The 1,153,433-nt window shown below is 36.8% G+C and overlaps 1 protein-coding gene across 1 annotated transcript; it reads left to right on the top strand.

Moving 5' to 3' along the window:
- The first annotated feature begins 454,204 nt into the window (after window positions 1-454,204).
- PTPRD (protein tyrosine phosphatase receptor type D) lies at window positions 454,205-1,022,944 on the top strand. Its single transcript, XM_069001512.1, has 33 exons — window positions 454,205-454,220; window positions 565,427-565,470; window positions 735,137-735,304; window positions 794,441-794,586; window positions 798,659-798,800; window positions 878,333-878,521; window positions 882,250-882,360; window positions 885,796-886,065; window positions 886,791-887,372; window positions 894,968-895,101; window positions 896,374-896,518; window positions 899,864-900,169; window positions 901,180-901,373; window positions 909,652-909,769; window positions 914,664-915,251; window positions 915,680-915,780; window positions 916,689-916,942; window positions 921,477-921,567; window positions 927,508-927,717; window positions 931,005-931,165; window positions 938,694-938,806; window positions 948,898-948,995; window positions 960,743-960,866; window positions 972,120-972,295; window positions 986,883-987,002; window positions 987,556-987,710; window positions 1,003,885-1,004,170; window positions 1,004,566-1,004,744; window positions 1,005,985-1,006,111; window positions 1,007,091-1,007,216; window positions 1,011,258-1,011,412; window positions 1,015,436-1,015,571; window positions 1,017,888-1,022,944. Exons 3-33 carry the CDS (start codon window positions 735,220-735,222, stop codon window positions 1,017,954-1,017,956), a joined length of 5,691 nt encoding a protein of 1,896 aa, XP_068857613.1. The 5' UTR covers window positions 454,205-454,220; window positions 565,427-565,470; window positions 735,137-735,219; the 3' UTR covers window positions 1,017,957-1,022,944.
- Window positions 1,022,945-1,153,433: the final 130,489 nt, after the last annotated feature.

Here is a 1,153,433-nt window from a genome sequence, read left to right as displayed (position 1 = left end):
TTGTAAACCTAATTAGTTAAGATCAAAGATTTTTCTTTTCATTTATTCACACTGATTGTAATTTTAATTTTCCATAACCATAATATTTTTATTAAAGACCTAGAATAATACAAAAATACTATCTTCAATATGTTGTTTTCTTTTCTTAGAACTTTAATGAATTTTATATTTTCTCAAGGAGCTTTCTTACAGAAAGCCTGACAGTAACCACTCTGTCAAAGTATTTACATATGCACATATTATTAGAGAAAAACCTTTTGCTTTCAGAGATCAGTTACATGAGGGAACGTTTTATAGATTAAGTAATAAAGTTTTAGGATTTTTAGATTTAAATAATAAATATTGCTAGGGGACTGGCTGTTCCTAATTAACCATTCCTTTTTTTCAACAATGATTTTGAGGACCAAGATAAAAACTTTATTTTTTTAATTTTATTTTTTTACACACTGATGAAAAAGGATTAAAACTTCTAGCATGTTTGCATCCAAAACATATTTACCTTTACTCCTATTAATGTAAATTAACTGTATGTATTTTGGATAGTATTTTGATACATTTTTTGTACATATATTGAGTAACACTTTAAAAAAATTTGGTCTTGTTCACTTACAGACAAATACAATCTGTTAAAAACAACAGTTTTTTTGACAGTAATTCTGGAAAAATGGGGGAGGGCAGCCAAGTAAAACAGAAGGAGAGAGAGCAATGTACTTCACTATATAGCTCTATTATTCCATTTATTTTAGATTTTACTGGAACAACACAACTGCAATTCACTACATTTTGCCTTTTTAAGGTATTCATGACCAAAGATTTTTAGTCATATACCAATGATCCTTTCCAGTGTAAATCGAAAAATAGTCTTCTCCATACAGTAGTAATATGTTTACAGTCTCTTCTGGTGGGAAAAATAAGTTAACCTATTTTAAACCACAGAGATAAAGATCTGGACCTGTGATGGCAACATTCTTTTAAAAAAACATCAACCAGTATATGAATTTCCCAGTATTTTAACAGCTGAATTATATGAGACACTGAGTCTCTTAATTTGTTCTCTGTTCCTAAGAAAGTTTTTTCTTGCTTGGATCTTTTTTGAAAAAAAAAAAAAAAAGTCTCAGGGAATCTTATATATTTAAAACAGGTAAACTAAACTGTAAGTGTATAAAGTGTATATTCAATATATATCCCAACTATGTATTGTCAGTATTTTCAGCTAGTATTAAGGTTTTATTCTTTGAGTCATTATCAGATTTTTAGTTTTTTGTACTTCAGATTAGTTTGAATTCAACAAAAAAGTAAATGTTATGTATTTCATGGCAATTTTATCTTCCCTGTCGCATATTACGTTATATCTGTACATAAAGAATATAGAAATTTTTCTTTACTAAAATATTTTATTTCTAGTTCATTTGTACTCAATATTTATGTAGTATTTCCCTTTCTTGTTACATATCATGCTCAGGAACTGTGCGGCAATTTTATATAAGTATACTTTTAGTTTCTAGATGCTTCCATCTAGGGGGCGAAGACTGACATGAGGCTCTCCAGAGTACACTCTTTCACCTTTCTAGTGAAATATTCAGTAATATAGACTATCTCAAGTGATCCTTTCATCACTCTGGAAGTCTACAGATACAACATTTAATATGAATTTTTAATTAGCTTTTTGGCTGGGCTGATAGAACGGTAGATTAGAATTTACATTTAGCAGTGTGTACTACAAATACAGAAGTGATTCTATGCTTACTCATCAAGTTATGATTCAATAAACAGGGGAAAAAAAAGTACTAAATTCTTGGGAAATTTTCCTTTCTTCTTGTGTGCCATACAGATAAAGAGAGGAATAGCGTATCTGCCCTATATGCAGAGGTACAATTAAGCTTTCTCATACAAGTTTATGGTCTCTGTCTTCTTACAGTTGAAAATTATTTGTTAGCTTTATAGCACATAAAGTTGAAAAGAACAGAAAGGAAGAAAAAGCAACCCAAAAAAGTTAAAAAAAAAAACCAAACAACATTTTATTATATTTATGTAAATCCTACACTTGATTTGCACCTTAAGAGCTGCACAGAATTCTGGTTTCCAAGAAGATAGAATATAACAGAAGGAGGTTCAGATTCAAAAAGCCAGAGAAAGATGCTTCAATTCATGGAAAAACCTCTGTATGTTGTTTTGGAGAGGAGTTAATTTACTAAAGATGTGATAGAACTTGGAAAAATTATTATTGACGCTGGAAGTGTAGACAGTGATTATGCATAAAACTCACAAGTAGGTCACTTTTAAAACTACATCTAGCTCCTTCACACTATAGGGAGGTCAAGTGTAGAACTCCATATCACAGACTGTAGTGGATACAGAACATTTACATGGTGTAAACGGCATGTTAAAATGGGACAGACTGGTTATTTTAAAAAGTAAGAGGATATAAGAATTGTTAACATTTAGATACAAGTAACTAATACTAATTAAAGAACCCAATGTTATGTGTAATTTTACAGACAAGATAATATTTCCAGAAAATAATTACAAAGTAACAGAGTTTTTGAGGAATGATTACTCTCTGACTCTTGAGAGTTACCTGGAATAACAAGTCCATTGACATCAACATTTTCACAAGAATAAAAAAGTGAACTCCATGCACTTTCTGCACATTGCATTAGCATATTCCTACACACATGGTGGCAAATCGGTTTGCTTATTCTTTGATGTAGGAGCCATAATTATCTCAGAGTTAGTCTAGAGGAATAATGTCTCTCCTAGATGTTGGCCTCTATCATATCTATCTGGAAAATGAAGGAATTTATGTGCCAAATGTAGTAATTCATTTAAACCCATCTTTAACATTTCATCATAAACATTTCATTTAAACTCATCTTTATTTGCAAAGACAGGTTGCTGCCATGTAGAAAGACGTGTGAATACTTACACAGTAATTCTATTTTATCCCCAGACTTTACCAAAGGATCTGAGCTCTGCAATACTAGCCCTTGATATACGGTCCATGAATATAGCACAGGCATTAGCAGATGGGGGTGAGCTCAAGACATTTTGGACTACCTGTCATAGATGCTTGGTGGTTTGTAAGTGTGTACAAAGCATTGATTCTCCTTTCCTCTGATGATGTTCGTGGGGAGATATTGGATCGGGGTAGAAGAAAGTTGAAATTATAATTTCAGAAACAAGGCACATGTCTAGAGAGCATTACAATGTTACTTCTCCTCTGTTTTTGATACAAAGCCTCCATTTCATTAAAAATATGTACAGTAATACACTCTGATTCTTGGAAGAGACAAAATGTTTATATAGTTTCTGCCAGTGCAAAGCAATTTGCATTGTTCTGTATCTTTACGCTCAGTCCAAGCCTGTTTGTTTTTGGGTTTGTTGTCAACCCTTTTGCAGATTTTTGGTTTGGAAAGAAACACTTATGAAAGATTGATTCTCAGAGTACTCATGGAATGAGAGAAAAGTGAATACTTTCTTCTCAAGAAGATAAAAAGGGAATGTTTACTAAATCAAAAGGATCATCCTTACTATATACCCCACTCTCTGTTGTTGCTAGGAAAACAGAGAGGAAGTTAATTCAGTTTCCTCATTGGCATATGTGTCTGTGTTTGGTAAGGAAAGAGGGAAAAAATAAAAGAGGTTATAAGAAATTAGAAGATTTTGGCTGAACTTCTGACACTGAAGCATATGACATAGCGGACGGGAAAGGCATAGCTATGCAGAAACAAAATAGAAAAGCTAAGCAACCAACACTTAAGAGAGCTTTTTCATATCCCATTCTCTTCTGCATTAGAGAAGGGAAGGTGGAGGAAAGTGTTTTAAAAACCACTCTGCTCTCTCACCACAAGAAACCCTAGAGGAATTATCTGGAATAAAGGGGCCTATCTAAATATTGGAGGTTGTATTCTTCTTCTGAAAGGGCATTCTGACCATTGCTTGAAAAATTAGTGATAATTTTTATAATCTGCATCCTTGCTACTGTGAATGTGCTGCTGTTCTGAGTTTACGCCCAGTGTGAAAAAATAGATTAAAAACATCTGGTCTGTAATTTCCAATTTGTAATGAGTAGCTCCTAATGTTATTATAAGGAATTTCCTTCTCCTCCCCTTTGTGCATGAACATTTTATTACCTGTGGTATGGGGTCTCTCCTTACTCCAATCTGTACATACAGTTACAATTAATGTTGATAGTGATTCCCAGGGTAGTGCAGAAGAAAATACACTACACAAATTTAACTTCTGTTACTTCAGATCCATTTATTGAGGTGATAGAGTCTAGTCATTTCCATGATGTTTCAGACTTACAGATTACAAATGCTGCAATGTGTTGACATCTTTGTATTGAGGGCTATTTTATTAGTGTAGATGTTACTGGTTTCACTGCCTTAGCAATTCCAAGCAACCCTATTTTTTTTTTCCTCAAAATTTTCTGGCAATCTATACAAACATACATTCTCACTGTTACCTATCCTTTATTGGCTAGGAAGCCTAAACCCAGCCTAGGAGGCAGTGGGTAGTAAATTATTAAGGTGTGACAGCTTAATGCCTGACTTGAAATTTTCTCTGCTTGTGACTTTGTATAGGAGGAAATAAGAGACAAAAAAAAATATTTTTTAAACAATAAACAGATAAGCATTTCATAGGAAAAAATTTTGACTAAAACCCAGTGAATTGCTTCATTACTAAGTAATTTAGAAATTACATCTTTGAAAAGGTGGAAATTTAAACATTCTTAAATTTATATCTCCTTAAGTTCCATCATTTTCCCTGAGGGAATAAAAATTCAGTAAACTTTATACTCATTATTATTTTTTTCTTATCTTCAAACAGAAGCAGGGAACAGTGCTGAGTAAAGAGATAGCAAAATTTGTTGTGGATCCACAGGTTGCTCTACTAAAGTAAGGATGTCAAAACAGTGAAGAAAAGAGAGAGGATTAATCACTGGGAATTGTTTGTCCAGTTCCTGTACTGCTAATCCTGTCATCCTTTCTTTAAAGTGGATTATCTGTATAAAGTATCATTACAGTACTGACGTACTACATTGTCTAAACATGTAAATAAGAGAGAATTTTATAATAAAATCACTTGTGTCAGTTTGTGCTCCTGCATCAACAGTAGGCCGCAGGAATAAGAAAATTGAACCCATTTGCTAAAACCTTGAATAAAGCAGAAAATTACTTGCTCCCTCTTACATTCCTTTAGACCTTGACTATCTAGGTTCTGGTTTTGTTTAAAGAAAAAAAAATTCAATTGGAAATATTAATGAGCAATAAAAATAAAGAAAGCCTGCTCAGGAGAGTTAGAGGCACTTAATTGTTCTGCAGATTTCCATTCCCGTAGGTTTGTTTACTTTTTTTTCCTCCCTAGAGAGGTAAGCTCTGTATATTTACCTATAATATACAATATTCCTATTTTTATTTACTGAATTAGACAAATAGCAATTATTGCAGATTTCGTAGTTCTACTGAGGTAGGAAGTTACCCATTATTAAAACCTTTGGATCTCTCATCTAATATTGCCAATAGGTGTATGACCAGTGCCACCTTAAGTATCTGAGCTTCCACACTATTTTGTTGTTTAGAAGTACCAATTAGCAAGCTCAGTTAACAGAATGAGCTAAACAGCAATGATTTTGGATAAAATAGTGCAGTGCACAATGTTCTGCTGTTTTTTTCACAAAAGACTAGTGTATTTACTACCTTTACTTTTAAGATCTATCTTTCTGAGGTACGTCAAGATTTGGAGTTGAAAGAGGTTATTAAAAAACCAAAGTATATTAGTTCCAGTGTTTAGCTTTAGCAGGGAAAAATATTTAGCTCTTAATCTTACTCCAAACACTGAAAGTTTAAATAATAATCCATTTTTAAGCTCATTTTATTTCATTACTCTGTTTATAGGCTTTTCCATGTTATTAGTTTTGGAGAATATCATCAAATGAACTTCTGAGTGAAAGACTATATTTGGACTGTTGCTACAGTTCTCACCATATCCTCCACTGAAGTATAAATTCTTAATTTATTTCCCTTTTCTATCAATGGATAATTCTGTTTTTTTTTGGGGGGGGGGGGGGGGGGGGTTGTCTTCTCTTGAAAATATACATGTCCAGACAAACACGAGCCACAATTTCACTAGGGATTCTTTTTACTGCGGTTTTGCGTTTGGTTTTGGTTTGGTTTTGTGGGGTTTTGTTTGTTTGTTTGTTTGTTTAGGTTTTTTCTTTGGTTGGTTGATTTTGGGCGAGTGTTTTGTGCTGTTGAGGTTTTTTTTGTATTGTTGGTTTATTGATTTTTTTTGCTTATTATTTTCTAGATTATAACATGGGAGACATCAGTGAAATGATCCAGGACAACTTCCTTAGCATTCTTAAATTGCTAAAGATGTTCTGGTATTTTGTGTGCTGTATTAGTAATTTCCTGAAGAAATAGTACGGTTTCTGAAATTCATCTGAAGGCTTTTCTTCCAGACTCTCCATGAATGATTTTTCTATAATGCATGTACTTTTCTACATATTTATGAGAACATAAGAACACCATCCTGGAAATATACCTCTATGTGAACCTATATGGATCTGATGTAATCCATTGTCTGTTGAAGTTAATGAGAACACAGTCCATAAATAACACTTGTGAAAGGCACCAATGTCTACCTTTAGTAGGTAACATAAGATTAATTTGTTTGTAATATAGTCGGAATTACAGCATAGTAAGTTTACTTGAGTTTCTGTGGTGGAAGAGCAGGACTTTTATTATTAGAATGCATGACCATTGCATTCCATACATGGGTATCTTCTTTGTAACTGTCTGAGTTGTCACTCTTTCCTAAATACAAGGTGTGTAATAGGTAATAATTATATCTGTTATTAAATCCAAGTAAAAATATGTGATTATTATTCTATAGCAACCAATATCTCCACATCTGTTTTTTTGGGGTATAGTTATGCAGTTCTGATCTTTATTTCTAAATAACCCTATATTATCCATATGGAAAAGACCTGAATTGATTAAAATAAACAAATCTTTTAAGATAGTTTGTTACATACAGTGCACTTTTTGTTGAAGAGATTAATTTACCCCCATTTCTTCAAAGTGATGTGCTTATCAGTGGTCAGTACAGGGCTAACATGTCTGTGAGGCTTGTGAAGTACGTGGTAAGTATACATGGTGATGAATATATAACATAATGAATGATTTTTAATGATCTCAAAAGAAACAGTATAAGACTGATTTTTTTTTAAATTTGAAAAAGGCATTGGGGCCTTTGTATAATATGACTTTCAAATTGTTCATGGAAATTGCTTGATCATGCACACTATGTTAAGAAATCTGCTAGGGCTCTTAAAATGTAGCTGCTTTTTACAGTTGTAATTGCTGGGATATAAAAAATTAGTATTCTCTTCACTCTTCACTAGACCTAATCTTGATCCAAAAAGTAAATTGAAAGTAAGTTGATCTACTGTTTGCCCAAACAGTAGTTAAACAAATTTTAGAAAATTTATAGTCCTGTATAAAACAGTTGTGCAGAAGTGTTCTAGAGGTTGCATAAGAATTGAGATGAATTCAATGTTAAAGCTGTTAATGCTCTATTAGTAGTAGACTTCCACTGTTCTTTTGTACAGTGTACAAGTGATTCAGTATAAATACTGGATAGAATTCAGAAAGAAAATGCTTTTTAAGAAGTGGTGACTGAATGTTTCTCCTTCAAAATATATTATCACCTACAGAGCCTGGGAGACATTGAATTTGTCCCCTACCTGACAAAAATCTTTATTTTATGCATCAAAGTACTGCTCAAAGAAGTGATAAAATCTTTTGTATTGTTAACATTTTGAAAAAAAATCTTTTATTGCATATTGTGCTTTGCTTGTTATTTGAAGAATTTGTGGGCCAGATAAATATGTTTCACACAAAGAGTCTTTTTCAAAGGATTGTCAAAATAGCAAAGAGTCTAGTAAAAAGGTTAAAGTTTTGATGCTTGTGGTAGGGGAGGTTTGTATTGGTTTGGATTTTTCCCTTTTTTTTTAATGTCTGGTTGATATTTGAAGTATGTCAGCCAACTCATTCCCAAGTATGAAAGAGTTTCCATAAATACTAAATGTCTAATTTACTTTTCTCCCTGTCTCTGAGTTAAGTGACGTTATGAGATACTGGACCTTGCATAATACTGGCAAAATCAATTAATATTTCTTATTACTGCTGTAAGGGTGTAAAGTATGTTAGGAGCCACAGCTCCTTCCTGAAAACTATGCACAAAGATCCAGTTCCATAATATTTTTGAGAGTCTGCAGTAGTGCACTACTCTGGTATCAGGATGTTCTTCCATAGTTGCATGTTTCTATAAAGATAATTTCTGTATCCCTCCCTCTTTTTGACTTACTTAATCTAAGCATTTATCATGGGAAACTCCAAATAAGCCAAGAAGGAAAACCAGATTTTTGCAAAATTCAAATATATAAAGATGACTTTCAGTACAAAGCTGTGTGCATTAACACTTTATAAAAAGCTATATTAATTTTGAATACATGGAAGGTTTTGCTGATTTTGTCATCTATTAAAAAAATTATGTTTTTTCGGGCTGAAACAAAAAGAGCCCATCTGGTCTTACACTGAACAAGAGAAACACTACAGAGAAAGTGAGAGTACAAAAACAATCTAAAATATCCTTAACTAATTTTTCCAAAGCATAGTGCTTAATTTCCTTTTTTTTTTTCTTTATAATATCTGTCAGAATTTCAAAACTTTTGTCCTTTTAGAAAAGTAAAATTATGACATGCCATTTTAAATATGACTAGATGTTTTTAGAATCTCTCTATACATTTTTGTGATTTTGACCTAAAAAATTGATTACGAGTTTATTTATTAAAATCTGCTTTAGTTAGTTGAAATTTTAGTTCCTCCTAAGTTTAACTCCTTCCACTTCCATCATGGATGTCTGACATCCTCTGCAAACCTAGACCTGCTCTGTGCATTTATCTAATTAGCACACATTGCCTCTATCACAAGAGCTGAAAACAGTTAATTTTCTTTCTTTCTCTTTCTCTTTTTTTTTTTTTTTTTTTTTTAAATCTTGAGGACTGAATTCTGGAAGATAATTCCTACTTTGAAATTGACTTCTTTTTTTTCAAATAATTTAAACTGAACATGTATGTTTGTTGGTCAGCATGGTGAAACTTAAATGAGGTGGGTTTTTTTTTAACCTACTCTGATAGTAGGTAACTTATTGTGTTAAAGCAGGGGGTTTTTTAAGTTGAAAGCTGGTGTAAACTATTTCATACACTTTTATAACAATTTCTGTATCCATACATTGAAATACAGTAAAAACATTAACACTAGGTATACAAAATGAATACATTTTTTCTTACTCTGTATCCTTTCCTGCTCTTATTTATACTTATTCGTGTTTTCAGCAAGAAAGTATGTTCTTATTTTATATGTTTCAACTATGTTTTGTCCAGAAACAGTAGTCCCTTGTTTCAAGAACTGCCAATTGACTTCACACTGAAGGAGTGTTTTACTCTATTTATGCTATCAAATTTCTTGTTTCTTCATGTAACTAGAAATATATAGAAATAAGATTATTTGAAGATTCATACGGAGTCAGTGTATGGAAAGCAGATTTAAAAGGTGGCAACAAAAGGATTTTGAAGTTGATAGGTGTTAAAGACTTATTTTTTGGAAATTGCTGTTTCTTTCCCTGATTCTGATCTTATTCACTGGCCTATTTCTTATTTTATCATTGAACTAACCTTCTTCTCTCCCTCCCTATATTAAAAAGGCCCATTTTGCTGAAAAAAATTACAATCTCTTCTATTTGAAGCTTACTTCCCTCATTCTCAGGGAGCTATCTTTAGATACCTCTTGCTTGTCAGTCACCATTAATGACTTATGTTTTCCATAGTCAGCACTGAAACATGCACAAATATTTTAAAGTAAAAAAAAGCTGTCTTAGAAAATTACACACTACTAAGTACACTGTATTAGTTACTAATATTGGATAGAAGTAACAAATACCTGGTATCTCTTCCAAACTGCAACCTCATGTACAGCTTTATTAACTTTTACCTATTCTCTGTCCCTAAATGGCAATTGCCAGAAGCTAAAATTGTACTGCCAGAAGGTAAAATAGTATGTCAGGGAGAAATAACCCTCCATAAACTCATTTCTTTCATACAGCCCTTTAGCAGAAGTGAAATGCTGTGGATCTGACCTAGCTTATGCCTTATTATGCATAAACTAGGTTCTACATTCACAGTGACTGGGAGAACTAGTGTATATTTTGATACTGAAACGTGTTATTTACATCCCTCGTATTACTCATTTATCAATATACTGAGCTTCAGTGTGGGAGGATCAGTCAAGGTTCACGTCAGATAATAAAAATGTTGACGACCAATTTATTGTAACTATTAAAATCATAGTGTTTCACAGGATCTCTAAGTAAAAAAATCACAGAAATGGATGGTTGAAGGTTGGGAGGGACCCTTGTACAACCTCCCTCCTAAAGCAGGGTCACCTGCAGAAAGTTGAGCATGACCATGTCCAAATAGCTTCTGAGTATCTCCAAGAAGAGCTCACAACCCTTCTGAGCAACCTGTGCAAGAGCTTAGTCACTTCTACAGAGAAAAAGTGCCTCCTGGTGTTCAGGTGGAAGTAACTGTGTTTCAGTTTGTGCCCATTGTCTCTTGTCGGGTCCCTGGAGTTAGGAACCAGTTTAAACCCAAAAGAGCAAACAAAATTAAGTGTCTGTGTATAAAATGGAAAGAACTTTGAAGGTTCAAAATATTCCCAAAAGAATGTGATTAAAATCAAATAAGATTAGATATTGATGGCAAAAAATTGATATATTTTTATTTAATAGTAAGAGAGGCAAAGCGAAAGAAAAAGTAGAGAAAAGTTAGAAAAAGCTAAGATTACTTTAAAAAGCACAGGATAGGTCACCACCACACTGTGCTACCTTTGCTGCTACTGAGACAGTGTGGGGGGAGTGAAGCAGTTTTTGCCTTTTTTTTCCTGCTGTTTGAAGTGTCTTATCTGCCTTCTCCAATCTCTGCAGCAGTTTGGCTGGAATGCGGCAGCCTGTCCTCCGAGATGCAGGCACAGTGCCCGATCCCCCTGATTTCGGTCCAGGGCTGAAGGATCGGGGTGTTCTCCCTCAGGCAAGCAGCATCAGCTCCCGGAGGCCTCAGGCTGTCTCTCGGCAGGCAGTGGTGGTGGGGGAGGGAAAGGCAAAGGTCAAGGATTCTGCCCTTCACTTTCCCTTCCACATTTTGCACCATATTCGGCTTCCTTTTTATGGGCCTCAAGGCGGGCTACTCACAGTCCATCCTGCATGTAGTTTTCAGGTGTTCAAGAGTGATTATGATTATCAGACATAATGATGAAGCACTTTTTGAAGCCTTTCTCTTACTGTCAGGCTCTTACAACTGGGTGCCACTGAAAACAGCCTGACTAATTCCTTTACACTGCCACCCTATATATTTGCACAAATTAAAGACATCATCCTAAAGCTTCTCAACTCCTGGCTGAGCATTCCCAGTTCTCTCAGCCCTCCTGCACAGGAGAGTTTCTTAAGCCCCTAAGTCATCTTTGTGGCCCTTTGTTGGACGTACTCCAGTAGCTACATGCCTCTCTTGTACTGGGAGACCAAAAATTGACAGAGTACTCTAGGTGTGAGTGTACTGAGTGTACTAGTGCTGAGTAGAGTGGAGGGATCACCTTCCCTGACCTGTAGGCAGTGTCCCACCTAATCCACTCTAGGAAGGTTCTTAGTGCTGTAGATATATTGCTGTTTCCATGTGCAAATTTGATCCCCTATAGCCTTCCCTGTAAAGTAGTTTAGAAGAAGAATAATGCCCATCATAGATCCTGTATGCCTGACAATATTTCTCCTAAGGTCCAGAACTCTGCGCTGCTTTCTGTTGAGCTGTATGAGGTTGCTATCAGATCATTTCTTCAACCCTACAAGGTCTAGATGGCTGCACAGCTCTCTGGCATGTTAGCCACTCCTCCCATCCCCGTATCATAATCAAACATCTTAAGGCTACACTTTGCCTTATCATCCAGACAACTAATAAAGATATTGAACATGACTGGACCCAGTATTTACGCCTGGGGTATGCTGCTCATCACTGCCCTATATTTTGTTGGTGTTTAGGCCTTTTAACTCAGCTAGCTGTCAGCCCATCTCACTCTTTGCTCATCCAGCCTGTTCTACTTCCTCTCAACTATGAGGAAGTTATGGGAGAAGGTGTCAGAAGACTTACTGAATTCAAGATAGACAATATCTACTCCTCTTCCCTGGTCTAGAAACTTGTCATTTGATTGTAAAACGTTATCAGACATGCCAAGCATGACTTCCCATTGGTGAATCCAGGTTTACTACTCCTGATCACCTATAGATAACTCCTGTGTCTGGCAAGAGTTCCCAGGATTAGCTGCTGTATAATCTTCCCAGGTATGGACATAAGGCCAAATGCGCCTGTAGTTCCCTCAAGCCTCCTTCCTGCCCCTGTTGAAGGTAGGGAGATCTGTCCTTCAGTTCTCAAGCACCTCTTCCAATTTCTATGTTTGTTCAAAAATTAGTGGCCCTGCATTGCTGGCCACTAGCTGGTGGGTGCATTTCTTAGGACACATAGATTTATTTATGTCTGGTTTGCTTGAGTGTTCAGTAAGCTGACTCTTTATCAGTGAGTATATGTCAGCCTCACTCCAGGCTTTTCACCTGTTCTCCAGGGTCTGGTAAAGACTGGTGTTTAGTATCTCAGACTTTTTTTAATGCAGTGTTTTGTTCAGATTATTTTATTTCTTTATCAGTAACAATAAAATGAACTGGGGTTTCTCATCTATGATGAGTATAATCTGTTGAAATTCAAAATGTGAATAAATTTAATTTAAAATGTTTTTGGACTAGCATATTTTTTAAAGAATAAACAAGTGTGAAGAACACATTTTTATTCCTTTTTACTGGTTTTTTTTCTATTTTTTTAATAGAGTGAAAGATGTTCTCTGCTACCCCTTGTTGCCAGTTTCAAAGGATTTTATTGAAATAAGTCTTACTAAAATTAAACCCCTTATTTTCTGTTTCACGTACTGCTAGGGTAAGCAATTTGCACCTTTATTGCCTGAAAGTCATGAGACATTTCTCACAGTTTCAATCTCAGCTGTAAATAACAGTTCTATGTTTGTGAATAACAATTTAAATTGATGAGCTCTGTAATTTGGTAGTCTTCCATTCCAGGCTAAATAATGTCCAGTTAAGGCAAAAAGCACTTTGTGTTTTAAAATAGCATGAAATCTTTAATATTTCATAGTCTTTAAAATTTAAGTTTATTAGCATGTAAAATAAAAGTCCACAAAAGTGGTATGAAAATAACATAGTAGATGTGCTATAAAACGTTAGTTGAGCAGTCCACCATGCTATGTCAAGCTTCATTGAAATTTTTCAACTTTACTGAATTTTTCAATGACTTAAACTAAAGTAAAAACTACTATTAATTCACAGTTTTTGTTAATCAGAGCAAAATTAAATTAGATAAGGAAATTGATAGAATTAGCTCAATAGCAGACTATAAAAATGCTCAAAGAATAAATATACTAGATCCCATTATGCCAATTTTTTATCATATTGGGTCAAAGCTATGCTATCCTAGTCAAAGGGGGAAAAATGGACATTAGGATAAACATTGTTGTTATACATAAAATCCTTATAATTTTTTCAGTTAGACTGTGTTAGTTAAATACTGCGCTGCATGTTAATGTGTTTATACAGTGCTATTTCAATGGCAGTATTTTGTCTTCCAAAATAAAAAATTGCAGCTGGCGCTTTTCTTTTCCTCTTTCTAACTATGTAGTAATGATTCAAAAGAGCTCCTTGGGTTTTTCCTCAATTATCTGTAAAATACAGTGTTTTCATACCATCTCTCTTTCTTTTTTTTCCATCCCACATAATATATCTTTGAGGTAAAATTTCCTAAAATAATTGAGTTACAAGAATAAGAAATAAGCAGTACAATATATTTTGAAACATAAATGCATGTCTAGAGATATCTGAAAATGTACCTTTTTGTTTTTACACACTGTATTGAAAAATGTCTGAAGTTCCTTAAGCACTTAAGACTTTGAAAAATCAATTCATTTTCTCATTCATAATTTATTAATTGAAGCTATTGGGTCCTGTCTTCTGAGAATCTCAAGACTAGTGTTCCAGGTATGCAGGATTTCTTTAAGCACTTGTGCCTGAATGCAAGTAGAGCTGTGCTAAAGTTAAAACTCTAGTTACAGAATTCTTAACCATTCTTCATCTCAAAATAACTGCCTATCTGAGATGGAATATAAGAGAAATAAAATATTTTATGTTTAAATAATTTATATATTCTTTAATGTATATAATGTATATACAGCATTTTCTGATTTGGATTCTATTTCCTTTTTTTTTTTTTTTTAATTTTTGTAATTGGCAAGCAATTGATAAATTCAACTGCAGAAAGTAAAAATGAAGGATAAGTAGATTAGGTCATATTAAGTCCAGTTCTTATCATGAAGCATAAAGCTATGTTATCCTATTCTGAGGGGAAAAAATGGACATCAATTCAAAACTTGGTGGGTTTAATTAAAAACTTATCAGTTATCGAAGGTAGCATATTAGTTATAACAAAAGCTAAATATGTTTTAGAAATAGTCACAATTTGAGGCTTGTCGTTGTTTTAAGAACCTAAAGAATGCCAAAGGCCCATGTGAACTGTATGAAAAATCATTGTTTAACAAAATGATATCTTTTGTGTCCTTCTCCACAGGAAACGTAGAATCATAGAATAGTTTAGGCTGGAAGAAAGCAGAAAGATGATCTACTTCTTCTTCTAAAGATGATCTACTTCTAGTTCCAGATGCCCTGCCATGGATAGGGACAACTTCCACTAGACCAAACTGCTTAAAGTCCCATCTAACCTTGTCTTGAACACTTCTAGGGATGAAGCATCCATAGTTCCTCTAGGCAACCTGTTCCAGTGCCTCACCACCCTCAAAGTAAGGAATTTCTTTCTAGCATCTAATACAAACCTATTCTCTTTCAGTTTGAAGCCATTCCCTCCTGACCTATCACTGCAGGCTCTTGTGAAAAGTCCCTCTTCAGCCTTCTTGTAGGCGCCCTTTGGATACTGGAAGGCCACAATAAGATCTCCACAAAAACTTCCTTCTCGAGGCTGAACAATCTCATCTCTTTCAGTCTGTCTTCAAAGGAGAGGCACTTCAGCCCTTTCAACACCTATATGGCCCTTCTGTGGACTGACTCCAAGAGATCCACATCTTTCTTGTCTCGGGTGCTCCACACCTGGATGCAGCACTCCAGAGTGGAGCAGAGGGGCAGAATCCCCTTCCTCACCCAGCTGGCAGCGCTGCTTTGGGTGCAGCCCAGGATATGGTTGCCTTTCTGAGCTGTGAGTGCACATTGCCAGCTCATGTTTGAGCTTGTGGTCAACCAACACCCCCAAGTCCTCCTCCTCAGGATGGCTTTCAATCCATTCTTAGATGAGCCTATCTTTTAGTTGGGATTTCCACCATTCAAGAGCAGCACCTTTCACTTGGCTGTATTGCAGTTCATGAGGTTTGCATGGGCCCACCTCTCAAGCAAATCAAGGTCCCTCTGGATGACATCCCTGCCCTCCACTGTGTCCACTGCACCACAAGACTTGGTGCTGTCAACAGACTTGCTGAGGGTTTACTCAATTCCACTGTCTATGTCACCAAAGATGTTAAAAAGTACTGGGTCTAATACCAGTTGCTGAGGATTGCCACCCATCACTGTTCTCCACTTGGACATTGAGTCATTGACCACAAATCTTTGAGTGCAGTGATTCAGCCAGTTCCTTATCCACCAAGTGGTCTATTGATCAAATGCATGCTTCTTCCCTTTAGAGACAATGATGTCATATGGGACAGGGCCAAATGCTTTGCACAAGTCCAGTTAGATGATATTAGTTGTTTTTCTCTTATCCACCATCACTCTAACCTCATCACAGAAAGCCACCAGATTTTTGATGCATTGTTTACACTTAGTGAAGCCTTGTTGGCTGTCATCAATCACTTCTTTGCTTTCCGTGTGCTTTAGCACAATTTCTAGGATGATCTGGTCCATGATCTTGCCAGGGACAGCAGTGAGACTGACTGGCCTGTAGTTCCCTGGGTCTTCATATTTCCCTTTTTGAAAAGGGGGGTTATTTTTCTCCTTTTCCAGTCAGTGGGACCTTCATCAGACTGCCACAACTTGTCAAACATGATGGATAGTGGCTTAGCCACTGCATATACCAGTTCCCTCAAGGGCCCATGAATGCACGTCATCAGTTTCCATCAACTTGTGTGCCCTCAGGTTCTTTAGGGGTCCTCAAACCCAGTCCTCTACAGCAGACCACTCTTCATTGTCCCAGGCCCTGCCTTTGCCTTTGGCAACTTTGTCAATGTGGCTACTGCACTTAGCAGTGAAGAGAAAAAGTCATTGAGTACCTCAGCCTTCTCCATGTACTGCATAACCAGCACTTCTTTCCTTTTTTTTCCAGAGACGGCCCACAATTTCTCTAGTCTTCCTTTTATCACCTATAGAAGCTTTTCTTGTTGCCCTTCACATCCCTGGCCAGATTTAATTCTGTCAGTGCTTTAGTTTTCCTAGACTGATCCCTGGCAGCTTGGACAATCTTTCTGTATTTCTGCCAGGCTGCATGTCCTTGCTCCCACTGTCTGTAGGCTTCCTTTTTCTGTTTGAGTTTGTCCAGGAACTTGTTCGTCCATGCAGGTTTCTTGGAATTTTTGCCTGACTTCCTTTTTGTTTGGATGCATCACTCCTGAGTCTGAAAGAGGGGATCTTTTAATATTAACTAGCTTTCCTGGGTCACTCTTCCCTCCAGATAAAACCCATGGATGGATAAAACCCATCCACTCTAGCAAGCACATCCCTGAAGACTCTGTTTAAGTCTAGAGTAACAAGCTTGCTGTGTGCCCTGCTTGCTGCACCATCCATATTAGCTATTGAAGCATTTGTTTTTCACACTGAAATAACCACATCAAAATATGTGATTGTGTAAAACCTGTGCTAAATATTTCATTATTTGTTTTACTTTACTACTTGCTTATGTTTTAAATTTTATTATTTTTCTCTTCATTGCCAGTTCAGCCATCCTTTCCAGTATCACGTCCTTGGATGGAACATATATTTTCTTCTGTGCTTGTCCCAGAAACGTGACAGGCCAAATTAGCATGCTTTGATTCCTGAAAACCATGCAAATCACCTCCTGATGGTCATCTTTTATTTGTACTGCTCATGACAAAACTACCTGGTTCCTGATACAGTAGCTGAAGTTCTTGGAGGTCTGAGAACTTTGTTACTGCACTGGGTACAAAGATGTCTGAGAAGTTCAAGGACCAAGGAGAATAGCTTAATCTCTCAGTCATTTTTTTATTTTTGAGTCAATTTATGTACAGTAAGGCAAAATCATAAACATGTTGATGTGGTAAGCAAGCTGTAGTGCAAATTGATATAAGGTTTGAGTGTATGCAGCTGAAGTGAATCCATTTTGTTACTCTTAAGCTAATTAGAAAATTAAATATGAGAACCTACAGTATGATGGAACATTTTCTTCAAAATTCTAAAGAATTGTGGTCCTATTTCTTTTTAGTTTAAATCAGTTTCAACAAAACTAACTAACATTTTTAAACATCTTTTCTTCTAGAAAAAGGCTCTTTTTCCCCAGGTTATATTATAGTCATGGTGTAAGTCTGTAATAGCAAAGATATTTTACCAAGCTTATCTGTGTATCAGCTAGCCAAAAGTGCCAGAGGCTTGCCAGAACAGTAGTATTGGATCAAGACAAATGAATAAGAGTCTAGGATCTGCAAATGACTTCTGCATTGAAATACTTTGTATTTGGATCTTTTTTTTGTTTTGGTTGGTTGGTTGCGGTTTTTTTACGCTTTAAACATCCACATATAAGAACTACTGCTTTTATTTCTTCCAGTTTGACCTACAGTAATAGCTTTCTTAAGCACATAGAGCAGGGCTACTACATAGAATGAATGCTAATGTCCATTGTAAAGCAAATTCAAAGAATAATTAACCTCCCTGAGACACCTTCTATCTTCATGCTTCTTTGGGTATGGAATTCCTGGATACATCCCTAGGAATTATGCACACTGCATACAATTAATAAATATTTTTTTTCTGACTTTTTCTAAGACTTTATACTTATCTTTGCTTAATTCTATATTTCTGCCCTGTGCTTTCCAGAGTAGATGCTGTCAAACCCTTTCCAGGAGAGAGAGGAATAGTAACATGTAGTTTAACTAGTGAATGAGCTGAGATGCCCACAGCTGAAAAAGTAATTATTCTTAACTTATTGTACAAACCTTCTCAAGAGCAACACTGAGTGCAAGAATAATTCTGATTTGTGTATTTGACCAGATAATATTAAAGCATTTGCTTAAAATATAGAAGTTAAAGGCATTAAAAATTAAGGATTTGAAATGCTGTTCTGAGTTTATACCAAAGTGTCTGAGATAATGTTTTCTATCCAGGAAGTCTGTATAAGCAGAGATGTGGTGTGAGTTAAAACAAGCATGATGGCATCATGATAATCTCTTTGTTTTGTTTAATATTATATGATATATATTTATTTTCTTGTGTCTTTGGGAATTCTTCAACAATGAGTATTAAGGTTAGCCAGTGCTTAGAGCTAAAAAGAGCAAAGGACAGGGTGAATACTTGAAAGAGTGTGTTAGAGCACGTGGATCACATCCTTTCAAGAATGGCACTTAGCCAAGGTATTTCAATACTTCAGATATAATTACTTGTTATTAGGTGTAAAACTGGCCTGGAGATAGGTGCTGTATGTGTAAAGAGAGTTCTGTGTAGTTAGAAAGAATATTTTGTAAAGTACTTTTAAAAAACAGCTTTTAAATATGTAATTACTGAAATTACAGCTCAGCTGTTTTGGTTTGGGGGTTTTTGTTGTTCTTTAATTTAAAAAAACCTATTAGATAAACCATAGCATAACTGCTTGCTTGTTCCACACATTTTCTGAAATAAGTCTCATTGTTTATGCTGAAATGAGTACAAACAAGCATACGGAAACAACAGACCTCAGACACTAAGTTATTACCTTATCTACCTTCAAGGGTTAAAGATCATGTCCTATTTTCTGTTGCTATATAAAATAATAGTTTATAAAGAAAATATTTTTTATTACAAGAAATGCAGTAATGCATTTGGTTGTCCTTAGCAAACAAGGTCGCTACATGCAACAGGTAATGACTTACATTTATGCACATAGCAGCACTCTTCCAGATTCCTGGAGATCATCTTATTTAAATGGAATTGTGATGTATGACTGAGTATATAAAAAAATATATACTTCAGGGAGAAGTCACAGAGACCAATTTTAGGGACTAGTGACAGAGACCAGTACCTGGGGACACAAAGCTCTGCTGCAAGGCAGCTCAAAGCACTCAGTTGGGGTTCCTCCTCTGGTAATAACATCCAAAAAAGCCTGTCTCTCTCCCAGAATTAGCAGAGATAAACCTTACAGATGTGTTATCCTTACTCTTGGATAACCTTTCTGAATACTGTTGGAGAGAGCACAAAGTGAGATGTGCACTCCTTGCATCAGGGTCTTGCATTAAGTCCCTGCCCAGCTCAGTAGAAATCAGAATGGCAAAAAGCTATGCTTTGATTGAGCTAATGGATTGGAAGAGAAATCACTCTTCTAAATACCATCCTTTCCTAAGGTAAAACACACACTGCTGATGCAAAAAAAAAAATAAACAAAACCAAAAAACCCCCAAGCAAAAAAAACCAACCCAACCCCCCGCCCAAAAAAAACCCCAAAAACTAAACAAAAAAAAAACCAAAAAACAAAACCCACAAAACTAAACAAAAAAAACCCTGAAACTGCAGTTTTCACAGTTTTGTGTAGATTTAGGCTACTTCCATTTGGAGTAAGCAATGCTATCCTCTCATGGTGTGTGTAGTGTGTATGTGTAACTGCCAGTGGAAGCCAATCTTCAGAAACTGCCAGGTTTACCAAATATGCAGGGGCAATCCTAAATTATTTTGCCCTCTCTTTCTTTACTTTTCCTTTTTACTTTTATTTGTGGCAAAATAATATTGGCATCTTATTTAATTTCTTTTTTAAATTCTGAAATAAAGTATTTCAAATAAAAGAAAAACATTTTAAGATGTTTAGTTAACCAGGCAATACTTTATCAGTGCCATCTAGTGTATGCAACCACAAACCAAAGAATATTTTCTACTAAATTCACACAGTGCTACAAGTGAAGTTCTAAATGCCTGTCTTTGATATCAATGTCTCTTCAGCAAATATTTCCTAGCTAAACATTTTATCAAGGGGTTTCAAAATAGTTTTCTGAAGACTAGTTATTAGAAAAGGGCTTGTAAGGCTTATGTTTCATTTGAAATTTCAGTAATAACTTTATTGTGCTCCTGAAAGAGCAGTGCAGATAAATAGCTTTGTTATTCACCTTTGACAGTATACCTTAATAATCTGAGTCATCCAATCATTCACACTATACCAGTAGGATAAAGGAGGATACCAAAAATGTAAGATTGGCAATCTAATGGATAAAACTTCATTAAAATGTCTGTTTAAAAAAGTAGACAGGAAAATATAGTTCCTGTCATAATAGTAGAAATGTGGGATACTTAACCTTAAGTAGAGTATCAGTCCTTTTTCACATGTGAGTGACCTTACTTTTAAGTTTTTACCCACTCATAGCAATTAAAGCTACTCTTTTCCCTCTTTGGAGAAACATGGTATATTTCTTTTTGATTACTGATCTTCTCAACATGAAAAAAAAAAGTAATTCAACTTGTTTATTGGGATCAGAAGGCACAAAGAATAATTAATTTCATAACTCTTTTGCTCAACGTTATTAGGTTGGCCACTGACATTATGGTTCCTGAAGGAGCTATGCTTTCAAATTACTCAAACCATTGCTCTTGTTTCAGTCTTCCTCTGAGATGAAAAAGCATGGAAGAGAAGATTGAGGCTACCATTGTGTTTTTGTTGTAATATTAACGCTGAGTTCTTAAATTGTCAATTTTTCTATGAAAAGAACAAAACTTATGTTGGATAAAGGTAGAATAGAAAGGAAAAAGTGCACAATGCGATGTCGAAATCCCTGTGCTCTGTGTTATGCAGAAATTTCTGTATGTGTGAAGACATGGACACAATATTACATATTTTTTGTTGCTAACCCAGGTCCATATATTTAAAAGTCCCAACAGAACTAGGAACTATTTGAACTATGTATGAGCTAGAAACAATGTATTGATTTATTTTATCTCTTTTGGAATTGAATATACACAAATATGCACAGTTACTTATATTGCATTTAATATATGTGTATATATGTCTACATGTAAATGTGTATGTATATACCTATATATAGATATGTAAATGCATGTGTGTGTCTCGGACTGAGAAGTTGCTGTTAGTGGTGTGGTCAAGACTGATCAATATCAGGCCAGTATCAATCCTGATCACTACATATATAAAATGGTAATCTCCTAAGAATTTTCTACTGAATTAACTGCATATCTAGTGCCACAGATCCAGTGAGAGACATCTCAGAGGCCAGGCTATGGTCCCTGAAGTTTCATAGCCATGGAGATCACAGTGATGAGGTCTGAGTGCTCTTCAATAAGAGGAGAATTTTTCAATGTTTTTCCTGTCTCTGTGGATGTTTTATTCTCTTCTACCTCCTTCCTAAAGAAAACAATGTTGTCTTCCTCTTCTTCAGGTATTTTAAACCTACAACTAAGAATAACATCTTACTGGATAGTCTGATATTCTTATGGCTCGATGTTCTTCTAGTTCATCTAAATAATTATTTTATTCAAAATGAAGCTAATTTAGCTGAAAAAAGTAGAAATACTCCATCATAAAATATGTAACAGCTCTTTGACAAGGAGGTGGGAAAACTGAATTTTGTCACTTCAGTGTGACATCAACCTGGGCATTTTGAACACAGTCTCACTCCATACAGAATGATTGCACTGAGTATTTATTTTCTTTAATGCTTTTTTATAGTTCAGTACCTAGATTGATTCATAGCAGTGAACCTCAAAGATATGTGGAGGGTAAATGTTTCCGTAGAAAGTGGACATTGTCAGTGTGGTTACAATAGTGAAGGAAGATTACCGAATCTAAGTCTACCACAAACAAAATCTGTATGATACCAGGAAGCAAGCTGAAAACAGAACTGTCCCTAGACTACGCCTTACCAAACCTACTGTTATTAAACTTGTTTGGCCCAATTGATCTGAATTTGCAAATACTGTTTAAGAGGAGCTGAAAATGTGTATTTGGAGGTGTGTTAATTGTCCATTTACTGAGAAAGAAAATGTTAGCTTTTTCCCTAAATATACAGCATCCTTATAAAAAAAACTATAAACAAAACTGCTTACCAAAAACCTGTGTACATTTAGGAGTCTCTACTAATCAAAATGATCACTTTATTGGAATTTTTATTTTCCTTAGAGAGTGGCAGTTAAAGCAAATTCCATTGTGCATGTAAAATGGAATTCAAGCTCATTTGGTTAAATGTCCAAACCCAATAAAATTACACAAAACTAGCTTAACGAGCCTTTTAAAGTTTCTGAAAAAAGCCCAAACAGCTAGGCCACTGAACTAAGTAGTAAATGAGGTAATATCAGAAAACATTTTCTGATCTTATTTATATACTTCGATTAAAAGTTTTTTTACTAGGGTATTTTGTGGTGCTATTGATCGCAGAAGGAATTTTTAGAAGTAATTCAATCTAGTTTTTCTTGGCTATGCAGCCTTAATTTTGCTTGCAGCTAATGGAAAAGTTTATATAGAGCCAGCTTCCTGAGGAAGAACATTTGATTCTGAAAGGTTCTGGAAGGAAAAGTGTCAATGGGTCCTATGCCACATACTGTCATCACAAAAACAATCAGACGGTAGCAGGGGTAGTCTTTAAAATATATTCTGTAAGTACCTGAATCTGATGATATCTTTTCCTCTATTTTTCAGGTATTGTCTTACCAGTTTTGATTTCTTTAAGTATTATAGTGAATAGAATTATGAGATTAGACTTGCCAAAAAGTTTTGGATGTGCTTCAAAATTTTGAAGTGAAACTGTGACAAAAACTGCTTGTTTTACAGTTACTATTTTTCTACTTCCTTTTTTAGGGGGAATTAGCTTTGGTTTTTTTCTTGTCTCTCCTTAATGACTACATCTGAGTTATGTGCCCATCTTACTACCTTCACTCTTTCCAAAAATGGTAACATATTTGGCCGAAGAATACATTCACTTCATAATGGAGGAGAAAGGAAAACAAAACCCCCTCAAGCTAATGGAAATATTTTGATTTGGTTTTGGGTTTAGTTTTATTGTGCTATTTTAATATTTAATATTATCTTACCTAAATTTTAAAATGCTTATTTCCAGTATGGCTGTTTTATAAAGAGTACTTGTATCCTTCAAACTTAAAACAGTGCATTCTATCATGGTGGCATACTATTTGTGATGCAATTTCATAAATATCTTAAAAGTAATTCATTGTCTCCAAAAGGAGGACTGACAAAAGATAACTGGAATAGCTATAAAACCTCCTAAATTTCTATCTTTTTCTTTCACCTGGAAGCATGATTAAAATGCAAACCAGGTAAAAGTTTTTGAAGATTCAGCAATGATGAATTCTTACTTCTCACTATTATTATCTTTTGACACCTTTTCTGACACTTGGAGTGCTATTTTGATAATACGAAAATGGACTGATGGGGGGGAAAGAAAAGCTGTGTGCAGACTTCACAGCTGGTGCAATGTACCATTGTGCCTTGTTGTCATCTGCCCACACTTAATTAATAAGCATCTGGCTCATTCTTGTTTTCACACAAGACACAAAATAAAATGCATACGTTTGATTTTTTTGATCTGTGACAAGATGCTTCCTCTCTCACTTCAAAAATTATTACTGTGAATATTATAAAAACCCACATTTAATTATAGAGGTCTGTTCAAAAAATACATGGTTTTATGGTATAAATATGCAAACAGATCAGCTGTGTTAAGAGAAAGTTCTACTGTTTTGGAAGGTATTCCATTATATTCTAGCAGATCAAAAAATAAAAACATATGCATATAATCTGAACAACTGTTTTAAGGTGATTTGTGAGATTTTACAAGTAAATTTATTTCTCTTCAGAAGCACAGAAGATGAGTGCATATTTTGATTTCTGGTCAGTGAGGAGTGTAAAATCTGACACAATGGATTTATATTTAAGCTAATGGCTAGTAACTTGCTCTATTTGTGCATTTATCTTCTCAGTAGGTGGGTGGATGCAAGCAAAGAGTATTAAGGATATAACAGTTATCTAGGAAAATTTTAAGTTACCACTACTTCACCCTGGTGGTGACACAGATACATTTGATAGCCTCTATTTCTTATCGTTTTGTTAAAGTTTTATTGCAAGAATGTCTGTTCCATATTGTACAGCTTTCATGCACATATATACAGCACCTTCCAGCGCAAGTTCAGTCTTGATAGCTCTGTGTCATTAATTTAAATTTGTAACTGTTGCAAGAATCATAGTGCTCAGTAACAAAAGTATTTTACTGTGTTTTTATGGTTTCCCCCCAAAAGAAATTATAGAATTTTTCATATAAAGAATTCTCTAGTGACTGAGTTGTTTATCATCCCAGCATTAATCCATACTTAATTAATTAAAGCTGGAAGTATAACATATTAACACTTACTAAACTATTTTTAATATTGTTAAAAGATTGACCTTTAGAAATATGGGTGGTGGTTTTTGATGTGGTTTTTTGCTGTTGTTGGGCTTTTTGTTTGGTTGGTTTTGAATAATAATAACCTGACAAGATTCCATGCTTTTTTTCTGAGGTTTATAAAATCAGTTTGAAGTGGCATTTGTTTCAAAATGCCTCAGAACTCATGTATTTCCTGATCTTTCCTACATCATAAAGGAATTAGCAGAACCTTTTTTCTACTATAGCAGGAGCATAGTTCTTCATTCTGGTGTCATTGCTAGGAATTTATCATTAATTCACTAGTTATCAAAAACAATCCTTATATGATCCCATTTTGTTAGGGAAATGAGAATAATTATTTTCATAATGTGCATAACAAGATAAGTAGTTGGGGAACAGTGAGTTCAAACATAAATATCTCTGTCTTTCCTAGATTTAAAAGTAATTGAAGTTTGCATCTGCTTCTTAAGTTTGGATACTGTGAAATTAGGGATGAAAAGAGGAGAAAATAAAATGTTTGTTTTTTCCTTCAGTAAAATGTTGTGTCTGTGTCTAAAAAAGTTTGCCACCTCTGCAAGGGCCGCCTATTGCCCTGCTCATTCCATGACAGCAAGGACAAAATCATTCAGTGGTACTGTTTTTTCTTGCTATGTGATAAGGAAACATTTTTAAAACATTTGCTTATGCGCAAACAGGCTTTTTGTTCTGACTCAGATGAGAAGACAATAAAAAGGGGTATGGCTGCTAGCAATTCCCTAAAGTTCACAACTGAAAGAGAGAAAGGAACTGAAGCATTTTATTTGCAACCCTTCTGATACCTGAGCATGTTTTACAAAATACCCACCAAACATCAATATGCATGCTAAGCTTCCAAGAAGTAACACTCTATCTTGCTATCTACATGCCCATAGGAAACAAAGCCAAAATTGCATGGAGAATTCAAAATTATCTACAGTGGGACAAATGTTAAGTGCCAAATTGTATAATACTATGTTGTGCCAAAAGCATACAGACTGATAGTACCAGGGTGCTAACCATGCATAATCAAAATGGACATACAAGTACTAAGCAAAAATGTCAGGGGGAACATAAAGGACACTTCCTTTTTTTTTAATTGTATTTTCATGGTCTGCCATTGAGGTAAAATGTATTTGCTGCTAAGGAAGGCAAGGAGAGTGTGCATTATGAAACAGGTAAGAGGCTACAAAATCAAAGAATCGCAAATCAAAGAGCTGCCAAATAGCAAGCAGCTTCCCCTGAGAGCAAGAATTACAATCGAGTTCAGTTTGTGTAATCTGTGGTATAGAAAGCTGTTGTGCTTGGGAAAAAGGTGAATATTTCTCTAACAGATTTTTTTTTTCAGAAATGGTGGGAATTAGTTTTATTTTTATGCTGATTTCTTTAGATGTGAAGGGAATAAAACTGACAGGACTTTTTGCCCTCCTTAAGGTTTTTGAACAAGTATGAACCACTTCATAGCAAGCTGAATACATATAAAACAGAAAAATCTTGAAGTGTCTGAGTGTACTACCCGTGAAATTAATACTTTGCTGTGTAAAAATTTCCAGTTGCAGACATCTATTTTTTAAAATTAAAAAGGTTTCCATGTCTTAATAAATAACCCAGATACAAAACTAACTCATCCACGTGTTATGTTCACAAAGCTACATGAGCATACTATTTTTAATGCCATGGATTTGATTTTTTATTTGGAAGCTAAGATGGTGTGTTAAGAAAGCTATCCATATCACGGATTTGAAATTATATTTATTCAATGTTTTAGTATTTTTCTTTGGTATTACTATATAATAGTAGCTTGTGGTATACAAAATTATGGCCAGAGTGTAGCTTTTAATGATTGGAAACCAGACTGTTACTGAGATTTGAGAAATATTGAAGTCCATAAAGATATCCAAAAACCTACTGGTCAAGATTACACTCTCAGCTAAGATAAAAAAAGGCTCTAGCGTGAGTGTTCTGTCAGTTCCTCTGGACGACATTACCTGGAATTTTTATGTAATCCTGTAGCAGTCTTATGTATTGAATTGTCTTAAGTCAATCAATTTCATCCATCCAACACGAGTTCAAGTCCCTCAGGATTTGCTGGCTTCTTTTTTCAATCTCCTGCCTTTGTATTCCAGTTACACTTCATTTGTCTGTCTTAGATAAGACAATTATATTACACGTTACGTTGCATTCTGCTACCAGTTTGTCACCCTTGTTACATCTGTATATCCCAACTCTCAGAATTCTTCACCATTTCTTTTTCCAAATTAAAATATTTCCCTGAAGTTATGAAAATCGCCCACTAACAAGTATAACCAGCTTTATTCTCTATTTCGTTGCTCTCCTAGCATGAACAAGAAAAGTACTCCAAAAGTGCTGGACTTTGGCCCTTCTTAAACATTTTTCATGTCCATTTCTTCCATAGTGTTTCTGGAGAAATTGGGTTTTGGTAAGAAGTATGTAATAAGTGCATGTGTATCACCTTGTTATGACGTTTTGGCAAGGTATTAGAGTAACACTGGTTCTGGTTTAAATTGAGAAAGTAAAGAGTCAGTCTGATAAAGACCGTTTGATGATTTAATGAAAGAAAAAAATCTGAAATTTACCAGCTTTAATACATAAGAATCCTAGTGTTTTCTTGAAATTTGAATATTATATTCTGTGCTAGAATGCATAGAAACATGTGGAATCAGTTTTTGATTTTGCAGGAGTGAAATTCAATAATACTAATTTATTTGAAAAATAATGCATAGTCTTCTCTCATTTCTTTGTGTCCATATTACACTCCAAAAGACCATTTTTTCCAGAAGATTTTGAAAAGTATTTAAATTAAAAGTAAATTTCATTTAATCTTCACCTTTCTTAAGGTCACGTTTCAGATGTGACTTTAAAATGATAATTTACATTATAAATTGACATGTTCACAAGTAACTTTTTCAGTAATTGACTGGTGTTAATTTTGTGCCTTTAAGTAAGCTGATAAATAAGATATTTTTACACTAAAAAATCCTGTCCAGCTGCAAAGCTGGATTTGACAGATTTACTGAGATACTAGATTTGTCTCTTGATAACAAGTATTGATCTCTCAGCTTTCCAGTCATACTATTTTTTAAAATTATCTTCATTTAACACCTGACTATTGATAAGTTCTGTGACAGGTGTGGGTAAAGAATAGCGGAGGACCAAAGTATGAGTGTGACTTGATAGGAATGTTACACATACATGAATAAAGGTGTATATGATTATATGATTAGATGTATAATATATGTAACATTTGTACATTATATAGTATGGTCGATATAAGTACATATCAAATCATAGAAATTATGTGTATACATACAGATACACAAAATATATAAATAACTAATATAAAATTGATTTGGCTTCTTTTATTATCATTGGAACGTAGTTTAACATTATTCATCTCAGTATTAGCATAGTCTAGCTCACAGTCTCAGAAATTCTGTAGTTTCACAAGCCCAGCCCTTCTTTCTTCACAAATCATAGAAATTATGTGTATACATACAGATACACAAAATATATAAATAACTAATATAAAATTGATTTGGCTTCTTTTATTATCATTGGAACGTAGTTTAACATTATTCATCTCAGTATTAGCATAGTCTAGCTCACAGTCTCAGAAATTCTGTAGTTTCACAAGCCCAGCCCTTCTTTCTTCACAAATCAACTCAATAGTTCAATCTGCGAAATGTATTCCTTTTGTTCAGTACAGAAATATATACAATTAGTTTTGTGGTTTGTTCCACCATGAAGAATCTTGGTGGTCCTTATGTGACTTGCTGGGTCTTTCATATTTCAGAGAAACCCATATGAAATGTTGCTGCTAAAGCTTTGAAAACTTAATGCAATGTCATCAGCAACTGACTCAGCAACATTTTTGAGGAAAAAATGCCTCTTGAGCTATTAGAATGATGTTATTCTTACGAAAACAGTTGTTGGTTTCTCTTTTGTTCTAAAGTTATCACTAAAGAGTCCTAGAAGCTTATTTTGAATCAATTTACATCTGAGTAAGTCAGTATGCACTGGTAGAATGAAAGATCATCAGTGGAGAATGTGTAAATATGTAAATACAGTCATATGTGTAGCCCCCTGGGCTCACCTGGGACACACAGGACAAAGTCTGCTCTGACTCTGGGTGTACGCTTGGGGATCCTGTGTTGTGTACTGCCCTCAGCTCTGCTGCCAATATTGCTTGCCCACTTCTTTGTGTCTGTAGAAATTACCCTTTAATCAGACAGCTTGACAATAATGATGGTGTCACTTTGGAGAGGAGTTGTTGTATTATTAAAACCAACCAACCAAAAACTCAACCAAACAAAAAGTAAACAAAAAAACCCCAAAAACCAATTTATCTAAATCTGTTTTTTTGTTCTGTAGCCTTTATGTCTTGAATTTTCCCTGTGTCCCATTTCTTATACCTCTATCTCACCAATGGCATTCTGGCACTCAGCTCACCACAGTGCTTGTAATGCTAATCCTTCAGGAATCAGTTGCTCTCTGAATTCCTTCCAACCCATGTCCTCAAGCAGTCATTGTTCCTTTCATCCTCTATTACCTTAACTCCCTCTTGAACTCCTCACTCTTTTCAATCTGCTGCTGTATTGTAGTTGCAACTCTCTCTCTCTCATGTACCATCAGTCTGAAATATGTACTAAATATCTTTTTAAACCATTCTCTGTAGTCTTGTTGATTCTCACAGGTAAATCTCCTTATCTTCCTAGGAAAAAAAATGCCTTTCCTTAGCTTCTGCAGAATTGTGACTCCTATGAAGGTTTTACTTGTTTGGTGGATTCCCTCACTCTCCCCCCCACCCTGTTCACCCCCCTCACTTTTTATAATTGATACTTTTACAGCTTCCATGTCTTCAATTTCAATTTAATTGAAATAATGTGTGATTAAAATGTTAGATCAGATTATGCCATCCAGTTTAATCAATGATGAATTTAAAATCCAATTAAAATATCAGTTTAAAATGTATTTTGTTTGAATGCCAGCTACCAAAACAAGAGTTGTAACTAATGAGATATGCTGATTAGATAATATTTTGACTATCAAAACGTTCCCAAGTTTTGTATTCAACTAAAGACCATCTGTGAACCTATACCAATTACAACAGAATCTAGTGATAGAAGTTGAGTCCAAGAAGTTTATAGTCCTAAATAAAATCATGATTAAAGAAGTTGCACTTTTTCATCCTTTTCAGAAGTAAAATGTTGAATAAACACTGACAGGTTAACACTTCAGCTATGCATAACCTGTTTCTTTTTTTGTAAAACAATCAAAAATCCTTCTTGTCAAAATAATTTACTAATGTGAGCATTTCTATCGACTTCAGTACAAATGCCTGCAAGACTACCAACCTGAAAGACTTTTAATTATTAAAGGCAAGTAAAAGGAAGAAGGGAAAATGACACCACAACACTTGCTTTTTCTTTTGGCAGAATTCGCTCCTGGTAGTTTTTTGTTTACCTGGGGAAAAACCTCAGTCTCTGAAAATGATTGGAGATAAACTAAATTATTATTGCATTAACAAGTATATACAAAACTAGAAGAGGTGTGAACATAAAATAAATTCTGGTTTATTCTGACTATGTGCTAGTAATAGTAAAATGTCTTTCACTGCCTCCTTCTAATTTTGCTAAGTAATTCAACTCCATCCATACAAGCTGGGATGCTGATTTTAGCCAGCATTAATACAAAATAAAACACAACAACCAAAATAACAAAACAATTATTCACTACCAGCTAAATTTACCTTTAAGTTTATGTTGATTTTTGAAAATTACAAATGAAAATAATTAATTATGAATCACTTCGTAGTCTGATTCAAGTCAGATTTCATTTGATGCCTGTACTTTGGAAGATGAGTTTCACATTAGGCAGAAATATTTGCCTTTTTTAGTCATGAAGCAAAGTTCTAGCAACACTAGAACAAGAGAAACTAAAGTAGAATTACCCTCCTCTGTGTTTTCCAGTGCACATCGCAGACTAGAAATCCGGTATGGGTTAAACTCAATCCATTATTTTCCTCTTTTGTAAAATAAGAAAGCTGACCTCATTTGTCTTACTGAAAATGAAATTCCTTCTGAACAAAAATTCCTAGCCTTCTAACTACTTTTAAACTGGACTCTTTGGGTTTAAAATCAATAGACCAGAAAATAAAACAAAACTCTTAAGTCTGTCCTATGAAGAGGCATTGGTGGACCCAAATGATGCATAGGGGAAGCATACTATATCACAATAACTGCAGAATCTATATTCTGCAGGAAAATTTTTTCATTTTTCCACATTTCATGGAAATCTGGTTCTGACCTTATACCTGCTCTGTCCATTGTATAACATGCACTTGCCACCTTTTTAGGAAATAAATCATTATAGGATATTTTAAGTAGTTTGTGGAAAACACAGTTTATATAGAATATCTTTACATATGTTTGAAATGCAGATTAAAAAAGATGCATAGAAGAAGGAAATTGTTTACGGTCTGTTCTGAATGTTTGTTTAAATTTCTTCAGCAGTATGGAAGATGGATGATATATCTTATATTCCATCTTATATAGATTTTATATTCCGTCTTATCTCAGAACAGCCAGTTGCCTTCTACTATAAGGGACCTGAGCATTTCAGTCTTGTGTCCAGTTCTCTGAAGTGTGGACTTTTAAATGTACCACTGTTCTAGAATTTAAGTTATTAAGAAGTTATTATAAGTTATTCTAAAAAATACATTTACCTATACTGTAAGAAAACCTGGCATACCTACCCACTGCTATGCCAAGGAATAAGATATTTTCTGTTCTACAAGGGAACAACAATACTTCTAAAAATACTTTATAATGAGTAACATATATCACAATGAGTATTCCAACTCTGAGAGATACCTGAACTGCAAAGTTTCTTGCTCATAATCAAAATGCCACTAACTTCAAGGGAGACCCTGTAGTATTACAGTTTTGACCTATGAACTAGTAAGCTAAAGAGGAATAATTTATACTAGGCAATAGTAACCATTTTTTCCAACAGATATATATTGCAGTTATTGAGTAGAAGGTCATGGAAGTGCTCTAGTGTTCTTTTCTAAAGGAGAAAAATCCTCACATTCTTTCAACAAAATCCATATTAAATGTATTGAAAATAAAGCTTGATAAATTATTTGTAAAATTAATCAAATAGTCATAAAAAAGGAAATGCCAGTTCAAGTGAGAAACCATATGTTGTCTCAGCTGGGACTGGGGTATGTTTATGGTACAGCACATAAAATAGGTTAGGGTTCATGACAAATTTGGCCTACCACATGCACTGGAGAGTCTTTCCCAGTGGAATGATTTTATGTGTGACTAGTACTTAATACACATCTGGTTTAATCCTTATGAAATATTATCTTTATTCTTTTTCTTTAATAACTCAGAAATCAGAGCACATTACCTTGTCAGCAAATAAGTGTTCTAAATGATATTATAATTCAACTATTTTCTGGCTGGGAAATCCTAGACAAATATATTATTAAATCTCTGTGTTCTATTTTCTCAATAGAATGGACTTTTATTTCACCCTTTTTTTTTCTTTTTTAATTATTTGTAAAGCATTGCAAAAATAATCCTATGACTCTTGATTATCTGTAGCATATGTGTCTTGTCTGTGGTCTGGAAGTTCATGGCAATTCTTTTAGCTGGGATTAGGCATAAGTTTTCATGTCCCTACAGATGTATGTACTTGTCTGGTAAAAGTGATTTCTTTGCATTTCAGAGATGGTCAGAAGAAATGTTACTGTAGTATACATGGTTTTTCATTGTCTGACATTGATAAACTCAGTATTTATTCAAACTCCTTGCTGCTGATTTCACTACAGAGAATGCAGCTTATTAACCTCTCTGACTTAGATACATGAGAACCTGACATTTTGTACTGGATACACAGAGCTTCTGTCCCTCTTAGCATGACAGAAGCCCAAATCTTCACAACTACTACTGCAAAGGAGACTTGCATATTTTAAAAGGACACAGCACTAGAGCTTTGCTAATGGTCTTAATTAATTTCCAAAATGCTTCATGTTAAACATGTGCACAAAGTGTTTCTGCACGACCTTGCATCTGCTTCTACACAGAGCATGTGAACATGCACTTTGTACCCAAAATCACATCAAAACTGTCGATGTACATATTTTCTCACCTGTTCCTAGACCTTAATCTGCCATCTGCATTCCAGCAACATCATCTGGGCCAAGACCCTCTGAGAATTCATTTGAAAGTAGTGTTTATAGAACACCTCTGCCTGATAGTTTTATAGTTCTTGTAATGACTTGGGAGAAATAACATTCAGGCTGTGATATGCATATTTTTTGTGCCTCAGGAAACCAGCACTTCCTACCCACATTTTATCCAAACTGGACCTAATCGCAGTAGTGTTGATCAGTTTTCATGGATATACACAAAACTACCCATGGTATCTTGTTGCTGCTGTTGAAACAATTCCTTCACTGCTATTTAAAGTTCATATAGCGACTTATCAGGAAGAAAATTGGGAGGTAGCCTAGAAAAGTCTTCAGAATATGTGTCATCATTGCAAGAGCTGTCCAGCACTTCTGGGAACAAGTTGCATGAGAGAGAAAATCACAGCACACCTTTTGAGCATGTATACTGTGGAGCAGGTAGATAAACTTGATAAGGTTACCTTGTAGGAAATTGTATTAGCATTTCTTATTTCCCTTGTACTGTCTTGTTTTCTTCCTTTATGAGGGAAGACAATATGAGTTTTAGTTTACATGGCTGATAGTAATTATTTAATTACATTAATTAGAGTCTTCTTAAAATCTCATCCCTTATTAAACCTGTCACCTTCCTCAGAAAACAAATTTTCTTCATAAATCAATTCTGCATACCTTGTGGCAATGCTTATTGTCTGAAAGACAGATGACTTATAGTTAAGGGATTCACATATTTGTAGAATAATTAATGATACAGCAGTTCAGTAGTTCCTCTTAGTGTTTTCATGGTGCTTGGTGATTTTGAGCTAAGAGGTTATTTTTAAACTGAAAATCTGTTTTTCTGGAGAAACAATATTAAAAAAGAATAAAGAAATCTGGCGTATGTTAGCATTAACCTGGTTTACCAGCAAAAGCTGTTAGATGATAAATGTTCTGTGTAAGAATGACCTTGATTTTCATCTATCACACAGTTTACTTCCTCTTAAACCAAATTACAAGTGTTATAGTAATGTGATCAGATATTTTCTGTGTTTCCTTAGATATTCTTTAGATGTTTTGTTAAAACTTTATGAAGAACCAACACAGAATAAAGTGGTTGGAACTTAGGAAGAATCTTAAATATGTGCTGCTTTCTTGCTTATTACACCATATTCTATAAGAATAACAATTGGTCACTGTTAGACTTCGAGTAGAAATTTCAAAATCCAGTTTTTATATGTAAATTAAAATAGAGAAGCATAATAATGAAATTTCAATGGTTTTGTCTTAAACTAGCTGTCTTCAATCTCCTCAGTTGTCTACAGGTTCAGATTTTCCCACTGCAGTGTTTTTAAGACTTATGACAATGTATAAAGACACATTACCTCACCAAACACTTCCAAAGCTTTGAAACCATGAAGCTTTCAATCACTTTCAGCTTTTGGTTTTGTGATGGAATTTCATATCAGTCTTTTTTCTTTAGATCTGTTCATCATGAAGTTTTGATTTTTAATTTAAAAGATTGCACAAATGGACCATATTTGAGATAAATTTTGGTAGATGCTGAGGAAGCTGAACAGGCATACTTCTACAAATACATGTGTGTAACCATCTGGATAAAAAAATACATATATGTATATTTAAATGTATATAAAAATATGTATATAAATAAATTTTAATTTCATTCAAATTCACACGTTTCAGTTTTATCTGTTCTATCACTGGAATCAGTCACAACGAACAGTTCAATCTACTATGTATTTCCAGTTACCCTCTACATTCTAACTATGTCCCTCCTGTTGGCAATAGCAACAACAAGAAAAAGAATGCTTCAGTAAGATAAGATTACTGCACAGAAACTAAGGCAGAAATAGGAACAAATAACTAGGGCAGAAGGCAACATAGACCAAGACCTTTTTTTCAGCAGCAACCTACTCCTAGGGGGGATATAAACAAACTCTGGAACTACAGTCCCTGGGAAGAGAACAGTAGCAACTATTACTTACTAGAAGATATATCATTAAAAGAATATTACTGTTTCTTATTTTCTTCAAAGAAAATCTTTGCTGAATGTTATATTCCACCAGTATGGGAAAATATCCAGTATAAATGCAGTTAGCAAAAAGTTTAATCCACAAAATAGTTGAAAAAATAACAAGCAGTTTGTAATTTATTTTCATGGGTACTTTGAACAGATTTTGCAGTCAGCATAAAAAGGCATTATAGAATTATATTAAAAAGGATGTGCTTTTTATAGTTTACATTACTGTGCAGAAGACATTTTCTTTCTTTTTCCTTTGTACATTTATTTCCATTTCGCTTCTAAATGAAGATGTTTGCAGTGACTTAATTGGCTATGGTTCCTAAAGTCTTCTAGGCTTCACTGTCTTCTGCTATTCCAGGAATCAGCAGGAGTTTTATTCAGCTGTCCTCAACTGAAAACAGAAAATGTCCATTATATTACCACTGGGCAGGTTAATTGATTTAGGCAGATTAGGAATTTCTTTCAGCAGCAGCATCAGATTAAGCAGCTCATCCTTTTCTCCCTTTTTTTTTGGTTCACTGCACAGCCCAACAAAGAACATATCCAAAAGATTATTACTGTATCAAGGAAGCTGCCAACAGTCAAAGAGAAGTAGGAAGGCCTGCTGCTGGGACTGATAGTAGTAATCATAGCACAAAAAGACAATCAATACATTAATTTGTTGTTAAATATATGGTAAATAATAAACCTATGTTAAGTATTGTTAGCCTTTTAGACCTAAAGTGTCATATTATGCTTTATTTTGATATGCACTTTATTTTTAAAAAGTCATAGTCAAGTATTTGATGAAAAATATGCCATAAATATGCTTTTTCTACTAACATGTATGCATAGTTGTGAGATCTAAGTATAGTTTAGAACAGTCAGTGAAAGAAGAAAGAATGTTGTAGCATAGGCTTCAAGGTTTTCAGAAAGATATCTGTTGGGGAGAAAAAGAATGAGGTCCTTTATTTTCATGAACTATCTCTACATGCGAGAATACATTGTGCTTAACAGAGAAGCATCCTGTGAGGCAGAAGTAAACAAACATTACAATCTTAAAGTATATCAAGGCAGAAGCTGTGCTGAATAATAAATAAATCAATCTTCCTGTGTGAGCAGTGTTATGAAATATCCCAGTCATTTCATTAAGTGTATGCTTTGATTGCGTAATGAACATCAGATCTGCTGTATGGGTGTGTTCTGTTGAATGTATTATGGATGCAAATTGATGAAACTTAGGGGAGTCTACACTTTGAAGTTCTAAGTTGAAACATGCCTACTTTATTGAAAGTAGATATTTTTATTTTTAGTATAAAAGTATTCATTGAACTGATATTCAGTTGTAATTTTTATTATTCTTCAGCTCCTGCTTTTCCAGCATGAAGGTTTTACATTCTGCTCTTTATAATTACACAAAACACAAAATTCAGACAAAACTCATGTTTTCATCTACAAAAAATGCTAAAAGGAATCTTAGTAATCAAATGCACTGCAGGTGAAAAGCAAATACAGTTGCGTATGAGTAGGCCAAAATAGAGCTGTACTGCCAAGACAACAGGAAGTAAATGGAAAAACATGTCACAGTACCAATAACAGACTCTGTGATTTCTGTAGAATACACCACTCTGCCATCTTTGCAAAGATCTACACTAAAACTGACAGTAGGTAGCAAGATAAAACTTTCTGTCACTAATACATTCCCTGAAATAAAAACCTATTTTGATTTGATAGGGTTTGGAACCAGCAAATGATACCATATATTCCCTGGGTGTGGGGTAGAAGGAATTTTCTTCAAGTATAATAACAAACCCAAGAACATTTTCTTTAATAATGCACTGATTTGTAGAACTCTTTTTGTCCTTTTTTTTTTCCTCTATCACAATGTGTAGAGAAAGCATATAGTGTACATTACATGCATGTAAATGGATTAAGAAATCCACCTGCTTAAAAATATGTATTTCTTTAAAGGTTATTCTTGGAAGTTTTCTTAAATGGCAGTCTTGGCTGTCCAGGGTTCACTTGATTCTCTCCAAATTTTTTTCTTTTCATGTACACAAGAGGGACTGAATCCTCTTGACTCTCTCACAGGTATAAATCAGAGACAGAGGTTTTGGAGAAAGGATGGTATCTGGGGATCAAAAGCATCCATTCCTTTACCCACCTCCTGAACAGGAAAGTATTTTCCTTGAATAATAGAAGAGGTAATAGAAGTAGAAACATTATTTTTTTTCACAAGAATATTCTCATGAATTTCTATTATGTACATAAACAGGAACATTAATATGGTTTGGTGGGTTAAACAAATAAACTTTTGCTTAAAACATTAACTTGATTTTACAAAGATCAATACATAATTCTATTGTCATTGGAGAGAAAAATAATATGATTGTACTTGGTGTTCTTTATTAATACTCATCCACAGAAGTAGCAAACACAGAGACAAATAATTAAAAAATTGGAACAAGAACAATTTATTAATGCATTTGTTTTTAATGTAATGTATCTAGACTAAAATAGCTGATCTCCACATTTCTATTTCATGCTCTTTCTGCTTTATGACGTCTTATTTTGGGAACATGATGTAATGCAATTTGAAGTATCAAGTTTTGACATAATTCATACATGTATTGTCAGAATGATGGGTTTAGAAAAAAACATATCCTCTCACCTACTGAAGTAGGCTGTATTTATAAAACCCAAAAACATAAACATGATGACTTTTTGGCATATACTTTGAAGCTGAAAAGAGGATGGAGCTTGTTCTTAGGCTGGATATTTGCTGTGCAGGCCAATGGTTCACTCAAGTCACCTATAAATAGGTGTGTTTAAAGAAAAACTAAATCAGACATTTACTCAAATTCAAGATGGCTGTATATTTGCACAAAATATTAAAGAATACGGCAAAAGCAGGAGCCATTAAGAAATTCTTTGAATTAGTGCTTAGTGCATGTGGGCCAATTCTTAAACAATTTCTAATACGTATAACAAACATAGCCAGAAGATAACTCAGTATTTTCATTCATTAACTATTACTAGAACACTAATTTGTTGCTAATCAAAACAGATGTACTGAGGAAACGCAACTGAAGATAACTCTTATAAGGATATTGCTTACCAAATTCAGAATACCTTTTACCATTTAACCAAAGCAAAAGCATTTTCAAGATCAAGCCACAGTAACATGTGTGTAGCCATTTGATCAAATAGATTGAATGCCACTGGCAGTCTGTTAACATTATCCTTCAAAAGTCATTGCAGTGAAGCTGCCACAGCTCCTTTCTAATAGGAAAAAATCTAACAGAAAACAAATCATAACTTCCAGTGAATTACCTGACCTCTCTGTAAGTGTTCCTGTATTTGTTACCTCTTTGTTATTTGTTTTTTGTTCTTAATAGAAGAGGAGAACAAGAAATAGGTGATCTTCAGTTTGGTCTTCTCTGGGAAGAAGGTTGATTTTGATAGATAGTGTGCTGTCTAGTAAAATCATATTTGATTTTTAAATTCATATATGATCATAATTTCAGTAATTCAGGAAAAAGCTAGGATATATTTTCTGTTGACTCAACTGGCATTATTGTCAGCTCTAGAAGTAAGCAGGTTTAATGTCAAAATTATGTAAAACTCTGCTGAATAGCCACACAGGTGCTAGCTGTTCTTGCAGTTAGCTGCAAAAAAAATAGTTGTTCTTCAGCTGAAAAAAACTTTTCCTAATTGTTTTTTACTAATTTCTGGGCTTAGGAGAGTTAAATGTCATAAAGAATTGGCTTCTTTTAAGATCATCAGCAAGACAACTTACAGACCTTACTAAATATTTATGATTCCATATAAATTTGTCATAAAAACACTCAAGTAAATAAGCAGAATAAATGATGTAGCATAGATGCTAAAAATTAGATGCTAAAAATTCTTCCATGTTCAGTCATTAAAATGACACTGATACAGCTATATATATGTATATGCATAGGCAGACACGATTAATGCCATGCATGGCTTTCTTACTTGGTTTTGATAAACTGCTATTTGATTCCATTCAAAACCCCTGCTATTTACTCCACTTGAAAAACTTATTACCAACTTGAATAAGTGTTACCATGTCATTTGGCATTACATTTTTAGTTAGCAAAATCTATCTATCTATATAAAAGTCTACTATTTCCCCATGTAGTTTTGGATAAATATTATCTGTGAGATTTCAGAAAATCTATGCTTGAATAGTGTTTGTGATCTAGGAAATCAAAATTCAGGTTACTCCCACCTGGAGCAAATGCAAAAACCCACCTTAGAAGTGACCGGGGCATTAATGACTAGACTGTCTCATGTCCACAATGGGTAGTTGGCTTTGACTACAATAATACTGCGAAACTGTGAAAGAATCTTTTCAGTTTACTAACTTCAAAAGTCCTTCCTCTGATAAAGATTTCATTGACACTGATCATTTCTGGGTGAAAGAAAATAATTTATCTAAATTCTTGACCAACCAACTTAGTATCACATGAATTCTGATCCTGTCTCTGCCATTTATCTGATAGGTAACTGACGCATTGCTGCAATTTTCTCTTCTCTTCTCTTTCCCTTCCTTGTGTTTTATTTTTTCCAGTATAAGAGTCAGTGTCCCTTAGGATTTAGTTAGTGATTATTGATTTGCAATCTTCACTAGAATCCTTAAGAGATGCGGTATTGTGAACTACATCAGAAATACAGCTTTACGTCTCTAGCATAGCAGATGTCATCTTTGTTAAAAGAATTTTCAAGCAGGAAGATTTTATAAAAGGTGAAAAAATAAAAGGAGGCTTCTTCATTTCATACTATCTTTCATATAATCTGCTTAGTGGTACATCACATTCCTTTCTTGAGTCCTCACCCTGTTTGAGACAGAGGCTACAGCTGCTGCAGCTGTTGGCTCACCTTTTGCTCTACAAAGCAAAGTACTGTGTATTCTGTTAAAAGAGTATGACTACACAGCAAAGAAAATTTCTGACTAACTCTGAGGCAGACACAGCCTCCCAGATGAAAACAAAGCATAAAATATTACATCTTGGTCAGGTATGAAGGAGTGTGGTCACATAGGAGAGTCTTCTGCAATTCATGTTCAGCAGCTATTCATATGCTAGCAGCTTAGGTGTGGATATTGTTATAAATGTATATATGTATATATATAGATATATACACACTTGTACTTGCTGTTCTTTATGAATACTCATCCACAGAAGTAGCAAACACAGAGATAAATAATTATTATCTGTACCAAAACATACAAAACTAATTATTTACAACAGGTAAGATGGAATGACTCTCATCAGATGTGTACTCCGTGCAAGAACACAATCTCATAATCACGATACTTCACCTAAAACCACGTTAACAATCTACAATATGTGAGCAGCAAGAACAGTGAAGGTAAGAAGTGAAGGTGAGACAGGAGCAAGTAGTGACAGAGGACAATGCCTGTAAGGTCGAGGGCATCCAAATGGAGAGCAAAGCTGGACTAGTGACAATCTGGTGCCAATCAGTTCTGTAAAGACAGAGTAGAGCCAGTGTCAAGCCTCAAAGTAGTTTAGCTGTCTGTGTCCGTTCAGATTGACAGAGCACATGATCAGGCACACCTTCAATATAGCTCAGGCAAGGACCAAAAATAATCGTCTGCGTTTGAGAGCAGCTCCTGCAGTGAGAGAGCACCTCCTGCCTCTTTCATACATAACAATTTCTTAGCAGCAGGATTCCAGTATAGAGTGTGGCACTGTGTCAGAGGTGTCTTGATGAATAAGCAATTTAACTTCCTAAAATGGTCCTGACAATTGGCTTTCCCAATCCCAGGGTCCTTTAGCTGGGGTTTTAAACAGCACTGTCTTGTCAGAATTAAACAGAACTCAGGCAAAATATTATTTAATTAGACAGGTAGCTAGCTAAAAATTATTTTAAATTGTGTATTTTATAGCCAAGGCCTCACATCTCACACCTGCCTTTTCCAATAACCTCAGTAATCTTGTTTTTCCACTTAAAGCTTTGTACATGGTCTGTAAATGAAAGGAAGGTAGAAGAGAGAGAGGATGATGAAGATACTGAAAGATAGTCAAGCAAATGTGACAGCATAATCTAAAATTTGTGTGCAATGTCTATTTAGTTAATACTGACTTTAGTGAAAAGCAAACCCATTTTATAATCTCCAAATAGGATTCTACATCTATTTTTTCTTTCCGTTCTCTTTAATCATGGATCAAAATATTTAATCTAAAATGCACCCAGGGTGCTTCTTTCTAATCGTTAAATCATTTCAGTAAAATCTGTTGGTAGAAACAGAGGTTTAGAATCTTGAACTCCTTGGAAATATGCTTGTTATTTTTATCCATAGCTGACATGATAGGGAAGAAGAGCAATTTTGTTTACTCCCAGGTGGTTTAAATTTGATTTGAACTCATAGTTGAGTTTAAGCTGATGAACAGCTTTTTATTGAACATGAATAAATTGAGAAATTCAGATTAGTCAGCCACATTTTGTCATAATTTAAATTCCAGAGAAGATGCATTTAGCAAAAATAGAGCAGAAAGGTGTGTGCAATTGATGAATTGTACCTGATGACTAGCTGACTTAATAAAATCCTTAATGAATTTACTGCTTTTCTAGGTCTTTTCAGTATTGGTGTTCTTACGAAAAAGAATTTGTACAAAACAAAGTGAGCGTAACTGACATCAAGGATAAAACCAAATGTATGTACAAACACATATGCAGATCAATATAAAGAGGTACATTTGTGTATGTAAACATACACAGCAGCTTTTCCTCACAGAGTATCTGTCATAATCCAGTTTTAAGGTTCTTAGAAATGCTTCTGCCCGAATTAAGGTGCAAACGAGACCATATGCCAGTGACAATAGTAAGTGTTTTATTTGATGGTAAGTATGAGAGAGAGAGAGAGAGAGAGAAAGGAAGAAAGAAGTAGAAGATAGGTGGGGGGGACAGACAGAGTGACAGGGACAGAATAAGGAAAATATCACCACTCCGTGGATCCCAACAATGTCCCATTGAGCCTCTCCAGCTGGTTCTCTTGGTGGTGAAGGTCCCCCAGAAAGGCACAGAGTCCTATGGGTGTACATGCTCAGGCTAGGTAAGAATGTCCGGCCATGTCCCCCTGGGGTGGGGGTCAGTCTCTCACAGCAGACTCTGGGTCTGTTGCACCACGTGCAGCCCTGTGGGGCCGAGCCTCTCAGGTGAGTAAAGTCCCGTGGATGTGCCCTGTGGGGTTGGGAGTTCCACAGCCAGGCCGGTTTGTGTAATGGAGGATGGGTGTTTAGTGCCTCTCACCAGAGGCTGCACCATGCACCCAAAACCTCCTCCTTCCCCCTCGGCTGGGGGGAGTCTGTGTAAACCTGGCTTCTGTGAGCTGTGCTCTCCCCCACCCCAAACTCACCTGGGGATAGTTGCAGCTGGTGGCTTTGGCCTTTTGTGGATGCACACCTTTCCCTCAGCCTGAGATGATTGAACAATGGGTTGCCCTTTATCTAATCAGCAGTTTGACTTTCAGTTCAAAGTCTCACTCTTCAGGGAAGCTTCTTTGGCTGTAGCTTCTTTATAATGAGCAAAACTTTTATCAGTGTTTGAGGCATGAACTATTTTCAGTCTCCGACAGTATCTTATAACAAATGTTTTCTTCATATGTAAAAGAAAAATCTCAACTGACTAATATGGTCTTTTGATAACTAATACTGTCTTTTGAGCACCTTGTCAGCATTCAGTTCAACTTCTAAGTCTGAAAACCTTTCTTGGAAAAAGAAGGTAACCCGAGCAATCTCTTTGGGAATCAAGTAGAATTACCTAAGCATAAAAACTCAGAAGATGACTTTCTGTTGACTAGTTTCATTTGTGTCTTTTTTTTCCTGATAAAATGCTGAGTGTTATTCTATTTCTGAAGAAAAGCTTTTGTGTAGATTTTCTTATATATGTATGTAGATATGAACTCGCATACATATGAATATGTACTTATGTTTATGCTTGTTTGGAAATGCTTTGAGACCAAAAGATAAAAATGGCTACATATTATTTTTTTAATCTGCTCAGGCACCTACGTAACAGTGACATTTCCTTCTCATAAGAATGACAAATTGTGTGATTCTGCTGCTTAGACAAAGAAGAAGTCTAAAGAAGTGTCACGGTTTAAAACCTGGCAAGTAGCTAAACACCACACAGTTGCTCATCCACTACCCCTGGCTCCCAGCAGGATGGGAAACATCATGGCTAAAAAAAAAAAAAAAAAAAATATGGTCTGAGATTAAGACAATTTAATAACACAGAAAAGGAATAATAATAATAATAAAAATAATAATAATAGCAATAATAGGAACAGTAATAATAATAATAACAAGAACAGTAACAGTAATAATCAAAACAAAGGATTCATACTTCAGTTGCTCACTACCCACGCTGATGGATACCCAGCCAGCTCCTCAGCAGCCACCCACCAGGTTTTCCCATAGTTTATATGCTGAGCATGACACTATATACTGTGGAATATCCCTGTGGTCTGTTAGAGTCATTTGTCCTGGTCATGTCTCCTCCCAGCTTTTTGTGTTCTCCCAGTCTTTTTAGTGGAAGGCTGGTATGAGTAGCTGGAAAGTCCTCGTCTTATGGTAAGCACTACTTATTATCAGCTCAAACATCAGTGTGTTATCAACATTATTCTCATCCTAAATCCAAAATGCAGCACTATACCAGCTACTAGAAAGAAAGCTGACTCTATCCAGCCAAATACAGGACACCAAGAGAGGAAGTATTGGAAAGACTCCCCTTATATTTAGTGGAAAGCAGTTAAGATGCCAATAAAACTACCAGTTTGGCTTTTGGAGAATTGATGGTGGGCCATTGCAGTGAGTCCTGTAAAAACGGATTAAGCTGATACTATATTGGTTCATTAAAGGATGCAGAGCTGGGGAAGTTTTGTGTGTGTGTGTATGTGTGCGCGCGTGTGTGTCTGTTCAGTATATAAAAAAATCTTCTGTACTGAAAAGAAATTGGATCTTGAAAAAAAAATTAGCTTAATTATCTCCAAATTTCAGAAAACAGCATCTTAGCAGTTGAGGCTGTTTTCTTATGTAGATTTCTCGAAGTAATTTTTTGTATTAAATTCTTATAAACATTAAGTACCTTGGTAATTGATAATTGCCTATTTTTAGGTGTGGTTGATTGTTGATATGCTATATGTTTTTATAATGTCTTTATGTTGTACATGGAAATATTTCCCAGCAGTGTGACAAATAAGATGAAAAAAGTCTGCAAAACATTCACAGAAGTTTTGTAAACCCAAGAGATAACTATTAGATTAGCCCTCTAATAAAAAATAGCATCTGTTTTCTATTTAGTTAATGTATTTATAAATTCTACTGGTTTCTTATTATTTGGTAGTTTGTAATAAATTATTAAAACATTTAATTGAAAAAAAACCTTGGGTTTATGCATTCATTTAGTCTAATCTTTTAACATCTGATTGCACAGCTAGTCAGTGTGATAGGCAAATTTTCATTTTCAAGGACTACATGCAAATCGATTTATTTACATCTGTAGTCCACTAATCTGTTTATAAAGTTAATCATGCACCATAATAAAGTGATAAATTAATACCTTTAAGATGGTTCTAAAGTGAAAGATGTGTCACTTAGCTCTAAGTACACTTGCTTCTTGTACTTCTAAGTACGCTTTGTTCTCTTATAAACAAACACTATTTGGAAGATAGTGGTCCCTAAATGGACAGAATGTATGTGGGGCATTATTTGCTGGTGATATGATAATGTGCTCTTGAAAAGACTCTTGCCAATGAAAATAAAAAATTGAAAAGAGGTAGAAGTAATCTAGAGGGTTGCACAGCTATTTTGAAGCAAGTTTGGATTAGTTTAGTGTTATCAACAAATGTAAGCAAGTTGGTGCAGTGACACTCTTTGCAAGCTGTCTGACTAAAGATTCAGTTGAGAAAAGTGTGGTTGGAATTCAAATAATAACCAAACACTTCTTCATATTTGTGTTTTATGCTCCTAGACACAGGAAAAACTGACATTTACCCATGGAAAATTTTGAATAGTATTCAATTGGAAAAAGAATCGTAATTACATATGAGGGATATTTTGCATTGAGAAATACAATAAAGTAGTATTTGAATTTCTGCCTCTTTCCTAGCATAGATAAATTTTGTGCAAAATCCACTGGACACCTGCATATGCATGTAATACTGAAAATAGTTGAAACAGAAAACTACAAATGCAGAGAGCATGTATTTATGCCCCATGCATTGTAATAAGATACTAGCCATGAAGTCGAAGACATCTAAAAATGACCATGAGATTACCCTCCTGTATAAATAAGGCATAATTATTTCTGCAGTAAACTCACAACAAGATCAAACAAGTACAAATCTAATGTCCTAGTGACAAAAAGCAGAAAAGGGTGTTGCAGTATTTGGAAGGTGATTTATATGAACTGGTACTTCTGAAACATTTTGTTACGTTCACATATTTCTTATGTTTGTATTGGTAGGCTAAGTGAGATCACTAAGTGTGATATAATTAACTACAGGTACACATATGATTGATACACAAAATTTTTTAAAAATGGTTAATTAAATGTATTAATTATATTGTGCAGTATGATATATTAAATAGTTCAGTTCCACCTATGCTTTAAAATTTTCTTACTCTTGGACTATGAAAGAAAGGTTTTTCTTTACTGATCTATTTTTCTTTATTGTTCAGCACATGGCAGTATCCTCAAGCTCAATTAACAGTATTTCTGCTTTTCTGCTGTTAGAGATTTTCCTCTTCAGTTTGTGAATATGAACCTTATTAATGGATTGTTACAGCTTAAGATAACATTTCAATATGTTCAAATGACATAAATGGAAAGAGAATTATAATTCAGAAATAAAAAAGAATAATTTTCTGGTCACACTCCTTAAAAATATGCTTGTTAAGGTGAGTGCTTTGTGATTCTGGAGCTTAGAAGAACACAGTACTTCCATAGACTCCATATAATTGGAGAATAAAAAAGACACTTGATAACCAGACATAATTGTCAAGAAATTATTTTTAATGTGATAACTAAACATTATATGAAAGGTAGCAACACATCCACAATGTAGTATGTTCTGCTTACACAGAAGAGTTGGTGTGACAGAAGTGTATTAGTCCACTTTATTAATTCACAGATCCAGTTCTCTTTGTTATGTTTCTATAAGCCTTGTATTTTGAAGATATTTATTTGGAGCAGTTATTTTTCACTGTTGGGTAAGCTGATGGTGATACAGTTGGATCTTTAGTATTACTGTTGCTAATAGGCACACTTGTAAAAGGTGTGCTCAGAACGGATCCGCTTGTAGTGGATTGGCCTTGGCTAAATGCCATATGTCCACCAAGCTGCTCTAACATTCCACTCCTCAACTGGACAAGGGAAAAAATACAATCAAGGGCTCAAGATAAGACCTGGCAGAGATCACTCAACAATTACTATCACATGTAAAATAAACTCTGCTTTGGGGAATTGATTTAATTAGTTGAAAATCAGAGTAGCATAATGAGAAATTAATCCAAATCTTGAAAACACCTTTCCAGGCTTAACTCAGCTCCCAGTTTCTCTCCCTCTGTCCCCTGAGTAACAAAGTAGGATGGGCAATGGAAAATAGCATCAGTTCATCACACGTTGTTTCTGTTGCTCATTCCTCATCAGTGGGAGGATTCCTCACACTGTTCTTCTTCTCCAGTGTGGTGTACCTCCCACAGGAGACCCTCCTCCATGATCTTTCTCAGTGTGGGTGTTCCCCACAGACTGTAGTTTTTCACTAACTGCTCCACCCTGAGTCCCTAGCACAGGAGACAGTCCACCAGGAACAGGCTGCTCCAGTGTGGGTCCCCTATAGTGTTATCACAAGTCCTGCCAGCAAACCTGCTCCAGTGTGAATTCCCCTCTCTATGGGGTCACAGATCTTGCCAAGAGCCTGCTCCAGCATGGTCTTCCCATGGGGTAACATCCATCTTCCACCTGCTTGAACCTGGTGTTCTCCAAGAGCAGCAGGTGGATTTCTGCTTCACTTTGGACCTCCACAGGTGACTCTGAGGCAGCCTGTCTCACCATGGTCTTCATCCTAGGCTGTAGGGGAATCTCTGGTCTGGTTCTTGGAGCACCACCTCCCCGTCCTTCTTCACTGACCTTGGTTCTGCAGGACTGTTTCTTGCACATATTCTCACTCTTTACTTAAAACAGCTGTTGTTCAGCAGGTTTTCCCCATCTCAAATCTGTTATCCCAGAGGCATTAGCCACCACTGCTGGTGGCTCAGCCTTGATCAGCAGTGGCACCATCTGGCATTGGTTCTTTCAGATGTGAAGGATGCTTCCAGCAGCTTCTCACAGAAGCCACCCCGTAGCTTCACTGCTACCAAAACCCTGCCACTCAAACCCAAGACACACACTTTAAATACTTCTTAATATAAATAATTTATGTTATTCTAGACTTAGCAATTATTTCTGAAAATCTTGGAAGGATCATTGTCAAAGTAGCTCACCTGAACAACGCATTTAAGGATTTTAATATTTCCTTGACTAAAGTAAACAGTATTTTTTCTCTTTTTTTGCTGCTTGTGCTCAAGGCAAAATTTCATTAGCTCATCAGAAATTTGCAGTCAATAGCTGATGTCACCAATGACAAAAGAATCTCCTTCTCTGTCTCTCTTTAGATCTAGCTATCTAAGGCTTTATCTAATAGCTTTAACAAATTCTTCATCAGCACTGTAATCTGCAAAGCATTCTGCAAGACACTCAGGTAGTTGGGAAAATTTGAGTGTTAAAATAATGAGGCTCATACAGGAGTAAGGAAAAATTATAGTTTATACAGCATTTCAAAAAACAATTGGTTTTTGACAGAACCGAATGATGGTTGTAATGTCAGTTTTCTCAGGAAAATTAAGATACTTTAGGTTTATTCACAGTCTTCCAAGAATTCTGGGATAGTTCCTTTAAAATGGTAGAAGCCCAACTCTTTCTCTATGCTTACAGTCTTTCTTACATACCTCAATCCAGATCTAAGAAGATCATTTACTGAAACAACATGGCTTATGCCCGGTGCTCTCTTCCAGGCACACAACTTTTCCTTGAGAATTTAGAATTTTTTTTCCTTTTTTCTCCAGGTCTTTTTGGAAGGAGATATTCTTCCATGTTTCCGAAGGGATCCAAATATGCCATGTTGATTGCCAGGTTAAACTGATAATTATATAAGATGTAGTTAGATAGGATCAAATTAGTTACTTGATTTGCATGTAATGAGTGAGAATAGAGCTGATAAAAATGGCTTTGTTCTTTGACATAGACCACAAACAATCTTAAGACTGACTTGACTGATATTAATAAAGGAGATGGCAAATGTGATAAAGACAAAGATTGTTTGATGTATTGGGATCTAAGTTCCTGGCCTTGTTCAGTTCACATAACTGCTGTCCAAAGCTATCCTTTCACTGAAATGTATTCTGTAGTAAATTTCTATACCTTCTTTTATGCTTCATCTATTATATTTCAAAACAATGCATCACTTGAAAACACTTCCACAGCACACAGTAAATAGACGTGCTTTTATTTGTAATGTGATAAAATTAGCAGTAGCATAAAGCATTTTTTCCTATAGAAGAAGTGTATCATCACATTTTACATTTTTTCTTTACACTGGATATATTCTATCTCATAAAGCAGACATCAACAGTCTCCCTCCCCTGCTGCAGTTAACTCCATGGGAGTTAACACATTTGTACACGAAAGCTACCTTATCTCAAAGTACAAAACACAGTAAGATAGTTGCTATTTCTCCTTCCTTAAAAAAAAAAAATCCAGGAAACACAAAGAGCAGAATTTTCAAAGCTGCCTATGAAGGTTGGATACCTAGCTCCCTCTAAAGTCTCACAGACAACTTTGAAAAATTCAGGCTGCATGTATTTTTTTTTTTCATCTTACAGATGGTTTTATTTATTTATACAAGGCCTGTCAGATTATTCATTCCTTAATGATCTCTTTTTAGCATTTCACTAAAAATCAGCTTTTCAGTTTTGTTGGTGTTACTTTGTCATGTGCCAAAATTATTGCACAGCAATTTCTTAGTGATGTGAGCATCCCCTTTTTCCCGCTATGTTTCAGGAAAATCAGTGGGTGACTGATGTCCTATATCATGAAAAGAATTATTCTCAAACGTGACAATCTCTTTTTCAAATGAAATGTGTTGGTTTTCACAGTAGTGCATAGAACAGTGCTATTGCTAAAAAAGAGACAATAGAGGATCTTCAGCAGAGGCAGCGGATGAAGCATTTTTATTCAAAACCTTTCTTGCTTTTTCTTTTAATCTGCCGACTGCCCCTTAGGCCAATATGCAGTTTAGCCAGCAAACTGCATTGATAGCATGGATTAAGATGAATCTAAGAAACAAAATAATAGACAAGTATGGTTCCTTCCTCTTTGTTATTTCATTCTTTAGTTAGATTTCTATGTGAGTCATTCTTTACCTAAAGAGGCTTTTAATATGACTGTTTTTACTTTGTGATGTTCCAGGATCACTGAAAACTGTTAATGTGACTACCAGTGTATCTAAGTTTGTTTGATTTATATTTTTGTACCATTTATGGGTTTTGAAACAAGAAATGTATTTTTTTTTTGCTGAAAAAAATATATACATCTGAATAAAGCGTGTCATGAATTCATTTTTTTGTGTGAACACCAGTGTAGAAATACAGTGAAATATTTTCATTTGAAACAAAACTGAATGATTTTTGTATTTAAGTATAAACTTACTTTCCATTCTAAGATTACATTTTTTTTTCCCTTTAGTAGTGAAAAATCTCTTTATTAGTGTAACCACTCTCTTGTGGTTACTGAAAAGCTTTACTGAGCTGAAATAATACCCTTTATTTCATGGACAAAGCTAAAATAAACCAAAAAAATCTTATCTTTCGGAAATGCTACTATGAATCTTTAACTAGGAATTTGATGCTTTAATTTATTTTTCTATTCATTTTAGGCATTCAATTTTTAGTTATTTGAAAAATACGTATGTTACATCATTTTAAAATCAAATATATTCAGATGGTGTGTCCAAAAAGTTATTCAGTCTTCACATGATTAAGAGCAATAGTACTTAACTAGTAGTAACTGTAGTATTTTTTTTGTTTCAGTGAATACAGGTGATCAGCTCTATTAAAGATGAAAGGAATAAGGAAGATGTATGCATACCTGATATAAGGTCTGCTTTCCAAAGCAAATCTCCTGATCAGTTTAGGTCGCTTTGAATTAGGGTGCACTAGAAAGCACAAAATAGATTCCTTCCATATGATAACAAAGCTGGAAGTCAGGTGCCAGAACTGTACTTAATCCAAAGTGAAAATGGACATAAAAAAAAAAAGTCTGAAATGCATATACTGTGAGTTCCAGACATGCAGCACCAAGTGTTTCTCCCTACAGATCAGAGCTGTTTGACCTAGTTGGTAGTGTAGATGGGCCTTCAGTGGTCCAATGTTAGCATTTAATGTAGGCAGTTAAACACTGCTAGTCTGCCAGTAGACAGAAAGCTAAGGAGATGGTGTCACTGAAGGCCAAAAAAAAAAGAACAGCAAATCCTTATTTTCCTTGATGGAATGGTTCCCTGTGTGAATTTGTACCACTGTTGTACAAACAGGTGTACATTAAATGAAGAGAGCAAAGGTTACTGCTTCTCTTGCTAGTAATCCAGGCAGCCAGTTTATGAATCCAGGTCTCTTACATAGTCAATGGAGAGAGTCTGGAAATTAAAGTGCTTTCAGTCACCCTCCAAAGTATCCACTGAGGATAAAAAGAGCTCATATTTTACTCTACATATAGACAGAATTTTTCATGTATCTGTACAAATAACTAATCCCAGCAAGGTCAGTGGTGTAGAAGCCTTTCAAAGGAGAATAATGCCTTTGCATACTCAATTTTAGATATCTGACAGGGCCCATAGTATGGTGGTTTGTTTTTTTTCTTTTTGATGCAGTAGTTAAAACTTCGTTGCATTATTTCAAAAAGTAGGAGGGAATAGAAAATCTTAAGAATCTTTTTCCTGTAATTAATTGCAGTACAGGTAGTGATTTATTATTTTTCTTTGCAGATTTCTCAGTGTGAAAAGAATTAAAACTAGTAGGAAAGAAAAATTAGAAAGAAGAGAAAGAGGTTATCTTGGACTACTTGAAAGGAGAAAGTATAAAGACAGGAAATAGGCTTTATTTTCTAACAATAAATATGGATGTTTATTTTCTATTTAATTTTTTTGCAAAGTAGCATATTTAACATAAAACATTCTATTTGGGTTTTCCTGATTTTATTTTTTAAATATTGTATGAAACATGCCATATTTATAACATGATGATAGTTCCAACATGAAGTAAAATATGAATTGCAAGAATTATCCAAAATAAGTTCAGAATATGGTTTTCTTATACTGCTTCATTTAGATATTGATGGGGAAAGACCACTGGATGCATAAGTCTCACTAACAAATTTGGTAACGGTGTTTCTATTCCTGCTTATTCTCTGTCTGCTTGACAACTCATGCATGTTTAACATACACAAGAATGCTGGACATCTGTCTAAAGAAAATCCCATTGTGAGCCCCTACAAAAAATAAGTGTAAAAGTGGCATCTATTTCCCTGTGCTATCATATGTTTCTAATACACATTAATATTTATGATGCTAAGATTCCATCTCTGAGGCCATATATTTGGTATTACACTTTGAAACAGAAAGGATTTTTTCAGACTTCTTTTTATACCATAGATGTCTGTATTTATGCTTAGTTCTTTGACAAAGCTTCTCCCCGATTTGTTGCTTTTTAAATTACATAAGGAAAGAGGGATAAAGATAGGTACTACTAGATTCCTTACTCATACCTAATGTATAATGTAAATCAAACATATAATTACTATGTAAAGTTCTCAGTGTATCTCAGAATATTACCTCATCATTCGGGAAGTCCATTATACGTAGGCAAAAGCCTCTGGAATATCCTACACTTTTTAACCCCTTGCTTTCCTCTATCTTAGGAAATTGATCTCTATAGATCAAATGCTAAGTTTCTAGAGTTGATGTCATAAATTACTGTAAACTTCAATGGGCTCAGAATTTTCATTTTTATTTTGTGTTGTGTTGTGTATGTGTTCATATGAATATGAATCGATTGAAGGATAATGAGCACTGCCAAGTAACTACAGCTTTGAAGTGATATTCTTGTTTTACCTGCAGGGCAGGTGCAACATGATCCAAATCAGACAGTGCTTCCTGACATAGGTACAAAACTATGTAATAAACTAGGACCCATCCATGTACTGTGAACTTAGCTGATTTTTGTTAGCTCTTCAACTAAGAACAGAAGGTTCATCAGATAGGGAGTTCTGTTTTAGATTTTAAATTTTAGACCATGAAATGCAGTCCTGGAGAATTTTGTTGTCAATGCTTTTGCTGCTATTTTCAGCAAAGAATTGTAGAATAAAAGTCTGCTGTAAGGTCCTGTTTGCCCATAGATCATTCCTAATGGCTGAAATGAATTCCTCAACTCATGCAGAATAAATGCTGATTCATTGCAAAGAAAAATAAGGCAGTGTAGTCTTGTTTATTATATGTTTATAATAAATCAGGCTTTAAGCTTGCAATCATGTTAATGCAATTTAATAGCGTATAATAGTCTATGAATAAAACTAGTGACATTATGGGACTGTGACAATTAGTTTGCACATCAAGAGAAGTCTTTATATATTAGGAGTTTTACTTATGAAAAAACGCCCTCTGTACTTCATCAAGCATACTTGTGCTCCACCTGTTCACCTTGATTCAGATTTTTATCCTTTCCTACAGTAGCTAACAAATAAGCAAACAAGAGCACAGGTGTCCAAACTTTAAAAACAAGAGAATTGCAGTGACCTTCTTCCTTCCCTGCTAAGCACTGTGCAAAGAATGCATATCAGCATCTTCATGGCCACAGTGATGTTAATCTAGTTCGAGAATGTAAGAATGTAAAATTTGCATTGCAGATATAACAATGCAATTTTGTAATACTGAATAAAAAGTTGGTAACACTTTGCAAAAAGTGGTTAATCATTTCTTCTTTGATACCTATTAATATAATATTATTTCAGATCACATCATTTGGCATAACTATGCAAAATATAGAACGGCTTAAGAGTCATGGTTTTTTATATTATATTCCTTATTGGACATTTTTGAAAAATTGAGGGGAAGCCATCTGCTGACTTGAAGGGAGACATTGTTCATAAAAATTGTGTACCATATTATTATTTTTAAATAAAATAAATAATTTGTGTTATGACTTGAATAATCAGTGATAAAATCAGTAGGAAGGAAATTACGAAGACAGTATTTGCAAACAGCAAGATTTCATGTACAGTAAACTGACTGAATCATAATGGTAGGACATAGAACCAATGTGTTTAAGAGTAAAAGTGTGTTATCCTAAAAAGTAATACAATATATATAGTTTTTCTAGATTAATAACTCTACAGTTTTGGTATTCACACATGCATTATTTGGGTTATGGCTATCATTCTATCAGAGATTATTAACATATCTTAGGGAAAAAGAAACAGCTATCCTTAAGATAGAGAATACCTACATTGAGATAACAGTAAAAAGAAATAATTGTAGACAAATTTTTAAGAGGTCCAGAAATTATTACAAGATTCAAGAAGAATGATATATGAATACTCAGTAAGAGCAAAATTATAATTGGCCTACTCATGCAAATAGCTCTACTGAAATCACTAGGATTATTCATGTAAACCAGACCAATTACCCTTGTCCGTATCAGATCAACATTGGACTACGGAACTGTTGTAATGGTTCCCAGAACAGTTAAATCCTCTTGTACAATAATTTGAGCTTACTTTTTCTGGCATGCAGTAAAATAATTCTTTGTTTCTGATTTAAAAACAAAACAGATGTGTATGTTTTCATTGTCCTCCTCTTTTACTTCCCAGTATAATTTCAGTACAGATTACCCTGTGAATAGTACTGACTGTAGGAAAGTTGCCTAACGGATGTTACAGACCTGATTTTAGTTGACTGTTTCTTATGGTTATTTCAAGATCAACCTGTTCTATCTGCTGTGAAGGTGTTCAGAGCCATGCCTCTTGGGGTATGTTTAACAGATCTTCTGTCGCTACAGGTTCAGATAGATTTGATTTACTTTGCCAGCCTGCCTCCCAGTTAGTGACAGCCTTTTTCTTCCGTTGTTCTTGCAGCCAGGTATGGAAGATCTAACTGTGACATGCACTTTCACATGGAACTCCTCACTGAAAATGCAGCTCCTTGCAGGTTTTTTGCTGCCAAATTATTGCCTCTCTTCTCTAAATATATGTTTTTCTGTAATAATTGTGCTTACAATGTGCAGTAGGGAAAACACATGCAGAATGCTAAAAAGTGTAGTTTTTAAAACAGGTTGATTTCTGCATTATTACCTTTTAATTAAAAAGAAAAAAGAAAAAAAAAAAAAAAAAAAAAAAAAAAAGGAGATACATAGTTTCCCAGCATTACCTCTGGTATGAAAAACGTTTTCCAGCACACCAGAATACCAACCTGACAGAGTTTCCTTTTTAATTTTTACAAAAGTAGGATGTTATTGCATTCCCAGCTGCAACTGGCAGGATATTAGATGTTCCTAAAACCATAAATTATGACTAATAGGAGTAATACCAGAGAAAAATGAAGATTGAGACGTGCAACCGGCATGACCAAAAAAAAAAGAATACAAAAGGGAATGGTTCTAAATAGAAAGACAAATTAAAAAAAAAAATCTAAATAAGACCTATTTCTATTAAGAAAATTTAAAAACTAGGAATTAAAAAAAGAACCCAAACCTTAAAATTCTGAGTGAGCAGGAGGTCTTACGAATAAAGTATTTTTCTAGAGCAATTTTGAACTTCATTATAGTATGAGGATAAACTGCTGATTATATTTCTCTGCTTTTTAGGCTAAAACTGGAATTCAATCCCTTTTATTTCTTTTTCACTTCTCAATGAACAGTCTGTCCTCTTTTTAATAATCTTTCATCCTAATTTTTTTATTTAATTGTTAACATATTCCATAATCTCTTTTTGCACCTCCTTATTTCCTACATTTTCAGACTAGGTCAAGTGTTTTGAAATACTTATCTTTTCTTTTTATTTTTGAGCTGTTTGTGTCTTCCTGAATTCTCTTTCATCTTTGGAAAATCTACAGATTCTTCCTCTCCTTTTTAAGGGAGATAAAGGGTTTACAGCTTTTGTATCAGAATTGCATCATCTATATGAATATTGCATTTTAACTACTTCTTCTCAGATATTCAGACCACTTCATTTCACATTATTCACTGATTTAGATCAACTTCATCCATTGCTTGTAAAGAGAAATAGAATTATTTTGTCTGATTTGTTGTCTTGCAATTGTTTAGTGCCCAAAGGAAGAAGAAAGGACAGCAATAGCAATAGCTGCTGATCCACTACAGCTTTATTGAGGTTTAATTTATATTACCACCTTCTAAAGATTTAATTTCTTCTGAAATTTTATTTTATTTCCCTTATCTTTTATAATAGTATCCAAATTGTGTATAATAAGCTGACTATATATAAACATTTCCTTTTTCCTACACCTAATAGTTCTTTCAAGGAGTCCCTCATTTGTTGTATGTCTTTGAGATATTAGAAGATTTTACCTGGAAAAATGGTTGTTCAAGCATCCATTTACTCAGATTTTATGTCATCACCCATACAAAGTACTGGCTACACAAAAACATATTAAGACTGCATTGGATGAACATTTTGTCTAGTCTTTGTGAATACAGCTTGAGAGTCAGAGGTAAATAGGGATAGGACATGCTTATGTATAGGTCTTAATAAGAGTCTGAACATCACACCTGTCTCCGAAAATAAGCAAGTAAGAACGATGCTAAAATTAATATTTTTGTTTAAATTATTTTCTGGCTCCTCAAGGTTACAGGATAATCTTAAACATTTGTGCAGATATAAATAATACAAAAAAGTGAGTTCATCTTGCAGTGACCATAATACAGGATTCATTTCTTGTTCACCATCCTAATCTGACTTTAAAGCAGTTCAGAAGTCTAGTCTTACTCATACTAATACCTGTACTAAAATTTCATGCTTACCTTTAAGTTTAGACATATTTTTCATATTTATCCATAATGTTATATCCGCTTCTGTCTTATTTTTACTTAGCATGCCATAATAATTCTAATTCTTCATTTTGATATCTCTTTCTAAGTTATTTACCAGCATTTTGTTTACATTATATATCTTGTGGGGAAATTGATACTATATTTCTTACCTGGTTTTAGTCTTTCAATGACACTCTTAATTAGTTTCGTTATAATATTTAGCTAAGCTCCATAGTGTATTTTTCTATCTTTAAGTCACAAAGTGGTAGCACTGCTAAAAGTATGATCATCAAGTGAAGGACAGTTTGTACTTTTCTTAATTGTCTAAGTTTCTTGTTCTGTAATTTTAGCTTTCTTTTTCTTTTTGTGCACTATGAGCTACACTTAAATAGAGTAGAATTTTTATGTCCGTGGGTTCTCATCTACCAGATAAGCCATTTTTGTATCATGCCTTCATACACTTAATTAATTATTTGATTTATTGAATTTATGCTGTTAGTTTGCTTTTGGTTTATGTGCTTTTAAAAATCATATTCAGAATTTCAAACTGGTTAACTTCTAGGGTTATTCTTTGTATTACGCTATTTACATGTAGGCTTTGTGTTAGTTGATGAGAAATTCCTCAACTTGAATTGAAAGTAATCACCTGCTGCTGTGATACTTCTGTAGCCTCTTCTATTCCTCCACAGTGTCTGTGCTATTTTTGACCTCAGTTGACCTTCTATGATTACAATGATTATCTGATTCGATTTTAGTCCAGTTACATTGCCTGAAAGGCTTCATTTACTTGGTCAAATAACTTGAGCTTGCAGGTTAACAGTGTAAAGGCATAATATAAAAACAGACCATAACAATGTTAAGATTACTTAAAAGTTTGTGCAAAAAAACCCCAAAAGATTAGCATACTTGATAAAGATACAATCTTCAGAACAGTATTTTTTTTCATAAGAAATATATTGAAGGAATGTAAACCTTCATAAGAAGGTTACCTGGTGAAACATCACCTTGTTTATTCTGCTTAGTTGGATTTGCACATAACCAGTACATATGTTTTTGTAAGGCCTGTGTGAGGACTTCTGAGTTTTACAAGAGAGTGAACTGCTTCCAACCTTGTTTTTCAAAATTATACTGCTTTACTAATAAGCTCCCCCAAACAAGCAGTTTGACCTAAGCCATGTCCTTGCCACAAGCCAAAAGACAAGTGTGAATGATTAGACTTTGAAATTATACTCAGTGAAGCATGCTTCTAGACAGACAGAAACCAAAGTCAGCCCCTATTTTTCATAAAGCAATGTAGAGAAATGTTCCTTTCCTGCTTATAAAATGTAAACATGCAAAAGTGCTGAAAACAGCTTGAGAAAAGTGCAGATAGTAGGTCAGTACTGTTTCTTTGAATATATATATATTTCCATCATAATAGTGCATCTTAAACCGGTTCTAGCTCTTAAAAATAAATGCTCAGCATTTATATACAGAAACCGCAGTCCTATCTATTTTATTTCTGTAGGTGATGTCATTAAATCAATGGTGGAAGTCACACGAAGTAAGCAACTATGGCTTTTTGTGTGTCTTTTTAAAGAGATGCACATTTATCTGAGAGATTCATTATTAAAAAGTGATGGTGGAGAGATAAATCAGTGTTGGTTTTAAAGGTTAGATCAGTTATATGGGTCTTCAAAGCATGTGCTGTTTTTATCATAATTAAGAGCTCTTCTTAACAAGATCATCTTTTTTTCTGCTTTAAATGCATATTTTAATGTTGGGTCTGACTTTATGGCTCCTGTAGCCTAAAAAAGAGCTCTCTGGAGGATGAGTTTCTTCCATCATAGAAACTTTGGAGTTTTCAGGAGTTTTGCTGCATAAACAAAACTCATTAATATTTCTGGGAGACCAAAATGTATAGAGTTTGAGTTAATTCTTGTACTGATTGACTGCTCAACAGAACAGTAAATAATCATATTGACATAAGAGTATTTTGGCACCTTATAAAATAAATAAAGTAAAATAATTAGTAAAATGCTTCATACTGGCAGTACTGCTGAAGTACTGAGTAACCCTAGGAATCCCTAGTATCCATTCCTACGATAACACAATCTGTGAGAAAAACTTCTAGGAGAATTAAGTGAACATGAATTCAAAGAAATCAAAATAGAATGGATACAGAGAAAAGTTTTAGTTCTTCTCATTTAAAAAAAAATCTACATAGTTAAAACCATAAGACAAAACCTGAAAGTAATTAGGACATAATTTCTTTCTAGGTATGAGGTAGAGAGAGTGGAGTACTAGAGAGGAAAGGTGAATACTAAATGAGAAAAAAGTCAGTATGATTTTTGTAACAAGACACTGTTACTGTAGGAAGAAAAATATTGTCCATGAATGGATTTTGCATAGAATAAAAAGAATCACATTGTTGTTACATTTGGAAGGGACTTCCAGTGATATCTAGTGTAACTCTGCTGCAAAACAGGATAAGCTAAAGTGGGTTACACAGGAACATACCCAGGTGGGTTTTGAATGTCTCCAGAGGGGAGGAGTCTGTGACCTCCCTGGACAGCTTGTTCCAGTGCTCTACCACTCTCCATGTAAAGAAATTCTTCCTCATTTGACGTGGAACTTGTATTTTAATTTATGACCACTGCTACTTGTTCTGTTGCTGGGCAGCACTGAAAAGAGTCCGGCACCACCCCCTTGTCACCTGCCTTTGAGATATTTATAAGCATTAATGAGATCTCCTCTCAGTTTTCTCCAGACTATACAGGCCCAGCTCCCACGGTCTCTCCTCATAAGAGAGATGCTCCAGACCCCTGATCATCCTTGTGGCCCTCCACTCGACCCTCTCCAGTAACTCCTTGTCTCTTTTGTGCTGAGGAGCCCAGAACTGCACACAGAACTCCAGGTGTGGCCTCACTAGGGCCGAGTAGAGGGGAAGGATCACCTCCCTCGACCTGCTGGCCACACTCTTCCCCATGCAGCCCAGGATGACATTGGCCCTCCTGGCCACAGGGGCACTGCCAGCTCATGGACAGCTTGTGATCCACCAAGAGTCCCAGGTCCTTCTCCACAGGGCTGCTCTGTAGGAGGTCAGCCCCAGCCTGTGCTGGCACTTGGGGCTGCTCCTCCCCAGGTGCAGGACCTGACACTTGCCCTTGTTGAGCCTCATCAGGTTTCTCTCTGCCCAACCCTCCAGCTGATCCAGGTCCCACAGAATGGCAGCAGAGCCTTCAGGTGGGTCAGCCACTCCCCCCAGTTTAGTGTCACCCGCAAACTTGCTGAGGGTGCATTTGATCCCTTCCTCCAGGTCATTTGATAAAAGTGATAAATGTTTGATATAGGAAATTTGGAAAAATTCTGAAATGGTATTCTAATGAAATGTAGTGCAATCCAAACCCCAGCTAGTGGTTAAGATGATAAAAGTTTTCTGAATTTTTCTATTTTTTGGTTGCTTTTGATTCTAGGAGACTGACTTTTTGAACCAAAGATCACTGGCAGTCTAACTTGTTTTAATTCACATTTTTTCTCCTAATTTATTTCCCCATTTGGATTTGATATTGTCCCATGATGTCCAATTAATTTTTCCTTTTGAAATCACAGTCATTAAGACATATTTCTGAGTACATACATATTCCAATTCAACCAGGTTTTCAGCAAGATGTAGCAGAATTTTGACTCATCCTGCTTTTTTTCAACTTTAATACTGGGTATAATAAAACTAATATAATTACTTATTATTAAATTCTTCCAATTTTAAAACATTGACCCCTTCTTCACCTATAAATAACAATGCTTCCTTGAATTTTATTTTTGTAAACAATTTGGTTTTATTTTCTCTTACAAAGAAAATCTCATCAACTGTAACCTCAGCCTGCAGCGTATATTGACAGATTGTAATCAGTTTTCAGAATATGTGAATGGTACTTTTCCTAGAGCAAACTAGTCATATATATTTGGAAGATAACACAGGTTTTTAATCCTCTGGAAATATTCTCACAAACAGTAGTTATGAGGTATGCAAGGACTTCAAGTGGTTGTATCTAAAAATGGATTATTGCTCTAAAGCATTGTATTTTTTTCTATGAAGGTGTTATTTAGACATACTCATAATTTGTCATAAATGACCGAAAAAGGTGCCAATAAGTATTTCAGATAAATTATTCTCACAGTTTTCACTTTTGTATGTAAGTCCTTACTCTAGGCATCTATTAGGGGTGAAATATGATCTCATACTAGCTAGAGCCTATTGATTCTTTTTCCATTACTGTAAACATCTAGAACTAAATCATAATTGCTATGTTGTGTTCACCATTGCATATGTCATCAATAAACTAATGTATACTCTGTTTAAAAATGAAATTTTAGTTCAAATACACTTCTTGGTAGTCAAGTTGCATACATCCAGGGCCCAATAATCCAAAACCACTCTGATCTGGGTCTGAGGTAGGCTTCGATTTCAGTATGAAAGTAAGAATGAGAAACCTCCAAGTTTATCAAATTGAAAACAAAAAAAAAAAAATTGGGGATGATTGTTGGCAACTAATTTTTTTCTATTCTCACTCAGCTTGAAGGAAAGAGGCATTGATTTAAGACATCAGCACATTTCTGTAGGATTTTAATAAAACATGTTTCCTGTTTGAAGACATACTATTTTTTTTGACATTAAGAAGTGTGAGGTGAATTAATACTTTAGACCTCATGCTGCAGAATCATAACAGAATATAATTCTTCTCCATATTACAGAAATTGTAATAGAAGGTCCAAGGCTTACAAATACAGAAGATCTCGCTTGACATATTCTAGTGGCATACATATTTATGAATGCAGGCAACTGCTAAACAAAACCCTCAAAATCATTGATTCCTGAGCCAACATAAAACAGGGTTAATATTAGATGTTACTAAACAGAACTGAATGTCTCATTTAAGGAATTTCCTTCAGCAGTTACCAAGGAGGGCGAAAAATGCAACAAATGGGTTGAAAGTTGGGAAATCGGAAATGAGAACCAATTTTCCATCAGTAAGCATTTATATGCATTGGGGAGTTCCATATATGTGCAGGTAAGGTCATCACAGGAAGAGGTACTGCAGGTATGCAATTGACTTAGTGAGAGATTAGATCTTAGGTACAGATTAAGTGCCTGAAATGTGGCCTAACTGCTCAAGGCATTATTGAGCTGCATTGTTACAAGGAGTGAGGCTGCAGAACTTAATTGCAGGGATAATCAGGAAGTCTGAGCTTTAGTAGAACTTTAAGATTGGCCTTTGCTTTTTGGTGAAGACCTTGAAATCAATCAGACTATTTGATGAAAATTACAGTATCTTGGCTTGTATATAGTATGTGGATGCCTGCAATCACACCAAATAAAGTATGTACCTATTTGCCCAGAAATTTTACTAGTCCTTCCCTATTTAGTATGTGACTATTTGAATATAAACTCATTACTGTTTTACAATGAACTGAGGTAGAGCTGAAGCATAGTATTTTAGAAACCTGACAGTACTTTGCAATAAATCAGATTGCTCATTCATTTTCATGTGAAGAAGTCACAGAATCATAGAATGTCAAGAGTTGGAAGGGACTAATCACCCAATCCCAATCCTGCTGTCATGGGCAGGGACACCTTCCAGTAGGCCAGATTGCTAAAGGCCTTGCCCAACCTGGCTTTGAACACTGCCAGGACTGGGGCGTCCACAACTTCCTTAGGCAACACACTTTAGTATCACACCACCCTCACAGTAAAAAATTTCTTCTAATAGCCAACCTAAACATCCATGATAATGAATGCATAATAACAAATTGTGACATTTTTTATGGAAGTGTAATTGGCTTGAAAGCTTTCACTACTAGTTGTCAAAATATTTTCTAAATTCTCAACCATTGAAAATTAGCTAACTGTCATTAGAGAAGTCTGCTGCAGTAAGACCCATTATTTTAATTTCTTACTGAAGTTCTGTTGAGAAATCAGCTATGTAAACTCTTGTTTTATGTAAACGAAACATGGTTATAGGTGTCTCCTGTAATATGACAATGACAAATATCAGAAATTTTAAATTAGATTCATGTATCTTTTTATCTTGAGATATTCAACCTATTATAGAAGTCAAAATCCAGGTTTTCCATGAATGGATTTATTTGTTTCTAATATAGTATGAAATAGTATAAGCTCTCTTGACTGAAGTCAAGCAGGATCTAATGCTCTGAATAATGAAAAAAAAACCCAAAAAACAGGGGAGACAGGAATCCTAAATAATGTGTGGCATGTGATACAAGTGTCAGCTCAGGAATTATCAGCTCAGTTCACTGACATGTCTGTCATATTCTTATAGAGTCACAGATTGATTAAGGTTGGAAAAGACCTCTAAGATCCAACCAGTCTGAAGTTTCTGATCCATTTGTCATCCTTCTGTCTGCAGGTTTCTGACTCGATATATGTAGTCTGCATGTTTGCTTAACTACACCTAACTACTAAGCTGTAGATGAACCAGTAAGTTTTATCAGACCAAGTTTTATCAGACTCAGCTGTGCGCTGAGTGAGCCGCACAGCACAATAGGTTTGCAACATATATAACTTTGCTGCAGGGAACTAAGCAGTCACGGTTTATTTTACTTTCTGCTTATGCTGGAGTATACCATGTGTTACATAGAAAACGGATTTGCAGATGGTAACTTACACTTGAGAATAAATATACACTTTTTTGTTGTTGTTGTTCCCTAACAAGTAATACTTACCATCATCAATTTGTAAAAAATTCTGATTTTTTTTGTAGCCACACTTTAAGTACTGGAATACTATGATCAGTTTCCCTGAGTTTTCTCTTCCCCAGGCACCAGAGGCCTAACTTTCCTCAAAGGGCAGATTCTCCAGCCATTTGATCATATTTGTGGTCTTCCTTTGGAGCTTCTCCAGTCTATCTGCACCTTTCTTGAACTGTGGAGTTGAGAACTGAATACAATATACTCCAGCCATGGTCTGACAAGCATTGAGTGAGATGATCATGTCTCTATCTCTGCTAGTAATGCCCCTTGTGATGAAGTACAGGATCCAACTTGCATTTGTTGACTCCTGTTCATCTTGTTGTCCACCAAGAACCCTAGCACTCTTTAAGCAAGGCTTCTCCCCAGCCACATGCTTTCTAGTCTGGACTGGATTCTCCAGTAATGTCATTCCAGGACTTTGCATTTGGCTTTGTTAAAATATAAATTTGAACTTTGCACAGATCTTGATAGCACTCTCTTCCAACCCGTCCAGGCTTGCTTTCAAGATGGCTCTCCCTTCTGATAAGCTCATGTGACCACGCAGTTCATTGTTGTCAGCTCTCGAGTCTTAATCATTCTGCTACTCGCTTGGTAAAGTGTCTGAACTATTTAGTCTAACACAATAACAGGAAAATAAATAACCAGATATAGGAGAGGCTTCTATCTGTTTGAGTACTTTTTGCTAAGCATAAAAATTCGTTCAAAATAATGTTGCCCCAATGTGTTTCCTTGTGAAACTGACTTGTACAGAACCCTGACTTCTCATTTATTGTTTCATGGGAATATTTACATTTGATAAAAATTGATTAAAGTTAATTTCTCTCTCCCTTCCAATTCAGTATTCAAAATACGAGACAGGAGCATCTCATTGCTTCCAGTGCATGCTCACAGCTTACTTTGCAAAAATTCCAAGAAATGTTGACAATGTTGTTATGACTTCCAAGGTCCAAGCAGAGAGAAATTTTTCCTTCTGCTGCTCATAAGGCTTTGACCTTTACTCTGTAAGCTAACTCTTCTGGCCAAAGTGGACATTTTCCTCAAGCAGCTTGTATCTAGAGTTTAGTCAAAAGTGTTCCTGTATAATGAGTAACTAGTGTATGTTTTACTTGTAAAGTTTTCACTAGACAAAATTAATTAGGAATGTAATCTCTGTTATACAAATAAAATTGCTGTGTGAATCATGGGAATCAAAGAGGAAAGTCGGAAGAAATGTTTATTAAAAAATTGTAACAAACTACTCTGTAAATTGGTCTCACTACGAATATGTTGACTTAGGTCAGTAAATATTTGAAATCTTCTGGTACAATGTAGTTCTTTTCTGTTCACAGAACTTCTGCTCTTTCCAAAACTGAAGTATGAATAGAGTAAAAAATTGTGAAGTGATTTGGAAATAATGATTGTCAGTTCTAATGCTATATGTCTATTCAATTAAAACTCTGTTTATTTCCAAAAAATTTTGGGAAATTTTTCCTAAACTTATTGTTTATGTCATGACTCACTTTTAAAACACTGTATGAAATACCACAACATATTTTTCCTCTCCCTAAGCACTTTCTGGGAAACCAGCAGGGGTGCCTGTCTAAAGTGCCTGTATACCGATGGGTGTAGCATGAGGAAGAAACATGGTGAATTAGCGATCTGTGTTGAGTTGCAGAACTTTGATCTAGTTGGAATCAGGTTCATGCAGTGGAACAGCTTACATGATTGGAGTACTTCAGCTGCGTTATTAGGGTTATTTTTTAGGAAGGACAGAGCAGGAAGCTGAGGAGGTGGAGCTGCCCTGTATTTAAGAGAGCAGCTGAAATGCATGGAGCTTTTCCTGGGGATGGATGATGAACAGAGAGCTTTTGGGAAATAGTGTAATAGTGGGTGTCCAAGAAGACTTGACCAAGAAGAAGAAGGTGAGACCTTCTACAGAGAGCTGGAAGGAGCCTCACATTTACAGGTCCTGGTCCTCATGGTAGACTAATCACACCAGTATTTTCTGGAACAGGGACAGCACAGCATGGCATAAACCATACAGGACATTCCTGAAGTGACAACTTCCCGACTCAGGTGAGAAAGGAATCAGAGTGTAGAGGTGCTTTGCTGGACTTCATACTCACGCACAAGGAAGGATGTTAGGAATGTGAAAGTTAATGGCAGCCTTGATTACTATTCCTGTGAGATGGTGGAGTTCAGGACCCTGACAGGAAGATGCAGAGCAAAAAGAAAGTTACAACCCTGACTTCAAGAGAGCAGAAATTGGCTTGGGCTTCAAGACTCATCTGGAAATAATCCCATTACATAAAGCCTTGGTTGGAAGAAAGCCCCAAGAGAAATGGTTGATGTTCAGGACTCACATCCTGCAAGCTCAGAGCACTCTATCCCAACAAGCAGAAAGACAGGCAAAATACCTGTGGGCCTGCATATGGGAACAAGTTGTTCCTGCAAAACTCAGACATAAAAAGGGAATACATGAAGGGTGGAAACGCAGACAGGTAACCTGGTAGGAGTAGAAAGACACTGTTTAAGCATGGAGACATGCAGGTAGGAAAATCAAAGCCCAGAAAGAGAGTCTGATGAAACAGAGTCTGGTGTCAAAGGTGAAAAAAAGGGTATCTATAAATATATCAACAGGTAAAGGAAAACTAGGAAAAATATGGTCCCACTGCTGAATGCAATGGGAACCTTGCTGTAAAAGGACATGGAACAGGCTGAGGGTACTGAAAACCTCTTTTTGCTGCCATTTTTACTAGAAAAGTTGGTTTTTAAAAATCCCAGATATCTAAAACTGGGGACAACACCTGAAGTAGCAAAGTCATATAATTGGTGAAAGAGAATCATGCTAAGGAAAACTTAAACAGCACGTACACACCTAAGTCCATGGACCTTGATGAGTTGTGCCCATGAGTCAGGCCTGATATCATTGCAAATCCTCTCTTGATTATCTTCTAAAGGTCATGGTGACTATGAGAGGTGTCTGAGGACATCAGGAAGTAAGTCACTTCTATCTTCAAGAAAGACAAGAAGGACCCAGAGAACTACTGGCCTCACCTTCATCCGTGGAAAGGCGATGGATCAGCTAATCCAGAAAAAACATTTCCAGGCAATTGACCAAGAAGAAAACTACCAGGAGCAGTCAGTATGAATTTACCAAGAGGGAGTTATGCTTGATCAACCTGATAACCTATGAATGTTGAAAGGATAGGTTTGGTAGATGAGGAGAGAACAGTGAATACTGTCTACATAGATTTCACTATGTCTTTTGACACAGTCTATTTCACCTGATATTAAAGAGACAGTTTCTTTTAGGAATTCTTTACAGAACAATGGTGACATTATTACCAGGGGTCAGAGGCAGGAGGTACCAGTCACATCCTCCCATGGCATCTGCACAAACAAGTTGTTGATAAGTTTTGGAGATGGACAGTGAGATCATCTGAAAACCAGCTGAAGAGATAAAACCAAAGCTTGGTGGTGAGAGGAACAAAATCTGCTTGGAAATTGGTAACTAGTGATATACACTAGGAGCCAATCCTGTCTGACCCTGTTCAGTATTCTTTTTAATTATGTGGAGAATGGGGGAGAGGGTAGCCTCAGCAGTTTTGCAGATGCCACAGAACTGGCAAGGGTAACTGGTGTGACAGAGGTTTGTGCTGTCATGAAGAGAGACCTCAGCCTGGGAGAAATAGGCTTACACCAACCTAACGAAGTTAAGAAAGTGCTGAAACTGGCACCTGGAAAGGAATAGGGTCAGAGTGGGCTCATCTATCTGGGAAATGGGTTTGAAAAGAAGATTACAGAGGCATCTAAGTTGAACATGAGCTACCACTGTGCACTTGCAACCAAGATGACCAACAGCTTCTTAGGATGGGAGAATGACTGTCAGCAGATAAAGACATGATCTTCCTTTTTATTCAGCACTGGTGGGGCCACATGACTATTGTGTACCAGAACATTGTATTCACTTCGGGGTTCCTCAGTATCAGAGAGAGATGGACATATTAGAGAGAGTTCAAAAAAGGCAGCAAAGATGATTTATGGGCTGGAGAAACTCTCGTAGTAGGAAAGACTTAGAAAAACAGGACCGTTCAGCTTGGGTGATTTCTTCAATGTGGGCAAATATCGGAAGGGAGGGTGTAAGGAAATGAAACCAGGATCTTCTTGATGAATGACAATGACAGAGAAAGAGGCAATGGGCTTAGACTGAAACATGGGACTGTCCACATAAGCAAAGCTTTCTTTTAATTTGGGCTGACTGAGCACCTGAATAGGTTGCTCAGGGAGGTTGTGGAGTCTCCATCCTTGAAACTATACAAGACCCCAGATGTTCAGTGTCCGGTGGTGCCCAGTGGTGCCAGTGATGGGACATGAAGTAATGTACATGAACTGAAACACAGGAGCTTCCATCTGAAGATCAGGAAACACTTTCTCAGTGTGAGAGTGACAGAACTGGCACAGGGTGCACAGGGTGGTTGTGGACTCTCCATCCTTTGAGGTATCCAAAAGCTGCCTGAACAAGGTCCTTGGCACCTTTCTTCATCTTGTTTGAGGAGGCAGGCTGGACAAGATAATCCTTCCAAACTTAACTGTTCTGTGATTCTGTGCTCTACAACACTAGTATTGAAAGACACTAACTGCAGCTGGCAGCTGAAAAACTTGAATTAAGAAGATACTCATCCAGTACTTGGATACCAGATGAATATGAAGTTATACGGGTAACTTGGAAAACATCTTCATTTATGGGACAAGGGGTTAAGATCTCAGTAGAGGTTTTAGGTAATTTTTTATGGAAGATAAATGAATAAATTTAGATCTTACTTGCTAAACAGTAAAATAGTATTTGACTTCTTTCTTCAAAGAAATCCATTTTTATGTCCAAAAAGAATGCCTACCTGCCAGCTTAAAATGTTTCTTAAATAATAATTATTTGTAAGTATTTTTGTGTTTTAATGATTAAAAATCATCTATTTTTTAACAGCAGCAGTTTACATATAAGTCATTAACTCCTTACTAAACTAGGACATTTTTCTCTTCAAATCCACACAGCTCTAGAAAATATCAGTTTCAAAATAAATCAAAAAGATCCATTGAAGATCTTTAAAAATTAAACTTATTTTGATACAGGGAACAGAACTCTAGTTATAACCTAGAAAGCTGTATCTAATGCTAATTTCATTTTAACTAATGTTAAAAATACAGTGCTGGACCAAAAATTACGGTGCACAATTTCAGTTATATCAATGCTAGCTACAACATTTTGCAAATTGGTCTAAAGATCAGACATAGCTTTTTCTGATTTAGCTGCTCATTATCAATATTACTACTACATTACCAATAACATTCAATACTATATGCAAATTCAAAAAGCAGAATGTATTATTATATTAAGAAAAAATAAACTCAAAAAGTTGGAGGACTTTTTGCCTGCCTTTTTCTCGTTATACAGATGTTTTATGTATCAACTCAATTACAGAATTTAACATGCCATAAACTACTAAAGATAACACATTTTTAGATTTTATGCTTCATTCCTATTCAGTCAAGTTAGTACTTCAATATGAGGTCCTATGTTGCATCTTTTTTTATTATGAATTGGATTATGAGGTCTTCACTGTAGAGAAATCTTTGATTATCCAGATCATATTTAAATATTAACTCAGATGAAAGAGCCCCACACTAGCTGTATCTATTAAGCCCCTTCTTGTGTTCACATTAAAATTGTGAACCAATAATCAGCTTGTTGAGAAGATGTTAGATTGGATCATGATATTCCTAGTATTTGGTTTTCATACTGTTAGGCCAATAGTTTTCATAAAATGAGATACTTTTCCCTGAAACTACTTGGCTTCATTATTATATCGAACTAAGTTTGTTAGTGTTTAGAAAACATATCTACACTCTAGATTTTAGTGAGAAATGTATGAGTAGATTCCAGGCAGCCTAATCCAACATCTCGTTACCTTATCTATAATTACACAATTCTGTGAATTGCTCTCCTTTTGTTTCGTTTTTGTTTTCAAATTTTAGTATTGTATAAGAAGTAAAGTTCCCGCCATTCAAGAAACTAATTTTGTAAGTGTATGAAAGTAATAGCATTTTAATATGTGATTTTATACTCAGCAAAACATTCATCAATATATGATATTTATTCTTATAAATACCTTGCTCACTGGAAATCCTTTTAAGTTCAGCTAGTCACTCTGCATAAATTAAAAGGTATAGAATTGGTCTCTAAATACCCGTGCGGTAAACATAGAAGTACCCCACTGCTCCTGTTGACATTGAACAATTTTGTTGAATTCTTTGTACATGTTCATGGAGACAGCAGGATAGATTCTTCTCTTAAATGATATCTAAACATCTAAAAAAATTTGATTATTTTATAACTGTAATAGAAATAGGATTTTTTTTTTTTTTTCAGAATTTGATCGAGGGAGATTTTTAGCGACTTTTCAATGTAGTCAGAATTTCAAATTAGAACAAAACTGTATGTAAGCCTGGATAACATAATGCACACCATGATGTTATTTCTACTTCTGAATTCAGACTACTGGAATTTTGGGAGATTTTGCTTTTCCTTCCCTCCTGCCGCCTACAAAGGATTTTATTGTTAAATGTCAATTTCTACCTTTCCGTTCATGTCGCAGTGATCGCTGCTGACCACAGCCCAGGCTAGCTCCAGCGGTGTGCAGCAGGAGTGGGGAGCAGCCAGAAGCATGAAGCTTTAAAGCTGCTCCTCTGAAACCTCTGCTCTACCCTGGGGAGCAAAGGCTCCAGGCACTGTAGCAATCAGCAGCCTTTCAACAAAGGGAAAAATAAGAAGTAGCAGGGAGGCTTGCCACTGGATATAACCCAAATTCTATTGAAAGGGATCCGCGGTGAACAAGCCACAACTTCAGGGTTACCACAACTTATAAAGGGGGGGGCTGAACAGGGGGAGTAGCCCGACTAGGGACCAATAGGAGGATTAGGAAGGAGGGGCGCTGGAGGGGAGGACATACACCTGGTCCAATGGTCTTGGTGGGTGGAGGGAAGAGGGGACACATGCCCCAGTGGGGCGTCCAGGTTTAGGGGATTTCCAAAAGGGGAGGTATCTGAGGGGGCAGGGTCTCGGGGGATTGACGGGGACCATATAAGGGTAATTAGGGAGGGCTTGGGTGATGGGCATAGAACAATCCAGAACTCCAGTAGGGGTTTGGGCAAATGGCAGGGAAGGTGCCAGAATAAAGGGAAGGGATAACCATATTGGGAGCACCCAGGGAGCAGCTTGAATCTGGGGCAATCCAACTGGGAGTGGAAATGGGGGAGGTAGGGATGAACCATTGGAGTACAAAGAGCATATAAAAATACAATAAAACATTGCACCATCACAAGTTCATACTTTGTTATAAGTAGAATTCAAGCGACTAATCTTTTATACATATGAAGCTGATTCAAACCCTATTAATTGATAGGAGTCATATCAGATTTTACAGTTAACATTGTACCTGATTTCCTATATTATCTCATTTTTATATAGCTTCTTCTGATTTAATGGAAACAAAACTCTGAAACCTCAACAGAATTGTAAATAGGTTAATTTTTGACTAATTGTTTGTACAGCTGGAAGTAATCTTTCAGAGTTTTGCTAGATTTTAAACCTATTCAGCGCTCTTTAGATGCTTAGCATGCAGACAAGAAAAGACATAGATTCTAATTTGTGCATCAAAGTTCCCTGAGAATGCATGCTACGTCAGGAAGTTGTATAGATACAAAGCAAGACAAGAAAGCATATAAGCTTTTCCAGCCATAACTCTAATTCTTAGTACTGTCTTTCCTGGATTTATTTGGGCGAAGTCCAGTAGCAGGCATAAAAACTATTTTTAACTCCCTTCCCTACCTCCTCCCTCATTCTTTCCAAACTGGATACTCATTATCAACTCTCTTCACTTTCTGTGGTTGTCTTTTGTGATCTTGCAAAGCACGGATGTAAGGAGATTAGTTCTTGATGAACAAGGAAGAAGGGAGGAGGTTCTGCTGTGAAATAGGTTTGTTAATGTCAAGGTTTTATTGAGGTACTCTCATAAGGGAGAATACAATTTAATTAAGAATATATAAAAGTCTTCCACCCAAGGGATTAGGAATATTTTGTGTTGTATGTATTAACACAATTCTAAATCAACTAAAGGTACAGGAGGCATGGCCACAAAAAATTACCACATTGTGGTAAAAATTACCAAGCTGTTTTTTTGACATCCTAATTGCCTGATGTGCAGTAAGGATAGTGGGGGCTAAGACTTACAGGGCTACTTTAAGTGTAAACCTGCTGAAGATGTGCATCTTCACAAAGTATTAAATGACTATTGGGTGAATATAAATAGAAAGCATATCTGTGTCTGTTTCTGTGGGAGCAGTAGGAATGCTGAGTGCTGGGATTTGTTAATCACAGCACTCAGAGCTGTGATTTGTTAAGACATGTTACCGGTACTATTGTGTCTGCAGAATGGACTGTAAATGTAGCAGAAGAAGATTCTCTTTTCTGAGTAACTGCAAAGCATTTTGGGAGAAAAAAAGAACCCTAAACCCCAAACACCAAGGAAATATGTCTACATATTTTGAAAATTCTGTTGGACTTTTTGGGCATTGTATTGAACAATAGGCGCTCTTTTTTCTTGAGGTACAAAAGAGACATAAAGGGAATCTTTCAATATGTACAGCTTTGAATCTTTTCAGTGACTTTCTAGGGAGAATGAGCAGCTTGGGTTGTCTTGACTTCAGGAAACATTTGATGTTCAGGTAAGAGAAAAAAGAAAACAAACAGTGATGATTTCTTCAGAAAAAATAATTTTCCATTGATGCCCTGAAACAGTAGTTAGCTCTTCTGGAAATTCTTCTATGGGAGTATCCAACCAATGATACATGGTGTTTTTACTGAAAGTTTCTCACCTAAGTGTTCCCAGTTCAACTATGAAAATATCAGTGGGTTATAAACAAAGTAGATGCTATTCATACCTACTTGTGTGAGTACAACCATGAAAAATTTGTCAGGTAAAATGCACGGAGTCATGCTGAGAGGAAACAGAGTCTTATTTACCATATAAAAATCAAAATATCCAGATCTTTGAAATAAATACATTTATTTTATTCCAAAACTGATCTGTCAAGTGATCAGTAAAAACTGATTAAGGTGTTTGAAACTATGTATCTTTTTAAAATAAACTTTCTAGTAAAAGTACTATTTCTCCATGAACTTTAGAAACTAAATAGTATCAGTTTGACGTTATCTATGTTTTAGTAGGAATTATTGGGAAAAATACAGAATATAAAGATAGATAGATTTTAGCAAGAGATGTTTGGTTTTAGATTATTAGGATACTTCACAAAAGCAGGTATATGAGTATAAATTTGGGCATTTGATCTGCTGTTAGGTAAATATTAAAAAAAAAAAAAAATACTGGTAAAATTAACTGGGGGTTTTGTTGTGGGATTTTTTTCTTATAAAAGCTATCCCAAAAGGTATGTATCTAAAACATGTGGATAGTAATGAAATGCTTAGGTGGTTCAAGAGACGAGAAGACATTTCACTTTGTGAAAACATTTTACAAGTTGAGAAATTAGCAGCTAGTTCTGCCCGTAAAACTGTCTCCACTATTGCAAGAAAATGTCATTTGTCATTAATAGTTTCCGTTATTTGTTTACAGCTGTAACTGTTGATGGTGAAATACGCTTTTTTTTGCTTTGCCAATACTCATAAATTGATGAAGAAAGAACTTTTCCCTATTTCCTCTGAACTTCACAATATTTTGCAGTATCATATGTTTTAAGCACTTTTCCTTAAAGTGACTGTACCATTAGCAAATATTTAATAATCTAAATTGTCTTTTTAGAAAAATCTTGGGCTAAATAAGAATAATAGTAAAACCACTGAATTCTGAGATCCACATCCTCAAGCCAGTTTCAGTGGTTTTTTTGACAAATGAAGACTTAAATAAAGTGTAAGTGAATGATTAAATGAAGCTCCTCAAGAATTTTTTTAGGACTCCTGAAATTTAATCTGCATGGACAGATCCTCATGCCCACATAGCAGTGTACTGGATCAAGGAGATTCTTAAAAAACTAACAACAAAATAACTAACCTTTTCTTCAATGACTTTTTGATGAAATCACATTTTTCTCCTTGTTGTATTATCTCAAGACTTAGTGCACTTGTAGCTTTAGAACAGCTAGAAAAATTTCTGAAAACAGCCCTTCCCCACAGAATTTTCTATGTACTCTGAGTCCATAAGCCTTAGAAAAATAGAGACTATTTTCACACAAAGGCTCAGAGTAGCTTTATGTCAGATACAGATAATTTGAAGTATAAATGAAAATATTATGGATGATAAAAGTACTTAGGAGAAACAGAACCACGTAATAAAACAATAATGCTTCTTCATCTTCAGTGCTGATGTCTTGTCTACTCACACTTGAAATAGTTTCACACCATCAGTATTCAGTCTAATGTTTGTACTTAATCCTTGTACTTAATAAAGTCACGAGTATCCTCTGGTAGTACTGAAGTGCATGGAGAATCTGTCCAATATTTAATGATCATACTTTCTTTCACATACATCACCATTTCAGGCTGTTTGTGACACAAGCTTGCTTACATTGCACTGTCAGTTTCAACAGAATCCATAGAGGGAGTTTCTTTGAGATACAGAATTATGTTCTACAATGATGAATTTATACACATCTTAAGGTAATTTTTTTCTTTTTTAAGGTAATTACTTGCTTTTTTGAGTAAAGAAAATAAAAGGGAAAGAAAAATACAACTGATGCAAATTTTCTTTATAAAGATCCTGTAATAGTTTTAAAGATTATATGTTAATTTAAAACAACAGTATCAGACTCTGTAAATGACAGTTAAAGAGAAGACTGCATTCCACATGATATAAATTTATGCTTTCCTGTCTTTCTTCAAAAGAAAAGAAAAAATCTTTGGAACTTATGATGTGGTGAAACAATTTGCTCTGAAGTGATTGTTCAAAGTATTCTTGGGAAACATCACCTTTCAGTTAACAGAATCAAGGATGATATACTATTAGTGCTATCTCTGCGATGTAGCTTGGATACTGTGCTCATAATTAGGAAATGGCTCTAAAATTCCTAAGATATTAGAGCCTTCGCTGGAATAAGTGCTAGATATCAGATGCAGGACTTAAGTCTGTCTGCCAACAACAATAAAATGGAAGCAGTGGTCAACTCCCTCAAGGTCAGGGAGGCCCTGCAGAGAGACCTTGACAAATTAGAGAGATGGTGAATCACCAACCAGCAGATGCTGGATTCTACACCTGGGATGGGCAACCCTGGCTGTGTGGATAGACTGGAGAATGAGGGGCTGAAGAGCATCACTGAGGAAATGTCGTGGGGGTCTTGATTGACAGAAAGTGGAATATGAGTCAACAGTGCCCTGGCAGTCAGAAGGGCCAACCATGTCCTGAGGGGGCATCAGGCACAGCATCACCAGCTGGGCAAGGGAGAGCATTGTCCTACTCTGCTCTGCACTGGGGCGGCCTCACCTCGAGTGCTGGGGGCAGTTTTGGGTGCCACAATATAAAAAAGACATTAAGCTATTAGAGATGTTCCAGAAGAGGGGCATGAAGATGGTGAAGAGTCTGGAGGGGAACCCCTATGAGCCGCAGCTGAGGTCACTTGGTTTATTCAACCTGGAGACGATGATACTGAGGGAAGACCTCACTGAAGTGTTCAACATCCTCATGAGGGGAAGTGGATGGATAGACACTGATCTCTTCACTCTTGTAACCAATGACAGGTTCTGAGGGGATGGCTGAGTTGGGAGGTTTAGGTTAAATATTAGAAAAAGGTTCCTCACACAGAGGGTGTTTGGACACTGGAACAGAGATGTAGTCACAGCACCAGCCTGACAGAGTTCAAGAAGCATCTGGACAGTGCTCTCAGACACGTGGTGTGGTTCTTGGCGTGAACTGTGTAGAGCCAAGAGTTGGGCTCAATGATCCTGATGGGCCCCTTCCAACTCAGTATATTACATGATTCTGTGATTCTAAATAATCAGCTCTTGGGTTCAATTTCTATGTGATCCTCTTTTTAATATAAAATAATATCTAATTTCTGTGAGAAGTAGGCATTGGCTATATTCTTCTGTCTGTAGACAGACATAAGGTACATGTTAGTTCTGGTCTGGAATTTATTTCAATTTTCCTTATATTCTTTGCATCTCAAACACAAATTAGTAGCCTTACATTGTTATAGTGAACATACAAATTTATACATCTATGTTTTCTCTCTCCCTTTTTTTTTTTTTGTTTGTTTATTTTAGTTTGCGTGCTCATTTTTCATAGAGCGGCAAAGGACTATAACATGACAAGATTGTTATTGTTTTGGGGTTTTTTATACAGATAATCACCACTGACATTAAAAATAACAACAGAAGTGAAGTAGTTATGGCATAACTTTGCAAGCTGTAGATAATTGGAAAATTGTTCAGTGTATCTATAATGTAATTAGAAGAGAGTTCAGGGTACCTGTAAAGTTCCTATATGGGAAAAAGGAATGATTTTGTAACAGTGAAGTAGATAGAAGTTGAAATAGTACAACTGATACAGAGAAGTGAAGATCACAATTAGAACATTTAGGGAAGGATTATGAAGTTTGGGATGTATAAGCAGTATGGTGTCCCTTGAAAAAGGTAAAGAAAACTGTTTCACTGGCAGTGCAGGAAGTGATTAAAATTGCTCAGTGTAACATAAGGATTGAATTACTTGTTCTCAAGAAAAACAAGAATGCCATAGAAAAGATGGATTAAGGCACCCATATTTTGAAACTATGGCTGTAGTACAATAGTGTGAAATCAGCAGTGCACCCCAGCAGCAAAGTACAAAAATATATGGGGCTTTATGAATAGGGGCATCAAGGGAAAGGATTATATTCTTCTATGTCACATTCATTAGACCATATCTGGATATTTCATTCAGTTTTGATCCCTAAAATATATGAAGAGTGGAGTGGGTTCAGGGGATGCAACTAGGATCATGAGGCCGGGAGCCCTTTCCATGTGAAAAGAGGCTATGGGACCAGGGCTGGTTCAGCTGGGAGAAAGGATGGCTTCAGGGATACTCAACAGTATTGCCAGCTGAAAGTGAAGTGGAAGAAGAGATGCAGTTGGACTTTTCACAGTGGTGTGTGGCAGGAAGTTGAAAGGCAGTGAAACATTAGCTTTAACATGAGAGGCTCAGGCTCAAAAGAGAAGCCTTTTCTCCAGGAGGACCGGGCAGCAATGAAACAAGTTGTCCAGAGTCATTACACCATTTCCATTCTTGAAGGTTTTCAAGACTCAGCTGGACAAAAGCCTGAACAAATTTGTCTGAATTCAGGGTCAGCCCTGCTATGAACAGGAGGCTGGGCTGCAGACCTACCAAAGTCTCTTCCAACTGAACTTATTTCACCATTCTGAGACTGTTAACTGAGAAAAGAAGTGATCATGTGTTGAAAATAAATGATCTATTTGTGTTCTTCCATTATTTCCTTCCCAAAGCAAACAATTTTATATTAAGCATTCTTTTTCTGGGTTTTGTGTGCTAGATATTCTCTATATTGACAAAGTAATCTTTGTAGATTTGTTAAAAAAACTTGTGTATTCTAGGCACATCACACATATTAGTAAGAAAAGGCAAGCATTTTTCACTTCATCCTGATGAAAAGAAGGAAAGCAGTTAAAAGAATAACTTAAGAAGCTGGAACAAATGCATAAAAAGAATAAAGCAGGGGAAAAGGAATTAGTATTGCAGGAGACAGGATTTGTTAACCACCCGACTCCAATTCTGTTAATGTTACCAACCCTTCAGCATTTAATGCTGTATCAGTTTTGCACTGCAGACTCAGCTCTAACAGAAAAGAACAGGAATGATAAAGGAAGAATTTAATTTTAATCTGCCCTGTAACGACCAAATCCACACCAGAGTTTCTATGCCACAAGTGCAAGGTTGCCTTCTGTCTGGTGAGGATCTTTCTTAGCCCAGGTTTTATTTAAACTGTCCAGAGAAGTGGGAGCATTTTTCCCCTGACAAAAAAAAAAAAAAAAAAAAAAAAAAAAAAAAAAAAAAAAAAAAAAAAAAAAAAAAAAAAAAAAAGGCATAGAACATTGTAACATTGACATAATTTATTATGCTGCATAGAGCTGAAATAACAAAAAAAGTTGTTTGCATTATATTACTGCCAGCTATGCAACTGTTGTTTTGCACCTGTTCTGGGCATTGGACAGGGAGCTGTTTCCACAGTTGGAAAGATGAATTTTTCTGATCTATCCATGCTGAACTATTTTTTTTTTTTTTTTAAAGACATACTGGACCATTGCCAAAGATATGTAAATCTGTTTGTGGCTCTAGGACTTCAATTCTAAAATTGAGTATGCCCATTCTAACTCCTGACATCATTACTCCAGTTCTCCTATATCTCAGTCCTTTGGGGAACCTTCGTAACAGCAGTTTCCAGAAGGCAAAATTTAGAATCTTGGTCTCAGCAAAACATACAGTGGTTTTGCTCTTTGAGATAGAGATCACTGCTTTATCTCCATTTCTGCCTTTCACCAGTTTGATTTTTGACATCAATTTCCTGCTCCTGTGGTTCTCCATGTAGCTTTTGTGTTTTGGATTCTATTGTGATTCCTATTTAAAATAAAAAGTACACTTATGGTTTATAATGATTATTTAAGTAACCTTGTAATATCTGTTATTTTACAGAAACAGATTTAATACCTCTCTCTCACATCTAAGTAGTAACTAAAAATCAACTTCTTCATTTTTATTCGTGTATCAAAACAAGGAAAAAAACCACAAGCTGATGGAGTGGGAGGTTTAGAGGAGATGGAGGATTTCTTTTCACTAATGAGGCTTGAGGACAGAGTACAATAATAGACTACCCATGTTCATTCTTGTGGCCAGAAATGTGTTCTTTCTTTTTTTTTTTCCTTATGTTCCCTGCTCTGGAAGCATTGTGAAAGGCATACAACTCATTTTGACTATATTAAAAAAAAACTTTCCTAAACATTACCATTTAGCCATCAAGAGCTGGAAACTAGCAGCAGAATACAAAGGTGTGCATATGTGCATATAATATGATGGATTACACATTAAAAAAAGCAGTTGGTAATGGCAAAATGTCATACCTAGAGAAATAAGCAGGTTAGTGTTGGAATAAGGAAACTGAAAAAAGCTATGCACAAAGGCAGCAGCTAATACGGCACGGTACCTGAGGATAGAAAAATCCAGATAGTTTCAGGCCACCTTATTGTGCCATTGCATTATGTATTTCATTACTTCTCATTGCTGGTCATAAGCCTTGAAAATCAATAGTCACTGTAAAAGATAAATAAATAATAGAATAACGCGTTAATTTCTTGAAACCCTGCTTCTGTCACTGCAGTTGGGTAGAAGCCTTGGAGAAGTAGAGAAATTACTTGAGCCAGCCAGAGAAATTCCACTGAGGCAAGAATGCTTATTGGCCCTCTAAATATATTCTTTGTTTCCTAAACAGTTTGATGGCTAAGAAATGCAATTGAAATGTAACACGGCTAATCTTCATTAAAGGAATATTAGAAAGTTCCTGTCAGTCTCACCTTTACAAATACTGAACATGAAAACTGATTTGTTACATTGGTGCAAAAAATTAATGAAAGTTAATGCAGTATTTATTTATTCATATTCCCTCTACATTATAATTCATATAATTACTAGCATTGACAATGGTCAGAGCTGTCTGTATGAATTTTTATGGTCTTTACAGACATTTATCTTAAAAAGAAGACTATTTGCTTAAACAGATGAATTTTGCTACCTCAAATACCTGATACGTGTGTAACTGTCACGACTGAAAGTGTGACCAGCATATAGCAAACCTATAACTTAGTAAAATCTGCTTGGGGAATCTGCCTGGATTTTTGACATATTTAGCATGTAATACTTTATTATCATGGAGTAGACTACTTAGAAGCATGCCTCTAATTTAATTTCATTTAGGATTACACAGATTGCCAAAGCAAACACAATTGTTTGCAAAAACCAGTTCTTACTTTGCTTCTCTGTAACATTGTAGGTCCTGACCTCATACAGAGGTTTACTTCAGAGGAAACCTCAGTGTGCTGCGTCCTTATAAATCCACTAACTTTACACCTGTAGAGTTTCCCATGAAATTACAGACATTAAAGCTCTAGCATTGAAACCCTTCAAAAAGTGTGTGAAACAAACATCTGAGCCCTTTCAAAAGGGTAGTGGTATATATTGTGTGTTGACCCTGGATGGATGACAGGTGCTCACTAAAGCTGCTCTGTCCCTTCTCAGTTGTACATGGGAGAGAAAACACAGCAAAATGCTTATGGACTGAGACAAGGACAGAGAGAGATCACTCACTGATAATCATCCCAGTCAAAACAGAGTTGACCTTGGGGAAATTAATTTAGTTTACTTTCAATCAAATCAGAATACAGTAATGACAAATAACTCCAAATCTTCCCTCTCTTCTTCCTGGCTCCAACTAAATTTCTAACTTCTCTACCTCCTCCTCCTAAGTGGTACAGACGGACGGGAAGTGGATATTGTGGCCAGTTTATCACACCTTGTTTCTGCCACTCCTTCCTCGTCACACTCTTACCTACACCAGTATGGGGTCCCTCCCACAGGAGACAGTCCTTCATGAACTTTCTGAATATCACTTCTGCAGTTCTTCATGAGCTGCTCCAGCATGGGTCCCTTCCCTTCTGGGAAGTCCTTCAGGAGCAGGCTGCACCAGTGTGGGTCTCCCATGGGGTAACATGTCCTGCCAGCAAAATCGCTCCAGTGTGGGCTCCTCTCTCCATGTGGTTACAGGTCCTGCCAAGAGCCTGCTCCAGTACGGGCTTCCTATGGGGTGCCTTTGGACACATCCACCTGCTCCAGCATGGGATCCTCCAGGGGTCCTGGGTGCGTATGTGCTTCCATAATCTCAGAGTACATATTTGTATAAAGCAGTGAACACATGCACTTGAAAGTGAAGGCAAAAAATACTCTCCCTGAGATTAAACTCACTAATGTAAAGTTTCATTTTTAAATTAAGCAAGTCAGAATGCTTGAACCAAGACATCAACATTTTTTAGCTTTTAAAAAATACAGTATGCAGACCTGCTGTTCTTCCTACATAACCCAAAACTTTTCCTTTTACCCTTTTGTTTCACTTCAGGTCCACTCCAGTGGTGGACTTGGCTTTTCTCATAGCGAGCTACAATAGTATGCTTAGGTCCCATCACACTTGCAAATAAGCCTTGAAAAAATTAGCAAACTAGATTAATTAGAACAAGTAGCTTTCTAATCGCTGCAATATATAATTTTAACTATTGAATTATGAAAATATGTTTTTTAAAATATCCATTATAAAATAATGAAATATACTCGAAATTTGTAATAACACACTTGTGATCAGATCAGTATGCCAGATTATGGTTCAGAAAATCAATTTATTTCTGTAGAATTTTTAGGCTGGAAGGAGTGTCAATCCTGCTTTGCAAACCTGGGAGTATAGTCTTCCACAAGGGGGTGACTAGAGCGTATATGTATGAATTCAAAGTAGATAGAGAATATTTCCAGCATGAAACATTTAAGGTTAATGACACTTGTGTAGTTAAAGTTCCCCATGGACTGACATTTATCCTTGATGTCTGGAGCTGGATTATATACAGACTGTGAGAATTCCTGCCATAAAGTTGAATCAGGGAAAGAGACAGATTGGGATTTGTGCTTTTGACTGTTCCATTAGAGTCTCTGAATAAATCAAAACTTTAAAGCCTTTAATTCTTTCTTTTTTCCTTTTAATAATAAGTATGTTTTAAATGTAGTCCAGCGAGTGGTAACTATAATGATCATGTAGAAATAAGGACATAGAAAAATTCATGCATTTTTTAATTTCAGATTTTTTGGAATGGAAATATACTTCCTATATGTGTAGTATTTGAATAAGGCTGCTAAATAACTGATGGTATTCAAATTATATGCAAGTTACGTTTGCACTGACATTCAAAATTAGATTTCTGCTGTAAAATCTTTAAACACTTCTCATGTGACATTCAGCAATGTACAGTAAAACAACCATGTAAACAAACTGTCCATGGATATTTAAAACTGAATTACCCACTTTCATGAATATTTGATCTGCTTACTACCTGCAAATTATTTAGATTTCTTGCCTATAATTTGAGCTTATTATACTTCTGAAGGTAAGGATCTGTGTGACAGGAATGGCGGTAGTTCTGAAAGAGAAAGAGAGAATTGCACAATATATAAACTTTAACTGGATAGACAGTCCAGAATTGTAAACTTATGGTGATATTTTCTTTTTATAAGGAATCAAAATGATGATGTGACAAAAAAGTTTAATTGTCCTTCTAAATTTACAAGCATCTGATGAGCACACATATTTTCCAGGATTACTATCTTAAAAGTTATAAAATACCTCATTTATACTCTTAGAATTTTTCACAGAGGTAATTTACAGGGGAATTGGAAATAGAGTATAGATATTGTAGACAAGAAAGGATTATCTTTATAAGATGATAAAGATATCATCTGCAGAGATAATAAAAGAAAATACTGAATGCCATGCTTTCTGTGAAGTTGCTTATAGGTGTCATCAGCAAAGAATTTACTTTATGGTAGAATGCAAAATTCATGGTTTAATCAGAAAGAAGGATATTTATTTCACATTTATACTTCTTTTTTATGGTGCCTTATTTTATAATACAGTTAATATAAGTTCATATGGATGAAAGGAAACACTAAAGCCAAAAGTCACATTAATAAAAATATTCTATATTCTCCATTACAAATCTGTTGCTAAAATGTAGCAAGAATCAGTTTGCAGTTTGTGAAAAGATACAAAATATAAGGAAAAAAAGCTCTTGCTCGTATGTTAGTACTATGAGGCTATCGATAATATTTTTACCTTTGGGATGAGTTTATTTTCCTCTAGCCCTTAAAACATCAGTGTAATAATGGAGGACAATTTCCATAGCATTAACACCCTTTTGAAGCTTTAGCTTAATCATTAAGCAGTCTTCCTACTGCATATTTGAATTGTTGGAGTCCCTAGCTTGAAGATCTGCCCATTAGTCTAGTATATATATTTTTTTTTGCTTCTAAAAAAATATCAAAATGGAAATAAAAAAAATTGGATGCTTTGAATACGATATAGTTTCTAATTCAGTACTGTCATGATATAGCAGATACAGGACAATAAAAGCTCAAACATATCCAACCTGTTTAGTAAATATTATTTAACAGTACAAAACATGCTTATAATAATTATTACAATTGTATTGGTAAGGAATTGACTTAATACTGATTTCTTATACAACAGCACAGACTAGTGGCTTTTAGCAAGGCAGCAAGTTTACCTTTTCTCTTAAGTAGTATTAAATTAAATGGCTAAGATCAGAGGGTATAGAAAATCTGAGTATTTCTGATTTTCTAATCCATGCATTGCTTTGGATAGGACTGGGTACTTTCAAAATAGATCGAGGAGAGAAATACAAAGTTCTTTTGTGATGTGTCAAGTTTTTTATGCTGTAACAGATCGAACCTGTCTTGCACGGTTTTTACATTTATTTACAAAGAACAACTATGTCGAGACTGAGTAGTTTCTCAATTTCTTGCAAGTGTGTCACAGATTCACTGCATTGTTACATAAAATTACAGAAAGATGTTTTTCAAAAGCTTTTGATCTTTTTGGCATTTCTAGATAAAATGTTTGCATAACATTTGTCTATTCATACCTTGAAACTGAGTGTACCTCTGACATTTAATCTTTTTGTAAGTCTTCTAGGCTTCAGAAAATATAGTTACAATTAAGGTTAGTAACTTAACCTGAATGTAAGAATTTTAATCATAATGATTACACAGAGGTCTCCTTTAAGCATCTTCCTATGTCTGCTTTTCATGTCTTTCTCTCTAGTTAGCCCAAGTACAGTATCACACTGACACCAGTGTAGTTGCTTCAGGTAGTGGTGTACCCCTGATCAGTATTGTCCTACATTTCCCATTAAGATGCACCCCACTTCTTGAGAAATGCTTTTCTTTGCAATTATCCTAGAATAACTCCTAGAAAAACCTAGGGTGGCCCTCTAGAGACATGAGAATATGGTGTGAATACAATAAGTACATGGGAAGGTGCCAACCACAGAAGTATATCTGCAAATTTTATACTTTCCAAAACCTAGCTCATGCAGATGGAAAACATACTGCTCTTGCTCATCCGAATAAATTGACAAAATGAGTGGAGGTGTGTCTCTGTGAGTGCATTTAAAAAGTGATCTTCCAGAACATTTCATCTGTTGATCGCTCTAAAGCTGTCAGTATCAAGGTAATGAACACTGGACCTAAAGAAAAGTTAAGGGTAGAGCACCATAAATAATCCTTAGGCTGAAATTCCAGTGGGCTGAATTTAACAGCTGGTATTTGTAACTTAGTAACAGTGATGAGGTGTAAAAGATATGGAATGCAAACCCCCAGACTGGGAGAAAATAAGTGATTCACCATGCAGTTTAAATTACACTATAATTTGGTGTAAGTTTTCTTGGGACAGCAAATACTTCAGGCATGGTAGCCTGATATCAACCTATCATTGGACTATGTAATCATAGTTCCTCTTACCATACTCCTCCGCTGTGTATTTATATTATTCTAAGTGGTTCAGCTGGCTTGATTTCCTTATCCTAGCTAGTCTCATTTCTACTCCATCCTACCATGCAATTTCTTCCCAGCTGCATTATTTCTAAGCAAATGAAAAATAGGCTAATTAAATTACAATACCAATAGAATTCTAGAAGTCTCAAGACATCAAAAGGAGACTAACCAGAAAACCTTCTCTTTTCTTTCTTTTTTTTTTTGGAATATGCATGCCTATAAGTGTTCTGGCTAAAATGGGCAAACCTGTGAGGCTGTGTACTCATGTCCAAATTACAGTTCCATCTCAATCATTCAACATCTAACTTGGCTCTCTTGAAATCCTCATCAGAAAGATATAAAATTAACATTCACAGGCATTTATCTGGGAAGTAATACCAAGTGCTGTCTGAATTTGGGACTATACATAGGTGAAACAGGACTGAGAATGAACACTAGGATTCAGATATAGCTGAGTATAATTAAATTATTGTTATATATAAGAAGCATGATCAAAAGCTCTTCAAAAATGTCCAGTGCCCTGTAAGGTACATGGTACTGCTTATTCTAACATTCAGCATCAAAATGTCTTTGCAGTGTGTTTTGTGACCCGTATAGCAGCCTCCTGGCAGGTGGACAATACTAGTGTGTTCTGGTTTTGTTTTTATTTGTTTGCATATTTTTTCTTTTTCTGAAGATGCCAACTCTTAGAGAAATCTGGTAGTACTCATTGTGAGGTTCCTCCTCTCTATCCATAGCATTCGGATTTTAATTTTGTTTTCTTAGACTAATATTTTTACATATTATAATGAATAATACTGTAGCACTGAGATTTATAGTATAAAAAGAAAAAAATGGTTATCAGCAAAGGCCTCTTTATCTTTAATCTCCTTCTCCTTTTGCATCTTCTATTCTCCTCATTTTGGAAGGATTTATGCCCTCCAGTTTATGAATATGGCTTAATTATATAGTCCTCCTTTCAGACATTGAATTGCAAGGAGATTTAGGCCCACACTTTTATAATTTTACACTCCTGATGCCATTAGAATAAGGATCAGTTAGATGTCTACACAGGTGTTAAGCACCTAAATAACATCAATGGTAAAAGTTTTAATCTTTCATTACTTTACTCATAAATAATAAAACTTTACTTCACTTTTATTTATTTTTGTCAGGGAAGGAATCTTTCCAGCAGATGGCAGCAACTCTCCACCTACCCCAATTCTGACTGAAAACGTAATCATCCTAAGTAGAAATTTTGTTAAGAAATATTTTTTTTTCCATCTGATGGCTGAATTGGTTACACAGAGTATTCTTTTCCAGTTTTATTTTTCAAGATGACCAAGCACAACCAGTATCACTAAGTTGTCTGAAACCAGCCAAGCCAAGAGGCATCTGTTACATCACAATTAGTTTACCATATTGACAATTCAGATAAAGGAAGGTGGACCAAAGCTGTAGTAAAAATTTGCACTTAGGTGACAGGGTGCACTGCTTAAACTAAACTTGAACTAAACTTGCTTAAACAGCTGCAAGAATCTGTAAACAGTAAAAGCTATTCTGGCTTTTACTGAGCATCTGTAAGGATTTCCTTGCACTGGACTTTTCATTCATAGTCATTCTTCTTGCTTGGCACATTTGTAGTGTAAGTGGTATTGGACAGAATATACACAGATTCCCTGAAGAAGAGTCTTGCTTAGGCATTCTTCTCTATTCACAGTAGATCACAAGGTCTTTCTGTTCAAGGGATACTGACAAATAGGATATTTAAAAATAATCCAATTAACTCAAGTTAAGTGTATGCTGCAGCTTCCTATAAATAATTAACTGATTTTATTTTAAATCTGTCTTTAAAAAAGAGTGGTACAATGACTTTTTTTTCTGCTGAAAAAAGCCCTGTCAACTACTGAGACAGCAACTGCCTGTGGCACTACCCTACAGTTTATTCAGCTATGCATAGACTTGACTTGATCATGCAAATAATCCCTCTTCTGTGGAGCTTCTTGTTTAACTATACCTTAATACATGAATAAGCCACTCTAGGATTCAGATGTAGCTGAGTATAATTAAATTATTGTTATATATAAGAAGCATGATCAAAAATACATATATAATCAAAGGATTATATATATAATTCTTCCACTGCCATCAACTTCCTTGTTATTTGACATTTAAAGGACTTGTAAGCTAAAGCTGGCTAATTGTGCAGAAGTGTAAAAGAGTCCAAACATATTCTGAGTTTTTTGACAAATATGAGAGAGAAAAAATATTTTGATTGCTTTAAAACCATGCAACTGTAATCCATATTTCAACGTGGCAGTCAATACAACAAAGCATTTTATTTGCTGCAGAGTTTTTGGTTTTGTTTAGTCTAAAAAAGGATGTTGCATTTTTTAACCAAAATCTATGAAATTACTTAGGTTAGAAAACATGAATTTGTATAGAAGTACTAATAAAGAGCTTTCAATTACCGGCTGCCAATTTCTTGGCTATATATATACACCAGGGGAAGTCTTACACTAGTAACCATTGAATAAGCTTTTGTGACTTCGTAGCCTTTTCCTTTTAACCTCCATTTTCTATCATTTGTGGTCCAAGATCACCTGTATTGAAATGGGTTATATTTAAAAAGGGTTAGAGAGATAGGGTACAGTTGTGACATGATGTGAGAAGAGAGGAATAGGTAAAATAACACTTTGGCTTTTATTTGTAAACCTGTCTTGGGAACTTTGGCTTCACTCAGACAGTAGTGGACCACATGATCACTTATAGGACTTAAAGAAGAGTTCTCAATTTTCAACACTTAGCAAGAATTTTTACGGTGGGGAATTCTATTAATGCATTTAGATTTTTGAAAAATGCACTGTATAACAGTAGTACCTTTAATAGATATATGAATTTTTTTCCTACAAAACATAACTTTCTGATATATACTTATCTGACATTTTCCATAGTATGTCAGATGTTTTATTTAGACAATAGAAAAAGACAGAAGAAAAACCCGCAAAAAACAGAATTAAAAACAACAACAGTAAAGGTAGAATCATTGCACAAAAGGGAAAAATTTACTGCAGTCCTGTTCCAGGATATCTTTTATAAATTATTCTTGGTGTATGACCAGAAGAAATAACGACAAAATTTCCACGGGGTTTTTTTTTGTGTGGTTTCTCTCCACCCGCCATTAATTTCTATCTTTTTGTGAATGTATTTTACCTCCCTCGGGGCAGCAGGGAGGTGGAGAGACATGGGTCAGCCCAGAGACTCCCAGTGACAGGGACCAGGAGGAAAGTTGAGCCTGATGACAACTCAGCTGCAGCTGTGGGCACAGCTCCAGGCCCTCAGCTAGGCCCCACTGCAGCTGGCTGTAGGTGAATCACAGCAGAAGACACTGCCGCATCCATGGGGCAAGGCCTCATTGTGTCTGACTGTGGCTTTGGCACTGCTGTGAGTCCTGAACCCTTTGGCTCCCAGCTGGGTGGGGTATAGGGAAGCCTTTGGCACAGCTGTGGAGCCTTCACCATGGCTTGGCCTTAGGACCCAGCCTCCACACACACCTAGGGGCTTAGGAACTTGGGGACACCCCAGGTGGACAATCTGGGGGCTGCAGATACACCAGTCTGGACAGTGTGCCTCTGGAGTGCATTCCCCTAGCAGGGGAAAGAGCTGCAGAGGTGGTGGGGAAGCCAGACTGTTCAGTGATAGGAATGGGCATGGCAGGTGTGGGCACTCAGAGGTGGGGAGGGCCCTGGTTGGACACCAGAGGAACTGGACAGAGGCAGGGGCCTGCAACCAGCCAGGCCTTAAGGGCTGCCCAAGCCCTTGACATCCTTGGTTGGCCATGGCAGCTGCTTTCATCTCAGCCCATGATAAGTCTGACAGGAACTTCTGACTAATGAAGAGCAAATGCCAGTATTTATTTTATATTATTATTACTGGCACTTACTTTCTTAGAGGAGATCTGCCCTAGTAATTCTTTTATATGATTAGGAGCCCTTTTTATGGCTTGGGTTTGCTGCAGCACTGGAGCAGAAATTGTCAAACTTTGTGACATGCAAGGTAAAACAACACTGATGCTATTCTAATAGGTAAAAAATGGTTAAACACATTTTCCCTTTATCTCTCTGCAGGGTCCTGTTTACTAGAGCTTAAATCTCTTCCAAATAGCAGCCTGAAACCCCTCTTTTTTGCTTCCTACTACATTCCCACTGGGGCAATGCCATGTTTCTTGATATTATTCTTCATCGTGCTACCTCTTAATAGCAATACTACTGAGAATGACTTTACAGTAGGAGAAACACTGATTTACTTGGCTGTAAAATTGTTCCTGGAAGACTGCCTGCTTGTGCCGTACCGTTAAGAGGGTGACTGTGTTTCAGTCTGTTTGTGAAAATGAGATTAGGCAAGTGAGAGGTCTTAATAGGCCTCTCCTAGCTTCATCATCTGCTATTGTCTTTCTGGACTAAATACACAGGTGACATTGAATGGCCAGGATAAATCATGAATGAGGGATCAGGAGAATATTCAGAAAATATTTAAAGGCAAAGTATCTTTTATTCTTATAAAACACATCAGATACAAAATCTTTAATCAACTTATTTCATTATCCTTCATGTGCATTATCCTTCACCACTACGTCTAGAAGTGGGAAATACTCTGGCTGTTTTAAACCAAAATTAATTTTTCCTGGTTTATCTAGTCTTTTTGCAAGGTTTTGTAGTTTTGTTCTCTAAGGAAACTAATTGAACAATATTAGGTATCAGATTTTCTGAATATTGAAAATCCTGATTTTGATATCATTGTTCACACTTTCATGCTTTAATTTGAGGGGTGTATATTTTCCTTCTCTTTCACATTGCTACTTAGAGCCAAAGACATGTCTCTTGATGTTGTTGAATAAAAACAAATGGTTAGATAAGGAATATTTTACTCTAAACTTTATTTGAGAAATACATATTTGTCACACTTCATATTTCTAAGGATGACAGTAAACAGGGTGTACTCACACATCCTGGGAAGGACTATCAGATGTTGTTGATGGCAGTTATTGTATCAGCAATGAAAATATTGCTCTTAATAAGAAAAAAAATTTTCACAGTATATCTCTTTGTCAAAAAAAAATTCTAAATAAAAATCACCTTCAATTCTCTGAGGGAAAATTAATCACTATGAAGGGAGAATTCAAGGTATATACCAAAAATTTTATGCATCTTACATCCTTTTAAACATTTTTAGTAAAATGATAGAAGCACGGAGTCTACTCTGATACTAATTCTAAATCAGACTAAGTACCTCTAGCCTGTAGAACATTCAACTGCTATCTCCCCTATCCTGCTTACAATATTTTTCAGTGCTTCCATCTCTAAAGGTTTTCTACACACTTTTTATAATCTAGATCTGAAGTTATCTAATGTTACACACAGTGTTGGTGCAAGTTTCCAGCATCTAAATGATGTTACTCAGGACTAGGCTATCCCAGCATGAGTTGTTGGCATTGAGTTAATTATAAGTCAGTTACTTAATTCCTTCTCTTCTCTCCACTTTTTCATTTGGGTGTAGGTGTTTCTTTCCTTTCTAGAGCACAGGAATGACTTCATGAGTCCATATAGGACCTTATTTTCTATTCTGTGCTGTATCCATGTATAAAACCTCACTGTTTCCCTTAAAAAAAAAATGGGCTTGACTACAACATCATTTGTCCTGACAAGCTTTTCAGTTGTTAAAGAGCTTTTCTGTGCCTGGGTGTGACCTTCAAATATCTGAGAGAGGTTTTTCTTTTGAAAAAGACAAGCTACAATCTAGTTATCATAAAAAGAAAAGTACAAAATCATACGCTTCTGCCCCTTTCCCTGTGCAGGTATAGCATCTATAAGACTGCCATCAAAAAGGTAAACTTGCAGAAAATGCAAGTTATATTTTTTTCCTAAGTATCAGTGCTGAACTCTTTAGACTCATGGACTCTGTCAGGGAAATAACAGTGGACAGGGCAGAAAAGCATGACAGGAGGACATTCCATCTGTTCCATGCTAGCTGTTAGCTTTGCCTACCTAAGCCATGGAATACAGTGGATGTCTATTTTCATCATTTCAATACAAGAGTCATTATGAAGAAGACTAAAGGACAACCATAAGAGAATTAGCCTTAATGAGGTCAGATTGAAATTAGTTACCTTCATGCCCATAGATTCACATGCTTTCACAGTATTCTTCAACGAAATTATTTACATAGCATGTCAGTGACATAGCAGAAGACTGTCAACTCCATTTACCAGTGACAAACCTGAGAGAGGCCTGGCTATGGTCATACAGAGTCTAACAGCAACCTCTGTCTCCAAAGTCCACTGGCAGCCACTCAGCACAGACCATGTATTTTCTCTTCAGAACTTTTAGCATTGTGTGACGCAGGCTTAGAAACAAGGTTTGTGAACGTGACATCTGCTTTCTTATGTTTTATATTTAAAGACAGGGAATAAAGGTTCTGGAGACAAAAGAGATTTGTTTGGGAAAGGAGGGTTTGTGTAAAAAATTTAACAGTCATTTTATAATTTTTTTTTTTTTTATTTTGAATCAGGGACAAGCCTATTTATTCTGTGGGGCTGTACAGCAATATTATTCCCTTGATATTTTTATCAACGTAACCCATTATCCTCTTCTCTTCTTTTTTTCTCTTTTAAATAAACAGTAGCCAGTGATAGAGATTTTTCTGTTTCTGCAAGTTTAGGAAACAAAATCGATGAGTTTCCAGAACTAACCTATGATATTCAGATATGCTGTTGATTTTTTTAAAAAACTTTTAAGGTTTTAGCATCTATGATTTAAGCTCAAAGCTATGCTGATATACTGATATCCTCAATACTGAGAGGAAAACTGAATGAAGCCTAACTTTGAAACTATTAAATTGAGTAAGAATAGAAAAGAGCCATGGAATGGTATGTAGAAAAAAACTGCAGGGGAAGAGGGAGATGAAAAGCATTCATGTCCCCAAATATAGGAAGAAGTTAGTCTTACTAAACTGCTTTCCCATTACTAACACCCTGCAATAGTTCTTCCTCCTTCTTTTAAATGTACACAGAATATGTTTATTACTCTTCAAGTAAATGACCATAAATTATATAAACTCATCTTAACAAATTAGAATATTAAGAATATGTTTTGGGCAATATTTTTATTTATTGTGGTTGGAATTGCTGCTTTCTTTAAGGAAAAGTTGAATAAAAATAGTACTATTAACAGAAACGGAAAGTACCAAATGTGAAAACAGTCTTTCAGTGAACTGGATATGTTCATAGTATTCAAGTGATGAAAGTCCATGTAATTGGACCAAGCAAATTCAATACAGGCAGCTAAAACACATACCATAGAGTAACAAAGGGAACTGATAAAAGAATGGAAGAATCTTATATTTGCATATGTGATTATAAAAAAAGAACAATGCATAGTGCACCAGTTTTCAGGACATATTTTATGAGTTCATATTGCTTAATCAGCATTCCTATGATGTAATGATTAATTAAGCAAGTTAAGTTAAAAAAAAAATTATGCTTTTATAGACATCAAGGAAATGCTATCCAGTGTATAGTGTCAGCCTAAGAAATCTCTGCCATAAAGACAGCAATGTTGAAATGTAACAAAATATGTATTCAACGTAGTAATTTGAACCACGTCATTAAGCCTTCAGCACTGACAGCGTTATTATTTGTGTACTTCTTTTCACTCTGCTTCCAGTCTGACTGTGAAAAATAAAGCAGATACTGAAATGCTTCTGACATAAAAATGATTGACTCAGTCCATTGTCATATACAACCATGTTTCCCCCCATTTGAAGGCCCTGCAAGATCATATTAAATAAATGCTACAAACCTATGTCTCCCTTGTATTTTATGCTACTTAACATTTGCTTATAACAAAATTTCTTTACCTGCCTATTTTCAACTATTTTCTTCATGTTGCATATGCAGTGCATTAAAAAAAAAAAACAAAAGCACTGAAGCTGTTACTGTATTATGACAAAAATAGAATCGTTACAGGGAATAGAGTTTTTAGAGTGAAACATTCTTATCTGTGTTGATCATTTATTGCTATTTACTTTTATTCTTTCCTAAAGAATTTAGGAGTATTGTGATTTCTGAATGTCATGATTGAGATATATAAAAAGGTGGAAGGTGGTTGTCAATCCCAGACTGCCTAGGTGTGTGCATAAAACACAAACTCATGGGTGCTGTGAATAAAATATCACAGTATCACAGACTGGTCGAGGTTGGATCTGGACCAGCATCCCTGCTCGAGCTTCTCAAAGCAGGTTGCCCAAGACCATGTCCAGATGGCTTTTCAGTATTTCCAAGATAAATATTCCACAGTCATTTCTGGGCAAATTGCTTCAGTATTCAGTTACAGTAAAAAAGCTGTTTTCTGATATTCTTATAGATCTTTCTGTGTTTCCTTTTTCCCATTGCTTTTTGTCCTGTCATTAGACAACAAAGAAAAGAGCCTGACTCCATCTTGGCATCTTCCCTTCAGTTGTTTATATGTATTGATGAGTTTTCTCTTGAGCCTTCTTCTCTCCAGACTGAACAGTTATACCTCTCCCAGCCCTACCCCAAAGGAAAGATCACAAATCACAGACTGATAGAATGGTTAGGGTTGGAAGAGACATTAAAGATCTTCTAGATTGAATCCCCTTGCCCAAGGTTCCTTCCATTAGACCAGTTGTACAGAGCCCCATCCAGCCTGGCCTTGCACTCTTTCACAGGTGTGGGGTCCACAACCTCTTTGGACAATATATTCCTTCTTAGGAATCTAACCTAAATGTACACTCCTTCAACTTAGGCCATTCCCCCTCGGCCTATTACTACATGCCCTTATCAAAAGTCCATCTCCAGCCCTCTTGAAAGCCTCCTTCAGATACTGGAAGGTGCTACAAATTCTCCCCAAAGCCTTTTTTTCTCTGGACTGAGCAGCTCTAACTCTCTCAGCCCATCTTCATAGGAGAGATGCTCCAGCCCTGTGATCAACTCAGTTTCTCTCTCCAGGACTTGTTTCAACAGGTCCACATCTTTCTTTTGCTGGGGGACCCAGATTGTTGGTCCCTGGACTGGGATGCAGCAGTCCAGGTGGGGTCTCACAAGAGCAGAGTAGAGGGGGACAATTGCCTCCCCTGACCTACTGTCCACATCACTTTTGATGGTGCCCAGGCTGAACTTGGCTTTTTGAGCTGCGAGTGCACATTATTGGGTTGTGTTTTTCTTCTCATCAACCAGTGCCCCTAAATCTTTCTCGCAATCCATTTTCCACCCAGCCTGTACTTATGCTTGGATTTCCCCAGCCCAGGTGCAGGACCTTGCATCTGGCCTTGTTGAACATCATGAGGTTTCCACAGGTTCGCCTCTTAAGCTTGACTGCTAGTGAGAAAGATGTGTGGCTAAATGTATGGCTTGAATGGATATCCATATGGTAGAGGTAGACACAGGTTTGTGGTATGTGAAGAGATAACTTTATTATTGACAAAGCTACAGTTCTGTTTTCATACACCTAAGGTAATTTACCAAATGACATACTGTCAGTGCAAGTACTGCAGGTTTTGGTGATACATCTGGTATATTTAAAGAGCTATTAGCATAAGTTCAGTTATGAAACAGTATTTTTGGACTAAAAATAGTACATGGAAAAAGGGTTGGTCTAGTGCAGTGACAAAGCAAGAAAGTGTTTATGACTAAGATGTGTTTGGAACACAACTGTTTTATTAGCACTTCATCAAGTACAGATAATTTCAATACAAATAATTGTGTATTACTATGATTTATATTCTTTCACATCAGAGTTACTCTAGAAATTCCACTTTGTTTTGCTGCTTTTCAATGATTACTGTTTGCAGAAGTTATTTATCATCAGTGTATTAACTTTTTTATTTCTTGAACCCTTCAGAATTTATTGGTTTTGCTGTAGAAAAGCAAATAAAACATGTTTGATTTTCTGTTTCAGGGAAATCTTGAAGAGTCTTACACTTTTAATCCTCCAGTCGTTAGCTGTGCTATGAGGACATTCTGGTGAGGCGGTAAGTTGGTGTAGATCTATTACTTTGATCAGCTGAATTGTCATTTCAGATTTAACTTCTATAACAATATCCTTCAGTACCTATCTCACAAACTTGTCTTCCAGGCTCCCTTGGCAAATTTCCAAAACTGTAAATCTGTGATTGATTTCATATGTAGGAAGTCTGAATCACAGAGGCATGAGATTTGTTCTGTATTTACAGATCAACTTTATATCATATGAACAGAGTAGTTGATGCCTACATGCTCAATTCCTATTCTCCAGAAATCCTAGGTTCCTACTCATCTGAAAATCTGGGTGATTATTGTAATTAATTTAGTAGACCATGAGTCACTCAGGAACGTTAGATATTGTCAGCTTTCCAAATTTCAGTAATCTCTCTGTCAACTACTTGTCAGTCTTCTTCCAGAATATTCCGTCCCCACACTCATATGAGTATGACAAAACTCTAAATGCTTTTCTTTTTCTGACTGCAAAGAAGGCTTATAGATTTAAGAGGTCACTGTGACCTGTCAATGTTCCCTGGATGAGCAACTTTTATGAGGCTCTAATAAATTACATCGTAACTTCAGTTGATCTTAGCAAGACTCAAGTAACTCCTATATAATACTCTCTAACCAGGAATTTTCATCTGAAATAGGATTATTTTTAATTTTTACATTTAACTACTGAGTGGAGACAACAGAAATGACAGTTACTTATTCTTAGCTGTTAAAAAAGTTCTGAATAATGAAGGGCCCAATGACTGAGTCATGTTTCAGGCAATTGTGGCTCATGTCTCCCAGTCTTAATGTATCACACTTGTTCTTTCTTTTTTTCTTCCTTCATTATAAATTCAAAGTTTGTGCTACTGTTGGAGCTTGAGTGCTGGAAAATACAAATCTTCATCTTTCAATGAAACACCACGTGGATTTTGCTAAGCTAGATACCATGTGCAAGAATAGTTTTACAACTCCAGTTATATATAATTATTATATTAAAAGATTCATGTTCCAGAATATAATGAGTGCAAGCAAACCTTCCAAAACTCTAGATCCTAAGAAGAATAAAGTTGTATGCTATTTCATATTCTACGAATACGGCCCTATGGTCATTATGTTTTGTACATCAGTTGCAGAGTTAGGATCACCAATGTAGCATAGATTCTTAATTCTCTGCTCCCTTGTTGTTGATATATGGAAAATTTACAAAGTAAACAATAAAAATTATTTCTGATTTAAATATACAAATTCACCCAGCCCATAGCCCGTTACTTTTTAAACCAGGCAGATATTTTTTCTGGTCAGTCTTCTGAGTGACCTTTTCTTTGTGATATCATTGAAGTATAGTGTCATTAACTACATTTTCATCTAAATGAAGTGGTAAGTCACATAAGAAGGATATATTTATTGGAGTGAATACCAATAACAAATTTCCATTTTAATACAAACTTTCCTTTTCAAGGATTTTTTTTCCTTGCCTTTGAAACTGCAACAAATTAAAGTGTGATCTAAATCATGTCATCCTCTTATCTCATTTTCTTAGCTGAAATATGAATTACTTTTAATGGAAGTAATAAAATTATCCCTTTCTGCTGGTGTTTCCCATTGTGAAAATACAAGTAGTTTAGATGCAACATATTTTACCCAAATTAATAAACACATTCTCAGAACAAATTTACATTCTTAAAGTAAAATCTAATAAATGGAAATCTAATTTATTTCTTCAGTCTCTTGCAGCAGTATGTTGTTTTTTTTTTTAAATAAATGTGAACTATTTATTAATATTTATATTTCACAGTTAAAGAATTATTGATTGTCTGTGGCTAGATTCCCACTTCTTCAAGATTGCAAATCTGGAATAAATGTAATTTCCTAGGCTGAAATCCTGTCATTTTGTCAAATGTAAGAAATTTCCTCGAATGAATTAATAGCAATGGATAAACAATGGGAAATAAAAAATGGAAAAGAAAAAAGGCGCCAAATTTATAGCTAAGTTTCAGTGGTTTAATATTTGTGTTAGTTTAAGAATTCTGTACTTGTGGCATATATATACAATGCTATACATTTTTTTAACTTCCATTTTAACTTTTCATTTCAGATGCTATGGAAAAAAATAAATCCAAATTGTGAAAATTTTAACTATTACAGAAAGTAACTTGGCAAATCATAATAATAGAAAAGCCTTCTGAAAATTGAATAGAGGCTGCTTCTTTTATATATTGATTTCTTTTAAACAGAAATTCAGTGCTTTGTTTTCCTCCTCTGGGTGAGCACAGTTTCAGCCCTGAAAATGTCAACATAAAATCCTCCTTAAGGGTGAAATTTTGATAGTGCAGAAATACAAAGCATTTCCCTCAGAATTCATTGTGTCTCAGATTCCATACTTAAAGTGGGATGAACAGAGATATGTCTGCTGCACTTTCATGATAATTAAGATACATGCAAGAGGACACAATACGTCTTCATTACTTAGAACCAATTTCTTGTGATTGATGAAAAAGATGAACAATCTAGATACAGGCATATAGGATGCAGTGTATTACTTTTTTTGATCATAGAGTTAGAGGAGGGAATTATTTATTAAGATTTTACCATGAAATTCATATTATTAATAAGAATACATGAGTATTAAAATTCTTAACACTATCAGTTCAATGGCTTGGCACGCTAGAATAAGAATATTCAAACTTTAACCTCTAGGCTATATTATTGAAGCCTGTTTAGACTGGTTCAATTTGAACATTCTTTTAGTTTGACAGTTATTTCGCTAGCTGAAATGTGATAATGGAATGAGTACAAATGATGAGAATAAAGAACCACATTACAAAAATATTGCATGTTATGACAATAGTTCACATCTTACAATCACAACAGAAAGGTCAAAGATCAGACATCTATGCAGAGTCAACTGCATCTTAAGTAAATAAGCAGTTTTGAGTCTTATGGCTCAAGACTGATGAGGAGCCCTGGGAAAAAAATGAACATTCCCGTACCCAGGCAATACTGTAGCTGTGGTTAAAAAATTCTGGTTCATTTAGCTACTTACCATCACCACAAAATTCACTTAACCAAGCTTAAAATTATGAAAAAATAACCTTTTTTTGGATAAAAAAATCTATATTTTTTGTTGCAGTTTTGGAGACAGACAAGCGACAAGGCTCACTGGGTTCATGCACAACAGCCCACTTTAACTGAGTCGTCTTCCCCTTATATAGAGGTCCGAAGGTCCGCATGTTCGATCCCTATGGGCTGAACCAGTTGCCACCCAGACAACCAGCCAATAGCTGTTGCGCCCGCAGCGGCCTGGGCCTGCTCTCCAACCATCCACACTGGTCGGATTACAGAACCTACTGGTCAGGGTACTTAGGTACTTTCAGTTAAGTCTTCATTACTTCAGTTATAAAAGAGGGAGTTATAAAATGGGATTAATTATTATTGTGAGGCCTTCGGGCCTGCTGCTGAACACCACAATTGTTCATAAAAATATTCTTACTGGAACTAAGAATAAGATAAGTCAAGCAGTCATTTCTAGTAAAGGAATAGTGATTTAAAAAGTAACCTAATGGAATTGCAAAAAATCTCAGTACAGAAACATTACCAATGAAAATATTTCCATCTACAAAATTATACGTGCTTCAAGTAATTTAGTTCTTCTGGAGTTCTTTCATAGAATAGAAACTGAAATAAACAAAATCTTCATGGACTAGTCAGGCATCTATTGATGGCATTGGATTTTTTGCTTCATACCATTCCATTACAGATGAATTTCAGTAAAATGAAAGGGAAAACATTTTTAATCTGGATTTTTCTTTCCAAATAAATATTGATATCACTCTGAAATATGCAACACATAGCAAATAGTAGTGCAAGGAAATATATAATACAGGTCAGTATTTCTCAGTAGCTGTGTGCTAACAATAGTAGATGAGTCACAAAAGGCAATCTGAAGTTACAAAACAGAGGCTATAATAATATAATCTGAATAAAAAGAAAAATGTTGCTTCTTTACAACTATAATTTTACTTTCCATGACCAGGTAATTCTGCACTCATGCAGCACAGGATCTGTGCCTAATTTCAGCATGTTAGTAGTATTTGCTCTTTTATTATAAGCCAGTTTATTGAGAGACAGATCTTTTTAAAGAACATTTTTAGTGCAACCTGTTATACATATATATCAATCTTCTCTTATAAGTATCATATGTATATTATATAATCATGAGTTCAAAAATTAGTGAATATATTCACCAGTTTTCCTAGATGTTAGGATTACTTAAAGAAAAAGTATTGATTGTCCCACAAAGGCCATTTTAAGATCCTGTACAGTTTTGAGAGACTTTATTGCCTGGTGTACCGGTTTGGCCAAATTTAGAAATATATCCTCTGAGAGAAGGCACAACCACCCCTCCCCCACCAGGTTCGGGAAAAAAATAAATTTTCCTCGAAGGAAAGTGAAGGAGATAAAACTATTTATTTAACAAACACACGGGAAAGGAAAATGAGGTTAAATGGTAAAATCTTTTGCTGTGGAGGAAAAACCTGGGAAAGCGTTAGAGTCCTCCCTTTGGTCTCCTCGGAGCTGGGGCTTGGCCCAGGGCCAGGCCCTCTGTGCCCGACGAAAAGTCCTCCCGATGTGCTCTGAGGTTGAAAAGCAGTCCAGTAGCAAAGGGAGAAAAATCCGGAATTCTAGAGAAGGAAAAAGCAAAGTCCGACTCTCAGTCTCTCTCCGGAGAACCAGAAACTGAAACAACTGGTCAAAAGCTGACTGGAACACAGCAAGCCGGGTGCTTCCTCGCTCCCCTGCCGCAGCTGGGAAGGGAAAAAAAAACCTCCTATCTTTATGTGACCTTGAACAAGCTGCAAACTGCTTTGAGAAAGTTTTGCTCAGTTTTTTCTTCTCCCTCTCAGGCTCAGTTTAGAGGCATAGAAAGGCACAAAAATTAATTTCTGGGCATAGGCAGCGATATGGGATACATATCATAACATCACCCCAAGACACCTGGTTAGGGTTCTGTATGCCTAAATATTAATTCATTATTCACAGAGAACACCTTTTTGTCTGAAATGTTTTGTGTGGAAGTGGCGAAAACTTTGTAGCAAAAGAGCTTATTTTCCCTCTGTGTATTTTTGGCAGAGAAAAGTATAGTTTAGAAACACAAAAAAAAATCTCATTAAAATCCTTTTGCTTAGTAAATTTGAATGCTTTTGTTGTTCTTGTTGATGTTCAGGTTTTAATTTTCAAATTTATATGATATCAGAATTCTTACTTGAAAAAATTGATTTTGTTGTCTGAAAGTAGCAGTGATTACATGCAACTAGGTGTAAAATCAGCCTCTTTCTCAATCAAGTTGATTTTTATGCATTTTTTGTATTTAATTGATAATTGCAGAATCACAGAATGGGTTGAAAGCACTACAGTGGGTCATCTGATCCAACCTCTCTGCTCAAGCAGGATCATCCTAGAGCACCTTGCACAGGATTGCATCCAGACAGTTCTTGAATATCCCCAGTGAGGGAGTCTCCACAGCATCTCTGGGAAATCTCTTTCAGTGCATGGTCACCTGCACAGTAAAGAAGTTCTTCCTCGTATTCAGGTGGAACTTTCTGTACATCAGTTTCTGCCCCTTGCCTATTGTCCTATTGCTTTGCACTACTGAGCAGAGCCTGGCTCCATCCTCTTATCACTCTCCCTTCAGATACTCACAGACATTGATGAGGTCCCCTCTCATCTGTCTCTTTGAGACTGAACAGGCCCCACTCTCTAAGTCTTTCCTCATAAGAGAGATGCTCCAGTCCCTTAATAATTTTTTTATCCCTTCACTGGAGCCAGTCCAGGAGCTCCATGTCTCCCCTGCACTGAGGAGGCCAGAACTGGACACAGCACTCCAGGTGAGGCTCCACCAGGGCTGAGTAAAGGGGTGGGATCACCTCCTGTCCATTGCCATCTGCTGGCAATGCTCTTCCTAATTAACCTCCTGGGCAACCCTTAGTTGGGGTTAGGGATAATTTCACATGCATCCATTCCATGAATGTCATGTTACCTCAAATAGTTTTTCTTTAGAAGTAACGTATAAAATTTCCTTTACTTCTATGGCAGGAAATTAGGCAAAACACCATTAAAAAAAGAACTATGAAAAGGTTTGTCAGATAGGGTGAAAGAAATAGTGCATTTGAATGAAACTGCTGTTTTAGTCTCCAAAAATTCTTTATTTCAGGCTAGAAGACAGTGAAACATTTCATGATTCCTCTCTTTGCAGTATGATTTAATGACAAAGAGATACTTTAGAAACAAGCAACCAAACAAAACCCAAGAATTCCATACTCAAAAATCAACGTCAAATTATTTTTTAAATATTAAGAGATGAGAACTGGGTTATCTGGAAATGAATTTCATTTTTTGATATAGTTGTTTTTTGTGTAAGTTCAGATGTCTGATTGCTTTGTCCTCTTTTTATTAGAGATTTTCAGAATATCCCTTTTGAAAAAAACAGATACAGATATTACTCTTATAATTCATTGTACAAAGAAGAGGTTGGTATTTCATAGAATCATAGAATGGTTTGGGTTGGAGGGCACGCTAAAGGCCCTCTTGTTCCAGCCCTGTGCCACGGGCAGGGACACATTTCACTATACCAGGTTCCTCAGAGTTCCATTCAACCTGGCTGCGAACACTTCCAGAAATGGGCATCCACAGCTTCTCTGGGGTCCCTGTTCAAGTGCCTTACCAGCCTCATAGTAAAGAATTTTTCCCTAATATCTGATCTAAACCTACACTCTTGAAGTTTGAAGCCATTCCCTTTTGTCCTGTCACTACATGTTGTGGTAAATAGTTTCTCTCCCTCTTTCTTGTAGGTCCCCTTCAGGTACTGGAAGGCTTCAATTAAGTCACCCCAAAGCCTTGTCTTTTCCAGGCTGAATTCCAGTTCTCTCAGCCTTTTCTTGTAGAAGTGCTCCATTCCTCTAATCATCTTGGTGTCCTTTTCTGGATCCACTCCAACAGGCCTATATTCTTCCTATGCTGGGGACACAGAGCTGGATGCAGCACTGCAGGTGTAGTCTCACAAGGCAGAGTACAGAGACAGAATCAAATGACCTCCCTTAACCTTCTGGCCACACCACTTTTGATACAGACCAGAAATGGGCTGCAAGGTCATTTCTCATCCAACAGAGCCTCCATCATCAGGGCTGCCCTCAATCTGTTCACCACCCAGGCCTGTGTTGGTACTAGAGGTTGCTCAGACCCATATGCAACATCTTGCAAGAAACATTTTTGAACTGGTAAGCAGAAGCCAAGATTTGCAGAATTTGAGACTGAACTTTTAAGTATTTTTTCTAACTATAGTATGAAGCTCTGGCTAAGGAAATAACACACATATAGTAATTTTTTACCCACATCATTTCACATATAGCTTGTGATTTCTTTTTTTCACTAAATGACGAATATTTTTTGCAACTTTTTCTAAAGCAGAAATGTATTTCTAAAGAAGCAATGAGTATTAAAACTTTTTCATTGAGACATTCACTCTGTGCCACTGTAGGTGACTTTGTTCTACTCCCCTTCTTTTTTTGCCTGCTTAAATTTTTAACTAAGGTAATAACAATAATTATAAAATTTAAGTTAGCAGCTGTTAGCACACATATTTTTGTTGCTGACAAATTCAATTAAAGACACTGCTAGCTAAACCAATCAAGTAACAGGTAGCTCAGAAAAGGTCAACTCTAAATTATTGTTTCCCATAATAATTTCCCAAACCATTAAGTTTGTAAAATTAATTTGAAACTGAAGCTCATAAAAGTAAATTATGGAGAATGCCTTGCTAGTTTGTGGGTATTCTAGAGCATAAAGCTGTATGTCTCCCATGCATAATGCACCTCCTAACATTGTCCAGGTTGCAGCACAAGTACAGACAGGTTTTAGCAGTATTTGCTTTAAAAAAGCCTATTTCCAGGAATGCTAACTCTCATCAGAAAGCTTTTTTCCCCTTCCCCATAATTACAAACCAAATGTTTTTCTTTTGTTTAAATGTTTTGGGAAATTTAAGAAAGACAAGAGAGAAGGTTTGATACACAGTAACAAGCAAAGTTATTAAAACAACTACAGTATCTTTAGAACTTCAATAATTCAACAGGGAGTTATATTTCCAAAATTCTAGCATGAGTTTGAACTTCACCATGAAGTAAAATGCAAATGATAATTTAAAAAACCAACCCAAAAAGAACTTAAGACTAAGATAAAAGGAATCAGTTATTTATACAGCTGCATTAAGCTTTTAGTTACTGTAAAATCAAGGCCCATTAAAAGTAATATTAACCAATATTTCTACAAAACTGAGGTTTTCATGGTCCCTGATTTGTTTCTTCTAACAATTGCAACAGTTTGTGGAAGTTAAAAAGACCTTGAAAATCTACAGAGGTAGGGAATTCAACATGATCACAGTTGTTTTTAAACACAGTATTTTATCAGCGAATGCTAGTTAAAGAGAGAATAAGGCTTTTCATGAGAACAGCAACTAATAAAACAATAAAAGTCAGTAAAAACTAGTAAAAAAGATGGATAAAACCAATACCCATATAGGGTTTATAAAGGTAATGACTAGTAAGCACCAGAGGTTAGTCTCATTGGCACTATAATGGTTTCAATGATCATTCTTCTGGAATTAAAATGGCTGTCTTTCTTTCTTTACTTCACAGTATTGCATATGGAAAAATTAAATATGTGTCTGCTGAAGTATCTCATGGATAATTTGTGTGCACTTGATCTAAACCCCAAAACAAACAAAAATCCAAACAAAAAAAAACAACCACAAACCCCCCCAAAATCATCAGGGTTATTTAGCCCATGAGTATCTCTTAGAAAGAAAAGAGAAAATGAATCAACAGCTGCTGCCAAAACAACTTTACATCCCCTGCTTCTACAAAAATGTGGAAACAGTTGATTTATAATTACTCCAGAACAGTAGTTTAGCTCATGTTAGCCAAAACAGCTTCATAGTTCACTGCAGATGCTTATTGACGTGAAGAAGTGTAAATCTATGGCCTTCTTCAAAGAAGGCAGGCATTCATATTGTTTTAATAGACTTAGATGATGCTTATGGTTTTGCTTACCCCTGTCTGTGGCTTCCTTTATAAAACTTTTGTTCTAGTAGAAGAAAATGCTTATTCAGGTTTTCTTTTATATATGACAACATTTTTTTGATTAATTGCTATCTCAAAGGGAATAAAAGGTACTGGCACATTAAAGCCACCATATACTTATATGGTACCACACTGAAAGATTACAGGACTTGAATTTGAATATATATTTTATTCTAGTATATAACTGGAATTTTATTTTTCATTTTTATCCTTGATAGTTGTGATTTATCTCCTTTTTAGAATAGAAATTATGTCTTTGACAAATTGCAGCAATGTCAGATTCTTAAATGCAAAAGTTCAGATTGTTTTTTTCTATTCTGTAGGCATTATTTTTTCTCAAATTATAGCTGCACATTGGGTTTACTTAGAAAAGTGATTGCTTGCAGTCTTTTTCTTATAGGAAACTAGAAACGATTTGATTTGAGATGAAAAAATGAATATTTTTCCTTCTTGTCAGTCTTTACTAGTGGATAGATGTTCAAGGCTTCATAGGAAATGTAAATGCCCAGCTGTCTGTTTCTAACTTTAATTAATTTTGGTGAGAGACCACAATTCACATGTAATGCTGTATGAAGTCCAGAACCTGCACGCTCATATTCAAAATATGTCACTGCCTCAGTCACACGCATTGTTTTTGTCTGTTATTATATAAGCGAAAAGAAGCTTGTGTTTTGAATAAGACTCAATACTCAACGTTTAAGTAAACTGTGGAAAGGGATAAAATGTTTGAATTTATTTGATATATACAAATTAGCCAATGGAAATATATCTTTTTGAAGAGTGCTTCTAGTTAGACCAGTGAAAGCTGTATAAAATAGATAAGCAACTTACTTTTCTCAAACTGATTCCATACAAACTGATAGAAAACCTTTCGATTTCAGTGGGAGTGGATGGTGACACCTGCCAATAATGTTTTGAGGAGTTATTTCATCCAGTTCTCAATGTGAAAAATATTTGACTTATGCTTTACTACAAGGATTATAAGAAATAAAATATTTATGATATATTTTGACTTTTCTCAGTATGAGAAGCTTAAAAACATTAATTTACAAGTGAAATTAACTAAAGTTATATGTCATGCATTATTCATGTACATGTCATGTATTATTCTTTTATGTGTTGGTGTTCATCAGTTTTAAATAAAAGCATAAATAACTTGAAAGCAAGAAAACAAATGCTCAGTTACCAATCTTTGTACTTCGCATCCTTATACTGGCCAGCATAATAGAACCTTCCATTTACTTTAGGTTAACAGCTACAGAAAATATAGAAAATTAGAATGGTCGTGATTACAGCTGTTGCTCTGCTGGGTTCCTTGGCCTAAAAGATATTCTGGTGTGAGATTTGAGCATTTGGCCAATTTGTACATGATCTCCCAACATCCAGTAGAAGATCAGAAGCCTAGCCGGAACTACAGCTATTAGTTCCAGCTAATCTGCATATATTGGGAAAAAGTGAGCAAAGACCAGCTGTGTATTTGTGGCTCAATCATCAGCTTCAAAGGAAATACAGTTAGCAGGGAAATGAAAAGGGCATCAAAACAGTGCCTTCAGTTATGTAAAATTGAAACAGCTAGTTTAATTGTTTCATGTGATAAGTTCAAGCAGATGTTGTACCTGATAAATGGACCTGAGTGTTTAAAAATTCTAAAATAACATAGAGACTTCATTGGTAGGATTATCTGAGCCCCAAATACTCATTACAAAAAGGATTACTACTGAAGTCCTTTCTACTACAAACCATGGAATATAAAGAAAGGGGAAATGCTTCTTAGGATAGCTTTTAGATCATTTTTGCTAATGATCCTGTTCATTACAAGAATCCTTCATCTGCTTTGGAAACCGAAAAAAAGTCTCAACAGAATTGTGATGTCTTAGAGTTAGTTCAAACAGGAATAATTATATTAGTTATATTCCTATGAGAAAATTCATAGACACAATGGGGACATAAATCTATGTAGCTGAACCAAGACTGTAAGGATAGGAATAAACTGAGTGTTTCAAAATCAGTGATTTATTTTTCTGGCCACAATAACACTGAAAGGTTAAACCAATTTCATTAATTATATACCTTCCTTTTAAGTATCTATCCAATTTGGGTGATAAGGGTTATCATCTATTTTGCTTGATTTCTTTATTCTGGACATTTCTATGGATATAGCTAGATATATTTTCTACCTACTGGGAAAACACTTTGATACTTCTTTGAAAGTTCTTAGTTCTGTTGAAGAGTTTCATGCAGAAGCTAGTGAAATCAATTGTCTTCACTACTCAGACTTGGCACATTTGTACTGGTAGTGTAATATTTCAATAGGGAAAAAACTAAAGGAGAATACTCCCCTCCTCCTCCTCCCCTTCGCCATGATAGTTTGTTGTTTGTGAAAGAATACAATGTTCACCATAATCTTGCCACTTTGTGGGCTTTTTGTCCTTAACTTCTCTACTATCTGCAGTATCAGAACTTCATCTTTTCAATCATCTTCAATGTCTGAGTGACTTCCTCAATAGTCATCAAGGACCTGCAGTGATTTATTGGTATTTGTAATTTGCCTGCTTAATTTAATACTGTTAAATAACACAAAATGTCAGAAAAAAAACCCTACTGAATGGCTATCCCTTGACACTACTTTGCAAGTATAAAATAGGATGCTGTTTAGGTCTTTTTTTACTAATTTTTAGAGATTTTTTTACAATGTTGAAACCTCTCTCTTTTCTGTTGCTTCTTGAGGCACATTTTACCAGCTCCACCATGGTGATACAGATCTGTCAGTCTCTGCCAGTACCAGGTTCATGCCCCAGTCCACTCAACAGTCTGTCTGTAGAAAAATAATATGAAATTATATGCAGCTGTAGGGAAAAGACTATTTTTTTGCAGATAATCCCACCATCACTCAACACAAATCCTCATCCAATACTGTAGTTCTAGATCATTTATAAGGGAAGTAAATGATCTCTGGGGAAAAAAAGGCTGCATTGTATCCAGCCTATTTACTAGATTTAATATGCTTATTCCTGAGAAGGGGAAAAAAATCGTATTAATTAGTCAATTTTCATAAAATGTAGGAATTCTGAGTTATAATAAAGTTATGTAAAGAAAATTACATAATTGAGCCCATTTTGGATGTATTGTTCATACTTCAATTTTCTACTTAATGCAGACTACAATAATTGTTATCATAAGCATCTTTGTGTGTTGTAAGATAAACCTCCTATTTCATGTAAAGTAATTCTAGATTGGGAAACTGAAAAAAGCTTGTTCACAGCAATTTTAACAAATTAAATAGGTGACAAATAATATTTCTTTTACTCCAAATAACAAGGAAATTGGAAACAAGTTAAAATTAATCCACTCAAACAAGTTTTTTTTTGCAATTATAGGTCTCTTAATGAAGTTAACTTCTTGTCTTTAGGATGTAAAACCAAAGCCAACAGCTTGAAATACCTACATTGAACAGTTTGTCTTCTTTCAAAACAAAACCATATAAAATAAAACCTAGTATATATTGGTTTTCCTCTGTAGGTTTTTACTGGTGGTTTTATCTAATGTTTTTAATGGACTGTTTTTCAAGGAATGTATCTTTCAATTTTTTTACTACTTTTTTCATGAGAATCCACATTAACCATAGAAAAACTACTGCTCTTCATCAGAACATCTTCTTCTTTTATTTATTTGTGGTCACCTATGAGTATTACATAAAAAATAAAATGTTCTGAACTTTCATATATCTTTTGAACTAGAGATTTTTGAACTGGAAATGCATTTATCATGTTTCTTACTGTGTACCTTCCTTTAGCACATTTTTCTGTTACTTGTAGGATTCAGGATAACCTGGGTCCCAGTGTCCTGGTTATTTCTTCCATTCTATTTCTTCTGTAGTCACATTTGTTATGTTCCAGGTTGCCTCTTTTAGTAGAAGTAGTTTGAACAAGAAAGAACAGCAAGGGTTAACAGTCACAGGGACAGGCAAGCTTTGACTATCTCTTCACCACATCCTGCCTGTGAGCCCCCATGAAGTAAGTAACTTCTCTAGACAAAAAACTAAGTCAGCTCTTGAGTGTCTCCACCCCCACAGCAACAAGTGACCTGCTGTTGTCATTTGCTTTTCCTTTTAATGCTCCTGCATGAGATGAGTCAAGGTCACTTGTCCTGGATGATTTGTTTCAAGGCAAAATTTTATGGATGTATAAAAAGTGATCTGTTTTGAGAATCAAAAAGGATCAAAAATAAATTTGGAAATATTTGAGGTGTTTACCATTTCCTCATATCATATGAAAAATAGTATATGAAATCAAATTAAAAAGGGTAAGTTTAAAAAGATATCACTAAGTTAAGCTAGCTGCCTATCCATGGTTCTTTGCTTTGTAAGTGCACAACATAAAAGACAATCATACTGTTTATGGAAGTCATCAATCTACTTCCATCCTGGTGCTAGAGCACATATCCTTCTGAAGACTGGAGTGAAAAATTAACTTTTTTTTTGGGGGGGGGGGATTATCTGAGGTGAAAAATAATGAGAAATACGTACAAAGTTACCATGTGAACTACCATGAGAAGATTTTTATATCTTTCATACTAGGTATCAGATAATATTTAGTGAAAGGTGAATCAAGAGAAAAACATATTTTCCTTATGAGTTTAGGAAAAGAGATTGAATCAACTTAAAAGTTAATGGGGAAGAAAATCTCTTTAACAGGAAGATCTTGCATCGTAAAATGTCATGAAGAAGAGGTACCAAGATATAGGGGAAGTGGAAGACAAAAACAGACAGTATTGTAACATTAGTGCTAAAATAAAGTGGAATTATATTTCTTGAGTTTTTCATATATTTAAAGTGCCGATGACCTTCCTAGTATCCTTTTTCCTTTTGCTACTTATTCAGAGAAATAAAAAAAGTATAATATAGTCTTATAATTTAACATAAATGAGAAATGTCATATTTACAGGACATTTCTACCAACATCCCCATACATAAATTCGATAGGTAACAGACAGGCACAGAAAAAAAAAAACCCTAAACACAGTGCAACATACTGTATTGCAAGATCGGGATCAAATGAAAATTATCTAGAACAGCACCTATTTTCAACCCAGTTAACAGTTTCTGCTTCAGGACAAGAAGCTCTTGGCCCTGAAATTGATTGCAGTAGTTCATAGAATCATAGGATGGATTGGAAGGCACTTTAAAAATCATCTAGTTACAACCCAGCCTTGACCGAGGCATGGATGCCACCCACTAGATTAAGTTGCCCAAGGCCCGATCCAACCTGGCTGAACAGTTCCAGGGATGGGTTGGGTAATCTTGACTTGTCCAGAGATAGGGTCTACGAGTTATCTAGGTTTGATTGTCATATTTTCCCACAGGTTTGGCAGCTGTCACAAAATTATATTTGGCTAAACTCCCAGACATCAAAATATGGGGTGGTCCAAAGAGATTGAAATCCCTCCATAAGTCAGCATGAGTTTTGTCACTTTTAATATAGCACATTTCAGATCTGTCCTGCATAAAAGCAAGCAACTAATTTTACTGAAATCAATCCAGTTAAGCATTCTCCTAGTATTAGTAAGGTCTTTTATTGACAGCTTCTGGGCTGTGTGGAGTATTTCGCTCTAAGAAACTGTTTCACAGACACTGCTTTTTGCTTGCGTTTTCTCATTGATAATTATGTCTTTGGAGTTTTCTGAGAACTTATCGCAAGTGTGTCCTGAGAAGAACAGAGACTGATTATTTTAGAGGATTCTTCTCTTTAGTGCTACAGTTGTAATTTGCAACTTCTCCTAAAGAGAAACACACAATCTTTTGAGACTTTGTGTGCTCTTAAAATTTTCTTTAGGCAAACAAATATCTCAGTCAATATGCAGATTAGAATAGTGTTTCCAATAGGAACATGACAATATGAAAAGATATCTGAAGTAATTGTATATACCCTTCTTTCTTTTAGTGATAATATTATCCCTTTTTGGAGATATCATCAAGAAAGCTGAAAATTTGTAAAGATTACGTGCTGGGAGAGCCCCAGTTTGTACCTTGAGAAAAACAGTTTATCCTATTAGAACTCTTTATCAAGGGTCCCCTTGACTAACACAGCCTATATCTTTTGCCTAAGAACTATGCCCCTGTTGTGACTTGAACGGTGTCGGAAATAAGCACAGTTATAATCAAAGTTACATTTGTTCTTTTCTTAACACTGTTGTTTTTGTGTGAGTTTGTGTGAACAGGCTGCCTTTTTCAGCTCTTACAGGTAGTTACAGGGTATGTAAAATACATGTATTGTAACAGAATGACCAGTGCTCTTTATAAATGATTTGCTTTCATAATTTCTTACAGACCTTGTATTTTCACTTGATGGAATCAGGTTCAGACTAATAAAATGACCAATTGTAAAACTTAGCTGATTATTTTATATCTTTTGAAATTTCTCTCTGATCTTTTCTCTCTCTCTAAAAGTTATAAATACCCACTATGGTAGACTTGGTTTTGATTGTCCATCTTTATGGGTATGTCCATTCTGTATAAACCCATTGATATGAACAAGTTTACTGTGATGTAAAACTGAAAAATTAGGATGGAGAATGAGAGTATGAGTTTCTATTATCTATAAGCGCTATTAAGAAAAAGTAGCCTATTTTTCACTAGCAGGGTGGTGGCTTTGCTTTTTGTGGGCCTTACCTGACGTATAAAATGAATTTAAGAATATATTGTTTTTTTGAAATTCACAGTTCCCATAAGAAAATTATATAATTTTGTTTGATAAAAAAAAAATATAGTGCAAATGCCACAAAATAATTCTGAGAAGAGGTATCTGGCCCTGCTTAGTTTTATTTATATATATATATATATATATATATATATATATATATACATATAAAATACATATATATATGTGTTCTCTGCAGGGAAGACATGCAAATAAAATCTAAATATGTTTAACTCAGGAAAAAAGTACAGGTATACATATATTTTTATTTCATAGAAATGTAACTATATTTTATAGCTATATTATAATTGGAGATCCCTCTTTTTATTAGAAACCCAAATTCAAATCGTTGTTTTGCTCAATTGGTTTAATCCTTTGAGTTTTCAGGTATTAGATGAGAACATGCATACTATACAGGAAAATGTACACTATTGTCCTGAATGATCCCCATCATTCACCAAGTGTGAATTGGCTCTGGCAGTAGGGGATGTTAGAGCCAATTGTTTATAGAGAATTAAAAGTGACAGCAGGAGGATAGCTGGTGTCAGTAAGTCAACTCTGCCAAGTCAGTTTTCCTCAGTGTACTATGAAATTATCCAGTTCCTTTGAGTTACACATTGATGCAGTGTCTTTGACTATCATAAATGAGCAGAAGGCATTTATTAAATTTCTGTCAGCTAATCTGCATTTTCAAAAGTGGATTATAATGCTATTATATGTGTAAATACCATCCTACTTCTTTGCCATATCTTCTTTTTGCACATCTCTCCAACATTTGCTATAATTTCTGCATATATGAAAGAAAACATGTAATGATACATTTCCTTTAGCACGTGATCAGGACAGAGGGTGTGGGATGGAAAGCAAACATTATCAAAGCAGTAGGGTAAGCAGTGATGGTTCTGCAGTCCTATGAATCCAGGAATTTTCACCTCAAAATGAGTACTGATACCCATATACAGCTGAAGTACAGAGATGCAGTTTCTTCGTATTAATGTTCAGAGCTTTTGATTGGCTAAATTCAATTGAAGTAATGAAGTTTGTTAGTTCTCAAGCTGAAATACCAGCAGGCTTCTGTTGATCCCATAAGAGAATATAGGAGACCATTTTTTCACTTCTGTAAATCCCTGGATCTTGATGCTGTGGACCTTGATGCTGTATACCAGATAAATCTCTTAAGATCTAGTGGCAAAACCATCTGCAGTATTTATTTTTATTTATGTATACAAGCAATTGGTTTCAATATAACCTTTGATAAAAATGCTTCTCAAACCAATACCTGCCTGAAATTCCAAAGCTAGGGGTTTTCACAGTCCTCCCCTTCCAGGGAATATAGATTCAAAAGTCTGGTGTTCCTAATACTGATACAATTATTAATACGAGTATATTTTCCTTCTGATCTAATGTTTTAGATTATAAAGTAGAGTAGCATAAATAATACCTAACTGATTATTTTGTGAGGTTTCTTTTCCTGATCAGTCTGCAGTTAGGTCAAAAGCTAGGCATACTCTATGTAAGTAAAAGGTCATCAGTGACCTATGTCACTATTCCAACAGCTGGGCAAGTTGTTCTTGCATAGGGTGGTACTTCCCTAAGACTGCACTTTTTATTTGCATCTGTAGGGGTGTCTCGGTTTGAGACAAATTAGTAGGAAACATCTTGAGACGAACATGTCCTCTAATGGAAGGCAGGTTTTGGCAGCCCCTCCCCCACAGGTTCGAAAGGAATTTCTTGGAGGAAAGTGAAAAAAAGCTGTCTTTTTAACAACCAGGGTGCACGCAGGCACAAGGGGGAAAAAAAAAAAAAAAGACTAATGCTAGATAATAAACCTTCTCATTGTGGAGAAAGATGGTGGATTTTTTGAGAGTCCTGCTCAGCTTCTCCTGAGGTCCTCCAGAGCCAGGTTGCAGTGCCCCAGGGCCTCTCTTCTGGACCACAGCTTGGAGCTCCTGGCAATGTTCTGGTGTTTCAGACCAGAGCAAAGCTGAACAGTTCCAGAAAAAGACGAAGAAGAAATTCCGAATTATTTCAGCATGCCGGTATGGGAAAATTTCTTGTCTCAGCTATCAGGCTTAGAAGGTGCAGGAAGATGCTCCCTCCCTCTGCAGCAGTGAGAACATACAGGGGAGTGTGTATGAGTCCTTGAATACAAACTGTGCTGAAGAATTTGCCTGGCTTCTCTCCCCCCTCTCCTGGACCCAGCTTAAAGCTGCAGGACCCATTACTGGGCAGTAAGCAGATGATAGGGGAATACAGTATTATCATAAAATCAACCCAAGACACGGGAGTTTATGGCTCTCTCTATATATATACATTTCTTCCTTGTGCGTGAACAAAATTTCTTATCTCTTTTTTTGTTTCTTGTATTTTTATATGCAAAAAGACTTTTACCTCAAGAAATAGAACACCTGCTTCCTAGCAGTTGTTAAAAGGTATTTTCATACTATACATCAGTAATTGTGAATAAGTAGTATAAATCAATTCTTGTCCTAGAGAATGTGCTATTCAATGGTAAGATGAAACATTTTGAAGTCTTTCATCGACCATTTTGATGATACAATTCTTTAGAATACTGATATAAAACCCATGATGCCAGGTGCTTGAATTCTGCATAACGTGCATGAAGCGTAATGTTCACTAGGTTCAAGAAACCATTATGTTAATATAATCAGAAACAGAGAGGGGAAAGAGAATATTTCAATGTCCACTTACAGTGTTAAAGTAGTATACAGTTAGGTGCTGTCTCTATACAATGCAGTGCACCACAGATTCTTGGTCAAGTTTAGATCTAGCTCTGTGTCAATGAACTTTGTTGTCGGGTTTTTTTTTTTACTTATCTCAACAGAAATTATTGGTTTTGGTGCCCAGATATACAGATGTTTAGAAAATGGTGGGTGTTATTAGCCCAGTGATCTCCCCACTGTGTTGCAAAGCTTCAAAAATAAGGTACATGCTGTTTGTACAAGCAAGTAGCCATATTAAAAAAGCAAAATTAATAATAATAATAAAGCAACCAAAAAAGAAACAACCCAAAATACCTTATTTGTAACATTTAATTCTTTTTAGTTTCATGCAGAAAAGCAAGATAGCTGAACCTGAATATACTTAGGTTCCATTTTGTGCAAGTTAAAAACTAGTTGCTCCTCTGCTAACTGATATTCATATAAAGATTACTCTAGGCTCTCACACCATTTATGTTAGTAAGATTACTACCATGCCAGATTTCAAAACAATATATCACTGTGAACCATGTAGAACCATTGTGTAGTTTTAAAAAACAGCACTGTGTCAGTGACATATAATCAAAGTTGTGTTCAGCAATGAAACTATATTCTTTAGTCCATACAATATAATGAATTTTAAAAAGAAATCAGTTGAATAAATTTTGTAACAAAGTACACAATACAAGATTACCATTTCCTTTTTTTACACTTATAACTACAGTAAGAATAGCAAAGCTTTCAGTAGTGTCTGAAAATCATCCTTTCTGAAAAGTATTCTCCCAGATCTAATGAATCCGTGATTGGTGAACTTTGTATGAATTCTACCATCACAAGTAAAATGTATTTACTATTATCTTATTTTCTGTAACCATTAATGGGGGCCTAAATGACTGCTTATAACAAGGAAAAAAAACCAAAAATAAAACTGCCAATACCCTTCTCCAATCAACGAAACTGCAAAAATAGATACTTTAAGCTGTTTAAAGCTGGCCTGAAATTTAGTGTTTACCACTTTCTACGATTCCAATTAGAGCCCAAAAAACTCATATAAAAAGTCCTCTCAAAGCACCATGAAGAAATCTAGAGCCTGTTATGTGCTTGTAAATTTGCTTGCCAGAAAATGTGTTTTATAGAAGTCTAGTAGGGGACAAACCACTGTTAACTGAAGTTTTGGGTTCAGAGATAAACTGATTGTGTAGAACAGTTCCTTTTTGAGGGAGATTTTTACCCTGGAGAACAGTGGCGTTTAGACAAATTAATCACTAGTGCAGATGAAACCTGATCTTGCAGTGGATTGACCTTATCTGGATGCCAGATGCCCACCAACGCTGCTCTATCATTCCCCTCCTCTGATGGACTGGGGAAGAGAAAATAAAATTAAAGGCTCATGGGTCAAGATAAGGACAGGGAGAGATGACACACACCAACAACTATAATGGTAAAAACAAAATCAACTTAGTTTACTTTACTGCAAATCAAATCAGAGTAGGACAATGAGAAATAAATCAAAAACCTAAAAATGTCTTACCCCCCACCTTCCCAGGCTTAACTTTGGTCTCGACCTCCTCCCCTCTCCAGTGGCACAGGGGGATGGGAATGGATATTGAGGTTAGTTGATCACACATATCTGCTGCTACTTCCTCCTCACACTCTTCCTGTGCTCTAATGTGGTATCCCACCCAAAGGCTGCAGTTCTTCAAGAACGGCGGAAGGATGGACCCCCCATGGGGTCACAAGTCCTGCCAGAAAACCTGTCCCAGTGTCGGTTTCTTTCTGCATGTGACACGAGGTCCTTCCAGGAGCCTGCTCCAGTACGGGCTTCACACACGGTCACAGGCTCCACATGTGGTCACAGCCTTCTCTCAGACACACCCATCTCCTACCCCGAGGACCTTCACTGGCTGCAGAGACAGCCTGACTCACCATGATCTTCACCAGGGGCTTCAGGGGAATCTGCTCCCGCACCTGTAGCACCTCCTCCCCCTCCTTCTGACACCCACCACCAGTCTTGGTGTCTGAAGAGTTGTTTCTCTTTCATGACCTCATGCACCTCTACCTTGGCCACAATTTCTTCCGCACAATAACTTTTTCCCCCTTAAATATGTTATCCCAGGGATATTACCAACATTGTTGATGGGGTATGTCTTGATCAGTAGTGGCTCCGCTGAGTGGCACTTGCTTTATTGGACCATGGGGGAAGATTCTAGAAGCTACTCATGGAAGCCATCCCTGTAGCTTCCTTCCCATACTCCCCAAAATCTTGCCATGCAAACCCAATAATAAAAGGTGTAATCATGAAAACAATTGTAAAATGTATTTTTGAAAATTATTTTCATAAATAACTTCTGCTAATATCACCAAATTCTGGTAAAAGCCTTATAATCATTGTCTAAACAGCAGAGTTGTAAATTGTTTGTGTGGTAAATGTCAGGGAATATATTTAGGTTCCATCAATGTGATATAATTGTGTATGAGGGAATGTATCTCACCAAAAATTGCTCAGTTATTTTGGTCCACTATATAACATGAATGAGAATATGTAAATTACAGCCTTGAATTTCATTAAGTGACTACCAAACAGATACCTGTTTTGTTTTGGCAGCACTGAAAGACAGGAGAGGTAAAAAGAGAGGTTGGGGGGAAACCCCAAACCATACAGTCCTGCTTACACTTTTCAAGTGTAAAGTAAATTCCTTTAAATCATCATCATCTGCAGTTAATGAAGGACATTTGGCGCCCTAAGTTTAGATCTGAACTCCATTAATTGCAAAAGGTTAGGTCTGAAATCTACCCTTAATAAAGTCATGCCTTTAAAAATCTGTGTGGTCATATGTAAGTGCTCATTATAAATGTGTTTTGACCTTTATTTTAAAACTTCTATATTTTTCTAATTATAATACTAACTGTTATTTATTTTTTCCTTTGTGTTAGAAAACCTTTTATGGAATTCAATTTTTAGATTCAAATCTGTTTTTTATCACTGGTCCTTCTGAAAAGAGAAGCCTTCGAAAACCAAACAACCAGAAAACACAATGTCAAAATATCATGATAGTCTCTTCCCACTAGTTTTCTAGTCTTGATTTTTCTGACATGGGAATTTAGGTGTATAACTAAATGTTGTATTTCTTATTTGCTATTGAAATTGACTTTATGAATCTTTAAAGGTTTTACCATCATTAATGTCTTCAAAGCTTTCAGAAGTTGCATTATAATAAACATGGTTAATGATCCTTATTGTAAACAGCTGTCTTCTTAGGTATGAACATATTTTTCATAAAGACTAAGATCTGAAGGAATGTTTTTGAAAAATGGGTAGAAACTCACTTTTCTCCCTATGCCCCTTGCCAAATCTGGTATTTTCCCTCATAAAAATGTATAAATATTATGCAATAAAATAATATATAAGGTTGCTCAGTTTGGTTATTTTTAAATGTCTGATTTCATAAAAATTAAATTACTTTGGAAAATACCATGGTCTAAGAAAACATCTGTAAATGTTGAGATCACACTGGAGTGAATGAACTCATCTAAGATGTGGTGTCAATTTATGAACAAATAATTTAAATTATAAAGATAAGATTTAAAAAATAACATATAACTAAACACTTCCATGTAATTGCTGGAACGCAATCTTAGGGGAATATTTGAACAGAAATGTGACTTATTTTTCAACAAGATCTAAACTTTAACTTGACAAGAGCAACTCCTGAATACCCGACAATTATAGAAATGACAGTGCTACAGTATCTTTCCTATCGTCTTCATTGACATGCAATTATTTTGCACTTAAGTCTCATAAATTTTTTTTTCATGACAGGTAGAGGCAAAGATTCACCAAAATTGCTATTCTTTTCCTATCTTTTCTAACCTGTCAGTCACTTTGTTTTTCTATCTTATATGTACATATGTTTTTCTTGGTTTCCTATGTAGCCAGAGCAAATCACAAATTATTTTTTAGACAAAAAGCTGACAGGTAAAAAAAAAATTCCCTATTCATTGGATATGCTAAGCAGAAAGAATTAAAATATCATTGTGGACTGCTAAAAGGAGAAATCAGATAAAATCTTCAAGTACAGAGCAACACATTTCTGCAATTACTTTTCTGTAAGAGTAGGAAAATTTCTCTTTCAAAAAGAAGTTAATTTGTACATTACACAGTTGTTCATGTACCTTTTGAGAGTTAAAAATAGTGGTTTTTGTCAGGTTGGGGAGGTCATTCTGGGTTTATGAGGAATTGGTGAGGAACAGAACCCTTCCTTTTAGTCAACAATCAGTGTCAAGACATTCATTAGTGCAGAAACAAGAAAGATGCCTAATATTCTGATACCAGCTGCCTGTGTTTTCACATTTTGAAGTCATTTGGGAAATCAACATATCTTTTTATTGATTTTGGTGCATAAAAAATTATTGTATGACTTAATGGGTGCAGTAGTTTCCCTATAGAACCCCAGATTAATATTTATATATTTTCTGCAAAGCAAAACAATTCATTCACATCCAAGAAGTTAACCACTTCAATAGGAGAATATTCTTTAGAAATATTTCATACAAAATTGAATCTTATGAGTCAAAAATCAGAAAAAAAACCCATGGTAAACACCCTTTCCCCTGAAAATCTGAGGGTTTTTTTCATGCTTTCCCTAGGTGTAGACAGTGTACTTACACAATAGACCTCTCTCAAAATTATTAGTACTAAAATTACTAGATTTCACATCCTTTACTATTTTTACAAGGTAGTTTTCATTTAAAAAAATTAAAGAATCATTAATCTTGTCTATGATTTCCTTTATAATATATATCTACAATTTAAGATTTTTAAATTTCTTAGATTCTATTAAGATACTTCTTAGTTAACTTGCAAGAACACTTTTCAAGGCTTTGGGTATAGCTACTTACAAAATAATATATATTTTGGGAGGTTTTGTTCAGATTTTTGTTTCAGCATTTTTAAAATGCCTAATAAAAATGAGTTCATTTTATTACTGCAGTGTTATTTACATTTGAGAAACAGATTAGTGCAGATGTTTGAATTGCTATAGAATAAAAATAGTTATTCAGGTGAATAATAATTTGTCAATGTCATTCAATTTTATTGACATAGAAAATGCGTTACATAAGAAGAAATGTGTTTGACATAACTTTAAAGAAGGTTTACAGAATCTTCAGGCTATCTTATTCTATCACTATTGTTCATATACCGTGAATTCACTGTTCTATGTAGATAGCATGCTAAGTCCAAGGACAGTATCTGTAAACTACATAGTGGTCTTTGGAATGTTCAGGTATTTAAGCATATGTGGTATACTCAAGTTTGTTCAGAAAACCTTTAAAAACACTATTGAACCAGCATCAGCATCTTCCCAGAAAATGTGTCACTCAGTCTTCCATAACTATGGGCACAATCCTATGATACTATAACAGTTAAAATTTGCAGCTGAAAATTTATTTTTTAAAGATCAGGATACCTTTAGGAGTCTTTACGAAGAGTATGTATGCTAGAGATGATCTACACTTCACGTTATTCCCTTCTATTAATACCAGTAGTAAGATCCACATACAACCCTACCCCAAAAGTCCTGTATATTTCTTTCTATCTAATTTTCTTTTCCTGTTCTTTTAGTTAAGAAACACATAATATAAGCCTACAATACTGAAGCCAGCTTGCCAAAAAGTCACATGCTGGAATGTAGACAGATGAATTCCAACAGCATAGTGGCTCGGCTTGATGAATGAGGAATGTATCTCCTCTGATTTCTGTCTTAATATTTCTGTCATGCTTTGGGGATATAAGTTAATATTTTGAGTTCTTAACTACTTTGTAGAAGTGACCCACTGTAAAACTTATCTATAAGATTAGTAGATATTTTTAGAGAAATATATTTTAAAGCTAGCATTGAAGTTATTGGCATGCAAAAATTTTTTGTGAGAACAGAGAATGTGGTTCTAAGTTCCACGTGACAACATTATGACCTGAGTATCAAATACAGTTCAAAATCTTCAGTAGAAAATGAATGGAAAACAATTAATAGATCAAAATTTTCACATCTATCAGTGCATGTCACCCATCTCATTGCTTGCTGAGTGCAACATGTGAAAGTTTGAAAACTGGTGTGATGTTTTTTTTTGGGGGGGTGTTTGCTTTTGGTAAATGTCTGCAGGCTATCTCCTCTGTTTTTAACTTAAATGTTCTCAACACCAAATGCTGCTTTCTCATAAGTTCCATGGATATTTTACAATATCTCTGTTTGTGGTTTCTTCTGATAGTATTTGTGGATTGAAATTTGAGAAAGAAAAAGGGCCTGGAAATTTGTCACTGACTTTTTCTAGGGGTATGGAAAATAAGTATCCTGATACTCCTGGAAACTCTCATACTAGCAATTAAAAACTACATTTAAAAAATACTAAAGAGAAGTACTAAAAGCATCAAACTCTCATTTTGAATGCAAAATTTTTATGCAAAATTTTTTTATATTGTTTAAAGGGAGGAGGATGTTATCTAATTAAAAACTCTGCTGTAGTGTTCTGCCCAAGTATCATCAGTATAGCAGTATTTACATCCAACAGTAAGAAAACATTCTCTATGGATCTCAAACATCTATTCCTATCTCTTGTGAAAGGAAGATTGCTTTCTTTTGTAAACTACAAATGGCAAAAAAGTACTGCAGTTTATTTAAAACACATATTTTCGTAACAATAAATTAAGTCTAAAAAAACCCAAAACATTTTATGTATTTGCATCAAAACAATACCAGCAGTATTCTTCTTACAGCCATGAAATCCATCTGTTTTAAATTCTCATTCCTAAAAATGTTTTTTCACGTTTTTTCTTCATCTTGTTTTTACATTTAGGAGGCAATATATTTTCTCATTACTTAATATAAAGAAAAGAAAAAGACTTGATATAAAGAAAATCACATGGGAGTTTTCTGAAAAGTTGGTTGGAACAGACATAGCGCAGAGCAAAGTATCACAGAATCACAGAATCAATTAGGTGGAAGAAGACCTCTGAGATGATTTAGTCTAACCTATGACCCAATATCATCTTGCTGGCTAGACAATGGCACTGAGTGACACATCCAGTCTTAAACACCTCCTGGCACAGTGATTCCACCACCTTCCTGGGCAGCCCACTTCAAGATATAATCACCCTGTTTGTGAAGAATTTTTTTCCTAGTGTTTTTCCCTGGCATAACTTTAAGACTATGTCCCCTTGTGCTATTGCTGGTTTCCTGTGAGAAGAGGCTGACCCTCACCTGGCTACAACCTCCTTTCAGGCAGTTGTAGAGAGTGATAAAGTGTTCCCTGAGCCTCCTTTTCTCCAGGCTAGTCACCTAACAGGACTTGCTCTCCAGGCCCCTTACCAACCCTTTTGCCCTTATCTCCAGCACCTCGATGTCATTCCTGAATTGAAGGGCCCAGAAATGGACACAGTACTTGAGATGCAGCCTCACCAGTGCCGGTTACAGGGTGACAATCCCTCCTCTGGTCCTGCTGGCCACACTGTTGCTGGTACAGGCCAGGATGCCACTGGCCTTCTTGGCCATCTGAGCACATGCTGGATCATGTTCAGCTGCTGTCAATCAGCATCACCAGGCCCCTTTTCCTATGGATAGCTTTCCAGCCACTCTGCCCCCAGACTGTAGAGCTGACTGGGGTTGTTGTGTCCAAAATATAGGACTCAGCACTAGGTCTCATTGAACCTCATCCCACTGATCTTAGCCCAATTCTCTAGCCTTTCCAGGTCCCACGGCAAAAACCTTCCTATCCTGCAGCAGATTGACACTCCAACCCAACCTAGTGTTGTCTACAAATTTGCTGATGGTATCCCCTCAATATAAATCATCTATAAGATATTAAACAGAACTGGGCCCAACACAGATCCCTGCGGGACACGACTAGTGATCAGCCATCAACTGGATGCAGCACCATTCACCACTCTCTGGGCCTGGCCATCCAGACAGTTCTTTACCCAGGGAAGGGCACACCTGTCCAAGCTGTGGGCTGCCAGTTTTTCCAGGAGAGTGCTGTGGGAAATTGTGTCAGAAGCTTTGTTGAAGTGTTACAGTGTGGATACTGTAACACGATGTATCAAACAAGGGGGCCCGTGGAAAAGAAATATATATGGACCGATTCTTGCTAGATGTTTCAGAGATGTTTATTTCTCCAGCCGCATGGCCGGGGCTCTGCCGAGGAACTCTCACAGTCACGGACCCGAGCTGCTTTGCCCGCGCAGGGGAACACAAACCAACCCATGGGGAACGAGGCTGAGCAGGGGCAGGGAAACCCCGTGCCTCCCCTCAGGGCCCCTCTCCCAGGGCTACATGGCGGGGAGGAAGGGACCCCGACATTTTTGAAGTCCTGGTAGACAACATCCACAGCCTTCCCTGCATCATCTGGTCATAAAAGGAGATTAAGTTGTTCAGGCAGGACTGGCGTGTACTAAACCCCTGGCTGGGTCTGACCGCTTGGTTTTACTGTGAGTGCCACGTGATTACGCTGAAGAAATCCCAGTCAGGCCAACAGGCCTGCAGTCCCTGGATTCTCTTCCCAGCCCCTCTTGTGGATGGGCATCACATTGGCAATCCCTTGTCATCTGGGACCTCTCTAGTTAGCCAGGATGATAAATGAAGGAGGGCAGCTTAGCAAAGTCTTCTACTAGCTCCATCACTGTAGGATAGATCCCATTCAGTCCCATAGACTTGTGAGCACGTAAGTGGCTCAGCAGGTCACTAATGTCTTTCTCCTGGGTTACAGGAGGTCTATTCTGCTCCCTGTCCCTGCCGACTGGCTCAGGAGGTCAGTTGTCCTGAGGGTAACTAGTTTTACTATTGAAGACTGAGGTAAAGAATTGTAAAGTACCTCCGCTTTTTCCTCTGCTGACTACATTCCTCTTCATGTCCAATAAAGCATGGAGGTTTACCTTGCCCCTCCTTTTGCTATTAACCATTTATAGCATTTTGCTATTGACCATTTATAGCTATTTATAAAAACACTTTTTACTATCCTTTATAGAAGTGGCCAGATTAAGTTCTAATTGAACTTTTCGCCTCTCTAATTTTTTTTCTGCATGACCAAATGACATTCTTAAACACTTCCTGAGTTGTCTGCCTCTTTTTCCAAAAGTGATGGAATTACCTGAGCTCCTACAAAAGCTCTGGTTTCAGGCAGGCTTGTCTTTTTACCTGCCAGCTCATCTTTCAGCACATAGGGATGACCTGTTACTGCTTCAAGATTTCTTAAAATATGTCCAGCCTTCCTGGGCCTCTGTTTTTAAGGGCTGCTTCTCAAGGAAATTTCTGACCAGTATCCTGAATGGGGAAAAGTCTGCCTTCTGGAAGTTCAGGGGTTTTTTTGATGCCCCACCTTATTTCACTGAGTATTGAAAACTTCACAATGTCACGGTTGCTGCACGCAGGGTAACCTCCTACCACCACATCCCCCACCAGCCTTTCTCTGTTTATAAACTGCAGGTCTAGCAGGGCCTCACTCCTGATAGGCTCTTACCAGCTGTGTCAGGAAGTTATTTTCCACACATTCCAGGAACTTCCTAGACTGCCTCCTCTCTGCTGTGTTGAGTTTCCAGCAGATGTCAATCAGGGTAAAGTCGCCCACAAGAACAAGGGCTGATGGTGATGAAGCACCAGCCAGTTGTGTACAGAATAGTCCATCCAGCTCTTCACCATCGTTGGGTGGTCTATAACAGACTGCCACCAGGATAACTGCCTTGTTAGCCTTCCCCCTGTCTCTTACCCATAGTCTCTCAACCTTATCATCACTAGCCTTGAGCTCTATACAGTCAGAACCCTCTCTAATGTACAGAGCCACCCCACCTCTTTTTCTTCCCCTGTCACTTCTGAAGATTTAGCCATCTACTGCGGCACCGCAGTCATGAGAGTCATCCCACCACATTTCCATGATGGTGACTACATCATGGCTTTCCTGCAGTACAGTGGCCTCTAGCTCCTCCTATTCATTACCCATACTCCATGCATCAGAGTAGATGCTTTTCAGCTGGGCTATCAATTTTGCCCCTAACTCTGGCTTGACATCCACAGGTTCATCTGTAACAAGCCTCATCTCATTCCCTTCCCCTTTCAAGTTTAATTTAAAGCCCACTCAATCAGCCCTGCCAATTCATAGGCTAGGATCCTCATGCACTTTCTAGACAGATGAAACCCATCTGTCTCCAGCAGAACCTGGTGCTATATAAACTGCTCCATAACCAAAAAACTTTCTTTAAGCCACTTAGTGATCATATGGGTTTTTCTGTTCCTTTCAGCATTTATCCCTGCTATTAAGGAATCAAGGAGAATATAATTTGTGGTCCTCTCCCTTGAACCAGGCAATTAAGAGCCTTGAAGCCTTTTTTGATTACCTGGTACTCCCCTTATCAACCTTTTCGCTACCAACCTGAACAACCAGCAGTGGGTGGTAATCTGTAACCATTGAACTCAGTAGTTATGAGTAACACTGAAATCAATGCAAAATGATGCAATGTGTTCTTCTTTGTGTTAAATCACTGGGGAAAGAGCAAAATTTAGAGACAAACCAGAATCAAATAAGACAAATATCTAAATAATGTGATAGCAGCTTTATTTCACTGAAACACAAAATCCTGGACTGTAAAGACAAGACTGATTTAGGCAAGTGAAATATGCAATTTCTGTCTTCTCACTGTTTGTGAGTATAATACAATTTATTGCAAATATATCCTCCTGTGCTGACTGCCTTCTCCAGGCTGGGTATGTTAAAATCTGGATCTTCAATAGAGAGTCCCATCATTAAAACTGTAACAGTTAATTTTTATCTGGTAAGAGCAATTAATCAAATCCCTGATCCTTTTTTTTTCCCCTGGGAATCAAGAAAAAAATTAGGGTTTAGTTTAAATCTCAAAAAAACATTCACATTTTTTTCTTCTGTGAATTTGCAAAGTATTTTCAATTAAATTGATATTTTAAAAAAATTATCTCCTCTCCTTAATACTATGTAGTGTTACTTCCTAGTGGCAAAGGAATTTCTATCCTTCACCTTAGAGTTTGCTGCATTTCTTTCCCAGATGAAGTACTAAAAGTTATTATTTGTAAAACAATTGCAGATAATAAGTTCTGTAGAAACATAAGATCTTCTCATGAAGTTAATCTGTGTGTCTGCCCTTAGAGGATTTTTTGTTTTGCCTGCTTGAGTGGCCAGGGAACACATATGTGCATTTACTAATAACTGTAAGTGTTCTCTTACAGAAAAAGAATATAAGCACCAAGGTATGATGAGGCAATTTTGAAAAAGCAAATAACTGCTTTTGAAAATTGTTTTCCCACTGAGGTTTTTTCTATATTCTAATTGCTTATTGTTCAAATGAAGTTCAATATTCCTAGAAAACTGGTAAAACTTTTTAGGGTATGTGTACAAATAGTTCTATATTTCTGACTGGTAGAATCAGAAATCATATTTATTAACTCTTGGAATTATGTTCTTTGTGGCCCTATTAATGTGGTATGAAAAATGTAGGCTCTTATCTCTAACATAATTGAATTTCTTTTATCAACTGCTCTCAGAAAAGCAGGTTGACCTGCATCTTTGCAGGGTCAGTGGTTTTTGAACTTAGTGATTCAACAAAGATTATAGAGCAGGAATATGTAATAGCGGTGTTCACCTAAGATTTACTCTCTGACATCGTCAGTTGGAAAAAAAATAGATTAAACATATTTGCATTAATAAGATTTTGGAGGTAGGTCAATGTCAAATAACTTCAAAATCTGTCCCCACTTCTATTATTCATTCTTCAGTCTGTATTTTTGTACTGTTTTAAGCACATAAATTGAAATTCCATCATTTGTTCTCCATAGAGCAAGCTATATAAATTGTCTGTAGCTACCAAAATAACCAGTCAGGCCTTATTTGTAAAATTATGGCTAATGTTATTAAGTAGAGCAGATATGTTATAAGCAGAGAGAGTTCCAAAATTCCAAGAATGGCTGGTAAAAGCAGGTGACAGTTGTTAGTCAGCTGTTGATTTCTCTTGTAAGAAGTAAAATGTTGACATTTCTATAATGAAAATGCTATTAGTGCATATCTGTCAGTTAATGTTACTCCTGAGCTGCATTGTTGGATTTCATTATGTATTACAGTAAATAACATTTACTGTGAAAAAGTGTAAAATTAATATCAGTGGAGCAATTTTCTTCTACTTAGAAATCAGTGTATTATAAAAAGATTCTACAGGGAAGATAAAATGTATTGCATGTACTGGTATACAACTAAATAATCTGTACATGAAGATGGAAATGGAATCAAAACGTAGAGATTTACTAAATTGTTTATAGCAGTGGTATGATTAAAGAAATGTAGTGCTTGATAGGGGAAGTTAGATCTGTTTAGATTAAAATGTCAGGACTAGTTTAAGACAGCAAACTAAAAATCTTACTTTTTTTTCCCTGCATATTCTGAATTTATTTGAACTTGGAAGGTCCACATCACCTGCTTTTTTCCATGAAAACTTTGGCCATAATTGGTATTTTATACTTTAAAATACATTACATATGGATCCTTTTCATACAGATCATCCACAAAAGTCATAATTATAACACACACGTAAATTAACACTTTAATTAAGAAGGGAAGGGGAAGGGGAAGGGGAAGGGGAAGGGGAAGGGGAAGGGGAAGGGGAAGGGGAAGGGGAAGGGAATTCCAATGACAGTACTTATACTACCTTTTTGATGCTAATAGGATGATCTTCATAGTACAGTATATTATGGGGGAAAATAAAAGAATACCAAAAAAGTTGAAACCAGATAGGCCTATTTATGCTAACACATAGCTTTCTTCCTTTTACCTTTTTCAAATCAATTCCAAGAGTCGGTAGGTCTTAACAGTAGTATTTAAGTAAAGTATAGAAATTATGTTGTACAGAAAGTAAAAGTTTTTTAGACAATAGTGCCCTTGTGATTTTAAAAAGGAAATTTTGCTTACATTCATTTTACTGCAATAACTATAATTTTTTTTTTCTGAAAAAGAAGGCATTATCAAAAATCCTCAACAGGAAGACATCCTCACTCAGTATATTACATTCAAAACAGCAATGAGAGATTAGTCTGCATTTTCCATTAGATAAAACTTTCATAAAAATTCATGGCAGTTGCACCAAGACAAGGGCTGCTGAATTTACCCATCCTTACCATATCTCAAGAGTACAGTAAGAGTATTATTTAGAACACATTCAGTAGATTTTTTTTTTTTGATGAGTCCTATAAAGATTTCCCTGGCTTAGTTCCCCAAAAACCTAACAATGTATCCCATGCCAAGAATTTGCTGGCCCTGCTCCCAGTTATCAGTTTCAAACATTTGGATAACCTCCCTGACAAACATGAAGCTTAGACATTGTGCTTTCCCACATGTTCTCATCTGGAATGCAGCCCACACAGATGATGGCAGACTGAGCAACCAAGCATGTTTGTAGGAAACCCTGAAATGTAGCAGAGCGGGTTAGGGTATATATAATATCCAGGGATTCTCTGACAGGGAAGCATGCATAGAAGTATTTTTTGCTTTGTTTAATACATACTCTGCCTCATCCTTGCTTATTTATTTTTTTCAGCATGGTACCAAGTGCTTCCATTGAATTTTTTTTAACAGACTTTTCCTTGAAAATTTCAGATTTTGATCTTCCATCTTGTCCAAGGAATTTTCCAATCCCAGCCTACTTAAGTAATGTGGTTTATTTAAGCAACTATCTAATTATCAAGAAGGATTACTTAAAGTTATTCTACATCAGGCATTTTTGCTACATGGAAAGAGGGTTGTAGACTCCAGGACAGGAAACGATCATGCTGAAGAGTCAGGTCCTTTCACCAGAAAAGATGGCTTTGACATTACTATAGACCTTTAATCTGCATTATAATATGTCCTATTACCAATGCTGATAGGATAGATGCATTCCAAGTATGTTTATCTCAGCATTTAAGGAAAAAAAAGGAATATCAAGCTACTTCATTTCATTTTTTTAATAAATAGAAGTTTTGTTCTAACTTTCTGGCCTCTAAGGACTATATCTTAAGGTATTTTTGCACCATTTTCAAAATTATGAAATTGTTTAAATGTAAATTTTTAAAGAGCTTAATTTGAAAGCTCTCATTTAAGCCTTACCCCCTATCTGATTTTGGGTTTGCAAAACATTATTCAGAATTCAGTTTCTCATCACAGTCAGAGAAAAAGTGTTTTGCTTGGGCATCATTCAGGGTAGTGAAATGACACTGAATACCATCATACACAGCTCTTCTTAATGAGAAGGTACAGTGAGTTTTTAGTTTCTAAATGAGTGCTTCCTGTTTGTTATTTCAACTAAATCTCCTTCACCCACAACATAACTGCAGTATTCTCCAGTTTATTCAAGACTAATTTGGGAGTTTAGGCACATACTAATTTTCATAATCTCTTCCAAGAATGAACAAAGTTAGGCTAACAGCCTTCCAGGAATTATGTCCAAAGTCTCCACTTCATTGGCTGCTGGACCTTATTTTCTGTCCCCCATTTTTTTTCTCAGTGAAAGGACCTTGTATGGCAGCCAGGATCACTTAAACTGTAATTTCTTGTTGAAATAGATTCTAATTTTTTTATTTACTATACTTTCTTGTTAGGCACTCCTACATTCATGCCCCTGTCCATTCTGAGGCCTTCACCTACAATGTTACTGGTACACAGGTATTACAGTTGAAAGCTCTGTACTTTGTAAACACTCCTTTGTATCCAAGATTTTTTAATTTCAAAATGTTTTGGTTAATGAAAATGTTTAAGTTTTGCTGCAATGTTCTGTTGCACTTTTCTGTATCCTTTAGAAAGGTAGTTTAGTGTTTTCCCAACTTAAGAAAATGAGAAAAAATACCTCTATATTTTTTTAGTTGAAATCCTAATGAACTAAGAGTTTTCTTGACTATTTAGTTCACTTGCAGACTTCAGAAGGGAAACAATAGGTTAAAAACATATTTCCATATGAAACTGATTAATTTTTAACTCAGCCAAAACTGATTTGAATCAGTAAAGTACATAATAATTCTAACCAAGAAAATGCTTTTAATATAAATAGCAATAAGTATCCATGGATTACCATAGCTCTCAATGAAGATGAGATATTCCAATACAAGTAATAAATAACCATGGTCTCAGTAGATAGGAATTTTCTTTAATTTTTTATCCATGTTCTATGCTGACACCTAATTCATTCCAACAAAAAGGCAAAACTAGTGGGCTCTGTACTTTTGTTTGCTGCAGAATATGATGAGTATGCCTGAGAAGAACAAAATGAATTATCAGAAAACTCTATAAACGCAGGGAAATTCCACACTACTTTCTTAGTTTAATATAATGAGCCCCCAAACAAACAACAAGTGCAATTTGGATCAAAATTTGTCCTTTACAGATCAAGAGAGCCACAGAGCTAAGGCTATTTGTCATGACAGTGCTTTCTGGGAAAGCTCAACAGAATTCCTGAGATTAAAAAAAAAGGCTGTGGAAAATACAGGTGATATATGAGTATCCTAAACTGGTCTATGATTGCATGACTGGGTGGGATAAAGCTCCTCTGCCTGAAGTGAAATTTTTCAGTAAGATACCTTTAATTCATAGTAATGTAAATTAGTGGCAAAGATAAATTATTTCCCTACAGAGACTGACTGGCATACTATGCTATAGTTACTAAATATAATGCTAGTTCTCTGCATTTTCTCATCTCCTTCTTTTGACCCTTCTAGCTTATTTTAGTTGCCTACTTGGGTGAAAAATATCCTTTTATTAACTAAGAAGGTTATTTGCTTTTCCCAGCATTAAGTTTTTGTTATAGACCACAAGCATATGGAATGGTAGCACTTCCAAAATGTCTAGGAAAAATTTTTGGCTGTTCCTCCTAAGAGAGACATCAGTCTTGAGGCTGAAAGGTTCAAAATCAGTTTGTGCTTCCAGTGTTTAACTTATTTTGGCCCTATTGATTGCATTGTTTGGAGAATGTGTTATATTGACAACCCTTAATACTGAATTTCCTGTTCATGCATCAGCTTTGTGTATCACCAGCAGAGATAAATTCTTCTTGCAGTGTTATCTATGTGTCAGCCACTTCAGACTCTTCAGACATTTTATCTTTGACTGCCCTTTAATAATTTAGCTAAAAATGTTGCTGGTGGAAAAATGCTAATCACATAATAAGTGTGATTCTGTACTTGGACCCTGCAGTCATTTATGGTTTTCTAGATTTTTGACAAAATAATTACTCAGCTACTAACTTCTTTCTAGTCTATTGTAGCCTTATATCTGTCTGTGCTCAGTCTTTTCCACCCTGTAACCTATAGCAACACTGGATGATCTTTGAATTCTCTTTCTTTACATCATGATACTGTTCCACAGAGCACTGCAATAGCCGTACCCTAGAGCACATAAACTATTTTCTATAATGGCGTAGTGGGGCCACAGATGTCACCTCTTTTTTTTTTCTTTTTTAGTTCAGATTTAGAAAAAGCATGAAATTTTTTTTAAAGTATATTCAAATAAGTTTTGTGACAAAAATATCATGAGATGCTAAGTAATGACTTCATGGATTTTAAGACATCCTGCCTCATATCATAGGAGCACCTAATACAGACCTCTATATAGAATCTCAGTATGAAATACAACATAAGCAGCAGAGTAAAAATGAAACCTACTGTTCAAAGTTACCCCCAAGTTATTATTTTGAAGACTTCACCAAGAATCTTAAAATAAACTTAAACTAATATTTTTAAATTCTATCTCAATTTTTACTTTTGGCATAAAAATTTTCAAATAAGAAAGTAAAAGTGAAAAAAGAGAAAAATATTCCTGAAATCATTAGTTAAGATAATAGTTGTTACAAGAGATAGATTTCAAATACATGAAAAATAATAAAAAAACCCTAAATGCAGATTTCAAATATGCTTTTCCAATAAACATATATATCTAGTTGTGTGTAGTTCTATTTAGATTTGTAACTTAAATTAACTGCTGTAGATGAAAACCATGGACATCACTTTCTGCACTGGGAAATTGAACATGTCAATGAGTTTTTGCAGAATTAGGATATGGCTGAATGAATAAACATGGAAAAACTTTGCAGTATTTTTCAAGATGACAGAAGGAGTTATTGTTTTAAAATATCAGGAATAAGTATTAATAATCCAATGGCACAAATTGCATTCCTTAGTTTTTGTACATACTCTTCAAGCTCAATAGTCACAATTCCATAAATAAACTCACACTTTAAATCTAGAAATGTAGCTAGCTGAAATAACATTCAGTTGAAATTTTCCTAAGCAGAGTGAAATCAAAAAAGATTTACTGGAAATGATTGACAGATTAAATTTTTTCTTGACCTTTCTGTAAGGATCCTGACTACAGCCCCCTTCCTAAAACTTCACTGGGCTGAGTTAGGGTGTTCAGTGGAATCAGTTAAGGTGCTAAGTGGAATGAATTAGGGAGTTTAGTCAAAGCTTGCCTCCATCACTTATAAGCCAGAAGTTTCAGATGCCCTTCTTCTCTGGGGAAGTCTTTTCCAGCAAAGTCTGTTTCTGCTACCCTTTTCTGAGCTGTGTAGCAGATCAATACTGTGCCTGTGCCCAGGGTCATATCGCCTCAATCATGACCCAACATGAATCCTTGGACATCAGTTTAAATCCTGTTCTCAGCCCTACCTTACCCCAGTAGACTATTTCTGTGTCTGATCTTGACTCTGATTTACTGCATCTGTGCTCTGGATCAACGCCATAGGATGGCATTACCCTACATACTTGCATTCACCCTTTGCTCCTGGCTTCCTCCCCATGGGGAGCAACCAGAACCCTTCCTGACATTGTTTTTCAAATCTAGGCTAAATATTCACCAAATTATACAAAAGACACAATGAATTTGTTTTCATACCAGGAATTTAATAGTTCTATTAGCAAGGTGGTGCAATTGCAATTTCTTTGAACTTGCAAGAACCCCTTCATTGATTTCTCCAAGCTGGTGAAAATAGGAATAATTTCCAATCATTCTTGGCCTAATTTGAACAGACAATAGTAGCTTTTAACATCAAATGATTGAAGTTCAGTAGCTCTTTTGTTAGAAGTAGTAGTGGGGAAAAAAACAGCTAACATATTTTGTCTGTGTGTGATAGCATTATGTCCCAAATATTGACTAATTATCTTCATTTTTTTCATTCTGTTGTTGAATTACTTCTTAAATATGAGCTACTGTTGCTGTGTATTTTGCTGTATGTTACTGTATTTTTTTTTTTTGGAAACTGCTATAATGTTACTACCTAAGGTTCTATAATTAGGTTCTGGTTTGTCTCCAATTTTTATCACACTTTAATTTTTTTTCTTTTTAGAAGGGAGTGTCTATCAAGAGGTGTTTGCTTTTTTTAGTGACTTGTTTTTGTGATAGTTTTAGAATGCAGTCCCAAATAAGTCTCAATAAAGAATCTCTCATTAAATGGAACTTAATCATATCAACCAAAAATAATGAATTGCATTGTAAAAGACCCCTTCTCTCATCTTTTTTAGATGCAAGTATTCTGGAACAAAGTAGGCATAGGCATGTGACTGAGACAGTAATATATTTGAGATGGAGATAACTTGAGACTGAAAAGAAGTAAATCAGCTGTAAATGAGCATCATGTTAGCAAACCTGGTCAAAGAACAACTAAGACAAATTTAAGCATGTGAGACACCTGAAGTAGTTTTCTCATATGCTTGTGAGTGCTTCTTAGTGATACTAGAATACACACAGGACTGCACGCTGCTTGGACCAACCAGTTACTGCTGAAAACTTGATCCGTTCTTGATCAGAAATACAGTTTTTTGACAATGGTCACTTGGGCATCAGACACTTGTTAACGCAAATTAAAACAAGTGCAGGTTTGGGCAGGTACATCAAAGTCCTGAGACTCTGCACTGCAAGATCAGTACAGAGCCTGTGGCCTTACACCAAACCTGGTAGAAATCATGTACACTGAACTACAGTTTCAACTTTAAACTAGGTGTCATTATGAAATCTCAAGGGAAAAAAAAGTTTATTGCACATGTACTTGCAAATGTTTTTTCTTAAAAAACTGTGTATTGAAAATAATATTAGTAGTATTAGTGATAATAATAGCAACAAGAACAATAATAAGGTGCTAAAGGATATTGATTATGTTCTTTGCACTATTTTCTTCTGGCAACTGAAATAAAGGGGCTCTTGAGTGTTTTCCCATATGACCTGGCTGATTTATGCAGACATTTTCTTACCTTATGAACAAATAAAATATTAAATTTGACAGAAATCAAAAATACATTTATTTTATCAAGTCAGAAATGCAAAAGTAAAACCATTGTTAGGTGGCAGATGATTAAGGGCTAAAAGTATATGTGTATAGATAGCCTCATTACTGAGGTGAATGAAGTTGAAATAACAGATAAAAGTACAGAGGAATCTGTTGGTTGAAGACTGGTAGTTTAGGTTTGTCTTGTCTTGCTCTGGTTTGATTTAGTTTTTTTCCCTCCCAGGCTCATTTCCCTCTTTTAGATTAACTATTTTGGATGCCAGGATTCTGAAAGATGTGAGAGAGGTTCTGAAAATGTAATTAATATGATTATGTTTAAAAAGGCCTGGCTGGCTCTCCTTTCATTTCAGTGGTACAACTAACTAACTATGAAGGCATATTTTAGGATCTGATAACAGTTTTATAGGAGCGAGAAGAAGGAAACTGCATGGGAATCTGATTTATGATGAAAATTTGAGCAAATCCTATATTTGTTAAGTATACAGTCCTTTGAGACTAAGACCCTGAGGAATATTTATTTTTTAGTTTTATGTAGTGAAGCAGATTTGAGTTGTACTTAAACAGAATTGCATTTGAATTGCTTTGGGAAAAAAAAATAGGTTTGATCTCTTTATTACTTGTAATTTAATGTGTTCAGAAGTGAAACAGTTCAAGAAGATAATGTTCAACACAGAAGGCTGTATTTTGCATTGTGTAAGACCTAGAATTTATAGATTGTGGAAAAGCCTAGGGCAAATGTGCTTTTCAAGATCTGATATGGTACAACATAGTCCCAGCTTCTTTGTTGAGTATCTGAATTTAGTCATAACACTGTGCTTACTCTTTGGGTTTTGATTGTGTAAGAAGAAGGAATATGCAATATGTAAGGTTGATCTTCAAGTATATTAAAAATTAATACTAAGATTTGCACCGATGTTATATATTAAGTAAAAAGATTTCATTATCTGCTACCTAGATTACTAAGAATATATTATGATAGGTGAGAAATGACTGAATTCATTAATCAAAATTCAGCTTTTTTATTAATTAAAGTTCCACTGGCAAAATAAGGGATGAGAAATATTGCACCTCTTTAAACTGTTTCAGTTTTAGTTTCTCCACTTAGTGGAGATATTTGACTTCCCACATTATTTTTTCTGTATGTTCAAATGCAAATATGTCTAATAGCATAGTCATGATAACATTGATAATTAGATTTTGCATTTAAAATACTGCTAAAGAATTACATTAGATACAAAACTAGATTCAGTACAGAATCTTAAGAGCTGAGTGCCTGCAAGCATATAAAATCTAATACTATATTATCTGTTGACTAAATTTTATTATGTCTGACAAGGGGTTTTATCTCCTTTTTGTTCCCTCATCCATTACTAAAAAAAATAAAATAAAATTAAAATATTTCATTTGGGGTTTTTTTCAGTTAATTTCTTGGCTTAGTAAACCTATGTTAAGAATGTCAGTCTCACACTAACCACAAACCAGATTATCTGGACTCTATATCTTGCAATAATCTCCCATCTTCTAAATCAAACCAGTTAAAATATCTCAAGACTTTTTGCTGTATGTTCCGAAACAAGGAACAGTAGGATCTGGTGTTTGTGGCTATTCATCTAAGTCTACTGACTATTCAATCTACATCACAGCAAGTTCTTCCCTTGCTATATAAATGGCTTCAATTACTTTTGATCAGTTTATTACCAACTGAAGCCATAAAGAAGCTTTTGAAAACCAAGAAGATTTTGAAAACAGTTTATTACACCTACCATATTAGGAGAACCATAAGACTGAGAACTAGCTCTTCCTTTAGGATTGAAGGAAGCAAGGTAATGAATGGAAGTTATGCCATCAAAAGCTATTCCTGCATAGAGAGGATTCAGCCAGCAGGCATAAGGAAAAGTTGAAATTGGAATGAACCTCTGGATTACACCTAGTCCACAACCCCTGTTCTTGCAGGGTCACCTAGACCAGGTTTCCAAGGCACATGTCCAGAATGGCTTTTGAATACTTCCAAGGACAGAGATCCAACAATCTTTCTGTGCTACCTTTTTCAGTGGTTAGGTACTCCCAACAAGGAAATAGGGGTTTTTTGTGTTCAGAAAGACCCTTCTATGTTGCACCTTTGAAAAGAGCCTGATTCCATCATCTTTGCACTCTCCCTTCAGATTTGTATATACTTTGATGGGATCTGCATTGAGAATTTTCTCTATCATCCAGATGATTAATAGAAGTGTTAAATGTGTTAAATGTGATCTGGCTTGTGTCCCTATGACTTAGCTTTCCACTACATATTTCAGGGTGTTATTTGGCATAGGGAATCTCTTGAGGCCAGGGGTGGTGGGGATTCCATCGGGTAGCACCAGAGCAAGACATCACCCAGCTCTGTGGGGGTAAGGGCAGGCTGAGTTCAGGCTGTCATATCAGACTGCAGGTGGGTGTCAGGATTGGGCCTGGTGAGTGTAGCCAGGGTCTCAAACACATACCCATGATGATGGGATGACTAAAAAAACTTCATCAATATTTTGTCACTGACAAGGAAAAAAGTGTCACTAAAATAAATCTGCTCTTCATGTAATACTGTGAGAGAACTTTTTTGGTTTAGGGGGAAATTATCTTTTCTAGTCCTTTCCAGCATAACTTTCATCCTCAAGGTAAAGTATAAAGGTCTGCATAGAAAGCAAGTCTAGTTGTCAGTTCCCTGATGATAAACATAAAATGTATTTGAACAGATATTACTCCAGATCACAGTTTCAATGTAGCTTCTGCATTGGTCACACATTCATTGTTCCTTAGTTCTTGGAAACAGAGAGCAGCTCTTCTGATTACTGATATAAACTACTGTAGCTTTTGGCAGTCTTTGTACGTGTTTCCAACAGCCAATTTAGATTCCCAGATTCATTCACAAAAACAGAGAAAGTAGGATATCTAATATAAAAGAATGCTAGAAATAAGCTAGAGACCCTTATGCCTAAGGTTATTGAATAAATTAGACTCTTTGTAATCATAACTTTTGTTAAAGTAGATTAGTTTCGGAAGGAAGGGTAAGAAAGATGGTCTTACATTTATAAATTGCAGATCTTTTATTTGGATTTCTGTATCTTTTTCTGGAGCTGTGAAAAAAATAATCAGTGATGTGGGAAGCTTAAAAATGAGATCCATCTATGTGATTTTTGAAAATGGATTTATGCCACTCTTTAAAATTGTTTTAATAGCATAACCATTCTTTATCCAGGGACTACAAATGCATAGTGAAGGATTTCTGAAATCAAATCAGAACATATCAGTAATCATAGCCGTTCTTGATAATGTCTTTCTTTTCTACTGAACAATCCTTTATCAAGCAAAAGGGAAGTTAGAGCACACCTGATACATTTGGCTTGATTGTACTAGTACATTTCAGACACATACTTTATAAATTAAAGACAATGGTAAGCAGATTGTATTGAATTGGTTTGGATGAATAGTGAGTGGATGACGAATATATTCAGGAGAACAGGAAAGTTCTTATTGATTTTATCCTTGCACAATGAACTTGGGCTCTTTCCCTGACATTCACTAAGGGTGCTTGTTAGGATCACCTTGGCCTATATTTTCAGAAGCACAGGAGTTGAACTTCACATGAAACTTTAAGCACAATCCATAGGAAATCCCAGAAAACCCAAACGCATTATTTTTTTGAAGCCAAATAAACCAAAATGAATAAATTAAGTTTAGGCCTTCTAAAGCCTAAAACATTTTTTCTTCAAATCCCAAAACTTAGTAAGTATCATTTTTGCCAGTGTTGATTAATAGAAAGTCTTAGATCAATCCAACAATGCAGAGTTTTAGGATCTACTGGATTTGCCTTGACCCAGGCTGATTTTATCTTGCTTTAACAAATGTCTAGAGGCCATGAAATTATTCCCAAATGTTTTGGAGCTGCAGCTCTGTGAGTTTCATCAGGTCAAGGTCTGATGCTTTATATGATCATCATTATCACTTGAATTTCTGAAAACTTGACAGTTTGATCAGCTATATCTTCATTTAGATCATAAAATATAAGAAAAAGTTGTGTATCTGAAGCATCTATCTTAAACTTATGCAACCAAATTTGAGATAACATCATCTGTTAGAACATTTGAATATGTGCATCAGCTGACTTCTTAGGACTAAACAGAAACACTGTTAAGTAAAAACGATGTCACAAGGAGTCATCAGTGATATTTACTGAGATGAACTTTTTAGTCATCTTACTTGCCTTACAATTATTATATTGTTCTCCATCAATGTCTGGCAGTCTTCTTAAAAAACTTTTAATTAATAGTGTTGCTATAGTAATATATATCATTTTATATACCTGCATATATGTTATTATTCCTTACTTTAAATTCCTTCCTGCTTGGATTTTACATATGCCTCAAAAGAACTACATATTCATATACCACATACTACATATATCCTTTGCTTCTCACACACGAAAACATAGAAGAAAAAAAGTCTGTTGTATTTGGTAGCAGAAAAAAATAGAAAACATGATTCTCTTTAGAACAAGCAGCATTGCATAGGAAATTTCAAGAGGCAATGCATCATTCAATTTTTAAATCAAAGACATAACTTTTATCTTTTTTACCTTTAAAAAAGAAAAAAATCAGCTTTAAAAATTTAATTGCAATTTGAAGTTTAGTAGTATCTTTCTCTCACTCATTAAGCTGTGTTTGGTAGGGTTTACAGGGTAACAGTTTCTACTAAGATCTAGGAAACCCTACTAAATACATTACTTTTCTGGTAATCAGACTCTGTGAACTGGATTCCCTGGAGTTCCTTGTTTTTATCATCTCCATTCCAAACTTGACAACATGCAATCCAATCATGGTTGTCTCTGCTTTAAGTGGAGGACTGGACTAGAAAAATCACTCCCATGTTCCCTTCCTGCCTAAATTATTCATGATTCTATGGCTTTGTGATAGAAAAAAACATTTGCAGTAAGTTTTGTCTGAGAATTCATCTCCAGCCATCCTTGCCTCACATCATGATACTACATACTAGCACATCAGAAGACAATTCGTTCAACCAGTTCTTCCAAGTGCACTGATGTATCTTCTTATTTACCTCTGGAAGTAACTTACATGTTGTGGTGGTTTTTGTTGGTGGTGTTTTTTTGCTTATTTGTTTGTTTCTAAATTCAACATGATCTTAAAAATCACATTAGCAAACAAGTGTCATCTTAGTAGGGCGTTGGCAGTATGCTGAAACTGTACGTAAAGTTATATTTCTCTTTTTTTTTTTCTTTCCTTTTCCCTCTCATTTGGAAGTATTTGTGGTCTCTGCAGCTATCTTATCTATTGTATCTTTCACAGACTTCATTGCTTATAAACTCCGAATCTGGCTCTAGGGTTACGGTTTAAGATTGGTAGAGAAATTTCTGGATTCACTCCTTCTTACTCGGTGAAGTAATTATAACAGTTTGGCCACCATTATGGTTGTAAAAATAAGGGTCTGTAGTATCAAAATGAAGTAATATTGTATTTTATTTTAATAGCTAGCAGTTTCCAGTATTTTTTGTCATTTTCCTGCCATGTGCATTAATTTCTACATGTCTCCGTATTAAAAAATAGGACAATTTATTTAAGAAATACCCAACTACCGCATACATGAGTGATGATTATTCACTCAGCCATGAATTTTAAGGATAGATCTCTTTTCCAGGAATGGAAGACAGAGCTTTCATTCTGAAAATAGAATCAAGCGATCCTTAAAATTCAAGACCTCTAAAGATTAAGTTGTCTAGCTTAATCAGAGAGACAACTGAGGGATGAATTCTACATGAATATATATGTATATGCACACTACTGTAATTGAAAGGAGAGGGCAGCTGTTTAGCTTTGAAGAAAAAATGATGACATAAAACCAGTTATTGAGACCCAACTTTTAGACATGTATAGTGTTAGAATTAGAAATAAATATTCTAGTTGAGATATTTAAATTTTGTCAGAGTAATGCAACTTTCAATCCTTTGATAACACAACTATTTCAAAGGTATACTTCACTCCAGAAAATTTTATCACCTCTGTGCATTTTTTTAATGAATATAGGACTGCTTTGGTTCATTTGGACTGTGATATACTTAAATCTCTGAGTTCCTATTTTCCTCTTCCACCTCCTCCTCCTCCTCCTGCTCATCATCATCATCATCTTTCAAGACTACTGGGGAAAACAAAATTTAATGCATTGACATTTTAATGTTCTTTGTACTTGCTCTATACATTAAACCAGTAACAAAATCAAATTTCATGCTTCAGAGCTTTAGCCAGTCATCAGCAAAGTGAGGGAGTACATTGTCTTGCTGAGTAATTGGTTAGATATATTTTTTCGGTTCTTCCTCTGAAGAATCAGAGGCTATAGCTGCAACTATAGACTGGAAGAAAGACAGATAAAAAGACACTTACAAAATATTTCTTTCTGCTGACATAATCAAGGTCATGCTCATCACAAGATTTTTATTCAAGTAGAAAATTTTCCCAGATCAGTCTGATGGGGAGTTTCGAAGATCTTTACCAACTTTTAAATTTTCTTTACAGCAAAATGGGTAGATGGAGGTCTTGAAGTGGCATAATGTGAAAATTATTTTTCAGCTTCTAAATTTTATGGTCACAATAAATCACTTCTTGACAAGAAGTGACAAAACTTAGCTCAGTTTTGTTTGAATTATCTGGGTATATTTCAGATAATAAAATCCTTTCAATATTTAAAACCTGGAGCAGAAGAACACATATGGCCTCCCTTGATGTCGTGACCTGTTCAGGGAGAAATGAATACAAGCATTACCCCTATGTACTCTCAGAAAGGGAAGTTACTCTTGCAGCACTCACATCAAAAGTTTGACAGTTGTGGTGGTTGACCTTGGGTTGTTGCCACATCCCTACCCAGCCACTCACTCTCTTCCTGTCCTTATCAGAACAGGAAGAGAATATAAGATTGAAAATTCTTGTCATCTGTTAATGTCTCTACACTCTTCTTGGGAACAGAACTATACCACACTAGAAAACTACCTGGTTAAAATTAGATAAAGATAACAAACCAGCAACGTCCAGATTAATGATTATGCATTTAAGATAAAAATAAACAATCAGTACCTTTTTAGCAAACACTATAACTGTGAAGTTGAATAAAATAATTACTTTATAGTTCTAGTTAAATAAGAACATGATGAACCTCAAGGAAATCTAAGTAGTTCACTTTACCTAACATCCTTCATTTATAACATGCTCCAGCATGGGTCATTTCCATGGCGTACAGTCCTTCAGGAACAGACTGCTCCAGTTCTTATAATTCCAGAATGGTTTTGAAGATGCCTTTGCTTTTATGTTTTCATAGGAAAGCCATTACTTCTCTGGCATAAATCAGAATGTGAGAATCTCAGTCACTGTAAGTTCTGAAGTCAGGATCAATGTATTTATTAACACTTTGCAGTCTGTGAAGATACGTTAGAGATTTGCTGTCTCTGGATTTGCCCTGTATTTTTGTGAAGTTTCTTTTTATCTTAAGCATGTCATCCCGTGTAGTATGAGGAATTGCAGTCTTACCTAATAGCTACTGCAGTTGATAAAAATATTTTTGTTAGATCAAGAAAGCTTGGAAAAAAAATTTTTGAGAGGTCAGTAAAATAGGTAGTATGATGCAGAACTTAACACCTTTGGGGGCAGCAGGAGTCAAATAAACTCATTCTCTCTTGAAGGCATGATAGGGTAAAACAGGTTCCTTATTATTCTTTCCACAAGGAGAATAGAGGTATATGGGTATACAAATTTTTGCTGATAAATATAGTTTTATAAAGATACAGGGATTAATAATATAAAGAGGAAATACAAAATTCTGTCATGGATTGCAGTGTTCTGTAATGCAAGTATCATAAACTGATTCTATGAATAAAAGTTCTGAAATGCATGACATGTGACATGTAAAGATAATAAGCTTATGTTTCTATTCTTTTTTGTGTGTGTGTTAGTTTTGTCAGTTAGAAGTTATGTTGTACACTTAGAAATAAAACCACGGTGCTAAAGTACTGAGAGAAATGAAGTGTATTTTAACATTGTTATAACTTTACTTATTCTGTGCCATGTTTTTAGTGTAGTTACATTATTGATAAAAACTTGTAAATTTAATCTACACAAACCTTGAAGAACTAAAAAGGTTTCAAGGACATGCTTTTATTTTTGTTCTCTCTTTTTTTGCTTGTTTTAGTTTGTTTCTAAATTGTATGATTATATCTGCATGAAATTATTCAATGAAAAATGTTTTGACATCTTTAACTAAAGAGAGAAATTAAGCTCTCAAATGCATAAATTTTCCATCACTGGGAAAGCAAAAATTACTTTTAAAGGGTATCACTCTCAGGGATGGAAATTTTTTGTAAGATATGTGTTCACAAGTTTGCTTCATTAATTTGATGTTATTTGTTCTATTAATTTGATAATATTTCCATATGTATAATAAAAGATAATAGAAACATGAACTGTCTCCATATAAACATATCTGCAAATCCCAAATGCAAGTAAAAGATGTGGAATAAATGAAATTTCAGAGTTAGAAAGGTTTATGTAACTGTAAATGTGGATGAGTTGTTAAAATGGACAGACTGTATATTGTAGGGTCATATCCCATATGTGTGAATGAAGGGACATAGAAAAAGGATTTAATTTTTTAAGGGGAAATTATCAACACCTCATGTAGCCACCCTTTTAGTCCAAAGAAATAAGCAAAGGCTTACTGAACTCTGTGTTATTTATAGAAGCTAAAAAAATATCATGTCATTTTTATGAATAATTTGCCTTTCAATCTAACTTACACTACTAAGGATAACTTATGTACCATTTTCCCTTTTTCAGAAATCATGAGTATCACATAAACATTGGGAATGTTCACTGCTGTGTTTTTTCTGTGATGTCTGAGGCAGGACTTCATACTATGTCTTGACTTTAAAAAAGAATTTTTAAACAAGTTATATCAACATCCCATGTGGCATCTAGCATACCTGAAATCTTCTATGCTATATTCTTTGGAACAAGGGGTTTGTGCCAGAATCTTGTCATTTTTTCCTATCAACTGATCTAATAAGAGATATTACTTCTCCTCATAAGCTTTCCTTTAATGTCTAGCTTGTGTCTTTGTGGAGCAGTGTCATAGGTCTGAATTGAACACATTGGAATTAATTGTGGCCAAAGCATATATGTAAATGCCAATGCCAAAGCTTAACCTTTTTCTAACACTGTCAACTATATATGGGCATCTGGCTTTCTCAGTCCATTTTCTGAGAAATGTAAATGTTTTAGGCCTGCTAGCAGGGAATTTAAGCATACATAATAGAAGAGAGAGACAATAATGCACAGTGCTCCGTTAGTGGCTAACAGAAGCAGCAGACAGCCCAAAGCGCCACACTTATCTTTTGCTTTCATTCAGGAGCCAAAGTGATGTTTCCTTCTGTTCCCAACTGATAACAAGTGCAAAATACAGGCAAAAATAACTTTGCACCAACTGCATCCCTATTAGAAAAGAGAAAAACCAACTGCTGGGCTGATTGGCAAGAAGATGTTGAAAATGCTTGTAGGTTTGCTGAAACTGAAATGTGTACATTTGGAGCTAAGGGAAGGGGAAACTGAGTTCTGGGAAAGAAAAGGAGAAGAGAAGCCAAGAAAAGACATAGGAAAAGATGAAGTACATTGAAAGAAATCAATTTTAATTTAAAATGTAACAAGGAAAAGATATTCTGAGAGAAGTGGCATTTGCTTCACTGTAATTGAAAATGTGTACCCAGTTTGATTACCTACAGCAGCTCCAGTGTGGGAGAAAAATCTCATGATGCTGCTGCACTCGTTTGTCCAATTTCAAGTTAGGAGTAACAAGAGAGAAGAGATTTTTACCTCTTAGTCTCAGCTGATGATTCAGTGATTAGTTAATTAACATAGGTCTCCAGTGCTTCTCTGCCTTGGAGGATTCTAGACTAGGGCTGTTTGGAAATTCACCATTAGAATAATTTCTGTTAAGAAATTATTAATTAGTTGCAGGATGCAACTTGTGATGACATATACCACAAAGAGGATTTATTGTTAAAGCTCTTTGGAGAGATTTAATTCTCCTTTTCACATTCCACTTATCTATCCTTGCAGTCTAAAAGTATCAAGAAGACATAGTTATAGTTGCCTGTACTTTTCTTTTGGAAAGATTGTTGGGTTTCTGACAAAATCTTCAAATATGTCTGGAATTCTGCCTGTGAATAAATGTTTCAAAATTCAAAAATATTACAAGAGTTTGAAAAAAAAGCTCTAGTTCAGTCCTGTACTAGACAGTTGTTTTAAATTAAATTTATCTGAACAGAGGACTTACCTATAAACAACTTCCACTAAAGCTTGTACTGGAGGAACAACTACAAAAGGGCATCTGAGAGAATGAGTTTACTAATTGTGTAATCCTGCAGTTGCTGAGTGTTTCTGGAATAATGTAGGCTTTTTATTTTTTGGAATTATATATGTATGTCTAAGATTAGGAATTTGTTTCTTTATATTAGAATTAGAGCATAGTAAAAGGAGATTTCAGCTGTTAGGAGATCGCATATTAATTTTGTACGATCATTTCAATTGTTTTGAACTAATGAATTATTTGAACTATTAGAGGAAAGGAAAAGTGTTACTGAAGTTTTTAAAGTTTAGAACATAGTTATTTTTCTGAAAAAATAAAGACATGCAATTTTCCTTCAATAAGTAACATTAATTCATAAAATAATGTCAGCATGTGACATAGTCTAGTTCTCCTAGCTGTTTACACTGTAAATGAAAGGCCATAAATTTTTCAGGTGAGCAATGCCTCTCCAACCAATATTTATACACACTTTGAATAACCAACTATATACTATTAATCCATCTTCTTGCAGGGTGTTTTTATAACCTATCATTTCTTCACAAGGTGTATATCCTGTACAGCAAGGAATATTGATGGATAAAGATCTGAAATTTTATAAGCCACTTGTGATTTTCTAAACATTGTTGTTCTGTCCATATTGCTACCACTGCAGGCAAACTCACTATTAAGTTGTTTTAAGTCAGTGAGTTTCTGAAAAATTATGCCTGCTGTAGAAACCCATTCACTGGGTTGTAACACAGCTGAGACCTGTAATATGTTTGATTTTCTTTTGGTTGGAAGGACAGATATATCATATGGTCACAAGACATAACAAAATTACTGAATATTTACATGTTCTAGATGACAGTTTTTCCCACTGTGTTTTTCCACATATCTTCATGCATATCTCTGCCCCTTCAGATATCTGCCCTTTGCCATGCTACCACTGCTTGTCCTTCTTCTGCCTGCAAATAGCTTTCATGAAGACTGATACTACAATTTTTTTCCCAGGAACTTAAGTTAGACTGATTGGGCTAGGATTTTTAGAACCTTCTTTTTCCCATTCTTGTAGATTAATTTATATTATATTATATTATATTATATTATATTATATTATATTATATTATATTATATTATATTATATTAGTTTCTCTTTACCTTCATTTCCTTTCAAAGGTGAACAGTGCAATTTAAAATTGAGAGACTTTTTCATTAATCTTTTGCTTTATAAATAATTTTATCATAAATTTGAAGACTATGGTCCCTAATAAGGTGAAAAAAATTGGAAAAAAAAATAAATGGTACTTCAAAACCAAAATAAAAATGAAATTTTGGTATTTAGATACCTACGTTAAATTACTTTGCTCTGAAACACTTCTATTTGCTACTGCTAGGTTTTCTAATTTTCAATTCTTCAGCATCAACATTTAGAAATGCAGACGTTATGTGAATAAACACATATATGAATAAATATACACTAAATAAATTATTATTTAGAGTATTTATTTATACATATATTGTATCACGCAAGGAGAAACTCAAAGAGAGAAACATTTTTTGCTTTCACCCTTTGTGTAAGTGCTTTGATGACCCCTTAATGTGACAGGCTAAGATAATGTAATAAATGTCTTATTGCACTTGGAAGACAGGGAAGAAAAATAGTAATTGACACAGTATTTCATTCCAGGTGGGAGTAAAAAGCAACTGGTTTCCTCACCCTTTACAACCCAGTTAAGAATCTGACTGACAGAATGTTGGCACCAGCTGTGGCAGAACTGATCAGCCTCAACTCCAAGTAAGTGATGTCTTACACATTTGGAGATTAATTTCAGATCAAATTTACAAAGCCTGCTGATTTCTAGTGACAAACACAAATTGAAAATACACTTTCTATGACACTGTAGAGCACTTTGATTTCCCTTGTTGTAGAATTCTTAAACACAACTTTAGATCAGTATGTAACTTCATCTGTTCATAATGTTATTTTGCAAATTTGATGCCATCTCATTCTGATTCCTCTTCCTTTCTAGACAATCAAAAGCACTATCTGAAAGTAATGAAAAATAAAACATAAATATAAACATGAACATGGTGAAAATATTCAAAGATAAGAAAATGCAGATAAATAGTAATCTGTTTATGTAGAACACAAACTGGTGAAAAAACCCCTAAGTGATAATATTTGGGTGCTAAATAAATTAACCTTACTTCCTACTGCATGTTTCATGGGAGACAACTGTGGGTGAAAGACAAAGTTAGAAGCTTTGGTTGTCCAAAAATTATCTCTGAGGGAGGCGCGCATGTTACATTTCACATGGTAAGAGCTAAGCTGACAGCAGTGCTACAGTCACACATACAGGAATTATGCACACACATTAAAGTACACCTGTCGTCCTTCTAGTCCTATATTTTTAATATTCATGGACACCAGTATCTCAGTTCTACTTGGAATTTTATTTTTCCTTGGTTTTCTTTCTTGATAGATATTGAGAAATTCCACTTTTCTATAGCTAGTAGGAGATTGTGGAGAAGATAAAGGCAGGATGGTTTTCAGTTTGTAGGATCTGCCTTTTACTCACAATATAATTTCTCAGTGAAAATCTATTTTCCTTTTTGAACAACTGCTAAGAAACCTGGATGATACTAGCCTGGGAAAAGAAGAAAAGTCTGAAAAAGAAAAAGGGAAGAAGAAAGAAAGGGGTGGTGAGGGCAGAGTATCAATAAAAGATGTTCATTTATCAGAGGGAAAGAAAAGACATGCTACTGAAAAATTGTTGAATGTCTGAAAATATGGTGGTGTCACTGCAAAACAATTATCTCACACTGTTAAAATACTTGAAAGTTTGAAAATTGCTCAAAATCTATACATTTAGAGATATTTGTATATACATAGTTTAACAGAGAAGCTAAATTCTTTTCAGTGGCTGTGTTTGTCTTGGATCATCAATTAGAAATACTGAAAAATTTGAATGGATGTTTGTCTCCTTGGTCCAGTGCTAGCCAAACCAAGCTAGGTTACTGCTCATATACAGTATTTGCTACATTGAATAAAAGAAATAGGACTCTTTGCAGGTTCAAATTCATTTATTCAAATGTCTTGAATAAAGTGTCTTAGTATTTGTTAGTAACTACTGAAAAAGATGAATCCTAGAAAGATCTTACCCTAAAAAAGATCTGAGTTCTTTATCATTATCTAATTAATGACAAGATGAAGCAACTAAAAAGCAAGAGCCCATAAAATTTAGACATATTTTTTACCAAAAGCCACTCTTGAATAGGATGCATACTTAGAGAGGGGAAAGATCTCAAGTTAGAATATAATTATCTTGTGACCATTGCCTAGGTACCCTGGAGACTGGTAGACATACATATATGTATATGAAATATACATAACTTTTCTAGTTTCCAACTTATTCATTTCTGTTAATATTTTTCAGTTGCTTGTGAATGGAGCAGGTTGGGGTTTTTTTTAATATGTTAAAAGTGAAATCTTAGAAACAAATATTTTCTTCTGTTTTCTGCCACAAATCAGTCATTATTGGTATAAAGAGTAAGACTATTTTTTAAAGTTGTTTATGCAATATTTCAATATTATGAGGTCAGACAAAAAATCAAAAGTTTATCCAGTTCTCAAGCAGCAAAAAATTTTTACTTCTTAGATACATACATGATAAGCAGAAGCAATGTGGAGATATGTTACCTATTTCTTCAATCACATGCAAGGTGAAATTAGCACCAGTACTTTGGCAACATACACTAAGTTTTATTGAATATTTCATCCATTCTATTTACTACATTATGCTAAAATTCTGTGTTTCACAAACTCAAAATATTTCTCAAGGGTAAAAAGAAATTATGGAATTATTGGAACTAATAAACATAATAATGAATAAAAGCAAACCTCAACACTGATGGGAAATTTGAATGGTATACACATCCCTTTAAGGTCATAGTTATTTACAGCAGCTTTATTTTACTTATTTCTGATTTTAAACTGAAATTATTAATTTAGAAGTATCACAATAATCATACATAGCAGATAAGTAGCATCTTATATTTTAACATCTGTTACGTGAACTGTAGAACAGAGGTGGCTCTAGGTCATAGACTCATTATTTAACAAACTTGGGAAAATCCAGGTCTGTGAAAATCATACCTATCCAATGTGATAGCCTTGATGAGAAACTGCAGACAGGCAAAGATGCCTGTACTTGATTACCATGACTTTAGGAAGTCCTCTGATGCAGCTTTCATAGTACCTTTGTTACCTGGTTGGTGATAAGCAACCTACAGATAAGCAACCTACAGTGTGAAAATGGCCTGGACTGCTGTTCTTACTATTGTGATCTATAGCCCAGCTAGAGACCAGAAAGCTATGCTGTCTGTCTAGGAGAAATACCAAGACTAATAATGTTTAATGTTCTTCATTAATAGCCTGAATAATGGTGCAGATTTCACTCTCATCATGCTTGTAGAAGATCCAAAATGTTCATGAAGTGATCAGTATAGTAGAAGTTAGGGCTTTTGCAGAGACAAATTATCTGACAGGAGCCCCGTGAAAATGGATGTGAAGTGCTGCATCTGGGAAGCAAGAGCAAAGGCTGATGCTGACCAGCTGGAGAGCTGCTCTTCAGTAATGGCTCTGGGAGCTTTGGGGCCACTAGGCTGTCCCCAAGGCATCAGTAGACCCAGGTAAAGCAGTTTCATACCCTGGACTGCATTAGCAAGGGTGCAGCCAGAAGATATGTGAAAGCAATTTTGCATTGCTATTCATGCTGTAAGATCACATCTGTCAGGCTTTGGGTGCCACAGTATGAGACAGGTGTCGATGTAATGAAGTTAGATCTGACCACTGTGGTCTGGGGGTGCAAGAAAGCCTGTGAGATGTTGAGATAGCTCTCTACTGTAACATATGGACCCCTTTTTATTTTGGATGTCAAGATAAGCTTCTTGAGGAAAAGTATGAAAAGTGAAATTATCAGAAATTTGGGCTTGAATAGGGACATAATGCATATTGTAGCAGACTGCAGCCAAGTGCAACCCAGATTCATTTTACATTGGTATATATTCAGTATGTACCATTCAAATCGTTCCCAAGTATTAACTGGCATGTGGTGAAAAAAAGTCAGAATTAAGAGAGTGCAATGACTAAATTGTTTAAGACTTTTATGTCTTTTGGAACACAAAAAAAGTCAGATGAACAATGAGTGTGTTAAGTTACGTATTTCACAAGTATTTCCAGTGAGCAAAGTACAAAAGCTAAAGCAAAAGATGTTTTGATTAAAAATAAAATCTGTGTATGTTAATCAATTTGGCTTAACACTTACAATATGAGTGACAAAAAAATAAAACCTAGGAAAATGAAGGATATAGATCTTAAGATTATTGCTGTTCATGTTGCAGCAATTTAAAATACCCCAATACCGAAACACTTTTGTCTCGGTCTCTTTCTATGCCATCTTTGTCCAGTGATAGAATAAAAGGCAAGGGAAAGAAACACTGTTATACTCATTCTACATTTGGGAACAAGGTCACAGCAAAGTGAGCATTTGACATTAGGAGTATGCTATTAGGCCAGAAATGGAACCTGTTTATCTTGACCCTTGTTCCAGGGTTCCAGACCTCATCTCTAAGAAAGGTTAACACTTTGCATCTGTTAACCTGGATAACATCAGGATTAGATTTTCACAAGCTTTTAGTACCCTCACTGGACGAGGTCTTCTATTCTTTCCACAGAGAGCACTTATCTGATTATCAACTGATAGTCCCTGATTTTAATACATGCTGAAGGTCAAGGTTAACATTTTAGCAGCTTTCCTGAAGTTCTGTGTAATGACAAAATTTGACGAGGTCTAATTGGTTATGATTTCTCTCTTAATCTTGTAATCTCTCATAATTGTTCCATTTATATGTGTAAAGATAACAGAATTTAGAGACATACTGAGCTGACAATTCCCTTAGACACAGGAAAAGAGAAACTATGCATGTACTGATGACATTTCTCTGAATTGATTCAAGTTATAAATAAAGGAAAGAAAAAAGCTTAACTTCTGTCTCCCTATTTTTTAGTGCTTTGAATAGGCAGGTAATGAGTATGGGCAACAGTTCTTGTTACCAGTTTTGGAGTTGTTTACATGGTATCATCTCCAGTGTAAGAAGTTCTGTTAACTGTTTGTTCATCCATAACGAGTTTAAAAGTTATATATAGATAAAAGAGGAAACTGATTCCCTTTTAAGCATGTTGAAAATTCTGTCTGCAGTTCTTAAACTAAGGCCTGTTAATGTATTGAAATTAAGTCTTGACAGCATTTTACATAAGTTTAAAAGATCTTCTAAATAGTAGAGTGCTTATATAAGTAACACATTCTTAAAAGTCTTTGAAACCAAAAAATTTACAAAGATAGAATTTTAAGCACTTCTGCATATTTATAAGTGCAGAATTTGCTGATGGTTATTGTACTCTATGTGCAACACATATACAAACTACTCAATAAAGGAAGCAATCCAAGAGCTGACCAAACAAAGATGGCATGTGAATATAATGAGTATCAATGCATGTAGAATCCTGGCATCTTCTATTTTGATAATTCCTGTCGAGTGAAACTACTCTTCTTTTTATGCAAATGTGAAATTCAGGTGAGGAAAAAGCAATAAACTTCTCCTTAATTTCTCCTTTTCTTAAATATATGGAAGGCCAGGGAACTACTTTTCCAGATCCTATGTAAGGGTCTTGAAAATGAAGCTGTCCTTTGTGCAGGGCTGTCAGTAATACAGAAAACAAGTGGTCCATTTTCACTTTCATACACAAATATTTGTATTTAAAAAGGGCAAAAATTTTTGGAAACAATTTATAGAAATGGGAATACCGGTGTTTTTCTGTCATATTGTACAAACTGGTTATCATGAGAAAGCTGCCATACATCTGTATTACATACATCTTATCATATGAATTTTTTACATGTATTTTAAGTCAGGTAATATACCTGACTGAGTTCTGGGATGGGGTGTGCATGTGTATGTGTGATATGAATTTGGGCAGATACTATTTGTTCATGCTAACTTGATCTCAGAAGAGCTTTGTGCAGACATTCAAGCTGACAGTTTTCATGCAAAGTTATTTACCTTCAGTTGAACATTAAAGTTGCAGCTAAAAGTGTTCAGTCATATCCTAGGTGAAGCTTGAATAAAATATCTTGTTATGTCCATTATTTTTTTAAAAGTATACAGCTTTTACTTAAGATAAACTATTGTTTCTGTCACTAGAACGCAGAACGATGATTGACAAGGCTGTAGTTTGCTGTTGCTTCAATTTCTAGCAAAGATTGCCACATTTTGCAAGGTGATTAGCCTCTGGAAATATCTGTGTACACATTCTATATAAAAACTCCTTAGAAGTTTTTATCTTTATGGAGGATACCCCAATATCACATGGCTCCCACATGTGACTATGTAGTCTTTTTGCCTGTATGCTAAGGTGACAAAATCTTATTAAGATTGAAAAGGTAGAATTTTTTATATGTAAAAAAAAATTTATTGTTAGTATAATTGTAATATTGAATGTCTAAATAAAATACTATTGCTGGTCCAGGCCTTATTATGACGCAGAAGGAAAGTAAGTTTGTTGCTGACACCAAACTGAGAGGTACTGTGGCCTCTTGAGCAACAAGATCCCTTGCAGAGGGATCTGAATAGGTTGGAGCAGTTCTGGGTCCTACAATTTAAAAGGATTTAAAAATCTTTGAATATATTCAGAGGAGATGAACAAAGCTCATTAAAAAGCTGAAAAACATGTCCTGTAATGAATGGATAAGGACTTCAGGCTTGTCCAGTTTGGAGGAAAAGAGGCTGAGAGGTGACCTCACTGCTCTCTGCAGATTCCTGAGGAGAAGTGGAGATGGAGGTGCTGACTCTTCTCTGGGATCCAGTGATAAGACAAGTGGGGATGGTTCAAAACTGTGCCAGTGGAATTTCAGACTGGACATTAGGAAGCAAGTTTTTACCTTGAGGGTGGTCAAAGCCTGATCTGTTTTCCTAGAGTGGGGGTTGGTGTTCCAAGCCTGTCAGTGTTTAAGAGGCATTTGGACAATGCCTTTAGTAACATGCTTCAGCTTTGGATCAATCTTGAAGTGGCTGAGAAGCTGGAGTAGATATTTGTAGATCCCTTCCAAATGAAGTATTCTATTCTGTTCTAGTCTGTTCTAAAGAACAAAAAAAAGATATATTATTCGAGGATATGTCTCCATAATCATCATAGAATTATAGAACACCAGATTAGAAGGGTACCTCAAAGATCATCTGGTCCAAACTTTCTTGTCAAAAGCATGGTCTAGACAAGATTGAATAGCATCCTGTCCATCTGAATTTTAAGTGTCCAACATTGTGGAATCTATCATTTCCCTGGAGAGATTATTCAGAAGTCTGATTGTTGTGAAAAAACTTTCCTCTTGCATATAAATCAGATTATCCCCTGAAGAAACTTTTACCCATTATTCCACATCTTTTCCATATGACTCCTTCTAAAAAGGGAATCTCCAACTTCTTTGTAGTCACTTTTTAAAGTTTCCTGGGTGGATGTTCTCAGGGCCCATCAATTTCAAGGGACCTGCTCAAGAGATCCAGTTCCTGGGAGTGAAATGGCAAGATGGACAGCATCAGATTCCCACCGAGGTCGTCAACAAGATCACAGCAATGTCTCCACCAACCAACAAGAAGGAAACACAAGCTTTCCTAGGTGCCATAGGCTTTTGGAGGATGCATATTCCTGAGTACAGCCAGACTGTGAGCCCTCTCTATCCGGTTACCCACAAAAAGAACAATGTCCGTTGGGGCCCTGAACAGCAACAAGCCTTTGCCCAGATCAAGCAGGAGATCACTCATGCAGTAGCCCTTGGCCCAGTCAGGACAGGACCAGAAGTGAAGAATGTGCTCTACTCTGCAGCTGGGAACAAGGGTCGGTCCTGGAACCTTTGGCAGAAGGTGGCTGGTGAGACTTGGGGTTGGCCACTGGGATCCTGCAGTCGAAGCTACAGAGGGTCTGAAGCCAACTACACTCCAACAGAGAAGGAAATCTTGGCAGCCTATGAAGGAATCCAAGCCGCCTCAGAGGTAATCGGCACTGAAGCACAACTCCTCCTGGCACCCCAACTACTGGTGCTGGGGTGGATGTTCAAAGCAAAGGTTCCCTCTACCCACCATGCCACCGATGCCACATGGAGCAAATGGGTTGTTCTCATCACACAGCGCGCCTGTATCAGAAAACTGAATCACCCTGGGATTTTGGAAATAATCACAAATTGGCCTGAAAGTGAAAACTTTGGTCTCAGTGATGACGAAGAACAAGAGCAAGAGACATGCGCTGAAGAAGCTCCACCATACAACCAACTGCCATCAGAAGACACACGCTACGCTCTTTTCACTGACGGGTCTTGTCGCATTGTAGGGATGAACCAGAAGTGGAAAGCAGCCGTATGGAGTCCCCCATGACAGGTTGCAAGAGCTACTGAAGGAGAAGGTGGATTGAGCCAACTTGCCAAACTTAAAGCCGTTCAGCTGGCACTGGACATTGCTGAAAGAGAGAAGTGGCCAAAGCTCTACCTCTACACTGATTCATGGATGATAACCAATGCTCTGTGGGAATAGATGGAAAAGTGGGAAAAGGCTAATTGGCAGCATAGGGGAAAACCAATCTGGGCTGCTGAAGAGTGGAAAGACATCGCTGCCTGAGTAAGAAAGATAGTTGTGAAAGTCCTCCATGTAGATGCTCACGTCCCCAAGAGCATGGCTAATGAGGAACACCGAAACAATGCACAGGTAGATCAGGCTGCAAAGATAGAAGTGTCACAGACAGACTTCTATTGGAAACATAACGGAGAGTTTTTCCTAGCTCGATGGGCCCATGATGCCTCAGGTCATCAAGGCAGAGATGCCACCTATAAGTGGGCACGAGATCAAGGGGTGGATCTAACCATGGACAGTATCTCCCAGGTGATCCATGATTGTGAGACAAGCGCTGTGATCAAGCAGGCCAAGCAGGTGAAGCCCCTGTGGTATGGTGGGCGGTGGTCCAAATACAAGTATGGGGAGGCCTGGCAGATCGATTACATCACACTGCCTCAAACCCGCCAAGGCAAGCGCTATGTGCTCACAATGGTAGGAGCCACCACAGGATGGCTGCAGACCTACCCTGTGCCTCATGCTACAGCCCATAAAACCATCTTCGGTCTGGAAAAGCAAGTCCTCTGGAGGCATGGTACCCCTGAGAGAACCGAATCTGACAATGGGACTAATTTCCAGAATAGCCTTGTCAACACCTGGGCTAGGGAACATGGCATTGAGTGGGTGTACCACATCTTACCATGCACCAGCTGCAGGCAAAGTGGAACAGTGCAATGGATTGTTGAAAACCACCTTGAAGGCACTGGGTGGGGGAACTTTTAAAAATTGGGAGCAGCGTCTAGCAAAGGCCACCTGGTTAGTTAACACCTGAGGTTCCACCAATAGAGCTAGTCCGGCTCAGTCTGAATCCCTGCATAGAGTGGATGGAGATAAAGTCCCAGTAGTGCATGTCAAAGGTCCATTAGGAAACACTAATTGGGTTAATTCTGCCTTGAGTACAGACAAACCCATCTGTGGGGTTGTTTTTGCTCAGGGACCTGGTTGCACATGGTGGGTAATGCAGAAAGATGGAACAACACGTTGTGTACTGCAGGGAGATCTGATTGTTGGGTGGAAACCACCTGTAATTGAAATGCCTGTATACCACTGCTTGCTGAGTGTCACTGTCACTGTTTGTACATAGCTGTATATATATATATATGTATTAATGTGTGTGTGTGTAGAGTTAGAATATATTAGTTTGAGCATTAATATGGATAAGGGGTGGAATATCTTGGGGTGACTTTGTGATGTGTATCCCATATCGCTGCCCTATGCCCAGGAATTAACTTTGTGCCTTTCTGTGCCTTTAAACTGAGCCTGGGAGGGGGGAGAGGGAAAAAACTGAGCAAACTTTTCAAAGCAGTTGTTCAAGGACACAGATACAAACTCCTCTGCTGCTGCGGTAGCAAGAGCAGAGGAAGCACCCTGCTTGCTTTTCAGCCAGCTTTCGGCTCCTTTTCTCTGGAGGGAGACGGAGAGTTGAACTTTGTTTTCCTGGAATTTCGGTTTTTCCTTTCTTCTCTTCTGGACTGTTTCAACATCAGAATAGATCGGGGGAATTTTTCCACCAAAGCCCTGGAGGTGGGCCCATGATCCAGCTCCAAGGAGGAGGAGAGAGATTACACCTATGGAAGGACTCTGAAATTTCCCCAGGTTTCTCTCCACAGCAAGAGGTTTTATTATTTAGGATTATTATCCTTTTCTTGTGTGTTTGTTAAATAAAAAGGTTTTATCACTTTCACTTTCCTCTGAGGAAAATTTCTTTTTTTCTTGAACCTGGTGGGGGAGAGATGGTTGTAACCTGCTTTCTATCAGAGGATATATTTCCTCCAAATTTGTCCAAAGCGGCACAAGGGGTGAAGTTGATGTAAAATTTACTCACCAACTCTTCCTTCAGTTGTGGGAACCTAGAATGCAGAGAATATTTCTCTGCCTGTTTTGAAAGGTTTTACGTCCCTGGACAGTACTGGTTTTGGCCTTTGTCCATGGGAAAATTTGCCTAGCCTCTGGGAAGAATTTGAATCTACAATGGTGTGAATTAGGTGATAGAATACTATGTGAGATTATCAGAGGGTGAAAAATTTAGAGGTTTTAGGTCTATTTGCATAGTAAATAGATAGAAGTAGAAAACCTCAAAATGGAGGATAAATTGTAATTAAAAGCTTGTTTCTCCTTCTTCACTAATCCCATATTTTGCAGCAATAGTGGTTTAGGATGATTGGATACAGAATTCCGCAGTTACTGTCTACATGATTTAGGAACTTGTTGGACATTGGTAAAAAAGTGAAAATATCTTGTGTTTAAAGTTTTCATTGGGTAATTTACCTTTAAAAAGGCTGTGAAATCTTGATAAGTTGTCTTCTTGCTGCATTCTCTGCTCTGTGCTGTGTCTAGGCCATGCCAGTGGCTTGTACTCCTTAAGAATTAATAAACACCTATCTGGAGACTGAGAAGCATGAAGTCCCATTCACCTCCTTTTTTCTCCTGGCAAAAATCTGAATGTCTCCCCCATCAGGGAAGACAACAATTACTGATGTGGACAGTGTTATTCAGTGACAGTGGGTTTGTGTTTATTTCAACCTGGACTTTTGCTCCCAGGGTCTAGCAGTAGCTGGTGCAGACAGAGGTGAATGAAGCGTTGAGAACTGCTGCCTTTTCAGCATTTTTGGCGGCTGATTTACCTCTCCTGTTTAACATGAGGCCAATATTTCCCTTTTGTTTCTGCTTGTCATTGAACACTTTATTGTAGTTTTTGACATATCTGGTCAATGCCAGTTTGAGCTGAGCTTTAGCTTTTGTAATGGCATCTCTGCACACCCTGGAAATGCTCTGGTGTTTCTCAATGGGTCTTCATCTGTTCTGAAATTTTTGGTATGCTTCTCTTTTGGTTCTGATCAGACCAAAAAGCTTGTAGTTAAGCCAAAGGGGATCTCTTGCTCTGCCTACTTCCCTTACCTTTAAAGGGGATTAACTGGTTTTTGCTTCCAGGAGTGCATTCTTGAAAAACTTTCAGCACTCAACAGCTCCTTTTTCCTCCAGGGAAGCTTCCACAGAATACCCCAACTGTGTTCTGGGCATGCTGAAGTTTGCTCTTCTAAAATCTTTGTCTTAGTACCAAACTTATGTGCTCCACTCGATCCCAAGCTCCACAATATTGTGATCACTGCAGCTAAGATTTTGACTAACCAAGATAATTGCATAGCAGGTTTTCTTGGTTTGTGAGTAAGAAGTCCAGCTGGGCCCCATTCCTGGTTGACACATCTAACATTTGTATGAGGAAGCAGTCCTCTACACATTCCTGGAACTTGCTGGATTTCATATGAGCTTCTGTATTCTTCTTCCCACAAATGTCTGGGTTCTTAAAGTGCCCCATAAGAATCGAGTTCTGTTGACCCAAAGCTTGATAAGTTCTTCATAACTGTAGAGTCTCCAGTACCATCTGAACCACTTTTCTTATTTACTCCCTTTGCTTCTCTACACTCCATTATGCACCCTATTTCCAAAGCCTCTGTTTTCATGCCAGGAAGCCCTCTTGACCAAATCATTATGAAAACCCCACAGATGTTACATACAGACTTTACATAGATGTTATTAAACTGTATTTAAAATTATGGTTATATACTTTAAAAAAAAGCACCAAACAAAAAAAACACCTCCCACATACACATACAAATAGAAAAAAATGCCAAAGCAAGGAAACAACCAAAAACCATCAAAAAACCTCAACAAACCAAAACCTCTGACTAAAATAAATCAGAGATAGGAAAGTCAGGAGAAAAGATTATATCTGAACAAGTTTAAGCACAACTTCAGGCAGCTCAAGGCTGTTTCAGAGAAAAAGCAAGACTGATGAACTTAATTTATGAAAGTTTGCAAAATGAGCATAATACCAGTGGTCTGCTACTGGCAGTACTGAAGTTTTCATTTACTACAGTGAGTACTGTTCAGTCTGTAAGTACTTGTCCTAGTACTAAAGACTGATACATCATTATTATGAGAAAGAAATTTTCTTCTCTATGCTGCCAGTGTTTCTATCTGATTTGTGGATAATGCAGAACAAGACTTAGTAAAAAATTCTATCATAAAATGTTGGCTATTCATTAAATAAGCATTACCTCTGACATTAATTGCTTACATGTGAGACTTAAAAATGTCCGAACTGATACAAATAGCAAAATTCATTCATTTAAAGTATTTTTTAAAGTTTTACTTTGCCAACATGTCTACATCTACTGTGAAAGGCAGTGACTCCTTCCCTTATCTCTGAAGATCTCTGTTTTTCATTAGGTTTTATATTTTGCATATTCTCCTCTGTAACTTTTCTGTAATGTGCTTTACTCAAATTCAGAAGTAAATGTTTAACCATAAAGATTTGCTAATTTATTTCCTCTGAATGTAGGAAAAGTCACAAAAATGGTGTTGTTTTCACTTAAATATGTTGGAATAAAATACATACCACTTGTAGCAAAATGGTTTGTGTTTTATGGAACAGAAAACAAGAGGAAACATTCTTGACTCTATATCTCATCTTTCTACATCTCCTTTTGACTCAAACCCTAAAATAAAAAGGTAACAAAATCTAAAATTGACATCCTCTTAAAGCTATTAAGTTTCTTATTTCTTTCCTTTCTGGTATTGATTTTTATTTTCATGTATGGATGAATATATTATCCATAGTAGTATAGCTGCTGACTGAATTATTTCTAAAGAAAAGTTTTGTTCCTTCACTCAGGAATATTTGCAGTAACTCACAGGAAAGAACTTATGAGTTAATTGTCTACATTGCAAATCAAACAAGCAAGCAGATATTTTACAAAAACAACCCCTCCAAAGATTTTATCTGTAGTCAGTAAAAATCTCACAAACCATTGTAGTTTGATGCTGTGTGTCCTTTTTTAAAAAGCAGTTTAAATCTGACTTACTGTTCTTTGTGAATCATTAGCATTCAAATAGTGTCAGTCAGATTGGCAAGCAGCCTACATGCACACAAACACATCACTGCTTACTACAGCAAAAATCATGTTTAAACCTTTACAGCTTCAAAGCATATTAGCAGTAAATATAACACCTGATCCCTCCACCTCAACACATTTACTGAGGTTGTGGAAAGCTCAGCAATGTTCCAAGAGGGCAGCTCATGCACTTGGGTTTTTTTCATTTGTCTTTGGAGGTCCCTTCTGAAATCTGTGTGAAACTTGTTCCAGACCTGGTGGGTTTCAGGTTTACCCATGAAACTCAGTCCTTGTAGGATAAATCACTTCTGTGCTGACCTATTGTATCATCACTGAAAGATCTCATGCAAACTGAACTTTTAGTTTGCAGTGGATCACAGTACAGTTCTTAGACAGATATACAGGTATTAACTTAAAATGTGAATTGTGGGTGCTCACATTCAGCAAAGAGAAGACTGAAGAGTGGTGATTACATACTAGATTCATAGATTACATCTCCATTCACACATTTTTGCTTCACTGTTCCAACCACCTCTTCAGACTGAAATTACAGTTTTTTTCTCTCTTCACTCCAGGTATTCTCCTCTGCTCCTCAGGCCTGTGAAGGACACATGGCCTGAAACCACCATGCATGTGAATTCAGCTTAGATTCTATATGCTTTTACAACTGTAAAAAAGTACAGGTAGTCTATGTCTGTCTCCTGTCTGATGAGAAAGGCTGTACACTGTTAGCTGGAAAGAGCAGCTACTCACACAAAATAATTGATAAAATAATTAAAAAGATTTTCTGATTTCATGTAATTGTTACTTCAAATGTAATTTCCTTTTCCAGTAGGGAACATCTGGAAAAAATTATGCACCCATTAAATATGGCTGAACGTAGAAGAGATGCTGTCTCAGCTAGAGGCAACTAATGTGCAGGAAATTCTTCAGTTTATTTGTATTTTCTTTGAAGTGTTTAAGGTAGTCCTTCTGGAGGGTAGGAGAATCAGTGGGGACAGAACACTGGCCATTCTTCCCATGCTAATGGACAGCTGGATCATGATGGACAGATTTCCTGCAGTAGTATGACAGTTCTGGAGGATATGTGTATGACAGACGGGATACCACCAGCTGACAATTGAAGGGGCTATATTAACATTATTGAAAATAGGAAACTCTAAAACATGAGGTGATTAACAGTGTCACAGCTTTTGTCCCTAATATGTCAGGAAATACAAAGATTTAGAAAAAGGTGAAAAACAGAGGACAACTGACTCATTTAAAACTTATTCCAAAGTTTTGAATATGTAGAATGTAAAGGATATTGGATGTATGTATAGATTATTATATTGGACAAAGGTTTTTCAGGACAGATTGACTATAGCTGTCACTATTAAATCAAATATGGATATACCTGGCTGTGCTACCTTCATGGAAAAGTAGGTTCCTTGCTGCTCTTGCAGTATGTAACTATATTAGTATCTTTTTCATCTGTCATGCAGGAGAATTTCTGTGACTTTCAGTTTCAGTTGTCATGTGAATGGATCCAGTGTAGAGTTACATTAACCAAAAAATGAAACTAACCAAATTTTAGCCATTTGATTTCTGAATGTCTGTAGAGGAATTAAGTGCACTTTGAATGTAACTTTTTTGTAGTATTTTTAATTATTTTTAAGTGTGTTTATACAGAAAGGCTCTATCAGAAGAATTGTAGAAGGCCAGCATATATGTATTACTTTGATTGCATAAAGCACAGTTCTAAGTAATAAGACTTTCTACCTTTTATGTATGATTATTGTTTTGTTTAAATAAAGGTAAGAAAAAACCCCAAACATTCTTCTAAATGAGTAAAAAAAATAGGTGAGGCACTAGCAGCAGCAGGTAATCCCTAAAACTGAAGACAGGATAAATTTGAGCCCACATGAAAGAAAACAGAAAAATGAAAAAAATTGCCATGTAAAAGTAATGAGGAAGACTGGCAAATAGGAAGATAGACCTTTTAGCAAAGAGATAGACAGTTTACAATTTAAATTTTCAGTTTTCTAGAAAATAAGTGTTCTAAAATAATTCTAAGCTCCTAGAACTACATGGCAAACTACCTTTTATTCTTCTTCTTCATAGGCAAAATTTGCTTACTACTGAGTAGTGCTGTGCCACATTTTGCCCACATTACTCATAGTGAATGCATCCCTCCTGTGAGAGAGTTTTCACTGAAGACTATGTGACTTGTTGCAGAATAAAGAACTTGTCAGGTCAGAAAGGATGTGCAAAGTATTTTCATTAATATTTGGAAGAGTATTATAATTCTTTAAGGCTCCCTGCCCATGGAAGATGGGGCAAGTAGCTGACTCATTAAACAGCAAAAAGGGGCAATTTGTTTTAAGAACTAAGTCCTGCCCGTTGCAGGGTTTTAAGGGCTTTAACTGTAAACAGTCTCTTGTTTCACATTACACAAAGTAGTGGTAATGAAAAAACCTTCCCTTTTATTTGCTGTATCCTTTTACTCCTGGTAAATTTGTGCTAAAAATAGAAATCTGTTTCAGAAGACATTGAAGTTAATCCTAGTAGAATCACTTGTAGTGCAAAGATTGTAAGAGCTCTGTTTCATTTTATATTATTTACTTATTTTTCTGTTGCTCTAAATAATTAAGATGTGTGAAAATTATAGTCACATAAGCAATAGTTCACAAACTACTGGATAATTCATTGATTACTGCTGCTTTGAAATATGACTACAATTTCTGCTGACACGTACAAGTAAGACGATTTACGGACAACACTTTCCCAATTAACATTATAATGTATAACTTTATTTAAAAATCATATTACTATGTAAAACATATTAAATAGGCAATAGAATTCCTATCGCTAAAGCCCAGATATTTATGTTATAGAAATTCACAGTTATTTAAATATTTATAAAATGAGAGTTGAGAGAAGCATTTTGAAAAGCAGTTAATAATGAACAGACATCAAGGGAGCCATCATTATAACAGCAAAATGCAGTGCAATTCCAATAACTTCCCTGGTGCAGAAGCAGGCCATCAAATTTAATTAAAAGCAGTCAAAAATAAACTGAAAAATTGAACTGCAAAAGCCTATCCTTTGCCAGCAGCTGAAGGCAAAGAGAAAGAGAAGGGAGAACCTTGAAAGTAGTAATGAATTGATAAGCCTTTCTGCCTGCAACTTGTAATTTGTTCTGTCAGATTTTAGTATCAGTTAAACTAGATTAATAGAACAACCACTGACTCTCTATCTTAAATCTTATGCCCAGTCCTTTTCTTATGGTTTTGATGGTAAATGAAAGTCTGAGAGGGTCAAAATTTAAATTAACTTCCTTGTTTGCTGATTTCTTTCAAATAATTCTGTCATGTACATTAGTTGGGCACAGGCAAAATCAAAACAATTTAGAGAGAAAAATAAACATTTCTATTGAATGGGTTTTCTGGTTCTTCCAGAGAGGTTTCAGATCTTTTTATCCAACAAAGACAGATATCACCTGGAAAGTTCATCTGCCACTAGAGGTTCCCATAGTGAAATGAAAGATAAGGAGAATAATTTGTAATGTAATAGGGCTAGCAAATTTATTGCTGCTTTATATGCTCAGATTAATGTGGATATATGCAAACTGTACCACAAGGACAGAACCAATTTACTTTAGCTCATTTTATTTTTTATAATAATAATGTTTTAATGAAGCTAAATCTTCCCTGCTGTGACCTTATTATGTTTTTCAACATCAGTGGGAAATAGATTATGTTGAATTGTAACAGAGCTCATGAAACAGCAGGAATTTGGAAGCAGAAGATCAGTTATATTTTAGTGGTCAATACAGAGTCAGGAGAGGCAAAAGCCAAGTAGATTCTGGGAAATAAACCAGTTTAAAAAAAAATTAAGTGATTTTCATGCCAATCAACAATACACACTACAATTTTTATAGTGGTTATTAAAGACACAGTAGTTTCCTAAGATGGAAATTTCCACTCTGCTAGATATTTTAGGAGGATTGACATTACCTTATAAAACAAAGTGAAGTAAATAGGAAGTTTGATGTTGAAAGACTGCATAAAATTGATATCAATATGACTGATTATTAATTCACTGTTTGAGAATAAATTAACTCTTGTGAAATTAAAATAATTGGCCTAAGAAATGCAAAATTTATTGCATGCCATTCAATCTTCATCCATTATCAGAATCTGAAAGGTAAATAATAATTCATTTGAAATAGGAATTAACTTTTCCCTCATTCTAATTTCTCTCTTTCATCAACAGTCGAAACTTATGCTCTTGAGTTCAGGAGTAAGCAAACTTTCAAGAAAGATTTGCTCATATCTGCTAGATATTGAAAAAAGATGCTCTTAAGATCATTCACACTTGCTGAAATTCCTAGTTATTTTTGATGATGTTATATTCAATTTTAGATAATCTTTACACTAAAATACTGTTTAAAAAACTCTCTAGAAGACATGAAAAGACAGTCCACTACCTTCACTTATAGAAGTTAAAAAAGAGTTATTTTATGCATTGGGTAGGGAGATTTTCTTGGATGTCATGCAAAGCAATAAGATTAATATTCATGTACAAGACTTCCTTGTACCTCTGGTATGCAGAAGGCCTGCATATTGTTAATGCGTATTAATTAATATTCTTTAAACTTATTCTGCATGATTCACAGTCAGTTAGAAAATACACACAGACACATGGTAGAATCTAAACAAGTGAGTAGAAAAAATGACTTGATTTTCAAACCTTGAAGGGATTCTTTGCAATGAGGCTAGGGTACCCCAGTACACTGTCAGACAGATATGGACACATTTGTGATTGCTCTGGTGCAGTCAGATGATAAAATAGTCAAAAGTCTTGGAAATAAATACAGAAAACATGGTAACTTAGTCAGACTCAATAGCATTTATCAGCTGAGATACCCAGCATGATATTAGAACTGAATCTGAAGCGAATATACTCCAAGGTTGGTCTGTATTATTTGCTTTCCCTCTAGCTCCACCTGGAAAACAAGTCACAGAGGATATGAATATCCCCATAGGTCAGCCACCTAAATCAGGAACCTTGAATTCTAAAGAAAGAAGTAAAACAGGTCCAATATGTCAGTCATCAGTGTTTTCACATTTATCCTTAAAGAGGAGGTCATCTTGACTTGCACTTATGGGGATAGGTGGAGAAATTCTCTTATGACTCAGTGAAGCAGCTGCAACCGTGTCTGTTCTATTTCTAGAAGGTTCTCAAGAATTGGTTTGAGGGAAGTGACTGGTGTATACATTTTTCAGATGGCTGTGAGGTCCCTGTTCCTATCACAAGTCATTTATTTCCACAAACATAGAGCCAGGCTGTCACACTGAGATGTAGTCACATTCAACCTGGAAAACACAAGAGAGACACTCAAAATCCCTCACATCTTTACAGAGTGGAATCTTATATATAAACTTGGTATCCTTTGGCCTAGAGTGATCATGCAAATGCCTTTTCACCTGGTTCAAGATAAGATATTACAGGATAAAAAGGCATTACATATACCATTTTGCTGCTAACCAAAACTTTTTTTCCCAAAGTGTGTTGCCAGTTCTAAAAAAAAAGTTTAATCTCACAGAAATCTTAAAACACTTTTGAAATGAAATCTGCATAAAACAGAAGAATACAGAGCTTACATTTAAACAAAAATTGAGTATGGAAAATATTAATAGTCAATGCTTAAGCAAAAATTTTACTTGTTGAATGATTTTCAGTCTTGTGTACATACCTTGGGTTTTTTTCTTAAAATAAAATGGTTGACAATTATACTTTGGGAATTAAGTTAACAGTAGGGGAAATCAGGATAAAGATAGTGGGGTTCTGCTTCTGTATAACACACGTTTGCTCATACCTTGGAAGCCTTTTGGTTTTTATTTCTTTTTCCTCTTCCTTCTTCTTTTTATTTTTTAATGAGAGCTTTTTTTTAAGCATAAATTTAAAATCAAGATTAGCTTTATCCACAAGTCTCTGTAGTGCAAATCTGTGTCCAGAACTGCATAAAATCAATCCAACGTAAAAACAACTTATAGAGGACATGCTAACTATATAACCCAGGTTTATTATCAGTGGGGTGCTGACTCTAATGCAATTAAATTGATTATTAGCTACTATTCTTTAATCAAAACAGTGTTTAAGTAATTTACCAGCCAGTGCAATTTCATTCTTTCTTTGATCTTCTGCATGATCAAGGGAACTTCATCAGTTGTACCTCATAGTTAACTAAGTTCAGATCAGCTTTTTCAATGTGATTTAATTAAAAGATATGACCATGTCTAAAATTTATCGCATTAATGAGATTTTTTTTAATAATTTTCCAACTGAAATATTATTTTTACCACAATATACTGAAGTGTCACAAAAAAATGTACTCTAATATTTCCAAAAAAAATTTAATGGTCCAGGGAAGATAGAGTCCTTTTAAAAACTTACATGGACACTTTAAAGCCTAGCTCAGTAATGTAGCAATAAAAATGCAAACTGATAGAAATTTTTCCCCTATTATATCAAAATACTAAAAATATCCATAACCTAGGAAGAAAAAACTGAATATAAACAAATTAACTAGGATAGTGGTACCTGACACTTTTGAATGATGAGGGAATTGATTCTAAGCAGTTTTGACTTTACAAACACTAGCTAATCCTTGCCTCTCCCTTGATAAGAAATGCTTGACACATCAATTAACATATAAATAAAAAATCATGTTGAGGATTTTTCCTTTCATGTTACTATTTCTTTCTGTAAATGTTGAGCTATTACCATGCTTTATATACTGTTAAACTGCCATATTTTCAACTGAAAAATTTTTCCATTTATACTGAGTTAGTGCTAAAAGCTGTCATTCAATCTGCACGTTTGAATTCCAGTTTGAAGCCTACATATATTATGATTTGCATTAGCATATGGTTTTATTACCTTTGTCCACCATATTGGATATACATTGCTGAAGCCTCAGGTTTTTATGTGGTCATTTGTCTTGTCCCTCTCTTTACACATATTATTACTAAAATTCTTAGAAAGCATCAAATGATTTACTTTCTTGTGTTGAAATAATCTGTGTGTGATAATTCAATAAACAGGACTTGGTGCATGACCAAAAAAAAATGTACAGATGCACAGAACAGGATGCATTCTAACATCTACCTAGGATATTTAAAGAATTTGATTTGCAGTTGTATTATGGTAGGATGTTAATATCCTAGGAAATATGAAATACATATTTTGAAATATATTTTTAAAAGGACTAAATGGGGGGAAAGTCACTTTTTCTGTATAATAATGGTAGAATAATAAATTGCTATAGTTTTTAACACATTTCTGTTTAACTGAAACCTGATTGCCTCATTTTCTATATAGTCAGTAAATATAGAACAGCAGTCCCAGAAAAGACAAGAAAGAAATACTTGTTTGGATGTTTGCTTGTGGGTTTATTTTAAATCACAGCTAATTAATAAAACCATTAATGTGAGTGCATACTTTTCTCATTTTCCATTCAGGATAGAAATAAACAAGTTTCTAATTTACATTATTTATTAAAATACATAAATATTGAGAAAAAGAAGATTCACAAATATTATTCAAATTAACTTCCATTATGATTTTAGGTTGTATTTTTGCAGGGAAAAAAAAAGAAAAGAAGAAGTTTATTTGTTTTTATTATTGTAATAAAGTGTATAGCTGGCAGGAAATTTCCGCTACTACTGCTCTTCCAGGAAAATCAATGCTTTGTCAATTTATGTGTGTTTTGCTGTATTGGCTAATATTTTCAGATTGTGAATTTTCTCCATTTATGGAAGAGTATCAAACATTATTTGTTATGCTAACAAATTATCTGTGGTCTCAGAGTAAATATTAATACTGTATATTATATATGCAAGCTAGCTATTCTGTGTTCCCAAAAACTTTGTTCCTAGTTCAAAATAGCAAAAGGTACTGAGGTGTTCCCAGTAATAAGGTGATTCCCAGTTTAGGAACAGTGGGCAAGAAGAAATTATTGTCTATCTGTGAACAGTAGGTTCTTGAAAGTACTTGTTTCCAAGTTCTTTCAGTTTCGCTCTGCTGTGGTTCCTCACCGGGCTTATTTGAAGTGCCTGTAGCACAGAGAGATCATTAAAATTGAGGAAAACCCCTTAACCTCCTATTTTCTCCTCAGTCTTGAAATATTCTCTTGATACACAGTGATTTCTTATCAAAATGGTTTAAATATTTGATGTTGTTAGAGTTACTTAAAGTTTTCAGGCTCTTCATTTGTACGATTTTGTAAATCAATACTAGGTATCAGATTAACAGAGTATAAAAACATGATAATAATTTAAGAGTAATTAAACTGTACATGCATTGGTAGAAGGAGAAAAACTGAGTAGAATATTAATTCTCGAATGAATCAAAATGCTGTTAACAAATAATGGTAAGAGAGCACAATCATCCACTATCTTTGTCCTTCTAAAAGTCCACTGTGGGGATTGCTGTATAAGTATGAATAAAAATTCAGGATACAGTGAGTAGGGAACAGCTAGAGACTACTTGAAAAAAATATGCTTTTCAAATATACTTATATGCATACTTATGCATTCATTAAGACTTATCTTTGAGAACATGCAGAGAAGAAACCAGGTTCCAGAAGACTGAAAAATGTTGAATATATTTTCAGGCTTTCAGAAGGAGTTGAAGAATTATAGACATGCAACAATAACTACAGTTTTCAGAAAACACTGGGACAGATAATAAAATAAATTGTATTTGCTCATATGAAGGTAAAAGTAGAAGAGAAATGTCCAACTTGAATTTATTCTAGGCGTATCATATCAAAACAATTTCATTTACTTCTAAGAGCAGGCTAACAAAACTTACAGAGAAAGAAAATGTACGTTAGTATCATTACCCAACTAAGATTTTTGTCATTGTCTTGTATGATGTTTCCACAAGTAAAGTTGGTAAGCATGGAGGTCTAAGTGAAATTTCGTAAGAAAGATGAAAATCTATTCAAGGGACCTCACTAAAAGAATAGCTATTATCAGCTTACTGCAATAAGAGATATAAAGTAGCATTCCCTGTGAAGTTGCCATAGATCAAAAAATCTTACACAATTAGCTAAAAATTAAAAAGATGTTCTTACACGTTCTACATGCTTATGAATACAGTATCAAATATTGAATTTAGCATATATATATTTAAAAAATTAACAGTTCTAGAAATACACAGTAAGGAGTAACAGTCTTCATAGATTAAGTCCTGGCATAAGCTCTGGACTGGAAGGTCTGGAAACTGACCTTTATGAAAAAAGTGAGATCTGTGCAAAGCCTAGAGAAACACATGAAGAAGACCAGAACTCCAGAAAACTCTGGAAAACTTCATTAACAAGAACAGATTGAAACACATGGCGATATGTTACCTACAAGAAGGGCTGGTTAGGAACTGGTAACACTCTCCAAAACCAGGCAGCCTGCTTCAAAAAGAATAATCTGATTTTTTTTGTGTCCATGGTGGCTAAAAGATGTAAGAAGATTACATGTGAGATTTCTATTGGACCATAAATATAGCTTCAATAATGAGTATATACTAGGCAGGTTGTAGAATCTTCATAATTTAAGACCTGTAGGAAAAAAAAAAAAAAGTATGGAATACATCATTATTACTGTCCTAGGGCAAGGAACATCTTAAAGACTCACATCCAGATTTTTTTTTCTGGTTTTGTGTCGTGGGTTCGGTTTGTAACCAGGCAGAAACACCAATTTAGTGTAGTGGTTTGGCCAAAAATACTCATTACTGTTTACCTCTGTGAGATAAGAATTAGGAGAAATGCAAAGCAGGCACCAAACTTGAAAGAATATAAAAAAGTTTATTAACAGATCTAAAAGAGGAAAAAAAAAATTATACCATACCCTCAGAATTCTCCTCCTCCCCCCACCTTCCTCCCTTCTCCCACTGACAATGTAAAAAGACAATCCTTGAGATGTTCAGTCTGTTTACCACTTCCATAATAACCTTGTTCAGTCCATTTAGAAAGAGAAGTCTCTTCTTGCTCGTGCTATGAAAATAGTATCAGAATGAGACAGCCGCCCACTTCCAAATATTGTTCAGTCCATTTAGGAAGAGATCTCTCTGCTCGCATGCGAGTCCCTTCCCCCAGCTTGCAGCTTTTCCCACAACTGCTTTTGAGGGTCCACTCTTGAACTTTTTGGGGTACAATTTTAAGGTTGAGCCCTTCAGAAACAAAAGTTCTCTTCACCCATCTCTGGGAGCATTTCATCTCTAAGAACAGAGGCCCTTCTCCTTCCCTGGGAGTAAAGGGTCCTCCTCATCTTCATCTCTAGGACTATCTCTGGGAGCATCTCTAGGAACTGAGGTTTATCCTTTCCCATTTGGAGCCAAAGTCCTCATCGCTTCCATCTCTCCCTGTCCAAACTTCTCATGAAATTACAGCTGCATCAGCATCTGCCTATCTCAGCGCAGGTGCTTTTGCTTACAAGTTGAACACTCCACCCCCCATACCATCATGAAATTACAATGGGATACTCTGATACATCATAGCTTCACAACAGAGTTTCAGCTTTAAGCATCTCCTCTTTCTCTTCCCTCAGGTTTTCAGCTCTTCACAGCAATAACAGGGTTAATCTCACCTTGGCCTTGCAGCTGCGCCTTATCGCTGTTGGTCACCTGACCTGTGCCGGACAGAGGTGCCATGAGGTGCCACGTTGATTTGCCGCTCTGGCTGCCCACAGCCCTGCTGGGGGGGTCATCCTGGAGCCATGGCCTGGCCCGGCCTGGCCCGAGCAGGGCCTGGGCCAGGCCCACAGTGCCCTGCTCGGGCCCCGCAGCCACCTGTCCCAGCACCGGAAATGAGAGAGAGCTTGGGGGGAGTTTGTCTATTCTTAAGTGTGGATCACAGAGGTGGTCACAACTTTAAGTGGCTTAAAGAATTGTCCATATTCAAACTGGCCATCTGATAGGTTCTGTCAGGTCCCAGAGGAAGCTGTAAGCACCCCTTAGCAAGGACATCACCTCGGGGACTGTGCTTGCTAACCTATGACATTTTGCTCCTGTAACTTGCACTAAACTGTCCTGATAAACTATGCTGATAATTTTGGATGGATAGTCTAGCAGGCTTTGTTCTTATTTTTTTAAGAATTTTAGCTGATAAACAATTACATAATACTATAATGTTATCAAACAGTAAATTTTTGTAAATAATTCAAGGTTATTTTAACTCATCAGACAAATAGGCTTTTGGTTTTGCATGGGACTTTAAGATTGTCATTTATGTGCCATTATATTTACATGCATAATATATAAACGATAATACATTTTGAGTGAGTGGGTCATGAAATGTATTTAATTTAATGGCAGAATACCTTCTGTAACAGTTGTCATTTATTAATATATTAATATACCAACTCTAAATGAATGTGCATATATTTGTAGGATGAAAAAATCTTTACAATTTTTTGATTGCTAAATTGGAAAGAGTACTTATCCTTCAAAACTGCAAACTCGTTCTTAAAATCCATTAATCAGCATGTTATTCATCCAAAGCAGAATTTTATGAAAAACACCATGCTAACCACACATTTGACAGACATGCTTCTTCAGGTAGAACTCTGCCTCCCTTTTTTAATTTATAATGAGCAAAGTGCATGCATCACCAATCAAAGACTGCTAAAGTCTGTAGAAGAAGCTGAACTTTGCATTTTGGTCTGCTGTTCATGCCTGAAAGATAGCTAAAGAGGAAAAATTATTGGTTCCAGGATGTTTGTTATAAAAAATGCTGTCAGAACAGTCCTTTCTTCTTTGATAGTGCAGCATTGTGTTGACGGTGTAATTTACAGGACAGAAACTTACCTGAGATGTTTCTTGATTCCTGTTATGAAGAATCAACTGCCAGTTGATATAGGGAAGTTATTTTCAATCTCTTTGGCAGTTTCTCTGTTCCTTAAAATAATTGGATAAAATAGATAAAATAATTTTGTACTGTGTTTCTTTAGCATTACAAATCATCTGTGCTTTATTTTGACATTTGCCAGTCTAGAAGTAAATGCAATACTCACCACTGGGTTAATATCTTGTTAATGGCCACCAGTTAGGCAATGTATACAGTATCTTCTGAAATTTTTTGTTGCTTATAAGGTGATGTATCTTGACAACAAGTTTGCAATAATTTCTAGGTTAATTTTATTTGCTATTAGTGCTCTCTCTTATAATATGGTTTGTATTAACACCAATTCTATATTTCTAGTTTTATCCATCTCAAAACTCTTTCTAAAACAGATCCTAGTGTCTGAATTGGAAGGTAGCTGGATTTTGAAAACTGACTTATATGTGAATCTTGTGTCAGCAATCTGGTACCTAGATCATTTGGAAAATAATTTGAATTAGAGCATTCCCCTTTTTTTAAAAAAAAATATATAAAGTAGATAATACAGTCAAAAGTGTCAGTATAAGTACAGAGGTGGGGGGAAACGGTAAAGTATTTGGCATGTTTTGAAGTACCTCACAGCGCTTGCACTGATGTGAAAACCTCATATGATTTGTACATACTGTAAGAGAGATATATAGGAATCAGTTCTAGGAAAAATAGTCTTGAGATATTCAGGGGAAAAAAAATCAAGGACAATATGCTTTAAAGGTAGTTACTTTTGAAAGCATTTAATGCTTTAAACTGTAACTTTACACTCTTAAAATGTACCTTCAAGAACACAAGAAATAAATTTCAACTGAATCACTTTCAATGGGAGAAAAATCGTACAGAAATCCAGAATATTGATTTTAACCTGGCACAGTTTCATATGCATAGTTTTCATATGCACAGTTTTCAGTTTTAATTTCATTGTTTTAGCTTGAGGAAGAATATTCTTTAATGAATATCTGCGAAACAGGTTCTATTTTTGACAAATCTGTCCTGTCCAGCCCTTCCTGAAATAATAATTGAAAAAAGGTTGATATATTGAATACAAGATACGCAATTTCAGTTTTATTGATTCTGTAATCTAGTTTGGATGTTTACAATCAAACACTTCACTGAATCTGTGCCTAGCTAAATAATATGGCTTGAGTTTTTGAAGTTCAGAACACTGAATGTCTTAAAATGAAGACAATGTAACTGTCTTTGATGGCTGGGGAAGAGCAAAGTTAAAAGTAAGTCACATGTCTAGAGGCCAAAGCAATGGTACATTGCCGTTTCCCTCTGCCACTTCTTCCTCCTTTTTCCATTCCATAGCATGGGAAACAGCCAAATTTCTTATTTTATGATGTGGGGGAATCAAACAAAGTATTCGTTTCTGAAAGCAAGCACACACAAAAATTAAACATACTTTAGTGATGTTTTTTTCTAATTAATTTGGGAACTACATCTTCAAAGTTTCAACGTGTTTTGAAGAAAGACAAAAAAATTTAAGATATTAAACAACACTTGTTGTGGTGTGTTTAATATTGAATTATAATTCAGTTGGATAAAGACAGAATGCGTCTGCACGATACAGGCTGAGTTAATCTTTCCCCACACTACAGGGAGATGTCACTGTTAAGAGTGAAATCTTTGTCCTTCATCATTCATGCATTTCAGACCACATTGTTGACTTAGTATTTCTTTTCTACTTATTTTACAACAGTTAGATCTCTTAATATAGAAGCAAATATATTAAGTTGACAGAAAGATTTTGCTTAATACTGCTTAGGGAAAATCAAAAAGGAAAAGCTGAACTGGGCTGAAACACAGTTACTAAATGCTATAGATTGAATATACAGAATAAACTGATTTAGATATTTATATATACAAATTATACATGCTCATTTTTGTAAAGGAAGCTCAGAAAGTTTTTTTGTAAAAATTATGTGCAGTATGCAGACCATTGGAAAATATTTGAAAATTGCTATTCATACAGAAATAATTTTGAGAACCACGCTTGCAGTTATGATTCTTCCTGTAAGTCAGTTAATGGATACTTTAACTGACTCCATTGATTTATGTTCAGATTTCTTTTTAGTTTTAAAATTATATTAATTTAATGTCCAAATTCATGAGCAATTTTGCTTCACCGTAGCTGTGTTCTTTCAGTTAGATTCTGCTTCTGGAATCTCTACTGTAATTTTGCACCCTTTCCTTGCATTGGATTGTGCTAATCAGATGTGTTTAGCTGTGTTAAATGACATACTCTATTACCTACATTAGAAAATGAAATTTAAAAAAATAATTTAGAGGGAACATAATTGAAAGAGAAAAGGAAGCCGTAATTCTGAAATTTATTTCTATTTACTCACATGTGTGCATTTTTCATTTTTCTACATTTAAGACTTCTTCCAGAACATCATGGCACAGAAGTTATGACAATGATTTATTAGTCTCTATCACTGTATGAAATCAATCGTACATAGGTATCAAGATATTTTTAAAGTCTTTATAAAAATGTTAGGCACCCACACACTTTTTAAAGTATCAGTCCATTGTTTAATTCCCGTTTTTAAAAAGGAAATTGTCGATTGCATATACTTGCTGAATTTTTGTTTATGCATACATTAGACTGTAGTTAATAATATGCCTGAAACCCATCCTTAATGGCTTGAATGTTCTGTATGAAAAAATAAAATCAAAACTGCTTAGTTTTTGTCATAGCATGTTTCTGCTTGTATTTTATTATCACAAACATATACCCCTGATTTGTTTCTGTGCTTGTTTTTTTAAATTCTCTATAAAAATGTGAAATCATACATTTTTCTATTTTACTTGTAATAGTTTTTTAATTTTTTTTTCTATATAGCAATCTAGTATGACTGACTATAATTAAAGAATTTTAAAGAATTATGAGTTAGCTTTGCATATGATAGTATGATTTAGCATATTATTACATATATCTTACAATGCTACCGATTTTTGCAGCACTGGAAAACACAACAAAAAGAATTTTTTTTTTTTTTTTTGTGTAGAATATTCCTGTCATCTTGAAAAAAGTTCAGCAGCCATCTCCGATAACATATGGATATATATGGATATGACCAAGATCACTCTTCATATAAAGGGCTGCAGGGCCCAACTTTAGTTGTATGAAAAATGGATTTGTGGACTCTCATGATCCAATTATTAAAGTTATTAGAAATGCCTCTGCCCAAATTAAGGTGCAAATGAGACCATATGCCAAAGTTAATAGTATGGGTTTCATTTGATAGTAAATATGAGAGAGAGAGAAAGAAATAGAAAATGGGGGGACACAGAGGGATGACAGAAAAAGTGACAGAGACAGAATAAAGAAAATATCACCTTCTGATCCCAGTGATGCTCGTTGATCCTCTCCAGCTAGTCAACTTGGTGGTAAGGGTCCCTGCAAAAAGCCTTGAATTTGGTGGGTTAATATATGCTCAGGCCAGGTAGGAAAACCTAGGCACCTCCCTTGGTGTAGACAGATTTTGCCATTGTCTCTTACAACAGACTCCGTGTTTGTTGTACCACATGCAGTCCTGTGGTGCAAGGCCTCAGGAATGACTGTGGGGGTCACTTTGTGGGGCCTTTGATGGATTATGACACCCCCTCAGCCACCTCTCACGTGAATGTCCGTGGATGTGGCCTTCCCAGGGTTGGAGGTTCCATAGCCAGTGTGTGTAACAGAGGATCAGTTCACTGCCCCTGAGAAGAGGTTACGACACACTGAAACTTCCCCCCCCCCATCTTGGTTGAGGGGGAAATCTGTGCAAACCTTCTCCCAGAAGAATGGGTCTGTGGGCTACAGTCTCCCCCATACCAGAATCAGAGAAGATTCTTAGCACAGCTGCTGGGTTTGGCTCGCATTCTTTACTTTTTTACTTCTCCCTGGGCCCGAGATGATTGAAGAATGGATCTCCCTTTATCTAATCTCAGCAGTCTGACTTTCAGCCTAAAGTTCCAGTCAGGCATTCTTTAGGGAGGGGTGGGCTTTGACAGCTCCTTTATACAGTTTTGCTATAATGAGCAAAACTTTTTATCAATGTTTGAGGCATGAACTCTTTCAGTCTCTGACATGGACTCAAACAAAAATGTCTGCTTATAACCATAATGATAGCTGGTCTAGATTTATGTGATTTCCGAATGATAATTTGCAGAACCATGTGATGAAGTATATTTATCATGTAACCTTGCCCTAAAATAAAATTTAGGAATTATATCAACTTTTCAAATTTCAGAATAGCTTCAAGTAATCACTATTCCTCTGTGTTTTTAGAAAGCAAAATTGTGGTAAATTAAGCTGAGGACAGGTTTTCTCCCATAGTCTTTGAGGGAGAAGCTGAATGTTCAAAGTCTTACAAACTTTCAAAATCTTTAAATCTTAAAAATCTTAGTGAAGACATTTCAGCGTACTGCATGAGTAATCAAACAGTTAGAAATAAAAAGATTGCAGAGAGATAATAATTTTGAATTTTAAAATTATAGAATAGATAAGCAAAATTTATCTTATTTTAAAAACTTGATAGCTGTCTTAAAAGCAGAATTTTATTATACTTTCAAATGTAAAAAAGCCATATGAAAGCAAAATACTAGCAACTTTACATATTTTTTTAACCATTATTCTATTAAACAGGTAGGAAAACACATTATTATTTTTATTACTCACTTGTGTTATGATGGCAATGGGAGGTCCCAAGTGTAAGATCAGAGCCACATTTTCTTAAGTGCAGAATTAAAACATAATAATAAGCAGACCGTACCAGACCGTACTGAAAGAATATGAACTTAAAACGAACACTGCAGGTAAAATGTAGGACAAAATATTTAGTACTGGGGATGTGAACCCAATGAAGACTACCTTAAAAAGATAAGTTTAGTAAATGAACTGGTAAATAAATAAATTAATCCATATGTTCATATTATAGCTTCCAGAGCATTACACACTGAAATGTTATAATTGTAAGATTTTAAAAATCTGTTTAATAATGACCTAACTCAACTCTGGCTTCAGATCTTTTTTTCTCTCATTATTCAGTGTCTTGAAATAGCCAAGAGTATCAAGGATCCTACAGAAATATGTTTGGAATAACCCTCCCTTACCGATTTCTTAGCAGATATCCTAATATGTGATGATATAGGTGGATCACTGTGCATAGGTGCAACTACAATACGACATCCTATGAGTAAAGGAGATCTGGAAATAGAAGCAAAATTTCAAACTCCTAAGACATTAAGCTTGGCAAACATATTTAGGTAGAGCATTCTCTTTTATAGACCACACATCTCTTTTATCTAAGTTGGTGGGGGGAGATAACATAGATTTAAAGAGATATTGGAACAGAAGTTTGATTATGGATGGGAAGGTTGTGTAGAACTCAATACTTTGATCATAGCACCTGAAAGTTTGGTACAGAATACTCAAAATACAATGCCTTCTTTTTCTAGGTTAAAATGGAAACATTGGAAACATTGTTTTATATCTGTTTCGGGTTTTTACCAACATTTTATTATAATGCTTGGCCTATGTGTTTAGTTTTCCTTCACTGAGATGAACTGCAAAGTGATTTGACAATATACAAAATTACTTTTTTTCTGAATGTATAGCAGTCATAGAAAAGGCACTAGATACATACAACAATAAAGAAAAAACTTTTGTCCCTTTACCCTTTAGAGAACCAAAGGGAAACCTGGCTCAGATTAATACTAGCTCCTAATTTTTATAATTGTTCCAAGTGAACATAGTTTCAATAAAAAGTAAATTATGAGTTAGTGTTATTCTGTTTAAATCACATGAATCTTTAACTGCATGTTTCTCTCCTAGTTTCTTTTTTTGGTTTTGTTTTTTTTTTTTTTTAAGATGCATTTACTGCTAGTTGATGAAGAGCTTCAGCCTTTTAGATGATAAACATTAATAGATTTCAAGTGCATGTGGAAGCATTTTAAGTGAAATCATTGGATTCCATCATACTGCCAAACTTCTGAAAATACCCTGTTGTATTTTAAACCAGTATTTTCACATAGAATATTTTCTCTCAGAAAACGAAAATAAAGAGTATCTCAGAACAGAATACATTTGGGAAGTTTGGCAGGTAAGTAGGTTTCCTGTTAGATACACAGCCACCTGAACCTGACAGATGCTAAATAAAGGGTATGCAGTACCTCACAGAATCAAAGCTCCTCAAAGAGCATATTTTGTCAGTGTTAGCTGTTAGATATGAAGCAGAAGACTGGTATGAATGACCAATTTAGTCTCTAATGGAGCTCTTAGTAGGCTTTTGCAAAGATACTGGGAAAAATAAGAACATTATCAACACAAAACATAGAGAATGTTGAGGTTATTTATAGTCTGGTAATTTCTGCATAAATAAAAAGAGTCTATAATTAATGCAGTGTCTGTTCAATTCTGCTAGAAACTGACTTTAATCCAATTAAATACTCAAATTTATTTTAGAATTTGCAGTTAGTTTGCCAGATCAGACCACAGCTTAGCACCTAGTTAAATGATCCATTAAGTTTATGATTACTAGAAAAACAAGTAGCTATAGTAAAACACAGGACAGCACTTGGAATAAGCTTTGTTGGTTCCTGTGGCTCCAGTCACAGATAAATAAGCAAAGGCAAATCAAACATTGTCCTTTACTTCAAAGTAAATATAGTCAGAATGAAAATACAGTTTTGCAATTTAAATACCTGATGGTATATCTGATCATTATCATATTCCATGTGATTCTGTTCCTTCCCTGTCCTTTGTATAAAAACAGAAAGAAGATGATCAAAGTCATTGCTTTAGAAATTAATGAGAGAATAAATACATTACACAATTCAAGGTAAAAATATAACTGAAGAAATTATGATAGAAATCTTCATAAATGCGTGGAACACGGAAAAGGTGAATAAAGTACTATTAATCTTTACTGGTATTCATTTTTTTTTTTTTAAGGAAGGCTTTTTAAAATAAAATGTGATTAAATTGGGAACTCATTGCACATGATGTTATGGAAGTGGAAATTGTAAATGCATCCAAGGAGCTTTAGGCAGTACAAATAAAAAGGGACTGAAGTTAATCTTACAATTTTTAATACACGATAGTAGGAAAAGGAAAATTAACACTTAAAAGTGCCAGACAAGGTTCAGAATTCAGTACAATCAAAAGTGTCACTCTCAGTAGAGACATGGGATATGTCCATCATTTTCTGGAAAGCAAGAAATTAAAAATTATTAAAAGCTTTTATATGACAGTAGTGTTAGAGCCACTTCTTGTTCCTGAATAAGTTTTCTCTACAGTTATATAGCAAATAGGTATTGTTTATATACTGTTAATATAACAAATTATGCAAATTAGACACCTTTCAGAAGGAGTCAAACAACCCAGAAATAGGGGGAGGACAAGCCAAACTGATTAGGGGCAGTCTTGCTTCAAAAATTTTCTGTGAAACAGAGTCTGGATTGAGATTCCAAGATCTTGTTGAAGGCTCATGTGGAAATCAAACCAGAAGGTTCTCAGAGAAAGGGTCCAGTTAGGCAAAAATGAAGTGACTTTTATAATACAGAGATATAAGAGGCTATAGGACATCCTACTTAAAGCAATCCATAGATAATGTTAATGTCTATTTTTTCACCTGATAGCATTAACAGATTATGGTGTTTTCTGATTTTTCAGAGCAATTTTGTTTTTCCAGAGAGTTTTCTCAGACATCAAGTTGCCATTACAATCCCTTCATTTTATACTTAGAGATGTGTCTTGGTTTGAAAGACGGGTGTCTGCTAAGGAAGGCAGAAGCCTCCCTTGGAATGGCAGATGTAACCCCTTTCCCTCCAAGTTATTATAATTTTGAAATCAAGGGCTTTTATGCAAAGATGTGGGAAAATAGGAATAACAGTTCTTTACTATTATATATATAACCAGTCAAACAAACAACAGTAACTCTGGCAGTAACAGCGAACAATCACAAAGCCAGTCCCAGCCTTCTCGGCTGTCGGGCCCTTTCCCCTCGGGTGCAGTTCCGCTCGCAGCCGGCAGGGGCGCTGGCGGCTCCCGGTGAGCAGGGCAGGTGCGATGGTTCCCCCGCGGCTGCAGGGGGCGCTCCGGAGCGAGCTCGGGGAGCACGCGGCACTGGTGGCCTGGGGTCCCGGGGAAGGATGGAACAAAGGCTTCACAAACCCCAGACGGCTGGCCCCGGTGTCTGGCTGGAGCTTCGGGAACAGCAGGCTGGAGTGGCAGGCTGAAGCAGCTGGGCAAGCACGGCTACAGCATAGTGATCAAAGCAGCAGCGGGGCAGGGTGGCCACAGCCCAGCCTCCAGCAGGGCAGGGAAAACAGCTTTGGGATCCCGGCGTTGTTTCCAGCAGAAAGAAAAACGGCCGAAGAAAAAAAGAACCAGCAACTCCTTTCTCTGCAGCTTCTCTCTCCGAACGCCTAGAGCCAACTCACCCCACACCCAGGTGAAACAAAGGAGTAGCCAGGCCCACCCCACCCCCAATGGGCAGCTCTTTTTGTCTTTCTTAAGTATGGTCATTTGTCCCCTACCAACATGAATACGGGAAAAAATTCCTTTAACAGGAAAAAAACTAGGACTAAACTAAAACCTCAACAAGATAGTATCTCAGGATGTTTCTGGTTTCTATGTACCCTGGATGAAGTTCAAAGAGGACCATTACAATTTTCAATTTCTGGTACATAGTCCTCAAGCTTTCTAGTTCAAGCTGACAAGCCCTAAGGCAAGCGGGGGCTTGTAACCACAAGCCCCGGCGTGCCCTCGGGCAGAGGAGATGCAGTGTTAGCCTCCACAACGTCCTCGCTGGACGGCTCAGTGGAACCGGCGTGGGATGGGTGCGTGCGCTGGCTCCTCCTCAGAGGAAGCACGTCGGGCGGCCGATGGATTAGGCTCGCGTTAGCCCGGAGGCAAAGAAGGTGGGAGGGGCCAACACGTTTATTTGCAGGAGGGTCCAGGGACCAGAAAAGGCCCCAAGAAGCATTGGGCACACCCTTTTATGGGGGGGTGGAACAAGGCGGGGAAAGAGAAAACAACCAATGGGTACAAGCAGAGGGGAGGATACACTTTTTCAGAACAAATGGGGAAAACAGGGAGGCGAGAGTCACAACAGGGAACCAATTAATAACTAAGAAAGGGAGAACTTTCTGGAACAAGGGGAGGTAACTTAAGTTTGGGAGCCACCCAGGGGGGGTAACCTAGACCTCAGTGATCTCGTCTGGTCCGCCTTCCGATCCACTGTCCTGGGTGAGGAAATCCACCCAGTGGATAGCCCTAGTTTGACTGACATTTGATGGTTTCAGCGCAAGAGCAGGCTGAGCCACCCCAACAAAGCCCCTCTATGTTAGTCTTTTTCATCAGGCAATTTTTTCTGTTCAGTAATTTTTCCCTTTCTAATCAGGCCAGCTTTATAGTTGCTCATATCAACGCATGAAGATGATTTCCTCTTAATGTTTGGGTTACACAAACACTTGGAAGAGACTCACAAGGGTCATTGAGTCCAGCTCCTAAGTCAATATCCCACACAGGGATTTAACCTGCAGCTTTGGTGGAATTCACACGGAGATCAGCTGTATTATGTTCAGCCTTCCCTGGAAGTTACTCTAATGTTGGAGGTTAGGATTTTTTTCCCTTTTTTCCCTTTCTCTCAGGGAATTTTCTCCCATTTGTTGCATGAGAGATGGTAACAACGATACTTGGGAGACAAAGGATGTGGCTAGGAAGAGGGGGAAGGGTGCCATTTGCTGCCATCTCTTGGCTGAAGGGCTTTGCCTTGGGAAGTGCAGAGATACCGTGAGATTCTGGCTGGGGGCTGAGGGGCTGGGCTCATCCCTCTCTCTCTCTCTCTCTCTCCTGGGATCGGAGTGGGACAGGTGCGGTTTTTGGGCTGGACTGTTGCTGCCCAGAGGATTTGCTGCCACTGTGGAGTTTTTGTCCTGCACTGCTTTCTCCTTACTGTGGGTGAGCATTTGCTCATAAGAGCAGCTGTTGAACTGGGACCTTTCCAACACCCAGCCTCACTGGGAGGGGACCTGACCCCTGCTCCCTTCCCGGAGGGAGCGTCTCCTGGCTGCTTGCAGCAGCTTCCTGTGGCAGCCCGCCTTGCTGCTGTCCAGCCCCACTGTTTCATGCCGCTGCTTCAGTTTTATTTAACCTGACACCCCATGCCCGCCTGGACACCCCGCGGCTCCTGGCACAGCTCCAGAGTCTTTGCTACAGTTTGTTGGCCACCCGGAGTGTGCTCGCCTCTGCTGTGCCAGCCTCCGAGGTTCCTGCTGCTGCTCATTTCGCCATCCGCAGGGGCACCGGCACCAGCTGCCGCTGTGGGTTTCTAAAGGAAGCGCCGTCTCCATCTCTCCTGCCGGCCCCCCGCCATTACTCACCTGAGGGACAGGGCCGCGCTCGCGCCACAGCGCCCCCTGCCGGCAGGGGGCAATCACCGCCCCTGCCCTGGCCGGCCCGGAGCCACCGGCGCCCCTGCCGGCCGCGACCGGCACTGCACCGGCGGGAAAAGGGCCCGCGGCCGAGAGGGCGCGACCGGGCTCCGGCTCTGCTTGCTGTCGCTGCGGCGCGAGCGCGGCCCTGTCCCTCACGTGGGTAATGGCGGGGGGCCGGCAGGAGAGATGGAGAAGGTGCTTCCTTTAGAAACCTTGTTTGTTGTCACTGCCATTGTTGTTTGTTGTTTGCCTTGTTATCCATATACATACTAGTAGAGAATTGTTGTTCCTTTTCCCATATCTTTGCCTGAAAATCCCATAATTTCAAAGTTATAATAATTTGGAGGGAAGGGGGTCACATTCTCCATTCCAAGGGAGGTTCCCGCCTTCCTTGGCAGACACCTGTCTTTCAAACCAAAACAACTCAGGGGATTCAGATAGTTTAGTCACAAAAGGAGGTCAGAAAAGATCTTCCATCCAATCCTAATCAAGAGAAGAGGTATTCTTGGTGATCAGATAGACTTTGCTGTCTTGGACAGGGTAGTGAGTGACCCAATAGTATAAGAAAGTGATATAGGCTTTAGTTAAAGGATAGTCAACCAAAGCGAAGATATTACCAGTCTTCTTCCTGTTTGGCAACCAGAAATAAAGTTATTAAGGAAATGATGGGTATGTCAGGATAACTGGAGGAACATATCTGAGAGGGGGTAAAAATGATAATATGGAAACCCAGAGCTATAATTATAGGGTAGTGTGGAGTCTATTTCAACAACTCGCAGTAGCTCACATCAAGTAGCCCAGTACCAATCTTCACAACCTGTCTGAATTTGCAGCTGATGTCTCTCTTTCCCTCTTTCTTTCCTTAGTCACCTGCCACGTCCAGTTATACACATTTAGCAGTAGAGAGGAGCAGCTCATCTGGCCAAATGGGAATTGGGATTGTGCATCAGGTGTTCCCATTTAATTGCCTGTACGATCTCCAGAAAGAAATAACACTTCTCAGAAAATTCCATCAGTCGCTTCCATGACGTCTCATGGTCCCTGCACTTATACCCTTTTGAAGAGCCCTTGGCATTGTCTCATATTCTGCATGTTCTGTGCCGCAGGGTCCCCTATCCAGCCTTTGAGTGGAAAGTTTTCTAACATTTGGAGAAAAGGAAGTTAGATAATATTTTGTGAGATATCGAGAATACATTCTGGAGTTGTTTTGGCTAAGCTAGATTCATACTAATCTAATGTTCTATTGCTAACTTTAGAAAGAGAAAGAATAGTAGTAATGCAAATAAATAAAGTTTTACTTAAAAACAAATTCATCAGATTTTTTAAAAATATTTTCACACAGATTATCTATTCTTCTATGATCAAAAAAAATTGAATGTTGAAATCATGGTACAGGAAGCCAGATTAAGTTGCAGAGAAGTTAACTGACATACCTTTCTTAGCTCTTAGCATGAATATGACATTGTGTTCCTGTAACAGATGTAATGAGCTACAGTAAGAAACACCAACCTCCAAAATAAAACCAAACTCTGTGGACTACTTTTTACCTTAGAATTTGCTGCATTTTGGCTGGCCACCAGTGTATGTGGACTGTTGAGAAAATTTTCCATCTTGTGGCCTTTAAGAAAATGCTGTTAGTCTCCAAACTGGGCAGCCACTGGTGCTGAACGGGCCTCTGAAAGTTTTCTTGTGCTATATGCAGAGAGAAAAACTGAACATCTGAACTGAACCTTATGTAAGGTTTCCCTCTAATGAAAACTATCTTCTAGAATGGGAAAGTAGAAACATTTTTGTAATGTAAAAGAATAAGAGGTGGTTTGTTTCCTTGCAACTAAGTTATGTATTAGGAAACTGCATTTCCAGTGCATTTATTCTGTCCAGGTAGAACAACCTGTTAAAACTCTTCAATGGCAAAAAACCAGGAAAAAGTTGGATTTTCATCACCTTGAAGTCCTGAACTAGTGGCTTTTGAATATCTTAATAATGGCTGATATAAAAATAATGGAAAACTTCATGAAGAATTTGTGATTTTCAGTTTTTCTTTTATCACAGGTTGTACCACTGGAATTAATTAACTGTTTTATCTCCAAATGCCTAAATACTTTTTCTGTAACGTACAATATTAAAAAATATTGTTTTTCTCTTACCAAAATTTAATTTTTTTCTTTGTTCTACTGCACCTCTATCACTATATCTTCTTGATGAATATTCATATGTGCTAGTAGCTAATAATATTTCACATTATTTAATTCCAAAAAAGCAACCAAAATCTTTATGCTCACAGTTGTTAATATAACTCATTTTATTACAATTTGAAAATATAGGGAATATCAGTGTACCATGCAGCTTCATGAGTGCAGAATATCTGTTACTCTCTGTAACCACATGCAGAGGAAGAAACATGGCTAAATAACACTGTAGGTTTTGGAAAATATTTTTCTTCACTGATAAAATAAACCATCATAAGACATCATGAAGTCTGAAACACATCATTGGGGTATGCATTTTATTTTTGTCTCATCAAAAATCAAGGAGTAACACTTTGTTTTTAACCACCCATAGCTGTGACTGCTTTTGCACACAGCCTCACCATTAAGCTTTGAAGATGAAATACCAGCTAGGTTAAGAATAAATGGTTGCAGACATTGAATCTAGTTACTAGAAACAAATTACGTCATGAAAGCTATTATAATATTTAGTAAGGACATTTTCATCTAATGACTGATCCTGCCTCTTTTAAGATGCTCTTTAATTTTACTAACCAATCTTGTTGCAGAAGATTCAGAACTTTATTTTTTAAACAAGAAAATATTTTTATTTTTTATTGTTTTACTAATGAATGTTTCAAGAAATCAGCATTCTGGAAGTGAATATGTATTGTTTAAAATTTTTCATTGTGAATTCAAGAGTTTCTGTTACAATTTTAGGTGCAGAAATACTTGAAAAGGTCAGTAGGAGAAAGAGACAAGATGTGTTTGTGTTTACTGTTGAGGCACTTAGGTTGGTTTTCTCCCTTGAAAACACTAACTGTGCTTGTATCACAATTGTACAAGTATTAATTGCATGTGTGTCACATGAACGTGATATCATTGTTAGAACTTAACCTGTTGACCCATTGAGTGGAGTTGAGTGAAGACATCCACCCCAGAAGAAGGATACCAAAAATATAATACAAGCTAGATATATAGTCTGTGCTTTTTCCAAACCAATCTATTCCTACATATGTATGGATGAAATGGTCTTTTTCTTTCTTCTCATAGACTGCCTACAGACTTTTCTCCTCCTATATCCTGCTGTGTGCAGACCACTATCATTAGTCAAGGAGAAAGAAGAAAAGAAGTAGCCTGTTTTAGGATCCCCTCACAAAGCAGGATTACATGTACAAGTGTGTATGTACAAGTAATGAAACCAAAGAAATTTCTCTTGCTCCCTGACAGGTGAAGAGGAGGAAGTAAAATAAAGCATAAAAGTGTAAGCTGTTATTGAGCCCTTTGTGCCACGGAGGACACTGCTTTGAGCAAGCTCTGTGCCAGATGTCATTGTGATAAATTAAACACATAGTGTGGACACTCTTGTGATGACATTTTAAGGTCATGAGAGAGCTATGGAAAGGGCAAAAGTTCATCTTAAAATGAAAGAAGGTTGTTTCTTGTGATATGATGGTAAAAATGCATGCTTCTCTAAGCAGAATTATTATACAGTTACTTGTCATAATGTTTGCCCTGACTGTAAAGTCATTGGGGGTTTACACCCACTGAACACTGATTCAGCTGAAGTGATAATGTAAAGTGATTGGCAAAAAAGACGTGAGCTGATCACTATTCACAAACAATTTTTTTGCAAATATGTATGTTAAAAACACCCCTGAATCTAAACAAAAATATGAAGATAACCTGGACATGCTATTTATTGATCAAATCTCTGAAACAAATAATTACATTATTGTAAATATTCTGAAAATTTTCCCAAAATATTAAGCTTTTAATTTTCTCATTAAAAGAAGCATATGAATGTCTTATGTTTTCCTTAAAAAAATTATTCTGGAACTTCAAAACTTTCCTTCAGTGCATAATTTTTGGAGGGTCTGAGTGTTGTCTTGCTATTAATTGAAATTCTTTCACATCCTTGTTCTTAGGATTTCTACACATTGGATATTTTGAAGCAGAAATGCGGAAAGCAGAAAATGTATAGCCTTGCCTTTATCCACAGCAGAAATTCAGAGGTAGTGAAATACCCACAAGTGGTGAGATGTCAGTTTTGATTCTATATCTATGTACAGAAAACCCCAGTTATAGGGAGTTAATTTGATTCATTATCTGAATTATTAAAACATACAATTTTTTTGTCTCTTGGAAGACACTGAAATAATATGAAAAATAAAAATACTTCTGTTTAGATTGTAGGCACACACATCTTGGTAATATTTAACTGAATTTAATCTCTTTTATTAAGCAAATAGAAAATTCAACAAATAGTGATCTACGAGGGATAAAATTGTCAGTTTTGTTTTCCTCTGTAAGCAGAAAAGTAAAGACATGAGTAGTATTCACAGAATAGGATCTCACCATTTGTTTCCAGTAAAACTTAAGAGCTGCTGAACTTCAGTACAGCCCCTTGATTTAAAAAGAAAAAAAAAATCTAAGCTTTAAATTTAATTTTTTTAAAACAGAAAATTGAAGATACATATATATCTTTCCTATGCTTAGTGACTTCAAATCTTATATGCAGTTTGAAAATTCTATAACATGCAGAAAAGAATGACCAGTTTCTCTGGTCTTGAAGACAGTGAAGTTAAAAATAATGTTCAAGACAGTTATCATGCATTTATGTTGGTTTTTTTTTTTTTAATCTATATTATAGTAGAGTATTTTCTTGGGTTTTTTTGTTTGTTAGGATTTTTTAATCTTATTTCTTCCATAATTAAGCAGATGACATTTATATTTCATGTTCAGCACAATGTGACAAACTTTGTCTCTGCAACTGTCATGTTAACAAAAACCACCACCCCCCTTCGCAAAGGCACATTAAAATGACAATTTAAAATTTTTGAAGTTTTAAGTTACCTTAATTGCAGGATTTATCAGCTGTAGAATAATTCAATTTTAATAATTTAATTGTAAGACATAATCTGATATAGCATGCACTTATTCTGTTTCAGTCTTTCTTTTTGCTCTCAAAACAAAAAAAAAGGTGGAAAATAAAGTAGTTCATATTTTTGCCAATAGCATAATCTAGCTCCTTTTATGTGATTCTTCCATGTTCTTTAAAAATGAGAACTAACAGCTGTAAATTCTTTTTTTTGTTGTTTGTTTTTGTTTCAAAGTACACATATTCAATGAAAACATGAATCTCTCTTTGTATGCAAAAGACTGAGCCAGAAGCCCCATATCTATCTCGTTTGTAGCAGACAGCCTGTGACAAAAATACTTTTTAGCTTCCTATCAATCATTTTAGAAGAAAGGTACTACTTATATTCACTTCCCACATAGCCATATGACAAATAGGCATTCCATTACAGAGAAAACTACTACATCCATCAGCTGGTTTGCAGTACTATAGCATTTCTTTTATTTTTTTTCCCATATTGGTGAAAAAAGCAATAATGTAAAATCCACCCTTATTTAAGGGTGTGAAAGGGAGTGGAATCCTGAAAACAATGAAAGCTGAAATAGTGCCACTTAGTTTTTATTTACTAAAGCTAAGAAGCCTCTGAGGAATTCAGTAAAAACCATGCAAAATACATAAAATATTCTAGACTTATGAGTGGGAAACTTCAATTCTTTCCACTCCTGCCCATCCCCTACCCCAACCCCCAACCCATGAACCACTTGGGTTCTTGGTTCTTAAAGTCTCACATAGACGCAGTACATAAATCTTACCAAAATACAGTGTAAGATAGTCTGAAGTTCTTCGGTCTCCAATAAGACCGCATTTCAGGGACAGAGCCATACAGTAAAAAATTTATTATCATTGAAATCCATTTAATACTATTTATTTGCTCCTGTGCTGATCATGTACTTATGTAAAATTGCATCTTCCTGTGTCATAACAGTATTATGAAGTACTTGCTGGTTTTAGTTGTGTCATCTTAGGAAACTTGCTGTGTTTCAAGGCAAACTAATTTCTTCTATTCTGATTATTACATCTGTCCTTCATGGATGGCATAGGTCTCTGCAATTGCTACTGCATGAAGCTGCTCGATAGCACTGGGAGAAAAAAATAGAGTAAGTTTTTACCTATTTAGAATTTTCTTCTTTTGCCATTTAAAAAACTCAAGAAGATTTCCACAGCAATGGCAGTGAAATGATACCACAACAGACTGGTCCAACTGAAGGATTAAAAATACGGCCAGTCTGTAAAAAGTTGAACCAAAAGAATGTGTGGATCCTTAGTTGATTAAGAGATTTTTTGCAGATGTTTATGCTACTGGAGTGTTTTAAAAGACAGATGCTAGTGTTCAAAGGAGTAAAACTTGGTAAAGCCAGATACGGTTTTTTCTTGCTAGATATCATGTTTCAACCCCAGCCAGCCGTTGAGCTCCATATAGCTGTTCACTCTCTCTCCCAGCAGCAGGATCAGGGAGAGAACCAGAAGGATAAAAGATATAAAACCCATGGGTTGAGATAAAGACAGTTTAATAGGGAAAGCAAAAGCCATGCAGACAAGCAAACCAAAACAAGGAATTAATTCACTGCTTCCCATGGGCAGGCAGGTGTTCAGCTGTCTCCAGGAGACCAGGGCCCCATCACAAGTAACAGTGACTTGGAAAGACAAATGCCAACACTCCAAATGTCCCCTCCTCCTCCTCCTTCTCCTCATTTTATATACTGAGCATGATGCCACATGGTCTGGAATATCCCTTTGGTCAGTTGGGGTCACCTGTTCTGGCTTTGTCTCCTTCCAACCTCCCAAACACCCCCAACTTCCTCACCAGCATGGGAGTCCAAGAAGCAGAAAAGGCCTTGGCTCTGTGCAAGCCCTGTTCAGCAATAACAAAAACATCTCTTTGTTATCAACTCTGTGTTCAGCCCAAATCCAAAATGCAGCCCCATACCACGCACTGTGAAGAGAATCAGCCCTACTCCAGCCAAAACCAGCAGACTAGATTAAGTGATAATTCTTTCAATGGACATTCTAAATGTAGTATCAAAAAAATAAGCTGCATTACTTGTAATAGCATCAAAATAAACCTGTCACAAAGGCAAATGCAGAGTTAAATCTTAGCAAGTATAATTAAATTTTATCACAAAATGAAGGACAGAGGTCCCAAGCCAAGTGATACTATGATATGTGATAGCATACATTTAATACTTTGTTTTACACAGACTCACTGACAGGACTAATTAATAATTAACAAATATTAATAGAAGATTAAATATCTTGGAAGATGAAAAAAGTGTAAATACATATTTAGGGTGGGGTTTTTTTAATTCTTGTTTAGCTTTTCATCTATTTTATAAACTTTGTTAATTTTATTTTCTTTTAAAAGCAAGATAATATTCCCATTATAAATATTGTTTCACCAAAAAAAGAATATCAAAGAATGATAAAGATCTCATGTATCTTCCCCATTACTACCTGAATTATTCTATTGAATTTTATCTGACGTATCTTCTGCAAGATTCTCTTTAATTAAAGAAAACTTTATTCCCTTTCTATCCAGACAGAGTTTTGTACTGCAAGAAGTAAAGTATTTTAACATAAGCCTTTTTATTTTGCTCCTTTATACATTGTTTTCTTGTGTTCATTAAAAACTGATTCAGCAGTCACCTAGGAAAACAATTCCAGTGTCTTGTAACTAAGAGTGAGAAAATAATAGGACCTTCTTGTTCTGTATTTTTTACATATCATCTCTGTTTTTGATGGGAATTTTGTGTATTCAATGGAAAAGGCCTTCTTTAATGAGGCTGGTGAAGAGTCTGGAGTACAAGTCCTGTGAGAAGCAGCTGAGGGAATTAGGATTGTTTAATATGGAGAAAAGTAGGCTAAGGGAAGATCCTATTGCTCTCTTCAAATACCTGACAAGAGATTGTAGTGAGGTGGGCCTTGGCTCTTCTCCCAGGTAACAAGCAGTAGCATGAATAAAAATGACTACAAATTGCATCACTGGAGGTTTAGATTGAATACTAGTAAAATCTTTTTCATGAAAAGTGTTGTCAAGTTTTGAAACAGGCTGCCCCAGGAAGTAGCTGAGTTTCCATCCCTAGAGATATTTCAAAGATGCACAGATGTGGTGATGAGGGGCATGGTTTAGTGGTGAGCTTGGCAGTGCTGGGTTAATTGGTGGATTCCATGATCTTAAAGGTCTGTTCTAAAGTAAGCGATTCTGTGGGTCTGTATGTGTTCTGGGACCTTTAAATAATTTTATCATTTTCTTTTTTGTATTCTCTCCCTTTACATATAAAAAGCTCCCGCTATAATATTGTTCTGCTACTGTTGCAGCTCTGTTCTGAAGTTAAATAACTTTGAATAAAATGCTGTTAGATAGTATGGGTACATTTTGAAACCCTCTAAGATATGAGATGTGATAATTAGTGACTTTATAACCTATTCAGCCAACGACGTTTTTGTACAGAGGATTTATAATTTATTTTCATATATTCATATCAGTAGAATGAGAAGAAAATACAGTCCCTGGTTTTGTTATTTGCTCTGCTTTGTTGTTGTTTTGTAGTTGTTGTTGTTTTGTAGTTGTTTTGTTTTGTTCCTGGTAGCACTAGAATGTGTAGGCACCAGTGAAACACTAGCAGTAAAAGTGAGGTACCAGATATCCATGTTCAGCCAATTGGTGAATTCTAGGATTTTGCAGCATAGTCAAGAAAGTAGCCCAAACACTAGCTAGAGAAGCAAAAGAGAAAAAAGTTCACAGTAAAGGTCATTGAGTCATCAGTAGACTGACCAGTTTTTTTCTAATCGATCCACAGAAACACTTACATGCATGGCTGCCTTTAATAGCTGCTTCAGCACTAAATAGCATCTGCTTAAAATGATACCCAAACACAAAAATGGACTGCAGTAATAACCATTGTTCTTATGTGTATGAAAGAATGTCTGTCACAGGAATGGACCCAGAAAAATCATGTAAATAATTTTCTATAGATTTGACACAGTCAGACACATACAAACATTTGGTAATCTTAGTTTTATGATTACAGTATTTTATAACATATCCAGGAAGCTCTGCAGTCCCAAAGAGAAGAGGCTAGCACAGTCTATAGCCCTGATCTCTCCAATCTTTACTTTTTTTCTTGTATGATTTCAACATCTTGAGCATGTGTAAAGACAGAAGGACACTAGAATGTGAAGTCTACAATGAATGGAAAGCTTAGTATATTTATGCAATAACATGCTTTTTACATATTGGTGACCCCCAGTAAGTTTGACACTAGAATTTTCAGTCATCTTTTCATTTGGAGAAGACTGAAGAGAGGAAAGTTCTGTGAAGTTTATTTGAATCTTTGTAGTCTAACTTATTACTGTGAGAAATAGATAACATGTTTATAAATATGTATGAAAATTCATTAATTTTTATATGGTTTCCATAGTCAAAAAAGCATTGAAGAAAATCACTGATACTCAGAGCTTGTAGGTACTTGCCATATGTTAGTGGTTGATCAGACATTTTGCACAACTTCAGGAACCATATGAGTTTTACATGCCGCAAATAGCATCATCCACTTGCCTGGCTTTACATTGCTTGACTGCTTCTCTATGGAGAAGTTTGTCCCTGTGAGATGGCACACCCTGTTCTGATGGGCACATTTTTGATATTATCAGATAACATAAATTTCTGTCTTAAAGTCAGTTATGACAAAGCAATGTGTTGTACCTACTAATACTTATCTTCAGACAGAAGTAAATTCTGAATATCGATTATTTTTATATTTGCTTATTTTATGCATTAGAGAGAGTTTTTCACATTTTAAAGCAAGTATTATGCATTTAAAACAAAAATTCAACTGAGCAACAACAACAACAACAACAACAAACCAGCAACAACAACAAACCAAGCAAAACATTATTAAATATCATCAGCCTCCACCTTCTTTATTGATCTGTTTCATTCCTGGAATCATGAAATATAACCTGCAATTAGCTGACTATTGTAAAATGCTTCCATTATTCGTTGTGCCTGAAGTTATTTGCTGTTTGTCAAGGTGAATAGGCTTTGCACTGTCTTCACAATTGTCTTGCACAATGCTAAGGGTTACACTACACAAAGAGAAGAAAACTCTTCTTTCAGCAAACTAGTAAATCCATGCTTGAAGTTTCAATTTATTTCCTATTTAACACAATATAATGCTATTTTCTTTAGTTAGTTAGTTAATTATTTCTCGTACTTACCTTATCAGCAACTATTCCTGAAAACAACTAACTTCACCCTTGTTTCTCTGCGAAGATTTTTTAGAAATCTGTAAACAATAATGCATGAGAATCTTGTATTGGATTAATTTCTCCAGCTTTTTTATATTTCAAATCTTACTTTCATGTTACATTTATATTTGTAAATACATAACACTTAAGTAAGCAATATTAGGCATTACTGTGAAAATTAGATCTCTAAAGAGATATATGGAAATTGTTGGGTTTTTTTAAACTAATATCTCTGCTTAGAAGATGCAATATCCACTGCAAAGACTTATAGGACATGCAGTGATCTCATATTTATCCCACTGCTGAAGAATGTGGGTGCCTTAACAAATATAATCGCATCAGAACTGCTTTATTTTATGATCTTTTATACTTAAATAATTTTTGAATGCTTAAAATAAAATAGTAGGGTCCTGTAAAAGCAGAGACTGAAGGGAGACCTTATTTTTTTCTGAGGGTTGGACTCTACATCCAAATTTCAAGGGATAGTATGGAAGAAAATGGCCTCAAAATACACCAGGGAAGGTTTAGATTGTATATTAGGAAACAATCCTTCACTGAAAGGGTTATCAAACATTGGAATAGTCTGCCCAGGGAAGTCATTGAGTACTCATCCCTGCAATTATTTAAAAGACCCATGGGTGTATCAGTTCGGGACACGGTTTAGTGGTGGGCTTGGTGGTATCAGGTTATAGTTGAGCTCAATGACCTTATGGGTCTTTGCCAGCCTAAATGACTCTATGATTCTAAGTTCACTAGTCAAATGGAAGCTAACTCTTATAAGAATAATTTGTAGTTTCCAGGATTGATTATGGTTTTGAAGTTTTGAGAACAGGACTTCTGTACCTTCCGAAAAATACTGGTTTGATTTATTTGAAATTATTAGAAATTATTACCTTTGATCAACTTTTATGAAAACAGATATTTCAATAAACACTTTTAAAGGTCTAGCATTCATAGCAAAATACCTGCACTTTTTTAAAAAGGGATTCATGCTCATTTTAGCTTGAAAATTAAGAAGCAAGGCAATAGAAGAAAATTCAGCAATATTTGCTATCAGTGACAAAAACTGGTTATACTTTTAGCAAACCTCATTAATTTTCTCGATCACAAATATTGAAGATAACATTTCTACCGCTCATCTAAACTATGTGAGAAAGTAAGAGTCACAGGAAAAGAGGAATAAGAAAGCACTGATGGAATACATACATGACGTTCTTCTATTCTAATTCTATTACAATATATTTTTTCTGTATCCTATTTCATACAATGTTTTTTTTTAACTAAGCAATTGGTGTCCAAGTCAACAGTAGTAATGATTTCTCTGGGGGCCTAGATCTCCTGTTAATAGAAAAATTATCTGGGGACCTTACTCAGAACTGTTTATCTCTATCTTTGTGTCCATCTGACTACATATCAGAAAACAGCTAAATGTTTTAGGATAATAATATGTAATGTGTATGAGAACAGTCTAAATTTCTCCTTACTTTTTTCTTCAGAAGGTAGAAGATCATCACTGTCTAAGTCTTGTACTTCCTTGTGGGTTCTTAATGAAACTTGCTTTTGTAGTCCATTTGCTGGAAACTGTATCATAAGCAACACAGACATTAAGTTGAAATCATATTCACTGCCAGGTAGTCTCTGTATCCTTATTTAGTATCTGTAGTGGAACTTCTTGACATACTTCCACAAAGGGGAGCAAATTTCATTTACTCAGATACCATGAAAGGATAACATTAAGAAAAGACATCCAGTTGCAGAAGCAAACCTTTGATTCCATCAGGCACACAGAGATAGAGAAAAAAACTAAGTGATGCATCCAGAAATAGTGTATAGGGGAGAAAGTAATGCTGGTCACGAGCCCTTCCCACTGACAAATCAAGTTGGTGACTTTTACCCTTCGTCTCCAGCCATCCTTCTTCTGACTTGATTCCATTGCCCTGTGACCGGTGAAATGTACACAAGACAAAGACTTCAGCTTCTGCAGATATTAGGCTCTAACACAGCTCAAAATTCAGAACTTGTATCTCTGCCTCTTTGGCTCTGGCCCCCACTGGTGTGCCCACACAAATGGACTCTGCACACTTGTTCTGGAGTTGGTCTTTTTTTGTCTGACATCCTAAAACTTGTCTGCAGTAAGACTACATGTGGCTCTAGATAAAAATTTTGTTCAGAGAGTTCGACCCTAAGAGGATATTTTACCAATGCTGGTCAATACCCCTCAGTCCATATCTATCTTTTCAGATGAGAACATCTAGTATTAACTAACATCACTGATTGCTGTAGCTAATTACAGCTTACAAGTTCATGGATTATGGTATTCATGTGCTCTTACCTTGCAAAATAAATGTCACAGAAAAACACCGATAATTTTTAAAAATTAAGACTTTTTTAAGAAAAATTTGATATGCAAAAGATAGCTTTTCTATGCAAAAAATACCTCCTTACTTTTAGAATAAATGTATAATATGGCCTTTTCAAGGTTTTTTTCTTCATCTTCTTTTTTCAAGTGTTCTTGATTATTTGGGGATTTTTTCTTAACATGACATTGAGTTCTCTCAGAAGTTGCCAGCTGTTTATGTGTAATTTCAGCAAGAAATATTAATTTCTTATGATAACTCACTCCTTATGAGTTCCTCTATTTCTCAGTAGTTGCAGTGACTGTTGACACAGATAATAGTGACGTGAAAAAACATCACGTAGTTGCTTGTGTAATTCACATCACAAAGTACTTTGAAAAGTGTTTTGTCTCAAATGTAGTAAGAGTTTTTTTGAAGAACTGGATTAATTCATGAAATGTGATAATATGGGATTTGGCACTATGTTGGGTGCAGCATTGATTGAGGGATGATGAATATGCATTTCTTATTGAATTAGTTTGCCTGAAGATATATTCTTCAGCCTGAGATTTTATGTAATTTTTTTTCCATTCACCTTTTCATAATTCAGTCTGCTACCCCACTCCCATCAACTTGGCTGATGTGTCAGGAAATTTAATTTATACCTTTGAGAATTCTCTGCAACCTGTATGATGAGGAGAATGATTTTAAGTGTTTACTAAACTCTGTACAGTTTATTTTGTAATTCAAGCACTTAATGCTGTATTTGCTCCTATTTCTCATCCAATGCAAAGCTTATGGAATTTTCTGGAGATAGAATACTTACAATAGAAAATATAGTAATGCTTAATAAGTGTAGAAATACTTATATCAAGTCATCTGCTTTCAGTTAGGATCAGGGCTGCCATGGTTATTTTCCTACAAGTGTAACACCATGTTGAACAACAGTTCACTGTTTTGGTGAAAAAACCAAATTCCAAGCACTTTCAAGGTTAAGGCTAAAGTGTCACAGGATGGAAAGCATCTCAGATACCCTGATTAAGCCAACAAAAAAGTTTAAGGGTATGTCTTTCTCCCCAGATTAAAATACAAATCCATGGTCCTGCAACTAACTCATGAGGTCATATACACACTGGTCTTGTGATGAGCAATTTTGTCCTTTATACATCTGGTCAGCCAGTACAGTTAATACAGTCACTTTAAAATTGGTCTTGAATTCTTCTAACCAGAGTGTTGATACAGCAAAGAGATTGTGTTTGGCTCTCTAACGAATATTTTGTCAGTTTCAAAGGTTTTGAAGCCCATGACAAGTTCTGTGGTGCCACAGATGTATTACTGGCCTTTTTATTGTCCTTGATGTCCTTGATTTATTCAGATAGTAAATGTCAGAGTTAATGAATGTAAAATGATGTTGATGTTTCTAAAATAGAAGCCGCAGTAATGGGCAATAGTGTAAAAAATGAGTAAAAGGTAAACTAATTACAGAAATTCAGTTTAATAAAAGTTCAATAGCTGCTAGAAATAATTACACCATTTCTTACTCCAAGAGTGCATAAGTTGGCTTAGCTACTTAATTCCTTATAAACCTATTGTCACAGACAGGCCTGAATGGAAACTTGAATTTCATGTTCAGCTCTCCAATTCAGGCCTCCTCCCATACAATTCAAGATTCCTCAGAAATATCAAAAATTTTCAATATGTGGTACACATTCATTTTAAGAAACGGAGGTGAAACATGCAAAGTGGAAAAGTTGCACTGGTAATTTTCTCTATTGAAATAATTTTTCAATTTTTGTGTTTCTGTTACAAATAATATTCTATCACATTTCATTGAATATGTGTAATTTTGGCCTGAATTAAATACATGGAATATTTAAAAAATCATTAATGGAAAAAAAAATTAGAGAGAAATTTTATGCCCACAAAAGAAAATAATCATTCATTAAATAAGGTGGAAAGGAATACATGCCATTAACTCTAGTATTAGACTCAAGATCAAAATAATTTAAAGCAGAGCCTCTGAAGGAAAAAAAAAAACAAACCAAACCAAAACAAAACAACAACAAACAAACAAACAAACAAACAAACAAAAACAAACAACCCCCCCCCCCAAAAAAAACAAAGCCAAAACAAACAACCGAAAACAAAAACAAGAAAAAAGAAAAAAAAAACAGCTATAACAGTAGAGAAGTTCTACTCAGATGGAAAGGAATAAGAATTGAGAAGACATACCTCTTATACTTTTCTTGAAAGTGGTCATTAGGGGTCATGATAAGAATGCTTTTGATCAAGTAGCACAGATTAGTACATAACCGGGCTCCTGAGTGTATTATTCTGTGTCTTTTAATTTTTTCAGTTACAATCTTTTAAAACCTTTGTCTATATTTTTTAATTTAAAATTTTATAATTGGAACACATTTCTTTTTCTTTTCTCTCCCTCTTGGACAAGAGCTCATTTTTCTTGACTGATGTAACAGCCTGTGCTATGAATTCCAGCAAAGCAGATACAGTTTTGTTTTAACTGCAACACATTGTCACTGAAGCACTCTTCGTGCCTTTGAAGAACAGGTTTAATAGAAACAAAGTAAAAAATATTGTATCATTTAACTTGTAATTGGAAACACAGGTGACATCAATGAAAACTTGTCCTCTATTACTCAGATCAGATTAAAGATTAAAGACAGAACCCAGAACTATGTGGCTAGTGTTTTTGTGTAAGAAATACATTTTCCAAAAGAATCCACTCTGGGTAATATCAGATGGGGAATTGTGCATCTCCTGTTTTTGTCTTAGAACTTCAAACTTTATTGATTTTTGCTGCTCAAAGGTAAAAAACAAACAAACAAAACCCAACCCAGAACAAAAAAATTAATGTTATTTATGGATTTAAAAATGTATATGGGGTTTGTTTTTCAATGTGGTTGATACTAAATGTGTAAATTTTATTAATATTTTCAGTTTAACTGTTACAAAATACAGAGTAAGTAAGGTAGTATTTATTTAGAACAGAATGCTAGAACATTTTTGTTATCTCTCAGCATTTTGTTCTGTGCTCAAAATGACTTGTATCTCCCTACAAGTCCTTCTTCAATCTCCTTTAAAGGCTGTGATCCCTTACTTACAGCAAATCAATTATTTCAGTTTAAAGTTAATTTAAAATTTATACATTGTTAGATCAATTAATATAATCTTTGGGATAGATTTCAGTCATAAATTCTTGTTTTAAGTTAAAATTGGATTATTGATTTATAAAAAATTTCCATGTATTTAAATGTGTAAGTTGCACTCCACAGCATGAATATAATTGCATTACATTCAACAACTGTATTCTTTGACAACTGTATTTTATGGTAGCAGAAACATTTGCCTTGAAACAACTATTTTTAGGAAATTTTGATTTTAAGTGAAAATAAAAGCCAAAAAAATCATTGAATACTGCCCTACTGAATTTTCAGACAAACTTGGTATAACATATGCAGAAAGAATTTTTCAGGTTTTTTTTAAATTTAGTTCATAATCTGTCTCTAATTTTTTTTTTTTTTTATCAGAACATTCTCATCCTGTGAGATAGCAGTTTTGAAATCCTCTGTGCATTCACAGCTGCAGGGTGCAATTATAGCTACAGGCAGAGGAACAAAGCCATCTGAGATAAATTGGAAAGCATTATTCCCTTACTTTCAAAAAGAATATGCAAGCTGATTTGGTGAATTCTTAGCTTATGTGGAATTTTATAACTAGAACTTTCAGATGTATACTGTGTATTACTGTATTGTATATGTCAGCTATAAATATTATTATCTAGATTATATATTATAATCTATCTATTATTTAGATAGATTGCAGAGTGAATTTGTGAATCATGAAATCTGAAACCTTCTGTGGGAGCATATGATTTTTAAGAGTACATGCTGGGAAAGAGCTGTCCAGAACAGTTTATCTGATGGAGAAATAGGGACATTAACATGTAACTCAATATAGAGTGTTTTCTAAGCTGAAGAATGTGAGACTAAAAGCTCCTACTTGTCTTGAAACTGAAGAAGCCATGCTCAAGAGCCAGACCTAAGTGTTTAAAAACAGTTGTTCTCTCTCTTACTCATTTTTAATGAATTTACACTAAAACTCCAAAGAGTATCTCTTTTAATCAAAATGAATATAATTCTAGGTCATCAGCAAAAGTATTTGTGTCCCAGCTTGCTGATATATCACTTAATTATTTACTGCTAAAGTCTATAATAAGGAAGTCAGATGGTAGGATTTAGATACACAGTCATGCCATTTTCATGATGCAATTCTAAAACTATATTGTATAGCGAACATACAGGACCTGGGGACTTTGTGTTAACTAGGGAATCAGAGTTATTGTTAGTTAGTCTTTAGATGGCTTACCAAATTCCTTGAGCTTCATGAAAGAAAATTCTTAGTATCTTCTGTGTGTTGGAAAACACCTAATACACTAGAAAACACCTAAAACATCTAATGCATATAATCAAAAAATACAGATGAAAACAGCAGCTTAAATTACCTCTCAGTGAAAAACTTAGTATTAAGATTTGGGTTAAGAAAATTCTGTTCTTGAAAGTACAGGGTAGTACCATGTTAAGTCAAGAGAATGGTTTTAATTTTTCTTAGGTTCAGCTGAAGGATGAGCTTCAACAAAACCCCCCAAAAAAGCAAGGAAATAATAAATATGAAGTTTTCACACGGTATTAAATATTGAATTAGAACATATTGTGGGCTCTGTTATAGACATTTTTCAATACCAAAAACATGAGAAACTCTTGCCAGCTGACCATAATCCTCATAAGCATGATGTAGAACTTTAACATATCCATTAAATAACATAACCTTTAAAAGGACTTTTTAGGTAGAAGATGACCTTTTGCTTGCCTTTGAGAAATGCACCATGCTAATTACTCAGTTTTGCCACTGGAGACTTTTTGTAATTAATTGTTATCCCTGTTCTCTATTTAACCCAGCAGAGTTTAATTTCTTCCATTTCTAGATTACATACATTTATCTGTAGTTCCAATTATGATACAGAACACTGACTGTTTAGGAGGAAACATCATGGCCTGCTATTGATAGTACAAAGGTGTTGCTGGAATATGTCAGGTTATCTTGCTTAAATAGATAAAAATATTTTCTTCAGAGCTGGTGTCTCTCAAGAGATAAGAACAAATTAATGCAACATAATGTCTTTCGCAGATGAAAAAATCCCTAGTAGCACATACAACATCAGCTTCTGTCAGCTAATTCCCAGGAATACTCCCAATGATTTTGAGTGTCTTTTAAAAACTGCAAGATAATTCACAAAAGCTTGTTGTAAAAGAGAGGTAAGCATGTTGATTGCAGAGATGGGTGATTCTAACAGTCTGATTAGCAGCTGTAAGGACACTTCTGCATGAGAATTTAGTACTGAGAAATTTATATCCAATAAATTCATATTCTAGCTTATTGTGTAGTAGCTACCACAGGCAGACAAGCTCTAAGTGTGGACGGATTTACTTGGTATTCAGGTTTTTCTGTAGATATATTAGCCCAAAAGTGGGGTTATTTTGCCTATGGCTTTTGTTGGGGTTTTTTTGGTGGGGAACAGTATATTTTGGGCTTTTTGCTGTGTTGGGGTTTTTTTGTTTGTTTTTTTTTTGTTTGTTTTTGTTGTTGTTGTTGTGTGTTAGTTGTTGTTTGTGGGTTTTTTGTTGTTGTTGATTTCCTTTTTTTGGGAGGGAGTTCTTTTTGGTTGGTTGGTTTGGTTTGGTTTTTTACATTAGGGGTCTTTTAATTCAATTTCATTGAAATTATAACAAGACTAGAAATTTTTTACTGTGTTTGATGTTAGTCTTATGAGATAGTAGGAGTTGATCAAATGTGTCATAACAAACCATTTGTACTACTCTCAGGGAAACTTGACACAAATTATATAAGTCTCCCTGTGGCACTAAACAGCATTTTACATGGTTGAAATACTGCAGATGGTGCTCAAGAAGGAGGGAAAAAAAGCCTAAATAAACTGTATAATATTACAAACGAAGAAAAATGCACATTGATGGTATTTCTTCTCTTATTTTTGTCTGTTTAGAACAACATCAACAAAGCCATACTAACTGACCATTTTACGTATAATCTTTTAAAAATTGATTTATAAAGTCATTATGCAAAAAGAAAATAAGATTATGCATCAATTTGACAGAAAAAAGAAATTGAAAGAAAACTGTAGAATATATTAAAATATATGTTTCAGATGTAATTAAGGGCTCTTTGTTATCAATATAAAGAAGCAAAAAGGACCTTGGAGTACAGAGATTGCAAAGAGAAAAGTGTCAAGTATTTGAAAAGCTAAGTCTTAAAGAATGAAATTTGAAGACTGGATGATGTAATTATTGGTGGTTTATGTTCTCTCTGAATTCCATCATGGATTTTACTAAATATATTTTAGTTTTGTTACTTTTACTGTGTTATAGTCTTGCTATTTTCACACATCACAGCACTGTCTTGCCATATATTTTCCCCCTGACTATACCTGCAGAATTCCCCCTTTCCCTTAGCAGGAAAATGTACCATCAACTCCAATGGCGCAGATAATGCTACTCCTGTTAATCAACTACTCGGGAACTCTTATGGGAATGTGTTCCACATCCAGACAAAAAACTCTAATTAAAAGTCCCCTCCAGGACACCTGACCACCCTTGAGCTGATTGTTACAGTATGTTAAGCTCCTGCATCTCCTCTCCTATCAGGCTGAGCCTTACTTATGTTTAGTGGCTTCTTTAACTAAAGATATATAATTTGCTGTGATTGGTATGACTTGAGTTGTCCCCTGACTGTCCTACTTATGATTATTTTCCTAGATATATGCTTACTGTTGTATAAGTATGCTATTTTATTGTCTCAGTTTCTCTACAGATTAAGTAGTAAAAGTGCCCTTCACATTCTGCTTATTGGATTATTAATAGGGAAAGGACAAAAATGTTTTCACTACATGTATCTCATATATAGAGGTGTCAAAAATAAGGTCTTTTGTTTATGAATTCTCATATCCTAACTTAATCCTGCAGTTTTATTCTTCTGAGTTTGTTGATGCTTAAGAAAGTTTTTTTGCAATTTAAAGTTAAGTTTTCTGATATTTCTTGGCAACAGCTGACTGAGCTGCTCAGGATAGTATAAAACTGATAACCATTGTCTCCAATTGTATGCAATTGTAGTTTAAATCTAATGATAGTGCCTAGGCAATTACTATCTATCTGGTTGGATCTTTCAGGCCTTTTTTCCTAGTTTTCCGTTTCAACTGAATTCTGTTCTCTCTTGTGGTGAACATTAATCTTACTCAGCACTGTCCTATCTCTACTATGTCTGCCCTGAATACCTGCTGTATCTATGTTTTACTGTGCTATAACATAGCTGTTTAGAGTTCTTTCTGCAAAACTTCATTGACATAATATAATTAGCATAATATAGTATAGCATCTTATGGGTTACAGTAGGGTAGGCTGGTGTGTCATGGTGCAGTATGGCATAGCCTGATATAATATAATGTCACATTGCAGATTGAAATGTCTGAGTTTTTTAAGCACTGTCTGAAAGTTACAGAATTTTGTTTATCTTATTTGTGTACTATGTTGCCTTCTCTCTAAAGGACAAAAATATTCTTCAAACAGAAATTATTATTCTGTTTCTTAGATATGCAATAAAATGATTATATCAGCATTACAAAGCTTCACCCAATAATGATTACCCAAGGAAGAAAAAAAAATATCCTAATATATTATAAAAACAGTTATTGTTATGTTACACTGTGAATTTTCTGAAGCAATGCAATTGCTGTAGCAGTGAAACGCGTGGAATGATCTGGTACTTATCCACAGAAACTTGGAAATTAGCAAAAGCAACATATAAATCTACAGCTAAGAGATGTCTTTCATGTTGCCTTTGATGTTGTTTGTTTTTTGCTGTTGTTACCACCAGAAATTAGGGTCAGAGAGCTGGTCTAGTGAGATCCTCATCCCTAAGTCAGGGTGCTTTCACTGATTCAGGCTTCATTGAAAGGCGGATTTCTTAGGTGGATAATGCTGGGTTTATTTCAGTGTCACATTAAACAGTACTCTGTTCTAATGAACAGTCACCAATATTTCTCTTCAAAATCCTCTTCCCCGTGTTTTAGTTCTGCATGACATCACTCTCCAAAGTAACCCTCTTGCATATTCTTACTGGCCCCATCTGGCCAATGCTTGTAAATCATTACTAAATCATGTTGATAACAATCCAGCTCCATAAATGCCCACAATGAGTCTCCACAAGACACTAAATAAATCTTCAAACATAAACGCAGGCTTTGTGAGAGGTTTATGAATTGTTCTTCAAAAGATCTGTTTCCTTTTGTGTATTAGAAATTATCTCTTTCTCATACAACAAAAAATTGCTGCTTTTTCCACTTCTTATATTAGCTTTGCTTTGCTGATAGGAAATAGAATATTCAAAGACTTTTGCATGAGGAAGAGAAGCATTGTATAATTTCTCCCTGAAGACATATTTCTGGATAATTTGTGAAGAAGTCTCCTGCTTTTCTGTCTTTCCTTTGCATTTAAAGATCCGTTTTAGAATGTGGCAAATAAATTTAAAATAAAATAAAAGAATGTACTGTCTAAACTGTAATCCTAGATATCTGTGAGAATACTTACTCACAATCTTTATTTCTTCTTTTTTTTCCCCAATGTACCTAACTTTCCAAAGAATAAGTAAACTTTTTAAAAGCCTGTGATTGGCTGGACTCTATGTGTGTCAATTCATGTATATGATCTGTTTCTGTTATTGTCCTTTAAGCAATTATTTATGTCAATGTAGTGAAATTTTAAAGACACGCATTTTAATCCAATTCTATGACTGAAATTCTTTAAAAAAAAAAAAAAATTATAAAATTTAAAACTTGTTTAATGTATGTATTCTTAAGTGAGATAGCAAAACAGTGCATGTTATAAAATAATTTAAAGGCGTAATGCTTGAGGATTCATCCAAATACAGGAAATAAATTCAGAGATCTATTTTCCAAGTAACTATACAGTAATTGCTTTAACCCTTATATTTCATATAAATAATGGAGCAAAAGGTAAATAATTTTGTGTAATTTCATAGAGTATTAACTGTGAAACACAGTTACAGCTAATGTGAAGCACAATTCCATGTTCTTTCTCCCAAAAATGTAAAACTACGTGTTTTTAGATATGGTTGACAAACAAGCTTTGAGTTTGCCCTTTGAGAATATCACGATTCTGCATTAAACCTAGTAGAGAGAGCTGTGTTTCACAGCAGTCCCAGATAAGCCTGTAGCTTCGTAAATCGTTCACATGGTGTATTATAAATGCTTAATAGCCTCTGGAAAAACCCTGACTTAAGTTATTTGGCTGCATGTTTTTGTTTACCACATTTTTATGTGCACAAATCAGTAAGCTTTATTATTTTGTACTGTAAATAAACATTATAATCAGGTATAATCACCAGAAGCAAAATGTTACTAATGTTTGTTTTATTGAGAGATATATTGTAGAAATTATTTTGTCTAAAACTCCTTTTTATAATGCCATTTTAGTTTCTCTTTGGTCATTTACCTCAGTAAAAAATATGAAATATGCTTTTTTTTCTTTTAAATAAGCTTCAGGAATTTATTTATTTTTACAAAACTCTCTAGAGAGATAGAATATTTTCAAATATTCTTCAAAGAAAAACAAGTGTGAAAATCTAGTATGTCTTAAAAATGACAGATAAACACTGTTGACTGCATTCTGTTGCATTTAATAATGAAATAAATATTATACTTCTCAAAACATGAATCTGTACTACAAACATTCTGTAGCAGAGGAACAAAAATTTCTCTTTCATGCACTAATCTTCATGTAGACTGCAAATTTGTTTAGGAGATGTCATAATTACAGTGCTTCATGAACCACTGCAAACTATTTATTTTCTGAGAGCATCCTTCACAGAAAAATTAGTGTATAAATTCATTGTACAAATCAGCATTTGGTCCTTTGCACTACTATTTCTCCAAAAATATAAGAGTCTACAGTGCAGGCCCAGAGACCAATGTCAGCATATCCTCCCAGAAAATACAATTCTAGTGAAGTTGTGATTTGTGCAGTTGACTGAAGTGTGAAAGTGGAAACTGCTTCAAACTTTGTCAAATGTCTGTCTTTCTGCACTCCTTCCAACTTGCTTTCCACTAAAGCTTTGATTTTTCAATTATTTGCTCACTCACAGAACTATAATTTTGGGTTATCTGCATCTCAGAAAAATGCCATTCCCACAATTATAAATAGTTAGCCTTTGGTAAGAAGTGTTTTATTGTGTAAAACACCTGGAAGCTGAGCAATGGCTACGGAAACTGGAGATGTCTAGTAAGTCCTGGATGAGTTTGCAGTGTTGAGGCATTATGAGCACCTCATTAGCACAATAATTACATTTCTAACACCTTAGCCAGTACTAGAGTATTAGTGTTGGTACAAGGAACTAAAAAGGATAAATTACACTTTTTCTTTTTTTCTCCCCTGAAAAATGACAATATCCACTGTCACGCAAATCAGGAATATAAAGCCTGTCGTTTCTAAAAACCCACACATTATGTTTGTAAAGTTAAAGAACTGATGTGGAACTTAAGGAAACGTGTCTTTTGGACTACTTTAACTGTTTCTTATCTGTATTCTGCAGTTATTTTTTAAAATATGGCAGTTCGTTAAAATTAAAGCTCATGATGCTGATAAGCTCATGGCATTTATTCATACAAATTTTTATTTTGATATATATTTTTTATATTCTTTGATATACTTTTTCTCTGATTTTTATTTTTCCCAAAGAGATCATGGAATGATACAAATAAACTACATGTGAATCATGTACACTTTACATTTATGTATAAAGCTCTATTTTTATAAGTTTATACCTTATGAAAATACAGGGTTATTTTTTCTCCAGACAGGTATCTGAATTGTAGACAAAATATGACATCATAGTGGTAATTAATAGTGAAAAAGCTCCTTCTTTTTTTTACCTGCCTTAGGTCTATGTGAGTGCAGCATTTCCCTTCGTGGACTTAGAAGCTTAATAGGTGTTAACACCAGTGTCTTCTCTCTGCTCTTGTTTGGACTCTGTGGACACCCTCAAAAGGGCATAATGTAAATAGGTGCATTTACATGGTGTTCCTTTTCTGGGCAGTAAAACACATCTAGCAGAACCTCTTATGACTTACAGAGGACAAACTGTGGTTTCAGTCACTAAGGTCATCTCTCAGACAGATTTTTTTGAGAAACTGACCAAGGTTACTTCTCAGAGTTGACATCTTGTACAGTATACAAACATAAATCACAGAGTAGCTTTTATCTGCCTCATATTCATGATAAAAGCTTTACAGTTTGACCTTCACAAGACACATATGTTCTAACAAAATTCCATAATATAAAAGTCACCTTTAAAGAAAGAAAGGGGACAAACAGAAAAATAAGAATTTGCTTAATCATGCATCCTAAAGGGAGGCCACTCATCATGTTGTTTATTCTTATAAACACAGTGCTTTGGTAATAAAAGTTTATCTTCATATTAGTAAAAACATGGAAAATGAACTTTGAAATTAATTAACTGTTTATTTATGCATTTTTCTATTGTAGAATTAGCCTGCAGGCTAACAAAATGTTAGCTTGCCTAAAGGATGTTCATTTAAATTAATAGTGAAATTTTTCTGACAGCTGGTAATTTGCTTATTTACAGCTTCCATATCAAATCTTCAAATATAGTAGATAGAAATTAATAACCTTCAGCTGAAGGGCCCTTGATCCCTTTTGGTTATTCCAGTTGCAGAGAGATGAAACTTCCTTTTCCTTTTTCTGTTTCCAGTACTCGTCTTGTGACACCCCATCCTATTTTCTTCCTTTCACATAACGTTCAGATATGTTGCTAAAAAGAGGAAACAATTGTTTAGAGACCAATTGTATACATAATTCTGAATTACTTACATATGGTATACACTGGATGCCTTAATTTTCTTCCCAAGAGTGATTGTTGTCATGCAACTTTCTTTTCATACTACCAGCATAAAGCAAAAGTAGGTGATTGAATTATTGCAAACACCTAAAAGCACACACAAACATGAAAAGGGTTCAGAGGTCCTGTTACTAAGAAAGCAGTAATTTTTGGATGTCATTTAGGCTTTCAATTTTTAATGTAATCTTTTTTATGTTATCCATGTTTTTATAATTTTTTAAATTAAATTACTGCATCTCTCATACCTGGGATATTTGTTCAAGAATTTGCCCACATATCAGCTTTTCTCAAGTGAAACATGAAATCAGTGCCTTGCAGTCTTCACAATCCCCTGGTCATTCTGAAATGCAACTGCTCAGTTAAAACCCTACTCCTTAATAAATTAAAATTCTCACAAACAGCTGAAATCATCCCATTGGCTACACATGGTCAGGCGAAACAAAAGATAGGAAATGCACCATAAGCCAAGTAACAGACGTAGCAGTAGTAACAGTGACATGGTGACAGGATGTGCCAGAATCCTGAGGATTCAAGGAAATGATTGCTACATTTAGTGACATTGCCTTTTCAGTACTATTTATACTTTTACTGCTGGAAGTTGCAGAAACTACATTCATCCATGCAAATATCATGATGTCTTCCAAAAATGCAGAGGTATTTTTAATGAAGTATTCTTAAATTTAACCCATCCACTGAATGCTGTTGAACTTATTGACCATATTTGTATATAGGACAATTCATTGGTTTGTCTAGAAAGTAATTTTGAAAAAATAAAACCACCAAATTTTTTTTCTAGGGCAACAGGAGCACTCTATTCCAAACCCATTAAAACTGATACAGGATGAAGTAATTAATTTTGTTGTGGTTTTTTATTAATGTGGTACATATTACTAGAGAAAATGTTAAATAATTTTTTAAATTTAGTAAAATAAAAGAAATCCATAAATGGAGAACTAGATGGTCTGGGGAAGCCAGAGGAGTTAGTGACACTTGCAACACAGGAGAATACTGTGTGGTCAGCAAAGATATTTGGTATTTATTTTTGTACAAAATAGCTTTTTTTTTTTTTGAGGATATGCTGAGTTTGAGAGTTTAGCTATTGAGTTTAGTTCTGTGAAAATTGGCAGTATAAGCATGAAATAATTTGACAATATTTTTCCAGGTTATTTCTTAGAATAGAATTCTACCTTGAAAGTATACATTTTCTTGGTCATAAAAAATGGATTATCATAGAATGATAGAATAGGTTGGTTGGAAAGGACCTGAAAGATCATCCAATTCCTGCCTGTAGCAGGGATTTTTCCACTAGACCAACTTACCCAGAGCCCCATCCAGTCTGGCCTTGAACAACTCCATGAACAGGGAGCTCACAACCTCTCTGGGAAACCTGTTCCAGTGTCTCACCATCCTCACAGTAAAGAATTTCTTTCTAGTATCAAATCTGAACTTCATCTTGAGGCCAATCCCCCTTGTCCTATCACTATAAGAGAAAAATCCCTTTTATGTGTCTTCCATAATATAACACTGAAGTGTTAAGGAACACTTCAGTGGGAAGCAAAATTTTTCTCATGTGTTCCAATCTGCTATAGGGAAAAAATCCAAAATCTTCTTGGGTTCTGCCCACATCAACTGCATGCAAGAGTACCTACTTCAGTCTTGATATAAATTTTCTTATTATTAGTCACACATTTTTACATGCTCCTTTACTCCTAAAATCTACATTTGTAAGGGAAAAGTTGACTATATTATTTATAAAAAAAACTGTGTATAGTGGAATGATACTGTGTTTTTCTGTGTTTGTGGGAATGTAGTACATTTCATTTGTGTTTTGGGTACCTGACCTGAAACTCCTGGTATGTGATTTTAAGAACTTTGGATCTTCACATGTGTACTAGTTTGAAAGCAAACCAATGGGAGATCCCAAGTCAGAATTACAGTTTAATAGGAAAATTAAGATAAAGGCAATAATACAGAAAGACTGGCCTAAACTGACAGAGTCAGGATACGACCTGCCACCCTGTTAGTCAGGGTGGCAGTAGCAGTACGATTAAATGGTGGCTGCAGTCCTCCTGAAGTGATGGATGTGGTTCTGTCGAAGCGGTGATTCTGTAGAAGGGTCTGCTCTTCCTCTGAAGGTCCAGTGGTGGTTATGTAGCTCCTGTCCTCTGGGACTCCAGTAGGTAAGGGCTGGATGTGGTGTTCCAAACCTCAGACTATGTCCAGGTAGGAATGCTTGGTTCCTCCCCCCCGGGCAGAGCATCTCACAATGGGATGATGTAATTCTGTGAGTCATGCAATGAGACTTGATGGCCCATTAACAGAAGATCTACCTGGGAGGGAGTTATCAGGGATGAGTCATGGAAGAGAGATAAAGAACACTGCTCTTCCTGATTTTAAAAGCTTACATAGATGGTGATAGAATACATACCTTTTGGTTACATTTCACATTGTAACCTAAGACAACATGGCAAATAGAAAAGTCCATCCCCTTTTAATTTTTAATTTTGACTTAACACCTCTATTGATTACACTAAAGACCTAGAGCTGCTTTACAGCAATAGAAATTATATATGCATTTCTACACGCACTTAAAAAAAAAAAACCCAGTCTCCATCTTTTAAGTTAGATTTCCCAAATTATTAAATATTTTCACACTGAAATCCCTGTGCACGTGTTCTCCGTTTGCAAAGTTTGAAAGGCAGTAGTAGGTACCTGATTTTCAGTGTGAGGAATGTAAATTAATTTTTGGTGAGAACATGATATATAATCTCATAATATGATATGAGATACTAAGAGTAAATTAATGAGATAATCTGGTGAAAAATAATTTTCAGCTTACTCCAAAAACTGAATGGGGCATGCACAAGATTGCAGTCTGCATAATAAACAATAAGTCCAAAAGAAATAGTTAATACATTTCTGCTCAAAGAACACAGTAGTCTGGGCTTTTGAAATATGCTGGGTCTATGCAAAATAGCAAACTATGTTATATACACACAGCAAGATACATTTTGGGTCTTGGAGAACAATTACACATAGAAATTATAGTGTTTGGAGGTAAATTTGTATAGTTCATCAAAAAGGAGCTGAGTTTGCTTGGAGCAAAAATGTTCTGTTTTTTCATGGAATGTTTTCGACCAATTCTTTTTTAGAGATTTATTTCATTAATTGAGTTTTCTTCCAGTTATAAAAATGTAATCTGGTGTCTCGCAAATATGTGAAGATCAAAATAAATACTCAAATTATCACTTCAATGAAAGCACAAAAAGAAACAGTTTAACTAATTTCATTCCTTTTCTGTAGGTTTAAATACTTGTGCTACAGATTTTTTCCAACATTATACGCAAAAAGTAATAATGGTCCTTATGTTCAGAATATAAGAACAAAAGATTATTCAGTGCTACTAAGGGATTATGCTTTATGCACAGTTCACACAATTTTGTGGTAGGACTCCCCAGGGAAAAAAAAGAAATCTATTTCAGCATTCCAGACCTAATTCATGTGCATGAATTTTCTAGGTCTATACAACCAATTTAAAGTAGGTCTTCTCTGCTGGGCACCATCTATTGTATCAATCAGGTTGAAGGGGCATAAAACTCATGGATTTGCTTGCAGGAAGTTTTCTCTTCTTTTTTTGTTCTCCTTGTTTTTCTCTCTAGTTCTTTAAAGTATTTGTTCAAAAATTACTTTTCTCCTTAAAAATTCTGCCTTTTATTTTCATATTATATTCAGGTACTGGTTTGGGTTGGATTTTTGTAGAGTTTTTGGGGAATTTTTTTCTTTGGTTTTTTGGTTTGGTTGTTTGGTTGGGTTTTTTTCTATGTGTTGCATGGTTTGGTTTGATTTGGGTTTTTTTTAATTACTACAAGGCAAAAAGATTGGTTTTGCTGCTGGCATTTTTTTGCATGCTCATACACTTCTGACTACATCTGAATCAATACCAAAAGAAAACGGTAAAAAAAAACCAAACAAAATCCAAAACCAAACTAAAACCAAACCACAAATTATTTCTGTTAAAAATTCCTTTTGGATTTTCTTCCACATTATTTCAGCAAATGCACTTGGTGGCACAGATGCTTCCAAGGGAATACAAGTTAAGCAAATGTTGGAGAATATTGACTAACAGTGAATTCCAGATGAGAAATTGTGAAAAATCACATATGACGCCTGATACAAAGTTTTTCAGTCACATAAGCAGTAAGATAAAGTCATTCAGTTCAGTTGTAGTGATTTAATGATCAAGTATACATTGATACTCACTGCATATAAGGATACTCCTTTTTTAAAAAATATATTTGTATTACTGAAGTAAATCGAAGCCACTTATGTGTTCTGAGATTCTATTTTTATAGGCCCTTAAGAAAAAAGGTTTTACATAATAATAATATCAATTACAAAATAAGTTAAGTAAATAGATATATATATAGATAACAGGTGCTTTTTCATCAAACATTGTATTTGCTGCAAAATATTTACTTAAACTCACGTTCAGTATCTTCATTGTCAAAAACTTATTTGAAAGAATTTTATTTGGAAAGTTAAAGAACAAAAAGTTTGGATAATTAGTGTGAGTTTATTATTATTTTACTTAGGGATGATCTGTTATAGTTCTTAATGCTTTTGATAAAGGTAAATTGCTTACTTTCAGTTTTGAATTTGCCAGGCAGTGTGGGTTTAAATTGTTTAAATGACAGAGTGTTGCAGAATTTTACTTTTAGACATTTTTTTGAATGCTGTTGGAATCACACATTCTATCACAGAGTACAATGGATTACATTTGTCTTTTCATCTAACTTAATCAAAAGACTTCTCTGGCTTGCACATACTGTTGCCAATTGCATGCCACAATTCCATTTCTCTCTGCTGATAGATGCACTGGGGAAAAAAAAAAAAAAGCATATGGATTTAGGTTCCATTTAGTTATTTGTTTTTTTTTTCTTCATTCACAAGTCATGTATAGTATACAGTGTATAGTGTACAGACTTGAAGCGCATAAGGAAAGCAGATGTTGATCAAAGATTCCATACAGTTTCACGCATATGTGAACATAAGATTTGATGTTGCCCACCCAGTGTTAAACCTTATGGGTACACTGCCTTGTACTCTGTCCCTACAACTTGAGAGAAATAAACAGTGAGGTAATGATGGTGCAGTTTAAACTTAAGGTTAATTTTCTTTATGGAGTGGGTTAAAGTTTAATTCTTTACTAACACAGTGGAAACCACATAAAATGCCAAAATGTCAGAACACAAGCTGAGTGGGAATGTTTTTACTTTTAAAATCCATATTAGCCATAAGGTGGCAGTGTGGCAACTATTTTTAACTGAAGTGGGAAAAAAGAGAACAGAAACTCTTAAATTTCCAAGGTGTAAAAAAAGTAACACAGCGACAGTTTTCGTGTTTGGAAGATTTATTTTATTTTATTTATTTATTTATTTATTTATTTTTATTTAAATATGTATACCTGAAATGACTTAGGTGGCTGAAAGACAGAAATTCCTAGGAGTGAAATCTCATTTGCTAATACCTGACTTCAAGCAAAGAAGGATTCTGGCAAGCTATAGTGGAAATATGTAAAAATATGTTAAATACATAGTATACAAAATATTAATCAGACGCAGGATGAGACATTTAGTTATGAATATGTTACATGGTTTTATACACATTCCTTAAAAGGAAGTTCATTCTTTTCTCAGAGAAATAGCAGTTCGTTAAAATATTAGGAGAGCAGTTGTGTCCATATCCATATAGTCACATAGATACACTCACACATGAAAACAATTCCAAAAATAAAACACATTCAAGCAAACTGAACTTGTAAATTCACAAACACCATCCCTCTGCTGTCTTTCTCCTATATCCCCTAAGCATCTTTCCTAGGTAAATACTAAAGATTAGACAAAAGAGAAGTGGGAATTTTTAGTGGATTCTTCAGTGGTTTGAAGTATGTATCATCCCAGAAGCTTTTAAAACAAAAAAAAATCTGTAAAAATATTAAATGTGTCACCAAAGTACATATGGAGGAAAACTCAATCCCTGTTTTTCTCAGATATTTTCAGTAGGTTTGATCTGATTTCTGCAGTAGAAGCACATATATACAAAGCTTCTGGCCATTCCCACTTAATTCTGAACATGCAGATGGATAATGAAATATCTGGATCAATACCAAATGTTCAATTTAGATACAGACCATTTAGTCATATGAAGTCTTTTCCTTCTAAAAAATATTTTCTATAAAGGCATGCCTTACAAAGCTCATAGAATTTCAACACAGAAAAATATCTTAATTCAAAGTTAAATTCAAATATATTAATTGAAAATAAATTAAGAGAAAGAAAAAAGAGAATAATTTAATGTTCAGAATTAAGTGCATTTTTTTTCATTCTCTAAAAGACATTAGTGATAATCACTGATTTAATATTTTAAGTGAAATTGTCATGCTTAAAACCAAGTTCCAGTCCTACATTTGCAGTGAATTTTTCCTTCTTATCCTTTGGATTAGCAGTTTTCTTGTACAACAGATCTATACAAATCAGACAGTTAAAAAAAGCAAACAAAACCACACATTTGACTGTATTCAAACACTTTACAAAAAGTTTACAAAGGCCAACAGAATAGATTTTTTTTTTTTTTAATTCCACAAGGCTGCTAACACTTAATGACTTCTTCAGAATTTCTTGTCAGCTATGAAATTTATCTCTGGTAATATAAAACTCTATTTGCAAACATATGAACTTTGCAGTTTTCTTAAAAAACCCAAAAACCAACAAAACAAGCAAACAAGAAAAAGAAACAAAAAACCCATGTATTACCAGAGGAAAAATTACGGAAAGTATATCTTCCCAAGGATGCATTAATGCTGTCTTAAACTCTTAGATAAATTTTTATCTGACAAGTATTAGATGAAAGACATTAGATGTTTCACCTATAGAATACTGGTATGGTTTTAGTAAATAAATACTTGTTTCAACCACTAAGTAGTAAGCAAAAGACTTTTGAAAGTACATAGGTATGAGTAAAAAAGCTCACTGGGAAAATAAAGTGAGATAAAAATGAGATTAAGAAACACCAGCCACCTATTCCACCTTTCAACCCCACCAAAATTCCCCCAAACTCAAAACCAACCAACCAACCAACCAGCTGCCTTTTTGCACATGTAGCTTTAGAACAGATGAGAAATAAATTAAATCAAAAAAAGAAGAATATAATTCACCAGTAATGCAGTGAGCATAAGATACTTATGCAAATATCTTATGCAGTTGCATAAGATACTCAGTGGTTCAGTTGTCTGAATTAACTGTTGAAAAATAAGACCATGTTACTCTTAGGTTTGCACCAGGGTTTTTTCACTGGAGGACTTCTCTTTTGGGCCCTGCAAATTACAGGTGGAGGCAGGTGGCAGACTGCCTGGGTAGTCAGGTCTCCAGACCAAAAATGTCCTACAGCGCTGAACTGTGTCACCCCACCACAGGAATGGATCTGCCTCCTGCAGCCCTTAAGCTGCTCCTCTTGCTGCAAGGCTGCTTGCATCTGCACATCTCTCAGTAATGAGCAGCTGTTCACCCCATGCAGGTGCCCAGGCACTGGCAGAGAGTGCTGCAGGGGTGGCCTCTGTGGAAAGACGCTGCGGGGCTGCCCTGTGCTGGACACAGCTGGTTACAGTCACCTCCAATGGACCCCCCAAATGACACAGCTGAGACCCTCTGAAAAGATGGTGGTACCCGGGCAAATGAGTTCATGGCGAAAATGCTTTCCAAAAAGGACAAAGATGCTGTATAGTCAGAGGCGGAAAAAGTAGTGGGAAACGTGAGGTTGAGTATTAAGGACAGAGAGGGAAAGGGAGGAGCTACTCCAGGTGCCACCATAGATATTTCTCTGTAGCCAGTGGAGAGATGCACAGAGTGGAGCAGGGAAAAAGAGGAAGATGCACCAGAGACAAACCACTCTGTCCTAACCACACCTACTCTGCCCAAACATATCCTTCCAATTCATTGCCTGGGGAACCTAGAGGAATCAGGAGTGAAAATGGAAGTTTAGCATGAGAGAAGGGTGATGAAAGGTGCTGTTTTAGTATTTGTATTTGTTTCTCACTACTTAAAACTGTTTTATTGGGCAATAAATTAAACTTGTTCTCCCCCAAACCAAGCCTCTTTTGTCAATAAGAGTAATTGGTGAGTGATCTTCCTGCCTTTTCCTTGACTCATGAGCTTATTTCATCTTATTCCCTTCTCCTATCCTGCAGAGGAGGGACGGTAAATGAGCAGCTGGGTGGACCTTGACTATTTGCCAAGGCTTAACATCGCAGCAGGCTTCTCAAATAAAGCCTAAACCTATCACTACTACTGGTCCATTTGCTTTCACAATTTTTCATCAGTTCAATCCTGTCATTTGCCTCTCTTTCGTCATTAGAGGTAGAGGCATGAGTCCCAGGTACTTGTGAAATTTGACCTATTTAAGCAGCACTGTGTTGTCCTCTAGGTCTATATAGGACCATAATATTTCTCAATCATTTTTTGCTTCAAGTTGGTACACATTTTTCTTCTACCATCCACATCTCTCGCTATCTTCTATATTCCTTATACCACGTCAGATCTTTCCTCATTTATCTTCTGTTTGTTTTGTAACACCTTATTTAGAAGGTCACTTTTCCCACCGACAAACTACACTACCTCTACAAAAAAAGAAAGAATGAGAAAATTATCATTATGTAAAAGAAAGTTAGGGGGGAGGGAAGGTATGGAGGGGAGGAAGAAGAAAACTGAATTTTCTTGCAGGAGTTCACAAGAGAATTGAACTGCAGTGAACAATGCTGCTTTCTTTGGCCTAGTTTTGGGGATCTTTTGTGCTTAATCTCTTAGAATTTCATCTTTGAAAGTTCTGTTCTCACTCTGCAGATTCCTAGACACTCTGTTGACATTCCTCTTTCCAAGTCAGCCAAAGCTAAAAGAAAACACTGTTTGCAAGAGTAGTTTTTTCTTTCTCATATCACAAAAAACATATGAGCCAAAAGCACAAGACTTTTTTATAGCACGATGTGTTTTGGGGATAGGTGTATCTCAGAACATAGGGATGATAATATGTGAAAAGTGGGTCATGACAAAAGGAATAGAACAGAAAATTTTCCAGGATATGATCTTTCACTTTTTCCCCTTTTGTCTGTTCAACACATTAGTAATGAAATAAATCTGTTCCCTCAGGTATTGTCACCTAGACAAACAGAATTCTGATGTGGGAAGCCTCTCCTGCCTTTCCAGTCTGGATTTCATGCCACTGATTGTGTTCAAATGGTATAAGAAATTACTAAAGCAGAGAACCATAAGCTCTACCCCATCTGTTCTTGATTCTACACTGTCTTACAAACAAGAGCATAAGAAAACAAGCAAAAAATCTTAATCTCAATGTGGTGAAGAAAGGAATAAGAGTAAGAAAATACATGAGTTTGAATAAAGATCTCAGACTACTTGTATTCTTTTCAGAAAAGGTATACTTCCCTTCAGACCCCTTGTTGGCCTTTTCTTCTTGTCTTCACAGTTAAGAAGAAAGAAACAAACTCTTACTGAATAATTTAGCAATCTGTTTGAAAAGCTATTCTGTGTTCATCTACCAAAATACAGAATGGAGAGAACTAGCCTTGTGCAAGTCCAGTTAGCTTCTTGCTTTTTACAAGTTGTTCAGCCCTGAGTACCCTATGTGCCAGCCACAAATAAGACTGTTTAAATGTTTGGGGTTTTATTGTATTTATAGTACGGCAGAGTTAAAATATTCCTAGGCTATTTAGTGATCAGTTGTTAATTTACTCTATATTCTTTACCTCTTCCCTTTGCTCCTAAGTCTTTGTTTCTGGAAAACATATATTTTTAAGAAACCTTGGCTATAGCTGACTTTCAAATATATGAGAAGGAATTGACAACCATTTCCAACTCATTCTTCATGACACTACCAGTCATGAAAAAAATTTGAAACATCTGCTAGGGAGGCCTCCACATTCCCAAGAATTATTATGCCATTTCCAGTATAGGAACAGTGTCTGTTACTGTTTTTTGCAGGAAAGCTCTTCTACTACATTTTCAATCCCAGGGCTGATTCAAGAAAAAATCTAACCACACACCCATTTTTGTCTAGGTCAATCTTTAAGGAGCTTTCTAAGCTACCCATTAGTAACTAGTATTTGCCAGGCCCTAGTTTCACTGCTGCAAGATGGGGCGCACAAATGTACCTCTCCCCTGAGGGAGGTATTTATTTAGTCAGTATTTCTGTGGAGTAACTATGAGTTCTTTATTAGTGTTTCAGAGAGCGAAATACAAAGATCAAGAGTGGCACAAATTTCTCCTAGGAATGTCAATAGGAGAAAAACCTTACTCTAACTGCATGGAAAGAGGAAAGAGAGATGCCTTAGAATAATTAATAGCAGATCTGAAGTCTGTTATGCAGTAAAAAATCCATAGTGAGTCTGAACCATGCTAGTCCAAAATATATGAACTGCCTCTTACTGTCCAAAATGTGAAGCTGCTTTGAATGTTTACAAGCAAAGCACTCATCTAGTTCTGTAAACTACTAATGTATCAAAGTGAGATCTCTTAGCCTCAATAAATGAATTGCAAGAATTGCTTCAAAAGTTTACAAGATTTCAATTATTTTAGTATTTTTACATATTCTTTTTTATGTGTTGAAAGGATTTATAATGTAAAAAAAACTAGTGAAAACCATCTTATCTTGACAAGTAGTTTATTTTTATGATCAGGACATCATATTATGCTTGAGTGGACTACGTGCTGTGAGCATGTTGTCATCATCTGAGGTAATCACACTGAATTTTAATTTTGTTGTGGGATGTTAATTTGGAATTTTATGGGCACCAAGCACATGTTTTGCCTGAGAAGACTTAATCAGATGATACTATTATTTAGCATATTATTTCCCATGGGCAAATTAAGCTTAAGTGTTTATCTCTGTGGATCCTTGAGAATCTAATAAACTACGCTGGGATAAGATAGAAGATAACAGTAATATACAGCAAATCACATTTTAGTTTCTTCAAACAAATAAATAAAATCTGATATTTGAAGAAAAAATCATTAGATGGACTTTCAAGTTTGACACCGAACCAGTTAAATGTTTATGTAAGTATGCTTATACAGGGCTTAGCACTACCTTAATTTCAACTAAAAAGGAAGAAAAATCTCCTTTTGATATGCAACAATGGTATTTGTGCAGCCTTTAGCTGTATTCCTCTACTAATTCAATGAAATCTGGGATTTAGCTGATGCTATATTTAAAAAAAAAATTAAATGTTATCTTTGCTATTTCATCCAAATTTAGTTGTTTCAAGCAAGTTGATGAAAGGTATACTTTTGTGAATTTGTGAAAATCTTAACTGTCAAAGGAAGAAAACTTTCTTCTGAAGCCATTAGCTATAAGATGTGTATGAAGACAGGAAAATTTTGTGAAAAACTTAAAAATCCCAAGAAAATAATTTGCCCAATGTAATTTTTACATGTTAGTGGGTGGCTTCTGCATTTAAGCTCACCTACCAAAGAAAGAAGCTTTTCCAAGGCTAATTCCTAATGAGAGGAATTACCAAAACAGTCTCTTACTGTGATGAACACACTGATCACCCACCATCTCTCATTAGTCTTTTGTTGTCAAGGACAAAGTCATTCTCTGCAATTTATTTAATTTTCCTCCTAAGACATAAGTAAGTAAGTAAGGAGAAAATGCAGCTGTAGGAACCAAATCACCAAGAACTAACAGTGTAAAATAACATGTTTAAAAAAAAAAAAAAAAAAGAATTTGGAAGAAATCAGGTTCTTTGCAATTACAGATTTATTATTTTTAAATGTTCTATGCTCCTTCCTTTAAATAATTACTTGTATCTTAAATTTCAAAGAATTTTTCTAACAGTCTGAAATTAATTTTAGTAATATAGCTTAAGAGCCATTATCTTATTTACCATAAGTTTTAAAAGATGTCCTGTCTTACTTCCCAAATATTAAAACAATCAAAAATACATTTTTTAAAAATGGTATATGGTGTTGATTTCTTGTCTAGGTATCTTTCAGCAAAAAGATTTTCAGGTTCCAAACTGGCAAGGCTATTCTTGCTTGATCCATTTTTTTGTTTTATTCTACTCTTACAGTGATTAAAAATAATTTTTTAACCTTCCTCACTAGGAGGTTAAAATCCACCCAAGTGGATTAACCACACAATGGTTCACTCCCTCCCGTCTTGGTTAGGGAGGAGAGTCACAGCTCTATCACACACCTCTTCAGTTGGACAGTGGAGAGAAAATATAATGAAAGAAGAGCTCATGGTTCAAGATAAAGGCAGGGAGAACACACAGCAATTACCAACATGGGAAAAACAGACTCAGCTCAAGGAAGTTAATTTATTACCAATCAAAAGCAAAGAATAGCAAAGTAGGATAATAAATAAAACTAAATCTTAAAAATACCTTCCACCCACCATTTTCTTCTTCCCAGACTCAACTGTACTCCCATACACTCTACCTGCTCCTTGCTAGTGGTGCAAGAAGGGGGAGTCGCAGTCAATTCATCATATATTGTCTCTGACACTCTTCCTTTGTCACACTCTTCCCGTGGTCCAGTGTGGGATTTCTGTCATGGGATACAATCTTCCCCAATTTTCTCCAATGTGAGTCCTTCCCACAGGCTGCATTTCTTCGTTAACTGCTCCAGCATGGGTCCTTTCCATGAGGTCACAAGTTGTTCCAACAAACCTATTCCAGCAAAAGCTACTATCTCCATGAGGCCGTAGGTCCCACCAGGAGCCTGTTCTGGCATGAATTTCCCACTCTTTGGGCATTCCCCTGCTCCAGCATGAGTTCCTCGAGGCGCAGCAGGTGAACCTGTGCTCTGTGGACCTCTATGGGCTGTTGGGGCACATGTCTCACCAAGGTATTCACCAGAGGCTGCAGAGGGATCTCTACTCCAGTGGCTTCACTTCTCCTCTTCTCAAATCTGTTTTCCCAGCAGCACTACTGCTGTCCTCTGTGGGCTTGGCCCTGACCAGCTGCAAGTCCATCTTGGAGCTAGGTGGCACTGGCTCCATCAGACACTGGAGAAGCTTCTTGTAGCTTCTCAGAGAAACCACTTCTGTAGCCCCATGCTTCCAAAACCTTGTCATGCAAACCCAATGATGATAATAACAATAATAATAATTATCAGTATTATTATGAAAAGTAGGGAGAGAAGAATAAAACCTAAGAGAAACAAGCAATGCACACTGCAGTTTATAACTTCTGTGCAATCCCCAGTCTATCCTCAAGCAATGATCAGCTTTTCCTGGTAAACTCCTCCCTGTTTATATGCTATACATGGTCTGTGGCACGGAACAGCCCTTTGGCCTGTATGGATCACCTGTCCTGTCCATGGTTCATCCCAGATTCCTGTAGAGTTCCTCAGCTGCAGAAAATGAGACACAAAAAGTCCTTGACTTAGGATAAACACAACTTAGCAAGAACCAAAATATCAGCATGTTATCAACATTCTCCTAAATTCAGCTAAATCCAAAACACAACACTGTACCAGCTATGAGGAAAAAAATTAACTCCATCCCAGCCTATAATATATAGCCTCTTAAAAGTAGATTTAGCACCAGTGCTAACATGAGAATTGCTTGATAAAAATTAAGTTAAAATAAATAAAACTCATACTGGTTTTGAGGATTATATGGCAATTCTGTAAATTCCATAACTGATCGTTTTTTGTACATTTTTGTGTATCATTTAACAGAAAACCTAAATTGTGGAATAAATCCTTTTTCTTTTTTTACAACTCAAAACTATTAAAAATATGCCCCCAAAACAGTGATATTTTCTTAATATCCAGCATTTCTGTGAGCAGTATTGTACTTGTGTATCTCTGAAGTGAACTTTGGCGGGAAGGAGAAAAAGAATTTCCTAATGGTTAAGAATGCTTTAATGTATCAGAAGCCCTACTTTGTATAATTTGCTAACCGTAAGACAACTGTAATGAAGAGAAAATGTACCAGTGTAATAACTTGACAGCCACATTTATCTATGAAGAGGGTTGTTTCATATTAGATCCCACCTTCAGCTCTGTGAAAATGTACTATGATGGAAAGAATTCAAACACAAGGAGTGAAATCTCCAGAACACTATTTCTTTTTTTAGATATCCACCTAGCAGTGTTCTGTATCATTTTGCAGTTGCATAGTCACAAATCTTATGAAGTAGCAGGATGACTGGAACACTTTATTTCTTCACTTTTAATAAACATGTAGTCAGGCCCAAGAAGAGTGGTGTAACCTTTAAATCACCAGTCCAAAGTCATATGTAAATGAACACATATCTGAGTAAAGATAGTGTTTATAATATAATCATGCTGACCCAAATCAAATAATCTGTTCCTTCCTGGTTATTTTGTCTTTGGTAAATGCTAAATGCAAGATATTGAGAAAAGTACTCAAAAAAATCCTGCCCAAATTTGAGGCTTCCATGCCAACTGTCTTTCATGTCTGCATACAGAATAGTTCCTTCTTAGCTGAAGGTTGCTTCTGTCCACCATTGAAGGATTCTCAGAGGGTTTTTTTTTTAAATTTGCCATGATCTAAGTTGCCTTGGGGTTTACCAGGATCCAGTTACAGCAAGGACATCTCTGGGTGTTTCCATTCACTTTCTCCCTGATGAAGTTTTCTAGTGCTTCCATTGATTTGTGAAAGGCATGGTAATTCTTTTCTGTTTGTAAAAATCTGCCTACATGGAGTATGTAGCCATATTAATCTACCATGAGACTTCAGCCCTTGATCTACATGCCTTGATGGGTTTGAAAATACTACCTTATAACCAGGGAAAAGAAAGAACCAGTAACTAGACAGAACAATTTTCTTAACACCTTTATATTTGTATTCTTCTGGTATTCCTGAAAATTCCTTTTTTTTTTTTGTGTAGCCTTTTAAATCCAGATAAGAAAAGAAATAAAATAATCTAAAAAAAAAATAAAAACAAACAAACAAAACCCAAAACAAACAGAACTTCAGGGCCTTTTTCTCTCTCTCCCTTTTTTTTTTTTTTAATTTCCAAAGGAGCATTTCTGTTTTCCTTCTCACTGCACATTCAGAATATATAACTATGCATCAGGAGCTGATGATGAGACTTTTTCACTTTCTGACAGAAAAGAAGAAAATTAGAAAGAGATTGTGAAAATGTTGGGGGATGACCCAAAAATAAGCAGAATCTGAGATTTTTTTTTATATATCAGAACATATCCACTATCTATGGTCATTTGTCAGAGAGCAGCAGTTCTGGTTTTCCAGGAAAAGAGGTGAATATGCAGATATGAATGAGTTAATTTTAAACCCTTCCTCAGTTATGTAAATGCACAAAATGTAGTGCCACTTTCTATTCTTATTACAATCGTGAGACTGTCACTATAATTGATTAATTTTGTGCCATTCTTTCCCAGTGATCTCTTTGTCACAAGAATGAGCTATCACAGAATTTTAATGCTGATTACATTTTAGTTTTCATAATGTATTCTCATTTTCATTCTAGTGACAAAGGTTGGCACAAAATCAGACCATATTCATAACAAAGACTGCAAAAATAAAGCAGGAAACTGTATAGAATCCATCTTCATGACAATCTCAGAACAATGAGAACAGAAATATCACAAAACAAAACTCTTTGTTCTTGTGGCAGTCTTGGTATTGTAATATCACAATACTCTAAAATGCATTTCTGAACCTTTTGGATTGGATATATTAAACTCATTGCACTGTAGATATCCTTCACAGTATTTTAAAAGGAAAGAGTGGGAAAAAAAAAAAACAACTTGTATCAAAATGTGATTTGTTAGAAGTAGTTATGGATAATGGAAAATACCTCTTAGCTGTTTGTTAATTCCTAGCTGCTAATTCCTCAGTTAATTCCACTGAGTTACTGGCAGGATGGAGTGGGAACAAACAGGGAGGAAGAAAAAACAATGGTTGTTTTCCACAGAAGCTTTACATCACAAACTAGCTGTTTCTTCCTGGACTCAGTGTTACTGCAATTATTTGATAGACTACTAATATGTGGCAAAACTGTGAGTATCAAGAAGAACATTCAGTGAGTTAGAAATAATGGCCATTTATTGAAGTTATGTGTTATGAGGTTATGAATTATGCATATTATCCAGGTTCTCTTATTTCTTTTTTCTGTGTATATTATCCCAGTTTCTTGATGGTCTCCTTTTAAACTGACCTTTGCCATGATACTTCTTCCTAGTCCTACACCTTGACTGCCTTGACTGTATTGTCAATGGGATTTACTGTTTTTAATACGATTGTGAACTTGTGGACTTTGCTTTCAAAGTGAAGGGAGTATGTACAAGGAGAGCACGTCGTGTCCCTTCCTAAAAAGAGGCTCCTAATAAAGTCCTGTGGAGATAGATCCTTTACATCTGTTCTTATCTTTCTTCTTGACTGTAGGGAATGAGAACTTTCACACCTACCTACATTCCCTGAATATATGAGAGAGTATGGCAAATGACTTCTTTGTTGACTGCAGCCTCAGCTGTGAAGCTGACTTGGCTACTGTGTCTTCATATCTTCTCCTCCCTGGCTGACTTCTCAGCATCCAAAGACAGCTCAAACAGCTCTGGTGTCCTGTCAGCTGGTGGCTTAATACCCCTGACAATAACACAATTGCCCTAAAAACACTCACTGCCATTTAAGTCAGCATTAGCCTGTGAACTGTGAACTGAGTTCACTTGTTCACAGCAAAATCCTCACCAGAACTTTTGGAAACTTCTAGAGTAGAATTTACTGTTACATGAACCTATCTCTTCTGAAATGGAAGATGATTGATCAATACCATCCACAGATGAAAAGTGATTTAGTTGTTGAAAATCACCCTCATATGGAGGGGTTATAATAGTTGATGAGTCTCAACATCTCTCTTCATTATACAATAGAGTTGGAGAGTCATATCTGTCATGCTGATCATATGCTTCTCAGTTAAAAGGAAATAGTTCAAGACTGAAAAATTCAACTAAAGTATGGAGTTTCCATGTTAGAGTGTTTTGTTAAGAAAATTTACAGCTGTCAAGGATTGCAAAAGAGCCTTTTCCTGAAGGCCTGAGTATCTACTCCTTAAAGTCATCTGCACTACAAATTCTGTGGAAAAGAGACTAGAAATACTGCTTGCGGAGTGGGCATCCTGCTTTGGTTTTTGACCATTCCTGGACAAAACAGAAACAGAACCTGTGGAGTCAGTGATCTAGATAGCCAACATTATCAAATCTGTATAAGCAGATAGAGCTTCAGAAACCAGAGACACCTGTAAAAGAGATATCAGGTGTACTGGCTTTGCCTGGAATAGAGGTAAATTTCTTCATACTATCTTGTATGTTTTTGATTTGTGGTGAAAACAGTGTTAATAACCACTGGAATGCTGTAGTTATTGCTGAGCAGCATTTACACAGTCTCAAGGCACTTTCTGCTTCTCACACTATACCATCAGTGAGGAGGCCGGGGATTCACAAATTAGTTGGAAGTGATACAGCTGAGACAACTGACCCTGACTACAACGATATTCCACACCATATCACATCACACTTAGCAATAAAAGCAGCAGCAGCAGGAGAAGGAGAAGGAGAAGGAGAAGGAGAAGGAGAAAGAGAAGAAGAAGAAGAAGAAGAAGAAGAAGAAGAAGAAGAAGAAGAAGAAGAAGAAGAAGAAGAAGAAGAAGAAGAAGAAGGAGGAGGAGGAGGAGGAAGTGGGGAACATTCTGAGTTATGATACTCTCAAGTAAATGTTGTTCATGATTTAAGCCTGGTGATCGGAAGTAGGGAATGAATTCCTTGTTTTGCTTTGCTTGCAGGTGTACCTTTGCTTTATTTATTAAGCTGTGTTCATCTCAACTCATGAATTTTCCCACTTTCACCCTTTCAACTCATTCTTCCTCTATGGTGGGTAAGAACAACTCTTAGTTGCCAGCCAGGGTTAAGCCACAACAATCAGAGAATCATAGAATCTTAAGATCATAGTCATCTTTGGTTTGGATTTGAAGCTTTATTCAAGATCATCTACTTCCCAGTCCCACTGCCATGGGCAGAAAAACCTTACACTTGACCAGGTTGCTCAAAGCTGGCATCCAATCTGGCCTTGAACACTTCAGGGATGAGACAATCACAACTTCTCTTGGCAAACTGTTTCATTGTCCCTCTACTGTCACGGTAATGAATTACTTCTCAATATCTATCCAAATTTCTCCTCTTCCAGCTGCCATTACCCCTTATCCTGTCACTACACTCCCTAAATAAAAGGCTCCTAAATCCATGCTTCTAGAAGGTCTACCCGGAGCCTTCTTTTAAGCGGTCTGAACAGCCCCAACTCTCTCAGCCTGTCATTATTGGGAGGTGTTTCAGCCTCATCCTAACAACACTCCTCTCAGAAGTCTATCTGTTTGCATCTGGTCCAAATTGTATTAGCTTAGGGCAAAACGTTGTTGTTCATTGAGAACTTTTAGCTGCTGTGAAGTCATCTATGAAGATGAGACAGAAAGATTATTCTTCCAGAAGGAAAATAAATTTAGGGTACAGACAAGTAAATGACAATTGTTTCAAGGTTTAAAAAGCAAATAGTAGCCAGCACTGAGAGAAGATCAAAAAACAACACTAACTACTTTTCTTGGACCCTAGGAAAAACACCTTACAAGTGTAGGTGTCATGAGTAAATTTCATCCCAAAACAAAAAAGGAAAGACTGAAAAATATCCATGCTTTGGAATTATGTTTCTAGAAAACCTGCTCTACCCAACGAAGTAATCATCTGCCTTCTCTAACAAGAGCAAGACTGTCTTTTCTTCATTTTTAAGTAGAGGTTCTAATTTGCAGCACCACCTCTTTCTGGGGAATACAGTAGACTGCAGGATCATATATTCACAGAAGTCTTAAACCAGATGTTGTCTTACGAATGCAGGCATGGCAGAAATAGCAACAGATACCTCTTACCCCCCAAAACACTGGCATTCTTTCCATTCTTAGAAAGCCAGCCTTGAACCTGGTGTTTGTTCTTTCTGAGTTCCAAAGAGTATATTCTTTTCTTTTTAGTTCTACTTTGATCTTGTCCTACTGATCCTATTTCTCCACCGTACTCTTTTCGTTATGCAAGGTTCAGCAGCTGTTTCGTCTCTGCAGACTCTCTGAAAACCTCCTCATGGTTTAGGCACATCAGCAACTAGTTGGAAGTGGGTCTTCTGGGCAGTTCTCCTGGCAGTCAGAATTCTGTAGCTTCTGTATTGCTTGAACAAAATCACAGAATAAGAATGCATTTCCACAGAAAAAGATGTATTGAAAATGAAGAAGAAAAGAAACAAATGGACATAGCAAGGCTTATGGTCAGACTAGATACAAATTGCAGTTTTAGGTGGAACTTGAATTATACTGGCATATGTGAAGACTAGAGGTAGGCCTGGCTCTGTCTTCACCATTTTTAAATGAGTGAAATGGTTCTGTAAGATTCTGATTAACATGTGATAAATATTTTCAGAAGAAAACAATGTTTACACATTAAAAATACTAGAGTTAACTTCATCCCAATAAAAAACAAAACAAAACAAAACAAACCCACAAAACAAACAAGCAAACACAAAAAAAAAAAACAAACGCAATCAAACCAAACAAAAAGACCCAAAACCAACAAACAAACAAACAAAAATAGACCACACCTAAAAACCAAACCAATCAAATATTTAATGTAAAGTACCAGTTTTAATGTTCTTCTGGCCCTGTACTGTTCATATACCACCTTGCTCTGCTTTATTGGGCCAACCACATTAGCTACTACTGGTGGACCACACATAGCGATTGTTAGCCTAGGTGACCTCCAGAGATTCTTTCCATCCTAAATTGGTCAATGGCATTATAACTATAGCAGAAACACCCAGATGTCATTCCTACACTCATCCTCAGTTATATAGTCAGACCATCAGTTGTACTCTAGCTATGAATCTATTTTAATCTTAATTTAGGTATCCATGTTAAGCTCAAGAGTTACGAGTTAGTGGAAACGAGTGACCAAGTCACTTATACAAAAGTCATCAAGCCATCTTTTGCAGCAAGTAAAGAATCAGGTTGCAGCTATGTGCGTAAAGCTGGGAAAAAATGTGCCATACAGACATATAGAAAATGCACACGGACACAGACAGACAAAAGCTGCGGGTTTGTGCTCAGCAGTGAGTCCATCTAAAATGGTGTATTCTGTTCTGTGTGCAATCTCTCCTAAATGGTCCTTCATGCCAACATCACTGGAATGTCAAAACATTGGAAAAACTTAACATGAGAAGCAGTTATATCACAAAGAGTGAAGCTGGTCCAGATAATCAGTGTTTGGGGTTGCATTTTTCACATTTAAAGCAGCCAAGAATAAATTACACACAAGCAGCACATTTCATTAAAAAAAGGTACAGCAAACCCTACCTAAGTATTAATATATATATTTGGAAATGTGTGGGAGAGGTAAAGACATTTTCACAATTAGAAAAAAACCTTAATAGCAAAGCTAGTATCTAAATTGAAATTGTCCACATCAAGATATTGACATCCAAATACTTATATTCATGATATTTTTAAAGCAGTCATAGGATCCAAATTCTCTCACCCATTCAGGCAAAAACAAGATGCTATAGAAACATATGACTTTTTCTAATGTCTATTCTGTTTAAAAATCTTTAACTTTCTTCTGGTAGTAACAGTTACTGTTACTGAACCCTATAATTTTTCTGTTTCTGTAATTAAATTTAAGAAGAGATTGAATACCTCCCTTTTATGATACCAATGGTGGATTTTTAGTTCTATTTATAAAACTTTATCATTCTGTAGTTTGGATAGATAGGTTTTAGGTAACATATTTCATGTGACTAATAAATAATGCAATTAATTACAAGAATATGTTGTGCATTGAACCTCAAATTTACTGTATTTCCTAGTAAGCAGTTTAAATTGTGAGCATGGATAGGTGCAGGAACAAAATTATTTTGTGAAATCTTGCTTTTACCTAGGTTACATTTATGTAAAAAAGAGTTTTTCATCTTGCAGGAATATAAAGAATACCTGATCCTTCTGTGAAGTCAGGAAAATACCCAACATGTGATCCTCAGTTATACCCATCATATTAACCCTTGGATACAATAATTGAAGGTTATTTTTCTGATAAAATGAAAACTTGATAAAAGATACAGACCACAAACATGATTTAATTTTAATTAATAAATAATGGATAATATAAACACCGTCTGGCTGTCTGGAAACATGATTGCTAGGTAAAGGAATATTTTTATTTTCAATAATAGCTGCATATAGAATGATACCTCTTCATTCTGCAACTTTCTTTTGACCAGAAAAAGAGGTTTTTCATATTTATAATGATTTTTTTTAATGTGTAATATATAAAAAATTTTTGCAGTGGTTGTAGATGTAGTTCTTCTATGAAATTTCATGAAACTTTGAAGAGATTATAGAGTACTGATAACTAATGCAAAAAAAAAAACCTTTTATCATATGGAGATATCTGTGAAAGATACGAAATTGAAGTGACAATTGCTAAAATCTAATTTGCATGACTTGAAATTAAAACAGAGTTAATAAAACTAAAATAAATCCAAAAACAATTTTTTTTTTTTAAATGAATGTGTCATCTTCAATAATCTCAAATATTAGTCTCTCCTTAGTCAAAGGTCATTATGTTTAAGATCGTAAGGGTCTTTTAATTATTGTATTATTTTTATAATCTTCTGGTATTTACAATCTTTTTGTGCAGAAAAAACAAGTCCTGCTAGTTAAATTTATTTTTTCTAGACCGAGTGCAAATAACTACATGACTGAAGGATTTATGACTTTATTATCAATATTCTTTTAAGAAGTTTGTTTTCAGTCCCCTTTTGGATAATTTTTTCACCTCTGTTGCTTGGTCTTTTAACAGCCTTTTTGATCCAATACTAATGCAAATTACATTGTCATGTTTTGTGACTTTTCTGCACTTATCACTCAGCTATAGCCTAGATTCACAGATATTTATTTTTATTTTATTTTTTTCTTTTTAATTACTAATGGATTTGCAGCTAACCTATGGCTTCAGCCATGGAAAGTTGCCTTCAGTATCATTGATGTATGCATTGTGCTGATAAGTACCGTGGTTCATTTTCCTCTTGGGTAAGCACAGTTAAAAAAAAAGGCAGGGGGGGAGAGAAAGAGAGAAACTCTCAGATTAATAATTACCTTATCCTGAGACAAGGATGGCAAAACACGCTAGATTACTTTCTAACATGCAGTTATGTGTAATGAAATATGGCTGCTTCAGGACAAAAAATATGTGATAGCTTCTGTCATTTTAGTGTTATTTCACTGAATTCCTCAAAACTGATTTTCATTCAGCATGATCAGTGTGATAATGTTTTAATTAAAGGGCAAATCTTGGCCTAATGATGAATTCTTTCCTGACATCAAAAGGACTGTCACTTGTATTCTCAGGGTCATCATTTTATATTAAATTTTAATTTGTTAGTTCATCAGTGTGAACTGAGTGTCCTAATATGTAAAGAATCATTTGTCATGATTCAGTGATCTAACAAGACTTGTTGAAAGGTGAACTGATTAGTAAAAATAAAGAAGATATCAACCTTATGGAACATATTATGAAACAAATTTTATATGCAAGAGTACTTGCATCACATAGGACAGGAACTACTGTTCCTCCAGATATATATTTTGCTGTATCACATAAGATTTTATCTGTTTCATGACCCGAAAAGGAAAAAAAATATACACAACTATTTAATTCCTTGCTAGAGAGACTTTAATTTAGCTACAGTGGTTGGTGCTGTACAGCATATAAATATTTTCTGATTTTATTATAAATGGATTACTAAGATCTAAGGTAGACCTGGCCAGATAAGTGATTAAACTCAGAAATTGCGTATACCTCAAACTTCTCCAAGAAATATCTGGTTGCATGTCTACAAGTTTATAATAGTTTAAATAGTTTTTGTCTTTAGCATCCTATAATTCCTTTAGAGCTAAAAAGTAAAAAAGAGAAATGAATCCACCAAACTGGAGAAACATACTGATAGGTGGCTGACTAAAACCAAGAGATTTTAATGTATTTACTTTTCTTTTAACATAATCTAGTTTTAAGAAAAATGATAGCTAATATCTTATTATCTTGCCAAAAAAATCATGTGTCTTTCTAAGAATCCACCTGTTGTTGAGGGTTTGCTGTATTAAACATTTGATATATCACATCATCTGTTGACATCACAAACATGTCACAGATAGTTTACAGCTTGCTTCATATGCAGATTTTAAAAGTGCATACAACAGAGCATTTCAGAAATAGTAGCACTCTAGACATATTATTTGCTCAAGCAACTAGATCTTGAAATCAATGTCCTCTATTGTCTTTCATTTTTATTTGCATCATCCACAAATGTAAAGTTGTCTTTGTTTGCTTTAAGATTTACAATTAAAGTAGGTTACAGTAAAACTCTGTTTTAGAAACACCATGTTCACATTGGTATCAGAATTTGGACCAGGCTTTTGTAGTGAAACTTCTTTTTCCACTGACCAGGCTTCAGTTCACTTTGTGCCCTAGGACTACAAAAAAAGATGCCTTCTGGATGAAACTGAAGTGATAGATCTGCTTCAGAAGTGCACACAATATAATACAATTGTTAGTGAGCATTAAATACTGAGTTACAGATGGGAGCTAATTTCAGTTAAAAGCCTTGAACCATGTAAAATTTGGATGCTGGGTCCTAGCACAGACTGGGGACTACCTCAGTGTTTTATCACATGGCTCTTAATATGCTTGTGTTGCACCAGTTTTCAGCAAGTGAATTTGAATTTTGAATGTCGAAATCTAACTCTAGAATATAGGAATACTTCTTTTAGGTGCTCTGTACATTTGGGTGGAGAGCTAAGCAGTGAAATTCACAAACACCACACTAAGAAACTGCCTATAACTGGACTATAAGTAATGATAAGAAAAAATGTATTTTTACACTGGATTTTCTCTAATGTTTTGATGTTATTCTTTGATTCTTTGCTTTGACCTTTCTCCCAAAAATTCCTGAGACATTTCTTCAAGTAATTGTTTTTTATACTAATAGCTAGCAATGCTGATTGCACTTCCATCCCACTCCAGCTATATCTAGGTAGAGAATATTCATTCCTGATACAATAAAACTGTCCTAATTCTCTACATCGTCTGGCAAAACTTGTAAGCACATCTGGTTAGTTTTCAGTGGGAGAGAAAAAGAAGATGTTGACTATTGTGGACTGAGGTTCTGCTCATTCTTTCCTATGCAAACTGTTCTATTTTGCACAGAATTTAACGACAACAAGAAAACAACAACAAAAGGCACTGCCATCCTTTTGGGTCTTGTAAAGAGAGTTCTTGATCCAAGACCTCAAGTTCTTGACTTGAGTTCTTGAGAACTTTGAGTTCATAAGTCATGAATTCAAAGTCAGTGTGCTGGCTCAGAAACATACCTCTTAAAAAGTAGTTTTACAAAATGATATAGCATGAAAAGCAAGCATTGGACAGAAGGTTATCCTCTCCTTGCAACAAGAGGCTACTATGCTGTGTGTGGCATATTTTGAAAGCCTTTTTGTCCCTTTGTCATTTACTCGTATTACCACTTACATGTTTGCTTAAGCAAGCTTTTTAGTCAGCTCTTTACTGTATATTCCTTCAAGTAAAAATTTTCTTAACAGATTTTTTTAAATCCCTTATAATAAAGAATTAACTTTGTTTCATCTTCTTTAAGGAGTTCCTCTCTTTCTTTTGTATATACTGTGTCAAACAAAACCAACTTCCTATCCCACTGATATTAGCAATGTCTCAAGATTCAGGTTGAGAAAAAGAATCCCTGGAAAATTATCATGCTTCAATCTATAATTCTGCAGGAAGGAAAGCATTTGCAGCCAAGATATGGTGAAGAAAATTCCATTTCCTTTAGAGGACTGAGTCTGTGGCTTCTGAGATACTTCCTCAGAAGGAAATAATGCTAAAACTAGAAATAGTAAAGATAACTGTGCAGCAGGAAAAGCTTTTTAATGTTCTGTACATTGCCAGGAGAGTTAGAGTCCAAGCTACCTGATGAAATAATCCTTGTCAAGTTACTCAGGGAAACCAGTAAATGTACATAAATCAGAAAAAATGCAATTATAAAAAGGGGCCATGCTTTTGGTGATGAAGATATTGCATAGTTACATAGCTGTTTTACTAAATTTGAGAGACTGGAGAAAGACATAACATTTAACTGGTTTTGACTGGAAAGAAGGGGCAGAGGAGACAAGGATGAAAGTGAGGCTGTCAGTGATGGGGATTTTTTTTGACAGAACAAAGTCATGCCTACAAGGACATGCCTTGTATGTTTGATTTAGATGAAGTATCTCTATTTGTGCATGGCATATCATCTACATATACAGAAAATGGTAAAACTGAAAGGAAAATGGGAGTGTTTACACATTCCTTTTCTTGGTTGGTTGGTTGGTTGGTTTGGTTTGGTTTGCTTGGCTTGGTTTGGATTTTTTTGTAATTTTATGTTGCTTAACAGGAGAGCGGAAGGGGGACAACCCAGTGTGCCACGACCTTCCTAGAAAGAGTGTCCTGCAAGGAGCCACTCTTCCAGGAGCGGTGGCAGGCTTCCCTGGGCAACAAGTGATTTCAGCAAGTGTAGCGATTTCTCAGCTACAAGTGATTCCAGCTCTTGTGATTCATCTCTTTGTGAAATCACCCAAGGTGAACTCGGGGATAGAGAGACAGGACCCTCGTATAGCAGTTCCACAGAGGTGGCTTTTATTGTCCAGCAACCTCTGTGAAGGGAAGGCCAGGGACAAAAGCTTTCTACCAAGGGGCAGAAACAGGGGGCTTTTATGGGAAAGGCAGGGGGTGGGGTAGGAACCAACTAGCCAACTGGGTACTGGGTGTTACTATACAGAAACAAGGCATGCTGGGGGTGGTTCACTTTCTCGACATGACCCAGAGGAAGATTGCTTATCTCTGGGGAAGGTTGTCTTGCCCTCAGGCCTCTCCTCCAAGGGAGTGCAGAGGGCTCCCACACCAAGAGCTCCCAGCCCTCCACAATTTTAGCACTAATTAGCAGCCTTCCTTAGGTAGGATTAACTATTTATTTGGGACAGCTTTCAGAAAAATCTAAAACTGATATAGACAAGCTGATAATGATTGCTGCTAGTCCTATGCTAGAAGTTAGTAGTGAAGCTCTTGGAGATGTTATGATCTGAGATCCAGACTTAAAAATAGAGGTGTTTAAAAGCTCTGAAGTGATGAGTGATGCTGGGAAAGTGGCTGAGTTACTGTAGCAGAAGTTAGAAATGAGTTTACCATGGTGAAAGTCAGAGGACAAATCACATACTGCAGATATGTTTTCGAGACTACACAGAAGGTTTACATAAGGAAAAGCATAAAATAAGTGTAATAGAGAAAAAATTATAAAGCAGATGCATAAATATTGGTAAGATATCTGTAGAGATATTCCTCCTATATTATTCTATGTTACATGTCTTGCACAGAAAACATATTCTCTGGTAAAAATTAAGCAGAAATCAAAGACTAATATTATCTTTCCATCCATGTAATAATATAGTGATGTGATATGTTGATGTCAAGGTTGTAGTCTGATAATATGGTACAATTGCAGCTACAATTGGGCTGGTTTTGAACTGTGATGAACACAGGGTTGATAACATAAAGATGTTTTTGTTGTTTGCTGAGCAGGACTTGCACAGAGCCAAGATATTTTCTGCTTCTTGTACTGCCACACTGGTGAGGAGACCGGGGGTACTTGACAGGTTGGGAGGAGACACAGCTGGGACAGGTGACCCCCACTGACCAAAGGGATATTCCAGACCATGTGGCATCATGTCACTATATAAAGTGCAGGGAAGAAGGAGGGAGAGTGGGACATTTGGAATGACACTATTTGTCTTTCCAAGTAACCACTACACGATGGACCCTGTTCCCCTGGAGATGACTGAACACCTGCCTGCCCATGGGTAGCAGTACATTAATTCCTGGTTTTGATTTGCTTGTGTGCACAGCATTTCCTTTCCCTGCTTAACTACCTTTTACACTTCTGATCCTCTCCATGATCCCATTGGTGGGGGAATGAGCAAGTGGCTGTGTGGGGCTTAGCAGTTGATTAGGGTTAAACCATGACAGTTCTTTTTTGGCACCCAAAGTGAGGGTCAAAGGGTTTGAGATAGTGATGGATCTGATTGGAATGTACTAGATTGAATTGATATCTGTTAGTGCTATTTAGCTAATTAAGACATTATCTAATTAAGACATTATTATAACTACTATTTTCAGCAGTAACAGAGTCCTGCCGTGATTTTAAAAGAATGATGTTAAGATGCATTTTTACAAAGTGTGATGTGATGTGATATGTAAACAGTGAAGAGATATTGCTTTTATTAGGTCATTATCAGTACAATGATTAAGACTAATTCTGTATCACATGTATAAGAGCAGAATGGGAGTAATGTATAGCATGAGCATGCAGATTCACTATTGCTTAAATTTCCTGCTTCCTTATGGTTAAAGAACTCTTCACAAACTTAAAGAAAAGTACATATCCTCAGTCATTTGGGCCCAAACTCTATGCTCCAAGGGACTTACTCACCTCTGTTCTATCACATTGGAGGAACACATGTCCAAACTTATGCCGAAAAAACAAAACATGACTAAATTACTAGAAATTTCTACAAGTGAAGCTGTTGAATAAAAATATTTATAACTGTCTATGGGCCTGAAAACAATGTAAAAATTTTTGTCTTGCTGAGGTAGAAGCCAAGGAATTAAAGGACTCCTTGGAGTTAAGACTCTTAGACAACAAAGATACTGAATGCAATTTATGTTGCTTGTTTATTTTATACTAACAGTCATACAAATCTTGTATAAATGGAGTTCATGGATATGTTTTTGTGCGTATACACTTAAGCCAGCGTATTCCTGAAACTTCCCATCAGTTTCATCTTTTAGAACAGGTAGCATTTTATCCAGATTTCTTATTCTGTTATTTTGATTGAATGTTAAATATTTGTGTTATATAATAGGTTAGTTGAGCAGGAAGAGAGAGAGTGTGCTGCTTCTGTGCTTGCAAAGATTAATATTTTAAAATTATCATTTAGGTAGCAGTAACACATGAAGAGGATTTTGAAGATTAATATGCTGTGACTGTTAGTGATTCATTTCAGTCCTAATTCTATATACAGCTAGCCAATATTCAGGAACTAAAATTCTGTTCTTCTTTGTCCTAAGTTATAAAGGAAAGTCACTTACACAGATCTGAAATTAGCTGTGATACAATAAAAATATCTGGATGCTATCCCAAGACTGCATTTTGAATTTATTTTCCTCTTTTTTTATCTCTGTTGTGAATTACTAATGTGTTTATGGGCCCATGTCTTGGAGAATGCTTTTCTATTTATTTCCACTATGTAGGTGTTTATAAGCTGTACATTTTATATGTTGATACCACTTCTTCCCTTATAGCAGGACCTTATTACAAAATAACTCTACAGTTTACTTTCCCCATTCTGAACCCTCTTGCTTTTCCAATGTGTCTATTTACCTATAATTGACAAGCTGTTGCAAGCAATTAGGTATTCCCTCGTTAGCTGGCCTTTGCAGAGAAGATTCTTGACGGAAATCAACAAAATTAACTACCACATATTTCTTAGCTTGAAATTCCCAATAAACCAATATAAAGTAAATATTCATACATTAAAGATTAAATACTTCAAGACTTTTGACAGTAATTGAGTGTGTTTTCAAGAGAGGTTTAATTTTGATAGTTTTTTTTTCTTTCCGTTTTATGTCTGTCTCAAATAGTAATATACTACTGAGTAACACTTTAGAGTTGGCACAACAGTCAGAGCCAGATTAAAGGCCTCTAGCTGAAACTTTAATAAAAAATACCATTCCATAAATAAAGTTAATTTTTACACAGTGGTTTTATATCCATAGAAGTAATATTCACACATACATCATCATACTTGCAATAACAGATACCCTAAGTCTCCCATCAGTCCTGGTCCCAAAACAATCAGATGCTATTGATCAAGATGCCTCCATAATAATCTCAGAATAGCTGTTGATGTCATTAGCATCTGTCTAGGCATTCCATCACCTGTTTAATTTTGAACTCTGAGATAAGACTTGCAGACTGAATTTTTGAAGGCATGAGCATTGGAAAAACACCTGAACAGCTATCCTACAGGTCCTTCTAGTAAATGCATTGATGAGATTTAGATGACTAAGTGTTTTGGCAAATCTACACCTATCTTTAACATACTGAAATGCCTTTCACAAGTCTTAAGGCTTAGGCATCTTTAGTAACACAATCAAGAAAATACATAAAACAAATCTAGCAATAATTTCTCAAGTGTGGCAAAATACTGTCCACAAGAGGTTTTTTTTTTCCTTTTCAATATGAAATACATCATGGACATACAGTGAGAAAGCAGCGAGCCTTGGAATTCAGAGGACAACAAATGTGCTATTCAGTGAAAATATTTTTCTTACCTAAAACACTGATCAACCAAAATACTGACAGTTCTTTAAAGAACAAAACTACTCTGCCCTTCTGGGTTTTTTTTGTTTTAGACAACATGAAAAGAGAAGGAGAATGAAGTAGCTCATTTACAGTCTAATGCTTTATTAGGTGAAGTCAGTAGTAAAATTCTCTTCTGTTGAGGTGTTAAGAAGGTGGAAACCCCAACATAGTCTTCATTCAGAGTTTATCATTGTAACATATAAACTTCAGTGGTCTTGTTTTTGACTGATACTAATGTAAATAAGGTAAGAAGGAATTAATTCACAGTGGCCAAATATCACTGTCCGAGAAACCTATTTGTGCTCTTAACTAATGAATAGAAGCTCGAAACACATCTTTGATGTCTCTTTAGATTCAGTGCATAGCTTTTTTTTTTTCCCAGTTCCTGTCAGTCTTAACTCTAACTCTTTATTTTTTGTGTTTTTGTGAGCATTAGTCCTTCAAGTAAAACATAAATCATCTTCAGTTCTAGGGAAACTGACACTTGTGGGATAGAAGGTTGAACTCTTACCAGAAGTCAATGACTAAGTTATCTGTTGCCCAGAACCACTGATTTTAAGTGATAAAGGAACACACGAGAAAAATTGGTGTTTTGAGGAGTGAATTAAGAAGGGTGGCAGAAGGGAGTACCTATTTCACAAGGAAAATATTACTTAGCAGCAAAACAGACTTCACCTTGGTGATGTGCCATCACAGGATGTGACTGGTTTGACTCTATTAAGAATAAGTATTTGGTTGCATATTTATTAGCCTGAGAAAGACATCCTGGAGTTATGAATTTGCCATGTGAAGGAAACTCTTGCTGGTTACATAAGTGTGGGTTTTTAAAGATGTTATGAATTGCACACTTTCAAACAGACCTCCTTTTTCACTGATGTTTAACTTAAAAGAAACGGATTTCTGAATCTAAAGAATTCAGTAACCTTTCCTTTCACTTCAAAGATATGTCTCCCTCTAAAGAAAATTAAAGAATTCTTCCAGAATATGATGCACTCCTTCTCATGTCCTCCATAAAGATATTTATCACTAAACCCTGCTTAAAACATTTCAGCAAATCTAATGAGTGATGAGATCAGTCACTGCTCTTAAAGGTGAGCTGTGGAAGGCATTTACAGTGGTTAGGTTATTCCATTAGTTTCAAAAGGAGTAAATTAATAATTTACATTAAGGTCACTGCTAATTACATTAACCTTGCAAAGTTTAAAAGTCTGAATAATGCACCAGGGTGTAATTCACCTTCTGAAACAAGCAAATTCAAAGCCTAACTAAAGTGAACAGAAGCTAAAATAATTTTGTGCACTCAGATGCTTAGATCTGGTCTTTTTTTTTTTTTTTTGGCTTGTTTGCTTTCTTGCATGCTTTTGTTGTTTTGTTTGGGCTTTTTTTTTGGCAGGGGAACTACACGTATAGAGCAGTAATATGCTGTATAGTCAGTCACGTAAGGAACTCACTATATGCCATTTCTAATATAAATCCTGTAATTTTTATGTTTATCTGATTTCTGCTCAGGTATCCATATAACCAAAATTATATTTTAAAAGTTTTGATCCCAGATCAGTTTCAAGTATTCTTTATTTATAGTCAAGTTGCTTAAGAATAGTTTCTTCCTCTGTCTCCATGAACTGGTATGTTCTTCCTGGAAGCGCTCAATCTCCTCCTGTTTGGACAGTTAAGATTCATCATTTCTAATTATTGCAGGGCTAAAACCAGGATATGGTAAATTTCAGCCTCCTAATTATATCTGTTGTTATTCTTAAACCTTACAGCCCTTCACGCTTGTAACCACCATAAGTTTTTCTGAACAGGAGTGTTTTGAATACTTACGTGGAACATTGCCTATATACTTTTAATACTAGGGGTGCATATACTAGGGGTGCATACTGACAGAAAAATATGTGGGAAAAATTGAGGAATAGGGCTTTTGAACATTTCCCTCTAATATCTTAAGATATGCACATTAGAAATGTTAGTATAGGTATTACATGTAGTCAAATCCCTTGTGAACAAAATGTCAATTCTCAAATCAATCTGATTAAGCTTTCATCCCTTGTTATGAATATTTCAAAATTATGCAATGGCATATCAAAATTCTACAGATTAATATTTTGTTGCAACAATATCAAGGACTCAGATGGAGGAACACTAAAGTTCATAACCTACCCAGATTATTATTATCTAATTACTCTTCCCTGAGTCCCACTTTACCAAAGACAGATAATAAAAAAACCCCAAACCCTTAAACAATTTATAATATTTAGTAGAATGTTTTATGCAGGCTTGAAAACAGTGAATTTAAGTGTTTTGCATTTTTGAGTTTTTACTTGAGCTAATCTTTAAATGTCATTAAAATCTGCAAACTGATTCAAGCCTGAAAATATGTTTCAAGAACTACAAAGGTATATATTTGGACATGGTTAATCATAGTACAAATATTGAATTCTGCATAATTTTAGATTTCACTTATGAGATAATTTAAACATTCAATTATGAAAATTGCAATTAAAAATGCACTCTGATATGATCTAAAATGAAATTCTTTACAGCAAGAGTGGTGAGGCACAGGAACAGTTTGCCGAAAGGAGTTGTGGCTGCCCCATCCCTCAAAGAGTCCAAGGCCAAGTTGGTTGGGACTCTAGGAAACCTGGTCGGGTAGAAGGTGTCCCTGCCCATTGTGTGGGAGTTGGAGCTAGAAGATGTTTAAGTTGACTTCCAACCCAAACCAATCTATGACTCTATGGTAATGAGACCTGAAGGAAAATTCAGAAACATATTTAATAGGAGGAAAAATAGCACTGCGGGAGTTCTACTTTTTCATAGGAGTTCTGTATTTTCATTTGATAATTGTTCCTTTAAGGTGTGTATGAGGTGTTGCAAAATCATGATTCTTTCTGACCATTCCTATCACCAAACAAAAATATGTGTATTAAGAAAACCATGGTATTTGACAATGACTGTTACCACCAGTAATATCAAATGCTTCTTAATCTTTTTTAGATCTCTATCCTGAGACAAAACAACAGGATGTGCCTTGGAGAAGAGTAAGTGAAAAAATTCTTTATCCTTGGTATATTTTCATTATAACAACTGGTTACTGCATATTGAGTTTCAGTGAAATAAATCTGTCATACATTATTTTTTAAAATACTAAGCCACTCCCACTGCACTGTTTATGCAGATTTAAGTAAGTAACTTTTTCAGGAGCTTTTTTTCAGGGGTAACTTTTTATTGAGTACATTGAACTTAAGCATTAAGACTTAGTAAATTACTATCAAATATTTAAGCAGCAACAGAGAACTCTCCCAGATTATTTTGTTCCTTCAGATAACTTACCTCTAGAGAAGGCAACTGAAAGAAGATGAGTTATTCTTAAGAAAAAAATTGTATGTGTTTAGCTACCTATTAATCACTGAGTTGCTCCTTTATCTATGCCTGAAATAGCTGTCTTCTTTGTAGTGCTTGGAAAAAGCACTTGTGAAAAAAAATTACATAGGCTTAATATACAACTTGCATGTCTCTCTCTTGCGTAGCACTTAGTGAGCTTTAGAATGGAAGCATTTTTCCTGTCCAATTTTTGTATTGTTTTGTTTTGTATCGTTTTGCTTTATCCCAATAACAACAGGTGCAAATGCCAGAGACACAATGGCATAGCTTGAGCAGAAATGAGCTGTATCGGTTAAATGCTTGATACTGAGGGAATGACTAATAGCAAAGTCTTTTTTAAGTCAAGAACTCATCATGCTGTTATTCAACAGCAAAATTAGTGCAATGTAAGTAATATGGATTACCAAGGGGTATGATGCCACATTAAAATGCTGGCTGCTAATCCTTATTTCTATATGTTAAAGATACCATAAAGTCCGTTTGGAAAAAGTAAAGTTACTATAATCCTGCAGTTATAAAAGAGAAGATAAGCACACCTGGGATTTTGCCTTTGTTTTGGTGAGTTTAGGACTTGGATTTTAGAACAAAGACTAATACCATTCCCTAAAGAAACAGAAGTTCTCTAGACAGGAAAATGAGTCTTGTTTGACTGCACACACAAAAAAAGATGCAAGGGGGCAATGGTATGAGCAATACTGAGAAAAGATCATCTGTGCTGGCTCCTGGGAGAATGTTTCATTTTTCCTTTCCCCAAATTTAAAAGCAATCTCCAAAAGCCACTGAAATCACTTGAGGTATATCTTCAATTCATTTCAATTGTCACAGTTCCATTCCATTCGGCACAGTGGTATTAATTTTCATCACCTCACTGCTTGAACATAAATCTTTATTACCTCAATTAATGAGTTTCATTTTTTCATTCCTTTGGTTTGTTTTGTGAGAATACTCTGTACTTTCAGTCACTTTTTCAGGCCACTATAAGAGACATTTGGCGTGAACCCCTCAATATTGTAGCTATGTGGCTTTAAGGCCTACTGAGATATTGGTATCTGACTCAATGAGTAAATGTCTTTTTGTTCTGGAACTGTTCTTTAATATTCAGTGTTGTATCCTGACAATACACCAAGATCACTAGATGGTCAGAAATAATGGTTTTAATGGGAGGAAGCAAGGTAAGAAGGGAAAATGGCGTTTTTTTACCTTACAGTTATTATGTTGCAAAAATGAAAACATTCATAAGCAAAGTCTGAACAACACATTTAGAGGTCAAATGGAGAAGTGATATTTTCCTAAATTAAGATATTTTCAGACAGAAGACTCTGAATGCAGTTTACTTCATATGGTTGCAAGCAACACTAGCAATATACTCCTAGCAAACTAGGAGGAAAAAGGGATATTGAACAGGAAGATGTGAGTGTCATGTCCTAAAATCTATATTTTTGATTCAAAATGCAGTAAAATATTTTGTCCATTCCAAATACAAACTGCAGCTGTGTTCACAGAATCATAGAATAGAATCATACAAACATTTATGTTGGAAAAGTCTCTTAAGATCATCAAGCCCATTAACCTAACAGTGCCAAGTCCACCACTAAACCATTTCCCTAAGCATCATGTTTACTGATATTACCAGATGAAAATAGATTCACTAACTTGCAGATTACTACTTCATGCCAGCAGAGGTGTCACTAGAATAAACGTGTTCAGGCAAAATTGAGATTACAGAATTAAAGTAACATTATGTTAACAGGAGTTGCGTGATAATTTTTTCACAGTTGTAGCTCACCAGGTTAGTCCTGGACTGTATTTAAATTCAAAGCACACTAAAAAACTAAAAAATGTTTTTAATTAATTATGTAGAAATTCTTAAATATTTTTGAGGATAATTATAAAAAAACAGCTTTAGAATATCAGAAAACAGGATGGTTAACTTTCTTTTAAAAACCAAGCCACATATTTTTCTGGAGAAATAAAAATGAGGGAGCTGAAATTTATTTTTCAACTGATTCTTTTCTGTCCTGTCAAATGTCAAATGTTTAGCATTAGACTTTGAATATTTCTTAACCAGTCAGACTAATATGAAAGTCCCTTAAAAATTGACTAACAGATAATGTATATCTTTGAAAAATGTCTAAATTATAGTGTCTGGAAACATGACTATTTTCATTTATAAAATTATTTTGTTTATTGTTTAAAATAAATTTTTCATAAATTTGTAGACACTGAAAAAATTATAATTGGTGGTCTGCTCTAATCTTACCCCTTTATTATACTGATCAAATGTCTTTCTTATGATAAAATCAATCTAGATCTCTAAAAATATTAGTACTAAGAGATTCCTAGAAATTTAATTTGTGCACATAGACAGAAAATTCTCCCTCTCAACATTATTATTCTTTTGATAGAATTAAATCATTGTCCAGAGTCAATTAAATATTTTTAAAAACTTGGATTAAGAAATCTCTTCACCTGTTTCTTTTCTTCTGAATTGCCAGCAGAAGTGTTCAGCTGCAAGAGAGAATAATTACATTCTCTATTTGCAAGCAAAGGTCAAAGCTCTTAATGCAATTATTATTATGCAGTAATGTAGCTAAGAAAAAATAAATTTAAACAAATATATATATTATCATTTGTAATGTATGTAATCATTTGAAGATTACTGGTTTTATTCATGTCTTTATGACACACTGCCTGTTCCAAAGAAACATAATAAAAATAATGTTATGCAGGTGACTTTCAGATTGATACTTTTGAAATGTCTTGTATTATAAAGAAAACTTAAAATAAAGGAGCTACCCTCAGACAGTTTCTGTGTCATGTCTGGGAGAGGGATGTGGCAGCATTGTCTGGTTCTTAAGGCCAGCAGTCAAGTGCAAGTCTTGTCTACAGTACAGCTACTGTACTCCCAACACCTTTCTTTTTTTAATGTTCAGAACGTTTTTAATGAAATGTTTTCTGACAGTCCTAATTTTAGTTAGGGCAAAACTCCAATGCTGTAAATTTTACACTGATGGAAATGTCTCTCTAAAGCTTGGATATGAGGAGGTCCGATGAAGAATTTAAATGCTTTTATCTGGGTAAAAATCTTTCCCTCAGGTATTTGAAGGTCTGCACCTGAGTATCCATGTTCAAAGCAAAGTAAGAGGGAAATAATTAGTAATGTATTATGAAGAAAAGTAAGAAAATATAGTTTTTTGTCCAAACAATAGTGTATCAAATTTGTAGTATGGTAACAACAGCAAGAAGGGAAAATGAGCTAAGTGTAGAAGTTCTATCTTAATGATGCTTGCATAAGTGCCAGAGCATATATTTTAGTAGATCTCACAGAGTTAGCTATGATTATTTTAAGGTCTGTGCTGTTTTGCAGATTTTTATTAGATTTTTTTCTTATTATGGTATTCTTTTAAAAAATAAGAAAACATTAGGAACAAAATACTTGAAATAATCATCAATTAAAATTAATTTTATACAGTTATCAGTAGGTAATTGTAGACACACAAAATGTGGTACTTTGCCTCTGCCAAAGAGACAAACATTTTGCACTATGCAATATAAATGGTATTATTTTCCTGTAGTGCAGAATCTTTCCTTCTCATTCTGTTACTGTGAATCAGACAGACAATTTTTTTTTCTTTTCCAGCAACAGTGTTTCTATGTGTTTACTCATGAATGACTTATAAATGGATTGTTCTGCCAGTCTTGTATTACTAAGGAAGACTGTTTTCAAATACTCTACTCTGTGTGTGATTTGAAACTTGATCCTAAGTAAAAAGAGAGAGGCCACTAATCAAATATTTAAAAAAAAAAAAATCTGAAATAATCTTCTCTATTTTATAATCATAATGGCAGGAAGCTCAATATTTCTGCTCAAACAAAAAGGCTGGTATACATATTTACCAAAGGCCTTACGATGTTTGCAGTCGACTTTGCAGAAGATAACATTTATAAAACCTTTACAGTGTCTGGCAGGTGCCATGGATTCTCCTGGGGATTAGTTTTATTCAGATATTGTCTTTCATTTGAACTTCAAATATTTTTCTATTTTTTTTTTAGACAGATTTTTAATAGGTTTTGGAAATTAAAACCTTTTTTATTTGTGTCACTGTAATACCTACTTTGAATTTACTTATGGGAGATAAATGACAGTAAAGCTAAAGAGTATTGCAATTTTTAAGAGGGGAAAAAAAGACGAAGAGGTGTAAATGTAGTTTAAATCACTGAAAGAACTAAAAGCATGAGCTGTGCCATGTTTTTTTTTCTTTTTCTTTTTTCTTTTTTTTTCCCCCTGAATAAATAAAAGGCAGGCGTTTTCCAGTATTTCTATTTTTTGATATCTAGTCCCACAGAGACCATATTATGCCACAAACACACAAAATATTTTGTTTAGTAAGACCTGATCTTACCAAGAAAAATCAGTTAAGGATTTCATTTTGAAAGTGAAAATTAAAATATGAAGAAGAGACACTTAACTGATATTGTTTCTTTTTGAAGCCCCACACGTAGGTGAAAAATTTATACCTTTGCTTTGTAGATTCTAGATTTTGGAAAAACATTGGGAATTCAGGAACTAAATCGAAATGGTGTTCAGAAAGAGGGTCATTAGACAGTTACGTATAAATTGTTGTTCTTTAGATGTTGTTTGTATTTAAAGAATGATTTAAATTCAATAGTACACCTTAACATAAGGATAATGCAAAATTAAAATGGAAAAAAAAATCTTTAAAGTGTCAATACCAGAATTCAGGCTCTCAGAAGATATCTAGTATTTTGAGAACCAGCATTATATGTTATTTATTTTTGAACTGATAGGCACTCTTTTCTCTTAGTTTCTGAATGGGAAAATTTACAAGGATCTTCCTTTCACCCTCTCTGGTTTACCACAGGTCTCTTGGGGACTAAATGGAAAGGGTGTCAGCAGAGAGTTCCACTTTTATTTTCCTGGAGTAGATAAGAATCTCCTCAGAACTTGTCCCCTCTGACAGCTGAATAGAAGTGTGTCCACCTTTTGCTTATTTGTCATTCACTCTAGGAATCTTTGGTAAATGAAACTCGTGTCCTTTAGCAAGGCTTTTATCTGTTATCTGCTGAACCATAGACCTGCAGCTCAGTCCCACAAATTTCCACACTGCTAAAGTTTTGTGTTAAATTCTTCTCAACAAGAAACCCACTATGATGCTGTGCCTGGTGGATTCCTCTATGCAAGTCCAGCTTCCAACTGTTCCTCCTTAGGGGCCTAAGAACACTTTTTTCATTGATTATAAGCATGGTTGGCAAAGAAATTCTGTGGTACGCTTACAAGAGTTATTTTTACAATTATTTCATCTGCAAGTGAAGACATCAACAGAAGAGCTATCCTCTCAGGGAGTTGTGCTTTGAGAGGAATGAGGGGAAAGTGAAAATGCCAAACTGAAAACCAAAAACTTTCATTTTGATTTACAGGTAGAAACTGATTTTATTTTTTAAAAATAGTGAATTATTAATATAAATGCATTTTTTGCCTCTCAGGAAATACTTTGTTTTTTGTTTTAAATTTCTATTCAACTTGTATGAAGCGGGGTTTATATTCTAACTACACAAGCAGAATCATGCATCATGACTTCCCTGGATTTTAAAGGGTTATGCTAATACCCACCTTACCCAAAAGAACTTGAAATATTGTTAAAATATTAGATTTTTTACCATTATAAAGGACAAGGTGGAGATCTTAAAATGTAAAAAGCAGAGAAATACTGAACTATGGCCAAAAGTAAGGTAACTATTTCAAGATGTTCTCTGTCATAAACAATAGCATCTGTATTTAAGGAATAAACTGCTAGTGTTCTAGATCCTATACAAATCTGGAAAACTGGTAACTCCTAATTTAGATTTCTCATTATATGAAACAGAATTTTAAGGACTAGTTTAAGTCAGCAGTCTAGAGCTGCTGAAAAACAAATTTGGTGCAGGTAGCTTTGTTTGCAAACTGCTGAATGAGCTGCAGGTTTGGCCCTATGGGCTGGGAGCCCCAGGCAAGAGGATGTGAACTGCTGACCCTTTGCACAAAAAGGTGTGATGGGAATTCTGGCACCAACCAGGTGACTGGACACTCAGAGACATGGCAGGGGCTGAAGTGACTGGACACTCAGATGGAAGAGCAACAATTTCACTGCACAGACTGAGGGTATAAAAGTCCAGGGTTTTATTTTCTTGGAGTGCCTCCCAGGAGGCAGCCAGCTCAAACTGCTATTTTATTATTGCACCATAATGAAATTATTTTAAGGATCTGGACATCTGAGACTCTGCTATGGGAAACCTGGGTTTGAGTTTATGCAGAAACCTGGTCTGACTGTGCGAGGTGTGGGGTGTAGCTGTGAAGGGGCATCATCCCAGCTCAGGGAAGTTTCCTTAACATGGCAACACCTCATCTGCCTTTCCCTCTCTCTTGGGGTGACTTTATGATGTTGTATCCCATATCGCTGTTCTAGGCCCAGAAATTAATTTTTTGCCTTTTCTGTGCCTTTAAACTGAGCCTGAGAGGGGAGGAGAGGAAAAAACCCCAGAGAACTTTCAAAGCAGTGTTTCAAGGACACACAGATATACACACAGACTCCTCTTGCTTCTAACAGCAGCAGCGGGAGCGGGAGGAAGCATCTGGCTTATTTTTTTTTCCAGCCAGCTTTCGGCCAGTTTTTCAGCTCCTTTTCCTCCAGAGAGTTGTTTTCCTGGGATTTCGATTTTTCCCTTCTTCTCTGCTGGACAGTTTCAACATCAGAATATATCAGGAGGAATTTCCACCGAGGCCTTGGCCCTGGAGGTGGGCCCACCACCCCGTCCCAGCTCCAAGGAGGGGGAGAGAGAGACTACTGAAGGACTCTGAAATTTTCCCAGGTTTCTCCAGCAGAGTGAGAGGCTTTATTATTATTTAACATTATTATCCTTTTCCTGTGTGTTTGTTAAATAAATAGTTTTTATTTCTTTCACTTTCCTTCGAGGAAAACTTTTTTTTTTCCTGAACCTGGTGGGGGAGGGCTGGTTGTAACCTGCCTTCTCTCAGAGGATGTATTTCCAAATTTGTCCAAACCAGCACACCCGCCATAGTACAAAAGCACACATGAAATGGAGGTTATTACCATGTTGGTTTAGTCCTTTTATAGTCTACAGAAACATAGCAGATTTTGAAGAAAAAAATACAGAAGAAAGTTTTTGTGCTTAGGAGCTCACTACAAAATACAGAAATGAGAGACAATATAGTGGAATGTGAACATTCATACCTTACTTGAAGAAATAGCTAATGAAATTGAAGATTCTGTGGGGTTTTTTTGTTTTTTTTAACTCAAAGAGAGCGTTCTCCCATTTCTGGCACCAATTTGAAATGGAAGTTCCTCCTAGAATATTATCTTCTCCTTTGAGCTATTCAACAATGGACAGTAGTGACTGAGTAGAAGAGAATCTACAGTTTATTTTCTATGTTATATAATGTTACATTGCTAAGGAAATTCAAAGAGAATGGTTGTATGTAACGTACAGTAGAATATGTACTCTTTCTGTTCATTTTCCTAAATGCAGTAATATTTGTGTTAACTGCTCATTTTGTGCATGAAACTTTTTCAGATGCATTTCAAGAGTAACTTTACAGAATCTGGAGGATTTCTCTTATCCATAATACCAGAAATATTTTCAAAGCATGTTGTGTAATTAAGCATGGTCTACCCTGCCTGTGTAGAAATCCTAAATCAAACCATGTTTTTCCAGGTGTTTCTCCAAGCCTTTTAGAATATTTCCAAGCCTTCCTTACAACTAATTGTTCACCAATTGGTCTGGAGTTTCCTGGTTTTTATCTTATTCCCTTTTTGTCCCTTGTTAATAATAGCTCTGTTCTAGAAAATCTCCTCCTTTTCTGATGTTTCTGCTAAAAGTAATGGTGGAATTCAGGTGTAGGAACTTGATATAAAGCAAAATTCAGAGACCAAAAAAAAATATTTAGCAAGATATTTTGTCTGCTTAATTCAGTCTGTAAATTAGGGGAGGTTTTGCAGTATTGTCTGCAGATTTATCTAGAGTTACAGCAACCTTTTTAACAGGACTTCTGATCTAGCACTTTGTGTTTGTGTGAAGGATTGTGCATGAAATTTAAATTTAAAAAAATAGTTCTAGACGTCTAAGTGAACATGAAAAGAATGAAAGTGGGAAATGGACTTGGTTGATTATATTATTCACTTAATTAATAGTTGCATTAATTTCTGAACCACAATATTTTTCTTTTCTTTAAATTGGATCTATTTCAAAGTAAAATTTAAAGAAATATAAAGTAGAGAAATTTCTTTAATAAGTGGACAAAAGGAAAGTACACCTTCTAAGTTTTCTTTACAGCCACATGCAGTCAGATATGGAAAAGGCTTGCAAAATGACACTCTTCAGCATTATTCAATGCATACTAGTCCCTGCATTACCATGAGTAATAGCATTACTAAGCAGTAAAAGATTTAATGGATTTCTTTAAAATAACTTTACTTCTAAACAATCTCTGACTTGCTACTGACTTTTTTTGAAAACTGTTCATAGTTCAGCTAATCTATACTTCATGTTGTACCTTTTATCACTGTATTTTAATTTCCTGTTTTGATCAGACTTCAAGATGTCTCATATCCTTCTGGTTTGGATGTCCTTTTTGAAAAACTTTACTATAGTAAGAGACGGCTAAAGTTTTCATTTCAACTCTTCCAATAAATCCTAACACGAAGTTATTCAGAAATTTTTTCACTCTGTATAATGAAAGACAAAATCTACATCCTATGATTCAGGCCTGCCAAACTGATTGCGATGGGACTTCAATTGGTGTAAGAGGTTTTCCCACTTGAATTTTTGTGGAGAATAAAGGTGTTACATGGAAATCAGTTATTAGCAGAACACTGGGAGATAAATTTAAATTTTAGTACTTTACAGTTTTTAAAAATGTGTCATTGTTTTTTGATAATCAGTTGATGCCACTTTAACTTTTTGCCATTAACTGAGGAAAGAGAATTAAAACAGGGTTTAAAAATCTTCTCTGAGGAAAGGGAAAGGACAGATAAGAAAAGTAAACATTCCTGCATGGACCATTTACTATAAGTGGTGAAGTTGTTTTGAATTATGGAAGGCTGAATCTGTTGCAGGGTACTGAACATGAAAATTCCCTTAATGACTCAAATGCCCAAGAGCTACAACATTAGATGTCTCAGAGCAGTGAAGGAAATCTTGTGGTTGATGTAATATGATGTATTTCTTCAAACAGCCGCAATATAAAGAATTTTCAGAGGAGAATAATTAACAAAATATGTGAATTCCTGGGAAAAAATGAAAAGTGTTAGATGTAACATTATACTACAGTGGGACTTTGCCCTCATTAGATAATAATCTAGTGATAAAATACAGAAAAATGAAATGTCAGGGACAATATAACACACTGGGAACATTTGACAAAAAAAGCATGATCATTGCATTAAATGTAGAGTACTAGGAATAGGTATTAATATATTAATTTTTCATTGTTGCTTATGCCAGTGGAAAGCACCATATTTATCTAAGCCTATGCAGCTAGGGGGAAAAAGGCAAATTCAACTAAATATTATTTGAGAAATAATGCACAGCTTTTGTATTTTCACAGTATGGCATTTTGCTTTATGAATTTGTTTCCCAGGAAATAAATTACAGATTTTATGTTTTTATGTTTGCACCATTTATACCACAAATTTTAAGGTTTGAAAAAGCCCTTTTCTTTTATTGAAATAAACAATTAATCATTTTTTGTGCTTGCACAAGACTGTGAGAAGTTATTAAAGCCTTTGTTTTACATAAAAGATAGAATCATGAGCAGAGGAGTCAATTTTTTTTTTGATTACCTAGAATGGAAAGTATGCTCTGGATGCAAATATTACCTTAACAGGTACATATATAACATGCTGATACAAAATATTCTCTCTAACATTATTTTAAGATTTCTGATATGTCAGTTTCATCATATGTACAGTTTTGTCACTATGTTGCTGTACCACTTTGTCTTCTTTCTTAAATTATACATAGTGAAGGCCTTAAAAATCAGAATCAGTTGTTGTCCCAGGAAATACGTAGTACATTAAAAGTGTAGGGATTTCAAAAAATTGTCAGAAGTTTGGATGCCACCCCATACTAAATGCTTTTTAAACTTCATTTCTCTTAGGTTGAATAGTTTCTAAATATTTTGTTTTCTGTGAGGTGAATTATTTTACTTTCTTTCACCTTAGATTTTTATGTTGGGTTTGAAAGCAGAAATCAAACCTCTTTAGACGGTCTTTAAGATCCCTTCCAGTACAAACCAGTCTATGATTCTATGGTTCTCTGGCATTTGTTACTGGTTTACACTGATACAGGTCAAGCTATTGTAGTTCAGAGGTATCCAGTCTAAGTCTAAATGCCTTGTTTAGGGTAACAGAAAAAGATGGAAATTGAGGGAGGCATGAATTTCCTATGGACTTCTTTTCCAAACATATTTTCAAGGTTCATCTTGATCTAGATAATTTCATTGTTTTTCATTGATTTCTTTGATATGAGCAAAGCTTTGCTGTTCCACTTAAAAGAAATAATAATAATAAAAAAGTCTCTTGTAATTGCTTTTCAGTTGCATTATGAGTCATAATATTTTTTAGTGATCATAAATTATTGGGCCAGCTTGAGTACATTCATCTTTTTGGTCAGGTTATTTAGTTTTGAAGATGTAAATCCTAGTTTTTTTCTAGAATGGCTACTTAAAATGAATAGATAGATAATTCAGTCCCTAAGAAATAGTATTGCTGACAAAGAAGCAGACAGGAGCCCTGTTTCTGCATCAGTCAAAGTTTGAAGATCTACTTCAAAGGCACTGTAATACCAGAGCACTTTGTGTCAATAAATGGATGTAGCCACTCACAAGGTCAGAGTGAACATAACTGATCAACTTTGTCATTGTCCTGTAGAGTGTTCCACAATTTTACAACACGCCTGGAAGAAAGCCGTAGATGGTCAATTGCCCGTTTTCATATCAAAGCAATAGCTTACTTCCTGCTTGATGTTGTTCAAGAGCAATAAACTCCAAAGATCTGTTCTACTCAGATTATTTTCTATCATTTTTGCATGTAAATATTTGCGCTGGCGTGAAGGCAATCCTTCAGAGTAAAAGGTACAAACTCATTTACCAAAGGAAGAAGGAAGAAGTTTTCACTGAATAAATAAATTGTTAGCTAAGAGATTAAGATTAGATTTCAAAAGGTCAGATGAAATGTTTTTACAGTTTATGCAGGCTGGAAGAGTTACTAGGATTATCTCTTGCATGAGATAAAATTTAATACTTCTTGAGAACTCGCTAAAAACAGCTCCACAGCAATGCCTTCAGACTCATCTAAGTGTAAAAGGGTGCACAGGAACATCAGAATCATATCTACTAGTTTGGGACAAATATTTTGGGAGAGAAAAAGTGATTATCACCTTTTTTCACTAGTGTTAGCCTGAAGACTATACTCACACTCTTCAAAATAATGAAGAGGCCATTTTTGGAAGCTGAAGACTCTCAGAATTATTTTGGTCTTGGCCACACTGGTCTACTTTTATTGTCCTCATGTTTATTTCTGCTTTTTTATATAACTCTTAACGCTATTGACAGGGCAGTCATTATTGGTTCTGGTTAGTCTTTAGGTATCTTGTTTGTTCTTACATGTTAAGTATGGGTGATGGAAAAACAATATGCACAATCTCAGAAATACTTACATTAATCACTGCTATTGACGTGTTGTGCTGTGCAGCATGTAAATAGTTTTGACATGTCTTTAGTTACTATCACAAGGGACTGATACATCCTTTATTTATCCCCCAGTCCAGCTGATATTATCACATAAATTTGCCCTTGCCAATGGAGGCATTACTGCAGTTAGCTGTGGGGCAAAAACATGACAAAATCCTGATTATTCTAATTGTTTGTCATGCATTAAAACACTTATTTCCTACAGAGAGATTGACCAGCTGGTGATGCTGTGACTGATCCACCCTGGGATATCGTTGGTCCTCGTGGCTGCCAGGGCACAATTCACCACTTGTTAGGCTTTTCAGCATACTCTTCCCTCTTGGATTAGGATGTTACATGGTGATATTCTGTATTAGGAATGATAAGGAAAAAATGGGACTATATTAATAATAAAAAATATATTCTATACTATGTTCCATTTTCATCTCACCAGCAGCTCCTGTGATCCAGCTTTGAAGACTGAGTTATTTATCAGTCTCTAATGAGATGTCATTACAACAGGAGCAACCCCCTTTTTTCCATTTATTTGCTTTAAATGTATATTTTATTCTATTAAATTAAATTTTTTAAAAAATGGAAGCAATTTTTTGAAATGTTAAAAAACAAAAACTTAAAATCAACTTTAAACCAAGCCCACAAAAACCCCCAAAACTACAACATAGTTGAGTTGACGCAACTGAGGTGATCATAATCACCTGGAATGGACAGTAGTTGAAAAAAAAGTTGCTAAAAATAAAAATGAGTCATTGCGGCCTTGGATTGGATCTACTTCCAGTTAGAGGTTACCAGTTGAACAGGTATGGTCTTACACTACTTTGTTTACAGACACTCTTACAGAAGGTATCTAAGAAAGCTGTTTCAAGAAAACAAAACAAAGAACAAGAAAATCCAAAAGAAAATAATATATTTAAAATAATTGTCCATATTCTTGCTTAAAGAGATGGTGGTCCTCTTAACTGTGTTGTTAACTTCCTATAACCCAACAAATACTTCAGCAACTGAAAGCTAACTCTCCTGGAACTCTTATCACAAAAAAAAAAAAAAAAAAAAAAAAAAAAAAAAAATTTACCTTTGTATGTATGTGACTCTAAGTAAGCACTAATCACAGAAGCAAGGAGTAGAACTTTAAAAGTCAATACCAAAATTCGATGTAAAAATTCTGAAGATTATCAGCTTCAGCTTTACGATTTCTCCTCCACTATAGCCCATCTTATCCAGAAATATAAGCCCCATTTTATACACACCACATACTCATAGAAGTTTCTGCTTCTAGCTAGCTGGAGCCTCAAAAAATTCAACACTGACAGACTTGGGGACTTTGAGATTTTGTTTGGATTAAGGAATTTTTTTAGTCAGAAAATCATTAAGAAAAGTACTAGAAATGGAACATTGAAATAAACTGAGATAAAGAAGAAAAAAAAGGACACAGAAAACAAAAAAAGGCCAAAACAACCAAGACAATCTTCAAGAAACAACAAGAGTTGTTTGGATTTTTTAATTTCCATCTCTCTGATCTCTGTTTATAATGGATGATTCGGGAATGAACATCAGAGCTTATAATATCAGTCAATATTGCATATGGTCCTCTTTGGGTTTATCCCCATTTTTGAGCTGATATAAGCAGTCCTAAGAATTGAAAGTTCCAATGCTGTTGTGTTCCTGAAAAGTGGCTTAACTGCTGGGCCTCTGGTGCAGACTTTACTTCATTATGCCTGTAAGATTCCTGAATGGGAAACTGTAGTTAACCTTTTACACATCCTGCACAGTCTACGCAAAATTGTCAAGACCCATGAAGGCCTCAGCTGTAACGTGATTTGCACAGCACTCCAGCAGGTCTGGATCAGCGCGTGAGTATTTGCAAATGGTGAACAGCTCTACAGCAAGATACCTGTTGTTCACAATTCCAGATATATTTCAGGTGTAATACCAGTATCTATTTCGGGTCACAGGATAGAGACCAAGAAGTCAACAATTCTGCAGTGAAGGAAACTGCGAACTTTCAGCATGGACCTTCACCTTTACCATGTGCTCTTTCTGTCACTTAACTCTGCCTTTTTTTTTAACTCCTGTATCATCTCCTCACTTCTTTCCTGAAGAAGCCATTCAGCTAAGAATCTCAAAACAGTTGTTATTCAAATCTTAGGAAGTCTTCTGGTTCTGCCAAGAGTGTGTAGAGAATAACTGTTCTGGTTAGTGGAAGCCCTGACAGCAGGAATGTCCCATTCCTTCTGAGTAGGATCATTGCTCTGAACCTGTTCTCCCAATGGTTCAACAATATTTTTGTCAACACAGAAGATAGGGGACATTAATCATGTCATGGATGCAGGAATAATTATCTTGGGTAGACATGAAAAGAAATTTCTTGAATCAGTTTTGCTACCAGAGGAAGTGCTGGGGTAACTACACCCTGACATATCTTATATAGGACATGTCTTAGTGCAGTCTATTACTATCAGTCATAATTAATACAGACACCAAATGCCTAACTCTGTTCAAGCTAATGACTGAAGATAGTATGATTTTTTGGAGCTAGTGAAAATGTCAAGCATATATAAATTAAATGCAGGTGAAACATATCACTGTACTTGGGGTCATTCAAAGGTTATACTAATTTTATTGTTTCATCATTCTCAAGATCTTAATCAGAGCCAACAGAAGCTTGTGGCTTCACATACTCCCTCTCTTTAGAACTTCAGTGTCTACCACCTGCTGATTTTGTGCTTCAAAACTTTCTGAAATTTCACATCACAGAAATGTGGAATATTCTTCCTTTGTTCTATTTTTAAAAGAAATGTAGATCTATAATCCACTACTTAATTACATACTGAGTACCTCAGTCCTACTGTTTGAATAAAAAATGTTTTTAGATCTTCAGTAAAAGGAAATAGAATTTATGTTGTATTTTGACCTCCATTTCACACATCCATATTTGCAGATATAGCATGAGAGAGGATTTGAGACTTAGCTCTTCTGTCACAACAGGATTACAGTGATGTTGCTGTACTGCCAATTCTTGACTCCTGGTGCTTAAAGTTCAGAAAAGCAGCTCTCAAATTTGTGCTGTGATGAAAGAGTCAATGTTTATTTCTGATTTTGTGCATTGGTGGGCTCTAAGCTGACAAACAGAGATAAAGATTCTGAAGTCCAGAACTGCCAGGATACAAAAGTTAGCTTCATCAAATATGAATATAACACTCCAAGGGACACCTTCACATAGCATAAGGCAGCTTAAGGACCTGAAGCATTGCCTAGTTGTGGCATTTCTATGTGTTACCATGTAAAATTTCACTAGATGCACAACATACCTAAATGGAAGGGTAACATTTCTGATATTTTACCCAGCTTGAATTTATTTTTTGTAGTCATATATGGTACTATAAAGTTTTCTATGTCTCTTCTGTATGCACTGTATTTTCTAGGTTAAATATAGCAAAATTCCATTGATTACAGCAAGTAGGAAATTACCACATATGAGGTTTGGGATTTTTAATAGGTTTCACTGAATTTGCCTTATGTGGAATTTGGATTATAGCGTCTGTTTCTAGTACAGTGAAGCTGTCCTTTTGTCTCAGAATATATTTTCAAATTCCAGTTAATTAATTTTCATAGCTTTCTGTTCCTTATCACTATCTAACTTTTACACAAGGCTTAAAATTAATATGTTTGTGGAAGATATTAATTTCATAGAAGTGCACAGACTGAAAGGAGTACTGAAATTCAGAATGAATGAGATTTTTTTCTTTATAAAGCTGTGGTTTGTGAAGCTTTCCATGACAACTGAGTATTCATCTACAGGAACAACTCAAATCCAGACCAAACAAACCCAAACCTTTTACTCTTCAGCAAATGGGTGCTCTTGTCATTGGGGTTTTTTTAGGTTTTTGTGTCCTGCAATATGCATTCTCTTCTCTGGGAGTGTTATAGATGACAATATCAAGCAGTTGATGTGTTGTCATCTCTTTCTTATAAATGGAACATCTGGTAATCCAAAAGAAAAGGTTCATCATCGTAACAGTAATTGTTTCCATCCACTGCAAGGCACAGTCTTGTTCTCCTAATCACCTACTAGATTTTCAGTTGCTTGGAAAGCAAAAAGATTTTTGAATAATTGTATCTACATTCTATCCAAGTAAAGGGAAACTTTCCTGCTATACTTAATTATCTGTCAAGAACTGTACAATCCTGTAGTGTTCCCCATTCCTCCTTCAACTAACAACATTGGTCAATATATACATGTATATGCAAGCTATTTGTATTTTTTATGTAAGTAAGTATATATACATGTAGAAGTCTAAATATTGTGTTATACACACATAATGCACATAATCAGCAAACTACCAATATATTTATATGTAACAATCATATGTATAGGCATAATCATACATCTGGATACATATAAAATGAGCAAAATAACAATGAATTTAGTCATGCCAAATACAGATTTTACTGCATCCTAAATGCTATTATGCTCTGTATAAATCCTATAAATAAGATATTTGAAAATTTTTTTTTTTTAATCTTGTATATGATATAGTGTTAGAACAGAATATCCACATCAAGCCTTACCCGTGAAAGTGGAGTGCAGCCTTCGAAAAATAAAATCTTGGAAATTTTTTTAGACTTGCATTTTAAGACTTACCTCCCATATAATACGAATCTCTGACTGATTGACTTATAGATCTAACTCTTTGTGTGTAAATTATGCTTGGAGGTTCTTTCTTTCTTTACTAGAGGTGCTGGCTGCACTTCTGCCTTTTTAAAATGCTGCAAAGTATCAAATTGCTTTTTACTAAGCCCATAAATTTTCTGTAGTTAAGTGATATATTTTTTCTTTTTTTACTTGCATAGAAGCAACTAGAAACAGATTGAAGAAAAGGATACTGAAATCTCAAGTCATCAGAAATTCCTGTGTAAAGAAGACCTTACATAGTAAAAAAAATTCTTAACAGACCAATGCATTTCCTTCTGGAACAATTCAATATAGATGGCATGATGGGATCATGGGTATTGTCTGCTGGTACCTTAGAGTTTCAGAGACCAGAGTTTAACCTGTTTAGGATACTGCTGACAGAAGCCTTTGGGATGCAGTCATGAGTCCAGGAAGGCTGGAAATTTTTCAATAAACAATTCCTGAAGATGGAGGAGAAGGCCAGCCCCATGTGCCAAAAGATGAGTTAGCTGGGAGGAAGACCAGCCTGGCTCTAACAGAGAGCTTTGCCTGGAACTCAGGGGAAAAAAGGAGAGTGTATGACCTTTGGAAGAAGCGGCAGGTAGCTCAGGTGGACTACAGGAATGTCATGAGATTATGCAAGGAACAAATTAGAAGTCCTGAAGCCCAAGCAGAACTTTGTGTAGCTACTGTAGTGAAAGATAATAAAACCTGTTTCTATAAATATATTAGCAAAATATTGAGGGCCTCGGAGATTCTCCATTATTTGATGTGGGGGGAAACATATTTACAAAGGATGTGGAAGAGACTGAGGTACTGAGGTACTTAATGCCTTTTTTGCCCCAGTCTTTAATAGTCAGGCAAGTTGTGCTGGGGGTACCTGGCACCCTGAGCTGCAAGACAGGGATAATTGGCAGGATGAAGCCCCAATAATCCTTGATGAAATGGTCAGCAGCCTGCTACACCACACAGACACACACAAGTCAATGTGTCTGGGTGGGACTCACCTAAGTATATTGAAAGAGCTGACAGAAGTGTTCATCGAGCAATTTTCAGTAATTTATTTTCTATACAAGCAGACTGATGCTACTATAACATTAGGATTTAGGATTAGTTTCCAATATTTTAGGCATCTGTATCAATAGGTTTTCCTCTACAATGTACTTGTTAGGAATTAGGAAGCTCAGGAGCAGTCCATTTCTACGTGTCACACATCAACTCTTGAGTAGAAGTGAATGTCATTGTAAAATTTTCATGTTGGTGCATGGTGACTAGAGATCTTATTTGTCTCCAAGTAAAAAATTTCTGAAGCCAATTTGCTGACCAGGCCAGCTTCCAGTATTGTTATAATTAAAAAGCTAGCAAGGGAAGAGTGTTGATTCACTTCCTTAAATACTAATTCAAGTTATTTCTGTTCAGGGAAAATATTGAGTATTCTGATATTGTAAGGAGTGGCAACAAGAATAAAAACAATGCCATCAGCAACAGCAATAAAAGAGCTATATCTCTAAATTATTGCTGCAAATCCAAACCAACAATCTTTTTGTGAATTTTGGTTGTAGTTTACAGGGAAAAAAAGTAACAAACAAACAAACAAACAAAAAACCCAAACCAAACAAACAAACAAACAAAACCAAACAAACAAAAAACCCACCACCACAACAAAAATACTGTCTCACTTATCCAAAAGAGAAACATAGCCATGGATTCGTTCCTCTATAGTTATTTTGGGTATTTCATTCTTAGCTCCCATTTTTTTGATAGCTGCTGAAAAGCCATGTATTGATTCCTTTCATTCTTATAATATTTGGTCAGATTGCTTCTTCTAGTCTATTAAAATATCCTCTCCAGATGCTTTAGATGCTTTAGAGACAATGCAACTACTGTTTAAAGTAAGGACAAACAGTTGACATGATACATAGCTCTTTTTAGCTATGTTTTTGTACAGTAATTCATTTTAAGGAATTTAATGACCATGTTATTTTGGTTTATGCTGGTGATATTTGTTTAGTGTGTACATGAAACTGAAGTATTTGACTTCTTGTGATGATAGGTACCTAGACTAAAAGAATTCCATAATTTGGGCTTCTGAATGTTGGCAATACTTTGAGTTCTGAGACTGTTAGCAACAGACACTGCCCTCACACCTTCTGATGAAATGTCTTGAAAACCATTTCATTCTATATACAGTGCTACTGAACATAGAACTGGACTTCAGGATAAGAAAATACTTATAAAATACATATAAAAATACAGATTCTGAAATCTGCTTTAATATGAGAAACTGACCATTTTATGTCCCCAGTGGAACATTATCCTAATAATCACTTGTTAGGACTTTTTCCAGTCTCTGAAATAGTCACACTGAAATGACAACGTTTGCTCTACTGATATTTGCTCTATTAGCCAAAATTTCACCCACCATTTTTATTGCTAGGATAAAGCTTCTCTGGGGTATCTCTAATTGTTGTCACAAGTGAAATTTACTGTATTTGTTTTTCCAATCTAGAAATAACAATAGTCTCATGAAATCATGCTATTTCCGGTTATGAATTTGGTTTCCCTGGTAAATGGAAAAAAAGTGTAAAATATTATGAAGTTATTGTCATAGGTTAGCAAGCATAGTCCCCGAGGTGATGTCCTTGCTAAGGGGTGCTTACAGCTTCCTCTGGGACCTGACAGAACCTATCAGTGGCCAGTTTGAATATGGACAATTCTTTAAGCCACTTAAAGTTGTGACCAACTCTGTGATCCACACTTAAGAATAGACAAACACGCCCCCAAGCTCTCTCTCGTTTCTGGTGCTGGGACAGGTGACTGCGGGGAGCCCGGCCCATCCCTGCTCGGGCTGGGCCAGGCCAGGCCGGGCCACAGCCATCCTGGAGCCATGGGCCCTGTTCCACCTGCAGAACCCCCCCACAGCCCTGCTATGGGCAGCCGGAGCGGCCCGGCTCCTGCTCTCCAGTGCGGCCAAGATTCAACTGAAGCTGCACCACTGTCCAGCAAAGATCATGTGACCAACAGTGATAAGCGAAATTCCAGCTGCAAGGCCTAGGTGAGATTAACCCTTTTAGTGCTGTGAAGAGCTGAAGACCTGAGGGAGAAGAAAGAGGAGATGCTTAAAGCTGAAATTCTGTTGTAAAGCTATGATATATCAGAGTACCTGTTGTAATTTCATGGAGATATGGGGGGTGGAGCGTTCAACTTGTACTTGAGAGCAGAAGCATCTGTGCTGAGATAGGCAGATGCTAAAACAGCTGTAATTTCATGAGAAGTTTGAACAGGGAGAGATGGAAGCGATGAGGACTTTGGCTCCAAATGGGAAAGGAGAAAACTTCAGTTCCTTGAGATGCTCCCAGAGATGAAGATGAGGAGGACTTTTGCTCCCAGGGAAGGAGGAGGGCCTCTGTTCTTAGAGATGAAATGCTCCCAGAGATGGGTGAAGAGAACTTTTGTTTCTGAACAGCTCAACCTTAAAATTTTACCCCAGTAATTTCAAGAGTGGACCCTGGAAAGCAGTTGTGGGAAAAGCTGCAAGTCATGGGAGGGGACTCACAAGTGAGCACAGAACCAACCTCGTTGTGATAATGCTTTCATAGCATGGACAAGAGAGACTCCTCTTTCTAAATGGATGGAACAAGGTTATTCTGGAAGCGATAAACAGACTGAACATCTCAAGGGTTGTCTTTTTACATTGTCAGTGGGAGAAGGGAGAAGGGAGAAGGGTGGGGGGGAGGAGAATAGTTCTGAATGTGTGGTATGATTTATTTTCTCCTTTTAGGTCTGTTAATAAACTTCTTTATATTCTTTCAAGTTTGGTGCCTGCTTTGCATTTCTCCTAATTCTTATCTCACAGAAGGTAAACAGTAATGAGTATTTTGGACCAAACCACTACAGTTATTTTACTCAAACTTATAGTTTGTCTATGCAGTGGCCTGTTAAACATCAAGTATTGGGTTCTGTATTACTCAGTGGAGCTGTTCAGCTATGAACTTTCACAAATATTAGTACAAATTACCTTGCAGACAGAAACGGGTACCAGAGTCTCTCATTTGGGGATTATACACATCCCCAAAGTTTAACAGTTTTTACATAACTTGTGGTTATACAGGGTTTGTCACAAATAACATTTTAGGTTCAGGTGCTGATTATATTTTATAGGGGTAAGTAGTGATGAGATTAGTGGCCTACATGGTTCCTGACTAAGTTTCTTTCTCCTTTTATATAGCTTTTGTTTATTCTATTTTTCCTTAGCGACTGAATTGTGCTACCTTGGCATTCTTGTGTGCTGGTTTGTGAGAGAGCATTTTGGTCCTTCTCTTATCTTCTCAGGGTTAGCCAGCATCTCTTATGTTTAGGGCCAGAAGCTTTCTGTGCCTAGCTCTCTTCAGTGTGTAGGCATTACAGCGTGCTTAATTGAACCTGATCCTAAAAGTATTCAGCCAATTGCCTCACTGATAGATCAGTGCACTCTGGAAGAAAAGTGGCTTATTATACCACAGTGAACAAATAATCTTCAGCCATTCTTTCTAACAGGAAAGAATATTTTATGCATGTGGCATATTCTTTACACAATCAAACAAAGTTGAACTCTCGAAGTAAAAATTGAACTGTTCTGTACATTTGGCACAAAGCCCTTAGTCAATGCAAAGTCACATTCATTTATTCTGATAGAATCTATTTGAAATTATCACTTTGCCCATCTAAAGGTTAGTAAGTAACAGCTGTATTATGTCATATTTATAATACTACCAGTTATATGTCTCTGCTAGAATTTTCAAAATCAAAACCCTCAAGCCAAGGCCAAGTAGGGAAGAGAAGCAATAGTCTATATCTCCCCCTTTGAAAGTCATTTAAATTTCCCCTTGTGCTAGCCTTAAGTAAACGATCTGCTACATTAACCAAATATTGTTACTTTTTTCCATTTATAAAGGCATGAAATGTGACAAGTACTACTTAATAAAGCAGAGGCAAAGCTTTGTGTTTGTATTAATATAGATTACTTTAGTGAAATGAAAATAGAGATCATGAATCAAAATAACTCGTGATAAGTTTCTTGGTTTACAGTAATTTTTAAGTTTTATTTTTATTTTTTGTTGATATGTATCTAGGTTATATCACTTATCCTTTTACACTTGACTTCAAAATTTTTGGTACGTGTTGCTTAAATTCTGTACAAATTAAAGCAGTACTTGTAAATGTGTTTCCTTCTCTTCTTCTGCAGGCTTAAACAAGCAAATGCATTCATTAGGACCACTGGTGAGAATGTTGTCTCCAGAAAATGGTTTAAATGGCCACCTAATTTTCAGTTTATTTTTTAATAAGAAAAATAATACAAGAAACAAATAATTCAACAATAAGACTTCTAAAATCTCTTTGGAAAAAATAGGTGGAGAAAACTTGAAAATTTCCAAGAAAACATTGATTTTGGTACTTGGTGCAGGTCAAAATTTTGCATTATAAGAGGTACCATAATTCAAAGGGAAAACCAGAATACAAAAATTTTTTCTGGTTTTTTGGAGGCATTACTTTTTGTCACTGTTGTTGTTGTTGTAACTGTGGGTTTTTTGCTTTGGTTTGCTTTAGTTTTTTAATATATATATGTCTTCAGACATATATATGTATGCATTTATAGGCAGCAATATTTTATGTGTTTTAATTCCTATTTGCTCTTTTATTGATTTTAATAACTTATTTAATATACAATTGGTATTGTGTCAGATTTCCATACGGGAGTGAGCTTCATTCATATATTAACAAATTATGTATGCCAATATATGTTATTTTTTGAGAAAAAACTAATTTCTCTGTCAAAGACTTTCAATACAGTTTCACTGTGGTTTAGACAGCTAGTCAGGCTTGATATCCATGCTACTGTGTGGTTAATTTATGCTGGTTCCCATATTTCTGTCTGTGAAGACAAGGTGCAAAAGTCATAAAACGCTTGTTATAATTTAAATTACAAGTACACTCCAATTCCAAATTTGTTTTCTAATCCTATCCTATTAACATTAGCAATGTCTATTAACAAAAAAAAAAAAAAATTAATCCATGTTTCCTCACATTATATCATCTAGTCAGGCAAAGGGGATTAAACATTGAAACACAAAGGGCTAGCTCCTAACTAACATAAGCCAACTGTGAGAGAAGCTAAGGACTTCTAAATACTATGATATTTTGTACAATTATTTCTGATGCAAAAAAAAATGGTTGGAAGGTGAATTTTGCATGACAATCCTAACAATAATTAATTTAGAAATAAATTATCTATGTTTAGATTGTCTGTATCTTTGGATTGTCTGTATTTTTGAAGAGAAAGTGATTGTCCATAGAGTGTGGTATAGACAGAGATTAATGGTACTCCTATTTTTATAGTAGTACTCTGCAACTTGATTTATTTTTTTAATACATCACTGTGATTTTTAAATAAATCAGAGAGCTAAGTCTGAAAATATTTCCAGATTTCTTTGCTGAGGTATGTGCCATAGTTCCAGATTTAATTTTTTTCCATTTCTACAGAATTTTTGGATTTTTTTTTTTTTAAAGTGAAATTCAAATTAACATTGTATATTATTGAAAGGTCAATTTAAAAATTAGTACCAGTTCACCACCGGGAGTAAAAGATATTGACCAAATTCTTTTATTATGAAATTTCTTTGGAAATTTTCCTCAAGGTCATCTTTTTTGCATAATTTTAGCCATCCTTACAAGCTGGTAGATGTGTATTTTATTCTAGAAAGTATGAAAAATAATCCCTACATGGAAACTACAATCTAGTATTAGTCAGATCCATTAATAAGGTGGTTAAAATTAATCTAGATTTTCCTGCTGTATTGGGTATCTGAATGTGCTCGTGTGGTGGTTCCAAATTTCAGATCAAGGAAAAGACAAAAATGGTCAAACAATAGAACCTCCATTTTAAATTTTATCGAACTGTAAAATTTTAAGCTCCCAATGAAAGTAGATGGGGGGAAAGTCTCTTGTCAAGAACTTCTGTCTTCTTTAAAGATCTCTTCTCATTTAGTGTTCCTTTCCCTTCACTTTTTTCCTTTGTGCATGTGTCCTCAACTTGAAAATTTCAGATCAGAGTATAAGAAATCATTTGACTGAAACTTTATCTATATTCCATTATTAGATCATATAGTAAAACAGGGCTGTTAACTGCGTTCATTTTTAATCATGGATTCTTTCCTCTGTATCTTATGTTCCTAGCCCAGAGTCATTGGAAACCTGTAAGAAAATACTATGGGTTTTTTTGAGGCATATTAGAAAAGCAATAGTATTTATAAACATAAGAAATCAAAGGTTTTCCACTAGTTACCTTATTTGTAAGTGTTATGCAATGATGTCCCTGATTTTTCATGGTGAGAATTATGGACAATTACTATTTTAATTCGGGATATCTATCTGCTTTATTGCCCAAAATTATTATATTAGACACATAATACTTTACACCATCTTTTTTCTCAGGCAAGTGTCTTAAAATGCTAAAAGGATTCTGCTAGGAAAAATATGAGATCCTAATTCACAGGGATACTTACCTGTTTTTCTGCTGACCCTGATGAGTTCATGTCAATGATTTTGGAGATGAGCAGAGAATAAATCTTTTTCAGTATAAACATTTCTCCTTCTCCTACTTCTTCTGCTTATCAGTTTCAGTTTCCACACGTATTTGCTACTTCCTACATTGTTCCATCAGAGATTTACATGAGACTGTGATGTATACCAGGCAGCTGAAATGATTGGAGTAAAAACCAGTAATGCCATTCCTTTTTCTAACCCTTCCCACATTTATGTATTGATGCTACCAATGAAGTCTTGCCCTGAAAACAATAGTTTTGGTTCAGTTCAGAAGGCTGCCTCCATTTCAGAGGAGCAATAAAGAATTTTTTAAACTGCTTTCTCTCTGACTGAAATTTATGCTGAAACTACACCCTGAGTAACTGTTCACTTCCAACAATGAAGTCCTGCAAAGAAAAGTAATAATGAACTTGATTATCCAAAATTGCACATGATGTAGAAATTTTTCTTACACATTAGTTGTAAAAAGCTACACTTATGGTCTGGCAGCATTTGATACCTCTGTTATCTCAGCGGTTAATGGTGGTACAACGTGTAGCTGTAATAGAGAATCAAGTGTATTGTGTTACTTCATGCTATGCAAGCCACTATACTTGGGTTGTATTGTGTTCTCTTCTCCTGAGAAGGAAAGCATAATTTGAGATTTACTGTACCAAATTATATCACTTTGAGCCTCTGATTGCTACATATAGAGAGCTATTATTTGTATGGCAAAACAAGCAATCGACTACTGAACAGCCTCATGTGTACTGATGACACTACTACCACAGAAGCCTTGAATTCTAGTACTGGGGGAAATATAGCAGGCCTACACTGCTTTTTCTGCAATAATCTCTAATTATACTTTTTTCTTCAATTTAAAGCATGAACTTCCAAACCTTGCCTCATCTACAGAGTTCCTTCCATAATTAAATTAATTTTGATACAAAAGAGTTAATGATACATTTCAAATTTCCACTGAATATTAATTCAGTTATGATAGTTCAGCATTAAGGACTGGGTATCTTAGGAGTGAAGAAACCATTATGAAATATTACCTGTCATATACAGTTCTGTGGATGTTTACTGAGCAGTACTTGACCTAAGATACAGCTGAGTACGTAAGATGAATTTCCAGCTTTTTACAAGGTCTCCCTGTATCATGAAAAATAAATGTTCAGGCTCATTCCCAGGAGAAAAAAAGAAAAAAAAAAAGCAGTAGAATACCATTATTTAGAATTCTCTCTTTTTATTGTCTTTCTGTATTCACAGGTTCCATTTTGTTACTGTGATTTCAAAGTGTGTTCTTTGAAAAGCTTTTGCTTTTGAGTAACATATTTGTAAAGTATGTAACATGACATGATATTCTTGTAAATAATAGATTAATAAAGAAAACCCGAAAAATGCAGATGTTGGCACAATTTTAGTTTGACTGTATTGACTGTACTTATATTTGTGTTTTCCAGCTAAAGTATAGTTCAGTATTTTTGATCTTCTGATAGATGACTTTCAGGTTCTGTTCATTTAGGGTCAGAAACTAATCTTATTACTAGCAATGATTTGGCATTCCACAGTGTTTGAACAGAAGTAACTGAAAGAAACAGTTGGTCTCATAACAATAAAAAAGAGGATTATTTCAATTGTAATTCTACAGTTGAAGACTGGAATATGATTATAGAAGGGGGCATTTTTAGCTGCAATTGTGTTCCATCTTATAGGGAGGGCAAAGAAAATAAAGGTCATCAAATCACAGCTTTTATCAATTATTTTCTTACTGTTTATTTCCAAACCATACTGAATTTTTCACATGTTTACACCTTTTTTGAGCTTAAATAATTTAGGTAACCTACAGTTGATAATTTCACCTTTTAGAATTTTTTAAATATCTTTTACTCCTTTCAGGAACAGTTTCTAGTAACCCTGACTAATAATCTCTTAGCAGAGTGTTAACCAGTGGCTATTCTGTAGTATTGTTGCCATGGAGTCTTGCTGAGAGGAAAAAAATACCCACTTAGTGATATGGTTTTGGTTTTTGTTTCAGAGCACTTCTAATGAATAGTGATTGTAGTATACTTCTGGTTTCTTAAACGTAACAGAAGTTTTTCTTCAATCATTCTTACTTTGCTAAGGATGAGAGGGAAGAGAAAGCATTAATGGGAGTGAGCTATAACAGCAATAGTCTGTGGGCTGGCATATCATCTCTCTATTTCTCTGAACTGTGTGAAACCCACACATATTATTGAGACCAGAGAAAGAAAATTAGTCTTGGTATTAGTTAGAAAGACAGTTACCCAAATAAGTGTGTGTTGTCTTTCATCTGGAAATAATAAATATATACCCCAAAGGCCTCCATGATGTAGTATTTTTTCTTTTTTTTTTTGTGAGAAATTCCTGATTGTCCCTGCTAATTTTTTTGTTTGTTTTATTCCTGGGAAGTGGAGAGATTTTTAGATATTCCTTGAAGATTTGTATTATTTATGAGACCTGAAAAAAATTAATTACTCTGAAATAGAGCTGAAATTATATTTAATAAAATTTATGGACTAATAGAATACACACACCACTAATTGTCCTTCCATAATAGGCAGAGCACTTAGGGTGAAGAGATAAATGATATATGTCACTTTGCCACTTTAGTTTTGTCCTTACCTGTTTATGTTTCTCTCCATGTCACTGCAGGAGTCTTGAGGGTCTATGTAAAGTGTATTTTTCTTTTTTTCTTTCTCTTTTGCATTAATATGGCAGGATTTGTAGCTTTCACTTGATTCTTTCTAATGATTATAATATATTTCTTCACAGCATTTAATACTGGTATCTATTGAAATGATTTTGGGAAGTGGACTGTATCAATTTATTTCACTCAAACCTACAAAGACCTACCTAATTTAATTCATATTTCTTCCTAATTTTATTCATGCCTTTTTGAAACTACTGGCAGTTTTCAAGATGATTAAATGCAAAAAATCTTAGCTGCAAAGAGTTTCTTTCAAAGAATAACCTTGAGGGATGCATAGCTGTAAAATTTCACATCATCCCATACAGATTTGTCTCCTCATAACAGAAAAAAAATAGTGCAACCTAAGATTAAATGAGCAGGTGGTAGAGAGTTTCTGATTTGATCATGTTGCTTTTTTAGACAGACTAATTGTTCTGATTTATGGTTATCACCTGTATTTCATGGGTGCTTGCTTCCAACTCTAATTAATGGATAATTTTTAATTGCTGCAACTCTAATCTTTCCTTGGATTTCAAAGAGTAGAGGAAACATGGTTGTTAGCAAATAGAGGCCTTGGTTCTATGACCTTTTCTTTGGTGTTGGGCTTGGCTTTTTGGTTTGGTTTTTCTTTTTTTCCTGTTCGTTGGCTTTTGGTTGGGGTTTTTTTCTAAGATATACGATTTCATAGGATCTCTGAAATAAGAATATTAGGCTGTGTAATGATCATGATTGAAATTCCACAGAATTTATCTTTACTGTAAGAAGATATAATTTTAAAACTTTCTCATATAAGATTATTTGACATTATTTAGGGCATAATAGATTTTCTTAGGTAATTTGACTATTTATACCTTGTCACTATACAATACAAAAATACAGTTCTATAAATTCCTTGGTAATGTTTTTTGACTAATGAATTCCTTTCAAAGATACATAAAATCTTGGTCTGAAAATTTAAAAACATGGAGAATCCATCACTTCCCTTTGCTGTGTCAGTTCAGTGAACACTGGATACAGTTACACTTTTTTTTATAGAAGCTCTTCAAGTTATGCTATGAATATCGAAGAAAGATTACAATAGAACATGGATTTATAAAAGTCAGTACTGTTACAAGAGTAATGGCAGTGCAAACACAAATATGAAGTAAGATTTTTTTAAAAATACTAAATTACAATAGTACTTTATAGTACATTAAATATAATGCATAAAGTAGAAGAGGTCAGAGATCATTCAGAGGTGATAGAAAAAAGAAGTGGATGAAAATTGAAGTTTTTTTTTAATAAAGTCATACAAATTTCATATATAGTTACAAGAAAAAACAGAAAATAGATTTCAATTAAAATAGCATCCTTATAGATGAGGTTTACTTGAAACTGTTGCTAGAAATACAACTAGAAAAGTTGGTAAGACTTCATGGTTTGTTTTAAATTATTCAAGCATCACATTGGTGAACAACTTGCAAAAAAATAAAAACAAACATAACAGTGCAGTTCGCCCCAAAAATGTAAATTTCTGTAACATCTTATATTTGACCATTCATAAGTCATTCTTATTACAAACACTCCCACTTATGAGTAAATTTTTACAGTCTATATTACTAGGACATTTTCTGTATCTCTTAGTGTAAATGTTTTCAGGTTAATTCCTCAAGTTTTCTTTCTGATTTGCTGGTTACGTAGCACATATCAATCTTAGGAGAATGAAAACACATACACAAAGAGATACACACACATAAAATTAAAGAAATTTGAGAGGGGAAAATTGTACTGAGACTGTTCAGGTAATGTGTACTTGATCATGTAGCATTTAAGCTTCCTCTTTAATAGTTTCCAACAATATGTAAAAAAAAAAAACCTGCTTAGTAAAATTTATTGAATAGTTTAAAACAGTCCAGGTAGACTCTGTGGAGGAAACTAGGATGCCCTTAAAATATTTAAGATTATCACGGTATCATATAATCATAGAATGATTTTTTCCATTCAGTGCTTGAAGAGACCTTAAATATCACCTAGTTCTAATCTAGTGAAAGGACACCTTTCACTAGACCAGATTGCTCAGAGTTCCTTCTAACGTGGCCTTGAAAATTTACAGGAATGAGGCATCCACAGCTTCTCTGGTCAATCCATTCCAGTAGCTCACCACATTCACAAAAAAGAATGTTTCCTTATATCTAATCTAAACCCACTCTCTTTCAGTTTAAAACCATTTCCCCTTGTCCTGTCACTGCACATCCTTGTAAAAAGTCTCTCTCCATCTTTCTTGTTGTCTCATTTCAGGTACTGGAAGGCTGCAGTTAGATCAAAGCCTCTTTCCCAGGCTGAACAATCCCCATCCTCATAGCCTTTACTTGTAGGAGAGGTGTTCAATTCCTCTAAACATCTTGGTGGCAGAGCTGGATGCAGCACTGCAGGTGGGGTCTCACCACAGCAGAGCAGAGCAGAGGGGCAGAATCCCCTCCCTGGCCCTGCTGCCCACACTGCTTTGGATGCAGCCCAGGACACGTTTGGCTCTCTGGGCTGTGAGTGCCCATGGCTGGGTCATGTCCAGCCTCTCACCCACCAGCACCCCCAAGTCCTTCTGGGCAGGGCTGCTCTGATCTGTTCATCCCCAGCTTGTATCAATACCAGAGGTTGCCCTGGCTCAGGCGCAGCACCAGCACTTCATCACTAAACCTCACGAAACTCCCATGGGCCAGCTTCTCAGCCTTGTTTAGGTTGCCCTGGATGGCATCCCATCCTCAGGTGTGTCAATTGAACCACTCAGCTTGGTGTCATCTGTAAACTTGTTGAGAGTGTACTTGGTCCATCTGTGTAGTCATTAATGAAGGCACTGAAAAACACTGGTCCCAATATGGACACCTGGAGGACACCTCTTGTCACTGATGTCCATCAGGAACATGAAGAAGATTTTACATGATTTATACATACGAGTGTATGCCTATACATAGGCATCGTTTTCATTAAGAAAACTCAACCAACCAACAAAATATAACCTTAATATTTTTCTTCTGAAACAAAATGTTTTCTGAAAAACTTGCAGACTTAACACCATATTCATGGAAGTCTTCCATTCTTTTTGCACTAACTTGTTTAAGACCGGAAACTATCTCCAAATTCCTGTACTATGATAAGATGTAAAAACCCTAGTTTTAAGACTTTCCTCTGCTTAGTTTCTGTATATCACAATTTTATTGCAATTTAAAAAAATTTGATTTATCTTTCACTAAAATGTCAAAACATATTATAGCCATGACTTCTCCTTTAGACAGAATATTTGATCCAATACCAAAATAATCATTTGTTTTTCAAAGGACAGAGCAAATAAAGAGATTAAGAGATGTGGCTAACACATACAAGTATGCAAGTATAAAGTCAAAGTTAATATTAGTGTAAGTAGAGGATTAACTGTTTTTGGTAGCCAACCATGTTTTCTCAATTTTATTTGTGAACTGTTTAATATGATAGACGATTTAAATGTTTCTCTATTATAATAAATGTGTAAACACTGAATTCGAGGGCTCATTAATATTATTTTAAAATATACTTTTTTTTCTTCCAAGTCAAAACAAAACTGAAATTTTAAAGCTCTCCGTAATGAAATGGAATCTCTTTTCCCTTCCCCATTACCTTCCTCTTCCCTTTTCCCATCCAGAAAACCAAGTATACATTCTCAGGGAAGGATATTCTTAACTCTGGTAAAACTAATTCACCTACCAGTTAAAATCATCATCTAGTTTTTAGATTATGTCCTCAACTTTAACCAGACATTTATTTTTCCTGATAGGCAAATGAAGCACAACAAATGATTCTCAACCACTCTTCCATGGCTGTGTTCTCAGTTGGAAGAAGGATAATTCAAGAAGGTTGGGATACTAAAAACCAGCTATTTTTCTGAAAGAATTAGTTTTAAGCTTTCACAACCACAGGCTTCCCTCTGTTTCTATAGGTAGACAGGCTTACTGCTTTAACTGACAGGCAGTTTTTAGCACTTTACATTGACACTAAATCCCAACATGCATATTTTGTGCTCAGGTCTTCAGTCAGACAGCTGTGGCCTGGGTGTGAGCCTTCAATGAAAAACAGAGATGTTATTGCAACATGCTTATTGCATTCCCCTGGAAAGCATAATATCAGCAGGAATATTGCAGTGACAAAATCATTGCTACATTCCAACCTTCACAAGGAAAAACTCTCCAGCTGGTGAAAAGGACGTGGTTCTACATCATGCTAGAGCTCACCTTATCACACAGTTATCTGCCTTGATTGAATAGATGAAACTTGTATAAGAATTTCATCAGCAGGCTGCAATTACACTTTACTATTGTTAAGGAGATTTATTCTATGGACTAGGGCTATAAAGCTGCAATTAAAATGTATTTATTCATTTTGAAGTATTATTTTGTGAAATACAGTTAAATAGAGTATATTTTAGAGCTACCAAAATAGATCATATTTAAACAATTTAGTTACCCGTAGCATTGCCTACAGAACAAGTTTAGCATTTCAGGAAAAAAACCTTCAATCTTTAAACATTTAAAAATCATAAATATTCTAGCTTTTCATTGGCACAACAGAGAGAACTTTATCCTGTCGCACTTTGGTTAAGCCAAGCCCCTGCTAACTTGATTCATATGCTGCATTAGTGAGCTTGGCCTTTGCTGATGGGGAAGAGAGGAAAACAGGTTTATTGAGGTCTATTATGCTCCCATTAACCTACAAAGCAGAGACACTTTCTGTCATTTTAAGTGTTTATATATTGGATTCGTCAACATTGAAGTTGACCACCTCTGCCCTTACTAACATATGTCATTATAACCAAAGGAAATGACTAAAGAGCTGGGGTATTCCATCTGTAACTTGCAGATCAGGCTTGGCTTGTATTCATGGGCAGTGTGTCCTTATGGATATGAATATTAATATTAATGTTTTAAAATAGTAATCTTTGTGAATAGTTGCTGTACCCTTTTATCCCCTTGTTTCCTTTTTAAACTTTAACATTTGTTTGATATTTCCTAATTATATCCTTTCTGTCACAAAACAGACATGAACATGGCCCTCTGGTCAAGGCTACATTCAGGTTCTGCAACCTACAACTATGGCAAGAAAAAGACATTCTGGCCTCAAATTAATTAGAGTGTGCCTTATAAAAACAAATCAAAATGATGCATAAAGTCACTATAAAAAATCTTAGGGGTCCTGAAAGTTATTTTAATTTATCTGCATCTGTTTGGTCGCAACAGTTATTTCTATTACATTTCAACCTCTGTGTTCCAAGCACATATGTGAATGTATAGAATTGGTTAGCAAATGGAGCAAACAGGGTTTTTGTTTGTGAATAAATCTATGTCTGAAAATTGGATGTAGGAAATTACTTTGACTTTATTTTTTTTCCCCAATTGTGCTGCTTTTTCATGCCTGGGGTTTTTTTGTATTATCTAGTGGATAAGTTCCAGAGACAACACCTGCATATCAATCACAGGCAATTTGCAATTTCCTTAGGCTGTTGGTTACTTTCCTTTTTTGTGGAAAAGATGCAATTATATGCCAAATTATACTGATCATGTCAACATATTAATACTGTACCTCAAGTTTACCTATTATTTCCTTTTTGGAAATCAATAACCCTAGAATCATCATGATATTAAAAGGTATACTGTGAAGTATTTAAATTCTATATTAGAGAAATTAGCACAAGAAAAACCAGTATGGTTTGTTTTCCATCTGAATTATGGAGTGTTCTGTCCCTCAAATTCTGAACCTTCACAGCACTGCCGTAGAAGAGAGGACCATCTTTGAAAAACTTCACAATGTGGATTTTGTGGAGTTACTAAAATTGTGGTGGTTTTAGCACAGAACGCATTTTGTTCTGCCTGCAACCTATATAAAATTTTAACAAGAACACTGAAAAAGGGATTAGATTGAATGATGTATGAATTTAAATTTAAACTCTTAATTATAACCTTGTAAGTATAGCATTAACTACAGGGCTCATACAGATGAGGAGGCCAGGGCCCAGCCTTCATGATAAAAGTGGAAAAAAAGCTGTATGAGCCAGCAGTGTACTCTTGTGACCATAAAGGTACTCTTTATATGATGCATTAGGAAGAGCATTCTCAATATTCCCAGCATTCCTGATGGTATTCTGGGGTGCATCAGGAAAAGCATTGCCAGCAGGTAGAGGGAGGTGATCCTGTCCCTCTACTCAGCCCTGATGAGGCCACATCCAGAGTGCTGTGTCCAGTTCTGGGCTCCTCAGGACAAAAGAGACACCAAACTCCTGGAGCAGGTCTACAGAGGGGGAACAAAGGTGATTTAGGGACTGGAGCATCTCTCTTGTGCGGAAAGTCTGAGAGACCTGGGCCTGTTCAGCCTTGAAAAGAGACCACAGAGAGAAGACCTCATCAAGATCTGTAAATATCTTAAGGGAGGGTATCAAAAGGATGGCTTTTCTCCTTGGTGTCAAGCAATAGGACAAGAGGCAATGGGCAGACACTGATGCACAGAAAGTTCCACCTGAACATGAGGAAGAACTTCTTTACTGTGTGGGTAACTGTGCACTGGAACAGATTACTCTCAGAGATGCTGTGGCATCTCCCTCACTGGAGATAATCAAGAACTGTCTGGACACATTCTTATGCAGTGTGTTGTAGGGTGACACTACTTGGCAGGAAGGTTGGACCACATGAGCGTCTCTGATCCCTTCCAAACTTTCTCATTCTGTGTTTCCATAACTGTGTTTAGGCTGAAGGTTTTATTTTAATCTTTTCTTAATTAACAGAATTTAAAAACAAACCTATTAGCTAAATGGAGCTAAAAGTTTTAAAAGGCATGGGAATCACAGTGCAAGAATTCCTTGTGTCTTGTTACATTATTTTTATTCTGTAACTGGTGAAAAAAACTCAGTTGCTGTGCCAGCAGTTGGCTTAAGATAAGATTTGTATTAAAATGCATGCTAGGTTCACATTATGGCACTTCTGTGCTGTTACCCAGGTGCTATTGAGGAAGGTTCTCTACAAATTACAAATTCAGCAGTTTAATGAGTCTGTCAAGCTTGTCAATTGTCAAGGAGAGAAAATGGATAATCATCGGGAAGAAAGTTCAAGGTGATGTCTTCGCTAAGGTGTAGAATGCTAATATCAAATAAGTGTGAATATGAACAACCTCTGTGTGAAAATTATAAATCTTTTTTTCAGTATCTCTGTGTCTTTTAGTATAGCTAACAGTCCCCATTGTCTTCCCTCTGCTGGCTATTGTGTGCCAATTATTTCAGCATTGAAGCCCATACAGCTGGAAAAAACCAACCCTCTTGTGAATACCTTTATAATTAACTGTTATATTAACTGATAGACTTGACATGTATCTTCCTGTTATTAAGGTTACTTTCTTTCACCCAAGGATAACACAGAAATTATTAGTTTCCTTAAAGATGCTAAAGACATCAAAGGAGGGAAAAGCAAACACTCACTACCTTGTAAAGCAATCTCCTCTTATATAGAGGGATTAAAAAACCTACAAAAAGTGTCCTTCTTTCCTGGGTAGCCTGTGTTACTGGATACGTGATAGCCCACATTCTTTCTTCTGGAGTTGCAATTTCTAGAAGTAGGCATTTTTAAGTTTATTGGTTTTTTGTTTGCAATCTAGAGACTTAAATGTTCAAACATTGTGAAATAAAGCCAACAGAGAGAAGAAAAACAAAATTCCTGTTTAAGTTTATCCATCATGAGATGAATAATTTGATCTTCTGAGTTGTTTAACTCTTTTACTCTGTAGCTATGAAAAAATATTATTTTATCAGCTATACCACATGAAAGCTTGTCTACTCAACATGGAAACATTGTTGAGCAGATTATCACTGACTTTACAAAAAAAAAAAAGCCAAAATTCAGCTGATCAACTTTATTCTTTTTTTCCACCTGAATTTTGATATAAGACTGATTTTTAACACTTTTGCCAGATTATTGTAGATTTGATAATTACTAATTGTTTTTACTGATAAATTTTAAAAGTTTTACTTTCTTCCCATGAACATGAGTCCCTTTTTTGTTTGGATTCTGCCTTCTCTCTGAATAAAACTTCAGAATCAAATAAGGTATTCTTAAAATGATAATGTTGGTGAGGTTAAGTAACTTGGGAGGAGTTCTACCTGTTAATTTGTTCTTTGTTTGTATAGTGCTAGGGAAATTTTGACTGATATTGTGAGAGCCTTGAGCACAAGTACATGCAGGGAAGGGGAACACTGTCTGTTAAAATTAACACCTACATCTGTGTATTTTATTAGTTGCATGAGAGTGAATATAATGACAATTTAGATTGACTTGCTTATGCATTTTACACATTTTCCTCATGTATGAAATGTGTTAGACCACTTAATCAACTTTTACTGACCTTTGCATAGTTATGCCATAGTTTTCTATGAAAAGAGGCTTCTTTATTTTTCAAGCATTCTACTTATCATCAGTTCAAAATCAAAATCTTAACATTCCTCTATATTTTACTGCAAAAGAGAATGCAAGTACCATTCCGAAATTTGCAAAGCACTGGGTAGCCTGTGAAATCAAAGGCAATATAAAACAGTAAAATGATCAGAACTGATTCTCTTTTGGTACAAGGTGACATGCTTCCTTCCCTTAAAGTCAAATGATGTCTCACACTTTTTAAATACTTATTCCCCTCTTTATTCCCTTCAGTCAGTGTGGCAGTTAAGCAGGAGCTTTCAACTGTTTCTTCCCTGTCTCATCATTTCCACTGCATAGGCTGTTAGGAAAAACAGTGTAAAAAAAGAAAATGATGAAAATAAATTAAAAAATCAAGCCTTCTGATGTATCAATTACAACATAAAAGTTATCAATATTGTTACAACTCTACAGGAAACAGTGGTAATCTTTCTGACATTTCAGGTATTGGTTTCATATGGTATGATGAAGTTAACTTTCAGTGTCATAGCTATCTCCTTTTCTGTCTTGGCAAAAGTAGGCATAGTAATGTAAATTATTATGGTTTTAGTTTATTTTGCTTAATCATGCTAACTTATATTAGTCATCATTTTTTGTATACCTTCTGTGAAACAGCACAATTCCAATACAAGTCAACAGATTTTGCAGTAGTACAGAAGTAACAGTGATTTTGTCTTGGAGGTTTATGTACACACGGATGCATAACACTTCCATATATATATATTTATATTTCTAAGTATGCATCTATGTTTATATGTACACATACATTTGGTCAGTACGCACAATGCAAATTCATCTCATGAATGACTAAAAGCCAAGTTCAGATTTCTTGTTTTGAAATTACAAGAAATTTTTGACCAAGGCTAGAAAAGGCAGTTGGACTCTGAAGCTTTCCAAATGTACAAACGAGAATTTATAGATGCAGGTATCACCTACTTACTCATGGTCAGGCCACACCATCATTTTTTTTTTATTATTATAATTATTCATGAATTACATAAGGTTAGAATTTGTGACTACCATAGCAACGAATACATTTTACTTACAGACTATGATTTCTTGAGTAATGTATAAATCTCTTTCAGCTAAGATAAAGAGGTCTGGTTCTTGATCATAATGATAGGACTCTTGGTCTTGCTTTGCTGATAAAAACAAATATTTCTGATTTGTAGATATCCTCATCTAAGGATATGTTCTTTCAACTTGAAGATTCCTGGATTTATTATAACTTAATTCAAGTAAGCTCTTAGTAACTAAATAGTCATGGCAGTACTAGACCTTCTGAATGTAAAAAATAAATCTCAAACAGCTGTTAGAAACATGGACTAAAATTGTCTTGATGAAATCTGACTCATTTCCAAACTAAAATTTGCAAATGCTATCGAAGAAGTTATTAAAATCATGGAGTGGAAGTAGATTGCGATGTTTCAATTCTGTACAAAAAGGCATACTGAGAGAAGCTCCCATTTGTAATACAGCACAGATTAACACAAAGCAACATTTTAATTGTCTTTTCCAGTACACTGCCCCATTAAAATAAGTTGTGTTGCTATGACCAAGAGCTAATTTCCAAGCAAAACAAGAAAAGCTTAAAAGTTTTTAAAGTGTTACTCTTTAAGTCACATTTCCCACAAGAAACAAAAAGTCTTTTAAATTTTGAAATACACTGCACTGTATACTTGCAATTATAGCTCCAAGACTTCCAGTAAAATACCTAGAGTGAAAGTGTAGATTCATCAGAATCATTCACTTTAAGAGGTTGATGTTATAAGTAATAAAGACCTCTATGAAATGAAGAATAACTATCATGGTGGTCTACAGCTTCTAAATATTGCTTAATATTGTATCATCCTTGAAAAGATAAGACACTAAAAAGAGTGTACAAGTACAAATCTAGCTTGTCAGACTTTATGGTATTAAGTTCTTAAATTTAATATCATTTTATTACTCAGAATTATTTTATATTAAGGAGTTTAAAACAGTTTACTAATTCATGTTATTTATTCCACACAAACACATTAAGATTAACATATTGCTTTTATTTCTAGGGATTTGTTAAAATTATGTAAAAATTTCTTACTGACCCTGAATTTGTTATTATGACCTTGCACTTAAGGGATTTTGAATGATAATGAATAAAATGACACATCTGAGCTTTTTAAGGTCCATAGCTTTTATCACGTAACACCATTAAAAACACTGGAACACAAGAAAGTGATGCTTGTGAAAGGAAAGAAGAGATTAAAAAAAAAAATCTCGGTGTAGAATATGTTATAGTTTGATCTATTTAATTTTGTTTGTCATTGAATGCATCTTTCCAAAATTTAACTAGAAAAGTAGTTGTGATAAAAGATTAACCAATTGCTTATAGTACAAAAAAGAATCCCTGCCTTTAAATGAGACAAGAATCTGCTGTTTCCCAATATTTTACTAGATTTTCCATGGTTTAACTCTTTCCAAAGACTGAGTAGTTTTGGAACTGTTTGTATTAAAAAGGAAATGTGTTTTCTTTCGCAAAAAATTTAACCCCAGTTCAAGGGCTAATTTTGTAGTTAACGTATTTCAGAAAAGACCTTGCGACTTTTTGATTCTGTGCATTACATTACAGAAAAGTCAACATCTACATTAGTCATCTCATCTCTTTTGTTTTATTGACTGCTTAAGTGACTATTCCTTTCCGCTGTAGTAGATTTTATGTTGGGAGAACATCAGTTTGTAAAGGAATTAGTATTTTTTAGTACTTCTGAACCATGATAAGTATATTAATTGGAAATTACTTCCTTACGTTTTCAGGAAAAGTGATAGAATGCACATTACTCAATGAGTTCTGTGGCATGGAATTGTTGTAATTTTCATTAATGAAATAACAGTGATACTTATAGGTGGCAGAACAATATTCACAATGTGTCTTTTGCAGCATTGAAGAGACAGTGGAAAAGGGAGAGGAAGAAATTGGGTTTTCTTATCAAAGCAATTTCTTGAAGCACAGGCCATGGCCTGTCAGGGTTTAGGAATGGTATTCTTCAATTTAGTATGCCCTCTAAAAAAATCACACACATACTACTCCCCCTCCCCATTCTCCAATAGGAGGAACAAATGGTTAAGATCACAGGTTAATATAAGAACAATTTACTGGAAACAATGAGTTAAGAAAATGAACAGTAAAAACAACAACATTAATAGCAAAAGGTTTAACAGAGAGACTGATCCACATGCAAAAATGCTCACCATGGAACCTACAACAATAAACAATTCTGGATGGCTTCCCCCATCACATTTTCTGGACCAGAAGGAACCCCTTCTTCCCAGAAGAGAGTCCTTTTCCCCCAAATTGTGTGCAGTCTTAGCCACCCCAATGTAAGACATTAAGCTATTAGGGAGCACCCAAAGGGGTGAAGGGACTTGAGGGAAAGCCTCATGAGGAGCATCCAAGGTCACTTGGTCTGTTCAGCCTGGAGAAGGGAGACCCCACTGCAGTTACAACTTCCTCATGAGGGGAAGGGGAGGGGGCCATACACCAATCTCTTCTTTGTGGTGACCAGTGACAGGGCACAAGGGAATGGCCTGAAGCTGTGTAAGGGGAGGTTTAGGTTGGATATTAGAAAAAGGTTCTTACCCCAGAGAATGGCTGGGCCCTGGAACAGCTCCCCAGGGAAATGGTCACATCACCAGCCCTGAGTGACTTTGAAAAGCGTTTGGACAATGCTCTCAGGCACATGGTGTGACTCTTGGGAATTGTCCTGTGCAGGGCCAGGAGTGGAACTAGATAATCCTTGTAGATCTCTTCCAGTTCAGCATGTTCTGTGATTCTATGAACACACATATATAAAATCTCTATTAAAGAATAAACTGTCAGTAATAATTTATATTATTTTCCAAGTGTTGCACATTACATAGATTCTCCCTGGTGCCCAAGCAATTAGATGAAGGAGGAAGAGGGAAAATTTATTTCTTCTTTTAAGGTCCTGCTTGGAAATTGCCAGGAAAGTAGTAGTATTTGATAAAATTATGAAAATAGCTTAACTTATTTTAGCAAAAGAACCTATATTGCTGACTAGCTATATAAAAGAATTCTTAGAAAAAGACCAGGAAGGTAGAAGAATTCAGAAAACCTAATTTATCAATGAAATATAATTTTAAACCAGTTCTATCAGTAATAAACATAAATAATTGCATTAATTAGTATACTGACAAAGTTTTACAATTATTTCTTTTCTTATTTTTAATCAGTTTATGACATGTACTGCAAGGCTTTTTGAGAAGGAGATTCTGTTTTACCAATAACAGCTCATGAGTAATTCAGTGACATGATTGTGATTTTTGAATAAAGTTTTGTATTTTACTCTTTAGTTGTTTCCTCAGTAAAATAATATGCCTAAAGTTTCGTTGAAGTGTTCAGTGAAGTTGTTTACTGAACTGGCATAGATTATAGTTTAGGTGCATGTTGCAAATTTTTTTTTTTAAAAATATAAAAGGCATCCTCCAACAGCTGGTAATTTTCTCCCAAAATGTACACTGAGTTCATTGCAGCATGTTGTATGTATAACTCCTTTATTGTTAAGACCTAGTACAGCTTCACTGATAAATGACAAGTATCCTCAAGGAAAGTCCATTCTGATTTTTCTTTTAAGTCTGAAAATATGCACTGAATTCCAGTTTAGTGCAAATGGTATCATGACTGATTGACAATCATTTAGAGACAGTTGTCCAGTGATAAACTATGAAACATGAAATTATAACTTTGCCACTAAGCCTTAGGTTTAAATTAAATCAGGACCAAGACAAAAATAAGTACCAGATTTTGTAGTACAGACAAAACTGTGTAAATCTCCTTAAAAATTTTAAATGTGAAGCTTGGAATCTTTCAGTCAGAGACTTCTGCCGGCTAACATGGATCACTCAGTTCTATACTCCTATGAAGTAAAATTTCTGTTTCTCCCAAAAGGTAGGCAATTTTCTGGTGCAGCTGGCAGGAGATGTTGACAGTAAAGGCAGCAATAAATTCAAGGAGATAGTGAAAGGAGTACAGTTCTCACTGTGACTTATCACCATGAGTAAGACACCCTGACTGTTCATGCTGGCCAGTTTTCTATTTTGGATAAGACAGAGAGACAGGAAAAAAAAAGAGATGAACTCAGAATTTGGTGAGATATACTTGTCCTGTTTATTTAGATTAATTCGGATGCAAAATTTATATTTTTTGAGTAATTCCCTTGCTTTGCTGTAACATATTAAATATTTACCTACACGTACCTATACTCAAATATGCCCTCTACTCCAGAAGCTGGAGAATAGGAAGTCTATATAATGTATATATAGTTATAACTGAGAAAGATATGCAAAAAGAAAAATAAATTACTGCCTTCAAAATTTACGTTTTGAAGAAAAGATTGCTACATTTGAACAGCAAAATGTAATTCTAAATAATAATTCTGAAAATATCATTCATCCTTAGAAGTAGCAACTCCAACCCTAATATTGGGAAATATTATAAAGATAAAAATGTAAAAATATTTTCTTCTGAACAAAAGACCACCAGAACACATCCACACACAAAGATGAAAAATTTCAAAATCAATATATGAATTTTTTATGAATTAATAATTAACCAAGATAGTTTTGGACATCAACCTCTGTTGATTTACATGATGACCCTTAAACAGTATATTCTATGATTTTTCTTACAATACTTAACTGAGACGATGCAGACTATAACACAAAACTAAAAAACTTCTTTTAAATAAGTAGATGTTGCAGTTCAAACCCTTTGGTCTGTGAAACAGTACATAGCAAAGCATCTCTTTTCCCATTCGCTGTTCACTTCTGTATGTTGTTAGCATTATTATTATAAAATCTATGAACATTCTGATCACTGGTCCACTGAATAGCACATCTTTCTCTATATCTTTAATAAGGAATACTTCAGAGGGGCTGGGTTGCTGTGCTCACTAGACTAAAATTCTTCCAGAAATAAAAAAAAAGACTTTTTTTACCTTTCATATTTGTTAAGATTATAAACAGTGAAAGAAATCTAAAATAAACTATTTAATAACATTAAAGATCAAGAATATTTTGCCAATATGTGAAATATCATTTGGCCAGCACCTTTAAGCTAAGTCAAATCTGGTCAGAAGAGGGAGTTAAAGATTTTGTCCATTTTGGTCCTTCAGATCTACTGAAAGTAGTTAATTGGTGAGCTTCATTACAAAGTGATGAATCCAAGGTAAGACAACCTATGACTACTAAAAGTCTTTGAAAATATTTTTTATAGATTGGCAACTGAAATACTAATATTTAAAAACCAATATACAGAATATAAACTGAATAAGAAGGAAAAAAAAATATTTCTAACTTCACTGCATCAAGTTTCTGTCTGAAAATAGTGAGACATCTCTTAGGAGAAAGAGTAACTTCTAGACTTGTGTTTCTGTTAAGTTACTACTTTAAAAAAGTCACTTGATGGACAGAAGAAGGTTTTATACTAGAATTGCCATTATATTTTCCCATGAAATTATAACACTGAGATAGTGGTAGATCTGGTGGTTGATTACCTTTGGATTAAATGCTAACTATGGAATGAAAGGCAAGGACAATATCTTTTCTATACATAATTTATCTCTCCCTGAAATGAGACTTACATGTTACACAAAATACAGGGATTTTAAGGGAAAAATTTATTTTGCTTTTTATATTAATCTTGCATGCATTTTTTTAAATTATTCTGGCTATTAAAAAAATATTTCTTGGAACATTTTTAATGTAGAGTGGCACTAAAGTAACTCTTGATGTTTGGCTTTGAAGTCTGCAAGACAGTGGTAATTTCACGCATGTTTCTTAGTTAAAGCATAGTGCTAATATCTGTGTGGAGCTCTGTGTTGATTTACATACACATTTCTGCATAAGCTTGTGAACTGCAGATATTTGTAAAGAAAAAATATGGAATAACTTGCCATGCTTTGACAGAAGATAAAATAGGGGAGTTTTATTTCTTTAAAATAGACCAACTTTACACGAGAAAAAATGGAAGCACTTTAAAATCCTTGTTTTTAAAATACAGAATTAGAAAGCAGGATAGAAAAGCATAATAATTTCATGAGAAATGTGTTTGTAAAATCAGACTATAAATGGGTGCCCTCTGCATGGTCAAGGGTGAGTCAAAACAAAGTGGAATCTGAGCAAGATATCCAGTGGAAATACAACATCCTCAGAGTGAATTGTACAGCTGCTATGGGAGCAAGTAGTTTCCCTTTGATGAAAGCTTGAATATAAGAAGGAGAATATGGTGAAAAATATCATATTCTAGGATCAAGCATAAAGATTCCCTATCTGCACCACGTACACTACATAAAATTTGGTTTAGGTTTCATTACATCTAACGGCCGATTCTTCTATTGTCGTGTGTTTAAAGCCATATACATGCATCAGAGTAAATTAATGCCTTAATTTCAAATTCTACAAGTGAACATTATTGCAAGTGGCACAAGTCATTCTGCTCATTATGAAAATCTACATTTTTTAATTACAATACATTGGTATTTAGAGAAGAAAAGATTTTTTGTGTATTTTCTTTCTTGCATATTAAATTACATGACAGAACCCTGCACTGACTTCCAGCAGTATCTAAGGATGTGCTGGGAAAGTAAGTATAGATAAACTGAATTAATAGCTCCATTTAAAATAAATGGCTTTTTAGTTTTTAAATTTCACAGAACATGAGAACTTTCCACTATACTTCTTTTTTTTGGTAGGAATGGGGCTTCTTAAATGTTTAAATTAATAGGGTTTTTTTGTTAATTTTCTATGTTTCTTGTTCCTGCTCAGTGAATGCTTACCAAATATTTATTAATCATCATAAAGCAAGCACTGTCTCAAAATCCCACGACAGTAGAACTTGTGCAAGCACAGAACCAGAAGGTGGAAAATGCATTTTAGAGCATTTGCTGTAACAAAAAGGACAACATATGGGTAAAGATATGCTGGAAAACTCAGGGAAGCAATAAGGCAATAGTGGTCACCATGACAGATGGTAGTAGAAGCCTTCAAGAGCATAAGCATTTCTATGAGTAGTTTTAGTCTACTTTTCTAATTTTTAGTTAGAAAAGTAGAGTTTTAATGATGAATTTAAAAGAAGACAAAGGAATAGCTTTGAAGATATTTACAAAGAATTCCCTCCTGTGAATGACTACATGTCAAAGTTTATTTGAAAATTTAATAAGGTGATGATGGGAACTAATATCATGAGCTAGTGAGAGACGTAAAAAAATCTTTTGATACTACACAGAGATAATAAAAATTTAGGAATTTTGAAAATGAAGGCAAGCAGTTACTTCTTGATATAATAAAAACAAGAAGGAAACATTGGAAACATTCAAGATAAAGGGCAGTACAGAACATGAGATTATGAGAACCTGGATCAAAATGCTTGTGTATAAATGGAAAGGAGAACTTACATGCTAAAACCTAGACAGGATATGAGTATGTAAAGCAAGAAAGGATCGATAGGCATAATATTGGTATTCACAATGCCTGAGTGAATGAGGCAACTGCAGGGCTCAAATACAGCAAGAAGTCAAGATATGTCTGCTAACCATATGTTACATGGTTGAACATTACATTCTGTTAACATGGTGTGACAATTATTTTCTATGGACTAGAGGATTTCATTTGGGCCTGATTAGAGTGGCCTGAAATATAGAAATAAAGTAATGCTTTTTGCCTAAAACAGTACTAATTTTTTCTGAAGAATTGCATTTTCTTTAATCAAGACTTCCTAAAAGAAATGGTTTGTGCTGCTCTTTTCCCCTCTTTAGATAATTTACACCATTAGCTAATGCAATAAGGAAAACATAAATAGCATCTTTTACAGGGGTGCTCAACCATTACTGCTCTCTGATTATATGTTTTTATTCTTCATAAATTTATGAGCAGCATAACATCTAGGTGCAGATATCAATCTTTCAGTCAGATACAAAACAGTTTCAAATATAATTTTGATCATAACCTGTGTTATCCTTTTGTAATTTTACATGGGAGAAAATGAATAACCATTAGCAATAAGCATCCTACTTCACTGTAAGCTTGGAAATGCATATTCTATGGCAATATGAAATCTCAACTGTGATTATAAAATGTAACAAAGATAGATGTGCAGGATTAGTTCCTCATAAAATTTAGTTGATTATAGTTGAGAAAGTAATTTAATAAGTCTTCTGATTTTATGATTTTCTTTTGCATGAAGAAAATAAAGACTTACATACAATTTGCTATATATTTTTGATAAAAGTAAGTAGTTTTCAAATCTGACCTCAATATTGATAGTGTAAGACCAAGAGTAGTGACATGATTTTGTTTGGGTTTTGACAGTGCTGTCACATGAATCATGAGGAAATACAGAATTATCTAGCTGATAACAAACAAGTTGTTTAGAAAGGTTTTTAGCACCAGGGGACAGATCAGAATAAATAACCCACATTGTTAGTTTCAGTGTTCAGAAACCTTCCCAAACCCAGAATTTGGAGGTGAGTTACCAAACTTTCTTTCCTGCATGAAATATGAGGAAAGGTCACCATCTCACACAAGCAGTTGCCATTGAATATGTTATCAGGAAGATCGTGATTTTCATTATTTTAATCAGAAGATTTCTAGAGTAGAAAAAAAAGAATATCACAGAATCACAGAATGAACTAGGATGGAAAAGACCTTTAAGATCATCTAGTCCAACCTATGACCTAACATCTCCTCCTCAACTAAACCATGTCACCGAGTGCCATGTCCAATCTTTTTTTAAACACATCCAGGGATGGTTACTCCACCACCTCCCTGGACATGATTCCAGCGCACAATCACCCTGTCAGTGAAGAACTTTTTGTAACATCTAACCTAAATATACAGGTATCAGTCCTGTAATCATAAAGTAAATCCTAAATAGATCCATTCAAACACTGAATTCCAGGTTGTAGGAAGGCACTTTTGTCCAGATATTTACTACACTTTTTCAGGTTAGGTAATCTTTCCAAAAAGCCTCTGATTATCACCTTATCTGACCAGCCATGTGCTTAATCAGGCAATGACTATACATGTACTTTTTCCTTTGTACATTAAAAGAGAGCTTTGGGTCTTACGTTGATCAAGCTTTTCTTGTTGCATAAAAATAGTATTCAAAGTTCCCAAACACATAACTCCAAGGCTTGAAATGAAAACAGAAAATTATATTTTAAAACATGACCTTTCAATAGCAAGAGACCTGCAGTTTGTTTTCTCATCTCATATTCTTAAAGTCCACTAACAGAACAGTTTGCATTGGCACCCCAGGGAGGCATAATGCTACAGAAACCTACAAAGTTGCTCCTATGAACTTTCAAAAGTCGTTATTGTCCATATCTCTCTAGATCTCACTTAGAGTTACACTTGCATCATAAACTAATTATAATATGGGATAGATTTGAATTCATTTGCTCAATCATAAATATTTAGTGCAACTTTGGACATCTTGGGATATCTAAGATACCTTCATGGACCTGGAAGATGTGACATAAGAAGCAAAGTGACATGTGGAGGTGAGATAGCTGTCCATGTGTAGAAATTTGAAGAGGACGTTCAAAGGCAAATTGAAGAGAAATGTCTTGAATTTCTTATCTAAATCCTGCATATTCAAACACAGCATGGTCCTCTAAAGACCATTGGAAAAAATAAAGAAGTTAGAACAAACATCTGTATTATGAATTTCTTTGTTTCCTTCAGTAATACGCATAAGAAAAATAATCCAATGTACATTTATCTAATTCATTGTGTCTTCACGGGGCTTTTCTAGAGATACTGTAAGGTAAAGTCCCTCCTTTACTTTAGATACATCAGGATTAAAAAACCTTCAATCTTTCACTGTCACTCATATAGTCTAAAGAAAGGTATCTGGGAGCTAAATGGTCGTTTTACAAAATAGCTGGAAAGATTCAAGCCTATCCTGTCACTTAGGCAACTAATTACACCATTATATACAGCAATTACAATTAAAGATTTTCAGGTGATGAAAAGAGTATTCACTGCATCCCTGTTACATCATATTTCCTTGCCAACACTCCAGAGTGTCATGAATTTGATAGAAACAACTCAAGAAGCTATATTTTTCTCAGTAATATCAACAGCTTGGAGACGACACTGCAACTCCTTTTCTCCTTTATTTATTAACTATGTTATCTGAAGGAGAAGTATCCATCCTTTTTGAAAGTAAAAAGTGTTTAAATTTGTCTTTGCAAAAATGTTTTGTCAGTCATTAAAACCAACACTACATTTATTGTTCAGGTCAGCAACTTTCAGTACTCAGAATAAGATGCTTGGCAATTGGCTTCTCTCAAATTAAATAATGGCACAAATAAATTGACAACATCCCTCTTGTAGTGAAAGCTACATCACGTAAAAAATGGGGCAGTAGTTTCATATGTAAAAAAATTACAATTATTTTCTATAATAATAAAGAACAAAAAATCAATTCCAGTTTAGGAGGTAGGAAAGAGCATTACATTCCTCCCATGTGTGTATCCATGAATTTGATAAGTACTGTGGATGAATATTTGGAGTCCTAGAAAAAGTAAAATTACAACAGTCAAAATAAGGAAATAACTGTTTAACACCATTAGAAGTTGGTCCTGTTTCTCTATCAATATTTCATAAATTGTGCATTTTCAAAAAGGTCTGTGTAAATAATATACTAGTTTACACGTTTTTTAAAAATGCCTGATCTTTCCTTATTATTCATTAAATTTCACAGAGGAAAAATAATGTATTACTTTGTAGGGTATGACAGTATTAGTTATAAAATTAGAAATTGTTTCATAAGAGAGAAACTGTAAACTTATCCGAATTTAAGTATCAAGCCGGATGCTTAACTTTGTCTTTTTTATTGTTAGAAAAAGAATTCATCCTTAAGAGACATTAATTCTTCTAATATTCCCGCCAATGTAAATAAGAAATATGTATGTGCAGAAGATCTTTCTCTGACATTATCATTCTTAAGTTCTAGTTTCACAATGGTTTCAATAGAAACAGAGTGATGTTTTTATAAACACTACATCATTGCTTCTGCTATGAGTAGAAGCAGCAGAGATGTGAATCCATACCTGTTTTTCAAAGAAAAATAGCATAAAGAGAAAGATGATATAAACCCTCAATATTCAAATTAAGTTACTTTATCTAGCTTGCTATTGTCCCAATGTCAAAAACTTTTAAACTGATAATTAAAAGATTATAGCTCAGTGAAGGAAATTTTTTGTTGAGCTGATAGCAGGAGAAATAACTCTCTTTTACATCATTTCAATATGGATATGAAACCAAGCTTCAGTTGTTAAAAAATATGTAAAACTACAATGTCAGATGTATCACTGAGACTAAATAACACATTTGTCACTCAAGAGGGTGAAAGTACAGCTGTTGCAGAAATATAAATCAGAATATATTTCTGGAGAGAAACCTTCATTAATTTTTTTTTTTTAATTTAACAAGGACTACTTTCTTTGGTTACATTACACGTTTTATCTTTGATTATGTCTGAACAACTCTGACATGGGTTATTTTTTTTATTACCTTTAGTTCCACTCAAGCTGGTGAAGGAGTTATGCCACCTCCTCATTACCCCTGTGTTACACATAGACTCTGTGTTAACAATTTTACAGTCTTAAATTGCTTCTCCTGGGAACATGTTTACTAGAAGATAAAGAACTTTGTATGCTACACACTCTGATAGTAGTCATAAAAAAGTCTTTTGAAATTTGAGTCTTTTGATCTTAATATTTTATGTTTCAAATTTAGGATAATTAATTTATTTCTTCAGTTAGGACTGCCTTATATGCAAACTGATGAATGTAACTAGTGTGCAGCCAAGACAGTACTTAAGTCTTATTAAGTTTAAAACTTAGTCCATATTCTGTAGGATAAGGTTTTCAATATATTTTATAGCCTGCCTTTTTTTCTCAAGTTTTACAATTTGGTGAGCATAGACCATTATGAAATTTTATTACTTAGCAAGAAGACATCACTTACAATATATGACAATAGAACAACAGGATTGTTTAAACAGTCATCAAGTGCAATAATAATAATAATAGTAATAATAATAATAACAATTTTTATATTCTTTTCAGTTAGAGAATAATTATTGTCCCTTTTAAGCAACAGCCCAATTATTAGATCATTTGCCAGTGACGTAAGAGCCTTTTTTTCAAATCAATGTTAAAAGAGAAGCTCCAGGTTCCAAATACAGCTGTAATTTCAAGTGGAAGCATTCTTTAGTGGAAACAATACTTCTGCAAAAAAGGACTCTCAAGCAAACAAGCACATAAAAATGATTCAAAATCCCTGGGGTTCAGAACAAAATAAATAGAGAGCCATCATGTTGCATTATCTGCTTAAGTCAGAGTCTCAGTTTCTTCTCTAAATATCTTTCATAGATCTCATCTAGTGACTTGCTGTAAAGACGGAAGAAATCCTTGAACTCACATATTGTCCTCAAAAGTTTTAACTACTGCAATATGATGAAGTGTGACCCATGCTTATTTCCCAAGCAAATTTTCAAACCACTTGAACTGCAGTATAATGATACTAATTGATCAGAAAGATGTGTTAGAAATGTATACTCATAGGAGCAAGTACCGGATGAGATTTCCTCTGAAACTACAAATATTGTGCTAAATGAAAAAGGCTCTTTTACTACCCATGTTTTTATTATTTCCTTATGCCTGTAACGAACTCATGCAACTTGATTCTCAGCATATTTTTGGTTCCCTATGTTGTTTTTTTACATTTGTTCTGCTCTTTGAGACAGGGTAAAGTCACAAAGAAGAGAGATGAAGAGGCCCCTTGTATTTGGAAGGCAGGAGTATATTTAGATGTCTGGGAAACCAAAGAAAAGGAGGGAGAAAATTATTTGGAAACAAATCAGAAGATAAATGGTTACCCAGAATTTTGTAGAAATTACAAGAGGAAAGTAAGGCTGGGAAAAGGACAGGTCATGCAGATCACATTCACACCAGATTGCTACTTTTGTTTTGTTAAGTTTGTCATTCTATGCAAGACTGTAATTTCTTCAGTATTAGTATGTGACCTGTGCAAACCCAAGTGTGATATGAAACAAATGGCAGAACCGCATTTTTATGGAATCAGTTGATAGGAGTGTTCAGAACAAAGAATGTAGAGTTTACACTATCTGTAGAACATGATATTCTACAAAAAGTTAAAGTATAACATTTGAGTGCAAGTGTTACAGTTGATTCTTTTCATAGAACATCTGAACTGGCTGAGCAAGTTTTCACCAAAACTTAATTGTGGGCCAGATGGCAATTTTGCAATTTTTCTAGGAGACTTAAAATCAGATAGACTGTTGCTGAACTAATTCCTTAATAAGAACCCTGAAAACAAAGAAATTTTTACAAGAAGTATTATTTAGTTCATTTATTTCCTGAAATGCTAATATTCAATATAGTATCTGCACTCATGGATTACAAACAAAATAATTTTTTATGCCAGATACACAGTGAGACTCCAAAGATCAGCAAGATGTTCATAAAACCAAGAATTTGTTGGGTTTGTTTTCTGAAGAAAAAGACTGCTTCCATTTGATTGAAATTTTTTCATATACTGCTATTCTTTCATGAATGCAGCTACCCACAGAAGAAAAGTATATTAAAGTACTTAAGGTGCTTCACACTGCAAAATTAGCCACAGTCTGCCAATTTCTGTTAAGTGCCTCTGCAGCACCTGTTGTTCTTGAAATTAGCAACAGCTAAATTGACCCAAGTTTATGTGCAGGGTGTGGCAGAGAGTGTCATATTTCATGTAGTCTGAGAAGAAAGGTGTGGAAAATCAACATATTTTTTATGTGTAAGGTAATTATTCTATGAAAGGAAATAAAATTGCATGCCATTTAGCTAGGCAAGAAATAAAAATAAGTTGTTGCAATGATTTTGTGGTATGAAAAAGAAAATTTAAGTATGTCTGCTATTAAATAAAGTGAATGCATGAGTAACTTATGCAGCAAATATTTTTCAGATGTTCCTACAGAACATTTGAATTGAATTGTAAAGGGTACCTTTGCATGTGGAATTTGCTATAATATTTTCATGATTTAGGAACGGTATTCTCCAATTTAGAAGTCCCACTCAAACCACACTGCTGCTCAAGCCCTTCTCTCTTTCCAACTGGAAGAACAAAAGGCAAAGATCACAGGTTAAGATAACAATTTAGCAATGAGATAAGGAAACAAACAATAACAGCAACAATATTACTAATTAGAAGAATAAGACAAAAAAACAGTTGACACAGAAAGGCCATAATGATAAAAAAACACTGGTTGTCTCTCTCCTACCACATTTTTTCAACCCAAAAGAACCCCTTCTCCTCAGAAAAGTGAGTCCCTTTTCACCACTCCTTTCAATGAGGTAGTATTAAATAACATGAGATATCTGGCCACAGCTCTTCCCTGGGCTACTGGAAAAAATTAGCCCTGTACTGGCCAGAACCAGAACATTATTCATCCCTTATTCTAAACAATCGACCTTATACTCAGACCCTACACCTTCCAACTATATACATATAGACTGATAGATATAAATACGGATATAGATAGATTAGATATACATATACACAACCACAGATATCATTTCCATAGTCAGTGTGATGCCCTCTAGAGGTCTGTTGAAATCATTTAGACCATGACTGGGTTCTATCCATCCTAGATGTCTTCCTAGGGCAGGTGGACTGGTTTGCTGTCAAGTGGTTGAGAGCTGCATCAGGCACTCATGACTGGTGTACCTGGAGCAGTCCATCCTCTTTGTCTGCAGTAGTTATGGCATGCAGTGGCAGCGTCATTCAGCAACCAGTATTACATGCACATTCAACACTACAGATTGTTCTCACCCATAAAATCAAATCCCCTTGAGGTACGTGTTGTGTTTCCCCATCCCTCTGCATTATCCACCAAGTGCATCCAGGTCCTTGAGCAAAAACAATCCCACAGGTGGGTTTTGACTTTGCTTGAGGCAGGACTAATCCAAACGGTCTTCCCTAAAACATTACTCATATGCACCGTGGGGACTTTATTCCCTTCTACAGTACATGGAAGTTTCAATTGGGCAGGGCCAGCTTGACTGGTAGAGCCTGTAGCGTTAACTAACCAGGTGGCCTTAGCTAAATTAAATCCCAGTGTTTGAAGGTCTCACTGCCCATTACTTTCAGTGTGGTCGAACCATCTACTGATACTGAGAGAGCATCCCTTTTCATTTTCTATTAGTTGATTATATGGTGGGGCTTCCGCAAGATGTGCCTTCAACCTTCTCCTCCTCCTCCTCTGATGATATTCTGAAATTTTCACCTTTGGGCCAGATCATGATGAATTCCAAGATCTTGGGTAATTGGGGTTTGCTATTCGAGCTCCCTGTATTACCAGCATGATCCATTAACTCCACATAGCATCAGTGGTGTGATACGTGCAAGGGACTTTCCCTTTGAACACATCCAGCCCAGCACTGGCAGTCGGGGTGTCAGAAGAAGCTGTGTGTCAGTGCCAATCACTTCTTAAACAGCTCCAACCCCTTCATCAGCTGCCAGTATCTCTTTTTCAGCTGGGGTCTAGCAGGCCAGAGATTGTTTGTATTCCCCACTTCAGAACTTCAGGGGCCATTCTCAAATCTTCCCAGGTACATTTTCCCAAGAAACTCCTGAGACTCCAGAAAACTCCAAAGACTCTCCCTGGCTGCTGTGTAGAGAACATTTTTCACATTTTGTCCTCTCCTGACTGGCCCATGTGTTACTGCATGGGCAATCTCCTATTTAATTTGTTCAAAAGCTTCTTGTTTTTCAGGACGCCACATGAAACCATTCTTCTACCGTGATAGAGAGGTCTTATAGTCTGACTGTAATCTGGAACATGCATCCTCCAAAAAACCCACAATGCTTAGGAAAGCCTGAGTTTCCTTCTTGATGGTTGGTGGGGACATAGCTGCTGTTTTGTTGACGACATCCATTGGAGTTGGACAATATTCATCCTGTCATTTTACTCTTAAAACCTGACTTTTCCAGGCAGGTCCCTTGACCTTACTTTGGTTTATGGCAAAACTTCTTCCCTTTCTCAAAACCTTCCTCTGCTGTGTTCCCCCATACAATGATGTCATCAATGTACTGCATGTGTTCTGGAGCTGCAGTGCAGTCCGGATCAGTCATGGCAAATAAGGGTGCTGTATCTCCACTGAACGGCTTTTCAGTTTAATTTTAATATGGCAAAATCAAGCTACCATGATGTCATTACTTATATCCAGGGGAGCTGTCTGAGTTAATTTAGTTTAAAAATATGTAATATAAATAGCTGAAGTGCAACAGTCTTCTAGAAGTGAAACCTGTTTAATGAAGCACTAATGAAAGAGAAATACTGACATTCTGTGAGATACAAATCCAGAGCTTTAATTCTTGTGTAGTCATAGTGCCACATGTTCTGTCCCTCTATTATTATTTGATGGGGGGTGGGGCAGACATATGGAGAGAGAATAAGAAGATGAAGAGACCATGAGACTGTTGTTGCTAATGAGGTGTGAATGATATCAAGCTGTTACCACACATTTTGCCAGGAAAGAGTCCTCAAGGGACAGGAAAAGTGAATAAATTTTGAAATTTCCTTTAAGCAGATCTGTGTTGCCATGAAGTCAGAATTTCTCCAAAAGTAAAAAGTCAGCCTGAAGTCTGACCCCTTGCACTCCTCTGTAATTAAATGACTGCTGTCCTTCCTGAAAATGCTCTTTTTTTTTTGTGCCTGCTTCAGCCCCTCCTTTCTTCTTTTCAGTCTCTTACCTTTCACAGACTGAACACTGTCCTACTATTAGACCGTAGCGTGAGCAAAAACAGATAATAAGGTTCAAGATAATACCCAAGTCTAGTAAAATTAAAAGAAAAGGGTGTTTCAAAATTTGCTTCAAAATTTCTTTCAAAATTGGCACTCGTGTGTGGGTCTGTGGGCTTTTGAACTCATGAGCATAACAACTAAAAAGTTTGTGGGGAAGTCTCTCAAATAATGTCTTGGCTGCACAGTCACCACAGTGGCTGAGTTTGAGTGGTGGGTATTGCCTCCGTCACGCTTTTCCACCACTCCTTCTCTTTGCCTTTGCTGTGATATTACTCCTGAATTTGCTTGGTGAGAAAAGAGAAAATAGGGTAGCTAAGAGAGGCATGTCACAGAGGGAGTGTGGAAAGCAAAGCCCTCAGGGAGACCTGAGCACAGCCAGAGGCTGGAGATGAGTGCATGGGGGGCGTCTACGTGTGTCTGTCTGCTTCTAATGGGTCTCTGCAACCGTGGGTGTTCAGTAACTATGCAGAACCAAGGAGATGGCTGGCCTCCTGAAAAAATATGGATGGCATAAATATAAAATTTTTATGAGTTGCTTTTGGAGGACATGTAAACAGAAAATGTTTGGGAAAGTATAAATGGGGAAAGTATTGTAGTAAAAAATTACTTTATCATCATCGGGTTTTTTTAATCATTTGTGGATATAGCATAGAATATTAAGCACACTGACACAAGTCTCCAACCACTGTGGCTGAATCAAAATTGCATGACTGTAGCCTTCTGAATGCATCTAATTCCTTGTGAAGTCTAGTTGTGGATTCCAGGGTGTAATTCCAGTATAGGCTTAAACCCCTGCTGGTTTCATCCAGTCCTTGTGCTGAAAGCCATGTAATTTACTGACATGTAAAATACTTACAAGTAGTGACTATTCTAAACAGTTTTTTGGTTTTGTTTGTTTTTTTGTTTTATTTTGGTTTTTGTTTCGTTTGAGGTTGTTGTTGTTTTTTGGTTTTCAATTTTTGTTTGCTTTCATTGGTTGGTTGGTTGGTTGGTTGGTTGGTTTGAGAGGTTTTTTGCTAATGGGGGAAAGTAAAATATTGTAAAAGTTTATTAAATTAATGAAAGAAAGAATTAATTCAGAAACTAAGTCCACCAAAGTTTTTCAGTAGAATTTTCATCATAATGCTTGAAATCTCCTTTATCAGCCTTCAAGAAGTGACTTCTAAAAAATGTTCCATGTACGTAGGAGCCCTCTGACTCCTAGGGACATCCTGTTGCTTAAATAGCCCTATATGGAGCCTGATTTAAATCAACTAAAATACATAACCACCTTTTTCCTCTTAGATGTCTGCCCTTTCCAAAGGGCAACCATCTGCCCTTAGACCTGAACAAAATAAATGTGGCTGTTGAGAACTCAATCTACAGTTTGGACCCTGACACAGAAACTACCAAAGTTACTGATAATGAAGCAAAAGAAAGAAGCTGGAGACCTCTGCTTTAAGGCAGTGTCTGCAAAAGAGAAAAGGGAGATAGAATATCCAGGGAAGGAACAAAGGTACATCTGGAAAGAGAAAGACCTCAGTTTAGAATAAAAAAGGAGAGGTTGTGTCTGAAAGAAATAAAACAATTTTTGTATCAAAAATAAAAGCAAACTTTTTCCCATTAAATATTAAAATTTAAAATATTATATTAAATTCACAATTATAAGTTTGATGTGTTTCTTTAACCACTTGCCCCAACTCTTCATTCTTTTCAGTTGATAAAGGGATCTGGTAGCTGTCCACCTGGAACAAGTTCTGTATCTACACCATCAAAACTGAACCCTCATTCAGTCTGAAATACAGTTAGATTCAGAATTATGTGACCTAGACTTTTTTTTTCAGGACCAGAGGCAAAAAAAATCTTTCAGCTTTGTGGCAGTGGATATAACACCTTAAAGCACTTAGCTTCAAAAATGTTATTTTAGAGACAGCTAACATGGTAGTGACTTTTCTTGAATTTTTTGAGCATCTTGAGGTAAATCAAGTGTTTTATGGTTGTAACTTTCTTCAAGGGTTACCACCTGAATGTGTGGACATTCAGGACTTTTAATAGTGTGCTTCAGAAAACACTGTCAGTTTTGCACAGATATTTTGCAGGGTAACCTGTGGTATATCATCAGTTCATCACCACAGAAGACCATGGATTTCAGAAAAAAAAAAAAGATATTAAAAAAAATATTGGATAAAATCATACACAAAAGACCTGTGAGTGGCTATTGGAAACAGAAATGTACACATTCTACTCATTTTCTATAAATTTCCTCTAGCCTAGATTCTTGTTTTTTTCATCACATTTTCTCTTTTGGGAGTTAGAGTAAATATAAAAAAGGATGAGACACTGTAACTATCCTTGCACTGGTAATTTTTCATTACTTTTCTATAGGACCATAGGATGGTTGAGGTTGAAAGGGACTTCAGATGGTTATCTTGTACAATCACCCTGCTCAGGCAGGATCAACCAGGGCAAATGATTTTTGAGTATATCCAAGGATGGAGATTTCATAACCACAATATTATTAACAATAATTATTATTATTGGGTTTTATTCCCCTGGAGTATTCTGTTAATATTTACTGCTGGTACTCAGAAAAGACGATGGAATTGACAACTGTCTGAGGAATATGGCATTTTCAGGAGAAACAGAGACTATACCATAAAAAAATAGAGTTTAAGTCATTCTACCTCAAAGTCATCAAAACCTGAAAAGCAGTTCTATTAACACTTCTAATATTCTGTCTGCTAAAATAGGTATGTGTACATCGTATTGATCACAGTCAGACAGAATGATAATATTTAATCTGACTGCATATTACAATTGCAGATGTGATGATTGAAACACAGAGAACAATTTTTTGAATCTTTTAGATCATGTAGTAGAGTATAAAAAGAAAAAAAAAACCTCTCCAGTTTTCTTTCAAAGATCCACCAGACAGCACACCCTTGTCACACTATGCTCTCTAGTGGGACTTTATAAATGGTATTTTATTCATAACAAAGAATGTGCAAACAAAAAATTAAAACTATTAGAATTTTTATATTTTAACTTGATTCTAACATATTTATTTCCTCATAAGTAAATTAAGTTTGCTCAACAAAAGAAAACAGTGGTGTGGGTAAGATCTTTATACTTCTATAGTATTTCTAAAAACTGATCCAGATGAGAGTTGTAGAGATATATGCAGATTGTAATATTTTGTCTCCAGAGACATGCTTTTAAAAATACTACTTCATTTTGTGGTATATATATCTTCTTGTGACAAAATATAAAGAACAGAAAACGAGCTTATTTGTCTTGTCAGAAAGTAGCTCTGAATGATGGATTTAATGAGAACTAAACAGGTGAAATTAAACTTGATGCAGCAGACCTAACAGTAATAATTCAGAGATTTCAAGCTCTGCCCCAGCACCCACTCTCTCTTCCCTGTGGAGAGTCATACTCTATTTTGCTTATAGCGTTGCTTCATGCGAGTAAGATCATGGGTTTGAGACACTCATCTAAAACGCTTTTGAAACCTCATTTTAACGATGCCCTCAAGAGAAACATAGTGTTTTTTAAAAACATTACTATCCAGAAAACTCTAGGCTATACACACAGCATTTCCATCATGTCATGACAGGCCACCCTGAGCTGTCAATAGTGTCTGGTATATAAAAAATTGCAACACTTCTAAGACACACTTCACTTTACACTTAAATTCTATTAAAAATATGGTGTATCATGCACTTTACTCTTGCCTGTCTATTTTTTATAAGAGTCTTGCTACAGAATTCTGTATGCTTCACATTTCTAGTGACCAGTGATGAGAGTTAGCTGAACTGTAGGTAATCTTCAATTTCCATACATATCTCTATCAACTTCAATATTACTCAAAATGAATTTTTAAACATAAGCAGGAGAACGACCAAAATTCTTGTCTGGACAACATACGCGTATTTTGCTGCTGGGGTGTCCATTTATCTGCTAATCCAGCTCACTGACAAGTGAAAGCAGGTGAAAACTTTACTCATCCCCTAAATATCTGTAATAATTTTTTATTCTCTTGGGGATTGTACAAGAATATAGAATTCCATAGTTTTATAAAACCACAGCATTTTATATTTCTAAATGAAAAAAAATATATATTTCTATTACTGTTGAAGTTACTAAAGAGTGTTTGTGCTCTTGTCACCAAAAAAAGAGAAAATAAACTCTCCAACCCACTTACTAGGTTGGAATGCTGATATTACTTTATTAGCAGCACTGGATCAATGGGGATTTCTCCTCAAACCATGTCCAGTAAATCTTTTCTCCTTGAGAGCATTTCAAATATGTGGTCACGTTGTCATTTACTTCTCTTATTTTTCTTTACTGTGACACACAATCCTGTTTTCAAAACTAAGATATCTACTAACACATATTAATAACTGATATAAATAAACAAGGAAGGATTACCTGGCACAAGACTTATTAGTCGCAAATCTAGGGATCTGTGACTACGTTAATCTCTGGCATTTGTACTAAGCATGGTATGGTACAAAACTAAGCAATAGCTGAATATAGGAATCATACACTACTGTAGTAAAGCTGAAAAAAATTTCAAACATTCCTTTCAAACATTCCTCCCACTTCCTCTTAAAGAAATATAACTTATTTGGTAACACTCTCACAGCTCCTGGGATCTAGCTATGAACTATGAATTCTTTTCATTCAGTGATGCATATTAAAAATATGTATCTCTCCCTCAGAATGTTTAAAACTTGTATTGGTTAAAAGACTTTCAAATATCTGAAAATGAGCCTGTTATGTCTTAGATATAAAAGGATAAGTTCATAATATTCAAGCAAACTGTCATACCAGTAATCTGTCAGCTGTCTTCAGTGAGATGATCTGTGGAAGTCAGGCTAGTGAAACTAACAGTACTCTAGATTGCCAAGTGGTTGCAATTTTACAAACTTTTTTCTTAATTTTGAAACCTTCTTATTGACTGACAATTAATACATTTCACAACCTCTCAGTGACTGCCATCAGCTGTTAATTTTCAGTTATGTTTGGCCTAGATCAGATTTGAACCCAAGACCCATTAATAAAGGTGCCCGCATTTCATTCTGCTCTCCAGTCTTCTGACACTACTTATCCCTTTAAGGCAAAGAAAAAGTTACTGAGATGTATCCAGTGTCACACACACACCATCCCTCATAGTCTTTCTGAAACGTTTATCTGCAGAACTAATTACACACCTGCTATTAAACATTGTGTAAGAACTAATTCTTCATATGAATAAAGGTGGGTAATACCGTGCTTATTTATATCTGAATTTTAACAGGAAGAACATTTACTTTTTTCAGTTTATAGAACATCAGCCCTACATATTTGAAGGGTACACAGCAAAAAATTTCTAATCTGCCCAACTATTGCTGCCAGTAACTGATTCAAATAGTTGTTACATTTAATTCTATATCTTCTTACTTCTAGTGCTTCCATAGAGGTTAGGATTTCAGTTTCTGCCCTGAAATTGAATTCTGTCAGCAAATTGAAAGAGACTGGGCTAGGGAAGGAATTATACTGTTTGGTATACCTGCAGGGGGCCTAGTGCAGCAACAGGCTACAAGCGGCCTGTACCCGAAACATTTAGGGTAAGCTCAAAGACAATGAATATTGGGGTTACCCAAGGAAGGAGATATCCATCCTTCTTTTTCTTCTTCAGAAATTGTTCTAAAATTTCCAGATTACATATCTTTTCAAATCTGTTCCTATGTGATGTCAGCTTTTCTAACTCCAAATGAAACTGTTAATCTAGTCTCTCTTTCAAAGTCATACCATCTTACTCTATCAATTCCTTTTGTATAGTGCTGTCACTAATCTGCTAGTTATGCTGCTGCTTTCATAGAGCCAAAAATAAAGTGCAAATAAATGAAGAATAAAGAACAGCCACAAACTTAAGTAGGGAAACAAAGATTTTTTTTCTTCTAGTAAGCTAAAGTAACAATTTATTTTAACCCAACAATCAAGAACAGATTTTCTTTATATATATATATATATTTACATATAAAAATATATTTATAAATATATAAATTTACGTATTTACTTATTATAAATTTATATTCTTATTTATATTGATTTATGTGAATATCTATTATATATGAACATATATATTCATATGTATATGAATATATAACTATGTATATATAAATACAAATATAAATATATTTATGAAATTTCCCGCAATTAAAAATTAAGGAGCTCCTGCTTTAGTGTTCTTTTACAGACTGTAAGTGATTGTTTCCTGATATTATGCAAGTGTCTTGCCTGGCTCAACTAGTGAAAAAACATGGTTAGGTCCCTTGTTCCACTCTATATAGAGAGAGAGGAAAGCAGCTCTGTGGAGAAGGACCTGGGGGTCCTGGTGGACAAGCTGTGCATGAGCCAGCAGAGTGCCCTGGTGGCCAAGAAGCCCAAGGGTGTCCTGGGGTGCATCAGGAAGAGTGTGACCTGCAGGTCAAGGAAGGTAATCCTGCCTCTCTGGTCAGCCCTGCTGAGGCCACATCTGGAGTGCTGTGTCAAATTCTGAGCTCCTCAGGACAAGAAAGGCAAGTAACTACTGAAGCAGGTCCAGTGGAGGTCTACAAAGCTGGTTATGGGACTGGAACATCTCTCTTATGAGGAAAGGCTGAGGGAGCTCAGCCTCTTCAGCCTCAAAAAGAGGTGTGTGAGAGGGGACCTCATCCATGCATAAAAAATCCTAAGGTCAGGTGTCAAGAGGATGGGACCAGACTGTCTTCAGTGGTGGCCAGTGACAGGACAACAGGCAATTGGCACAAACTGACACACAGAAAATTCCACCTGAATATCAAGAAAACTTATTTACTGTATGGGTGACAGAGCACTGGAACAGACTGCCCAGAGAGTTCATGGATTCTCCCTTTCCCTTTCTGGAGATATTCAAAGCCGTGATGATTTCCAGCGGTGTCTTCCAAACCCCGACATTCTGTGTTTCTGTGAGATAGATATAAAGATACATCTATATAGACATATAGATATATAGACATATCTGTGTGTCTGTGTGAGTCTGTGTGTCTGTTTGTACAAAACAAGCTAGTTAGGAATATATGACAACAGAAGCATTCCAAAGAGAGTGCTTCAGTGTTTCATCCTATTTATAGGTCAGGTACAGTAGTGTAGCACATCATGCTCTATTAAGAAACTAAAATCTCTGTTTCTCACAATGGGTTACTTTCTTTCTCTCTTTGTTTATTAAAGAAAAACACTCTATCTTGAAAGTTACAGAAGGTAATTGAAAATATGAAGTACACTTCTGTGTTACAAAAAACAGGACATTCAAGTGCAGTTTTGGTTACTATCACTGCAGGTAAAATGCAATACTGTAATTATATTAATGATGACTGTCAATACAGAAATTCAAGGTATACCAGATAATACTTGTTAAACCTTAGAATGTGTTTGGTATGTAATATTTTAGTCATTCCAAAGGACTAGTTTTATAGTTTACCTTTTCCCCACAACAGGTTAATTTTACTTGTTTAAAGTATTTGTGGTTTGGTTTATTTGTTTTAATTATTTGTAATTTCACACAATTACACAAAGCATTTCATAAATCAATACTATAAAAGTAAAAAAGTACCATGACTCTTTCAAGGGACAGTAGACATTATTTCCTTTTCAAAATATTTGCCATCCACTTTAAGATAGTAATTTACTGTAAACAGTTCTTTCCTACAACTTTTTCCTCCAGGGAAAGCAATTTTGAAGGAAAAAGAAGTTTCTGTCTCCAATAAAAAAGAGAAAATGTAAATGTAAGGTTATTATTTCTTCGTGGAATGTTTCAACTTCTGATATTTTGAACACTTTATATTGTATGCAGAAGAGATTACACAAATTTTTGGTCATTCTTCAGACTATCTGAAAATTTACTAGTAAGAGCTAGTGCACAGTCTGTTCTGTGAGTCACTTTCATTACATCTGAACTTTACAGGATTTTTAGCAATAATCAAAAATAATTCCTGCCTAAGAAGCATCCAGACTTCAGAGCTGGCTAGACTTCATTGTGGAGGTGTTTTATGTAGACAGCAGTGACTCTGTACTACATACATCATGATTTCATTGCATGTAGAGACAAGAAGTTGTTTCCACCAGACAGTTCCTGCTGTGTGGCTCCCATGTGCATCTAGTCAAGCAACTGTTTGTGCAGCAGTCTCCCAGCTCTGCTTCTGGGAAGGACCTTTTTGGTGGTGTCAGGGACGTCCTGCACATCAGCAAGACCTGATGCTGCAAGCAGAACCAGATTTATGCTACAGGATATAAGAGGGGATATTGTCCCCACTGTTCTGCAAATGAGGGGGAAAGGGTTTGGGGACCAGTCCATGCATCTTGTCGGTCAGTGGTTGCTTTCATGGCAGGTGCTGATGACAGGGATGCAGGTTTCACAATAAGGGGACCCATTCTGAGAACCAAGGACTGAAAAGGGAAGATGAGGTACACCTGAAAAAATGTATTAAGAGCACAGTTGTTCAAGGGACTGGCTGAATTGATGAAAAGTACTTCATACTACTGAGACCAGGGAGGAAGACTGTGATCCACAGTCCAGGGGGGAAATCCAGATGGGTTACGTGGAGAAGAGTGCAGGATGACAGGAACAAGAGAGTGAGGAAACAGGACAAAGAGACACTTGTCTCAAATGCATGCACACAAATGCCTGGAGGCAAACAGGACGGACTAGAGCTCCACTTGCAGCTGCAACACTGTATCAATATTGCAGTATGCGAAGAAGCAACTTGGGTGTGTAAAGCTCATCTATGGGATTTACAAAAAACAGGATTAGAGACTGTGTTTCAGGGACAGAGAATAAACCACTAAGCATGATATTGTGGCAGGAGTGCACTCCAGACCATTCGTCAGGGCAGCAAAGCAGACAACACCTTCTTCAAATAACTACATCAGAAGTGCTTCCCAAGCCAGAGACTAGGGGAAATCTTCAACCACTAAAGGAAAGAAAATGCTTCATGAGTCTATGAATTTCTAAAGGAATAATTGCAGAAATTACAGATATAAACTGGCTTCACTTTGGTGCCAAGAAGAATCATAGGGTGAGTCCTATTGGATCACCTCTCAGGACTCAGGAAGGAAGTAATTGGAAGCAGTCAAAATGGATTTTTTACCTGGCTGCCCCTGCTGGTAAAATTACAGGATCTGTGGACACAGATGGCATTTACCTTGAACATAGCAAGGTTTATGACACTGTCTCCTGAAATGCTTCTGTATCCACATTAGGAGATCAGAGGTGGGATGTGAAAAATACTAGCAAATGACCGGTTGGATAGTAGGGCTCACAGGACCGGGTTTAACTGGGCTGTAGTCTACCTGGAAACCGGTAGCCAGTGCTGTAGTACAGGGTCTATTCTGGGACTTCCCCTACAGAACATCTCTCTCAGTAACCTGAAGGAAAGAACAGTGAACACTCTTCTTGAGTTTGCTGATGACAAGAAGGGGAAAACTCGAAGGCCAGGCTGCCTTCTGCAGACCTGGGTAGAAGAAGTAAGACTGAAATCTGTGGATTTCAGCCAAGACACAGGCCAGACCCTAAAACCAGCACTTGCTATGTCACATCTAGATGTGGTGTCCAGTTCTGGGCCTAGGTGCACCAGAATTAAATTAGCAGAAACCACCAAGAAGGGCCTTGGACCACCTCCCTGTGAGGAAAGGTTGCAGTGCTGGCATGTGTTCTGCTGAGAGAAGGGAAGGCTTTGGTAACACCCAGCAGCATCTCCAGGACCAAAAGGAGGAATGGAGGAAACAAAGGTGAGCTCTTCACAGCGGTGCATAGTGGGAGGGCAAGAGGCCATGGTACAAGCTGAAACATGAGACAATTAGACTGGAGGGAGATAAGCAGAAGTCTTTTTCCTATATGGAGAGCCCAGCCACGGAGTCAAGGCCTAGGGAGTTTGGGCCATCTCTTGCTTATGGGGTTTCCTGCCAAAGCAGGAAAAAAGGTGAAGCCTTTAAAAATCTTATCTGACTTCACATCTGAGCCTACTCTGCACAGGGCCACAGGGCTGGAAACATCTCCAGGTACCGATCAGCCTGAATTACCCTATGAGCATCTGAGAATGAACATAATGGTAATATATGAAAACTGCAGTTTATTTGAAGTATTGGGAACATTTCACAAAATTGAAAATTAACCTGCCGGGAAACTTTTTAGAGTAGAAACTTTAGCAGAGCATGAGAAACATACAGAAGTTTCCAAATGTGAAAAGGTAGACTGTGAGAGAAAAATTATAGTTCAGAATTTAAAAAGTCTATAACTCAAGTGAAATTTAATTTTTGGTCTAAATAAAAGAAAAATCGAAACAGCTTTCAAGATTTTAAAGAATCTTTAATTTCTTAAAATGACATAGATCTTAAAAGCGCATTGTTGGTCATAGAATCATCAAGCATTCATATGCTGCTGCAGATTAAGGACAGTTGGGAGCTAAGCCCCACACAGCTACTCACTCCCTCATCCACAGTGGGATAGAGAAGGCAATTCAAAGGGTAGAAGAGAGAAAGCATGTGGATTGAGGACAGTTTAATAGGTAAAGCAAAAACTGCATGCACAAGCAAAGCAATCCAATCATTCCCAACCAACAGGGAGGTACGCTTCCTTTGTGAGGCCTGAGCTAAAAACACCACCAGGAAACTTACTACCCTGGTGTGGCCCTCAGACTACTTCCACGTACAGGGCAATGAAGTGGCCACTCATAATCTGAGGATGATCAAAGAGGATATCAGGGCCTTGGAATGGCTGTAAGGGAACTTTGGTCACATGTTATATTGTCTTTTTTACTTCCAATTGAAGACAGCAACACTGGAAGGAACAGACACTCTGAGCTCTACTACAGGTCTTTGTCCATCCTAGGGTCCAGATTTTGTGTTCAGTTTTGATAAGAGTCATGAAGCTCCTCTCTCCTTGCTTCTCTAGCCTTTCCTCTGCTTCTGATTAGCATGAATATGTCCACCACGCATTGGCTACTCACTGCCCTCTGCCACCTTAAACTTGCTGAAAGTGCACTATGATTCGTGTAACTGATGAAGACATTAAGTAGTATTCGCTTTTAGAATCAAACCTTCAGATACAACAGTACTAATTGGTCTGCAGTTGGGTCCATCGCAATGATTTTGGCCTGTTAATATTCCAACCATCGTTATTTCCCCTTCTAATCCATATTTCTCCAGTGTAGCTATAAGGCTATTATGGGAGATCATGACAAACATTTTGAAAAATGAAAGCATAAAATATTCAATGATCTGCCCTTATCCACAGAATAACAGGCAGACTGGCATGCTGTTCCGTAATTTAAACTTAATGAAACACGAAGGTAGAGACATGTAATTTATATCTCTGTCTTAACTGATCAGTGAAATTGAATGACGAAAATCCTTCATTTTTATTAATTATGTCAATGAAGCTTATCTATCATATTTCCAAATTTTCTCATGTTTCTCCTACTAGGAGGATCCCTTTAGTTTAATTTGATGAGAAAAGATAGGAAGCCATGACAATGGCAGAAATATTAGAAAAAGCTCTAAGGAAGAAGTCAAACTTCCAGGACAGCTGATAGTACTTCCTAGTAAAGCAAAACATGTTATGTTGTTTCTGGCTTTTTCCCTACCCACCATTGCCTGATTTCATATTACTGGTGCAAATACATATTGTTATTCAGTCTTTTTGCCTTGACAGTAGTCAAAATGAGATAATCTCAAATATCGGTACCTTAAGTAATTTTGTTTCCTATTATCAGATACCAAATTTACTTCCAAAAATATGGCCTGTGTCCTTTATTTTTTCCCCTTCAGCTTCCTTGTGCAATTCAAAGATGCTATTTTAATGTCCAAAGGTGTCCATCAGTTTACAGCAATCTTTAAAAAGATAATTTCACTATTTTCAACCTCATACAAAAGCCATTAGCTTCAGGGGTGTGAAAACTATCAGTCTCTGGGATGATCTATGCAAGAATTAATAGCAAAATTTTCTTTTTTTTTTTTTTTCCTGAATTTTGTTAAATCCATGAGAAAGAGGGGACACACTAGTCTAACCATCTGCATTGTGTTTCTTGAGCAGAAACAGGAATGGAATAAGAAGTGAAAATAATGAAACTGAAAATAGGGATAAAAAACGTTGCATCTCTAAACATAAGAAATCATAAAATATAAAAAAATCTCCTTCATCTTTTTAGCTGAAAAATATTATTTCTTCATATCAAATTAGCCCTTTTTGTTTTTGAGATAGAAAGTGAGATGTGTATAGAGCGAATCATCAGCATATCTGTGATTTAACTGTTGACAGTAGCTATTTAATAACCACTAGATGAATTATGAGGTCAGAGTGTTTACAAGGCACCAAAAAAATCTTGAATTAAACTGTGTAACATAAAGACAAGGAGAAAATGTTCCCGTTTTTTTCAGGGAATTTCTACCTCATGGACCAACTGGCCAACAGTTTAGATATTGCCATACTCTGAACTTTCTTATTTGTAGGCTGTGAGCTGCTGCTGACAGACCTCCAGGCCAAGGACTAAGGGAGGCTGCCTCTCACTGCTGGAAAGGATAAAAAAGAATTATGGGGACATTTGAGTTGTACCAGTTTGCTGTTTTGCAGCATGAGGAAGGCTATTATAGCAGAGATTACTTTTGCATTTTCAATGTACCACAAAAAAATGAATGTGATTAAAATATTATCGTTGTTTTCCTTAAAAAATAATTTCCAACTTTCCTCAAGTTCCCTTGCTAACAGATTTAAGTTCAAACACAAAGGCTGGTAGCTCAAATCCCAAAATACTTACTCCTTTCCCCTGTTTACAGTCATTTTGGAACAGCATAATCGCATCTAGAGCTCAGAGGAAGGGTTGTGAAATGACAGAGAAGTTATCAGACTACTGAGGAGTGAAGTAGTTCTTATTTTTAATGAGATGTCATTTTCTCAAAGCCTAGTATGCCTCCTCAAATCAAAATAAGAATACAAGTGCACTCCAACACATGTATGCAGGAAAATGAGGGAGACCTGGTGATCCAAAAAAACCCTAAACCTGATGTTCCTGGAGTTACTAATTTCCATTGAAATTATTGAGAGGGAATTTCACATAGGAGTTACATATTAAAGATTAATATTGGGCTAGATTTGTTTCAGCATCACTGCCAAGCTGATGGTGGGAGAGCTTTTCTCTCCTAAAAGTATTGTGATTCATCATTCAGGATGACAGCTTCCAAATCTTTTTCTAAGAGATGCTGTTTTCGTTCCCCTTTCTTTCAGATCATGTATATAAAAGATGGTTTCCATAGGCTCTGCCACATTCCCAGGAGCCTAGATTCAGGTTCTGACAGTGCCATTGTGGAGAAAATAGTTTTAATTTCCCTATTAGAAGACTGCCCTTGCACATTAAGGGTACATGTACTTCATATGTTGGTGTTACGATGATTAAAGGTAAATTAAAGATAAATTAAAGATAGAGAGTGTGATCATATTGCTTCCCTATTACAATAATAGAGCAGAAACAAGTCTTCTTTTATTTTTGGTAGGATAAAAAGCCTGCCATAGTTAATCATATTTACTGTTAATATAGCAATATAAATAAATTGAGTAAGTAAGTCAATACTCACAACAGAGAAAACTCAGCCCATAAAACAAAGATGTTGTATGATTTTGGGTGGTGGGTAAAACTTCGCTTAATTTTCTTTGTCTAATGAGAAAACTTTTAGCTGGCAAAATAGCAAAGGCAAGTTCAAATGAAAAACCAAAATAATCCACTTGAAAGATTTACAGTACTTCTGCTGTCATCTTGCTTGGAAATACTACCAGAACAAGCATTCGTGCTTTTGGAAAATTCTGGTCTTTTTTTACCCCAGAAATACAGAGAGAGGGAAAATAATGGAGAGAGAGGGAAATATGGAGAGAGGGAAAAAAAAAAAAAATGTTTGTGCATTTAACACCTAGGACAAATTTTTATAAATTTAATGGTTTTCACCTTAGTGAGGAGAACAAAGTTACCTACCAGTTTTCACATTTGTCAGTATTTCTTGGTTTATTCTATGTTTAGCTTACCAAAATGTTCTTGCTTCTTCAATATGATAATAATTTCTACAAACTTAAAAGACGATATTACTGAGATACAATTGCTTAATCTATTTGTTTCCTGTTTGAGTCAAAAAATACTGTATTTATCATCCTAACTCTAGTTTTTAATATTTTTCCATGAGGCTACATGTTTTGGGAAAAAATCTATTTTTATTTGAGTGTCTCTTTCAGGAGTATACTCATTCATACTAGATAACAAATATAATTATTAATCTATTAGCTATCAGAACAGAACAGTACTGTTTGAGGTGTGATAGAATTTTTGCATGCACACCATCAGATAATCAACCAGCCTCAATTGACACTAAAGTTATTATTCTAGGTGTGCAGTCTAACATCTAAATCAAGTAAAATACCGAATAAACACATTAATCTTAAAATGCTCTGCTCAAACAGAATCCCCACCCCTTTTGTTTTGAGATAATCCCTCCATTTACCAAATAGAGGGATGTGTAACATCTTCATTAATGACTTGTCCTATGGGACAGAGTGTACTTTCATCAAGTTTGCAGAAAATAGCAAAATGGGAGGAGTGGCTGATAAACCAGATGGGTGTGTCATGAAGAGGCACCTGGACAGACTGGAGAAATAGCCCCTGAGTAACCTTTAGAGCTCAGCTAAAGAGTAAATGCCAAACCCTGGCCCTGGCCAACAATAACTCCAGGCACCAGTTTAGGTCAAGGGCTGATGAGCTGGTAAGCAGCTTTGTGGAGAAGGTCATGAGGGCTCAGGTGAATACTAAGTTGAACACAAGCCAGAAACATGCTTCTGGGGCAAACTACACCCCTTTGTGCTGCATTAGAAAGAGCATTGCCTACAGCTCAAGGGAGATGATTCTTCCTGTTCTCTCAGCCCTGGAAAGACACATCTCAGTGTTCTGTCCAGTGCTGGGCTCCCAGGACATACTGGAAGAAGTCCATTGAAGGGGAAAAAAAGATAATTAAGATTCTGGAGTACATGATGTATGAAGAGAGGCTGAGAAAGATTGGAAAGTTTAGCCTAGTGAAGCCAAGACTCAGACAAATCTCATCACTCATCAATGAGGGGTTGAAAAAACAATAGTGAAACAAACTCTGCTCAGTGGTGCCTAGTGACAGGTCAAGAGGCAGTGATCAAAACTAAAAAGACATTGAAATTTCATCTGAAAACAAGAAAGTACTTTTTCACATTGTAGACAATGATAGTGTTAATGACTTAGGTAATTAAATATTTAAATTAAAATGAGAGAATAATAAACACATGAAGCTGAATTGCCCTATTCAAACAGACTTACACTCTCTGTTTTGAAGTTTTCAATAAATTTTCCCAAAAATTATGAATGTGAGCACAGTGAACAAATATTAGTAATTTTGTGCACAAGACAATAAACAATTGATAGTTGAATCAGGAGACAACATACAAGAGAAACGCAGGTGAGGTGATAAAAAATCTCAAAAGCAAAATCTTTGAAGAACTCTGGAAACCAATTGTAGAATGGGTTAAGTACTATGAGACCAAACGTACAACAGTGATGACTGAGTGGCAACCTAATGTCTGCATCATAGCAAAAGATGAAAAACATAAACTAGAATATTCCAGCTATAGTGTCAAGAAGCATGAAATATTTTCTGAAAATGGCTAGCAAACAAGAAACAAGAAGGTCAGCTTCTCTCTAAGAATAGAATAGAATAGAATAGAATAGAATAGAATAGAATAGAATAGAATACAAAATTTCAGTTTAGGAAGGGATCTATGATTATCATCGCATCCAAATACTTGACCAGTTCAGGGCTGACTAGAAGTTAAAGCACATTACTAAGGGCATTGTCCAAAAACCTCTTGAATATTGACCTGCTCAGGGCATTGGCCACCACTCTCAGAAGCACGTTCCAGTGTTTGATTGCCCTCTTGGTGAAGAAGTGCTTCATATTGTTCCATCTAAACCACCTCTGGGACAACCATTGGCCTTGGCCAATTGATCCAGCTTGTCCAGATCCCTCTACAGAGCCTTCCTACCCTCCAGCAGACCATCAGTTCCACCCATTTTGGTGTCATCTGCAAACTGACAGAAGTGAAACTTGATGTCCTCATCCAAGTCATTGGTAAAGTTATTAAACATGGCTAACGCTAGTACTGAGCCCTGGGAACATCTGACTGACCACCAAATGGATGTAACTTCATTAACCACCACTCCTTGGGCTTGCCCACTAACCAGTTTTTTGCCCAGTAAAACATTTTGCCCATCCAAGCCATGAGCACTCTGTTTCTCCAGGAGAATGCTGTGGGAAATGCTGTCAAAGATGCACTTAAGTCTAGGGAAAAAAAATGCTCTGCACTGATGCAACCTCACCTTGAGTATTGTGTGCAGTTTTGGTCACCACAATATAAGAAAGATATTAAAAAGATTAAAAGATATTATATTAGATTAAAGATAAAAGATAAAGATAAAAGATATTATATTAGAGAGCCTCCAAAGGAGGGCAACAAAGACGGTGAAGAGCCTTGAGAAGAAGTGTGAGGAGTGGCTCAGGTCGCTTGGTCTGTTCAGCCTGGAGAAGAGATCTTGCATATATTTTACTGAGCAAAAAACTGTTACTTATAAACAGTGAAGTACTTATTAATTGAAATGCTGTTATTTACAGTGTCTTAAGAAATGAGAAGACATTAGAAAACTTGAAAACAATGAATAATTCTTTTATTGTACCACAATCTTCCCAGTAAGGTCTACTTGAAAATTTCAACCAAGTTCTGCTTTATCAAAAGTCAAGAATATAGTGCATGAATAATAATGAAAATTCCAACACAATATTGCTTTGTTGTGATACTAAAAATGCAAAAATTTATTAAATGCTAATGCACATTTATGTCATGTTGTTTGCTATTCATGCAAACACTGTGTGAAGATAAGTTTAGGTATTAGAGTGGGAATGGGCTGATTCTCTAACAAGTTAGATCTTGTGATATTTAACAGACACCTCAGACTAAACTGCCCTGGCTTCTTATTTGTCACTGTATCATCTGAAAGAATTGGAAATCAATCATACACCATGAGTTTTTCCATTTCAAGAAAAATGTGCCAAAAGTAACTAGTGATATATGGAATGACTGTGATGGGGTGAGAAGAGCAAACACTCCCATGTATTAACGATAACCTTTGACTCCCTTCCAAAAAAAACAAGAACACTTTTTTGTATTGTACCTCTTATATAAATGCAGTGTATAGAAGAAGCTTGAAGAAATGTGAGGAACTCCTAAAATAATGCATTAAAAATGAGTACTATTTTTATAAAATACTAGATAGTATTTTATACTGCCTACTAGAAGTAGGCAGAATAATTATTTACTATAATTGTAAAGTTTAGTGGCAAAATAGTATTCTAATTAAAATATCTTTCACTACTGAAAACAGTCTAGTGCCACACCCATGGCTTTCAGTTCCACTAGTTTTTCATTATCATGCTTGCTGTTTATATTTTTCATATGATACAAACACTGAATCCCATGGAACAATGAGAACAGCTGGTGAACTCCAAGAAAAATTCTTTCACATTGTGAAAGAGATCACAGTAAACAGGTACATGAGGAAAACATGGAAATATCACCTCTCAGTGTCTCCTTCCTAAACCAGATTAAGGACACAGGAGAGGGAGAGAATGTGATATTTTTTTAGGTGAACTCCTAACAACATGTAGTTTTGACTTGAAAAGCATAATCTAATTCCTAGTCATAGTTTTGTATTCATAAAGTACCTACCAATTTGTACTTGACATCGTCTTCAGGAGTCATGCTACTTCTCTGGGCCTGAGTAAGGAATTGTGAAACTGGAGAGTATCATTAGAAACAATGGTGTGAGACAGCAGGAAGCAGAATGAATGTAGTAGGTTGACCATGGCTGGATGCAGGCACTCACCAAATCTTCTCTATCACTTCCTTTGCAACTGGACAGGGAGAGAAAATACAATGACAGGCTCATGCATTGAGATAAGGACAGGGAAAGGTCACAGACCAGTTACTTTCACAGGCAAGTCACTCACCTTGGGATATTGATTGAATTTAATAAATTAAATTTAACAAAATTAGAGTAGGAGAGTGACAAGTAAAACAAATCTTAAGAACACCTTCGCCCCACTCCTTACACCTTCCCAAGCTCTTCTTCCTTTCCCTCCTCCAGCTCAGGGAGACAGGGAATGGGGGATACAGACAGTTCATCACACATTGTTTCTGATGCTGCTCAGGGAGAGGAGTCCTTCCCCTGCTCCAATGTGGTGTCCTTTCCATGCAAGACAGTTTTGCACGAACTTCTTCCATGTGAGTCTATCCCAGAAGGAACAGTTCTCCACAAACAGCTCCAATGTGTGTCACTTTTCCTTGGCCTGTACTTCTTCAGGCACAGCCTGCTCCAGTGTGAGTTCCCCACAAGGTCACAATTCCTACCAGGACACCTACTCTAGCATGGGCTCATCTCTCCATAAGTCTGCAGGTCCCTGCCAGGAGCCTGCTCCAGTGCAGGCTTCCCACAGGCTCACAGCTCTTTTTTGGGTATCCACCTGTTCCGGCATGGGTCTCCTCCTCAGATTGCAGAGGCAATTGCTCTGATCCACCATGATCTACACCACAGGCTGCAGGGGAATCTCAGCTCCAGCACCTGGAGCACCTCCTCCCCCTCTTTCTCCACTAACCTTGGTGTCTGCAGCGTTGTTCTCACTCCACTCTTCCCCACTTTTGATGCTGCTCAGGATATGACTGGCTTTCTAGGCTCCAAGAGTGTGTTGCTGGGTCATGTTTAGCTTCTCATCAACCAGTACCCCTAAGTCCTTGATCTATTTCTCCCCCCAGCCTGTATTGATACTGGGGATTGCCCTGACCCAGATGCAGCACCTTGCACTTGCTCTTGTTAAACCTCATGTTCAAAAGGAGATTACAAAAATCTTTGAGAGTTAGTTTATTTTTTAATGTTGTGTTAATATTTCTAATACTGTTCTGCATATGAAATACACACTCAAAAAGGGAGTGCTTTGTTCTGCATTCTGAAGATACATTGAAAGTATCATATCTCCATGTATCTAGTGCCTAAAATAAATTAAAATAAGGCACAGGACATATATACGTAGCACCATGAAGCAGGTAATTCTTCATGTTCCTAACAGAAGTGCTTTGATACCATGATTTTTATGTCTGATACTATTTCTACATATACCTACAGTTTTAACAGCTGAATTATAATTGCTGGCCTATACTTCTGTGAATGTGATATCAGATGGGTTTAAATTCACTCACAGTAATATCCTTGGAAATATATTTAGCTTTTCTGGGGTTCACTTCACAGCTGTTAGGTCTTAACACTAAACTCAAGCAGTTTTTTTCCAAAACTTAAAAATATTGATGCACAATATATGAATGGGACAGGAAATGAAGTCTGGGCTGGGACATCATTAAGAAGGGGAATAGAAAAGGCCTGAGAAAGAGTAAGATGTTGTATTACAGCTTCTCTTTTAGGCACTATGCATTTTAGCATATATAAATTTTTGGAATTACTTCAGAAATGAAGGTTTTAAAAAAGAGTAGTGTTTTTAAATACAAACAACTTACTCTGGAAACTTGAAAAGTGGCAGAGATGCAGCTAGGTGGCACAAGCTCAAATGAGGTGTCACTACAGCAGCTCCACACTAAGCAGAAGGAAAAAAGCATAACAAAAAAGAAGCATACAAAAACCAGGTGAAAGATCATGTAAAAATCTAAACATATGATACACAAACTATGTATTTAAATTATTTTACCCAAAAATTACGTCATCAAAACCCCCTCACTTAATGAAAGCCTTCAACCAAACTCATATTTGCCAAATTGGTTATTTTAAGATTTTGAGAAAGGATCAGCTGAAATCTTCCATGGTAAGAGAGTCTTTGATAGAGTGTTTAAAATGAGGTGACTATCTATAACCTTCCACATTGTGGCAATTCCTGATGAAATTGTCATGGAACTAATAAATCAGAACAGCTTCGTGAAATGCCTGTCAGTGGTGGAATTGTTGTGTCTGAAGATCAGATTTACTCATTTGACATTTAAAATCAACATAAGCAAGCCTACAAGTATGTAACTAAATTGTCCAAAACCAGGTTGCATGAAGGAATCACTGAACAGTGAATTCAGGAGGAATACCTCACTATTGTAAAAATAAGGAAAGTTATGATCAAAAAAAACCCAAAAATGTAGTTGGTTTTGAAACTCAGATGACTTTAATTTTCACTTGCATAACTACCATTTGTGTGAAATCAGATGTGTATATTTGCAGAACATGTTGACCTGCATGATGGTATAAAATTAATGTTTGCATGTTCTACATACTCTATTTTCTTCTTTTTTTTTTTTTGTGCTTGATTAAGATCTTAAGAATTTTTCTAAATGTTTGTCTCTTGAGATGATGACTCATCCACTTGCAATATTCTACATGTTATTCAGTCATTTTACTTTATCTTTACTGTCTTATCTCTCAATTAAGAAGACATAAACTGTCCTAAATTTGTGGGATTGCGTTTGTTTGTAACACAAAATTGCTACAGTAGATTAATAAAGAGCTGCACAGAAAAAAAAAATAGGCACCCTCTATAACCTCTTCTTATGGTTACCTCTAAGAAGGTTACCTCTTCTTTCTTAGGGTTGTGTTACTTTTCATCTCAAATTTGTAATCTGTGTCAGACTGTATGGTCTCCTTACACCATCTGAAAATGATATGGGTAGACAGATACACAAGTCATGGCCTGTTTATTAAATGCTTCCTCTACAATTCCCAGAGCAACAGAAATATTTAAAAGTATTCTTTAAACTGTCTTTGGTTTTTTAGATTTTTCTGCTAATGAAGAGAACTTGGAAGGAAAAATGTATCTCTGCTTTAATAAAATATAATTGTAATTCTTGTAATGCTTATAAACAGAAAGCATTTCACAACTTTTCATCTTTGAAGTGACAGAACCCGCATAAATCCTGGTTTAACAATGAGGAGACTGAAAGACAAAAATATGGTTTGAATGATTTAAATATACAACTGTCCTGTTCTGTAATAACAGGACCATATTCCTTCTCTTACCAGAATATCACATAGGAAATGAATTTAAGGTCTTCAGCAAAGAAATAAAAGTATTTTTGTAATTAAAACCAAATATGTTCATTTCAAAATAGAACATGCTGCTAACTTCAGACATGGTCAGATTCCAGCATCATTATCCCCCAGAGATATTTAAGTATTTTACTTCATTGATGAAAAAACTCACACCTTTTTTTGTTTTCCCAGTGAAAGTAAATCCCTCAGGAGCTTGGTGTAGGATACAGAAATTTTAAGTAATAATATCAGATAACACAATGCATCAGAATCAGTAGAATCAGATTTAGAGCACTGTTTTTCACTTTTAGAAGCTTTCTTTCTTCACTGTAATCTCTACAGTAAATAGTCCCAAAGTTGGCACAGAATGTGTATAAGAGGGGTGCAAGTTAAGCATCATGAGCCATCTTTCCAAGCATTTTTCTTAAATGCATTTCAAGAGAGTTAGAAGATTGCTGGGGTTCTGATGGAAAATTTGCTGTCTCAGCCTCCAGTGAATGGTTGTTATACTGTGGTTTAATGCCTCTCTCTCCCTTTCTCTTTCTTGTCACCACCCACCCTCACTCACACAAAAATAAAAGGTTTCTTATCCTCTAGTTCCCTGACAGGTACACAATAGAACTTGTGGATTCATAGTGGGAAATACTTTTCAAATATTTGTTGTTAGTTTCTAGTTCAGATCAAATAAATTGTGTAAGTGAAGTGTAGATATATTTATTCCACTGATTTCTATGTGTGTTTTGACATAAAAGATGAGAGCACAGCATCTGCCACTTGTTCTGACAATTGTTCTCTGTATGAATATATATCAAAAATGTACATATATAATACTTTTTTTGGTAAATCTATTTTCCATTATTTGATAATTTATACTTATGGTATAGTGCTGTAGAATGCATTCTGAGATAACTATTTGCTTTAGGATTCACATTCTCTTGGAATGTATTATCTAGGAAAAAGCTTGCATCTAAATTTCAAATTTTAAAGTCAAGGCTGGTAAAATTTCTAGAGATATTAAAATCAGAATGCCTACTCTCATGAGCCACAGAAAAGCTGAAGACATGCATTATCATTTTATGTAGAATGAGAATAATTTTTTCTTTACCTCTTGACAAAACTTTAATGCTTCTAAGTCTAAAAACAATAAAAGAAGATATTCAAGGTTTTAATCAAGGTTTGGTAAAGTGGAAAGTTAGTAAATTATGTGAATGACATAAAACAAAGGAGCATCAATTATTGTTGGATAGTTGGTAAATTTTAATGAAATGTAATAATTTGTAAAGTACGGTTATGTGGTGTAATGAATGTTATTTAAATGATAAGGTGATCAAATACAAGTGGCACACAGAATCATGGCCAGTCCTGTTTAATGTCTTTATTGGTGATCCCAGCTTGTCTCAGCATCACTGTGGCCAGCATGACCAGAACAGTGATCTTCCCCTGGTACTTGACACCGGGGGGAGGCTCCACCTCAAATCCTGTGTTCAGTTTTGGGCCCCTCACTGCAGGAAAGACATTGAGGTGAAGGAGTGTGTCCAGAGGACAATGAAACTGGAGAAGGCTCTGGAGCACAAGTCCTATGAGTAGGGGCTGAGGGAGCTGGGATTGTTTGGCCTGCAGAAAAGGAGATTGAGGGGAGACCTTATTGCCCTGTAACTACCTGAAAGGAGGCTGTAGCAACATGGAGCATGGTCTTTTCTCCCAAGTAATGAGTGATAAGAGAATATGAAATAGCCTCAAGTTGCATCAAGGACAGTTAACTTGATATTGGGGAAACAAGTTTTCATGGAAAGGCTTGTCAAACATTGAAAATGGCTTTCCAGGGAAGTGATGGAATCACCATCTCTGAAGATGTCTAAGATATGTAGATGTAGTGCTTAGGGAGCTGGTTTAATTGAGGACTTGGCAGTGTTGGGTTAACAGTTGGACTCAATGAACTTAGGGGTCTTTTCCAAACTACACTGCTTTATGATGGTTTATGGGAGTGTCCTATGTAAAGTAAGCACTAATTTATTAATTTCCTAAAGTGTTAATGGAAGTATTCAACAAAAGCAAATGTGCAATGGATAAAGCATAGAAGCAGAACAGGTCAGGGGCAACTGCTTTTGAGCAGCAGAAAATACCCCAGAGATGGCAGGATGGCCCTCAGGGAGCAGGACACCAAGGCAGCAATGAAGCCACAACCACATCACAGGCTGGACTACCAAATTCCCAGACAGCAGATCTGGGGGAAAATCCTGCTCTGCTATCTGAGTACTGTACCCAACCTAAGGCTCCACTGCACAAGACACTGACCTACTGTAGAGACTTCCAAGGAGTCCACCAAAGTGATATGAGGACCCAAGCTCTTGAGTCATAAGAGGGTGCAGAACTGGGTCTGCTCATTCTGGGAAGGAATAACATTGTGGAGGGCCGTTATTGGTATGTAGAGATACCTGGCAGAAGGAAACAGTGAAGACAGAGCTGAGCCCTGCCCAATATTGCTTAATGGTAGTATTTTTAAAAAAATGTATAGCACAAGCAATGATGGCTAGATATTACAAAAAGCTTTTAATTTAAGTGTGATTTATCTCTAGTATAAATAGCTTCGAGAAGCTGTGGCATTTTCTTCCTTGGAGATGTTAGAAACCTACTGAGCATATTTGAGGAGCAGACTGCTCTAATACTTTCTTGGTGGTTCAGTGTTGGTCATACAGCTGTGGGAACAGAACAGCACTGCTTGCTCAGAGACATGATCAAATGTTAATTTTCTGAGAAGGATACTTACATCTGGTGAACGGTGGTTTCTTTTCTAACATTTCTGTTCCACAGCCAGTTCACACACTTCACATTCACATGAGCTAAGGCCCAAACACAGCACCAGAGTCCCAGGAGCAGGACACTCAGGCTAATCACTAGTGTATTGCATCTGCTTGGGTTGCAAACATCTGTGCTCTGTTGGCTCTACCTCAACAGAGCATTGGACGCCTGTGGATGTGTGTTGCTAGAGAACTACTGCTTTTGCTATCTATCACATTGTATCTTAGGCAGCAGGCATACACTGATAATGTGGCTCTAGGCCAGTCTCTGTGATTCTCTCCCTGTCTAATGCCAGGTAGCTGCTGTCACCAAAGTTTCTGTCACCTGCTAGTCTCCTGCCTCACATGTTTTAAAGAAGAGCAAAGTTCACACTGGTTAAGTTTGTCTAGTGCATCTTTTCTTTCCAAATCAAAGATCATTTGTCCAACCAGATAGTGCCACTTAGTCAATCTTTCCTTCACCTCAACAGTGTTTTCAAGAAGGCTTGATAACATAAGGACAAAAGCCTAGATCTTTGACTCTAATAAAAGGACAAAAGTTTTCCTTGACATAATCTACCTGAAATATATACAGTAGATGCAAAAAGTGATGAGTTTAATTTTCCACCATGAAAAATAATGAATCATAAATGTAAGAGATATCAAAAAGAATGGAATTCTGCTGCACAATAATTTGTTCAATTCAGAGAAAGATCTATTTGCTCATCAAAAGGCGTCAGGACAGGTCTGGGATGAGGAAAATCCAGATTTCAGTAATTACCAGGGGGATTTATAGGTACATGTCATAGTAACTGTGAACTGAATACAACACAGGTATGAACTGTTCTGTTCACTGTTCTGTTCACTCTGTGCCTGTTTGATAAAAAAAATACAAAAAATCCACACTTCTCCATTAACTACAATAATGCCATGAACATTTTCTTGTATGCTTTTCCCACAAACAAGCCACCCTATTTCCAACATTCCCAAATGAAAAAGACTTTTAGGTATATTGCAAATTGGACAATACGGTCACTTTTTAAGCTATAAACTGCAAATCATTTGCTCTCACACACAGCAATCTCCAAGTGCCTGTTGATAGCAACTCCATAAAAACCAATTTTTAGTTTCTAGCTGTCTTAATGAAAATTTGATAAAAGTTTCAGTCTTCTAGACTGTTTTCTGCTCATTATAAATGAACAAAGTGATATGTTACATGTTCCATCAAATACGGTGGTGTTCAACATATAATTATTATTTATTCACAGATAAAGAACATATACCCATTTTATGGTACAGTCCACCATTATATATCTTCCTCCAACAATTGAGACAATAGAATGCTAAGAAGATGTCCTAATGTCATAACTATTCTTGTAGAACAGCTCCTGCACTCTCATTAATGTTTGAGGTCACAATGGAAGAGTAGAGAGAAAAGTACATATTATTAAAAATGCTTTTACTTTAGGAGTGCATTTTTTTTCTTTGAGTGTGATTTGCCAAGTGCAGCATTTTACAGTTATTCAAACATTGTAGCTGATCTCTAAGAGAAATACATAAAAAAAAATCAGGTATACAGCTAAAATGTTTTTACAGAATATTTGCATTTTTTCCAATATTTGTAATTCTTCATCAAAAATTATAATCTGAGACATATTTATAACTAATTTTTACTTGACATTTTTCTCTGTTAATTGCAAAAAAGCAAGGTGTGACATGAGAACAGACCAGCCTGCTTATTAACTTTGAGTTCTTCAAAATGGTTTTCTCACATATTTACATACTTTTAATGAATCTTAGCCTTCGACATTCACACTCTGCATAGTAAACTTTCAGAAGACAAATCATTAACCCCTTTGTATTAGAAGCACATTTTTGCTTTCAAGTAGTATCTCTGAAGCATTGGTTTAACTGGAAGGTGCATCAAGAAAAAAATCAAGTTGGCAGTTGTGAAGAATGGGTAACAGTTACCATTATATTCCTTGACTCTGAACCCTTCTACTTTTCCCTTTAACTGTCATATTTCATTCATCTAAATCATTTATCTACAGATCTACTACTTTTATGATGTGATGCAATAAATTTTCTCATTTATTAAAATATAAAAACAAAAAACATTTTAGCTAAATAAAGATGATATCTGTCCAGCCACCACTAGTGGTTGGTGTTTTCAATAGTTGCTTTAGGAGTATTGCATGTCACCTGTCAATATTATTAATCTAGGTATGCTGATTTTTAGCAATTCTAGTTTATAGGAAAAATTAAAATTGTGTTGACTCTAAAATAATTCTCAGCTGTTAAAATTCTCTTTCCAGACTTCAAAGTAAAAAGATTTTTACAAAAAATATGTTTTCATACTCAATAGCCCACCTCCATGAATGGAAACAACAAGAAAAACATTTCTTGATACAACCTAGGCCACAATACAAGGGATCATAAAATAAATGCATCTGGTCTATTCTGCAGTCTCAAGAGAGACTGTTTGTGGTGTGCACATCTGCAATTGGTTCTGATTTTTCTCATGTCCTTAGAATTTCTATTATGTTATTACTATTTTTGCCTCTTATCCTAAATGATAACAATATATAGGACAGCTACAGAGTCCTTTGAAAGGTTTTGTATTGTGTAAGAGGACATCAATTGTTTCAGTTTAGCATAAATCATAGCTTTACAAGGTTAGATTTCAGTGACATTAATTTAAATTCTTTAAAAAGAATAGTGTTTCTCACAATGTGATTTTTCTTTTTTTGGTGACACTTTCTCTCTCTCTCTCTCTCTCCTTCTTTCTCTTTCTTCTTATGAAGAATAAGTTTTCACTGAAAGCAACTAAAAGAAGTAATTGCACTGTTACATACTGGACTACCCAGAATTATAGTGCTGTACTGCACTAGGCCATGGGGGAATTGATGGAGATTCCTAACTATTCTGTTCTAATGTGGCTGAATGGCAGAGCTCTGAGGGTTGTGACCATTGGTGTAGAATCCATTTGCAGCCTGGTGTAGTTGCTGGTGCTCCCCAGGGAACAACACTGGATCCAGCCACATTCAACTTGTTTCTCGACAACATGGATGAAGGGATGAATTGCACCCTCAGCAAGTTTGCTGATGGCATGAAACTGGGGAAAGTGGCTGATCCACCTGAAGGCTGTGCTGCCATTCAGAGGGACCTTGATTGGCAAGTTTCATGGAGAAGAACCGTATGAGGTTCAACAAGGGCAAGTGTAGGGTCCTGCACCTGGGGAGGAATAACCTCAAGTACCAGTATAGGTTCAGAGCTGACCTACTAGAGAACAGTTCTACAGCGAAGCACCTGGGACTCCTGCTGGGTCAGAAGTTGATGGTAAGTTGGCAGTGCCATTGTGGCCAGAATGGCCAGTGGATAAATGATTGTGGACAGTAGGTTGAAGGAGGTCATCCTGCCCTTCTAGTTCACAGAAACCCAGAAACCAGAATCACAGAATTAGTGACAATCACAGGTTGGAAGGGACTGCAGTCATCTGACACTGCTCAAGCAGAATCATCTCAGAGCACATTGAACAGGATTATGTCCAGATGGTTCTTGAATATCTCCACTGAGACTTCACAACCTTTCTGGGCAATCTGTTCCAGTGCTCGGTCACCTGCACAGTAAAGCATGTTCAGGTGGAACTTCCTGTGCATTAAGTTTCTGCCCATTGCCTCTTGTCCTATTGATTGGCACCACCAAGAAGAGCCTGGTCCATCCTTTTGACACCTACCTTTTAGATATTTATACATATTGATGAAGTCTCTCAGTCATCTCTTCTCAAGGCTGAACAGGCCTCACCATGAGACAAGGTCAGCTGGTTTGAGCATGATGCTAATAATGCCAAGGTCATCCCTGTATGGGCCACTCACTGAAGAGTTGGACTCAATGATCCTTGTGGGTTAAGGTTGTCCAGGGAGGTTTGGAATCTCACTCTCTGCAGACATTCAAAACCCACCTGGGTACGTTCCTGTGTGACTCTGCCTTGGCAGGGGGTTGAATGATTTCCGGAGGTCCTTTCCAGCTAAATATTCTAAATATTCTGTGGTTCTGTGAAACACCAAAACTGGGTTGTTAATATAAACAATACTAATATAACTACATTTATAAGTAGACATTATGTAGGGAACTATTACATTTAAAAGGCTAGGCATCTTACCCCTCATTCATCTCATGAGTCATGACTTCCTCCTCCTGTGAAACTGTAAATAACATGTTTTCCTAAAAAGCTGTAGGTTGCAGAATTTTTTTTGCTTGCAGATTTAATGAACTTTTTACTTGTTTGCTTATTTGTTTGCTAGTTTCTAGAAGAATGAAGTCAATTTTCTGTTATTATGAAATAGCATTATAATGTTTTATTGGATGCTATAAATTGTGAAATCAGTTAGGTTTTATACCCATTTTTTACAAGTTCCACCACTAATTTTATACTATTAATTCAGCATGGTTTTCTGTCTTGGGTCAAGTGAGACTTATTCTTTTGTTGATTTTCCCAAGTTTTTGTGGTGTGTCTTCTGATAGTGATGTAATTTTTTTTTTTTTAATGGTTAAGATTTGCAGAGGATGCTTGGAAGGTGATGTTCATCTCAGATTTGATATTTTGCAATTCTAATACTCGATATTCCATAAGTTAACTGAATAAGCCAAGACCTTTTAAATTCTTTACAGACATTGACTTTATAGTTTTTGTAACTACTTGGGAAACAGATTAACCATGAATGGAAATCTATGTGATAAGACTGTACTCATAAGAATAGTCCAAGACTTGAAGAGACAAGGATGTGGAAGTGACCTTTTTATATGGTCAGTTAAAAGATTGACTAGCTTATGCTGATGTTACTTTCTTTTTCTGCTTTGTGTGCAAATTGATTCAACAGAAAAAAAAAAAAAAAGAACTTCAAAAACATCAGATGAAAAATGCAATTAAAATATTAAATAAAAACAGTCCAAAGGCAATGAAGTTTTAAATTTGCTTAAAAAATATTAATAAATTTGAGTTCTGATGACTGTCATTTTTATATAATGGAAGACTACCATTTTTACATAATGGAATTCCATCACGGGGTTAACTCTAAAAATTTATTGTAATTGGGTGGTAGAATCTCTGAAGAACAGCTTCAAGAACTGAATAGCATGTAAATCGAAGGCTTAGAAAAAATGTTTCAATTGCATATTTTTATTTTCAAAAATCTAATTAGTTTTATTACTTAGTGCATAGAGAGATCCTGATTCATAAATAACTCATGTTACATGACTTACTGTTGCTAATACCACTTGAGTCCTTTATCTGAAAAGTTGTTTCCAGAGCTGCCTTTTCTCTAATAAGTGTTAGATGATAGTATGATAGCAACCTCTAACAACTGTCCATGCTAGTGTGTATCATGTACCTCTTAGTAGCAAGAGTTAGCTCCCTTCCAGTTCACAATATAGTTGTATTCAGTTTTTCCGTAAAGGAGGTGTCAGCAGTTCTTCCTCACCTACAGGCTTTAAATTTCTGAGTAGTTTCTTAACAAATAAAATTGTATCCAAAACTTTTTAAACTGAAAAAAACACCTCCCTTTAGTAGTTTCACTTAATATGTCTATCAATAAGTATAACGTAACTTCTGTTCTGTTCCTGTAAAGGTCATTAGCATGTTACACATATGTTAAGAAACTAATAATCTCAATTTTAACTTCGTGTTACAAAGATGGTAACGTAAGTGGATATCCAGCACTTCTTGTGAACACCTGCAAGTTTGAAGACCCATACATCAACACGAGAAAAATACAAAACAGCTTTTTATCTAAGGCCTGTTGGAATCCAGCTCTTTCATGTGAGAATATGTTTGACTTCTCTGATTTCAAATTGTTATTCAGAACCGAGTCAAACATGAAAGATGTTAGACTAAATTGATATAAACCATTCTTACTTTGAAAATGACACAGAATCTCTCCAGAAGTGCTTACATTTGCCCTCTATTTAAAAGTGATCGCATGGTCATAGGCATATAAACTTTCATTATTAAAGAGTGCATATTTACAGTAATAATGTTTACAGATACCTGCATATAAATTCTTAACCCATGGTACAGATTTTGTAGATAACCATTTATGCACGAGTGTGTAACTAAAGTGACAAGCCACCTGCAACTTTACTTTAAAATTACCAATATGGTGCTGAAAGCAAATGTCAATGTCAGTGCAGCTTGAGAAAGATTCATACTGTTTATAAATGGTACTAATTATGAGAAAATTACTTTTTCTGAAATGTTTTTTATGGTTTTGACTCTGTAAGGCCAATTTATTTATAAACTGCTAAAACATGATCTTTTTCATGTTGAGAAAAAAGGGAAATATTATATAATTACCTTTTCATTAAAAGGGATGTAGGGTGTGTGTGCTGTTACATTCTTTTAAGCAGACCAGCAAAATGTGAATCAGATGTAGCCACCAACTGTTTGAAAAAATTACTTTCAGTTAACAAGGAATCATTATTAATCATTTCAGCTGGGGAGTTCCACAGGGGACTGTTTTGGCCATGTTGTTTTTCAGTGTCTAAAATAAAAGAGATTTGAATGACAGAAGAAACCATAAGCTTTAAAAATCTGTGGCTGATGGATAGCTGGGCAGGATTGTAAACACTCTAGAGGATAGGTTTAGAATTTACAAAAGTCCTGGCAAATTAGACAATTTATACAAAACAACAGTATGCAAGAAAAATGCAAGGATGTCACAACAAAATGTGCAGAAATTAAACAAAAAGAGCTGGGTAGAGTGAAGAACCACAAAATTGTAACACAGCCTAATACTACAAGTTTGTTACAACATAGACAAAGTCTTTAATAAATCCCATACTACTACTTATAAAACCATCAAAATTTCAGGACCTATTTAATCATACCATAGGTCCTTTCCTGCTCACTTGATACACCTGATACTACTTTTAAAGGCAAGTAGTTAAGGGGAAAGTGAGGTTTCACACTGGTAAATAATAACATACTGCAAGCTGTGTATCTGAGCATCGTGAAAACTGGAATTAAAGAGCATCTGCCTTGAAGTTCAGATGTAACCATTCCAGCATATAAATAAAAGGAAGCAACAAAGTAATACAGCAAGAAAAAATTAGTCGTTAACAGAAAACTTTTGATAGTATTGTCATGTAAGTATGGGTTCTATGCTCTGTTAGGGAATCCCAAAACGCAATGTTTTGGCAACAAAGCTGGCCGGGTTTTCAATTAAGGTTAGTACTGAGAAGAAAGAGAGAGGTATTTTATGCAAGTAGAGATTATCTGCCAGGAAATGTATGTAGGTTGTTATTAATATAATCTCTATAAAATAAGTGAATTATATATGTTTTTGAGGTTTTAGGCTTTGATATATGAATACTCGTATTTTGTTATAAACCAGAATATTCCTTCAGGAGTTTAAGAGATTATATAATTTAATATAACTTTCTGATTTCTTCATCATGTGTTTCTTTGTGTCTTTTGAAGATATGTTATGAGCTTGACAAATGTTTTGATTCAGCAAGAATAGAAAAGGGTTGTGAAATACCTATTGTTGGAATTTTGCAAAAATTAAAGCACATGGATCAAACATAAATTTGGGAATAATAGTACCTGGCATTTTTTTAAGTGAAGGGGACACAGATATCAGGAAAATTACATAGAGGTCCTAAATAGAATACATTCCTACTTCTCTTTTACTAAGCTTTACTTGAATCTGTTTCCAGTTATGAAAGACCTAGAAAACACAATAATCCATGTCACTATTATCAATCTCTTTTACATTATGTTGTTTTTCTAAAAATCTAAGAAATTAAAAGGATCTTGTATTTATAGAAAAATAGAATTGTTAAGACTGGAAAAGACCTCAAAGCTAATCAGTCCAACTTTCCACCAAGTACTGCTGTGTTCACCACTAAACCGTTTGCCCAAGTACCAAAAACCTCTAAATGTTTTTGAACACTTCCAGGGATGGTGATTCCACCATTTCCCTGAGCAACCTCTTCCAGTGCCTAACCACCCTTCCAGTGAAGAAATTTTTCTTAATCTACAGTCAACCCTGATGCAATTTGGAGCCATTTCTTCTTGTCCTGTCTCTTGTTTCCTGGGATAAAAGGCTGATCCCCCACCTCACTACAACACCCTGTAAGGCTTTAGTAGAGATCAGTAAGATCCCCCTTGAGCCTCCCCTTCTCCATGAAAAAAACTTCAGAATACTTCCGACGCACAAAAAATAGCTAGATATTGCTGTAAAAAACTAATTTACACTTAAATGAAATGTTAACAATTTCTCTTTCATAGCCTGTTTGGAACACCCTTAACTTCTGATTTTATCCTCCTTTTGTAATGGGTATCTCAAGATGCTACCATTGGGAGTGAAATAAGATTTTGGACAATGTTTTTCCTGGGACTGAATTTAACTTTTTAAGTCTGTTGATACTTGGTAAAACCTTTGCAAATAAATTAGAATTAATGGAAGATGGTAATACACACTGTTGGAATTCTGTGTGGAATTTGTCTTGGTAATCATCATCATAAAAGCAGTGGAAATTGTTTTCTATGCTGAATTATAAATAGTATTTTAAATTAAAATTGCAAAAAGACCATTGAAAACAACATTTTATTCTCTTTATTTTTTTCCTGACCCGTTGAAAGAGAGACACAGTACCATTGTCCAGTACTGAGTGATAGTTACTGCTGGGTAGTTCACATGGTGCCTTTAAATAAGGAGGGTTATAAAAGGAGATTGGAAATGCAATAGTCTACTTAGTTAATGATCACTATCAGTGGCTTTTACTGAAGTGATAATCTCAATAGAATAAAGCATTTTCATATTATAATAACCTCTTTCTTGTTTTCTAAAATTGTGATGGTTGCAGGTCTTGGGAAATTTAAATAAATTTGTGAAAATAAGCCTTAAAAACTTGACAATTGTTGAAGAAACATCCTGCAACAGTGGAAACTCGCTAAGCATTTAAATGTTGCTGAATAATGTCCTTAAGTTGTGTGTGTGTTTGCAAACTTAGAGAATAAATCACTTTTTGCATTAAATAAAACCAAATTACTTCTAGGAGGTAGAGTTCCTGTTCTCTTCAAAGTACAATTAATTTCTGGCAATACAATACAATGAACTATCTTGTCGATATTTTTGGTTTATATACATAGAAATAATGTATAAAAATAGCATTTTCATCTAAACCTGAGAGCATTTAACTAAAACTCCCAAGATGACTTTACGGAGCAGGAAAGTTTGTGGACAGAAAGACTTTGCACTTTTATTGAGCAATATTTTAGTTCATAGCAGAACTAAAATTATGCTTAAGGATTATTAACATATAATTTCCTGATTTTAAGAACATGAAGGCTTTCTATGTAAGGATCAGAGTGCTGTCACAATCATCTAATGTTGTAGGGAAGGTAGTAATGCATAGGCTTTTGCAACCAGTTTCAATTCTATGTAACTTTTTTCCCAGTTGGTTAAAACTGGAGCAAAATAGTCTAGCGTAATTATCCCCACAGAGATTCAAAGTAATAAAATAGAAAAAAGGTGCAGTGAGCCTCAGGTTAATTTAGATTCTTAAAACCCTCTGCTTGCAAAGTATATTTAGCTTAAGAGACACATTTTCACTTGTGATGTGATTCTGCTATTAGACGTCCTATACTGCTGATATCCTAAGACAAGGAAGAGGAAGAGAATTACAAAACACAAAAAAAAAGTCGTGAGAAAATTTGATTGTAGAGATAAAAGTAAGTAAAACTCTTAAAATAGGAATTTTGTTGGGTTGGTTTGGGGATTTTTCCTTGTTGATTCCCCCCTAGCAAAATAGTAACAATATTGAATAATGACTTCTGCAGAGACAGAAAAGACTGTTCAGCAGGTCTGTTCAGAGACCTAAGACTAAATGTGTTTTAATGGTGGAAATTCTGAGGTCTTTAACTTGGAAACATTGACAAGGTTATGCAGGACCCATTTGATTTTCACTGTTAAATGTTCAACTCAAACCCTAGTTAGAAACTTTAAAAATAAAAATAACCTGGCTATTTTAATATAAAGAAAGGGTGTATATATATATTTTTATCCTCGGGCTCTTTTTTTAAACATGTGGAAAATACTTTGGGAAAAAAACCTGCCAGTCCTTGAGCCATGAAAAAAACCCCAAAGCAACAAACAAACCCAAAACCATCAATGTTCCCTGAAAAACAAACACACAAGATACAACCAATGAAAAAAAACTAAACCAACAACCAAACAAAAAAACCCAAACCAAAAAACTAATTTATCTAATGGAAACACCATGGAAAAAATTGTAGAACTTGGCAACACTGCAAGCATTGAATGGATAATCTGTTAATAGGATGTCTTGAATAATCTTAAAATTACAGATGCATACATGCTTCCTCCAAAGCATTACCATTATAGCATCTAATATTCTCCTTTTATATGTTAATTACTATTAGCATAAGACTAACATAAATTTTATATTATGTTTTTGCATAATTTTTCTATGCATCCCTCTTTTCTATTATTCAAAGAGACACATTTTTACTTTCTGTATTTTCTAATATTTATTTACCAGATTTTAAATTTTGAGCATTAATCTTCATTAATGTTGCACTGGAAAGAGAAAAATGCCTGTAGACAAAAAGTCGGAAAGTAATTTGCTGCAGGAAAATCAATTTTAGACTGTTTTTATTAAGCTAATGTGTAACCTCAAACCTTATTAATGGAATAACCATGGTTATAGTATTGATAAATTTAACAAATTTTAGAAATTATACAGAAATGCATCCAGGTCCATGAAATGAATGTTAATTCAATGACGAATCTTTTGTATTTGATGATCATAAAGGAGATTTGCTGCACTAATTTTTTTTCTTCCTCTGCTTTTATAGAAAGCATCCCTTTTTTGCATTGCCATATTTACAAACATCCATGTCCAGTCAGACTCTCTATTGCTTTTACTCTGATGCACTTTCATCAGTCATCACAAAGCATTCTGATCCCTTTAAAACATGAAAATATATCCTTTATTATTATTTTAATTATTTTGATTTCCCCCTCCTAGAACTGAAATCATAGAATATGGTCTTGGGTTTTTTTATTACCTTCTGAGCTTTAGAGTAATTTGTTTTCCAAAGCAGCTTCTTACGTTCAAATAAACTTCTCAAGTCAAAGTTTAAAATGCTCTGGTGTGCAGTCTGAACTCTTCTACCCAGATATCCCTGGAGTTTATTGGTCTGCACAGAAATTCACAAATTCTAATTTCCAGAAGAGAGCTTAAAATTGATTTTTCTTCAAAACACTGTTGGGATGTAGGGAGAGGAAGATTGAACACACTTGAAAGCTTAGACTTTCACTGGGCTGCTTTTCTGGCATGAAATGTGCTTCTTTCAAAGCATATTACTTGAGGTTTAAGTCAACTGATATTCTTATGAGGTATATGTATGTCAATTATTTGTGGTTTTTATAAGTATTGAACAAGCATTTATTTGTTATATATCTAATGTATGACTATTTATTGTTAGTGGTTATAGAAAGCTCTTTTTTTGTGTTTTTCAGATCTCAGGATAGAGTATTTTTTATTGTGTTCCAAACCTGCAAGCTCAGGGTGAGTAATAATTTTTATTATTTCTTTAGCCTGAATTGGGATGGTTCTGTGAATAACTGTTTCCTAGCCTATGACCATATTTCCTGGAACATGAAAAAACCCCAAAGAAGTCCCACCTAGTCTGTGATAATGTCAACCAGTAATACGAGTGATTAATTAATCTCTATTAGTTTCAAGATATTGTGAGGAAGAAGGGTTTTTTTTGTTTCCATTTACCATGTAACAGTAAAATGAACTTGTTCATGTTTTGTTTGTTGTGTTTTAACATAGTTTGACTGACATAATGACATAACTGTACTTCAATGTTATATATGTAATTTGAATGTGTTGCATTTTGAGACTAATGTTAACATAGTCATCAAACACAGAAGCTGATGTAATTTCAGTGTGAGAGATTACATGAACAAAAGAGGCAACAATCTGAAAAAATGACAGAGGTTCTCCAGATGTAAACTGCATTTCTGTACATTAAATAATTGATTAGAAACCATGTTTTAGGAGTGAATAAGGGCTAAGCAGCAGAAAACAGTAATGTTATCACATTTCAGGTTTTATCAAAATTATTTCTTACTGTCAGGATTTTTATGTTACAATACAGGAGAGTGAGAGATAAGACACATAGCTATTATAATGAGAACAAAAGTTACTGGAAACCCGTGGTTGCCGTAAATCAATTTTTATTTATTCCATATAATAAGTTTTTTGAGAAAAATTATGTTTAACATGAAGTCATTTGAACAAAATACAATGATATTTAGCATCTTCCTGAGATAATTTAATAAGTAATGTAATAAAGCTATTGAGTCAAACAAGCTTAAACAGGTTACTTAGAAAGTATTCTCCTGTGTTTTAAGCTTGTTTCATAGTATTAAACATAACAAAGTAAAGTGCTTGTTCATAACCAGGGACAATATGATTAGCATGCAATTGGGATCAAACTCATGAGTAAACCTCATTTGTATAACACAAATAGCTGTCATACTGTGCATACAGGGGCAGCAAACAACACTTCTAGACAGTGGAAACCTAAGCCCAGGAGAACAGATCTGTCAGCTTTGTTTTGTGTTTCTACTCACTGCGTGAAGGTAGTAGTTCAATTTTGCTGTGTTGCTTCTTTTGTACAGAGTTACAAATTTTGAGCTTTAAAGCATATTTCTGTTTCAAAGGCTTCTTGTGAAAGTCTAACATTTAAAATTTTGTATTACCAATTAAAAAAAAAAGCACATAAATATTTTTTCTTAATATTGGGCAGGTCTGGTGGATGTTTTCATCTTGTTTCTGCTGTTTTTCCCTTAGATTATTTCTTGTTCTTTTGCTCAGTCCTTGAGAAAGAAATTGATTATTGCTATCCCACATCTTGCACAGCACAGTTGTAGACTCTCTCTTGCAGCAGGCAATTTAGAGATGTCTACAGTAGATTTAGAGGTATCTATTATAAGTCTATAAAATGCTTTTAAATTCAAAATCTTTCAAATCTCATTTTTTTTCCCAGATATGAAAATGTGTGCAGGGACACAGAGTTTATCCATATTTCTGTAAAGCTTCGTCACTCATAGAAATTCTTTATCAGTATGCCAATCTCCTATCATCAAAACTGTTAATTGTATAGATATCTGCCTTGTGAAGTTTCTTAATTTCTGGTGGTTGAGGAAACCCTGGAAGTGTTTAATAACAATGCGCTGAAGTGACTGTTAGAGAAGTCTCACTATAATACCGGTATATTAATTAATATATGATTCCTGGTAACATTTTCCCCTTATGTTTCATAGCATCAACAACTGATGCTATATAAAATACACACAAGCATATATGTATAATAAAGTTTGACTTTCAGAGAAAGAAATATGCAAAGACAATGGTACCCCATGGTTTGAGGAACTGTTTATTCAACAGTATGATAAAGGACTTGCATGGGTATGAATATCGGAGGCAGCTGAGCTAACTGCATTAAATAATTGATAAATATAATGAAATTATGGTAAAATAAGGTGGAGGAGGATATGATGTAAACAAAAATACAAATAACCCCCCCAAATGAGACACAACAGAAATCATTAACCTTTGTGGGAAAATCCAGGAAAAAAGCCCCAAAACCTTCAGAAACCAAACAAAAAAACCCCTTTGCCACTTTATAAAATTGGATCACTTAAGTTTATCATAGTTGGAGCAGTTAAAAAAATGAAACCCGTAGGGATTTAATATGTAAGAGGACTCTTTTCCAATATTGCCATCTTTCCAATATACTTAAAGTAGAAAGATAAATAGTCTAATTAATTTCTTGCATGATTTAATAAAGTTAATAAAGATAATTTAATAAAGTTTTAATAAAGATGTCTATAAGACATGGGATTCTCCCCAGTGTTGTTTGCAAACTGTATGTGTAGCAGACTTGTCAAAGAACATTTTTATATTGTTGTATTGGACTGAAATTTTTATACATAAAAGTGATGCAGATGACTGAAGTAGACCTTAGAATGACACAGACAGCTACCAAGTATTCAAGAAACCTTGCAAATCAAAACCATGTTTTGTTGAGTTAAACATTTAAAGAAAGGCTTGTTATATGCCTGATTTGATCATTTCTTATAAAAACTCTAAAAACAAGACACAGGCAAATCTAAGTAATATAGACACAGTTAAAATACTAGTACTGATTTTCTGATTCTATGTTGTTTCAGGTTTTTTAACAATTACATTAAATATACTTTAAAAACATTACTTAATAAATTAATTAATTCAATTTCTTCTTCACTTTAGAATTGCATGATCATTCTTATAGAGGTTTAAAAAAAAAAAAAAAAGGAAATTAAGTTATACAAACCAATGGATAAAAGTACCTCACTGGAAAAGGAATACCAGAAACTTACTGGACCTTGTGTCAAGGTCACATCCATGCTAACCTCTAAGTGCATTTATATTTTTATACAAAATAAAAAATTACTATTAAAAATAATGAAATAAATCTTATTAAATGAAAGTACCCACAAAAATGAAAACACAAACTCAAAAAACACTTCTTCTCTGACCTGCTTCTTTTTACCATTTTTTCTAGTTCTCTCCTAGTTCAGTCCTTAATTTTTTTTAATTCCTTTCATATACTTTATCTGTTGCCTCATGTGATTAAAGAAGGAATATAAAATTAAGGACTTTAGCCAATTTTCTCAAAAAACCCACTTCAATCTGCAATATATTTTTTTAGAGAAAAATATTAATTTTTAAAAAGTATACAGTGGAAGAAAACAAAAGCATCTGTTTCCTGACATCTTGTGGATGATCTGAGTCTGTAAGGGGCAGTATGCAACTCCAAAAATTGTGATGGCTGTGTCTCTCCCCTTAGGATATCAAGCAGTTGAATCAATTCTGTTAACCTTGCGTTGTTGTCTTGTTCACCCTTTTGGTAGTTTAATATCAGCAAAAGCAGTGGCAGGAAGGAAGTAGATATGGAGAATGAGCGGGAGTTTTATTGTATGTTCAGCTTGTGATGTCTATTTCTACAAGCTGACACTTCTGAAAATAATTTCTATCAATCTGTGTCTGTGACATAGCATTTAATCATCCCAGAAATATCATAATTTTTTATTTTTAGAATTTCTTATATTTTTATATTATCTGCAAAATCAATAAAACAACAAACATCTATTTTTCCATTTTAAAATTATTCTTTTTGAAGACAGGCTTTGCAAACACAATCTCAAAATGCCATTTAACCTGAATTCCTCCGAGTGCTGTATCACAAATTATCAGATATATTTCTATAGGTATGCTTGCAAGTTAACTGGAAACACCTTGATGCTAGTTACCACGTTTAACATCGTATTTGGAAAATTTACTTCTTATTTACATATGAATGGATGGAAATAAATAGAAACAAATATGGACATATGTATTTGAAAGCATATTAGTCTTCCTGAATGCGTTCAGATTTGGTCCTGTACAGTCTCTGAGCATTTGTGCTTTATAGATAGTCATGTATGCATGCATACATAGAAATGTGTATTTATACATTTCTAATGTATAAAGTAGTATTTTCCAAAAAAGCACTGTAAAAGAGCTTAACCACTTGTTCTTTTAATGTGAATTTTAAGCATAAGTGTAATAAAACATGGAAAAGTAGTGCAGCAAATTTATCTTTTAATACTTTTCAGATTGGGTTCACTAGTATGTGAAAAGTTACGGATAGAAATTTCACATGCCATGCCATTGTAAGAGTAAAAGGTTGTATGTAAATTGTGAGTAAGTTCTGGGGTTCTTTTACTGTTCTTTTTTGGTTTTTTTGAAGTCACAAAAAATAACTCCTGCTGGAAAAAATTCTACCTTTCTGAAAGATTAAAATGTACCAGCTAAAAAAAAATATTTCTTTTATTTGAAACACAAAATACTCACCAAATTAATTTTTTATGAAGGAATAGAACCAATGAAAGTCAACCAACTTGCATAAAATGTGAAATGGAAAAAAAAATAGCTCTTATACTGAAGACACTTTCCTTTTTTAATAAGCATACCTTGGAAATATTGATTAAGAAGTCCTACCATGGCCACAGCCTAGGGCAAATTATCATTAGAATGATGATATGTAATCTTGATGATATTCTCTTTTGTACCTCTGAGAATGTCATTGCATCTCTTGGGAGTATTATTATTTCTGAAATTAAAATCAGCTTTAAAAGAAAAGGTAGCTTGAATCTCATTTTCAGATTGATGGAACTAAACCTACAAAAAGAGTAAATCTCTTCTAATGTAAACCAGAGACCCACATTAAAATCCTCAGGGTTTTGCAATGGTGATTATATCCCATTATTTATAAAGAACTTTGCTAGTTTTCAGCTAGTAATTATTGTACCTTGAAACTTGCTTAAGAGACAGGGTTTGTGGACAAGAGACAGGGCTTATCATATGGACCTGCAAAAAATACAAATTTATTTGAAACTAAAGGAAGCTGAACTGGTGTTATAGAGCTAAATGGAATCATTTTCTCTAGTTACATTATTTAAATTATTTGATGGCTGGCAGATAAGCCTTTTCTGACATACCACCTTACAATCCTTTGTAATGGACATAGTAGTTGATACAATTGTCAATGGATTATTAGAAGTGTTCTTAGAGTGATTTCCTAAAATATCTTTGAACTTCTTTATCAATTCACAACCATCCCACCAAACACAATTTTTCTTGTTTGATGTCAGGATATGGGAAACAGGAAACAATATTTTGAATCTATTACCTTGTACTTAAAAGCCATGTCAATATCTGCTTATGTAAGTGTAGAGTTACTCCCTTTTTACAAAGGATGTAGAATAAGAATGTAAATTGTAAGTTAAAGGTAAAATTGCCTTCTTCATCTAGCCCCTAGCATTATTACAGAACATATGAAACAGAGAGAACTTAAAATGTAACATAGCAAGATGTTTTCCATTTACATTACTACATTACATCTGCTAACCCTCCAAAGGAAAATATTTCTCCCCAAGACTGAAAGGTACTGTACTACCTTTTTGTAATGCTGCAAGAGACAGGCCAACCTCAGGAAACTGGCCTCCTGAGCTGGTAGACAGGGATAGGGAGCAGAATACTCCCCTGTAATCCAGGAGGACACAATTAGTGTCTGCTCAGTCACTTAGATGCTCTTATGTCTATGGGACCAGTTGGGATCCATCCTAGCATCATGAGCAAACTGGCAGAGGAGCTCACCAAGCCACTCTCCATCACTTATCATCATTCCTGGCTCATGGGGGAGGTCCCAGATGACTGGAAGCTGGCCAATATTACCCATCCATAAGAAAGGCGCGAAAGAGACTGCAGGAAACTACAGGCATGTCAGCCTCACTTGGGGTGGCAAAGTTATGGAACAGGTCTTGGCTGTCTACATGACAGCCAAGCGCTCAGACCCAGGCAACATGGATTTAGGAGGGCCAGGTCCTGCCTGGCCAACCTGATCTCCTTTTATGACCAGATGGCCCATCTGGAGGTAGTCCTATGGTCCTCTGAAGAGGGATCTGTACCACTGAATAGATGGGCTATATCCAATGATAAGTTTAATAAGTCCAAGTGACAGGTCCTGCACTTTGGCCACAACAATCCCCTGCAGCACCACAGGCTGGGGGCAGAGTGTCTTGACAGTGGCCAGGCAGAAAGGGATGTGGGGGTAGTGACTGACAGCAGCTGAACATGAGCCAGGGTGTGCCCAGGTGACCAAGAAGGCCAATGGCATCCTGGCCTATACCAGCAGCAGTGTGGCCAGCAGGACCAGGGCAGGGATTGTCCCCCTGAACTTGGCACAGGTTAGGTCACACCTTGAGTGCTGTGTCCAGTTCTTGGCCCCACAAATTAGGAAGGATGTTGAGCTGCTGGACCATGTCCAGAAAATGGCAAGAAGGCTGGTGAAGGGCCTGGAGAGCAGCTCCTGTGAGGAGTGGTTGATGGAGCTGGGGTTGTTTAGCCTGGAGAAAAGAAGGTTCAGGGGACAACTCATCACTCTCTACAACTCCCAGAAAGGAGGGTATAGCCGGGTGGGGGTCGACCTCTTCTCCCAGACATCCAGGGACAGGATAAGAGGACACAGTTTTAAGCTGCACCAGGAGAGGTTTAGGTTGGACATTAGGGAGAAGTTCTTCACAGAAAGAGTGACTGGGTATTGGAATGGACTGCCCAGGGAAGGGATGGAGTCAATGACCCAGGAGGTGTTTAAGAAAAGGCTGGCTGTGCTGTGGTCTAGTTGATTCTGTGATTAGAAAATTAGTAACACACACTATATCCCTGAAGTAATTGAAAAAATTACATTAGGGGTAAATCTGAAACCTTTTTTTGTTAATTAAGGGGAACTATTTCTTTTCCTTTATAAAAAAAAAAGACAGGGAAAAAAGGAAAAAAAAAAAAAAGGAAAAGTAATGATGCTTGAACAGTTTTTGGGTTTTTATAAAACTGAGAAATATTATTCTGGAGTTTTTCCCAAAACCTAGTAAGAAGACTACTATTAATGTTAGTGGCCTGCAATTGAAGTCCTTTTTCATGCACTCCTAATGAGCTTGATCTTCTACATCCTTGTCGGTCAGGTCAACATACTACACTTTCTTAGGTATGCAGGCATTTATGTCTTTCATATGTATTATTTTCACTGGGCTTGTAAAGAACATAGAACAAACGAGTCACTAGTTTATGCCACTACTTTGTACAAATGGAGAGGAAGATGGAATTTGCCCAATAAGTTTCTAAAGAACTCTATAAATGCCATATGCAGTATCCAATTTTTTGCTTTATGTTTTACATTGGGAACTAGAATTGAATGCACTCTTTGTTGTGTCTTTTATTTTCTCCATATTTTATATTTGTCATGAAAGCAGACAAATGGTTAGTTTACTCATTGCAGTACTGAAAATGCTGTTAAAGCACAAGTTTATCAGAGATCTGATAATTTAAAATTCACATTGAAAATAGAGAATTAAAAATAGATAGAATATTTAGATGGTTGCTAGGCTATTGGCCACATGATTCAAATGATAATGTCCTGCCTTTTCATCTTCATCCAGCTTCTGCTCATGAATGAAACAAATTTTCCCAGAGAATAATCTTGTTGAAAAGTATCACGTATTGTCAACATTTGTGGATCTGTAAAGAGCTGAGCTGAAATCTGATCAATATTTGTTTGATGAAATTGCAAAATAAGTAAACTTTTTTTCTATTTCATATACGGTTATGGTTGGTGTCCAGAAGTCAAATTAGAAGCTGTCATATGAAAATACATGTCTTACATGGCATTTTCTCAATACTTCTTATCTCTGGACAAATATTAGGACAAAACCCCCATCATCTTTCAGGGAAATGTTGTATTATTTTGAGTATGTTCATGTACATGTTGTGTTGAAGAGTTTTCCTAAATCTTTATGCTCAGTAAGATATTGTATAGAAATAAAACCTGAAAAATTGTGTAATGAAAATAATCCCTTATTTTATAGTTTACTTGGTATGATGGGTCCCACAAATGCATGATTTCCTGCATAGACAGAGGAAAAAATACTTAGCCCAATAGATCCACCTACATTCACTTGGGCATTGAGTACAGTAAAATCTGAACTCAACTGAGTATTTCAGAATTTTTAGGAGAAAATCACTTATGTATCATGGAAACAAATACACAACTAACTGTAGTCTTGGTCCTAAGCAAAAGGTTGTTCAATTATTTTAATTCATAGCTCAATCAAAAATAGTGTTTTGAATAAATTCATCAAAGAACACAACACAAAATCTTGGACTCTAAGTCAGGCCAGAGATTCATCTGTCTCAGCACGATTTTTCTAGTGGTGCTTGGCTGTAAAGTTTTAAGTGATTTTTCTTCTGAACTAGCTTCCAGCTTCTGTCAGTCAGATTATCTTTTTCACTCAGCTCATTATATTACACTGAAATGCAAAAGTGGGAAAGGATAATGAAGAAATCTGAAAACACTTGAAATTTTTGTAGTTTTAGATTTCATTACTGGATATGTTGAATAAAGTTTCTCACATATTATGCAGCAAACTCAACCAACCTTTTAGATAAATATTTTTTTTAAGTTGCATTTCAGAATGCAATTCCTCACAAATTTTAATCTAATTTAAAAATTAAAGTGACTAGAGAGGAGAAAAATAAAATACATGTCATGTGGCAGAACACATATTTCTGTGTACTCCTAGCAGTTCCTTCAAGAACAATCTCTTCCTTCCATGTCCTCCTAGTTTACTGGCATTTCTGTGTTGATAAATTGCTTGCAGTGCATCCGAATGTACAATTTGAATAGGTGTATGCAGCTTCTATGATACTATTTCCTTTTTTGTTTTTTCCCCCATGACATATCAAAAGTAAGGAATTTATGTACTATGATTTGTCCTTTTGACCACTGATAATCCTATCAGTGTTTCTCAAAGTTTGTATCTGAACTGAAACTTGGTATATATTTGGACTGTGTGTATACTTAAAGACCAAGATTAGCCTTATGATGGATCTTATCAATAATGAGGAATTAGGAGAAGAAAATAGAAGTAACCTGCATTCAGAAAACAACTTTGAAGCATATTTATATCTGCAAAAGTATTTCAACAGAAAGTAGGTAATTCTAGAGGTAATAACAGAGGAGATTTCATTGTGTAACTGGGCAGAATTCAGCACCCCATTTGTCAGCTTTACATGACAGATTATTAATAAACTGCCACTCTCATCAGCAGATACCAATTGACAGGGACTGTCCTTTCTGAATTTGAATTTCTAGAATTTTATTCTTAAGTATGCTTGCTCTCTAATATGCTTTCTTTCAGTGAAAGCCGTTTTCCTCTTTATGCAGAAAATATACATAGTTCTTGTACCATATAGATAATAAAACATAAATATAGCAGAACAGTAGCATACAAATCAACTGTACACACTTTACAGTGCAGAAAATGAGGACTGGAGAAGATAGGGCTATTTTCGTACCTGGATATATGGAAAAGGTTATGGGAAATATTCCAGTGGCTAGCAGAAATCAGACTTCTCTAAGCAGAAAGACACAAGTACATTTTCAGTAAACTATGGGTTTTTTCATACTTCAGGTTTTGCCAGATGCATGTCTTCTCTCTTCAAATTCCAAAATATTTAGGGTGAAATAGTACGATGAACATGCAGCGGCTAAACGTTCAAAAGAAACTTTTGTGAGGGACTGTGTCTTGGAAGAAAGCTAGCAAAAGCTTCCTCCCAAAATGAAACTCAGACGACAAATACTCATTATTAATTAATTCATCTTAAGCGAACCAAAAGCATAGGTGCAAATGAACATATCTTTTGTTTTCTTTTTCCTTTTCTTTTTCCTTTTCCTTTTCCTTTTCCTTTTCCTTTTCTTTTTCCTTTTCCTTTTCTTTTCCTTTTCCTTTCCTTTTCTTTTCCTTTTCTTCTTCTTTTTCTTCTTCTTTTTCTTCTTCTTTTTCTTCTTCTTTTTCTTCTTCTTCTTCTTCTTCTTCTTCTTCTTCTTCTTCTTTTCTTCTTTCTTCTTTCATCTTCTTTTTTTCTTCTTTCTTCTTTCTTCTTCTTTCTTCTTCTTTTCTTCTTTCTTTTTTCTTCTTTCTTCTTCTTCTTCTTCTTCTTTTCTTCTTTTTTTTCTTTCTTCTTCTTCTTTCTTCTTCTTCTTTCTTCTTTTTTCTTCTCCTTTCTTCTTTTTCTTCATGACTTCTACATGAAAAATAAATTTCTCTTGATTTTTAATGCATCAGCTCATATCAACTCTGCTGCCCATAAGGAGATACTGAAGTAATTTTCTTCCATCTATACCTCTTGTTAAATGTATGAAGATCTAGGACAAAAGTAATCTGGGAATGTTTGTTGAAGTTAGTATAGGTAGGAGTTGAGTGGAGGTATATACTCCTTAGAGAGGTTCTTTGATTTTTGTGCTACTATCTTTTAAAAGAAATTCTAAAGAGAGAGAGAATAGGAGGAGCTCCAAGACAATGCAAGGGTCCCACGTCCCTGAGTATCTCATAGCTTTTGCTATGCAGAAGTTACTTCTGGGATGCAGTGTTTCCATCTGATACCTTGGCTTTATCTGTCTGCTGTCACTATCTGTCACTGTTGACCCATAACTGACCTAGAGTAATTGGAAGAGCAGTTAAGTTTCCAACACTCAATAGTTTCTCCACTGCTTTCCTGGCCAAAACATGTGCCAGTAATTTTGGATTGAAAATGTTGTTAGCTACAGTGATGTGCACTATTCACAGTAATATGTAGGGAATACCTACAGAATCTGATCTCTGAGGCAAAAAGATTTTGTACTGAGGTACAATTATTTGCCAACATCCGCCTGAATATTTAAATGGTTTTGAGGAATGATTTGGGTTGAAAAGGACCTTTAAAGACCACCAAGTTGAAATACCCTGCTATGGACAGGGACATCTTTTACCAGAACAGACTGCTCAAAGCTGCTGACCTTCAAATAGTTTTAGGGTTGCCCACAACTTGGGGCAACCCATCCAGTATCTCACCACCCTCATCAGAAAAAATTCTTGCTGATATCCATTTAATCTTCTCAGTTATTTAGAAAAAAATTAAGCTAATCTTTCTGATTTCTACCATGTTTCTTTTTTGTCATTCTTGTAAATTACATTTTTGCATAGTCTTCCACAGATGTCGATCTTGACTTTATACTCTTCTTCCCCATATATCTGAAAGCAAGCCTAGTTTCTGGAGAAAAGCTGACTGAAAAACATGAAACATTCTGCTTTTCTTTTTTAATTCTTTCTTTTTGGCTGCCACTCTGCAGCCTCCTTTATACTTATCCATTTCTAGATATATTAAACATGGAATCTACCTTAAATATCTGAAAGAGCTATGTCTACCATTACTGTATTTTTTTTTTGTAATTTTTTTCCTCTAGTTGTTTTAATATGGTAAAAAAATGCTTCAATCCTGAGAAATTTTCACCCTTTAGAATAAAAAAACTCCTTCTTTAGAGAGCGTTTGACACAGGTTTTTATCTGCAGTTTCAAAGAACAATCATAATTGTATTCATCCAGTTTAATTAAATTTTCTGTTAAATTTCAGAAACCATGGGAGGGAAGTTACTGCTGTTTTAAATAAATTCTTCTTTTTTCTTCATTTGATTTGCCAATCTCAGAAGAGGACAATATTTCTGTTTCTGTGGAATTACCTTAAAGCTTTCAGTGTGGGCAGGGAAATAATGGGGTAAGAGTGTCCAAATACCACTACATGCAGAATATATTTTTAAGCAATTCTTAACGTGCATACGAGACCCTAAATTGCCCATGCAAAACATCTAAGGCAAGATCTTGGCTAGCCTCAGTGGCTCATGTCATCTGGGAAGGACAAGTATCCTGAGAAAAAATAACAAAATCAAAAACCAACCAACTGAAAGAAAATTGGGACAAGGTAGTAAAATAGTGCAACAGTTTCAATTTTTTTCTGCTGCCTGAACACAAGAGGGTTTAAAGGAAATATACGCTGGCAGGACATGCTCCCAGACAAGCTGTTTCTGAAAGGATATTACAGCTTTCAGCCTGAATCATCCCCATCCACCAAAACCATGAACGTTGATTCTTTACAGTAGGGTAGAGATGACATAAAGACTTCTTCCTAATGAGTTCCTTCACATCCAGAAGGATGTCTAGCAGTCCAGGTTTGCCTCTTTTTATTAGTTTTAATTACCCATAAGGTTTATATTCGTAGGTATTTCTGAAGCAATTAGGAAAAAAAGAATGTAAATAGAGGTTGTGAAAAAGGTAGTAGATGGTACTTCTCCTGAACAGCTGTCCACCCCATCATAAGAAAGAAGACCACTTTCCTCGAGATTCTAACCTTGAGCGAATGCTTTTCCCAGTGTTACCACAACTTTTTTCTTTCTCTCCTTCTTTGAGCTAGTATTCCATTTGCTAACCTTTTAGAACAAAAGCAAAGGCAAAGAAATGCTCTGTGTAAAAATTCTGTATGTTATGTCATGCCATCTCTATGTTCCTATCCAGCCAAAGCAATATACTCATTCAGAGTGAAAAAAAGACACTGATAATTAGTAGCTTTGAATTCTGTTCTTGGTCCATTGCTCGGCCTGTTCTGACTGATTATTATTGCTCTCCGGCAGCTCTTTTTCCTTATGAAAGGAAAGGTGCTGTGGTGATGGGCCTCAAGAAATATCTTGGTAGCTGGAGGAGTCTCATTTTGTTTCAGCCAAGCAAGGCAATCTGAAAATAAATGTCCAAAATACAATATATGGACATGAGTGACACTTCAACTATATAAGTCAATATAAATTGCTGCATTAAGTGTGGATTTGGAAGGCAATTCACTGTTAAGGCAACACAGTAATCTAAATCTTTTTAAGTACAGACCTTCAGCATCAGTATCTGATTCTGTCATAACCACACTGCCACAAGGCTGCAATTATTGAACAGGAAAGAATGATAGCAGGAGACTTGGCATGGTGACTTGTGCATACATCGTGTTGGGTGTCAGGCACAGGGTGAAAGATGAATAAACAACCCCTTCATCTCAGTAACAGCTGGTGCATGGCATTCTCCATGTGACAGACCACGAGGACTCTGCTGAGATGTGTGATCTATCACAGAATATTTGTCACGTCTACATCAAAATGTACATACTTCTTAGTTAAGACACGTGGTCATTTTTACTACCCTTACCTTTTTACCGTTCTTTAAGCATATACAGCAGAACTATGGTAAATGCAGCAGTATGTTTCTTTTACTTTCTCCTGCTTACAGGTATAAAATGTCTCTAATTATGGCATCATTGACATGAAAAACTAGAAAGGAATGTTGTTGGGGGTATTAGCTGAAGAGGAACAAGTATTTCAAGTACATGAGTGCCCTGCTGAATCATGGTGGTAGATATGTACTACAATCACAGAATAATTTGAATTGGAAAGGACTTTAAAGATCATCTAGTTCCAACCCCATTGCCAAATATAGGGACACCTTCACTAGGCCAGGTTGCTCAAAGCCTTATCCAACCTAGCCTTAAACACTTCCAGGGATGGCACATCCACAACTTTTCTGAGCAACCTGTTAGCAGTATCTCGTCACCCTTTGTAAAGCCCTGGTCTTTCCTGGATGAGTTTATTTTGGAAGGTCTTAAGGTACTACTTTTCCCTGAGGTGGCACAAAGAAACACTTGACAAAAGTTCCCGGGAGATGAAAAAACAAACTTTACTGGCAAATCTTAGAAGATCAGGAATTCGGCAACATTTAAAACAAATGTTCAATCAAAAGAAAGGATTTCATAAAACATTGACTCCAACCAAAAAAGTTTTAAGTTACCCAGATTTCAGGAAGAGGAAATTAGGAGTAGAATTGGAGAGAAAGAAAGGGCAAGAGAGAGAAAAGAAAGATATAGCTACTGTCTTGGATCTAGCAGGGTCTCAGCTGCTGTAAAATGCAAGGACAATAGGAACATGACCATAGTCTTTGTGCAATGGCTTCTATTGCTCTGGCTTCCTGTGGCCACCCCCTCCCCTAGGTGGGGCTTCCAGTCATCTGGCCACTCTGGGGCTAGATTGGGCCACCACGGTGGGGTGTAGGGCGTTGCTTCCAGTGTTCCAGGTGTGCCAGTGACTGACAGCTGGACTAAAACCCCCAGGCAGGTGGAGTGTGGAGCAGTGCACTGTCACTCTTTCCTCAGATCTTGTCCTGTTCCCTGCATGCAAACAGACTTCAGTTGTTTTCAGCCAGTAATCATCTTCACCATTCTCCCACACCCTCACAGTAAAGAATTTCATTTAAATCTAGTATCTCATTTCATCTAAGTATCTCCTCTGTAAGTTTAAAACTATTTCCACCTGTTCTAACACTATCTGCCTGTGTATATAGTCACTCTCCCTCTCTTTTATAAGCCCTCTTCAAGCACTGAAAGACTGAAATGAGGTGTCCCCATAGCCTTCCCATCTCCAGGCCTAAAGTCTCCACCTCTGTCAGCCTCTCTTTACAGGAGAGGTGTTACAGCCCTTTCGTCCCCCAGGACCATTTTTGTGACCCTTGTCTCTCTGACAGGTCCATATCTTCCTCATGTTGGGGTCCCAATCCTGGATCACCATGGTCTCAAGGGGGCAGAGTAGAAGCAGGAGAATCACTTCCCTTGTCTTGCTGACCATTCTTTTTGATGTAGCCCAGGATGCTCTTGGCTTTCTGGACTGCAAGCACACACTGCCAGCTGATGTCCAGCTTCCATTCACCAGAACTCTTCTTCACCTGGATGCTCTCAATGAGCTCTTCACCCAGGCTTACCCATATCTGTGAGTTCCCTGACCCTGATGTAAAACCTTGCACTTGTACTTGTTGAACTTCATGAGGTTTTTGTGGCAATACTGCTCAAGTTTGTCCAGGTCTCCTTGGCTGGCATCCATCACCTGTTGTGTCAACAGCAGCACTCAGTTAGGTGTCATCTGCAAACTTGCTGAAGGTGCACTTGATCCCACTGTCTATGTCATTGATAAAGATAGTAAAGAGCATTGCTCCTGAGACAGAGCCCTGAGAGGCATCACAAGTCACCAGCCTTAACACAGACATTAACCAAAACTCCCTGGTTCCACTCATCTAGCCATTTTCTTACTCACTGAATAGCTCACGCTTCAAATCCACGTCTCTCCAATATGGAGACAAGGATGTCATGTACAACTGTATTTAAGAATTTACAAAAGCTTAGGTAGATGACATCGGTCAGTCTTCCTCTATTAACTGTTGTAGTCATTCCATCATAGAAGGCAACAAGATTGGCCAGGTATAATTTGCCATTGGTGAAATGCCTGACTGTCTCAGGTCGTCTCTTTGTTTTGCATGTGCTTTAGAATTCCTTCCATGAAGAAGGAATCATCTATTCCATCATCTTCCCAGACACAGAGGTAAGGCTCACTGGTCTGTAATTCCCCATCTTCCTTTCTCCCATTTTTAGAAAGAGGTGTTTTATTTCTCCCATTGCTGGGGACTTTGCCTGATCACCATGAGTTTCCATATTTCATGGAGAGTGCCTTGGCAATTACATCAACCATCAATCCTTCAGGATCCTGGGCTCCATGTCATGAGGCCCCATAAACTTGTGCTTATTCAGTTTCATCAAGTGGTTAAACCTGCTTTTTGCTTACAATGAGAGGGATTTCACTCCTGTAAACCCCACCTAAAGCTGTTGAATGTCAGGTGTATTTTCTATAGAGAGCTTTTTAGAAGCCTTTTTGAGATTGTCTATTTTCTCACAGATGGTACCTTGCAGATGTATAATGTTGATAATTCTTAAGGAAAAGTCTGGTTATACTCAGATTTTTAACCCTTTAAACAGTGTCTTTGACCTCTAATCAAAATGCAGTTTTTCTCCAAAGAAGACTGTGCTTGTAGAATCTTTACAGAACAACCTTGAAAAGGGTGGTACTGGGAATAATGACTTCAAAGCATGATTTCATAGAATAAATGACTAGTCAGGAAGTTGTCACTCACTCTTAATTAAATTTCTTCATTTAGAGAATTTCCAGTTCTAGTCAAAGTTGCTAGGAATCCAATGCAGTTTATCTCAAGTTTGGTAACATGTGCCAGCATCTCACCATATTTTCTTAAATATAAAGTAAAACTCCTTGATATTTTAATTATTATTCAATAAACTAGGAAGCAGAGATCTTAAAAGAAAGATATAACAAATATTTAGGGAAAAATTTAGTTTGAACTTCAAGGCTTTAAAATGTCACCGATACCTCAAGGTTACAGCATCCTAGTCCTTTGCACTGACATTAAAATATTCAGTTATATAGCATACGTGAATTATTTACTTGCAGTTTGATCACATTCATCTGCTCTTGCTTATGATTTTACTGCTCCTCTGTTCACACATGACCTAGTTTTCCTTGCACTTACACCTCCTACAAGCATTTATAACAAAATAGGTTGAACACAAAACAGATTAAATATTTAAAGACATTCCTCATGGTACTCTTCTGCCCTATTTCACTAGTAAAAATGACCAGAGAATACTTTAAGCAGTCGGTGAACCTATTTTATTTGATGAGATATATGTGCAGCGTTTGCAGATTTAATAGTTTTCATATAAATGACTTTAAAAGCACATCTTCATAAATAGAGATTAAGTAGAAATTATCTATACAACTGCAACTCTTGTAAAGAAAACTGTATTGTTTTGTTTTTCTAGTTACTCATATTCTTGCAGTAGTTTGCCTGAGGCTACAGGTTCATTTCATGTCTTTTCCTAATTTTTATTCTCCTCTATTAGGTGACTGCTAATCTACTTTCAAGATTGGTCTGATTTTTCAACTGCAAAAGAGCAGATAAGCTAGTGCCCTAAAGTCCAGAATGCTGTTATGGCTGTAGAAGAGTGCCAAAACTGACTGGAATGTGAAACTAACTCCCTTAGGTAGATGAAAGCCCCACCACTGAACTTGGTTTGCAGAGTTAGAGCAAGGGTAAAGATGAGAGGTGCACAAGGAACACAAATGTGCTAAAACCCTGGCAACTGCTGCTGCTATGGAGGGTGGGTGCCATTGTAACTCCACAGCAGTAGAGTGAACAGGACTGAACAAGAGATGGCAGCAGCTCGAAAGAGATTGTGCCTGCAGGGGAAGGGAGGGGAAGGCAACTACACTGTGGTACTCAGAAACTCTTGCTGTGATTTAAACTCTAACAGGAGTTGTGTGTAGGAGGGTTGGTGCCATTTGGTTGATTTGTGATATACAAATAAACAAAGTGGAAACTTCTGTGAACTTCTAACTTGAAGCAAGAAAACTCTCTCGAAAGCTTACCAGTAGACTGGATGGATACTCCAGGGCCTGTTCATGTAGACAGATAAAGATTTCATGCTTTCCCAAGTGCTGACTGTTGTAACCCTGAAATATAACCAATTACATTCTAATTCATCTTGCAAAAGCTACTCATATGCGGACAATAGTTTTGCACCTGAGAAAGCCTGAACTTATCAGGAAAAGGATGGTGAAATATCATGTGACAAACATTACCATTTGGTTATGCTTTTGATGTTTATTTCTTTCAGTGTAATCTGGTATTTAATTTTCTAAAACAACAGATGCCTCAAGGAATTCAAATCCTCTCATTTCAGTGGCTGTTTTAATGAGACACTTCAACCTTCTTAAAATATGATGTTCAGAAAACTATCTACTATATGAGATATATTCTATATTGACAATATCAACGTACTATTTGAATTTTTTTTATTGTCTTGCATTTTTTAATGTCAGTCTTGCAAAGTACTTCTGAGAATTACATAAGTGTAAATAAATATCTTAATCCAGTGGTATTTCATTAAATAGTTGTTGCTTTATTTTTCTTAGAAAAAAATATTTTTCAGATAATAATTTAGTGATTTTTTCTTCTGCTAATATGAACACTGCATCATAATACTATTTTTCCTTTATTTTGTAAAATGATAAAAGACAGCCAATTTGAATTAGATCTTGAAATCTGATCAAGTGTTCCAGATGTTCTAGCACGAACATTACAGTTTCTCTGTGATCCATGTCAGAAATGCAGCTGTCAACAGCAAAGCACACCTGCCACCAGTTTGCTGTCAGCAAATTATTTATCAGTTTTATTAGGAAGAGCAGTAAATTGCCAGAACAAAGCTTTGGTCTTATACTGAACCTTACAACATATTCCAGATTCATAATCCATAAATCAACACATTTAAGAAAGTTTATGTGGAAATAACCTTGAGTCTGTGAAGTCACATACTAAAAAAGTTTTACTTCAAAATAGTCTTGAGGATATCAAATGTTGTTTAGTTGAAGAAATGAAGCTGCTAAGATTCCCACAGATCACCCATGGGCTGTTGAGAGTATACATGGAGAGTGGCTGAGAAAGGAGTCAGGTTTCAGGCAAAAAGTTTTTGTCTTTACCTCAAGAAGTACTAGAAGCAAGAGAAATCCATGGGTCATTATCATTCAAATTAGAATGAGTATGCAATTGGTCATCAGACCAGCATTCTGAAGAGAGATATATTTATGTATGTCAAAAAGCATTCAATAACTTAAGTTCTGGATATTCTTTCACTCTCTGTCTTATGTGAAATATGGCTTCTAATCTGATGCCCTCTAAAGAGAATAGGCCTCTAAACCATATAACTTTTTTTTAAGATTCTGTGAAGGAGCTGAAAGATCACACATTTTATACGGGATCACAATTTTTAAGACTTGAACAGTATTATCCCAAATGAAAGATTAGATCTTTATCTGCTGTACCACCTTGTTGGAGGCTTTATGGTTTAAAACAAACTGCATTTGTCAGTTATGTAAGAGTGTACAATCAACAAGACCTTGATGCTTTTATCTCCTAAAATAAAGAACATTTTGCAAGGTGGTTTCTACTCCCCACCCCCAATCCTTTAAAGAACTGTTGTTATTTGTTTATTTAGGTGGTTTTTGCTTTTCAATTTTAATACATAGCTTTTAAAAGCATGCAATAAATGTACATTTGAGATCTTATTTCTAAAACACCATTTATTTGACTGTTGTCTTGAGAGATCATTAGGCTTTTAGTCATTTCTAGTCCTCTTCTGTTTCTAGGCTTATAATTTCACTCATCATGTTTCCCCATTCACACTTTCTTCTGATTTACTACAGAGATTTTGAATTACGTGAAATTGCCTGCGCTTGTATGTGCAGAGAACTGTACACTGAAAAAGGTCATAACTCTTGATGAAATATCTGAGCACCTGATTTCCAGAGTGTTTACTGACTTCTCCCTTGACACAACCCCTCCATGCTTTACATATTTGTGAATATCTGCAGCTCATTCTTTAGAAATGGTGTTAATAGTTGTAATGCAAAGAGTAGATTACTGTGGATGAAGACAATTTCCCTTTGCTCGCTTATAACATGTTATGGAAAACTCAGTTACTATCTGAGACTTGTGTTTCACTAAGCAGACTTGTATCTTACTAAATATAGAAAAGATTCAGTTTTACATCATCTGGCAAATTGTCATTTAACACTGAACAATCAAAAGCAAAAACTAGACACCCTTTTAGGAAGCCAATCCTCCAGCTGGTTATTAGAAATTTTCACAGAAATTCACTCCTCCTGGACTATAGAAACAATAATGGATGATGAAACACAGACAGCTTCTGAAATACAATTCACATACTGGGCCTTTTATGGCTAAGACCAAGTGAGAGCACCCTCTGTCTAAAAACAGATTTACATCACATTCAGATTAACACCACATAGGAAAAACAAAATATTATGTAGAGTTAAGACCTCCATCAGCATGGTTTATTCTTTCTACATTTTAGTGAGAGTGACCTCATCCCGTTGGCAATTTGACTGGCTCATGGGAAAGCAACTTAGGGACAGTTGCTAGCACAGAGCAGTTATGGATACTTTTAAAGCAGTGTTGCCCTCATCACTATGCAACATAGACTTTAAAAAGTGTTGTGGACAGGACATATTGGTAAGGCCACTGATTAATTAATCTTCTGCTGCTCTACCAGCGCTGTATACACCGGGGTAAAATAATTCTGTGTCAGAATACTTAAGGACTTTTCTTATATATTGCAAAGAGTTTCCTCTTCCGAGAACACACAGGATCTGGTGAACCTGTTTAAATTTCAAGCGTGATTTGTACAGCCTCTCCTTTGCCCAACATATTGTGCAGTTTAGGATATTTCTTTCCCTTGTCATCCCCTATGAAATTATCACATAGACATGACTGTCATATGTAAAATTAATGCAAAAGATTTAAAATAAATTCCCTTAATTTATTCTGTTATGCATGCATACATATATGTTCTTACACGAAAAGATAATATTTATAGTTAATAAATAGTAAATAGCCACTTCAAAACATTGCTAAAAACACTTGTAATAATTTTCTAAGAAAATAGAGGAATGTTCAAAAACAGCGTGGGAGGAAAGGAAGGAGAAACATTTCACAGAATCCAGGGACAAGAACTGTATCTAATAGTGTCTATGAAGGTCCATGTGGACATATGACCACAGTTTCCTTGCTGACATAATCCTAAGCAAAAAACACTGTATTATGTCTGGTGGACAGGACAAGAGCTAAGATAAATTTCCTTCCAGAGAACAGATTAAAACTGATGTAACAAATTTGGAACATCTTACTGTGCTGAGCACAGATTTTACACTTGCCTGACAAAACTTTTCTCAAGAACAAAGATACACAATGAAAATAGTACTCAAGGAGCGGCAGTCTCTACTCAATTCTGCGCTAATTCTATCCGAAAAGTTGGGGCAAAGTAACTCATTAATGAAATTTTATTGTATCTTGTCGCGAAGAATGATGAATTTACATATTCAAACAGAATTTTAAGGAAAGGATAGTATTTGGATTAGCATAGAATATTAGAAAGATAGTTCTAAATAATTAATGAAATACTAACTGCATAAATTTTACTTCTGTATTTTAAAATTCGACGTAACTAAAAATGTTTTCAGAGGAAAAAATGTACAGTATGCTGCACATGCCATTATAGCTACTTAGCCGTTTTAAGAGCTTGATATTTTTTGTATTAGGCTAGCTATTAAACACAAATATACATCTTTGATTAGTCTCTTTTTATCTCTCTTTAGTCTGTAAAACTTGTAGTCATTATTGTGTTCATTAGAAATAAATGCAACATAATGATGCATAACTATGAATTTCAAAATATTTACATTTTTATGTACATTTCAATCACCTGAATCTAAAAATAAAAAAGATAAACAGGAAAAAAAAAAAGAAAGGAAAGAAACAAAACTTCTAGTCCTAGCTGCCAATAATTTTAATTTTATATTTATCCACATAGTTTTTTTGGGATATAGGCCATATGTTTTATTTTCCATAGGCCAAAGACTTGATCAATCAAGTAATGGCAGGCTGCCTCATGCAATTACATAGAAGACAGTATTTTGGTATGTAGCCAAACTGAAACAACTTTCCATGTTGATGGGAACCAAGAGAAGTAAAACTATTTTGAAAAAGAAAAGAAAAAAATAATCACTCTTTGTTATTCAAGAGACAAATTGCCAACAAACTTGCTGTCTGTTCAAAGGAAAATGTTAATTCAGAAATTTCTCACAGATTCATGTAGATATTGCTTTAAATGTTCTCTAAAACTCTGTCGTGATTTAACCTCAATTGGAAATTAAGCACTATGCAGCTACCCTGTCAGTCCCACTACCAGAATCACCCATGGGGAGGAGGAGAATCAGAAAGAAAAGGTAAACCTTCTGGTCTGGGAAAAGAATAAATTAACAATTGAAACAAAATAAAATAATAACAGTAAATAGTAATTCAAATAAAAATATGCAGCTAAACACTAAATATTATTATAATAACAATAGTAATAATAATAACACTAGCAGGAATGATAAGGAGAGGAAGAGAGAGTAAGAAAATACAAGAGAAACAAGTGATGCACAATGCAACTGATGCCCATCCCATCCGCAGGCAGCGATCGTTCCCTCCCAGCCAACTTTCCCCCTTTAATTGCTGAGCTTGATGTTCCAGGGTTTGGAATATCCCTTTGATTAGTTCCAGTCTCCTGTCCCAGTCATGCTCCCTCTCAACGTTTTGTGCAGTTCCTCATTCACAGAACATGAAACCCTAAAAAAGGCTTTTTCCCCCTTTTCTTAGGGTAAGGACTACATAGCAATAATTATCAACATTATTCTCCTCCAAGCAATACCCGCTTTTTATCCTTTGAAGTACGATCTCCTTTTGCAAATAGCCTAAAAACTAATGCGTAGGTTAGTTTGTTGAGACAGCAATGAATGCCAAAGAAAACACTTATGAACAGAGACTGAATACTTGCCATGATAGCCTTAAAAATCTACTGAAATTGTTGCTTTTGTTGCTCAAAGCACCAAATGCACTATGATTTGTACTAAACCTTTTCCATTCTATTGTTAATAATTCTAGACAAAAGCTTTAAATTAACACCGAGTAATGGATTTTTTGCCAATATATGTTAATCATTCTGTATCTTATTTCAGAGAAAAATTCTCATTTTGACAACAAACTTTCCATGAGTTTCATACAAAACAGTTTCCAGAAAGTGTATTCTGTGCAATTTCCATCTGAAAAACAAATGTCTGACAGCAGTGTGAAAAATACTCCCCTCTGTTTCCTAGCTTTTCAGCTGCTTTCTGACTTGACTGCAACCCAAAACTGCAAAGACATAGACCAAACTTTTTTTCCTAGTTACAAGAAAGTTTTAATTGAAAACAAGTGTGCTAGGTTTGAACACAGCTTCAGCAGATTAGCAGTTAAATTAGAAGGGGCTTTTCGCTTAACTTCCAGTGTTGATATGTCACTGTGCCCTGTCACTCTGAAAAGCGATAGGGCTTTGTTATCAGTGCTGAGCACAGCCAGCCTCCCGATGTAGAAGCAGAATAAAATAGGCTGCCAAGGTGATGAAGGCACCATGCACATGTTGCATCCTCCTGTGAAGGGAGATGTGGAAGGGCTCTGTGGACACAATGCTCTGCTCAGACTGATCACCTCCCAGGGCCTGGTTTCCTGATAAGTAACAAAAAAATAAAGAAAAAAATGAACTGACGAAATGTTCATCTCAGTTCAGTTCAAGGAGCATAAAGGAATTCAGAGACTACAGTAGCATTTCTCACTGATAAATGATTCCTTGTATATTTGCTTATCATCTCTTTTCACAGGAAAATCTTTGTGGGATTAGTCACTGTTAAGAGTTCTGTGTGGGTAGAAGTTACAAGATTTAAGGGATGTTCATGTCTTATACTGAAGTTTCAGATTAAATAAGGGTTATGTGAATGTTATTTTCAGCTATTTCAGAATTAGTATAATTAATATGGAAGACACACATTATATAGTTCCAGCCTGTACTGCTCTGATAGAAAATTTATTTGGTTACTGTTTTCTTTTCGTTGTCCCTTACCACAAGTACCTCTACTTGGGCCTGCCATGGCAATCTACATACCAACCATGCCTAATCTTTTCAGAAACTTATCTTCATTTTTGCAACAAAATTTTCATGTCTTCTCCTCCTGGCATTATATAATGAAGAATCTTGATATCTCATTTTTTACCTTCCTTTGCAACCAAAACTGAGGAATACCAGAAACAAGTATTTTATGTCTGAACAGCAATATTATGGATCTCCCTTCCTGGACATATGATTAGCTGTGCCTTTTTTTGCAACATAAATTTACATTCTATTCTCATGTGCTTCAAATTTCTGCATATTTGGAACATAGGATTCAGAGGGGATCTGATTTTTTTTTTTTAATTTCTCTCCTTTGCATTTAAAGACATTTTCAAAATGAAGCAAACCAAAATTCAAAACTAGGTTTAAGTGATCAAAATTTTTACTTTAAGCTATTCCGTTTGTCTCATAAGCTTTCCTGCTGCACCAAAATATTAATTGAGAAGCCACATAATCCAGTAATAGATGTGGAATATGAATAAGTTTATTCTAGACAGGAGACATAAAATTATTAGTAACTTGTAATATGCGTGTTACTTCCCATGGCATTATATAGTTCCAGTCTGATGAATTCTTTGCTATTGGATAGTTTACCAGGCAAAAATAGCAGTAAATGTGAATTATATCCTGGTACAGTCTTTCTTTCAAGAAGAAAGTGATCCATAAAATGCCCTGGCACTGAAAGATTTTCCCTTGAAGTTTACATCAGAGTGAACTGAGTCATAAAATTAAAGAATATAGTGTGTTGGAGTAACCCACAAGGATCATTATGTCCAACTCCTGGCACTGCACAGGATTCCAAAGAATCTCAGCATGTGCCTGAGAGCATTGTCTGAACGCCTCTTGAATTCTGTCAGGCTATGGTGCTATGATCACCTCCCTAGGGGTCCTGTTCCAGTGCCCAAACACCTTCTGAGTGAAAAATTTAGATCTCCACCAGCTCAGCTGTTGGATAGAGTTTACGTTAATAAAGTCACAGGCTTGGAGTGTTCTATACTCCATATGTTTTTTTTATGTGTGAAGCTAAAACACATAAATTTGAATATGTTATTCATTTTGCCAGGTCTTTGTGTTTTTCCTGTTACTTTGAAGATGTTATGTTATCGAAAAGAACAGTCTCTTACAAAATTTTGGTGTTCTGCCTAAAGAGTAAATAGTGCTACGTGGTGATCTGTTTACCCTCCCCTTTTCTGATCCCATATTGTTCCCTCCACTGTCCCCTGCCCCTAGCCCTGACCACTCCCTCGGGCTCTCCCTATTGGTTCCTGTACCCCAATTCCACCCGTGTACCGCCCCTGCGATCTGACAAAACCTCCCTGCTCCTGGATCACGAGGTCTCTCTGCCTCTGGGGGTCGCCGGGACAAGATGTAACCATTAAAAGTCCTCTGAAGCCCTCATGGAGGGACCCTTCTCACCTCCTTTGCCGTCACTGTGTTGTAGAGCTGAGAGCTACCGGAGCAAGAGTGTGGAGCCGTCCGAAATGGGCTGCGGGAGAGCTGCAATGGTCACACTGCCCTAAGCAGCCCCGCTGAGCTCTCAGGGAAAGCTGCAGCTTGCTAAACTAGACTTAACATTACAACAGTACTATTGTTCTTTACAGATATGTGCTTTGCTTTTTACTTACTGAATGGCTGTGGGTTTTTATTTCTTGTAAAGTCTTAGAAAAATATCAAAATCAAGTAGCTCTGCTTAATTTCTAAAAAAAAATTACGAGATTTCCTTATAGTTCTTATATTTATTTGCAAATCCTTAAATTACACTGATGGTAGATATAAATATATAACTTTTAACAATTGTTTCTTCAAGATTAAGCATTTGAAATTTAAACTTATAATTACAGTTAGTTTCATACATAAAGAAAGTTTCTAGTTCTGTTATTAGCTCTGGCTAGAAAAGTAGTTCAGGAAAACAGCATCACAACTGGAATGGCTCTTTTTCAAAATTTTTTGGATTTTTTTAAGAGCCTAACCTAGAAAAAAACTGAGTGATAGAAGGTGGTTAAGTGTCATTTTATTGGTATGATTTCATTTAGTCTTCACTAAATCAACTGATTCCAGCATTTTTTACAGAGATGGAAAATCTAGAAGATAAACACACACATTTTCTTTCTCTTTTTCTCCCTTTCTGCTAAATGTATTTCACCATTCCACCTGGATTCCCTGCAAGTAGATCGACAAAGCTTACAACAGTTCTTATTGTCAATGAATACACTAAGACAGATAATGTCATTAGTACAGCAAAGGATTTGCAAGTATATATGAACTAAATGAGATTGAGTTGGGCATGACAAATTGCATTGAATAAATTCTTGTTTTAAAAAAGTGGGTTTTTCTATCTGAAGGTCATTGCATGCACTGCCAGTCAATCAGAACACACAAAGGAGCTATTAGATCAAAGGGGAGGATGTACAATACTGCAATTCTACAATTCACTGAGAAACAGAATTGAGCACTGTGGGAAGAGCAGAAGGAAATATACATTTGCAGTGGAACAGAAGCAATTTGAATCTTTGTTTGTTTGCATTCTTACTAATTGAAAAGCAGACTATAAAAGAACCCAGAAGCTATAATTGAAAAGCATTTGATAGCTTGAAGCTGGTGGAAGATGAAATACACAAATAAGAACGATAGCTTGTTTTTATTCATAGTAGAGGATTTTTTTTCTCCATTTCCTTTAAATTCTAAATGCTTTTTCTCAATGTTCAACATTTTTACACAATGAATTTTGCAACATTTTGAAAGTGGAATTACAGTTGCAGTACTTCCCAGCTTTGACTTGAAGAATATTTAAAATAGTAGATGTCTGTCTTGGAAAATTTCTGAGCTATTCATCTACTTCTATTTAATACAGGCCATAATTCAGGGTATATTTATTTATTTATTTTTCTGGAGTTTTATAGGCATACATGGTAATTTTACACTCTAATAAAAGGAATTCAGTGAGTGTCAAAGACTGTAGATTTGTCTTGTTCTGGTTATTTTTCTAGAATGTATGGAGATGCATAGAAGATTAACCGTAGAGTGTCTGAGGCTGGTTGGCACTTCTGGATATCATCTACTGCAACTCCCTGCCCAGAACAGGGATAGTTAAAACAAGTTGCTCAGGATATATTCTGGACAGATTTGAATACCTCTAAGAATGGAGGCTACACACCCTCTCTGGACAACCTCTGCCAGTTGTTGACCATGTTCACAAGAAAAATACCTTTCTTATGTTCAGATAGAACTTCAAAATTTTCAGGTTTTGCCTGTTGCCTCAGCCACTCTGCAGTTCTGGAAAGTGCTTAATAAAGCATCATTATCACATGCCTTAATATGATGTCTCTACTCCTGTGATGCTATTCAGGACACAGTTTCCCATCGTATCAGCAGGAGTGCACTGTGGATTCAGGTTCAGCTTACTATCCACCAGGACACCTAGGATTTTTATCATTAGATGATAAAAGTCTTTAATAGTACATGTAATGTGAATATTTACATTCTTGCCAGAAGAGGAAGACTCCAGGATTAAACTGCAGGTATCAGGACTACAACTGAAAAAACACACTTCTGAGGGCGTGACTGAGATACTGTCAATAAGATTCATTTGAATTTGCATTGTCCCTACTTACACTTTCTCCTTCTCTCACATGGAATCTGGTATTTTACTCTTGTACCTCATCCATTTGACTTCTTTATTTTTCTGGCGCTGAAAGATGTACAAAGAAAAAAGGTGTACCTAGGAATACATTTCCAGGATTTTACATTCCCCATAGTGCTAATAAGAGTTGAAGTGGCAATGAATAACAGTGTCAGACCAATTTTCCTAGTGACTTAATGTGAGTGACCTACCCCAGTGACTTTAACCTTCTGGAAATCCAAAGGTCTATTTCGAAATCCAAAGGCACATTTAAAAACAATAATCAGTTATATCTACAGAAAAATTAAAAAATAATGGATAGATATATTTCATTAAAAATTTTTGGGGGTCAGCAGTTGCTTACATGATCATATGCAAGTGAATATAATTGTAGATGTTTGGAATGTATTGAAAGTTTGACTATTTCTCTCAGGATATATCTCTGTTTAAGAAAGTATTCATAAATAGATCATAAAATACGATTCATATTTTCTGAACATATATGCAATATTATTTGCACAGCGTTTACAATTTATATTATCAGGGACCAAACAAGCAACTGAATAAAGTCTATCATGCTAGAATGTTGTATTTAGTACGAAGGCACATCCAACCCTCCCTGCAAGAAATGATTTGTAATTTCATGTTGTAAGGTTTCACAATCCAGAGGACTGATAATTCAGATTTCCATTTTTAAAAGAGAAAACTAGAATACAATCAGATCTATAATAATTTCTCATTTCATATGACAAAGCCTATGTCAACAACTTTAAAAAACACATTTTAAGGGCAATATAGAATTTCTACAAAGTATTTAGTAAACTTACTATAAAAAATATAATACTGTTAAAGTGGTAATTGTAGTCAAACATTTGTACATGACTATATTGTCCTATGTGTTTTTCAAAATTCCAGTTTTGGTTTAAAATTCACTATGCTATGGGACAAATTACCCTTAGAATAATTTGAATTATTTTGCAAGTAGACCTAAAATTTCCATTTGATTTTTTTCAAAAACATGTAATACAGTTAAAATAGTGCCTTGAACAATCAAAATCCTGAGTAATACTATTATGCATTGATCCCTTCTTATACTTAAAAAAGTAATTTTATAGAGGATTAATTGTAGATGCTTTTCTTTTACTGTGAGTTGATGGGGATATAATCTGAGTATAAGAAAGACACTGACTTTTTATGCCTTATTCATTTTTACTTTTATGTTAGTGTGACTGGACATTTTTTCTTATTTACGCCAATTAATTCACACTAGAAAGCAGGTATTGCAGTAAGTTTTACTTCAACTTTCCCATTAAAAGTCCTCTATACTTCTACAGCACCAATGTAACTAGGAATTCTATTTTGAGTTAATGACTGGGGAAGAAAAAAACCAGTAAACCCTGTATTTTTTATTCTAAAAACACAGCATAAGATTATCTTGGCTTTAGTCACAAACCAGTTCTGATTACCTAAAAGCAAGAAACTGTATCTAGTACAGTAAACCTGTAATACTCCTTCTGCATGTAAGCAGCTTTGTTAAAGGATTAAAGCACTTCTGACATTAAAAAAGCCTTTAATATTGCTGCTAACATGTTACTAAAAATAAAGCACAATTAAAGGATGATTCATTGTAGTTTTTCTCTTGGTTTTCATTTTTTATGCTTTTATTTTGAAGTGTAGATTTCATTAGTAAAAGAATTAGTTGGTCTACAGAATTAGGTTTCGTGTGTGTTTGGGGTTTTTTGGTTTTGTTGTTATTTTCGTAAATACTTCTTATTCCCTAAGAAGAAAGCCCATAAACAGTTAATAGTAAAGTAATTGTCTAGAGTAAAAATAAAATACTAATTGGTTTTGAATTTAAAAAAACAATGTAAAAACACATTGTATGTCTATTGCATTCGTGATTGCTCTGCAGGCTTTCCGCAAGCTTTCCAACAAAAGTAAAAAGAAAGTTGTATTCTTTACACAAGACCCCAATGTACCTTAAGTTTTGGAAGTCCTCTATCAGTAACACTTTTAAAAGTGCCTACAGCAAATGAAGTACCAAAACTATTCCAAGTGTCTCTCTGGTTAATAAAGTTAGATTTGGTGTGCAGCTGACACTTAAAAACTATCCCAGTTCTGAGATATGTTGTTTCTTACAGAGGATTTATTGATGAGAACCATACAGTGTGCTAGACCAACACCCAGCCACTCTCATTTCCTCCTCTCAGCAGGGTAAGGGGAAAAAACTAAGGTGGAAAAACTCATGGGCTGGAACAAGGACAGGGAGGCCACTTACCAATTACCTTCAAGGGCAGCATAGACTAAAAATTTTGGGAAAATTAATGTAATCTATAGTCAATTAAAAAAGAACAGCAAAAGTAAAAACATCTCTTTCCCCCACACTCCTTTCTTGTTCCCAGGCTCAGCTTAATTTCTGACTCCTCTACCAAATGTCCCCTGAGTGAGGGATGGGAAATGGATGTTGCAGTTAGTTCATAACAGTTCCTTCTGTGCGGCTCCTTCCTCCTCACTCTTTTTCCCTTCTCCAGGTTTGGTCCCTCACACACCAGAATACCTGCTCCTGTGTGGACTCTTCTACTCTTCCCTGTAACCCCTTGCTCCCAGCACCTGGGCACCTGTACATGTACTAAGGTTTTGCGTTTACTGACATACAGGGTGGGAAAATGGATGCAACAACTTGATTCCTCTGACTCTTCCTTACTAGGGAACATCAGCAGCAGGATAGTTACAACACTACTGCAGTGCCAAGCCAGAAACGCATACACTGTGAACAGCCCCTGGTAAGGGCTGACCCACTTGTCTGTAGAGACTCCTCTTCACGTGCTAATAATGGCTTATATATATTCTAAGAGGTACTATTTAGGGCATATATATGTCACAAAATAATACTAGCATAAAGAGATTATGTAGTGCTCATAAAGAGAGTTCCCTTTGTAGGCCAGATTTTACTCATTGAAGAGAAGAGGTGTGTCATGTATCATATTTATGTCGTAAATATTTATTACCTCATGACAAGTCGTAAGTATTTATAACCTCATGGTTACCTATTATTTATTTTTCTCCCATACTGCCTTAATGTGTAATCTCTTAGTTCCACACAGCAAAATCTCTCTCCTGACACTGCTGATGGAACATGCTTTGGGGCATGTGGAGAAATCTCTTTCCTTTTACATGATTCTTACTTAGTAAATGACTGGAATTGCAAACAATTTCTTTAACAGTTCATTTGTGGGCTGGTTCTTGACAGAGGTTGGAATCAAAATTCTGACAGTGAGAAAAAGTTGTGAATTACTATAATTTATTGTCATTTCCCACTCATTAACTAAGATAAAACCTAAAAGAGAGCTAAAACTCCCCATGAGGTTCTGTTATATATTTTGGCATATTATGTAGGTATAATATGTGTGTATATGTATGTGTGTGTGTGTGTATACATATACAACATATTTTTGTTCCTTACATTCATGCATATCACCTTGTATCACTATTTAAAAATAACTAAACAATTTCAAATAAAAATATTAGAGGCTTCCCAGCAAAGTCTGAACACAGAATTTGATGAAAATATTTAATTTGACCAACAGAAAAAAGAGTTTAGCAGTACATATCTTGCCTTTTAGTTTAATAGAAAATTTCTAGGAAGTCACATCTACTTCCATGAAGTATACTGAGTAGGGGTTTATATTTGTCTGAGATGATGTAATGATGAAAATAACTGTGGTAGTCACATTGTACATGTTGTTCCATTTCTCTACCTTACTCTCTGTATTCTTGTTCTTTCCGACAGTAAGGTAAACTGTAGGTTTCTTTATATATACGTAGTCGTAATGAGTCAGAACAGAATAGGAGCTTTGGGATACCTTGTTCCTCAGTGGACTGAGAATGCCTCTCATTACACTTTGTGTTTTTTTTCTATTGTTTGCAGAGAGGGGTGGATTAGGCAGGAGGTTTTTTTGGTTTTTTGGTGTTTTTTTTTGTTTGGTTGGTTTTTTTGTTTTTTAATTAGGAACTGTACAGTGTGTTTCAGTTTTGTTAATACGAAATATTTTAGCTGGCATAGAATCCATATATATCTGTTAAATGTGTGTAGTAGGTCTTCATTTATGCATATGCTTTGGGATGTTCTATAACTGTAATTTAAAAATAGTTTTACACTGACAGAAATCAGCGAGGGTATTTACTAAATAAATTTTTACTGATTTCCAATACAAAATTTTCCCATCAGGAAAAATAATATCAAAACATCTTCATAATTTTTATGTCCCTGATGTCATATAGTGAAAGTTGTTAGTTTGCATTAAGTGATATTTAGGGGCCGACCATACCCCAATATCAAGACTGTGGTAATGTATTCATTCTGCTAAAAATATTTCCTTCTCTTTATTACCTCTGTCTCACACTTCTTGACTCAATGTCACAGCTTGTCTCAAGCTGCTGGGAGCCTTAAGTTTCCAGCAGATGCCGTTGGTGATGATAGCATATGGATTGGTTCTAGCATACATGCCACAGATTTTACACTGTTGAACCATGTATGTATATATTTACATTAGCTTAAGCTCTTTATTTGCATATGCATGCAATTCTTTTCTTATTTATTCTTTATCCATCAACATCTTTTTCAGACACAATTGGTTTCTCTGCTTCACACACAGTATCTTCCCTAGAGTAATCTTCAATCTCAGTAAGCACAAAAACAGTAGGAAGCAAATTGTACCCTAGGATGTTCAACCATCTTTTCTACTGAAGTCATTAGCATCCCTGAGTGATAAGTCATCAAGGGAAGAATTTCACCCCAATTGTTTATGTCACAAGTCACTATCTTTGCAAGCAAAAATCATTAGAGGAACCTCTCCTGATTTCTCTTGGAATCAGAATTCCCTGACCTTCTTTAAAAATATAGGGTGCATATAGAACATAACATTGACATTTGAGGGAACTTCTGGAGAGCAAAATTATTTTGTTGAAATAAAGGTTTACTATTTCTGTGAATCTTATAATTTTAGGAAAATACTCAACTGGGTAAAGAAGTATATATAATTGCATTAGTATTGAAATATATGCAATTCTGACAAGCTATATACTTAAAACAGTCTTCCTGTTTTGCAGTTACATAAGAACAGAAAACTGAGGAGATCTGAATTTGGGTGGGGTGGCAAGAAAGAAGGTTCACTTTTCCTGTTGTTAATAAAGGATGACTACAGGCAAAGGTTCATTTTCATCATTGCTTTTCCTCTGTTACCCTCAACTACTGTCCCAATGAAGGACAGAATAGAGAAGAAATTAAAGAAAAGCCAAACATGACCATTAGGGAAAAAAGGTGAATTAAATAGCATCAGTAAAATCTGAGACGAAGAAAATTAAAGATGTGGATTATAATTTGGTGGAACAGAAAAATATGAGGGCTAGAATAGAGTAAGCAAGGCACTAGCTAATAGAGGAAGAAGATAGAAGGTCAAAGAGAGAAGAAAATCAGCATTAATATAGGAGACTGATAGGAGCAAAAGAAAAGTGGTAATTGATTTACTCACCTAAGATGAAATCTGGTTAGAGAACAAGAGAAAGGCAGGGAAAAACTAGCAATCAGTTAGGACTAGTATTGCATCTCCTGAAATCTGAGGATGTTTCTTTTTTTCACATATATGGCTTTCTCCTCAGAGTACCTTTTATGAATAGCACAAGTCCACATTCTATCACAGAAGTGAAGTAAATACCAGAGGAAAATAGGAAGGGAAAAGTGACTTTGGGGAAGGATAGGAGCATATATTAGCCATTCCAGCTAATGGCAATTAGGGTAAATCTGAGAGGTGATAGAAAAAGAGTATCCAAACCTAAAGGGAGTTGATGCTGTGGAGTTTTGGTGTAAAAAAGACCATAAAGCCAAGAAACAAGGGTATTCTTAATAGAGTGCAGAGAGCTCTTTCATAAGCAATTTTAGAGCAAAAGAGTGAATAGGGAAGTTGTGTGCAAGAAAAGATCATCTGAAAAGTTGGAAGACACATAGTATAGGACAGAACGACAAGGTAGTGTGGAATAAAAAAACAATGATAAGTCTTTAGAGATGGCTTTCTCTTTCAGATAATCTGAAACTGATGGTAGCTTTAGGTCTATATTTGTTCCAAGCAATAAACAAAATCAGCAAGGGAAAAGGAATTGAGTTTCACACATTAGAAGAGAAGTGATGAGGGACAAGGAAAGGAAGATGTAGTTTGGTCTCATATTCTGGGGCTTTTCATATGCTGCAGTAAACTTCCTCTGAACATTTCTTTAACGCTGTTTAAAATTCACTGTAATTTATTTCCACTCAGCATGTTTTCTGATTGCAATTATCTCTTTATTCTTATCTTTCACTACAAATCTTAATGGCAGTTGTGATTAGGAGTCTGCTGCTTATTGATTACGTTGATATGTGCATAGCAAGTTATTTATGTACTTAATTTAAATTAATTTTATTTGCAGGGTTGAAACAGATGTTGTGCAGTTGTGATTTCCCACTGACTGTTCAATGAAGTGTCACTTACATGAAGCTTTTTCTTTCCAGAAGCTTTCATTTAGTTTGCCTTTATGTTTCTGATCAGGACTGCATGAGAAAATTACTTTCATAACTAACACAAGTAGACATTATGAGATTTATGGTTCATTCTCTCCCTATTGGATATGTACTGTACTTTGTTACTAAGCTCATTGAAAATCTTTCTGGCTCAGTTTATGCATACTTTTTACATGAATTCAGATACTGACTGAGCAATAAATCACAGTAGCCTTGGATGCCCCATATGTGAGTGCATGTGTACATGTGAAAATAATGTGTTTCAGCCAATAATTTATAGGACTGAAGTATGTATGAGTATCCTTTAAATCAGGCTACCGGGTGACCCTAAAGACTGACATTCTCCATGTAGACCTCTAAAGGTCATCTATATTCATATATAGATATTAAGCTTTGCCTTTGTTATTATACAGTCAGGACTTGATGTACTGCTTTCTAAAGGAGAGTAAAATAATTCTGTAAATGAGAATAAAAACAACACAATCCATGGCAAAGGGCTTGTAAGGACTTTGCAATTGTTTGTGTCTGTATAGCTGGTACTCTTTTGACCTGCCTCATGCCAAATGTCTTTTTATTGCTTTTGTGAAGAATAAGAGATCAAAATATCACTATGGACATAGTCTATGTGAAAATTATAATTAAATCTGCAAGCCCTGTTTTCATCTAGAATCCTGGCACTGTGACACCATTAATGCCCTTACATTCTCTCTTTGCTCTTTGGTTTTCTATTTTAAAACTGATAAATCTGGTAAAGATGCTATCCGCACTCTTCAAATTTCCTGGTAATGAATGGCACAATGGATAGATTTTTTGATCCCCAATATAAAATTCTGTGTTATTAAACACTATGGAATTACTGCTGTCTATTTTGCAATGAAGGTTTTAGAGAATAGTTAACTTTTCCATGATGGGTGGTATCTGTGGTGTATTTTGCAAACAACAAGGTGCATTAGAACATGTTTCCCTTGGTCTTGCTCAGGGAGGTTCTTTTATTGGCAGGTGGTTTGCTGAAGCTGTGTCCCCCCCCAGCTGCCCCCACCCTTGGCTGAGACAGTGGCAGTTGTGGCAGAGGGGCCACAGTGATGGCCAGAATTGTGGCTGGGGCCGCAGCCAGAGGTGGAGGGGTTGGGACCACAGCTGGAACCACAGCCAGAGCCACGGCCAGATGGGGAGAGGCCAGAGCAGTGGGTGGCCCAGGCCTCAGAGCAGTGGCCACTAGGTCCACCTCCACCTCTTCCGTGCCTCCCCACAATGGATCTCTCTTCCCATGCTTTTTCCCTTTTTTCTTTAAAAGTAGTTTATGTTCTTTACATCCCTGTAGCTGTTTATTTTGTGATATAACCATAAAAAGCCTCGCATAATCAACTTCTAAGAAACAGTGGTCTTTACGAAAGCGAGATATCAAATCCAATATTAATTCTTCATGTAGGATACCAAACTCAGGCCACCTCTGATTGTTGTCTAATTTATAAATTGGCCAGATTAGTCTAGACAGCCTAATCAATTCCGGTTTTGTACAGAATTGATGTTTGCCATTCAATTTTTGCCAGTTTTCTAATACTAAGCTCCATGGCAAATTTTTGGCTGAGTCTCTGTATGAGAAAAATTACCGCCCATTGTTTATGCTTATAAACAGGAAAGATTACAGAAACAAAGCAAAGCAATCTGACTACAGACTAATAAGCTAAGAGAGAGACAGAGAACAAGGAGAAAGGCTCAAACCCATGAGCTTGGACTTACCAAACAGCAGCCTAAACCACTACACCACCACTGGCTCTGGACTGCAATAGTGTCACTGCAGTACTAAGTTCTCACGAGCTAACAGCAAATGAAGGGGGAATCAACAAACTAGAACCCCCTTGGACCATATGAGTCCCTAGACACACCAAACGAAACTATAAGAGATCTCTTAACACCCAACCCAGGTGCTAATAACAAAATACCACCCTTATTCACTTACTAACGTGCCTCTGTGCTGAATCTGGAGAATTTTTGGGCTCTTGGGCTCTGACACCTTGCGGACTGTGGCAACACTTCCCCCCAAAATGCTGGAAGCAGTGGGGGAGCTGAGCTGGATCTTTTTCAGTCCAGAAGATTTCCAGAAGCCTCCTTGTCCCATCTGGAGTGCCTAAATTGATGCCTTGAAGTAGCTACCTGAAAACAGAGGCTAGACAAGATACAGAGAATAAAAGTCGGTATTTATTTGAAGGGCCTTTAAAGGTACACACTGGGAGAGTAAAGCCTATGAGGGAGTCTACCCAAGATGGATGCTGGGTCACGGGTTCTTTACGCTTTTATAAGTTTGGGTCATTTGCGTATCAGGGTTAATTCTCCAATTATAACTTTAGTGAATAATGTAATTACCCCAAGTTTGCCCCTCCTCTTCAAAGGCTTTTAGTTTACACATTTTGGAGCCTGGGACAATTGAGGTGTTCTTGATGAGCAAACCTAGAGAAGCTTTTTTATGTCTAACCACCATGAGAGAACAGATGCTAATAGGCCAAACAAAACGTCAGTGTTACACATTAAGCAGTACAGGATTTGAAAAATATAAAAGTTAAAGCCTAAGGCATCAGAAATACAAATCTTGGATCATATGTGTTGAATTTCCTGTAGTAAGACAGTCCCTAGCCCTTATAATTTTTTTTTTTTGGTAGATTTCACATACTCTGTTTTAGAGCAGTTTTAGTTCCTTGTTGAATCTTAAATGTCACTTTATATCTTTAAAGTCTTGCCATTTTCTGTATTGCTGCATAATGAAAAATAAATCAGGGACTGAGGTTCTTGTTGTTTTAAGTGATGATACTCAGTCTCCCATGTAAGGAAATATGTGATCACTAGTTTGACACTTTATTCCTGCTGCTACTATTTTCATAAAAGTAATTTTTATTGGGATTTTGTTCGGTTTTGGTTTTGGATTTTTTTTTAAATAAAATCTATCATTCCTAAAACAAGAAAATGGAAATTAAATACCATAGACCTCTTCAAAGGGACTGATGGGAATACATAGTTACAAATGTTATGTTTAGAATTTGTATGATCATATTTGCTTGAAATTTGGAAAGTTTGGTTTCTTTAACATAGATTGATTTCACATAGTTTGACTTGAAAAATAATAATAATTAGGAATCATAAAAATGAGCCTACTTTATGAAAGATGCAAGTAGAGCATAAGCCCTTTGCAACAGGAGAAATAGTCTTTCTTTCTCTTTTAAGATCATCACCTTTTGTCCTTCTCTACTACCTGAGCATGCTGTGTAGAGTAGTTTTCATCTGTGATTAGGATTTTCCTAGGCCAGAAAAAAACTATAGGCTTCCTAGGCATGATGCTTTGTTTGTATCCTTGTTGGAGATAGTGAAATCTTTTTTCCATGTAAGATAGGGGCAACTCAAGACATTTGCATTAGACAATAATATTTTCAAACATAGTACAAAATGAATATCAAAGCACTTTGACTGCTAAAACATTCAGTAGCTCCTGGAATAGGAAGCCATTCACTATCAGCCTAAAAACGGTAATTATCTGAAACTAACAGTTTATGTTTAATGTCAACATGTTACCTGTTATGCTTTCTGAATCATTTTCAGTACCTACCTCTAGAAGGAAATATTTGACTGCTCAGTTGCTTTTGTACCTATCATTGCACTATCAGATAGCACATTCACTACCTGTAAAAATAGTCAGTTTGTCTACCTGTGTGTGTACATATATGCAATCATTAACTAATTGTGCAGACTTTTTTTCTTACTTTGCAGGTTCTGTTGGTCTGCAATTAGACTGGGAAATACAAGGTATTTTTTTTTTTTTTTTTTACAATATAAATGTTAAATGAACTAGTCCTTTAAAGGGGGGCAAGGGGGATGGGCTTTGGGGGCTGAGCAGAGAGATGTTTGTTTTATGTGCAGTGTAACATTTAAGATTCTGGAAAAGTTTATGGCACTAATAGGCTTGATTGTGACAGGTCATATTAAAATTTTTAGGCTAATCTACATAAAAGGAAAGTTACTAGTATTTTAATTGAATCACATGTATTCTGGATAGTCTGTGATTTAAACTTATTCATCGAAATAAGTTCCTCATTCTTTGGAACCTAAATTCCAAATTTAAGGAGACAGGAATGTGTGTCTCTAGGGTTTTTCATGACCCATCATAAATTGCACTGAACTGATAGGTCCTTCAAAAAGAGCAATACTGGGGTTGAGAAAGAAAAAACAATCAGGGTTTTGAAATTTAAAAACAAATGTTAAGATAGCAAGAGTAGCTTTGAATTTCATCAACTGGAATTCTTTTTTTCAAGTACTGAAGAGAGAAATTTTTTGTGTATTTTGTTCTATTTCCTTACCTCTGTCCATTATTCAAAAATACTGGCAAACACAAATAACTCCCGTCAGCCACAGAATGCGCAGCTATTGTGGTGGGAATTAAAAATAGGAGTCTGAAAGCTGATCTTTTGCTACTTAAATAGAGGAATCTTGGAGATTGCCTTAAAAGGCTTAGACAAAGCTGTGCACAGCAATTGTACTTATCTTTGTACTGCCAGAGGATTCTTAGGTGATGTGCTGCCATGTTCCCACTTATTCTAATACTGTAATTACTGTAGAATTTGGATCAACTGTAGTAATTATGTGTGTGTAAAGCATCCTTTAGCAGCTTTGACAATGGGATTCACTACAGAGAGTCTAACCTTAACAGCTGACAGAAACTATACCATACCATAGAAGTTCTAATACTACTATCACTATAATTACCTTGCTAAAACAGGCAAATAGTTTTGTGAAAGTAATGAATGTGAAGGAAAAGGCAGAGTTTCTCAGTGTGGGTGTAAAACCAATTTTAAATTTATAGCTCAATAAGGTTTGAAATTTTAACAACAATATATTTAATTTTAACTCTTAGTCTTCTGTGTCAAGCAAGGTGGTTTATCATGACAAAGTGTAAATGTTTCAAACTCGAAATATAGCAGAAAAGTGAGTTGCTGACAGTGATTTGTTTCAACCTGTTGAAGAAATATTTTCCCACTAGTTTCTAGCCAAGAGCTATGCAAATATAAATTGATATTCAAATAAACAGCATAAAAATTGTTATTAATGTACAGTGCCCTCCTAGATATTTATTGCTGCAGTACAACTTCTGATTTGTATGAATCAGGTTTCATTGTAGTTTATTAGCAATCAACGATGATTATTTGGCTCTAGTGTTTGTAAACTATAATTCATCATCCTCCTATCTTTTATTTATGAGACAATGTCAAATGAAAGAAGCAAATTATATATTGTCATTGTTAGGAAGTGCTCTACACTCTACAGCATGTTAACTTTGCCATGAACCGTCAGTGTTCAATGTTCTGCTCTGACTACCATGTACATCCAATCTGCCTTCATCTCACACAGTGGAGAAAGTTGACTTTTCAGTGGAGTCTCACATTCTGGCAACTGTGAGTCCAGAAAGTTCTAAAAAACCCTGACCCATTAAGGTCAATGGGAGAAATGCCATTTATATCAGGGAAGCCAAGATTTAATCCCTTCTGTTCTCTGTGTTGATACTTTGGTTGACACCTGTGCTAAGCAAATAGGAAGCAGAAGAGAATAGATTCCTTCTGTTCATCCTTCTCTCATGGGGAATAATCTTCAGCACAAAGAAAATATTTGAATGTTCTGAAATTGAACTGTTTAAATGCTACTTAGACCATTTTTGCAACAGTCATCCTAAAGTAAAATATTTTAAGAAAGGGAAAATGACAGTAACATTGTCTCTAATGTCATTGCATCTGTTACTGAGGAACAGTTATAACTACTAGGGAAGTTGGGCATTTTCCTTCTAGGTTTGTTAAATTCCTATAATGACAGTTACATTTAATTATCAGATTCATACTAATTTAGTATGAAAATGACACAACAAAAAGCAGTTGCAAAGCAAATGAAAAAAAACAAATGGAATTAAGGAAAGCAGAGGTGAGCATATATTTTATAAATAACATGTAAAAGCACTTTGTACCATGAGAAGTTATATTTTCATTCATGGTTATTAGTGGCTCCAGTATGGCATTACTGTGTAATAGTCTAATTGCCACTCTCATAGAAGACCCCCATTTCCTATTAAAAATTGCTTTAAAGCAATTCTCTGCCATCCTTAGTGTAAAAAAAAAGTACTCATATTAATGCAAACAATATCTTATATATGAATATTGTCATATTATTATTAATCATAATATTAGTATGTGGAGTTCTGATTAAGTTAGTTGTAATGGTCAACAATTTTATACAGGAAATACACCTTAAAATTATAAATTTAACACTATATGATGTTTTAATTTTAATACATATGTTATGGTGAAATAGCTTGTTTGATAGACCTTATCATTGGACTCAGACAAAATTTGTGTTTTAACTTTGCCCATACAGTTTCTTTTCAAAAACATCTAATGTATCTTAATAGTAGCATGATTTCAGGGACAAAAAACATGAAATGAGACAACTATAAACCTTCTTTATACTAATAGTGTTTTGTAGAATTCATTCTAAAAGTCATCTGAAGTATGCAGGGCAAAGGAAGGAGATATGAATTTTCTGATGAAAAGCACTATGCAGGAATATGTAAGATTCGTTATTATAAACGAATGTTAAACTAAGAATGCATTGGGTTTGCAATTTCACTGTCTTTTGTTTGTGTTCCCACAATACAGTATTTATTTGCAATCATGAATGCTGCTTCCTGATTCATATGTTCTTGGCACCAACTAGACCTCAGACACAGCAGTATTATTAGAGCTAAAGTGGGGCATGCAATACAGGAAACTTAGTTAAGATTTTCTGAAATTTAAAGCACGAAGAGTCTGTGAGCCAGAAAGCCTTATGGATTAAGATTATCCTGCTTTTCAGTTGAATGATACATCCCTAAATGATCTTAGGTTTTTGATCATATATATATCTCTCTCATGGTACTTCTGAATCCTGTCCTGCCTCTTTTCCATCTTCACCCAGAAGGCACTGTTTCTTTTGAAGAGCACTGTCAAAGCTTTTAGTTACATTGATTGCATCAGCCACACTTTGCATAAAACACAAATGCCACAGTGCATCATGGAGAGGCTGAGAGACCTCTGGTGTACTAAATAAAAAGGGTTTCTAGAGTTTTGCCCTGGCAGTAGAGACAGTGGCTTGCCAGTCAGCAGGCATGGTAAGTAACTCCAGGTTGCATTTGTAAAGTCACAAGAGCATTGTGCTTGTCATGTGAAATTATTAGTGACAGTTGATGAGAAACCTGAAGTGGTGAAATGATTGTAAGCACACCTGTGATCATATTATCAATATAAATTAGAATTGCCCATCTCAACTGACTTTTTCTGCTGTCATGTACTGTGCACCATTTCCATGGTAATGAAACATTTATGCCGCTTATGCTAGCTTTAGATAATGTATTCCTCTCAGGTGTACGTTTTTTATCGTCATCCATTTTACTGTATGAATGCTGATGTTATAGGTGATTACAGATGTGCCATAATCCTCATTTTCCACAAATAGTCTCTCCCTTCTCACTCTTGGTACTCAGGTATTTATAGCTCTGTCACAAAGCCATTGATTGAATAGTGTAGATGTCAGTATATTCAGTTTCTTTGGAAAGACTTAGATTAATTGATACAGACAAAATAATATGAAAGGTGTATCTAATACAGAACATGCATTCCTAGACTTCAATTCTTTATAACTAATGTATTTTTAATGGACCACGCAATTTAAATGCACTCTTTCAGAATGTTTATTTAGAAGTTAGTAGGAAGAGTAAATATTTAAAATAGCCAATATTTTATGATACATACCTTTTCATTTTTAAAAATATGTTGATTAAATTCACCATGGATGACACTGCCTGGCTGTCCTGAATCACCTCCCTGTCCTCTGTATGCCTTTGTACATCTTCTATGAGGATCTGTTCCATGATCTTCCCAGAGAGAGGGGTGAGGATGACAGGTTAGTAGTTCCCAGGGTGCTGCTTTCTACCTTTTTAAAAGATGGATACAGTATTTCCCCTTCTGCCGTCAGCGAGGACTACACCTGACTGTCATGCTTTTAAAATATCATGGAGCCTATCTTGTCAACTACATGAGCCAATTCCCTCAGGACTCCGGGATGGATTTCATCTCGTCCCATAGACTGACATACTTTCAGGTTCCTCAGGTAGTCATGAACCTGATCTTTACTTACAATGGGAGGACCTTAGTTCCCCCAGTCCTTGTCTTGTGGTCAACCCACTTGAGAGGTGTGGGAAGTAACATTAGCTTCTGGAGGTTGCCACCGAAGACTGAGGCAAAATAGTTTTTTATTACCTCAGCTTTCTCATCCAGTTTTACTCACTGGGTAGCCTTTTTTGACCTTTTTCTGGCTGACATACCTGTAGAAATCTTTCTTGTTATTCCTTGGGTCCCTTGCCAATTTCAGCTCCAGATTTGCCTTGGCCTTCTTAATCCCACAACGAGGGAGTCCCTGTACACAACGAGGCTGAGTCCCTGTACTCTTCCCAGGATGCCTGTTCATGATTCCACTGCCTGTGCATTTGCTTCTTGCCTGCTAGTTTGACCAGAAATTCCTTACTCACAGCCATGTTGGTCTCCTTCCTTTCTTGCCCAATTTTTTGTTCCTGTGCATAGCTAATTCTTTCATTCCAGCTGCTTCTTTGTCAGTGAGGGTAGTTTTCCAGGGTGGTTCTATTGACTAAGTCCTTGGAGAGCTGGAATTTTGCTTTCCTGAAGTTCAGGACATTTATTTTACTCTTCACCTGACACATATCCCTCAGGATGGCAAACTCCACTAATGCATGATCACTGCAGTCCAGGCTGCCTCCAATCTTGACATCCCTGATTAACTCACACACTGGTGACCACTAGATCCAGTATTGTGTCCCCTCTGGTTGGTATGTTTATTATCTGGCTTAAGAATTTATCCTCCATGCATTCCAGGGGTCTTCTAGATTGCCTGCTTCTGCCATGCTACTTTCCCGGCAGATGTCAGGGTGGTTGAAATCCCCTCACAGGATGACAGCCTGTGAGCTGGAGCAAAAGGGCTTTGTCAGTAGGCTCTTGGTGTAGAGGGCACCTCCTCCACCCATCCTTTCATCCCTGTCCCTTCTGAATGCCTGTAGCCTTTGACCGCCACACTGCAGGCATGAGATTTGTCCCACAAAGATTCAGTAATATCACCAAGGTCATCATTTTCCGGTGGCTCCAAGCTCCTCCTGTTTCTTGTCTGTGCTGCGTTTATTGGTGTAAAGGCATCTCAGCTGGGCTGAGAGACATGTTATCTTCTTAAAGGAACATGCCTTAATTCCTTTGAGATATTTCCCTGATATTTCCCTCTTGGTTTCTCTTACCTCAGGACCCCTTCCTCATCTTCATAAGACTTGAAGCGTGGTCCAGTGTGACTAGCACAACTCAGAGTCACCAACAAGGTGCCCTCACAAGTACTCTGTCCCTCTAATCTTGGTCTGTCATTTCACAACTTGCCAAGAGCTATATTATCTCCTCCCCCACATGGCTTTAAAGCCTCAGTTGAGCCAGACCACGGTTCCACCACTCTATCTCATCTTTAGAGTCCATGATACTTCTTAACCTTTCTACCTACTCTCTCAGCTTTGTCACCAGGCAGACCAGATTAACCACCTGGTCACACAGCTGTTATCTCTACTACTGCTCCATTCCAGCACCAGGCTCTGGCACTCCCTGTAGCCTGTAACCTGGACAATTGCATGTCTCCATCGGCACTTCATTTGTGTCACCACATCTTTTCTGGTGAGTGCTGAGGACATGGTTGGCCATCAAGTGGAAAACATTGCTATGTTTCTTCCAAGGGCATGGTGACCACCAGCTGAGATTACCTCTAATGCTGGTGGGTGAGTGCTCCCTCGCTGTGCAAACTGACACATGAACTGCCACACCACACACTGTTTGACTGCTGTTCTCACTGTGGTCCTGTTCACTCACACTCACCAGAGGCTGCTTTTGAATCACTACAGGGTGTCTGCTCTTGCTCCTCTGCTGGCTTGTGCAGAAGAGTCAGAACTGCCTCTCCTTAGGCCTTCAGTGCTTTCCGGTCATGGGTCTTGAGTCCCTCTCTCATCACTAATTTCCAGGTCCTGCTTCTTTCTCCCTGCAGTGTGGTCTTTGGCTCCAGACCATGTCTGATGGAGAAATTTGCCTCAGAGTCTTCACTGAAATGTGTTTAATACTGCAAACTAATAAAAGAAAAAAATTCTTGATACATGCAAACACACATAGTCTTGCAGTAAAAAGGAATGAGACATATTTCACGGTGTCCTATGTAAAAGATTCATATTACTTTCAGGACAGCTGTAGCTGTGCTATAAGTTTTGAGAAAGACAGAGAAATTCACATATGTGAATTTTTACTGTTCACTTTTTGGATATTGAGCATGTCTTCTTAACTTGCAAAACTCTTTCAACTAGAGGGAATTTACCTCTTACAAGACAAAGTTATTAGTTACTCTCATGTTTTCCTTGGTGATTTTTTTCTTCAGTAATGTTTAAGCTGTAAAAATGATAATTTGTAATAAAGATTGCTGGCCAAAATATGTTTCACAATCATTAAGCTTCCCTCTAATTTTTTTTCCATCAACATTTCTTCCGTTTTTCACAAATGTCAAGTAGTTCTATAAGAGAATTTTATAGCCTCCAAATATCACATTTTTATAAGATTGTAAACTCCATCTTACTGTAAAAGAAATTTATTTAATGAGTAACTTTTGTCTGAGTCAAAAGTAATTTATTTTATATTAGTATTTAATACCTAATACTGTAAGGCATAACAGGGGGAAATTAACAGGACATTAGCTTCCAAAACTTGAAGTCAAAGAATTACTGAACAAAAGAAAACCAAAGAAAACACACCATTGATGACCAATCCTTTGTCCTCTGCATTTATAAAATCATGGAAAATAAATAATATTTTATTAAACTCACACATTTCAGTTACTAATACTACAATTTTCAAAATAAATTATGATAGCTCAACGGAATTCTAACTTTTAATGGGACTGTTTAAGATAATGTTGAACTTCCTGTTTTATGAGAATGTATGCAACACTCTTTACCATGAACATAGTGTTAAAACTCTTAAATGCCAAAGCTCAGTTCTGTTTGAGCGTGTTTGAGAAATTCATCAAAAGGAAAAAGGTAAAATCTAATAAGATCATAAGGAAGAACCCAAATCTGTTAAGGAAAAGGGAAAAGATAAAATAGGATGATGCATAAAGGCTGTAAAATAAATCAGGACTAACTCAACAGAAAACAAGCTTCCACTAAGTATTTTCTAGTCATGGGACAAAGAGGAGGGAGGTTGTGATAGCAAGTTTCTATTATTCTTAATACGAATAGATGAAAATGCATTTCTTTTAGAATTTAGGCATTATATGAGAGAAAAAAATTTGCATCATTCAAATTTTTACTATTTCCCTAATTTTTGAATCGTGCTTCTTTGAAATCAAATACCAGCTACTGCATGTTTTTCATTTTTATTTGTCCTTAACTTTAATTCACAGTGTAACAAACTGATACTAGAGAAGCTAAGTCTTTTGTTAAAAGAGACTTATTTTACATTTCCTATGAAGTACAAATAGATAAAAATGGAAATTACTCTCTACTGGTCTCATTTCAAGCTTTCCCAATCAAACTTTTCATTTTGTTCAGTTAGTAAACTACTAATTAAGTCACATGCACAAACATTTAAGTCAGCAGGTTAGATTTCTAGTGTTCTTTTACTTGAAGACAGAAATGTAAGGGGCGTCCAAAAGGATACTGGAGCTACACTGCTGAATATCTCTGGAGTTGTCTCACTTTTGACCCATCTCAATGATTCTCTGATTCAGTCTTCAGTTTCTGACTAATCTTACCACTTCTTTTCTTCTTCTCCACCCTTCTACTAGGCCCTAAAATGTTACCAATTTGTACATATACTTACTACAGCAGTGAATATTCAGTGAGATGCTGATGCTGATTCCCATCTCACCCAGTTTCAGTTTAACAATGCAGGGTCTCTCCTTTTTGTTCAGGTTTTCTCTCTCATGTGTCTCTTCCTTGAATATTGGGTAATAATTTCTGTGCTTACCACTTTCAACTCCTGCTTTTCCTTCTATTACAGAGGCCCTTTGCAGTCTCTCCAGAACATCCCAACTTTTATCTTTGGGGAATGTGCAAGATCTCCATTATGACGAGATATTTTGCCTTTTTCTCACTTAAATTAATATTTTCTTTTTTTTCCTCAAAATCCTGGTACTTGTATTAGCTGTTTCTTCTCTTCAATACTAAAGAGAGACATCTGCATTCTGTACAAAAGTACACTAGTCTTTTCTCCCTCACTACTACACACAGTCCCTCTCTGGGTCTTGTTCTCTAAGGAATGACACTACAAAAGTCATCAAAATACAGTCCCATGGCCCAGTCATGGTAAAAAAATTAAGTGCATTTTTGGATTTGTATCATTAGCTGTTGGGCACAAATTTTCTTCTGTCTCCATAATGTTTACCATCTTTTCTCATGCTTATGGTACCCTTCTAATTAACAACAGCAATAACATCAAGACTGCCCTGTATTCTTAGAAGAATCTTCTGACTTCTTTGAAGCATTGTAGTTAAAGAATCTGTGTTCTCTTCTGCACTGCACCCATCTTCCTTAGTATGCAGCTGACATCTTCTCTGGGTCATAAGTTTCAGGAGCTGCAGCTTAGTGTTTTGGCTCATACTTAGGGTTCATTATATGACACTAGATTAAATATAACAATGTTTTTAAACATTTTCCAGGCTACAGAGACATAAGTTACAAATAACATCCATGGATAATGAGGCAGACCTGTTGATAATTTAGAAAAGGGAATAGAAAATTTTCTCTTGAAGGAGAGAAAATGTTTAACAATTGCATTTCCTATTCTCATTTGCTGTTCTGCTCACCATTGTTGCTGCAACAATGTTCTTGAAATTGAATTTTCTGTCTGTGTTATTAAGTGTTCCTGTCCAGTAGCTGTGAGATATATCTGCAGCTGGATCAAACAAAATTGTGAAGCGTTATGCCACAGTGACCATCTACCTCAGTTTTGTCTGAAGTAGACAAGGATATACAAAAAGTTTAAATGCAGAAATCTGTTATGTAATCCATTATGTAGTCCTTTACTTTTATCCTTAAATGCAGAAAAGCTTCTAGACTTAATACCGAAAGAATATGTTCTTACTTCATTAACAGTATCAAAATGCATTTTGTGGTTGATTCTCCTAATAATACTTTGCACAATGGTTTCAATCTACAGCAATGTATACATTTTGATTTCCTAAAATTCAGCCAAAGAAGCAGCAAAATAACTTGTAAATTTATCAATTCAGTAAAAATAACAGATCAAGTATGTTATTTGGTCACTCTACAACATATCATATAGCAAACTTAACTTATTGAATTTTCCAAGCTGATGAGCTGTAATTAATTATTATTTTATAAAATAATCATAATTTCCTCTACTGAAGACACAAACCTGATATAATAGATTACACATTATCACTAGTTAAGACACATGTAAATACTCATTTCTGTTTTAGAAAGCCAGAACATTCACTCTGAAGTCAAACTTGGTAAAGAAAAACATCCACAGTGCATTAGAAAAAAGTTTATTTCCTTCACTGTTTTTCTATTAAGAACTGTATGGGATTTATCTTTCCTTATAACTGGTTCAAGGTAGAGCCTTGTTTTTTGTGGCCTGACAGGTTTTGTGGGTAGTTGTTCAGTCATTTCATGTGATGTAGAATTTATTTGATAAGTAAATTTCACATTGTTTTTCTTTTGTTGGACAAATTTTTTCTTCAACGTGCAAACATTATTGTGAGACAGTTCTTAATAAGAATTTTTAGTTCTCATCCCATAATTATTCTTTCTGTGTTTTCAAAATAGGATTAATCAAAAAGATGTTTTATGTCTAAACATTAAAGTTCATGTAACATATAAATGAGCAATTGTGACATCTAGTATATCAAAATTTTTTTTTCAGTTTATTAATGTGCATATATTTAATTTCTGAAAACTCTTTGTCATTAGTTATTCTATATGGGTTGAAATGTGTCATACTAAAAAAAGTGTTAAATATATTTTAATACACCAGATTTTCTATTACTTTTTTATAGGAAGTAAACAGTATCATTTTTTTCTGCTATCATGGGTTGTGTATAAGAAAAATGATAAATCAGGGAACATGAAGTCACTAAGAGGAAAGAAAACTATTTCCAGGAAACTTCGGGTGTTTTTAATCAAATGGGTTACAGGATGATATCTTGTGGACATATATGTAATTTTTCGGTGGCAATGATTTTAATGAAAATAAAATGGGGTGGGAAAATGGTATATAGAATTGGAAAGACAAAACAATAAAAAATTTTTAAGCAATGCAAAACAGATTAAGCACCGAAAAAGTGAAATCACTGATGTAAGCTTATTCTACAACCTGCAAAAGGCACACCCACTGAAGATACAGGGAGACAATATGTATAGCCCTATTCCCTGGTTTATCTCCTCTCTCTTTCACTACATAATGACATATTCAGAGTCCACAAATTAGGTCTTTCTCTTAAATCAGGTGGACAGTTCATAAATATATAAATAAATGATATAACATTTGTCTTCCTTTTTTTGTCTTACATTAGGAAATGCTTGTTTACCCAAATAAAGAATTCTTGGGAATGTCTAAGGTTTTTTAAGTACCTAGAAAATTCATAGAGGTATTATGAAGTTCCAAAGGTGCTAATATAGCAATCAGCCACTGTTCCCGAATATTATTCAGCAAACTAAATACATACATTGACCCAAATTTGTGGAACTTAAATTGTCCTACTTAAAAGACATGACATGTGATAAAATCCATTCTCCCCCTACACAAAGTATTTGTTTAATCTATTGAATGCAATAATCCTATATAGTTTCCATACAAAATTTTAAAAATCTTACCCTCCTGAAGAATTCAAGGATGGTACTATTATTGCTGCTAGCATTTGGAACTACTATCATTTGGCAAAGACAGTAATATTGTCGATCCAATGACACAGGAATTTGACTACAACATGATCTAAAATGGTTCTATATGAATTAAAATATATATAAATGTGATTTTTGAAGACACAGTATGACCTAAGGGTCTTACTGGGACTTTGGGGGGGAAAGTTCAATTTCTAGATTTCCTAGAGCAAAACAAAAGCATCTGTACCTACTAAAAGGCAACACTGAGTCTTGACCTTAACTGAGAGCAAATCTGAAGAAAATTACTTCTGTATTGAAAGAAGAGGAGATAATTGTTTGTTGGGTTTTTTTATCACTAGATTGAATTTAAGCATGTAACCCCTGTCTAAAACTCCTGAAAGTGTTTGAGGGTTAGAAAGTCCTGGAAGGAAAATGTCCATGATTGAAAGGCATACGAGGAAAATGTTTTGTCATAGGTTTATATATGTTTAGCACATTTTAAAATGTATTACTTATATCATTCACGGAAAATCAAGCCACATAACCTGAAAAATGTCAGTTAAGCTTTCCTGTAAAACCCAAATTTGAACTGGTTCAGCGTGTGTAAATGCATATGAAATGGATAGCACTTGGTTACACACTGACATCTTTTAATCACACTTTCCACAAAGGATGATTAATTTTTTATTTCTTATCTTTTTAGCTAACAAAACACTTACAGTGTAAATTGCAGAAATGTAAGCCATCTGTCTGACAAATGTGTTTAGTGACAGCTCTGCTCTGAACCTATACAGAGCTATAAAGCTCTATGATGAAAAAATAAACCCGTGGGCATCAAAAATCAATCACTCAAAATTAGCTGATTCCTTATAATTTTGCCTATAAGCTCTTTGCCTCAGTTTCCCTTGTGAAAAATGACATTTATATTGCCTCATCTCATTAGATTATTCTGAACAGCTGCTAATTAATATTAGTAAAGATCTAGGATCTTACAAAGAAAACCTCAGAAAATTCCATAGGATAGTTAATTATTCTGCCTGCCAAGAAAATTTGAATAATTTTCAGTAACAAAGGGCAGTGAATAATATACTGGAAAATACTGAATAATTGCTCAACAGATAACAGCTGGATATAATTAATTGCAAGCCTTTTCATCACTGAATATACTTTTAGAAAAATAAACAAGCTTCTGAATATCTGGGTAAAAGGTATATTTTTTTCCCTTGCAATTATAGAGCTGGTTTAAAAAGGATACTCTGTCTCATGCAAAGCTTACTTTAAAATAAATACATAATGGCATTCTTAAATTTGCTTCCCTGACTTTGCAACTCTCTTGTTTCATGAAGTAAATTTTTGCATGCAATATTTAAATGAAATGTTCATAAAAAAAAGAGTAGTGTGTTATACAAGACATGTCCACCTCACTATTGACTAATGATGTACCCAAATTTCTCTTCCACCTTTCTAAGAATTAATGTACCTGCCACTGTGAAAAATTTGGCATTTTTAGAAAAGCAGCATGGACTAGTAATTTTTTAATTATCTCTCTTTTTTTTTTATGTCTTTGCATGAATTCCATTCTCCACTAATGTATGCTTCAAACACACATGAATACTAGGACTGAAAAAAAAATCTTTGGTATTTTGTTTTTAAACAAAAGTGAGGGCGTAGTTATCAACATCAGGAGTGTTTCTGTTCATCAGTGAAATAAAAAACAACTCCTTCTTGCTGTTTTTGTCATTAATAATGATTCAGGCTTCCATGAGACTCCTCATGCTTTATAAGGAATAGTATTATATAACACGATAAGAAAGCAAGATTTCTAAAACAGTGTTATCTGAAATTATGTAACAGTACCAAATTCTTTTATTTTTATGTATTATGAAAAATGTATTATAAACTAACAAAATGCAAACAAAAATTTATGTAAGTGGGTTTTTAGCATTGCCTTTAGTAAAGAAAGTTTATATCTGCAGTGTTCAGGAAAAAGTCCTATAATTTTTGATTTAGAGAAACAGTCTGACAGAGAAAGACTTAGATGAAAACAATTAACTTATCAGCAGACCCTCTTGGGAAATTCTGTCATGGAAGAGTTTACTAAGGAGTGGGGCACACTGTACCAGAAACAAGCCTTTCGACCAAGACCAGGGGAGTTTATAAAATAAATTTCTGTGCCTTAATTGGAAGACAATAGCTTGATACAGGAAGTAATGAATCAAATTCTTTGGGGGTATGTAGAAGTTCAGACAAGATGATTAGAAAGGTTCCCTAGGGCTGAGAAGTTTTTGAACCATTCCTCAAAGCACAGAGCTTTAACTTCAGTGTGTGTTTCAGAAAAATATTTTCTAATAAGTTGTAGAGTAGATTTTGCAAGAGTGCTTAAGTATACTTTGACACTGCTCCCATGGAGGCATCCTGATGCTCAGTGAAGCAGCATTAAGTTCGTACTGAGTGCTCCTGAGAGTTCTACCTAAGGAGAATAATGAACATTTGAATAGTTAATTTGAGAATTTAATTGTCATTTTTATTCTGCTTATAAACTTACAGCTATGCTGATTTTGAGGATTTCAATTGTATGTGCAGCATGGTAGTATTATAAAAAATAACGAAATATTTCCATATTGGAGAAAACTTCCCTTGTAATAATATCTTACTGATCTAATATGATCATGAGAGACTGATGATTAATAGAAGAATAAACTGGAATGGGAAGAAATTAGTCATCATGTAAGTTTACCAATGTTTAGTTATGTTTTTTCTTTCTAATCAAATTAACTTAGTCTTTTGAAAAAGCAGTGCCCTCAGAATCATCAGAATGAGAAATAAAACACCTACCAAATTTTTTTGAGAAGATGAATGTGTTACACTTCCTTCTAGGATAAACATTCAAAAGAAGATGAAAGAATATATTTACGAAATATTGTTATAAATTAAAACAATTTGGATTTTCTTCTGATCCAGTATCAGGCTTTGTTGCATGCCTCCTTCTATCAACAATATCTTGTTTTTACCAATCCTAAGATTTTTTTGGTAAAGTGTTGGTTTCAACACAATTCTAAAAGAAAAGTAAAATATAAAATTGCATATAAAGGCCATAATTATGCTTGCTTACATTTTCCATTGATGCATCTTTCATATTTCTCTAAATAATAAGAAGTTGTGAAATACTGGTTGCATGGTGTAGCATGTAGTGTTTTCTGTATTTTTGGGATTCTTGGGTTCTGTTGCTTGTGATTTTGGGTTTTTTTCTTTCTTTTTTTGCATTGTTTTGCTCTCCTTTTAAATTCACTGTAAATTCCTATACTTAATTCACTATACCTAGAAGTTTAAAAATTCTTCTGATAAGTTAGAAGCCTCAGCTCTATGCATTAACCTCTTATATATTAACATGACTACATGGCTGGTCTATACACAATAGAATGGTTAATCTTCTCTGGAACTGTTCTTGTTAGAGTTTGAATTAAATATTTATATATTTATTTATAATTATGTTATTAATATTCATTTATTTTATTATGTTATCTAGTCTTTGAACAACCTGTTTAAGTTCATCGGGGTTTTAGCAGCATTCAGAATATATACTCATGAAAGATTATTAAAATTTAGCTGAAAATATCTTGAGTTTTTCCTCACATTTATTGCAAGGTTAAATCACAAGTTTCAAGAGAGTGTGTGACAGGAAAAACTTACACAGCAACTAACAGATCCTTATCTATCTTTCCTTTATTAGATTAGTCTGCATTCAAGATTGTTTCTAATGCTATCTAAATCAGATTGCCAAATTTATGGGAGGCCTAAGAAAAGACTGTGGAAACAATTCTAATAATACAACTCTCAATAAACAGTTCACATTGGACTTCAGAGTGTTTTGTCCCAAAAAAAAAGTATCACTTTTGGCAGAATTGGTGTCTTTTATCTTATTTTTCTGTGAGAATGAACCTCTGAGTGTCAGAGGTCACTAAAAATCACAAGATTTTGGCATCTATAAATATTTTTCTTTGAGGCTACCAAAGGGCTTAACCCAACTTCCTAAAAATGAGTTGGTTATTAAAATGTTGCAAAGTTACTTAGAAACCAGAAAATAGAAAATAAAAAAAGAAAAAAAAAGACTTTTAAATAGAAAATAAAAGACCTTATGCATGTTCATCCCTAACTAAACCCTGAATTTTTCAGAGAGCTTTTCAAGTAGTATACATCTTATTACTTGCTTTGGGAGAGGCAGGCAGTTTCCATCTCCCAGTTTCCTTTATTTGACTGAGTTCCAGAAAGCAGCAACAACACACGTGGCTCTGCAAAGCAGGGTAAACCAATTGCTACAGGATGATATGGGCCAGGCAGGGCAGATGCCAATAGATATGGCCAACTCCAGCTGAGCTGGTCCATAATGGTGACCAGGATCACTGGAAGCATCATAATCCTAGGGCACATTCACAGTGACAAGGCAGGTCAAGCCCTTGGATCAGCATCAGATTCTGAATGAGCAGTGACAAGGCCAGGAACTGAAACAGATGAACAGAGGACCCTCCCTCTAGGTGGGACCAAGTACAGGAGCCACCCCTTGAAAGCAGTTCCCAGTCAAAGGACTAGAGGAGCAAGGGATCAGCCCAGCTTCTTACCAGAGATTTTTTTCAAAGAGCTCTTTTCAAGGCTAAACACCTGCATTATTATTTAATCTGGCCCTAAGCCCAGGCATACAAATCCCTGGAGTAAAAAGAAATGCACTCAGGGACCTGATACTGAGTTTACTGTTTATCAGCACCTTTCTATGATACAGTTGACAGTGCTTTCCAGTTCCATCTGCTTCTTATACCTACATCTAGTTACATTTAAAATCTTGTCATTTGCAAAATATGAGACAAGAAAAACAAGTGAGTTGAGCTAACACTTGCTGACAAAAAATTTTAACAATATAGTTATGAGAGTCCAGAGAAGGACAATGAAGCTGGTGAAGGGGCTGGAGCAGAATTCTTATGAGTAATGGCTGAGGGATCCTGGAGAAAAGGAGGCTGATATTATTGATCTCTACAACTATTTCAAACAAGATTGCAGTAAGGTAGGGGTCAGTCTCTTTCCCCAGGTGAAAAGTGACAGAACAAGAAAAAATGGCCTCAAATTGTGCCAGGGAATTTTAGATTAGATATCAGGAAAAAAATCTTCCCAGAAAAGGTGGAAAAGCACTGGAACAGGCTGCCCAGGGAAGTTGTAGAGTCACCATCTCTGGATGTGTTGAAAAATCATGGAGATATGGCACTTGAGGACATGACTTTGTGGTGAATATGCTGGTGAAGCTAAGCTGATGGTTGGCCTTGATGATCTTAAAGGACTTTCCAACCTGAATGATTCTATGGTTCCATGGTTCTATGATTCTGTTAATTAAAACTCAATTATTGATCTGATTATGAAACACTAACATAATTTTCTTAGTAATGTGCTGTTCAAATTTTGTTGCTCAATTTTTGTTGTTTAAATTCACATAGAAATGTCTCATTAATAATATAATTTAAATTGCTAAATCAGCAGCCTTTCTAGTTTATTTCCACTGATCTTCAGGACTTGTCTAGCCACTGCACATACAGAGCTGGATTTCCAACCCATTCAACAACAGTCATTTGGCCCCTGCATCCTTGCTAAATCAGTACAAAGAAAGCTGAGCCACAGCAAGCTCAACCACATCCTGTGACTCTTCATTATTAAGACACGTACAGGACTATCATGTCTTCATATTTTGTCTTTTATGTTGCATTGTGGTGCAAGAAAAATAAGACCCATCAACTTAATTTAAATTAACATGAAAACTTTCTCCTATTTAAAGCTCCCAACAATGCTTCCTTGAAGAGCTGCTTAGTTTTTACTTAGAATCATAGTGTGGTTCAAGTTGGAAGGGACCCTTAAGGACCATTTAGTCCAGGCACCCTGCCACAGTCAGGGACATCTTCCATTAGACCAGGTTGCTCAAAATGTCACCCAACCTGGCTTTTAACTCTTCCAGGGGTTGAGGGTCCACAGCTTCTCTGGGGCACTTGTTCCAGGACTTCACAATTCTCATAGTGAAGAATTCTTTCCTTATTGCTAATCTAGATCTAACCTCTTCCAGTTTAAAGTCATTCTTCCTTGTCCTATAAGTACATGCTCTTGTAAAATGTCCTTCTCCATCTTACCTGTAGGCCCCTTTAAGTACTAGAAGGCTCTAGTAAGGTCTTCCCAGAACCTTCTGTTCTCCAGACTGTTCCAGCCCTTTGATATCTTTGTGGCCCACTTCTAGATCTTCTACAGCATGTGCATGTTCTTGTGTTGGGAGCTCTAGAGTTGGAGACAGTACTGCTGGAGGGGGTCTCACAAGGGCAGAGTAGAAGGAAAGAAACACCTCCGTGACCAGCTGGCCACACTCCTTTTGATGAAGCCCAGGATTTTTTGTGTTTCTGGGCTACAAACACATATTGCTGGATCATGTTGAGCTTCCCATCAACCAATAGTCCTGAGTCCTTCTCTTTAGGGCTGCTCTCAATCTATTCCATGACTAGCCTGTATTTGTGTCTAGGATTGCCCAGACTCAGGTGCAGGACCTTCCACTTAGCCTTTTTGAGATTCCTGAGGTTCCCATGGGCCATTCTCAAGCCTCTCAATCCCTCTGAATGGCATCCCTTCCCTTCAGTGTGTCTGAAGGTATGCTCAATACCACTGCCCATGTTGCCAATAAAAATGTTAAACGGCAGCATCCCGATGCTAGCACCTGAGGAACACCACTGGTGTCCATTTGGACATCAAGCAGTTGAGCACAAGTCTTTGGGTGCAACCATTCAACCAGTTCCTTGTTCACTGAGTGATACATCTGTCAAACCCATGACTCTCCAATTTAGAGACTAAGAGGTTGTATGGGACAGTGTCATACACTCTAAACAAGTACCAGTAGACTATGTCAGTTGCTTTTCCCAGATTTTTAGAGCATGATTTGCCCTTAGTGAAGCCTGGCTGGCTGTCACCAATCACCTCCTTATTTTCCATCTACCTTAGAATAATTTCCAGAAGGATCTGTTCCATGATCTTGCCAAGCACAGAAGTGAGAATGACCAGCCTGTATTTCCTCAGGTCTTCCCTTCTTATCTTTTTAAAAATGGATGTGATCTTTCTCCTTTTTCAGTCCTTGGACACTTGATCTGACTATCACAACTTCTCAAATATGGCTGACAGTGGCATAGCAACGTAAACTGTCAGTTTCCCCAAGACTTACAGTTGCATCTAATCAGGTCCAATGGACTTGTGCACCTTCAGGTTTCCTAGATGGTCTCGAACCTGATCTTATCCTACAACAGGCTGCTCTGCATTCTTCAGTCCCTGCCTGTGCCTCTTGGACACTTACCTGGAGCACTTGACAGTGAAGACCAAGGCAAATATGTAAGTAGGTACCTCAGCCTTCTCCACCTTGAGGGTAACCAGATCTCTCAGTTTCTTCCAGACAAAGCCCACATTTTCCCTAGTCTTACTTTTATCACTAATGTATCTACTAGAATCTTTTCTTGTTGCCATCACTGGCCAGATAAAATTCTATCAGGATTTTAGCTTTCCTAAACTGATCCCTGACAGCTTGGACAGTTTCTTTGTACTCCTCCCAGAGTATGTGTCCTTGTTTCCACCCCCTGCAGGTTTCAGGTCTGTGTCTGAGTTTGTCCAGAATCTCCTTGTTTATTCATGCAGGCTTGCTGGTATTTTTGCCTGATTCCCGTTTTGCTTGGAAACATCATTCCTGAGCTTGTAGAGGTAATTCTTGAATATTTACCATCCTTCTTGATCCTTCCTCCTTCCAAGGCTATATGCCACAGTATGCTACCAAGAAGACCCCTGAAAAGTCTTCTCTCCTGAGGTCCAAGGTAGTGACCTTTCTATGCACCTTCCTTGCAGTCCCAAGAGTCTTGACTCCTGGCTTATTGGGATACTTTGCTGGATAAAGACCTACAAATGGCTTTTTTGCATTTTCTATTATTACTTGCTTGCCAATATAGTTAATTTTTCTTTTGAAAACTGGTTACAGGAATACAATGCAACATATTTTGCTAGTTTCTTTTTGGTTTTTTAGTCAAATACTTATTCCTACATAACTTAGGTTTGCTCAAAATTTTCATTACATACGGAATTTCTCCTCTGTGCTTTTTTTTCTCCAAAATACCATGTTTATAGTGTAAGTTTTTTACATATCAGAAGACTTTAGCTCAAAACTATACTTTTATTAAAAACATAATCTAAAAGGTGTGCAAAATAGGTGATAAAGTTTTTTGGTCACTTACTCAACACCCGCATGTCGGTATTATCAAATGTGACCACGTTCATCAGCCCAAAGTGTTTGATAAAATTTGAACTGGTCAAACAAGAATTTTTATACAGATAACCGTTAGAGAGTTCATTTAAAAAAAAAAAAAAGTTATTATCAACTACACGCATTTGTTTGTAGCTCTCTACTTTTAAATACATACATACACAAAAATAAACAGCTCGTTCTAAGCACCAGATTCACAGCTCAGGTTCTGAGGTAAGATTCATTTTAGCCAAGCCAATCTTCAAATTTATAAGAAAGAGTTGCAGATATTAAATTACCTCTTTAACTAAATTTGTCTGCAATGTAGTGTAGTCTTGACACAGACTTTTGGGAGGTGTAACAGTTACTCAACAAAAGCAAGTACTTGGTGGAGATTAGTTCTTGATTTTCTTCCTGTGACTCATGAGAAACTCCAGATACTTTTGCCCCATGTCAATGATCCCTCCAAAAAAAAACAAAAAAGTGAATTCTGACTACTATCCAAGTGGAAGTAGAAGAAGTGTGAGCCAGTGGAGAAAGAGATTCTTCAGTTTTCAGGCCACACTATCTTCCCTTGCTCACCTCCTTATAAGTGACAGAAGATGACAATGGCCTATCTGTTTGCCACCAAAAATCTACATGGTTCAACTAGACTCCCCTCATGTGGGATATAATGATTATTTTTTTTCTCCTCAGTTAATCTCTTTGCTCTCTTTCATACAACAGTGTCACAGTATTTCCCTAAAGGTAAAATTGTTGTTTTATTCCTTTGTTCATAGCCACAGAGCTCTCAAAAAGACAAACTTCCCCTAGTCCTCTTGCATCATTGAAAGAGCTGCAGTTGGAGGTTTAACTTTCTGTCTGATATAGCAGTAATTAACCTAGTCCCCTCTGGCATCTAATCAGATCACCACAGTTTACACTGAGTGATGGTTGGCTTGTCTTTTTTCGGCTTAGTTTAGCTAAGATAGATGAGGAGAGCTTGCCATTGTATTTCAACTATAGTCCACTTTTTTTTCCCCCTGATTACTGTATATATAAACACAGTGAAAACTCTAATTTGTGAACTGCAAACTTAGAACTTTTATTTCTACTTCACTGGAAAATGTGGTCCATGCTCCTCTTGAAATGGTGCTCCATGACTGTGCTTGTACTTACATCTTTCATATATGCCAAAGAACTTTATTAATGGAAATACTAAGTTTTTCAGGAAAATTCTCTTTTTATTAATAGCTTTTTTTTGTGATCCTATTTGCAACCATTGATTATATGTGTATTGTAAGGATATCTTCTCTTTTTATTTTAAGACACATTTATATACTTTCTTTTTTACAGTAATAATAATGGTCAGTGAGCAAAGCTGTATTTATAATAGCTAGCAAATATTCCCTTTTCACAAAAAATCTATATTTTTAAAATCATCTGGTTCTTTGACTCATAAAAAGGGAAAAAATCAAGCAGCCAAATTAAAGAGTTTAAAAGATGGACATTTCTGAAGTTTCTAGTTATCCATTTTTTCCATTAACAATGCCACATTCTGTTATTGCAGGGCTTGATTCACAGCCCCAAATAGGCTTTGAAAAATATAATGGAACATCTTTAATTAAATCCCCAAAACTCACATTCAGGGATAAATAATAATCCATCAGCTATTTCATTCTCTAACAGGACCCAGGAGAACTTGACAGTCTTAATCACTTCAGCCATTTATACCTTCATTTTCAGCATTGTTTCAGTTGAGCCATTTAGAGGGGTTTATCTAAATTGCAGTATCTTTTTTTTAATCACACTTCATAGCTGTAACACAGAAAGTAATTTCAGGTGCAAAACAGAATATCTCTGAAGCACAGACATCCGTGGCGTAAGCACGTTAGAATGAAAAGTTACCTGTCACTGAGTGATATTTGTCTCTGTAATGAGCTGAAGCACGGAGGAACTGTGCCTGTAGTAAAATTAGGAACCATCAGCAGCAGCAGCAGCAGCACAACGGAATTCTAACCTGTTAGAGAACATTCATTTTCCTTATTGCACAGGACAGCTGTGGATGACAGAAATTGTTTCATTAATGTAAACAAAGGTTGAACTACATCCGAGCATTGCTACAGGTGTGTGGAAAGTCAAAGTAAATACTCATACAGTTACTAAACACTCATATCAATGCTTTTCTAGGGGTTTTACCTATCTTGAGCACAAAATAACGTTTATATGTGTTTTTAGATTTTAATTTTGGTAATGTATCTTGTTCTTTTAAAATATTTTCTGTATATGTAGGGATATGACTTTACATTGTCAAATTCACATCTTAAATATCAATATGACTGCCCTAAATTAAAACGAACATTAGAAAGGAGGCAAAATTACCTGGTTTTCATTATTATTTTACAATGATAATTTTTTTCAAAGTAGTAACCCTCTTTTTTTCTTTTAATTAATTTTATCTATTGGTTTTATAACCAAATATTTCCATAACTTGTTAATGCCAAACATGTACAATGATGACTTCAGTAGTGGCATTTATATATTTAAACTCCTACTAATATTACCATTAATTATTAATATTAATTATTAAACCCCCAATAATATTAATGTTAATATTAATATATTTTTTTCACTTGTAACTATTTCCCCAGTATATTTTTTTTGTATTCCAAGGCTGCCAAATAAACTTTTCTGAGTATCAGTTTACATCTGCGAGAGCATGAGAATATAAAAGCATGATTTTTTTCAGAACGAACAGCTCACAAACAGATTCTCATGGGCAAATTAGATAATCAGAGAATAGTTAAACTGGATGTTAATTTCTTTGGGTTAGAATTTCACCTTCAGTAAGCAGCTCCAAGAAGTATCTCCCCAAACAACTGTGCCCTTGCCCGCTTTACATCATACTTGTACACAGTGAAAGTGACTGCAAGGCAGAAGTAGAAACCTACAGAAGTTCTATCAAGAGTTCATGGTAGAAATGCATCCCTTTCCAAAACACATCCATGCACCATGAAATTAATGGAAAATGAGGGAGTTAAACTAGCAGGAAATCCCATCTGTGTAACAGCAAAGAAACTAGTAAGACCTAAGTTTCATACTACTAATGCCTAGGACTACCCTCCTTTAAACTTTCTATCTCTCCTTACAAAACAAGAATGAATGAGTTGACTCTGTTAGTCTCCAAAGGTGATATTGTTTTCCTAGAGTCTTTTCTAATGTTCTTTGTGATTATTTCTACTCATTAAAACTATATAAACAATATATTGATTTCGCAAAATACTTAAATGTGAAGGTTGAAAAATTAATTTCTCTCTTTGAGAGCTTATAGGCTAAGAGTGTCACTGTGTCAAGTAAATTTCCTTTTTATCAAGTTTTAAATTATTATAATTCTCTCAACCTTGAATGAAATCTCACTAGAATAAATGTAAATTTCATATCAATTCACATAATTTTCTCATATATCCTATATGGCAGCTTCTAAAAGGATAAGGATGATATCATTCCAGCTACTCAAGGAGTTAGCCAATAGGACCTCTGGGAAACTGCCCTCAGTAACAAGGGAGCAGAACTGAGCTATAACACAGCATGCAGGAATTCTCAATTGTCAAGTGTAAGAAGACAGTAAAGGAGACTGGCAGTCTGAGCAAAGACCTTCTGGTCAAACTAAATGACAAAAAAGAAAATGCACAGGCATTTCAGAGTGGAAGCAGAGGTTTATAGGTATCTTGGGAAGAGTATAGGGAGAATTTTCCTGTTCTGTAAGGATGGGGTCAGGAAGGCCAAAGTGTTGCTGAAGCTAAATTTGGCAAGGGGCACTAACAATAAGTAGGAGGTCTACAGGCATGTCATTCAGAAAAGTTTAAAGAGCACAATCCGCTTGATGAGCAAAACTGGCAAACTGGTAACGAAAGAGGAGGAGAAGGCAGAAGGTCATGCCAGCACTTGACAACATTTTGCCTCAGTCTTCACTGTCAGCCTCTCTTCTCACATCTCTCAGGTGTATGGATCACAAATTGGGGACTGGAGGAGCAAAGTCCCTCCCACTATAAGATCAAATTCATAACCACGTGAGCAATCTGAATGTACATAACTCTATGGGACCCAATGAGAGGCATCCCAGACTCCTGAGGGAACTGGCTGATGTAGCTGCCAACCCACTCTCCATGATATTTTAAAAGCCATGGCATCCAGGTGAACTTTGCAATAACTGGAAAAAGGGCAACATTACATCTGTATTTAAAAAGTGAAAAAATCAGGACCCTGGGAACTACAGGCCTGTCAGTGCCTCAGAAGAGCATGGAACAGATCCTACCTGGAGCTATATAAAGGTGCATAGAGGACAGGGAGGTGATTTCAGACAATCAGCCCAACTTCACTAAGGGCAATACCTGTCTGACCAAACTTGTGACCTTCTATGATGGAGTGGTTACACCAGTGAACAAAGACCTATGGATATCATCAAACTAAACTTCTGTGAGGCTTTGGCACAGTCCTGACAACACCCTTCTCTCTGGATTGGAAAGATATGGATTCGATGAATAGACTGTTCAGTGGATGAGGAATTGGGTGGATGGCTGCATTCAGAGAGTAGTGGTCAATGCTCATTGTCCAGATGGACATCAGTGATAAGTGATGATCATCAGGGGTCTGCACTGCGGCCAATACAGTTTAATGTCTTCATTAATGACCTAGACAGGAGGATTGAGTGCACACTCAAACCCACCAAGTTGAGCGATGTGGTTGACACTGCTGAGGGTTTAAAAACCCTCTAGAGTGACCTGGATAATGGTCCCTCAGGGTCTGGGCCCATGTGAACTTCATGAAATTCAGTAAGACAAAGCATGAGAGGATTGAGAGCAGCCCTGTAGAGAAGAATTCAGGTACTGGTCAATGAAAAGCTGGACACGACCCAGGAATGTGTGCTCGCAGTCCAGAGAGCCAAACATATCCTGGCCTCCAGCAAAAGGAATGTGGCCAGCAGATCAAGAGATATGATCCTACTCCTCTGCTCTGCTTTGGTGAGACCTCCCAAGTGAAGTACTGTTTCCAGCTGGGGAGTCTTCAGTACAGGAAAGACATCAACCTGTTGGAGTGCATCACATATACAATCATAGGGATAGAGCAACTTTCCTATGAGGAAAGAATTGGAGAATTGTAGTTGTTCATACTGGAGGAGAGAAGGCTCCATGAAGACTTAATTGCAATCTTTCAGTACTTAAAGGGGGCTTTTTAGAAAGGTTAGCACAGCTTTTTAGTAGAGTCTGTAGATATGGGACAAGAGGTTAACAGTTTTAAACTAAAAGAGGGTAGATTGAGATAAGATATAAAGAAGGAATTTTGACAGTGAGGGTGGTGAAACACTGGAAAAGGTTGCCTAGGGAAGTTGTGGATGACCCCATTCCTGGAAACATTCAAGGTCAGATTGGACGGGGCTCTTAACAACTGGGTCTAGTTGAAGATGTACCTGTACATTGCAGGGGAGATTGGACTAGAAGATCTTAAAGTATTCTTCCCACCCAAACGATTCTATAATTCTTTAATTCCATAGTCATAGATAGTCCTAGGCAATCATTTGCTAAATGTTTTTCAAGATAAATTAATGTTGCAAGAGATGCAATATATATTATAAAAAATATTTTTCACACTAGTTGATAAGACTGGCAAACACTATATTTTAATTGAGCTGCCTTAAAAGGACTTGCCTTTCTCAATAACTGATTGCAATTAGCACCCATATGTTAATACAGACATTTAGTAATTATTTTTTGAATTGTTCTGTACAGTTATATATATTTCATCTAATATAAAGCAAGTTACTTTATTCTAAGGCCCTTATAGCTCTGAAAAGAAAAGATAAAACCATGAAAGAGAATTGGTCTGCTACTACTGTCACATTAGAGTAAACCAGGAATGGTTATATAAATTCAATGGCAGCAAAACAGGGCCAGCTACTTCAAATGCTCAAGTGATTATTGCTCAGTTTTACTTTGTGATTAAAAACTACTTATAAATATGCTTTAGGAAACACAAGAATTGCAATATATAAGCCATCAAGTACTATATGGAAGGAGGCAGGTGTTGCTGCATTTTGCTAACACTTAAATATTTAGCATGATCATTAAATTTTATATTGCACATATGCATACATTTCCAGTCAAGTGAATGCATGCAATAGAAATTTCAGCACTTGTCCCACATATTCAGTTCAGGAGAATCTGCCCCTTGTTGGTAGTGAATGAACAAATGAATGAGCAAAAAGCTGCATAAGTATGGATGGTGCATCTAAATCAAGTGAGCTTTGGTAAAGAATAAACAAATAGAGATGCAAGTGTTGCTGTTCCCTGATGGCTTTTTATATCATCACCTCCCTTCTTGGAAAATGCTTTGAATCTTTCATTTATGCGTTTTCAGATGGTTTCTCTTTTCATAAGACATTCCTTCAAATTTCAGAATTATTAAAAAAATGGAAGATTAATGCAAATTTATGTATAAGACAGATCAGCAGATCATCCCTAAGTTGTCAGTGTATTCATGTTTGATTCAGCAACAAATGATTTAAAGCCATGGTAATTAAAAGCATATCTTTTATGAATGTAATTTAGTATCAAATTCCACTCAGGAAGTTCACAGACTGAGAATCTTTAGTTTCACAGCTCTCACAAATACTGCAGGTTCAGTCAGATTAACATGGCTCCAAAAACATGTTAAATTTGTCCATCCTGCTTGATCCCTTGAGTAGCTGATTCCCTCAGTGGCTGCCAGAAATAAGACAAGCATGTTTTCTTCCCATCAGAAAATGAACACCATTTTTTTTTACTCCAGTCCACAAGACACACACTGAGGCTGCATCCATGCATAGTCCGGAAAGTTTCCTAGAACCCTGAAGCTGAGGTGGGTACTGTAAAAGCTAGTTGAATCTGCTGCTCCAGAGAGGTAGCAACTGGGTAAATAGGAAACACGTTTTTATACAAAGAAAAATCCTCTCCCAGTGAGTAGAAGAAAGTAGAAAATATTCAGGCACACAGAGAGTGTAGCTGACAAAGTCTAGAAAATGGGTTTTACCTTTTTCATGTTCCTTCTAGCGCTGAAATCTGAGAAGAATCTTAAAAACAACATTCTTGTGCCAAGGGTAGAGCGAGTGTCAAGGTACTTGGCTGATCTTGACCCAACACAGGCATTTTTTTATGTTCGTACATCATATTGATCTAAGTATCACTCTAGGAAGTTACTTAACATTTAAGTATTATCAGTAATAAATTGGATTTAATGATCTCTTTCTTACATGATTTTTTCATTTGATTTAATTTTTTTTTTATAAACAAATCTGCCATTAGTAGTCCACTTAATTGTGAAATGCACTAAATGAAATAGAATTCAGATGAGGATCCTTGGAGAAAGTCAGTTGCTTTGAAATCCTTGGAGAAAGGCAGCTGCTTGATGACAATCTTCCTACTCCTCTAGGTTGGTTCAGTGGCATTCAGAATCATCCACAGCTGCTCTAGCTCCAGCTGAAGCTTTATTTTAGATCTATGATTTATGCTAAGATTTATGTCTTAATTAAGATTTAGGATTTATGACTTAATCCCACTTTATCTGCCATACTCTTCCCTCGGCAAAAAAAGGCAATGAGTGAAAACATTTACATGGTCTGGTTAGGCATTATTTTCACTATAAATCACAGTCCAGTTTTTGCCTTGACTTACATCGGTAACTACCCACCACACAGACTTTTTGATCTTTACTTTTTATAATAAAATAAAGTATTATTTTATAACATTTCAGATTTCCAACCAATATATGATCTTAAGATCAATTATTAAAATTCCACTTGCACCCATCAAAACAAGAAACTCTTATTTTTCAATAAGACCTGAAATATCAAAAAATTCATGCTAGATTAATCAGGAAAAAAATTCATTACCACAGAGTGACACAGCACAATGGCAACACTCAAAAGTAATTCTGTTAGAGGTTCGTCCAGACAGTGTTATGGTTTGATGTCACCCTTTTGATATCAACACAGACATGCATTTTTTAAATGAATGATGTTACTGGCCTGTACCCATTGTCATCATTCTAAAACTCATGCTACAATAAAACTCTGGCCCCTGATATAAAGAAAGTTTGCTTTCAACTGTAGAACATCCTCCTGTATTCTTTCAAGCTCCTTCTAACACTTTCACTCAAAGGGAAATTTTTGCTAATATTCTCCTAGGTGAACTGGTGGTCTGCACTTCCACACCTGCATAATCCTATAAAAGAGTTTGAGAAAAAAGGAAATAAACAATGCAGGATCCAGGTATTTCTCAATAATGTACACACTTGATACTTCTGCTCCTTTAACATAATAAACATCAGTCTTTAGAGAAAACAAATAAAGTATGAAGTGTAATTGTACTTAACCAAATACACTGGTTCTAGCTGCTCAACTAGAGTTTTCCAGGAATATTATATCTTTCCTTCAAAAACTGACTTTTGTTTTTGGTTTTTTTTACTATAGGAAACTAGAATGTGAATGTGATTAAAACCCAGAGAAAGACATCTTTTTATAAATTTAACTTGCTTGTACTACGCTTTCTCTAAAATTGAGATTTTGTTGATGGCTTCAAGGCTTGAAATCTACAGTTGCTTAGCTCTTTATTTCTTCCCCTGCCTCTCATAGGAATTTGTTTAAATGAATAAAATGAAGTTTTGATCTCTATAAAAAACTCTCTAGCTTTTATACAAATTTGTCGTTGTCATGGAAAATTGGGATTGATTTTTACGTAATGGAAAATTATGGATTCATTCAGTAAACATCAATACCAATTTGAGTTCATCAAGTTAGACTTCAGGATTAAACCCAGTGATTTTGCTGAGCCATTAACAATCTGCTTATATGTCCCATCAAGACTTCATAAAGAGAGGAATATATGTTGTCAGACCTATTAGATGAAGAAATTAGTAGAAAGCTGTAGCCATTCTGAAAATTTCAACATTTCAATTTCATCCCCATTCAAAAAATTCAAAAGAAAATCTTTTATTAGAACTGGAATCAATATTTATTTCCTTTGTTGTTCTTGTATCACACCAAACCATCAAAATTGATCAATATTTTTTTTAAGAAAATAATTTATGGATATGAGAAGTGTAGTGGTTCACTGCAGTCCACAGTAGTCAAACATCAATGTTGCTAAAACTGGAATATCTTTAGTTTTTCATATTCTAGATGAAATTAGGATTGTACAGGAAAATAAGATATTCACAGTCATAAGCACTTACAAAAAGCCACATCTGGAGTCCTGTGTTTAGTTCTGATCCCCTTGGTACAAGAGACATAAGCAGCTACTGGAGAGGGTCCAGCAGAGAAGACTGAGAGGGGATCTCATCCATGCATATAAATATCTCAAAGGCAGGTGTTAGGAGGATGGTGCCAAACTCTTTTCAGTGGTGCCGAGTGACAGAAAGAGGAGAAAAAGCCATAAATAAAATACAATTTCCACCTTAACACAAGGAATAACTTCTTTATATTAATGGTGGGAGAGCACTGAGACAAGCTGCCCAGGAAGGTGTGGAGTCTCCCTCCTTCTCTGGAGAAATTCAAAACCCACCTGAATGCATTCCTGTGTCACTTGTTCTGGGTGACGCTGCCGTATAAGGGGCACTTGTACTGGAGGCCTGTTCCAACTCTAAGAATTCTGGGCTTCTGTGCAATTAGGTTTCTCATGTTCCCATTGTTACTTGCACCACTGTCTGTTTTCACTATCTTTTCTAAATTATCAGTAAGTATTTTCAAGAGTCTTTTCTGTATTTTGCTTCTAATTGGTCAATGATGGAGCTAGTAGACATGGTCCAGCTTTCGTGAAAGCTGATTTACATGTACGATATGCCAATCCAGACAAGTGTATTTCTTCCTATTAAGTAACTAGCCACTTTTGAAGGGACACAATCTTTAATCAATGTTCTACCTTCATGTATAGCTGTTTTCTAAGACGTAGGCTCTTATGCAGTAATTTTCCATCTTGTACAGTTTCCGTCAGCAAGATTACTTCTTATGTCTTTGGAATTACTTATGGTGAATTGATGGAAGTGACTCCCAAAATACCAAAACCTTGATACCTGCATCCAATACCGACTGGTTCAGTCAAAGCATATTTAGTTCCACTTTTTTTTGAGAATGATAAAGTGTTTTTAAGAAATAATTGTATCCTTTTTCTTTATTATTTTTTCTTTTTTGGGCTCTTTTTATTATTTGTCTTTTTCCTGCTGCATATGTAGAGATTTATCTTTGAGAGTTTAGTTCTTGCATTTTATGTAAGCTGGTTTTTAATTCTAACACCTTTGTTTAAGTAGAGTCTAGTTTAGCTTTTGCATCAAATCAGACTCTAAAGAACAGATACAGCTGGTCTTTCTAGAGTTTTTTGGGGCACAGTGTAACACTAAAGGTGAGAAAAGAACAATTCAAATTTAAAGATAAACAACCAAGCACATAATAGAGTGGGCAGACTTAATAAGAAGAAATAATGGAGGATCTCCTAAGACCAAAATACTAGAAATTTCCAAAAGAAAACAAAAGTAGCTTAAAATTAATATTAGAAAAGCTGATGGGAGAGAAAAGATAACGTAGCTGTCTGCCAAACTAAGGAGTGTTACCTTTAAAACATAAATGTGGATTATATGTCTTCTTTTGTTGTTCAGATACATATTTAATCTTTTCTTCTTAATCTTTGGAAACACTTTGTTTCACAAATATGGCTGGTTTTGTGACTGTTATTTTTATTACTACTTAAAAATACTTGATCTTTTCTAACATCTTTTTGACAATATGAGTCTGCAGTTCAGTGGAGCTGTACTATCGCTAGTGCACCACAACCAAATTCAGAAATTCCCAAAGTGTACATGACAGAGGAAGCAGTCTGTTGACTAATACACTGATGACATTTATAAAACTTGACTAATAATCCTTTCTATCTAATATAATTTTTTTATCATTTGCAAAGTAGTTTTGATTTCAAGTAAAATAAGTCCATGTTCTGCTTGTTTGATCACTGGGTCACTAAGGTACATACAGTGTGGATGCATTCTAACCATGTGTATGTTCATTCTTTATTTGTTCATAGACTCAGCTGTATCCATATTGACTACTGCCACTGCATCTAAAAGAGGTTTTCTGGTCATTAGTGCAAATTCAAATCTCAGTTGCACTCAGACTTCTTTTTTTCATAGTTTTTCCATTTCACCTTCAGAAATTTAAAATCTGAAGGAAAGTATTAAGATGGTAAAAAGGATTTATATTGTGATAATCTGAAAAAGTAATTGTCAGTTAAACCTTAGGTCACTACATAAATACCCGAAAAAATGGCACAATTTTCTTCAAAATTATTGGATCCACAGCATGTCTCAAGATAACTATGTAGTAGTCTGACTTTTCCTCTTCTGAAAACCTGGTATTTAACACTCTTATATGCTAAACTTATTCTGCAGCTTTATTTTGGTTTTAAAATCCGTAAGGTAAATACTCCCTGAATTATGAATATTGTAGTGCTGACAGAGAAACAGAAGGCATATTTCAATTTATTGATTTGTGCTACTAACCTTTGAGAGAATTCTTCCGTTATCTGAGCAGCAGACTGGTGCTTCAATACACCTAATATTTGTCGAATTTGAGTGAAAAAATGCACCATTTTTTTTTTTTCCAATGTGTCACTTAATCTCATTAAGTTTATTTGACAGCAACCCATTAAAATATAGTACAGGTATAAAGGCAGGGTGAGTGAGAATATTGTAAAGAAGGGAAAAACATAAATATTAGTAGTTTAACAGGAGCCTTGTTTTTATTTTGATGGGACTCTAGGTGTTGTGAATTTCTCCTCATCCCTAATAGCACTGTTGCTGAAAGAATTGTACATGAAATTTATTCTCAATGAGTATCCTCACAGGCAATTGCTCTTAGTGAAGTGAGGCCTTTTGAAGACATTGTTTTCAAAATCTGACGAGCCTTACAGTGATAGGACATCAGTAATTTTGCGGTCCCTTTCCTGCCCGGAGTGGACAGTGTTCAAGTATGTAGAATAGGTGTACATAACATGCTACTTTACTATTTATTACTGAAGAGAAAGTACTCTGCAATGCTGGTCATGAAAATCTCAATTCTTTCATGCATTCACCACATTAAATCTTTCTTACATACTATAACATTTATCTACACAGATGAACTAGAACTTTATATTTCGGTTGAAATTTAGAAGCCATGGGCTTCTCAACAGGTATTTTTTTTTTTTTTTTTTAATTAAAGAGAAACTACCATACATAAAATGGACCATGTTGTTTGGTGCACCAGTTCAGATACTCTAAAACTCTGAGAATCGAATATTAAAATTTGGCTATACGATCTTTTTTTCCTTACATTACTTTACTGATTGCAGAAGTACTGCTGAAAGCAGTTCTTAATATACTTCTTATCTCTTGGATAAGTCAGCTTCACAACTTCTTTATATTATGATGCTTTTATGTTTAGGTTGGTTGAATTACTTTATGTTTTCATAATTTTTTAGAATTTTTGAAGAGCGATAACAAGAACTACTGCAGAAGCACTGAAATGTATTTCTTGGGACAGCATAGAATGTAAACATTATACTTTTAATTTAAAAACTATAAAAATTAAGTTGTATGTATTAGTAAAATATATTATTAGAAAGGTTATATTTTATATACAGGTTTTTATGAAATTATTAAATTATATCATATTTCTGTATTATGTAGTACACATGAAGGGCTGTGTTTATGACTATTCTTTAAAAAAAAAAGCAGCTGTCATATGTTCTGAAACTTGAGTTCCCAGTCCTGAAAGTTATTGTTTCTCTCTATCAAGTTGGAAAACAGTTATAATTCTTATATTTTATCAGAAATTACTGATTTGGCTAGACCAAGTGTCTGCTATCTGACATATAGACAGCTCTCTGGGCTTTTTCCTTACTGTATTAATTTGAACAAGTCTTAAAAAAACCTGTCAGCACCAACACAGCAAAGAACAAAAAAACCAAGGGAATAGAAAATCTGACAATGTTCCCATAGCATTGACAAATTATAAGAGATACTCCTTAACCTTTGTCCTTAAGAAGTCACTATCTTTCCTCTTTCTAGAAGACAAAATATAATCTCATAGTATTACTACTTTTTTCTTAAAGGATCTGAAGTGTTGCTAATACCATACCAATGTATGAGCTAACAACTTTTGTAAAGTATGGATATCACTATACTACTACTGCTTATTCATTGTAAGGAAAAAGTAGTGTTTGATGCAGAGAAATAATGATCACCAATTGTAAAAACTGGAGGCAGATTGTTCGAAGAAAAACTTCTTTGACCTTAACACCTAAGACCATATAAACCAATCTGTTTCCAAAGCCTGAAATCTCAAAGTAATGACATTCAGTCTTTCTGTATTAGTCTTAATCTCTGTAAATTGCCTATAAAATTGTAGCATCTTTATGTGTAACACAATTTAGTTTTACCTAAATGAGCAACCACTACTACTTCTTGATTCAGTTGCAGGAAGTGTGTGTGACTAGACAGGAGAGTTCTTCTTGACTTGATAATTCACTCTTCAATAGCTTCAATCTCTTCACCTTCAGGTCATACTGTTCACCAATCCATAAACTCATACACTTTAAAAGAGAGGCTATGTCAGCTCTTTGAGAAAATCATTTATATCTTCCCATATAATGGCTGATCTGAGTTTGTTGTTCTGTAGCTGTACAGCAGACTTATAAAAAGGAATGTGAATGAATGATAGTGCTCTTGAGTGTTTGTTGTAATTATCATTACCCATAGAGAGCGAAATAGGTTAAACAACCCACACACCTTGCAGAAATCTTCCTCATCAGGGGTTCAGGAAACCTGTTTGACATCTTTTAAATCTAGCGGTTGACCAGTCACCAGATTTGTTTTCACCTGTGTTCCCACCCCATCTGTTGCACTCTGTGGGTCTTTACATTGCCTGTAAATGGTCTTGCCTCTTTTCAGTTCTGTCCTGGAGAAATAGAAGTGGCAACTACCACAACACAATATTCAGTGCATCAGTCCCTTTATATTTTATTTCAGATCCTAAGATGAAATTTGTCCGCCTTATGATTGATCAGCAAGCAAGGGGGCAGTGAAACCAAGAAACAATTTTTTTTTGTTTTAGAATATGTGACATTCTTTTTCAAGGCCAATGCTAAGTGAAGAAACATTCTTAAATACCCATCTCCTGATGCTCTAGGCTGGAACACAGTAAAATAGCATTAAGCAGGAAATAAAGTCACAATTATTTTATCATGTCATTTCCATCTGAGGATCAGGCTTTACTTTTTTGTAGAGGTAATGTATGTAATGTTTTTTTGGACTTAAAATCTGAAACCACCACACATGTACTTTTCATAAGACAGGACAAAGTTTATTTGTTTCATTTTACTTAAATGACTTCCACAAGAGATTTGCTTAGGAAAGGCTTAAACAAGGCTTTCCAGTGCATGTTAATGATCTCATACTTATTTCTAAACCATCAATTGTTAGGTTTAGATTTTATTAAGTATTTTGTTACCATGACTACTAGCTTAAAATTCATGTGTTCATTGATGACACAGAAATTCTATGTTAAACAGAGTCCCCCTGTATAGGCTTAAATAGTCATCTCTCTTTCATCACCTTATTTAATCATAATCATAGAATGTTAAGGGTTTGGAAGGGATCTAGTCCCAGCCTCCCCTTTATGGGCAGGGATACCTCACACTAATCCAGGTTGCTCAAGGCCTTATCAAGACTGGCTTGGAACGCTGCCAGGGTTGGATCAATTATTGATAGGTATTACATTCCACAGAGTGGCATCTCAAGTAGCTTACAATATCTCTTGCTAAATACAAAGAAAACGTCTTCCCGGGAACCCCTTGCACAACACAGAAGTATCTTTGCAGGGTCAAGTGTATGAGGAGGGGAGAACAGCAACAGTTTCTGGTCCAAGCCTTGAAATCCAAACCTTGACCTCCAGCTTAAGAAGTCATTGGTCAAAGTGGTGAGACAGCTTGTTCAACCACCATGACAGCTAAAATGACCTTGAAGTCAAAAATCACTTTCTAAAGTCATCTAACTCTCTTGTGAATTGATTGCTAGTCGAGCTACTGTCAGAAATGCTGTCATCGTTCTTGTCCTCTAAGTAGATGAAACTTTCCACAACTCTGTCATTAATTTATGCATACACTCTGGTTCTTTTCAATAAAAATGGTAATCTTCATGAGGCAGTTTGAGAGAAAAGGAACAAAATTCTGAACTGTGACTGTGTGCATCAGGAATACATTTATCTGAGATGGCAATGTGCAAATGAGTAGAAACATGTCTTCATCTGTAAATACACAGGGATACTCATGCTCTAGCAAGTTTAAGAAAATTTTATTCTGTTTTCAAAAATCTTACAGATATGCTTTTTATATTATTTTAAATTATTATTTTTCTGGATTTGGGGGCAATTAGAATTAGAGAGTTATTGTTTTATGTACTATGGCATAAACTTTGATGAAATGTTTATCAAGCATTAAACAATAAATGTATTCTTTTTCATGCATAGATACTATTTTTTTCACTGACTTTTCATCTGACTAATGATCACATAGGCTGAAGTAAAAATACAGATGAAGTATTTTCTAGGAAAATTGTCTGTTAAAATGGAAGAGAGGACACTCAAAAATTAAGTTATATCAAAGGAATGGTATGTTTCACTGAGAAAAATATTGTGAAAACTTATTTAATAGTTCTATGTGATTTTCATTTACTATAAAATATATATTACATTGTTTTTTAATATTCATATCTTTCTAATTGAGATATTCTTCATCACTACAATAGCAGTAAATTTAAAAAAATACACTTCTTTTTTATAAGCAATCAGTTTTTCATTTTTTGTTGGTTATTGTTATGCATTGTAGCTCGCTGAATTTGTAGAAAAAAATTTGAACAATATCAAGTCACCACACCTAAGGTTCTTCTGAAAACACTAATAAATATTTTTTTGTCAGTTAAACAAAAATCAACAAGCATCTGTTAAGTATCAGAAATAGTTCTGCAAGTACAGAATATTCTCAGAACAGTTTCTCTTCATAAATGTTATTTTAAAATGTAATGGTAATTTCCTGTAGTTGATATGCAGACAGTCTTGAATATTTTCAGGATTGTATAGTTATTATGCATTCTCCTTTTACAGATAGTTCTAGCTTAATTTTCAGAGTCAGCAGTAAAATGTGTGTACATGTAAATATGCAGACAGTAACTTTGTCCTCAGGGAGAACAAAGCATATACCCACAAATGTTTGTGATAATTCTGTCAGAAAAGAGCAGTCCCACAACACCTTTAAAACTGTTTTTATTTGGCTATGTTCCCATCCTACTTTTTTTTTTTTTTTTAACTGTTACACTCGATTATAGTACCTTCTGTAAAAACTGTTAGGATTATCTTTTTCTGTTCTTCTCTTTTAGGATTATCTTTTTCTGTTCTTCTCTTTTTTTCTTAGTGCAGGACAAAATTACTTCATATTAGTACAATTCTTGTTCTAGAAATATGATACAACTATAATAAAACAAAGATAGACAGAAACACAATGGTTTCCCTAATCTAATTAACTCAGTCCTCATTTTACCCCTATAGTTAATAGATATATATGAAGACATACACATACATACCTTCAGAGCACCATTTATATAGGGGTTTTGTGGGGTTTTGGGCCTTTGCTTTTGTTCTTCTAATTTTTTGTTTCTCTTTTTAAACATATGGCTACAGCATTTTAAGGTTATACATTTAAAGAAATTTGAGATACATTTCCCACATGAAGGGAATTAAATCGTTTAGTGAAAGAGGAAGAAAAAACAGACAAGAAATTTGTTTTGAGGAAGGAACTTAACACTGGTTGAATGTTTCATAAAATACTTATTGCAATATCCATTCACTGCTTAATACTTTGATAATCAAGTATTGTTAATCTTTAATGGGAGCCCTGAAACAGGAAATTTTTTCTCTTATGCTTACACATATGTTCTTACCCGTTCACACACATCTGGATGTGGACGCCTGAAAATAAGCAATCGAATTTTACACAGCGTGAATGTAGATGACAGGTCTCTGTAAATAAAAATAGACAGCCAATATAGACTCATCTGCACATTTAGCTACATTTGAAAGAAGATAATATTAAGTTTCTTTACAATCAGTTCTACAACAATTTTTTATCATAGGTTGAAACAGAGTTTCAACTGCCAGTTAAATATTAGAGATTTAAGAAATGTTTCTGTCTCTCAGTATCCTTTAGTAAATCACATTTTTTCCAGTTCATATTGCCTTTGGGTTATGACAGTGTTCTTGGCAACAAAATGACCTACATGACAAGGCACATCGCATGTCTGTGAACATATGGTCTAACATCTTGTACTTCTTTAAGAACACCATTGTGGTTTTCTCGCATTAGCTGTGTTATCTGTTACAAATGCCACACAGTTGGCTAGGAAAAGGTTCAGCGCACTTAAAGATTTCTCCATTGCAATGACATTATTTTTAGTACTGTCCTGATTAATGGAGAGCATCTTTTAGAACAAAACAAAATACAAAAATGCTGATGTAATTACTTTGGAATATAAGACTAGATAAGAAATTACCATGTGGAAGTTTTTATTGGTATGATTGCTAGCATCTGCCATCAGAGAAAACCACATTTCAGTTTTGTGTGCCTACCCCTTGAAGCAGGAAAAAATATGCAAAGCTAGGACAACTCTCTGTTTTCATAGTAGACAAATAAAGGTTCTGCCCCATTTGGAATTTTCAGTCAAGACAAACACTTTTAAAATCTGTTTTCACAGATGTTGTGCTATTGCAAAGTAAAGGGTGATTCAAATTAATATTTCTTCTCTCACTAAAAATGTACAACAGCTGCATTTTTCAGAAGGGTTGCTTGGATCTACTCCTGATTCTTTATAATAGTCTATGTATTTCTCCACACTGTAACCACTGCCTTAATTAAAAATATTTGTTCTTTATTAGTCCATATATGATTAGATTATATATCACTCACTAATATATTGCAATGCTCTCTGTTGCAAAGGGTTGTCTCCCCTTGCAAAGGAGATGATGATAATAAGCCCTACAACTAGCTTGCCTCATGTTCTTTTATAAAAACAATAAAACAACATCTGTTTTTTAGAAGAGTCACAACATTTGCCTAAATGATAACTGAAACCAACATTAGCAGCAGAATTCTACTATTAAACTAAAGAATTCTTTTCGTTTACTTGATGGAGCAGTATCCATAGATGATGCTACAGCAGCTGAGGACTTCAGTTTTCTGGCTGGTGTAAGCGTTCTAATTCAACATAACTTTCATGTTGTTTAAATGATTAGTCAAATTCTCAAGATTTTTCATACTGCTCTCTTTATTTTCTTTCTGTCTCATTAGCCCTTGTGCCTATGTGTTGGAAAACAGCCAAATTGGTAATTTTTTGAGGAAGTACCAATAAACAATATATTTAGAATGCAGTAACTTTCAAAGTCTTCTCTAACGCAGAGTACAAAATAACTTTCTTTAACAATGTATTTTTCTCTTTCTGAAACACTTTTAAAGAAGTATGGAATAAAAATCATAAATATCTCAAAGATTGCTGAGTAGTTAAGGAACTGTTTACTAGTGGTAGAAAGCAATGTAAGAACCAGAATTTTTAATTATATTTTTGTTAAGGGCCAACATTAACTAAAAAGCAAAAGAAACTAATCAGTGACTACATCTTTCATGCCATAATGCTTTTGTGTTTGTTTTTTTTTTTCCTAAGTGTAGTCTCAAGTATCTCTTCTCGGGCTATACTGAAATACTGTGCTTTACTTAATAATGGGTAGGTAATTTCTTTTATAAATAATTGAAACAGAAACTTAGGCAACAAGTAAACTATTTAATTGACAGGCAACAATAAAATAGTGCTCTGTAACAATTCAAAAATTTCATTTCTGTTAGTAATTTTCTTTATGCTTTCCTGTTTGCTCCTCCATGCCAATTGTGTCTAGCTTTTCTGGTAACAAAAGAGAAAGTTCCAAAGAACTGGAAATAAACATGAACATATGCACATATTAAAAAATCCACTCAACTAAACTTTAAAGCAAAGCATAGATAACATCACTTTTTATTAGTAGTAAATATATTAATTAAGTAGTTCACAGTTGAGTACATAGCATTGGAGATAGACACGTCTGTGGGGTTTACTACCCGTGCTACACACATGCTTTATGATACTTCAGATTTCCATCTTATGGTCTCTCATGTCTTTATTTTTAATGGAAATTTAGTAACAATTTCTTAGGCAGTGTAAGTACATGAAATAGTTATCACAAGTAAATGTTGTTCCCAAAAGGAACTCTGTCACTGAGCAGAATTAAACAAAAAAAAAGTGGATTTGTGTTGGCTCTTGCAGAATTTTCATTGGCTATATTACACACATTCTCAAAGGATGTGGTACTGTTTATTTCCACAGCTACAGTATCTTTTTTTTTTTTTTTCTTGAGTTGTAAAATAATGCACTGATTAGAGCTGTATCCATTTATTCAGTTGAACAATACTCCTTCCTTAGATACATGGCGACTGCTAAGAAATATAGTAGAGAATAGAAATCAGAGGAGTAGTATCAGTAAAATGTCAGATTTTCCTGTGCAAAAAATCCCCTCCCCTCCAATGTTTTTGCTGGAATTCAGTTAGACAGAATGACGACTACTTAGAAGCTGTTTACAGGGAAATCTCTGGGCACTGTTTCCAGTTGCAGTGCTGCTTATTATTTTATTTTCTTTTTTTTTTTTTTATTTTATTTTCACTAATAAGTATCTGACATTCCAAATTTCTTTCACACAGAGATTTTTATTGAGTTTTTTTATGGAGTTTATTGAGTTTTTATTGAGGGAACCCAGGTGTATATTCAGATTACTAACTCAGATAGCACAAAATCCTACTTTCTCCTAAGATTAGTTTAAACTGAAGTTTTTATTTAACTGAATCATTTTTGACAGCTACATTGGAATAGATTGATGTTAATCCAAGAATGATAAGGCAATTGAGGAACTTCTGAGGAAAAATGACAGGAAATTGTTTTAAAATTCAAAATTACTAAACTGCCTAGGAGATTATGACTCTCAAAATAATCAGAGTAACAGACACAGAACGAAATTTCATTATTCAAAGGGCAAGATCATGCATTTTATTACTAGTAACAACAACCTGTTGTTTTCTGTTCAGGTTTGTAAGCCTAGATATAACAGAAAGGAAAAAAAGAAAAGGTACTTAAAAGGATTAATCAAACATGGAGCTAATTTGACGGGGAGAAATACCAATGGCATGTTCAAAACACTAAGAATTCACCTAATCTCATATGAAAGTTCAATTTCTTGTAAGAAATATGAAGCAAATTTGGAAAACATTTGAATCATCCTATATTAGAGAACACACCTTAAGCAAAAGGATCTGAAAAAATTTATTCTTACAAACCAAAGTCAGTTGAAATTGAAATTACTGTTGTCTAGAAATAGAGCTGTGAAAGAAGTAGAGCACAAGGAGTGAAATGGCATCAACTGCCTAAGTTCCAATGTGTGTGCACTGGCCATGAACACTTCCATCTAGAAAATAAGTTTATGGCCACCAAAAAAAACCATCATCCGAGAGAGTAAGTAACAAATTGGAGAACTGTTGAGAAAAGAGTTGCACAACTGTTGCAGCTGTGGAAAGTGATTAAACTTTCCCAGGAATTTCTCTGCCATTTCTAGATTCCTGTTTTAAATTTATGCAAAGGAAACATTGGAGTTCTTTGCTCAATGTTAGTTCAAGTAACGAAGCAAAAGTCTGGAATTGCAATAATGCACTTTTTACTATGCCGTAAGCCACCTCACCTTCCCTTGTTCCATGCTGAAGTGGGACACTATGACTACACTGAAGCAGGCAGTCTCATATGGGATAATTCAGGTGATTTTGGTAGATAGATTTCTCTGTATTTTGGAAGGCTTATAATTATTTTAATTTAGATTTTATCATTTAAAAAAAAACTATTTTAAAAATTTTAATCAAATATTTGTATAAAATATAAATTAAGAATAATTTTTTCACACAATTGCTTTCTTTCAGGCATTATTCATATTGTTAGATGGGGGAATGAAGTGATAGGTTAAAGCACGAGAGCCTGCTGCAGCTCTAGGTCTAGACTGACCTCCAGGAAGGTATTAAAAACCTCTTTGAAAGAAATCAACTATTGAACAAACTGGTTCCTGAAGACTTAAAGGCATAATACACATGATGTTACTCTATTTTTTTTCTTTCCTAATTTAGAAGTTTCCAATTATTGCCGAGTCATTAAATGGCAGTTTGTATCTATTGTGAGGAGAAACTGGGCAAAAGTAAACGATTTCTTTTTTGTGCTTCCCTAATTTGTTATGAATAATGAAGCAATACAATATCTAGGAACTTATGAGGCTGGCAAAATTTTAAGGTAGTAAAAGGAAGAGCAAATATTCTAAGTCTTCCATAACCAGAACTAGTCATGCAAGTAGAGGACAAAATATATTTTGAAATTTAGTGTGTTAAATCTATATTAATGAAATAATGTCCACTGGAAGACCATTGGACTTTCATTCTCTCTTAATAAAACAATAGTGCTTTTTCAGTTGTCTTCATATATCTGATAACCTTCAGTTCCACTCTAGTACTTAAAATCCAAATTAGACCATTCGATTCTCTTTTACAGTATTTCTTCAAACATATTCCCCAGATTATTCTTCCATGATGTGTTGGTGGATAATTATTCTCATTAGTAGAAAAGAGCATGCAAGCTGCTCCCTGATTTTTTAAAAAACCTAATCACCTGTAATATTTTGTAATTATAGCCTTCTTCTCTAGAAATCTTTAAATCACAAATCCACAGTCGTGTAAGTAATGCAGAAAAAGTATGTTTAAAAGTATACTTTCCCTTGAGATTATTTTGTTATGACTCTTTCATTTTCAGCAGATAACAGAGATAGAAGTGACTGCCTGGTATATAACAATGTCAAATTCCATTAATGTAATGATTAATTACTCTACCAAAAATATAATGAACTCAACCAGTTCATATTTTTACCCACCTGTCAAGAAAAGCTTTTAACTCTGCATCAAAGTGCACATTAATTTGTGCAAGTGCACACAAAGAATAGATGAGTTTATTATATCATAACTATAATAAAATAAAGAGTATTCTATAAATAGGAAACAATTGTTAGCTCTTAACAGACTAATCAAAATAAAGCAGGTATTTATTAGTCCATTTACAGCAATGCTCACACTTTGCAGTACATAATAATACAGTGAAGCCTCATAAATAGTGCAATGAAGCTTCTTGCTCAAGAAAACACACTTGTACCTGTACAAGTACCTGTAACCTTTTCTCCACTATAGTTACTCTTTTGACTTCATCCCAGGTCCTAAGTTTGAGACTTCAGACTCCTTGAAAGCAGAGAGGTGGTGTATAGTTTTGGATAGCTGTTAAGTCTTAAAGTCTTCACTGCTGAAGCTGACAGGGCAGACCTTGTTTTATACATGCCAATGTCCCAATGTGTTTTGCTTTTGTGGTTTCCCAGCTAAAGCCTTGAAGGTATATGATCACCTTTCCTTACCTATAAGTGTCCACTGTTGTCACACTGGGAGCTTCTAAGAGCATCTGCCTTTGTTCATATTCAGCACTGAGGGCGCTACAACTCCAACATGTTCAGTGATGGTTACTTGGCTGCTAGACACTTGTTAAGGAAAGCTAAAAGAAGACAGGGGCCCATGCTAGCCCACAGAGGTCCTGAGCCCTGCACAGAAGCCATCACAGAGCAAAAACTGTAATTTTAGGGGTACACTATACTTCTTATCCTCTTTGAGAAGAAATTATGTTTACTGTGATACCTTTCTGTCCATTCATTTTAAATACTTTCTTTTTTCCAGAGTATGCAATAATTATATCTACTAGTCATCTTTAGCTCATGGAAAACCACTCCACGGGTTTGGAGTGGTTATCAAAGTTAATGAGTGATGATCCCTTCAGAGTTCTTGAAGAAAAAATAGGGGAGTGAGAACCTAAAAGTTCACTGTTGGTAGCCAGGGGAGCCAGTCTTTATGCAGTTAATTGAAATATCTCATAATTTGTATTGCTGTCAAGAATAATTCTTTAATAACATACATCTCCCTCGGCCACTGGTAAACTTTTTTTTTGCACCTTATTCATTCTTCTGAAGAAACATATGAATCTAATACAGGTGTTTCTGCTCATATTTTTTCTCGGGTTTTTTTTTTTAGTTTTACCCTATAAATGTGTCATAAAAAAATTTTGGGGTACCTTACTCCCACAGTTTTAGCTAATAACTTTTCCCTGCTGACTCTCAAATCCATAGTGTTTTCTCATAGCTGATCCAGTACTATATCGAGGTCTTCCTTTCCAGAATTTTTTCAAAAATTTTTAGTGATAGGTTCAACACACCACACCCTGAATAGCCAACCTTGCTTTTAAAACTGTCTCCTTTTTCACTACCATCAATTGTGACAGTAAATATATATTTGTGTTAAGGTCTCCTACTCCTCAATTTCACAAAAGGGTTTTGCGAACTCCTTCTGCTTTGCATTTCACATTGCTTCTAAAACATCTCCACTAGTACAAGACATTGTGCTATTTATGCCTTCTGTTGATATAATACTCTGCTATCCAACTTTCCCCTTCCCTTCCCTTCCCTTCCCTTCCCTTCCCTTCCCTTCCCTTCCCTTCCCTTCCCTTCCCTTCCCTTCCCTTCCCTTCCCTTCCCTTCCCTTCCCTTCCCTTCCCTTCCCTTCCCTTCCCTTCCCTTCCCTTCCCTTCCCTTCCCTTCCCTTCCCTTCCCTTCCCTTCCCTTCCCTTCCCTTCCCTTCCCTCTTAGACACCAAAATCAGTTAGTCAGATTTGAGGTTTCTTCAGAAAGTCAGAATGCATATAGGCATTTTCCAGCTGTCAAATTTTGAATCTTACCCTTCCATGAGAAGTTTGAGATTCTAATAATCACCAGGCCCTGGCTGCTGGTTCTGTGTGATGTAGGAGGGTTATAATTCTCCAAAGCCACAGCAGGTGCCTTATCTTTGTGCTTGACTGACTTCCTGCCTTGCTTGTCTCCTGCTTCTTTCTTAGAGCAAAAGTAGTCTTTGCACAGCTTTCAAGTTTTTTATTTTTCCCTAGCAAATATGAAAAATCAAAAAAACTGTATATAGTTCTTCCTGTTTTCAAACTTAGTTTATCCTTCCCCACACACAAATATGAAAAATACAGCAAAAGACATAGGGTACTAAAACTGGTTCATGCCACAGTTGCCTGAACTTGTTTTTCGTTTTATGTAGCAACTGATGTAAATCTGCAAGGTGAGAGGTAAGTAAGTGGTCTGCCATACCTCTAATAATTCTGAGTGAACTAATAATGTATTCAAATCCCATAAAAGTATCTTGTTTTCATGTATTTGTTTCATACTTCATATGTAGTGTGTCAAATATTCTCAGGGGAAAAAAAAACAATAAATAATTTTTTTTTCTTTACTGCAAATCTGCTCTGCTGAATTGTGGATAACTTCATGTAACAGTGCTAGACCACATTCTTGTTTAAACCTTTTTTAGTTTCAGAACAGGAATCAAATTCATAATCTTCTTAATTTTTAAGGGAGTATTTTCAACTTGGGCTGTTGCTAGGGCAGCTGCAGCAGGTGATTTCTGAACATTCTGAGAATTTGAAGTATCCACATATCGTAAACATGGAGATAGATGCAAGACTGCAGAAACATCAAAAAAAAAGGTGCTTAGAGCTCTCTTTGTCATGCTTGAGAATAACATTAAAGGGAACCACGCACATATGGACCTAATGGTGGGCAGCATTCTTTGAATTATTCCACTGAAGCTGCAGTCCACATGCTGCTGCATCCAGATGTTTTCTGTTCAATATAGGGAGATTATCAACGGTCCCATTGTCACCCTGTACCACGACCCTTGCACAATGTCCACCATAATACTTGGAATACATCAAATACATCAAATAGAAATGCTAAGGGGAAGAGCCTTTATCTGAGATTTGTTGTATGCTTTCAGTTCCTCTTCGCTGTAACAAACCTTGAGGCAGTTGGCAGGTGGTATCAGACAGAACAGATCTCCAGCCGCTTCATCTTTCACTTGACAAATAGACCATTTCACATCAATCTTGTGGTTCAGTACATTTAGAAAGTTTACAGCGTCTTTCTGTCCTGAAATCTCTTGATCTACTGTTACTACCTGTCCCTATATATAAATGACTATATTGAAGATAGATTTCCTCCTATTTCCTCCGATTTCTAAGTTACAAAATAATGAAAACTTTCTGTTTGATTCATCTATATAAAGCATGATTATTTCTGTTGAAGTACAAGGCGGTGTCCTACTAAAAGATGAAACCAAATGTTTCAGAGGCAATTCATTATGCTGTGATGAAATAAAATTCTAGATATTCTGCTGTTACATCACACTAGGAGTTATTTCAGTATATTACAGGGTCTTTTTCAGTATCACCAAGAACCATGAGCACTGGGGAAATGAGTTCTGAAAATACATATATTATATGAGACAATGTTATTTCAATTAATATTGTGCCATGTTAGTACACTCAATACTGGCATACTTGTTTTAAATCAGAGTAAATATGAAATTTTCTGATTACATAATCTAAGTGGCAAGTACTGAAATCATGTTGCCTGCACAGTAACAAGAATCTAAACTTTATAGGCTTTTATGAGTGTTATGATGAGTGACACAAAAATTAATGTATATTTGGTTGCAGTTACTCATTTAATAATGTCTAATATTCTATCAGTTCAAACTAAATTAGTCTATGAAACAGTAAAGAAACCAATGGCCTTAACTTACAATTTTGGACATTAAAAACATTCAAACAATTAATTTACTGAAAAGTGTGACTTTTTTTTTGTTAAATAGAAATTTCTGGAAAAAAATTTTCAGGATTTATATACATATGAAAATTTGACTTGCAACTAGCATTAAATCTTTAGCTGATAGAATTTTGTGTCTAACAGATCTGTTCTTTTTTCATAGCACTTCAGTGTATAGTTATCAGACTGAAAAATTTGAGATCATAATATTAGGTTGTACATACATTTTGCTTATTTTTAAATTAATTTAACCTTAATATTCAAAATATTACAAAAGACAAGAAAATACTGATTTACAAAAAAAGATAAATCGGTGATTTTAAAATTAAAACAGATAAAATCTCCCTAAAGTAATGAAGGTAAACAAAGATGTGCATTGGTTTCCAGTTTTATTCATAAAAATTCATAGCATTACCTTGAATTCATAAATTGTGAGTTCTTTCTAGATGAGAAATGGCCTTCAAAACACCCTCAGTTGTATATTTATTATTCTGAGAGACAGTCTGATCTTTGTAAGAAGGGCAGAGAATCATAATACACCATAATGTTGAATGGTATTTTTAAGGCCATCACAGGAGCCATCTGTCTCCCCATTTGTTTAAGCCGTGGTGAGGTACTGACCTCTGAAGGTGTACTAGCCTCTTCCAAAGTTAGTACCAACCTTATTCTGACTCCAGAAAAGGAATGCAAATTACTATACAGTAGCTTTTTATGTTGGAGCGATGTGCTGATGTTACCCAAGTGATTGTGCACACAGCAGTAATCTAAACTGGATCTGCAGTCAAAGACATCTGGCATTTCATCTTCATTGTGAAATTCATTAGGTGCCAACCAGTACTTTCAGACTTGCTTCTATTTGAAAATTACCTTATTGACAAAAAAAAGGGATGTCTGATGAATTCCATGATTGGGAGGATACATTACTATGCATCAAACTGAGATTGTCACCTTCAAATAAGTAGTTGAATTTCAGTACTTTTCTAAAGCTTAGAAGGTCATATTTCTTATGGAAAATTACTATCTAGAGCACTAATAAGAATTCAGAACCCATGAATCATAATGCAAGGTGAGGGGTTTTGATTTGTATTTGTTTTGGCTTCTTTTTAAACTTATCTTCTTCTGCCTTTATTACATGGTTGGTTTGGCTTTTACTGTTCATTTATCTGGGTAATACAGGAAAAGCTCTGAATTTGGCCTTTCATTGTTATATAAAATGGTCTATAGAGATGAATATTTGTGAGAGGTTGAAAATGCCCAAAAGACAAAAATAGTACCATCTTATGTTCTTTTAAATTTAGCAATTAACAGAACAAGCATCTGAAGCCCCAAGTTACAACAAGCACAGAAACTTGTAAACGTCACTAAGAACACTGGTAATCTTTTGTCAAACGTTCTGAAAGGTGTGTCTAGAGTAACCTCCCAAGAGCCTTTGTGTGAAATGTGTTCTGAGAATTATCGATATTAATTTCAAAATATGATAGATTTGTCAGATGATTATTTATTGCCATGTTAAACTGACAGTAGCAAGCCATGTCATGCTTCCAAAATGAAAGCTGAAAAGAGTAAGATCAGGAGAGGATTTTATTAGGGCTTTTTCAATTTCCCTGGGAAAAAAATACCAGTTTATGCAGCATCATTTAACAGCATAAGATGCAGGTCAGAAATAATTATATGTGGCAAGAAAAATGAAAAATTTTGAAGTGACAGTTGCACTGGACTTACTATTTGTTTTGAAACATTGTGTCCGTCAGTTATGTGCTCTTCAAAGCCAGAAAGTTTTTTTGGTTTTGCAAACCCATAGGCCATTCTCTTTCATATTTACACTATTGATATTATTAACAGGAAAATCTGAAAAAAAAGCTTCACAAGAAATTACATGTTTAAGAGATGAATTTTGACTTTAAGACAAAGTTCTCACCTTGCTCTGTCTACCTGCATGTTACATGGAACTGGAGGCTTAGAATCTGATAGAAGGATCCTGCTGGTTTCTGAATATTAGCATTCTTTGGTGGAGTCTCTCAGAAGCATTTTAAAAATTCTGAAAAATAAATTTGTACATGCTCAGCAATTATTTGTAGAGTGTGACAGCTAAATTGTTGGGGTTTTTTCCCTGCCTCACATGAACATTTGTTCTTTCTTTAATAGTTCCAGTGTAATAATTGAGACACAGGTAATTTATTCTTAGATGACCAAATACAGTTACCTTGGGATACATCAGGCTGTAAGTCTTTTTCTCCTCAAAAGTGTTGGAAGCCAAATACAGTCTTGTCTCTGTGGAGACAAGATTTTATTCACTTGGCACAGTCAGTTGGAATTTTCTGCTCATTTAAGGACATTTGATGCCTTATTACAACTCACTAAGTGTTTTATTCATAGAATCATAGAATCATAGAATCAAAGAATCACAGAATCATAGAATAGGTTTTACTCCTAGAATCATAAATTGGTTTGGGTTGGAAGAGACGCTTAAAGGTCATCTAGTCCACCATCTAGTCACCATAGGCAGGACATCTTCACCTAGAGGAAATTGCTCAAACTACCATCCAATCTGACCTTCAAGGTTTCCAGAGATGGGACATTCACCACCTTTCCACTGGGCAATCTGTTTGGGTGTTTTAGCACCACCATTGTAAGAATCTTCTTTCTTATATCTAATCTAAATTGAAGCTCTATTATTTTAAATACAAGTGCCCTTATGATATCGCAACAGGCCCTCAGTGAATGCAATTTGTTCTTCAAGTACTTAACATCATTCAGATTGGAAATAATGGGAAATGATCCCATATTTTCCCACTACTGTGGAACAGTGAAAATATAAAATTTCTTATTACTGCAGCTCTGTGCTTTTATATTGCTTTGGTAATTATTTAGCTAGCACTACTGGTAATGATCTCTCATTTTCAGTCCATGTACCTGAGGCACTATAGCAACTCTTTCTAAGCTCTTGGCTGGCTTGGTGGCAGTGCTGCAATCTATTAAGTTGTTTATGGAGCCGACATTAAATTGTCCAGATTTTCATAGTAATCAAGTTTGTGTTGAAAGGGACTTTACAAGACCATCTAGTTCCAACCCCCTGCCATGAGCAGGGACACCTCTCACTAAACCAGGTTGCTCAGGGCCCCATCCAACCTGGCTTTGAACACTTTCAGGGATGGGACATTCACAATCCTACTGGGTAACCTGCTCTATTACCCCATCACCCTCATAGCGAAGAGTTTCTTCCTAATATCTACTATAAACCTAGTCACTTCCAGTATAAAGCAATTTCCCCTTGTGCAGTCACTACATGCTCTTGTAAATAGTCTCCATCTTTCTTGTAGGCTCAGGTACTGGAAGTCATTTGTTTCATTCTACCTGTTTTTCAACATTGTGGTCTCTTTCTTTTCAGAGTTACTTTGTTTTTACTAGGGCTGGTAATGTTGGGTATAATTGTTAATGTTTACTGTGAATAGAAATACTGATATATTTTACATTTTCAGCTGGAGCTATGTTATCAAGGACAGTCTTCATTTTTGAGCTAAACCCTTTTTTCATGCTATTTTGACATGAGAAATTGCCTAGAATATTTACACTTGTGAAAGATACTTTATAATTCTGAAATATTTTAAAATAAATATTATTATATAAAATTTATTATTCTTTCATAAAACATGTAAAATGTCTCCATCATCAGGAAATTTGTCTCATATATTTGTCTCATATATTCTATTTGCATTTTTCTCCAGTATATGATACCCTATAATTTAGAAAACATCTATCCCTACCAGATAGATTCTAAATTCACACACGCATAATGTTAACCAGATAATCAGTGAGATACCTCACTGGTCAAATTAATGTATTGTTGATAAATGTTCCTTTGTATAGTCTTTTTTTGCTTTACACATTTCTTGGTCAATCTTCTAGTAAGTAAATCTAGTTAGCTGAAAGAGGGGAGATCAGTATTAGGATCATCCTCTACTGATGGTCCATGCTGGCAATGTAGAGCTTTTTGATGCCTCATCCACCCTAATTCTGGTGAAGATCTATTAATACAGTAGCATAAAAGTTAAGTAACCCATGGCAAAACTTAAGTCTTTTCTGGAGAAATTTATCTAGAACATTCCAGTAAATATTCTATATGCTGCAATTTCTAGAAATCCTTGAGTCAAAAATTCAGAACGAATTAATAAAATTAAAGCAATTTAAACCTAATGAGTGGAAAGGACTGATTTTCTTTGTCCTAACACTGTATTATCATACTGTTAAGAAAGTAGCACTAATTTGTACATTTATTAATTTACTTTCTAAAATTCTGAAATCATACAAATAATAAATTTCTGGTTTTGATCTCATATTCGTGGCCTTGATTTTACTTAATTTCTGAAAAATTTTGAAATTAAAGTTATTCAAAATCTGAAGAAGGAATTTCTTTGGGAGGCATGGGGGACTATTTTGCTTTGATTTTGCCGTAATTACCAAATAAGTGACAGAAAGTAATTGTGTCAGTAACTACTTTTCTTATCCTAGAAGGCTCGTGAAACTTTCCGAAAGTTTCTTTTTGTTCCAGTATTTTGATATGTTAGGTGAAGCCACAAGATTCCTCTTGGACAAAGTAGTTTCAAGGATGACAAATCTTAGACTAACCTTATCAGAGATAAATACATCCATTAAATAGGAAGTTCAGCAAATATTAGTTGACGGTTTTTGACAATTCTGACTCAGGATGGTCTTGTAGGATTCATTGTCTTCTGTGTAAAAATGCCATGATTGAATCTTGGAAAATACCTGTATATTTAGAAGTTTACAGCACATTCTTCTTCATGATTGTATCAGATCTATATGCAGATAGCATCTTCCTTCTCTAAAAGATAAATAAATTGAATTAATAAAGGGTTTTTCCTTCTAAATTCAGTTCTGCATGTTCCCTAAAATGACATGTCTTCATCAGTCATATTTGGCTGTTTGCTACCAGTACTAATACTTGGACTTTTTCCGGAGTTTGGGGTTTCTTCAATGCTTCTCACCACTGTAGAACCTGTACCTCTTCTGCAGGTTTCTATACCCAAAAAAAGATACTGTACTAGATAATTTACATACCTGATTCTATTTTCATTTACATTTGTTCAACTCAAGTGCATGCAATGAACATATAATTTTGAGGGTGAATTCTATCTGCAGAGTTGGGATAGTGGTAATTAAAAATTTAGGGCTGCTTTTCAGAGTAAACTTGACCTAGAATGTTGTCAGTAAAACGTGCCTGGAACATTGCAATGTCAATTTTAGGCAATCATTTATCAAACTATTTTATAAACACAGTGTGATTAATGTACAAACATTAAGTAGATATGCATACACACAGCTGACTTATTAAGTTACCTGAAATATCCTGCACAGCAGTACATTATACCACACAGGCCTATTTATTCATCTCACAAGTCTTGAGCTTAATAATAAGTGACGGAAGTTCCATTTCCTTTCATACAATGAGACATAAAAGCCTCCAGATATTTATAAACTACCTTTTGAAAATTGTTCTCAGAGAAGTAAATATAATATATGTAGATGAAAGAATCACAGTACTAATTTAAAATGACATGCCAGTTTCAAACCAAACCAGGCCATGTTTCTTATTCATAAATGTCACTCTTCTATAAAGATATTACACTTTTGACATGGAGCAAATTCTAGCTACTTCCCAGGAGCCTTCTTGTCTCAGAGCTCCCAAGCAAACAAGAATAATGTCACAAATTGTGCAAAGAGGCTTGTATGAGTCTGGTTCAGACATATATTCATCTCAGTTAAGATGACCTACTATTCTTCTCAAACATAACCTAAAGTTCAGTGTTAAACTGATCATAATTGCTTAAAGACTTCAAAATAGAGTTTGCTATGAATTTATGAGGAAAGTAGTCATATTGTTTTAGTCATAGTAATAACTCAAGTCCTTGAGACACAACCCATTTGTAAAAAGATTGAATCATTGTCCTGACATTCAAGAAACATATGTTGTGATAACAGCTAAACTGAAGGAAACATCTTACATAAAGAAGCAAAAATTATGCAGAAGAACCTTACAAAACCATGAAAAAAAAAAAAATCCCAACCTTGTCTTTTGTTCTCTGCAGTTATTTTCAAGTGGGAGAAGTTAACCTTAGTTTCTGCATTGCATTACCTTTTAACTGGTATTATAAATCTCAAAATACCTTCATGCTGTTGAATAAAATCAATGAAAGCATTGAAGGCATCCTTTGATTTTTTCTCTTCTTGATGCTTTCTCTTCTTTTTGTTTCCCCACAATACTATGATTCTACCACAACTTATCCAGCTGCAATGAGACAAAAGGAATTTATGGGTAGAATTTTAAAGAAGAATTTATAGGTAGAAAATATTGTTTGATTTTTTCTACAGTTTTCTGAGTACTTCATGTAGAAAATTGATCATTAAAAGCAGTAGAGGAAGACTGTAGACGTCTCTTTTTTTTTACATTTTTATAATGAACTCTTAACATAGAATTTCTTCTACTAATGGAAACAGTTTACCTATTCTTATTTTTTTTCAATGTGCTGTCGTTCTTCTTATTATAAGGAATTTTTAATTACGATATTTGACTAATATTAGAATCTGTGAAGTGGCTTCACTAAACCTTAAATCCTTTTGCCAATAAAGGAAATAAAATTTTGGCTATGATTTTAAAATTAAGAGGTGGGTTTTATATGAAATCCTGTTTCCACCTCCATCTACTCGCTGCAAGCAAGTGGCCAAACATCTCATTCTTCCACTCTATAAAATGCACATATATCTTTCCATGTAATCGCAGTGACTGTTTAGTATCTTGTCCTCAATTTTCTAATTCAAGTGATAGGTTTAAAATATGTTCTACTTTTTTCTTCACATCATGGTGATTTTGGAGTTAATCATAGATGAGTTCTGGCTCGTTGTGGATAGGATTTCCAGTCTTTCCTTGCAGCAGTACTCTTCCTCAAAGAAAGTACAAATAAACAAAAATATACCTGGTAGCTGTAAAAATATCTGGGACTTCTTTTGAGAAACGGTGAGTCCAGTAGCAGGGAGTACCAGTGGAAGGCTTGCTGCCACAAAGATGCCAGGAAATACTAAAGTGGAGTATTGAGTGTTAGTTAGAGCAAAAATACAAACATACCAGACCTCGAGTCTCTTTCTCCTGTCAATATCAAGCCTGAAATCCATGGGGCTTTTATGAGTGTTTGTATCTCAAAACTAACACTATTCATACAGTAGTTCTGTGAAGCTGAATACAGGTATTCAAAGGGAGATATATTCTGAACCTTCAATTCATCATGGGCCACTCCTACAAAAATTGAATATGAATTCATGCATTGAATCAATTTCTTTTTAGTTTTAGGAGTGTCCTTTCCATATCTTTTTAAGAGAATTCATAAAAAGCCTAGCTACTGGGAATAGCCCAAAGGCATATTTCAGCTAATGCATCCTAAATGAAATCTTAACCTTCAACCTTCATTTTCTAAAAGCATATTTTCTAATTAGATAGTGCTCTTTTCATGCAAGTGAAAGGTGTAATGCTGATTAGGTTTATAACGCAGAGGGAAATTTTGCCACTGCAAGGTCAACATCTGTTGACTTAAAAACTAGAAGGCATAATTCAGTATTAGAAATCATAGCTGCTTCTAGTAGGGATAATTAAACAATAACTCATCATTTCCTGAAAACTCATAACAAATGCAAGGTAACCAAAGCTGAAAATTTTATCTTTTCCCATTCTGATATGCATCTCATAAATTAAGCTCACATGACATACAGGTTAACAGAGGTACAACCGTGAACCTCAACACAGACAGGTTTGATCACATTTTTTTCTGGTTTGATTCAGTTTTTTGCCTGTACTAGAACACAATTAAGGAAAAAAAAGCATAATGACATTAATGATAGGTACTCCAACCTCAAAACATGCTGGTTTAATCAGGAACTCTGAATGTGACTTCATGCACAAGCCCTTGTCAATATGTTCTTATTTTTCCCACTTCACAGACTGAGAAAAAACTCCTTAGCGGAATACAGATGAGATACAGACAGAAAAATTACACACACTTTTTTTTTCCCAGAAAATAACTAGTTCTTTTGTGACTATCAGTGTAATAATATATGCATTTCCACTTAGAAGGTCACGTACTATGATGGGTTTTTAAAAAAAAATTTGCTTTAGAACTTGTAAACACAAGTTTCACATACCAGCTTATAGAGATACAAATACAAAAGAGGTTTCCTAACAGGGAAGTCACATTCCCTACTTAATGTAATATTAAAATGTACAGATTTTGATAATTAATCATAATAAGGTACCAAAAGCATAGATGTAAAAACCAAGCATATGAATTAGTATTTATTAACAATATTATAAGATGAATGTAAAATTATTAGTCTAGAAAGCCAGAAAGTTACAACAAAGAAAAGATGTCCAACTCATTTATAATAATATATACTCCACTGTTTCTTTAGTACAAACATAAAAGCTATTTGCATTTAGTCTTAGACTTAGTTTCCTCATTGGGAAAAATATATGTTTTCTCTCGTCACCTTACAGAATCACAGAATCATTTAGATTGGAAAAGTCCCTTAATATGCTCAAGTCCAACCATTAACCCAGAACTGCCAGTTCCACCACTAGACCATGTTCCTAAGTGCAACATTTACATGTCTTTAAAATAACTCCAGGGACGGTGACTAAACCACCTCCCTAGGCAGCCTACTCCAAAGTCAGCCAAGCTTCATATTGAAGCAATTTCCCATAATACAAAGCCTATTATTCTACAGCCTACAGAAACTGAAGAACACTTTGAAATTAACCAATATTTCAGAATATATTCTGACTTTTAGATTATATAAAAGAGCTATTTTTCCATTAGTTGAAAATATTTAACTACTATGCATAATATTTCACATTTCATATCCCGGTAGGAGTAAAATTCTAAGTTGTTTACAACAGAGACATCAGGTTGGTTCAAATAATTTAACAATTTTCAATGTGTTTTCCTAGTTAAGACAGGAAGACATTAATGCCGTCCACAGTGATTTGTGGTAAAATCACTGCAGTGATTCTCAACCAGTGAATCAATTTTCACAGAGGACTTGTAAGAGGCTGTAGGGTGGCATGCATGATACTGAAAAAAGGAGTGATGCTGTAAGATTGAAACCATGCTTTAAGAGAATGAACAAAGTCAGCAGCAGCTTGCTCTCCTTGTAAGGGTAAGTTGGTTCTACTCTATCCCCAGAAAGTTTATTAAAGCATGGGAAATTTCTCTAACACCCACAAATGCAAAGTTCAGTTGTAGGAAAAGCAAATTCTGAAGAAATTCTCTCTGCAGAGGTTTTCCTTGTATGCACTTTCTTGATACTCAACTCAAAAATGCCTTCTCGATAAAGGCAATCTCTAGCAGCTTTGTATATTTTTATATACAACTTTCTTACTCTGTTTGAACCTTTTGCTACAGCATGAAGTAAGACTTTTTGCTACAGCATAACACGAGATAAAGACTTGAGAAGCATAAAGACCAAATGACCAAGATTTTCATGAGACAATTTAAAATCCTTCGTTGGCTATAAACTACAGAATACCTGATGTCAAGTCAACAAATGTTAGCAAAAGAACAATGGTACAAGACTTTATATTTATTTAATATATCAGACAGACAGCCTGTCCAAAAATATAAAATCTTAAAGTAATTGAGGTAGGCAGCTGGAATACTAGGAATTACTTAAGCAAATCAGGTCACTTGAAGAAAATTAGCATAATGCCACTAAAAAGTCCTTTAATAAAGGACTTCCTTATAATTCGAAAATCATTTAATTAAAATTCACAAGACTTAATAGTAGGTCAGCTACAGAAAAAAAACTATGTCATTAAATTGTTTATTTTCTTTTTATTCATGTCAAGATGTTTTATCTTCCCCCAGCAAGCTCTTTACAAGATTTATCTTATTTTTGATCTTCTATTTGTTTTTTCCTAATTTTTTGTGTAATATTTCTTTCAACAAACCACAACAATTGATTCCAGCTCATGTATTTGTTTGTTCATATAGTACAGGAGAGGATTCTTACAATCTGCTACTCGTTTCGTTCGAGTCATTATTTCACTTATGAGATAATGTCAAAAGGAGATGAATATTGTCACTGGGTAATGTCCTCCCACTGAAAGATGAATGTCAAGACATTTATGAAAAATAAAGGATCACATGAAACAGAGATATCTATTTCAGAGCAGGAAAGCATTTTCCAGTCAAAATATTCAGTGCTGGTCACAAGATGTCTGTTCACTTGGATTGTTTTAAAAAGATGAAACAGATGGCAGTTGCAAGTATATTAGCCCCTTTCCTGTTCGACATTCAACATACAAGTTTCATTTCATAGTATTTTAATAATATGATTTAAAAAATATTTTTTCCAGATATGAGCAAAAATGTAAAACAAGTATTGTAATATTTTCTTTAAATATTTTCCAGTTTATTAGTTGCACAGAAATGTATCATTTCACAGGTACAAAAAACACAAAAATTACTAGCTACAAAATATGAGTGTTATTTTATCAGCTAGATAGATAGACAGATAGTTAAAGTATTGTGTAGTTTAGCTGTGCCCATACCTAACAAGGAGCCACTGATGAAACTGAAATAAATACACATCATTGTCACTGGGTCTAGATTTGCAGATACCTTAACCAAGCAGAAAAAGTTACTAAGTAGCTGGTAATGCAAGCATTTCTGAAATATTACTGGGCAAATATAGATACCCTGTATGCATTTGATCTTGGATTTACACTATAAAAACGTTTCCCAGAACTATGGATACAGACTTCTACTTTGTTGCAGCAAATGTTAAATTTAATCTAATTCTCAGAGTTGCCCTAAATGACAAATAAAGCGCAGATGAAAACAGAAACTAACTAGACATAGTTACAGCTGCCTTCCTGGTTTACACTTGCAGTGCTTAACAAATAAGTTTCCTTTCTGTATCTTAACAAATAAGTTTCCTTTCTGTATCTTTCACTTTGTTGTTTTGGCACCAGCAGTAATGAGATATATGGTATGTATGTATGGTGCCATGAGGGCATAGTCAACAGAAAGGCTCCCTGGACAAACAGCTTCAGCAACACAGCCTTAGGAAGCCACATAAAATTGTATAAAGTGTTTACTATTCAGTATAAACAAAAAATATACATTCTTATAAATTAAAAATATTCAAGTGCATGCAATTAAGAGGATAACTTTGCAGATACTAATGAAAGTTGATTTCTTACTCTTTTAAGAAAATTCTTCTATCAAAGCCACTGAAAATATAATAATATACATGACTTTTCTGTTGCATTGGTTATAATTAGTAGTTTCATATGAGGTTTCCTCTACAGCATGAGAAGCAGACATCACTAATTCATGTGAGCTGATAATCATGTTACAGGTTGGTTTAATGAGATTAGTGGTTTTTTGTAATTATTATGGTAATACACTGTGTGTGACTCATACAATTCTCTTCTATTAATTAGTCTGTGATTGCTTTGGTATAATTCATTTCTTCTGAAGTCCCAAGTTTATTATACTAAGTTATATAGTTATTGACTTTATTATGTAGTTTACTTCATTATGGATTTGGGGTTTTTTTGATTGAAATTTCATCTTCCTCTGAGCCCACAAATCTCACTTTATATTCTTGGGATTCGTCTCGCTGAAAGAATTACAGAAAGTATAGAAACTAAGTCAATACTTGTGCTCAAATCCTGAGAATCACCATAATTTTTAAAGCTCAACTTGAGCTATGGTGGAAACACTGAGGAGCCACCATGCCATATCAACTGCACTTAGCCTTATTCTCAATTTCCCAGGAACATGCTGACAGGTTTTGCAGCTGGGAGCTGGCAGAAGGGGTTTTACCCCTTGCGTGCCGACACAAAGAATCCCGGAGGTCAACACTGAAACCCCACTGGAAGGCGGCACTCAGTGCCCAACACACAAAGAAAACAGGTAGAGCTCCTCACCCAAAAGGGGCTGGATCTTTCTGTCGCTGTTAAGCAGGCACAGAGGCGAATGCAAAGAAGAAAGAGAGGGGACTCTCCATACCTGTTCCACTAAAAAGACAGGGATGAAGAGCCAAATGTGTAGAAGGGTCCAGGGATCTTATACTGGGCACAAGATAGGCGGGGGGAGGGATCTCAGCCAATGGGATAGGGGCAAGTAGGTGGGGTTGACAGGAAGAGAACCAATGGGAACGACACATAGGAGGGACTTGGGGAAGGATCTAGAACTGATACATATTAAAGAGGAAATGAATATACATAATGTCATACATAAAGAAAACATGCAAACAACAGAACAAAGGAATTATGGGTTCTCACTGTGACTGCAAAGTTATAAACTAAGCTTGGGTTGCTGACCACCACAGCTGGTTGTCTGAGTTCTGCTCAGAAGACAGAGTGAGTGGAGTCACTTGCACCATTGCAACGTGCCTTGTATTAAGGAAAATGAAGAAGGTATAATGATTTCTGAGGTTTATTATTTTACATAGATGTGGAAAATTGTGTAGAAAATGCCAGGGTTAGAACCTTGTGAAGCAACAGAGATTTAGAGCAACACAAATGCATTGCCATTTTCTTCCACTCAGCAAGTGACGTAATGCACTGCAAATACTCAGGAAAGCTGCCCAAAGTTGTCTGTGTGAAGCCCTGAATTCTAAGGATGAGTCTGTGTCAAGACAGTTCTGAAAAAACAGTGCAGGAAAGCTTGCAGTCAACACTGGAGCCCTTAGACTAATAGCCTGAATGTAATTCCCATGAATTTGTATTTTACAGTAGATTTGCTTTCTATAATGTTCTTATGTTTCTTTCTGTCCCTCACACAATGCTGAGGAAAGTAAGAGATATTCTATTAAAATCCCTATCGGTCAGGAAATTTCCTTTGAAAAAGAACAAATGTGGTAATTCCAGAACCAACTAGAAAGGGAAATTCATGCCCAAATCCTGAACGAGTTCAGTGATTTTTAGATAACATAAAAACTGTAGAAAAAGTATGCTATTACTCCAGATCACTGTAAGGACATTATATGTGTTTCTCACAGAAATTCAAAATTAATTACACTTTTTCTATATAAATGTGAAAAAATAGTGACCATACATGGTGAGGTACACCAGCCTATTACTGGTAATAGATAGATGCCTTTCCAACCCATGTACGGTAAAGATTGACATCTTCTTATGAACTAAAATTTTCTAACACATTATAAAGCCAGACTCAAGCTTAATCTTATAATTTGTTTTGAGAGAAAGCTTATACTTCATCAGTATGACTGGTGAATGACTAAATAATTATAGCATTTTTTGTTAATTTTGTATGAAACCACTTGTAATACTCTCTTAGAGAGGAAAAAAGGAAAACAATAAAATTCCTGCTAGTTTATAATTCTATAACAAATATGTAAGGGCGTTTTTCTATACAGTTGTTAAATAGATCACCTTTTTCTTATGTTGAATACGTTAATTATAAAAGCTGTTACCTCAAATTAAGTACTGTTCTCTTCAAATGCAGTGTACTTTATTTTTTCACACAGCAAACTTCATATGGGCAAATTAACATTCCTCATAACTATTTTAAAAAGTGCAAGTGTGCTATAATGGTTATTTCTTTGCAGTGCACAGTGTCAGTGTGTACATAGGCTTTTATGACTATGCTAATATTATTGTTCTAAATAAACCTTTTTTTTCAGATTAAAAAAAAAAATATGATAATAATTTAAATCCTGGAGACTCTTAAGGATAAAAAAATACAGCATTTGTCTGATTACTTATTACGCAGTTTGTCAATCTTTCCACTTAGGAAATAAGTTTTGTTCTATAACAATAATGTATGCATCACAAAATTATCATCAAGTCCAGAATTTGTCATGTTGTTGCCTAGCTGCATCAGTGGAGTTTCTCAGAATCTTAGTGATGACAGAAAAACCTAATTAATTGTTTATAACCTGCATATTCCTATATCTTTCCAGTTATTTGCCACACATTACAGAGTGCACATCAGTGCTAGTTTCAGAATTCTGAACTTGCCTCTTATTTGTGGTCCATATTTGCCTTGTGTAACTTAAGTCTACAAACTAAAGCATCTGAAGTTAGATGGGATGAATCTGGGCCTGTTACATAGGAACTGTTTAAGCATTTCCTCCTTTTCTCCAACTCTCTGGTAATTTCTTTTTGCCACTTTTTTTCTCCTGATTACACCACTCTCCTAATAACCTCCCCTGACATTATCAATGCACAGTTTTGCTTTCAGCAGTTTCATAGTTTCTCAAAACATGGAAGATGCCTAACAGATAAGAAAAGTACAATTTTCCTTATGCAAAAATTTCTTGTTACTTCATAAGTAAAATTGAAACAGTCATATAATCTTAGATGAGTTATTTTAGTCAAAATCCAAGAAGGTTAAAAGGACTGCAGCTTCAACATTGAAGAATTTGAAAGGTTTATTTCAGAGTTATGCCCCAATGCCCCACTAATTTAAGTGAGTTTGCACCCTGGTTTTGGCTCTTTCAAACCACAGTGGCCCTAGTCTCCAGCATTCCTGGCAAGTATTTCACACACTACACTATTCTGCTATGCCTTGTTCTGCTTCTTATACCAGACTTACCCTAAAGAGCAATTAAGCATTTATTAGGGTTGAAAGTTTTATTTTTAGTTTCTATGTGGCAATCATCATGACAAACAAGAAAGTCTCACTTTCCTGTATTTCACTTAGGAGAGAAAATGTAAATGATGCATCATATTAAAATACCACAACTATGGGTAGTTCTGTTTTAATGTCAGGCTTGATATCCTTCCTAGCATACATTGTGTCAGTAGAGTTATGGTTTATATAAATACTTTCTATATTATTCTTAATCTTTGGATGTCAATATTCCAGTACTATTTGTTACTCCTCAAAAACAAGATTGTTTAGTCACTGAATTTTGCACAACCAACTATCCTAATATTCAGCTTGCTCTTAATTCCATCCCATGAATCATATTATTTAACTTTCTATTTCTCCATTTTGTTGATGAAAAAGAAATCAGCTAGTATTTGTTATTCAATATATTTATCTGTTTATTATATATTCAACAAAAAGTACAGTGAGGTTGTAGACTAGACAATATTAATTCCTTTTAAATTGAAAGCCTAAAAGAATTTAAATAATATTTATTTTTTAAATGTAAATTCTCAAGGGAAAAATCCTTACTAAACATAAGTCAAGCTTTGTATTCTTCTGGGTTTGCTTAAAAACCTTGACTTCATCTGGCTTTGCTATTTATATCATAACCATAACTTCTCTTTAAGAAGAAATACTGGCAAGCAGAACCAAATATTGCTGCATAAAAGATAATGAAAGCCTTACATGAAAGCATTCTACCAGCAGAGAGTTAAAAAGTCCCTCATAATGTGAAAGGTTTCTGGAGTCTATTGGATAACTGACATAAGTGCAACAACTAAATGTGAAATATTCTGTAAGAATATTTCTGGTTTTAATAGTATCCGAAGACCATCAGCATAACCCTCACTTATCTAAGACTAGCGGCTGTCTATGGACCTTACATATTAATAGTTCATTTCAGAAGCAGTGCTCAAACATGCTTCTTTGCCATGCTCAGGGTTTTGAAGTTGTTTGCAGTTCCCTTTGACCAGCTTATTGTTGATAATGAAGCAGAATTTCTAAAATGCTCTGGAACTATCTTTAGATATTCCATTAAAAATAAGATCCTGTTCCTGAATTTATTAATCCCTACTTAATCTACTACCTCTTACCTGATTAAAATTTTTTGAAAAGATATTAAAATATGGAGCTAAGGAGTTTTGATTTATAGCTTTTTACAGGAACTTAAATACATTTTTTTAATGTACATGCCACTGTTGTCAGTCTGATTTTTTTCCTGAATATGAAATTCACAAGATTTGAGCACACCTGACTCCTGATAAATGTGAAGACCACTAACAAGGGAAAATAATCTCCATCAATGTCCTTAAAATTCATGCCAGCTTATGTGTGTGAAACTTTATTTTAACAATTTTAGTAGAGAATGTGTTTAAAGGAAAACTGAAAGTAGAATTTTCTTCTAAACAATGCAAATCAACAGGTTTACAATGTTATCTGTACTGATACAGGACTATATCTGTGTATCAATAAATTAAAAGATATATTTATCCCAAATATCTAAAAGAAGACCCGAAGTTACCTGATGACTGACTTTTGCATCAGAGTGGATATTATGACAAATAATTATAACGGAGTGATCACAGAATGACTGATGACTATCTGCTTTTGAGTTCAAGGGTAATGCACATGCAGGAGGTGAAATATACAACTAACAAAAGGCTTTAGGGGATAATCTCATAGTTACCAAAGAGCCTCTTCTACACTAAGCCATAGACTTATACAGTATACAGAAACTAACATGCATTTTGTATGTGTTTTTATGTATTTTAATAGGTGACTTCAAGAATGTCCATTGCTGGAGCATTTCTCTGTCAGGACATTGGAGTCACTGTACTATTGAAAAAACAAAAAAAATCCCACTGACCAGAAACTTGCTAAATCAGTGGATTGATTCAACACATTCAATACTACTATCTACAAAAACAAAGCATGCAAGATCTGGGTCAGTGAGTCATCATGTTAAGTCCACCACATGGTCACGCCTGATACTGGGCCATCTGCCTGGCAATAATCATTTGTTCCAAATTAAATATAATGAGGACATGATCAGATAATATGAAAAGAGGCATGTTTCCTCTTCTGCTTTTAAATTATAAATTTCTGTCCCATCAGTTTTCATTATATATTCCTTAATTTTTCATACATCTTTCTCTTCTAATATCAACTTCTAATTATCAGGCTTGCTATTCTGAAATCTTTCTGATGTTATTTTAGTAGTTTTCTCAATTTCTCATTAATAACTTCCTTAAAATTAGGTTTGTTTCTTGTAATCTTTTACAAGAGTCTTCATCATTTAATCCTCTTCTTCCTTTCCTCTGTTGATTTTACCCTTTCTCCAATCTACACCTTTAGGACATTTGACTTCTACCTCCTTCAAATTCCTTGCAATATGCAAGCAAGAAAATTTTGCTATGTTTTTTTTCTTGCCTCAGTTTTAAAGGTCTTCATCTTATTTTATTTTACTCCTTATTTTTCAATATCTCATCTGCTTTCATAGTTCTGTGTGAAGTCCTATTTGACCAGTCTAGCTTAGTCATTACTTCATTAATTTCCTGCATGAACACATGTGAATTCAACCTCCTACCTTTTTTTACTAAAGTATTGTAGAAAACAAAGGTTTAGATATAACTGAGGCATACAGATATACTAAATCAATTCTTTTCTTCTATTCCAAGCTTTAACCTGATTTTCAGCTTCTCTTTTCTCTGTGTTTGGAAACCAAGGACTTTGCAGAGATTATTACTTCTGTCAGCATTTTGAGTGGCTAAAAAACTTTTTGCAGCCCTTTAGCCTTTGCTATTATAATAATACGTTGTATTTTTAAGAAGCTTGATACATAATAGAAAACGTGTATCAGTGAAACAGAAGATATAATCCTACATATCTGGATGAAATAATTTTGAACTTCTATGAAGAATGAAATTTTCCAGAGCTTAGGGAAGAGTAATTTTTTTACAAAATTGACAAAGAAAATATAACACCATACAGTCCTTCAAATACCAGAAAGGACCATTCTGCTTGTTAACTCTTCAGAATTAATTTGAATTCAAATAATTTTATACAAGTACAAGCAACTTCAAGTTTATTAATAACTAACTAATGTATGCATAACTGCATTGAAAGTTTTAAAGATAAATGAAATCAAATAATGTTTCCTGTTTGTAAGTTCAGTCCATTGTTCATTTCATATTTTATCAGCTGTCCACACCTTTTTTTAAATGTGGCTAAATGAACTATTAAGTATGAAAAAAAAAAAAACCTTTTAGAATGCATACCTTTTTCAAGTAAAATACAGATAATGTCAACGTATTTTTGTTTTCTGTGTGAAATTAGTATCTGGAAAATGCATCAATACCTGGTAATGTATGCAAGCCTACTATTCTTACTAGTTCATTCTTCTTCTCTGTTGCACAGTTAAGTGGCATTGTACAGTGATGCATATGGACCTCTAAACCAAAGTAGTTCCACAGTGGAAGTAATTTTTTTCTCATCCTGCCTTTGTTTAGACTAAGCCAAAATATTTCAGGAAACATGAAAAGGTCTTTTGCATTTTACTCTCACATTCAGAGGCTTTAGAATGGTATGTTCTGATACAAAATTTCCCAAATTTTGATCTGTGGTATTAAATTTCTAATGTGAGCTCATCTTTACTTTCTCTATCCAGTATATACTGCTGGTTGAAGTGGTATCTTACCCTCCAAAATGGAAAATGGGAATTTTTTTAGCCCAAAACATATAAAATGTCTAGTTTCAAGTAAACCCTCAGGAGCACAGACATAATATCAAGACGACCTCTAATTTTTGCTATTGGAATGCATTTTTTATGGAAATTTTTTGTCAGGTTTCAAAATTATAGTCCTAGACAAAGCATGAGAATTTGTTGAACTCCTTTCCAAGGCCCAATTCAAGAGAAAGTTATTTTATCTTTATGTGATAGGACTTACCAGTGAAGTAGCTGAACATAACATCTATTGCCACACCTGACATCATAGTTTCCTAACTCCAGCATTGGATTCTGGAGAACCAAACATACTCTCACTACTGATTATTACATTACATGCCTTTTTGAAGAGAAGCTATGTAATGACCACCTAATCCTGCATCTCACAATTCATTTCTCCTCACTGTCTCTTCATCAACCTTATATTTTATCAGTCTGTGCTTTATTCAGAGGAAAACCCTGATACAAAGCTAGCCCTGTTCAGTTAAACAAGTTTTCCGCCACATAAATTAAGAGAAATAATGATGTATACTGAGAATGAAAGAAGAATCTGAGCAGACAGAACTAGACACAACTTTCAATGACCTGAAAAACTCCTGCTATAAAGGGAAAACATAAGTGAATTGCATGCTGGCCACAGGGGACACAGGAATATTAAAGAAAAAAAGATATTAAAAACAATTTTACAGAAAATAAATTTTTTTTGTGTGTTTGAGTGCCGTAGATACACAGACTTTCCTACCTCATCTTTTCCTGTTTGTTATGTTTTTTCAGGGTTGGGGTTTTTTTTCTTTTCTTTCTAGTAATATTTTTTGGGGGGGGAAGGGGGGCATAATCTTTTTGGTCTGTATCAACTTTTTTTAATGTGATACCTTCATAATCTGAATACATTAATTCATCATTGCAATCATCTTGAAAAGCTATTATCTTGAAAATAAATTGTTACATGAATAACAAAAAGTCTTAGGAAGTACTTAGTATTAATCTTCTCTGAAAGCATTGTGATAGCTATTTTTTTAACCTGGAAAATTAATGTAAATCTCAATCCAGGAAACAAGATTACCAAATTTTAATACAGAGTCAGTCAGGTTATACTGACCCAGCTGACAATAGCAAAAGAGAAAGTTGAAGAGCTGGGATTACAAAATCCTGTCCCCAAGTCCTATAGTGAGTTCATGAAGTATTGTCAACTCTTCTTTTTCTCATATTTGGCAATTTTTCCTAAAAGTAGAATTCCCAGCAGAAGTTTCTCACTTCAAAAATTTCCTTTAAAAGCTAACTTTGTCTTGTACATGTGTTCCAATTATGAAGAAAGAATGAATAAACCCTTCACATCTCAGGGTCTATATGACATTATTTCTCAGCAAAATTTTCTGTATGTGATTATGTACTGATTTGATAAAATGGTCATTGTATTTCAGCATCATATTTCTTACCCAGCTTGTCTCTATTAAACAGGCAATACTACAATGGTTTCCTTATCTTTTAGCAGCCAGGGGGTAAGAACAGCTGGATGATTCATTCAGTATCCATTAACACTATCTGAAAAGAAGAGCTACCAATTTCACATTCCTTGTGACCAGATTTGTATTATTATGTCTTCTCTGAGTATTTTTGAACAGGTAATCCAAAATAAATTATTTTCTTAAATAATTAATTGTGTGAGTATCAAAACTATTACTTCTAGGAAAAAAAAACCACATAACTTTTTTAATCACAAAAAAAATTAATAACTACACCCTGGTATAAACTTGTATGTCAGTTATATAGCAGGATGCTCTCTAGAACAAATAAAAATGTTTGTATTCCTGGTCACGACATCATTCTATACTAGAATAATTCAAAGGACACTGAAGTCAACTAATGCTTACGTGTCCATGGACTTAGTAAGGTTTAACCTCAATCCTGATCCATCTTAAACTCATCTGTAATCTGTTTCATAAGGTATTGAAAATTTCTTTTCTCTCCTGTGTTGGTTTGGTCTCTTTCTCCCTTTACAGAAGTTTAATTTCTTCTCTGTGTTACTTCATTCTCATTGTAATACTTAACTGCCTTATTTTGAATCTTTTTTTAAACTGGGCTGACAGTTTTTAGTTTTGCCTGGTTTTCTTCTCCCAACAGTATAGCAGACCTTTTCAATTTCCATTTAATTGTTGGATTCTAGCTCTTTATCTGTATTTCCTGTGGCAAAAATGCTCCTTAACAACCTTTCCAGGCTTAGATAGGATGTATTTCTCAGTCCTGCAGTACAATTTATCTGCTTACATACTGAGACTTTGAATTGCTAAGGACTTAGAGCAGTTACCCCCTTGTGGAAACCAATTTACACACAGAGTCAAATCAATTTAAACATATTTCTTTCAAAATGATGTAGAGCTTCCAATATTATCAGTAATATTTCCTTCTTCATTTTTCAATTAGCACAAATATTTTGTCCAGAATCAGTATTTATATTTCTCCAGAATTTAAAATATATTAAAACTCATATTTTGTATGAGATAGAATATTTTCATTAATAAAAACAATAATTAATATTGCTTGAGTAGCTACCTGCTACTCAAAGAGAGGTTTTTTACACTTACCTACTTTTGTGTGTGTATTAAATTTGTTTGCCTTTTTTTCTTAGCTTTGCACAGTTGAGATCCCGTAATATGTATGTTTTATAATAATAATACATCTTCAGAATTATATCTAGGGAAGTTAAACCATCTGTGTTAATACCCTTTGTGAGTGTTCAGCTGAGAGTTTTTAATAGATGGAGCATGAAGTCTGAGAACCTGATTCTCACTGGCTGTATAACACAACCCTCCTGGCGCCTTATACACAGTGTGTGTAACCTCATTCTTAAATGCAAAACAACTTGTGGAAGGCTAATGGCACACATATTCTAGAGGTGGTTCACAATGCAAAATATTAAATTTCAGATGATTTAGAGTTTCTGTGTCTTTATGAGCATTTAATGTTCTCCTGTAGACACAGTAAGAATAGTTATTAATGTCAATTTTAAAAAAATTTATCTTTCTATTCTGCTATAGTCTTAATCCATAGGTCTTGTGTCAGACTTTAATTTGCTCATTTCTTTGTAATCAATATCCAAATTTTCAACATCTGAGACTTTAGAAAACAATTGTTCCTTCTTCATTCTTTCAAAGGAAAATTAATTAATTGTATGAATTTCCATCCTTGAGGATTTTTTCAACCTTTGTTTTAAACTGCATCCAAACTAACAAGACAATGTAAGGAAGAAAACCTAGCAAATTGGCAACTGGAGTAAACCTAGATTTAAATAAAATTAATGTTTTTCTACATTGTTGAATTGAATAAATATTTCTATGTAATACTCTGAAACTGCTTCATAACTAAGCAAAATTTAGAGGCCAAGTTAAGGTCTCCCCTGAAAAGAGAACTTCAGAGCAATGATATTGTACCATTCACTATACTGAGAAATCAGTAACTCATCTCCTGCTGAGATGTCTGTAATAACAACTAGAAGGTCGCTGCAGAGTGTGGTCAGGCAGTATCCAGATGTACACCCACTTAAGGAAGGTAAACCAAGGGGCTATCTGTAGGTGACCCACCTAACAAAGAATCTCGGCCTGGGAGCTTAGTACTGTTTGTATGTCTGTATTTCCTTTGAACTCAGACATTTCAGAGGCTCATCTACCAATGCTCTCCTTAATAAGCTGATCAAAAAGCTGATTTACAAGTTATGCCATAGGATACTTTGTCATATGTTCATCAGTAGAATTTAAGGATATCCTTTCGGTGACAACAAATCTTTCTCCGGAAAAACAGAGTCCTTAAAGGTAAGTATCTTCTTAGCACCAGCAGAACAAGGTCATTATTGGAGAATGGAATACTGAATATTGAAATATATTTTCATAACTTCCTTGTACTTAAGAAACGACCTCTGTCTGAGAGATATGCAATGGTCATTCCTGGGAGATAAAGGGTCCTGATGTAAGCCCATGCCTCCAAAGCTATGGTTCTTCGAGTGGCTCATGTTGCAATTTAAAATGGGAAGTAGGTTAGATTTTTTGGTTTTGTGAACTAGGACTTTAGTACTCATGAGGGAAGATCAGATAAATTCTCAAACTTTTCTGTATGCCCAAGCTAAGGAATGTGAACAATTATCCTGTTCATTATGTACTGTGTTTATATTTAATTTGGTTTAACTATTTGAATATCTAGAAACATCAGTTTGTGAAAATCCAAGTTGTAACATGCTGTATAAATCTTACTTTAATGCACACCAATCTCTATGTCTTAGGCTAAATTATGTGGGGTTTTCCTTGAATCATTGTGTTCACAATTTTTCACTTTTAACATGAAAGTACATTAGGTTTATATTTCTCAATGAGTTGGATTTAGAAAAGCAATTTCATTGATCTAAATTAGATGTGTATAATCTTGAAGTTACCCAACATCCTCTCTTGCCCAGAAAGGTGTTTTACGCTCTTTGTCAAAAGAGGCTAAATGTCTGTCCTATCAAAACTCCTTCAGTGCGTAACATTTCTTCTTATTGGTGTTGTTCATGTAAGGCATGTAAATTCCGTTAACTCCAAAGTGGGGGAACTGTGCTGAAAACTTCAAGATCCCATGCTGAAAAATATGTAATTCATATACCATAAGCTTGGTTTAAGATATATATTTAGTGGACAGCCTAAATAGAACTACTCTTACTACAACACAAAGAGATTAGACAAAGAGATTAGACTTGAAAATATATGAACCTTGAATCTTGACACCTTGAATCTTGAATCTTTACAATGGGGCAATATACACTCCCAATGTTAGCTACTCACATATGCAGCTCTTAGGCCAAGAAAACCCATGTGGAAACAAATGCAAAGTTAGAAAGTTAGAAAAGAAAAATTCATGCAATCTTTTACAGCATGATCAATTTTGAAGACTTTCTTTTCCCTTCATAAAAATAAGAGTAGCATTTGTAATAGGTTTTACATTATTACCATCACACATTCTAAGGCCATTGCCTGATGTACACTAGAACCATTCATGGACACTAAATAAATATTAAGTACTTCTCTTGAATGCATCTTCTTCTATTCTAATAGCAGTATAATCCTACTATGTAATATAAATGCTTCAACTTCATTGAACACTGCTTATCTTGATACTGGTGGCTTTCAATGTGTGAAAAGTGACATTGAGAGTAAAAGTATTTAGACTAAACTGTACAGTTCCTAGTGAAAAGTCTCAAATGATAAGGCAGCACTAAACTTTAGAAAGGTTTATTTGATTAAATTTTGATAGCAAATAATTTTCTGACATACTGTCATTCAGAAATTGCTGCTTACTTCCAAAGTGTGCTATCAGAGTATCATAGAATGTTGTATTTTTGGAAAAGACCTCTGGAGATCATTTTATCAGCTCCCTGCTCAGAGCCAGACTGGGTATACCGGGCCGTGTCAGGCTCAGTTCCGATGGTAGAGTATCTCCAAGAATCTCCATTCTCTTTGCGCAACTCGACAACCTCCCGGTACAACTTTTTCTAGTATTCAAATATTCTGATGGTAAATTTTTTTCCCTAATGTCTTCCCCAAACATCCTGTGTTGCAACTTCTGCTCACTAGTTCTTTCTATGTGCTGGAGAAGAGATTGATTCCATGCTCTACACCTTCTCAACAGGTACTTGTGGATAGCAACAAGATCTCTCCCTAAAATCTTCTCTTATCTGGGCTGCACAAACCCTGCCTTCCCAGCCTCTTCTTGTATGCATGTTAACTACTTTATCTAGCTTAGTATATTAAAAGTATATTGACAGTCTCAGTCAAGGGATTAACCAGGTCAAGGACAACTCTGAGACTGCAGGAAAAAACAAGAGAAAGAGACAGGGCTGGAAACACTTCTGAAGCATAGGTCCATGGCCCAGGAGACAAAGATGGGGAAGGCAGTGGTATACCTACAACATTAGCTTAGGAAGGAACTGAAGGAGCTTGTGGACAAGTGGGATAATAGACAACAGGTACAAGAAATTTGACTTGTCCAGTCAGCTCAGAACCATCCGTATTACTTGCTCCTACCCCATTGCCCTTCTCACAGTTGTTAAGGTAGCTAAAGTCTCCTATGATACAAAGGCATATGCTTTTGCACAGCTTCCTTCAGATGTCTGAAGTGGTTCTTCTCTTACTGGTTTGGTGTCCTGTAGCAGACACCAATTAAAATCTCTGTTGTGGTCATCTGTCCTCTGATTTTCCTGGTAAGTATTCAATCACTACCTGTTCTCAGCATTAATTCTCTCCCTGTGCTAGGTTCCTCCTTCCTCTTCACTTTTTCTCCCTGTCCCCAGTAGAAAGCCCTCTTCCATTCATCACCGCACTCTAGCCATATATGAATTACCTTTACCACATTTCTTTATTCGGAGGGAAACTGTAGTAGTGCACAGGTGTGCACAGATTTCTAATCCCTCTTGTCTCCCAATTCATATATATTTGCGTATGTGCACTTGAGGTATCTCCTCTTCACTGAAAAAATTATGACATCATCTGTGCCTGTGTGTACTGTGCCTTTAAGAGACCCTCAGAGCTCTCCAGCATCTTACCATGAGAAAAGTAACCCAAGAGTATTGCTGGTGTCCATAGAGATGATCAGAAAGGGCTAACCCCACAAGGGTTTGCTGGTCACCAACATTTTCTCCACACCATCTCAGATATAAGCCTCAAAAGACAAAAAACCTCCCGAGACAACAATGCGGTGCCCACACTCCACAGAGATGTAGTGTCCCCTGTACTTCCACACTGCTGTTGATGCTTCCATTTCTCAGCATGCTTTGATCACTAGTCCCTGACAAACCAATGTGAAGTCCTTCTCATTGGTTTAGCAGGCATGAAGTCCTCCAGTATAAAGTCATGCGCTTGTTTGTTCACTTTTAAATTGTCAGCAACAAATACTAAAAACACTGTAAAAAGTGCATTCTGTCTTACTAAGTAAAACAAAAGCATAAGACTTGGAATTATCTTCTTTGCAGCTTGAATATAACTTAATTAAGGGAACTTTAGATGAAGATTGAGGCCATATGTGAGTGAATACTTCTGTGTAATACTAAAATAACTTGATGCCTCTTGTTATGTTTGCATTACTGTACTGTGCTTCTAATAAATTGTTTTCCAGAACTTCACCTTGGGATAGATTTTTGGTTTTCCCATTATGTGTCTCCGCCTCAGGCTGTATATGTGTGCCTGTGTTTTGTGGAATTTTTTTTCTGGTAGCTGGACATTGAGACAGCAGAGAGGCGCAGATATGTTAACACTGAGGCTTTAGCAAAACATGTTGCTTTTTTTTTATAAGAAAATAATAATAACATAAATACTTTCTTGACAAGCCCCTGCTAGAGTTTACTCTGACAAGAGAGTTCATTATGTCATGGTTAAACACTTAAATTTATATGGATAGCACAAAATCCTTGATTGATATCTTCTGGTGTTCTAGATCATGTACAGTGTAGATTCATGGTCTCATTCAAAAAAAAAGGCAGCCTAACAATAATTTGATGTACAAACTATGAGGAAGAAATGTACAGGAAAAATTCATCCTCATCTTATTAGATAAACAACACAACATGGTTGTTGCAGGTAAAGAACACACTAATAGAAATTTTACTGGAAGGATTAGGGGAGCAATTATGTTCGTACTGATAAGAAATTCAGCTGGAAGTCTGGACAGAGCTGTAGTCTTGGATAAAGAGCTCTTGAAAGGTTAATTTAAAAGATGCAACAAAACTGTTTAGGAACAGACAGAGACAAAAAACATATTAGCTTTGAGGGATTCTATAGAAACATTGGGTTTAGTGGAAATCTAGAAGTTGCTAGTGTACAAGTACATAGAATGAGTCTTCCACAGAAAATGTAGAATCTGGAAAATGTGGTGGTTTCTTATCATCAAAGGTTTCAGAACAGCATTCTCTAGAAATAGTAATCTAATGGATTGTAAAACAGCGTGCTTTTTTTATGAGAGGTTGTATATAACTCAGCTTACTGTGATAACAGTAACCTGAGATGTCCCTTACAATGATGTACAGTACATGTATGGAATAGGAAAATAGAAGCTTTATTCAGGTAGAAAACAAGGAGAGAATATCAGGCTCTGAAGAAAAGCTGAAAACTGAGAATATATCTGTTTTCTCTTTAGAAATACAAGGGATAGAAGAACATAAAACCAAGAGAAGCAAAAAAAAGAGAGCGGCCTGGTCAGATTGAAAATCTAAGAATATTCTGAATTATACATTTATATTTTCAGTCTTTCAGTTAAAGGTGCATATGTTTCCATTGTGTTCATTAGTTATTGAGAACACAAATCAATCTCAGTTTAATAATTACTTTTATGTATGTGCACTGTAATAAGTTTTCTGATCAACAGTCTTTCTTTCTTTTCTCACTTCTTTCCTGACTCCCTCAGACTACCTTCATTTCTTCCTCTTCTTCTCTTTCTCTTCTTTTCAGAATGTGATCAAATAGGTTCTGCACTTCTGCAACATAAAATAGCACAGGGCTGAGATCCTTTATGAGTGAAATTTTCTACCGTTTCTGTAACAAGTAAATTAGTTCACATGAATTGGTCAGCTATGGCCACACTGTTTTTCCTAATGTTTAGTTTTCTTGCAAAGAGAAATATATATTTAATCAATAATCTCCAAAACCAAGATGCATTATTGTCCAAAATAATACAGCATAGTGATTACATACATTAGTAAGTCTGCTACATGGAGATACTCATATCCAATCTGTACAAAAATTGTCCTTAAATTTTTTGTTGCTGAGATATTTTCTTTAATTAGAAGGTGTCAGAGAGAGGTTCTCTATTGTCCCAAAGGCATACTTCAGAGAGCCAGGCAGTCTTTTCCTATGATAAGTTGTAGATGTAGCATTTGCTATTCATCGGTGTAACATTTGCTATTCAGCAAAGAATTGTTTGGCATTATCAGATTTCTGGTATTCCCTTGCCCACGGCTTTTTGGTGTTTAAAAAAACCCTCCATATCTGTAAAAAAGAGGTAGTGATAGTTGCAGTACTAAAGTAGAAGTCTAATACGTGTATCAAAATTTCTACAGGCAGTTTCTAATAATTTTACATGTTTTTATTACTTTTCAAACTAAATCAAAATTCTTATCTTTAGTTCTTTACAATCCATTAATTGTTAAAATACTGAAGAACCCACAAATCATTTGGTTGGCTAAGAATTCCCATTTTCAGAGCAACAGAAATAGGCATTCTGCTTTCTATATGTCTTTCATTAATCTAGACCTGAATAAACACTAGATTATAATATTATCAATTGCCTTTGAACAGTAATCCTAGGTCATCTTTAGTGTCTTGTCTTTTCAACAAGAAAAAAATCCTGGATTTTAATTTCTGATTTGTGAAAACTGAGTCATAACTAGCTGCATAGTTATCACAGTTATTCAGTTCTAAAAAAACCCCTAAGAAACAGTGATCATTTCACAAATATATACGAATTTCCTATCTGAAATACTACTCTTCAGTCTTAGCAGAGATGACTGAAATAAAGTTGTTGTTTTGGGGGTTTTTTTGTTAACATAGTCAGGACTCTAGATTTACAGAATGAAGCATTGGATCCAAACCAAAAATTATTACAATTTCAGAATTTAAGGGAAATGTTTTTAAATAGATATTAAAATTGGCCCAATTACATTATCTAAAGTAATAACTTGACATTCAAAATTTTTGAGGCCTACTGACATTAATAGCTAAAAGTAAACCCTTTTGTTTTATTTGCTCTAGAGTACTATTTCAAAAAATGATTTGAAGAAAGTTTTATTATTCTCAGAAGTATCTGTCTTTTGTACTCTTAAAAATTAAATGTTGCCTCAGATCTTATCAGTGTTGGTGTAGGAAGTAACTAACTTTTTTTCTATATACCTGTTAGTTTGACTCCAATTATTTGGTTGTTTGGGGGTTTTGTTTAATTTTATATGGATTAAGAAAAAGATATTCAACATTGTTCCATTTTCTAGAATCGTCTGTCTGCATGATATTCCTTCAAAGCACTACTGAGATAACGAGCCTGAAGACTTTGTTAGTAAAAGGATGTTAAGCAGTCTAAAAAACTATGGTACTTCTTATCGTAGCTCCTCCCTTTGCAGTCAATGAGTGAATCATGACAAATTATAGAAACAATTCTACTCTGTGGAAAACTTTCTTTAAATGATGATTTGCTCATTATTTCATCTTTATTTTTATGTGTGTTCTATATTTAATGTACAGGAAGGTGTGTCAAAGGAATAACAGTCACTTTACTGATGTGTATATAATTGGGAACCATCTGCTCTGATTGATAACAATAAATCATTAACCAAACTTTCACACATTTGTTTCCTGTTAGGCTACAGCATTAACCTTAATTTTCATCTGGTATTTGTTTATCTGCTTGATGCAGCACTTTGCCTGCATTTGTTGCTTTGGTGTTTGCTCAGAGTCTTCAGGGGGTGAGAAGGGATTTTGCATTTCAGAGGAGCTTAACCTTGATATATTTTACACCATTATTAAAGCCAGGTGGCCTACACAGAGGTCAACAACTTCTCAAAGGGAACATGATACCTAGTATTTTGCTTTGCCAGATCAGAGTTAAGAACATTGCTTTCTCAGAAGGGGCTCAGTAGGAGCCAGGAAAGGATTTTGTTTCTTTGCAAAACTGGAGTGTTTTTCTTCATTGAACCAGTTTGTTTAGCCATGTCTTTCCTCTGTGTAAGGTTCAATCCCTCTGACTCCAATCTTTAATTTAAACAGTGGTACTTCGCTATAGATGAGATATATTTTTAAAGTTTATTTCTCATAGAATAAAAGTTTCAATATTATAGAGGCAAATGTTTCTAATAATACGGTTTGTGATCAGCTGTGATTCCCAATGAATTTGAAAAAATATTCACAGAAAATGTCGTGCATATAAATGCGTTATTTCTTGTAGTATGTTTATTGTACACACAGCACAAAATTTTACTTCATTGATATGCTAGGGAGACATTCAGTGAAAACACAGCTCTTATCTTTGAGTTCCATAGGAAGGGCTGGTTACATTGCATTTTCTGACCAGCTGTACTGAAGAGTAATATCTTCATTTGGGGGTGGATGAAGTAATTAAGTAATCAGTTCAAAAGTGCTGTTTTCTAGATTTGAAAAAGAAGATATTTTCCCTGAATGTTAATGTGGTTTACAGGCTCTGGGCTAGACTATAAACTCTGTTTTTCAGTTGCAAATCTCAAACAAAAAGCAAAACAAAATGCAGAATCTGAAAATGCAATAGAATATTTCCAAGATAGTGTCTTCACATTTTATCTCAGTTGCTGCAACCGTTTCTCAATAGGGAGGCCTTAACAAGGGTTTTTAATGCTGAGATCAGACAAAACAAGTCCCAGATATCCTAAGCAATAAACATGTCAATAAAGCTTTAATGAAAACAAGTATAAGCACTCAGCATCACACAGAACTAGCTTAAATGCTAGCTTAAAAGAGTGTTATTTGTCAGTAATAATACAATTCTAGTAGGAGTCTTTCTGAAAACTTTCAGTTTGTTTCTACTTAATATGGAGCAAACCTAACATAAATTAAGATAAACAATATATAGCAAAACCTTCAGAATGTCTATATTTTGGTAATATTTTAGGATTTAATCAAAATTCATTGTATTGGTATCAGATGTATTCTATGTCACCTTTACTCATTTCTTTACCAGAAGACTTAAGGCCTTGTAGGCTGGAGGATTAATATCTCTAAACTGGCAATACCACGGTGCTCAAAGCATAGAAGTTACATACCCATAACTGAAATTTTAAAACAATTGAAAGACTGAATAATTTCCAAATTAAGACCAGGATATTAAGGGTTATCTTGTGTCACATTGCATGGGATTATTAATGTCAGACTCTCTTACCTCATCTCAATGCTTAGGTTTAAATAGCTCCAGATGAACTTTGGGCAAAACAGATGAATGCTTGAATCTGACTAAATAACTCATCTATACTCATGATTTAGGGTACTAAATCTAAGAGCCCAGAAATTAAAAGCCAGTTACATCATCTGTTCTTCTAACACAATCTGGTCACATTTTTGATTTACAGCTAATTGTTCTGCGCAGTTGTGGGGTTTTTGTTCACAGCACTTTTCATAAAAACAGCTCTGGAAGAACTGTCTTTTTTACCCTTCAGTATACTCCATTCTATGTAGAATGCAAGTTTCATTCTGTCTTTTAAAATGGAAATGCAAATCACAAAAGTGTCAAATTGCTTCTGATAAACGTGGCTCTACCTCTGGAAGCTTCTGGGTTTTGAGGTTTTAAATATAGAAAGAATATGAACTATATTCCAAAGAAATATAAGCATAAAGTAAGGCTGCTATAGGCAGATTTAACATGAATTCTTATTAGTTGCATGTTGAGTTGTTTGCCTCTATGCTTCTTCACTGCAAGTGAGTATTTCCTAAAGGCTGAGTAATATCCCAAGTATTTGACAAACTCTGTGTTTTGTCTTCTGAAGCTGTATAGGCACAATATTGCCAGCCAAATTGTGAAAATTTCTTGACTCACTCTGGATTCATATAAGTTTTCTTTTTTTTTTTAATCTGTGACTGAATTTCTTCAACATGATGATAGATTTTTATAGTAAAACAAGATTTGTAGACAACAGCGAGAGTGTGTTGATGGTAGCTGGTTACTATAAGGCACAGGGGATCACAGAGCAGCTGTTGATGAATGTCCCTGACAGTATATACATAACTGTCTGGAATCAGTTTTTGTTACAAACACATTTACATTAATTCATAATGAGTATTTCAGCTTCTTTCTTCAAAAGTAATTTACCATTTGAATGTTTTCCCCTTTACAGTTATATAGCTTTTTCAGCATTTAATTCAACTCCTATTTTTGTACATTTACCTTCTGAAAATCCAATGGATCCTTTAACTGACTAAAATTTCATTATAGCAACAAAACCTTCTGGGAGCAAACTGACTATATTCATTGTAAGATTTTTTTTGTCTTGACTGCGTGAATCATTGCAGTGACTAAGAGTTCATTTCTGTCCTCTGACTTTCCTCAAACTACATTTGCTAGGCAGTCTTTGTTTCTGTCTTCTTCTATTACAGGTCTGAAGATTCAAAGAAACTCTTTATTAATACCTTCAATGCCTATGTTGTTCTAGAATTGAAGCATATTCAGTTGCATTAATTTATCAATAATTTAGTTTCTGTTTTCTATTACTATGTACTTTCAAAGTTGCAGAAGGCCAAATAAAGTGCATTTTCTAACACAGCAGTGGAATGCAGAGATTAATATAATACTATGTAAGAGTGTCCTTCCATGAATCAAGGAAAAATTAAAGACCTGTAATTTCTAGAACCAATTATTTGTCCCTGAAACCAAGTACCTTTCTAATCACGTCAGAATTTTGTAAAATTCTCTTTTGAAAGCTTTGAAAAGACAGCATCATGTAGCTTCAGAGCAGTGAATTTTACTGTAACTTACACTGTTTAATGCTTCAGCTAACAGCCCTCAAAGGAAGCATTTTGTGCAGAAGTGGAGGCAGTCAGTCTTCTGAGGACAAAGTTGGTTTCGGTAATGGTGGGTACACTGTGGGGTCCCCAGCAGTGTTCACAGGCAGTTCAGAGGCCTATGCCCACCATGAGCTCCCATGGGAGGGTGTAGTTCTGCGGGTCAGGGGCTGCAGTGGCCTCTGGGACCTCTCTCTGGGGCCACAAGCACCAGTCTTCCCTTGAAGGAAGCAAGTACTGGTAGGGGGGTTTGCAACAGGAATCATGAAGCTGGGGGAGGAGGTCAGCAGACCACATGTCTTTCAAGGCACTGCAGTACAAGAGCTGAAACTGCTTTTCCAAGCTGCACTGAGGAAGCAGAGACAGCACCTATGCTTGTTAGGCTGGGAAATAGACACAACCAGGCTGGTAAAGACTGTGATCTTGTGAACTCTGGCACCAGGATCATTGTTCCTTTTCCACGTGCATCTATGACCTTCAGAGCAGTTTTGGGGACCCAGCAGGGGCAAGGGCAGGGACTTCTTCCCATCAAAGACTTTGGCCTGCCTGTGCCTGACACCTGTGGCAGCACTGGCAGGATAAGGCAAAGAATGGTGATGCAAGACTCCCTACTGTGGGAATGCAGGCTGCTAAGCTGACTCCGCCTGTTAGAAGGGGACATTTGCTGCTTGCTGAGGGGTTTGGTCAGGAACATCATGGAGGGGCTGACAAAGTTTGTTCAGCTTGACAGTTGGTCAGACTATTATTCCACATTTCTTCTCCATAAGGGCACTAGCAATATGTCTGGGAGGTTAGAACTTCATAAGTAGTGATGAAACATCTTCAGGGAATGAGGAGAAGGACTTGGTGCCTGGTGACTTCTGCCTGGTCTTGCTGGTGAATGGGAAAGGCTTGCAGAAAAATGAATGAATCTTGGAAGTCAAAAGCTGGTTGCACATTTGGTATTGGCAATACAGTTTTAATTTTTATGACCGTGTGACCTTTGTGAGGATTGCTTGGAAAAGAAGGGATCCATCTGACCAAATCAGGAAAAGTGTGTTTGTTACCCAGCAGGGCGACCTCAACAGAATTAATCACTTAACAAGAAGGAAGGGAAAGATTTGTCAAGAATCAATTCAAGAAGCAACACACCAAGCTGGCAGACAAAATAAGAGGGATCATATAAGCACTAAGGACTTCAACAGCTGGACTACTGCCATGGACAGAGGCAGATTCTTCATGAAGGACAGACTGGGAAAGTAAAAATGGAGGGGTGCCTTTCATGTAGGACAGCAGGATTTATGGCATTCTTTGTCTGGGTGATGGGCCAACCAAATTAGTGTGCAGACCAAAAGTGGGAAATACTGTGATAGGTGTCTGCTGCATGCTGTATTAATAAAGAGGAAGCAAGTTATGCCCTGTTCTGACAACTTCACATTCATAGGCCCTTGTCTTCTTGGGAGAATTGACTCATGTATGTTGGAGGGACAACACAATAGGGCACAAGTAATTCAGGAGGTTTCTGAAGTGCACTTCCAACAGCTTCTTGACACAGGCAATCAGAGAACCAAGAACAGGAGATAAACTACTGGACCTAGCACAGAACTGGAAGAAAGCAAATTCGTCCTGTCTCAACGACAGCAATCAGAGTTATTTGGGTAACCACAGGCCAATCAGCCTCCCTCTGGTCCATGAGAGTTCATCTTGTTCACGCAGACAGTTGCTTACTTCTCCTCAGTTTAATTTGGTTTTGGTTTTGTTTTGTAAAAAAGACAAAGGTTTTGTTTAATCTGCATGGTTTAACCTGTAACATCTTTAAATCATGTTCCATGGTTCAAATGGTTCAATGAGTTTAACATCTTGCCAAAACCTAAAAAATTTCATCTTGATAGCAGTTAAGAAATGGTGGAATGATGTTAAGATATTAGTTGCTCTTTGGGTTATTTTTAATGTAGTATTTCAAGTTTAAGTTTTCTTAACTAGTAATTTTACTAAATATCAAACAACAGAAGATTTTAACAACTCTCTCAGGAAATCAGGAAAAAACAGAGCACCTTTATTAGCCCACTGTGTTCACATAATTGGATCACTTGCCCTCTGCCACCACTGAGTGAAACATTTGTATTGACTCACAGGTCAAGTATCCATTAAAATAGTGATAAATCAATCACCATCCTTGCCCCCATGCACAGAAGTACAGGAGCTCTGAAGTAATGACTGCTGTTCAATGACAGCTTAGTGGGCTTTTCTGTCTCACATAATGAGACAGAAATCTTGGGTAGTTAATTAAGGCACTGTGTATTTGAACACCTTCATAAAAAGTCAGTGAATCAGTTGACACAAATCAAGGCGTGAATCCAAGAAACTGCAGGTGGGATGAAGTGCACAGAGCCTATCAAAGCTCATCACATTTGAAAGTCAAAGATGTGAGTTCCTCAGTTGGAAAATTCAAAATTATGTATGCTTCTCTTTTTCTTGGTCTTTAGTGCTTTTTTCTGTACAACGTATAAGAGCTATGTGTACTGACTGCAATTTATACACTGAAGTGCAACCATGTTTTTATGTTTAGTTTACATAAACAGTTATTAACAGTATCCCAAAACCTTCCTATTGAAATAATTCTCTGTAATTATTTTCTTTACATTTTCTTTGAGCGATAGTAGTTATCTGAATTGGCAGATTTTGCCAGCCTGTTTGCATTTCTCTAATAAATGCAAAATGAAAATAATCTTGCAAGGTGGCAGGGTGTTTGGTGATGTCAGTGTAATTATTGCAAAGGAAAGGAAGCATCCTCATAAGATGACCAGTCTATTTAGTGAAGAAAAATTCCCTGATGAGTTTTTTTCCTTTATGTTTTCAGAGTGTAGCTTTTACCTATCTATAGTGTGGTCATTTCTAATAGAAAATTCAGTGGGAATAATATTTTATCTCTGGTGGGTGTCTCATTCTCACTTTAAAAAAGCTATCCTAGCCATTTAAGACTACCCCTTAAGGAAAGTCTTTTCATGTCTCGGGATAATAATAGACTTCTCTAGAAGCGGTATTAGGATTTGGGACTCTATTAAATCATAGAGAACTCTCACTCACTGAATCCTGCATTAGACTTTGCTGTAAAAATACATGAAGTACTGAAGAAAGTGCAGGCAGTTTCTCTTTTGAAAACAACTCCTGAGATGTACAGCAATCTCTTTTCTGTCTCATACACCATGAAAGTGAACTCCATCCTCTGCTCATGATGGACTGTTACAGAGGCAGTCCAGAACAAACACTGTCACAATAGCGCTTCCAAATGAATATTCACTGGGGAAATGAAGTTCCCCCTGGCATAAGGAGATTCAGTCCTCTGACTGTTGTTCTATAATGAACCTAAGATTAGGAAACTGCAGACAAGCAATAGTATAATTTAATTCCTTTGGATCAGATGTTTCTCCCCAAACAAGAGAGAATTTTCTAAGTAGGAATTAAATACTCAGATATTTTGATTTGTCATTATATTCATTCAGTAAAAATAATGTAGTCCATTCATCTATGGCACTCATTAGACATTAACACATTCAGTACCTCTGTTCTTCTTCAGTCATTGTTCCAACCACTGCAATCATGGGCTACTTACCCTCTAAGAGAACATTCAGTAGTATTCAGAATTATCTTTATCTCATTCCCACATAGATTATAAGAGTTTTCATGTCTTCAGTTAGTGTTTGTTTTTCCTGATTGTTAAATGGAAGCTTGATATCTGATTTTTTTCCCCTTTTAAAACATTCAGTAACGGGTTTTTGTATCCAATTGCTTTCTTGACTTTTTTACTGTTGAGACTTCAACACATTATTTTGTATAATGTGCAACACTTACATGTTTTGGCAACTGGTGCTTTTTTTGGAAAAACATAATTGCAAACATAAGCATAATTTATCTGACAGTAATTAGGACAGAATAAAGAAAATCCATAGATCTGATCTCCAAGTGAGGGAAAAAAAAATCTAAAACTAAACCATAATGGCTCTCCCTACCGCTCTCCCACACATGCATCTTGAGTGTATTAGTTGAGAAGCTGGAAAATTCATTATGCATACATATAATGGAGACAATAATCACGTCACACTTTTTATAGTACAATGACTTTTCTTCACATTGGCATGAGGTCATTGCAAGATGGCTAAAATAAAATGAAATTAAAACAGTCTTTCATTAGTTGCTGATTCTCAGGCTGCTTGTTTTCACTTCATTTCCTTTAGATTTACCTTTTGATCTGTTTTCTATCCTTATTTGTAGACAGGCAGAAACACTAGCCAAAAAAAAGGAAAAAAATTGAGAGGTGATTATTCAACAATCCTGCTGAAGATTCATCTGTGCCACACAACTGTTCCTGCAGAAAAAAAATCAGAAACAGCAAAATGATGAATAACAATGAGAGGAACCTAAATAAATGTCTGTGTGGTTTTTGACTAAGTGCTAAATTCTGACATTGTTTTGCTCTACTCACTTCTGCATTATCAATATGTGCCTAAGCATTGTAAATCCCATTTCAAAACAACAAAATTAGGGCATGTAGACATTCTTAAATGACACTCTCAAGCTTGGAAGATAATCTTTCTCCATCTGAGATATTTAAGTGAATCATTCATTTTAACAAATTCGTGTGTCACTGAAAACTCATGTAAAATTACAGTCCCCTTTTTAAACCAGGGCTGTAGGAATTGAATAGCAGTCCAAGAGTCAAAAAACCTCCCTTTCTCTGTACTTTCCAAATATTTTGCAAAATGTTACACATATGTTTTATATACTAATTTTCATATAAAGGGCCAATAAAAGATTAGTCAGGATAGAAATTCCTTTGTGTGCAAATAAAACATGTGGGTCTATGGTTTGATATGAAATTTTAGATGCTTCATGATAAAGTGTATGTTCAAAATATGCAATATGCATTGCTTAAAAAGGAGGAAAGATACACATGGAGATTTGTCATATTGTGCTTATTATTTATCTACTAATTAAATTGAGTAGTTCTGCAATTGGATTCACATTCTATGCACATTGTTTATTATGTCTTTACTTAAATAATAGCATTACATTCACTTTACTTTTTAATCTATGGTCATATAATTAAGCAACTATACAATGTTCATAAAACCTGGTAGTGCATGAATTCTATGAGAAACTGTTTATAAAAAAGTATATTACGTTAATATATTAAACAGAATGAAATTACTCTTTTGCTCCCTAGTTAACCCTAATTACTACACTCATAAACTATATAACTTTTGAGTCCAAGAAAAATTAAATTGATAATTAATTCAATTTCTTTTACACCATATATTATATTTAAATTAAAATTATTTCTAGTCAATTATAAATATAATATTACTTCTTATTAAGTCATTATTTTCCTCACTTTCAGGTAAATAGAAGTTCATATTACTCAGAATGTATTAGAATTCACATATTTAAGGAAAGAGGCAAAATAGCAATGACAGGGATGTTTCTTTGTCTATGAACAACTTAAGGCTATCTTTTAGTATCTTGACTTAGAAAGTTAATGCAATTGGCCTTCTATTCTAAAGGGCAACTGAGAAGTCTCATGTCCATATATGGTCAATTATTTTACTTATTTTTAAAATTATAAATTGCTTACTTTAATGTTTAAAATAAAATTCGTATTTCAGTGAGACTTCTAGGTATTCTTACCAAGCATCAAAGGGCCAGGTTGTTCTCTTGAAGGTAATGAAACTTGGCTGGTCTAGAAGCTCTTTTCTTTCCAAAGAAAGCAGCTTTGTCTGCCATTCCTCTGGACAGACTGTAGAAATCCTGCTGTTCTTATGAGACTTGTGCCATAAGAAGTCATCAATTTCTCACATCCAGAAAAGAATGCAGCTCTGAGTTGTTAATATGCTATACAGTCACTCATATAAATTGTGCTTCTTAATTCTAAGGTAGCTCAAAGAACTTTCCAGGTGAGCCTTTTGATATTTCTTAAAGATAATATGAACAAAACTCATGGAAGATGGGGAATAATAACGATTTTTCAGCAAAATTTTCCCTCAGAATTTCAGCTGTGAGCAGCATCCATCTATAATGCAATCCAGAATTCATGCCTAACAAACATTATATGCAAAAGTATATGTAGACAAGGACAGATGAAAGAGAATATGCTCATTTTATTTTATCTATTTCAGTTTTATTATGAGGAATACATATTTCAAGCTGTCTTTAGTATTCACTAATTGAAATTTTTTTTTTTTTTTGCTTTCATATCCAAGAGCCAGTCCCACAGTCCATGTAACTAAAAAATAGTATCTGATCTTTTGTTATTTTCTGGTTAATATATGTGTTAGTATCTGGGCAAGGTACAAATGGATGCTTGATACAGGTCTCAAAACTTACCAAAATGCATAAGGGAGATGACAAGTTTTTTAGGTACTAGATTTCCATCTTTCTGTGGAATATGCTGACTTTTCTAAAATATTATTTCACCCTCTTTAAGCAAGATCACTGTTTAATCAACACCTTTGTAGTAACCTTTTCTCTCCATCATGAACACAAAATAGGTGATAATTACTTTCAAAAGCCACAGAAAATTTTTCTTAGTTACAGATTTATTAAATATACTGAGCCTTATGACTCACATTAAGGGATACCAACAATATTGTACTCTTTAAAAAGTGAGGAAAATTAGGATAAACTAAGTATGCTTTATTTCTTCAATGATACATATTTCAGGTGTCTTTTCAGATGTGCAAACATGTTCAAATTACTGTCACAATTTGACAGCAAGGCCATTTTTCACTTTTTGATATTTTCCTTTCCCATTCTTTGAGATATTCCAGTGCATCAGCTGTTGTTTCAGCTGTGTCCAGTACCTGGCCATATGTGCACTATATGTTTGTTTTGTGAGAAATAAAACATCATAGAAGGTAAGTTCAGCTTAGTATTTCAAAGCCTTATACAACCAAAGTCTGAAATTATAATAACACACTGCATTGCTGAACATAGGAAGAGCGAAGAGGAAATTTTTAATAAGAGGGGCAATAAATTGCAGCAACAACCAGTTCAGGCTAGTTCGACCATCAGCTATTTATTCAAATTCTAGGTAAATGTAAATAGAACATAAAATGGAAGTCTGATCATTAGAATTCTAACTGCTGATAAGCAGGAATTTTTTTTGAGGGAGAGAGTCTAGAGAGTCTTAAATCATATAATATATTATCAAACTCTATGTTTTTCCTTCCTTGTCTCCAATTTATTTTCTTATTGCAAGCTTTTTAAAGGCCCTTCTTCACAAATCTGTGTTGGCCTGATTTTGGATCACTGTTTATTATAAATGTAACTGACAACCTCATTTTTTCTTTACGGCAGTAGGTGGAACTCAATTATAATTCTGTGTTATATATGTGTGTGTATATATAGCTATCTATATATATGTATATGCATATATGTGTGTATATATATATGTGTGTGTATATATATAGGTGTGTATATATATATATATATTTAAAATTGCTAATGCCTCTGGAGTGGTTTTGATTAAAACAAAAATAACTTTCTTACAATAAAAGGGTTTTTACTAGTTTTGGAAAGATTTGATGCATACACCCTCCAAGTCTTTGGAAAGGTTTCTGTTTTCTAAAAATAACTTCATATATCATCTCTCAGTCCTTTATTAGGGATGCTGAAAATAGTGAAGAGCATAAGCAGTAGAAGTCTTCTAAAGCTTGTTTTACTTAATCACTTAAATTGTATGAACTTTCATTTAGATGCAGTGTATAGTTAGCTATTTACATGTTTGGGCAGGGAAACAAATGAGCAATTTAACTCTATGATAAAATGCAATTTTAGAACAGCCTATAGTTATTGTTTTGTCCCACCTTAATACCAAACACCTGTTCTGGCTCTTCTAGGTATTCCATTCTCAGCAGGTTGCAATTTCCAGAAGACATTAATTACTGACTAGTTTATATCCATGCTTTCATATAAAGGCCATGACACTAAATGTTTCATCTGTGTCTCCCTGATGTTTACCATCCTGAAGTATCTGCTTGGAGCTGTGGTATTTTCCACAGCTATCCTTTGTAGAGAGGTAAAGATATGAATTTTAAAACAACATGGTGAATGAATATTTATCATCATGTTTTTCTTTTTCTAATCTCTTCTACTTTGCCATAGCATGAACAAAGTGGAAGTTCTCTGTTAGAGTTTTATAGTTGAATATAGCTATATATAGCTGTGAATTTTGGTACAAACACTAGGAACTAGTCTAAGGTCTTCTTAGAACACTGGCTCTTTTCATGAGAAAACTGAGCACCTTCCTGATTCCATATTTAGTCTTGGCATTTCAATTCCTGACAGCTTCTTGCTCTTTTTCAGTAACTGAACTTAATGAATTTTTATTCCCAAATATTTTTTCTCTTGCAAGTTTGTCTTGATGTGTAAAATAGTGTTTTTAGAAACACAACCTGTTAAATTATCATACTATCTTCAGCACAAAAAAAAAATGCAACTATGTAACTAGACTGCATATAAAATCAATACTTTTACTAAATTTGGTAAAGAGAGATAAATATTTGGGAAAAAATCAAGTTTTAATGATTTACAAATAGATAAAAATTTTACTTTTTTACCAAAAGTATTTCTTTATTTCTTTTTCCTTGTATGATTTTCTGCAGCCAAAATATATGTACATATGGTATTCCAAAAACGCCTCAGCACAGCTTCTTTAGTAGCTAAAAGGTCTGTTTAAGGTTTTACTCCAGTTAGAAGATAAGTCTTTTAAACAGGCAGTGACCTAGATATTATAATTCATATTCTGGCAGTTCTCCAAATGTTGAAGTTATTTATGTCTGATATTTTAAATATTAAACCAGCAGATTGATACTATCAAAACCACTGGGATCCTACGTCATTTTTTGCAGTCATCATTTATAACAGTACTCCTTACTATGAAGAGTGCAGATCACACATTAAACCTTTTTTTAGCCAAATGTTACCTAGATTGAACTTTTCCAGTATTTCTTACAGTTCAATATAAAACACACACACAAAATCAAAAAAACAACCCACCAAACGAACAAAATCCACAAGGATTCATTTAAAATTAATTAATCATAAGGAATTGTTTGTTCCTTATATTAAAATAATCAGCAATATTGCCTTATTTTCGATCTTACTTATCTATGATAATAGTATTTCCATTCACATTTGTAAGCAGGTTATAAAAATTAAATAGAAAATGTAAAGCAAGTTTTGTTTTTTCAGGGTGAAGCTCTTTCAAAACACAAACCAATTATTTTATTCTAAACAAGCATCATGTTTTTCAGAATCCTAATAACAAGAAATATTATTGTACACTTTGATGCAATGGATAGCCACCCAAATTCAGAAAATATCCATGTTGTTCCCATGAAGTCAGTAAGACTAGACAAGACAACTGGTATTGTTACCAAGAATAGTGTTTTCTGTAGACAATACTAGATTTTTAAGTGATAGGCTGAATCAGGAGTGACTATTCACCACTTGAGTGAAGTAAGACGGTTAAGATGGCAAATAACCAGAAGTATGAAGCTGAAATTAATTTAATATCTTCTGTGTTTTATTTTTTGAAAGGGCCTGTTGGAAGAAAGACCAACTAAAAACATACAACATAGAGCACGTAACATTTTTCCATCACTGTGTTCTAAAATCTCCCTTGTGTATTCCATGTCTTGTGTTTGATTACCTCTTGAATGACTCCCATCTGGGGAAAGAAAAAATGAACCACAATAAAAAACTTGAGGTACACTCATAGCATTAGATTTTCATGTTGACTTGTCTTCATGGATGAAGAGGGTGAGTAATACAAGAGTACCTTGATTGTTGAATTTGTCAAAAAATCAGAATAAATTTTAAAATCTAAAATCCAGTCTGTCCCAAACTCACTGAATTGTATTTCTCAATAAATATGAAAAAGGCAGTAAAATAATTTAAAAATATATTTAGGAATAGTAAGTATCAATTGAGAAGAAATTGGAACTAAAGGTACCTGCAATTACTTGTAGAACCTAATTGTCATTACATGAAGAGAAATAAAGATCAAGTAATTCCCCCAGGGAGTTTAATTCTTGTGTAGAATGAATATGGCTAAAGACATCCCCTTCTTGAAGTTTCACTGGAATTGTTGTAATTAAGAGTCAGATGTATATAAAATATATATACTATGTTTCATATATAAAGAATATATATACTATGAAGTCAAGAAAGCAAACTGACAGTACAGACCCTGAGTCAAATACAAGATGAGAGTGCTGAAAAAGTAGCCCAAAGGTTTTTATAGCTCCTCAGTTAATCACAGGATTTACATTGTTTCATAGCTCCAAACTCCATTAGCCAGGGCAGATTGCTAGTTTTGTGATCCAAGTATTGAACTGAAGGCAGGCAGCATGCAAGATGAGATCATCCAAGGCCTCATTATCTAAAAAACTTAAAGCCCCATATAATTTCAACCCTTAAAAAAAAATTATTTCCAGGATCTTAATCCAATCTCATTGGCAGTGAAGCTGTGATAGTCAATATTCCAATGACAAAGAAAGTGCAGTATCAAACTTGTGCGTGGAAAGGCTTGGAAAGGCAAAATTTCTTTTGAAGTTATTTCATTAACTTAATGATCCACAGCAAAAGTTCTGTGAATAGCTGGAATGGCAAAACACTGGAGAAGAGATAGCCACTTATGTGTGAGAAAAACTCAAAGAAATAAGTATTCACTTGGAATTAAACCTTGAGTGTTTTCTCTTTCTGGTTTTCTGACTGATCAGAATAAGCAAATAATACAGTTCTATGCAGAGAAAAAAGGAATGATGCTGTGTCTGTATTAAGCTAAGTCAAGATAAATATGAAAAGTGGGAGAAAACCCAATGACTTGTTAGGTATTCTTTTATTCATGGCAGCTTGATATTTCTACATAATAGGAGAAATTTCTAAATGTGGCACTTGACTCTGCACTTGATATTTCAGTGACTATAATTCTTGCTATGTAATGATACAGATAATGATCTTGCCTTAAGTGTCTAGCATGACTCCTCATAAGTGCCACTGACAAGAGCTTTCCACCAATAACTTCATTATCAGATAATCGTGAAAAGATTTGAGTTGGAAGAGAGGGTTCCATCCTCCCTTCCAAGGGCAGGGACATCTTCCACTAGACCGGTTTACTCAGAACCCCATCCATCCTAGTCTTGAGCACCTCCAGGGATGGGGAGTCCACAATATCTTTGGAACAACCTATTCCACTGCCTCACCCCCCTTACAGAAACTAATTTCTTCTTGGTATCTAATCTAAACCTACTCTCCATATCATCCTATCACTATGTGCCCTTGTGAAAAATTCCTCTTCAGCTTTCTTGTAGGTTCCCAGTAGGTACTAAAAGGCCACTATGAGGTCTTCTCCATGCTGAACAGCCCCAGCTCTTTCAGCCTGTCTTCACAGGAGAGGTGCTCAAACCACTACGATCAAAGTAGTGACTCTCCTCTGGACTGGTTCCAAGAGGTCAACATATTTGTTGTGTTGAGGGTCCCAGACCTGGACACTCCAAAGTGGGGGTGGGGGGGGGCCTCAGAAGAGCAGGTCACTCTACCAGGGGGTGTAGTATTGACTTCAGTTTTGGGGTCTTTTAGGTTTGTCTTCCTTATCAGCAATGTTTTTAGAACCCTCTGCTTCTTCTACACAGGAATAAGTGTGTTCAGGACACATGACACTATCAAAAAAATTGATCTCTTTCCTTTCTTGGTGATAATTTCTCCTAAATTATTTGTAACTGTCATATTATTATCCAGTCTTTTCACTGAATGATATTCTGCACAGTGTGACTGCTATGCTCAATCAAATTCATTTTCAATACTGACTCCCACTGGTTATGCAGATAAAGATGATATAAAGCCCATAAGCTGGCACACATTCTAAAGCCCAAAGTACCAAAAAAAAAAAAAAAAAAAAAAGACCAGGCATAAAACAACCTTTGACCAGGCATAAAAAGAACAAAAATCAATAAAGGGTGTAATTAGGATTTGAAACAGAACTGGAGAAACACCACAAAGAAATTTATTCCGAAATTAGTAAATTCTACAGGATCTTACATCACTTGTTTGCCCCGCTATTCAAACATCAACTCTACCTTCTTAGGCAATCTTTTTCAAACTATGAAATGTATTTCTAGAAAAGCAAAGTAAATGAATAAAAATATTTAAAAAGCCATAATATACTCTGGAGAGCTATTATTAGAGGGGAAACATGATATCGAGTCTACGCAACAGTTTGAATACAAATGGTAGGATTAAGTTTTAAGGAGTTTACAAGATTAGTTCAGGTTCATCAAAAACATGAAATTCTAATTCCACAAATTTACTCCTTTCCTTAAGGCTTTGAGAATTTTTCTGACAGTATTGTAATTATATCAAGTAAGCGAGAGGATACAAAGGAAGAGTTATTCTTTTTATCTTCTCCTGCAGAGGTGCTAATAGGAAAGAAGATGATATTTGTCTGCTTTATTTAAACATAAATATGAAGTGGTTTTCTGAAAGATTCGGAGCCTTATAAATACTGTTTTTGCAGGGCACTGTCTTACATAAAATAAAATTATGATCATCTGTTGCACATTACATTCCAAAATATAGGTTGGAAAATTTGTCAAGTATGAGCCACTGATTAATGACAAAATTAAAAGAAAAAAACAAAAAGCCTGTAATCCAGATGACTTGGATTCCTTTTCTCTTGTATAGAGATTTTACCCACTCATTTACTGGCAACTGTAGCCATCTATTTAGCAATTCCTTCTTCTTTATATTTTAAATCTCTCCTAAAGTTCCCAGAGGAATGTTGTTTGGTGCACAAACTAGTTACAAAAATTTCAAATATGTAATATGATATGGATATTTGTATTCGTAGTGCCTGAGACCATCAAAATAGGAGAAAAATTTAAATCCTATGTCTATACACTTCTTTTGTTCTGTCTGGAACTTGCCCATGCCTTACAAGATTTTCTCACTCCACTTTCAAGGAAGAAACTGAAGAGAAGATATTACAGCTGGTTAGGGGTCAGTAGCTCTGACTGAGGAAGAGGTGACCGGTCCGGAGAGATGGTCCCAAAAGGAATCGCCTTCCCGAGGCCCGGTGTCTTCCCTCAGCTGCCAGCTAGGAGGGCCCATGCAGAGGCTGTCAGCTCTTTAGTGATTGTCAGCTCATGATTCCAGCTCAGCTCTGCAGGGCACCTCCAGGCCAGACCAGGGAGAGAGAGATAAGAGGCTCGTGTGGCTGGTTCCACACCAGGTAGCTTTATTGGTCTGCACTCCAGCGAAGGGGAAAGCCAGGGACGAGCAGCTCTCCCTCTCAGGGGCAGAGGGCTGGCTTTATAGGGATACAGGGGGTGGGTGTCAGAGGGTAAGGGCCGATGGGTTACAAAGGATCTGCACAGGGTCTCCCAGAGGACTCTGGGTCTCTTTTTCTCGCCATAACTGAAAAGTTAGCTGCCTTCCCAGGGGGGTCCTGCTGGGCGATTACGCACTCTCCTTATCTCAGCAGACATCCCTCCAGGGCAGTGGCTGGGCATACCCTACAAGAAGAGAATAGCTTTCCTATGGAAAAAGTCAAGTTATGGCTTTTATACGATGTAGTTTAGCAAATTTACATGAGCTAAACAGATTTAAACACTTTTGGAAATCTCTTGTAATTGTTTGTGGTTTGTAGTAGATAAATTTCACTTCTGGCATATTGTATTAAAAAGCATATTTTAGAATGTTTCTTTCCTTACCTTTACTCCCTAATTTTTCTGCCTTCTGACAGTGCTGGGAATGTGTCTAATGTACAGTCACTGCAACAGCAACAGTAGAGTACAAAATAATACCATGACACATTAACAAGTCAGAACTGAAATGAGGATGACTGATGACTGTGAAAGAAATGTAGAAAACCATATATTGATTTTAAAAAAGGGGTTAATTTGTTTTATTGCTTAGTTGCATAAAAGACAGGACTAAAACTTCAGGCAAGTATTTTTTTAAAAGTATGTTTGAACTTCACGTTCATGTATTTTTTTCATTTCTTTGTTATCTATAAATTGAAGCGCAGATTCTCCTAGCAGTCTTTCTCTCCTATGATAATACCTCACTTTATGCAGTGAGGTGTCATCAAAAATATTTTAGTAAATTGCAAAATCTTCTTACAGCTGGAGATTACATACAGGAAAAAATACTTATTTTCTCTCAATAATAAGGGAACTTTTTTTTTTATATAATTTTTTCTTCTAATCAAACTTGTGAATTTGTTTTCTGTGAAATATTTGCTAAACAATGCCAAATGTCTTCCTTTCTGTGCCCTTCTCTGAAAATGCTATTCTTTCTCTCTTTTGTAACAGGAGTTGGAATTCACAAAGTTGAGGTAGGAAACTCATTTTATTACTGGGTAATTTAACTAATTTACTAAAGCCAAGGGTATTAAAGCTTTATGATGTTATTCTTGTGATTTGTGTCTAGCAGTTATTCACTATGGCAACTTACAGAGAAGGTTTACAGTCAGCACAATATAGAGAACTACTGTGGATTCTTCTTGTCATTAGTGTGTTGGATAAGATTTTCATCTAAAATGATCAATTATTTTTATGTATTTATAAATAGTTCTGAAGTATAATGACATATTCTAAGTCCTGTCTTTCCAGTGAAGCTGAAGTTTTCCTGTAATTTATATTTGACCTTTATCTGGAGCCCAGGAAAACAGAAAGTTTTTAGGGAGCTGTAGCTTCGCTGGGCAGTGGAACACATTCTTTCGTCTTTCCAAAATTGTCTTCAAACAAAAAGAGAGGGAAGATGGTACTCCTGACTAAAGATAGTTCTGAACCTGTTTTATCTACATAGATTCAAGATAAAGCTGAGTTTATCAGGACACACATATAGAAATCAGCATGTCCTTTTGTAACTATACCTCACAGAATTGGAAACACCCATTAACTGACATAAATGTCAAGTAGCTCAGTTGTTGCAGTGAAATTGGAGGAAAAAATTAAAAGCTTTTTAATATATCCTCTCAAAAGTAAATTTTTAACTTCAGTATTTTGGCAATAATTTACAGTTCTTTATTTGGCTACCTTAAATCTTATTTTATCAATGGCTCATTAAAGGGCAAAGAATTTTCATAGTGTCTAACTTCAGTTGTGAAGCTTGAGGTCTTCAGGATGTATCTGTCTTTGTGGAAAAAATGCAATCTATATAACCATCTGTAAAATGACAAATGTTTGGGATAGATTTAAGTATACTGATAAAAACTTCATTTTAGATGTAAACACTATACAGAAGTTATGCAGGTACACTTAGATAAGACACCATTTCACATTTCTGTGCACAAAAGATGACTTTCTCATTATTCTGTTAATTTTTTTTTACTAGATGTATTTTTTTTATATCTACACTCTACCCCAAGTTCCTACTTTTTTCTTATTGAACTGTGAGGCATGCATATTTTATACTTATATTATTTCCTAATAAAGGGTACTTCTTTGTGCATGACCATAACTTTTTTGTTGAAAAATGCAATAAATAATCCACAAATATCAACCAATACAACTTTCTCTGGCATGGTGGCAGTCACCTAAACTACTTTTTACATCCATCTAAGTTCTGAATATTTAACTGTGCACACACAAACATATATATTTTATGTATATATAATATAGAAAGAAGACCTACGGAATCTTTTTAGAGAATACTAAAAAGTAGGTTTTCACCTAGACTCCTTGCATACAAGGGTAAGAGTGTATAGAAGCTTACATTTTTCTCTGCACAAAGCTCATTAGAGTGTATTGTATCCAATGACAAGCGAACATCGCAGAGGTCCTTTGAGAAATCTCTCCACCTTACTGATACACTGGGGCTTTAGATCTAATAGTTCCTCTGCTCCAGCATCTGAAAAGACGCCTTCAGGACTATTTTGAGTGGTTGTTGGAAGAGAAATTACCTAGAAAACAATAATAAATTCATGTTTAGAAATTAAAGAAGTCATAAGAAAAATAAAGGGAAAATAAATGTCTTTAGAACCTTGTATCTGAAAAAAAATTCCATTCTGGTTAAGAATCGGTGTTGTTCACTCTCTTATTCAAAAATGGGAGAAAGCAAGTGACAGTACAGAGAACAGGATTAAACCAGAGAGCAAGTCCTTTGCTTCTGGATGTGGGGTGCTGGTGGCCATCCAGAATTTGTCAAGAGGTCAGTTGGTTAGACCCAATTCAGATTCCCTCCAGTTTTCTGGCTGTCATATCAGTGGGAGGGAATCTATACCAACAAAGCAGAATCTTTAATGTTGTGTGATTTAAGTGTGAAACTATAGGGAATTAAAGAAAATGGAGTTTGGGTTGGTAATACGACCAGTAATCCACCTGAAGAAATAACTGACTTAACCACTGAGCTGAGTCCTTCAGATCTAGCAAAACAGACCTCCCTCCCATTTGCAAAGGACAGTCCAAGGCAGAATTTGCCTGACTGTGGGGTGTATGAGTATTTTGAACACAATTTATGCTTCTTCATAGAAATATATGTGTGCCCTAACAGTATTCTTTTGCATGTCACTCTTTATCTATATACTGGTGTTCTCTCTTCCATATATCAGTATAACATGACCCCAACAGAAATCTTTAATGTATAACAATGGATATTGTAGCAGAAACCAACACACATCTTAGACTAAGTATTCCAGGTAAAGCAAAAGTTGGCGTTAGTTATCATGAACAACTGCTTTGGTTTCTATTACAAGTAATAGATTTAATTGTTATTTAAAAGATTCAGGAAAGAGCAGGCTTAGCTCACACACAACATTATGAAAATTAATGTTTTCATGTCTTTAGGATCAGGACCAGTGTTTGGGATAGGAATTAATCCGTTAGTGATGATGAAATATCAGCATACAAATTCTATACATAATTATATATGTGTATCTATTTTTATCTCACAAATTCATTAATCTTAACCTTTTAACCATAATAAAAGCCATTAACTGATTCAAATAGTCTCTCTGCTTCTTCATCCTGTAGATATCTTTAATGTTATCATTCTCAAAAATACATTTGCAGACAGTTTGGGCAGGTGTGTGACTGAAAAAGGTCAAAGTGAAATACCAGCATACTTAACAAACATATTTCTGCACTCTGTCACAAAAATCATTTTGGTTGCATAGCAACAGCCTTTTTAATTACTACTTTCAATCTAGATTTTAATAATTTAATTAGTATTTTTCTTCATTAACTTGTTTCACCCAATAAATTTAATGTATTCAAGTCATTCCTTATTTTTAAATGGTCCTTTTAACCTCCCTTCTTTGTCCTTCCAGCATCTTTGGATATGCAGTAGAGACTAAAATCTCATTAATTCCATATCCAAAACCACAATCAAAAGGACTCAGCCTTATGCAATAAGCAAAGCGACATTTTAGGTAGTCCTTGTAGCTGAAGTTGTTGGAGCTCAGGTAAGCATTAGTGAAGTCAGACTGGGTTCATAAAACTAAGGCTTTCAGAGGCTTTCAGAGCCAAAACTTCAGTGGCATGTTTAGAGTGGCCTGCCTTTAGTGGTAGTGATATTAGTGCTTTTGAAACAGTGTTTATCTCATATTAGTTAATCTTAGGTAACTACAAATATAGTTCCTTATGAAAAATCCTCAGCTATTGCTCTGTATTAAGACATTGCTGAAAAACTGAAGCCTACAAGAACCAAGTACTCTGAGAATAATTATGTGAGAGGGAAGGAGATATTATCTCAACAGCCGCAGAACGCATCCATGTTTACTTTAAGGAGCTAAAGCAGATTCATAGTGCAGGTCAAAGCTGACAGCAGAGCTAAGGTGGTATCACTACTAATAGCCAAGGTTTGCGTGCTAGGAGGGCAAAAATACATGGTGGCAGACACCAAAAAATTCAGCCTATGTCTACTGGGTATGAGGGAAGAAGATAAAGGAAACATTCCCTCTTAAACTGTTTTCTTAGCAGCAGTGACTTCTGTAATGGCAGGCAGCAAGAAATTTTTAGTCGGCAGGAGCATCTATGTGATATCTGTTGTCTATGTCCCTGTGTGTGCCTACATTCTGAGATAGCATCTGTTGAAGACTTTAATTTTTAAACCTCTCTAAAATTTTAGAAGCATTTATGTTTTCATTACCCATTTATATTTCAAAGAAATATGCTTCTCTCTTATTCCCCCAAATTAACTTTAATCAAAATTCAAATCTGTATATGATAGACTTAAATATCTGAGTATCTGAAGCAGAATCTATTTCTGGTAGACATGTAAATAGTTTATGAAAGTGGTCTGACATCTTTAGCATTTCAAATATTAATTACTGAAATCTAAAAGGATATTGTTTGATTGGGTAGATTTTCAGATCCAGAAAAACTCCTTCCCTGCTCAAAAATAAACAGATGTACTTTAATGATTTCTGAGCAGCTGAATTTGAATAGTGCTTTCTTTCACTACCTGAGGTATTAATCTAACATAATTTTTATTACTTTTATGTTTAAAATCTTTACAATGTTCATGTCTGTTTCTTCACCATCCAGTGTTATATATGCACTTCCTGCTTTCTCATCTACACTGTATTTTCATAGCAATTTTGAGATTATCATGCATCATTTTAAGACATTTTACAGGTGATTTGTTAAAACAAAACCACCAAAGAAGACAACCTTAGCCTTGTGGGCAAAACATAAAAAAATTAAACTCCTTGGTTCATTATCTCTCTCATTACAACATGTTTCTCTAAATAGGATTAATAGAGTACCTACCACAGGTTTTCTGCACTGATTGCACATGAATTGGTGGATGCTAATATTCAAGGACATTAAAACAAAAATAAAAGAAATTAGATGCTTTCAAATAAGTGATACTTTAACGTTTGGTCCCATAAAATAAAATAAACATTACAAAAAATTAAGCCTATAAACATCAGGAAGATGGATAAGTTGACACACCATTCTGCATATCTCTGTTTAATAATATTATATTTCATTTCCCATGCTAAGAAAACAGCCATTACCCAAAGCAGCCACTCGTAAACAGCCATTGTGAACAGATTGCATCCTTGTTGGTGGTATGATGATTGAAATAAGTTTACCAGTCTTTTATGAGGAAATACCAGATGTATAAAATACCTATTAATCAACTCACTCAGTTTTGCAAACATCAGTTTTAATACCAACAGCTATCAAAGAATAAATGGAATAAGAGGAAAAATATCAAAGAATTAACAAAATGGCTCAGTAATGTTGCATTGCTTGCAGTGATGGAGGTAAAAGAGGTAGCAGTCTAGGCTAAAAGGATTGTATCTTTTGGACTTTGCTTACGGACATCGATGTCGTGGTTTGTACTTGTCTGTTTCTGAGTCTCTGCAATACCTCTCCTATAAACCTGCTTAAAAGCAACTTTGTGAACAATAGCAGAAAGGGACAGCTGCCCACCAGTCTCTCAGATATCTGTTTCTCTTCTGTAATAATTGTAAATACAATTGTCAAAGACTAGTTCTGTGTTTGTGCAATAGGATTCAAAGGCATTACCTGTCATACAGTAAGCTGAGCTAATGAAACTAGTTTTGTTTCCTGGGCAAGTTTAGATCTTTCATTCTCTTTTTTTTTTTTTTTTTTTTTTTGGAGCAAGGGGAGAAGTGGTTTTGTTTGTTCAATATTATTAAATGCTATACAAACTAGGACTTCAAAGCTACTGCAGGAACATGGAAGAACCAATGACATGGATGAAAGAGTGATGAATTTGAGATTCATCCCTGAATTTATTTTTTTATTTGTTTGTTTGTTTGATTGATTTTTATTCAGAAGAGAGGTAAAAATCTCCTGAAACATTTTTCTGTTCTGATTGCAAAACTCTTCTCAGTCATACACTGTTTCTATCTACAACCACTTCCATCTATGCAGAAAATGTACTTAGCTGGTGAAAGAAGACATAGAAAAAGTATGGATTCATCAGCTGCCATTACTTAGGTAATGATGACAGCCAAAAGAGCTGTAACATTGACTAGCTGCATTCAGTCTTTATGAGTGATAGAAAACCTGCACTGCATTGACCTTTGGTTACAGACTACACACACACACAGTCTTTTTTGCACTGCTTGGAGCGCTAAGAGCATGTTGGAATAGGCAACTCAGTGGAGTGACCAAATTACTTTTCTGACTCTAGCAAAGCCAGTTTAGCTTATGTCTTTTTCAGCTAGTCGTGCAAATAAATAGTACTGGTTTGGCAAAAGGAGACAGGTCAAACTGAATATTCTGTTGGCACTGAAGGGGGACCGTCTTCAGGTCACCTCTAGGTCTGTTCTTGTATTATTTGCATTCTTAGAGCACATTTTCTGGTTATTTCTAGTGAAAAGACTACAATGCCTCCACCTTATGAGTCTGACATGCAAAAGCACCACTAAGAGATTTCAAAGATAACCAGAGTTGAGAACTTACTTTTACTCATTACTTTTATTTCGAAGCCAATAGAACAATAACATAATTGCAGGCAAGTAAGGCTGTGAAAACACCAGTTTACATCTCAATTACTAGTGTTTCTTAGAAAAATATTTTGCTTATGCCACGGGAATCTTTGAAAAGAGCACACAGATAAATCAGTGAGTTTGATTACAAATTGTGATCAATCTATATTTGAATTTGAATGTTTCTTTATTTAAAAAAAAACTGTGTGTACAAAAGGCAAACTATCAACAATGTGCCTGATATCTTTGATTCAGTGAAAAAAGAGAGGGCATATTTCAATGAAATACTTTTCTGACAGGAGAACACTGAAAAGGGAAAATATATCCACATTTAGCTAACTGATTAACCAATTGAAGCACTGGCGTTGACCAAGGACATGGAAGGACAAGGATGTAACTTCTGATAAACCTGCTCAGTGGCAATAAAGATTAGCTCTGTAAGACTCCTGGCACTGAAATCAATACTAATCTGTTACTAAGGAACAGCTCATCCGGTCAGAAGTTACACGAAACGCTGGTAGCCTGCCATTAAGCCATATGCAGAGATGTATGACATGCGTACAGTTGTTTGTAGAGCTAGAGAGATACATAACTTTTAAACGTTGTGGTACCTCATATAAATTTTTTTTGGCATGCAGTTTTTGATGTTTATGGCAAGAAAAGGAGATGGGGCTGCCAAGTTCTGAGTTGGACACTGCTGATTTTAGATACTTTGACTATTGCCCGTAAGAAGAGAATCTGTCTCACATTTCTATGCACATTCACAATGTTACTGCCTGTGTAGGTTCACCGACTCCTTGGATGAGTACAGTTAAACATGTGTTTAAACATTGACAGGAACATAATTTATTTTTCTCACCACTGCAAGGCTATATACTTTATAGCAGTTTGCCCCACCCATCTTGGTATCATTCAAGTTGTGGAACTACTCTTGGCAGCTCATCAGAGAAGCAGAGCCCAGTAGGCAGCTGAGGCAATCACTGATGGAGTGATCACAGAAAATCTTGTAGGTGAGATTGTTGTGCTGTTGTCAATAAGGAAAACCACTTCCACATTCATCTAGAGTCTTCACCAGATTCTTGGTGCACAATAACCCCATATTTGTCTTGCATCTTAATCTCTTTATTCCACTAAATACACAGTTTTATAACAGTAGGAATTTAAAAACATAGAAACTTCAGAAGCATTTATTGGCAAAATAAAAGACATACTGGATAAGAAAAGTGAAGAGAAGGCATATTAAAGGTATAATAAGTACTGTTTGAGTGATATCAAGTCATTTACTGACCTTTTTCCCCTTATAATAATATCACTTCTGTTCCCTAAATGACACTATTTTGGCTCACCGATATTCTAGAGCTGTTCTGCTGGATAGCATGTGCAGTCATTGAAAAATATAATCCTTGCAATGAATTAAATGAAAAACTAACCAGAAAAGCAGTACATATTACAAGCATAATAGCTGGCTTGAAAGTGTATCCTGGGGTTTCAGATGATGTCATAATCTGCTACAGCAAATTTAATAGTACTGTTGCCTGGAAGCTAAGCCATTATACTATGTTTAATTTCACTAAGATGTAAATTACATGGTTCAGTGTTGCATAGAACTGGCTACTGCCATTGTAGATTCTTGTTCTTGCAGCTGCAGGAATTCTAATATTTATGGGCATTTTCTTTAGCTGTTAGTCTACAGCTTTTATAGATTTTGGAAAAGTAATATTTTTACCCTCCCTTATTTGCTATTAGTCCACCTCACCTCTGCGTTCATCTCTTTTCCAAAAATAATAACAGAATTATAGGCTCTTTGAAGTATATCAGTAAATATTCAGTTCTTGAAGAAAAGAAAAGCAATATGGCTTGAGATTGACTTCTTGCCTAAAATCAAATCACACATTTGATTTTAGTGAGCCTTCAAATCAAAAAGAAGATGCTTTCCTTATAGAGTAATAGCCAGCTTGGGTATTTATATTCCACCTTTTATGGTAACTGCCAGAATGAAACTTGAGGAGACATTCTATATTACCACATGACTTTTACCAGAAAAAAAATATAAATAAAACTTGCCCCCACTAAGTAGATCAAAACTTCTGTTGTAATCTGAAATTTGCAGCTGAACTACATAGGAAAATAGCCTAGTTGACATCCATAAAGTGTAACAGATGTGTCTTTAAAGTAGTACGACATATTTTGTACCATTAAAAACTAGTGCAGTAATTGACTATTAGCATCTAGACATCAGTTTTAATATCAATGATTTATTGACAACCTGTTACAAGTACGGTGATACGCAGCAATGAAAATGCTATGAGGGATTTATTGTTTGTTCTTTCCAATGTTGGTTAGTTAAAAAATTCTTACCCTTACACATCTATATATTTTTCTCTCTGCACTTGTCTGTGGGTGGATAATTTACCTATCCACAATGCTTGCCAATTCCATGCTTCTGACAACATAATTGATTTTAGGCGGGCTTATGCATACATGGGAAATCGGTGAAAATTTTAGATAAGCTTTTAAAAGCAAGTATTGTTAGCAAAGGGATGATTCACAACAGATATTCTTGAGAAGACATAAAATAAGTCAACAGAAACTGGTGTCAGTTATAAGCCACACACAATTAATAATAATCTAATCTTTGTTTTGAAAACTTAAACACAAATATGAATATTCCAGTGGCTCACATTTACAAAAATGTGCTCATATTTGCTGCTTTCAGCAGCCTTTTTTCACTCAGCAAAGCCACTGACTAGATTTTGATTCTGGCCATATTTGTTCACTTATTTTAATTGTTGTGATCTACTGGCACAACTTCTCATCTTTATATCACAGCTGTGATTTAGCAGTCATTCAGTGTCTCTGTGAGAGAAGGCATACTTCTGTCGGTGCTCTGAATCATTTCTGAGATTACCAGTCAATTTAAAGCAGAAATGAAAGTGCATTATATCAGAAAAAATATTCTAAAAATGGTCATAAGATCTCTTTTAAATTGTCTGAATTTGTCTTTGAAATTATCTATACAGGAACTTGAAATCATGTCTTGGAATAATTTAGCAGAATTTTGTCACATGTTTGAATAAAAACATTAGTGTTGTGTCTTGGGACCAGTGTTAAGAGATTTTTTAAGGCTGTTTGCTTCTAGAAGCTGCTTTAGGTAGTACAAAAAATAAAGGTCTTACAACTTTAACTAAGGCCTCTCCAAAAAAACTGTAAGCCACCCTAAGCAATAGTTTCCTCTCATCTTCACTTCTGTCATTTGTAAATTCTAATGAGCCTACACAGAAAAGAGTCTAAAATGCCATTTTACTCTCGATTTCTATTCCTTCTCTTACTTCTATAGTAGCCTACTTAAGGCAGAGAAAAGTTGTGAGGAAACAGTATCCTGCAAGTTTCTTTCCATTGTCTGCAGGGAAGCTACAAAAGGGAGTACAAACTACTTTTAAATGCAATAAATGTACACCCACAGTCACTGATGAAGAAAGCAATAAGGATTAAAAAATTATTTTATCTGTAAGCCTCTCCATGGACACCACTTGGAAAAGTACAGTGGGAAAAATCTTGGTAGTAGCTTGGTACCTCAGCTTGGTGCCTCAGCTCCATAACAGTGACTTAGGGCAGCTGGAGACATCAGCTTCAGGATTCAGACCATTAAAAATATGGCTTGTCTGCTCCTCTCATGATGCAGGAGGGGAAAGGTGGGAATTAATATCTACATGGCAAATGATTGTCTACCGCTCTTACAATGCATTTAACCATTATATTGTAGAAATACCAAGAGACTACAGTTTGCTTTTGAGTGCTAAAGCTGAAATTAAGTGAGAGAAGTACCAATACCTGTAGCACAATGGACTGTGAAATTTGTTGTGTTAGAGGAGCTGTTTCTATGCTGTAAATGGATGAAAAACATCCCTTCAAAATCCTCCTGCTCTCCCTTTCATTTGAAAGAAAAAAACTTGCAAAATATGAGGAAAAGAAATGTAATGCAGTCATGGAAATAGTAGATTTTTCTCTCATTCCAGGTTTTTTCATGTGTGCGTTTTGGTAGTGTTGAGTGTTGTTTTAATCTAAACAAGGCATCTGATACTCTGTTTACCAGAATTTTAAGAGGTGTAAGTACTTAGACCTTCATACTCAGTGAGCATGTTATTCTAAAAACAAAATGGCAGTGTAAAGTAAGGAAACGTCAGGATAGCCAAAAGCAGCTTTTCTCTCCTTTTTTTTCCCCATAGTAGGAAAACATTTACTAAATCAGAACTTCAAAAGGAAAAACGTAGGTACATGGAGGTAATATTTTGTTTAGTTCCTGTTTTAAAAAAATTTGTGAATCACTGATGCTTCTGCTTTATAAAGCAAAAAAAATATTAGAACTTAAGAATTATTTGAAAGGCTTATCAGTTACTGTGAAATGCTCAGGCGCAGTTAGCTTTTTGTCTTTCGAAACTAAACTTCCAGAAACTGTAATTATATGGTGAGCATATATTTTTTTTCAACTTCACTGAATATTTAATGGTATTTTTTTCAATATTCATCTGTATCCTGTCTTCTGAAATCTAATCTCCAAAAAAAATTTAAAGTAATAAAAAAGTGAACAACCATGAGCATAAACCAGCAACCCACACCCATGTGCTGCAACCTTCTGCTCTGAAATGAGAAACTCATGGACTATGTATAAATCCCAAACCCTTCTGTTTCTCTCAGTTGCATGGTTGACATGCAAAGTCCACAAAAAAATTATATTTAGCTCAAGACTATTCCTTACCCCAAAGCTGAATCAATGGATTTTGTGTCATTTTCCATTGTTTTTCTCTAGAATCAAGATCTCCACACTGTAAACTGATTCTGTAACAATATTAAATTCTTACATAGTGAAATACACTTAAACACTTGACATATAAAATACAGTTAAATAATAGATGATAATGGCATACCACTGTGGATTAATGATTTGTTTACTTCACAGATCCATATTTCAATGGCACATGCAGAAATGTTTATTTTTTACTTTCAGTAAAATTATATTTGGATACCATACATAAATATATAAACACGTGTATATAGATACGAAACTGGAGAATTAACCTTTAGGGTTTTTTTCCTAAAATGGCTTCTTTCACATTCATAATACTTTGCCTAGCTGGAGTATTGAGAAATATGTAAAATTTATTATTTGGAAAATTAAATTCAAAGTAACTTCTTTATAAAAAGGGATTTTTAAAAACCCCAAACTTTGCAAGCATAAGCCCAATCACAAGCCCTATGTTTTGTGTTTGCATTGCTAATTTATCCTCATCTTATTGAAAATTATGGAATTTTGCACATCCTTTTTAGGCTATTTCAGTATCACATTGCATTCTGTCAATGTCTCATTTGAGCCTAATGTTTTATTCAATATCACATGTATAGCACTATATAAAAGTAATGATTCTAAAAGATGAGCGAAGCTAAAGCATTTTTGAAATTTACAATGGATGTTATTTTATCTTTATTTCATAACTTTCGTAATACAAATTGGTAGACTAATTCTATTTTTACTATTGACTAGTTTGATTTCTATTTTTTTTGAAACAACTTATACTTCTGGATAAGTTTTGTGAAAGTATGCTAAATCAGTCAGAAAAATATCTAATTTTGTCACTGCATCCCCAAATACCCCGTTGTTCTTAATATCAAAAGTATTTCTAAGTTTTCCATGGGAAATGTTTGAAAAATTATGAAATGAGCAAGGTGTTTACTTTGGGCCAGTTTACTTTTGGCCCAAAGAAATTATGAAAATTAATAGTTGCCAAAGTTTCTTTTTTTAATAGGTGATGTAAATTCAGAGACTAAAAGAGTTAGAAGAGATTTTAATGTTGCTTATAGAAAATTTAATAACTGATACTGTATAGTGAAATATTTCAGGTTTTCTTCGTCTTTTTCTTATTGACTAAAAAGAGCAAAGAATGCAATTATGTGTTAGAAACAGATCTGATTTCTTTGTTTCTTGTATGAATTCTTCTAATTTCTTCCCCTTTCATTATGACATGATTTTTCTACTAAACCATGAAAAGGTTTGTTACTGGACATGCTTTATATCTCAGTTTGTTATTAATAATATTGTTATTATGCTTCTTAGGTTACATAAGAACTGCAGAAATACCATAGTCAAGCAGACCTATACTCTGTCTAGTGCAATACATTTTCCTCTGGTAGTGGCAGTAGTAGTTCATTCCGTGCATTCATAATCATAGAATCATAGAACGGTTTCTGTTAGAAGGGACCTCTGAAGATCATCAAGTCCATCACCCTGTCACAGACAGGAACATCTCGCACTAGACCATGTTGCTCAAAGACCCATCCAGCTTTACCTGGAACTCTTCCAGGGACAGGGCATCCACAATTCCTCTGGTCAACCTGGTCCAGCGCCTCACCATTCTCACAGTAAAGAACTTCTTTATGTCCAGTCTTAAGACATAAGTTTTTATGTCTTGAGACATCTTCTTTCAGTTTAAAACTGTTACCCCTTGTGCTGTCACTACAGGGTTTGGTAAAAAGTCTTTCTTCCTCTTTTTTGTAAGCTTCTTCTCTACAATAGGAGTGCATACAATAGGTCATACTAAGGTCTGCTCGAAGCCTTACTTCCTCCAGGCTGAACAACCTCAATGCTAACAACATATTTTCATAGGAGAATTATTCCATCCCTCTGGTTCTTTTTGTGGCCCTCCTCTGAACCTGCTCAGAACTAGAGGCAGCACTTTGCCTTGGCCTGTTGAACTTCGTGAACTTCTCTTGGGTCCACTGACCAAGCCTGTCAAGGTCCCTCTGGAGAGTACTCCTTCCCTCTGGCAAATCAACCGTGCACTAACTTGGTAGCTTGGTGTCATCCTCAAAGTTTCTTACTCATTCCAACTGTCTATGTCATTTAAGAAGATCTTAAATAGCACTGTCACCCATATGGGTCATTGAGAGACAGCACTCATTTCTGGTTTCCACTTGGACCTTGAGGCATTGACTGCAATTATTTGAAAGCTTTCTTCCAACCAGATTTTTATCCATCCAAGAGACCTTCTGTCAAACCCATCTCTCCAATGCTGCCGACAGCATGTGAATGGGACCTTTTCAAAAGCCTTACAGAAGTCTAGGTAGACTACATCAGTTGCTCTTCCTTTGTTCGTTGATGCAGTTACTCCATTGTAGATGGTCACCAGATCAGTCAGGCATGAATTGCCCTTTGTGAAGCATGTTGGCTGCCTATAATCACCTCACTATCTTCCATATGTTTAGACATGTCTTCCAAGATGATTGCGCAATCATCTTATTGGGAATGGTCTGGTCAGTAGCTCCCAGGGCCATCCTCTTTATGCTTTTAAAAAATTGACATGATGTGTCCCTTTTTCCAGTCCCTAAGGATTTCACCTGAGTGCAACTACTTTTCAAATATGATATAGATGAGCTTAGCAATTTTGTGTTCTAGTTTCCTCATGATCCTGGGATGCATCTGATCTTGGGCTGCATTCCTTGCCTACTTCACAGCACCTACATTCACAGAATTAAGAATGTTAGAAGACATGTTCCTACCCATACTCTTTAGTATCCATTTATCATTTTGTCTTAAGTTTGTTTCATTGTTTTGTGAATTTGTGGATACAATTTACCTCAGTAACCTTCTGTGGCAACAAATTTCTGAAGTTTAGTACTGGTTTTATAATAATCTGTTTTAAAATTATCTCTTCCTCTTTCAAACTGCTATCTCCCTCCTCTTGCCCTCTTATTAATGAGTAACAGTGCTCTCTTCATCTTATGCTATGCCTTCTTGGCTCAGTCCATAGTCAGTCTCTGTCTTTGCCTCCTCAATAGCAGACCTGCAGCCTTTTTAGTCTCACTTCTTTAAGCTCTATTATCTCTCTCATTTTAATGCTGTATATCTTTTCTACTCCCTTTTTACCTTCATGGAAATGCAGAGAACACAGCTGCGTAAAGTAGTCACAATAAGAACATATCAAGATTTTATATAACACCAAAATGACAGCCTCTATCCTGTTCTTGTTACACCTTCTGATTGTGATGAGCATTTTCCTGACTTTTGTGAATGCCACTATGCAGAAATTACAGATTTCAGAAAGCTGTCAATGCTAATTCCAAGATATCCCTACTGTCATTCCAAAATCAGCATCCTGTAAGTACAGTTTTGATTATTTTTTCTCTAGAGATTTTACATTTATCTACACTGAAATCTATCATCATTTTGTTTTCTCACTCAGTGTTGTGAGATCCAATGTGTTGAGGACTTTTTTCCATCAGTAAGGCATCTGGCTACCCAAGACAGCTCAGTCCTAATGGCCTCCAAAACCTTAGAGATCACTGAAAGACATTAACCAAAATTTATTCCCACTACAAAACCACTGGCATTCACCAGAATATTACATAATGTCAGTGTTCTCCAATCTGTGCAATGACCACTAAAAACTCTGCTTTGTGATTTATCCCTTACCTGCTTTCAAGTCTATAAAAGAAACAGTTCCTCCAATCTTAAAATAATTCATTTTCTCAAAACATAATCATCTGGCAACAAAAAGAAAAATCAAGGGTATTAAAAATCTGAATGTGTTATGATCACTGGATAGTCTTATCCACATGTTGCTTAACAGCTTTCCAAACCTCTATCAAGCCACTGTAGCAGCCATTCCCATTTTAGGATCTGTGCTGGCTCTTTATCACCAGACTGCATTCACCTATGCAAACACTGACCCTTTCCTTTACTACTGACCCTTTGATGGGGTGAAGTCAGAGGTGTTTGTTTCTAGTTTCAGGTGCTCTCTAGAGCCCTTCTGGCAGGTGCGAGTGACTTCAGTTTTCATCTAGCATCCTCTAACAAGTGGCTTTTGCAACAAGTAATTTACACTTCTTAGCATGGAACTTGACAATTTCATGTTTGAGTTGCTTCTGGTTTCTTACGTTAATGCCATCCTATTCCACCATCCAACTCCTCTGTTTGGTCTAATTAATCAATAATTTTCCTCCCAAAGACTGGGGAAAACAGAGAAATCTTTCCAAAGTTTTCACAAGCAAAGTCTGGTAGAATGACCTGTATATTATCAGTGTTCAGTACCCCTTTCACACAGTTTTCATCAAGTACTGATATTGATTTCCTAGATGGACACCTTCTTTATATATTTAATATTTTTCTATCACCTTACCCCCTCAGCCCCCACTACCTCTTCCTTCTTCCCAGGAATTCTCTGTGTTTGGGAATGGAGGTACAGTCAGTTCATTACATGTCCTCTGCTGCTCCTTCTTCCTCACACTCATCCCCTGCTCCAGTCTGTGGTCTCTCCCACAGGAGACAATCCTCCGTGAACTGTGAGTCCTTTCCACAGGCTGCAGTTCTCCACAAACTGCACCTGCATAGGTCCCTTCCACCAGGTGCAGTCCTTCAGGAAAAACTGCTTCCCCTGATGAGGCCACAGGCCCTGACAGAAAATTTGTTTTAGTGCAGGCTTCACAGACTCCTTATATGAGAATATTTGACCAGATATTTTTTTTGTATTTCTGAAATGTTTACATCTGGGCTACCAGCAATCTTTTAGTGTAGCTGTTCTTCTGAAACAAAAATGGTTTCTATTTTGATAAGAATGTTTTCTGTCAACATATATTTGAACATTATCTTATATTGTTCAAATTTCCATTTCTTTTCAGTCTATATTTCCCCTTGTAAGAATGTAGTCTTTCGAGTCAATAATCATTATTTGTGCTAGTAATACTAATATGCAGATATATATGTTTTCTAAATCTATTATTTCAATTAAGAGGATGGACATTCTTGATGGTCCTGAGGCCTTTGCAAAATATAGAAGAAATATTATCAAAAAGTTTGTATTTAAAAAGAAGGCTAGGGAGGGGGGTGAAAAGCAGGAGAGGGAAAAGATATCTGCATTTTTTAAATAATTCTATGTTCCTTCCATCCCATTAATTCCTTAAATTATTTTTTCATTCATTTTTCCCATGACACATTCATCACTTTCAAAAAGCCAGAGTCCAAATGAACCAGATGTGCTGAACGTGCAAATAACTGAAAAATAGGTTTCCTTGGAAACCAGATTAAAACCTTCAAAACAGCTCCACCTCCTGCTCAGCTTCCCTATCCCTTTTAGCAGTTCAGTAATAGCAAATCAAGACACTCATACCCAGATTGTGCCCTCCACTTACATGAGCAGGGGGTAACCAATTCAGGCAGGATTCAGAAAGGAGAGACTTCCATTTCAGTATTTTTTCACTGTTTTATTCTCTGTAAATCTGTAACTCTTCTGTAATAGCAGCACATGTAATGGGTAGGATAGGCATTTTTGCAGATGGTATCAGAAAACAGCTGCCGTTCACATTGTCCCTTGGCAATTCCATGGTTAACTGTGTAGAATATCTACTAGAAGGCCACTCCAATTAGCACTCATTTATCTGGAATCCTTTCCCCGGAACTTTACATTGCTGTTGCAAGGCATTTTGAAATTCAGATGGGAACTAAATGACTAACCAGAAAATTCACCTACCATCATCTGCTAGCTCTTCTCCCACATATTCTGTACTGTTCTGCAGATGCCAGAGGTGTGGGAATGAAGGCAAACCTCTTTCCTTGACTGCATCCTGTCTCTTTCCATGATTCTCAGAAGTTTATGTACCTGAGTGGCCTTGGTCCTTGCCAAATAAAACTCCTAGTACAGTACCTCTGTACAATTACAGTGCTGGAACACATTAGCATAAATTTGACCCTTTGTGCTCCTTCATGTAACACCAATGTGAAGGGAATAATACAGCCTCAGTGGACAGTCTACATTAAGTGGCTCTGTAATCAAGAACCCTTTCCCTTAATATAATGATCTTTTCTGACCTTGCAAATCTTGTATTCTACAAACCAACAGTACTGCAGTGTAAGTAGGGAAATGTTGCAGTTACAATAAAGTTCAATAAAAATTTTCATCACATTGTGAAGCAATCATGACTTACCCTCAGAATGAGGAGAGGAGACCCTTTGATGCATTGCTCCTGTTTTCACTCCTCATCTGATCAGGGAGAGGTGGAATAAATCACTGTGCTTCCACCCAGACTAGAATAAATTTCTGAAGGGAGAGCTGAGTGAAGAACACTTATTAAAAATTGTTAACTGAAATGAACACAAGACAACAAACAACAGAAGTATCTTGCCCTGTTAATGAGATGCTGCTATCTGGATTAGTCTGTATTTCCTGAGTTTCTAATTAGTTTTCATTTTATTAACATGCTAATGTTAATATGATGCATTACTTTCAGTTGTGCAGGCATAAAGCCAGTTTTGAGGAAACTGGACTTCCAGAAAACAAAAGTAGGGAATCAATGAATAAGTAATTTACAAAACTACTCAGCCTAACTCTACACCACAGAGACAGAGTTTATAATCCTTTTTTTTTCAGTATGCCGCTATAATTAACAATGTGCATATGATTGGCATTAGCAGTGATTTCCTCTGGAAGCTGACACTTAGTTTTTATTCTGATCTTCCTTCTGGTAGAAGCAAATATTTTACCTGACTGTTTCAGCAGTGGTTTATCCTTTGAATACAAACACAAGACAGAATATCTGATACAGCATCGGATGAATAAAACACAGAGACCCCATTTCTCCTGTCCCTTAAAAAAATAAATAAACACCTACAAAAATACATACTTTGTGAGGAATAAGTTCTGGTTCATCAGAATGTAAAGCACCTTGTTTAGTCGACAGTAGTAATATTGCTTGGACTTAGGGAACATTCTTATTGATTCATGAATATTCCAAAGGCATAGATTAATCTTTTGTGAACCATACAGCCCCGATGAAGCTGTTGTTTAACATGCTAAAGTGCCAAATTCATCTGCTTTTTGTGCAAAAGAACTTCCTATAATAAAAACCCTTTGCAATAGCAATAAGGCGTCTCTGTGGGGAGTGTTTATTATGAAGTGTTTGCATTTTGAGAGAGACATTTCGTCATATATTACACAGTTATCTAAGGATACGAGTGTATGGCAATATCCTCCATTTAACTATATAGCTTAATTATTACTTGGGATGTTCTGTCTATATATTTAACCAAGGATAGATAAGCAATGCATTTATTAAACTTCATAATCTTAACGACTTTTATGGTGTTTAACATCTTCTGTCAGTGTACACAAAAATTGGGCAGATTGTCCACCATACATACTAAGGTAGGTAGGCTAGTAGATGAATAGGCAGGTAGACAGAATTCAGTACAGGCAGAAAAACTGAGTTGTTGCTATCAGAACTTTTACAGAGAAATCTGTGCCTTGTATGAGACAATAAACACAACTTGTCCTGATGACCCAGAGCTCTGAGGACTAGACAGCCTCATTGAGCTGCTCACAGTGCTCACCCAATCCTGTGTTCTAGCGTAGAGCAGATCTGACCCTTCTGGTGCCCAGTGATCTAGCAGGCTCAAGTGACTCATATGAAACAGTACCTTTATTCTGGTTCCATACCCTGACTGCAGCTACCCTCTAATAACAGCCGTGCTTCTGCAAACACTTTGTTCCATGGGTTAGCAATCTGTGAGACTCCAGGTTTACCAGTTGTATACCACTTGCATATAGCTTTCTACATGAGCTTGTATGCAGTTTGAATAGTGCATGCCTGTGCATGTCATGATCTCTACAACCTGATACCAGTTTCTGTACACTGACAATGGCCATACTTGGCCATAATGCCAATTGCATTGCTAGCAAATTACCCATGAAGGATACAGACATAAATCTGAATATTGCTCTGTGAAAGAAATTGTGTATGAAGGCTTAAAATACAAATGTTTCTAGATTTGTAGGTGGAAAACTATCTACCTGCGTATTCAATTTGCATACCTCAACAACATGACATTTTCCTTCTTTCTTTCTTTTTCTTTCTCTTTCTTTCTTTCTTTCTTTCTTTCTTTCTTTCTTTCTTTCTTTCTTTCTTTCTTTCTTTCTTTTTCTTTCTTTCTTTCTTTCTTTCTTTCTTTCTTTCTTTCTTTCTTTCTTTCTTTCTTTCTTTCTTTCTTTCTTTCTTTCTTTCTTTCTTTCTTTCTTTCTTTCTTTTTCTTTCTTTCTTTCTTTCTTTCTTTCTTTCTTTCTTTTTCTTTCTTTCTTTCTTTCTAACGTTAGCAATTCATTATGGTTTATGTTAGAATTGAGAGTTTTGTCTCTTATCTACTTGCCTTTGGCAGCACAGCCTCAAATTGTGTATGCCATGAATATTTAATGTGATGTTTACATAGAATACTTAGGAAATAGAAAGCAGATGTATATAAATGTCACCAGCAAGAAAAAGACTGATTACAGTAAAAGCCTAAAAAGTGCTGAGTATTAGCAAAAGGTCTATGTGAAATATGTGTATTATGGAATAGTTAGCTTGCTTTCTATTTAACAATACTGATAGCACTGTGTATCTGCTCAAGTTTCCAAACACAAAAGTTGAAATAACTGCCTCTATATCAGTTTATAAGCAGGCCTAATCTTTGCATGCTCTGCAGATGCTGACATAGTTTTACTGGTGGGACGGAATTTTTGGGCCACAGTCACCTGAATCGTTTCCTTTAATTCCCACTGGAAATGGTGTTCTTAACACATTGCAGTTGGAAACAGGAAAATGCACACCTTTAAAATTACTAGAGGGAAGATCTAGGGAACTGTAAGTCAGCCTCATCTCAATCCACAGGAGTATAATGGAGCAAGTTCTCTGGGCTTTGTTCAGCTTTAAGAAGAGCTGTCTAACTATCTAATGAGAGGATTCAGAGAAGATGGAGACAAACTCTTCTCAGAGATGTGCAAAGAGGGAGCAGACATGGGTTGGAATATAGGAAACTTTTTTTTTTTTTTAACAGACACTGCTCAAACACTTGAACAGGTTAATCAAATATTGGAAAAGGCTGACCACAGAATTTTTTATATTTCCATCTCCATATATATATTCAAAACATGACTTAACAAGTAACCTGGGGACCTGCACCTCCTTCTATTATTCAGCAGAAGTCCCTTTGTGTATCATTCATTATATGACTCTAATTCTAAGATTTCCATAGGATATTGGAAAGTTAAGAACTAGAAGGTTATTTGCCTCTCTCTTGTGTAGAGTACAATGTAAAACTTCGGAAAAATGATTAATAAGATTTTAAAAAGTTTGCCTTGTTGAAAATATTAAACCTATAGAATTGAGCTGCTCTAATAACAAACACAATTTTTTATACTAAGCATGATAATGAGTACAAAATTATTTGAGAACATGGAAAAAACACCTAGGTAGCCGTAGCGCTCCCTTGCTAAATGTCTTATAAATTGCTGAAAAATAGAATGATAAATTGTTGAAGAGTTAGTGGAATAAGATGGAATTGCAAGCAATAGTACTGAGCAAGGTAATTCAATGAAGTGCTTTCCACATTTATCACTGCTGTGTTCCTAGACTCCCATACCAAGTCACTTTGGCTCAATAATTTACTTTATTGCTAGAGACTTTATTGATCATATTTCACGCTGTACTAACCTAGCACTCTATGTTTTGTCCTACTGTCATGTGTTGTCTTACTGTATAGAGTCAGAACTGCTAAGGGTCACAGTGCTAAACACTGTGGGGACACATATGATCCCTGCATGACTGACTTCCCAGAGAGGCAGTCTCTGGAAATGTTGGATGATTCACGGGTGGTTTGGAGAAGCTTCTCTCACCACTCACTGTTCATTACTGTCCTGCCAGCCCAGCACCATGCACGTTATAATGTTGTGTCTGCAGGAGAAAGAATGGGGAGGCATTAACAGGGAAAAGGATATATCATGGACTATGGTATTCACTTGTGTGCAATTCTAGCACGTGCAATTGCTCCTCATTAGAGAAAACTGCATTAGAGGCCAGAAATAATGTACCTTGGTACACTGGGGCATAGGCATCTTAGAGCCTATCTCCAGAAAGTGTCACAAAGCACCATCTTACCCTTCTAACAGGCATAAAACACTATTTATCTTATGGTTTCAGTTTTCTGAACTTTTTCCGTCCCTTTACACACGCACAATCTTCTACACTGCTCTCTTTTCCTGGACCATTTTCATGCAAGTTTGCAGTTGTATGTGTGGGTGATACTGTAATCATTACAGTGTGGTATTATATCTCATTTCTGGAATCTCAGGTTCATTCCTGAAACAGACTCCTTCACAAACAAAGCATCTACTATGCTCCGCAGTCTTTTGGCAACTACCTACTTTTGTCCTCTATACATACTCAAATTTCTGAAAACCTCAAACACCCTTTTATCAAATGGGTGTTACTCTAACTTGGAAAGGGTGCTTGAAACTTCAAAAGGCATTTCTCTATTAGACTGATAAAGAGACTGACCTAGAGAAATAATTTTTCCAGGTGTTTCTTTGACTGGTCAAATGAGAATCTTTTAGAAGCAAATGGATTCAGTCCATTCAGTGTAGGAGTGACCAGATTTGCAAACTAACAGTGAGTATTTTTACAATAATAAAAAATTGAGAGCAAAAGGAGATGGAAGGATGGTCTTCAAAATAAGGCGTAACTTATATTGTTTAAAGAATTTATTTTAAGGTAAGGAATATTACCATAGAAAACTTGAAATATTTAGAAAAGAGAAAATAACTTCTTTCTGTATGAAGATAGCTCATCACTTTGAAAAAAAATATGATGAATACTCTAAACTTTTCTTGCTTTTCAGAAAGTTAAAATTCTGAATTCCCTGACAAAACCATTAATTAGAAATAATTCCAGAGAGTTAGGTGCATCCCATATTCAGAAGAAATATTCACACAGATACACTGCTTGTAAAGGAATGCACTGGCACTGGTTTATGCAATATGACATTTTGGCCCACAAAAATCATAACGCTACAAAACATAAGCATCAGTGAAAAGGCATTGAACTTAATATTCATAGAATATATTCAGACTGAAGAACCCTTGTTTTTTTCCCCAAATTTTGTCTGTAAACATCATATATGGTTTTCAGATATGACATATAAAGCTTCTTCTATGTTTCTGATACTGCTTTAACAGTTTTCATATTTCTTAAATATTCTGTACACACCTAGATACTACTTTATTTGACACCAAAGTTTCTTCATTACTTCCACCCACTTAGAAAACCCATTCAGAAATTGTTCTGAGCATTATATACTTATCTGTATCAACATGAGTAAATTCATTTCATCTGCATGCATTTCTGAAGCAGTAGGAAAAGAAACAAGTTTACACATAACTCTGAAGGAAAATAAAGGGACAGTTTTAATGATTTGTTGTCAATATTGCTCTTCCTACCAATGCAATCAGATCAAGACCACATATCTTTCAAACTAAAGTTACCAAATACAGCTTTTCAGATCTAATTTCTTTATTTCAGACAGCTTTAATAAATTACAGAGAATATTAGGACAATATCTTCTTTAACAGAAAGCAATCTTTCACTGAAATTGCTTTAACAATCATAAGAAAAAGCTGTTCCGCTGTGATTCTTCCAAGCCACTGTACTAGAACAAATTCAACCCATTCTAATTGGGTGACATTAGGCAGCAGTGAAAATGCAATTTTTTGTGAAATTTGTTTTTGCATTTTGCTGTTAGAAGCCCAGCGTTCAACTCGTTCACAGCTCTCCGTTGGACCTTATCAAAGAACATGCTGGCTGGAGGGCATCAGCAGCACTGATCACTCAAAGGGAAAGAGAACAGCTGTGTTCCTGACAGCTGGAGCAAGCATGACGTCCATCAGCAACTAACGGGAATATCTAAAACTGTTCTCCTTAGCAGGGTGCCTACAAATCCAGTTATGTTGCAAATTGGAGTGCTCAGCCACCGTCAATTTCAACCATTATTTTTTTAGTAGATGATAAACATTTCTTTATACATCTGTGTATTTTTTTTGTCATTCTGTTATTTATCATCCATAAAGTAGCTTTAGGTAAGAATTATAAGAGGATTAGCTGTTTCAGAGCTAAAGTTCTAAGAATTCTCCTATGCAGATGCACTACAGAAGTTCACACTGCAAACATACACAGAAATCTCACGTAAGAAATACATTTTCAGATCATATTTTTAAGCCAAAAAAGAGCTGCTAATAAGGTGTATGACCTGCTTCTGAATTCTCTCTGCTTTTTTTTTTTTAATCCTGATATCTGGGCTTGAAAAACTGTGTATTTATTGTTATAAATTTACAAAATTCAAAGTATATCTGCTTTTTATGTTCAGTAGTAGTATATATTAACCCAGCACTGCTCATCTGACAAAGTAACCAATATTATAGAATCTTAATTTGGACTGTTCACTAGGTAGAGGGATGACACAAAGTTAAAAAAGAGTGTAGTACATGTTTGATGTTCTCAGTTCTGATCACTTTCACACTTCCTGTTTGTCTCTTTGAACTGTAATTAGACTTCACTTTAATGGCCTTTCATAGCATTTGTTCCTTATGCGAGAGTGGCTTGTTGGCTAGTTAACCTATTGTCCTATTAAAACACATTTTTGCTTAAATAGAAGAAGCTGATAGCTCATTTAGCTTTACTTCAGTTTCTTGCGTTTAAATACTTCAGTTTTAAAAAATCTGTAACCCATTCTTTAAGGCATTGTTATTACCCAAGGTGGATTATACCATTACAGATGTAGATTCAATAAAATCAGTCCAAACTGTAGAGTTCAAAACAGCTTTAAAGCATTGCCTTATGGTCAAGAAGCTACTAGCATGCTGGGCACTATCTTAGTCTTTCAGGATATATGTAGCTTTTGAATAAGCAGATATTATATTTGGTACAATAAGTTTTAAGCTGGACTGTGTATCTCTATATGAATATGAATATGAATAACAAAGATATATCTCACAAGTTGGGTTCGGACTCCCAGCCTTCCGGTGTGCCCTTCACAGGTTCTTTCCTGTTGTCAATCTCCCAAAGCAGAGATGTACATAGCTCTTCAAATATGTCCCACCCAAAAAAAAAAGGCTTAAATTATAGTTATGTCCAACTTCTCAATAACAGCATACTCCTATGCATAATCCTACTCAGCAAAATGCCTAAATGTTGTGACTAAAATTTTGCCCAGAGAAAATAAAATAACAATGCACTAATGAATGACTCTTCCTTCAGTTACTAAATTTGCATTTGCAATCAAGGTATTAAAGAACTGACAATTAAACAATTAGTATTGAAAAATCTAAAGAATAGGAAAAAAAGAAAAATAATCAAATGCTGTGATTCTGCAAATACCTTACTCTCACATGTTTCTGTATTAGCATGATATCAAGACAGTTCATGGGAAAATCATCCAGACTGCTGACTTGCTGCAAAAAGCAGTGAAATAACATATAAGTAACTATACTAACCTGTCTGAACTTATTTTTATAGTTACGTATTTGTTATGCAAAGTAAAAATTGGGATGCCTGCACATGAAATCTAAACATCAGTTCTTTACCATACAAGCAACTCTCATTTATGCAGGTGTCGTGTATACTTTCATGCATGCCAAGAATAAAGTTTTTTTCTTATATAAGGACAGACTGTGGTCTTTTCTAATATCTTACCAAGGTCGGCAGGAGAAGTTCCCCTGGTCTATCAGTGGGCTGCCACCTACTGACAGTAGTTTGATTTGAGACTCTTAACCTAAAAAAACACAGGCGGATATAGGAATCAGAAAAATGTAGGACTTTACAGTTCTCAGAGTGGTTTTTTCTCACTTTCAAGAGATACAGCACACTGTCTTGTACAGATGCCTCCCAAAAATGGTCTAAATTGCCTCTTGATGCAGTGCTGCACTGTGCTGGACCTAGCTCAGATTTATGACTAAATGCAGTAATCTAGCTTTTACAGCTGTGGTGTGACAGACATGGAAGGAGGATGCCTTAATTAACCGTGTTTACTTATGTACCGGACATGAAAAAAAAACTGAAACTCATTTGAAAACAACAAGACTAACTGCTTCTACCTGCTCTTTCTCAGCTAAAACAGGTTTTCCATGGAATTCAAGATTTCCTTTTAAATAAGTGATTTATAATCTCAGTAATTCTTGTTTACTGTAAGCAAAACAGCATATTAGTACTGTGTTAAATATGAGTTATTAAATTCCCATTAGACTAAATTACCATCCTCAGAGATATAGAAAACTACTCCAAATTAATTTATGTCTTTCAATAACTGTATTTCATCTATTTGTAAAAACACTATTAATTTTAAGGTTTGTGCTACAGCAGCTTGCTTGGTCTTTAAAATAAACCCAAGCCTGTTAGGTCAGATTATATGCCCTATCCTCTTCAGTAAAGCTGTGTTGAAAAAGTAAATAGGAAAGTAAAATGCTCTTTTAAGAGTCTTTTCCGTGCAGAATAAGATGCAGTTAATTTTGAGGGTTCTTTGGCTGAAGTCTAGCCTGAAATAATTTTTATACTTCACTTATATCTATTTAGACATTACTGGACCAGGTTATAGTTGAGCACCCTCCAGAGATGTTTTTCTAATGATGTCCCCACTATTTTTCACTATTTTCGCAAGTTGCATCTTGCGTAGAAAGGAAGCACTGTTTCCAGGCATTTTTAAAAGCCTATTGTTCAAATCTGTAATATTGTGAAGAAAATACACAGCTTTTATTTCTTGCTTCCCATTCTAAATATCAATGAATGCACTGAAAATCTTATTGTAGTAAATATTGCCATTTCTTCAACTGTAATGGACTTCCTTTTACTGGGTTATGAAGCTACTTCCCTTGAAGTTCTTCCTAGAAACAAGAACCTCTGGGATGATGACAGACTGTTTCCTTCTTTGAAGTCAGTGGTCCAAAACCTGGGGTATGACTTCACAGAGCAACAGTTCCATAGTAACTCTTCTCCTACAGTTAAAAAATATAAGGAGATAACACATACTAGAAATTCAGAGGAAACATTGGAGCACATCTATATGTATGTGTATGTGTGTGCTGAAAATTATATGCAGTTTATCAGGAGCACCCTATTTAAATAGGTCATTGTCTACTGAATTATTTTCATTTATAGTAAAGTGCATTTCTTAAAGAGCTATTGCTGTAAGTTGTTGGTGGCATCTATTGAAACCTATTTTTCACTTTAAACCACACACTTTAAAAACCTTACATGCAGAGTGTGATATACTTTTTCTAGTACTTCGTAGTTTTTTAAGTATTTATGTACCTTTGTAACATCTAAAGCAAAATATGTAAGTCAAAAATTTGCTTCTATTTTTCAAAGTTAGCAACATTATGTAAACAATGAAGCCCTTACAAATTTTTTTTTTTTTCTTAAAGAGTAAAGACCATACATTTGTATAGTTATATTTTACTCCTATTCCTCAACAAGTGCTGAAATGTACTTAAGATGTCTTGGTGAGTGAGAGCAAGAATGGCAATAAAATATAGCCCTCTGTACTTTGAATAATACTACTCAATGAAGTACCAAATTGTCTAAATGTGTAATTGCATTGTTTTACTTGAAGAACCTAAGTAATACAGCCCTATTAATCTCTAAATGGTATTAGTTTTCTATAGATTATCACCATAATTTTGTAGAACACTAATTAAATTTGAAGGCCTTCTTAAGAAGAGCTTTGCTGAAGATAAATCATAAGCCAAAACAAGTGAAAAATAAAAAGGCACAGAAAATCTGACAGTTGCCTAACGCCCTTAGTCTCTGCACTCTACTCATCAATGTACTAATCCTCAGCCTAAATCTTGCTCCATTTTCGTGGTTCTAAATGCATGTAAACGCCATAAATAATGTGTTCTTTGGACTGCAGTTGTTGACTTAAGAAACGCCAACTTCTAATTTTTGCTCAATCAGCATATTTTTCAGCTTTGGTAGTACAGTATCTCCAACGCAATTTTTCTCTTAACTTTCCTTTTGGTTTTGTAAACAGCAAGTCAAACTGCCACCGTCCCATCAGTGCTCCAATTTCTACACTCAGAACACATACTTTTGCTTCTTTTGCTTCTTCTTACATAGATTTTAATGGACACAGAATACTGCTGATGCTTAAACATCATCTAGTTCCAAGCCCTGTGCTACTCGATAGATTGCTTAAAGCTCCATCCAGCCTGACCTTGACTACTTCCAGGGATGGGGCATCTAGAGCTTCTCTGGGCAACCTGTTCTAGCACCTCACCACTGTCACAGTAGAGAATTTTTCCCTAATATCTAATCTTATTGTGCCCTCTTTCAACTTAAAGCCATTTCCCATTACTACATGCCCTTGTAAAATGTCCTTCTACAGCCTGTGGGTCCTTTTATGTACCTTATGCTATAAGGCCTCCTCTGAGTTTTCTCCAGCTGAACGACCCAAATGCTTTCAGTCTGGCTTCATCAGAGGTGCTCCTGCTCTCTGATCTTTATGACTCTCCTCTGGACTCACTAGTTAAGAAACAGATTTTACTTCTGGGTCAAGTCTAATGCATTTCAAAAGGGAAACAATTTTAGACATAGTCACCATGCTCTCTATAAAATCATTCCTATTTCCTATCTCTCCTGGCCACATTTGGTCTTTGCTATTTGCCTGTTTTCTGCAATAAACAAGACTCCATCTTTCATTTTATTGCTATATGCATGGCAGAGTGATGGAAAGGCAGATTTCCTCACAGCAATGATGCTTCAATGCTATCAGTGGTCTTCCCAGGACAAAATACTTTAATTATAAAATCACCCTATGTTTTCCTTTCTTTTCTCTAACAAACTGCTACTATTGCTAAAATTTTAACTTTCCAAATATATTAAATCAATTTGCATATGATATAAGAGCTACAATACATGGCACTCCATATTGAAAAATAGGGTGCTATTGAACTATAGCACTTTTTAATCGCTGTATAATCTGCTTAGCTACCATGTATGAATGAGATAAATTGAGGGTTGAACTTCTTTCCAGCCTGCAAAACCATAACAATTTGTCTCTTGCAGACATACAAGCACTAAAAATGAAAAATGAGCAGATACAGGAATCTCAATTCTGCACTTATAGTACATGCCTGTTGCTGCCTGGAGGAATTTGCATCCCTGTGGAGAACAGAGTGGGAAAGTTTCTGTGAAGAGACCCCTCCTCTATTCTTAGTATCACCATTCCACTTTTCGCACAGTACTTTATGAAATGATAACACAGAAGCAGGCCATGAATTAAATGAGGTATTAAAGTGTGGTTTCAGGAGATGCTGCTTTCAGTATCTTTTTTTTGACACCACAATGAGCAAAAGACACCCATATATATATCCTGTAGATCCAAATTTGAGGTACAAATTAATATTCTTTAAACTGTTTTTAACACTGCCAGTGTCAATCAAAAATTAACTTTTTATTTAGTATATTAATATGATTATTTAGATTTAAATTTGTTTAAAATGTGAAGTAAATACAATCTAAACATTTCGGTCTAAATTTATGTCTTAAAAATCCATGTTCAATTTTGCCTTGAGTATGAATCTTTCACATTGCAGCAGCCTTTGTGAAACTGTTGATGAGCCTGATGTTCTCTTTTGCCACTCTGTATGCACCCAGTTATAAGCAGGCTACCACAAAATTCTGCACCAGACAAAAAGAATTAGGTTGTGATTTGCAAAGACATTAGAAGAAAAGCTTGATAGATATTATAGAGAACGTACTGAAGTTAAGAACTAAATCAGCTGGAGCACTGGCTGTCTGGAAAGTCACTGAGACACCAGATTCTGTTAGGCTTGTGGGAGAGTACTTGTCCTGGTTTCAGCCAACAACAACTGCATTTTCTGCAGTAGCCATAATGGGGCAGAGCCTGGGGCAGTGTGGGCATGGCCAGGACCCTAATATTATTCGAGACCGTCTTATGTCATTGGCAAGGGTGAGGGAAAGGGACTCTCTTGCTCACTTCTGGGATAGGAGGCATGTGTTCTCCAGTCAGGAAAGCATGGCAGCAGTCAGGTTGGGTCACGCTCTGCAATGAGCATTTTTGCATGTGAATCATTCTCTCTTTTTGTATACTTTTATTATTAATATTGTTGCTGTTACTGTTAATTTTCTTATTGCTGTTTCCAGTAAATTGTTCTTAACGTGATTTTTACGTTTTGTGCCTCCAGTTCCCAACTCCATCCACAGGGGAGGATGTGGGAGGGGAAGGCAGAGGGAGCAAGTGAGAAGTGCCTGGTTTGAGAAAGTCTTGTGGGGAGGGGACACTAAATTGGGCAGTGCCAATCCTAAACCATGACAGGACTATACCTACACACAGATACAGGATTTCATGCTTGTGTTCCAGTATCTGAAATTTACTTACAGAAAGGACAGTGTTAGCGCATTTAAGTTTCCTCCATGATTTTAAGCTATTTGAAGCTATTTTATCTGCTAAGGTGCTTGACTTCAGTGCTTTGACTGTTCCTAACATATTGGCATGCTGGAAATTGTGTTAGATATTTATTTATCTGCTTGTTTAGGTACCTAAAAACCTTTCAAAAATATGACCTCATGAACTGCTCAACTATTAGGCTTTGAATGTCTGCTACTACTACTCCCAAATCATGTGAAAGAGAGGATAGATTACTACCAATCCTAGGAAGTCCTATGGGAAGGTTAAATGCCTTGAGTCAGGCTATTAAATGCGTGTAGAGTAACTGCTCGCTGCTCCTGGCTTTCATTTGGGAAAAGCTTTTGTCATTATCTTTGTCACTCAGCAGCTGGAACCTCACAGCCTTGAAAATGTCCTCACATTCTCAAAGAACAGTAACCATGTTGTACCTTAAAAGACTGAATACTAGCATTGTACAAGTTTAATCAGGTGTTATACACATCTGGCCTCTGCAATACAGCCTGTCTGAGGAAAGTATGCATTCTCTCACTTCCTATTGATAAGGAGATAAATAGAAACAGGACAAATCCACTGGATATCCGTGCTCAAGCATTAGGCTAAAGAAAAAATAAATCCCTGCAGCATTTAATTTCCAGATTTTTTTCTATTGATAATACAATCTCAACTAGAAATCTCATAAGCAAATATTGCTATTTTCAGTTAGGTTATTATTGGATATGTTCCCTGGAAAAAATCACATCTTTGAGGCAGTAAAAGTATTCTCCTATTTTAACAATTGAAGTTTCAACTTCAGTTAAATAAATTTGACTATTTTTTGATGCTTGATAGCTTCAGATTCTAGTGTACATCAAGCTAGAAGAGACCCTAGTCCAATCTCTTGTCCAGAGAAGAGCCAGTTCTGGGCTCAGACCAAGATACTTGAGGCTTCACCCAGCTAGGGCATGAAACTCCCCAAAGTCAGAGACAGTCCAGCCTCCCTGAGCTTCTGGCTAAAATCTGCACCTTATCTCCAGCCTGAGTGGGACTCCAGTTTGTATCACTGCCTTTCACCCTCTTTGCATGCACCACTGTGGAGAGCCCATCTGCATCTCCTCAAACCCCTTGCAGGGATACTCAGGGTGCCACTGGGCACCCCCAAAACTGTCCCTTTCCCAACAGAAAGGCCCAACACTGCAGCCTCTCCTTGCATGGCTAGGGCTTCTGTCCCACCTTGGTGGCTTCTGCTGATTTAATTCTGGTTTATCTATATTTTTCTTGCATTGGAGACCAAAAATGAGCACTGTATCTACATGTGATACAGCAAGCACTGAATAAAGGGTAGTTCTTCTGTGCCGTATCCCAGCTCACACCACCTCAGGTGCTGCTATCCCTGCTGGCTGTGAAAGAGCTGGCTTCTGCTCAGCTCGCTGTCCAGCAAGGTGCAGGGCCATGTCCACAAAACTGTTCCTCATCTCTATAGGTCTGTTGCTCCAGGGTTTCGGCTTTAGGGCTCAACCTCTGAGCAGAATTTCATGTGCAGCACCTTCCTTCCATCTATCCAGGTCAACAGAAGGCAGCCTGGCCCTCAAGCGTGTCATATGTTTCTGCCTTGCTGTCATCAGCAAACCTAATGAGTGTGCTTTGCATTCTCTCCTCCAGGTTACTGAGAGATGCTTAACAGAAGAAGCCCCAGGGTAGACCCTGCACTACACCACTTACTGACAGCCTCCAGGCAGAGTACAGCCAGTTAACTGTGTCCCTGAGCCCTACTACCAAACTGGTTTTTTACTGGTTGTCATCATATCCAGATTCTGATCTCCTAACTTCTATCGAACTTGCTGCAGTCAAGGCAAATGACATCTATGTCCATAGAACCAGTCATTGTATCACTACAGGCAGTGAGATTGAAAATCCATATTGAATCCATCTTGTCTTTTTTAAGTCCCAAAATGTGGTCCCAAAAGTGAAGTCAACCCCTGTCTACAGTTTTTCCACTTGTTCCCTTTGAACTTCCTACAAAATGCATATAATATTTGCGTTTGTAAAGTCATTGGAGATCCTACCCCCATCTCCTTGACTTAAAAGAGGTGACAGAGAATGGCCTTGCCAAAGATACCACCTCAGTTGTGTCTTAAAAAATTGTCTTGGTGTGAGACAAGTTTAAGGGGTGGACACTCTAAAATGAATTACACCCCCCCTCTTTTAACCAATTTAACCAGTCTAACCCCCAGTTTAACCAAGCCCTTTCCTCCAACAAAAATAAATTAATACAAGTAGATATAATCTTAAAAAAATGACAGTTAACTAAAATAATGAAATAGCAAAAATAACAGTAATAGTCACTACTTGCAAAGTTGCTGAAATCTCAATGACTCCCCAGGAAGAAAGAGAACCTCAAAATGGCAGAGTAACATTTCCCCAAGACGGTGCCCTCCTCAGACAACCGTGTGTGGGGAGACAAAAGGCAAATGGTGAAGAAACACCTCTCAGCTCAACCTTCCCCCTGCAACAAAAAACCAGGAAAACTTAACAAAGGATTTCTAGTGGTGTATGGGAATTTCCAGCCTGTGTGGTGTCAGAGCTGCCACTCACTGCTCCTGCTGTACTTCACTGGTGTTGTTACTGCTGCCTTGGGTCCTTGCTCCAAAGTGGAGGGAAAAAAATGGACTCGAGCACTGATATATGGTGGCCTGACCCCAGACTGACTGGCTCTGACTCGGACTCTGCACCATCAATAGGTGTTGCAAAATTCACTCTGCAGCGATTTTTGATTGCGAAATGCAGCTTCTTGATTCGTACATTTGCCAGTAGAGCCAAGAGGGAAGCGATAGCTCTGCTTGTGCAACCTGACTTTAAAAAGACAAGCACCTGCTTCCCCTGCAATTTGTTTCTGGGCACAGGGTCTACAAGAGATAGTAATGATTTTTGGGCACAGTTGGATATGGAATACAATAACATTTTGGGTTACAGGTCATCAGATGCAGATGAAACAGATCTGTGAAATTCTCTCAAGTAATCCCCAAAGCAGCCTCATTCACTGCTAGCCATTCCCCACTTTGAACACTTCTAATTATGCATGGAGGCTTGGGAGACCCTGCTACTGACCAAAAGAAGGAAAGAAGGCCCAGAACACAGCCTCAGCTCTGTCTCCTGTCACTAAATCACCTCTCCCATTCAGCACTTCCTTTGCATACAGACTTTTTCTGCAACTGTAGAATTTCTTATTGGCCTTGATGTTAGTGTGACATTTCTCAACCTAGTTGGACTTTAGTTTTCCTAGCACCAAACCTTCAAATCTGCAGTGTTTCTAAACTCCTCCTTTCTAGCCTGTTCCTTCTTCCAGCTCCTCTATACTGTCTTTTTGCCTTGGAGCTTTGTCATGAGTTCCGTGCTTAGCCAGCCTAGCTTCCAGTATGTCTGCTTGTCTCTCTAGGTACCATGGTGGACTGTTCTCACACCTGGTGACACTGTCCTTAAAGGCCTGCCAGCTTTTCTAAGTAACTTTGTTTTTCAGTGCTATCTATCCTGGATGCCCATTTACCAAATCTGCCAAAATCTACTTTGGTAATGAGCCAAAAGAGCCAAAATCTTCTTATATGAAGCCCTATACTTTGTTACTTTTTCTTCATTTGTTTCCAGATCTTGAACTCTCTAGTAATACAACCACTACAGCTAAGATACCACTGATTGTCACATGTCCAGCCTTTCCCTCCCTATGAGAGGATAGCAGATCCAACTCTTCATCTCCCCTGGTGGATTCATGCAGTGTTTTTCACATGGTTATGCCCAGTACCCTTCAGAAATCTTGACTGCTTGTATCCAGTTATTTGCCCTTTGACCAGATGTCAGGGAGCATAAAGCCCATGTGAGAACGAATGTTTGTGGCATTGTCCACACTGCCACCCTGATGAATGGTCAGTAGTGCACTCCTGCCACAGTGGAGTGTGGCAGACCTATCATCAAACCCTGAATCCTAAACTCTCAGGAAGCCTGCTCTCTGTCCCATAGATGAGCTGCACACATCTCAACTGTCACTTTAGATCAAAGGCAGCTCCCATCACTGTCTTCACCTCCTGTCTTTCCTGAAGAGCTTTTATTTATCCATTGCTCACTCTGGCTGTGCAAGCCATCACATCTGCCATTGCAACCTTGCCGGTGTTTTCTGGTTGCATATAACATTTCTAGAACCTCCTACTTTGTTTCCCAGGCTGAGAGCATTTATGTCGGTGCACTTGAGTTAAGTATCCCTTTGCCCTATTTCATTAGTCCTGAGGCCTCCTTTCTTCCCACCATCTGCCCTCTTCACCATCCAACCCATCTGCTTTTGTTTGCATTTGACTTTGGATCATAATCTCCCTCCCTTGTCTCACCAGTCTAAACCTTTCCTCACCACATTGGCCAGGCTTTAGGAAAGAGTGCTCTTGTCCCATCTTAGCAGGTAGATCCTCTCTTCCCTTAAGTCCTTGACCCTCAGAAAGGGTCCCAAAGTCATGACCTGGGGCACATCCCCATAGTTGTATGGACAACAGGACCTGTTGCATCCAGAGGTCAACAGACACTTCTTCACACACGCAGTGGGATGACAACTTCATGGTACAGGTACTAAGGCAGCTGACTATGAAAGATGCCCTTCTTGATTTTTTGCTTGTTGAAAGAGAGGGATCCATGAGTGACGTAGTGATTGGTGGCCATCTTAGCCACAGTGATTATGAGGCAATCTAGTGTAAAATCTCTGTTGACAGGAGCAAAAGTGACAGAAAAACCTCAGTTCTGGACATGAGGAGAACTGAATTCAGGCTGCTCAGGCAACCAGTGGGTAAGGTCCCCTGGGAAAATGCTTTTGGATGGGCTAGTGTCCATCAGTGCTGGTCACTATTTGAGCTCCACCTCCAAAGGTCACAGGATCAGGCAATTACAAAACATTGGATGTCAAGCAGACAAGGCAGAAGGCTGGCTTGGCTGAGCAGGGATCTTCTTTTGAAGACTAGGCAGAAACCAAAGTGTATGCCCAGTAGAAGCAAAGTCAGGTGATGTGAGAAGAATACAGAGATGCTGCTCACCACTGTAGGGAGAAAATTCATGTGACCAAACCTCAGTTGGGGTTGAAGATAGCCAGATCTGTGGGGGACAGTTGAAAGAGGGGGTTTAAATACATTAGTAGTGAAAGACGTTGAGGAATTTACATCAGCCTATTACGGGATGAGGACCTCGCAAACAGGGAAGGGGTCACAGCACCAGCCTGACAGAGTTCAAGGAGTGTTTGTACAATGCTCACAGGCACATGGTGTTATTCTTGGAATTGCCTTGTGTGGGGCCAGGCGTTGAACTTTGATGGTCCTTGTGCATCCCTTCCAATTCAGGTTACTCTATGATTCTGTAACTCTGCTTGTGGCACCCAATGCACGGGTCCCTACCCAGCACCAGCCAGAAGCCGTCTGGTTCCTCCCTTGGTGAGAGCTGGCTGCAAACTAAATCTGAAATGCACTTTTATTGGGAGGAGCAGAGAGGAGTTGTCATAAATGAGTGCTAGATCTTGCGCAGAGCAAAACTGTCCCAGTGACCCTTTCCAGGCAGCCTAAAGTTCCTAGAGAAATTCTAGATTAACCCAGAAGCAGAGCCCAAACCAGAAACTGGTGCACAAACTCTTCCCTCTGCTTGCTGAGCTCTTTGGAAGTTACTTTTAAGTAAGGTTGAACAACCATTAATGCAACCATATTTTTCCTAGGTTCTGAGGCTTGACGTACATGGCAGCTGAGAAGAAAATCAGGACATTCAGAGTATCTGTTACTACTCTGTGAAAATGAAAAATTAGATGCAATTTCATTGTGCATCGTTTGGTTGAGTCAGCTGCACATTGCTATACAGTCATGTAGAACAGAAACATTTGATTTTCTTCCTTTTTAAGTAGCAGAAGCAAAAATAGGCAGAAATGTGAGATGCCATCTCTTCCTGTTCAAGTAGGGCAACTTTTGAAGCAGAACACACAGAATGAAGAAGCTGTGATTTTTTTCCTGTCCACTGTGTTCCTGAGACTGGGCATGCAGGTATAGGAAAGAAAAGTGGTTTGTCTTGGGTCACTCATGAATTTAAAGAAAGATTTAGATGAATGAGCTTTTATTTGAGACAAGTGCTATAGAATTTGAATAGAGAAAACTTACATAGAGAACTGCAAAGCTCCCAGAGAGGAACCCTAGGACTAGTTGGAGAATCCAAGTTTGAAAGAATTTTTTTGTTCTCTTTGCATTTAGATAGAACAAGGCCAGGACTCATCACTGTAATGTGATTTTGACTAAGGTTAAAAAAGTTTTCCATCCACAGAGAGAATCTTCTTTTCCCTGATTTTACTTCTCCTTCCTTGGTGGAAAATTGATGCAATTGAACATAGCACAGACGTAGTGTGTGGATCCATTTTTTTTCATCCTGAAATCTAACTTGGTGCACTGTGTAGAGAGGCTATTTTCCAGTGAGAATGTACACCAGAGCTTCCTTGCTATGTTGTGGCTGGTTATGTTCTGTACGTTTGAGAAATGTGCCCCAAGGCAGACTTAAAGCACTTCTGGCCATGGGGTAGGAAACCTTAATGTTTTATGAATGGAGTGATAAAACAGTGTCTTTATATTTCTGAAATTAAATTAACTTGAAAAGCCCTGTAGTGCTGGTATCATCTGGAATAATTACAATGATGACTTCCCTATTCAATTAACCTCTTTTAAAGCATTGTATTAGTGATTGTGGGTCATCTCAATGGGGACAAAATTGTCACACACGAAGCAGAGTGAAAACATGGAGTCACAGTGGCACAAGCTGCAGATTCAGTCAGAAAATCACTGCTAAAAGTACTTCCTGTGCCAGGAAAGAAAGTCTCTGTTAGCATAATTATGAATTTTGTTTCAAGAGCTGAAACTTGTAGGAGAATAAAGATGGCTATAAGATGAGGAATGGTGATGTTTCAGAGTTTTGTAGAATTTAAATAAAACATCAAGTAGCTGATTCTACAGTTGCTCTGGTGACTTTTTCACACAAATCTGCACAACTATTTGTGATCACAATGAGATGCTAGCTTCAAACATTTGAAATTCAGCATCTGCTCTTGCTTAACACTTTTCATTGGCATGGTTCTGTCTGGAACATTTATACATTAACTTTGAAAAAATATTTAACATTAGTCATATTTACTTAGAATATTTTTTTCCCAAAAATAATGCCACATGGAATTATGCTTAAGTACTTTAAAATTCAGTGGTATGTTAAATAATTCTTATACTTGTCAAAATCTGAAAAGATTTTCAGGTTTAAGAGAGGACTTTTTATTTTTCTGAGAACTGTCCTTATATCACTCTAGAGTCAATGTCCGTGAATAGAAAATGTCATCAGTGAAACCTCACATAAATCTGACAACAAAAAAGGTTACTATTTTGTATTTTAGGTAACTTTCTTTCTAAGGCTCTATAAGGGGAAGTAGATGTTGTATAATTACTTAGTGAGCATGTTATTTACTTGTTATGGGCTTGTTAATACTGGGAACTCTAAATTACTATTTATATCAGGACTAATTTCAGTGTTATGCAGAAAGTCACTTCTTTGCAAATCTGGTCAGTCCAGCTACCTAGCTTCACTAAGAAAAATCATTTAGGCTCTGTATTTAATTATTTCTTGTTATATTAATTAATCCCATTTGGAGAAAGGACAAGTGTTGGGGTCCCTTCCCCCCTGCCATGTGGTTCTGGGAGAGGGGCCCTGGGGGGGAGACACAGGGTTTCCCTAGCCCCTGGTCAGCCTCATTCCCCATTGGTTGTTTTGTGTTCCCTGCACGGGCAGGGACCCTTGGGTCCCGTGATTGTGGCAGTTCCTTGGCAGAGCCCCGGCCATGCAGTGAGGAAATAAACATCTCTGAAACATCTATCAAGAATCGGTCCATATATATTCTTTCCACGGACCTCGTTGTCTGAGACACGTGTTGCAGTATCCCCACTGTAACAAATGGTAGAGAATTGCGAGCAGAGTGATCCCCAATCCCTAAGGACAGAGACTGATTTGTGAGTAAACTCTGGATTTCTCTTCTTGTTTTTGTTTTGCTGTTCCATCTCTAAACTATGGAGGAGCCATGGAAAGACTCTTATCTCTCAGAGCCGCATACGGACATTTATCTTAAACTTGAAAAGATTCTTGAACAACGATTTGTAAATTTTAGCTTAATTCAAGCTCAAAAGGACCTGGAACACTTCCTGTCATGGTTGTTTAAGAACTTTTTCTACATTTCTTGGGATTTGATTCTTACCAAAGACTTTTGGAAGACCATTTGGACACAGTTAATTTCTGAGTCGAAATATATGCCGGTGGAAGAATATTTTCATGAATATTATTTAATTATCTAGACTGTTGAGCAATGTCAGCTGTGCCTTGGTGAAGGGAAGCCTGCCTCAGGGACCGTGTGGCCTCAGCCACGTGCGCTGAGCACTCCCTGAGCAGCAGCGAGGCAGTTCCTGTGTGCGGGTGGAGTGACGCACGGTGCAGTGTTGGCAGTGGAGCAAGGCGCGGTGGGAGCCCACCCAGCCCCGCGCAGCATGTGGTGGAGTGAGCCCTGTGAGAGGAGCGGTGTGCGGGTGGTGGCTGGCAGCAGAGCGGAGCCGTGCCTAGCCGAAACACGTGCTGGAGCAGGGCACAGGGGAGGTCGTCACTTGGGGGCCCGGCTGAGACATGGGTGCGGCCCCAGGCAGCGGCAGTGCAGCTCAGAGCAGAGGCAGCGGCGCGCGGGCAGCTGAGCAGTGCGGCCCAGCCTGGCCCACGTGGCCCCAAATGCAACGCTGGGAAGAGCGCGCAGGCCCTAGCAGCCCCAGTGGCCCTAGCAGCCCTGGCAGCTCCAACACAGGAGCGACCAAAAGTGAAAGAGAAAGCAGAAATGCAGCAAGACAGAAAACAGCAGCCACTCAGAAAAAGGAAAAAATCATCGTAGCTAAGGTTTTAGGAATAGTAAAATGGTATAATGTTAAACAAAATTATGGTTTTATAACAAGATGTGACAACCAAGAAGACATATTCATTCATAGAACTGCTATTAAAAAGAATAACTCTGAAAAATACATCCCAAGCTTGGGAGATGGAGAAGTAGTAGAGTTCAAAATTGTGCAAGGTAGAAAAGGATTACAAGCAGCAGAGGTCACTGGGCCAGATGGTGTTTTTGTGAAAGGCCGTATATATGCTAAAAGTTGTAGTCATGTTAGACAATATCCACATTATAAACAGTCCCTACAGTCTCCCTTTCCTAATCCCACCTTTCCCTTTTATCCTATATCCTCTCACCCCCAGTGTATTCCCAATCCGTTTTTTCACCCATGGTTTCCCTCACAAACCCATGCCTTTGCCAATTGTTTCCCCAAAAATCCCTTTCCAATGCCGAGTGGGGGATGAAGAGGGGGAAGGAAGAAATTAACTACTGTTGTTTAGAGTTCCAACAGGTACAAATGGAAGAAACCCTCTCCTACCTCAGTTTCCCCATAAAGCATGCCCAGAGAGTCCTGTCTCCCTTCTGTCAGCCTTAAGATGTTCCGGAGAATCTGTTTGGACATTTAAAGACTCAGGAGGGTGGCTTGTTTTGTTTTGAAACTGTTCTTGTTATGTTTATCCAGTTGTTTTCAATGTTAAGTTTTAAATCTCTTTTTGTTAAAAATGAATGGGTGAAATGTTGGGGTCCCTCCCCCCCTGCCATGTAGTCCTGGGAGAGGGGCTCTGGGGGGAGACATGGGGTTTCCTTACCCCCTGGTCAACTTCGTTCCCCATTGGTTGTTTTGTGTTCCCTGCACGGGCAAGGACCCTCGGGTCCCATGATTGTGGCAGTTCCTCGGCAGAGCTCCGGCCACGCAGCTGGGGAAAATAAACATCTCTGAAACATCTATCAAGAATCGGTCCATAGATATTTCTTTTCCACAGGCCTTGTTGTCTGATACATCGTGTTGCAGTATCCCCACTGTAACAGATAAATTTCTTCAGATTGAGGTTCATGAGTTACAATCTTATTCTAATCCTTGTTGTCCTATGTGATTTTCCATGTAAATTGTGGTCTTCTCTTGGTTCAAACAGAAGGAAACCAAAAGGTATTTTGTTCCACTCAAATTATGTCAGGTGTAAATTGTACTTTCTCTTGACAGATCCTAAAGTCAAGTACCTCCATGTTCACTAGGAAAGTCCTAGATGCAGTATGAATTAGGCAGAGTTTGGGTGGTATGAGTCTGCAGAGGAGCCCTCCAGTTGCCTGGGGCAGCACTGGTGAAGGAGGAAGTCAAGAGGGTGTGAATGTCAGGCAGGTAGGGCAAGGAGCAAGTAACACTAAGGAAGTGCTCTAACGAGACCTCCTTGCAGAAAGACAGCACTGCTGATACAGGCCCCTTACTGGTACCCACTGATAAAGGCAGGGGAATTCTTCTTTTAAAAACTCTTATGTAAAGCCTAATCACTGGAATCATTTTTGTCCTTTCTAAGGTTGTTTGGGGGGGGGATTTTCAGCCTTCTGCAGAAAGTGTGTTGTTATTTTTGACCCATGTGTTGGGGAAAAGTAAATTCCCTTGTCTTTCAGTTACTGACTTACAGGCACTTCCAGAAGAGAAAAGAATCCACCTGCCCATTTGCATTTGTTATCTCTGTCTGTTCTTAGTAAACTTAAAATATGACAAGAAGCAGTAGCAGCAGAACATCATGAGGAGGATTATTGAAATATTGTCAAGATATTAACATTTCACAAACCTTTCAACTCCTAATCAGACTCCACTTTCCAGCTTTCCTGCTTAATAAAAGAGAGGTTTGAACACTAATCCATTGGTAATGAAAGCTGGATGCCCATTAGATCCTTTACTGTTTCTGCTTGTTCTCCCTGCCTCCTGTCAGACTCTATGCAACCACTACTTTATCAGCCTTGTTTGGAGAACTGCAAAACATATCTGGGACATAAACTTTCCTTTTAAATCTGGACTTCAGATGACATCCTAATTTTTTTCATATGTTGCCTTCCATAGTGTGTTATTTTTTGGGGGGGTACCTACTCTAACCTTGTTGAGAATACTGAGAATACTGCATGTAAGTGTTATCTGCTACTGGGGGGGGAGGGTGGGGGAAAGACACATTAATAGACTCTTGGGGTTTCAATTTTCAGTAATTTGAATAGGATGAAGGTAAAGCAATATTTGTGCTTATGAATTATTATTTATTTACATCTCACTAAAGTTCCCCCCTAGAATGCTATGGTTGGGTCATATGCCTTTAAATATGCAGGCAAAACAGATGAATTGAAAATTCTGTTGACAGGTAAATGTGAATCATCTCTTTTCATTCAAAGGAAAATAATCAAGCTCTTTTCAAATAATATAAAATGTAAAATGATTGCCTTTTGGGGAGGAGGCAGGCTTATCAGCATCTCTTCTATAGAAAATGATTTCCATTTTGTAGCTGAAGGAACATATGCTGCAGCTTATCTTGTCACTTGACTGCAGTTTTTGATATTTATTAACAGTTGATTTCCTGTAGATGTTGTTTTTTCCTGTTTCTCTTCTCTCATCTCACCAATCAATTATTTTCCTGAAAATGGCATCTGCCCTTCTTTATTATTCTTATTTCCTTAAAGAAGATTATTTTATTACTGGTTTCAAGAAGCATTTGTAATGAGTAGTACAGCCCTGGTTTTATACATGATTTATAATAGTCTATATCTGAGGCTCCACTTTCTCCTTCACCCAGCTTTCCCTTGGTCATTTTTATCAAAGCCCATGAGGCTTGGATTGTGTAGTCATTGCAGTAAAGTACAGAAATAATGAATTATGTCTTCAAGGAAAAACTTAGTGTTCGTTAGAGATTTACGTGAAGTAAAAGCAAGGCTGACTAAAAATTGTATACGGCATCTTCAAGAAGACTGCTACAAAGCTAGAGGCCTGCAGTGCATTAGCTTGATGTCCTGGGAGGACTAATGTTCTGCATCTATGACTGGCAAAATCAAGAGTCTTGTAAACTATTGCTCCACAGTTACGCTTTCAAGGATTACAAAAAAAATCCTTTTCCCCCTTCTTGCTTCAGATGTATCAGCTTGCAATTTTCATAGTCTCATATCTTTCAGTTCTCTGCTTTAGCCTTTGATGTATGTTGGGTTTGCACTGTTCTTTTTTAATGTGACTCATCTTGGAGGAATAGGAAAGAGTGGCTCATAATGTGCCCCCTTTTTTAGGATAATAATACATGTTAGAAAAGGTATCTTCTTTGATCGCAAATTGATAAAGCGTGGTAAAGCCTTGGCCTGCTACTTAAAATGCCATACTCCACACAAAAAGCACAAGAAGCTGCATCATAAAAAAATTTTATTCCTGAAGGCAGTACTAAATCTCAGATAATTTCCTTTCATGAGAACTGATTACATGAAATATTCCTGCTTTGCTGTGTTACTATATTGCTTACCTCTTCAAGATGATACTCTAAAGTTCCTAATGTGTAGTTGCCCAAGATTGTTCTTGTAAAAATACTGTTTGTACTAGTTTGTTTGTGAAACAAGTCTGTGAGAAAAGTCAGTGACCTACAGAAGAAAAATACTTATTCTTGTAAGTTTATAAAAAGTCATTTCAAACATGTAAATTATACATGTATTATTGTGTCACAAATCCATGTGACAATGGGTAGGAAAAAAGGTTGCATGGCTGCTATTTTTGTAGGGGAAAAAAAAAGTATAAAAATCTTCTGTTGGTTCCAAAAAAAGAAGAAAAATAATAATCCTGACATGCATATTTTGCAAACTAGAACCAAGGCTTGGACATTCATGAATTGTCTTGAGCCCTAGAAACAGAAATATTTCAGTTGAGCTAAGACAGAAGAGCTGTGTGATGATAATTGTTCACAGAATAGCAGGAGAAGCATGAGAGGACCACTCCTTTGTCAGTGTCAGTAACAAGGGTGACGCAGACAGAAGCAAAGAATCAGGTTTCCGGCCTTTTAGCCCTCCTTGTTGCAAGCATCACACAAACAGACCCACTTACATGAACTCACATTTAGCCCTGGAACATATGGAAGACTACTACTGAAACCCTGATTTCCCTGTTAAAGAAATACACATCTACCTGTACCTTTCAAATGGTTAAGTAATAATTTACACTAGATTCCCTGAGCCTGTCTGACAAGTGCAGAACTAGAGGGAAGGAAGCAAGTAAATGGTGGAGCAGGCTGAATGGCTGTAGTAAAAAAGATATATTGACCTTATCAAAATTATTGTTGGTATAAAAAAAGTACAAAATACTTTTGATCTTATCAAAAATATTATTAGTATCAAAAGCATAATTGGGATAAAACTGAGAGACTGATGAAGTCTCATGTTTGTTAATAATAGTTTCAAATGCTTAAGTTTAATAAATGAAAAAAAAATTCAACCCAAACCCAGCAATGTTTGGAGTGTACAGTGTTAACTGCTCACTAGTTAGAATAGTAACCAGGCTGAAATGAACAGTGCAAGGAATCATATAAATTAAACAAACATTAATTCAGTTCTCTGGTCTTATGAACTGCAAAAATTCACAGTCCTTTAATTATATTTTGGTCTTAAATTATGCATCATAAATATTTAGTAGTTTATAAATGTTTTCTTTAATTATTTGTTAATCTATTATTGCAACAGATTGTATATACTTGCTATAATCTGAACTTCCCAAATAGCTATTGCAAGAGCTTTCAAGAACAAATAAGTAAATGTGAACATTTTTTTGCCCTAAGATATTTTAAAGAGGATCTATATGAAGGTTCAAGTATTCTGTACAATTCTGACCCAAGCTGTTGCTGAATTTTTCTAAAAACATGGAAATTTCTAAAATTATTATCTATTTAGTACTATCAGCTCCCTCATATTTTTGTGTTTGTAAACTGTTTTCTGTCTTTACTCTAATTATTGTCAGTTACCAAATACTGGCATGCTTAGAAAACCAAGGAACCTGATACCACTACATCATGTATTTAAACAAACTAGAGTGCTAGGTAAATGAAAACGGACTAATGTCATCAGAAAATAGTGTAAAAGTAGAGTGCAAACTCCGATGTTGTAATGGTTTGAAACTCAACTGGAAAACTAAACCCCACTCAAGCTGTTGCTTTTCCCCCACCCATTTGATAATGGAGAAACACTAAGAAAGATTCTAAGTTGGAATAACAATGTACTGGAAATCACAATAGCCACAGAAGTATTATTAGCAAACAAAAAAAGATATACGAAAGAGAGAGGATGTTTCACTCCTAAAAGGGTGCAGCTGCTGCAGCTCTCCAGTGCAGTGCTGAGTGGCAGCGCAGTCCTGACCCCAGTACCTCACACTCTCCAGAGCAAGACAGGTGAAGTTTCATTTCTAGCTCGGCTTTTTCCTGCCAAAACCATGCCCCAAGCAGCGATGTGGATGGTATGGAAGTAAACATTGTTGAAGAATGGTTAGAGGATCAGGGACATGGTTCATTGATAAAGCCGAAAGGTACAGATCAATAAAAGAACTCTACAAGCAAAGGCCTGCATGAGCAAAGGCCTGCATGAGAAAATGCCTGCATGAGAAAATGCCTGTGTAAGAAACAAGCCTGAGAACCAAAAGGGAGTTTTAAGGAGGTACAGTGCTGTGCTGATAAGATGTACTGACCATGACAAGGGAGGGAGAACTTTGATTTCTCAAGTCAAAACATAAATAATAGAAGCTTGTCAAATGTAGTCTTTTATCTAACCCAATTATGTAGAAACAAGAATGTGCTTTCATAAGTTTAAACGAATTAAGAACTGATAAGCATGTATACTCATACTATATAAGTGCCTCTGTATTGCCAATAAACGAAGCTTGCTTTATCAATCACATTGATTGTCTGCATGTCTTCCCCCGCCAAAGTCAGCAAGTAAACATCACTAGCAAGTCCACCCTGCTTTTTCTCTGTACACAGGAGAAATGCAAAAAACCTAAAATCCCCACCTGTTCTAGGTGAGTTCTCATTGTAAACTCTCAAATGCCTAATTTTTCTTACAATCAGTTAATATGTTTTAATTTTAATGTTTCCTGGACTTCTTGTTGGTTTAGGGATTAAAAGAATAGTACCACTTTTTTTCCATGAAAATATTAGAGAAGAAGTAATAAAGCAAATGATCTTCACTTGCACTAGCTGTAAAAAAAGGATGGAAAAAAGACAAAATGCTTCAAATATATTGGGTAAAAAGAATAACATGACAATATTTTACATGTAGTAAGAAAAGTAATCTATTTTATGAGCACTTCCTCTATGAAGTAGAGAAGTTACTACACTTAATTTCAACATAGTGTAACTAAAATAGATTCAGCGAGGAATTAAACATTAAAATATTTTTCTTGGTTATAAGTGAAAGGAACTGTCAAATTAGGATTTCTTAGGTTTTCATTTACTCTTCATCATCCGACTCCCTAGGAAAGTAACACATCTTGTGGTTTATGTTTCTACTATATCAACACTTTAACATTTCCTGGGCTTTTTCTCACTATCTGCATATAATTACTTAATGACTGTATATGGTATGAAGAACAAATGAACTTTTTCTTTTGGCTGGTTATGTACTGGGAAAATCTTTATGCTCTGTAGCATTTCAGTCTTCTGAAACCACAACTGTTGTGTTGACTCTTGGCAGAAAATGAGGAACTTCAATAATCTATCCCAGAAAACTCTGTTGCTCAGAATTTTCTGTTTCATTTCATTATCCACGTGTCCTGAGCCATTTATTGGCATGGGACGCTTGGAAATGAACATTTCTATGAATGCATCTTCCCATCTCTCTGCTTTTAAGGATTCATGCTCCATTTTGTGGGATCACCAGAAATACATTTGTGCAAAAATTTTCCTACGAACAAATACCTATCAGCTGTATGCACTGGTCTTCTTCAGTTTAAGCGAAGCATAGACAGCCAGTCAAGGAAAGCCCTACAAGATGTGAAACTAATCTCCCTTAACCGCAGACTGTGTCAAACCCATTTCTGACAAAGCACTTGTACCATTTCCTCCTGTGTGATCTGGGCATTATCAGCTGCTTCACAGGAGAAGCGTGAGAAGAAAGATATGTACAGGAAGGCATTGTAGGCACAATAGCAAAGGAGAAAGTTTTTGACTCTGTATATATGTCCCTAGTGTATTCCTTTTGCCTAAGATATGCCATTTTAAATCTAGCTCTTGTCATGATCTTTCCATGGGCTGTCTTGTATATCTTCCATTCCACTCCATCTGTCTCAATTTGTTGAATGCCAGAAATTTTATTCCTTTAAATGTTCTTCACTCTTCATATAGAAAATAAAAGTACTTATTTTCTTTTCTCTTATCTATGTATTTCCTTACTGCATATAAGAAGTTAAAAGTAGAGATAAAACAGACAAGAACAGATATCTCCTGGATTAGTGAAAATGGAAAGCAATGAGATCTAAAGAGTTAAATCTTCCAAGAGAAGCAGCAGATGCTTATAGACATCAAGGCTGATTGAATTTAGTTGCTGGTTTTATGACATTTATTAGCCCTGGGCAGTAGTCTCAAGTATATCTTTTTTTTTTTGATGCTTTTAGAAGAACAACAACTGTTGTTAATGAGTGAATAAACCAAGGAAAGACATCACCAAAGAGATTGAAAATATTTGAAAGTGTTTTAAATTTTGTTAACCAACAGTAAGTGAATTACATAATGCATTGGTTGCCTCTTGGTACCCTGACCTGAATAACAGATTGTCATACGGTCCTGGCTGAACACTTTGTCCCACCCATCTCTGCATAAGCAACTTTTCCCGGCTGATGTACCTGCATGGTACAGCTTGTACTAGTAAATATTGTTTGTGCTCTGTGGATGTAGACCTTTTTTGCTCAGGTTTTTTTAGCAAGCAGCAGATATGTATTGTGCAGAGTTCAGTTTCCTAGGGTAGGAAACCTAATGCTGTTTCCAGTGCAATAAAATATGTGAGCATTCATGTATGACTGGCAGATACGATGTAATGACTACAGGGAACCATCCCCCTTCTGGGTGTCAGCTGGAGGGTAGGTAAGACAGTCAGACATCTATGTTTAGGTGAATAACTCCTGTCCATCTGTTTCTCTGTCATATAAAAACTCTGATTACCTGATGTGATCCATGGATTCCCAACACTAGTTGCTGTAGTGCTTTGGATATCCTGTATTTGTAGCTGCCTTCTAGCTTATCAGACAGCAAATATAGGCAGATAGAAAGATGTCATAATTCTAGCAGCCATTAAGTCATTTTCAGCACTACGTTAGATCATCTGTCTCCATCGCCTCCTTTTCCTTAAAAACAGGAGAAAAATGCCCTTACACATTTGCCTTAACTCTGTGGAGGAAGGAAAAAAGCAGACACAGACCAAAAAGGCAGAAAAACCTTTCTCTTGATCTTAACCTGTAAGATTCGATGGTGTCCAGAAATGTTGCTTTCATTAGACATAGCCTTGGAATTTTGCCTCCTCCAGTTTACTAAGCCTTAGTACTAACTGCTAACAATTATGGCAATTTAAATACAAAACTGGATAATTTGCCAGAACTGATTTACAATTTAGTTGTTTTTTCCCATGATATCTGGCTTCAGGGTTGAGTTCTTAATTTCTCTAAATTTCTGCAAATTATTGAGTCCAAGGTAGTAAATGTTTAGTGTTTTGGACAATAATATCACTACGATTAATTTCTTTTTTTGAACTTATTTATTACACAGAATTGCAGAGACCTTACAGGTCATCTCATTCCAACCCCCCATCACTGCCAGGGTCACCTTCCATTAGGCCAGTTTGTTCAAAGCCCCATCTATCCTGGCCTTGAATACTTTAGGGGCAGCGCATCCACAGTTTCTCAAACCAGCATGTTCCTGTGCCTCATCACCCTCAAAGTAGAGAATTTATACTCTAATCTAAATCTACCCTCCTTTGGTCTGCAACGGGTTACCTCTCATCCTATCAGTGCTATGTCTGATAAAGAGTCCATCCCCATCTCTTTTGTAGGCCCCTGTTACTGGAAGGTGCTGTATGGTCTCCCCAGAGCTGCCTCTTCTCCAGGCTACACAATCCCAACTCTCTCAGACTGTTCTCACAAGGTGCTGAAATTTCACACCTACCCTACTAAACTTCTGTGTGTTTGAAGGATTTCCTAAGAATCAGAACTTTTTATGGCTTTTCTATAAGGTTAAATCTCAGCAAAACAATATTACTGGTTTATGGATTCCACAGGAAAAAATACCAGATCTCATGATCTTTATCAGGCCCAGATTTTGAACAAACAAATGCCAAACATTAAAACTATTATTTACTCTTATGATGTTTTTGTTTTAATTTAGAAAAAATTGCATATTGCACTGTAAGATATATAGAAAATTATATCAATTTCCAGTAACAGACAAATATCTCCTTCTTGTGAAAAAGAGAAGGCTAAACATGTCTCCAAACCATTCTCTTGCATGTTATTTGAAAGGTATGGAGATGAAATGGTGGCTACCTCATTAACTTGCTTTCTTATTTGATCAAAAATCTGAACAACACATCACCTTTTCTCTCTGTTTTATGTTAGTTTTGAAAATGCCTAATGCTCTTGAAAATTAGACATTCATGAGATAGACAGGTGGTGTGCAAATTTCTCCAGGCAGCAGGGTGACTAAGACTCATGACCAGGCTTTGCTTTTCCAATTTTAATTTTAGTTTGAAACAACAAAACTGATTGTATTAATTCCTTAAACTAGTTTCAAACAGTGGCTATTTTATTTTTCTTCACCATCCTATGACTCCATCATAAACATTTAAAATTGAGCAGCTAGTAGTCCTGTTTCCAACATGTAAAATTCTGGAGACAAAAGGAGTCTGTTTCTTGCTTGAGCAGCTGGAATTAGACTACCACCAACAACATATTAATTATATCTCACATATTCTTTTTTTTATCAGATAATCATTCAAGAAATTTAGGTTTCCCAATCAGTCACTTAACCACAGCAGTGAAACTGGGGAGCTGTTTGTTGTCTTTCACAAGAGATTAAGTTTTGGCCTTCAGCCAGTTAGTCTGAGCCAGCACTAATATAATTCACAACTGGAAGAAGACAATCAATTAATCAATACTATAATTTGGAACTGACCACAGCACTAACACTCATAGCTATTAGACTTACTGACTGACATCTTTTAGGATTAATGAGGTAGCAAGAGCAGACAAACTAAAGATTCATTTAAAGACTTTTTTGTTCTCAGATCAAGCTGCCTACTCTATTTTGTCATTTTTTAACTTAGATATGTCACTGAGAAAGAGTAATATAAATACAGAGTATTGAAAATAGAAAATTGCTCTACCACTGATGAATTAGAAGCACTCATAGATCTCCTCCAAAGTTTGCTTGTTGGTTTAAAGTGAGCTAATTCTATGCTAGAGTCCAGATTGTCTCATTACAAAATATAAAACTCCATTTTAGAGAAAGACGGAATTTCCATTTTAACTTTACATTGGCTTAGATTTTTGGGGTTTTTGTTTTGTTTTTGTGGTTTTGGTTTTTTGGTTTTTTTTTTAAATCCAGGTCAAACCTCATGGTTTCAGGATTTCTTGCCCAAAAACATTACATAAGGTTTATACCAGGGCTGTTAACATAGAGCCTTCTTGAAAAAACTGTACTGTTTCTCAAGTTAATCTTTGAATATATAGTTTTTGGCTAGTTTTTCAGTAGACCAAATATGGCTCCACTGGTGACACTAAAATTAGATAGAATCATAGAATAATGGAATACCCTGAGTTGTAAAGCCACAAGAATCACTGAGTCCAATTCCTGTCCATACACAGGACCACCCCAAGAGTCACACCATATGTCTGAGAGCATCGTACAAACACTCATGAACTCTGTCAGGCAGGTGCTGTGACCGCTGTCCTGGGGAACCTGTTACAGTGCCCAACCACTCTTTGGGGGAGGAACCTTTTCCTGATTTCAAACCAAAACCTCCCCTGACACAACTTAAGGCCATTTCCGTGGGTCATGTCACTGGGCACCGCAGAGAAGGGATAGGTGCCTGCCCCTCCTCTTCCCCTTGCGAGGAAGCTGTGGACTGTGATGGGGTCCCCCCTCAGTCTCTTCTCCAAGCTGAAAAAGCCAAGTGACCTCATCTGCTCCTCATATGGCTTTGCCTCTAGACCTTTCATTGTCTTGATAGTTCTCCTTTGGGCACTCTCCAATAGCTTTATATCTCTCTTACATTGTGGCACCCAAAACTTTCCCCAGCACTCGAGGTGAGGCAGCCCCATTGCAGAGCAGAGTGGGATAATCCCCTCCCTTGCCCGGCTGGCAATGCTGGGCCTGATGCACCCTCAGGACAGGCTTGGCCCTCCTGGCTGCCAGGGCACTGCTGACTCATGTTCAAGTCGCCATCAACCAGGAGCCCCAGGTCCCTTTCCATAGCACTGCTCTCCAGCATCTCATCCCCAAGTCTGTACACACATCCAGGCTTGTCCTTCCCAGGTGCAGAATCCAGCACTTGTCTTTGTAAAACTTCACACAGTTGGTGAGAGTCAAACCCTCTAATTTGTTTACTCCTTTATCAAATACATTTTTACCAAAGCAGAAGCTAGCAAATATATTAAAATAATCAAGGTTTCAATTTTAGTTTTAGAATTTTTGCAGGTTTATTCTTGTCTGTTTTTGAGGATAAAAAGAATACAGGATCTGTAGCATTTTGCATATGAGAGTGGAGTAAGGCCATCTCATTCCTTAGTGACAGGGTAATCAAGCCCACATAAACTCCAACTGACAGAAGAAAACTGTCTGTTTGCATCCTGCTGGCTTGTTATCATGCCTTTATTACACAGAAATTGGTTACCTTATCAGTACCTTTCATGGTCCTGTGCATGCAGTTGCTTCTGCAACTATTCATGTCTCAGCTCTCAGCTCTAAGCTCGGAAGCAGGAGCCAATACCTTTTCAGGGGAGCTGGATGAGAGCCTGGAAAACACAGTCCAAGTTAAAAGCAGTTCCTTTTTCTTAAACTAAACTGTAAATTCCAAATGTCTTTGTTTAGTCATACTACCTGATGGAACCGCTATGCAGCAGCAATGGTCCCCCAACTTAGTCTACAAAAAAGTTCTCTTTTATGAACATATAACAAATTTCAGAATGCTACCATAATAGGGCATGAAAATGATTGGTCTCTGGCATAAGAAAGAGTAAATTAGTCTTTCTAAAGACCTGAATTCCCATGTCAGTAAAACCAGACATTTAAAAAACACTTAACTCTAGGACAACCAATCTTGGTTCTTTCTAACTTTTGTGCAGTCTCCAAGAGTGGAAAAAACTCAAAAAAATGTCTAGATAATCTCTCTGTTAAATACATCATATGGCTTCTGTCCTTCTTTGGTGCATAATAACCTTTATATATATATATATATATATATAAATGTAGATATCAAGGTCTACATGAAACATTGGCCATGCAGTAGAGTAGACAAAGAGACTGCCTTCTGGTTTGCATCGATGCTTGTGTATAGAGCCTGTTTCACTGTATTTTCTTGTGTATACCTGATTCTGGTATATATATACAATGGCATAGAGGTTTATTTAACTAACATATTATGGGTGAAGTGTTCCTAGTTTTAAGAATCAAAAATATTCCCTGATTCTCTTTAAAAACAGTTTAATTTAAAAGCACTGAAAGAGGAGTAGGTGTTCTCAGTTGTTATTTTTCTTAACTTTCCACCTCCCATTGTTGATCAACCATGTTTAAGAGGTTTTTTTCTGAATAGTCATTTTTAATTGAATTTTATCTTAACAGTGTTATCTTAATGAAAACCCAAAACAGGAGGAGGGATGGGAAAAGAAGGGAGATGTCCACCCAGGGAACATGGCTAGTTAACCATGTATACCGTTAGTTTGGATGTAGTGTAGATTGATTGATAGATATATCAGGCAATCAATTGATCAGTTACACAGTTAGTTTCAATTTATGCACCCCTGCCCTTTCTCTCTTTATCCTCTCTCTATATATGTATAGATAGTATGTATGTATGAATATATTTACCTATGCATACCTATGAATCACAGTTAAATACTAACAGTACTGTACCTATTTTCTCTCCTGTTATTTGTGATAGCTAACCCAGAGCAAAAGCAGAATATAGAGTATGCATATAGAGCAACAGCATCAGTACTTCCCAAGCACCAGCACGTAGTGAGCACCTGTACTGCCTTGGGATTGGTGGGGGAACCATTTCTACAGGACCTCCCTCCTTCAGGTTGAAGTTTACACAAATCATTTATTTTGGTTTTGGTCTTACTGACCCTTGCCATTCTTCTTGTGTGCCCCTTCGTCCTCTTCATACACTAAAAGCTGGCCCATATCCCATGATTTCTCTCCTTTGATGGCCAGCAAAGGGCCACTCGTGACTCGTTTGTAGCCTAGGCCCTCCTGTATCATTCTGTTCCTGGCTTTCCAAGGTCCACTAGGATCTATTTTTATTCTGACATAAGAGACAACTCATTCTACAGAGAATGACATTCTATTATTGTTTGTTAGTCTGTATGCATATATGAGTTACAGAAGTGTTTTAACAGTGTATATTACAATAAACAGATGCATATGGCTAAAACTTAGACAAACTTACTGTATTACTCTTCAGTATCATGAAAGTATCAGGCAAAGATTGTTTAGGTGTTAAATTCAGAAAGATAACGGAGCTAAGTTTTCTTGAGTTTTAAGCTTTTTGGCCACTGAAGGGAGCTCTTCTGACTTTGTATAACCTAATGCATATTTGCAAAGAAAATCTGTAGCTAATTTTAGTAAAACTTATTGATGTAGTAGCTAAACCATTCCATCTACAGACAGAAACATTTCATATACATATCCTGTATATTGTCACACATCCTGAATACATTTTTTTGTTGAGATTTACAGTCTGATTAAAAAAATGGTTAAAGGCTTGTATTTTAGCCTCTGCTTTAATGCAGCTGATGTTTTCACTTTGGCAAGGAGAAAGTGGTATTGTAATAAATGGCTGTAATTGCTCTGACTATTATTAGTTGGTAGAACAGTGGTAAAGTATTCTTTAATTTATCATCGTACTGCAAGCAGTCACTATGAAGACCCTATTGTTACCGGTAAAAAGAAACTTTGAAGTGGAAAAAGCTGCTGCTCTGTATCACAACCATTGACTAGTTCCCTGGATACACTTAGGTACACCTGACTAAAGCTTTCATTGGAAAATGGATTGCTTCAAGTAACTCAGAAGGCCTAATATATAGTCTACCTCATTTATTTTTCAAAGATAGTGGAGCCAGTCATCCCAGCAAAGTGGCAACATTTTTCTCTCTACACACAGGGAGAAAAAAAAACCTTCTTAGCTGGCTCTGCTGGTACTGTACTGAATATAATCAGCCTGCTTTTCCTTCATCCAGAAAGCAGAGTAGGGAAAACCTATGGCCCACTTTTTTTTATTTATCCTGTTGTCTCATGATCTTTTCCCTCTAAAACATGTTGGCTCCCTGAAGAGGAAGATACATATACTACCTTAAAGCTGGAATAGTTCGAAAGAACTGGAGAAATGGGACAGAGAGAGGCATACCACAGAAAAAGGTCTTGATAAATATTCGCGTTATCATACATTATAACTGTATGAATGTTATAGGCTGACTGGGAATTTTAAAAAATTATATACAATCAAAATATAATATTTATATTATATATAAAATTAATATTATGCAATAAAAAACCCATTGTAATTATTATTCTTTTAAGAAAAACTCCTCTTTAGTTCTTATTTTCTTCTCAATCCTGAATAATATGAATGCAGGATATCCCACTCTATTACACAAAAATGTGCTCTGTATTCACACCACTATCTCCTCTCAGTGGAATTCGCCTTTAAATATCGACTCAGAAAAATGTGGAATTCCATTTACTGTATTTTATTGACTTCTTAAATATGTTGGTATATGATTAAAATTAATTTAGCTGTGGTGGTTTGGTTTGGTTTGGTTTGGTTCTTTCTGAATCCGAAATGGATTCTTTCATTATATAGAATAGTAGCAATGCGAATGAAAGGATTTTCAAAACCTGTATGCTATTGGTGATGCACTTCTGTCCTCAGCTTAAGCTCTGGTAACACCTCTAATTTTTTTCCTGGAGGGAGAAAAGCAGAAGGAATTACACACCATAACTGACTGACATTGTAACTGAAATTCAATAAACAGTTCTGTTGGCCATACATATACAGGAACAGACTCTGGCTCATTCACTTTTAACTGTGTTGATGCTTTGTCAGGCTAATCAGAGTTGCTTTTTAGAAATGAAGACCAGCTCACAATAGAAGTCCAAGGACACAGTTCTGTCAAATATGATACTACTGTCACCAAAGAGACTGTTCACTATACAAATATGCTTTAAAACAGTCTTTTACTCCTGTTGAGTCCTGGGACTATTCCAAATATATATCAAATCAGGGATTTTACTGTATACATATTTCTGAGTACGTTTTGTTAAAATTATGACTGTATGGTTAGGCTTCTGTGAAGAGCTTGGAGAAAATAGTGCTATGTTGCAGCTGGCCCAACAGCTGCTGTATATGCTTATCTCGAGAGCCTATATTTTCAAGTACATATTTTCAATGGTGTTTTGTAATAAATCATTTTCTCACTAGTTTTAATACCTTATTAAAGGTATTAAAATACCTTATCACTTTCAAATCCATTATCATGCAGTGTTTTTCAAAAATTTTGGAGAATACTTGAAATGTAATAGTGATCTTACTACAGATGTCCTTATGCATTCATCCTCTGACATGCTTAATACTACAAAGAAAATAATATGAGACAGATGGTTTCCACTGCTGAACTAGAAGCTGAACCTTCTAGGTACTTTTAAAAAATAATTTTACATTTTTATATCTTTCTACTATATCTTTGCTATTAAATCCTCCCGTGCTGTTAATAATGAAACATCTAAGTCACGCACTTTCATGTGCACATTGAAAAAATTTAAGAAACATAAATCTCAATGGAAATAGCTGCAATGAAATAGCATTATGTGTGTTCTTTCTCCTGTAAAGAAAATAAAAAGTGGAATAAAGCTGTATCTATGAACTGGTATGATTACTTACTTTTAAGAAAACATTTAAGTCTAGCAAAGGTCTTCTGCTTCTTGTTTTAATTTTCATATGTATTTTGAAAATACGCAAAGGTACAAATAAGGTATACCTTTCAGCCATTTGGTTTCCTAATAAATAATTTATTTCTTCTTGTTAATGGCATTCATAAAAATAACACTGACTTAGGAAACAAGCTACTACAGTATGGAATGGGGAATTAACAACTATCCTTTTCTGATGATTAAAAATTGGGGTTTCCATGTAGGAAACATGATCTCCTAACATAAACAGCCACTTAGTGGGAAAAACAGAGATTGCTACACAGTCAGGAGGCGTCATCAAAAAAAAAAAAAAAAAAAGGGGGAAAGATCACAAAGAGATTTTACCTACGGATATTTTGTGAATTTTCTTTCTTTATAGAGGTTTTGAGAGTCAATAATTAACTTCCTAGCAAAAGAACCATAAATGTCTGCTTTGCAGTAATAACACTACATTTTTCTCAAGGGCTTTAGAAGCACATTTGAGTTTCAGGGCTATGGCTTTTTTCTGGCCTGTTTTCCAGTTGGCATCCTTGGTGTAAAACAGAGTATAGAGCAGATAATTTGTGGATTTGTTTTATGATTTGATTAGACTATGTGCATGAATAGTAATTCTGAGGATATCAGATTGATATCTTGACAAGAAGTAAAAATAAAAAAAATTGTTGGCATCTGTTCTTATTAAAACACAAAGGTGATTAGATGGAATGAAGATATAGGGAATATAACTTGACCAGAATACCAGGAGAAGAGACAGAATATTTTCCTACAACAACAGAAGAAGGGGAAAAAATACCATCTGTGATTTTGTACTTATATTTCCACAATAACAAAACCTCATGGGACTTTTCCCTCTCTTTTTTGCACAAAAATGTCATGCTAGGCCAATGGGTTTCCCGTAAAAATCAGGAGACTTTCTCAGTTAATATCTGACCATTAGATAGAAATGATTGCACCAATGTTATTACATTCGGTATTACACCATATTTCCTCTTCCTACAGAATGGAAAGAGAAATATTAAAATAGCTGTATTGTAATTTGGCAATGTTTTGGAGGAGAGAAGCTGGAGGGACTTGGATATATTTTGATTTTATTAAGAAGCAGAGCAAGATAAAATAAAATGCTATATATGAAATGATTGATAGTTTTTTCTTTTTTTTCCTAAACTCATAATCATAAGAAATGTTGAAGAAATTTTTGTAAGATATTTCAATAATAAAGTTATTTCAGTAATTATTTTAATGTTGATTTATGCTTACACGTACAACTATGTATCTATCACAAATAGTGTTCTTGTGTACCCCAGCAGTACTTCCACTCCAAAGATATTGCTACAAGTTCTTCAGAATGATAGAAAAGGGTAATAAAAAGTAATCCTTGATAATTTTTGCAAGTTCTTAAAGTTAAATCCTGTTAAGGTTAAATCCTGTTAAGGCCTATGGCTGCCTAACTTGAAGATCTGTGCCTGAGGTACTCCTAAACTCTTCTTGAAAGAGGACTCAGTCTTGCTGAGTTCTTAATCCTTGCAGTCCTGGTGCTACATTATTCCCACCCTGCACCTGAGTGTTGAGGACCATTGACATTGCCCGTGGCAGGGTCTCTTAAGCAGCCAAATCATTGATTCTGTGAAAACTTTATGTCCCCTGGACGCAAAGCTGTGTCTAAAGTATATAACTCATTAAAGCAAAACAAAATAAAAAAAGCTGAAAGGTAAACAAACAATCAGTTGTTCTTCTCCACAGTTAGTTACAATCAAGTACGATTCTCAAGCTGCAAAAGTACCAACCTGATGAATGTCCATCATTGCAGATGGGCTGATCCTGATCAAATCTATGTCTAATGGAAGGTTTAAGTCCTCGTTATGTATAAATTCTTATTTTTTTGATGTGTATTTCACTATGTTTAGAGAAAATAATACATGCAATACATAAACTTCTGTGGATGATTATGCACTAGCAAGGCATGCTGAGTCTACTGTAATTACTAAGGATACCTTTGGTGTTTTATTATAAAGAACCTTCAACTATGCTATCTGTAGTTCAGCATAGTTCTTTTCAGATTTTTTTCTTTTAAATAAATATAGTAATAAAATTCTATGATATTTTAATGGGCATATAATAGTAGAGTGCACGCGCTGAACATGATTCATGTGTCCTTACCAAAATGAGTTTCCCTCCTGTGGTTTCTTCCTTGTTCTTTCTCTCTACCCTTTAAACTAACAACATAATGATATGACTATCGTGAAAGATAAGACTGTAACACATGCCTGTCCAAAGGCTGTGTCATTCATCAGTGAGGTGCATAAAAATGCCAGAGAGTCTCAACGAAATTTTACTTTGGGATGACAGAACTTGTCTTGCACTGCATAGGTTGAGCTTTGGCTTCTAGTAATTTTTTCATATCACAGATATCACTCATATAGTGCTTTCTTTTTATCCTGAAGGATCACAGTCTGATTACATATAAAGTATCATCTACATATCCATTATACAATACAGCAGTTACTTTAACATCACAGTTTGCACATTTTTGCAAAGAAAATAGAAAATATCATAGAAATTAAAATCACAGAACAAGTTTAGGGAAACCATATGCCATTTCCTTTTTTTTCTTTACAAAAATAGATGTGTGTCCTTTTAATGATACTTAGAAAATGCCAAGGATGTCTGGTTTTACCTCTCTCAAAAAGTTCAGATCAGTGAAAGAGCCTCTTTCATGTGAAGCATTGAGAGGAATATAGACATAGGATTTCACTCAAGAGGCAAAGTACTACGAAATAATAACATTTTGCATATGCTAATCTCCAGAAGTCCTAATGGAAATAATAACAATATCTTTCCAGATATTGCTTGTTTCTCCCTAAAGTATTCCTGCTGAGTAACCATCTACATTATCTGATCTCTACCTTTTGGCCAAAACAAGTAATCAAGTAATATTTTACTTGTCACTAACATATCTTTGAAGCTCTTACAAGAGATATAATGGCTTAGTATGAGACATTAACCTGTCACAGCGCTAGGGGTGATCTAGTATTTGGATCTTAGATGTTACAGCAACAAAAAACTGCAGAATTCCTGAAAATATGAGCATTCTGAATGCATATACCTTTTTTTCATTCATGCTTCAAGATTTCTGTTTTATAAAATCTGCTTTGCATATCAGCATTTATCTAAACAGAAGATCAGGAAATACTGATTTTAAGTCTCAAAAGCCTGGAACATAAAACCTGTTGAAGCATGAAGTTTAAATTAATTTGGAGATTCACAAATGTTCACACGTCAGGGATCACAGCAATATTCTCCCTTTCTTTATTTTTTTCCTTTTTTTTTTAATTAATAAAATTACTCAGTACCATAATGCTCACATGAAAATAAGGTCAGATTTGAAGAAATGCTTGAAGGCACTGTTTGTCATGTGTGAAGGTCCATATTTCTGGCTTGCTTGGGTTGTCAGAAGCTGAGAAAAATGAGAGTGAAAATGGTCATAGGGAAATTTTTCCTCCTCAAAAGGAAACAGTTGCACAGATGAGAAGTTCCATTTAACCCTTACATGTACTTGTTGGACTCTGGTGGCATTAAAAATTTAGTGTGCTTTGTTTACAATATTCTGTCACATTACTGGAGTTAAAAAATAACGAAAAAAGGCCCCAAACAAACAAAAAACAACCAAAGAAAACAACCAAAAAAAGGAAAAAAAAAAAGGGAAGCATGTTATGGAGGGGCATGTTAAGGCAGACTTTGACTCTGCATGTTTCAGAAAGCACCCTAGATATTTAGTTTATTGTCACATCATGTTTACCTGTGCACAGCACATTTTTTGTACAGTCAAGAAATCAAAATTGAGACCTGTTGTAGTCTGAGAATAATTAAAATATGTTAAATAATATACAGTAGGAAAGGAATTGTCAATTTTCAATGGAAAGTTAAAAGGACAAAAAGGGAACCTTTGACAATGAAAGGAATCTTGGACATTAAAGGCAAAGTAGGTTTTTTTTCAAATATTTTTCTGTCTTAACTGTAGAAAGTACATATTTTGGGATAAAAACAACTTCCTATTATCTTAAAAAACTAGTTAACTGAGATATGGCACTAATTAGATGGATTTAGATACTTTTTATTCACATAAGTCTTCACAAAAGTGCAAAGCATGACAACAATGACCTTTCTGCAAATCCACTACAGGGCATTTATTTCTATAAAGACAAAATCTTGCATGTCATCAAAACATTCTTGAAGAAACAATGCTGCCAATTTTAAAGGAGACAGTATACTTCATACCTTTAAAAAAGTAGCATTGCTTTAGTAAGGATCCCATTTTATTTATAATAAATACCCAATTGTTTCTAAGGCAGGCTCTTTAACTGAAAAGAGGTTTCTAATACTGCACTCTAGTAGAAACAATAAAATATGCCACTGTATTTATGTGTATCAGTCATTAGTTTCTAGGTAATACAGAACTTAACAAATGTAAGAAGCTTTCATAAAAAAGTTCTCTAACCTGTTCAGCAACTTACAGAAGATGTGAAAATATTTTGTGTGTGCCTAGAAAGCATTCTTCTCCCATGAAAACTGCCTGGTTGTCTTTTCTTGTCCCAACTGGAAGGACAGCTTTGTGCTTGCACATATACTCTAGTTATGAAAATGATTAATTTTTGCCAACTGAACAATAGCTAAAAATTACCTGTGCACACTAATATTTGCATCATTTAGGTGGATGGTGAGGGGATATTTTCAATACAGGAAAATATTTTATCAAAATTTCATTAACATAAATAGATTTTCTATAAAACATATTGAATTATATTCGTTTTATAATTATTAAAATTGCTCATCAACTCTAACACTGAATTCAAGGGCATTTGAATTTACATTGCACTGCAGTGAGTCAACTTCAAAATTTATTCAGTTTGCATGAGTACATGATTCTACGTGTTGAAAGCATTCTTTTTTATGCTTTTAGAAACATGTTGGTCAGTGCTGTCTATTCCAGTAGGTAACACTGTATTTGTAAACAGCCCCCTGTGGTTGGATGCACAATACAAGGGCATTTGTGACCCATGTGGACTTGCACATATGTTCTTTCTCTACTTAAAATATCATGAAAACCTATAACCCAAATGTGCTCATAAAAATGGTTAGAAAACAGAAAATATCCTCATCAGCTGAAAAGAATGTATGTGAATTGGCTGCCAACTGAACATACTATGCATAAGAGGAGCAGTAATTGTTGCAATTTTTTTAGCTTTAAGATAGCATATTGATGGTAACTGGTACTAATTTGTTTGGTCCAACAAGATACTGAGTAAATTTATAATGGATCAGTAACATCACCACTGTTTAAAGGCAAGATATTTGGCTTTAAAAGTAGATGCACTACTTTTTTTTGCAGGGATTTTGGAAAGTGGTAATTAGTTTCAATATCAAACATGATTTGATTTGAACTGTATATTTTCAGCAATATTAATGTGTGTGTGTATATATATATATATATATATATATATATATATATATAAAATATAACTCCCTTTCAGTTTACTGCTCACCAGTGTTGGTGTTGACAGCAGTCTTTAGCTCCACTGCAATTGTATTTTTAAAGTGATAGATTTCACTAGCGGTGCTATTACAACCACAGAATGATAGGAATAATTTTAAAATGTGATGAAACGATTTTCTTATCTTGCTTAATGACAATGTTGCCTATGCAGTGTGCCAAATTACCATTAAGGGATATTTTAAATCACTTCAATAAATCTTAAAATGATTTTCAGATATCACTTAATTCCTTCCAGTTGACATAACAAATGAACCATTTCAGATTTCACTGAAAGCTCTTTAGTATATGTCATCAGTCTGTTTTGGAAGACTTTCAAAATGTGACAAATTGCAGTAAATCATTTTGAGACACCCCAGCAGCATTTATACAATTCTAAAGTATTATGGGAGCTTTGTAAATCATTGTAGATTGCATATCAACTTGTGGTTTTGTCACATAACAGAAGCGACAGAAATAAAAATCTGTCTTGGTGAAACATTCCCTTTTCCATCCTATCATTTTGTTTAACAGTTTTTCATGTTGACATGTTATGAATCTGCAATGATAAGAGCTAGTTTCAAAATTAGTTTGTCCAGAATTTGTATGTGATGACGTGATATCAGAGTCCTCATGGAAGAACTGACCACATTATTGTTGCCTATAGAACAATGCTGGCAGTCTTAGACTAGCTATAGTCAAGATGTAGAAAATGCTATTTTAAATTACTTAGCTAGTGAAAGCTATTAAAAAGCATTTATGAAAAATGAAGTATAAAAATTGCTGTACAATATATGCAATATAGACTGAGAAGTATTTTTTCACCTTGAGAATTTTTTAAAAGATGCACTAACAATATTATGAAATGCAATCTTATTATTTGTATTATTCCTGCAAAATAAAAATACAATAAAGTATAATAAATAGCAAACCTAGGGTTACCACTCAAATTATTATGCTGACATTCACTAATATTACTCACTTTAAAAAAAAATGTTTTCTGGGTCTATTTTTATTTCATCATCTGCCCACAATTGAATATCTATGTTTCTCTGTTCTTGAACTGAAAGTCTGATTCAAAGGTCAAAACTGACTGAATCTTATTCATGTCACTTCACTGATGGCAGTGCTAATAAAGAACCAATTGTGAATATTTTTTTTCTGAAAACTTTGTGGGTATCACGGAAACAGATACTTCTTCCGGACTCCAAAGAGTCTGACCAAATAGAAAAATACTCATATTGAAAGCCATTAGCAAACACATTAGTATAACCTAGACGATACAAAATAACACACCTATTTATATAACCATTTCCTGATCAGAGAAGCCTGATGGGGTAGTAATACTGTAGTCTGCATTGGATGCTCAAACAACCACAGAACAGAAATGGCAAGTACAATACCATGTGTGATAGACAAGCTTCCTTGCACAGCTCTACCAGTGTATTTAATTTCTGACCTGTGAAGCCTTGCTTTTCTGGTCCTAAGACTCTCATGAACACAGATTAATAGTCATGCACAAATGTATTCTCGTTTTGTGGTATAGACAAATGTTCACTGAAGATTAATTTAGGAACCGAACTCACTGCATGTGTAACCTAGTACAAATGTCAACACAAATTGCTAGTGGAGAAAAGCTGAAGCGCTGAACCACCATGACATCTACTTTTATAATGTCTGGGGTTATGTTTTTAATTACAGTTCATCTTTTACTAATCGCTGTTAGCAAAATCTGGGAAGCCATGTTCACTAGTGTTTTTAACAGGATGTATAAGAGGTAAGAATGAGTACAGAAAAGGAAAAAGGCTCACAATTTTTGTTCTATGCTTCAGAGAGTGACTCTTTCCTCTTAAGGAGAAAAGAGGTCTTCCGGTTACTTTATCATCATAGACACCTTGCTATCCTGTATGAATGGAATATTTTATGACATCTATGACTTACAAAAAAAAGTATTATGTATTGAATTCCACTTCCATCAAAGTGTTTCATTAGGCTAGAAGAAGAGTAATATGTTTCCTCCCTATACAATACATCATGTTCTTTCCTAGAGAAACCATTTTACCATAAAAAACTACGAGAGAAGGGAGAAAGGTAGCCATCAGACCAACAGCTGCTTTTAAGCAACTTCTGGCAGTACAATTATGCAGGAGTGGGGAAGGCGTAGGCAAATGATCTTGCATTAAAAGATCCGTCAAATTTGTGTGAAAAAATAGAACATGAAAGTGCTGTAAAGAAAGCAATTTTATTGTTCCAGTAAGTTGTTTAAAAATGAAAAATCTGTGATACCAGGTTCGTTTAAACAAGCATTAAGTTTCAGCATAGCTTCATGTACATATATTTTATTTCCATTCATTACTCCTACTTGCTATCTGCTTTTGCTTGCAATGATCAAGTGTATCCCTTGTCTCTAAAAATCACTTCTCCAGTAATTTTGTCGACACTGTCTTTGTTGTAATTTCTTCTGTGGTTTCTTTTTAGGTTTCTAACGTTCAACACCCTCAGATAGAAGCCATTTAATTAAAAAAAAAATTTTTAAAAAAGAGAGAGAGAAAAAAAAGAAAACCTCAAAAAACTCATCCCTCCTTTATATAGCCAAATCATCTGAATTCTTCAAAGCATTCTGAGTTTGTCAGCTTTTTCTACTGTCTTGGAGATAAACTTCTGAAGTAGTTTTTCTGTGGGAAATGGGGATTTTTCCAGGATTCTCTGTTTAAGCTTACCTGAATTCACAAAATATATCACTTGTTCCACAGGTAAGTGAAAAAACAAATAATATAATATTACAGCGACCATAGGCTGAAATAGTATATTTTTTAAATAATTGGAAAAGACTAAAAAGGAAGATTTGATTTCAAGATTAACTCTGTTTAAAATCTTAAATGAACTTTGTGCAGAAGTAAAGAGACAGTGTTAAAATTCACAATATTTTTTGGAATGAGTTGTGAATATGAGTCAGGACAGAAAACAGACGTATGAGACAGATTAATGATTTGAATAAAAAAGCAAAAAAAGTATACCTGTGTGCTGAGAAAATGAATTCTCTAAAGATAGTGCCCATTCTGTGTAGAAAGTACTGGAAATATGAATGCTGAGAGAAAACACAGAGGATAATACTAAAAACATTGTGGAAAGCATGGTAGGACTAATTATCAGAAATACACTTCCTGAGATTTTATCTAGAGAAGAAAGATAATTGTTTGAAATTAAATATCAAGGGTTTTCCTAGTTCCTGGTCTTCCTGTACAGTTACAAAATTGACGTTCCTACAAATATTGTCTCTTTTTTTTGAGACTTTTTACTAAGCACATGCCTTTCCTTAAGAAACTTAAAATGAAACATAGTCTTTGCCCAGTATGTTTGGTTAGCTCAGAATAGTTTGCACAGTTTGCAGAACATTATTGTGTGAGAAGTTAAAACTCTGTTGCTCTTTTCTCTCATTTTAATAAACTACTTTTCCTTTGGAAGTGCACGGAAAATTCCAGAAAGTATCAAGTTACATGGCTTGAGTCTATTACCTATGCCATGGTAATTTTAAGAGCATGTGATAGATTAAACCAAGTTGAATCAGTTAGACACAACTAAGAATACCTCATGTATTGAGATCTTAGTCTTCATTGTTCTGTTGACTCTAATATATTAACTGTCCTGCATGTTTGGTTATTCTCTTCTGCCAAATTATGAACAAATCACTCTTAAACAATCAATCAAACCATCAAACAAATAAAAAGGACTGTGCTTCTTCCTAAAGCAGGTCTCAGAAAGCAAGCTGAATTTTGCAATGTGTGTAAAATATTTAAAAATTTTAAAAATTCTTTGACAATTTCTGACAATCTGAGGTTTGAAATAGAAACCTGATACATGGCAGAAGTCTATGAAGGAATCGTAGCTGATTTTTCTGCTACCTCTGTTTTACTGATCTCTTCTAGCTCCTGAAAATTTCCATTTTCCACTTATTTTGCAGAATCAAACATACTTGCTAACAAAATTTCTGTGTCTTACCTGAACTGAGTAGGATTTAGAATGTTGACAACTTCAAAAACCAAAGTGCTCACATGATTATGAAGTTGGTTCAGTCTCAGAAAACTATCAGTTTTAAGGAAAATACCTTCTTTATTTCTTGCTATATTTTCTTATTTTCTTATCCCTCAGCAATAACAGTCAGAGGACACTGTTAACTTGGAGTCTCAACACAGTCTCACCTATAATGTCCCCTCTTCAGTTCTGATCCTACAGCGTGTTCTCATAATCTTTAACTCATAAAACTCGTAAGCTTGCAGCTGTTGACAGCAACTCTGGATGCAACCATCCAGCCAGTTCCTTGTCCATCTAATAATCCATCCATCAAATGCAAATGTCTCCAAATTAATGGCAAGAATGTTGGGGGGCACTGAATCAAAGTCCTTACAGAAGTCCAAGAAGATTACATGATACTCCACCCACAGTGCTTCTTCCACCTCTGGGGACGCCAGCACAGGAAAGGCATTAGCCTGTTGGAGTAAGTCCAGCAGAGGACCACAAAGATGATTAGAGGCATGGAGCAACTCTCCTATGAAGAAGGGCTGAGAGAATTGGGATTGTTCAGCCTGAAAAAAAAGAAGTCTTTAGAGTCACCTAATTAAATTATATACTTGGAAGAAATTCTTTACTGTGACCATGATGAGGCACTGGAACAGGTTGCCCAGAGAAGCTGTGGATGCCCCATCCCTGGAAGTATTTCCTGAAAGGCCAGGTTGAATGTGATTTTGAGCAACCTGGTCTAGTGGAAGGTGTCCTTGCCCATGGCAAGGGTTTGTATGTAGATATCTTTAAGGTCCCTTCCAACCCAAGCCATTCCATGATTCTATTTCATTAGTTGCTCTTGCCTTGTTCATTGATGCAGTCAATCCATCATAGAAAAACACTAGATTTGTCATCATTTGCCATTAGTGAAGGTGGTGGATGTCTTGAGTCACCTTCATATCTTCCATATGTTTCAACATGTTTTCCAGAAGTCTTACTCCATGATCTTGCCAGACATGCAGATGAGGCTGACTGATCAGTAATTCTTAGGCTTCTCATTTTTACCCTTTTTAGAAATGGGTGCAATATACTGTTTCCCCAATCATTGGACACTTCACCCATCTGACTTCTGAACTATGATGTACCACAACTTAGCAACTACAGCTGGCACTTCCACCAGAACCCTGGAATGCATCTTTTGGGTCCCATGGGCCCAGGTTCCTCAGATGGTCTCAAACCTGATCTGCTCTTATGGTGGAAGGGATTTAGTTCTACCAGTCCTTGCCTTGAGGTTCAGTGATTTGAGAGATGTGGGAAGGGTGATAACTAGTGACAATAACTGAGGCAAAAGAAACCTTATGAGAACCTCAGCCTCATCCATGATGGTTCTCACTACTCCCACCTATTTATCAGGAAGGTGGTTTCTTTAATCTTTCTTTTTTGGTAAACAAACCTCTTGAAACCCTTTTTGTTATTTTTTACATCTCCTGCCAAATTCTTTTCTGACTGTGCCTTACCTTTTCTGATCCCATCCCTTTAAATTCATGCAGAATACCCTATATCTTTTCCAGTATATCTGTCTCTTGTTCAACGGCCTGCATTTCCTTCCTATGCTTCAGTCTGACCAGGAGATCCTTATTTAGTGTCTTGGTTTGAATGACAGGTGTCTGCTAAGGAAGGCAGAAGCCTCCCTTGGAATGGCAGATGCAACCCCCTTCCCTCCAAGTTATTATAATTTTGAAGTCAAGGGGCTTTTAGGCAAAGATGTGGGAAATAGGAATAACAGTTCTTTACCATTATATATCTGTATGTGTATAACCAGTCAAACAAACAACAACAACTATGACAGTAACAGCAAACAATCACAAACCCGGTCCCAGCCTTCTCGGCTGTCGGGCCCTTTCCCCTCGGGTGCAGTTCCGCTCGCAGCCGGCAGGGGCGCTGGCGGCTCCCGGTGAGCAGGGCAGGTGCGATGGTTCCCCCGCGGCTGCAGGGGGCGCTCCGGAGCGAGCTCGGGGAGCACGCGGCACTGGTGCCCTGGGATCCTGGGGAGGGATGGAACAAAAAAAGCTTCACAAACCCCTGGGCAGCTGATCCCGGTGTCCGGCAGGACCTTCGGGAACAGCAGGCTGGAACAGCAGGGACGAGCACAAATCCTGGGTGGCAGACGAGATGTATCCAAACAGGAAACCCCCTGGAGGTCTGGGCAGGCAGGGCGAGCAGGGCTATGACGTAGCAAAGGCTCAAAGCAACGGTGGGGCAGGGTGGCCATGGCCCGGCTCCCAGCGGGACAGGGAAAGGTAGCCTTAGGATCCCGGGGCTTCTCCAGCAGAAAGAAAAGCAGCCCAAGAAAGCAGCCTCCCTCTCTGTCCAAACGCCAGAGACCAACCGACTGCACACCAAGGTGAAACAAAAGAGTAGCCAGATGCACACCTCCCAACACCCCCCCCACCCCAATGGCTAGCTCTTTGTTTTTCTTAAATACTCAGCCATTTGTCCCCCTAGCAACACGTATGGGGAAAATTCCTTTAAGAGAAAAAAAAAACAAAACAGGAGAGCTCCTAAAACCCCAACATTTAGCCATTCTGATCTCCTGCACTCCTTGCCTGCTTGCTAAAACAATGGAAACCTTTTGTGCTTTATGAAAAAAAATCCTTAATGACCTTCCAGGACTGTTCTGCTCCTTTATTCCTGAGGGTCCTGTATTTCTTGAGGGTTCTGTATTGTATTTTCCTAAATAACTGAAAGTTCACTCTGCTAAAATTTGAGGTCTTGAATTTAGTCTTACCTGGTCCATATCTCGCAAGATTCTGGATTCCACCTGGACATGATCTTCCTACCCTGAAGGATAGGCTGCTGCTCTTCTTGACACCTGTAATTATTCCATCCAGGTTGGTAAACTTCCCTAGTTAGATTGTCTATCTTCTGAATGAAGAAATTATTCTCAATGCATTCCAAGAATGTTCTGCACTATTTGCACCTTGCTGTGCCACTTTTCCAGCAGCTGTCATGATTGAAGGCCCCCAGCAGGACTGGAGGCTGGGTGTGTGATGCTTCCTGTAGTTGAATTAAGAACAGTTAATCAGCATGCTCCTGTTGAGCACACAGTCTCATGGTAAACACCAACCTTGAGATTTCTTTTGCTGGCTTGGCCCTTAGTTGACCCATAAGACCTCAATCCATTCATCACTGTTTTTCAAAGACATCTCTCTGCAGTCAGCCCAATCTTTTGTGTAGAGGGCAATTATCCTCACACTTCCTTCTCTGCCTGTCCCTTCTGAGCAGTTTACAGACATGACTGCAGTGCTTCAGCCATGTGGTTCATCCCACTGGGTTTATACAGTGATAGCATTTTGATCATAGCTTTGTAGTGGCACAATGGCTTCCAACTCCTTCTTCTTGTTACCCCTGATATGTGCACTGAAGAAGCACTTCAGCTGTTCTATCAGCCATGGCACCTTTTTAGAGGAACAAGCCCTAACTTCTCTGAGACATTTCACATGTCTGTTGCCCTGTTGGTTTCTAAGTCATCAGTGGGTCTTAAACTTTTTGTTACTGAAAACTCCATCCTGTTCCATCATTAAATCCAGTTTAAATTTCTCGTCATAAATATAGCAAGCTTGTAAGTGAGATCCTCTATTTCCACTTGGTCAGGTGAATTCCATCAGATCCCAGCAGACCCATCTTCTCAAAGGTAAATCCATGATCATAGAAGACAAAATCTTAATTATGGCACCAGTCACTCAGTCAAGCATCCATGTGCTCAGTTTTTCTCTTCCTTCTTGAACTCTTTCCTCTGACTGGGGGAACAGAAGAGAATATGTGCTTGTGATGCTTTTAATTTTTGCCAAGGGACATACAGTCTTTTCTGATAGTTCTAAATCATATAGTCATTATTATACCCTACATGGAACAGTCAGAACAGATGATAACCTGTAGGGTTCACCTGGCTTGACAGCACTCCATTGACATTACTAATGCAAGCTCCTGAGAGGCAGCAAATATCTCTAGAGAAATTATCTGGACAGCAAACTAGTCCTTTAGTGCCTCTCAGTAAGGAATCTCCAAATACTAACACCATACGAGCTTTTATGGTGGCACTGGTTCCACACACTGGTGTGTGTTTGGAATAAATTTGCATTGTCTTCTTCTGGATCTTGTATGTTTTTCACGTGGTCTTCATTCTCTGGACTCAGTGTTGTATCTTTTGCAGGGGCACTTAAGGGAAGGGGGAAGGTTCTTCCTTTCGTCCCAAGCAGAGACAAGGGTCCAATCTCTTAATTGTGGGTTACTCAATTCAGTCACCTTGAGGCTGAACTCAGGCTTACCTTCCTCTTGTGCAGCCTTAAGGCAGGGCTGTTGCTCAGACTGGGACTGCACAAAACCATGTACTGATCTCCTGATCATACACTAACTGGATGGAAAATGTTTTGGCATCTTATATATAGTTTTCTGACTGTAGATATTAGAATAAAAAAGTTACATTTCCCTATTTTTTTCTCATTACAATGTTATTTTGATCAAATATTAAACAATTAATCTGAAAGACAAAGCACTTTCAACAGTGGTGTCATTGTCGCTTTCTGCAATATGAGCATTGACTTCTTGCCACAGTCAATTACTTACAATACAACACTAGATGAAGTAGTGAAATCTGAAAATATGCCTCCAGGCATCAAAACACCAGGGGATTAATACTAATGTTTCATTTACATGCAAGAAATGAAATGTTGTGTTGCTCAGCTTCACAGAGGAGCAGAGAAAGAAAGAAATCTATTTTCCTTGCATACATTAAGAAAAAGAAAATAAATTTTCAAACCTGAAAATATTACCCACAGCAGTCTGCATTCATGCCAAAAAATACTCCCACATCAAATTCAGGTCTCAGGTTAAATACTAGGAACCTCATCATATATTTTTATGGAGGAACACACCCCCCCTACCACCACTGCTCTATTTTTTCTATATGAGTAGTACTGTAGCCTTTGTCTCCCTTTCCAGGCTTTGTGAAACATACTGTATGTAATGTCACCAGTTACCATACATCCTTTTTAATCCCTTTTGCAATAGAAGAAATATGAGCAAGATCAGATAAATGCTTTGTTTTAGGAAGTTTTAAATAGGTTAAAACACAGAAAAGCTCTTTCGTCCCATGCCTATAAAAACTCTTCACTAGCTTATTCCTGAAGGGACTGGAAAGCAGACTGTCTGACTTTTTTTTAGCTAATGCTCTTTAGCAATGCCTTTTTCTGATATGACAGTCAGATTATGGCCTCTAATACAACATTACAATAATTCTGTGTTCTTATTTTAGCTGCTAGATCCAGAAAATGCATAGCTAATCATACTTTCCTGCTCTCAGTAGGATCTGGGTTTGTGGCTTTATTCTCCCCAAAGACCACCAACAGACAAGACTGTAAAGTCCCTTTCTCTGGAAAATAACAGTAACTTAAACTAAGAATGTCCATCTCGATTTCTGATTTTGTTTTTTTCCAGTTAGAACAAAATAATATAAATTACTCACAAGGAATAAACACGATTACTATAATCTCAGTTATCAGGCAGATCAAGGTCTAAATCATGAGGCTTTTAAAGGCCTCTTTACCTCAAAAGGACACTCTCAAGCATTTTCTAAAGTTTTAAATTCTTGTTTACTCAGTGTTCCTTATGCTACCTTCTCAGAAGCTTGGAAAAAAGCATCCCCTACCTCATCCAATTCTGCCAATTTCAGACCTTTCTATTTGGCAGGCACTGATCTTTCTTTGTCTTTTTGCATGGCCCTAGAATTGACACTGCTGCTTTATTTGACAACAGTGCACATTTCTATTTCCTGGTGCACAGAAAGCCTTATTATACAAAAACTCTTCTGATCAACAGCTTGACATTTGCAGAGTGGGCTCAGCGAATGAAAGGATGCCTTTTGCTCATTTGTCAATTGCAGTGCAGAAAGGCCAAAAGAGGGAAGACACCACATATTGTGTGGTCCCATAAAAAACAAATAACTTTTCCAAATGGTTTTGTCTAGAATTATTTTAAAGTAGTATAGGTAGAAAAAAAGTTCATGGAAATATTTTCCTGTATTAAATGCAATTAAGTTTGCTACAGTTCATTATTATAGCCTACACATATACAAGGACAAAATCTTAAGTGGACATCTGTAAAAATGTTCCTTCAACCAGGAAACTAGCAAGTGGTTTTCTACTTGAATATTTTTTCTAATGGTAAGCTAAGATGAAAACAAATATCTAAAGACGGTGTCAGCACTACTGATTTTCTAGCATCATCTTTTTCCCTCAAGGCGAAAAATGTAGAATATAAATTCTGCAATACACAAAATGCTAATCTTACATTTGCTTAAGTACAAAGAAAAAGCATTGAAGCATTCAAAATCAAACATTTCAGTAATTAAACAAGAGAATCAGGGCTCTGTTTCCTTTCTGATATTGTTTGTTTTTTATTAATACAGGGAGGATTTAGCACATCATGAAGATTAACTTTATATGAGAAACTGATGAAAAATCAATGTTTTTTTGAGGTTTAAAAATATCTTACAGTTAGTCTGCAATAAAACATCAAACAAATTCTAACAGTACATAATAGAAAAGTATAGTCTTAAACTAAGCTGGGATTTTCAAAATTATCTGAATCAGTTAGGTCTGAAAAGGCCAATTCTCTTTATAAATTTAATTTCCTATTTTCACAGTCATTTACCATACACTTTCAGTAGAAAGGTCATCCTTTATTTCTGCCACAAGTTCTGTAAAGATATATGATACCTCAAAGCCTAAACACTATATTTTTAAAGATTTATGTATGTAATTTCCAGTCATACAAATGGAAAGATTTTTGTTAAATATTCTAAGCTTTTTGTAAAAGATGCTAGATTTCAGAAGCTCCCCAAATTCACTCTAAGTTAGATTTATTAATTGTACAAAATGTCATAGTTGTTTTCTGATTTTTAAGTCTTTTTTAATCTTACAGTTACACTCTTTGACATAAAAATATTTGAGCAATCTACCTAAAGAAAATTATTTTCTGTTGCCTCAAATTCTTTCACTTCTATACAAGGGCCGATACACAAATCTTTGAGAAATACCCAGTAAAACTACTTGCTTTGCATGCATGTGAAAGAAAACCAATGTAGACACTCTTCTGAGAGTTATTTAGAATGCCAACAGGAAAAACGTCAATGGCCAACAATTTAATTCATAAATGGAAGACCAGCATGCAGAACCTTTTAGCCCATCTTCCACATAATCAGGGTATTCATTAGTATTCTGACTACTGCCCTGAGTCTATTCACTGTCATTAGTCACTGAATATTTTGAAAGAGATTGTCCTGTGAAGTCAAGGGGGAAAGACTTCTTTAAAAGATGCTTTAGCCCCCACTATTTTCTTCATGGCTGAGAGAACTGACAAGTGAACAACTGAAATAGAGGATGGTAATTCTGATTTAGTTTTGAATGTTTGTCCCCCAGTTTGGATTTGAATTAAATATCCTGGAAGTTATTAATAATAAAAAAGAAACTAGGTTCTGTGAGATTACTGTACATTCTCCAGCTTGAATGTATTAGATATACGACAACATCAAGTTCTTTTTCTGCCCCTTATCCCAGGGCAATTTTTTTTGTTCCAGGTCTCTTTCCCCTGGATGGCCATTACCTGAACCACCTGCATGATCATCAGACTGAGCTTTTAAAATAGGATTCTGAGAAGGCCAAATAATACCAATAGCAGTCATCACATAACACATAAAATATAGCCAGTAGTCTTCATTATTTGAGGGTATGTTCACATCTATACACACATGATTTCCTAGTTGCACAGCTCCTCTGAAACGAACTGTCTCTCTTCTGTTCTTTGGAAGTACTCTGGTGCTACATTATAGGCTCCATTACTCATAATTTATAAAATACTTCGTTGATAAAGATCCCCCAATTCTTTGTAATACTTAATCCTCAATGGAGGAATTTGAGATAGCTGTTCCTTCAGCCTGAATACATGGGGAAAAAAAAATTACAAGAGCATAAAATATGTATATCAGTGCTTCAGAGTAGCTAGGGATAACTGAGAGGTACCAGGAAGAATCTTCTGCTTTAGGACAGAAATTGTAATGGCTTTAAATGATCACAAATGGTTTTTCTAGATTTTTTTTTTTCAACAATAACTATGGCAATACAGTGCTGTATCAGTTCAGATGGATTTTTCCAACCAGCCTAACTTTTTAAGGAGTTAGGAAAGTTAGAATTTTTTATCTGGTATTGTATATATATATATATATGTAGGTGTGTGTGTGTGTATGTATGCATATATTTTTATTTATCTTTCACAATTTGGAATCATGTATTTGTACACTAGAAAAACAGAGAAACGTTCCACATTTCTTGTGTGTATACAGTTTCACATATTCTGTATTGAACTACACACCTGAAATTTTTACAAATGAAAGTGAAATTTTTATAATTATTGCAAACTGCGCTTCATATGGAAAAGAAAATGTACCTTCTTGCAAGGTAGTTGACTAAGAAGTGGTTCATGGCAATTTTTAGAAGCTCTTTTATTTGATATTTGTTTATAATTAAGTAGCAACTAAGATAATGTTCCAAATAATGATCTGTGGGATGTAGTTGACTATGCCCTCAAGTGTGCAAATTCAAACATCAAATAATTTGTTCCTCATCATAGTCCTGGATACATGTATCTGGACAGATTCAAATAATGGCTTAAAAGTACTTCTAGGATCATTTCTGCAATTTTTGTTAAATTTACAAATGAATGTTTTCATATAGAATTTCCCAAATCCACATTCCACAGAGTCGTGTAAATGTGCATTCAAGTTTCTATTTTTGAATTGATTGCATGAAGGATCTGGCCCAGTAGCATAAGTAGCACACTGAGAATTGAAAAAATAAGAAATAGACAACTGTATTAAACTTCTGGCATAGGCCACTTTCACCTTATTGCATTGTCAGTCAAAACAAAGTTATTATTTTGAGAATTTTTAGGAAACAAGTTTAATTTTTAGGGGAGAACTGCGAATATTGTTACCTTTATGGAAACTCTTCTATCAAATGCTCTTGTGTCCAAGATGAGGAATAGCAATTAGGAAGATAATTTTAAAATAGAGCTTTTTTTTTCTGTTCTTTTCTTCTTTCTCTCCTTCTCCCTGAGTGTCCCACAATAACTGAAGCAATGTCTGGCAGCAAGTCGTAACTATCCTTAGTTTTGAAAGTAGAAATTATACTGCAGTTACCTTACTAGAGTGAAAAAAAAATAGCCATGATTTAAGTAACATTGTGCAACCACCATAGACTGATATTTGCAGTGTGGTACAGCATTGTACAACAAGCAAGATTCCATCTTTTTCTGCTATCAAAATAAGGCTGAAATCCAGCTGAATCTACCAATGAGTACCACAGTTTGAAAGTCAGAAAAAAATAATATAAATATGATCTAATATCGATTTTTATCCATGTTATACACTCCCACAAGCCCTATTACAAGCAAACAGATAGGTCTTGTTTACATTAAAATTTTGAAAAGCAGACCTACTTCTTTTTTCATTTTTATTTACTAAAAATAATTTTGTCATCAATTTTCTCATCTCACTTGTTAAACCATGAAATCCACTGATTTTATCAATATGTACTATAATGAGCATTGCAAGAAAAATAAAGCACTACATTAACTCAAGGGTACCTTATGATAGCCATGTTGTCTATGTAACTGAAATATTAACTAATCCACAAATTTAAAACTGCCCAGCTAAAAGTAGAACGAAGATCTCTCTTCAAATTGAGGAAAGTTTCTGGTTGTTTTACAATTTTTGTTAAAATATACTGGTTTGAATTTATGGGACCCAGACAGAATGATACCATAGGAAGAAAAAAAAATCTCTAAGAAAAAGGAAGTAAAAAATTTAAATATATTAATGACAGCCATGGTGGTAAAGCATATGTAAGCTTAGCCCTTATAAATTACGGGGACCAGTGGGAGAGAAACCCAAACACTGATGATACTTTATTTAAATTACCATAAAAAGAATTCAAATAAACCAACATTAAAAATGAGCAAATAAAGATTCTAGATGAGGCTGGTTTTTTGAGAACAAGGCCTTGTATGTTTATACTGCTAATGGCTAGATAAAGATTTCAATGTTGCTTAGGTGCCCTAGGCATTCTGTGCCAAATTGGTGCATTTGAACTTGAGTATTTCCTCCATGGAATAATACAGATGAACCATGACAGACTAATACATACAAAGAAGGATGTATTTAAAAATATATCCTCCAGACTTCTAACGGCAGCTCTTCAAGGAATTCTAATACTGTGTAAAATATTAATACTAATTTAATACTGTGTTGAATCTGAAGGCCACTACTTGCATTTATTAAGGCCTACACAGGCACAGATATATAGCACCTAGGCTGAAAAAATATTTTTTCTTTTATTTGAAATTCTAAAAGTTGTTTTTGTCACCTGTCTCTTTAACACTTAAGATGCCCTACAATTTCACAAGAAAAACTTTCAAGCATGCAATGATAAAACTTATTTTTCATGTGCCTTTCCCATTTACAGGTGAGCTATCCACATTAAAAGACTAGCCCTAGCAGACTTGCTAATTAAGCCTTAGGTGCCACCAGAATGCCACCTTTTAAATTACAGTGTCATTTCAAAGACAAGAAATAGTAAAAATGTTGTGTCAGATTTGTAAAGGATTTCATTAGTTTTGTGTCTTTGTCTAAGAAAAAGCTGTCAATACTATCTGTAGCTCTTCTGTCATTAGGGAATCTTTGTGTTAACAGAGCAAGACTGCATCTTTAGACAGTTCAGGGCTCTTGTCAATAAAATGGAATGGAGGATAAAAAGAACTTGGGCGTCTCTTACCAAAAGTGCAGGCTATTTTCAGGGTTAAACACAATTAATGATAATGAGGAAGTACTGTTTAAATTCTCTGTGCACAAGTTCTACTAAAAGACACCCTGAAATATAAATACCTGGCTAAGAATGAACAAAAAAGTAGCAGAAGACTATTTCAGAGTTCATTAAGTGCAAGATTATGTGCTTTTTCATCTTCCAACTTCCATGAGAAACAGTTAAATGGGAACCAAAGCAGGGCAATTCTTAGCATATGAGCCTCGGATACAACATGCTTTAGCATGTATAGCACTTTAATTCCATGTATGTATTTTAGCAAAGTAATAACAGTAATAGTTCTTTGATTCTATACTTTATTTCTGAAAGAAAAAATTGTCTGCATTTTGGGTATGTTAACAGTCTTTCATCATGGAAGATTTTTCTATCTTTCTCTGAATTTGTTTTGTCTGTTAAGTAGGAGTTAAGTGACTGCACTGAGGTCTGTACAAAATCACCAGTTAGGGATTGGAAAATTTTGCCTAGCACTTTTCTAGATGGTGAAAAAAGAAAGGCAAGTGGTGTTCCAGTACAAATTTTGTGATGAAAGTGACTAATAATAATTCAAATTCTTTTTTCCTGCTTTTGGCATTTTACTATACAATGAAAATATATATTTATGTGTTTTTATTTTATTAAATGTACTGGTTCTTTAAGCTCTTCTGTAGATATTAATGAGCACCATATTGGGCTAGTGACCACAGTTTTCTCTTTCACTAGAAGAATATCTGTGATGGAACATAAAATTAGTTGGGAAGAATGGCAGAATTAGTGTACTGAAAAAGGGGAGGGAGGAGGTGCCTATATGGGTGAGTTGGGGTTGTGGGTTAACCCCAGGGGGAAGCTGAGCAGCTGCTTGCTCAGGCTCCACACCCTCTACCTCCAGTGGAACAGGGATAGAGGAAAGGAGGAATAAAAGCAAAAAAACTTAGGGATCAAGATTAGTAATAAATAATAAATATTAATAATAGGTAATATTTATTCTTTAATAAGTGAAGGATAAGTGGAAGAAGAGAAAAAAAAAAAACAAGACAAAAGATGCATAGGCACTCCCAGCTCCCATGGGTTGACTAATGCTCAGTCAGTTCCTGAGCAAAAGATGGCTAGCCCTGCTGAAATCCACTCTCTCACTTTTATTGATGACCATTACATTATAAAGCTTGGAATATCTTTTTGGTTAGTTTGGATCATCTGCTCAGTTCCCTCCCAAACTATTGTGCACCCACAGTCTACTCACTGTGGGGACACAGTAAGACACAGAGAAATCCTGGATGCTGTGCAAATGCTGTTCAGCAAAAGCTAGAAAATTAGTGTATTATCAGACCTAGTTAAGTTAAAAATCCTAATACATAAGACATGCTTTGAAAAAAAATGGAAAATCGACTCTGTCACAATCAGGCCCAATACAACTGGGGAGTTTATATTATAGGCCCTTTAAAAATTACCTGATTTTCTGAAAGCCCCAGATACAAGAATTGTAGAATTACAGAGGAACCAGGGGGTCTTATGTTTTTCTTTTTACCCCTACTATATATGTCTATGGGTATTAGAAAACAGCAACAGCAAAAAAAGCAACAGTGGCATTTACTTATCAACAGAATTTAGTAAAAGTAGTACTAGTAGAAAACATACATACACCAACATCAGAAGGCAAGAGAAAAGAAACTAAGATTATGTATTTCAAAAAGTCTCATGAGTAGTTTTAAGTTAGCTTCTTGATATTTTGACGCATATCTCATGATCTTCAAAATTTTGAGTGTAACTTGAAGATTTTTTTCTCTCAAAGAAATTGGAAAAATTGCTGTATTAATTTGTGTTTACCCCAAACTCTCTACATTTAAATAGCCACATTAGAATGCAAGAAGGTTGCTTGGGAATATTTTTCAATGCACTATATGGCACTGCCTTCTAGTAAAATCAGCAAACTGAAATTTAGACCTTTTTATACAACAGTATTTTGGAAGTTTAAGGATCAGCCAGATGCAGCTTGTAGAAGCTGTCATGAAAACTGTTAAATCTAAGTTAGATGTTTTAGAAGCATAATACAGAAATCAGCAGTGTGATCAAACTTACTATTGCCACCATTGTAGCACCAATCCTTATTTTTATTTGCATATGCTAATGTATAGAGGCATGCAATTTCAGTGAAGCACTATATGCTGTGCAGGTAAAAATCTACAAAAAAAATCAGAACTCAAACACATTCTATATAAATTTTCAAGCTTTTAATTTTTATTTCTAAAGTTGAGAGTGCCTCAAAGGTTAATTTGCTTCAAAATAAAACTTTTCAGCAATGAGAAATACTAGTTAGACCTATAAGAATCTTCTTTGGGAAAGAGAAAGAGAGGGGAAACAATACATAAATCACTGTGTCTCAGTAATTTAAATGTCTTTGTGATCACAATTGCACCTAATCTGTGCATATTATTTACATGCACAGGGTCATTTTTAAGATATATCACTGAAATAATGAAAGAAGAAGACCTTTGTTCCAAGCAAGGCAGGAGATCTTTAAATTTGATTATTAATATTCCTAGTAAAAGTGAAACAAAATGCACATGCTTCCATGATGTGTTGACTCTCCAAAAGCTTTTAGGAATCTTAGGGCTTCATAATATTTTTCAGAACCAGGTAATCACTATAATGTTATCATACTTTGCAAAATGCATACACATAGTGTCTGCATAAGATTTAATAGTCTAAATGGCTTATTAACTCCCATCTCCAGCTGAGGCACATTTATGTTTTGAAATAAATGACGATAATTCTTGCTAATTTTACTGCTAATAAGAAGATTTTTCTGCCATGCTGTGGAACGAAGCACTGCCTATAACACACAAAAGTAAACTCCAACATTAAAAATGTACTTTATCTACTTCTTGAGCAGTGATTAATTTCTTTACTTTTCTTATGGTTAATATGTCATTTGGGGCATTTTTTTAACAGCCCTGAATAGTCAGCATGTTAGAGATATGGCTCTGTATACCTCTGTTTTAAGTATGTTTCCAGGACAGTTCAAATGAGGAAAATTGTTACTGACCGTCATTTCAGATTTAAACTGAACACGATTCAGTCAAGACACTCCAGATTGTGAACCTTTAATACTTTTTGTATCTGCAGAAAAGAGACGTCAAACAGACAAATATAATATGTTTATATCCCAGGGTACTCATCCCACTTACAAGAAAGAATAACTAGATTAATGGCCTATATAAAAGCTCATGTAGTTCTGTCTTTTAGCAGTAAAAATTCCAAATTTAGGGCTTTATATTTCCATAGTTTACTGATTTCTGATTTTGCTACAAGAAATTCACACTTCCTGTTTTTAATCTATAAAGACATGGGGGCATCAACGTAACAGGCAGCAGACCTTTGCTGTTGACCTTCACAGACCTTTGCACGCATGCATCCGTGCTCCTCTGGCTTCCAGGTCTTGTGCTATGGAAGCCCTACTCCGGGATTGTTCCACTGGTTCTGTTGTGGTGTCTTGTCAGGGAAATGGTGAAATGAGTACCCACAACATTGATTATGGGTTAGTGCATTTGGAGGCTATTGCAAGATTCTGCTTTCTGGGGCTTTTAACAGGCGTTTTTTCCAGCACTGGTGTTTCTTGAGCTGGGCCTTGTACCAGGAGATATGAAACTCCCTGAAACTCCATATCTATAAGTCCAGGTACATTTTCTAAGACACTGGGTTAGAAGACACTTGAATGTTCCAAAGGGGCCTCTTCTGCATACTCAAATGCCATCAGAAAATGGGGAGGAGAAGGGGTGTTAGAGGGGGGTAGTGTGTGCATACTGCTAAGAGGGGAGGAGGAAGAAGGAAATTATGTGGCAGATTGGCAGTAGGATAGAGTGTGACATATGAAGACTGCTGGGACAGATTACCGTCCTGCTCTAAATGAACATATGCACTGGACAGTCGGTATGTACTAAAGTGCAAAGAGGCAGCATTCAAAAGCAAACTGTCTTCCTTTCAAGTTTTCCACTGAAGGGAGTCCCTTCACTACCCAATGTAAAATACAAACTAATATCCTGGAAGAAGACTGAAAGGGAGAAATTTTAGTCTCCAATGCAAAGATAATTTGATGTAACAGATTAGGCAGAATCAATGTTTTTTTCAGTGATTCTGAAAGAAGAGGATATCAGGGAAAAATAAGAGATCTGTGGCAGAACTGTATGCAGAAAGTAATGTAAACATTAAAATGCCCCATTTTCTGATTTTATTTCATTAAACATTAGCAACTCAACTGAAAGACACAGAAAACAGACAAATTATGTATTTAGTATATGCAAAATTTAGTAGTCCAAAAGAGACAGATGTAAGCTCTACCCTTTAGCTCATGTGGTTTAGTCTTTAACTCAGACAAGTGGAAAAGTCTGTAACTTCAAACACCATGAACCAGCTAATATTATCATAATTACAGTTGAAAAGCAGTAGTACCTAAAAAAGTTATGAAGTCACTACTCTTTTTGCTTTTATTTCATAGTTTTGTGCTTATGTCTGTGAAAAGACATGTACAATAGGTATGACATCCTATGATCCTTACAAACTACCTGTGTTATGGCTATATTATGGTATGGGGCCCTTTTTAATGTACACAATAGAAGGCTGAATGGCTAGCTGCTAGCTGGTCATGCATCTGTGCCAGTGACTGTTTTAATGTGGTGGGTTGACCCTGCCTGGTTGACAGGTGACCACCAAAGCCTCTCTGATTTCCCTCCTCAGCTGAACAGGGGAGACAAAATGTAATGAGAGGCTCGTGGGCAATATAAGGACAGAGAGAGAAAACTCAGCAGGGGAAAAACAGACTCAGCTTGGGGAAATTAGTTTAATTTAAAATCAGAGTAGGATGCTGAGAAATAAAACCAAACCTTGCAAACATCTTCCCACCACCCCTCTCTTCTTAGTGGGCTCAACTTCATTCCCAAATTCTCTACCTCTTTCCCCCAGTGGCATAAGGGAATGGAGAATGCAGGTTGTTGTCAGTTCATCACATTGTCTCTGCCCCTCCTTCCCACTCACACTCTTCTCCTGGTCTAGCAGAAGATCCCTCCCATGGGAGATAGTCCTTCATGAAATTCTCCTTCCCACAGACTGCACTTCTTGAACTGCTCTGGTGTGGGTCCCTTCCACAGGATGCAATCCTTCAGGAGCAGGCTGCTCCAGCATGGGTACCCTGTGGAGTCTCAAGTCGTGTCAGCAAACCTGCTCTAGCATGGGCTCCTCTCTCCATGGACTGACAGCCCCGGCTAGCAGTCTGCTCCAGTGCATCCTTCCCACAGCGTCACCGCCTCTTTCAGGCATCCAGCTGCTCCTGCATGGGGCCCACAGGATGCAGGTGGATATATTCTCTGCCAGGGACCTCCTGGGCTGCAGGCACACACCCTCCCTCATCACAGGCTTCAAGTGAATCTCTGCTCTAGAGCCTGGAGCACTTGGTCCTCCTCCTTCTCCACCGACCCTGGTCTGCAGAGCTGTTTGTCTCACATTCGCACTCCTCTGTTTCAGAGACACTTGCTCTTGTGCAGCAGTGGTTTTCCCCTTCTCAAATCCTTTATCACCTCAGCACTATCAATGCCTCTGATGGGCTCAGCCATGGTCAGCAGCAAGTCCATCTTGGAGACAACTGGCACTGACTTTATTGCATATGGGGAAACTTCCAGCAGCTTCTCACAGAATCCACCCTTGTAGGTCCACCACTAGTAAAATCTTGCCATGCCAACACAGTACAGAACATTTGAAATATAGAGTACATGTGCAATATGATTAGATTTCACATAAAAATCTTAGCATCTCCAAGTGAACATTCAACCCTTTTTTCTGTCGAGCTTCCAGTTTATTGTCTGAAATCATTATGTGTGACAGATCCTTAAAAATTTACAAAATGTCATTTTAATTTGCAGCATAACAAACTTACTAGTATCTATTCAGTGCCCCTTATTTCACTATGGGTTGGTGAGGACTAAAATTTTCCACACTTTTCACTTTTCACTTTTCCACATTTTTCTTGCATCATACTCGAGGTCGGTCAAATTTAAGCAAGATTATTTTCTTTACACGTTACAAGACTATACTGCAGGCTTTTCAAATTGGTCATAGCACTTCTCAAAGTAAGTTTTATTGCTTCCAACATGGCTCCTCATAATAGTAAATGCTTGCAGAGCTGAGCCTTTAGTTTATATTTTTACTTTTCTGGGTCTTGCAGTGAAAACAAGCTGCAGACAATCTGATTAGGTAACAGCAACTTCACATGTAATATGAACTATCAGTCAGACTGCTTAAAGACTAAGTTAGTAAATGCAAGATAAAAAGATACATTTCCAAGAATAGACACCTAAGAGCGGTGTGGCAGGGGAAGTAGCAGTTTAAGTAGTACTTAAAGCTAAACTGAGGGATAGCCATATAGGAATATGATGCTCACTGAAGTGAAAAAGCTCATGAACATTAGTGTAAGCAGCTCTCAGGCAGGTACACGTCTCATGACAAGAAAGAGCAATGACAGGTACATCACGTATGACTAGTAGCTGTGTTGCCTTTTCAGGAAGGTCAGCAGGAAGAATCTGAATTTTACCTGAAATTTGTGGCTGCAGGAAACAGAGAACAGGGCTGGTGGTGATGGGGTTTGTGAGGGAATTCAGAGCTAAACAAGATGCAGAATTTAAGGTACAGGAGTGTTACTTGGGACAAGTATGCTACAAGGAACATCCTTATTCCATTCTACTAAAGAGGGGTAATATATTTACATATTTTCTTATATCACATCAATGATATGCATTGTTTAAAAACAAGGAGAAAAAGCCATGTGAATTTTTCACTCTTCACATATTTATTTTTAATAGAAAACAAATCCTCCTATTTACACTAAAATCAACAGAACAAAGTATGAAGCTAACAGTCAAAAAATATTAATTGAAAACATATGTTTTTTAAAGTTAAAATTTGACAGTGTACACATGTCATGGGCAGGGCAGCAGTATTAGAGACTATCTCTGTGTCGAGCTTGCTTTTCAGTACCCACAAGCGTGTCAGAACAGCAGTCCAAGCAACTACTACAACAGCAGAACCTAAATCCACCCTATGCATATTTTTAAATACAGCATTTTTTATTTGTTTACACTCAATATATGATCTACCTTTATTCACAACATTATGGCAAACTATTTGTAATACTGTACAAGAATAGTATTAACAGCTAGGATCTATTTAGTGTGGTTTAAATGTAAGCACACTCTTAGTTGTGTTAAGTATGGGTTTGGAGGCAAATATGAAAGTACAGTATTCTCCCACAGATTTGTTTTTGCTCAGGATAGAGCATTTTGTAAATGTTACTAAGCCTCTTCCCTTGTGTAAGTATATTTATTGCATATCCGTAGCTCTTTATCTCTTTTGCAAATGAATCTCATGTACTGCAGATAACAGGAAATGCAAAAGACCATCTGGGCATCATTGACCCACTCTTCTCAAATCTGGCAGACAGTTTAGCATACAGTTTATTTATTTCAGGGTATATACTGCACTATCCTGACACCTCAGAAAAATACTCAGGGGAATTCTGTATGTTTTAGTATGTCGGTACAGAGTTCCATTACAATTTTTTTTCCTGAATGAGCTGTTTTATCCAAGCTTGAGCTTTTCACCTTTGGATTTTCAAAGCCTCACAAAAAAACCTTCAGCAATAAAGGTGCTTGGTATCAGAAGCTTGAGACTGGAGACAGATGAAAAATGAATACTTAATACCCTGTACTCATTTGGTCTGGGAGGAAATGTGATTACATTTGTATTAGAGGACTGCATTTGGATTTAGCCTAAATGCATACAAGTTTCTCCACTTGCTAAAGGACCAGAAAGAAGTAGAAAGATAATTTTGCTATGTCTATGTCTCTCCTATTTTTTAACCTGATGCTTTGGTTCTCTAGGTTATAAGTATATTTAGATGAAATTACTGATACTAACTTCCTACTCAAAATCAGATAAAATTTTGATAGCGCTAAGGAAAATCTAAATTAAAGCATATTCTACTGGATGTGATTCACTTGGAAGAAACTTAAAAATAATCCTCAGCTGCAAACTGTTTCAAACTGTCTGAATATTCTTTTTGTTTGAATAGAAACAAAAGGAAAGTCTGAACATATACTAAATAATGTTGAAATAGTACAAACAACTTGTGAAAAAAATGCACTATGTGTAAAATTACTGTAAGAAATAAACCATAATTACCTCTAGAACAAGACAACCATTCTATTCTTGTCTGTGATTATCACACTGCTAGTTCACTGTCGGAAATATATGCCAAGCAGACATGTTATAAGATTGGGACAGATTTTCCTTTATGACCTGACTGTTTAAAACAATCTGCTTTTGGCAGAGAAATCCTTTCTGTCTATAACAGTAAGTTGAAAATTCCACCGAGATAGAGGGAGGCTGAGGTAAGGCTGAATCTGGCTTTTGCACAATGCAGTGAGAAGTGCTGGGTCTCTTCTCAATACCAAATCTAGGAAGACTCTCAGGTTGGTTTAATTCATACTGATACCTGCCTTATTCAAGTTCTGTCTGGTACAGCTCCTTTTTGTAGAATAAATTGGCTTAGATGCTGAGATATTGTGGTAATATCCTTGTACCAGAAGATAGAATAGACTCATCACTTTCTGAACCCAGTGTGGGACAAATAGCTTATCCTAGTTTATCAGTGCTGCTGCTGTCATGACAATTTTTACCAGGAGAACTGTTTTCTCTGCAAGGAACAATGAATTTGGCCTCAGAATTTCTTGGAAATATAGTCCACTTACATATGGTTGTTAACTTCAAGAATCAAGTGTGATGAAGAAGTGCAACTGAATTATCAGGTTCACAACTGGTATAGACGTATTAGCTCTGCATAAAACGAAATTCTCTTTTCCTAGCTGACAGGATGTCCTGGATTCAGGTGGGATAGAATTACTTCCTTCTTGATAGCTGTTATAGTGCTGGGTTTTGGATTCAGAAGGAGAATGGGGTTGTTAACACATTGACGTTCTGGGTTTTTTTTAAGTCATATTTATCCCAAATCAAAGAATTTTCCTTGTGTCATGCTCTGCCAGTGAGGAGGTGAGCAAAAGAAACTGGGAGGGAGCACAGCTGGGACAGGCAACCAAAAGAATATTTCACACCTTAGAATGTCATGCTCAGCATATAAATTGGGATCAGTTCCTTGGAAGGGGCTGATCTGGGTTTGGGAATGGAGGTTCTGGCATTGGTCAGTAGGTGATGAGCAATTTTATTGTATATCACTTGTTTGTCCCTTATTATTATCATCATTAATATTATCATTCACCTTTATTACTGTATTTTACTTTATTTTTTATTATTAAATTGTTCTTATTTCAACATAGAAGTTTTATTTTGATTCTCCTCCTCATTCCACCAAGGCGGTGGGGAGGGGGAGGGAGTGTGGGGGTTGAGTGAGCAGCGATGTGGCGCTTAGTTTTCAGCTGTGCTTAAAACCATGACACTTGAATAGCCAAACTTTTCTGTGTATATCTTTTTCCTTTTACACGTTTAATCCTCTCTGCCTGAACATCATGCAAAGTATCTTGTTTTCTGGCAAGGGAAGTTTGTTTTGGCCTAATTATATTATTTTATGATATTGTAAGAGTCACAAAAGACAGATTGACCAGAAAAAAAATAAATTCAGTAAGTTAGGACTGAAATCTGACATAAATTTACTTTTACCATACTGTTAGAAATTATTAAGAGCAACAATCTCAGTCACATTGTATCTATTGTAAACTAGAAGATCATCCACGTAGACTTTTTTTTATTTTGCAAACAGAATTTTCTCTCACAGAGGATTCTTCCTAAAAGGAGAAAAATAATGTGAAGGAGTTTTAAAAGAATAGAATTTTTTTTTCCAGACAGTTTTATTATATTGGTGGCTCCATTGGTTTTGCAGTAATAAAACTTCAATACATTATTTTTTTTTTTATTATACACAAATTTAATAGCATAAGGAGGTTAATACTAGAGCACAGGTTTCAGAGCAGTAATACCTCAGCTGGTTTTCATTCTTATTTTATAAAAGATACTTATAAAACACATCATTTTGAGATGAACCAGAAGAAAAATAATTTCTATAATTATGGTCAAAATGCAACCTATGTCATGATTGAAAATCCTGATAGTCTCACGTTTTTGATCATTAAATCACAGCATTTTATAACCTGTGGGAAGCCTGGAAACCTTTTAGTCTTATTCAGCATCTCTTTGCACACAGCACAGTTGCAGAAATCCTGTGTAGGAGAGGTGGAATACTGTCCTTCACAGTCATAGTGCTTGAATGTCTTCTGACATGGCTTCTGCCTTGGCTCGTCCTTTTGCAAGCACACTTTCCTACAACATGAAGAACAATAAGTGTTGGCCTTTTAGATGTCATTTACAAAGTTAACAAAATAAATAAAGTAAACAAGTAAAAATACATTGTCTGTCCCTCATCCAAGACACAAACCCCTCCTGAGTAGCTCTATACAGACAGAAAACTGTGCTTTTAGTGCAAGGTATCATTTAACTGAATGTATGACAGATCATGGACTCACAGAATGGTTTGGGCTGGAAGGGACCTTAAAGATCATCTAATTCCAGCTCCCCTGCCATGGACAGAAAACCTTCCACTAGACCAGGTTGCTCACAGCAACAACCAACCTAGCCTTGAACACTTCCAGGGATGGGGAATCCACAACTTTTCTGGGACAACCTGGTCCAATGCCTCACCACCCTCACAGTAAAGAATTTCTTGCTAGTATCTAATATGAACAATATTAACTCTTTCAGTTAAAAGTAATTGCCTTTTACCCTATCACTACTACAAGTCCTTGTGATAAGTCTCTCTCCTTTCTTATAGCCCCCTTCAGATACTGGAAGGTGCTCTAAGGTCTCCCAGGAGTCTTTTCTTCTTCAGGCTGAACAACCCCCTGGGTCTGTCATCCTGTATTAATAGGAGACGTGCTTGAGCCCTCTGATCATTTTTGTGGTTCTCCTCTGGACTCACTCCAGCAGGTCCACATCTTTCTTATGCTGGTTCCCACATAGCTGGAAGCAGTACAACAGGTGGGATCTTTATGTTCTCTATGCTTATCTTGAACAATAGGTAAATTTACAAGAGATGTGACTCAATACTGAGCACAAAGCTTAGATTTTCAGAAGATATTTTGGAAGAAGGTGACACTGAGGATAGTGCTTATTCTGTTGAGAATATCCATCCAGTGGGTGGTTTTAAAACAAGTCCATAAAGAAAAAAGAATGTTTAATTTCTGTCGGTATTTATCTCAGTGTGAGGACTCACAAGGTACGGTGATGACACTGGTAAGAGCAAGCAGGCCCTACTTATCAGCCTAAGAGAGAAAACAAGTACCAGAAACAAATTCACCACTCCAAAAAAAAGAAATCTGTGGAAGAATGGCACATGTCTGTTCCTCTGTGAGAGTTTTTAATAGTTGCTCTCATAACGTCTCAGAAAATGAAAGGAAGGAAGTTTAGGATTGCCTCCTAAGGCCTTCTTGAGAAAGTATGACATATGGGCATTCTGAGATCTGGCCACAGACAACAGTCCCCTGCAAGATCTAGGCAGCATTTCAATTTCCAGGGCAGCCCACTGAGCTGGCAGAGGTCTCTGCACTGAATTTCTTATATAGACCTTGCAGAATGCCTCCTTTTCAAAAATCTGTTCTCTGTTTCATTTGAGATGCAACATGGTAACAAGCAGCTCACTCATTATTTCAAGGGAATTTAGCCAGGAAGTTTAATTAATACAACTCCTTTAGGGAACAATAATGGAATGTTTTTATCCCTTGAAACATTGTATTAAATATATTGCCTATGCTAGATAATAAAATGACTTAGTCAGCCTGGAATGACTTGCTGTTAAACTAGAAAAATACCCGGGACTTAAAAAGGTAAAATATAAACATTATTTTTAAAAAGTGATGAAATTAAGCAAGATACATGAAATAAAATTCAATAAATCAGGATGTAAAATATGCTGTTTCCTCAACCATTTTCTAATTGAAATTAATGTGTCATTTTCTCATTGGTTCATTTTCCTAAAAGGGAATACCATATATTGCATAGAGCTGAGACATGTCCAAGCCCCAGCTTGAGGATCAAGACCCGGGGTCAGAATCCAGGACCTGGCAATTCTTACTGAGGTTTCTGTTTCAGTGGGATTTCCTCTGGATTTTGTTATTTCAGTGCATTTTTTAGGGAATTGGTCCTATATTTTGAGTCAGATGAAGACAATTTCATCTGATTTAAAATGTAGGACTAATTCACCAAGGAATCTCCTGAAGGAAGAGGAGTTTCATTGGTAGGGGATTTGGATGGCAAGGCTATTATTTGTCTCATCCTGTGTGTTTCAACTCCTGTAAATGTATGTTTGTTAACTGAAAATGTTCTTTGTTTAAAAGAAGACTTTTATACACAAATTTCAATACAAAGATTGACTTAGTTACATGAGAACTTCAAAGGAATATTAAAAAAAAACTCAAAAAGTTTGCTAAATAAATAAATAAATAAGACACAAAATTTTCTGGGGTGAAGAGGTTAAAGATGTAGTTTGCTGCAGCCATTAAGATGTTCAGTGTTTCGTGTGGTTTCTTTCATAGCAGTATTAGGTGGGGACAAACAAGTTTGGAATGGGTTATGATTTTTTACTTTGGTTTCTGTATTCCTTCTTAATTTTCTTAACTTTCTCACTTTTTATACCACTGAGAAAGCACAAATTTAATAATTGTTTTTTCTTTCTATATTTCTATTTTAATATAGAAGATGGTAACAAAATCATCTTACCTGGAAATATTTTCATCTCACACTTTAGCTTTTTTCTAGTCAGGTATCTAGTTATCTGGTCTTCTGGTTTTCTTAATCCCTCAGGATGTATTTCTGAAATTTCCTGAAGCTGTTTGGCCTTAAGCTTATTTGGTCTCAAGCCTCTTCTGTCATTAAAATCTTCATCTTAAAATGAAGGAATCTGGATTAATAGAAAAATGAGTTAACTTTCACTTTAGTTTCTTCTGTCTCAAAAACCACATTTTTTAAAAAAAATTTTGTTCCTCTGAAAAAATTGAGATATTTTTGTTCTCTGGTGGTGGTAGCAATGAGTAAAAAAACAATTAGGACAGATGACAGTTATATACAGTTACACAGAACTTTCCAGTTCAGAGTCTCTAAACCGCATATTCCTTAGGCTAAGCTCTCTGAGCAAGTTTTGTTCACATTAGGCAATATGGGCCAAGATTTTTCAAATTTGGGTTTTATCTTATTCACTAAGTAGAACTAAACTTATTCCATGATTAACAGGTATAAAACAAAAATAAGTTTTCCAAATAGGCCACACAACAAGTCTCTGATCACCAGGACCAGGGCACATTTAGGCATCTAAGAAGAGAAAAAAACTTTGAGGAGAAACAGTCTAAATAAATTCTCATCATGTATCTTTACTTTCACTCTTTTATTAATGCACACCTGATTGCTTCCTTGTAATGATCAGCCTTATTTATTTTATCTTGAGATTAGCTTATAAAGTCACCTTTAAGAATACTACATTATTCCATTTTCAGATGGCAGGAAAGTTCCTACTAGAAGCTCAGAAAAGCAAAGAGTTCTCCAGAATGGTTCTTGAAGGAAAGAAAAGAGCAACAGCTGAAAATTATGTCATTTTTGTGTGATGGCTTCAATAGTGGCCTCTATCCACTGTTTCGAAAATCTCTTGTAAAGGTTCTTGATTAACTGAATGAATGGAGGAGGGGTCACAGCTGTGCCTTAAATCCACTTAGCCCTCTTCTAGAAGGTAACAGCAAACAGAAATTTGACTCTTATGCAATCTTTTCCATGATATGTAGCATCATGCAGTGGGGTGTATTTATTTTCTGTTAAGTAGATTTCTTCTGCTTCCTTTTTGTCTCGAGTACATAGCACATGAACAGTAGTTCCTACAGAAAGCAATACTAATCAGAAGTGACAGCCTTCTGCTGTCCCACGCCAACACAAATTGTGCACTTTCAAAGAGCTGTGGAAATGAATGCATATCACTGTTACAACAACACATGTCACCAAGGCTAAATTTCCAAGGCACCTGTCTGAACCCAGTATTTCTTAGTACCCCTTGCTTTTTTCTCATGATTTTTATTGCCAAAATTGAGTTGTAGTCATATTTGGGAGCAGATGGTCAAACCCACTGCTGTGTCCAAGTAGGCTGGTGGGCATAGTTATCTGATGTGTTTAGAGATATGATAGCAAGCCAAGCATCTCTCTTTACTCACCACCTAGGGATACACTCTCAAGTAAAGAGAGATCCCCCTCTGAGAAGAGTCATTGCCAGATTTCAAAACATTTGCTGAATGTTTGCAGAATTGTATTTGTCCCTGGAAATAATACTGTTTAATAGCCACATTTTTGCAGCTACTTTTTAAAGTGAATTCATAAACAGATGCCAAGTGTAAATATGTAAGCTTCACATCAGCACCATGTTGTATTTTGAATATTTACAGGTTTTGCTTAAGAAGAGACACTGCGACCCGTGTTCCATGACATAATTGGACATCTGCTTGCTAGGCCAGCTGACTCAATTAATTCCAAAGGTTGTTCTTGGTAGGGAAGAGGAAACTACCATTGGTGATTTCCTGATGAACTTATCCAAGTGGGTATTCCCAATTTCTGTCTAACATAAGGCCAAAATAAAATTTCATTTTCTAAAACACGGTTCATTATTTTTTACAATACTTTGAAGGCTCACAAATGTTATGATCTCCAGATCTAATTAATTCAGACTGGAATGTTTGATCTCAACTTATCCAGTCAATGAGATAAATGGTGTTTTCCTATTTCTATCTATAGAAATTGTGCACCATAAAATGCTAAACTTTACATTCATAAGTCAACATGTAATTCTGTTGTTCAAACCTGTACACTCTTAGTTTGAAAAACATAGCTCAGTACTACAGAACGAGGTCTTGCTGTGCAAATATCACTCTGAAAATGCTCCCTGAAATATATTACCTTTGAGGAAATGGTGGTTTCAGTTAATCAGATTTGGTGCTGTTGAGAAGGAATTTAGCTACAAAGAAGTTTCTTAAGACTTTAAAATCAAATATGATTATTGAGTATTATCAGACAGCTTAGTACTGAAGTGCTTTCTTTTAAAAACCAGCTTTATCTAAGACTGTCTAAGGTGAGATCAGGCCACAGTTGGAAATGATATAATCAATTAAATGGATTAAAGCTGCTTTACAGGTTCATTCACAATACATAGGAAAACCATTGATTGCAATAAGATTTAGAATTAGTCAGCAAATTTTGATTAACACAAGAAGTCAGCTAAGTAAACCCACCCCTTGCAGGTCAGCAAGGAATGCTTGAAGGAAGCACTTGTAACAAGGCTGATGCCTCAGTACAGGACAACCTGTAGATCCATGCCACTTCTATGGGATCTTATAACACAGAGCAGTGAAAATTAGTTTCAGTTCATGAAAGTAGCAGCTGCTTGTGAAAGTTACATTCTGTGTGCAGTAGAAGCAAAAATCATCATGAATATGAAATAGCCCACTTTGGCTTTCAGCCAAACCTCACCACATATGACAATACTATGTGGAAAATTGTATGATACATTCTTCAGTACCAAGTGATGTGCTTTGCTTTTCTTGTGGTCTACCAGAGCACGGTTTGCAAAATTCTAGAGCAAATTAAACTATATTAACATGTGTAATTATTATTATCATCAGATATGCAATATTATTGATATAAAATACATGTGGTCTTAGTGACTTCTGGTAAATTGAGAAGCGCCATGAGTGTTATTGCCACACAACACAACGCAGTTATTTGAGCCTTTTATGGGCTGCTTTGCAACGTGTAATATCAAAGATAAGTTATCCCATTCGCTAAATATGAAACTCTTCCGTGAATTCTACTGAAGGAATATACAGATCCAAGCAAGGTTCAGATTCAGATCAGGTTTTGTTGTAAAATCTTGGTGCTGAGACCTCTACACCTACATCATTAAGTGGAAAAACCACTACAAATTTCCCAGTGAAGCTCATCCTCTTTCACAAGTATGTAAGCAGGAGAACAGGGAATTCATTACATGACAACATTTGTTAAAAGAGTTGTATTTCAGAAAAAGAAAGAAAACCAAGTTCCAGGTTGAGGACCTTACTTGAGTCTTTGGTTGTGTGTATAGGGTAGAGTGTGAAAGAGTTGTAGTGAAATGTACGAGTTCAGGGTTCATTCATCTTACCAGCTACATGTAACAGACGTATGATTCCTACAATGACTAAATATAGCCCTCTGATAGAGGGTTTTTAAGCTTGTTGAGAGAGACATTAGCTATTTTTCATTCAGATAGGAATTGTTTTTTCAACAGCTCTATCCAAGGACCCGAAGCATTGGTAGCACGAATAGGTGCAGTTTTATGATTATTAGGGGAAAACAATTATGGCTTGTGTTGAAATCTGCATCAATTTGCTTACAGATAAGTAACATGCTGAAAGCCAGATATTTTGTATAGCAGCATCAGAGTTTTATTTCTGGATTCCAGTTTGTTTCTTCTTGTAGTAAAATCTCTTGAATGCAGAACTCATGCTGGTAATTAAACAACAGCTGGAAATCAAACTCCAAATAAACTCCACTCACTTTCCCCCCATCCCCTCTGGTAAGAAAGGGACAAAGTCAGAGACTATGGATTGAGATAAAGATTCACTGAAAGCAAGCAGCAGTGGAATAGGAAATGCACAGTAACAGCAGCAATATTAGTAACAAAAGCATACAATAAAAGGTGCTTTACACATAAAAGGTGTCCACCTCTTCTGGTAGAACTTAGTTTCATATAGATGCTGGGACAAAGGCAGCTGCTCCCATACCCAGCATTACATGGCTTTCCCGGAGGAAAAAAGACTACAGGGGTTCCCTGCAGCTGGTTCTCTCCAAGCCCAAAACAATCGAAAACAATGATGGACAAACCCCCAAAAGCTACACTGTCCATGTCACACTGTGCTGCCTGTTTCTGGACCACTCCACTTCTCTGGGGCTTGGTTCCAGTGGCATTGCTGATTTTGACTCCTTCATTCTGCTGGTGCGCGGGCTCAGGCTTGGCTCCTCTCACCTCATTTGCTGCTGCTTTTCCTGCGGCTGCTGCCACGTCACTGTTTTTCCTCAAAGTGGCTTTTCTTGAAGCCGTGTCCCAACAATGTTTGCCACATCTTGGAGCTGTGTCTCAGAGGAGCCGGAAAGGACAGGAGGCATCAGCAGAGCAACAGAAGTCTCCAGTGCTGGTCCCAAGAACTTACAGTGTTACCACAGCAGGTACCTTTCCCCAAACACAAAGGGAACAAAATCGCACATTTCTTGTGCGTACTGACCATTTTCTTCTCCCCAAAATCACGTTCCCAGAGGGGATGTGGGAGGTATAGAATAGCAGCCTAACCACACCCACAAGGCTTTAAGCTCTGCCCCCTCTCTGCCACCAGGACACCATGGGACAGAGTGAAATTTGTTATCAGAAAATGGCGAATTTGCTCTATGATTTGCTTAGTCATTTTTTTCTTTTAGTTAAAATAGCAAGAGAAAAAGTCAAGTTTTGGCTTGGTTGTTTTATTGTATTTCTTTCCAGAAGGGATAATATATCTTTAATGTATTTTTCACGTAATTGTTTAGGTTGGAAAAGATCATTGATTCCAGCTGTTAACACAGCATTACCAAGTCCACCACTAAACCATGCCCTTAAGAGCCACATCTATACATCTTTTAAGTACCTTGTGAGGTGGCAACTTAATCACTTCTCTGGGCAGTATGTTAAAGTGCTTGAACACCTTTCAATGAAGAAATTTCTCCTGATAGCAAATCTAAGCCTTCCCTGTCAGAAATTGGGGCCATTTACTTTTCCCATCAGCTTATAAAATGTTTTCTCTGCCTTTACACCCTGAGTCTGTAACAGACTGTCTGCCTCATCAGCCTTTCCCCTGATTCTTACTCATAAGAATTTGACCTCATCATCATCATCATTAAGATCTAGAAAATCAAGACACTCCCTGACATACGGGGCTCTTCTACCACCTCTCTCCCTTTGCCTGTCCTTTCTGAAGTGTTTATAGCCATTCTTTGCAGCACTTGGGTTTTGTGAGACATTCCATCATCTTTCCATGATGTTGACTATGTCTTACCATGGATGATGCACAACGGCTTCCGTTTTCTTCTTGTTTGTTGCTTATGCTGAGTGCATTGGTGTACGTGAACTTTAGTTGGGGTGTTGATCCCACCAACTTTTTTGGGGAAAGAAGTTCTAATTTCTGTGTAACCTTGCATCACTTGAATAGTTTCTGTTATCAAGTTTGAAAGTTTTTCCTCCTTTTTTAGTAAATGGCAGAAGATAGTTCATGAATTTTCCAGTTGCCTAAAACATAATAGCATTTCCTGGAAAGCCAGCAGCATACTGGCCAAGTCTAGCAATTCAGCCATGAGCAATCTCATTATGAGTAATTTTGCCATGAGCTGTATGCACCCATTCATTTGGAAAAAGGTAACAATTTCCATGTACAGTGAAAAGAACTGGCCTTCCATACCTACGAATACAGCAAATGCGTGCAGCTTTTTTTAAGAGTAAAAGGAATGAAAAGGAAATTGCATTGCTGCAGTTGTGAGACAAACAGGTAATTATAGTGAAAAAACATGTTATGACTAAACATCAAATGTTGTTGATCTCATCCTATTGCAGCAGTTTTTTTCTGAATGTGTTTGGTTGATTCTAAAATGTATTTGATATTGAGGACATTATTTTTCAATTAATAGAAAAATTAAGGTCTCAGTGGTTAGAATAAAAAAGATAATTCATTCTGCAACAAAGAGTGGTGCTTCCAGGTAGCTAAGAGGTCATTTTTACTCTCTGTGCTGTTTTTTTGAATGAAATAGGTACATCTTAAACTGAGAATTACTGCAGTAGATCTTTGTGTTTCTGAAAAATATTTAAAATTATTGCTGCCATAAAATATTCAATTCCACTTTCACCCCTCACCAAATGGTACCTTATCAGACAGGTTTTGATAAAAGACTGCTATTTCTCCTTTAAACACTAGTGCTACTTCTATTATCTGCCTCTGGCAATGCTCTGAGACATGATTATTAATGCTTACAAAATAAAGCATTACAGCAATACAAAGGATTGTAGTATTGAAATGTGAATACATAGACAGCGTGAAAATACCTTTATTATGAAAATGTCTATTCCATTTTTAAAACTGAGTTGAAATTTGCATATCATAAAATACAAAAGTACAGGTAAAGAAAACTTTTAATCAGATGTATGTGGATTTTCTGATTCCTATAAATAGACATTTGAAGGAAGCTATGTTTACATAAATCAGGAACAGCTCTGATTAGATTTAGCAATAAATCCAAAAGCTAATTTATGAAATTTGAATTTCTAAACTCATTAATTTCTTCAGGTCATTTCAAGCGCATAACCAAATAATTTATCCAAATTATTCAAGCAGGATTTTCAACTCTCATGCCAATTACATGCAAGAGGAGAGAAAAAAGTTGTTGCTGCCTTACTATTACTTTGCTAGATGTTCAGTATTGTTAATCTGTAGTAGAATGCGTTCTTTGAAAACTGTATGACTCTAACTTTCTCTATCTAGATCATTTATGTATCTAATCAATTTTTACCCAAAACTGTGCTTCCTAAGACCTCCTTCATACTTACCTTTCCTTTCTGGCATTTAAATGTGGACTTTTCTTTTTACATTCCATGTGGTTTTCAGCTTTGCTCCCTCTTCCATAAACATTTGTGGTTGGTCTTCCTTCACAAACTTACAGACATCCCAATAACACAAAAATGACAGAAATTATATATTACAATAAAGGTCTTCCAATTTTCATTTACCTTTTTTTTTTTTGTCATCTTTTCAAGTATTAGGAGGCACTGATAGTGAGTCCTTGGAAAGCACACATTGAGGCTTTGCCTTTACTAACTCATGGGAAATTTTATTACCAGGGTAAGTGACAGTAGAATAAAGCCTGCATTTTTACCCTAAATTTACACCATAGGCTCCTCAAGTCAGATTTCTGTCATTTCACATGAGCTACTGTATGCTGCAATTCAATTGTGTAAGTAACATTGCCATACAATTTTTACTACTGACATATGAACCAGAAATACTAAAGATTAACAAGGACGTGAATAGATACTTTTTAAGGTCTCAAACTATAGTACAGAATTTCCCAAAAAGTTCTAGAAAATCTGTTCTGCTTTTGTAATATATTTCACTGACCCAATTGCTGTGAAAATTACTGAACAATTGTTTTCAGTATTCCAATACTCTGTTCTTTGGCAGTGTATAACTAGACTGAGTTTCAGTGGCAAGAGAAGGCCTTCATTTAGACTTATGGCTATGGATTTTCCTAAAACTGTAGCAATATACATACAAATGGTCAATCTCTGAGTACTTAAGCAACAGTAAATGAGTATTCATGGTACTCATTTTAGATATTTGCTTGAGAATGCTCAGGAAAATTTCTTTCGTTCTCTTTAATAAAAACACAGTAGCTGAATACAGATAAAGACATATGTATAAGTAAATATATATATATAGTTACGAATTTCAAGGTATAATCATGCTATCAAAAAAGGCACTGGGAGATTTAGGTGCTAGGTACTTTCTAGTTGATTTAATTGAAACTAGGTTTCAGCCCATGAGGCACAGCTGTTGATTTCAGGGATTAATGACACAATAACAGCTTTTAGATATAATTTCTTATGCAGGGCTTTATTTCAACTAACCATCCACCTTTAGACCTGTTATTGTAGACTTCTTAAATGTTTCATTTAGAACACAGATTATGGAGTTTCACACTGTAGAAGTATAATTTCTTAATCTTTAGTTTTAAGGGAAGAAAGACATCTGTAAAACACTACAGAAAATGCTACTGTTGCTTGAATTTCCTTTGGTGGAAAGTGAATATATTTTGAATTTTCTTCTTTGTCCTCCTGAATTGGTTTACAGTAATAATGAAACAAACACATGAATTAATTTGAAATCTTAGAAACTCTTGGACTCACAACGTGACTTGAGAGATTATTTAGTTTTATGAAGAGAAAAAGCAAAAATAAAAAAAAATCCCATTGAGTGAGGATAAAAGAGGAAATCCACTTTGTCACTTAATCACAATTGTATATTACCATACCTCCAGGGAGAAGTGAAGAACAAATAAACAATATTGCATCCCTATATTCACAGAAGACTTCCTTATGCAAGATGAGCTTTACAAGAAACACCTTGATTTAGGTTCTGACAAGCTGGCATCTCTGAATTTAAAAAATTGCTTTTTCAACTCCTGTTTAAATCTGAAAAATCAACTGAAACAAAGAAATAATCCTAGTAATTTAGAAAAATATTTAATTCTGAATAAATTACATATTGAAACACTAATAAGCTGGAATTTCAAAATGGACTGATATGAAATATATTGCTTAATTGTCAAGGCCTTTTCTGAACAACAATAACCTTATAAAACCCTTCTAAATGAAAATTCTACCTGTAGTATGAATACATAGCAACATTTTTTTGAAGGGAAAATTGTGAAACAACCTATGAACCATAAAGCAATTATTTTATAGAAAAGGAGAGAGAAACATTGAGATATGGTATCTTAAGTATAGTATTCTCATATTTCAATATTGTCTATTAGCTTTTAACCTCTTCTCCATGTTTATGTCACTAGCCCTTAAACTATTAACTGGTCTTTCTGCAGACATGATGCATGCGTCCTCCATCTGCTCTACGTCATTGACAGAGATGTTGAGCAGGTGTTCCTCTTCTTTCTTAGCTTTCTCTTGATCTTTTTCCCTGTTTCCTATTTCTCCATGCTTATGTAAAGGAGTCTCACACTTTAAAGAATGTTTGATCACTTAATCTTTCTCCAGTTCTCTTCATTCTTCTATTTGTTTTTCCTCTTTCTTTCACTTTTTTCCTTTTCTCTTTTCCCTTTGTCTTTTAAGTGTCTCCCTTCTTTTTTAAGTTTCCCTCTCTAAACTTGTTTTCCTTCTTTCCCCTTTCCTACATCCCTTTGCATGCCTTCAGTTTCATTATTTCTTCCATTTTCTTTCTCCCTCATTTTCCATTCCCTCTTCTATGCACGAACAATCTCTATTCTCTTCCTCCATAGCAAATCTATTTTCTGGGATTCATTGATCTCTGAAAATTTATGTAAAACTCTGAAATTAAGCAAGGGTGTTCCTTTCCACTCATAGGTTTGGATAAGGCATTATCTCTTAAAAAAAATGCTATGAAGGACACAATTATTTGTTTAGAGTGGAGAGCAGACGACCATTCAGTCTGGAATTTATGCAGCCAGGCATGTCATGATGTGACCTGTGCTTTGTGTTCCTATTCTCCCTGTGCTTTCTTTGTTCAGGAATTCTCTTGACAGCTCATGGTTTTTTCCTAGTCACAGAACAGAGTTGCCATGTAGAAAAGACGTTTTAGAAGTATGACTTGCATAGATTTTTACTTGTAAATAAGGTATTTCATTATCATTTCAGTCACAGTAGGCCTATAGTTCCACTCAAGCCATGAAAACAGCACCTGAAGTATGACAAGTCTGATATTAGAATAATTTGCTGTGTAACCAAACACCTGATATTTAGTTTTCTCTTGGGATGTGCTTGCACAACCTGAGTCAAAAAATAGTGCTTAGACTAGATCTTCTCACATTTTTCTCTGAACAGCTATTCTACACCAGACAAAATCCACAAAATCCAGATGTCATGTACTCAGAAATGTTTCTCAAAAGGAATTGTGGAATAAAAGTTATATGAGAAATTCATGGAGGGCCAAACTCCATTGTATAACATATCTGTTATGCAATACCGTGAAAGCTGGTGTTGATTTCATGAGGCCACCACAAGAAGAGCCAAATTACGAACCTGGACATCAAATTTTCGGTATCCTAGAATGACAAAATAGGTCAGGATGGCAGGGACCATAGTGGATCATCTGGTTCAACCTCCCTGCTCATGCAGGGTTATCCCAGAGAACGTGGCACAGGATTGCATCCAGACAGGTCTTGAATATCCCCAGTGAGGGAAACTCCACACCCTCTCTGGGCAATGTGTTCCAGTGCTCAGTCACTTGCACAGTAAATAAGTTCTTCCTCATGTTCAGGTGGAACTTCCTGAATATGTATATGCAGAAGGAGAGCACAAATATTTTGTCCAAGAAATTAGTCTGAATCATATTCCTCTCTAAAAGTGAAAGCTTTCCTTGCATGATGTTTATGCTCTGCCTTGAAACTATGAATAGAAAATATCTGCTAGTGGCAGTTGAGCATCTGTAATGTATGGAATTCTTAAGAAGCTATTGTAAGAGCAAATCACTTTGTGGTGATTAAAAAGATACAAGGCAGCAGTTGTTTTCACTCACTGACCAAAGTTTGAAATTGGCTACCTGTTGCCTAGTCCATATTTTATCCTTGTTCCTATTACATCCCATCCTTTCCTCTGTTCCCCAGAGAGGGCAATTAAAGAATAAGTGGCTTGTTTTGTTTTCAGGATGATACACAGACCCCAGCTACAATTTTTACTGCCATGCTCCGGAGTTAATCAAACCTTTGTTTGCAATATATTCCCCTTATAGCACAATTGCTATGTAACTGTTGATTCAAATTTTAATTGCCTGATAAATTGAGTGTAAAATCCTATGGTAGAAAAGGAAATCAGAGAAAAAGAAGATGGTTCTCTGGCAAGTTGATGTAAAAACAATTTTCTCCTTACAAGTAGAAATCATTTGCATAAATTTGAGCACGGGGACATGTAGTTATAGATGACACAAAGTTATAAAGCCAAAAAGCGGGAAGTCAGTCCTTTAGAATTCTTCTGTTACGGCCTTTTTATTGTTGTAGCTGTTTTCCCTACTCACAGAAATTAGAAAACAATAGTTGCTGCTTATGTCATCACTGTGACTGTGCCAATTTCATTAATATCCTGCTGCAAAAAGTATATTTTTGGTTGATTTTATTGAAAACTATTCAGTGATTTAAAGTAAAACACAGTGTTGGGAGGATATTATATACATCGATATTGCCTATAAAAATGTTTGCTTTGAAAGTCAGTTAGATTTTAAATATGACATTCGACATAAAAAGTTATAAACAACAATTCAAATCCCTATGATCTGCCAAATGCTGTATGTTTGTGTAAAAAGTCTGGTTTTGTGTTATAAATATGTATATTTGATAACTGTATTATACTTACTATTTATTTTGTAAAACCAGAAGTGTCTTCATTTTATGCATTACAAATTTCTTACTTACTTCATTTTTTTGGGGGGGGGTCTGAAAGTGTTGATTTGGTATGACTTTGTCCTGATTATAATGAGATCTCTCTGAACTCTGGCTCCACCTGTATGGAAAATATACCATTCCATAAGTCAGATGATTTATTTGATAATATACACGTATTTTTATGTGTATGGAAATGCATTTGATATGCAAATGTTTGAAAAGTAGGTATTTGTCTTGTCAGAACTCAGTGGTTTACTGTGTGACAAAACAATGAAGAAAAGACCATATATGTATTATCATAGTATTTTCAGGAAAGAAAAAAAAAACTTCTCCAGCATTGTCTCTATGATATCCCCTTGCTATCCTTCTAGAACATAACAGAGCTCCTCTATCATTACGTTGAAAGTGGGCAGACCAAATACAAGGGAGGGGGAAGGTTCAAATTTTATATTTTGAAGATAGAGGACACAGCTGGAAGACCATTTCCTGTGACAATGCATCTTCTTTCCCTTAAGATCTCTCATATAAACATAATTTCTCCATCCTGTTTCCATACTCTCAGTAAAACATTCATAATGGAGCAATTTCTCTGAATCTTCCTTGCAAACACAATGCCTTACATGGTTCTTTATCAGGTAGTTATGAGTAATATAAGGTGAAGACCTTAGGATTTATACATATTTCTCCTTCACAGGATAATATGTAGGATCCAGTAAACTCAAAGTGTATTAAAGTTTTAGAATGTTATTTATAAGCTTACCGGTAGTGCTCTTCAGGTTTGTTTTAATGACTAGTTTCAAAGGATGTCCAAAGAAAAAAGCAAGAAACTTCAAAAACAACTGTGCAGAGAAGCAAATATCAAAAATAAAAGGGAGTTTCCATATTTCCACATGCATCTCAGTTCCAGAAAACATGGAAAACAATACTGGCCTGTCTAGAAGATCTGGTTAGCTCTTATAAGAAATCATGACTTTTCCTAATTAGCTTAGCACTTGTGGTAATACGTATTGATTTTGACTACCTGGGTGAATCTTCTTAAGCCTTCTCAGAAGCCAGAAACTGAATGAATGGGTAGACTTTATTATCTTTTTGTATCCCATCACCCAAGCCTCACCAGTAAGCAAACAAAACAGATGCAAAGGTGTTTGTATTATTAGTGGCTCTCGCTTGCCAATTTTTTCATTAGAAAGTAGTTCTGCTTCTTCCTCTAATCAGCAAATTCTAAAATTATATTAAAATTTACTTGTGAATACTAACAGATATATAGATATATTGTGTACAGTAGTAATTATTTCTTTCTTCACAGAAACACTAAAATTATCCATAAGATTATTCTAGATGTTTTTTTATATTGTATTGTATCTGTTGGGATCTGTTGGATACTTTTCTTTAGCAGACTTCTGAATTCATTGCAATACTGTTATTCATAGTTCCTATGTTGCAATGTCACTGTTAGCACAACAAACAACTACACCAACTAGTCACTGTAGAATATTTAATTTGAATTAGACATCCTATTCTTTTACATATCACAAAGGCATAATGTATGATGGCATACTGATAAAAGACAGAGGAACACAGCAAGAATTCTCTGTTTAAATTTGCTTATTTTTCTCATGGTAAGTTACAGCTATTTTGAGTTCAAATCAGCACTTCTCCCTCACCCATGAGTAGCCCAGTGATCTCTAAAAGTCAACATAGAAGGCCTGTGTATTCTTCCCAATTGGTCTTCCCTTTGGGAATCACATCTGAAAACAAGAGAAACAGGTATGGAGTTACCACTGAACTCTGCTAATTCAAAAATAAAATAACAATCATATATATCCAGACTCCAGACGTTACCATAATTTCAAGATGTTACCCGGAGTGATCCAGTTTACTGGCAGTGGGGAAATCATGGCACATGACACTCTAAATGTGACTTCTCATTGGACATATGTAACTCCTTAGGTCTCCAAAACAAGTACATACATCCTCCTAGCAATTCAAGTCTTTCTGGATTCTCCAGTCTCCTTAGCTATATGTACCACTTCTGTTCTTTGCTCAGACATCAGCTGTTTCCAAGAAAACCAATGAGGAAAAAGTGGGTCTTTTCAAGAATAAGGCTACCCTTTAAGCCCTACCAGATCTGCTACATGTCTCTGGTCTTGAAAAATAGTGACAGGTTGAACACAAATAGTGGTAGGGAAGAAGTCTGAGGTTTCACATCCTTTGCCTGAAAAAAGTCAGCAAGTTTTCTTTACCCCAATTAGCAGATAGCACGGGCTGGACAATACATAGTGAGGAGAGATGTGGACCACTCTTCTCCACTTTAAAGTTGTTACTTGGGAAAAAGAAGCTGAGTTGAACAAGAAAGGAGACACCTTTTGTATGAGAAAGTACTGACAACAATACTGTTTCTTACCAAAACAGGTACAACATGATAGACTCTCATAAAGAGATCTATAATTTCTGATATGCTCTTGACCTATGCAAAGTCTTCAAATGCAAAGAATTTTGACAGGAGATACCATTGCTGCTGTCCATGTTGGCAAGACCTGCTGTCTGTCTCTTTCTTCCAGAAAAGGGTAGGGAGTATGTGGCTCATCAGCAAGGCAGTATTCTGGGATACTGAATTAATGCACCACTGCCTAGTAGTGTCATTCCCTTCCATAGCATAGGTATTCATGTAACTTCAAAACTCTGCAGGGGAACACAGATCCATGTGAAGCTGAACCCTTCTCCCACTGCATCTCCATAAAGACCCCTTCCTCTCTCTCACTCTGGAGGCAGTGCCTCCTGGAAGCCATTGTAATTCATACAATGAGTTACTCAGTGTTAATTATATGTACATATTAACAGCCTTTGGCTAAAATATATGTATGCTTCCATTCTAAGTATTGAAAATGCATGCATGTTTTATAACTTGTAAAAATGTGATAGGCATGCATGGGGTGCTGTGTGTGTGTGTTTCCCATTAAAAATGAGGACATTTTTGACAGATGCAATATGGCAGAATATATAAAGATAATTAATTTGCATTCATTCCACAAAGGTGGGTTTTTTTCTAATTTCTCAGCATGACCTCTGTTTCATGCTTAACAGAACAATCAGAAAGGCATTAGTTTATAGACTGAAATCACTCAGAGTTTTATCTTTCCATAGAAAACTTATCTAGTCTAAGTTTGTTTATATGTTGATTGACAGAAACCATAATAATTCCTTCTTGACTAAAACATTCTGATTCAATATTTCAGCACAATCTTCTTGTTTTCACAGCTCTCTGATCAACTTTTTTTTTTTTCCACTTTTTTATTTCACATAAATAAAACTGTTTCCAGGATCCAACAGCTGGCACTTACTGACTGGGATGAACAGGAAGACAGTGTGTTCATAGGATTACAGAACAAGCTGAAAAGAAAAATTTATGCAGAGTTTTGTAAGTTTAGTGAGGCAGAAAATAGATGGGTCCGGAGAAGAAATGATGTGCCAGTCAAAGCTAAGCATGCAGCCACAAACTTCCACAGCACAAGAGCAGTTGTGCTCTCTTAGCTTTTTTGACTTCAAGAGTTACTTAAGTTTGGGTCAAACAGCAAGAAGATGTTTCGTAAAGATCACACTCTTAAGTGACTTTTTTACAAGTCTCTTTTGATGCCTGGCAAAAGCAAGAATAAAGCTGCCTTGAAAGATGTAGAAGATGGTCAAATGTCTTCTAGGAAGGATCCTAAAGAGGGAGAAAACTGCAGCTGAACACTGGGACTTTGCCATTTACATACTGCCCTTGTGTAAACTAATTTTCTCAAAATGTATAATTTCATCCAATACAATAGATTTTTGTGTAGCATAGTGCAGGTCAGTGCGCTATACTCAATAGTGACAAATGAAAGGTAGAATTATATGCATGTAGTGTATTGTAGCAGTCTTTATCAAGACAGGATACTGTAACTGTTTCTCAAGCCCTCCTGTGTGGATATTTCTGTCTAATGGCTTCTACTGATTTCCTTTCTCTATTTGATTTATAAACAAGGAGCTGCTCCCTGAAATGACTTAGATTTTAAAAGCAATATTATACTACAAAATATTATTGGAAATAGATGCAAACTGCCAGAAAGGCATTAGATTGCAATTTAGCCAGCGTCTAAAAAAGATGCCGGTTACCTATGTGACACACAACGCCTAAAGAACCTGTTCACTTTCATTCTAAGTGTCTATTTAATTATTTTACTTCAAGCATATTCTTAGTTGCTTTGAGATAATGGTGCTCAAATTTCATAAAATTTAAGAAGAAAGAATGGCTTGAAAGAATCCATTTTAAAGATAAAGAAGCAATGATCATATGTCTTTGCTAGTCTGAATTACACACTATCTGACTTCAGTCATATCCCTTCAGTAACAATTTTATAAGTTACATTGAATGCCTGATTAAGATTTATATTCTGTAGAACACAATGTTCATTTAATAACATCATCATTGTTGGGTACTTTACTGATACTTTTATGGGTTAGAGTTCATGTGCACAAAGAGTAAGAAAAGTCACTTCCCTGTTATGTCGAGGATAAGAAATAATAGATCATCCAATTTTCCAAGACATGTTTCTCCTATCTTTTATCAGCACACTTCCATCAACATATTTAGATATTTGTGGCAGGTTAATATGGGCCATTTTCACCTGGCAACAGCATCAGTCCTTAGCAACAGTATGTGTGTATTCAAACTACTGGTAACACTGAGCCAAAATGGAAGATTAGACTACAGAAACCTTTGGATGATGTATGTCAGGAATTTTCAGATATTATTTCACCTTGGCAACCATCTCATTTAATTCCCTAGCAACTCTGAATATAAACTGAGTTTTGGGGTTTTTTTCCTGTTCAAAATTACCTCTTGAGAACAACTAAGATGATTCCCTTATTAACTTTAATGATATTCAGTGTTTCACTTATTCCTAGTTTAAGATAAATGGCAGAATTCAATATTGCACAGTAGTGCTCTAGATCTATGCAGTATTTCATGGCTTAAAAGTCATGAAAATTAAGATGGTACAGCTGTAATTTAATGTTATTCTTCTACTTCTTTTTATATACTAGTATACAGCTGCTATTCCAGAAATTTTTATTAGTACTATACATGTACAAAAATCATCGTGTTCATTCATCAAACTTCTTGCATCCTGTCTAAGCAAGACTTTCATTGTTTTGATGATAAAGGCCTACATATTCTTCTACTGAAATATTTGAGGAGAAAATAATTTGTCCTTGAAGGGAGTAGAAAGGCTCCACTCCTATTTTATCCCCACTAATATGTATTCCATTTACTTATCCTTGAAAGATCAGCTAAAATCATGGTAGGTTTCTTATGACAAATATCTACTTTGGTTGTCATTTGATTTGAGCAATATTTCCATAGTGTAGCAGATCTTGTGGGGAATTATTTTCTGGCAGTGGTTCCTCTAAGTGCTAGTATATCGTATAAATTTTTCTTTCCTACAAGTATCTCACTATACTGAAATTGTTAAATTCCTCTTTTTTTCTGTTTAAGAACCTTCTGGACTCCATATTTGAATATTTAAAGGAATGTGGTCCCACTTTTCATTCTTAAGGAGGGTAATTGACATTGTGTTAAAATGTATTTGAGTATACCATACAAGTCAAATGACAAAAAGGGAGAAGAAAAGGAAAGTAATGTGAATGATCACAGAGCTTCCTAGTTCTATTTGTGTCTTCTGGTTTTTACTACCAGTTTCCTTATTCAATTGCAATAACTAACTATCTCTCCCACTCTTCTCACGCCTCCTTTCCCCTTGCCCCAATAATGTAATGGTCTGCATCAGATATGAACTTTGTCCCTTTCACAGTTTTTAGTGCTGAATTTTGTTTACACAGCCTTGCTAGTCTCCATATGGGTTTTTTAAGCAACAAAATAATTTTACATGCTCAGAGGAAGCTTGAGCTTTTAGGAATATAAGTAATCTGACCCACAAACACAGTAACTTTTCTGGTTGTTCTGCTGATCAGTCTTTCATTTTGTGACTTAGGACTTGCCCACACACTAAGTAATATTATTCATCTTATGTCATCATGAAGCACTGATCTGTTTCAAATCTTAACTGCAAATTATCTTCTGTTATACAATAGGCACACTGTAAAGGTATACAATTTTTTCTGCATATGCAATAATTTCTACATATCCTTTCTGCATCAGCAACTAGACACAGAGGACATTGCTTATTGCTGTCACAGGGATGTTTTGAAATTTCTTCACTTCCCATGGTGTATTTCCACTTAACTAAACTCAATTTCAGCTTATTAAAAACAAGGTCCTCCTGATTATAAAATAGCCTCAGAGCAATAAGCTAGAGCACAATGAAAAACAATAACAACAAAACAAAAACAAACAAACAATCACCAAAGCTAAAACAAAACCCCAAACCAATTCAAAACCTTAAAACCTCTCTTGTTTGAATAAGAAAATATATGACAAAATGGGGTGAAATAAATTGTGTATTATCAATATTATTATCCTTCAGTTATTCATATTCTGTTTGTGTACTATTTTTTTGAGGCAGAGGCATGAAAATTCTGTTAGTGTATGAGACAAGTATGTGATTTCTGGAATGGCAGTTCTGTGTTAATTTATAGAGAGTAAAAATACACTTGGTTATGTCCTATGGTCAGGTTATTACATGAAGTTCTATTTTTGAGATGAAACAGCAAGTGTATATTTCATAGCAGCATGTAAAATTATGCACACATATAAATATATTCTCAGATTTCACAAGCTTTAGCTAATCAGCTGAACTAGTCAATATATTGTGAAACCTGACACTGGGAATTCTTCATGAAGAAATAGAAGTCAGAGTTTAGTATGTCTTATTACCACAGAACCTGCTGCTACCTTTGCCCTTTACGTTTCGTCTAGCATCAGAATACTAAAACTAAAAATTTTCCATATTAATTTTTTAATGAGAAATGAGAAAAGGATATAATGTAATCCCTTCTTTGGCTGTAAGGACAAGCTAAGACACAAATGGTATTTTATCAAAAGAAATAGCCAAAGGTGTAAGTGCTGTAACATGGCAGAGAAGTTCAAGCACCACTTACAGAAATGTGAGGCCACGCTAAAAATTTAACGTGATTAATTCATCTTTGAAGAAAATGCTAGAAAGAAATTATATTGGATGAGTGACCAGTTTATTCCCTTTGGGAAAAACAGGTTCAAAAAGTTTAGACTTTAATAATGGAACAATTGTAAAACTATTCTTTATACAGGAGTTTCTGGCATGGGTATGAAATAAAAAACTTTTTTAAAATTAATTTCTGGTGCTAGTTAAGGGACTGATTCAAACTACATCTTGGGGTTCAAGAAAACTCATCCATTGCATTCAGTAAATTTGGAACCAATCCTATGACTTCTCTACCATTACAGAAGAATGGTGAATATTGTAATCCAGATTTTTAAAAGCATTTAATGAGTTTTCCAAGTCAAGATGAAATATTGAAATGCTGATATCATGAATATGGCAATGTCAAGATAGACTATTAAATCATGATACAGAGATTTATTTATGTATGTGTCTTCAGTTCCAAATAATTTTGCAAATTAGAAGAGGGTATTCAAAAATAGTTCTGAGATTCCTCTTATTATAGCCAGACTTGGGGAAGATCAAAACACTGGAAATTAGTCAGAGAAAATAGCACAATAAGAAAATGTAGAAGTAAACAGAGATGGCTGGAAACATATTTTTAAATGGAAAACATGGGCAATACATTTTTGGGAGGAAATAAACCAAAATAGTAACCTTCCATTAAGCGGAAAAGTCTTGACATGTCCTACACAAGATAGGAAAACAAGTTTTTGCCGTAAAATACTTGCAGATATTGTTCTATAATGCAATATATCTCAAGAGATTTAAGTTTTTACATGTCACCGATCAGACCGCAGCTAACATAATTTAAATTAATTTTCCTGGAGTGGATACACTTCCCTACAGTGTGTGTTACTGTTGTTAATCATTTTATTGACTGAAGCTCATCCCTGTGCAGAGGATCTGTCCAATACCCATGGAGAGAAATTAAAACTTGTTCCTGCAAACACTTAAGCATCTGCTTATTTTTGCATGAGTAAGGAGCTCTTTTCAATTTTAGCAGGCTTGCTGATGTGTATAGACTTCAGTGTTCATAAATGTTTCATAGCATCACTTTTGAGAAAGATTGTGTTCTAAATGTGTGGTGCATTTATCTTGTACCAGCCCTCAGTGTAACTGTACATTCGCATTAATTAAGCTATTTCTTCTGCAGAAATACAAAAAAGTCAGTTGCTTGATTCCCTATTTAATGCCTATTATGAAAACTAAAAATATGATCCTACAGTCCTTACTCTTATCTCAGAGAAAACATGTTACTGATAAGTAGCCCAACATGTAAAATGTGTAATACCACTGAAAGTAGTGGAGTTGTAACTGATAAAACTAATACTGGTACTAGACAGCAGACTTTGGTGCAGTACTTCTGAGTAAGTTATTGCTTGAAGAGAAGCTGCATTTTTAGGCTTTTTCATTTAAAAATATAATAAAAATAATAAAGATTCAGGGAAAATTTTGGACTATCAGCTTTTCTGTGAAAGATTGTCATTGGAAGAGGGAGCAAGAAAAATGGGTTAGGAGGTCGGCTAAAGAGGACAGGTACTTCAATACTGAAGACAGTGTCTGGCTGATAAAGGGGAAAAGAAAAAGAAATGAAATAAAATAAAATAATAATTTTTAAAAAATTTTAAAAGTAAAGTAATGGGAACACCAGCCTGCTCCAAAGACAGCAAATAATTTCTAAGTGATAGTTCCTCTGACTAGAGAGAGGGAGAGAATCATTGAAATATAAGAAGAGGAGAGAGCAAAGACTGAGGAATGAGAAAAGAACCTATTATATCATTTTACCGGGAGAACTTAATACGAAGTTAATATCCAAAGGGCAAATTCAGAACTGCATCTGTTCAGCAATAGAGGTCCCCAAGATGACTTGAACTGATGTTTTTAAAATATTCTTACAAATGGAACAGAAAACTTTCCAGTAGCAGACAAACAATTCTTCATTTATCTTAATTACATTTTATATCTCAAGTATAATAAAGGTTGTATCCACTCTTTGTCCACTAGATACTTTATTTATGCAATGGCAGCATATGTAATTTACTTTTCTAAAAATATGCCTTTCCTCTGAACTATTTTTTAAATACGCTTGTTTTATTTATTGTTGTGTTTTTGGAAATACATGTCCTAAATTGCCTTCGAGCACAGTGACATTCCTTTGCTCAATATATTTAACACTCAGTTGGTCACTTGCATTCAATGCTTACTGAAGGAGTTAAATCATGTATAATTTATGTCTTTGTCAGTAGAACTTCACTTTGACTACCCACATGTGAAAAATTATTCATTCATCTAAGTATTTTCAAAATTTTCCCTTAGGTTAGGGGGAGGGAGGTATTTGGAGGGTTGACTTTTTTGTCTCTTTTGTTGAAATTACTGAGGAAAGGAGCACCTAGAGTATAAACCACTCTTTTTTAGCTTTAAATGGGAACTACTGTTTATTACACATTTGCTACAAAGCACCTGGAAGCATGTGGCAAGAGGGTGTAAACTGCACTGAAATCCAGAGTCATGCTGACATGCTTCCTGAATCAATGACATATAAACCAAAAAAAATTTACTCAGATGTGGTGTTAACTTTTTTACTCTACTCATTTATACAAATTCACACTTTCCCCATTCCCAAGAGGGCTTTTTCCCCTCTGGCAAGCAATATTTTTGTGAAGAGCAACTTTTACATGTTCTGTCTTTAAGGACATCCCCCCGATGTCTTTTCATTAAAAAACCCCCAAAAACCCCAAATATAAGAGAATAAACTATATCATGATAAATTGTTAGTACCAGTTTACAATATTTTTCCCTTGGGTGTCTTCAAATATACAGTAAAAGTATTGTGGAGACATAAAATCAGATTATCTTCAGGATGTATGAACCAGAGCAAAATTCAGGGCCAGATTAAAATGAACAAACAGTGAAGCTGTTCTGTTGAGCTTGGCTTGGCACAGAAGCCTCCATCAAAAATGAAAGTACAAAGGGAAAAACAGAAAATAAAATGTGTTGATTTCTGCAGCATCTCCTCTTGGGCCCTGAGGCATCTGCTGCACAAAGAACAAATGCTTAGATTTGGATTACCTTTCTTTCATTTTTGTGTCTCCTGTTGCAGTCCTGTGAACTGAATGAAAATTAGCTTTAGCCATATTTCTTCTGTTCATTCTTCTTCTTTGGCCTGCAATGTGGGCACAATATGGGATAGTCAGTATGGTGCACATAGGGTCTACTCACTGCTTCCCAGCTATGGGCAAGGTTCCAGCACAAGGTCCAGGAGGATGACATATACCTGAGCCAGCCCATCCCTTGTTCCTGTAAATGGGAGAGTAGAAATAGCCAGGAAAGGCAAGAAGACCTGATTGCCTTGTGGCGGACATAAAGAGGCCTTCTGCTAGAACAAAGCATGTCAGTTTCATTTCTCTTCAACATACACTGACCAGGTTTCTATAACATGACTTTAATTTCTAGAATCTGAAATATGTGGGTGTTTGCCAAGGAAAACTATAACTGTGTGCTGGTTTCTGTGTAAAATGTACGAAGCAGACCAATTGTTCAAAGAATCTGCTTGCTTCAGGAGTGCGTTGAGCAAAATCACTGTTAAAGTAACAGCTCTCCTCTCTAGCCAGGCTCTTTAAAGACTGACTAAGAAAACAATAAAAATTTTGATAGAAAATTGAGAGCGAGTAAATCCTTTCCTGTGGGAAATATAATCAAGGGAAGATTTCCAAGTAACAGAAGACCCCATCTGTACTATTTGCAAATCCATTGTCCTAGATTTTGCCATGACTGTGAGTGGGAGGAAAGGACTCTCTCTCACTTCCAAAAAGAAGGGTGTGGCTTCCGGTCAAAAACCACCATGCTGGCAACATCTGCCATTGCTCATTGTCTTCAGGTCCATCATGAGCATTTTTGCATGGGACTCACCCTATCTTTTGTATACTTTTTTGATTAATATTGTTGCTGTTGCACTTTGTTTTATCTCAATGCTGTTTCTAGTAAGCTGTTCTTATCTCAACCGACGATCTTCACCTTTAGTGCCTTGGATTCTCAACTCCATCCTGGAGCTGGAAGTGGGAGGGGAGGGGGGGAGCAAGTGAGTGGTATTTGGTTTAGGAGAGTCTCAGCGGGGACATTGAATTGGGCAGTACCATTCATAAACCACGACCCACATAAAAGTAATTTTTCTATTTCTCCACCATAAATTATGGTTTGTGATTGCTTTTTTCAATTAAATAAGCAAGAGAATACTGATTTAAAAATCTTCAGCTGCACTTCAGAGTACAAATTTAAGCTGAAGACATTCTGCCACTATGTCTTGAACTTGACATATCCTTGGAAGCAAGTATTTCTGCTTAATAGAAAAGTGCAGCACCTTTTGAGAGGAAATTCCCTTTGAGAGCTGCCTTTAGACCTCTTAGAGGGAGTCTATGTAAGCTTTTTCATCACATTAGCTAAGTATTGTATTGGGTTCTTATGTTTTCATTTTCTCAATTTGAAATTGAAAATATTATTGATTGCATGCAAAAATCCCAACAAAGTGCATGATATATTCTATCAAGTCTATTTCTATTTCTTTTCCCACAATGAAACTGAATATCTATTTCAATGCACTGAAGAAGATTGAGTTTACATTTTTATAAATCGTAATTTGAAGGATAATTTTTTGTCTCTTGTATTATATGGATTTACTGTTATATAGAATGAAACCTAAGAAAATATGTGTACTTTTTAATTGTATAGAACTCTTTTCCTGTTATAGTGTAAGTACTCAATAGACAGAATGTTCTCTTTACTTGGATTCAAAATTAAAAAGTAAAAAGTAAAACTTACTTGTGACAATTTTTAGTGTAAATTCTCTAACTATGTAACTCATTATTCATGTCACAAAATTTTATTTTGCCTTTTTTTTTTTTCCTTAGGTGAGAAATTCTGTGGACCGCAGAAAAATCTACAAAGTTTCAAAGTAAGATTTCACATCTACTCACCTTCTAAGTCTTCATATTTGTTTTCTGTAAGGCCTGAAAATTCTTTTGGTTTGGATTTTGTGTTATAAACCACAAATATCTTTCTACATAGCAATATTTATTAAACTCTTGAAAAGTGTATCCTGTTTGAAATTCAAATTTCTTCTGGTCAGGAAATAGAGCAAAATGCTTGAATCAGTAGACTGTGTAATAAATACATAGATACCTCCTAAGGTGCAGGAGTAGGATCATAGTTCAGATTTTGCAGTTTTGGAAAAAAAGTCTGGTTGCTACAGCGTGATTGCTAAATTGTGCTATGAATTAAACGGAAATTTAGTGAATGCATTGAATGATTAGTAGCAGTAACTACAACACGTACTGAGCACTTCTCGCCTTCTGTTTTGTGTACTATCTCACACTAGCCTTTGTACTATGAATAATACTCAGCTATAAAGGCCAAGTAAGACTGGACAGCAATACACTGATTCTTGTAAATATTTTGCAACTATAGCTATATGAAAAAGATGTGCCAAACTTTTAATACTCTTTCTACCTACTTTGTATAAGTTCATATGATTGATAGGTACACATGACCTGACCTATCTCTTTTTAATGAGTAAGGTAGGGTATTAACTGAAATAGATCAGTCCCTAGTGAGAAACGATTTATGACAAGTAAAGCGTCATGGAAAATTTGTGATTATTTTATATGGGTACAGGAATGGCAATTTATAATACATTCTATATACTATAAAATATATGTATGATAATGTATAGGAAATTTGGGGGTGTTGGTCACACTATAAAAGCTCACTTACTTCTGTATTCAAGGGCAACCTTCAAGTTTCACTCCTTAACCTATGATGTGTAAAACTTTGATAGAAAAACTGAAAAAGTTAATGGAAATTATAACACATATTTACCTGGGCTTATTAAGTCATTTAGACAAAATATAATTATTTGTGGGGAAATACAGAAGAATCTGAAGATGATCCTGTGAATGAATAATAGTCAGGTGATATTCAGCAGGAAATGTCAATTTATACTCCCTGAGAAAAACAGTCCTAATATCACTAGAAGTCATAATTTGAAAGTGGCGAATTTTCATCCTGAGTTAGATAGCTCATCTCAAAAGTAAATAAATCTCAATAGGGCAAGATGAACAGCAGGGAAAAAAAGGAGGACCAAAAAAATAAGTTAGTTAACGTATGAGTAATGACTATATATCTAGCATGCTTCAGTCTGGAAGAGACACAAACTGAGGAAAGACCATAGAGAGGTTTATAGAATCATGTCTGGGATGTAAAAAGCAAAAGAAGAAGCCAATCATTCATATTTTATTCCAGTCCTAAAACTATGGTCTGAAAAATGGAAGTAACAAATGTAAAGTTCAGAATAAATACAGCTTATAGGGAAAATCTGAAACCTCTTACAAAAAGTTATTTGGGATTCGAAATAAACCATAGGCTCTAGGAAGAAAAATCACGTAAAGCTGTAAATATATTGATAATCCCTCTAGCTTCAGGAACTCCCTAAGGAGTAGTCATGTGGATACATGCCCAAGGGTAGTAATACTATATGTTTGTGCTGTTCTTACATTTCCCAAAATTTCCTTTATTAGCTACTTGATACCCCAGGGGAGCTATTGTATTATAAAGATCTTTGACCATTATTGCTTTTATGGTACAGCTTATAGAATATGATAACAATTGGAAAGCAACACCAAAATATAGCTAGTGAGTTAAATAAGCTACTGGACACATACCTTAGCTTCTCTCTAGCCTCCCTGTTTTTATGGAATTTTATGCTTTATTTCACTCTCAATCTTGTGTTAAATGACAGTGGCAATACCACGAGTCCAGAAAAAGTTTGTTGTTAGGTACGAAGCTCCGTCAGGATTCATCTTTGCTTAGGTAAATCATATTGCATAATCACAGCAAATACAAGCGTTTTGTATCAGCCTCAGTGGAGGAAACTATACTAAACCATAAGAGACAAAATGAACTTAAGCCATCATTTTCTTCTCAGATAATCCTTACTAATATGTTTACAGATAATAATACAGTGTGGAAAGCATTACAGACAATAAGGAAAACTGACCATGCCAAGTAAGAAAGGCTGTTGTGATTCTAGAAAAATAATTGGAATTTATTATTATGAGAAGATAAAAATGAAGATAACAGATTAACAGGATTAGGCAACTTAACTAAGACATCCCTCTGTGTTCAAAATTCAACTGATACTAAATTTTTGAATAAAAAAATCATTCTTTAAAGTCTTCTCTTATGAAAGTATCTAAGAATTTGGTTTATTTTATTGGGAGACTTTTTCATATGTTTGTCATCTATTTTTGTTTTGTCTTGGCTTGTTTTTTTTTTTATTGTGGAAAAAGGTAAATATTAAAAAACACAGTATGCAAACACTGGATAATATAAGAAAACTATTCTACCCACAGTCACCAACATCTATCTTCCTTTTTTATTTTCCATATTGGCACTAGCCAGGTAAGGTTCTGTTCTTTCTGGCTTATATGTTGATAAGGGATTGATGGGCACACATATCACTGTACTCTTGTACAGGGGATGCCCAAGGTCTGTGTTTATCTGTAGAGGTGCTACTTAACAGCATCATCCTTGATCAGTACAAGGCATTATTTTGAAATATTCCCTCTATCTCTCTGTCTTTTATGTTTCAAGCCAGAAAGAAAGAATAGCGACAAACACTGAAAGATGGTGTCTAGAGCTAATTGACTAGCATATTTAAAGTGGGTTGTGGTTGCTTAGAAACATTTATAGACTGTAACAGAAGCTTGATTATTAAATAGTCTGCAGGGCAATATAGGACAACATGTTTTTACAAGAGCAAGATTCACAGTGAAAGATGGTCTGTAGCTTAATATTGAAGAGAAACATATTTACAAATATTTTTTTACATTTTATTTTCTAAGTCCAATTAAACAACATCATTGAAAAAAATTTAACAACGCTTATGTCACTGCAGTAAACTGAAATTCAGTGTCATGACAACTTGCTATTTATTCTTCAAGGCCCTCTGTTAATTCCAGAAGTAGTTATTTCTACTTTGTGGCTCATCTTGAGAGTAGGCAATTTATTTATTACAGTAAAGTGCTATTATGTAGTAAGAATCTGATTTTGGAGATCAAAGGACACTGAGATGTGTAAGGTGCAGCAATCTTTGGTTATGCAACAATGGTATAATAAAATTGTGGAAGGGAAGGCATACTCAAAGTCTGAGATCTTTAGAGGGGAGGACAAGCAATATATCCTACAGATGTACTGATATTTCCAAATCAGAAGTCTTACAACAAGTATATAAAATAATCCATAACCAACTATATTTGTCAGTTGAAATCTCTTTATCAAATTATTTATTTCAAAAAAACTGTATAAATAATGCTTATGATATAATTTGCTTTGGGATCCTTTATGACAAAACATTTCAGTCTTTCTTAAGCATGTTTTAAATTTGTTCACAAAGCATTAGTGGAACCTCAGGGAATCTTGATTTGGTAATGTATTTTTATTTTCCTGCTACACATGAAACCATTCATACTTCTATTGCAGCAATTAAGTCACTTAGAACACTGAGTCATGGATCTTATAAAAACTGACAGGTTTCTAGGAAATTTTTTTCTTTTCTGAATCCAAGCAAAGTAATTATGGAAAGGGTGCAATGAGAGGAATTCTATCCTATCTGGTTGAAATCCAGATTTAGACTTAATTGCCAAAGTTTTGTCAATAAAAGCTATAAATCACAGGACCACTATAGGAAGTCTGGCCTGTACATGAGTTAGCGAACAAGGACAGTGATTTTAAGAGGGATTTTTTTACTATGTGAATTATTGTATTATTTCTAATTACAAAAGTTCTAATCTTTCCAGAGCAAATTAGTATCTATTAGTACCCATCACAAAAAAATGTGTATATAAAAAGGTAAAAGGAATGTGGTAAACCAGCAGCATAAAGAATTAATAAATCCGAAGTTTGAGTGTTTGACACATACATTACCAGGGTGTCAAAGTAAATGTAATCATAAAAAATATGATTCTTCTAGCCTTCTTCGTTTTCTTTCTTGAGAAGACATTAGAAATTATGAAAAATATTCAGTAGGTTACTGATCAAGACTAACCGCCTCTGGTTACTTCTTAAGATTCTGTAGAATTAACCAGATTTCTGAGCGCTATGGACTTCTAGGACAAACTTACCTTTACCAACACTAACTGGAACTAAATCTGAAATGAAAACAGGAAGACTAATTAGTCGTAAAATGACTGATAACAGCATCATATGAAACTCTGCCAATGTATAATAAAATATTATTATGTCACCTATATGAAGTAAAACACTGAAAACTGGAACTGAAAATACCATCCAAACTTTCTATTAAATTAAATTAAATCATTATTTGTTGCCATGTTATATCAACAATATTCAGAAGAAAACTGTATTATTCAAGACTATAGTACGTCTTTAACAAATATTAATAAAATATATAATGAAGTAAGGTTGTTCTTATTTCCTGTAGATTAAATCTCTTTTTTTATTTTATAATTTAATGGACGGGCATTAAGTGAACGATTATTGGAAGAGATTTATTCAGGAAGTCTATTTAGGAGATTTTCTGCTTAAAAGCTATTACACCTCTGAACAGTGATAAAGGAAATGGGCATGACTTCTTCAACCCCAATGAGTCATATGGTCTTTTTGGCTTGAATAAAAAATAGTATTTTTGAGAAAAGCAAGGTGTTGTTGCAACTCAGTGAGACATAAACCTGCCATAAAATATTTAAGAAGGTAGAATCAGTCTTATAATTTGATATTATTTACTTTCAAATCCAAAATTACATTAAACAAGCTCACAGATAAAAGTGCTAATATTTATTAGAGAAATTATTAGGCTTCCAAGATTACAGCACTGGGTTATCTAACAGTTACCAAAGAGAAAAAACTCTTCAAATAGTTTCTGTAATTTTATACCAGGTGTTCAAGGAGTAGCAAGAGCTCTGTAAGGGATTTTTTTGCATATAAGGATGACGTAACTGTAGATGACCTAAAAATTTGTAGGATGATGAGTAATGATTTTGTCCCAGTCAGACAATTTTTTTATTTTAATTCTACTGGATCAGAGGGAATAACTTATTATTGGTGTTTAAAAAAAAAAAAATGCTGGGAAAGCCAAGGAAGGATATATTTCCAGTTCAGATGAAAAGATTTGCAGGAGTTTCTATGTGAATTACCTTTACAGATAAAAAACAGTACAAACATTTCTGTATAAAAGAAGTTGGAATTATTAACCTCTTGAAACCATACTTACATTGTTGCTTTCTGTAATTTGAACTAATTGGACTATCCTAGAATGAAATTATAAAAGCTTTTCATCAATTACTAATTGTAGTGGTTTTGGTCCAAAATACTCATTACTTATTTACCTTCTGTGAGATAAGAATTAGGAGAAAGCAAAGCAGGTACAAAACTTAAAAGAATATATTAACAGACCTAAAAGAAAGGAAAAAAGGCAGACCACACCTTCAGAACACTTTCCTCCCCCCCCCCCCACCTTTCTCCCTTCTCCCACTGACATTGTAAAAAGACAACCCTTGAGATTTTCGGTCAGGTTACCACTTCTATAATAACCTTTTTCAGTTCACTTAGGGAGAGGAGTCTCTCTCACTCACGCTATGGAGACATTTCTACAAGAAGTTGTCTCATGGCTTCAGTATCACAGCAAGACAGCCGCCCGGGCTGGTTCTCTGCTCACTTCAGTATCACGAGACAGACGTCCAGGTTGGTTCTCCACTTGCATGTGAGAGTCCTTCCTTCAACTTACAGCTTTTCCCACAACTGCTTTTGAGGGTCCAATCTTGAGCTACTGGGGTACCATTTTAAGGTTGAGGTGTTCAAAAATGAAGGTTCTCTTCACCCATCTCTGGTAGCATTTCATCTGTAGGAATAGAGGCCCTCCCCCTTCGCTGGGAGCAAAAGGGTCCTCATCATCTTCATCTCTAGGACTACCTCTGGGAGCATCTCTAGAAACACAGATCTCCTTCTGATTTGGAGCAAGAGTCTTCACCATTTCCATCTCTCCCTGTTCAAACTTCTCATCAAATTACAGCTGCTTCAGCATTTGCGTATTTCAGCATAGGTACTTCTGCTCACAATTACAGTTTGAACGCTCCACCCCCCCATGCTTTCATGAAACTAAAACACGTACTCTGATATATTGTAGTCTATCACCACCATAGCTTTACAACAGAATTTCAGCTTCTAAGCATCTCCTCTTTCTCCTCCCTCAGGGTTTCAGCTCTTCCTTCTTTACTGACTTTGGTGTCTGTATGGTGTTTTCTTCACCTTCCCTCTTTCTCAGACTCAGAAGAGGATTTTAATGTCTGCAGGCTTCATCTGGAGGAAACTTACAGCACTGAAAGGGTTAATCTCACCTGACGATTGCAGCTGGAGTTCACTTATCTCTGTTGGTCACATGATCTTTGGTGGACAGCAGGGCAGCTTCAGCTGAATCTTTGGCCGCACTGGAGTGGTAGGGGGGAAAGCCGGGCCTCCGCCTGCATGGAGCAGAGCTGCAGGGGCTGTGGGTGGAACAGGGCCGCACGGCTCCAGTATGGCTGCGTTCTGGCCTGGCCTGGGCTGAGCAGGGCCTGGTCCAGCCCTGCTGGGGCCACTGGCCCTGCCCAGTTACCTGTCCCAAGGCCGGAAGCAAGAGAGAGCTTTCCCGGGGTTTGTCCATTCTTAAATGTGGACCACAGAGACATGTTAAGCTTTTTTTAAGTGGCTTTAAAAATTGCCAATATTCAAACTAGCCAGTTGATTGGTTCTGTTGGGTCATAGAGGAAGCTCTAAGCACCTCTTTGCAAGAAAATCACTTCCATAGCTATGCTAACCCATGACGCTAATATAAGAAGAACTTACCATTATTACTTTAAAATAATACAGAAAAATTTTATAAACATGAAAGGGCACAGTAGTTTAGTCCCTGTGTCTTCAGCTAGATTGTTAATGGAAATCCAGTATCGAAAAAGACTCTATAGAAAAGTACCACCATCCTACAGAAATGATGTTAGTTGTCTCTTTCCTTGAAATTCACAGGATTTTGTTTTGTCTATTAGAAACTGAGGAGGCAAGAACTTCAGACTGATGTATTAAAAAGGAATGACTTGTGATTAATCATGTTCAACGTTAGTTGGAAAAGACCACTAAGTCAATTGAAATACAAATAAGTACACAAGAACAAAAACAAACCACAATTTTTGTGCTTTCCTATGTTATTGATTATCCCATTAAACTATACTGCCTGTAGTGTAGTGCACCATCATTTACTTAACACCTCTTCATGTCTGAGTTTGTATAAGGGTACCAGGAACTTGTTTCTTCAGCCATTTTAGCTCTCATTACTGAGTTCTGAATATATGACCACACAGCCAAGGTAGAGACTGTGCTCCTTGCCCACATTGAAATTCTGTGTGATTCCTTCCCACTTGCATAGAAGTAGCACTGAATTCATGATGGGATGACAATTTCCCTACTTTTCCGTCAAGTAGTAATTTGTAACTTTTATTGCAGTGAATATCTGGATTTGAGTTCTACCATTTATTAACTGGATAAAAGCACTGAAATAGACCTGGAGATACCGTAAATGGTTGTGAACTGAATTTATAGTCCATGTAAGGACTGTTTCAGCACTGACTGTGTAATTACAAAACAAAATCCACAGTTTCCAGTGGTTTGAACCAAGCTGACATGTTCCCTTTTTGTTTACATGAGGCAAAATTAGCTGAAGCTGTGACTCTAAACATGTTTGGGACTGATTCCATACCAGCTTTATTAAACCTGTCATTAATACACAATTTTCTTTTTTTGGATGGATTAAACTGGTAAGGACTGAAATACAAATTATGGTCTAGACACCAGCAATTAATGTTGCAAGTCCTGTTCTCTTGCTGTGGGCACTGTGTATCTTAATAACATGCTTAAAGTTTTAGCTTATTGTTTCCCCTAGTTGGGTGCTGCTCTTGGATTATTTTTTTCATCCTGCTGTAATCACATACATTAGTTCATCTGACTTTTTCTCAGCTATCAAACTAATAATTATTAGGCTGCTTAATAATATATTTAATGCTGATTTTACTATTTATTCATGCAGAGTTCCATTCTTATTTTCTTCCTGTAACCACTTTGTCCCAGTTTTGTAGAAAATAAAATGTTCACTGAAGCGCGATACAAGAGCAGTACATTCAAGAGCAGTTCATCACTAAATATTTCTTCATAACCATTAATAGTGTCTATTTGATGTAGGAGAGCAGGATTGTCAGCTCTATAATATGAAACCAAGCAACAAGAGAAGACAGCTTATTCACTGTTTTTAAGGTCTTATATTTTAGCTGGACAAAAAAACTGGTGTCTAATTAATTGAAGAAGGGGGCAAGGATTTATGTATGATCATATTTAGAATGTGTTCTGAAGTCGAATAAACATGAAAAGGTTAATGTTGCTAGTATGGATCAGGTTAAATGTTTTCAAAAGGAGAAAGGAAGAATTTAAACCACAAAAAGTGCCTTGTAAAGACTCAAATCAGAGTGCTACACTGATTTTTCATTTTGAATGTGCAAAAAATTGTGTGAGTGCTCTTATGGAGCACCAGTCAATTTTCACTGAAAAAATTTCACTATTAGGATGCACTGTTGGGCAATCTACTCTCCCATTTCATCTCATTAATCTCTTCCCATATATTCCATCCCTAAACATGTTTTGGAGTACCTTAGCGCAAGATAGATCAAACATGCCCCTTTATTTGGACTAGGATTAGTTATCCTAGAGATGACATAACTCAGATAAAGTAGCATTTCCTTCAAGGTGCAATTTTCTGCCAATATTTTTGGCCATTATGACACAGATATGTGGACTAAAGAAAAAGTAAGTAGATGGAAGTGTCAAAGAGTCTTTAACATATTGGAAAATGGAGAAATTCTCTCTCTTCAGTAAGACTAAAAGGTGCTACCTTGTTAAACTTATTAAAATAAGGGCTGAGAGGTTAGTAAATCCTTTACATGTATACTGAATAAATGTACTATTTATAAATGCATTTAGGGGATCAACACCACTCAGAAAAATCGAATCGACGAGATATAATCTTGATATAAAATGAAGCAGAAATTAACAGATCAAATTTAAACAAAGAACAAAAATTAGTCGGTGTTTTGCTCAGTGTTTGTGTTTTTCTTTTTAACTGTCAGAAATATGAATAGGGAAGGGGAAGTACCAACACAATTTCAAGATAGATAACTTGCTGGTGTGAAACTTAGGAATTGGGTTTGTTGGGCTTCAGAGGAGGTAAAAGGGAGGACAGTTGGTTGTCTCATTTCTAGCATTAATTCAGAAATAATTAACTAGGATTTTGATGTGCTATGCTGTGTTGATCTCATGCTCTTTGTTTTAACTGCTTGTGAGGAGAGGTTGGAAATACACTAACCTCTGCATCCCTTGTGCTGCACAGCTTGACTTTGAGGCTCAGGGGTATTAGCCTTTTAGTGAATCAATGAGGAACGATCAAAGCAGCAGTGATTTCATGATGTCATGGTTGTTCTCCTGGTGCCACTCAGGACCACATCCTGTTTAGCATTATTGTTGGGAATGCTGGCTGAAACTGAATTATGAACCATGGAAAAAAAAAAAAGTGATCCAGATTTAATGCACTTCTACAAACAGCTTATTCAGTCATTACTTATGCCTTTCCTCTCTTCCCTTTTTCCTGCTACCTTTTTTTTACTTGCTCTATGTCAGAACATATACAGAAAGAGACGGACATATCCTTATCACTGAAAACATGTATTGCTTCCTTTAATGGCAGTAAGACAAATATTTTTCTTCTGATGCACACAGAATTTCTTTTTCACTTAGTCTAGGCAAGTCATTTTAAAATGCAGGTTATGTATTGGTCTGTGAAGGTATGTGGCTAGGCATTACGTTCATTTTATGTGAGGCAAGTATTTTCTTTTAGACTCAAAATTAGCAAGACAGTATCACTCTGAAGTCTTATCTCTGACTCTATGATTTTAGCTAAAAGCTTTCTATTTACAGGAAACTGAATGTCCATGGAAGACAAAGGAACAATTCACAGCTGTGATTAGAAGAAAGGCAGTCATTTGTAAATAAAAGCATAACCCTCAATTCCTAAAAACTCACAACATTAATATTAGCAATAGGAGAGTCATATGGGCTTAGTATGGTTATCATACACACAGAATTTGGAGGAATACATCTTCAGTAGTGTTAACTGCAAATTATACATGTCTTCCTGTCATGTGGAATACTTCCTGTGCTCTGACCTCCTATAATTACTGATGGTAGAATGTCAGAAGACTTTCTTGAAGTTAAAGGAATAATGTATTGTTTGCATTGATCATTAAAAGACTGATTAAATATGTCTGAGAGCAATGTGTGTGTCTGATTACAATTATACACATAAGTACTAAACTCAGTGGACCAGGCTTACTTTTTTTCTTTTTTTAAATTCAACCTGGATCTCAAGTAGATCTCCTGTAAAATATCTTTCATAAAAAAAATGTTCAACACTTCAAGGTTTTTCCCATATCGTGCATTAATTTTAAAGCATTTACCAATAAGAAGTTTATATAATAGTTAATTCAGACCTTCTAAATTCTCAGAAAACCTAACTTTAATGCAAGGGTTTGAGGAAAGGTTTTTAAGGATTACTTCTTGTTGAATGTCTCACTCCCATCACAGGTGTTACACCTTGCATATACACATCATTTTAGTAAAAAGGATATAAGATGGTAGTAGAAATCGTCCTTTAATCTTAGTTATAGAAGCTGAACCTTAGATATATGCCAGTGTTGATGTTAATGAATAAAAGCCTTGAATGTCAGTTTATGATTATGAAACACAGCTCTTTCTTGACAGAGGTAAAGTCACTCATCTTCAAATAAAAGAGCAGTTATTTCACAGTGGAACCCACCAGAAAATGGTGGCATGTTTACAGTGTCCAGGGGGTCACAGTGCCAGAGATACCTGTACTGGCAGAAACATCCACCATGGGGCACAGCGCAGAGACATATGGGTGAACTTACTTGGCTATAGAAGCAGATTAGCATGTTCATGCAGCATTGCCCCTGAGCTATCAAGCTCTGAAAAGTGCCAGGGCTTGTTAGCTTACAGGCTGTGCCTTGCTAGCAGAGGCACAGTGCTTCTAGATGAGAGCTGGCTGCTGTGCAGCTCCCATGCTCCCTGCTGCTGCTACAATCACATTAGGATGGGTGAAGTGGATGCAGGTGTCTTGATTGCTACAGGGTGGGCAGTTCATTTCTTGTAGTAGAAAAGGTTCCTTGTCCCAGTGCTTAATAAATGCTGCACCACAGCAGAAATGATATCTCAACATTGCATTAAAATGATCATTAGCATTTGGTACATATACCAAATTAAGTAAGCACTGAAATTGGAATAGTCTTAAATGACACACAACTAAGTTTTGGGCTATGAGTTTTTCCCATGTGTCCAAACAGTTAAATAGTTTGTAGAACTAGATGGAATCTTAAACTTGCATAGCATTTGCTTATTCACATGTATGTGGATGATATTTCCTAAATACTAAATTTTAAAACACTATATTTTAAGCACTATATTTTAAAACACTAAACACTATATTTTAAAATTATAATTTTATTTTAAAAAATATTTTTTTTTTCAGAATTACAATCTTTATCATATATTTTTCTTGAATTTGGTAATTCATATCAGCACATTGTCTCATAACTGAGTGGCAGAAAACAATTTAGTTTCCTAAAGAAATTGCTTCTCTGATTATCCAGCAATAACTACTCTTAATTTTCAGGTATATTCGTTCCATTTTAGAGTATGTCCACACACTATTTATTCCTAGCAGTACAAATAATTCTATTAGTGTTGCTAGTATTTCAAAGTACTTAATGAAATATAAGAATTATCATGTTTTGACAATTAAATATAAAATACATTCAAGAATATTTTTTCCCAGGATAAGTCAGAAACTCTTCTTCAAAGCATGTTTTTAAAATAGTAATTCAAGCAGTATGTTGAGAAATATCTGAACCTCTTATATTTGAAAGCAGAAAGCTAAGATATGTCTAGAGTCTTCTGAACTCCAGGAGGGAAATTTTCTGTCATCCTCAAAAACATTCTTGTATTTTACTAACAATATTTGTATTAACAAATACGTGGTAGAGTATAGATAGACAATTTTTTGTTTGCTTGTTTAGAAATTGGGATTGGCATATTTCTCAAACTGCTTTTGCTTGAAAGACTAGCTTGTTGTGGTAGAACTGTGTTGAGACAGCAAGTGGGGGAGGAGGAGAAAAATATGGGTTTCTATATTCTCCACTACATTTACATAAACGGCTGATGGGAACTACCAGAAAACTTTTCAATACTGTGTTCTGTGTGTAGAACATTCCAATACCCAGTCTTCTAATTACCTCTGGGGGAATCAGAAGGTAAGAAGTTTGAAGTCTATATCTATTGCCACCTATTGCCTTTTTAAAAAGTGTGTGTGTGTGTGTGTGTGTGTGTGTGTGTGTGTGTGTGTGTGTGCTGTGTACATATGGTGAGCTCTATTGTTTCTTTGTACTGGCAATAGTTACAGATGTTTTTTGTTGTTGTTTTTGCTTCCTAATGTTTTCTGTTTCAAAATCAATGCCAAGGGAAAAGTGTGGTTCATATTGGATACTCAGATTTCATTTTAGGCATGAACTTTAGCTCCACTCTCTAGCTGGCCTTTAAAGGGCAAGATAAATACCCAAAAAGTGAAAAATGATGCATTTGTATTCTTTTAAAACAAACAGAATTACATGTTCTTAAAATCAAAGGTCATTTCTCTTTCTAACAGTCTTTCAGCTTTTCTGCTTTCAGTTCCCTCAAAAAACAAGGAGTTTTATTCCATTAGTTACTCTTTCATTAGAGCCAATAGTTTGGAGCCTTTATGTAGTACATACGTTATTAAGACATTGAATTGGTTTTTTTAAATTTTTCTGGGACTGACAAAGGGAAAAACTTGCAGCAGAAATAATTTTATGTCAACTTAAAACAAAGTTAATGCATTAAAACCAGTACAACATGATGTTTTGTTTAAATCAACAACTTTTTCTAATGAATGACACTTTCTTCTCACATTTTTCTTCTAAATTCCTTTCAAAGACAAAAAGGAGAAGAAAAAAAAAAAGCACACACCACAGACAAACCAAAAAAACCCCACCACCACCAAGGCTTTAGCATGGTATAACTACAGCAAGTTCAAAAGAATCAGCTCTTATTGCAAGTGTGGGCTTATTCCTAATATTCAGTCAGCCCCACATGTTCTAAACCCTACCACAGAATCATAGAAAATTTAGGGTTGAAAAGACTTCTGTGATAATTTATTTCAACCATTAACCTAGCACTGCCACCACTACCATTAAAATATATCCCTAGGTGTTACATCTACACATCTTTTAGGTATCTTGACAGATAGAGAGAGACTCAACTAGTTTCCAGGTCAGCCTGTTCCAATGCTAGACAATCCTTTTTGTGAAGAAATTTTTCCCAATATATAGTCTAAACCTCCTCAGACACAACTTGAGGCCATTTCCTCTTCCTCTATCACTCATTACTTGTGAGGAAAGACTGACCTCCACCTCACTACAACCTCTTTTCAGGTGGTTGTGGGGAGCAATAAGGGCTCCCCTCGTCATCCTTTTCTCCAGGCTACACCACCCCAAATGCCTCAGCTGCTCCTCACAGGACTTGTGCTCCAGACCCTTCACCAGCTTCATTGCTCTTCTCTGGACATGCTCCAGAAACTCAACGTTTTTCTTGTAGTGAGAAAACTGGACTCGAGGTGCAGCCTCACTATTGCCAAGTACAAAGGGACAATCACTGCCCTGGCCCCACTGGCCACAATATTCCTAATACAAACTAGAATGTCATTGGCCCTCTTTCCCAACTGGGCATACACTGGCTCATGTTCAGCCATGGGTGACAAACATGTCCAGGTCTTTTTCCACTGGACAGGTTTCCAGCCACTCTGGCCCCAGCCTGTAGCACCTCCTGGGGTTGTTGTGACCCAGGGGCAGGACCCAGCACTTGGTGAACATGGGTCCTTTCAGGATCAGAGAAGGAGACCTGTTTACCCAGGACACAGAGAAGGCCAAGGCACTCTACAACTTTTTTACCACAATCTTCACCAGCAAGTATTCCAGCCACACCACCCACATGCAGAAGGTGAAATGAGGGAAATGGGGGAATGAAGTACCATCCACTGTAGGAGAAGACTGGGCTGGAGACCATTTAAGGAACCTGAAGCTACAAAGTTTGTGGGACCTGAGGAAATACATCTATGGGTCCTGAGGAAACTGGATGAAGAAGTGGCTATGCCACAATGTATCATATTTAAGAAGTCTTGGCATTGCAGTGAAGTTCCCACTGACTGGAAAAGGAGAAACCCATTTTTAAAAAGGAAAATAAGGAAGACCTATGAAACTACAGGCCAGTCAGTCTCATCTCAGTGCCTGGCAAGACAATTTCCTTTTGGAAACTATGCTAAGTCACATGAAAAATGAGGAGGTTACTGAGCCAACATGGCTTTACAAGGCAAATCATTCCTGAAAAATTTGGTGGCCTTCTATGATGGTGTTGTGGCACTGGTGGACAAAAGAGCAACAAATTATCTACTTGAACAGTAAAAATCATTTGACACTGTTCTGCATGTCAACCTTATTTCTAAACTGGGGAGACATGGACTTGACAGATGGACCACTCAGTGGATAAAAAATCAGCTGAATGATCACACCTGAAGGGTTGTAGTTAATGGCTTCATATCTAATTGGTGATTCTTTGGGGGTCTGTATTGGGACCAGCACTTTTTAACATCTTTGTTGCAACAACAATAACAGGATTCAGTGCACCCTCAGAGGGTTTGCCAATGACACAAAGCTGTTTGGTGAGGTCAACATGCTGGAGGGCAGGGATGCCATCCAGAAGGACCTTGACAGGATTGAGAGAGGGGCCTGTGTGAACCTTGGGAAGTTCAACAAGGCCAAGTGCAAGGTGTTGCACCTTGATCAGGGAAATCCCAAACATAAGTACAGGCTGGGCAGAGAATAGATGAAGAGCACCCCTGGGAAGAAGGACTTGAGGGTGTTTGTTGACAAGAAGCTCAACATGGGCCAGCAGTGTGTGCTCACATCCCAGAAAACCATCCTGGGCAGTGTTAAAAGAGGCATGACAAGCAAACTGAGAATGGTGATTCTGCCCCTCTACAGTGCTCTTGTGAGACCTCTCCTGGAGTACTATGTCCAGCTCTGGGACTCCCAACACAAGGAAGACATTACCTGTTGGAACAACTCCAGAAGAGAGATACTAATTTGATCACACAGCTGGAACACCTCTCCTAATTAGAAAGGTTGAGAGAGTTGGGGCTATTCAGCATGGGGAAGAAAAGGCTTTGGGGAGAATTTTAGAAGCTTTCCAGTACCTAGAGAGGGTTTACAAGAAAGGTGGAGAGGAACTTTTCACAAGAGCATGTAGTGACAGGACAGGAGGCAATGGCCTCAAGCTGAAGGACAGTATGTTTAAATTCGATCATAAGAAGAAATTCTTTACTCTGAGGATGGGAAGGAAACTGAAACCGGTTGCCCAGAGAGGTTGTGGACTCTCTGTCCCTTGAGATGTTCAAGACCAGGCTGAATGGGCCTCTGAATAAGCTGGTCTAGTGGAAGATGTCCCTGCCCATTGCAGAAATGTTAGAACTACATTATCTTTAAGGTATCTTCCAACAATAACCCTTCTCTATGATTCTAACATCATACAACTGGCCTTGGTCCCTTGATTCAGCCTGTTAAGATTCCTCTACAGACCTTTACAACTCTTTGGCAGATAAGTACTTCTGCCCAGCTTGGTGTCACCTGCAAACTGACTGAGGGGTCACTCAATCCCCTTGTCCAGATGAACAGTAAATTAAGACATTAGACTGAACTGGCCCCAGTACTGAGTCCTGGGGAACAGCACTGGTGACCCACTGCATTCACCATTAGTCTCCAGGCCAGCCATCAAGTCAATTTTTACCCAGTAAAGATTACACTAGTCCAAACTATGTGCAACCACCTTTCTCCAAAAGAATGTTATGGGAAAGAGTGTCAAAGTCCTGGTAGACCACATCCACAACCTTTCCCTCATCCACAAGCTGGGTCACCCTGTCATAGAAGTAGATCATGTTGATCAAGAAGGACCTGTCTTTCACAAACCCCTGCTGGCTTGGCCTGATCCTCTCATTGTTCTGCATGTGTCACCTGACAGCACTTAGGATGATCTGTTCCATGATCTTACCTGTCATCGAATGAGGTAAGCCTGGCAAGCCTGCAGTTCCCTGCATCCTCCTTCTGGTTCTTCATGTGGATGGGCATCACATTTGCCAACCTCCTGCCAATTGGCACCATCTCGATTAGCTGGAACTGCTTTCCTGTGTCTGTTCACTCATGCCCTACACAGCCAGTAAAACTGTAGCATGTTTCATGGGAATGTTTCCCAGGCTTGAAAAGCCTTCCATTGTCTAGATAAATAGAGAGAATAAAAATGGCCATTTTGGAGTTATCAGTTTCAGCTGAAGCTGTACTTAAGGATCATGGCAGAAGCTGAAGTAATAACAGTGATCACCTTGAATCCCTTAATCCTGCTGCTTTTTTTCTTATGTGGACAGTTATTTCTGTACTACATCTCACTGTCTCCTGGTGCAGAAGTTTTCATTAGTTCTCATTTCCCTCTGTCTCTTTTCCACTGCTTTCATTTCTAGAGGGAGTTTATTCAAACACTTCAATTCCAGAAATCTCTGAAGGGGATACATACTGGTTCTTATTTTAACTAAATAAATTGGTAGATTTCTACCTTAAATACAGATATTTTAGGTGTTTCATATTAAATTGTGTCTATTCATGCTTGTTAAGTACAGAGGCTTTGATTTATGTGTTCAAAAGTCCTGTCAAACTAAGTTCTCATCTATAGTATAGCTATTTTGGTACGGATCCTCCTGCTCCAAACCTTAATAAAGTGCAAATTCCCTGGAGAAGAGGAAAGTAGAGAGGAGAAAAACTTTTATTACTGAAATAGTAAAACCAAAACTTAAGCATTTGGTTCCTTTCTGCTAAACTCTGGAAAGGAAAAGAGGATTCTGTGTGAAACACAGAATTTGAATATTTTGTCCTTTATCCCACTTTTCTAAATGCTGACAGAAATAATAATGGTTAAAATACTCTTTCAGCAAAAGGGTTATCTAACAATAACTTTGGTTCTGTGTGTATGTCTGTCAATATATTAATTGTACTCAAATTATATTATTGTGCAAATTTTTCATCACCTAGTGCACAAATAAAAAATAATCACACACCATGTTTCTCTCATCAACTATCAACAATTATATTAATGCTGAGATTTGTAGAAAATACTTCCACTGTAGTTATGTTAATCCCAATTACCTTTCAATGAGGAAGGAAAACAAGGACATAAATTACCTCCAGTACATTTGTTTAGCCTCCTGAATTTGATATTTACAGACATATTACAACATGACAATATAGGGATGTTAATAGTTCTATTTCCCTCCTAGTAAATACTCTTAAAATGCATCTGAGGCTAAGCTATGGAGATTCAAGAGTGGAATAAAAATATACACTATTTACTGATGCTAACACACTGTTATGAGGTGTTTTGCTCCCCAAACACCATTTATTTACAATAGAATAAAGTGCTTGAACAACATCAGACCTATAGGAGTACATTTTCAGCAGTACTTTGAGTTTAGACATCATACATACTCTTCTTTTATTATTCTCTCTTGCAGATAATGATCAAGAAAACAAGTGCAAAACCAAAATACTGCTCACTACAAAATAATATAATTTCCTGTCATGCATTATTTAGAAATAGTTCATTTTCTTTTGCAATTTTTGTCAACATATGCAGATCACATATACAATAACATTTCTTACTGAGAGTTGGCTGTTGTCAATAATTGTGTTCAGCAATTCTGAATCATACTGGCATATTGGCAGGCAACTAGAGAGTTTGAAATAGGAATTTGCTGGCCAAAGTCTGAGCAGGTTTCTGATCTACTGGTGATCTTTATAGACATCTGGAAAAGATTCATTTCAGAATCTTGTCCTTCTCCAGCTATATGCCCAGGTACGGGGGCATTCCCTGAGTGAAAATCTCAGGGACTTGGGACCAGAGTGCCTTCATGTCAATTGCACTGTGATACGAAATACAAGTAATGAGACAGTACAAGAGCACTGCTACTCTAAACAGCGTAAAAGACAGTTTGGAATTAAGACCAGGAGAAAAAAACTGTATGTACTCTGTGGATAAAAAAGCTGATGTATCTGATGAAACTTTAAAGTCCATTTTCAACACTGTGCATTCTCTACTCTGAAATTCTTTATTGTTGGTGGTTTATTCCAAAGATCCATAGTTGCTAGTCTGGCACTCTGTTATGAAGAAGGGTCATGTACATTAAAGATTTATTTGGGGGGAATAAACTGCCTTTTCAGTGAAGTAAGGAGATTTGAAAGGAAGTCAGACTGTATTTTAATGTTTGCTAATAAATGTGTTATGTAGTACATAATATATAAAAATACAGCTGGTGTTCTGTATGAAGAGAAAGGCATTGGGATCCTAAACTGATGCATAAAAATGAGAAATTATATTAAGGACAACGGTAAAGAAGACAGAACTGTGCTCTCTTCACAAGTAACTGTTTTTGTAGGTGGATGCAGAAGTTTGTGTATTAATACAACTTAGGGCAAGCAGGATCTGTAAATGTCAACAATATTATTTTTGTTTCTTCATGCTTCTTCAGGAAGCTGCAGCCATCTAATAATACTCCCTAAATCGTTTCATCTTCCTGAGAGCTCTCTTGTTGCAGCTTTGATCTGTCAAGACAATTAGTTATCTGGGACCTAGTTCAAATTTTAGCTGTATGTTTTTACCATGTGATGAGCTGCTGTTTGCCACTGAAACACCAAGCTAGCACTCATTGTAGTGTTCAAGCAAACTGAATAATTTTCCATTTTACACTCCACAAAGTAGAATTTAATTTGAAGCAAGGTTTCTTCAGTTCTGATTGTGCATAAAAAACTAATATGCATAAAATTACCATGGAGGAATTTCTGTGATGCAATGTTAATGAATAATTATTTGAATTCTTTTAACATACTTTATTTAGCCATAGAATTCCTCATTAATGACCAAAGAATTGCACAACTGTATCCATGTTTCATATTAGATTTTTTTTGTGGTGGTGGTGGTAGTGGTGGTGTTTTATGAATGAATAATTATATATTTGGTCTTTTTCGACCGTACAAAATATAAGTTTCTGACTCATTCAAGTTCTTGCTCTCCAGGGCATGAATTAACTACTTTTACAGAGAAATTAAGGCTTAAGGAACAAAAGTGGTGCTAGAGAAAGTTGAGTTGTTTTTTTAAATATTTCTTTTAAATATTTGGTAAATAAATTTTGTAAAAATAAATGCAAATTGGCACATCTTTGTGCATAGATTAGAGGTTTTTCATATTTTTATAAAATGTTAATTCTAACTAAAATAATTGAGAGAGATAACTTTTTCTCCTGGTATTTACATGGACATTTAAAATAAATCTTAAACAAAGTTTCTCAGAAAGCTCATAAATTCTCTGTGTTTTAAACAACCATTGCTTCATCTCATGCATACTTTGTGAGCTAGAACAAAAATATTTGTTGCAATTTTTATAGGGAAGTGGGGGTTAGTGCCTAGAACAGCTTCTTAGTAAAAATTGCTATAGGTTTGCTATGAATAAGCTGGCAGCTTTGACAAGATACCTTCATAGACTGATCTGCACATAAGAAAAATCTCACATTTAATAAAGGACAGCCAGATAAAAAAAGGTCAGACATATCAATTATTAGACTTTGCTACACTAAGATTTACTTACTTACAAAGAGGGTAAGACAGATGATTTTCTCTCTTTCTTTCTTTTTTTCCCCAGATATCAAATATAAGAAATACTTAGCAATACAAGACATTGAAGATTACCCCACTCTTTCTTTTCTGCGTGTCCAAAACTACTTGCAAAAAAATATTTGCAAATTAGTCTCCTCTACCTCTGAGGCAATCTTAAGAGATTGCACAAGGACTAAAATTCCAAATCACTGCACAGCCCCCAGCACAGAGGATAAAATATGTTGTGATTATGGTTCAAGTAGTTGGCTCTTGCATGCTGAAGGCCCACCTTTTAATTGCTGCTCTAAAGGATGCAAAAAGGAATTAGTAATGAAATAGCAAACTAGTCTAGCATGTAATGCTGTGGCCTGTACATAATAATGAGTATAGCAGCTGGCAGACAGTGCACATGACTTTAGAAATTAAAATATTTTGGCCTTCCTGTTTGGTCTGCTGTAGGACAAACACTGAAGAACAAAACTTCAGTGCAGAAGGAATTCTTAAATGTTTAAACACAAACTTACATAAGAAATTAAACCCAGACACACTACATACCCCTACACACATAGTACACATATTTTGCATTGACGCTGTTTCTTCAGTAAACTTATTTACCAGAGTATCCTTTCCTTTGCATAATGAAAGATGTACCAGTATTGTATCCCTTATCAAATGCATGAGCTGTTAACTTGAATTTTAACCCAGGAACACTTTCTTAGGCATAAATATTTTCATTCTGGTTTATATCATTTACCCTCCAAGATATAAATTTCTAAAAACATCTTTTTCCTTTACAAAATATTGGTTTGCAATAAGAGTTTTATGGATATAGACTCACTCATTGCTTATAAAACTTATTTATCATAGCATAGAAGAAGTAATTAAAGAACTAGCTGAAAAATTTGAGAAAAAAATGGGTGCAAAATTCTAGTACTAGTTGAATACATTTGCCTAGAAATTTGCTTCAGAGTTACAATCCTATTTTTAAATGTTTACTCTAAAAATACTTTGGTGCACTGTGATGCTAATAGAAGAAAAAGAAAAATTTTCAGGGTAAAACAACATTTAAAAGGAAAAGAAAAAAAACTGCAGATGATAAATAATTGCTTAAAAAAACCAATTTAACATTCTTTCCTATTACAAAATATGTTGAATGGCAATAGTAAGGTTCATAAGACAACATCAATGCATTTTCCCCCTCTAGGACTGCTGCATTATGAAAACAAGAACATCTTTAACCAAGAGATTTAGATTTAATGTAGAAGGGTTCTGGGTCCATTTCAGTTATTGGTGTCCTTAGTTACTTGTGTTGGTGACAGGTGTGGAATCATCTGAAGATACTTCTGCTTCACATAAAGTTGTTCTGTTTGTACAGGTGTTATTACAGACTATGCAGAGACAATACATCCCATAGCCAATCTAGATGGTAAAAATAAAATTATGAAATCTGTAATAAAGATTCAAACTATAGGATAGTTCGGGTTGGAAGGGACCCTTAAAGGGACCTAGTTCCAAGGTTCCTGCCATGGATAGGGACATCTTTCACTAGATTAGGTTGCTCAATTCCCCATCTCACCTTGTCTTGAACACTTCCAGTGATTGGTTAGCCACAACTTATCTGGGCAAGTCTCTTGCCACCCCCACTGTAATAAATTTCTTCCTTATTTAATCTAAAGCCATCCTTTTTCAGTTTAAAGATGTTGCCTTTTCCTCTCACTACAAGCCTTGGTAAAAAGTGCTCTCCCAGCCCTCCACACCCATCTTTCTTAGAATCAAAGAATAAGAAAGATTGGAAAAGATCTCCAAGATCACTGAGTCCAGTCTTCGACCAATCACTACCTTGTCAAGACCATAGCACTAGTCATGTCCAGCTGTTTCTTGAACACCTCCAGAGATGGTGACTCTACCATCTCCCTAGGTAGCCTGGTGCATTGCTTGATAACCCTTTTGACAAAGAAATTTTTCCTAATATCCAATAGAAACATCCCCTAGTGCAATTTGAGGCATTTCCTCTCATCCTTGCTGCCCCAAAGAAATGACCACACCCCATCTTCCTACAACTTCCTTTCAGGTAATTGTAGAGAGTGAGAAAGTCTCATCTCAACCTCTTTTCTCCAGGCTAATTATAAGCTCCAGTGCTTCTCCAGGCTAATTATAATTCTCCTGACCCTCTTATATGCTCCTTTAAGTATTGAAACATCATAATAGGGTCTTCCCAGTGCCTTCTCTTCTGCAAGATTATTATCATTGTTTCAGCTTTTCTTCATAGAAGAGGCATTCTAGCCCTTTGATTATATTTGTGTCCCCAGAGCAGAGAAGAAGGGTGGAATCACCTCCTGCAACCTGCTGGCCATGCTGCTTTTGATGAAGTCCAGAAAACAATTGGCTTTCTGGGCTGCAAGTGCATATTGCTGGTTCATACCTAATTCTTTATCTGCTAATATGCCAATTTTATCTCTGCAGGGCTGATTATCTCCTAGTCTGTAATGCTACTATTGATTGGCCTCACCCAGGTGCAGGACTTTTAACTTAACTTTGTTGAAAGCCATGAAATTTATAATGGTCCATTTATTCAGTCTGTCAAAGTCTCTCTGGATGGCATCCCTTCCTTCCAGCATATCACTGCAGTGTTCATCTTGCTGTCCGTGGTGGGATGACCTGAGCTAGATGCCTGCCAAATTGCTGTACTACTCCCTCCTTAGACAGGCAGGGGTAGCGAACATAAGATGAAAAAAACACTTCTGGGTCAAAATAAAGGAAGTTTAAAAAAGGAAAAGTAAAGGTCATGCATGAGGAACCAAAGAAAAAAAGAGATTTTATTTTCTACTTCCCATAAGCAAAGACCAATCACTTCCTGAGAAGCAGGGCTTCAGCACACTTATTGGCTGCTCTGGAAGCAAACAATGTAAATAGCAAACCCTGTACACACAGTTACCCACCCCTACCACCCCTACCACCTTTTTTTTATCTTACCTTTTATTGCTGAGCAGGCATCATATGGTTTGGAATATCACTTTGGTCACTTTGGGCCAGCTGTACTGGCTATGTCACCTCTAAAGATCCAGCCTAATGGAGGTTAGGAGTGGGAGAATGTTGGAGAGACATTGCTGATGCTGTGCAACACTACTCAGCAATAGCCAAAACACTGGTGTGTTATCAACACCTTTGTAGCTACTGTTACAAAGCACAGTGCTTTGAGGGCTGCTATGGGGAAAATTAAGTTCATTTTAGCTGGACCCAATACCGTGCCATCTGCAAATTTGCTGAGGATGCACTACATTTCTCTGTGTATTTCATTAATAAAGATGTTGAACTGTATGGTAGAGACTTGTGACAAATTTCCCTTGTTACTGATCTCCATTGGAACATTGAGCTGTTAACTGCAGCTCTTCACATGCAAGCATTCAGGTAATCCTTCTCCCATCCTACAGTGCACCCATCTCCAGTAAACCCATATATTTCCAATTTAACAGCAAGAATATTGGGGAGAACCATATCAAAGACCATATGGAAGTCATAATAAATTCCATCAGGTCCTTTTCTCATCCTTATCCAGAGCAGACGCACCACTATGGAGGGCCTTAAATTAACCAGGCACCATTTGCCTTTGGGGAAGCCATTTTCCTCTCTTCCATATGCCTTGAGGTAGATGCCAGGAGGACCTGTTCCATGAGTTTACTAGGCCTGAGGTAAGACTAACAGATTGGCATCTTTCAGAAAACATCCACCCTAAGACTGCCTTTGTTGGTTTGGCCTCTAATTTTCATCCATACGCTCTAGATCTGCGCTGGGCTGTTTTTCAGTGGCAAGAGGTTTTTCCCGTATAGGTTGCTCAGTCATAGAGGGCAACCCCCTAACCTTTCTATCCTTGTCCATAATGGACAGAGGCCAGCCTCTCCAAGCTCTCTGTCCTGAACATATTAGGACTGAAGTGCTCCAATAATGTGATTCACCCCACCAAGGCTCAGTGATAGCAATCAGGTCATAGCTTTCCAGATACACCAGATGATGCACCCACGTGACATTTTGAAATGTATTGGAACCCTGCAGGTCATTTCAAAGAAGGTAAAAGGACAACAAAACTGTTCTAAAACTAAGGAGATCCCATTTTCAAGATTTGTATTAGCTTCATCAGTGACACCTGACACATTCAAAAAGAATTTGGGTACCCCTTTCATCTGAGGTCATCAGTGCTTCTTGTTCAACAGCAGCAATGTAATGGTGGACCTAGACAAGGCAGCTCTGGAAGATCCAGGTCACAGGATTACCCATGGGATTTCAGAAATACTTGTTAATATCTACATTTCTGTAGTTTACATCCATATTGAATGTTCTATTTGCCACTTTCATGGAAGAAGCTGGTGAAGTGTCATGAAAGCGTGGTGAGGCCACTTAAAAAATCACTATCAATAGTGTTGGCCAAAAGCAGGTTTTAGTATTAAATTGTGAAAGTGCAACTTTAACAGAGTTTGATCTCAAAGTTCACTCAATTGCTTACTACAGATTTGGGGTTATTACCAGCCGGAAATTAAACTCCCAAGGAGTCAATTCCATTCCCCCAGTCCCCTCCAGTAAGGGAGGGACAAAGAGAATATGGGTTGAGACAACTATTCACTGAAAGCACACAGCAATGGAACAAGAAACACACAGTAACAGCAGCAATATTAATAACAAAAGTAGACAAAAAGAGAAAGAGATGTACACTATCTTGACTTAGTTCCATGTGGCCACCTAGACAAAGACAAGTTGGCAGACACTCCCCATGGGTCACATGACATGGACCCCAATATAAAGACATGATGGTGGCCATTCCTATGCCCAGCAGGAATTTTGTCCCATTCCCAGGACAAAAACATGATGTTGGGCACTCCCAAAGCTAGCTTTTCCCATCCCCAAGCCTGGGACAACAAAAAAACAATGACAGACAGACCCTCAAGAGCTAGATTGTCCTTGTTGCACTGTGCTGCCCATTTCCGGACCAATCCGCTCCACTGAAGCGCAGGCTCAGCTAGGATTTGCTGCAATTATAACACTGATTTTATTATAGATTCACAATAGCGACATTAATGCCATAATCCATTCACATGCACTCACAGAGGCAAAAAGATGTATACATTTATATCTATTTATGTAAAGATACTGATCAAAAATTCCCCTTAGGTTCAGTGAAAAAGTCACATAAAATCCCATAGCGTTTCTCAACAGGCATGGGTTACACCTCAAGAAGTATGGGGGGGGGGGGGGGGGAGGGGAGTGTGTAGCAGTCTAGGACTCATCATCAGTGAAAGAAAGTGAAAGAAAATCTTTTGAGTATTGAAAACTTGAGCGTTGGTGAGCTCCAAAGGGCATCCCACTCAGAGGGATGTGCTAGTACAGCCTGCTGCAGTTCAGGAGAGCTCTGAGGATCTCACTTAGGACCCCTGTTGTGAGATGCTTGGCTTTAGTCACCACTAAGATTCCATCCTGGCTATAACCCAAGTTGGTAACTACTGGATTTTTTTTCCAAAAAGTCCAATAGTGATGGTATTGTTCCACTTGGGCTACAATTCAGGTAAATTGCCAAGGGTGACAAAGATAGCTGTTTATTCTTTTCTCCCCACCTTGGTTAGGCAACTGATATCTTTTTGAAGTCAGAATTATCCCCACCTTTACCATGCCAGAGCTCCTTCTGTGATCAAGGATTCTTCACTACCCAACTGGTATTGTAAAGGGGAGCTTCCTCACTCAGTTGGTTTGGTCAAGGCTTCTCAGGAGCTTCTGAGATCATAGAGCAAGACAGAGGTGGAGGGGGTGGAGGATGCACCACCACATAAGGGATTATGCCTGGCCTGTATCTTTGGCAGAAGGTCACAGTGTTGATGAGTTTTCTTGGTTCTTTCCTTCTCCATTTGTTTCTTAATCATAAGACCTGGAGACAATGATATGGAGTAGACACTATGTGTCTAGACTCTAGACACTAGACTCTTCTAAAGCCAGCAAAATTTTTCCTTTGCCTTTGCCTGTCAGCAAAGCTGTCTGAAAAGAAACCATTTCTTGCTTTACAGTACTTTCCTCCTACTGAAGCAATTTCTTCTTCATCACATCCTTGCTCACTATTCAGAACAGTGAAATGCAACCCATTTTTCTTCCTGGACAACACAGCCACAAGCTTAAGAACGTATGCACAGAAACAGATGCAGTAGTTCTATAAAAGAACAATGCAACAATGATCAGGAAGGCAATTTTTAGTCAATGGATTAACAAAGTGAAATGGCTTTTTTTTTTACTATGGTTCTCATGCATGACATCAATAAACAACAAGTTCAAATAGTAATTTACTATGACACTAAAAGTAGACAAAGAATAAAACTATAGAAGTGGTAGATTACCTTCCCTTGTATTTAAACCCCAGATGACAGAATCAGGGAACAATACTCAGACAAAATGTGGATTATTTTGAACAGGTTAAAGAGGTGGAGAAAGAGAGCAAAATTGAATAACTCAATAAAATAATTTGTGAATTTGTGAGATGCCAGGTTCTTGTTCTGATGCAACACAATAAGCAATGTTGTTTCAGACTTATCTCTGCTGTCTGACACAAATGCATGGAGCTCACGCTCATGGCACAGAGCTCACTATAATTGCCTTTTTGCTTGCCCTTGGCCTTTTTCTTTATACCCACTGCCTGCTCAGGACCAGTTTATTATTTCTTCCCACACAAAACCTATAGCCCTTGAAGAAGTAAATCCAGAGATTTATGGAGATGATCTGTCTAATATGCAGGTAATTCTGGTTTTCTCCTTTTTAGATAGTACACAATATTCAGTAGGATAATGGCAACCTTGCAAAGAAAAACATAGTTCATATGGCAAGGACTGTCAGCAACCAGAAGCACAGTCAATCCCTTCTTTACAGCTGCTGTGCCAGTTGCTGAAGGATACCTGGCACTAGTTGAGGACTCATGAGCCAGAGTGTTATGCTCCCTGCTCACATTCATGAGCCAGGCCATAAAGGGGTAGCTGAGATTTCCAGCCATTCCCAGCAACGTAGTTGTGCTACTTGCTTTACACAGCAATGCTACCTGACAAATTCTAGAGCCATGCTCTCTGGAAGACCACTTTTACCAGATAACAAGAGTGATTAAATTCCTGCAATATTCCACAGTGGCTTATAGAACCTGAAAGAGAAGCTGCTACCCTTTGGTGCAGAACCCTGAAATGTTGGCATGATAGGGGGCATGCAACAAATAAGCACATATGTGCCCTGAGAAATCCTGTTGTGTGAGGCAATGCCTTGAGAGCTTGAGAACTAAAATGACACACAGGTGGCATGGATCACATGCAATAGCCCAGGCTGGGTATATCTCCCAGACTGTGATATGTGCTGTGAGTTTGCCTTTACTGAAATGTGAGGTAAGGTAGTGGGCACCTGAAAGTTTCTCACTTTTGTATTTTTACTGCCACTTTATTCTCCATATTCCAGTAGTAATACTGGTTTTCTGGCTAATCAGAAATATGGGTAAGTTCCTGAACCCAGAATCATATCTAACATTGACTGGGAGTCAGTTGTTCAACAGTTATAGCTGTGACTCTGCTAAGCAGCAGAACTGTGAATTCAGTTATCTGTGTGTTCGCTTTCTACAGGAGGAGATTGAGTAACAGCTGACATTCCACAGTATGAAATACGTAGGATAAATATATTAAAAGTAAAGATCCTCAGTCTCTGTAACACAATTAACACAAATTAAACTATTACAAACTATCTATTTTCTCTGTGAGAGTTGTTTGGCTAAATTTTTACATTATACAGGAATCACTTATTACCATACTTATAAATTAAACTGAAATATACAGAGTGGAAACACAGTTCTTAAAAGGAGGAGGAGGCTGAGACAAAGTTAATGCAGAACTGTGGCTACAATGATATTCAAGAAAACACAGACCTGCTGTATAGGAATTTCCAGCTCTAAAATTTTGTGTTCTGTTTTCTTCTACAGCTTAGTTCCATGGACTAACATTAATTTTGAATGTATGGTTCAGCTAAAATTATTTCCCCTCCTCCTAAACTGCATTTTTTACTTTGTTGGTGCAGTGAATTATGTTTCTGCTTTGAAATAATGAGTCTGTCTTCCAAATATTATTGAACGGAGTGAGAGCATGCTGAAGTTTTTAGTTTTCAAGGCATTTTTACGGCTCTCTTACTATCTCAGTTAAGGTGAGTGATCTAAACTGAAATCTAGAGTAGAGCATATTCAAGTCTCTGAAGATCTAACTGCTATGTTCCAGTGGAACATTTTCTTTGCTTCTTTGTTAGCTGTCCTGAAGGCAAACCTCTTAGCCTAAACAGCTTGAACTTTCTCTGCACTCTTAATTGGCATCTTCAGGAATTGTTAAATATGGGTCTCTTCAATCTTCTGTCAGTGCAATCAGACCTTTGAAATTATATTTTCTTTCTCTAGCAATGGAGCCTGTAACATGTACCATCTTCTAGCATAGTTTCAACTTACTGCTTCATAGTAGCATGACCCATTTCCACCATTTGATTTGGACAACAAAATTATGTATTAGAGGGATGTGCATTATGAAATAGCACATCAATTTAATGCCCCAGAAAACTTAGATTTCACAGTACCATGCCCTCAAAACAAAGTAAAGCCAACATTTGCAGAGGTAAAAGCTTGACAATGTTTCAACTGCTGCAGAAAACTGCTGAGCGTGTGGGAATTGAGTCCATATATAAATATTACATACCCCAAAACTCTGTGTAAACATCAGAAAAAATGTGATTTAAATTTAAAAAATCAAGGAGTTTCATGATAAAGAAGATATTCCCTAGCCCATGAACAGGACAGTTAGTTATGGACAATCTTACACATGTGTTTTCAAATATTTGGGGTGGGGTTTTGTTTTGGTTGTTGGTGGTTTTTTTGGTTGGCTCTTTTTTGGTCAGATTTTTTTTAAGTCTGTCAGATCCTTCATGGTACTTAAACATAGTTTAAAGTATTTAATTTCCTTGGTGGTTTCCATAAAGTAAATCTTTCATGGAAGTCTCTACAAGTGTTGTATTATTTATCTGAAGCTAGTCTCCCAAACTGGTCTTTTGGATGCATATGCAACTAGGCATACTTCTTAAACCTGACTTTTATTAAAACATAATTCATTCTAATTTTTCTTTGCTCACTTCTTGCGTAAATAATCATGTACATTAAAAAAAAACCACCAAGATCTGTACTATTGATAAAAAGCATGTATTAGGTGTTTTCATGACATTGAGTTAGATGTTGGTAGAAAAATACCAGGTTTTAGCCAGACAACAGGAATTAGATTGTAATTAATAATTGTTTTATAGAGCATATATATTTTAAATACATTGTTTTTAACTATGTCAGGATGATGTTCCCCAAATATTATTTGAATCAGATCTTGCTATAGCATGGATTACTGTTTAGGTAGATTTCATTCATGAAATTAAATGACCATTTTTGCACATAACTGCTGCTTGTTTTCTGGTAACTAAAAAAGGCCCACTAACTAAAGACATAGAAAATGTATCTTCAAATACACACATATACAGCTAGTATTCCACAGCTGAGCAAAGTATCCATTTTTTTCTTTTAGAGGAGTAGTTGTCTGCCTGCCCTAGTTCTCTGAATAGACTTGACTTCTTTTCTTTATACATAATTACATTTGACATTAAAAGTATAACTTCCCATGGGAGAATGAACTTCACATTTCAGCAGTCAGAGGAGACAGTATAAAATAAATATGATTAACACTTTAGGGAAAAACACAATCATATAAGCATTTTTTTCTCAGTCAGTCCTGAATACATTCTAATTAGCTTTGTTTTTTTCTGTAGGACTCACTCCTGATTACACAGTATCATAATTTTTTTTTTCTAGATTCAGTTTTGCACTAAGAAGTAACTCTAGGAATTGCAAAGACTCATATATATTTTTTTATTTTGAAATGTTTGGTTTGGTTTTTCTTTTTCTTTTTGCTACTTCCCAGCTATTATCCCTCCTTTTAATGTGTTTTCTGTCACTCTTTTCTTTTAACAGTGAAGGACTCTGTCTTGTTTTTATTACAAGCATAATACATTAACCAAAAAAAAAGAGAAATTGAGGTTGAAACATTAATTCTGAAAACTTTTCTATTTTTGTAATTCTCTTTTAAGGCAAACATAGCATGGGCACTAGAGGGGTATTAATATTTTTTAAAAATTTAAAATAGCATGAGATATAGCAATGCTGGAATTTTGGAGATCTTCACAGACCTTTCTCAGCTGGTGTTTACTGATGGTAGTGTGATGTTGGTGACATCTCTTCATTTTTTATTGGATAGCACCTGTGGCTGGCTATTTAAGATCTGCACAAGGTCAGCAAAATCCTCAGACGAGCAAGACAGAGGTTTCAGGGAGGTTTCCTTATTAAAAAGAAGGCCAAGACTCATGAGTCTTGAGTAAATCCCGACTGTGTGAGAGCTTGGGAGATCATAATATTAGACACTTCTGTTCATCATCAGTGCTCTCTTTCTCCTTATTTTTTTCAATATGTCATTTTCTTAGTTACCTGGTTCCTTCTTATTTCATTTCTCTCCTCTGGGTACATCTTACATCCAGATCTCTCTGCCAGAATCATTCATGACACCATCTCCTTTCTTTTCTACTAACTTTCAGTTCTAATTTCACTTTTTTCCCACTGCTGTCTCACCCCTCTCAGGTCTATCTTTCATTTCTCTACGTTGTCACCCATGCAGCCTGGATACCAGATGAGACATCGAATTCTTTAATGAGGCCTCTTTTCTGCCCTTAATACTGATACCCAGGACCAAAGCAACCCCTACAAGTATAGACTGTAAGCAGCTCATTTGGCGAATTTGATTGCCAAGTTCTTTAAGTTGGTTCTGATAATAGGTGAAGATTGATCTTTCAGATCCTTATAATTTACAAAACTTGCTTAATTATAGTCAAAGAGATGGTTCATCAAGAGGTTAGTTCCCTTGACAATGTTTCACCATTTCACTGAAAGACAAGCTAGATATAAGTGAACAGCAGTGGGTTTGGGGTTTTTTTCCTTTTTAAAACAAATTAGAAAAATGTTTATCTTAAAATGTTCTTTACAAAATTTTCCATGAAACACAGGGAATACTCAACTCCAAATAGTCAAAAGTTTGCCTATGTCTATTAAAGATCTGGTAAAACAATCCAGCAATGGGGCCTCTTACATAGTTTTAGGTTAAACCTCTTAAGATTCAGACTGCTTCCTAACCTTGGACAATGTATAAAGATGAAGGAAGATACCTACAACACTTTCTGTCTTTTGCAGACAGATACAACATGGACAGAAGGAATGGTATAAATCAAAGAAGGAAATTCCACTACAAGTAGCTTCTCCAAAGCTGAAAAGACCATCTTTTTTAAGGATAGTAGTCAGACAAAGTTACATTGGAACTTCTTTTGTCCAGGGCATTCATTTCTGTTACCATAAAAGTGTATGTTATGGATATAGTCTAACCTGGAAGACTGTGTCTTGACCAATCTGACATTCTGAAAAATATAAGAATATGAGATCAGGTCCTTTTCTCCTGAAGAGGTACCATACTTAGCAGTTTCAGCTTGCTTCAGGCATACTGCTTGGTCCTGCTCAGGCAGGCATTAAAGAAAGCAGACAGAAATCTGCAGAGCCAGGTAAGAATGTCACAAGCTTTTATTTTATAGGCTTGTTTAACCTTCTGAGTTTTGTCCCCTTCGTCTACCTCTCCCTGAGTGTAGTTGGTAACTTTATAATTACCTACACAGTTTTGAAACCAATTCTAAAGAAAAATCTATTGCCATTAATGATACAATCATTATTAATGATTTAGATATTGTGATATGGCTAATGCTGCAAATAGAATCGCATTTAATCAGCAAGTCAGAGCACAAAAGTTCAATTCCATGTCACAGACTTTAAACTACACGAGTTCTGAGTGTGATTACTGTGGTATGAAATCCATATGCATTTATCTTGTTTCCATGGTATAAAAAGAGTAATGAGCAAAACTGAAGAGAACACTTTTTTAGTAACATATCAGTTATATAAAAATAAATGCTTACAGTTTCAGACTTGTATAAAAGCTTTTTAATGCCATTTCAGAAAAGGACTGGAACATGATGCATCAGCTTTACTAAAGGGGATGGATAAAAGATGAAATAAAGATGAGACTCACCAGAAAATAGCCTTCCTGACCTCATCTGGCTTCTTTCTTTCCCTGCAGAGCTGTACTTCCATGCTGTCCAGGATCATTGTTATAGCAAATTGACCAACTAGAGAAATCTTAAATATAAAAAATACTGAGGTACTCTTCTGCTCTTTATGTGTGGGATGCACATAATTTGTTTTCCTTACCCTACAATATAAACATTTTTAAATGAGATTGTGGAGAGAGATGCATAACTACATGGGACACAACATACCTTAAATTCTCAATTTTCTTGCATCATTCACGAGCTAAAAGCATGATGCTGCAGTGATTCATAGTCCTCTTTTGACAGCAGCAGTTAAAAATGCAAGTAAATATTTGCAAGCTTAGGCTCAAGAAAATGCAAACCATTCTTGTAAACATAGTAAAACATTATTATATTAAAATAGATAAAATATTTTTTCCTATCTTAGAACAGGGTCTTAGAACAGATATATTGTATTATATTTTATAAAATGTGGTGAAGAGAAATGAGAAAGATACAGTGAAAATTAGGAAAAGAACAGAGTATTTTCCCATTCATCTGACACATAACAGCTGTGATTTTGACCATTTTCAATGTATTGTCAAGATCTTTTAGTTTTATTATTTATGTCATTAACAGGCATGAAAGAAGAAATTTTAATGATTTTTCTTCTTTCTGTATCATTCATCTTTCATAGTATAGTAAACTTTTAAAGCTGGGAAACTCAAGGATGTTTTGATCATGCGCTACTGTAATGGTTTAAACCCAGTCAGACACTAAGCCCCACGCAGCTGCTCACTCACTCCCCCACCAGTGGGATCAGAGAGAGAATCAGAAGAGTAATAAAAGCTAGAAAACGTGGGTTGAGATAAAAACAGTTTAATAGGAAAAGCAAAAGCCATGCACACAAGCAAAGCAAAACAAGGAATTAATTTAGTGCTTCCCATGGGCAGGCAGGTGTTTGGCCATCTCCTGGAGAGCAGGGACCCATCCTGCATGACAGTAACTTGAGAAGACAAATGCCATCACTGCAAATGTCCCCCCTTCCTCCTTCTTACCCCCACTTTATATACTGAGCATGAAGCCACGTGGTCTGAAATATCCCTTTGGTCAGTTGGGGTCACCTGTCCTGGCTGTGTCTCTTCGCAAACTCACAGGCACCCCCAGTCCCCTTACCAGTGCAGCAGTATAAAAAGTAGAAAAGACCTTGGCTCTGTGCAAGACTTGCACAGCAATAACGAAAACATGTCTATACTATCAACCCTGTGTTCAGCACAAATCCAAAACAGAGCCTAATACCAGCCACTGTGAAGAAAATTTACTCTACCCCAGCCAAAACCAGCAAAACTGCCAAAAGGAGACCATTGAATACTGTCCTTACCTACAAGATCATTGTGGTCTTAGTTTCAACAAGCAAAACCTACATTTATCATCTGGTATTTGTTTTAATTAATTACTGTTTGCTTCATCTTTTTTGAGTCCCTGCAGAAATGCTATTTGTGGTACAGCATATCAGCATTTCTCAACTCTTCTCATTAGATAATCCACATAGTTCTGTCCATTAGTGGGGAAGCACATACACTCCAACCTTCCTCTTCCTCATCAATACATGTTTTGTCCAAACAGGAAGATTGTTCTGCATGTGTACTAAAGGTTCCCTAAAGCATAGGGCTTATTGTACATGTACATTGATGTCTCCTGATTATTTGTTCCTCACAACAAAAGAGTGCAGTTTGGCAGCTAGTTGCACAGAGAGAAAAAATATCAAGCAACCTGTTTTTAGCTGCCGTTTTTTTAGACACGCTCAAGAGAATCAAAGGAATAGATGAGTTGCTGTGATGGTGGTATCGGACAGCCAAATATAAATTTCCTGGGGACTGGAAAAGGATTTATCTGTGCACCTCTGCTGTATAATGCATGATCAGTAAGGCCAGTATGACAAGAGATGAGCTGAAATGACCCTAGTGTAAGCACTGTCCAGAAGCAATTCACCTACTTCTCATTATTCCTTAACCCCTTTAGGACGTGGGGTAGGGGAGCGGAAGGGGACAGCCAGGGGAGTGGTGGTGGATGGAATCTTTAGGCAGAGGAACCCAGCTGAATAAATTGCATCTGCAAGCTGCAGATCACTTAGGATGGCAGGTGAAGAATATCCTACAGCATGAAACCTTTTTGAGAGGTATGCTATATGGCTTCCCTTGGAAGATTTTGAAGGTCATATACAGCTATTCTTCTCAGTCACAATCCCATCTCATGAGCTATGTTGTAGTCTCTGTCATGTGACAGAAGTAGAGGCAAAATGCTCTTCTGCCAGACATTGTTTAGCCACATATCAAAAATTTGTCGCTGGCTCATCAGCACACTGTGGAAGCACCTACTACCTGACCAGGCATTCATGCATAACTTGCCTAGGCATAACATTCACCATGTTACTGTGCAGGGCTGAGTGTTTGAAAGAAGGGTTGTGGAACCAGCACAAAAGTGAACAGCAAAAAGTGGGCTGAAAAAGTAATCCACTGTGCCTACTGCAGTGTAATTGTGAACTAATATAAGTAGAGCAAGCTGCCAACTTCAACAGCTATGTATTTCCCCTCCCTGCAATTTAAAATAGATTTCTTAATGCTCACTAATCTGCTAAAATTGTAAATGCCAATAGATTATAGGCTGCATAATGGAAAAAAAAGTTTATCTACTCTAGCAAAACTGGAAGGAAGTTTTCTAATTTTAGGTTGCTAATTTGATGTAATTGTTCTTCAAAAAGGAAGTTAACATTTCCACTAGCTAATACAAAACACACCTAAGTTTCCTGGTCTGCAGATTCAATGACACACAGAGTTTATGCTAATTACCCTTGGGCACAGCAACAGTGTCACCAGATACCCCTGCAAGGTTTTTGAGCTAGTTCTTGAAGTGAATAGACCCTGAGACACCTCAAAGGGAAAGGATGAAAGATGGGTTGGCAGTAAAAGTAGAGGGATACATCATGGATCCATTTTACTTTTTGATTTAAAACTTCAGAAAATGCAAGTATTTCTCAGTTGTCATAACCGCATTTTTTAGCAACTATGAAATACAACTAAATCTCATCCATCAAGTTCAAAAATGTTGCTTCTGTGTGTGTACAACACATGACGATATCCAGGCATATAGTGCACAGTTTTTAAAAAAGTGTGGGCTTAAAGTCAGACCTCTTTTGTGGTATAAAAAGCCAGTGTTTTTATGAGACAGTATTTCGGGACTTCAAGGACCAAGAAATATGTGTAATTTAATATAATTTGCAGTGCCTTCTATGTTCTCACAGTATCCCTGCCCAGTTTTCTCTGACATATGAATAACCTAAATATTCCAACCTAAGTATTATAAGTATTCCTCTATTTCAGCAGCCAGGGTATCCTATAATTACTGTTTAATTGCCCTTTTTTTCCTGAGGTGCTTTATATGGACAATTCAGATAAACTTCTATAAATAAAAGAAAAAAAAGTACTTCTACTTGCAGTTCTGCATATCTATTGTCCATAGAGAATATGGAAATGTGATGCTGCATGAAAAAAAAAGGCTGAACTATGTCACAAAGCTTTTCTTGAGAACCCCATCACTTCCACTTTCTTCTCAGGCTCTGAAGGCCATACAGAGAAAATAATGTTTAAAACATCATCAAATTGCTTTCTTGATATAGCTGAAAGAGAAAAGGAATACATGCTAAAAAATGAATAGACTTATTTAATGTATCATTCCTCAAACTACCTATTCATGCAAAATACATGAATCCCAGAAGGAAATTCTATTCAGGGATACAAAGTAAAGTACTCCTCTGGGCAAGCCTCCCATTCAGAACAAGTTTTTATGTTTCTGCAGAGTTGTTTTGACATGTGCACATACTGGTTGATCCTGCATTCATTGGCACGACAACATACTTTTTAAGACCCCAAACATATAAAAGGAAATGGTCCATTAACAGGTTGATGATCACTGAGAAGAATGAGAACCTCAGGTACCAGTTCACCAGACGCATTCAGTAGGTTTACTTTCAATGCCACACAGGAAAAATAGAGATTGTAATTTCACAAGTTTCCTTCTCCTATTTTACTTTTCTTGATTTATTACTAAGATTGTACTTTACTTCTAAGCACAGATTCTTACGGATAAGCTCTCACAGTCAGAATAAGAATAAAAATAGTAAGAGCAAAAATACAGCACTGAAAATATATCCCAAAATTTTATAGTCTTTTTAACATACTAATATGAGCCAGCAAAAGCTTATCTTCGAGTGAAATTATATAACGACTTCCAAGGTGATTTAGGCATAAACTGTAGACTTTTACTTTTCAGTCAAAAATATGAGTACAGTTATTAAAGTATTTGTTGCTAATACATGTTAATTATGTTTTCAGAGGTGTTTTATTTATAGGAGATGATAAAATTGGAAAAAACTCCATGGTTTTTAGTTCCATTTTCTTTTTGTAATAACTTTTTATGCAGAATTTATTTTCTGGGAAAGGTAAGTTTCATTTTTTGCTGTATCTTTAAAAATGCCTTTTTAGACATCCCTAAAAATTTTTGGATATTGTTTTATAAATTCAGTAATTCAAGAAATCCACTTGGTTTTGCAGATTTACATGCAGTCATGAGTAAAAATGAACCCAAGAGTTTAATTAGGAGTTTTCCTGAAATAAACTTTCAACTGGCAGCCTTCACTCAAGAGAACTGCCTTGTATAAGGGAGCTCAATATCTCCATTTAATAAGACCAAGTCAATAAAAAATGAATATAATAGTAAGAATAAATGTTTTGTTTGATTTGAGCATACATTTAATGTGATTCTCCTCATAAAGACATTTATTTTTTTCATTTTTGTAACTGCTCGTATTGATAGTATCTGAGTTGATGTTTCTGGTTAGAGTTTTCAAATATACCCAGAAGGCTTAGAGGACAATATCATTTTCATAACCAGTTTGTGCACTGTGAAAGTTAGAGATACACAAATACTGGGGTTATTCATTGCTGTCTTTAAGCTTTTGCTGACCTGACATTGTTTCAAGCACAAAACCAGTTAATTTCTGCTGCGTTACCCAGCTAATTGAGGTGAGCCACCTCTTCACATTGTTTTTTGGCCATGCTGTGCTGCGTTCTGTTCTAGCTGTGCTTCCACCAACCAGATGACTGACACTATTTGCCTATGCCATCTTCCATAATTTAATATGGCATTCTGTCACCTGAAATGGTTCATTAGCCTACACTTAACTTTCACTCTCATGGCAAGACTGTTTCTTCTACCTGAGGTAACACATTTTATGTCTTTTGTGATATCTCTCCCTAAGTCCTATGCTGCAATCTGTGGTACAGACCAATATAGCACTAAAAATAGTATTAAGTGCTTTTTGAAAATATAAGACCTTTAACCCACATAAGTATAGGAAAACAGGCCAAATAAAAGCATGCTTCCTTTCTTTTGCTTCTTACCAATGCATTTGTCTGATGCTGTAACACTTGGATAAAGCTATGTTATTGCTGTAAGCAGTGCAGACTCTCCAGCCTTCTTCTAAAACATACCAGGGCTGTACTCCAAAGGTTTATGGCTTATGCAATGGCGGGGCTGAAAATGTAGAGGAGATGGTAACTATAATCAGCTGAATTTGAAAAATCCAATTTTATATCTCCATACATGGCGATTTTATCATATTCATAAGAGAGACTCTTATAAAATTAGTTTGATATTACACGATGAGAGAAACAGTAAAATTGATACAGTAAGTACTTACAAAATACTACCTGCACTGGAAGAAGAGCACACTACTTTCCTTGCAGGTGTACTGTTTCAGCAGTGCTGAGGGATTTTGGATATTGACTGTTGTCAGGGAACCACTGACTAGAATACAACAATGTTTCAAGGTCTAAAAAATTTAGTCTGTCTAAAAAAAAATCTCAAACAAACACATAAAACAGTTTGATTCACTTCCTTGAAGCCTAACTGCTAATTTATACCTTAAATAAAAATTGTCAGTGCTGTACACATCCTTTCCAAAACTATATTTGCCTGTCTTTAATTCCAGAATTCTTATTGGCATCTGATTATTAGCCAGATAACATAATGCATGCAGTTTATAATTTACATGTGAATAGGTGCTATCCAAAAACAATTCAGCTCTGAATTTGAGAATAGACCATAGCCATGGACATTGCTGTAATTGCCAAAAAGGAAAAAAAAAAACCACAAAAAACAAACCAACCCAAAAGTACTAGAGATTCACTGTGTGATCAGAATAGATAATTTATTTGGGCAAATAACAACAAGCAAGGAAAAAAAGAGAAACACTAGGAGGTTAAGCAAAGTATAAAACTAGGCTAGAAATGAAGTAGCTCTATTTGACCTAACAGTATACATGACACATAATTTCTGAGAGTATTTCTTATAAAAAAATTACAGTGTGGGGAAAAAAATGGTACATGTTTCCAGCCCACACATTTTGGGGGGTAGTGTCCATCTGAACATTCAAATGTTACTACTGAAACAGTCTGCTAAGACTGTTAATAGCTGACCAATTGCAATCCTAAATCTTTCTAGAAGCCCGGCTTTGCCAAGGTAAATTACTAAAGGGATTCTGACAAAGGATACTTTACTATATACATAGAAATTACTAGGATGGTGCCATGGGACAGAAAAAAATTGGGTGACATCTTAATCCAGCAATGTAAAAAGAATGTATGAAGGTCTATAAGATGCACGCCTCTCTGTCCTCTTCTCTCCTTAAAAAAAAAAAAATTAATCTCTTTCTTTTTCCATTTAAAGAATAAATTTACTTCTTAAAGTCCTTTGTGCAAAACAAAATCAGTCAAAGTTAGCTGCTTTATCAATTGATGCAGGGCACTGTCAGAAATACGTATTATGATTAAAAATGGTCCTACAATACTCTTTGGCTTCAAAGGTAACCTAAAAACATTGGACTCTGTCTAAATTTCATCACTATAATTCACTTACAAAAGTTCACACAGATCCCATGTTAACAGAACTCTACCTTCCTAAACTTTTGTTAATACGTCTCTACTTCCTTTCTTATGAGACTTGAGGTGGAATAATTAGTTAAGGTTTCAGCATGAGAATTCAGTATAAAAGAGGGTAAATAAATGAATATAAGTGCATCAGTTCCAACAGACAAATAATACAATTTTAAGCAATATTTCAGTTTGAACTCCAGAAGATCACTTCATTATAACCTGTAACTATTATATTTTTCATTCCCACAAACTCCTCAACTGAAAAAAAGTAATTCTTGAATGTGAAACATAAAAACTATGGGCTTTAAAAACGAAATTTAGAATGGATGAACAGTAACCTTTCAAAAATTAACATTTCGCCTGTTACAGAAAAAGTATTAATTAAGGATCCGATTGTGGAGAGTTTTCTTTATTGCAATAACTTTTCCTATTCACCTGAGCCTATTACAGCTTCCTATAATTTTGTATTTTTTCTTCATATGAAAGGACCATGAAAAATGCTAGAAGTGTTTGAAGGGAAGTTATTCTTTCTATCACATGCCCCTGTGATGACTGTCTCAGACAGTAGCTTGTTCCAAAGCCTCTGCAGTCAACTGGAGTCTTGGCAGTGAAGCCTCCTGGGCTCCATCCCTGCAGTGCATATATACACAATCACAGCTCCTCAGAAAGAGATACATCAATTCTCTCCAAGAATACATGGTCACATAGTTTTTTCTATTACAATCATGATTCTGTCTGTTAAAATTTCATTTGTCTTTGTTATGGAGTTAATTGATTCATATTGGCTAAGCCTTGAATACTTTTACAGAAAAACATTGAAACATTGAAATATTTCTACAGAAAAACATTGAAATGCTTGTTTAGAACACTTTCACTACATCTCTGCACATGAAAAATATGACAGAAACACCACTAGATTGAAAAAAAAAAAAAACAAACTCACAAACTATTTCTTTAATCCTAACTACTTTGGACTTGCCAGCTATTTTATCAGCATGTGTTCTGATCTAGTATAGGCTATGCCCTATAAAGAGCCAGTTGTGCTGTTCCACGTAGCAGGTCATATTGTTACTTCTTGTCAGTAATTTTCCAGGTAAGGCTTCAATAGTCTGCTTTTATATGGTGGACAGCTGATGAAATTTTATTTCCTGAAAAATTGTCCTTAGATCTACAATTTTGTGAAACCCAATGAGATTTATTGCTTAACATATTAATGATGAAACAATATAAACAAAAATTCACTGTGAATATTTCTTTGAGATACTTTTTTTCATTATGAAGAAGCTATTCACTCAATACTGGTTTTCAGCTGAGTTGAGTTTTGCTTATTTGTCCGAGCTTGATGACTCTCCACATGCCTTTTCAATTCCAAAAGCAGATGTTTGTTATAAAGAACAAATAAGTGTGTATTTGTAGATATATGTTTACAAGGCAGAGTTTTCTAATCAAATGTGAAAGCTTGGGTCCTGAGAAAGGAGTCTTCCACCCTAGCTAAACTCTTTCTTAACAAAAACAACAACAGCAACAACAAAAGGAAGTTATTTTCAGCAAAACACTTGCAGGTACCACTGAAATCAAAATAAAAAATTGCATGACATTTTACTACATGAAAGCATGGGCAGAAGAGTAACACAACCTCTAGGTTATTTACATTGAGTTATTTTTTATATCTTTCTAGTCTATTCAATTTTCTCCTCACTTTGTGAACATAGTAGAAAAGGGAAAGATACATGAAAATAGGCAGATGGTAAATATTTTTTAAAAGGCAATTTATTTTCCATGGAAATTCCAACAATTCAGGAGTTGAATTTTCAACTCTTTGTCCTACTCATAAAAAATTTCAACATTAATGCTATTAAATATACCAAACAGTATTTGCAAATAAAAATATACTCACATAAACACATAATAGTATCATCTAACACCCCAAAATAAATTGCAATTTAGAAGTTAAACTATTTTCAGAAATTTGTGGAACCACACATTTAGTCCAGAAGATATTATTTTGGAGATTAATAAAAATAAATCAAGAAGTCAGTCACACTAGAGGAAGTTAAGCCCATGTCCACAAAGAAACCTACTAGGTTTGACACATGTTTAAGCAATCAAATGATGAAGTCAAAGGGGTAGTGCATGCAAGATGATGCCCATCCTAATAAAATGCACTTCCAGATGGCATTTTGGGCACTCATTTTCTCAGCAAACATTTTGAGATGCCTGTTCTTAACTCACACCATTGTCTTCACGTTCTTCATGCTTCAAAACCACCTTCATGTGATATGTACCTCAGTAAAGTACCTAGTTTCAGGTGACGTAAGTATGAGTCTTTATTTAAAGGCAAAATGGAAATTTTCTACAATTGCCTCTTCTCTTAATCCCTGTAACCCTGTCACTGGCAGTAGTTTTTACATCATCTGTAGCCCGCTTAATTTCCTGTGAGGATCTACATTCTGCCTAACCCAAGTGGCAATCCATATCTATCTCCTCCAGATTCTTCTACCAAATTTTATTTTCAAGTAGTTCCTGCACGTGATTCTTTGCCAAATGTGGAAACTCCATGTGCTGATTCCATTTAATTCAACAGCTGAGCTTTTTATTTCCATAATAGAAAATTCTTTTTTGGTTAATAAAATATAATTTCGAAGTTATCCTTAAGGAATTCTTTACCATGTATTTTGATACCTTTCTGTGGAGCACTGACAATTCTAGAATTTTCATAGTATCTTCAGTTATATTTAAGAAATATTATACTTTTATCAAAATCCTTCAAGAATTATAAAAAACCAAACAAAAACAAAAACAAAAACAAACAAACAAACAAAAAAACAAAAAAAACCCAAAACAGAACAAAACAAAAAAAAGAAACAAACCAAACTAAGCAAAACTAAACAAAAAAAGTGCCTTGAAGTATTGCAAAGTAACTTCATTTGCCTAGAAAGATTTCAACAGTAATCCAAACTGAATGAATTGTAGGGAATCTTGCTAAGAATTTTAAAGGTTTAAATATTGTCTGGAGTGCTTTGTAGACAAGTTTTTAAGCTGATTTTAGCGTTTTACAAGTTGACAAGGTCACTATATATTCTGTTCTGCTGCAACAAATTTGCTTTTTGCACACAATTGTTTTTCCTCCTCGTCTAAGTATCACATACTTTTTCTTCAAGCCCATGTGCAGTATTAATTAGATGGAATTCTTGCAGAGTTTAAAACTTAATAGGAAAACAATGAAAATTTTGTTTTATTCCAATTTGCTGTGTATGAATAAAACATATTCTGTAGTTACTCCTGTGCTACTCTATTTCAGTTTGAGAAATTTCATGCAAGCTGTTTTGGAGAGCTGAGATCCCATATCATGATTTTACTCACTTGTTGGTGTTTGTGTTGCACACAAGACAAGAAAATTCTCTGTAAATAGAAATGTCCTGCTCTCTGTGAGAAAAGCATACCTTTGTACATGTACCTGAACTCTTAGAGAACCAGTAAACTGTTCTTTCAGAGCGTAACTTAGATGCATTGCTTGTACAGTGTGTTTCCGGCTTCATAGGCTCTTTTACCTTTTCTTTCCACAGTATATCTTAATGAGCATTTTTTTATATTGTGGCATACTTGATGATGGGAATAAGGAAACTACAATTGCACATCTATTTTCTAGGTTTCAAGTGTTTCCAGAGGCCAGGTAGTTATACACAGATACCATACAACATTCAAGTTATACCAGTATTTGAGGTTCTGATTTTGTGATTCTCTTTACTTGGAAAGATTATGTTCACCAAAACTGGAAATTGTGATGTTATGTTCATCCAGAGTGGGTAGATGACACAAATTTCTTAAATGTAGTCATTCCTTTCCACCGCTGTGGACAACATACTTAACTCTGAGTTGACTAAATCTTTTGTGCAGGCACAACAATGAATTTCTGACTCTCCAAGCCATCAACAAAGGCCAACCAATCCTGCAGCTCAAAGGAGGATTGGCATATTCTAGAATGAGCAGCAATTAAAAACTTTCAAAAAATACTTTTAAAAAATTCTTTTTCTGTCAAGTAGATGGCTTCAGAATTTAAGAAGCATACATTTTTTAAAAAAGTGAAAAAGTTTATTTATTCTGATAATGCTTTGACACACTTGTGTTTACTCACGTACACTGGTGTGGAGGCTTTGAATTGCAACGAGCATTTGCAAAATCAAGGTCAAGAATCAAGCATTGACATTTCATTCAGTTTTCTAATGCTCTTAAGGTAGACCAGTCTGAGAAAAAGTAATCTGGCTTCACAGTGTCCTCCAGGGTGGCTCTGGATCCCTTTTTACTTTTTTTTCAAAGGTAAAAATTTACAAATTCCTGTCTCTGGGAAGGATTACCTAGATTTGAGATCTTAGGTACTCAGGGAACCCAGGTCCTGTTGCCAGAGCCTGTGCAAACTTTCCTACTCCTTTTCTCACCACGTGCTGTATTTTGCTAAATTAGATAAAACCAACTTAAAGTCTTTTATTGCAAGGAGAAAATGATCAAAGGGGAAGCCTTTGGAGGAAATTTTCTCTTTTTTTTGCTTCCCTTTGAATTCAAACAATATCTGTAACTCAAATTTAAAACTGTAATATTATATTTCATATTCCTCTTGCTCATTTGTGTACTACTATTCCCTACACTCTTGACGATTCAATTCAGCCAACTCTAGAAATGGTCCTGGACAGAGAGATTAAAGACTTTTTTAAAAATTACTTTTATTTTCCTATTTTATTTATCTGAAGCCAATGTGTGTTCTCAGAATGTGTGCTCATGTACAAAAGACAAAAGTTTAAAAATAACAACAGAAGTTTTTGTTATTTTTTTTAGAAGTCCATAATGTGAAGGACATTAGGATCTTACCTCCACATTTTCAGTTATGCACATGAGCGATATTATTTCAGTATTTATAATTATTCACATCATTCATCCTCAGTCACTTGCACAAGGTGAATACAATGTGCTGTTTAGATATACATTCAGTGTCACTCCTGGAAACAAAAAAATTTTGAGTGTAGCTGAAGCTGTCATTCTGCCATCCAGTGCCAAACACTGTCAATTCCCAAGTTACAAAGCTCTTGAAATTTCTTATTAGTTCTCTCTAACCAAAGCTTTTAGGTTTGTTGGTTGACTTACTTAAAGTGTTCAAAATTACAGTTATAATAAATACTGAGTATCTGTAAGTCCCATCACTCATTTATGTATTTCATTTCTATATTTTCTTTCTTTTTTTGGTTTGGAATTACTTTCACAGACCAAATTTATTCTGAATGAATGAACTCCAGAAGTTATTGATTATAGTTTGCCCACAAACCAGTTTTTCTTACAGGATGAAACATCCCTAATCAACATATATCTCCGAAGAAGGTGTGAGGTTTTTTGTCTTATGTTCAGAGGTCACTGTATGTTCTTGACACCACCATTTATCACTGGGTGACTGAGCATTTGTTCAAATGGGCCTTTCTGATTTAACATCATTTAAGAGTAACAGTAACAAAAAGACTGGGTATATCTAAACGATCAATTTCACTACAGCAAGACCACTACAGAGACCAGGAAAACCTGAACATAGTCAAGGATAAATTCAGATAAAGAGAATTTATCTGTTCCTGCCTACATGAGTGTACCTATTTCTTATCTATCCCACACAAGCAATGTTTTCTACATCGTAATTTATCGCAGTTCCTCCATAAAAAACCATGCACACATTATATTGCAAAACCATGAAGAAAATGCAGAAAGAACACAAGTGGAAATAATTATATTCTGCTTTGATGGGAAAAAGCACATAATTCTGAAATAGTATCTTCAGTACATCTTGGGAATACACAAAGAGTAACTCTGGATTCTCAAGAGTAGATATTTCACTCAAACATTTCCTCAAACATTACTTATTGGGATTATACTTATAACAATATCAGAGCCAGAGATAATTTTGAAATTCTTAAAATTGAATATATCCTCTGCATATTTTAGACAGTAGGAAAACTACTGAAAGTTCTCACAAAGGCATACAAATCCTTTAATTGCCTACTTTCCAAATGTATTTGGCTTAAAAAACTCTTTAGGATTTCTTAACACACCTTACAAAGATTAAGCACACTGTCTTTGCATATTAAATAATAAATAATTATTGATATCATGGCAAATTAGTGAAGCAGACTGCCTGGATTAAATCTCTGTTCATTAGCATAGTATGATAAGTATGCAAAACACTGTAAATATTGAGCATTCTCTCAGCATTAGTCTAATACATTTTTAAGTGAATAAACTCTTTGGCCATCATGGGCGTATAAACCCCTCAAATGATATGCTAACCTTTTTTAATAAATGAACCAAGAAAATATTTTTGACTTGGAAACACAGAACATATTTGAGTCTTACTGTCTAGGTTAAAATTTATGTACAAGGAAAAAGGTCTAGAAAAGAGACAGAACTAATATCAAGAATAAAAATATATCTGTACCAAAACGACACAGAAGTTTATCAGTACTCAGTGAATTTCAGGGGACATGAAGACTTACTTAGGCATTTTTAGAAATCCTACCTATGTGATCAAGAGTGAAAAATATAGCAATATCATCATAAGCAATATATTTCTTAACATATAAGTCACAATGATACATTTATATTGATTTATACAAAATAGAATTCTATGAATATCCAATGAAATTAAAAAAGGAACTGTTGAAATATCTGCACGTATGCATCTGTCGTACCTATATCTATATATATATGTCTCACTATCTATAGATTGATTTATATCAATATCTAATGCATTTATCTTGCACATTGCAGTCGGAACCCCAAATCTATATTTTTGAAACTAGGAAAAGGTATTATTTGGAATGGGTTTTAAGACAATTTATGAAGAATAAGATTTTCTCTGATTCAGTGGCTCATACATGAATTCCTATGCAATATTTATTTTTTTTCTCAGAGGGATAATGCAACCTTTACCTTAATAGATTTAGAATTTTAATATAAAGATACTTTTTCTTAATTATTCACATCAGTGATATTTCTCATTTGAAATGCAGTTTTTCCACTAACAGGATACTCAGAAGAAAGGTGTTCAAGGATAATAGTTTTGAATTCCTGTGGACATTTGTACCTTCTTAATACCCACTTCCTATTTCTCATGGGTCTTACAAAAACTGTTATATGCAATCTCACACATCAACATTTTACAGTAAAATTTAAAGAAGCAGTTAAAAAAGTAAAACAAAATACAATATTATCAAACACACAAGAAAGACATACTGTGTTGATAATCATTGGTGCTGCAATAAATTCATGCAAGACAACTGAAGGGGCAAGTTGACTAACTTTTTGTAAGTGTAAATGAGCAAAACCCTGAATAGTACAGCATGCAGATAGCAAAGTCCATCTTTAGTTTACCAAATCTTTTGAACTACCAAATATCTCAATGTGCTAACTTTTTCCAAAATAATGAAACAGCTGGAGGATATCAAAATTGGTGATAGATTCGCAGCAAACACTGAACAATTGTCTGAAATGAATCTTAAAAGAATATCTGTATTCACAGTGTACTCAGTGTAGTTCTCAGCAGCTACCACTGAGCTCCTCAAAGATGGTATAAAGAATCCACTTGAATTCCACCAGATGGTAGTGATTTAAACATTCCTCTTCAAACATTTTGCATATCCTGTAGTGCTGCAGAAAATTGTCCCTGTTGCTTCACCACTGGGAACAAGTAGGCAGCATGCTAAGAAAGGTATATGACTTTCAAATCAACATGAGTGTGATAAGGTTTTGAATGTTTCTTGTTACTGCAGCCTGCTGACATGTCAGAATCCTCAAAAGACTGCAAGTTAATTGCTACTTCCTCCTCGGCATGGAAATGGACCATTAGAGTCCATCCTGATTTGGAGCAAAGGAAAAAAACCCTATTGACAGAAACATTTAGTTCAGACAGATATTGGATACCTGGAATCAAAAAGAAGTGAATTAGACAAAGGTTTAGTTTAGAACTCCTATCACACATTCATTTTGTTTATCAATACAATTTCACTTCTGGAATGTATGCAAATTATGCTGTTTCTGAAGATTTATAATCTAAAGTGGGTGCTCAAATCACAACTCTTGGTCTACAGTGAAGTTTCCTACCTAGTGGATTATTACCCATGGATAAAGATTTTCAGCATTATTGTATTTACTCTGGTGAAAAATATAAGTTTAGAAACATTAAAATATTTTGTCCATTACAATGTTTGACAAAATAACTCGTGAAAAAATGTAAAAGCTGAGGATTTTGTTTTAAATTAAATACTCAAATTAATAATTTACCTTTACATTTACTTTATCTCTCTAAGCCTTTATATATTTTCATGTTTGAAATTAAATAATCATTTTGTAGCAAATATTTCATATCATACCGAAGAATTCAGTTTTGATCTGTTTGCTGAGTTGGAGGATGAATTAAAATTCACCTTGCACTTGCTAAATTCCTCTTTTCTCAATTGCCAATGAACCAAGAAATCAGTTATTTGTTCAAATCTATAATTGTGCTATGTATAATAATTTTCTGAAACTGTCATCCACCCTAAAAAGATCTCCCTGCTGAGTCTGCTTAATTCTTAAAACAAAAGTGCTTGTAAAACCTTGAAAGACAAATCTTTCTCCAAGCTGAGGAAAAAAAGATTCTTAAGGTACATCTTGTGTTATTCTGACAAATGGAAAAGATCATTGACTAAATTTTTATTCACTGTGGATGCCCACTCAGATGTGCAGGCTGACTGGAAATTACAGAGACCCTCTGCACTGAAGGAGATAACTACATAAATTTAGTCCACACAATTATTTTTTGCACATGTAGGTGGTGCTCCCATTGTTAAGAAAGATTTATTCTGGTTCATTGAGTGAAATATAGAATATATTTTTTGTGATGGCTATGGCAAATACATACCAGGAAAGATTCACCTTAGTTTTGGACCATCAATTAGTACAGGGTTACTTTAATCATTCTTTTATATCCAGTTCAAATTTTATTTTATATTTACTTAAATATGAGCATCCTATCCTGGTATTTTCAGTAGCTAGTTTTTCAGATGTAAGAGCACTCATAAACCTGTAACAGTTAGGGTAGTGTTTGAAACTACTTCATTTTTTAAATGCTTTAGAACAGTCTTTCTTTCAGTTCTTTTAGTTTTATACATAATCTCTGAAAATATTCATAAAGTTTTAGTGTGCTTTGAATATTAATACATTAGCTTGGATAACCTTATTACTCATACAAAATAAACTTAATATGAAAGATCAAGGCGCAGCATATACACACATATTACTTATTTTAACAACATAATATTATTGAAACTTTCAAAAGAGATACATTAATTCTGGTGACTTGTAAAGGGAGGTCTTTGTGCTATGGGGATAAATTATACTAGAAAAATAGCGTTTTCATAATATCTCAATGTGTTAAAATGAATGCTACTTAAATAGCAAGGCTTGGAACCTTATTCTATTTCTCCCAAAAAGGCAAAAACAGATTTTTCCAGTTTTCCACTTGGATAATGCCAATGTTCCTAGCCCAGCTGGCTTCTGACACACTAGACTACCAGCCTGCCATGTATACATCACTTAGTACAGAACCTTTTACTATACTGTGTGTCAGCAGTACTCACTTCAATCTGCATCAGGATCACTTTCTAATATAAAGATGGAAAAAGTGGGATACTGTTTCAAAGATAGATTATCTTTAGGTAACCCAGAAACCCAGAAAATGACAAATATGTAACAGCAACTCATGAGACAGGAGTCTTAGCACTGATGCCAGTTCAGATTAGTAAAGCAAAAAACCAAAGGAAGATGTCAGATGGAAAATAAAAAATTAAAGCAAATTTAAAAAAAAAAAATTGTTTAGCCAGTCAATAAATGGAGCAAAAAACTGTAACCAAATAATTCCCCACCATCTATTTCTAGAAATATCTCACATCAAACTACACTGACTTTTAGGCATTTTCTATGCCTTTCTGGTAAAATAAAGTGACTTCAGAAACGGAAAATGAAATGCCAAATATTTTCATGGACACCTCTTCATACATATTTCTTCTTTTTATCTTCAGTTATTTAAGATACAGTGTTGGATGAGAGTAGATAAATTGGATGGTTTTCCCATTTCATCAAAGGTAATATACTTATAAAGATGATGTTTCAAAAGCCAGTTTTTTTACTTTTGTTACCCTGGCTGTGAAGCTGCAGAACATGGAGACAGCTTTGCAGTGCAGCTTTTGCATTCAATTCTTAACGTGTTTTCAACCTGGACTATTCTGGATGAAGTCAATTTTCTCAGCTCTCCTCTTCCCACCTGTGGATCTTCCATATGTCTGTGCATGTCCCATGCAGTTATGCGAAAGTGTGCAGGAGCTATCTGCTGGTAAGGGAGAGTCCAGAGTCCAGGTCTCCATTTAAGATGCTCTTCAAATGAATTTTGGTGGGAAAGGAGGGAGAAAATTGGGAAAGGGAGGTTAATTTCTCCCACCTGCAATTTTTTCCTACTTCTGCTCTGGCTTTTTTTCATTTTGTTTAGCTGCTTAGGTTTTGTCAAAGAATGTACCTCATTTAAATATCACTGTAAATACCACAACACAGCAGTAACCACATTGTTATCTGTGTTCTCCCTCTGCCTTGGACAGTAGTTTTTTATTTCATACACCATTTGCAACTTTGCTGTAGTGATTCTATATATTCAATATATATATTCAGTACATCATTTTACCACACAGAAACAGAGAGTAGTAGTATTTTACCCAGTTTTAGACTTTTTAGTGACATTTGCGTTCCAATCCAGATGCGGACATTTCAGGTCATGCAAATAAGATACCAAAAGAAGCAGTCTTTAGTTCACATCCAATGAAAAGTTAACATTGGACAAATTTCATTATCCACTGAGGAAGCAAAATACATTTGTCTTCACCTCTGAGAACCATGCTCTTTGTATATAAATGTATATTTATTATATATCTACTAACAAAATCATGGGGTTTTTAACACAATGCCTAATCTAGTCATGTGCCTTTCTAAATCTGTATCGTGTTTGATGAAGTCATACAATCTTAGACCAATCAATTATTCAGGCATATTTGGATGGATGGATGTGTCAGAGAAATAGGTCATATAAAATAAAAGATATTAATTATGGCAGCTGGTGTGGGGTCAGTAGCTCTGACTGAGGAAGAGGTGACAGGTCCGGAGAGATGGTCCCAAAAGTGATCATCTTCCCAAGGCCCGGTGTCTTCCCTCAGTTGCTGGCTAGGAGGGCCCGTGCAGAGGCTGTCAGCTCTTTAGTGATTGTCAGCTCATGATTTCAGCTCAACTCTGCAAGGCAGCCTCCAGGCCAGACCAGGGAGAGAGAGACGAGAGGCCTGTGTGGCTGCTCCGCACGAGGCAGCTTTATTAGTCCGCCGAAGGGCAGCCAGGGACGAGCGGCTCTCCCTCGCAGGGGCAGGAGGCTAGCTCTTATAGGGATACAGGGGGTGGGTGTCAGAGGGTAAGGGCCAAGGGGTTACAAAGGATCTGCACAGGGTCTCCCAGAGGATTCTGGGTTTGTCTTCTTCTTGCTGTAACTGAAAGTAGCTGCCTTTCCAGGGGAGTTCTGCTGGGCGGTTTAGGCACTCTCCTTATCTCAGCAGACATCCCTCCAGGGCAGTGGCTGGGCATACCCTACAATTCATTATTTCTCTTCACCTCCAAAACATATCAGTTTTGTAACATGCTTTTATATGTGCTCAGCTGTATGTGATAAATATGTATGAAAATAACTTTTTGTATTCATTTCATATATTAACCTCTGTATTTCTGATCTAGTGACTCTCTTTGGAGGATTTCATTCCCAAGACATAACAACTGCAGAACTAGCTTTAGGAAAAATCATGCAAGTGTGGTCTGTGAGGAAATGCAAGACATACAAGAAGATTGTAAAAATTACTTCAAGATATAATCTTAACGGACACTGGAGGAGGAAAGATATATGAATTTTATATGCTGACCTTTATATAAGGAGTGTAGAAAACAGGAAATGTTATTTTCTCTGGTCCATTAATGAAAGAGGATATTTTCCAAGGCACTTGAAAGAGTATGCTACAACTAGTCACAAAAAGAGAACACGGAGAGACTACCTGAAATGAAGGGATTTTGCTTCTTATTTTCTTTCATTTTTCTGTTTATTTCTGTGTATGACTTTAGTTTACTTGAAGAACATTGGCAGAAGGCTAAAATACCAAGAGAAAGGAAGAACAAGTTTTTTGAGATAAGTAAGATCTTCAGGTATTGTTAGTTACACTTGTGATTTTGTTTTGTTTTAGCAGGAATAGTTAGATCTGGCATTATAACTATGTTCCAGTAACCTTTACCAGCCTCATGAGAATAGAGAAAATGTTTAAAGTATTAAAAGTCAAATACTAGAGCTTCTGCAGCTCAAGTTATCCAAGATGAGTGACAGTGCATGAAATAGGATTGCCAAAATGTGAATCATCTGTCTGTGTTCTCTTAGAATAACAGCATTGCGTGGTAGTTCTGTGGATAGATGGTGTAGTGTCAAATGTTTTCCAGCAAACCTTACAGTGACAACAGCTGATGACATTACTTTCTTTCTTAAAAAAAGACTACACCTTGAATTTATGGTTAAGAGAAAAATAAATACTCTGGAACAAATTCTAGCATTCCTACTAGAATTGGCCATTAAAAAAAACCAAAATAATTTAGCTTTGCTGAACCTCACAAACTCCTCCACCCTGTTGAAATCTCTGTGAACAGTAACACTGCCCTTCAGAGTACTGACATTGCCCCCTCATTTTGATGATGTCCACAGACTTGCTTGGATCCAATCATCCAGGTCTTTAATAAATATCCCCTGTGCTCCCCTTACCCATTGAGTTGGTCATCTCATCATGGAAAGCTATCAGGTTGGTCAGGCATAATTTGCCCTTGGCAAGCCAACACCAGTTGTTCCAAGTCACATCTTTGTTCCTTAAGTGTCTGTAAATGCCTGTAGGAAAGATTTTTTAATTTATACTCCTGGGTACTAAGGAAGGCTGATCAGTCTCTACTTCCCCCAGTCCTCCTGCTTGAGCTATGTAAAGGTTGGTGCAACATTTATATTTCCCAGCCACCAGGAACTTCCCAAGTTCTGGTACATCCTCACCAATGTTATCACTAAGCTCAAGAAATCAGATGGCAGACATTGTCAGCAAAAAATTATGCAAAACAAGCATCAAGCACCTCAGCTTATTTTTATCCTTTGTCACTAAATTCACTTCACCATTGAGCATTGACCTCAGATTTTCCTCGGCCTTTCATCTCATCAAAGACAGCACTGCCAGCCTGTTGACAGACATAATAGTTCCCTCTACTCTGCAGTGGTGCAGCCTCACTTTGAGTCGTGTGTGCAGTCTTGGGTGCCACAATATAAGATACACAGAGTGTCCAAAAAAAGGGCCACAAAGATCCTGAAAGACCTACAGGGGAAGCCATGTGAGGAGTGGCTGAGGTCATTAGCCTTTTCCAGCCTGGAGAAGAACAGTTCGAAGGGAGACCTCATCACACTCTACACCTTCCCTCATGTGGGGAAGCAAAGGGGCAGGCACCAATCTTTTCTCTCTTGTGAGCAGTAACAGGATTTGAGTGAATGGTATGAAGCTGTGTCAGGGTAGGTTTAGGTTGGATAGAGGAAGAAGGTTCTTTACCCAGAGGGTGGTTGGGCACTGGACCAGGCTCCCACAGGAAGTGGTCACAGCACCAGCCTGACAGTGCTCAAAGGAGCATTTGGACAATTTTCTCAGACACATGGTGTGAGTCTTTGGTGTGCTTCTGTGCAGAATCAGGAGCTGGACTTAGATGATCCTTGTGGGTCCCTTCCAATTCAGCACATTCCATGATTTTTTGATCTCCCTAACTAGTTTCAACACCTGAATTTTGACCTCCTTAATTTCACCTTTGCATGTTGAATAGTATGCCAAATATTATGTTTTCATATTGTCGTGATATCTGTGTGCTTGTAAAGAAAAACTGCCTCCTATTTGGCAGCATCATTTGATCATACTAACAATGCTCAAACACTGAAAAACACTGCATACAAACAGAGAAATTGGCAGTTTTGTTCTATGTACATCATCTAATGATACAAGCAATTACATTTTGTTTACATACCCAGGTTTTGACTTACAATGTGCTAGAATGTGTGGCTAGGATATGTTGTTGTAATTTACAATGCTTCAAAAGGATAGTAAAGTTGGAGTTTCCAAAAGACTTCTGATAATACTCATTTCCATAACCCAGCATTTTTTTCCAAATCACTAATCAAAATGCAAATAAAGATTTATTTGATTTCTACAGCATACAGGATACTTAAAGTTACTGCATTGCTCCATGACCCTTTGTTGAAAGAGACATCCAAGATATCTTAGGTACATACCATGCAACAACACATGTCTTAGAAACATCAGGGAAAACGAAGTACTATCAGACAGGTTGACATCAGCTAGGTCAGCAACAGCAGCAACCACCTGGTAACATATTTGCTTGTTTCAGAAATTGTAGAAAAATATTTTGTAAGCCATATGTTGCATTAGTTCTGTCTTGGCAAGTTCAGTAAGCTTTAATGCTGGTAAAAATGTGTTTCCATGATGAAATAGTAATAAGGTACGATCACAAAAACGGTCTTGATTCAAGGGGCTGTGATATGGCTTTTGACTGTAGAAAATATTACTATTTTTATCAGAGCTGTCCACCATCAAAAACATTCTCAGAAGATATCTTCAGGGCTGCTGGCAGTGCTGGAGACAGAAGGACTTTGGTTAATGTAGCCAGTGTGAGTGCCTCACTTATTAACAGATGAATTGACAAAATGTCCCAAATGTTATCCATCTGCTACTCCTTTCCATCCTGTTCTAAAACAAGGAATGTACATTTGGAATTAAAACTCACCTCTTCCCCAGGGCTTTCCTTTACTGAAAGAAAACAAAGCAAAATTACAAAAGCCTCTAAAACCAAGACAAACAAAGGAACAAACAGAAAATGCTTTAAACATCAGTTTACTCAAACCCAGTCCAGGATATTGCTCCAAGTCAGAGTTTTTCAGCAACCCAGACTTCATCTGAACGATGACAGTAATTTGCTTCCCACACATCCAGCCTCTTTAATAACTATTTGTCTAGTAAGCCACTACTTGTCTTGAAAATCCCAAGAACCTGTGCAAGAACTATGAGGAAAAGAGGAGTCTTGTGAGATTATGAAGCCCACTCTGTGTATCCAGGCAGGGCACATGCAACACTCCTAGCAGAGGTTTGCATCATCTTTTCCCAGAGAGACTAATGACAACCTTGCTAAGAAAATAGATCATATTTTTTTACTATTTCCACCTTTTCTTCCTGTTACCATTTCCTAGCTGAAACTATTTTTTTTTCAATTTACACCCAACTCTATTTGTCCAGTAATGAATGTATGTGGAAAATGGGATTCTTTTGGAAGGGATTTTCCCCCCTCTTTTTTTTCAGTGTATTTAGAAATCAGTCTGCTTCAAGTAAAAAGAATATACAATTGTATTCTCTTGTTCTGTGATAATAAAGTTTTGAAAGGTACAAAATATTGAACTTTGTATCAGATAAAAATTCTGTTTATTCTTTCCAGTGAAAAAAACATTTGTTTTAGTCTCTGCATGCATGTGCATGAGGAAAAGGTTATGTGTGTTGTGCTTTTTAATTTCTTACATTTCTCTTTACTAATATGATACGTATTGACCTTTTCATCTAGAAGCAGTCAATCTTGTATGAACTAACAGGAGAAAAACTTATTTTAATTTCTGATTTGTTCCTGATTTCTGGGGACATGAGACACTGCCATAACAAAGGGGTTCCACAGTCAGATTTATAACACTTTCTTTTCCTGTTAAATTTCCTAAGTGCACACCCCAATCCAAGTTATCAAAATCAGCATCAAATGTTAATTGTCATAACTGGGTACTAGACTGGGACTTACAGTTACGTATGCAATGTGTGTACACCAAATAAGTAAATTATACAGACATTCCTTATCGGGGTTTTTTGTGACAACAGAATTGTTGAGGCAGAGGAAAAGACAAACTACAGAACTGACATGATATTAAGCAACTCAATCTTTCATGTTCTTTCTTGTCTCCAGAAAATATCAAAACACAGCCTGGAGTAATGTTTTTGTAAGGCTATGTAGATTCCTTCAGTGGCAGCTCAGCAACATGCAGCTGCTAGTGGACCTGACTTTTCTCTATACAGCTAACAATTCTATAGTTTGAAGTTTTCAGAAGCCTTTTAAATCTGGGAATAAATCAACATTTGTTCAGTAAGGAAGATTTTGAGCACTTCTTATATTAAGATGAATTGACTATACGTATCATGTGTGGGAAAACATGTCAGATGAGAAAGCACACACTAGGACTTCATGTAGAGCAGAGGTCCAACATACAGCCTAAAAAGGGACTGGTACAGTCTGTAGAACAGTAAAAACTGTTCTACAGATCACATGACCATTGTTGAAATTTAAAAAAAGAACATTGGTCTTGAAAAATAGGATCCCCTCTCATGATGAGACACACTTATCCTGATATATGGTGCTGTCCTTAGAGGAGACTCAAAGCAAGGGCTCTGTAAAGTCATGTACTCAAACTCACATTACAGGTCCAGTACCTGGACCAGCAGTGCATCATTTCACTAAGAATAACCACAGTGCTGGCAGAGCTTGTTTTATTGTGTAGTATGGCCTTTTCTGCTTCCACTTATTTCTGTCTTTGTTTGGATGTGTCACAGTTTATAAAAGAACACTGAGTTGCAATTGCTACTGGACATAGTGTTGAGAGAATAAGAGAAGCAAGATTAACAGACTACAGATCTAAAACACTAGATCCAGATGGCTATTAAAACAGGTGGCATTTAGCTGAACTCATTATGTCATTTAATAGTTATTCTGATGTTTTCTAATATTTATTTCAGTTAGCCAAAATTAACTACTCTAAATTACAGTTCTGGTCTTAATAAGTGACTCCTAACATTAGTCCTTTATAAGATACATTACAGGTAATTATTTGAAAACTACAGTTTCTCTGATCAATACAGATAAAGAAGTTAGTAGAAATAGTGCCCAAAAATGGCTGAAAAAGAAATAGACACTTCAAAAAATGTATACTTTAGTGCTGAGCTATCTATCCACAGAAAAAGTGGCACCTAGAAATATATGCCAATATTGCTCCTTGGAAATAGATAAACTCCTATTCCTTCCACAGATCCAGACAATATGTGATTTGCACTTGATGTGCAAGAAATTTTGGCATCAAAATCATTGTAACTGTGGATTTATTTCTCTAGCTTTCTCTCTTCTGCTGTTTTTTTCCTTTCTAAGCTTCTGTATTTTCTAGGGAAGCGGGGGCGTGGAGGGGGGCTGGAGTGGGAGGCAAGGGGGAAGAAGCAGTAAATTTTAAAGAGTAAGGATTCTTCTTCAGTGGCAGGGTAGTCCTGAGCAAAAAACCAGAACTTCAGCTAAGCCACAACCAGTATTGATTAATAGATGTCTTGAAGAACTAATTAAATATTATTTCCTTGCTGGAAAGAGAGAAGCATTTAAGAAAACTACAAAACCTTTCAGATTGTATTGGATTCCTTAATTTATGGTATATTATTTAAATTCTTAAAATTATTTTTATCCTCACTCTCTTATTAAATAAAAAAGTAAAATGCCCTCACTATTCTTTTATTTTTAACAATTGTTTCCCCTACAACAAAGATTAAAATAGTATTGCAGAATGATGGTTCAACAGGGAAAAACTAACCAGTGTTCCAGGTAACATGCAGCTATTGTGTCTTCATGTGGAAGTATTTTCCTGATACAAAACCAAATTGCAAACAAAATAAATATTTTTCAATAGGAAAAATCAAATCACAGACTCACAGAATGGGTCAGGTTGGAAGGGACCACAGTGTGTCATCGGATCCAACCTCGCTTGTCAAGCAGGGTCATCCCAGAGCACATTGCACAGGATTGCATCCAGACAGTCTTTGAATATCCCTAGTGTGGGAGACTCCACACCCTCTCTGTGCACAGTTACCAGCACAGTAAAGAAGTTCTTCCTCATGTTCAGGTGTGTGTCGTTTCTGCCCATTGCCTCTTGTCCTATTGTTTGGCACCACTGAGGAGAGCCTGGCTCCATCCTCTTATCACCCTCCCTCCAGATACTTACTGACACTGGATATGGTCCCATCTCATTTGTCTCTTTGAGGCTGAACAGGCTCAGCCTTTCATCATAAGAGAGATGCTCCAGTCCCTTAATCAACTTCATAGCCCTCTGTGGGATTTGCTCCAGGAGCTCCGTGTCTCTTTTGTACTGAGGAGCCCAGAACCAGACACAGCACTCCAGATGACACTTCACCAGGGCTGAGTAGAGGGGCAGGATCACCTCGCTCAACCTCCTGGCAATGCTCTTCCTAATGCCCTCCAGGACACCATTGGCCTTCTTGGCCACAAGGACACACTGCTGGCTCATGGACAGCTTGTTGTCCACCAGGGCCCCAATGTCTTTCCCCACAGAGCTGCTTCCCAGCAGATCAGCCCCCCAGCCTGTTGTGGTGCACAGGGTTATTCTTCCCCACATGCAGGACCCTGCACTTGCCTTTTTTGAATTTCAGAAGGTTCCTCTCTGTCCATATCTCCACCCTTTCGAGGCTCTTCTGAAGGTCTGCACAGCCCTCTGGGGGATCAGCCACTCCTCCCAGCTTTGTATTGTCAGTGAACTCACTGAGGATGTGTCTGCCCCTTCATCCAAGTTGTTGATGAACAAGTTAAACAATACTGGGCCCAGTGTTGAACCCTGGGGACAACACTAGTGACAGGCCTCCAGCCAGACCCTGCACCACTGATTACAACTCCCTGGGATCTCCCATTCGGACAGTTCTCAATCCACCTCACTGTCCACTCATCCAATCCACAGTTCTTGAGTTTGCCTATGAGTATGCTGTGAGAGACAATGTCAAAAGCCTTGCTGAAGTTGACGTAGACAATATCCCCTCATCCATCCAGTTACTCGTTTCATCATGGAAGTCATGGTCAGGTTGTTCAAACATGACTTGTCTTTTCTTATGCATGCATGACTCCTGATCAGCTTCTTCCCTTCCATGTGGTAGACTTGGATTGCAGAATGAGACACACGAGGATCTACTGACTGGGCGGTAGATCCTGGGTCCTCCTTCTTGCCCTTTGTGAAGACCAGGGTGGCATTTGCTATATTCCAGTCCTCAGGCATGTCTCCTGATTGCCACAAACTTTCAAAGATGATTGAGAGTGGTCTGTCTAGGATGTCCAACAGCTCTATCAGCACTTGCGGCTACATCCCTCAGGGCCCATGGATTTGTCAAGTTTTTTAGGTGTTCTCCGACCTGATCCTCCTGGACCAACGGGAAGTCTTCCTTCCAACCTTCACTTACCCTGGTCTCCTGGGTCATAGATTCATGGAGGCTGGTCTTATCAGTGAAGACTGATGTAAAGAAAGCATTCAGTATCTGTCTTCTGTACTTGTTACCAGGGTCCCCTCTCCATTTGCTAAAAGTCCCACATCATCCTTTTTTTTCCTGATTTCATTCTCATTGGCATACATTATTCTTGAGCCTGGAGGAAGAGATCCTTGAAAATTGACCAACTCCCTCGGACCCCTCTTCCCTGCAGGGCCTGTTCCTCTGGAATACTTCCAAGAAGATCCCCAAAGAGTCTCAAATTAGCTCTCCTGAAGTCAATGGCTGTAATCTAACTCCTTGTCCTGCTATCTCTTCATTCAACATGGAACTGCACAATCTCATGGTTGCTACAGCCAAGAGTGCACCTAACCTTCACATCATCAGCAAGACCTTCTTTTCTTGTTGGTATGAGGTTGAGCAGCACACCATTCCTTTTAGGATCCTTCATTGCCTGTGATATGAAATGAAATTTCTACCTGGCAAAATTATCTGGGGACTGGTGATTCAATTGATAGGCAATAATTCCATTGAGTCTTTCAATGGAATGAAACATGCTGGACAAATCAATCAAATAAAGGAAGAGAATATTGCTCAGACAATCCTTTTGCTAGTAAAAGATGGTTCTTGATTATTCCTTGGAACCTTAGCCTCAGTGGAGAGCAGAGGATTTCTGTTTAGGAATGGTTTTCAGGAAGCAGAAATTCTGGTTTTGAATAAACTCAAGTTGATGATGCTCCTTTAAATAGGAAGTATGTATCTGGGCAGCATCAACTCTTAAAAAAGTAAATGCTTCAATTTTTGGTACCAGCACTGCATACCAGTGTGCAGCCTGCTGTCAAACCTCAAGACAGGATGTCATACTTCTTTGTGTGCATCACCTCCTAGGATGTGAATGCACTGTATCTCCTCATCTGTTTATTGGAATTACAAACATATACACTGCAAACAGCAGGGCATAAGCAAGCCAAATTACAGAGCACATTGGTTCAACCACAGTATCTCATATTATGTGAAACTATGTATGGATATGACTAGCTGATCTAGATGTGAGTGAACTGAACTTTCTGATCCTGGAAATCTACTCCCTCAAGGCAATCTCTATTTGCAATCACTCAACTTTTTACATTGACGATAAGTCTAACAACAGCTCTGTAATGCCAGTGAACTTATGAAGTATTTTTTTAGATTTAGTGACACCAAATCTGGATGTTCTTACGCAGTCACCATGGCTCAAGCTCTCTTGATGCAGCAGAAAAGAGAGAACCTTAGCTGAGGAGGAAATGCATGAAGGATATTCACACACTTAAATCAAATAAAAGCATACTGTAAGAACCTGCAATCTTGTCAGAAAATTTCGTAAAAATGAAGTTTGACATGAGATAGGTTTCTTTTGTAATAGGCTTATACAATCCATATATATCTATGAATAGTGAGTAGAAAAATTTCTGCATGTTCTATCTGCCTGTTGCATTACTCTGTAAAAGCTCTTCAGTGACATTCAAAGATGTAATTACTGCATTGCTGTCAAGGTCAGCGAAACCTGAGGTAATGGTTACGTAAGTGCAATCATTTAATATAATGTGGCCTACAGGGTTATGAAGAATGGTCATTCAGGGGTGTTTCTGAAATTTCACATATGTTAGAGATTTTACTTTATTTATCTCCCCTCAGCTAATTTTTTTTTCTGACTAATACTAGTGTGTTCCCATGGTGGTAACTATGGTTTTCACGGTGCTTAATAATGGTCCTGTTTGTGTGTCTGCTCTTACTGTGCTCCACTACCTTTGATTCATCCTGCTCTTTGCTCCCTGACACAGGAAAAGAGAGGAGAGAGGAGTGCTTTTCCTCAGTATACACTGCTGCACTCTAACCATGGAGTGAGAAGGCTGCTTAAAATGACCCATCACTTCCTTCATCTCCTGAGCAATAAGAACCTACATCATGGCAGAAACAGAGTGAAACAGAATCAGTGATGCCAACAGTGAAAAGAAGAGGGAATTGTGGGGCTTGCACAGTTTCAATTTTCTAGACAAGCCAAAAACAAAGTAGACATTTCCTTTGCAGCCTGCTGACTTGAGGAAACCAGAAAAAAATGAGGAGATGGCTGCATCATTCCATGTGTCTAAAAAATCTTAAGCTTTGGATAAATAAAAATAGCTAAAAGCCAAGTATGTTTCAAAGAAAAAACAAAAGTTTCATTATTTGGTATCATCTACCAAACCAAACAAACAAAATGAGTAATCAAAACAAGACATCCACATTTCATTTTTCCACTTTCTCTCTGAAACTAACTGAAGACCAAAAGTATAGCAGATGTATTTGCAACCTTAGTGTGTTAATGATGCTGTTTACTAGACGACTGAGACTGACAAAATAGTACCTGAGGTGCTTGAAAGAGTATTTTGGGTTTCACCCAGTGTATTTCTGACAATACAAAGGGGAACTGAATCAATAGTATGATTAAGTGTCTTGCTTTTAAACACTCCCGTATTATTAAGAAAAAAAAAAGAGAGACAAAATGGCATGAAATTGAATTTTTCATTCAGTTAGGCAAAACAACACTTGGTCTATCTGAGGCAAATTCTAACAAATACAAATATTAAAGCATAAAAGACAAAAAAAAATTATTAAAAAAAAAAACCAAACTGATGTGGTGGCAAAGTCCCCTTTCCAGGATCCATTACTTACATATTTGATTCTAAGGAGCTAGAGTAAATGTAAATCTTTGGTTACATGTAAGTGTATCTTTCATGCTCAGTCCTTATCTAACTTCATTTACACTGTCAGCTGGATGCAAAGATGGATTTAGTCCAGTGAAATTAGCAATATCAAAGCTTGTTCCTTTCTGCTTCACACAAAGGTGAGGTCCAGTAACACTTTGTGTTTGCCAGCATTATAAGTTTACCCATTTTAACTCAGCTTTACTTTCCGTGCCTGAAATGTTGGTTCAGTGCATGGAGACCAGGGTGAAAATGAGATATTGCTATGATTGCCTGTCTCAGGTCTGTGCCCTGAGTCTCATGCTATCATTAAGCTATTATACTGCTGGTGCTGAGTGGAGAAAGTAGAAATAACTCACACTGATTTTTGTTGAATGGCATTTCAGAAACATAAAAAAAATCTGACAGATTTGGCTGTAGTCCAGAGTTTCCTCTCTGGATGTATTTTTTGCACTCTGTTGGATATCTTTAGGCAGATAAAATAAGGAGTAGCAGCATATAGCACCTGACAGACAAAGCTTTGTTGAACAATTTAACATCCTTAACATTGACACTCAAGAACAGAATGTAAAGGGTTGCTGGTATAATTTTAGCAGGTAAAATTATAGCTGGAGTTTTACTTTTAGTAGAGAGAAACAGGAAACTGGCTGTGATGTCTAGTGTATAGCTTCATCAAAACAAGTATTGGGAAAAATTATACTTCTTCCTAACTTTGTGTTAGTGAGATAGGCAATGACTTCACAGAACCACTGCAGCAAGTTGCAAATGATGTATGAAATGAGAAACCCGGCCCATGGCACAGAAGAAAATATATAGTCAGCATTGTGCAGTGGCTGTGGCACTGTGTGTTGTTTGCTACAGCATTAAACTTTGTAAGACTGATCAGAGGCACACAGAATTTTAAGGAACAAAATAAAACATGTAAATGAGTTTTTCAGTTCCTGGTTCCTCCTGCTTTCTCATGAAGCAGTTGCCATTCGGAGGCATGTTCATGTTACATCACCTTCTAATATTCTACCAGCCTATGCTAAAGTGAAATCTATTTGGATAGTACTGGTTTTCTCTTAAAATAAGTAATAGCAATATTCCACTTCTTTTAAGCATAAGAAACATACATTACATTAAAAGTATATCAAAAATCGCAAGACATCTATTTAGGTTATCTAAATATCTTGAAGCAGTAGACAGTGGAATTACTAAAGTTTCACAATTCAGTGAGTTTGAAGATGACACCAAATTGTGTGGGAATGTTGATCAGCTGGAGGGTAGGAAGGCTCTGCAGAGGGATCTGGACTGGCTGGATCATGGTCCAGGGCCAGCGGTGTGAGGTTCAACAAGGCCCAGTGCCGGGTCCTGCCCTTGGGTCACAACAACCCCAGGCAGCGCCACAGGCTGGGGCAGAGTGGCTGCAAAGCTGCCCACAGGAAAAGGACCTGGGGGTGCTGCTGACAGCAGCTGAACATGAGCCAGGGTGTGCCCAGGTGGCCAAGAAGGCCAGTGGCATCCTGGCCTGGATCAGCAACAGTGTGGCCAGCAGGACCAGGGCAGGGATTGTCCCCCGGTACTCAGCACTGGTGAGGCCACACCTCAAATCCTGTGTTCAGTTCTGGGCCCCTCACTACAAGAAAGACATAAAAGTGCTGAGCAAGACCAGAGAAGGGAAGTAGAGCTGGGATCTGATGAAAGGTCTGGAGCACAAGTCCTGTAAGGAGCAACTGAGGGACCTGCAGTTTTTTTCACCTGGAGGAAAGCAGGCTGAGCATGGATCTTATCACTTTCTACAGCTCCCTGAAAGGAGATTGTAGCCAGGTGGGGATCAGACTCTTCTCCCAAGTAAAAAGTGAGAGGAAGAGAGAAAGTGGTAAAAGATGTTTCTTTATGGAAAGTGAAGACAAGCATTGGAACAGGCTGGTGAGGGCAGTGGTGGAGTCATCATCCCTGGAGGTATTTAAAAAGTCTGTAGACGATACACTTAGGGACATATGTTTAGAGGTGAACTTGGCAGTGTCAATCCTAGGTAACTTTTCCAAATTAAATAATTCTATGATTTTATGATAGAAATATAAGAATGTACTAGGTAAAGTTGGGGGTTTTTCTTCTTTAAATTTCTTAATTATGAAGTGTTTAAAATATTTAATAAAATATTCTTTGCCATTAGGCATCTCAAATTTAAAGGTGTGCTAACAGACAGCATTACTGTGTGTCACAAAATCTGATGTACATAATAATGAACATTAATGGGTACACCCTAAATACACTATTGCAGAGAATTGTCTAAACTGTATATGCTGGGAAGAAAGCTCCAAAATGTCCCAGAGCTAGCTGTCAAAGTGTTTCTGTAAAGCAAGAGACGAAGAAGATAACCAAGGCTTTCCTTGAAGATTAATCAAGCCCCTCAAAGCAATTGGATGTTTTTTAAAAAACTACAAAATAATTCAAGTAGCAGATTATGGACTTCTTTAACTGCATCCTGATGTGCATTAAGTCCACATTGGTACATTTCTTCAACCAAAAACCTTTTTTACATAGAAGGATAGATATTTCATATGTGGTTTCATTATGTGAGGTAGGTCTTTCAAGAAATTGCAAATATTCTGGTTTTAGACAAAAAAAAATATAGACCTGGTAGCTGGAGGACTTTTTACCAGGAAAACTTAGAGGAGTGAAGACAAGTCTACTAAAAGTGCACATGCTAAGATGTTTAAATAAAGCACATTAAACCTCTGTTTTGATACTTTCACTAGTCCTTGAAAAAGTATCAAACTATAGCTGTCCAAAACTCCTTTACTTCTAAATGAGAGTATTTGCACAAGATCTAATACATTGTAATTATCCACATTTACCCTCAAAATTTTACTTGATTTTTCTGAGTGTTCCCAGGTAGAGAGGGTTTGAAGACGCTTATGTTATGCATTGTGGCATGTAGCCATTAGGAAAATACAGGTTTGCATAACTTTTAAATTATTGCCTCTAGTTTTGACCAGCAGAAGGGTTTCTTTACATCCTTGAATGTATAGTCTTACCTAAGTTAAAATTTTGCTATATAAGAAACAAACATAGAAAGAAGAACAAAAAACCAGTGTGAATGGACAAGTATTTACAGGTGGGCTCTTTTTCTCCAGAACAGCTGTGAACATATTTTAATGAGACCTTCCTTGAAATATGACGGCAGAGCTCCAACACCTTCCATTTCCTGTACCCAAATAGACCTTCCACTCCTCTGCAATTCTCATTTTCCCTTTTCCATATTATTGTCACTACCTAGAATTTGCCAAATGCAGCCAACTTTTACCTATTTAAAATTTACCTGAAGATATGTCATGTTAAATTTATTCTTTTTTGAGTTTGAAAAGATTAACTGAAAATTAAAAACCTATTCTTACAGTCTACTTAACTGTAACTTAAACCTAAAAATCATTGTGAATAATAATAGACAAAATGAAAAAAATGCTAGTTTTACAAAATATCGATCAGAAGAAATATAAATACAAAATTAATTATAGCATATTACTACTATTGTTGTTGTTATTGTATTTCATTAGTATTTATTAGTATTTTTGATATATCCAATACTCAAGAGAGAAGGAAGGAAAGGTCAAATCGTTTCAGTGTCTTCTTAGTACCTTTTCACATCAGCTGTATACTGAAAATCAAGACTGCTCATGTCACTCCCATTTCCAAACCTTATCAGAAAAGTCATATCAGAACAGCTGATCTATGTTTTAGATGAATCTTGAGGAAAAAGTAGCACATATTGTCAAAGAACCTTGTTTACCACTGAATCTCACAAAATAGTCACTACATGGTTTTTTATAATAATTATTCATCATTTTCTGAAGGTGCATTTGTTGACAAAATATATTATGATAAGTAAAACTTTTTTTTTTCCATATTTGGCTTTTTACCTTACTAGAAACACACTTTCTGAGGGACTAAAACATATGATGCAAAAAATATTTCCTCAAGTCAGTGACTGTCTTTCCCTGGTAAAAATACAGACACTTCACTTAATAAATAAGGCCTTAGCAGCTCACCACCATTTGTTTCCCAGTATTTCTGGGGCAGGAATCTTCTTGAGTGACTTATTTATTAACTTATTTGTTTATTGTACTGTAATATTCTCTTCCTCTGAAGATTAATGTTGGAAACCATAAATATTTAACAACAAAAAATCCCCTGAAAAATATTTATCTAATGCTGTAACGTTTCACCTCCTTCCTTTGTCTCAAGTACTGTGGAACCTATAGTTCACTAAGGAAATAAATTTTACCAGAGTTCGGTAGTAGTATGTTGATATCAAACTTCTTTCTGAAAGTCTCAGGTCTTCACTTGAGTAGTAAAAATAAGCATTGATTTCTTAAAGTGTGTTTGGAAAAATGAAACTTCTTTTAGGTGAAAGTTTTGTTTTCAGATAATTTAAAAATATATTTTAAATGTTTCTAGATTCTACTTGATTCCTAAGTACAAGTACATTCTTATACATTTATGAACATTTTTTAGTAGTAGAAATTATATTAATAATGATAATAATGATAATGGGCCATTTACCCATTAGTTCTTCATGTCCTGAACTACTCTTAGAAAACTTCCAAAAGCCATTTATTTTTCTTTCATTTAAAAAAACTTCTTGGAAGTGTTATACAAATAAAAAATCTTTAAATCTGAAGTTCCTGTTTTCCCCATTTAAGCCAAATGAAGTCCATTCTTTAAAAATTCTCCAGATAGATATTGTTTTTTATAATCAGTCTTAACCATCTTAAGACTTTTCAAAGAAAAGGTGTAGAAAACCTAATTTTCTCTACTAAACCACAGACTGCCAGGGTTCCAGTGGCCCACCTAGCATTTGTATCTAGGAAAGCATTATGATAACAGCTCTAGATGAATGAAATTATCTTATATTAATTAAGAAAATTTTACACATAACAGTTTCTAACCAAAAAAAAAATCGGTTTAGGATTCTCTGAGACTTTAGTAACTCACCACAGGGCTTTGAGGACAACATAGATTATGGTAGAGGAATGTTAGGAATAATGCACACAGAATGGAATCAAAAGCAGTTTTGAACTACCATGTGTGCAATGTCAATAGACAGGGCATTTTTAACACAATGTGTAGAAAAACCACACGAATGGGGAAAGCTTTTTTTATTATCAGGAATTAAAGAGCTGAATCTATGCAGCTTAAACAGAGGAATTAAAAATTGGTTTCTCCGTAGTTTGTATATATGTAAGTGAAAATTTTTGATAACTTCAATTGTCAAATCCTGCAGTCTCAAAGCCATCAGAAAGACAATTTAGTTGAGAAATAGCAGTCCCTTTTTAACAAGCAATACTAACGAGACACTAAAATTACTTCTATAAGAATATTGTAGACTCCCCATACAGAAGGTTTTTAAATAAATATTAGATGCTTTTCTAAAAGGTGTGATTTTGCAATTCAAAAGGCACAGGAATGGTTTGTGGATGGACTGGGGCAGAGAAATTGTGTACCCTCTGTTACACAGTAAGTAAGAACAAATTATGAAAATGACCTTTTTCTGAAGTTCATGTAAATGGATTGATAAATTGGTTGTTCATAAGCGATATGAGCCAGTAATGGTCCTGATACTTCATAGAAGTGTCATCTTTAACTTTGTAAGTCTTTTCAAGTATGTATCTGAAATTTGGTTTTGTGATCCTATTTTAATTATCATGGACATGTTACACTGTAACAATGGAATTTTCAGGCACACATGCACAGAAAGTGAAGGGGTTTCTTTTACTACCATTTGTGCTAACATTTAAGTTCTCTATTTACAATAGAGAGTTTTTACATTGGAATTTTCCCACTTTTTGCTTTCCGTCACTTTTTCCTTCTTTCTACTTTGTTTGCTTACTTTGTTTTTGAGCACAAATTTCTACCTTGGGTATACACGCTAACAGGTGTACACCTATGTAAACCAAGTTCTGATATTTACAATAGTGCCTTCATCCGTTAGAACAAAAAACTCCCCATGCATTGCTCTGTCTTGGAACTGTTCAGGCCTAGCAGCTGGGATTGATGAAGTCTGCAAATATAGACCAATTTCCAATTGCCTAGGTCATTCTTCACCTGCTGATTTTGCCTTTAGCATGGCATGACTATCTTGAAGATCAAGTGTAGCTTCAAGGTAATTTTATCTGTACCAGGGTTTTCCTGAAAAAAGCTTTGTTATTAAGTCCTGATCTACAGCAGAGGCTGACAGCTCTGGCCCTCTCTTCGTATTTGCTCTCACTTTATCTTTTATCTTTTAACTTCATCACTTTGTATTTGTAAATAAGATAAATTCTTGTTGACTGTTTGGGAGATTTTGAGTTTGAACTCAATGAGGGCAGTTTTTGAATCTGAATGTCAATCTTGGTGACTCTTACCTATAAAGAGTCTGGTACCTATAAAGAGTAACTAGTAGTCTACAGTCAACAGAACAATGTGCCACAAACCTCTTCAAGTTCCAGTTTTTCAGAATTCAGAGTTGTCTTCTTTTAAATTAAACCAAAAATAAGTACATACATCTCTTGTCTAATTGGCTTGTAACACCTCCAGGAAGTCAGAACACCTCCAGGAAGTTGATCATTATGAGATGGTTCTTGCATTACTGGGTTAAAACCCCTGATTTATACCTCACAGCAGTCCTCCATTCTCATACAGCCTTTTCTTAGGCTGTTTAAATCCCTCTTCCTTCAATACTAGGAAGACATTGGTAACTGTGAAGTCCAGTTATTAAATTCTGAGGCACGGTGTGATATCTCATTAGTCAGTGATGTGACCGTTTTAAACTCAGCAAGCATCTTAGATGCCTGTTAAACCTTGAAACTACCACTTTTCATCATCTTCTCCAAAAATAGACTTCAAGGAACCATAAGTTTGCTGATGTTTATACACTGTAATTATTTTCAATGCATTTTATTAAATATTTGCCTGATTTGCCTCTTTAAAGGCAATTATTTCAGAAGATTCGTGTCTAAAATAGGATCCATGTACTTTAAACATCTGTTCATTTTAATCTATCAAGTAGCATTTGAACAAGAAATTCATTGAGAATCATCCCAATTCTCAACACAAAAACAATTCAGACAGGATAATAGAAATAAGAAATAACCAAAAGATAATCAGTAGAAAAAAAAGCTTGGTTTATATTTTCAGTCAGCTCAGATGGTTTTATGTAAACTATGTATGAGTAAACTACAGGGGGCAGCAAATATTAATCAGATATCATATGAAAGCCAATGCACAGAAGTAAAACTCCCTCAGAAGTCCTCTTAGTGCACTTTGGTGCATTGTCTCTTGTAGATTTTGGAAATTATTTTTCAAGACTTGTTACTAAATAACTGATTATATTTAGAAACTAGTCAAATTACTTTAATATGGTTTCAGCACATCTTTAGGCAATGAAACAGCACTGATCAGTACATTGTTTACAAAGCACTTTTTTGTCTGATACATCTGGGTACTTGAACTTAATTGTTTCCATTATTCTGTTATAATTTTTTTTCCTCTTTTTTAATACTTTTGCATCCACAAAGTTTTAAACAACCTGCTATGTTTTGCCAGAGTGGACATTTATATAGTGAAACAGCAAGTCAAGTCCAGACTGTCTCTTACCTTCACAATATACTTTGTCTTCTTTAAATGTTCTTTTCCACAGAGACTTGTTTACCTGACATGGATTATAAAAGTAGTATGAACTTCCTGGTTCAACAGGAGACTGAAGATCTCCTGTTGTTAGGAGACTTGTCTTGTCTCTTGATTATAAGACTGAAAATCAGACTATGGTGACTGTATTGCAAGAAGAATTTGAACTCAATAAATCTAGGAAGAGACAGCTAAACTATTTAGATACATTTAGCTCTATCTTTGTGCACTCATTGATGCTTATAAATATGAAAACACAAGACAAATTGCTTTGTGGGGGGGCTTTGTTGGTTTGTTTGGTTTGGGTTTTGTGACAGTTCTTGTATTCAGAAAACCCCTTCAAAAAAAAAAAGAATAGCAAAATGTATTGGTTAAGTCTGTTAAAATCATAATAGTGTGCTTCTGGACATCTGCTTCATGGTTGCAGGTATGCTTTCATTTTTATCTTTTATCTTTTTTCATACAACATATTTCTCAAATGCTGGAGTATCCTACACATTTATGTTGTATATACCATAGTATTAGGAACTCTATTACTATTCTTATAGTCCTATTATCCTATTTTGGATAATTTTTAAGAAGCTTTGACTTATTTTTAATTTAATCTAATCTTTTAAATTCGTATGTACACCCATCAAACTATACTTTTGTGTATTCTGTTCCCCTCATGGAATTATTTTTGCAAGTATCTAAAGAAAGAAATGATAATCACTGCTTATAGACATCCTACAATACAAAGAGACCTAAAAATATTCCAAGACATAAATCTTATCTTGCATTTCTCATAAACACAAGCAGTCACATCACAAACACTTTTGCAGATTGAAAATATTGCAAACCACATCTGCATGTAACTCATCAATTAACTACATAGTCATCAACTTAAATGCAAATCAATACATATATTTCCAGAGTTATTCAGAGATTTAAAAGAAAAATTAATCATCTTGTAAGGATAATGATTTATATGGAATTCTGATGAGACCATATATCACATATACATATGTTAGATGCAAACGTATATAAAAAAACAACACACACATTCATACACACAAAATTTTGGAATTTTTTAGAATGTTCCTAACACTTAACCTTTTCTTGACCACTACTGAAATTGTCTCTCTGGCACATAGCAGTCTAGGAGTAAGGAAGTGGTAGAAAAGCAGAGTGTCAGAGACTATCTGTCCTTGGACAAAGACACTACCAAATGACAACCTGGAAAAATAAGAAAATATTCTCTTTGTTGGCCTGAGCTCATCAAGGCTTCATGTCAAGGAAGAAATTTCCTTCTACTAGGAAGAAAAACTGTTCCACCTGGAAAAATAAACAGAGCCAAGTGATACCTGAACAGATCTGACAAACAGGAATATGCTTTGATTTAGGAAATCCAACTTTTCTGTATCTTTAGAAACTCTCAGTTCTCTACCTCACTGTTTTTATTCTATTTTCAAGCTTAAATTTGCCTTGGGCATGTGTCATGAGTTTACCAAATGCAGATGACAAATCAGGCATGACCTTTCAGTTTGGAAATTAACTTTACTGGTATTTGCACAGGTGGAAGTAGCACTAGATCAGCAACATAAAGTCCCCACAGACTATGAGCATAATTTCATTTAATGATATGCCAAGGTTTTTTTCTCAAAAAAAATCACAAGAAGTTAGAAATCACAGGACACTTTTTAAAGTGTATCTTTTTAATACAGTTTTCTTTCTCTTGTAATGATTTGATGGGGGAGAGGGCCTTTTTGTTTGTTTGGTTGGTTGGTTGGTTTGGTTTTGGGTTTTCAATTTTTTTTTTGTCTGAGTTAGTGTTTGCTCAACTAGTGTATTGAAGAAGGAACTTTCTGGGTCACCTCCTCACCATTCTTTAAGGAAGTAAGTCATACAATTCACAAGAAGAAACATAGTGTTCCCAAATATTTTTAAATATATCTTTATTTATTTAAGATTATTTTAACACTGCAAATATAAAAGTTTCCTAAAAAAAAATTAATCGACTTCAGATTTCAAAAATTTGAAGAGGTGTTTATGAACAAGAAGATACATTCTACTTTTTAAAATGTTTTCTTAATGTTCCTAAAGCTCTAAAACTTTTTACTTTTCTTGAACATGAAATTTTCAATATAATAACATGGCATACCTATAGGAAAGACTTATTTCAGTAGATATATCAGTATATACAGCTAGCAGAAGCTAATGTAATAAAGAAATCCCCAATAGACTAATTCTTCTTATCAAACCAGAAAGTGTTTTAACATTCATTTCAATTTAAAAATGACAGGCCTTAGTAACTGGATTTTTTTTCCTTGAAAATAAGAAAACTTCCACTAGTTTGACATAAACAGCTAACATTTAATTATAAATAAAAATAGTTGGGGTTTTTTTTATGATGTGGCTAGGTTTGGAGCAGATTAAACCCAGCTATACATCATTGAAAGCTACAAGGAAAAATCAGAGCCATAGCTTTCACTGATAACTGAAATTGTGAGATATTGTGACCCTCTGGATACGGGAGACTTGAGAAAAGTGTCAGGAAATTTTCATTTGCTTTACTGTACAAAAATCACAGAAAAATAAACCTTTCTGAACCCAAAGCCACTCCAATTCATAGAGAACAGGTGGTGAACCATTCCGGTTTTAAGACCTTAAATTCTTAGCGCTCCTTTTCATTGTGGCTGGATTTATGGAGAAACATAAACTCTGGGAGAGTGCAGGCTTGCTATGACTTTCAAGAGCAGAAAGACCAACTTACACCTAAGAAACATACTGTAGAAGAACTTTATTTTATGACAACTGATAATTTCAATTTGGAGCACTTAAAACTGTCCAATTAAAATAAAAAAACAACAACAAAACCAAAAACAAACAAGCAAACAAATAACCCAAAACCAAACCCAAACAAAATCTAGTGCAATAAACAGATCACTTATTTAATGATAATGAAGATAATGTAGCTCAAAATATGTGTGACAGAAAGTCATGCCTAAAAAGCAAACAAAAAGTTGATACACTGAATTTTGATTCAAGCTTGTCTTTATCATTACAAATTGCCAAATACAGTGTAAGAGAAAAACTGAAAAAAAAAACCCTGCACCTTTTCTTGTGTATCTTAAGCAACCTCAGCTTTGGCAAATGGGTGGACTTAGACAAACTGATTTTCCTAACATGAATAAACTGACCTTTAATTCCCACTTATGATTCGTATTTTGCTCTTTTCATGTTCTTTATATACATTTGCATCACCTCTTCCTTAATTCTGTTCTCTAACAGTTGTAAAAATTTCTTATTTTTAATATTGATATGTTCAAAAATTTTATTGCTGTCTCATCTTAGATGTACTGTTTTCTTGATAAGCTCTTCAAATGCTGACAATTCTCTCGCTCTCTGTTAACGGTGCCTATCTGGTTACACCTGTTTGAAACAAGCTGTTTTCAAGGTGCAGAACCTTGTTGCTTTCAAGTGTTCTGATTGTGCAGTTATGAATTCATTGCTGTTTGTAGGATGTAGCTGACATATGCAAGACTCACACTTGATTTTGCTTTGTAGAGATGTCTTCTAACTGTTAAAATTATAGAAGAACTGGAATTCATCTTTCTGTTGGAACACTACTTATCTGTAACAAGCCTAATAACACAAAATTTGCAAGATATCTCCTGTCCATAACCACAGAAACATAAACACTCTCTGAATTGCTTTAGAGAATCATTTTTCTGATTCTTCCTTCCTGAGGTGCCCAAGAAAGACTCTGTCCTTGGATTTTCGTATCAACTGGTCTCTTTTTTACTAGTTGCATTCAGCCAATCTGCTGGTGTCACAGAAATCTGGATGTCCTTAAACTGACTGTTCTGGTCTTGTTACTTGTTTATTCCTGCTTGAAAGGTAATTCTTGATACTGATGACCCAGTTAGCAGTTGCTGCTGTTTTCCAGCAAAATGTTATTATATTGACAACTGTATAGGAATATGAAGGAACGTCCCTAAATAACAAGAAGGTTGACAGTAGCCCAGCAGTTAAAAAAAAAAAAAAAGCAACATTAATGAATTGGTTAATCCAAACAAACTAGCATCTTCCACTCCCATAATTACATTTGTGACTGGAAACCATAGTGCTCGAAGTACTTCCTCAGGATGACTGCAGTCTCTGATTAGGTCCATCATACAGACCTCATTCCTTGAACAGAGTAAATGACAACAAGAGAAAGTTGCCATCCTTCAAAATGATCAACAATAGATGAACACACATATTTATACCTATATTTCTCAGAGACTTGCTGGCAGCCGAACAACAGAAATACTAAATAATTCTGCCTTCTCTTCAGGACTGTGTATGTTTATGATTTGAGATCTTTTTTCTCTTTTCTCCGACAACCAACGACACAGCAATTTGTCTTTTTCTTTTACTCCAGTCTTTCCTTCATCCGTTTTCTTTGATTACACAGACAGAGCCCCGATATTTCCAACTTTCTGCCCCAAATTCAACTCTATGCAGATATTCACATGAAATTTGTCTATCATAAAATTATGGTTTGAAAATTACAAGCAACCGTATTGTTTCTCTTGCCTAAAATGAAGGACAAAAGCTAGTTACCTATTGAGGCATATAATTTTGAGATTTGTCTTAACTACACCTTTGGAAATAACAGAATTGCACAAAATAAAATTTCTTGTTCAAGAAGAGCTGAACAAAAAATATCCCTGTGTCACTTGCACTAATTCCTACAGTGAAAAAAAATTAATGACAGAGTTTAGATTTTGTCAGAGCAACTTTTATTGTCAGCTGTTCTTCTGGCCTTCATATCTCTTTTTTTCTACCAGAAGGCATCAATGCTTTCTGCAAGCACAAGGCATCACCCAAGAAAAGTCATCCAGAAACTACAGTAATCATAGCACACCACACTTTTATACTTCTATGCAAGTTTTGCAGGACCCAACAAAGAAAAAACACTTCTCTGATTTACCTAGAGCTGACTTTAAATATGCTTATGTATTTGTTGAATAATTGAGATAAATGGCAAATGAGCTGTACATCTAGAAAGGCCATTTGAGTTGGAGATAATTTAGCAACTGTGCATTATCGATAAAGCCAAGAGGATAGTAGTTCTTCATTAAGCAGTTCTTTAGGATACAAAATACATCATCCCATGTTTTCCTGTGTTTTAAGGAAGGGCAGACATTATAAGAGTGGTGTCCTGTTGCTAGAAGGCCACTCTTAGCAGCATAAGGTTTCTTTACAGAATAAATCTTTCTGTAACAGTAAGTAGGTAGTGTAAGCAAATGCCCCCCACCCTCATCCCATCCCATTAAATACTCTCCTCTCCTGTACTTACTTGCAAACAAATTACTCATAGATACCCTGAGGTATCTAATAGGTGATTAAATAGGAACTTTGAATCTGTTGTTGAACTTTCTTCAAGAAACTTTTTATCACAGAACTGTAGAATGGTTGAGGCTGGGAGGTACATCAGAAGTGACTTTGAACACCCTTCCCCATCCAAGCAGGGTCATCTAGTGCTGAAGTGAGTCATTCAAGTTATAATCTCTCTTAGAAAATCTCCATGTCAAGGGAGAACTTGCACTAAAATTGATGGGTGCCCTAAGTTTCAAAAAAGAACTGAAAACAAGTTCTTTTTCTGGGATCTTTGACATAACCTGAAAATGCCTGACTTTTGCTGATGTAATTCAGCTAGATTCCTCAATAAACTCCATTATCGCTACTTTCTGTGCTTATAATTTACTTACAGTAGATATATGCTAAATAACAGGAAAATGCAAGATGCCATGAAGTGCCATTGTGTAGACTGTCAGTACTAGCACTACTTTGGACACTTACATCCAACTTTGACATCAATTTTTGCACCACTAAGATTTTGCTCAATATTAATCACAGCTTTAAAAGAATTAATTGGAATTTGATTGCACTTTGTACCACATCATTACAACATAAGAGAGAAAACCTAGCTAATGGATGTCTACTGATCACCTTGGCAGGCAGGAAAAATGAAACTGTGTAAAGAGTACTGACTAGAGAAATTCCTGATACGTGTTTCATTTCTGAAACATTTTGCACTTGTAACTCTGAATAATCATAAATATTACTACTGGCTCTCAGCCAGATAGCCTAAAAGGTAGACTAAATCACAGATTACTCTTGAATATTAATTTCTTACCACTCAAAAAATTGTAGAGCTGTGAGGGCTGGAGACTTTCCTTTAATTAAGGGCGCCTCCTACATCCTTCCTCCACCCACAACACCTCATCTCTAATATAGTTTGGGACACAAAAGCAAAAGTAACTTCTGTTCTAGATTCTGATAACACAGGAGATTTTAGGCTGTGGTCTTCAAAGAGGTTTGTTCAAACACATAGCTATAATCTTCCCTCTAATTAAAATCTTCAGTTTTTGTTCATAGTTAACCATTGTGCCTGCTTGAGAGACAGTTATGGTATCTAAGAAAGTTAAGGTAAATCAGTGCTATTCAGATATTTTAGCTCACTCCAGGTCAAGTGCTTCTAAAAAGTCAGGTCAGTCTAGACAGAGGTCTGTGCTTAGTTCCTAAATTTATTGGGTAAGAACATCTAAAAAGCTTTGAAATCAGACTGATGATATTTAGTGCTGAAAATAATTTTAATTGCTTCCTTATATGGCATCATATGTGACTCTATTTTGTAATCATATAATGGCAGGTTTCAATGAAAGGGCAATGTTGGTTGTTGATTTTATAATGGAAATGCTTATGAACTTGTTTTTGTATAAATGAGCAGACATAGGAATTCATTATATGGTTTAGTGAGCATAGTGGTATTCAGTCAAAGTTTGGAGTCGATGATCTTGGTGGTCTTTTCCAAACTTAATGATTCTGATTCAATGAATTTCATTATTGTTAAATAATGAAATATTTTAAATAAATAAGCAATTTAACTGTTAACCTTATAAATTGGATTATTATATCATAAAGTTTAAAAAAGTATTCACTAAGATAAAGTATTGCCACATTTTATGTGTGGAATATGATCCAACAAAATACATAAGATAATTTACAGTGGTCACAAAGCAATTTTCAAATTTTCATACAGAATTAGGCTAAGACCTCTGGTTTTTCCAAATTTTTTAGTGAAGTATGAAAACAAAGACTCCTGGACTACCTTGTTGGTTGGAGATGAGGAGTTTCTAAAGATATTCTACCGAGCTATCTATAGCACAAATGAATTTACTTATGTTAATCATGCTTGGATCTCTGAAACAGAGACAAAATTTGCATTATTCATTTTTCTCTTGACTATGGTAATTACAAATAACATATTTCCAGAAACATAGTTTTTAACTGGACTGTGTTAAGATGGTAGTTACACCCATTTTGTTTTGATATTAACCTCTGGGAAAGAACAGCTATTTATCCTTCGCCATTGCTGTAATTTTTTTTCAATCAATAAGCAGCACAAAATGTACCAAGTTATTTCTGCAAGTGAGTTTCCTCCATTTTAATAGATACAGTATATTAGCTTAGAATGATAAACTAGTGAATGCTTCATGCCTATGTGCTCTGTCAATAGCAAATAATGAAAGCTTTAACCAGGACAACTGACAAAGCTCCAGTCTTGAGAAAACACTGCAGTTCTATTACTATCCTCGAACATTCACTGCAAAGGGAGATTAAAAAAAATAGGATTTGCAAATGCAAAACCAGTTCCCTATTTAAAGGTTTTCCTCTTCAAAAATTTAACCTTTTTTTTTTTTTGCCTTTAAATGTGCTGGGAATTTTCTCAATGTACTACCAGTTATGCTGACTAGCCAGAACCCATGAATTTCTCAAAGCACTCAGATTTGCACTGTGGTTTTGTGGGGAGAGTTGAATCACACTGCTGTATCATAACTAGAAGAAAGCAATTTATAGAGAGGAAAGGGGAGTGGATACTATGTAAGTAATGAGAAGATGGAAATTGCGAAGGTTTTAGCAGTTAGCTCTGGGATCATCTCTTAGTGTTTCTTTAGATGTTTTTCACTTCATGACAGTATTTTGGATATCTTTGAAATAAATTCAATTCTTATAAAAATATACTTTTCATAGGCCTGTTTAAAAGTTTCAGCAGACTAACTCAGACTTTAGACAGAAATATAACTACACTTCTTATGTCTCTCTTTCTACAAATGCTTATCCAAGTACAAGACTTTAAATAGAAGACTCGCCTCATTTAGTATAGTATGAATGTAAGAGTATGTTCAGAATTAAACTGTGCATAGACACTGGCATCAATCTTTGTCTATATAACCTAACTGGTACATACTGTATGGATTAACAGTATCATACATGATACCAGAAATGCAGGGAGAGGTTCAAAAGTGCATGATCAGCTATATATTCAAATTATTTATTTCCACTGTCTATGCACAAGTGAGTAAAAAAAAAAATCCATTTTGACTTCTCTGAACTCTTTTCAGTTCTGCTTTTTTCAGTTTTGAATACTAGAATGAAAGGGTATGCTAAGTATACAGGTTGCAATATACAGCCTTTCAAAACCTCACTGGAGAAGTACATTCTGACACCCACAAGACACAAGGTACTTTCTTCTTGTGCCTCATTTACTAAAGGACTAGAAACAGCTTTATGTTCTATTGCCTTTTATGCATAGAACCACAATCAGCATCACTGCTGACAATGCTGGGTAACTTCCCATGTCTGTAGGGATGGACAAGCTCAAAATAACACTGTGTGAAAGAAAGTAAACGCCAGCTCCAGGAAGCCCTTTCTCCACACTGGTGGAAGCTTTCTGTCTTTCAGATACTTTGAAAGTAAATTTCTTTAGATGCTGCTTCTTCTGAAGAATATTTAATATTCTGGAGAATATTAAATAATGAAAAGCACAGATAGACCAATCTGAATCATTAGGTAAAGTAAGCACAGACAAAAGTTTAAGACAAACCAAATGCAGGATTGAAGCAGAAATGTAGGCCATTGTCACATGATAGGCAACTTTGTTTTGTGAAACATGTCTCATAAATATTTAGCAGGGTCATACACAAGTTTAACATGGGTAAGTGATGGATTCTGCACCTTGGATGGGGCAGCTTTGGTTGGGTGAATAGACTGGGGAACGAGAGGCTGGAGAGCAGCACTGTGAAAAGAGACCTGGGGATCCTGGTCTGTGGCAAGTTGAATCTGAATCAGGAGTGCCCTGGCAGCCAGGAGGTCCAACCATGTCCTGGGGGGCATCAGGCACAGCATTGCCAGCCAGGCAAGGGAAGGGATTGTCCTGCTCTGCTCTGCACTGGGGCAGCCTCACCTCCAGTGCTGGGGGCAGTTTTGGGTGCCACAATATAAAAAGACTATTAGAAAGCATCCAAAGGAGGGCCACAAGGATGGTAAAGGGTCTTCAGGGGAATACATATGAGGAGTGGCTGAGGTCACTTGGGTTCTGTTCAGCCTGGAGGAGATTCAGGGGAGACCTCATTGAAGTCTTCAACATCCTTGTGGGGAAATGGGGTGGCAGACACTGATCTCTGCACTCTTATGATGAGTGACAGGACTCAAGGAAATGGCCCGAAGATGAGTCACTGGACATTTAGGTCAGATAACAGAAAAAAGTTCTCCACCCAGAGGGTGGCTGGGCGCTGGAACAGGCTCCCCAGGGAAGGGGCTCCGGCACCAGCGTGACATAGGTCAAGAAGCATTTGGACAATGCTCTTGGGCACATGGTATGATTCTTGAGTTGTGCTGTGCAGGGCCAGGAGTCGAACTCAGTGATCCTTATCGGTCCCTTCCAACTCAGCATATTCTATGATACTATAATTCTATTACCTACTTGGTGGCTTACTACATTATATGATTCTAGTAAGCGAAAATAATCTTTGAAACTTCCTTACATGTTCAGAATTCTTCCTTTTGCTTTATTCTTCTTCAAAATGAAATGATCAGTTACAAACGTATCTCAGTTATTGCAGTTTGCTGTGTCCATGGGCTTCACATCCCTTAGGCTTACTGGAGTAGGAGGAGGAAGTACGTCTTACCACCTTATAACCTTATCAATCTCTACCACTACCTGAAAGGAGGATGTAGCCAGGCAGGGGGTCAGTCAACAGGACAAGAGGACACAGCCTTAAGCTGTTCCAGGGGAGGTTTAGGTTGGACATTAGGAAGAAGTTCTTCACACAAAGGGTGATTGGGCATTGGAATGGGCTGCCCAGGCACCTAGTGGAGTCACTGTCCCTGGAGGTGTTTAAGGAAAGACTGGATGTGGTGCCATGGTGCAGTTGACAAGGTGGTGATAGGTCATAGGCTGGACTTGATATTTTCAAAGGTCTTTTCCAACGTAGATGATCCTGGGATTGTCTCCTTCTGATGAAGGCATGTCTTTTTTTTCTGCTTAGTAACAGCAAAATAAAGAGACCAAAATATTTGTTAGGCTTTGATGAACAGCATCCTTGTAGCACTGAACAAAGGACAAACTATAGTGGTGTTTATATGCCTTGGTAACTGACAGTGTGTTGATGAACCAGTAGAAATATCTACAAATATTTTTTCCTTTAATTTTTTTTTCTTCATTAATCTTTTTCTAAATACAGTCTTGCTATTCTTTCTGTCTGTTGCTTGAGGACTTATCAAGTGAACTAATAATTCTTGCTGAACAAAAATCATTCAAGTTGAAGCTTCATTTCTATTTTAACTAAAACACTGATTTTCTTTCACTGATTTATTCCTAGTGAAATCACACACAAAATAATTTTCATAAATCTAGCATTTCCTTGTGTCCAGGAAACAAGTACAAGCTCACTCCCTCTTTTTTTAAAAAACACTACTATGTGACACAGGAAATGTCCCAACTGAAAGTACTTCATCACATCCCAAGCTTGTGCTGTTTTTTTGTATAACCCTCGTTAGAAAAGGGGCTCTGTGTTTGTGTGTGTGTGTTTGTATGCATCTGCATAATGAAAGACAATTCATGTGATGGAGTAAGATAGTGATTTATCTCTTGGTAGCAAACTTTACTGTTTCAGATCATACTGATAGTATTCGGTATATTGTTGAATGTGATGAAAGCATAATTACAGGAAGACACCTCTATCATCACTATCATCGCTGCATTTTGCCACCCTGGGAATCAGCACGCAAAGAAAAAAAAATTACAGTATTTTTTCAAGGTATGCCTTTTAAATAGTCTCTGCTAAAGTGAGTCCCCAAAACCAGCTACTGCTTACTACAGAGTCTGCAGGGGCAAACTGTTATAAATGCCCTGAGATTTGGCATGCTATTTACAGGGAATTAGACAAATCCTGGGACTTCTACCTCCTTAATTATGTGAAAAGATGGAACAATCATATCAGTGTCATTTGAATTAATATCCTTCTGAACCCAAGATCATTGCTGTTCTTGAAAGGACAGCTAATGCCTTCTACTACTGCTCCTGAAGGCCCCGAATATGATGTATTTGTGACCCATTTGTTAGTCAAAAACAGATTAGCACAGTGACTCTTTTCTTTCCTGTGATGTTCCATATCCTCAAAATCTTTAAGAAAAGCAGCTTCCAAATTTTAGTTGTAAGTCACCTCCTTCTGAGATCAGTTTTACATCTTGGCAGAACCAAAATGAATTTGATCTAGGCCAGAAGTGGAGCAATGCATAGCCAATCAAGCATTTAGGTACTGAATGCTGTATCAAGAAGAAATATTCAGTGGGATACCCTGTGTTCAGAACTGCTCCCTGCCTCAGTGCCTCCAGCTTCTGGGATATTCTCTGGAAGAGTGTATGTACTGGATGCAATAAAACAATATATAACTGTTGTACACTATTTTGCTCTGGCCTCCTTCTCAATGTGTTGAGCAAGAATGTGCTGACCTGGGATCTCAAAAAATACAGATTAGGAAACATTATGTACTTCCCCTGTTCCCCATTACATACATAAGCACAAGTGTACTTCTGGAATGAAAAGCGGGAGGACTTAGAGTTAGAAAAGGCTCATGACAGAGGTATTTAAGGGAGACAGAATAAGGTAGATCTGAAAAAGAGGAAATGAATGAAAGAGGAAACAAATGAAAAGGTAACCCAGGGTCTTGGAATGCCAGAGAAGCTGGCATTTGAGAAAGGATAGATTTAAAGAGCAGACAGTACAGTCCTTGACAAAGAGAATGGAGGCATTAGAAGATGAAAGAAGTAGATGATTCTGAAAAGACATTGTATGTGACTGCTTTTAAGAGAATGTAAGCTTCACTGGGACCATAGAAACATGTATGTTGCAAAATCAGATTTCACAGAAACAAATGCAGAGAAGGGAAGTAAAAGGAAGTCTGAAGAAGTCGTCTTCTATTCCTTTTTTTAAGCATAACTGCAACTCGAATATGCACTCACCTACTTGAGATTAAAAATATGAAATATGTTGCTATCATTCCACAAACACTGAAGCTGGATTTTAGTGCCCCTGTTGTGTCCTTTGTGCTTTCCCAGAGAAGGAACCAAATTAGAAAACACCAGCAAAATCTTAGCTTGTGGGCTTGATTACCACTGGTTCACGTTTGTGCTAGCTTGTGTCTTTAAAAAAAAAAAAAATTATGTGGAGGTCATTGAACTGTATTTGCATCAAAAAAGGTGTCTGCTGAAGTTCATAATGGATGGATTGTCATTTTTATAACAGAACTTTGAGAATTTTCTATTCTGTTGTTGAAAAAGAAAAACCCCTGTGACTAATACGTAATTTCCCTCACAGGGCTAGTCTAATGTGGAAAAGTGCTTTTCAACATTGAAAGAAAAAGGACTTGGCATCTGAGCTTCTCAATAATCTGGATTCAATACAACAGATTTAATCTTTCCATTCCTTTTTCATGAATAACTTATTTGGCTAAAATATAGATTTTTCTCATGGTCCTAATTTCTGTTTTAATTGAATTGCTGAGAATGAAAATGATTAGAGAATGTTGTGTGGTGAGCAGATTTGTTTGGATAATGTGGTTTTAACACCTCTTGTTCTGCCCAAAATACACAGTCTTCCATAAAAGGATGTGGTAGTGGATAGCTTCTATACTACAGTCTGTAACAGTAAATGTTCACTGGGCTTGCATTCAGTGATTAATAGATGTGTTGGAAGGAAACATAAACTGAAACAATGGAAAGGTAATATAAACAGAATGATTATAAAGAAAATATTTTTGCTGTTCCAGTGAAAATTCAGTAATCTGTTTACTCAGGTCAGTCAAAATCATCCTGTAGAAATGTTTCCTCCTGATATCAGAATTCATGGAATTTGAAATATTTTGTATTTAAAATTGAAAATAAAGTGAATACAATGCTTATGAAAAGTGCTCAATTAGTAGGATTCAGACTTCAGGATAACACTAGATTCTTCGGGATGGTTTATCTAGATTGACTTGCCATTAAACTTGCAGCTTCCTCTGGAGCAACTGCATTAAGAAATGACAGAATAATTTGATTTTCCATAAAGTCCTTTACTTAAGCATAATTATTAAATATGACACATTTTTTTTGTAATGGGGACACTTACCCACTAGTCACAGACACTTTTCTGTATTTTTAATTAGGAAACACATTTTTTGAAGTTAATGGGAGTTATGTTGAGAGAAAAATTATTTTATTTGACTCTGTATTCAGATCAGAATTGAACAGATTAAATGGAAGAGGTTTAAACTTGGTCATCCGAATTTACTTAAATCCAAGATAGGGCATGACAGGGTCCTCTTTAGGAAAAAAAATACCCGGCTTTTGGTACTATAGATATTTATCTATAGTATATATAGGTATTTAGGATGTTGTTGGAATATTTATGGGCCCACAACAATAATGACATTCAAATATTAACCATAGGGTACTGTAAGGAGAGAGACACTAAAATGATTTTTTTTTTCCCCTCCTCACATTCTATCTTGCAAGGTTTGTAATGCAGCTTTCTGGTGGAACAATACATTTCTTGCATCGCAGCGCTTGCTGATGCCCCTTGATTTACCAGTAGAAAGGAGACAACATGAGAGGAATGGAGAAAACACTCTCCCCCTCAGATGACTGAGCAGCTTCTTCCATAATACTCCTATATTCAAGAAGCAAAAGTTTCAAGGTTGGGAAATAAACTAAGACTTTTCATTTTCCTCCCTCTACCCCCTGTTCACTGCCCTGACAGCAAAGCACTGACATATAAGATGTGATCTGAACCTCCTTGATGTTTTGCAGGAGGGAACACTCAGATTAATCAGACTTCATGTTGACCAACTGTTGTTTGCAAAATCCTCAGTTTTCTAGAAAGCATTTCTGGATATTTTTTATATACAAGAAGCTATGTAAACTAATCAGCAGTGAGTGTCTCCTTAGAAACTAGAAGTCAATATTCAAGTCAAAGATTAACAAATCTTCCATTTCTGTCAATCAGTTATGGTATTAGTATCTTCCTCTTGTTCCTGAGTTTTAAAGTATTTGAATTCTGCTACTTACCGGTATTTACACCAAGAAGGGTATCAAGATGTAGATCAAGTAGTGTTATACAGACAGTGATCTCTGACCTATGGGGGTAAAACATTGCCTTTAGTCGCTCTAATAGATGTTGAGAAACCATTAAATAATCACACGGACTAAGTAATGTATAGGGTCTAAATTTTGGTTCATGGTTGCAAAAGATGTGAACTAACAAGATGTCATTTGGCTATTAGGTTTCCTTTACTGGATTCCATTTTCCTCTGAGGAAATCAGAGAATATTTCTGACATTCTAGATCTAGATCTCTGATGCTGTCCTTAAAATCTAGTGGTACCTTCTACATTTTGAATCCAGAAGAAAAAAAAAAGAAAGAACAAAAAACTCCATCTACTGCACTGTATTCTAACTGATGACAAATCTTGAAATAGACCTCGCATACCTATGTGCATACATACATACATTATATATGTATATATATACACATATATGCACCATTTTTGAGAACAATACCACCACACTGTGTTCTGTATTCTAAGTATTTTCTTTCTGAATAGCTAGCAGAGTTCTCACACCATCTGAGATACCCCAAATAGTACAGAAATAAAAGACAAACCTGCCTCCTCTATCTACAAATCTTATTTACAGCTTTCCCTACACAAGCTGCTGTTTATTTTCAGTTTGTGGCACACACTCTAATGCACTTTAAAGCTGATCCTGCTTCATCATCTCCAAGTCCCTGGATATTTCCATGTGCTGTGTGATTAATTATTAGTTTTCTTGCCCTCTTGCTCTTTCCACTTTAAAAAAAAAAACCCAAAACCCCCAAAAACCCAACCAAAAAAAACCCCAAAGACAAGTACAAGAAGTCCTTCCCTGATGAACAGAAACAATTAAGCCTAATTGCATGGAATCACCTTATTCCACCACTGTGCTATTTTGGTAGACCTATGGTTTGGGTCTGTGATTCCCAACCCCAGTCACACCAATTAATAGGCTGGGATAAGTGTGAGAACCAGCCTGGTCATCTCCCTCATCTTTCTAACATCTACTTCCACAGAGGAAAAATTAGAACAGGGCTTAAGACCTTTCGAATAAGAGACCTGAATGCTTTGAAATGGACTTGAAATGTGCTGGCACATACAGAAGTTGTTTGGGCAGCAGGTGGATCACACAAGTGTATAAAGCCTCATCTCCTTCAGACAACAGGGAAAAAATAGCAGACATGGTAAAAATGATCATAAAGAGCTGCATCGAAAAGCACTTTTCTCTCCATATCTTTGTCCCTAACTCCTGAAGTTTCATAAGTTAAAAGATGTATGTGAATCACAAATGTTTACAAAATGAAGACAAGTACTGACAGTGTCTAGTGAGGTACTAAATCAGCACTTAAGAGATGTGTACACAAACTGAATTAGCAGAATAAAATTTTGCATACAGATAACATGTGTTTACTTGTCTAGTAGTGTTTTATTATCTTTAACAATAAGAGCTCAAAGTGTCTGTGGTTTAAAAATGAGAATTTTCAAATATCAGTACGGCAACTCAGGAACATTTCTCATAATCATTTCATAAGCCAGTGCCTAAAATATGTATTAATGCAGTTTTGTGACAAATCATCTGTTAGATTTCAGCCGACAGCTTGCCATAGGTTAACCATAAATAACTGTAAAATACGTCTATCATAATGTATGAGGAAAAAAAAGGGACAGGACTACAGAGCAACCTTTCTGATACACCTCTCCTGCTCCCCCTCGCCTTCCTGATTTTGCTGTGTACTGACCCAATGGCCACTGGTTCCAGTTGCTAATGGAATATCCTACTGTGTTAAAGAGCTTAGTGGGATGCTATTTATCAGGAATGCAAGCAACAATACAAGGCAGAACAGATGAAAGGAAAATAACACTCCCCACTATGAATAGAGTACTATTTAATATATGAAATTCATGAGACTGAGACATGAAGGACTATGGCTGGCCTTTTGAAGAGCTATGGTAGAAGTTACTCAAGAGTATGGTCCAGCTAAGTATTCAGACAAACAGCAGGACAGCTGACTCGTTTTGCTTCCGCCTTTGCTACATTTTTTTGAGTTTTAAACCTGCAGTCATAGCCTGAACTTCACATCAGATTCTCACTGCTGGCGCACAGCTTCCATGAGGAGACTGAAAACAGCTGCATGAACAGGAAGAACAGGATTCAAACAGTTAATTTGGAATGACAAGAGAAAGACATATATTTTTTTGAAAACCCCTGAGGGAATACATGATACTTATTTCCAAATAAAAAAATCTTCCTTTCACCTCAAAACCCCCCAGCAAATAAACAAAAAAACCCCACCAACATTTCTATCTTCCAAACCTAGGTTAAGCACTATTGCAGGGATTGTTCAGTTTTTTATAGGAAACATTTCAAAGTTTATAAAATGTGTAAATATATTTCCAACTCAGTGCTGCACTAACCATAGAGTAATGTACTGCTGCAATCTTGGCAAAAATAGAACCCCAGTGTAGAATGCTGTTTGAATTTTTTTGAGTTTGGAAAAACAAGATCTATCTTAATGAGTAGTTTGTAACACATGAATTAAGCTTCTTGTTGTGTTATCTCCTCTTAGAAGAAAAGGAATGTTAAACGAGTATTAACAAACACATATATATGTTAACATACGTATATCTGTACACATAAATACAAAAATCTATGTTACTGATAACAAACGTTGATATGCAATACAGTGGTAGAAATATACAGTGTTTTAATGCTTCTTCATGAATTTAGGTTAATTTCTTTTTTTTTTTCTTTAGCATCACTACAAAACATAATCTTATAAACAATGAGATTTGGTTTTAGTATTTCTAAAAAAGAAATGCATTTATTTCTAATGTGATGCATTTATTTCTAATGTGTACTGTGAGACTGACTGATCTGAAGGAAGAGCTACACAACCTGCTTATGACTCTAAAAGACAGCAAAGCTAAATGTAGTCCTCAAAGCTCACATCCATGTTGTGATACCACCTGAAAAATATAAAATATGTGAGTTTATTGCTCAACTCTTCAATGTCATGCAAGGATCACAGCATGAAGAGCACTAAAACAGCTAAGTATACTCATAAGAACTGCTGGGACATAACATTAAGACCTAAAGTATCTATTTAGTGCTGCCATTTCAAAGCAAATAAGGCCTTTTTAGTCAAGGGGGCAAAGGTGATGATTTAAGTCTTGTTTTCTTTAACAACATGTATTGCAATAAAGACCAAGTAGCATTTTGCCCAGTGTTGTACTCTGAAGACACTGTTGCTTGTTGAAAAGCTAGTCTTTTACGGAATAGTCAGTTCTTTTTGAAAAGATAAAAAGTAATAATTTGTGGCACATTTCATATATTTACCTTTTCATACAAAGTAATTACTGTACAAAGTTACTTGGTATTTTGAAAGATACTATTTGGAAAGCATTACTGTTCTTTTAAGTGTGAGATTATTTGGGTGACCATTTTTCCTGGTGTAACTGGCAGCATCAAAATAAGGCAGCAATTTATAGGACTTGTGGAGAACAAAGTTTATTTTCACTTTTGTCAGCCTTCATGCTGGCAGCACTAGCTACCAGAGGATGATAAAACATGATTATATGATAGAAGACACCCAAATCATTCTCCTCGGCAGAAAAGGAGCAATGATCTGCAATAAACTTTGCAGGTTGCAATGAACTTTGTAGGTGCCAACAAGACTGACTTCAAAATCAGGCACTACACAGCTCCATGGGGTCGCAGCCAGTCAGTACAGAACTCAGGACAAGAAGCACCAGTCTGGCCAATAGTGCACCCGGAGCTTCGCCGCCAGCAAAGCCAACTTTTTCAGCATCACTATTAATGGCCTCCCAACACCATAATGCCAGACTAGCACCTACTGTGTTTATCCTAACACCCTACCTCCCTTTTATGCAGCATGTCCTGTGTCACAGAGGGCATATGTTCCAGGCTTCCGAAGGTGACTAGAAGCTCACAATGAGGTTTTCCAAAGCACTTTTCACCTAAATCCCTACGTTTCCACCTACGTCCTTTGCGCTACTCCTTCTCTGCAGAGGACCGGACAGGACAAGGTAAGAAGAGCCGGGATGGACCCTGTTTTAACCCAAGGGACTGCGTCAAGCAACATGTGGCGTCACTCAGCATGGAACCTGACCATTCTTCAGGAAGAAAAGCAGAGATTTACCATACACATAGATGACTGATAATAACCGCTCTGCAACACTGTCACTCTGGGACACCCCTCGCGGACCGACAGGTCTGGTACAACCCCCGTGGGTTTAACCACCAGGCTGCGAAGCTGCACAAGAACTTGAGCATTTACAGAGCGGCGAGAGCCGCCAGCCCGGGGAAGTTCGGCGGGGGCCCGGCCGCCACCCCGCCGCTGCGCCCCCCGCCCTCCCGGCCCGGCTCCGAGTGACGTCACCGCCCCGCCCCCAGCGCCCGGCCGCGCGCGGGTGTGCGTGCGGCGCGCGGCTCCGGTGCCGGCCGGCGCGCGGCCCGGGATGGGGCGCGCGCTGCCTGGATCGCCGCTCCGTACTCCCCCACCCTGCCCGCACACGCACAGGCACGGACATCGGCGGCACGCTTTCCCTGACTCTCGGGGCCGTACCGATCCTGTGATCCACACAGCGTAAGAGGATTAAAAAAGAGTAATCACAAAAAAACCACAACCCAACAAAAAAACCAAAAGCGCGCACACACGCACACACACACACACACACACACAAAAGCGCAGCCCTCCAACCCAAACACCACAACAAACCCACGAAACGGGAGAGCGTCGTCTCTACCGGTGTCCCCACGGCGTTGCCCTTCTTCCCCAGATGAGCGAAGCAGAGTGGGGGGAGGGTTGTTCACGTTTCGGCTCTCGGGGACGGTTTCTGGGAATTTTTTCTGTGTCTGTCCTCCCCACTCCGCCCGCCCTGTGCCCTCTTCCCTCGCTTTTGTTTGCACTGCACTTTTTGTAGAAAGGGGGGCGGGAGAGTGGGTGAGAGACCTCGCTTTTATTTGTAGCGAAAGAATCGGCTAGAAAAGACGAAGGAAGAAAAGAAAAGGAGGAAGGGGAAAAAAAAAAGAGTGAAGGGGGAAGGAAGAACGAGAGAGAGGGAGAGAAGGAGAGAGCGAGAGAGGGGGAGGAGGAGGAGGAGGAGGGGAAACGGAGCAGCAGCTCGGGAACAGAGAGCGCGCCCGGGAGCAGCAGCAGCAGCAGCAGCAGCAGCAGCCGCCGCCGCAGGAAGGAGAAGAAGAGGAGAAGAGCGGAGCGGAGCAGAGCAGCACGGAGGAGAGGCGGCGCTGGCAAGAGGAGGCAGGCGGGGACCTGGCTCTTCTGGATGCTGGATTTTCGGACTCTCGTTGACTCTCTCCTGCTCCCCGGCGCCGGTCTGTGAGAGACACGCACGAGCGCCAGGCAGCAGCGGCGGGGCTTCGCTCGTAGCTGCTGCTGCTGCTGCGGGGCTCGGATTAAATTGGCCGCCCCGGAGCCGCCCGGGAGCAGCGGGAGGTGGCGGCGGCGGCGGGAAGCAGCAGCAGGCGGGCCGGCAGCGGCGAGGGCTGCTGCTGGGACCGGGGGAGCCAGCATGACCAGGTAACTGCCCCGCTCCTGACCCATTTTTCCTCCGTCGCCGCTCCCTCTTTGCCGCCTCTTTAGGCGCGCTTATGTGTGTGAGCACAAAAGTGTGTGTGTATGTGTGTGTCTGTGTGTCTGTGTGTGCGCACAGCCCGCACACATGTCCCTCACACACAACTCTCCTGTGGGTGCCCCGGGGCTTCCCCCCGGCCGCTGCCAGCCCGCTCCCCGCGCCTCCCCGCCGGGTCTCAGCCTGGCGGCGAGGCCTGTTCGGGGAGCGAGGGGAGCTGCGGTACGGGGACGGGGGATGGGGCAGGGAGAGGGCGATTGATGGATAGGAGTCGACGTTTCCACTGAGTGCCGCTGTACGCGGGCGGGGAGAGAGGAGAGTACGGTAATTACACGCTGTCTGTTTGCTTTGGCCAACGAATTATTAATATTAATTATTTTGTTTATCCTAACGGGTTCGGAGAAGGGGGAAGGTAGCAGGGGTGAGAGACCAGGCGTCTGCCGCTGGAGACGGGGCTTGGGGGTGAGCGGCCAGTAGGGACCCCAGCCGCCGGTCCGAGCAGGGCTCCCTCCTCCTCCTCATCGTCCTCCTCCTTCTCTTCCTCCTCCTCCTTCTCCTCCTTCTTCTCCTCCTCCTCCTGCTGTCTCTCGGCGGAGCAGGGAGGCACGGAGATGCCAAGCTTTTCACAGGTTAGGCTTTTAATTTCTTTGTTTACTCTCGCGAAACCACTTGAAAGGAAGCACATCGGGCTGGAAGCTCAGTTTTCCAAGCGCTTGCAAAGGGGTTCTTGAATTTGTTCAGCAAACTTAGCAGCTCCCTCTGCGCCGTCTGCCCGTGCAAGGAGGCACTCCTTACTGCTGCAGCCGGGCTCTCCCAGACTGGCAGATATAACAGTTGTTTTCTTGCACAGAATGCCCTATTTTGCCTTTTATCTGTGCCCTCCGTTCTCGACAGAACGATATTCTTTCCGTTTTAAGCGATTGCCACTCAGCCTTGCATGTATGGCTTTTGAATGTCTGCTCCTCCTTGTTACTTCTCCAGAACTGCTGTCATGCGTATTTTATTCTTTTGCCTGGCCTTTGTACAGTTACTGCCTCGTGTAAGGATGGCAGCTTCTTTACCATGATTTCGATGTCCATATTCCCAGTTTTGACGCACGTAGAAGGGTCAGTATTTTTACATGGAGTAGTTAGGGTTTTATGTGTCCCTTCACTTGTCGCCTGAGACGGTGTTACATTGGGGATAAATCTGTAGATGCTGATTTACTTTCGAGTTTCCTATTGCATACATGAGTATTTCTGATGACACTTGTAGTCTCTTAATTTAGGATTAATGTGGGAAGCTATGATTGTCTTCTCAGCCTTTCAGAGATCGCTTCCAACATACCTTTTGTTCAAGCACAAGCAACTTCTGTGTAATGTTGGGACATTATGGGGAATTTCGATACAGAGACAGAAAAATTTATATATCATATTTTCCCTTCGTCTGGTATCTGCTAGTAGTTCAAAATGTTACAACAGTCAATACTTTCTTTTCTTGCTGTACAAGTGTATAGTAAATGACATCATTTTCTCCTGGGCTGGGAGCAATGAAGCTTCTACAATTCTTCTTATGAATGGAGCAACTCTGAAGAAAAAAAAAGATTCACCCCCATCCTAAATGCGATCATACGTACTTGCATCTTACTTTAGATGGCAATTTTTTGATTGCTTCTTTAAATTTCCTCTCATAAGATGAGCTATTACGACTTTTCTAATGTGTGAAATTGACAAACTGGTCAGTTTAATAAATTCAGCTGTCAAATTTCGCTCAGTCAAAATTGCTAAAAGCTGTAAATATATTGGCATGGGATTTTCAAGGTACCGAGTGTTACACAGAAAGGATGGATTTGATGAGAGACTTTTTACATGAGTAGCTTTCCAATTTTAGTTTTGTCACTTGTGGTAATATGGTGGGGTATATTTAGATATCTTTCAACACAGAAATGATGTATAGCTTTTCTGTATCCACTTAAAGCCGTAAAAGCTTTGTCTTAGTAGAAGTCTTCTACTCTAAGAAGATACTAAGAAATTCCTTATGGTTTGTGTGTGCTATGGCAAGCTGTTAGGAATGGTGCATGGTAAGAAAGCGGTACCATAGTATTCCTAGGTTTCATGAACTGGTCTTAGGATCTGCTTTTAGACCCATCACTCATACTACTTAGAAAACGAGCGCTAAAGAATAATGTGAATAAGCCTTTTGCTGTGATGGTTATGTAACTCAAACCACCAGCAGTCAGCGAACTCAATGGGTGTTAGTAAATCAGTGCTTAATCTTAGGAGAGAGTGTGCAAGAATGTACTTGAGGATGTGGTAAAGAGCTAAGTATCTGGCAATTTAAGTCCAGTCAGCGATTCACCTTTCATTTTTCACATTGCCTCTTGCGTCTACCTTTGAGGAATGCAGGGACCAAAACTACACAAGCTGAAGAGTAGGAATTCCCCTTCATCTGCTGCTGTGTGTGCTGAGCCACTAGGGGCCTGTATAAACTGCTCTCACAGAGCAGATACCAGTGCATGGCATATGCTCACTTTCACCAGACGTTTTTTGCACAGGTGTATAATGTCAAAGGCAAAGTTGCCAGTTATTCATTCCTTACTAATAAATGAGATTGCAGTTTCTTAGGAGATGTGTATAATTTGTATATTATTTAGGTTTTTTTTTTACCCTACTTCGTCTGTTTTCCCCCAGTCCTGTATTGTGTCCAGTGTCTGTGCTTTCCTGATTAGTATGGGAGATGGGGATGAACATGACTCAGGAGGGACAAATTTTGGGCAAATTTTGGATTTGTGTGTCTCCTGCATTTCATATTTTCTGTAAGCTGAGGAAATCAGATTTGTTGCCTGTGTGTTTTTTCTGTTAGATTAGTAATGGTACTGTTCCATGCAAGTGTAGGGTTAAAAGATAAACTGAACAGTATTACTACAAGGCAGGAACAGACATAGATTGATGGTGTATTTAAACTAGCTTTATAAGTGTTATGTAAGTTTGAGAGTGTGTCGGCTCCAAGGCTTTGGCTGGAGCGTAGTCAGCATTTATGGGACGTGGGCTGAAGATGCACTATACGTTCTTGAGTGTCAGTTTCAGAAATTTAAAATCCACCAGCCATAGCATTCTTAATAGACATTAAGCAGTGAGGTCAGGTATACTTACACTGTTCCATTGTTGGTTTTCAGTTTTTGAAACTGACAAGGCAGACAATTTGTAAAAGAGCACAGCTGAAATATTTGCATATTGGATTTCCTTCGAAATGAACTTCCGTTACTAAGCTCTTTGAGAATTCTCATTTGGAAGGATTTTCAAGCTGAATCACAGTAAGGTCATACAATCAAAATGCAGTTTCCCTATGGTATGTTAATTTTTTAATAAGCTGTCTTTTAAAACATCAGAGTCTTATATATCATTCCGTGTTGGGCCAGTTACAGCAAGAGGGTATTTTTGTCGTATTACCGACAACAGTTGTGCAAATATTGACTGAGCTTAATTTTCTGAAATGTGTGTGTCCGCCTTGGGTAAAGTTTTGATGAAATCTAATGAAATCTGCTTTAAAGGTTTTTTCAAATGATAAACATCAGTTCAAAAGTGTAGAGTCTTACTGCCTATCAGTAAACCACGGCGGTGGCTCTGAAATGCAGAGGATATTCATTTGTGTTTTGGATCTCAGAAGGAGTAATGCAGTATGGATCTATGATGATTGTATTTCATTTTTGTATATGACTGTGGTGATTTTTCAGCTTTTGTTCTCTAACAAGTTGAGAAAAAGGTATAGCTATTTGCTGGTTTAACTTCAGTGTCAGTCACATAATGCTGTGTATTGTAACAGGAGCTTGCTTTCATTGTAATTCATTTTAAACAGTCGGCATAACATAGTCAGCATACTATATTTTTATGAAAACTCTCAATTTCACATACTCCATGAATTGTTTACATTACTTGCGTAATCCTTATATTCTTTGGAAAAGGCCTTAAATAAAGCCAATTAATGAATGAATGCCAAGGCAACTTGGCAGCCTAAAGCCAGAATCTGTGTTTAAAAATACTATCAGGAATTTACCAAGTAGGAGCGGAAAGGAAGCTTGCTTCTCCTGGTGATCTGCTATGGTGAAGGCTGCAGTACAGCTGGACAAATCTGATGATTTAGAAAAGGGTTACACGAGAGTGCTTTGCCTGTAAATTCCTTTCCGACAAGCTTCACTTCACTTGCTTTTTAAGACACTGGGCATTGATAGAACCATATTTACTACTGCACAGTTTTATTTCATAAGCTCAGATGACTTTTGGTAGGTTATTGATAATACCTTAAACAAAGCATGTTTGTGTCTTCTATAAGAAGTGGACAGCTAAAATGCCAGGAAACTAAATACAGAATAATAAAAATTGTCTGTATACAAAGAATGAGGTTAAATTGAATAAAATATGTAATGCTTTTAAAAAACTTAATTATTGTTCAGGTTCTTTAAATTCATTCATAAAAGTGACAAGTCAAACTAAATACAATGAGATGGTTTTTTAGCTACATCAGCAGATATACATAGTCTGTACTTCCCTAAGATATTCCCTAATTTTACCTCTTTAGGTGCCTTCTGCTTGCATGCTGTGGCAGGCTTCTTCATAACCTTAATAGCACAGTTTCAGAAGGAGAAAAACAAAGAAGACAATGTGATTGATCTTGCAGTAGAGTTTCAAGAGATAGAGGTTTTATCAAAAATCAGCTTCCCTGTTTATACTTGATAACTGATTTCTGGTGGGGATTCTGTGTGTTCTTTTGAATACAAAGAATAGACAGAAAATGTCCTCCTCAGCCAGCAGAAAATGATGGAATTTTAGGCACTTCGACTTATTATACCAGAAGACATACCCTAATAGCCTACTATCATGTCCTGAGCTTCTTCATATTTAAGCACAATGGTGGTGTTTGAGTTTTTCAGTTATCTTCCAGTTAGTGAAGTCACTCCACGGGTATACAAATTATTTTGTTATTTGCAGACAATCAAAATGGATGTCCTGGTTAGTGCCAGCCGAACTGCTCACATATTGTTTGGTCAGATAATGCACACTTCTTTCTTAAGCAGTGTATCAAATGTGGTGTATCAAATAACGCAAGCAATTGTATTGCTCTTTCTTTTACAGTTTTTAGTGTTCTGGAAATTACGTATCTGTAAGTCAGAGTTCAGTAATTGGTGTGTAAAATCTGGCTTTTTAGGTGGCAGAATCGGGTGATTCCTAAGATGAATATAGTCAGTACTGACCTGACCAAAACAAATGTGTCTTAGGTATAAATTTGCAAGTAAATATATATTTTTCTAACAAATTTGCCCAATCCTATTTTGATTTCAGCATGTCACCTTGGCTTATTGACTGGTTTTACCCAAAAGTCTAGATTTTTTGATAACTTGCTTTGACTCAGGCAAGAGAAAATTCAAATACATTGTGGTAGCAATGTCTTAGTCTTTCTGATCTTCAGAAAATAATTGTTTGGTGAGTTGGAAGACAGTAATTCTACTTGCTTTACAACGGTGATTAAATTAAAAAAAAAAATCATAGCTGCTTGTGGAACTATCTGTAGGCTATACTCTTTATAAAACTTTGTCCAAAAAAAGCTGAATTTCGTGTACAAGGAATAGACTGCTATTTCTACGATCTCATGTTTTTGCTCCCTCTGTTTCTCTCTCTCCCTCACCTTCCTTTTCCTCCCCACTCCTTTCCCTTTTTCCTAAAAAACCAAAAAGCTAAAACTTATCCTATTAAAGTTCCCAAAAAATACACACTGATATTCTGTACTCTCTCGCATTCTTTCATCTACTTTATGCCACAGAGAAAGGGTTTACGAAGCAGATGCGTGTTACTGTTTCTAACCCAGAGACACAATTAATTTGTCTGTGTTCACCTGTGTTACTAAACTTGTGTTAATCATACTTTTAATTTTCTTTTCTTTTTACTTTAGGAAACGGCTTTCTACTTCTATGGAATTTACTATAGGCAGGCATGTCTTTTCTTAAAAGGCTGTTTGTAGGACCAAGTATTTTCTGCCTAGATTTCAGTAATGTGACTGTCAGGTGCATAATTTCTTTACCTCTTATGCCACATTTTATTAAATCCTCTTTACAGATGTACTGTGTATTAACACTTCCTAAAATTTGACTATTTTTTTCTTAATAAGCAAGCACCTATATTTTGAAAGTCATTAATTTGGTGTGAAGAACATGCAATGAGAGATTGCTAAAACACTGATCAGAAAGTAGGACAGGAAGTTTTATTTATTTATTTTTGTTTGTTTAGGGTGATAGTGTATCTTAGAAAGCTGCTTAACTACTGCCCAGTGCAGCTGTCCTTCCCTGAAAGATTAGGTTTCAGGAGCAATGATGGATGTTGAATGCCTGTAGCCAGTTGTGGGGTTTGCTCTGAGGTCAGTGCTACTGATGGAGGATAGGAATTTACAGCCTTATGTCTCTTCGCCAAAGTAACCAGTAGCATTTCTTGCGGGAAAAAAAGTCCACAACAGCTAGGCATGTTCAGTGCTGAGCTTGTATTGCTGCATAGTTCAGAAAGCTATTCATACTAGTGAGAAAGAATAAGTAGATTTGTGAATGACAAGGATAAATTTAGTCATGAGTGTGCCCTTTATTTTCCCAGAAACACACAGAAATAGCTACAAAAAGTAAATGGGATGATGTGATTTCATTTCGAACTTCTTTCATATTATTTTAACCTGTGTTAACAAGTTTGGAATTGACACGTTTGACTTTTTGTTTCAGTTGTTTCAGCTATGTTTCAGAACATGCTGTCCTTTTTCACCTAAAAATAGGAATTTTTTTTTTGCATAGAACAAATGCATGTTAGTCGTCTTCAGCAAGCATAACCAAGGCAGAATTGATATCCATCAGTGATGAAAGGGTAGATGTTCATCAGGTAGAAAGAGTGTACTTTGATAATACTTAGTGTTACCTTGTTTAATTCAGGTATCACAATGTATATTGCTAATAAAGATGGATGGTTTAGATACTCTTACCTGTGTTTTCAGAAGCATTTGTTGAGGTGAGGCTTTCAGATTTTGTTTTTGGACTGTCTGCCTTCCCTGAGCTGTTGAAGTTTGTTCCTGATACATGGTGATGTGATTAACTTTAAAAAAGCGAATTTTGGTTGAGAAAGGTGCACAAAAATCCAATACAATAAACTTTATTGTGACTGCTTTATTGTTAAGCTTGAAAACCCTTTTTGAATTGTTTATATTAATTTGTACCTTAATGGTATAGGTGGATTTTTCTGTCAAGCTTTAGAAGAGCTATCCTAATAGGCTGAAAGCCTTCAGTGATTGGTGAGAAAGATTTCATTTGACAGCAGCATTATTTGGATCAGATCCATAGTGCTTTTGTGCCTTTGCATACGTGATAGCACTTTTACCTTGGGTAATCCTAGCAGTGGTTTAATTCAAATTCAGACAAGAAAGCTTAATAAAACATCTAATGAGTTGATTTATAGTATCTCATAAATTAGGGAGTAAGAAGCATTTTGGTAAAGAGAAGTACTTATCCAGTAAGAATCACTTTAGAACAATTTTGCATCAAGGAAATGGCTTTTTGCCAAATGCCTATGTATTCTACTTATTGGCAGCATGCCATAGACTTTATTTGGAAAAGTCTCTTTGTGTTTACCAATTTATTTTACTATAAATAAAAGATGGATTCTGTTATTAGACTTCTTTTTTTTCCATTTTTGACCTATTTCACAAAGAACGGACTTTTGCTCATTGCCATTAAGAGCATCAGTGAATCTTGATTAACAGAATTTTCCAAACAGTGAAATTGATTTTCTTACTTTTTTTGATAATTTGGGTATCTTGGGGTGTTACATTTGCTTGGCATGAAAAGCTTGAATTTTTCTACTGTGCATGATATGTGACAGAAAAATTATAATATTAGCTTAAAGAAGTGTTTGTCTTAGTTGATATTAATAATACTCTAATACAATTTTGTTTTGTTAAAGAAGAGTGTATAATCAGTGTAAATGGTTGTTAGCACTAAATGCAGTACATAGAATTTACACTTGTTTCCCATTTTACATTTTCGAAAGGTGTCTTAAATGGTCACATGAAGTATCACCATACTGACCAGATGAAAATTTTACATGTATCAAGGGAAGCAGACAATGAAGAGAGCGCTGTACTTTCTAATGCTTACAGGTGGCAGAGAATGCCTGCAGGAGCAATCACACCTCTCTAAGAATCCTAGCATACCTTGGGTTTAATTTTGCATGATTACAGTGACTCTGGAAAAAAACCAGAGTGTTAGGATTTCAGCAATAGTATTTTGGTTAGCTTAGTTTTAGACAGTTTGGGGCTGAATGTATTAAATACTGTATATATATATAAAATGGAAATGTTTATTCTTCATCTGTTCAGTAGTATCTGGTGGAACAGATACATGTCCTTCTGGGCAGTGTAATCCCTAAAAGGACACTTACTAGGACTGTATCCCTTGTTGATTTATTCACAGAATTGCTTTATTAATCTAGTGTGCAAGGGTAATCTTATTCCAGAGGTATTAGAAAGCTTGAAAATAACTACTGGACCTCTTAGAGATGTGGATTTCTGTGTCTTCAAGCAATTTGAATTTATAATCTCAATCGGTCTTTATACTTTTTACTGCAGGGTATATAAACCATGAAAGGTGCAGTGGCCTTAAAACTGTTTTTTCATCTTTGCTAATCTCTGCAGTAGTTCAGGTTAGAGAGACAGAGTAGATTATCATGTGCAGAAGAAAAGTATGATAAGATTTTTCTACTATGGTGATGAATTGAGTTGCTGGAAATGTTTATATAGTAACTGCTGCTAAACAGACATATACTCTTAAGGACAGACAAGCTTCTTTTTCAGTCTTTTTTGGTTGTCTTTCTTGTCAGGAGAAGAGCTTGCCATTTTGGTGTGAAATTTTTTATTTCCTGGATTAATTTCGTGTTGCAGATGCCATTCAGAAAATTAGGGAGAGATTTTTTTCTGCAGCTTTTACCTGTTGCTCAGATAATGGTGTTAGGATTTATTTCATATTTAATGAGACAGAAAACTTGAAAACACTGAAGAACTTGGGAATGGGAGGAACCTGAAGTCAAGAATGAAGAGTGACATTTTACAACCTCAGAATTTTCCCACTAAAGCAAAACTGCCATACAATCAATGAGGATTTCACAACTGTGACTGGGAATGTCCCTTCCCCACCTCTTTCTCCAGGTTGTTCTCCATCTTGCTTTTGCAACTCTGCAGTTTTATGAAGAGCAGTTAGTAAAGAGAAATGTGTCTTCCTGAAGAAACACTGATGTCTGCTTTTTACCAACTCTTCTATACTGTACTTCATTCTCTTTGGAATGAGCCTTTAGGTGTCCTTTAAATGCAACTCTCCATAGGATTTTTTGCTTCTTATTGTGAGAACATATCTGACATTGTGAACTCTTCAAAAACTGTGAGAATGGCTCAGTAAACCGGTCTTTTTTTTCAGAATGTCACTGAAATAATGAGTATTGTATACTTTCATTTGTTATGTTGTAGAAATCCCCTCTGAAACCTGTTGTCATTTCAATCTCAAAGGCTTAATTTATGTTTTTTTACTTCCGCTAAGAATTACAGACCTGTCCTTTTTGCATTGGTCTCTGATTTCTTTGACTATGTATCAGTAGCACAGTCTTTCAGTTCAAGCAGTGGTATGCTTATGACACCACGTGTTTACCTGTCCACCTGCTGCCTTTGTTGAGGTATTTGAATAACTCTAGGCTATCTGTTTTTTAAAAAGTTCTGTGCTCTCTTTTATGTCTTGGATAGGATGCAACAATGTCTTTTCGTTCTCTGTGAAATCTTTGCTTTTTCAACCACTCCCCGTTTTTCACAGCAGGAGGCTTTCCACATGAAAAGAAGAGAAAGAGACCTGCTTGACAGCTTCTCTTGTCTCCTTGTGTCTAGAGAACTGCATGAGTGTAACAACAGAGAAATGGATCTCTGGTGCTATTTTGGTGGTTTTGTCTCTATGTGCAGTGGTAGCAGATTTAGATTTAACTGTGGATGCTGGCTCTCTTCAGGTACAGCCTGCCATTTAAGTCTTTGTGTTACTCAGCTGAATTCAGTTTCTTAAATCCCATCTCTGTCAGAGCAAGTCAGTTTTTATTGGAACATGGTCCTGATCACTTCTTCTCAGAGAAGAAACTGGCAAAAGAGCTTAAAGTTCATACTTCTGAGTTCAGGAATTTCAGGAATATATGTTCCAATGCTTTCAAGTTCACTTCAGTGCCAGGTTCTCCAAGTAGAATCAGAGCTAGGTATTTTTTGGAAGAACACAAAACTGCTGTGTTACTGTTTTGAAGCATTAAATGTCATTAATAGATACCATCATCAGACATCGTCATGCTCACTGTATTTTTCTTAGTATGATATATTTCTTCATTGTGTTTAATGTGTTTGAGAATTTTAAGGCAGATTCTCACTGTGCTTTTCTTACTAATCTAATTATTCCACCTACTGAGTTTCAGAGGTGTTATTACTAGGTAACTATTGCTGTGTTTTTTGATTTATGCGTATACATACCTGTAGAAAACAACTAAGCAGGATTTTCCCCTGCTCTTGCATCTGTAAATTTTGTTTCTGTTAGTGTTGGGTAGATGACTGCTCCAGTCAGAGGTATAGATGTGTTACTAGATTTCTGGTGTTGCCAGAAGTTGCATGTGTTTAATAATTTAGTAGCTGCTGAGGGAAGCTCAGTGTGTAAAGTTCCTCTGTTGGGAATGAAGTCATAGCAGCTGAGAGTTTATGTTTTGCTGAGAGTGCAGGTAACCACACATCCTTGTCTTAGGTGTTTAATTGTGATTTTGGTTGCCCTTTCTAGTGGTTTGAAGCTAATATTGAACTTTGTGGCTTGTCTGAATCTATACAAAGTCTGAAGCTTCTTTGAGAATTACGGTTTTGGCTATTTGAACATGGCTTTCTGTATTTGTGTGTTTTCAAAGTCCTGTTCTTAAAAAGACCTGTTTTCAGAAATTCATCTCATTGAGACCTTGTACTTCACAATGTATTGCAGATCTTGTCAATGTCTTGCCTCCTTTCTGTTTGCAAATAGCGAAGATACTTGGTGGCTTAACATTTTGATTTATCAGTTGTTTCCCGATGAACCATTTCCTTTTACCATCGAACGTGCTGAAAGAAAAAACTGTCCTTAATCTTCTTTTATGTTTTACTATAATGCTGATGCTTTTTCTGTTTTTCTTATGGTGTGTAGACTGAAAGACAGATGGTCCATTTCAACTAATGCTTTTTTTACAGTATTAGCTTGACGATACCACAGTAGTTCTTTAAAAATGCAGAGCCTTCCTTGGGAGGACTGTGAAAATATTTGTATGTTCAGCAATTCACTTTCAGATTTTTCCTGTTGAAACACTAAGGCAGTTTTCTGATGTTTCTTAACTGAAAGTATAGCTGAAACTTAGCCTTCAGAAATCTTGTGGCTTCCTTTTATTCAAACTATAGATTTCATGGGTATTTTACTAGTTGTACGGCATGCCTACATGACGCATTATGTGAGAGCTGTGTGAGAGGGCTTGGTGTGTGAATGGTAGTCAAATAGCTAATAATTGAATGAGCATCAGTGGAGTGAGATGATGTTAGATTACTTAGATGGCAGTCAAGAATTACCTCTTACTCTCAGATGGACAGTCTCTTACGTCTCATGTGGAATAGTAATAAATCAGACATAATTTTAGATAGCTCTATGGTCCTCTATTGTGTGTCTGTATAAGGGACCAAGGGTGGATATCATATTCCTTTGCATTGCTAGTTTTTACTTGAACTATCAATAGTTTTATAGTTGCGTTCGTAGCACAACTCAGAAGTATTAAGGCATTGTACACTTGTGCATTGCAAATACACTGCCCAGACACAGAGATTACAAAGATCCACAGAATGATAAAAACTAGTCCAGTCAGCTGTACTTTGCCAAGATCCCCTTACTGCTGCAGCGTTATACGTTAGAGAATCCTTGAGTGCATCTTCTGTGGTTTACAGCCTAGGATTTAGTCCCTGGTTTGTGTCATTGGCTAATAGAATATGAATTATACAGAAAAAAAATTAGTTGTAAAACACTCTTATTTTCACTCTTCCCTCTTACATTTCAGTAATTACCTGTAGTTCTAAGGATAACTTAGAAAAAAAAAGTTGTTTACAGACCTATAGCTCAAAATAAATTTAGGTGCTGGGAGTCATGTAATCAGATTCCCTGAAATGACTAAAATCCTGAACATTCACGGCTGCTGACAAAATGACACACCAAACGAGAGAGGAGATATAAATACTTTTTTTTTTTTAAGTATTGGAAAGAAAATTGTCTTTTGTAGATTAATGGAGGACTATTTTTAAATGAGCTTCCTTGTGGAGGGAAAATGCTTGCATGTAAGCAGTCCTTGGTAATAAGAACTGTGTGCTGTATATGGCTCACTTTATTCATGCACTTACTCCCACGGTATTAAATGGATTTAATCACACATCAGGTTAGCAGGAGCTGGTTCTTTGTCCTGTCATTCTGTATAGTAAAAGTGTATGTTAGAAGTATGAGAACATATATGTGAAAATGTAAGCAAGGACAAAATGGATAAATAAAATGCTTCATTTAAGATAGATCAGCAGAGAAGTTAGGCTCGCTCATACCTGTAACCATATATTTAGGTAACTTCACCCTTGTGTAACATTACTGAAATCTATGAGAGTAAATGTGGATTTAAAAATAAATGTGTGTGGTTTAAAAACAAGTATACACCCTACAGTGATTTATTTTTAATTTGAACTCTTAAGTCTGTGGAGTGAAAGGAAGTAAAGAATGCTAATTTCTGCTTTACGCTATTTTTGCCTCTTCTTCATAATGTTCAAATAAATATTATTGCCATAGTTGACAGGAGATGGAATGGTTTACTGCTTTCCTTGGTTTATGGAAGGAATAAAAGTAATATAACACTCCTTGAGACTGTTTTCTTTTCAGTTTGCATACAGAGCAAGCAATGCATTTCTTAACTATTGAAATAGACACAGGCTGTATTTTCATTTGTGTTCATTGTGGAACACTGTCATTTTACTACAGGAAAAAATATTAACAAATAAGAGGTCCATAGAGGTCACAATCTGTTGCTATATGTATAATTGCTTCAGGTCATAAACACTTTTTAAAATTTTACATGATACAGGAACACTACTATAGGCATCACTCTGTCAGGAATTTCTCTCTCATGAAACCACAATACAGGGCAGAAACACTGTATACCCAGTCAAGCCAAGAAATTCTTCTAATTGATTCATACTGTGATATTTTAGTGAAGATCTGTTCAGTATTAATCTGAATCAGCTGAGGTGTTTTTGAGTGGTTTTTTGAGCCCTTTTTGAGTCCCACTGATCTTGTTCTGTTTTATAAAATGTTATGGTTTTGCATAGGGTTATTCACAGTTTTGAATTTGTGACGGAGAAAAAATTTAGGTAAAGTATTTCTGCAACTTCTGTTTGCACTTCAAAAAAAATTTGCAGATACTGAAAACAGTGAGCAAATTGGTGTTTGATGCAAGTCTGTGATCTGAGATGCAGATATTACATGGCATTTAGTTGCAAATTATGTAGTATAAGTAGTATATTTCCTGTGGATTTCTATGTGACGTTGTTATGTGTAAGTGCCGTGCTCAGGGCTTTCCTAGTTAGTCTTTGGCTTTTGTTTTACCTTCTCTTAGAGTTTCCAGCCTTTTGCCTCAAAAAGATTTTATTCTTCTTATATTGCTACTCTTCTGTGCTCTCATCTTTTCCTGTAAGTTAGTGTCTTTTGTACATTTTTGTTAAGGTCAATAAGCTGAAGACCAAAGACGTTGGAAGTTGTATCTTAGAGTATGAAGGTGTATTTTCTCTATGTAGTTAGAAGAATAATTTTAAATCAGTATGATTTTAACAGCTAGGTTTGCTGACATGGACTGATGTATATAGCATAGGCTCGTTCTAGTTTTAAAGCAGAATTTTATTAAATTAAATGATCCACTTAGGGGTTAAGTCTTCAGGTTTCATCTCTGTTGCTTTACTTCACTGAAGTCTTTGATCCCTTTTACTTTTATAGCATTCAATGCACAGGAATTTATCAGTACAGGAATAAACATTTTAGTACAGAGCAATTAGATGATTTTCTGTACACGTGAAAAACCTCATATTAATAAATCTCAGATGGAGTGATATGAATCATACAAGGCAAATAAAGATAAAGCTAGGAAAGCATTTCTTGGAATTGTAACACTGAGTCCCAGATTTCTTCTGCTATGTGAGAACAAAATCTGTCTTCAAATTAATGTTTTTGACTTCTTTCATAGGACAGAGAACCTGATATGTATAGAATCTATTATTTTTTGGTTTAGTTTTGGTCTTTTTCCAGATACTAGATTTTTTTAAAGCAATAATTTTTGTAGCTAGTTTGTATTAATATTTTCTACCACTGGTATAGCTGAAGTCACATATTTTTTTCGTGTGTCCAGTTATTTGACAATAAACGTCTTCAAGGACAACTTTCTACATATATTTTATATATATATATATATACATATTTATACATATATTTTACCCTCTATGTATAACCCAATATACACTTACGGGATGCAAGTTTTTATTTTAATTCTACATTTTATACAACTTTCAGCCTTTAGTTGTACAGACTGCTGTTACTAAAAATATTTTACTATAACTCACGATCAACTTCCTTTTCATCTTGTACTTCATAGACTGTTTTACCAGTAATTTTCACACTGTTGATTTTTATTTGTGTAAAAAACATGATAGCTTTAGCTGCCATTGGCCTTGTGTTTGACATCTTTTTTGTTGTTCTGCTTTTATGACTATAAAAATATGCCATTCCCTGCAGTCAGATTTTGGCAAGGTCTAGAAGGATTTTTCTTAAAGCAGTTCTGTGTTCAGGTAAATTAAAGTCACTCTAAGAGCTTTGAGGATTACTGGATCAATGCACATCATTTTACATAACGTTTTCATTTCTCAGTACTGAAATATATTTAGGAGTTGTCTTACAAGGTACCAGCAGGACTTTGTTAAGTATGTGTGTGTTCATTGTTTAATTTTTATTCCTTTACTGCTGTTTGTATTCAGTGCACATTATAGCTCTCTGAAGACCGAAAATGCTTTTTATTATTGCCTTTTATCTGTCATTCTGTTTGAATGATTTTACTGGACACTAGTAAAATAGGAAATTGATACAAATAAATTACAACTTGGATCTATTTCTGTTGTCAGCAAGCACTAAAAGAAAAAGAAAATACGGCTTCTATAAAAAGTAGTAATGCAGAAAGTAATATTTGGCAAATTAGTATATGTAAGTTGTCCTTTCTATGTAGCTTTCTCTGTAGGATTGAAATGTTTACAGCCATAGTTGACTAATAAAAATAATGTGGAACTGAGCCACATTTTTTTAAAATTGATAAATATTTTTCACTAGGAAGTGAAAAGCATCATGATTACTCCAAAAAAGATGGGTTTCTTTTCTTTCTTTTTAGTCCTGAAGTCTCCTGAGTGCACATACATGTACACTCAGACAAATGCACATACATAGAAATGAGAATGGCTAAGGAGATGGCATGCATTAGATTTTGTTGCTGTTTCTGAACACCAGAAACATAGGATATTTTGAGGTTTTGTTGATTTTTGTAATTATTGAGATTTAGAAAATACTTATGTCTCTCTCAGTATTTTTCAGATGCATTGTCGTCTAGATTTGGAAGGTTCTGATCTATGCTACCAATTATTCTACTTTTATTACCATTAGGGCATGAACAATGCTTTTCATTGTTGTTCTTATCCTGTACATCCTTCGTTCCCTACTCCCTTCACAGGTTTTAATTCCAGCAGTGTAGCTGGTGTATTTTTCTGTTAACATTAGGTCTGATCGGTGCAACACCTTGGTGTTGTGTCAGTGATCCTATGTAAGAGGCGAGATGGCCAGGGAGGCATTTAGCCAGCTCTGCTGTAACCCTTTGAGTGCACAGATGCTCCCTGATGGAGTGCCCATTGTACTGTGCATGACACAGAGTGTACGTTTCTGTGTGGGCACCCAGGTCTGGGTAGTTTGAGCAATACAATTTCTGTATTTAGATAGACTAACCAAATGGATTTTTGGCACTCCTTCTATGCAGTGTAAGAAGCCTGACAATTCCATGCCTGCGAGAAAAGAGGCATTTGAGCCTCAGCCTCAACATTTCTTAACAGTTGCCATATACCTGAATTAGATTGCAGGAGGTTTACTGGAAAATTTTTTGTCTGTAGTTTCTTAAGTGATCCTGTGTTACTGCAGGAGATAGTAATTTCTAACTGTAACTCTTAAATATTTTTTGTTAGAAATTTGAACATAACATTTTTGATATTTAAATTGACTGTTTGAAGTTAACAGGAATTAAAACTAGAATTCACAATGAAGTACTAATACTTTAAAACAGAGATGTTCTGTGAATGATGTGACACCTAAGATTTCTCAACAAAGATTTTGCTTTGAATCTTTGAATTACATTACTGGTGGGATAGAAATTTGGCAGTCTTCTTTTATCTTTTTACTTTATTTTTCTTCCACTTTCTGCATTTTTATATATAGATTTTATACTAATAGTTAAAAAAAAAGAAAACATTCAGAGTTTCGTCATAAGTGATAAATCACTATGTCCTTTTTTATTTAGTTACAAATCTCAAAATTTGTCTCAAGTGACACTCCTTTGTATTTATAATAACTTAAAATATAAATTTCCATGCATTTTGCACTGTAATCATGCAAAAATTTGAAATATTTCTGGAGCAAGCTGCTTCTGACCAGTTTCTTTTTTCATTATTTTTTTGTCTTTCTTTTTTTCCAAAATCTTATATTGCAGAATACATGATGAATGTGTATTCATGCATAAATAAATAATAAATAATAATAAATACTATGGTGCCAATTCAAGACCTTTTATGGTCTTTGTAATTCCATTTCACTGAGGAATGAACATAGAATATGGGAAAACATCCTGAAACGATAGTACTTTTAAGGTTCTTTGGGAAGGGCATGTGATGAATCTAAAACCTAATTTTTAACCTCTGCTCCTGTTTAAGTGGTTATTAAAGAGTATGGGGTATGCTGCTCTACTGTTACAGTCTGCCTTCTGTTGTTTGTGTATGTGTTAAAAACTGGATCCATTTGGGTATGCGAAATCTGTAAGAGGGGCTGATAGATCTGACATGTGCCAGTTGTTGCACAGGCATAGATGGTGTTGAATGGAATTCAGAGTACGTTGCCTAGTAAGCCTTGTAAGCTCTCCTGGGAGACTTCCAGTAACATACCAAATTGAACATAGATTGACTAATACAGAAATGTTTTCACTAGGAACCTTGGAAACATGAAATAAGGAAATTGACAGTAATAGTCAAGTTTGAAGTCATGTTTACCAAAATCAAATTCTTATGTTTGTGTTGAACATCGAGGTATTTTTTTACAATTTATAAACTTGTTCTTTTTTCCTTTTTTAGTGAATAGGGCTATTTTTGTGAGAAATATATTTGTACCTGCACTGTTTTGTTAACAGCCTTTTCATGTGGCATCATTTGAATACATTAGATCGTAATTCAGATGATATTTGGGACTTGAAGTGTTTGAATAAATGTTGTTTTCGCCTACCATGTAGTATTAAATAGTACTAGGAATTGGACATTACCATGTAATCAATTTTCAGTGTCTGACTTGCTCTGATCATCAGTGATCCAAGACAATCGGTTACATATATTTCAAATCATGCATTGAAATCAACCTCATGACTTTTTCTGAACTTTTTCAGCAGTAGAATAAGTGTAACCTCTTGTACAAGGGATGCAGTGACAGCCCCAAACCATGTTTAATTAGAGCTCAGCGTGGAGTTTAAGATGGCATCTGTTTACATGAAGCATGATGATTGCTGTTTGTGCTCTTTTTTCTCTGTTCCTTTAATGAACATTTAATTTATTAAAGTAGATGAATGAGATTGCCTTAAATAAACAAAATCATAAATATAGAAAGGATGGGTAACCTATTAAACATTATAATCAAATATGCATTGCAGTTTTGTCATGCTGTCTTTCAATTCCATAAAGCACAGGGACATTTAGTGGTTTTTATCAAAATCTATGTATTGATTAATGCAATACTGCTCTGTAAAATGTAAGATTTATTGCAGATTGTGTAGGTGACGAATATTCATGCACATCTGTGGGCTGAAGTACATCAGTTACACCTGATGGAGTAACCTGTGAGTTTGGAATCTCTATATCCCAAACCTTTCTGCTGCCAGTGCCAAACAGATATCATGCTGGTTTATATATGATGTATATATCTGACTACTTGAAGTGTCATGAAGGCTTATGGGTGTATCTTCTGCAGTTCGTTAAAAACATCACCGAATTTGCAGAACCTATGCTGCTTACAGATGACTTTGATCCAGAGACCTACATGCTAAAGCCACCATATCTCATTAACGTTCCTAGAATGTCTTGTTCTCATACAAAATTTGCTATAAATTAGGGAGAAAATTACAGTTTAAATGTGATTTAAAGAAAGTTAAGTGGGTGACAGAGGAAAGCCGTTGCAGCAAAATGGCTGTATGTCAGCCATAAATCACAGCCTTGGGAAAAAGAAACCTAAAATTCTATAAAGGGTGAGAAAAAGTAGGGGAAAGGATTACTTAGGAAGACTGTTGTAGTGGGTAAGGAAGACCTAGGCCATGGCTGTTGTTTCACGTAGGGACCAGTGATACAGCCAGAAGCAATCCAAGGAGCATCAAGAGGAATTACAGAATTCTGGGAGTGATGAGGGACTCCAGAGCTCAGGTAGTGGTCAGTTCTCTCAGTTAAGGGGAGTATGTTTGAAAGATCCAGTTGAATATAGCAGATCAATAAATGGGTACAGAACTGATGCCACAGGCAGAGACTGCTTAGGCTATGGGACTTGCTTTGAGAAGCCTGGTCTACTGGGGACTTACGGGGTCCATCTGTCAGGGGAGAAGAGCATTTTTGGTCATAGGTTTGCCAAGCTGGTGAAGGGAGCTTCAAACTAAAATTGCTGGGGGAAGGGAATCTCAGCCCAGCCCTCTCCTACCAGTTTGATGCCAGTACCAGTGCGGGATGCCCAGAACCTGGAGAGGAATCACAGATCAGCAGGAGAGCACCTGAAGAACCGCACAAAGGAATTCCGCACAATCTAGCCATTAAGTCAGCTTCACCAGGGGCTCAACTTAAAGGAGTCTGTGGAAATGCACATAGCATGGAGAATGAACAAGAGATGTGCACATACCTCCAGGGCTGCAATCTTAGTGTTCTAATAGCAATGTGGTGGGATGGCTCCTATGACTGGAGAGTTGGATTGGAAGGATACACACTCTCTAGGAAGGATAGGCAGGGGAGATGATGAGGTGCTGTTGCCTCCTGTGTCAATGCTTAGTGAGAGTGCATGGAGCTCTGTCTGCATGAAAAGGTGACTGAGAGCTAATAGATCAAGATCAAAGGGAGGACAGGGACAAGTGACATTATAGTGCTAGAGGCCACCCAGCCAGGGTGACTGAGTAGATGAAGCCCTCTGTAGACAGGAATGGCCTCACATTCACAAGCTCTGGCCATTTTGGAAGACTTCAACCACTGTGATGTATGTTGGAAGGACAACACGGCACAGCACAAGCAATCCAGGAAGTTCTTGGAGTGTGTTGGTGACAACTTCCTTCTCCAAGTGATAGAGGAACCAACAAGGGGAAGTGCTATGCTGGACCTTGTTCTCACCAACAAGGAGGGGCTGGCAGGGAGTGTTAGGCTCAAGAGCAGACTGAGCTGCAGTGACCATTAAATGGTGGAGTTGAAGATACTTAAGGCAGCTAGCAGGGTACACAGCAAGCTCACTACCCTGGGCTTCTGCAGAGAAGACTTTGGCCTCTCCAGGGATCTTCTTGGTAGAGTACCATAGCATAAAGTCTTAGAGGGCCCAAGAAAGCTGGTAAATATTCAAGTATTCACCTCCTACAAGCTCAGCATCCCAACAAAGAGGAGGTCAAGCAAAAATTCCAGGAGGCCTGAATCAATAAAGAAGGAGCTCCTAGACAAACTCAGACACAAACAGGAACCTTACAGAGGGTGACAGCAAGGACAGGTGGCTTGGGAGGAATACAGAGAAGTTTTCTGAGCAGGCATCAGGTTAGGAAAGCTAAAGCACTAATGGTAAATCTGCCCAGAGATGTAAGGAGCAACAAGAAAAGCTTCTATGTGTATGTCAGTGATAGAAGGAAGGCTAGGGAAAACGTAGGCCCTTTTGGGAAGAGAAAACTAAAACAGGAGACCTCATTACCCGCGACATGGAGAAGACTGAGGTACTCAACCAATTTTTTTTCAAGTGCTCCAGCTACACCACCCAAGTCACAGAAGGTGAAGACTGGGACTGGCAGGATGAAGAAATGCCTGCTGTAGGAGAGCATCAGGTTTGATGCTGTGGAACCAGATGAGATGCATCTGCATTGAGGATATTAGCAGATGCAGTGGCTAAACCTCTGTGCATCATATTTGAGAAGTCATGGTGGTCTGGTGAAGTTCTTACTGACTGGAAAAGGAGAAACAACCCCCTATTTTTGAAAGGTAAAAAAGGAAGACATGGGGAGCTACAGTCTGCTCAGTTTCACTTCTGTACCCAGCAAGATCATGGAGCATATCCTCCTGGAAACTATGTTAAGGAGCATGGAAAATAAGGAGGTGATGGATCACAGCTAACATGACTTTGCTAAAAGCAAATTGTGCCTGACTAATTTGCAGGCCTGCTATGAGGGATTACGGCATTGGTGGGTAAGGGAGGAGTGACATCAACTGCTGACATTAACTACCTGGAACTTTGCAATGCGTTTGACACTGCTGCACTACATCCTTGTCTCTAAATTAGGAAGACAGGGATTTGATGCATGTTCTGGTCAGCCGGTAAGGAATTGGCTGTATGGTTGCGCTCAAGAGTTCCAGTCAATGGCGTAATGGCTTGAATGGAGACCAGTGATGAGTGGGGTTCCTCAGAGGTCATATAGGAATTGGCACTGTTTAACATCATTGGTGGTGACATGAACTGTGGGATTGAGTGCATCCTAAGCAAGTTTGCTGACAACATACTAGAGGGCAGGGATGCCATTCAGAGGGGACCTTGACTGGCTTGAGAGCTGGGCCCATGCAAACCTCAGGATGTTCAGCAAGGCCAAGTGCAAGTGTTGGGGCAATCCCAAGCACAAATACAGACTGGATGGAGAACAGGTTGAGAGCAGACTGAGGAAAAGGACTTGAGAGTGTTGTTTGACAAGAAGCTCAGTGTGACTGGGCCATGTAGACTTGCAGCCCAGAAACCCCAACCATATCCTGGGCTGCCTTAAAAGAAGCATGAACAGCAAGTTTAGGGTTTTGTGTCTTCCCCCCCTACACTTGTACCCCGTCTCTGGAAATGTTGGAGGCCAGGTTAGATGGAGTTTTGAGCAACCTAGTGTAGTGGAAGGTGTCCCTCCCCATGGCAGGCTCGTTTGGACTAGATGATCTCTAGGGTCTCTTCATTCTGTGATTCAGTGATCCTATGAATATTTGGAAAAGAAAGAGATATTTTAAAATTAACTCAGCTAATGTTGAAGGGATATTTTGAGTATTTATATGTTCTGCTTGAGATAAAATCCTGTATACTATACTAGAAAGTAAAAAAACACTAGTTACATTGTCAAGTAAAGGCTAAGAGGTTAAGACAGTCTTGGAGTGGGACACACAATCTTACTTCTGTCTCTTTGTGCGTTTTTTTTTTAATGGACTAACTGAAATAAGTCCTCTGGAAAAATATATGATTCTGCATTTGATGACTGTATCCTGATTCTACTTTTACTCAGCTTTTTAAAAATTTTGGATTGATTAATGCTGAAACAGAATATAGTTATAATGCAGTTTTGTCTTAGCTACATGATGTGATTTAACCTGTTTGTTCAGGAAAAATGGCATCATCAGATGGTTGTCTGACTTCAGAACTGCTGTGGACCACCTTGCAAGACCCTCCATATATGCTTCTGCTGTTATAGTTTTTCTATTATATTTTATAGCTAGCAGTGGCAAGTGCTTGCCATGCAACAGTGGCATTTGGTTTGTGTGTTCCATGAGATCCAGAAGTGTTGGAGAGGAGCTTCTCCTGCTTTACTGTCATACAAGGCATGAGGAATGTTCTTGTCTATACAGAACTTTCAGGAAAAAAGCAAACATTCCTAAAACCCAGCAGTTGGTGTTAAACTATTCTCGAAGGGAAGTTCGAAGGAAATAAGTTTATTCTTGCCTTCATTTCTCGTGCCAGAGAATTCCCGTGTTTTAAGTTGCTTCTGCTATTGCTGAGTATGCCTGAAGTATAGACCACATGGGCTTTTTTTTGGTTCCTAAGCTGTATATATGTGTTAAGGCAGTTGAAAACTTCTAAGAGTTTGGAGCTCTGCTCCACTGAAGAGAAACCTCATGAAGCAAATACGAGCTGTTCTCTTCTGACAGTTTCAGTGGAGCTTCAGTGTTTCTGCTTTTGCCCAGACAAGTTGCATGTGTCTTTTATGGTGGAAGTTTCAGATATTGTGCAGTAGGTGCCATTTGATAGTAAATGCAAGCATTTATATATATTTTTTAGCTATTATCCTGAATTGAAAAAAAAAACATGTTGAAGTATTATTGCATTGCTTAATGTTGTGTATTGTAGTTTCGTCTTACTTCTTTAACTATGTTGACCTTTCTCAACCAAATTAATTTCAGAAATTAAATTTGTGTAACTGAGTTTCACCATGAGTTTATGACATGGACCAGAGTCTATAAAGATCACAAATCTTTATATAACTCTCAACTAATGAAAAAATGCCTTATTTGCCTCATGATGATTTGCTATACTATCCCTAGCTTAATTTAGGGGTAGTGTAGAACTTTCAGTTCTGTAGTTGCATTGTTGCAAATATTTGCAATATTGCATATTTGAAATTAACTACAGTAATTTATCTGCTAAATATCTGAAAGCACTGTGTTTTTTTTCTCTTCTGGACTTAGAATCTAAAATAACAGTAACAGCCAGACCTTTTAAAATTTGCTCTGACCACAGTGGTTAATTGAAAATAAGAATTTTGTCCTGGGAATAAACTATTTTACAACGTAAATTCTCTGTGAGCTGGATTAGGCCTGTGTGGCTTAGTGGGTAGGGACTGGGCAATGTGAGTCTTTTCTGCTTTAAGAAGGACTTAGGGACATAGCCAGTAAAATGAATTGTTACAGAAATTCTGTGATGCACAGATTGGTGGAATTCAAAATCAGGCAGTCAATAGCATTTTTATATTGGTTTTTTTTTCCTCCAGGATAAGATACCTCTATCTGTACTAGCGTTACTGCATCTCACAGACATAAGAAATGGGCATTTCATTGAGCTGTTACATTGTGGAGATGGTCATATTTTCTGCCATGAAGGCTGAGAGTTCAGTCAGGCTTTTTGAACTGTCCAGGTTGGTGCTCTGAAAAACATACTATCTTTTTTACTTTTAGAGAAGAAAAATTTGTAGTTTCAACACTCTTACAACTTTCCTGAAAATACGTTTTCTAAACTATGTCTGTACTACATGTAGTATTTAAGAATTTTTTTGTACACATTTTGAATCCTGGTGTTTTTTCCTCCTGTTCATGACACTGGAATGTAAAAGAGGGCTGGAAATCTTGGCAATTTTCTTTCCAGTAGCACTCTTCCAGGAGTTTTGCTTAACTATTTTCGCATTAGTTTTGTTAGATGTCCTTTTGCTCTTGTCCTGCTGGTTTTCACTCAACCGTAATTTAAAATGAGGTTTATTCTTGGTTGGTTATTCTTGTGATCACTCTATGCAACAGAAAACTTTCCATTTCCTTTAGGGGAATTGACACCTTTGCAGTGCGCCATGTTTCTATCAGAGGGCAGATCCATAATTGAACAATCAATCATTTTGCTTTGCTCTTTTGTTGAAATGTAACTGCTGTCTAAACCTACCAAAAGCCCAAAATGGATTTAATGTTCTATTATTATTGCTATTATTATTAATATTGTAAGTGCTGATTAAACATGCCTAAGGATATTGTACTAGATATTATGAGAATGTAAAAATTTGCAGAAAGCTTCTATTCTGTGCAATTTTAGGCCTATTATTTTAAGTGGATCTTATTCAGATTCAGTTCACTATGCCCTAATTGGACTAGTTTAATACAGTGTTCTCAATAAAGTATAGTGAGTGGATACTTCTAAAAATGAATACAGTGATGAGAAATGTATCATGGGTACCTAAATATATTACACTGCTTGTTAATCATTTGGGCCTTTGAAATCTAAATAGTAATATTTTCTTCAGTGTTATTTTTAAAGAGATCCTGTAGGCGGAGATGCTTGAATTCTTAAAAGCTGTAGTAATAAATACTATTAACCTTTAGGTTGTAATACTTCATAATTCTAATGCTTTTGTGGGAAAACAAACTAAATAACTCTAATTTCTTCTGTGCTGTGTGCACACACTGCACACCCTGCAGTGCTTTTGTTGCTGGTTCTTTTCAATGGGTCTTAAGTTCTCCTTACTAGAAGTGACCTCAAACTTCTTGTGGAGGTGGAAATGCAGCTATTCAGAATTTCCTAGGAGAAATTCCAAACACCCGTGAGAGTATGCAGTGCTCTACACAGAGTGAAAGTTCATCTCAGTAGCAATAAAATATTTTTGTATTTTGAAGTTTGTTGCAAAGTGGTATTTTTATCTGCTTCCTTTTTCACTGTACTTCTGCACTTGGTGTGGCTGGTTTTTACCTATATATGCAATACAGTTATTGTGCATGGATAAAAGTTCCAAGTACAGCAACAGACAGGATATTAAAACACCCAAGAAGCTTTTAGATGTTTACCAATCATTGAGTATTTTGTTTATTTAAAAAAAAAAGGAATTTTGAAGAATTGTAGTCGATTTGTCTTACTTGCAGAGGCAAATAAGAAGATGCTTACTAAACCAAAAACTGAGCTGAAAAGTTGCATTGATTTTCGCAGTTGCTGAAGCAGCAGAATTGTGGCCACTGAGGCTTTTCTGAGGATTCTTGTGTTTTACACCTCTTGATTTTTGCTGGAGGGTTAAATTTTTCCTCAGAAATTACAATCCTGCAAATCATAGTTGCTCTATTTTTAATTCTGCTGCTTAAAGTTACTTGAGCATACAGACATTCTTAGATTTTGCCTCTTACTGTTGTCCATAACATTTTCTGACTCTTACATGATTTAATCTGTGTACCTACGTATGAGGCTAGACTTGTAAATGTATGATTTTCCTTGACCTGTTCCCCATTTTAAAAAAGTTTAGTGACAATCAGGCCTAGAATTTGGGTATACTGATTCTGTTTTTCCCATATTACATCACAAACATTTAAAAAATACTAAGTATGTTTCTGTGTTAGTCTATGTAACATCACTACAATGCTTGAAGAATTGTTGTTGAAAGAAATATATGTTAAATAGTTATTCATACAGGTGTGAGAGAGTGTGTCTTCTGTGTATGAAAGATTGTCAGGCTATGTGCAGATAAACCAGTGGTTTTTTGTGATTGGTCTCTTCTGATAGTGGCAGATGTGGGAAACAGACCTATTGAAAAATTCTGGAACATTTTTTCATTTTATTTCAGTTTGTTCATCTGTAAAGTGGAGATACAATTTAAATAGAGGTGCTTTTGAAGCAGATGAGACCTGCAGATATAAGTTGTTGCTTGAGAAGGGTATGATGCATAATGAATTATTTTAACAGAAGTTGCAGGAGTTCCAGCAAGTGTCAGAGCTTTTGCCTTCTAAGATGTAAGAACACTCCCAGAAAATTTTTTCTTTCTGGCCGTGTTATAAAATTACCTGGATATTATTTTGTATGCAAAAAGAAATAAAAAAAAAAAAGAAGAGTGTGAAGTTACTTCTAGATTAGCTTCTAGATACTTATGTTACCTTTCCTTTCAGTCTTGTTTTAGTCAATAGCATTTTTCTTCTGTGTAGGAATAGATTCATTAGTAGTTGTAGTATTTGAAGGCTCCATAGAGAAAGTCAGTTAAGCGTGTGCAAAACATGCCAGTGTAAGTCTAATAAAAATAGTTTTATAAAATTTATGCAAACATACTGAAGCTCTTACAAAATGTATTTCAAGGAGACTTAGAACTACCTGATTGAGCTTGTACTCTTGATCTAATATGCAAGTCCCAATATCAGTCCCAATATAATATTATCATGCATCTAATAGTGTGTAATGTGATCTTCTTGGAGTTAGTATGGGTGAGGCATGGCTGATACCCTTGTTTTTGAAAGCTGGGAACTTACTTGGGTCGTTTTTCTAGAAGTTTATTTGACTTAACATACATGAGGGGTCTTGCTAATAATAAAATTCTCATCCGATTCCTACCTGAAGTATCAAGGAATTATAATATTAGTAAATTTCACAGTTTGATTGGTAGTAGGAGGAGGTCAATGGCAAAGCAGGTTGTGCATTTCCATATATAAATATTCAATACTTAAAACTTTTCTAGGCCTTGCACCATTAGATTATGACCCATAAGAGATGCTCATGGACAAAGGGCACATGAATTGTTCAGAGTTATTACCTAGGCAGTAAGTGTCATGCCCAGAAGAGTCATCATGTGATATCCATGTAGCAGAACATTGTGGAACCATATGATAGGTTAAATTTGCTGTGGGCCCTTGACCAGATGCCCTCACAACTAATCTTTTCCTTCAGAAAGTTAGCTTAGTATTTATCCATGCTGAACAGCCTCCCACAAGTGACATTTCAGGTGACCATAAAATCATATGCTGAAGTACTAGACATGTTTATGTTCATTATAGATTATTTGCATTGTTTGCCAGATGTATGTAAATGATTTTGATTGAGAGTAGAATGTGTTGCTGAGAGGAAGGACAAGGTTTGGGTAGATACCTAGTTCGACAGAGTGGAGTTACGTAGAACATTCTCAGCCTTTGTTATTTTAATGTCGTTGATACCAGAGGACTGTTGTGTTTGGGTTTTTTAATTCTTAATTCCAGAGGAGTCCTGTTGTTTTCTGTTCCCTGGTATTCAGTGACAATTTCTGTAGTAGCTGTAGGAGAATTTATGGGGGCGTTTTAGGCTGTTCTAGTGTCATACCATATCCCTGACATCTGCTGTAGCTAGCTGAATTCCAAGGAAAAAAAAATACTGTCTTCCTTTACTGTCTCCCCTACAGCTGTAAATATGTATATATAAGTATATGCAGATTCTCATTCACTCTTCTAATTATTATTTAAGATACTGTAATTATATAGCACAGTACGTGGCTAGAAATGAATAAATGCACCTGTACCTTTCTAACAGTGGGGAAATACATTTTTTTTACATTGTCATAATTTAGTTTGGTGTAGCTTTTGAGATTTCTTATGCTAGTTAAGGTTACAGAAACTAGGTGCTAATGAGTAGCTTTTTAAAATCTAAAATGGAAGTGAAAGAAACATGAAGGTGGGAGCTTTCTTAGCACCCTGTCATTGATATTTGTGACCATCTATGTGTGGTCTTGAAGAAATCCAGTGATACAGCCATGTTCTAAGTTATTTTTTCCTACTCCACTGTGTTACTGTAATACTATGATGTCATAAGACATCCTTCAGTATTGGATTTTGGGAATGACTGTGTGAGTCTGAATGTTTTAAGTAATTCTAGGCTTCTGAGTAAGACCTGAAGAAGTTGCTTAAGACTTCATAATGTCATTAATTGTATTTTTATCACAGTAATTATGTTTTGTTGGTCTTTAACATTAATTATATTTTAATATCATGACAGGACACAGCATTTAAAATGTGGATTTATTCCCTGAAGAATATACATGCACAAATAAATGACCAACTATTAAGAAAGCACAGATATCTTATAGCAGAGAACATAAAATGTGGATGCTTTTTCCAATGACAGAGTTAGCATAACAATGTAATTATTCTCAGGAATGGGATTTTGATCCCTTACACTATTACTCAAGAAGATAAGTATGGAGCTCAGCTCTCTTGTGCTGTTTATAAGAGACTCAGTGAACATATTCATGTTTCATATTCTTCAAGATTCAGGTTATACATTTATATATATATACATACATACATATATATATATATATACATATATATATATATATATACTGCTCACTTCTGCAGTACTGTCTGAAAAGTTCTGGCTCCTCATCTTTTGTACTAAAGTTTGACTTAATTTATGGGGTGCAGCTTTACCACATAACTGCAAGTGATAGATCACAGTGCTGAATTACTGCAGTAAAGACATGTTTTATGCAAGAGTACTTTAGGGTTTCTTTTGAATCAACAGTATTATATTAAACCGTCCAGTGATCAGGGTATTGTAAGTTATTTAAGAAGTTTGCATTGATTCTGCATGATTTTTTTCAGTTTGGAAATTTGTTCTTTTTAGAAAAAGAACCGAAATGGAATATTTGCAGCAGATTGATCATATAGGATATGTAACAACAAATTGATAGTCATGATTGAGGGGGGTTTTTTTTGGTTTTTTTGCTTTTTGTTTTTAATATATATTTGTTTTAAAAAATATCTGGGCTTGTAGTCCTGGTAAAAGAGTTCAATTGTTGCTGGCATTTACTCATACAAATGTGGCCAAGGTCCCACGGAGTAATGAAATGAGAGCAGTAGAAATAGGAATACTCTCCTTGCTTTTCTGTGAGCAAATAGATAGTTTTAACTCAAAACGTTAAACTGTGTTTTTCAATTTTCAGACTTCCACTTGTTTATAGCTTGTTCCCAGAAGTTACATTTTCTCGTATTATAAAGAAGTGAGAAAAAAATACTGTACTTTTTATTCTAACACAAAAGTATTAAGCTAGTTTATTTTTAAAATAATGAATTTTAAAAAATTAGTCTCCTAAAACAATGAGTGTTACTTGACATCAAAAATCTTCGTTAAAAAGAAGTAAATAATTTTTCATCCGTTTCCTGTCCTTCTGTGAATACAGCCTTAATTTAACATGTGAATCTAGGCGAGAGATCTGTTACCTTCTTAGATGTGGTATTTTTTGTTCTGCAAGGATTGTTTTTCAAGCCTCAATTTTTATATTATTGAAGATAAAAATTCAGACTGTAGTCTATTAGGCAAAGTTCCATGTGCTTATAGGCCAGTTGTGTTTTAAGGCAAATGGTATCTTGGCCTGTATGAAGAATAGTGTAGCCAGCAGGACTGGGGGCTATAGAAGTGATCGTCCCCATGTACTTGGCATTGGTGAGGCTGCACCTTGAGTACTGCATTCAGTTTTTCTTAAAAAGGACACTGAGGACTTGGAGCATATCCAGCAAAGGGCAACAAGGTTTGTGAAAGGTCTAAAAAACATGTCTTCTGAGGAATGGCTGAAGGGAACTAGGTTTGTTTAGTCTCGAGAAGAGGAGGCTCAGGGGAGACTCATTGTTCAGTATAAATACCTGAAACATGATTGTGGTGAGGTGGTACCTGGTCTCTTCTACCATGGCTGTAAGTGAGAGGACAAGAGGAAATGGCCCTTATTCCATACCATCTACATCATGCCCAGATCCTACACTTTCCAACGATATACGTACTATATATATACACACATATATGCAAACAAAGATACAATTTCCATAGTCAATGCGTGTCCCTCCAAGGTGTCTGTTGAGTTCATTTAGGCTATGGCTGTGGGTTCTATCCATCCTAGATGTCTTCCAGGGCAGGTGGACTGGTTTGCTGTCAAGTGGTTGAGAGCTGCATCAGGCACTCATGACTGGTGTACCTGGAGAAGTCCATCCTCCTTGTCCTCTAGTTATGGCATGCAGTGGCAGTGTCATTCAGCAACCAGTATTACATGCACATTCAACACTACAGATTGTTCTCACCCAAAAATCCAACCCCCCCTGAGGTAGATACTGTGTTTTCTTGTCCCTCTGCATTATCCACTAATTGCACCCAGGTCCTTTAGCAAGAACACAGATGGGTTTGCCTTAACTGGACTAATCCAGTCTTACCTATCACATTTTCCACATGCACCACAGTGACTTTTTCCCCTTCTACAGTACACAGAGGTTTTGACTGGGCAGGGCCAGCTCAACTGGTAGAGCCTCTGCTGTTAAATGTAGATCTTGGTATTTGAAGGTTTCCCCACCCATTGCTTTCAAGGTGGTTTTTAACAGCCCATTGTAGCATTCAATTTTCCCAGAGGCCGGTGCATGACAGGAATATGGTACACCCACTTAACCCCGTGCTCTCTGGCCCAGGTGCCCCTGAGGCTATTTTTGAAACAAGTCCCTTTGTCCAACTCAATTTTTTCTGGGCTGCCATGCCCCAACAGGACTTGAATTTCAAGGCCCAAGAGGGTGTCAGGTGGTGGCATGAGGCACAGGGTACCTCTCCAGCCACTCAGTGGCTGTCTCCACCATCATAAGCACGTAGCGCTTGCCTTGGCAGGTTTGTGTGAACGGGATGTAATCAATCTGCCAGGTCTCTGCATATTTATATTTCATTGTCCCCCATACACAGGGGTTTTACCCTCTTGGCCTGCTGAATTGTAGCACCTGTTTCACAGTAATAGACAACCTGGCAGGTAATGTCCATGGATAAGTCCACCCCGCAGTCACAAGCCCATCTGTATGTTGCATCTCTTCCCTGATGACCTGAGACATCATGGGCCCACCAAGCCAGAAATAATTCACCCTTGTGTTGCCAATCCACATCTAACTGAGACAGTTTGATCTTGGCAGCTTGATGCACCTGTCCATTGTTGTGATGCTCTCCAGCAGCACGACTCTTAAGTACATGTGCATCTACATGATCTACTTCTACCGCCAACTTTTCTATCCCAGGCAGTGATATCTCATCACAGTTCAGCTGCCCAGATGGGTTTACCTCTACCCTGACAATTTTTCCATCATTTTAGCTACCTCCACAGGGCATCCACGAGTCAGTGTAGAGGTGGGGTGTTGGGTGTCATGTTCAGCAATATCTAAATGCAGCTGGACAGCTTTCAGCTACGACTTGAATTCATCCACCTTGTCTCTCAATAGTTTTTGCAACTCTTTGTGTAGGAATCCATACAGCAGCTTTCACATTTTCAATTTATTTGTACAATACTGATGGAATGAGTTAGTGATGAGAGCATGTTTTTATTTTCAGGTAGCTGATTATATGGTGGGGTCTCCTCAGCATAGGACACCTTTTCCTCCTCCTCCTTTGATGATAGTGCGAAATTTTCATCTTCAGGCCAGATCATGATGGTTTCCAAGATCCCTGGGCAATTGGGATTTCCTGTTCAGGTCAGGTGTGTGATCAGTGCAACCCACTTACGTAACATCAGTGGAATACGTACAAGGGTCTTTCCCTTTGAACACATCCGCCCAGCACAGGCAGTCAGGGTGTCAGAAGAAGCTGTGCTTCAGTGCCAGTCACTTCTGAAGCAGCTCCAACCCCTTCATAAGCTGCCAGCATCTCTTTTTCAGCTGGGGACTAGCAGGCCAGAGAGCCTTTGTATCTCCAACTCCAGAGCCCCAGCAGTCATCTTTGAGTCTCTTTTTTTGCCAGAGACTCCAGGTAGGACCATTCTCCCTGGCTGCCATGCAGAGAACATTTTTCACATCTTGTCCTTTTCTGACTGGCCCAAGAGCATGAACAATCTGCTATTTAGTTTGTTCAAAAGCTTCTTGTTTTCAGGTCCCCACTTTAATTAATTCTTCTTCCATATTGCATGATAGAGAAGGCTTACAGTCTGACTGTAATCTGCAATATACATCCTCCAGAAAACCTACAGCACCTAAGAAAGCCGTGCTTCCTTCTTGCTGGTTGGTGGGGACATAGCTGCTCTTTTGTTGACCATGTCCAATGGAATGTGATGACGTCCATCTTGCCAATTTACTCCTAAAAACTAAATGTCCTGGGCAGGTCCCTTAGCTGGCCTTTAGGAGGAGCTGGATTATCTTCTTCCCTTTCTGAAAAACGTTCTTGGCAGTGTTGCCCCACGTGATGATGTCATCAATGTACTGTAAGTGGGCTGGAGCCTCACCCCTTTCCAGTGCAGTCTGGATCAGGCATAGCAGATAGTGGGGCTGTGTTTCCACCCCTGGGCCAGTTGGTTCCAAGTGTGCTGGACACCCCTCCAAGTGCTGCTCTCCTGCCCTCACCTCCAGCACTGCCTCTAGGAGTCCATTCGTAGTTGCACCCAGTCTGAAAGGGGAACAGCGGAGGATGGTTTTCCCCAGCTTTTTATCCCCTTTTCCTTCTTCAGGCCTGTTATAACAGCTTTTGAGAATTTTGAATTTCACATGTATGTTAAGAAAGAGTGTTCTTATTGCTAGGTCTGCCGGATCTCCTCAGTGCTATCCACACCATGTTTAGAGTTACAGACCGGAAAATGACCTTAGACCTCAGGGCCCTAGCCATACCCCATTGTGGCTACTGAAAAAATTAACTGTTTCTGTCCTGGCCAGAAACAGGACACAGTCTAGCTGTACATTTGAAAGTACAGTAGATCTATAGTAAGCATGGTAGTTGCTCAAGTGGTAAGTAATAGGTTATCCTTTTCTCCATACTGTGAATAAATGTGTAGATGATCTGGTGAATTTTGAAGCCCATGTCTATTTAGTTATCTAAACTCTGATATGTTGTGATTTCTGTAAAGCTCCTAGACATTCAGAGATGGCAGGTGATTGTACTAATGAGCTGAAAAGTAAGGTGTTCCGCATCTTTGTTTTAAACAAGATGGAAGCTGGCAAGCACATCTTAACTTCTTTTTTCTGCAGATTACTAAAAAATGAGTAAAGAGCCTATCTTGGTTGAGGACTTACTAACTTCCCAGCCATGTTTTAGAAACTTAAGAATTTAGGAGTGAAAATCAGGAAGAAAATGCCCTATGTTAACTGAGATGAAAAGCAAAACAAAACACCATCTTTTTATCAAGAATACAAATGCATTTTAAAACATCATGTAGTAGATAGAAGTTTAAAGATTTAAGACCTGGTGATAAACTGATATTTGCACTATCTTTCCTGAAAAAGGACAGAATGAGTTTGAAAAATGTCAAGTGCAATGTTCACCTGCATTGTTTTAGAAGTTCATTAGGAAGAAATAAATTAATGCAAACATTCATGAAACATTCACATAAGAGTTCTATGGTCAAAACTTGAAGCTGATCTCATTTTCAGAGAGATCAAATGGGCCTGCATGGAGGAACAACAATTTTCTGGCAAAACTCAAGTATAAACAAGGAGTGCAAAGAGTGGAAGCCTGGAAGACAGGTAACCTCGAAAGAACATAGTGTGCAGACGTAGCAGGAAACCCAAAACCCATCCGGATTTGAATCTGTTGGACAAGAAATCATAGAACCATGTAGTAGTTTGGGTCGAAAGGGATCAGCTTAAAGATCAGCTAGTTCCAACTCCCTACCTCAGGCAGGAACTTCCAGCTTGCACTAGAAAGACTTCTGTAAGCACGCAGGAAATAAAAGGAAATCTAGAAGAAATGCGAGCTTGCTGCTGAATGATGAAGGGGCCCTGGTGACAAGAGGGCATAGAAGACATTAAGGTTCTGTATGCCTTCTTTACCTCAGTATTTACTAGAGAGCGTAGCCTTCAGCAGGCCCCAGAGAGCAGGTGGAAGTCTTGAGTGAGGAAGACAATCCCACAATGGAAGACAGTTGTGTTAGAAAATAGTTAAGCAAATTGTAGAGCCCTGCCATAGGCACAAATGCTGAGGGAGCTGACTGATGTCACTGATAGCCTACTCCTAGTAGTTTCTCAATGATCACAGTAACTGGGAAGCATGCCTTGAGATTGTAGCCCTGTACTCAGGAAAGGCAGAAAGGAGGACTAGCAAGAGGCCACTCAGATCTCAAGTCAGTCCTTGGGAAGGTGATGGATCAAATGGTACTCTGGGGTACCATTTCCAGGCATATGTACAACAAAAAGGTGCCTAGAAGCAGTCAGCATGGATTCCCCAAAAGGAAGTCTGGCTTGAGCAATTTATAATATTCTAGCAGGAAGTGACGGGCTTGGTAGATAAGAGGAAACCAGTGGATATTGTCTGCCTTGACACTGGGAAGTCTATTGGCACTGTCTCCCAAAATATCCTCGTAGAGAAGCAGAAGTATGGGCTGGATGAGCAGACAGTGAGGTGGATTAAAAACTGCTTAAATGACTGGCACCAGAGGGTAATAAGTGGTGGCATAAAGTCCTCAATGGGGTACCTTAGGCTCAATACAGGGTCCAGTCCCATTTACTGTCTTCAGTAATAATTAGGATTTTGGGTCACTGTGCCATCAGCAAGGTTCCTGGTAGTACAAAACTGAGAGGAGTGACTCATACACCAGTGGGTTTTGCTGTCATTCAGCGGTGTCAGGAAAGGGCCAACAAGAGCCTCATGTAGTCAAAAAATGGAATTTCAGAGTCTGGTACCTGAGGAAGAGTTAACCCCTTGTACATAACATGACGGAAGCTGTCTGGCTGGAAAACAGCTTTTCTGAGGCCTGGGCTCAGTGGACCCCAAGCTGAACAAAAGGCAGCAATTTGCCCTTAACTGTAAAGGTGGCTAATGATATTCTGAGCTACATTAGGAGGAATGCTGTCAGCAGGTCAACAGAAGTGGTCCTTGCCATCTTTTCAACACATCTGGAGTATTCTAGCCAGTTCTGGGCTCCCTAGTACAAGTGAGACATGGACATACTGGAGAGAATCCAGCAAAGGGCCACTAAGATAATGAAGGAGCTTGAGTGTCCCTTGCATGAGAAAAGGCTGAGAGAGCTGAGACTACTTATCCTGAAGAAGAGAAGGTACAGGGGGATATGCATGTTAATACTTTCAGGGAGGGTGCATTAGAGGACAAAGTCAGGCTCTTCTCAGTAGTCCCCAGTGACAGGACCAGAACCTGAAACAAGTCTGTTAGCTATTAGTTGGTGACATACTTCTTTCCATTTTTGGAATCACAGATGGATAAGGAAGGAATTTTTAAAATTTTTAAATAATGAAATAATGTATTTCATAGTTTCTTTAGCAAACTGATTGCGTTCAGTTGCATTAATTCTGGAGGACAAGCCTTACACTACATTGTTTTTCATTAACAAACAACTGTTTAATCTCCATCAGCTGTTTAAAGAGTTGTGATTTTTACAAGGAGCTTTAGAAATCACATTAAAGTATTTTGTTGTTTTATAGTAATTTCATTATTTTCTTATGTTCTTTTTTAATGTTGCTTATCTCATATTTTCTGGTTATTCATTAAAATATTCACGCTTCTGTGCAGTTCATGACAAACATGTATATGGAATTTTCTGTCAGTTCTTCACAATCAGCCTGAATTACTAACTATTTTTCAACATATTTGAAATACATTTCCCTGTTCTTTGCTCTGTGATCCAACACCTAAAAAATTGGGACAGATTATCTCTGGTATGTTTTTTTTCTTTTTTTCAAAAACTTAAGAGTCCTCTCTCAATTGTTTCAGTTACTTGAAAGTCTGGTTTCCAGTTTGCAAATTAGCATCTTTGGTTTTAGATTAACTTGAGAACCAAAATATCTGTCATCCAGGTGGGCTTTGAAAGTAATTGTAGCCTCTGCATCTCGTCATATATATAATTCCATAGTATTCATGGCATTGCTTTGAAGCACATTGGTTGATACAATGTCATGGAAATAACGCAAGTAAAGAATGTACTCAAATATATTAGCTGTTAGCACAGAGCATTCACTTAGCAAACAGTTTTCAGAAATGAAATTAATTACTTGCTTTGAAAAACAGTATAACTGTTCTGGAGCCTGATTTGTGATGTGAACAAATGATGATGTGTATTATAATGAAGGTAGTTTTTTTGTTTCCTCAGCTCTTTCTTTTGCAATAGAGAACTCACAGAAGATGTTTAATGCTTCCATATCACATATAATATCAGTTGCAATTTTTATTAAATCTTTGCTTTCATTTGCATTCATACTTTGTATATACAAAGACCTTAAGTACAGAAATTTTCTTTTTTTTCCTTTGAATCAGCGGTGTTTTTGCTGAAGTGTCCATCCTCACAGTTCGCTCACACAGTCTCATGATCAGTAACAAAATCTAGCTGTGTTCATGAAATGCATCACTATAGATAATTCAGCTGAGCTTTTTTATTTTTTGTCATTGAAAAAAGGAGATATAAAGAGTATTTACATTATGACGCGGTGTTATACTTTTCTTGATGAGATTTTTTGTGATACTAAAATCAGATTTACTAAGGATCTTCATTACTAGCAAAGTTAAGTTACTGCAACAATGTTCACGCATGTTCTGGTATCTGCTTTGCCATATTCAGCTAGGTGGGATCTAGATCATGTCCAAAATTTTAAATTCACCTAATTTTCTTCTTTTCATATAAAAGAATATTTCTCCCTGGCACTCGCTCTTTGAGATTTTATAGAAAAACCCTTGGCTTTAATAGACGCTGCTCCAAAAATTACATTTTAGGGTGGTAGTTTTTTTGATTTCTAAAGAATGCACAGTTTTGGTTTGTTTATTTTGTTCTGTTTGGGTGTGTTCCCTGTCTCATCCCCACCCCCTCTGAAGTGTTATTGTACTGTATAATGGAAGTGGGTTGATGGTTGGTCCCTGGTCACTCTCTCATTCCTCTACCCCAACCATGATCTGGGAGACAGAATAGTAAAAATGAGAAAACTTGTCTGTTGAGATAAAGACAATTTAATAGGTGAAGTAAATAGGAAGAAGGAAAATAGCAATGCAAAGACAATCACTCACCACCTTACGCAAGGAGTGTGCTTATGCCTAGACAGTCTTTGAGTAATTACTACACCCTAAAAACTCTTCCCTCAATTTTTACCACTGAGCATGATGTTATATGTCATGGAACATCCCTTCAGTCAGTTGGGATCAGCTGTTCCTGTTGTTTCCTTCCAGCTTCTAGGCCATCCAGCCTACTGTGTCTGAGCTTGTTTGACTTAAAATCTGAATTTTCATCTTTCCTGCTGTTTGGCAGTGTTCCTTCAGAAACAGAAGCAGAAAATGCTGTATTAATTCTCCTCCAACTACACAACAGATTTTCACAGATAAATCATTACTCTCATGGTTGTACCTATGTTTCAAAGGTCAAGAGAATATAGACATTCTTATTGGGGAGAGAAGACACAATGGGTCAACTTGGCCACCCAGCCAAGAACTGTTACATCATTGTCATGTTGGGGGATAAACTTAACGCTAAAAAATGTATCATGGTTCTTTTACTTGCTTAACTAAAAAAAAAAAAAAAAAAAAGGCAAAGGTAACATCCCAGTTAAGGGAACATAGTTAAATAGAAGAAACGTATTCTGATATGTTTAGTAAAAGAGACATTGCTTCTGAGATTCATGACACTCATGCAACCTTGGATTAGTTGATAACTCTGAAAATGCCTATAAGCAAAGTGTCTGAAAGGAGACAATTTGTATATGTGACAATATTTTATCAATGTACTGTTTTACAGATGTTTTCTGCTGGTGCCTGATGCATTTAGACTTGTATGTATGCTTGTGGAGCTGACAGTTCTGAAGCTTGATGAAGCCTCTAAGAGGAAGAAAATTTACCCCTAGATTTTCTTTTTTTCAGTCCAATCTTTGTCTGCCAGATAATAGCATTTTAGCATGGCACTTGCAGTTGGATTTTTGCCAGAAAAGGACAAGCAAAAAGGAGTGTTGGCAAATGTAGTGAGTGAACTTTACTGCTCATATTAAAAGCAAGTAAATGACTGAGCAAACTTTCAACCATATGCTACTTTATCTATGTAAATATCAGATAGTTAGAAAAATTAGATGAGATTATGAAAAGTCTAGGCTAAACAGGTATCTGAAATGATAGCTGCTTTATACAGACATGTTACAGAAGTCTTTATCTTAACAGAAGACTTGAGGTTTTGCAAAATTTTGCATTTAAAAAAAAAAAATCAGGCAGTCAGCTACCAGGTTTTGTCTTTTCTAACAAAAATTATCTAATCCAATCCATAAAGAAGAGGACCCCAAAAGAAAAGCTTCTCTGACTTTGTGTCAGAAGACATAAAAACTCTGAAAAAGTTTCACTGATAACATTTGACAACATGTTTTATCTCAGTACTGTAAATAGTGGAATACTCCATTTTATGGAGGCTTTCAAAAGTATAACAAGTTATTGCAGAGCTTTTGCTTTTTTACCTCATCATTAGAGATAATTTTTTGCAAAAATATAATAGGACTCTGTCAGTTTAGAATTTAGGCATTATCGTCTGAAAAAAGAGAAGTTGAATATAGGAGTGAAATATTTCTGCAATATAAAATAAACTTGGCTTAATTGTTACAGGTAAGGTTTGGACAAACATGTTTCCAAAGCATGAAATTTTTTAAAGGGAACAAAATGAAACCTAGATTAGAGCAATAACATTCCATCTGCTTTTATTGTGGAGAAAAAAACACAAGTGAAGTGTTATATAACTGATTCATTCTGGTTCTGCGGGTTATAGGGGGATCAGAACCGCTCACTCAGATTTCCTGGAGTTACTACAGTCAATAAAGAAACATGAAACTAAAGATAACTAAATCTAGAGAGAGCACAGTCCTCAGTGGTTTAGATAAGTTAAGCTCATTAAAACAGTTTGGACAGAGTTTTCAAACCAAGTGTAGCTGTTTGCCTAGCTGCTGGAGCAGATGACCATTAAGACAATTTAAATGCCTGTTTTGCTGACAAATCAAATCCTGTGCAATCTGAAAAGAATTCAAGTTCCAAACCAGAAATAACTGCTGTCTACACAGACTTGAAAGTAAAAAGAGCTGGTGCTCTTTGTTCCTGCCAGTTGTGTATACAAAGTCACCACATAAGATTTCAGTTTCATGGAAATGTTCCTTGCACTAGAAGGTCTTTTTCTTTGCATAGTTATACTTATTTAAAATACTTAAACATAATACATTTTGAAAGCCCTTCTCAATAATTTTTAAATTACTGATGACATTTACAAACACTGTGTGATAATCTAGAGAACACTCTTACCCTTGTAGACTAAGCAAGAAACAAATCATTCCTGCATCTGAGACCATTAAATGTTCTCCTGTTCTGTTCAAAAATTGTGACCTGTGCGCTTCTTCCCAGTCTCATAAATGTCTTTCATGTGGTCTTCAGAGTATTTTTTAATGTATCTTTGATTCTGTATGATTCTTAAGTCCCTCTTCTGAAAATCAAATGTCAGATGTCTTCAAGATATTTGTTTACTATTTTTAATGGCAATCTGTTCTTACGAAGCAGTATATAAGCTTTGGTGAACAAAGCTTTTATCCACTTTCTCCTATTTGTGTCGGGGCAGAACATTGGCGGCAAGGCATGAAGGAAAAGCCAGGTATTTGTAGTATCACTGTGTGCAGTCCAGGACTGGGTGAAATATATTAGTTCATTAAAAAAAAAATCTTTTTCATCTAAAGCACAAAATCATCAATATGAGAACATATTTTTGCATATTTCTTTCCAAGAGAATGATTGACCAAATTTCAAATAACAAAGGAAAAGCTTCTGAATGCTGGTCATTGAACAGTTTGAAAGTTGTTGGTAAGTGTCAGAGCACCATAAGGCAAGGAAAATCAGAAAAGGAAAGGAAATAATTGCAAGGAAACAATTATTTCTGTAAAGTCAGATGGTGTGATTCTTGCAGCTGTCCGGTGCAGGGACCGGTGTTGTGGGTGCCTTCCGACTCAAGACATTCTATGATTCTATGAAAGAGGCCTGCTCGTTTTCCAGAAAAAAATTAAGTCCCATAGTGGAAGTTAAAGAAGAAGAGTTGTGAGAACATTGACTAGGGAACTGAGGAATGCACTATGTAGTTTAACTACTAGTGGACTGTACTTGGGGACCAGAGTTATCTTTAGTGTGTAAGGTTACATAATGTTTTTATTTCTAAAGTAATCAAGGATGTCATAGTATGAGCTCTCATTTACCCACTTTTTTTTTGCACAGGATTCTAACTCTATTTATTTGACACCATTTATAAATTTATACATTTTTACCACATTATTTATAAAAACATGTATTTTAAGTTGTTTTTAAAAAAAAAAAAAGTTTAACTCAAAGCCTCATCTTTTTACTTCAGAACTGTCCCAGCTTGGGTAAGAAAAGTACTCTGAACTGTGGTGATCACTGAGACTCAGGCTTTCAGTTCCTGATGTAGAGCTGAGGCTTTAGTATAAACGGCAAAATCTGAGCTGTATTCTGCCAACAGGAAAAGAGACATGACCACACAATTGTTTTGTTTGGGTTTGGGGAATTGGAGCTATAATAAACATGTTTGGAATTCTGCAGATGTTCTGTACAGCACCCTTAGCATTAGATTTAGTAGGTTCATCCTCCTTGCAGTGTAACAACAGCACATTTGTTAACCTTTTTCAAAGTTAGAAGCATCAAAGTATAGATTTCATGTGTAAACATGGAAATCACTGCAAATGATTTGCAGATTACAAACTGTGATGAGTTTTGCTTGAACTGAGTCTTTGTGAAGAAGAACAACATTGTCAAACCAATGAAAATAAAATATACTCATAAAAATAAAAGAAAAATCTGAAACAACCCCCAGAGTTTTATAAAATTTAAATTATCAAGGATATGCCTTGTGCTTATAAATGCAGAAATGAAATACCAAGAATGAATCAGTAACTTAGTATTTCAGAAAACATCCCAGTGTGAAGATCCTTACCATGCTGGTACTCCAGAGTATGTAACTGGTGCATGCGTGAATCCACTTAGGTTCATGGGTCGTTTGAGCCAGACCAGAAGCATTGTATCTCAAAAAAAAAAGGAAATTAAGTTAATTTCCAAAACTCAGTTAATTTTTTTTGTTGTTAAAAAACAACAAAGAATTGAGGATGTGCCTAAAGTAGCATTCTTGTGGAATGCCATTCGTGGCGTTACATGTATGCATTAGAACTTTTTGGATTGGGTGAAGGGAATGGAAAGGGAAATCCTGGAATATGTTTGTGTAATGGAAAAGCAGTTAGTTCTTTAAGAGATCTGGTCTTCATAGTTCTGTAGTATGTTTTGAGTCAAACTACACTAGACCAAATAGATGGGATTAGCACTTCTCTGTAACAAACCCTCTCCTTCTGGGTACAGTAGTTTGTGTGGCAACATAAAATTCTTAGTGTGTTAAACCCTAACATAAAATGCTAAAAATTTAGTTCTGCATGAGTTTTAATAATTTTCCAAGAATGCCACAGACACAAAACTCATTCCTGACGTTAGATACCAAGATCCAGATTCTACTGGCCATACTATCTTGTTTACACTAACTGGGGAGTTAGGAAATTTGCCATATTTTAATTTGAAATCCATTTTCATTAAGCACCCTTTTAATAAAAGTAGCAGTATTATTTGCATGAGCTTCATGTAGAATCAATGCTTTAAAGATATCATGGGGTAGAAATAAATTAGCTCAGTAAGTATATTGTTTTAGCTGAAATATTTTGATTAAAGATGTATTCTGAAGGAATGAAGTTTGCAAAGATGATGGGGATATGATACAACCTTTCCTTAATGGTTGGGAGGAGGAAAAAAGAGAAAAAATGTATAGCTTTTGACCCCATGAATTTGAAGACATCATTCTATATAAATTACACCCTCTCAAATTGCATGGAAGTGTAAGACAGTGAACCATAGCGGTGTGCAGTAAACCCTTGGTATAAACTGATTTACACTTTAAAAGTTATGCATTTAAGGGCCAAGACAGGACACATTTGTTTATAATTTATTTTCTTTCTTTTACCTATCTTAATCACTTAATGACTGTCTTGTTCATTTAGATAAATTTCTACTTTTTATATAAGTTTTTTGACAGAAGTTGACATAAAAGCCTTTATGGACAGGCATGATTGGTTCTGTTTCTATGGCAACATGGGTGAATAGAAGAATGATTTCCTTTTGGAACCTTTCCTAAAAGCTGTTTTGTATCCTATAACGATATCTCTAGATTGCCATCCCTTGTCAGAGGTGAACGGAGATCACATCAAGGGTCAGCTTTGTTCCTTGTGTTTATAGATTATCCTCTGCAATCAAAAGACAGCATTGCTCTTCTTTTTCTTTGTGGTGCTGAACCAGTTCCATTCTCCACTATACACTGATGATAGGGAACTGAGCAAGATCTTTATTTTTTCAAAACATAACAAATAAACTAGGACTAGACCAACTATTGTACTGTATTAAAAGTGTCTCTGACAACTACTTCGTGTTCCTCATTTTTCCTATGAGGAAATATATATCCATTTGTAAATAATTTACTTTATGCATCTTACTCTCTGGAAAAGCCTGAAATATTAAATAGCAAGTTCAGTTCAGTGCTTTGATTAAGAGAGAGATAAATCTTATTTAGTATTCTTGGTCTTTGTAAATTTTGAGGCTTTGTACACAAATACCTTTTTTTAAACGATGAACATCAGCTACATTAACAGTGTAATTTTGATACATCAAATTATCTAACTACCATGTTGGGGAAGTCTCTAGTCAAAGAAAGTCAGTCAAACAGTTCTTTACATTGTATTATATAAAACCATAGTAGTAAAGCTGGCTAATCACAGTTAATAATGATGAATATGTATGTAATTTCTCATGCTTCCTGTCCATAAAGATAATGAAAGGCACACTTTTCTACTCTGACGTATGCAAAGGATAATGCCTGTTAATAAATAGTATGTGTGAATCGAAGTACCTTTCTATCTTTCTCAAACCCTAATTTCAATAAATGTTTTGTGAGAGAGACTTTTATTCTTATAATAAAAGTGATTTTGAAGTTTCCTTCCTCTGTATAATGATAGTAATGCCTTTGTCATTTTTGGTCAGGTGTCTTAAATGAAAGTAGCAGAATTTCTCTTTGTATCTATGTCCTCCTCTGCTCCACATCTGTAATTTTTTACTTTGTTAGCCATTTTTATCCTTATTGCTGTAAGTCTTAAAGGTTTTAGGTTCTGTGGCGGTAAAGGAGAGAGATCAGTGTCTGTGCCCTGCAGAGGAAAGGCAGCTGTTACACATCAGACAATCTCCAAGGAAGAAAACCTTTCACTAATGAAAGGCATGGGAATTTCGACTTGAGAATTTCTCTTTCTTTCAGAACTACTGGCTTATTTGCTTGGGGAGAATATATAGTTGGCTCTTTTGACTTTGTTTATTTTTATTGTTTAAGTAACTTTGATTCAAAAATTTATAACTAAGATGTTTTTAATTGTTCAATTGAGAAGATTGAAAAAATTAACACTATCAAGAGAGGTTAAGAGATTAGTTTTTGAATGTCTTTTAGGGATATTGTCTAAAAATTATAGTAGTGAACAGTGAGCAGTCTTGATAGTTCAGGGAACAGAAGACCTAAAAGATACTTTATGCTAGCTGAGCTTTGAGGATTTAATGAGGAAATTAATTTATTCAAAAATAGGCCTAGGGCAAGCTGTAAAGTGTATTAAAAAGACTAATAAATGACAGCTGTGGTCCTTGTGGTGGTATCACTGTCTCAGTAGAGATAATTGGAAGAAAATCTAGAAGCACAAAATAATAATTATAATGGAACTAATTGTTAGTAAGATACTCAAATAAACGTAGAACCTGTCAAAGAGAAGTACAGGCAAGAGGTAGTGGTCAGTAAGTACAAAAGAAAGATCTGGTTAAACTGGGAGTCAGACCATACTAAGTGTTTCTCTATATTCTTAAATATAAATAGTACTTTTCCCCTGCTTTCTTTCCTCCTGTGTGGTCCCACAGGACCTTTTATGTTTGGTACAGAATCATTCCAGGCTTTTGTCTACCGGCATTCAGGTTTGTTTCTCTGCTTTGTATTTTTTCAATATTTCTTTTCTTTTTCATGGTTGCATGTTATCCTTGCACCTGTTATCTTAAGCAGAATATATTTTTTTTATGTAGTTAAAAATAATGTGATTTTTAGTAGTGTGGTCCTACCAGATAGTAGGAGGATCTGAACAGGTGTCTTTGCAATGCCTGTATATTTTAGAAAACAGTTGTCAGAAAGACAGACATTTGCTGTAGATGTCCTGAAACCATGGAAAGTATGTGTTACTATATATCACCATCTTACCATAAGACAGAAGAATGATTTTTCATTTCAGTGCATTAACATCTTCTTTTCTCCTGGTACATCTATAGTACCAATTAATCTAAGTTTTCAGTGGAAAAATTAATAGTGGTGTGCTTAAGTGCAATATGGATATACCTATGTAGAAAGAAAATAATCTGCACACTTGCTATACAAGTAGCATTATGGCAATAAACACCTATTGCTTCGCAGAAACACATATGTTTATCATATTCAATTGAGCAATATTTGAAATACAGAGCACGATGAAATTCATTGACATTCTCACCATAAAGCTGTCATTGCAGCACTGGTAGCAGGTGATAGTTCTACAAGCACATGTCAAATCTGTGCTTATCTGTTTTGACATCTGTTGATGGAAGCTCTCTTCTTCTATTTAAGCTGGACAATAACCTTGATATTCCTTGTGAGGAGTAAAAGCCTACAAATGTTGTTTTTAGAAGCATGTCTTAGCTTGTGATTTATACCTGCCATAGCAAATTAGCAGATTAAAACTGATCATAAAACAAGCATTGGCACATTTGAAATAGATCCTCTTATGACATTAAATCTTTAATTGCTTTGTTCACAGGCTATACCTATTTTGTTGAACTTCATGGATGTAAAAGAAATTCATTACAATTTATTTGGTGATAGTTAACGTTCCCTTCTCACCCACCTTCGTTTCTGGCCTCTTCCTCCCCATAATAATCCTTCAGTAACAGCACTTTTCCATGAAATAGAAGTGAGCTTACAGAATAGCTATGGGAAAAGAATGTTTAGAAACATGAAAAGCTTTCTATCTTTTGTTTAGAACAGGGAGACATACTGCTTTAGGAGCAAAGTGTGGCACCAGCCTGAGGTATAAGCCAGAAGTACTTCCTTTTGCTTCAGAATGCATGGTTGAAAATATTACAAAGTTTTTCATTAGCGAAAAGGTAGAATTGGAAATACATTAGTATACCATTTCTCAGATGAATCAACGATGAGTTTCTAAGCCCCAGCTATGCACCTGCAGTAAGTTGTTAATTTGGGTTTTTTTAACCAGTATTATACTATGCATCTATGGTAATATTACGATGAAAAGTCAGTATAAGTGAATGCATTTGTATGATAATTCTTTAATGACTGAGGCTAAGTGACTAATGCTTTATTTATTTATCTATCTATTTTCCTGACATCAGTTGGCAAGCTACTCCTTTGAAATAAATTAGTGTCTAGAAAAAAATGGGACTGGAGCATTAGTTATAAAGATTCTTCCATTACCTTTTAGCAGTGAGATGGACCATATGAAGTAGTCTGGGGATTGAATACAACTGATAAAATTAAGGCCTGTGGCAAGTGACAAACTATTTCTGTAGCATCCCTAAGATCAAATAGTGATTTTACAGGCACTGTAATCCAAAAAACAATCATCTGCTCACGACAACCTCAAGTTCACTTACAGTCTCCAAATACAATTACTCATGTAGAACATAGTAGTAATTTCAAAATGGTAGTGTAATTCGTTCCTAATTTGTGGTTGCTTTGCTTTGTTTGAATATAGTGATTATGATGTTCATTACTAGCAACTGGTTAGGTGCTGCTATTCATATAATCAAGCAAACTGCAGTGTAAATGTGCACAGACAAAATTTTTATCTTGAAAAATCTCTTCAGAGTCAGCAGATACATCTTTAACAAAAGTGGTTTTGTCATTTTAGATCCAGCTTTATTTCATGAATTATGGTTGTATTTCCATTTGATTAAGTCTATGAAAGTACACTACTCTGAAGGTGTACAGAAATGTAGTGTAAAATAAATCCATTGACTTGGTTAGCACTTTTTAATTTTAACAAATTGAGTTATTTCATGTTCTGCAGTGGTATTCCAAATACCTGTTCACAAGACACCTGTGATCAAATGGTGTATTAAGAAATGTGCCATTAATGATCGCAGAAGAATAGTTTTGCTATATGCTCAGTAATTGATTAAAATTTTGTATGCTGTCCTATAAAATTAAAATTTTAAGGACTCTTTTTCCACCCAAATTTTGAGTTCTTTTGCCATGACATTCAAGATTCTGGAGATGCAAGTCAAAATGAATTTAAAGGACTCAGTGTTAGGATGGGGACTACCTCTAATTTTTTACTGCTTTTTTATTACTAGTTTACTGGTGTATAACTTTAACTCTTTTTCTTGGTTTAAGCCTATTCATGTATTAGTTTCTTTAGATTTTAACTATTAAATGAGCTCTGTTTACAGTACAGAAAAATTAGTTCTTATTTAATATTAAAAATGAGTGATTCTTTCCAATAAACATGTCATACATTATAGCATTTCCCTAACATATAATTTAGATGATCCTAAAAAACGATGGATAAATCAGAATGTATCTGCAATAGCTAAGCCTGATCTAGGTTACTGAGGGAGAAAAGTTCTGTGACTCTTCAGAAACAGTAAAAAGCCTGGGATTTCTGCACAACATGTAATATACTTGTACTATTTTGGCCTCTTGCAAGGCTTTCATTATGCTGAGAATCTGTCTTTGAAACCAGTTTCAGCTTAACTAGAAGAAAGCCTCTTGTTAGTATTCACATTCTGTGTTGTTGATGGAAAACTTCCTGTTAATTCAAGCAGGCTTGATTGGTCCAAATGAAAGAGCTGCTTGTCAACAGCTTCTGAAACAGTAGGTGTGCTGGAGTAGAAAGCTGGAAAATCATGAATAATTGTTTACAACAACTGTGAAGAGAAGTGTGAATACAGAGAAATCTTTCTTTAAAAAACCTTTGATTTGATCAAAAAGTGATATTTGTGTTGTTTTTAAGGTAGTCTTGTCTTACTGGTTATCGAAGTATAAAAGCTAAAAGGCTTTTTTGAGTTTTATGTTTAGATTTTTAGAAATGCTGCTGAAATTGTAAATGAAAACCCAAAACTTGCAAATGAAAGGAAAAAAAATACTGAAAGGATAACTAGATGAAGACGCTTTGGTTCTGTGGAGACCTCACAGAGAAAATGAGAGGAAGAGATTCTCTTCCAACAATTGCCGTTATACCAGTCTGTAAGGCTTTGCAGGATCAATCACCAGACTCAACTGTTCCAATGCCAGCCTTAATTTCCATGTTAACAGGTGTTTACTGGTCATCTGAAATGCCACACCAACCCTATCCTGTCTCCATCTCTGCTGTTCTTGTCTGCAGTTACACATCCTCTGTGGTTTTTACATTCTAGTTAGAAAACCTATTATTGAGGCTTCCTCAATACACAACTTTAGTGGTAAAAGAGTAATATTATCCAGGAAATACCTGCCCAGATTACTGCAAAATACAAGCTCTTTTCACATCACTCGGGTAGTTCTTATCCTGTGTGTATTAGACTTTACTTTACCCAGCAGTGAAGGCAATATTAGGATGAAGAGAAAATCATACCTGACCCAGAACAAATGATAAGCCATTTTTCCTTTCCTGCAGGATTTTATTTCTAAACTAGCAAGTATTATTGGATTCAGCAGCAAACAAACTTCCTTCAGGCCTGTAACCTGACTCCAGGCTAAGCTCCTTACTCCTTACCTGTAAGAGTTCTGAACATGAATGTATGACCTCTGATGACTTTTTCAGTATAATTTATTCATTGGCATTTATTCAGGCATTGATGTTCCAGAACTTGATCAAGACCCATCTGTTTTTCTCAGTTCCTGTTGTGCAAATTAAGAATAATATGATAGTGTATGACATAGGTGTATGATGTAAAATACATTATTGTTCTTGAATTGGTACCACATGGCAGTATTGAGTACTGATGAGGAAATTAGTAATTCAAGTACTCAGGAAAGAGTTTGAGTGTTGTGTAGTAAATAAAATAATGAATTATTGACAGTAAAAGAGCAGAGCACAAATCTGAGCTTATTGCTTTTAAAACGTGAGCATAAATTTGTAATTAATAGATTGGTGTGCTGGGAGGGTACCACTGCTGATTCTTCAGTTTTGCAAAAGAAGGGCAAATACATGGCTATTATTAAAGCTGAAAGAAGAACAAAGTCTGGATTTATAGAAGAAACAGGAGTAAGGACAGAAGACTGATTAAGTACCAACACCCTGAACTTAGAGCCGAAATCATATGTTAATGTCAGCTAAACACAGTCAAAATATGTTGCTTGCATTACATTTTTCTAATCCCTTTCCATTCTTGCGTCAGATATCATAAATTATGTGACCTTCATGTTTTCCTTTGAGGAGACCATATCAAACTATCAGATCATGGGATTGGAAGCTTTTACTTTCTGTTTTGCCTAGACATAGTTTGCTAATGGTTTTAGAAAAAAACATCTCTGCTGTCACTGTTTTCTCATAGATCTAATTAATAAGAAATGTTTGTGTGTCCAGTTCTGGTATAAATTCTTAACTAAGTTAGGTAGTCAGCGACTAGAATGCATTCAGGCCAGTTAAGTGCCTGCAGGGGTGGAACTGTACAGATGCCAAATTTTGTTTCTTAACAAGGCTTTTCAGTGTTAGATCTTCATAGGTTCATATCGCTGAACTGATTTTCCTGCTCTTGGTGTGACTGTTTATGCTACTAATTTATAATTTTCTGTGGACAATGACCGAGGAAGAATGATTCCTAAGAGCATACCTGAGAACTGTACCCAGTTTTTAATGTATTTTATTGAAGTCTTCGTACAACATTCTTTTTGTTTATCTTCTCTTACCTGCCCTCCTTCTTTATCCTGTCATGGTGGCAAAGGTGTCCCGAATTTACTAACAAAGTAGAAGGAAGGTGAGAAAAAGGGTTCATATAAAAGGGAAATTGATGCCTTTAGTAAGGAAGAACTATTGATAATCTAAGCGATAAACCAGGAGAAGAATAAAAGGTTTATTGTCAGGACAGTGCTGCCTTTTTGATAGCTTTGTTCATTGTCTTTGAATTCTGTTCTCCTGTGCCTTTTCAGAGGATGTTCATAAGCTTTTCTGCCCTTTCCTTTGTGTCTTTATTGTGATTTAGATGAACTTCAGCTTTTCTGAGATGGGGAAAAATGATTGCTGTGAAAAGTATGTATTTTTCTGTTACTGTAATATATTGCTACATTTATGTGTTGTAGCTTCCAAGTGCATTGCAGAATAACATATTTAACAATATTTAGAATATTCTTCTGTGCAGTCTCTGCATTCTTCCATCTGGGAATCACTGAAGAGATTATCGGCATGGAATCACCATTATTTTATGTGTCACTATTTGTTTAGCAAGTTCAGAACACCTCAGTATAGTGCAAAAGTTTTCTGAAACGTGTAATTTCGACAATTTAATTTTTATTACTTTGGCTCTGTTGAAGGTTTATGTATAGAATCACAGAATGGTTTGGGTTGGAAGGGACCTTTAAAGATCACCTAGTTCCAACACCCCTGCCATGGGCAGGGACATCTTCTACTAAACCAGCTTCTCAGAGCTCCAGCCGTCCTGGCTCTGAAAACTTTTGAGGGTGGGGCATCCACAACTTCTCTGGGCAACCTCTTTCATTGCCTCACCACCTCCTAAATAAAGGATTTCTTCCTAACTTCTAATCTAAACCTGCCTTCTCTGTATTTTAAATCATTGCCCCACATCCTGTCACTGTTGGAAATCTAGTAGACTAGTGGCTGTTCAGCTTCACCAAGTGATCCCAAGGCTGCTCTTTACTTATAGTGGAAGAGACTTCACTGCCCCCACACTCACCTGGAAGATCAGGGACTTGAGAGAACTGGGAGGCTTGAGTTCCTGGGGAAGATCGAGGCAAGGACGTCATTGGGCACTTCAGCCTTCACTGTACCAATCATCACTGGTTCAACCTGCTTGTGTATCATGTATCAAGACTCTCCTTGGACTTGTCTTTTCTGACCTGTGAATTTATAGGATCTCTCCTTGTTATTCTTCACGTCCATTGTCAAGTCCTGTTCCAGATTTTCCTTGGGTTTCCTGATACCATCCTTAGACGTTTGTACCATATCCCTGTACTCTGCCCAGTTCACATGTCCCTGCTTCTGCTGGTTGTGCATTTCTCCCTTACTCCTCAGTTGGAGGAGCAAATTCTTACTCAGCCATGCTAGTTTCCAGCCTGCCTTACTCAATTCCCTACACACAGGATAGAGAGCTCTTGAACTCTTAAGAAAAGTGGTTTTAGAGAGTTGAATTCGTTGTGTTTGATGTATGGAACATAGAGTGCTTTGGTTCACATGGCATGGGAAGACATTGTGCATTCTTAAGGATGAATTTGTATTTCAAATGCCTGTGCATTTTGGTGAGTCGTATTTTCTGATTTTTGCTTTCGACTGTCAAGGTAAGAAAGTGGGAAAAATACAGAAGTAGTTTCTCTGTTTCGTCTGAATTGTGGGTTGGGAGGCAAGTCCTATCACAGTTTTTCAAGAAGAACCTTAATTGAACTCTATGTGACAGTTTCAGTCTCTTCATGGAAGTCTCCCATGTGGAGTAAGGGTGGGAGAGGTTAGAGACTGCACCACGTAGGACAGGAAAACAGTAAGAGATCAGGATACTTGCAGTGATTTACTTTGCATCTAAAGCATTCCGCATGAATTTATACAGGCTCAGTGAATCATCCTTAACTTTGACTGGTAGTAGTAGCAATTCATCTTTTGCAGGAAAAACTTACAGTGCTGATTGTTGTCATGACTACTGTCACATTAAAGTCAACATGCTTTACTCTGCAGAGTAGTTCAATTTTGCACCACTTTTTGAAAACAATTTATTTTGTCTGTTTTGTCCAGTTTTCTAGTATCTTAGGTGGTGGTTCACTGCCAATTTGCAAAAAGCAAAAGCTGAGAATGTGAAAGAACTGGAAAATGGTGGTGGACAAAAGTTGAAGTTGTTGCTAAAGCCTCGTCCTGGATGCCTTCTTCTTGCTCATTTTTTATCTCTTCATATAGTCTACATGGTGTAAAACACAGAAGCAATTTAATGTACTCAATCCCTGGGATTACTTGTGTGCTCAAGCTGAATCAGAGCATCTAGTGGATGCCATCTTTTTTCTCTTTACCACTGCAGTCTCACCACTGTGTTGCCATGGCATTTGAAGGTCCTCCAATCAAATTTCCCCCCTTCCAAGAAAAAGAGCTCTCTTGATAATCACTCTGCTCTCCCATTCCTTACTTCTATACGTAGAAGCTATAGCCCTGTGCATGAGTCATGTGAATCTCTTCCTGTGCATTCACTGAGCTCTTGAACTTTTATGTATACACAAGGTGGACTTCCTTTTTGTTTTGGTCATCTATTTCCTCAAGACTTTTGGAGAAAAGGTTTAGTGTCCGTGATGTATACTATTGAAACAGTACAGAGTTGAAATTGAGTTACAGTTCTAAAGGCATAAGATGTATTTTCTTTGAAAAATGGTAAAATTACCTGATGTGAAAAACCACTACTGTAAGACTGATAAGCCATTGCAAAGGAGCAGGTACTCCTAAGAATGGCAACTTGAATTGCTGTCTGCTTTATCTGGAGGGGGGAGAGGAAGAAAATTAATTATGCTGGTCTTCATCCTCCTTGTCTTGTGAATATTTTCTTTGCTACTCTTTATGTTTGTTTAGAATATTTTTCAAATATTCAAAATTTGAGGGATTTCCTATATATTGTTTAGAACTTATCTTTCCTTGATAATACCTTTTATTTCCAGAATGTTCTCCTGATGATCAAGTTCCTCTCCTTTTTTCTTACATCTCAATTTCCATATGCCCTTCAAAATTTGCAGACTGTTACATCTTCTTTCAATTGTCACTTAGCCAGCTTATAAGCAGCATGCCAATATTTAGCTCGGGGATCTCTTCCATAAATTTGTCCTTACAGAGCTGCTTATGGTGCTTCTGCCTTTATTTTACTGTCTGCTAATTTACCTGCTTTTTCTTGTTACTAAACCAAAAGATGTATTTCTTGTAAAATGTTACTGGGACCTTACCAAGTATATGCATCTTTTAATATGTTGGTTTATGCTACTTCTTTATTCGTCTATATAAATCAAAATTGTATTGTTTAAATTTCTTGCTATAGTGTCTGTTAAATTATACGTACACTCCCTAAATGGCATGGGATCTTTCTCCATACATCCAGCAACAACATTATTAGGGCATTCTGACTTGATTTGATTGCATCTAATTTTTTCCTTTATGCATTTAGTTTTAATCGTGTGAATAAATCCATGTGTTGCTTTTTATCTCTTGGTTTGGAGTTTACAAAAAACATCTCTTTTGTTACTATTTTTCTGTTATTCTGGTGAACTGACGTGAATTTTCACACAGATACATAACCTTAGCTTTTGGAATGTCTGAATATAAGACATGCAGCTAATGGGAAAAGACTATTCAGCCATCTCTGCATTTCAGTTTTCTAGTATTTTCTAAACAATATGCTTTATTAGTAACAATTTATAGTAAAGTATATGAACATAAAGGGATTTTACAGATAAGTAGACCTGAATGACGCAGTATCCAGTTTGTTCTCAATATGTCTAGTTAACAATTACACACCAGATACCTTCTATTAATTTAATTTTATTAAAGGAATCATGACTATAAGTTAAATGAAGAGTACCTGGGGGAGAATGAATTAATAAATTAATGGCCATAATAAGCCATGGAATCACTTGCCATTAAACAAATGTCTTGGTTTTTTTGCATAGTTCAAATACTTTTGCATTAAGGATAACTTGATTCAAAACCCAGTTCAAGATAGTTAATGTGATTTGTTAGATACCAACTATTAAGAGGGGATGCCATTTTTAAAAAATGCATACTGGAATTTCCCTGATCTCATTTTGGGAAACTGTCCTCGTTTTGGGTCATCCATTCAATTCCAGTAAAATATCAACAAGTTTTCATAGCTATCCAGTTGGAATTTTGTAAATAATAAAACCTGTTCGCTTCGTTCTTGAGGGACGACATTTGATTAGTGTGTTTTATTTACACTGAAAACAGGCCATGTGCTCTATTTCCAGTTTTCTCTTGCAAGCAAGTGAATGCCCTCTATGGTTTTTGAATGCCAAAAAAATGAAAATAGTATCCTACAAAGATATTTTAAACAATAGTGCTTGCAAAATAGAAAGAACATTAGTAATATGTTTGCTGCTAGAGAAACATCTTTCAGGAGGGAAATAAACACAATGCAAATAAATCTCAGTTAATCTCAGTTATTATTATATGGAGATTAGTTGAATAAAAAGATAAAGGTTCTGCCAGCCTTTTGCTTTTAAGCACCTGTGAAAAAGCTCTCAAGGGTATACTGTATAAATATGAATTCCGTCACAAGCATGACTTTAAATATTTCATGAGTTCTGCTTCAAAAGCTTCTACACTGCAAACCACTTCAGTATCTATAATAAGCATATTTAAAAATAATTTTTATAAACTTGTTACTGTTTATCACTTGGCCTGTATTTAGGAAAGCAAAATTGTTCCCAAAATGCAAAAAATTTTGAAGCAAATATCTCTTAGTGAATCATTTGTAAATCATGCTTGCTTTTCTTTTTAAGGGACTTTGTGGAGCTTTGAACTCTGTTGTTTCTCCTCATGACCTTAAAACGATTCCTCTTGTCTTTCAGAACTTTGTAGTATGGAATGGTGTCTCTGAACCATGAGTACCACACATAACAGTCTTAGAAACTTTCTAAGACAGCTTTTCAGACTCTAAGGCAGTTTGGTGCTTGTGAGTTCCACTACTGTAGCAGTGTTCTGCTGTACTGTGACTAGCAGGGCTTGTGAGGCCACAGCTGGAGTACTATGTTCATTTCTGAGTTCCCCTGTACAAGAAGGGCATGGACATACTGAAAACAGTGTAGAGAACAGCCACTCCCCAACAAGGAAGGTTGAGAGCTGGACTGGCTGTCTTGGTAAAGAGAAGGCTTGGGGGATCTTGTCCATACGGACTAATATCTAACGGGAGGGTGTAAAGAAAACGGGGCCAAGCTCTTTTCAGTGATGTCCAGTGACAGAGCAATGGGTAATTGTCAACACTGATCCTCTTACACCCATTGTCTACCATCCTGTCATTGTCCATGAAGTGAAACAATAGGTTCTATCTGAACGTGAGGAAATACGTTTTTTAGTTTGAGTATGACTGACCACTTAAGCAGGCTGGCCGGGGACCTTGTCCTAGGTGGCCCTGCTGGATCCTAGTAAGGATCAAATGACCAAATGACTTCCAGATGTGCCTTCCAACTTCAGCCATTTTGGGATTCTGTGGTTGATTTTAAAATTAAAATGTGTAGTTGATAACATCAAACACGATTTGGCTTTTCTCAATCTCCTACTACCAACAGAAGTAGTAGTGGTAGACACAGGTAATAAGTAAAATCAGGCTTTTTGCAGGAAGTCTGGGTAAGTTCATCAATCAAGTAGTAAATAACATGCTCTTGTCCTTCTTATATTCATCGTGTGATAGATCAGTTGAGATAAGTAAGTGCCCTCAGATCTACTTCAAATCAGCATCAATAAGGACTGTGGCAGCTTATGCTGAAGGCTAACAAAAAAGGAAGAGCTTCATAGCAATACCATGTTTTCATTGAACCATAGTGGGGTGGCTTTTTTGCAAATTGATGATTGCAATATTCTGTACTAACTAAAATTATACTTGGTCTGCTTTTTTGGGGGCTAACTTTTGAAATTTTCCAATTTTATACCTTTTTTTGGCCGCACAGTGCGAAGAGGACGTACTTAGTGAGATATAAGGTTTGCCTAATTGGCTCTGAGAGATGGACATTCTAAAGAGAAGCTGAACATTGCAAAACTTAAATGGCTAAGAGTAAGTTAGCACAGTGTCAGAAACAAGTATTTCTAAAGTCATAGGACACACAATCTCTAATATGTGAAAAGTACAGTACTTCTCGGAAAAAATCCAAGTATATGAATTCATTTGTATCTTCCATTCTCAGATGACAGACAGGTATGAAGTGAACGGCTGAGAAGATGGAAAGAATCACATCCCTTTACCACCTGGCAGCACTCCTCCTAATGCAGTCCAGGGTAGTGCTAGCCTGCTTTATGACTAGGGTAAACAATCAGGAATGTTAATATCAGAATTAACTTGGATTGATAGAGACATCATGACTGTTGAGAAACTTTATAGTTGTTCTGTGCTTTGCATGATAATGCATTTGTAGGACCCCCCCCCCCAAAATCTTTAAAAAAAATAAATATATATATAATATATATATAAAATATAGAAAGAAGTAAGATAATTTACCTAACAAATACAGCCATTTGCATTTTGCTAGTAATGTTAAGTGATTGAAAGCAGTGTTTTAAAATTCTAAATATTTTGCCACTACTGTTGATAAACTACAGGCCATACCCAAAAAGGCAGTGTTCCTTCTTTCACTTCTGTGGTTTCCTGCTTGGATTTGGTTTTTTTTTTTCCATTTTTCTTCTTTTATTCTCTGAGACTCATGATTTTGATGAGTGATCATTATTCTGCTCCTTTTGTTTGCCGTAGGTGTTCTAACAGTTCTTTAGCAAACTATAGGAGTCTGTTTGCAGTCAAGGATTGTCCCTTTTATTAGTAAAGGGGTGCCTAACAGGGTGCAGCATGTTTGTACAAAATTCCAGCTGTTACAGAGGTTCTCTCATGGTCTCCTGTAATTTGAAATTTGATAAAAATCTGACCTGAAACTGATGGTTAGTCTGTGGATGCAGTCTGCAGTAAATATGTCGTATTAACAGAAGAGTACAGGCAGCATGAAAAAGGTGATTCATGAATCTTACTCCACTAACATTCACTACATGAATGACCATTATGAAGAGCTTGACATATGTGTAGAAGACATAGCCTTTCCAGAAGGCCAAATTAGTCCCTAATCATCTATTCTCCACATCTCTCTAATGGCAATGTTGTAAAAATTAAAATAAAAATAATCAGGGAGAGAGAAATACTTCTGAAGGAAATACTTTTCAAATTTGTTCTATGTAAGGGCAGTTTTAATATAAATTTGTCAAATAAACAGACAAAAAGTTTTAAAATGGCGGAGGGCAAAAGAACATAGGAGGACGCAGCATCCAAGCGTGAGTTTTGCACTTGCTAGGTCACTCTGCTGAGATACTCTGAAGTAGGCATTGTTTAATAAGTTTACTGAACTACTGATTAAGAAAATCAAACAGTACAGACCTTAAAAAAACTTTGCCATAGTCATGTACAGTAAGAGCAACAGAGAAGTGAATTGGTGTTAGGACATACTTACATTTAAGAAATTTGTCTTAACAGTTTTTAGAATTTAGTGAGAGAGGTTTGGTTTGTATTGGGTCGTTACCCAGTTAAAAATAACCTTTCCAGGTCATGTCATTTTGTTTGCCGCAGTGAAATAAGTTTATTTCAGCAGAATGAGGCTGTTATTAGCTTGGCAGAGTCCACTTGTCAGAATTTTATGGAGCAGAACACCGTTTGGCTTGGAAATTCAATAAATACTGTAATGTGAGAGGAGTTAAACTCCAAGGGCTGAAGGGGCACAGTCTTGGGAATCTGTCACTAATGCATTGTTCGACACTTCTGTTGAGAAAGTATCAGGATATATGAAGAATGGTAATTAAAAATCAGGCAGACATCTCTCTCATGATACTAGGTGATGTTAAATATATGGACTGAATATAGTTTTTCAATATTGAAGCAGAATAGCATTAATGTCAAAAGTGAAAATAAATGCTTTGCACTTCTGTTTTTACGTACTTTATTCTTCCTACATGCAGTTCTCCTAACACTGGGATTAGTAAAGAGGTGGTTTAGCATGGTTAGAGGAGATCTACAATTAAATGTAATTGAACTATTATTGTTTAAATTAGCATGGGAAAAATTTGCTCTGTGACGTGTATTTATCTGAAGTGTGGGAGGCTGATTTTCTGTCTCCAGTGGGAGAGGAGTAGGAAAACTAATTGCTCTCCCTGCAAGGTGAAACTATGCAATTCAGTCATGTAATAATTTTAGAGGCAGGGATGAGGTAGTCAGCAAAAATGGTTGGGGTGCCCTCAAGCTATCCAGACTTTCTGCTTGTACTTGGAACACTGTCATTTGAAACAACTCTTTTAAAGTATTGCCTGTTCAAACAAAAAGATTATTTCCAGATGGAGTAATTTTAGGTTTCCAGTTCTATATGGTAACATTTATAGACAATAAGCTAATTAGCCATTGAATATATGGTGAAATATTGATTATGCAGTGTCATTCTGTCAAGACTGGATGTTTTTATTAAAGAAATGTACATATGACAGGAGTTATTGTCTGGATACTGAAATGCTAGTTGGAATGCTATGCTATATACAAATCAGGTGAAGCTATTTTAATAATTCTGCCAAATATTAATACCAGGTAATTTCTAGAAGGTGAAGGATTCCCATGAGGAAGTCGAGTGTTGCACCACAGCAAGAAACCACTGTTAACATATTCTAAATTATATTAACTGCATTTTCTTGAATTTATTACTTTTCAGCAGTTCAATCTGTTGTTCTTTGTCATCTACAAATTTTGGAGAGTTAAAATTGAAGTTAACCTGTGTCAATTCATAGCAGTTTCTCCCTTTGTAATGTGACCAAGTCTAAAGAGTATACTGTTGTTCATTTGATCAAAGTAGTACTACCTTCAGTATTACTTAGATAATGCTAACATGCTCCTTGGTATGACTATGCAAGTGACACTTGAGAAAAATAGTGTTCGATATTTGTGCCTGTGGTTTGGTTTTGTTTTTTGTTTTTTTTTTTCATTAGTATGCTTGTATTAATTTTTGGTTTTGGTATTTCTCCTAAACCGTTGTGATCTGCATCTTTTTTTCAGTCTGAATACCATTCTCTTAACTGCTCTTACTCGTGTGATGCAGAAATAGGTGTGTTGTGGTTAATACATATGTATGTACTATTCAGACAACTATCCTGAAGATTATAGTAACTTTTAAGTCTAGTTCCAGAAGGGCACTGGAGAATAGTCTCTGAACTTTATCTCACCTAGGATAGGATACATCTCTTTCTTTTGCAAGTGTTCTCACATTTACTTTCAGAATAAGAGTATATGCCTTGAAGTTACTTACTCATTTAATTGTACCAGAGTTCCACTAGTCCTAAAATGTGTGTCTAAATGTTGAGACTGCTGATTCCTATGTTTTAATTATACCTTTTTATGTGAATAAAATAGTTCTGCAAATGGCTTGCCATATACTCAAACCCCTTTAAAATTACATGAAATTATTTCATAAAATAAAAAGCAAACACATTTTAATGTCAAGATTAATTGGATTTGGTTAGTAGATATAACTCTAGTTGGACAGAGAAGAGATCATTCACAAATTAGTAATTCCCAGATGGTGTTTTAGCTGGGTAAGGTGTGCACACTTACGGTATATGGACACAGCTTACCAAAAGGATCTGTTCAGTGATATCCTGAAGCAGCAATAAAAAAACATGCCAGAATAATTGGCACAGTTTACTGGCATTTCACAGTTTATATGCTGTCACATCTGTCTTAGTTTCTGGCAGCTGTGCGTACTGGTGACTAAAGAAACCCTTTTTTTCTGTTTGTTCAGTTAGTGCACTTGTCTTGATGTTTTGTGGGTTTTTTGATTATTACTAAAATTAGAACTTCTAAATAATAGTTTTTAAAACCATATTACTGCAGAAATTTTAATAAAGAAAGTTAACCAAAGAAAGTTTTTATAAAGGTAGCATGAATTATATACACCAGAGAATTAAGAAATGATGACATTACATGCTGCTGGGTTTTATTACTATTTACAGAATACTTTCTGTTGGATTTAGAATTAATTTTTCTTTGATCATTTTACTCTTTCAAGCTTCTTCAGCACAAGCAGATACTGTACTTAGATTCAAAGGGCAGGGAGAAGTTTATATTTGGATTTACTTGATCCCTTGATGCCTTGGCTTCACATAGTACAGTTTGGGGTGTTTTTTGATTTGTGTGGTTTGGGGCTTTTTTTCCCCCTTTCTTTTTTTTAGGGGGGGGGGGGCGCGGGGGGGTTGTTTTTTCTCTTTGTTGTTGTTGTTGCTGGGTTTTTGTGTGTTTGTTTTTGTTTGTTGATTTTGGTTTCAGTTTGGTTTGGTTTTTTTTGTTTATTTTTAAAGTATATTTCAGCTTCCCAGGGGAAAAAGAAAAGCTTGCTGTCCTAAGGACCTGAATCAACTATGTCCTGAAATGATCTGAATATTTTATCCAGACAATATTGAATTTGTACTCATTATCAGTATGATAATAGTTTTATGCTTTTAGAAAGAAAATAATACTAATTTTTTTTTTTAATACAAGTGTTTCTAGTTATTGTTTGTAGTATTCTTACTAGGCATTCTGCGATTTTTAGCTGCATCTAAGTGGGTGGGCACTAGGTGAGGGTCCTCCTCACGTTTATGGCTCCAACAGCCACCTGCTTGATTTAGTTGTCACTAACAGAGAACTCTTTTGGCATGTGGTCATCTTGATACCTCTGTTTTGGTCTGGAACTGGAAGGAGGGTGCTGTTTGAAGAGGAATATTTCTAGTACTGCTGAGACCTTACAGTTTCGTTTTTTCAGCCCTCATAAGCCTTTCTTTTTCTTGGATGGTCGCCAGGTGTAGAAGTGGATCCCACTGTTGCCGTAGTTAAAAGGAGTACAGAGAATATGGATGTTGGAATTTGACTTCATTTGTAGGCAGCACAGTAGTAGATGCAGTGCTCTGAAGCTGACTGAAGGATGTTATGAAACATTTGTATGTGGTTCATTGTTCATGGCAACCTTCTCGGTATGGACTGAAGTAGAGGTACGCTGACAGAGCTGCTGTTGCTGAAGCTGTGTCATATTAAAGGAGCTACTGCAGTTCTAGTTCTGCACTCCTGATGCATTCTGGAGTGATTTACGGTCTTCCATACCTACATTGTATCAGGTATAAGCAACTAGGAATGAATATGTTTTTATGCCTTAAACAGTCATTATTAGCCACATACAGCAGTAAAAACTCTGCCATTAGTTATATTACTTTATATTCTGTGCATTTTTGATATTCTGTTGTATGTACTCACATAGCCTCTGAATAAGTTGGTTTGTTGTTTGATTTTCCTGGAGTCTCTTTTCCTACGGCTCTTCTGCTGTAGTTGAGGAAGAACTCTTACTTAGATTATGCAGTCAATCATCTGATGTCACATAAGTTTCAGATAGTTAGTCATTAAAGCATAACATAATCTGAAGAATCAAATGTTTAGGAACCAGATGATACACTTTTATGTTACAGGGCTTGTAGGTGTGTATATATATATATAATGTGTCCATACATGTATAGGTAGGAGTGTATATGTACTTAAAAATGTCAGCTGTTTGAATCTGAGAGTGGTAACATATTTGATTGTCCATGGTAATGCTTTTTTCCAAACTCCTTTGAAGATTCTCATAGGTCTTAAGACCACCAGGAGGCATTGCTGTAGTGGTTTGAAAATGCTCTCCCTAGCCAGAAGAACCAGTTGTTTAAAGTCAAGAGTAAAGTGAGTAAGAGGGAATCCATCTGTGGAGACAGAAGCTGGTCTTTTTCACTAACAGTAAATAAAAAGTCATTCTCACAGTTCATGTAACCCTCACCTTAATCATCCTTTTAGCTTATTCTAAGAGCTGGCAACAATTATCCACCATTCTGTCTACAAGTGACTTACTGTTTTGTCTCTGCAAACATAGTATGCAAAGTTTAGCTTTACATCTCTGAAAATACATCAATTCTCTGTGTCCTTGTTTGCCTACGGCTAAATTTAGTGAAAGTTTAAGGAAGGCATATTCTGAATGAGGAATTAAAGAATTTTACATGGATTGTAAGAGTAATGACATTGCTTAGGACAAGTACATTTGAGCTTTGTATTCTGTCAGTGCATACTTTGATATAAATGCCCCAAATGCTGTCTAAACAATTGCTACAGAAATGGGAATGAGAAGTGAGAACTTTGGGTGTGAAACATGCAGACTGAAAGCATACGTGAGAAGCACATGTGCTTTTCAAACATGACAAGATGCAGAAAAAATGTCTATGATTTTTAGAACCTTGTCAAGTGGTACTAGCATTAACAACAATAAAATAAATAATACTAATAATAAATACAATAATTTAAAAAAAGAATATTTTGCTTTGAAAAGGAAGACCAAGTTTCATGTTTCTAAATCTACTAAAACACTTCTCTCATATTTGATTCTATGAAAGATTTTTAGGTGCTGTAACACAAGCAGTATTGTGCTGAAGAACCAGCGCTGTATTTGTAGAATATATGCCTATTTGTGTATGTTTGTGGGTCATCCTTTTAAACCATTAATGCATATACAAAAGATTCACTTGGTTAGACTGGTACAACACTGATAAGGGAACAAAAATTTTGATACATTCTTAACTTCATGGCATCAAAACTTTTCGTAAAATTAATGGGAATAGTCTTGCTTTTAAATTTTGGTAGGTGATGTGTTAGATTGTGTCTGAAATAGTTAAGCTGTTTTGCAATCAAAAAGAATCTTTAATTAAGATACTCAATTTGTGTTTCCGAATCCAGATTCTGTGTGTGTCTATGTTCTCAGAAAATCACAATGGGATAGATAAAGAACACTTGAAAACACTTAAAATTGTCTGGGGTATCAAATACTGCAATGTTATATGCAGGTTGACTGAAGTTGTGATTAGCAGTAGGATCATCAGTGAAGCATCTTGATTTTGCTCTTTCACTATTAGGTCATGATTTGCAACTTTTTATTGCATTATTTCATGTATTATTTTCATTGTATTATTTCATGTTTCTTGGCCTTGTAAATGAAATCTAATAGACTTAATACTGTAGTATCGCTGATATTAAAGAGATATTATCAGGGTCTGCAGATCATTATTCTTCTTCCCATATCAAATACGTAACCACATTGTAGAAAATACTGTTTTGGAAATAACAGGATTTGCATTGCTGTAATAAGTTTTGGAATCTATCTTAAAAGGGAGAAATGACAGCCACATGTAGTAGTAACTTTGAGAAGTCTGGGTACCTCATATCTTCCTGAGGACCCCCCAGATTTTACTGCCCAAATAAGAATTCAGTAATACATGTGTTCATGTATGTGTGTGGGATTTGGTTGCTGATGGTAGGTTTATATTCCTTCCCCAGACCTCAGATGATTACTAGATTTTGTATGATTATTTCTCTAGGGGATCCTGGAACTGCTTGGCTGTCTCTATAGCTTCATGATTTGAAACTAGCGAGGTGATTCAGAAATACCTGTTTTGGACTCAACCTTCCATTTGCTGTAATTTTGAGAAACTTTCAGTAGTCTGTGGAGAAATTCCCTTGACTTGTGTATAGTTTCCTGATCAAAAGGTCAAGAGCTTACCCTATTTTCTAGCTCACTGTATTCCACTCAGAGTCTTACTGGATTTTTTTTTTTCAAGTGTATGGGTTTTGCATTTTGATTTGGGTTTTTTTTGTTGTTGTTGGTTGGTTTTTTTTGTTATTTGTTTTGCTTTCATTTCTTTTGGGGGTTTGTGTGTGTGTAAAACCTATTTAGAAACCAGTATAATGCTTTTTTTACTATGTGGACTTGCTTTTGAAGCAATTTATTTCTGCCAAACAGGGTGGTTGAGGTCATCCACACTTCAGGTGAAAAGAAACACCAACTGAAACCACTGTCTATTTATTTTCATTATTACTTTAGCTTTCCAACTTTAAATAAATTTTTGGACTTGTTAAATAAAAACTGAAAAAACTAATTAAGAAAATGCTGAGATAAAACTTCTTCATTTTTTGAAAACAGTATTGATACAGCATTCTCCCAGTTAAGACTAACAGTGACATTAAACTGTTAGCTTTATACTTGATATAAGCTAAAAAGTCTTAAGTTTGCAAGTATAGCACTGTTCTATTCAGTTTTACAGAGGCAGGAGAGAATCAAAGAAACTTACTATTTATCTGGCTAAAATACTGACTTTAAGCAAAAAATTTTCAACTTTTAGCATTCATAAATGATTGTATTGTATGGTAGAAGTAAATATATGAAAGACCTCTCTGTTTCCTCTGAGACAACTACATGAACCATCTCAAAAGACTGCACTGTGATTGGGTGGCAAAATACAAGAATACATAGCACATTTTACTCTCAGCCTTGTTTTTTGTGATTGATGATTGATAGGTTGACAGATGGTGTTTCAGACCACTTTCTTCCTAGTTTTCCAACAAAATTAGACTGGGGTTTGATTTTAAGTTCTATTCAAGTAGACTACCATTGACACTATTCTGGTGTTGAGATGTTTAATCTGAGATCTTTAAGGAAGGCTGTACTGTTCACCAGCTAGTCAGCAATCCTTCATGGCAAACACTGTTGAAATCACTTGGAGCAGATCATTGTTGTCATGTAGTTCACCTTTTGTCAGTTTTAGTGTGGTCAGATTTCTACTTTTATGGGAGAGTTTAATGTTTGTGGTTAGTGCTTGCTGTGAGCAAAACCTGCTAGTCCAGGTTTTGACAGTAGTGTATAGGTTGACAATTTCTTTTCTGAGATAAGGAAATAGAAAACAGCTTATTAAGAATCTGCTTTCTGCTTGTAAAAGAAGTTGGCAACAGAAGATGGTGCAAACAAATGGCATGATTTGAAAATGCAGTTCTGTAATTATAATGAATTTTTTATAATTTACAATCAACAATATGAAAACATTATTTCAAAATTGTTTATATTGGAAATTAATTTGTTTTCTGACACCTATTGTGAGATTCTTTTAAAATATCTGTTCTAAAATAGCATGGCTTTTACAGTATCAAAGAGTAGGGGTAGTATGTATGGGCTAAAAGGCTGCATTGTACTGGGGTTTTGGGGAGCATGTTTTTTGTCAGTTGCAGGGCAAGTAATGGAAATTGTCCAGCCAGCTGAATTCCGTGCTTTCGTTTTAGAGCATAGCCTTATTCAAAGGACTTTGCATTCAGAATTTTTCTACCTGTATTCTTTAGAATATAGATAGAATTTTAGAGAGCAAGGATGGTATTTTAATCTTTTGGCTTTTAATGCTAATATAATCAAAGCAAAATTAAAAGAAACTCTTAAATCAAGAGACTGTCTTTCTTTTGGTTCTCTGATTTACAATTCTACATGATTCTGTGTTCTTCACAGACTGGTTTATTTCCAAGGCATTGAAATTTACTCCAGGTAATTTTTGCTGCAATATTATTGCTTCAGCAAATAACAAAATCAAGGAAATGCCCAAATACATTACAATTTATTTTTCTGTTCTAATAAAGATATGCTGAGATCCATAAAAATATTTTCTGTGTAAATTATTATAACTATTAATAACTGTTACTAGTTTGATATTATTTTAGAATATATCAGGAAAACATAATTTAACAAAGTTGAATGAGCAGCCTTTGGAATTTTACAGATAATGGTATTGCTTCATGCTCCCTATATTCATATAACCTTTTCAAAATTTAGAAATAATTTGCAATTTTAGGTTGCTTTATTTTTGTGCCAGTTTAGAAGTAAGAATGAATTTCTACATCTTACACACCTGCAGTGTCCAAGACCCATGATCTGAATAATGACCTATATAGAATGAAAGAGTAGTGTAGAATTTTGCTGCCATTCCAGGCATTTCAAATGAGACTTTTCTCTCACTTTTTTACAAGGGATAGTGATACCTATTTCTTATGAAAGCTCTAATTGATAAAGTTAAACTTAAGCAAGTTTTTCTTCTTTCCAGGTAGAAAGAGAATATTTACATGACCTTGGGTCACTTGCATGGTTTTGGAGTCCTTTCCTGGCTTAGTTGCAAAGAGAGTATGTATTAAGAAAAGGAACACACCTAAGGAGGTTTTTTCACTGACTATAGACAACCTATGTGCTTTTACACTCACCTGTAGGAAGAAGTAGACAAAACAGTCCAGAGGGATTGTAAGCATTAAATAAACTGGGATTAGAGCTATTATTAAGTGGAAGTCTCTCAGATTTCTAAGCGACATATTTATTAATTATCCTAAAAATATATATACCTATTATATAAAAAAGAAATAATTTCATATCCACCTTACAGTTTTATTGTAACACTTTTGGAATAATATATAAAGTAAACAACATACAGATTTGTATACACATCATTTAAATTTTTTGTGTATCCCATCTGCTGTCACGTCACTTTCTGCTGATAAAAATTCAACTGATTGTTTAGGTTCTTTGAAGTGAGAACACAGTGGAAACACTCTGGAGGATCCTCCAGAAAGAACTGCTAACAAAATCAGGCACATTGAGTAAGAAGTAGTATTTGCCAGATTCAGTCCACTACAATTTCTTTGTTTTAAATTTAGCTGTATATCTGCTTTTTTCATCATGTCAGGCTTGGGAAGTGAATATTGTTAACTGCGAATAGTTTCTCTGAGACAAGGGCAAGCTCTGTGGGCAGAGCAAACTGCATCATGGTCTGTCATTCACACTTCAAGTAATTGAATAATGAAATAGTCATTTGACTCTTGACTGTTGATGTAAAAGGTTTTGACTCTGTTGCAAGTGCCTTACCTGTATTTTTTTTTTAATTTTAGTCTGATGATTTATGGATGTATAAGTAAATTATATCTACATGTCTGTAGAAATATGCCTATGCAACTAGATATGTCTACGTGCAAAAGTACAGATTTGCCAGATAGATACTCCAGGCATTACAAAAATTTTGATTTAGAGTGTGACTCAAAAGAGACGTGCTGAAATCACCTTAAGGAAAAAAATAAAATTTCCTTTTTAGTTCACGGCTTATTAGAAGAGCGATTGAATTGGTGTGCGTGCACTGTAAAAGGAGAAAGTCTTGCTACTAGATGTATTTTTTTGCCTAATAAAAGGTCTTCAAGAGTTTCAGGGAAAAAAAAAGGTTCTGTCATCAGTAGTCTGATAATTAGGCTAATAATTCCTACATCTTGCAGATGTCTTGTATATAGATAACTGTGGTGAAGACTGACATCCCATTCTGAAGTGGATATCCAGTGTTTTCAGGATATGGAAGTAAGAATTACCTTACAGATCCATTTTCAAAGGAAGTTTACTAGTTTTGTAGTACTCAGTAGGATGTCCCCATCCCTTGCTTAAAGGTGAGCTTTTTTTTTTTCAATCACTATAAAGATTTTCAGACATCACTTACAAATTAGAGAACCATCCTTCTTTGAGGCAGTGGAGGGATCAGTCCATTTACCTCAGCTGCTTCAACGTGAAGAGTTGTTTTAATGTTTACTGACCTTTCTGTAACTAAATGGAATCTTAGGGTCCAATATTGTGTCTGTGATACTGAGTCAGGAAAGAGCCCTTTTCAGGAGTATTTATGCCTACAGAGTTTGCTCATGATTGCAGATCTGTTAGTAAGCCATAATTCACTTTGCTTCCATGGATAACTGCAAAGTGATAGCATAGGAGTAGACACGGTTGTATGTCTGTGCAGTTGGATATTCCTACAGAAAAGTAGCCTAATCTTTCTGTGTGCTGGTATGTTACCCTCTAACATAGACGTTACTTCCAACATATATTCACAGACCTATTTTCTAAAATACATTTTCAAATGTGCCTAATTTCTGAGGAATTTTAGTGTCTCAGTCCTCTTGGATCTCACTGTGAGGAGCAGGTAGGAGGCACTGAGGGTGACAGACAGAAGTCTACTTAACAGAAAACAATATGAAGAGGAACAGTATGTCAGCAGATTATTTTTAAAATTATACTTCTGTAATTAAACAGTAGCAGAACATTGAAAAAGTGATGGAATTGTTTAAGACAAATAGTATCAAAAAATGTGAATGTGAGTACTAATACTAAATTCCAGTAAATTCTATGTGAGAGTCAGAATTGCAGAAATTATTGTAATCAGTTTGATTCTGATATGTTGCTTTAAACTTTAATGAGTTTTGAATGAAATTCCTCATTTCTACGTTTGGAAATTCTGTGCAGTGATCTGGTTTAACATGATACAAATTAATCTTTAGTGTGAAGCTTGGGTGTCAACATAAGATTATTTATTTATTTATTTATTTATTTTTATTTTTTATTTCTTTATTTATATTTTTTATTTCTTTAGGAACTTCAGGAAGTCTCTTTACCTGTTGGAAGAGGTTTAGAAAAAACCAGCAGAATGTTTGTTTGAAATCATTTGAGTAAGGTTTGCATTTCAGTTGGCATGTATCTGTTGCTGGATACCAAATTCAATGCCAAATCAGATGACTGCTTTGACTGTTGCGTAGATATGCTTGTTCAAGATCTCAACTACAGAAGTAAAGGCAACTCTATTGATAAAAATGAAAAAATTGATGATACAATATAGGAAAAAATGGATTACACTAGCACATTCCCAAATCCACAGATAAGATGTAAAGCAAACTCTATGTAGATAAATTCAAGCTGTCCTCCAAAATCAATTGTAACTTTTGGTGTAGGAACCCAGAGTGCCGAGAATATTTCTCTGCCTGTTTTTAAGGGTTCTTACCCCCCTGAACAACACTGTTTTAGCTTCAGACCTTGGAAAAAATCACCAACCGTCAGACAACAACTAGAAAATACAGTGGTGTGAATTAGGTGATAGACTACTATGTAAGATTGTCACAGAGTGAAAAATGTAGAGGTTTTGGGCTTCTCTTTGTAGTAAATAGATAAGAGTAAAAAATATCAAAATAGAGGATTGTTGTTGTTCTCTAAACCTTCTTCTCCTTCTTCTACTACTCCATGTTCTGCAGTAAAAGTGGTTTGGGATGATTGGATAGAAAATTCCGCATTTCCTAGTCGTGTTACTGAATAATTGGTAGGAAAGTGAAAGTAATGTAGGTTTTTAGTAACTATAGGTTAAAATATCTTTAAAAGGCTAGGTAAATCTTGATGGGGGCTCTCTCACTCCTGCTTTCTGTGCTCTATGCTGTACCTGGGTCGCGCTAGTGGCTCTGTTCCTCTGATAAGACGTAATAAACAACTGGAAGCATTGAAACTCAAGGAAAAGTCTTGGTTTATCTTTGAAACTCCTTGCAAGGACTTTCAGCAAATTCTCTCCCATCTGGAGGGACTTGACTTACGGCACGGTACAGTGTCATTTGGTACTTTAATAAATAAGCATACATCTTTGTCCTGGATCCCAAGTAGTCTCTGACAAAAAGACTGGTGGAATTTTGGTCTGGAAATTTGGATCTTCTGTTACACCATTTCAGATAAATTTGTTTGATATGAAGTGTCTGTGTGGTAGTACAGTATTTGTAACATGATTAAATTTATGTACCTGGGCTGCTTATTTTCTGGCCTAAAGATTATGCCTAAAAAAAAAAGAAAAAAAAAGAGGTGCATTGTTTAGCATGTAAAATAGTAATTCACGTTTATTTGATATTTAATGGAGCTGACTTGAAAAAAATAAAATTAATTCTTGAAGTAAATGACTTTATTTTTGGTTCCAGAGTCTTTAAAAAAGGAGAATACAATAATGACATGATTTGTAGAAGTAGTTCTGGTTTCCATAGTGCTAATGACTAGGAAATGATTGTGAAGTAAATTTTACAAAGAGTAAGGTAACAGTCTGCATACTGTGGACTTCAAAAGGCATGACAGTCTCATCTACAGGTACGTGAACAAGACCATCTTTATGGATTTTATATTTTGTTTAAGGCATAAAACCCCCCCTACTTTCTTCCTCACCTTTTCCTTTAACCTGTGACCTGCCTGCTTATGTTTAAACAAGCATCATTAATGATGTGCTGGCAGCAGTGGAGGATCTGTCGTATGCAGAGAGTAGGACTAAGGAATTCTGATTCTGGATATCAAGGGGTTAGAGATTGCTTGGGATACATCCCTGAATTTTCTCACTTAATCCAGTTGTTTCTGATATTCTAATTTATAAATAATAAATAAATAAAATGGTAATTCTCCTGTATCTTCTAGCACCTGCAGTGAGCAAGGCATTCAAACTAACACATTAGTTTGACGGCTGAGTAAGTTCAGCAGAAAACCTGTTTTAAAATTGAGGGCTTGTGTGTATGCAGAGCACTAAGGAAAGGAAATACTCATAGTTTTTTCTCCTGACTTCTAACCCTGGAAATCAAAAGCATTTTCCCTACCCACTCATTTGCTGTTAAACATCAGGAAAAATGAGTCGCTTTTCTTGGCAGAAGGTGGTTTTTACAACATTATGGTATACGTAAGAGTGAGTCTGAAACGTATGCCCAAACATGGACATGCCACCAACATTTTTTGGCTTTTTTACATACACTGCTAAAGTTATGCAGAACATCTATAATGTGTAGCTTTCTTTACAGTTTTTTTTCTTTTACAGTGAAGAAGTAGGATTGGAAAATGTTTTGAAAAAGGTTTCTGTTTACTAACGACAAGGTCCCAAAGTCATTCACATCTGTATACTTCAAATGAGGCTTTTCAAGCTATTGAAAAATTGGTTACAGCTGGCTGCACACCCTGACAGTTGAAAATAAAACTCCCATACCAGTTATAACTAGCAATTCAATTTAACTTATGCACAGTGAGAGCAACAAAACGTAGCTTCTTTCCAAAGAGGTGACAGTGCAGTCAGAACTTCTACAGCTGCCTTTCATGCACTGATAATTAAAAAAAAATCAAAACAAAATCCCTAACTGGAAAATACACCCTCCCTTTATAATTATCTATTTCAAAGCTGTAATCGAGCATTTCATTATAAAGATGCTAATCAATCCAGAACAATACTCCTGGGACAGCACACACACCCAGAGACATAACACTTATGATAGAAATGCTGCAGAAACTTTATTGGGTTTATAATAGTTGCTCAAGCATTTCTGTTGTGAAAGATGAAACTCCCACAAGTGCCTTGCAGTGTTCCAACAAGAGCGTCAGGCTCATCTAGCCTTTAGATGTATTGAAAAGATAGTAGCTTGTTATCAGTAGAATAATAATAAAATAAGTAGAATTCACTCATCTAAATTAAAAAAAAAAAAAATTCATGAATCTAGACAGATTCTTAGTTAAAACTAATGACTATGAGTAAATGAAGCCAAAACTGGAATTGTCTTTCTAGTTCCTGTTTTAGATTTTGTTTTTAAGTTATTTAACATATCATTATTTGCAGCACCCTCCAAATTTTGTTATAGAGATTTTATGTCTATGAGCTAGTGCTAACAGTCCAGAGGAATGTTTGAGCCTTGAGTTACCACTGCCAGTTACAGCCCCCATTCATAGTTTAATGTGTATAGCCATGGGATTTCCACAAAAGATTGACAGTCACAACCTTCTTTTTCATGTGGAATTTGAGTATCTGTGTCACATGGGTGACATTTTTCTGGGGAAGGGAAGATGTAAACCTTTTTCTGCCTGTGTTTGGGAAACAGTGTTGTGGTAACATGGGTGCTAATGGTGCTAATATAGTCAATAAGATAATATGGCACGTTTCCTCCAAGTATTATAAATAGTTTTGTTTCATGTTCTAAAAAGAGAATTAATCTAAGCTGAGTCTTTAGAAGTCTTGAAATATTTTAATGTGACTGTCTGAAGGCTTAAAGTTACTGTGTACTTCTGTAATGTCAGTCTATGGTATTTTGTATAGAACACAAGGGTAAAATTCTGAAGTGGTTTTTGATAGCCACCTATATGAACTTTTTAATATTTCATTAGACTCAGTATTTTCTCTGTTGGATTAGTAATGAAACTAGTTCTCTACTTTCATTAGTTCATTAGTTTAATTTCATCATGGCTAATATAAAGTATTGTGTAGCTGAAGTTTAAACACTTTACTTATTTTGAATCTTGTATCAGTGTGTTTACTGATTACTATTTTCCATCTAGGAATTCTGGAAATTAAAAAGCTGAAAGCAGAGGGAAATTGCAGAAGTCCTGGAAGTCTTTGTGTATGAAGCACATGTCTGAAAGGCAGAGAGGGTTATCTCTTCTTCTGTCTTTTCATAAAAATTTGAACTCTGCAAATCAGTCCTTTTTGTAATGGTGTGTGCGCAAGTGTGTATGTGTGTATGTTCTTAAACATTTACTTTACTGGCTGTTAAGTGTATTGTTTTATCTTACATCTGTATTTTTTTATTCCTTCTGATGCTGAGATTATGAAAGATACTCAAAATCTGAATGAGAGGGAGCTGTAATCTAAGACACCATCTTCTGTGTTTTCTCATTTATTTATTTTTTATGAAAGTTGACAAACGTAACTAGGATAATAACCTTCCTTTTGAGTCATATCTTCAGTCCATTTCTTTTTTATGACTTCTAACTGTTCGTTTGGAAGACAAACTATGAGTAGTGCCTGCAGTTGGTTATTTCACTAATTTAATCTTCTGTAATATTTCTTTCTCTGATTTGTCTTGCTCCTTTATGAAGGAAGATACAACAGATTGCCTGTTTAAGAAACTGTGTCATGTTCGTAAGCAGTGAGAGAGACAATTGAGCATATATATGAACCAGTAGTATGCAGGAAGTTCTTTAGCAGGATGAAACTGCTCCAGTATATAGGTAGAAAAAAAAATTTTACTAAATATGGCATCAGTCTATAACATTGTGGTGGACTTGCATGCCCTATCCTTGTCACAATGTACTATTGGTATATATGGTATATAAGTTGCAGAGATATTTCTATAGCTGTATACAGTAGAGTTCAGAATTATTTTTTCTCATACCCTTTATGAAAATAATGTTCATTTGGGTGGGTAGCACATACTCTCATTTTCTTACTGACAACTGACAAAAAGAGGCTGCAAAAGAAGATGAAGGTTACACAGTGTCAGTATGCAATAACAATTAGGTTAGAAATTACCACCTTGTTGCTAAGCCAGCATATTTGTAAGAATAAACTCACAGTTAGTTTTTCTTTAATATCGTCAGCTCAAAAAAGATGAGTGATGACTTAGATTTGAAAAATTCTTGCTGAAATGTTTCCTGAGAAGAACATAAACCCAGTGAAGAATATATGGAAAATACATAATTCATTTTAATCTATTCTAGTACACTGTAAATGAGTTGTAAGAGGATGAACCCCGGGCCTAACAGGGAATTTTATTATCATATACTTGTAGCTAAAACATATGAGTGCCAGGTTGCCTGGGCAAAACAATGTGAATGAAAGCTCTGGGTGTGGGAGCTGCAGCACTTCCAAGTGCAGAGAAAATCTTAAAAGTTAAAAATGAGAAAGGAATGCATGTGTACTGGTTAATGCTTTGTTCAGTCTCCGATTGTTGGGTTGTTTAATGTTTAGTAATAGGTTTCACAATGGGAATCTTTTGTTGATCTCAGTTGGATTTCACCAGATCAAATACAAGGTCTGTGGGGATATGAACTTTCTGCTTCTCACTTCTCATTTGAAGGGGATTGAGGGAGAGGTTCTATGAAGCACCTGAAATGCCACTTCAAGTGGCCCTACTAAGCCACTAATTTCTTCTAAGTACAGATAAATCTATAGTAGTTAATTTGGTCTTTAAAGAAAAACATGCTATGAAGCATGCTGTCTGGCTGATGATTTTATGATTTTATGATTTTATTTGGTATCAAACTTGCTTGTCAACATTATGACATTAGTTCGGTATCCAGAAGTTTACCAACTGGTACTTTCTTTAGTAAGGAGATTTCAACAATAGAATTAAAATCTTTAGGTTGTTGTTGCCTTTTAACTCTTTTTTTTTTTTTTTTTCCCCCTCAGAGTTTATAACATTACTCTTACTTTTTCTCTGAGTATAGTAAAACGTAGTATGTTACAAAGATACTTTGTAGTTCTCATCTTTCTTCCTAAAGAAGACCTGTGGACAACCATGCACGATTATGCCATATCTTAGTATGGTAAATGCATAGTGCTTCTGTTGCTTCAGGAAGATTTTGTCTTTTATTACCAAATAATTTTATAATGCCAACTACTTTTGAAAAATAACTATTTCAGCTCTTCATCCCTTTCTCTAATACAATTGTATTGCCATCAGCAACATTATAATAAAACTCAGTCAGGCTAAACTAGCTGCAGCTGGATTACTGTCCTGTGTGTACTGCAAATTCACGGTCTCAGTCAGTCATGCTTCAATCTGATTAGCCAACAAGTATATTGGGTAGTTTTGAAACAAAGCTATTAAGTGAAAAGAAAAAAGAAAAGCCATAAAAGAAGAAATTGCAGGGAATAGTGAAAAAAACCACATTGTAATACTGAATTTGACCTGTTAGCTCCAAACTTGCAAATAAATTTCTAGTTTTATTTTAGTATCTGTGATACCTGGTATACTTCAACCATGCCTGATCCTAAAGGAGAGGAAAAACCTGAATTTTTCACCGTTTTCCTGCTGAAAAAGATACAGAAAGGGCAAAATTCTTCTGAAAATAAGATGGCTCTTTAGATATGAGCATTGTTAACATGTCTATGTCATGTGCATAGCAGTGAAGCTGTAGAGTCATTCTTAATGTTAGGTCATCCACATACCTAGCTCTGTGAGGGAGCAAGCCACAAACAGATGCCACCTCTGACAGTCACTGTGGTCTCAAAACTGAGCTGCTCATGGTAGAGTCCAGCTGATCTTGGTAGTTGTGCTTTTTCGTAAGACTTCTGGGAGCATCTGCTTGAAAGCTGGTTTTGGAGACCCTTTTCCTGGGAATGTCTGATGAGTATGTGGTATATGGCACAGTGGCTCTATGAATGTTTTTGTATGTGGCTTACATGCTCATAGATTTAGCCTCTTCTAAGAGGTGGTAGCTGCACAGCTCCAGTGTTGTTCATGTAATAGAGAGCCAAAGAATAACAAACTGCATATGGCAAATACCCTACTACTAGTGATTTGTTCTTTCACTTTTTGTTATTTTGAGGCAAACAACTAAGACAGAAATGAGTCTGTAAATGTTTTTGCATAGACACAGTAATTGTATTGTTCTTCATCCAGGTTTCAGAGGAAACAATTAACAGAGTCACAGAATCTAGAAAAAGTTATGTTGGAAAAAGACCTTTGAGTCCAGCTGTTAATGTAGCACCAAGTCCATCACTAAACCATGTCTGCATGTCTTTTAAATATCTCCTGGGCTGGCAACTCAAATGGCTTCCCAAGGAAGACTCTTCCATTGCTTGGCCACGTGTTCAGTGAAGAAATTTTTCTAATATCTTTTCTAAACCTCCCCTGACACAACTCAAGGCAGTTTACTCTTGTCCTGTTGAGAAGAGCCTGATCCCCCCCCCCGGCTACACCCTCCTTTCAGGCAATTGTAGAGAGCGATATGGTCTCCCCTGAGCCTCCTTTTCTCCAGGCTAAGCAGCCTCAGCTCCCCCAGTTGCTTCTCACAGCACTTGTGCACCAGACCCTTGAACAGCTCCACTGCCCTTCTCTGGACACGCTCCAGCACCTCAACGTCCTTCTTGGAGTGAGGGGCCCAGAACTGAACACAGGATTTGAGGTGTGGCCTCACCAGTGCCGAGTACGGGGGGACAATCCCTGCCCTGGTCCTGCTGGCCACACTGTTGCTGATCCAGGCCAGGATGCCATTGGCCTTCTTGGCCACCTGGGCACACCCTGGCTCATGTTCAGCTGCTGTCAGCAGCACCCCCAGGTCCTTTTCCTGTGGGCAGCTTTGCAGCCACTCTGCCCCAGCCTGTGGCACTGCCTGGGGTTGTTGTGACCCAAGGGCAGGACCCGGCACTGGGCCTTGTTGAACCTCACACCGCTGGCCTTGGCCCATGATCCAGCCTGTCCAGATCCCTCTGCAGAGCCTTCCTACTCTCCCTCAGATCCACAGTCAACAGTCACACCCTACTTGGTGTTGTTTGTGAATTTACAAATGGTGCACTCAACCCCCTAATCCAAATCATCAGTAAAGATAACAAGTAGGTCTTGCCCAGTATTGATCCCTCAAGGACACCGCTAGTGAGTGACCTGCTGATTCTAGATCCCTTAGTACAGATTTCACCTTGTTTCTCTTCTATGGCCGAAGAAAGAATAAAATAACAGAGTAGCCAAGATACTTGCTTTAGCTCCTTTTCGTTTCGAAGCTGCTGCTCTTTTTCCCCCTTTGTCTCTGTCCTTCTGTCTTCTTCAGCATTTGTTTTGTTTTGTTTCTTTTATTTATTCCTTCCTTCTTTTTTGTTCACTTGGTTTGGTTTTTTTGTTTGTTTTTCTGTTTGTTTGGGTTTTTTGGGTTTTTTTTTGTAGGTTTATTGATTTTTATTTTAACAAGTGTCAAAATAGAGTTTGCTTTCTTTAATTTCTCATATGGGCAAAGTCAGAGCAGGACTATTTCAGGGTTACTGTAATTTACTGGAGTCAAGACTGGGGTATTGGCAGAGTTTGTGTTTGTTCAGGCAAGAAGTCAGTCTTAGTGGAAGATGTTTCATTTGTTTGCGCAATATCTGTGACTTTGTAACAGGGTTTAAATTATTTCCATAGATTCTCAACAATATATAACTTTAATATCCATAGACAGCTAACATGCTATGCTTTTCTATAGGAAGACTGTTTCCAGCTCTGCACTTCAGCCACTGCCAGCACAAAGTTTTTCTCAAGCCATTATTTGAAGGCACAAAGTTAAGAAGTTAGACAATGTTCTAATGAATTGTTTCTGTATCACGTGTATGAAAAGTTCTTACAACCTGCAAAAGTGACTAAGATGGCAGAAGTTTGTAAGCATTGAGACACATTTCAGCTTAAAATTGGTATTTTAATTCATAATTTAAAATGGAACTGAAGCTGTATAAAGATCAGGCTAGGCAAAGTTTTCTGTGTATGGTTTAAGATTCCATATGAACGTAAGTATTTTTGTAAGTAAAAAACCAGGAACCTTTAAACAACTTTCTATGTGAGAAAAACATCCCAGTGGTGTGATTTCAAGGTACTTTGCTGCTGTTGAGTTGATTTATTCACTAAGCAGTTTTATGTATTTCTTCAGTTGCCAAAAATCCACTCAGTTTTTGATGGTAACAGAGGAATCCTTGTTGAAGTCTAACATAGAATTACCGTGTAGAGTCAGATTGATACATAAATTGTTTTATGTAGGCAGAATTCCACCTATCACTGTAATGCATTTGTGCTTTTATAGTGATGTAGTTCAAATGCTTGCATGACATCAGAAACCTACTCTACGGATGGGTGCTCACTCATCTTGGAATAACTGTAACAGAGAAATTTGGGAATGATACAGACAAGCATTAGGGTATATTGTTATCCAGAGACTGGTAAGACTAAACTTTTGAACGCTCAGCGCAGCTGTCCTTTAAATTCCCTTAATCATGTGTTTGCATTTTGAATTTTTAAAGAATAAAAGCGTGATGAAACATGGAACTTTTCCAGCAGGTCAACTATGAAAACATTTATCATGTTTAATCAATAAAAGAGCAAGCAAAATGTGGAACTTCTGCTTCTGCCAGTTGCCCTCATTGCTTTGGAAAATACATTTAATTCTCTTTAAAAGACATTGTTTTACCCAGAGGTATTTCTGAATTGATTTTGATTAAAGAGCTTATGAGAATTAATTTTATGCATTATTTTCTGTTCTTTCTAGTAATGATTCAGCTGTCAGTTTTTTGCAACCAGGATTTGTCCATGAAATTTGTTTATTTTCTTTTTTAAGTAGGGATCATGGTTGATATGCAAATATAGGAAGTATTTGCACTTTTTTTATCACTAGTTCTAGTAATATTTTTTGAAATTTGTTTTTTGTATTTGTTCTCTTGTGTTTGCATGGTGTTAAAAATCTGTGGCTTGGAAATATATGTAATTCAGGATTGTGGATGTGATGAATGAAGTGTAGAAAGAGAATTTCAGCACTGTCTTCTGTTTTAATCTTTGCTGCTGTGTATTCTTAGAGAAACACCATTGTTTGGTTGGTTTTTTTTTTTTTATATTAAGATGTATCCGGTTACTTTCCTATGGGGAAATATAGGGGATTTCTATGGGAAATACTTGAGACAAACCAGAGATTACCATCAGCTGAAATCCTATTACTGAACAATTTAAAACTTTGGAAAAGCTGAACCAGAAATCCTGTTTGTAGCACAAATGAGCTCTTACACCTTCATAATCCCTTTCTTCCAAAGTTTTCTAAGTTACTGTTTGCTTCATTATTTTTCGCAATGTGTCTTCCTGCATCTGTTATGAGTTCTTTTTTGTCCGTGTTCAAGTCTTCTGACAACTCTTCCCTGCTGAGCTGAATTTCTGTGTTACCAAGCATTTAAATGCACATTCAGGCATGGAAAATCAAGCAGATAAAAAAAAAAATTAGTGTTTACTTTTGGGGTTTTTTAGGTTTCTAAAATTTGCCCCCAGGTATGCGTTTCCTGTAACTGTCTTGGAGCAGGAACCATCTTATGAGTACCGTGATAGCACCTAAAAGATTATTTTTGCTGCTAAAGTAAACAGACTGCAGGGAAGCATTTTGGTGTTCAGATGTTCATTCACCCACTTGATTCTTTTGAGGATAATTGGTGCACGTGCCCATGCCCTGGTACTATCATCTGCTCTGCTCCTGCTGAGGAGAATTCTCTTTTGTCTCTGCATTGAACACTCGGGAGAGCTGCACATCTGCACTTTTACTGATCCTATTAATAGATACCACTAATCAGGGAAAATCTATCCTCTTACTTATTGTTATATGTATTACCTGGTTTCATAGATAGCTCTTTTAGAGATATTGGAAAAATAACTTTTGATTATTTAATACAGCAATTATGCAGCACTTCACCTAAAATAAAAACAGCTTTTATTAAATCTTCATAAAGAGAGATTTTTTTCCAAAGAACTGTCGACCTCTGTGTAGTTATTCTTCTAGATATTGGTAGATCTTCTACCAAGGAGAAGCCCCATCTTCTGCCCTGGTGCAGTGTGAATGTTGTAATAGGGGCTGCTAAGAGAGTACCTCACTCAGGATTAATTCTGCAAGGTAAGTACTGGTCCTCTGATGACAAGGCTGGTGTAACCTGGTGCTGCAAGTGCTGCTTGTGTTTTCACTGTCTTTGGTACCACACTCTGGATGTAACGAACCATTGTCAGGAGGAAACAGAAAAGGAAAGGAACTACATCATTTAAGAATTATTAATGCTTTAGATGAGCCTTTCACTTTGGAACTACTAAGGTGGCTTGATGTGGAAGCTGATAGTTGTCTTGATAAGCTCATTTAGTCCTTTTAAGGAATTGCATCTTCATGTTAGTTTTCACAAATAAGCCAAGTACAGACCTACATACCACATGATATCATCTCAGTGTTGGTACGGTTGTCAGTAGCAGGGTCTGAAGGTTTGTTTTCCTTGTGAGTGAAGCTAAGGCAGACTTTTGTGGAGAACCTTGATAGCACCTGAATATCTCTTGGCTTCCTTCTCTCTGTTACCAGCCCATCACCTGCACACCACCATTAACAGGGTATCTTCAACTCACTTGAAAGAAAAGTGACTCAACTGTCATCTTTATTCAAGTGCTTCTGTTTCCTTGAGCTAAAATACTACAAGTTTGCTTGCACACCTAAGCAGGTAAAGAGGGAGATCAAAGAACAAGCAAAGGGTCTCCTGGAAACCTTGGTGTGTTTATCAGGTTAGCTAAAGCCATGACTCTCAGAAACATCAAAGAAAGGGAATACCAAGGGCTTTCGTTTTATGACCTGAGTGATAATGAAGATTACCTTCAAAGCAGAGACAATGAGTGCAGTATTCCCAAGTGGCTGTATGAGCATTTAGAATGAGAGAATGGAATGAGGTTTAACTTAAAAAAAAAAGAAAAAGGAAAAAAAAAGCTCTTTTTTCTCCTCAACCTGTTCTTCGCCAGCTTTTGTGATACATCCCTTCATTTGCGGACAGCTTGTAGAGGATAAATGCATATTCACGTATCAGAATAATAAAGTTTTTATAATTCTTTTTTTACCTAAGCAGACAGTAGTATTTTTCCTGTTAGCCACCACATTTAATATTTTGATGGGAGTGCTTGAAATGTATGAAAATAATCTCCAGTGCCCCATTAAAAAAGTGTTGTGTAAAACAAATACCTTGGTGGTCACCATTTTTCCCCCTTCTCTGCTCCCCTTATTAATCAGTATTGTTTCCTCTCTGCTTCCTCCCCTGAAAGGAGTAGGGCAGTACCCACCACATTTCTCTATTCACCTTCACACATCAGGTAATGTGGTTGTGTGCTAATGAAAAGATAATTTTGTTCTTAAGTGAGCTGCCTTTAGAGATAGTTCAGGGCTCCCCTGTAACTCCTGCATTCCAGAAGAAGCAAAATAAAAATCACTTCTTCCATGAAAGTACATTTCATACATCTCCATCTTTGTGATAGCATTGGAATCGTTACACAGCAGTTGGCTCCGATACGCTTGCACAGACACAAATTGAGTCCGACAGGACTGGTGTCTCATGGACTTTGCTGTCATTTGAAATGCTGGCATGAAGATGGTAGCGATGAAAGGGGAGCTGGTGCCTTTAGCATTTTGCCTATGAAGATTTCTTAGGCTTGTGTTTTTTGATAGCTGTAGCTGATTGAAAAGATAGTTTTACAAAAGAGATTTATAACGTAGCATAGATTTCTACCAGCTGCTCATGTCTTTCCTTCCATGAGTAAATTCTTTTGAGCGTTTCCCTGTACTGAAAATGGGCTCTTTATGCCACCCACAAAACTGTAAGATCTATTTAGTGGAATGATAATTAGTATACTTTTTTCTCTGCCCTCTTGGTTTTCCATCTTTAACTGCATGGAAGCCACCTGTGTGGTAATGAAGAAGGTGGTATCAAACTTAACAAAGCTTATATGTTGCAGATCCTTCAGAAAGTATCATTGCATTTCAGGTTATTTTAGTGAAAATGTCAGGCTGCTTAGGGATATCTCTAGTATTTCCTGTCTGAGGGGGAAGATATTTTCATATTCCTTAATTTCTGTTAGCGTGGCATATTTGGACAAGGATAAGGCACTCTTTTTTCAAGTCAGGTACTTGAACTGTAGTTCTACCACTGTATCATATTCAATTATGCATTGTAATAAATGAGATGGATTGAATTGGGATCTCAGTCCTTTATTCAATGCCAGATTTCTGTTTTTCTATTAGGAATAATGCAGATACGTACAGGAAATCAAGACGGGAATTTTAACCTTTGAAAGTTGCTGAACTATGAAGTATGTTAATAACACGTCCTGAAGTAGATTTTGCGGTGTTACTCTTACCAGATGCCAGGGCATCAACTCCCTGTTTGCATGTGGATTTTATGGATACCTAATCTGCTTTGATTACCTTCTCGCAACATGATTTCCAGTGATGTCTTTAACTTCATCAACAATACTAGTTTCATTGGTTCAGAAGATGATGTTGAATAGAACTAAAGATTCAGGATGTGACAGTTGCTTGATTGTGTGGCAAAGGTACACTAAGAAATGTGTTGTAGCAGTGCTAACATATACTGTGTCTTGGATCTTCTTGTATATACAAGTAGCCTGAAATTAATAACGTTTCTTTTCCTTTCTGCCTTACCCTTTTGTCTTCTAAAATAGTTTTGCCTCAAATTGTGAATGCATTAAAAAAAAAAAAAAAAAAGGAAAATTCTGGCCTATTTTTGCTAATTGTATTTTTATCTTTTCACAGGCTCTGAAAATACTTCATCTGAAATTTCAGACTGGACAGACTCGCAGTGGCTTCTAAGCCAGTGAGAACAAGGCTGCCAAAGCATGCTGGTGCCAAGCTGTCGGATGATGCACGTAGTCAGGCCAATGGTGGTGCTCCTGTGCTTGCTACTCTATGCTGATGCTGAAAGTAAGCGTATTATTCATTTATGCTTAGGTGTTGGCCATCATGAATAGTTTTGTTTTCAGCTGGTGGTTACTAAGAGAGTTTCCTTTTGAGTGATTCTTAAAAAAACTGCAAGGTCCTCTCTAGATCACAACCAGTATTTGAAAAGGTTGTTTATGCAACTTCCTTACTGTTTTTCTTAATGCCCATTTTCTTAAGCATGGAGCAGTTCATGCTAAGATGGTGGAAACTACTACCACAAAGTTATACAATCAAAACAAGCACCAGCTTTTCTTACCAGACATTGGTCAAATACCTTAAAGACATCTGTCATTCTTTGAATATTTCTGTCTTAACTTTAATTAAAAAAAAAAAAAGACATCCCCCTCCCAATTGATATCCAGAGTCCAATTAAAATTCCAGTCCCTTTGTAACTGCTGCAACAGCTGTTCTAATGTATTATTTCCGACAGCTGTCACAGAGTACAGTATCCAAACAAATCAAGCAGAACTGACAATGTAGTGGCTGGCCTAATCATGTGACAATTCAGTGAGGAAAGGCACCTATGTTTACTTGCACTGAAGGGAAACTGTTGGATTTTGGTCAATTAGTTTATCTATTAATGGGAAGATAATATCTCCTTTTTAATTAGGAAATCATTAGGTCTGCCTTGTTTACATGTGTTCCTTCTCCCAGCTTTCCTGTGGCTTCCTGAAGTAATGTGCAAATGAGAAAAGCCATTTGCTTTCCACCTGTTGATCTGCAGGTTTACTGCAAGCTGACTGCTCAGATCGGCTACAAGCTGACTGCTAACATTCATTTCATTGAGGGATATTTTCCCTCAATGTCCTATGTCCGGACGCTATGCAGACACATGACTAATCAATAACTGTTTCAGCTCTGTGTTAGAAGACTTCTGTGTTTTTTCACACATCTGTTAAATTAGGTAGGAACACAGTAATAGTATCATCTTTAGTAAGGTTGGATGAATCAGTTCTCAGTAAATGCATACAGAAGAGTTCCTGATCACTCCACTTATCACCCGCACTCCAGGTATACTGAGTCACAGCAATAAAAGCGATACAAATTTTTTTCAGTTTCATGCATAATAAGCTTTCTTTCTTTTAAGTGTAGCTATATGAAAGTGAAGTAAACTGAGGAAAAAAAGGACAAAACATGCATGTTTGTTGTGTACTGACAGCTGAGATTCTTTGGCCCCTTTCCAGTTAGATAATGACCAGCTGGGATGATTGTGTCTAAGGTGAAACCAAGGACATTTTAACACTTTAGCCAGCAAGTAATTAATTGGGAAGTGGGCCCATATGCTGGATAGTTTAGCAGTTGTAGTATTCCGCCTATTTTAAAAATTGTAAGAAGCCCAAAGATCAGCTTTTTGTGACAGTTTCCCTCAGAATGAGGTTATGATTCCTCTTTATTATAAAATAGATATATATAATGATATATTACTATAAGTATTTAATATGCACCAGCTTTTAAGTTGCTTAAATAATTATATACATTAATACAAATGGTATACATTATATGGTGTTAATAAAATCGTGTGTCATATATATGTTTATGTGACTCCACATAATATTGCATTTATATTGTGAGTGGTAAATGAATGTTCTATTTTACCAGTTCCTTTGAGGGTCATGGTGTAGTCACATTTTAATCGTATGCACAGTACTTTATTTGGGAGACACACTGAATCTCCACAGACATAGTTATTTTATGGCCTGGGTGAGAGATAGGACGGCATCTGTGAGCTTTCTGTATGCAGACACACAGAAAGATGTGTCTTCTTCCATGATTAGCCCTTCTCACTTGAAGAAAAGTTCCTGCTGTGCTGGAGTTGCTCTGCCCTCTGCTCTTGCAGATACTCTTGCTCCTGTTTTGTACTGCTCTTTCTAGAAGGGTCCCAGACCCTACTTTCACCTAGAGCTTTTCTTGAAATCCTTCACAAAGAGTGGCCGGACCACATTACTTCATTTTAATGGGGAGAGGACACAGAAAGTGAGCCAAAGGGAAAAAAAAAAACTTTTCATTTTTTTCTCTGTCACCCCTTAAAGGCCATGCCTTCCTTCTTTTGTCATTATTTTTGTGTTGGTAACATCAAGGCACTACAGAAGAGAAGGTATATCTAAACATTGACCCTGCATTGTACACTTTCTGGTGTAATTGCAAATCGGTAAGGAACTCATCATACCTTTCCAGTGTCACTGTCAGATTACTGTGAGTGGGATCCAAGTAGCAAGCCACCTTAATACTACTGAAGAAGTTTCCAGTGGTAGTCCTTAGTACTTTACGTTTTAGATACAGCCTTCACAGCTGAGGGAGGCAATGACACACTTGTTTTTCTCAATCATTGTGAAAGACCCCAAACACTGAAATGTGTTGGCATGGGCTGATAAACCTACTAGGACAAGTATGTGTGCAAACTAGATTTGATTCTTACTCTTAATCCAGCAACTAAATAATGCTTGACTGAGAAAAGTAAGCAAAATTGAAAGGTGGCAAAGCTAACCTTGCTGTTTTACCTTTTGTTGTTAGTAATATGATGTGATACTTGTAAACACAAGAAGTGAAAAATCTCACGAATTGTGAGTCTTTTTTTAGATGTTTTCTTCTATAATTGGTATTTGTAGCTTCAGTGCACACTAAGAAAGAGTTAAGCACACTTACATTGAGGAAAGAAAGTACTTCTCGTTAGTCTTTATTGGGGAACAGCAATTTGCTAGTTCACAGTGTTTTTTCATTGGGTGGGTTCTCAGTGATGTAGATGGCAATGCTTCACCACATCTGCTGAGATATTAGTAATGTAGCTTTGTTTGTCATAAGAAAGGTACTGGGTTTTTTCATTTTTTTTTTTAACATGAACTGACAGAACAGTAACTATCCAGAAGCTTTATGCAGGTTCATCTGTTTAATAACAATAAGCCTATATGTTTCAGAGACTCATACATAACTATCAAATATGGTACATTATTATCTGTTTCTGACCTTGCCAAGGGTCACTGAGCTCAAAGAAATACAGCAAATATAAAATTCTTCCAAAAGTCTTATTCCTGGTTTTTCCTAGTATTCCAACTTCTGAAAAATAAGAGTTTAATTTGTATTATTAATATTATTCTGTATTATTAATATTTTTCTGCAGATAGTCTCCGTCCTGCTTTTTAGTAATTGAGTTGATTCTTGTGTGTCCTGTTCCTTTTCTACCCTGAGAAAGGCCTGATCACCAGCATTTCAAAATTCTCTGCTGCATTCCAGTAATTTTGTCTATGTAGTGCTTTTCCTTCATTCTTGGTTGCATAGCTTCTGCTCTGGCATTTTTCTTTTGTTACTTCTTTGGAGATGCTGTTTTAGGAGAGAAGCAACAATTCTCTCTTCCTTCAGCAGAAGTGTTTGCAGCTGACAGTAAAAAAGCAAACAGAAATACTAACTAAAAACAATGCGTTTGTTGTATATTGCTTCTATTCCCAATTATTTGAAATGTGAATAAATGCTTAGTTTGTTCTCTGGTTTCTAATGCATATTGTGACAGTTACCATCATGCAGGTAACCACTGTATCATCATACCATCATCTCTAGGCCAGGATTAGTTCTGACAGGGTAGTGATTACTTATAACAGATGTTGCGGTAATTGAGACAAATTCTTATTTAACAGGATGTAAAGACAGTAATTTAGTATTGGTGAAACCAGTTTTTCCTCTGTATTTTTTTTTGGTTTTTTACTTTATTTTTTCATTTTTCTTTTTTAGGGAACGTGTGTGTTTTTCCCTGCTAATACCACCCTTTCTCTTTAAGAACTTTTTAAGTTCTTCAACTAGCTGAAACACATTCATGCAGTCCATGTTGAATTTTTCTCTCTACGCACTTGTCTGTAACACTAAGTTTGTAACACAGATCTTTCAAAGTAATTAAATTACCTAAATCAGTTATGTTATAGTAAGCCTTACAAGTGGACATATATGGTTTATAATAAAACCCCCCACTGTTCCAGAATAAGTTCATAAACACTACATGCAGTGAAGCCCAATATGGAAATTATTTACTTTTTTGTGCATGTACCTTTGATAATTAGAACTGAATTTTTTCAGAGTAGATTAGAATTACATTCAAACTCCAACATCTTTGAACAGGTAATTTCAATTATTGCTTTCAAGTACAGGCAGTGACAAGAAAAACTTAAAGATAAAATCTTTCTGTTATTTATTGGTATATTTTTACAGCGTCATCTCTCTTTATCTTAGTGCTGATAGCATGCATTCTGTGTAAGATACAGCCCTTTGGTTACATCTCTTCTTTTTTTTTAGTAATGGTGATACATGCAAGTATCAATTGAGTTTTTGGGGGAGGGGGGAAAGCTTCCAATTTTCTTTTATATTATTTTTTTCAGGAATTCTGATATGCTCTCTTCAGTTCAACCCTAGGACATTTTTCAGTTGATTTGATGAAAATTGGTATATACTGTTGCAAGAGTAATTTTATATTGCACTTGTTAAATACGGTATTAACATACGTCAAGTGAATGGCCCATCAGTTAAAGTTTTAGTTTTAGGGGAAAGTGGGACAGCTAGTCATACCAAACCATTCTAGAGGCATCATTTTTCTCTGCAGCAAAGTGAAGGCTCTGGAATAAATGTGATAGTTGAGATTAAGAGTCAGGGAAAATGCAAATGTTATGCAATCATTCCAAACATACTGACTTAGCTGCAGAAACTACAGGTAAAACAGCTCTTTGCATGAGCCAGGGCTTATCCAGCCTATATTTTTCAAATCCTTACATTGAAGCAAATTTGAATAACTTAGTTCCCGGAGTAGCCATAAGTACCACCATATCTGTTTAACCTGGTGTAAATTATCAAGTATTAACAGCAAAATTGTGAATGCCTTAAGGAATAAATTTTTTCAGTTTCACTAATTTTTAAGAACCTGTTTTGGTTATCTCCAAATCTGTACATAAGAAAACATTTTGAAATTTAGTATGAGCAAAAGATTTGTGTGTATTTTGTAAAGTGTAGATTCAGGATTAAATCAAAAGGGTTTTGAACTTCAGAAAAAACTGAAGAAAACTGCAGAATGGTTCTTCTGAACATTTTTCTGTGTACATCTCTGCAGCTCTGAAGAAGATTGCTGCTGAGTATCTTTCAGAGCTCTTGTTAATTCAGGTAGTTGTAAAACTCTACCTCCCAAAAGCAGAGCGCTGAACAGAGCTGAGTTGCAAGCTTGGAAGTCCGAGAACCCTTTAAGCCCTGGCAACTTCGCCTCTGTCTGATTGTAGAGGCCGTGAAGTTCCCCTATGTAAGAAAAGCCTACATCTTTTGAATTTTTTGAGCATATAGAAAACCAGAGTCAGAAAATCCAGGGTCTCCAGTCTTCCCAGATACCCAAAAATCTGGATAAGGGAACTGTATTTTAATGGCCTTACTGAGTTGGACAAACACACATTATTTAGATTAATGTTATCTGTCAACAGCAAGTGTTTTAGGAGAAGCTACGGTATGGGTAGTTATCTCACTGTGTGTAATTCCCTGCTGCATCAGTAATGACCACTGGCAGATAAAGGAATGTGAGTCATTAATATTCCTGTGTCAGAATTGGCAGTGAATTCCAGTGTGTCTGCTAGATTGCTTGAGAACATGTCTGCGTACTTCAAAAGTTTACTAGAAGTACATATTGTAATCTCAATACAGGAAAGCTCTTAGGGGAAAAGGAAGAAGAAACAATGGTATAGAAATGTTAGTTGTTTGGGGTTTTTTTAGGTTACATTCACACAGCACAACAACTGCTGTGGTGTTTTACAGTGTTTTTCCCCCCTGTCTGAAGCTTAGCCTTCAGTGGCTGAAATAGAGGTAAAATGTGGAGCTAGTAGCATCTGTTTCAGTAGTGAATTTCTGACAACATCTTTAGAAAATTAAAAATATCTGAATGTGTATAGGAAGGTCACCATTCACTTTTGTCCACACTATCTTTCAGTAAACTCTCTCCAAGCAAAATAACATATATAGAGGATGTTTTTGGCTTAGCAGTGTCTGCTTGAAGCCATATTTATTCAAAATAATTTGGCAAATAATTTTTAATTTAATCTTTTCAAATTCTTGTGAATATGCACAATATTTTACATTACTTTTTATTGGTATAAATTAATTTGAAAATTGCTAATTTGATTACTTCCTTCTAAAGGTAGCTATGTGGAGAATAAAGTTACACCTTGATTTTAAATTGCTATAAAATAGGTTGAAACATAAAATTGTGTACAAATTGCTGCTGTGTCTTTCACTGAATTACGCAAAATTGTAAGGTACATGTTTCAAAAAAATTGTAGAGTTTTGTCTGTTGGTTACAAAGTTCATGTTATATAATTGAGGAAAATATATTGACAAAAGACAATTAAAATATGAAATTACTTGTAAAAATGAAAATGTGTGGCATACGGTCATTTCAGTTTACAAGAAAATCTGGTCATGACTGTAAACACTTTGGACATGGTCTTGCTGTGCAAAGTAGTAGCAAAGAATAGAATTTCACAATGCATACCACATTCTCAAATTTGTACAAAACATAAATTTTGAGAGCCTTTTCCCAAAAAAGCTGTTGTCAGGAAGAGAACTCAGTAGAAGTTTAAAATTTGTTCTGTTGGGATATAAATTCTTCACCTATATGTCTTTGTGAAATCTAAGTGGGTAGAGTTTTTTTGTGGTTACTACTAAAGAACTAATTTTTAATTTACTTTGTAAAGCTTTCTGTGCTTTCTACTTCAGGACCAGTATATGGATGGAAGAGAGCTTCCACTGATGTTGATTTTATTTTAATACATCCTATTTTGAAGAAGGAGGCAGAAACAATAAGGGAAAGTGATAAGAAATTTATTTTAGCAGTGAGCATTAATTAGGTATGGGCATTTCCAGGGAAGTTCTACCTGTGTCATTTTTTTTCATCCAAGAATATCATATACACTTCAAAAATGTGTAAAATAGTTGTAGAGAATATGGGCAGGTGATGTCTGGACTGAAAAGAGAAGTAGTCAATTGGTCTTCTGTTCTGGTAAAACAGTGCGCATTTTACCAGCAACAAAGAGTGCACAGTATCTCTAAACATAATTTAGATTTTGAAAATAAGCAAGTTTTTTGTGTGTGTGAAAAATTCCTTGTGTTAAGTTGAGGTTGTAGGGTCTAACATCTTTTGATTGAAAAGCAAAGGTAGAATGAATATGAATAAAAATGCAAATTAACCCTACAGATAAGGGCACATTGAGGCCAATAATGCGTGGAAGTTTGTCGGTGGTTGCTGAAAAACTGGAAAAAAGGCAAGGAAGAGAAGAACACAGATTCAGGACTACAAAAATTCTTTATCATCTTTGTTAATAAATTTTTTATAAAACTGAAGGCTTATTTCAGCTGATAGATACATTCTTTCTTCTGAGAATATATCAATTTTAATAGAGAGCTTTACTCAATAAATTTGAGTTTAATGGTAGTTAGTGGCTAATTGTGATCAATTACATTGTGACTATTGAAAAAGTGTACTTAAATGTCAGTTTGCTGCTATATATCTGAATAGTCTCAGATTCAGATTTGATGCATTTTATAGACAGTAAACAAGGTGCTAGACTCATTACAGAAGTGACAAAGAAAATCCATTTGTTTCTTTTTTTTTTTTTTTAATGTAAAAGAACTAGTTTTAAACCTATGAGTAATTCTACCTGAGGAAATAAGAGGAGGAAATCATTGGAAATGGTATAAACATTAGTGCACCTGTAGCACTACATACTAGACATACTAGAATACAGTCTGATATACCTATCTCAAGAAAACACAACTGAGTTAGATAAAATGCTTTCGGTGAGAGCTAAAATGGTCCAGAGAATGGGACAGCTGCCATGTGAGAAGAGACTGAGGAGGCTGAGACTCCTTCAGTTTCAAGGAGAGCTGGCAGAAGTGGGTTTTGGGGATTATGGCTAAGGTCTGCAAAAATACAGGGGCAGAGAAGAGAATGAAAACAGAATGGATATCCACCTACTCCATAATAATGGAACTGTGGAGTTCGGGGATTTTAGTAGAAGATTGATTAAAAGCAGGTAAAAGATGGAAATTACTGTACATTTTTGTGGAGGCAGACAGCATTTATAGTTGTAAAGAACTTAAAAAATCCATGTCCAGGAGGTCCATCAGTTAGTACTAAAAAATAAGCAGGAATGCCATCTTTAATGTACTTACATGTATGAAGTGAATGGACCTAAAAAATTTCCCAGGCTAATGTGCTCATATGTAGCATGCTCTCTTGACACTGCTGGAGACATGATAGCAGATTTAGTATGTCCTAATAAGGCATTTGCTGTAGTCTTACACTCAGAAATACATATGGTTTCTACAGGCATTGACACTCACTTTTCCAGAAAATCTGTTTGGAGATTCTTGTATCACAGTGTATCACAATTATATCACAATGTGATGCAATTGAAAACGAGGAAGCAAAATTAGAGGCCATGGCAAGCATTTAAGCAAATGCAGTTTATAATTTTGGAAAATTACAATATTACTGTCACCAATATCAGAGCTCACATATATGCCAGCTCTGTGTGTGTGTGTTTTTGTGTGTATGTTGCTCTGGGGCAGGAGACACAAGGATTATTTATTTTATGGGATGTCTTACATAGCTTTTCTATTCACAGGTGAAGTACATTAGTGGAAAATCCTAATCACCTTTTTTTCTCTCTTTTATAAACTTTCATCTTCAGACATACTCTTAATGTAGAGAAGTAACATGTTCGCTGACCTCTTTCAGTATTTGTGGTCTGGTGAAAGGGACTTAAAGGTTGTAGCATCTAAAGATGTATGCGTTCTAGAACATGGAGGTAAACTGCAACTCTGAAAGGTCCCACAACATCTTAAGAAATTACATTGTAGCTACTCTTAAGTCCACCTTATGAAATCAAATAGATACAGATTCCCTTAAAAATATTAACAATACATAGTTCCTTTTAATTGTCTCACAAGGAATTAATTTAGATTTCCTTAAAATAGTTTTGCGATGCACTAATTAAAGATAAATTTGTTACTAAAAACATTTGTTAAAATTTTAAGTTAAGCAAACATGATTCTCTTGGATTGATTATTTGTATTCTACTTAGCAGCTCAGTGTTGTTTTTTGTCAAGAATTATAGACTTCTAAAAACACTACAGTGAAATGAAGTGCTTTGGAGACTCATAATGGTGTGGATAACATGAGTATATTAAAAATAGCTTTTAGATTTACATTAAAAATGTGAGGGATTTTCCCAAGGCAGAAAGTCTCTAGAAGACTTTTCTCAGCTGTACACCATTTGTCAGCAGCTCAGTATCCACACAGACCAAGAGCTCATTTGGTGTCTTGAAACTTTGTGACAATTCGTGATTAACTCAATTTAGAAAACTGATAGGTGATATATAAACAGTTTTGAGAGACCTGATCCTTAAGCGTTCCAGACTTTTTGTTCATCAAGTGTAGGATATGGAAAAAAAAAAAAGGAGCATTTCTTCTCAAAGCTATATAACTTAAGAGTTATTGCTAAATACTAATAAATGCATTTCCAGTACTCTTTCAATTTTCTGCTTCTTTTATTTTCTTCTGAATAAATGTGAATGTGTGAATGGAGGCTAGACAGGGTTTTTAGCAACACTTGGCTGTTAATTTGCTTATTTGATTTTGAAATGCAGAATTTGGATAGAATTTGTGGGTTTTATTTATATGAAAGTATTAGAACTTCCTAGCAAAATTTTTCTCAGATCCCCAGACACTGCGAGACTGATTTACCTTTTCCATAGCCAGAAAAATCCACCTTTTGTCTAGAACGCCCCAAACATTGTTTTCTCTTCAGTATGGCATAGAGTGGTATTTTTTGTTTGGGATCATTGCTAACATGTGCACTTAAGTGAGAATTTAGGGATGCCTTTGTTAATAAATACTCATTTCTGCTACTGAACAGATCTTCTGACTCTTTAGCATCTGGGTTTTTTTGTGTGTGTACATTTTTTTCCTTATCTATGAGTGCATGGCTCAGTGTCTTATTGCAAAATACACTTTAACCTTGGGGAAAAAGATGCACTACTCTCAGAGCCTGAAGATCAAGAGTTTGTACTTCTTTGATGTTAATAGATCTGTCATGTCTTTTCATTTTACAAAGGAAGCATTTGAAGGATCAGTGAGAATAAAAAGGGCTCTCTAATGTTGGAGGACCAAATCTACACCTCTCAGTTGTTAGTGTGTCAATGTGTGGCCCTTGCAATCTTTCTTATATCAAGACGATTTTTTCTAATTCCATATTAGTATTTTCTTATTTGATGTATTGCTGTTTACTTCTTGGGTGGTGAACAGAACATAAAACTGTAACTGTAAATCTTCAGAACTCTTCTTCTTGAGCTATAGGTATCTTGAAACAGTAAGGACCACTGTCTCTTGTGAATAGATCAGTTTCAAAAATCATATTTGTTAGACATCTGACTGTAGGCAAGGGAAGGGTCTATACTGAGACTGTCAGATTCAAAAGAATATTGTGTCTTGTTTTTTCACCAGAGTTACTCAGGTACTCAGGTACCCTATCCAAAGCTGACTTTCTGGAGATAAATTAATAATCCTTATTTGTAGTGTCTAATCAAGTATATTCTGACATTACAGGTAAATTTAAATAACTTTTCAGATTTTTTTTTTTTTTTTTTTTTTTGGAAAAAGAAGTTACAAAGGTAGTCAAGCACTCCTTGCTATTTGGGAGAATATTACTAGGAAAGTGCTGGGCAGGTAATGCACAATTTTAAGGAAAGCTGATGTCTTTGTCCATGGAGTATTGCTACAGGCAGTGGGATCTCAATGGTATCCCAAAGACTGATTCTTTTAGAAGACTACTGAAATCTGTTTCCAAAAACAGATTCAGAAAAATAAGAATATAATGTTTCATACAATATTCTGATTCATTTATACTCAAATATTTTGAGATTGAAGCTTTAGAAAAGATCTTAAGCTCTGTGAAAAAATATTTCATTGATACTAATTTCTGGTGGCAACACTGATGTTTTCTTTAAGATAAATAAATTATGCTATTATTCCTTCTGGAGGGGAATCTGTATTCTTTTAATAATTTATTTTCTCTTTAGAATGCAGACATGGTCCAGAAAAGACATTTAACATAGAAATGATTTAAAGGTGAATAAGAAATGAAACCACAAATACCTGTAAATTGGATTTTAGTGTAATATAAATCTCACCACTGGAGTATTTATCTCTAAATGGTCCTAATTTAAAAGCTTTCAAAGGAGTGTGCAAGATTTCTCTGATAGTTAATGCATTTTCCTTTTTCTGCCAAAATACCCTAACTTGCACAAAGTTAGCAGAATGTATGGTCTAAAAATAGTGTTTATTCTCCAGTAGTCTTATTTTTGTATATCACAATCTGAGTACCCAGCTCCAAATCCTGCCCAACCTTTAGGCCGACATTTGTCCTTACACCCCCTCTGCTGGGTGAGTTACCTCTTTCAGTCTGTGGCCCAGTTTTCTTCAGGCAAGGCTGGAGTGCATTCTGGCTGGAGTTGAGGGGGGGATGTTTTCAACTTTGAGAAGGCATACTTTTTGCTGTGAGAAAGTACTCTTCTGCTGGTGTGGGTGGAATGCAGAAGGATTGCTGTGCACCTGCAAAGACCAGCAGCATGCCAGGCCTGAACTTCACACTCTGTGTTCTTTGGCACCAGAGAGTGATACTGATTTTTCAGCTGTGTAGTGAATCTCCTTAGGCCTCACCCTCTTAGTGAAACAATTCGTATTTCCTGTGTTCTTCATTTACCATTTGTGTCTCTTCCTATGCATCCATTTTCCCCTTCAGCTCTCTTTATTCTTTCTCATGTTAACTTCCCCACTCCTCTTGTAATGTCAAAAATGTGCGCCAGTTTTCATAAGTGCCCTTGGAATCTGGTCCAGAAATGTTGTCAGTCATGCATCACTAAGTAGAAACAAAGCAGGAGCACCCATGTGGAGATAATAGTCTGAAAAATTCATCAAAGAAATTTCATGTAAGTTGGAGAAACTCATTAGAGGTCAGTGAAGTAGCATTACAACCTAAGGTTTAAGCAGTAGCAGCTTTGCTTTCCTCATATTCAACTGGACCAGCTTTCTCACTTTATTTCTGATTTTCAATATTTACTTGACCAACCTGTTTCCAAAAATCACAAAGATCCTTTCAATGGTATCTGTGTTGTACAGTCAGACAAGCAGTCAGACAAACAAGACTTACTATCTGCTGATTTTTCAGTACTTTCAGTGAAGAAAAGGTAACCTCTAATTAATCACATAAAGCCAAACTCTTAATTTTTTATCTGTCTAGACTATACAGACCTTCTCAAAAGGGACTGTAATTGTGCACAGGTATTCTGTCTTTTAAAAAATGACATTCCATCTCTGCAAAGAATTTTAAGAATTGTCATTTTGCTAAAATGTACCATATTATCCCAATTTACTAGACTGTGGGATCTGTAGAGTTGCTATTCTGCCAGGTTTTTTTTTCATCTCTGCATACTTTTATTTTAATGTAACCTCTATGTTTCATTGATTCTGCTGCAATTTTTCTCATACTGAAGTAATACTGCCTTCACACAAACTACCTGTAAAAAAATACAGTTCTCAGGGTCCTAGCCTAAAAATTGGGAGTTTGGAAAAACTCCTGTTTTTTTGGATTGTAGACTTGCTGTTGTGCATTATCTTAATTAGTCTCAGTAATTAAATCATAAATGATTGTCATTTATCCCTTGCTAACAAACAGTAAACTTAGTGCTTTTTTTCTTGATCCCCTGAGACCTGCTATTTCAGTTCTTCATGCAAATCTTCATTTGTGGCATTTGTGCTGTCAAGAGGCATGAAGTCAGTGCACAGCACTGTAATGCTCCAGCATGAACAGCAGTGGGAAGGGGTTAACCTAGCCCATTGATTGTACTTCCAGACAAACTGCATCTGATGTGTGTCACCTCAGCGAAAAATGAAAGACAGTACCAAGCTAACTTTAGCTAATTAATGCTGGACAATGAACCATGTAACCTGAGTTCCTTGTAGAGATCTGACTGACTTTTTTAACAATTAATTTTCATTACTCATGGTTTTTGTAGGAATTCTTTTGTGGCTATGTATTTCAATAAAAATATTTTGGGTAAAGAATGGTTAATATTTTGCTTTAATTATAGCAGGTTGGACACTGACCTGTCCTTATTCTCAGTTGTAATGTTAAGTCTGCATCCTAAATTCAAAAAAGCAGATTTGTTTCTAGTACTTTTTGTCAGCTAGTACTTTAGTAGCTAATACTGTATCAGCTAATACTATATGAGCTAGTACTGCTTAAACTACTTTTCAGCTCATGCTGATAAGCTAGAACTGAATCAAAATAGAGATCTTTTTAAAACTACATCATTGGCAGTGGCTGATTTCTCAGGCTTATGTGACAGTTGACAATTTTATTTCAAGCAAGATATCTAAGATACTAGGAAAAATTCCTTCAGCAAAAGAGTTGTGAAGCACTGTAACAGGCTGGCCAGGGAAGTGGTTGAGTCATCGTCCTTGGGAGTATTTAAAAGATGTGTAGTTGTGGTGCTTAGGGTTAATTCTTGGTCTCACTGTTCTTAAGTGTCTTTTCCAACCTAGATGATTCTATGATTCTATCCTGGAAACTCTTTCTGTGTAAAGCACTTCCATGAGTTTAGAGACTTCTTTCTAAAATTCTAAGAAGTGTTCCATTAATCTGTATCTGAATATCCATAGTAACCTTTTTATTTGCATTTCTTCAGGAATTCATTTGTATATACTTGAGACTGACATTTGCCCTTGGGCTCAACAGGAAAATAAAATTAAAATGGAGAATGTCTTATATTTGTGTCCCTATATAAGATATTTTATCCAAACCATGCACAAGATACTGATTCAAGGGACCTGGGCAGAATGGAGGCATGGGCTTACAGGAACCTCATGAAGTTGAAGAGAGGGAAGTGGCAAGCCTTGCATCTGGAAAGGAAAAACCCCTGACACACCAGAGGCTGACCAGCTGAAAAAACAGCCTGAGAGAAAAGTTCAGGAAGTTCTGGTTGACCAAAAGTTGCCCATAAATCAGTGATGTGTCCTTGTGGTAAGGAAGGCCAGTGTATTTTTCAGGAATGAGGTGGTCCTTCTCTTTCACACAGCGCTGGTAAGGTGCATCTGGACTGTTGGGGTCAGTGCTCGGCTCCTCAGTAGAAGAGAAACAGGGACATGCTGGAGTGAGTCCACTGAAGGCCTACAGAGGCAGTGCTAGGATTGAAATGTTGTCATACAAAGAGAAATTGAGAGCTGGGACAGCTTGGCCTGATACAAGAAGGCTGAGTCAGATTTTGCCCATGAGTATATAAATATACCTGATGGTAATGATGCCTAGGTTTTAAGTTTTATATTTTCCTGATTCTGTACTGCTTAGAGTGTAACTCTGAGGTTTCTTGTAGCTTGCTAATTTGTGCTCACTTGTGCTAGGCAGACATAACAAAGCCTCTCTGGCCTGCTCTCCAAGGTCACCCAGATTGTCTTAGGCCCAGAAAGTATAATCCAAAGAGCTTCTAAGGGGGGCCAGTGAAGGGGAAATTACATCATTGAACTGAAGCTTTAACTGGAGAATTAACCCTGATATGCAAATGGACCAAACCTATAAAGGTGTGAAGAACTCATGACTTGTCGTCCATCTTGGGGTCCATTTTTGGCGATAGCCTGTGGCTCCCAGGGTGTACCTTTGAAGACCTTTCAAATAAATACCCATTTTATTCTTTTACTTCTGTCCAGTCTCTGTTTCTGGGAGGCCTCTTAAGGCATCAAGAAATGGTAAAGATGTGGAAGCCACGCTCCTCTCAGAGAACCCTAGTTGACAGCAAAAGTGGCAGATGAAATTCTGTTAAAACCTAAGAAATTTTTATAATTGTCATTGGTTATGCTGTTGTTATTACTGTTATTATTCCAAGACTAACTGAACACTGGAATAGGTCAAAAGTGTTTGTGGTCCTCTTTTTTGGAGGTACTTAAAATTGAACAAAGCATGACTTTGGGCATGCTTCTGTAGCTGACCCAGGTCTCAGCCAGGTTCTGCGCTAGGCCCTCTCCAGATTTGACTGCCAGCTTCGGTGAATCCATTGTTCTGTGAAAATTGACAGGTAAACTTTGGTGTGCCCCTAATATTTTTTATGTTGTATCTCAACTGTTGCCTGTGGAATTAAAATATTATTAAGACTACAGAGGTGTAAGAATGTGATGCCTTATACTATCAAAAATACTGTATTTTCTTAACACAACCAAGAGTGAGAAATTGGCATATTAGGTTTGATGATGGATTAGATTTCTTTTGCGTAAAAAAATGAACATCACAGTATTCTCAATGGAAAGCAAACCCAAAACTTGAAGGTATTAACACAACTATATGCAACCATGAGAGAAGAAAACAACTAGGAGAGATAGATAACATCCAAATCTAGAGTCTGCCATTTCAAATTCTATACACTGAAGTTTTATGCTACTTACAATACAACAAAGAACTGTGTGATTGGGGTCTAGGAAACCTAGTTTTTATTTTGACTGAAGACACAATCTCTCTTTTCATAAATACGCCTTTAATTGTCTATATAATAAATGTTGTTAAGTATGTGGGTGAAATCCTGCACAAATGAAATCAGTTGGAAAAATCCCATTTAAATTACAGAGTCCAGAACTTACATCTTCCTGTAAATTTACACGGTGTGAAACACTCCATCAGAGTTCTAGAGGCAGTAAGTAAATTATTGGCAAATTAACTTGGTATATTTAAAATAAAAGCTATAAAAGTTAACTAGGTGTCAGTTAAAAAAACAGGACTATTGCACATGCTCAGTACATACCAATACTTAATTTTTAACTAGGCTATTGGAAATCCATTGAATCAAAATGCCTACCATGTGAACAGTGCCTTTACTGTTCTACTTCCTCAAGTATCTTTGTTGAAAACCTAAAGATTTAACAATTAGTATCACTTACTACTTAACTACAGTAAATGCACCGTGAGTTCAATTGGACTTGTTCTAATAGTGGGGGAGAAAAAAAAAAAAGAAGTGAGTGTATATTTTCCTACTGAATGTCAGGCAAAACAAATTTTCATGTCAGACAAGGTTTCTTCTCAGTCCTAAATCAATTTTCATTAGTATTTCTGCATTTATTTTTTTACTTTCCTGACTTTCTAATGAAGTTTGTAACAGAAGAGTAATATTTAAAGATGGGTGACTATATCTAATTATTTCAGTTGCACAGCATTCTGAAAAAAATGCTTAAAATGTGTTGAAGGAAAACTCCTTAAGTTTCTGTTATTTATGTTTGTATGTGTCAGGAAGCATAACCAGCAGATGAAGGGAGGTTATTCTCACCTTGTACTCTCACGTTGTACATTCTTGCAAGACCCCACCAAGCCTACTACCCTCTTGCAAGACCCCCCACAAGACCCACCAACTCAGTGGTCCCCAACATTAGAAGAATGTAGATCTGTTTGAGAGAGTCTGTAGGAGGGCCACAGTGATGGTCAGAGGGCTGGGACAGGTCTCTTATGAAGACAGACTGAGAGAGGAGCTAGGGCTGTTCAGCCTGGAGAGGAGAAGATTTCGGAGAGGTATTAGAGCACTTTCCAGTACCTAAAGGAGGCCTACAGAAGGGCTGGGAAATGAGTTTTTACAAGTGGATGTAGTGACAGGACAAGAAGTAATGGCTTTCAGCTGAAAGAGAATGGATTTAGAATTGGGTAGAAATTGGGAAGAAATTCTTTACTGTGAGGGTGAGGAGGCACTGCAGAAGGTTGCCCAAAGAAGTTGTGGATGTTGCATCCCTGGCAGTGTTCATCACGTTGGATGGGGTTCTGAACGACGTGGTCTGGTGGAAGGTGTACCTGCCCATGACAGGGGGGTTGGAACCTGATGATATTTGGGGTTCCTTCCAACCCAAACCATGCTATGGTTCTATGTTGATGTCAGTTTATATAATTATTAGTCATAAAATATTTAGTTTTTTCATCTGTTCACTCAGTTCTAATTGCTAGTTTGTTTTCAAAACTGGATGAGAAGCCCAGTGGTGACCAAAGCTTTGTAATATAAGGCATTATCTCTCTCTCTGGTTGGAAATAATAAAAGTCCATCACAATACATCTTGGCCTTTAACAGCTGACCTCTAGTGTGCAGTGAAGCCATGTAATTTAATAATTCTGTTTGTGAAGAGACTAAGTAATTATAAGAAGTGGAATTTAAGTACAGCAAAGTGATAAGGAAACTGCTTAATGATGGTGAAAACAGTTATAAAATGAAAAAAATGTTCTTTTGATCCCTCTAGGCTGACTATTTTTCTGTGTCATAAGGAATTTGAGGGCTGATCACAAAGAAATGTGAATATTTGTGCTTTCTTTTTGAGTGGCAGAATTCCATAGATGGAAATACTGTGCTGCAAGTATGAACCTCTTCTTTTGCATTTAATTATTCATCAGTGAAATGTCACACACACGGCAAAAAAAATTAAGGTAAATCTAGGTAGTTTAGACTAATTGAAATGACAGATTGGATTACAAAAGATTTGAAGGCCTCGACTATTCCTTCTGGTGAAAATAGTAATCCTGTGGTGTTCCCTACAATACAAAATCATCTTTGAATAGGAACTGATGTTTAAGTGTATGATGTTTCCAAATAATGACTAGTCAACCACTGCTACTCCCTCAGCCCTTTATTGAAATGAAAAATAAAAGGACAGATGCATTTTTCTGTTCATCTGCTATAGAAACTGATGGATATACAGAGTACAAAAGAAAGTGTTTCTGTAAAATTTTTGTGATTAAAAAAATAAAGAATGATTTGCGCTAGAATTCTGGATTTGAGTGAAAAATACTTGTAAATAAATTAGTTTCAAAGATTAAGAAAAGCTCAAAAGCTGTGAAAAAGTCTGAGAAATGGATAAGCAAATTGTCAGATTAAGTTAGAAATGCAGATTTCACAAAAGCATATAAGATTAATGTGGAGAAATGAATATATTTGATATCTGTTGCAACCTCTTTTTGAAATGTAGCATACTTATGCTGAGGTATGTAAAGTTGTGCATGTTAATTACCACTGGCTATTAAAAAAGGAGCTCAGATGAAGACCTATGTAATATTTAAAACCCATTTATATACTAAAGGAGTGTTAAAATTTATTAGGTTAATATCTATGCAATATGTTTATAATTTAAGAACATTTTTCCTTTAGGAAAAGGAAGGCTTGTGACAACTTGAAAGACAGTTTACTATTCTAGTGGATATGTATAATACATTTTTTATTTCTATGGAAGCATGTCGATTATACAAATGTTCTTGTACCATTTACATTCACAGCAATCTTGCAAATATATATGGTATCAGTTACTCTCCTGCTATGCAGTGGTGTAACTGTCTTAATACAGCCAAATTTGTGTATATGTTAGTAACAATAGAAAACACCAAATTTCACGCAGGTTTATTTTCCCTTTTACCACATGGAATGGTAGTCTCAGTATAGATGGTATTCTAGAATAACTTTCTTCAGAGCTTTTGATTTATTTATATTCAAGGTATGTGAATTCTGTTTCTTTTGAAAAGGATTTTTCTTACACTAATACAAAGACATCACAATAATAGTTAGAAATCACTAATTGAAATGTATTTTCTGTTGCAATACATATGCTTGTTATTCATGTTATCCTCCTGGCATCTGCTTCAGCTACTTTTCTAAGTAAAGAATAGGATTAAATTAATTATAAATGAGGCACTGTGATTGAAATCTAATCTGAATGTTGAAGATACTTGAAAAAAGTATTCAGCAAATAAATACAGTGATGAAACTTGAGAAATGTAGTAATATTGTAGCATCCTGTCTTTTAGTCACATCAAAGTGTATGTGCTTCGTGTTATTTTCATGTTTTTTCTGCTTTTTGATACAGCTTCTGCCATCTCTCTGCCTTTATGCCTTTTTTTGTTTTCTCGGGATTAGGACAAATGTTTTAGGAAGAGCTTCTTCTCACAAATATGGGTTAGTAACCTCCAAGTGCAGCTGTTGAGCATCTGTCTGACAGGCATGGAGCTATACTGGTAGGTTTCATAAAGAAACGGAGGGATCCATTTACAGCTTGTTTTAATTTAATTTTGGTAGACATACACTGATTGACCTATTGATTGGACATAAAATTATTGTTCCAACTTAATAGATATATTGGTTTATAGATATTCTGAGAGGCCCAAATCGTGCAGGAGTATAGCAGAGTAATGTTTTCAAATAATGTTATAGTAAATGAAACTTTGGGGTGAAATAAGACGTGTTATTTCTATACTGTTTATCAACAGCCTGTGGTATATTATAGGCATACAGTGATAAATTTTAAAACAAATGCATTTTAAAATGTAAAATACTGAATTTGTATAATAAAATGTCTTATAATAATTGGAATGATACAGACATTCTTGATAGGAACTGTCTTTTATAAAATAGACATATTTTTATTTCATTAAATAAATTAATCTACTATCAGGTCATGCAGACACTTTTGATAGTGGCAGTAGTGTGACTTCTCCTGATAGCATTTCTCTTTTCACAGCCTGGAGCATAATTTTTTGTGCGTTCAGTCATTATTTCTCTTTTGCTTCTGTGCCAGCTTCCCTGTACCTTTAACACAGTGTCTCATTGTCAGAGTCCTCATAGAAGTGATTTTTCTCCTTTTGCCATATTGTGCAGTACATGTCAGTGCTGCAAGACATCACAGAATGAAAAGGAGGTCAACCAGTAGTTACACCAGATGATGCAAGCAGCATTTTCTTTCTGTTCTCCATCATCTGTATTACTTCCTTGCATTTGAGATACGACAACTGTAACTGTCTTCACCAAGTCAGTTTATTTATCTTTCTGGTTTTGCCCTTTAACATGGTTTTGGACCAGTGGCAGATGGAGAAACTACCTTGGTGGTTGGAATTTCCCTATAGTGGCATGCATTCCTTAGTTTTGTGGTTTCGGACACCAACCCAGACTGCCACGTGTTAGGAAAATTTTACAGCCTGTGTAGCAAGCTACTGTTTCTGCTCCTTTATTTTCAGCTGGGTTACCAATCTGCTAGAATCCTGTTGGTCAAGATCCCCTCAGAAACAGAGTAAGGTCCAGAGCAATAACTATGGGAAAAGGCACTTAGCAGGGACATAAGGCTTATGTAGATCACCTGAAAATTGCTCCTTTCTCAAGTCCTTTCCAAAGGCTGCCAGTGTCAATCAACAGCAAATTAATATAAGCAAGCAAAAATTTTACTCTGTAGAAACACCTATGTAATGATACTTCAAACAGAACTACACCAAGTACAGATTTAAACTATCCATACATATTAAGAAAAAAAGAAAAAGTGGCACAGAGAGAAAGCAGGATTTATTCAATGAGTTTTATTTATGAAATTGATGCAGGATTTTTTGATAAAAAAGACAACTAATTTATTTGACACATACATGTATTAGTTTAATGATTCTAAAACCTTTTTTTTTCCTTTTTTTCATTATTGAAACCTTTTTCTTATATAACTTTTTTGTTTGGTTGGTTTTTGTGGTCTTTGGAGGGGTGGGAGTGAGTATTTACCTCGTAAGGTCTATATTTTTGTCAAAGAGTCTCATTCTAATAGTATTCAAAGATGGGATTTTCTGAAGTGTATGAAAGGTGGATGCCCAGTTCCCATGGTTTTTTACCAGGCACTGTGAGTTTAAAAATCCTATAAAAATTGATCAGGAAATTAAAATCACTGACAGAATCAGTAGCTGAACATCAAATAACATGAGTATCTGGTCTATTTGGATTTGATGCTCTAGTTTGTCATGGGGCATCTTTCCATTTCTCATAGTTTTGAAAAGGCAGATATTCTGGTAATGGAATCTCGAAAGGAAGTTTCTAGGACATGAATGTGGAAGCAGTGCATGTTGCGCTATAGAGTGGTAAAATTAGCCTATTTTAACATTGGAATAAGTCTCTTACAGAATTCTAAACCATTGAATTTCATCTTGAATTAGTTTTTGAAATGATTAATTTGATAGCTCATATTATTTCTGAAGTATAGTGTTAGGGTTAATGTATAGCCTACGCTTAGTTTTGTTCAGTTTGTACCACAATTGTTATTTTAACCTTGTAGATGCAGCCAGTAGAACATTTAAAAAGGGGAAAATTAGGGGAAAAAAGGGGCACTTTTGAGTTTTCTCTATCACATTACATCTGCATAAAAAATTTAATCAGCACTATTGAATGATTAATGAAAAGGAGAGTGGCAGCCACCCACCCAGAAACTCATCTGCCTTTGAAAAGATTTAATTTAGGTGTTGGTAGCTCTCTGTTATAGTCTCTGATTTTCCTGACATTGCATTGTTCCACTGGCCCTTCCCTCTGAAGCATTTTCACACATTTATTCTTTTGCTACTTAAGATCTGCTAAATCGTAAATGTTTGCCTGGTTCTAGTTGAAAGATACCAAGAAGGATCCTAAGGGATGAACAACTACTTAAGACAGTAAATAGATTATTGTCCTGAAAACGGTAAATTGATAGGTTGGTTTCCTTTGAGAGCTAGTTGTTTATAACCAGTTGGGCTGTGCCTTATAACTCTGCTTATCATTTCAATAAACCTTCTCTTCTTTTGTGTTTACCCACTAGTCTCTGTTCTCCTTTCCAAAGTACTTATCAGTAGCAGTTAGCCTTTATTTTTGTAGGCTTATTGAATCTTCTTTGAAACACACTATGTCTTATTGTTACAGTGGTACAGTTTCTCTCTGTGTTTTCCATGTGGAGTGTACTTTGTTGCGCGTGGATAACTGAAATCTGTGTAAGCTTTAGGATGTAACATTGTCAAAGAATAGAAATTTTTTTAACATCATTAGCATTAGTTCGTCTCCAACTCTGTGAGGAAAGTGTATACGTATTCTTTCCAGAAACTTCTCAGCCTTTGAAATAGCTGCATTTCTTTGGCTTTTCGTAATTTCATTATTAATTGATATACATATGTATTTTTTTGATGGATATAATATGCACTAATTTTTTTGATGGATATAATATGCAATATTATATAATATGCAATAATTTGCAGTTGTCTTTAAGCACTTTACCTTGTGCTTTTTACAGTGGAGACTTCCCTTATTGCAGTTGTTTGAGTACTCTAGATCCAATTTCTTTAATATGGTATTTAGATCCTTTTCTATAATGGCAACAACTTCCATCATAGCAAAAGGCAATCCTTTTTAGCTTTGTATTACCATTAGCACATTTCATTAGCTAATTCTGTTTTCTGCAGCCAAGTGAATAATTAGAATTCTTAAGGTCCCAAAGCTGGTCCTGCAAGAATAGTATTACAAATTCATGTAGCTTTATAGCTAGGGTTTTTTTCAGCTTAGTTCAGGATAGTTTATTAAATGTTTTATGTTTTTTAAAATAATCAGTTTGTTTTGATTTTAACCATTAATTTCCCATTTCATGATGATTTGTTGAAGAATACAGTGTCTCAGTACAAATATATTAGTAGTATTGTTTTCCCCTGTGTCTAAAAAAATCAAGTATTTTATCAAGCGTGGATTCATTTAGCATAGTCCAGTTTTGATCAATTCACTGTTCTGATTTATCCTGGTTGCATTTTTTTCTCTGTGTCTTCGTCTATTACTTATGTCAAAGCTCAGCTGTAACACCTGTTATGTGCGTTATACACATGTAAACCGTGTTTTATGTCCACAGATGCAGCATGAAACAATATATTAACTTGAAGTATTTTTTCTTATGACCTGTATTTGCACTGAATAGAGTCTTTTATTTGAATCCTCCCAGCAGCATTGTGATATGGCTTTTATTATATTACAGATAATCAGACAATCTTGGTGTCATTGTGACATGATATAGTGTAGGAATATCTTTTCCTTTTTGCCGTCTAGTTGTTAAATATTTTTCTTATACAAGATGTTACAATCTAAGGCTCTTGGTCAGTTGGGAACTCATGGCCTGGCTTTAAAGAGTGTACTTAACCTGTTAACATGTAACTTCCACAAGAATATAATCTGTTGCTTAAGTTAGTATCTGAGGGTTCCTGCCTGAGGGTTCAGTGACATTAAAATGTGTTTCATGTTAAATGTCTTTTCAAATGCATCATAGAATTACGCTGATATATTATACACAACAGCTGGAATTCTGTGGACAATCTCTAGAATTTATCAGTGCTTGTCTAGTGCATGTATAGATTAGTTTAGCCTCTTCATTAAGAGTATACACATGCATTCTGAAGAGATTTGAATGCCATATTTCATTAATGACTAGGAAAAAAAGGGCCACTGTTGTCCCTATGTAGATAGCAATGCTGTCCAGAAAATGAAATACTTACTCATAAAAAGGAAAACATTAAATTACATATTTGGTTTGTTCCTGGATTTTAATTTTGTAGACATGAAATAAACTTTAAGTCTCAGTAAATTCCATTGCTATGCTTAAGTGTGGCTGGTTAACCTTGGCTGGCTTATGGGTACCCACCCAACTGCTCTGTCACTCCACCTTCTCAGGGGCAAAAAATCAGTTCAGTCAGGCCTTTGAAGAAAAGTATGAGATGTTCACTCAGTTTGAAGCGCTGCTGTAAGGCTTGTGCTGATGTGGACAGGATTTGTGTCAGGGTTTGTGCCTGCTGTGTCATAGGAGATTCAGGTTAGTCATCTAGGTTTGTTACTAGGAAAAAGTTCTTCCTCCAGTGGGTGGTTGGGCACTGAAACAGGCTCCCCAGGGCAGCGGTCATGGCCACAAGCCTGATGGAGTTCAAGGAGTATTTGGACAATGCTCTCAAGTACATGATGGGACTGTTGGGATGTCCTGTGCAGGGCCAGAACTTGAGTTCAGTTGTCTTCATGGGCCCCTTCCTGGATATTCTGTGATTCTGTGGTAGCACTCTAAAGTTGGAATTTACAGACAGTTAGCAATGAAAATCCCTTGGGTTATGTTGAAGTGATAAGCATATCTACTCCTTTTAATTTACTTTCTCTTCATTTTCAAAGAATTGAGGAATCAGGATTGTTTGGGTTAAAATGAATCTTTAAATATGATCTGGTCCAGTCCCCTCTGCCATGGGAAGAGATACCATCAACTACATCAGGTTTCTCAGAGCCCATCCAACTTGGTCTTGAACACTTAGAGGGATGGGGCATCTACAGCTTCTCTGGGCAGTCTGTTGCAGTATCTCAACACCCTCATGGTGGCTTCCACTTCACATCATTGTCTTTGGATGTGGCCTTCTTGCCAGTTTCTTATTCTTCTTATAGTACATCTGTCAAACACATATATTGCCAATTTTATGGTAAGAATGTTGTGAGAGGCCATGCCAAAGGTCTTACAGAAGTCTGCATAGCTCACGAGCTGCTCTTCCCTTGTCCACTGACAGTTATTATAAGTAAACTAGTCTGGCAGCATTTGTGCTTGGTGTAACCATATTGTCTGTCTCCAGTTATCTCCCTGCCTTCATTTGTCTTGATACATCTTCCAGGAAGACCTTTTCAATAATTTCACTGGCATGGAGGTGAGACTGATGAGTCAGTAGTGCCCAGGTGTCCTCCTTTTCACCATTTTGAAAAATGGGCATGATATTTCTCTTTTTCCTGTCACTGAGCTTCACTTTACTGCCACAACTTTTCAAATATGATCCTGAGTGGCTTGGCGTCTCCATCTGCCATTCTCTTCCTCAGGATCCTGGGATGTGTCTGGCTGGGTCCCATGGGTTGCTCAATACTTCTAAGGTGCACTTTTTCTCATGTCATTTTCTTTATTCTAGCTCCTAGCATTCAGGCCTCTTGCAATCCCTGGAAATTAAAAAAAAAAAAAAAAAAAATCACCTTTTATAACCAACCATAATTTTCCTTCTAAAACAATGCACATTATCAAATGAAAAATTTAAATAACTTTCCCTCAGAATTCCTATATTCTTTCAAAGAACTCAGAGTGAAATTTTCAATCACAGCCCCTTTATCTGTTCTTCATTCTGTTGCATATTTTTAATTTCAGTAAGCAATTTTAAGACTCAACTTATGTATACCAAAAACTTCTTTCTTTGTGGTTTACAATTCATTTCAGTCTAAACTGACATTTAAAATGCAGTATCTGCTTTGCTATTTGTATATGTATTTTTTTTTTCAGTGTCCACTGAAGTGCATCTTTCCATTTAAAAAGCTTAGGAGCTATTCAACATTTTACAATCAGAAAAAACAGCTGAGAACAAAAAAGATAAGAGAAGTCCATTAGGAATTTTTGCAGGATAGTGGGTCTATCATTCTTGCATTTTTAAGAAAAGGGGGCCTCTAACAGTTTTTTGCTTCAGGCAACAGCTGGAGCCACACATAGTGTGAAAGTCAAGTGTTACATCTCTATCTTTTTTTCCCTCTCTTCTGTTGTTGTAAAGGCTGGAGGGCTTTTTTTAACTTCTCTTACTTCCTGGTAACTGCATGAGACTAATCTTAATAGTAATAGGTGTTCTTGGGATCTAGTCAGGTTAGTATTTGCAAAGTGTATTTTTGTAATTTACTGAATATTGGACTGTACTTACTTTAGGAGATGTAATTGCAAAAAAACCAGGAGTATTTCTGTGGGGTATGCCCAGCCCCTGCCCTGGAGGGATGTCTTCTGAGATAAGGAGATTTCGCAGTCGCCCAGCAGGACTCCCTGGAAAGACAACCACTTCTTTAGTCACAGCGAGAAAAGACAGACCCACAATCCTTTAGGAGACCCTGTGCAGATCCTTTGTAACCCACTGGCCTTTACCCATCCCCTGTATCCCTATAAAAGCTGCCCTCTGCCCCTGCAAGACAGAGCTGTCGTCCCTGGCTTTCCCCATCACTGGAGTACAGATAATAAAGCTACCTGGTGTGGAACCAGCCACACGAGCCTCTCATCTCTCTCTCTGGTCTGGCTTGGCCTGGAGGTGCCCTGCAGAGCTGAGCTGGAATCACGAGCTGACAATCACTAAAGAGCTGACAGCCTCTGCACGGGCCCTCCTGGCCAGCAGCTGAGGGAAGACACCGGGCCTCGGGAAGGCGATTCCTTTTGGGACCATCTCTCCGGACTGGTCACCTCTTCCTCAGTCAGAGCTACTGACCCCTTCACCAGCTGTAATATATTTCATACAGTTTAAAATGTATTCTCACATTTAATAGCCATTTCTTTCATATGAAAAACAATCAGAAAATAATATGCATCTATTGACCAAATATTGCATGTTATCCATGAGCCATAAGTGTGCCCTTGTGGCACAGTGGGGTGCATTAGGAAGAGCATTGCCGTCAGATCAAGGGAGGTGATCCCGCCCCTTTACTCAGCCCTGGTGGAGCCTCACCTGGAGTGCTGTGTCCATTTCTGGCCTCCTCAGTGCAGGGGAGACATGGAGCCCCTGGACTGGCTCTAGCGGAGGGCTGCAAAAATGATTAAGGCACTGGAGCATCTCTCTTGTGAGGAAAGGCTGAGGAACCTGGGTCTGTTCAGGCCTAAGAAGAGATGACCGAGAGGGGAGCTCATCAGTCTAAGTGATCTGTAAGTGTCTGAGAGGGTGTCAGAGGATGGAGCCAGGCTCTGCTCAGTGGTCCTGAGCAACAGAACAAGAGGCAAGGGGCAGAAACCAATGCACAGGAGATTCCTTACTTGCAGTTTGGTCTTCAAATTCAAGAATGACAAGCTTTTAACCCTTATGTGTCGTATGAAGTATAGCAACCTTGTCAAACAGTAGTCTTAATTTCATATTAAAACGGTGTCTCTTCATGTCTCTTCTGATACCTTCTTTGTAAAAAGACAGTTAAAGCTTACTGTCAAAAAAAGTTTAATCTTAAAGATTGAGTTAAGTGAATCCTGTATATACTCGCTAGAGTTTTTGTAATAAATAAGGAGGATTTAATTATTTTGGGCAGCAGATTCTGAAAGCTATTTTGTAAAATTTTCTTTTTATTCAGGTATGTCAAAATGTTTTCGAGAAGGAAAGAATTTGGGAAGCACTTCATGCTATATTACTTGATATGTTTAATTGCAGTAATTCTCATTCCTTGATTTTAAAATCTTCTAAAATTCTTTAAAAATAAAAAGATTTTTCATTCTTCTCTAAAAATACAAACCAGAGGTAAAGCTATTATTCTCGTAAATGCCATGAAATATTTTGGTAAACAGATTTAATTTCTTTTCTCCAAAACAAATTTTGGAAATCTGCCCCTTGTCTTTTGCTTTTATGTGTGTGTGTATTTGTTTTTGAGTATGCGCATGTGTAAATTCTCATGTACTGAAAAAAAATGTAATTTAGTGTCTACAAAAATGTGCAGAGCTTAAACCAGTCTCTGATTAGTAGAAATGTAACTTAAACCGAGCTTCTGGTGCTTCTGTCTTGCTGAAAGTTCATTTCTGTGACATATATACAGAAAGATTCCTGTATTAGAAGGTTAAATATTTCTTAACCTCCAGCTACTAGTTCTTGATAAAAAATTTTAAAAAGTATTAATCAAAATAACCCAGATACCAACTTCATGTAAGCATGTACATGGTACAAGAAAAATTTATAGTTTCCTGAGTTTGGAGTTTCACAGTTGTAGTAGCATTTTGGTAACTGCTGAGCCTTTTAGTGTAAAATTGAGCCATCATGCAGCCCCTATTATCCCTTCTTTATACCTACATAATTCCTCCTTTGTACAGTCTAAAAAAACCCTACCCAAACCAACATTCAGGAATACTGTGTATTTGTAACATCCCTTTACACAAAGTACTAAGATTTTAACCTGATGTTTTGGTAGAGAGCTTCTTTGTATTTATTTAGCTTCAAAGCCTTTCCTGTCAGGAAATATATAAGAGGATGCAGGCTTATGAAACGGATTTTTAATTTATACATTTTCTGTTTCCATACCACAATGAGAATGTTTTCCACCTTCTACTTACTGCATGTATTTTTATGTCTTTGTTTTATCTTCCCAGCTCTAGAAAATTTTTGCCTTGTAAATTTCAGTTATAGGTGTAACATTTAAGTACTCAGGCTTGTATCTTACGAAGTGCTGCAGAGGGTGTTTTGAAGTATTTAAAACAGAGGAAGCTAAGAACAAGGTCTTGAGGTGTAACTAGTCCTAGAGTTCGCTTACAGTATACAAAATTCCTTTTTTCTGATTCAGCAACATATGTTTCCAGTGTTGAAAAGTTGGTATTTATGGCAGTGTTCACACATGCACACTAATTTTCCACAGAGTAAAGAAAAATTCTCAGAATGAAAACCCTCTTTGTGAATGGTTTGAATGAAGTTATCATTCATGAGGGCTCTTTGACATTGCTGCAGTTGCTAACCCTTGGATCAAAACACAGTGTAAATATGAAGTATGGTTTAAAATGTAAGGTACTTTTTTTAAGGCCTTCTTTTTATGTAAACCAGTGAAAAATTGACTAAAACAAATATGAATATTCTAATCAAAGTTCTGAGGAGTATTGGGAATACTGCAAATTTTATGTACAATAAAATTGCTGGACAGTCTAATGCTGGGGGTGGGTACTTCCATGAAGAGAGAAAAACATTTTATAACTGATAAAACTGTGTCAATGTTTTAAGGTCTCAGCCTCATTGTAAATATACTTTAGTTCAGCTAAAATCAGTCAGTCATGTAGTTCTGTCAGTTTCCATTAGATCAAACAAGGAGAGGAATAACAGACTTGAAATGACAACTGTAGTATTCTTTGCACAGTTCTCATATTTCTACTCGCATGTTTGCCAGCTAGAAGTCATTTTATTCCAGAACTGATGTCTCATATATATAAGGAAAGATGATGGCATTAAACAAAAAGGGATCTGTATATGGAGTTAAGGAAGGAGCAGTTTTTCCATCTCCATGCATCCATCACCATTCAATTCCAACATGTGAGAGGGATTTTAAAATGACTACAAGTCATCTAGTACCTAGTGCTTTAAGTGCTGCCCAGATGCTTGAGTTCCTAAATGAGTTTGGACCAGGCTCATACACTCCAAAGCATCTGCTTATGAAGTTTCATAATATTTCTAAACTAGTATTGTCATAATTTTTCTTTGGACAGAAGAGCTTTGTAGCTAGTTCTGTTTTTTCCTCAAAGCACCATACATCCCTACTGAAGTTACTTATATTTTAACACTGACTGCGCAACTCCAGTAGTGTCACTGGTGCAATGGGTAGTACCTTTTGGTGGGATATAAGAAAAGCTTATTGGGAAAGGCCAGGTAAAGCTTTGAGCAATATAAAATGGTCTGTGAGGTCATGTACTTCTCTCCTGAGCAGCTGCAAGTTTCTGCCATCCTTTCAAAATGGCACACACATGAGAAAATCACTGTAGTTCTAGCAGAATGGTCACTAGTAACAAGGTATTATTTGTGCCCAGACACTGGCTGTGAATAATGGAACTTCCCACACAGAAGTCTTTATTATAAGTAATTAAGGATTAACTGGGTTCTTAATTTTTCATTCTTAATTGGAACCTGGAGGAACCATAAGGAAAAGCTGTTGCATAATTGTGTTTTGGTATTTTTTCTTTCCAGTGCAGTCTGAATTAGGTACAGATTTCTTTCAGAGATCATTTTTCTTAGCGGTTTTTTTAAAGACGATGAAGTTGGAAAGCTAACTATTGGTGGAGGGCTTATGAATATCTTTTTGGTCTGAAGAAAACAAGTTCAAATATTTGCTGTTTCTAGGATTTGGATATGCTGCTTGGTAGCTTTTTGATACATTTCAGAGGGTCATTTGGGTTAGATCTGCACATATATAAAGATTAAGTAACCGAGCATCCAACTCAACAAAAAGTAAGAGGGGAAATAACTGCCTGTTTTTTAAATGAAGTATATGAACTGTCAACACAAATTTGACTGACTGAGATACATGAATATATCCTGGAGACTGTGAACAGTTTTTCTCTATTTGTTTATTTTTTATAAATGACACATCCTCCCCTCCTTTTTGTTTCCTCTAGGACACTAATTTTTCTATTTATTTATGTGTGTATGTGAGATTTCTCAGTTGAAGATAAGTGATGATTGCTGCTTGTTGGCCTGTCTTTGTGCTGTTCCCAGTGTCCACGGTTAGAACAGGTGCAGTGAAAGAGCCCTTCATTTTAACAAAGACTGAGGGTTGTCTGGTAAGCATGTGTCCTGTTCAAAATCCAGAGGAGTAAACTGTGACCAGTGGGTCATCCATGACTCTTTTAATGACCTTCGTAACATTGTCAGAAAGCTATGTTTTGTTAGGCTGTATTGGTAAGTCTAGTGAGCTTTCCAACAGTGTTGAGTGGGGTGAGATGGTGAGCTGCCAGTACTCGGAGTCATGGGATGAGCGTTAAGCCTCCATGTAAGGTATTGAGGTAGTTAGATAGTAGAACATGAGTGAGGGAGAGGAGATGGAGACTATCAGGTTGTCCCCCTGATGACCCCAGCAGAGTCCATAAATGGATCCCTGGACTGAGCCACAGTGTGTCTGGACCAACAGTCTCTCTACTGTTAGCACAGACCGTGCCTTGAACACTGATGTGTGTAACTCTGTAGAAAGCAGAGTGTGACACTGCATTGGACGATGTACCAGAACAACACAAAGATAATACTTCTTCTGGGTCTCATCATGGGAGCGTATATTGTTTGAATTACATTAAAAACCCCAAGATCCCTAAAACAGATGTTGTGCTATGTAAGACGTAATGGCTATGTAGACTATATTTTTGAAGGGGAACCATGAAGCTTGATTATTCTTTTGATGAAACTGACTGTGGGTAAACATACAAATGAAACGTGTTTTATCACTGTATTGATTTCATTGTGCATTAGTTGAAAGTTGATGTGAGAATGTAGATAATTAAATGACTTTTTCAGGTTGCTGGGAAAAAGAGGATCAGTTCTTTTCCTTGAGAAATCTTGGCTATCTGCATTAGCTTCCATTTTTACTGGTTCTGGTCTTATATTTGCGTGTGATAACGAAGGCAGAGTCATGTGAAACAAAAATTCTAACCAGAATGCAATATACGATGCTATAACAGTCTCAACACTTTACTGATAAAACACTCTTCGCATATATATGAAAAGAAATGTGTTAGTTTTTGGACGACAAGGTTCAATCTTCTTTCATAAGTGGTCCTGTTAGATCTATAGTAAGGAAAACCTGTAGCACTCTTAAAAATAAGAAATATTTGATTCACTAGTAATTAAATTCCCTTTTTAAAATTACCATTATGTACTTAGATCATGATCTTTTTGTACCTTCCTTAAAGGGGTGTATTTTTTGAGCTATGTTATTGGCAAGAGCTCTATTGAAATTTTTTACTTTCTATCTATGGGTATGAGAAAGATTAAAAAAAAGACGGGGCAGAGAGCTTGTGGACAGTTCTGGTTGCATGTAGGTTTGCACATAAAGATTGAGGGATTTGTAGGGAGAGGCATATTTATTCTTGCAAGCTCTACTTTCAATCTCTTAGCTTTTTTTTTTTTAATTTAATAAGCAGCCTGGCAAAGACATAAAGAAGCTAAGGAAATAAAGCATCATTGACTTTTACCACAGAACCTAATGACTTTTCTATCAGAAATTGCATCAGAAGTTACCAAGGCCCTATTTAGTCATGCATGGTAATACTCAAGTTTAATTAGAAAATAAAGGTAAGGATTGTTGTTAAAATAATAAAATACCACTTTTAGCTAAGTGTGTAGTGTTTCACTGATGCTGACTGTAATTTCAAGAGTGCATTTATTTTTAACATATATATTTTAAAAATTGCATGTATAGTATAATGGAATTATGTAACATTTTTGCATATTGGAATTTAAACATAAGACTTTGCAAGGATTTGCAGTGTTATTAAACTCTAGTTAATTCATAAATACTGTTTTATTTCTTGAATTTTGAACAGTCTGTGATATTCTTAACAGAACCCCAGCTAAATCATACCAGCTGTGGACAGTGATTAATGCAGTGAGCAAGGAGAGCTCAGCATGCATGAAAGGAGAGCATAACAAGGACAAAGCAGACACAATGTTGATTGTAATGAAGCTGGATTCCCATGAGGGGTAGCATCATAATATTACTTTTATCTCTTGCTTTTTTTTTCTTTTTAATTTAAATTTGGTATTGGCCATTGACTATTTATTTTCTAGATTATGTTTATTTATTCTCAGGTGCATCAAGTAACTTAGGCAGTGTACTTTATGGAGATTGCAGATAAATGTTTAAAAGTAACAGTAGGTTCCTACTTTTAAAGTAAAGTTCATATTTTCTTTTACTGGCATGCAGTATTGCATACACAGTATTGATTCCACAGGGCTCAGCTGTTCTTCATTAAAATCACACATTTTTTTATCATATCTTCTTATAGTTTTTAATTGTGATGGAGTGCTGAATTTGTCCCAACCTGGCTTGATCCTGAATTTTTTTAAGTAAGATACAAATCAGGTGTGGCCAGTAAAACATATGGGCTTGATCACAGAAGTGGTATAAGCTCATTCCTGTTATCAGGTAGTAATCAAGTAATGTTCTCATGAATCAGCATGAATGAATGTGTTTACAGCAATTCTGTTATTCTGTGTAAAACAATGATAGTCTTGTGTTTTATGAACAGATATTACAGCTGCTAATACTCAGAGCAGAAATGTACAGTATCAAGAAGCCGCTGAGTTTTTCTATTTGAATAGCAATTGTCTGTCTTCATTTTTATGAAATTTATGGTAAATTGCTGTCTCTTTTGTCCATTGGTGGTAAATATGAAAATGAAATAAAATAAAACCAAAACAAAAAACCCCAACAAAAAAAAAACCACTAGGGGTAGGCCTGGGTTTAACCAAGACATTGTACAGTAAATAAACCATGAGATATTAAGTGCATTGAAATGATGCACCAAAACTGAGGTAGTTAATGTGGTTTTACTTAAACTACAGTTATTTTAATTGGATCAGAATTGGAGAAACCTAAAAATATATTTGACATAGTAAGCATATCTCTTTTTATGAAGCTAATCAAGCTTGACTTTCTACAATTTATCATAAATCAAATTTACTTGCTGAATAAGATGGTCGGACTGGATGACTGATGGTTGGAGTGGATGATCTGAAGAGTGTCTTCCAACCCTGATGATTCTGTGATTCTGTGCTAAGATTTCCTTATCAGAAATCCTAGCTAAACCTTCCGATTGCGCACAACTTACTGTGAGAGAACCTGTGCAGCTGCAAACAGTAGCTAGGAGGTGTGTTTTTTGGCTAAAAATACGATGATACAGACATACAGTTTTATTCCCATAGTACTCCACACCAAATCTTACCTTTTATTCATTTCAACTCCTCTTATCTTACATCAGACTTCCCAAGGTAATTTTTGTTTCAGACCATTAAGCACAAATGTTTTTTTCCTGAAGTCTACCAGCATAGAAAATCAATTTTGCCTGTGTGTCCTTCATTGCACCACGACAACTACTACTGTCGTTGTACTGTGGTGGGATTAATAATCCTTCTGACTGAAATGCAGTGTTTCAAACTTAGATTATTTCAGTGCCTCAAGAAAGTGTTCTGCAAAAATTGGTTCCCATTGCATTTTAGTTCATCTGTGGTTGCAGAGGTGTCAGAAATGGCTAATGAAGTCAGTTGGTTTCTTCATGGAAATAAATTACATTAAGTCACATACTGGAATGATCCACTGATCTTACACAGGTAACTATCAGCAACTCTGAGACATTTGTAATGTTCACTTCCTACTTATATGGCTGGATGTGAATTTAGAGAAATGACACACTGTCATTTTCTGAGCATGCCAATAACTGTCTAGCTCAGCATGTCTCAGATTAGTTATTCTCTGCCTTTATTTTATAATGCAGTTATTTGTATATTGGAGGGCCTGTAGATACATTGTAAATTGAAAATGGTATTTCAAAATATTGTAAATTTACTGTGTTTCACTTGCAAAGCTGCTTCCTAGGCGAGTTATTTTTTTCTCTAGAAGATACTAATAATTTTCCAAAGAGCAAAAGTGTGCACAATGACCATCAATTGGAAAACAAAATGAAATTGTCTTTTAACTATTTCATCTAGGCACTTACATGTCTTTGGTCAGAATGTTTTTTATTTATTAGTAAGTGGTATTAGCAGTGGAGTTTTATGTCCAGGGATAAAGGTGAATTTAAAATACAGCTAAAGTTGAAGAGCATTTGATCCATCTTTAATAAAAACTTTCTACTCCTTAAAATGGGGTTTCTAATACGTCTGAACTGCGGAAATAAAATGGGAAATGAAATGGGAAACAACACGGTGTATATTTTGAACTAGGTTTTGTCCTCCTTCTAATGGGTGTTGTTTTCTCAGCTCTAAATATATGGCCCATAAAAGTGGCCCAAGGGAGCCAAACCTTTTATGTGTTTTGATAAGCTAAGTGCTATTATAAAAGAACCATTAATGGTTTTATTTTAATTCTAATTGGATACTAAGAAATACTGACTCTAAATCATATGTAGCTTATTACAGGTTTGGGTCCACAAGTAGAGGAGTGGAATAGAATTTAGGCTCACAACGGTAGTTGTAGGGTCTACATTTTTGCTAATTTCTGCATAGCATTTCATCACATTTTGAAACACACTGGCTTAACTTCAAAACATACAGCAGAATGCCATTCCCCTGTGAAGCAATGAGCTCTGCACCTTTAAGTGCATGCAGATGAGGGGATAACACAACACAAGCCGGGCTTGTGTTAAAAATAAATACTGACAAATCAATACTTCTTTTATTTATGTGTGTTGTGCAGATGAAGGCTTTTTCAATCAAATGTTCCTATTATGATACAACCAAAAAGGTACTGACAGAAAGCAGTTATTGGACCATCTGTGTTAAGTAAGGCTAGAGGTCTTACAATTTTCTGTTACTAATCATAAGGGAATAGTTTCTGTTTCTACGTGTGACAGAAGATTTAAAAACCAAGATTTTGCCTTCCCTATGAGTTATTTTAAAAGTTGTTATGTTCAAAAATTACTTTTATTATTACCATTTCTCATCTTTTAAAAACTAAGAATTACTAAAACAAAGTAAAGAAAGACTGGTGCAGATAGGGTTTTCTGTACTATTTTTCATGTTCTGTGAAAATTACTTGAGTTTCAAAAAAATGAGTATTTCAAATGCAGGCCTTATTTTAAATTAAGTGAATTGAAACAGGGATTATGCAAACTTTCAAGTTCCTTTTTGAAGAAAATTCCTAATATGTTAATTTCTACAGAACAAATTCAAGCACTGTGAACTATGATGTGTTAAATTTCCTTGTGTCATAGGTTAGCAAGCATAGTCCCAGAAGGGATGTCCTTGCCAAGGGGTGCTTACAGCTTCCTCTGGGAGCTGATAGAACCTATCCGCTGGCCAGTTTGAATATGGACAATTCTTTAAGCCACTTAAAGTTGTGACTGCCTCTGTGATCCACACTTAAGAATAGACAAACTCCTTCCCCCAAGCTCTCTCTCCTTTCCGGCGCTGGCACAGGTGGCTGCAGGCCCCGTGCAGGGCCCAGTGGGTCCGGCCCAGGCCCTGCTTGGGCCAGGCCACGGCTTCAGGATGAACCCCCCCAGCAGGGCTGTGGGCAGCCAGAGCGGCTCGGAAACCCATCCCCCCCTCCACTGCGGCCAAGATTTCAGCAAAGCGGCACCTCTGTCCGGCAGAGGCCAGTGACCAACAGCGATAAGGCACAGCTGCAAGGCCGAGGTGAGATTAACCCTTTCATTGCTGTGAAGAGCTGAAAACCTGAGGGAAGAGAGAGGAGGTGCTTAAAGCTGAAAGTCTGTTGTGAAGCTATGATATATCAGAGTATCCCGTTGTAATTTCATGAAGATATGGGGGGTGGAGTGTTCAACTCATAAGCAAAAGCACCTGCGCTGAGATAGGCAGATGCTGACGCAGCTGTAATTTCATGAGAAGTTTGGACAGGGAGAGATGGACCAGATGAGGACTTTTGCTCCAAATGGGAAAGGAGAAAACCTCAGTTCCTAGAGATGCTCCAAGAGATAGTCCTAGAGATGAAGATGAGGAGGACCCTTGGCTCCCAGGGAAGGAGAAGGGCCTCTGTTTCTTAGAGACCAAATGCTCCCAGAGATGGGTGAAGAGAACTTTTGTTTCTGAATGGCTCAACCTTAAAATTTTACCCCCAAAAAATTCCAAGAGTGGACCCTTGAAAGCAGTTGTGGGAAAAGCTGCAAGTCATGGGAAGGGACTCACGTGCGAGCAGAGAACCAACCCGGGCGGCTGTCTTGCTGTGATAATGTTTTCATAGCATGGACACGAGAGACTCCTCTTCCTAAATGGACTGAACAAGGTTATTATGGAAGTGATAAACAGACTGAACATCTCAAGGGTTGTCTTTTTACATTGTCAGTGGGAGAAGGGAGGAAGGTGGGGGGAGGAGAAGAGTTCTGAAGGTGTGGTATATTTTTTTCCTTCTTTTAGGTCTGTTAATAAACTTCTTTATATTCTTTCAAGTTTGGTGCGTGCTTTGCGTTTCTCCTAATTCTTATCTCACAGAAGGTAAACAGTAATGAGTATTTTGGACCAAACCACTACACCTTGGTAGTCATGGAAGATGTATTTGAACACCTAGTTTAAGGACTAAGAAGCTCTTTGCATTTGGATAAGCTTTGAAATGGATACATAAATAAATATTTTCTACCAGTTATAGAATCCCTAGTATAACACAATACTGCAGCTGATGACAAAGTTTTATTCAGGATTGTTGCTTAGATTTTTTTGTTGCTGTCATTATGGAATATATGAACTAGCTGAAGTTTGTTAGACTTTTTTTGTCTTTTAAATGGATTTTTTTATCTGTAATAAGATGCACTTGAATTGGGACTTTTTGGACAGCAGCATAATCATCATTAGTTTAAATAATTGAACTGAAAAGAGAAGGTCAGGTTACAAAACTCAGGAAGATGCTAGGGGGAAAAAATGTTGAATATCTCTGAAATTTTGATTTTTTTGAGTTGAAATACCCAGACACTGCTGAAGACCCATATGTAATGCTAAATCCTTTTTTGGGAATTAGTGTGCAACTCAGATTAGTTTTCACTGTAATTACGGCTTTCATGACAGATGATGAAAAGTTTAATGAAAAGTCAATTACATAAACTACTTGAATCTCTTGGAGCTTAATTATAGGGTCCACATTCTAATAAAATTATTTTTCAAGCTTCATTGAGAGGACCTCACCAAAGTCAGGAAACCTACAAGTAACTTATTAGTGACTTGTTTCAAAGGTTTTTGTAATGTTACATTTATTAGCTTTGTGAAATTACAAAAACTGAAATGGGAGAAACAGAAGGATGATGTTCTACAAACTTTTTTCTTTCAGAGATTGTGACAAGGGAGTGATTCTGTTGAAAGCAGTTGAAAGCACAGCTAAAAATATGAAACACTTTATACACACATGCAAAGGCTTTTTTTTAGCTTTTTTAAAGGCTGTACCATCTTGTTAGAAAGAGGATAATTTCAAATAGTGTTTCATTTGCTTTTCATCATCATCATTACTATGATGATGATGATTATTATTATTATTTAACTGATTTTTTCATAACTGAATTGGGATCAGATAATTTCTAATGTTTGTAACTGATTGTGCTTAATCTAAATTATGCTACATTTAGCTTTTTGAAATTGAATTCCTTCCACATGGGAAAAAGGTCAAGTATGTCTAAAAAGGTTAACTGATAATTTGTGAATGGTCTGCTCTTTTATCAGTGGGAAAATAAAAAGGCTACACATTGCTATGTTTTGTAGGTTTCGACCTGAGCTTCATTTTAAGGAATAGGTACTAGAATACAGTAGAAATTTGGTTTCTAATGGGCTAGAGTCTCAGAAGTTGTAAATGAGTAATTCCTTAATAGAGAGTATTTAGCACCTTAACATTTTCTTCAGTTTTATACTGAAGTAATGGCAAAGAGATCTGTGAAAACATGTCTTTTAACTTCTTTTGAAGCTGAAAAACTGGTAACTGTGTTACAAGGAGTTGCCTTCCACTGCTGAGGAAGTGTGAGCCTGATCTTCATTCTTCCTGATCATGTTAAGTATCCTTGTGTGACGGAAGTAAGATCATGCAAAATGGTGTATTACTGAGAAGCCAGCTAATACAGGATATTATATATGAGCAGTACTTCTGTGAGTGACATCTGCCTCCTACTTGAAATTATGAATGGGTGTCCAGGATGGGTATCCATCCTGCTCGTTATATCTTACAGCTTGAAGTTTGTGCTTAGGCTCTTGCTGGAGCTGAACAGGAAAATGTTGCATGCCATGCTGATGGCAAAGGCATGCAGGCTGTTTGCCATACAGCAGCTGAATCGTAACTAACTCAGCATAATATTTTATTTGTATTTAAGAGTTGGAACTATTTGACAGCTTTATTTAGAAAAGGAAAGCCATCAGGTTTTCATTATCTGCTGTGAATGTAAATGAGGAGGATGTCCATTGCTGTTATATTGCATCATGTGCAGCAGTAAACTGGAGTAGCTGTTGAAACAATCTCTGTTAACAAACACTAGCTACTAATACTACAGTTGTATTAGTAGTAGAGAAAAAAGAGGGAACTTGTCAGCTGTGGCTTCGTCTGATGTATTCTCACCATTACAGCTTGAAGTTAGTGGAATATGAATAGATAAGAATGTAAAAATTAAAACCAAAATCTGTTTGTCTGGATGGGCTAGCTAGTTACATAACTGGCATCTCTGTTGCTTACAGTATCTGGAAGTTTTCCTTTATCCTCTTTTATTATGTCATAGTATTAAGTAGAAGTCATTATTCCTTTGAGAAAAGGTGAAACTTAAAAAAAAATAAGTGTATATGTGAATAGACATGATATTCCAGAAAGAATATTTTTGGATCTCGTATCTACAGTATGAGATAAAAACTACTAACACTGGAATGGATTTGAAGCTAAATGGTTCATCAAATAGTTTCAAAATGAAAATTTTTTAATTACTGTTTCGTATTAAAACACCCTGTGGTCCTAATGGAATACACTGGATTTGTGGAAAGATGGGGGGGAATGGTTTATAGCAAGATAAAAGAGTGGGAAGATGTGAGCAGAAAATACATGATTTAGAAACAAGACAGATGAGAAACAAGATCTGAGGACTGTTAGAGATACAGCCTTGGTAGGCATAGTAAGGTTGATAGAAGCTGTGGAAGGAGAAACCAAAGGGAAGAAAAGCAGTGAAAGTTTTGTTCTGCATAGCGTGAGAATTAATCCAGGTTTCACGGGATCAAGGATTTCTTTGTTTTATAAGAAATAGTCTCTAAACTGAGTAGAATAATGTTTGGCTATCTTCTGTCTTCAGTCAGACATACCAGCTTTAGTGCTTGCAAGTTGCTTTATGCTGCTGCTGCTTCTACATCCCAGCAGAAGTGTGCTGATGACTTGGAATTTGTAGAAATACATATTTTACTGTAGAATTCCTTTTTCTAATAGGAATAAAAAATCAACTTTTTGAAGATTTCTATGTTTTCACTTAGTGGGAAGTGCTAGAATCAAAGTTATTCTTGTAACTATTTCCCTATATGGGTGCAAGATAATATAATTACATAGGCTTTCTTTCCCTGGCCATCTGCCAGGCTTCAGGCTCAGCCTCTTTGCTGTAAGCCCTTTGCATCTTTCATTCTTTATTGAAGTTGTACAATGAATAAATCAGGGAATTGTGGAAAGTAAAAGCTTAGGAAGCTCTTGAAAGATGACAGTGCTATAGAGTACTGAGACACCAGGCAGGTTGTTAAGCAGAAAGTAAAAAGTAGTCACTGTTTGTACTAGGTAAAGTTTTTGGTAGCAGGGCCCCACAGAAGTTGCCTGAAGTTTCCCCCATGTCCAACAAAGCCAATGCCAGATGTTAGCACGATGGACCTGCTGGTGGCCAAAGCTGAGCCCATCAGCAAAATTGGTAGTGCCTCTGGGATAACATATTTAAGAAAGGGAAGGAAGTTGCCATGCTGGGGCAATGGCAGATAGAAAAGTGAGGAGTGGGAATATGTGACAGAAATAGCCATGCAGACACCCCGGTCAGTGGGGAAGGAGAGTATGGAGATGGTCCAGGCAACAGAGCAGATTCCCATGCAGCCTGTGGTGAAGACCATGGTGAGGCGGCTGTGCCCCTGCAGCCCCTGCTGAAACAGATACCCACCTGCAGCCTATGAAGGACCCCATAATGGAGCAGATGGATGTGCCCAGAGAAGGCGTTGACCCTGTGAGAAGCTCCTGCTGCAGTGGGTTTGCTGACAGGCCTTGTGACCCTGTGGGGGACCCGTGCTGCTCTGTTCCTGAAATACTGCACTCCATTGGAAGGACTTTTGTTGAAGAAGTTCATGGAGGTCCTCCTGTGGGAGGGACCCTGTACTGGAGCAGGGGGTGGAGGGTGAGGAGAAGGTGGTGGCAGAGACAAGGTGTGATGAACTTAGAGCAATGCCCATTCTGTCTCTCTGTACTGCTCAAGGGCAGGAGGGAGAGAAAAACAGAAATGAAGTTGAGCCCAGGAAAAAGGGAGGGGTGGGGGAACGGTGTATGTATATAGGATTTGGATTTATTTCTCATTAACCTACTCTGATTTGGTTAGTAATAAATACATTAATTTCTCTGAGTCTCTTTTGCTTGTGACAGTAACTGGTGAATGATCTCCCTATCCTTCCTGTGACCTGTGTGTCTTTTGTTGTATTTTCTGTGCACTCCACAGGTTGAGGAGGGAAGTGGCAGAGGTTTTGGTCTGCACCTGGCACCCAGCCAGGGTCAATCCACCATGCTGTTTGACCATGTATTTGTCACAAATATGGTTCTTTGTGAAAAATAATGTCTTCATGAAGAAGATGAATTTTTGCGACTACAGTTTAATGGCAGCCTAAATAAATATTTGACATCAGCTGCATGATATGTTACAGGCTTTTCAGGAGTGAAGGAGGTCAATGACAGTCATTAAATATTTAAACTTTAAAATAGTCTCTTGTGGGAGTCTTCATATGTTACAATTTGAACAAAAAATTGGAAGTTCAGAAGCATGCCGATCTGTCTGGGTGCAGACTACTATGCTGACAGAAGTACAAAAATGCAGATTCACAAAACCAGTGGCATTTATCATTATGTAGCTTAGCTTGTTTCTATCTCTTTCACAGCTCCAGAAAGTAAATGTCTTACTACATACTACAACACATTGATATTTTCTAGCAGAAGGAGAACTGAAGTCTCAACTACTGTAAGCTATCAAACTGCAGATTAAATATATTGGCTGGGATGTTTATTTCAGTGGAAAACAGATTCTGGAATGATCTGAATGATGAGTATGTAAGAGAAACTTCCTACCAGATAAGAATCATAGTATGGTTGTGGTTTGAAGGGACTTTGAAGGACATGTAGCTCAGAACCCTTTGCAATGGATGTGGATACCTTCCATTTGGACCAGATTGCTCAAAGGCCCTCCCATGCTGGCCTTCAGCACTTCCAGGGATGGGTCCAGTGCCTCACCACTCTCATAGAAAGAATTTCTTTCTTACATCCAATTTAAATTTACCCTCTTGCAGTATAAAACCTTCACCCCTTGTCCTGTCACTACAGGCCCTTGTGAAAAGTACCTCTCCAGCTTTCTTTTAAGACCCCTTCAGGTACTGGAAGGCAGCTATAAGAACGCCCCAGAACTTTCTCCATGCTGAACAACCTAGTCTCAGGTTCTGGTACGAGATTGGTCATTTTGGGTATCTGCTGGCTGTGATACCATATTTCCTGAACTGAAACAAGACGTTAGATTTCTGTTACACTCAGTGGGCAGAATGAAAAATAAAGAGTAATTTGACCCTAAAATGTGAGATTGGAGTCAGTTTCCTGATTGAGGGAGTATTTTATGTTGGTGGTTTCAACTTGAAGACATACGATGTATTTACTGTAAGATCTCAATTTCTCACTTCGCTGAAATGTGTTCTTTTCTTAATAAATGAGATCACTGACTACCTTCCAATAGATTTTCTGCAGTTTTAATATCTGTGAGTCAGCAGCACAGAGTTTCTTGTGAGTCAAGCTGATGAACGTTCTCCTCTGATAATTCCAAACTGGAGTGCAGAGATAGTGACTTCTTCTAATGATATTTTGTTTTGGAGGCCATTTTACAGGTTTACATAAACCTGCATTGCAGTCTATTAAGAAAGATAAGCAAAAGTTTAGTTTTCTGCAGTTATCCACAAAGAGACTTAGTAATCTTCCCTTCAGCTACGTTTTGCTCTGCTAGAAATGCAACAATTGTTAGAAAGTTAGCAGAGTTGATTTTAATGCCAGTCCTGCAGACTAAAACTCTCTCATGCTTTTGATGTATTGTCTTAAGTTTGGCAAGAGTCAGCTGTCTGGCCTTATTTTGTACATAGACTGTAAACATTTTAGGGGGTAAGATTAAGATTGTAAGCATTCTTCAAGACAGATGATCCTATCTGTTTTTGTTGCATATAGCAAAGTCAGATCCTATTTTATGAGGGTGCTAAATGTTCTGCAAATACTAAATAATGCTGATTTATTTATTTATTAGTTTGTAATGTAATTCCTGTTCATCCTTGTTTACCCATTCCTTAGCTTTATTTCACTGGAATGTTTCTTGATTTCTTTCAAGATTACAGGGAGGACTATCAGACCTTAAAGAAATTGATAATGTCAGTGAGTAGAGAAACTTAAAGCCCGCTATCAATGTAACCTGGATATTTATGAGGACTTTGGAAATGCGGAGGCATGATGAAATGCTGCAAAGAGTTGCATTCAGTACATATGGAGGTTTCTCATATAAGGACACAGATATGTTCTTGGCATCTCTTCACAGGGAATACTTTCACTACAGGCTGTTGGAATTTCTACTTCCATGTAGATATTTTATGCTGTAGGATCAGACCTAGGTTTACCAAATGCATGAAAACATGATAGATTTCCTTTCATTGCTCCAAACCAGCTTTGCCCACTCTCCTGTATTGCCATTCAAAAAATCGGAATTCTAAACTAACAGGGTATATAAATTTGAAATGTTTATGTCTCTTTCTCTTCCCCTTGTAGTTCATTAAGTTATGAATATAACTCTAGAAATTAGTTATGATTAAGAGAAATTAAAATTAATTAGCAACTAAGACTAATTAAATAAGAATAAATATCAGCATAAATAGATACCTATTTTCTACTTGCTGAATTGCATATACTTCTGGAATAATATTCCAGAATTATTCTCATCTCTTCTCTCTGGTGACCAGTGACAGGACCTGAGGGAACAGCATGAAGTTGTGTCAGGGGAGATTCAGGCTGGGTATTGAGAAAAGGTTCTTCACCCAGAGGGTGTTTGGGCACTGGAACAGGCTCCCTAGGGAAGTGGTCACAGCACCAAGCCTGACAGAGTTCAAGGAGAGTTTGAACAATGCTGTCAGACACGTGGCACAAGTCTTGGGACTGTCCAGTTCAAGACCAAAATTGGACTTGATGATTTTTGTGGGTCACTTTCAACTATGGTGTTCTGTAGTTCTGTGAAAAGAAATTCTGTGCTTATACTTTCTGAGCAAAGCCAATATCCAGTCTTGAATTTTAATAAATAAATTTTAAATACTTTTGAAGAAATTTTTATTACAAACTCTAAAATTTTCATATTTTTATCTGCAAAACTCAAGCACAATATGAATCAGTTCATTAGAAACACAGGTTTGTTTTTCTCTCATAGGAAGCTAGGCAAAACTCTCATTTACTTACCAGCTTTCTGCGCAGCATAGTATGAGTGCCTGTCACCCAGACAATTCATAGGTTCATAACCTATGGAATGTATCCTATATTCTCTTGTGTGTCTGTGTGTGTGAGATGGCTAACAACTGCTCGCTGACTAGTAAGGCTCGGTTATGGTTACCTGATGTGGTGAGTCTTCGCTAGGGCAGAGGTACGAGTAGTATCAGTTTATCCACCCAACTTTGAAACAGTCAGCACTGATCTAGTGTGTAAAGAGGTCAGCTTGCCAACTTTTTATTTTTGGAAGCTATGTAGCTAGTAACTTGATCACAGTGCTGTACATGTGCTTTGCAACCTGAATCTGAAAATAATGGACTAAATCTTCAATTTATGTAAATTTAAGCAGTATCACTGTTATTACTGAGTTTCAGTCAGCTTACAGTAATGAAGAAATTAGGCTGCTTATTTAAGAAATCAGTTTACCTGTTCATAGTATGCATGTTTTCTCAGTTTCAAGAAAGGGAAAATACTTTACATAATTAAAGATATGTCATGGGTAGAATATCTTGAATGAAACATAGTATCAATTAATGACTTAGGTGACTTTCTAATTAAATGGAAAAACAATATTTTCAAAACAGTCCAGTCTTCCAATATTGCCTAACTGGAATGATCTTTTACCGAAATTCAGTTCTGTCAGAAACCTAGTCAAATTTGGTAGCAGTGTGGCAGTTCAGAAAAAAAGCTGTTCTACCAAAATCTCTACTTGTGTTAATATGCATGCATGTTCACTGGGCCATATATTGAACAACCTTCATTTTGTGAATTTAACTGTAAAAATCTTTAGGAGTTCTTTAGGTGTTTTGTCTTGAAATGCAGTACTGGTACTGGAGTCTTTCACGACCATACAAAGTCTAGATGCGGTCAAAAGGCTGGCTCTATTTAGGAATACGAGGCAGCAGGTTTTCTGTGGCACCAGTATTTTCATCTGTTGTGATCTAAAGCAAAATTTAGTGTATTGTTCACAGCATTTTAAGAATCTGATACCTTCATTCTTACAAAAGCAGTTAAAAACAGAAAGGCAAATCCATAATGGGTTTAATCATCTACATGAAATATCCAGGGTGGAATTTATTTCAGTACTCTGCTTGTTAAGTTTTTGTATCATTCACTTAAGCACTCAGTTCTGTGGTGGCGTTTTTAGACGTTAATATGATTTTGGGAGTAAGATAGCTAGCTGCTCCTAGAAGTAAATGTCTGGACATTGGAGGTAACTGTATGACTTTTTAATCTCTTCTTCACTGTTCATTCACACAATGAATGCACGCACACCTGCATGACACTATGCACACCTGAATGACTTTCATTGTCCTTTGATTTCTTTCAGAAAAGAGGTTAATTTAGTCAGTCCTGAAAGGTCACAATGAATCAGAATGTGGGCAAGAACATCAGTACTTTCAAATAATAATGATGCAAACAATTACTTCTGGCTCCACAGTGTAACATCCAATATTTTTTCTCTTTGCAGTGTTTGGCAATTAAAATTACTTTGTCATAGGGATCCTATCTTTTAAGAGTGCAATACTTTAGCCGTTGGACTAATTTCATACTCCTTTGCTGTGATGCAGAGGAATCACCTGTAAACAAGATAAGAAAGAAATTGAGGGCATGGTGGAAACATTCGCTGGGAAATGATCAGAAAGCTTAAGAAATAAGCCCTTACTTCGATCGGAAAGGACTTAAATTCTCAGATCTGAGAGAACAGGGGAGGCTCAAGATATGTATTGGATAAAGAACTCAGTTCCACTTGAAAAAAGAAAATGTGCTGGTGGGTTGAAAAGGAAATTTGACATTCAGGTGTTATAGGAGATTTGAACTTGGAGGTCACCAGTATGGAAAGATTTACACAGCTATACAAAACCTCATTTTGATAGTGACGAAGCTAACATCTTTGTAATGGATTGCAGAAAGCAAGGGAGCTAAGTGTGTGTAATGCAGTATGGATTGGTATGGGTTTTTTGGTGAGAAATTATAAGGAATTCGAAAGTTTCATTGTTCAATAGTTGTGTCAGTTTTGAAGTTGAACATAATTGTTGCTGTATAGATATGCTCTGGCTGCCTTAACCGCTAGGCAGACAGTGTAGCCTGGTCTATGTAGTTACTTTTTTGCCTGCTTGAGGAATCTGTGGCTAACGCTTAATTGTACTGCCTTGCCTTAATTAAAACTGACTAGAACATGTGTCTATGACTGTAATTACAAGATTTACTGCAGTATGGGTAGACTCAAAGGTGAGGGGTGCTTTTGACACTATTTAAAGTGTTGGGGTTTTTTTCTGGTGCTGTAAATATGCACATTAGCCTTATGCTCTCAAATGCAAAAACATTCTTTCCATTTTTAGTTTTCTTTTTTTCTCCTTTTTTGCTGTGGTAAGTCATATATTCAGCTCTGTAAGTTCTGATTTTTTTTTTACATGACTGGTAATCTGTAACCTTGCTCTGAAAGCATGATTATTTCATTGAAAAAGCAGCATAGTTTCTTAACTATAGAAGGTGAAGTATGTCTTTTTTAAATTAAGCTACCTCAAGAATTTTTATTGTATTTCTTTCTTCTGAATTTTTATTTATAACACAAAATAATTTACTAAAAAACTGGTCCTGTATACACTGTATTAATTTCTTTACTTTTGGTATTTACATATCCGGGCACATAGCTCTTTGTCTCTAGGAAGGAATAGTTGCAAACATTCTACTTCTCTTGTCCTAGTAACATGGAACAACTTCAGAGAAGCTGCTACATTCAATAAGTAAGAACCTTAAAAATAAACAGAAAACACATGGTTAGCTCATTATGTTTGTAGCTTCTGATACCAGAATGGAGTTCCTTGATCAGTAGAGACTCCTGCATTGGGAAGACTGAGAACTATACTTTTCACTCTACCCAGCAGATGATATTCCTGTATACCCATGCACAACTAATTACATAATCACAACAAAAGGCCTTTATATATAGTGTTGTTATGCTACAGGCTGATACAAAAGTTAAGCTTGTTTGTATCAATGTACTGTGCTGCTATCTGTTGAGGAGGGAGAAAGCACACAAAGGTTGAAGCCTTTTATTCTTAATCATTGAACATGTTGCTGGGGTTAACGCCAAACACATAAAAAATACATCTTCTACTTCAGTGGGCTGATTTTCATCTCTGTCAGTAATAATTTTGTATTAATTCTTCTCCCCACCTTCATTTTGTTTTGGTACCATATATTGTGTTTACTTTGTATTGCTATTTTTACAGTGAGAAGTTAAGAGTACTGAAACCAAAAACTTAAAAGATTTTTTTTCCTGGAATTTTTTGAAAGCTGTCTACTTTTAAAAGAGGATTTGTTTTACAAGAGCAAGCATCAAAGTCTAACTTCTCAATTTTTATTGCTAGCTCTAATTAGAATTTTTTCCAGCTGTGTGTGCCAGCTTACGACACAGTACTATGCCAAATTATTGGACAACCAGAAGCTGCTTTTCTAAAGGCATTCAGTGAAGGAACAATACATGTAGTAATTGATTCTTGTGATTTATGAACAATACAGTAATTCATTCAAGAGGTTTTACTATTATTTTATGAGAGGCCTTGCATGTGAAAGAACATAAAAGATTAAATTACAACTTTCCAGACAGCCCCTGGGAGCAAGCAACTTTTATACACACTAAAATCAAAGCTTTCAAACACTCTTAATTTTTTACTAAAGGTACGTGACTGACTGGCAGTATAGTAATATGTAAAGATCTTATTTTTACTTAAATTTTTACTTCAGTAGACCTAAGATTCATCTTGGTTTAGGTTATACCTCTGCCCTGTTTGACCACTAATTTCTGCTTTTTTTTTGCTTTTTATCATTTCTTTTTCATGAAATGAGCTGGTTTTTAGCTTTTTTCATATTCCTGTCTGTCCATTTTGTATTTATTGGATATTTCAGGGCAGCAGTTTTGATTTCTGTCTGGTGACCTGCCGTATCCATTGCATCCCTAGCTTCAGTAATCTAACCTCATATGAATTTGTGTTAGTAGTTTCAATTTTGTTGTGAAAAATTTATTTCTGGTTATATTTTTATATTCAGAAGGAAAAAATCAGAGAAAAAATAAGTTTTGTAAAAATGCAGATTTTATTCTACCTTTTATATTCTTTCTATAAGCAGATTGTGGCTTTGATGATGGAGTGCAGTGGCTGATCACTTGGTATTTTCTACGTTTTGAATAGGCCATTGAGATTCAGACATACAGAAATACGAATCCATTGACAGCAAACCAAGGTTCTCAATTGTCTTCACAAATGAACAATCTGCCATTTTCAAGTATACATTCAATGGGTTGCTGAAGCTTGATGCAGAAAATACAATTGCCTTAAATCTCTTATTTCTGAACATGCATATTAGATCTAAACATATCTATACATATTTACTGTTACCTAGATGAGTATTTTAAGTAACTGCCATAATTAACATGGTTTCTTAATTAAAGCATTCAATTCTATTATTTAATGGATACACACAATATTAATTATATACCACTGATTTAAATTATGATGCAGGATGATGCATTTTGCAGAAATAATTTATTATCATTTATAGAAGAAAACCAATTAGTGTCAAAACTAGCAGTTCTTACTCAGTACACTTGTGCAGTGTGAGCTCATGATTTTAGAGAAAAGAGTGTTAATTAAACGAACATTTTGCAATACTGATATGCAGAGGACTGCAGTTTTCAAAGACTAACAAGTTTTTCCAAGAGCTACATATTTCCACTGACACTTCAAATTTAGATTTGAATGTGGTTTGTTTGTTCATTTTTGTTTTCTTTGCCCTGATAGAAGTGTCACCCATGTAGTTAAGTAGACAGGACTTAAACTGAAACATTTCATTCAATGCGTGAGCACAAATCCTTACTCAGATTTTGTAAATACAGTGGTGGTAACGACTGTAATACTCCTGCCTATGTTTTGTGACATAATCTAAGTAGCATAATCCTGGAAGTAAGTAAATTGAGACATGGTGGTTAAGTAATTTGCCTGAAGCCAAACAGCAAGCAATTAACAGAGATGGGATTAGAATTACAAAGATTTGGCTGTCAGCCCTCTATTCTGTCCAAGAGCCAGCTGCCACTTCCAGTGCTTTTGGCTTCCAGTTCTGTCTCTTGAGACTAAACTTTGAATTTCTTTTCTTCATACTGCTTAGATATGAACTTTAAAGGAAAGTATGAATAGGACTTACTATTCTTTTTTATTTTTATAGTAGTTGTAAAGAAGTATCTGCCTTTGCAAGAAAAACGAAGAATGAAATCATTCTTGGTAGTCACATTTTAATAATTTCTACTTTTCATTTAAAGATGGGCATGAATCATGCTTTCTAATTATGATAGAGATTTCAGAGTGAAAATCTCTATGACAGGACAAATGTAATTTTTTTCTTTATTTATTTTAAGAAAAAGGGCTTTATTGTGTCCTCCAAAGTCTTATGTCCTTCTTTTAATAGCCCTTGACTGAATATCAGCTGTATGTAGTGTTATGATTTCTTGGTATCTCTTTTAAAATGAAGAATAAATATACGTTAAAGATGGAAGAATGGAAGATATAATTAGTGAGAGATAGATGAGATAGGTCTATGCTAGGCACAGCACTGTGGGTTGGTATTATCTACTTAGATATATGTTTAACCACTAAAAATTACATTAAAAATCACTGAAGTAACCAGTGACTGAAGTGAATAACTGTTACAGCGGGGATTACTGTAACACGCATATATCAAACCAGGAGTCCCGTGGAAAAAGAAATATATATGGACAGATTCTTGATAGATGTTTCAGAGATGTTTATTTCCCCAGCCGCATGGCCGGGCTCTGCCCAGGAACTCCTCAACCATGGGACCGACCGTCCCTGCCCGCGCCGGGGAACACAAACCAACCAATGGGGAACGAGGCTGACCAGGGGCAGGGAAACCCCGTGCCTCCCCTCAGGGCTACATGGCAGGGGAGGGACCCCAACAAATAGCCATGCAAGATTCTTGCAAAGCAAGTGTAATGCTATACAAGATATCGAATAATTGTATTTTCAGTGATATTAGGTAATAGGTGGTAGAATAAATTTCCTTGTATGAAGTGATACTACGTATCAGAATTAAAACAGAAGTGAACTTCTAGTAATCAGAGGTTTACCTTTACATGGTGATATGTTTCTTCTGATTATGTTTCTGCTTTTTAATCAAATCCATGATCCAGCAACACCTCTGTTGTGCATATCTTTGTATGAGGTTTTAGTTCTCGTATTCTTACATGCTTTATAATCTGCTTTATATTTATGCTGGCATAATTTTGCTAGAGACAATCTAGAACAATGCAGCTCCTGTAGAAGTTTGTGGAGCAGATGAATCTTGAGTACCTTACAAGTAGTATTTCTTGCATTTTTGCAGTGCATTGTCCTTAGTGACAACAAAACGTGGCTGGTATTTATGGCAGGACCTATACACGGTCGGACACTGAAAATATAGTATCAAAAATAATGCCTGTGTAAATACATTCTGATCAGCGCTTTTATGTCTTCCTAGCTGTATCCCAGAGCAGACTGCTTGTACTGTGTTAACCATACTGATGTATCGTAAGTGACTTGTAGGCAAGTAACTGGGACAACCCACTGGGGCCTTTAGTCACTGAATCTTTTCTAATATCTGTAAACAGTTTTCTGACCTAGTTTATGAATGTCTGCTTATGCATCAGCCGTGCATCATCCTATGGGCCATGCTAACCTGTCTTACAGTACATCTGAAGGTGGGCTGCATTGCACAGCTTACAGAGCATTGCTGGTTAGAGGAGTATGTATTCTGTCTACTTGGTTAGCCATTTAATTTAGGTTTCATGGAATTGATTCTTGTAGGTAAATGGTAAATGTTGGCTTATAACTAATAGAGGGAGGTGTTGATCTAGTTTTGGGACAAAGCAAGCCTAACTTAGTAAAAAGGGAAGAGACTTACGAGTCTCTGTCGGGTAACAAGTCTCTACTAATTAGGTTTTAAAATTATTATTATTTTATAGCAGCTTTAATGATACTGTCTTTTTTAAACAAGTTTAGCTCCATAAATTATGCTTATGTCAAGTCATGTCATTTCCTAATGCTGTTCTGCAAGTAGAAAGTCATCTTCAACTCCTTAATGCCCCATATTGCATATGTTCATATGGGCTGTGAGATTTGATTAGCACAAGCATACTTCTGCTTGGAGTTATGAGAATTTGCTTATGTGGATGCCTTGTCAAGCATTAACACTGAATCATATTAGTATGTAGAGTCAGTATTATTACTAGATAGTTGATTTTGCTTTCACAGTCAGTAATCATCAGTTTGTCCTGTGTATAAATGGCAAGGTATGCGTTTTGTTGTTTTTAGATAAATAAAATATGAGTGGAAATTTCACTTAGTTGTTACAGTGCCCCAGTTTTATGCTTCCTCATTTTGGTACGTGTGTTTAGGGTTTTAGTAAGACTGAAACACTTCTAAATGTCATCCTCCTGGTCATAACCCAGATAGTCTGAGTCCCTAATTGAAACCTGTAGTGTCTCATCATTCCTACCCTTCTCTTAGAGCAAAACTCTTCTGGAAAGAGATCAGCTTGCCTGGCATTTTAAAATCCAGTGCTTCTTCTTTGCACATCGAAAAGGAGTGTCAGTTCTCAGTTACCAAATAATTCATATGCCGTCCGCAGACATCAAAATTGGAAAATGAAGCAGTAGAGAGCTTTGAAGCGGAATTTCCTTTCGTTAAATTAGTGAATATGACAAGGTTATGTAATATTCCTGGGGGATAAAGTGGTGCACGTCACTAACCTTTTAGATTCAAGAGGCATCATGCTTTTTATTTGTGGCTGAAAGAAGGCTTAGTACTGGATTAACTGTCAAGGTCGTCTTTCTAACTCAGGTAAATTAAGCCCCACCTAGCTTTTACATATACTTTTGTGATAAATTCTATGTATATACACAAGCTTATACCTATTTGTTTTGTATTGTGCATTTGAACATGTGCTGGTTTATGACTTAAATATATGCAGTTGGGTTAATATAATGGATAGTGGGTCACTAGCACTGGAATTCCTATAGGCATGGGGAAAAAAAAGGGAGAATTCTTGGCCTCCTATACGTTTACTGGATAGTGAGTATTACTTGTTATATGCCTGCATCTTTCAGTGCTCAGGTTAGTCAAACACTAGAACCAAGCATCCTGATTCTCTTTTCTTGAAGTCTAATATAAACCAGAATTTTTTTGTACAAACAACTGAAGAGACCCTGGAGTAAATAAGGGCAGATTTAGAAGCAAATGTATACCACTTTCATTTTCTGTTGCAATATTTAAATGGAGGCTGAAGTTTGTATTTAAACTAATGGGTATGTTGCACTGATAGCTAAAGCTGTGCACCCAACCTGAGGAATGAAGGCAAGAGGGCATGGCGTGGGAGTTGGCCTGGCTTTGGGAGGTTTCTCCTTTAGTCTGATCATCCATGAGACTGACTCTGATGGCTCATGAGCCCTGGCTGCCTGTTAGGCTTAGCACAGTATTGCTCTGACAGGGAAGTAGTTAATGATTGGTCTGAGTTTTACACTACATGTTCTAATAGTTTGTCATGAAACCAGCTTAAATTGCTAGTAGCCTGAGACAGTTTTAATAGAAAAAGCACAGCAATAAATACTTTTTCAGCTTCTTTCTACTTCAAATATAAGTATATTGGTCTATAGTATTAGTAAAAGGCCTTTTTCAGAGGTTTTTCACACAGTTTCTTCATATTTGCAAAAGCCTTTTTTTCCTCTCAGTTATTATAATCTGAAAATGGACGTGTGTGTGTATGTGTGAATGATATTAGTTGGCAAATAAACGTCTGCTGCTGTCTGTGTTGGTTCGTATACCTCCCATGTCCCTAGGGCTCAGATAATGTCTGTCTCTAAAACAGCATACATAATCCACAGTGGAATGAGCTGGTAACAAGGTTTGCAGAGCTTAGAGGTACAAATTTAAATATGTGCTATTTTAACATTAGACCTTTTGGAAAATCTAACCCACCTGTTTGACTTGTGAGGCCTTACTTGTAAGTCTGTAATTTGATTTTGTATTTCAGGGAAGAGTGAACCTAATGGTCAGCCTACTAAACTGACACTGTGCATTGCAGGAAATTTGAAAACATAAATATAGGGTTGACTTTCCATATTTTCCTTGAGAGATCAGCAAGCGATATTTTTATTTTTTTGAGCTGTGTACTAAATCTGTAGGGTGCGTATGCTCTGGCAGATTGAAGGTTGGGAACTGGAGATGACTGCTAAATTGGAAAAGTAGCCCCAAAAGACCAACCAGAAATCTCCCTCTAAAACCAGTCCTTTGTTCTGAGTGCTTTTGCTTTTAGAAGAGTATGTGTAGCAGAAAGAAGGTGGGGCGATGAGTGTTTCAATTATATTATCAAGATTTTATGAGTACTGTAGGGGCTGAGTTTCTGAGAGGATGCTGTGATGCCTGTAAAGTGAAATAGCTTGATTTCCTTTACCCAGACTTTTGGGAAATGTGTGTTTGTACCTGGAAATAGTTTCTGTGAACAAAATGGAATAGTATTTTCAGCTGGACTTCATTGGCATGTCTGAAATGCATTTAATAGTTCAAAGATACAAAACTGATAATTTTCATTCACAGGATAATAAAACTATTCACCTGCTCAGGGTATGATGATATTTGAAGAGGGTGTTGCTGCTATCCTTGCTGAAGGATGTTAATGCAGGTGCAGTTTTAAGAGGTTCACAGTGAGAGACAGAAAAATTTCACAGCTTATGACTGACACACAAGAGCTTGTAGGAACATACTACTTGTTAACTTAAGAATTTCTTTATGCAGATGTCATGAATACAAATTATTTCTCATCCTTGTAGAAATAAAAACTAACTAGCTTTCCCACATAGAGTGAGATATGCAGATCCTCTGTAAGTGCAGGTTAGAATTAAGGTGAAACAATTACTTGTAACAATGATCAGTCTAACTGATGTCACAAATTATTACTAAGGAGTAAATTAGCAGCTAATGCTGTAAATGAAGTGTGTTTTGAAATTTCTATTAAGTACTTTTCTATTAAGTGCTTTGTGTATGTTTTTTAATATGTTAACTACCGGAGGAATTGTGAAAATAACAACAAATCATGTAATTTGTAATACATGAATACAGTATCAGACTGAGATTACATGCAATGTTTGCCTATTTGTTCATTTTTACCTGGACAGGAATCTTCACTACCTTCACCATGATTAAATATGAACCAGTATAGCCTTTTTATTTAGAGGCCTATGAGTCTGTGGAATACAGTGAATGTTGCAAAATGGGAAATGCGGTGAAAAAATGAGTTTTTTTGGTTTGGTTTGATTCGGTTTGTGGGGTTTTTTGTTTGGTTGGGGGATTTTTTTGTGGTTGTTTTTTTATTCTGTTTATTTAGATTTTTACTGTGTGTCAGAAATTTCTGTGTGTAATTTGACATGGGAAGAATTACTTCAGAATTTTTTACTCAGAGTGAGTCTGGTCACATACCCCCTGAAACTTTATGCTGCTAGACCAGTAATATAAAAGCGCTCAACGCTAAGTGAAAATTATTTTTATGATTGTATGTGTGCAGTATTCCAAAGTGCATGGGCACCTCCCAGACCACATTGCTTACTCTGCTCTCGACCTGAAAACATTTAATGGGAACAGTTGTGATTATCATCTTCCAACTTTTATTGCTACAAAATGAGTCTTTATAACTGAAAAAGTTACTGTAATTTTTAAAGAGTTTCCTCAAATACATGTAATTTATAAGTAAATGGGGCATTTGAAAGAAGGGTCTTTGCATTTTCAGTTTTTTCTGATGTGTTTATTCACCCTTGCTATGTATGCTTACAAGGGATACAATATGATACGATTTATGCCAATTCTTATTCTAAGCTAGTAATCTTTTTCATATTTTAGGCATATGATGAAGTTTAATCTTAAATTGAATTATTTTATGCTAGGAACTTCTGTACACCCCAGAGAATCTAGAAACAAATGCATTAGGCTCTGCATCCTCTATATATCTTGTCCATAGTAAGTCCACAGGGTGAACTAGCTGTAGTAGGACTGCACACATCCCCTTAGCTCTCTCATCAAAGAAGGTGAAGTCTTATCCTCGTATTCACTTTTTCATTAGAAGACTATGTCCATAAAAACGTCTCTACACAAGAATAGTTTGCAGTAGCAGCAGAAAGAAGGGGGCTGAAGTAGTAATTTCAAAAGTATTTTGTCAGACATTTTATTTGAGTGCAGAGGAAAAGTATCACATATCCTTAAAGCACAGCACAGAGCAGAACAGTAACTTTAAAATGGATAATTCTATGACATGATGAAATGTGAATTAATTAATTCCATTCAATATTTCAGAATTCTACTTAAACTTTAAGAAGACTATGTGGAGGCGCAAAAGGGAAGAAAGAACTGTCTTATGCTCGTGCCAGGATAGTCAAATGTTCCAATCAAAATGAGTTATTTTAGTGTCACATTACAAATATATTTTATGGAGCCCTAATGTGCAAAAACACTCCACTTCTATCTGAACAGTGGTAAACCACCTCTATTTCAGAAGTTCCTGTGCCTGACGATGGCTTGACTGTTCATTGAAGCCATTTCTATGGGTTTAAACTCTTCAAAACAAATAAATGCAAGCTCGGTGTCTTTAAGATGAGCTAGCAATAAATTCAGTTTTCCTTCTTATATTGAGTGTGATTTGCATTGGTTTAATAGTTATTTCTTCGGCTTCTCAAGAGTCCCAGCAAGAATTGCATACCGTGTAGCAGATGGTGGGAGCCTGCAGCTCTTGAATCACAAGGCCTGTGGTACTCTTCATAAGTCCAAGTTACGGATATCTGCTACTCTGATTTTTTTTTTTTTTTTTTTTTTTTTTTTTTTTTTTTTTTTTTTTTTTTTTTAGTTTGACAAGGTATCAAAATTCAGTATTAGTGTGACTATCTGGGTAGGCACTGGTATATAAACAAGCAAAACTTGGGTGTTCTTGCATTTAAAAGATAATATTGCAGCAATTTTGATGATGCCCTCAAGAGAATTCAAGTGCAGAAATATGAGATGCTGATTTTAAATGAATTTCACTTATTTTGTTTTAATTACACTTCTGTTATTTTAACTGCATTTATTGAAATGTTACCAAGTAAAGTTCCAAAAGTGCTGAAGACTGTGGTACCATAGTTGGTAACGTATTACATCTTTTTTTTTTTTTTTTTGACAGATTTAATTGCAGTGGAAGTTTCCCATATAGATTGTTGCTGTGCTTAATGAACTGTGCTGCGGAGAGTTTTTCTTGAACTATGCACTGCTGTTGTTAAGGGAGATCGAAAATAGTTGTCAGTTCTCAATCAAAATTGCCCTCATGTTAATAAGCACAACTGTGTGTGCACTTTAATTGGGTTTGCTATCAGAGTGCCTAGCAGCATAGGTCACAATCAATGTCAAGAAACTGACAACATTAATTGTGGAGATAATTTGTGTCAAACTTTAATTAACAACTTTTATAAAGATAAAGGCAACAAATACTACTTTTCATTTTTGCTTCTGCTGGGTTGTGATTTCACATACCTTTACACTGATAGTGGTTGCTTTATATGTAACAAGATGAACATGTTAATTGAGTAACAAAGAGGGATTGCATAATACTTACCTGTCTTCATGGCAGATAATTTTATAAATTTATTTATGTTCTAATAATAATTTATCTTCTCTGATACCATATGATACCTGAAAGAAAATTGACTTACTTCCAAGATTAGGTATTGGAGGAAAGTTATAGCAATGTTTTTTATAGGAATTACTTACTTATGTAAAAAGAAGCTTTGACCAGATACATACTTTTTTTTTTTTTTCAGCTAGGTTATGGTCTAAGTGAAAGACAAAGTTCCCTTTGATACTGGATTGTGAAGCTTTTTTACTGATGCAGATAATATTAGTCATATCATACAAGAAGGTGGTTTTTATATACAACCTTAAACCCTTGTTTTCTTGAAAAATGTCCACAAGTTGAAAATTGCATCATTATGTTCAGCTGCCCTTGTTTTCTGTCTCTGATGCTACATGGTTAATGAACAACAGCTTTACTAATTTTTGGTCCAGCAAAAATTCACATAGGACTACAAAAATACTGTTGTTCAGGTAGCTGGAGCCATGTTAAGTATTCAGCCCTAATTTCTGCAACTCCACGGTGTAGATAATAATGCTCTGCAGAGGCTAGCATGCAGGTTCTGTGAAGGAGTCATGGCAGCTCTAGTCCTTTAGTCTTTTACCAGGTTTGGGACAGTTCTACATGAAGAAATCGTTAGAAAACTGGTTGTACCTCTAACGGCAGTTAAGTTTGGTGGAAGATTTTTAATTTTATTTATTGCTGTGTGTTCTATTTGCTGCCTGTGAGCTACTGTACCTAGTTACTGTGTGCTGTTGGACTTTTTCATAAAGTGTATCTCTTTCAGTGGCTTGAGTTCTAACAGTGAATTCACAAAAAGTCAAAAAAAAAATTAGAAGAGAATGGCAGCTTGTCATTTTTCACTTCGTGGCACACGATCACAACTTGTGCACAGAATGTCAGTAGATCGGATTCAGTCTCTTTACACAGTGCTGAGTTAAAGCATACAGAGAAGGGGTTCAAAAAGAGCACTTTTGGTGAAACCCAGATGCTCTTCATCAGAATATATTTTTGTATTTTTTATGGTCCAGGCATAAACCCGGGAAAGGATTTCTAATTTCTTCACTCTAAGTGTGTTTTATTTGCTATGGTTTTGGCAATTCTTGACATCAGAGAAGTTCTTTCATAGTTTTCCCATGGCAGTAGTGATGCACTATACTGCTGAGATGTGCTCTTGCATTTGTGTTTAGGTACATTTTCACCGGGAAAATTAGCAGAGTGGGTACTTCTAGGACTGCTGAGCATTCTGAAGTGTTAAAAGCTAAGACATTATCCTGACATTCCTATTAAAGAAAAGAGCATGCAGATTTTCAGAAACATCATATTTTTTTAAAAAAATCCTTTTTTACATTAGAGGTAAGGTAAAAAATTCCCCTAATTTCATTTTGTGAAATGGCATCTTGGCATTAAAGTATTTCAGGACTTCTTCCAGTGTTGCATGCGTGCATGACTGTAGGCCGCTGTGTTTCTTACATTCAAATAAACATGCTGACAAGAAATGGTGCGTATGGAAAGACCAGTTTTGCAGAATAAGGGGTTAGACATCAGAACTAAAGAGCAGCAACATGGAAATGAAAACTAGTACAGAAGAGGTACACACACCTGTCAGAACTAAGAGAGGAAAGTGAAGAAGAGGGAAGAGGTAGGAAACATAAAGGAGCTGACTGCTGGTATTTGAAGATACGAACAAAAATTAATTGCAACAGATGCTATAAAGCAACTACTGCTCAGGATGGCTTCATAGCTAAGACCTCATTTTTCTGCCATTTATTGTCTCTAAGTTCTTACCTCGTGTAATTTAAATCAGTATCTGAAGGTGTATGGGATCTTAAGAAATTTTTTGGCTAAGAAAGAGAATGATTTAAATATTTACAGGAATTTTTCAACATTTTTGTTCTCTGTTTAGATGTAATCTTACAGATTTCAATATTTCATCTTTATAAGTTGTGTCTTGTGTTGCTCTAAGTTTGAAAATTTTGTCTCACCACAAATCAAATAATAAATTAATTTTGATTTGTTGTAACAGAAATAAAGGGAAAAAGAATAATTAATTAAAATGACATTTCATACTTCCAAAACTGTTTCTCCATTTATCTCTCCTTTCCTGTTGTTGCTGTAGTTGGATCTTATTTTAGTTCTCCTTTCTGACATAGTAGAATTCGGGAGTGAGCAGGAGCGGTACACAAAACTGTGCCCGAGGATAAATCTCTCTTCTTTTAGTCCTTTCTGCCTGGAGTCTTAATACATAGTAATTTACCTCCACCATACAAAATTACAAATTCTTTCTCCTAAATGTCACTGATTTTAATGTCTCAAAGGTGAGAATCCTGTTTTCATGACACCCTGTGATCATAGCATCAAGTAGTGAATCATGATATTGTTCCAGTTGATTGATGAGCTCAATTTGTAACAGAAGTCAAATTGGATTTTTTATTTATAATGGTGATAAAATATAATGTGTGATCTTGATATTCCAATGCCATCAGATTTTGCTTTTAATATAAATTTCACTCATAAAATCTGTAAGTACTTTCCTGACCTTTTAGGGTTTTTTTAATAATGCTTTCTTTGCAGGTGAATGATATCACTGGAAAAAACAAAGCAGTTCCTTCTTTTTAAATTTTGGAACCTTGATGTGACTTTTTTAAAATTTACTTTTACTGCTTGGATTAATTTGGTTAATTTTTTTGTTTGTTTCAGCACCACCAAAGTTTACAAGAACTCCCGTTGACCAAACAGGGGTTTCAGGAGGAGTCGCCTCATTCATCTGTCAAGCCACAGGAGATCCAAGACCTAAAATTGTCTGGAATAAAAAAGGAAAGAAAGTCAGCAATCAGAGATTTGAGGTATTAGGTCCATTGTTCTGTTCCTCTGAAAAACATTTTATTCCAACCTTGTTTTTAATCCCAGTATATGTGCTTTATTAATAGCGATTTAGCAAAATAGAATTGGCTAGCAGAGATAATTTGGTGGGAGCAGTCTCGGGAGGTTTTTAATTTTCAAAACTGGTTATGCATAGAACCATTAAAGAGAAAACTGCTGCTGCTGTTTTCTAAGCTAGCCTGGTTGAACTGAGGAGCTTTGTGGTGCCTCTGTTCAGTTTGCTGTCTCGTGAAGGGGCTGCTGGGGACATGAGTTGAGCAGTGATTGCTGTCTCTGAAAGCAAACCACCTCCTTTTGTGACAAGGTGCATCGAGCAGTCCTAGTCTTTGCTTCTGCTGCCACAATTCCTTATCCCTGTTGAGGAAAGAGACAAAAGGGGCACTGTAGTTCCTGCTGCTGAAGAGGGAAAGTAAAATTTGCTTGCTTTTGATTCTTTTCTTAACAATAAATTAGGAAAAGGCTTAGAGAAAGATGTTTCTCTCCACAACCTTCAGTTAAAGGAAACAGTGAAAATAATCTGGTCAAAGGATTCTGGTTATTTGGGGGAAATAAGAAAACAAGAATTATTCCCTCTTGTAGTGGCAGGAATAATTGATGTCAGATACAGCTTGACCTTTAATGTGAAGAAAAAACTCAGAAAATGGGGGAAAACTTCTAGAAGAGATATCAAAACTTGCACTATGAGTGTATAATTGTCTCTTAAATGTTTTCAGTGTTAAATAAGATACTTCTGTCTGCTTAAAAACAACTATTCTAAGGTTAATGATTTGTGTATAAAGTAGTTGTGACATGCATTTTATGAGCAAATGATCTAATATATAGTTATTAACAACTGACTGAATATCAAAGTTCCGTATATTAATTTGAAATAATGTTTGAGGAGATTGCTTTTCCTGGCTTTCAGGTTAGATTTTTTTTTAAAACTGTATTTCTTCTATAAATCAAATTTATTTTAATAATTTTTGTTTCAAAAAATACCTAAAGGCATTGGAATTTGTTCATTAACCATTATAATTTTTGGCTTGTGTATTTACTACAACATGAAAAATAAAACCCATGAATTTAACTGTTACCTCCTAGTGCCAAAAACTGCACTTTGCAGAGCATATGCAGAGCTGTATTGGCTAGAGGGATTAACATAGAATTTTTGTCAGAAATTCTACACAATTTATCCTCTTCTGTTCACAGAACTGTCACTCAAAGTGAATTCTAAACAGAGAAAGATTGTGCATGTATATGTTTGCTGTGTGTTATTCTGCAATGAGTCATGGTTTATTTCCTTAATATGTGGCTTTCTAGGTACCTGTGTACCTGATTTTAGGGAGAATAAGCAAAAATAAAGTAGGTTTTTTTCCATTAAAATTATTTGAAAGTAACTATCAAAAGCACCTTAAAATGTTTTAAAAATGCCTTTAGTGGATTGTTGAACAAATGGTATAGCCAAGGAAGATGGAATCTATTTCAAAGAAATAGACGACACTTGCCAAGTTTATAATTTTTATCATGTCCACTGAGCAGAGCAGTTTCAAAGTGTGCAGAGAAAATCATTATTTTAAGCAGCTTTTCTTCCTGTTCAAAGTAAGACCATTAATTCATGCCATAGAATCTCTAAATAAGATAAGAAAAGCAGTTGAAATTAGATTCAAAAAAGACATATGAAACTTTCGGAAAACAAGAAATGTCTGACATAGTCAGCTGAACGAATAAGAGAATGATTAGCTTGGTTTCTTTTCCTCTTCTTTCACAGTAATATTTTGTATATTTCTCTGAGTTACTTAATGGTAGAAGACATCAAAATGTTTTACCTGGACACCTGTCTTCATATGGTAAATACAGCTGGAAAGGACTCTAGTGGTCCATCTGATCCACATGCTTTGCCAGGGACGCTGGGGGTTACTTTTTTACTATTCAATAAACTTGGACAGTCTCCTGCAGGGTTTCATGAAACTTGTCCTGATTATTTGTTCGCCATGTGAAAGCAGAACTCTTTTGCTGGAACTTCATGTACGTATCAATTGGGGAACAAATAATTTATTTCCTCTCTCTTGACTGCTTATATATTTGAACACTATGGTCATTAAATGTTCTTGCTCACCAGCTAATTCTCACAAGTTAATGAAAATAGTAGTGAGAACTAGGTATTGCTTCTGAAATTAAAATCTACACTAAGACCTTGTGGGTCTTCTCTGTTAATCTTTCAGCTTTTATTTATATTGCAGATACAGACTCTGAACCCTTTTTTCCTCCTCTTCCTTCAAATTAATTAAAATAATAGGAATTACAGAAATATGCTTTAAATTTCTAAGAAGTCATTTTAGAGAACTTAAAAAGGAACAGAAAAGGGAAAAATAAAAGTTAAAAATTACATCATTCTACTCTGTTCAAGACTGCTTTTATTAAAAAATATCTGTCATAAAAAAATCTCATTCAGTAGATGGGGAAGAGTTAGGAATTAACTCGCTGTGATATGCAGGAAAGGGGAGAACTCATCACATGAAAAATAAATTCCTTTTATGATACATATTTTTGAGACATCAGACTTGATACTTAATCTCTGCGATATTGCCCAATCCAATCTACTGCAGTTGTTTTCATTGGCTGTCCAGAGAAATTTATTCAGCATCCGGGTTTAAACAATAGCAATTATTCTTTTTTAAGTATGTTTGTGAGTATTTGGATCTTGTGCTCACATTTTTTATCTATAAATTGTTAGTCTGACTGCTTAAAGACTGTGAAATGTTTCTCTCCCTCATAAATGTCAATTTATCAAGAATTCTAGTTATTCCTTTAATTGTGCTAACATCAGGTAGATATTTTGTGTTGTCTAGATTTGCTTAAGGCAATGGCTTTACTGAAAGAACAAGAAAAAGAATCCAGGGTTTTTATCTTATTTTCACCTCTCCCAATGCTAAGCAGAAACTGAGCAATTCCTGCAATGAAAACAGTAAGATATAGGGGATATTTATCGTCATTTCCAGCCCTGGACTTTATATCTCTCTTATTCTCAACATGTACAGAGATCTCGTAGGTTGCTTGTGTGTAAATTCGACAGAAAGAGAAAACCAGATGTGCAGATAGGCATATATGTAAATTGCTTTGTGCATATGTATATAGATTATGGGCAGATATTAATTATTTTGTAGAGAAAAACAAAATAAAAAATTGACTGTCCTTTCTTTGTAAGTGCCATTTGCCTGATGGTAATACTGATATCTCTCAGCAATTTTTTAAATTTCTTTTTTTAAAAGTAGATTAAATAGATTACTGCTATTAATTATTAAGAAAGCTTTCCCAGTACCTACAGTTGCAGTACTCACCAGTATTTTATGTGATTCTGACTGCAGGTCAAGAAGGAAATAAGATCTTTTCACTGAATTTTCTCATATAAAAGTTATTACTTCTTGTGTGAATATTGCAGGCTTAAAACTAAATCTTGCTAGTTTAGCCTTATTATTTAGTCTCTTAAATGGTCAGTTTGTTGGATAAATGGACTTATGTTCTGTGGGTTAAATACAAAGCTAAACTGAGTCCTTCTGTTTGGTTGAGGAATTGCAGACAGTTTTTAACTTCGGAGCCAAATGAGTGAGTGAGCTGCAGTCTGCGAGTAGAGGGGGAATATAGCTGGCAGCAATTAAAATGAATGTAACTGGCATTTGAAGGCAGAGTACTTTAGCTAAGAGAATGGAGAGGTATTGGTGGTGGACTTCAGAATGAGAGCATTAAGTTACAGACTTGTTTCTTACGGCCTTTGTTCACGGGGTTGTTTTGTTTTGTTTGTTTACTTGTTTTTTGTCCTGTATTTCTTGAAGCTATATTAAAGTGGCCAGTGAATACTCACTGAACAGGAATGTATGTTCCAAAGTGTTGCCTTTTAAACATTTTCCCATATCACTGGGATTTTTCATGGTATACGAATTTGAAAAGTTAACCTGTCTTCGGTGACTTGAATAACAGCAGGCCAGTGTTCATGAACAGATGAGCTGAGGGATAGGTATTTGTAACAACATCTGTGACAGCTTTTGTTTCCTTTTATAGGTAATAGAGTTTGATGATGGATCTGGATCAGTTCTCAGAATACAACCGCTGCGCACACCACGAGATGAAGCTATTTATGAGTGTGTGGCTTCCAACAGTGTTGGTGAAATAAGTGTGTCCACAAGACTCACTGTTTTACGTGGTAAGTTCTTTCTAAACATAACTAATTTACTTCATAGCACTCGAAGTACTACACTGTTGTAAAATAGAGGATTCTCTCTGGCAAAATTAAATACAATTATTTACAAAAGGACCTTACTATCATCCTGATGCTGTTCATTATAAACTTCTTTACTTAATACTTGGCTATTACATTTGTGACTTTTGACCATAAAATGGTAATGTGAGTATGTGGGGTATGACAGATCAGAGTGAAGAAAAGAAGTAAGAAATAAGTGAAACAGTAGTGCCACACACAAGAGGTTATTGTATCAATTGCTACTTAAGACAACCACTTTATGAATGCATTTGTTCACATTTTAGTGCTGCCCTGAGTAGCTTAGCTTTGTTCAATCAGCATTTACACAGAAATTTGCTCAATTAACAGTGGCCTTGAAAAGTTGCGTGAATGGTTTTTCGATGAGGTTAAGCTGCTGCAAAATTTCCCCCGCAAGATAAAAAAGGTGAAGGTTTCTTCCACATCAAATATATGTCACCTGAGCTGTATTACTTCAATAAGAAGTTTTTGAAAACAGTAAAGGAAAAATTCATTTTTTCTACTCGTTCAGGGGTGAGGATATTAATGTGCTGCCAAGTCTACTGTCTAGATAATACTCAGGGGAGAAAATACTAGTAGTCAAATGACCTGAACATTTTATTTTGTCACCTGTAAATGAATAGACACTGGATTTGGAGACACTTCATGAAATATCATACTCTTCAGTTTGCAGGGCTGGTTTTATGACTGGAGATTACTGTCTTGTATTTTGATATTACATGGCATTACAAGGTTAGCAGAATTACTAGGTGCCTGTTTATAGGAACAGAAGATGATTAAACAGCTTTACAGAATTTAGAGGAAAATTTGCGGAATGTGTAATTGCAATATGTTTTTTTCTTAATCCTCTATCCCAAACAACATAGGGTGACAAGAAGGTTTATTTTCTCCTGTTACTCCCTGAAGTTGGATTTTTACTAGAAAAAAAATCCTATAATTTTATTAGCTATTTTAATCATTACAGACAGTCCTGACATTAACAGTGGAGACAACTAGTAACACTGTGTGCATATATATCAGATAATAACTCTAAGGACATACATATTTTTTTCATAGAGGAAGTCTGATGTAAGCAAACCTTTTCAATATTTAAAGTTCTTATCTCTAATGCCATGATTGTTCCTTGTATTATCTTTTAAAAATTCTTCCCAGTCTAGCCAATGGAAATGGGAATATTGATTGATGTTTTAACAGCACCATGAACCTGTTCTTAACTCCTAAGATAAGGTTTTCCCTTTATTAACTGATAGGAGCACTTTTCATGTACATTGTTGAACATAAGATGACATTTTTATATTCCATTAAAAGTTTTGCAAATTAAAGGGAGATGGGGAAGAGGAGCAGGGAAAAGCAAAAAATCATGTGAAAACTCAGGTGGAAACTATTCTTTGTCTTCATAGTTTCTTGAAATGTATTTACAAGACTACTGGTCATGAAATGTGCATGCCTGTGTTCTGAAAGAGAGTGCTCTAAACTGCAGTTCTCATTTTGGGTTTTGTAGAGAAATAACAACTCTCGTATCTCTCTACCAAGAACCACAGCAGTTGAAAAAGGCAGAGGGGTCTCTGCACGTCAAAACCATGTGGTCTGTTTCTTTGCTAGTCCCATTGATTATTTAATCAGTTTCTTGTAAGGCATATGTAGCTTTGCTACCTATTTTTTGCTCTATAGTAAGAGCAGTAATAGTGGCTCAGTGCCTACTGCAGACAACACTAGTATTGCATTCTATTTAAAAAGTAATACATAATGATATGCATATGCAAATGACTAATGAACAAGACATGATTGGTTATGAAGTTAAAATTGAAATAAATTTCAATTTTAATTAAATTTTTTTAATTAAAACCAATGAAATGTAAAAATTGAGCATTGTATCCAACCATAATACATATGGCTTTTGCAACTGCTAAAATATATTTGCCCCAGGAGTAGATTTATGGATTTAATCTGAAACTGGGAATGTACGAGAACTCATGATCATATTGTGACTGTGGATTTAGATAAAGGGGTAATGTCAGAGAAAGCAAGGAGCCTGCAGAGAAACAGGGCATTATAAGGAAGTTTTGGTGGGGTTAAAATTTCGAATTGCTAAAAATACAGTGGTTTGCTGTATTACTTCCCAAGACACGGCATAATTCATTGCTAAGGGCATTAGCCTGGAAGATAATTCTATTACTGCAAAGCCTCTACTTTGCAAACTTACACAAATCTTCACGTTGTACAGTCTGCAACAGTAGCATTGTGGGAAGACATTCCCACAACACTCCATTGATGGTAAAGAGTGCCTCTGTGCCCCACATAGCTGCTGTAGGAATAAATATATGTTACAGATGTGAACAGGAATTAACTAGATTTAATGAAATACAAAACAGAGTAGAATGAGTCGGATCTGTGTTTGCTTATGCTTTTACTCATCCCTGTGGTATATATGTGACTTTGGATTGCAGAAGATGCGTATATAACTTTCATATGTTCTTCTAATTGTTCTGCAGTGGTTCTAGCACAGACTCAGCTTTGCATTTGTGCCTCTTGCAAATGTTACCCAGAGGAGGAAGTCAGAGTTTACTCACAATTCAACCCACAAGTATTGCAACCCTGATATGGAATATCAGTGAAATCAGGGTAATTCCAGGAGCAGAAGTGTCTACCTATATTCATTTTGTTTGATTGTTTGTTTCACAAATTCCAGCTTAACTGCTACAAATCATTTCTGCAGCATGGAACATCAACATTTTTGCTGATGTATCCATACCTTTACTGCTAAATTTGTCGATTTTTCTATCTGTGGCAGGGTAGAGTAACTGTAGTTCCATGCATTACAGATATCACCGTGTTTTGTTAGGTTCCTATACTATGACCAATTCATAGTATTTGGGCCTCAAATAAATTTTTAGCTTCTAGGTTTTAGAAGTTTACAGTGTGAGAAGGAAGAAGAGCAGAAAAGGCATCTACAGATGATAGCATTTCAAGGCCTTACCAGAGACAAAATATTGGATCCTTTTTTCTGTTACTGGAGTAAATCAGGAAACATTCCAGGCTAAACTTGCACTTGTTAGGCTGAATATTGTGAGAGCCTGGACCAAGAATGAATGTCTGAGATAATTGGAAACTGCTTTTTATTTTCTGCATATAAAGAAGTTGGCTGCTTCCCAGGACAGATTCACCCATATGAAAACATTGAATTTGAAGGGAAACAAGGCTTGAAAAGAGAAGTCTGGAAGTTGCCTTTCAGACAAGAGGAGTCCATGCTATTTATTTTGGAGCTCTTTGTTTTGAAAGTTGGTGTTGAGAACCGTGTGAGTGGACCAATGCTTTGAGTATTTTATTTATCAGTGCTTAATACACGTGCCTTTCTGGCCAAGAATGTCAGTGGTGTCCTGGGGGGCATTAGGAAGAGCCTAATGTCGAGGGAGGTGATCCTGCCCCTCTACTCAGCCCTGGTAGGCCACGTCCAGAGTGCTGTGTCCAGTTTTGGGCTTCTCAGTACAAGAGAGACATGGAGCTGCTGGAGCAAGTCCAACAAGATCTACGAAGATAAGGAGGGGACTGGAGCATCTCTCGTGTGAGGAAAGGCTTAGGGAAATTGTCAGGTTTTAGCCTGGAGAGGAGACGACTGAAGGGGAATCTTACCAATGTCTGTAGGTAACTGAAAGGAAAGTGCAAAGAAGGTGGACTAAGCTCTTCTCAGTGGTGCCAAGCAAGATGACAAGAGGCAACAGGAAGAAAAACTGATGCACAGGAAGTTCCATCTGAATATGAGGAAGAACTGCTTTACTGTGCAGGTTAACTGTGCACTGCAACAGATTGCTCAGAGATGCTGTGGAGTCTCCCTCACTGGGGATACTCAAGAACCGTCTGGATGCAATCCTGAGCATGGTGCTCTCAGCTGACCCTGCTTGAGCAGGGAGGTTGGACCAGATGATCCCACTGTGGTCCCTTTCAACCCTGCCTATTCTGTGATCCATGGATAAGCAATAAAAAGCAATAAAGTGTAGGATCTTCCTATATTCCACAGACATTAGAGATGAAATAGCTTTCCTTTTATTGTCCATTCATTTAATGTTAAAGCCACCTAAATCTGTTTTTAGGTCTTGCAAATGGTGGATATCAAACATTTTCCTTGGTTGTAGAATAAGGGTTATAGTGTCATATACAAGTCTATAAATTGTTTGGGAAGGAGGAAATAAGTGCTTCCTTCTAGTAAAGAAATCAGCAACAATTCTATTCAGTTAATTTTTAGGAGCCCCACTTTTCATTTTTAAATATTTTTTATTGTTATTCCTTTATAAAGTTTTTTTGAGGCCATGAGGACATCAAGAAACCTTAGCTCCAGCTGCTACTAAGGTGTATGATTGAAGCACAGAAGTGTGCAGGTTTTAAGTAAGGATGTGGAGCACAATACCTATGTATATTCTAATGTTGTTCCTGTTTGCTCCGTTTTCCTTGTTGTCTGGAAAGTAGAGAGACTACAACAGGGCATTTGTGCAGAAGGCAGTTTGTTTGTCTTGAGCCACAATTTTCTCTTACTGTTGTTGATTATGTTGATACTCTGCTTTACAAAAATACTGACATACAACATTGGTGTACCACAGGCAGTATGTAAGGCTGAAAGAAGTAAAATAACTAGGCTAGTTATTCCTTCTTATGTTATTAAAAACTAATTGATTCAATGTCAAACATTCACTGCTGCATAAAATGAAATTTAAAAAAGGGAAATATTTACTGTACAGTGTTTCTCTGTCCATTTTTACATACAGATATTGAGGTTATTATGAGAGATTATTTTTATTAGACTCTCAGAAGTGCACAGCATTTCCACATTAAAACAAAAAACAACACCAAAACTAAACAAAACCAACCAACCAAACAAAAAAGACCCCAAAACGATTCCAAATCAGAGATAATAAATCCAAGGTATTACAATTTTTGTTTCTGCTGCTAGCAATAGATTCAATGATGATAGAAGCTCATTTCTGTATGTTCACTGTACCTGGTAGTACTGAAATGAGAAGGAACTATTTTGAAGTATTCTGTCATCTGGGACAGCAATCTTAGAGGTCAAAGAAATTAGACAAATGGAGTGGCACAGCTATAATATTGGAAAATGTGCAGTGAGATGTCTGTCATTTCTAGACAAATGGGAGGAAGGACTGTACATATTCTGGGTATTAGCTGCACAGTAGGAGAAATTTGCCGTGTTCCAGCTGGAACTGTATAAACGATGTACAGCAGTGTTTATCTGAAACTGTTTGCTGTGTAGTCACAGTGATTAATGCCAGGTGTTGCTAGTAGGACAGGCTTTTGAAAGTGGAATGAGGAGAAACAAGGAAACCAAGAAAATACCTGTGCATGAGCTTAATACACTGGAGAGACATTTGTCTCAATCATACATTCCATGATAAGACTTCTAAAGAACCAAAGGACTATCATTCCCCAAAACTTCCTGAACTTTCAGTGGTCATGCTCTGTGTAGCACCTTGTGACCAGAACTAGCATGTTCATTACAGTCCTGTTTTTATTAAGCCTCTTTTTGAAGTGGAACACTGTTGTTCCTGCTGAGAAAATGCTGCTTTACAGTTTATGCTGCAAAGCCTCTCCTGGGTAGCTATGCAGGGAGGATTAAGGAACGAAACTCAGCTGCTTGACAATCACACAATAGGATTTTGTGAAATAGTGAAACAAAAGGAGAGGTGGCCAATACAACTTTAGCTTAAAAAAACCCTTACAGATAGTTACAGAATGGCATGCAGATTTCTTGGAATGGCTTATGAAATAGTACAGAATTAGACACATTTATCTGTAATGTTATAAACAATTTGGAAATATTTTATTTGGGTATGCAGATATTATTTTTGGCAAATAAATATCAGCCTTCCAAGTAGTACAATTTTATACGCATAACAACTTATTGATCTCTATCAGGATGAGGTGATGACATTTAACTAGTCACCAGAAAAGGATACAAAAGAATAATGAAATACGTCTCATTCCATAGCTGACTTCAAAGGTACTGTGTGTTTAAGTTCTGTGAAGTGCAAGCATGTACATGGTAGTGGTTTAGAAAGTACTGCACCTTGTAAATTTTGTAACAATGAATAAACATTCAAGCATGTGTTACTGTAAATACATGGTGCAGGGTATTGGGTTCAGCTTTTGTATCAGTTCAGCTTTTTGTAGGATGTACGCACTTGAGCGTGCTGATTTAACAGGTATCTATTGTTGACTTCAGTTCTTCTATTATATTGTAATAATTTAATATATATGAAAATTATTGAATAACTGCTATAAGTATTGTAAGCAGTTTCTCACCTAGTGGATTTTATGGTGAATACTTTTTTTTAGTATTTCCATTCAGGTTCCTGTATGCAAAGTTTATCAAATACATTTTTTTCAATCAGGGAATATTTTGGTTCCTTTTTTTCCTTAGTCTGAATTTTACAAATCTTCCCTTCTCTTGCACACCGTTATGTTATAAATAGCCTACTACAGTCATAAATTTAAAGCTATACATTAGAAAGCTTCTTGCAAAAATTAGAGATGCCGCTTTAGAAAATCAGTGAAACAGCAGTCCCAGATTTCTTGATTATCATTGTAATTTCCTGTAGTTAAAACTTTCAGAGATTAGTTACTTTGGAAAATCAAAAGTAGGCTGCTCAACTTAGATCTTCAAAGATGTCTTAAGAAGACAGCCACAGATACCAGATTTTTTTGAGAAATCTGTCCTAACTTTTTCCCTACAGTTTTTTACTGATGAAATTTAATTCAGCTTTGTCATCCTACATATTCTTTTAAGATCATTGATTGTTCATTGGTATTTGCTAGATCAACATACATGGAGAAAGTTTTCCTGCTGACAGCTTGCAATACTATCTATCATGTCTTTGCAATGGGTTATTTTACTTTCTTCTAGTTCGCAATGAATTTCACGTGAATTTCATCTAGCCAAATTTCTGTTTTACATAAAATGCTGTAAAGTTACCCAGTTCCCTTTCACATACTTGTGTATAGGATTAATTTTATTTTATGAAATATTGGCAGTAGTAGAAAATTACATATGCCATGCCTTTTTGCAGCAGTATGATGTTCCTAAGAGAGAAACATTGGCTTCAAATCAGTAATATGGCTAGACTATATCATACTTATTCTTTTTATGCTTATCCATGAAAGAAAATAAACTTATGGATGATAGTTCATAGATAGATGTCTCACAGTTGTGGTCTGAGAAGAGAAACTGAAATAACGCTGGACAAAAGCAGAACAGCTCTGTTTAGCTTGAAAGAATTCTTCATTGACAGTTTTGGCTAAGAATGTACACCTGTTAAATACTTTCAGACAACAGCTAAGTGACTAATTTTAGCTGGACCCCCATTTGGGTATTCCCATTCTGCTATCTAATGACTACATATAGAGTTATAAGCATTTTTCATATCCAGAGTGAGTATATGCTGGCTGCTTGAAGAACACAAGAAACTACTCCATGCTGAGCAGATAAATTTTAAAACACACCTGTTTTATACTTTTTTTTCCCCACTTATTGATAACCTGTGATGATTCAATCCTTTTTCGCACACAGTCATCCTGACATCATCAGAAATCTGTCAGAAACAAATGATAGTAAGAACAACGGAAAAGGAAGTTGTAGGGGGAGGAGTAATATGTCTCCTACCAGTCTGTCCTTGCAGAATCAGTATTAGGTGATGTAAGCTCAGAACTAAAACATGAAATATCCTAACTCTGAAGAGCCATGACCTGCTATATCCAATAAGGAGCCATTTTGATCTGGTTCTTTAAAGACACAGATAGAAGCAGCATACTGATGTGATGTTAAAAATTATCTTTACAAGAAATGGTGGATCATTACTATGTATAAAACTGTTAGCTGTTCTGAACATGGAAAGCGAGGGCATGGGGAAGGAGGTGTGTGTGTGTTATACTTCTGTGCTATAATTTTGATATTTTGTAGTGTTATATGTCTGTTTTTATACATACAGAATTTATTTGCTTCTATTTTCTGCCTGGATGTAATATAGCTCAATTTAAATAAAACTGTCATTCAAATTTCCATTGTGGGTCTTTTTATCTACTTATGAAATGGTGGGCCATTTGTCTTTTTTAATTAGTAAAAAGAAAAAGTGCAAAATATTTTTTCACACACCAAGAATTCTTAGAATACTTATCCTGGTCTTAGTCGTTATGCATGGATTTAAGGCCTTTGACCTTGTGTAGAGTGCTTTTGGCTCAGTTTAAGATTGTGCAAGTTTTCATTGCTCAGTGGCCTATACACACTATCTCAAGTGAAGCCAATGGAATAATGAAATCTAATGCAGTTAATCAAATGTCATGTTTCATATTGTTTGTGTAATCTGTGGCCTCAATTTTGGATGCATTTTATGTATCTGTATGTCCTCTCACTTTAACAACTCTTGTGATATGAATTAGCAGTGCAATTGTTAAAGTTGCACAACACGGAAGTAAGATTGATAGAAGAATTCTAGGGATTTTTTTTATGTCATTATCTCATATTGATTTTAAAAAGTAGTGTAATTCTAGGGATTTTCTGTTTAAGGAGATGATATGCTAATTAGTTGCTCAACCCCTGACAATGTCATCATATCTGTGAGGAACCCAGTGGTATTAGCCGCTTGATAGTTTCAATTTAATTGTTATCACAGCAAATCTTCATATGTGATGTCTAATATAGCATAATAAAACCAAGGCAATTACTAGAAAAAGGCATTTATTCATATAGTAGGCTTTTCTTCATTTTTCCAGGCTAGCCATTTCTGTGAACACTTGTGTCTTATCAAGTGTACCATTAGGGTGACAGAAATGTTTGCTGAAATATAGGATGTGTTTGACACTAGTGTACCAAAGTGATAGTAAGATTAAATATATTTTAATGTAATGAGTGCTAATCTTCAAATACAGAAAAAGCCTAGTAAGAATGCTTTTCCCCATATATCTGAGAAAGCAATTTAGAAATTAGAGAAGGCTTATGTAATACTTCAGCTTGTGTAGCCTGGCAATAGGTCATAAAATAGTATTTATTACTGTAATTTTTAAGTTTTCGAGGATTTGACATAGGAAGCAAAAACTAAAATGAAGAACACATATGGAAGTATTCAAAATATTTATGGCAAACATACAAACATTAAAAGGAAGATGAAATTCAATAGACCTTGTCAAAACAAAAATATTTTGTTTATTAGAACTAGTAATGAAACAATTCTGAAGCAGTGACTTTAAGTTGATGCCACAAAGGAGAGGAGGTTTTGTTGCATTAGTATGGTAGGGGATTGAAAGAACTGTGATTTAAGTGGCTCTATGGGGAGGGAGAAACTTATGAATACTCTTAAGGCTTAGACAGGATATAAAATCCTGTAATAATATATATAACTTCCAGTATTTTCAGTGCTTGCTTTAAACTGATGTAAAGTTCTGCACCCAGTTTACGACTGTTCTATTTATCTTCATAGCGAGATGCAGCAAGTAGCGTCTTGCTACTAGTTCAGTAGCAAAGGAAATTTCTTTGTCTTCACTTAAAAATGGATAAAACATGCAAAATTGTGTCGTGTTCAAAGTGATTTAAATTATTCTATTAAAATGATTTACTATTACAAAGAATCTACTGTGAGGTAAGATGTAAGATAGTAATACTAGCATTTTAGCACTTTTGTGTAGATTGAATGCATCTAGTGACCTACAGTGCCAGTGCATGCTTAATATGACAACAGCAAAACAAAATAATGAGGTAATTCTTCAAGTGGAAACACTTCAGTAAGCTTTTCAGTCAAATACGGTCAAAAAGCACTGATTAGAGCCAGGTGTTTCATTACGACATTAAGTGCACCTGAATCTTGGCTTATGACACTGTGGTCTTTCATAAAACTGATGTATTTCAGGGTAGATTAACAATGCATATGTGAATTGTTTTTATTATCTGAATTACTTTTATTATCGTTACTGCATGACCCCTTTCCATCTTGGGAGTCTGGGAAGGTCCCTGCTGACTGGAAACTAGCCAATATTATTGAATTTACATGAAGGGTGTGCGGGAGGACCCAGGAAACTACAAATTTGATAGTTCTAGCCTCAGCTCCTGGAGAGGATTGTACTGGGTACTTCTGAAAGGCATTTAAAGAACAATGCAGTCAACACTGGTTCACAATGGTGATTCACAAAGACCATGTTTAACTGATTCTGTATTCATCTGTGGTATCCTCCTAGTGGATAAAGGGAAGGCAGTGGATGGGTCTTTTTGGGATTTTAGTGAGGCTCTCCCTCACAGCATCCTTCTGGAAAATGTTGTCCAGTTGTGGGATGAGAGGTTCACAATGCACTGAGTGAAGAGCTGTCTGAATGGCAGAGCTGAAAGGGTTGTGGTAAGTGGGGCTATATCTGGCTCGCAGCCACTTAACCATTGATGCTCCTCATGGATCAGTTTTAGGGTCAGTCCTGTTCAAACTACATATCCATTATCTGCCTACAGGAGAATGCACCTTTTTGTATCAGCAAGCTTGCTGATGATAGAAAACTGGGAGGTGCTGTTGACTCTTGCAGAGTGACCTTGCAGACTGTTCCAGGTGGACTAAAACATTGGACAAAGATTAATGACATGAAATTTAAGTTCAAATGCCAAATTCTGCACAGGATCAAGCTGGGGGAGGAGTGACTGAATAGCAGCTTTTCAGAAAGGGATCTGAGGGTGTTGGTTGACATTAAGGTGAGCACTGAGTCAGCTCTGCCAGCCAGGAGGGCAGACTGCATCCTGGGGTACATCAGACACAGCATCGCCAGCCAGTCCAAGAGGTGATTGTCCCACTTTATTCAGCATTAGTGTGGCCTCACCTTGTGTGCTGGATGCAGTGCTAGGCCCCACAATTCAAAAAAGATGTGAAGGTCCTTGAATGCATCCAAAGCAGGGCAGCAAACCTGGGGAAAAGGACTTGAAGCCACATTCTCTAAGGAGCAGCTAAGGACTTTGGGCTGCTGTAGTTTAAAGTAAAGGAGGCTAAGACCTTACTGCTCTCTGCCGCTTCCCAAGGTGAGGAAGCAAGAGGAAGATGCTAATGCATCTCTGATATCTAGTGACAAGATGCATGGGAATGGTTCTAAGTGGCATCAAGGGAGATTCAGGCTGAAGCTGAACCTCAGAAGCTATTTCTGTAGCAAGACAGTGGTTAATCCCTGGAACAGGCCTCCTGGAGAGGTGATTGATGCCCGAAGCCTGTCAGTCAATGGATAATGCCATTAATACTTGCTTAGCTTTTGGTCAGCCCTGAAGTGGTTGGGCAGTTGGATCATTGGAGATCACTTCCAAATGAAATATTCTGTTCTATTCTTAATTATAATGTTTACATATTATGTATTATATAATACTAAATTATAATAAATATTCTATACATTAATTAGAACAAAAATTATTTAAAGAAGAATGCTAAAAAATTTAGCTTCACAAATCCCTTGGTCTTCAATCAGTACAAGTTCTTCTTCTGAACATAAAATCATCTTGTTCTTTCTGTGCTCATTCATATTCCCAGACTTTCAAAAAAAAACTGTATTGGAGCATTACAGCCATATTTTGTGTCCTGTCTAACTTGACTAAGTACTGTTCTTCATTACAGTGAATATTCTTGTAAAGAAATCCATTTTTTATGACCACTATTATGAATGGCAGTTAAAAAGTACAATTTTTCAATAACTTGAAATTCAGTGTGCCTAGCTTAGTAACAAGCTGAAAAGCTCATCTTAGCTCCCATATATTCCACTGTTTCACCTGTTGCACTGCCATGTTTTCACTAGGCCTGTAATTTATTTTCATAAAATATATCATCTTGTCTTAAATGGCATTATCAGCCTAGCTGCTAAGATAAACAAATCTGTATAGACAACCTCTATCGTAATGTTCACACAGAGATTTATTTGGGTTTTGGCTGTATAGATAAGGAAGTAGGCTATCTGGGAAACCCTCTTCATTATACCTGCAGCAAAATGACTTTGAAAGAAAGCAAATTGAGAGGCTGAAAAGTTGCCAGGTTTTTTTTTGGTTTTTTTTTTGCAAAAAGCTACTGTCACTTAGAACTTGATTTATGGCAAGAAGATGAAGCCAAGTGCGGAAAAGCCATTAGTAAGCCCAAAAGCAATTATTTTTTGTTGTTCTGTGTTACATATAGTAGATAGAGGTTTGAATTTAGAATATGTTGAAGTCAGTGAGAAAAAGGTCTTCTTTGCTGGACTTCAGTTGAGTCAAATCTTGGGTTTGGTCATTAGTTACAAAATATCAAAACCGCAAAATGCAAGTAGAAAAACTTCTAATTTCATTAACATTTTTCAAACCTGGAAACCTAAATTTAATCTTACTGGTAGTTCCTGTGATGGTACTGAGCACTTCTTGTTTCTAAGGATACTTGCACACCTCAAAAAATTGGTTTGTTTGTTGGGGTGTTTTTTGCTTAAGTTCTGAAACAGAAGGGTGAAGGGAGAGTGATGTTTGTTGTTTAATGAGTTGTCTATCCTTAAATGACTGTGTAAGTAGACATTCTTAAACGTGGCCTCATTTTCACATGAATGTCCCATTCTGAATGTACCATTTGGTTCCAGCAAGATCCTCCAGGATCTTTGGAGTTCAGGAATCTACGTGGGTTTGGCACTAATGCTGCCTGATAACTCATGAGAGACAATTTTAAAAAATAGATTAATTTTTAAAATAAATGTTATGTACATTTGAAACTGCTCCCCTTATGAAAATGTAGGAAGCTATGCCTGCGGTATCTATTGCAGTTTCTTTCTAATGAGTGAGTCAGATAAACCAGGTGATATTTCAAATATTTTATCATGAGTGTCATTTATTCATAGAACAGAGAATATGCTGAGTTGAAAAGGATCCCTCAGGATCATCTAGTCCAACTTCTGGCGCTGCACAGGACAGCCCCAAGAGTCACATCATGTGCCTTCTTGAACTCTGTCAGGCTTGGTGCTGTGACCGCTTCCATGGAGAGCCTGTTCCAGTGCCCAGCCACCCTCTGGGTGAATATTCCTGATAGCCAACCTAAACCTCCTCTGACACAGCTCCCGGCCATTCCCTCTGGTCCTGTCGCTGTCTCCACAGAAAAAAAATCAGTGCTTGCCCCTGCTCTTCCGTTCATGAGGAAGTTGCAGACTGCAGTGAGATCTCCCCTCAGTCTCTTCTTCTCTAGGCTTGAACAGACCAAGTGACCTCAGCCACTCCTTGTAAGGCTTCCTCTCCAGACCCTTCACCATCCTTGTGGTCCTCCTTTGGACACTCTGCAATAGCTTTAGAATTTTCTTAGATTATGTTGCCTAAAACTGCCCCCAGCACTCGAGGTGAGGCTGCCCCAGTGCAGAGCAAAGCGGGACAATCCCCTCCCTTGCCTGGCTGGTGATTCTGTGCCTGATGCTCCCCAGGACATGGTTGGCCCTCCTGTTTATCAGGGCACTGCTGCTCTCCAGCCTCTTGTTCCCCAGTCTGTCCGTACATCCAGGGTTGTCCTGTCCCAGATGCAGAATCTTTCCCTTTTTGAACTTCAGGCCCCATAGATTTATAGGCATCCAGCTTGAGCAGCAGATCCCACATAATTTCAGGGCCAACTGGAATTTTATCATTGTTGGAATCATGGTCTTCCAGTTTAGGAGGTGTTAAAGGGGAAGGCAAAGAATGCATTAAACCTTGGACTTGTCCATGTCTGTGTTTGTGAGGTGACCATCCTCATCCTGTAATGGGCTAATGTTATTCCTACACTGCTTTTGCCATTAACATGTTTGCAAAAAGCTTCTTTTTATTTCTCCCACCATTCTGTCCAGTTTCGACTCCAGTTGAGCTTTGGTGGCAGAGTTTTTTCCCTACAGTGGTGAGCAGCATCTCTGTATTCTTCCTGTGTCCCCATACCTTGCTTCTACTGGGTACACATCTTCCTTTTTCTCCTTATTTCCAGAAGATCCATGTTCAGTCAAGCTGGCCTTCTGCCTCACCTGCTTGGCTTCCAGCATTTGGGAATTGCCTGCTCCTGTGCCCTTAGAAGGTGATGTTTAAAAAATGACCAGCACTGATGGACCCCAACACCTGCAAAAAGATTTTTCCCAGGCGACTTTACTCACTCATTCCTGGGCACCTTGAAGTCTGCACTCCTTATTTCCAGAGCTGAGGTTTTGCTGGCACTTTTCCTTGTATAAACTAAGATTTTAAACTTGATCACTCTTTGGTCACTGTGGCCAAGACGGCTGCCAGTCTCCACTTTGCTCACTAGATCCTCTCTGTTGACAAGCAGGAGATCATGGAGGGTGTCTGAGTCAGGTCCCTTAGGACCTGTTCATAAAGTTGTCATCTAGGTTTCTGAGGAATCTTCTGGCAAGGGTTGTACCAGGTGTGTTATGCTCCCAGTTGATTTCTGGCAAGTTGAAGTCTCCCATAAGGACAAGGGCAGTTGGCTTGGAAGTATCCCTTAGGTCCTTCAACAGGTTATTCATTTGCATCATCGTCTTGGCTGGGAGGGCTATAGTATACTCCCTAGATGACATCTGAATTAAGTTTTTGCCCCTTGATTCATACCCAGAGGCTCTCAATAGTGCCATTGCTGACTGTGAACTCCATACATTCCCTTCTATGCCATACAGTGCCACTGCTCTGCCTCTTCTCCCTGCCTATCTGTCCTGAAGAGCCTGTAACCCATCCAACAAGGTGTTGTAGTCACAGGATGCATCCCCCTGGGTTTCACTTATGCCAGTGATGTCAAATCTGTGGGTCTGGGTCAAGTGCGTCTTGTTTGTTCCTCATGCTACGTGCATTAGTGTAGAAACATCTCAGGTGTGCTACACCTGTAGCCAGCACCTCCTGAAGCTGCTGGAAAGATCCCATTAGTGCTTGTTTCCTTAAGTTTTGTCACATCATCCCATTGTTCATCACTGGCAAGCCTGGGTTGGTCCCTTTCCAAGCCATCAAATCTCTATCAACAAGTCCTGCTAGCTCCTGTGCTAGAACCCTTTTTCCCCTCTGAGAAGGGTGCATCCCATCAGATGTAAGTAAACCAGGTGTTAAATAGATCACCTCATGGTAAAAAATCCCATTTTTTTTCCAATTACACAAGCCTCAGAGTCTCATATTGATGGATGTGCCTATTCCTATCAATATTATTCCTTGTTACCAGAAGGATCGAGGAAATCACTAGCTATGCTCCTGAACCTTCAACCAATCATTCCAAGGCCCTTAGTCTCTTTTGTTTGCTCTCGGACTTCTCTTTGTTGGTTTTGCACTGCAGGCTTGAACACCCAGTAAAGGATAGTAATCAGAGGGCATTACTAGACTGGAGAGTTTTCCAATAATGTCCCTTACCTAAGCCCCTGGGAGATAGCAGACTTCCCTGTGAGTTGAGTCCTGTCTGCAGATTGGGCCCTCTGTTCCTCTGAAAAGGGGGACAGCTACCCTCCTTCTCCTCTTAACAGAGGAGGTTGTGATGCAGCTTACAGATGGTGTTGCTTTAGAAGGGCCCCCTATCACAGAAGGAGCTTTGCCAATCTCATCACTTGCGTGCCTTTCTACTTCCAGGGCCTCATACTTGTTGTAGAAGGTGCCAGTCCTACCTGTTGAATTTTCACATCAAGAGGGAGCTTTCCGGAAGTGGTGGTGAATGGTGCTGCATCCAGTTGGTGTCTGGTCACTAGCGGTATCTCCCAGGGATCAGTGTTGGGCCTAGTCTTGCTTAATATCTTTGTTGGTGCCCTGGATGAGGGGATTGAATCTACCATTAGCACATTTGCCGATGTCACAAGGTTGGGTTGGAGCGTCAGTCTGGTGGACAGCAGGAAGGCCCTGCAGAGGGACCTGGAATCGCTAGAGAGATGGGCAGAGACAATGGCAAGAGGTTCAACAAGACCAGGTGCAGAGTCCTACACTTTGGCCACAACAACCTCAGGCAGCACTACAGACTTGGGACAGAGTGACTGGAGAGCTGCCCTGACAGAAAAGGACCTGGGTGAAGAGGAGGGTCAGGGGTAACCTCATCACTCTTTAAAACTCCCTGAAAGGAGGCTGTAGCCAGGTGAGGGTTGGCCTCTTCTCCGGGGCAGTCAGCAATAGGCCAAGAGGACAAGTCTTAAGCTGTGCCAGGGGAGGTTAAGCTTGGACATGGGAAATAAATTCTTCACAGAAAGGGCGATTAGATCTTGGAATGGGCTGCCCGGGGAAGTCACCGTTCTTGGAGGAAGGAGTGGACGTGGCACTTGGTGCTGTGGTCTAGGTAACATGGTGATGTTCGGTCATTGGTTGGACTTGATCTCAGAGGTCTTTTCCAACCTAGTTGATTCTGTGATTCTGTACATGCAGTGACCTTCTTCCAGCCTTCATTTTCAACACAACCTTAGCACCTGCCTAATTACCTTGTGGGGTTCTGAGTCTATCTTCTCCACTACATTAATTTACTGAAACTGATTTTATCATGTGAGAAGAGAAGGGTGCAATAGTACATCAGTTGGTAAAAGTTAATTTAAGGTTGGATTTTTAGGTTAAAAATACAAAGAAGATAGAGCAGGTAAACTCATGAACAGTTTATTGCAGATTTCATATTAAGAGAGCAGAGCAGAAGTAAAGGTAGAGCCTGAACATAACTAAGAACAGGTTAGCTTTATCTTCAGCTACTAATATAGTCTGTCTTATACTCTGATATCTGAAACATATGTCTAATTCTACTTTGCAGATAAGTCATCATGATTGGTCTGTTTTTCTTTTAGGTGAACTGGAAACAGGAAGAAGAGTTTAGACAAGAATCCACAAATAAATTGTTTTTATTAGCTCTAAAATCACTATATTTAATTTACTTCTGCTTGTAAGAGGGAAACACACATACAGTCTCAGTAGCATAGTTATTTCCAGGTGCTCAGAAAATGTAAACATATATATTTGAAATAATAAGTTTAAAAATAAATTGACCATTTTCATAATTAAAATTAAGGATTTTGGAGGTTTGATTTTGTAGAACTTCTGTTTTCTGGTGTTCTTTTTTTCCTCTTCATTAACAAATATTTATATATTTCAAAGAAACAGTGGTCAAATATTAAATACTGATAGTAGACCTATAGCGAAGTGGAAGTCTTCATATTTTGAAATACTACCAGAACAGTACTTAAAATAATCTAGGAGTGGATATCAGTGAACAGAATTTAGGTTATTCGAGGTCCAAAATAGTATACAGAAAGTTCATTTCATCTTAAGAAAGTGTTGCTAGACAAATTATTTTTATTACTCAAGAAATAAATACAAAAGCTTCAAAATCACTTTCTCCAGGTAGAAAAAAAATGGAAGTTCCTACACATTAAACATAATAGCATTTCTAAGGCAAATGAGGATAGGGAACTCTAGGGAAAAATACCTAGTTTATTTCTCTTTTTTAAAAATTTAATATGGTCAAGCTATGAATGCCAGTTGGGATGCCTGTTACTGTACTTCTTTATGCTCAGGTTTTGTACATGAATTGTTTTGGCAAGGATGTGGCAGAGCCTTATCAACAGAACTAGATTTGAAACACAATAGACACCCAATACCATGATGTTTTTAAATGGGCAATTTCTGTCTTTAAATTCTTCTGTTCCAGTAAAGACCAATATGACGAGGAGTACTCAATGGCAGAACTTGTTAGTCTAGCTAATCTTCCCCTTGTTAGGGAAAAAGTTTCAATTCTTGGACACGTTGTTTTATAGCAATAATATAGGAATGGATAACAAACTTAAGTAAGTGCTTGAGCCTTGCTCTGGTTTTCCCATTTTTGCTGCTGGTGGAATTGATTTGCCATAAATTTGCAATAAATTGCCCACTCTTAACATTACCTGCATTATAATGAATTTGTTAGGTGTGTGTTTTTTCCCCCTGATGTGGAAGCTAGATCTCTCTCAGTGCTTCTGTAGTTTTAGCGTATGTCAAATGATACAAGGTGGATGTTTAAAAAAGCGTTTTTAACTAGTAGAGAAAAAAGTTTCTGCTAAAGAAGTGTGTCTTGGTTTAGAAATATGTCTTCTCCAGTTTAGTGTTCCCTCCAAACCAGGCTCCTCTCAATCCCTCCTCCACTTCCCCCCTACATCAGGCTGGAGAGGACAGAAAAGGTGACGATCAGGGGTTGAGATAAGAACAATTTACTGGAAACAGCAATGAAGTAAGACCACAGACAGTAACAGCAACAGTATTAATAAAAAGCGTGTACAAGAGAGGCAAACTATTTGCATGCAAGTGCTCATTGTGCAGACCTTGAATTTACTCAACTGCTCATTTCCTACTACAGGACCCAGAAGGGATGCCTTCCTCTCTCAGAAAGGATCCCTTCCTCTTCCGGAGGATGATGTGAGGTGGTATAGGATCCAGTTTCTGGGTCCTAGCAACGCCTCCTCCTGGTTGCTGCAAAAATTAACCCTGTCATAGCTGGAACAAGGCCAGTGTGGTAGGCCTGTCACCCATTCTAACCATCATACAGGTTACTTTGTACTTAGGCATTTGGGAGAATGGCTTTGTCTGTGAGGAATCCTGTAGACATAAATGGGCTTGGGGGGGCATAAAGAATAAACAACTTCTATGGTGAAACAATGCAGATCATACATACAGAATCATAGAATACCATCATTTTCTTAGACCCTTAAAATTGGCTATAAATAAAAATTGAATATGAAGAAAGTCAGTAAAATTGTCTCTAACTACAGTAACAGCAATAGATCTTGGACTCATCACTTGGATCATCTTGGACTTTCTGAATCTAGCAGGATGATCATGTCGTATCTTGTCAGAATTTGCAAGGAAAAGACTGAGATATAAAGGTGTTTGAATTTTGTGCGGTATTTAACACAGTTTTGAATATTTTACTCTTCCTTGGCTACTAATTCAAAGCATCTGTATGCTGCCAATTCTAAAGAATATTCTAAACAAAATTTCACATTGTTCTCCATTATAAGTCCTAAAGATAAACTGTTTGGCAGTTGGTTTCGTTGTTTTAAGGTATTCAGTTATTCTGAAATTCTGACAGCTTGCAAACTTTTATCAGCTTTATTTTATTAGTTCAGTTTAGTTCCAGCTGGAAATCACAATCAAATGTGCATATAAGTATTTTATGCTTATACTGATTTCCTGTATTTGAGGAAATAAAGTTAATAAATATTTTCCATCTACAAAGACAAATATGTCTTATCTATCTCAGGGATAGAATTTCTTTGTTTTTGTGTCTTCTTCACTTGTTCAAGACTTGTATGGAGGCTAGGTCTATCTGTAAAACTTATCTTCTGAAATTAAGGTGTATTTTTTCATGACTCTGAAAGGGCAGCCATAGATAGGCAAAGCATTCATTGCTATCTTCTAACTGTCTGTTAAGAAACTTTCAGTGTAATTACCTGGGCTTTTGTGGGAATCTGTTAGAGCTTTTCTACTTACAGAATTTTATCACTTGTATTCTTTCTTAGGTTTACTCCTTCTGAGAAATGTTTCTGCAAACACTGACATTTAAATTTGAAATAGGTTAAAACCTCGTCACCAGCAGTGTGATGGACAGTATGATTTGATTTACCAATAATCATTGACTTCCCTTCAAAAGTACTGCCAGAGTGTCACTGTTTTAACTGGAATGAGCATGCCTCTGACTCATTGAAGTGCCACACAAAAATAACAGTTGCTTCTCATAAAGTCAACCACAAAATGAAAACATAGCCTGAGGTTATTGTTATTGCTGTTTTAAAATTACAGACCCTAGATTTACTTGTTAAGACTTGATATTTGCATTTCACTGTAATAAAAAGGATGTTTATTTGATGTCTTTTAAATGGCTGTGCTGCTCATTTCCATGAAATTTGGCAATATAAGCCTGCATTTGTAAAGCAAAATGGGAACTAGAAAACCATCCTTTGGAAATGGCATCACAAACACATGATTTCTTTTTTCATTTATTTTATTGCCACTTAGGCACTTTTTTTTTTTTTAATTCTGCCCGTTCTCATTCCATATACATTCATTTCTGTCAAGGCAAGCATATTGCCTACTGAGAGGGTCAGTAAACACTTCTTTTATAAAGAGTTTTAACTCACCTCCTGTAAGTTGGTAAATGTGAGATTAGGGAGAGGTGATGAGTGTCAAACACCTATGGGAGCTAGCAGCATTTCTTTTGCAAAGTGTATTTTCGGTCATTTGTACTTGAGGTTTCTCTGCATTTTACCAATTTCAGATATTTATGCAATTTCCAGATGTAGTATTATAAAGCTGTAATAGAAACTACAGAAAATAGAGCATGGAATAGTTCCACATTTCTGTTCTAGGAGTACACCAGAGTGTATTTTATAAGAGTACGCAAATATAACAAGTCCTGTATCTTGAAGTCTCAGTGCTGGGAATAATAAATTGAAGAAGGTTCATGATATATTTGTCCTATTACACTCATCTCTGTATCTGATCTTGGCCATTGACAGAAGAGATGTACTAAGTTATATGTCTTTTTGGTTCACATAAAGAGACTGTTTTATGTTGTTAACAAATATCTGTGCAAAGACAGTTTCATAAACTGTGTAACATGATGGTAGAACATCATGTTATAGCAATGATGTTAGATAGAAATGTTAGATTAGAAATGTTAGATAGCAAGCATCTAACCTTTCTGCCTCTTTTTCTAATAAATAAATAAATTTTAAAAGTTAAATAAATGTCTCTGAGGACAAAAAAACCCCAACAAACCAAAACCAGACAAACAAAAAACCAAGCCAACCACAATCCCAAAAAAGTACAAAACAGAATCCCATTAAAATGAAGACCACTAGTTAATCCAATTATTTATGGCACTTGTAGCCTACATAAATATTAACCTGTCAGGTAATAAAACATGCTATTTAAACCTACATTATGTCCTGTTGTCATTGTTTTACTATCTGTTGAGGCACACTAGTTCAAATAAAGTGATTATTTGTAGAAGTGGTTGAAAGAATAGATTTCTTTAATGGTGCCCAGAAAAAAAATAGAATTTGACAGTTTAACAAGCTATTTCCAGATATATTGCCAAAAGAAAATATGCCTTCTTAAAAGTATTATTTTTAAGGATTTTTTATTGTAAGTCACAGCAAACTTGCTGAACGCAAATTTTATGTTAGAGCAGAATGTTTCTAAGCAAACAGAATTTTTGATTCATTGTGTATTTAGGAAACAGGATATTTGTGCTAATATTTCAGTAGCTAATTTGTAAGACACTCGGGTATATAGCTGTTTAAGGAAAAACAGCTTATACCTCATATAACTAAACAACAGCTAGGCTTTCCGCAAAGAAAGGCAACAATATTCTGTGGCTGTGTGAACTGCGACAGTCAGAGATCAAAGCAGGAATTATTCCTGCTGTGTGCGGGGCTTGTTAGACCACATGTGGCTTACAGGTTACAGCTTTGGTCACCCTATTACTTTAAAAATACAGAGAAAATGACAGGAGTTGAGGGGAGGCCACTGAGGCAGTGAGGCTGGAGTCCTATCCCTGTGAGGAGAGACTGTGGCATTGGCACTGGTTCAGCTCAGAGAAGGGATGGCTGTGGGGGGCATACAGCAGCATCCTCAGCACCAGTACGAGTGATGAAGGAGATGCAGCTGAGCTCTTCACAGCAGCATGTGGTGGGAGTGCAAGAGACAGCAGCACAAAATGAAGTACCAGAGGCTCAGGATGGAGATGAGGAAAAGCCTTTTTTCCCACCAGAACTACTGGGTGGGGCCAGGCCCAAAGGAGGCTGGATGATCTTCCATCACTGGGGATTTTGTAGTTCAACTGGGTGAAGCCCTGAGTAGCCTGGTCTAAGCTCACAGATGAGCTTCTTTGGGGTCCTGAGGCTCCAGGACTGCCAGTATGAATGAGCCTCTGGTGGTGTAGTTTACAGGGAAATACATTTCACAGCTGATCTGCTTCTCCAGCTATGTTTATAGGCCAGTGTTACTGACAATGCTGCTCTCCATGTCTTGACTTTCACTAATTACATGCAAAATCTCAATATAGAGGTGCAGTTGAATTTTATGAGGTCACACAGCATACGTTCTATTTCTGGAACTTGGTATGATGTTAATTTCAAATTCTTCATACGCAAAACAATTTTAGAAGAGACTGTGATTTAAAAAGATGCTGCTATTCCTGCCGTGTAGATTGGGTTCAGATTTGAGAGTTAGGGACTTCCTCATTACAGTAATTAACAATACAAATAAAGAGAAAATAATTATTTTAAAAAAATATTTCTGTCTCCTACTGCATTTGATGAAGTGGAAGAAGGAGTTTGGTTTTTTTTGTCCATATATTATTTATAATGATGTGGAATCAAACAGACTGCTCTGAAATCTTTTTAACTCTTTGAAGATGTTATGATTAAACATTCAAATGTTTTTTAGTTACCTGTTAAACAAAGCCATTTTGAAGAAGCTGGATTATCTTTACATGGTGTACTAAATATACAGACTTAATTTTTTTAATTAATCTGATAAAGTATCCCTTTGGAGTAAGTCCATAGCTTTTACTTTGTCCATTTCAATGTCTGATTTTTGAAGATTATCAGATCATAACCATACTTAGTGTAAGAAAATCTAATGAGAATATTAAAGACAAAGGTAAAAAAGATACTTTGAGAATAAATTATTTTTCTAATTTTTTATTGCATGTCATAATGTCTCAGTGACTCTGCCTTTGATGTGTCACAGATCATTGAATTTTCATGTACAAACAAGAAATCAGAAGTCAGCAGATGACTTTGCTTTCACCACAGTATTACGCACATTCTTTTAAGGAAGGCTAGGGTTGCTGAGCTAAGGACACATCATTGTTCTGGTAGATGAGTCCAACACAAGCTGTAGACTTCATTGTTTAAAGTAGTTCAGTGTTAAGCACTGAAGCTTAAGTTGAAATTGTTTGTTCTCCGACAAGCAAGATTCAGACCTACAACAGTGTTTTTTCTGTCTTGCAAAACTATACCACACTATCCTGAGAGACAAAAGGCTTAGAGAGAAAGCTACAGAACAAAAATTCTTCTTTTATGTTAAGAGAAATTCCCCTAGTGAAGTCCAACTATACAGTGTTCTGAATGCTGATACTTGCATTTTTATATGCAGATTTGCGTTTACAGTCATATATTTCTTTAATTGTTGCCATCCAAAAAAGCTTGTCGATTAAGAACTTTTTTTTTAAGTCATTGGGAGTGTACACAATTCAGTGGTGTAAGTTACCCAAATGGGGGAGAGAGTGACTCAGAGAGTATTCATATTTTATAGATCTTTTTCCCTAGGTTTCCTTTGTGTAAGAAGCCTCCTTTGAAAGAGGCTTCAAAACAATGTCAGAGCACCAGCTGCTATAAGACTAGCTCACATTCTCATACTATACAAGATATTTTCACAGATCCTGGTACTTAGTTTTGCTTGAAATTTTATGTGAAATGTGCAGACCTAATGGTAGTAGTTGCTTCTGAAAGATACTGCCATTTTTTAAAATGTGTATCTCCTAATTGCTAGTTTAAAATTAGTTTCCTGTTTTGATATTTAAACGTTGTGGGGAAGAGAGGGAAGAAAGGAAGGAACTCAGGTGAATTGTACTGTCACGTCAGAAAATAAATTAAATATGGGGATTTCAAGAAAGGAAGAATCACTAAACCACTGGTCCAGGTTTTGCCTCTGTAATCAGAGAGTAAAGACTGCATCTTCAGTGGTAGGAATACTTTTACTTAATAATGAAGCATTACTTAACAGCAGAATGAGAACAGGCTTAGACTTTCCTCTTCTTACTTGATCATTCCTGGTCTCTGTATGACAGTATAAATGTCAGTACATTTGAATATTTAACAATTTTTTTTTTTTAATGTGTTAAGCTGTGTATCACCAGCACAGCTGTAGATTTTATAAGTTATTTTGAAAATATGGCCAAATTCGTAAGAAGGCACAACCATATCAGCTAAGACAGAAAATTTGCTGACTGAGGTTCAGTATTTTGTAAAGTTCTGTAGTCAGTATATTTTATAATGATTTCCAAACCTTTAGTTTTATCTAACTCATTAAACAGGTAGAGTAATAGAGAAAAAAATGTTTTTCACTTATTTCAACTTCCTTTGTAATTGCAAATTTTGTCTTCATTTATTCAGTTTCTGTATGAAAAGTACAATAAAAGATTGCTATCAACAACCATATAGAAAATACCTACAGGGAAGGTCACCGTCAAATTGAAAAGTTTAAACAAAACTGTCAGAAAATGTCATCCTATCCCATACTTTCTTTGACTAGGTCTGCCATATTTTCTGAGTAATTAACAAAAACCAGAATCTTGGCAGGCCATTCTGTTAAACAGCACAACCTTACAGGAACTTGGGATTTCAAACATTTTGTTAAATGCTTAGATAAAGGTCTATAGAATTATTTAGTGGATGAACCTTTCCCCAGGGCATTAAGGGTGAGTTTTAAAATCCTCATTACCATGTCTTAAACTTTTAGTCAAAATTATTTTTATTTCTTGAGCTGGATGGACCCCTATGTTTCTGCTTCATAGAAGAGAGTCATTTCACACCAAGGAGAGTTAAATCTGGCCATCTGACAATAACCCAATATTCTATGTTTCCCTTCCTTTTACTGTGCAGAACGCTTTGTATGTCCTAATGTGGTTTAAGCTTTGTTAATCAACGTTTCTGCCTATTTTTTTCATATTCTGCACACTCAAATATCTATACTTCAGATTGCATTCAAGATTTATCTTTACAAAGTTGAAACATAGCATAAAGTGAGTATGCTTTAAAGCCAGCTGCATAGATATTGGTAGCATGATGTATGAGATTCGGTTTCTGCCTGTGCAGTGTGAGTTATGTCCACAGTGTTTCACAGGAGGAAGATGTTAGCACCCTTTGCATGCTGGTGACACCACAGAATAATAAAATGGTTAATGCTGGAAGGGAATTAAAGATCTAGCTCCAACCCCCCATGCATTGGGAAGGGAATTATCCACTAGACCAGGATGCTCAGAGCCACATCCAGCCTGGTCTTGAATACCCCCATGGACGGGACAGCTAGGGCTTTTCTGGGAAACCTGTTCCAGTGCCTCACACACAGTAAAGAATTTCTTCCTAATATCTAATTTAAACTTGTTGTCCTTTGCTTAAGACTTTGTCCTATCACCACATGCCATTGTGTAAAGTCCCTCTCCAGCCTTCTTGTAAAACCCATTTCTATGCTGAAAGGTGCTGTAAAGTCTCCCTGGAGTGTTCTCTTCTCCAGGCTGAGAAGACCCAACTCTGTCAGCCTGCATTCATAAAGCTGAGGAAGAGCTTCTACAGCTCCCAGTATCCAAGGGTTGGTCCTACCTGTTGTTCAAGAAATGTTTGGACAACACTCTCAGACACACATTGTGATTCTTTTGGTAGTCCTGTGCAGGGCCAGAAGCTAGACTCGATGATCCATGTGGTTCCCACCCAACTCAGGACATTCTGTGCCTGTGTGCTGTGGAAATTAGTTAGCTCTGAAGTGTGGTCCATCATTCTGATGGTCTTAATATAGTCCCATGAGTTTACATACAATCAATACATTTTGCAGAAGGTAAATAGCTGGAATTGAACAGGACTGACTCTTCTGCCACTTTCCAAGAAGGAGAACTCTGGTGCAGTCTCAATACTATTTAATACAGGAATAATAAATTAAAAAAAAAAAAAAAAAGTGCAGATGATAAATTGATAGATGTATATCTACCTACAGTTACAGGCTGGCTCATTATCCACTAATGTACTCTAATAAGAAAAAGTTAATGGCCAATACTGGACAATACAAAAAGCACTCATAATCAAAAGGACACTTTCCTTGTCTTACACAATAGAACTGCAATGCTTTGCTTGCAAAAATTCTTCACATAGTTCCGAACAAAAAAAATACAGACACAGTCCTTACAGACACAGTCCTTAGATATGATGACAGACACCCAGAAACCCTGTTGTCCAGCCCATCTTCTGATTTATTGAAAAAGATGACATTCTGTGACTAGCAGCATGTATTTATTATTTAACAGTATTACTATGAGCCTCTGCCAGTCTTTATCTCTTTCTCTGTGCCCTTGCCCAGTCTTTTCTTGGTATGTGTTCTCAGTATTATTTAAAATAATCATAAAGAAGTATGCTCAGATTTCTGCCAGCTTTGTCTTTTCTCCATCTGTCCAATTCCACTTTTGCCACCATTTAAAAAACTCTGTTATAGATTTGTGGGTTTTATTAGTATACCTGGACCTGGAATAACTATTCTCAAATGAAATAAGCACTGGGAATGGTGTCCCTAAGTCCAAAAAACACCTTTTCTGCCTAAATAAATTTTATGATCTTGGTGTTCCCACAACACAATCCAAATTGTTCATCTTGTCCAAGAGCTGGGAAATGGCAGCACGCCATAACTTCAAGGGTTCATTAACCATTGCCAAGACCCTAGATGCCAAATGCTTAACTGCCAAGGTTTTCAAGGCTCTTGGAAGTCATCCAAGCTTGATTTTTTTTTTTTTTTTTTTTTTTCTGGAGAATAAGTGTTTCTCCTGTTGAAATGGTTGCTGTTCAGTTGTGATGACAACTTTCTTGTGACACTGAATCTACTTTTTCTAAAGATGAACTGGATACTTTCAGAGTATTAGCAAAGACTTTATTTCAATAGTTTTTTGTCTCTTTTCTCCTGTTCCCATCTACACTTAGACAAGCACTGCTGTCACAAAAGTGGAAAAATAACACATAGTAGCTTTGTGTTTTATAGCAAATAGCAGGCCCCTGCCTGCCTACTGCATTTTGTCCAATTTCAGTTGTGCTAGCTGTTGTTTCTATTTTGATTTCAGTATCAAAAGTATTAGGTAAATACAGAGAACTTTTGATCTGGGTATTGTTACCTGTTCATTCATTTGCCCATCACTTTGCTAGGGTCTATGCAGAGAATACAGCTGTTCTTGAAGGAATTTGCATTATTTTTTCATAATGTTGAGATGAAAGAATCTCTTTTGCAGTGACCTTTGAGGACAAATGTTACTAGAATTCCTGTGGACCAAAAGCATAATCTTGTGACATTTTGAAGGAGAGATGACAGACTGATCTGGATTATTTAATCCCCGTCTATTTATTGTGGTTGCACTGAACTTTAGCATTGTTTGAAACTGAGAAGAAATTAGCTAAAATTATAGTTAAAATGATAATCTGATAGTCCAGAATTCAACTACATTGTACGCTCTGGGTCAAGAAGATGTAGGTCAAACCATACTGGTTTCAGTCATGCTGATCTTTAAAATTACATTTAATATCTTTGTTATGCAGCATCAGTTTCTGGTTCAGTGGAATATACTTAATTAGGGTGTTAGGCCTTTGAGTCCTAAAATTATACTAATATTTTGGTACATATTCACTGCTGCTAAATGTTGTATTTCTTACTTATCCTAGCTGACCATTGAAAGTCAACATAAAACAAGAGTTTATTATACTGTCTGTATTTTTTAATTTACCCTATCTGTGTAATTATTTTGAAATGTTTTAGATAGTATGAGTCTGTAAAGACTTCTGACATAGATGTTTTTGTCTCTCATTAAGGACAGAGAACTTGCTCTGCAGCATATGGAGGGGAAAAAAAAGCATAGAGGGAAACAGCAGAAGATGATTAAAAGATTTAGAGAAAATGATGAGACTGAAGTACAGCCACACAGAACATCACAGAAAAGAGCTAGTTGTGAGGGTTATTGGTGAAACAAGCAAAGTTTTAGATTTTTCTTGTTAGAAGCTAAGTGATGCTGGGCTTTGTGTTGAGGATTTTTTTATGAGAACCCTAAGCACACATACAGAGAGCAGTTAAGGGCTGGTAATCATTGGAGATAAAATTAGAAGTGAAAGAAATATGGAACTTCTAAAGGTAATTCATGCTGATAAACATAGTGTTTGTTTATCTCAGTGTGAAAGGTAGAATTCATAAAAGATTGATTATACTTTCATTTACAATAGGAAAAATGATCACTACATTTAGTCATGCAAATAACAAAATGGTTTTATTTACATGGAGAAGATAATTTCTTTCAAACTAGTATGTGAAATGAGTCTCTTCTGTATATATTGTCTGACTTTCTGCTTTATTTGATCACAAGCAGGAGGAGAAGTCCATTAAATATTGTAGACTTCGCTCTGGTTAGTTACTCACATCCATTAGTTTGTGTGTTGCCTGGATTATTAACCTCCTTAAGAACAAGTCTTGTGCAGAGTCAGTGTCCTGGGAGACAATAATACATCAAAGAGGAAGAATGAATCACCTTAAATTGAAAGGAGATGAGGCAAGAGTCAAGGTGAAAAAGACCTGAGGACAGAATACAGATTCTGAGTAAAAATTAATACTAATATCTTAAGTGAGGATGAGGTCAAAACAACAGCAGTGCAGAGGACCAATACAACGCTAAGTGTTATTGCTTTTGGTATAGAACATATCCATGATCAGGCTTTCCAGTATCATGAATTTTCTGGAATGTGTGTGTGGTTGATAGCCAAAAAAATACAGTCATGCAATAAATAATATACATATATTATTATACATATATTTATATATGAAAAATAGGTAACTTTTTTTACAAAATTGCAGTGACCTGGAGTTATTTCTAGGGAACTTCTAAGGAGTTGTTCTACAGAGTAATTAATGCTGAAAGAGAAAATTACCTAGTCTAATACAGGTCTGATATGACCTTATATTAAACAAGGATTCTTAGTACATCAACCTTGTATGTGATGTGGGGTGTTACTGCTGTTAGGGAGTTGCACAGTGCCATGAACCCATAGGAAGTGTATTCTTTGCTTGATGGCAGAGTTATAAGTACCAAGTGTAGGTATAGCATACATGTATCAAATATTTGTTATAGGAATGAGATCTGGATGATTTGTAAATTGCAATAAATGTGAGTTACCAGACTTCTCTGCCTTTTGAGGCTTTAAATATCAGGTGAATTGATGATGTTCCATAGTTTTCCTAAAAATAAAGTTATTCCCATCATTTGCAGAAAGAAAGAAAAAGCATCTCTCCTGCATAATAATCATCATTAAATCATTTCTACATTTTCTTGTGAATCATTGACCTCTGTTCCCAGGTCAAATAAACCTGTTCTGGCTATTTGATATGCATCAGCACTATGTTAAGTATAGTGTCTTTTGTTTCTTCCTGCCAGAGATGTCGATATCCAGGAATGCAATGAAGCACTGCCAAAAAAAATTGTTTCTTTCAAAAAACCAAGCAACCAACCAACCAACAAAACAAAACCAGCAACAAAGGAGAATGATTTACTATATATTTTTTTCTTTTGACATTACAAAATAGTACAGTTATAAGAGAAGGAGTAATTACTGGAGCTTTTTGCCCCCACAGGACTTTCTTTGTTTCTCACTAACAGCTGTTTGGCAACAACAGTTGTAAAAACTGTCAACAGTTTACAAATTAATGTTTTTTTGATTGCTTTGCAAACAACCCCTTTCATTTTATTCATGAATCTTCCCAACATGAAGCTTTGAGGTACTGATGACAGAAAAACAACAAAAAATCAAGGTTTTCTTTACTGGCTTTGTGATTAATTTTAAAATACGATGACATGAAAGCCTTCATCCTGTACACAAAACCCCTAAAATTTTGATGTTTTAAAAGCCTGGAAATTTGTCAGTAAATGTTTCAGATACCAAAACTACTAATAATGTCTGCTCCTTTCCCATTGTATGGATAACAGCTGACATGTGGGGTAGTAGGAACAACATGAAGTGCTCTTTTTGAGCAGGACCACACAGTTGAGGAAAGCATCTGATAGCATATGCGCTGAAGATGCAGCTGACAATGCATGGCTTTTTATTTCAGCTTTTGCCCTGATAAGTTTTGACTAGTCTGTTGAGAAAGCAACTCTGCCCAACCTTCATTTTGATCCTGAACTTAATGAGTTGTATTGGAATCGTATGAGTAAGAGAAGCCTAGATGAGAAGAAGGATGAATGAAGTCACCATGAGTCTTTCCTCAAGTCTGTTAGAAGCTATTTTCTTAGTGCTATGTCTTGGTGTTTTGCACATCTCAACTTAAACTACTTATCAGTGTAGTGAATAAACTTTACTTACCTATCCTCACCTTACAAGTGCAATAATGTTTTCTAAAATATGTAGTGGACTTTAACCAGTCTAAAGGAAAAAATTGCAAAACACCTTCACAATGGTACCCATCTAATTATACTTAAATACAGTGATTAAATTTTACAGTTATTCTGACAGTAAAGTTTACCATTTAAATGTAAAGCTTGACAAGAAAATAATTGAGAATTACCTTTGATTTCACGTGTTCTCTTCATAATGTGAGTGTGTTTTCTAAAGTAAAGGTTTCAGAGGTTGAGAGAGAGGCTCACAGGGCTTTGATCATGAATGGCATAGTTATAATACTGTTGGCTTTTGTGAGTTAAGAGGAAATTAAAAGTTTAAAACATAAATGCTAAGGAGCTTGAACACAACATCTTTAGGATAATTGGAATGCATTTTAGAAACAGAAATATTAATGAAAACAGTTCTGTAATGATTGGATGAAGGTATTTCTAGGATTTGTCTGTTTATGTTCTTTGAAATGTGGTAGTCCAGATATGTGCTGTATCTTTTTTTTTTTGCTGCACTCCATCCATTCCTTGCCTTGGTCCTTCCATTATAAGCAACTCTTTGTAGCTATCCAGATAAGGTTTCAATGAGGATGTGAGAAATATAAAATACTTTTAAAATTAACTTACACAGGTAAGAACACAACTGGGAAGATTGTAAATCATTCCAGATTCTGTGGGAGTACTGAAAAACACTTGTGAAATAAAATTTTGGGTTTAAAGACCTTGTTTCATATTCCAAGTTAGATTTATAATTTTAGTGCGAGCTAAAATTTAGCAAAGTCCTCCTTGCTAAAATCCAGCAAAATCTGTCTGTGATACTTCCTCTGCGTAATGGAAGCTAGGGTTTGCAAAGCTTGTCAGTTATGTCTTCACTTCATGTTCCATAATGTTTTTTTCATTAAAAATATTCACATATATGCAACTATGAAGGAGATTCTGCAGCTTTGTGAATGCTTTTATGAGAGGCATGAGACATCATCACTATTCTTAATAGAAGTGTTGAATACTGTCATTTTGAAGGTTTTCTGTCAACCAGTCAAAACCAAACTAGAAAGTCTTAACCGGTAACACTGAAGTCAGTGATGCAGTCACCAACAAACAGATGTCAGTCTGTACTATATATAATTTCTTTTTTTCCCCTCTAGTTTAATAGTAATCTTGACATGAGTATTCAGTACAGCACAACTAAAAGTTTGGAGTGTTTTTCCCATTTACTATATTTCAAAAAAAATATTTTAACTGTTTAGGAAGCCTAAATCTTATATATTACTAGACTAAGGAGTTAAAGCCTTTTATGGAAGTGCTAGAGAGAGTATAATCCTCTGTTTTTAATCATATGCTGACAGTACAATGTTAGTAAGCATAGAATCTATTTTACAGATAAACTCGTCATCCTTATTCTAAAAAGGACAAAAAAGGTGCAAAGAAAAATTCTGCAATATTCAGGAAAGCTTTGTGTCTGATCTTATCTACAACAGCTGTCTCAACACTGCAGAAAGTCAGGCTAGTTAAAAATGATGGCCTCTGCTGTATCACGTAATGAATAAGAAATTTTATTGATAGCAGTAAAACCTATGTTGTCTAGTGCTATTTCACACGAGGCTAATAACTGTTCTATGGTAGCCATAGATACAGTTTAATATACGCATGCATTATTCTGAGTACTTTTTGGCAGTGTAGTTCTTTTATATTAAGAATTATCATTAAAATACAGATTTAAGTGTCACAGAGAAATGAGGCCATTTCTGTAGACTTACCTAGAAATTTTGATGGGAAAAACCTGCACTTGGAGAAGCAGGAGGAAGAGAGGAGATGAGGGAACATTTCTATGACATTACTTACCTGTGAAAAAGAACCAGCATAATCAAATAGCTTGTAGTCCTGAAGGGGAGTGATGGAAAGAGTTCTACATGTAAAAACATCATATATATTGGTGAGAGATGTGTGGTCATATGGGTCAGAGCATGAAATGGAAATAAACTCGAAATTTAAAAGCCATCTGAGGGCTTTCACACATGGAAAGCGGAATATTAAATAGCTGTTTCTTGCTATATGCATACAATTCATGCTGATGAAAAAGGTTTCTTCTAAAAAGCTGCTTACTGTAAGCATGTAAAAGTATTTTCCTGCTGTCACCATTCTCCTACCTTGGAGATCTTTCCTCCATCATATATAGGATCCTGGGAGCCACTCTGCTGTGAGAGGTGAGGTGGTTATTTGGTATACTTCCAATATTTTAAAAATTAAATCCTTTCCTAATAGAGAAGAAATCTGAATCTAGTAGTAAAACATATGCTTCAAGTTGAAGATAGCTTTGCACAATGCATTCTTTGACATTCTCTAGCATGCCAGTTACATCACAGGTGTCAAGTTACATCTGGGCTAAGACTGAGGTTTAGCACATCTAGAAACAGAATAAATTTGCTCAGTATGAAGTGTGTTTTTACAGACTGGAGAAGCAGCTGTAACCTGTGAGGAGCTCCTTACTTGTTTTGAGTTGGCTCTTGAGTTACTGTGTTACGGTATCGATTTCTCTCAGTTTGGTTCTATTTGCTTTGCAACTGGATTTGGAAAATACAGAGGGTTGTTGCATTTCTAAACTGTACTTTCAACCTCTTTTGCCCAAGTGAAGAAATGTAACTCCTCATGTTAAGATACAAGTTTAGTTGTACCTCAACAGGATACAGGAGTCACTTGGTCTGTTCAGCCTGGAGGAGACTGAGGGGAGACCTCACTGCAGTTACAACTTCCTCATGAGGGGAAGTGGAGGGGCAGGCACTGATCTCTTCCCTCTGGTGACCAGTGGCAGGATCTGAGGGAATGGCCTGAAGCTGTGTCAGGGGAGGCTTAGGCTGGATATTAGGAAAAGGTTCTTCACCCAGAGGGTGGCTGGGCACTGGAACAGGCTCCCCAGGGAAGTGGTCACAGCATCAGCCCGAGAGAGCTCAGGAAGCATTTGGACAATGCTCTCAGGCACACGGTGTGACTCTTGGGGTGTCCCTGTGCAGGGCAACAAGTTGAACTCAGCAATCCTTGTGGGTCTCTTTAAGTCAGGATATTCTACAGTGTTTCTTTCTAGGGAGTACATCATCATGAGATTTGTTCAGAAGTTGGATTAAAGGAGCATTACATTTAGAGATATTACTAAATTTATTTGCAAGGTAAAAAAAAATGAGGGTGAAGAACATGAAAGGCATGGAAAATTCATTACTTATTCTCTCATATTTCTATATTATTAATACTCTTTCTGCATTTTTAATAGAAAAAAACACCTTTTAAATTTGATAAAACATACGAACACTTATTAATGTCTTACTCTCCTCAGGCAATCCAGAAGCATGTTTGGGCCACTGTGTATGTTCTTTTGCTGAACTTGCTTTTTATCTCCAAAGGCAACAAAGAATTATTATTATTTTAGATTTCAAAATGTATTCTATTCAAATGTATTCAGAAAAAATTCTACTAATATTTTCCTAGGTAACTGTTTTCTGCTTTATCCATGTACATCTGTTCTTTCAAGAGAAGGGTCAGGGTCTTTTATGTGAAAAGGATATTTTATGCAAATACAATAATTTGTTGTTAGTATAATTGAAATTTTAAGTACTGTAAAACAAGTTGAATAGTCCAAAATTCATAATTAAAGGACAGAATGACAAGGAAACCACAAGCCCAAATACTGTTATACCAAAAATTCTTAAACATAATCATACAGTTAAATGTTTTACTAAGACAGTTCCTGGTATTTCCCCCTTTTTCTGGTGTTGTGCTTATATTTTCAGTGCTACTCTGGGGTCTTGGGGTTGATGGCTTCAGTCTGGTAGTACAGGCTGTACAGCAAGTTCTAATCACCTCAAGTCTGAGAAATGCAGTGCTCATGTTGACCCTTCTTCATCCCTCTAGGATCCACCTGGAGTAATTTTTATGTCTGCTAGCACAGTTTTACACTGTGCTGTTCCTTCACAAATGTGCAGGTTGATGTTACATATGATTTTATTACATACTGTGCTTTTTGTGTATGCCAGATGTTATTTCCCTCTTCCTTTTGTTGCCCAGCAATTTAACTGAGCATCAGAGCATTGGAAAACCAGTGTCGGGCTTGGCCTCTTTTTTGACACTCCCATGGTGCTCATTTGCACAATGTCTCCACTTCTCAAAGCCTCTGCTGTCATACCAAGCCTTCATTTTTCCGTGTATACCAGGGCATTAGGGTCATAAATACCTCATTCTGCACAAAGTAACCTCTTGCTATGACTATAAAAACTGCAGCTGTAACATCCAAAAGGTAAGTAAAGGTTACCCAAGTTAGTGATAGCCACCTGTCAGAAGAAAAGTTTCTGTTACAGCAACATGAAAATGAGTCTACAGGAATGTTTAGGCAGAGCAAACCTCAGTGCTCAAGTCTTGAAAACCATACTGGAAGCCTGTTAGCAGCAGAACTGTATCAACATCTCTGGACTACAGCATTCACTCATTTCCATTTTATTTTGCCTCTCAATCAATGCATTTATTTCATATGCATTATATGAAATAAATAAAGAAGTAAAAGGGCTAAAAAAAACGTGTTTACTAATAGGTGTCACTTTTATTAAATTTATATAGCTAAAATTCCCTGTCACAAAGTAATGTTAGATCCTGACCATTCTCCTGAAAGGACAAAAGTCTGTTTTTTGGAAGTAGAAAACAGCAGCCTAGGAAAGTATCAATAGGATCCATTTGAATGAAACATATTTTGCCTTTTTTTCTAACCCTTTGTGCTAGATAAAGGTCTCTCTGCATAGATGGGACTGTGTGTAATGTACTTGCCAGGGACTCTCAGAAAGCGAAAGTCAGATCCATGTCCCATTGTGGCAAGGTAAACAAGGAATGGTGGACTAAGAAAACGTAAGCAGACTTAAGAGTCACTTTTCTTCCCTCACTAAAGCCATTCTTGTAAGGGATAATATGATTGTTTGTGACCATGAAAGCTGGAAAGTGAACACATTAAAGAAGAGGAAAGCACACCATATGGATAGTGAGCTGTCCCGGATTCCACGCTCAGACTGGACAGGTGAGCGTGGTGGCCGTGTGAGCTGGGTTGGACAGTGCTCTCACACTGCTGCTGCTGCACATGCAGTGGCTGTCAGCAGAGGCAACAACAGACCAGCTGTGCCCTGTGCCTGCCTCACCAGGCTTGTTTGCAGCTGCATGTGGCTTGTGGTAGTTAGCTGCTCCTCTCAAGTGCTTTGCAAAAACTCTGTTTCAGATGTTACATGGAGAGAAATTGAATTTTCTCCCATTTTTCTCACCATATGTAATGCTATAATTTTTATAAGCGGAGCCTTTTTGAGCAAAAGTACTTCTCAGGTGGTTTATCCCTTGCCCATTCAGCTGAGCATGGACCTATGTATCTGAGCTGAACAGGGATGGGATTACTTATATTTTTAAAGGAAAATTGATGTGTAGGTGTTTTGTAGATTCAGATGCTAAGCCAACAGGGTTCCAATTCTTATTACTGCATCTCTTTCATACCAGATTTTAAATCTTTATCTCGAAAAATTTTATAAAAATAGCTTCTCTACTGTCATTGAGATTTTGTAGTTTTCATTTTAACATCACTTTTAATCAAATTGATGAGCCATAACTGAATATTGCATACTGGATTGCTAACTTGCTTGTTTATCTTTTAATTGGTGATAATCCAGCCAGTGTTTTTCATTAAAAATACTACTAGTTTTTAGATAATTTAATATGCACCATATAATGGCTTTATTTTTGTTGCTATTGCAAATGCACAACAATGAAAAAAGAAACACTGTCGTATATTTGCAAAATTTCTTTTTCGGGATTTTTTGTTTTTTCATCTCTCAGTATATGCAGCTTTTGGATTACCTTGAAAGAACCTTCAATTAAACATAATTTGTGTTTCTTACAAACATTTTTAAGGTATTAAGTGAAATATTATTTATTAATAGAACAAAGGAAAAACACAATGTTGGTGTGTGTATAATTTATGTTAGGAAAATACAAGTTTGAGACACAGTGCATAGATGTGATGGTTTGCATACCAGAATATTTCACATAGTTCAAATTACAAAGATGCAAAATATAGCTCTTGTTTAAACTGCATGAAAATCTACAGAATCAGGGTGTGACTGGCAGCCATGTGCTTCTAAATTAATGTTGTTTGAAAGATGGCCAGAATGCTAAGATTTTTCTTGACCACCTGCAACAAAATTAAAACCATGTCACATGCAATGGCCCAGATGCTGATAAAATAAAACTGTGTTTCACCATTTTCCACAATCTGTTAAATTTTGGATTTCCTAATTCAAGTAAGTCGTGTTAAATTAGAAATTGAGTTACAGTATAAATATAGAAGTGTTTTGAATGTATCCAGTGAGATTTTGGCAGTGGGTGGCAAGAAAAGACCAGTGCCAGACACAGCTGGTTCCAGCTAGCTCTGCAACAGATCTGCTGCAGGACACAGCTGAGCCCGTCAGTGAAGCTGGTGGCGCCTCATGTGAAAGCATATTTAAGGAAAAACAAAAAATATTAGACAGGCAGAGGAGAAGGGAACAAAGGCAGAGTGGGAGACATCACAGGGAACAGCTAGGGTAGAAGAGGAGGAGCTCTATGACAGAGCAGACATCCACAGTATTGCTTTTGGGGACAGGAAGAAGGATAGTGTTTTAAATTTTGTGTTTGATGCTCACTATGCTCACTGTGCAGACCTGTTTTGATCAGCAAGAAATTTCATTAATTTTTCTTAGGTCTGCTTTGCCCACTAGAGGAGTTGTTGAGCAATCTCCCTGCCTTCAGCTTGACCCATCTTATTAAACCTGTTTTGTCGCCGTGTCCAAAGTGCTAAGGAAGGACTGTGAGGGAGCAAGTGGCTGGGTGGGAGTTCAGCTGTTTGCTAAAGCTAACCTACCACAAGAGAGGAAGAGTTATATGAGCTAGTGCATGTGTCATTAAATATCCTTGATAGTATAAGTCTTGTTTGCATTGGAGTTCAATGGTAAATTGGGAGTTAGTTCTTGAAGACAACAGAAGTATACCAGCTAAGGCAAATACTAAGAACAGAAGTCATGTCTAAGTGTGTGCTTATCTTTATCATAGCAGTTGTAGAAAATAAATAGCATAATCATTGAAAGGATTCTTGTTTAGCAGGCTGTAATTTTGATCTTTTTCAAAAGTAGTACAGTTTTTACAGATTTTTAACTACAGGCAGATTTAGGTACTGTATATATCTTACTGTAGTGTATATGAAAGCTATGAACAGAGTCCTCTTGATGTAAGGACAGAATTTCTCCAGCACTGAACAGAGATTTATTTGTCTGCTGCCTCCTTCACTGTACCATCTGTCTTGGGTGTGTCTTCTCAGTACCTTCTTCCAAGATGCTGATTCAGACTTTGAATGATTTTTTTTAATCAAATATATTAATGAGAAATGTTAAAAAACATACAGAGAAATAGAATCACTTCAGGAGATTTTCTCAGCTACTCATAATTAAATAAAGATGCTACTTCATTAGCAGCGGATATTCAATAGTAGATGCTTAAAAGTGGCTCATGCAACTCTCCAGATAAATAAAAGACAATAGGTTACCAGAGGGTAAATTAGAGTATTAAATGACTCGGACTAGCCTTGCTGACTTTGTTGACATTAATCCACTTTTTTCAGCATAGTATTAAACTTCCCACAATGAGGCAACTTTATGTTTGTTTCAGACCTCTTTCAGTTTATGTGTGTCTGTCTATCTATCTGTCTATCTATTGCCCATGTGTTAAAATGCATTTAAATTAAAATATTTTGTTCTTTGGACCTTTCACACCTTGCTTTCCCTACAACACATAGTCATTACTGACTATCTGATTCAATTAGAGAGTCTCTGAAAAAGTTGAGCTTTTCTTAAAAATAAAGAATTTTTAAAAACAAGATTTTAATTGACAGGTTTTATGGTTTTGTTATATATATTAAAGTTGTATTACATTGTGGTGACCTGTGCAGTTTTTTTCTTTTTATCTTCAAAAGCTTCATAATTTCTCTGAAGTAGAAAAAAACTGAATTTTGCAGGGATTCACAGATTTCCCAAAGCTTTGGCTTGGGTTTACATTAAATCTTACATGTAGTCACAGAATTCTGAAAGCTTTGACACCCGAGAAAAGGGAGGCTGCTCTCTTTGAAATGTTACAACATTTCAGTGGGAATTAAATTTCTTAAATTGCTCTTAGACTTTGGTGGTTGTACACACCATTAAGGAAATACATGCCCACCTTCTCCTTTAGTGATTTCCTGTGTATGAGGTTTCTGAGTTGGTCATTTCGTATTTTATTGTGGTTTCCTACATCAAAAATAACAGAATTATTGTAGGAAACAGAGCTCAGAAATAAATTTATGGGATGTAAGTTTGTGAGTAATTTATGCCAGTATTCCTGCACTCACTTCAGTGTCAGACAACAATGAAAAATTGAGTTGGGCATGTTTTAATTGATAGTTTATTGATATGATTTAGACGATTGTAATTACTTGATATTTCTTTAAAGGTGCATGAGTTGAGGGGTTTTTTGTGTGTGTTAAAGCCATGGTTGACTACCTATTCCCATTTACTTTAGCAAACCAGTTTCAGGATCCATGGTCAGTTGTTTGCTGCTCCTCTCTCTGAGGACAAGACTGGGTTTCAGCAGCTCAGGTCACATGCAATAGTAAGAACAAATCTACAGAAACAAAATCACTAAGGAAAGGGTAAAAGATGGTGTGCAGTCAGGGTCTTCCCCTTGTTCTGACATTGTAGTGCAGAGAAGAGAGATGATTGTGTTCGAGTAGGAGGTTGATAATGTTTATTATCCCTGTTGTTTATTACAAGAGTTAACCTCTAGCAGCATGACTGACACAGGCAACACCTCAGTAACTGTACAGTTGCTCTGTTTGCCATACAAACACTGTTATTTCCTTAAATTGCTTGCGCAACCCCCTATAAAGACTTCCTGTAACATCTTTGGAAGCAATTTTGTCAAAGTGGTTGTGTCGTTACTTCTCCATCACTCTGTCTTCTCTACATGGGAAAAAAATAATCTTGGGTATTTAAAAACTAGAGTACATTAGTTTTGAAAATAGAAATCAATCTGCATGTAAGTGTCTCTGCCTTCATGAAAGAGTTTGATATATTAAGAGTCAATTATAATAGCCTTTTGATGAGCAAACCATAGGTCATCAGTGTACTCTAGCTCCAAGGGAAAGAAAACTCTTCTTTCTAGCATACATGAAAAGTGCCTAAAACAAACCTACAGCACTGAAATGACATCTTGTCTGAGTCGAAGTCTGAGATCTTTCTGTGTTTGTCACCTGATGCAAAAGTGGTTCAGGTGATTCATTAATAATGAGGTGACAGTGTGTGCTCGCAGCCTACAAAACCAACCAAATTGCAGCGTGGGCAGCAGGGCCAGGGAGGGGATTCTGTCCCTCTGCTCTGCTCTGGTGAGATCCCACCTGCAGTGCTGCATCCAGCTCTGGGGTCCCAGCACAGGAGGAACAAAGAGCAAGTCCAGAGAAGGGCATGAGGTTGATAAAAGGACTGGAGCACCTGCCCTACGAAGACAGGCTCAGAAAGTTGGGCCTGTTCTGCCTGGAGAAGAGAAGGTTGCATGGAGACTTCACAGCAACCTTGCAGTACCTGAAGGGAGCCTTCAGGGAAGGTGGAGAAGGACTCTTTATCAGGAACTGCAGTGATAGGACAAGTGGGAATGGCTTCAAATGGAAAGAGGGGAAATTTAGATATGATATTAGGAAGAAATTCTTTATTGTGAGGGTGGTGAGGCACTGAACCAAGGTGCTCTGGAGGTCAGGGATTCCCCAACCCTAGCAGTGTTCAAACATAGGTTGGATGGGACTTTGAGCAGCCTGGTCTAGTGGGATGTATCCCTTCTCATGACAGGGGGATTGGGGCTAGATGGTCTTTATGGTCCATTCCATACCCTTAACATTCTGTGATTCTACAATAATGGAAAAGAACTTAAAAATATTGTGAACTCATTTACATCTAACTTTAGTAATCATTCATTCATTCATTCATTCATTCAGACAAGAGACTTAAACTGTGATTGGATAGATTGCTAAATGTGTACAAATCTATTTATTTGAATAAGACACTTCTTGCATCTGAAACACTGTATAAACAATATTTCCACTTCCACATTGCCTCCCTCATTTACATGTACTACAGCAGAGAACTGCTGGAGTGAAATTGGTGGAAGAAGGTGTGTGGAATTATTTACCTCAACACCTGTTGGGAGGTGCTGCCAGTCAAAGCCTGGAGTGGAAAAGATAACTGGGTTTGGTAGAAGCAGAAAAGTTGTAGTTACAAAGATCTCATGCAAGGGCAATACCTTTACTTATTGTTAATAAAATGAACAAGAAAATATAATACAATGCTCATTATCTAAATAAATTTCTTGGAAATGTAAAGAATTATACAGTCCCTGTTAATGGCATCCTTTTATGAAATTATGTATTGACTTACTTTGCATGCATTTAAATTCTGTCATCCTAAATTAGTTCTCAGAAAGTATTTTGAACACATTTGTTTCATCCTAAGTTGTCAGTTGAAGGAATAGCACTCAAGATTGTAGTCAGGGTCCTCCAGAGCTGCATGCCTTTCTTGCCTGCACCATAGTGTGGAATTCACATTATTTCTAGTTTCTTGTATGAGTTCTTTACTTTCATTATATATTCTGGAAATGGTTGCCTTGTGACTGTTTTGTGCTCTGGCCTTGGATGTTGCATACCCCTCTGGTGAAAATGAATTGACACATGAAAAACTGAATCCAGAATAGTTTTCCTGGATTCTACTTGCAGTGAGTGAAATCCACAAGATTTGGTGAAAGCATCTTGTTCTGGGAAAATAAAATTTGCCCTAAGGCTCTTATATAAGGCTTGTATAAGAAGGTCATCATCATGCATTGAAGAGCATAGCAATGGTTCTATAACATTGCAAAGAACGCCTTAGCACTGTTCTTACAATATTTCTCAGGAAAAACATACCTAGAAGATTAAAGTGTTAGAATGTTTAAAATTATTTTGAGTAATGCAAATACCAAAGTCAACTAATACAATATTTTGATTTTGCTCATTGAGATTTAATCACAGTAATAAACAATTACCATTAAATGCTTGGCATAAATAAAATGTAGCAAAATAACAGCCTTGTAACGTAAAGAAGGCACAGCTGATTATAGTCTAGAAGCTACTGGATGTCAATCCAGTTGGTTTTCATTAGAGACCTGCTGAAAATGTTTAATTTATAAACAGTAAAACAGATTGCTTAAATGAACTCTGAGACCAGTTCACATCAGCAAGAAACATGAGTGTATCATCCGGTTCTGACCTTCTGATTTCTTAAGAGATTCAGAAATAATCCAGAATTCCAAGACTAAAGTTCAGCTGCATTAGCATTTTATTTTGCCCTACAGTTTACCTTAGCAAGTAGTTGAAGCACAGACGAAAAACTGATAAAAAGAGGCATATAAATACATTTTGACATAAAATAAAACCCTGTTCATTAACAGGTCTGAATCTGATAAGCTGAAGCCTGCACTTTGGCAGAACAAAACTATTTCTGCGTAGATACAATAAAGGCATTTGGGTATCCAGCTGCCCACCACCAAGTATATAAATGTAGTATTTGCATGTTTGAGGTGGCCAGCCTGATATAACAGCAGTGAAGACATGTGGATGTTATGGAGTTATATCCTGCTAAAATATTTGGGTGAAGTGCCATAATACTGAGGATTTGACATTCATGTCTCATAGTGTGATCTCTGCAGTTACAGAATTTGCCTCTTCATTTATTTGCATTGTGGGGATTTTGGTGTCATGATTTAACCCCAGCCAGCATCTAAACCCACACAGCTGCTCCCTCATTCCTCCACTAGTGGGATGGGTGAGAGAATCGGAAGAATAAAAGTGAGAAAACTTAGGTGTTGTGACAAAGACAGTTTAGTAGGAAAAGCAAAAGCTGTGCACATAAGCAAAATAAATCAAGGCATTAATTCCCCCTGTCCAGTGAGCAGGCAGGTGTTCAGCCATCCTCAAGAAAGCAGGACTCTTGTCATGCATAATGGTGCCTTAGGAAGACAAACACAATTACTCCCAAGGTCATCCCTCTTCCTTTCTCTGCCACTAGCTTTATATACTGAGCATGATGGCACATGGTCTGGAACATCCTTGTGTTCAGCTGGGAGTCAGCTGTCCTGGCTGTGTCTCCTCCCAGTTTCTTGTGCACACCCAGTGTCCTCCCCAGTGGAGCAGTACAAGAAGCAGGCACTGACGCTATGCAAGCCCTGTTCAGCAATAACAAAAACATCTCTGTATTACCAACTCTGTTTTCAGCACAGATCCAAAACACATCCCCATACCAGCCACTGTGAAGAAAATAAAGTCTGTCCTAGCCAAAAGAGGCACACAGATGTTGCTGAGGTTCCCCCCACCCCCCGCTTTTTTTTTCTGTTTAAATTGAGAAGGCTATCTTAGCCTGCTTTTTCAGTACTGGACTGTTTACAGGCTTTTTCCTCTTAATTTTACTTCAGCAATACAGTGTGGGATTTTATTGGACATAAATAACAAGGCATGTACAGTTAGTTATATAGGTAAGTGGCAGCCTCATTCCTATCTTTGCACTAGAAGCTAAGTTTCTTTAGCAGAGCATCAGCAGCAAGGACTAATGACACAGGCTGTGGGAAAATAGTGCCATGTTCCAATTCAACTTCTTTCTCAATATCTCTGTTTTGTAATCTGATGCTCAGTGTTGTATTTTTACCTTGATCTTTTTCCAGGGAATTATTAACATATAAACAATGATGTAGTCAGTAGTGCTGTTCTCATTGTAAATCTACGCTCAGCTGCTCTTGGTTTCATTTTCTCTTAACCTTAGATTATAAGAAGGGCATGAACACTGAAACATGTTCAGATAAAACCCCAGGACAGTATTTTCAATAAATGCACATGGCATGACTACATTATTTCTTAAAATAGCTACACTATATTTTGCAGAACCTGTGTCATGTGTCTCGATTCAGCTGCTTCCCACATACTTCATTCATGTGAAGTGTGTACCCTGTTTGAAGTTTGCTCTTGTAATAATGGAGCAAGTTTCTTGACATAAGGGAGGGTTTTGTTAGAGAGAATAACCAGGATAAGGAGGGAAAATATTAGGTAGCTAAGTCCGTAATAGTAGAGTAGCTAATGCTCTAACAGTTTTATTTTTGTCATGCCTTCTACCGTTCTTGTGGTCTTCTGGTTGAATTGAAATCCCATTTTAATTTATATTTGTAGAAAAAAATGCCTATGTTATCATTTCTTTATTATTAAACCGTATTTGATAGTAAGTGATAGTTTACATGTTTACTTACCATTCCATTCTTTAACTTGAGTTGAATTTCATGGGGTTTTCTGTATTTGTGGTTATTTTTTAAAGGCTGTATTGTTCACTTGTTATCTTGACAGGGATCTTGGGAGAGCATGAACAGAAAAGTCTAGGAAATAAAGTTCACTAATGACAAATAAACATAGCTTGTACAACTTTAGTCATAAACACCAAATGGGTTTATGGCTTAAGGTAAAGATTGATAAATGGAATATGCTAAATAAAATCCTGAATAGGAACACTTGCCCAATATCTGTAGGCTATCTGTGAAACAGAAAAGTTAAAGCTTCGTACTTTTATGCATTAGCCTGTGGAAACAATTTCACTTCTGAAATGCTTCAAGAACATTTGAGTATAATGGGCTTTGTACTGCCTGCCTTGGCTGTACCCTGTAGAGAGCACTCAGCCCATTCAGCTTGAACTCCATTTTATCTAGCTCTTATCCATTAATTTTATCCTGACCTTGGGCATAAAATATATGCACTTTTTATGCTCCATGCTTTTTGTAGAGAAAGAGGAATAGCATTACCCATCGATCACCATTATGAATGATATAGCTTAAAACAAACACAGGTCAGAGACAGATATGTTAAGAGCAGTTTTGTATTGATTCCATCACAGCACTGAGTTAAAAGGGAAAAAAAACCACATCAGCATATAAATGATGAAAAGAGATTTGGAAAACAACAACAGCTACAAAGTAAACTTAAGAGCTTTGCTTTAGGGTTATTATTGGCAAAAAAAAAAAAGAATTTTGTTGCTATTATTAGGACAATCTAGCTCCCCCTAATATATTTATTGTCATAACTTAGACTCTGCAGTGTACTACAGCAATGTGTGTTTTACTGCTGCATTTTTTCCTGTTGAAAGCTTTTTTGTTAAAAGAATCTTACACTGATTAGATCCTTTAATCTATATTTAGCGCTAGTGCTGAAATATTTATATCATACTTCTAGCTGTAGGCGCTTTTTATTTGTTTGTGACTCCAATCCGCTTGCAGAACGCTGCCTTTCACTACAACAAAATTGTATGTCTTGTTAAGATCCATGACACTGGTACTAATGGTCGAAGTTTTAACACACCTACTTGAATTACAGTATGCATCTCTATTGTAATGTACGTGGAGAAAAATATATCTTCCTTTGTCAATGGATTTCCATTGAGAAAAAATGAGTTAAATAATATTATTGATGGGGGAGAATTATTTTACTCTGTGAGACTTCTTTTTGGAAACAAGAAAACTTAGGAACCTAGAGCCTTAAGTGGAAAGATATTATGAAACAGGTTATTAGAAAAAAAGGCTAAAAAATTAGTTTGACAAATCTGTGATCATACCTTCATGCTCTGTTTACTTATTAAAGTAAAAACATGAAACAGTCAAGTCAGGGACAGATATTCATCACAGCCTTCCTTTGTGGGAGGTCAAAGTAGTGTTTCCAGTTTTCAAAGCTGTTTTCTCATGTAAAACTCTTGAGTGTTCAGAATGAACTGAGTGGTTGTTTGGGAATGCCATCCTCAATTCACAGATTTTGCCCCATGATTTTTATGGTAGTTTTTTCCATATATAAATTAGTGCTTTCTGTTCCTGGTTATGAAGGTACAGAGCTAGAGAGGTTCTGTTAACACAGTAGCTCCTGTGAGGACTAGGGGATGTGAAAAAGCTTCTTTCTGTTCAGTTGTGGATCAGCTGGTCAGAGGAACTTCTAGTCCTGAATGTTCTTGGTGCTGGAGGCTGTCTTACCTGTACTTCCACTGTCTAGAGAATTTGCATATATGTAATGCAGCAATCATCTGTTGGTGAGACTCTGTCTGGTAAAAATTAACTTGGCTGTTACAGTGCGGATACTGCAACACGCTGTATCAGAAAACGAGGCCCATGGAAAGAAATACATATGGACGGATTCTTGCTAGATGTTTCAGAGAGATGTTTATTTCTCCAGCCACATGGCCGGGGCTCTGCCGAGGAACTGTTACAGTTACGGGACCCGAGGGTCCTTTGCCCGCGCAGGGGAACACAAACCAACCAATGGGGAACGAGGCTGAGCAGGGGCAGGGAAACCCCGTGCCTCCCTCAGGGCTCCTCTCCCAGGGCTACATGGCAGGGGTGAGAGGGCCCCAACACTTAGCTGTGTCTGTTTCAGTGCTGACTTTTATAGTGGTTGTAGGCCTTCCCATTGAGGTTGCCTATTACCAGTTTCCTACTGAAGGAAAAAATACAGTTGGTAAAAAAGTGGAAAAGTTTAAGGTTAAATTTCTTCTTTTATCATACATGACTTACGTTCTTGAAGTGTCTTTTGGTAATGCACTATGCTTACTATTTACTTAAAAATCTTTCTTTTATTTAAAAATGTTTAGAACAATATACCATCATTGATTAACAGCATCTTTGTAGAGTAGAATCAGGAATAATACATGTTCTCACATGGAGAAACAGAAAAGGCAGTACACAGTTGTACAGTGAATCAGTTGCAGATCCAGAGACTCCATTCTCCTGAGTCCATAGGTTTTAAAGCCATAAGGGCCTAGTAAGACTATTTAGTCTGGCCTCCTGTAAAATAGAGGTCATAGGATTTCCCTCAATTAATTCCTATTTCATTATCTTACGCCTTTGAGTAAAGGTATCAGCTGGGTTTCAGATTTCCTGTCTTAAATGCCTGGTGCTGTTCCATGGGACTGTTTGACTTCTTAGCTAAGACTTCATCATGTATTTGCTTTCAGCCAGGATTTATTCAGACTTCAGCAGAAACTTGAGTTTCCACCGGTATATGTGTCCACCTCTGTTAGTTACATAGAGACAACATTTGAAGCCAGTACTGGGTCATGAAAGAACTGCTGAAATCTGTCTGAAGTGGTGGGGTTAGAGAAAAATACAGTACTCTATATTGCTCAGTAACTCCTTCAGTTCTTTTAAATCTTCAGCCACTCCTTTATAGAGCATGGTTTACCTGTTCATCCACTATCAACTTTTATGTGCCACATGTGCTATCAGTCCTTCTCTCTCCCAGAGATCCCTGTCTGGGAATTCAGCCAGACTTTTGAAAGAGCACAGATCAAGATACAAAGGCACCCCTCACAGGTTTATGCGCATTTGTTTCATGTGTAGCTGGATTTGCCACTGTAATTAGCACCTTCACAGTGAAGGGGACCAGTAAAGTATTTTTCTGAGTGATCATGGATGTACTGCATTTTATGTAAAGAAAATAAATATGCGTAGTACTCTGTTTTATGTAAAATAAACTTTAAAGTAAATTGTTTCATTTTCCACTTTTTTGTCAGTGACAATTTGGAAAGAAGAGAAAAAAACCCAAACCCACTTCTCTCTGCCACTTTAAAAATTGTTTTCTGGTATTCACATCCTAAAAGGATTTGAAATGTACAAGGTGTTCTAATCATAGTCAGATTTTATTCAGAAATGTATTGTAAAATATCTGGAATTCTGCCTGTCACATTTTGGATGTGGGTATGGTCATAATAGAAAAACTAAAAAGGAAAAGAAGTGTCCAAAATTGGTAACTTGTCTCTTAAGTTTAAAATTTAAATGACTCTTTTTATTCTACTTCCAGCTAATGCACAAAGCATTGCACGTTTTTACTAGTTTGAAAGCAAACCAGTGAGAGACTCAAAATCAGAACTACAATTTAATAGGAAAATGAAAAATAAATGCAGTAGTACAGAAATACTGACAGAGTCAGGATACGACCTGACACCGTGTCAGTCAGGGTGGCAGTAGCAGTCCGATTAAATGGTGGCTGCAGTCCTCCTGAAGTGATGGATGTGGTTCTGTCGAAGCGGTGATTCTGTAGAAGGGTCTGCTCTTCCTCTGAAGGTCCAGTGGTGGTTATGTAGCTCCTGTCCTCTGGGACTCCAGTAGGTAAGGGCTAAATGTGGTGTTCCAAACCTCAGATTATACCCAGGTAGGAATGCTTGGTTCCTCCCCCTGGGCAGAGCATCTCACAATGGGATGATGTAATTCTGTGAGTCATGCAGTGAGACTTGATGGCCCATTAGCAGAAGATCTACCTGGGAGGGAGTTATCAGGGATGTGTCATGGAAGAGAGATAAAGAACACTGCCCCACCTGTTTTTAACAGATGATGATGGAATACATACTTTTGGTTACATCTTACATTGTAACCTAAGACAATGTCATATAGAAAACTGTAAGCTCATTAAATCCTTAGGGTCTAGTATTCAAAATGGTTTTTTAATTTGTTAGTGAGGCAAAGTTTTGTAGTGTTTGCTATGTGTAACAGGGATGTAGAAACTTACAGTTAACATGAATAATAAAATGTTGTTTTAACAAAAGTAAAACAATGACTGTGGAGTCATAGGGGAAAAGTGAATACAGAAACCATTGGAGATGGCAAGTGTTTATATGTGTGTAGCTATAAATGTACACATGCATTAAATTCTTTGTACTTCCTGTATGGAGTCTAAGTTCTGATCTGGGTACTCCCCCTGGCAGGCAGACCTTAAAGCATGGTTGTTCTTTGCATCTAGTTAGCCACATACACGTCTGAATGCAAAATCTCAGGTGTTCCCTCACACTCACAAAAGCTTGATCTGCAAATGCAAAGACAACACAGCTATACTTAATCTGTAGTTAGTATGAAGGCATCTAGTCTGTCTAAGAGATATTAATACAAAGTAAATTATCTTGCTTTCTTCATCAACTAATAATATTCTTCACCTTTTTAATTAATACCTTTCTTTATGAACTACATTCATGGCTGAGTAAAGTCTCTATTCTATGTTGCTTTGTAGAAATATCATGTTAATTAAGCTAAGCTGATCTATTTATAAATAAATGCAATAAGGAAAAGCTTCCAGGAAATTGCAACTACAAATACTACACAACTAACTTACATTTAATTAATCTAATTCTTCCTTCGTTTGGTGTACTGAAATCTGTAAAGATTATGTTTTGTATCACAAGTAGACATTTTTGCCTAAGGGAAGAAAAAAAATAATGGGAGGGAATAAGGCAGGTTTGAATATACCCTAGAGCATGGTGTCTTTCCTATTGTGTAACTTCTATTGCTGTCTTGTGAAGGAGAATGCTTTCAATGCTTTTAAGAGTGTTCAAAACTCAGACAAAATAAAATCCAGTCATCTCGACTGAACCTTTTCTGAATGTATTCATCACTTTTCACTGATTGCTAGTAAAGTTAAAACAGGGATTCAGGTAATATATTACTAAGGTACAATCCCAAAATTCTAATGCAGCCTTAAAAAGAGCAAAAATCTGACAAAAAGTTCTTATTTCATTGACATTGAATTGAAACAAATTCCCCATAGGATGTAGAAAAACCTGGTAACAAAATGGAAGTGGGGAACAGATCAATTTCAAAAGCTGCTTGTTCTAATTACTGTTTATTTGGTGAGGGGGTGTAACTACTGAACTGAATGATCAAAAGTTAGTGTGTACTTCATTTTGCAGTCATATTACAGTTTCTAACAGGTGTCCACTTGACAGAAGCTGCAGTCTTGATAGAACTATGTCAAATCCAGTTCTTGTTAGCTGTCTCTCCAAAGACACAGATGATCACGTACATGTGCAGTCTAAACTGCCATCTTATCCACTGGTTTCTCAGATCATCACTGAAGACCCACTGACAGGGAGATGTAACAAAGCTCTCAGGATAGAGAACACTGACGTGTGAAATAAAAAATTCCTTTTAGGGTATTAGTTTCATACTGGAGTCTTCTTCAATGGTCTAAACAGCTTTTCCAGTAACTTTTCAGCCTTTCAGATGCTATGTTGAGGTGAAGTGTATTATCTCTCTGAAAAACTGAGAAATTAGGATGATGAGAGTTTGTCCTTTGTTGAACAACTCAGTGGCAAGACTGAAAATGTAAGCAAGATTAAACAAGCAGCCTGTTCTGACCATTCCACTTAAGGGATATTAGTGTTGCATAAAGCAGGTTGCTGATAAATACGTCACCAAATTATCATTTTTATATTAAAAACAATGCAGGATATTGTTAGCTCTTAGGCAAACCTACCCACTCATTCCTTATTACAGGTTTATTCCTTTGTTGCCTTACCTGCACCCAGAAAGGTAACATTCTCAAAAGATGTGACAAAATGGGTTTTGTGCCATACAAATACCATAGTCTGATTCAAAACATACCTTCTAACAAAGGGTATTAAATTAAATACAGAATGTACAAAAATTAAATACAATTGTAGTTGCAAAGAAGTGATTAAATATACCTGGAATAAACAGCTGGAACATTTAATTAAAGTCAGAGGAATTTAGTCTGTGGTAGTTGCCAACTGTTTATTAAGGAAGAGCCTGGTCTAACTAGCAGAAACTTGACTGCTCTTGAGACATCACCAGTAAGGAGAACAGACACTGCTTTGCAGGCTTAGAACCAAAATACTTGAAAGAATGTGTTTTTTAGCTACAGTCACTCAATGCTATGCATAAAATCAAGAGAATTATTTCATAATTCATTTCATAGAAGTTTCTAGAGCCCCAGGTCTTTGCAAAACGTAATGTGATTTTGTTTGTGTGTGGCTAAAGACACTCTGAGGGGACTTCGTTTTGGTTCCCCTGTGTTAATCATCACCGTGGGGCGACAGCAGTCAATTGTCTGTCAGTCGACTGTCACCCACAGGGTTGCTATTATCTGTGTCAGCCACACATCATGGTGTTGCAGTTTAACAGATTTTAAAGTTTGTGGTGCACTTTAGAGGGAAGGATTTAGCAATGCAGTAAGATGCTGAATAGCATAAGCCTTCTGCCAAGCAAGTATTTTCATTTCAGATACAAAGTAAATTTTATTCAATCCTGCCTGATATTTGCAACTGGCAGTTCCAGTAATAGTCCCTTTTAGTCCTGCATATGTTTCTGATTTTACCTGAAAAACTTGAATTTCTTTAAATGAATGACAGATATAGTAAGGGCAACAGAATGTTGCATCTGCAGTCTACTGTTGAATAGCAAAAGTTATAGTATTTATTTACTTTTAAAAGGGTACATGTAGGATTTCAAATATATGAATGAAAGGATTTTTCCTTCGATGAGAGCATAGAACGTATAAAGTTAGGGCTTTGGCATTTTATTGTCAGTCATGGTACTAACCCACTATGTAATTACTGGGGAATCATAAAACTGCATTGTATCAACATTTTATTTTCTGTAAAACAGATAGCATGTACAGATTTGCAAAATGTATTTTACATAATTTCTTAATACATAATGACTAGCTACTACTAAATTAAAAGCTAGCTAGTAAATTTAAAATCACAGAATCATAAAATGAATCATAGAATGTTAAGGGTTAGAAGGGACCTTAAAAATCATCTAGTCCCAATACGCCCTGCCATGAACAGGGATCTGATTTACATCCCAGTTGATCAGGTTGCTCAAGGCCATATCCAGCGTAGCCTTGAACATGCACGAGAGCAGAATCCCCTCTCACTCTGCTGCCCACGCTGCCTTGGATGCAGCCCAGGACACCTTTGGCTTTCTGGGCTGCCAGTGCACATTGCCAGCTCATATTGAATTTTCATCAACCATCACCTTCAAGTCCTTCTCCATAGGGCTGCTCTCAATCAGCAGCTGCTCTCAATCACTTCCCCTCCCAACCTGTAGGTGTGTCTGGGATTGCCATGACCCAGGTGTAGAACCTTGTGCTTCTCCTTGTTGAACGTCATGAGGTTTGCACAAGCCCAGCTCTCAAGCCTGTCCAGGCCCCTCTGGATGGCATCCCTTCCCTGCAGTGTGTCAGCTGCAGCACACAGGCTGCTGTCAGTGAACATGCTGAGGGTGCCCTCAGTCCCACATCACCTATAAAGATGTTGAACAGTGCTGGCCCCAGTACTGACTCCTCAGGGACACCACTTGTCACTGCTCTCCCCGTGGACAGTGAGCTGTTGACCACAACTCTGAGTGCAGCCATCCAGCCAGTTCTTTATCCACTGAGTCACCCATCCATCAAACCCATGTCCTTCCCATTTCGAGACAAGGGTGTCATGTAGGACAGTGTCAAACACTATGCGTAAGTCCAGATAAAAAATATCAGTTGTTCTGCCCTTATCCTTAAATGCTGTTGCCCTGTCATAGGAAGTTAACAAATTTGTCAGGGGTGACTTCCCCTTTGTAAAGCCATGTTGGCTGTTACCAGTTACCTCTTTGTTTTCCATGTGCCTTAGCACTGTTTCCAGGAGAATCTGCTCCATAGTCTTGTCTTACACATGTGAGACTGACTGGTCTGTAGTGCCTTGGCTCCTCCACTTTCTCCTGTTAAAAAACGGGGGTTATATTTCCCTTTTTCCAGTCTTTGGGAATTTCACCTGAGTGCCAGTTTTTTCAAAAATTATGGATAGTGTCTTAGCAACTTCATCTGCTGGCTACCTCAGGATCCACAGATCAATCCCATTAGGTCCCACAGACTTCTGCATGTTCAGGTTCATTAGATGGTCATAAGCCTGACCTTCTCCTACAGTGCACTCAGAGTCTTCCCTCTCCCAGTCTCTTTCTCATCTTGGGCAGCACGCCTGGAGCACTTGCCATTGAGTACCAAGGCACAGAAGTTGTTGAGAATCTCAGCCTTCTCTTTGTCCCAGGTAGCCAGGTCTCCTGTTCCCTTTCAGAGAGATTCCACACTATCCGTAGTCTTCCTTTTGTTTGCAATTTATCTATAGAAGTCCTTCCTGTTGTCCTTGCTATCCATAACCAGACTCATTTCTAACTGGGCCTTGGCTTCCCTAACCTAATCCCTAGCTTCCCACACAATTTTCCTGTTTTCCTTTGAGGCCACCCCTCTCTGTTTCAACTTTCTAAAAACTTCCTTTCTTGCTTTGACTTTGCTCAGCAGCTTCTTATCCATCCATGGAGGCCTCCTGGCATTTTTGTCCAATTTCCTTCTTGTCAGGATGCACCGCTCTTGATCTTGGAGGATGTGATCCTTGAATATCAGCCAGTATTCTTGGCCCCCTCTGCCCTCTAGGGCTCTGGGACTCTACCTGTCATGGGACTCTACCTGTTAGGTCCTTGAAGAGGCCAAAGTTTGCTCTCCTAAAGTCCAGGGCAGAGAGCTTGCAGTGAGCTTGCTGCGAGCTTGCTGCATGTCCTCCTCAGTGCCCTGAGGATCTTGAACTCCGCAATCTCATGGTCACTGCAGCCAAAGCTGCCTTGGAGCATTGTATTCCACCAGCTCCTTCCTGTTGGTGGATTCACGGTCCAGCATGACACGTTTCCTTGTTGGCTTCTCAATCACTTGTGTAAGAAAGTTGTCATTGATGTATTCAAGGAACGTCTGGGATGGCTTTTGCCCTGTCGTGTGGTCCCTCCAACAGATATCAGGGTGGTTGAAAATCCCCCATGAGGACCAGGGCTTGAGAGCATGAGGTCACTCCCATCTTCCTGTAAGAGGCTTCCTCCACACCATCGTCCTGATCGGGTGGCTCACTGTAACATCCCCTGTCTGTGCCCTCCCTTTAATTTTGACCCAAAAGCTTTCAGCTGTCTCCTCATCATTCCCCAGCCAGAGTTTCATACTACACTACTATCACACGCTGCCTTTTCTTGGTTGAACTAGTGGCTAATTGCCGTATTTGTGGAGAACGTTGGCTGCTCCAGTTAGCTCTGGCTGTTCTTCTGGGTGTGTGCTGGGTGTGTTGTCTCATTAGCCTGCAGAACTACAAAGCATTTCTGGGGGAAAATGTCTGGCCTTGAAGGAAGCCCTTTCCTTTTATTTGTTCCTTTCCTCTTCCTTTTGTTGTTTTTGGTTTCTGTTTTGCTTTCTTTTTTCACTGCTTCCCAAACCCATGTGTCAGCTGACTCCCTCCCTCCCTCCTCTCCGTGTGTACTGGAGGGGGAATTTTTGACCTCACCTCAGCAGGCTGTGGTTCCCCACCACTGGGATTGGAACCCACTGTCCAACTCTGTCTCAGCCTCCCTGATATCTCTCAGTCTTTTGACTGTCTCCTGCAGCATCATCACCTGTTCTTGGAGATAGTCCACCAGGGCACACCTCTTACAGTTCAGTGAACTACTCCTTAGACTTCCTCATACTCCTTGACCTCTCCACTTCCTCATTCAGTTCTGCCACCAAGCTGAGCAGATCATCCACTTCTTCACAATGCAAACAGGTATCATCTCCACTGCTGTCTGGCATTTGTGACAAGCTCAGGCACTCCATGCAGCTGGAGACCTGGACAGCTGTGTGTTGATCTGTGAGGTTTGGGTCACTGTGTTCCTTCTGACAGTGGCTTTTGGCTGAGTGGAAACCACAGTTAGTCCTCTTTTAGTTTGGTGGATGATGACTCACTCCCTAAGTTCTGTGCCCTACCTTTGTGAACTGCCTTGCAAACTGCCAGGCTACACCTTTCTGCCATGCCACACCCTGTGTTCCTGCTCTCTTCACCGCACTCCTGATCACTTGCACTTCTTGGAGTTGTTTGAATCTCCTGTGGATGCTCCTGACAAAACCCCATCCATTCCTGATTGGCTTGCAAGAGCCCCCAGGTCCTCCAGGGACTTTTTAATGTTGGTTAGGTGTCCCTGAGCTCAGGAATTCCTCTGTACAGCACAGTTCAACAGTCATCCCCAGACTTAACTTCAGTCACCACTGCTGCTGCTTCTGTTGCCTCACTGACATAAATCTTATAAAGATCTGGATGGTCCTAGGGTCTCCACTGGTTACCTGAATAAAACTAAAAATTACTTCTTTATGGCTAATGAAAACTGCTGAGAAGTGAGAATGGTGCTGTGACCTTATATCTGCTTTCCACATGGGTCCTTGATAATGACATGGAACAGCAGAAAATAAATCAGTATATTATGCTGTTTCTTTGTGGAGTGTTGTAGAGACCATTATCGAGATTAACATTTATCACGGTCTACAAACGTTGTAGGTGTACCTCTAGTTTCACATTTGAAACACGATTAGCAAAAAACCCAGTCTATTTAGAGAATTCTGTCAGGGAATTTTCTGCTTAGAGGTCTCCGTGTTAGGATGTGATTTTTCTGTGATATCCTGGCAAAACTTTCGAAACGCACTAGTTGTGGTTTTGAAACCTGTCTTGGTCTGCTTTGTTGCCTCAGGTGTTACCACATTTCTCAACAGATCATTCAGTTTTAAGTTCAACTCCTGTAACAGGTCTCTGAGTGATATTTAGTGATGGTGTTACATGCAGTCCTCTTCAGCAAAAGGACAGCTGTAGTGTACATTTTTTTTCCTCAAGATAAAACAAGGAAAGTATTGTCCTAGTGTCCATCAGAAGAGGAGAGAACTATTTGGTTGCATTGTATAACTCAACACATCACCAGCTAGATCTGTGTCGTTGAATAAAGAATAATAACTACTGAAATACCAAATACTAAAATACTAAAATCAGTATTATTATGGATACACTTTTTTTCTTATCAACAGTTTTTATTTTCCATTTTAACAGTCATCCAAACTCCATGGTACTTTGACCGTACCAGTCTTCAGGCCTACTATGTTGTCAGTTCTTCAGCTATAACCGCATCACTTAGTACTGACGGTTTTCTGAAACTCTTAGTTCCCTAATATTTTCAGTAACACATGGGATAGGGGTGGAAAAAATGCAAAATGCAGCTTAGCAAGCTCATGGATCAGACTGAATTGTATGTAAACTTGTAACGAAAAGAATTAGAAGTAAATGCAAAGTTTTCCCAAATAGATTACTGTCCATTTTAACTCTGCTGAATTTTATGCCAAACGTACGAACTTTGAAAGGCCAATTCACGGGTCAAAAATAGCTTTTTATTTAACCAGCTAAAGCAGAAGATATAACACACACTAGGAATGAACACAGTGATGACATTCATGTGAGATGTTAGCTTTTCGAGGAAGGAAGAAGGATGAAACTTGTATAAGAACTTAACTTACTCTTCAAGAATTAAATGGGATGGTGATAACAGGCAGGCCTGTATTAAAGATGAATTGTTTCTATAATTTGACTTAAAAATAGCAAATTTTATTTTGTTTTCATTATTTTTGGATAATTTTTGTTTATCAAAAGTCATATTAATGACATTTCAGTGTTAATTGTGCGGTTCATACTTCCATTATAATGTGTACCTTCTATTTTAGGATTAAATATAAATCTAAATCTTTGGTTAAGCGTTCCCTTCATAATGTTATTCTAAGAAGACATATCAGTGTTTAATTATTCTAAAGCAAATTAAATAGAAGCAAAAGAGTCAACAGATTGCTTAACAGAGTTATTAGACTATGAAAATGCAGCAACATTCCTTGTCTAACCTTTTCTTTTACAATTCCCCTGCCTTAAGAGCTCTGAAGTTGCAACAGAGCACATCAGCCAAAACAGAACTGAGTTTGTTGCTAGTTAAAGATGCTTATACACTCAGTGTTCATTAATTTATAACAATCATTATAGAAAACACAGGGGATATGCATCATTAAGATTCAGGATGGGGAAGTATGAAGGAGTACAGAATATATATGGGGTCATAGGCCAAGGGTAGTAATAATGTGACAAGAAAAAAAACAGAAGTTAAAATGAATCATTGGGAAGAATCCTAAATTAAGCAGATTATTGACCTAGCTGGTGTTTCCCATTGCCAGTTGTTTTTTCATTATGTATGATAATGAACATTTTCAAATCTGTACATGAAAGAATAGTACAAGTAAAAGTCAGCTACGTTTGATTATGTCTACAGAGCATCAGAAGTGTAATTTAATAGAAATTCAATCTTCTGATCTCCAAGGACACTTCTCAAAACAAGTAGACAAGATATTATTGTGATAAAATTTTCCTTTTAATAGAAATATTCTGCATCTTACCCTGCTGCAAAGCAATGCTTCTTGGTGAACAGTATTAACGGCAATATTTCTGTTAGTTTCTCTAAGACAAGACATGAAGGGCAATTAGACTATTGAAGGCAAATGTTGATGATTTTAATTTTCTTGTTTTGAAGACCATTGTTCAATAGATAATTGTGTTTTATTTAGTCATTCATAGTGAAAACAAATGAAAGAATGACAGATACATTTTGGGGTTTTTTACAACCTGATGTTTGATCACTGATGTCCTTATTTTCCTGATTTTTTTTTCTTGTATTTCTGTAATCCCAGTCTTGAAGTACTGTAGCAGTCTAATTCCTATGTCTACATTTGGCAAATTCACAATAACTTGCAGTTACAGTGTTCATCTCTTGGCCTGCTCTGATTGACAGCCCAGAAATAGCCATTTAAATTGTGTCAGATTCTCATCTCTCTGTTCGAAAGGTAAAGTTAAACAGTTTTTCTAGCAGTCTGCATAAAGTCTTGAATTTTAACAATTCAACTGGTTTGGCTGTTGTGCCAGTCTTTTGTCTCTGCAAAAGTACATCATTTCATCTTTGCACACTAATGGCTTACTGAAAACTGTTGCAGCTGTTGATTTACTTTGGGGCATGTGATAGCTCAAAGTAATTTATTTACCAAAATAAACCTATTCTCACTGGCCATACTCATAATATATTAAGTCATTATTTTGCATTTGCTCCACTGTAGGATGAATGAAAACGTTCCATTGTCATGAACAGCACTCAGGTTTTTTAAAAAGAACTGAACAGTAGATTCAAAATTTCTGTAGAGAATAATACTGTCTCATCAGCTTTCATATATTTATCTAATCTTTCAATCAATAAATACTGTATTTGTATTACAATAGCTTTCTATGTGTCCAATCAAAATTGAAGCACCATTGTGCTGGATGCTCTACAAGTCTTTATGGTGATACTGTTCTTGCCACAAAACCTTAACAATGGAATAGATAGAAGCTGCTAGAGAAGATGCAGCTATTAATCTAGATATGAAACACTCGCTGCATATAAACATCCAGTTTCATGGCCCAGAAAGCATTATATGACATCAGAATTGAAATCAACTTGTCCTGACCACCGAGTTGCTCACATTGTTATGTGCTATTACAAGTACTTGTTAACACAATGCAAAAGCAATTATCCAAATGAAAGTAAGTCCCCAGACTAAAAAAATAAATTCATTAGACCCTTTCAAAGGGTGATTTAAAAGATTTGGGGGTGAGGAGGGGAAAGTTGGTGTCAGCTACAGATATATTAGGGATGTGCATATTTTGATTCAAAATCGCAGAATATCCTGAAACATCAAAATGCAAATGTAGGGCCTGTTTATGCAGATAAATCACATTCATCAGCTCCAAGAGTAGACAATTCCTGAATCTAGCCAAGCCTCTGCAGTTTGGTGAAGTATTTACCATTTATTGCCCATATTTGAATCTTTTTTATTTATAGTACCACTAAGTAAATACTGATTATGTTGCACCTTTTCTTAATATGTATATATATACACACACTTCCTTGAATTAAATTAGACTTGGTAAGAAAGAAGACCATATTTCCTCACTTAAGGTACTTTTTGGTGTTGCTTATGCCTTGCTGAAAGACTCCATCATCCCACACCTGCCCTACTTTTGTGCTCATCATGCTTCTCCCGAACTGCTATTTATTGTAACTGTTTTCTAAGAGAGCTCTAACATTAATCTTCCAAGCTTGCACAATGAATTACTTCACTCATGTGTTTCCTAAATTTTGTTCCTATTTTCTGAACTCTGTTTACCTTTTAAGCATCTTGCAATAAAAAAGAGATTTGATTTGGTATTCCCCAAATACCAAATACGCTCTGTGGCCTGATGATTTTCTGTTTAGGTGAAAAACCCACTACTCCTTTTCTTTTGTTAAGAAAGTCCACTATAAACTTTTATTTGACTTCCTTACCATTATTGTAACATGGATGGTAATCCATGTGAAGATTTTGGTGTATTTTTTTTAATATAGCTTCTCATAGGAAAAAATGGAAAAACAAATCTGTCCTGACAGATTTTTTTCAGGTCACCCATGGTTGTGGAGGAACTATGCTGTATTTCTTCTGCATATTTTCCTAAGAGCTGCCATTTTATTTTCTCCTTTTCAGAAGCTAGAGACAGAAAATCTCTTTCACCTACTCAACAAAAAATGCAGACAAGTAATTTAAATCTCATATATAAAAATCAACTTGTAAAACCTTTTATGCAGATATGTAACAAAGTATGTGGTCACCTTGTGGAGAGGTGAACCGCGTTTTAAGTATTTTCACTGTGAATACCAAAATACTTTATTTTCATTGTTACTGACAAAACATTCTAATTTTATAGTAGATGCTAAATTTTATAGCAAACTCTACTTTTATAGTAGATTCTTTACATTAACATCCCTTCTCTCTGTATTGTGTCTATCAGTGTAGCCACTGATTCAGGATTGAATTTTAATGTTTCACAACCTCTTAAAACAGCTGATTGTAAAACACGATACACAGTTAGCTTTTAACTAACTTCAACTAAATTTCAGCATCTTCAAACTTAAAAATCATGATCACTATTGTGAGTAGTGATATCAGCTTGAACCATAGTAAGGATAAAATCAGAATGTGCTTAAATTTAATCATACAGGGGGATGTAGTGATTCTGATTTAATTCACAAAGTCTGCTAAAGAATCTACAGAGGATGAGTAATACTGATAATTAAAGATGAAGAGAATTTCTCAGTAAAGATATAATCAGTGAGGTTAAATGTGCTGAGCTAGACACTGCACAGACATTGTAATAAATTTCTTCAGTTCTGAAATACTGTGTTATAAAATTGGAAGCATATTGCCAATTAATTTTTTGTGCATGGGATAATATATAAAGGGAAGGAAAACTGTAACACTGGCCTGTTTTATTTTTCCTTGTGAATATGTTTGTTTCCTGCTTTCTTACGCTCAAAATTGCAGTCCTCAACAACATTAGATTCTTTTCTAAATTGATGAAAACTTTGGATTGTTTTTGTTCCCTTTTCAGAAGGATGAGAAACACCATACTGTGTTCTGTAGAGGATTTTGGTTAGAAGATGTTTTATTATACAGATTTGTATGTATATAGAAAAAAATCCAGTGACACAGCCATCAAAACAGGATCTTCAGTACAAAGTCTGAAGCTCTGACCCTTAAAAACCTTAGAATTCAGGTCAGAGTTTTTCTACTGAAATTCCTTCAAAAGCAAGAATGAGATATTACTGGAGAATAAAGGCATGTATTAAACTTAACTAAAAGATTGGAGATATTTAAGAAATTTGCGAAGTCAATCTTGGGCAGTTCACCTCCTTCACCAGCAGAGATGTTCTTCCTACACCCAGCAAGGAAGCAAAACATTGATTCTGTAGCCAGACCACAAGACATATGTACTTCTTTTGAGCAGTAAGCTATTGGCATCATCAAAGTGAAATTTTGTTACCTTTGACCATGTGGATGTAGGGCTACTTCTGAAATCCATATGCCAAATGGTAAATTGGCAGCATGAGTTACTGAAACACATTTTCTAACAACTCTGAGAATGGGTAACTTATTTCCAGATTGGTAGTGTGGTGTCCAATTGAATGAATTGTCAAGAGCAGTAGAGGGTTTTAGAGCAGTTGAACAGCGTGAGTTCCGGTACGTCAAGAATTACCAAGCATTGAGAAGGATTCAGGGAGTGCTGAGAAATTCAAGGGTTCTTACTTTCCAATTGCATTGCCTTTAGTGGTCAGTGTCTATATCTTGGTAGAAATTGAGGTGCTTCAGCCCTTCTGCCCTTTGATATTTTGAAAGGGAATATTGTTGAGAGATACTGAGTGGTGATTTGAGTGAAAACCCTGGGCAGAACAGATTTATTCCATGTGTATGAGTAACATACAAAGTAACACAAAGAACATGGAACCATTTTTTGTGGAAGACCAGCTGGCTCTGAAAATGAACTGCAGAGCTGCTTGCTAGATTCTAAGAGTAGTCCATGGTGCACGAACTGTCTTTTGCTACAAATTGAGATTGTGTTGCAGAATTGTACCCACTGTTTTTAAACTTGCATCAGAGTATGATTCATTCTTGGTCATTTGCTTATTAAAATAGTATTTTCTCATGGATATTGGACTTTGAAACAGTCCCATAGAAGTCTACAGAGCTTCTAAAAATGCTATATAGTATGTGTCAGAAATACAGAAGCAGACATCTCGGACCCATGCTGTTGAGAAGCTCAAATTATCTTGTATAATCTGAATATTTCTTTCCAAACTCAGCATCGTTCAGTGACTTGTTCCTTACTTGTATCACAACAGCAGAACACATGAAGCTGATATGTATTTAAGTTTGAGTGTCCTTGTTGTGTGCCTCATAAAGAAGCCTCTTCTTTCTAATATTCACTACAAAATGTATAATCAGTCCTTCCTTCCAGTTTTCTTCATTAAAACGTAGAAGTGAAATATTGACTCTCTGAAGGCAGCCTCAAGTGTTACATGTTTCTAGGACAAGATTTTTACTTTCTATGTTTTTTTTTAAATCTGTCATATGGTTTTAAGAAGAACCTGTTTCTCTGTGGAAATGATAACAAAAGGTAAAATGAATTAGCTATTAGCCAAAATGAATTACTAACATTCTAAAAGTATTTACTAAGGCCTCTGTAGAGTCCTCTATAGGACTTTAGAGTATTATATGCATTTCTTTATTCTAGTCATATGTGGGTTTCAAGTTCACAAGCTGGAATCCATGCCTAGATGTATCCAAATATTTCTTTTCTATATATTTTTTTAATATTTTGCATATCCCACAAGATTTGATGCTCACTTGAGTGAAATTGAAGTTAAGAAATAATTCTAGAAATGGTAGGATAGGATTTATGGAAATTTTTCATTTCTGGGACTCAATCTTAACAGCATTACAAAGTTGTTCATTAATAATCCCTGAAATAAAATGTGACTGCTTGGCACTTAGTAGTTTCGTTGATGTACAGAAAGAAATATAAACTATCTCTTGCTTTTAATATTCTAGTGTGAGCTAGATTTTTTTTTGAAGTGAATAAAAAAAACCCAGAATAAAATATGGCATTACTCAATCTGGAAAGCATGAAATAACTGTTAATATCTGTGGAGTGATTATTGCGTTCACTGCTCAGAAAGAAACTGAGGCTTGTTTTCCAGTTTTAAGTACCACAAATGTCTTCATCACATTTAAATTTTGGAGTTTGCATGCAGATGTGATCATTATGCTGTTTTGAGTCTGAGCACAAGTGTCTCACATTCATAGTCATATTGCAGATGTTACATCTCTAGCATTTCTTCTTTCAGAATTGCATTCTAAAATTCTTCCGGGAGTTTTAGCCACAGTCTTCTACCCTGTGTGTTGTAGTAGGCTGGCACACTCCCACTAAATTGTGAGTGAACTTAGCTGCCCCTTTACCTATGAAGAGCATCTTATAAAAGGCAGAAAGCAGCGAGTTATCATGTTTGTTTTCTGTACCTACATCTTGCAAAGCAGTACACACTCAAACATCTCTTAAGCAACTTCAGATGTGGGAGTTTCATCAAAAGTGGTAGGATAAGAATTGGAAAAGTAAATTGTCACACTCAGAAATGGTATTGTTACAACCAAATCTCATTCACTGGTCTTCTAGTACTCAGTGCTGCAAGTAGAGTGTTTATCTGATGCGATAAAGCAATACCAGAGCTGGGACAGCTGTCATCTTAGAGATAAAGCAATCTGTCCACACCGTAACTTCATAACCTGCAATAAAATCTTCCTAAATTTTAAATTCCTCTGGTGTTAGCCACAGGCAGTGCATGGACTGACTTCAGACCCTTCACTAGAGCACTCTGGCATAAAGCGTGTGCCAGCACCGTGTAGCTGAATGGGAGGCATACTGCACTGGCGCTGTTTGTACCAGCTCTGCCTTACAGGCGCCGTGACTCTAGGCAATTAACCAAAGCCTGGAGCATCAGCAATTTAAATTGAGTTTAACAACAGGAGGGGAACAAGGAGTTAACTTTGCAGCTAAAATGAAAGGAGTGCTTTAAATTCTTATCTTTGATTTTGCGAGATTGACAAGTAGTTACAACTCTCTAGGGAGGTGGTTTTGAGCAGAAGACTAAACACTGGCTGAAAGACTTCTCTTCTGAAAGAAAATTGGGAGGGAAAGAAGAAGGAAAAAAGGTTTTAAAAGGTACTTGTCTCTAGAGTCAAAATACCAGGAAGACCAAAGCTTGAAACTCAGTAAGTATCTTCTGAGCATTCATCTCCATAGTCTTAAAGAAATAAACATAGCTTGTTACACTACTGGTAGCGAAAAATACAGAAAGGCAAACCAGAACCTTACTTCAACAACATAAATTTATGTGCAGATGGAATAGCAGAAATCCTTTAAAATACTAAGGATATAGTAAAATAAAATCAAAATAAAATTAATGTCTCTGTTCAAAACTGCTAATAATACTAATAAAGGTGCTGTTCAATTTCTAGATCATTCTGTGGGATACTGTCCTGGTTTTGCCTGCACTACATGTGCTAAATATGAATTCTAGGTTTTATAGCATCTATTCTTTTTCTTGCTTCTTTTCCTGTTAATTAGTATTATATACGCATCAAGAGAAAAGAAAACATACATGTTTTACTGTAGTAATTATTAAACAAACATCTCATACTGACTGAGAATGTAGTTGTTTCCTTACTTCCCTACAACCTCCAGCTGTGAGCTTTCAGTCTTACAAACTCTAAATAGTAAGCCTATCAACATGTGGCTGCTACGACAAGTGGTAGTGGTAATTGGTAATTTTACCATTTAGCTAATACTCAGTACTTTGGTACAGTGCTAGAAGCTCGGTGCTTTTTGCCTCAGCATACTTTTGCGATCTAAAACACAGTTATTAGCCACGAGTGGTGATAAAATCCTGTGGGACTTTTAATCAATTACTGCATGTGTGTATGTTAGTTCCCCTGCATTGCCAAAATAGCAACTTGGAAATTAGTTTTTGCTGTTTTATCTTGGTTTTCTAGTAACTAATTTTCAGTGTTGCTTGCATAAAAAGACTGCCTGTTCAGGCCCTAAGAAGTTTGATGGCTAGTGATAAGAACAAATGCTAAGTGGCTTCCTTGTTCTTTCCATGATATAAGAAAACAGTAATTTATTTCTCTGCAATGCTGTGTTTGCTTAGCATAAGACCTATTCCTAATATCATGGTAAAATTAAGTATTCTTAATGATACATGTCTAAATTTTTATTTTACTCAGCATAAAATCTAAACAGTACTTTATGAATCTCAGGCAGATGACAAGTGATGTGCATGCAAGTTGACTTCACTTACAGAGAATGTAATATTTGTCATGTGTGTGGGAAAATTTGTAAATGATCTCCTTTGCTTTGGAGTAGGAAGAGAACATGAAATGCAATACCTTATGAAGTAAAATGGCAATGAATTTAGAAAATGTGACAGTTGTTTTGGCAACATGTAAGTTTTACACTTAAGTATGTAAATAGTTCCATTACAGTTTCCTCAGTGAGACTCCTCAGTATCTTTAAGCTAATGAAAAACTTTTAAAGCCATTGGAAGGCAATCAAGAAATAATTTTCTGCATATGATTATTTTGAACAGAATACCTAGATTTAAGAAATATGCAGGGTTTTTTCCATAATTTTTACTATTATATCATGTTACAGAATGTTGAAAATGGATTTTGAGTAATCTTTTTCGATGTGCAGTGGTTTGAATATTGCTAAGTACTGTAGAAAATAAGAAATTAATTATGAAATTTTTAAAAATCTACTCTAATTTTATGGAGTTATAAAGATCAAATTGTACCCATTTTTTGCTATAATGGATAAGTCTGCTTTCTGAAACACTTTGCAAAATCATGTTACAGAAATAACACTTTTTTTTCCCACCTTAATTGGAAAGAACTTCTACCCCATAATGAAAAAGATAGGAAAGAGTAAGATCTCAGAAGCATTCTATAGCTAATCCAACGTGCTCAGAAGAAATCACATAATTTGCACTGTTACACATTGGCCTTGCATATGTTGTGTGTCAGTTAATTTAGCATTACGACAAGTTTTCCTGATATATAACAGATACTCACAGTTTCCTGACACAGAATCATTAGAAAAATAGTCCCCAAAGCTGCAGGCAGTGTATCCTAATTTTTAAACCTTGATAGTTTCTGATGTCCTACATTAAGTTTGAAGCAGGAAGCAATAACTTACAGCTGATAGTTGGTTGCATTTTTGATTTTCATGTAGAATAAGATATTTTCTAAGGAATTTTTATCTTCTTTCCTGGAATAAAATACTTAGTGTCCAAATATAAGCACAAAATAAGAGTGCTATGAGTGGTAGTCATTAAGTTTTTGGAAGTATTTTTTTATATTTTTATCTGTGAGAAAGGTGTTTCTGTTAAGCTTCTTTAAAACTGATAGAAACATTTAAGTATGCTTGTTATCAGTCTTTGAAGGCTTCAGCAGGACATTATCTTGCAAGAACATTGTTTTGTTTCTCTTTTGAATAATGAAGTTAGTAATAGACGCTCACATAGTCTCACTTCCTGTCTGAGCTGCTAAGCATGATCAGCAACACCCATGGAGATTTGTGAGGTGTACTTGCTGATAGTTTGCAAGATCTTTCAGACATTTTAGTGCAGAGGGAGATTTTCAGTGTGTTCAGGCAAGAACTTTGTCATGTTTCTGCTGCTGTCATCTCCATGATGCCGACTTTTGTGCAAAGCCAGCTGCTAAATGACAAAGAGAATTAGAAACTTTTGGCCTAACTGATAATAGAAAAAGATTTTTTCTCTTGCTTTGTAGAAGCATAGATGTTTTAGGACCAAAATTCAAGAGATTGTTTTCTTCTCAAAGCTCTTGCTCATGGTCTTTGAAGTTGTTACTGGGTCTTTAAAGGACAGTAAGATGTTAAGGTGGAGCTTTGGAGATAACGGTGTTTATGGAGATATACCTGCAGTAGGTCATGAAGGCTTAAATGTGTCATATTAAAGGTTAAAAATCAGAAAGGATCAACATCGGGATGCATCAAAATAAATAGTTTAGACAAAACTTTTCCAGAAGCACAATATTTCAAGCAAGAACACACACACAAAAAGCTCTCTATATATTAGCAAGATATTTTCCTCATATGCCAGAGGAGATGGAAGTAACAGAAAAGGCAAAAACAACTAACCTTTCTTTTTAGAATCCATCTTACATTTCAGTTAATGGAATAGCTTGTTGTATCACTTACTCAAAGTAGGTGCCATAATAAAATAAAACCAGAATGTTATTTAGCACGCACAGATTGATTTTTAAGTTTTCTTCAGGTACAAAAAAATATTGGAATACTGAAATACTTTTGTATGGTCTGAGATTTATTGCTATGTATTTGTTTAGTGGTAGAAATTACTTCACAATTACTGTAACATCTGACCTGTTCCCAATTGCTTCTAAAGAGTACAAATAATAATCTTCATGTCTACCTCTCCAGCCTACAGGAAAAATAGTTCAATCTCTTTTCTCTAAAAGAAATGAGTTTTGTATTGTCATAAAATGGATGACAGATGTTAGTACTAATAAGTCCAAAGAGAAACAGTTCCATTGTTGAAATCATATACAGCCCTGGCCCTCTCAGTCAATTGCTTGCATTGCTTCTGTAGCATAGGGCCTTTCCCTAAGTTTTAATTCACCACTGGACAGATTCACATCTTCTGTTACCTGTAGGAACCCAGAGTGCCGAGAATATTTCTCTGCCTGTTTTTAAGGGTTCTTACCCCCCTGAACAACACTGTTTTAGCTTCAGACCTTGGAAAAAATCACCAACGGTCAGACAACAACTAGAAAATACAGTGGTGTGAATTAGGTGATAGACTACTATGTAAGATTGTCACAGGGTGAAAAATGTAGAGGTTTTGGGCTTCTCTTTGTAGTAAATAGATAAGAGTAAAAAATATCAAAATGGAGGATTGTTGTTGTTCTCTAAACCTTCTTCTCCTTCTTCTACTACTCCATGTTCTGCAGTAAAAGTGGTTTGGGATGATTGGATAGAAAATTCTGCAGTTCCTAGTCATGTTACTGAATAATTGGTAGGAAAGTGAAAGTAATGTACGTTTTTAGTAACTATTGGTTAAAATATCTTTAAAAGGCCGTGTAAATCTTGATGGGGGCTCTCTCACTCCTGCTTTCTGTGCTCTATGCTGTACCTGGGTCGCGCTAGTGGCTCTGTTCCTCTGATAAGACGTAATAAACAACTGGAAGCATTGAAACTCAAGGAAAAGTCTTGGTTTATCTTTGAAACTCCTTGCAAGGACTTTCAGCAAATTCTCTCCCATCCAGAGGGACTTGACTTACGGCACGGTACAGTGTCAGTTACCAAGCATTCTGTTTTCTTCTTTTGTACCTTCATGCAATTTACCACCTGTTAAGTCTGTTGACAAAGTTGGTGTGGAGGCTTTTTGTGGTTACACTGATTTTGGTGTGCTTGACATATACAATGCTATGCTAAGCTTACTCTGTCACACTTTGCTCAAAGGCAGGAACTGGCTCTCTGAGGCTGTTTGACTTTATTAACTATTCTTCACAAAACAGTTTGTGATGAATTTGCAAGTAACTGACATAACATGAAACTTTTTTCTATTCTTTCTATGGTGCACTTCCTCCACCCACCTCCCGCCCCACCTGACATGATGACTCTCGGCCCTTCTGGCAATCGCACTGGACAATTCAAACATAATCCCAGCCTTCATTTAGGTCCATGACTTCTAGCTACACAGAACATCTGCTTTGTATTTCCACACTAGTGAAGTATTCCACTGGAGCTTAAACATCACTGGTTTTTGTTAACTAATTATCATTTTCATTTGCAGAAATTTCTTCTACAAAAAATTAAACTAAAACAAAATTAACAAGAAACAACCAAGGCTCAGTATTTAAAAAGATCACTAATCATTGATGATCTTTGATCGGATGTATAGAAGTTGGTGAGAAAATTATCTTAAACAGAAACTGTGAAAACAAAAAGCTTGCCTATACTATACATAAAATCAGTTTAATGTTTACTATGCAAATATTTAAAAATATTATGGACCACATTTTTATTTATAATTTAAATATAATCACCCAGACTGTAGACTAATAAATTTCAATTTATACTACCCATTTAGAGGTAGCACTGAATTTCATAATTATTTAAAATAATGAAAAAGTAGTTGAAATAATTATGATGTGGTTAGAGGTGTGAACCTTGATCTCAGCCTGTAAAGGAGTTTTTTAAAAAAACACTTTTTAACATCCTATGTTCCTATGCCCAGCCAATATGCTATTTGAAATTACTGACAGTATAATTTGTGGCGGAATCAGTCAAGTAAGTTGCAGCAAGAGTTATAACAAAGCTGAGTAAATCTGGTATTGTTCTATGTTCAACATCTTATGAATGAATTCCCACAGCACTCCTCATTTACAGTTCCATGAGAAATATTAGCTGCTGTTGCTAGACAAATGTGAAAGTGTCATGTTTAAAGTAATCTCTCTTCTTCGGTCTTCCAGAGAGCCTGCTTGAGTATGCTCCATTCAGCTCACAGGGATTCACAATACCTCTTTCAAGGCCATGTGAATATTATTGTGAAAAATGTGTTGGAGGAGCACAGGACAGGAGCAAGTTCCCTGTAGATGAGAGCGAGCACTGCCTTGCATCACCTCTATGCAAGCTCAAGGCAGGGCCTCTGCCATGCTTCAGAGAATGCTTCAGAGCATGTTGAGCATTTTCTTCCACACAATAACTCAGAGTACAGACATTATCTATCACCTCTAATAGCAGCACTCACTATTATATCGTGAAGCATGTTCAATCACAGACTATTTCCACTTACTTCATCTTAGGGCAGCAGAAAAATTTCAGGTAGGACTCAAAGTCACAGGCCACAGACAGTTCTAAACGTTGGATCTGGGGGACAGAATGAACCTTTGACATCATGAATCTTTCGAGTCTTTACGAGATGAAAACCTTGAAATGTTGACTGCCTTAGCCACATGTATACTATAAAGTGTTAATGCGAAGTTCTGTCTGACTCCATGCTCATTAGAGGTTTTTTATCAGCAGTGGTTATTGAACTTGCCAGAGGACTATGAAAGGCGGTATTTTAAGCAATTTGTGTCCTCTGCTAGAGAGAAAGCCCTCTGTATCATTCCAGAACAGAAGTCAGTGGTGTTTCCCCCCTGCAGCATCCTTGTCTGGACAAAGAACTTCTTTTAAGTGGTGAAGCTCACCCCAAACAAAAAAAAGAAATTCGTACCTACTCCCTTCTCTTCTTTTTCCTACACCTGTTCTTCTCTGCTGACAGATCCCTCTTAGAAGATAGGCATCTTCTCAGTATCTGTGAGAGAAAGAGAATGTTGCCAAAGGTGGTGACACACACAAGTAGTGAGAGGGATTCCTCCCTCATATTCAAGCATATGAAGAGTGAAGTCTAGAGCACACCCATTCCCTGCATAGCGAAGCAATCAGAGAAGAGCTGCACCATCTACGCATAAAGGAACTACTTTCTTTCTTCTGTTAAAGGTTCGTACAGGTTAAAAGATGCCATGTGTTTTAACATTTACCAGCACTTCGGATTCTGTCTTTTGCTTATAAATATTAGGAGTACATGATACAAGGCGTTGTTTTGTGTCTTACATCTTCCAGCATTTTCTTATTTGATAGACACATGTTCATAGTGGAGGAAGGACTTAAAACAAGCAAAAAACCCATAAAAATGGGAAGCTACTCTGTCTGTTGCTTTTTTACAATCACCTATCTGTAATCACGTAAGCATTATGGATGTTATAAGCATGCTGTTCAGACCAATGAAGATGAATGCTGCATTGGATGTAGAAAAATGGTTCATATTTTGTATGAGTAACATTAGTACAACACTGAGTAGTACTGAATTTCAAGGGATATCTTCTTTGTCTATGTTTTTCCTGAGTTCCTTTTCTGTTCTGACAACATATCTCTTTTTTCTCCATCTCTTCAGCAATAGTAGGACTTCTACTGAGTTTTTTCATACTTAGGTTTGCTATTTATTGAAATGATACAGTAACATTCAAATTGTTACATCTGTAGGGGTGCATTGTTGTGCTGGGTGCTAGAAAAGCAGTTGAAATGCACAGACACTATACTGTTTAATTCACTGCACCAAAAGTGCTTTCAACATCCTGAATGAAACACCGCATGTTAGAACTCAAGGGATACAATTTCATAACCCTTATTCCTCATTTTCTTCTTTTAAGAAGCCAAACAGTAGGTCTTTTGGGGCACCTTTCTAACCACTTACCAAAGTGAAAATAGTCCTTTTCTCTTTCTAAAATGTACAAGTTTGATGCTGATCTAGAAATGCAGAAAATAGTGTTGTTCTCCTTTAAAAACAATACTTCAACAAAGCTAATGGTTTTGACAAGTTCCTTTGTCACGTTCTTAAATTTTGCAGCTGTGACATTAATGCAGTTAGTATAGTGTATAGTTGAAAGTTTGGGCTACAGAGTATATAGGCTGAATTAAAAAATGTTGAGGAAGGTCATGGCATTGAGGGAACACTTCCTTGAAAGCTGTGTAACATCAGTAACAGAAATGGCCATGCGGAGGTAGGAGGGAGAGGCAGACTATAAGGTCTGAAAACTCTGACTGCTCTTACTTCCTCTTCCCTCTCTTGCTCATTTGAAAGCAAGAAAACAAGATGCTTCTGCCCCATTCTCAAAGTGAAATGTTGGAACTTGGTTGCGATGATTTATTGCTTTATACTTAAGAGTGAGTATGAGGTAACTACTTACAGAAAGTGTCATATGTAGTTACTGGTATAAATAGCTTAACACAGGGTACTAATGAGGAGAAGGGAGAGGAAGAAAAGGAAAAGAATGCTTTTATATGTTCTGGACCAGTCAGTATATTCAGGCTGCTAACATGAAAAGTGTGCTCTGGTGTACATATGAACCTGCTGCTCATCTCATTATTTACCTCACCATAAAGCTGTATGTGATGTGAAAAAGTAAAGCTTAAAGCAAAGACTGCCCACGTTACACTGCTGTTGTACTTTCCCCTTTATTTTTCAAGCAAAAGTAAGGAGGATATAAAAGCACAAATATTAGTATGTTTAAAATATTGACTAGATAGAGCAAGCGTGCTTTTTTGTATTCCTAATCTTGATTCCTGGCAAGCCCCAATTTAACCCCGATTTAGTGTAATCTAAATCCATACCCTGTCTGGAAACAAAGCCTTAGATCAGAAATGGTAATCATGGAAATTCATATTGCTGCCCTTTGCAGTCCTCTTGTCTTTTATTCACCAGTGCAAAATATATAGTATTTTCTTTGTGAATATTTGCATATGGAAATATGTGGGATGCTGTATCCTCTTTGTTTCAGGAGTTTAGCATTTATTTTCCTAAGTGTGTGATACCCTGCGCTTAAAACACCACATTCTCTGCCTTTGTTTCATTATCTCAGACTCTGAGTCCTCTCCTTGTGTTAGATAAGGAACATCTGGTAGGGATGCTTGGATTCCCTACCTTTTCTTTTTTTTTAGGACACAGCTTTTTTGTATTTCCTGTTACATTCCAAATAAACAGAACAGACCGACATCCAAAAGTTCAATTGCAGCCAAATTTGGGCACCTTGATGTTCAGATTATATGCTCTGCTCTAAGCTATGAAACTCCTGTGTACAAATCTGAGAATAAACCCTGATTTTGAGGCTTGTGTTTTTATATGAGTAATGACTCTACAAATGTTAATTCTTGTTGTTCAGAATGTCATTGTTGAAGCAGAGTGAGGTATTTCATTGTTCATGTGAGTGAGATAGGTCATTTTGGGAGAAGCTTGCTGTGTGCAGTCTAATTTTGCAGATTTTGAGAACTGCTGAAAGGTGCAAATTCCTTTTTCCATTTTCATGTCCTTATGAAGATATCTAATTTCAAACGCTCAGCGCATTCATTTGTTAAAACAGAGAACTTATTTAAAGCTAAATGCTAATAACAATGAATGTTAACTGACTTAATGCAATGTGAAATTGCTGCTTCAATATTCATACAAATGATAATTCAGTCTAAGTGGCTCTATGTTCTGTTATATAGATATTACTTTGCAATTTGCAGGGTAATTGCATACAGAGCTACTAAACAAATTTGTTTTCTTTTGTATTAAAAGTGCTTTGCACATCTCTTCAGTCTCTTCAGTATATGAAGGTATTTTGAAATGCATGGGTTTTGATGGGATGCTATGGACAGCTGTTCTTATGTTGAATTTTTACTGATCATCTTATCAATGTCTAATTCACTTTCCTTTTGTGGTAAAATTGTATGAAATTAAAGAGAACTCCCAACCAATACCGAGGTCTGTTATTCTAGGGTAGCCATTACCCTGCTTTACTGATGTACAGGACCACGAAGAAAAGGTATCCATCTCTATACAGCAACTTTGAACAAAGGATCCCACAAAATAATTTATTGTGTGTTCATAATTACTTCTATTTGCCAAAATTTGCCTTGTAAAATGTTTCAATATGAATACTGTTTATGAACTGGCACTTCTCTGATGCTTTATATCTTTTAAATCCAATTTAATTTTTATGTATAATTAGAATTGGCCCTAGTTTTATTTTTCGATTCCTTTATATGCATAGTTCTTCAATAATAGCACAGAATATCAACTTCACTGCAAAATGGTGATTTTCGTTCCTCCCCTAGTCCCTTTGATTTTACTGTTCTCAATCCTGCATTCAGTTCAGTAGGAAGAAGAGTGATTTTGAATAATACGGTCATGATGTCAAAACAGTGCAAATTATATGCTGCTGCCATCTGGAATAGTGAAAATAAAAGCTTTATTTACACTGTTCTTTGAAATAATAAACTTTATTGTGGCAGTTTATCTTCAGTATCTATAATGTATTCTGAGAATGCTCCATGTGTGCCTTTTTATTCTGTGAGCTACAGAATGACTAAAATTTGCCTGTGGCAAACCTATCTGTGAATCTTGAAATAGATTTACTTTCTTTTCTTCCTGAATAGAGTGGAGAACCACCTTCCATTGCACAGTAAGAATAATTGGTTCATATAAGCAGTATTTTTAAGAGGCACAGTCAAACACTCTGAATATGTATTTTAGTTAGGCAGATTATTCATATTTAACTACAGGTCAATATTCTATTCTACACATGAATATGATCTCTAGATTCATATTCTGTAACCTGGGTTTTTCAATGGTGAAAATAGTTAATGTGAAATTAAATACTTAACAAACATATTGGCCAGTTTTCTTGACAACTGTCTGGCCTTGAGTCCTGATGCTATTACCTTGCCTTTATATTCCATAACCCAAAACCCAAAAAAAAAAAAAAAAAGTAATAACTATCTGCTTTGGATACTTCACATTTGTACTTCATATCCATATCATAGTCATGTCATCATATTGTACTGTAACTCAGAAGGCTACTCACAGTATTCAGTCTTTCCTGTTAAAACATGATGGTGATTGCCAGAGTGATTCAGTAAGGTAGCTATGCAAAATTTAAGACTTCAAGCTAACACTCTTCTTGCTGCCAGTAGGGCCTATGCATGATCTGAAAGGAACCTTTTACAGAAAAACTAGCCAGAATGTCAAGAAGCTGTTGCACAAATCCTAGATAAATATCACAATCTTCCTCTTTCTTTAGCTGTGTTGTATATAAGACATGCAGGTTTACCACATAGGATCAAAGCCATTGTACTGAAATCGTCTTCTTTCTTTGGCTCCAGCTTTTGTGTATGTGTAGTCTTGACAGTACACCTTCAAACATTGCTTGGGAAGTTCCTGAAATCTTATGAAATAATTATGTAATTTAAAAAAAAACCAGATTGCAGCAGCACATTTTTTAAGATGAGAGGAAACAGAGTTGAGTGATGAGCAGAACAGGGTTTATAATATATAGTTGTGGCACAGCTATGTTTTTTTCTGTCAATACCACTTAAAAGTAAGTATGGTTTCTTTGTTTGGTAGAGCATAATTTTAACTCATGGCTATTTTCAAGATACTACTCCATCAAAATTACTGCTCACACAAAAACACTGAGTTTGAGTCTCTACCCTAAATGCTGCTGCATTTATGAAGGCAAGCTCACCTCTAGGACAAATGCAGCAGCATGTAAAATTACATATTTTACATTTGTTTTAGGTATAGTTATATTGAAATCTGAATGTAAAGGCTAATGTGCTTTTTCCAAACAAGTTTCTTGGAAGGGAAGCAGTTACTAAACTGGCAGCAAGGACATTGTTTACAGAACATGGAATCATAGAATCATGAAATGGCCTATGTTGAAAGGTACCTTAAAGATCATCTATTTCCAAACCCTCTGGAACAGACAGGGACGCCTTCCACTAGAGCAGGTTGCTCAGAGCCCTGTCCAACCTGAGCTTGAACACTTCCTTGCCAGGTTCAATTCCAGCTTCACCTAGGCCTTCGTGACCTCATCCCTACACAACCATACTTCATCTCTCTACTCTTCTCAGGTCTCCACCCATCCTAGCTTCAACTGCCTGTGCATCTGCTGCTTTCGCTTCAGTCTGTGCAGCAGTTCCCTACTCAGCCCTGCCGTTCTCTTGCCTTCCTTGCCCAGTTTCTTGCTCCTGGGGATTGCCAGCTCTTGCACTCTGTGGAAGACTTCCTTAAACATCTGCCAGCTCTATTCCGCTCCCTTGTCCCTGAGTGAAGTCTCCCAGTGGATCCCACTGGTTATCTCCTTGAAGAGCTGGAAGTCTGTTTTCCTAAAGTTAAGGGGCATAACTTTGTTCCTCACCTGGCCCATATTCCTCAGGACTGCAAACTCCACCAATGCGTGATTGGCAGCCCAGGCTCCCTCCAATCTTGACGTTCAGGATTAGCTCACTTACACTGGTGCCCATAACATCCTGAATTGTATCCCCTCTGGGCTGCTGTCTATTCCCTGGCTCAAGAAGTTATCCCTCATGCTTTCCAAGAGTCTCCTGGCTTGCCTGCAGCTTGCTATGCTGCTCTCCCAGCAGATTTTGGGATGGTTGAGGTGCCCCAGCAGGAAAAGAGCCTGCGAGCATGATGCCTCCTGTAGGTGGAACAAGAAGGCTTCATCAGTAGGCTCCCTTTGATCAGGGTTCTGTACTTAAAACCATCCACAAGGTTCCCTTTGTTGCCTCGGTCCCTGATTCTTACCCACAGGCTTTTGACCTGCTCATGGCTGTTCCTCAGAGACAGCTCTTCACACTCAGTCTCCCTCCTGATGTAGAGGGCAACCCCTCTGCCTCTCTCTTTCCTCACCTGTCTCTTCTGGAGAGCCTGTAGCCATCGATAGTCACACTCCAGTCACATCCCACCAAGTTTCAGTAATGGCAAGAAGGTCACAGCTTTCTAATGGCACAGTGGCTTCCAGCTTCTGTTTGTTGTCCACTCTGTGTGCATTGGTGAGCAATGTCAAAAAAATTGAATATACAGAGAGTTCAGAAATACTACGAACCATGATACTAAGCAAGGCAGGGTCATTTTGTAACATTCTCTCATAAGGATTCATCTTGTAACCTCTCTTTGTAATTGTCTTCTATGTTGTTCAGATTGTACACTGAAAAATAACTTTTGTGGAGTTTATGCAGCAGTTGGAAATTATACTAATGCAGTACTAAATGCACTCTTTTAATGCCGATAATGAAATTCAGCACCTTTAAGACACCTAACAAATTCAAAGAATGTGCCCTATTTCTAAATCCCTTGTATCTGTCGTCCTAAACAAAATACGTATTACATGTATAAGTCACTAAGCCACAAGGACGGAGGAATCTGACCTTTAATGGCCTCTCAAAATGACAGTACCAAATGGCTTTGAGAAGGTCACATCTGATTTAAATTGTTGATGAATTGCACACTAATTGACTAGAACTGAATATTATGTGGGAAGAGCAGAATATACTATAGTTTAGAGCCTAATGAGCATATTACTGATCAGTAAAAAATATTTTTCTGGCCACCTCACATAGAATTGTAGAGGTAGCAATATATAAAAATTTCGTAATAGTTACTTTTCTCTTACTGTGGCTGAGATGCAGTTGTTCAATGATTTGATGCTCAGCTTTGTTTCATAGAGTGTTTGATGATCTGTCAAACCTGGAATCACTAAAGTGTAAAGACAGTTTTGTACAAGTAATGAATAAACTTACAGAAAAAAAAGGTAATTAACATCTTAAAAATTAAATCCACTGTGATAAGCCCTCCAATTAGAAGTTTCATTATTTCCCTGGTCCATTTGATGTAGAATATCTGGGTTTATTGCCAAATACCTGAAAGCCAGGTTGGATACAAGCCACAACTGTCAAAAATATAACAGTTCTGGGTATTTGAATGTTACATTGTGATGTTTCTCATGAAAATTTCATGAACATTCATTCAAAGAGATTCTATGCATAAGGCAGATGGATGGAATTAAATTGCCCTTATTAAAAATAAGAAAGGGAGGCTCTTTAGTACTCTATCCTATTAACATTCAAGTTAGATTATCTTTGTTGTACACTTAGGTATTTGCGAAAGGGACTCTAGGGTTTTCTGTATAAGCCAAGTAGGAAAGGTCAGGTCATAAAAATTCTGTTCTGTGTCACAAGTCAGATCTTGTCAGCTAATACCAAAGCAAAGACTTCATGTTTATAAGCAGACGTGAAACATTGCTTTCTTTGGGAAGAGCCTATGGCTGGTGAATGATTTGACATTTATCAGCTGATTGGTAGAAATCCCAGTTCTGAAGAGTCACGGAAGCTTGCCGGAGAGTTGTGTTCACTGTACCAAGGCCCTGGGATGATCAGTGAATTAGGGGTGGAGATTATTTTTCCTCTGTTCTTCCAGTTGCAGGTAGTAACATTGAAAGAAGCAGATGGACCCACATGGTTCCATGACTAGTGTCATCACCAAAATGTTGGTTTCTTTGATAATGGGACGGCCTACGGCACTAGGCTTGCTGAATGCAGATGGGATTCAGTTCTCTCAAAGGGGGAAGAGGTTTTTTGATCAAGGGCTAGCAGGACTTATTGGTAGGGCTTTAAATTAGATACGACAGGGGAGGGAGATAGCATTCGGTTTAATAATGATAAGGTGTGGGGCAACCTGCATTCCCACACATACTAGTTAGACAGCTGAGCCAGAAAGAGATGTTCACAGCCTGGAAGAGGGTATGCAGGTCAGCAGCAGAGCACCTGAGGGACCAGCGCCAAGACGTTCCAGCCACACCACACAGAAAGTCAGCTTCATTGGGGAGCAACTTAAAACACTTTTGTGCTAACACATGCAGCATGGGGAATAAACAGGTGGTATTAGAGGTGTGTGGATGTCTGCTGGGCTATGGCCTTAATTGGTGTCATGGAAACACCGGGATGTCTCCAATGACTGGCATGTTGGAATGAAAGAATGCAGCCACTACACATCATATTTGAAAATTCATGGCAGTCCAGTGACGTTCCCACTGACAGGAAAGGGGAAAACATGACCCCCCATTTTAAAAAGGGAAATAAGGAAGACCGAGACACTGGGTCTGCAGGCCAGACCATCTCACCTCAGTGCCTGGCAAGATCATGCAGCAGATCCTCTTGGTAACTGTGCTAAGAGACACTGAAAATAATGAGGTAATTGGTGACAGCCAACATGGCTTCACTAAAGGCAAATCATGCCTGACAAATTTGGTGACCTTCTACGATTGGGTTACAGCAGTAGTGGATGAGGAAGGACAGCAGAAATCATCTGTATGGATTTGTAGAAAGCATTTGACACTCTCCTAAACATCATCCTTTGTCTCTAAACTGGAGAGGTGTGAATTTTGACAGGTGGACTGCTTGGTGGATAAGAAATGGGTTGGATGGTTGCACTCCTAGAGTTGCAGTCAGCAGCTCAATGTCTAGTTAGAAAGTAGTGACAACTGGGGATCCTCAGGGATTTGTACTGGGACCAGTGCTACTTGGCATCTTTGTCAGTAATATGGGCAGTGGGATTGAGTGCACCCTTAGCAAGTTTGCCAATGATACCAAGCTGTGTGGTGTGGTCAACACACTGAAGGACATGGACTGGACTAGCAGGCTTGAGAGGTGGGCCCATGGGAACCTGAGGAAGTGCAACAAGGCCAAGTAAAAGGTTCTGTACCTGTGTTGGAGTAATTCCAAGCAAAAATACAGACTTAGTGGCAAATGAATCAAGACTTCCTCTGGGGAGAAAGACAGGGTTGTTTGTGGATGAAAAGTTTGATATGACTCTGCAATGTGCACTTGCAGCCCAGAAAGCCAACCACATCCTGGGCTGCATCAAAAGAGACGTGTCCAGGAGCTCCAGGGATATGCTTATACTCTCTTCTTTTTTTGTGAGACTCCCACCTGAAGTACAGCATCCAGGTCTGGGGCCTCCAACACAAGAAAGACTTTGACCAGTTAGAATGAGTCCAGTGGAGAGCCACAAGTTGATCAGAGGTCTGGAATACCTCTTCTACAAAGAGAAGCTGAGAGAGTTGGGGCTGTTCAGACTGGAGAGGAAAAAGCTCTGGAGGCCTTTTTAAGTTTTCCGGTACCTAAAGGGGGCTACAAAAAGGCTGGAGAGGGACTTTTCAAAAGGAATAGGAAAAGGGAGATTTGCCTTTTCCTAGGCTCAAGGAGGGTAGGTTTTGATTAGATCTTCGGAAGAAAAGCTTTACTGTGAGGGTGGTGGGCACTGTAACAGGTTGCTCAGAGAAACTGTGGATCCCCCATCCCTGAAGGTATACAAGACCAGGTTGGATGTATCTCTGAGTAACTTGGTCTAGTGGAAGAGGTTCCTGTCCATGGCAGGGGGTTTGAAAGTAGATGACCTTTAAGGTCCTAAACTATTCTGTAATTTTATGGTTATCTATGTGCACTTATATTGCAAGCAATTAAGTAGCTTATGGGCAACATCACACTCCAGGAACTGCAAAGATCTGTAGGCTGTACTTGCTTGCTATGCATTTTTCAGAAAATTCTGAAGACTTATCTGACTTATTTGAAAATATGACACTTCTTAATGATGAGAGTTCATGTTGAACAATTTATCCTGTTAGTTTTATGCCCTAATCATTTGAATGTCAGTAATGACTAGTCGAGACATTTAATAAAATGTGTTTTATAGTTAGCGTCGATCCTCTTTCTTTGATTATTTTTGATTTTCATTTTTGAATGGAAGTAATACTATTTTGCAATAAAAAGACTTTTGCCATTGTAATGGAAATGAGGAGCAAGATTGTGTATTTGAAACAGATTCTTTTAGCTGTGCTAACTTGATTTCTGAGAAATTTCCTGATCCTACTCTGCTTCCAGAGTTACTTGCTAGCAGGTGTCATATTATGAAGGGCAATGACTCTTGTACAGTATTTTTTAATATTTCACTATTAACCACACTAACGTGAGGATTTTTGGCCATATCTGAGTGTTTTAATAGACACTGTTGTATCTATTCAACATCGTTGTGAGTATTGTGCAACTTCAACTTTGCTATCCACATAGCTCCAGTATTTAGAATTTCTCGGTGTTTTGCAATCATACAATGCATTCATCTTCACAGCACTTCCCTGTAGCAGTAAAGCACTATATTGTCCATCTTATGGATGGAAAATCGAAGCACAGAGGCAGTAGATGTTAAGACCAACAGCAGATAAGTAATGATAGAAGCAAGAAACACCGCTTGGGTCTTCTGAGTCACTGGCCAGATCTTATACTGCATGATCACCCTTCCTTATATACTTCTCTGGTGTAAAGAGAAGGGGTTTCCCTATTGTTGAAAGACATGGTAATTCAATATTTCACATAAAACAGTAAGGACTCTTGCAAGCAGGGTAACATCAGTGTTGTACGGTACCAAATTACGAGTTTAGGTTGCCTGCTAGGTAGTGCATCTCTTCTGATTTCATAAGTATAAAGTTTGTAGCCATTTTTTATGAACTTGTAATTTTGTATCAGTATTTTGATCAGTGTAAGTGAACCAAAAATGCTTCCTGGGTATCAGTTTTTTTCAATCAGTTCCTTATGTACAAACAATTAGATGGTCACTGAACGTTAAGCAGGATGGTGGTTTGGGTTTTCATGCAGTACTACACAACTAACATGAAATCCCTCAATTTATACATTTCTTTTTCAGAGGATCAAATCCCTCGAGGTTTTCCAACCATTGATATGGGCCCACAGCTGAAGGTGGTTGAACGAACTCGTACAGCTACCATGTTATGTGCAGCCAGTGGCAATCCTGATCCTGAAATAACTTGGTTCAAAGATTTCTTACCTGTTGACACAAGCAACAACAATGGCCGCATCAAGCAGCTACGCTCAGGTAGGGTCTTGTTACTGTTTCCACCGACGCCCAGAGTTGTTCTCTCTCACTTTTTCTTTCTTTTCTTTCTCTTCCTTTTTTAAAAATTTTTATTTATAGGTAATAATTTCTCTTTCTCCTCTCCTTTTCTGTGTTACTGAGTGTGTTGTCCATGTCTGTGATGTTGTCATAGCTTTCTATAGAGTCTGTCTCTATGTGTTTTGCAGCTTCTGTTTACTCCACATTGCTCACTGCTGTGACTGTATTTTTTGATAATTTTTTTCTTTACTGCTTTTTGCAGTACTTGATGGATCCATTTTCTCCTCTTTCTTTCTTCTTTCCTTTTAATTTTTTTTAACAAATTTATTTCAACATTGGACTTCATTCAGAAATTGCAAGGAGTACCAATGGTTATATTCATCAAAACCAAAACCTGCATTAGACACTTCAATTAAAATCTAAAATGTGTTTTGTGCTGTCTTTTCCACATTTAACTTCACCAAAGATTAGCCAGTTTGGACACATCTTCTTTCCTCTCACAAATACATAAAGCACAGTACTTCCTCCCATGCAGATTTATACCTGAAAAAAAAAAAAAAAGGAAAAGAAATCTTTGGGTAATCTATGAAATAAAGTTGGGTTTTTTTTGCTGGCTGAGCATTTTTCCAACACATTTAGCCACAGTAGTGTGCGCCCACGCTAAAGCTTTATGAATCCTATATTTTCTGGATCTACAGAAGTCTGCTTTTGGTGTAGATTCCAGCTTTTGCTGCTCTCTCTCTCTCTTTGCCCCTTGCACCTCCCTAGCAGTTCTCTCACTCTCCTCCTGCCCTAGTTTATTCTTTTTCTCTCTTTAGACTAAAAACAGAAAAAAACCAAAAAAAACCAAAATCTAAATTTATCAAGTTTAAAACTTATCCCAAAGTAAGATCATTGGGATATAATGAGCTTTTTTCTTTGAGAATTGTAGTAGATATCGTTGTGGAATCTAAGTTGTTTAATCACGTGTCTTCCCAGAATTCTCAGCTTTTGACCTGTCCTGTGATGTTAAATCGTCTTGTTAACTGACTTTTTGCTTGTTGTCAGCAGAACTGTGTAAATTAACCTTCTGTTAATGTAAATTAAGATTTTTTCACATGTGACATAGATGATTTAGTATATAAAGCTTTAACTGAAAACTTTGTACCAAATTATAAGGAATATAATAATATTTTTATGCTGTCTTTCTTCTCTCCGTATTTAAATCTCCAGAATCTATTGGTAAGTGCTTAGTTCTGAAGCGCACTTCACCCCCACTAATTTCCATATTCAGAATATTATGATTATTATGATTATGATAATTATTATATGATTAGTATTATTATTATTCTTAAAATGCATGGCATGCATTTTACTAACAGTCAGTGTAGTCACCAGATCCCTGTAGTGGCGCACACGCACACCTCCACAGAAATGTTGTCTTATCAGTCATAGCAACACCTAAAAGAAACAGTACACATGTATCACATAGATCTAGAATAGTAAATGCCATAATCCAGCCTAAACTACAGTGTTTGTTTTGAGATAGACTTCAGTGTATCTTCTTTTTATATATATATAGATATATATATATATTTAAATAGAATTTCCAATATTTTCCTAAAATATGTCATAAGTACAGTTTTGTAAAGTTTCCTTTAAGTATTTGAGGCATATTTGATACATATCTAACCCTATATAACCAAACGTCTAAGAACTCAGATGCTACTCTGAGAATGGCAGTGCAGCCAATTATAGCCTTTTTGCCCTTTGTGGTACAATGCAACTTGCTTTTATAACCTGATAATACTATCTAATATATTCCTGTTTTAACAGTATAGTTATTCAAGTTTCTCTTAAGACCTTATTTAATTCTGTAAATCTAATTTGATTCTTCTTCCAAAGCCCTAGCCTCCTTCTTCTCGTACTAATGCTTCTTCTTTCTAATCTTATTTGCATTCATATTATCCACCCAGGTGGTACACCAATAAGAGGTAAGAGTGCTGAACTAACGTTCACAGAATGATCTTACTCATTCTTTCTGTCTTTTCATCCCTTTCATCTTTGTCCTGTTTTTGGTTTTGTTTTGTTTTGTTTTCCTTAAGGAAAAAAACAAAACAAAACAAAAACCCACGGAAATGTCCATCATCTGATTTTATTTTTCCTTTGTCCTGTTTGGTTATGATCAGTGACTCTCATATTGTGACCTTTCTTTCTTCACATTGCCTTTTCCTTTTCCTTTTTCGTTTGTTCATTTAAAAAAAAAAAAAAAAAAAAAATTGTGATATGCTTCAAAGAAAGCATATCCAGGTCTCCTGGCCATAGCCCAGTCACAGCGTACCATTTGTCCCTCTTTTTTATTTTTCTTCTTCTTCTTCTCCTTTTTCTTCTTCTTCTTTTTCTTCTTTTTTTCTTTTTCTTCTTTTTTTTCTTCTTTTTTTTCCTTCCTCTTTTTTTTTTGTCCAACTGGAGCAAAAAAAGATCATTTTTTTTCTTCCTTAGCTGTTCTTGTCCTGGACCAAAGCCAAGATGGTCTGGAGAACAGTAGCAGACATGCAGAAGACAACATGGACTATCTTCTTTTTGTCTTATCTTTCATAAAAGGTTTTTGTTTTTGTTCTTCTTCAATCCTTTTTTTTCTTTAACTTCATAAAATTGAAAATTATGTATCCCCCCTAAAAGAATTACAGAAATGTTTTTTTCCCTTTATTGTGGTTTTGCCTTTTTTTTTTTTTTTTTTTTTGGGGTGGTTGTTGTAGTTTTCTTTTTCTTGGAATTCTCTCACCTCTGGATTTTTGGATCTTCTAATCTACAGGCTTTGGAAATGAAAGGTTACTGACTCATTATTCTTGGTGGTATGGTATTGTTGGTTTTTGATACTCTAGCAAAACTGTTCACTTCTTTTGTAATTCTTGTTTTGTATTTTTCTTGGGTTTTGTGACACCACACTGCTAATCCCACTTGTGGATTTTGTTGGGTGTCTCCGGGGGGCCCTCCTGCGGTCCTCAGCAGTGGTTGGTTGGTTCTTCCTTGTTGGCGTAGACCATGCTTTTGAACTTTTTTGTCTTCTAATTCAACTGCTCTTTGTTTTTCAGCAAACGTACTTTAAGATTGTAAGTTGTGGAAAACTGTCTTTCTTTTCTTATCAATCTGCATGTCTTAAAGGAGCTTTATTTCTTTAAAATAATATTTTGGTAATTGTAAATGACTAATACAATTTCCTTTTTTTCACTTCAAGCAGCCTTTTTGTTCTTGCTGCGCATTTTTGGCTTTCTTCGGCAGAAGATTTCTTGAAGTCTGTCCTGCTTTTTTATGAGTACCACCTTTTGTGCTACTTTTGTTACTAGATTGAAACAATGAAATAAAAATTTAAAAAATTATAATGACCCAACTACTTAATCTCTACTGTTTTATTCAAAAGCCATTCTTCCTTGAAGCAGTCTCACCCATCTTCATTTAATGGTTTAGGAAAGAGTATTGTTTAGAGAGGGTTTTATTTTTTTTGGCCAAATGCTAATTGTTTTCCTGTGCTAGCACTGATGATGTGAAAAAAATAATCTCTGTTTTTTTCATTGCATCATTTTCTGTCTGTGCACCTTAGCAAGAAAATGAATCGACGTTGAGTGGACCTTCGCATACAAGCTTTTCATATTGTTGAGAGGTGTATTGTTATGGATATAAAAAAGCCTTCTCTGACCCTCTCTTTGGCAATGTATTTTATATTCATACAGGTGCTCTCCAAATTGAACTGAGTGAAGAATCTGACCAAGGCAAATATGAGTGTGTTGCAACCAACAGTGCGGGTACACGCTATTCTGCCCCTGCCAATCTATATGTCAGAGGTAGGAATGACATAACCCTGGCATCCACTGTTCATGCAGGCTCAGGGCTAAGATACTCTCAGGATCTATACAGTTACCACTGTAATAATCAAAATGCCATGGTAAACGTGTCAATTGTAAAATGAATTTTAAACTGTAGAGAAAAGGCTTGGGGTTTATTTTATTCTTTTAAAGCACTCTTGAGTCCAGTGTATCCTGTGGGTTAAGGTTTGTAAGTATATTTATATTTTTACATTTTAACTTCTATTTTTTTCTGCATTAAGTTAAATTGTGCTTTGCATTTAATTTCTTTTGTTGGTTTTGTTTTGTTTTGCTTTTCTTTTCAAACTCCTGAAGTGACTGCTCTGTGTGCCACTAATCAGCTGAGTGTAACTCCAAGGCATTGAGGTGTATGCCTACCTGACCTCTGCTGTCTAACTGCAAAGGAAAGGCTTCTAACTTTATAACATTATGTATGCAGAGCACAACTGTATTTTCTTCTTTTCTCTTTCTTCTTAATATAGATGTATGTGTGTGTGTATATATATATATTTAGTGTAAGACTTGTGAGTGAAGTGTAGTCCTTTAGAATGATAGTGGTCAACTGGCTGTATTATTTTAAGAAATTATCTCTGTGTATGACAGGTATGACTAATAATAAAACCATTTATTCTTCTATACAGTATTAAAAATGGTTATTAATCTACTGAAATATTTTTTTTAGTTCAACTAGAATGAAGGGCTTTGTTTCAGGCAGTATTTCCTATGTCTGATTGATGTAGATTTCTGTAAAACGAAGCCTATTACATACATACATACATACATACATATGTGTGTATATATATGTGTGTGTGTGTGTCTATAGTAAAAGGGGATGGGTGGGGGAAATAGGAATGAAAACATAAACAGATGTAAACCTTACTGTAGGATGGATGACCTTACAGAAAATGCCTAGCTTGATTTTGAAATTTTTTTAGAGCTGATTTTTCTATCAACCTGGTATGTTTTCATATGGTGTTACTCTTTTGTCTAATTAAAAAAGAAAAGAAAGGTAAACCTTTCATAGTTATGACATCCATAGAAAGTTATTTGATCTTTTATTTTCTTTCTCTTCTCCTCCAACATACTGACTTTCCTGTACTGCATGAGGCATGTATACCTTTATATCCAAAGGAAAATTTCAAAATTATGCTAGCTATTGTTTCCGTTGTAGCTGTGGAAAATGCTAACTTTTCAAGATGAGGTAGGAAGGTTTAACTAGAGCAAGTAGAGATGTTCAAGTAGCAGTTGAAAGCCTTGATACGGCCTTTTTACTCTCTCTGTGTTTCCCTTGTTTTTCTCCTTTCCTCATTTCATTGTGTTCTGCATCAAACCCCCTACATCCCTCAGAGCTGCGAGAAGGTTGGTGTGTTTTTTACTTTTTACCCACCTTACAAAACTATTAATTAAACCAATAAAAAAGAATACAAATGAAATGAATGTAGCTACATTGTGGCATTTTTTAAGTTAATGTTATGTTTAAGCAGAGAATGCCCTGGTCATGGCTTTTGATGAGTGCTGGTATCTAACTGTTGTGCATGATAAGAGAGAATGAACCTGGATGCATGGCTATCTCTTTAGCTTTTAATACTAACGTCTACTAAACTTGGTCAGTGTTCCTGCTTTTTCTTCCCTTTTAATTTCTTGTTTATACTGATGCCTGCTTTTCAAGGAATGGTTTCAGTAATTGCTTTTCTAAATAGCCCACGCATGAAGACTTAACTCTCCTTTGTCTATAAGGATTTTGTTCAACACAAGAAGTTGCTCATTGCTTGCTGTTTGCTTTGTGTGGCCTCTGTGAACTGGCCGTTTATGGATTGTTTTGCTCTCTGCTTGTTCCCCTTCTGCCTGTCATTCACTCATGAGGCCATTGCAGTTAAGTCCCTCCTGAATCCATAGAAGATCATGGAAATTTAATCAAACCCAGTGGAAAGGTTTCAGATTAATATAGTTTCCTGATTTTTTTTTTTTGTTTTTAAACTCGCTCATAGTCTTATTTTACTTCTGATTTTTTGCTGAATTAAAACTGTGTTTAATGATTAGCCTCTATTAAGGCCAAATAAATACAGTTTCGAGTACACCATCCAGTGAAAGGCCTAAATACAAACATACCTCTCTCAGCTACCTCTATCGCTTCCACCTCCTACACACATGTGCACACCACTGAGAATATTTGAAGCAGGAACACTGATCTGTTATTGCCTGGTAATTTTCTCGGTGTTGTGTTTGCTTAAATATTAACTATTCTGTTAGTGGAATGTACTGCTATGTGTTTAAGGTTGCCACCCCTTGCTATCAATACAGAAATGTCTAATATTATTAATCCTTATTTTGTTTTCCCTTAACTGTGAGCATAGTGGAATCCTGAATGTTAAATATTCTGCTATTTCCCTAGTGGCCCTTCCTAGCAGTCGCTTTTTAACCACCTAAATTTAATCTAAGTTCTTTCTCCCTCAAACTCTATGCTCCTCTGAAACTCCTGTATCTGTCAACCTATCCTATTCGCATTGCTTTCAAGTTTCATTTCCTCACCCAATGTTTTCTTTTTGTGTTTTCTCTCTGCAGTTTTTACTCAGACGTTTCCCTAAGCATGATTCTCTACTGTTTCTGTCATTTGCTTGCTTGCATGATCAGATCCAGTACTTCGTACTGGCTTTGCTTAGTTTCTTTCTGTGACTCTGTCTCTCCCTCTCTCTGTCTGTCTCTCTCCATATATATATATATGTATATGTATATTTATATATATTTGTATATGTGTATACATATGTGTATATATATATTTGTATCTGTGTGCAGTTAAATATTTTTCTATGTTTGTTTCAGTGTTAGTGTGAGGTCTTGAGGCTGCATCTACTTTGAGTCTGAAAGCAAGTGAAATTGCACTTTCAATTTACTCTAGGCAGTGTGTTCCAGGACTGTGATGTGACAATGTGGCCTAGCACATTTATTCACATCAACTGGAAGCACGCAGCATTGAAGTTGGTGATCAACTCAAGCATGCTGTTGACCTTCCAGTTTTCTTCTGTGCATATATATATATATGTATGGGCATAAAAAAATGCATATATATATGTGCGCCTGTGTGTGTGCGTGCACGTGTGCGTGTATATCTTTTGCATGGTGTTTGTGTATTGTTAGTATGTAGTTAGTTACATGTGGGGCCCTAGTAGGTCTGAATCAGCCTTTGTATGAATGTGCCTAATAATATCCTCAAATAAATATAGAATAATTCACATTGTGTGCAGACAAAATTCTTCTTTAGTCTCTTATTTCTCTTATATATATTTTCTGGCAGACCGGAATAAACACTAAAATAGTAAATAGTAAATTGTGTCTGTACACTGCATGCTGTCCTTTTGCAAGACTCAGTTTCCTTTTTTGTATATGTTATTACCTTTTCTTTGTGTTTTGTTCCAGTTCGACGGGTCCCACCGAGGTTCTCTATCCCCCCCACAAACCATGAGATCATGCCTGGCGGGAGTGTAAATATCACCTGTGTTGCGGTGGGGTCACCAATGCCATATGTGAAATGGATGCTAGGAGCAGAAGATTTGACACCTGAGGATGATATGCCAATAGGGAGAAACGTCCTTGAGCTTAACGATGTCAGACAGTCTGCAAACTATACTTGCGTTGCTATGTCTACCCTTGGTGTTATAGAAGCAATAGCGCAGATAACTGTCAAAGGTATATCTCAAGCACATTTATTTGGACACAGTTCTGTCTTTTATTTCTTTCATTCCGAGCAAGTATATTGCACTGAAAGGTCTAAATGCCATTTGCCCTCTTAAATCAAGAGGGTAAATATTCCAACCAGTCACTGGCATAAGACAAAGTACAGGTTTAGAAAGCAGTCATAATCATTAATTGAATAAGTAATATTTATTAAAAATAAGTTAGTCATAATATTCCATTATTCTCCTGTGTCTAGGTCCCAGCCTTCATTTCAGTTAAAGGAATGATCTTGTAATGTTGTGTTTATTTATCAACAGCAGGAGCCTTTAAGAACCAGTCATTTGATTTTTAGAATTGCTGGGTATCCAAGTGTCATATTCACTGAGTAATTGGAAACAAGAGGTTCAAAAAATATCTGAAAATTCAGCTGTAGTTGTGAATTGTCTTTCTATAAAATTCCTTTTCTGCATATGGTTATGGATTTATTACAGAAGCCAGTATCATTAATTCATGAAAAATGAACTGTATTGAACAGCACTTCAAGATTCTCCAATAGATTTTGGAGGAAGTCATTTGACAAAAGCTTGCTCTGACAGATCACACCTTCTTTCCGTTTCATCTTCCTGTTTTGTTTTTGTTTTGCTGTTAGTTATTCTTTGTAAGCTTCATATTCTAATAAGAATAAGAGTGTCTGCTGTTACATAGAGCTAATTGTATTTTTTGTTATTTGTGTTTAGCCTTACCCAAGCCTCCTGGAACACCTGTGGTGACAGAAAGCACAGCAACTAGCATAACGTTGACTTGGGATTCTGGAAACCCTGAACCAGTTTCTTACTACATAATCCAACACAAACCCAAAAACTCCGAGGAGCCATATAAAGAAATTGATGGGGTGGCCACAACGCGTTACAGTGTGGCTGGCCTAAGCCCATATTCAGAGTATGAATTTCGGGTAGTTGCTGTAAATAACATTGGGCGAGGGCCACCCAGTGAGCCTGTGTCAACAAGAACTTCAGAGCAAGCACCTTCAAGTGCACCACGCAATGTACAGGCCCGTATGCTGAGCTCCACCACCATTCTGGTACAGTGGGAAGAGCCTGAGGAACCTAATGGGCAAATACAAGGTTACAGAGTTTATTACACCATGGACCCTGCTCAACATGTCAACAGCTGGATGAAACACAATGTGGCTGACAGCCATATTACCACTATTGGGAATCTTGTACCCCAGAAAACATACTCTGTGAAGGTTCTTGCTTTTACTTCTGTTGGGGATGGGCCACTTTCTAGTGACATTCAAGTCATCACTCAAACAGGAGGTAAGCTAGCCATGAGCAAAATTTGTGGGAATAAAGATTGAACACATGCAGACTTTTGCAGGGAGAGACTTTGAGTTGCAAAAAAGCTACCCCTCAAGGATAGCCAGTTTATTCAGGTAGTTTCTGCAGATAACCTTTTCTCAATTCCACAGTGCAAGTTATCTTTGCAGAGTGGAAATTACCCCTTCATGCTTTTTTTTTCATCAGTGTCAAGAAATTTATCTGCAGTTTAACTGAAGTCTCAGGGAGACCTTCATCCTGGAGTGACCAAATCTTATGGCTTTTCTTTGGCAGTGCTACGTGCACTAAACATCTTTGTCAGTAGTTGTTCAGAGCTTTTTTTGAGGTGTTACTTGTGGGTTTTGGTGGGTTCGTTTATGTGGCATGTAGTTCCCTTATGCTGTATCACTCTAGTGAATCCTGCTTTTGGAAATTTAAAGTGTATGTGTACTGCATGTGTATTCAACTAGTTGGTAAGACTCTGAGAACACATAAAACATGAGAGCATTAAATGCAACAAACCTTTGTGTAGGTTCAAGCAAGCATGTTTGTACACTTTAGATTTATAAGTCAAATCCAACCTGCCCCTGCAAAATGCATACCACAGGGCCACTATTATCTTGGTTTATGTGTGCACTTAAGTTGTTTTGTTTCTGTTCAAGAAGTTTTAGGTCCATGAATTAGTTTTATTAGCAAAGGACAAGCCAGCACAGTAAAAAAATTGGCAGAAAACTTTTTACAAAGTCTAAAGTGAGAAGCTCCAGTGGAGTTACACTGCACAAGGTGTTTTATTGTAGCAATAAGAAATAAAAGCTCCTTTTGTCTAGCAGTTTAGAGAAAGCTGTATGAAGTATTACCGTAGGCCAGTGATTTTCTGGAAATACATAATAGTACTTGAATTTTTAGTACAGGAAAGTTTCCTGTTACAGAATTTAGCATCCCTCAAATTCTTAAAAAACAGATCTCTAAAGTGTAACTGTAGACAGTTATATTTCATCCAGTTTTTACTTTTGCATTTTCCCAATATGCATTTAATAAAGACAGAAATTGATGTGTTGTCCTTGAATCTTCCTAGGTGTTGTGTTGCACAAAGATCTAGGTGTTACCTTTTGCAGTATCTCAGCCAAGAAGTTATAAAATTTTTAGATCTTACAGTGGTAGATTAAAATGTGTCTGTGTGCACATGCAAATGTAACTATATACACTATAGTTTAATTTTGGCATTTGGAACCTTTTTCAGAGAACTAGTTTTTATATTGACATCTGACTTCTGATTGAATCCATATGCATGAAGCCTTTCAAGAGGAAGGTTTAGTGAGCTCCTTCTCTGTGTTTTACTCACAACTGTAAACCTCTTAGATTAGCAAGTGTCTGACAGTGGCTTCCCCAGTGAAGGATGAAGGAATCGAAATAATGAGCACTGAGGCTCAGCTGAACTGGCCCAAGTTACATTACTTTCTGAGGTCACCTCAGAGAAGTAAGCGTGCCCATCTGTTTCCGATTACTGTTGCAATCTGAAGAAATTACAACAAAATTAATAGTGCTGGAGGGTTTCTCGATACGTGATTTCAGGTTCATAATGGAGTTGACTTGACGATGTTTAATTGTGACTATGTTAAAAAAAATTGAGAGAAAACAAAGAATGGGGCATACAGGAGGTATATTTAGGCACTGATACTTTTACTTGGAATACACATGTTTTCAGTCATAAAAGAGAGAAAAACTAAGAAAGTCTAGTGAAGTTGTCCATTTCAGGGTATGGTTAAAAACTAGGATTTCCCCATCTTTCTATCCGGTAGTTTCTCTTCAGTGAACATCACAGAAAAAAAAGCCCTCCTTGCCCTTCTCTTCCAGATTTGCTTTAATTTAAATCTGAATATGATTGTTTTAGTTTAACTCTCTTAAAATTAAACACATTCCAAATACTAAAACTAATAAAAAGTGCCATTTAGGAGCAGGAAAAATGAATTTAATGGAAACATTTTACAAGAGTTAGAATAGGAATGGGATGCTGATCACATTTGGTTGATATTTTTTTTTTTTAACAAATAAGCCTGCCAAGATGTATTATGTATAGCTTAACCCTTACTTTGGGGATATTGCAGCATATATAAAACAAAATCTTGCTGACATCTGTGACTTACAAGTTCTGTTTAGATGCTTCAAAGCTTTCTTACCTTGAGAGTATTCTGATCTTTGGAGAGAGATTATAAAAATGAATTACTTGTTCTTAAAAAAACTGTTCAGAGGAATTTTTGTTTTCTCAGTATAGCAGAATTGTTAAATTGAAATGGGTGTATGAGTGGCTTCTTACTTTGCAGGTCAGCTGAAACTCTGCTGGTAGTGAAACTTAGATTTTTAATTAAAATGTTGCAGTTGTTTTCAGCGGTGTTTTCTTAATGATAAAAACACACCATTTTAACAAATTCTATAATCAGAAAAGAGCTGTGGAGATGAGCCTTTTGAATAAAAGGAGATCAATTCCAAAAGTTAAGAAAGTCTTTATTCTGCATTTTTGGGCCAAAGGAATAGTTTCTGTTGAGGATGGAGTCAGAACTGGTCTATTATGTAGGTTAATTGACCTACCAAATTTTAGAATAAAGAAATACTGATATAAGTTTTGCTTTTTTTTTTTTATTTTTTTTATTATTTTTTTTGTTCTGAGCTTAGGTAGGAAGACAGCAGAGAGATACACAAGGTCTATTGGATAGTGGATTATTGGAGAAAGAGAGAGAGAAAAAAATGAATAAATATTCAGGGGAGTGAATGTGTCCTGTAAGCATATGCTTCTTTAGAAAAATCTTAAAATACAAACCACATTGTTAGTTTTAAATGAAGGATTCTCCATGATTTGAAAACTGAGGTTTACTACAGTTACAAAAGGCTAATATTTTGAACATAGGAAAAAGGACAGTAATGAGAAGGTTAAGTATCTGACTCACGGGGCATATAAATGGAGCCTTAGATTAAACAAAACTAATGTTTCTGGAGTTCTTAATTGTGAAAAAAAATTAGAAGCTCAGAGACAGAGTTGGTAGCAAGAGAGTACTGTTCTGTGTTGTAGCAAGGTAGCTAATTTATGTGATATTTAAACTTTTTCGTGAACGCGTGAATGGGGAAACCTGATGTGTCTGAAACACCACATTCCTAGCCTAGTGTCTTTGTGAAGCATTTAAGGAAATGGACTTCCACATGAGATGAGTTGAGAGCATGTAGCTAGAAAGTCAGCTCAAAGCAAGAAAGCTGGTGGAAGAATCACGGAATATTTAGGGTTGAAAGGTACCTCTGGAGATCATCCAGTCCAACTCCTCTGCCAAGGCAGGGTCACCCAGAGCAGGTGACAAAGGAACACGTCCAGGTGGGTTTTGAATGTTTCCAGAGAGGGGAGCTCCACAACCTCCCTGGGCAGCCTGTTCCAGTGTTCTGCCACCCTCAATATAAAGACTTTCTTCCTCAGGTTGAGTTCAAATTCTTGTGGTTTAGTTTGTGGCCGCTGCTATTCATCCAGTCCCTGGGCACCATTGAAAAGAGTCTAACACCATCCTTGTGGCACCCACCTTTGAGATACTTATATGTACTGATGCTGAGATGGGGTACAGGATAGCTTTTTAACTGACTTAAATTTTAAAATTTCCTGCAAGCGATATTTCTGGTCAGGTAGGAAGGACTGTTTCAGCTTTTAGGTAACTCCCCTACTCTCAATGCCCAGGTAACTTTTGTTAAGTGTCCTAGTCTCTATCTTACTTCATTTAAATGCTAATGAGTGATGAGTTCAATACTGAGGATCTTACCTTCACACAGTGATAATTTATCTCTTCACTGCATTCTCTAGTCATTCAGACAAGACTAGGTGGACTCTGTCTTTAAGACTGACCAGCATGTTTATTTTGTTCTCTGGGCTCCCACTATGTCAGTTTGGGATATTATTTGAAGAAAGCAATTTATGGATTTCTGATTACTTTTCACATAATATGCTATGCAGTTTTTAAATCTAAATTGTATAGTAGTTAATTATTTTGAGTACTGTGATTCTTTCTTTGGTACTGTAAAGCTGCAAGCCTCAGCTATCTTCAGACATTTGAAGAGGTTATTTCAGTTGTAGCAGAGAGACAGAGCATAATGCACATATTACCTATTTTATTTTGTATGTTACCCATTTTATTTTTTAATTGTATTCTATTAGGACTTGTTATTTCAAAAAATACATGTATTGTTACTCTGGAGCACAGTAGCTCTTCAGTTGTAAGAGCTCCTCCATAGAGTTTCATGTTTCTTTCAGAGAAATCAGAAGCATAAACTCTTGGTCCCTTTAGGTTGCCTACTGATTGTAAATTCTTTTGCTGAATCTATTGTCCTTTGCAAAGCTGATTTCTTATTGGACTCACTGAGTTTTATTCGAGGTATGGACTTCACCCTAGCAATGCTGTGGGGCACTTTCTATCCTGGAGACTCTCCTCTTTGTTCATTATCACTTGCAAACCCAGCATGGTCCTGGAGTAATTTTCTGGTTACCTCAGCCAGCTGAGGAGCTATGCAGGGAACTAAAGTGCCCTTCTGAGGTCCTATTTTGTGATCCTGTTCCAGCACTTTAATCTGGGATGGAGATAGAACCACATAGGCAGGACAAAGTCCAGCAGTCTGTGTTTGTCCCTGGTTATCCAGCAATAAACATGGAGCACTGGGAAAGGGAAAATGTAGAATTTGCTGTGAAGTTTTGGAAAAAGTAGTTGTGGACTTTGTTCTTTGTTTTGTTATTGCATTGTAGTCTTTCGTTGTGTGTACTAGAGGAGATAGACTCGGAGGACACAGAAGTTAGGGGTTTTACTGTACTTTTGTAGAGCATATTGCCCTCAAAGCAGAAAAGACAGTATTGAGAGAATGTTCATGCAAAACCATCCCATTTAGTGATCTGCCCATGTACAGCACTAACAGGGTGTTAGATTTGACATGTGAGATTAAAAACACTGCAGTAAGAGTATAAAGTCCACTTGCATACACTTTGCAGTTTCTCTAGGGTTTTTTCTCTCTCTGAAGACCAGTAGCTTCTGTCAGCTCCAGTTTGGCTTAGCTCCCACATGCCATTGAAGATTTTTTTGAACAGATGTTATGCATTCTAGGCATAACTCCTCAACAGTTTAAAAGTTAATTGTTCCACTTCCTTATCTGGTACTTTCCTTTGGCTTAAGTACTAAGTTCCATACTGGAGTTTATAAGCAATAAAGTGTCTTCAGTTTCTGTTATTTTGGTTTTGTTTTCTTTCTTCTTCATCTTCTTATGTCTGTTTGGGGTGATGCAGATCTCCCTGTCACGTTTTTCTTCTGTCAGTGTTTTCAGCATCAGAGTTGGCTAACTGTGGTTAAAAAGATGTGAGGGGAGACTAGATTTTGAAGCAAGATATATTTTGACAAACAGCATTTAGAAAAGTCCGATTAGCCATCAACTTGTCTTAGAAAATGATTGAGAATTGCAGACATAAGATTACAAAGGGTTTGGGTTTTCTTAAAAGGAATGCTTGGAGAATGAGAGTCTTAAAACATGCAGAGAGACAGGAAATACTCTTAGTTCTCCATCTGCTGCCATATTTATCATAACAGATGGTACCAGCATTCATATGAGTCACTTGACTGATCCTTTTCTATTACTGCCTGGCTGTGTTCTACAATTCATGTATCCATACATTAAGTACTGATGATAGCATCACAGGACAATTCAGGCTGGCAGGATGATTATCTGGGGAGGTGTCCAGCCACAGCCACTGCCCAGAGCAGGCTCAGCTCTGGGGTCAGACTGAGCTTCTTAGGGCTTCACCTGTTTGAGGTGTAAAACCCCCCAGGGCTAGTATGGTCCAACCTCCCTGGGCCCTGGCTGCATTTCTGGGTTGTCCTGAGCCTCTCATATTTCAGCTTGTGCCATTGCCTCTCCTCTGCCACACTCTGTGAAGAGCCTGGCTGCATCTCTTACATCACTTCTGTCACTTCTGGGAGCGCTGTTGAGAGCCATGCCTTCTCCCAGCTGAACCATTCCCAGCACTGCAGCCTCTCCTTGCAAAATTAGAATCTGTCAAAAATACTTCATTGATGTTTCCTGTAATGGCTCTCCATGCTTTGGGATCATTTCCCCTTTGCACTTTGCAGGACCCTGGCAATGGTCTCAAAAGACCAGACACCTTTTAGAAAGACACCTAATTAGTCCTATCCCTTTTTTATTCCTGTAAAATAATTGGTCTCCTGTTACTCTCACTCATTCAAAAAAAAAAAAAAAAAAGGGAATGGAAAGGAATGATAGAGACTTCCAATGTCCACCCAGGAGCTTGAATATGCATCTCATGTAGAAAGGTTCTGTCTGTTGAAAATTAGATACCAAATCTGTACCAGAATACACAAGGGTAGTGTTCTCCTCAAATTGATATTCTGTAGAATTCTGGGGAAGATAAAAGTCAAAATACCAAATTATTTTAACAGTTTGCTCTCTGGAGTTCTTAGGTCTTTTACTGTGCTAAAGAAACATACTTGTAATCCTGTAATAGAATTCTTCCCTGATAAATGTTTGTGAAACCATCATTATTGTCATATCCTACTTCTCACACCTGTTTCTCAGTATGTGCTAAGAAGTACATCTTTTTATTTTTCCCCTGAAAAAATGAGAGCATATCACATTTTACTCTTGAACAGCTAGAAGTGCTGTGGAAAACTGTTTCATGCCTTATCAACCGCACTATTAACTGAAAGTAATGTTTTAGAACTTGGGTGCCAAAACCATTGTACGCAATCCAATGATATAGTTATGTTTTGCTGTCTTTTCCCAGTCAACCTTATTATTTGCTTTACATTTGAAGAAGTAAATGAGGATAACATTTAGTGTGGATAATTTCTGTGACTACCGCACAAGATATAACAGAATGTTCTTGACTAGTGCAATCAAAATTGCATTTTGCTTCTTGCAATTAGAAAGTGTTGTCACTAGAAATTCAACTATAGTCTTAAAAATACCAGTCATTAAAGGCTGGAAATATATCACTTAATGAGAAATTAACTGAATATCTCTTCACTAGGTTATAACTTCCTCAGGTTACACAAGCTGGCTATTTTATGTGGGTGTCTTCTTAAAGACCAGGATGTGTTTACTATCTTTTATTTATGAGCTGAGCAAAAATATTTCCTACCTGGAAATGCATGTAATAGTTTTAACACTTTATTCTAGGCTATTTCAGCTAATCATATGTTCTACTAGCTTTTCCTCATAAACACACAAATACATAGATGTATATATTTGCCATTTCACACATAGGTTATTAGATTGCTGGTATTCAACACCAGGCATCTCTCCAATTGCATTTCAGTTCTGTTTGCATTATTTACACTGCAAAAACATTTATTTGAAGTCCTTCATAATTTTTAACATGTGAATTAAGTGTATCACTATTCTTTTTCTGTGCTCAGATAAATTTATTCCATAGTACTGTGAATCAATTTGTTTAAGTTCAGTAAGATGCAGGTAATATTCCATGCCATATTCAGATAACATTTTAAAAGTTTTGAAAATATTGAAGTATCCAAATAAAACTCAAAACTCAAACTGCTCAATTTTTTCTTTAGTGCCTGGTCAACCATTGAACTTCAAAGCAGAACCTGAGTCTGAAACAAGCATATTGCTTTCCTGGACACCTCCACGCTCTGATACCATTTCTAGCTATGAACTGGTTTACAAAGACGGGGAGCATGGGGAGGAAGTAAGTGGCAAGATTGTACATCTTTTTAATGATCTTTAGTAAGTTGGACATAAAATGCAGCCATGGTTTAAATTTCATGGTTAGTAATTTGCTTTAGTAGAAATGCCTTGATATTTAGGTTTATTAAGCCTAGCAGTTAGCCTAGTGACAGACTGAAAGTCTGTAAACAGCAGAAAATGCTGTCAGTGGTTACCAGCCAGTGGAATTTTGCTGTAGATGGCAATGAATCCTTCACAGAAATTCCATCCAGTTTCAGACATTGATTATGTCTCTCTGAGCCTGTTCCTCTGTAAAGGCTTGGGAGCAAAAATGTTTGGCGGCATTTTATGGACCCGTTAAGCCTGTTTTGAACTTGTACTTGAACTTTGAAATCTATTTTCAGCCTTAGATAATTTTTTTTTCTCTGTGCCATTGTGTAAGAATTCCTGAGATTTTCTAATCTTTCAATAATAATTGGGAAGAAAACAGGAGGTTCTTTCTAAAGACTAAAACCTGCAACAGACCTTTCCTGTACCATTATTTCATAAAGAATTTTCAGTTTGTGGGCCTCTATTGTGTTTGTAGGATAACTTTAGAATAAACTGCTCCTCTGGTAGGGAATATATGGTATTACCAGGTGTCACAGGGAAAAGAAAGAAGCCAGGAGTCTCAGATGGCAACAGGAAAGTGTCAGCCTCATTGGTTTCTCCTGCATCTTCAAGTCATTGCTGATACTAAAACTGAGCTTATGTTTATGGCAGCTTCACACATACACTGTGAATTCAAAAGCTTATTTTGTGGAAGGGGGCCACATCTGTATTTCACTTCCAAATAGGATGCAGGACGCTGCTTAATAAGCTACCCTGGAAGAATTTGGTTTTAATAATTTGAACACAAATTTAACTAGAAGATTAAACCCAAGATTACTTACACTATAAAATCACTGTTGTAAAAGATAGCTATAGGTGAGGCTTTGCTTATGTGGTATTGTCTTAAAACACTTTCATACTTTGTATATAGCTATTTGTTCCTCAGTCAAGCTGTGTTTGTGGCTCTGAGTTTTACCCGTTAAACTGTTGACTTTAAAAAACAGTTTCTTAATGTGTGTTTGTCAAAAGTAATGTATTCTGGTTTTGGTTTTGTTTAGTTTGGTTTTGTTGTGCTTTATTTTCTTGAACTTAAGTTTTTTTCTATGGTTTTAACAGAGTATAAAATCATTCCTTGTATAGGCAATATATGGGATTCAGGGTCTCTGAATACCAATCAAGACACTCTCTTATTATCTGTCTATAGCAACGGGTTTCCACTGAACCTACCACATCGTATCGCCTGCAAGGCTTAAGGCCAAACAGCCTGTACTTGTTCCGCCTAGCTGCACGGTCTCCCCAAGGCCTGGGTGCTTCAACAGCAGAAATCTCTGCGAGAACAATGCAGTCAAGTAGGTGTCTTTCCTTGAAATACTTACTCCCTTTGCCTGTGTTTCTTAAGGAGATTAGCAGAGTAGCTCAGGGAGGTAGCAACAGAGAAAAAAGCAAAATATTCATGTTGCTTGATACAGCAAAAGAATGCTTAAAATGTGTATTTTTGAGGTATATTGTGATCAGCTTAATATATGAGGGGTTTTTAAATAGCTTCAAAAAACAACCTATGTAAACCAGTGTCTACGGAGGCAATATAATGTTGGCATAATAAAATTTTATCTTATAATAAGCTAAAATGTTGTATCGTGCAATAGGTGTACATTAATAACAGTCCTTAACCAATAAAATTCCACCTCCCCAGTCTGCACACTTCCTAGGTTGTTTCTGCAGCATCTCCCTGAAGTGCAAAGATTTGTAGAGTGAATCAGGTTGAATATTTCAGACTATACCAGATATTTCTTAACAAGTCTGGTTGTGCCTTCTCTCAGAGGATATATTTCTAAATTTGGCCAAACTGGAACATGTAGTATCTCATCATTCTGATTTTGTTCAATTTTCTTAATCTGGGCTTTTTATGATCAATCATTTTCCACCTGGAGAAGAACAGCTTTCTCACTGGACGCTTATGGAAACAGTATCATGAAACTCATCATATTTGCCAGCAAATGAGATGTAAAAAATTGTCAGGGACTTACATATACACCTTAAAACATTTAAATTAAGACTTAACTAAAACAATCAGCTATTCAGCAATGATGTCCAGAAGCATTATTCTTGCCTCATAAGTTATGCTTTCCTGACAGTTTGCATTACAATGTATCATTTTAAAACTTAGTACAGTTCTATTTGTATTTGTTTTAAATTAAATTGCCTGTTCTTAAAGTAAGATTTTTCAAAACAGAAAATTCAGTTTCTCGGTTGACATGAGTCTTTTTAGTTTGCACTCATGACATGTGATTACACAGTCCTTCCTTGTTAGTGTTATATATTAATATCAATTAGTGTGACTGGAGACACAGTGCTGCTCATCTTTAAGCAAAGCTAAATATGTTTCTGACGCATTTCTAAGGCACTTGGAATAAGCATAAAAACACTTCTATAACACAAGGTTAGTTTTAGAGATAGTGGCAAGGCAACTTTTCAGTTTAGTAATTCAGAATGAATAAATTGATTAAGAAATATGTATTTATTTATTCTGGGAGCCATTTCGGCTATTTAGAATGCTGATTATCTGATATTGGGTGAAGATTGCTTAGACTGCATGCAAAGCAAACATCTAGGGGCCAAGGCTGCATTTTCCATATGTAAGCATAATGCCATTTCTTCTTGAAGACTATGTTATGTTTTTCTCAGCCTTGTGTCTTCACATAGTAGCAAAGTCCAGTTGATTTTTTTTGGCAAAAAATGTGCAATTAAGAAAAATGTAAATGCCTTAATAAACCTGGTTAAAGTAGCCTTCAAATTACCCTTAGTTATGTAAGTGCAATATTTTGCATTTTCAGAGTGCAGTGGATTAAAAACTAATAAACTTGTGTGATTTTGTTAGTGATAATCACCGGAATGTGCTACTGCCTTTCATCTTGGTGTCAGAGAAAGATGCTGCAGGGATTTATTTCATTTTTTAAGACCCTTAAGGGACATTTTACGTGTATTTTACTTCCTGCACAAGTTAATGGTAGAAGGGGATCCATTTGTTTTGAATACTTGATTACTGAATTAGTCTATAAAAACAACTTCGAATGTGGTAATTCTCATGTGTTCTCCCATCCACCTCCTCTAGTTCATCGAAATACTAGTAAATTCCCTCCTGTCTTCCCTTTGGAAGAGCAGTGTACCACACTGAGTAAAAAGCCATTGGTCTCTGTAGAAAGAACTGTAGGGAACTGAAAGATACATGTGTAAATGCAGTAGGTCACAGCAGGGTCCTAGACCTTCTCTGTTGTTTTAATTTTGTTTGATGTGACTATTATAAGTATGTATAAGTATCCGTTTGTTTCTTTTTTCCCTTAAGAACTGGGAAGAAAAGGTGGAGAGGGGGATATAAAGGGCGATAAAGGTCTTGCACACAAAATTTATGTTTTTCTTACAAGGCAGGAGGCAGAAACAGGAAAGGAGTTCTCATCTCCTTCTGCTAGTGAGTTTGAATTACGGCTCCTTTTTTTGGTGCTCTAAACGATCTGCTAATAAGGATATATTTTGCTAAGTCAAAGTGCATTTGAGCACATAAACACATACCTAAATTTCAGTACTTGATTTGCCTCACTGAAAGCAGTGGAATGACATACATGCTTAAATGCTCTGAAGCTTGGAAAAGGTAAATATGCTAACATACTCCTTTGAGAACAAATGAGTAAAGATGAGCATTTCTGCTCTGGAAGATTGGTGATGGTGACAGGACATGAAACAAATGAGTTTCTTCAGAAACTCTCATTCTGATGTGCTGAGCTTGTAAACTCTCTTTGTAAAATGAATTCTTTACAAGTTGTTTGGGGTAGATTTTTTTTCTTCTATAGAAGTAATAGACATTTTTGGTAGGATTAATTGTTTGCTAGCAAAGGTGTCTCCAAGAGGAGTTAAAAAAATAAAACTGACAGCTGATCTAGGGTAAGTACAAGTTACAGTCAGAATCAACAAGCCTGTCACTTTTTTCTGGTAGGTAAATCTTTGACTAAGACTTTATTCATCTTCTATGGACTGCATGCTCTAGTATGTTAGCTACAATAAATGTTTCAGTAATGTTTCAGCTTTAAATTTAAATGTAATTTATGGTTGACTTGTGTCAGGCAGACTCATTTAAAAAAAAACACTAATTTGTTTATGAGAGTGGAAAGGCTGAAAAAATGGCAACCTGTGGAGCAATTTCTAGCAATTACTGCAAGTTTTTAGGAGTTCTGTTAAAAGATATTTTCTTTCTTAAGGAAAGTAAAGCCACTTGAACGGGATATGTCCAAATTTGTAAGTAAATACATGTCATGTGTTTTTTAAAATATTATAGCTTGCACTAATTGCAAGGATTATAAAGATAGATCAGTAGTCATAGAAGTGTCACGTTTTTGTTTTATTTCAAGAAGAATTTTAATTACAGGTAGGTAATATTATTTTGAGGCTTCATTTTCATATATTTCCCCTACATCCTTTTTCACCATTTAGTTGGTCTATTCATTTTCAGTTTCCTCATGTTAATAAGCCAAGGTGCATATGATTATCTGATGTTTTGCTTTTTTGAGTTTCTACTTTTTTTTGTTTATTTATTATTTTCATTTGGTTCTCTTTTATTTATTTTTATTTTTTCTTTTGTTCATTTTTTTCAATCACTTCTATCCTTCCACTCAAATCCTCCTTTAACCCACTACTGAAATTAGAGCCATCAGCTCCTCCTCAAGACATTAGTTGCACAAGCCCCAGCTCCACTAGCATTTTGGTAAGTTGGAAACCTCCACCGGTGGAAAAACAGAATGGCATTATCACTGCATACTCCATCAAGTACATTGGGATTGATGGAGAAGATGTCAAGCCCCATGAAATTTTGGGAATTTCCTCGGACAGTACCCAGTACCTTTTGGAACAGCTGCAAAAATGGACTGAGTACCGGATCTCTGTGACTGCTCACACTGATGTTGGACCTGGCCCAGAGAGCTTAGCAGTATTGATTCGGACAGATGAAGATGGTATGTTGCCTCCACTACATCAGTTTGCACCTCTATGACTCTGTCATCTGCTGTCTTTTGTATAGGCTAACAGTAATTTTTCCTGCTCCTCTTTTTTTCCCAAATATAACCAGATACTATCGCCCTTTGAGCTTTTTAATCAAAGACTGTTCTTTCTACACCATTTTTCTATTTGGTATTTTTGTAGTTTTTTATCAGAAAATATTTTTTTTTGCAAGTGACATGAATCTGCTGCTCCTTTTAGCCATACATATCCTTCTTGCTCCTCCTTTAATGTAAAAATAACTCTTAGGGAAAACACTTTCTGCCTTTTCCTTGATATTACAGTCATTGTCATTTTTAAACAGTTATGTCTATAAACTTTTTTTCCAGTCTTGGTTTTTTGGTTCTTTGTTTGTTTTTTTTTTTAACTGCTTTCTTCTTCCATATTGTGCTTTTTGATTTGAGGGTTTTTTTGGGTTGTGGTTTTTTTGGTTGGCTTTTTTTTTTTTTAGCTTTGTTTTTTGATCTTGGAAAAACTGATGCTCCACACATTTTCTTTTCTTCCATTCTTGAAAGTGACAGAAGACAGCCTTGTTATCAGCCTCCTTTTTATCCTGAGGAATAAACCAAACCAAAATAAAACATAGAACTTGACAAACAAAAACAAAAGGAAACTTTTTAAAAATCTTTTTTGGTTTTGTTATTATTACAATATTATTATTTCAATGATTAAAGTATCTCTTTGTACTACAATGCTTTGAATCTCAAAGCATCTTCCTTGGCTTTTGTACATTTTTACATGTTTTTCTATTTCTCTAATACTCCTTTTTCTTCCATTTTTTGCATCAGTCATGTTTTTTGATCTTATCACTGAAAGGTAGAGCAGATTGGTTAAGCATTTTCATTTGCTGAATGATTTGTGTTCTTCAAAGACAACATAGTGAGTCTGCCCTTTTTTTAAAAAAAAACGAAAGACATGGGTGGGACAGTTGCCTGTAATTCTCTTCTGTCCAATGATGTTGTTCCAGTTCCTAGTGGTCCTCCTCGCAAAGTCGAGGTAGAGGCTGTCAACTCTACTGCTGTTAAAGTCTCATGGCGCTCGCCTGTGCCCAATAAGCAGCACGGTCAGATACGAGGATACCAGGTCCATTACGTGAGGATGGAAAATGGAGAGCCAAAGGGTCAGCCCATGCTAAAGGACATCATGCTGGCAGATGCACAGGTAATTGGGGCACTCTGTTCTTTTCTAGGTCACAGTGAAAGCATTTCATTTACCAAAGAGCAATCCAGGACTACTCTTTGTTGTTTAGGGGGTTTTTTTCTTTCTATTTATCAGTCAACCAGCTTGAATTTTTTGTCTCTACTTTAAAAACTTTTTTTCAGAACACTTGCATTTAAAGGTTCTTGGACCAAAACTAGACCCTCTCTTCTCTATTGGTCTGCACCTAAATGCTAGGCTATGTCATTCTTCTGATTCCCTTAAACCTAGAGACTTCACCCTGTACCTGTACTCTAAAGTTCTAAAGCATCTGGGTGAACTGATCCAGGTCACAGTCAGAGTAGTAAACTGTGCACAGCCTGATCCACCCATCTCCTGTTTCATTGTTTCAGTGGAGAGCCTAGAATAATCAGAAGCCTGTGTTAGCCTGTTATTACACTGTTTCTGTGATTAGCTTGTATGCACCTCACGACACATTTCACAAGAAATTAATGTTTCTAATGTAACTGTAGAAACCACCAAGGTACTACAGTTTTTATTATTCATATCAAGAACTTTATTAAAATGAGCAACTTAGTTTGAATAGGTATGTGGTTATTTATATTGCAAATTTTCCCATCTGTTTTATAAACTATGAGATTATGAGAGGATGAAAACATTGGGTTTAAAAAGCTTCTCAAACTAGGATTTTACTGATTGAGAGATACCAGAACTCTGTAAAACTTAAGATTTAAAGCTCCTGACACTGAAGGAGTCATCCTATGGGAAACTATTATCCATTACATGTCTCACTGCTTCACTGCGAGCTCACAGCTTATGACTAGATTGACTGGAAATAAAAAGAAATTATCAATCTAAATCAAAGAGTAAAATATGCTTCATAAGCATTTTATGTGTGTAAACAAATGGGGGGGGTTGCCTTTTTTTTTTTTTCCCTTTCCAGTCTTAGTTCTAAATTTCAGCTTTGCAAAGACATTTTTGGTCTCCTACACCTGCATTTTGCTCATGACCCTATTTGCAAAATCCTGTCTCTGTTTCTGGAGGACTTTGCTGCAGTTTTACCTGCCAGTACTTACTTTCCTATTTTGGAAAACATGGTGTTCTTACTGCTTAAATTCAGTGGAGACAAAGATGAAAGTACACCAGGAAGTAGGAAGGGAAAAGGAAAAGGGAAAGGAGATGGAAAAGGACATGCTAGTGTGCTTTGGTTCTCTTCTTTCACAAATTTTTACTTTCAGCATCTCACTGGTAGTGGATTAAAATGATTTTAAACACTAGAAGGTCAGCTACTGGAGACTAGGTGAGTTATTAGAGTCCAACTATCATAAAGGAAAAAGTTGTATTTCTTCTTCTGTCAAGTTTAGCTTTGACCTGCCCACTTGCCATTGTTTCACCCAGGATAGTCAGCTCCTTTCTCTTCCCACCACTCCTTCCTGCCTATTGTACTTCTGTGATACATGTGATCAAGGCTTCTGCAGGTATAAAGTCCTTGATGGCAAAATATCAGTGTGGTTTCAAGACTTAATGCATTGAATTAGTTTAGGAAGCATATAGACTGGTAACATGATTAAATAAACCAGGTAGCCTTTAATTCTGCCTTGGTAACTTTTAATAAAAACTGTTATAAGAGAGTACTATGTGGTACAAGAGAATTCATTACTTCTTTTATTTGTCAATGAAAGACAAATAGCTGGATTTTAGGGAAAGCAGAAATGGAATTAAAAATACCTGGCCTGATTTCATTAACCAAATTTCATGTGATTCTACATGAATAATTCAAACTGTACATGGCTTTTTCAGACATCTTTCATATTTATTTTACTATTAAGAAGAAAACTTTATCTCAACCAGGCTACAAATCTCCTTATTTCTTTTGTTTTTCCTTTCAACTTCCTTTACTGTAAATTAGTGGGAATATGATGATACTACTGAACATGTAAGTACTTTTTGACTGGGCAGAAAAACATTGTGTGTTTGTTTTGGGATATTTTGTCTTGCTTGTTGGCTTGTAGCACTGTATGGGGTTTTTTTGTTTTGGTGCTTTCTTTGGGTTTGTTTTTGGTTTTGTTTTGCAGGGTGTTTTTTTTGTCATTTGCACAAATGCATGCTCCTAACATCAAAGGTTCTCTCTTATGACACCTTGTTGCTGTGTGGGTTTGGTTTTTTTTTTTTTTTATTTTCCCAGGGAGAGTAGGGTTACTGTTGCTTGCCTGTTCTGGGGTTTAGCATGATGCCAAAATGCACAGTAGTGCTTTGTGTTTTCATCTTTTTGATGGCTGTCACTAACTTTGCCTCACAATTTCTTCTTTACCAGGTGATAGAAAAATAAAACAGGGTTCAGTTACATACCAATAGTTATGTTTTTCTGTATTCGTTTTAAGGTTGAATTTTTTTTGTGTACCTGAAAGAAGAAGTCAGCTTTTGGATAAAATAAATACATGCTATCAGGAAAGCCAGAGCCCTGGCAATGTTTATGCCTAAGTAATAATGTTGCTGTATCCAAACCACACTTTCAAACACTACATGCAGTCATAGCTCTTACACCATGAAGTACTGTTTTTTTTAGATGAGGCTAATATCTTCATAAGTCTTTCTGTTTTGTGGTTCTGTGGGGATTTTTGTCTTTTACAGTTTAATTCTGGTAGTATCAGGGGCAGCTTTCTAATTAAAGATATGAAGTCTTTCTGCCTCAGTTTTTGAGACAAAACTTCAGGAGGAAACACTCCGGAACGAGTGTTCCTCCCCTTTTCCTCTGTCAATGGTACAAATGGGTTACAAGGAGTGAAAGTGGGAAAAAGACACCAAACTGTTTATTAACACACAAAGAAAATGGTAGAACAGGATAAAAAAAAAAAAAAAAACCAAAAAAATCCAAACCAACTCAAAATACAGCAAATTCCCAGAGAGGGAACAGACACGTGGGCTCGGACCAACTGGGGCCACCCCACAGGCTCCCCGGACCAGTGAGGAGGGAAGGGAGGCAGTGAGGCAAGGAAGGGAAAAAGAACAAGAAAAAAAACCAACAGAACCTTTTTCCCGCTAGCTGGAACACAAAAGAAACCCAAAGAGCAGCACAGCGCTCCCGGCGCACTCCCTGCCGAGCCCCACCGAGCCCCAGAGCCCCCGAGCCACTGGGCCCCGTTAAACTGCCCCCACTCGGGCCTGTGGCCCTGGCCCCGGGTCCATCCTAAAGGCACAGCATCCCTGGGCATTGAGCAGACGGTCGAGGAATAAAGCGGCTTCATAACATCACCCCAGGACATTCCACCCCTTATTCCATACCATCTGCTCAATGCCCAAATTAATACCTTTCAACTTTAAACACACACATTTATACATATACATACAGCTAGGAACTGGATCTCTCAGGCAGGTCCCTTGACTTTGTTTTTATTGATGGCAAAGCCAGCTTCCAGGAGAATCTGGATGGTCTTCTCTCCTTTCCCAAATACCTGCAATGCTGTGTTCCCCCACACAATGATGTCATCAATGTACTGCAGATGTTCTGGAGCCTCACCCTTTTCCAGTGCAGCCTGGATCAGTCCATGGCAGATGGTGGGACTGTGCTTCCACGCCTGGGGCAGTTGGTTCCAGGTGTACTGCACACCCCTCCAGGTGAAAGCGAACTGAGGCCTGCACTCTGCTGCCAGAGGAATGGAGAAAAATGGATTGGCAATGTCAATAGTGGTGTACCACTTCTCTGCTTTGGACTCCAGCTCATACTGGAGCTCCAGCATGTCCGGCACAGCAGCGCTCAGTGGTGAAGTCATTCAAGGCATGATAGTCCACAGTCAATCTCCATTCCCCGTCAGACTTGTGCACAGGCCAAATGGGGCTGTTGAAGTGTGAGTGGGTCTTGCTGACCACCCCTTGGCTCTCCAGCTCACGGATCATCTTGTGGATGGGGATCACAGCATCTCCATTTGTCTGACACTGCTGGTGGTGCACTGTCGAGGCGGCAGTTGGCACTCGCTGCTCTTCTCCCTTCAGAAGCCCAACTGCAGAAGGATTCCTGGTCAGCCCAGGCAGGGTGTTCAATTGCCTAGTGCCCTCTGCCTCCACAGCAGCTATTCCAAAGGCCCTCCTAGGTCCCTTCGGGTCTTTGAAATACCCATTCTGGGGGAAGTCTATGCCCAGAATACACGGGGCTCCTGGGCCAGTCACCATAGGATGTTTCTCCCACTGCTTTCCAATTAGGCTCATGTCGTCTTCAAGAAGTGTAAACTGCTGCGATCCCCCTGTCACTCCAGAAATAGAAAGCAGTTCTGCCCTCATGTGTCTTGATGGAATCAAGGTGCACTGTGCACCCGTGTCAACCAAGGCTTCATATTTCTGTGGTTCTGATGTGCCAGGCCATTGGACCCACACTGCCCAAAAGACACGATTTTCCCTGGCCTCTCCCTGGTTAGAGGCAGGGCCCCTCTAGTCCTGGTTATCGTTCAAAACTTGAGCTACTTCCCTTCTGATGGAACTCCCTCTCTCAGCATTACCATCCTTCAATTCATCACCCGCACTGCCAGGACAGAAGTTGGTTTTCCATGCCACCTCCTCATGTCTTCCCCACTGTCACACAGGAAGAACCACAGTTCAACTCTTGAGGTGCACCCTCTCTCCCTAGCTGTGGGACATCTGCTTCTGGTAACAGGGCCTCTGGTCTGCACTGATGAGATTTAGAGAAGGTCCTCTTTCAGCTCCTTCCTGAGTTTCTGATGAGTCTTGTCCATCCTATCTTCCATCTTCTGTATGGTCTCTGACAGACTCTTTTCCCCAGCTGCAATTCTTGCTTGTGTTGGGCTGTGCACAGTGTCTGCATACGCCTGGAGCCTCCTCACCATAGGACTCGCTGTCTCATCCCCGTCATTCCATGTCATCATTGCTAATGCAGGGACATATTCTGGTGGTGCGTGTCGTGCAAGTTTCAGCCACATCACTGGTGTGCATTTTACCATGTCAGGGCTCCTAATTGCTTGGTCATCTGAGAATATGATCTCTACCACTGCCAGTTCTCTCAGGCATTGAATCCCTTGTTCCATGGTTTTCCAGGGGTTTTGCTGCAGCTGGAGATCTACTTGGTACAGGTATCTTTCCTTCACACTTCTTAAGAGCCGAATCCAGAGACTGAGAGCTTCAGGGCCCCTTGTCATCCCTTGGTCAATACTTAAATCACATGACAGGGACCCCAAATGCCTCGCTTCAGTGCCATTCACAACTGTACCATCGCCTGCAGCGTCCCAGATTCAGACCATCCAACTTAATACAGTTTCATCAGGCCATCAGGTGTAATCCTTCCTCAGGGTACGAAAGCTCTCTATGGACAGGGACTCAGTGATGATTTCAGGTTCCAATTCCTCTGCTGGCTGTGAAGGTCCTGGCTGCCCATCATCATCCACTGGGCAAACGGATTTGGCTTTGTGTTTCTTTCTCTGGACAGGGGCAATTGTTACTGGTTTAGGCTCCCCATCTGCTTTAGCTGCACCTGGAGTGATTGGGGTGTCTGCTGGCTTATTCTTCTGCCCCTCTGGCTGTATCTTCTGCCCTACAGTATCTAACAGCGTGCAGTAAGCGTTAGCCAGGACCCAGCACGTGGCCATGAGCTTTTCCTTTCCATCAGCTTTTATATTGCAGCTTTCCTTCAGATACTTCCCCACCTCAGCTGGATTCTGAATTTGTTCAGGGGGGAAGTTCCAGGCTACTGGGTCAGAAAACTGCTTCAGGGTCTGGCCTATGTCCTCCCATACCCCACACCACTTAGGATTTTCCACAACTGGGGCAGGTGTCTGGGCAACCCCTCTGGAAATCTCAGCCCTTATTTTAGACAAGCTGGAGACTACATAGACGAACCCTGCTAGATAACATAAGAAAATGGTATCTTTAACATCCAGGGGAAACTGGACACTTTCAAAAGGTGATGTGCCAGATCTGAAGGGGAAGAAGGAGATGAAGGGCTGGGAATTATCATCCTCTGCTTTTCCCCTAACAAACTGGGTGTAATTGCTAATACATTCCAAAAGGAAACTACCAAGGCCAGAATGGAAAAACAACATGACATACACATTCTCGATGGTTTCCATTACTTCCATCAAACTTCAAGAAATCCCTAGCACCAGGCATATCAAAATGACAGTCCTGCGTCTTATTCCTGACTTATAAAAGGCGTAAGCCAGAGACCCGACTGGCCATAGCTGTGGACACGTACTTATGGTTAAGTTCCACAGAAAAATTATTAAATCAAACTGCATGGTCTTACTGCTATAGTTCAATACAAAGTGATTCAAAGTAAAATGTTGGTGGGTTGTTTGTTGTTTATTTTTTTTCCACTTTCATGTGCCCCTTAAGTTGGGCGCCAAATTCATGTCTTGGTTTTTGAGACAAAACTTCAGCAGGAAACGCTCTGGAATAAGTGTCTCCTCCAAAGGGAAAAGGGCCTGCCCTTTTCCTCCATCAGCAAGACAAATGGGTCACAAGGACTGAAAGTGGGAAAAAGAAACCAAACTGTCTATTAACACACAAAACAGGGTAGAACAGGTTAAAAAAACCCCTCAAAATACAACGAATTCCTGGAGAGGGAACAGACACTTGGGCTTGGACCAACTGGGGCCACCCCCGCGGGCTCTCTGGACCAGCGAGGAGGGAGGGGAGGCAGTGAGGCAAGGGAAAGGGAAGGGAAAAAGAACAAGAAAAAAACCAACAGAACCTTTTCCCAGCTAGCTGGAACACAAAAGAAACCCAAAGAGCAGCACAGCGCTCCCGGCGCACTCCCTCCCGAGCCCCAGAGCCCCTGAGCCACTGGGCCCTGTTAAACTGCCCCCACTCAGGCCTGTGGCCCCAGCCCCAGGTCCATCATAAAGGCACAGCATCCCTGGGCATTGAGCAGACGGTTGAGGAATAAAGCGGCTTCATAACATCACCCCGGACATTTTCTTACTGATTTTGGCCTTAAAGTTCAATTCAGTTCTGAGATAGCGTCTAAGAAGTGGATCATTTGGTAGTAGATTGTTATGTGTTGTTTCATTTTGTTGTTTGCATATTTTTTTTATTTGAGCTGTTTCGCCCACTCATTCTGATCATTATCTTATTATTTCTATATTGCTAATAACTGACTATAAATACAGTGCTGAATTCCAATCCCATCCTTACTAAGCTCATATCCACTATCTTGAAAAATCCATATACTGTGAATAGTCTGGCCCACAATTTTTATATTAACTTTTCATGGCTGTTGCATCTGAGGGATGTGTGATTGCACATTTGCTATTTATTCTAGATGTACAAATACACCATCCCTCTGGCAGCATTGAAATTTGGTGTAAATCCATTCAGGCATGTGAAAATGCAAAGGAGTAGTCCAGTGGTTACAGGCTGGAAGCTGGAGACTCTGGGCCTGTCAAGTTACCTCCAAATACTGTCCCTTTATATTTGCATATAAGATTTATTTATATTATGAGTATCAAGACTTACTCTTCTTGCTGTCCCTGTAGTAGGACATAAATTTAGTACATTTCTTTTACACTATTCATCTTCTGTGTGCCTATGCATGTGTGTGCACACATGTAAAAAGATATCCCCTTGCTTTGATATTTACAGTTTGATAGTGTTGGTGTTACTTTGCACTGGCTGAAGAGCTACTTGTTCTTTAGCTGCTGTCATTTGAGGGCCATCAGATGCATCCTCTGACAAGAGGTGGTGTTTTACATAGTTCTTTTAGACCTGAAGAGTGAGTTTTTTCTGAAGTCCTTTAAGATATTTAGAAGCACAGTCCACCCAGTGACACAGGTTGCAGTGGAAGTGTTATGAAAGTAACAAGGCTTCCTTGCCCAGCTAAACCACCATTATTTACAAAGTGTGCATATAAATGCAACATTTTTCTTACTAGGCATTTTAGAATTATATCAGTGATATTCTGTCAATGACTGAACATCATATAATGGTAAACTGAGTTTCTCGTATCTACATGCGCATGTGTTTCACTATGTCAGAAGTATTCCTCAGGCAAGGTATTTCAGAAGACTTTATTCACACCACTAAGCCTTTGGTCTTTTGCTTTAAACTACCTGAGGCATACTATTTAGGTGTGTGCTCTCTTTTATTGCTTAAGTGAGTGAAATGTTTTGCATTATCACGTATTTCACACAGTACAGTCTGTTGGTGCACTCAAATGCTTGCTATCACTGCCAGTAGCTCAAAAGTGTAATAGAAAGGGGATTTCTAAAGGAGTCTGTGTTCTCCTGGCAAAGAATCTATTTTAAATTAACTGTTCTTATTTTATTTTATTTCATCTTAGGAAATGATAGTTTCTGGGCTTCAGCCTGAAACCACATACTCTTTCACTGTGACAGCCTATACAACGAAAGGTGATGGAGCACGCAGCAAACCCAAACTTGTATCTACTACTGGTGCAGGTAATACTTATATACAAATTAAGCTCTAAATGAATCCTTTGACTTTTTCTGCTACTGTTTTGTTCCTACTATTTGGAATACTATTCTCCTGTTGTGTGAAGAGTGTTTCTAGGACATAGGATTTTCTGTTTCAGTATTTGGACCTTCATTTATTTAGATAAAAATAGAGCCAGTGACTCCCTTTGTCTCATTCTCAGTTCCAGATGAGGACACTTTATAGTTTTTAGTAGCTCTTCCACTATGATTGGTGTCTTCTTGGAGAAGGAAAAATAGAAATTCAGAGCTGAGAAGGATATTTGAAAAACTTGTAAATGGCTTTCATGATCTTCATGAAAGTAGCAACACTGCTGCCTCTCAGTAAAAACATTGAAAGAACCCATCTGCATGATATTCGCAACTTTTCTCAGAAGAATGTGATTATTAAAGGTCAGAATTAGAAAACAGAATGAAAGTCCATCCTATGAAACCCTGAAGCCCATATTGGTTTAAGGGTAATTTAAGGCACAAACTGGGGTGAAATACACCCTGCCACTGAGTTCAGTCTGTGTTTGACCGCAGGTGGTACTAAATGGTGGATATCTTGACTGCATAACCAATACAGCAGTTACCACAGATGGGATGAACCAAACTGCTTTTAGATGAGGAACAATTTTTTTTCTTTTTTAATGCGTCACTGTGCCACAGCTTAACCAATTGATGCCACCACAGCTTTAATGTGATGCTTACCTACAGGTGTTCACAATCTGTAGGTATTGTGTTCGTTTTCAGGGGCTTGTAGTGCAGCCATTAAGGATATTCCATTATAATCACATGTATGGTCATTATGAGCTTTCTTAATGACAATGTATGGTTTATGCTAATAGATGAAGTCCAAAAGGCATACTTATTTGTATTTATAGTGACTGATTCAATTTCTAAAACAATCACTGAATGCAGAACACATCTTGTATTAATATCAAAACCATCTGTATCCTTTTCTTGTTAGATCTGAGTCTTGGTGGCTAGATGCTCAATGTTTCATTTCAGATCTTAGAATACATTCCAGTCATTACTCTTGGCTATTGCTGAAAACTTACCCTCTAACTTCTTATCTTTCCTGAATTCTCATGCTCTGAGAAAAGAGGTTATATGTATTTCTGGCATGCATGGAACTTGATTTAAGAAAAAAAAGCATTTGATCCATTACTCTTTTTTAAAGTTCAATTCCCAGTTTAAATAAACACAGTTATAGAAATTATAATTTTATTAGTTCCTAGACATAAACACAAGTTATTCAAATGTGCTTGCAAAATTTAAAGTTTCTCTGCATTTAGTCCTTATTGACTGTTTGTGTGTCATTCTTCCAAGATCTCTGATGTTTCTACTTAAAAAGATAGAACAAATCCTATGTCCCATATCAGTTTGACTGAAGAGCTATAGAGAATCACAGGCATGTCTGTAAATGTAACACATATTATACTGTTCTTGCTGTTTGCGTAATCCTGTGAACAAGTAACATTTGTTCCTGGGATTAACAGCTAGTTACCATTTTGCTCCTTCATACATTTGAGTTTGTATGAAATCTCTTCACTCGGTGTTACAGCTTGCTGTGTTCGGAGTTTTTTTGTAAGAAAAATTCATATGCAGATTTTTGAAAAAAGAGACACTGAATATAGTTCAAAGAGCTTCCTGCTCGCTGTCTTTCTGTGAGAATACATCATACAAGGCAAGGAGCAACCTTAACACCAAAGGGTTGTAGGTCTGTAATGTAATCTCCTATTCACTTTGAGTTTCTGTTTGATTTTTTTTCCTAAAAAGGTGGTATTCAAATACTAAAATAAGGCAAATGAAGGATCTGACTTTCTAATCTAACTGTTAAAGTTTGAATGACTGAGATTATATCCGTAAGAGATATGAAAGGAGACTGGATGTCTGAACATTTACCAGAGATGCTATCTGTAAGGTATTCAGACAATAAGTAACTATTCAGCTGTCCAGTTAGTGACACAAAAGCATAATTTACATTTTTAGGCAGGAAAGATTCACCAAACATAAGTAAGCCTACAGGATGGTCACTCAGTTATTAGTAAAGTCACTGAATGCTGTTGATATTTTCATTTAAGAGTGTGTTTTTTTCTTACATTCAGTTTCCTTTCCTCACTGTTGAAATCAAGTGGAAGAAAAACTGTTACTGAACATTTCTAAATCAAAGTACTTACTAAATTACTTGGGGCAGAAGTTACAAATTGTATGATTAACAAGACCTTAATAAAAATGAAGACTTACTAGTCAGTAATATCATACAATTTTTATGAAGATTTTAATCAGACCTTTAATTTCTGTGTCACAGTAGTTGAAGAATCTCATAGGACAATAGTTTGTCCATTACTTGTCATTGTTCTCATACTGGACAGCGCTCTTGAAATACAGATTTCAGCTCAAAGAAGAAAGTTTAAGGCGATGGTGTACTTTGTAGCAGCTAACAGAAACAAATTATTTCAGGTAATTGGGCAAAGGCAGCTTGCGTGAGCTTCTGCTGGTAGTGGAAAGCCATTGCTACGGCAATGTCTGTTGCAAATGGGTATGTGAGATGTCTTGCCATGTAGTAATGGAAGAGGAATTCACTAAATCAGAGAATATATATATTTTTTTTAAAATTTTATTTTTATTTTATTGACAATTTCACTTCTTTTAGGTTCATGGAAAATGTTAGGTTATTATCAGAAATTTCTAGACAGAGCTATTTGGTGACACAACTCTATACATGATTACACAGAATCCTGTCATTTGTCCTAAAAGATTGTAATATTCATAAGTAATCAAACTAAAAGTAAATGTTAGCCGAAAGCTGTCTGGAAATAAAAAGAAGTGTATCTGCTTTGCAACATCAGATAGGCTTGATGGTATTAAAAAAAAGTGACCATTGTTATTTACTATTTTAGTCACAGGATATTTTATTGGATAAGTAAGCCATATTAGTTCCCTGGTTCTGATCAAGAGCAAGTACTAGTTTCTTCTTTCCTCTGTAGTTACCACAAAGGTTAAAATGTAGTTCTAATTGTGAAGTCTGCCACAAGAACAAAAAAAAGGCAATTCATCACAAAAATAATTTAGTGATACTTTCCAGTAATTTCTCCTCTAGAAAGCTGAAGGACTTACTATTCTTTTTAGGTGAACTATTCTTTTCCCTGCTACACTGGTACCAGTAATAGTTAGAATGCAGAGAAAAATATGGCCTGCAAAAGGCCTTCACAGCCTTCTCATTGTTCCATCAAGACTTGTAGTTATCCTTGAGGAAAAGTCAGAACTAATCAGAGAGATCTTCTTTACATAGCAGAAAGTGTGGGAAAGCACTCACAAGATTGCACAATAATGCTGCAAGGTGAACTCAACATTTAAAATCAAAGATATTTGGAAAATTTATATAAAGCTTACCTATAATTCTTATGAAATTAGAAGCGATGTCTTGACTTATGACAGATGTAATGAGGAAAGAGCTTACTAAATGCACAATTTTCTTCAAGGCATGCCATTCTTCCCTCCTTACTCCTAATTCTTTATGGAATGGAGTTAGACCTTCTTACAATAACAATCTGATTTGCTGGGTGCCTGAGAACTGAAGATAAGTAATAAAATCTATTGAAGTGTTTAAATACAGGAACCAGAGCTCACAGTGCAGCAGTTATGTTTGCACAGGAAGGCTTCGAATGCAGATGAAACTAATTAGTCTTTGTTGAAGACTATGTTGTCATCACAGTACTACTCCTGAAACTGTTCTACTCTCTTGACCTCTCAATTGTCAGGCATTGGTGCAAAATGAACACCAAATTTCTAAATAGTATGGGTATGTTTCATTATCAAATAAATCTTTGTAATAGAAACAGACTCTTTTGAAATAGAAATATTAATGAAAATATAAATGAAATGTATACAAATGAACATGAATAAATTAAAATTAATCAATCAAATAGAAACAGTAAATGAGAATTCATATTGGGATTCCAGAAATGTACACTGTATAAATTGCATAATGGTATTTCTGGCTTGATTAGGACTAATTCAGTCCTCTCTGGACTGATTCAATCCTCCTCAATGTCTGTATCACATTTGCAGTCTGTACTTCCCTAAAAGACAAATCGCCAGTTTGGACCAATGGGTCCCAGTGAAGATTGTGACTGTATGCAGTGTGTAGGTTAAGAAGAGCTACCAATTTAGCCTTCTTCAAAAGAAATCCAGTTCATCTGCACAAAAACCATGCTGGAAAATAAATCGTATGTGATAAGCCATGTAAAAACACTAAATTCCAAACTGTGCTACCTCTCCACACTAAAACAGTGGAGGTGGAGGTGATTTGTGTATGGAAACTAGCATAATAGGTTCCAATCATATGTAGTAATGATTTTTGAGGGCAAGGTTGTTCTGACTTCTACCACATTTTAACTATTAATGATAAAAGTTATGTTAAACCTATCTAGAAACTTGTAATTTCTTCATTTATTATTTTCCCATTTACAGGAAATGTGCCTTGGATTAAATAAATGAAGTACCTTTTTTTTTTTTTTTTTTTTTTTTGCAAACAAGGATTTGTGAGACAGAACCATTCATAAGACGTTTGTTGGAAGTTTTACTTCTTGATTTGTATTCCTAGATCCTGTGCCTCTGAATGTGCTCTGTATTTAGAAATAATGGTAAGGGAAGAAGACAAAAAAGCAATAAATGTCTCTATTGCTGTAGTTCCTTATACTGTATGACCTAATAGTGCAGGAGGCAGATGCTATTTCTTCATTAGGACAGTCATATGTGGAACTGAGTTAGGGAAGAGAAAATATATCCCTATTCCTGCTAAAACTAGCCTCAAGAATTGTACATGCAATTGTGTTTATATCTATCCTCTTCAAATAACATTGTGCTACAGTTCCAGGCAAACCTCGGCTTGTGATTAGCCACACACAGATGAACACGGCTCTAATTCAGTGGCATCCTCCTGTGGAAACTTTTGGCCCGCTGCAGGGTTATCGCCTGAAGTTTGGTCGCAAAGACATGGATACATTAACGACCATGGAGTTCTCAGAGAAGGAAGATCACTTCACGGCCACAGACATTCACAAAGGAGCTTCTTATGTCTTCAGGCTCTCAGCTAGAAATAAAGTGGGCTTTGGGGAGGAGATGGTTAAAGAGATTTCTGTTCCTGAAGAGGTACCCAGTGGATTTCCCCAAAATCTCCACTCGGAAAGCTCTACATCTACATCAGTTCAATTAACTTGGCAGATGCCACTCTTGGCAGAGAGAAATGGCATTATCACCAAATATACCATCTTATACAGAGATATCAATGTTGCTTACCAGCCAGTTGAACTCCCTGTTGTTCCTGCTGATACCACTATGACACTTTCTGGCTTAAAACCAGATACCACATATGATGTAAAAGTACGTGCCCACACAAGCAAAGGGCCTGGTCCATATAGTCCAAGTGTCCAGTTCAGGACACTACCCGTGGATCAAGGTAGGATTTGTCTGCTTGTGGCGTTGACACCTTTTAAAGAAGTATCGGTCTTTGGATATCAGTGTTTTTGAAGGTGTAAATAAAACTGACCGGCCCATTCATAAAAATAGGTTCATCAAACACAAAAGGTAAAGTATGTAAATCTTAATATGTTTTGGATGCCTTAGAATTCAGTTGTCCCTTGCCAAGCAAGTTCTGGCTAACTTCTGCACAATATTTTCAGGTAAGGAAAATGTGCGTAGTGGGTTGTCACTAGATAAGAGTGAGAATGAGTATAAATGTGATCTTTAAATATGAACAAACAGGTAGGAGAATTGAATCCTTGTTGATTTTTGACATGGAAAACTAATACTCCCAAGTAGCAGTGGAAATATGACAAGATCTGAGCTCCAAGATATTGTTTATATACATTGTTTCTTTTTTTCCAGCAGTGTTTGCAAAAAATTTTCATGTTAAAGCAGTAATGAAGACTTCTGTTTTGCTGTCCTGGGAAATTCCAGAAAACTACAATTCTGCTTTGCCTTTCAAAGTAAGTTACTCTCCATTTTTACAAGAGAAAATAATAGAAACTAGGCAATGTAATTCACCTGATTAAATAGCTTACTGAACATGTAGATTTTTTGGGAGTATCGTTGTTTCTAAGATTGCATATTAATCAGCAGTGTTGAACCAAACTTAAATTCAGTCATCTGGCAATGTGAGTTGTCCAGTAATGTGGCAGTGTTTCCAAGTAGTCAGGCTCATACTGGTATAATATGCTGGTTAATATTATAAGAACACCTTGCTAATTTTTCATTCACTGCTACAGCACTTTAAAGAAAACAGCGAAGGAAAATAAAAATTTTCTTCTTTTTTCCTAGTCCTTTCCATACTGACTGGAATTGAGTACCATTTTGGGTTTTGTCTCCTCAGTGTGCAACAACACATTTTTGATTTACAACTCTTTTACTCCACTAACTATAGCATTATCCAGGTACAGACCCAATGTAATATGCACTCTGCTTGGAATTTCTTCTGCTTCATTCTTAATCACTTGTGTCATCTCAGGCAGTGGCAAGTGAAGAACAGTATTTTAGGAACTAAATGGTACAAAAACCTTTCTAAATAAGGAGTGTGAATGAAAAAGTCAAGATACTTTAACAAGAGTGTCTTGCTATAAATTCTGGGTTCAAGAAAAGCTACTTATTTTGGAAAAGTGGAATTGGATTTCAGGAGTGTTTACATTGCTTGAGATTAATGTAGTGGTTTGTGTGTTTTTTTCCCCTGAAAGTGAGAAGTTTACTCACAGTAGTGGATTGAGTACTTTTTTTGTTTTACACACTAAAATGCCCAGAAACTTTATTTTTAAATTTACAGCTAGCTTGATTCCTGAATTCAGTGTGACAGCATCATTTGCCTTCTCCCAGTAACCAAAACTACCTTTGTGCGTTAACTTAGATCCTTTATGATGATGGAAAAATGGAGGTTGATGGACGTGCTACTCAAAAGCTGATCACAAACTTGAAGCCAGACACGTCATACTCATTTGTCCTGACAAACAGAGGGAATAGTGCTGGAGGTCTTCAGCACAGAGTAACGGCAAAGACTGCACCAGACGTGCTTCGCACAAAGCCAGTCTTTATTGGAAAGACCAACTTAGATGGCATGATAACTGTGGAACTTCCAGAAGTACCCTCAAATGAGAATATAAAGTGAGTGAATGAATGGCATACCATTGTTTTTATCTCCAGAGAGATGATTATTCTAACTCTTGCTGGTGGACCATGGCTTTGTTCTTTATAACAGTACAGAGACCACAGTACTCTGCAGTAGTATTTGAACTAATATCGGTGTGATATTTGATATAGTAAACCAGGAGGTGCTATTGACTCTCTCAAGGGACAAGAGGTGCTACAGAGGGGCCTCTAATCTATAGATGGATAGATTGGAACACTGGGCAATCATGAGTGGCATGAAATTTAGCAAGAATAAATGTCAAATTCTCTTGTAAAGGTCCTTGAGTGCACCCAATACAGGGCAACAAAGTTAACGGAAGGATAGAAAGGAATGTTCTGTGAGGAGCTGCTAAGGGCTTTGGGCTTGTTTAGCTTGGAGAAAAGAAGGCTGAGGGCTGACCTCCTTGCTCTCTACAGCTTCCTGAGGAGGGGAAGTGAAGAGGGAGCAGCTGATCTCCTCTTCCTGAGATCCATTTACATGAGGCAATGCCTCAGAGCTGCATCAGGGGAGGTTCAGATGAATTAAGAAGCATTTCTTTACTGTGAGCGTTTTCAAACTGGAAGAGGCTTCCTGGTGAGGCAGTTAATGCCCCAAGCATGTCAGTGTTCAAGATGTATTTGAATGATGCCCTTAATTTGTTTTAACTTTTGGTCTTCCCTGAAGTGGTGAGGTAGTAGTAATAGATGATGGTATGTCAGCTCCAACTAGAACTTCTAAGTTTGTCATGTACCAGGTATGTAAGACTTGTATGGAGACTGATTGTCCTTCAGTTTGCAGATTTTTCTCTGAGTATTTTTGTGTTTCGTCACAGACTGCAAAATGAGGGATTCAGAAAACCAGTTATATTTTGAACAATATATCATCTCAAAAAGAATGGATAAGCCATCAATGCATAACTACCCTGCTGTATCTCCTTGAAGTACTCAGAGTTTTAAAGAATTGTTACTGTACTTAAATTAATTCAGGTTAATTAATGCTGATGGTTTTTATTGGGATAAAAATACCAGGTCCTCTCCACTGGGCTCAGAAAGAAAACAAGTGGTTTTGCTAAAAACATTGGAAGTTTTCTAGAGGTTACATAGATTTTGGGAGGGAACAGGTGGTGTGAAAATTTAAACAGAAATAGGACTAAAGACCTGAGAGCACAGGTCAGCAGGGATTAGAAAGGTTAGACAATAAAGATTTGCCAGGAAAACATGAAGCATGATACAATCAAGTGTTATTGCTCTGCTTATAGTGATTCTTGTTGGTCTGTAAAGTTCCCATATGTAATGTAAAAGAAATGGGGAGGAAAATGAGCCAGTCATTAAATGCTGTTGGGGATTCAACTGGTCCTCTCCCTGGTGGATTTTTGCAGCTTCCTAGAAAGCTGCTCCCCTTTTTCATTACTGACTGAAGATTTTGAGGCGGGTAAGGTCAAAAAATAAATGACTTTGAAACATTAAAAGGATGAAAAACTGAAAAATGTAGTCATTATCATTAGATTGAGTAAGATGCGGTCAGTAACAAATGCAGCTAAGGAAGACTGAAGATGGAATGAGTCAAAAAAGATTTATGAGGCAGAGCATTCACAGAGAGAAAAACGTGCAGGATAGCTGATGAAACAGTAGCAGAAGATAGCACTGGAATAAAAGACAATTCCCTTCTTTTTAATAGTGTAAAAAAGTTAAAGAAGTTTAGTTACATTAGAAAAAGTACATTAAATCTACAGGGTCCAACTGCCAATTTTGTAAATAATGTATCTCCTACTCATACATGTATTTTCTAAGAAGATTTGATCAGGCTTGAGAAAGTAGAACACAACAACAAAGATTGGTTTGACCCTTGGAGCAGGCATACCAAAGCAACTACACACTGAACAGAAAAACCTGACCTGATGCTTGCTAGAATAAATAAGTTTACTCTGCATTAGTCTTTTTATGGGATGAACAAATTCTTGTCGTAGTTATGTTGACATTTTTAGACATGCTGTTCCTCTATTGGTACATTATGTATGCTCAGGATTGTTCCTAGCTTAAAATGAAGTACTGAGAATTTTTCAATAATACTAATTACACAGAACATGAAACAGGTAATGGTTTGCTCTTCTGAAGTATAGGTAATGAGGTTGACAGTAATGTTATAAAAGGCTTTGTAATCTTTGTAATTAAAAATGGTAGTATTTGTCAATGTTTGATGGTGATACAGCATAGAAATTTGTGCAGAGTTCACCTTGTGATTAGGAAAATGTACCTCATTTGCTTATCTCAAGGGAGGAAATTCTTAATTTTTCCTTATTTTAGTATTTTGGGCTATTCCAGAGCAATTTTTATGAGTAAAGGACAGTTCATGTTTCTCTGAATCTTTGGCTTTTCAAATACGCAGTAGATAAAACAATATCCAAACAAACCCTTCATTTGCCACCCTCCCCCTCTTATCCCCCCCCCCAAAAAAAAACCAACCTAAAAAGAAACAAGCAAGTAATGAAGTAAACTGTAAAACATGTTTTTCAGGAGATGCTACATTTTCTGCAGTTAGCTAAAAATCACAGAAATTTGTTGTCCGTCACAATTTGCAGCGCCGCATATTGGTGTGAACATTTTCATTTTTCTGCTTACTGTTGATCTATTTGTTCTTTCAGTTTAAATTACTCTGTGTGTGCTGGAAGTCTTAGTAGATTTTCAAAGTTATGGGGGAGACTTTCATGAAGAAAGTGAGAAAGAGAGTGAAGGTTGTATTTACATGCTGGATGTTCCTTGATTGAAAAGAAAAACGTATGAACACTCCGCTAGCTTAAAAAATAAAAAGATGATGAAAAAAGAAAGAAAAGGAGGAGTATGTATCTTTGATGTTTGAAAGGCACAGGGGGCAAGTTCTCATTTCTTCTTTGTCTTGATTCTTAGGCATCTATTAAAGATATGTAGGTTGCTATTGTATACATGGATAAGTCAGTGTTTGCTAGGATTTGCTATTCAAAATATTTTTAATAGACCTATGCAGGTTTAAAATCTGGGTTCAGCCTTACAGTTTTGCATCTTTTTAAAAGATGGCTTATAATATTGTCACTAGAAGAATGCATGCCACAGATGTTTTTTGAAAATACTGGAATACAGCAAGTGAACACTAGCTAAAAATCTGTGGGCAAAACTTCTTTCCAGCACTCCTGTTGGAGCTCAGTACTTCCACAGAAAACTTCCTCAAATTTCTTAACACAAGAATTAATGAATACATGTAATTTCTACAGGAGCTGAAAATCTAAAGTTTTGTTACATTTCTTCTATGAGAAAGAGCTTTCAGTAAGAAGAGATGATTAAAATGGATCAATGGCTTGCACTGGTATGGTAAAAAAGTTTACGTAGTTGGCTTAGACTGAGATGGTTTTTAGTCAATTGTAAGGCAGCTCCTTTTCTGTAGACTCCTTTTTTGTTAATTACTTAGGATTTTCAGCTGCATTGCATGAGTAAAATTAATAGTTTTGCAGAAGGTTAAACGGGTTGTAAAAAAAAGACCAACTGGAAGAGGAGATGGCCCATGAGACAGTAAAATTATTTTCCATAATAGAGACCCTGAACCACCTTAATAAGTTCTTGTTACTAGAAACAAAGAAAACCAGTTTCTTTCCCTCTCCCCTGAGATGGAGAGTGCTTGATTTTTTGACAAGTATGTTTATCAAGAAGATGCATATTATACTATTCTGCATGTCCTGCTGCTGTGATTCTACTGCTTCTTCCCTCATACTAATGTGAAGTTAAGGATCTGCCTGACACATATCCAGGTTTTGTGAAGTAAACAATGAAAGTACCAGATCTCTGCCATACTAGAAAATATAATTTACTAGTCTCCATGGGTAAGGAGGAAGAACATATTTTCAGGAAAATGTTTCTGAGGAAAACCGATAGATGTAATTTGCAAATGCTAGCTATAAAAAGAGCATGTTTCAAGCTGTCTTACCTATGACTGTGAACAGAATACTTAGGTAGATAAAGCTGATGGCTCTCAATTGTCAAAAGGGAAGAGAGTATGGGTGCAGTGTATTTCAGGTTTGCTTTCTTTTCTCTTTATTATAATATTGGCAGTAACAAATACATTTTGTTAACCTACTACCCTGATTATACATTAAAATGGGGGAAGATGGGTTGGTAATTGAGATTTAAATATATGGTAATATATTTCAATTTAGGGCTTTGGGGTTTTTTTCCCAGTGTGGTGGTGGCAGCACACAAATAACCTATGGCTCTTGTATTTCATGTAGGCATTTTAGTACATTATAATTAAATTTTTTAATAAATATTTATTTGTTTACACAAAAAGGCAGGTAATTGGTGCCATTTGTTTGTCAAATGCTTTACAATATTTTTTCAAGATTGTGAATGTTTAAAGCTATGTTTGGAAGGCTGCAGTGACATATTACTGTGCAGTTTATTCTCAACACACCACTTTTCTTTTAAGTTCCTCTAAACAGACCTACTCCACCAATTTATCTATTCCTTTTCCTTCAACTTCACTTTTGTCCAACTGTTTCATTTACAGAGGCTATTACATAGTTATTGTGCCTTTGAAGAGGTCTCGTGGAAAGTTTATCAAACCATGGGAGAGTCCAGATGAAATGGAACTAGATGAGGTACTGTATATGGTTTGGGGGGTTTTTTTCTTCTCCTTTATTAACATAGCAATCTTGCTAGTTTTACGTAATTAACTCAATGGTTTTAAAAGTTTTGGTTGTCAGGATACTTTATATTTGTATTTGAATTAGCCTGTGGAGACTAAAACAAAAATTCAAATTACTTAAATGAGAAGACATTAAGTAAAGACATTAAGTTGCAATAAAGAATACCAAATGTCTGATATTTGTTGACACTAATATTTCATTCTTTTGCTATTGGAAAGAGTGATGCAAAAGTGCAGGAGGTGAAATGAATTGTCAGCAAAAGCTTAATCACCAACAATATGAACTGTAGTAAAGGTCTGGTTCATTAGAGGTGTTTACTAAGTCTGTAACAAATGCTAAATTGTAATTTGCACTGCAGTTTAACATTTGACCTTCTGGTGGTGTTTTTACCTGATTTTCATATACTGTAATACTTCTGGTTAGAAGTAGCCTCCATTCTACCAACACTTTGTGGTCAGAAATAAATGCATGAACAAGGAAGAAAAGAGCAACATTGTGTCATCATTTGAAACTATAAATGACATTATTCCAAAGAGGGAACTACTTTCATTTTAGATGTAAGACCAGCAATGGCAGAAATGAATTCAGCACGTTATTGATACAGTAATAATTCCAGGAAGTGTAGTATTCACCCCTGTTTTCTGTTTTACTGAAGGACAGTATAGCTCATGCAAACTTGTCTTTCTTCTTTCAATCTGTAAATTTGTAGTAGTGCTAATGTTTATGATTTTAAAGCTCTTTCAAGGGCCCCATATGAGAGACTTCTATAAAAGTCAGGTGGTGGTATTATTATTGCTCTAGTTGTATCTGGCCAAGATTTTAGATATCATTCTGACGCTATGGTAATTTGTGCTTGTAATATCTCTGCAATTCAAAGACCATAATCAGGTGCTTTTTTACTCCTGATATAGTGATTTTTTGATTGGATCCCATTTATTTTTCTATTTTCTTTTGGTGGATTCAAGAGTTTTGTGTTACAGAGATAACCTCACCGTATGCTTCGGCATAACACATTCGGCATAATTACTGGGAATTCTCTCCTCCCATTGTCCAATGGATATAAATTTCAGATTTTGCACCAAAATATAGGGAAAATAAAGATCTTCACCAAACTAACACTATCGTAGAAAGTATTCAAAATACAAACGGAATTCTTTCAGTCTTTATCACAACAGTAGGCAAATCCTTAATCAGAGGATTAAAAACAACTGTTCAGAGGAAGGCGTGATGACTGGCTGATTCAACCCTGTGTTTCTTCTTGAGCAGTTTCATTTATGTGATCATCTCACTTCATTCAACTGCAGCAATGGCTTGCTTTGATCTATTAACTTCTTCCCTTTGAAAGAACTTGGATGGTAAATGCCATCAGCTCATGATCATAGTCATAGGTGACATCAAATACAGTTAGACAGTAAAACTCTGACAGCCTCATCCATACAGTAATGGAAACTGATTGAGTATTGCCACCCACTTTTAGCATCCAAAGACTGTAGTCACATTCAGCAGCATTAATAGATTAAAGGATAGGTGCCAGATGACATTGAACTTTCTGGCAATTAAATTCTATGTTTCCTGCTGATTCCCATAACAAAGGGCCATTTTAATCATCCGGCAGGTTGTGTTGCCTTAGTCTGTATAACAGATTGATAAAGAGCATTTATTAATTCAGAAATATTTGTGTCAGGATGGGTTGTTTCCCACTTCTGTTGATATAATTGAGCCCACATTGTACAATTAATGATGGAAGAAATAAGGTATGCATTCAGTGGAAAATGAAAATTATTTCTGATAAAGAGTTAAACCCCTTGATATATCTTTTACAATTGCCTCCAATACATATAGCAAGAACTGAGTAGGGAAAAACATTAAAAGCAGGCAGCAACTGCATATCATGCTAACTCCTTCAGTTTCTATTATTTACAAGACTGGTTTGCTTCCAGTTTGGAAAGTGTATGCTTTTTATTAAGTATACTATTCCTGACAAGCTTGTGAACACAGTGCCACAATAAATACATTTGGAAAAAAATAGCAACAACAACCCCCCCCCGCCAAAAAAAAACTCACCAAAAAAAACTGAAAAAACCCAAACCCAAAAAAACAGCAACAACAAAAAACACCCAAACAAACAAAGCAAACAAACAAAAAAAAAGCAAACAACAAAAAAACCCCAACCAAACAAAAAACCAAGAACAAAACAGAACCAAACCAATGTGCCGTCCCCCTTCCCCCAAAGAACCTATTCTCTGAACAAGTAGTTCCTTATGGTCAAGTGAGGATACTTGTGCATATTTATATTTTTAGTCTGATCTCAGATATGTGTCTAGTATCAGAAATGGTTGGACAATAGATTTTTCGAAGAACTATGTTCCAAGTACTTTGCTTAGATTGTCACAAGAAGAGTATTTGCCAATAACACAGCTCTGGAATATTAACTGAATTACATAACTGGGCAGTCCAAAAAGACTCTTCCGCCTTATTGTAGTTACCTGATCTTCCAGTTCCTTGAACCTCATCTCTGAAAGAAACTAAGACAGATGCCTAGTTTTAAAAGAGCACATAATGGACTAGATGTTTGGTATCTGAAAAAAACAATTATCAGAGATTCAGTCCTTTTTTACTAAAGCAAAATTTCATTTTATTTTGGGTATCATGAGGTCTAGTGACTTTAAATAGGCAGGTCATGCAAATAAATGAAACAGAAAAAAATATTATGATTTGCAGTAAGTATCAGCTAGTAGGATTACTTTAGATCTGTAAGCAGTAAAATCTAAACAAAGATTTCCATGTTAAGTCTTAAGTGAATTCAGTAATTTTATTGAAATCTGTGTATAAGGTACAATGGGAGATATATGAACAAGTAATGATATTTGGCACCATCCCATTTACATATGAAACATAAATGAGGCTGGAGGTTCACCTGAGGTCTACTCAGTCATGTGTAATCAATCTTACTGACAAAGTTTTTATCTTCACCCAAACACACCAAAGTTTAACCGGCCTTTGGTGGTGAATAACCACCTTTGAAAAGTTGAACTGATTTTATTTGACTCAGGCTAACTAACTTCTGGCATTCATTGCCAAAACTCAGTTTCTGATCACTCTAATGTTGTATTTCAGCATTTCATTTTCTTCCAGTATATGTATCTTCTGTTACTATTTCAAATGCGAGAAATAATCAAGACCAACATTCTTCTTTGCCTCTCAATCTCAGTCTAATTTTGATTGCAGTACTCCTACTGTATTTTGACATTTTATTATGAGTTATTTATAATCTAAATTGTAAATACGCTGTAATCTGGAAACATGATAAAGAATTTAGTTGAGGCAGACACACAGCTTTAAATTCCAATGGAAATGATACATGGAAGTACCAGTTATAGTCAGGGATGGCACAAGCTGTGTACCTCTACTAGAACTGTAGCATTTGTGCTCCTGACTTTAAGCTAGCATACACAGTTACTACTCTAGTATTCAGCTTCATGTTTCAGCACGCTTCCAGACAGCCAGTGCTCAGCTCTCTGCATAGCCATTGTTATAAAATGGGGCATCATACAGAGACAAACTTTTCAGAGTGCTTCCCTCAGCAATTCCTATAAGGCCTGATCTAACCTGGAAACAACTTTGATTAGTCTCTGCCTCATGTTCTGCATTTAGTAACTCTACCCGGGGCATAGGAAGCTACCAACAGATGTGAGAGTCACCTTCAATAAAGTAACTAAACAGAAATCTCTTCAATATTACGGTTCTCTGCTGCCCTCATTTTTATACGACGCAAATTGACTCTAGCTGCTCATTAAACTGTTTAGGAAGAATGAAAGAGAAATATGGACTGCTGATTGGAATAGTGTCCTTGAGTAATGAATAATGATTTCTAGTCTCAAATTATGGCCAGTTCTTTTTTTGCTCAGGGGATCCATTGCACTGTACCAGCTTTTGTGTCATGGCATGGAAATTGATAGAGTTAAATGGATGTAAAATCTCTGCAACAGGGAACAGACTCAGCATTAGAGCTGGAAAGCAGTTGACTGGAAAGCAGTAGATCGTTGAAGGTATAACATCCAAATGCCCTCAATATTAAGGAAGCCTGGAAGCAAGTGGATGCTTGCTTTCATATCTGTCTGTAACCTTGAAATATTTAAGTCAGTGAGAAGGGGTATCAAAGTATTCAGTATTAAAAGCTTCTTTCTCAGCAGCAGAGTGAATATTAGATTGCTTTATTTGCATTGGAATTGTTAATTGTGTAGTTGCAAAATACACGATCCCATGAGGGAAAGGCAAAAAGATATGCTCACTAAGCTGTGGCATAAATCAAGAGGGCATTGAAGATGCTGAAGGGCCTTGAGGGGAAGCCGTTTGTGGAGTGGCTGAGGTCTGTTCAGGTTTGTTCAGCCTGGAGAAGACTGAGGAGAGACCTCATCGCAGTTACAACTTCCTTGTGAGGGGAGGTGGAAGGGAGACACTGATCTCTCGGGCAACAGTGACAGGACCCGAGGGAATGGTCTGGAGTTGTGTCAGGGGAGGTTTAGGTTGGATATTTGATAAAGGTTCTTCACCCAGAGGGTGGCTGGGCACTGGAATGGGCTCCCCAGGGAAGTGGTCACAGCACCTGCCTGACAGAGTTCAGTGCTCTCAGGCCCATGGTGTGACTCTTGGGACTCTCCTGTATAGAGCCAGGAGTTGGACTCAATGATCCTTGAGGGTCTCTTCCAATTCAGCACATTCTGTGAGTCCATGATTATGTGGAGAGCTTCCCTGATTAAACATGTACTTTAAAATTAATATATATAGTTAAGATTAGATTTTAGTATCTTTTTTTTAAATCTTCTTCTCACTCTGGAGATCTGTTTCCTCCTCCTAGCAATGCATTTTGTGGTAATCTACTGTATTACAACTGTTAGTATGCTAAAAAGACTAAACAATGCTATGACCTTAGAAAAATTTGTGATCTAACTATAAGACTACAGGACACTGAATAAGTTTCATAAGTGAAAAACAAGGAAAACCATAAAGAGGCCTTAGAAGTCATTATTTATCACACAGGAGAAGTTCAGACTCCCTGTTATCAAATCAGACTAATTTTTGTGGAGTGGCTGTATATCTAAAGCAATAAAAAGTATCGAAGAAGCATTTGTCTGATTTAATAAGTAATTCATCAATAGTTTATACTAGCTGAGTTTAAGTTCCTTTGTTAGTTAGTATATGTTTTCTAAGTTTGAGCCTAGCATCTAATCTTGTCACAAATGTACTGATGTAAATTTTAGCTTTGTTTGTCAGAAGAAGTGATTCAGTCACCATCCCTGGAGATATTTAAAAAGATGTGTAGTTGTGGCAATTAGGGACATGGTTTAATGGTAAACTTGGCAGTGTTAGGTTAATGGCTAAACTCAATCTAAAAGATCCTTTCCAACATAATTGTTTTAATGATTCTATTCTATGACCGACTTTATATAGATATAGATAGATAGATAGATAGATAGATAGATAGATAGATAGATAGATACATACATACATACATACATATATATAAAATATGCAGTATGATGTGTGTATTTATATGTGCTCAGAAAAGGTGTATTGTTTTCTTTTCCTTTCCCCACCTCCTCCTAGACACAACAGTGTCTAAAAACTGCGTTTGTAGTCTGGGCACTGCAATTTCCTCCTAGTATCTTATCTTAACAAGAACGACAGGAAATTGGAAGATTTTGCAGGAATTGATTTAGTGATACTGATATGTCCCATGAAATGTGGATAAATTGTTTTTTATAGTTCCTGGTCATGCATTAAAATTTCTCATTACACTGTCAATAAGTTACGTTAAAATTGTTTACAGTTATCTTTCTGTTCATGCTTGCTCTTTCTCTCTCTCCCCTTTTCCCTCCCTTCGTTCTAAAGCTGCTTAAGGAGATAGCTAGGAAACGCAGAAGCATTCGTCTTGGGAGGGAAGTTGAATTAAAGCCATATATTGCAGCTCACTTTGAAGTTCTTCCTACGGAATTCACATTGGGGGATAAGAAGCATTATGGTGGATTTGAGAATAAGCAACTGCAGAGTGGTCAAGAGTATGTCTTCTTTGTGTTGGCTGTAATGGAGCACTCAGAATCTGTAAGTTAGTTAATGTTTTTCAATCTCAAAATTACCTTACACCATCATGAAAATGTTTTTATCAATGCTTATTCCGCTTCGCTAAAGCTTTTTTTTTTTGTTACATGTCAGAACATCTTTAAAGCAAATGCTTCCTAACTCAGTGCCCATTAGTTCCTTAAACTCTTCTATTCTGCTTTCACCTTTGTGTGTTACTTCTGTGTATAACTGAAACCTAAGAATGACCTTTTATTAGATGTGCTGTGATCCTTTGAAAATTACATGCTGTGTTATTTGTGAGCATGGACACAGCTCCTGAGACATGAACTTTGCAGCAGGATCCTTCTCTATGTGTTTAAAAGAATTGCTGTCTTTTGATGCTACCATCGAATAATGGGGTAGCATATACAGGATTCTTGGAAAGATCCATTGAGCTAGACACAGGCACAGCTACCCTCTTTAGTTACAGTCATTCCATAACAACTTTATCAGTAAATTGTTTGAAAGTTAGAAAATAATTCAATAATAGGGAGAATTCCTGAGGTGAACTAAATAATGAGTTGTCATTTCTCTTTGCTTAATTCATTTTGTAGTTACATCCCTTTATGGGTGAGTTAACCTAATGTGTGTAATGTATTAAAAAACAAAAAAAAGAGGACAGATATAAGACTTTTGAAAGGTGCAATACACATTAGCATTTTAACATACAGTGTGTAATACAGTACGTTTCTAATTGGTAACTAAACCTGACAGGTACATTTGCAGGTTCAATCACTTGAAACTCCAACATCAATACTCTGAATTATAGTCAAATGCTTGCAGTGTGTAACACTACAATTCCTTTAATGGTGTCAATGGACTGTGCCTTCTTAAGCACAATGAGAAACTAGTTCCACTTTGGGTATTTCTGGATACATAGATTCACTTGAAAATAAAGTAAGTGCCTCCTGGAAGCTCTAACATAAATTCACTTTTTGACACAAGCTGCCTGGACAGATAATTCTGAAGGTGTTGCATCAAAAAGGTTCAAACTGGAGAAGGTAGATAGCTGCTGACTATGAAGTTAAGTGGCTATAAATCTGTGTCATAAATTACCTGTACTAAAATTGATCTTCTCAATACAAAGTGCAGTTTCTTGGCTTTTTTAAATATTAATTAAGGTATAAATTATCTAAATTTATTGCTTTTTTAGAAATCAGGATGAAAAGGTGGGAAGAAATAGGTTTGTAAACTGACACATAAGGCAAGACCTGTATAGGGTCCTACTCTTGAAAGATTTCAAAAGGCATTACTGTACTTAGGCTATGGATAATACGTGATTTAGCATGCCATCTGAAACATTTATATGATTGAGTAGCATGAGGTAGTCACAGACTGTGAAGAATTTTTAAGAGTGAGATTCAACTTTCAGTGACTTTCAGTGTTCCAGTGTATCAGTTCTCAGCATATATAGCTGGTTTTCTTCTAGGACTACAGGCCCTACTGATGTATGATTTGTAACTTGCAAGGGATGTCTTTCTTGATATTCTGATGTTACATTTTACATAAGGCTTCTTCAGAGAGCACAGAATTTCTCTGTTGATTGGTAGAATAGAGAACTTTGATTAAAAGAGGTCATGGGAAGGTCTGAATTTGTTTAACTTAGTAAAATGGGAGCTAGAGAGCTATGATTAAAATCCATAAATATGTTAAGGATGTCATCAACAGGAAGGAAAAAATAAGATAAATTTTTAAAATCAGAAATGAGTTTAAATTAGTCATTAATACAGGATGGTTGAAAATTGAAAGCAAAATCCTATTTATTGAAGGTAGTAAGTGTTTATACTGTTGCCCTCAATATCCATCTATATCTTTTTCCAGGCATTTTTGCTGTCCACTCAAAAGCAAGTGGCTAAATACTAAGAGTTTCTTCTTCTAGCAATGAACCTTTTTTTATCTTCTGAGAATACTAAACCTGGGGGGGAAAAAAAAATCAGTCTGCTTGGGTGTTTCAGGAGTGGAACATGAAGAATCCCCAATTTCCAGACAATGATCACAGACTTAAAACATAGGGAGGTTTTGGTGCCAGGTGCCATGTGTAGTAAAATGCCATAATATAACTGGAGATTGTTGGCATAGTTGCTAGTTCAGTAAGTGTAAGCACCCTAGCTTTGCCCATCCTAATCCTATCTCAAACCCAGACACTGTTGTAGCCCAGAGCCCAAAACAAGGCCAAATGAAGTGTAAAAAACCATCTCTCCTTTGATAACACTTGTCCTGGCTTAGGGCATCTATCAGAATATAGTACAAACAGAAATGGAAGCTAATCTCTTCTCCCAGTTATCTTACTCTGTCTTAGCTGACATTTCTGATCTACTACTGAATCAAGTTTTTAAGTCCTTTGCAAGAGCTGTAGTTCAAATCCTAGTTTAGTTTAGCTGATGAAGACACTCTAGCACAGAGAAGAAATATGTACAAACGATTCTCCACTTCTGACTTTCCTGTAACAGAGTTCTTAAAATGATCCAGCTTTAGCAGGCTGGCTCTTCAGCCTCTCCAGTCTGTAATTTTAACGCTGCACTCAGCCACAGATCAAACATCTGAGGTCAGTCAAGAATTAAAAAAAATTCTCTTATCACAGGTCTTATCCTAGGCCAGCTGGCTTTACGCCATCTAGTAAAGCAAAGATTTTCAGCAACCTGTGTTGGTTCATAATTCTAGTTTCATCCTTAGGAAAGACTGAGTGTTTAGCTTCCCTTCATATTCTAGAGTGAATTCCCCCATTTTTCAGTCTTAAATTCAAGTTGTCTCCACCTTGTGTAGGTATACTGTCATACAGTTTTTGACTGGTCAAAATGCACTGTGCTATTGCCATAAAACCCTTTTCAAGGAACCTCCTACATTCAGTCCCCTTTATTTTTTTCTATAATTCTGTCAAAAGTACCCTTTCATGTCATGCAGGAAGAAAGTGTTAAGCCAATATGAAACTAAAACAGAACCCAAAAATAGGTAACTGGTGGGTTATAATTCTCAGTGTCCTATTCATTTTCTCATTCTCTGCTTAAGTTCCAAAGTGCTCTGCAAGGACTGTGCTACATGATTTGTCTGCAGATCACTGCTAATATGTGGAACACAAAATAAAGGTGATAATAACAACACGGTTTTCAATTTGCAAGTTTGTATACTACCTGGCTTCACGAAAAATAGCATTTCCACTTTGCTGTGTTCATTGCATCATTATCTTTTATACATTTATTTTAGATGTGGGACAGTTAATATTTTAAATGTATTCCTTTGTGATTAAAGAAGAATTATTTTTATTTTCATAGACCATGTATGCAACAAGCCCATATTCAGATCCTGTTGTGTCAATGGATCTTGATCCCCAACCAATTACAGATGAGGAAGAAGGCTTGATTTGGGTTGTTGGACCAGTTCTTGCAGTGGTGTTTATCATCTGTATTGTTATTGCTATACTTCTTTATAAAAGGTATGTTTACCTTTTAGTTTTCTTATTATATATTTTCCCCTGTATATTGGTCACTTCATAATACTGTTCCACACTGTATTTTTGTGCTACAGTAGTAACTGTCATTGCTTTGGGATATTTTGAAATTTATTAATGGTTTCCAGAATGCTGCAGAAATTTTTGACTGAAAGTTTCCAATAATTACAGGTATGTGGGTACATTTTTCTGCTGATGACACTATATTAACCCTTCTGCCTTTAAATGTTTTTTCCACTTTGCATACATTTGTATGCAAAGAAAATAAATATGTGCTTGCACATAAATATGTATGGAATTTGCACATTTGACTTTTTAAAACTTGTTTATAGATGTATAATAGTAATACATTAGGGGTTACATTCAGCTTGTTGTTAAATGTGATTTTCATCTCCACTCAAGTAATCTGAATTTTAACTTTTGACAGTTGGCCTCAATTTTTGTAATGTAACTATATTAATTTGAAGCTCTGATCTGAGAGATTAAAGAGACATCAAATAGCTGTTTCTACTAATCTTGCAATGAGATCAAATTCCACTCATTCTTCTTTCACTATGACACAGATGTAGTTTTGCTATTACACAAAGGACTTCCCTCGGCCTTACAACATACTCAGTGAAAACTGTGTATAATGCCATAATGTTTATATAGCAGCCTTTTACAGTGTAAATGAGTTAACAGGGTCAAGATATTAAATCAAAACCAAAGAATAAAACTCAAAAAGGTTTTTTTAATTTTATATTTCATTCCTAATACATTTTTGAAATATATTGATAAAGTATATTTGAGGAATATTATAAAGACATTGTAAATTTCTGGGGAGGTGGCACACTCAGAATAATTTTATTAAATGAAGTATGTCTTCTAAAACTGATGGCTATGATGCTGTTGCCTGCACATAAATTTTTAAATACAAGCCTGTATCCTCTTCCCACCTTCAGTGTCTCCAGTCAAATACCTCTGAAGTTTCATGAAGAGAACTCTCTTCAGGTTTTGGAAAGAGTTCTCTGTTCAACAGTAAACAACCAGTCCAGAGTTAACTTCACCTTTGGATTCCAAATAGATACACATTTATAGAATGGTTTTAGGGCTGTAATCATACAGCAGCACAAGACATAGTCTGCTGCTTGCAGATGCTCTGTCCCCTGAATGTTTCTGTTAGTGCACAGTGTTAGCCAATATAATTAGTTAGCAACTGTTTCTGTCCATCACTTCAAAAACTGGTCATTGGAGACATGCTAAAAGCAAAATACTCCTTTCATCTGAATATTTTGAAGTATTAAAAGTAAATTATCTCCCATGCTACAAAAGGAATCCAAACAATAGTATATTAAGCAGATGTGCAACTGCTTCTGGAGTTACTAATTACATTTATGGAACCAAAATAACAATCTTCAAATCTATTACCAAAAAAACCAACCCAAAAAAAAAAAAAGGAAATATTCTGTATATGAGCAGGTAAGATTTGCTCATCAGTAGTGTGAAGAGATTGTCATTCACTGAGAATGGGGGACATATTTTCCATCTGCTATTTACTACTTGTACTAGAACTGTTCAGGCAAATGTCCATATGTATTTATTTATTTTTCTATTTTCAGCTATTTACTCTAATTTGTTAAACAGCCCTGATCTGGCAAATTACCTCTGAGAAATTTTGACTGCAGTTTTAGCAGCCTGTGGTCCTCTATGAGCTTTCATTTCTGTAAAAATGTAGTATATAATTGGATTTTTTTTTCAAGAGTAACCTGAATGCAAGCTTAGTGCTAGATTTTGATAGACTTACTGACTGTAGAAGAGCAATGACAAGACAGTTGGGATATTTAACATACTGCTTTGAGAAAACAGTGAAATTTAATTTCTGAGCTAAATGAATTCACTGTGGCTACAGGAGTTAGATGGGAAAAATATGTTAAAAAAAAAAGCAGGCAAACAAGCAATTCTTATGGATACAGAAAATTTTATAAGTATATTTCTAGAATATATGGAGGTTTAAGTGCAGCAAGTATGATAGTGAGAAAAGAAAATGAAGGTAGAGGGCATCAGTCTAATTATGAACATATATGCAAAAATTAAAGACGATGTTGTTAAAGGATGTGCAGTGCAAAGAGGACGACCAAGAAATGACCGTGTCTTCTGAAGTGCAAAGGTAGTAACTCAAATAAAGGTCAACTATGCTTAATTCCCTTTGTCCATAGAAACCTTTGTGAACAGACTTGGACCACTAAGCTCATGATTTACAATACTACTTGTACATTTTAATTACAATCACAGAGAAATTATGACTGCAGTTTCCAAAAGAATTTTATGGGGAGAAGTCTTGCCCTTCTTTAAAACAGACATTATTAGATAGTGTGGATAAGTTGCATGGGTTGGTTTGAAGTGTATTTAACTGTGCCAAAGACAAGGAACTCTTTATTATTTGTTGCTAAGTTTTATAAAGGTTATTGCCTCTGCATTTATTATTCTTAAAATCTGAAAGCAAAGATATTTCATAGACAGGTTTTTGGATCATATATTAGAATATAGCCAAAAGGTCATTGCAGCTTAGTAAGTAACAGTGATAGATGGGAAAAATACTGAAAGAGTACCTTTTATTGACATCAGACATACTTTCGATACAATAGCCAATAGAGATGAGGCCAATTAATAAATATACTGTGTGCGAGCTCACGGATTCACAGATCAAAGGGCCACACCTCTGGAGTCTGCCTCATCCCAGCCCTGTTCAGAGCATGGCCACCTGCAGCAGTTTGCTCAGAGAGATATCCATGCAAGTTTTGTATAGCTGAGAATGGAAACTCAGTGACCTTTCTGGGCAACCTGTGCCCATATTCAGCTATCCTCACAGTAAAAACTATTTTTTCCTGAGTTATGGTTGACTATGTCTTAACAAATCGAACTGACTTGGCCATTAACCAGTTCAGTGTTCTCTGTCCTTGCAGCAGTGAAACCACCCTGCAGATGCAGTGAAGGGAGACAGCTATTTTGGAGCAGATCTTTCCATCTATTAAACTTTATAAACAATCAAATCAAGAGATCCAAGTAAATTAGATAAATCTCACTTCCTGTTTGGCCATTTTCTTGTGGACAAGAAAATAAATCTTTTTTTTGTTCAAATATGGAGTATCTTATACAGCATAGTAAGATGCATATCCAAAATCTCAAACAAAAGCAAACCTAGCTAGATAGATGGTGTTAGATAGATAGATGTTTCACCCTAGACGAAATACCTAACCTTTAGGAGGTCTGCTTGAGTCACAGTTTACATATATATGCCATGAGGCATCCTGTCATCTCATACTTGGGTTTTGGACTTATTTTTCTTTTTTTTTTTACCAAATGAATTTTTGTGGCTATTCCTCCTAGTTTTTAAGAAACCACAAATTCCCTAATTTCAGTTTTCCACTGATGAAGAGCAAAAAGTTCCTCATTATAGACCTTTCCATTTATAAGGAAGAGAAGTTAAAGCCACCTTGACAGACACTGTGTTGTTTGCTTTTATAAAGTGCAGCTTTTTGGTTGGTTCAGAAGACTGTAGCCTAAACTTAAATCTTTTGAACATAGTAACTCTGGCACTCTGAATTACAGCATCATAGATTAGTTTGGTTTGGTAGGGACCTTGAAAGGTCATCTAGTCCAGCCCCCTGCAATGAGCAGGGATGTCTTCAATTAGCTCAGGTTTCTCAGAGCCCCATCCACAGACCTTAGAAGCATCCATTACCTCTCTGGGGAATCTAGTTAATTAGTGTTTCATAGCCCTCATCATAAAAAATGTCTTCTTTCTAGCTAGTCTGAATCTACCGTCTTTCACTTTAAAACCATTACCCCTTGTCCTGTCATCATGGGCACTATTATAAAAGCCTGTCCCCATCTGTCTTATAAGCTCCCTTTCAGTACCGGAGGACTGCAGTAAGGTCTCCCAAAGCCTTCCTTTCTCCAGGCTGAAAAATCCCAGCTCTCTCAACCTTTCCTGTTCCATCCCCCTGATCATTTTTGTGACCCTTCTGTAGATCTGCTCCTACGGATCCATGTATTTCCTGTACTGATGACCCCAGTACAGGATGCAGCACTGCAGGTGGGGTCTCACCAGTGTGGAGTAGAGGGGAAAAATCACCTCTTTTGACCTGCTGGTCCCCTGCTGAATCTTGAGATATAAGAAGAAACATGCTTCTAAAGGGAAAAAAAACCCCAGATGTTAAAAAAAAAGCACAGAAATGCAAAACAGGAGAAAGGGAAATCTTAAGTGAAGAATTTCAAAGACTTTTTCATAATGTGTGTAATCTGGTCATTGCAGAGTACAAGCTATTAAATATTTGTAGAACCCCTGTTTATTATGATCAACACACAGAAAGATAAACACTGCATTTACAGTGTGTGTGTATAATAGAACGTTGGTGAGAGACAATAAATTATTTTTCCTTTTTACCTGATCTTTATAGATCATAGATCACTACAGATCTCTACAGATCACTGTAGACCTCTAGTACATGGCATTCATTCTAAATCTAAAAAGGCGTGTAATACTCAATTGGAAAAACATTTATGGTTCCCTTGCTTTCCAGGGTACTCTTAAAAATTTGTTGTTAATTCATTACCTGGTTTTGTAAAACAGTTTTAGAAATTTTCTTCTATTATTTTTTTAAATTTAGTACCACTCTTATGTGTCTCATGTATTTAACCTTGTTTGTCACTTCCTTTTCTCTTCCTCTTCTCCCTTTCTCTCCTTCCCATTCCAGTCTGCCCTCCACTTTCATTTTTCCTGTCCTCTCTCTTCTCATCCTTCTTCTCTCTAGAATGTAAGAGGGAGATACATCTCAGTGAGATGTAATTTTTCAATGTAATGTTAATATTACTTTCATGGCTCAAATTAAACACCCATTCTCCATTATCTCACTGGCTAAAATTTGAAGTCTCATTTCTTGGTAGATAGTGTTTAAAAGAGGTGTATTTTTCAACAGAAGATTCGCTTTGGACCTGACCTTGTGTCCTCCATTAATTCTATGATTTCCAAACATTGAATATTTTGATGAGCTGTCATTTCTTAATTTGGTTTAGTTATATATCTTTACTGCAAATCAAAATTTCTTATATCTCCTGTTTTCATGCTTATCCTCTGTGCTATTGGTCAACTAATATTTCATCTTTTCTTCCCTCCTTGCTGCATTAAAATGGAGCAGTAAACCTGACAGGTGAGAAGTGAAAAATAATCACTCTTCATTTAATAAAGAAAAGGAGAAAAAAGAGAAAAAAGAAATCATCATGATAGTGATCTAAGACAAAGCATCTGTCAGTCTTAAGTGAATGTAGGCCGTAATCTGTCAATATGAGGGCAACTGCAAGATTTGCTATGTTATTTACAGCCCTGAAAAGTAATGTACTACAAACAGCAAAGTTTAACTGGTTTGGGTTTTGGCTTTTTTTTTTCTTTTTGTGTCTCCATGAGGTAAATTTTCAAGAGGTAGCAGAGCTCGACAATGCTTATATGGTTTTATTTGTGTTTTAGTGAAGTGGAATCAGTGGTTGTACACAACAACCAAAGTTCTTGGAGGAATACATGGTTGTAGTTGAAGTGTTAGCTGCTCTGAATGTTTGTAATGCTCCATACACATAAACTCAACGCTGACTTACAGTTCTACAAGTGAAAATGATACAGTGATATCATTTGTCCTTTGTGGAACTTTTTTTCCCCACCTGTCTTGAAATCATTGCACAATCTGGAAGAATTCTGATGTCTTCTATAGGCTGGAGACATTAAAAAAGAAAAACAAGAATGATCCTCCAATTAGTAATACATAATAAACAATTCTATTATTCTATAATTATTCAAAATATTCAGATACATGATTAGAAGAGATTTTAGTGCTTTTATTAGATTAATATGAAATTGTAGCCTGGTTCTAACTTTCAAGTAGAAAAATGGAGCTTGTCCCTGGACAGTGCCAGAAACTTAAGACTCCTAGACATAAAGAGAAGGAAATACAGGTTAAAAGACTTTTTGAAAGCTACATCACACATCTTTAGTGAGAAGGAAGGAGTACCAGGGCATTGTGCTACTGTGATAGGAGTTTGGAATAGTCAAAATCAAAAAAAAGGAATCTCAAATGAGTTTATCCATAATAATTTTGTGTGAAAAAGACTAAAAACAAAATGAGATTTAAATTTTTATTGGTTCACTAAAGAGAAGTTAATACATATATTAAGGTATTTGCTGGAAAATAGATGGAGTGTTTTTACAGTAAAACATTTTTACTTTTTTTCAATAAAACCATAGGACTAGTGACTTTCAAAAAATTCACGCATTGATCTTGCTTTTGGCTTTTTTGCGTAACTTTTGAAATCTCACTGTATGTCACCTGGTCTTCATTATTTCAAGAGCAGCAAGAAATTGACTGGAGTAATCAGATTTAGCATTGTCACATTGCAAAAAAAAAGCAGCATTATGTTAACATAAATATTGGGCACCTGGAAAATATTCTGCTATCATTACCCTTAAAATAATCTCAGTTCTGTTTTCACATAACTCTTCCTCTGTTTGCTTCTTCATTTTATATTAGATAAAAAACATCAGCCACATTGTGTTTTCATTCAGGACCCCACAGATATCTAGTGAAGAAAGATTACACTTTCTGTATAAAAATGCAGACTGGTTACTCTTCATGTAACATGGTTCTCCATGTTTTACATCAGATAATGCTACATACAGATAATGGGAGTCAGTTTTAACAAAAATATCAGTCAGAACACACATGGACTCTCCTCTCTGGAGAAAGGGAAAAACAGACAACTTTCTTTCTCTTTCTCTTCCTTTCTCTTTCTTTCTCTCTCTTTCTCTTTCTTTCTCTTTCATTCTTTCAGCTTTTAATTTTCCTTCCTTTGCAGTGAAAGTCTTAATTTAATTAGAAATATTCATACAGATCTAAGCTTTAAATATATGTAGATGTGATCAGACATATGAAGATTGCATAGTTCAGCTCTTAAAGAGATGAGAGGAAACAGAGCAAATTCTTACTTCCTAGGATGTGAAAAGAATAGATGTCTTCTGGAATAGATGTCTTCTGTACTGTTCTCTCTCATAATAAAAATACCTAAAGAATGCAAGTTATTTTTTTTATAATAATGCAGAGCTCTGTGTATAAAATAAGAAATATTTAATGACAGTAACTTGGGGTGTTCTAGCTCAATAATTGGCTACTTTTTTTATAAACATATAGCTAGGTAGCATTTAAAATAATGAATTGTCTGAATTTTTATAAGTTTAATGTTATAATAGAAAAGTATTAGGATGGAGGATCAGTTTAGGGCAGAATGTAGCTATTTTCTCTCTGACCATTTTGCCATTTCAAATTGTAGGTTTTCCTACCCACCATGCATAATTATATTACCTTTACACTGGATCAAATATTTTTTCAGAAATAAACATCTTGCCTTCAGAATATAATGCTAACCACTAAGGCACCTTTGTCAAGCTAACATGTCTATTATCTGTTCATGTGTATTCACCTTCTCCATGCAGGAAGAGGGCTGAGTCTGATTCTAGAAAGAGCAGCATACCCAACAGCAAGGAGGTCCCCTCTCACCATCCCACAGATCCAGTGGAGCTGCGACGCCTTAACTTTCAAACTCCGGGTAAGAGACAGTAATAACTCACTGAGAGCTCTGCGGTCACAGGCTGATTATTGATCCTGTTACAGAAAAGAAAGATCGATTGTTTGGAAATACGTATTTTGATTGGGGGGCTGGAGTTTTTTGGTGGGTTTTTTTGCTGCAAAATATATTTCTTTGTTAGCTTTGGAAATAATTCTGTAATTTCTTTATTTAAAAGAAAAGCCTGCATGAAACAAAACTGAATTTTTGTAAAGAAGAGCCCAAAGACTCATATGCTGTCTGGATGTGTTTTATGTGCTAAAATTGCAAGTTAAATCTAACAATACTAGAAAATATTACTGGGAAATATACATCCCTCTGTTTATTAATGATATTTTTATGGACACTTCTTTGAAAGTAAGCTTCCCTTTTATCTACTGCATTATCAGGTAATATGTTAACATCATTGTGAGTTCCACTGGTTTGCAAATGTACAATACAGAAGAGAAATTCATAACTAGATAAATGGTCTTGTCTTTGAAAATAAGGCTACATGTCATGGTCAAGGAGGATATTAATATATCAGTAGTTCTGAGGTCAGAAGCAACACATTCCCAAATACTTTATTAAATGATTTTTTTCATTAATCACTGTTAAAGCTGTTTAATTTAATAGTCAAGAAACACTAGAGACAAATACTTTAAATTGTATTTTTACCACCTTTGTAGGAGTCAACTTTACTTAAATTGGCTTTGTTTTGATCAAATTGTATCCCAGTAGACTTGTTTTCTATTACAATATGTTTGCACAGAGTCTGATTCTAATAAGGTGCTGAATCTTCATGAGCCTCGTGTTTTTGTCAAACTTACTACATTAAGTACAAAAGGTAGTGAATTCAAGTTCATAAAAGCAGGAAAGTAAGTGCTTGAGATGCTGAGGATTTGCTGCTGAAGTTGACATACTAAATTCTACTTAAAGGGTCAAGTGAATTCCTGTCTTCTAAACAGTGACTGTATTGAGATAATGTTGCCCCAGAAGGAGTGTATCTGCAGAGTAATGAATGTGTCTAAAGACCCACACTTCATGCACATGGCAGAAGCAGAAAGGGAAGAGTCTGGAGGCTTGAGTTTTGTTCCAGCCTTGCTTTTTTAGTCTGTTCCAGTACACTGCTCCTAGCAGCTGGGGCAAATTAGGTGTGTTTTAGGGGCATGTCTTCTAATTTATTTTCATCTTGGAATGGCAATCCTGTTGACATGCTCTGGGACCTCTCTACCATAGGAACTTAAATGCAGTAAATGAAAATAATTGAAAGTTTTTATTCAGTGTCCTTCTGAGGCGAAAATTTTAATGTAGGCTCATTGTTTCTGGGTAGAGTTTTCATCTGTTACTCAGCACTTTCATAAAAGTTTTAAAGGGTTTTACAGTGAAAGAAATGTACATATAAATCTTTGAAACATGAGAAGAAAAAATATTGTTCTCAATATGTCTAGCTTATGCCTAAAACAAGTAGTTATTTGTATACAGTTATATACTGACTAGAGTAAATGGCTTAATAGAATCACAGAATTATTTTGTTTGGGAAAGATCTCTAAGATCATTCACTCCAACCATTAACCAAGCACCACGATGTTCAACAATAAACCATGTCCTGAAGCGTGACATGCACATGCTTTCTGAGTGCTCCAGAGCCAGTGATTCCACCACTTTCCTGAGCAGCCTGGTCCAATGACCCTTCCATTAGGAAGAATTTTTTCCTAGTACTTAATCTGAACCTCCCCAGCGCAGCTTGAGGCCATTTCCTCTTTGCGTATCACTTGTTCCTTGGGAGAACAGACTTCCCGCACGTGGCTCTTTTCAGGCAGTTCCAGAGAGCAGTAAGGGCTCCTCTCAGCCACTTTTCTCCAGGCTAAGCACCCACAGCTCCCTCAGCTGCGTCTCATAGGACTTACGCTCCAGACTCTTCACCAGCATTGTTGCCCTTTTCTGGACACGCTCCACCACCTCAATGTCTTTCTGGGAGTGAGGGGCCCAAATCTGAACACAGGACTCAGGGTGCAGCCTCACCAGTACAGGCGGACAATCCCTGCCCTGGTCCTGCTGGCCACACAATTGCTGATAAACGACAGGATGCCAGGATGATCTGCTCAATGACCTTCCCCAGCATCTGACAGGCCTATAGTTTCCTGGATCCTCCTTCCTGCCTTTCTTGTTGATAGATGTCCTATTTGGAAACCTCCAGTCTACTAGAACATCCCCAGTTAGGCAGGACTGCTAGTACATAAGGGAAGGAGGCTGAGTGAGTACTTTGATCAACTCCCTTGCTACCCTTAGGTGTATCTCATCCAGTCCCACACAGTTGTGTGGCTAAGTGTGTAGCAGGTTGCTGGCCATTTCTTCCAGGACTGGGGGGCTTCATTCTGCTCCCCATCCTTGTCTTTCAGCTCAGGGGGCTGGGTACCCACAGAACAGTTGATATCATTATTAAAAATTGAGGCAAAGAAGGCATTAATTACCTCAGCTTTTTTTTCCTCATCAATCGTCACTAGGTTTCCCTCTACATCCAATAAATAATGGAATGATAAGTAGATATATAAGCCTAATTTTCTGTGCTCTATTTATTTAGATGCATAATCTTACTTATCTATTTAGTATTCATCATAATTAAAATGAAACGTGAGGAAAAAAACCCTGCTGCCAAGTGCTAATATAAGAAATTAATTTATTGTAATTAATTCTTAATTTACATTGAGATAGTAAAGTTATTAAGAAATGGCAGAATTTGTGGCACTTGTAGACACTGTAATTCCACCTCATTGATCTGAAAAGAACTGGAGAGGATTTAAGGCGTACGTCTTCTTGAAGGGCTATAGTTTATTTGTGAAGTTTGCAGTTTTCCGTGAAGCTATTTGAGCAGAACATGATCTGTTTCTGCTAGGAACTCTTCTTCTTTCCTATAATCCTTTTCACAGGTTGGAGAACTAAAATTATTATTTAAAATACAGTACAGATATCAAATTATGATCTTTTTCCTATTATTGTACTACTTAAGAACTCCTAGACACAGCTCAGGCCATTATACTACTCAGCATACAACCAAATATCAAGGGGAAAAATCTTACCCCAGGAGATTTGTCTTACTCTGTTATGCTTGCTAATTAACATGTTCTTAGTATGTAAACAGTCACAGTGAAGTCAAGGTACAGTTCTTGTGCAGAATTTCAAAAGCAGAATTTCCCTTAACTCACATTAACTTCAATTAGGGCTACCATGTCATTAAAATCTGGCTAAATTTAGTTTAGATGTTTAGATCCTGCTGGAATGTTTATCCAACTCCCAACCAGCAACACACCATCAAATAACATGCAATAGGAAATTTTTTAGGAAGATCCTAGAGAAACTACAGAAAGGATATACATTACAGATATCAGATTTGTTGGGTTTGTTGGACTTTCAGATGTATGGGTTTTACTTTCTACACGGTAGCAGAACTAGATAGTGGGGTACCACACAGAAGGGAACTGAGGGAAGGGCTGATGTGGTTGTGTGTTAGCTTCTTTTTACTGACAAATCTGCTGTCACCCTCATCCAATGAGGCATTTCTCAACATTGCCTACAGATAAAATAAATGACAGAGCGGTGAATGTACTTTCAGTACAAGTGCATCAAGGTAGATGATTTGACATAATTGTTATTTTAATTATTTATTTCTTTAGATTAATAAAGCATCCACAGTTTGGTTGGAGCTTTCCAGGCTTCCAGTGGGAGAGGAAAAAATTTTCAAATGGATCTGTAACGTACAGAAGTGTTAGAGAAAAAAGTTCTAAATTACATTGGCATATCTGGACTGGCAGTTTTCACTTGGAGAGGTGAATGAGACACTCCTATAAAATTATCGCTTGTCATAAACTTTACTATATTAAAATATTTCTAAACAGCCTCATTCCAATAATACTATCAATCATATATTTTGTATATAAGACTTGAGCGGGTATAGATATCAAAATAATTTGAAAGCTAAGTCCTTGGGGTAAATTTGAGTTTCTAGCCACAATTAATAAATTACTCCCAATACAGGTGATTAGGTATAAATTTTTGACCGAAAATATGGGAAAGCAGTATTTTATCTTTGGTGATATTTAGAGATTCATCTCAGCGCAAATATGTTTTACTTATTATAAAATTGTCAATTCAGCGTGAAGATGTCATAAAATTTCTCAGTCAAAACTACCAGCACAGGAAATGTCTTGCTTTCCTTTCACTTTTTTATTGTCATGTCATTAAAGAACTACATTCTTCAATAATCTAAAGAGACCTAAAGAGCTCTAACCTAAAGAGTTTCCCATCTTACCTTGTTCAGGAAGGATCAAATTCATTTCTGGATTCCCCCCTCATTGGATGGAGTAACTCCATAAATAAATTTCACATTTTGCCTTGGCATTTGGAATAGCCCACTGTTCTGTATCTGAGAGCAAGATCCCATGCCTGTGTGTGTTATCCAAAAATGTGTATGTGTTAGATAAGCCCATATGCCAGTGAGTGGGTCACAGCAGTGCCAAGTTCTCTTTGAGTAAACATGAAAATACCCAATCTCAGTAGGATTTCATTTTTAAGTCTGTTATTCTTCCATAACTGGAATAACTGAGGAAAAGTCTATCACATTCTTACCATTCTACAAGTTTCCTGTGAAACACAGGATTAAAATCATTAACCTGGCACACAAATTTTAGAAGTCTCTATGCCACATGGGAAACTTAAGGTAAAGAAGGGGTAATAACTAAACCTCACAAAAGGTTTCATCAAATAAGGTAGCCTGGTTTTGCAGAGGAAAATTAACTGAAATTAAGTCGTTTGAGTGGGTTCTGAGAGATCCAAGGCTCAGGCAGACTTCAATCTGCCAATCAGCCAGAGAACTAAATTGAGTCATGCCTCAAAAGTGACTGATTTTTTTATCCTCATTTAACTATAAAATGTGTCACACTTATAAGTAATTTTTGTAATTGGGTGCCAATTAAACTATTATCTCATTATATCTTATGAACTAAATAAGATGCTTTGAAATACAAGAAAAATAAATAGTTATTACAGCTCTAAGTTAAATACTTTTTTTTTTAATTAGATAAGTGCTCAATAAACACTTATTCCCTGAGTTGCTAAGGAATTTCCACAAACTTTTTTCATGATAAAGCAGAAAAACTATAAAACATGCTCAGAGGAAAAGGGTGCAAGTGAAAAAAAGGCGGAAAAAGTGATGTCTGGATTTAGTCACCTGCTTTGCAAGACAGCAGGAAACTTCTTTGTGTAGCTTATGCTCTCAACCACTGTGAGAATCATGGCAATGCTGAAGGAAATACTATGCTTTGTTTCTGTGGCAAAAACAGCCTAAAATGCTTTCTCATAATGAGTTTGTCATACATCATGTTCACAGCTCTTCATATGAACATGTCTCAGATGGAGGGTTTAGGCACCTGAAAGAGGCACAGGCTTCAGATTCAAGTGTCACTTCTCTGATATCCCACTCCATTGCTGTCAAACCTAGAGAAACCCAAAATCTGCTTAGCTAGGAGATGAAGTTGATAATTATTCTCTTCACAAGTGTTACCCCCTTTTTCCCCCATGGATTTTAGACCATAGTTTTTGTGACATCTTATTGTATTTAATATTTTTAGATCAGGATCTGAAAATTAAGTTTCCCCTTTTCTCACTATAGGTGACCTTTACAGGTCACTCAGAAGTGTTGCTTCTGCTATGAGGCTATGGAGATCCTAAGTCTCCTTGTTAGAGCTCAGTCTGTGATACAGAAGAACAGAAACTGTTTTCACTCCAGAATAGTTGATCAAGTTTTGAAGAACGTAAAATCTTCTGGAATAAAAGTGGCATAATTTTGCAATATTATAGTTACATCTGCAATTATTTTAAAATAGCTGTTGCAGAATGATATATTTCTCTAGAGATTGTCTTGTAAATTTACCTTTGTAATTTCATATTCTGGCCTAGCTCCGACTCTGTGAAAAAGAAATTTTAAAGTAACAGTAATTTTTTTGTCAGGTACTAGAGACATTCTTGAAAAATTTTCATGAATGCTGAATTCCTGCTGAATACCTGTTGAATCAGGGTCATCCTTAGTTTTTACCATTTCCCATGTCTGAATTTTAAGTAGCTTTTTTTTTTTTCTATCTTTTTGATAAGGATAAGTCTCAACAACCACCATTACTGATTCCTTCCTTTTCTATAAAGAGATATCTTAGTCAACATAGATTGGTATGTAGAAGAGTGTTCTGTGTTATTAAATAAAAATGAGGAGTTTGTAAAGTCACAGACAATTAATTCAATGTGGACCTAAAGTAGCGCTCATTTCCTAAAGAAATTTCTGTGACAATCATGTGTCACATTTTCACTTCATGTAGACTGTAGTCTGTATACTAGCAGATTTGCTCTTTGGTTAAGTTCTAATGTTGTTTATTGTGGGTATTTCAACCTACAGTTCCAAATTGGTAAATAAATGTGTGTTTCATAAATGTTTCTAAAAGCCCTTATCATAAAACCCTGACAACAAACAAAATCCTAATTTAACGCACTAATGACAAGCCTAAAACACCCACTTGATTAGCTGGGATAAAGGAATATAATTAACAGGTTTAATGTCTGTTAATATGCAGATGAATTCTGACCTTGCTCTCTTAGATTTTCCTTGAAATTGTGGCACAAATGGTATTTTATGTTCCTTAATCATATATTTACCACAGATTAACCAGAAGATAAGTCGACACTGTAATCAAACCATACATTGTTATTTAATTCATGTAAAGGGGTTTCTGCTAGGCTGCATAGGATCACTTACATTTGGCAATCTTCTACCAAATCTGGAAATAAAAATTTTTAATGGGTACAATTTCAACTGTGTTTTGCATGTGGTGATTTTGGGGGTTTTCTTTTCTTTGAATTTCCAGGTGGTTTTTATCTCTTTTTTTTAAAAAAAAAAAAAAAAAGAGATACCCTATTTAAAAGAGATTCTGAAAGCATGTTTTCAGCATGGTATTTCTTTTGACTTTTAGCATGTCACAGGATCTGTTGTAGTTTAGCTGTATCTTGTCTTTAAGTTTTTGTGTTGTCATGACTTATGTTGATTGGTGTGGGAGTGTGTCATCAAGTAAGTGTATTTTCTTATTTGTAGCCACAAAAAGAAGTGAGTTTAGCTGTATTTTAAGTGGGATCTTTTGAATCAAGTTCTACACCTGCTCAATAGGAGCCTCATGCTTTTGCATGAGATGTGATGACATCTTAGATGTTCATTCATAGCATATTCTGTTATGATTCACAGACTGATTACATAACAAAAGTCCTCCAGCAGTTCTTTTAAAAAACAGCTACTTTTATCATATCAGTAGAGCACATTTTATATATTTAAAGTATGAAAATAGACCAAATGCAATTACTTTGTAAGTTACCTGCCAAATATTATTTGAGGAAATTTATTCAAAGTGTGATTGCTGAAAATGAGTCGTAGAGGAAGGATTTATATGCAGTTAAAATTTGTCATTTTCTGAAGTTGTAAGTAGTTCCTCTTTTTGCCTTAGAAAAATTCGCCTTCAAAATTCATATTTGCACAAAGTGTTTAATGTGAAATCTCCCCTTGGAAATGTCAAGTGGCATGTAGAGAAGCATATAAACAAAATAATTTTAAAAAACAATTCATGTTCAGCATCTCTAAAAAAATATTCCTTCACAGTAAGTTAATTATTATGATTTGTTTTCATGATGCTGGTGATTTAGTCAGGTTCATTGTGTGATGAGTGAGTCTCATACTCACTGGGTTTATGTCCTTTTTGTTTACAGTAGGGGAACTGCACCTTTAAACATCTTAGTTGAATTACCAGACACTGTTTTGTGCATGTCTGAAGTGCTTGTATGTACAAGATGATTGATTATGATGGTCTACTGCTGTTACTAATTTGTTTCCCATTTCCGATTGGCTTTTACTTTTTACAGCTTTGAGCAGTAATTCAGTCCCCTACGCCTCCCTGATTGGCTCTGTGTCCTCCCTCTCTAGCCAAACTACCACTCAGTCCTTATATGATAATAACTCTCTCCCACGATTCGCTCGAAAAGGTCTAAACATCTTTGTCTCTATTATTTTCTCTGTTCAAGCACTGTTTTAGATGTACATCAGTCCACCTCCATTTCTGGATCAATCTAGAGTTCTCTTGTGCCTTTCCACTCACATATTTTCCATGGGGGTGCTTGATCTGGATCAATCAGTGTAATTACTAGATGACTGTCACCCACACTCATTTTGACAGTAGCCAAGTCCTAAGTAAAATTTGTAAGAAAATGGGAGAGAAGCAGAGCTGCATCAAATAAGTTAGTACTTAGAGACTAATTTTTTAATTGAAATTTCTAAGGAATCTCCCCACTGATCTGAATATTCTGCTTTGTTAGTTGACTGACAGCTTGCCTTAATGTCTTACCATCACAGATGTGCTATGAAGATTCCATAAAAAATATATTCATAGGGTCAGAAGAATTAGGGCCAGTGCTGCTGGACATTATTTTGGAGTCTGTTATGACGCTTGAAATGTCAAAGAATCCAAAACAAAGCAAGAATTAAAACCAAAATTAATTAAAACATGTGCTACAGTGTGACTGTGTTGTAGCCACATGGTCATTTTCAGCTATGTTTAAAGGAAATGCAGGTCAACTGTCTTAGGCATGCTCTTGAAAGTCACGGTGACAAAGCAAACTGCATTGTGCAACATGCCTTCCAGCTTGAGCCCCCTTGAGTCATCAGTGTTTTCCTTTTGTAATTTCAAGAGATCCTGGGGTTCACTAGCTTAACTTTTCTTGCCAGCTCTGATTTCTTCCCAAAGCTGTTGAAACCTCACTTTCATTTTAGGTGTGATAGTATAAAATATGAAGAGAAAAATGTAAGCATTTTGGAGAAGGCTCATGAAGACTAACAGCTTGAAATAAATATGTTCACAAAATTTTGCCTGTCAAATCTTAAGCTGGCAGATTGTTCTAGTTGACCCCACATCTTTTCTGTCTTTTTTTTTTTGCCTTGCTGTCCTGTACTCCCTTACACACCCATCTGTACTTCCAATTCCAAGCTCTTCTTCTTTTTCACTTAGTATCTTCATCAGTGGACAAAGATGTTTACACCTGAAGTAGATTGTAGGTACTTTTAGGGGTTGATAAATGGGGTTTCAGATTAAGCATATTTTAAGGTACTAGTGCAGTCAGCATGTGTGTCCAGCCAAACTGTACAACCCCTGCCTCTACAATCTGCTACTAGTGAAAACATTTTTGAAGTTCTAATTGTCTTATGTCTAATGTTGTCTTCAGTGACTGTTGTCTAAAACCAGTGATGCATGTTGTTCTAGTCATTCATAGTTGCATGTCAGTCACCTCAGAATTCTGTGAAATATTTAAGTATTTCTAGAGTACGCAGTCAGTCTTCTAGACCTTGATGCATTATTATTATTATTATTAATAATATTCAAGCTTTCCATTTCATTTTTTATGCTTTATTTTATAAGTTAGCTTTATGTTGGTTTAGGTTTCTTCTTTTTTTACCATTTCCTTTGCAGGTTCAGGTGTCTCTGGTTACCCTGGTAACCTTCATTATTCAAGTTCGTTTTTCTTGATTATGCATAAGTCACTTTGTTTTCTGTCAAAACACTATTGTTTCCCCTTTAGGGCTCTTTGAATGTCTGTTTCTCAGCTCACATTTCCTCATCTAATTCAATAGAGTTTTCATTTCATGCATTGAGGGAGAAGGAGTTTGAAATGACATTAAGAGTCATTACTCAAAGCAGAGGTCGGCATCAGGTCTAACTGTCTCATTTTTCCATGCCTAGCTAAACTCATTGACTCGTATAACAGTAACTCTTTTCTCTACACTAGGAATGTTAGCTTTGGGAATATGCTTGGTGACTTCTTTTAATTTGGCTTCAGAACTCATCTATCCAGAGCATGTCCTGCTTTGAGTAACCAAACTATTTGCCTGCTTCTCTCACATATGACATCTTTACTACTTATACATTTGTAGACATTCTAACTACTGCATTTTCTAAATTTTAGAGCAATGACATCACTGCATTTTACTTTAAATTTTGTTCTTCTGTCTTGTTCAACAGGTATGGCCAGTCACCCCCCAATACCTATCTTGGAACTTGCAGATCACATTGAAAGATTGAAAGCAAATGACAATTTGAAGTTCTCACAGGAGTATGAGGTAATTTTCCCCTCTTCTTTACTACTCAAGTTGTCATGCTTGATTTTTCCCAAGACTTCTATCTGATATGGTGCCAGGTTTGTACGATACTAAAACCCTGATAAAAAAACTGTGTAAAACAGCTACCTTGGAGAGGTGTCTCCTTTGCTCATAAAATCCTGATCTCATTTTATAAGGATACCTGTCAGGCAGATTCCGTGGACACATACCTGAAGTAGTGTGTGAATGATACAGCACTTGATTGTTTTAATATTTCCTGCAGTTTAAAGATCCTTAGATTATTTTAAAAATCTCCAGTGTAATGTTGGCAGGACACATACAGCCAAAGCTCCAAAGAAGGTTCAGTCCACTGCTTGAATTTTGCATGAGATAAAAGGATTTGCAAGTGCATGGTGTCTCTTCTAATGGAACAGTTTCAGGACATTGTCTTTTCCTCCTGTCAACAATACCACTTTGAAAAATTGTGAATGATGGTCTAGAAGAGCATGAAAGATTTTAACTGGAAGAGAGTAATCATTTACAAGCCACCTTGTCAGTAACCCGTGGAGTATATAGGTATTGCTATAGTGGAGAGTAACAGCCTCTCAGGTCAGTAATTTGTGGCTAAATGGACATAGGGAGCCATCCATTAAACCCAGTAAATTATAGCTGTTTCTTTAATGCCAAAATATTGTCCATGTCAAAAAATACGTGAATCAAGTATGCACTGAACAATCAGTGACAAAGTGTTTCTTTAGATCAGCTATAGGTGATCATGTCAGTGATCCAAGGATTAGCAGCTCCCAGAGGGATCACTGACAGTATTTTCTTCATAGTCTGTTGTGTCACTAATCCTTGCTTAAAACCCTCCAACACTTTGTCAGCATTGTGGAGTAAAAGCCTGTGTTGCTCTTACTTTTTTAAAGACTGCAGATAAGTTGCATTTGAAGGTTCATACAGACACTGGCAGTGCAGTAAGAAACACTAAAGATGACTTTCACACGTTATTTTCATAGTAACATGATACTGCAGGGTACAGAAACCCTATACATTTCCATTGTATTTTAAAAGTCCTGACAGAAGATGTTAAAAATTAATACTAAGTGCTATGATAAAGAACTACAATTGCTTATTATTTAATTAAATGCACTATTCACAATGTCCTTAAGACTGCTTTAAAAAATAATCTCATGAGATATTAAAAGGAAAATACAGTTTCAACAATTCCTGGAAATAAATTTGTTTGACAAGCAATTTAAGATTGTTGTTTACTGTTGAAATCATAAAAAACATGGAAGAACCTTCTCAATTTTCTGTGTTCTTAAGTATGAAGATTGTAGCATATAAACAATCGGACAGGAAAATTTATGTAGCAGAATGTACACCATAATAAAAGATAACATTTGGTACAAATTTTAAAACCGTTTCCTGTTGTACTATGAGCAAATTAATTGGTTTTTTCTTTGTAGGAAATTCCAAGTCATTTACAAGTCATATAATGTAGTATAATTGGTATACAAATAAACAGTTCAGCTGTATTACATCTTGAACATGTTGTGGAGATGACATGGTTTTCTTATGCTGTAAAAATTTTGTTGTTTTATATTATGTCTTTCTTAAGTAATTAAAATCATCTTGACAGTGTAATTTTAATAATTTATAACCAATATTGAAAGATACATTAAATCATTAAATTCTTACTATCCCTGCAGAAGTTTCTCTAGTCTATGTAAACAGGACAACTTTCACGTTCCTTTTTTTTTCTTTCATTTTTCATTTTTTCATTTTTTTTCTTTTTGTCTTTACTAAACATACTATCTGGAGCAGAATGGTCAGACATTCAAGATTGAAATATGGGCAACAATATCGAGCTTCATTCCTGTTGCTTTGCCCAAGAAGGTTCAACATTTATCTTTGAAATTGCAGCTTTAGAGATACCTCTTCATTTCCATCTAATCCAAGATTCATCCATTTTGAAATAGAATTAGTGAAAAGCACCATTATTAGGTTTCATGGTCTAGGCTAGGCAGTGGACTAAAGCTGCAGTTTGATGATCACTGTAAGTCATCTCCGTGTCTTGGCTGTGCATTCCTGTTGTCTCTCTTGTGCCAGTCCTGGCACTAGTACACGTGCAGCTGTTCAAGGATTATCTCAGGAAATAGATTCAGCTGAAAACTAATTGTTTTATTTTTCTTTGCTGTTTTCAGTTGGATCAGGTCCCTGAACTAGCTCATCACATGTCTGCTTAAGCTCTAGTGCCAGCAAAGGGAAGTGGTGGGTATATTTGTGGTCAGGGATTGGGACCTTCTACTTCAGCAGCAGTTCTCACCAACATCCCTTAAACAATCCCTTTTTAAATCTGATTGCAAGGCAGAAAGAGGTACAGATGGTAATAGTTCAGTTATTATCACTTCAGGTAATGCTAGAACTGATGAGACAGAAGGAAAAAGAGCTACTCCTCATCTTCAAAATTTCGAGGTTTTCAGGAAACCACTGACTTTTATTGATACCAGCAAAATCTTCCAATTAATTCCTGTCTAGGGAAGCAAATAGTTTTCATCAATTACTACTGATGATTTCTGTTTGTTTTTTTTTTTTTTTCAGTAATGCCCTTTCCTCCTTGGCAGTCAGTTATTTTATTTTACTTTTTATGGAATTGTTTGCATTGCATGGATGAAATTCTTCAAAGATATATTGATAGTATATAGTAACTGTTACAACAACTTTGTGATACCATACAATAAAATACATATTGATGGTTTTCTGATAAACTGACTTCTCTTCCTTCTATCAGGAAGTTAGCTCCATTTCAAACGGATTAAATTATTTTTTTTTGCACAACCTACTTTGATTGCCACTTCAAAAGAATTACTAGTTTCACCACACAAACACATCTTTTCATTTTCTAAGCACCCTTTTCAACTGTTCAGAAGTGCCCAAATACTTGTTCCTCTTCCATCCTTGCTTGTGTTCCATCCACTTACTTTTGATCAGAATTTCTGATCAAAATTCAATACGAGTTTGTTTTTTTCCTTTTGGAAGAGTATTACTTCTTGCCTGTTTCCACTTTCTCTTCAGACAGGCAAACCTCCCAGAGTTTCCTCTGCTGAGTTATACCCTCTGGCACTTTTTTCTAATGAAACCCTATAACTTCCTAACACTTCTGTGAAGAAAAATTCACCTGGACCATGAGTCAAGACAGTGTTGCTTTCTTCAAATAATCCTAAAGTGAACCCACTGTTCTCCATTCACCTGACACAAAGCTTCACAGACAGGATGTTTACAGGGTGTTTCTGGTGCAAAACTTTTTGTGGTGTTCGATATTTTTCATTGTTTTTTTTTCCCTGAGAATATGTTGCTTTCATTCCATGTGAAATTTAATTGAAAACGAATCTGAAATTGCCATTAAAGAAATAAGTCTAATCTCTCTTCCCTCTGGTTCTGTAAGAAATATTTGGGGTAATGTGGTAAGTTGGGAAAGAGGTATTGCAAAAAAGTAAGTGGTAGTATGCATGGTGGAAACTATATATCCTCAGACGGAAAAAAAAAAGGGAAGGAAAAGGGTGGAATTGCTTCATTGCTATGATCTGCTAAGAGGAGTGTATTCTCCAGTGTAGAGCACCTTCTAGCTGCATAATGTCTCCTAAGGTTTAGTGTCATCAACTGGACGAGTTCTTACTTCTACAGGTTTTCAGAAACTATTCCATAGTGTCTTCTCCAGGGCATTTCTTACTCCAGCTCTTACAGCATATGAGCAGAACAACAGAGATTTCTTCCATTGCACTTCTCTCACAAGTTTACCTTGAATACCACCTTTGACAGGAGCCAAGCCTGAAGGATTAGGACTGTGGCAAGATTCAAATAAACTTAAAATTCATGTGTTGCATAAAGTGTTTCTGTAGTGTTAACATAGATAGTGCTCCCTCTCAGTGAGGTTCATTTCTACTTCAAAATAAATTTTTCATAATCCTTCATTAGTTTTTGGTTAGCTCACAATCCCCAAGCCTAAACAAAATGTGGTTTACTCTGTTAACATCACATATCATATAATTAATGTCACACAGTTCTTTTCTGTTTTCTGATTTAAAGACAGGATTGACCCTAGCTGATTATTGTGAAGCTTTTGCTGACTTCAGCAATTTCAGTGGGATTTTTGTGTAATGTAAGGGTCCATATGGACTGACAGCTGCTAAGAAAAACTCTGTGTTTATAAGAAACTTACCTTTATATTGTATCTCCTTCTTATCTGTGACTTGAGAATTTAAAAATAAAAAGTGGTCATGGAGATAAACTGAATAAAACCAGTAATGTTCTGCCTACTCTCTGATGTATTTGTAAAGTCATGGCATCCTATAAGACAGAATCAAGAATCTATTTCTCCAAAGCATGTTTCTGAGACTTGTGTAAAATAATTTAACATTTATCATCTGAGATCTGTACATAAAGTTTTACACCCTTAAGGAAGCAGATTAATATTCATACTATTTTTGCATAAGAATCTGGCACTGCAACACAAAAATTACACTATCAGACTCTGTATGTTACTGTATGATTTACGGTGAATATATATATATGCACTGGTTAATAAATGTTACAAGAAGTTGTATATAATTTAATGTTTCCTCTCATCAGGTTTCTTTCTGTGAATTGCAGCCAGTCTTTTGCTTTAACACTGAGTATTGGAAAACATGAAGTTGAATTTTGACTTTTGTTTTTATTGTACCTTTTTAGAATCAGTTGGTAGGATTTGTGATGGGAACACAGTTTACTGAATATATTTCTCTTTATGTATCTCAAGCTGCAACAACATAAACACTGGATACTAAAACACAGTAAATCTTGTTTAGTAGAAGCACATATAAAACTTATAATCAATATAATACATTCTAGAAGTCCAGGAAGAGCAGATAATCCACTGAATGAACCTCTATCAAAGAAACAGCTGCACTTAACTGCTATATCATTGTAGATAATAGTGACTCATGTGCAAAAATCAATTTTTTTCTCAGCAAAAATATGGTTTTGTTCTTTTTTCTTATAATAATTTCCTCTTTCTAATATTACAAACATCATTTATTGGTATTTTCTAACTTTACTTTCATAGGATGTGCTCCATTTATTGAGAAACAATTAGCGTAGTCAGTGAACAATGAAAAGTTTTCTTATTAATAGCACATATGCTGTTGCATTCACATAAGTTGCTTGGTGCTTAGTTCCACCTAGGGTAGTATCTGAGCCAGCAGTATAGTTATAGTAGAGAATTTTAAAGACATACTGCAGGAATCTGAAGTCCTGCTAGTCATGATTCAGAGGGGTGTATTATCTCCTTCCTTTGTGCTGTGAATGCTGCACTGGGATAACAGCATTTGTTTATGCTTATATAATTAATCAAATAAAAGTAAGCTTGTGTTACATATTAGGATGCAGCGTTTTGGTCTGATACCTAATGTTATTTTGCCAAGGGATTTCACAGAGACAGTTTAATTAGTCAAATAACTACCTGACAGGAGGGTGTAGCTAGGTAGGGGTTGGCCTCTTCTCTCAGGAAACCAGCAATAGGACAAGAGGAAATGGTCTCAAGCTGTGCCAGGAGAGGTTCAGGTTGGACATCAGGAGGATTTTTTTTACTGAAAGCATTGGAACAGAGGGAGGTGATGGAATCACCATGATTCGAAGTGTTCAAGAAACAACTGGGCGTGGCATTTAGTACTGTGGTTGGAGTGCTGGGGGTCAGTCAAAGGTTGGACTCAATGATCTTGGATGTCTTTTCCAACCTTAATAATTTTATGATTCTATAGTGTAATAAATACCAGTTTTATTTTGCCCAACTGAAAGCAGCAATATGTGTAGAAAGAGAAAAGTAATCTACTTCCTGAAGCAAGAAAAATTATTCAAGGACAAACTATGTAGGTCATTATAGATCAAATTGAGTTTTGCAGGGGCTTTTTAGAAGGATTAATTTGCAGTATTTTTAGGGGTTTATTGAGAAAAATGGAGGAATCAATGAAGAATTTCACTCCTTTAATCTTGAAATGCAAACTGTTGACAGTGCTTTAAAAATATGATGAGAAGTATGTTGAAAATTTAAAGTAGCACCAGTGTCTCATGTGAGACAATTATAAAGTTTAGTTTATAAGACCTGCTGCATTTCATACACTATATAAAACAAAACAGCAGGAGGCTTTAACCACAAAAATATTTGCACAAAGCAAGTTTTTTTTATTACTCAGGTATTTGTCTGCTCCTGATATTTATTTTCTACATGAAGTTGTCTGTAATCCCCAATTTTCAACACAAAATTATTTCCATTACTACTGGTTATTATATCAGGGTCAAACTATTTTAATTGCAGGTAGGGAATAAACAGCTTATGTTTAAGACTGATGGCAAAGGAATACAAACCAATATGATTAATTTTAAAAAATTAAGGTTTTTATAGCATTTTGAAATGGGGACTCTCCTTCAAGGATATTTTCAAATAATGTTTATTTTCCTCTATAAGTTTTTTTTAGTTATATGCTCATACAGCTTGTTTCATTCCATTGGAATCAGGTTTTGCTTAATTTCATTTAGGAATATTAGCTTCATACTGTGAAGGAAATACCTTTTTTTCTTGAGAGGAGTTACAAAAGCTTTTGGAAAAAGGCTTTTTTTATTTCTTGCTACTCTTGAACAGTTAGGTCACTTTCCTTTGAGAGTTAACAGAAAATGTCTCATCTGCATTTTTAACTGTTTTTAGGACAGGACGTAAACTTATGTTTGAGCTCAAAAGAAGTTTTAGCCATATGTGGAGGTTTTCCACCATATTCTTGAAAATTATACCCTTTGCAGTGTAATGGGAAATTCTCTGTCTCAATTAAAAAAAACATAGTTGCAAATTGCCAGTTGGCAAATTGCCACGATCATAAATTAATGTTCATGCATCTAGCATTCACATTTTGGTAATGCAGTATGTAAATCTCATTCTATTAGCAAGTTTCCTGCATAATACAATAGCATTTTATTATAGATTCATCAGCTATGGTATGAAATTCTCATCACAGTTGCTGACATTGGTAAAAGAGGGTCAAACTGTTCATTTCTCTGCATAGCTGTGTACTTTCCCTAGTTGTGCTGAGTCTGTTTGCATCGACATGCTCTCAATTTTTTCTTTTTCATTATTCTTTGCCTACCTGGTCCTAGATTTCTCTGTGAAGCAGTGGTCTTTGGTGATTTAATTCTAAGCCACAAGCACTGCACCTACAGTGCTTGGAAATGCTTTACAGGACATGCTTCCTTGTGAAAGCTATGCAGTATATATCAATCCCCACATTATGCAGAAACTTAAAACTGCTGGCTCCTAATTTGCTGCCATAGTGACCCTTGGAGGAAGAGCACTGTTCCAGAGCAGACAGGCATGTGTCAGCTTACACCAGGAAGGGCATTTTGCCATGGTCCTTCCTTCCTTAGTGCTGAACCAGGATATAGTCCTGGAAGGCTGACATCAGGGAACATTTGCCTCTTGTTTAAGCAGTATAAAGGAAATCTGCACAGTAAGCAGGTACGTAGTAACTGGAGGGGGATTGTTTGAAATTCTTCTGGTTTGGTTACCACCAGAAAATTTTGGTTACCATGATTATTAGTCAATGTACTATTTTATGGATGGTGCATTGTATTAGTAAATATTTCTCAAGTCTTTTCCTACAAACAGATCACACTTGTTTCAGCAGCCAGCCATTTCGAACACAATAGCTGAAAGATTTGTCAAAGCATGGGAGAGAAATAACATTACAAATATTTTTATTTCTTTTGCATAAAGCACCCATACCACACAGTTATGCTGTGAAGAAATCCGTTTCTTTATTAACAACAGCTTTATTGAAGGGAAGCTTTCAGAATGAAAATACTAGGAATCCTATTAAAGTGCCATCCATTAAACCATTAAAGCACTCATTAAAACTGTTAGTACGGACTTGTTATTCATGAGTTATTGGTCTTTCACACTTCTGAAATGTGTCTGCCAATACCACTACACTCTTTGTTCCAGTGTGGCTATTAAGTCTGAGGAGATACAGATTAACTTTCTTTTGAAAAAATGGTGCTTTATGGGAGGATGGGAAGGCCACAAAGTGGTTCAGATTGCTGAGGAAAATAGGAAGGATTAAAGTTCAATCCATTTGCCTGTTTCTGATAATTTATGTTAACTATGTCTGCATGTAGACCTAAATATTAACCACTAAATTACACCATCTGGCCATACATCATACAGAGTGTATGTTTGGGTTTTTTCTTGATATTGAACAGTAACTTTGGAATGCTTTAACATTAAGGAGCAAAACCTGGAAGAATAATACTTGAATACTGAACAATTGAAACTAAGCTTTAAATTTAAAGTATTCTTAATAATCTGTAAATTCACATGAAAAATAGGTATAATATAGAGCTGAATCTGTTTCTCATAATTGATAAGAATCGTAGATCATCATTTTCTATGTATATGCAAAATTATCTTTGTATATGCATAACTGCAGTCTAAACATACTGTTTGCAAGTATTTTTTTATTATTATTTTTTACATCCTGTTTTGGTTTTTTTATGATTTAAAGCCAGAGTCCTGCCGTCCAGGCTCAAGACTAGCAGCTTGTTAGGCAGCCAGTTGATGCTGTTATTTTCTACTTTTCTTGTCTAATGTGAAGAGAAAGTATATGTGACATCTTACATTGTGAAGTAATTTCCAGAATATTTTGTCAGTGTTGGTAAAAACCTAGAAGATAAGGCAGATGGTCTGCTTCAGTTATCTATCTAGAACAATGCAGAGTAGTGTGCCTCATTCTAGGGCAGTGGACTTTGGTTTAGATAGCATGTTTCTGTATATGTCCTTCAAAAAATACTGACTAGGTAGTCACAGATATTATAGATGTGCATTATTCCTGGTTAAATAATCAATTATTTTAAAAGTTAATTAGAGCATAATGCACTAATATATAGTTAGCATCTTCTGTACTATGTTTCTGTTCTCAGTTATTACTAGAATTCTGAGATAAACCCATAAAAATTATTTTCCAAAGTTCTGAAAACTTGACCTGCAAATATCCTGCATAAGTTTTCTTGTTCACCTCCATTAACTCAAAAAGGAAAGAGGGAAGATTTGTGCTGAGAAAAGTCATTATGTAAATTTTATTACTTTTCAAGTCATGTGATGTAAGTGAATTGCTGGCCTGCTGATAAAGAGGTATATTACATGTCTTAAATATAGTATATATGTATATAACTCTTCTCTCCCCAGCGCTGATGGAAATGCTCTCAAAATTCTTTCTCTGCACCTCTGATGAAATAAATAGCACTTAGAAGTAAAGATAAAAATGCTTATGTTTTTAAATTAAGCAGTGCATACCTGCTGCATACCGGCTTCAAAATTCTACCAGCCATCCTTCTCAGAGCGTGGGAAAACTTTACTGGGATGGAACTAGAGTGTAAGAAAAAGGAATAAAAATTTTACAGAGTGCAATTAGTAAAATTTTATCATTTGCTTTATTGATAAATATGAATTTCACTTTCCAGTCAGAAAAATTAATATTTTTGTTGGAGAAGGGTGAAGACCTAATCTTGGATCAGGTCGCTGTGTTTAAACTTAAGCATAGCACAAAAGTGATGTCTACATTTGCAATTGGCAGAACACTAGTTGGGAGATAGTTTGTTGTGCCTTTATAGGCAAAAAAAATACAGTAGGGCTCCAAAAAATCCATCACCAGTTTTGCAAATTTCTTAGTCATTAGTCTGTTAGGATACTAACTGAATAATAATAAACTAATACTATTGATGTTTTAAGATATGTTAATCATAGTCACGCAAAATTTTAAGATAGTGAACCCAAATAGTTTGGTGTCAAATATTGTGTGGAAGGTTAAAAAATCAGATTCATTCAGAGCTGCATTGAAGAATGCCTTTTGCACAGTGACTCACATAGTGCTACAATTCAAATTAATCATATCCAAAGCACAGGTAGAATTTTCATGGCCTTCATCATGCTCCCGAGCATTTAATTTTTTCCTCTAAAAAGTCCCACTTAATCTCCTTTTGAGGGAGGAACTGCCAAGCACTCTCTCTCAGTTACTGTAGATACAGGGTGAGCCAGAATCTGAGCCATCACTCTCCTCTACTCTCCATAGCTAGGTTATGCAGTACTTTATAGCTTTTATGTTATAAAAGTTAATTGAGCCTAGGGTATTGGTTAATAGGATAAGGTACTTGTTTTCCTGAGGTATCTGTTTTCCTAAAGACAAATACTTTTCTATCAGGCAGCAAGGCCTGATAGATTATTTTTTTAGAATAATCTCAATAAAGAAGTGAAGTCATTCTCAAAATATTAAATAAATAAATTGTATAAAATATGTAAAGATGCATGAGAATGAAGCAATTTCCAGACTGGTCGAATAGTAATTATTAGTCTAAGGGATAAGTCCTAGCAAAATCACATTAATTAATTTCACACATGCTCATTGTCACGTAATACCTACTCTAATAGATTACAGGTCATATTTCCAATAACAAGAAATGGACTTGCAGCTGTTGTAACCCTGGGAGGAGGCAGTAAAGCTGTTGGCTTGATGGCAGTATGGATTTTCTGACTTGTGCCATGTTGCTGGTCTGCTCATGGAAAATGAGCATAGTGTTCTGAACTGCCGCAACTCGGCTTATCTGTGTCATCAGTATTTTTTTAATAGTTTGCCACTAGCTGGCATAGGGAGCTGCCAGTTCTTACTAGGATTAAACAGAGGGCATAACCTTCAAGCCATAGTTGTTTACTCATATTGATGAAACAATTTTAAGGTCTCTAAAGTTACAGAAAGGGAAAGTAAAACAACAGGTGATAATTCATGACTTCTCAGTATGAGATGACCTTTCATACAGCCACTACCATAGTGAGCATAAACAAGTACCATCTATTACCTATTTTGTATTCCCTTTGCTGCATGTGTTGCTCAACCATAGAGGTAAAGGTGCTAGAGTCTGAAGTCTCCCTAGTGGTGAAGCATGAAGGAACATGGGGCACACTTCTGTAATTCCACCCTGGAACATGGAGGAAACAGAAAATAAACAGTGAATCTGGAAACACGTAGTTTTGTTTATGAATAAGATCGGTTGTGCTTATGAATAAGATATCATTAAAATTTCAAATATGCCTGAATTGCCTATTTATTTATGACTCAAAAAAAAGCAAGTTTCTTCATGTTGTCTATGGAGGAAATGCAGCTAGTTTCCTAAGCAATACTAGTATCATGTGTTGGCCTGGCATCAAAATGAAAGAATAGAAACATTATTTTTCTTCTGGAAAACTTCTTCAGGAATCTTTGGAGTTTATTTACTAAACAGTACAGTGAAATTTTTGAACATGTGCACTTACTAATAAAGGCAAAAATATTTCTTCTCCTTCATCCCAGTGTTTTTGAGATTTCTGGTATTTATTCATTCTTTTTTAAGCTAGAACCCCTCACTTGCCAAAATGAGAGAAAAGACAAAAAAATAGATAGCTTGCTTTCACTGAAGAAAAAAACTGGGTTTTAAAAAGCTCATGGTTTAAATTCCTCATGGAAATTTCAGATGCGTAAATACAAAATGGTTGATATCATATGATATGTTACAATTGTCCTGAAGTAATAATTTTCTTTCAAAGCAAATTATTTCCAGCGTAAATGATGGGAATTTAGTTTGTAATTATCATAAATAAAAAAATTACGTAGTCCCTAGCTGAAAATTTCCTTTCCTTTTTTTCTCTTTGTGTTTTGAAGTCTATTGATCCTGGTCAGCAGTTCACATGGGAACACTCTAACCTGGAAGTAAACAAACCAAAGAATAGATATGCGAATGTAATTGCATACGACCATTCTCGTGTTCTACTCTCAGCAATAGAAGGTAAGGAGACCTTTAAAATTAAATTAATTAAATGCTAAAATCTAGGATAATTTCACTAATCAGTATATGTAATAATAGAAAGAAGTGTTAATTAAAGTACTTCCAGTAAATTCCTGTAATGACAGTCTGCTTTGATGCATATTGTCAGTAATGTATTATGAACTTGAACTAAAACATACTTTCCTGTGTAACCCTGAATGCATTTGGTCCCTGTGGATATGCCAGTGAGTTATCTAAAGTTAATTAATATTGCTGTTTACTTATACTAACACTGCAAACCAAATGTAGCAGTAAACAAACACACATGAATTGAGGGGTTAGTTGATCAATGAAATTATCAAGATATCTGCTCACGGAGTTTTACTTTTCAAGACCTTAATGTGGGAAAAAAAAATCAGTTCAACTTCATGTTCTCTGTGAAAATTTTAAAAGCTCTGTTAAAACCTTTTTTTAAATTTCCAATCTAAATCTTAAACTAGAGTTTTTAAACAAATGCCCACATGCAGACATTGTTGGGAGTGTCTCACTGACTAGAGATTGACAGTGTGATACAGTGAGAGCTTTTCATTATATCTTAGTTAAAAAGCTTTCCAAAATCTTAGACATTTTAGAGTTTTATCTGAAGCAAAATGTTACAGGTAGTCAGCCCTAGGTATTGTGTCTGTTTTACCAAGCATCAGGATGCACTGTTTTTCACTCAGAGGATTTTTTTATTTTCTCCAATTCTGCCTTACCATTAACCTGCTTCCTGGGTTGAAGTCAGATTTTCAGTTTATTCTATGTTGTTGACAGTCAGGCATTACTGATGGCCATAATCAAACAAATTATATATTTAAGTGACACAACTTAAATGAAAATAAGATTTGTCTTTAGTAAACTCTGACAGGACTTACATATGATACATAAGGTAGAGAGATCTGTATTCAAGGTTGTAATTATTTTAGTCATAACATGCTACAAGTTAAACTGCAAGGTGTTTTAATTTATGGTTATAAACAGCTGCTTATCTTTGGCTACTCCAGACCTAAAGACACTGGATTTATAGGTGTAATCCACTTAAATATCAGCTGCTTGGTGAAGAAAAAGGCAACCCCACTGACTGAAGTTTAGATCTTTCCTCATTTGTTGCAGCTGCCTACCATAGGCTTTGATAACACACATAAGAGCTTCTCAAATGTGTTAGCAAACTTTAATGATTACCTTGAAGGATTTTCATAAGATGATCTGCTTATGTTTGTTACACCTCTGACGCTCATATAGCAGTTCTGACAAGATTTTATTGCAACATCACCTAAAATTTTTCTTATTGCCTTGTAAAATAATATAGCTGTATAGAAATCTGTCACCACCTGGTAGGGCTACCTATCTCAACACTGAAGAGAGGGTATTCTGATTAGCAGTATATGTGATGTAACTAATAAATATATACTCTTCTGTCTCACTGGTCCAGACAAGAGGTCAAAGTACATGGTCTGGATAGGTCACGAAAAGAAACTGGACAGCCTTTCTGAATGTTACGTAAAGTTCTCCAGAACAAAATGCTTAACTCAGAAATAAGTCTTAACTGACAAAAAGAAGACTCAAGTTTTTACTGGGATTTTGTTTGGAAAAAGGGTTGTGTAAAGGGGGAGGGAAGGGGAGCAAAAAACCTACATGCAAACAGATATATTTATTAATTTATATAATAGACAACTGGACATTTTCCTCTTTATGTAAATGACCCATGAAATTTGGTTCCCCTAAAAAAAATGAACATATTTGGAGAATAGGAAGAAAATTTAAGAGGCAAAGCTGAAAATGTTCGTTAAAGTAATTGAAAGTATGCAATAACACAGTACATTGGACTATGTTTTTAAATAAGAGATAGTAAAAATACAGAAAAGTATTTACATTGTACCTGGAAAGGATTGAGTATTTTAACAAGGCACAAAATATAGTTAAACTGTCGTGTTTGATTCCCTTTTTTAAGTAAGAAATATCATGGCTAGGCTAAAATTTCTAATTCTTTCATAGTCATTGATTCTAAACAGAGAAAAATATTATAACCTTTTGTAATATCAGATTACAAAATGGGATTTTGACCCATTTGATTTACATGATTTTAAGTATTTTCCAAGTCTTTAGATTATGGTGAAAAAAGCATATGGTGAATACATCAAATATTAAATGCCATTTTATAAAATTATATTTAGTCTTAAAACCAGAAATAATTTAAGATATAATTATCCTCTTAAAAATTTTTATTCCTGGGATTTTGCATGATTGTTTTGCTGAAATTTTGTGTGTGTACCTTCATAAATTTAATACATTGGTCTTAGCATTTAGTAATAAATACTTCTCTTTCAGGTTTTAAGTAGATATTTCAGATATGAAAATACACAGTTTGGCCGGCACTGTATTCAGTTGAGAGCTGTGTTTCTTTTCACGCTACCAGGGAAATCAGTACTTGGAATATTACTTTAAAATATATTCGCCTTTACTTATGTTACTATACAACTTAATCAGGACCTAAATTTGGACTACATTATATTTTGTTACAACTATTTGGAGAATATTTGGTTAGATTTTACATATAGGCCTCATCTGCATTTCTTTGGTGGCCACAAGAAAATTAATACTATTAGTGAGGTTTGAATAATAACTATGCCCTTTCTAATGAGAAGAACTTCATTTTACACCTAGGCAGTTTCTTACTGCTTAAGAGCAAATATATATGAAGAGAAGACTGAGCATCTGCCAAACTGTAATCCTACACTGATGAACATTTGGCCTCTTAACAGTGTTGCAGAAATATGGAATATTGTAATTAGTTCTTTAGAATGAGACACAATGCCACTTTTGTGCAGTTGCACAACTTTCTAGCCTATTTGAAGTGATTACTAGAAAGTCTTAAGAAGCAATTTGCAGAGATTTGAAATTACTTCTTTCCAACTATTGATAATACCATTTTTTTTAAAATTGCATTAGATCTGAAACACAATTCTTACTAACACTTTCAAAGTGTTTATTTTGGTACCTCTCATAACTCCTGTTCAAACCTCTTTTTGAATCCCCCTTAAGTTCTTGACCTCGGTAATTACATACAGCATGGAGTTCCACAACATAATTGCTCATTTCACAGGAATTAGTTTCTTATCATGTTTAAATTTTATTACATTAGAGGTCCCTTTGGAGGGAAAACTCAGGTTGGATGTGGTAATTTGATTTCCCTCCTAAAAGAAAATTTTACTTTGCAAAATTTTGTTCCCATGTTCTTGAAATCTGGTTGAAGTATTGAAATCAGCTTATATTGTGCTATCTTCAGCTGTTTCTGAGAGGGACACTTAGAATTTTAAAGTACAATGACAATTTTAGAATGTAGTAAAGTTTATTATGTGCATCTAAATGGATTTAAGGGAGAATCTACTGATTAAAAGAGAAATAGATTGAGTTAAAACAGCGAGATCTGTGATCTTCAACCTCTAAGAAGTAAATAAAAATTGGGGGGTGAGGAGGGAATCATTCTGATTTTAAAAAGTGTTGCCAATTCTTTTAGGAGATAGCCATGCCCAAAAGTCTTCTGTATGTGGATGTATTTGTCTAATGCCAGTTATTAAAAGAAAAAAAACCTATCATATTTCAGCAGGGTAATTTTTTTTAATGGGAAATTTAGTGACTTTAAAATGCTGTTAACACTAGAAAGCTCTGACTGTAATACAAATGGTCAAGAAAGAAAAGGCAAGAAGCTGCTAAAATTCTTATTTGTCTGGCGGCCATTTGCCAGTAAATCGGCTTTGAGTATGCAGATGGTCATTGTTAGATTTAGAAGTTGTTTGGAGCAATAGAAATATGGAAGGGTCATGACCTATGCAAATTATTTGCACTCTCCCACATTTCATTTATGTTGCCTTCTGCTAACAAAACATACACTTAGAGTAATTATATAGCCCCTCACCCTATAAGCTTGGAGTGCCCTAAAAACAACAAAAGTATTTCATTGATGAGTAGCGGGATACAGAACGATCAGTAAAGTAGATTTCATGGTGATAGAGCGCTTGTGAAGTAGATTTCCTAGAGTAGACTTCATGGTGGCTGTCTCAGCAACAATGCCAAGGCAAGCTGTAGGTGTTTGAGTCTACTGATACTGTAATAATATTAACTTAAATACTGCCATTCTTAATACCCTTGAAATCTGCTCAGAACAATCCTTCCTGTATATGTGGCCATACTTCCTATTGGGGAAAACTTCAAGAAAACATCCAGTGGCTTTGCTCTTGACTGACTAATGAAGATTTGGTACCTGTTTACTGTGCATACTCCTATTGAAACTGGGTTTTGCACGTAATATCAAACCAGATATCATTTCATTTTGTATTAGTAGAGGCAATCATCATCCCTTTTAGTTCATCATTCAGAGTATAAATTAATATTTCTGTTTAAGAAAAGATTCCTTTGATTGTTAGCTGCTGTGTTAATCAGTGTTTAGGAATTAAAGAGATCACTAAACCCGGCTTCAGACAGCTGTGAAGTAATCACAGTATGATCATGTTAGATTTCAGTGTCTGCTTTGTAGTGTTGTGCCCCATGCTGATATCTGCACATACTGCCATGTATTGTGGATAGTGTCCTGGTGCAATGCTCTTATCTATGCCTCCGAGGACCTGCACAGAACAATCTGTGTATTTTCATTCTGTACTTCTCAAGACTCTACAGCTTTTAGACCAAAACAAAACAAAGTCATGTTTCCTTTCTTTTTCCTAAAGGAGCTCCTCCTTCTTTGCATGTTTTTCTGCTGGTCACCTTCCCAGTTTCTCTTCTCGCCTGCAGATCTTCTACACTCTTAGTTCCTAGTTTGCCTACCTACGTTTCATTTTTCTCACCTTTTCCTTTTCCTTTCAAATACTTCTCTTCTGTCCTGTAAACAATCCTTTTCTTTGTCGTGCCTAATTCTACATCTTTGGTCTGTCTCTTTTTGACATTGCCTTCTTTCCGTAATTGTCTATAATTCAGCAGTTCTCTTTGAGAAGCCGTATCATTCATCCTTTCCCTCTTCACCAGACTCTCCTAGTCCTCTTAACAGTCTATTCACAGTTCAGCTATCTGCAGGCTTTCTTTTCCTGACATTTCCTTTTCCTTCTTAGCTTACTTTGTTAGGATGATATGTAATGAATTTTCCTCAGTCTTTGTAAAAAGCCTCATTTTACAAATATTCATTAGTAGAGTACCTTCACTGGTCTTGTGCTGCTTCATATTTCAGTGAGTTCTTAAAGTACAGATTTGTGCTTAGACCATTTCAATTTTATGATTTCCCTAATTATATAGATTTTACATCATAAAAACGTCCACATAAACGGTTGTTACTGGCACCTAGCACCTGTTCATTGATCAAGCTGATCACGGAATGCCAGGTGATGTAATTTTTTTGGATTTCAGCAAAGCTTTTTGTACCTTTGCTCATGGTGTATGCTTTCGGAAAAAACATCCAGCATACAGCTGGATATACACGTCATGCAATGGCTGAGCAACTGGTTCACAGGTCAGGCACAAAGGCTTGCAGTAAATGGGATGACATCAGACTGGTGACCTGTCACCATTGCAGTTCCATAGGGCTCCACCTTAGGGCTGGTGCTGTTTAACATCTTCATTAATGACATGGATGCAAGACTGGAAGGGATACTAACAACGTTTGCAAATGATGCAAAACTGAGGAAGCTGTTGACTCCCTCGAAGGCAGGGAGGCCCGGCAGAGATTCCTCGTCAAATTAGAGGGCTGGGCAGTCAAGAACCACATGAAGTTTGACAAGAGAAAGTGCCAAATTCTGCATCTGGGATGGGGCAAACCTGCAGCTTGGGGAATGAGATGCTGGAGAGCAGAAAGGGACTTGGCGCAGCAAGTTGAACATGAGTCAGCAGTGCCCTGGCAGCCAGGAGGACCACCAGTGTCCTGGGAGGCATCAGGCACAGCATCGCCAGCTGGGGCTGCTGTCACAGCCCATGGCAGGGGGCACGTTGTCATGGTAAGTTCTTATCAGGCTGAACAAAGACATCAGACCATGAGTCAGGGCTCTTATGCTTTTATTCTAGACATTCCTTAACTCCAGGAATCAGACCACTGTTTAGACTCAAAAAGTGGTGGCTAACAAGCCGTTAGTTTTGTACAGTACATTCAAATAGTTCTCAACTCCTAAAATAAACCCCTCAAAGGTGCTGGCTAACAAGCTATAATACACCATTATACAAAGGTGCTGTCTCACAAGCCACAACACATGTCTACAATCTCCTCACTCCTGCAATACAGTTCAGTATGGAATATGGGATAGAATATGACAGCTGCGCTTTGATCAGACCAAGCAAGAGAGAGGGAGAACAAAGAATATCACCAGTCCTTAGATTCCACATTGTTCCTGCCATGTGGATGGTGCAGAGCAGGGGTTGTGCAACAAAGAAAGCAAAAGAGAGACAGGTGAAAAAGAGAGGATAGCAAGGGGCCTGATCTGCATCCTTTTATAGTTAACCTGGTGCGTACCTCTTATGTAAATTAGATTTTTCACACTGTTTTGTTCACACATGTGCAACCAGCCTGTGGTTTTTGCTCTGACATTGTTCAAAACACCAGACATTAATTTAAATCAATAGTACAACTTCATCAGCACTTGAGTTCATTATGATATTTTTCCAGCTTGTTTACAAGCATGATGGAATTTAATCCTATTACTTCACACTATTTATGACTAAAAGCATATGTCATAGGGAAGCAGCACAGAAACAAAGCTTTGTAGTTTAATTTGTTGTAAATAGAAAGGCTGTTCAGTATGGAGCCTTTGTAAAGACTTCAAATAATTTCATTATTTGATTTCAGTTTGTGAATAAAACTTGAAGTCTAATTAAGGTTATTCAAGACTATAACTCTCTTCAGGAAGTCAAGTGAATCATAAGGTCTACATTATTAGCCCTGTGGTTCTGAGTCTATGTTGCAGTAAGCTGCACTGTCATCTCTGTTCATGAGTTCTCAGCACAAATTGAGAGCAATACACTTCATGGGATTTTTAGTCTTTGGTACTTTAATTGTGGCATTGGCTAATTTTATTTCATTGCTCATTCACTCTTAGTATGTAAAAATTAAACATCTTTGTTCTTTTGAGATATTTGAAAATAGATTGTCTTTTATGCTGAACTACTGATCTGATTCTTCCCCCATTGTGCTCAACTCCTGTCTGGCTAAATAAAGAGATTGCAGACTCTGGTCATTCATCACCATAGTTGAAAATGCTATTAGAAAATAGTTGTGGTAAAATCATGGTTCAGGAGCTTTAGCTGACTTCTTGTGCAGAAACTGTGTCTCTGCTTTCGTGAAACTTGTAAAAGTCAAGTTATACTACATGGATTACCCTAAATTTACACTTTAGGTGTGCCATCCTAAATGTACAGTAAATCCCACTGATGCCAGTAGGTTTAGGTAAGGTTTGTATCAATATTACTGAAGGCAGAATTTGGTTGCTTTGTCCCCTTCCTGACCCATGCTTTTATAGAACTGACCTCTCTTAACTATGAAACCCAAATTTAAGTAATGATGGCAATTGCTGCTGTGCTTGCGGGTATGTTGCCTTCAAGCTATGGCAGCGAACAAAAGTCTGCAGGATTTCATTGTACTGCAGTCAGACTGGCCGTCATTTGATTGTTTTTGCACTATTAGACTTGACAGAAAATTGTTCCATTTTCTCAGCTCAGAATGAGGTTATGGCCAGAAAAGTCATTGCAGAAAGGGACATTTTAATATTTAGAATTACTTATCTTTGATAAATTTTTATGCTTTGTCATTGTAGATATTTACAGATACTCAGGTTTTGTATTTGTTATTTTTAAACTGCACACAATTCATTAGTCCTCTTATGATAAGACACCTTCCCTAGAGGGCTTTAAGGATTTTGGAACAGGATGTGAAACTGAGGTCATGCATAAAAACAGTGATGAAAAGAGACTCTGTGAGCAATGGGTATGATACTTAAACGGACTATGAGAATGGATGGAGAACAAAGAACATACCTAATGGATACTGTGTGAGAGACAGTGGAGCTGAGCATTCTGAATCAAGTTGTTCTCTTGATCTCAGCAGAGATAAAACCCTCTTGAGTACTGTATTCTGCTACAGATGAACCCTTGGTGAAAGTCTCAGTGCAAGTGTTGGAGCAACAAATTTTTGTTTGTTTGTTTATTTTCAAAACTCTGTTGATTAATTTGCGAATAGTTGCTCAGGGTCTGTGGTAAATGGATTTTCATGTCCATTCCCAAGTATATCCTCGTTTTGTGCTATGAAGCTAACTTGCCTTTTAAAATAATTTTTCTGCCTAAAGGACAAACAGATTTTTTTCTGTCCACTTTATCAAAATCAAGTGGAGAAACAGAGTGAAAATTTCCACTATAACCTAGATTTGAAGAAATCCTCTTTGCAATTATCACTAATTGTTAATTCTTTTTTACTTGAATCTTAGATCAAGGAAAGTATAATCTGGAAGCTTTTCTTCATTCTAATTTAAAGAATTAGAATTTATTTAATTTAGAAGTTACATGTTAAATATTTATCAATAAATTTAATAGAAATCAGTAAGTAGAGAGAGTATTTACAATTTAGGCATTCTGATTTTTTTTATATCAGGTACTAGGATTGACTGCTAAAATTTGAAACTATCATTCTTTAGGGAACAGCTTGCAATAGTTCTCATGCTTAATTTTCACACTGAGTTTGTGCAGTATCAGTTCCAGAGGACCAGTTCCAGTTTCCCAGAAGATCATTTAGTCACTTTACAAAGTGTTGTTTTTCATTTTTCCCTCAGGCTTTTATTTATAACATGTGCTTCAAAGTATGATACCAGGCATCATAATATAATTCTAATTTATGCAGAAAAAATTTCTTTCCAGCTTTTTTAGTTCCTTTGGTAATAATACCCAGTTGGTGTAGACTTCTCCTGTTGGCTTCATTCTTCTTTCTCATTGGTTTTGTGGGGAAAAAAAGGTTTTATTATCTTGAGAAAGGAAGAAAATACAGCATTGTGCCTAGAAGTTGTATTTTCTATATCATTAATTCCAATATCCACAATAAGAAGTGTCACGTAAAACTGATTCAGGTCTACAAGAGTAGATGCTTTTGAACTCTAATTTCTACCTTTCATGGAGGGAAATCATGGGTTTTGGCTATACACTATGCAGGTTAACTAGTTTTTTATTTTGTTCTGTTTTTCTCCTGGAAGAGACTTTCAATCAGGTCAAATCAGTCAGTCAGTCTTCCTGTGTCCATTCATGAATCTTGCCTGAGGAGTGCCATTTTCTGCCTCTCTTGTAACCCTGAAGTTACAAGGTCTTTCTATCTCTGAAATATTTTGTCAGGTTTTTCTTCTCATTGTGTAAAAAAAGTAAAATCAAATTAAAATTTTACTTTAAATGTGATTTGAACATATATAACAAGAACATATATGGAATTTTATCAGGCATGAAGGCAAAATTTTTTGCTAGACTACAGCTGCAGTAACCCATAATCTGAATAATTTACAGATTGTATTGGATCTTACTTACTGTGACATTTAGTCTGTGGGTTCATTCACTGCTAAGTAAGTAGTGGAATGAAACATTAAGTTTACCCAGAATGAGTGTGGCAACTATTAAAATTGTAGCTAATAACGAACAGTCACTTTTAAAGAGGTACCGCTAATTTCCATTCAAATTCAAATTATTTTGGAAGACATTTTCAGGTGTGTTACAATCAGGAAAGACAGGACTGTACAGCTCCCGTAATTCCTGGTTTGGGATCACCAGCAGGAGATAACGCATCAGAATAGATTTGAAGATTTGGTTTCTGACAGAAAGCTTCAGAAATACTTATTTACAATTTATTCTGTTTCACAGCCAAAGAAATGCAATTTGTTGCTTTGTGGAGTGAAAACAGTCATCGCTTTAGAATAAATCTGGAGCTGGTATTACCCCCTTGACTCTCTTTTGAAAGAGTTTGTGGAACCTGCACCATTTCATGTGTTTTAGACTTGTGCATGGCAGATTGGCTGCATAAATATAAATCATTAATTTCTGCTCAAAGAAGGAACTTCTGTCAATTACTTAAACAAAACTTACTAAGATACAGAGCTCTATATTCAGCTAATTAACACTGCTTTGCCATTCAGCCAGCGCTGAGATCTCACGAATATCTTTTCTTTCTCTAGTCATCAGTTAAAAAACAAGCAGTGACAAAAAATCCCTCCATGCTTTATCTTTCAACATGCACATAGTCTGAGTTGAAAGCTGGGCACTGCATTGCTGAATTCAGCAGTGGTCTGAGAATTTTTAAGTCCACCTTTACCATTTCCATTAGCATGGCTGCCTTATTAGTGCAGACTAGAAATGTGACCTTTGCTACAGCTAATAAACCTACTTGACCTTGGTAGGCAGCATGTTCCAACACTCAGTACAGGCTTCCTACTGCATACCTTGAGTTAAATAGATTGCAGCTAGAAACTGGCCTGCTTCCTGTGGAGCTCAAACAAAGGACAGGTATCTGGTAGACACAGCCAAAGTCCCTGTGTAAATCTTGTCCAAAATACCTGAGCCTCGAGCAAATAACAGTGTAGGTCCCATGTGCACACAAGTCTTGACTCCCACCTTCTTCTCATGCTTTTAATTCTTACTCAGTCTTGCAGAGGTCTTTATTTCATGCATACACCATATAGCAAATTTCACTGTTTCTTAAATCTGACTTACATAATGTGTTTTGTTACAATAACTATTTTCCCATTTAATGGGAAAAATGAGTATAGCAGTGATATTAATAGTCTTAGACAATTTTTTTTTCCCTTCTGTATTTAAAGGAAATGGAAGAACCTCAACAGGAATGTTGAAGGAGCCTATCCAGGGTGTCTGCTCGAGAATCTTCCCTATCTGTCCCAGGTAGAGACTGCCATACTGTTGGGTGTCTGCAGGCAGCATCAGACCAGCTTTTAAATGCTGCTGTGTTGACCCCCAGGTCTCTCCACCTGATACAGATTTTCCAGCTTTTTCTATACTTCTTATCAAACAAAGTCTCCTGTGTCAAAAGAATAGTTATTCTCAGAGAGACCACCATGCCTCTTGACTCCACAAAGGGCATACACTCACTTGTAAGTACCCACACACTACCTGGCACAGAGCCAGCCAAGATTCGCCAAATCAGCTGTGTCACAGGATTTTTCAGCCCTTGTACAACAGGACAGCACAGAAATTCTGCCCTGTATTTTCATTCTCCTCTCTTTGCAGGCATACCAGGCAGCGACTATATCAATGCCAACTACATAGATGGATACAGGAAGCAGAATGCTTATATAGCTACACAGGGGGCATTGCCAGAAACCTTTGGTGACTTCTGGAGAATGATGTGGGAACAACGAGGTGCAACTGTCGTCATGATGACAAAACTAGAGGAGAGGTCCAGGGTAAGGAAAGCTTAAGCAAGGTTAATAATATTGTGCCTGAGTTACCACTAATGTAAGTTTTTTGTTTCCTTCATGTATGTTTGCCTGCTTTCTTTGTATGTGTAAAAACTGATTTTTTTTTAGGTTGCCACGAGTTAAAAGTGTCTATGCTATGAAAATCACTAACATACAGGAAATCTTGCTTTCACTATGAAACTACCAAGTCATGCCACTTATCTAGTATTCTTTTATACTCTGGAAAACTTTTAATTTTTTGATCACAGTGATTTTGGTGGGTTGTTTTCTGTTTTAATCATGTTGGAAATTTTAGGAGGTGACCAAAAGAATTATTTCCTCTGTAGTAATAGGAATATGATCGTACGATCCTGTTATGAGGAAGTGAATGTACGTCAACAGCATTCAGTTCTCAATTTTAAATGGTATAGATTCAGCATTATTTAACATCAGCAAGGATTTAGATTTGTTGAGAAATGTATTTTTTTTGAGCACATGCCAGTAGCTAGGAAAACTACACCACCATATGCAATAAAAGAATACAAAATTATCTGTGGTATTTCAAATTCAATTTTGCAGACCAAGGTAAAAATAGGAAAGTAAAGCACTAAACCATAAGGATATTGTTCTGATAATAGCATAAGGATACTATTTAAATAATAGAACCATAGATTCTATTATTAGAAGAGTTTTAATAAAATATGTGCTATATGTAAAGAGAAATAAAAAATAGTAACTTGTTTTTGTTATAAGATAAAAAAGGTGATAGAAAGAGTAGTAACAGACCATGGTGTGTTGCATGAATATTTACTAGTGGGTCCATATTTGGTGGCATTTGTCAGTTCTAAGAGTGGATGTTATTGGAGAGGACAGAGTAAAAGGGGGAAAAAATAAAAGGGAAGAAGAAGAAGAAGAGAAGGATGGGGAGAAAAAGAAATGGGATAACTCATCCTCAGCAGCCAATCAGGAAGACAAACAAGTATTTCGCCCTCAGTGGTGTTTCTCCATCCAACTTTTTCCACAGTAACTGTATTTTGTGTTGAGATGGACTTGCAGTCTTCATGGGTTGTTTGTGCTCGTGATGCTGTTACCATTGCTGGGAGCACATGTTGGCTAGGGAGAGTGCTACACAGCTGGTTCATTGCTGAGCTTTCTACAAACACGTTTATGAGTCCTATATCTCTAGCCAGAAACTTCAACAAAACGTAGAAATCAGAAAGGGGGAGAAAGAAGGGGTGATTCTAACATCAGTGGTAATCACTTCCCTTGAGACCCTGCCATAACAACAGTAGGAGGGTTTTCAAATTCAGGAGATGAATAACAAACAGGAGTGTCACAGGAAAAACACTGCCACAAGCATTCTGAGGTACTGTTCTGGAAGCTTGTGTGAAGGGATAGGAAGCTGCAAGTGGGAAGCAGGCTGCAGGACTACAGGTGGAAGGTGGGAAAAGCTAAGGTATTGAAGGCTCTGTGCAACGAGTTAAAAAGTGCCATAAATACGGGGGATCAAGAACAGTTCAGTAATACAGAAAGAGATTAGGGAGGAGGATAGAAGATTTATCATCCAGAAAGGTTTTAAATCAGTAAAAGTATCTTATGGAGGTAACTAGATAATAGTTGGTATTTCAGTAGTTCATGGATGAGCTCCATTTCAAAATGAAAATGTTTTAGCATGTGTAAGCTTGGAACAGGGTGGAGTGCACCGTAAAGCCTAATGCTGTACTGTGTTGGCATTGATGTCTTTTTTGTATGCTTGGATACCTGTAATTGCAATGATTACATAACTTGAACCTCTTGGCAGCAGTCATTCCTTTCTGGAGGATTACCAAAACACATATATATTTATTCTTTTACCCCTTCCATCATTTCTAAAAGTAGAGTAGGTTTTATGCAGTTCAAGCAATGTATAGCATTCTAATTATAGAATAACTTCCCACATGTAACTTCAACCCACATTAACACCACTGCCTTTACATACCTTATGTCAATTAGTACATAGCAGTGGGTAATTTTAGTAGAATTTTCAATTTTATCTTGGTTCTACAGGCCTTATGTAGTCCTGGAACTGCCTGTTTGGAATTGAGAAAATGAAATTTTTCCCTTTTCTTCACTGCTTAATTCTTTAAAGTTGCTATTAAATGACACCAGACCACAGAAAAAATCTGATTATAATAAGCAGCCCATTGCAAAAGGTATACTTAAGTACTTGAGAGTTTGTCTTAATACTGCAGGCCACAGGCAACCACTGTCTAGAAAGACGTTTTGATGTAACTAAATGAAATTCTTCTCATTCTCTCCAATAATTGCCTAGCAGAGTTTTAAGCTAACTCTAGCCTTTGTTGGCTGCACCCTAAAAAAACACTGATCAGAATAGTAATCACCTCCAGAAGTGATTAGCATTCAGAACCAATATGTTCCCTAAGTGGAATGAGAAGCTAGACATTCTAGTCAATGGATTGCTCATGCATTCAATGCTTATGTTTGTGTATTTTTTTTTGTGCATAATTTAGCACCTTCTGTGTTGATAGGTTGAATTTGATGCATTCAATGCAGAGCATTGCATACCAGCTATCCAGTACATAACTCAGCTCCCACTCTCAGAGTCTGCAGCTCTGTGAATTTGGCATACCAGTTACCTCTTCTAAGACAGTAGCTGCACATAATGTAATTAATGGTATTGATGGTGAGACACCAGTGGGAATCCCTGTGTAGGAAGAAAACCCAGTGATGACATTTCATTGCTATTTTTTCTCATGCTATCATTTTTATATAGCATATTCTTATAGCAGAAAAACAAGTGAGATTTCAAACATGAAATATAAGCACTGTTACATATCATTAGGGATGAAGAGCTTTGCTAATTTTGTTTCTCTTTTTCTTTTGATTCTGTTTTGATTGCTTTTGTGTCTTGGCAGCCTGATCATTATTCCTGCTGCAAGGCAAGATTGTTTCTCCCTGGGACTTTCTGCTTCCCATCTCCATGTCGTCATTTCTGTTTAGCTAGCTTTTTTTCATCATGTAGCCCTGCAGCCTGGTATCAGCCTTTTTAACCTGGACTGCATAGATAAAGATGAGAATTTTAATTGCATCTGCAGAAACAAAGTTGGTTCATTAGCATGTGTTAGATGTCTGAGTGACTGCAGATTTGAGAATGTTCATATTTTACAGCTGAGTAGATCAAATGAAGATGTTACAGTGAATTCATTATTCATTTGTTTGCCTATAAGAAAGCTAGAGGAAAAAAAAGATCTTTCACTTCTAACCTTTCACACTTAGTTGGTTTCATATTAAATGTCATCACCTGAATTTCCCTTGACCTAAGCCAGACTGCAGCAAGAAAGTCAGTCCCATCATTCAGCTACCATGAAAATAATTTGTATCAAAAATTACGCATTGGATTATACGCATTGGCAGTGCCTGGAACAGGGTTAGTAGCATTTTTGTCACAGATACGAGTTTAATCTTAGTGAAATACAAGAACAATATTGAAGGTTGTAAATTAGACATTTAAAAAAAGCAGTTCTGTGTTATACTAAGGAAATATGTAAAACATGTAAAGCTTTAGTGTGGATACTTCTCTTTCCCACTTCTCTGTCTTCTCTTCTACCCCAAGCAGTGCAGACTAGATTTTTTTTGTTGTTTTTTGGGGATTTTTTGTTCCTCTCAACTAATTGAATGTTCTGAGTACTCACATGCTGTAGTGAATTTTATGAATGATCAGCTGAAAAATCTCCCTTTATAGCAAAAGATAACATGGCCTCCAACAGGAAACATTTAGTCCTGCCTCCTTTTTCAGGGTAGGATACTGTTGCAAATTGTCCATTTGCAAGACAATTCAATCCTTTCCTTCTTTGCTTTGTAATTCTGTATTTGGAATACATTTGCTATGTTGTCTTGGAACTGATAGAAAATACTTCTTTCCTTAACCTCGTTACAATATTTTCTATATTGGGACCCCAGTTTCTCAGTTTAAAATCTTTTGACAAAAAAACCCAATCAGGTCACAGCTAAATGACAGTATAATGACACTACCAAGTATTCAAATATTCACAGGTAAATGACAGTATAATGTCAATATCAAGTATTCAAATACTGATGAGGAAGGCTTTAGTTTTCATAGTGATACGATCAGCTTCGTTAAAATTTGCTAATGACTAAGTGAATACATGAGAAAACTACATTTGTGGCAATCTGTTAGCCTGGTCCAAACACCTGTTTGACTGTCATGAAGTAGATATCATCATCAATATTATAAGCAAAAAATATCTGTCTCGGTTTGAAAGACAGGTGTCTGCTAAGGAAGGCAGAAGCCTCCCTTGGAATGGCAGATGCAACCCCCTTCCCTCCGAGTTATTATAATTTTGAAATCAAGGGGCTTTTAGGCAAAGATATGGGTAATAGGAATAACAGTTCTTTACTATTATATATCTGTATGTGTATAACCAGTCAAACAAACAGCAATAACTCTGGCAGTAACAGCAAACAATCACAAACCCAGTCCCAGCCTTCTCGGCTGTCGGGCCCTTTCCCCTCGGGTGCAGTTCCGCTCGCAGCCGGCAGGGGCGCTGGCGGCTCCCGGTGAGCAGGGCAGGTGCGATGGCTCCCCCGCGGCTGCAGGGGGCGCTCCGGAGCGAGCTCGGGGAGCACGCGGCACTGGGGCCCTGGGATCCCGGGAAGGGATGGAACAAAGGCTTCACAAACCGCTGGGCAGCCAATCCCAGTGTCCGGCCAGACCCTCAGAACAGCAGGCTGGAACAGCAGGCTGGAACGGCGGGCTGGAATGGCAGGGACGAGCACAAATCCCGGGTGTCAGACAAGGTGCATCCAAATGGGGAACGCCCCGGAGGTCTGGGCAGGCAGGGCGAGCAGGGCTACAACATAGCGAAGGCTCAAAGCAGCGGTGGGGCAGGATGGCCACAGCCCGGCTCCCGGCAGGGCAGGGAAGGCGGGCTTGGGATCCCAGGGCTTCTCCAGCAGAAAGAAAAACTGCCGAAAAAAAAAGCAGCCTCCCTCTCTGTCCGAAAGTTGAGACCAACTGACTACACACCCAGGTGAAACAAAAAGAGTAGCAAGCTCTTTTGTTTTTCTTAAGTACCCAGCCATTTGTTCCCCTAGCAACATGTATGGGGGAAATTCCTTTAACAGAGAAAAAAACCAGGAGAGCTCCTAAAACCCCAACATATCTAAAAAGCTGTAAGCATAGAATAATCATCTTGGTTTGTCAAGGCTAAGTCATCCTGAATCTTGAGTCTTTGTTGGGAACGGGGAGAATAAAAAAAGCCCAGCATTAAAGTAATGTATCCTGTCTCAGATTTTGTTCCCAATTATTGATACACATGGGACTACTTGCACGGGTCCTGTATTTGTTCCATAATAACACCAAAAGGTAGTTGAAAATCCCTGGACTTCTCTCAACTTGTCACGATTCCTGAGAGAGTCAGGAGAGATGGCACTGTCATGAGAAAAGGTAAATGGACTTTTCCTGGTATTGCTGAAATGCTAAACAGGAGCTCCTGTTCCAAGTGTCAAGCATCAGAACACTCCCATCTGAGTATTTCAGCTAATTTTTTTTATAGATTTAGTGATTATTCCATGTGTAAGAAAAATGGAAAATGGAGGACAGTAGAGATATCAAGTAGGTGAAGGTAGTGTCTTGAAGCTGGAGTAAAATAATTGTTTGGGATTTGTTTGGCTTAGTGAGTTTGGTTAGGGTTTTTGAAGGAGTAATTAAATCAGGGAAGGTTTATTCAAATTCAACTAGTACAAAACCCACAACAAACTAAAAACACAGTGGAAAAGTAATTGTACATTGGGACTGTTCAGTAAAAACAGCTTTGAAACAAACTTTGGCAACCAAGGTAAGGAAAAAATAAAGGGAGGTCTGGGAAGAATACTATATTATTCTACTCAAAATGTGCACGTTGCCAAGATTTTTCATGAATCTTCATTTGTTGATGGCAGACTAGGCACTGATATCTAAGGTATCTGACTTCATAGCTAAGACGAAGCAAGAGTACATGCACCACAGTAAGTAATAAGCACAGAAAACGAAGATATAGACAGTTTTCCTGTCTATATGAATGGCATGCAGCAGACTTTTATGCGATTGTGATGAAGTTAGTTCTCTATTTGTTGTGCAGAGCTTCTGAAGCGAATTTCAGGTCTTTCCTTCTAAATATGTTTGGGTAATACTGGAGGTATTGCTTGTCAAAATACTGCATCAAAAATAAGTGACAATATGATGTCTTCACTAAAGGAGTAGAGAAGTCAGCAATAGGTGCACTTAAAAATTCATTTAAAAATATTATCAATATGGTCCCAATATGCACCTGTATTCTACTGTATTTAGGCAAATTGTAATTTATTTTTGAAGAAAACTTTCACTGATGTTTCTTATTGAGCAGCACAGGCATGTAAAAGCTTTTTTAAATTTGTGAAAACTGGTTTTTTTTAGTTGTGAAATGTATTTAAACATAGGAAAATACAAAAAGAAATTTTAGCTATGCTTTGTAGCAACTGAAAAATTTATGCATGTCTTCATCTTGTAAGTGGTAAGTTAACTTATCAGTCAGCAGATATCAGTAGATAGGACAGGTTGCAGATGGCATTTTTCATACTGAGTTGTACTGTTTTACTAAAGAGGAATTAAATGTGCCATTTTGTAATTTTTCATTCCCTAGTTTTAATGGCAAACTAATAACTTCTGTATCAATAATGTACTATCAGAATTTTATTTCACTTCTTTAGTGCTCACTGCATGCTAAGATATGAGTTAGATGAAGAATGAATGAGAGAACTGAGGGGGGAAAAAAAAGAAAAACACAAAATCAAGTACACCATGTGTTCACCAGATTTACAAAAATAAAAATAAAATGTGTAGGTTTGTACTGGTCTTTTTTTCACTGTAACAGAATGCCATGGCCACAGTCCAAGAATTCCTACACCATTGTACAGGGTGAAGTCACCAGTTGTAATGCCAGAATTGTAACACTTAACCATAACTGTTTATTATGGAAGGATTCTCAGAGGCACAAGGGCAGGAACATGGTCAGCTCTCACTGAAATGCAGTCAGTCATAGGTGCTTAATGTATGTAAGAATCTAATCCAAAAAAGCTTAGAGTTCATTTTCTAGGCACATTTCAAGGGGAAGTGCTGTGCCAAGGTGCCTCAGCTAAAACTCAGACTGTTAATATCATCCAGTAAAATAGCTATGGAAATGCCATACTCTAAGGAGGGTTAATTTTGTGTGAAAGAATTGCTTTTACACACTGCATAGGCTGGAAGTCTGGTTATTTCAGCTTATATACATTTGAAGTTGAGAACATCCAGAATTAATGCCCCATGTGAAAAGATGTTGGTAAATTACAGAGAATCTAGAAGAGAACAGTAATGATCAGATGTTGGAGAAATAGTCAGAAATATTTTTATTTGTTTTATATATAAGAGAGTGAAGGAAATCTCAGTAGTCTTCCAGCATGTTAAAAGCTGTTAAAAAATTTCATAGTAATCAGCCATTTTCCCTGCCTGTGGGGCTTTAAGGAGGAAGAAATAAACTTTGCAGCAAAGATGATTTATTCTGAACTGTTAAAGAACTTCCAAAATGTAATGTCATGAATGGAGGAAGCTTTGTAGGATATTTTGTGCAGTCTCCTCCATTGTAAGATTTCAAGAACTGTTTGCACCAGAGTCTTACCTGAAATGGTTTCAAGCTGGCAATACCTGGTATTGCCAAAAGTATTTTTCAAGGCAACCATCTAGTTTTTTGTGTTACTCTGTGTGGTTTCTTTTAGCTGTTAGGGTAAACTGATGGTTTTCTATAAAAATACCATTTCCGTGAGGCAGCTGTATAGCAAGTGGTTGAGTCAAAACCATATTCTAACTCCGTAATTTGACTTTATTCTCTTAGTTCCTTTGCTTTGTGCTTGAGGTAAGACATACATTACTATGTCCCATAATTCTTCTCTTAATACAGACAGAGGAACTATGCCACAAGTAGAAATTGCCCATTAGCATTTTGAGTTAGAAGATTAAAAATTCTGCTTATTTGTTTTCAAAATTCAGTGACTGTAGAATCTTAGAATCATTAAGGTTGGAAAAGACCTTCAAGGTCATCAAATCCAACCTTTTACCAAATGCCCACTGAACTATATCACAAAGTGCCATGTCCACTCATTTTTTGGACACTTCCAGGGATGGTGACTCCACCACTTCCCTGGGAAGCCTGTTCCAGTGCTTAATCACTTTTTCAGTGAAGAAATTTTTCTGATATACAACTTGAACCTCCCCTGGTGCAGTTTGAGACAGTTTCCTCTTGTCCTGTTCCTGGTTGCCTGAAAAAACAGATCAACCCTTACCTCACCACAACCTCCTTTCTAGAGGTAGTTCTAGAGCACAATAAGGTACCCCCTGAACCTTCTTTTCTCCAGACCGAACAGCCATTGTATCCTCAGCCACTCTTCATAGGACTTTTGTTTGAGACCCTTCAGCATCTTTGCGGCCCTTCTCTGGACACATGATTAGTTCATGTTTGGTTTAGCATTGTACTGTGTTACTTCAGGGCACGGTATCCTGTCAAGCAGTTTGAGGCTTGGAAACATCCATGAGTGATTTTAGTATTGTTTATCAAAAAATAATCCTACTTTTCCTTGTCTGGCAGATTATGGTGAAAAACTCAAGGCCAGTTCTCCTTTCTGGCAAGCAATAAATCATGAAAATTTAAGTTCTTCCAACAGGTGTCTCTGAAAGAGAATATTATGATTTATACTTTGCATCATTTATAGAGCTTGCCCTATGTTCTAAGAAAGTTAATGGATGCAGCTGGGTATGAGGTTGGTATTCAATGCTTTTGCTAGGGTAATTTTCTGGTTAATATAACAGGAACTGTATGGAATACATTTATGAGATTAAGGATTTTATCTGTGTATTAAAGTAGCTATAGAAAGCTCACCATGACTTGAAGTTCCATTCAAGAATCAAAATCCAGAGTAAGACCTCTAGGTCCCTGAAATACTTTCCAATGCGCCTTTTCTTGTATTAGTTCTGTTTCAAGTGAACCAAAAACAAGAATAATAGAATTTTTTTGATCTATTGTTTCTTTCTTTTGATCCTTTTGTTTCATTGATATTTTATGTAATACTCATATCAGCTTAAAGATATCTCTCTTTTATGGAAAATACTAGATCTTTATTAAAGCACTTGAATAGCAGCCTGAATTGTTCAATATGTTCTTCATCCTGTAATATCTTATTCAGTGAAAGGATTATTCAGGCTGCACACAGTGATCAGCCTTGAGTACAAGAGGATGAAACAGAAAGCAGTCAGCACATTCACTTTTCCAGTCAGTCCATTCATTTAAACCTTTTCAAGACCTTTATCTTGCTGAACTTAACTGTTTGACAGACTCATCCTTCAAAATAAGTTCATTAAAACCGTGGCTTCCCTGCTGTTAGAAAGAGCTCAAAAAGGGCATCTCACATTGATATCAGCAATACAGTTTTGAACTGTACCTTGCTTGTATAGATGAAGATAAAAATTGAGATAGAGAACACTTTTAAACATGCCCAAGATTCCTTTCCATATCTGTTTCCTTTTGTTTTAATGACCATACCACACTCTTTCATAAGGATCAGAATTGAAACAGTTTGGGGATAATCTCTTTAATTCATCAATTATGTGTCAATATTAACTTTTAGCCTACTAATCGTATCTCAGAAATTTCAGAAAGTAGGGGTGTACTGAGGGTTGATTTGAAGCCTTTGTAGAGGACTAAAGTTTGTTGTGAATTGATTAGTCTCTGGTTCATTTATGTTGCCTCCAAATTCTGCTTATAACTTTTTTTCGTGGCTACTGTAATTAAGACCAAAATCTAAAACTTATTTATGACTATGAGTTTATATTTTAATCTTTCATTTAGACTTAGACTGAAGTCAGAGAGTGACACTAGAGCAAATCTTGTTCAAATAAGATCTAAAAATGTGTTTATATATTCTGATTTTATTTTTTTATCTTTGCTTTATAATCTCAAATACTATTGTCAGTGTCTCTGAGCTTTCGAGTCAAATCAGCCTAATCTTTAGGTGGCAAGGCATTGTTGTAAAAAAAGGAAATGGCTTCAGAGTAACATCTGTTTGGAGACAGAACATTAGCTGAAATGTCTGAGGCAGTAAACTAGCCTGATAGGGTTTGAGATAGGCTCCATCACCAACAACTGGCACTACCATTCTTACTGCATAGTTATTATTACCATTCAGCATCATTTGAGAGTCACTTTATTCTTCTTCCTTAAGTGAAGGAAGATCATTTGAAAATACTATCGAAATTTTTGACTGCAAAAGGCTTATTTTCGTAAGAAAACCAGTGCAAGAAATTTGTTATGTACTACTGATATTTTGTGTTCTAGATGCAGCATAATTCTGTTCCTAATTTGCTCTTAGCAAATAATGTGCTGTATGTGTCTGCCTGATACTAGTTTACTGTCTCTTTCCTGATCTGTGTTTTGTCCTTATAATCTTAGATAGCCTGTAACAGCTGGTTCATGTGTTAAGAATCACCTGAAGTAGCTTTTCAGCCTGAATGATGGAACTTTATACTAGAAAATTATTTCTCTACCCTTGAATGTCAGGAATCTTTGTATTCATATGTTCATATGGAAATACACTTCCTTCAGCTCTGTTGATGCATAGCGTCACGTTCTCTAGTGTCTATGATTTGCTGAAGTGTGAATATCCACGAATATTAGGGACTCTGTAGCTGAAACCCTTCAAGTCTGGAAATGTCTCAAGCTTCTCATTTTTAATAGAAAAGGAAGCATTTACATTTTCTTACAGCTTTGCTTTCAGTGAATACTTGTGCTTCCATGAAGAGCAAGGATTTGCATGCTCTGAATGGAAAAAATGTAGAGAAAGAAAATATGTGTATGTTTGAGAGGCAGATTAAGAGAATGTGCCTATCACTACTTATACATTATAGTTACATCTACTAGTGTGGTACTTAAAAAGATTTCTTAATATACTTATTAGTCTTTTGAGAGCTGTTCTGATGTTGTATGTAGGGGTTTTGGCAGTGTGCAACTTATGATCATGAGATAGCGAAGTAGTAGTAAAAGGCATGCTTGTCAGTACTTCTAATTTAATTTCTCTTTAAAAAACACTCTTTTAATCACCAGTGAATTATTTCACACTCGTGTCTGCTTCATTCATATTGCCATCTTTGGGGGCAGGCAAGAGAACATTAGATAATTACTGGTATAAGCTGTTCTCATGTACAGTTAGTGGCACAGAAAAACTCTCATTGGGTGCAGGTGAATATAGTCTGCCAGGGAAAAGAGCAACACTTAGAACTTGGAGCTACATGGATAAGAGAAAGATGAGGACTATGAGGTGAGGACTCATCAAAGGTATATTAGAAAAAAACTATTAAAAACACTAATTGTATGTCTGGGGAGGGCTAGTATTATCATCACCATGCTTTGCCACGTTAATTCTTTTTCCAAACAATTTACACAAGCAAGGAAGAAATGGCCCTTACTACAGAGAAATTAAACACAGACCAAAAAGCTAAAGCAAGAACACATTTGGCAAAAAATTTCAAAACTGTCTTGTTGACATTTAGTGTTAAATTTTGGATGACTCAAGGAGGTTGAGAATTTTTTTTCTGAAAAGAACATAGAATATGTAACCTCTCCCACTTTGAGAGCTGAAGACTGGGATCTGAATATGGAATAAAATATTTGAAAAGAACTCTGTCTCAGAAAGTAATGTCTTACCAATTAACTTGTATTATCTGGTCCTCTGCTGCCAGTGGAGTCCAATAGAAAACATTGTTTGATCTCTCACAAAGATAAATTGGACTCTAAATTGTTAGGAGTATTGGGAATATAAGGTTTATGATCACAGAGCAAAAGAGTGTAGGAGACACATAAGGACACATGTCTGAAGAAGACCTCTTATTCTGAGAAAAATCAATAGGCAAAAGGGAGAAAAGGTGCAGTTCAATCCATTTATGTTTCTTGTGCTCTTCCAGAAGGTCAAATCCACATCAACCTGAAATCAGGTTTTCTTTCTAAAAGTATTGATACCTATTTTCATCAGTTTCCACTTTCAAATAATATATATACTACTCTTCAAATTGAGTTTCTTATTGAACACTTAGTGGCTGCTTCCAGCAGCAGTCCTCTGCATCATGTAGCTCTCACAGAAAGTATTTTAGAAAAATTATACCATAATTGCAGTTTATGTTAGATAAACTAGTACATTAAAAAACCCCAAACAAAATCTGCACCTAAAGGAGAATACACATTTATTTTTCCCCAGCCTAACTGAAAAGAAGTTGTCTATAGCCTTCTAAGTCCGAGTATATTCTTAACTTCAGATTACTCTACAAAATAAAAATAAAACAAACATTTTCTGTCCTTTCAAGATGGTCAGATTTTGTTGTTAGCAAACTGCAAGCTGGTTAATTTTTCAGGAATGCTTTCTGGAACCTGGTACTGCTTCTATGAGCATACAATTTATATGTGAGAACTGCAGGGTGAAGAAAAGAACTACATATTTAGGCATGCAAAGGCACAGCTACACTTTTTTTCCTTGTTTTAATTAAAAATTAGTTTTTATTAATTAAAAAACCTTCAAAAAAAAACAGGTTTAGTTAGAGGTTTATACTAAACCTATAGTTGCTAAGATTACAAATTACAGTTACTATGTATCAACATTTTCCATGAAAAAATATGTCATTTTATGAGAATTAATAAACAATAAACCACAACCTGTTCATTTAAAATACAGGTAACCAATACAGACATGTTGCATTGTTTCCCTATTAATGATAAAGTGAAACTAGATTTACTATAATTATATTTAAATGTCTCGATTGAAAACATGCTTTTTAGTTTGGTTTACGAAGACCAAGGGGGCAAGTACTAGGAAACTTGCAAATAAATCACTGATATTTGTGAACTATTTGCAATACTTACTCTTTCAATAAATGACACAAGTAAGTAATTAATTCCTCTTAATAAGAGATTTTTTTTTGCTATGAATCCCATTTTTTAACAGTGCAGTATCAGTAAACATTTTTAGTTACTTTGTTGCAATTCCCTATCTATAAATTAAACTATCATTTCCTGTAAAAAGTTGCTTCCCTTTATTTTGCCACTAATGATTTCTTATCACCTGCTTCAGTGGCTAGAATTTTTTTTCCTCTCTATCTAGATTGCTTGTTCTGAGACTGTGATTTGTGAACCGTTAATGATCTGTGACCTCTGAGCCTCAGAATAAAATGATCTGTGAGCAAAAGCTATTTGGGACTGGAGAGTTGGAAAGCATACCAAGTCTTTTTTCAATAAGTAACTGTGTAGAATGAAAAACCTGGAGAACACATGAGTTTCAAAGATGCATATTTTAATTTTCCATTTTCGGGAAATAATCAGTTTTTCTCATGGATTAGCATGACAATTCACTATTTTTCTGGGAATATTGTGCAATATTCTGCTTTTGATGTTTTTTACATTTATTATATTTTCATTGAATTTGGTATGAATCTGGCTTAGAGTGATTAATGAAGACATTTATTTAAAAAAAATAAGGTAATTACTGGACTCAGTTTAAACTTCTTTTCTGTACTGTAGGCAGGGCTAATTGGTAAGAATGTATTGCTATAAATAGAATAGAGATTGACTGTCTCAGTTTCACCTATCAGCCACTGAAAGTAAAATGTTTTTAATTACTTGACCCCCATACTGCTTTGTACTGCATTTTCTGATGGGTTTAGGGGTTCATCATTTCTATTTCCTTAACAGCTTTCATTGTAAATACCCTTTTTAACTGTAACAAATTATTGAGCCTTAGAAATGATGATAAAAATATGTTTCTTTTACGTGTCATCGTATACAGAATTATTGCATTTTTTAATATTCTAAACTATGGAACTTTAAAATGAAGATTCCTCTGAATGAAATGTTCTATGTTTATTAAAATTTTAAAATTTTTAAACACCAAACCATGTTTTTTTAAATGCCTGTGGACCCAATTTCATTATATGCTTCTTCTCTGATGAACACTGATCTCAGAAGGAATTTTTTTTCTCACAGTCCCCTTAATATGATGCCCTTTCATTTATCAGTGTACTGAAATTATTTCTAAAAAAATCCATGTTTCTACTGAGCTATTTCTATACATAATAAATACTAACATCCAAGCAATATTTTATAAGTTTGGGGACTAATGTAAAATATGGCAGATGTTAAAAAAAGTTCCATCTATGTTGAAGGGATTAGTAGTGTTACTAAATTCTGGACTGTGAAAGGTGAAGATATAGGTCATATTTTAAGTTACTTTAAATTGTTTTTCTCTGCATTGTATCTATGCTTACTAGCATTTCCTTATTATCTGTCCTACTGAACTCGTCCATTATGGAAGAAGACATTACATAAACTACTACCAGACGAGCAGTTCTTGTGGATGATAAAATAAATTTCTTGTGTTGGAAGTTGGCCATTCTATCTCCACATACTTTTAAAACCTATGGTGATATACACTCAGATGTGTAGTAAATTTCAGCATTAAATGTATTAAATGTTAACTTTTTTCACTGCAGGTGAAGTGTGATCAATACTGGCCAAGCAGAGGCACAGAAACTTATGGACTAATCCAAGTGACCCTGCTAGACACTGTTGAATTGGCAACCTACTGTGTTCGTACATTTGCACTTTACAAGGTATATATACTTACATATGCTTACTATATACTTTTAAGTTGAAAGGCTGGCTATTTTTTCACTCCCCTTCCATTCCTTCCTTCCTTCCTATCACCTATCTCCCTCCTCTCACCTTGTCCTCCTTCTTCCTTCTGCTTCCTGCCTTCCCTGCCTTCCCTGCGTGCCTTTTCCCCTTACTTCTTACTCCCTTTCTCCCCTTCCCCTCCTTTCACTTTTCTCCCTTGTTTCCTTCTAACAGCACTGAACATTGAGACTTCTACATTTTCCTTATAACATGAAGTTTTGTAAGTTAATGCAGAGCTGTCACCATGAAAAACCTGAATACTAAGTCGCTGGCACTTGTGGTGCACAAGTGTACATTACAGTTAATGATCTTACATTGTTTGAATCTGTAATTTGGATTTTTCTCCATAGCCTGAGTTCTTTTTCTTTCTGGCTCCAAATATTATTTAAATAATTTTCACTGGTGTATATGCTTCTGCAATTGTTTCATTGAAAAATGCCAATACCATCTCAAGTGGCAGTTTTGTCATGAAACTTTTAAATTTCATAGAATGGCTCAAGTGAGAAAAGGGAAGTGAGGCAATTCCAGTTCACTGCCTGGCCTGACCATGGTGTCCCAGAACACCCAACACCGTTCTTAGCTTTCCTGCGACGAGTCAAGACTTGCAACCCACCAGATGCCGGACCTATGGTTGTGCATTGCAGGTAAGCCCAAAAGTTTCTTCAAAGCATTGCATGTCAAGGTTACTGCTTTCTGTTTGGTTGCAGACAAAAGTATGATTTTCTTTCAAATGACTTCTGAGTCTGTCAAAGAAAAAGATGGTTGAATTGCAAATCAAGGACCTGAGTATGGCACTGCCAACTTGGGTAGTCTAGAATTATTTTATTTGGTCGATGCACAATTAATTTAATTTTAGAACATCAAAAGATCTCCAGGGAGAATGTGTGCAGGGAAATACAAATGTATCTGTGGCATTCAGAATGTGATGTGAAAAAGGGAGAGGATGGTATTGGCTTAAGAGCCTAAGTACTGAAGAAAGTGTGTTTTAAGAAATGAAACAGTTTTTGAAATTATTACTTATATTGTGTGAGAAAGTAGCAAACATGAGAATTAAGATAGATAAATTCAAAGTTTCATTGAAAATAGGTAAGACCTAAATCTGTATTCAAGGTTAAATCCTCAGTTTAGGACTTTGAGGAGCTGAAAGTGCAAAGGATGTACCTGGGGAACAAGCTGAACCCTGTTCCAGAGAAATGAGTGCTCCATGCTTTTTGCAAAGTAGCAAACCTTCTCAGGCATTATAAGGTATGAATTAATAAAATCTGAAGAAAAAAAGTCAGCAGCTCTTAATGTTTTGGGACTAAAGAGAACGAAGAGGAAGAGATATGGCTTCTTTGGAATTTGCTGAACAGATCTTTGAGAAAGCCTTAAAATCATGTTGATAAGGACATTATCAGAACATATATACCAATTCAGATAGAAATAAACCCCAAGATGGGTTCCCTCATTCCAGGGCTATGTTGTCATATATTGTATAGCTTGCTGTGTAGCCCCTTTCAAAGCAAGTTCCTAAGATCACTTTTTTTTGTGAACTTCATTTTGGAATGCCTTCAGTTAGTAAGGCTGAGAGCTACTACACACTGATGACTGAAGTTAAAAATGCTTAGCATATTTGAAAACCAGTCTTGCTTTTGTCATCCAAAACCTGAGGAATAGTAATTACAGCATACCACCATGTCTAGTTCTAACTTCTTAACATATTGATAACCCAACCATGGAATCTGGTAATTTCAACACTTTTAAAGTGATTGCAAGAGGCTCCTGTAAACAAGACGGGAAAATAAAGTCAACAGGAAAAAAAAATAAGCAGAACTTCAACGCTGAAAGGCACAGACTGTTTACAAAATACTAGAGAACATGGAACACAGATATTTAATGCTTATTGAAAAAACAGGATTAAAAATGTGGAATAATTATAAGTAGTAACACAAATATATTCATAACATTTGCTGAGTATTTCTTGAATGGAGCCAAATCTTTTTGTACTTGCATTTACAGGGTCTTCAAACATTTTGATTATTGTCTAGGATTTTAGATTTCCTCAGAAACAACTTCATTAGCTTGATGCATGTATAAAATACCTCCAAAGTTGCTTGACAGTGAAGATGCTGTACTCTAAATCAAAACCAAACTTAATAGAAGAAATTAATCTTCCCACTCTGGGAAAGATCTTAAGTTAGTATAATAGCCTAAATTACCTCAATGCAAAAATAGGCAAAATAAATCAGTTCTTATGGCTAGTCATTGGAAAAGATGAAATAAAATACATTGCTTGTTATCACTCAGAGATACTGATGAAGTAACAAGGCCATTATTTTCTCTTTGTCATTAGTTTTGCATGCAGATTTCATTGAAAGTGGTGGTCATGTTAGGTAGTATGATTTGATGCCTGAGGGACTTTTTTTTCCCAAATTCCTATTAATTTATTTATCAATACTCTGCAGTAAGCATAATCTGCTATACATAACCTTTTTGCCTTATGCATAGTTACTTGAGACAGTAAGATTTCAGTCACTTAATACAACCTAACCTCTAGAAAAGACTTTCACATATCTTATTATTTTAGCAAGGTTTTTAAATTCCACCCCTAACAATTTGTCTGTGAGCAGAATTAATGAAACCAAGTTTTTGAAAAATTTAAAAATGTATGTCTCTGTAATTAAAAAATTTATCTGGTTGTACATTTAGCAGCAAGTGTTCTGGACAGTCCAAAGTTTATGAATGTGCTAATTCACTCATCAGTGTAATGTGCTGGCTATCCAACTGATAGACTAACAAGAAGCTACTAGAAGTGTTTCTCACAATAGTAATGTTAATGTGAGTGTCACTTTCCAGGCATATTTTAGCAACATTATATTCAGAGATTTGTATTGCCTTATCATTTTGAATTCAACATGATTTTCTTGGGGCTGTCTTGTGAAGGGTCAGGAGTCAGACTTCAGTAATCCTTGTGGATCTCTTCCAACTCAGGATATTCTGTGGTTCTGTGGTTATTAAATTGGTTTAAAAAAATCAAAAGAGGAACAACTATAGAGCATCACCACAGTCTTTTTAGGCTAAAGGATATGTCTTTCGTACAGCAACATGAAAATACTTCCCATTTGGTTTGAAATTTAAGTACTGGACATGCACAAACATTTCATTTCAAGCTCATAAAAAAGTAATTTAAAACACTAAAGTACAAGCTCTGCATGTTACCTGGTTTTAATTAGAACCTGCTTTCCAGCTTTTTTCCTTCTCTTCTCTGTTGCTTACTTTGTAAGTTTCTCCATTCCAATCTTTCCTTTACTTATTACAAATCATTTCACATTTTTATCAATTATTTTCTCTTCAAGTCTGGACTGATCTTTATTCTTTGGACCCCTCTACTATATTCTATTTGTGTTCTTCAATTCCATTGTTTCTTAAACTCATTTTACTGTTAATATCACATTGCTGAACCATTTAATGAAATATGTTCCTACCTTTCTTAGTGTTTTCTCTGAAGCAAGATTGCCATTCTAATGGTAGCATTCTCCTACTGATTTTTGTCAAGCATCTCCTTTTACTGCCTTCTAATAGTCACTTTTTTCCACTGTGATATTTTTCTGTTCTTGACAAACTTCTTGCTTTTCATTTGTTCCTTGGCTGTCCCCTAGTCTGCCTCTGCAGCCTTTTTAATATTTCTCTTGTCCTTGTTCTGTATCTTGTCTGTCATTGTCTCCTATTTTGCGTTCAGAACTACCTAAATCTCTTTTCATTAAATTCATCCACTTCATCATCCAGATTTTAAAAAGTACTTTAGACTTTCCTGACTAGAGCCAAACAATATAACACAGAATCATATCTTATATCCTTTGCCTGTGGTAAGCAGTCTTCTGAACAATATCTCATTGAAGGAGTAATTTCACTTTAGTTTCTAGAAGGAACACAGGATTCATGGTGGCAATTGTAAGCCATCTGAGACATCACTAATACCTTCTTTCTTGCTTCTTCCAGTACCTACCAAAGTATCAGAGCTCAAAAAATCACAATAATCACATGTTGTATAAGTATAAACAGAATGGGAGTTGCCTTTCAAAATGTGTTGGATAAAAAGAAAGAGTAGCCTCGAAGAATCTGTGGAAGCCTTTTTCTGCAAACTTTTAAACCATAGAAACTGAAAAAAAAAGCTGTCAGACAACTAAGTACAGGGAGAATTTTTCTCACCCTGCGTGGGTGAGGACTGCAAGAGCCAGCTGTCTGTATTTTGATTCTTACAGAGTAACCCCCTATTCATTTTGTATTTATAGGTACATATTGCAAGTGAAAGGTTTAGCCCAAGCTTTTCCTTACTGCATTTCTACTCATCTGCCTTAATACTGCCAGAGTTGTCTTTCAGTCCATTTCCCGTTAAGGGATTAAAAAGTTTTTCTAGTTTGCTCCATGGTTTTGGGATACAGCTAAATGTCCAATAGAGAATCAAGATAGCTGGAGGCCTGGTTCACGAGTGGCCCCAGACCAGTTTGTATCAAAGCCTCATTTGTTGGTAAGCTAGTTTAATATCCTGTTCCTAGGAAATGGTTTTTGCTTGTGTGAAGAATTTCTTTAATAATTTACAATGTGCTTAGTGGGAAGAAGTCTAAGCTGAAAACACCTGACTACTGAAGAACCCACTCTGTAGATACTTGAATGCCCTCTCTTCATGTAACAGTGACCAGAAAAAGAAAGCATAGTTCTAACTAGTGAAATTAACTGAGAATGTCCATATTACCATTCTACATGACTGAACTTGATAAGACAAGTTCTGGTAAATGTATGTCAAAGATATGCAAATGGAAATATTTTTAATAATTTTTGTGTGATGATAGCAGAGAAATACAGAATTAGATGATCAGAATTCCAAAAAAATTGGTAATTATTTATTACTAATGTATATGCAACAGGCATCTTTACATGCCATTTAGACATTACTTTTGATAACCGTTTGATTGCCTGTACAGTATTGAATATGAATCTAATATAGAAGTCAAAAACATGTTGAGAATTTCATAAGTATATTCTACCAGTCAAAACTCTTATTTGTTGCTGTGGTTTAACCTCAGCCTGCAGCCAAGACCCACACAACTGCTTACTCACTCCAGTGAGTAAAACTGGGGAGAGAATCAGAAGGGTAAAAGCTGGAAAACTCGTAGGTTGAGATAAAAGCAGTTTAATAGGGAAAGCAAGAGCTTCACATACAGGAAGGAATTCAGTCATTTATTCACTACTCCCCACGGGCAGGCAGGTGTTCAGCCATGCCCAGGAGAGCAGGGCCCCATCACACATAACAGTGACCTGGAAAGACAAACATCATTGTTCGAAATGTCCCCCCCTTCCTTCTTCTTCTTCTCCCCACTTTATATACTAAGCATGATGCCATGTGTTCTGGAATATCCCTTATGGTCAGCTAGGGTCACCTATGTCTCCTCCCAACCTCACATGCACCCCCAGCTTCCTTGAGCTGCACCACACAGTGAAACAGAGGCAAGAAGTCTGTGAAGAAAATAAATTCTACCCCAGCCAAAACCAGCACACTTGTGCAGGAAAGTTGGCAGGTTTTTAAGTGGAAAAGGTAGCTAAAATATATTCACAGGTATGTTATTTTCAAGGGAAAACCAGCATAGATTATTGCTAAAAGAATTATGGAGCACCAAGGGAAACATCAAGGCCTAATCTAAATGCAGATTTCTTAATTTAAGTAATCAGATATTTTTGAAGGACTACCTCCATGAAAAAGTATAGCTGAAGTAACATGAATGCATAATGCCACTGTACTCTTTTCCCAAGAAAAAAGAGAAAGTTTTCGGTCTGTATCTACCAGGAAAAATAGTTCAGCAGAGCCTCAGTCAAGGCTGAGTTAAAGTGTTCCATGATCCTTATTCTCAGTGTGAGATTTGTAAGAGAAAAGCAGATAAATTAAAGCTGTATTAAAAAAAAAAAAAAAAATTCCACAAATGAAATTTAGCAATCCAATCCTGTTTGTAGGTACTTTACCCAATGTGTTCAAATCTTGGTTGGCTTATTTAGAGTAATTTTTCTGAACATTTTTCTGTGGTGGTTGAAATAGTTGATGCACATAGATGCTTTTTTTCATTTACAGTTATATTTTAAGACTACCCTTTCAGTTCTTTTGCACAGAAATTGAGTAATACCACAGTCCACTAGTGTCTCTGTATGACTTGCCCTAATTTGCAGAGCTGATCTAGAAAAACTTGTTTCTTTAATGAAAAAATGCAGGCTTAAACCCTAGGATTCTGCATCGGTGAGACTCTAATGTGTGGTCTAATGATAGCAGGGAAAACACGCGTTTATGTTTGAAGTTGGATTAGTGCAGGCAAACAGGTGCTAATCAGATCACAATAAACCGGCACTGGAGGGTGTTTGGAATTTTATGCCACTATGTTTTCAAAACATGACAGAAACTTTAGTCATTGGTTCAGTAATGCTACCTAAAAGCTTAATATGTTAGTGCAATACCATATGTTTGAGTCTTTCTTGTAATACCAGCACCAAGGGGCATATCCCTAAGACACTTTGTCAAGCTTTGGCAGTACTGTTAATGGTGGTATTGCAAACAGAAAAACTTGGATGTTTGGAGGAATGTGACTGTTTTAAGTAAATCTGTGCCTGACTACACTAACATAACCAGTTAGCAGAGTGAAAAACAAGATAATTTTCAAAAAATAACAAACCACCATATGATACTCTATTTCCTAAAGTATAATACTTACCTAATTTTTTTCAGTGAATAAAACCTAATTTTGTTTGTGAATAAAAAATAGAACATTTAAGAAAAATAAAATACTTATCAAAGGCAATGATTTTCCAGTGGATTGTTTTATTTCATTTCTGTATCGTTTGAACTGCTTCTCTTGCCATAGGCCTCACAAGTGCTTATTTTTTAATCCTTGCAGTGAGTAGGTTGCAGATGACTGCCTATCCTTTTTCATGGTAGGGGAAAAAACCTCCCCAGTACATATATCACAAATAAGATTGAAAAATACTAGAATCTTCCTCATCCTTTCCAGGATCCTTCAATCCAGGACCCTTCCTAACTTCCTTGGACAGCTGAAAGCTCTAGAGAGGAAAAGACAGTGAAAGCATTTTAGTATGACAAGTATTTTAATATCATAAATATTCTAAATTTTCTCTGCTTTCCCCACATGTCTTTGTCCAGAAGTTATTGAGTTGCTACTGTATATAAACTGTGCTGGGTATCATGCCTATACAAAAACACTATAACACTATTTAGTCTTCAGCTGTTAGCTGTGGATCACTGTACATCTCATAAATACTTTTTTTCTCATAGTCATTGTTCACTAATAAAAAGCAGAGAGGGATAAGATTGTTATTAGAATCTCATATTGAAAAAATGTATAGTTGGTGATCCTGCTTAGGATATTTAGTTCCTCTTAATACAAAAATACAGCAGTGAGTTAATGTCCATGTTTTTCCTTTTCCATCTGTATTAATAGTCTCAGCTACTCAGACCGTGCAATCAGAGTAACTGACTGAGAGTAATTTCATTTCTACACATACCTTTATTCTTAGAAGTTATTTCATTTCAACATGTATATTATAGAGGATATGATACCAAGATTTGCAGAGTTTATGCTGTGAATGCTTGATCTCTGTTTAGGAAAGTGGAACTGGATTCACTTGATTTAGAAGTTTTTGGATGATTTCTCTTTCTTTGATCAATTGTTGGAATTGCAGAATCTACTGGAAAAAGAGAAAGAGTCTAGAAGAAAAGTTGATAAAAGCTAGATGGAAAAAACTGGTACAGCAAGAAACTCCTTGGTAATTTTGTAATGTATGGTGTTACAGACGTGGACAGGAGATGTCACAGATGTCACAAATAGAGAGAAGTTTTGATTTGCCTTCATTTTCTCACCATAAAACTTTCAAGGTTGTGAAAGTGTAGATTCTGGAAACCTTGCACTTGAAGACCCTGGATATTTTATGCTGAATGTGCAGGAGCTCTCACCTAATTACTGAGACATGTTCATGCAATTATACAGACAAAAAGCAGCATTCCCATCTGTATGCTGATAGAGCCAGTGATGGATGGGTAATGCTGATCTTCTTTCCTCTGTTTCAAATTGGAGTGTCACTAGTTAGAATCCTCTTGATAGAAAAGATGCCATTCCCCAGCTCAATCCCTCTTAACAGCAGTCTGGGTCTTACTAGTTTAGGTCTCTAATTTTTCCCCTTAAATTTAGGTACTTGCATATGAAAACCTGGAAGTATGAACATGGCAAGAACTACCATACCATAGCTAATGTGACAGTGTGGAGGATCTTTTAAAATTGGCCTTGATAGGTTTTTTTGTTAGAGTAGGAAAATACTATGCTGTGTTATCTAGAAATCCTCCCTGAGGTGTCAGACACAAACTGATGCTGATCCACTTTCGAGTTAGAAACTGGTTCTGAAGAGCAAACAAGCCCTTTCTAAAACCTGAATGAAGCAGCTGTATGTACAGTATATGCTTCCATTGTTTGTAACGATTAAAACTCAGAAAGTATCACTGGAACCATTATTGAAATTCAAAAACATAAATAACAAGTAATAGCAATATATCATCATGCAGATTCAAATAATGAATTTGTGGCCTCTCTGATTAAATCAGTCATATGTGTATAAAGCCATATTTGGTTAGCACTTAGCCTGTGGTTCAGGGTATTATACCCCCCACTGGTGTGACTCAGGGCTGGTGGATTATCTTTTGAAATCCTAAAAAGCTGCTGTGACTGCATAGGGTAAGATTTGTTTCTGGTAGCAGTCAGAAATCTGTAAAGAAACATAGGGAACGCTATTACTAGATAGAATCAGTGTTCTATCTAGGCCAGTATACTGTCTCTGACAATGGCAAATGTCAGAAATTTCAGGGGGAAGTACAAAACTCCAATGTCAACAATATTTCAGTAAAGTTTCCTCTCCAGCAGCAAGCAGTTAGTGAGTAGTTCATGAGGATTTTGATTCTTTTCCCCTTTATTCCTTTAGCTACATAGAGAAACTGGTGTATACTTTTTTGCTTATATTCATAATTGTACACACCTTTTAAAAAAAAAAACAGGCAGTATTAACTCTCTTTGACCTTTTTCCTTAAGTTGTTTCACACATTAAGTTAGAAGATATTTTTTTACTTTTAGTTAACTATGTGTCACTTCATTTCACTAAATGTCTTTGGACAAAAGGATTAAAAATGTGTTATTTAATGCTGTTTCATGTTCTACATGTCTACAACTTTTCCTTGAGTTCATCCATCATAGAAAACAGGAATAGCAAAATATTCTAACCCATTCCAGTATTTGTCATGTGGAGGGAGGTGGAAGTGAGTTCTCATATCCCTTGACATTTTTGCTGTCTGTCTCTGTTCCTTTATTTTGTGACATACCCTTTTTTGGTAGCCTAAGTAACAGTAACTATTCCCTGGGGATATTTTCTTTTATATATATATATATATATATATATATATATATTTTTTTTTTTTTTTTTTTTTTTTTTTTATAAGAGGTAAGGCAGTAAAAATAGTTGCCTGATTATGCCACATTTCCTTCTAAGTTGTGCAGTGGACATACTGAGGCCTGACTTTGATTTGGCTGACAAAGGGTTTCAGTTGAGCAGGTCTGCTGAAGACTGATGACTTTTCACCCGGCAACATAACCTGCCTCTCACTAAAATGTAATAATTGTCTGTAAGATTTTTTTAACAAAGGCAATGCCTTTTCCATGTGTTATCTCAAATTAAAAATATGTTGGTGCTGATAATTATTTCCATATATATATTATCATGTCCTACAAGGCCTGTAATTTCCTTTGACCTAAGATGTAGTTTGATACATTATTTGATCAGCACTCTTAGTGAGTCATTTTATCCGTATGTATTTAGTTAATTGGTTATTTTTCTCCCCACCCATGTTTATATATAATATACTCTACAAAGGAAAAGGAAATCTGACTGCTTGCAGCTGAGTCTAGTAAAAGAGCAATTAGGTTCTATCAGAGCCAGCAGCTGTCTGTAATGAATTCTGAATTAAAATTATGAGTGAAGAAAAGAATCCAGCCATCTGCAGGAAATTTGAAAATATTTTTATAACCCAATAGCTGAATTCTGGAAAGGGGTATCTCTGAGATTTCCCAGCTGTACCTACATTAAATTCCGGAATATCCATAGACATGGAGTATACTGGAACACATTGCATCAACTTGGCTACCCGGCGTGTTTGGCTAACTTTGAACAGGCTGTATTTTTATCTAAAGTAATCATCATGAAAGTCTCTTTAGATCCTCTCCCCGTGTCTCTAGAAGTAAAATGCAGCTTTAAAAATAGTCCTGTTATCTTTTCATGGAGGCTTTCCAATCAGTATTCTGCCCTGAATATTAATCTTTCTTCATTTTTCATACTTTTATAGACTTATTCAGGGTCTCATCACTTACTATCAGATTTTATCAGTGAATGCTGTTCCAAGTGAATTCTGCATTGTGATGTCTATTTTTTTCTCACCTGAATTTCAAAAATAATTTTTAATGTCACAATAATGTCACATTTTACATCTACCTTGAAACTTCTACACTAAAATTCCCATTATTTTCATTATAACTTGTGCACAATTTTTGCTCTTAAGTTCAAAATCCTGAAAAAAAGGGAAGAGATTAGTGTCTAACCTCTAAATGACAAGTCATGATTAAGAAACGTGAAATGATTAGTGGTATTAACCTTTCGCAACCTGATTGTCTATGTTACAGAGAATTCATGTCAGTATAAAGATTGCAGAGGTTAAGAAACATTGTAACGAGTACCAGTAACCAAGCTCTTCAGTGGTCAGTGGAGTATTGTCAGATATTAAAAAGGGTATTTATTTTATTCACCACTTGGTCTAAAAAAACAGGGCTAGTCTTCGTATGAGCTCATCAGAGAAGCCTCAGGGGGTTTTTTAACTCAATTTTCTACTGTGTAGCATCTCACTGCATTAATACTGTATTGCAGCCCTTTCAGTTTAAACTAAATCCAGAGGTGGCAACTTCATGTTTGTCTCATCCTCTGAGTTTATTCTCTAGGTATATCAGTTTTCCACTGAAAAGGAAGAGACATTCTGAGATGGAGATCCAAAAAAATAGGCCTACTACCAAAGTCATATTAGCTTCAAAGTTCAGGAGTAATTTACTGGTTATTTCCAGGTTTTGAGAGTAGGGGAAGGGGGAGCAAGGGAGTGAGAAAAGATAAAAAGAAAAGATTTGTGGACAGATTCATGTAGGGCTTTGAACTGTGATTGGTACTGAAAAAAAAAATCCGGTGTGGACTGAGGAGTCCTGGTGATATGTCTTCCTTTTACTTTGTACTTACCAGATGAAGTCCCGTGTCTAGATGACAACCTCAGCCTTCATTACTGCTCCATCAGTCTAAAACCCAAACAGAAAAAATCCCAAGGGCAGCTGCTGTTGGCCACAGTAGGAATAGGAAAACAAACACCTAGAATCAGGGAAGGGTCCAGAGGACTCTGAACCTTGGAATCAGAATCTTAGTGGCTAGCAAGTACTTTCAAGGTCTTCCAGTTATCCAGTACTACAGAACACATTTCTTCCCACATTCTTTAATTCATTATCAGATAGCATCAGTTCACCTTCTGTTACTCTCACTGATAGGCTAATAGCTCTTCTCTATGAAAATGTAATCCAAGCACAGAAGGAAATATTAAAAAGTATGAAGCAACTTCTCAAAACATTCCACCCTGAGAATGCAAAGCAGGTTGAACTGCAAAGAAAGCAAAAAATAGTTGTTAGCAGCAAGCAGCATAATTTCTGTTCATTGACTTCTCTGCTGTGCTGTAATCTTCACTTTTATTTATTGACTGTATGATGGCAGTGTACTTCCTCTGCTAAATTACCCAGAAGTATCATTTTCTGTATCTACAGCTGTTCAGGCATAAATCTATCTTTAATTGAAGGTAACAAGTCATAGTAAGATGTGTTTTTAAAGTTAACCTTAAAATACTTTCTTTTTCTAAACTCTATTTCAGTAAATTTTAGATCATTCTTTCTTTGGTGGAATGCATGATGTCAAGAAGGCTTTGTGAATGCATTGTACAGTACAAAAAATGTAAAGTATACACTGAAACTCAACAAATATCACAGGGAAGATGTATTTAGGATAGTTACTCTTTGATGATAAATACAGAATTCAGTACATTGCATATATAAGATTGTATTTAGAGAGTAGGAAAATAATGAGAATATCTGAGAACTGAATTAATTTTGAAATAAAAAATCATAGTAAATCCTTGTACACAGATAAAATAGTACAGAGTAATAAGTTTATTTTAATTTATTTTCCTTATATGTCTGAGTAATTGAAGAAATCAGACAACATAGCGATTAAGTAAGGTGCATATGTAAAAGTCCTCTATGAAAAGCAGGATTATGGCATGTATGGTTATATAGAATCAACAATCATTTCTGAAGGGAAACCATGATAAGAAAAATAAGTGGTATGAAATAAGGTCAATGAACTTTTCAGTTATGTATAATTTCTGCTATTCCATCTCACAAGCAGAACAATAAGAGATTTTTTTTCACCAACAATTCATTATTTCAGGAAACAAGCAGGTAGAATAGTTGTGATAATTTGTCCCTTTTAAGAAAGAAGAAGCAAGTTATCAAAATTAATGGTGTGCCTTTTCAGTGGTAGAGTTCCTAGAGGTGTCAGGTACCTGGAGGCTGAAGTGTTGATTCAAAAGAAGAATCTTATTTTTCAGAGTCTCTATCCAAATTCCAGCAAAGTCTAATAAAAGGATTTCTGTAGGGGAAGTTGTGTCTGTAACATCTTGGTTAATATCCCTTAATTGATCGTTTCCTCTCTGAATTTCTTTTTGTGATACATGGTATTCTGTAACAACGTGTTTCACAATTGAATTATGTACTACTTTAAAAATTACTTTCTGTTTGTTTTAAATTCTCATCATTTCATTTCACAATCCTGATTCTTCTTTGGCAAGTAAAGAACGAATAGTCATTTTCTTTTCATCTCCTCTATGTAACATTAATTTATTCCTGTGTGAGGATTTGAAGTGTTGTAATGGAATGTCATTGTTTGAAGGTTTGTTGAACATTACTAATGCTACATTTTTAGCCTGCATGGAAAACTCAGCTTTTAAAATTATTTTAATGAACAATTATTCCCTGTACATGGGATTTGTTAGAGAAATTTTTGGGAGTTTTGGTTCTGTGTGTTTTAATGCTTGAGAGTTTGTTTGTTTGTGTTCAAATTACAATCTCGTAAAACAGCTTCTTGTCCTTGATCTCTCCAGAGCTGTACTTGGGATTAGATGCAGAACAAATTTACTTCCTGAACATTATTATACTTATGCAGTTGCATATTACAAAAAAATATGGGCTTAAATCTGGGGCAGTTATATTTGAAGAATTTATGGTAATACTAGAATTCTGAGAATGTACAGACTGAAAGGAGAAAATCTTATTAAAGCTCCATAAAGGAAGATATAAGGCTGGCCTGTGGGTTGTGACCGTCCCATGCTTTTGTCCACTACCTATGAAAACTAGGTAGAGTTCCAGACTGAGCTTTATCTGCTTATAGTGAAATACTCTGTTGTTTGATTTTTTTTGTTCCATGTTCTTTTTCAGACATTTTATGTGGCTTCAGTGATAAATATGGTTGCCTCCATGCATAGCCTAGGGATGAACAAAATTCAGTCAGTAAAGTCTTCCATTTGGTAAAGCACTGCACCTAAGAAAGTGCTGTATACCATCCTTGTTGTCTGGTATCCAACCATAATCACACTTGCAGATAAATTCTCAAAGGTGTCTTATAAGATGGTACATAATTCTTGAAGCAGTCCAGTATCTCTTCTAAAAAAAAATTTCAATTTATGTCTTTGCACAAGGTCTTTATGTTATTTTGATCAGATGTTTCTTTTCAAAAGGATGTTCAGTGGTTTCATAAAGGCCTTTTTTTTGCTGCTTCCTGGACAGAGGGGTGATTTTCTACTCTGTTCTAATTTCCTAATGGCAAAGTGGGAAAATAATCTAAATATTGCTCTTGTCAGAACTACTACAGAATTTCTGTGGGATTGGAGTCTAATTAATCATATGAAGTTCCTCAATGAAATCCAGACCTTTTTATATATTTCCCATATCACAAGCAATTTCATGTACTTTCAGTTCATAAATGCAAGCTTCATTCAATCTGAAACAGTAATATTCAATAAAATTTTCCCCTGATATGAGTCAAAAATGTCCTACATGATTTTTGGTCCATATTTTACTGTCTTTGCTTCCAGTTAAATGATCTGTGAATACTGGTAATTACACTGCCTTCCTTTGCCAAATCACTGAAGTATCAATAAAGGGTCATCATTTAAACAGCTACAAATTAATCACAAAAGCCAACCTTTAGCACATCCATACAGTGATTTGAATTCAGAATGTCCCCCTTATGCCTCTTCATTTTCCTTTTTTGAATTGTAGCTATTGTAGCTGTATTGCATCGCAGGACATTAAACATGTTTCAGCTCATGGGACTGAGTCAGTCATGTTTTTAGAAATTGAAAACAAATGTTATAATACTGTAAATGACAATATTTGAAGCAGTAGCAGTTTTCTAGGAGGCATGTCTATTTAATAGATATCTTAGGTTTTCAGCTTGAAAGTGTAATAGTATCTTTCACTAGCTGAAATAATTTTTAAAAAATTCTAAGTTGGACAGTAACACCAGAAGATGCAAAACAAAAGGGCAAGAAAGGCAATAACAAGTGTAGAAATAATTTGTGAAATTATTAGGTGAATTAGCATGGTTACCAGACAAAATACAGGGATTTTTTTTCATATTTCAGTGTCTTATTAGTGAGGATTCAAAATGTATGGCTTCCCAGCAGTGTATCATACTGTATTAAGAAGGCTGTGTGATAGTAGAAGAGAAAGAGAAATGGGATAAAAAATTAGGATAGGATAGTTTCTTCTTTTATATAATAAGTTATTGGAGTTTGGAGTTAGAAGATATTGGGGGCAAAATAGCATGTTTCAAAGGGGAATTAAGTTAAAATCTTCATAACACTGGTTCCATTTTTTATGTGGAAAGTGAAAAGAGCAGTTTGGTAGACACACAGCTCATTTTTAATGGGCAGAATTAGAATGTAGAACATCTTAAAGGAGTGAAATGTCTTGCTGGATAAAATGATCCAGGGAGGAGTGTGTCAGGAGCCCAGTGAAGCCAAATGCCTCCATAAATGAAGTGTGTCAGTCCCTCCATCCTTACCATGAAATCAGTGTATAATGGTGTGTTTGGATCTGATGGTATGATCTTCACAATTTCTGCATAAACCTATAGACTAGCAAGTATCTTCTGTGCTAAAGTATGTTAATAACTATTCTTCTTCGAGTTTGCTCATGGAAAAAAAAATTGTAAATGACAATAAAAGACATGAAAGGAGGAACTGAAAATTACTCATTCCAGCTGAAGGTGCAAGCTTTTAACTGTCTTGGGATTTTGCAGTTGTGGTCTGCAGATACCAGTGAACTTTTTGGTGTTTGATCTGAAAAATGGCATATCCAGTGCTGGAGCAGCAATTCACTAATACATTATAGGGAAAAGAACCATATTCTAGGTTCCTGAGAAAATCTTCACTGCAAAGCTTTCATATTTCTCACTTGGCTCACACTTATTAAACTGATAAAAACTGAATGTGAAGAGTAATCATTGAAGGAATGGTTTAAAACTTGATATAAACCAATCTGACATACAATGTGTGCTACTTCTGTTGATTTCATTGCCATTGCAAGAAGAAAAAATATAATTGTCCTCTAGAAGCTAGGTTATAATTATTTTTGTTTCTTTCTATTTATATTCAAAAAATTTCAGTTTGTGGGGTTCTTAACTATTCTTAACTTAGCTAATCTCAGTATCTTGAGACTTTATAAACTGTTGCTTACTATACTGTGTATTTAATTTCATGTCACTAACTGAAAAAAGTTAAGCATTTAGAAGACCTGAAACTGTCATTCATTGTTACAGGCATGATGTGATCCTGGACAGAAAAATGATGAACAAAACCGTGTTTCACTTTAGCTTTGTTTAGCTACATGTATCCAGATAGTTGAAACAAAACTTCATAAAGTTCAATCATACACATGGCTGCAAAAAGATGGTCTGATTTGATTCAGTACAGTTGGTGTCCAAACAGTTGGATTTTCCCCAGCCTACAGGTAGCACAGCTATCTAGTAATGGGTCTGCATTGCAAAGACTAACAGTATGTCCTAGCCAAGTGAAACAGCAGAGAACAGAACAAACTGTGTTAATAGAAGCCCCATCAGCAGAGTTGGGAGAGGGGTGGAAAGTTTACCGCCAAAGTATGATAGAAATATGTAAGACTCATTTTCTGTAAGATTATTGTTTTCTTGTAAATTTACCTCTGTAAAGAGAATAGCAGCAACAGTCTGTTTAATGACTTAGATATCATGCTACAAATAAAGCTTGAATTCTTAGAGGATTCATCATCTTCAGCAATTTCCATTTTTAAGAACATACAGTTTGAGAACATGTTGCAAGATGTTTTATTTCTATTATAGTCAAACCTGAAAACGCAAGATTCAAAGATCTCATATAAAAAGCATTCTGTGTTCTCAATTGCTTGTAATGGATGTTTAAGGAGTTCACTTATTTCAGGGCACCAACCTCTTTTATGTTCATATTCAGAAACGTGCTGTTTAAATCAGCATTACAAAACTTTGAAACTTGAATGACATGAAAGTAAGTACAGTGAATGAAACAGTCGATGTTTTCTCTCCCGTGTTCATTTCTTTTAGTGCTGGAGTCGGCAGGACTGGCTGTTTCATTGTGATAGATGCCATGTTAGAGAGAATAAAGCATGAAAAGACTGTAGATATTTATGGCCACGTAACTCTAATGAGAGCACAGAGGAATTACATGGTTCAAACTGAGGACCAATACATCTTTATCCATGATGCACTGCTGGAAGCAGTGACATGTGGAAATACCGAAGTGCCAGCCAGAAACCTGTATGCATATATCCAGAAGCTGACACAGATAGAAACAGGAGAGAATGTCACAGGAATGGAACTGGAATTTAAGGTACTGGCATTTTATGTTGTGGGTAACCAAAACCAAATGGTGTAACGCTAAAGCTGCTCTGTTCTCCATCAGTTGTTTCCAATAATCAGAAGAGACACCATTAGACAAAATATTTAAATTAGGAAGATAGTTCTTTCTAAAAAATATAATTTTAAGAAAAAAAAGAAAAGTTTAATACTGGAATTTGTCCAAATGCACTAACAGAGCAGACATTGTACTTGTAAAAGGTGTTAGAAGAAGCTTTACAAATATTTGGCTAATGCAATAGAATATGGAAAAGTAAGCATCTGAAATTGAAATTATTCATTAATGGATACTGACCAAAGATTATAAAACCTGATAGTGTCACTTGTTTTTGTTATACCTGGCCTTAATTATTTTAATTTTTTCTACAGCGTCTTGCTAGCTCTAAGGCTCACACTTCAAGATTCATCAGTGCCAATCTTCCATGTAATAAATTCAAAAATCGCCTTGTCAATATTATGCCATATGAGTCCACAAGGGTATGCTTGCAGCCTATCCGAGGAGTAGAAGGCTCTGATTATATTAATGCCAGTTTCATTGATGGATACAGGTACAAATAGCGATGTGTTCTTATCTGAACTGCTTTGAAAGTTTACAAAATTGTTTATGTAATTACATTGAAAATAACAAAGCTTATTATTGAAATCTGGTATTTGTTATCTGTTCAGGGCATGTTTGGGTGGTTTTTTTTATTTTAATAAAGGGTTTATATTTTTTCACCATGTAATATAGAAAAATTTTGCAAATTACATAGAATCTTAAACATTATATTTTTACCTGTCTTTAAACCACTGAGAGCTCTCAGTATGCTTTACGTGCTGAAAATTAATGAGATTTTAAGCATGCTCACCATTTGGATCCCTATTTCTTCACAGTTTTTCTGCTTAAAAGGATATCTAGAAATAAGATACAGGAGATACACTCTGTGTGTCAAGGTGATAATCTGTGATCTTGGAGCACTGACTAAGACTTGACCTAACCACCAGAAGCCTTTTGTGTGCAAACAGATGGGCAGCCCACCAGCATCTTCATGACAACATGGAGCAATATGCCCTCAGCTGACTTAAGCAGCTGGTTGAAAAAGGCATGACAGGGAAATGATATAGTTTGCCTAACTCAGTTTAGATGTGCCTGGGTATCCATATCCCAGGGATAATTTTATGAGCCTCCACTCATAATTGAAAATAAACTTCATCTCCACTATCACCCACAAAGGTGTTTCTGTTGCTTGAAAGAAGCAACAATACAAACTGGTCATCATCTTATAAAGCTGCTCATCCAGTTTTTTAACAGCTTGGTGGCAGCTTCCACTAGCAGGATATTAGGGCCTGGAAATACATATTCCGTTCCCAAATTTTCTTCCTGCCTTACTTTTGCTGGAGGCATCAGACTGTTGAAGAGAAGTTAATATAGAAACTGCTTGATGCTATAATTCCTAAACTTAATAGATTGTTAGACAGTTATTTCTATAAAATGAACCAGCACAACTAAGTGTTTCTTAAGTGCTTTTTACAGCACACAAAATTGAGCAATTAGAGTTGCATTAAAATTTAAATAATAATGATAAAGTCATACATCATAATATTAACAGAGTAATTTTCCTCTCAAAGTTCTAAAAATAAAAAGCCATAGTTTGATTAAACAATCATAATAAGATTTTAATGTGCTCATTATTAATAGTACGTACATTTTCCCTCTAGACAATGTTTACGTATAAACAGAGAATATGAGTATAAAGTCACTTTTTTGATTAAAATATTATTCTTAATTTACTTTTTTTTTTTATGTAGACAACAAAAGGCTTACATAGCTACACAGGGTCCTTTAGCAGAAACAACTGAAGACTTTTGGAGAATGCTCTGGGAGCATAATTCTACAATTGTGGTCATGCTCACTAAGCTACGAGAAATGGGCAGAGTAAGTACTGCTCTAATATTCCTTTACTAAAATGTTGGTTACAGCAGCTCTTTATGTTAAAATACTTCATGGTTAGGAATATCTAAAGATGAGAATTTTGGTTCCTTCTTCTGCTGAAATAGGAGTGGCCTTCCTGGCCACTAGGTATAAATTTTTTCAATCTGTTATTGTGTTGCAATAGACAAACTAGACATAGCATGTTTTTGTGGGGCACGCTGAGATTCAGCAAGTGGGTTTGCATGCTGATGTTCAAAGTATGCGGAGGGAGCACTGCTGTCTATTGAAAAAGATCTCTTACTTGGAAACTTGACTTTTGCAGCATCTCCTTGTAAAAATGTTAAAAGAAAGTGTGGTATTTTCAAGATCTGAATGTCTTCTATGTGTTCTGTCCTGCATATTAAAGTTTCAGCCCCCAGTTAACAGTTCTAAACTCATTTCATTGATACTCTGTCTACTGGAAAGAATGAAGTAGTTTGCTATCTGGACAGGATTACGTCAAGAGAAAGCTGGCATCTGATAAGTGAAATCTGAGTTAGGCCAGGTGTCTGAGACAATAGAGATTATTCAGGACATGGCTAGTGGATGCAGAGATAGAGTCGTGACTGAGGCTGAGGGGACTTGCTCCAACAAGCAAAAAGGAAGAAAACTGAAGATAGCATCAGGATTTAAATTGAGATAAAAACTCACCATTGAAAATTAAGCTTGGGATAGCTCTTGTCACTGATAGATAATAAAACTGAGCAGAAGTATAAGCAAGTTCTTATATTCAGCAACCAATGAGAAACCCTTTGCAATGCAGTGTTAAAGGTAATTTTTATTCTCTGAGCTTAATGTTTATACCAACACAAGCAGCTCATGTTCTTGTCACTACTGGCACTTTCCATGAATATCACACTTAGCTGAGTAAAAATGGATTTATAACCATTTATGGTAATGCTCTCAAGTAACAGGAAATGTATTTTATTTTGTTATTTTGTAGGAAAAATGCCACCAGTACTGGCCTGCGGAGCGCTCAGCCAGATACCAGTATTTTGTGGTAGATCCAATGGCAGAGTACAACATGCCACAGTATATTCTGAGGGAATTCAAGGTTACAGATGCAAGGGTAAGTCAACATAGCATTACACTTGTTCTCATAAGTTTAAAAGAAAATGTCTATGTCTTTCTTTTTCTATGTTTGGGGTTTCTGAAATTTTTATTGTTATTAAGAAAACCCTACAGATACGCTTTCTACAAGCAATAATAAAAAAGCAGATGAAGTTGTTTTTAAATAAGTGGGATCTTTCTGTAAGAACAATGTACTTCATTCAGATCTAGCATCTGGGCAGCACAGTTTTATAGTTCTGAAATATTTGTGCCAAAATACATTAGATTATTTGAGGACCGTTTTCCTCTTTTTTCTCATTTTTCCCTTGATCAATATTGGGTACAATTTTTGCTACTTACAGTGTTGTTTTGCACCACCCTTGAGGCTGAGTGATTATGAAGGTTAATACATTGAGATTTTAAAGCTGCAGAGCAAATGGCATTCATAAGAAAAGCTGGACAGGCTTTGCACATTATAATTTGATTTTTCATATAGCATATTTTCAGCTCTCTAGTATATCTGCAGAGTAGATACATGCAGCTGTGACCTTAGCATACTCATTTTCATACTGCATTTCTTATCTGAATTCCCGAGTCCAAAACTGAGCACTCATATAATATTAAACATACATAAACTTTTAATATATATTTGGCATTTCTCAGACTTGATTTCTAGCACTTCAGTCTGCATGGCAGGAAAATATTCTGTTAGCGCCTGTTTCTGTAGGCACTGTGGAATAATACTTGTTCAAGCAAAATAGCAGGATGTACTGTCCAGGGATAACATGAGTGGCTACTCAGAGTTGCCTGTCAGCATCCAAAGTATTAGACTTCCTCATAGTTAGCAAGACTACTGCTTTTAATGTGAACTTCAATTAAAATTGGACAGTATTGTTACTATCAAGTCAGCATATGGACCTTTTGTTTGGCAAATGAGATGTAGCTATAATAGCTATAATTGACGTGTCTCCAAACATCTTATATTCAAAAAAAATTATTTCAAAATTTTATATTGAAATAGGATATTTAAGAAATTCTGCTTACCTACAGCTATCAAACCAGTAAAAAGGGGTCAAATAATTAAATTATTAAATTTTCCATAATTAATTTTATTTGACATGATATTAATAAACCTCTTTTAAAAAGCATCAATCACATTGACAGTCCTATTGTGATATTTGACTATCATGTATTGTTGCTTCTCAAATTTTGAAAATCTCTTTATCTTGGTGGTCCAAGTTCTGTTAAACTCATCAGTGAGCTGACAGCACCATCTTAAATTTTCTAGTTATGCTGGGAAACTATAACTCCTTCCAAATTTACTGGAGAAAGTGGGAAATATGTACCAAAATGTACATTATAGTTTTCCTCTAGTTAGGCTTTTGTGGCTGTCACACCCAGTAATTGAGACAGTTTGACTAAATTGTTGCATTCAAAGAGTAAATGCTGGAGTGATTTCAAACATCCTCTCTTGCTCTCATCTCTTAATCCATCTATACTGTTACGATACCATCCATGCTCTGGCAGAGCCAAGATGCCCAGTTATTCCACAGGGACAAAAAATGAGGCATTGTATCTTTTTAGGTGCCAGCAGCAAGTGTCTGGTGTGGAACTCTCTGTTATTTCTGAAACTGAACTGTGAGTTGTTGTACAGTGAAATTGACCTCTCTAACTGTTCCAAGTTATTGCTTCTGACTGCTTTGTTCTCACTTTCTCTGGAAACTCAAGAGGTCAATATGCTGGGACAGTCTTATTTAAGGCTAAACTATTAGTGATGGCTGTAAGAGAGTATTATAAATTCTACAGCCTAATCAAAAGACAGTTGAATATCCCCTGTGAGAAGGAAGAAGAAATCCAAACGGTCAGCCAATATATAGGATGATACCTTAAAAGCCCTCTGTGCCACATAGGGATCTGAAAGCACTTATTTTGATAACTAACTGTGCAAACTGTCACAGTATTTGAAAGTAAAGATTTTAATAAAATTTGGCATTTGTATCTGGACTGCTGTTGGCAAGAATCTCATTAAAAGAAATCAGCACTGTTTATAATGTCAGAAGCAGAGGGAACTGTAAGAAATTGCCGATCAGTTCCCAATACGCTCTAATGCTAGTCTAACATAGACTAAGGAACTTTGCTCCTCTGCTCATTAAATAATATTAAATAAGAGAGGTTATTGTCATTTCACAGTTGCATTGGAATACTGCATTACTGAAGTCATGAAACATACTAATACAGTTGTATACATATACACACCGAAAATGTGTGATCTTTCCAATGACAGACCACACTTATGTAAAGTAGTGTCTTTCTTACTTTTTCTACCTGGAAAAAGTTACTGTTATTTTAGTGTAAGTCCTATCAAGGTCAGAAACTGCTGAAGAGTTTCCATCTTCTTAGCAACATGTTGAAAGTCAGATTTCAGGTTTTCTTTCTTTACTTTAGAAGAATGGAAGGTTATTTTGAGGGATGAATTAATATCATGTGCCTAAGGCTATCTGGAGGATGCAATTTCATTATGTCTTCTTGGGGGGAAATGGGATTACAGAGACTATTATCAGAGATGTTTGTATTAACAAAATACCATTTTGAAAGGAAACATTTAGTTTTTTGTGTTGATGCCCATAAGAAATCAAATTGGGTGAATATTTTCAAACATTACATATTTGTTTGTGGCAAAAAGCATTTCACAGATACAGACTACTAAATTGTCACAGTGGTCTAGTGGAAGAAGACAGTATGTGTGTCCTCTCAAAGTAGTTGCTGGTACACATACAGTTTTTTCTCTTCTCCTTACTCATCTGAGATACGGGAGGCAAAACCCCAGAAAACCAGAGGAAATAAAAAAGCAAAGCATTGGGGTATCCTTTGTTTATATTTAAAATCACTTCTGTATCATTTCAAAGGTCTGTAACAGCTGAGTGCTTGTGGTAGAAGGATAAAGAGAGAAAGATTGTTCTTGCCTCCAAGCATAACTTGCTGCTTTTTGAGGGGAATCTCCAGTAATGATTTGAATTTTTCATGAGTTTTACTTAGAAGAAATTTCAATTTTTCATGAGTTTCACTTAATAGAAGACCATTTTGAAGACATGGCAGGGCGGATGCTTAGAAAACATGATGTCTAGAGGCACCAGTTAACATCAGTAGTTCACATTGCCATGATTTTGAACATTTCAGCTGTGCAGATTGACAGTGTCAAAATCATCAAGCACAATGTTTGAAAATGCAGAACAAATTTCCTTTATCTGTTTGTATTGCATTTTTTATGTGTCCTGACTTTTTACACATTAAATAGGCATATAACAGAAGTTGTCATTTAGTAATTCCAGTGGCTTCATTATAAAAATAACTATGATGCAGTATTCTGCACTTTAAAGAAATGCTGTTAGTATTCCTAATCACAGGGATTGAGGAGCTTTAGATGGCTTGTTTTGAGAAAGGAGGCCCTTCCTCTCAATTTCAACTAACTCCAAGATGCTAGTGAATTAAATGAACCACTATTGAAGGGAAATTCGTTAAACAGCTGGCTTGTTGATCCATCTTCTTCCAGGAAAAATGTTCACCTCATAGAAAACAGCTTACTATTAAAGATAGCATCTGCAAGGAGGGCAATGAGTAAACAAGTCTTATCAGTAAGGATATTCCTGCCGTGAAGTGGATGAGCATATCTCAGAAATGGGAAGTCAGATTAGATGACCTTATTCTACCTGATCTGTATATAAAGGACTTTGTAGTCCACAGGATTCAAAACATAACATACCAGAAAAGTCATATACCCTGGGCCTCAGACACCCTTTTCACACCGTCAGAATGCCAGACAGCTCTCCTATGCAGTGTGGAAGAGAATCCATGCAATATTGTTAATGAAACGACACTTCCAGGCCAATGCAAAAGCTTCAGCCAGTACTGCAGTTGAAAGAATTTTCATATATGTGTTCTTAGCCATTCTCAGCTTCTCTCAACATCCTTACTTTGTGATTGTCTTTATGATTATTGTCTGACTGACTTTTAGCCACAGCAACATGCTTTTGTGATACATCATTTGTGTCTTTTGTTAAAGGATGGTCAGTCCCGAACAGTGAGGCAGTTCCAGTTCACTGACTGGCCTGAACAAGGAGTGCCAAAGTCTGGAGAAGGATTTATTGACTTCATAGGCCAAGTGCATAAAACAAAAGAGCAATTTGGTCAGGATGGACCAATTTCTGTTCATTGCAGGTAAGTAAACAAAGCTTAAAAACTAATTATATGCAGATTTGGTTTTTTCTAAAGCTGATTGCTGATTGTGGCAAAGGTGTATATTTAAACATTTCAGAGGTGAACTATCAGAAAATGTAATCAAATAGAAGATCTAAAAAGGAACACAATGAACTGCTTTATGAAGTGGAAACTGTTCTGTAACATTCCATTTATACAGAAACAGTTCTTCAGAAATATCTGGAAACACATGATTTTTTTCTTTACTTTTAAATGTCTCTAATGCAGTGTAAAAGCAATCTGGTCAATGCTGCACACAGAAGGAATAGGAAGACCCTTATAACAGGCTGCTACATCTGATAGTTTTTCCACTAGAAATTAAAAGTGAGGCTGTTACTTTGGTGGGAGTTATTAGTTGCCAACAAGCTAGTTGCACCTCAGTGGCACATTAGTAGCAATCAAGATGAAACCAAAAAAAAGGTTGGTATCTCAAGAAAGGGAATGGAATAGAAAGTGGTGTTTAGAAATTTGCCTGTCAAAAAAATCATTGAGGTTTGAGTTGATGAGTTCTAACTTCAGAACTCAGTGCTCATTTTTGTGATGGGTACCCTAAATTCGTTTGCAACTGATACGCAGATGAAAACAGCTTGCACAGTGGATAGGAATAATCCAGCATGGGCTTTTTAATATTCTTGTATTTTTTATTTATTTTCTCTACAATATTCTAGTCTATAGCAGATGGTCAAAAATAATATCTTTATCTTTTTTTTCTCTTATTTAATAAATTGTTTTCTATAAATTCCATTAGGATTTTAGAGACTCATTTTTGTAATATGAATTTTTTTTTGTAGATTAAATATTATTATTTATTGTAACAGAGATGCAAAATACTTGCACAAGATGCAAGTCCTCACTGTAAGTCAAGTAGTGCCTCAATACTAGCATGAAGACGAATGAATGAGTTTACTAGAGCCTAGTAAAGAGAGAGAAATTCTCATCTTTCCAAAGTCAGGAGTAAACAGAATTTGAGTTCTTTATGGTCCCCTAATCTGAAAGACTGACAAAATAAATGTATTGGAATACTTGAATCCTATTTTTTTGTGTGTGCCTAAAAATTTTTATGGCTTGCTGAGGAGAGTAGCATTGCAGAGCAGTGGTTGGGATTCATTTCACAAGGGAAAATTAAGGACAACCCTGATAAGAATAAGCCTTATTCTTCAACATTAATGAGTTTTGAGAGGACAGGAGTAATAAGCAATATTTATGCCTTTATGCAGATAAGAAAGCAAAGTGATATTATTCCTCTAAGTTCTTTGTACCATGCAGACATGTCCACTTGTGACTACAGTGAATACTGCTTACAGTACATTGTATATCCCTCCCAAATGGATATGATCTTTCGTGGTAAAATTATGGATTTCTACCATTGACTTTGCTAGAAACAAAGTTAATTTCAGTGTAACTAATCATGGCTTGGTTTTAAAATGTCTTTATTATTATTGTAATAACAATTTAGGGACTGGTAATGCTAATCATCATTGTCAGCATTAGTCAACTTACATGAATAGGAAGCATCCCTAGCAAATTAGTAAGTTTGTTTGTTTCTTTCAGGAAGCACAAGATCCTGGATACCTACACTTTCCTAGTCTCTGAGGAGTTACTGAAATAATGCCTCCAGTTTGTACCATGATGAGTTGTACAGTGAATTAAAACTCCTCTAGTGTTACTTCCTTTGGGTTTCCTTCACACTCTACACAATTTTGACAAGCTTGCTTTCTCTGTTACACACTAAAACCCCATGACCCACAATTTTAAATTTTCTCTTTCCCTAGCATTTTTACAAATAGGTCAGTGTGTTGAATTAAAAGATTTCTAACCTCATGAGGCAGATACTTAAAACTATTTAAGAGAGCAAAAGACTGTTCACCTTGAAGCAAAATTTTCCCTTCAACCAATATTAGATATTTATAGTCTTTTTATTCCAGCTTTTAGCTCAAGAGTGCAGAAGACTTTTCCCAGAATGCATTCAAGATGTATTTGTAGTGATAAACTCCTCTCTCTTGCAACAAATCAGTACTTCCTCATGGTTCATTAAAGCATCCTGACTTTAGTTTCTAGTTTAAATAATAAATCAAAGTGAATCATAAAGCATCATGAAGGAGTGCTTTAACTTCACTCTAGAAATCCCTAGCATTTTTGTGTAGGAATTATTACAGTGTTAAAAGTTTTCTTGCCACTCTAAGGGGAACAGGATCCATTTCCTACAGGCTTTTCTCAAGACATTGCATTTGATGACTAGTTAGGATTTGCAAGCATCGAAATATTTCCATATTAGTCTCTCTTCCTCATTAAGTAGTGTCTCCAGATACAGATTTCTTAAGTACACAAGACAACAAATAAATTTCTTCCTCTTCTTCAGAGATTTCCGAGTTATTTTTTTAAACAAAGATTTGTCTAATGTATGAGGCCAGAAATCCTCTTACACATTTGGAAAATCATACTTGGCTTTTTTTTGGTTGGTTGGTTGTTTTTTTTGTTTTTGGTTTTTGTTTGTTTGTTTGTTTGTTCTAATCTTTAAATAGCAGAGCAGGAGCAGGAACAAGGAGAATGTAAAATGGTAATCTGCCTTCATTCTGCTGATCATTTTCTGGGCTACTTGGTTTAGATCACACTGTCATCAGCTCTGTAAAGTCCAAGCACATTCCAATGAGCAGGTTCCAGGATTTTTCAGGATATTTCTTAATTACTAGCTGTCTAATTTACCTCATCAGGTACCTTACTCTACAGTTGCTTTAGATGTCCAGGACTGTTGTTATTCCATATAGGTAAATCATCATTGACAGCATGATATTCTGTCAAGGGGCGTGTCAGTTCTCCTTTGTCTTCAGCAATCTGAGGGCACCCACCCTCTGCAAAATTGATAAATCCAATTGCATATGTCTAATAGCCCTAGAAGTGCACTGACCTAGACCAAACACTAAAATACCATCATACAGTTTGAGCATTCAATTTCCACACTAGTTTCATAAATTTGCTGGCTCTCTGTCATAGTTCATATGAACATTCAGAGTTCTTCAGGTTTTCCCTGTTGTTCATGCTGTTCCATTTGCTTGTCTGGTGAATAGATCTCATAAATACCTTCCCAAGGTTATCTGGCTCGGGAAAATCTTATGAAATTATTAGCATCAACAGTGAGATGACAGGGTGCTTAGTTTCCATCCATAGAAGTTCAGATTTAGAAAATCTTTTCTTCTGTGTAGTTACCTGTGTCTTTAGCCATGGATAATCCTTGTGAATAAGTGTTTGTTTAATTTTGAAAGCTGACAGCTATTGGTTCTATGGATTGCAAGAATTTCTACCACTTGTGCAGGGTTAAAGCTAATGGCAGAAACCCAGGACAGAACAGAGAGCAAACAAGCCATATATACTCAAAGAAGATACTTAAGACTAATTTAGACAACCATGGTAAATGTTTATCAGCATTGAAAGCAAAGATCCAGACTGCCAGACTTGAATAAGACCTGAGTTGAGATTTTTTGTGTCTGTTATTTGAATTGAAGCATATATGAACAAGTTCAATATTAAATGAACATCCATACTCCTAACTCAAAATAGAAGGTAAAATAGCACAGTGAAGATGTACAAAACAGGGCGTATACATGACGAACTAAAGTAAAGCAAGCAGTAAAATGCATTTTGGCTTCATTTTTTCTTGTCAGTTCCAATGTATGTTATTGGCAACAAATATTAACATTTGCCTTCACCATGCACTGATTTTTGTATATCTGGATGAACAAACCAAGTCACTTTGCAAAGAAGACTAGAGAGTCAGGATGTATTCAGTAGCATGTAAAGTTTGCTTGAGCGCAGTTATTCTTTTGAAAGCAGTGTGGTATTTTTCTGGGGAATTTTGCTTAGTCAGCCTTTCCCCATATAGAAATTTGTACACATATGGTGTGTTGTAACCACAAGCAACTTGTCAGCCAATTCTTTCAGCATTAACTGTCAATTAACATTTTATTTTCTCTTCATTCTCTTCAACAGCGCGGGTGTTGGAAGGACTGGAGTGTTCATAACCCTGAGCATTGTGTTAGAAAGAATGAGATATGAAGGTGTTGTAGACATCTTCCAGACTGTCAAAATGTTAAGGACACAGCGGCCAGCCATGGTACAGACAGAGGTGAGCAAAACAGTATCCATATGCCATGGGATGGAAAAGAAGCAGTACTTACACAAGCAAAAAAAATGCATGGATAGAGACTGTATAAAATGTGCTTACTTTCGTATCTGAAGTCACATATTGGCCCTGTGACTATAGTGTAAAATCTGCCATAAAGGTACTGCAAGGACTGTTTCCTGTTACTGCAGTAGTTACTGTAGGATGAGGAAGAAAAAAATCGTTTTTCCTAAAATATGGTTAGTTGAGAAAATCTGTTTGTAAAGCATCACCCATTTTTATTTGATCCTTGTTTCCTGGCAGAAATGTGTGGTAACGAAGAAGCAGGCAAATTGTTTATGCAGGTGGATCCATTCCTTTTTTTTTTTTTTCCCCTGGGAGCAAGGTCTTGATCATGTCTGCAGACTGCCACTGTATTATTTTCATGTTTTTCTTGACTTTGTGTCACCAAGCAAGTGGCTTTTTGGCCTGAAAATCATAATGGTAAATTCAGCATTCAGGATAACTATAGTGTAAATAACTTCTATGCTAGCAAGTGCGGCATAGAGAAATAAAGGGAGGGATAAATAGTATAAACCAGTTACCTGGGCCTGTGTGGTTGGAACTCTGTCATGTTGTAAAGAATGCTTAAATATTATTAGTTAATGTTGTGCTTAATTTTTACTTTAATTTCTGAGCAGACGACCTGAACTATGCCAGAACCAACAGGTTAGGAGAACCAAGAAAAAGGGGAAGAGAAGGGAAACTTTTTAGGTCACACATTTATTTAGTATAATTTGATTGACACTGGCCTTTAAATTACAGTCTGTGAAATTTAAAATGGCTCCCCAGAGTTTGCCATTTTCCACAAGAAAATTAAACTTGTTCAGTAGAAGCTGGGTAGTTTTACTTTTAAGAAGATAACTTCATAAAAACTTATATGAAAAATACAGATACTTATTTTTAATCTTGTCAGTTAGCCAAGTAAATCACTGTGACCAAACTGAAGAGTTAATTCCATTTCTTTTCCATTACCATCATTCTTCTGGATAAGCAAAATGAAAAATGACTGCTTTCTGTCATTTGGGCTCCAAGAAATAACTACAGTATACAGAAAAACTATGCTGCTTTGAGCCTACCTGACAAATGCAGAGTTCAATTCTGCAATATATGCTCCCTCCCCCTGCTTTGACTTATTTCTGTATGCTACCCTTCATCCCCACTGCTGAAAGCAGAAGTGTTGTCTATGCATTTCTTCCAGTATTCTGTGGAAAACAAATCTCTCATTCACTGGTATAAACTGCCAAGAAATCTAATCCTTATTAAACAAGGCAATTTCATGTGGACCACACATACACTTAAAGTTCAGGCATACGTGTAATGTATTCTGCCACTGTTCTAACTATTCTGACTAACAGAAAAAAACTATTCGTGATCACACCACTTCAGTGAAGCAACTACCTGATTAGTTTCCTGGCCTCCAAAAGAGTTTTAATTGCAGTCTTAGCAAGTGCAACCTTTGCAGTTACCACAGCACTATCAGATAAATAAACAGACATCCCTGAGCAATTTTTTTAATGTTTTTTGTTTTCTTTTTTACTTTTTACCATTTAAATCCTGAATTGCAGTAGGAAATAAGTACACAGATGTGCCGTTTTAGTGTCAGTGTGCAACATAACATAAATGTGCAAAAGGACTGCTTTATCGGGATGAGAGTAACACATACTGACAAATGTTGGATTCATCAGAGGTATAAGCAAATTTCTCACCACACTAAACTTCTCTCTGCTTTCAAGTGTAGGTTGAAATGAAGTCTGTTTCATGTGAATAAGGTGCTTTAGTTCCATATTTCTCACTTAAGCCCTTTTCTTGCCACAGTGTAAGGTATCTTCACATTTTCGTCAACACCTACAGCATTCCATATTAAGGCTATGATGGACTTTTTCACTCAGTATATTAGCTGTGGCATTAATTATACATTTTGCTACTTATTTTCAAATACATGGGGGAAAAGCACCCAAGCATGTTCCTATCAGAAAAAAGCTTCATGCTGATATTGTTTTAATCCAGCACAACAGACCGTCAGTAGGTGGGTATATGGTCTCTGCACAAAAACAAGCTGCATTCTGTGGAAAATGTTGTTGCATTAAATGAGTGTCTGTCTTCATCTATGGTAGCTCAGAGTGGTTTTCTGTTGGTGTCAGCAAGTGAATATTGCTGAACTGCAGATGCCTTTGCAGTATATTTGTTTGTAGCTACAGAATACTCACTATTATTTGAAAGAAACTAGAAACCAACCAACAAGCTGAATTTTTTATGCTTTTGTTTTTCTTTCTCTAGGATCAATACCAGTTCTGCTATCGAGCCGCACTGGAGTATCTGGGCAGCTTTGATCACTATGCAACATAAAAACCCATTGTGGATTTTTATTGCAGGCCCTTTAAGATCCAGAGAGCCGCTTCTGAGCCATACGATGTGCTTTAGAAGTACTTCTTAACTCTTAGCTAAGGAGCAATTATTGGGGATATATAAAATAAAAAATAATAAAAAAAAACAAATGAACAAAAATATTGGGGATATATAAAACAAAAAAAAAACAACAAAAAAAGAACCCCACCCAACAAGAAGTATTCCATGTGGACCAAGAATTCACAGTTTAATAACCTAACCATAATAAAAGAATCCTAACCACTGAGGCGTCTGAAGGATCTCATTTACAGATACCTCAAGGGTTCGACATTGGTTGAAGTTAAAGGGAAGAGGAAATTAATCAGAAAGAGTGATCATCTTATTCAGGATTACATGCTTTTGCAAAGAGGAGTTTTGAGAACTGCAGTTCAGTGCAAGATGTTTGTTGCAAGGTTGGGTTCTGGCTTCTCAAACAAAGCGGACTCTTCAACATCACCCTTTCCCATCATACTGCTCATCATAACACTTTAGGGAAAATGTGGGAATGTTTAAAAAGAAAGTCTTTGATTTAGTTTTTTAGTATTGTAAAGATACTGCTGACCTGTGCTTCATTTTTAACTGTGTAAACTTTTTCCTTTTTTTAACAAGAGTTTATCATTCAATGAAGTGAATTAAAGAAAAGGTTGCATAACTGTTAATATTTTTGTTTAAAAAATGTGGATTTTTTTTTAAGCTGTAGAACTGTTATCTGTAATATTGTGCTGTAGAAATGTTAGATACTTTGAAAATTTGCACATTTTTGTGCAGTCCTACAGTACCACAGTCTTGTTAGTATTAATTTTGTAGTTTTATTTGGGTTTTCTTTTCTTTAAGAAAATATTCATTGTAATCAGTTAAATCAAAATGGGGCTTTTTGGTTTCTTTTGGAATCAACAGGGAGGCGCAAAGTATAAAGATGCTGCTAGCACATACACACACGCGCACACATATGCACATGCACACTCACACTCTTCTCTCTTTTTATATATATATATGTATGTATTACTGTCTACCCTTTTCTGAATCTCTGTGTAGTTGCAGAGAATACAGATGGATAGATGACACACATGCACATAAACATATCCATTCTTACATACCTGGATTTATCAAAGCATTGGGAAAGCTTTTCCGCATACTACGATTATATCAAACTACTATTTGATCAGCTCTGCATTTTTAAGGTCCATAAACTTCTGTTTCAAAGGGAAGTGAGGAATGCACATCATTGATATTTGAACGCCATCTCTATCCCAAATAATATTTCTATCCACATTTCCACTTGAACACACACACATGCACACATACAGAGCACACACATGCACACACGCACACAGAGTATGTGATTTAGGCTTCAAGTGAAGTTCAATATTTGTAACACTATAGTGCAATAAGAAATCATATTATTAAATGTAGGAGGTGTGCATGGGGGAAAGGTCAGTGCATATCCCTTTAGGAGGGGAGAATGTTGTAATATACTAGGTATTAAGATGTTTTAAAATTGTATTCAATAGTATACTGTCTATAGTGTGCGCTATATAATTTACATTTATCGTATGTAACAGGGCAAAGCCAAACACACATTGCTCTGTGAAATCAAATGTTTTGTGGCATACAGCATTGTTTGGGGATGCTGGGGTTTATTTTAATTTTACATTTAGAGTGCCTTATATTTGATGCCTATTTTGAATAGTATTTCTTTAAGTTAGCCTTCATTTGTATTTAGTTTAGTTTGTTTATATCTCTGTTGTTCTTTTCAAACATTTTACTACATGTACCAGACAATTTTGAAAAATATGCATTTCCAGTTTCTAATCAAGTATGGATGGTAATAAATGATAACCCAAAACACATAGGTAGTCAAGGCCCTTTATCTTTCCATATTTCTAATAACAGACTAGCCCACAAATTGGAAATCTATTTCTGGTTGGCTTTACAAACCCACTGTGTCACTGTTTATAGTGTTATCTGTCATTGCAGAGATGTAGCAGCACAGTAGCAGTAGTTGACATCAGCAGTGCTTATGATGCTTTTTTTTTTTTTTTTTCCCCTCAAATTTATTTTGGACCAAGTCCTGCTCATTCACTCGTGTCAACAGATTGCTAAAGTCAAACCATTGCTTTCAGTGGGAAAGTTCATGTAAGGCTAGCAAGACTGAGCCCACATGACATACTGGAGATTGACAGATTTTCTTCCAGGAAAAAGGAAAATTCTGTAAACAGCACAAACTACTTTTTGAGACTCTTTGTAGAACGCCATTTACATTGACCTTGGTCACCATGTGTTCTGCCACTGTCAGTACATCAGCATCAAAGGATGCTTTCTTTGGGGTTTCAAATAGGAGCATTGCTATGGCTTCTCAATATGGCCTCAACATTTTTTGTTCTTCCTCCAATTTTCCCACTCCTGTGAGAAATGAGAATGAAAGACCAAACTCCAGCAATTGTATTTGAGCACTTTTGTAATGAAAACAAAAAAAAAAACCAAACCAAAAAAATCAAAACAGAAATATAAATATATATATATGGAATAGAAGTATTATAGAAGGCTACCTCAGAATGAGATTCTATAACTTACATCTGAACCAGAGAAGAATGTGCACTATGTTTCTTTCTCTTCTTCTTTCTTGAGTTATACTTTGAAATAATGATGGAAGTGCCAGGTTATGTAGTGTGGTCATGTTCTTCAACTCAAATATAGGAAATCAGAAATACAAAACAATGGAGTGTCATTTTGAAAACATAGACTAAGGAAGGTTCTTGCACACTGGATCCATACAAAGTGCATTTTCCCTAGCAGACTGTCTTGCAAGCTCCAAAGAAAATGAGGGAGTAGAAGAAATACAAAAAAGCAGAGCCAATTTGTGAGAAAAACTGTTGTACAACTAAATACTCCTTTTAGGTTTTTTTGTTTCTTAAGATAGCTCTTAGCATCATTGATGTGCATTCCACTTTCTGTATTCTTATATATGCATTCTGCAGTCAATTTAAATTGTGAGCATCTTTGTCTACATACATCATACATTTCCAAGCTTAAAATTGGTTTCATCAGCATAACCAGTACGGTGCTATTATTTACGTTTGTATGTGTAGTTATGTCTAATTTTGTAATTAGTTGCAATGGGGAAAAAAAACCACAAAATATATAAAAATGATTTATACAGAAGTTTAATTTAGCTCTTTTTTAAAAAATTATTTGAGTGGTTAGATAGCGGAGAAGATGGCTGGGGGAAGGAGTGACCCTCTAAGGAGATTTGCACTTTCTATATAAACCTTTGTACTATGCACTGCCCTATTGATTCTACACCCAATAATGTTATAACTTGAACCCATCTGTAAGAAATTGCTTACAAAATCCACTTGTATGTATTTAAAAGACACAGAACATGTAAAAAGGAAAAAAAAAGCACTGGGGTTTTTTTTTTCCTTTTATTCTTCCCCATTTTTCTTTATGTTTATTTTTCTATTTTTTTCTTTTTTTCTTTTTTTTTTTTCCCTTGGTGCCCTGATACTCCACAGATATCAGAAGGCTGCAGGTCTCATTATAACCATCCGTTATGTGGCTTTGCCATTCAAGCTTGGAGTGTCTTTACAAAGATAATAAAAACTTGTGTTCTTTGCTCTTGTTTTGGATGCATAGACTGAAAAACTTAAAAAAATTACCTTGTAAAATGGCTTGTTAAAAAAGATACAATTACCTCTAATTAGTAGTACGCGTAAATGTTTTACAGAATGAAAGGCGTGCTTTTTATTTTCTTACTTCGTTACATTGGTGGCAAAAGAAAGTCTGTATGAAAATCAGTTCTTTGCTGACACAAGTTCCATTTGTTACAGATGAATTCTAATAAAATGTCAGTGTTATGCAGCCCTGGTCTTCTTTCTTAAGCAGTGCTTTTGAAATCAAAACTTGTTTGGTCCCTCTTGGTGATAAAGGAGTTTAATTGGAACTACAAAGCAGTCATTAATCTTCTTAACTAGCTGCTGGACAGTGGAAGATGCATTCTTAGGTTAACAAATATATATCATCTTCAGCAGCAAGTTTTGAGCCAGAATAGGCAAGCCCTTTGGCATAAATTCTCATAGCTTCATGAGCTTAGTTGAAATTACCACACTTTACATGCCTCTGGATTTCCCCTTTGTGCTTCAGAACTGTATCACTACACTGAGAAAGTAGATTTCTGTCCATTCATAGGTGCAACTCAAAGAGGGCAAAATATCCACACATTGAGATTAATTGCGCATTTTTAATTCCTGCAGATTTGGCAGGTTTTGGGGTAAATCCAAAGTCACTTGTCAAAATTCAGTTACTGAAATTGTGGCAAGCAGTCATGACTTTTGACTGCTTTCTGTTATGCACTGCATAGGCAGTGAGTGCAAATGTGAGTCTGTGAGGCTACTATCCAAATATTGTGGTAAAGTTTTTAAACACACTGGAAAAGTTTTAGATTAATAAACACACCAGGTATATTGAGGCAAGCTACAAGGGGCATGGCATGGCAATCTACTTAAAGAAAACAAGTCTTGCTCTGTCTGCTTGTTCTGAAAGAAGGCAGGTTCTGTCTCCAAGATTACTTTGTAAGGGAATACAGTCTATTAGCAATTAGTATTAAGTACGTGTTAATAAAGAATTCTCTGTGCTGGAAGGATGTGCAAGACATTAACATTAGGGTGATTTCTAAGAACGTGTATTGTTCTTGGCCTAATTTCCACTTTAAGATGGTTATAATAGTGTAAATGTGAAGCCTTGGTATTCTTACAGAGGCCTATTAATGTTTTTCCACTGACTTCTGTGGATTTTACAATTACTGCATTGCAGGCTGCCTTTGACTTGAACCTTTTTTGCGTAGTCTGTGCAAGGTGGTTTAGAGCTGTGTTATGTAAGGGTTTCTTTAACTATCTGAGTGGCTTTAGATGGTACCCTTTAATGTCAGCATTGACTTCTTTGGATTTTCCTGTTCTGTGCGTCTAGCATGGACCATAATAAAGTGTGAAAATGAGTATTGACAAAAATACTTGGCTGTGTATGGCTTAATAACTTCTAAGTTAATGGGGTTTTAACAAAAATATTTCTAATTCACGATTAACACAGAAAAACGATGTCATGTACTTCAAGATCATTACTGTTCAAAAATTCTGTTGAGATGTGAAATTAACCCATCTCAAAGCAAAGCAATAGCTACAGACTTTCAAACAATGTAACATTTACATCTTTTCTATATTATACAATCTGTTGGACCAAATTCCCAGATTCCCCAAATCTTTGGTGTTCATTCATGCTAGTATCTCTCAAAATGAGTCAGTCCTGATTCTAGGGTAATAAGGCATTGCCATCCATAAATTTACCCATTGCCTGCTTCTCCCAGTCTGTCCAAGCTTAGGAGAGAAGTGAGCTATTGTTAATGTGATAAACAAAGTACTGAAAAAGCACTGATAAGGAATGTATAAAAAGAAATTGTTCATTAACCAGTGCTCAGAAGAGTTCACTTCACTACCAACTGAATCAGTACTTAGTGATCCCTAAAGAACATTATAGCCGTCACTGGTCAAAAAAGGACCAGGAAAAAATCTTCCTAGAAATTCCTGTGTCTTTTTAACTGCAGATGCAAACATGCCCCTTCCCCCCCCCCCCCCCCCCCCCCGCCCCTTAACCAGTATTATAAGCAGAATGAAGTTAAATGATTTTTCACAGACTTTGGAATTTTGAAGAAAATAACCAGCAAATTTGCTGATGTGTAAGCCAACATACCAGTGATAAATCACTTCCTCTTCTACAACACTTAACATGAAATAAAAAGATGTATCTCGCCCATGGAATTGCTGAATTATATGAAATAGCTTTGCGTTTTGTAACCTTGAAATATGACAGCTTTAGATAATCAAACTTCGACACTGGCACTGAATCAAACTGGCAAAAATGTCCACAGAAGATACCAAATGGTATCAATACTACTTGCACTGTCAAAGAATATCTTTAAAGCAGTGTCAGAAGTTGGAAAGACTGGTATTTTTGTCATTCTTTCACTTTACATGGGGAAATAAAACACTGATGCGGTGTGAGGCTGTAGCAAATTTTCATTTAAAGACCTGTGGCAATTTATTTTTTTTATTATTTAATTTTGGTTTGTTTACTTTTTTTACTACATTTTTATCTGTTTATTTAATTTTTTTTCTAAGGAGGGAATATTAATGCAGTGCTACTGCAACTGTTTGGAAATTTACTTGATTCAAAACCTAAAGCATTTGAATATCACAGCTATACTAATATTCAAGAGAATTTTCTCTTTACACTGACCTGTGTTTTCAGCAAGTTGGTTCTGTCTTCCAGATCTGCTTATGAAGAGTTCCATAGTGGGATGCAAAATGTTTTTCTATCACTAATGCAATGAGTCAAGATGGAAGGAAACATCTGCTGACTAGCTTTCAGAGGAAAGCAGAATGATAACCTGCAAATGAGACATTGTAGTGAATAGAGATGGTTTTGCATCTAGACTATAAATAGGAAGCTTTTGAACCCAAAATGCATTCAGCTTGCTTCTGTCAGCAGAAGTCTTTATTATTGTAGTTGGAACAAGCAACCAACCTTTCGTTGCCAATAAAAGTACTTCATTATATATTCAACAGCCTTATGGGATATGGAATGTAAATCTGTAAAGTCAAAACTGCCTGGAAATGCCTTTCCTTCTCTCATACATAAAAACAAGAGAACCTGAATATAAGATTTTCTTCATTGGAAGAAATTATTTGAAAACACATCAAAGTTTCTATAATCCTGGTCTTCAAAAATCCAGTTTGCTCTTGAAATCTAGAGGAGTTGTGTGAGCCTAACATTCTACTGTAGCAGGCAATTTACAAGCACACAACAAGTTCTCATCCATGCAGTAAAAGAAAACAAACACCATCAAGAATCTCTAAGTAGGGTTTTCAAGTTCACAAGCCACATCAGCATCATCGCTGACACTAAATCCAAACCAACCAGCTTGCACTGCCACTGCAAGGCATCGAGTTCAGGCACAAGGGTACTTCAAATTACGCACACCAAAACCATCAGAGATAGTGACTTCATGTTGAGTATAGTACCCATTGAATACAGGTGTGGCAAAACAGTCATCTTTCACTGGCAACAACAAAACCACTTGCTTCTGTTTCATAGACATATGAAACAGAACATCATCTCACTAGTCCACACTTCCAAAAATTATGTTGTGGGCATTTCACACATTTGCACGTCCTGTTTGAACTCCTTTCATTCCATTTTGTCTGTAAACGTTTCCTATTCCATGTTCATAAAATGCTTATACTTGTTCTTTTACTGTTTCCTTTAAAGCTTAGTCCCTCACAGTTTTAGAGAACTCCTACCCAATTTACAGCACCTTGCAGAAAACTGAAATGACAGATTGAGACCCAAACCTACATACTCAGCCTAGAGGGAGAAACACATTCAGCCACATTGTAGAATATGGCTGCAGAGTAAGTCTTGTAGTAAGCAGGCATCTGAGCAGCATATCAGCATGGTGAAGTAGATCTCTCTCTTACATAGAGGAAAAATGTGGGCTTCTATTTAAATTTAATTTAGGTATGGGAAACAATATTCCAAGTGGTATTTGGGGTGCTTTGAGTTTGGTTCATTGTGGTTTGATGGTTGTAGGGCTTTTTTATAAAAGGCAATATTTATTCAAAATCAGAAGCTGGGTTTTTTTCTGGTTTTTTTTTTTTTTGTAGTTGTTGTCTTCATAGCAGCTCTTATGATGCTATGTTTTAAATTTTTGACCAAAACAGTTTTGATAACACACCAATGTTTTACTTACAGCAAAGCAGTGTGCAGGGTGTCGAGGTCATTGCTCCACCAGCAATTAATCTAGGGGTAGGCAAGACGCTGGTAGAGAACACAGCTGGGACATCTGACCAAAGGGAAATCCCATACCAAACGATGTTGTGTTCATCAATACAAAAGGGGGTAAGCAAGAAGAAAAGGTAGATGTTCAGAGTTAGGCATTTGTCTTCCCAAGAAGCCATTGCATGCGATGCCTTGCTTTCCAGAAAAGGCTAAATATCTGCCTGCTGATGGGAAGCAGTGAATTAATTTCTTTGCTTTCACATGCACCATCTAATTTGCATATGAAACTGTCTTTATCTCAAATCATTTTTAATTTTGCCCCTCTGATTCTTTTCCCATCCCACTGAGGGGTGAAGTGAGCAAATGGCTGTATGGAGCTTAACTGCTGCCTAGGATTAACCCACAGCACTTGGCTATAGATTTTTATTGGCAGTTGTAACTTCCAAGACAGATATCAACCAGAAATTTTTGCTGATCTTCTTGGAGACACAGTTGCAGAGAAAATTTTTCTGCAGACTCTGTGCAGAAGCAGCAGAAAGAAAACAGTTATCACAAGCACAGTTATTGTCAAGCACAGTTATTACAAAGCAGGAAACAGAATGTTACTGTCTAGAACTAGGATAATAAAGTGTGAGGGATAAACACTGCAACAAAGATATAAACACTATCAACATTATTTGACTAAAAGTCAATTCTTGCAAATGCTATAGAAAAAGTAAAAGTCTACAAACAAACCTCACAGATGAGGACATTGGAACTTCAGTCAAGACCTTGCTCTTACCCATGGTACTCACATGAATGCATCACCAGCACTGGTCTGTCTGGCTAATTGAAGAATTAAGCCAAAGTTGAAAGCCTCTTTAAAGAAGTGAAAGAGCTACTATCCTTCCTGTATGCTACTTCTTAGATCAAATGCATGTACAAATACATTTACAATAAGGGAATGCATTTCAAGCCTTTCTTTTAGTAAGTTTAAAATTATGAATATTTATTTCTTAAATAGATATAAATGAACCATCTAGAAGCAAACAAAATCCTGTCTTTAAGAAGATTTTAATTTCCTATTTTGAGCTCCTTACTAGTGGGATTTTAGCTAACTAAATCAAATAAGTAATATAGCAAATGAAAGATGTTTGGTAAATATCTGACGTTTGGTAATTATTTATGGATGCGTGAAAAAGTTTGTGTAGACTTGTTATATCTGACTCATTTAACACATGTGCTCTTTAGAAATAATGGAAAATGAACATCGGGGCTCTGTGCACAGACAGGATTTTTATCTCTTAAAATTAACAGTACTCAAACTGAAAATTATGGCGATTGAATGGATTTGGAAATGCTGTTAATTTATTCCTTAGAAATGTTTTGTTACATTACTGTTTCTTGACAATGCCTTCTGAGGACCCAGCTGGACATACTCCTTTGCCTGATTACAAAATTGTTCTTTTAAACAAGTAAATAATACTTTGTGTGATTGTGTTAATTTCATAATTGCTAGGAGTAAATTCTGAAAGGGCTAAAAGGCTAATTACCTGCTGAAAGTTGTGTTCTTTTATGTATATACATGCTCTGTTCTACACAAGATATTGCAGGAAAAAAGTTAGGCTTTTGTATTACAGGCTTTTGGGAGTGTTTCATCAAATGGAATGTTAAAAGCTTAGTCCTGTTATGAGAAAACTTCTGCTTGTAAGTGAATTTGCTCACAGAAGCAACGTACAGTTAATGACACACTTGGGTTTCTGCTTGTTTTGTTTTGTTTTTCTTTCCAAAGGAAGAGAGAGAGATGTGTGTAATAAATTCTGTTGATGGCATCCACTCTAGGTAGTTGCTGGCACCACTCTAGTATGATTTATATTTCGACCTTGCCCTCCTTTTAATAGCTATAAGAGGGAGATTAATATCAATGTGCTTTGGCTATTTTGACAGAAATTTCCTTTGGGCAAAGATTTTGCTTGCCAATAAGCACACACCTGCATCAATCACTATAAAATGCAACAAAATTATTATTTCATGGGATGCTACATAATCAAATAACATAAATTCAGAATCAACAAGCTCAGACAAATCCTTGAAAAATGGAGAGGCAATGAAATTTAATGGCAACACAAACTTCACAAAGTTCTTCCCTCCCTCCTTCATCAGTGTAATAGGATACTAAAACTATTATTGAAGCAAGTTATTTTATCAAGGGGAGGAGACAAGAAAGATAAGTAAAAAAAGACAAACTTAGCACTAAACCACACTAAACAGACAAGGGAGAAACAAACAAAAAAACAGATAGTGAATTTTTTCCTCTTGGTACTAGTTAATTAGTGGCTCTCAGTATCTGGCTGAAAAGGAAGCTGGGAGGAAGCTTTGAACCTGGTAACTTGATGGCTTTATGGAAATACTTATAATGGAGTGGTTTCAAAAAGCTGATGAAAGCTTTATCCATTGACGTGAACACACTTCAAAACAAGTAACTTTTTCTAAGAGGAAAGCAACATCTTCCAGAGGAGCAAAAGATGTAAAAAGAACGGATGTCAGAACATTTCTCATGAAGCAGAAGCTGAGTGTGTTCTGTTCTCTAAGTGGTATAAAACGTCTGCTGAATCACTTACAGGCCCCCATGAGTCAGGAAAATTTGAAGAGACTACATCTGAACCAAAAATCTGACGCAACAGAACCATGTGGTGTATCTGTCCTCCGTGGCAGAGCTGAAAGCTCTCATAGACACAAGGTTTCACTCATTATAGGATTATTACAGGCTTCTCAGCCTCTTCCATCTTGTATATTCGTACCTCACAATCCATAATGGCTCTTTCTCTAACTGTCCTATGATATGCTAAGATATTATTTGTGTGTTGTGCCTTTAAACTGGGCAATATTGGCCTATCCGTGCACATATCAATTTGTCTACTTGATATTTTAAGTCAACATTTAAATTTCTTCAAGAATACACTCAGTTGTCAGCTATTTTGGATGCTTGTGTATTTAACATCTAATGCAACAAAGCAGCTCAAACTCAAACTGGGAATGCTACAGAGTAATTCTCAAAGTGACTATTCCCCTGCTATTTTTTACAGTTCAGTCCAGTACTGTAGGTAAGTTCAGAGCAAATTTTTAAAAATCACCTTGAAGTGGGAGATGGAGGGCTGATTTGACAAGTAGCACAGATCCCCAGTGGCAAAGTGGTTCCTGAGAATTCTGGGATAGCTGCAACTTATTTTTCCACCATTCTCTTTGTCCAAGTGAGGGCAATACTAATTACCAGGCCATTTCTTAGCGGAAACATAAGGGTCTTTCTAGATAAGCATAAAATAGAGGAAAACCTGCTTCATGTTTTCAGATGAATTTGGGAAATTTCCTCTCAAAGCTTACGCTTTCTTGTAGACATGGTTTAGCTTTAAGCTGATATATTTCAGGAGAGTCATAAGTACTGGACTCATGGCTAAGGATTGCAGCAAGTGTCAGGGGACCCAAGATATTGAATACTGCTCTTCCCAGGTGGTATTTTGGCTAGAGGTGATAAGGAGCTTCATACTGTTAAAATTATCACTCAGTTTGATTCCAGTAGGACTACTGAAATTTAGTTGGAGGCCTGTAGCCAGTGATGGACTTCAGTCAGTACTGGGTCCAACCCTGTTCAATAGCTTTATTAATGATCTAGATGATGAGGCAGGATATACCTCCAGCAAGCTTGCTGATGACACCAGCTGGTAGTGACCAGATGATTGTGATGCTCATCATAACCTCAGCATAGCAGAGAAATGGACTACCAAGACCATCATGAAGTTCAACAACAGGAACTGCTAAGTCTTGCACTTGAGAAGGAACAATCCCAGCCATTCATTTGGAAAGCAGATTTACATAAATGGCCTGGGGTCCCTGGTGGGCAACAAGTTGAACATGAGCCAGAAATGGGCCCTTGTCACAAGAAATGCCAATAGTATCCCAAGAAGCATTAGGCAAAGTCTTGCCATCAAGTCAAGGGAGGGGATCCTTACCCTCTGGAGTGCTCTGTCCACTTCTGGGCTCTCCTGTACAGGTGACACATGGACACACTGAGAGCCCAGCAAGGGGCCACACAGATGATGATGCACAGGAGCATCTCTCTTATGAGGAAAAGCTGAGAGAACTGGCACTGCTCCGAGGGATCTAACTACTGCATATACATTCCTGAAGGGATGGTGACAAAGGTGAAGGAGCCAGGCTTTTCTCAGTGGTGCTCCAGTGACAGTAGCAAAGGGGAAGAAACTAAGCAGGTAATTCTGTCTGAATGTCAGATAACACTTTTTTATGGTAAGATTGACTGAGTCCTGGCACAGGACTGTATCCAGATGAGTATCTCCAAGGATGGCAGTTCTGCCACCTCACTGGGCAACCTGTTAATTGTAATCGTATGTGAGCAGTGAGGTTGGACCAGGTGACATCCATGGATCCCTTCCAACTATAACCATTTATATATGAAACATAAAATCTGCATTTTAGAGATGAGCCTGAAGTTCTCTAAGGCCAGGTTTCTTATCTCAGTCAATGTCATTTTCAGTTTTTGAACATCAAAAGTAAGAAGAAAATCTGAAGAAATTTTTATTTAACACACATTTCTGTTTCTCAAGAAATGAGTTTTGACTATCTTCAGCCACACATACATGCATATATACCTACACAAATACATATTTATTGTATATACATGACCACAGTACAGCCATTCTTAAAATTTGTACTCAAAGATGTTCTCTTTATTTCAGCTTTTCAGAAAAAAAGGAATCATTCATGTTTTTCTTTTTGGGTTCTTGATTTGTTTGAATAGGACATTTTAGTGGCATTATTTTTAGCTAGAACATTTATTTCATCTTTTCTCCTTGGTTCTGAGAGACATTGTGTTTACAAAGGAAAATCTCTTACCTTGTTGTTGCAGTGGGGATACTGTAACACCTATATCCAACCAGGAGTCCCGTGGAAAAGAAATATATACGGACGGATTCTTGCTAGATGTTTCAGAGATGTTTATTTCCCCAGCCGCATGGCCGGGGCTCTGCCGAGGAACTGCTACAGTCGGGACCCGAGCTCCTTTGCCCGTGCAGGGGAACACAAACCAACCAATGGGGAACGAGGCTGAGCAGGGGCAGGGAAACCCCGTGTCTCCCTCAGGGCTCCCAGGGCTACAGGGCGGGGGGAGGAGACCCCAACATCTCACCCGTTTTATTTTAATAAAAGGAGAATGAAGACAACTGGATAAACATAACAAGAACTGTTTCAAAACAAAACAAGCCACCCTCCTGAGTCTTTAAATGTCCAAACAGATTCTCTGGAACATCTTACGGCTGACAGAAGGGAGACAGAACTCTCTGGACATGCCTGTGGAGAAACTGAGGCAGGAGAGGGTTTCTTCCCTCCCCCTTTTCATCCCCCCATCGGCATCGGAGAGGAATTGTAGGGAAATGGAACTGTATAAGGAAGCCATGGAGTGAAAAACGGATTAGGAATAAACTGGGGATAGGGTAAACTTAGGAAAGGGTTCATATTGGGTATAGGGTAAAAGGGGAAATTAGGCTGTGGGTAGGGAAATTGCTGGAATGGATAGTGTTTATAATTTTGTGCATAACGGCTGCCTTTGACGGGAATACCTCCAGGCCCAGTAACATTCGCTGCTTGTAAACCCTTCTTTCCTTGCACTATATCGAATTGAACAACTTCCCCATCTCCTACACTTTGCAGGTAATTTTTAGGGTTATTCCTTTTAATGGCAGTTCTATGGATGAATAAATCTTCCCCTGTATCATCTCGTGTTATAAATCCATAGTTGTTTTTTACATTGTACCATTTCACAGTTCCTGTGACTTTCGTTGCTAGAACGTCTCCTATCACGTGCTTGCGTGTTTGTCGTGGGTGCCGGTCCCGCGTGGCCGCTGCCTCGCCGACTCCGACGTCTCGGTCGGGCCCCCGTGCCGCGGCCGCTCTGCGCTCTCTGCACGGCCCCGCTCCAGCGCCTGTCTGGGCTCTGCACGGCCCCGCGTTGCCATCACCGCTGGCTCCGTGGCCTGTGAGCGGTTCCGCTCCGCAGACTCCACGCTGCTTTGAGAGCGGCCCCGTTCCGGCTCGGCACTGCGCTGCGCGGCTTCTCGTGTCGCTGTGGAAACCGCCGCTTCTCCCTGCATAGGGCTCTCCGAGCCGTATGCTCAGAGCGGGCTTCCACGCTGACCTCTGGTTCCTGGCTGCTCGTGGCCCACGGCACCCGTGGCGCCTGCGGCGTCGCTCCCTCACTCGCGGCCGGGTGGCCGGGGACCCCGAGACAGGGATGGGGTCCGCGATAAGGCGCGCGCTCCCGAGGGGGCCGGACGCATCCAGCGCAGGCACCTCCACCGGCACGGCTGCAGTCATACGCTCCTGGGGTGGCCGCCACGCGGTCTCAGCCACGGGAGAAGTATGATCTTCTGCTTTAGGGGTAATGGGACCATACAGATGCTCCTGAAGAGCTTCGCTGATTACAAAGGATCCACAGAGAGCTTCTATCGCTTGTCCATCCCTTAGCTTATCACAGATCTCGTTCCAGAAACACTCCTGACAAGATCCAGGAGGTTTGATATCAAAAAGTAAGTCTCGAGAAATATAGGGGAACCCTCTGAAAAGCCAGATAAAAAAGTGTTCAAGATCTCCCGGTTCCAATACTTTTTTGTTTTGTTGTTCAAGGATTCCTTTTACTTCTAGATACATTTTTTTCTGTGGCTCAGAGAGCCCCATTTCCCACTATTCTTCCATAGTCCAGATATGGAATAGCGAAACAAAACCAAGAAGAGGAATCCAAAGTTTCCAGGGTTTACTCACACAAAGTCGCTTAGGGATCGGGGATCGTTCTGTCCTCAATTCTCCACCATAATGTTGCAGTGGGGATACTGTAACACCTATATCCAACCAGGAGTCCCGTGGAAAAGAAATATATACGGACGGATTCTTGCTAGATGTTTCAGAGATGTTTATTTCCCCAGCCGCATGGCCGGGCTCTGCTGAGGGACTGCTACAGTCGGGACCCGAGCTGCTTTGCCCGCGCAGGGGAACACAAACCAACCAGTGGGGAACAAGGCTGAGCAGGGGCAGGGAAACCCCGTGCCTCCCTCAGGGCTCCCAGGGCTACAGGGCGGGGGGAGGAGACCCCAACACCTTGTCAAACCCTTGACTAAATTTTCCATCTCAGAAGGCATTTATATTTTCTGTAATGATTCAGTTGTAGGTGAGGTTAGTGGAACCAGGTAACATAAAACAGATTATATACTATCCTTACTCTTACCTCTGAAAATTAGTCCAGTACTAACATTTCTATATACATTTCTTGCACAAATGATTCAGTAGTTTTAAGAAAACAACTGAAATAATTTTCCTAATTTTCAACTTCTCATCTGCCCAGAATTTTCTATTTCACTTGCTATAGTTCCTCCAATGTTTTTCCAATTGGAGAGAGAGTTTTATGATTGAAAAATCTTGTTTCTTGTTTTGTGAGCATGAGGAAGTGGGGTATGCTTCAGCCCTTGAACTCCCTTTTGTGGTTCTGTTCATGTTCTCATTAGCTATTTGGTTTCCAGAAAAATTGGTGGTTTAAATGCAGTTTGTTCAGTGACTCTTCAGCCATTTTCTGGCTTTGTGCCTGTTCAGATGAGAGGGGAAATTGAAAGCAATTTCCTTGGAGGTGTATTTTTTGCCTTAGTTGAACACCCATAGGTTTTTGTATTTGCCTGATTTAAAGCCATGTCCAGAGGCTAAAATCAACCTAATGCAAGCTGAAGTCTTATGCCACTTAATTAAAACATCTGCACTGTTTTTCTTTCACTGTTGAGTGCTTCTGACAAACAAGTTCCCAGAGCAATGTGGATCTGGTGTTACCAGATTTTGTAGGGTGTAGCATTCCCAGCATGGTCTTAATTCAGTGCACGAAATGTATACATTGATTATGTTTCTTTTCAGTCTTTGTCTTTATTTCTTTTTTTCAAAGGAGAGAAGTGTCTATCTCTTGCGATTTCAGGGGAAGGAATGAAAGAACACATGAGCAGGCTGTTTCTAGAGAGAGAAGAGGCTTGTTGAATAAGATATCTGCATTAGAAAGTCCTTATCTTAGCCAAGACAGCTTATGCATGGACTCATGTCCCACAGAGCTGAGAACTGTCAAGTTCCAACTGCTGAGTGGTAACCTCCAGCTTGGACACAGCAGGCTGCAATAGGGAAGGTGTGGTACGAAACAGGTAGCTACCAAAAAACTCTCCACCCTATTTTCTGGTTTTTCTTCATGGAAAAAGAAGGATCATCATGATTAATTTATTTCTGAGTGTCCTTGCCCTAAACTGTACTCATCTGTAGAAATTAATCCAAATGGAACCAATTAGAGGACCCAAAATTTTCTATTTCTTTCACCGCTGGAGTGTACAATAGGACAGGGTTTTTCTTCTCACTGTGGGAATCCAGCAGAGCAGAATCATGCCTACAGGATGTAAAATAGACTGAAAGACTGGCCAACTTCACACCAATTCCTGAGGAAGTGAAGGGGCATGTAGTCCTGAGAATCTTTTCTTAACACATGAAGGATAAGAAAATGGATGGGAGTAGTCAGCATGAATTTACAAAGGAGCAGTGTTGTTATCAAGGAATTAAAAAGAAAGGAGGTTAAAAGAGAAACTGAAAAAACAGACACTTATTTTTAAATCTGGAATTTTATATTTACAGTAAATGCACAAGACCTAACAGGAGAAACAAAAAAAGATACACAGGAGCTGCTTGAAATTCTGAACCTTGGTTAGCCAACAAAAGTTTTTGCTCACTCTGCTGGTTCTTTCTACAGCTATGAAATATATGAACCTCAGGCTCATTTAGCCACATTTTTCCAGGGTTCATGTTCTATTTATGTCTATTTTTATATGTCTATTTTTTATACAATTGTACCAAAAAAAATCTCTATTTTTACACTTAGCATTTCTGAGTACTCACAAGCATGTTCCTGTGTTTTAGAAAGACACAACGTCCTGGAGTATACCAACACTCTCCCAAAAAGAGACTGCTGTTACATCTGCTGAAAGTAGGACAGCATGCAACAGACAGAAAGTCAGGATGATGTGGGTGTCTGCATCCAGGTGCTAGTGGGGGACTGCAGGGGTGGCCTCTCTGACAAGAGGCCAGGGACCCATGCTGGACACAACCTGTTCCAGCCAGCTCCAAAATGAACCTATGCAAGACACAGCTGAGGCCATCAGCCTCATAGCATGGGGAAGCAGCACTTTTGTGAAAATATATTTAAGAAAGGGCAAAATGCCAGCCATCAAAGTGAGGAGGGAGGAAAAAAATAAACACACAACGATCAACCCTGTAAACAACAAGGTCAGTGAAGAAGAAGCTAGAGGAAGAGGTCCTTCTGTCCAGGTCCCAAAGCAGAGATTCCACTGCAGGACACAGAGAGGACTGTTCTGGAGCAGAAGAGTCTGTAGCCCTGTAGCCCATGGGGAACTCCACACTGGAGCAGCTGCAGAGAAGACTCTGACCCCAAAACTCCATTCCCCATCTTCCTGGCCTCCCAGGGTAGTACAACAGGTAGAGGAGTTGTGACTGAGGGAGTGAAGTTGAGCCTGGGGAAGAAAAGATAGGGAAAGTATGTGTGGAGGATGGTTTTAATTTATCTTAGTTTCTCACTATCCAAAACTATTTTAATTAGCAATAAATTAAATTAATTTTCCACAGCTTGAATTTCTTTTTCCTGTGGTGGTAATTGGCAAATAATATTCTTGTATTTACCTTGCCTCATGAGCTTTTTCATCTTACATTTTTCCTCTGCCGTGCTGGAGGAGTAGCAGTGACAGAGCAGCTAGGTCAGTGTTATGATCCAGTTTTAAGGTTCTTAGAAATGCCTCTGCCTGAAATAAGGTGCAAATGAGACCATATGCCAGTGACAATAGTAAGTGTTTTATTTGATGGTAACTATGAGAGAGAGAAAGAAAGAAAGGAAGGAAGAAAGAAGTAGAAGATAGGTGGGAGGGACAGACAGACTGACAGGGACAGAATAAGGAAAATATCACCCCTCCGTGGATCCCAACAATGTCCCATTGAGCCTCTCCAGCTGGTCCTCTTGGTGTGAAGGTCCCCCAGAAAGGCACAGAGTCCTATGGGTGTACATGCTCAGGCTAGGTAGGAATGTCCGGCCATGTCCCCCTGGGGTGGGGGTCAGTCTCTCACAGCAGACTCTGGGTCTGCTGCACCACGTGCAGCCCTGTGGGGCCGAGCCTCTCAGGTGAGTAAAGTCCCGTGGATGTGCCCTGTGGGGTTGGGAGTTCCACAGCCAGGCCGGTTTGTGTAATGGAGGATGGGTGTTTAGTGCCTCTCACCAGAGGTTGCACCATGCACCCAAAACCTCCTCCTTCCCCCTTGGCTGGGGGGAGTCTGTGTAAACCTGGCTTCTGTGAGCTGTGCTCTCCCCCACCCCAAACTCACCTGGGGATAGTTGCAGCTGGTGGTTTTGGCCTTTTGTGGATGCACATCTTTCCCTCAGCCTGAGATGATTGAACAATGGGTTGCCCTTTATCTAATCAGCAGTTTGACTTTCAGTTCAAAGTCCCATTCTTCAGGGAAGCTTCTTCGGTTGTAGCTTCTTCATAATGAGCAAAACTTTATATCAGTGTTTGAAGCATGAACTGTTTTCAGTCTCTGACAGTCAGTGTCTGGCAGCTGGCCAAGGTCAACCCACTACATAGGTCAATGAGAAATATTTGGGTTTTGCCACTTACAGTGAAAGTACACTGCGTCTTATGCCATGTAGATTTTGTAGCACGCAGGAAAAGGTGAGAATCACATGGTATGAAGAACACCACTACTATGAAGTACATCCCCTTTCTTTTCTCTCACAAGGCTATGGAAGATTAAGGTCTTTATTTACTCTCATCTTAATCATCTGAGAAGAGTAATTAACCTAAAAAAGCAAAAGAAGATGCTCAAAAGTCATGATAGCAGAAAATTTCAGTTTTCATGCATTCCCTTGCAAATATCTCTTTGGCTGGGACACAGCTGCACTGCTCCATGGTGGGGACTGCAAATATCTGGATGAAGAAAGAAGCTCAGAATTATGCTGACAGGGAATGAGAAGCTGCTCTTAAATCCCACTGAGAAAATTAGAGTGCACCTGAAAAGAAGTGAATCTCTATGGCATGCCTGTGCTGAATATGGGCATGGCAAGGCTTGATGCCTCAGTAGACAGAAGACAAGTTGACAGCTTGTAAAAGATAAGTGTCATGTATTACTTCCACAATCCTCATACTGTATTGTAAAACTGTTGCGTGTTAGGGTACAAATTAGTCTTTCATCACTCTGTTGCCAGTTTATGCAGGACACTGCTGAAGTCTTCTGTCAGTGCATTCATTAAGTATCCATATACATAGAGTGTTATTCAAGGGATCAATTCATTTAAGCAACTTAGTTGGCTAAAGCTGCGTGAAATGAATATTTAATTAAATCTGTTTTGGATCTCATTCAGATATTCAAATAAGCTAAACCTTTGGCTTGTTCATTTGTGAAATAAGGTCTTTTATATGGATGTAAAATAGCTTTTCATAATGGGTAAGCTCTGATCTCTGATCCACATATGTGTAACAACTAGAAGTAGCATAATCCAGGAATTTGAGAAGCTAGCAACAGTATCCGCACTGAACTTTTCCTCCACTGGGACTTTTCACTCTTCCAAAACCACATTAGGCCAGACATGCTTGTCTTGCATGTCTGTACTTGAAGATAATGAAATCGCAACATTGAAACATGGAAGAGTAGTTCCTAGCACAACTGATCTTCACTTTCCTTTTTGAAATTCTGGAGTATGGTCTGTAAACACAGACTGATATTTTTCAGCTTTTCAGAGGACTTTTTGTCACATGAATTTTTTGTAGCTAACTTCAAGCACTCATTTCAGAACTTCTGAAGGCACTTATTTTCAAAATAAGATCCTTCCAGGCTTCTTAACCTAGGTTATGATCTTAAGCTGGAGATTCACATAATCATTAGTACAATGTCAGCTGCATAGCCTGAAAAAATGTGTGAGTTTTGAACTGGTACTAGTTTTGGACAAATATGAGCAAGAACATGGCAACATGTTCAGCAAGGAATGGCTATCTGTCTAGATGTCTCATTGTATCAGGCAAAACAGGCATCTTTCCAGTGCAACATTCAGTAACAACTAAAGCGGAGAACTATTCCACAGAAACAGGTGGGACAGAACTGCATCATTTGTTTGGTTTGGGTTTTTTCTTATTTCTGGAAAATATGGTCTAGCTGGGAGACAGAGAGGTCATCATGGGACAAACTTTACCTGATGACCAGTTCAAGTTATCAGTAGTTTCCTGTGTGTTGTATGACTAGATTATTTCACCGAGAAGAAAGGCAAGTTTGTTGTAAGTGCTGTGACTGACAGATGACGCAGGTGGAAGCATCTCTTTCTGTGAGAAATGACAGGCAAGGATGCTGTTACTTTTGAATTCACTGGAAGTGATAAAAGTTACCTGCTTAGTGAGAATAGGACTGATGACAGCGCTGAAAATGAAGAAATAAAGGCATCCCATCCCACAAATGCATAAATAAGCATTAAGAAAAACAAAGAGCACTCAAAATATCTTTTTAATATGCTTGCAGATTTTGCACTACTTTTTTTTTTCCCTTTTCCTTCTTCTTTTTGTTGATTGGTTGGGTTTTTTTCAGGAGAATCATTGTATACTTTATTCTGAGGATTAAATTCTATTCTTTCATGGTATAAATAGATTTAAAGAGAGGAAAGATGTATTAAAAAGGGTAAATTTGCTAATTACAATGAGATTCAAATAAGACAACATGGAAAAGCCAAGTCATTTCAAGTGAAGAACAGCCACCTAATTGTGTCACTATCAGATGAAAAGGATAAAAATCCAAAATAAAAACTTCTCCACAAAAAAAAGTAACAGAACAAGTGAGAACCAAATTGACATGACACAGGAAAATAATTCTTTTTCCTTGTTTATTTCTTGTTTGATTTTTTGTTGTTGTTGTTTTTGTGTCCAAAGTGAAACATCACAGCTTTTCATTTACTTACTGTTGTGGGGAAGGTCAGGGGAAAGAAATAAGTATGCCTCATTTAAGAAAAGGATCATTCCTTTACAACCTGAATGATTCTGCAGGCTATTTTTATACTCTAATTTCCATTTGGTAAAGGCAGGGCATCCTCCTTATCAAAGGATCCCATTGCCAGCAGGAGTAATGAGAGTTGACTGTGCAAGACGAAGGATTAGGTGAGATACTAGAAGAGAAGGCAAGGACATCTCCTGACTGAAAAGTTATGACTGAGGCACTACATCTGTGGTGAGTTTCTTTCTCTGTGGATCGTACCTGATACAGTTTTGAAAGAAAAAAAGAATAAAAAAGCAAGCAGGCAAATAAAGAAGCAATATAACATGAATTTGTGAAAATCATCCACATGTCATTCTCTTCCTCCTTCCTACAGAATGCCACAGAAATTTTATATGTTACTGCAGTTCTGCCTGGCCGAGTTGAATATTACAGCCATGTTTAAAAGTTTTCTGTCCTTGGAAAAAAATTACTTCAGCTTTATCTGGTTGAAAATACCCAAATTACTTATTGTGATGAAATATCTTCGGACAAGTCAGATCTTAGATTTTTCCACTAAGGAACCAAGGTTATTTAGAGCCTTCTTTGAAGGTATTTTTATTTACTCTCATTTGAAATTTTCTGCCATATGAACTAATAATAATTTAGTAATAATAATAATTTCTTTCACCAAGAGAAGCCTATTACCCCAGGAAAAATGATCATTCATGCTTCAATCACGTGATCCAATTCCTTTTTGGACTGACAACTTACCTATTGCAACAAACATGAATACAAAGTCAACTAATGAATATAAACTATTATCAGGTTAAATAAATTCTTAAAATATAAGGTAAGACTTTTCCATTCCTGTGGCCTGGCTTATATGACAAATGTTGACTAAATTATATGAAACAGGATATGCTAATTTCTGTAAAGCTAGATGTATTGCTTTATAACATCACCAGCAGAAAGTCTTAGGAAAAATATTAGTTAAAATGAGATTATGAAAAATATTTTCTTCAGAGTCAAAATAGGAGCTCCCTCAGATTTGGCACAGAAGTTCTAGATCTTTGTTTCACCCTAGTTTTTGCACATCTCTCAAGAACATCTGTCTTTTGAAGTTGTTAACTCATAACTGGAGATTTATATCTCTGAGTACACATAGCATTATTGGTGTGCACAGGTTTTTGTCCCATCTGTCACATCCTGAGGAGGGATCAAGACATTCTTCAGCCTAAGTTTCCTCAACGGAAACCATTCTGTGAGATGCTCACTATACACTGTGCACTTTGCCAGCAACATGAGCCCCTCACAAACAGCAGTGTGATACCTTTCATAACAGCACCCACCGCTTTGTTACGGTGGTTGCTCAGCATTACAGAAGAGTGGTTCTTCCTAGGTTCTTATGCAGTTCAAACCCATAGCCTCTCACAACCTTTCAAGCTTCTCTCCGCCCAGATTCAAGAAAATAGGACTAGCTTCCAAGGGCAGTTAAGATGGGATTACTGTTTCATTGTAATGGCTGTTCATAGCCAGAAAACTGTATGAGAAGGGGGAAAGCAAAAACTACCAAATGACTTGTCTTGGGGCTTTATAGTTGCAAAAGCTGGCATGCCAATGAGTTTGGAAACACCTGCATTCATACTTAGCTGTGAAAAGTGTTACTTCCACAAAATTTAAGAGAAACTTTTGGGTTCAAGGAGAGCTAAATACCTGGGGAGTAGGGGAGAAGGAATGGACCACATGTGCGGTAATGCTCAAGAGTTTCCATGTATTGCTTCTTAACATGTGAGAGTCCAGGATTTCTGAGTCAATTGTTCTATAAAAATTCTCTCCTGTCCTTTTGCTAGTTCTGACTACTGAAATTGTTCCTACTTTGCTAAAAGGATAGCTAGGCATAGAGAGAGGGGACAGGTCAGGAGGGGCTGGAATGTCTGAGGACCACAGGGGGTGTGCAACAATCACATTAGTGACTGTTCCGCTGGTCCCCGGGGCAGAAGCAGCTCAGTGTGGGCAGAGCAGAGCAGCTCCTCAAGCTGAACTGCAGAAGGGCCTCTGCCCGCCCTGTGTGGCCACTCAGCATCTATATCCAGAGACAGTGGTATCTCCTAAGCTTTCCAAGGAGCAAGTGTTTTCTAAATAAAGCTTTCTGTACATTATTGTCCTTCAGATCCTGGATAAAAACTATTTTAAATATTATGTGTTCTCATCTCAGCTAGATTTTAATGCTGATCTGGAAGGGAAATGAATAGTCCAAACAACCCATTTGCTACTTCTTATTGTTAAAATGTCACCACAACTCTTGATAGAATTAAAATATATCAAAGTAAAAACATTTCTGTATTTGTATTAAATACCCAATTGCAATAAGCCACTTTACGGGCCAGTGAACTGGAAAATGAAATTATTGTATTAGTGTGACTTTTTACTTATTATAGGAATGCAGTGTCATAAAAATGTCAGCATATTGGCTTTATTTTCACACCTGAAAAGAAAACCAAAACAAGAAAAATCAGCTGAAGTAGAGTAAAAAGACATTGTTAGACTTTTTTTTTCCCAGCTCTGGCACTTTGTATTTAGTATCTGGAGAGGAACTGGTTTATGACTGATTAAAATAGCCTTTAAGAGAAGTCTCTGAAGAGAAAGCATACAGATGTGTCAGCAGAGTACTTTCTTGTACATGGTGACCATCATTTCCCCAGCCCACCTGGCCTCCAGGGCTCCTCATGACAAACCTGAATCTACTCTGCCAGTCTCAAGTCTCTCGTGCCGTGCACCCAGTTCCCTGTGCATGCTCCAGATCTACATCCCCTGAAATAGCCCCCTGGAAATGCACAGCACTTAAATAATCATCTGAAAGGTAGTTGCAAGCTCCAGTGCTCCTGCCTGACCTGCTCCTCGCTGGGGCAGTGGGATATATCCAGCTGCCAATCCCTACCATGGGGAGCCCCCCACCACTCTTGAGCTCTCCTGTGTCCCAGAAGATACTTCTGTTGAAGATGATTTTTACCAAAGTTATTATCATCTTATATCTATGTGCAGGAAAAATGTGTCTAATCTAATTTTATTTGATATCTGACATAATCCTTCCAAAGAAATAAATTAAAAACATTGGTACTGGTATGAAAAGGGACACCAGGTTTTAATTTAGATTTGGCTAATCATAATCCTGCCTGCTATAAGAAGTTTTTGTTAATATGAATTTAGTTCTTAAGAGATTTTTTTTCTTAAAACCATCTTGGTCATTAAATCTCCTACTAAACCTGGTTCAATCAAAACCTAGTATTAAGCACTACATCAGTACAGTTCACCACTGATAAAATTCCTAAAGCAAATTAATATGATCCACAGAAGAGTGGGGAAAATAGTAGTGATGTAAGGACACAATTTTTTTTCTGGTGCTTATTCAGAATTTAGGAAAGTTTTGACAATTGTAGACCTTTCGGCAATATTTTTTCTTATTCATTGAACATGTTTAATGAACATTAGCAATTGTAGTTATTACTCAACTCCAAAATTTTCTCTCACAGTGTCAAAACCTCTTAGTGTGTTTAGTAGATCAGAGTAACATTGGAAACTCTTCATCTTTTATTGTTTTGGAAATGTTTGGGGTGTTTTTTTCTCAGAAAGGTAATCATGAGCTGGCAGATACAGCATCTTAGCAATCAGCAAGACCAGTAGTGAATAGCATGCAAAAATACTCACAAAATTAGCTTACATAGTAATCTGCAAGTGGATGGCTTCAAATAGTGTTGGCGTTGTAAGAATTCTGGACTGCTGCATAAATAATTCACAATAGGAATAAATGTGTCAAATATTATATTCATAATGGTTTCAGTGACTTGTTATAGGTAATGATCTTATTTCTCTGCTCTGAGTAGCACCTCTGATGACATCAGAAAAGACCTTCCAGCAGAAAACTGAACCCAAACTTCAATCATGTCTTTGGTATGCTTGTATTTCTAGGTACTAAACTGAAAGATACCAACTAAGAGAAAGACCAATCTGAATTTTGAGACAGTGATCTCTAAACTCTTCATCACTGTTTATTCCTGCAGATGTTTAAAATGCCATAGCTGATTCTTGGAGGAGCTGGGTATTATGAACCTTAATTCAGGTGTCTGCATTCATTCAGTCTGCTCTTGGCTGACTAGGTGAATAGAAAGCTTCTTCCTCAACTGTGCTGTGATATTAAGGGTCCAGACAAGTATGCTCAGGATATGCTCAAAATCATTAAGGCAAGCAAGTAGACAAGGCCACTTTTATACATATATGTAATCAGGGAAAGTGGTCAGGGTGCTCCTGTTTTCACATTAGACTAATAATAATAATAATACCAGACAGCCAAACTCATTAGACTAATTATATACTGAAGATTTGCTGAAGACTGTCCAGGAAAATAGTGTACTGGATGGCTAAGGAGATGAGTGTGACTTCCTTCTGGACTGAACGAAAACAAAACACGCAGTAGGATTTGGAAGATCCTGATTACTTGCTTCTTCCCACATCTGCAGTTCTGGAAAACCTGGGGTCCTGGTACCAGGAATATGGGATAGTTTCATGGAAGAAGCTCCATTGAGGCTATATGCAATTTAATATGAGCAGTTTGTCTATAGCCAGCACATAGGTTATAGCATCAGAAAAGTCTTAGAAAGCAGCACAGGCGTTTCAAGACCTTCTTCATTCTGAATGGTTTTACATAGACCCTAATGTCTCAAAAAGATACTTACTCCCTAAATGAAAACTATGTTAGCGACTAACTGAATGTTTGCCTTGCTGCCCCCCTTGCTTCAATGAAGTTGGGGGATAGAATATGTTTCTTAGTAATTAAGACACTTAGCAGTGAAAGGATAGGTCTGGACTCTGATTTCTTGAGTTGATACTACATACTTCATACTACACACTAAATTGAAACCACATTACAGAGTAGCCTACAAGTAGACATGCATGGCTAGACCCTGAACAAGGAAGAACTGGCTAGAGATGTGAAAGTCAGCACAAGCTTTTGCTACAGCTAGGATGATACAGCAGAACTCAGGACTAAAAAGAAGATAGCAAGGCAAAAAGTAGGGCCACAGCTGTGGACCTCAAGAAAGAAAACTTCAACACTTTCTGCCTGGAAAAATTCGTGGGATGCAGCCCTGGAAAGAAGGCAGGTCTAGGAGAGCTTGTTAATATTCAAGGACAACCCCCTCCAAGCCCCCAACAACTAGGGAATCAAGGAAAGGAGGCCCTCTTATCAGCCATTCAGGCAAAGGGAAGGGCGATCTCTAGGCCATTACAGGCAATTAAAAAAAGGCCATGGGGAGCATGAACGACCCAGACTGTGGCAAACAGGGGTGTGGCACGTCTGTGAGGGCGTGGCATGGCAGCTTACACTGCAGTTTGCACACATAGGCAGGGCAAGCAAGCAGGCAGGGTAGCAGCCATATTCCTGGTGGTGGATTGTATCGTGTCATTTTTTTTTGTTTTTTTCCCTACCAATGTTTTTCAAACAATCAAAAGCCATTGCTAGTAAAAGCGTACTAACACAAACAGAACGCCCCACGAAGGACACAGCTGTCCAAGCCACTGGCTGCATGGAATGTCTGAGCCTGGTGGTAGTACTAGACGATAGTGCAATGGACACTTGCATGCAGTGCGAGCAAGTGAATGATCTGCTCTGTCTGATGGCGGAACTTAAGGATGAAGTAGAAAGGGAAAGGAGTATTAGGGAAAGTGAAAGGGAAATAGTCTGGTGGAGTCACACCCTTCCATCCCTGAGAGAAGCCCACAAGGATTCAAATAAGCCCATGCCTCTTATCATCATGCAGAAAAGGACCTAGCAGATGTGAGGGAATGGAAACAAGTCCCTACTCGGGGAGGTAATAAAATTTCCTCCTGACCCCCATCACCTTCCCAGGTGCTGCTTCAAAGTAGGTACAAGGCCCTGGATCCAGAGGTTCGGGCAGATGACACCAAAGAAAATTATCTGTCTGGCGAGGCTCCCAGTTACACTTTATCTGTCAGATGGATCACAACCTTTTACCTTTTGTATTAAAAAGAAAAGGGTAGTTGTAGTAGGTGACTCCTTTCTGAGGGGAACACAGGGCCCTGTATATAGACCAGCCCCATCCCACAGGGAAGTCTGCTTCCTCCCTGAGGCATGGATATTGAAAATCACCAGGGGACTCCCTGAGCTTATTCAGACCTCTGATTATTACCACATGGCTGGCTGTCTAGGCTGGCAGTGATGAGGTTGACAAGAAAGCACCAGGGCAATTAAAAAGGACTGCAAGGATCTGAGTCGATTGGTTGATGGGGCAGGAGCACAGGTGGTGTTCTGCTCAGTCTCTTCAGTAGCAGGGATGAATGATGAAAGGAAAAAGAGAACCTACATTATCAATAAATGGCTTAAGGACTGGTGCCATCAGAGGAATTTTGGGTTCTTTGATCATGGGGTAACTTCTACAGCAGCTGGCCTGCTAGAGTCAGTTGGGCTCCATCTAACACAGGCAAAAGGATTCTAGCCTGTGAGCTGGTAGGACTGATTAAGAGGGCTTTAAACTAGGTTTGAAGGGGGAAGGGGATGCAACCAGGCTGTCCAGAAATGAGCCCAAGGGTGGTAAGCAAGAGTCAGGGGTGCAATCAGCGGCCCAGCTGAAGTGCATGTACACTAATGCACACAGCATGGGTAACAAACAAGAGGAGCTGGAAGCCAAGTACAGCAGGAAAGCTATGACATAGTGTAGTGGTTTGGTCCAAAATACTCATTACTGCTTATCTTCTGTGAGATAAGAATTAGGAGAAATGCAAAGCAGGCACCAAACTTGAAAGAATATGAAGAAGTTTATTAACAGACCTAAAAGAGGGAAAAAAATTATACCACCTTCAGAACTTTCCTCCTCCCCCCACCTTCCTCCCTTCTCCCACTGACAATGTAAAAAGACAACCCTTAAGATGTTCAGTCTGTTTACCACTTCCATAATAACCTTGTTCAGTCCATTTAGGAAGAGAAGTCTCTTCTTGCTCGTGCTATGAAAACATTATCACAACGAGACAGCCGCCCCCTAACTGCTTTCGAGGGTCCACTCTTGAAGTTTTTTGGGGTACAATTTTAAGGTTGAGCCATTCAGAAACAAAAACAGAGGCCCTTCTCCTTCCCTGGGAGCAAAGGGTCTTCCTCATCTTCATCGTTAGGACTATCTCTAGGAGCATCTCTAGGAACTGAGGTTTTCTCCTTTCCCATTTGGAGCAAAAGTCCTCATCTGGTCCATCTCTCCCTGTCCAAACTTCCCATGAAATTACAGCTGCATCAGCATCTGCCTATCTCAGCGCAGGTGCTTTTGCTTATGAGCTGAACACTCCACCCCCCATATCTTCATGAAATTACAACGGGATACTCTGATACATCATAGCTTCACAACAGACTTTCAGCTTTAAGCACCTCCTCTCTCTTCCCTCAGGTTTTCAGCTCTTCACAGCAATGAAAGGGTTAATCTCACCTCGGCCTTGCAGCTGTGCCTTATCGCTGTTGGTCACTGGCCTCTGCCGGACAGAGGTGCCGCTTTGCTGAAATCTTGGCCGCAGTGGAGGGGGGGATGGGTTTCCGAGCCGCTCTGGCTGCCCACAGCCCTGCTGGGGGGGTTCATCCTGGAGCCGTGGCCTGGCCCAAGCAGGGCCTGGGCCGGACCCACTGGGCCCTGCACGGGGCCCACAGCCACCTGTCCCAGCGCCGGAAACGAGAGAGAGCTTGGGGGAAGGAGTTTGTCTATTCTTAAGCGTGGATCACAGAGGTGGTCACAACTTTAAGTGGCTTAAAGAATTGTCCATATTCAAACTGGCCAGCGGATAGGTTCTATCAGCTCCCAGAGGAAGCTGTAAGCACCCCTTGGCAAGGACATCCCTTCTGGAACTATGCTTGCTAACCTATGACACATCACAGAAACATGGTGGGATGAGTTGCATGACTGCAGTACTGAAATGAGTGGCTACATCTTCAGAAGAAACAGGTGAGGTAGGAGATGTAGAGGGGTCGCTCTGTATAGTATGGAGGCTCTCAATGCTGTGGAACTTGAGATTAATGATGATAAGGTAGAGTGCCTATGGGTGAGAATCAAGGGGAAGGCCAACAAGGCCAACATCCTGGGGAGAGTCTGTTAAAGACCACCCAACCAGGATGAAGAAGTGGATGAATTATTCTACAAGCAGCTGGAAGATGTTTCAAGATCGCCAGCCCTTGTTCTTGTAGGCAGCTTTAACCTGCCAGACATCTGCTGGGAACTCAACACAGCAGAGAAGAGGCAAGGAAGTTCTTAGACTGTATGGAGGACAACCTCTTGATGGTGAGTGAGCCTACCAGGGGTGAGGCTCTGCTAGACTTGCTGTTTAAAAACAGAGAAGGGCTGGTGGAGATGTGGTGGTAGGAGGCTGTCTGGGGTACAGTGACCATAGAGTCACTGTATGCCAGTTCTTAATATTCAGTGAAACAAGGAGGGACATCAACAAAACTTCCACTCTGGACTTCCAGAGGGTGGACTTCAGCCTATTCAAGGGACTGATTTGGAGAGAACCTTGGGAAACAGCTCTTAAAAACAAAGGAGTCAAGGAAGGATGGACATACTTCAAGAAAAGATCTTGAAGGTGCAGGAGCAGACAGTCTCTATGTGCTAAAAGATAAGCTGATGATGGGAAAGATAACCAGCCTGGATGGGCAAGGAGCTTTTGAAAGAACTAAGGAAAACAAAGAGGGTATATCGCCTTAGGAAAGAGGGGCAGGTAACTCAGGAAATGTTTAAGGTTGTTACTAGGTCATGCAGGAACAAAAGCCCAATTAGAACTTCATCTGGCCACTTCTGTGAAGGATAATAAAAAATATTTTTATAAATACACTAATGGCAAAAGTAGGGCAAGGACAACCTCCATTCTTTGTTGGATGTGGGAGAGAATTTAGTAACTAAGGATGAGGAAAAGGCAGAGGTACTTAACATCTTTGCCTCAATTTTCAACAGAAAGACAGGTTGTCCTCAGGACCACTGGCTTCCTGAGTTGGTAGATCGGGTCAGGGACCAGAATAACCCCTTCTAATCCAGGACGAAGCAGTTAGAGACCTTCTGAGCCACTTAGATCTCACAAGTGTATGGGATGAGATGGGATCCACCCTAGGGTGATGAGGAAGCTGACCGAAGAGCTCGCCAAGCCACTCTCCATCATTTATCATCAGTCCTGGCTCACTGGGGACATCCTAAATGACTGGAAGCTGGCCAGTGTGACACCCATCCACAAAAAGGGCCAGAAAAAGGATCTGGGAAACTACAGTACTGTCAGGCTCAGCTTGGTACCCAGCAAGGTTATGGAACAGACCATCTTGGGTGTCATCACACAGCATCTACAGGACAGCCAAGGGCTCAGACCAAGCCAGCATGGGTTTAAGGAAGGGCAGGTCCTGCCTGACCAACCTGATCTCCTCTTATGAGCAGGTGACCTGCCTGGTGGATGAGGGGAAGGCTGTGGATGTTGTCTGCCTGGACTTCAGCAAAGCCTTTGACATCGTCTCCCACAGCATACTCCTGGCAAAGCTGGCAGCCCACGGCTTGGACAGGTGCACCCTTTGCTGGGTTAAGAACTGGCTGGACAGCTGGGCCCAGAGAGTGGTGAATGGTGCTGCAGCCAGTAGGTGGCTGGTCACTAGTCATGTCCTCCAGGGATCTGTGTTGGGCCCAGGTCTGTTTAACAACTTTATTGATGATCTGGGTGAGGGGATTGAGTCTGCCATTAGCAAATTTGCAAATGACATCAAGATGGGAGCTGGTGTTGATCTGTTGGACAGTTGGAGGGCTCTGCAGAGGGACCTGGACAGGCTGGATCGATGGGCTGAGTCCAACAATATGAGGTATAATAAATCCAAGTGCCAGGTCTTGCACTCTGTCCACAGAAATCCCCTGCAGCACTACAAGTGGGGGACAGAGTGGCTGGACAGCAACCAGGCAGAAAGAGACCTGGGGGAAGTGATTGACAGTGGCTGAACAAGAGCCTGTGTGTGCCCAGGTGGCCAAGAAGGCCAATGGCACCCCGGTCTGTATCACGAATAGTGTGGCCAGCAGGACCAGGACAGGGATTCTTCCCCTGTACTCGGCACAGGTGGACCGCACCTTGAGTGCTGTGTCCAGTTCTGGGCCCCTCAGTTTAGGAAGGACATTGAGATGCTCAAACACATCCAGAGAAGGGCAACAAGACTGGTGAGGGGTCAAGAATATAAGCCCTATGAAGAGTGGCTTAGGGAGCTGGGGTTGATTAGCCTGGAAATGAGGCTTAGGGGAGACCTTTTTACTCTCTGCAACTATCTGACAGGTGGTAGTAGCCAGGTGGGGGTTGGTCTGTTCTCCCAGGCAACCAACAACAGGACTAGAGGACACAGTCTTAAGCTGTGCCAGGCAAGTTTAGGGTAGACAACAGAAAAAAATTATTTACAGAAAGAGTAGTTGGGCACTGGAATGGGCTGCCCAGGGAGGTGGGGGAGTCACTGTCCCTGGAGGTGTTTAAAAACAGACTGGACGTGGCACTTATTGCCATGGTTTAGTTGATAAGGTGGTGTTCGGTCATAGGTTGGACTTGATGATCTCCACAGTCTTTTCCAACCTAGCTGATTCTGTGATTCTGTGAAGAAGCATGCCCATATGAGCAAAAAGCTCCTAACTGAATTCAAACATAAAAAGGAACTTCACAAGGTGTGAAATCAAAGATACATGACCCAAGAGGAGTTGCTGTCTGATATTGCAGCAACAGAGTTAGAAAGACTGCCTTGACCTTTCTAGCCAGCTTGCATTGAATCTGGCAAGGGATGTGAAGGGCAACAAGAAAGGCTTCTGCATATCTATGAACAGCAAAAGGAAGACTCAGAAAAATGTGGGACTGCTGCTGAAAACAGCAGGGGAATTGATGAGAATTAAGGAAGTGGTCAAGTTACTCAGTGCCTTTTTGCCTGAGTCTTTACCAGTAAAACTGGCTATCAGGAAATGCAGGACTCAGACACTAGAAGGAAAGTCTGGAGCAAGGAAGACTCAGTCTCAGTACAGTAGGACCAGGCTAGGGAGCACCTAAATGACATACAGAAGTCCATGGCCTCTGGAACTTGGCATCACAAGTGGTGAGGAAGATGGCTGGCATCATTGTGATGCCACTCTCAATTATCTTTGAACAGTCATAGCAACCGGGAGAGGATGCAGAAGACTGGAAGAGAGCAAATTACACTCCTATATTCAAGGAGGCTGAGGGAATATGCACAGAATACAGCTCACTGTGTTTTATCTCAGTTCCATCTGGAAAGCATTTCCAAACACATGAAAGAAAAGCTGGTGATTGGAATTAGCCAGCAGGGATTTACAAAAGGGAAATAATGCTTATACAACCTAATAGCTTACTACGATGAGGGGAAGGTGCCAGCCTCTCCAGGAGTGCTGTGGGAGACAATATCAAAGTACCAAAAGCCTTACTGAAGTCCAGGTAGAAATATCCCCCTCAGCTTTTCCCTCATCTATTAGGAGGGTCAGCTGGTCGTAAAAAGAGATCATGTTAGTCAAGGAATACTTTTCATTATTGTTTAACATCTTCATTGATAACCTGTATGGTGGAAGAGAGTGCACCCTCAGGTAGTTTTAAAGTGGTATAGAACTGTGAAAAGACGCTCATACACCACAAGATTGTGCTGCCATTCCAAGCTTTCATGACAGGCTGGAGAGTTAGACATAGAAGGACGTTATGTTCAACAAATGGAAGAGCAAAGTCCTGCCTTGGCAATAAATAACCCTAGTCCTTCATTCAGCTGAGAGGCTGCCTGGCTGAAAAGGAGCTTTGCAGAGAAGGACCCTGGGTCCTGGTAGACACCTTGTTAACCATGAGCCAATGGTGCACCCATACAACATAAAAGGGGAATAGTATCCTAAACTGTGTTAGAGAGGGCATTGCCAGCATATCAACAGAAGTGATCTTTCCTCTCTGATCAGCACTGATGAGGCCATGTCCGGACTGCTGTGTCTAATGTCGGCTCTCAAGTTCAAGCAAGATACAGACTTCACGGTGCATATCCACCTCACAAAGATGATGAGATGACTGGAACATTTGTCTTATGTGAAGACAGCTGCGAGTGTTAGTGTGGAAAAGCCTCAAGGGGTTTCTTATTATTGTGTATAACTACCTGGCAGGAGGGAATGAAGAAAACAGGACTAAACTTTTTTCAGTGGTGCCCAGAACAATGAGCACAAATTAAAAAATAGTAAATTCAGTGTAAACACAAGGAAACCTTTTTTACTGAGAGATTGTCTCCATCTTTGGTGACACAATATCTGACTGGACACAGTCCTAGATAACCTGGACACAGTCCTGGATAGCTTCTAGGTGACCTTGCTTGAGCAGGGAGGGTAGAATAGATGATCTTAAGATCCCTTCCAACCTAAATGATTCTGTGATTCTGCTTTTCTTTGAACCCAACATTTTAGTGGTAATTTTGGAGGAAATCATCACCTCATCATGTTGTTCTAAATCAGACCCATCCAAATTAATTCCAATTGGTTGAACAAGCCAAATCACTGCTACCTGACTGGTACAAATTGCAGCATAAATTTAGAGAAAGGGAATGTAACGGAAGCATTCATCAATATTTATTTACTTTTATGGATACATTATTCCTTCCACATATATAATGAAGTGCACACATAAAGCTTTTTTGCAGTTCTGACCCTACCTAATGTGTCGGATTAACTTTTAGTTTTTCAATTATCTTTCCCCACCCCAGCCCCTCAAGAAAGACAGTAGCTGCAGAAATTTATCTTCTCCCTGGCTGTAACCATAGCAACCCAAACAGTTCATTTGCTGTCTCAAATAATGTGCACAACTGTCTGACTAACAATTCAGTGAGGACATTGACAAATGATCTCAGTATTCAGGCAGACATGTAAAATATGCAGATATTTTTCTGAATTTTAATATGGCCGACGGAAACCCAAATGATAAAATGTGCGATTCTTAAATGAAATGAAAGAAAACTTTTCCCTGAGGGTACTTCTCATTAAAGGTTTCAAAACAAGGATGATTATATTTAGTGGGATGGATTATCTTCTAGAGATAAGCAATATTTTGCTCATATGTTAGAACTTTCTTTTCCTAGACATCGTTTTTTCTTTATTAGCTAATCATCAAGGGAAGAAAAGCAGTCCCTCTCAGTTCTCAGCCCCCCCTGCCCTGTCCCTCCCCCAAGATAACGGAATACTCAAGGAAAGAAGAGCAGCTTTTGAAAAACTCAACAGAACTTAATTGCAGGGGAAAAGGCAGTGTGTGGTCCACTGGCATTATCATTAATCTGATATGAAAGCAAGAGAAGTCAGCCTCTTTGCATGTTAAATATTGACCTTCCTGATGAGAATTAGCATGTGACTCTCCCAGAGGAACTGCATGTCAGCTAGAAGCTGAGCACATTTTCACAATGAGGTTTGTTACACAGAAAAATAGATATACCAAAGAAACTGTGGAATGTCTATTGCTAGAGATACCAGAAAAAGCTATGAGCAGTCTAATGGAACTTTGAAATTGTCTCTGTCTTGAGTGGGATCTGTATCAGATGACCTCAAAAGATCCCTTTCAACCCAAATTAGATTCCAAGTCCATTGCTTCACTTCACATAAGTCTTATGAAATAGGTCACAAATTAATAAGCTTTCAGTCTCAGTTCATATGTATTGGACTATTACTAGAGACAAAGGTGAAAGACATTTTTCATCACTAATCCATCTCCAGCATTTCCCAAGACCATGAGGTCAGTATTTACTTTTAAAATAGCATTGCACTTCAAAAACACATTACCTCATTTACAATGCTTCTTACTCTTCTGACTGTTCATTTGCTGCAGGGAGTGCAGAACACTAGCAACCTTTTACATGTGCAGCTACCCTTCAGCATTGGTCTTGATTGCAGGTGCAAGGTCGAAATTATCATCAGCTGTGTACTGAACTTCTCCACCAATGAAATCCAGATGTCAATTCCTCTTTCCTGGCTTCTCACCTGATTTTCCATCAAAAATAACAAGGACAGTCATGTGAGATGAACTTTTCCTGTTTTATTTCTTTCCTCTTGTATCACTTGCATAACAGCATATTCCATTCAAGTGGAATTTAAACAAATTTATAAGCTGACAAACAAGATGCTCATGAAGACAAGGGCTATTTTAACACTGATTGTCAAAGAAATGTATACTAGGTGCCCAGTGACTTTACTGATGCTAAACAAGTAACAAAACAACCCTCCTAAGGGGAAAAAAACCTGAAACCCATGCAAAAATCATGTCTTATTTGCCCTCAGGCCCCGAGAAATAAGAGCTTTTATTCTAAAAGTCTGTACTGACCTACATGTTTGAACAGTTAAAACTGCCCAAAAAGAACCTGTAGTGGGTTCAGTTCGTAAACCGGGCGGAAACACCAATTAGAGTGTAGTAATTCGGGTCAAAATATCTATTACTCACTTATTTTGCTTCTGTGAAATAAGAATTAGGAGAAAGCAAAGCAGGCACAAAACTTAAAAGAATATAAAGAAGTTTATTAACAGACTTAAAAGAAAGAAAAAAAAAAAATCAGACTAAACCTTCAGAACTTTCCTCCCCCCGCTTTTCTCCTTTCTTCCACTGACAACATAACAACCCTTGAGATTTTCAGTCAGTTTACCACTTCTATAATAACCTTTTTCACTTAGTTCACTTAGGGAGAGGAGTCTCTCTCGCTCATGCTATGGAGACATCTCTACAAGAAGTTCTCTCATGGCTTCAGTATCACAGCAAGACAGCCGCCCGGGTTGGTTCTCTGCTTGCATGTGAGAGTCCCTTCCTCTGACTTACAGCTTTCCCCACAACTGTTTTCGAGGGTCCAATCTTGAGTCAATGGGGTACCATTTTAACATTGAGCTGTTCAGAAACAAGGGTTTCTTCACCCATCTCTGGGAGCATCTTCATCTCTAGGAATAGAGGCCCTCCTCCTCCCTCGGGAGCAAGGGTCCTCATCAAATTACAGCTACTCTCATTTGCTTATTTCAGCACAAGTACTTCTGCTCACAAGTACAGTTTGGACACTCCAACCCCCATGCTTTCATGAAATTACAACCAGTACTCTGATATATCATAGTCCACCATAGCTTTACAACAGAATTTCAACTTCTAAGATCAAAGCATCTCCTCTTTCTCCTCCCTCAGGGTTCCAGGTCTTCCTTCTTCACTGACTTCAGTGTCTTTATGGCATTGACTCGGGAGAGGATTGAAGGATTGATGTCTGCAGGCTTCATCTGTTGTGGAGGAAACTTACAGCACTAAAAGGGTTAATCTCACCCAGAGATTGCAGCTGAGTTCGCTTATCGCTGTTGGTCACATGATCTTTGCCAGGCAGCAGAGCAGCTTCAGACGAATCTTCGGCCGCACAGGGGGATGCCTGCACAGAGCAGGACTGGGGGGGGGACGCGGATGGAACAGGGCCGTGCCACAGCTGACCCAGCTGGGCCAGGCAAGGCCTGGCCCGGCCCCGCTGGGCCACCTGCAGGCCCGCCCCCCGCTACTTGTCCGAAAGCCAGAAGGCAAGAGGGCTTTCCCGGGCTCTATTCTTAAACGTGGATCACAGAGGCATGTCAAGCTTCTTAAGTGGCTTAAAAAGTTGCCAATATTCAAACTAGCCAGTTGATAAGTTCTGTTAGGTCATAGAGGAAGCTGTAAGCACCTTTTTGCAAGAGAATCACTTCCGTGGCTGATGGAGACCTCTAACAAAAGCCTCAAACTATACTAAAGCATGACAGAACCCCAAAGAAGCAAACAAATAAAAGAAGAAAAACGCAAAAGGAACCTAAACCAACTATTTTCATACTGTTTACTGGAAGGCCAATGAGGTCCACACACGCTACGTATGTTCTTTGTTAAGCAAATAAGCATCATAAAAGAGCTGGTCCTAAATATTGAAACAAATCAGCTGTGGGATCCAGAAGGTATTCCTGAGAAGGTAATCTCAGCATGATCACAATTAGAAAAAAATTAACCTCTCATAATCATGACTTTACACTTTTGACAATAATTCTTCAGCAATGGTTTCCATTGCAATTTGCCTTAGTCTGTGGAGCAGGTCAAGGCTTCCTCTTCCAATTTTTTTCCTTGCCATAACTGAAAGCTCAGAGGAGCATCTGGAAAGGGAACCATACCCTGACTTGTAAGTAGAGAACAAAAACATTCTAAAAATGAAACACAGTTGGCAAATTCAATCAGACTAAATGTTGCCAAGAAGGATGAAGACACATTGACTCTGCTTCAGGATTTATTAACACGAAGCTTTTTTTTGAGGGAGATCTATTCAGACAAACAACACAAATTGCTTGAACATAAGGAGATGGGATATAAGACCCTCATCTCCTGGACAACACCTCACTTACTGTATTAGAAGTATGGTGCTGATGTATCTGTGCCCTTGCCCTTCTCTTTGCCCTTGTCCTTGCCACAGTGGTTTCTGAAGATATCTGTATTTTTGAATATGTTTATTTCCTAAATGTACCTGCATTTTTACTGGTCAAGAATGTAACTAAGGCTTAAAGGGTCCTGTTGAACAATCTCTAGCCTTGCTACTTTTGTCCCAATCCCTGTAGAAAGCAAAGGAAACAAACATGCAGATTTCAAAAATGCCAAGTGTATCCACCACATCAGAAATGTTAACCTAGGTAAACTAAAACAATTAAGCTCTGCATAGAGAGAAGGTACTATTACTGCTGGTGGTGGGGTCAGTAACTCTGACCCAGGAAGAGGTGACCGGTCCAGAGAGATGGTCCCAAAGGGGATCGCCTTCCCGAGGCCCGGTGTCTTCCCTCAGCTGCTGGCAGAGGAGCCCCTGCAGAGGCTGTCAGCTCTTTAGTGATTATCAGCTCGTGATTCCAGCTCAGCTCTGCAGGGCAGCCTCCAGGCCAAGCCAGACCAGAGAGAGGAGAAGGCCCGTGTGGCTGGTTCCGCACAGAGGTAGCTTTATTGTTGGTTCCCTCCGGCGAAGGGGAAAGCCAGGAACGAGCTCTCTCCCCCACAGAGCCAGGGGGCTTCCTTTTATAGGGATACAGGGGATCAGTGGGGGACCAGTGGGTTACAGAGGGTCTGGGACAGACCAGTGGGTTACAGAAAGATCTGCATAGTGTCTCTCAAAGGATTGTGGGTCCACTTTTCCTCGCCATGACCCAAGAAGTGGTTGCCTTTTCAGGGAGTCCTGCTGGGCGATTGCGAAATCTCTTGTCTCAGCAGAGATCCCTCCAGGGCAAGGGCTGGGCACATCCCACAAGGTACATCAAGCAGTGGCAACTGATGAAGTGCTGTTGAGGATGATTGTATAAAACAGGAACCAAATAAAAATGAAGTCAGATTGTAGAAAACGGTGCTGCTTCCATCACCCAACACTACCAGTGAAGCAGATAATTTCATACTGAAGAGGTATTGTAAGATCCCATTTCCCTTTCTAACAGCTTTTTTGTTGCAATTCCTCCATTTTCTATTTTTTTCTTCCTGTTACTATGGAGGGGAGGAATCTCACCACTAACCAGAGGTCAGAAAGCCAAGAGGACATTCATTTAATCTTGGAGTCCTGTGTGCCTCAGAGAACTATTTAACCTGATGGGAAAAACTAGAATAGGTTATCAGTACAGAGGACCTGCTATAGGAAAGACACAAATAAATTGTTTGTAGGGAACACATTTTCCTTACTTTTACAGGCCGAAATACAGGTTTGGCTTGGAGGTCATAGATGCTTTTATAGAAAGAGAAAAGAAAGTCTGCTTTTATCGAATGAGAAAAGAAAGGCTGCACACTTAAGGTGAAAAATAAAAGCTAACTTTTTATTTTTTATTTTTTTAGGTAAAAGTAAAGAAATAAAGTTCCGGAAAATGGATTGGCAGAGTGCAAAATGGATTGAGGACACAATCTACTTGCCTTTCCGACAGGCTGGTAAAACTCTTTAGCAGAACTAAGTTGACCTCTGTTAGGAAGAAGGGTGACAGGATATCCTGAGAATGTAAAGGGAATGTATAAGGCTTCAGGACCAGCTCTTAGAGGAAGAAGTGTGTCTAAGGCCCTCTAAGCACCTAATGCCTCAGCAGGAGAAAGTGGTACTTTATACAACACCTGGTCTGCCAGCAGGTTTGCTGAGATATAATCACAGATACACTGCTGTGTATTTCCCTCTCCTTTCACTGCCACCTTACTTTCTGCATGGCAGATGACAACCTTCTGTCATGAATGTGTGCTTAAGCCTGATCTGAGTCCTGAGGAGAAGGCGGTTCCTGTTCTCTGAATATACCTAGCAGGGTCTGAGCTCCCATTGCACACATACTGAGGCTTAGTAGTGGTAAAGCAAGAATCCAAGGGGTCTTGATAAAGAGTGGAAGGAAAAGATATTTAAAGGCCAAGAATGCAACTTGGAAGGAAGAGGAATATGTAGAGTATATATGTATGTAGGTGGGATGGGAGTGAGAAAGCAAGAAGCTGGATTTTCCCCTTTTGCCTATCATTATATCCTAAACAGGTGATAAATAAAAATATTAGGCTGTTGCAGGAATCCCCGGCAAAGGAAAAAGAGTGTTAAAAGGGAGAGTAAATGCAACAAGAATTAAGAATTTTCTCCCTCTTGTCTTGGGGTGACTTTATGATGTATATCCCGTATCACTGCCCTATGCCCAGAAATTAATTTTTGTGCCTTTCTATGCTTTTAAACTAAGCCTGAGAGGGGGAAGGAAAAACTGAGCAAAACTTTTTCAAAGCAGTTTGCAGCTTGTTCAAGGTCACACAGAGATAGCAAGTTTTTTTTCCCCCAGCTGCGGCAGGGGAGCGAGGAAGCACCCGGCTTGCTGCTGCCTGGTCAGCTTTTGGCCAGTTTCAGCTTCTTTTTCTCCAAAGGAAGAGTGAGAGTTGAACTTTTCTTTCCCTTCCCTGGAGCTTCAAGTTTTCTCTCTTTTCTGCTGGACTGCTTCAATATCAGAACACATCGGGAGGACTTTCCACCAAGCACAGAGGGCCTGGCCCTGGGCCAAGCCCCAGCTCTGAGGAGAACAAAGTGAGGACTCTAACACTTTGCCAGGTTTTTTTCTCCAGAGTGAAAGATTTTATTATTTAGCATTATTTTCCTTTTCCCTTGCATTTGTTAAATAAATAGTTTTTATCTCTTTCACTTTCCTTCAAAGAAAATTTATTTTTTCCCAAATCTGGTGGGGGAGGGGTGGTTCTGATCTGCCTTCTCTCAGAGGATATATTTCTACATTCGGCCAAACCAGCACATCTCTTCATCTACATATTTATACTTTGTGCACTGTGTAGTAATAGTGATGACATAGTGGAAAAAGAGGGATTTTTTTTTCTGTCTTTGCACGACGCTGCTGTTACATGTTGTATTTTTGTAATTTGTGGAAGTTATGAGAGAATGTATACAACTGCAATGAGGCAGGAGAGGGTTAAAGTCTTTCAAAGTATGTGTAAGACTGCATTTAAAACCAACCATCTAGGAAGGGAAAGAGAGGACAGTAGACTTCTATAAAAGTGGAAAACTGAGACTGACTGCAGAAGCTTTCATTCCCACACCTTTTCCTTCTGAGAAGCAGAAGTTCAGGGAATCAGAAGCTCCTTTCCTACTGCTGTGTTTTGGGAAGAGCAAAAGTCTCTGGTCATGATGGTGGCAGGGAGCTGATTGCCCAGTTAAGTGAGAATAATTTGGTGGAAGGGCCATTATGGAAAAATCCTGTGTGTCTTAGAAAGTGAGTCTAGGGAGACTGAATCGAGACTGATGGTTGGGAATGCTTAGTAAATGTAGTGAATCAAGTACAGTCTCAGAAATGTGTTAGTGGTGCCTGACCAAAGTGAATTGGTGAGCTTTAAATTGCTTTTCTACTCATAAAACCTACAGCTATTGTTAAATTTCGTGGATTTCCACACTTATTGACAATTTTAGGTGTAGACACTACTTCTCCAGACTATTGTGTGAGAAAGAAGGCAGAAAACTTTTAAAATGACGCAAAAATTATTTTTTTAACCTTGTTGATATGGTGACCGTTCCAACCCCATGGAGTTTCCTTCCAAGGTACTTCCCCCAACAAGCTTTTGGATTGCAGTGAAATCTCAGCTGAATTCAGGGAAGTGAAATACTTTACTAAGCTGTTAATATTGTTTTTTAGTACTGTTTTATGCCTTGTTTACCAAGCTTTCATAAATTAGGTCATAGCAACTGTTGATTTTCACCTGGTCTGGTTAGGTGTTGTGCCAAATCAGGTATCTGCTGCTTGGTCAGGAAAATGGACAATTAAGGATACTGGTATCAGTTAAGGACTTAATTGCAAATTCAGCTGACCCCTGTAGCCACGCAGCCTCTTCTTTTACTGTCCAACAAGAAGATTTCAGCATCTGTTATCAATGGGTTTTGGTTTCTTGGAGAGAGCAACTTAAACACACATATTTCTACTGTAATTTATCTCTCATCCTTGGCTGGTTTTGTGCTTAAAACTAAGTGATTCATAGATATCTAAAATATGATCAGGAAAATAAGAGATATGTTCCATATTCTCAGTTCAAAGGACAAAGTCTTGCACCTAGGGACGAAAACCCCAGGCATTTGGGATATGGGCTGGGGGCTGGTAGGCTGGGAAAGAGCTTTGCTGAGAAGGCCTTGGGGTCCCTGGTGGACACCAAGTTGAACATGAGCCAGAAATGGGCCCTTGTCACAAGAAATGCCAATAGTATCCCAAGAAGCATTAGGCAAAGTCTTGCCATCAAGTCAAGGGAGGGGATCCTTACTCTCTGGAGTGCTCTGTCCACTTCTGGGCTCTCCTGTACAGGTGACACATGGACACACTGAGAGCCCAGCAAGGGGCCACACAGATGATGATGCACAGGAGCATCTCTCTTATGAGGAAAAGCTGAGAGAACTGGCACTGCTCCGAGGGATCTAACTACTGCATATACATTCCTGAAGGGATGGTGACAAAGGTGAAGGAGCCAGGCTTTTCTCAGTGGTACTCCAGTGACAGGACCAGTGGCAAAGGGGAAGAAACTAAGCAGGTAATTCTGTCTGAATGTCAGATAACACTTTTTTATGGTAAGATTGACTGAGTCCTGGCACAGGTTGCCCAGAGAGGTGGTGGAATTGCCACCTCTGGAGATATTCAAAAGTTTGTGGATATAATCCTGAGTAACATCTCTAGGTGAATCCGCACCAGATGACCTCCATAGGGTCCCTTTCAACATCAACAACTCTGGTTCTGTGATACCGTCTCTTAAAGAAAGTCACAGAATATATGTAGAATTAGGCAGTACAGCAGTTACAGCAACACAAGTTTGGTCCAGGACATCTTGAGGACATGGCAATGTCCCTAAGTATAAAAAATTCTTGTGTGTTGTTCTCTCACTGTTGCTGCTTCAAGGACTTGCCTAAGATTTATCATTTATTGTTGTACCTTACAGTTTTACCTTATCTCTAGGTGTTAGAACTATGCAGAGTTTTATATATCTCAAAATTTCAAATAAACATACAGGAAAGTAGCTCATATGACTACCTACTATGTGGTGGTAAATTCATACACTTATCCAATCAGTGGCGAGGTATTCAGCAGAGCGTTTGGGGAAAGGCAATTCTTCGGTTTTCTGGTTATTCTGAACTTTTTTAGCAGAAATGATTTTTCAATACATCTGTTTATATACCAGCTCATGAGAGAAATTTAGGAGGTTCCTCTTAAAAAAAATTCTAATTTTGTGTGACTGTCAGCTCTAAGATACCATCCTTTACTTGAATGGTAAAAGTTGCTTTATCACCTGAAGCTGTATTTCTGAAAATTCTCTGGAATGCCTTTCACAATGACAACCACATATATTGCTATTCCATTGGAGGTATAGTATATGTGGTTCTGTTCAGACAGATTTGCAAAAAGAGAATACATAAATATTGGTGAAATCATTTTGTACACAATGCCTGGAAATAAGCCCTGCATGTCCAGAGACGCAACTGAAGAGTATCAGTTTCCATGCTTTAACTGAGGTTTGTAATGTCTGTATTGGATATACCAGGAGAAGTACAATCTATGCAAGAAATTAAAAGATGACACAGATGTCTCCCCTCCTAACTCTAATTATTGTATTTCTGTATTGTATAAAATACACTTTTCACTTACTCAGTGAGTTTATTCATGTTTCTTTGCTTGAAGGTATAGCATTTTACAGTGGTATAAAAGCATCTGATGAGTTGAAGGGAATGCTGTTAGAGCCCACGTTGAGTAGATTAAAGTTTGCAGATATATGAGGCAAAGAAGGATCATAGCCATGAAGGGCTGAGCTTCCTTCGCTATCTCACTCGTAACAGTGTTGATGCTAATGACCCGCTCTGCACTGTCCTTTCCTACTCAGTTGGGAAATCTTCAGGACCTCAGTGGGGGTCCGCCTCCATGACATCCATTTCTACCCATTGGATCTGATAGATTAACTAATGAAATTGAATTGTTTTGTTTTGAGACACCTTCTCATCCTATCTGCAATAATTACTTTATTCCTGAGGTTGGAAGCTGTAGGCACTACACTGCAGAGCTCAGGTGTATTTAATGAGTTGAGAGTAGTCAAAATATTGAGGATGTTATTCTGCAGCTGAGGTCTCTGGGAAACTCTTGCAGGTACTAAGTACCATTTAGTGTACTTACAAGGGTAGAGTAGGCTGCAATTCCTGACGCCAGAAACAGAATTATGTTTGTTTTTAAAGAGGTACTTTGAGACAATAATAATAATATGTTATAATTTTGACCAAGAGGTTACTGAAAACGTGCAACTACTGTGGAAGGAAGGAATTCGGAAGGAAGGAATTCGGAAGGAATTCGGAAGGAAGGAAGGAAATCGGAAGGAATTCGGAAGGAATTCGGAAGGAATTCGGAAGGAATTCGGAAGGAATTCGGAAGGAAGGAAGGAATTCGGAAGGAATTCGGAAGGAAGGAAGGAATTCGGAAGGAAGGAAGGAAGGAAGGAAGGAAGGCAGGAAGGAAGGAAGGAAGGAAGGAAGGAAGGAAGGAAGGAAGGAAGGAAGGAAGGAAGGAATTTGGAAGGAAGGAATTCGGAATTCGGAATTCGGAAGGAAGGAAGGGAGGGAGGGAGGGAGGGAGGAAGGGAGGACAAACTATCTGTGGATAAACCTTCAGATAATCTGCTATCACAATCCATCTAATCTGCCAACTGTTATTTTGGTGCACTGGTTTGCTATTTAGGAAAACTGCACTAACTTCTACTGAACACCTAAGGCCTTGTAAGATGCACAGGGGTACATGATCGGCTCATATCCATCAGAATTTACTCACATTTGAGGCATATTTTCAAGTAAGGACCCTAATTCATATCCAGATACATGCTTTCAAAGGTTAGTGACAAATGTACATATTATTACTAATTTCACAGTTAGGATCTGTTTAGGCATTTTTCTGAACTGGGCCCTGGTTCCCCTCATCTGTATTCTTCCTCTTTACTACCTACCTATCAAATTTGTCCTAAGAAAGCAGCTAGCATCTTGGCAAAGGGATTGTGAAGAAGCTGTGGTAGGCAGAATGTTTCGGGGCTGAGAGATCCTATTAGACAGGAAGTCATTTAAGGCTTGTGTAACTTTGCTTCTGTGTAAAATAATATTAGCTGTTGGATACCACTGACAAACAGATCTAATGTTGCTGGCTGACAGTGGTGCATTGTCTCTTTTTCTTCATTCTTCAATAATATGATTGATTTATTTATTGATTGATTGACTGATTTTTAGTGGAGGCTAATTAAGATGCATTCCTCTTTTAGATGGTTCTGAGACATGAGGGCAGGTTCAAGAATATCAATATAATTCTACAATATCAATATATCCAGACATGAGGACTATGGAAATACAATGTAATTTGTTTTTTCTTTAACACAATGACCAGACTTAAGTTTTGCTATTATGTAGTAGTAGAATTTACAACCTAATGACCTAATCTACATCAAGTTTAAAGTATGAAATTAAGTAATGCATGTCTTTCTCTGTAAAATTCTTTACAGGTGAGGTTTTCACATGATCTCAGTTTTAGATTTAATGGCTTAGCAAACTATAATATAACTAAAATCTATCTACTTTTTATTCAGACTGGTTTATTACTAATATATTGGGTAAAATATTGTAGGAGTAAGTGAATAAAAAATATGTATTTTCATTATGGTACATTTCCTTCACCAAATAAATTCTGTGTTATTAGACAGATAAACTCATAAAATATAAGTAGAGTGACAGAGTCAGTGAGCTTTTCAATACTCATATTTTCCCGAAGATATAATTCTAAATATCTGGTAGTGGTAAAAGCCCATATGAAAAAAATGACTTGTGTCTAATAATATTCAAGGCTTATAATAATTATAACACTGCTATCATAAATACTCTTCCGCTAATCAAAAAAAACCCAGAACAGTTGAAATAACTTTCTATAATGACCATTATTAATGCAAATTAATTCAGGATAATGTGCTGAATATGGTAAATGTGCAGAAAAGCAAAAGGTTTATCCTGTCCACTCACAATAATATCCAGTTTACTAAGGTATATCAGCAGTCTTTACAGGTAACATGAAATACATATTGACAACTAAGCAACTCATCCACACACACTGAATTTATATACCTATAATAATTCAGGATCTATAGCAGATCCCAGTCCACAGTACTGATCTTCCTGAATCCTATACTTTGACATTCTTACTAATTATACCTGAACTGAAGTACAAGCTGAACTACCAGCTAAATAAATCCTTATTCTTCAATGGCTTTGGAAAAGATTATCATTAACTAGGTTAGATTTTCATGGTCATAAGTAAAGTTTTTCATTCAAAAGTAAAAAAAAATTAAATCTAAGGTTACATATTTTGAATATCCTTCATATTTCTGTGAGAATGTTCTTTGATTATATGCATTTATTTTAAAAGAACCTCTTTTAAAGATGTTTGAAGCTCTTATGTTGAAGGAAATAATTACTAAAATATGATGGGAAACATATAGCTGACAAAGGTGCAATACAGTTTTATTAAGAACAAAAGAATGCCGAAGTAACCTAAGAGGTATCTCTCTTTAGATCCTCAGTTAAAGAATAAACACATACTGGAAATTTACTATAGATATGACAATTTTTGGGTCAATAAATAATGTGCTACAATGCCACTCAAAAGAAGAGTGAGTGGATTAAGAATTTGGTAAGTATTGGTATTTATATGTTATGTTCTTAGAGGAAATACCAGCTGTAAAGAAGGTCACCAGGGAAATTCCTCAGTGATAGACAAAATTTAGTCAATATTTTAATGCATTTCAAAGAAAAAGAAAATAAGCAAATGTTAGTGAAAATTTCTGATGGCAGAAACTTTAGGCCTTTAAACTCCAGAATACAATTAGATATCCCATACAAAGAACAGATAACCTTAAGCATAAGAGATAAAAATAGGGAGAGAGAAATCTCAGTGCTATAAAATGCAAGCTCACACATTTAGGGATTAGTGATAGTCCTCTAAGTTCAGGATCACTGGCCAGCAGTTGCATAGGATGAGAAAAAACCCTTGTACTTTACAAAAATAGAGTAAATATGTCTCCATGATGATGCAAGAATGAAGAAGAAATACTGGGTGCGTATTTACATCAGAGATTTCCAGAGGAAGAGAAGAGCTCACACCAGAGTAAAGATATGTATCAAATTTTTCATAAATTCAAACTATAACAGCTTCAGAGAAGGACTGACAGAGGATTGGAGAAAATACTTTTCTATTTATGACACTAGTTGTAGGTACAAAAATGCTGCTAGCGAGGATTTTCTTGTTATTTTCTAAGTCCGTGAGAGACTTTTCTCTCTCACAGAAGAGGTAGCAGGCAAGCCACCTGCAACCTTGAAAAGTCTTGTTTATGGTATAGTAGAAAAGTATTTTGACAATGGATGTTTTAGGATTTTAGCCAATCACCCCCAAGGGGTGGCTGCTCCTTTGTCCAATTAGACTATGAAGAAAAAAGTCTATAAAAGAGTTTGTAAAATAATTAAATAAATCAATCTTGCTGCACAATTCCTGCCTGTGGATCTTCTCTCCTTCTCCTCCCTATGGCTGCGGGCCACGGTGATATGCCGTAGGAACCAGGCCTGCAGTAATATTTGGTGCTGCCCGATGTGATCTGGACTCTCTGACGTGTCCTGCACGGTGCGAGCCAAACCGAATTTCTTTAGAGGTACGCTGTTCCCCTTCCCCCCCAGGACCGAGAAATGACAAACAGCTGAGAAATGGCGAACAGCGGCTCACAAACCGACGTTGTCGTACTGGTCTGGAAAGGTGTGCTTAGCATATTGCACGCCTCCATTCCTGAAAACTCAGTTCGGGAATTATTAAACTGGGCTACTTTAAAAGGGATTTCCATGGACAGAGATACTGCCCTGGACTTTGCCTTATGGCAGGAACTTGGCTGTGCTGTCCGACACGAACTCCCGACTGGGGACCCAGCAGCGTTAGAATTATACAAAACCTGGAGTTGGTTATTTATCCTGCTGACAGACCTTGACTGTCATAGCAGGGCTGGATCGCCTATTTCAGTGATGAGTGACGGAGGAATGTCCGAGGGGGACCGCGTTGACTGGGTTTGCGGGGCAAATGATGGTGGATTCAGAAAACCCCCCCCCCAGCTCCACAGGCAGAACCTGCGCCGGCTCACCCTGCACAATCGCAGGACTCCGCAGCCCCCAGGAACCCCATGCCGCCAGAGGTGGGGGGGTCGGGGCAGCGGGAGGGCACACAGCCTGCCTTGCTGTTCGGCTGGGCGGCCACAGCTTATCCAGGGCCGCAAATTAGCGGCTTAGCAACTTGGACGCCCAGAGCAGCTCCTAGCTCAGTTGCGTATGTACCTGGATCTAACTTCTTAGCCGGCGTAGCGCCGGGCGTGCCTGCACCGAGACTGCCTGGGTGTGGTCCGCTGCCCTCCTTGGCACTGGACTGTTCTGCGCAGTCGCAGAACCGAGCTATTGACCTTTTAATACAGCATCTGCCTTTGCTGACAGAGTTACCGAACCTATCCCGAAGGACGGAGGACCTGCTCAGCCTGCTAGAGCAGCGAATGCCCGAGGCACCCTGCCGTGCGGGGCGCGCCACGCCCGCGCCGCCTGCACCCCCCCCACCAGCACTGCCTGTGCCACAAGCACCGCCAGCACCGCCCACGCCCTCCTGCCAGCCACGGGAGACGCGGCTCCAAGCCAAGAAACGGCGCGGCCGGCGGCGAACCCGGAAGCAGCGCGGCCGCAGGAAAACCCAGAAGCGGCGGCGGCTGTGGAGATGGGGCCAGAGACGGCAGCTGCGGAGTGGTGGGCAGGAGCAGTGCCGCCGGGCACGTCCGCAGAGCGCGGGCCAGAGACGGCAGCGCCAGGCACGGCCGGGGAGCGCAAAACAGTCGCGGGGGGAGCGGTGCCGAGGGCAGCCGGGGAGAGCGAAACAGCAGCAGAAGCGGTGACCGTGCCGAACGCGGCTGCTGTGCAAGAGGCAAGTGTGGCGCCGAGCGCAGCTGTAGCCCCAGAGACGGTGGCAGCAGCTTCAGTACCGGCTCGGTCAGGACCAGCCAAGGCGGCCTCCCATAAAGAAATTGCTGTTCAAACTGCAGCACAGGCAACTGCAGTCTGTACTGTCTGTTCTGCCTCTAGCAAACTTAGCCAAAGTGCCCCTTCCTGTCCATTTTTGTTCACTCCCAGCATCTGATGATTCCTCGTCAGGCAGTGAGGCAGATGAGGTTCTGGCCCCAGGTCATCAGGCGGCTGTAGCCGCTCGGTGAAGAAAAAGGCTGCGCCGGTCTGGCCCCTGGACCTTTCAGGACAGCACGGTAATAGCGCGTCCAACCCATTATAATCACTTCTTAGAGTCTGTTAAGATGTGAGCATTGGAGGAGGGTGACTATAGGTTATTAGAAACCCTTGGAATGCCAAATAGATCTGAGGTTTCTGGGGGTAACCGGGGAGCTGTTACACTCCGTCCGCAGGCTGTTCCAGAAGTTCAGGATGGTAATGCTTCCCCAGAAGGGGAGATCCAAGCTTTCCCAGTGCATAAGGCTCTCCCAGATTCAGGGGAGCATGACAAGCATGAGGTAATTGCTTGGAAAGTTGCCCAGGACCTCCAATCCAAGGTGGCACAATATGGGCTAGGTTCTGCTGAGGTTATGCAGATAATAAGGGTGATAAATACAGATTTGCTTTCTCCATTTGATATCAGACACTTAGGTCAAATTCTATTTCAACCTGTACAATTTACAGTTTTTGAGAAAACCTGGAGAAAGCTGGCCGGCAAGGCTGCATTAGCAAATCTGCAGCTCCCTGCTGCTGATCCTAGACGGACAGCAGGAATGGATGCTTTGATGGGGACTGGTCCCTTCTCCGATCCCAGTCTACAGGGTAACTTGTCCTCTAGCGCCCTGCAGCAAGCTCAACAGGTTGGCATGGCTGCCCTGTTGAAAACCATAGAGTTGTCAGCGCCCAGAAAGTGATATACTGAAATAGTTCAAGGGAAATCAGAGTCATTCCTCTCTTTTGTAGAGAAAGTCACTGCTTCTCTTGAGAAGAAGGCTGAGGATGACGGGTTAAGACAGATGTTGTTAAGGCAGTTAGTGAGAGATAACGCAAACGAGGAGTGCAGAAAAATCATAGATGCCTTAGCAGAGCATCCTGAGGTAACAGACATGGTTGAAGCCTGTGCTAAGGTGGGATCTGGGAACCAGAAAAGGTCTGCTTTGGCTGCGTTCCTGCAGCCTGTTCACGCATCTTCTGGTTGTGAACCAAAGCAACCAAAACAGGTGAAGAAACGGAAGTGGCCTAAGCCGAGCCAAAAAGAGAACACACCGATCCCCCAGTGCAAGAGGTGTGGCAGGCCAGGGCATTGCTCGTACTACTGTAGATCCCGGACTCATGCTGATGGTCGGCTGTTGCCGGGAAACTTCCGCCGGGGTGCAAGGAGGGGGAATTGCTCTCCGATGCAGTCGCTCCCCCAGAGAGTGGCACAGGTACAGGCACAGGCCTACCCAGCCACCCTAGAGACGGCACCCAGGGATCAGACGGACCCCACGGATCAGACGGGTTTGACGTCCACACCGCAGCCACAGTCGTCTTAGACTCTAGCGGTATTTATAAGGTTCCCTTGGATGCATATGGACCCGTAGCCCAGGGATCCAGTGCAATGCTGGTGGGAAAACCTGATGTTGCCCATCAAGGAATCTTAGTGCACTCAGGAGTTATTGACGCTGACTTTAAAGGTCAGATTTGCGCTATGGTCTCCACACAAAACTCCCCTGTAACTATTCCTGAAAAGACCTGCCTTGCTAAATTAGTGCTTTCTAAGTCTTGTGTCCCCAGGGTAGAACAAACTCACGAAGATAACGGCAGTGGATCTACGGGACTTCCGCAGGCCTTCTGGACTGCAGACATCTCTGACCAAAGGCCACAGATGACATGTACCCTGATCCTGCCGAACGCCCGTCCGCCCCGGATTCAGCTTCGAGGTTTGATTGATATGGGTGCTGATGTAACTATCATCTCCTTCTCTGCATGGCCTCCCTCATGGCCTTTAGCCCTGGCAGGATCGGCCATTGCAGGATTAGGAGGAACCACACAGAGCTATTTAAGCGAATGGCCTGTGGTGGTGAAGGACTCAGAGGGGCACACAGCTACAATTAGGCCTTATGTTGCTACCACTCCCCTTAACCTTTGGGGACGGGATGTGTTGGCAGCTTGGGGTGTACGGATTGGGACAAATTTTTAGCAGGGGTCACTGTGTGTAAGGGCACGCAGTATCCTACACTGCCTTTGCGGTGGGTGATTAACACACCAATCCAAGTCAGACTCTGCTCAGTTAGTTGAATTAAGGGCTGTTACCATGGCTTTTCAGCAATTCTCACAGGAACCTTTGAATTTGGTTACTGACTCTGCTTACGTAGCAGATATAACCCAACGCTTAGATTGTTCCCTTCTGAAGGAGGTGAATAATGCGACTCTGTTTTCGCTGTTGCAAACCTTGTGGTCTGCAATTCAGGCTCGAGTGCATCCGTATTACATTCTGCACATTCGAAGCCACACCAATTTACCAGGGTTTCTAACAGAAGGCAATGCCAGGGCTGACATGCTGGCCAACCCTGCGTGGGTAGGGCCTCAGCCTGACAAAATTGCACAAGCCAAGGCATCACACGGTTTCTTCCATCAAAGCGCACATACCCTGTAGAAGCAGTTTCATTTAACGCCAACCGAGGAGCGCGACATTGTCAGCGCTTGTGCTGTCATGGACTTGCTGCGCCTTTGCCAGCGGGGGTAAACCCCAGAGGGCTAAAAGCCTTGCAGATTTGGCAAACGGATGTAACTCATATCCCAGAATTTGGTCGGCTGAAATATGTGCACGTGTCTATTGACACTTTCTCCTCAGCTACGTGGGCTACTGCTCACACTGGAGAGAAGGGCCGTGATGTCATTGCCCATTGGAAATTGGCTTTCTCAGTCCTGGGAGTGCCAGCTTCTGTGAAAACCGATAATGGTCCTGCCTACGCCTCGGAGAAGACGCGGCAGTTTTTACACCTATGGGGTGTAGACCATACCTTTGGTATCCCACATTCTCCTACTGGCCAAGCCACTGTTGAACGCACTCATGGTACCTTGAAGCGTGTTTTGGACAAACAGAAAAGGGGAATGCATGGAGAAACCCCACAGAGCCGACTAGCAAAAGCTTTGTATACAATTAATCACCTTACAGTACCACAAAATTCAAATAATCCTGTTATTCTGAATCATTTTCTCTCATTGCAGTCTGCAGGTGAGAGACAACTGCCCCGGGCAAAAGTCTGGGTGCGGAATTTACTCACTAACCAGTGGGAAGGCCCTCATGAGCTTATCATTTGGGGTCATGGGTATGCTTGCGTTTCTACAGATACTGGGGTACGGTGACTACCTGCAAAATGCGTTCGCCCTGACCTACGGCACCAGAGGCAGAACAGGCAACCTCCAAATGATGGCCAGAACGCCAATCATCCAAATGGCAACCAGAATGTAGATCATCAGCCTAATGACTCTTCTGATGATGACTAGGATGGTGACCATCAGACAGATGGTCCTTCTACAAGCAGAGACTGGGATGGTCCTTCCACAAGCAGAGACTGAACTTTAAATTTCTTGTTATGGAGTCAGATAGTTAAAGCCTTAAGGACATATATAGAATTAATAACTGAGGTAGATTTCTATTTAGGATTAACAGTAGAGTTGTTATCTTATAAAACAAAAAGGGGGAACTGTAGGTACAAAAATGCTGCTAGCGAGGATTTTCTTGTTACTTTCTAAGTCCGTGAGAGACTTTTCTCTCTCACAGAAGAGGTAGCAGGGAATGTAAACAACCAAGCCACCTGCAACCTTGAAAAGTCTTGTTTATGGTATAGTAGAAAAATATTTTGACAATGGATGTTTTAGGATTTTAGCCAATCACCCCCAAGGGGTGGCTGCTCCTTTGTCCAATTAGACTATGAAGAAAAAAGTCTATAAAAGAGTTTGTAAAATAATTAAATAAATCAATCTTGCTGCACAATTCCTGCCTGTGGATCTTCTCTCCTCCTCCTCCCTATGGCTGCAGGCCACGGTGATATACCGTAGGAACCAGGCCTGCGGTAATAACTAGTGGATTCCTCTGGGTTAGGTTAGAAGAAGAAACCTCAGAGAGAATATAATTATTGGTGTCAATAAAAGTAGAGGGATCAGTTCAGATAGGTGTCACATTTTCTTATCCTCTTATTGTCACATTACAATATATACATGTAATATGTAATGTATATAATGTATATGTCTTATACATTAAAGTGAAATAGTAAGAACATGAATAAATGTCTTATTATTTAAAAGATTAAGAAAGCTATATTTTTCTTAAAAATTCAAGAAATCATGTCATTCAGCTCAAAGTCAAAAATTCTTAAACCTTTCAAAATTATTATTATTCAGATAAGCCTATTCAGTCCTCAGGCATAATGCAATCTCCCATATGCTTAGATCAACGGAACCGAATACAGATGCATGAAGTGCACTGTTGCAAGAAAGGCACAGCTTGGGCAATAGTAGCCTGCCTAAAGACCATTCATTCACAGAGATCGGCACAGTTTCTTCCTTCTTTGTCTTCCCACTGCAGTTGCTTCACAAACAGATGGAAGCTATTGTATTATAAAAGGCAACTCCAAATAATGAAAACTATTTTTCCCAGAGGAAAATTAAGTGTTCCATCAAAGCATAACTTCCACCTGAGGAAATTGATTTTATATGCACTTATCAGAATCTTAACAGTTAGCTGAAATTTAGACCAGCAAATGCACACCACTGAGTAAACTTCTGTGAAGTTTATCTTTCATTCTTGCTTAATGCAGCCGAGTCTTAGGCCAACATTTTGTTTTGGCTTGTTCTGGAAATATATCTGCTGCCTTCTGAGCACAGACTATGCCATCCCTGCAAAAGTGAAAACTTTTGCTTTCACATCCCTCACAAGTACAAATTCAACTGGAATTCATTGATTTCCATCTGAAATTCTGAATCATGGGACCAGATGGAGAACTTTTCTTTTACAAGTGTACTTGTTGGCCTAGACTTACAAAGACCTGTTCTATCTTCCAGCCATACAACTGTTTAAGTCAGTTCTGAATTTGGAGTCATATCTGATAATCTCCCTCCCCAGCTGCAAAGCTGACATTCAGAGAAGAAAGGATCTTCATTTTGTAGTTTACCACCTTTCTTTTGTGGTGCTCCTGTCCTCAGGCTAATGTTCTGGAAACCCAACTTGCACTGTTTCAGTGAGACAGTGCTGATCCAAATACCTTTTAAACAAGTCGGTGTTTATTTGGTAGAAAGTGCTGGGTTATTTCTTGCTGTTAAAAACTGTCTATAGCACATTAAGAAATCAAAATAAATCAAATTTTGTGAATACACGGCTTGTGAGTTTTCTTACACTCGGACGTGAAAGGACTGGAAAATCTTTTATAAGGCTTTAGTTTTCTTAATGAATTTATGTGCTCCTAAAAAGTTCAAATCCATCCTCAAAGAATTAGACTTAATAATTCCCATTTATAGAAATAAAACTTTTTTTTCCAAAAATACTCTCTAATAGTTTCAAGCTAAGTTCTGAAACAGAGTAAATTCTTTGACATCTGTGGAAAAACTTTCATTGCATCATATATAACACATAAAAGGTCCTAAGGTAATTAACATTATTTAACTTAATAGGTGAAGTCTGGTAAGTAGGAAGTGAAGAAACTTGATTTAGCAATTTTTGCTTTGTAACCTTTGCTTAGTAACCTTTGATTTGTGATTTATATGATGCTTCTAATTACATACGGAATTTGCAGATGAAATTCTAGAGATAAATGTCAATGTCAGAAATGTTAGCTCAAATAGACTTATGTGGAAAATCTTGTTTTATCAAAAGTTTGAAATAGCTTGAACTATTCTTCTCTCAAGATTGAAATCACATTAGGATGTTCCCTGAGTTCTCAGCCCCTATTTTCGACATATGACTGAGCCATGAAATCTCAGAACAGATTTCCATATGTGTTCAGTTTCATAATGTGTTATGTACTTCATTCCATTTTACTTCTTAAGCACCTCATTGCATAATTCTATAGGGAAGGATATGTGAGAGAGAAATACTGTGTTGGAAAGAGACAGTGATGTAACTTAGAAATACATTGTTCCCATACACAGATGGTTATCTTCCTTCTGCCTTCACTTTCAGCCTTTTTTTTAAAAGATATATCGTGGGGCTTAAGTTTGTGAATCACTTTTCTTCCACAGGGTCATCTCAGTGGATATCTTTTGACTTGCCTAATTGATTAGGAAGGTACTGTACTGATGCTAGTCTCAGTCAGTTGATGTTTCTCTGCAGGGTTTAGAAAGATGTAGATTTTATTATGGATTGATGGCTTCAGCCATTCAACCTGCTCTGGGAAGAGACTCCATCAGCAAGAGCTGTAAATAATCCACTGCAAAATGAAAGCAGTGTTGCCCTCGAGACTAGAGGTTTTTTACCATGTTTGAATAAGGCAATTAAAATCAAAGTTATTTGCAGTTCTACCTATGTACTTACAAATCTTGATCGACATCAGAAATCAACGAAGTTCCATCCAACTTAAAGTCCCGATTCTTAAACTTTAAATGGTAAAATTCTTCTCACAAGGTATTGACATACTTGGCTATTGAGGGAAGGTACACAAATCTGCTTGCTAATCTGTAATGCAAGTACATTGCAGCGACAGCTTGTGTTTCTATGCATTTATTTCAGTTGGATACCATTGCTTGGAATTGCGAGCCCGCTGATTTGTCTAATTTACGTAAATACTACGAACATCCATTCTGTTCTCAACAGTCAAGTCATAAGCAAGAATTGTAACATAATCTGTTATGAGCTGAGAAATTTTTTTCCCCTACTATTAAAAGATTAGCTTCAATTCTGGCTAGATTTTAGTTTATGAAATTTGATAACATCTTTATTTCTCAGGAGGACGTGTCTTAATTAGGTCAAAATTAATCTGTTTCATGAGCTGGAATCTGATGGGCCAAATTCAGAATGATGTAATTTGACTCTTGGAGGATTAACAGAAGAAACTCCATAGAGCCTTGAGCAAAATACGAACAAATAAAACTAACTGCATAGAAATTCCTCTGAAGAATTACAATAAGAAACTCTTCAGTAAGAGTTTCAGACAATAATTTTTGTAAACACTAAAAATATTCATGTATGATGTGAGGAAAGAGACAACTCTTAGTTAAATTAAAAATTATAATAATTTATTGAAAACAGAAAATTTGAAAAATTACAAAAATTAGAAAAATACAAAAATTTGGGATCCTTTGGCTCGGTAGGTGGTACGTCCCAGGAGTGCAGGGACATACCCTGAGATCTTCTGGAGGAGACAGCAATGGACCTCAGGTAGAGAAAAAGGACTTGCAGTGCTGAGGTGACTCCTGGCTATTCCAGGAGTCTGGAGAGGTTATTAAAGACTCCTTAATAGGAGTAAGGCTTTTAATGCCCAGCACTGATTTCCACCCACAGCTAGCCTGCAGAGGCATCTCCTCTCTGAGGCCTGTCTCGTTGTTTTATAGTGCCTTTGCTCTGCCCCAGTCCACCCACAGCCCGCCCCTTTGGTTTAAAGTGATTGGTGCTTTCCCCTTGTGAGATCATCTCAGCCCACCAATAGCTCGTCATTGTCAGAAGGGTGGTATCAGTTGAGATAAGGGTGGTAAAATGCCCTCATTAAAATTCAGGTTGCCATGGAGCTTGCCTGCAGGGTAATGGCTATGGGGCTAAAAACAGCTGCTGGCTGTTAGAACTGGGGTTTTGGAGTTAGGCTTTGAGTTAGGGTGCAAAGTAAAAACACTTAAAAAAAATATTAAAATACATCTAACACATCTTAAAACAATTGTAGAAGTATTCAATAAACATAGGAAAGATAACTCTTATAGTGTACAGGTGGTTTGAAGTTTGAGAAGGGGACATAACTTGGGGATTTTTTAAACTGGGGATTTTTAACTGGGAATAGTGCAATTCTTTTAATAAACTACTTTGAACAATTGAAAACACTGATAATGGAACTTGATTTTTTTACCTGGGCTGATGGGTTAATTTTAACATTCAATTTAAAAATATTTAACTCAGACTTAATTGATTAAAACACTTAATATGCAAAGACCAAATACAGTTAGGGATTTCATGTATGACATATGACATATATCATTTTTATAAATTGCTTGTTGATTTGAAAGGAATGCTCCCCCCCAACAAAAAAATTAAAAACCCAACCAAAAAAAGCATGCATGAAGAACAGCATGAACAGCTGTGATTTCCTTTGTATTTTTTCATGGAAAAAAAAATTAAACCGCTTCTAAATTCTTGTGTGTCCATTCCAATTTAGGATATTCTATATGATTCTAAACTCAATGTTTTGTATCAGTAAAAACATCCTATAATAAAATTACTTAGCTGTTCTGTTAAAATTCCTTTCTCTTTGCCTACAAGAACAAAAAAAAAATAGGTAGAAATTTTACATGCTAGGTTTCTGGCTCAGATTCTTTTCTTTAGAAGGATATTTTTATTCACTTGAAAACTAGTGCATATATGCCCATTTAAACTTCTTTACTTCCTTGATTCTTCTTGTAAAAGAATGGCTCAGCTTTCAGCAGAATGCATGAACAGATTGTTAATGCTTTTCTTTTATAACAGCAGTGTATTTTGAGAATTTTTCTTCCTTCTTGCTGTGGCAAACAAGAAAAATTCCTTAAATTTAATTTTCTTTTTCAGTCTGGCAGACAAAATTCAAAATCAATTACATGTATAGTCCTAATTAGCACAAAGTCCAGGGCAGAAGTAAAAGGGTGTGATTATCTAGATGAGATCATAAGGGAAATGCAGATACATAGGGCTTTGTACTTTTCATTTGAGTTTGCTTAATTGAAAGCCCACATACACTTTTTCTAAGACAGGTATATGCTATGTGGATATTACTGAACAGCAGAGTGTTGCCACAGCAAGAAATTTGTCTTGATAAAATAAAATAAAATAAAATAAAATAAAATAAAATAAAATAAAATAAAATAAAATAAAATAAAATAAAATAAAATAAAATAAAATAAAATGGGAAAGGCAAGGCAAGGCAAGAGGAAAATGCTGTTGCTTTAATAAGTCCTGTTCAGGGTAAGGCTGAACTTGGGTTCCAGCCATTAATATGGATTTTTTTGTTCTTTATAACTAGTCTGCTACTCAATAAATAAGAATAATCACTCTGGCAGGGTCCCATCTCACTTCACAACAGACTTTTATATCAGAATGCAGGCTTGCATAAGTGAAGCTATGCAATATGAATGGTTGTTAATATTAACTCTGTTTCCCTTAATTCTAATGTAATATCTATACTGAGAATTTTTTTGAAAAGGAAAGGCTGTGTATCAGCTACTGCGGGATCAAATATGCTAACATTACAATTTAAGGATTAAGTTCACTATATACTTGCACCGTAAGTCTACTTCTTTGAACAGAACCACTATGTTTGCAGTGGTATTGCTACTCCAGCTACTAATTAACTAGAATGCATCCTACCTGACATTATTCTTTAACAGTGTAAATAATCTGATGTCCACAGTGAGGGATTTGTACAAGTTTTTCTACCAAGTAGTTAGAAGTGTTGCTTTTTGCAGTGTTCACTGATCAGATATTTACCTAAGCATTAGTTAACCAAGAATGAACTTTGACCTCTGTTTCCAAAATTAAACCTGCAAAGAAAACGTAAAAGACCCATGTACCATGAGTACACATAAGAGATGATTAATTTGCTTTCCATAAGTCTTGCTGCTTGGATATGCTTGAATACATTTTACCTTTCAAATTTGGGTCCAGGGAGGTTTCATGCTTCATTTGTTTCTAGAAGAAGGGAAAAATATGTCCCCATGAATCTTATTTGAGGTGTCACCAAGGAAGAAAAAACAGTTTGTGCAACATGCCAGTTGCTCTTTCTCTCAGAACATTCAATACAGGTATAAAATGAAATTACATGTTTGGGGTTTTTACTGAAGAAGTTGGGACAAAAGAGTCATCTCTGCATCCCTGACACCCATTTTGGATTAGGGACATCTCTGTATCCAAGTCACTCATTTTTGGATTACAACTTAAATTAAGGATACTCAAAATAAAAACTGTTGATAGATGTTTCGTTAATGTACCAATGATTTACTGACTTATTTCTAGTCCGTCTGGAAATGCTCCCCCTTTGTCATCATTCTGAAAATTCTGTAATTCTAGATTCTGTGATCCTAAAGTGAACAATAAGCAAAACTTTTTAAATGTATAGGACTTATTTTGCTAAACCCTTCAGATAATGGGGTAAAAAGCCAGCAATAAGCAAGGTGGTGACAAGTATTCTAAGCACTAATCCTCATCATGCCTGTCATCAGCTGCTGGTGTACAGGAATGGGTGGTGCTGGGTGGAGTGAGTTCATATGCCCCAATATATTGATCTCCAAACCTCTGTTAAACTTCAGAAATGACAAAAGGTATTCATTCAGTGACCAATTACCTAAGAATAGGGGAAAGACAGAAACTACCCTCCTTCTGGGAGGATTTAAAGTTCTGTCTTTGCAACACCCTGTCAGAACAAGTGCAGGTTTTGAGACAAAATATTGCTTTTAATAAATGATAGTTTAGAGAATGTCTTTTATACCATTTTCTGCTCAAAAAAAAGCTGCTGGCAGATGGTTAAAAAATTAGAATGATACCCAGTCTTATTAATCTTATTAGTTACCCAGATATTCTTTACCTCTTAATGATGTATATTGCCAGAGAATCACCTCTCCATTGGGCTAAGAGCTCAGAGTAAATTATGTGACACGGTGAATACTACTCACACTTTTTAATTCTCTTTAATAGTGTGTGTTTCTTCCAAAGCTGCTGTCATGCTGATAATTACATCATTCATCCTTCACTGTATGTGTTTTGGACTGCAAAGAAACATGAGGGTGCTTAAGGAAGCTGTGTCCTCTGCAAAACTCAGCTGCATACAGGTTTTCATACACTTACTTGTATTTAGTTTTATTGGGAAACTTGAGCAGCATTTTTTGCATTATTTGAAGTAGCACAGAAGGAGTGTGTCTTGGTTTAAAACAATTTGAAGGAGAACACTCTGGAATGAGTTGCCTCCCTCTCTAGGTTCAACCAATTACTTTCCACTAATAAGGAATGAATATGAGTAGATTTAAGTGAAAAAATAACAGTTTACTAACAAGCAGGACAGTCAAGAATCAGCAAATAATCACCAGATACAAAACTGCTAATTTTTGCAGAGTCCTTAGAACAGAGGGAGATCCGAAACAGCAGGGACGCCCCTGCCAACATGGTGTTCTGCAGCCGAGCACGTGGTATGAAGGACAGAGGAAAGACGGCGTCAGTCTCCCTCCACTGCCCTGCTCTCCTCATGTACCCAACACCAGCAGGCATTCTCCGGATCCAGGGGCTAGAGTACACAGAGGGCCTTCACCTTTCTTGCAGCAGGAGATGGAAGGAGCAGTCAGGGCAAGGAGGCTGTGCTGGGGTGACTTGTGGTCTTCTCTCCTCAGCTGAGCTCTTTGGCGAACTGGATTGTCTTGATGGAGTGGGGCCACGTGCTCTCTCCCCAGGAGACAGGCAGGGACCTGGGGAATTCACCCCCAGGCAGTTCAAAACCATTGAGTTCGGTCTGTCTGAGACAAGAAAAAAAACCAAAGAGAACCCAAAAAGGAAAAAGCCTCTGCCTAAGGCAAAAAACCTAAGGCAGAAACCATGAAGCAAAAGAGCAGGAGCTGCCTGCTGGAGGAGACTTTTAAAGAGCCTTTGGTGCCACCCCCCGTCAGCTTCGCAACTGCAGGGCCTTAAAGAGACTGTAACCGTCTGGGATACAGGTAGATATGGAATACAGTAACATTTTGGGTTACCCATGTCAGAGTTTCAAAGTCGTACACTTAAACTGTCAGAGAAACAGAGATCAACATTAGGCAAGATTCATTGCTGTGCTACTGATGGGAAATGGCTTTTCTTTAGGAAATCAGCTCTAATCAGTGTCTTCAGAAGTCATGTAGATTAACACAGGCACTACACATTGCCAGTTCAACAATCAACAGCCATCAAGAGTGCCTAGCTTCCACTTTTAGTTCTGTTAGTAGTCGTCCTCACCTGCTACTACTTTGACATTGATGCCTTTTCCTGGTCTTAAAATCAAGAGTCATACACAGTTAGAAGAGAAAAAGGGGTTTTACCTCAGTATTTATTTTAAGGATCCTTAGGTGCACTATTGTCCAGGTGGAATGCGCTGAAATGCCCACTGCAATGCACACCCCCAAAAGATTTGGTATTACATTATAGATCTTTAGTAATTAGTATATCTATCAAAGATTACCCAATGAGAGGCTTGAGTGAGTCCCCCTCCCCCATGAACCTTCCCCTGGATGGTTCTGTTTTAGTCTACAAAATGTGTTCTGGAGAGGACCCTGGTGTCTGGGGTTTTCTGATCCCTAACTACAAGACTTCTAAGATGTTTAGTCTCCTAGCTTAACAAAATAAGTCTAAGAATGTAGGCTGAAAAACACTAAGAATACAAAAAGCTATAAAAAGGTATATAAAAGGGGTATAAAAGAAAAGGCAAAAAATCATCATGGCATCATCAGGGAGAAGTGGAGTTTTTAACCTGCTGTGCTCTCTTAACACAAGTCAAGGCTGGCATGTGTTAGATGAACATTCATATATACTCAAGAATTAGGCAAACTTCCAAGACAAACTTCAGTTGATGTATTTATTTCCTTATATGTGTATGCTCCTTGAAAACTCGACTGGGTTAGCTGTACAGCATTGCAGATTCACTGATTCTCTCCAGCTTGTCTTAGAAGTTTCAGAATCCCATTGAGTCTTCCCATAATAGAGTATCCTACATATGTTTTGTAATTGAAGAAAAACTGGGCAAGACTGCAACGGGTCTTGTGATGGCAGTCTGTAGATGTACTCCTTTCATCAGACGAACAGTAGCATTTTCACCGACTGTAGGTTTCAGGCAGAACTTACTGAGGCAGAGAGGGCAAGACTGACACATAGGACTGTGACACACATGATCAAGACAATGTCCCTGTCAGAAGAAAATGAGCGCAACATCTTTGCACAAAGAAAGTAAAATAGTGAAAAAACATCTGAGGTGACATTGTATTCCAACAGCATTCAGAATGATAGAGGTTAGAAAGCAAACTGGAAATACTTGTGAAGTCTGTTCATCAGTTAATGTTGTCTGAGATTTTTTGACTCACTCCCCTCTTTTAACATTTACCCCCTCTTTCTTGACTCACTGGAGTACATCCTACTGTCTCCCACCCACATATCAGCTGTGGCAACTGAACAGACAATTGCCACAACATGGAGCCCCGTGTCTGCCTGTAGCAGCAGAAAGTAACACTTAGGGTGTTGTTTGAGATGCCAGCATTCCATCCCGCATTGTATGATTTCTTCTTTCACAAAAACATCAAGGGAAATAACAAGCTTCAGTTCTCCCAGATACCACATCTTCAAATGATTGCAGAATATGGCTTCTCAAATGGTTCACGAAAGAGTTGCTTTTTATTACTAGTAACTTCACTTTATTATTCACTTCAGTCATGACATACAGTTGTGATAGGAAGTATCAATGACCTGCTCAACAGGCAGGAAGAACATTTCTCCTCCAGTGCTAGTAGTTATTACCGCTGGAGGATAACCAGCTGCTGTACAGGCAGTATTTCTGGCATCCAAGGACAGAAAGGATGTCAAATAAGAAGGCTGGCCTGCCACTATTTTATTAAGAAACATTAATTTGGCTTTCTTTTTTTTTTTTTGTCCACAAGAATCCTTGTTAATAAGCCTTTAACACACTGCTAGGAATTTGTTTTCAGCTGACCCTGCAAAGCTGTACTAGCAATCCTTTATAATGTGATCTTCTGTGCATTCCCTGTGGGCTTCCCCCTAACAAGAAAGGCAGAGGTCTCACAGAGTTTGGAATACTGCTTATAGCTTTTCTGTGACCTCTGTGTCACTGGTGGAAACTTGTAGAGATGGCCAAACTTCGCAAGTGGTTGTTAGCTTACCAGCTTCCTGCAGTTCCAGTAGTAAGAAGAAAAAAGATATTCTTCTTTACTGTTCCCAGTATTATTTTATAATGTAGTTATAAAAATAATGCCAGTAGGAAGTGCTTTCCAGTTTTGGAATCTGGAATAAATTCTAATTAATTATGCCTCCCAAAGTCAGGTTAAGAAACTAGATCATACCAGTGATTTTTTTTTTTCCCTTGGAGGCATTACTTTCTCTATCAAGTCCATGAAAATACGACTGTGTCAAGGGAAATATAAACCATCACATCTTACCCAGTAACTTGTTAGTTATGGCTTTGTCCATACTACATTAGGCTTGAAATATCCACTCTACAACTACTGTGTCTGGTGCAATACTTTGATGCAAAATGAAGGAAGGACAGTAGAGAAAGATCTCCCTCATCACAAAATATTATAATAAATAATAAATAAATAATAAAAAATTATATTAGCAATTACATTAGCCAGTGACAGCTTTTTTTCTGAAAAGTACACACTTTTGTACGATTTTCAAACTGTTTGTTGGTGGGTTTTTTTGTCATAGTGTTTAATGGTAGCTATTTTTAAATCTGACATTCCTGATATCCGACACTTTTGGACGCTTACAAAAACTTATCTATTCAAAGTGGGTAAGCAAGCATAGGTATCATGTGAGAGACTGTCAGGGTTTAGGGGTAAAGTGCGCTTGGTTTGCATTCTTTGTCTCTAAGTCAAACAAGCTGTTTTTGTTTAATGCCTCTGCAGATGTGCACTAGAAAAATTATCTTGAAAATTTTATTTAAATTTTGGATGTTCTGGAGGGAATGTAGGAAAAATAATGTCCAGCTTTTTCTAACTATTCACAAAAATACTGGATGTAGAGGGGAAAAATGTGAAACATCATAAAACATAGAATTATAATTGCTTATAATAAATATTTCTTTAGAAATTGAGAAATGAAAGCAGAAGGTACGTCTTTATCATAAAAATGTTGGCATCATGTTTTCATACTTTTGCTGTTCATTGTTGGTTTACGACACTTTTGAATTAGAGGATATACTATATACATGGATCCTACCTAAAATGACAAAAGATCCCACCTACAGACATATACCCACTCATTGGTGATTCCATTTTAATTTAATTTAAATGTAGACCGAAAATATATTATTTTCAATTAAGAGAGGAAATAGGTGAATATGAAACTGCACACCTGCTGACTAATTTGCATTTTAAAATAATCAGCATACCTCTGTAATGAAAAAGTTTTCCTTATGCTAGACTGTGTAGGTACCTAATGATTTTAATATTATTGTGTGTGTCAGTGAAGGGGACGAGACTTGAAAAAGATCTTTAGGCAGTAAGAAGGCAAGACTTACTAAGGGATTATCAAAACTGGTCAAACTCAAAGAAAAAAAATGAGGTTTTGAGTACACTAAATTTATCACAGAGAACAGGAACGGACCCGATTCACTTAAAAAACAAAGCAAGCAAGCAAGCAATCAACTAACCAAAAAAAATCCAAATAAATTAAACCAAAAAACCCATACCACACAACACTCCAAAACCCCCCATAATAGAGCCTTAATTTAAAAACAAATCTGGAGTAACCTCTAGAGTTAAAAAAACAGAGTGACCAGGTGTCCTTCCAGGCTAAGTACTGGTTTGAGGGGAGGGACAAGGGACGGGAGGAATTAAGTTTTGTATAAAATAACTCAGAAGGCCCCTGGAAGAATGAATGAGATTATACACAGTCTATAACCTGTACAGTAGGGTGATATTTTTGCTTTTGTTTTTGGTGTGGGCTTTTCTGTGGTTTTTTGTTTTGGTTTTTTTTTTTTTCCCCCTTTTACTTGAAGGCATAATCTGGGAGGCAGCACAATGCAAAATCTTCAACTAAATCTAAATAGTTACCTTATAGTGGCTACTATGTTGCAAGAACTCTGACCTTGTATGAAGCTGGCACTATCTGTGCATATATCAATTGTGGCATCTGCTAGGAGAATTCTCTCCCTACATCTCACATATGATGCTATGCAGAATTTCATTTTTCCCTGTCCTTGTGAAACCACTGACAAAGGCCATCAATATCTTGTAGGACATTCACAGCTGCCTGAGTACCTCTTTTCTCCTAGCTCTTCGACAGTGTCAAGATTATTTAGCATTCTTTAGTCTCTCTTAAAGCCCACTGAAAAACGGAGTAGAAAATTGTTTTCTGTTCATCAGATTTTAGTGCTGTACTGGGGTTTCAAGGATAAATAAATTATATACTCAATCCTTGTCACATGGAAGCTGAGGTGCCATTGAACTAATGGGCATCTTCAGAAAATGACTGTCAATTAAATATGTTATTTTAGACAGTAACAGAAATAATTATCTTTTGTGCCCAGAGAGAAAGAATTAGCACTGAGAGGCCATGATGGGTCCATAGAACCAGTCAATAAAGGAAATATTTTACAGTTACTTGACCTGATTACAAAACAGGGTGCTATAGCAAATGTTGTGTGGAAGCATGTAGCACAAAATAAGCCAATAGCATCAACAGGTTGAATGCCATTCAGAATAAAAAGGACGCTGGCAACTATAATTAAATTAATGGCATTTAGGGGAATAGTAGAACAGCTACTATAAGATCAGTTTTCCAGTATAATAAAGGAAACTATCATTTTTAAAACAACTTGACCTAGGACATGTTTCAGTGTCTTTAAAAAACAGCCTTGAAAGGTAAGATTAAGCAAGAATTTGGATATGAGGAGTTTGATACTCATTGGCCATTCTTATCTCAAAGTACCTCATCCCAATCAGAGCCAGCACACAGATTATCCATCTATTCCAGCTGCAGAAATTCAGTACGTGTTTTAATTAACATTCAGGTTCATATAAGCATAACAACTCAGTAAGCAAGATACAAGTCAATAAGTATACTTACTGCCACTAGTTTTTTGGTGTGTGTTTGTGGAAGATAATATAGTTGTTTAATTCCTGGCTGAATAAAGTAGTTAGGGAGTCTGAAAAGCATGGCTATGCCATCTGTTTAACCACAAAAATACTTGCCCCACCAAACAGGACAACTAGTCCTTCATTTTGCCGGTTTTATAAACTGACTTCCTCAATTAGAGATAAATAGGCTCGTAATAGGGAAAGAAAGGGAAAACAAAATTACAAAGCATGACTGCAGTTTCTAAGTGGTGTCAAAGCAGAAAGAAAAAATGCAGAATGGGCCCTCCTGGGGAAATGCAGCTTGAGAACCATTTATTTCAGGATGAAGAAAAGTGGCTGTGCCAGTAAGGAGAGAGATCATGTAAGTCTGATGGTGGAGAAAGTCAGAAAATGCTTGGTTTTTTCTCTTTCATATTTTCACTTTATCTTCCTCAGTTTTTGTGGTTTGGTTTGGTTCAGTTTGGTTCGGTTCAGTTTGGGGTGGGGGTTGGAAGGGTTTTTTTGGTATTTTTTTCCTTTGCTTTTAATTTTAATTTTCATGAATTTGCTGTTATGGGTGCATTTTACCTCAGCCCACTCCAAGAGCACACTTAGGAGCTGGTATAATCAGTCAGAAATGACAGAGATGTGGTTAGCATTGAGACCCAGGAAACAGCCTTTTGCAGGCTTCTGATAAATAGGAAAAGTGATTCCAATCCTCTGAAATCTTGAGGGAGTTTATGACATGTAGAAGTCCATACAGTAAAATTAAAACTGCAAGGATAACCATCTGTGTAGAAAGGGCTCTCTTTCAAGCTAGTAATAAGAGTTCCTGGCTTACACAAGCACTATAGTTAGATTTTATGAAAGTTGTTCCTGTTGACCTGCAAAGGGGGAAGAGTGAGATGGCTCTGTGTGTGGAGGTTCTATGAAGAGTATTTCAGGAGCACCCTTTGGATACCCACTCACCTTTGAGGTAAATGAGCAGAAGGATGCTTGGAGGGTGGGGGAAAGGCATGGGAAGGTCAGAGTAGGGTACAGGTGATGTTAGATAGAAACATCAAAAGGTTTTTGATTAAAGACGGGTTGTATTTTATTTCTTCCCTCCCAGTGTTGGTAACAGAGGCAGTCAATAAACATGGCAGCTTGTGAAACATTGATTCTGCTTTGAGACCTTCCAACTAAACTGGCAATGTCATTGAAGACTCTTGAGGCATTCCTGGGAATTATTTGCATAACTTCAGAGCAGATGCTGCTCCCAAAAGAGGTGAGAAGTGCTGGAGACCTTTACTTCTAGCAAGCTTTTATTCCATATCCACACAATGGCTGTGGAGGGAGTGGCAAGGACTAGGGGCAGGGGAAAGCAGGAGAGGGAACATGGCATCACAAAAGCAGTGGGTTAACAGATCGCCACATCTCACCCTTTTCATATTAAATTGAAATGGGAAGGGCATAATTTTCAGAAAAATATGGTAAAACAATGCAAAATATTAAATTAAAAATGACGAGGCAGCTGGTTGTTGTTGGATTTGGAGGTCGGTGCTGGCTGAGCTCTCACACAACAGCTGCTTTTCTCGCTTCTGCTGGGGCTGTTAGGATGGCGTCTTTCTGGTTGCTGCTTTCCTCATTTCTCATCAAGGTGGCATGGTGAACGGGGAAGGGAGGTGCTGTGCTGCTGTTTTCCCCGGCGCAGCTGCCATTCCGGTGCCAATACTGCTTGGGGTCGAGCCGGTCCGGGTCCATTCCAGGGCCGGGGCTTTTGCCAGGCACAGCCACCGTTCCCGCTGCGATACTACCTGGGGCCAGGCCCTCCCTGCCTAGTGCTGGGGACGGCCCAACGGGGGCTGGGGCACCTCTCGCCGAGCCACCACCGCTTTTTTTGTTTTGTTTTTGTTTTGTTTTGGTTTTGGTTTGGTTTGGTTTTGGTTTGGTTTTGGTTTTTTGGTTTTTTTTGTTTGTTTGTTTGTTTGTTTTTGTTGTTGTTGTTTTGGTTTTTTTTGTTTTGGTTTTTTTTGTGTTGGTTTTTTTGTGTTGTTTTTTGTTGTTGTTGTTGTTGCTGTTGTTTTTCTTTTTTTTTTTTTTGAGGGTTTCGGCGCGGGCTCTGCTGTCGCGCCAGGTTCGGAGCCGCCTGGTGGGGAGGGGCGGGCGGGGTGGCTCGGGGCTGAGACAGGGACAGGACGGGACGGGACGGGACGGGACCGGACCGGACAAGCTCGCCGGTGAAGGGGAGGGACTTGCTGCCGGGAGGGAAGAGGCCACCGCGGCAGCCCACGTGGCCCCGGGGAAGGGTGGGGGGGCGGTGTGCGGCTGGAATGGACCAGGTGGTGACGGGGAAGGGCTGCCGGGGGCACACGCCGGCGCTGCGGGGCGGGGACTCGGCACAAAGGCGCTTGAGGCGGGGAAGGGAGCCGACGCAGGAACACCGAGCAATGCAGGGGGCGGCGCTAAGGAGGGGGCAAGGGGTTTTTCGCGCGCGCGGGAAGATACAAGAAGAAGGCAACGTGGCGGAGCCCAATACGCGGCCGTGGCCATCTTGGCTACTACTTAGAGCTGAGACGGTAGGAGTTTTGGGGGGTAAGGATAAGGGTTTAAGGGGAGCTCCCGAGCCGGGGTGAACAGCCCTCGCTTGGTAAGGGGTCAGGGGAGACACTGAAGGGTGAGAACGTTTTCCGATCTCTCCTGAGGGTCAGAGGGAGAGAATCTGAGGTTTCTGTTTCCAGATGACTGAGTGAAACAAAAGAAAGGTTAGTTCTCTTGTGCGCAAGGACCCCCCCATACACTGCTAAAATTAAATCCCAAACTGGGGACACTGAACTTGTATCTTCTCTTGTTAGGGATGGGTTTCTTTTCTTGCCAGGGCTTCACTTGAGGTGCGCCGTCTTTCACCTTGACAAGAAGCCACCCCAAATCGTCCACCCAAACCAAGGCAAAAGGATTAAACTAAAAGGAAAAATGACCCCCCAAACCCGGCCATTCCCAACTCCCTTCTGAGTCTTACCAGCACAAAGAGCAAAGAGTCTCCCACTCTTTTTACCAGGCCCACCAGGCTCCTCTTCAGGGCTTTCCAGAATGGAACTGGCTTCTCAGATGCCACACATTGGTGCGCCAATTGTTGTAGTGCTAGATTTAGCTTAGGAAGCTGTAGCTTCCTGAGAGCTTAGTGGGGATGCTTAGGACAGTGTGATCCTGGTCGCCCTCCCATACTCCATTTTGGATGGCCCCACGATCTTGCTCTGGCAGCTAGCAGCGCTAAACCAGGGATGGCAAAGGAGGCTAGAAGGGTCTCCCATAGGGGTTTGAGAGGAGTTTAATCACATCTTGTCCCCATGATCTCCAGAAGCAGACAGACTTCATGATCTCGTGGCAAGGAGATTTTGTCAGGGGCTCAGGGGCAGTCCATGGGCGGGGTTGGGGTACAGGAACCAATAGGGAGGACCCGAGGGAGTGGCCAGAGCTAGGGGCAGGGGAAAGCAGGAGAGGGAACATGGCGTCACAAAAGCAGTGGGTTAACAGATCACCACAAATGGCAACCCATAGTATATCAAAAATGACTGGAAAGCTCTGATGGTGGCATTTAGGGAAATGGGGGCCCAAATGGTGTCTTCCTCAGTCCTGGTGAGGGGAAAGAGTCTAAGGACAAAGGCACTGGTACTGCGTATCAGCAATTGTTTGCAGAGCTGGTGTCAGCAACAAGACTTTGATTTCTGTGACCATGGGTACCTCTTCAAGGGTCAATATCCACTTGGGAGACATGGGATAAATCTCACTAAGCAGGATGAAGATGTCTTTGCTAGTAAGACTGAACTAGTGAAGAAGGCTTTAAATTAGAATCCCCAGCACAGGAAGGACATCAAGTTGTTGAAGCAAATCTAGAGAAGGCCACCAAGATGGTCAGAGAGATGGAGAACTTGTCCTGTGAGGAAAGGTTGAGAGAATTGGGATTGTTCAGGGTGGAAAAGAGAAGGCTTTGGGTTGACCTAATGTTGCAGTGGGGTCTCCTGGAACATCCATAGACAGCGAGGCCCATGGAAAGAAATAGGGACCGATTCTTGATAGAAATTTCAGAGATCATTATTTTCCAGCCATGTGGCTGGGGGACTGCCAAAGACTCTGGAATCACCGGACAACCAGGGTCCTCCTCAGGCAGGGGAACACAGAACAACCAATGGGGAACAGGATTAGGGCACATGTGACGAGGGAGCAGGGAGATCCCGTGCCTAGGCCATGCGTCTACCCCAGGGTCCCCTCTCCCAGGACCCCATGGCAGGGGGGAGGAACCCCAACAACCTAATTGCATCCTGCCAGTATCTGAAGGAAACCTACAAGAAAGGAGAGAAGGAGACCTTTTACAAGAGCATGTCCTAGTAAAAATCTAGCAAAAGGACAGGGGGGAATGGTTTCAAACTGAAAGAGAGTGAGTTTAGATTGGGTACTAAGAAAAAAACTTTTTACTGTGAGGGTGGTGAGGATCTGAACCAGGTTTCCCGAAGAAGTTCTGGATGTGCCATCCCTGAAAGTGTTTAAAGACAGGTTGGCTGGAGCACTGAGCAGACAGGTCTAGTGAAATGCATCCCTATCCATGGAAAGAGGATTGGAATTCAATCTCTTTAAGATCCTTCCCAATCCAAGCTATTCTGTGATTTTGCCTGGGGAGATAGATAATAAGCCAAATGAGAACTTATGGGTAAGGCTGAAAGAGTAGGCCAATAAGGGGGGCATAATGGACGTTGACCACCTGATCAGGAAGAGCAAGTAGATGCGTCTAGAAGTGGCTTCAAATTCACAGACCATGCTTCCCGTGAGTAAATTCAACTACCCTGATATCATCTGGAGAAACACCACAGCAGAAAGAAAAGCACTCCAGCATGTCCCTGAAGAGCATCAATGGCAGTTACCTAAAAGGTAGAAGAGCTAATGAGAAGAGGACCTTGCACTCACAAACAAGGAATGGCCCACTGTGGGTGTGAATGTCAAAGGCAGCCTTAACTTCAGTGACCACAGAGTAGTGAAATTCAGGATCCTGAGAGGAGGGAGCAAGGCAGAAAAAAAGACCACAACTGTGGACTTCATCAGAGTAGCTTTTGACATCTTCAAGGACTAGCTTGGAAGAATCTTGTGGAAAATGGTTATGGAGAAGAGTCCAGCAGAACTCATTGATTTTTCAAGTATCACTTACTTCAGGCTCAGGACTAGCTAAGCCCTATATGCAGGAAATAAAGCAAAGATGACAGAAGGATGCACAGATGAACAAGTTGCTTCCAAGAAAACATACAAAGAAAGGGCAGTGACCTGAGAGGAATAGAAGGGAGACACTATCTGAGTGCAGAAGTGTGTGGGATTAGAAGATAAAGCCTGTCTGGAATAAAACCTGGTGAGCAGCATAAAGAAAAACAAGAAAGATTTCTACAGGTATATCAGCTGCAAATCATCTTCCCAGCAACATCCACTGATGAACATGGAAGAGATTTGGGCATAAAGGATGGATAAAAAGACAAGATATTCAGCGCCTTCTTCAGCTCAGTCTTTATTGGTAAGACCAGCCTCCAACATTTTCCAGGCTCCTGAGACAATGGGAAAGCTTGGCATACTTGAAAGTTTTCCTCAATTGGAGAAAGATCAGACTAGTGAGCATTTAAATGAGCTGATTTCACACAAGTCTACATGTCCTAATGGCATGTATGCATTCTGACTGGGGGAGCTGGACCATGTAATTGTGGGAATCACACTCAATCATCTTAGAGAGACTGTAGAGATCAGGAAAGGTTTCTGAGAAATGGAAGAAATAAAATGTCACCCTTTTCTTCAAGAAGTAGGATCCAGATCAGTAGTTTAAATTGGGCAGGTACTGCACTGCTACACAGTAGTTCAATTTGTTCTACCACTTCAGATCTCGATGTCTGTCATCTCCCCCTACTCTAAGAAAAATTTTCAGTGGTAAGACTGCACATGCAGCCTTTTGGTTGTATGTGTCAGTCCTTTTACTTAGATCACCGGTCTGAAAGATTCCTTGGTCTACTGGACTCTCTTTTGTACGTTATTTTTAATTTAAACTAATTAAATGTATGTTATTTCCCTGTGCACATAAACATCCTTCTCCTTGAGGTGACAGAAACAAGCATCTTTGTACCAACTTTTTAACAACTCTGCAGTTAGTATTTTTCCATAGAAATCTCCTCACCATCAACTTGCTCTAGTCCTTCAATGGTCTGTGTAACAAAGTCCTCTATTTCTTGGTAGGCAAAAACACAGTTTTCCAAGTATTAGCAGGGAACAAAAACTTTCCAATTATTAATAAATCTGTGACATGGAACATCATGTTTTAAGATTCTTTTGCTGAGAATGGAAACCATTTTATTGACTTCACCTGGCATTAGCTCGGGTCCATGGCCCATCCCCTTCCACTGGTCCCTTAAATGCTGTATTTTCTAATACGGTATGGGGTTTAGTTCAAAGGCTTTTAAAGCATGCTTTGACAACCAAATGTTGCTTTTATTTATCCTTAAGTTTTCAGAGGACTACATTTTTGTAATCATGCTTATTTCTGGGTCACACAGTCACAGCAACTTTAACACTGGTGAATCGACCTCTCTTTCCAATTCAGCACAATAATTGAAGATTTATCTCTTAATGTAAAAAGTTTGACAGGTGTCATCCATGAGTTCATGCGATGGTGATTACGAACAACACCATCAGGAGAAAAAGGGTTGTAGAGGACACACGGGACATTTTTCCTTATTTATTTCTATATACACACGAGACAGAGATCAGTCAGTACTGTATAACTAAGAAAAATCTGAATGTTTCCTTGACCTAATAAATTGCCTTCTGAAGAACTTAATCCAAGATATTCAGTGGACCTGATCTGATACTGGGCTTACTTTTGGTCATATGAACAGACAACACAAGGTTCTATTCTGATGCCTTGGACTAAAAACAACCTTTAAATGTATTTTCCTGTTTTAATTTTTGAAAGATTAATGTGTCTTGCAGGTTTAGAATATGACTTGCAGGTTGGAAGGCATGGTGGTATGGAAGCCACAAGTAAAAGTCTGGAATTTCATCAGACCTTTTATTAATAATATATATTCTAAAGCCATTTACTCTGGCTGTGGATTGTCATTTCTTATCTGGGTGAGTTTGAATCTACATCTATTCAAAGTCCCACTTGACTAGAACTATCTGGTACCTCTCCAACGGGTAGTTTCAAGGGCTTATTTTTTGTCTTGTTCTACACTGTAGAAGAGTTTGTTTGTGTTTCTGAAGTGTCTTGAAGTTAGTGTCAACAATACAAAATAGTGAAGAAAAAAGAGCTTGAGAGAAATTTGAAAATAGGTATTACTTTTACTAAAGTAGGAATTCTAGCACCAGAAGTAGCAAAGATGAGATAGACATCAGTAAAGGAGATCCAGTGGAGAAATAGATCTTGACCCAAGATCTCTACCCAGGTTCATATTTTTCAGAGAAAATAGCATTGTTCCCAGCTTACAGACAATATTTATAGCCTTTAGCAGACCTAGATGATACTAAAAACTGAAAAACATGGCAGCTGAAAAACATGGTTGGAAAGAAGATAGATTACTTGTCATGACTACGACCCATCTGCAGGAAAGAATTGTCTCTTTCTAGGAGAAGCAACCACTGAGAAGCAATGTTGGAAGTGTAAAGGCATTGGGTGCAAGTGTTTATTGTGAGTTCAGCTGATGTTTCTCTGAGGATAATCATGTAATAGTTGTGTTCAGAACACAACACATTCTGTTTTCATATATACCCAAAAATCAGATCTGCCACAAAAGTTCTCCACTTCTAATTCCCCCTGGTTTTGTGAGGGAAGATGCACAGAGCCTGTGCATTGTCTGTTTGTAATCCATAAGCATGGAAAGCCCTTTGCAACTATTTAGGAATAAGGCATGGGCTAGAGCCTATTGTTTTCTTCTTTTCTTCCTTCAGAAGCTGATACAAGTGACGAAGTAGGAATACAGGAAAGAGAAGAAAGACCTGTGCCTTCTCACTCCAAAAATGGTCTCTGTTCATGCACAGTGTGTGCTTACATTGACCCCCTGAACTGAGGGTAGGACACTAAGCAGAGGTGTGTCATTTTCCAACTTAGTTTCCTTAGGCAAAATCTGTGGTTCAAATTTAAAACTGTTTTTTCCCCTTCATATTATGTACGTAGCTCCTTTCTTCTCTTCCTTCTTTTGAATCCTTTTCCAAATGTCATTGAAACTCATCAAAAGATTGCAAAATTCAAAGGAGTTAATGAAAAGAACTGAATGAGAAATATTCCCTTGGTTAAGGCAATGGCACGCATTGAAGCATTATTGAGAAAGAGAATAGCCACATAAGGCAGAGAAGCTATTAATAATCTAACTTAAAGAAAGAAAGTCCCATCAGCTGTGACACGCTATCAGATATCAGAGAATGTGTCCACAGTCTAGGAAGTAAAGTTTCTTTAATTCCTCCATGTATAGAACTTCTAGTTTCCCTAACATAAAATCTGACCCCTTTCAACCTCAGTTCCAACTACTATGTTCAGAAATACTGTGACTTCAGAAAAACCCCAAAATGCCAAAAAACCCTCCTCTGTTCCTTGCAGCTTACTTAGGTCATAATTGTGATCAAAAAGCACCCAGACCTGCCACCTTTAGTTCCACAAGCATGGAAGTAAATTAAGAAGAAGGGCTTAGGTTTCATGAAAAGTGTGAGAGGGGAAAATACTGCCGTTGTGCTGACAGCAGTACATTGGACCTGAAAAATCTGTAGTCACCTGTAAAACATGGTAATGTCAATTACAGTTTGAAAAGGATCTTTTCTTGGCTGAGAAATGCAGAAACCTGCATAATCGATATTACATTACATGTACTTTTAGGAGTGTACTTAATATCATAAAGAAGTGAGAGGAGATGCTTCTTTCAACTCTACATATGTGATTGCATTTAGGAAAGATGACTAATTCTTCAGAGCTGCCATCTTGAATTTTCTGGAGAAAGGAATGAAGGACTCCACTTCCTCACCATCCAGAACATCCTTAACAGCCTGGGCTACGTCCACAAAGCACTGTTATTGCTTACTTGTACCACCACGGAATTTCCATATCTAGGAATTTTATCTTTATCCCTGAGTTTATACATCATCCTGAGGACCTGAGGAATGCAAGTGTCATTCCTGTTTTCAAGAATACTAGAAAGAAGGATCCATGGAACCACAGGGCAGTATGCCACACCTCAGTCACTAGGAAGGTGATGTGACAAATAATCCCAGTGGGCCACATTGACCATGGTCAAACATTGTGCCCTTCCCAAAAAGAAGTCCTGTGGGGTTCATTAGGAAGAGCACTATCTGCAGATCAAGGGACTTGATTTCTGTTTTCTGCTACATCTCTGACACATCCATGTGCTGTATTAAGATCTGGGTTTCCCAGAGACTAACACACATATTGAAGTGCGACCAGCAGAGGATCACAAAGATGAAGGGACTGGAGCATTTGGAGGGGGGGGGGGGGGGGAGGAGGGGAGAGGGCACTAAGAGCACTGAGAGAGTTAATCTGAAGAAGAATGAGCTCAGCGAGATCTTAAAAATGCATACATTTTACATTAGGCAAGCCAGACTCTTTTCAATGGTGTCTAGTGACATGAGGAGAGCACAAACTGAAAAAAAATTCAGAATTCCAGTTATACATAAAAAACCCCTTTTTTACTGTGATGGCAGAGTCAAACTCGGGCAAAGGTTTCCCAGAGCTGAGGAACCTCCATCCTTGGACGTAGTCAAACTTGCCTGGACATGTCCCTCCCGAGCCACCTGCTGTAGCTGACCCAGCTGTGAGAAGGAGCAAGAGTGGCTGTCTCCTGAGGTAAGATACAGCACTGTGGTGCTGGAAATCTGCGATGCATGTGTATGTCTTCATGTGTGTTTCTATGTATACACATATTCTCAGAAGAATTGCAGCCTTATATAAAAAGTCAACAGTTGTGAAGGGCAAAACAGATTCTGGCTGAAGTGCTGTATATCAAACCTGCCCTGGGACTGGCAATGAAGTAAGCAGGAACTTTTAAGTTTAGTTGAAAGGAATTATAAAAGAAAAGCGCTGAAACATAAAAGGTTAAGGGCAGCTGCCTTTGAAGAGTTTAGTGCACTGCCTGCTGGTGTGGTTTAAGCAAATCAGAAGCAAAGGTGTTTCCTTATCTGGAATGTTAATGAGGGAGAAGCTGAGCGCTTTGCTAAGCAGAATTGTGGCCTGCATGATAATTTGTCGGTCTCTGATAGTATTATGCTGCTTCAAAAGATGCTGTGACATCCTCAAACTCAAAATTATGGGAGGATGACAAGTCACAGAGGAAGCCAGTGGACTTTCAACTAGCTTTAAATAGTTAGGAGACAATATGAGCTCTAATCCTACAGTCATCATAGATACAGTGTTTGGGGGGCTTTTTTAGGGGAGTGGGATCATAGGTTGCAATAATATACAAGAGTTAAATGAGTGAAAGAGAGATATTATTGCTGTTTGGAACAGTTTATTAAAAAAATGCATACTTTTTTCTTATGATGATATCAAGCAGACTGCACAAAAAAAAAAAAAAATTCTACTACCATGCCTGGTTTTCCTGCAACACAGTTGCTTCTAGAACCACTGTCAAACAGAAACAAAGTTCCTATAGGTCTAACAAAAATTTCATTTTAAATCTTGTTTATCATCCTTAGCCTTTCATTTACAAGCAGCTAAGGTGCCCACTATGACTGCTAGAGCTAAAGCACTAGATAGATAAATAAAAAATAGTTTGATAGTTGCCAGCAAATAGCACACTTGGCCTACAGATCACAGTCAGCTTTGGACTTTGAAGGGAAACTAGGAAAATGAGATAGCTGCTTTTATCTTCAAATATTTTGATCCCTTATTTGGAAGATCCTGATCTTAGGAGGTGTTAGATTTTAATTATACTGGAGAATTTGTACTTCTTGCTCCTCTCGCCTGAAAGCCATGGAATGAGACCAAAATCTATTTGGCACATATGGGTGAAACCCACACTGAAAAAAGACTTGTCTCAACTGACTTTGCTGCTAGAAAAAAAGTGGGCAAGGAAACCATGGAGGGGATGGATGTTGTTTTCCTTAAAATGTTAAAGGTCATTTAAGAAAAACAAGTTGATGTCAGGTGACACACTGAGAAAAAGACAATTAAAGTCAAATGTAGCGGCCACCAAGCACTTTGTTAGATTCGGAGTTTAATCTGTAAATCTAGAAAGTAACACTGTAGAGTTCTCCCAAAATGATCATGAACAGCCATTAACGCATCACTAAATATAAGCATAAGAAGATTAGTCTGGTTTTGAATATTCTAATCTTTCCAAATCCACACTGCAAACAAAAAGCAGGAATGGGAATTTTCATTTTGTTTGTGTAACATCAAAATTAAAGTGCATGTATGCAGAACTTCTGCTTGAACAGATCTTCTTAGAAATGGGAGGGTGCAGTGCCAAATCTGTGCACTGCACTAAAAGACTTTTTTGGGGGTGGCTTAAACTAAAAACATTATAAAACAGTATGAAATGAGCATAATGGAAATGTAATGATGTTGACAAGCTTTCTCCCCTTTTCACATCACTGTTATCCAGGACAAATATGACATCTTATATCAATGACTAGTCTAATAGCTATTATCAGTATTATCAGTACTTCTAGCAACAGTGAAAAAATATTAAAACTGCTTAAAAAGATAAATGAAAGCATTGCTGTGAGCTCAAAGGACTTTATATAAGCATTGCAGCTACAGAGTACACTGTGAAAGGGGCTCACGGTTTTTAAAGAATAAGGTCACTGCACAAAGCCTTATGTCTACAAAGAGACAGTTTCATGGGGACAGTCAAGAAATATGAAAGCTATGTTTATCCTAGCACATCCTGTATGTTCTCTATAAACAGACCTATCTTTTATTCACTGCCTCTTACCAGACTATGAGATATATTGATTGATGGCAAGATACATCAGTAGTATCTTCACCTACTGTGGTATCATGTTAAGCTGAATGCTGATTGATGCATTGGACATGTATGATGCCTTCTGACTGCATTTGTCTCTTGATGTCCTTCAGGTTAGTGGTGATTTCTTGATGACTGATTTGTTGTAGTTTTTAGGTCTCATGTGTTTGGAACATTTGGAGGTCTTCCATGGAAAATGCCTCGAAGTAGGTCCAGTCGTGAGTGATTGATGTAAACTATTGAACTGTTTTCTTTTTTTTCACAAGCATTATCCTTTAAAATTTAGTGGAATACTCAATCATCATTGCTGAAAATGGTAAACACTTTCTGTTAAGACATGCATATTCTGATTTGAGGTACAGTTCACTGATTCAGTGAGATGCGGTTGGTGGAATGGATGCCGCATCCTTCCTGAAAGCGTCCCAGTGTAGGAGCTGCTCGGGGGTGCCACACACACACACACACAAGAACGCACCCAGACTCACAGCGCAGGTGATAGCGTGCAGCCACACACAGTCACACAAAAGTAGGATAGCTCTTCTAGCACAGCCAGAGACAAAGAGGCAGGAGGGATCTTTTGTATGGAGTTCCAAGGGGTTTATTCCAAGGAGGGATCCAGGGACAAAGGACCCAGAACACAGAGCGGTCCAGGGTTTTATATGGGGGCAGAACAAGGGGTGGGCAGAGCATTGGAACCAATCAACTGAGGGCCAAGGGGTGGAGAGAACATGGGGTGACATAAGAGTAACCAATGGGGAAGGTGAGGGACACGGGAAGCAAGAACCAATGGGGTGTCGAACAAGGGAGAACTTTCCAGAACATCAACTTACAGGGAGTAAAAAGGGTGGTAGGCCAACAGGCCAATCAAAAGTGGATAATCTACATAATAGAACAAAGGACTGTGGGAACTTGCCGTGACCACAAAGGTGTCTTTAGACATCGGTGACAGCCCACCAGAAAACCTCAGCTATCTTGGGGCACTGTGGCTCCTTGGTCACTCCTGTGATGGCCTCAACCACCGCAACAGTTTACAATCATTGGACTTTTTAAAATTGTCTATATTATAGATAAGCAGTGCTCTGCTGAAAAAATAAAATAGGAAATACTTCTCATCTCTTTTATTTAATATTTTCATACTCTTACATCAGTTCCTTCCAGGTGCTATTTGTAGCATCGTAACTTATTTTCTTATATACATGCACCTTATTTCTTCATTAACAAAACTGATGAGACTCAAACATGATTTTCCAGTTTAGATATCTTTCTCATACATTTACAGGAAGTTTAATAATGTGTACATTCATATTTATAAATTAGTAGGTGTGCCTACCAATGAAAAGTAATTTATTATTATGAATAATAATTTATTTATTAAAAGTAATACATATGATGTGCTTACAAATTAAAGCAAGTTACTGACGAAATCCCTTTTCACTTAAAATTGACTGTTTCCCTGAAGCTTTCATTGTGAAGGTTTCTATGGCCTTAATTACGGTATATCTGGAACATATTCCATAACTGTGAAAATAGAGTAAAAGAGAGAGAAATAAAGTAAAATACAGGAAAGAAATAGCGAAAAGTAAAATGAGAGGGAGGGAGGCAGGCAGGAATGCAAGAAGGCAGGCAGAAAGACAGGCAGGCATCCAGAAATGCAGGAAAGAAGGAAGGGCAAGAAAGAGAAGGAAAGAGAAGGAGAGAAAGAGGAAAGAGAAAGAGAAAAGGAAAGGGAAAGGGAAAGAGAAAGAGAAAGATTGAGAAAAAAACCCAGACAAGCAAAAAGAAAAAGAGAACTGAAGGAAATGTGAGAGAGCAACTGGAATTTATTGAACTCTATGCGGGGGCAGACAAAAGAGTTGAGAGCTTATAGGTAAGCATTGAGGGACAGATTAATATGGGTGACTGTTGTGGGTGTTTACTGCAGGCCACCTGTAGTAAGGAGGAGGAAGTTTATGAGGCTTTCTGTGGACAGCTGGAAGAAGCCTCACAGTCACAGGTCCTGCTTCTCCCAGGGGACTTCAGCTTCTGTGATATTTGTTGGAGGGACGACATGGCTCAGCACACAAAGTCCAGGAAGTTCCCACAGACCTCTGATGATAACTTTTTGACACAAGTGGTGGAAAAGCTGACAAGGAAAGGTGCGTTGCTGGACCTTGACTAACAAACCAGGAGGGAGCGGTTGAAGGTATGAAGGCTGGGGGCAGCCTTTGCTGTAGTGACCATGAGATGGTGGAACTCAGGATCCTGCATGGAGACAGAAAAGCAGCAAGCAGGACTAGAACCGTAAACTTCTGGAGAGGTAACTTTGACCTCTTCAAAGACCTACATAGAAGAATCCCATGGGATGGGGATCTAGAAGATGAAGGGGTCTGAAACAGCTGGTCAATATTCAAGCATCACTTCCTCCAAGCTCAAGACCAGTGTACCCCATGAGCAAGAGATCAGGCAAAAGGGCCAGGAGAGAGACCTGCATGGGTGAGCGGGGAGTTCTAGTAAATCTCAAGCGCAGGAAAGAAATGTATGGGATGTGGAAAAAGGGACAAGCTATGTGGGAGGACTGTAGGTACATCCTCAGAGTATACAGGGATTCAACACGGAAGACCAAGGCCCACTTGGAATTGAGTCTGGCAGGGGGTATCAAGGACAACAAGTAGGGCTTCTACAAGTACATCAGCAGCGAAGGGAAGAATAGGGAAAATGTGGGGCTGCTTCTGAATCTGTGGGGGTCCTGATGATGGAAGACACGGAGAAGACAGAATTACTGAATGCCTTCTTTGCCTCAGTCTTTAGTGTTGAGGCTGGTCATCATGAATCCCAACTAAAAGAATTAAGAGAATAAGGCTGGAGAAAGGAAGACATCCCCTTGGTCATAAAGTTGGGTTAGAGATTGGCTAGACAGACTTAACACCCATAAATCCATGGGCCATGATGCTGAGCCTGCTAAAGGATCTGGCAGACATTGTTGCTAAGCCACTGTCCATATGGCATATGGACATATGGCATAATGGCAAACATAATGGCAAATTTCCTCCTGGTGGCTGGAGGAAAGCCAGTGTTACTCCTGTCATCAAAAAGGGAAAGAAGCAGGACCCTATGAATAGACTTTAGACTTGCATTTCTGTCTACATTGGGGTAAAATGTGAGCTGACCTTCCTGAGGGTTTGTTTGTTTGGGTTTTATTGTTTGTTTTATTGTTTGTTTGATGTATTGTCATCTCCTGGCTCAAGTACTTTAAAAGACTGCCTCTAAAAGGCATAAAAGCATTCTCAGACAAGGTTGAGTAAAACTGAACAGTTCCAATACTGAATATGATTTAGTATGGATAGTACCTTAATTTCATTTGCAATTCCTTGGGATAATGCGAAAGTTCTCAGGGAATATCCAGCCTGCTTTGTTACTCATTTAGAGCTGATGTTCTAAGGGCAGAGATTTGTAATCAGTGAAGATTTTTTAGATCACAGAAACTACACACATATTAGAAGAGAACAGCTCACATGAGAAAAGTGAGTTAGTGCCTACTGACTTGTGCTTGTGACAAAGAGCCAGAACTGACTACTATCATTGGAACACACACAGGTCAACTGTGAAATCACTGATAAGAAAATAATACCTTTTTTTTTTTTTTTTTTCCAATCAGTATATAAAGAGATACTGAAAATGCCCAGGGTAATGTTATGAAAAGAAAAAAATCCTGTGGGGAAAGACTGTACAAGTATTTGTCATTTGTTTTGACTTAACCATTTATATCTTCAACCACCTATGCTGCCATTTTCACTAATTGTTTCAACTGGATGTCAGTCAGTTAATCTCAAGTGTTATACAGAATCTGTTGAGCAGTTTTGCAGTATTATTAACCCCATTTGCAGAATAAGCTTACACTTTCCCTTGTTGCACTAAGAACAATAGCAAAGTATAGAATTCTTTGGCCTAAAAAAAGACAAAAAATCAAAAGACTTTCTTTGGAGGAAGGGAATAAAAAAGCCTGGTATTTTGGGGGGTTTGAGTCAAGCAGCATTTTAAGATTCAAGGAACAATAAATATCTGTTGATTGAAGATATAAAAGAAGACAAGGCACATCATATTAGTGCCAGGTGAGAAGAAGTCACTTAACAGACAAGTTCCGTAGCACTGAATGTTTATCTCAGTAAAGAACCTGACACTCCTAAATTCAAACATGGAGTTCATGGAGTTAAAAAATGAGTCATGTGGGTAAGGCATTTTGTTTGAGTTTGTAGCATTTCTAAGTGTACATCAGAATGATCAACAAAGGCTGGAATTCAGACTTGGTATTTACAGAAGATGAAAATATTTTCTAGCAAGCATTACAAATGGATCAGAAAGTAATTTACTCGTGCAAAACTCACTGAACCATGTTTATTCCTAGGAGAGGGTTAATGAAGCATTTGTATGCATGTACTGTACAGCTACCCTTTCTTTTATATTTTTCTTCTCTCTCTCCTTATGTCTCCTTTTCTAAAAAGAGAAAATCTATGCAGTTGATGAACCTACCATTTTTGAAACTGAAAGAGAGCCAGGAAAAGTCTATATATGTATATGTATATATTAGTGAAGAATGCCAGGCATCGGATAACCAAAAATATGATAAAAGACTAAGGCCTAAATTCAGTATGTCAGGCATGAGCAGATGCAGTGCTGAGATCCTGTGTGTCTGAGGGGTCAGGAGAAAGGACAAATCAGCAGCCCTTGATTTTAATAGTTCATCAGTGGAGGAGAAGGAGGTGGTAGAGTGGGGAAGAGATGACATGGATACTCAGGTATACCTACCTCTTTCTCAGCCAACCAACTGACAGAAGCTTTGCTTTTTCAGGAGGCTGATGTGTCCTTTGGAGACAGGGAGAAAGGAAGGCAGGAACAGAAAGAAAGGAGAAGAGGGAAGGGAGTAAGGGAGGGCTGGAGGGCAGGAGGGAAGGAGGGTGGGTGGAAAGGATGGAAAGATGGAAGGATGGAAGGATGGGAAGGAGGAAGGAAAGGAGGAAGACATCACCAAAATGTGGTTTTTGTTTTTCTTAAGAGGAGTGGGTGGCGAGAGAAGGAATGCAAACTAAAACCCCTTCATATTTATAGAATGTGTTTTTGACATAACTTTAGAACTATCAGAGAGTAGTCTTATAAAGTGCGGGCTTCGGTGGATCGATGCCACATTTATTCCACAGGGTCCCTCGTGGACACGCTCAGGCAGCACTCTCGTAGCACCTACGCGTGCACACGATTTCACCTTCGCAGGCAGTCGCGAACAGCCGCTCACACACGCAGTCCATGCACGAACCGGAGACAAAGAGGCGAGAGGGGTTCTCTGCATGCAATTCTGAGGCATTTAATGGCAACACACCCAAAGGATGGCAGATGCAAGAAGAACACCAAACCGAAAGCCCGTGCCAGTTTTATCCTGAAAACTCCCAAAGGCGGGCAGAGCATCCAAAACCAATAGTCTGAGGGCTAGGGGGCAGAGGCAAGGTTGAGTGGCATAACAGGAGCCAGTGTGAAAAGGGATGGGAGGGGGAGAGGGCCAGTGACCAGCAGAATCTAGAAAAAGGGAGAACTTTCTAGCACAGTGTTGTAAGGAGAGACCACTTTTAGGGCAACTTGGGGGGTGTAAAGTGGACTTAGCCACTGCAACATAGTCTAAACTGAGAGATCTCTCAAGAGTTCTAATATCTAAACTTTGATCCACACTATCCCACAGGATGGATGAGCAGTGTACTTACCAGGTACATTGTTTTGCAAGGATCAGATTCAAGTCTGGATTCATCCCTTCTAATCTATCTGGAAATCATTCAAAGCCCTTTTTTTTTTTCTGAGAGAGGACTCAAGAATTCTGAAGGCTGCATTTTTCATGGTGAATAAGAAAATACAACGTGCTATTCAACTAATCTGGAATACAATAAACAAAAATGTAATATGAGCACATCTTTCCAATTTATTATGAAAGAATGTCCGCAAAAGCAAAACATCTGAGTGCAAAGAAAAAGCTTATATGAGCAATGTGATCAGTCTTTTATGAATCTAATATAATCACAATTCTTTCAATTACATATCCAGTGATTGCCTTTTTCCCATGTGATCTAAATCTAGCCAGTGATTTATATCAAGTAATTCTCATCTTCAGTAGCTGAAAGGTGAGGAGATACTGTTCTGGGCAGCAGATATAACCTTCTAGAAATTTTTCATTGTCTTGCAATTGGTACTGTGTGGTCACAAGCATCCTCTGTGTGTCTAAACCTCCAGTGTCAGAGCTAGGAGAGTTCAGCTTATGTTGAAAACATGCTAACATGAAAAATTAGACATTCTAGCAGGCAGGAGTGGACCAGGCTTTCAGCTCCAAAGCTAACTACTTGACCTCTATGAGGCTGATATAGTAGATAGACCGGAAGTCTAATTTGGAGATGTGACAATGAGGAGATATTGCATTGTCAGGTAATGGGAAAATGGGAGTAAGTAAAAAAATGTTGCACTTGGTCATGTAATATTGTGACCAGTCTGCCTCTATGCAAAGCCCTCCATTAGAACAGCCTGTTCAAGTTTTTTTTGAAGCTGCTGAGAAGTGGCCATGGCAACAAAAAAAAAAAAAGAACCATTAAAAAGTTAAAGCTAAGAGAGTATTCAGAAAGTTGTTCTTTGTCAACTCTGGCCATTAGTTACAGCTTCCCACCTGAGACAGGCATCTCTTAATGTGAGATTTCATCCTAATTCAAATTATCTGTAGAATTGTATGATGAAGAAATCCTTGAAAGACTTTGTCAGCCACAATTTTTGAGCCATTGTTTGCCACTAGCAATAGAACTGTGTCTCCTTTCTCTTTTCCCAAATGCCCTACATTTGTCTATTTTATTTTACTAACTTGACTGACAGATAAAAATGTTCAAATCTGATTGTGGAAAGTTCATGAAATCATAGAATCATAAAAGTGCCCATGTGGGAAGTGACCTCAAAAGTTCATGGAGTCCAACCTTTCGTAGGACAGAGGGCTCTTACTAAACTATCCAGCACCATGTCCAATTGCATTTGGAAAACCTCAAGAGACAGGGACACTAACACGCCCCTGGGGATCTTGTTCAAGTGAAAGGCTGTTCTCCCTGTAAAAAAATTCTTTCTTATATTAGGTCATTTTTGTGGCCTTCCTTTGTACCCTTCTGTCATGGTTTTCTGGAATTATGGGGACCAGAATCAGAAATGATATTCCAGGTGTGGTCTGACAAGCACTGAGAAGATTGGGATGATCCCACTTCTATGTGTGCTAATAATGTCCCTGGGGATGCAGATTAGGATCAGTTCTGTCTTTGTTGCCGCAGGAGCACACTGCTGATCCATGTTTGTTTAGGTTGTCTAGCAGGACTTCCCAGCAAGGCTGCTCCCCAAATTCACAGTCCTAGCTTGTACTGAGCTTATTGGTTATGTCATCCCAGGTACAAGCTTTTCACTTGTCTTCATTAATCTTCAGACTGTTCTTCACAGCTCACTCTTCCAGCCTGTCCGGGTTTCTCTGCAAGATTGTCTCTCCTTAGTGCTGTGTCCTCTTGACCACGCAGTCTGGTAAGGGTGCTTCCAATCCCATCACCCAGGGCAGAAGCTAAGGGACATGGGGGCGATCTCTGGGGGAACCCCAGTTGTTGCAGACTGCCAGCCTCAGTAAAAACCACTGATCACCACCCACTGAGTGCAACCTGTTAGCCAGTTTCCAGACTACCCATCCAGTCTGTATATTAATAGGTTGGACTTAGAGTCTCTGGAAGATTCCTTTCACTTTATTCTCAAGTGTGAAAAATGTGTTACAAAGCAGCTTTGCCCTCCTCAGTGGAAACCATTTTAACACTAATCTTTTAATGGGGATTTAAATATTTAGCTTCAGGTATGCAGGCAATTCAAAGAACCAAACCCTGAAACTTTGGTTCCTATTTGGAATTTTATACCACTTACCATGATCTGTGGATTTAAATCAAAATACTTTTGTGTTCATATGTCGTATATAGTATACAGCATGTACTTTGTCTTACATGTGTCAGCTTTGTTTCTTTCTTATGCAGATGTCACCTCTATAAGCTGCTAATACTTAGGAGTTTGCAGATCTTGCCCTTTTGTCCTCTAGAGGATTTCTGATAGATTTTCTGGTTCAGTTCCCTGAAATTCCTTTTGTAAAATAAAACCTAGCTAAAATATGAAGAAAGTAAATAGAGCTGTAATTGTAAAAACATGTGCAGGTGGATGTTTCTGCCTATGGCTTACTAACTGTTCTGTGCAGGCAAAGTCAGGTTGAGGAACTGTGCTGGATGCTTCTACAGAGTTCACTGAAGTCTTAGTCTTTCTTAACCATGTCTTAGGTTACAATGTAAGATTCAACCAAAAGTATGTATTTTATCAACATCTGTTAAAACCGGGTGGGGCAGTTTTCTTTATCGCTTCCATAACACATCCCTGGTAACTCCCTCCTGGATGTATCTTCTGTTAATGAGCCAGTTGTTAAAAACAGGTGGGGCAGTGTTCTTTATCTCTCTTCCATGACACATCCCTGATAACCCCCTCCCAGGTAGATCTTCTGTTAATGGGCCATCAAGTCTCATTGCATGACTCACAGAATTACATCATCCCATTGTGAGATGCTCTGCCCGGGGGGAGGAACCAAGCATTCCTACCTGGATATAGTCTGAGGTTTGGAACACCACATCCAGCCCTTACCTACTGGAGTCCCAGAGGACAGGAGCTACATAACCACCACTGGACCTTCAGAGGAAGAGCAGACCCTTCTACAGAATCACCGCTTCGACAGAACCACATCCATCACTTCAGGAGGACTGCAGCCACCATTTAATCGTACTGCTACTGCCACCCTGACTGACACGGTGTCAGGTCGTATCCTGACTCTGTCAGTATTTCTGTACTACTGCATTTATTTTTCATTTTCCTATTAAATTGTAGTTCTGATTTTGAGTCTCTCACTGGTTTGCTTTCAAACTAGTACAAACCACCAGTTAAAAATAATATAGAGCACTTTTCTCTCATGAGTTTAGGCAACATTTTTGGTCACTAGAGAACAGTTCTAATGAGTACACTTGTCAGTGAACATCTTGCCAAATAAACAGTTTATTTGTTTATTTGCTTGGGCTGCAGTAGAAAACCTTTGTGTTTAAACACTGAAGGACAATGTTCAAAATTACTCCTGATTTGATAGACCATCTCATTGGACATTTTGTTTGCCCTTGTCAACATCTACTTGCTTCCACAGTCTCATTTGCTTCACTTATCAGGAAAAAAACTTGCTAGTTTTCATTAGTAAAATCCATTTTAAGGTCTACGGGAGGTAAATTATTTTTTAAATTGTTTTTTATTTTATTAGTAAGGTTGCATTGTGTCAAAACCATGTCATGGTTTTGTGTCAAAGTCATAACATGGAGTCAGTGGCAGTTCATTTGACCTTGATAACAGTGACATAATCACTCTATGTCTCTGTTCAGTATGACACTATTAACCCTCTGAGACTAACAAATATTTTAAAAACACAACAGGCAATTTTTAACTAATTACTTTAGACTAAATTCTTACAGTGTGTTTTATTTCATACTAACTTCATTTTTAGACAAAGAGAATGTAAGCAGCAATTTAATTAATTTATCATATGAAAATCAGAGGAGAAACACCAGAAATCAGATATAGAGTGTTATATATATCCTTCCATAAACTTCGGCCGATGCATTTGACTCCCAGGTACAGTAAAATAAAAGGTCAAGCACAAGTTTGCATAAAGCAATACTGGCTGCTTTGGCATACAAAAGTAATATGAGGATACAGTGAACCTTTTTAATAGCACCTGTATTATTTAGGAGGTCATTAGTCTCCCATGTCATACACACAATTTTCAAACTTTAGCCTTGCTATCCTGTAGTTTTCCTCCTGGGATTGTCAAGCATTTGAGTAAAATCCTAATCTGTAATTCAATATACTAGAAAGTGAGAAAGCTTTGTACCCTTTCTGTTCAACAGAACTACCTTCCTTTAACAAATATGACACTTTCTTTGCAACAGAAACACACTGATGGAGAAAATTATAATGATAAGTAAATCAATTTTCATTTCCACTCTACACTCTTACCAATAAATAAATTAGTGAGATCATTAAAACCATTATTGTAGGCACTTTGTCCCTTCATCCTTGCTGAAACTTCTGCATTCTTGCATATCAGGTCCATAAAGATGTTTCCAAACTGTTACCTTACAGAAATTTAAACTCACAGAGATACAGTGTGAGATGATGTTATAAAGCTGAACAGCCTTGGAATATGACATCATGAACCTGAAAGGCAAGCATTATTTTCATGACATGACAATAAAGTTGATAGCAAAGGAAATAATTGAAGACTTATTGAAAATTCTATATACACTGGGGCAAACCCATGATCTGAGGTCACCTCTGAAATTCAGAGCAGGAATTTGGTAATGGCTTTGTTTAATATTACATGCCAAACTATTAATGGACTTACTAAGCAAATGAATGAAGCAATTGGCGTGGTTATTTATGCTACAAACTTTGATATGGGCTAGCCATGAGTATGGTTTGACGTGGGCCAGACATCATGATAGAATACAGAAAAGATGTGATGACAGAGCTTCAAGGTGAAACCTAGTACATTCTTAGTGTTAAGGAGCAAGAAGCATGGGGAGAAAACAGTGAATAGTGTATTGGTGTGCATGTACATACTCATTTCTCTCTTGAACCAAGTAACAGCTCTTGATCTGCTGCCTCTTTTTGCTTTCCATTCAAAATGCCACATTTGAAAAATGCAGATGTGTCCTCACTGGACAAAGGCTCTATGAAAGTATACTGGAAGGTAACTCACTGAGGTAGCTCATTTACATTGTTTTTGTATGGAGCTCTACTAAAACAACTAATTTATAATATTTTCAAGGAACAATATTAATTTTAAGTTGTGATGTGTCTCTGTAATGTTTTACTATTTATTGTGGCTGAAGTGTCACTTGGTCAGTATTTGCTCTCTTTATTGTCATATTGTCATACTGGTACACATCAAGGGAGGGGAAGCAAAGATCACAGATCAGTCACGGTGACACAGAATATACCACAATGTGTCCCAACTGTTCATGCAAATGTTCTCTATGATCTGACTTCCACGCTCAAGTCTTTTCATAATGCAAATATGCTCTGAAAAAGACATCTGCTGCCTTTGAACACTTTAATGGCTTGTATCCAGCTTTCATTTGGCATTTCTGTAGTGGTAACTTGCTTTCTCTATATTGGTGGTAAAGCGTTGCTTACCAAAGTGTTTCTAAAAGTGACTCCAAATGACTTTCAATTCATGTATTCATTCATGTCTTTCTTATAGATATACTGATGAAGTTGACCAGAGCCAAACACAACACTGATATTTTCCTTTCTTTTACAGGGTTATGGTGTTGGGCTACCTGTGTTGAATATGCATTACAAGTACTGAGAAATAAACAGCCTACTTGTAAAATACTAGTGAAGACATGGCTATTAAAATATTTGGTTCAATATGAAATTTGAATCCACTGTTAGAGGAAATAAGCCAAAACCCACTTTGTGTTCAACTATTCAAAAGGAAGTATTAGCACCTCCTGTATTTTCTCATGCATTGACATTTTGATGAATGAATGAATTTGTCTCTCTAAAAGGCAGGAATGATGTCACCTAATCACTGCACTGCAGCACTACAATTGCAAAATTTCTCCAAAGTGTTAATTATTTTGAAAGGTATTTGCAAAATCATATTACTTGCTGCCAAAATCTCTTCGAAATGTCTTTATACATATCTGATTTCAGCTTTTGCTATGTCATAATGTGACCAAAAAGGTGAATGTTTTGAAAGCTTTTCTCCTATATTGTCTCTCTTGGTCTCAGATGAACTATCGTAATGTCCCTCAATGTCCTGCGACTGCACACCAGGGTATACATCTGTTTCCTGGATACCAAATGGCTGTCCATCAAAACTTACCTTTCTAAAAAAATTGTCAAAAGTGTACAGTTGCAGATTCCTTTCTGCTTCTGATTTTTTGACCAATAGAATTACTGGGACCACTACTACTGCATAAATGTATAAATAATTTTCTATTCTCTACTGCTTTGTATTTCTCCAGTAATATGCAAAGATTGTTCTTTTCTTGTAGGTACAGTTAGATTTACAAGGACCCAAACATTTTTATCTGAGTCCTTTCAGATCTATCAGCAAGTGCATTTGAGTCTCTGCAACTCTGTAACTTGCAGTTCTCCAATAGAGCTTAGCTGTGTTTTTAGTTTGCTTTGTAATGTCACCATTACTTTCCCCAGTACTTTCCTACTAGTATAACATTTGAGTTCATTTTTATGGTTTGTTTTCCTGGAACACACCCAAACCCTTCAAATACAGTCTGGTATGCTGTAAACATGTCACCATTCACTTCTTCCTGCTTTACAATATTGACTCTACATTTATGCTTGTTACTACTGGCACACGAAGAATTGCTTATACACCAAACACCACAGTGTGAAATAAGTGTTTGCTTCTGTTCTCTTCATATAGAAAGTACAGTTCAAGTTAAATTTCCCAGATGCTTGCCTTTCCTTATATGAAAGAAGACCTGATGCTAAACAGGGTTGTACAGCAGTGGTTCTTGGCGAAGTCTCAATGATCTGCTCCTCCTTGGAAGTATCACAAACAAGCACATTCATAATTATCACACTTATCTTCTCTTACAGTCACCGCACATTTTTGATAAGCAGTTGTACTGGCTCTATTTCCAGCAATTACATTCAAACCCAAAACATTGTGTGAAGAGGGTTTTTGTTCACCATCTGCTATACTCTCTCATGTGTCAGTTGGGCAATTCTAGTGAACCTTCATGTATAACGTCCTGCTTTTAGTCATAATTGGAATTCATCATCTTTCTTCTCTCACACCATTTGGTGGGCAGTAGTGTAAAGCACTGAAATGAGCAATGGAAGTTAGCCATTATAGCAAGCCTGAAGAAGGTCCTTGTTTTCCATAGGGTAGGTATACCAACAAGATTGTGATGATTTTCCCCATATGTTACAGAGCATGTATTCAATTTCTTCTTATAACAAGTTCTTAGAGGTTACTTTCCTGTTGCAGTGAGCCATGGCCAAAGCCAGGGTCAGCCAGATCAAGGCGACCAGAAAGTCCACTGGTTTGATCCTTCCACAGCCCAAAACCCCTGAAATTACAGGGAGCACCCCAGAGGCTGTGATCCATGCCTTGCCTTTAGCTGCAGCTCTCCCTTCCCCTTATTTCTCATATCTTGCCACTTTTCCAGAGAGATCTAGGTTCTTCAGCAGCTAATTGGTCTCTGTTACGCCTCCCCGCCTACCCCTTCCTCCCTTTGTTGTAATCCCTTCTCCCCACCTCTGTAACACCCCCTGGTTGATGTATCATTGGTTACTGTGCGTTTTCCACACCCCTTTGGCAGGGGTAAATGCCCCCACAAGCTGCGTGGCTTCGGCTCTCTCCATGGATTTTTCTCCTGAATAAACCTCTTCCCCCATAAAGGAGTCCCTCTGCTTTTATCCCACCTCCTTTGTGCGCCCTAGACATTGGTGGGCAAGGCGAACCTGTGCAGGTGCTTCACCCATCCTCCCACGCCACGTTCAGTCTCCACTCGGGGCCCACAGCAGTTTGCTTGGTGCCAGGACAGCGTGCTAGCCCGGGATGGCACCGTAGCACTTTCCTCTGCTTATACTTAGGGAATGTTTGACCGCAATGACTTGTCTTGCAATGCTTCTCCTGAAGACCTGCACATGATAGAATGATTTACATCACAGTTAAACTTAGAAGCTACTTTCAGGTGGCTTCCTATCCAGCCATAATTGTACTGTATTTACTTTCTTTTGTGCAAAAAAGGAGAAACCTCCACACACTTTTTGTCTCTAGTGCTCTCAGACATTTTTTGTATTTACTGCAATAAATCTGTTTCAAAAAAATGAAAAATGCTTCTTTTTTAAAAAAAAAATCTGCTTCTTTTTAAACACAGATTTTCTTCTACCACATGGAAAAATAACATCAGATATTTTTTTCTGGAGCATGTATGGAATGCTTTTATGAAATTTTGCTGCTGTCACAGGGAATGTTGGTGGTATATTTGCGTAAGAAAAACAACATTGCTTAGTCACACACAATGAGACATGAATTTCCTAAGCACAATGGGTTCAGTGAGTGGATGGCAAGTCCTCTTCTAAGATTTTTGTTGTAAGATACACTCACACGCTTCACATTCACATGAACCAGCCACTGCCCCACAGACCAGCACAGCCCAGTGCAGCATGACAGGCCCAGGACACTCAAGCCAACATCTGAACAAGTGACCTCCGTATACCACAGCTGCAATGTAGGGTTTGCCTTAATACAGTGTTGGACACCTGTGGACATGTGTCCCTCTGTGAGGAACTGCTGGTTTTGATGTTCTGTTGCGTGTCAGATATCCGGCATGCACTGAGGACATGGCTCAGGGCCAGTCTCTGTGATTCCTCATCTGAAGCCAGTTGGCAGCTGTCACCAGGGTTTTTGTCATCTGCTGTTCCCCTGCTCCAGATGTCTTATACAACTGTGAGTCTTGCTGTGGTTATGTGACAAATTTTTTCTGTTGCTTTGTTTTTCAGCTCACGTTTCAATGACCTAATCAGTTAGAAATGGGCAAGTATTGTCAAAGTCTCCTTTGCTTGAGCCATCAGGTAGGCTTTGCCCCAGCAGCTGCAATGTTTTCTTATGTTGTGTAGAAGTTTGTTCTGAGCTAAACTTTCTTGGTGACAGGCTGTCAATCATTGCACTCTGCTTTTGTAATCGTGTGTCAAATTTTATTTGTGCATTTTAAATAAAATGCGCCCTGCATTCAATTTCTATCATCACAGTTTCTTAAAGAAATGTTTAGAAGCTCTCAGTAGATACATGGATATTCAATATGTTTCATCTATCATCTTTATTAAAAGTATTCCATCCATGCATACTTTCTTCATACAGGCAAAACCAGATTTGCTATAGTCTTACTCAATACAATAATTATTTTCATTAATTTGATTATTATTTATGCCAGTGTTCTCATACAGAATCACAAACCACACTCATGAGCCCTAAACATGTGAATTACTAGAAAAAGAAATGGAGGATGGGAGCATTTCCAATCTTACCTAATTTCAGAACTTGAAAATTACAGCAGAGCAAATCTGGCTACTTCCATTCAGTGAATGCATATGAAATATGAACAGACATTTCTCAGCTTGGAGGAAGAATGTGATCATAACTGCAACCAAAAAAGACCACTTGAGATGTGTAATCTGACCTTTATGATGTGCCAGATTAATTTTTGCTATTATCTTAATCAGAAAAAGTCAGCTTTCTTTTTTTTTATATAGGAAATTAAGAGTTTCGTTAATGAATGGTTCATCATAAATGTATTTGATTACTTCCAGTAATGATGTAATAAGAGTCTGGGGCTTTGAGGGGGGAGAGCATGGGACAAGGTAGTATATTTAAACTATATTTAATATCCTGTACAATATATCACCAGTAAACTCTTAAATACCAAATGCACTGCTGTTTGCCTTCACCTATGCTTTATTAATTGCCATACTTTCTGTAACCTTATAAATGTTTCACTGTATCTGAAATATACATTCATTATGCAATAAATGATTGAAGCTCAGTAATGGGTTTTCCTTTAAGCATAATTTATGATTTGCCTTAGCAATTACCTGGAAACTGTTTGCTGCTTCTGCCAGGGTGCATAAATTCTTACCAAAAAAACCCCAAACAAACAAACGTCAAAAACCAACCAACCAAAAAAAAAAAAAAAACAAAAACAAAACCAACAAAACCAAACCAAACCGAAAAAAAAGAAAAAAAAAACCAAACAAAAAAGAAACGACAACAACAGAAAGAAAGGCAGCTTATGGTTAAACTGTGGAACTGTAGTTTATTCAACGGGCATTATGCCTAAGCTCAGAAAAGTAAGCCTCAAAATCTTGTAGCACAAATTTTCTACAACTGTTTCTAAGTATCACTGATTTTACAGGTTTCCTGAACAAAGTCCATTTCCAGCTCTCTTGCAGAAAAATTGTAAGTATAGAGCTGGTGTAAGTATTCCACTTGCAGTGGATTCCACTTGAAAATCTTGTTGACAGTTGCAGCAGGAGGAAATATGTGTATATAGTTAACAGGGAATATGATTGAAACATGTCATCAAAGTGGTCTGTGCTACAATGGCAATAAAAATACAGGGTTTTGACAGGCAGTTTTCCTATTGAATATAATGTTCGTAAGTTCAATCAGAAGGATTTTAGCTCACCACAGATTTAACTAACTTCTTAGAAAATGATGGATAAATACCCAGAAAGATAATTATTAGAGGTAACATAGTGAAGAAATGAAGAAGTAGAAGAGTAAGGGCAAAAGGGAAGGGAAGAATGAAAGTTGTATACATTTAAAGTTTAAAGTACATTGAAGAAAAATGAAATTAAGCAACCCTGGAAACTAAGATGCAACAACACTTCATTTAGCGTCCATTCAAAATATTTTAGCTGGGCAAACTCCGTATGGGATTTTAAATTGATTTGAGTAATGAGAATGATGCAGAACAGACTAAGGAATCAGATCCTCACTGTACCTGCCTATTTCTTGTGTTAGAAAGTGCAGGGCTGACTTTCTGTGCATTTTTCAATGTCTGCATGCTCAGGAGCAGTTACTGGATGATGCTGTGTGCTTTCAGGCTCATTAATGCCACCTGCTTACACCATGGTGCTTGACACCTGGACTATCATGTTACTGATGAAAGCAGTAACTTAGCAGACAACATTTTGTCTGATGTCACTCCCTTCCAAGAAAGATAGAATCATTCTCAGGATTCTCAAGGCCTGTACCATATCCTTGATTTACCCTATGATATGGAGACATTCTTAGCTTGGTGACTTTGTTAAAGGATCATGTTAATTTCTTGTCTGAATCTTAACAATTGCCTAAACCCCAAATTTCTTAGCTATATCAAGGATGGGAAGGATAGGCATATGCCTGAGTCCTGCTAACATGCTGCTGCTGTCCCAGTAAAGGGTTGCAAACTGTCTTCAGTGAGCAGCAGACAGATAGGGCAGTGGCCGGGAGGCACCTTAATTTTGTGTGGGAGAAGCTTTTAGTAATCCAAATGTCTTATTACTTGCAATTTTTTAACAGTGTATAGGAGTGTTCCGGTTTGGCCAAATTTAGAAATATATCCTCTGAGAGAAGGCAGGTCACCACCATCCCTCTCCCACCAGGTTCGGGAAAAATAAAATTTCCTTGAAGGAAAGTGAAGGAGATACAACTATTTATTTAACAAACACACGGGAAAAGGAAAATAATGCTAAATAATAAAATCTCGCTGTGGAGAAAAAACCTGGGAAAGTGTTAGAGTCCTCCCTTTGGTCTCCTCAGAGCTGGGGCTTGGCCCAGGGCCAGGCCCTCCATGCTTGGTGGAAAGTCCTCCTGATGTGTTCTGATATTGAAGCAGTCCAGCAGAAAAGAGAGAAAATTCGAAATTCCAGGGAAGGAAAAAAGTTCAACTCTCAGTCTCTCTCCAGAGAAAAAGAAGCTGAAACTGGCCAAAAGCTGACTGGAAAGCAGCAAGCCGGGTGCTTCTTCCCTCCCCTGCCACAGCTGGAAAAAAGTCTCTATCTCTGTGTGACCTTGAACAAGCTGCAAACTGCTTTGAAAAAGTTTTGCTCAGTTTTTCCTCCCCTCTCTCAGGCTCAGTTTAAAGGCATAGAAAGGCACAAAAATTAATTTCTTGGCATAGGGCAGCAATATGGGATACACATCATAAAGTCACCCCAAGACAAGGAGCTTACCAGGAAAACATGCATTTATTACTCTGAAAAGAATTCAGCATCTGTTTTTCCTCACTCACAACCTACTTTGACAACTTTTGGCTTAACTGACTCACTTTAGGCAGATGGAAAATACCAAATATACTTGGCTTGTAAAGGAAAATGTTAAAGAATGCTTTTTAATATAAAAAGTTGTTTCTTTCCATTGCATAAAATGTTTCAGTTCTTACTGAACACATCTAGATGCCAATCAGATAACAGAAAAAATTTGCCTCTTGAGTACCCTGGGTTTTGGCCTTGCAACAGTTTATCCTTAATGATGTGCAGATGACCAGTTCCTCATCTGGAGGTTGTGGCCACCTCAGAACTCAAAGATCATTGCTGATATGGTTCCAGACTGGGTTAACAATAAATAAGTTCTTTTTCTGTGTAATTCATTGATGGAGCAGTTTCATATGGGTGTTAAGCCATCAGTGAGAAAGAGGTGGCCCATACCAGAGTATTAAGATTCCAAGTCAAGACCTGTAGCAGTGCCACTTTTCTTTAGACTGTATAGCTGCTCTAAATGGTGAAAACAAAACCTTTCAGACATATACTGCTTCAGGTCACATCTAAGAACAGATCCACATGAGTATAGACTGAGAAGCTATGCTATGCTTTACTTTATTAGGTGTATACTATTTCCTAGGTTTATTTTTTGACATTTTTCAATTCTGTTACTGCTCATAAAAGTGAATCCAATAACCAGAAAGATGAATGGAAAATATATATATAAGGAGACTGTGTTTTAATTAGATATTTTGGACTTTCAGGAAAATTTGGCAAAGCTGAAATGAATTTGCAGGTTATTTGGTCTGTATGAATTTGTGCATCTGCTAAGAGCATAAGTTGAGAAATTTGAGGCAATTTTATTCACCCTGAATAATCCAGCTTGCAAATAGCAAACTTTAAATAGTCTCGTTCTGTCTACTGAAATCAATATTGTAGAGATTTGATTTGATTTGATTTTTTTTTTCCTAAAAACACTTGTGCTGCTACAAATGTCAAGGCTTAATTCTACTTTAAATTCTTTTATATCCAGAAATGACCTGGTATCATGGGAACTGTTCTGAACTTTTGGCAGCATGGGAAGAAGGTGGTCCTAAATGAAGGAAATGCAAGTGATTTTTGTTACTTGTTAATAATTCTCCGTGTATATAGTTGTCTAAGAGCTCTTGTAGGATTTGCTAACTGTTTTCATATTTATTAATTATTATCCTGCAGCTGTATCATAAGATGTCTCATACACTTCTACCTTGTCTTGACACAAATTAAAAAGTCCAGGTTGCCATTTCCTTTACAGAAAACCAGTATGTTTTACTGCAATAGCACTCCTATTACATAAAAGATTCTATGTATGTCTGTTTACTCTGTTCCTTAACAAATATTCCTTTAATGAGAGTGGGCAAAATTATCATGCCCTCATGATTCTGAAATGCATTTTGGCACTGCACATTATCTCATGTTTTATCTGTTCACATACCCTACATCTCCTTTCTGACTTGCAGCTGGAAGCTCAGGACATAGAATATTACAACTTGCTTCAGCAGTACAGCAGTCACAGAAGTAAAAGCTTTGCTGGGTGGTATCTTCTCCTGGAATGTAATCTATGGCTGATGATCAAGGACAAATATGAAGCCAGGTATCTTCACTCTGACAGCTTCAGCCACAAGACTGAGGCCAGTTGTAGAAAAACTGTTTAGAAACAGAGATCTTTTCCAAATTATTTCCTTCAGTGTATGTGACAAGGCAGGATGTTACCTGTTCAGAAGCTCTAGAGTGGAAGGGTTGAGTGGAAGCAAGAGGAACCAAAGTGGCAGGAGTGGCTGAATGAGACGTACCAAAAGGTTCAACTGAGAATTAGAAAAGATGTCATATAAGTCAAAGCCGAACTAAAGATGATGCCATGAAGATTTTTGCCTTTTCCTTTATACCCCTGTTATACCTTTTTACAACTTCTGTATTCCTAGTGCTTTTTGCCTACATTCTTGGACTTGTTTGTTAAGCTAAGAGACAAAGAGATAGACTCGGCAGGGTGCATCTCGATGCATATGACTGGGACGTGTACACCTAAGGATCCTTAAAATAAATACCAAGGTAAAATCCCTTTTCCCCTTCTAACCGTGTATGACTCTTGATTTTAAGACCAGGAAAAGGCATCAAAGAAAAGCAGAAGGCTAAATATATTTGCCATTCTTTTATTTGGGTTAGGGGTGAAGCAGTGTTGGGGGACAGGATATTTTTGCAGGTTTTTTGCTGCAAGGGGTGATGAGTTGAAAGGGGAAGAAATAATTGATGGATCTCAGGAAGAATTATTATGAAGTGCTGAGGTTATCTTTGGGAAGATGAAACTGAGGGGTTGGTGACAGTTACAGCTTTTCAGCACTTTCACTTTTCCAAACTAAGCAACCAAAGGGAAGTATAATTCTTCAGCACTTAAAGCTCCTTAAATTGATATTTTAGGATTAATTTCTTTGATTCCTGGCTTTTCACATAATTGAACATATTTCATAAGGGGAACCACTACAAGAAAGTTCATGACATCCATTATATGAAGCATAGTCCATGAAGATACCTGATTAGACAACTCCTGACCACAGAAGGAGGCATTAAAAAACTGCCCAACTGGATGAGATACTTTATTGTGCCAACTTCAATCTACCGTTTCTATTAGCCCTAATTATAGTCAGCTAATTCTGTTAGCTTCTTTAATACATTTTAAGCTACACTACTTACAAGCTAAGAGCAAGTACTGCCCTTTAATGTAGTTACCATTTTCAGAGCAACCTTTTAATTCTATCAAGAAAAGAATTATTCATTATTTTTGCCATGATGGAAGTTTGTCAAGTTTTTTTTTTCTATTATTGGAATATCTTACACCAACAACCAAATAGCATGCTGTTTACTTAACAATATTTGCAATTTATCATCATATTAAAAAAACTGTGAAAAAACTTATGTGAAAGGGAAAGAAATAGCTTGATGTTCAGTTCTCGGTGAGGTAGAGAAGTCACTGTAGTAGGACATTGTGCTCACTCCATCACACCAAATGGTAGACAAAGTGCACCTGTAGGCTGTTTTTAAATGCTAGACTGCTATTCAGAGAAGTGATATTCTCCACTGTAGTCAGCAACTTGGCAAATCAGAATGAAATTCAATAATTTTTCCTTTTTTGGAAAGAGAATACGAAATAGGAACCATATAGTGGAAATGAGGCTGAACCGAAAATCTTATCTGCGTTAGTTCATTTTTTAGGGGAGTTTGAAAACTTTTCTACTAAAAGTCCTCCAAACCTATATTACCTATAATATTCTATGTATCTTTTTGATCATACTGGTGTGTGACAATTATACATGATTAAACTGTCAGGCAAGAATTGCATTTAGGAAAGTAATGGTACTGTTCTGATGCAATACCTCAAGAGGTAATTCTTGATACATTAATTCAATACAATAGGCTACTACTGAAAGTTACGTTTCCTTCAAATATTCCCACAAAAGCCAATACTTGTAAAAAGGTGCATTTTTCACATAGAACTACATCTGTTTCTACCTGACTTTTGTAGGCACTGCATATACTTATAAACAGATTAAAATCTCATACTTGCACCACTCAGATACATAAGCCAGAATGTTGCTTCCTCTGTGATGCAATGCAGGCTAGAACTTAGAAGAAAGGAAATGGAGAGACGTTTCCATTTGTGATAAAAATGTGTGTGTGTGGTGCATAAACTTGTTGTATCACGATGTCAGTACGCATCTATTCAGGCCTGTATAGGCAAGCAGTAACATTCTTAAAGGGGCAATAAACAGACAAGAGGGTTACAAGGGGCTTTTACCCTTAAACAGTAGAATCATTACAGAAAAACAGTTTGATGAAATCTGGTCTGGAAAGTGATGTTATCAACAACTGTGGCAGAACTTTATTGCAGCAAGCGCATTTCTGATGTTTGCTTTCTGCTTAGATGTACTGAAGAGGTGTAAAACTTAGAAGTTGAGGCAAATAATATTTTAGCCTTTAAAACAGTTATTTCACAGTTCTTTCTCAAAGCTTTTGGGGTAATCAGGGACTTTTTCAGTGCTGTGTGGTAGTCAAAGAACACAGAAATTCCCATAAAATTCTGGGAAAAGAGAACCAAGGGTCAGCCCAGAAAATGAACAGGAGAGGCAACAAAAGTTTCCAAAGCAAGGAAAGGAGCATTCAGGACTGTTACAGCGGGGATTACTGTAACACGCATATATCAAACCAGGAGGCCCATGGAAAAGAAATATATATGGACAGATTCTTGATAGATGTTTCAGAGATGTTTATTTCTACAGCCGCATGGCTGGGGCTCTGCTCAGGAACTCCCCAGTCACGGGACCTGAGGGTCCTTCCCACACCGGGGAACACAAACCAACCAATCGGGAATGAGGCTGACCAGGGGCAGGGAAACCCTGTGTCTCCCCCCCAGGGCCCCTCTCCCAGGGCTCCATGGCAGGGGGGGGGAGACCCCAACACAGGACTGGAGGATTTTTCCAAGTTGGCAATTCTACTGTCCTGTTTCTGTAGTCTCAAAGAAATGGAAGTGCTTCCTATTCATTTATTAGAGGCTTCAGACTCAATTGTCCTGCCAGCCTGTAAAGGGCATTGTCTTCTTTCTACCCAGAGGTTCCATGCAACAGCACTGGCATACACTTTAAGTGGAGCCAAATGAAGAAAAGAGAGGACTCTAAAAAAAGCAGAGTGACACAACAGTAAGAAGCTGGAAAAGAGGAAAGGGGAAGGAAAAAACTGGGAAAACAGAGATAAGAAAGAGATGAAAGCGATTAAACCGAGAAATAAAACAGATAAATTGGCAGAAGGGAAGAAAATGGAAGCTTTTGATAGGATAAACCTTCACCCCACAGTTATCTGTAAATAAGTTCCCAAATGTACTTAATTCCTGTAATAAGGCTTTTTAATTTCTTGATGTTGTGTTTACCAGTATAAAGGAAGACCACCTTGCATATAAATCAAGCAAAGAAATCAGTAGTATTAGTAGAACTAAAAATTAGAACCAAAACCTTATTATTATACATATAACTGTAACAGAACAAGAAAGAATAATAATGTGGTTAAAGTTGTTACACACACTTCTTAGTTTGTACCTGCCGTCTTGATGATATGGTCACCTTTCTCCAAAGCCTGTGCCTGGTGATAGAGCAGGTGTTATGGTGAGTCATCAGCATCTGGAGTCCTCTGCCAAAAGGAATATGGCATGCACGTTGATTCCCTCCTGGGATCCACTTGGAGCATTTTATAAATGTTTTTTTTTACATCTTTTCCTTTTTTCAGGAGCTTGATATTATATATGAATTCACTACATGATGCCTTTATGTTTGGTTAGCACTATCTATTTCTTTTATTTTTTCAAAATCATGTATCAGTTTTGTACAGTTCCAGATCTGCGTCTCTCTTAGTGACCATCACTGAGTTGCTCAAGGCTCTTTGTTCTACAGTGCCAAGGCTGTGCCCCACCTCTTATTATCCCATGACTGTGAGTTTTATATAACATCTTGTGTCTTCACTGATGCCAGGGCTTCTCTTCTCTACATCACTGTGTTACAGTTATAAATATTCCATTTTACACTAAATAACTACTCATTAGAGCTATCGGCATAAGACTTTTATGTCTTATTGGCATAAGACATTGGAAAATATTGCTTTTAGTTACACCAGCCTCTCATCAAACAGTTGAAAAAACTTGGACACAGCAAGTCTCTGCAAACTCAGTCGTTGCAAACTCCATACAAAGGTGTTGGTTTGTTACTGTCACTCATAACACTGTTATTAAGCCATAGGACTACAGTGTGTTCTGTAATCCTACCTTGTGCTCTGTGATGCCACTGTTTCTGGGTTTCTTCTGTCCATGTATGTAATGGGAAATTGTATAGATGCTACCTGGGAAGCTGGATGAATTAGTCCTTGCTTGGCTGGCAATAAATGGAAATTGAGCAATGCCAAATAAAATAACATTTATATTATATATAATAATAATTATAACTCATACAACATTTGGAGGATGGAAAAAGGCAACTGTTACAGCACTTGAAATAAGATACAGACATTTTGAAAATGTTTAGCAACCACATTGCAAACCCAAGGCCCTTGGATAGGCACCAAGATTCTTGTAAGTTGATGAACAGAGCTGGAGAATTTTGAAAGAGTTTAGAGGTCTTGTACTAGCTTTTAAGGGTTGTTAAGAAAGTGGCCATCTCATCCATCTGCTCTTGCCAAGGACTTCCTCCTGCTGGGCTGATGAAGTCTCAACAGGTGTGCCCAAGAACATGGGGTCTCTGTCCAGCCTGAGGGACACATCTGCTGCTGTCCCATTTTCTGGTTCAGCCAGAGGTGAAGCTGAGCACGTATCCCAGGGACACACAAAGACATGAACATGGACACGCACAGAGGAGGCACACACAGAATACTGAAACAGCTGGTCACACAACCTGCCACAAGCAAGGCAACGCCTTCAACATCACCCAAAGAAAGGAATCACATAAAACACAAACACAGACAGATGAGTACCCTCCTTCTCTTGGGCTGGAAGAGGCAAGATGTCACTAGTGCAGTGCACACAAGACACTCTCCAAGTTTACAAGCACATAATCATTTGCAGGTCCTTCAAGTGTCGTCACACCCCCTCTGTTCATCCATTGACTCTGCCTGTATCCTGGACCCACTTTATGGGCCCCTTGCCCTCTGGCTGGTTCAGCTCAGTGCTCTCCAGGAAACACGTGGCATTCATATCTTTGTTCCACAGACACCCTCACACTCACAAGTCCCCCTGGCTGGCTAAGTGCAGCCTGATGTTAGCTAGTGAATACACACACACACACTCATCCCTCCCACATGTTTACTGGGTTTAGGGAAGATACTGCCACTTGACACTCAACAGCTGGTACAAGACCCATGGGCAGTGACCAGCAGTCTGCTTCAGCTGCCAGCACTGAGCATGTCAATCAACTCCTGTCATGTCAATTCCTCCACAGGTGGTACCACTCCTGCTCCAGTGAATGGAGGTTAAAGGCTCCAACTAGCTCCAGTCACTGGTACTATGACACCACTCACTTCAGTAGCTGACATCACCGGTCAGAGTTGCCTGTAGCTTCAGCCTGACACCTGCGGTTGGCCCCACATTTCACTCACACTTAAGACAAAAGTCTGGTCAGCAGCTGGCACTTAGTCCTTGCAGCACATATATGCAGAGATTGAAGTGTGAGATTTTGCAGAGATAATTAAGACAAGATTTAGTAAAAAAAACAAGAAGATAGAACAGATTTTGGTGATGAAATGCAGGGCTCAGCCAGAAATGAGTACAGGCTTGTCCTGTTTTAACACTGACCAGCCCCTTTTACAACTCTTTTCTGCCTGTCTCCTGCTGTTTGTCCTTGTGGTTTCCCTCCCTTTGCACACCCCTTCATGGGTTTGTATACCTCTCCTAGCCCAGACTCCAGGATCTGTCCTGGTTTATAATAATATCGGGTGCAAAGTTCATGTTGATCTTCCTGCAAAGGGCATCTGCAGTTTCTTGCTAGCCCATCAACTGACATGATTGGTGAGGTTGTCTCTTGTCATTGTCTCCATTTTTAGTTTGTTAGACATGAGTATTTGTATATTTTGTTTCTGGCTTCCCTTTTTTCACTCAGTTTCCCAATTAACCACATCCATCATTAGAAAACTTTCAGAACAAACATTCTTGTGCTCTTACTTGTCCTCATCAATTACCGTGAATAGGCAGACTTGATTTCTCTCGCTGTCTCCTGTGTTATTCAGGTTTGTGTCTCTGAAGTTTCTTATTTATAGTTTCCTCCTTTCCTTATTACCCACTTTTTGCATAGAAAAATCCCTTGGCCAGATGCCCATAAAGGAGCAGTCAGTCTCCTACACACTGTAATAATATCTAAAATGCATAACATAAACAAATTGCTGCAATGGCTGCTGATAAACTGTTAAGTCAGCATTGCATATATTTGATGAGGTGGTTCAGGTTCAGCTATCTCAGTGTTTCTTGGTCAGTGGTGAAGTGAAAATTAAGGGTCCTACTCTGGTAGCATAACAATGATGTCGGGGTCTCCTCCCCCCGCCATGTAGCCCTGGGAGAGGGGCCCTGAGGGGAGGCACGGGGTTTCCCTGACCCTGGTCAGCCTTGTTCCCCATTGGTTGGTTTGTGTTTCCCTGCACGGGCAAGAACCCTCAGCCCAGACTGTGAGGGTTCCTCAGCAGAGCCCGGCCATGCAGCTGGAGAAATAAACATCTCTGAAACATCTACCAAGAATCTGTCCATATCTATTTCTTTTCCACAGGCCTCCTGGTTTGATATATGCGTGTTGCAATATCCCCGCTGTAACAAATGGTGGTGAATTGTGAGCAGAACGATCCCCGATCCCTAAGCAACTGATGTGAGTAAACCCTAGAAACTTTGGATTCCTCCTTTTGGCTCTGTTTTGCTATTCCATATCTAAACTATGGAGGAACTGTGGGAAGACTCTTGGCTCTCAGAACTGCATACAGACATTTATCTTAAACTTAAAATGATTCTTGAACAACGATTTGTAAATTTTAGCTTGATTCAAGCTCAAAAAGAACTGAAACATTTCCTTTCATGGTTGTTTAAGAACTTTTTCTAAGTTTCTTGGGACTTAATTCTTACCAAAGACTTTTGGATCACCATTTGGACACAGGTAATTTTTGAGTCAAAATACAGGCCAATGGAAGAATATTTTAGTGACTATTATTTAATTACCGAGACTGTTGAGCAATGTCAGCTGTGTCCTAGTGAAGGGAAGCCTGGCTCAAGGACCGTGTGGCCTCGACCACGTGGACTGAGCCCTCTGCGAGCAGCAGCGAGGCAGCTCCTGCACGCGGGCAGAGCGACGCAAGCCGCAGTGTCGGCAGTAGAGCGAGGCACGGTGGAGCGAGCCCTGTGAACACCCAGCCGAGACAGGCGGCGCGCGGGCGGCAGCTGGCGGTAGCAGAGCAGAGCTGCACCCAGCCGAAACACATGCTGGAGCAGGGTGCGGGGGAGTCATCACTCGGGGGCCCGGCCAAGATGCAGCACCTGGCAGCGGCAGCGAAGCTGCGACCAGAGGAGGCGACGCACGGAGAACTGAGCGGCGCGGCCCCGAACGTGACCCCGGGAAGAGCGCGCAGGCACAAGCAGCTCCGGCAGCCCCAGCAGCTCCAGCAATTCCAACATGGGAGCGAGCGAAAGAGAAAGCAAGAACGCAGCGAGACAGAAAAAAGCAGCCACTTGAAAAAAGGAAAATATCGTAGCTAAGGTTTTAGGAATAGTAAAGGGGTATAATGCTAAACAAAATGATGGTTTTATAACAAGATGTGACAACCAGCAAGACATATTCGTGCATAGAATAGCTATTAAAAAGAATAACCCTGAAAAATGCATCCCAAGCTTGGGAGATGGAGAGGTGGTGGAGTTCAAAGTTGTACTAGGTAGAAAAGGGTTACAAGCAGTAGAGGTCACTGGGCCTGATGGTGTTCCTGCAAAAGGCAGTATATATGCTAAAAATCGTAGTCATGTTAGACAATATCTCCATTGTAAGCCCCCCCTACAGTCTCCCTTTCCTAATCCCACCTTTCCCCTTTATCCTATATCCTATTAGCCCCAGTGTATTCCCAATCCGTTTTTTCATCCATGGTTTCCCTCACAAAACCATACCTTTTCCAACTGTTTCCCCAAAAATCCCTTTCCAATGCCGAGTGGGGGATGAAAAGAGGGAGGGAAGAAATTAAACTCTCTCCTGCCTCAGTTTCCCCACAAAGCATGCTCAGAGAGTTCTGTCTCCCTTCTGTCAGCCTTAAGATGTTCCAGAGAATCTGTTTGGACATTTAAAGACTCAGGAGGGTGGCTTGTTTTGTTTTGAAACCGTTCTTATGTTTATCCAGGGGTTTTCAATGCTAACTTTTACATCTCTTTTGTTAAAAATAAACTGGTGAAATGTCAGGGTCTCCTCCCCCCGCCATGTAGCCCTGGGAGAGGGGCCTTGAGGGGAGGCATGGGGTTTCCTGAGCCCCTGGTCAGCCTCGTTCCCCACTGGTTGGTTTGTGTTTCCCTACGCAGGCAAGATCCCTCGGCCCAGACTGTGAGGGCTCCTTGGCAGATCCCGGCCATGCAGCTGGGGAAATGAACATCTCTGAAACATCTACCAAGAATCCGTCCATATCTATTTCTTTTCCACGGGCCTCCTGGTTTGATATATGTGTGTTACAGTAATCCCCGCTGTAACACAATGAGAACCATTCAAAACAAGTATGACTATGTGACTTTAAAGAAACTTGAATCCAGCCAAATAAATTAATTAATATTTAATATTTTTATATAGTTTAAGTTTTAATTACTCCCAATAGTCAGTACTACAATTTAATTTCTTTTGGCTCACACTAACACCATTTCATTATAGCACCTCAATTTAGTGGTTTCCTTTCCATTGTTTACTCAAGAGCAACAATGAGATGACATATCTACATGAGCAAGGAGTTAACATACAATTCTCTCTCACTCTCTCTCCTTAATCTATGTCTCTTTCTCCTCCCAAGGATCTTATAGGTTTTCAGCTAAATATCCCCCTTTTATTTAGAAAGTAATTATTCTGATCAACCCCATATCAAATCTCAGGCTGTGTGGCTGAGAACTCCTCTAGGATTCATAAATGAATGAATTACAGAAATGTCTTGGTTTGAAAGACAAGTGTCTGCTAAAGAAGGCAGAAGCCTCCCTTGGAATGGCAGATGCAACCCCCTTCCCTCTGAGTTATTATAATTTGAAATCAAGGGGCTTTTAGGCAAAGATGTGGGAAATAGGAATAACCGTTCTTTACTATTATATATCTGTATGTGTATAACCAGTCAAACAAACAACAATAACTCTGGCAGTAACAGCAAACAATCCCAAACCCGGTCCCAGCCTTCTCGGCTGTCGGGCCCTTTCCCCTCGGGTGCAGTTCCGCTCGCAGCCGGCAGGGGCGCTGGCGGCTCCCGGTGAGCAGGGCAGGTGCGATGGTTCCCCCGCGGCTGCAGGGGGCGCTCCGGAGCGAGCTCGGGGAGCACGCGGCACCGGGGCCCTGGGATCCCGGGGAGGGATGGGACAAAGGCTTCACAAACCGCTGGGCAGCCAATCCCAGTGTCCGGGCGGACCCTCGGGAGCAGCAGGCTGGAACAGCAGGGACGAGCACAAATCCCGGGTGGCAGACGAGATGTATCCAAACAGGGAACCCCCTGGAGGTCTGGGCAGGCAGGGCGAGTAGGGCTACAACATAGCAGAGGCTCAAAGCAGCGGCAGGGCAGGGCAGCCACGGCCCGGCTCAAGCGGGGCAGGGAAGGCGGGCTTGGGATCCTGGGGCTTCTCCAGCAGAGAGAAAAGCGGCCAAAAAAAAACCAGCCTCCCTCTCTGTCCGGAGACCGACTGTCCCCACACATTCAGGTGAAAACAAAAGAGTAGCCAGATTTTTTGTTTTTCTTAAGTACCCAGCCATTTGCTCCCCTGGCAACATATATGGGCAAAATTCCTTTAACAGAAGAAAACCCAGGAGAGCTCCTAAAACCCCAACACGAAATAGGATATCTGGGAAACGTATCCATTTTCTTAAATGATTTGGGTTTTTCCAATTGGGTTACCATATCACTTTGTACAATATTCTATTGAACTATACTTTCTAATTGTCCTCCAAAAAAACTTCCCTTATTTTGAAGTTTGCCTACTCACTTATTGATGCACCAGTTTTTCCTGACTTAGCTGTAACATCTAGGTATTGGTTGGAAGACAAGATGCCATTTTATGAAATTAAACTTCTCAAATTTCTTCATGATTCATGTAAAAAAACTATATAGACAAATACAAGGACACTGCTCATTTTCTACTTGGACCAGTCTCATGAGATTGAATCAGAAATTTTCAGGAACTCCTTAAGCATAGTTTCTAAAGCTGTTTCTATGTGAGTTAGGGTAAAATTTGCATTGCCCTGAATGACACCAGGGATAAAGTAACAGACTGAATCACTTTTAAAAAGCTCTGCATAGTTGAATTTCATGGCTGTAAAATCTTATCAAAGACTGACTTGGACTACCCAAGAGTTTTCTTACTTCACCAAGCATAGCAGGGCAAGGGATAAAAGGAAAAGTTCACTTCCATTTTTGATATGGATAATTATGGATAAATATTCTCAGTAGAAAGTATAGTGACAGCATGCAATATTCATTACTCTACAATTACGTTTTCTTGACTCTCACACTACTTGAGTCTGTTGGTCAGATTGCAGAAGGGTGCTATCATGTTGAAGAAAATTATCATGCTTTACTCCCAGTGTTCTTCTCGTAACCTATGACTTCAACCACCAGTAGTCACTAATTGTAATTATTCAGCTCCCCTATAATAGAGTAGCACTGCTCTTCATTGCAACTGCACAACTGATAACAGAAAGGCAGGTTGATAAAATTACTCCTTTGCTATATATGACATCCAATTCCCTAGGTTTTAAGGAAAGAGATCCATTTTCTCGTGTGTCCTGTCTTTCTTTTTGAAATTGAAATGGTAGGTTTAGAAGTAGAAATGCTATTATTATATAAATTACCAAATGAGTAACATTCATAGAAGGTAGCTTTAATCAGAAGATATTGTTGATGTGGCATAAAACCAAAATGAAAGGTCGTGGACACAGTGACAAATGGGAAACTAAGTTGTGTCTTTCTAAAACTGTATTCATAAATGTGAATTACCTTTGTAATTTTCAGAGAAGGAAAATTCCCTCTTTTGCTCTATCCTCTTATCTGCAATATTTGCTCTGACATAAATACAGTTCTGACATACCTTGAACAAGAAAAGAAACCTCCAGTACAGTATTATTTACAAAGGTAGGATACTGCTACTATATTGTGGATAGTTCTTGAATAAAGCTGAAGTGCAAACTGAAGAACTGAAATGCTACAAAAGATAAACAGCTGCTTTTCCCCTGAGAAAAGTAAGCAGAATTTCTCATCTATATGGCATAAACTGGAATGAAACAGAGCAAATCCATATTAACTTTTAAACTGAATAATGCCCTTGTTCTTGACATTCTTCTGTGTGCAAGGACATAATACAGTTAGGAAAAGAAAGCCCTTGGCCAGGAACATTGTTTATAAAAACTGGTAGCTTTTCTGGCAAGGGAATAAAAATCTCATCTTGAGTGGGAGGTTCCTCTGAACTGTCACAGTGCTGAAAAAAACACTAGTACAAAAAGTGTTCTCTTTGTTAATAAGAATCTTTTACTTCAAGGAGTCACTGAAATCCTAACCAATATCTAGCAAGAGAGTCCCTGACAAGGGCCTGTTAGAAAAAGAGGGAAGTCAATAAAAGTAAAGTGTAAGTGTAACGTTAATGGCAGGTTCTTGTAGCCATTTTCCCCCAAATGATACCATTCCTATTCAAATACCATCTCGAGAGTCTCAGACAGTGTCAAGTGCAATCATTGTTATTGCAGCTGCCAAGGTAATCAATTGAAATCATAATGAAGGGAACAGAAGGAAATCAATAGAGTCTGAAATTACAAATAAAGAGAAGCTATCGTTTAAAAGCATTTGGCTGAAATCTTCCATATTAATGGAGTCAGAAATGGCTGTGTCATTCAGAAGCAGTGTGGTGCATAATTCACTTGAGTGCATTAGAACACCTAAAAGCTATTGCAGCAATTAGTGCTGCCTACCAAGAAAGTGTCCACCTTAGACTGAATTGTTTGTTTGGTTCTAATATGTTTTCATATTTAAACCAGTGATATATTTTTTGCTCCCTCAAAAAAGCCATCATGATGTAATCTCAATAAACACAGTTTCTATCTCATAATTTGTTGAAGTTTATCTAATGTATGCTATCTCTTCTGGAGTTTTCTTTCAGATAAAAGCCCTACAAAGATGCAGCTGCACCCCAATAGATTTTATACCCCTTAGTTGCCCCAGTGACTGTGGGACATTCCTACCTAAAGGCAATGCTGAGCATTTCTAGTCCACTTTTACACAGAAACTACATGTCCTCATACATGTTATTTAACACAAATGTATGGACCACACATCACTGCATTTAGACAAAGGCATTCTAGGTGTAGTGAAGGGGGCACTGTCCTTTTTGGGCGGATAGAACAGCAGGATTCTTTAGGCTTCAGAAAGACAAGCAGGCAGAGAATGAAGCGCTGAATGTGTGTTTCTGCTGTGAGTGCTCTACGAACCAAATGTTATTGCACCTTGCAAGGCCCAGTAAATAATTATTCTAGAGGAGAAGCTAAGCATGATGTGGTAGTCTGTTACTGCATTCACTTGGGAAGGAGAAGACATGGGTCCCAGCTCATGAACCAACTGGAGCAGGGAATTGAAGTATCCATTGGAGCAAAGAAAGCCAGGTCTCTTAGAGCTAGCCATTATGTTATGCAGCTATGTCCTCTTCTTCTATCCTTTTGGTAAGAGAGGTGGTGAATATTTAATAGTTTCATGCAAAATGTAACAGTTTCTAGCAAAAAGTTTGAAAAAAACGCTTAACCTCCTACAGCATTGCTCTTAGCTGTTTCCTGTGCAAAGCAAATTACCATCATGTGAAAAAATTCATCTATTTGAATTCTTCTCAAAAGAAGTACTCAAACTACTTAGTTGCTTCTGAAGAGGGAGAGAGGCAAAGGTCCACACTGCAATTTTTCAGCTGCATTCAGAAAAAAAGATGATGGGGGTCAGGTGTTTTTGCTTTTAGGTGGTTGGTCTTACCTCATTGAAATGTGAATTAGCTGTATTAAGGAAATTGTTCTTAAAAGTCAGATAGAAGGAATGGGAACAAAAATTTAGAAGGTACCTCCTTCCTGCCTGAAATACTTATATGTCCAAACATTGAGCTACCAAGACCTTTTTTTGCTCAAAAATGTCGATTGGCTTTTGCATGGCTTTTGCATGGCATTTAACAAAAGCTTTCCATTACCAATTGCGTAACAGCAATTGAAATTCTCATCAAATCCATTTAAACTGTTTATAGTCTTCCACTAGTGTGGTGGCCGGTGAACATACATTACAAGGCACAGAGAGTTTCAGTAAGACAAGTTCCTAGTACCACAAGAACCACTTCTTGTTAGGGTGACCAGAAAGGCTTCTCCCAGGATGCATTGCTCTGTTAATCTATCCCAGTTTGGATTCCCTGGCTGGCTGTCAGCCTCTACCCCTCATCACTCCCCCAGAGCTTCCCCATTGGTCCCTGTTCCCTACTCTCACCTTTCCCCCACCCCCAGATAAAACTGTGAGTTCTGGGCTCATGTTTGTGTTTGCCTCTGTAACCTTTGACAGTGTAGCAGCAATAAATGCCCCTGCCAGAACGCACCCAAACGCCCTTCTCGACTCTTTGCTACCGACTGTAACACTGAATCCACCCGTGCACGTGTGGGGGCACGTGGGACCCCACAGAGCCAGGCAGGGACAGTATTAAATGGCGCCTCAACGTGGATGGCCTCAGACCATCCCCGACAGCATCTCCAGTAGTTCCTAGATTTAACTCTCATTTGAGCAGCCATAGCCCCAAAGAAACCTCTGAGTTCTATCAGGGGCTTGGCGGGGGAGACCAACAACCTTCTGGGGAAAGAGAAGACTGGTCTAAAGTCAGTGGACCAACCTCGAGATTTTTATTTCACCATCTAAGGTAATATGGGTCACTTTTGTATCCTTTTTTGTTAATTGCCTTTTATCTCGAGGGTTGGGAAGAGAGGGAGATGGGGGCAGAGTTCTCTTGTCTCCTGCGTGGAGTTTTTCTCCAAGTTCTAAGAGTCCTTGTTCGGGAAAATTATCGTTATACCAGGGAAGGTTTAAAACACTTTGTTCGGTGGTTATTTAAGCAGTGGTTAGTTGAGTACTTCAAATGCTTTGTGCTATGGTTATTTATGTCGAAAAAGGTTATTTGCTTTACAAGCTAGCAAAAGCTGTTGATAGTCTTGTGAAACGGTTGGGAAATGTTAACCCCACTTTAAAAAACCCTTTACCACTTCCCTCTCCCTGCATCCCTGATCCCTCTGCCCTGCTTCAAGAGAAACCGGGAGGTGGATTCTGCCAGAGTGCACAGGTCTGCTATCGTCTGCCTGCCTCCTCCCAATTTTTTTTGTTCCCTGCCTGGGGTGGTGATGGCCATCCTACCCCAAGTTCCTCCCCAGACCTCTTCCCTGTACCCACTTCCCTGGTTTCCTCTACTTCAAATTTGCTCCAGGATCGCGGTGGCAGCAGAATCGGTCCCGCAATCCCAGCTACTACCTTTATTTTTAGTTCTCCCGCTTCCACTCCCCTCAAACAAAATGGCGGACGCCACGTGGAAGCCCCAGCGGAAGTGGAGGGCTTTTCACCCACACGTGGTCCCCCTCCCCCACCTGATCCCGCTTATGTTACCGCGCGTGGTCCCTCTTCTGTCCCTGGCCCCTCCCACGTGGCGATACTTGTTGCATCGGTCCCTTTCCCCTCCGCCGAGAATCCCTTCTCAGCCGCAGATCCTACATCTCCCTCCTGTGTCCCTGTGTCCTCCATCAGTGGTCACGCTCGTGAGACCCAACCCACCTCACGTTCCCATGTGGCCAAGACCAAGAGTGAGGGTGGTAGCAACTGGAAAGTCTCCAGGACGCTCGGGGCAGCGGCATCTTGGCGTGCACTACCCATGTCTCCTTCCCTTTGCTACCCAGCCATAGTGAGGCTGCGACTAGACCGCAAGGCGCTGCGAGAGCTGCTGCAAAAATGCAGCGCCCATACCTGCTTCATGAGGGGAGATTGTGAAGCGTTAGCGCACACTTGCTCCGAGCCCTGTGCCAGATCAGCCGCTCCCACCAGGCTCAACCTGCCCCTGAGTGTTGGCTCTGTGCTCCAGCTGAGCCAGCCTCGAGCCCCAGCAGCCCCATCAAAAGCCCCTCGCAAAGCGGCAATGAGCCCCTCGCAAAGCCCATGGGCCCCCCCAGCCTCACGACCCTGGCGGTTTCCAGCTGCGGCTAGACAAGCCCCAAGCCAAAGCCCCAGAACGGCGAGAGAGCCGGGCTCAGAAGGGGCTGCCAGAGTTGCTGCCCGAGAGCACCCTAGAACTAAAACCCAGCAGCGGCTACAGCCCCGGGCCGGACTGTCCCCAGCAGCCCCATGGGAGCTTTGAGAAAAGCCCTGGCAAACCTGCTTTTCTCCCCCGCCACTGCTGCTGACCTCGCCCGCAACCCGATGCCAGCTTGTGCCTGGCTGGCTTCCGCTGTCGAGGCGGGGGCATGCCAAAGCCAGCCACACTACAAGCCCCGCGCAGCTGCTTGCCACAGCTCGCCCTGGCCACCCACGTGGCGCAGGAGTTAAAGACACCGTGCATTCTTGTTTTCAACCTAGTAGACTTAGCTCCCCCCGCTGTGGCAGCAGGCTGGAGCCAGCTCCTGCGAAGACGCTCTGCCACGGCTCCCCCCACTCGCCCCAGCCGTTCCTTCACCCCGCCTTCTCCCCTCTGCCTCTGCTCTGCAAATGCCCCGAGGCTGACAAGTCACAGCTGCTGCCGCTCTGCTCCCCCAGCTGCGATAACCCTGCCCACACGGTGCCTTTCACCTCAGCCCCAGCCCTGCCGGCAAATTCCACCCCCGTGCTGCGTGAGAAGCAGAACAAGAGGGGGGTCGCAGGAGCCAGGCTGTAGGACCCCAACTGCTCCCAAAAGACTGCGAAAACATCATAGAAGCAGTGTACTGAAGCAGCTTGGAGGTGCAGCTAGAGTATGCAGAAAAGCAGCCAAAGAAACAGAACAGACTTCTCAAATTCTGATACTGAGCGTGAAGACCGAAGGAATAGGGTGAAGAAGCCAAAGGCCACAAATGATACCTGGAAACTGCCAGAGGAAAACAAACCCTGCACCAGCCCAGCAAACACCATTCCTGTAGACACAAAGCCGACCAAGATGAACAGGGTGCAGTCAAAAGGCCAGACAACCACTGCTTGGAAACGGAGACGATGCAAAACAGCACTGATGTCCACCACAGAAACACACACGCTGTCCCGTAACCAGAACTGCGACCAACAAGTATTTGACTTAATAAGTTAGACACCTGTGGTGTCTCCCCATGTCCTACCCCATTCTGTTGCTTTCCCATCAGTTAATTTTCCCTATCATCACCCCTCCACTTTGCCTTTCCCACAGCCATACTCCCCATACCCCGTCACTGTTATACCATTCCCTTTTCCCCAGACCTTTAAGTAAGAGAAGGGGAGAAGGGAAAGCCCCCCCCCCCCCACACACCTGAAATTGCAATTTTTTAACTTCGTTTAAAACCCCAACAGAAGCAACTGCCAGAGCCTGTGCCCACGTTCATGATGGCGCCCAGCACCCAACACCTATCACCCTGCTGTCCTCTGGATGCTCCTGGTACCACCAGCAGTGAATGCTTGGACTGTGCCATAGCCCAAAGAGAACTGTGTTCCTTCAACCCTCACCTCCGCTCATGAGAGCATCTGTTCCAGCATCCAGAGAGAAAAATCCCCTGAAAGATTTGACGATTTTTAAGAACATTGGGTTGTGGGTACTTCTGATCGTTTTTGTTGTCTTGTGTATGTTTGGTTGTTTGGGACATTGGGTGTTGGGATCCCTGGGGGAGGCCTTTTTGTTTAATACAGAAAGGAGGAATTGTGGTGGCCGGTGAACATACATTACAAGGCACAGAGAGTTTCAATAAGACAAGTCCCTAGTACCACAAGAACCACTTCTTGTTAGGGTGACCAAAAAGGCTTCTCCCAGGATGCATTGCTCTGTTCCATTAATCTATCCCAGTTTGGATTCCCCGGCTGCCTGTCAGCTTCTACTCCTCATCACTCCCCCAGAGCTTCCCCATTGGTCCCCGTTCCCTAGTCCTGCCTTTTCCCCACCCCCAGATAAAACTGAGTTTTGGGACCACGTTCGTATTTGCCTCTGTAACCTTCGATAGTGTAGCAGCAACAAATCTTCCTGCCGGAACAAATGCCCTTCTCGACTCTTTGCTATCGACTGTAACACTGAACCCACCCGTGCATCTGTGGGTGCACGTGGAGCAGGGACAGTATTACACTAGGGAAGCATTTTCCTTGGTAAACATCTGCAATAAAAGGCTATTTAATCTCTGCAAGTGAAACAGTCAGTTATACTAATTCATGTATTCTACTGTCAGTTTACATTGAAATCTCGTACAGATCTGGTTTTCTGCAGTAGGTGAGTCAAGGTGCACTTTGGCTTGCTCTGAGAGGAGAAAAAGCCTTTGTCTTTTTTTCTGTCACACCAGCTAGATCTGATCTAGAATCAGATCTCTGTGAAGGAGTTCAAAGCACTTTACTCTGCAGTCCACCAATGCAAACTGCTGAGAAAAAGATACCTGAGAGACTGTCTTGTATGACTGAGGCCAGTGAAAGAGCACATAGCTATGCAACACAAATAAAAGCATAAACTAACCATACAATAACTAACAGCACTTTCTGCCTTTTTATTTGTATAGATTTATTAACAAAGGAGTTAAATGCAGCATGTTGAAAGCAACAAACCCCCTCCTTTCTCTGGAAAGCATTGAACAAGTCATGACAAATAGTCTTTCACGTTATATGTGAAAAATCGGGCATGATGCCTTTTTCTCCCGTCACAGTCGTTGTCCCTGGGGTTCCTTTAGCTCTCATTATTCCAAGTTTGTGATCTCTGGGTTGTTCCTTTCAGAGTCTTTGGATGAATATTATCAAAAAGCCAAACTTGTAGTAGATTTGAAGATTCCAGGCTGTGCCTTCTTGTGTCTAGTTTTGCTTTCTGGCATCTGCCTCCAGCTTGGAAGATCAGAATAACTTCTCACTTCCTCTTCTTGATGCTCAGTTCTCAGTCTCATCACTTACAGGAGCATCAATTCTCCCACCACTGCTTTACTTCCTTTTCTTCCCGAGAGGATTTCAGCTTTTACTGATGATAACAGGAGCAAGTCCATCTAAAACAAAGACCAGAATGCTATTTTTATTTTTAAAGAAAGCTTTGCAAAGGAAGGAAAAGCCACCTTAAAAATGTCCAGATAAAAGCTGAAAATAAATCAAATAGATATTTATCCTTTAAATAATGTACTGAATGTTTCTCTACTGTAAAGCCCTCATAGCAGATCAATACTGTTTACACTATTCACTTGCAGCAAGCAGTAAAAGTCTTTCACTTCAACAGTTTCCAGCCATTTAACATTGTTAAAAAGACAGCTAAAACATCAATTGGGGGCATTTTTTCCTAAACTGAAAGGGATCAATTAGTTTTCATGACATTCACTGCAATGATTGTGAACCAGGATTAGGAAAGAGGTAATATGGAAGTAAAAAGGGAAAGAAGTCAGTGCACCTCTTTTAAGTTAATGAAATAAATTACATACCTCTACTCAACAGAAGTAAATCTTCTTGGAGGGATTGACTTCTTTATAATAACATGTTAATAACTACTTCTCTACATGTGTAGTATGGATTGCCTTTTAAATTGATTTCACTATACGTATGCAAAAGCAATGGCTCTGAAAGTCTGGTGTGTGACGTTTGTGTTATGTTGAATCAGTTAGACGACAGTGTAAATTTGTGATCAATGCCACATCAGTGAGAAAAGGTATTAATTATTAGCAAACTTTAAAAGAACCATGCACAGTGATAAAATAGAAATGAATTTTTCTACATTTTTTGGACTTAAAAAAAAAAAAATATTACTTAGTTCAGCTAATGAAGGCCTTTGTGTGATCTCTATCAACAAACCATGGTTAATAGTTGTTGTGTTCCACTGTGGGGAACTGCGACGAGTTCTTTTAAAAATGGATGGTCTGGAACGAAATTAAGCCAAACAAGGCAAACAGTATCTGAGAACCGTTTATTGGTAACAAAAAGAAGGAAAAGGAGTTGCCCAAGCGAAAGACAGCTAGAAGAGACAGAAAAGAAGAAAGGAAAATGGAAAAGGGATGGGGGTGAGGACAGAGAGAGGGAGAGGGGACAGAGAGAAGAGGGCGCTAGCACCAGCGAGTCAGGGCAGTGCTGCCAGCGTCCAGGCAGGGGAGGTGTGCACACTGCCTGCCTGTTGCCGGGCTGGGTTTTAGCAAGCCTGCATGGCTCCCAGAGGGGCATGGCTCCACAGGCACAACTCCCATGGTGATGGCACCAGACACACAGTGAGTGGGCGCTCCGACAGGAGGACCAGGACCCTGCACAGGGTCGCGGCGACCAGCTGGATCAGGGCAGCAGGATGGGCAGTGATCGGTGTGGCAAGGTTGGAAGCAGGCAGCCCAAGCAAGGATGTGGGGCGAAGTGGTAAGGCAGCAATAAGGGGCACAGAAAGGCAGGACAGATATGAGGGCAAACCAGTGACGGCAGGAGAGTCAGAAGGCAGGCAGGCTAGGGCTAGGGCCAGGGCAAAGGAGCAAGCAAGCAGGAGCATCCCACAGTAACAAGCCCCAGTGAGCAGCAACACAGTTACTTTTATACCCCTGGCCACTCCCAAAGTCCACCCACTAACAGGAACCATTGGTCCAGTCCAACCTTTCTTTGCCATCCATTGGTGGAGAGCTTTTCGTGACCTGATTGGAGAAGCCCTCCACAGTGTCTCCTACTGCCTGCCTCCTGTGGGGTGTTGCTAGGTGACATCCTTCCAGAGATAAGGCTGCTTCTAGTTGCCTCCTGCACCTGGTGCATGCACACCTCTCCTCCACATGCCTCTGACACCCATTGTTAAGGCATAACAAAACTGAAATGGTTCCTCATAATAATGTACACAGAAACAATGGGACAGTTAGGACCATTTTAGTATCTACACTGCAAAAGAGAAAACTTCTGACTAAATAGAAAAAAACATCATGAATTAAGCATTTTTTGTGGTGATGCAGGTGGCTGTGGCCACGTTGACCCCTGAGAATCCAACAGACACCAAGCTCTGGTGGTCAAGCACCAAAGCTTAACATCTCACTTTGGTTAGGGTGAGAACCTACAAGCCCCGAGTTCTGTGATCTGCATACTTTTATATGATTGGTTCGTGTTTTCCCCTCCCTGTTTTATGCATAAATGTGTTAATATTCATTTCCCTTGAGTTAATATGTATGAGTTTAGAAGCTTCTGTTATACTCAACACCCCATTGGTTCCTTTCCTAAGTCACTCCTTTGTGTTAATCCCATTGGCCCCCTGCATTGTCAACCCCGCCTCCTGTCAAGTATCCCATTGGCTGTATCCGTTATCCCTGCCTTTCCTATCCCCACTATAAAATCCCTGGACACCCTCAGATCCTGGGCAGTTCATCTTCTCCCCCGATGTTTTCTCCTGAATAAACCTTCTGCATGGAACACATACGAAGAGTCCCTTCACTCTACTTCTTTGCCTCCACCTGCGTGCCCTCACATCCAGCTCAGGGACAGCTCCCTTACGTGAGGAGCGCACCCCCTCTGCTGCTTTGGTGTGTGCTGCCATACAGCAGTCCATGCGTGGCTAGACCTCCAGGCTCTCTTTGAGCTAGCACGCGACGTGACAATTTTTCTTAATCAAAACATTTTCTCATTTTCCCTGACTCTCTTGTTTGTCTTATTTTTAAAATTTATTTCCTTATTGTTTTCCCTGATGACTGTACTGTGTTTGAAAACAAAAAATTAAATATTAGCGTCTTGCCTTTTAAGTATTTTTTTTTATATACTTCAGCTCTAGGTGACATATGGTTTCTGACAACAGAGTACAAATCTGAAGCCGAAAAGAAAACTTGAATAGGTATTCCAAACGGCTTGTGAGATGAAGATACTTACACATACTTATAAAGTATCAGAAGATGATAAATTAAATGGTGTAGACAAATGAAAATTAGAGATATGACATTTCTGATTTATACCACAAGTTTATTTTCCACCAAGTACTATGTAACTTCTAGAAAAAAACAGTTTGCAATATTGAAATTGTCTCAAGAAATATTGCAAGTTTTTATCCTGTAATATTGGGCCTTGAATCTTGTGAATTATGAATTCTGACTAAAAAATGAGAGTACATGTAACCACATTCCATTAATTTATCTGTCTTAGGCTTCTTTGTCTCATAAAATGCTTCAAAATGGCACAGAATTCTGCACAAGAATGCTGTGTAAGTATTAAACAAATGTCATTAAGTATTTGTGTGCAACAATAATTAGTCATATTAAGGGGTATAAATTTGTTCAGGTAGCTTAATGAAATGGCGGTGCCTTACTCACTGAAGTTTTGTTCATTGTGTATTTGTTCAATGAGAGAGTCAGTGAAAATATGCTTGGCAGGCAAAACTGATTTCACCATTCCTTCAATATTTCAAATAATGAGATACCTTTTTAAGTGCTTAGTTCTTCATTCTTCTCCTATGAAGACAACCTGAGAGAATTGGAGTGTTCAGACTGGAGAAGGGGCTGAGGAAACCTTATAGTACATTCCAGTACCTAAAGGGTGCCAACATTTCTTGTTGGCTGGAGAAGGACTTTTCACAAAGGCATGTAGTGATAAAACATGGGGAGATGGCCTTGAACTGAACTAGAATAGGTTTAGATAAGATCACAGAAGAAATTCTTTACTGTGAGGATGGTGAGGCACTGAAAAAAGTTGCCCAGAGAGGTTGTGGATTCCAGCCCTGGAGGTGTTCAAGACCAGGCTGGATGTGACTCTGAGTAGCCTGTTCCAGTGTAAGGTGTCTCTGCCTGTGTCAGGGGGGTTAGATCTGGGTGATCTTTGTGGTCCCTTCCAACCCAAACCATTCTATGGCTATATGATTTTATGATTAATTACTAATTTGCCGTATTTTCCACATCTTTCTTTAAGTACAACCATCGCTACTTTTTGAAAGTATGAATATTTCCTGACAGTAATACTGTAGCTTTTAATTATGGTCTGATTTTCTCCTCCTACAAGCTTTCACAATAGAATGCTCTTCCAAAAACCAGGGGAAAATCAGCTGTATAAGAAGCAGCTTCTAAAGACCTAAAAATCTAAGGTTTATTCAAGTAACAGTTTCCTGAGATGCTTAGTGAAATCTAGGTGGTTCAGAATACTCTGTATTTTGGGGGAATCCAGAAAGAGAATGATACTTTTGATATCTTATGTCTAGTAAACTTCTTCACTTCTTGTAGGACTTGGGGTTGTTGGTGGGACAGGGGGCTGTCATTGCTACTGCCATTTGCTACAAATACAAGATTTCTTTCACGTGTATCAGCACTGGACAGCATTCAGATATCAAAGCCAATTTTTACAAACAAATAAGTTTTCAAATCCCACTAGCTTAGTCCTTGGTGGTATGAGATGAAAACAAGCATGTTATGAGGAAACCATGCATAAATTATTTTTAGTTTAAATAAGATGGAGATTTTATGGATTTGGGTCAACAGAGATCGTACTACAAATGTTCACTGCTTCATTCTAATGAGTTTAAAAGATGGCTGTTCTATTTTTCCTTCAGTCTATTTTTGTCCTGTTAACATGTAAGTACAGTATGTTATTGTGGAATAAAACAAACTGACTCTTGAAAAAAAAAGTAATATGGGAGATGCCCCTAAAATTTTGTTCTAGACTGAAGTTGTCTGCAAGGGTAGACATCTGAGTATTGAAACAATTACTTTTCTGAATAGAAACCTGATATTTTAGCAAAAACCTAAGCAGTGGTCAAGTCTTTCTCCAGCAGAAATACCAGATTCGCCTCTAGGTAGACTCATGTATTCCTCCCGGGAAATGTGAGTGTGAATCTAGTCAGATACCAGAGAGAATTTTGCCTAACTTTTTTTGCATTTTAATTTTTTTGCAATAAAGTTTGGAAGGAAAGACATTAGGAACCTCTAAAAAGGTCAAGCCCTGCTCTGTCTGTGCTTATGTCTGAAAAATTAATAGGTCCAAATCTCCTAGTGCCTGCCCTTATTATTTGTTCACAGTGAGATAATTGTACCTGTGTAGTAAGTGGTCCATTTCCACTGCAGTGGATGTGTGGTAGTGGAAAAGAGAAAACAGAGACATCTGGGTAACCTCAGCAATGTGACTCACCCACACGCAGACAGAGGCAGAAGAGCAGAGTGTTTGCTTGGTCATCCAGTCATTCTTGAGAATGACACAAGGGTGGTCAGAAATCTGTGTTCAGCACAGCCCCATAGGAAATGAGATTTCAATAGATCTGCTTCTCAGAAACACTACTATGAACTCAGATGTTTGCCCAACTGCACTCTGAAGCCAAGGTATCTTCATTTCAGTTCCCCTTTGGCAGGGACAGGTAGCTAAAATGTGAGTACAAAAGTCCTCTATAGGTTTCATCTTTTAACTTTCTTTTGCAAGGTTAATAGAAGAATAACATGTATCACGGTGGCAGTGCAAGCGTTGCCTTCCTTAACAACTGTTTTCTTAGATTAAGGTTTTCTCATTAAAAACTCCCTGAATAGAAAAAAGCCTAAAACTTAGCCTTTAAATCTATGTATTTGGTTTTCATACTAAGCAGCTGAATGCATTATACCGCACATAAAAAAGTAAAATAACTTATCTGCAAATACAAAGTGAAATAACACCAGTCAAGACCCCAAAATTCTAATTCTATTAACTCCTACAAATTTGCAAGATATATGTTTACATGAAAGAGGAGGAACATCTCTATGATAATACGCTATTTGTCAGCAAGCGTATAGCATATTTTTTAGATTTTCTTTTGCATGAAGAGCTTCCTTAGTTATCTCTACCATTGTCCGTATTATAATGGACAATGCTTGGACTTTGAAAATATAACTTGGTCAAACATACACTAAATATAAGAATTCTCTTTCACATTTAAGTTACTAAAAATGCCAGGTTGCTGTTCACGAAAATGCCTTTTCAAAAATAGATTCTAAAAAACCTGCCCCTTGTGTCAACTTCAGCTAGCTGCCAATAGCTCTTTACTGGGTTAGTCTGTGGGCTGACTGCCTTTTGTAAGAGAATTCCTGGAATAGATATAACTTGAAATAAAAAAGTAACCTTTGGGGTTTTTTCCCTGAAAAATAAGGCAGTTTCTGTATTCAGGCCAAATTCAAACTGGGCGAATAACATTCTGCCTCCTTCATTCCTCAATGTCTTTTTATTGGCTGACAGTTTCTTTAGTCTTTGTAGAGTATATGTACCTGCATTGGTGCAAGAAAGCATTCCTGGAGGTGTCATTTATTTGTGTATGCCACTTAAATATTTCAGGATATTTAGGTCCCTATCAAAATGTAAATAGAAATCTTTTCGTTTATTTTTTTTAAATAAAAATTGTATATAGTTAGGCTTTCAATAGACTAATTTTATTGAAAAGGGCATAGATAAAATAGGGCTAAAGCCTCTTTGATCTGGTAAGACAAGGCTGGGGAACAGAAGTAATGTGTCTTGTTAGATCAGAAGGTACAACCAGAAAAACATTAAGATCTTACTTGACCAAAAGCTTTGGGTCTGGCTGTTGATTGCTGAACTGACTGCTTAGATTTTCTGTCATTTTAAGTAAGACAGGTCTTATTTTTTTCTAATCTGGAGGCAGTATATTTGGGGAAACCTTTCTGCAGTGCGGAGATTTTGCTGTAAAAACTCTTTGGAGAGAGTGCACCAACCTTCTTGTATTTCCAGAGGTGAATGAAATACAGATGTACAGACACTCTCCATCAATTTACTCCAAAGTGATGTATTAACATGTAATTTGAGAGAAGCAGTAACATATTTATTGGTATAAAACAGTGATTTAACAACATTTCATAGTTGTCATGGTTTGACACTGGCCCAGTGCCAGGCACCCACCAGAGCCGCTCGCTCACCCTCCCCTGCCACAGCCAAGCAGAGGAGGGAAAAGGGAAAAAAAAGTTAACGAAGGCTTCATGAGTGAGATGAGGACCGGGAGAAACACTTCAAGGGTGAAACAGGCTCAGCGTGAGTTGCAAAGTGAATTTATTGCTAACAGAATCAGAGGAGCATAATGAGAAGTAAAATAAGTCCTTAGAACACCTTCCCTCCCCAGCCCCTCCCTCCTTCCTACCAACAGCGCAGGGAGACAGGGCATGGGGGCTTGGTCAGTCCATCACCAAGATTTCCTTCCGCTGCTCTGGGAGAGGAGTCCTTCCCCTGTGAGGCCGTGGGTCCCTCCCACGGGAGACAGTTGTCCCTGAATTTCCCCAGCATGGGTCCACCCTCACAAGCAGTAGCCACACTGCACCTGCTGCAATGTGAGCCCCTCCCACGGGCACACGGCCCTCCCAAAACTGCTGCACCATGGCTCTCTCTTTCCACGGGGTGCAGTCCCCCAAGGACAGGCTGCTCCAGCCTTGAAGTAGGACCCTCTCTCTCCACTGGGTCTTCCACTGGACACAGCCTCCTCAAGGCATCCACCCGCTCTGGCACGGGCACCTCCCCCACGGGCTGCGGGTGGATCTCTGCATCCCCCATGGATCCCCATGGGCTGCAGGGGGACAACCTGCTTTACCATGGTCCTTACCATGGCCTGTAGAGAAATCTTGGCTCTGGCGCTTGGAGCACCTTCCCCCCTCCTTCTTCACTGACCTTGGTGTCGCCATGTTGTTTTCCCTCACATGTTCTCACCTCCTCTTCTCTGACTAAAACCAAAACCTTGTGACTTTAATTTCTTCTTAAATGTGTCATCACAGAGGTGTCACCAACCTCTCATTGGCTCAGTTCTGGCCAGCAGCATGTCCATCCTCAGAGCCATCAGCCATTGGATCTGCTGGACATGGTGGGAAGCTTCCCGCAGCTTCTTCACAGGAGCCATCTCTGTGGCCCCCCTGCTGCTGAAAACCAGGCCGTGCCAAACCAATACAAAAGTAAATGTGACAGTGGTTTAATCAGATTCAATGGCAAGGAGCTCTTGATTGTTTACTGCATAAAGGACAGGGTCAGGCAGAGCTATCAGAGACCCTGCTGTTGAGTCACAATTGCTTTCTTGTTGGGGAGGATGAAAGTTTGGTAAGAAAGTTTCACAGGTATGTAGGCTTGGCAGAAAGATCTCTGAATGTAGAAACTGGGGATGAGGTAGAAATGGAAGCAAGTTTTGATACAGAGTAAAAGATGTTTTGCTGAAACACTGAACGCTGAGTAACTGAGAAGACAAAGGTTGGAGATGAGTTGGAAGGAGATTTTTATGAATAGGACAAAGGTATGTGACTACAAACAAAGACATGTTTTTCACCAAGTAAATAAGTCTCAAGAAGAGCATAAGTAAATAGAAAACATGTCTTTACCAAAAAGAGAGATATGGCAGGCAAACAAGAAATGTCGATGTAGGAAGAAAAAGAGAGGTCTGAGAATTTTCCATTGTAAGCTTAAATTGTAACTTACTTACTCTTGTGATTGGATAATGTACTAGTTTGAAAACAAACCAGTGAGAGGCACCAAGTCAGAATAACAATTTAATGGAAATTAAAGAAAAGGAAAAGAAAGTAAAAGAAAACACTGACAGAGTCAAGATACAACCTGAGTCCCTGTTAGGCAGGGTAGTGGTAGCAGTCTGGTGGAATGGTGGCTGCAATCCTCTGAAGTGGTGATCCTGTAGTAGAAGGGGTCTGCTCTTCCTCAGAAAGTCCAGCGGTGGCTGTGTAGCTCCTGTCCTCTGGAAATCCAGTGGAGCCAGTGTCTTTGATGCTCAGAGTCCCAGTTATATCCATGATGGGATGCTTGGTTCCTCCCTCTGGGCGAAGCATCTCACAATGGGATGATGAGTCATGAGGCCAAGTGTTGATTAGGCTCATTAACAGAAGATGGTCCGGAGGGAGTTATCTCTGAGTCATGCAGCAGGGCACTGATGGGCCATTAACAGAAAGATAGTCTGGGGGGAGGAGGCAAGGAAACACTGCCCCAGCTGATTTCAACAGCTCATGAGGATGGTAATAGAATACACTGCAACCCAGGACAGATAATAATGACTATAATATGGTGATGGTAGTAGTTATGATAGGCTATAGGCAAATGTAAAGGTATTGTGTATGGTGCTTATTGGTTGTTACATATTAAGATACTCTGCAAAGAAAAGTATATAATGCTTTGTAACTTGAACAGGAGGCGGCTTCAGGTATGCCTACAGCTGGAGCTGGCAGCTGTAGGGCTGGCTCTGGATACCCACTCCCTGAAATGCTGTAACTTTGCCTATGCAATAAACAGCTTTCAAGAGAGCCGCCTGAAGTCCAGGCATCCTTCGTGAAACTTTCTCCTATACTTTCTAAATTTCTTTCATGAGGGGAGCTCGCATGCAGCTGGACCCTGACAGTCCCAGACGTCATGAATGGTTCATGTTTGAATGATTACACAGGTACAATCAATCCTTTATATCACTTAGGCAGGATTTCAAAGTTTAGGATCCTGCTGATCACTTACCAAGGATCAATACAATTGATTATTTTCACAGCAAGAAATCTCTCAACCTTGAGGAGTAACCTTGAGAAGTGTCCCTGCTCAAGGGGAGATCCTGGCTGCAGCCTGCTGTCCCGTTGGAGAGATCAACAAGCCCTGGGCTGTCCTTTGTGGCGGAGGATGGTTGACTTACTCAAGCCTTATTTGGGGTCGCCTCATGATCAACTAGCCCCTGGCTGTTGAACAAGAATTATGGCCCTTTGCTTCTCAGATCTGCTATTTGTACTGAGGAGTGCAGAGAAGAGGTTTAGGGAAGTGTTTTGCAGTGGGTGGCATAGCTCCATGAATAAACTGAAATAGTGACAGAAACTTACAAATTCTCATTTTAACATCAAGTCCAGATATATAGGATGTTCAAGAGTTGTTAGTGTTTAAGATCTAACAGAGACAGCACACATACTGAGCAATTGCAGACACCCTATTGCTTTTAACAAGAGATTCAGGGTGCTGAATATTTCTTTATTAAATATAACCATGTAATAAGGAGCAGATGTGAATGGGAACAGATCTGATCAACTATTAAGGCCTTCCCAAAAGTGACACATTCCCATAACCTCCTCTGCAGTTCAGCTGCTGGTGCTAAGGACACTGCAGAATCAGGGATTTTCATGACTGACTTTTAATAGGTATGAAACTGGAATAATAACTAATAATTACCTGTCTTGCAAGCATGTTATGGAGATCCCATAGTTAGTAATTGTACAAAACTTCTAATATGTAAAGTGCAATGAGATTATTATGACTGTATTAGAATCTTCTGTGTAGGTTCTTGTATGTTAAATTTCTGTAATACAGTGAGATTCTTTGTCTGCTTCTGTGTGGGAATGAAAGTGCAGGACAAGTGCAGCACTCTGTGAATGAAAGTTCAGGACAAAAAGCAGATCAAGGAGTTTTTTTTTTAAATGACCATGTCAATTCTATCACTGGCACAGTCAATAGGCAAGAACTAGCCAAATGATACTAAGCAGAGCTTCAAAGAATGATAGTAGCCCTGGAGATTTTGCAGCTAATCACAGATGATTAATGGGGAAGTTACTTTAAAAAAAACCAGCTACCTTTCCTTTTTGATTGCTAATTATTCATGGAAGACTAAGAACAAGAGTACACTGAAGCAGGACAACACATTCTTAAGCACTACAATAAAAGAAAAATTGATCACCTAGTTAGTATGCAAGCAGCTAAGTACAGCAGGGTCAGCTGTGCTAATTTGAGAGTCAGATTGGGAGTTTAGCAAAGCCTCTTAGTGCCAAGTGGCTTATTTCAGAGTTTCAATTAAAGATGAACTGAACAGGTTTGCACATACCTGTGTATGTCTATGATGGGATGCTTGCCCACTGACACTGTTACCAAAGAGAAAGCTGGACTATTCCAGCAAGTACAACATCAAAATTTAATTGTCTTCTTTTTTTTTTTTTTTATAAGACATGGATGGGTATTTTCTGTGCCTATGAAGATGGTGTTTCCTGACTGATTTGCATCTCAAAACCAGAAATATGCATAAGCTTTTTTATTATTCACACTTTTTTCTTTCACTTTCTTTAAGAGTGGATTATTCAATAGGGTGAAGAAAACCAGAAGCAAAACCAGAACATAAAGATCAGGTAAGTATTTAAAAAAACAGAAAATTACTTAAACAATGACAGAAGGACAATAAATAAAATCTTCTCCTTTTTGTCTCTTTAGAGTGCAATATCTTCAGGGCTAATATTTTGTATGGGTGGTTTCACTCTTCCTCAACTCATTGGCTAGGCCAAGATGCTAGCTTTTTTTGTTTGTCTTTTTTGTTTGGTTGGTTTGGGTTTTGGGTTTTGGGTTTTTTTGGTGGGTTGGTAGGTTTTGCTTTTGCTTTTTTTGTTTGGTTGGTTTCTTTGGGTTTTTTTCTTTTTTTTTTGGTTGGTTGGTTGGATGGGTTTTGATTTTTTGGTTTTTATTTCATTGGGGTTTGTTGAGGTTTTGTTTTGGTTTTTGGTGGGGTTTTGGGTTGGTTTTTTTTTGGTTTGTTGTTGTTGTTTGGGGGTTTTTGTTTCTTTATTTGTTTCATGTAAGAATCCTTAAAAAAATCCTGATTCTGTTTTATGTGGACAACTTATTACAGTAGTCCCTAGGCTTCCAAGTTCCTCATGGAGGCAGAGATGCAGTTTTTGCCTCAAAGGGCTTTTAATCCTATATTTATCACAACATAAACAGTGGTCATCTACATAAGAGCAAGTAAAAGAAAAAAAAAGTTCCAAGTTACACACTATTCTCAATTCTTCCAACTGGGTTGGAAACAAGTTTAGTTTTATTGATTTATAGAAGAAATATCAATCATATTTCTGTATCAAAGCTGCAATTCCTTCAGGGAAAATAATGTAATTTAGCTGTGTGAAGAACATCTACCCAGTTTTATGTTCTATGAAAGTAACAGGATATTGACTAGGACTCCTGTCATTTTAATTGAAGGAATAAAATCTGAGGAAGAATACAAAAAAAGGCAGTTATTTCATGGGAAGAGTTTTTAGAGGCTTTCTCTGCATATGCTCTTCTAAAGTCAAAGAAGTAAAAATTAACTGAAGGAACAAAGAGGCTCTGGTGAAAATGTCCTCTGCTGTTCAGGGAGAAGGTAGCAGGACTGAGGATAAAATCCTTTGACTGATGCTGGTTTAGCCACTGCAAAGCAGTGAGCAAAGAGTGGCATATTTCGGCTCCAAAAGCAAGAGCTTCTCTCAGCCCATCTGCAGTGCTACAGCAGATATATGTGGGTTCACTAACAGCTGATTTCCTCAGACTTTACACAGGAGTGGCAGATCCCATCTATCACCCTACCACAAAGCTGCAGAACCCAGGTGAGACAAGAAAGGTTACTGTTTGAAAACACATCCCAGAGCATTGTCCTTTCCTTTTCCTGTCCTTCACTTCATGAACAGAAAATACCAAGGCTATAAGCTACTGCAGAAATTACAAGAGGGAAAGCATTTTCAGCAGTCCTTTGCTCCCAATCCCAGATCAATCATTCTGCCTCTTAGCTGAGCAAAAGGGCATCAAAATTAGATTTGAGTGTGACGAAGGTTTAGAGAGAAAGAGAAGGTTCCTTAAGCAATTGAGGCTATTAGAAATATAACCAAAGCAAATGCACATGGGTAAATATGTCTGCCTCTTTATTTGTCAGTGTTCCTACTTCCCAGACCATAGCAAATGGGGTTACTGTAAGGCCCTCTGGTAACTGCAAGAAGATACTTGCAGTGGAATGTGTGAATTGCTATTTAACTGTGGAATTTAGACTGCAGCTGATACTACATTTTAGGGGCATTAGAGAAGCTTTTGCTGTAAGAAAATAATAATAGTAATAATAATATTACACTTATGGTGGAAAAATAGCTGTAATTCTGATCTTGGTGAATCAGAAGTAATTGTCATTTTCCTACTCTGAAAATATATGAATTAGTGTAAATAAAGCCTCATTACGGTTTCGCCACTCCTGTTCTTGTTCCTTTCTGCCATGTAAGTGATGCAGTACACTGACCAAAAAAGGCCTGCCTGACTGTATTAACGCACCACTCCACTAGTCAGCTTCCTAGAACAGATAGTTAATTCTCTCATCAACATGGATTGCCTGTATTTATAAGGAAGTATACATGAGATGTGTGTGCAAGATGCTCCTTCCTACTTTGAATTTGTCACATTGTTTACAGCATAGGAGGTGATTTTGACTTAAAAATCCTAACAAAAAGTCACAAACAAACCCACACTTTACTTAAACCTAATTTGTTATATCACTCTGAGATGTGGTAAGAATACTCTTTACCACTCTGTGTTTGATTTCTTCTAGGAAAAAAAGAAAGTAGAAGCATACAAATCTTTAAAGCCTTTTCCTTGACCTCAGAACATAACAAACTTCATCCTTTTAGCTCTTCAATTATGGATTTTTGCTTTAATTGTTGAAAAAGGAAATATTACAGATGGGTATCTATGTGGACATTAGACAGAACAACTGTGAACCTGTTGGATACATTAGTAGAAAGTCAACCCAGGTGGGGAGTTTTTTATTGATCTTTATTTGGAATATTTTGCATTTTTGTGACGCCAAAGAGGGTACCAAATTTTTGTGCACTAAATAAACTTTTATAGACTAAGTCTGTTTTATAGTTGCAGAGGAATCAAGAAGATACTAAATCAGCACAGAGAAGAAAGTCTCTGTGTCTCAAGACTGTCATTTTGCATTTTGCACTTCACTTATTTCTTGATCCTTTTGCTTGAGCATTTTAAGTGACATAAAGATGTGGAACAATAGAAAATTAGATTCCCATAGAGTTTAAATAATGGTTCTCATTAAAAACTTTTAAGTAGATGCTTTTATAAGGACGTTGTATTGCGTGAGGACTTTGCATTGCATGAAAAGAAAAGATAAAGTAGACATATAACTGCAATTTGCCACTTGTGAATGATACAGTGCAGTTCAGGACTATAGGCTGGTGTCTCTCATCCTCACTCATTCTTGTTCCTGTATTAACCCAGTCTTGACCTTATACGTAACTGAATAATATTAGAAGAGTTTTTAATTAAAGTTAGTATTTTCTTGCCAAGAATATATAGACAAAACAGCACTGTTGGTGTGCACTTCTACCTGACACAGCGCAAAATCTGTTTTGCTATCCTGTTGTTCCCCAGCTCCCCATGTTGTGCCTACTGTTCCTTCTCTCGAGGCAAAAGGAGTGAGGGAGACCACAAGAGAAGGTAAATATCTTCATCAGAAAAACATCCTCCTTCAGCATCCTCTATCTCTGTAAATCTGAGGCAACCTTCTCCCCCATGAAAACAGCTACCTACGAAGGTTATAGTTTCAGCAACTTCTTACATTCCTCCAATCCTAGCTTTAAAAATACACTCACCACACAACAGCTAAACCATTTTTGCTTTCCCCAATAAACCCAAGTATTTTCTGAGTTTTCTTTAAAGCAAACCCTTTCAAGTCTGAAATTAAATATTGGAGTCACATGGGCAACAGCAAGGTGAGTGAGTGATCTTTGCTGTTGCACTTGTTTCCATCACACCAAGTGCCAAAACATTAACAAACAATTTAACTGTATTTCATTTGTAAATTATCATGCTCTTATTAACTTAATGCCACTTACCATAGTCATGCTTTAGTGACTGAAGAACAAAAGGAACAGTGGTGGTTGGGGAGCTTTCAAGTTCGATACCATTTTTTTTTTTACTATAAGCACCATTTGGTCAATTTAGGTTTCCTAAATTAGCCAAGAAAACTGAAGTGAAGGCATGCAATTAATTGGTCCAAAGTTAATGAGTTCTACAAGTTTAAAAACCCCTCCACAATAAATGGAAATGGCAACTTCAACAGTTCTAAAAACCACACAAATGTATACATTTAGACACCTTACTGCAGGCATGAAAATGGATCTTTCCCTGGATTTTGGCTCAAACTCCAAAAGCAATACTTAGATGTAAAGTTATGTGGATTAAATAGATGCTTGGGGATTTACAGAAAATAACAGCAGGATTTGTGAGTAGCACTCCATTTCCTCCCACTTGCCTTTGAAAATAAAGTTTACCTTTAAATTTGTGATTGCAAAATCCCAATTTCATCTGGGATAACCAGCTACATTTCTCATTTCCTGTTACCCCACATGTGACTGTTGGAAGGATGTTTTTGCTGAAGAAAAACAAGCCCTTTGTGTTTCAGCCGCACTGAAGGATATGTTTTCAAAATGTTATCTATTCACTCACATGCTATTTTTTGCACAGTCTAACGTCACAATTCTTGATGTTCTTACATTTTTATGATCAGAAATGTGTGCTGCTTTTGAGTGCCAATAAGTAAACATGTGAATTAAGTACTCTTCACTCAGGTTTTGAGGAAAAGAAAAAGTATAGGGGATCACAACCATTTCTGCCTTCCTCCTCTTCCCCCCCAATGCATTCTGCTAAGCTTGTCCTTCTATTCTCCTTATTAGAGCTCTGAACTCAAAATTTTGAACAAGGCACAAGAGACAGGATACTGAAACAGTGTAAGCTCTTTTCCTTATTCTATTGAAGTTAGTTCTTGAGAACTTTCTTTCTACTAAGTTTGGTAAGATATGGCAACTGCAAACTCAAAAGCAAACTAGAGAGCATGAATTCCATGTGGATAATTAGTGTTATGCTGGAACATGATGCCTTCTTGGCATTTGAAACATCAATGGGATAATCTTCTGTCTTGGGGTGGTTTTCTATTCCCTCATCATCTGCTCTATGCTCAGAAATGGTTGCTGTAGATTTAAGGTGGGTCCAAGAGGAGGGGGAGCCTTGGGGCTCTTGCATGGGCTTTTTCAAAGCCTCACCCTCACCAGGTGTCCATCATGTCAGGTGGACTGGGCTCTCTTCATTTGCTTAACTAGCTTGGGTTTTTGTTAGCTTAGGCAGGAAGGTTTTTTTTTTCCTTTCCTTGCTGGTCTTGGAGACTGCGACAGCAATCCTTCAGCAGCCTTTGGTTTTCTTGGACTGTTCAGTTTGGTTTTGGTCCGAGATCAGAGAACACAATCACCGGGAGATGAATCAGCTATGAACCAGTGGGAAGCTGAGGGGCCACTCCATCTTGGCCCCAGACTTCCGAAAAGCCAACCCAGTGAAAGAAAGGACACCAAATCCGCCAGCTCCGTCTGCTGTGAAGAGGGGACCGACATCAGAGATTCACCAGGTTCCCATGTGGTTTTGCCCAAGCTGCTGCATGAACCTTTTGTTTTCTTGCTTCCCTGAGACAGAAGGTGGTGCCATTTTTTTTTCTTCCCACCATGTGGCCAGCCGTTGTTCTTTTTTTCTCTCCCTGGCATTTTGGTTTTTTTGATTCCAGTGGGGGGGGGGAGGGGGGGGATGGGATGGTTAAGGTCAGACAATTCAATACCTAGCATTTATGCATATTGTTTTCCTGTGACGTGGGCACTCTGTTTGTCAGTAAACAGTTGGGGTTTTTTTTCACTTTCATCCACTAGCATTAATCTCTCATTGGCAGAAAGGGATTGTTGGAACCTTTTTTTAGAGGTTTCATTCTTCATTCCAGAGGGTTTTCTCCTAAACTTGCCTCTAAACCGAGACAGCTTCCTGAGAAAGGCTTTCATAATTTGGCCTTGGCTATGTTTTTGATGCAGATGCTACACTCTGCAGAAAATACCATCATACTTAACTTTGTATCACACCTCAGAGTCAAATGACCCTTAAATTCATCACTTATTTTTCACAGAGGAGCTGGGAAGGTATAAGTTTGACAGGTAGGCTTAACAATTAGCTAGTCCAAATTAAACAGATTTATGTTAGCTAGTGTTACACAGAAGTGTAATAAACACAAAATTGATAACACAACTATATGAAAGTTGCATTAATCCTTTGGTCTAACTTATGCTAGACTGCTACTAGAACACAATATATCTTCACACAGAAAAACAAGCAGTAGAAGATGTTAGTTACAGATACAACTTTGTAAAACAGGTGAAACTTTACAGTGGAGCTGTAGGAGTAAGATTTTTCAGAGGTATTTAGGTCCAAGGGTGCTAGAAAAGAAGTAGCAGATTAAATTGCTGGTCTGCAGTTCACTACACCTCTGAGTAATTCCTGCTGATGGGGATTCACTTGTCTACTTTATCACATTGTCTACTTCATCACATAAATTGATACAGATTAGGAAGAAACAAGTCACAAAGCAGGGGAAATATAAAAACAGTCATATGCAGCCTCCCTTGCCCAACAGAAATGAACAAGCTTAGTGTGCTAAGTGCCCAAGTGAAGGACAGGAATGCAGGTTTGAGTTAGAGGGTTGCCCTCCCACAGGAAACTGCTTCCTGTTTCCAGCCTCAAATTCTTTTCGTTCCCTTAGACTGTTATGATCCAGCTTTTAAGAGATGCTTCTGCCTGAATTAAGGTGCAAACATGACAATATGCCTAAGTAACTAGTACAGATTTTATTTAATATTAAATATAGGTGGACAGTAAGTGAGATAGAGAGAAAGGCAGAAGGAAACAGGGAAAGGGCAGGGGGAGAACAAGAGACATAGAGAAATTGATTAAGTAAAAAAGTATCACTATGAGATGGATCCCTGTGGCATCCTGCTGGTCCTTCTTAACCCTGATCTTCTCAGTGGTGGGGGTCCCAGGGTCATTCTTCTGCAGGTACCACTCATACACAGTCCAGCTCCCAGGTATCCACAGGGCATAGATCCTGTTCCCATAACTTGAGATAGCGTCTATAAGCGCTTGTTTCCTTTCCCACAGCTTGCCGTCATGGGAGATTTTATCCAGCTGCTAACCAAACCATCACCTCTGTTAGGCCTGGAGTTAGCACCTTCCTGCTGTGCCATTTGTGCTTATTTTAAGTTCCCGCTGTGGTGACTTATCTTATGAGAACTTCCTTCTTTGGGACAGTGTTTTGTGGCTGGCAACTGCATTCTTTAAGACCTTACACACAGTCACTTATTCTTTGTACTAAGTAGAGCTTCTCCTTCCATGTGCTTGTAGCTCCTACCTTTCTCATAAGAGAGTTTTGTATCCTCTTTCAGTCTTTATTTTTGTTGCTTAAAACAGCCAGTTCTCTTCAGTTTCCAGCCAAAACAGAGAAAATCCCTTCTCTGGGTCTTTCTTATTTCTGTTGTTGACATCTTTTGAAGTGTAAATATGTCTTTCTCAAATAGGGTTGAACAAAACCATACTCCACATGATAATGGCAATGGGTCTTTCTAATGGCAGGCGTGACTTAATTAATACCTTGCTATTTTTAATGGAAAACCCTCATCCGCTATATATTTACTTCATCTATGTTGATTTCTCTAAGATCAGATGTCTGATCACTCTGTCCTCTAGTTCCAGCTAGTGAATCTGTTTTTTTCCTTTAGAGAAAAAGCACAGTAAGAACTAAATGCGCTGTTTTCATTGTACCATTGCATTTTGTTCTGCCCCTGTTACTTTAGTTCTCAGGAGCATTCAATTTTTTCCATAAGATACTTTGCTATTAAAGCTTTATTTAAATGCCTACTCAATTTATGCCACCAGCAAACTCTGTTAGCACATGCCTACTCTTGGATTTATCCCACTGAAATATAAATGACAATATTTATGAAGTGGAAGAAGAATCAAGGAATTGAAACACACTTAGGGAAAAGTGTCTGGAATGTGATGAGCTTGCATGGAAATCTCAGCTGTGGAGCCAAAGCCTCTCTGTAGCTGATGACTTTTTTTTCACTTAAAGAATGTCTACCTAGGGACTATACCCAAATATGACAGGAGTATTTGTATTTATTTTTATTTTCTGCTTATTGACTTTTTAAATAACAGTTATTGCTAATATTGCTAAAATTGATACCCCTAGAACTTTAGCTCTTTTATCTTATGTTGCCAATGTTATACACAGAGAGCAGCCAATAGATAGCAAGGAGCAGGGTGGAGGAATTCTACAGAATTTTTTTATTTTTTGCTTATTTTCAGATTTGCTGGTTGACATTTGGGATTTTTTATTTTTTACATAAATTCTCCTCTTAGAATTCTAGTTTATGTCCCTAAAATTTTTGTCTGCTGGGTAAGTATAGTTGGTTTTGCCTTTTTTTTTTTTTTCTTTCTTCTGGTTTCTTATTTTTGGGTCTTAACCAAGTTAACCTTTTTTTTTAACATTGTTGCAACATTGACTCCCGTCGGTGAGCTCTCCTACATACAAATAACTCCAAGGCAAAATGACTGCGCAGACAGGTTCATGACACGGTAAATACAGAGCAGAAAGAAAGGTACTTTTAAAATCCTGAATTTGGTCTAGACTGAATATTTGATTATAATGACATAATTTGGCCTTCATGTGAGACAGAGGGCATTCTGCCTTGATGTGAATTTCATTTTACTAAACACATATTATTTTTCCTAAAAGATTTTGTGTACAAGTGAGAACATTTTAACAGATATGGTAAGGCAACTAGAATTACTATACTATCTAAATTCAAATGATATTTAGATAATGTGTACTGTCTGGGGTTGAGAGCAAAGCCTAAGCAGTCTAATTATTGCTTTTATTATGTTTTAGGTAAGTTCTTAATATGAGCGGACCTATTAAATTTTCAGTCACATCTACACCTCGTAAAGATTAGTTTATTTCATAGTTTTCCAATGTGTCAGTAGTGATTAAGACACAAACATTGCACCTGGCGGTCAGATTTCTTTTCTCCTTTTGGCTTTCCTTTCAGAATCATGTAGGTTTTTCTGTTATTACTGTCTATTACACCAGAAATTATTAAATGAGCCGAAAGGAGGGTAATATCATTTCTTCATGTGCTCTAATGCAGACATGAGTAACAGGATCTGAGGAAGAGTGTTTTAAGTAGCACCTCAAAACCAAAAGATAAGATACAGTGACTAGAAATCCCCCAAATGCATTTTAATCAAATGGAAAATTAACATGAGCTTCTATGCTGTTTAGAGAGAGGAGAATCTCAAGAGGATTTGAAGGAAAATTCCCCTGTTAAAACTGAAGGCCAAGTATGTCCATTAATCAATCCAGTGATGAGCTTGAGAAGGTGCTCCCTACTTCACCTTTTTTCAAAGGACCTAGTCGATGCTCATGAGGCAAATATTTCACTCTGTCAACTTATTTCAGATTCAAATAACTGAACGGTATATTGCTTTTAGACCCCTTCCTCAGGAATGTCCAGTCACATCTGGTATAAAAAAAGGAAAAAGCAGTGAATATTCTTCCATTGTTGAAAAATCAGCAAACTATAGATTTTTTTAGAAATGAGATTTTAAAATATTTCTAATGGGCACTAACCCACTAAATTTTCTTCTCCT

This window comes from Aphelocoma coerulescens (genome assembly GCF_041296385.1).
Source record: "Aphelocoma coerulescens isolate FSJ_1873_10779 chromosome Z unlocalized genomic scaffold, UR_Acoe_1.0 ChrZ, whole genome shotgun sequence".
Taxonomy (NCBI): Eukaryota; Metazoa; Chordata; class Aves; order Passeriformes; family Corvidae; genus Aphelocoma; species Aphelocoma coerulescens.
The sequence above is the reverse complement of the archived record's forward strand: the minus strand, read 5'-3'. Positions and strand labels throughout refer to the sequence as shown.

What these genes read in the sequence shown, in the direction of transcription:
- PTPRD (XM_069001512.1), top strand. Translation starts at nt 735,220, where the DNA reads ATGCTGGTGCCAAGCTGTCGGATGATGCACGTAGTCAGGCCAATGGTG. An exon ending in CCTATGGTTGTGCATTGCAG is followed by an intron (nt 987,711 to 1,003,884) that starts GTAAGCCCAAAA and finishes CATTTCTTTTAG; the next exon opens with TGCTGGAGTCGGCAGGACTG. An exon ending in AGTTTCATTGATGGATACAG is followed by an intron (nt 1,004,745 to 1,005,984) that starts GTACAAATAGCG and finishes TTTTTTATGTAG; the next exon opens with ACAACAAAAGGCTTACATAG.